Source organism: Podarcis filfolensis (genome assembly GCF_964270895.1).
Source record: "Podarcis filfolensis genome assembly, chromosome: 4".
NCBI classification, from domain to species: Eukaryota; Metazoa; Chordata; class Lepidosauria; order Squamata; family Lacertidae; genus Podarcis; species Podarcis filfolensis.
Genome location: NC_139607.1, coordinates 94,677,459 through 95,665,648, shown reverse-complemented (window position 1 = coordinate 95,665,648; position 988,190 = coordinate 94,677,459). Strand labels below are relative to the sequence as shown.

General features: G+C 46.5%; 21 protein-coding genes and 3 long non-coding RNA genes across 39 annotated transcripts in view; 10 read left to right on the top strand and 14 right to left on the bottom strand.

Moving 5' to 3' along the window:
- Positions 1-102,611, bottom strand: part of LOC310761832 (retinal guanylyl cyclase 2-like) — a gene marked incomplete at its 5' end in the record, with an annotated part of 299,090 nt that extends 196,479 nt beyond the window's left edge. Inside the window, 18 exons of the mRNA XM_083612029.1 lie at positions 53,491-53,634; positions 55,941-56,026; positions 59,115-59,209; positions 63,071-63,169; positions 68,265-68,439; positions 68,806-68,998; positions 72,603-72,766; positions 73,918-74,066; positions 75,910-76,059; positions 78,447-78,603; positions 81,610-81,786; positions 83,488-83,568; positions 84,738-84,869; positions 86,004-86,100; positions 92,994-93,078; positions 96,953-97,310; positions 100,434-100,735; positions 102,119-102,611. Coding sequence (XP_083468155.1) covers positions 53,541-53,634; positions 55,941-56,026; positions 59,115-59,209; positions 63,071-63,169; positions 68,265-68,439; positions 68,806-68,998; positions 72,603-72,766; positions 73,918-74,066; positions 75,910-76,059; positions 78,447-78,603; positions 81,610-81,786; positions 83,488-83,568; positions 84,738-84,869; positions 86,004-86,100; positions 92,994-93,078; positions 96,953-97,310; positions 100,434-100,735; positions 102,119-102,611 — 3,087 coding nt within the window. The 3' untranslated portion in view covers positions 53,491-53,540. The remainder of the gene's footprint in view (positions 1-53,490; positions 53,635-55,940; positions 56,027-59,114; positions 59,210-63,070; positions 63,170-68,264; positions 68,440-68,805; positions 68,999-72,602; positions 72,767-73,917; positions 74,067-75,909; positions 76,060-78,446; positions 78,604-81,609; positions 81,787-83,487; positions 83,569-84,737; positions 84,870-86,003; positions 86,101-92,993; positions 93,079-96,952; positions 97,311-100,433; positions 100,736-102,118) is intronic.
- Positions 18,679-40,943, bottom strand: LRRC32 (leucine rich repeat containing 32). 2 transcript variants are annotated; one of them, XM_083609858.1, is made up of 3 exons: positions 40,591-40,943; positions 31,460-31,515; positions 18,679-21,210 (listed from the first exon to the last, which is right to left on the bottom strand). In XM_083609858.1, exons 1-3 carry the CDS (start codon positions 40,706-40,708, stop codon positions 19,276-19,278), a joined length of 2,109 nt encoding a protein of 702 aa, XP_083465984.1. In that variant the 5' UTR covers positions 40,709-40,943; the 3' UTR covers positions 18,679-19,275. The 2 variants fall into 2 exon arrangements, with proteins under 2 accessions (XP_083465984.1, XP_083465985.1); XM_083609859.1 differs by having other exon boundaries at positions 31,460-31,550; positions 40,591-40,942.
- A 66,232-nt stretch (positions 102,612-168,843) lies between the features above and the next one.
- Positions 168,844-265,422, top strand: LOC310760832 (uncharacterized protein). 3 transcript variants are annotated; one of them, XM_083610033.1, is made up of 3 exons: positions 168,844-168,860; positions 258,271-259,154; positions 263,899-265,422. In XM_083610033.1, exon 3 carries the CDS (start codon positions 264,181-264,183, stop codon positions 265,333-265,335), a length of 1,155 nt encoding a protein of 384 aa, XP_083466159.1. In that variant the 5' UTR covers positions 168,844-168,860; positions 258,271-259,154; positions 263,899-264,180; the 3' UTR covers positions 265,336-265,422. The 3 variants fall into 3 exon arrangements, with proteins under 3 accessions (XP_083466159.1, XP_083466160.1, XP_083466158.1); XM_083610034.1 differs by lacking the exon at positions 168,844-168,860 and adding an exon at positions 201,011-201,070 and having other exon boundaries at positions 258,277-259,154; XM_083610032.1 differs by lacking the exon at positions 168,844-168,860 and having other exon boundaries at positions 257,580-259,154.
- On the top strand, positions 197,958-231,321 carry TSKU (tsukushi, small leucine rich proteoglycan). 2 transcript variants are annotated; one of them, XM_083610054.1, is made up of 2 exons: positions 197,958-198,506; positions 230,130-231,321. In XM_083610054.1, the coding sequence occupies exon 2, from the start codon at positions 230,139-230,141 to the stop codon at positions 231,198-231,200; it is 1,062 nt and encodes a 353-aa protein (XP_083466180.1). In that variant the 5' UTR covers positions 197,958-198,506; positions 230,130-230,138; the 3' UTR covers positions 231,201-231,321. The 2 variants fall into 2 exon arrangements, with proteins under 2 accessions (XP_083466180.1, XP_083466181.1); XM_083610055.1 differs by having other exon boundaries at positions 198,084-198,736.
- A 1,375-nt stretch (positions 265,423-266,797) lies between the features above and the next one.
- ACER3 (alkaline ceramidase 3) lies at positions 266,798-321,230 on the top strand. Of its 2 annotated transcripts, none has more exons than XM_083610139.1 (11): positions 266,798-267,145; positions 289,137-289,247; positions 292,610-292,662; positions 293,548-293,600; positions 296,216-296,297; positions 298,292-298,327; positions 301,134-301,192; positions 302,947-303,048; positions 306,088-306,192; positions 308,538-308,583; positions 313,103-321,230. In XM_083610139.1, the coding sequence occupies exons 1-11, from the start codon at positions 267,043-267,045 to the stop codon at positions 313,172-313,174; spliced, it is 822 nt and encodes a 273-aa protein (XP_083466265.1). In that variant the 5' UTR covers positions 266,798-267,042; the 3' UTR covers positions 313,175-321,230. The 2 variants fall into 2 exon arrangements, with proteins under 2 accessions (XP_083466265.1, XP_083466266.1); XM_083610140.1 differs by lacking the exon at positions 313,103-321,230 and adding an exon at positions 308,705-308,865 and having other exon boundaries at positions 266,799-267,145.
- On the bottom strand, positions 313,355-359,028 carry LOC310761002. Its single transcript, XR_014547170.1, has 2 exons — positions 358,410-359,028; positions 313,355-315,342 (listed from the first exon to the last, which is right to left on the bottom strand). It is a non-coding gene; the product is annotated as an uncharacterized lncRNA (long non-coding RNA).
- On the top strand, positions 347,221-431,327 carry CAPN5 (calpain 5). The gene is made up of 13 exons (XM_083609910.1): positions 347,221-347,323; positions 374,444-374,620; positions 391,112-391,243; positions 413,699-413,907; positions 415,911-416,103; positions 416,780-416,973; positions 419,155-419,232; positions 421,501-421,696; positions 424,151-424,273; positions 427,011-427,207; positions 428,674-428,795; positions 429,064-429,200; positions 429,982-431,327. Exons 2-13 carry the CDS (start codon positions 374,459-374,461, stop codon positions 430,162-430,164), a joined length of 1,926 nt encoding a protein of 641 aa, XP_083466036.1. The 5' UTR covers positions 347,221-347,323; positions 374,444-374,458; the 3' UTR covers positions 430,165-431,327.
- On the top strand, positions 401,552-403,236 carry OMP (olfactory marker protein). The gene has a single exon (XM_083610224.1). It carries the CDS (start codon positions 402,092-402,094, stop codon positions 402,569-402,571), a length of 480 nt encoding a protein of 159 aa, XP_083466350.1. The 5' UTR covers positions 401,552-402,091; the 3' UTR covers positions 402,572-403,236.
- On the bottom strand, positions 431,298-431,558 carry LOC310760995. The gene is made up of 2 exons (XR_014547163.1): positions 431,411-431,558; positions 431,298-431,363 (listed from the first exon to the last, which is right to left on the bottom strand). It is a non-coding gene; the product is annotated as an uncharacterized lncRNA (long non-coding RNA).
- An 8,849-nt stretch (positions 431,559-440,407) lies between these two features.
- MYO7A (myosin VIIA) lies at positions 440,408-599,880 on the top strand. Its single transcript, XM_083609483.1, has 51 exons — positions 440,408-440,700; positions 465,707-465,764; positions 490,855-490,968; positions 492,312-492,464; positions 497,693-497,710; positions 498,873-499,057; positions 500,422-500,543; positions 501,722-501,864; positions 503,504-503,617; positions 505,879-506,032; positions 508,542-508,618; positions 509,744-509,863; positions 511,551-511,693; positions 513,591-513,801; positions 515,092-515,227; positions 516,309-516,415; positions 525,369-525,425; positions 530,770-530,907; positions 536,528-536,686; positions 538,214-538,306; positions 542,507-542,601; positions 545,959-546,043; positions 546,902-547,120; positions 549,702-549,809; positions 552,426-552,635; positions 553,696-553,899; positions 555,334-555,510; positions 556,764-556,853; positions 558,999-559,126; positions 560,586-560,712; positions 561,619-561,738; positions 562,209-562,382; positions 563,057-563,284; positions 564,570-564,740; positions 566,745-566,862; positions 567,813-567,939; positions 568,855-569,024; positions 570,109-570,299; positions 571,080-571,204; positions 573,675-573,832; positions 578,650-578,803; positions 580,796-580,951; positions 582,642-582,747; positions 584,054-584,167; positions 585,044-585,131; positions 586,397-586,503; positions 589,692-589,877; positions 591,022-591,138; positions 592,541-592,624; positions 593,894-594,013; positions 598,743-599,880. Exons 2-51 carry the CDS (start codon positions 465,747-465,749, stop codon positions 598,830-598,832), a joined length of 6,609 nt encoding a protein of 2,202 aa, XP_083465609.1. The 5' UTR covers positions 440,408-440,700; positions 465,707-465,746; the 3' UTR covers positions 598,833-599,880.
- Positions 599,881-602,246: 2,366 nt separating this feature from the next.
- On the bottom strand, positions 602,247-639,331 carry GDPD4 (glycerophosphodiester phosphodiesterase domain containing 4). The gene is given in 17 exon segments (XM_083609889.1): positions 602,247-602,500; positions 603,510-603,592; positions 605,573-605,655; positions 606,761-606,908; positions 608,168-608,325; positions 610,961-611,185; positions 614,700-614,850; positions 615,855-615,937; positions 617,452-617,597; positions 620,026-620,119; positions 623,119-623,217; positions 625,755-625,814; positions 627,031-627,124; positions 631,807-631,910; positions 632,908-633,102; positions 639,177-639,190; positions 639,193-639,331. Coding segments are annotated over 17 exon segments (2,016 nt in total). The 5' UTR covers positions 639,233-639,331; the 3' UTR covers positions 602,247-602,261.
- A 9,923-nt stretch (positions 639,332-649,254) lies between these two features.
- LOC310761737 (uncharacterized protein) lies at positions 649,255-653,445 on the bottom strand. The gene is made up of 2 exons (XM_083611861.1): positions 653,265-653,445; positions 649,255-650,304 (listed from the first exon to the last, which is right to left on the bottom strand). The coding sequence occupies exon 2, from the start codon at positions 650,255-650,257 to the stop codon at positions 649,364-649,366; it is 894 nt and encodes a 297-aa protein (XP_083467987.1). The 5' UTR covers positions 650,258-650,304; positions 653,265-653,445; the 3' UTR covers positions 649,255-649,363.
- A 2,781-nt stretch (positions 653,446-656,226) lies between these two features.
- PAK1 (p21 (RAC1) activated kinase 1) lies at positions 656,227-757,488 on the bottom strand. Of its 2 annotated transcripts, XM_083609938.1 has the most exons (16): positions 757,225-757,468; positions 735,016-735,077; positions 695,733-695,943; positions 689,645-689,745; positions 688,245-688,392; positions 686,978-687,015; positions 680,083-680,199; positions 678,098-678,275; positions 675,374-675,437; positions 671,363-671,411; positions 671,032-671,144; positions 662,709-662,826; positions 661,277-661,376; positions 659,921-660,117; positions 657,890-658,027; positions 656,227-657,033 (listed from the first exon to the last, which is right to left on the bottom strand). In XM_083609938.1, exons 3-16 carry the CDS (start codon positions 695,920-695,922, stop codon positions 656,947-656,949), a joined length of 1,638 nt encoding a protein of 545 aa, XP_083466064.1. In that variant the 5' UTR covers positions 695,923-695,943; positions 735,016-735,077; positions 757,225-757,468; the 3' UTR covers positions 656,227-656,946. The 2 variants fall into 2 exon arrangements, with proteins under 2 accessions (XP_083466064.1, XP_083466063.1); XM_083609937.1 differs by lacking the exon at positions 735,016-735,077 and having other exon boundaries at positions 757,225-757,488.
- A 26,134-nt stretch (positions 757,489-783,622) lies between these two features.
- Positions 783,623-797,644, top strand: AQP11 (aquaporin 11). 2 transcript variants are annotated; one of them, XM_083610162.1, is made up of 3 exons: positions 783,623-785,347; positions 794,639-794,761; positions 795,691-797,644. In XM_083610162.1, exons 1-3 carry the CDS (start codon positions 784,756-784,758, stop codon positions 795,750-795,752), a joined length of 777 nt encoding a protein of 258 aa, XP_083466288.1. In that variant the 5' UTR covers positions 783,623-784,755; the 3' UTR covers positions 795,753-797,644. The 2 variants fall into 2 exon arrangements, with proteins under 2 accessions (XP_083466288.1, XP_083466289.1); XM_083610163.1 differs by lacking the exon at positions 783,623-785,347 and adding an exon at positions 789,108-791,331.
- A 1,251-nt stretch (positions 797,645-798,895) lies between these two features.
- CLNS1A (chloride nucleotide-sensitive channel 1A) lies at positions 798,896-807,466 on the bottom strand. 4 transcript variants are annotated; one of them, XM_083610135.1, is made up of 7 exons: positions 807,230-807,466; positions 805,391-805,527; positions 804,397-804,522; positions 803,245-803,355; positions 802,681-802,854; positions 801,065-801,154; positions 798,896-799,492 (listed from the first exon to the last, which is right to left on the bottom strand). In XM_083610135.1, the coding sequence occupies exons 1-6, from the start codon at positions 807,346-807,348 to the stop codon at positions 801,087-801,089; spliced, it is 735 nt and encodes a 244-aa protein (XP_083466261.1). In that variant the 5' UTR covers positions 807,349-807,466; the 3' UTR covers positions 798,896-799,492; positions 801,065-801,086. The 4 variants fall into 4 exon arrangements, with proteins under 4 accessions (XP_083466261.1, XP_083466260.1, XP_083466263.1 ...); XM_083610134.1 differs by having other exon boundaries at positions 801,070-801,154; XM_083610137.1 differs by having other exon boundaries at positions 804,397-804,519; positions 807,230-807,452.
- A 1,340-nt stretch (positions 807,467-808,806) lies between these two features.
- Positions 808,807-860,921, bottom strand: RSF1 (remodeling and spacing factor 1). Of its 2 annotated transcripts, XM_083609567.1 has the most exons (16): positions 860,669-860,921; positions 845,548-845,639; positions 844,501-844,593; positions 841,730-841,935; positions 839,934-840,085; positions 837,554-839,250; positions 834,776-834,979; positions 833,268-833,372; positions 831,821-831,900; positions 831,387-831,441; positions 830,595-830,704; positions 827,190-827,257; positions 826,420-826,627; positions 824,654-824,883; positions 820,611-820,802; positions 808,807-819,685 (listed from the first exon to the last, which is right to left on the bottom strand). In XM_083609567.1, exons 1-16 carry the CDS (start codon positions 860,886-860,888, stop codon positions 819,120-819,122), a joined length of 4,278 nt encoding a protein of 1,425 aa, XP_083465693.1. In that variant the 5' UTR covers positions 860,889-860,921; the 3' UTR covers positions 808,807-819,119. The 2 variants fall into 2 exon arrangements, with proteins under 2 accessions (XP_083465693.1, XP_083465694.1); XM_083609568.1 differs by lacking the exons at positions 808,807-819,685; positions 820,611-820,802 and adding an exon at positions 822,714-824,506.
- A 255-nt stretch (positions 860,922-861,176) lies between these two features.
- On the top strand, positions 861,177-882,757 carry AAMDC (adipogenesis associated Mth938 domain containing). Of its 4 annotated transcripts, none has more exons than XM_083610231.1 (4): positions 861,177-861,246; positions 873,716-873,868; positions 880,011-880,106; positions 882,464-882,757. In XM_083610231.1, the coding sequence occupies exons 2-4, from the start codon at positions 873,737-873,739 to the stop codon at positions 882,602-882,604; spliced, it is 369 nt and encodes a 122-aa protein (XP_083466357.1). In that variant the 5' UTR covers positions 861,177-861,246; positions 873,716-873,736; the 3' UTR covers positions 882,605-882,757. The 4 variants fall into 4 exon arrangements, with proteins under 4 accessions (XP_083466357.1, XP_083466356.1, XP_083466358.1 ...); XM_083610230.1 differs by lacking the exon at positions 861,177-861,246 and adding an exon at positions 861,351-861,457; XM_083610232.1 differs by lacking the exon at positions 861,177-861,246 and adding an exon at positions 865,823-865,924.
- A 1,527-nt stretch (positions 882,758-884,284) lies between these two features.
- INTS4 (integrator complex subunit 4) lies at positions 884,285-922,246 on the bottom strand. The gene is made up of 23 exons (XM_083609652.1): positions 922,094-922,246; positions 919,919-920,116; positions 918,965-919,082; positions 917,834-917,940; positions 916,240-916,425; positions 914,468-914,518; positions 911,438-911,526; positions 910,328-910,448; positions 907,812-907,883; positions 906,293-906,467; positions 905,887-906,092; positions 903,744-903,886; positions 902,186-902,301; positions 900,834-900,967; positions 898,363-898,520; positions 896,744-896,837; positions 893,936-894,016; positions 893,239-893,369; positions 892,245-892,304; positions 891,427-891,586; positions 888,810-888,953; positions 887,021-887,141; positions 884,285-885,023 (listed from the first exon to the last, which is right to left on the bottom strand). The coding sequence occupies exons 1-23, from the start codon at positions 922,148-922,150 to the stop codon at positions 884,830-884,832; spliced, it is 2,916 nt and encodes a 971-aa protein (XP_083465778.1). The 5' UTR covers positions 922,151-922,246; the 3' UTR covers positions 884,285-884,829.
- Positions 922,247-936,138: 13,892 nt separating this feature from the next.
- Positions 936,139-942,146, bottom strand: KCTD14 (potassium channel tetramerization domain containing 14). 2 transcript variants are annotated; one of them, XM_083610179.1, is made up of 2 exons: positions 941,676-942,146; positions 936,139-938,312 (listed from the first exon to the last, which is right to left on the bottom strand). In XM_083610179.1, exons 1-2 carry the CDS (start codon positions 941,733-941,735, stop codon positions 937,638-937,640), a joined length of 735 nt encoding a protein of 244 aa, XP_083466305.1. In that variant the 5' UTR covers positions 941,736-942,146; the 3' UTR covers positions 936,139-937,637. The 2 variants fall into 2 exon arrangements, with proteins under 2 accessions (XP_083466305.1, XP_083466306.1); XM_083610180.1 differs by having other exon boundaries at positions 936,139-938,309.
- A 6,242-nt stretch (positions 942,147-948,388) lies between these two features.
- On the bottom strand, positions 948,389-951,007 carry LOC310760952 (thyroid hormone-inducible hepatic protein-like). The gene is made up of 2 exons (XM_083610234.1): positions 950,467-951,007; positions 948,389-948,852 (listed from the first exon to the last, which is right to left on the bottom strand). The coding sequence occupies exon 1, from the start codon at positions 950,882-950,884 to the stop codon at positions 950,495-950,497; it is 390 nt and encodes a 129-aa protein (XP_083466360.1). The 5' UTR covers positions 950,885-951,007; the 3' UTR covers positions 948,389-948,852; positions 950,467-950,494.
- A 4,725-nt stretch (positions 951,008-955,732) lies between these two features.
- On the bottom strand, positions 955,733-957,729 carry LOC310761739 (mid1-interacting protein 1-B-like). The gene is made up of 2 exons (XM_083611862.1): positions 957,207-957,729; positions 955,733-956,097 (listed from the first exon to the last, which is right to left on the bottom strand). Exon 1 carries the CDS (start codon positions 957,623-957,625, stop codon positions 957,230-957,232), a length of 396 nt encoding a protein of 131 aa, XP_083467988.1. The 5' UTR covers positions 957,626-957,729; the 3' UTR covers positions 955,733-956,097; positions 957,207-957,229.
- A 12,838-nt stretch (positions 957,730-970,567) lies between these two features.
- Positions 970,568-972,249, top strand: LOC310760951 (mid1-interacting protein 1-B-like). The gene is made up of 2 exons (XM_083610233.1): positions 970,568-971,102; positions 971,915-972,249. The coding sequence occupies exon 1, from the start codon at positions 970,684-970,686 to the stop codon at positions 971,077-971,079; it is 396 nt and encodes a 131-aa protein (XP_083466359.1). The 5' UTR covers positions 970,568-970,683; the 3' UTR covers positions 971,080-971,102; positions 971,915-972,249.
- Positions 972,250-979,841: 7,592 nt separating this feature from the next.
- Positions 979,842-984,775, bottom strand: NDUFC2 (NADH:ubiquinone oxidoreductase subunit C2). The gene is made up of 3 exons (XM_083610235.1): positions 984,414-984,775; positions 982,914-983,057; positions 979,842-980,051 (listed from the first exon to the last, which is right to left on the bottom strand). Exons 1-3 carry the CDS (start codon positions 984,565-984,567, stop codon positions 980,002-980,004), a joined length of 348 nt encoding a protein of 115 aa, XP_083466361.1. The 5' UTR covers positions 984,568-984,775; the 3' UTR covers positions 979,842-980,001.
- The window catches only part of LOC310760966, a 95,052-nt gene continuing 86,927 nt past the window's right edge, over positions 980,066-988,190 (top strand). Inside the window, exon 1 of the long non-coding RNA XR_014547132.1 lies at positions 980,066-980,723. This is a non-coding gene — a long non-coding RNA (uncharacterized lncRNA). The remainder of the gene's footprint in view (positions 980,724-988,190) is intronic.

The window sequence follows — 988,190 nt, the reverse complement described above, 5'->3', positions numbered from 1 at the left end:
GATAATCCCTCGCAGACAACTGCAGAGACGGGCAGTCAGGTTGTGCATCCATAGCAGTAATCATAGGAGGAATGACCACTGGGAGGAGAAAAGAATCACTCTGGTGTACCTACAACAGCACAACCGGATACCTTCATCTGCCCCGGCTGCAACAAAACATGTCTCTCCCATATCGGTCCTTACAGCCACTGCAACCTTCCAATAGTTTGACTGGCCCATCCTCCATTGTCTCCCGAGACAGATGGATACCAGGCCACTGATCTCAAACTGTATAACCAGGTCCAAAGCTGTGAGGAGGAGGAAAAAGAACTATGTACTGCAGCACCTTGAGCTCTTTGAAGGAAAGGTGGGATATAATTGCAAATAATAATAACATAAAAAACGCCCTGTGCACAGGTTCAGGTAGGTAGCCGTGTTGGTCTGAAGTAGTCAAAATAAATTTAAAAATTGTCCAGTAGCTCTATGTGGGACAAGAAGCTACAGTTAGAACTGGATATGGGACAACTGATTGGTTCAAAATTGGGAAAGGAGTACGACAAGGCTGTATATTGTCTCCCTGCTTATTTAACTTATATGCAGAATTCATCATGCGAAAGGCTGGGCTGGATGAATCCCAAGCCGGAATTAAGATTGCCGGAAGAAATATCAACAACCTCAGATTTGCAGATGTCACAACCTTGATGGCAGAAAGTGAGGAAGAATTAAAGAACCTTTCAATGAGGGTGAAAGAGGAGAGCGGCAAATATGGTCTGAAGCTCAACATCAAAAAAAGAAGAAGATCATGGCCACTGGTCCCATCACCTCCTGGCAAATAGAAGGGGAAGAAATGGAGGCAGTGAGAGATTTTACTTTCTTGGGCTCCATGATCACTGCAGATGGTGACAGCAGCCACTGGCCTTATCTTCTACATAGGGGAACACAGCAGAACATTCCGGTTTCCAAAAACGCCTTCACCCCCAGCCTCCCCGTTCGGAACTTGTGAACACCACAGAGGCCTGGATCCTGTTATTTTTCTGTAGCTGAGCATCTTAATCCCCTGGAATTTGGAGAGTTATAACTCTCTGAGGGGGGTGGAGAACCTCTCTGCTTGGGATATTTTGCCATGATTCACAGCCTAATAAAACTTTGCGGAATTTGTGATTAACATAACGTTAAGACCAAAGAACCACATCGCATGCACGCAAGGTCCACGTGCGACTCACACTTTCCTCATTTTCTCTTTTTCCTTTCGGGGTAAAATAGTGAATCAGACGTGGCCCCGATTGGTTAAACATTCTCCGTCTTACTAAGCCACCACAGCCGTGTCCAGCTTTAAACAGCTTTATCGCTCCTCTTGAGATAACTGGAGATAGATATGCCTCTCTCTCTGTTGCGTTGTAAACATCTCCTTTTTCCTAGTGGGTTCGTCTAGCCGTTTATCCCCCGCTCCCAGCACACAACATCGCAGGTGACCCAGAGGTGGTTCTGATGAAGAGGAGTTGGAACACCAACCTGTACGAGATAATTCCTGCGGGGAGTTGCTGGCAAGCTCTCCGGTTCAAAAGTGGCTTTATTTATTTTGCCAGAGTTACGCCATTTGGAAGTACAGTGGTACCTTGGGTTAAGTACTTAATTCGTTCTGGAGGTCCGTTCTTAACCTGAAACTGTTTTTAAGCTGAAGCACCACTTTAGCTAATGGGGCCTCCTGCTGCTGCCGCACCATCGGCGCACGATTTCTGTTCTCATCCTGAAGCAAAGTTTTTAACCCGAGGTAATATTTCTGGGTTAGCGGAGTCTGTAACCTGAAGCGTCTGTAACCTGAAGCATATGTAACCCGAGGTACCACTGTACCTTCTCGGGGTTTTAAGATGCATTTCTGACAACTTGGCATATAATAATTGATAGGTGTCCAAATTGAGGTCTAAAAAGAGACTGGGTACAGAGGTAAGGACGTCTTTTAGCCCAAAAGGGTGTGTTCCCTTGTTGCCAACCCTCTGAAGGCCAAATGCCAGAGATAGATAGACCTCGAGAGATAAAAAGGACCAAATTTGCCAGTGAGCAGGGGCTCCCTCTCTCCCATGGACAATTCTTCCTATTGCCTTAATAGGCTCCCAGTGCATTTCCAAGCACAATTCAAAGTGTTGGTGTTGACCGTGAAAGCCCTAAACGGCCTTGGCCCAGTAGACCTGAAGGAGCGTCTCCACCCCCATCGTTCAGCCCGGACACTGAGGTCCAGCTCCGAGGGCCTTCTGGCGGTTCCTCCCTGCGAGAAGTGAGGTTGCAGGGAACCAGGCAGAGGGCCTTCTTGGTGGTGGCACCTGCCCTGTGGAACGCCCTCCCATCATATGTCAAGGAAATAAACAAGTTTCTGGCTTTTAGAAGACAGCCCTCCTTCATGGATCACTGCCTTGCTGTTGTGAAGAGGCTTGAATAACTCAGAGAAGCTATGAGCTATGCCATGCAGGGACACCCAAGACGGACAGGTCATAGTGGAGAATTTTGACGAAATGTGATCCACCTGGAGCAGGAACCGGCAAGCCACTCCAGTATCCCTGCCAAGAAAACTCCATGGACGAAAGCTATGGTCCATGAAAGTAAAATCTCTCACTTCCTCCATTTCTTCCCCTTCTATTTGCCAGGAGGTGATGGGACCAGTGGCCATGATATTTGGTTTTTTTTTGATGTTGAGCTTCAGACCATATTTTGCGCTCTCCTCTTTCACCCTCACTTTCTACCATCAAGGTTGTGTCACCTGCATATCTGAGGTTCTTGATATTTCTTCCGGCAATATTAATTCCGGCTTGGGATTCATCCAGCCCAGCCTTTCACATGATGAATTCTGCATACAAGTTATATAAGCAGGGAGTCTGCTTAGGTGGCATCAAAATGCCACATGCCCAGCTACAACCTCTCCAGCCCCCACACTGTGCAACATACTCTGGCTTGAATTAGCTTGGTGCCCTCCTAACTGCTTCCAGGAAAGCTCAGATTTCCTGTCTGGCGTGGTGGCTGTTCCAGCCCAGCAGCCCAACCAGGCTCTCACATTTTCTGAAGCCAGTGTCAACAGCCTCCAGAGGCATCCCCCTAGCTGCCTCAACCCCACTGTGACCCAGGGAGAGGCAGCATCAATTTAGGATGACCTCGTCTCGAAAAGGCTGCTGGCTAGCCGGGGTCTGACTTGCACGGAGAGAGTCCGGATGCCAGGGAGCGAAACCAAGGCGGGAGTAGCTCTGTTGCAATATCACGGCCTTATTCAGTTCTTTCCTCCCTAATTATGTATTCAGACTTGCAATACGAAGCAGGAAGTGAGCTAATTCAAGCACTTAATCTGATTGCAAACAGACCTTTCCCCAATAAGATTCGGTGACGAACAGTCCAGATTCTTTCCAGGCCGCTCCTGATCATTGATGAATGATTCCTAGTCCCACCCAAGAAGCCCTTTTTTGTGTGATTATATTTACATCCTTGCCAGCTGTCCCTGTTTGCCTTTCGCATAAGGGGCAGAGCTACTTTCTTGCTCTGTATGCCTCTGTATCCCAATTGCCTGTTCTGTTCCTAGATTTGCCTTATGAGGGATGTCTTGGCTACCGCAGGCCGGGGACTGCAATACCCCAAGGACCATCTCTTTCCATATAAACCTACCCGGACCCTGAGATCATCTTCTGAGGCCCTTCTTTGTGTGCTTCCTCCCTGAGAGGTCCGAAGGGTGGCAACATGAGAACAGGGCCTTCTCTGCAGTGGCTCCCCGTCTGTGGAATGCTCTCCCCAGGGAAGTTCGCCTGGTGCCTTCATTATACACCTTTAGGCGCCAGGCAAAAACATTTCTCTTTAACCAGGCCTTGGGCTGATGGACATCCAATGCCCTTTAAAAATGTGTTGGGGAGAGGGGGGCGTCATTGGGTTATTTTTGATTATATTTTTAGTATGTATTTTGATATTGTGATTTTATGCTGTGAGCTGTCTGGAGACCTGTGGGTATGGGGCAATATAGAATAATAATAATAATAATAATAATAATAATAATAATAATAATAATAATAATAATAATAATAATAAAAAATGTATTATTGATACCCCACCCAGCTGGCCAGGCCTCCCCAGCCACTCTGAGCAGCTTCCAACAGAATATTAAAAACATGATAAAACATCAAACATTAAATACTTCCCTATACAGGGCAGCCTTCAGATATCTTCTAAAAATCAAATAGTTGTTTATGTCCTTTGCATCTGTTGGATGTCAAGGAAATTTTAGGCAGTGTATAGAATTTGTAAACTCATAGCTGTCAGTAAAGTTAGCCTATTCAATTACTCTGTTCTTAAGACTAGTAAAGGTAAAGGGGCCCCTGACCATTAGGTCCAGTCGTGACCGACTCTGGGGTTGCGGCGCTCATCTTGCTTTATTGGCTGAGGGAGCCGGCGTACAGCTTCTGGGTCATGTGGCCATCATGACTAAGCCGCTTCTGGCGAACCAGAGCAGCGCATGGAAACGCCGTTTACCTTCCCGCCAGAGTGATACCTATTTATCTACTTGCACTTGGACTTGCTTTCAAACTGCTAGGTTGGCAGGAGCAAGGACTGAGCAATGGGAGCTCACCCCGTCGCAGGGATTTGAACCGCCGACCTTCCGATCAGCAAGTCCTAGGCTCTGTGGTTTAACCCACAGTGCCACTCGTGTCCCTCTACAGACTCCTTAAAAAGGTAAAGGGACCCCTGACCATTAGGTCCAGTTGTGGACGACTCTGGGGTTGCGGCGCTCATCTTGCTTTACTGGCCGAGGGAGCCGGCGTACAGGAGCTCGCCCCGTCGCGGGGATTCGAACCACCGACCTTCTGATTGGCAAGTCCTAGGCTCTGTGGTTTACAAATGTGTATAGTAGGAGACAATTGCACAAAGATACTGATGGGTTTTCACGAGAAATTTCTTTTAAAAAATGGCAAACTGACTGTAAATGTGAGGAACTGAATTTTAAGACTGGCGAAACGAGAAACCGAGAGAAGCTGAAATTGACATATTTGCCTGCCCCTATTTGAGTGTCTTAGAAATCATCTCTCATGTGATCTACACTCTGCAGCCTTCCCGGGTGCCTGCATTTCCCAGTCAAAGTCTGTCTTTTTTTTTTTTAAATGATTTAATCATTTTTTTCAATACAAACAGCAACCACAAAAAACACATACAACAAAAACCACAATAACACTAGTAACACAATTTAACAATTCAGATTTGAGTACTGATATACCTATGACTACACCTTTTAAACAATATTTTCCCACCTCTCTCTCCTCCCCCTACTTCCCACCACTGTCCGCCTTATCGCTTAAGTATTCCTTCCAGATTTCTTCATATTTATCCATTCTTAATTTGTGTCGATATGCAATTCGTTCGTAGGTAACTAGTCTGTCCGTATTATCAGTCCATGTGCACAATGGGATCTTTTTGCGGCTTTTCCAATTCATCAAAACAAGTTTTTTTTGCTTCTAATATGGCACAGTACATCCATTTTTTTTGACCCCTTGTAATCTCCCATGTTTCCGGTATATAATTTAGAATTAAATTCAAATCCCCTAAATAACAATTTCTTTTTATTACTCTTGCTATATATATCCTCACCTCGCACCAAAATGATCTTATCATCGGGCAGTTAATCACCATATGTACTAAGTTTGCATTTTTACTTCCACATCTCCAGCAGTTGTCTGCGTTTGTTATTTTCTCCTGGTAAAGTTTTGCTGGAGTCCGATGGACTCTGAATATTATTTTCTGCTGAATAAGTCTTAGTCTTAGATCCGTAGAAGCTATTTCTGTTGATTTCATACTTGACTCCCATCTATCATTTGTTATCTGTACCCCTAACTCTTCACTCTACTTTTGTCTATCATATTCTAAATCATACTTCTTTCTGTTGAGTAGGGTTTTATATAGTGCAAGTGTAGAGACCTTTGTTTTTGTTGCAGAAATCAAATCTTGTAGCAGCAAGTGTGTTTCCGATACCGCTATAGCACCAGGGCCAAACTGCCTTTCCAACATATGTTTCAGTTAGATGTCTGTCTTTACCATGAACTCACCCGGTACTGTATTTTTCACTCTGTAAGACGCACCAGACCACAAGATGCACCTAGTTTTTCCAGAAGGGAAAAAGAAAAAAAATATTCCAAATCCCAGAAGCCAGAACAGCAAGAGGGATCGCTTCGCAGAGAAAGCAGCAATCCCTCTTGCTGTTCTGGCTTCTGGGATAGCTGCGCAGACTGCATTCGCTCCATAAGACGCACACACATTTCCCCTTACTTTTTAGGAGGGAAAAAGTGAGTCTTATAGAGCGAAAAATACGGTAGCTTTAGGTGAGCTCCAGACCTCTCGCTTTCAATGCGGAGGTAACAATTGCTAGAGCAAAGCATATGTAAGGATGATCAAAATGATGTGGCGAAATGCCTGGAACAAAACGCTCAAGTGTTGTTGTTTGTTGTTAAGATCGCGAGGAAATCGTCTGGCTGGCAGCATTCGCTTTAATTGGAACAAAGAATGTTTGCTGCCGCCACCATACTCGTTTCCAAGAGAACAATTCGGACCATATGCCATTCCACCTCCCACCCCCAATCCGTCTGCATCCGGTTTGCTGAGAAACAATAGCTGGATATACAGATCATAAACGGTGCGTGTGCTGGGCTCAGATCTGGAGATAGGCCCCACGTCTACAGTGATGCTATCGGGCTTGCATGGAAAGGCACTTCCAAAATACTTGCTAATTGCTTTGCTGCGTCTGCCGTGCATCGCACAGCTAAGGCTCAGCTCAGGTCCTGCAGAACTTTGAAGGTCTGGTGCGATGCAGCTGCGGCAAACTTCCTTTGAGCTTGAATTGTGCGGTGTGATTGAAAATTCAGCACCTTTGCAAACAGGCCTCTTGCCCTTTGCTCTCCTGTATCTTCCTCACATTCACCTTGCAGGCTCAACTGGCAAAGTGCTTGGCCATATTCAAAGTGTTGGTGCTGACCTTGAAGGCCCTCAATGGCCTCAGCCCAGTATTCATGAAGGAGCGTCTCCACCCCCATCGTTCAGCCCCGACACTGAAGTCCAGAGCCGAGGGCCTTCTGGTGGTTTCCACGCTGTGATAAGCCAAATTACAGGCAACCAGGCAGAGGGCCTTCTCGGTAGTGGCTCCCGCCCTGTGGAACGCCCTCCCAGCAGATGTCAAGGAGATAAACAACTACCTGACTTTTAGAAGACATCTGAAGGCAGCCCTGTTTAGGGACGTTTTGAATGACTGATGTTTTAATGTACTTTTAATTTTTTGTTGGGAGCCGCCCAGAGTGGCTGGGGAAACCAAGCCAGATGGGCGGGATGTAAATAAAATATTATTATTATTATTATTATTATTATTATTATTATTATTATTATTATTATTGTGCTGCCCTACACAACGGCCCTGTGAGGTAGGCCACAGATCCTCCATAGACCTACCTGGTACCTGTAATGCACCAGACATCCATCACCATGTTCTGTTCTGTGCTACTGCAGGCCACACCACAGGCATCTCCCAAACACTTTCAAAGCCCTACTTGTCACCTTAAGGGCTAGAAACTTGTTTTGCTTAAACGAAAGGAGAAAAGGAGCCTTTGAGAGAGAGGGAGATGTATGGTTTCTTTTTCTTTCTTGTGACTTTCCAGCTTCAGCTATGAATCTGAACACGCAAGATCCAGTTTCAGAAACCTTTTTTTCTTTCAAATACTGGAGCCTGTAGCATGGTATTGAGTCACTCTCTCTCTCAGCCTGGCTTCCCTCACAGAGACGCTCTGAGGATTTATTAGTTGCATTGCGCAATCTGTTCTGCACAATCCCTTTGGGATTGGCTGCTCTAAAAAAACCCCATTCTCTCCGTAAGCCCATGTGCCGTGTAGGTGGGAGGACTCAGCAACCGTCCAATGAGGTTTGAGCATGCTCAGAGGAAGACTGGAAGAAATTTAAAGACTATCTTCAGAAATATTGTAAAATTAATGAATGTTAAAATGATGTTTCGATAGGAAATAAGTGGCATTAGCAACAAAAGTTAATAAGAATATGCAAAAATGAATTGATAAATGGATGAAAATATAGAGTTATAATATGTTAAGATATAGAGTTAAGATAAATGAAAGAGGGTAAGGATTTGCTGATTTGATTATTTAAATGAGGATACAAAAAGGGGAGGTGTGAGGGAGTCAAGGAAACAAGTTAAACGAGTTTAAAGTTATACAAATTTTGCTTTTAACTCTTTTTGTATTTATTTGTTTTTTGAATTCTGTATTTTTTCTTTTTTTTCTTTTTCTTATATGTATCTTTTTGTATCCTTTTTTATTATACGACTTTTTGTTTTATTTTTGTAAACCTTTGTTTTTGTAAAACTTCAATAAATATCTTATATATATATAAAAAAGCATGCTCAGAGGCCGTGGGATGCTTGGCAGTGGGGAAAAGATAGGGATTTGCCCAGCTGCTCCATTATTCCAGTTGGCAGCAGGGGGAGCTGGTGGTGCTGTGGCCTTTTCCTCCAAGGGGCTCAAGGTGGTTCCTCCTGCCCCCCACCCCACTTTATCTTCACAACAACCCCATGAGGTAGGTTGGGCCCAGGGATGTTCGCTGGCCCACGAGCTTCATGGTTGAGAGGAGATTCGAACCCTGGTTCTCAAAGTCTTCGTCCAACACTCTAACCTTTATGTTACAATGCATCGTATTTTTCGCTCCATAGGGCGCACTGGACCATAGGGCACACCTATTTTTTTGGGGGGGGGAAATAAAGGGAGGGGGAATTATTCCGCCCCCACCCAAAGAGCAAAGAAGATGGATCCCACTCACTGTCTTGGCTTCGTTTTTAGCCGCGGGGCCGGGGCGGGGGAAGCCGAACTTCCCCTGACCCCAGCCCCCAGAATGGGTCCGGGAGCAGGGGCGAGGTTGCAGCTTGCAGATAGCTGCTTGCAGATAGCTGCCTGAAGCCCGGGGTGCGCAGCGGGAGTTGGCGCTGCGCTCTCATGGCTTCAGGCTTCAGGCTGATATCCGCAAGCCTTCGGAGCCTGGCGGGAACTCCCGCCGCACTACTTGAAGCCTGGAAAGCGAGAGGGGTCAGGGCGCACCCACCCCTCTCACTCTCCAGGCTTCAGCGAAAGCCTGCATTCGCTCCATAGGACGCACATGCATTTCCTCTTCATTTTTGGAGGGCAAAAAGTGCGTCCTATAGAGTGAAAAATACAGTAGTAAGGCAAGCTGCCCTTAAGCTTAAAAAGATGCTGCAGAAGGGTGGGGAGGGGAAAGAAAACAGCAAGTGCCTTAAAGTCACAGTTCTTATACAGACTTCCGGGGGCGGCGCGAACGGTAATGGCGGTCTCCTTCCACTCGTGAAGGGGAAGCTCCGCAGAAACGGGTCGTCCGCTACGGCAAAGCGGAGACCCCTGCTAGAAACCCACAGGTGGGGATAGCCTGTGGTCGTGGGACTCGGCGGGCGCCTGTAGCGCTCCTCCGCGACGTGAAGGGACCCCGTAAGGAGCTCCGGATCGTGTCGGGGGTGGCGCGGCGTTGTGAGTCGATCGCTCTTTTTGCGGAGTGATGCCGCTAAGCTGCTGCCGGTGAGCGCTGACCCTTTTCCTGGGACTATTCGGCTACAAACTTCAACCCGTAAGTGGAGGACTTTATTTGATTTATGAAGATAAATTTAAGAATTTGGCACACAAGCGGGAGACGCAACCAGGAAGTCCGTCTCCCGGGTTTTGTTTCAAGAACAAAGCAAAGACTCTTTAAAAACCCAAGCCCCAGACTTTGGGATAAATAAGTTGCAAACTCTCACATCAAGCTTTGAAGACCCCCTCTCAATTTTATTGAGGGGAGGAGGGGTGAAAAATCAGCTTTTTCCAGCCGATTCCTTTGAACTTCGGGACTGTAGAACATTGAATCCCTGGCTACTGAGCTGCCAGGGTTTGGAATTTGAAGGCTACTTTGGAACTGATACTTTATATCTCGCACTTTGCTGAGACAACTCATCTTTGCCAAAGAGTAACTCTGTGGAAACTTAAGGAATTTAAGAGGAGTCTGAAGGTCTTTTACAAATTGGATATTGTTTAACGTCTAGAGGGAACTTTTAACTTTTATGAACTGCGACATTTTTGAGCTTTCCTGACTACAGTATCCCTCTAGTGGAATAATTTGGTTTGGCAACCTACTGGGGGAATTTTCCATCTGTTGATTTGGGGATTTCCATGAGAAAGACAGACTGTGAGACCGACCTTGACGCATAGATAAGAAGGGTTATGAGCGGAAGGACAAGATCAGCCAAAGCCAAAACACTGCAAACTACTTTAACTTCTCAGCTGCGCAGATCCTCTGTCCCCACAATTCCTGTGGCACAAGTGGAAGATATAGAACAACCTAGGCCGGAAGGAATGGCCTCAGGTGGGGACTTTACTTCAGTGTTAAATAAAATATTTGAAAAGTTGGAAGGTCTAAGTAAACAAGTTTCTGACCAGTCAGATAAGATAGACCAAAACACCGCAAGCATTAATAACTTGACTCAACAAGTAAACTTAAATGCACAAACTATTGGAAAGCTGGTGGAAGACACTACTGTAAACCGTAAAATTGCTGAAGAGGCAAAGCAGAAAGTTGAAGAAGTTCAGGGAGAAATCAAACCTATGCGCAAACAGATAGGAGAACACCAGGCACTGCTGTCTATGATCGAACTGAAAAATAAGGAAAACAATTTAAGGATCAGATCTGTACCGGAAATTGATAATGAAAATCTAACTGAGTACCTCACGAAGGAATTTACACAATTTTGGCCCTTGGAAGAAGAAAAGGACTTTAAAATTGTGAGCGCATTCAGATTGGGAAAGGGAGGGAGGAAGATTAAGTCGAGAGACTGTCTAATCTCCCTCAGAACGAGGGAGGAAAGAGACAAAATCTTGAGTGCGCACTTCAAGACGCCATTAGAGATCCAAGAATCAAGGTTGGAAATTTATAAGGATATTCCTAAGCATTTGTTGGAGCTCAGAGTGAATTACGGTGATCTGGTGCAACTTCTGAGAAGCAATAGGATTATCTTCAGATGGGAATTCCCCCAAGGGATTTCCTTTACCTTCAGAGGGAAAAAAGTTAAAATCAAATCGGTGGAAGATAAAGACAAATTTTTGAACGACTACGGAGAAGACCTTCAGAAAGGGATTGAAGAGCCAAGCGATCCAGGATCGGGATCATCAAGTCTAATACCTGCACCTGGGGAATTGAAAGATCCTAAAGACACGCCACTTCTGGGAGCAACAGGAGGAAAATAACACCATCTCAACATGTCTCTGCAACTATTAAGTTGGAATACCAACGGTCTAAACTCCCCGGAAAAGAGGAAGAAGGTTTTTCATTTATTAAAAAAGGAACAATTGGACATAATTTGTTTGCAGGAAACACATGTGATTAGGCTGCACAGAAAAGTGTTAATTAATAAAAAATTAGGCCAAGAATTTATCTCATCAGACAAGGTTAAAAAGAGAGGTGTGGCAATTTATGCAAAAGAAAGCCTATCACCAAAGCTTCTTTTTAAAGATGAACAAGGAAGAATATTGGCAATAGAAATCCAAACACAAGGAGAGAAATTTTTGATCTTAGGAATTTATGCACCAAATGAGGGGAAATCAGAGTTTTACAAGAAATTGCATGAGACGTTGATGGACTTTATTGACTATAACAATATTATTATGATGGGAGACATGAATGGAGTGGTGTCTACGAACATGGATAGACAGACCATAACGAAAGAGGGCAGACTACCAAAAACCTTTTTTGAACTGACTGACAATATGGACTTAATTGATATTTGGAGGACCAAAAATCCCCTAGGTAGAGAGGGAACATTCTTTTCTGAAGCCAAAATGACATGGACAAGGATCGACCAAATTTGGACAACTAGAGGCCTGGCACCTAAAATAAAAAAGGTGGAAATCTGCCCAAAAACCTGCTCCGACCATAATGCGGTAAAGATGGAAATGAAACTAACACCTATCGGTTCCTTCAGATGGAGGATGAATGACACCTTACTAAGAAACCAAGATATCGTAAGGAAGGCCCAAAAGACTCTGAAAGACTACTTTGAAATTAATATGAGAACTACGGTTGAAAAAAGAACGGTTTGGGACGCAAGCAAAGCGGTCATGAGAGGGTTCTTGATTCAACAGAATGCAATAAAAAAGAGATCTCAAAATGAGAAGAAAACGAAAATTTTGGAAAAAATAAAACAAGGGGAGAAGAAGTTAAGAGTTAAACCAAACTCAAAAGAGATTCTAAGAGAGATTAAGTTATATCAGGTGCAATATATGAAATTGATCAATGAAGAAATAGAGTGGAAAATTAAACAAATGAGACAAAAGACTTTTGAGTCAGCTAATAAATGTGGGAAATTATTGGCGTGGCAACTGAAAAAAAGACAGAAGTTAAATACGATCACCAATCTTGAGATCAATGGAAAAAACATACAGAACCCGGAGGAGATTAGAAGGTGCTTTCAGAGATATTTTAAACAACTCTATACGCAAGGGCCGCAGAAAGAAACTGAGATAGACCAATTTTTAAGAACTAATGGATTACAAAAAATATCTTCAGAAAATAAATTAGTATTGAACCAGCAAATCACAGAACAAGAAATTGAAGGTGCCATTCAGAACATGCAACTGGGCAAATCTCCAGGACCGGACGGACTAACCTCCAAATACTACAGAACTTTGAAAGATCTCTTAATTCAACCATTAAAGGAGGTGTGCAATGAGATTTTGGAAGGGAAAAAGGCGCCTGAATCGTGGAAAGAAGCATACATCACATTGATACCCAAGACAGAAGCTGAAAAGACACAACTAAAGAACTACCGTCCCATCTCCCTCTTGAATGTGGATTACAAAATCTTTGCAGACATTTTAGCTAGCAGACTTAAAAAAGTATTAATGGAAGTAATACATAAGGACCAGGCAGGCTTTCTCCCAGGCAGACACTTGTCTGATAACACAAGGAATATAATTGACATTCTGGAGTTGTTGCAAAGGAATATTAACACGAAAGCTGTTTTAGTTTTTATTGATGCGGAGAAAGCCTTTGATAACATCTCTTGGAGTTTTATGAAGAAAAATTTGAAAGGGATGGGAGTGGGTCAGGGGTTCGAAAATGGTATAGGAGCAATATATTCAGAACAAAAAGCGAAATTGATTGTAAACAATGTGGTGACTGAAGATTTTAGGATAGAAAAAGGAACACGTCAGGGCTGCCCTATCTCTCCATTATTATTTATCTCGGTCCTGGAGGTGCTGCTAAACATGATAAGAGGGGACCGATTTGTAAAAGGTATTCAGGTCGGAGCCAAACAATATAAATTGAAAGCCTTTGCAGATGATTTGGTTCTAACTTTACAGGAGCCGGAATCCAGTATGAAAAGAGCTTTGGAATTGATTAAAGAATTTGGTCATGTGGCGGGATTTAGACTGAACAGGGTAAAAACTAAAGTATTAGAGAAGAATTTAACTCCAATGGAAAAGGATAGGTTTCAGAATGAAACAGGTTTAATGGTGGTTAAGAAAGTGAAATACCTAGGGATTAATATGACGGCGAAAAATTTGAACTTATTTAAAGAGAACTATGAGAAATGTTGGGCAGAAGTTAAAAAAGATTTAGAAATCTGGTCTAACTTGAAGCTTTCCTTTTTGGGTCGAATTGCAGCTATAAAAATGAATGTATTGCCTAAAATGCTATTTTTATTTCAATCCTTGCAAATTTTGGACAAGATGGATTGTTTCAAGAAGTGGCAGAGAGACATCTCTAGATTTGTCTGGCAGGGCAAGAAACCTAGAATTAAGTTTAAAATTTTAACTGATGCAAAAGAAAGAGGTGGATTTGCCCTGCCAGATCTTAAATTGTACTATGAATCAGCAGCATTCTGCTGGCTGAAAGACTGGCTGCTTCTTGAAAATACAGACATTTTGGATTTGGAAGGTTTTAATAATGTTTTTGGGTGGCATGCATATCTTTGGTACGACAAGGTTAAAGCTCATAAGGCATTCAAAAACCATATTGTCAGAAAATCTTTGTTTAATGTCTGGATAAGATATAAAGACCTGCTGGAAAGTAAAACCCCAAGGTGGTTGTCACCTATGGAAGCTAAGGCTCAGAAAAAGCTCAATATGGAGGCTAAATGGCCAAAATATTGGGAAATTTTGGAACAAGAAGGTGACAGATTGAAACTGCAGAGTTTTGAAAAATTAAAAGACAAAGTGCGAGATTGGCTTCATTACTATCAAATAAGAGAGGCCTATAATTTGGATAGAAAAATTGGCTTCCAGGTGGATAAATCGAAACTGGAAACAGAACTGTTAGAACCAAAAACTAAGATTTTGTCAAAGATGTATAACTTGCTGTTGAAATGGAACACGCAGGATGAAACGGTCAAATCAGCAATGATCAAATGGGCGCAGGATCTAGGTCATAATATTATGTTTGCTGATTGGGAGCAGTTGTGGACCACCGGTATGAAATTTACGGCATGTATTGCCTTAAAGGAGAACATTATGAAAATGATTTACAGGTGGTACATGACCCCAGTCAAGCTTGCTAAAATTTATCACCTGCCTGACAATAAATGTTGGAAATGTAAAGAAGCTGAGGGAACATTCTTTCACCTCTGGTGGACTTGCCCAAGAGTTAAGGCTTACTGGGAAATGATATATAATGAACTTAAGAAAGTATTTAAAAGTACCTTCCCTAAGAAACCAGAGGCCTTTCTCTTGGGCATAGTTGGCCAATGGGTGCCAAAGAAAGATAGAACATTCTTTATGTATGCAACAACAGCAGCAAGAATACTTCTAGCTAAATATTGGAAGACACAGGATCTACCCACCGTGGAGGAATGGCAGACGCAAGTGATAGACTACATGGAGATGGCTGAAATGACTGGCAGAATCCGTGACCAGGGAGAAGAATCGATGGAACAGGACTGGAAAAAGTTTAAGGACTATCTACAAAAACACTGTAAAATCTTTGAGTGTCAATAGGATGTGGGAAGTAAAAGTAACAGGGTTTGTGTGACTTTGGTCAAAGGTGTGTGAAAAGAAGAATCTAAGAAAAAAAAGGATAAGGGGTTATGAACAGAACAATATTATGTCATATTTTATAAGATGAGGTACGGATTAAAAAAAAATGGAAAATGGGGACATAATAATTAGAATATAACATTAAGTATGGTTGAAACAAGGTTTTGAATTTGCTGAATCTGATTGGAGTAAAGTGGAACACAAAAAAGGGGGATGTGAGGAGGTCAAGACAGAGGGGCATGGAACTTTATAAATTTAAGAAAGAGTGTTTTTCTTTTTTCTGTTTTTCTATTTTTCTTCTTTTCTTTTTTCTGTCATATATTTTTGTTTTTTTTTGAGCTTTATGTATGGAAATGATACATTTTGAAATGATGAATTCTTTGTTTTGTAAAACCTTAATAAATATGTATTTAAAAAAAAAAAAAGTCACAGTTCTTATACAGACCAGCTGGGATGGAAAAAGTTCAGGTAGCCCAGCCTTGACCTACTTCTGGCACAGGCCATGCTGGCAACTTGGGTTTATGGCTGGCTAACAGCAGTCCACGGCCGCCCTGGTTTCAGACAGACAGAAAGAGCTCTTTCCCATCCTTGCTTCCTGAAATCCTTTGAGATGGGAGGTGGCGCTGGGATGTACATTTCCAAAATATAAGATGAAAAATAAAATAAAATAAAACCTACATACAGCAACAGTGTTTTGTGTTGTGTAGGCTCCTATTTGTTATGTGCAAAGGGCTTTCTATACCTATTAGGTCCATCAATTACCATATGGCATATATTCAACACAAAACACAGTGGCCATTTGTTGTTGACAAAAGACAGCTGGACATATAAAGGGCCCCATTACCTTCAGTAGCTTAGGGCCACATCAAACCTAAGTCCGGCCCTGCCTAAGACACCCGTTGCTGGAATCTGCAGGTGGGGAGAGTTGCGTTGGTGCCCAGTTCCTGCTTGTGGTTTTCCCAGCATGGCCATCCAGTTGGCTCCTTTGAGAACAGGATGCTGGACTTAGATGGGCCTGATCCACCAGCCTGCTCTTACGTTCTTAATCACTAGACCAGCATTGGCCAACGAAAGGTAAAAAGTCCATTGTGGTTTATTGCTTCGAAGCGTCAACAAACATTTCCCGTTTTTATTTTTAACAACTCCGGCTCTCGATTTTGCAGGATCAGAAACGTGCAAAATCTCTGGTGAAACATGCTAGTCAACCCATCCAGCAAGGATATTGATATACCAAGGGGACCCCCAGCCTGTGGCCCCTCAAAGCTCTCTCTGTGGCCCCCTCAGCCACAGTCTTCCCCGGCCATGCTTTGCACCAGCCTGGTGTGTTTTTGCTGGCCTCAAATGTGTCCTTCAGCTTGGATAATGCTTCTTCCTTGCCTGGTTTGGGGATAGAGAGCGGTTTGTGTGTCTAGGAAGCAGCCTGTTCTTCAAAGGCAGACATTTACATTTGTTGCTCTGATGCCCCTAATGCCCAACGCTGGCACACGGCCCCCACATGGCTGCCCAGCAGAGAATGTGGCCTCTCTCCTCCATCCAGATGATCAAGGATCGTTCTCCGAGTTCAAGGACAAATTCCAGCCTGGCAAAAACAACCCAGGAGGGTGTGGAGCAGGGCTGGTAAAGGGCATGGCCTGTGGTGTGGGTATGTGAGGAAGGTGTGTCCCAGATAACTGGACCCAGATTTTGGACCCTGGCCCTGAGGTTCCACACCCCTGCCTTAGGAAACTGCCCCACCCAGCCTTTTCCCCACCTCACTGCCCATATATGGGCAGTGACATCATCTCTCAAGGAAGGGAGGAACAGTAACAGGGATTCCTTGCAGGGGCTACCTGACAGCTGGCAAGTCTAGGAATCATAGAGTTGGAAGGATCTCCAAGGGTCCTCTTGTCCAACCCCCTGCAATGCAGGAATCTCAGCTAAAGCATCCATGACTGATGGCCGCCCAACCTCTGCTTGAAAACCTCCAAGGAGAGCCCACCATCTCCTGAAGGAGACCGTTCCACCGTCAAACAGCTGGCATCTCCTTTCTTGTAACGTGAAGCCACTGGTTCGAGTCCCACGCTCTGGAGTAGGAGAAAACAAGCTTTCTCCATCTTCCATGTGAAAGCCCTTGAGATATTTGAAGATGGCTCTCATCTAGTCCAACCCTCTGCAATGCAGGAATCTCAGCTAAAGCAACCACGGCAGGTGGGGCCCTCCAACCTCTGCTTTAAGGCCTCCCAGGGAAGGAAGCCCACAAACTCTGGAAGCATTATGGCTACTCAGCAGGCAGCATCCCAGCCCAACCTGACCTGGGCAGAGGAAGCACGGAAGGATGAACCAGGGTATCCCATCCTTTGTGAGGAGGGCGCCTGCCAGAACTTCCAGGGTCTGCCAGTGCAGAAGGTGTGGAGAACGTATTTCGGTCTGAGGGCTGCCTTCCCTTCTGAGCGACCTTATGGGGGCCGCATTCCAGAGGTGGGCAAGGGCCAGGGGCCAGAATGGGTGGAGCAATTAACGTTATACAGTAGTCTAGATTCTACACATGCTCCACTGTGGGGGTGCAAATATCCAGAGTGTGGAGGTCAGGCGGGATTGCTATGAGGAATTATGAAATATGAAGCAAGCCATTGTGTCAGCAACGAAAGCATTGCGTTGACTGGGTTTGATTCATTGACAATAGTTTCTGATCGAATCCCACAGGCCTCTCCACCTCTGCCATTTGCTTTCTCTACACCTGACAGGCATGTATAAGCATTCTGAAACACAGGCCCGTCCCTTCATCAAGCATCCTCAGTACATTAAGTTAATAGGTTACTTTGATGTAGTTTGTTAATCTTTAGATAGATCTTAAGGGCCAGGAAGAGAGATCACAAAGAGATGGTAAATGTTACCCATCCTTCCTGTCCTGTTTACTCCTTTTTATGACCTCCAGGGTTTCCTAAAAGCATTCCTCCTTCTTTCCTATTTTATATACTCTGAACTATGCATGCTCAAGCAGGAAATTAGCTCTTTGTAGTTTTAACTTTAACTTTGTCCCCACGTGGGTTTTTTTTTTAAATGATCAGAGGAAATCTGATTGGTTCTTATGAACACTGTCTAAAAAGTTCTTTTGTGAATAAAACGACCTGGACCGAGGGGTGGAGAGGATTATTATGGGCACCTCCTTCCAGAGTCTTGCTGGTCAAGCCTCATGTGTATTCTATTAATCAGAGTCCAATACTTCCTTGCTTTGGAAATGCTACACTCCACGTGCTCACCCCCCCTAGTCTTCATCCAGACAAGCGAGAAGCATCGCTAGAGTCCGAGGACACATTCCAGCGAGGCAAAAATATTAGACAATGGTGGGAAGCAGGGCAAGTGGGAGATGTGCGCTGGGGCAGAGGACTTGTGTCTCAGAAGGGCGTGTGGCCTGGAGACAGTTCTGAAGACCAGGTAGATGGACCTTTGGCCCCTTAGCCTGAGATTTCCCACCCCTGTGATAGATGGGAGAGGAAATACGGGTGGTTTCTTAATTATAAGAATGATTGATGTACCTCCCATTCTAATCCAGAAAAAAATGGGGTCCCAGGTGTCAACAGTTTGAGAAATGTGGGTGGGTTTCTCTTCACAGCTGGAGGATCCCCATATGAGGTGTTTTTTTGGGGGGGGCTGTTTCTCAGTAACTTGGTCACCAAGTGAGGACTTGCATGTATGCGGCTCCTCTGTTAGCTGAGGGGGCATCTATTTTGAGCACATTTTAAACCAGAACTGCATGAGAACTTGAAGGTCTTGGTGCTTGTGGGCAAGGACAGGGGCTCTGTCCAAAGACCTGTTCGTAGCTTTGCACTTTCCAAGCCACACATCTGACCTGGAGTCCATTTTTGGTCCCAGTCAGCCTCCATCTCTCTGCCCCAAGAAAGACAATAGCACTGCCTGTCTGGCTGGACTTGACTGTTCCAGAGCGTTGACATGATTCCTTTGCAAACTGTTCTGTAAACATATGTCTTATGCTCAAATTATTTAAGGAGATCATGTGCTCTATGCACCATTGCTCAGCAGCTCAAAAGATGAATGTACAATTTTAATTGAAAAATAAAGTAGATTTGTTCTGCATGTGTGAATGAGTCATCGCAGAGTAATCCCACAGACCAAGCTTTCATCTTCTCACTTCCCATGTTCTTCAGTGGGGTCTGTTCACACCTTTGGATGTGAGTTGTCCAGTGGTGAGGGATGGAGGGATGGAAGCCCACCTCAGATGTAAGACCTATGCCTTAAAGTGTCGGCCAAACATGTGCCTGCGATAGCAGCAAAACACACCCACCCCAACGACGACCAGGGACAGAGCCAGGACAGCTGCCACCAAGATCAAGACGCTCATCTTCTTGAGGTCCTCCTTCTCACAATCTTCTGGCCTGATGTCCCTGACTGCCATTTCTTCTTCGTAGCCAAAGCTCTTGGCGTACTGACATTTGGTGAGGTCCAAGTTGGGGATCTCCACAGTGGCCCTGTGGATCATTTGGGAGAGCCAAATGTTCCCACAGCAACTGAGCGGGTTGCCCGCCAGGTACAAGTTCCGTAGGTTCTTCTCCAAAGTTGGGATCTTGCTACCTTTGAGGTCGCTGAAGCTGTTGTTCTGAAGATCAAGGACTTCCAAGGCACAGCAGTTCTCAGACCAAGCAGGCAACCAGCTCAATCGGTTGTCTGACAAGTTGAGATATTTGAGGTGCGGGAAAAGCGGGAAGTCGGTGCTCAGAGATGTCATGCCGTTCCCGTGCAAATCCATATATTTTAGAGACATCTCCAAGCCTGAGAAAGATTTGGGCTCTATGTGGAGTCCCCAGTTCAGAGAGAGGTCCAAGGCCACAAGTTGAGTCCTGTAGAAAGCATGCATGGGAATCCTCTTCAGCTTGTTGTCGGAAAGGTACAAGTGCTGAAGTTCAGGAAGGTCAACGAACGAGACGCAGCCACGGTCTTCCCCAGCGAGCCTTTTCCTGGCTAACCCTGAATAGAAGCCACAAAGACAGAGGTTGTTGCTTCGGAGGTTCAGGAGCGAGAGGCGAGGGAGGTTGGAAAAGATGTCTGGTGGCAGTGCTTGGAGACGGTTGCCTTGGAGAAAGAGCTTCTGCAAGTTGACCAGGGTGCCGGAACCCCATTCCAGATGCTGCAAAGAGTTAGAACTGAGGTCGAGGATAGTCAGTGAGACCAGCTCGGCACTTGCCATGAAAGTCTGGAGGCAGTTTTTGCTGAGGTTGAGAACCTGAAGGGCAGACATGGAAGTGAAGAACTCGCGAGGGATGGTTTGGATCTCATTGTAGCTCAGGTCCAAATATAACAGTCCAGGCAGATGTGGAGAGCTGGTGTTGTTCTTCTGAACCTGGTCCTGAAGACCAAGGGATGTGTCCATCCAGCCGTAGTCGCCATCATCGTCATCACGTGGAGATTCCACCATAACAAACTGCATTATGTTCTTGGATAAATTCAGGTAGGCCAGTTTGCTTGCCTGCGTGAGAAATGGGAACCGAAGCAGCTTATTCTCGCTCAAGTCCAGCCAAACCAGGTTGAACTCCTTCTCTGATTTGGTGGAATGGAAGGTCTCGATGCTGTTCCGGCTGAGATCGAGAACTCTCAGCTGTTTCAGGTTGAAACCAGCAATACAGGTGAGGGAGTTCATAGAGAGGTTGAGCTTGGAGAGTTGTGACAGGATCTCAAAGGCTCCTTCTTCTATATCCATGATCATATTGCTGTGAAGGTTCACTTCAACCAGACCTGGAGACCCCTGGAACGTCCTTTGTGAAATTTCTATAATGCTGTTCTCCGCCAATGAAAGATACCGAAGCGAAGGAGCTTTGTGGATGAAATGTTCAGCCATCCCAGTGTAGAGTCTGTTGCGGGACAAGTCTAGCGTTCTGACTTGGGGGAGTGAGCCAAGCCACAGGTCATGTTGAGCCAACTGGTAGAGCTGGTTGTCGGCCAAGTTGATCTCCTCCAAATTCCTCATATCTCTGAAGATTTCAGACTCGATGAAACCGATATAATTGGAACTTAAGTCTAGATGGCGGAGGGAGGTGTAAAAAGCCAGGGGGCTCTCTGTGATGTTCAGGAGCTTGTTTTTGGAGAGGTCGATTTTACGTAAATTTGGGTGAAGCTCCGGAGGTATCTGGTGAAGATCTTTGCCGTGACAAAATGCCTCCATACTTCTCTACAGAAAACGAAAAAGAGAGAGAGAGAGAGGAATGAGTTAGGATGACATTCACATTGCCTACAGCTCAGAGCCATCCAACGAAAATAAATGTTGGAAGATTCGGGGCAGATAAAAGAAGGAACCTCGTCACACTGCACAGAATTAAATTATGGGGACCATTATAAATAAATTCCGATTTTTTATTAGGGATTGTAGGTACTGATATTCCAAAGGAGCAGAAAAGACTTTTTATGTATTGCGACAACAGCTGCACGGATGCTACTAGCCTAGAAATGGAAAGAAGACCCTATCAGAGAGAAATGGCAAATTAAGCTGTTAGACTATGCCGAAATGGCAAGACTGGCTGGAAAGCTCAGAAACCAAGAAAACCAAAACTTCAATAAAGAATGGGAAAAATTTATAATTTATCTTAGAGACCACTGTAAGCAGATGAAAACACTAGCAGGACTGCAATAACACTTGTAATGTAGCAAATGCTATGAATAAAACGAAGAGACATAAAATATGGATTGTGAAATAATATGCAGTTGAAAAGAATAACAATAGGACCCGAGGAAGGGAAGGTGGGAATTTGAGAGATTAGGAGAAATCTCTAAATAAGGATATGTATTTTTGTATTGTACTGTTGTGATTCTATATCTGTAAAACCAAATAAAAATTATTTCAAAAAAATATTATGGGGATCATAGACGTAGAGTTGAAAGGAACCCCAAGGGTCATCTAGTCCAACCTGTGTAATGCAGGGATATTTTGCCCATTGTGTGGCTCAAACCCACAACCCTGAGAGTCTCATGCTATACCAACAGAGCTATCCCTCAGTAGCGTGCATGTAGAAATGTCCTTGCAGGAGAATTTGTGATGGCCACAAACTTAGATGGCTTTAAAAGAGGATCAGACAAATTCATGGACACAGTGGTACTTTGGTTCTCGAACAATGCCTTGGTTCCCAAACACCAAAAACCCGGAAGTGAGTGTTCTGGTTTTTGAATGTTTTTTGGAAGCTGAACATCCACTGTCAGCTATTGTTTCTGGGGCACCTGCACCAAACAGAAGCTGCGCCTTGGTTTTTGAACATTTCGGAAGTCAAATGGACTTCTGGAATGGATTAAGTTTGGCGCTTTTGTTTTTGCTATTTATTTCACGTTTTTATTTTTGAGGCTTTTTCAGTTCATTTGTTTTTGCAACTGTGTGGAACCCAGTTCAGCTACTGATTGATTGACTGTGTGACTGCGGAAATGGATAAAAGCCCCCCATCCAAACAATGACTATCATCAGTGCAGGTAAGGGGGGGAAATTAATTTTAATTTTTATCATCTACAATAATGTCTTATTTATTTTATAGTACAGTACATTGACTATTACTTTCGTTTTATGGATTGATGGTCTCGTTAGATAGCAAAATCCATGTTAAATGGGTTGTTTTTAAAAGTCTGGAACGGATTAATCTGTTTTACATTATTTTCTATGGGAAAGAGCGCCTTGGTTTTGGAACGCTTTGATTTTGGAACGGACTTCCGGAACGGATTAAGTTTGAGAACCAAGGTACCGCTGTATTGGTAAAGTAGGCTTGTTTGGACACATATCCAATCCTGCATACAGGGAAGCTAAAGGTATTATCAGAGCTCAAGGGCGCATTTTAGCCAGACCGACACTTTCAAAGAAGGGTGCAAAGCAGGGCCAATGAAGAGGAGAGTCCTGAGGGCCAGACGCAGAGGCTTGGAGGGCCGCATTCAGTGCGCAGGCATGAGTAAGCGTTCTCTGCATTGGGTCGCCTTCCACCTCTGCTCCTCACCCTTCTCTTCTTGTTTGCATCTATCAGGGGTAGGCAACCTAAGGCCCGCAGGCCGGATGCGGCCCAATCGCCTTCTCAATCCGGCCCGCGGGTGGTCCGGGAATCAGCGTGTTTTTACATGAGTAGATTGTGTGCTTTTATTTAAAATGCATCTCTGGGTTATTTGTGGGGCACAGGAATTCGTTCACCCCCCCAAAAAAAATATAGTCTGGCCCACCGCATGGTCTGAGGGACGGCCCACGGCTGGAAAAGGTTGCATCTATCATTGGAGATTTTGCTGAGCACCCTCCCCACCCATCATAATTCCAAAACAAAGCCTCTATATCTCTTTCCACATTGGGGGGAGGAGGCTCCCCCCTTTCACCACCCTCTCCTTTCCTGCCCAGACATTACTTTTGAACCCCGTCCAAGTTTCTCCAGATCTCTCTTCTGCTTTGCAAATATAATCTCCTTTCTCTGTTGGCTCCGCGACCGCAGTCTATTCGGGGGTATTCCATATGGAATAGGAAAGAATGCCGAAGGAAAACAGGATGCGTGTCGTTCGCACGGGCTCCAGCCCTCTCAGGAACGGTCGAGGGAACTATTTGGAGGCTAGGCAATGCTTCGGACCTCTCTGAGGGGCCCATCGCTTTTTCAACTTACTCATGTTCCTTTGATCAGCAGCTTGGTTCTAAGACTTCCCAAGGGGAAGGTTCTTCCGAACATGAGAAGCTTCCTTCATGCTAAGACAGTTGTTGTTGTTGTTTAGTCGTTTAGTCGTATCCGACTCTTTGTGGCCCCGTGGACCAGAGCACGCCAGGCACTCCTGTCTTCCACTGCCTCCCGCAGTTTGGTCAAACTCATGTTGGTAGCTTCAAGAACACTGTCCCACCATCTCGTCCTCTGTCGTCCCCTTCTCCTTGTGCCCTCCATCTTTCCCAACATCAGGGTCTTTTCCAGGGAGTCTTCTCTTCTCATGAGGTGGCCAAAGTCTTGGAGCCTCAGCTTCAGGATCTGTCCTTCCAGTGAGCACTCAGGGCTGATTTCCTTCAGAGTGGATCAGTTTGATCTTCTTGCAGTCCATGGGACTTTCAAGAGTCTCCTCCAGCACCATAATCCAGAAGCATCCATTCTTTGGTGATCAGCCTTCTTTATGGTCCAGCTTTCACTTCCATACATCACTAATGCTAAGACAGACCATCCACCAAATGAAACTCAGTGTTGCCTGCACTGACTGACAGCACCTCTCCAGGGTTTCCAGCACCGAATCTCTCCCAGCCCTAGCTGAAGGGAACCAACCTGGGTTTTCTGCATGCAAAGCAGATGCTCTACCCACTAGGCTATGGAAGCAGATAGCTGTTACTTAGGTTAAGCAGTGCTAAGCCAGATGTACCGATGGCCTGACTCAGTATAAGGCAACTTTGTTGCTGAGCAGATAGTTGAATTCTTAATAATAATAATAATAATAATAATTTATTATTTATACCCCGCCCCTCTGGCTGGGCTTCCCCCAGCCACTCTGGGCGGCTTCCAAAAAATAATAAAATACTATAATACATCAAACATTAAAAGCTTCCCTAAACAGGGCTGCCTTCAGATGTCTTCTAAAAGTCTGGTAGGTGTTGTTCTCTTTGACATCTGGTGGGAGGGCATTCCACAGGGAGGGCGCCAGCACCAAGAAGGCCCTCTGCCTGGTTCCCTGTAACTTGGCTTCTCGCAGTGAGGGAACTCGGAGCAGGACCTCAGTGTCTGGGTAGAACGATGGGGGTGGAGACGCTCCTTCAGGTCTACTGGGCCAAGGCCGTTTAGGGCTTTAAAGGTCAGCACCAACACTTTGAATTGTGCTCGGAAATGTACTGGGAGCCAATGTAGGTCTTTCAAGACCGGTGTTATGCGGTCTCGGCGGCCGCTTCCAGTCACCAGTCTGGCTGCCGCGTTCTGGATTAGTTGTAGTTTCCGGGTCACCTTCAAAGGTAGCCCTAATAGAGTGCATTGCAGTAGTCCAAGCGGGAGATAACCAGAGCATGCACCACTCTGGAGAGGCAGTCCGCGGGGAGGTAGGGTCTCAGCCTGTGTACCAGATGGAGCTGGTAAATCCTTCTTTCAGTCCACCTGCTGGTGGCCCCAGATTGCTCTAGGTCAGGGGTGGCCAACTCCCAAGAGACTGCGATCTACTCAAATCTGGCAGTGATCTACCCCCTTTTTGGGAAGTTGTTGAGTTTTTTCAGGGAGGAGGTAAAATGTTGAGCTTTTTTAAGGGGAGCCACAGTTGTTCAGCTTCTTTGGGGGAGCCAATGATCTACCAGTGATCTACTGCAGATGTCCAGTGATCTACCGGTAGATCACAATCTACCTGTTGGACATGCCTGCTCTAGGTGTCTTCATCCAAGACAACCCGGGGCTGTCTCCACCCATCTTGGGCAAAGCCCGGATCCCTCAAACATTCAGGAATCCTATAATTCCTGAGGAGAACTGAGTGAGAGTTCTTCAGAATGACTGTTCTCTGGGAAAACCCTCCCCAAAACATCTGCTGGTGCTTCAGCGTGGACAAAATCAGACAGGCAGAACGCTTTCGAAGGAGCTGAGCAATGTCAAGCTCACTCGTGCCTGTGAGTAATGCAAGATGTGTACAACTGCAGATGAACAGGCCGGACGAAGCGCAGGCTACACCCAAATGGCACATTCCCCCAGAGGCTTGGCTCACTGACTCGGGCGGCAGCTCACAGTTGCTTCTGCGCTAGAGCCCGTTGGCACTGTGAAGGGATTACTCTTCCACAATTAACAGGGGTTAAAAGGGTGGTTCCACACTTAATATAGCATGATAGGGACCAGCCGTGCCCTTCTCCTTGACCCAAATCCTGCTGTAACAGGTCTCCTGCAATGTTAATTAAAAGTATCCTGTTGGCAGGTTGCCCCCGAATTAGTCCTCTTCCACCCTGGTGTATATGTGTGTTAATTATTACTAGCCTCCAGCCATTCTTGTTATAGTCTAATAGGGAGCAATCGAACGAATCTGAAAACAGGAAGCTTTTGATTAAAGGTGCAGTTGCTCTTTAAAAGCCCAGGCAGCTCAAACCTTGCGCATGCCAGAAATGCATTTTCAAGCTCTCCTCTGGCCAAATCAGGTCTGCAAAAAACAAGGGAAGACAACCCAGCAAGCACTGGAACGCAACCATTTGGCAGCAATGCCGCATGGATTCCCTTTCCAGCAGGAACAAGCAAAAGATGGGATTTCCAGAGTTTGTGTACAACTAACTCTTCAAGCAGGGCTGCTTGAAGACGACTCCGTGCACCCCTAAATTCCCTGATCAACTTGGGGCATAAATTCAACAGGAAACTTGAAATATACTCAGAGTCGCAAAGTGATTTCATGCTCTTTATTCAGCTCATAGTGGTGAGGAGGAATGAATGAAAGTCCCCTCAAAGTATCTGCTTTATATACATTATTTACACAATGGGCTGCACATGATTGGCTAATTCCAGAATTCTACTGTAAGCCAATCAGGTTGTGGATTCACTTCTATCTGGAGCATGATTGGGTGGATCCTGCCAACCAATCATACTGCTGCATTGTTCTAGGACCAATCAGACTGCTGCATTCTGAATCCTATTGTTCTAGGACCAATCAGACTGCTGCCTTTTGGATCCTATTGTTCTAGGACCAATCAGACTGCTGCAGTTTGGATCCTATTCAACTCAGTACATAACAAAACTCTTCCGAAGAAGCTTTGTGGAAAGGCACAGGAGAGCATAAGCATGATATCCATATCTGCCAACAGAGAGGGCTGCCTCTCCTTGCTTTATGTTACAGCTGGCTCTCTGGCTTGAAGACAAGACGGCTTAACGAAATTTGAATCTCCTGACCTCCCCACGTCCTCGCAGAGCATCCCAATCAACTACGGGCGGGAGAACGAGAGCTTTGCTCGGTCTTCGATTCGTTCCAGCGAAGAGACGCTCGAATCGCTTGGCCAAGAACGAAGCATTAATAGGGCATAGCTGCCCTAAACCCTGGAGAGCAGCTACCAGCCAGTGTAGCCTATAGGAACCTAGATGAATCCATGGTCTGAGTGCTTCAAAGACAGCTTCTTGAGACTGGGCGCCTTTAGTTCAGTCTGGGAGACAGTGACATACAGGAGGAAGGCAGCAAACTCAGGTGCCTACGGACAGGATTTGTAGAGCAGATTATCACTGGGTGTGCTTTTGCTGCAGGCCAGATCAGACTATGGAACTCTCTCTCACCCTCAGCTAATCCTCTGCTGACAACTACGACTGAAGTGATCCATTGTGGTTTCCTTATACAGTGGTACCTATCTGCCTGCGGACTGCCTCACCAGAGTGGTGTATGCTCTGGTTATCTCCCGCTTGGACTACTGCAATGCACTCTATGTGGGGCTACCTTTGAAGGTGACCTGGAAACTACAACTAATCCAGAATGCGGCAGCTAGACTGGTGACTGGGAGCAGCTGCCAAGACCACATAACACCCCTCTTGAAAGACCTACATTGGCTCCGAGCACAATTCAAAGTGTTGGTGCTGACCTTTAAAGCCCTAAACTGCCTTGGTCCAGTATATCTGAAGGAGCATCTCCACCCACATTGTTCTACCCGGACACTGAGGTCCAGCGCCAAGGGCCTTCTGGCGCTTCCCTCACTGCGAGAAGCCAAGTTACAGGGAACCAGTCAGAGGGCCTTCTTGGTAGTGGCACCCGCCCTGTGGAACGCCCTCTCACCAGATGTCAAAGAGAACAACTACCAGACTTTTAGAAGACATCTGAAGGCAGCCCTCTTTAGGGAAGCTTTTAATGTTTGATGTATTACAGTATTTTAATATTTTTTTGGAAGCCGCCCAGAGTGGCTGGGGAAGCCCAGCCAGATGGGCGGGGTATAAATAATAAATTATTATTATTATTATTATTATTATTATTATTATTATTATTGTTATTATTACCACCTCAGGTGTTGAACATAATCCATTCCTGAATACCGTTCGACTTCTGAAACAGTTAACAACCAAGGCTCAACGGGTGGTTGGGAAATGTCATTGAGAAAATGGAGAAAAGTGCCTCAGAAGCTGTTCGACTCCTGAGGCACGTTCGAAAACGGAAGCATTCACTTTTGGTTTTTCAGTGTTTGAAAAACCGAAGCGTTCGGCTTCCAAAGCATTCGATGTGATTGCAAAATACAGTAGTACCTCTGGTTAAGAACTTAATTTGTTCCGGAGGTCCATTCTTAACCTGAAACTGTTCTTAACCTGAGGTACCACTTTAGCTAATGGGGCCTCCTGCTGCCGCCACACAATTTCTGTTCTCATCCTGAATCAAAGTTCTTAACCCGAGGTACTATTTCTGGGTCAGCGGAGTCTGTAACCTGAAGCGTATGTAACCTGAAGCCTCTGTAACCAGAGGTTGCACTGTAACATACAATTTGGTTTTTGTGCATGTGTGTGTGATATACATGGGTGAATGGATGAATATACATGGGTGAATGGATGGGTGAATAGTAAAGGTAAAGGGACCCCTGACCATTAGGTCCAGTCGTGGCCGACTCTGGGGTTGTGGCACTCATCTCGCTTTACTGGCCGAGGGAGCCGGCGTACAGCTTCCGGGTCATGTGGCCAGCATGACTAAGCCACTTCTGGAGAACCAGAGCAGCGCACGGAAACGCCGTTTACCTTCCCGGCAGAGCAGTACCTATTTATCTACTTGCACTTTGATGCGCTTTTGAACTGGTAGGTGGGCAGGAGCAGGGACCGAGCAACGGGAGCTCACCCCGTGGCGGGGATTCGAACCGCCGACCTTCTGATCGGCAAGTCCTAGGCTCTGTGGTTTAACCCACAGCGCCACCCGCGTCCGAATGAATGGGTATCTAACGATAATTGCACAAACACCATGGGAATGGCTGTGGCTCAGTAGCAGAGCGCTTGCTTGGCATGCAGAAGGTCCAGATTTCAACTTTTGGCACCTCCCAGAAGGGCTGCGGAAAGTCACATTGCCTGAAACCTTGAACAGCCATTTTCAGTCAGTGTGGGCACTACTGAGCTGGGTATAAAGGCATCTTCCTGTGTTCCTACGTTACATTTGGGCAGGTTGGTTTTTTTTAATTGAATTTGCAATGCCTGAAAGAAGAAATGCCAATCCGTACTCGGACGGGTAAGAACGAAACCAAGGTGGAATCTGGCATCGTTCGGACGCTGCACCAATCTGAGCTCCCTTCACTTAGCACTGTTGCAGAAATGTGAAGCAGGCACAGTTCCTAGCTTATGAGAGCAATCCTACAGGAAGGATGTGTGCGGCTAGGAGCCAGCTGAGCTAAGAGCATCCTGGTGCGTTCAGGTTACAGTGGTGTAACTCCCCATCCTTCATGGTTCAACCAGAGATACCTCCAGCAGATCTTATGCCAGTGTAAGTCCTGGAAAGGGGGAGTTCTGGGGGTATGAAATGACTAGAGAGGGAGGACTTAGACCAGGTCCTAGTAACCCTTGACTTGGTCACATTGTGGCAGTGGCCCAAAGGGGCCCTGTAAATCCTTGAGTGTGCTTTTAATAGAAAAGTAGCCTGTCACTTTATGAAACTGGTGATTTTGCAAGTTGATGCACCCCCCCCCCAAATTGGGGCAGAAATACTGCTAATATGTGAACCGCAAAGATACAGCTCAAAACAGAACAGGGCTCAGCAAGGTTTATCTTGCCTGGGCTGGATTGGTCCCGCAGAGATCCCACCATGTGCCAGATCGTGTGTGCGTATGAGTGTGCGCGCCCACAATTTTTGGTGTCTGCGCATGCACAGATGTGATTTTCGGTGTCTGCGTCTGCGCAGGCGGGATTTTCGGCACTGCAGAAGCGAGTCGCTGTGCTGGTTTAGCGCAGCATGAGAGCAGGCAACTCGGTTCAGGGGTGCCGAAAATCGCATCTGTGCATGCGCAGATGCCAAAAATCATGGGCATGCACGCTCACGCACGCACATGATCCATGGGCCTTAGGTTGCTGACCCCTGAGCTAGAACATAAGTTGCTACATGGTGCAAATGGCTCCACGTAACACAGTTTCCCAACATGCACACTAACACAATGTAACAGAACACGGTGGGAATCAGAACTTAATCAGCAGAAATCGCCAGTGCTTATTGCGCATGTGTATTAAACATGAAATGAGGTAATGATGTGTATGACTGGTGGAAACTGAAATGCTTTTTTCAATTTTATAAATACACTGCCTGGACCACCGGGCGGGGTTGCAGTTTTGCGGAACCATCCGAATGTAACCTATTGCTTTGCAATAAACAACGTTGGATTCCTAACTCCTCGCGTTTCTGAGTTTTGTTGGCGTAAACTCAGGAGATAAGCTATTTTCTGGCTTACAACAACATGAACTGGGGACCGGTGTAAGTTAAGCTGGCAAAAAGGACCATTGTGATAGGAATTTTATGGTCTTAGATATATGGTAATGTTCATAAGTGTACCAACCAAGCACATACATAGATCAGCACAGGAAGGCCAACCTGGAACCATTTTGATTCCCAAACTGACCAAATGTTTTCTCTGCAAGGTCAAAGGAAAATGGAAAAGCCTCCCCATTGTCTTTTCCTTCACAAATCGTGTCTTAAGGGTATGTCTGTGTTTGAATAGGGTGTGAGCCTGTGACCTGGCCCAGGAACTAAGTATTTATCATTACAGAAAGACTGGCCAGGCTCCCCAGGCAATCCAATCAAGTAACCTGCCAGACAGGAGATAAACAAGGACAGGAGAAAAACAATATTCAAATTTCCTGTTTAGACCGCCTTTTCTGTGATGTGGGTGTGATGTATCTGAGGGGTGGTCAGGTTACACCCCTTCTGTGATGTATGTATGATGTTTCTGAGGGTGGTCTTGATCTACAGGGTGGCAATTTCAAAAGTCTTTATAAGGCCTTGTGCGCCATTGTTCTGGGTTCCTCCTCTCTCCTGCGGGTGAGGGGAGCACCCTGTTGCAACAGATCAATAAAGATCAAGCTTATTAGCTGCTTTGCTTCTCAATATTCTCTGGTTGGCCTCTGTTATTTTCTCCTACCAATAGGGAACCTATGTAAGGACTCTATATGGGCTCTTGGATACCCCATAAGGGAAAAGGGCAATTTTTGTTTATAATACCATACAACTCAAACACTACTTTAAAGGTGTGTTTTTCCTCTGCCAGGCTTAGCTACAGCTCTCCCAATTCGCCGCCATCTGCAAATTGGATGAGCATCCCCTCAGTTCCTTCATCCAAGTTGTTTATGAAGAACAGGATGATGAGGAACCATTCGTGAGTACTCCTGGGGTTTGGTCAGTCAACCAGCTACAAATCCACCTGACAATGACCTCGTTCGACCCCCATTTTGCCAGCTTCCTTGAGAAAATATCCTGGGGGATTTTGTCAAAAGCCTTACTGAAACCAACACATTACACCAGCTTCTTGCAGGATTTGCCCTGCTTGGGTTCGAACCCTTTGCCAAAGTTCTTACAATTTCACAGGGCGACCGTTCCATCGCTGAGAAGGTTGAGACGTCTCCATTCAGCGCTGCGAGGAAGAGAAAGAGGTAGAATTTCATGGCTCTGTAGAGTGGGAGAAAAATAGAGTCCAAGTTAGAGACCAAACCAGTTGTTTAAGGTAGGGGTTAGAAGAAACGGGTTTTTGAAAGCTGTGATAGACATCATGAAGAATACCGTATTTTTCGCTCTATAGGACGTACCATTTCCCCTCCAAAAGTGAAGGGGAAATGTGTGTGTGTCCAATGGACCGAATGCAGGGGGGAGGCAGGCAGGAAAAGCCCCCAAAAGCCACACACAAGCTCCGCACGGTTCTTGCAGGCTTTTCCTCAGGAGGGAGAAGGGACTGACGCAGCCAGTCAGTCCCTTCTCCCTCCTTGTAGAAAAGCCCACAGGAGCCGCGAGCTCCTTAAAGGGTGTGCGGCTCCTGTGGCCTTTCCCCCGCCAGCCCCAAAGAGCAGGTCGAAAGGAACCCGAAGCCTCCGCTCCGAAGGCTTTGGGTTGCCTTCACTGAAGCCTGGAGAGCGAGAGGGGTCGGTGCGCACTGACCCCTTTCGCTCTCCAGGCTTCCAAGGTAGCCGCCTGAAGGTGAATGAACGCACCTTGAACGGCACCTTGTTTTGGAGGGGGAGAACAAGAAAAAGAATTCTCCCCCTTTCTGCGCAGCGCCTCCTGCCGCTTCACTGAAGGGGCGCTGAGCAGTAAGGGGGAGATTTTTTTTTTCTTGTTCTCCCCCTCTAAAGCAAGGTGCGTCCTATGGTCAGGTGCGTCCTATAGAGCAAAAATTACTCTAAATAGTGGGTACGGATGGGAGAATCAGTCAATTTCAGTTTCTCATTTCTCCAGTCTTAAATTCAGTTCTCCACATTTTCACGTCAATTTGCAAAATTGTTTTTGAATATTCCTCATGAAAATTCATCTGGATTTCAATGAGAACTGAATGCACACATTTCTATACCACTTTGTCTATTATGTGCATCTTTGCAAAGGAACTTCCTCCCAAATAATGCAATTTTTCTATGCTATTTCAGCCGCTATATGCATTCTTAAGGTACGCTTTTATGCCTTTTAGCAAACATCACTTGGCTGGAGAACTGCACTGCGAAATTCAGAGAATTTCGAATTTCAAAGCCTTGCCATGTTTCAGCATATTGTTTCTGAAAGTGCAAGCTAGGTAGCTTTGCTTTTAAATTTGAGTTACTTTGAGTGTCTCTTCCATTCCTTCTTGTGGCAGAGGATTAGCTAGGATGCCAAATTAATGCCTACTTTGGACCCTATGCTTCTTTGTTTGTTTTCAAATGTATTGCTTATCAATCAAAAATTAGGTGTAGCGTGAACATTTTTTTTATTCTGATATACGATATACAATATACGATATCTTTATTGTCATTGTCCCATGCAGAACAATGAAACTGAAAAACTACATAAAACATTCAAAAACCCCTAAAAACTCTGAAACCCCATTTTTAAATACAATATACTCCCATAGAGACCCCTTATGCTGCGTTTAGAACCAGAATTGCATTTACGTAGAAACTGTTTCTCAGGTGGCTAGTCCTGGCCTTCATAATCTATACCTTCTTCCAGAAGGCAGAAGCTGAAAGAGATCATTTCCGGGGTGCGCACTATCCTGCGCTATCTCTGCAGCTTTCTTATGGCACCTGGAAGCATAGATTTGATCCAAGGTGGGAAGAGTGCACCCAATTATTCTCTCTGCAGTCTTTACAACCCAGGACAGCATTGTTTTTCCCCTGACTGTGCAGCTCCCAAACCACACACACAGACCATAAGTTAATACGCTCTCCACAGTGCAATGGTAAAATGCCATCAACAGGTCCTTTGAGAGATTGTTTTTCCGGAGGATTCTCAGAAAATATAACCTCTGCTGTGCTCTCTTCATCAGGTCTTTGCTGTTTTCTCCCCAGGTTAGGTCATCTCTCAGCTCCATTCCCAGAAATCGAAACACCGAGACCTGTTCCACGCACTTCCCCTCAATAATAAGTGTGCCCCAGAGAAAAAAGTTTGAAAACCACCACTCTAGACCTAGCGATGGGGTCCCCAGTGCTGGACAAGGGGTGGCAGCAATGGTGGAGCCTGGCTGTTTGGGGTAAGTTTGGGGCAAGTGGTCTGGCTTAAAAAAAAAGAAATAGACTCTTTTCCTGGTCAGCTGACTTTGCTCTTGGGGAACGGTTGACTTATCAGTCATAGGTTTTATCAGAAGGGATCAGTCAGCATGGGTATTTACTTTAGGTTTTTCTGCGTCTGCTTGAAAATCCCCAAATATCTTTTCAAAAAAACCCGAAGAGTGAATGGTATAAACCTCAAAGGATTGGGGGGTGGAGGTTGCTGTAAAATCACTCAGCATAAAGATTGGAGATAGACTTTTACAGGAAGTTGTGATATGACGGAGACCTTCTTGCTCAAAGTCCTTATACACTCATTATTTTTTCCTGTCTCACTGTCGTGTCCAGTAAAACAGGCTTTGTAGGTTCCCCCCGTCAAGATCCTTCAAAACTGTGTGTTAAAATAACTCAGTGTGTCCATGATGTGCAACAGTGATTGTCAAGTTTCAATTTCTCTCGTTTTCTTATTTTTTCAGTTCTCCACATTTTCGTATCAGTTTGCAAATAATTTTCTGTCTTCTTTTTTATTATTCTTATTGCATCTGTATCACACCTTTCTCTGCAAGGAGCTGAAAATGGCAAACATGGTTTCCCTCCTATTGATTTAATTCCTGCAGCAACCCTGTGAGGTAGGTCACACAGAGAGGCAGTGACTGGCCCAAGGTCACCCAGCGAACATCATGGCTGAGAGGGGATTTGAACCCTGTGCCTTCTGGGTCATAGTCTGATACTCTAACCACTAGACCACACTGTCTTAACGGCTCGTGAATATTCATCAAAATTTTAGAACGACCTAACATACAGTGGGGAGCGGGTGGCACTGTGGGTTAAACCACAGAGCCTAGGACTTGCCGATCAGAAGGTTGGCGGTTCGAATCCCCACAACGGGGTGAGCTCCCGTTGCTCGGTCCCTGCTCCTGCCAACCTAGCAGTTCAAAAGCACGTCAAAGTGCAAGTAGATAAATAGGTACCGCTCCGGTGGGAATGTAAACGGCGTTTCCGTGCACTGCTCTGGTTCGCCAGAAGCGGCTTAGTCATGCTGGGTTAGTCATGCCAGCTGGCTCCTTCGGCCAATAAAGCGAGATGAGCGCCGCAACCCCAGAGTTGGTCACGACTAATGGTCAGGGGTCCCTTTACCTTTACCTTTAACATAGAGTACATATATTATTATTATTATTATTATTAATAATAATAATAATAATAATAATAATAATTTATTTATTTATATCCCGCCCTCCCCAGCTGAAGCCGGGCTCAGAGCAGCTAACAACAATAAAAGTAACACAGCATTCTAAAATCAATTCATTTTAAAATCAATTCAAAATCAAATTAATGGCAACCATTGGGCTAGAGTTCTGTGAGGATTACCAAAGGAGGGGGTCAGACTGTGCCTTGGCCAAAGGCCAGGTGGAACAGGTCCATCTTGCAGGCCCTGTGGAAAGATGTCAAGTCCTGCAGGGCCCTGGTCTCTTGTGACAGAGTGTTCCACCAGATCGGAGCCACGGCCCAAAAGCCCTGGCTCTGGTTGAGGCCAGCCTAATCTCCTTGTGGCCTGGGACCTCCAAGATGTTTTTGTTTGAAGACTGTAAGGTCCTCCGTGGGACATACCAGGAGAGGCGGTCCCGTAGGTACGAGGGTCCTAGGCCATATAGGGCTTTAGAGGTCAAAACCAGCACCTTGAACCTGATCCTGTACTCCACCGGGAGCCAGTGCAGCTGGTATAGCACCGGGTGAATGTGATCCCGCAGTGAGGACCCTGTAAGGAGTCTCACCGCGGCATTCTGCACCCGCTGGAGTTTCTGGGTCAGTCTCAAGGGCAGCCCCACGTAGAGTGACTATGCAATTCTGTGTTGGGTCCCTATATTTGCAACCTTCCTGAACCCATTGCGTTTTTGTACGCTGCTTCCGCCAACGTATGCATCTGAATGTGCATTTTACCCTAGCAAATGCATTTTGGTATGCATGACTTGGCTGGAGCGCTGCATTGCAAAATTTGGAGAAGTGCAAATTTCAAAGGATAGCTTTTGTTCTCGGACTGTTTCAGGAAGTGAATATGAGATAAGTTTGCCTTTAAATGTGAACTGAACTGAATTCCGCCCCCCAATCCCTAGTGGTGACTTTTAATTAAAAATAACAATAAGAAAGCCTTATGCGGATCAGTTGAGGGAGTTGGACGTGTTTAGCCTGGAAAAGAAGAGGCTGAGAAGAGATTTGATAGCCGTCTTCAAATGTCTCAAGGGCCGTCAAACGGGAGATGGAGCAAACTTGTTTTCTCCTGCTCTGGAGGGCAGGATCTGAATGACAGGATGAACTTTCCTAATGTATGAACTGTTTGACAGGGGAACAGATTCCCTCAGGAGGTGATGGGCTCTTTTTCTTTCGAGGTTTCTAAGCAGAGGTTGGATAGCCATCTGTCATGGATGCTTTCGCTGAGATTTCTGCATTGCAGGGTTATCTGAAGGCGGTTGGATGGATGGCGGCTAACAGATTGAGGTTGAATCCTGACAAGACAGAAGTACTGTTTTTGGGGGACAGGAGGCGGGCAGGTGTGGAAGACTCCCTGGTCCAGAATGGGGTAACTGTGCCCCTGAAGGACCAGGTGCGCAGCCTGGGAGTCATTCTGGATTCTCAGCTGTCCATGAAGGCGCAGGTCAATTCTGTGTCCAGGGCAGCTGTCTACCAGCTCCATCTGGTATGCAGGCTAAGACCCTACCTGCCCGCGGACTGTCTCGCCACAGTGGTGCATGCTCTGGTAATCTCCCGCTTGGACTACTGCCATGCGCTCTACGCGGGGCTACCTTTGAAGGTGACCTAGGAACTACCACTAATCCAGAATGCGGCAGCTAGACTGGTGACTGGGAGCGGTCTCCAAGACCACATAACACTGGTTCTGAGACATCTGCATTGGCTTCCAGTACGCTTCTGAGCACAATTCAAAGTGTTGGTGCTGACCTTTAAAGCCCTAAACAGCCTCAGTCCAGTAGACCTGAAGGAGCGTCTGCACCTCCATTGTTCTGCCCAGACACTGAGGTCCAACACTGAGGGCCTTCTGGCGGTTCCCTTGCTGTGAGAAGCCAAGTTACAGGGAACCAGGCAGAGGGCCTTCTCGGTATTGGCGCCTGCCCTGTGGAACGCTCTCCCACCAGATGTCAAAGAGAAAAATAACTACCAGACTTTTAGAAGACATCTGAAGGCAGCCCTGTTTAGGGAAGCTTTTAATGTTTAATAGGTTATTGTATTTTAGTGTTTTGTTGGAAGCTGTCCAGAGTGGCTGGGGGGACCCAGCCAGATGGGTGGGGTATAAATAAATTGTTGTTGTTGTTGGGCTTGATGACGTTTCCAACTCTATAATTTTATGATTCTGTGCTGGTCTGGTTGCAGCCAGTTCCTGGATGGGAGGCCTAAGAAAGCCTTCATCTACCGCCTTGAACGGTCCCAGGTCCAATTTCTGGTATCTTCAGGTAGGTCTAGGAGAGACCTTTGCCTAAACCCCTGGAGGGTCACAACCATTCTGTGACAGATAAAAACACTGAGCTGGATTGGCCAACTGCCAGACTCAGTAGGAGACAGCTTCTTCCTATGTTCCTCTGCAATAAATAAAATAAGCCATGCGCCAGCTTGAGGTCGTAAATGTGTCAAACAGTCGCGTTGCAACGGCTGTTGCCTGGAGGACAGCAAAGACCACATTTACCATCCATACTCCAAACAGGAAATAGCTGTGGTAGCCCACAGAACAACAGCAAATGGGACACTTCGGTCAAGAATCAGCCCAAAAGGGAAGCCGCCTAGGGGTGACACGAAGAAACCAAGTGATGCAACTATCAACTATTTCATGGGGTGACCCCCATCTTCCTATTAGTTCCTCCCATTGACCCTTCCCATTGACCCTTCCCATATTAGTTCCTCCCATTGACCCAATGGTTTCTCCCATTGACCCTTCTGCCCATCTTCCCAGAGCCATTCATAGAATCAAGGTTCCTCAACTCCAACTCTCTGTGTTGCAGGAATCTCAGCTAAAGCACCCATTCCTTGAGGGCTTCATCAAATGCCTTGTTTACAAGGCAACTCCATACTTGTTTAAAGGTAAAGGTACCCCTGACCATTAGGTCCAGTTGTGACCGACTCTGGGGTTGTGGGACTCATCTCGCTTTATTGGCTGAAGGAGCCGTCGTACAGCTTCCGGGTCATGTGGCCAGCAGGACTAAGCCGCTTCTGGCGAACCAGAGCAGCGCACAACGTCGTTTACCTTCCCGCCAGAGCGGTACCTATTTATCTACTTGCACTTGTGTGCTTTCGAGCTGCTAGCTTGGCAGGAGCAAGGACCGAGCAACGGGAGCTCACCCCATCGCAGGGATTTGAACCGCGACCTTCTGATCGGCAAGCCCTAGGCTCAGTGTTTTAGACCACAGCACCATCCATACTTGTCTACTATGGGGTAAAAAAAACCACAATAACCATAGACTTGAATGGGATTGATTCCATGTCAATATGTATAGGATTGCAGCCTTCACAAAATATCTGCCTGTGGTTACGTATATTGTGAACGATGAAAGCCAAGTTAGCATCTGAAAGCTCACGTCTTCTTCTTATGTGAGATGTTTCAGGAGCACACCTGAAGTCCATGAGATGTTTGGAACATAGAATCATAGAAATTGCAGAGTTGGAATGGCAAACACTTCTTTGCAAACACACACACACACACACACACACACACACACACACACTGCATTGGTTCATAAGAACATAAGAAGTAGAAGGCGAAAGTTTTATACAATGTGAAGAGAAACCAGAGTGTGGTCATGTAAGGTGATATAAGCTTTCTGGGAGATGACATATACAGTGGTACCTTGGTTCTCAGACTTAATCCGATCCGGAAGTCCGTTCCAAAACCAAACCATTCCAAAACCAAGGTGCGCTTTCCCATAGAAAGTAATGCAAAATGGATTAATCCGTTCCAGACTTTTAAAAACAACCCCTAAAACAGCAATTTAACATGGATTTTACTATCTAACGAGACCATCGATCCATAAAATGAAAGCAATAAACAATGTACTGCAGTCACACAATCAATCAATCAGTAGCTGAACTGGGTTCCACACAGTCACAAAAAGAAAACAAAAAGAGCCACAAAAACAAAAACACAAAATAAATAGCAAAAACAGACAGACCTCAGTGTAGCACTCAAAATGGAAGCGTAGCACTCAAATCGGAAGTTATGAAAACGTAACACTCAAAACGGAGCAAGTTTGGCTTCTGAAAAACGTTTGCAAACTGGAACACTTATTTCCAGGTTTGCAGTGTTTGGGTTCAAAGTTGTTTGAGTGCCAAAGCATTTGAGGACCAAAGTACCACTGTAATTAAATAAAAAAAATGTTTTAAAAACCTTTTGTTAAAAAAACAGAAGCTTTTCTATTATAGGTACCGACATTCCAAAGGAGCAGAAAAGATTTGTTATGTATGCAACAACGTATGCTACTAGCCCAGAGATGGAAAGAAGAAAGATTCCCCCAGGTGATCAACGTGATCTTGCAGCGCTATACAATGGCTGGGGAATCTTTCAGGTAACCTGGTCCTGGGTCGTTAATTGCAAGACCTTGAGCATATCTAGGGCTGCCATAAGTTCAGAATTTCCTGGAATTAGCCAGGATTCGTCCTTGAAAAATGGATAGAATATTCACATTTGTGTCCAGGTTTTCACTTCTTGAAATATGGCAACCCTAGCATATCCCAGTAGCTATTTGGCAGCCAGTGACATTACCCCAGAACAGGTGTGATATTTGCTCATTCAGGTACTCCATTCAGCAACTTGGCTGCAGCATCCGGACCAAACCCCAGGGGAAGCCCCACACAGAGCACTTTACAGCAGCCTAATCACGAGGCTGGATGAATCACGGTGTAAAACAGCCATCAGCATGAATAACCCTACCCTTCCCTAAGAGCCGAGCTGAGTCGTCCTAACCATGACATCACCCTTGTTTAGTCCATCCTCCATCACACAGGATGAGACCTGGCCGAGTTGAACAACCCTGATAGTGGAATCTCATGCATGTTTACTCAGAAGGAGGGATGGGGAAGAAATTCAGTTCAGTTCACTTTTTAGCCTACCTAATTTGTACTTCCCAAAGGAAGCACCACACAAATATCCCCCAAAATTCGCACTTCTCTGAATTTTTCAGCATGGTTCGCCAACCCCCCAAAAATTGTGTCCCCAAAAAAGTGCGTGTTAGGGGAAAGAGTCCATGAAAATGAATGTATTGGTGAAAGTAACACACAAAAATGTAATTTGGGGGGGGCAGAAATCTTATGTTGTTTTATATTAGGAGAGGTGTGTGTTAAATTCGCCTGAGAGTTTTTTTATGTTTCGTTCGCAAACTGATGTAGAAATGTGGAAGAACGGACATTTGACAGATTTGCCCCTCCTTCCTCAAAAGCAAGTCTCCCTGCTTTCAGTGGAGCTTACTCCCAGGTAAACGCATGCATAGGATCGCAGCCCTGACCCTCTTGATTTCAGCGGGCGAGACATCCAATACAGCCATCAGTGTGTTTACTCCAAAGTCAGTTCCTTTGAGCCAAATGGGATTTTCTTTCTAGGAACTGTGCATGAGAGCGCAGCTTTCAGCCAATGTTCAGCTGCTTCACGGTGGGAAATTAATTGGTTGGCAAACTGCTGCCCTTTGCTGGCATAGCTGTCAACTTTTCCCTTTTCTTGTGAGGAATCCTATTCGGAATAAGGGAATTTCCCTTTTAAAAAAGGGAAAAGTTGACAGCTATGTTGCTTAGACAGTGCCCAGAGTTTTATTTTATTTTTCCTGCTGTTGAACGAAAAACAGAAAGGGAGCAACAGATGTTTCTCTTACGCCGTGCTGTAAGAGTACCCAGAACAAGTCAGAAAATTCCCCAGGAGTTCCTTCCATTGGAGAGACGCCTGTGCTGATTCCCCTTCCCCTTTGATCCTATTCAGAGAAATCCTCTCCCACACTCACCTAGTGTTGTGACAAAAGTGGCCGCTGTCAAGTCCTCCCTCTCCGTTCTTCGCCAGAGGTGCTCAGCCAGTGAACCGCTGGCGCTCCTGACAGGGGGGGTCTCGCCGTCCTGCGGCATTCAAGCGGACTGAGGCTCTCGGAAAGCCAAGAGGAAAGTTAAGTCACTGGAGGAGGGGTGGGAGAAGAGAGAGAGAGAGTTCACGAATGAAGAAACTCCTTGCAGATCAGCCTGCAATAAGATTGGATTCCTTTGCACTCGTCCTCTGAAGCTCCTCCAAAGCATGTGAGCTTTGCTGTAATGATTTCGAAGCATGTGTCTCTCTCTGTGTGTGCGCTCCTCTGGTGCTCTTTATGTTCCGAATGCTCACATTTTTACAGCGGCCAGTTTCCTGGAGCGTCTCGCGTGGGTGAGGACTTCTCCTCTCACATTGACACATGCAAACAATCCTAAGAATGCCAGCTGAAATTCCCTCTTTGCAGATGTGCGTCCCGAGCAAAACGTCGCCGCTTGGAGGTCGCAGAGATCGCTCGCCTGAGATACAGATGTGCGCGGCTGTGGGTGTCTGGGTCAAGTCGTGTTCGTCTTAAAGCGTGGTTGGGGGGGGTCAGGGGGTTGGAGAGAAGGAACAACAGCCCAACCATGCAACAGAGCCTAAGCATATGGTCCAAAGGGGGATGTGAATTGGCGATAATTCGTGCCTTCGCCCACGCAGCGTGGAAAGAAAGGGAATCTAACACTGCAACAGTTGCGTTTGGATTTTTTTTTTTTTTTGGTGTGTGTGTTATTCAAAACTAGCTCCACAAGCGTAACAGTTTAGTCTGTAGCAGCAAAACAAAAAACAAAAAAGGCAGTTCTAAGAGGGATTCGAACACGAAACCTTCAGATTGCAAGATGAGAGCTAAGTTGGAGGTTTTGTGTAACAAATGGGCTCTCCACCCCCATCCCCACCCCCCGCTCAAAGATCTGGCTTTTTGCATGAAGGGAAGTTTGCAAAACCTCCACCAGATAAGGGTCGGATAGCAGTTGCTCAATGCAAGTGATGTTAATCTATGGAACTCCCTGCCACAGGGGACAATGCTGGCCATCAGCTGGGATGGCTTTAAAAGAGGCTCTGCTCTGTCTCCGTACTTAGAAGCAGCCATGCTTCTGAACGCCAGTTACTGGAAACCACAGAAGGGGAGAGGGCTTTTGTGCCCGGTTCCTGCTCGTGGGTTTCGCGTAGACATCTGGTTGGCCCCTATGAGAACAGGGTGCTGGGCTGGATGGGCCATTGGCCTGATTCAGCAGACTGTTCTTATGCTCTTATGCGATGCTCTACCACTGAGCATGGCCCTCCCGCAATGCGCTAAGGGTTTTTGTTTTTTTTTAACTTTTATTTTTTTACCAACCACCAAAACACAAACAGTGAAACCCCCCTGGTGGCTGATACATTGGGTATACAATATTCAATAATATACATAATCAATAATATAGATATTCAATAATATTCAATAATAACATATTCAAATTAACCATATGTACACTTCTATACAGTGGTACCTCGGGTTAAGTACTTAATTCGTTCCAGAGGTCCATACTAATGGGGCCTCCTGCTGCTGCCGCGCCACCGGAGCACGATTTCTGTTCTCATCCTGAAGCAAAGTTCTTAACCTGAAGCACTCTTTCTGGGTTGGCAGAGTCTGTAACCTGAAGCGTATGTAACCTGAAGTGTATGTAACCCGAGGTACCACTGTATACCTTAACACTCCTCCCTCCACAAGGTTTATTTAACTTTTAACATTTTAATTGCCCCAAATTGTTCAAACCTACTCAAATAATTGGGTATCTTCTCAAACCAATCCTCCTCTTTCTCACTGACCTTAAACCCTTTCATTCTGTGTATCTTCACAGTTAGGTATTCTAAAATTATAATATTATTCAGTTTTTTCCTCCATTGGTTCATCCCTAGCTCTTCCGCATTTTTCCAATTACTCGCTATAACCTGTCTGGCTGCAATTACCATCAATTTTACCCATTTGCATTCCTCTTTTGTTTTTAACTCAGTACTACTCAGGGTAATAAGAACCATTAATTTAGTTATTTCCACCTTCCTACCCACAATGCCCAATATTTCTATACCAATTTGTTTCCAAAATTCATTAACTAACGGACAATCCCACCACATATGACTGTACGTTCCCATCACTCCACATTTCCTCCAGCAATTCTTGCTTCCAGATTTTGTAATATGATATAACCTTACTGGTGTATAATACCATTTTTGTACCAGCTTCAACCCCTGTTCCTGGATTATCCTAGAGGTCGCTAAGGGTTTGACCTTAAGCCAACAGCAAGGTGCTGTCCATCTTGAATTATATCCCTGCTCCTCATGTTGCAGGACTCAAAATCCAACCATTCCCTGAAGAACTTAGCTGGGTGGACCAAGGTTCCAATGCTGTATGGCAGCTTTCGATTTTCCTAGCATATTTCTAGGGCAGTGGTCTCCAGCAAATGGTACTCAGAAGCAGGTAAAGGTAAAGGACCCCTGAATGGTTAAGTCCAGTCAAAGGCGACTATGGGGTTGCGGCGCTCATCTCGCTTTCAGGCTGAGGGAACCGGCATTTGTCCACAGACAGCTTTCTGGGTCATGTGGCCAGCAGGACTAAACCGCTTCTGGTGCAACGGGACACCATGACAGAAACCAGAGCGCACGGAAACACCGTTTACCTTCCCGCCGCAGTGGTACCTATTTATCTACTTGCTCTGGCATGCTTTTAAACTGCTAGGTTGGCAGGAGCTGGGACAGAGCAACGGGAGCTCACTCCTTTGTGTGGATTCGAATCTCCAACCTTCCAATTGTCAAACCCAAGAGACTCAATGGTTTAGACCACAGCGCCACCCTTGTTACCATTTCCTCAGAAGTATTGCAGCCTCCAACTGCGGAGGATTCCAATCTTCTTTTAGAATCATAGATTTTTTTAGAGATGCATGGGAATTTGAGGATCTAACCCCTTGCAACCTTGCTATTTAAAGTCCTATGCAGCCTAGGACCCACGTACCTATGGGACCGCCTCTCCTGGTGTGCCCCGTGGAGAGGTCCACAAATAACAACACCTTGGAGATCCCAAGTCGCAAGGTGGTTAGATTGGTCTCAACTAGGGCCAGGGCCTTTTCAGTACTGGCCCCGACTTGGTGGAACGCTCTGTCACAAGAGACCAGGGCCCTGCGGGACTTGACATCTTTCCGCAGGGCCTGCAAGACAGAGCTGTTCTGCCTGGCCTTTGGTTTGGACTCAGTCTGACCCTTATATTTCCCTCCCCTTATGGTCTTGATTTATCAGCTACTTTAAAATGAGGCTGCATTTTAAATGGCATTTTAACCTGTATTTTAATTTGGGTTCTCTCTCTCTCTCTCTCTCTCTCTCCCCCCCCCATTATGTTTTCACTGTGATTTTATTGGTGTTAGCCGCCCTGAGCCCGGCTCTGGCCAGGGAGGGCGAAGTATAAATAAAATTTTATTATTATTATTATGATTACTGCTATTATTGTCAGCGCCACTCTTTAACCAACTGAGCTATGCATAAAACCACCCAAGTTGCTGGCCTCACTGCCTCTAGTGGCAAGGAGTTCCATAGTCTTCTATGCGTTGTTTTGCACAGCAGATTCAATCCTTGGCATCTCTGGATGGAGCTGGTCAAAGACTCCTCCTGTCTGAAGTCCTGGAGAGCATTGGACACAGTGCAGAGCTAGGTGGGGCAGTGGTCTGACTCTGCATAAGGCATCTTCCTTTTTTTTAAAAAAATGTTTTTTATTTATACTTTGCAAATTTATACATTTCATTAATTTTACAATCCATTTTAACATTTCACTTCCTTCCCTCTCTTTCTGCGGTTCTCTAAATTTATTTTTTTCATATCTTCTGCATGTCCAAATTCATTTAACTTACTCATTTAATTATCAACTGTAAATATATGCTCTTATAAAACTACAATAATCCTGCTAATGTTTTTATCTGTTTACAAGTTATCTGTAAATATTCAATAAACCATTTCCATTCTGTTATAAAGAATTTGTGATCTTGATTTTTTATTCTTCCGGTGAGTTTCTCCATTTCTGCATATTCCATGAGTTTTTGTATCCATTCTTCCTTTACTGGGATTTCTGCTTCCTTCCATTTTGGGGCATGTAGCATCCCTGCTGCTGTAGTAGCATACATAAATAAATTTCTATACAATTTAGCTAATTCTGTCCCTATAATTCCTAAAAGAAAAGCTTCTTCTTTTTTAAAATTAAAGTTATTTTGAACACCCTTTTCAATTCATTATATATCATTTCCCAGTAAGCTTTAACCTTACTACAAGACCACCACATATGATGAAAAGAACCTTCTTTCTGTATAACGCAGTTTCCTAACTTCCACAGTAGCATATGTTTTGGTTGAAGACAGAGTCATTTTTAAGAGCCAATTTGAGGATCTAACCCCTTGCAACCTTGAGCAAGGCTTTGTTTCACACGACACACACCAGCAGTGGGGCATCTCGACCCTCTAAGGCAGCCTTTCTCAACCTGTGGGTCCCCAGATGTTGTTGAACTACAACTCCCATCACCCCTAGCTAGCAAGGCCAGAGCTCAGGGATGATGGGAGTTGTAGTCCAACAACATCTGGGGACCCACAGGTTGAGAACTGCTGCTCTAAGGTTAGGGTGGCATCTCTAGTCAGTGGGTCAGCTTTGTCCCCACCAGGGGTCAAAATTTGGCCCACCTGGCCATCCCTGGTGAAATATACTCAGAGTCGAGAGCGGATTCCATGCTCTTTAGGTGGCGCTGTGGGTTAAACCACAGAGCCTAGGACTTGCCGATCAGAAGGTCGCTGGTTCGAATCCCCGCAACGGGGTGAGCTCCCGTTGCTCGGTCCCTGCTCCTGCCAGCCTAGCAGTTCGAAAGCACGTCAAAGTGCAAGTAGATAAATAGGTACTGTTCCGGCGGGAAGGTAAACGGCATTTCCGTGCGCTGCTCTGGTTCGCCAGAAGTGGCTTAGTCATGCTGGCCCCATGATCCGGAAGCTGTACGCCGGCTCCCTCGGCCACAAAAGCGAGATGAACGCCGCAACCCCAGAGTCGGTCACAACTGGACCTAATGGTCAGGGGTCCCTTTACCTTTACCTTTATTCAGCTCATAGTGGTGAGGAGGAATGGAAGTTCCCCCAGAATGTCTGCTTTATCTACATTATTTACACAATGGGCCCCACGTGACTGGCTAATTCCAGGATTCTTCTGTAGGCCAATCAGGTTGCGGATTCACCTCCACCTGGAGCTGGATTGGGTGGCTCCTGTGGACCAATCAAACTGCTGCATTCTGGATCCTATTGTTCTAGGACCAATCATACTGCTGCATTTTGGATCCTATTCAACTCAGTACATAACACCTGGCAAACTATGCCCACCTGAATGTCAGGTGTGGGTCTGGTACCAGCATACTGTATCTTCAAAGGCCTTTAATAGGTAGGCACACGTTTCTCTGGCTCCTTTCCCAGGTTTCAAACAGGTTTCTGAAAGAATATCACAGCCTGCAATTCATCTTTGAGATAGGCAAAAGTGGGACAAATTTGCCCTATGGGAACAGCAACTCCCCTTTCAGATTCTCAGCGCAATGTAGAAACACGCAGTTGTCCCTTACGGAGATTGAACCTGCAACCTCGGTGTTATCAGCACCATGCTCTAACCAACTCCAGAGAGCTCACAGCAGAATGCCTGACGTGTTTCCATTGATACTTAACTTACAACTCTGTGAGGTAGGCCTAGCCGAATGATAGTGAACCACTGGCTCACAACCATCCAGCGAAAGTCTTTTAGAGCTGATCCTTTAGGCAGGAACCTTTCTACATATGTGGTGGGAGTGCAAAGAGATAGTGGGATTCTGGGAAAATATCTATAATGAACTGAAAAAGATGTTTAGATTTTCATTTGGAAAAACCCCAGAATCCTTTCTCCTAGGTATCATGTCAGAGGAAATAAAAAGAAGGGTCAGACCAATATTTATGTATGCAACTACGGCGGGAAGGTTATTGATTGCCAAAAATTGGAAAAGCAGCAGCGTCCCAACTAAAAGAGACTGGTTATCTAAAATGATGGAATACTTCCATATTGCCAAACTAACAGGGAGGGTAAGAGGAGATATGGTACAAAAAGTGAATAAGGAGTGGGCTATTTTTAAGGAATACATCAAATTTCTGTGGAAAAAGTAGAATTTCTGACAGATACTGAGTGAATCCAGAAAATGATTAGAATGAAAGGAGAGTTAAGATAAAAGAAGAGATAAAAGAAATAATGAAATGTGTTTAAGGTAGTTGGAAAAATAAAGTAGCGTAACAAGAACGGCTGGAAGTCAAGTCACTTGGCGGGTGTCCGTGTGGGGTAGGTGGGTAGGTATGTTGATATGTATAGTATGTTATTGTTTAGTCATTTAGTCGTGTCCGACTCTTCGTGACGCCATGGGCCAGAGCACGCCAGACACTCCTGTCTTCCACTGCCTCCCGCAGTTTGGTCAAACTCATGCTGGTAGCTTCGAGAACACTGTCCCACCATCTCGTCCTCTGTCGTCCCCTTCTCCTTGTGCCCTCCATCTTTCCCAACATCAGGGTCTTTTCCAGGGAGTCTTCTCTTCTCATGAGGTGGCCAAAGTCTTGGAGCCTCAGCTTCAGGATCTGTCCTTCCAGTGAGCACTCAGGGCTGATTTCCTTCAGAATGGAGAGGTTTGATCTTCTTGCAGTCCATGGGACTCTCAAGAGTCTCCTCCAGCACCAGAATTCAAAAGCATCCATTCTTTGGCGGTCAGCCTTCTTTATGGTCCAGCTCTCACTTCCATACATCACTACTGGATGTATAGTATAGGTAGGTATTATATAGAGTAATGTAGGTATGTTTTATGTTATGAAAATTAGGTAGTGTGTTGTGTACATGTATTGTGTAAATGTATATGTATGTTTTTTCTATGTTAATAAAATAAATAAATAAATAAATAAATAAATAAAGCGAGCGAGCTGATCCTTTGGGCATTGTTTTTGAATGCCTTTGTGCTGGTATTCTGTTATGCCAACTTTTTTTTTTTGGTATGCCCAGTCATTTTCTTCTTATTCACTATTCCATTTATATCCCATATTTTCCCCCCAAGGAGATCAATGTAAACAGGGAGGAAGAGGAGCCTATCGTCAGAACGACCCTGTGAGGAAGGCTAGGCTGACACGCCCCCCCCCACACACAGAGTAGCTGGCCCAAGTGAGCTTCAGATGGGAACCGAGTCCTAACCCAAGACACAAATTCTTTTTCGTGAACACCACTGATTCATTTCAATGCATGAAGCAACTCTGCAGTTTGTGGAGTTTTCCAACCAGTGGGGTCCTTGCTTTGCATAACCATTTTTTATTTTGATTGTTTGCAGGGCTTGCAGCTTCGGTCTTCTAAGTCTTCGCTCCGTCTCAGAGTCCTGACCACTGAGCTCTGCCCGGACGATATCCTCTGCCTGAACCTTCAGCTTCTGTTCTTCTGTCCTCCTCAGTGAACTCTGCTGTGGACAGACTCCAAACCATATTCCTGGCACACTTCAAACCATCACACCTTCCTGTCCAAATCCCTTTTAAAAGCCATGCACCCTGCAATTCTCCCTGTGTTCTTAACCCAGATGTTTCCTTCTGCGGTCCCAGCAAGAAATCTTTGCACCACAGTCTTTTGGTGAGTGCGAAAGTTCGGATGTACAATTCCTGGTATCTAACAATGGTTTCTCCATTTATTTATTTAAATGGAGGAAACTCTTATACAAGTGTTTGTGTGCTTATGTGTAAAGATCCAGGTCCTTTGTTTACTGGGAAAATCTATGTTTACTTCGGGACCCAATGTTCTATTTAAATCCAGTTTATTATTCAGAGGAAGTAATAGCTACCCCTCTGTTCTGCCTTGGTGAGGCTGCACCTGCAACGCTGTGTCCAGTTCTGGGTACCACAATTTAAGAAGGATATTGACATACTGGAAGGTGTGCAGAAAAGGTCTGGAAACCAAATCCTATAAATTAACAAGCAATACACTACTAGCTCTTAAATAGTTTCCTGTGCAGATCAGAGGAATAAAATGTAAGCGACAATCAGGGTTATAGCATTTGCGCTGCAACTTGAAACATTTCATCTCAGGAATTATCCCACTTAGTTCAGTGGGGCTTCGTCCTTGGCCAATGGGCACAGGATCGCATCCTCCAATATAATGAAATATTTTGATCGAGGAAAGTCTCCCTGCCAAATCAGCAAGGAGATTATTGTTACAGTGGTTGCATTCACTTCATGTTACATTCTTTCAGGTTATTTTTTTATATATATAATTTTTATTGACATATCACATATACAAACATATCACATATACAATCTTTTAAGACTTCCATCAGCACCTCTGATGATCCACCGTTTTAGCCACTTCTTATGCATTTCTTAACTTTATATTGCCTTTAAATCTTTTAACAAATCATCCTTCCCCTTATACAGTTTTGCAATAATTCCAATAATACGCCTCACAAAACTTCTTGCAAACCTACAAACGTCGTCTGGTCTTCACAAATACTTTTCAAATAGTCCGTAAATTTACTCCAGTCTTCCGTGAATGTCTGGCCCCACCGATTTTGAATCCTTCCTCTTAATTTATCTAGTTCTGTATAGTCCATTAACTTCATCCTCCATTCTTCGATCGTCGGTAATTCCATTTTTGGGCCAATAATATTCTTGCTGCTGTTGTTGCATATAAAAAAAGCTTACATTCCTTTCTATTTATATCACTTCCAACATGTTCTTTCAGGTTACGTCCCGCGGTGACCCAGAAGTACCGGAAAGGGTTACTTCCGGGTTTCGCCACTCGTGCATGCGCAGAAGCGGCGAATCACGACCTGCGCATGCGCAGACGCGCCACTGCGGGTTGCGCTCTTTTCATGTTGCGAACAGGCCTCCGGAACGGATCCCATTCACAACCAGAGGTACCACTGTATTTATATTTTTTTAAACCAGACATTTTAATTATTTGCAATACATTTGACACACACACAACTCCCACTCCCAAAAAACCCACCCTGCATACAGTAAGCTCCCTTTTAGAAGAGGCAATGTGTGTCTCCTAAATTGTGATGTGAGTATCATCAAACACCATGCAAGGGGGTTGTTCTCTTAGGAATTATTTCATGCAGATGGATGGATTCCAACTGATACAATCAATCAGCTCTGGGGTTGTTGTTTTTTAATCTGCTGATGGTCTTAATATGAAGAATTAATGAATACAAATTGATCAGCCAGGGTTTTTTCCCTTCTTCAAATCAAGCGTCCATTACAGTAAAACGAGTCTGGCTGTAAGCGAGCCAATAAAAGACCAATTGATGGCTGAATAAATGAGCTGAAATCGAACTCGGATGCAGCTGAGAGAGAAGCAGAGATTGGTTGGCAGTGTACATAACTGGGTGTCTGGATCTGCCCTGACTCAATGAGATATATATATATGCCAACTGCAAACGAGTTGATGGCCTGGTCCCCAGCGGATTACGATTCGGCCGAGAGCAGCCCAGTCTCCCAGACTTCGCTGTCCGTATGCCGTTTGCCTTCCAGATGTTTTACAGCTTGGAAAGACGTTTCTCATCCCCGAGAAATGTAAAGAATTTCTAAATAGGGTTTTTTTAAAGGGTTCAGTCTGCGTTACTCAGCAGGCAAAGTTAGCGAGGGATGTGATGGGGGATGAGAAAAGTTGGAGGGGGGCGGAGGGGAGGATCTAAAAAGGAAAAGATTTGGCAGCTGGGCCATTTCCACCCATTCGGAAGTCACAAATGTGAGCCTTGTCTACATGTGCTCTGGCGCACAGACACACACAGATTTAATGTGGATTTTAATAAGCGCTTCATGCCTGCCCCCTAGTGGAAAGAGATGTGCCTTCCTTTGCTATGTTCAGGTAGATGGGTGTTTCCCAAACTTTGGACTACAATTCCCATCATCCCTGGCCACTGCTAAGGATGATGGGAGTTGTAGTCCAAAAATGGCTGGAGACCCAAATTCACAGGTAATTAATAATAATAATAATAATAATAATAATAATAATTTTTTATTTATACCCTGCCCTCCCCGGCCAGGGCCGGGCTCAGGGCGGCTAACACCAAATATAAATTACAAAAAAACGTAATAGAAAAAAAGAAAAAAGAAAAAAACAGTTAATTAAAATACGGCTTAAAATGCAGCCTCATTTTAGTAGTAGCCCATAAATCAAGACCATAAAGGGAGGAAACATCAGCTATTCACCCAAGCCAGCTATCCATGCTGGTCCTACATGGGCCAGCAAAAAAGCCAAGGGAAAATTTATATACCAAATCCCATATAAGGAGTCAGAGTGAGTCCAAGCCGAAGGCCAGGCGGAATAGCTCTGTCTTCCAGCCCTGTGGAAAGAGTCAAATGCCTTAGGGCCCTGGTCTCTTGTGACAGAGCGTTCCACCAAGTTGGGGCCAGTGCTGAAAAGGCCCTGACCCTAGTTGAGACCAATCTAACTACCTTGCGACTTGGGACCTCCAAAGGGTTGTCATTTGTGGACCTTAAGGTCCTCCTCGGGGCATACGAGGAGAGGTGGTCCCGTAGGTACGAGGGTCCTAGGCTGTAGATGGACAGGATGGGCCATTGCCTGATCCAGTATGGGCCATTGGCCTGATTCTTAACGGGAATCTTTTCATTCTCAGGAGCTTCTCCCAGATGCTGAACAGGTCAACGCAGAAAGCAGGACACAAAATCCTTTAAACAGGTCACACATTGATTGCCAGATGGCAAACCGGTCAGTCAAACGGTGTCAAAGAACGTCAAAAACCGTCAAGTATTTTAACACATTCATTTTATTAGAGCGGGATGTGAACACACAAAAATCCAGGGATATAGGAAGTTGTCTTATCACAAGCCAGGCCACTGATCTGTCTAGCCTGTCTGCTGTTCTCCAAGGTTTCAGATGTGGCCCTTGAGATACCAGGAACTGAACCTGGAGCAATCTGCCAGGCGTTCCACCACTGAGCTATAGCTCTTCCCCAAAGGAAATTTGTCTTCACCTGAGGGCTGGGACCATAGCTCAGGGTTTAGGCTCAGCTTGCAGATGTTCCCAGGTCCAATCCCAGGCATCTCCCATCAGAAGGATCAGGTAGCAGGTGGGGTGTAGGGACTCAGCCAAAGATCCCAGCCAGCCATTGCTTGTCAAAATAGACATGACTGAAGGAGAGTCTCCACCCCCATCGTTCTGCCCAGACGCTGAGATCCAGCGCTGAGGGCCTTCTGGCGGTTCCCTCATTGCGAGAAGCAAAGCTACAGGGAACCAGGCAGAGAGCCTTCTCGGTGGTGGTGCCCGCCCTGTGGAACGCCCTCCAATCAGATGTCAAAGAGATAAACAACCTAACATTTAGAAGACATCTGAAGACAGCCCTGTTCAGGGAAGTTTTTAATGTGTGACATTTTAATGTATTTTTAATCTTTGTTGGAAGCCGCCCAGAGTGGCTGGGGAAATCCAGCCAGATGGGTGGGGTACAAATAATAATTTATGATGATGATGATGATGACTGAATTAGATGGGTAAATACCCTGACCTAATGCAAGGCTACTACTGTGTATGTTCAACAGATCAGCACCTGCCATTCTACATGGTTAAATACCTTAGAAACCTTCTCAAGGCAGACATCAAGCCTTCTTTTATCTTTTGTATTTTCCTCTAAAAGTGATACTGCTCTACAAATAACGGTCCATTATTAAGGTTTTCCAGAAAGAATGTTTATAGACCTCACGGTCACAGAGATATGTCTGGATCAGACAGGCTGGCAGCGATGATTTCTCCTCCGGCAGCTGCCATAGTGTAGCACTGCATCTCCCAAATTGCAGAAATACAGCACTGTGGCACGTATTGTACAATTTTGGCCCCTTCTCTTCTCTCTTCCTGGTCTTAGGTTTCAGATTCACAGTGCTCAGTCCATCTGGCTGGGAGAAGATGGTGCACAGCTATGGTAGCTGCATGTTCAATTTTTTTCTCTCTCTCTCCTAAAAGGACTACAGGCAGAACACAGAGATCTCATTCTCACTGAGGTGCTAAACATGGGTCTGTGGTCTTCCCCTGACAAGTTATTGTTTCTGCGTGGAAGGATGTTACGGACTGGTTGGACGCAGAGGAATGGTGGGAAGAACCAGCTGGGGAGCCACCAAGGGAAGAAGGCTCAGAGCCAGAAGACTGGTGGTGGGATGAGAACGAGTGGTCAGAAGGAGAAGAGGGAGCAGACTAGGAAGAGGTGGTGTCGGAAGGTGGGCTTAGTGAGCAGGGGGAGTCGGTGGCAGACAGCAGTCCAGAAACAATGGCAGAAGGTGAAGTAGGCTAGTGGGTGGAGGGAGGCCAAGAGGGAGACAGGAGTCAGGTTGGTGAAGAAGCAAGGGTGTCTCCCTCTCCTGCTGCAACAAGCGCCCCTCCCTGCTGGTCTCCCAGGACCCACCCAAAGAGGCATGAAGAGGGCGAGGCTGGGATCCAAGGGGGAATGCCTGTTGCGTCCTCCTAACACTGCCCTACCAGCATGGGCTGGAAAGCTGAGATGAGGAGGGAGCCAGCAGGGCAGGCAGGAGCCCTTCCAAGCATTCCGACTGATTTGCCGCAACACTTTGCCAGACCCCTATGCGATGCCACTGGGGTCATCTAGCTCAAACTCCTGCAACCAACTCCAGCTCACAACTAAAATCTCATCATTTCCCCAGCCCAGGAAACCTAAATATTGCCATGGGGCTAGGATCCTGCACACAGATTTCCATGCTGGTTCCATCCAGACCTTTCCCAGCAGCAAAACCGCAGCAGGCACAGAGGTGGTGGCCCGGATCATGGCGATCAGCCACAGCTTAAAAGGAACAGAATTTACTGCATGGTTGTTCGCTATTTCCCCGCAGTTCTTCTTTGCCTTCTATCTCTTCAGGACTGTTTGTGGAGCTTGCTAGTGGACTTTCTCTTGGAATCCCTCAAGGCGGCTTTGATTTCTTGAGTCACTGTGTCCTGCCACGGCTGGCTGCAAAAGATGACCGGCAAATAGGAGACCACCTCTCTGGTGTGGGGTGGCGGGCGATAAGGACTTGGCTGAGCTGAAGCTCATTCGCTCCCCATGCCCAGAGCAACCCGTCCTAGTATAAAAACCTGCTTGCACAATCAACAGTCAGAACTTCCTGTCCCGAGATAACAGGAATTTACTGTATTTTTCGCTCCATAGGGTGACCTGACCATAGGGCGCACCTAGTTTTCAGAGAGGCAAATCAAGAAAAATAAATATGATTCCCCCCCCCAGCTCTGGGAGCAGCGGACAGGCTGCGCGCAGCCTGTGCGCTTCTCCCAGACCTTCTCCCTGTTTTTGCGGGAGGTAGGGGAATTCCCCCATCTCCCGCAAAAGCCCACAGGAGAAGCACACCCTTTAAGGAGCGCATGGCTCCTGCAGGCTTCTCTACGAGGAGGGAGAAAGGACTGACACGGCCAGTGAGTCCCTTGTCCCCCCTCGGGGAAAAGCCCCCAAGAGCGACACACTCTTTAAAGGGTGTGCGGCTCCTGGGGGCTTTTCTACGAGGTGGGGAAAATCCTCCACCTCGTAGAAAAGACCGCAGAAGCCACACACTCTTTCAAGAGCGCATGGCTTTTGCATGCTTTTGTGGGAGGTGGGGGAATTCCCCCATCTCCCACAAAAGCCCACAGGAGCCGCGGACCCTTTAAGGAGCGCACGGCTCCTGCGGGCTTTTTGACCAGGAGGGAGAAGGGACTGACACGGCCAGTCAGTCCCTTCTCCCTCCTCGGGGAAAAGCCTCAAAGAGGTCGGGGAGCAGCGCAAAGGCGGTGCGCCGCCTTCCCACTGCCCCCCGAGCTTGTGGGGCTGGCGGTGGGGGGAAGCGCTGCTTTCCCCCACTGCCAGCCTCAAAGATCCCTGAAGCCTTTGGAGCGCAGCGGGACCTCGCGCTGCGCTTCAAAGGCTTCGGGTTCCTTTCGCTCCGTCTCCCTGTTCTGGCTTTGGGCTTAGCCGCGCAGCCTGCATTCGCTCTATAGGACACACACACATTTCCCCTTAATTTTTGGAGGGGAAAAAGTGCGTCCTATAGAGCAAAAAATACGGTATGTGCTTTATTTTGGAAGGTTTATGAGCTGCTTCATCCAGGGTTTGCCAATGGCGGGATCAATGGTGGCCACATACCGCCCTGTAGGAATGAGCTTTCACTCTCTGAGAAAGTGCATAGAACTGAAGGAGGAAGTTGGAAGAACGACACTCTTCCCTACTTCCTCTTGCAGCTCTATGGGCTTCTCAAGGCTCAGATTCATTCTAAGGGATCTGACTTTTGCCCACATTCCTTGGAAAAGTGGTGTCCACACATATTTTTGTGTCTCCCTGATCAGGAAGAGCGTGTGTCGCCCACAGTTTTCTCTTTTTGTTAAGCGTTTTGAGGGGTTTTGTTTGTTTGTTTGTTTACAATGTATAAATGTTAATAAATAAAAAATAAATATTTTGCTCATTCCAGGGCTACCTTTGAAGGTGACCCGGAAACTACAACTATTCGTGAATGCAGCAGCTAAACTGGTGACTGGGAGTGGCCGCCGGGACCACATAACACCGGTCCTGAAAGACCTACAGTGGCTCCCAGTACGTTTCCGAGCACAATTCAGAGTGTTGGTGCTGACCTTCAAAGCCTTAAACAGCCTTGGCCCAGTAGACCTGAAGGAGCGTCTCCACCCCCATCGTTCAGCCTGAGGTCCAGCTCCAAGGGCCTTCTGGCGGTTCCTTCATTGCAAGAAGTGAAGTTACAGGGAACCAGGCAGAGGGCCTTCTCGGTGGTGGTGCCCACCCTGTGGAACACCCTCCCATCAGATGTCAAAGAGATAAACAACTACCTGACTTTTAGAAGACATCTGAAGGCAGCCCTGTTTAGGGATGTTTTTAATGTTTAATGTTTTATCATATTTTTAATATTCTGTTTTGAGCCACCCAGAGGGAAACCCAGATGGATGGATATATAGTGGTACCTCGGGTTAAGAACTTAATTCGTTCTGGAAGTCCATTCTTAACCTGAAACTGTTCTTAACCTGAAGCACCGCTTTAGCTAATAGGGCCTCCTGCTGCCCCTAAGTCGCCGCCACTCGATTTCTGTTCTCATCCTGAAGCAAAGTTCTTAACCTGAGATACTATTTCTGGGTTAGCGGAGTCTGTAACCTGAAGCATCTGTGACCTGAAGTGTCTGTAACCTGAAGCGTCTGTAACCCGAGGTACCACTGTGTATTTGTGTGTGTGTGTGTGTGTGTGTGTGTGTGTATGTTGTTGTTGTGAAAGCCCACAGCTGTACTCACCCTGGTTTTACTTCAGGAGGACGTGGTAATGGTTTGGTGAAGCCTTTCTTTCCTACCAGCCAATAGGTTTCTTCTAACCCTTTGCCCTATAAGCATGGAAAAGGGAGTCCATCAAAAACTCACTGGAAAGGTCAGTGCAGTTTTGCAAATAATAACCAGAAGTTTTCCGACTGGGAAGTGCAGATGTGTTGGGCCCAGCAAAGTAACTGCACAAGCACAACAAAACCTGCATGTGCAACAGAATTTCCCACGGTCCCCCTGTACACCCGGGAACCCCCACAATCTGCACATCTGCCCTGGGGGTTCCCCAACCCTCCAGATCAGATTTGGAGAAGTGCAGAAGGAAGAGGAGGAGGAAGAGGAAGAGGAAGAAGGCACCTTGTGTGGTGCATAGGAAGGGGCAAGTCCGTCAATTTCACTTTCTTTCAGATCCCCATTTCTACATCCGCTTGCAGAATTTTTTAAGTCAACATGAAAATTCATCAACCTCTTAGTGCAAATTTCCCCTGGCATAAATATGTTCCTGTGCAATTTGGCCCAAGAGACCCATTTTTGCAAAGCCATTTCCCCATATTATACGTAATGTTCACTATTCGATGCATTTTTTAAATAACAATTTATTATATATACCCCGCCCATCTGGCTGGGTTTCCCCAGCCACTCTGGGCGGCTTCCAACCGAATATTAAAAACAATACAGCACGCTTGAATGTGCATTTTTGCACACATTATCTGGCTGGAGAACTGCATTGCAAAATTTGGAGAGGTGTGAATTTCAAAGAACGGCTGTGTTTTGGTTCAGGTATCATTTCGGCAGGCAAAATATTCAGTCGGTTGGTCTTCAAATGCAAACTGAATTGAATTTCTCCTCCATCCCGAGTGGAATGAGAGGAAGACGTTCACTTGTACACTTCGTGCTGAGCAGCCTTCCCTCCACCTGGTGACCTGCAGATGTCTTGGACTAAGATCCAGTTTCCCCTCCTTCTCCTTACATCTCATTTAAAGATCTCTGAGAGCTCCCAGTACGTTTCCAAGCACAATTCCAAGTGTTGGTGCTGACCTTTCAAGCCCTAAACACACCCATCGTTCAGCCCAGACACTGAGCTCCAGTGCTGAGGGCCTTCTGGCGGTTCCCTCACTGCGAGAAGTGAGGTTACAAGGGACCAGGAAGAGGGCCTTCTCGGTAGTGGTGCCCACCCTGTGGAACGCCTTCCCTTCAGATGTGAAGGAAATAAGCAGCTCCTATCTTTAAAAGACATCTGAAGGCAGCCCTGTTCAGGGAAGTTTTTAATATTTAATGCTGTACTGTTTTTAACACTTGATTGGGAGCTACCCAGAGTGGCTGGAGAAACTCAGCCAAATGGGCGGGGTATAAATAATAAATTTATTATTATTATTATTATTATTATTATTATTATTATTATTATATTAAAGCTGATCGCTGCCAGTCCAGGGACCTTTCGGTCCACCAAACTGGGTGTTGTCTCCTCTGACTGGCAGAAGCTCCTCCAGGTTCTCCAACAAAGCTTTCCCCCATCATCTCCTTTCTAAGACCATCTAACACAGCCTTTCTCAACCTGTGGGTCTCCAGATGTTGTTGTACTACAACTCCCATCACCCCTAGCTAGCAAGGCCAGAGCTCAGGGATGATGGGAGTTGTAGTCCAACAACATCTGGGGACCCACAGGTTGAGTACCGCTGATCTAACAGGAGATGCTGGAGATTGTACCTGAGACCTCCTCGGTCCTATTGCCTGGGGTTCCATACGTCCAGAATTCCCCAGACTTATCTGGGATTTATCTGTCGGAAATAGTGCCTGGGCGGAATTTCCGAAAATCGGTAAAAATGTCTGGGGAAACCCGGGCATATGGCAACCCATGTCAGAACTGTTGGTTTTTGGAGCGAATTTTCTAAAAAAAAAAAAGCTGGGAAATGAACCTTCTGCATGTACAGCAGATATCCTGTCTGCAACCTGTGGCCATTCTCTGTTTTTGATGGTTGGTGTTTGTGCAGATGAACAAAGGAAACTGCCTTCTAATAGAATCAGTCTAGAGCATAGCTGTCAACTTTCAGATTTGAAAATAAGGGATCAGCAGCCTCCCCTGTCCCGGGGACAGTCTACGGGATATCTAACAATCCGGGATAGCAGCGGGAAGCAGCGGGAAACGGCGCTGGAATAAGGGTAAAGGTAAAGGTAAAGGTAAAGGGACCCCTGACCATTAGGTCCAGTTGTGGCCGAGTCTGGGGTTGCGGCGCTCATCTCGCTTTAGTGGCCGAGGGAACCGGCGTACAGCTTCCGGGTCATGTGGCCAGCATGACTAAGCCGCTTCTGGCGAACCAGAGCAGCGCACGGAAATGCCATTTATCTTCCTGCCGGAGCGGTACCTATTTATCCACTTGCACTTTGACATGTTTTCAAACTGCTAGGTTGGCAGGAGCAGGGACCGAGCAACGGGAGCTCACCCTGTCGCGGGGTTCGAACCGCCGACCTTCTGATTGGCAAGTCCTAGGCTCTGTGGTTTAACCCACAGTGGGAATTTCCCCACAAAAAAAGGGAAGGTTGACAGCGATGGTCTAGAGTCAGCCTACACCAGGGGTCAGCAAACTTTTTCAGCAGGGGGCCAGTCCATTGTCCCTCAGACCATGTGGTGGGCTGGACTATATATATATATTTTTTGGGGGGGGGAGGAGAATGAACAAATTCCTATGCCTCACAAATAACCCAGAGATGCATTTTAAATAAAAGGACACATTCTACTCATGTAAAAACACCAGGCAGGCCCCACAAATAACCCGGAGATGCATTTTAAATAAAAGGACACATTCTACTCATGTAAAAACACGGTGATTCCTGGACCGTCCGCGGGCCGGATTGAGAAGGCAATTGGGCTGGCCCTGGCCCCAGGGCCTTAGTTTTCCTACCCATGGCCTACACTGACTGGAAGCATCTCTCCAGGGTGTTGGGCAGGGAATATGCACAACCCTACCTGAAAATGCTGGTGGCTAAACCTGAGACCTTCCGCATGCCAAGCATACGTTCCGTCACTGAACTACGGCCCCTCGTTGCTCTATCACTCCTCTGAAAGCAAAAATGTTGTCTTTGGCGAAGCAAGAAGGTTGGCCAGGAGACAAGAGCCTTCCAGCCAGATGTCTCCGTCCACCTCAGATTCCTTACCTTCAGCTCTGTCTTCCCCCTGAATTCTACTTTATAACCTTCGTTTAGGCTCTTCAGGGTTTTCATGGTGCTTCGGCTGATGTGGATTCTGTACGCTGCCATTTTAATTTTTTTTTTTTAAAGGGGGGGGAAAGGAAGAAAAGTTTCAACTTCAGATCTTTGTCACGTTTCCAAGTGTCGGAGTCTACCTGTCGGGACCGGCCCACCTATCAGCCTCGCTGAGGCAGTCGCCTCGGGCGGCAGTGTCACGGCTAAAATGGCCGCTGTTTCTTTAATGCTTAAAAAGCAGGGTCAGCATGAGTCAGCGGCCTGCACCGGGTTGTATATATAGAGTGAGAAATGTTAGTTTGTTGGGTTGGTTGGTTGGTTAGTGAAAGCTGGTAGTGTTGGTGTGTACAGTTGGTCAGTCGCTTTTGCACAAAGACTTTTAAGAATAAAAGCAGAAAGTGCTCTGCAAGGATATTCTTGTGGATTCTTTTATGCTGACAAGGGCCTGAGGACCAGGCTGAGGAGACAAAGGGAGGTCAGAACCTTTTTTTTTTTTAACAAACACTGACAGGTTATGGGCCCAGTGTTTCTGAGCATGTGCAGAGTGCAAAACGACTGACAGCATCTCAGCAGGGAGCTGGTGAGTCCTGGTGGTGTATGGAGCAAGTGGCTGTGCGTTGGAGCAGTTGGTGGCAAGCCGTAACTGTCTGCAGTGACGTTGGAGCAGCTAGGATCTGAGGATCAGGAAAGCAATCAGCGTCGGCTACTGGAATAGTTTGAGCTGCTAGAGGGCCACAGTAGGCAACTCACAGAGCGGCTACACCAGTTGCAGAGCCAGGTGGGAGAAAAGCTGCGTGGGGTGGCAGATCTGGAAAGAGAGGGACGTCCCTCACATGTCTTTGCCGCTCCTTCTTTGGCTGCGAAAAGGGACCGCCGCTATCTTAGTCTCCCCCTAAGGGGAAAGGTTCCTCCACCAACTCAGAAAGAGCCATCTGCCTGGGCAAAGACATACCACATATGAAAAAAACCAACCTTTTTATATGCAACAACAGCTGCCAGGATAATGACTGTTACTAAATGGAAATCTCAGGACATACCAACAAAGGAAGAGTGGATTTGTAAATTAAGTGAGTATATAGAATTGGCAAAATTAACTTCGATTATAAGATATCGGTCAAATCAATAGTTAAGAATGGAGTGGAAGTATTTCGAAGGTTATATGTCAAAATATTGTTCTAAAAATGACACGTTAATAGGCTTAGAATAAAAGAATGTAAGCAATAACAAAACAAAGAAAGAAAGAAGGAAAAATCAGAATTTAACAAAAATAATTTACTATAGAATGCAAGGGGGGAAAGGTAGAAATAAATATACGGAAGTCGAATTGCTGTGGAGGGCAGTAGACGGTGGGTGATGGGATTTATAATTAAGTGTATAATTATGCAACTGTTGTAATTTAGATATTATATTTTATGTGAGGGAAACATTGGGAATTTTGGTTATTATGTGTATATGTTAAGTTTCAATAAAGATCTTTGAAAAAAATTTTTAAAAAAGGAAGAGCCACCTGCTCACCAAGAATTGTTGCCTCCTCCTCTGCTTCTCTGAAGGCCCCTGAGGAGAACACAACTTGCCACCTGGGATGACCAAGGTTGCCGCCGCCGCCATGGCTGCTCCTTTCCACCCTTCGTTTTCATACCCCTGAACTGTACCCAAAAAACCGGGACATCCCTTTTTTCACGCAAGATCTTGGCACCCAAAATGGCCGCCATGGTCTTGGCCCCCCAAAAAAGCTTTTTTTCAGGGCTGCAATCTTGTATGGGGTAACATGACCGTTATGTACTGAGTTGAATAGGATCCAAAATGCAGCAGTCTGACTGGTCCTAGAACAATAGGATCCAGAATGCAGCAAGTCTGATTGGTCCTAGAACAATAGGATTCAGAATGCAGCAGTCTGATTGGTCCTAGAACAATAGGATCCAGAATGCAGCAGTCTGATTGGTCTTAGAACAATAGGATTCAGAATGCAGCAGTCTGATTGATCCACAGGAGCCACCCAATCCAGCTCCAAGCAGAAGTGAATCCGCAACCTGATTGGCCTACAGGTGAATCCCGGAATTAGCCAATCATGTGGGGCCCATTGTGTAAAGAATATATATAAAGCAGACATTCTGGGGGAACTTCCATTCCTCCTCACCACTATGAGCTGAATAAAGAGCATGAAATCCACTCTCGACTCCAAGTATATTTCAATGACTTGTGCAGGAGTGCTGCCCAGGAAGATGGCGTCCTGGTTTTTATTCGTGACGTGTTGGAGGGTTTGCTTTTCTCTCTGTCCCCTCCTGCCTTCAGCATGCAACTGCTTCCCTGGGCTGCCTCCAGTCGCCTCGGCTGGCGACGGAGGAGGCAGGGACGCCATCTTGTTTTGCCTCAAGCGGCAAAATGGCTTGGGCCGGCCCTGCCGTTGGTGCCTGTTTTCGAAAAGCGCCGATAGAGGTGGGGCAGGAATTAGTAGGAACTTCGGAAGCTGCCATTTACTGAGTCAGACCATTGTTCCATCTCTCACTGCTGCCTGCACTGTCCGGCAGTGGCTCTCTAGGATTTTGGGCGTGGAAACTTTCTCATCACTTCCTGGGGTTGCCAGGGAAGGAATCTGGGGCCTTCTGCAGCAAAGCAGGTGTTCCACAACTGATTTATGTAGGTCCTTCCCCATCCAAGAGAGGCCTAGTCTATCTCTGAGGACGTTCCACTGGCAGGAAGAGGTGCTTATTCAATCATTCAGACAGGCCTTTGGCCAACGAGTTGAAATGTGTTTAAAAAATTGGTTTTAACATCGTTTTTATGCATTGGTTTAATCACTTTGTTTCCCCAACTTCCTCCCCAAGGAGCCTAGAACGGCCAACAGCCAGAGAACAATATAATTACAATACAATGAAAATATTCAAAACATTCTAAAGCAGTTAAACTACGCACATACCCCCACAGCTAATTACTGCAGCTCACTGGGAACGTTTTTCGATTCTCCCGGAGTGATCTACCTCAATTTTACATAAGAACACAAAGAGAGCCTGCGGGATCAGGTCTATGGCCCATCTATACCAAGAAAAAAGCACACCAAGAACTCAGGCCAATATAAGTTTCAAAGGTGGGAGTGGTCAATACTCGGAAATCAATAGTCGATTGTAACAAAAACTAATCCATTCAAAAGGCCTTGCATGAGAACGTTTTCAGTACAGTGGCACCTTGGTTTTCGAACAGTTTAGTTCACGAACAACTTGGAACCCAAATGCTGCAAAACCGGAAGTAGGTGTTCTGGTTTTCAAACTTTTTTTTTGGAAGTTGAATGTACTCCGTTTTGAGCCCCCCTGTGTTTCCTGTTGAGCTGCTAATTTGCACCCCCCCATTGTAATTCAAGCCTTCCGTTTCCGAATGCAGTGTTCTGAGGTGATATTTGGAGCTTATATTTGGTGCTTTTGTTTTTGCTATTTATTTTGCGTCTTTTGTTTTGAGGCTTTTTCAGTTAATTTGTTTTTGTGACTGCGTGGATCCCAGTTCAGTTGCTGATTGATTGATTGATTGACTGACTGACTGACTGACTGTGTGACCGCGGGAATGGATAAAAGCCTCCCCCCCCAGACAAACAATGACTGTCATCGGTGCGGGTAAGAAATTATCATCATCATCATCTACAATACTGTTTTATTTATTTTATAGTACAGTACATTGATTATACTTTCATTTTAAGGAGCAATGGTCGCGTTAGATAGTAAAATCAATGTTGATTTTTAAAAGGTTGGAACGGATTAATCCATTTTGCATTGCTTTCTATGGGAAAGCACGTCTTGGCTTTGGAACGCTTTGGTTTTGGAACGGACTTCCGGAACAGATAAAGTTTGAGAACCAAGGGACCACTGTGCTTGTGGCCAAGCCAGCATTTGCTAAAAAAAAAACACACCAAGAAGACTTACGCAACCCGGTGGACTCTATCCGCGAAGCTGTATTCACCGTGTCCCCAAAGAGACAGTAGCGTGGCATCGTGAGACCCACAACCCCAGCAGCGCAAGGACCTAGAAAACAGAAATGCATTGGGTGAAGGTGGAATGGATATGAGCTGCACCAGATATTGAAACACAGGAACCCTTGGTCCATCTAGCCCTCTCATGCCAACACTGACTGGCAGAGGCTCTCCCTGGTTTCAGACATGGGCACTGGTGCCAATTCTATGGGCTGAGGTGTCTTTGGCCCCCTCAATATCTGTGAGTGGGGGAAGGTCCCTTCAATGCTGAGGGGGTGGAAAGGGTCAAGCGTGGAGCTGAGAATGGTGTGCTTTCAGTGACTGGCTCCTACTGAGCGCAAGAGAGGAGGCCACTCCACGCTGGGCTCCCCACTCGGCCTCCTCCTGGTGATGTGACACGCATCACGCACACATCATGCATGCACAATGCACATCGCACACATGAAGAAGAAGAAGAAGAGTTTGGATTTGATATCCTGCTTTATCACTACCCGAAGGAGTCTCAAAGCGGCTAACATTCTCCTTTCCCTTCCTCCCCCACAACAAACACTCTGTGAGGTGAGTGGGGCTGAGAGACTTCAGAGAAGTGTGACTGGCCCAAGGTCACCCAGCAGCTGCATGCGGAGGAGTGGAGACGCGAACCCGGTTCACCAGATTACGAGTCCACTGCTCTTAACCACTACACCACGCTGGCTCCACATGACATCACCACATGACATCACACAAGCACCATATCCCCTCAATCTTGGGCGCAAGTCTTCAGCTCTGGACATGGGTCTTTCTAGCCCTGCCCAGTGACACCAAGTAAACTGAGGTCCAGCGCCGAGGGCCTTCTGGCGCTTCCCTCACTGCGAGAAATGAGGTTACAGGGAACCAGGCAGAGGGCCTTTTCGGTGGTGGCGCCTGCCCTGTGGAACGGCCCCCCACCAGATGTCAAAGAGAAAAACAACTACCAGACTTTTAGAAGGCATCTGAAGGCAGCCCTGTTTAGGGAAGCTTTTAATGTTTAATAGACTATTGTATTTTAATCTTCTGTTGGAAGCCGCCCAGAGTGGCTGGGGAAACCCAGCCAGATGGGCAGGGTATAAATTATTATTGTTATTGTATTGTTATTGTTATTATTGGAACCAGGGCCTTTTGCATGCAAAACATGGGCTCTAAGACTGAACTAGGTCCATTTCCCCTAAAAATAAAGCAAGAATACATGGTTTGGAATAAAGGTCTGGATAAAAGAGGACAGTTCAATGTTGTAAACCGGCCTGTGATCTTCAGACAGAGGTTTTCCCCAGCCCTACCTAAAACACCAGGAATGGAACCTGGGACATTCTGAGCTCCTGGTTTGTTACATTTATAGACCCCCCCCCAATACTTTCCCTCCAATTATCATTGAAGCATAATTATTCTGAATTTTTGTCCCTACTCTGCTGTCTGTCACACGTCAGGCATGTCACCGGTTAAACGTTCTCAGCTGCTAAACACCGCAGCTCTTAAACGCTCTCCAATGCTAAACAGCGTCACACGCCAAACTGTCCACTTTCGGATATCAACTCAGATTTCGTGGAATGTCAAATGCAGACACCAGCTGTTCAGAGTGTGTGTGAACCTTCAAGCCGCCGTACACATTTCCACCGCTGGCTGGAAGTCAGACTCGAAACTCTTTACAATTCCTGGCAAAGTCTCGGACCACCCAGCCTCCCCCCCCTCCTTTTTGGGGAGGGAACTGGAGATCTGATTAACTAATCCACCAGACGAGCTGTGTTTTTCTGTTATCTTATCCCTGAGTGACAGCTTCATCCCTTCCAGAGGTAGTCCAGAAAACAGAAAATTCAATCCATTTGTCAGGGTTCCCTCCCCAACCCCATGTTGAGAAATACGGTGTTTATGAACACCTACACAACACACATAGCAGTCTGAAAATTATACTGCCGTTATACATATCTATGGGGTGACCGCACTTGGGACACTGAATACAATTTTAGGGGTTGGGTGGCCATCTGTCATGGGTTGGGATTCCTGCATTGTAGAGGGTTGGACTAGATGTCCCTTCCAACTCTATGGTTCTAGGGAAACAGTGATCAAGGGGCTGGATCAACTCCCTTGTGAGGAAAGGTGGCGACATTTAGGGAAGCTTCATATCTTAAAAAGAGCTTCATATCTTAAAAATTGGGACGTGGGTGGCACTGTGGGTTAAACCACAGAGCCTAGGGCTTGCCAATCAGAAGGTCAGCGGTTCGAATCCCCGAGACGGGGTGAGCTCCCGTTGCTCAGTCCCTGCTCCTGCCAACCTAGCAGTTCGAAAGCACACCAGTACAAATAGATAAATAGGTACCGCTCCAGCGGGAAGGTAAACAGCGTTTCCGTGCGCTGCTCTGGTTCGCCAGAAGCGGCTTAGCCATGCCGGCCACATGACCCGGAAGCTGTATGCCAGCTCCCTAGGCTAATAAAGCGAGATGAGCGCCGCAACCCCAGAGTCGGCCACAACTGGACCTAATGGTCAGGGGTCCCTTTACCTTTAATCTTCCAACATTCACCTTCACTGGAGTTCTAGTGTTATGAGACAGGAAGGAAAGCTTTTCTCTAATGCACTTTCTCTATGGCACGTCAACTTTTAAACAAGCCATCAACCCCTGCCCCACCCCTTTGTGCAGGAGTGTTTTCCCTTGTCCAGACAGCCTCCATCAGGCGACTCTTGAGAGCAACAGGTTTCCAAGATGCAGCTCGGATGTCTAATTAGGTCAGATTTCTCCTCCACGGACTCGTCCTTGTTGTTTTTCCTTACTCCAACGGCTGCTTGCCAGAAACACTGGATAGGTTGATGAGGCATGTTAGCTAATCTTCTGCAATAACCATCGAGGATGCCAGGGGAACCTACAAACTCAGAGCAGTGCTGGGTGGCTACAGGCCAAAGATTTCAAGGTCTTGACAAACAAACACCCATCTGGGCCCCTCCGCTTGGAAACGAAACTCCTTCTCCTCCTTCTTCTCCTTCCCTTTCTCTTCCTCCCTTCTCCTTCTCCTCCTCCTCTTCCTCTATCTCTCTGATGGCTTGGGACTCGGACTCAGAACCAGAGGAGTCTCAGTCTGCACCGGATCCTTTGCCTCAGGCATCATCTGAACCAAGTCTGGGGCCTGATCCTGAAGAGTCCCAGTCTGCACAGGTTCCCCTGCAACAAACACCAGCTGGGCCGAGTCAGGGGCCTGAGCCTGCCCTGGCTCCAGATGCAGGGATTACCTCATTGCCTTCAGCTGGGCCATCACTTATAGCTGCTCCACTACCGGTTGGGTCAGGGGAGGCTGAGGCGGCCCCTGGGTCTAGTAACCCACCGACGTCTCCCGAGCTGCAGAGATTAAGGTCTGAGAGAAGGAGAGACCTGAGTACTCACAGGAGGAGTGCTCACCTCTGGGCGAAACAGGGAGGTGAGTCGCCGGGGGATCAGGACCAGCCGCTACCCCGACAAAGATAAAAGGCTGTTGGACCTCACCCCAGGTTCCGGGAGCAATGTTGCTGTATGCTAGAACCTGCCTGAGACCCTGTGCCTGACCCTGCCTGGTTTCCTGCCTGACTGACTCCTTGTGGAACCCTTGGATTCGGGACCAGACCTGGACCGCATTGCTCGGGTTACCCCCAGGCCCAGCAAGCCCTCTCCTTCTCCTTCTCCTCCTTCTCCTCCCCTTCTCTCCCCCCCCTCTCTCTCTCACACACACAGCTTTCTCTCCATGCTTAGGTCCAGCCTGAATACTTCTAAGTTAGCTCCTTTCATTGGTGAGATAAAGCCACAGCATGTCGGGGAGGAACATGGGGAGGAAAGCTGAGCATACGCTCACCCACCCAGAAAAAAACTCTGGATCAAAGAAATCTTGGTGGATCCAGTTCTGGCTGGTTATGCCAGAGCCCAAAGAGGGCAAGAACTCAGCAGCACTGCACATCCTACATACCAACAGCTTTTTGTCGTTGTTGCAGGTCCCACCTGAGCTTTGTCTCCGGCAGGAGTCTTCAATCTTTTTCCAATTTTAAATCCTAACATGCATTTGCAGATCCACTGTAGAAAACCCCTCTTTACCCTCAGATATTTGCATAGTGGTAGACACTGGCATAGCATGGGGGGGCAGAGGGGCTGTTGCCCCAGGAGCAAAATTGGGGGGGTGTGTGTGCAAAAATTCAAAAGAAAAATAAACTGCTTTGGTTGTATTTTTTTAAAAAATACAACAATCAAGCAGTGTAAACATTTCATGAAATAAATAATAATAAAATAAGCGTCCGCTGTTGCTGGCCCCTCCCCAGCTTCCCTCTGCTGGGAAGACCCTTCCCCATCACCATTGCTGCTGCCGCCCGGCCCTAACCGGGGGCACAATACTTGCCCTGCCCGCCCGGGGCAACCTATGCTACACCACTGGTGGGAGAGTCACCTTAGATCACGTCCTGACCCAGGAGCAGCTCCCGACTCAGAAGATGAACCAGTTATATGGAATGTCTAGGAACAGATACGGGAGGCAACAGACAGCTGCTCTAGATCAGGGAACAGCAAACTTAACCCGAGGTACTGTTTCTGGGTTAGCGGCGTCTGTAACCTGAAGCATCTGTAACCCGAGGTACCACTGTACTCAGGTAAGCCATTCCCCCTCACGACTCTCCCCTCCCTTCTCCACAGCAGTAGATGAGCCCCGGTGGCTGCTTAGCTGTGTCTGCAAGTGGCAGGGGCTGGCGGTGGCAGCGGGACGATGAGCGGTGTGTGAAAGGGCTCTGGAGAGGGGCCAGCAGCAACAAAGCCTGAACTGAGTCCGCTTACAACAGCGGCCACTCAAGCGCTAATGCTGCTGCTGCTGTCACCAACAAAGCCCAGTGCCCTTCCTCTCTGCTCTAGGCAGGGCAGGGAGAAGCCAGGAGGAGGGAGGGAGGGAGGGAGGGAGGGAGGCCGCTGGATGTGCACCCTGGCACATCCCAAACGATCAGATCCCCGGCGATTCCCGGACCGTCCACGGGCCGGATCCAGAAGGCAGCTGAGCCAGATCTGGCCCCAGGGCCTTAGTCTGCCTTCCCATGCACTAGATGGACCAAGAACCTGACTTCCTGTTTTCCCCAAAACTGAGAATTCCACTTTTTTCCACTACAAGCCCAGGTAAGGCAGAGAGAGGGTTAACGCCATTACCTGAATGCAGCCCCATCCGTACCCTGATGGGCACGTGGGGGAGGTGTTTCGCTCGAAACGACCCCACGGAGCTGAGGATATCCAGGGACATGTTGGCGATCTCGGAGGCATGTCTGTGGCCGTTGCGTTTCGGAAGCCCTGAAGCCACCATATAGGCGTCGCCAATGGTTTCCACCTGGAAATCAAAGAGTATTGCTTTTCCCCAAAGGGCTATTAGAACTGCAGATGGGTAGACTAAGAGCTGAAAGCTAAATGATGCTCACTTCTTGTGCGGGTTGTCGTGGAACAGTAGGATCTGCGTCAAGCAAGGCTCATAGGCGACCAGGCCAGGTTCAAAGTTCTTGTGATGCTGCACAACTTGGGTCCAGGATACCTGATGGACCCCCCCCCTCAGGCCCTTATATCCCAGCCTGAACACTCAGATCATCTGGAGAAGTACGGTTGGCTCTGAAGACTCCACCTTCATCTGGACCCTTCTCTAGAACTTCATGTTTCCCTCACACACCCATCCTCCTCCAAAGTAGGTGCTCCAAGACCTTACCTTGTAGACGTCATGATGGCCAATGATGGCATCAAACAGAGTGTAAAGGTCATTGAGAAGGTCCACGATCTCGATGGGCTCGCTGAGGGCGGAGATGGTCGTGAAGCCAATGATGTCGCTGAAGTAGATGGTGACCTCGTCAAAATACTCTGGTTCAACGGTGGCCCCGGTTTTCAGCGTTTCCGCCACTGACCTGAAATGACACGAGGATGTCAATCTGAGTGAAGGGAAGTGCAGAATCTTCTAAGGCGCAAGACATCGAGATGTCTTGGCAGGCTGTTTATGGATTATTTAATTATTGCATTTCTATTCGACCTCCACAACTCTGAATATCAGCGGCTGGGAACTGTAGGAGGGAAGAACACTGTTGCGTTCAGTTCTGATTGTAGGTTACCCACAGGCATCTGGTGAGACCAGGATGCTGGCCTAGACGGGCCATTGGCCTGGTCCAGCAGGCTCTAATTACCTTCTCATGTTCTCACAAGTCCTGGATTCCAGACCCCTCACCATGCTGGCCACCCTCCTCTGGACATGTTTTAGTTTGCCAATGTCCTCCTTCAAATGCGCTGGACTGTGATGGCCTGGGACTCGGGCTCGGACTTGGAACCAGAGGAGTCTCAGTCCGCACTGGATCCTTTGCCTCAGGCGGCATCTAAACGAAGTCTGGGGCCTGATTCTGAAGAGCCCCAGTCTGCACAGGTTCCCCTGCAACAAACACCAGCTGGGCCGAGTCAGGGGCCTGAGCCTGCCCTGGCTTCAGATGCGGGGATGACCTCGTTGCCTTCAGCTGGGCCATCACTTACAGCTGCTCCACTACCGGTTGGGTCAGGGGAGGCTGAGGCGGCCCCTGGGTCTAGTAACCCACTGACATCTCCTGAGCTGCAGAGACTGAGGTCTGAGAGAAGGAGAGACCTGGGTACTCACAGGAGGAGTGCTCGCCTTCGGGCGAAACAGGGAGGTGAGTCGCTGGAGAATCAGGAGTGGCTGTTACCCCGGCAGAGATAAAAGGCTGCTGGACCCCGCCTCAGGTTGTGGGAGCAATGTTGCTGTTTGCCAGAACCTGCCTGTGATCCTGTGCCTGACCTTGCCTGATTTCCTGCCTCGTAACCTGCCGTGGCCCTGTCGGACTGACTCCTCACGGAACCCTTGGATTCGGGACTGGACCTGGACTGCGTTGCTTGGGTTACCCCCGGGCCCAGCACATGGACAGAGCTGGACAAAATATCCCAGTGTCAGGGACGTGGCTGAATCGAATGCCTGGGAAGAGGCTGACTCTGGAGACAAAGGAATGCCAGTACAGAGGGAGCCAGAGTCTGACTCTGGAGACAAGGGATTGCAGCCACAGACAGAGCAGGAGTGGGTTAGTTCGGGGGCCCCCTTCACCGAGAGTTCCCAGACTGAGATAGACCAGTAGACCTGGAAAGCTTGCAGGCAGGAGGAGGGGAGGAGATAGATGATATTGAGGGGGTTGCTATGCAACCAGGGAAGAGGCAACGTTTGGAGGGATCTTCGTTTGTTGGTGGGGGGAGTTCATCCACCTTCTCCCTGAACCAGAAGAGCCGAAAGCGTTAAAATGCAACGGAAGGACAAGAGAGGAAGGACTGGACTTTGGCGGCCTTCGCGCTGCAAAAGGGGCGGAGACTCAGAGTGACCAACTCGTAGCAAAGAGCAGCAGGCTCGGAGCCACACTCCGGATATAAATTGTAAATAAACATGCCATAAAACTGCCGCAGACTCGTTAATTCTTATGGGGGCTTGCTTGCCTGCCTGAGATCATTACACCCAGCAGTGGCTTTAAAATCTCAGGAGACCCCTGTGCGATGTTAAAATCCAGGCACTCCTCAACTTCCATTCTACATTATTGTTACAGCACCCTCTTGGTTCAGTGTCCAGTATGGACAAACCAGTTGTGGTCCCCTAAAGCCACCTGTGACTCCAGATCTGACTTGACCAGTGCAGAAGATACAGAATTCTTCTGATTTTTTTAAAATTATTTTTCCAAAAGGTTTTTTAGACAAACAAACAAAAATCTCAACCTTATTTGAACCAATCTTAGTAACATTGTTAAGTGACTTCCTCGTATCCCCCTGGTTGAATTTCAATGTATATCATGTTAACAGTTTTCCAAAGCCAATATTCTTATAAAATTAACTTAATCACTTATCATCTTTCTTTCTTTCTTTCTTTCTTTCTTTCTTTCTTTCTTTCTTTCTTTCTTTCTTTAAATTTGGCATTAAACATAATAATTCATCACATTACATAATTAAATCCTAAGCCTATCTGACAAGAAATACCAACAGTGGAAGATTGGCAGATGAAGATGATGGACTTTTCGGAGCTAGCCGACCTGACTGGAAGAGTCCGTGACCAGAAGGAGGAGGGTTACCAGGAGGAATGGAAGAAACTGAAAGACTATTTATTTAAATATGTTAAGTTAACTTAATTGGAATAGCTTGCAAATATCAGAAGATACAGAATTCTTGGAGGTCATTCCCATTTCAGGCAAGGTTGAAGTGACAGAGTTAAAGCGGCAGTGACCAATATTTGTCACTCACTTCTCTTCTTTCTCCCCAGTCTACAGCAGCAGGGTACGATACTCTCCCCAATGCTTTTTAACATCTTTATGCACCCCCTCGCCCAGCTTGTCCGGAGTTTTGGGTTGGGTTGCCATCAGTATGCCGATGACACCCAACTCTATCTGTTGATGGATGGCCATCCTGACTTGGCCCCAGACACACTGATCAGATGTTTGGAAGCTGTGGCTGGATGGGTATGTGGGAGCTGGTTGAAGTTAAATCCTTTGAAGACAGAGGTCCTCTGGCTGGGACGGGACGATATGGGATTGAGGGGGCAACTCCCATCTCTTGAGGGGGTGCAATTAGTGCCAGCACCGTCCGTTAAGAGTTTGGGTGTAATCTTTGATACCTCCCTCTCCATGGAGGCGCAGATTACAGCTATAACAAAGGCGGCATTTTTCCATCTCCGCCAAGCTAAGCAGTTGGCTCCTTACCTCTCTCGCCCTGACCTAGCCATTGTGATCCACGCGACAGTCACCTCCAGACTGGATTATTGTAACTCACTCTACGTGGGGCTGCCCTTGAGACTGACCCAGAAACTCCAGCAAGTGCAGAATGCCGCAGCGAGACTCCTTACGGGGTCTTCACTGCGAGATCACATTCACCCGGTGCTATACCAGCTGCACTGGCTCCTGGTGGAGTACAGGATCAGGTTTAAGGTGCTGGTTTTAACCTTTAAAGCCCTATACGGCCTAGGACCCTCGTACCTACGGGACTGCCTCTCCTGGTATGCCCCACGGAGGAATTTACGGTCCTCAAACAAAAACATCCTGAAGATCCCAGGCCACAGAGAGGTTAGGCTGGCCTCAACTAGAGCCAGGGCTTTTTCGGCTGCGGCTCCGATCTGGTGGAACGCTCTGTCACAAGAGACCAGGGCCCTGCGGGACCTGACATCTTTCTGCAGGGCCTGCAAGACAGAGCTGTTCCACCAGGCCTTTGGCCAGGGCGCAGCCTGACTCCCTCCTTTGGCAATCTTCACAGAACATTAGCTTAATGGTTGCCATCAATTTGATTTTAATTAATTTTTATAATGAAATGTTTTTAGAATGTTGTACTATCTTATTGTTGTTAGCCGCCCTTAGCCTGGCTTCGGCTGGGGAGGTGGGGATATAAATATTTTTTAATATTATTATTTATTATAGCAGCACTTTTTCCTACTTGGAAGCAGCTTGGGGCAGAGCCTACATGCGGCAGGGTTATTGCTCTGACATTTCGACTTACAGGGGAAGCATCTGAGTCAGGAGTTTGTCCGTCTTCTGCTTTTCCATCTCCAGCTCCTCTGTCCGCTCTCGGATCAAGTCTTCCAGGTTGCTGGAATACTGCTCCAGCATCCGCAGCATGGAGTCGATGATATTGGTCCGTCTGCCTTTATTGATGGATTTGAACTGGGGTTGGAGAATTAGAACAAGGTTCTTTGGTGCTCAGTTCTCTAGCTGACTCAGGAAAACTAAGCTGATTGGGTAAAGAATAAGTTACGCACAAGTAGGAACAGATGGGTGGAAAGCATAAGGTTTTATCCAGCCAAGTTATACCCAGAGCAGTCCTGTTGAAAATAATGGATAGAAGTTCATCATGCCCATTATTTTATTCATGCATTCATTCTTTATAAGAAATACTGCTATTTGTTAAAAATATCAGCATAGTTTGCAACAGCTGCACATACAGTAGTACCTTGGTTCTCGAACTTAATCCATTCCGGAAGTCCGTTTCACTCTTGGAACCATTCGAAAACCAAGATACAGCTTCCAGTTGGCTGCAGGAGCTTCCTGCACTCAAACAGAAGCCACGTTGGACGTCCAGCTTCCGAAAACCATTCGCAAACCGGAACACTTACTGTATTTTTCGCTCTATAGGACGCACCCGACCATAGGACGCACCTTGTTTTAGAGGGGGAGAACAAGAAAAAAAAATCTCCCCCTCTCTGCTCAGCGCCCCTTCAGCGAAGCGGCAGGAGAAACGGAGCCCCTTCCATTTCTCCTCCCGCTTCACTGAAGGTGCGCTGTGCAGCTCTCCCTCTCTGCTGAAGCCAGGAGAGCAAGACTCTCCTGGCTTCAGCCAAAGGAACCCGAAGCCTCCGGAGCACAGTGGGACCTCACGCTGCGCTCTGAAGGCTTCAGGCAGCTATCCCTGAAGCTTGGAGAGTGAAAGGGGTCGGTGCGCACTGACCCCTCTCGCTCTCCAGGCTTCAGCGAAAGCAACGCGAAGCCTCCGGAGCACGGAGGGAGTGCTCCCTCTGCGCTTTGGAGGCTTCGCGTTGCTATCGCTGAAGCCAAGGAGCCTGCATTCGCTCCATAGGACGCACACACATTCCCCCTTAATTTTTGGAGGGGAAAAGTGCGTCCTATAGAGCGAAAAATACGGTACTTCCAGGTTTGTGGTGTTCGAGAGCCGATTTGTTCAGCAGCTAAGCCATCCGAGAACCAAGGTATTACTGTAGAACGAAAAGCACCCCAAAATATTAAACTCAGAAATCAGCAATTCTAGAAAGATGCATTCTTAACTGCAGAAGCCTGATGGAATGGGAACAAGGAATGACCTCTTGTAAGATCTCATCAAAGCTTGGCCTTCGATCTGGTCTCTCACTCCAGCACTGTTTCATGAGCTGAATGCATTCCAGTGGGGCATTTTCTGGAGAAACACTCGGGCGATACAACGGCGGAGGCTTCTTCAGTTTGCGGATGATTTCTGGAGCAAGGAGAGGGTTTCACAATGACAGCATGCCCTAACCTGGTACCCCACCCCCCAGTCCCTTACAACTCTCTCACCAAAGAGTATTGTCCCAAAACTAGATCTTCCTTCTTAGATTATTTTTTCCTTGCCACCACCACCTTTGAAGTCATCCCATGTTGTCATAATGATGTAAAGTAATTGACAGGTGGGTGGCTCCGCCCACTTGTCGGAGTCGACCCATGAGTGCTGGGGGCGCAAGGATCTGGTTGACTGTCCTGATCCGGTTCTGCACCCCGACCAATGAGCGCACAGCCTCATGCGAACAAAACAAAACTGTCTCTTTTGGATCAGTATTGTCATTGAAATTCTACTCAACATTGACCGAGAGCAGATTCCAATGTATAGTTAGCAGAGTAAAAACTTAAACATGTTGCAGGATTCCCAAAAAGTACAGGTGAAACTCGAAAAATTAAAATATCGTGGAAAAGTTCATTGATTTCAGTAATTCAACTTAAAAGGTGAAACTAACATATGAGATCGACACATGGCATGCAAAGCAAGATATGCTTCTACTTCTCAGAGGTCCAGTCTTGCTCTATTTGCAATCCTTGTTTTGCTGATTTCATTGAATATTCTAATTTTCTGAGATGGTTAATTTGGGGTTTTCACCAGCTGTACGCCATGATCATCACAATGGTAACAAAGATAGGCTTGGCATATCTCGCTTTGCATGTCATGAGTGTATCTCATATATGAGTTTCACCTTTTAAGTTGAATTACAGAAATCAAGGAACTTTCCCACGATATTCTAATTTTTCGAGTTTCACCTGTAGACCAGAGGCAATGGATATTTCATCCAGCAGAGCTTTACTGCTACTGAAGGCAAATGAGCATAATGGTCACAAATCCAATACATTCAGGATCGGCGCTGTCCATAAGAAATCCAGTTGCAGCAGACTTAACTTAAACTTACAATAACTTATAAGTCTAAACCTTAACACTAAGCGTACTATGTACAGAACACCACACCAGAAGGAAGAGAGATACAAAGAGAAAGAGTGAAACACAGGCTCCTGTTGGAATTCAAGCCTCTATTGGGAGAAGCTGGCAGCCCTCCCAGGCACCCAGCTTGAGTTCCGATGACCTCCCTGTCTGCATTCCCCAACAAGATCCAGGCAGAGGTCGCTATAGGCGATTCTTCTCAGCGTGAGAAGAACACACCCCCTCTTTCCTGCCCCCCCGGCAGGGGAAAGAGATAGACAGAAACATATTTTCATGCCTTTATTTCTGTCTTTGCAGCATTACAAAAAACATGACTGCTCTCTTCAAACTCCAGCAGTCTAGTGACTAACACTTCCTGTACTTCCTGTACAGCTCATATTACACTCTGAGCTAATTCTGGTGCTTCGCACTGTGAAATGACTGTCCCTCTGTTTCCCACGGACAGTCCCAACATTCCCATCATGTTTTGTTTTCAAGCTAGCACTTTGCAGCAGCATTGCATCCATATCGTAACAGCTCCTTCTGGTCCTACTTTTATAGTCCGCATCACCTTAACGGAAGAGATAAGAGAACCAGTTTAAAGCAGCTGTACTCAGCTTCTCGGAAGGAATAACCCAAACATCAAGAACCTCCTGCTTGTTTCTTTCACAGAGAGAAGCTTCCAGAACCCTCTTGAATTAAGTAGAATAGGAAAGATCTCTACACATCAGATCAATACTTTGTGCACTAAGAAATGCATACTGACAAGTATCTAGCCTAGTCTTCAACACTGGCCGGCCAAATCAAATGAGTGTGTTCGATTCTATTTTGCTGCACACATTCAAATACCGGGGCTGGAGGGGCGGATCGTGCTCACCTTCAGCTGACATTTCAGACATGCAGTATGGGGGCCCACGAAGAACAACTTCTTGCAGGATAATAGCAAAACTATAGACGTCTCCTTTTATGGTGCCTTTTGGGGACATCGCTGGATTTCTCAATATCTCGGGAGCTGTCCAGAGCAATTCTGGGAGAAAAAAGATCAATTTATCCAGAATCAACTTGATCCCCTTCCCCTCTTTCCTTTTTCCTTTCTCCTTCTGTGATGGAACTCCTATTTGGGGACTTCCCTGGCTTTTTTCTGGCTCACGTAGGACCAGTCTGGATAGTTGGCCTTGGTGAAAATTTGATGTTTTCATCCCCAAAAAGTTTTTGATTTGGGTTTCTACTGAAATGAGGCTACATTTTAATGTTGCATTTTAATCTTGTTTTTAAGTTGTATTTTAATCAATTGTTTGTATACCTGGTGTTAGCTGCCCTGAGCCCAGTATTGGCTGGGGAAGGCAGGGTATAAATAAAATTTATTATTATTATTATTATTATTATTATTATTATTATTATTATTATTACTCGCAGGAAGACCACTGTGTTAGACTGCAAGTACTGAAGTTTCTTGGCACCATTAGAGACTAAGTCCCTATCTGTACCGAAGAATTTCGTTAGGTTTTACCCCCCAAATGTTTACTGTCATGGCTTCCTTAAAGAATCCGAGGGACTGAGTTCTTTCAGGTGAACTCAGAGCTGTTAACAACAGAGAAACAGAAAATTGCCAAGTAACACAACACATTACAGTACTTGAATAAGCAGTCAGATCAGTGGTTCTAAAAAATAATAATTCTCACCAAACCCTTTGAGAACCACTGAGTTAGATGAATGAACCAGTAGTCTGATTATTGGCTCAGCCTCTCACAAAGTCCTCCCTAGCTAGACATACAGTGATGGGTCTCTGCAGGCCTCTCTAGGTAGGGAAAGTCAGACTGCCTGTGCCACCACCGAAAAGGCCCTGTTCCTTGTGCTGAACCTCAGCTGATGGGGAGGCCTGACCTCCGAGGTCAAAGAGAGCCTGCGGAAGGGGACCCAGAAGAGAAAGTGATCCTTTAAGGTTCCACATCCTAAGCGAAATCAGGACTGGGTGGTGAACCTCAGACCCAGAGGGCAAATGTGGCCCTCCGGACCTCTCCTTCTGGCCCTTGATAGTGTCCCCAGACCACGACTTCTCACCTCAGCCTACATCCATCACCGGCCTTGCTTCACACTCACCTTGAGTGTTTTTGCCTTGACTTCAATATGTCACTGAACTCTGAAAAAATGCCCTTGTTTGCCTGGGTGCAGGACAAAGAGGAGAGTGTTTGTAGAAATCAGCCGATGACATTTATATTCCTTGCTCCACCTACTTGTGCCTCTGGCCCCACCCTTCACTGGTGTGTGGCCCTTGGAAGGCTGCTCAGAAGAGGATGTCGCCCCCAGGCTAAAAAAAAGGTTCTGTGCCCTTGATTTTGAGCTATTAAGGGATAAACAAACACCTTGAATTAAACCTGAAAATCAGTGGGTAAGCAGTGCAATGCAATGCAGATAGAACTAGGGTTATATACTGGCCTCAGTCCAGTATACCTGAAGGAGTGTCTCCATCCCCATCGTTCTGCCTGGACACTGAGGTCCAGCTCCGAGGGCCTTCTGGCAGTCCCCTCACTGAGAGAAGCCAAGTTACAGGGAACCAGGCAGAGGGCCTACTCGGTGGTGGCACCTGCCCTGTGAAACGCCCTCCCATCAGATGTCAAGGAAATAAATAAGTCTCTGACTTTTAGAAGACACCTGAAGGCAACCGTCCTTCATGGATCACTGCCTTGTTGTGGTGAAGGGGCTTGAATAACTCAGAGAAGCTATGAGCTATGCTGTGCAGGACCACCCAAGCTGGACAGGTCATAGTGGAGAGTTTTGACTAAACATGATCCACCTGGAGCAGGAACTGGCAAGCCACTCCAGTATCCCTGCCAAGAAAACTTAATGGACAAAAGCTATGGTTTTTCCAGTAGTGATGTATGGAAGTGAGAGCTGGACCATAAAGATTGCCGAAGAATTGATGCCTGTGGTGGAGGAGACTCTTGAGCGTCTCCACCTCCATCGTTCTGCCCGGACACTGAGGTCCAGCTCCGAGGGGCTTCTGTCGGTTCCCTCGCTGCGAGAAGCCAAGTTACAGGGAACCAGGCAGAGGGCCTTCTCGGTGGTGGCGCCCGCCCTGTGGAACACCCTCCCACCAGATGTCAAAAACAACTACCTGACATTTAGAAGACATTTAGAAGACATCTAAAGGCAGCCCTGTTTAGGGAAGCTTTTAATGCTTAACAGACCACTGTATTTTTATACTTTGTTGGAAGCCGCCCAGGGTGGCTGGGGAAACCCAGCCAGATGGGCAGGGTATAAATAAATTATTATTATTATTATTATTATTATTACTACTACTACTACTACTACTACTACTATTGATAGGCAGCATTATTTTGCATCAGCTGAGGTTTCTGGACCCTTTCCAAGGTCAAAACCACAAACATACAGAGCATGACAATTACGTCTTACCTTCTGCCGGGGGCTGAACGCCTAAGTCACTCAGTGCTGCCAGAAGCTCGCCGTAGCTGTAGTCGGTGATCTTCAACATAAACCGCCCGTCCACAACGCAGTTGCGGGACTTGAGACGTCCGTGGGGGATCTCCTGATGGTGCAAATATTTCATTCCCTGAAAAGGAAACGGACCGAGTGCTTCAGTCTGGGCATTGCCAGAGCCGAGGGACATAAACCCCGGTTAAAGACTTGCCCGGTCCAGCATTCTCTGCCAGTGAGATCCAGGGCTCGATAGTGAAGGCTGGTGATTGCAATTTCACTGTGTTTAGCTTGTGGTTTCCATTTTGAGCTGTTTGGGCTAATCTCGCGAGACAGAGCTACTCCCCCTGCCATGGTTAGCCTCCTTGAAGTTGCCCTGGTGCGATCAAGACAGGACTTTGGGGCAGTTGTCTAGGGCCGCAGTCTTGGTAGCCCATCAGTGATTCCTCCTTGGCCATCTCCCACTGTTGGAGATCAGAGGTACCGTAATTTTCGCTCTATAGAACGCACCGGATCATAGGAGGGGGAGAACAGGAAAAAAAAAATTTTCCTCTTGTTCTCCCCCTCTAAAACAAGGTGCGTTCTGTGCGTTCAAGGTGCATTCACCCAAAGCCTCCGGAGCCCAGCGGGAGTTCCCACTGGGCTCCGGAGGCTTTGGGTTCCTTTCGACCTGGTCTTTGGGGCTGGCGGGGGGGAAGCGCTGCTTTCCCCCACTGCCAGCCTCAAAACCAGGTCAGGGAGCAGCGCGAAGGTGTCGCACGCCTTCCCGCTGCCCCCCGAGCTTGTGGGACTGGTGTTTCAGCCTTCCCCCCACCTTCGTACAGCCTTCGTAGCCTCCGCTGGACAGCGGGGTGAAGGCACCCCGCTGCCCTGCGGAGGCTTTGCGCAGCTAAAGCCAAGCTAGAACAGTGAGACGGAGCACTGCGCAGTGCTCCGTCTCGCTGTTCTGGCTTTGGGCTTAGCCGTGCAGCCTGCATATGCTCTTTATTTATTTATTTTTTTTAATAAAATATTTATTAAAGTTTCACAAAAAAACAGGAATTTACAAAGTAAAAAGAAAACAAGAGAAGAAAAAAGAAGAAAAAAACAAAAAAAATACAAAAATGCATAGAAAAAAAGAAAATACAAAATACAAAAACAAGAGAAAAAATTAAGTAAAAAAAAATTAAAAACAAATCCTTTTTTCTCCATATCTTTAAGCTCATTTGCTTGTTTCCATGACCTCCTCACACCTCCCTTTTTTGTATTCCCGTTCACATAGTCAGTTCAGCAAATCCTTACCCTCTTTCATTTATCTTAACTCTATATCTCAACATATTATAACTTTATATTTTTTTCCATTATCAATCCATTTTTACATATTCTTATTAGCCTTTTTGCTAATGCCACTTAATTTCAATCCAACATCATTTTAACATTCATTAATTTTACAATATTTCTGCAAATAGTCTTTAAATTTCTTCCAATCTTCTTCCACCAGCTCTTCTCCCTGGTCTCGGATTCTGCCAGTCATTTCCGCCAGTTCCATACAGTCCATCACCTTCATCTGCCACTCTTCCAGGGTGGGTAAATCTTGTGTCTTCCAATACTTTGCAATGAGTATTCTTGCTGCTGTTGTAGCATACATAAAGAAATTTCTATCCTTCTTTGGCACCAATTGGCCGACTATGCCCAGGAGAAAGGCCTCTGGTTTCTTCAGGAAGGTATATTTAAATACCCTTTTCATTTCATTATAGATCATCTCCCAGAAAGCCTTAATCTTTGGGCACGTCCACCAAAGGTGAAAGAATGTACCTTCATTTTCTTTACATTTCCAACATTTATTATCGGGCAAATGATAGATTTTTGCAAGCTTGACTGGTGTCATGTACCACCTGTATATCATTTTCATAATATTCTCTCTTAGGGCACTACATGCCGTAAATTTCATACCTGTGGTCCACAACTGTTCCCAGTCAGCAAACATAATGTTATGTCCAACATCTTGTGCCCATTTAATCATAGCAGATTTAACCGTTTCATCCTGCGTATTCCATTTCAACAGCAAGTTATACATTCTTGAAAGTATCTTAGTTTTGGGATCTAACAGCTCTGTTTCCAATTTTGATTTTTCCACCTGGAAGCCAATTTTTTTGTCCAAATTATAAGCCTCCCTTATTTGATAATAGTGAAGCCAGTCTCGCACTTTGTCTTTTAATTTCTCAAAACTCTGCAATTTCAATTTGTCTCCTTCTTGTTCCAGAATTTCCCAATATTTCGGCCATTTGGCCTCCATATTGAGCTTTTTCTGAGCCTTTGCTTCCATCGGTGACAACCACCTTGGGGTTTTATTTTCAAATAAGTCTTTATATCTTATCCAGACATTAAACAATGCTTTCCTCTGCATATGCTCTTTAGGACGCACACACATTTCCCCTTAATTTTTGGAGGGGAAAAAGTGCGTCATATAGAGCGAAAAATATGCTATGTGTGCTACAGACCTCTGAGACACCCCCTAAATTAGCCTGCAGTTCATCCGTCCCCACAATGCATAGCAGGGTGTTCTTCCATTAACAGAGAATCAGAAGTGTGATTCAACTAGCACTCATGACCTTTGGATACAAAGGCTTTTATCCAAAATTAGTCATACTCGGAGGGACCCACTGAAATGAGTGGACATGAATAACTTAGATCCATTAATTCCAATGGGCCAGAGTTAATTAACCCAGTGCACTAGCGGAAACCAGAGCAAGAATTTCTACTAGTGCAATGGGGCTTTCCCTATTTCTCTACACACCTGCGCCCCCTGTGCCTCCCCCAAATCCATGCTGGAGGGGCAGAGGAACCCTCAGAATAATGTGCAAGAAAGGGAAAGGGGGATGGAACAAATATCGAAGCCTGACGTTGAATTCCACTGAAAGCATCTACTAAAAGCAGGACTTAGCTGGATAAAACTCAAAATGTCTTGAGTTGGCTCTGCATAAAGGACCTTTTTAATTCTTCCAAGGATCTGGCCAGAACCCAAGGCTTGTTTTCAGAGCTGAGGACAATATGACAGCAAAGATTCTCTCCCTTTGTATGACCCATTGTGTTCAATTTTGCATTTTTGACAGAACAGCGTTTCACCCTTCCTTTTCACCCCCAGAATAAGAAAAGAACTTACTTTAATTAAGTCCATCAGAAGAGATGATTTGAACATCCAGTCCAGCTTTATGTTTTTGTTTTGCAGCAAATCCTCTAGGCTCCCTCTAGAGCAAAACTCCATCACGATGGCAGAGAGACCCCCATCAGATAAAAGGCCTAAAAATGGGTTCAGATTTTCATGGCGTACATCCTTCATCTGGGGACACAAGGAGCAAATTGCAAGAGAGATTGGGGATCTCCGACTTTCTTTTCTTTGATACTCAGGCTGAGATGCCCGCGAGCAAAATAAATGTATCATCATGTCAGATATGAAGACTGCAAGGATGCAGAATGCAGGTTGCTCCACAATTATTCTGCAAAGTTTTAAGGGCACTTCTGGAGTTGCATGCAATATTTATTTTGTTGTTTATTCCACTTGCTTCCCACCTTCCCATTTCAGAAAATCAGCAATGCATAATGCAACTGAACCAAAACAACACAAAATAACAATGCAATCATCCAACAGAAAATTGAAAGTTAGTCCCACTGTCTGCTGATGGCAAATGATAAACTTGAGTGGTCACAGCACAGATTAATGGCTGGCTGCCCTCTTTGCTCTCAGTAGACCAGGTTAAGTGGCTGCAGCATGGACCTCCTCTAAGACCCATCTCTAGAGCTAATTGTGAATTCAAAGATGGGCTTGGGTAATGTTTTGGAGCTGTTAAATTGGGCAGAGAGATAAAAATAAAGTAAATAAGATGCTGGGTTTGCCCCATTGAAAGTGTTGACTGCAAAATAACCTGCAGCTTCTGAAAATGCCATTGCATCTTAAAAAGCAGAACCATCACCTTGCCAACAAAGATCCGTACAGTTAAAGCTATGGTTTTCCCATTAGTGATGTATGGAAGTGAGAGCTGGACCATAAAGAAGGCTGATCGCTGAAGAATTGATGCTTTTGAATTGTGGTGCTGGAGGAGACTCTTGAGAATCCCATGGACTGCAAGAAGATCAAACCTCTCCATTCCGAAGGAAATCAGCCCTGAGTGCTCACTGGAAGGACAGATCCTGAAGCTGAGGCTCCAATACTTTGGCCACCTCATGAGAAGAGAAGACGCCCTGGAAAAGACCCTGATGCTGGGAAAGATGGAGGGCACAAGGAGAAGGGGATGACAGAGGACGAAATGGTTGGACAGTGTTCTCGAAGCTACCAGCATGAGTTTGACCAAACTGCGGGAGGCAGTGGAAGACAGGAGTGCCTGGCATGCTCTGGTCCAGGGGGTCACGAAGAGTTGGACACGACTAAACGACTAAACAACATTATGTGTGGGAGTTCTTATTTCAGTTTATTGGAATGAGATCTTCCTAGCCATTGACTCAGCTGAAGCAGTGGAATGTTTATGAACATTCTGCTGTTTTGAGGTGGTTAAAACTCAGTTCCATAAAGTATAGGGATAGAGGGTATGGTGTTCTTTTAGTGGGAAAGAGCACACAAGAGGATGAAGGACATGCAGGCTAGCTCCATGATGACACCTTCTGCTGCCCCTGTAGCAGATATCCCCCCCATCCATGCATTGCTTCCATGTGCAAAGAGCTCAGAGTTCTCCCTTGTCATTGGGCTAGTGGAGCTCTAAGCATAGATACCAGAATGCACATAGAGGTGTTTTGCACACTGGCTGAATGCACAGACTGGGTAGAAGTGTTTTCACTGTGAGCAGCTGGGGCAGGGCGGGCACAGACATGGCATGCATCATTACTGGGAGTGGGACTAATCCTGTGACCCCCTCCTTATGCATTTTTTTCAAAGCATTGAAGGAAAGTGTTATATGAACCTTCTTAAGAGCAGCCACAGAAGAGACACAGAAAATACGCATTTCCGTGTATACATGTGAGTCACCATTTGCTCAATAACAATCCATACCTGGCTTAACAAGCTGGCAGTCCTCTGTCTCAGGTCACTGGTTGCTCCAGATTCCAGTTTCTTCAGCCATACCCAGTCGCCCTGGCCAGAAAAGGTATCAGTAAATGATTAAGAAAGGCCCTAGGTTAATTCTAGAATCGAAACACAAGTGTGCACCTCTTTGCGATGTTTACAAAACGTCATGATTCAGATTCACATGTTGCACGTTTCCAGATTTCACAAATTCCAAATGGCTAGGGGCTGATTTGAAAATAGGGGGTTGTTGCTTGACAATATATCAGAATCAAAATTGTTTTTTCAGATATCGTGGTGGAATGTCTGAAGAAGTGTTCATTTTGGATCTCTGATTAGCTAGAATCATTGATGAGGAGAAGAAGAAGAAGAAGAAGAAGAAGAAGAAGAAGAAGAAGAAGAAGAAGAAGAAGCAGCAGCAGCAGCGGTGTTTGGATTTGATATCCCGCTTTATCACTACCCTAAGTGGCTAACAATCTCCTTTCCCTTCCTCCCTCACAACAAACACTCTGTGAAGTGAGTGAGGCTGAGAGACTTCAGAGAAGTATGACTAGCCCAGGGTCACCCAGCAGGTGGAGGAGCGGGGAAGCGAACCCAGTTCACCAGATTACGAGTCCACCACTCTTAACCACTATACCATACTGGCTCAGCAAATAGCTAATTCACAGAATCATAGAACTGCAAAGTTGGAAGGGACCCCCAGGGTCATCTAGTCCAACCCCCTTGTAATGCAGGAAACTCAGCTAAAGCACCCATGACAGATGGCCCTCTGAAACTAAAAAAGTCCCTGCAGAGAAGATCTCCCACCCCTTCCCTTTGCTTCCCTTCATCTAAACATTGTTTCCCTTCATAATCTCCCCTTCCCCCTGGGATGAGTGTTACCTTCCACTTGCTACCCAGCAACCAGGCAGCATCTACAAAAGGGCTGCAAGTTTCACTGGGAAAGATGTCGTGACCAGTATGTGGTTCCTGATTCTGGGATCACATGATTCCTGCATTTCAGGGGGTTGAACTAGCTGACCCTTGTGGTCCCTTCCAACCCTACAATTCTATGATTCTATTCCTCACCAGGCATAATTTTATACCCATTGTTCTATGGCCATTTGGAGGGACTAATGCATTTCTAGGATCATTCTATGTCATTTAAAAAATATGTCTTAACAGCATCACTTGGGGATCCTGATACACCCACCCCCTTAAAATCCAAGAACGGCTAGATTTAATCAGTGTTCCACTACCTTGTATATTGCCACATTGGAGGATTCATATGTCACAGTTGTGCTTTTCACTGACAAAGAATGTGTTGCAGATCTCAGGCTTCGACCTTCCAAGTTGCTCTTAGAGTCGCTCAGGCTATCCACTGCCAGTCTCTGTGAGTAGGAAACACAGCCAGGGACGAATCAAGGAGCACATCCTACTGATCAAGGCTGAACATCTCGTTCAGATTCAGTGTTGACACAATGGCAAGTCAGATGGCTAGTCAACGTTTCTCCCACCTCAAAGTGTCATGATTTCCAGTGCAAAAAAAGGTAAAGGTAAAGGGCCCCTGGACGGTTAAGTCCAGTCAAAGGCGACTATGGGGTTGCAGCGCTCATCTCGCTTTCAGGCTGAGGGAGCTGGCGTTTGTCCACAGACAGGTTTCTAGGTGATGTGGCCAGCAGGACTAAACCGCTTCTGGCACAATGGAACACTGTGAAGGAAACCAGAGTGCACGGAAATGCTGTTTACCTTCCTGCCACAGTGGTACCTATTTATCTACTTGCACTGGCCTGCTTTTGAACTGCTAGGTTGGCAGGAGCAGGGACAGAGCAATGGGAGCTCACTCCATCGCGGGGATTCGAACTGCTGACCTTCTGATCAGCAAGCCCAAGAGGCTCAGTGGTTTAGCTCCTTCTCATGAGTTATCTTTTCAGCTAAATGTTAACTGCACATATTTTTATAGCAAAGCAAAAGTTGCAAATCCTGCAAGATTTTCCACTTGGGAGCCATTGGACTTCTGGCAGCTGCCATCACCCATGACAAGAGTTCCTGAGAGCTGAAATATTTCAGTTGATTGTTCCACAGATTTAGTAGGCAAAGCTGTGGTGAAGCTGGAATGGGATAACTGAGTATTTTGGTCATTTCTTGATAAGCCATTGTCAAGATATCTGCGGGCAGTCCACCCACCTCCCCCCCCCCCCATGCAAACTGCCCATATGGCACCACAGTCTTCTCAGAATTGTTGGAGAAACTGTGGGGGAAAAGAGGCACCTTTTCCACATATGGTGGGATTGCCCCCAGATATCTTAACAATGGCTTATCAAGAAATGACCAAAATACTCAGTTTTGGTCAGGATTTGCAATTTTTGCTTTGCTGTAAAATATGTGCAGTTAACACTTAGCTGAAAAGATAACTGATGAGAAGGAGCTCCTGTGACAGTGTAATGAAAAATGGTGGGAGGAAACTCTTCCCCATGAACAGGTGCGAAGTCAGTGCCGGCTGTTGCATGACTTAGATTGCCTACCATTCTGCTGAGTTTGGCGTTGACGAAAGTGAGGTCATCCAGAGTCAGCAGCAACTTCTTAGGCCCTTTGATGACTTGGCGATAGAGGGCGCTGTGCCTGAAAAGAAGCCAGGAGAGCATCATTATATTTTGTAACTATCTATACAGCTCATAGCAAATCATGTCAACTTTACATTGTGTCTGCTGGAAGGTATCTGGTAGGCAGTCAAATTATGGAACCCTGGGGGTGAATAGAGTCTATAATTCGGGATAGCCACCTTTCAGCTGGGGTTGGGTGGACTTTGAGGTCTTTTTTTTTTTTGGTGAAAAGCGGTACATAAATACCGGAAATAAATAAAGTAAGTAAATAAGTAAGTAAGTGTCAGGAGTCCAGGTTCCCCACTTGATAACACAGTAAGAGTAGGTAATTAAAAAGGAGGATTTATTGCAAAAACAAACAGATAGCTCCGGACGGCTTCAACCAAGCCTCAGGCATCATTACTCAAGATGACCCTTCTGAAGACTCCTTCCAGAGATGACAGAAGATATTGAACTTACGACCTTTACGTCTCTTGTTTTGCTTCCTATCTAACAGTCCTCCCATTCGCCGACTCTTTGGACTGAGTGCATCAACCTCTTCCTGTTCTGAGAGGCTGTTCACACCTTTTTGCGTTTCCTGTGAGCTTTGGCTGTGTTCTAGCCTGCTCTCAGCTACTGCCTTATCAGCTCACTCGTCAAGGTCAGGAAGAGTCGGAGTCTGCAGCTGCCGGCTCTCCCCTGCCTGACTAACGTCTGAGTCTCCCTGTTCCTGGCTGCTTTCTGCAGTTGACTGCAAACCTCTACTGGGAGCTGGCTCGTTCCTGACATAGGTAAGTAAGTAAGTAAGTACAACAGCCTGGAGTGCAAAAACTGAGCCTTGCCTGTAGATAAATCAGATGGGAAAGCTTCAATTGCCTAATTAGAGCGTGTTGCTCTACTTTAGTTCCACAACGGCATAAGATTGCCCCCCTCCAGATGGCAATAATGAAGAAAAATTGGGGAAGCATTGCAAAAAAATGATTAAAGTGGAATGATTGCACAACAACTAAGGAAGTGCGGACGGCCCAGTACAAATCCATCACAAATGCACTATTATTGTATCAATGATGCAGTATGATTGCTTCTTATGTGGGGGTCCAGGGAAAATGTGTATATGCAAACCCTCGGAATTAAACCCCACGAGAATATCCCGGGACAGAATCAGTACACCATCTTCAGATGTCCTGGGATGCTCTCGTGAGATCTCACAGGGCCATTGAGTTCCTGCAAGATCTTCAATAAACCACTTCCATTCTTTTATAAAAAGTTTGTTATCTTGATTTCTTATTCTTCCGGTACATTTCACCATTTCTGCACATTCCAGAAGTTTTTGAATCCACTATTCCTGTGCTGGGACTTCTGCTTCTCTCCATTTTGGGGCAAGTAACATTCTTACCACTGTAGTCGCGTACATAAATAAGTTTTGATACAGTTTTGGTAGTTCTGTTCCTATAATTCCCAAAAGAAAGGCTTCTGGGTTTGTTTGTTTGTTTTTACAAAGGTTATTTTAAACATCCTTTTCAATTCATTATAGATCATTTCCCATGGGAAATCGTATCCCATTCTGGGTAGTAGGTAAAAGCTAAAAAGGTAAAGGACCCCTGGACGGTTAAGTCCAGCCAAAGGCGACTGTGGGGTTGCAGCGCTCATCTTGCTTTCAGGTTAAGGGAGCCGCCATTAGTCCACAGACAGCTTTCCAGGTCATGTGGCCAGCAGGACTAAACCGCTTCTGACGCAACGGGACACCGTGACGGAAACCAGAGTGCATGGAAATGCCGTTTACCTTCCCGCCACAAAAGGGTCCTGAGCTGAGGGAGCTTTTGCTTCTCTCCTTCCTTCCTTCCTTCCCTCCCTCCTCTACTTGTTTGTCTCCTTCCCGTCTTCTCCCTGCCTGTGGCCAGCGCCAGACACTGCTCTGTGGGGCTTTCGGCATGGCGCCTCCTCCTCTGAGGAGACCCGAGAAGACTCCAGAGTCAGCGGAGGGCGGTGGACCCGCTGCTGGGTGCCCCTGCTGGGCGGGCGCTGTGGCGCATGGCGCCACTCAGCCAAATGGAAAAGACAGCTCTGAGTACCTATTTATCTACTTGCACTGGTGTGCTTTCAAACTGCTAGGTTGGCAGGAGCTGGGACCGAGCAACAGGAGCTCACCCCGTCGCGGGGATTTGAACCACCAACCTTCCGACCAGCAAGCCCAAGAGACTCAGTGGGAGCGGCAGGCTCAAAACTACCTCATGTCATTATCTCAATTCATAAATCAAATCCAAAAGCCAGTCATGCAATTACATAACCCAGATCAATTTCTCTTCCACCCATCGCTGATGAAGATATCTGGCTCATTCACTTGAGCAGGCTATAAAGACCAGAATGAATGAATGTGGAGATGTCAGAAGGTCTTAGGACAGCTTTGGTCATCTTGGTGCAGGTGGAAGGCTGGCGGGTTATCCCTCCCAGGCCCAGACAGAGGGGGGGCCATATGGGCCACGTGGCCCGGGCCTCCGATTCCAAAGGAGGCCTCGGTCAGCATATTCACAATCCTTTTCCCTATGTATTTTTAAAAAGCACTATTGTATATCTATATTTTCCATTTTGTCTTTATATGCTGATACAGTTCGAGCCTTGAAATGAAATTATTTGTCAGCATAACTTTTGTGAAAATTATTTACCATATTTTTTGCTCTCTAAGACTCACTTTTCCCCTCCTAAAAAGTAAGGGGAAATGTGTGTGCGTCTTATGGAGCGAATGCAGGCTGCGCCGCTATCCCAGAAGCCAGAACAGCAAGAGGGATTGCTGCTTTCACTGCGCAGCGATCCCTCTTGCTGCTCTGGCTTCTGGGATTCAGATTTTTTTTTTCTTGTTTTCCTCCTCCAAAAACTAGGTGCGTCTTGTGGTCTGGTGCGTCTTATAGAGCGAAAAATACGGTATATACTTACCTATTTATAAGACTTCAGTTATCCCCAGGGTAAAAAAAGGGGGGGGCACATTATCTACCTGGCCCGGGCCTCTGCCTGGCTCTGCAAGGCCCTGATCCTTCCTGTAAATCAGAAGGTGATTTCATGGTTCCCCAGAGTGCATCTGATCTGCATTGTATTGACTCTGGAAGCAAGCCTCTTTCTGGCATGCTGGCCGGACCACCCTCACTCTGAACAAGCACGCACCATTCCTGGGCCAAGAAGCAACAGCTGCAACAGCAGCAACACCTTCTGCACACACCCTACATTTCGTAACCATCGCCGGGGGTGGCTGGACAAGGCGGGAGACTGTCTGGACCGTGATTTCCCAAGCTTCACGCAAAGGCGTATTTATGTACCATGATACTTTACCAAATTTAAGGCACTTGCTGGCAGAGACTGGCTGGAAGACAAGGAGTGGCGGGAGGCACCAACCGTGGAACCCCCCCAAGGGAAACCCCAGAGGAGGAAGGCTCAAGGGAACCCCCAAGGGGAGGAAGGTGGGGCATTGAGGAGAGGTCAGAAGTGGAAGATTGGGAAGAGATGCTAGATGCTGATGGGGAAACAGGGTTTAGTGAGCAGGAAGAGCCTGTGACAGGAAGCAGTTCAGACTCTGACGCTGAAACAGAGGGGAGTCAAGGGACTGCTGGAAAATCCAGGGAGCTGCAGGGCCAGGGGGAAAAACAGTGCTGTCCAGGGTTGTAAAGACTGCAGAGAGAATAATGGGTGCACTCTTCCCACCTTGGATCAAATCTATGCTTCCAGATGCCATAAGAAAGCTGCAGAGATAGTGCAGGATAGTGCGCACCCCAGAAATGATCTATTTCAGCTTCTGCCTTCTGGAAGAAGGTGCACGGTTATTAAGACTAGGACTGAGAAACAGTTTCTACAACCCTGCTCAGATAAACTGATGAAGGCTGTACAATCAAGCTGTGCTGTTGCTATTGCCTATCTCTCATCAGTTCTGGGATTTCTTTTTGGGAATCCAAGTTTGCCCCCCAAAAAAAACAAACAAACAAACAAATATCCTCTACAACAGCTTCCTCTACCCTGTGCCCTCCAGAGACTTTTCTTCAGCTGGGAATGAAGACTCTTGTGACACCTGAAAGCTCTTTCTTGTACCTTACCTACCAGTAATCTTCTACAAAAGTAGGGATGCAGATGGATGTCATAGTGCAGTTTTGGTCTCGAGCTGTTTTTGGACTACAAATCCTATCATCCCTGACCACTGGTCTTGCTAGCTAGGGATGATGGGAGTTGTAGTCCGAAACAAGCTGGTGACCCACGTTTGGGAAACCCTGCCCTGCTGTAGTCCAACAACATCACCCTGGCCTAGACCATTTTAGGGTCAATGCCAAACATTGCAACTATGACGAACTGGCTCTGGGCGCTTGCTCACATTGATGTGTTAATGATTCGGCGCTCTTATTTTTCTAAGCGCTAAGCAGGAAATCGGTGAACTCCTGAATTGTCAGAGGATTTTGAACACCTGGCATGTCATAATTGCTCCATGAGTAACACTTAGTTAGCACAATTTATTTCCCAAGGTCTGCAGTCATTAACCAATTAGACCTCCCAGTAACTCTCCCTTTGTGAGACTGAAGGCTGTCGATGACTCAGAATAGACAGTCGACAAAACGTGGAGCGGATTCCTGCCTATGGCTGGGTTGAAAGGAGCCGTGCAAACCAAATGGAGCCTGAATGAACTCTGTGCTAGAGTGGATCGCAAAGTTTGTACCAAGATGGATATTCCATGTGAATATGGATGGCCAGCCAAAGCTGAGAACCTGTTTTGCATCTGTTAAATTATCTAACTTATGTTTTTATATTGTGGTTTAATCTTGTTAACCACCCTGAGACCTGTGGTTATAGGCCTGTAGACTAACTCGAAAAATTAGAATATCGTGGAAAAGTTCCTTTCTTTCACTAATTCAACTTCAAAGGTGAAACTAATATATGAGATAGACTCATGACATGCAAAGTAAGATATGTCAAGCCTTGATTTGTTCTACAGGTGAAACTTGAAAAATTAGAATATCGTGGGAAAGTTTCTTGATTTCTGTAATTCAACTTAAAAGGTGACACTCATATATGAGATAGACTCGTGACATGCAAAGCGAGATATGCTAAGTCTTTCTTTGTTATCATTGTGATGATCATGGCGTACAGCTGATGAAAACCCCAAATTAACCATCTTAGAAAATTAGAATATTCAATGAAATCAGCAAAACAAGGATTGCAAATAGAGCAAGATTGGATCTCTGAGAAGTAGAAGCATATCTTGCTTTGCATGCCATGAGTCGATCTCATATGTTAGTTTCACCTTTTAAGTTGAATTCCTGAAATCAATGAACTTTTCCACGATATTCTAATTTTTTGAGTTTCACCTGTATAATAATAAATGTACAAAGCTCGTTATTATACATCATGCATGTGTCTAGGGATGAGGAAGAACTATCCCTAGGACAACTATCCCTCTCACCTCAGGCCACACCCCTCATTGGCTCTGATTCTGTTGTTACATACAGTTACTGATTCACACTTGTGTGCATGAAAGAGTTAACCTGAGCCCAGAGATCAGGTTGCAGGTGGGTGTGGCTTTACAGGTTCTCAGCAGGCTCTGTCCCCCCAATCTGTCTTTCTCTTTGTGCTTCCTGGAATAAGCAAAGAAGGAGACATGCAGTCAATGGCTCCCAGCTGCAGGAAAAACCAAGTGAATTGAATCTATCCAGAAGAGAGATTGTATAGCCTGCATCTTTGCTAACCCAAAGACTACATGTGCTTTTTTGTAAGGAAACCAAGTACTGCAAAAAAGGGGGGGCACTTGCAACCTTTTTCTTTTTTATTTACTGCCTTCGGATGGAGACTTTTTTTCGGTAACTTCCGGAAACTCTGAGTAAAGCATTCACTTACTCGCAAAGCTACGTGTCTGTGATTTATTCTAGCCTAAGTATTTTTGTGGGAAACATTTGTTTAAAGATGAATGAGGGCAGATGTAAATCTAACCAGGTTTTAATGTTCTTGGAGCAATTGCCACTGCGCTAACTCTGCTGCAAGAGAATAAGGATCTCTTACCCAAATCTTTCTCTCCAACAGCTTTGCACCCTCCAGGAGTGCTTTGCCTGAGTGAAAGGTATCCCTGACCTCTGACAATGCCTCTGGCTTGTCTCGATGGAGAATAGAGGTATAGCCTTATTAGACTTTACCGATTGGTGGGCTTTGCGTTGCTCCCAGACGGGAGGAAGGAAGTCAAATGACACTGAGGGTTGGTTCAGAGAAAGAGTTCTTTATTTCTGCTCTCCGGAGCATCAGAAAGGCACTTGCGTGGTCAGTCCACAGCAAGTCCAAAGAAATGAGAAATTTCATGCAGTATATATATCCTCCAGGCACCCTCTCCCCCCTTCCCCAGGAATCCAGCCACGTCAGCTTGTGCACGCAGGTTGACATCACAGATGTTCCTGCTCCGGTACTCTTAACCATAAAAGGATTCTCCTTCCTGTACTTCTGACCATAAAAGGGTATTCCTGTTCCTATATTCTTATCTTGGAGCAAGAGGTCACCAACTCCAAGAACACACTCTGGCACTGTTGCCGGACTAGGTCTGTGTGGCGTCAGAGTGTGGTAAGATAAGACCCAGACATGTCATCCCAACTCCACTGGAACAGCCAAGGTCGTCCATTCCTTCAGAGGGGCATGTGTAAGTGTGTGTAGAAGCGAGTCTGCTGTGCAAAAGTAATATATATTACCCCACCCACTTTTGACTCTGGCCCCTCCCATCACTGACATGTGGTCCTCAGAAGGTCACACAGAAGGGAATTTGGCCCTTGGGATCAGAAAATGTTTTCCCCCCACCCTGCCTCAGATCATGGCTCAAATGTTATGATGAGCTGGTCAGCTGAGTCAGGGCGCAAAGCTTTTGCCTCCTGACCAGTGAGCTAGGCAGAGGCCTTCTTCAAAACTAGAAAGAGAAGAAAATGCTCTTACCTGATCAGGTATGCCAGGCACATCCCGAAGAGCAGAAGGGTGAGTGGCGGCAGCAGGATCAATACCACGATGGAAGGCTCCAGACCTAGACAAGTAACAGGGACAAGAGATGGGTCAAGTCAGGGCTACATGAACTGTTTCCATCCCAGGTGGTCATTCTAAAAACTGTGACTTTAAGAAGCTTGCTCTTTACTTTTTCCTCTACCCTTCCCACACCTCTTTCCTCGTGTGCCGTACCTTTTTAGATTTTTTTTAGCCCAAGGGCAGGGATTGTCTTACTACAGTGTGGTGTAATGGTTAGAGTGTTGGAGTAGGACCTGGGAGACCAGGGTTCAAATCCCCACTCAGCCATGAAGCTGACCTTGGGCCAGTTGCCATCTCTTCGCCTAGACTGCCTCGCAGGGTTGCTGTGAGGTTGAAATGGGGAGGAGAACCATGTACACCATAATAATAATAATAATAATAATAATAATAATAATAATAATAATAATTTATTTATACCCCGCCCATCTGGCTGGGTTTCCCCAGCCACTCTGGGTGGCTTCCAACAGAATATTAAAATACAATAGTCTATGAAACATTAAAAGCTTCCCTAAACAGGGCTGCCTTCAGATGTCTTCTGAAAGTCTGGTAGTTTTTTTTCTCTTTGACATCTGATGGGAGGGCGTTCCACAGGGCAGGTGCCACTACCCAGAAGGCCCTCTGCCTGGTTCCCTGTAATTTGGCTTCTCGCAGGCAGGGAACCACCAGAAGGCCATCAGAGCTGGACCTCAGTGTCCGGGCAGAATGATGGGGGTGGAGACGCTCCTTCAGGTATACTGGGTCGAGGCCGCTTAGGGCTTTCAAGGTCAGCACCAACACTTTGAATTGTGCTCGGAAATGTACTGGGAGCCAATGTAGGTCTTTCAAGACTGGTGTTATGTGGTTCCGGCGGCCGCTCCCAGTTACCAGTCTAGCTGCCGCATTCTGGATTAATAGTTTCCAGGTCACCTTCAAAGGTAGCCCCACATAGAGCGCATTGCAGTAGTCCAAGCGAGAGATAACTAGAGCATGCACCACTCTGGCGAGACAGTCTGCGGGCAGATAGAGTCTCATCCTGCGTACCAGATGGAGCTGATAAACAGCTGCCCTGGACACAGAATTGACCTGCGCCTCCATGGACAGCTGTGAGTCCAAAATGACTCCCAGGCTGCGCACCTGGTCCTTCAGGGGCACAGTTGCCCCATTCAGGACCAAGGAGTCCTCCACACCTGCCCGCCCCCTGTCCCCCCAAAACAGTACTTCTGTCTTGTCACGATTCAACCTCAATCTGTTAGCCATCATCCAATGAGCTCCTTGGAAGGTATTGCAAATCACTTTGGGGTATCTCATGAGAAGCAATTAACAAATGAATAATAATTGCAAGCATTGCCTACTCTGACTGGCAACATCTCAAGCAGCGGTCTTGCCCAGCGCTTGCCCCCTGGAGATCCTTTTATTGCCAAGGACAGAAGCTGGCCCCTCTCTGCCTGCAGACCCTGCAATCCCTCTCTGGAGGTTCAGGTGTTAACTTTTGCCCCAACTTTAAAGGTAAAGGGGCCCCTGACCATTAGGGCCAGTCGTGACCGACTCTGGGGTTGCACGCTCATCTCTCTCTATAAGCCGAGGGAGCCGGCGTACAGCATCCAGGTCATGTGGCCAGCATGACTAAGCCTCTTCTGGCGAACCACAGCAGAGCACGAAAATGTTGTTTACCTTCCTGCTGGAGTGGTACCTATTTATCTACTTGCACTTTGATGTGCTTTCGAATTGCTGGGTTGGCAGGAGCTGGGACCGAGCAACGGGAGCTCACCCCGTTGCAGGGATTCAAACCGCTGACCTTCTGATCGGTAGGTCCTAGGCTCTGTGGTTTAACCCACAGCGCCACCTGCGTCCCACGCCCCAACTTTAGCTGCAAACAAAATGCCTGAATGTCATTTGTCCCCTCCCTCTCCCCCCCTCCCCAGGGAAGAACTATGCCCCGCTCCCAGTTTCTTGACTGCCACCTTTGTCTTTGGAAACAACTCAAATTATATTAAGTTCTTTTCTTTTCTTGCTAAGATAAGCCGAGTATTCCCCGGGGCCATTTTGAATTGCCAGAAGCCAGCATTAATACACAACAGCCGTCAGCAGCGAGGAGATCTACAGATCAAATACCCCAGATCTGCTTTACAGTGGTACCTCGGGTTACATATGCTTCAGGTTACAGTCTCCGCTAACCCAGAAATATTACCTCGGGTTAAGAACGTGGCTTCAGGATGAGAACAGAAATCGTGCTCCGGCGTCACGGCAACAGCAGGAGGCCCCATTAGCTAAAGTGGTGCTTCAGGTTAAGAACAGTTTCAGGTTAAGAATGGACCTCCGGAACGAATTATGTATTTAACCCGAGGTACCACTGTATTGTAAACTTGGGCGAGGCAGAGGGACTCAGGGCCTGAAGGCTAAATGTGGCCCCCAACCCTCTCTATTTGGCCCTTGGGAATCTCACTAGGCCATACAACCCCTGAGCCCTGCTCCGTGCCACCCTTGGGTGTTTTTGCCTGGCTGGAAACGTGTCCAAGATCTGCTATAAAGCCTCTATATTTGTTTCAAATGTTTTTAAATACTGATCTTTAAGTGGCTGAAACCGTTATGACACCTGCTTGGGAAGGCTGGACAATACATTTAACAAGAACAAACAGATACGTTTGTCCTTCTTTGCTCCACCTGCTTTTGCCTCTGTCCCCACCCACCTCTGGCACACGGCCCCCGGAAGATCGTCTTGCTAAGGTAAAAAATTCTGGGGTGAGAGACTACTCAACAGCCCAGCTTGTCGGGCTCAGATAATAAAAACGGATGTGTTAAGTTGTGGGTGAACATATCAGACGACACAACGATTCTTCAAACAGCTCTTGTTTATTCACAGGCCAGAACAGAACTGAACTGCAGGGTTCAGCCAACCTGCTTATATAGAGCTCTACTACAACTATCCAATCACTGAACATCACTTTCAATCCCTTATTTGCATATGTGGACCTGAGTGAAAACTATCTACAGTATCCCCCTGCTGGCCCAGGGTGAAAACTTCAGTGCATAACAGTATGTGTTTTAAAACAGCTGATAAAAAGGAGTAATAAAAAGGTTGTTTATGAATGCCATTACTGCGGCCCATGTTTCGTTAGCCCCAAAATGGAAATCGAGCAAAGTCCCAACTAAAGAAGAATGCCAACTGAAACTGATGGAATATGCGCAGCTTTCGGACCTAACACATAATATAAGAGAAGAGGAAGAACATACGTTTATTTGAAAACGTGGGCAGCATGAAGATAAATTCAACAGTGTAAATAAGTTTTGATGGATGTATTAATGGAATACTGAATGGTTTTAGCTTATGTAAAATATGCTATGATTTATGTTATGCAAAATGAACCATGGAAAGAGAAGAAGGGAAGTCATTGATATTTTAAAGATGTTTAAATGAGTACAGTGGTACCTCTAGATGCAAACGGGATCCGTTCCGGAGCCCCGTTCGCATCTAGAAGCAAACGTAACCCATGTCCGCGCATCTGCATGTGCGTGGGTCACGTTTTGGCGCCTCTGCGCATGTGCGTGACGTCATTTTGAGCATCTGCGCATGCGCAAGCAGCGAAACCCGGAAGTGACGCACTCCGTTACTTCCAGGTTGCCGCAGAGTGCAACTCGAACACACTCATCCCGAATCACATTCAACCCGAGGTATTCTAAAGCGTAAAACAGAAAATTCAGTTAAAAATTATGGGGGGGGGGGGAACGCAGCAATAAAAATAAACATCAGGAAAGGAGGGGTGGGAAGTTATGTGTGTATAAAAATATTAAATGGTTTGAAATATCTCCAGACACATAATAAAAACGATACATGGATTAAGAAGGAGTGTCAACAAAGTGCAATAATGCTGGAAATGGGCGATACGGGAACCACTTACCTCTGATGCAGGGAACATCTGGATCGAACCAACAGCTGGAATCAGCTGGGGGTGGGCTTCCTCTGGGAAAGTGTATCGCCCTTCCCAGGGGTTGAACCAAGCCAGAGGACGCCACCAGCAAGTAGGTGGGGAAGAAATGGCTCCCTCTGCCGTCTGTGTCCAGGACGACATATTGGGCCAGAGGTTTTCCTTTGCTGTTCGCCTCTACCCTGCGGCTGAACCCAGCAAAGTCAAGGTTTCTGACGTGCTGAGTCAAGGTTTTCCCCAAGACCTCAGTCTCCCCCTGTTGATGAGCCTTAGCTAAAGCTTTTGCAACCAGGTAAATGGCGTCATAGATGGTGCCGAAGAGTGGAGAGACCTGAAAAAGACAACAGGTTTTTAGCACCTTCCAAAACCTGGGAAATGGTCTGGCTCAGAGGGAAACCAGAGCTGACATCCGTCATATCGTTTAGCTGACTTTTTAAAAAAATAAATAAATTTTTATTAGATTTTCCACAATGATAACACAAGCCGCAAAGCAAAATGATACACAAAAACAGAAAAAAGAAGAAGAGAAAAAGGGAACGATAAACAGATAAACAATAACAACAAACTTAATTCTTCACAAATCCAACCTTTTAAACATCTTGGTTGACTTCCTCAAATCCCTCCCTTCTGAGTTTCCTTGTAATTAAAGGTAACAGCTTTCCAATATCATTATTAAACTAAAACAATTTCCAATTATAGTCCATCTTATTCACTTTTCTTAACATTCTAAATCCCATTTGTTATAAATTAGTTTAATCCTAGGCCTATTTGTTTCTTTCAAGTAATTTCTAATTTTTTATATTGCAATATTTATTCAACTAGTCCTTAAATTTCCTCCAGTCCTCTTGAAACTCCTCTTCTTTCTGGTCGCGGATTCTTCCAGCTAACTCCGAAAAGTCCATCATCTTCATCTGCCAATCTTCCACTGTTGATAGTTCTTGTGTTTCCCAATTTTTAGCAAGTAATATTTGGGCAGCCGTTGTGGCATACAAAAATAATTTAACATCTTTCTTGGGCAATTCCAAACCTGTTATTCCAAGAAGAAAGGCCCCTGGTTTCTTAATAAATGTATATTTCAACATTTTTTTTCAGTTCATTATAAATCTTCTCCCAGAAGTCTTTCACCTTGGGACAAGTCCGCCACATATGGAAAAAAATACCTTCTTTTTCTTTACATTTCCAACAAAGGTTATCACTATTGTGATAGATCTTTGCTAGTTTTACAGGGGTCAAGTACCATCTATACATCATCTTCATAATGTTTTCCTTTAACATCGTACACGCAGTGAACTTAACCCCTTTCCTCCATAGCCTCTCCCAATCCTCCATTATTATATTATGTCCCACATCTCTTGCCCAATCAATCATAACCGATTTAACTTGTTCATCCTTTGTATGCCACTCCAACAGTTTAGCTGATTTTTGCTTCCACAAATGCCCAGTATGGGGAGGAGAGAGCAAGCGAAGGATGGGGGAGATATTTTATGAAATAAAGAAATCCAGCTCCCCCACTCTCTTTTCCACCTGACTCCAAATGTTGCCTATTTGGGAAAGAAAAAGGAGCTAAGCCAACGTGCTGTGTTGGAAATGGCTTCTAGCCATTCTTGGTTAATTATTGGGGAAAGCCATTGCGTTCAAAATTTATGGAAGTGCAGAGAATATCTCCTGAATGGTGAGGCTTGCTGACCTCCCGGTAAAGCAAAAATTCGATCTTCTCCTGTTAGGCAAAGACCACAAGACAACCCGGAGAGTCGCCAGATTCTGCGCACAGATCTGTAGGCACAGACCACCCCCCAATTCAATCTAGTTTGTTAAGAAAATTCCCAAACTCGGATCCATGGGCGACTTTGGGTCATTTCTCTAAGGTAATCTATTTTAAAGTTTTTATGTGTTTATATGCCTATCGCGGGACGCGGGTGGCGCTGTGGGTTAAACCACAGAGCCTAGGGCTTGCCGATCAGAAGGTCGGTGGTTCAAATCCCCATGACGGGGTGTGCTCCCGTTGCTCGGTCCCTGCTCCTGCCAACCTAGCGGTTTGAAAGAACGTCAAAGTGCAAGTAGATAAATAGGTACCACTCCAGCGGGAAGGTAAACGGCATTTCTGTGTGCTGCTCTGCCGGCTCCCTCGGCCAATAAAGCGAGATGAGCACCGCAACCCCAGAGTCGGCCACGACTGGACCTAATGGTCAGGGTCCCTTTACCTTTACCTTTATGCCTATCGCACTTTTAAACTTAAAAGCCATTGTTTTATATTGTTTTAAATGTTTGTTTTGCTATTGGGATTGTGGTTCCATTTGTGTTTCTCAAGCTGGTCTCCGACCGTAATAAATTTCATGTTCCTGTATCTCCTGAATGGAGTGCAAGGTTTTTTGCTGTGCTCACTTGCGAGGTTGCCCAAAGCGGGTTTGCAAGGGACCTTCCTTTCATTCTACAAATCACTTCTCTGGTTGTCAGTTGTGTCTGGTGGGGTAAAGGTAAAGGTAAAGGGACCCCTGACCATCATGGCCGACTCTGGGGTTGCGGCGCTCATCTCGCTTTATTGGCCGAGGGAGCCGACATACAGCTTCCAGGTCATGTGGCCAGCATGACTAAGCCGCTTCTGACGAACCAGAGCAACGCACGGAAACACCGTTTACCTTCCCATCGGAGCGGTACCTATTTATCTACTTGCACTTGATGTGCTTTCAAACTGCTAGGTTGGCAGGAGCAGGGACCGAGCAACGGGAGCTCACCCTGTCCCGGGGATTCGAACCGCCGACCTTCTGATCCGCAAGTCCTAGGCTCTGTGGTTTAACCCACAGCACCACCCGCGTCCCCTGGTGATGGTAGAAGACAGGAAAATCCACAGTAGGTGGATCACAGACAAGAACACCTGGGTTTTGGTCCTCCCTTCCTCTCTGCCAGGTGCATTTCTACAGTTATAATGTGGAGGTGGATTACAGAAGAAGGCAACCGTGATTGATTACGATGGGTGCAGGATGTTATTCAGCTTTACGTTTATGGGCACAATTCAAAGTGTTGGTGCTGACCTTTAAAGGCCTAAACGGCCTTGGCCCAGTATACCTGAAGGAGCGTCTCCACCCCCATCGTTCAGCCCAGAAACTGAGGTCCAGCTCGAAAGAGCTTCTGGTGGTTCCCTCCCTGCGAGAAGTGAGGTTACGGGGAACCAGGTAGAGGGCCTTCTCGGTGGTGGCGCCCGCCCTGTGGAATGCCCTCCCGTCAGATGTCAAGGAAATAAACAACTATCTGACTTTTGGAAGACATCTGAAGGCAGCCCTGTTTAGGGACACTTTTAATATTTGATGAATTATTGTATTTAATATTTTGTTGGAGACCCAGCCAGCTGGACGGGGTATAAATAAATTTTTTATTATTATTATTATTATTATTATTATTATTATTATTATTATTATTATCATCAAAATGAAAGCCTTCTGCTCTAGGCAGTCCTGACCTGCTCAGGTTCCAGATCGAGAGGGATTTCGCCCCTTCGTTTCGCTGCCTCGAACGCCTCATAAAACGTTTTCTCCCCGGACTGCAAAGTAATGGTCAACACTGCGTCGTAGGCTTCCCGGAAGGAGCGGTCGTTTTCCAGAATGAAATAGGAGTGGTTTCGGTACGGGAGGCTGTAGAACAACGTGTCGTACGGCAGGAAGACGTATCTGCCATCAGCCAGACCCATTTCTTGGGCCTTCGTAAGCAAGGTAGCCTGATCCTCTCCTCCGATGAGAGCCGAATGCATGCACAAAATGATAACTGTGGCACAGAAATTAAAGATGAAGAAGAAGAGTTTGGATTTGATATCCCACTTTATCACTACCTGAAGGAGTCTCAAAGCAGCTAACATTCTCCTTTCCCTTCCTCCCCCACAACAAACACTCTGTGAGGTGAGTGAGGCTGAGAGACTTCAGAGAAGTGTGACTGGCCCAAGGTTACCCAGCAGCTGCATGTGGAGGAGCGGGGAAGCGAACCTGGTTCACCAGATTACGAATCTACCGCTCTTAACCACTACACCACGCTGGCTCTCGCTTTAAAAACACCGGAATAGCCAGGCTGCTGAATCAAACCAAAGGCCCAGGTATAATGACTCCCAACAGTGGAGGTAAAACATCATGGTCCTTTCAAGAGCTGTACAGTGGTACCTCGGGTTACATACGCTTCAGGTTACAGATTCCGCTAACCCAGAAATATTACCTCAGGTTAAGAACTTTGCTTCAGGATGAGAACAGAAATCGTGCAGCAGCAGCACAGCAGCAGCAGCAGGGGGCCCCATTAGCTAAAGTGGTGCTTCAGGTTAAGAACAGTTTCAGGTTAAGAACAGACCTCCAGAATAAGAATTAAGTTCTTAACCCTAGGTACCACTGTAGAAGGTACATAAGGCAGCCCAGGATTATTTCTGTCATAACAGAAGAGCCTTAATGGGTGAAATTAAAAGCCTATCTAACATACCCTTCAACATTTCTCAGATAAAAATAGGGACATTGTGTTCTACATCAGTAATAATTAATTTATTTATTTATACATACATACATACATACATACATACGGGACACAGGTGGCGCTGTGGGTTAAACCACAGAGCCTAGGACTTGCCGATCAGAAGGTCGGCGGTTTGAATCCCCGGGACAGGGTGAGCTCCTGTTGCTCGGTCCCTGCTCCTGCCAACCTAGCAGTTCGAAAGCACATCAAAGTGCAAGTAGATAAATAGGTACCGCTCCAGCGGGAAGGTAAACGGCATTTCTGTGTGCTGCTCTGGTTCGCCAGAAGCGACTCAGTCACGCTGGCCACATGACCTGGAAGCTGTACGCCGGCTCCCTCGGCCAGTAAAGCGAGATGAGCGCCGCAACCCCAGAGTCGGTCACGACTGGACCTAATGGTCAGGGGTCCCTTTACCTTTACATACATACATACCACATCTATCTGGCTGGGTTTCCCCAGCCACTCTGGGCAGCTCCCAACAGAATATTTAAAACACGCTAAAACATCTGACATTAAAAACTTCCCTAAACAGGGTTGCCTTCAGATGTCTTCTGCAAGTAAAACAGTTGTTGAATCCCACTCAAAACTGTGACAGTCTGCAAGCGCCCTGAAACCATCTCTATTCCCACCGGGCCAAAGGCTCGTTCTCACCCTCCTTACCTTTAATGTCACCGGCAGCTTGGATCTTGGCCCAAGTTCCTTCAGCGTCTCCATCTCCTCTCCCCATCGAGGTGACGACACCCACCGGGAGCCCCCGGTTCCTCAGCGCTGTTGCCAGCTTGTTAGCTGTGTCCCTCCAAAGCTCCTCTTGGGAAGAGACGATGCCGACATGAGCCCAGCTGAAATATTTCAACACGGAGAGAAGGATCCCAGGCGGAGAGGGCAACGTTCTTACAAAAGTAGGGTGGTAGCCCGGGCTGTCCAATTCGTCGCTGACGCAGGCCCAGGAAAACACAGCTTTGTTCCAGCTCCTGCCAAGCAGGGAGGCTGCGGCGCAGTAGCCTGGGTTCAGGGGACCTATGAAAGCTGACAGGTGCTTTTCATAGCCAATGAATTCAGCCAGAGCTTTAGAAGTCTGGCAGCCTTCCTCGCATAACGTGCAGTCCAGCTGATGGGGAGAGTTAACAGAAGGGTCCTTTCTTATCCGCTCCATAGCAAGCTTTGCAGCAACTTGGGGGAAAGCCTTGGAGAAGAAGGGGTCGCAAGTCCAAGGCCCTAGTAGGCCGACGTTAAAGGCTGCACAATATATTGGGAGAGGGAGCAGGGCCAAGCCGACAGCCGTCCACCACAGCCCCACAGCGATCTTGCAGGGCAGTGGAATTGGCTGCAGTCTTGCGCACCTCGAGACGTCTGAGACGAAGCAGCTTGAACTTTGCAGGGAAAAGGCCATCGTCTCCTGGCTGATTAGTGGCAAGTGAAGAATGAATGAATGAATCTTTATTTGCGTCAGCCATCGGCCATAGCAATAAAACAACAATACAATAGACAAAGAATAGAAATAAAAAGTCAATTATATAAAATACAGTCATACCTCGGGTTACAGACGCTTCAGGTTGCATTTTTTGGGGTTATGGACCGCTGAAACACAGAAGTACTGGAACTGGTTACTTTCGGGTTTTGGCGGTCAAGCATGTGCAGAAGCACTAAATCATGCTTTGCACATGCGCAGGAGCACCAAATCACAACCTTCATGTGCGCAGAAGGGCAGCTGCGGGTTGCGAACGTGCATCCCGCATGGATCACGTTCGCAACCCGAGCGTCCACTGTACATTTTAGGGTTTTGAATCAGTGGTACCTCGGGTTACATACACTTCAGGTTACATACGCTTCAGGTTACATACTCCGCTAACCCAGAAATAATATTTCGGGTTAAGAACTTTGCTTCAGGATGAGAACAGAAATCGCGGGGTGGTGCGGCAGCAGCGGGAAGCCCCATTAGCTAAAGTGGTGCTTCAGGTTAAGAACAGTTTCAGGTTAAGAACGGACCTCCAGAACAAATTAAGTACGTAACCAGAGGTACCACTGTACTCAAAGAGAGGATCTTATTCTGATTGCCCCAGCTGAAAACCTTGCAGCATTTGTTGTCACCTGTTCATCTTGATCTGCCAAGAAAAAGGACACTGTGGCAGTAGCTGGACGACCCGAAATGGACAATATATGGAGGAGACTCTTGAGAGACCCATGGACTGCAAGAAGATCAAACCGATCCATTCTGAAGGAAATCAGCCTTGAGTGCTCACTGGAAGGACAGATCCTGAAGCTGAGGCTCCAAGACTTTGGCCACCTCATGAGAAGAGAAGACTCCCTGGAAAAGACCCTGATGTTGGGAAAGATGGAGGGCACAAGGAGAAGGGGACGACAGAGGATGAGATGTTTGGACAGTGTTCTCGAAGCTACCAGCATGAGTTTGACCAAACTGTGGGAGGAAGTGGAAGACAGGAGTGCCTGGCGTGCTCTGGTCCAGGGGGTCACAAAGAGTCGGACACGACTGAAGACTGAACAACTAAACAACAACAAGGTTATGCAGATAGGGTGCCAGAGAGGGTGGCGAGTAAAGGTCTTTGGGGCTACCTGGTCTGTCAACTGAGGACACACATCACAAGTGGAATGGGTCGATTCTCTCCAGGTGGGATGCAGAAAGGACTGTAGCTCATTGGCAGAGCATATGTCTTGCCTGCAGGACATCCCTGGGGAAAACGTTCCACAAATGGGGAACCACCACAGAAAGATTCTGAGAGGTAAGGACCACAACCTCTTTTTTCCTATTTTCTTGGCAAAGTAATCATCATAAATAAATAAGAATAAACACCTGCACCCTACCACCAAGACCATTCCACTGTAACCATCCAAACTCCAAAATTTCAACACTTCTTGCGATGGTTTGACCCCTTTTCTGTTTCAATGGTACAGATTCTACAAACACCTTCTATATCTCCTCCAAATCATTCCTCCTGCATATTCCCTGTCTTACCTTAATGCCACATGTTAATTTATTATGAATAATAATAGTAATAATAATAGTAATAATAATAATAATAATAATAATAATAATAATAAATTTTATTTATATCCCGCCCTCCCCAGCTGAAGCCGGGCTCAGGGCGGCTAACAACAATAAAATAGTACAACATTCTAAAATCATTCATTATAAAATTAATTCAAATCAAATTGATGGCAACCATTGGGCTAGAGTTCTGTGAATATTGCCAAATGAGGGAGTCAGGCTGTGCCCTGACCAAAGGCCTGGTGGAACAGCTCTGTCTTGCAGGCCCTGCGGAAAGATGTCAAATCCCACAGGGCCCTAGTTTCTTGTGATAAATAAATCCCACACCTCTTCATACCATTCTTCCATTTTATATTCTGCTTGCCCCCTTCCACTTCCTAGCTATAGTAATTTGTGCAGTGGTCAATAAATTTGTGAGCAAGTCCTTCATAGCCTGTGAACCTTCCACCCCACTGTAAATTGATAATAATGCTACCTCTGGACTTTCGGTCAGCTTTAACCCAGCGATTTCTGTCATCTCCTTAAACACCCTTTGCCAAAAGAATTGTACATATTTACACCCCCACCCCATGTGAACATAATTCCCTGTTTCCTGGCATCCCCTCCGATATAACACCGAATATTCCTTGTTTATTTGATTTAACCTGAGTGGTGTTAAATACCATCTCCAAACTAGCTTATAAAAATTTTTCTTTTATTCTTACAGTCAACATTTTCAATGTACAATTCTCCTATATTTCTCCCCAGCTTTGACTATCTATCTGCCCTATCTATCACCTCTTTTTTGATGCCCATGGCAGCCATTTCACACTGACACCTGCAGCACTTTCATCAAGATATGAGTACTGGCACCTCATTTTTTACCACCCCTCCAAAAAAAAGTGCGAATGACACCGGCACATTCAGGAAATCTTCTACACCATCCTTGACCTGAGGCCTTTCAGCGTCTGCTTCAAAAAATCCAGCCCACTAAAAGGCAGCCTGCTCTTATAAGCTCGCACCACCAGCAGGTTCTTCCGTATGTTCAGCAAAAATATCCTCTTTGTTATATTCCAGCCCATCGCTCCAGGCTCAAGAAACTGAATGAGGCAAAGTGATATTGCTATTGGCCCAGGAACTTACCCTTGGGGTGGGCTAGTCATGGAAATAAACCATTTTCAGCGGCCATCTCTTATTTTCAAAGAGATCTTCAGCTATCTGTGTGGATGGGGAAACTGTTGCTATGTGGGTTTTAAGGAGATATTATTTCAGATCATCTTTCTAGCAGGTGCTCAAGACGAGGCGAGCCGTTTCCAACTTCACATTGCAATGCCCACAAAAATAAGAGTAGCTATCCTCTCCCGTCCATCTGTTTCTTGACTGTTTGATCAAACAAGCTCTAATGGACCATTTTGGATCAGTTTTATCACAGTCAGGTTTTGGAGATCAGGACAATGGAGAACGAGGCTGTATTTGGTCAGTTGCAGTTGGTCTGCTTCCTCAATCTACATTTCATTCATCTACAAGAAAACCACATGGAATCGACTTACCGGCTCAGTTGAATGTAGGTACTGACATTACGGACCACCACAACGCAGCCAGCACAGAGTTTGAGGGAGAGACTTCACAACAGCAGGCTCAGTGGAAGCCCTTAGTTTTTCTTACAGCTTGAAGAAAATTCATTTACAAATGAAATAACCAGTCCTCAACTGCCAGAAGAGGCGCCGACAGTTGCCCTGAACTTGGTTATAGAAAATGACACGTTCAGCACCAAGGAGAGCTCCTCCCTTGGGATTCCTAATTAGAAGAGCTTCGACAGCAGGCTAACTAATGCTCTTGGTAGCGTATTATCAAATGAAAGACGCTGCTCTCGTTTCAAAGTTGTTCTCCTTTGGGAGGCTGCCACCAACCTGTGTGTCTCAAAGTAGCCCCAAATGCGAAGCAGCATCTGAAATCCCAATTCCATCAGCGAGTGAGGCAGCACTTGTGAGCAGCTGTTCGTCTGTGAAAACACGTCCCAGCTCCGTATCGGAGGTACCCGCCATGACTGCAATTGCAGGAAGAGCATATTAAACCTCTCTTACTTGGGTTAAGAGGATTTCAATTCGTACAATATGGGTTTTGTTGCAGAGCTGGGAGGGCAATGAAAATCCAGAGGGATCAAGGCCCTGGTGTTGGGGACATGGATTCAGAGTGAGTTTAGCGGGAAGTATAGCACACTTAAAGGGACGCGGGTGGCGCTGTGGGTTAAGCCACAGAGCCTAGGACTTGCAGTTCAGAAGGTGGACGGTTCGAATCCCTGCAACGGGGTGAGCTCCCGTTGCTTGGTCCCTGCTCCTGCCAACCTAGCAGTTCAAAAGCATGTCAAAGTGCAAGTAGATAAATAGGTACCACTCTGGCGGGAAGGTAAACAGCGTTTCTGTGCGCTGCTCTGGTTCACCAGAAGCGGTTTAGTCATACTGGCCACATGACCCGGAAGCTGTACGCCGGCTCCCTTGGCCAATAAAGCAAGATGAGCGCCGCAAGCCCAGAGTCGGCCATGACTGGACCTAATGGTCAGAGGTCCCTTTACCTTTACCTTTATAGCACACTTAAGAATATTCCTCCCTATGGGGAGTTTCCCTCCAGAAGCTGCAGTTAGGGCAGAATGCTGCAGCGTGATTGCTGACACACCTTGTTAACATACACAGTCAAACCTCGGTTGTCGAACGTAATCCGTTCAGGAAGCCCATTCGGCTTCCGAAACGTTCGACAACCGAGGTGCGGCTTCTAATGGTTGCAGGAGCTTCCTGCACTCAAACGGAAGCCATGACAGACGTTTGGCTTCCAAAAAACATTCGGAAACCGGAACATTTACCTCTGGGGTTTGCGGCGTTCGGGAGCCGAAACGTTCCAAAACGGAGGCGTTCGGGATCCGAGCTTTGACTAACACCTGTGCTCAGAGATCTGCACTGGTTGTTGATTTGCTATTGAACCAGGTTCAAGGCATTACTGTTAGTCAGGAGTCAGCAAACCTTTTCAGCAGGGGGCCGGTCCACTGTCCCTCAGACCTTGTGGGGGGCCGGACTATATTGGTGGGGGAATGAACGAATTCCTATGCCCCACAAATAGCCCAGAGATACATTTTAAATAAAAGGACACATTCTAGTCGTGTAAAAACACACTGATTCCCGGACCGTCTGCAGGCCGGATTTAGAAGGTGATTAGGCCGGATCCGGCCCCCAGGCCTTAGTTTGCCTACCCATGCTATTAGTACATAAAGCCCCAAACAATTTGGGACCAGTTTACCTATGAGATCGCCTTATCCCCAAAATGCTACGGCTTCCACTGTTACCACATACCCGTTTTTTAGAACTTGATCTTTTAGTGTTGCAGCACCTATGTTTGTTGTTTAGTCGTTTAGTCGTGTCCGACTCTTCGTGACCCCTGGACCAGAGCACGCCAGGCACTTCTGTCTTCCACTGCCTCCCGCAGTTTGGTCAAACTCATGTTTGTAGCTTCGAGAACACTGTCCAGCCATCTCGTCCTCTGTCGTCCCCTTCTCCTTGTGCCCTCCATCTTTCCCAGCATCAGGGTCTTTTCCAGGGAGTCTTCTCTTCTCATGAGGTGGCCAAAGTATTGGAGCCTCAGCTTCAGGATCTGTCCTTCCAGTGAGCACTCAGGGCTGATTTCCTTAGGAATGGAGAGGTTTGTTCTTCTTGCAGTCCATGGGACTCTCAAGAGTCTCCTCCAGCACCAGAATTCAAAAGCATCCATTCTTCAGCGATCAGCCTGCAGCACCTATACTCCCTACCTATTGACAACAGGAAAAGGCCTTTACGGTACTCTTTTCAGTGCCAGGTAAAACCATCTTTGTTTAGACAAGCCTATCCAGGTGTTTAGAAAGTCAATGGGAGTTTCAATCTATTCTCAGTCTCTTCTTTTTGAAAGTTTTAAATTGCTTTTGCTAAAGTTTTAATAGATGGTTTTTTTGTGTGTTTTATGGGGGGGGGGGTTGTAAACCACTTTGAGGTTGTTGCTGTTTTTACAATCCAGCAGTGTCTAAGTCTTATCAAACAAATAACAGGGGTCTCAGAAGACCAGACGGAAAGTCCTTTTACACCAGCATCCTGGCTGTGGCAGTGAAAAGCTCACAAATGGTTTCGTGTCGTACCAATGCTGTTTGCGTGTTTGTTTCATAAAACTTCTATGCCACTTCTATAATTTATAATAATAATATATTATTTATACCCCGCCCATCTGACTGGGTTTCCCCAGCCACTCTGCGCAGCTCCCAACAGAATATTAAAAACACGATAAAACATCAAACATTTAAAACTTCCCTAAACAGGGCTGCCTTCAGATGTCTTCTAAAAGTCAGATAGTTGTTTATTTCCTTGACATCTGATGGGAGGGCATTCCACAGGGCAGGTGCCACTACCAAGAAGGCCCTCTGCCTGGTTTTTAAACTTGCTTATTATATTTTTTTTAAAAAAAACCCACCTCAAAGCAGTTTACATACCAAGTTGCAAGAGGGGAAGGGGTCAGGGAAAAGGCTGCTAACTTTATGTTATGCAGGTTCTATGTGCAGATGTGCAGCCCTAACATTATACAGATGCAAGTTTCACTGACTTGAGGGGAAACATTTAGGCAGATAACTGGCTTTGGCCCAGGCTTGTATCTCCCTATATGAACCTGCCTGGGTGCTAAGATCCTTGGATGAGCACCTTCTCTTAGTCCCATCACCATCAGAGGCACGGCTGGTGGTGACACAAGGCGGAGCCTTTTCTGTAGCTGCTCCAAAATTCTGGAATTCCCTCCCAAGAGAGGTGAGCTTGGCTCCCTCTTTCTTATCCTTCCACCAGCAGGCTAAGACCTTCCTGTTCAGACAGGGCTTTAGAAACTAAGGTACAAGCAATGATGATCAATGGGCTGCTGTTCAGGGCAAAACTGCATTTTAATTGCTGGTTATTATTATTATTATTATTATTATTATTATTATTATTATTATACTGCCCTATACCCAGAGGTCTCAGGGCGGTTCACAGAATAAAATCAAAATATGAAAAACAACCCAATAACCCGCCCACACACAACCCCCCCCCCCATTTTAAAAGGGCATAGGATGTCTATCAAATCAACCAAAGGCCTGGTTAAAAAGGAACATTTTTGCCTGGTGGTTCAAAATGTGCTTCTGATGCATTTTGATTATTGTTTCAAACTAGCTTTTTTTACTATTACTTTGTATGATGCTTTAAGGGACGCGGGTGGTGCTGTGGGTTAAACCACAGAGCCTAGGACTTGTCGATCAGAAGGTTGGCGGTTCAAATCCCTGTGACGGGGTGAGCTCCCGTTGCTCGGTCCCTGCTCCTGCCAACCTAGCAGTTCGAAAGCACGTCAAAGTGCAAGTAGATAAATAGGTACCGCTCCGGCGGGAAGGTAAACGGCATTTCCGTGCGCTGCTCTGGTTTGCCAGAAGCGGCTTAGTCATGCTGGCCACATGACCCGGAAGATGTACACCGGCTCCCTCGGCCAATAAAGCAAGATGAGTGCCGCAACCCCAGAGTCGTCCACGACTGGACCTAACGGTCAGGGGTACCTTTACCTTTATAATGCTTTAAACCAGGCTTCCTCTTTTTTTTTTATTAAATATTTATTGGTATTTTCGAAAAACACACAACAAACAAAAACAAAAAATAAACAAAATAGAGACAACACAAAAAAGCATATTCGAAACTAAACAGAAAAATAGAAAAAACACATACAGTTTCTGATACTTATTTTCCTCAACCTTGTTTCTCAGACCTCCTCACACCTCCCCTTCTTGTATTCCAATTTAAATTGTCAATTCAGCAAGTCCTTAACTTATTTCTTCACCTTAACTTAAACATTTATTCTAACATACTGTTGTTTTACTTTACTTCTTTTTTCCATTTCCTCCATTTATTTTTAACAGCCTTATTTTCACTTAATTTAAAAAAAAAGAAAAAAAATCAATTTCACCTTATTAAAATTACACATCAATACTTATACCTCATTAATTTATTCTTAAACCTTTTTCCTAAGGTCGACCAAAATTTCCCTTCCACGGTTTACCCAATTTCCTTACCACTAACAAAATATAAAACAAACAAAGCAATGCAAATTATCCTTATGTACCCTTTGGATTCCCAACCTCCACCCACCCTTCTCCCGGTTCCAGTCCCCAACCAATATCCATCAGTCTTTATATTATTTATTTAGCCTGGAGATCTCAGGTCCGAGGCCCTTATGTCTCTCTCAGTTCCTTTCTGCCGGTCTCTTTGATAGACCTTGATGTTAAGCCCCAGGTCTCGGAGGGGCTCCGGCCCAACAGAATCGGTGTTGCTTCTAGCCAGTCCTCCATACTTAAAAGCAAAAGCAAAGCCTATGGGGTATTCCAACTCTTGTTTCAAATTTCTTTCAAATCCAAATGTCCCCACAGCTCCAGCTTCCACCTTCAACAAATTTATAATCCTCAGGTCTTCAGATCTCCTCAAAAGAGGATCTCTCCATTTTCCAAACTCCCAATCAAACCAGGCTTTCCGCATCCAGTTTTTATTGTCCTTTTTTATCATCATGTCAGGCCTCATATTGTAGCTCTCCTTTGACTCCTGCAAACTTCCATCTCCTCCTTCGTTTTCTTCAAAAAGAACATATTGCTCCATCGTGTCTACGCTTTCGGTTTCATTTATTTGTTCAGTTGAATAGGCTTCCTGTTTCAAATCCTTATCAGACTCCAAGCTGTTGTTTACTGTCCAGTGTAATAGCGATACCTCTGTAGACAAAGCATCGTACTCATCTTGTAAGTTTCCCAAGAGAACAAGTGCTCTGTCCAATTCTGCTTGGAATTTAGACACTCCAGCCATTTTGTAATGTAGTATCCTTATTACCCCTCTAGGGGGATTTAATTCCTTGATCTTCCTTTCAGCTCAAAAACCAAAAGTCCAGTTATTTTGTATCAACCTTATTTTCAACAAGTTATCCCGAATAAACCAGCAAAAACAGCAGAAACAATGTTCTCTTTTTCCAGCTGACAACTAGCTGACTAGCAGCTCACTTGACAGCTGTCAAAATCTTCCATGCAACAGGCTTTCTCATCGGACGTTCCCGGGTCTAGGGGGGGGTGTAGTTTCAGCTCCCAAAATTCTTTTTATCCTCCAGAATATCTTCTTATAATGTCCAGACCGTGAGGTCAGGATCTTTTGTTAAAAAAAAGCAAGAAACAGATTCTCTCGACCTTAGCTGCCCAGTCCTTTGCTTTAAGTTGTTTACAAAGAGGGGGGGGTGGACTTCCTTTTTAGCCCCTTCCCGCTCGTTCCAAATCCAAGATAAGAAATTTTTTAAAGTTCCAATCTCCGTATTACTCACGGGTTGATGTTTTAGAATCCAATCAATCTTAGAAGAAGTTGGCGCTCTCTGTCAATGGCTTGCGGCTTCACTCCGTAGACGAGGGAGTACTCTCAGCACCACGCCTTACCCTGCCTCCGTTCCGAAGCCTTTAAAAAGGCTCCGTCGCGGATTGGGGGGGCGCAAATGGTGCCCGCCGAGTCTCTGTGTTCACAGGCATCCGCGCCTGTGATTTTAAGGGTCCCCGCTTCGCCGCAGCGGCCAGACCCAGACGCTACGGAGCCGATTCCCTCCGGAGCTCGGAGGGAATCCGCCATTAAACAATGGCACCAACCCGGAAGTCTAAACCAGGCTTCCTCAACCTCGGCCCTCCAGAAGTTTTGAGACTACAATTCCCATCATCCCTGACCACTGGTCCTGCTAGCTAGGGGTCATGGCAGTTGTAGGCCAAAAACATCTGGAGGACCGAGGTTGAGGAAGCCTGGTTTAAACATTGGGAGATGCCTTGAATCCCAATTTGGGAAAAAGGTGGGATATAAAATTAAAGAATTATTGAGCTGGAAGGGACCTGTAGTCCAACCCCGTGAGATGCAGAAATCTCAACACACGGTCCCCCATCCAACCTGAAACCATACCAGACCCTGCTTAGCTTTGCTAAATAAATGAACTGCACTTAAGAGTTGCAAGAAAGGGAGCAGGGAATGAAATAATCCCCTTCTGCCCACACTGCTGTGGGATGCTTAATAGCTTCTGCAGGGACGACTGGGCCAGTTATTCTCATTAAACAGAAGCAGGTGCTTAAGGACTCCTGAAAGGCTAATTTTCCAGCTGGTTATGTGATTTGATAATGAAAAGTGCTTCTTGCATAGAAGGTCTATTTAAAAAGAAAAGAGGGGGGAGTGGGCCCCTAGGCCCGGCCGCTTAAGGTTCTGCGCTCAGCAGTTTTTGCTGGAGTTTGATTACAACTGATAGCTGAAGCACAAGCAAGTCCAAACTTGCCCTCCTGAGTAACAGCCGTTTCCTCTTCCTAGCCTGTTTTCCACATTTGCAACATCAGCCTCTCGCACAGAGGCAAGAGGAAGGAAAGCAAGAGGGGCACTGAAAAATGGGTCCTAAATTCAGTGTGGTGTAGTGGTTAGGGTCTGGACTACGACTTGGATTGAGACCAGGGTTCAAATTGCAACCCAGACATGAAGCCCACTGGGTCACTTTGGGGCAGTCTGACCTACCACCCTGATTATTATGTTTTTTAATTGAAGGGCAACATTGGTGGAGGGGAAAGGAGTACGACAAGGCTGTATATTGTCTCCCTGCTTATTTAACTTATATGCAGAATTCATCATGCGAAAGGCTGGGCTGGATGAATCCCAAGCCAGAATTGAGATTGCCGGAAGAAATATCAACAACCTCAGATATGCAGATGACACAACCTTGATGGCGGAAAGTGAGGAGGAATTAAAGAACCTTTTAATGAGGTTACAGATAGGTAGCCGTGTTGGTCTGCCATAGTCAAAACAAAACAAAAAAAAATTTCCTTCCAGTAGCACCTTAAAGACCAACTAAGTTAGTTCTTGGTATGAGCTTTCGTGTGCATGCACACTTCTTCAGATACACTGAAACAGAAGTTGCCAGATCCTTCTATATAGTGAGAAGGTGGGGAGGGGTATTACTCAGAAGGGTGGTGGGAATGGGTGATTGGCAGATAGCTGTGATGAGCCTGTTGACGACTCTTAACGACTGCAATAGGTCTTACAGGAAAAAGCAAGGGGTGAGAAGGTGAAAAATGGCTTTGTCATGTATAATGAGATAAGAATCCAATGTCTTTGTTCAGACGAGGTCTCTCCATGGTTTTAAGTTTGGTAATGAGTTGCAATTCAGCAGCTTCTCTTTCCAGTCTATTTCTGAAATTCCTTTGTAGTAATACAGCTACTTTGAAATCTTGTATAGGATGTCCTGGGAGATTGAAGTGTTCTCCTACTGGTTTCTCTGTCTTGTGATTCTTGATGTCCAATTTATGTCCGTTTATTCTTTGGCGTAAGGTTTGGCCTGTTTGTCCAATATAGAGAGCTGAAGGACACTGTTGGCATTTGATGGCATATACAATGTTAGACGATGAGCAATTAAATAGTCCCGAGATGGTATGTGTGATGTTGTTGGGGCCAGTAATGGTGTTGTCCGGGTGTATGTGGCAGCAAAGCTGGCATCTGGGTTTATTGCAGGCTCTGGTGCCAGTGTCCGTGTTACGTCTGGTTGTAGTATTATTGTGGGTTAGGAGTTGTTTAAGATTGGGTGGCTGTCTGTAGGCAATGAAAGGTCTTCCTCCCAGAGCTTGAGAAAGAGAACTGTCATTGTCCAGGAGAGGTTGTAGATCTCTGATGATGCGTTGTACTGTTTTAACTTGGGAGCTGTATGTGATGACTAGAGGTGTTCTGTTATTTTCTTTTTTGGGTCTGTCTTGCAGCAAGTTCTCTCTGGGTATCTGTCTGGCTCTGTTGATCTGTTGTCTAACTTCATCTGCTGGGCATTTTAGTTCTAAAAAGGTTTGCTGTAGATCTCTTAGGTGAGAGTCTCTGTCTGTAGAATTGGAACAGATACGGCTGTAACGTAGTGCCTGGCTATATACAATGGACTGTTTGGTATGTTTGGGATGGTAGCTAGAGGCATGTAGATATGTTTGTCGGTCAGTTGGTTTACGGTATAAGGTGGTGTCTATGCGTCCATCCTGTATTTTTATAGTAGTGTCCAAAAAATGTATTTCTTGCATAGATTGATTCATTGTTAGGTTGATTGTGGGGTGAAAATCATTGAATTTCTGGTGGAAGGTGTCCAGGGTCTGTTGACCATGTGTCCAGATGATAAAAATATCGTCAATGTATCGCAGGTACAAGAGAGGTTTGAGTGGGTAGGAGTTTAGGAACAACATGACAAAGCCATTTTTCACCTTCTCACCCCTTGCTTTTTCCTGTAAGACCTATTGCAGTCGTTAAGAGTCGTCAACAGGCTCATCACAGCTATCTGCCAATCACCCATTCCCACCACCCTTCTGAGTAATACCCCTCCCCACCTTCTCACTATATAGAAGGATCTGGCAACTTCTGTTTCAGTGTATCTGAAGAAGTGTGCATGCACACGAAAGCGCATACCAAGAACTAACTTAGTTGGTCTTTAAGGTGCTACTGGAAGGAAATTTTTTTTTTTGTTTTCTTTTAATGAGGGTGAAAGAGGAGAGCGCAAAATATGGTTTGAAGCTCAACATCAAAAAAACAAAGATCATGGCCACTGGGCCCATCACCTCCTGGCAAATAGAAGGGGAAAAGACGGAGGCAGTGAGAGATTTTACTTTCTTGGGCTCCATGATCACTGCAAATGGTGACAGCAGTCATCAAATTAAAAAACGCCTGCTTCTTTGGAGGAAAGCGATGACAAACCTAAACAGTATCTTAAAAAGCAGAGACATCACCTTGCCAACAAAGGTCCGTATAGTTAAAACTATGGTTTTCCCAGTAGTGATGTATGGAAGTGAGAGCTGGACCATAAAGAAGGCTGATCGCCGAAGAATTGATGCTTTTGAATTATGGTGTTGGAAGAGACTCTTGAGAGTCCCATGGACTGCAAGAAGATCCAACCTATCCATTCTGAAGGAAATCAGCCCTGAGTGCTCACTGGAAGGACAGATCGTGAAGCTGAGGCTCCAATACTTTGGCCATCTCATGAGAAGAGATGACTCCCTGGAAAAGACCCTGATGTTGGGAAAGATGGAGGGCACAAGGAGAAGGGGACGACAGAGGACAAGATGGTGGGACAGTGTTCTCGAAGCTACCAGCATGAGTTTGACCAAACTGCGGGAGGCAGTGGAAGACAGGAGTGCCTGGTGTGCTCTGGCCCATGGGGTCACGAAGAGTCAAACATAACTAAATGACTAAACAACAACAAATTGGGGGGGGGGATATCTTCAAACAAACAAGAAAATAAAATTTAAAAAGGGCATCTCCACCATCTAAGTGTTAGAATTCCTGCTCCCTGATTGCAGTCAGGGGATTTTTGTCTTTCACAAGACGGTATATGTTTTGGCTCCACAGAGTGGGAAGTGATGGAGACAGGATGTTTGTGTTACTGTGTTCTGTGAAGTGGGACTATTGTCTTTTCTCCTTTTTCTCTTTGCTGTCTGATGCTAGAGAGAGAGGGGGAGCCATGTTGCAGTGCTCCGTGTGTATACGTAAATAAAGTAGATTAGCCAAAATGCTGAGTTGCTGAGGTCTGTCACACGCAAGTTGTGCAAACTCTGCGGATCCCTAAGTGTGCCGGTATCGGTTGGCATCGGTCGCTGTGATGTTCGGGCAGAAGAAAGCTTTTGAAGCTCCTGAACGATCAACCAGGAGGGAGAGAACATGCCAGTTGGGCATGTGTCTCTGCCAGGGTCCTACTCGAGTGTAGGCTGAACTCCTGACACTAAGCCCTGCCACTTTCTGGATCCTACAGAGAATCCTGCAGAGAATCCAGAATGCGGCAGCTTGACTGGTGACTGGGAGCAGCCTCTGAGAACATATAACACCAGTCTTGAAAGACCTACATTGGCTCCCGGTACGTTTCCGAGCACAATTCAAAGTGTCGGTGCTGACCTTTAAAGCCCTAAATGGCCTCAGCCCAGTAGACCAGAAGGAGTGTCTCCACCCCCATCATTCTGCCCGGACACTGAGGTCCAGCACCAAGGCCCTTCTGGCGATTCCCTCCCTGCGAGAAGTGAGGTTACAGGGAACCAGGCAGAGGGCCTTTTCAGTGGTGGCACCCATCCTGTGGAACGCCCTCCCATCAGATGTCAAGGAAATAAACAACTACCTGACTTTTAGAAGACATCTGAAGGCAGCCCTCTTTAGGGACGTTTTTTATGTTTGATGTTTTATTGTGTTTTTAATATGCTGTTGGGAGCCACTCAGAGTGGCGGGGAAAACCCAGCCAGAGGGGCGGTGTATAATTAATTAATTATTATTATTGTTAATTTATTTATTTATTTGCTGCATTTTCAGGTAGAGGTAATCTGGAAGAGAGAAAATGAAGCCAAATTGTGAAGAGAGAAAAAATCTGAGGATTCAAATTATTATTAGTATTTTCATCCCACTCTTCAGACAGAAAAAAGGCTCCCAGAACAGATTACAAATATCTCTGGGAAGACAGTGGGGTCTTGTTTTCTGGGCAGCCCGGGACCTCCAGACACACTGCCCCAGCTTAAGCCCCAGAGAGGCCACTTTGCTGCCGCTAACACAGCGGTCTGACTACAGGAGGCGCACTCCATTGTCTCTTGAGACAGATGGATGTGCCAACAATGTAGATATATTCTATAGCCTGGTGGAATGGCTCTTTCAGCAGAGCAGATGGAGACGACCTGTAGACCCATCGCCCTCTGCTGTAGCCTGATGGAACGACTGCTGCCAATTACAAATAAAAATGATGAAACGTTACATCGTCCTCGCTTTGTGTTATGTACTGAGTTGAATAGGATCCAAAATGCAGCAGTCTGATTGGTCCTAGAACAATAGGATTCAGAATGCAGCAGTCTGATTGGTCCTAGAACAATGCAGCAGTATGATTGGTCTGCAGGAGCCATCCAATCCAGCTCCAGGTTGAAGTGAATCTGCAACCTAATTGGCCTACAGGAGAATTCCGGAATTAGCCAATCACGTGCAGCCCATTGTGTAAATAATATATACAAAGCAGATACTTTGGGGAAACTTTTATTCCTCCTCACCACTATGAGCTGAATAAAGAGCACGAAATCCACTCTCAACTCTGAGTATATTTCACTTTTGAAATTCAGTTTCGACAGATACTTAACAAAAGCACTCAGAAAAAACCTAACTTATTTCTATACGCAACAACAGCGGCAAAAATTTTGATTGCTAGCTATTGGAAAGAAGACAGCATCCCAAGAAAACGAAAATGGTTGGGGAAACTTTGCGAGTACCTGGAACTAGCAAAACTGACGGATATAATAAGGAGAAAATCCAAAACTATGGTTAGGAAGCAATGGGAGTTCTTAGATGATTATTTACAAAACCAGGGCTCGACTACAAAAATCTGGTTGTGTTTAGAATAATCTTGTGCGTAATATAAAAAATACAAAGTGAGACATCAAGGAAATCCAAAGGGAAAATATGAAGAACAGAGGTTCTGACGAATGGATTATCAAAAACGCGTGAGGCAAACGGTGGAAGTCTTTTAAAAAACACTCTTTATTTAGGGTAGATAAGGACAAGATGAAATTATACAATTGAATATAAATATAGATGAGAAACGGCTATGTATAGTGAATACTTATCTACTTTTAAAAATTTTCACTTATGATCTTATTCTTTTACTTCTTTATTTTTTTCTTTTTTCTTCTTTTTTCTGATATCTTATCTTTCATTTCACTCCTTTATTGTGAATAGCATTTTATAGAGGTATAAATAACTGTAAATATGAAAAAAAGACAAAGTATTGTCTTGGTTATATGTATTTTCTTTTTCTTTTGTATTTTCTTTTGTTGTAAATATGTATGTTTTCTAATTTATACTTAATAAAAATTAATTTAAAAAAGCAACACTCAGAGCACAACCCTATCCGTGTTTATTATCCCATTCAGTTCAGTGGGACTTACTTCCCAGTCCACAGAGTATATGGTCAGCCTTGCTGGTTCATTTTAAGGGCAAATTTACGCAATTCAAGGGGCTGGGTGTTTTCCTTAAAAAAAAAAAAACACATTGTCCACAATTGGGAATGTTAGAGAAAATATTTGATGTGGCGTCTAAATTGGAGTGGAATCATTAGACCCAGAGAATTTAGCGGCCGTCCCCAGGGAGAAAGGATATTAAATGCATAAGCCGTTGTTGATTTGAGAATCTGGATGAACAAAGAAAAGAAGATTAGAGGCACGCATTGTTCCCAGGAATTAGGAGGCTCTGAAACTGGAAACACACAGCGTGCCATCAACAAACTTTTTTGATATAAGATACACATGGCCAGGACAAAGGACGAGATGACTGGACAGTGTTCTCGAAGCTACAAACATGAGTCTGACCAAACTGCGGGAGGCAGTGGAAGACAGGAGTGCCTGGCGTGCTCTGGTCCAGGGGGTCACAAAGAGTCGGACACGACTAAACGACTAAACAACAACAACATGGCCAGCAGGCTATTTCTTTCTAGACAAAGAACTGATTCCCTGGTCTCATAACGCAAACACTGTTAAGTTGTGGGTGAACATATCAGACGACACAGCTCTTGTTTATTCACAGGCCAGAACAGAACTGAACTGAAGGGTTCAGCCAGCCTGCTTATATAGAGCTCCACTACAACACAACAGTAACAACTTTCTGTAACTATCCAATCACTGAACGTCACTTTCAATTCCTTATTTGCATATGTGGACCTGAGTGAAAACTATCTACAGTATCTCCCTGCTGGCCCAGGGTGAGAACTTCAGTACGTAACAAACACAACCAGTACTCTGAAACTACACTGCTTTTTCTGGCATTTTAATCCTAGATACGGCCAAAGTTAGCCTTTGAGTTTTTGCAGAGAGCCCTTGCCCTCCCCACACCGAAACCTCTTCTCCCCTCCGTCCTCCAGCTGAAAAGCCAAATGGTATTTGTTAGTGTATCATCATTGATATAAGTAAAGACACTGAGGTCCAGCTCTGAGGGCCTTCTGGCGGTTCCCTCAACGTGAGAAGTGAGGTTCCAGGGAACCAGGCAGAGGGCCTTTTCGGTGGTGGCGCCCACCCTGTGGAATGCCCTCCCGTCAGATGCCAAGGAAATAAACAACTATCTGACTTTTAGAAGACATCTGAAGGCAGCCCTGTTCAGGGAAGTTTTTAATGTTTGATGTTTCATCTTGTTTTTAATATTCTGTTGGAAGCTGCCCAGAGTGGCTGGGGAGACCCAGCCAGATGGGTGGTGTATAAATATTATTATTATTATTATTATTATTATTATTATTATTATTATGTGGTGGACTCTCCTTCCTTGGAAGTTTTTAAGCAGAGGTCAGCTGGCCATCTGTCCTGGATGCTTTAGCTGAGATTTCTGCATTGCAGGGCGTTGGACTAGATGGCTTTTGGGAGTTCTACGAAAAGGAAGTTTGTTCTAGCATTAACGCGGCTTGCAGTGCGTTTTTTATGGAAACAGAAGACAACACACTTAGAAGTTCCACTTTAAAAGTGTTATGTACTAAGCTTGGATCCTAGAACAATAGGAAAGTAGGATCCTAGAAGGCAACAACTGATTGGCCAGCAGGAAAAGACCAATCAGGCTCCAGGAGGGAAGCAGAATCAGCCTATTAGGCTGGTAGGATCCTAGAATGCAACAACTGATTGGCCTGCAGGAAAAGACCAATCAGGCTCCAGGAAGGAAGCAGAATCAGCCAATCAGTTGGGACTCATTGTGTAAATAATGTATATAAAAGCCTGAGGTTTGGGGGGGGGGGGGGCAATTCAATCACTGTTTTACAAGCTGCAATAAAGAGCATGAAATCACTACAGGACTCCAAGTATAGTTCAAAAACTTGAGATCAAAGCTTGTAGAGGGAACTGAGGGGCGGACGAGGCTTATTGAGGAGAAGAAAAACTCTCTCCTAAGCTTCCGCTGCCTTGCAGGATATCTTCAGGAGAAGACTAGGCTAAGGAGAGTAAACCCCATCCAAATCCATAGTGGGTCCCTGTTATGTACTGAATTGAATAGGATACAAAATGCAGCAGTCTGATTGGTCCTAGAACAATAGGATTCAGAATGCAGCAGTCTGACTGGTGCTAGAACAATAGGATCCAGAATGCAGCAGTCTGATTGGTCCACAAGAGCCACCCAATCCAGCTCCAGGTGGAAGGGAATCCGCAACCTGATTGGCCTACAGGAGAATCCCAGAATTAGCCAATCACGGGGGCCTGTTGTGTAAATAATGTATATAAAGCAGACATTCTGGGGGAACTTCCATTCCTCCTCACCACTATATAAATGAATAAAGAGCATGAAATCCACTCTCGGCTCCGAGTATATTTCAGTCTCCAAGACAGTTGGTTGAAGCCTTGTAACGCCTCCTTCTGGCAATTCCTGCCTCCAGGCTGGTGCCAAACATCTTGCTCTGCTTTCCTTCGGACCACATCAGCGAGGCTGACAGGGGGGTCTTGTTGTCTGGGCAGCTCAGGACCTCCCTAGTTCCCTCTACAGCATGCGCAGAAACTGCTTTCTTGGGCTGGGGAACTGCAGCAAGAAAGTGCTGTGATACCCAAACCCTTCATTTTTTTGCTTCCCACAGGCATTTAGTGGGCCATTAGGGAATACAGGACGCTGGACCTTTGGCAGGGCTCATCTCATGTTCTTACGATCTGCATACAGGTGGAAGCCCATTTGAGGAAAAGACTGCAATTGTTGTTGTTTAGTCGTTTAGTCGTGTCCGACTCTTCGTGACCCCATGGACCAGAGCACGCCAGGCACTTCTGTCTTCCACTGCCTCCCGCAGTTTAGTCAGACTCATGTTTGTAGCTTCGAAGACACTATCCAACCATCTCGTCCTCTGTCGTCCCCTTCTCCTTGTGCCCTCCATCTTTCCCAACATCAGGGTCTTTTCCAGGGAGTCTTCTCTTCTCATGAGGTGGCCAAAGTATTGGAGCCTCAGCTTCACGATCTGTCCTTCCAGTGAGCACTCAGGGCTGATTTCCTTAAGAATGGATAGGTTTGATCTTCTTGCAGTCCAAGGGACTCTCAAGAGTCTCCTCCAGCATCATAATTCAAAAGCATCAATTCTTCGACGATCAGCCTTCTTTATGGTCCAGCTCTCACTTCCATACATCACTACTGGGAAAACCATAGCTTTTACTATACGGACCTTTGTTGGCAAGGTGATGTCTCTACTTTTTAAGATGCTGTCTAGGTTGGTCATTGCTTTCCTCCCAAGACTGCAATTACGCAGATCAAATGCACCCACAGAGACATCCACACCCGCGCCGGTTCTTTCAGCAACCTTTCGACATGCGATTATCATCTGCTGATGTTTCTTCTCTCAGCCACCAGGTGGCGCTCGGTCCCTTAGTAGACTGCTCTGGCATAAGTCGGGCGGAGATTCCAGTTTACTTCTTAGATAGTCATTCTCCCTGGAGGAATTTCTGGAGGACGTTTGCAGGAGCCAAAGGGGTGGGGCTGGGGAGAAGCAGGGGGTCTCTCAAGTCTTGCTTGGTGGATTAGAAGTACGGTAGTTTGCTAGCCTTCACTCTTCTCTTGGCTGCATTCTTTGATCCTCATTAATTGCCCAGTGCCATAGGTTTCTCAGATTAAATGCTAAATCTGCAAGCAGCTGTGTGTCTCTCTATAGGGATCATGTACCCTAGGGGACATGATACCTATAGAGGTATATAAAATAGGTATATAAAATATACCTATTTTAAAGGGACGCGGGTGGCGCTGTGGGTTAAACCACAGAGCCTAGGACTTGCTGAGCAGAAGGTTGGTGGTTCGAATCCCCGTGATGGGGTGAGCTCCTGTTCCTTTACCCTTTTTACCCTAGGGCTTGGCAGCTGCAGGCCTGGAAACCAAATGCACTCTCTCTCTCTTGTTGTTTTGTTTGTTGTTGTTTAGTCGTTTAGTCGTGTCCGACTCTTCGTGACCCCATAGACCAGAGCACGCCAGGCACTCCTGTCTTCCACTGCCTCCCGCAGTTTGGTCAAACTCATGTACTAGAGGCTGCACCTGTGCTCACGCCATTTGCCAACCAGCTACAATTCCCCCACATTAATCCCCTAGAACAGGGGTCCCCAAACTAAGGTCCGCAGGTCAGATAAGGCCCTCACTGAGAGCCAGTGTGGTATAGTGGTTAAGAGCCGTAGTCTCGTAATCTGGTGAACCAGGTTCGCGTCTCCGCTCCTCCACATGCAGCTGCTGGGTGACCTTGGGCCAGTCACACTTCTCTGAAGTCTCTCAGCCCCACTCACCTCACAGAGTGTTTGTTGTGGGGGAGGAAGGGAAAGGAGAATGTTAGCCGTTTTGAGACTCCTTCGGGTAATGATAAAGCGGGATATCAAATCCAAACTCCTCCTCCTCCTCCTCCTCCTCTTCTTCTTCTTCTTCTTCTTCTTCTTCTTGGGACTCGTTTATCCGGCCCGCGGTGACCCCCACCGCCCACTCTTACCAGTGCTGCACTGAACGGCTGCCCACTTCTGGGTTGGAGGAGCACTGGAAATAGCTTGTGCGCATGCACAAGTGTTATTTGCCCATGCGCACGCGTTATTTCCGGTGCCATTCTGGGTTGGAGGAGGCCCATGCACATGCACATAAGCTGGTGACTGGGAGCGGCTCCCCAGACCACATAACACTGGTCTTGAAAGACCTACACTGGCTCCCAGTACATTTCTGAGCACAATTCAAAGTGTTGGTGCTGACCTTTAAAGCCCTAAACAGCCTCAGCCCAGTAGACCTGAAGGAGCGTCTCCACCCCCATCGTTCTGCCTGGACACTGAGGTCCCGCGCCGAAGGCCTTCTGGTGGTTCCCTCGCTGCGAGAAGCCAAGTTACAGGGAACCAGGCAGAGGGCCTTCACGGTGGTGGCACCCGACCTGTGGAACGCCCTCCCACCAGATGTCAAAGAGAAAAATAACTAACAAACTTTTAGAAGACATCTGAAGGCAGCCCTGTTTAGGGAAGCTTTTAATGTTTAATAGGTTGTTTAATGTTTAATGAGTTCATGTTTAATGAGTTCATGATGGCTGGGAGTTTGTTAAGAGGGAGATAGTAAAAGCACAACTTCAGGCAATACCAATGAGACGGAAACATGGAAGGTGCCTAAAGAAGCCAGGGTGGCTATCTAAAGAACTTTTAACTGAGTTAAGATTAAAAAAGGATGTGTACAAAAAATGGAAAAGGGGGGAAACCACCAAAGAGGAATTCAAACAAATAGCCAGCACGTGTAAACACAAAGTCAGAAAAGCTAAAGCACAGAATGAACTCAGGCTTGCTAGAGAGGTTAAAAGCAACAAAAAAGGCCTTTATGGGTATGTTCGTAGCAAAAGGAAGAACAAAGAAACAGTGGGGTCACTCAGAGGAGAAGATGGTGAAATGCAAACAGGGGACACAGAAAGGGCTGAACTCCTCAATGCCTTCTTTGCCTCAGTCTTCTCCGATAAAGAAAACAATGCCTGACCTGAAGAATTTGGAGCAAATGATTCAGCAGAGGAAACACAGCCCAGAATAACTAAGGAGATAGTACAAGAATACTTGGCTAGTTTAGATGTATTGAAGTCTCCAGGGCCAGATGAACTGCATCCAAGAGTATTAAAAGAACTGGCAGATGTGATCTCAGAACCACTGGCAGTCATCTTTGAGAATTCCTGGAGAACAGGCGAAGTCCCAGCAGACTGGAGGAGGGCAAATGTTGTCCCTATTTTCAAAAAGGGGAAAAGAGAGGACCCAAATAATTACCGCCCAGTCAGTCTGACATCAATACCAGGGAAGATTCTGGAGCAGATCATTAAGCAAACAGTCTGTGAGCACCTAGAAAGGAATGCTGTGATCACCAATAGTCAGCATGGATTTCTGAAAAATAAGTCATGTCAGACTAACCTGATCTCGTTTTTTGACAGAATTACAAGCCTGGTAGATGAAGGGAACGCAGTGGATGTAGCCTACCTTGATTTCAGCAAGGCATTTGACAAGGTGCCCCATGATATTCTTGTAAAGAAGCTGGTAAAATGCGGTCTTGACTATGCTACCACTCAGTGGATTTGTAACTGGCTGACTGACCGAACCCAAAGGGTGCTCATCAATGGTTCCTCTTCATCCTGGAGAAGAGTGACTAGTGGGGTGCCACAGGGTTCTGTCTTGGGCCCGGTCTTATTCAACATCTTTATCAACGACTTGGATGATGGACTCAAGGGCATCCTGATCAAATTTGCAGATGACACCAAACTGGGAGGGGTGGCTAACACCCCAGAGGACAGGATCACACTTCAAAACGACCTTGACAGATTAGAGAACTGGGCCAAAACAAACAAGATGAATTTTAACAGGGAGAAATGTAAAGTATTGCACTTGGGCAAAAAAAATGAGAGGCACAAATACAAGATGGGTGACACCTGGCTTGAGAGCAGTACATGTGAAAGGATCTAGGAGTCTTGGTTGACCACAAACTTGACATGAGCCAACAGTGTGACGCGGCAGCTAAAAAAGCCAATGCAATTCTGGGCTGCATCAATAGGAGTATAGCATCTAGATCAAGGGAAGTAATAGTGCCACTGTATTCTGCTCTGGTCAGACCTCACCTGGAGTACTGTGTCCAGTTCTGGGCACCACAGTTCAAGAAGGACACTGACAAACTGGAACGTGTCCAGAGGAGGGCAACCAAAATGGTCAAAGGCCTGGAAACGATGCCTTATGAGGAACGGCTAAGGGAGCTGGGCATGTTTAGCCTGGAGAAGAGGAGGTTAAGGGGTGATATGATAGCCATGTTCAAATATATAAAAGGATGTCACACAGAGGAGGGAGAAAGGTTGTTTTCTGCTGCTCCAGAGAAGCGGACACGGAGCAATGGATCCAAACTACAAGAAAGAAGATTCCACCTAAACATTAGGAAGAACTTCCTGACAGTAAGAGCTGTTCGACAGTGGAATTTGCTGCCAAGGAGTGTGGTGGAGTCTCCTTCTTTGGAGGTCTTTAAGCAGAGGCTTGACAACCATATGTCAGGAGTGCTCTGGTGGTGTTTCCTGCTTGGCAGGGGGTTGGACTCGATGGCCCTTGTGGTCTCTTCCAACTCTATGATTCTATGATTCTATGATTCTATTCTAGGTTATTGTATTTTAGTGTTCTGTTGGAAGCTGCCCAGAGTGGCTGGGGAAACCCAACCAGATGGGCGGGGTATAAATAATATGTTGTTGTTGTTGTTGTTGTTGTTGTTGTTGTTGTTGTTGTTGTTGTTGTTGTTATTTCCGGTGCTCCTCCGACCCGGTAGTGTGCCAGAAATAGCATGTGTACACGTGTATGGCCATGCGCTACCCCACCCTCTGGCCCACCGTGCGATTGGTGCTGGAGACACCAGCCCGAGGCATGGTAAGTTTGCTGACCCCTGCCCTAGAACTTCCCCTTCCTATCTCCTTCAACTACTTCCCAACCCCATTTAAGAACATAAGAGGAGCCTGCTGGATCAGGCCCATCTAGTCCAGCATCCTGTTCTTGCAGGGGCCAACCAGATGCTTGTGGGAAACCAGCAAGCAGGATTCGAACACAAGAGCATTCCTGCGTTGCAAGGGGCTGGACCGGATGGGGTCCCTTCCAACTCTGCAGTACTATGGTTTTACGATTCTCGTCCTGTGGTCTCCAGCAACTGGTGTTCAGAAGCATCGCTGCCTCCAGCTGTGAAGGCAGAGCAAAGCTATGATGCCCAGTAGCCATTTCTGAAGCTTTTTCTGCACTCTTTTACGATATGATACGATAAAATAATCTTTATTGTCATTGTCCCATACAGAACAACGAAACTGAAAAAAATCTACATCAGACATTCAAAAACCAACAAGCCTGCTATCCCAGGTATCCCAGCCTGGTGAACCCCCTAAAAACTCTGATACCCCATAATTAAATACAATATACTCGTGGGTGGCGCTGTGGTCTAAACCACATAGCCTAGGATTTGCCGATCAGAAGGTTGGCGGTTCGAATCCCCACAACAGGGTGAGCTCCCGTTGCTTGGTCCCTGCTCCTGCCAACCTAGCAGTTCGAAAGCACATCAAAGTGCAAGTAGGTAAATAGGTACCACTCCGGCGGGAAGGTAAACGGCGTTTCCGTGTGCTGCTCTGGTTCGCCAGAAGCGGCTTAGTCATGCTGGCCACATAACCCGGAAGCTGTACGCCGGCTCCCTCGGCCAGTAAAGCGAGATGAGCGCCGCAAGCCCAGAGTCGGCCACGACCAGACCTATCGGTCAGGGGTCCCTTTACCTTTACTCCCGAAGCGACTACCTTACACTGCGTTTAAAACCAAAATCGCATTTGGGTAGAAGCTGTTTCTCAGGCTTCTAGTCCTAGTCTTTATAACCTGGACCTTCTTCCAGAAGGCAGAAGCTGAAAGAGATCATTTCCGGGGTGCGCACTATCCTGTGCTATCTCTGCAGCTTTCTTACAGCACCTGGAAGCATAGATTTGATCCAAGGTGGGAAGAGTGCACCCAATTATTCTCTCTGCAGTCTTTGCACCCCAATTTACACCTTCAACCCCCTTGTCCACCCTTCCTCCTCACCCTCCTTTTCTATTAACGTCTCTGACCAGTTCTGCGTCTTTCTTTTGTAAGCCATTATATGGGCCTAAGTTGGCTCAAATTCTTTGCTAGGGGAAAATTATATCAGGAGAGGAGAGGGAAAGAGAGGCTAACAGATGGCCACCCATTGAGTTTTATGGATGAACAGGGACTTGACCCTTGACCTCCCTGGTGCTCTCCCAGTATTCTGATCGCTGTGTCGCGAATTTCCCACAGCTTGCAGAGAAGGAGCAGCGAGCCAAGATCTTCTGGAGGAGACACGGCTCCAGGCTGTTGCCAAACAACAGGAAAAACACAACTGCATCAGATAAGCTGTTTTATTACATGTAAACGGTTGGAAGGGTTCCTGGATCAGTTATATGGACATGTGAGCTGCAAGTGAGCATGACTCACGACGATTGTTAAACAGCTGGGTGTTCCTTTGGGTGCAATTTGTCAGTGTTGGAAAAGAGATGCACACATTTGTCCAGCAAGCGTTCTGCATTGCTGTCACTTGTGGACTTGTGCGGGGAGGCATCCGAACCTAGATCAACCATTCTCCGGGAGAAATGGAGGACTGGTCCCCACCTGCTTGGAAGCTGCTTGGCAGCTCATAGATGAATTTCAGAAAACTCCAGGGGAAAGGATTGTGTTCAAGGCTAGGGGGAAGTTGTGGCTCAATGGCAGAGCAACTGCTTTGCATTCAGAAGGTCACAGATTCAATCCCTAGCAAAGAGGTGGTGATTCAGCATATGACAAAAAACAAGGAATAATAATAATAATAATAATAATTATTATTATTATTATTATTATTATTATTATTATTATTTATTATTATTTGTACCCTGCCGGAAGCTGTACGCCAGTTCTCTCGGCCAATAAAGCGAGATGAGCGCCGCAACCCCAGAGTTGACCACGACTGGACCTAATGGTCAGGGGTCCCTTTACCCTTCTTAGAGGAAAGAGACTGCTTGCAGCTGACCTGTTCATTCATCATTCATTCTGTCTCCTTTGCAGGGAGGTGAGATGATCTTGTATCAAGTGTGGTGCAGAGGTTAGAGTGTCAGCTCAGGACTGGGGAGACCTGGGTTCAAATCTCCTGCTCAGCTCACTGGGTTTGACCTTGGGGGTCAGCCACTGTATCTCTCAGCCCAACCCACCTCTCAGGGTTGTTGTGGGGGTTAAAAAAGGAAGGGAAGCTCCTTTGAGAGAGAAAAAGGAGGAATATAGACGAAATAAATAACCCCCATGCTTTCTAGCATGTTTCCTTGTGTTAACGGAGAAATCTGAGGGCTCCCTTGGACAAAAAAACAAGGGCACCAGCCAGGAATACCAGAGCAAAACAGCAGCCAGTAGGCTTGGTCTTTATTGAAGACTGTCGCGACAGGACTCCCACCTGCCACAAGGTGGAACAAGATGGAAGCCCTGAACAAAAAAGCACCCAAACTTGTATTAGCTACTAATCCCCCATCTAGGGACATGGGTGGCGCTGTGGGTTAAACCACAGTGCCTAGGACTTGCCGATCGGAAGGTCGGCAGTTCGAATCCCCGCGACGGGGTGAGCTCCCATTGCTCGGTCCCTGCTCCTGCCAACCTAGCAGTTTGAAAGCACATCAAAGTGCAAGTAGATAAATAGGTACCGCTCCGGCGGGAAGGTAAACGGCTTTTCCGTGCGCTGCTCTGGTTCGCCAGAAGCGGCTTAGTCCTGCTGGCCACATGACCCGGAAGCTGTACGCCGGCTCCCTCGGCCAGTAAAGTGAGATGAGCGCCGCAACCCCAGAATCGATCACAACTGGACCTAATGGTCAGGGGTCCCTTTACCTTTTTAATTCCCCATGCTACACCCCTAAGACGACATCATGACTACATCATTGACACATCACAAAGAGGAGGGGTTCAGGGAGGAGTTGTGGTGGTAACCTGAGTGTCTTGTCACCTGTCCGGTTCCTCCTTTCCCCCTCCCCATGGTTACATTCCTGTGGACAAAGAGGGGTTTGCTGTTTCCTGCCCCCAGAGGGAAGGGCTGGTCACTGTCCGTATGTTTCAGTCCGTACTGAATCCACTTCCATATGCGGGTCCTTTGTGAGTGTAATGATCTTCTGTCTAGGACCATCAAGGTTGGCATGCCAACTGGGTAGGGCTCCCTGCGGACGTGTTGGCTGCCTTGTGTCAAGTCTCCCCCCTTTGATAATCCTTCCTTCATGGTGTAAAACAAAAGTGGAACAGTACAGATCCGATGTACGGGTGATTTTCTATGAATTTATAACAGAAGCGCCGTGTGTGTGTGTGTGTGTGTGTCGTGTTTGTACAAACTGAATGATTGGGGGGGGGTCCTACAACATTCGCCACCTTCCTTACCACCAAAAAAAGCCCACCCTTTGGGTGGAGGAGCGGGTTTGTTGTGCAGGAGCTCTGAACCGACTTTAACCACGCAACTTGCCTTTGCCGATGCACGTTAGAATTCTGCGCAAAAATAGGGACAGCCTGGAAGCGCCCAGAGGGGGAAAAGGAGAGCAGCACTGAGAGGGAGAGGTAGGTGACATGGCAACTGTCCAGCTTGATAAATCAGTCTCGCCCACCCATTGCGAGGGTGCGGGCGTTGTCAGCGCATACGCAAGATGCCTCTCGCACCTCGTCCGAGCGTCTCCTGCGCGGATTTCGCACGCTGTACAGGGGAAGCATCCGATCCCACCCCACGTGTTCAGAAAGCGAAGCATTCCAGATTTAGCCAAAGCCCTGCAAAGCCCTTCCATCGCTTCCTGGCCCTCGCCTGTCTCGCCCGACTTCAAAGAGAAATGGTGCCTTAAATAGTCATTACTTCATCAATTGACATGTAAGGCAGCCTCTAGGAGAGCGCGGGTGATTGATGGTGGCCTATACTGACCTTTCCGGGGGCCTCACAAGCCCTTGTTCCCCGCTTGACCAGCTGATCGCTCTGGTCAGGGGTCAAGAATCTGAACGGAAAGTCACTTTGATTCCAACAATAGACCAGAGTCTGGCGCTTGTTGGTGGCTTATTTTCATTTTTTTTAAAAAAAATACTTGACTATCTCGATCAAAGCTCAGGCTCTTTCTGATTCTAAGTTCCCTGGACTAATTGTCATGCTATGCCACCTGACTCGGTTCTTGGGCCATTTTGGCTCTTGACGCTTGGGGACACATTTTCTGTTTTCTAAGCCGGTGGCTGGTGTTTTCGTTTTTGAGGGGGACTTGGGAATATGTCTAATGAGGCACGTCACCTGGGAAGCCGGCGGTATTTCATCGGGACAAAAGGCCCTCAAAACGCGCCCGTTGAATTAAAATGATACAGGCTCTGAATAGATGCGTTATTGATCACCGAGAACTGCCTTGTGGAGTCAGGAACATAACCTCCAGAGTCTGCCTTTAGGCTGCTCCAGCATGAGAAAATGACAGCCAAGGGCTTCTGAAAATGCACACACAAGACTAATAATAATAATAATAATAATAATAATAATAATAATATATTTATACCCCGCCCATCTGGATGGGTTTCCCCAGCCACTCTGGGCAGCTTCCAACAAAATATTAAAATACAATAGTGCATCAAACATTAAAAGCTTCCCTAAACAGGGCTGCCTTCAGATGTCTTCTAAAAGTCTGGTGGTTGTTTTTCTCTTTGACATCTGATGGGAGGGTGTTCCACACGGCAGGTGCCACTACTGAGAAGGCCCTCTGCCTGGTTCCCTGTAACTGGGCTTCTCGCAGCGAGGGAACCGCCAGAAGGCCCTCGGCACTGGACCTCAGTGTCCAGGCACAATGATGGAGGTGGAGATGCTCCTTCAGGTATACTGCCTTCTAAAAGTCTGGTAGTTGTTTTTCTCTTTGACATCTGGTGGGAGGGTGTTCCACAGGGCGGGCGCCACCACCGAAAAGGCCCTCTCAGCCTAACCTACCTCGCAGGACTGTTCTGGAGATCAAATGAAGAAAGGGGAAAACCACGTTCGCCGCCGTGAATTCCCTGGAAGAAAGGTGGGCAATGGATGTGATTTTTAAAAGTATTGTGAGAAAGGCCAGATTTGCGGAAGCAGAATGAAATCACTGCCACATGTTTGGCAGATGAGTTCTTCGCCGAATGACGCTTTTCGAGCCGTCAACTGGCTTGGGGATTAATTTCCTTCTCTTTTGGCTGATGGCGCAATGTTCCACTGTGAGCACATGTTTGTTCATGAGCTGGAGCAAGTTAACATTTTCATTTGGGCTGTTCCAACAGTAAGAAGGAGGAGGAGGGGATTATTCTCAGCAGAGCTGTTGGACGCTCTGCTAAATGCTGCGGCAGCCAATCATCTGGGCTGGAAGAAATCATTTACTTAACAGAGGTAACCGCCAGCCAAGCCAGAGGTAACCGCCAGCCAAGCCATTTCCCCATGCAAGATGAGAACCAGGCCTGAGGCTTGAAAAGGGGGGAGGGGGGAGGCAGGAGCAGGAACCATGACTGGCAATAAAAAAACAAAACAAAACTGCACTCTTGAAAACCAAGTGAAAATTTTTTACAGCCGTTATTGAAATATTCTGTTTATTTATTTCATAAAAATTATATACCACTTGATTGTTTTTCAAAAAACAACTCAACGCGGTTTACAAAAAAATATTATTATTATTCGTTAGCTGCTTTTTCTTGCCCAGAGACAGTCCCAAATTTACAGAAGCCATCCCAGTTTCTGATTTGATCCCAGAATGTCCCGCTTTTCCTTAGGACGTCCCTATTTGCATTGGGAAAATGTTGGAGGGCTACGGTAAGGTAAAGGTAAAGGGACCCCTGACCATTAGGTCCAGTCGTGGCCGACTCTGGGGTTGTGGCACTCATCTCGCTTTACTGGCCGAGGGAGCCGGCGTACAGCTTCCGGGTCATGTGGCCAGCATGACCAAGCCACTTCTGGAGAACCAGAGCAGCTCACGGAAACGCCGTTTACCTTCCCGCCAGAGCGGTACCTATTTATCTACTTGCACTTTGACGTGCTTTCGAACTGCTAGGTTGGCAGGAGCAGGGACCGAGCAACGGGAGCTCACCCCGTCACGGGGATTCGAACCGCTAATGGTCAGGGTCCCTTTACCTTTACCTTTACATTGACTATTGCTTTCATTTTATGGAGCAACGGTCTCCTTAGATAGTAAAATTCATGTTAAATTGCTGTTTTAGGGCTAGTTACAGGTAGGTAGCCGTGTTGGTCTGCCATAGTCGAAACAAAATAAAAAAAATTCCTTCCAGTAGCACCTTAGAGACCAACTAAGTTTGTTATTGGTATGAGCTTTGGTATCTAAAGAAGTGTGCATGCTCACGAAAGCTCATACCAATAACAAACTTAGTTGGTCTCTATGGTGCTACTGATAGGGACGCGGGTGGCACTGTGGGTAAAACCTCAGCGCCTAGGACTTGCCGATCGCATGGTCGGCGGTTCGAATCCCCGCGGCAGGGTGCGCTCCCGTTGCTTGGTCCCAGCGCCTGCCCACCTAGCAGTTCGAAAGCACCCTTAAGCGCAAGTAGATAAATAGGGACCGCTTACTAGCGGGAAGGTAAACGGCGTTTCCGTGTGCTGCGCTGGCTCGCCAGAGCAGCTTTGTCACGCTGGCCACGTGACCCGGAAGTGTCTGCGGACAGCGCTGGCTCCCGGCCTCTAGAGTGAGATGAGCGCACAACCCTAGAGTCTGGCAAGACTGGCCCGTACGGGCAGGGGTACCTTTACCTTTATGGTGCTACTGGAAGAATTATTTTTATTTTTATTTTTCTCAGCACCCCTTGCTCAAAAACTCTCTCTTCCTGTCACTTCAAACACACATCCCATCACCTTGGCAACATCTGTCTCCCCAGGCCAAAAGCTTCCTCTTGCATGACCCCTTTGGTCATGTTAAAAGATTTGTTCTTCGCTAGGCCAGCCAGGCTGGTTTGCAAAAGGCAAGCCAGGGGTTCCTTGTCTGGCCTAGCAGCTTGTACAGTGGTACCTGGGGTTACATACACTTCAGGTTACAGATGCTTCAGGTTACAGACTCCGCTAACCCAGAAATAGTACTTCGGGTTAAGAACTTTGCTTCAGGATGAGAACAGAAATCGTGCGGCAGCAGCAGGAGGCCCCATTAGCTAAAGTGGTGCTTCAGGTTAAGAACAGTTTTGGGTTAAGAACGGACCTCCGGAACGAATCAAGTACTTAACCCAAGGTACCACTGTATTTTCATCCATATCGCAATTAAACAAACTGCTACCATTTATTACTTTATAAGGTTTAGGGCATCTTTCTCCAAAATCTATAACACCGCCTTAATGGGTGAATAACCAAACTAATGAGGTTTTAAGAGCAAAAAAACAAACAAAAAAAAACTGAATGGGGGGAGGGACTCCTGCAGATTTTTACCCCAGACTGAAGCAAGGACACCATGTATTTGGAAAATGTATCGCCTAGGCTCAAATACCAGCACTATTTGTCAACCAGATTCCAGCCCAACCAGTACATTGCTCGCATTTATTTGCTGCAGCTCAGATTACAAAGGGAGCCCCATGCCTCAGTGATTTTTGGATTACCGGAGATATCGTCTCACGAGTTTCCTTTACATCCAAAGCCTGCTTAAAGGAAGCTTCTAAAAGGATTTGTTTATTTATCTCAAGGTTTGCTGGCCATTCAAGAAGGGAACCAGCTAATCTCTAGGAAGTACCACGCAACCTGGGCCAATTTGTCTTGAGATCCAGTCAGAGGCTGGTGACAACTGCTGCCTTTTGCCTCAGGACGGTGCATGAAGATATAATAATAATAATAATAATAATAATAATAATAATAATAATAATAATTTATTATTTATACCCCACCCATCTGGCTGGATTTCCCCAGCCACTCTGGGTGGCTTCCAACAAAATATTAAAATACAATAGTCCTTCAGATATTAAAAGCTTCCCTAAACAGGGCTGCCTTCAGATGTCTTCTAAAAGTCTGGTACAGTGGTACCTCGGGTTACAAACGCTTCAGTTTACAGACTCCACTATCCCAGAAATAGTACCTCGGGTTAAAAACTTTGCTTCAGGATGAGAACAGAAATCGTGCTCCAGCGGCGCGGCAGCAGCAGGAGGCCCCATTAGCTAAAGTGGTGCTTCAGGTTAAGAACAGTTTCAGGTTAAGGACGGACCTCCAGAATGAATTAAGTTCTTAACCTGAGGTACCCCTGTAGTTGTTTTTTCCTTTGACATCTGGTGGGAAGGCGTTCCACAGGGCCGGCGCACTACCAAGAAGGCCCTCTGCCTGGTTCCCTGTAATTTTGCTTCTTGCACGGAAGGAACCGCCAGAAGGCCCTCGGAGCTGGACCTCAGTGTCTGGGCTGAACGATGGGGTTGGAGACGCTCCTTCAGGTATACAGGACCGAGGCCGTTTAGGGCTTTAAAGATCAGCACCAACACTTTGAATTGTGCTCAGAAACGTACTGGGAGCCAATGTAGGTCTTTCAAGACAGGTGTTATGTGGTCTCGGGGGCCACTCCCAGTCACCAGTCTAGCTGCCGCATTCTGGATTAGTTGTAGTTTCCGGGTCACCTTCAAAGGTAGCCCCACACAGAGCGCATTGCAGTAGTCCAAGCGGGAGATAACCAGAGCATGCACCACTCTGGCGAGACAGTCTGCGGGCAGGGAGGGTCTCAGTCTGTGCCGCCTCCTCTTTTCCATAAGGGTTATCCAGTTTACTAGTGTGTGTCCTGCAGAACAAGAATGTCTAAGAACATAAGCCCTGCAGGATCAGGCCAGGGGCTTTTTTTGCCATGTTTCTAGCCACACATCTGGGCTTTAAAGTTCCATGTCTGAATATGTGGGGGTTTTGTTCCTGGGAAAACCTTTGTTTCCCTACTGAATCAGAACAAAGAGCCATCAAGTTTCCCACAGATTGCCTTTCGAAAGCACGTCAAAGTGCAAGTAGATAAATAGGTACCGCTCTGGCGGGAAGGCAAACGGCATTTCCGTGCGCTGCTCTGGTTTACCAGAAGCGGCTTAGTCCTGCTGGCCACATGACCCGGAAGCTGTACACTGGCTCCCTCGTCCAATAAAGCGAGATGAGCGCTGCAACCCCAGAGCCGGTCACAACTGGACCTAATGGTCAGGGGTCCCTTTACCTTTACTACCCAGAATGGGATACAATTTCTCATGGGAAATGATCTATAATGAATTGAATGTTTGTACCTTTAAGAACAGTTTCTGTGAGCTCTGGTCTGATTGGTTGCAGCTGGCCGTGACTACAAAAGGAGAAAAGCTGCAGTTTGAACTCTGCCTACAGGAAAAACACCCACAAGCTTTGCTGTTAGTTGTTTTGAAATAAACCCTTTATTTGGCTTTGGTTTTACACCGGTGTCTCATGGTGTCACAGTCTCTGTCATCTGCCACCAGTGAAAAAAACCCCTCTAACAGGCCCGCACCGTGTTTTCACAGTGGCCGAGCACATGCCCATGGGAAACCCATGAACAGGACCTAAATGCAGCAAACGTCTCCCCAGTTTCCAGCAGCTGCTATTCCGAAGCATACAAAAGGAACGTTCGAACACTTCTGTCACAATAAGCAGCAGGACAGGAGCAAATTTGACAATACTGCAACTCCCAAGCAGCAGCCTTGGGCCGGGACTTGGTCATGAGGTCATGTTTTTAGCCCTGACAGCTGCAGAAATGTGAAGTTGGCCCCGTCTGGTGACATCCAAAAAGACAGTGGATCGGGGGCGTCTTGCCCATAGAGGCAAGTGGCACGGGGCGCCAGGGTGCCAAGTTCTGGAGGGCACCAGGGAAGAGGCGGAGGCTGTGTGCGACGCCTCCCAACATCAGCTCGCCCGCCTTGCTGAAGCAGTGCCACTTTCCCCGTCCTCCAGCTGCCGCCCGCCTCCTCCAGCCCCGCAAAGCTGCCGTCAGCACCGTAAAAAGGTTGACAACTCTGGGAAACGGGGGTGGGGGGGCGCCAGAGGGATCTTTGCACCACGGCGCCAGATATACTTAAGACAGCCCTGCAGTGAATGAAGGAAAACAGAGCTTTTCTGAGGTTGAGGAGCAATGGATACTGGCCCCAATCCCCTCCCTATCTCCTAAGCAAATACAATGGTACCTCGGGTTACATACACTTCAGGTTACAGACTCCGCTAACCCAGAAATAGTACCTCACGTTAAGAACTTTGCTTCAGGATGAGAACAGAAACTGCGCGGCAGCAGCGGGAGGCCCCATTAGCTAAAGTGGTACCTCAGGTTAAGAGCAGTTTCAGGTTAAGAACGGAACTCCGGAACGAATTAAGTACTTAACCCAAGGTACCACTGTATATAATTATTATTATTATTATTATTATTATTATTATTATTATTATTATTTTATTTGTACCCCGCCCATCTGGCTGGGTTTCCCCAGCCACTCTGGGCGGCTTCCAACAAAGAATAAAAATACATCAAAATGTCACACATTAAAAACTTCCCTGAACAGGGCTGCCTTCAGATGTCTTCTGAATGTCAGGTAGTTGTTTATCTTTTGACATCTGATGGGAGGGCGTTCCACCGGGCAGGCGCCACTACCAAGAAGGCCCTCTGCCTGGTTCCCTGTAGCTTTGCATCTCACAGGGAGGGAACCGCCAGAAGGCCCTCGGCACTGGACCTCAGGGTCTGGGCAGAATGATGGGGGTATACTGATGTCCCCATTTTTGTTCTCAAACAGTACCTCTCAAAACCCTAGATCAAGAAACTCATTACGTCGAACAACGAGGAAGTTTCCAAATGTTGCTCACAAACGTCTCCTGTATTTAGAGAGCCTGGGACTTTCTGAAATAATCTACAGGCAGATGCAAGCCAAATAGACACTGAATTTTATGTTTTGGTTCCTTCCCTCGCACAGAACGGCAATCAGATTTTTACTCTTCCTTTCAGGCACCAATTGTCCTTCCCATCTACTGAGATGAATTGGACTTTGATTAACTGTGGGCTTTCTGAAATATTGCCCTGGACTTAATAATGGATCGGTCGTAAAACATGGCATCATCGTTCCACACCCCTTTTCTTAGGGAAAGTTGCCTTTTGAAATAATATTTTCTTTAAAACCAGACGTTCTTGGGATGCAGAAAACTGTGCCTCCAATATCAGTTTCTGCCCTTTGTACTAAGAGAATGCTGCGGTCTACAATTCCCAAACACATGTGTTATGAAACCAGATTCAAAGCGGCAAAGTGGCTTGGTCATGATGATGACTCAGAAGGCAGGTTAATAAAACAAACCAGGCTTATCAGCTTCGGGACTGAAGTCCTAGATCCCAAAGAGGGAATGGTTACCAGATGTCCGTTCTCCTTAGTACAAAAATGATGGCTCCTTTATCCTCGGGCTCATTTCTGATGTTATGCATTTCTATGTTTGTTTGTTTAAAGCTTGCAAAAGGCCCTGGGATCAATGTACACGATGGGCAGGGTGAAAAAATGTTGCCGACAATTAAGTAAAAGTTTAAAGAATGGGGATTACCGTATTTTTCGCTCTTTAGGACGCACCCGACCATAGGACACACCTTGTTTTAAAGGGGGAGAACAAGGGGAAAAAATTCTCCCCCTCTCTGCTCAGCACCCCTTCAGCGAAGCGGCAGGAGGAACGGAGCCTCTTCCAGAGGAGAGGAGGAGAATTTTTTTTTCTTGTTCTCCCCCTCTAAAACAAGGTGCGTTCTGTGCGGTCAAGGTGCGTTCACCCAAAGCCTCTGGAGCGCAGTGGGAGTTCCCGCTGCACTTTGGAGGCTTCAGGCGGCTACCTTGGAAGCCTGGAGAGCGAGACGGGTCACTGTGCACTGACCCCTCTCGCTCTCCAAGCTTCAGTGAAGGCAACCCGAAGCCTCATGAGCACGGCAGGAGCTCCTGCTGGACTCCGGAGGCTTCGGGTTCCTTTTGACCTGCTCTTTGGGGCTGACGGAGGGAAGCGCTGCTTTCCCCCACCGCCAGCCTCAAAGATCCCTGAAGCCTTCAGAGCGCAGCGCGAATTCTCGCTGTGCTCCACAGGCTTCGGGTTCCTTTTGCTGAACCCGAAGCCTTTGGAGTGCAGCGGGAACTCACCCTGAGCTGTGGAGGCTTCAGGCGGCTATCCCTGAAGCCTGGAGAGCCAGAGGGGTCGGTGCACACCAACCCCTCTCGCTCTCCAGGCTTCAGCGAAAGCAACGCGAAGCCTCTGGAGCGCGGAGGGAGCGCTCCCTCTGTGCTTCGGTGGCTTTGCGTTGCTATCGCTGAAGCCAAGGAGCCTGCATTCGCTCCATAGGACGCACACACTTTCCCCCTTAATTTTTGGAGCGAAAAATAATTTTTATAGAGCGAAAAATACGGTACCCTAGATTGTTGCTAGGTGCTGAAAATATTGGGAGGCGACCCCTGGCTTAGAGATTGGGGCAGGGCATAGCAATATCTTAAAGAGGTCTCTATTTAGAATGCTACTTGCCAATGTCAGACTTGCAGAGTGTCAGACTCGGACCTGGGAGACTAGGGTTCAAATCCTGCACTCGGGCCATGAAATGCTCACTGGGTGACCTTGGGCCAGCCTCTGCCTCTCAACCTAGCCTACCTTGCAAGGTTGTTGTTGGTGGTTAAATGAGGAGGGGAAGAAGCATGCATACCACTTCTTAGAGGAAAAGGTAGGATAGAAATCAAATCAATAAATAATAATAATAATATAATAATAATAATAATTTATTATTTATACCCCGCCCATCTGGCTGGGCCTCCCCAGCCACTCTGGGCAGCTTCCATAAAAACCAAAAATACAGTAAAATATCACACGTTAAAAACTTCCCTGAACAGGGCTGCCTTAAGATGTCTTCTGAATGTCAGGTAGTTGTTTATCGCTTTGACATCTGCTGGAAGGGCATTCCACAGGGCGGGCGCCACTACCGAGAAGGCCCTCTGCCTGGTTCCCTGTAGCTTTGCTTCTCGCAATGAGGGAACCACCAGAAGGCCGTCGGCGCTGGACCTCAGCGTCCGGGCAGAATGATGGGGGTGGAGACGCTCCTTCAGGTATACTGGACCGAGGCCGTTTAGGGCTTTAAAGGTCAGCACCAACACTTTGAATTGTGCTCGGAAACGTACTGAGAGCCAATGTAGGTCTTTCAAGACCAGTGTTATATGGTCTCGGCGGCCGTCCCCAGTCACCAGTCTAGCTGCCGCATTCTGGATTAGTTGTAGTTTCCGAGTCACCTTCAAAGGTAGCCCCACGTAGAGTGCATTGCAGTAGTACAAGCGGGAGATAACCAGAGCATGCACCACTCTGGCGAGACAGTCCGCAGGCAGATAGGGTCTCAGCCTACGTACCAGATGGAGCTGGTAAACAGCTGCCCTGGACACAGATTTGACCTGTGCCTCCATGGACAGCTGTGAGTCCAAAATGACTCCCAGGCTGCGCACCTGGTCCTTCAGGGGCACAGTTACCCCATTCAGGACCAGGGAATCCTCCACACCTGCCCGCCTCCTGTCCCCCAAAAACATACCAAAATACCAAACTGGTATTTTAAGAGAGCGGGAACCTCAGATAAGAAGATGCACACACCTCGCCTGATCACCTGCAGACAGTTCTTATTTGGCAGAGAATAATAATAATAATAATAATAATAATAATAATAATAATAATAATAATTTATTTATACCCCGCCCATCTGGCTGGGCTTCCCCAGTCACTCTGGGCGGCTTCCAACAAAATATTAAAATGCAGTAATGCATCAAACATTAAAGCTTCCCTAAACTGGGTTGCCTTCAAATGTCTTCTAAAAGTCTGGTAGTTGTTGTTCTCTTTGACATCTGGTGGGAGGGCGTTCCACAGGACGGGTGCCACCACCGAGAAGGCCCTCTGCCTGGTTCCCTGTAACTTGGCTTCTCGTAGTGAGGGAACTGCTAGAAGGCCCTCGGCACTGGACCTCAGTGTCTGGGCAGAACGATGGGGGTGGAGACGCTCCTTCAGATATACTGGACTGAGGCCGTACATATCCTCACACATTTCTCTGATGAAAATAAGGACGTCCCTTTCCATAATGATAATGTTACTATTTATGCCCCACACATCTTACCGGGTTCCCCATCCACTCTGGGCAGCTTCCAACATATATAAAAACATAACAAAACATTGAACATTTTTAAAAAACCTTTGCTATACAGGATTGCCTTCAGACGGCTCAGGGTTCTGATAACTCCATACCCTCCAACATTTCTCCAATGAAAATAGGGACATCCTAAGGCAGGGGTCAGCAAACTTTTTCAGCAGGGGGCCGGTCCACTGTCCCTCAGACCTTGTGGGGGGCCGGACTATATTTTTTGGGGGGAAATTAATGAATTCCTATGCCCCACAAAGAACCCAGAGATGCATTTTAAATAAAAGGACACATTCTACTCATGTAAAAACACCAGACAGGCCCCACAAATAAACCAGAGATGCATTTAAAATAAAAGGGCACATTCTACTCATGTAAAAACACACTGATTCCCGGACCGTCTGCAGGCCGGATTGAGAAGGCAATTGGGCCAGATCCGGCCCCCGGGCCTTAGTTTGCCTACCCATGTTCTATGGAAAAGCGGGACAATTTCAGGATCAAATCAGAAACTGGGACAGCTTCTCTAAATCAGGGATGTCCCTGGAAAATAGGGATACAGTGGTACCTCGGGTTAAGTACTTAATTCGTTCCGGAGGTCCGTTCTTAACCTGAAACTTAACCTGAAGCACCACTTTAGCTAATGGGGCCTGCTGCTGCCGCCGCGCCGCCGGAGCACGATTTCTGTTCTCATCCTAAAGCAAAGTTCTTAACCCGAGGTACTATTTCTGGGTTAGCGGAGTCTGTAACCTGAAGCGTCTGTAACCCGAGGTACCACTGTACTTGGAGGGTCTGGAAGCAGTGATATGTAAACCTTTTGGTTCCTGCTCTCTGGGAGCACCGTAAACAGGTAGGCAGCTTGCTGGATTCGCAGAACTAAGTCGGCAGAGAATATGCACCTGAAATTCAAGGATCAGGAATCTTTTCCCATTTTTTTCCTGCAGCAAAATTCTCAGCATGATTCCTGAGAAGTCAGTGGGAGCTTAACGGGGCCGACTCTGAAATGAGCACGCATGAAATCGCCTCCTTTGACTCCCAGTTTCAAAGTAAACAGAGTTTCCAGACATCCCAAAACTCGTGAACCAGCATGCTGGCTAGGATCCGAGAGGGACTGGAGAGGTTTCAGGGAACGCCCGCAGCCGGGGCTCAGCACTTCTGCACATGTGTCTTTGGTATAGGAACGTCTGATGCATTATGAAATCAAGCCACAATGAGTCAAGGCCCAGCTTCCCAGCATCTCCCCCAGCTGCAAAATCTTTGGCCCCTGCGGGAATAGGAAAGGGAGAGGGAGGAGATGGGTTGAATAAGGGAAACTTAAATCTTGGTGCGTCCCCTCCCTGTTTTTATGTAATTGGTGTCATTTTTCTGGGTTTTTTTTTTTCTTTTTTGTGCAATTGCAGCTGGAAAGACTTAAAATGTCAGGCAGGGACAATCGCCGCTATTGAGGCTTGAGGAGCAGCTGTACGTAGAAATCCTAGCCGGCCTGGGAGGGGGGCGAAGCTGGTCTCCGTTTAACTGGTAATTAGCCAACGCATTTGAAGAGAGTGAAGGTTTTGGGGGTGTTATGTACTGAGTTGAATAGGATCCAAAAGGCAGCAGCCTGATTGGTCCTGGAACAATAGGATTCAGAATGCAGCAGTCTGATTGGTCCTAGAACAATAGGGTCTGATTGGTCCTAGAACAATAGGATTCAGAATGCAGCAGTCTGATTGGTCCTAGAACAATAGGGTCCAGAATGCAGCAAGTCTGATTGGTCCACAGGAGCCACCCAATCCAGCTCCAGGTGGAAGTGAATCCGCAACCTGATTGGCCCACAGGAGAATCCCAGAACTAGCCAATCACATGGGGCCCATTGTGTAAATAATGTATATAAAGCAGACATTCTGGGGGAACTTCCATTCCGCCTCACCACTAGGAGCTGAATAAAGAGCATGAAATCCACTCTCGACTCCGAGTACAGTGGTACCTCAGGTTACATACACTTCAGGTTACATATGCTTCAGGTTACAGGCTCCACTAACCCAGAAATAGTGCTTCAGATTAAGAACTTTGCTCCAGGATGAGAACAGAAGTCCGGCCCCCCACAAGGTCTGAGGGACGGTGGACCGTCCACAGCTGAAAAAGGTTGCTGACCCGTGGTGTAGACGATAAACAGTAAAGTTGGCAAGTTACATTCAGCTGTAAAGTTTACCTGCTGCATGATTGAGCCCCAAATTAAATCCTTAGCTCTGCACCGACTTTCAAGTCAAGTCACGGGGCATCAGTTTCAAGATTTTAGTCCATCCTTTTTGCTAAAGTTTCCCACTTGCATCTCCCTACTAACTTGTTAGGTTCAGAGACAATGTTGTTGTTTAGTCGTTCAGTCATGTCCGACTCTTCGTGACCCCATGGACCAGAGCACGCCAGGCACTCCTGTTTTCCACTGCCTCCCGCAGTTTGGTCAAACTCATGCTGGTAGCTTCGAGAACACTGTCCAACCATCTCGTCCTCTGTCGTCCCCTTCTCCTTGTGCCCTCAATCTTTCCCAACATCAGGGTCTTTTCCAGGGAGTCTTCTCTTCTCATGAGGTGGCCAAAGTATTGGAGCCTCGGCTTCAGGATCTGTCCTTCCAGTGAGCACTCAGGGCTGATTTCCTTCAGAATGGAGAGGTTTGCCTGATGCCACTAAGGTAGCATAAAACACACACACACACAAACACACATCTAAAGCCCATCCACTGGTTGGCGTCCATCTGTCCCCAGAGACAACTGTTGGAGAGTTACAACGCCGGCTGTGACTGTAGAGACGGATGAAGGAGAGCCCAGCCCTCGCTGAAATGAAAGATGAAATGGAAACAAAATGGAAACATCTGGGGGGGGAAACCTTCTATAATAATAAAGTGGTACCTCGGGTTCCATATGGTTCAGGTTCCATACGCTTCAGGTTACAGACTCTGCTAACCCAGAAATAGTACCTTGGGTTAAGTGTTATGTACTGAAGTTCTCACCCTGGGCCAGCAGGGGGATACTGCAGATAATTTTCACTCAGGTCCACATATGCAAATAAGGAATTGAAAGTGACGTTCAGTGATTGGATAGTTACAGAAAGTTGTTCCTGTTGCTTTGTAGTTGAGCTCTATATAAGCAGGTTGGCTGAACCCTTCAGCTCAGTTCTGGCCTGGCCAGTGAATAAATAAGAGCTGTTTGAAGAACTGCTGTGTCATCTGATATGTTCACCCACAACTTAACATTAAGAACTTTGCTTCAGGATGAGAACAGAAATTGTGCTCCAGCGCCACGGCGGCAGCAGGAGGCTCCATTAGCTAAAGTGGTGCTTCAGGTTAAGAACAGTTTCAGGTTAAGAACGGACCTCTGGAATGAATTAAGTACTTAACCCGAGGTACCAATGTAATAATAAATTTGTATTTATACCCCGCCTTCCCTGGCCAGAGCCGGGCTTAGGGCGGCTAACACCAGTAAAAATTACAGTAAAAACATAATGGGAGGGGGACCAATATAAAATGCAGGTTAAAATGCAATTTAAAATACAGCCTCATTTTAAATGTAGCCCATAGATCACATAAAGGGAGAGAAACATAAGGGTCAAACTGAGTCCAAACCAAAGGCCAGGCAGAGCAGCTCTGTCTTGCAGGCCCTGTAGAAAAAAATCAGATCCCGCAGAGCCCTGGTCTCATGAGGCAGAGCCTTCCACCAGGCTGGAGCCAGTGTGGAAAAGGCCCTGGCTCTGGTTGAGGCTAATCTGACTTCCTTAGCGCCCGGGACCTCTAGAGTGTTGCTATTTATGGACCTTAAAGTCCTCTGCAGGGCATACCAAGAGAGGCAGTCCCGTAGGTACAAAGGTCCTAGGCCGCATAGTGCTTTAAAGGTCAAAACCAGCACCTTAAACCTGATCCTGTACTCCACCGGGAGCCAGTGCAGTTGGTAATGCACTTGATGAATGTGATCCCGCAGCAAGGACCCTATAAGGAGCCTCGCTGCGGTATTCTGCACCCGCTGAAGTTTCTTGGTCAGCTTCAAGGGCAGCCCCGCGTAGAGCGAGTTACAATAATCAAGCAACTTTGTTGTTGTTGTTTAGTCGTGTCCAACTCTTCGTGACCCCATGGACCAGAGCACGCCAGGCACTCCTGTCTTCCACTGCCTCCCACAGTTTGGTCAAACTCATGCTGGTAGCTTCAAGAACACTGTCCCACCATCTCGTCCTCTGTCGTCCCCTTCTCCTTGGTCCCTCCATCTTTCCCAACATCAGGGTCTTTTCCAAGGAGTCTTCTCTTCTCATGAGGTGGCCAAAGTATTGGAGCCTCAGCTTCAGGATCTGTCCTTCCAGTGAGCACTCAGGGCTGATTTCCTTCAGAATGGATCGGTTTGATCTTCTTGCAGTCCACGGGACTCTCAAGAGTCTCCTCCAGCACCAGAATTCAAAAGCATCAATTCTTCAGCGATCAGCCTTCTTTATGGTCCAGCTCTCACTTCCATACATCACTACTGGGAAAACCAGAGCTTTAACTATCAAGCAACTAGCAAATCTAACTATTGTTAATACTAATAACTGATAAAGTGGGTTGGTTCAGAAGGGAGCATGGGAAGAAGCACGTCAGGAGATGCTGTGGCCATTCATTCAGGGACGAGATTTCCAAGAAGAGAGGAAAGCAGCTTGTCCGAATTCAAAATAACCCAACGTCCCCGAAAAAGCCATACATATATAATAACAGAGTCAGAGAAATGAGTCCTCCATTTGGGTTAGCTTTATCCTTCTAATCAGGTAGTCGCTCAGTTACCTCCTCCTACGATTTTCGGTCTAATTTAAAGCATGTGGAGCAATTTTCGCTAGAAATTGCAGATAGCACCAGGAGGGCTGGGGGGGGGGGAGAGGAAGAAGATGTCGGGAAGCCCCATAACTCAGTGGAAGAGCATCCTTTTTGCCTGCAGAAGGTTCAATTTTCCGCTAGAATCTCCAGGCGGGGCTGGGAAAGACTCCTGTGGTCTAAACCACTGAGCCTCTTAGGCCTGCCGAACGAAAGGTTGGCAGTTTGAATCCCTGCAATTGGGTGAGCTCCCGTCGCTCTGTCCCAGCTCCTGCCAACCTAGCAGCTCAAAAGCACACCAGTGCAAGTAGATAAATAAGTACCACTGCGGCGGGAAGGTAAACAGTGTTTCCGTGTGCTCTGGTTTCCGTCATGGTGTCCCGTTGTGCCAGAAACAGTTTAGTCCTGCTGGCCACATGACTTGGAAAGCTGGACAAACGCTGGCTCCCTTGGCCTGAAAGTGAGATGGGCACCACAACCCCACAGTTGCCTTTGACTGGACTTAACTGTACAGGGGTCCCTTTACCACTGCCCTGGAGAGCTGCTGCTAGCCAGTGTAGGCAGAACTGAGTTGGATAGACCAGGATTTTAACTTGGCACAGCGCAACGTTGCTAGATGTCTCTCTCTCTCTCTCTCTCTCTCTCTCTCTCTCTCTCTCTCTCTCCCTTTCTTTTAAATAAAGTTTTATTAGCAATAAAAGACAAGGTAATCTATACAAAGAATAACAAAAAAGAAAAGAAATCGAAGAGATAAAAGAATACAGGATCCTCTCTCACAAATATGTCTTGACTTTTGTCCCGTACAGCAAAATAATAATAATAATAACAACAATAAAAATTTATTTATACCCCTCCCTTCCCAGTTCAAAAACTGGGCTCAGGGCGGCTAACAACAAATTTAAAACACTTAATTATAAAAGCAGCATAAAATACCATATAAAAACATGAATAACAATAAAAATCAAAAATCAAAAATCAATTTAAGGGAAATAAGCATTAGATAATCCCCAGGGCTAGCTGGCTGAATTGGTCCTACTTGGGGCAGCGAGGAGGCCAGGGGAGAATTAGCTGTGGGGTCTCAGAGCAGGTGATCTTCATAAAAGGGGAGGGGGAGGGAAGAGAAGGGAAGGGAAATAAAAGATCAGGCAGAATTCAAATTAAAGGCCGGAAAAGTAGGGGACATTTTATCATATGTGGTGGGATTGTAAGGTAATTAAAAATATTTGGGAAATGATATACAACGAATTGAAGAAAATGTTCCATTTAACATTTGTTAAAAAACCCAAGGCATTTTTGTTGGGGATTGTAGGGAAAGACCTGCCAAAAAAGTTGAAAAACATCTTCATGCATGCGACAACGGCTGCGAGAGTTCTGGTAGCACAAGGATGGAAGACTAAAGAAACCACAACTAAATAATCATGGCAAAAAAAATTGATGGACTATGCAGAACTGGCAAAACTGACAAGGATAACTGTGACTTTAAAGATGAAAGGGAACCCTTTACAAAGTATTTGAAGACGCAACAAAGCGAACTGGACTCCTTGGCAAGTTTTGAATAAACATTCACAAGCTTTTTATTGATAATAATCAGCTGAATAGTTTGAGGGTCTATACAACTTTGTAACATGCAGAAAACAGCATTCTTAGAGAAACCAAAGACTGGAATTGCAGTCGTTAAGAGTCGTCAACAGGCTCATTACAGCTATCTGCCAATCACCCATTCCCACCACCCTTCTGAGTAATACCCCTCCCCACCTTCTCACTATATAGAAGGATCTGGCAACTTCTGTTTCAGTGTATCTGAAGAAGTGTGCATGCACATGAAAGCTCATACCAAGAACTAACTTAGTTGGTCTTTAAGGTGCTACTGGAAGGAAAAAAATTTTTTTGCAAAGACTGGAACTGAGGGAAGTCGGGGGGGGGGAGGAAAAATGGGGGGGGAAACAAGGATGATATGTTTTCGGATAATGTGTCTTGTTATAATTTTGAATTAATTTTTTTTAAAAAAAGAATTCAAATTAAAGGCCAAGCAGAATAGCTCTGTCTTACAGGCCCGACAGAAGGAGGTTAAATCCTGAAGGGTTCTAATCTCATATGACAGAGAATTCCACCAGGGCGGAGCCATCACTGAAAAGGCCCTGGCTCTGGTGGAAGATAGTCTGACTTCCTTAGGGCCCGGGACCTCTAAACTATGATTATTCATGGACTTTAGGTCCTCTGCGGGGCAGACCTGGAGAGGCGGTCCCATAGATATGAGGGCCCTAAGCCACAAATATGTGTCTCTCCCCCAGCTCTCACCTTGGGGCGTCCCTCTCTTCTCCCAGCCTCTCACCGTAAGAGCTCACCCCTTCCTTGTCTCACACAGGGCTCTGCAGATTGCACATCACATTATCAGCATGCAATTCTTACCCAAATACAATAAGAAATGATAATATTGTTATAAGAAAAAACTGCTCCTTTTCCCTTATGGGGTGCCCAAGAGTCCGTATAGGGTCATTATGTAGGTTCTCTATCAGTAAGAGAAAACAACAGAGGCCAGCCAGAGAATACTGAGAAGCAAAGCGGCTAGTAAGCCTGATCTTTATTAAACTGTTGCAACAGGGTGCTCACACACATACACACACACACACACGGAGGGAGGAGGAACCCAGAACAGTGGTGCGCAAGCCCTTATATAGACTTTTGAAATTGCCCACCCTGTAGCCCAAGACCATCCCCTTGAAACATCACAGTAGGAGGCAGGTCTACAGCAGAGGAGGCGGTCTATAGCAGAAATCCTGTTTGGCAGGAAACCTGTTGATGGGTTTAAAGGGACCCCTGACCATTAGGTCCAGTCATGGCCGACTCTGGGGTTACGGCGCTCATCTCGCTTTATTGGCCGAGGGAGCCGGCGTACAGCTTCCGGGTCATGTGGCCAGCATGACTAAGCCGCTTCTGGCGAACCAGAGCAGCGCACGGAAACACCGTTTACCTTCCCGCCAGAGCGGTACCTATTTATCTACTTGCACTTTGACGTGCTTTTGAACTGCTAGGTTGGCAGGAGCAGGGACCGAGCAACGGGAGCTCACCCCGTCACGGGGATTCGAATCGCCGACCTTCTGATTGGCAAGCCCAAGGCTATGTGGTTTAACCCACAGCGCCACCCGCATCTCATTGATGGGTTTACCTGGCTGTTAATGGATTTACCTGGATAGCCTGGTCATTTTTTGTGATGGTAAATAATAACACCTGCTGGGCTCTAGTGAGCACTATTTAGTAAGTGAAAATGCTTGACTATTTTACCTGCCTCTCTCGCGAACAGTTTGGTCCCAAATCAGTGTAGGCCAGCGTAAGTAAGTCCATAGCCTCTTTCTTGCTGCGTGTTCAGTCATTGCAACAGCGCTATCTGTGCCAACAAATGTCACCTCTTCAAGACCCCTGTGTCTGATAACAGCAGAGCTTTCTCTGCTGTCTTTGGTCCCCTGCCCTTCCCTCAAGCCACAGTTTCCAGGCCCTCCATCACATCAGGTCCAAACTACACCCTGTGCATACTTATCTCTTATCTCTGTGCATGTTTTCAAAAAACAACAACAACACAGCCATCTGAGAGTGAGGCTGCTTCTGGGCAGTCTGTTTATTGAGCTCTGAAATATACTCAGAGTCGCAAAGTGATTTCATGCTCTTTATTCAGCTCATAGTGGTGAGGAGGAATGAATGAAAGTCCCCTCAAGGTATCTGCTTTATATACATCATTTACACAATGGGCTGCACATGATTGGCTAATTCCGGAATTCTACTGTAAGCCAATCAGGTTGTGGATTCACTTCTATCTGGAGCATGATTGGGTGGTTCCTGCCAACCAATCATACTACTGCATTGTTCTAGGACCAATCAGACTGCTACATTCTGAATTCTATTGTTCTAGGACCAATCAGACTGCTGCCTTTTGGATCCTATTGTTCTAGGACCAATCAGACTGCTGCAGTTTGGATCCTATTCAACTCAGTACATAACAAGCTCAAAACCTGATTTGTTCGCAGGGAGATTACACGGTGCCTGCTATTTAATGAGCATTTGTTCTGATTTGTTTCCAGGGAGGTTAGATGATATTGTGTCAAAGAGTGTGTTATCTCACACTTTCCAGTGTATTTTCTCATCATCACTTTCCTTATTGCAGAAAGATACATCTAGGTCTAGTGCTGCCATATTTCAGAGAGTGAAAATCCAGAAACAAGAGTTGTTGAGCTTTCTTTGGCAAAAAATAAAATAAAATCTAGACTTCCGACATGGGTTGTCATACGTCTGGAATTTCTCAGACATGTCATAGATTTCCACCGGGACACAGTTTCCGTCTGCCATATTCTGTCTATTCCATCTATGTCCAGGAAATTCCAGATGTATGACAAAACTAAGATAGGTATATATGGGTAGATAGATGGATAGATCGATAGATGGATAGATCAATAGATGGATAGATTGATAGATGAAAGTGGGTTTGCTGTGCAAGATCTCCCAATCAACTATAGTTTCTCAACCTGAATTTACTGCCATGTAGCTGAATTTCATTCAGGGGGAATAATGAATGTCTGGAAATGCCCAGAAGCTGTGAGTTTGAATGGGGCACAGAAAGAGAAACTGCTTGATCCTTGTCACCCTTCTCTAGTTTGTTTTCAGCTCATAATCACCCTCCCCAACTGCTCTTTCATCCACAGAAAAAAACCACGATGCATGATCTGTATGAAGTGTGAGGGGAGGAAGAGGGTCATTAATAAAATCTAGACGCCACACACACACACACAGAGAGAGAGAGAGAGAGAGAGAGAATCTTTTGGCTAATAATAATAATAATAATAATAATAATAATAATAATAATAATTTATTTATACCCCGCCTATCTGGATGGGTTTCCCCAGCCACTCTGGGCGGCTCCCAACAGAATATTAAAAATAGTATCAAACATTAAAAACTTCCCTAAACAGGGCTGCCTTCAGATGTCTTCTAAAAGTCAGCTCATTGTTTATTTCCTTGACATCTGATGGGAGGGCTTTCCACAGGGCGGGTGCCACTACCGAGAAGGCCCTCTGCCTGGTTCCCTGCAAGCTCACTTCTCACAGTGAGGGAACCACCAGAAGGCCCTCGGAGCTGGACCTCAGTGTCCGGGCTGAATGATGGGGGTGGAGATGCTCCTTCAGGGATACTATTTTGACTCCCAAACTGACCAAATGTTTTCTCTGCAAGGTCGAAGGAAATGGAAAAGCCTCCCCATTGTCTTTTCCTTCACAAATCCTGTCTGAAGGGTATGTCTGTGTATGAATAGGGTGAGCCTGTGACCTGGCTCAGGAACTTAGTATTCGTCATTACAAAAGACTGGCCAGGCTCCCCAGGGCCAGACAGGAGGGAAACAATGCACTCAGATTTCTGTTGTAGACCGCCCTTTCTGTGATGTAGGTATGATGTTTCTGGGGGGTGGTCTTGGACTCCAGGGCGGGCAATTTAAAATGTCTATATAAGGGCAGACACACCTTTGTTCTGGGTCCTCCTCCTTTCCTGTGTATGAGGGGAGCACCCTGTTGCAACAGCTTTAATAAAGATCAAGCTTACTAGCTGCTTTGCTTCTCCATATTCTCTGGTTGGCCCCTGTTCTTTTCTCCGACCGATGGAGAACCTACAAAGGACTCTATAAGGGCTCTTGTGTTCCCCATAAGGGAATAAGGGCAGATTTTCGTTTATTACACAGGGAACTGAACCCACGATGCCCTTCGGCTGCGGAGCTAGGCTTGCCCCCAGAGTCTTACCCAGGGAACCCGCCCCCCTTTGATTTGATTTCCCTTTTGCCTCGAAATAGCTCTCCCCATCACACCTCCTGATTTATCCTGTTTCCAGGGAGGTGGGGCGAAATAGGGAGGGAGAGAAAGCAGGCTTCTTTGACCGTGGAAAAGGTCACAGCTGGGAAAACACAACCGGGGGGGGGGGGAGTTCGGCGGGGTAGGATTTTCCGGGGACAGAAAGCCGCCCGGGCCTCTCTCGGCACAATCTCTTCTTTATCCAGCCGCTGCTTGACATGGGAGTCAGGAAGTGACGGGAGCAGAGTTCAGGCGCAGACTATGCGCCAGGAATGATAACAGTCCGCAGCGGAGGCGGTGGAGCCTTCGGAAACATCACGCAGAGCACTTGTGTCACCTCCAGTGCCGGATTTACGTGTAAGCTAAACAAGCTATAGCTTAGGGCCCCACTCTCTTGGGGGCCCCCAAAAATTTTAAAGGGAAAAAAACTGGATTTACATTTCCAAAATATAGTCATACCTCGGGTTAAATATGCCTCAGGTTGAGCGCTTTCAGGTTGTGCTCCGCGGCGACCTGGAAGTAACGGAACATGTTACTTCCGGGTTTCGTCGCTCGTGCATGAGCAGGTGGTCAAAATGACATCACGCGCATGTGCGGAAGTGGTGAATCGCAACCCGCGCAGATGCGCAGACACAGGTTGCATTCACTTCAGGATGTGAACAGGGATCCGGAATGGATCCCGGTCGTATCCAGAGGTACCACTGTACAAGATAAAAAACAAATAAAATAAAACCTACATGCAGCAACAGTGTTTTGTGTTGTGTAAGCTCCTAGAATGTAAGTCATGGAGCCTGCTAGCCTGCTCCCTCAAATATCACTGGTTTGCTCCTTTCTATATATAGGGTGCCTACATTCTGCATGGACTGGCTGCATGGCAACATGTGCAAATGGCTTTAGATACCTGTTAGGTCCATAAATGACCATATAGCATATATTCAACACAAAAAACAGTGACAATTTGTTGTTGACAAAGGACAGCTGGACATATAAAGGGCCCTGTGACCTTCAGTAGCTTAGGGCCTCATCAAAACTAAATCCGGCCCTGGTCACCCCTTCTAGCCAGAGCTAGTGTGGTGTAGTGGTTAAGAGCGGTAGTCTCGTAATCTGGGGAACCGGGTTCGCGTCTCCGCTCCTCCACATGCAGCTGCTGGGTGACCTTGGGCCAGTCACACTTCTCTGAAGTCTCTCAGCCCCACTCACCTCACAGAGTGTTTGTTGTGGGGGAGGAAGGGAAAGGAGAATGTTAGCCGCTTTGAGACTCCTTCGGGTAGTAATAAAGCAGGATATCAAATCCAAACTCTTCTTCTTCATCATCATCTAATGTAAACAAGCCAAGTGACGGCTAGCCATGGGTGGCACCTTACTGACTGGTGTTGGCATGGGGCAACTGGGGTACTAAAGAGGGCAAGGAACAGAGGCGGGGACCTCCTGTTCCCATGTGAGCTACACAGCCTTTGCCAGACACAGGTTGTTGTTGTTGTTTTTTTATTTGATGAGATCCTCTCTCTAAGCAGACCTCTTGCTGTCAACCTTGGCTCCCTTACCTTCATAGGTCATAGGGTGACCTTGGGTTCATACTGTAGATATATATAATTTGTATTAAACTTGCTGTTTTGCAATTTAGAATACTCATTTAAACAACCTTAAAATATCAATGACTTCTCTGTCTTCTCTTTCCATGGTTCATTTTGCATATTTTACATAAACTAAACCATTCAGTATTCCATTAGTACGTCTATCAAAACTGATTCCCACTGTCGAATTTATCTTAAGGCTGCCCATGTTTTCAAGTGTGCACAATTTCCCCCGTATATTCATTAAACATTTTCCAATCTCCTTCAAATGTATGTTTTTTATTGTTCTCTCATTCTATACGTTAAGTCTGCAAGCTGCTCATATTCCATCAGCTTAAGTTGCCATTCTTCGTTAGCTGGGACCTCGCTCGTTTTCCATTTGGGGGCTAACACCAAAATGCTTTTCCCACAGGGGATTTGCTCCAGCCTTTATTCATCTGAGCTGCCCTTTCCTGAACCTTTTCCAACTCTGCAATATTCTTTTTGGGGATGCTGGCTAGCAAGTCTCAGGAGAGCTCATAAGTGGGGGAACGTGCTGGATGACTGACAAGACTGCAAGGGTTGCCCAACAACCAGGTTGAATTGCATAGGTAGTGAGGGGAAGAGTTCAATTATACAATTTCTCCCCGGCAGGGAAAGTTCCAGGAGCATTTCTTTCTTTATTTACCGTTTGACCTGCCCTTTGTGTAGATTACCTTTGGAAAGGGACAGTTTGTGCTTTGAACTCCATTGCCCTGTCGTGAGAAGCCTGGGCTGGCAGAGAAATAGCCCAGCTGAGTTGAAGATTGGCCAGGAAGATAATTCAGAATCCTCGGTGTCAGCTTGTAAACAGCTCTTAAGATGACTGCGAAATTTCAAAGGTTATCATGGGAAGATAATGAGGAGCAGATGAAGGTCCTTAGGGAATGCGCGAGCACACCCAAACACAGACGCATCAGGCACAAAAATATACCTGAAGGAGCGTCTCCACCCCCATCGTTCAACCCGGACCCTGAGGTCCAGTGCCAAGGGCCTTCTGGTGGTTCTCTCCCTGTGAGGTTGCCAGGAACCAGGGCCTTCTCGGTGGTGGCACCCGCCCTGTGGAATGCCCGCCCATCAGATGTCAAAGGCAGCTCTGTTTAGGGAAGTTTTTAATGACTGATGTTTTAATGTATTTTTAATCTTTTGTTGGAAGCGGCTCAGAGTGGCTGGGGAAACCCAGCCAGATGGGCGGGGTACAAATAATAAATAAATAAATTATTGTCATCATCATCAACATCATCATCATACAAGGAATGCTCTACATGCCCAAATCGTGGAATATTTATTAGTGGTATAGTCTAAAAGTTGTAGTAAATCTGTAAATAAATAACATGGACCATGCTCCAAGCCCACGTAGGCCCAGAAACAGACAGGGACTGATGTTTGCAGCATAATGAGGTGGTCTGAGGTAATCTTCTTTCTTCTCTGGCGATTCCTCGTAGCCAAGTAAGATTGTCTTCCATGAATGTGGTCTTAATGGTGTGTCCGTAAGTGACTATTGAGGCCAATTCTGGACCCACACGTCCTTCCACGGTGGGGACACTGGTTTCCGGGCGGGAGTTCATCACGGTGAGGATTTGCCAAATGTGCCGTCCACTTCGTTTGTGCTTCTTCAAAGTCCATGATGCCGTTGGTAAAAGCTCTTCTCCAATCAGAGTGCTCACAGGCTGGGGTAGTGCAGCGCATGCGACTGTACCACTTCAGATGCAGCTGGTGGTATGTGAGACTAACCCACTTCAGATATGTGGGATTGGATGTCATGGTTTGCTGCAGAGGAAGGGTGGGTAGAACTAGCTGGGTGTGATGGCCTGGGACTTGGGCTCGGACTCGGAACCAGAGGAGTCTCAGTCTGCACTGGATCCTTTGCCTCAGGCATCATCTGAACCAAGCCTGGGGCCTGACCCTGAAGAGCCCCATTCTGCACAGGTTCCCCTGCAACAAGCACCAGCTGGGCCGAGTCAGGGGCCTGAGCCTGCCCTGGCTCCAGATGCGGGGATGACCTCGTTGCCTCCAGCTGGGCCATCACTTACAGCTGCTCCACTACTGGTTGGGTCAGGGGAGGCTGAGGCGGCCCCTGGGTCTAGTAACCCACCGACGTCTCCCGAGCTGCAGAGATTGAGGTCTGAGAGAAGGAGAGACCTGAGTACTCGCAGGAGGAGTGCTCGCATTCGGGCGAAACAGGGAGGTGAGTTGCCAGGGGATCAGGACTGGCCGCTACCCCGACAAAGATAAAAGGCTGTCGGACCCCACTCCAGGTTGCGGGAGCAACATTGCTGTATGCTAGGTCCTGTACCTGTCCTTGCCTGGTTTCCTGCCTCAGCCCTGTTGGACTGACTCCCAGCGGAACCTTCAGATTCTGGGCCGGTCCTGGACCGCGTTTCACCCCCGGGCCCAGCCCACTGGGGAATCTCCAAGGAAAGAAGGTTCAGAGCCCAGGGAGTGGTGGTGTGAGGACAATGAGGGTTCAGAGGGAGAAGGAGGGGTCGGAAGATGGAAAGGAAACAGGGCTCAGTGAGTGGGGAGAGTCTGTGGCAGAGAAGTCCAGAATCAGAAGCTGAAGCTGAAGGTGATGGAGACCAAGAGGCAGTGATGAAGGGAGGTGAAGACACAGATTGCCTCCCACTCCTGCTGCAAGAAACTTTGCTCCCCCTGGTGTCCCAGAACCAGGAGAGGTGTGAAAAGGGCAGAGGAGAGGTTGGCTTCATGCAGGCGCAGTCAGGGCCGTCTTACCCATAGGTGCTAGGGGTGCGGGGCACCTGGGCGCCGGGCTCTTAGGGACACCAGGCCAAGAGTCCAGGGCCGAGATTTGGGGTCCGGGGATTGGGAAAAGCCGACAGCCACTGTCAAGCAGAGCCCGCTGGAGCACTGCAGCTCTCCTGCTGCAGGCGAGCGAGGTGCTGAGGCAGCCGGCTGGCTTCGCCCTCCTGCGCCCTAAGGTTAACTTTGCTGCTGCCGCCTTGGGCTCCCCTGTTGATGTTGAGGTGGCCGGCCAGGCCAGCTCTGCCGTGCCCCGCCCTAAAAAAAGGTCGACAACTCTGGGAAACCGGGGGGGGGGGCGCTGGGCAGATCTTTGCACCCCGGCACCACATATGCTTAAGACGGCCCTGGGAGCAGTCTCTGATTGCTTGGGGGAAACCTTGGAGAGGAGGAGACATAGACGGCTATGAGGAGGCAGGGTTAGGGTTAGGGTTAGTCTCAGCAACTGATCCATAGTTGAGTCCTGCTGGCCACATGACCCGGAAAGCTGTCTGTGGACAAACGCCAGCTCCCTCAGCCTCAAAGCGAGATGAGCGGCGCAACCCCATAGTCGCCTTTGACTGGACTTAACTGTCCAGGGGTCCTTTTCCTTATACCTTTACCTTACAGTATGATAAAAAAAAAAAAAAATTTCCTTCCAGTAGCACCTTAAAGACCAACTAAGTTAGTTCTTGGTATGAGCTTTCGTGTGCATGCACACTTCTTCAGATACACTGAAACAGAAGTTGCCAGATCCTTCTATATAGTGAGAAGGTGGGGAGGGGTATTACTCAGAAGGGTGGTGGGAATGGGTGATTGGCAGATAGCTGTGATGAGCCTGTTGACGACTCTTAACGACTGCAATAGGTCTTACAGGAAAAAGCAAGGGGTGAGAAGGTGAAAAATGGCTTTGTCATGTATAATGAGATAAGAATCCAATGTCTTTGTTCAGACCAGGTCTCTCCATGGTTTTAAGTTTGGTAATGAGTTGCAATTTGGTAATGAGTTGCAATTCAGCAGCTTCTCTTTGTATACATGACAAAGTCATTTTTCACCTTCTCACCCCTTGCTTTTTCCTGTAAGACCTATTGCAGTCGTTAAGAGTCATCAACAGGCTCATCACAGCTATCTGCCAATCACCCATTCCCACCACCCTTCTGAGTAATACCCCTCCCCACCTTCTCACTATATAGAAGGATCTGGCAACTTCTGTTTCAGTGTATCTGAAGAAGTGTGCATGCACACGAAAGCTCATACCAAGAACTAACTTAGTTGGTCTTTAAGGTGCTACTGGAAGGAAAAAAAATTTTTTGTTGTGACTATGGCAGACCAACACGGCTACCTATCTGTTACAGTATGATAGTCATCTCAAGGGCTGTCACATGGAAGCTTGTTTTCTCCTGCCCCAGAAAGTAGGGCGCAAACCAATGGATTCAGGTTAGAGGAAAGGAGATTCCGACTAAACATCAGAAAGGGCTTTCTGACAGCACGAGCTGATTGAGAGTGGAACGAACTCCCTCGGGAAGTGGTGGACTCTCCTTCCTTGGAGGTTTTCAAGCAGAAGCTGAATGGCCGTCTGTTGTGGATGCTTCAGCTGAGATTCCTGCATTGCAGCGGGTTGGACTAGATGACCCCTGGGTGCCAGCCACTGCTGGCACTAGCACCAGGTTGCATGAGGCTGCTGCAGAAGATGGCAAGTGAGGTTGTGCCCCAGAGGCAACGGGCCTCTGACTCGGCGCTATTTTGCTAGATAACCGGCTCATTAAACTGCTTAGTTAATAAGTCGCTAGCAGGTCAAGGAAGGGCAATCCTTTTGACAATCAAACATTTCTCAATGCTGCAAAGGCTCTGCTTTGATTTGGCTCAGATGAGCCCCAGCTCTGTCAGAGGTCAGATAAATACGGTTTGTAGCACCCGACCCAGTCCACACCCAGCGTAAGCAAAGGAGTTTGTGTTAATGAGTGATTGAATGGGTTAAGGTTAACTTTGTCCAGATCTTCCAGGCCACGGGACAAGCCACAAAGTTAGGAGGCATCAAGAAGCTTATCTGTTTAGTAACATATCTAAGCCCCATCACAGGGGCGTCAAAAAATTGTGTGCAATCCCTACTCGGCTGCACACTTTTAAGTAAAAACATAAAAAAGACTTATAAGGTACAAGTAGGCCTTTTGCCTTTTGCCTATCAACATTCTCACCTCCTTGCCCACTATTGTTATCCCGACTGCCAAAGGCATGCCCTCCAACATTTCTCCGATGGAAATAGGGATGTCCTATTCCATAATACGTTGGGACGCGGGTGGCACTGTGGGCTAAACCACAGAGCCTAAGGCTTGCCGATCAGAAGGTAAGCGGTTCGAATCCCCACGACGGGGTGAGCTCCTGTTGCTCGGTCCCTGCTCCTGCCAACCTAGCAGTTCAAAAGCACGTGAAAGTGCAAGTAGATAAATAGGTACGGCTCCGGCAGGAAGGTAAACGGCATTTCCATGTGCTGCTCTGGTTCGCCAGAAGCGGCTTAGTCATGCTGGCCACATGACCCGGAAGCTGTACGCCGGCTCCCTCGGCCAATAAAGCGAGATGAGCGCCACAACCCCAGAGTCGGCCACGACTGGACCTAATGGTCAGGGGTCCCTTTACCTATTCCATAATACCTTGGTTTTCAAACAGCTTAGTTCTCAAACATTTTGGCTCCCGAATGCCGCAAACCCGGAAGTAACTGTTTGGAAGTAACTATTTTTGGAAGCCGAAATCCGACGGGGCTTCCGCGGCTTCCAATTGGCTACAGGAGCTTCCTGCATCCAATCAAAAGCCGCGCTTTGGTTTACGAACATTTTGGAAGTCGAACGGACTTCCGGAATGGATTCCATTCGACTTCCAATGTACGACTGTAATAATAATAGTAATAATAAATGGGAGGAATGGATTTGTAGACTAAATGAATACTTACCTCTGGCAAAACTAACAGCTATTATAAGAAACAAATCAAATCAAAAATTAAAAAAGGAGTGGGAATGTTTTGATGAGTATATGGTAAAATATTGCTCAAAAAAAGATATGCTAATATGCCTAGATTAAAATGTAAAGTATCTGAGGGAAGGTCAATTAGTAAGGAAAGATAATAAGAATATATAGAAGATTTGAGAAGATTGTAAAATGCAAAGATAAATGTAACCTCAGAATGTAGAGGAAATCAAGTGGGGGAGGGGGGAGGGACAAAAGATGTGATGTAATATGGAAAAAACCAATAAAATATTGTATTGAAATTCAAATTATTATTATTATTATTATTATTATTATTATTATTATTATTATTTATATCCCATCCATCTGACTGGGTTGCCGCAGCCACTCTGAGTGGCTTCCAACATATATAAAAACATAATAAAGCACAAAACACTAAAAGACTTCCCTATTCAGGGCTAACTTCAGGTATCTTGTAAAGGCTGTATACAGTAGTTACTTATTTCCTTGGCTCCGGGGTCACATAACTCCATACCCTCCAACATTTCTCTGATGAAAAGAGGGATGTCCTAAGGAAAAGTGGGATATTCCGGGATCAAATCAGAAACCAGGATGGCTTCTGTAAATCCAGGACTGTCCCTGGAAATAGGGGTATTTTTATGCCTTTTCCATTTTAAAAGGGATCTCCCCTACTCCAGGTCTAATTGCTGCAAAGAGGTGTGTGCCCCAAGCATAGCTGTCAACCGTCCCTTATTTGGCGGGAAAGTCCCTTATCCCAGCGCCATGTCCCGCTGCTGTCCCTTATTGATGATGTCCCTTAAATTTCCCAGGTTTCAAAAGAAGCAGCTCCTCTCCCTCCCTCCCTGCCGGCCAGGGAGGAGGGAGGCTCCAACTGTGTTGCTTGGCTGCATTGCTCACCCAATAAGGAGTCTAAGAATGACTGGGGGTGGAGCTTGCATGCCTTGTGCCAATCAAATTGGCCGCATTGCCTGGGGACTCGCCTTTGCTCAGCGCTTCGCAGCGGAGAGGTGACGGTGGTTTTCCTTGCTGCATCCCCTTTGCCGGGTTGCTGTGCTGTGGGAACCACCGCTTGAGGCTTCGTTTGGCTGCTGGCTGGGCTTTCTGCTTTTGGCTTGGAGGGGCTCAGAAGTTGAACATACCTGTGCTTGAAAAATCCCTTATTTTGGCTGCTGATCCCTTATTTTCAAATCTGTAAGTTGACAGCTATGGCCCCAAGTGTGGGGGCAAAGAGGCTACATTTCAGGGGTTCAGGGGAGCAGAAAGGAGCTATGGAACAGGACAGAGGGAAATTATGGTGATGAGAAAATCCTGGTCCGTGGTTTAATTCCCCACGCATACTTGACCGTTCTTCCCGAGGGCAGAGATTTCTCTCGGCCTGGACCCTCGGCTGCTGGAAGGGGAAAAGGCAGATAAATGGTCGCCATGGTGACCAGGCCTTGGCCAAGCTCTGAGACAATGGACCAGTGTGAAGGAGCCATGGGGTGGGATGACTCCAGTAGCTCTGAGCCCAGAAGACCCCAGGATCATGTCAGTCTCCCGGAGACAAAATGAAGCTGTCCTTCAGCAGCAAAGTGGCGTCAGGAACTCCTGACCCCACCGCCATTTACAGAGTCCTGAATTTTAGTTATGAGCAAATTTGGAGGCGGGTGCAAAGAAGAGAAACCAGTCAGCGAGCAGGGAGCAGATGCCCTGCTTGTAGATGACAATTCATATTTTTTTTTGTTGTTAAATAGCTTTCCAATAAAAAACATCCAATTAACATATCAAATCATAATCCAATGGGAAAAAACTAAAATAAAAAAGATCAAATTATCTTCCAAATTACTATAATTATTAATTTTCAGGGCGTCTCATAGTCTGGACCTTGAAGCATATCTCCAAATCTCAATCCTGCCTCTCGTCGTAGATGAAAATTCATGAAGCGTTTGATGTGCACGCTAGGTGCCATTAACAGAATATTTTTTCAATATGCACAGAATCACAATATTTTTTTTAAAAGACCGAAAAAAGGAGAAAGAGAGACCTTCACAAACAGTGGGGAAAGGTAACAGAAAAGGACCAATGATGAACTAGGAAAGGCATTTTTGAAAGCCATCAAGAATGGCAGCGCAAAAAGAGAAAAGGTGTCATTTTCATTTCTGTTGTTGTCCTCCTTCCTTTCAGCAATTTCCAAAGTGGTTGCAATTAGGAAAGTGCATTGCGACAGAAGAGGAAGCTACCCGCTGTGGAGAGCTCTCTATACCTCTTTCTGGGTTTTTATTGTTTGAGTCAGCTTCTTCATTCCAGCTGCAAGCTTTTATTATTCCAAGAATTATTGTCCTTTGGCTCAGGTTCCTTGCGGGCTCAAGGGGGGACAGAGACTCTGAAGTCTGCCGTGCAGATGGAGTGCAGCCCAGGGGCTGAAGAGCACCATTTGAACCAGATCTTTATGAATTTAGCTCCGAAGGGTGGGGCGGAAAACAAAAGAGGAGCTGCGCTTCTATTCCGTTTGCAACTCATTGCGTTAAAAAGCATGTAAGAGGAAGGCGACTTCTGCTGAGTCAGCGGAGGCTGGCAAAGCAGGTCTGACTCAGCATAAGACACCTTCCTCTTACATGTTTTTAGTCAGACCTAAAAAGCAGAGACATCACCTTGCCAACAAAGGTCCATATAGTTAAAGCTATTGTTTTCCCAGTAGTGATGTATGGAAGTGAGAGCTGGACCATAAAGAAGGCTGATTGCCGAAGAATGGATGCTTTTGAATTATGGTGCTGGAGGACACGCTTGAGAGTCCCATGGACTGCAAGAAGATCAAACCTATCCATTCTGAAGGAAATCAGCCCTGAGTGCTCACTGGAAGGACAGATCCTGAAGCTGAGGCTCCAAGACTTTGGCCACCTCATGAGAAGAGAAGACTCCCTGGAAAAGACCCTGATGTTGGGAAAGATGGAGGGCACAAGGAGAAGGGGACGACAGGGGACAAGATGGTTGGACAGTGTTCTCGAAGCTACAAACATGAGTTTGACCAAACTGCAGGAGGCAGTGGAAGACGTGAGGGCCTGCTCTGGTCCATGGGGCATGCTCTCGTCCATGGGGTCACAAAAAGATGGACACGGCTAAACAACAACAACAACAACTTCGCCAGCCTCTGCCAACCTGCTAGGCCTCTCAGATGTTTGCACAACAACCCTCCATCCATCCCAAGCAGCAGTCATAGCTGTGCTGGGCCCGGGGGTAACCCGTGAAACGCGGTCCAGGACCGGTCCAGAATCTGAAGCTTCCGCTGGGAGTCAATCCGACAGAGCCAAGGCAGGAGACGAGGCAGAAAACCAGGCAAGGACAGGTACAGGATCTCAGGCAGGATCTAGCATACAGCAATGTTGCTCCCGCAACCTGGGACGGGGTCCGACAGCCTTTTAACTTTGTCGGGGTAGCGGCCGGTCCTGATCCCCCGGCAACTCACCTCCCTGTTTCGCCCGAAGGCGAGCACTCCTCCTGCGAGTACTCAGGTCTCTCCTTCTCTCAGACCTTAGTCTCTGCAGCTCGGGAGATGTCGGTGGGTGACTAGACCCAGGGGCCACCTCAGCCTCCCTTGACCCAACCAGTAGTGGAGCAGCTGTAAGTGATGGCCCAGCTGGAGGCAACGAGGTCATCCCCGCATCTGGAGCCAGGGCAGGCTCAGGCCCTTGACTCGGCCCAGCTGGTGTTTGATGCCGGGGAACCTGTGCAGACTGGGGCTCTTCAGGATCAGGCCCCAGACTTGGTTCAGGTGATGCCTGAGGCAAAGGATCTGGTGCAGACTGAGACTCCTCTGGTTCCGAGTCCGAGCCCAAGTCCCAGGCCATCACAATAGAGAACTGTTGTCCAAAACATCTGGAGGGTGTCAGGTTGCTGTCAAGTCTGGACTACATGTCCTGGCAGCAGTTCTCTGGGGCTTCAGATAAGGAACATCCCCAATCCTTACCTGGAGATGCCTGGGACTGGACCTGAGATCTTCTGCTTGCAAGAAAGATGCTCGGCCACTGAGCTACAGCCCTTCGCCAGCATCAGGAGGAAGCCAGTTTGTTAGAGGGTGCAAAGGGGAAGGAGAGGTGGAAACTCCCATTGTGCTAGCAGGACTCCTTTTGCACCTACATACAGTGGTACCTCAGGTTACATACGCTTCAGGTTACATACGCTTCAGGTTACATACGCTTCAGGTTACACACTCTACTAAGCCAGAAATAGTGCTTCAGGTTAAGAACTTTGCTTCAGGATAAGAACAGAAATTGGGCTCCGGCGACACGGCAGCAGCAGGAGGCCCCATTAGCTAAAGTGGTGCTTCAGGTGAAGAACAGTTTCAGGTTAAGAATGGACCCCCGGAACGAATTAACTTATTAACCCGAGGTACCACTGTATTTGAATTGCCTGTTTTCTTTGGAAAGCTGATCGCTGAAGAATGGATGCTTTTGAATTATGGTGCTGGAGGAGACTCTTGAGAGTCCCATGGACCGCAAAAAGATCAAACCTTTCCATTCTGAAGGAAATCAGCCCTGAGTGCTCACTGGAAGGACAGATCCTGAAGCTGAGGCTCCAATATTTTGGCCACCTCATGAGAAGAGAAGACTCCCTGGAAAAGACCCTGATGTTGGGAAATGATTGAGGGCACAAGGAGAAGGGGAGGACAGAGGACGAGATGGTTGGACAGTGTTCTCGAAGCTACAAACATGAGTTTGACCAAACTGCAGGAGGCAGTGGAAGACAGGAGTGCCTGGTGTTCTCTGGTCGGACATGACTAAACGACTAAACAACAACAATTTGAATTGCAGGGGATTGGATCAGATGATGCTTTGGGTCCTTCCCATGTCTACATATATGGAAGGAGAGGGGGGGGATTTGCATCCAAAATCCCCCAGTGGGAAGGCATTACTGCATAATATTTCTCTGCTACTTAGTGTGGGAATGTTGTAGATATTAGGAGAGGATATATTGATTTAATAGTATCCTTCCTAACTTGTGAGTCAGCAGCAAAGCAACATTCCCCAATATATAGCAGGAAGCTAGTTGGTAGATTCGTTTGAATCTCTGCCAGGAATGAGCCAGCTCCGAGCGAAGGTTTGCAGCCAACTGCAGAAAGCAGCCAGGAACAGAGAGGCTTAGATGTTAGTCAGGCAGGGGAGAGCCGGCGGCTGCAGACTTCGGGTCTTCCTGACCTTGACGGGCAAGATGATAAGGCAGTAGCTGAGAGCAGGCTAGAACACAGCCAAAGCTCGCAGGAAGCACAAAAAGACATGAATTGACTCAGAAACAGTCTCTCAGAAAAGGAAGAGGTTGGAGCTGATCCACTAAGTCCAAAGAGTCAGCAAATGGGAGGGCTGCTATATAGGAAGCAAAACAAGAGACGTAAGGGTCGTAAGTTCAATATCTTCTGTCACCGCTGGAAGGAGTCTTCAGAAGCGTCATCTTGAGTAATGATGCCAGAGGCTTTGGGAGAGTCATCCAGAGCTATTTGTTTGTTTTTACAATAAATCCTCCTTTTTAATTCCCTGCGCTTACTGTGTTATCAAGCTGAGAACCTGGACTCCTGACAATCTCTTCGCTGAAGCAATCCAATCTGGCTTTGTTCAGATTGGAGTATATTCCTGGTAAGACCCTTTTTATCCCGTCTAAAAAGAATAAAGACACAAGAAACTTCTTTTAAAAGTAATTAGAGGTTTACTCACATTCAGTTCACAGTTGGGTCCCTGAAGGCAGGCTTTAGCTTGTAGTTACAGATACAGTGTGGCTTACATCCTTGCAAGGATGGGCCCATGTGCTACTGGCAGAGAAGAAAAGGCATCAAAAGAGGAAGGTGGCTGAGTAACTGGACCTTTTGTGGGGTCTCCCAAGGTCATGCCCACCTACGTTTCTGAGCACAGTTTAAAGTGTTGACGCTGACCTTTAAAGCCCTGAACGGCCTCGGCCCAGTAGACCTGAAGCAGCGTCTCCAACCCCATCGTTCAGCCCGGACGCTGAGGTCCAGCTCTGAGGGCCTTCTCGCGGTTCCATCAGTGTGAGAAGCCAGGTTACAGGGAACCAGGCAGAGGGCCTTCTTGGTGGTGGCACCCACCCTGTGGAACGCCCTCCCATCAGATGTCAAAGAGATAAACAACTACCTGACATTTAGAAGACATCTGAAGGCAGCCCTGTTCAGGGAAGTTTTTAATGTGTGGCATTTTAATGTATTTTTAATCTTTGTTGAAAGCATCCCAGAGTGGCTGGGGAAACCCAGCCAGATGGGTGGGGTACAAATAATATATTATTATTATTATTATTATTATTATTATTATTATTATTATTATTATTATATACCTGGTCACATGCAGGGGGAGGATGCTCCAGACCAGGTGTAACAGGAAGTTCAACTGGCTGGATCAACATGCCCTTGTCTGTGTCCACTCTAGGCAAACGAGGAATGTTGTATTTGACTGCTCCACTGGATTACTTCCCACATTTAGTAATCCTGAAATATCTCTGAGGTGCCTGAATGGAATCCACCCTTCCCACTACATGAACACAGTTGGCTGACTTACATAGACGAATACATGAATCTGAGAAGGAGGAAAAAATCTTCCGCGGTTGCCGGCTCTGCTGTGGCACAGCATGTGTTAAGCACAACCCAAATATTGATTCAGCAATTGTTGACAAAGGTAAATGTTGAACTTTGCCCTGAAGGATGCCTAATATTTACACAGAAGTACTGTTACATAAAATGCATGGTTTTGATAACAATTCGTTACTGTATAATAATGAAGAAGAAGAATGCCCAATTTCTGGGGTGAAATCTTAGGAATACCCTCTTCTTTCTCTCTAGCGTGGATTTTTGCAGTTCAGATAAATCAGAACCAGCGGCAGTTCCCCACAGGGGAACAGCAGGAGACAACAGAAGTAAGCAATATCACAGCACGGATTTATCTCAGAAGTTTCTTCTCAAAGGAGGTAGGTCTCTGAGCGCCTAAAGCAGGGGTCGGCAACCTAAGGCCCATGAGCCAGAAGCAGCCCACGGAGGCCGTTTAACTGGCCCACAAGCTGCCCCCGAACCAAGCCGCCCGCTCGACGAGTCCCCATGCGCCGCGCTAAACCAGCACAGTGCGACGCGGGGACTCTCTTCCATGGCTCTGGAAATTGCTTCTGCGCATGCGCAGATGCCGGAAATCACTTCAGCGCATGCCCAGACACTGAAAATCGCTTCTGCGCAGGCATGATTTTCAGCATCTGGGCACACGCAGAAGCGAGTTCCGGCACCGCAGACATGCGCAGACGCAATTTCCGGCGTCACGCTGCTCCGGTCCATCCCACGGAGGATCTCCGCAGCAGTGATCCGGCCCATGCCCGGTAAGCCTTGCCAACCCCTGGCTTAAAGGAAACTGAGCTCAGTTCACCTCAGGGGGCTTGGTAATCATAGAATCATAGAGTCACAGAATCATAGAGTTGGAAGGAACCACAAGGGTCATCTAGTCCAACCCCCTGCAATGCAGAAATCTTTTGTCCACCGTAGGGCTCAAACCCAAGACACTGAGACTGAGAGTCTCATGCTCCTTTTATCTTCTTTTTTAAAAATTTTTTATTAAGTTTTCAGTTTTACATTTTTGAATATTCATTTAAACAACCTTAAAATATCAACAATTTCCCATCTTCTCTTTCCATGGTTCATTTTGCATTCCATAAATTCCTGCATCTTTTGCATAAATTAAACCATTCATTATTCCATTATTATTCCATTCATCAAAACTTATTTTCACTGTTGAATTTATCTTAACGCTGCCATTTTTAAATGTACACAATTTCCTCCCATATATTTTTTTAAAAAAATTCCAGTCTTCTTTAAACATATGTTCTTCTTGTTCTCTTATTCTATATGTTAAGTTTGCAAGTTGTGCATATTCCATCAGTTTGAGTTGCCATTCTTCTTTAGCTGGGACTTTGCTCGTTTTCCATTTTTGGGCTAACAAAACATGGGCCGCAGTAGTAGCATACATAAATAATCTCTTTTGACCTCTGGGAATTTCTTTCCCCAACAAGAAGGACTCTGGGTTTTTTTGAAAAGTACTTTTAAACATTCTTTCCCCCTTGTAAATTATCTCCCAATACTGTTTTGCCTTTTTACATCTCCAGCATTTATTTACACATACAGTGGTACCTTGGTTCGTAAACTTAGTCCATTCTGGAAGTCAGTTCCAAACCAAAGCATTCCAAAACCAAGGCAAGCTTTCCCATAGAAAGCAATGCAAAATGGATTAATTTGTTCCAGACTTTTAGAAACATCCCCTAAAACAGCAATTTGACATGAATTTTACTATCTAACGAGACCACTGATCCACAAAATGAAAGCAATAAACAACGTACTGCAGTCGCACAATCAATCAATCAATCAGTAGCTGGACTGGGTTCCACACAAAAACAAAACAAAAAGAGCTGCAAAAACAAAAAGGCAAGATAAACAGCAGAAACAGACAGACCTCAGAGTAACACTCAAAATGGAAGTGTGGCACTCAAATCAGAAGCGTAACACTCAAAACGGAGCACGTTTGGCTTCTGACAAAAGTTCGCAAACCGGAACACTTATTTCCGGGTTTGCAGTGTTTGGGTTCCAAGTTGTTGGAGTACCAAGGCGTTTGAGAACCAAGGTACCACTGTAAAAACAACCTGTGACTTCTCCATTAATCACAGATTTGGATCCAGCACAGGGCAAGCATGTCTCTGTCTCTCCAGTCGCCAGGCTGCTTCCAGCACTGGCTCTTTTTCTCCTACCTAGCAGCTAGGTCCTTCCCACCAGAGCGGGAGAAAACAAGCTTTCTCCGTCCTCCATGTGACAGCCCTTCAGATATTTGAAGATGGTTCCCATATCTCCTCTCAGTCTCCTCTTTATCAGGATAGTCATAGCCCTTCTCTATTAATTTGTAAAGAAGGGCTGTAGCTCAAGTGGCAGAGCACCTACCTTGCATGCAGAGTGCCCTGGGTTCGAATCCTGGCATCTCCAAGTAGGGCTGGGAACATCCCATGGCTGAAACCCTGGGAAACTGCTGCCGGTTAGTGTATACAATGCTGAGCTGGGTGGACCTACTGGTCTAGCTCAATATAAAGCACCTTCCTATGAGAGCCAGTGTGGTGTAGTGGTTAAGAGCGGTAGAATCGTAATCTGGTGAACCGGGTTTGCTTCCCTGCTCCTCCACATGCAGCTGCTGGGTGACCTTGGGCCAGTCACACTTCTCTGAAGTCTCTCAGCCTCACTCACCTCACAGAGTGTTTGTTGTGGGGGAGGAAGGGAAAGGAGATTGTTAGCTGCTTTGAGACTCCTTAGGGTAGTGATAAAGCAGGGTATCAAATCCAAACTCCTCCTCCTCCTCCTCTTCTTCTTCTTCTTCTTCTATGTTGCCAGTCCTGGGGTACAGTTCAAGGCTCAGAGAGACCCGGATTCTATAATCTGGTCCAGCTGAGGTCCAGCGCCGAGGGCCTTCTGGTGGTTCCCTCAAAGCAAGAAGCCAAATTACAGGGAACCAGGCAGAGGGCCTTCTCGGTAGTAGCACCCGCCCTGTGGAACGCCCTCCCAACAGATGTCAAAGAGAACAACAACTACCAGACTTTTAGAAGACATCTGAAGGCAGAACTGTTTAGGGAAGCTTTTAATGTTTGATGCATTACTGTAGTTTAATATTTTGTTGGATGCCGCCCAGAGTGGCTGGGGAAACCCAGCCAGATGGGCGGGGTATAAATTATAAATTATAAATTATTATTATTATTATTATTATTAAACCATCTCCTTCCTTCAAGAGTCAACATTTGCAAAGGCTGCAAAACTGCTCAGCAATGGTGGCGAAGGGGGAGGGAAGCTGTCATCCACCTCTCCCGCCTCGCAGATTGCGCTTGGCAGCCAGAAGTGTGTACACAGCAAATACTTTCCTAAAGGTTTCCCCCTTTGCCTGGTCCCTTATGTAATCTTGGTTCATCCATCCTTGGCTCCGAACGACACAGAAGGGAAGTCGCAATGACTCACCCTCGGGGTTTTGCGTTGCCAGATTCTTTTCCTGTTTGCAGCTGGAAGTGGAATTGCATATGCCTTATTATTCGTCCAAACCAAACCACTGGCCTGAATGGCAGAAAACCAGCTCATCTCCCTTTCTGGGCCGGCCGATGTATAATCCTGATGCAGAGCTTCTAAATCTAGGCGCAACCAATATCGCAAAGGCATGGAGCAGATGGGATCATGGCTGCTGACCCCTCCCATGGTGACTATGCTTTCGATCAGACATTCCTGAACCTGCATGCAACCAACCTCTCCTCTGCCTTTTCATGCCTCTTCTGGTTCTGGGAGTGTCAGGGGCTGGTCTGGATCGGAAGATTGGGGAATGCAATCTCAGGGAGATCAGCTCCTAACAGAAAAGGAGGGGAGAAATTGGGGAGGGGGGGCTGCTTCCAGCTGTTCCAGAAGCAGAGAGACAGGCAGAGACAGAAGATGCACAGTTGAGAGAGGAGCTGTCCAGCTATTAGATAGTAGCTAAGCAACCAGCAGGGAGGGAGCAGCTGGGCAAGACATCAATCAAAAGTGGGGAGACACCTCCTCCCTCCTCCTGAACTTGGAGGTCCGAGTGTCTCAGAGAACAAAGGAGACGCAGGGAAGACGGGACTTCCCGTTGGCATGCTTCTTGCTGCGGAAGTGAGGAGTCACAGTCTTCTTCTTTGGCGATCACTCGTAGCCAAGTAAGATTGTCTTCCATCAACATGGTTTTAACAATGAGTTCGTAAGTGACTGTGGAGGCCAATTCTGGATCCACGCGTCCTTCCACAGTGGGGACATTGGTTTCAGGGCGGGAGTTGATCACAGTGTGGATTTACCAAATGTGTCTTCCTCCTTGCACATTTCTCCCTTGCGTCCTGAGTTTGAGCGTCTCCAAAGCCCATGACACCTTTGGTAAAGGCTGTTCTCCAAGTGGAGCGCTCGCAGGCCAGTGTTTCCCAGTTGTCAGTGTTTATACTACAGTGTTTAATCCTGTTTGTGCTTGCAATGAAGCAAGGGTTTTCTGATAAACAACAGACCAATAGAGTTCAAGGGAAATCGCCTTTATTTCATAACTGGGGGGGGGGGGGTTGGATTTGATATCCTGCTTTATCACTACCCGAAGGAGTCTCAAAGCGGCTAACAATCTCCTTTCCCTTCCTCCCCCACAACAAGCACTCTGTGAGGTGAGTGGGGCTGAGAGACTTCAGAGAAGTGTGACTGGCCCAAGGTCACCCAGCAGCTGCATGTGGAGGAGCGGAGACGCGAACCCGGTTCCCCAGATTACGAGTATATCGCTCTTAACCACTACACCACACTGGCATAACTGCTGTTATGGTCCCCAGTCCAGACAGACTGAGGCCATGTATGCAGTTCAGTCCAGGCTTTTATACATTTCAAAAGGGATGCCCACATGATACAAGAGCACTTAAAACCATCTCTCTTATGATACCAGATGAGCAACAGGTCGAGAAGGTCATTACAGCATGCAAGCATGTAGTGCCAGTTTCTTACATGGCTTTCCATTCTTCCCTTAGATCAGCGGTTCTCAACCTGTGGGTCCCCAGATGTTGTTGGACTACAACTCCCATCATCCCTGAGCTCTGGCCTTCTTAGTTAGGGGTGATGGGAGTTGTAGTTCAACAACATCTGGGGACCCACAGGTTGAGAAAGGCTGCCTTAAATCTCTCGCCAAAGATAACAATTGGCCAGCTTCCCAGCTTTTCTGGGTTACGGTTAGCATGCAAGCATCCTGAATCACACTGACCTAACTCTGACCTAGCTCACATGGATTCAGTCACTCACTGTTCATTCCTTACAAGTTTCTAACCTGGGTCAGGCCTCATCATGGGACTGAAACTGCCTTAGTCGCACTAGTCGATGATCTCTGGCGGGCTAGGGACAAAGGTGAGAGCTGTTTCCTAGTTCTGCTGGATCTCTCAGCAGCGTTTGATACCATCGACCATAACATCCTTCTGGACCGTCTAGAGGGGCTGGGAGCTGGGGGCACTGTCATACAGTGGTTCCGCTCCTTCCTCCTGGGCCGTGTTCAGAAAGTGGTGGTGGGGGATGAGTGTTCAGACCCCTGGACTCTCACTTGTGGGGTGCCTCAGGGTTCTGTCCTCTCCCCCATGCTTTTCAACATCTACATGCAGCCGCTGGGAGAGATCATCAGAGGGTGTGGGCTGGGTGTCCATCAATATGCGGATGATACCCAGCTCTACCTCTCTTTCAAATCGGAACCAGTGAAGGTCCTGTGTGAGTGTCTGGAGGCAGTTGGAGGATGGATGGCGGCTAACAGATTGAGGTTGAATCCTGACAAGACAGAAGTACAGTTTTGGGGGGATAGGAGGCAGGCAGGTGTGGAGGACTCCTTGGTCCTGAATGGGGTAACTGTGCCCCTGTAGGACCAGGTGCGCAGCCTGGGAGTCATTTTGGACACACAGCTGTCCATGGAGGCACAGGTCAATTCTGTGTCCAGGGCAGCTGTTTATCAGCTCCATCTGGTATGCAGGCTGAGACCCTATCTGCCTGCGGACTGTCTCGCCAGAGTGGTGCATGCTCTGGTTATCTCCTGCTTGGACTACTGCAATGCGCTCTACATGGGGATACCTTTGAAGGTGACCCAGAAACTACAACTAATCCAGAACGCGGCAGCTAGAGTGGTGACTGGGAGCAACCGCCGAGACCACATAACACCGGTCTTGAAAGACCTACATTGGCTCCCAGTACGTTTCCGAGCACAATTCAAAGTGTTGGTGCCAACCTTTAAAGCCCTAAACAGCCTCGGTCCTGAAGGAGCGTCTCCACCCCCATCGTTCTACTGAGGTCCAGCTCCAAGGGCCTTCTGGCAGTTCCCTCACTGTGAGAAGCCAAGTTACAGGGAACCAGGCAGAGGGCCTTCCTCGGTAGTGGCACCCGCCCTGTGGAACACCCTCCCACCAGATGTCAAAAAGAACAACAACTACCAGATTTTTAGAAGACATCTGAAGGCAGCCCTGTTTAGGGAAGCTTTTAATGTTTGATGTATTATGGTATTTTAATTTTTTTTGGAAGCCACCTAAAGTGGGCAATGGGCCCAGCCAGATGGGCGGGGTATAAATAATAAATTAGATAGATAGATATAGATAGATAGATAGATAGATAGATAGATAGATAGATAGATCTTTATTGTCATTGTACCATGCAGGACAATGAAATTGCAAAACTACATAAAACTACATAAAAACTACATAAAACTACATAAAAACTACATAAAACATTCAAAAACACCTAAAAACTCTAAAACCCTATTTTAAAATACACTATACTGTAGAAACCCCTTATGCTGCGTTTAGAACCAGAATTGCATTTGCATAGAAACTGTTTCTCAGGCGGCTAGTCCTGGCCTTTATAACCCTATACCTTCTTCCAGAAGGCAGAAGCTGAAAGAGATCATTTCCGGGGTGCGTACTATCCTGTGCTATCTCTGCCGCTTTCTTATGGCACCTGGCAGAATTATTATTATTATTATTATTATTATTATTATTATTATTACCTCTTGGTGAACAGCAAATTCCTGCAGAGGGAATGTTCCCCTTTGTTTTCAAGCTTAGGTACGTCTGTAAACTTGGTTATTTTCTACTCAATTTGGTGGTTCAAAATAAATTCTGTTTGGCTCTTCCTTCAGCAACATAACTCTGTAATAAAAGGACTACAAATCTACCAAATGCCTGTTAATTCTTATTGGTGAGCTACCAGAAGGGAGAGGGGAATCCCCGTACTTGACAGGGAGACAAGTGGGGAGGGGAGCTTGTCACAGCAGGAGGGGGAGACCCTCGGGACTCTTCACCCAACCTGACTCATCTCTTGGCCTCCCTCATCCCACTCTCCTACTTCAGTTTCTGCCTCCGATTCTGGACTTTTCTGTGCCACAGACTCCTGCTATTGCCAGGGCTGGAGTCAAACGCACATCAGCAAAAAAGGAAGCAGATCTCCATTGTCAGTGAAGTTAACTCTTTATTCAAGGAAACAGGCAGACAGCTCTGCCTAGTGGTCTCAGCCATGCTTCCCAGTAAGTGTTGCCCCTGTCAAAAATATCCCTGCATCCTTCAAAACCAAACGACTTCAGATCCAGTTTTCAGGCACACCTGAAACATTGTACAGGCGCAGTTTCAAACTGTGATGTAGCGTAGACCTACAGAATTTCTGCAAAGGGATCTTTTAGGCTCAGATTGAAAGAAGTTAAAATTTCACCGCTCTTGCCTTCGGTATCTGGACAGAGTGCATTATGGGAAACCAATGGCTGCCACCTCTGTGACAAACTAGCATCGCAACTGAAAGTGAAAGAAGTCAGCAGCATCGGTGATTGAAATTCCGCTGAGAAGAACGGAAGGTTTTGATGCGCAAGAAAAGGAACTCTTTCTCTGATGAAAACATCATTTTTTAACAGACAAGAGAAGTTATCGGAACACTTCTTAACAGGCTCTCAAATTTATGGCCTGGGTGGAAGAATTGCAGTGTCAGGCTTTATGGCCTGTGCTATGGATTTTATAGCTGGCAGGGAGTGTTATGATAATACCATCTGACCTCCTGTACAAAACAAGGCGGAGAATATTACTCAACAGAGCTTTTATGGAGCCCGTAACGTCTCACTGCTCTGGAAACTGGGCTCAAAAGTGCCTCTCAGCTGTCACATTTAATTCCTTCCCTGTTGCCATTGTGAATCATTCCTTTTTCTTAATTTTTATTTGTGTTTAATCCAAACAGCAGAGAAAGTCTCAAGAATCATTGCAGGAAACTATTGCTTTCCATGTTCTGAGACCGAGTAAACATGCAGTTTTGTCGATTATTAATCTCTATATAAGGGATGTTGGAAGTTTGAGAGCAGCTCTGCTTTGCCGAAAAGGGTTTGCGTGGGGGTTCAAGCAGATCGAATAAGGGACCTCCAGATTCCCAGACCTTTAACCTCTATGCCAGGGGTCAGCAAGGTTTATCTCGCCTGGGCCGGATTGGTCCCGTGGAGATCCCTCCATGGGCTGGTTCGCACGTGCACCCGCGATTTCTGGCGTCTGCGTGACGCGAATTCCAGCGCCATAGAAGCGAGTCCCCACGCAGAGCCACACCGGTTTAGGGCAGCGTGTGAGCGGGCAGCTCAGTTCGGGGGTGGCTTGTGGGCCGGTCAAACAACCTCTGCGGGCTGCTTGTGGCTCATGGGCCTTAGGTTGCTGACCTCTGTTCTATGCTGACCTCTCTCTGTCCTTTAAAGTTTAGACTGATACCACTTAGGTTTCATCCAGTTTACAATTTCCTCCTCCTCCTCCTCCTCCTCACACTTTTCCTGGACCTCAAGGTGCAAAGTCATCTTGGATGTGAAATAAAAAATTTAAGATCTCTCTCATATATATATATACACACACACACACACACACACACACACAGTGGTACCTCTAGATACAAACGGGATCTGTTCCGGAGCCCCGTTCACATCTAGAGGTAAACGTAACTAGCGACGGCGCGTCTGCGCACGCACACGTCGCTTTTCGCCGCTTCTGCGCATGCACGTGAGGTCATTTTGAGCGTCTGCGCATGTGCGTGTGGCGAAACCCGGAAGTAACGTGCTCCGTTACTTCCGGGTTGCTGAGGAGTGCAACTCAAACGTGCTCACCTCGAAACATATTTAACCCGAGGTATGACTGTATATATATATATAATGTTCATTAATGTACCAAGCAAACACATACATAAATATATAAAGCACATGTCTGAAGCAGCACAGGAAAACAGCCCTGGAACCATTTTGACTTCCAAACTGACCAAATGATTTCTCTGCAAAGCCAAGGAAAATGGAAAAGCCTCCCCATTGTCTTTTCATTCGCAAATCCTGTCTGAAGGGCATGTCTGTGTATGACTAGGGTGAGCCTGTGACCTGGACTCAGGAACTAAGTATTTGTCATTACAAAAGACTGGCCAGGCTCCCCAGGCAATCCAATCAAGTAAGCATTAACAGGTGACCTGCCAGACAGGAGGTAAACAATGCACTCAGATTTCTGTTGTAGACCTCCCTTTCTGTGATGTAGCTATGATGTGTCTGGGGGGGGTGGTCTTAAGACACACCCCTTCTGTGATGTATGTATGATGTTTCAGGGCTGGCAATTTAAAATGTCTATATAAGGGTGGACACACCTTGGTTCTGGGTCCCTCCTCTCTCCTGCGGGTGAGGGGAGCACCCTGTTGCAACAGTTCAATAAAGATCAGGCTTACTAGCTGCTTTGCTTCTCAGTATTCTCTGGTTGGCCTCTGTTATTTTCTCCAACCGATGGAGAACCTGCAAAGGACCCTATAAGGGCTCTTGTGTCCCCCATAAGGGAATAAGGGCAGATTTATGTTTATTACTGATGTGTCTTCTGAGAACAAAGGGACATTATGGCTTCTCTGTTTCTCCAGAAAATTGGTAGCTCGTTGGGACTTTAGAACTCTTCCCTATGCAGAATGTATTTCTCTAAATGGTTCTGAATTTGTTTCGAGTGAAGTTGGTCTCTGAGCAAGGATTCGTTTCCCTAACTTAACTTCTGCTGTTGCATACAAACTCTGCAGGGTGGGAGACTGGGCTCAAGGCAGGCAGATCGTGGCTTGTTGGTGGGCTATTGGACAAACCCTGGGGAACCACAAAGTTACTGACTGTGACTGCTGGATGCTGGGATTCTAGCTGAGTCAGACAAAAGGATAGAGGTCTTCACATAGCATATAGTTTAACTATGGCATTTGCTTCCTCAAGATGAGCTGATGGCTACTTGGATGGCTTTAAAATGGGGCAAAGCCATGGAGGATGAAACGCCGTCAGTGGCTGCAAGTTGATATCAGGGATGGGGAGGAAATTTGATAATAATAATAATATTTTTTATTTATACCCCGCCCTCCCCAGCCAAGGCTGGGCTCAGGGCGGCTAACAAGCAATAATAAAAACAAGTTGAATGAACACAACTTAAAAACAAGATTAAAATACAACATTAAAATATTGAAACATTAAAATAATAAAATGCAGCCTCATCACAGGAGGAGAAAGGAAAAAGGAAAAAGAAAGAGGGGGAGGGAATCAAATTGGCTCCAAGCCAAAGGCCAGGCGGAACAACTCTGTCTTACAGGCCCTGCGGAAAGAAATCAGATCCTGCAGGGTCCTGGTCTCATGAGACAGAGCGTTCCACCAGGCCAGAGCCAGTGTTGAAAAGGCCCTGGCTCTGGTTGAGGCTAATCTGACTTCCTTAGGGCCTGGGACCTCTAGGGTGTTGCTATTTATGGACCTTAAGGTCCTCCGTGGGGCATACCGGGAGAGGCGGTTCCGCAGGTACGAGGGTCCTAGGCCGTGAAGGGCTTTAAAGATCAAAACCAGCACCTTAAATCTGACCCTCTACTCCACCAGGAGCCAGTGCAGCTGGAAAAGCACTGGGTGAATCTGCTCCCATGGCAGAGACCCCGTGAGGAGCCTCGCTGCAGCATTCTGCACCCGCTGGAGTTTCTGGGACAGCTTCAAGGGCAGCCCCGCGTAGAGCGAATTACAGTAGTCAAGCCTGGAGGTGACCGTCGCATGGATCACTGTGGCCAGGTTGGGGCGGGAAAGGGAAGGGACCAACTGCTTGATGCGGCGAAGGTGGAAAAATGTCGCCTTGGCTGTTGCTGTAACTTGCGCCTCCATGGAAAGGGAGGCGTCAAGGATTACACCCAAACTCTTAACGGAAGGCAATGGCACTAATTGGGCCCCTGCAAGAGAAGGGAGTTGGTCCCTCATTCCCATGCCGATCCACTGGAACCTACGCAATTCACACTTTGTACAGCAATTTGCGAACTGAAAAACAGCCGTCCTTCAAAAGCTGCAGTTTTCTGAATTTTGCAAGGACAGCTCCTCCAGCCAAGCAATGTGTACAGACACTGCACACATCACTAGGGTAAGGTGGGCACAAAAATGTTCATGTTTGTGAAATGGCATTATAAATGCATGATGCTCAGGGAAATAGCTTTGCAGAAATGCCTTTATTGGGCAAAAACACATACAAACCTGTATATGGGGAGAAATTTGTTGATAGTTTCATGCGTCCTGTTTTAACAAAATTGCAGATTGGTGCGAAAATGCTGAGAATGGGAGATTTGGGTAAATCAGAAACTGATAGGAACCAAAACTGACCACTTTGTCCATCCCTAGTTATCATAACTGGTCCCATCACCTTCTGGCAAATAGAAGGGGAAGAAATGGAGGCAGTGAGAGATTTTACTTTCTTGGGCTCCATGATCACTGCAGATGGTGACAGCAGTCATGAAATTAAAAGACGCCTGCTTCTTGGGAGAAAAGCAATGACAAACCTAGACAGCATCTTAAAAAGCAGAGACATCACCTTGCCAACAAAGGTCCATCTAGTTAAAGCTATGGTTTTCCCAGTAGTGATGTATGGAAGTGAGAGCTGGAGCATAAAGAAGGCTGATCGCCAAAGAATTGATGTCTTGAATTCTGGTGCTGGAGGAGACTCTTGAGAGTCCCATGGACTGCAAGAAGATCAAACCTATCCATTCTGAAGTGTGGCCGGAAACCCCCCCCCCCCGTCTTTTCCACACGCTCACCTGTAATGCACAAGCACCACACGCACACACACACACCTATCCCCATCCAGGAGACGACCCTTTAGAGGGCTGTCTTCCTTAAACAAAGCCTTCCGTAAATAAGGAAGCGCTATTTTGACAAAACTATATAGAATCCCGATCTTCCTTCATGCATTTCCCTTCAGTAGACCGGGCGAACGAACTCGAGGTCAGCCGGCTGCCGTCTCGACCAATCAGCGTTAGCGAACAGCGCCCCTAGTGGCGGCTATGCTGGTACTGCAGCCGGCATCCACCGCTTCCCTACTTTGACAGCTCACTAATACAATGTTTCCGGACTCAATTGACCGTGACTGATCTAATCAAATGTTGCTACATTGTATCTAAATTTGGGAAGTGCTTTGAACTTCAACAACCCTTTCTTCGGAAATTCACCAAAAATCAACGGTACCTTGGATTTTCATCGGACCACTTTTATTCGGCTCCAAATCACAAGGACTATCAAAGGGGGGTGGCTTGATACCAACCAGCCATAATCCCCCGACCGAGCAGGCACGTACACAGCGCTCCACCCGGATGACCTGAACACCTTGATAGCCGGCTTGATGGGCTTAGACGGCCAACCGACGGAAGACACAATAGCCTGCATATGATCGTGTATTCGGCTTCGGTCATAACAAAAGGACTATGACCGGGTTCCCTCCAGGGGGCAGGAAGCGGCGCCCCTTCCCTTTGTTTCTCCACTAGTAAAGGGGACGGGGGCATTCGCCAGGTGTGAAGATGCTCGAGTTACCTGCCCGACTCCTCCCTTGACTCCTCCTGTTCTCTATGTAATCATGATGTAAATATGATGTAATTTGAGGGTGTATCCCAGGGGATTAGCAAGTAATAAAAGTGAAGGTCTCCTTTTGTTCGGGGCTTCCATCTTGCTTCACCTCGTGGGCGGTGGGGGCCCTGTCGCGACAGTCTTTGCTAATAAAGACCAAGCCTACTGGCTGCTGTTTTGCTCTGATTTTGCTCTGGTTGGTGTCTTCATTTCGTCCAAGAGAGCCCTCTGCGTTTCCGTTAACAGTTTGGCGACCGTGCTCAGGGACACTTGGTTCTCCTGCAAAGGTGAGAGGGGAGATAGAGGGGGATCGGGCGCCACTGGGCATCTTTAGCTCAGGGATCCCTTTTCTTCCTCTCCCTGCCTCCTCTTTGTGGGCGGTAATCAACCGTCACCAGAAGCCCAACCAGGGAGAGCAAAGGCGAGGTAAAGCCGGCTAAAGGAAAGGATCCCGGGATCTGCGGGGGACATCTTCGAACGTGAGTATGGTTTGAAGAAAACACACTGGGAGGGGGGAGGTAAAGTTACGTCTCCACGACAGCCAGACTTTCCTTCTTTCATTTCTAGCGTTACCCCTCGGAGTCGTCCGGGTGCGCCTTAAACACTCTTCTTTTCTCCCCCGATTCTCCCCCTCGGAGTGTGGCCAGGGAGGTCGCGGAACTTTACTATCAGACGATTACCCCTCGGAGTCGCCCGGGTACGTCTAAAACTTTCCCTTTTCTCCCAATTTCCCTTTCGGAATGTGGCCGGGGAAATTGTGACCCCTTTACTGTTTTCCGGCGTTACCCCTCGGAGTCGTCCGGGTATGCCTATCACTTTCCCTTTCTCTCCCCCAATTTCCTTTTCGGAGCGTGGCCGGGGAAATTGTGGTACTTTGTTTCCAGCGCTACCCCTCGGAGTCGCCCGGGAGCGCTAATTCTCATACTCTCTCCTGTTCTCCCCCGTTTTCCATCTTGGAATTGAGTCCGGGAAAGCGTGGCCCTTTATTGTTTCTCTGACGTCCCTCCCTCGGAGTCGTCCGGAGGGGTCCTTCCGACCTTATTCTCTCCTATTCTCCCCCGTTTTCCGTCTTGGAATTGAGTCCGGGAAAGCGTGGCTCTTTACTGTCTTCCCTGACGTCCCTCCCTCGGAGTCGTCCGGAGGCGTCCTTCAAAATACTCTCTCACTCTCCCTGTCCTAAATATGCAAATGAAGCCGCCCCTCCTGCCTGGCGACTCTTGTTGAGGATGACCCGGGTATGTGAGAACGCAAGGTCATTTGCTTCCCTTCATAACTTGATCTGTTTCTCGGACCCCGATCTGGCATTGCATTGCGCAAGCGTTCAGTAGGGAATTCCGAACTTAGTCCGAAAGGCTAGGCAGGAGGCTGTCGTGGGGTTAGAGGGGTGGTTCACGAATTGGGGCCCCACACTAGGACTAGTTGCGCGCATGGTACTGAGGTAGAATTTAGAAATTGTGACTGGGTATCGGGTAGAGAGAGAGACCCGTGACTTTAAGGCAAATGTTTGAGGTTCCAGAGTAGTATGTTGAGTACAGTTAAATGGTAGACAGGATCAAGTTTAAGTAGGAATAAATAGAGCCGTTTTGACGAAATAAATCCCTTATGCTATAAGATAACTATTTCCCTGACCAAACACTATTTTTTTCTCTATCCCTCCCTATCCTTCCTCCCTCCCTCGTCCCCCTTGTTTTTCGTTCTTTGTTTGTTATAGTGCGCACCGCTAGCGAAATACCCCATCCTTGTGTATCAGAGAGATGGGAGCTCACGCTTCCCAACACTCTGATTGGGCTCCTCAGGGCGGCAAGGCTTCCACGAAGCCTTTCCGTACTGAGGAAGACCCCGATACCCCTCTGAATTTCGTTCTTTTGAATTGGAAGGAATTGAGAGGGAGAAAGGGACTCTCAAAATCCAGACTGAGGGATCTCTGCAACATCTCGTGGGTCGCTTTTACCCATCATCTGGAACCGCCTGCCCAATGGCCACCGCATGGTTCCTTCAACCTTGTGAAGATGCAAGCACTTAAATCCTATCTGGCCGACGAGAAGCCTCGCCAAATCTATTACCTCAATCTCTTTGTCGAGGCTCGCGAGTTGTTTAGGGACCAGCAAACGCATATCGTCCGCCAAATGGCCGTTTTAAAAACAGCCCGACCTCCCCCATATGACGAAATCAGGGCTCAGGAAGAGCAACTGGATAGGACTCTTGTCCCCTTCTACTACCCCGAACCTAGAGCCCCGCAGTTACCGGAGGGCAGGGCGAGGCCCGCTGGGGGGAGCACCGGACCGGGAGAAGACACGACCACTTCCCCAGTCACTACCCTACCCCGAGTGGAAGCGACCGTATCTCGGCCGGACTTTTCCGCTGGCACCTCAAAAACAGGAGAGGACCATCCTATTTTGGATGTACCGGCCCTTCCCAACGGACAACACACTAATGGGGGGTCAGATGGACCGGTTGCCAGTCGAACGCGGACTAGGGAGACATTACTCAACGGAGATGTAGAGGGCGCATTTCCCTTAAGAGCATTGCCCATACCCCCCGTGAAGGAAGGAGACCCGCCTCGCATGGTCTTCACACATCAACCTTTCCTTACGTCGGACCTGATGAACTGGTCCGACAAAATGCCCTCCTTGAGAGACGACCCCGATAAGTGCCACCGCCAGGTGGCCACCATCTTCTCGACGCACAACCCCACATGGGCAGACGTCCACATGCTACTCGGAGCCCTCTTCAACGAGGCCGAGAAGAGAGAAATATTATCGAAGGCAGGAGAGGCTCTAAACCGCGAAAACTATCAATTAAATAGACCTGCCTCCATGGCCCCCTTGACTGCCCAGACATTACTTAACGACCCGGAATGGGACTACAACTCCACCGATGGCATATGGGCCCTAAAAATTTTCAAGAAGGCTATCCTAGATGGAATTAAAGCTGCTGGCCAGCGAACCGTAAATTGGACTAAAGTCCAAGCCGTCCTTCAAGGACCAGAGGAACATCCGTCCGACTATTATTCCCGTTTAGTCTCTGCAATAAAAACCTGGGGTGGTATAGACCCAGAAAGCCCCCAACATGAGGTCATAGTTAAAGGCTTCTTCAAAGACCAAGCCACAGCGGATATTAGAAAAGCCCTAAACGCACACCTTGGATACGACAGAAAGACCATTAGCGAAATCCTTTCCATCGCCAAATCCGTCTTTAATTCGAGGGACGAGCGGAGGAGAAAGGATTTAAAACCCGACTCTCCGAGGGTATTAGCATATGCAGGAGGGGTCCCACCATACAAGGATAGAAACAAACCAAACGGTCCAGAGTACCGAGACAAGCGTATCTGCTATAACTGCGAGGAAGTAGGACACGTCAGGAGATTTTGCCCCCTCCTGCCAGAAAATACAAGACCCGAGTACACAGACCCGAGGCCACACAGACCAGACTACCGCGAACCGTCACACCCCAAGTCTAGGGAATCATACCTTCCATACGGACATATACCACCAACGGTCCAAACGCAACATCGAACTAACTTCGCTCCCCCACAACCAAGGCCCAGGAATCACGCTCAGGATCCTCTCAACCCCTTCAAACCGGCCGCCAACCCCGTCAGCCCAGCCCGCGAAATGGCCGTACAAGAATATCAAGAGCATTGACAATTAAAAGCAGATCCCGCCTCTTTCCCCTTTCTCTGTCCCGTCTTACAACTATCCTCCTCCGATCCTATTTGCACCATGCAAATAGACGGGCAACCCTATGATTGCCTCCTGGACACTGGAGCTACCTATTCCACCCTAACAAATAGTCATCTGACCCCCGGGGAACAAACCAGAACCGTAATGGGACTGGATGGAATTCCCAGGAGTTGCCCTCTTTCCAAACCTGCAAGGGTCTCCGTCGGCCCCCTATCTGTCAAACATACTTTCCTGCTCACATCTAGCCCCGTCAACCTTTTGGGTAGGGATCTGCTCTGTAAATTAAACGCTACCATTCAATGCGGACAAGAGGGAATCTATTTGCACATGCCTAATGAATCCATCTTCGGCTTCCAAGGAATGTTACAAGAAGCCCACAATCCCACCATTGACCTTCCACCTGAACTCTTAAATAGCGTCTCCCCTTCTCTATGGGGAACTGAGTCAACCTCAGTAGGACTCTTAAAATCTGCAACCCCGGTAAAAGTAAACTACAGGAAAGATCAACCCTTCCCGTGCACCAAACAATATCCCCTTCCTCAAGAGGCCATAGATGGGTTGACCCCGATGATCGATGAATTCCTGAAAATGGGAGTTCTAGTTCCATGCGCCTCCCCATGCAACACTCCCCTCCTCCCCGTCAAGAAACCAAATACCAATCCCATCAAATGGCGTTTAGTACAAGACCTTAGGCTCGTGAATGCCTTCGTCATCCCCAGGCACTCTGTGGTAGCTAACCCACACCACCTCTTGAGCACGATTCCGGAGAGAACTGTGGTATACTCCGTCATAGATCTATGCTCAGCTTTCTTCAGCATCCCCGTAGACCCAGACAGCCAATTCCTATTCGCCTTTACATGGCAGACAGGACAACTAACGTGGACTCGATTACCCCAAGGATATGTAGAGTCCCCAGCAATCTTCTCATCTATACTTCATCAAGATTTAGCTGACGTGACACTGCCAAAAGGCTCCGCTCTCAGGCTTTACGTAGACGACATCTTACTCTGTGCTCAAGACTTCGAATCCTGCCAAACCGACACTATAACTCTCCTAAACATACTAGCACAGAAGGGACACAAAGTATCCCCAAAAAAGATACAGTTTTGCAAAAAGGAAGTCAAATATCTTGGCCACATCCTAGGAGAGGGCACTCGTGCTCTAACCACAGACAGAATCGAGGCAATAACAAAATTACCCCTGCCAAAAACTAAAAGACAACTTCGGGGCTTCATCGGAATGAGCGGGTTTTGCCGCGCATGGATTCCCCGCTATGGAGAATTCACCCGGCCACTTACAGCAATGACACACGAAGATTCCCCCGACCAACTTCGATGGTCGGCAGAGGCACTCGAGGCTTTTGAGTCCATTAAAAGGGAACTGAGGACCTCACCTGCCCTTGGACTCCCAGACTATAGGCTCCCCTTTTCCTTGTACGTACACGAAAACAAAGGGGTAGCCTCCGGGGTCCTTACCCAACCCTTTCAAGGAAAAAACAGACCCGTCGCTTACTACAGCCTTCAGCTAGACACCACTGTACTAGGGCATGTGGGTTGCCTTAGAGCAGTAGCAGCAGCGGCACTGCTCCTAGAGAAAGCACAGGAGACTGTTCTGGGGCACAACTTAACCGTCAACGTTCCCCATGCTGTCGCCACCCTCCTTAGCTTACAAGGGTGTCAACGCTTCACCATACAACGCTTAAACAAATACGAGGCCATCCTCCTGAGCCCGTCTAACGTGACCATAAGGAGAGTGAACACGCTTAACCCCGCAACCCTCTTGCCCCTTCCCGACGATGGTACCCCGCACCACGACTGCTCACAAATAGTCCGCCATATGGAGAAACCACGAGAAGACCTCGACTACCTCCCTTTACCCAATCCCGACCTCATTTTATACACTGACGGAAGCTCCAAGATTGTAGATGGCGAGCGGAAAACTGGATATGCTGTAGTGACTGACAGCGAGACCCTAGAGGCACGACCTGTGCACCCAAAATACAGCGCACAGGCCGCCGAACTTATCGCCCTAATCAGAGCTTGTGAATTAGGCGCAGGGCAACGAATCAATATCTACACAGACTCAAAGTATTGTTTTGGATTAGTGCATGCCACTGGCCAAATCTGGTTACAGAGAGGCTTCCTGACGGCAGCCGGTACCCAAATTGCACACGCTCCCTTAGTGCAGCGACTTATGAACTCCATACACCTACCCGAAGCCATCGCGGTAGTCCACTGTAAAGCACATACTAAGGGGCGAGACCAGGTCTCCATAGGGAATCGATGTGCCGACCGGGCAGCGCAAGAAGCAGCCCTCCTACCCCTCACTACAGACAACGAATTCCAAGGACCCCAAGTCCCATCAGATATAGACTTTACCGAGATGTACAAAACAGCGACCCCAGAAGAGATTACAGGTTGGGAAGAGCAAGGAGCCCACTTACAAAATGGTGTTTGGTATTTCCCAGACAAGAGACTCATAATGCCCAGATTGTGGGTACCCAAGCATTTGAGAATATTACACCAACGTACACATTGGGGAAGAGACAAACTTATTGATACAATGCAGCGCTGTTGGTATGCCCCTGGGCTCACCCAGGCTGCTAAAGCTGCCGTCAAAAATTGCCATACTTGCCAAGCCTTTAACCCAAAACACGCCGCTAGGTGCCCTCCGGGAGCCAGGCCATGGGCTTTCGTCCCTTTCGAAAGTCTCCAAGTAGATTTCATAGATCTACCCCCCTGCCACGGCTACAAACACGCTCTGGTCATCATCGATCAATTAACAGGGTGGGTAGAGTGCTTCCCTACCCGCAGAACAACTGCCCAGATAGTCGCAAAGATCCTATTACAAGAAATAATACCAAGGTTCGGTGTCCCCAGACATATAGACAGCGACAGGGGTTCACATTTCACATCCGATATAATTCAACAGGTAGCCACCGCTCTAGGAGTAAAATGGAAGCTCCATACCCCATACCACCCCCCTTCTTCCGGGCAGGTGGAGAGAATGAACCAACAACTAAAGTCCCAATTAGGAAAACTCTGTACGGACACAGGGATTAAATGGTTAAATGCTCTTCCCTTAGTCCTACATAATTTAAGGGCATGCCCCCGCGGTAGCCTTAAACTATCACCATATGAATTACTGTTTGGCAGACCCTCTCCCGTATACAACACTCAATTCCCTACCTCAGAATTGGAGGTCGGTGAATCTGAACTAACCAAATATGTAACGCAACTCCAGAAGCAACTAACCCTTCTTCACAAATATGCAGCTGCAAGCCAGAACATCCCACTGGATGAGAATGTTCACCCATACCAGCCAGGTGACTGGATACTAGCCAAAACCTATCAAAAGGTACCCCTGCAGCCCACCTGGGAGGGCCCCTACCAAGTACTTTTAACCACCCCAACTTCTGTTAAGGTAGCGGAAAAGACAGCTTGGATACACCATACCCGCTGCAAGCCCGCGTTGCCACCCGAGCCTTCCACGGACGACTCACCCTACTGCACCCCAACTACACCGGGGGACGGCGATACCGACTCAGAGGAACAACAGACCGGACCTGATCGGGGCACGAATCGGGCCCAACAGACCGGACCTGATCGGGGCACGAATCGGGCCCAACAGACCGGACCTGATCGGGGCACGAATCGGGCCCAACAGACCGGACCTGATCGGGGCACGAATCGGGCCCAACAGACCGGACCCGAACCACCAACTTCACCCGCCCATTGGTCTTCTGAACTCATCACGACTACAGAAAACGCAGAGCAACCTTCAATCCGCCTCCGACTCCGTAAAATCCCCACAGCTTCATCTGACAGCTCCATTTGACAGCTCCATTTGACAGCTTCATCTGACAGCTCCATTTGACAGCCCCGTCTGACAGCTTCACCAACTGACACGCTATGGACACCAACGCACCCAAACTCTTCCTCTTCTCCATCCTCATCGCAACCACTCTTTCCCATCCCACCACCGCCTCACATGCATCATGCCCTGGATTACAAACTCAATACAAATATCTTCATTTCGGGATTATTGACATGGTGAAACCCGGAACATTGGATCGCTTGGGGGACTTCGACTTCTGTCTACCTGAGACCCGCACCCTTCTCCGACACTCCGTACTACCGACTCTTGCTACACACCAATCCTGGGAACTCTTTATTCGCTCTACCTCCTACACGCCACTCGGAAAACTCATCCTCACCCGAGATGGCCCGTGGTACCGCGCCCACTGCATCAATGGCTCTTATACAACCTTTTCCGACGGCACCCCCCAACAAACAATTAACTGGACACTTCTGGACAATGGTGGCGGTGAGTCGGTCTATACTGACAAAAATCACCCCACAGACCACCTAATCTACGGCTTCTATTGCCAGAGAGTCGACACTGCCCCCCGTCACACCACCTTACAGGGAGTCTGTCTCCGACGATATTGTTGCATTTGGGACATTGGCACCGCTGCCACCTGGGACGGCAAGGCATACCTAGAAGGCTGGCATCACTCCACTGCACCACCAGCTCAATGGGATACCACCGGGCCACAAAGATGCGGAGGTTTGACCACAAACCTCACCTACTTGCTCCGACAAGATCCACTTCACCCTGCTGGGACCGCACCTCGACAAAGGGGGGAACTGTCAATATCTGAAAACCCCACCACCCATAATGACCTTCTGTCCACCTGGCATTCAAATACCTACGTAAAACTAATCTCTCAAATTGCCAAACAAACTACCACGGACAATTGCTGGATCTGTGCCAATGCCCCTGCACACCTCCACAGTGGCATACCATTCCTCGGAATACCCCTTACTCTGCAACAACATCTCTCCGCGGACATACGGTCTTGGAACCTGACCGCTGTGAATCTGACCCACCAGTACATCTACCTCAACGGACCCACTAAAGGCGACCTCTGCCGGAAGTTCAGCGGCAAAGACAAAGTCATTGGCGAGAGCACCTGTAAGTACACCATTGATATTACTTTGACTGGCAGAATCACCCTATGGCAACAAGGCAACCCCTCCACCCATCCCAGCCTGCTGTCTGCGTGGAGGCGCGTTATGAGTTTGCCCGACTCCTGGGACCCCTCCCCCGTCTCCCAATGCTTCTTTCGCACCTTCCTTACCGGTCGTATAGACTCGTGCCTGCAAGGGTTGTTCTGGGTATGTGGCCACCGTGGCTATGTATGGGCCAGCCCCCATTCCCAAGGAACTTGCTACCTCGGACTGATCTTGCCTGGGATCCGAGTCACCCGCGATCTCCCTCCCGGAAGAAGGCGAAACAAAAGGGCTAAGGACTTGTCGAAACTCTCCGACGTGACAGCCAATGGAGAAACTTATGGCCGGGCCCTTTTTCCCGCCTACGGGGCTGGTTCCAACCATGTTGACATTCTCAAGCTAACGGACATTCTCCTAAATTTTATGGAAGAGTCAAATGCTGCCACCCAATCTATCCTAACGGAATTAACAGAGGTCAGACAAACGGCGATCCAGAACCGCTTGGCTTTGGACTATGTTCTTGCTTCGACCGGAGGAGTATGTGCCCTTGTGGGAACCGAATGCTGCACATACATCTCCGATCAAACCCTAAATATTACTGGACACCTCAACAATATTCATAAACTAACAGATGAACTAAAGGACATTCAGCATGAGGGACTGTCGGATGCTCAGTTCTGGAATTGGCTGCCGGGGTCCGCGTGGATAAAACAACTCATGGGAAACGGACTCCTGATTCTGATCACTGTTACCATCTGCATTGCTGTTTTTTGCTGCGCCATTCACTGCTTCCCGATGTGCTGTCAAAACTGCGGCTCTTGCGCTTCAGCTCTCCGTCCGCGAACATCCATGCCTGCCCCAAGGACCTCATCAACCCTCATCGAAATGGGACCCCTGAAGAACACGCAGAGCCTAAGTCCTAGGTATGATTTGTCAGACTTTTATTGATTTGTGCGGAGAGAAGGATTGCGCGGTCTTGCACCTTCGCAATCTTATCTCCGAAGGGGGGAACTGTGGCCGGAAACCCCCCCCGTCTTTTCCACACGCTCACCTGTAATGCACAAGCACCACACGCACACACACACACCTATCCCCATCCAGGAGACGACCCTTTAGAGGGCTGTCTTCCTTAAACAAAGCCTTCCGTAAATAAGGAAGCGCTATTTTGACAAAACTATATAGAATCCCGATCTTCCTTCATGCATTTCCCTTCAGTAGACCGGGCGAACGAACTCGAGGTCAGCCGGCTGCCGTCTCGACCAATCAGCGTTAGCGAACAGCGCCCCTAGTGGCGGCTACGCTGGTACTGCAGCCGGCATCCACCGCTTCCCTACTTTGACAGCTCACTAATACAATGTTTCCGGACTCAATTGACCGTGACTGATCTAATCAAATGTTGCTACATTGTATCTAAATTTGGGAAGTGCTTTGAACTTCAACAACCCTTTCTTCGGAAATTCACCAAAAATCAACGGTACCTTGGATTTTCATCGGACCACTTTTATTCGGCTCCAAATCACAAGGACTATCAAAGGGGGGTGGCTTGATACCAACCAGCCATAATCCCCCGACCGAGCAGGCACGTACACAGCGCTCCACCCGGATGACCTGAACACCTTGATAGCCGGCTTGATGGGCTTAGACGGCCAACCGACGGAAGACACAATAGCCTGCATATGATCGTGTATTCGGCTTCGGTCATAACAAAAGGACTATGACCGGGTTCCCTCCAGGGGGCAGGAAGCGGCGCCCCTTCCCTTTGTTTCTCCACTAGTAAAGGGGACGGGGGCATTCGCCAGGTGTGAAGATGCTCGAGTTACCTGCCCGACTCCTCCCTTGACTCCTCCTGTTCTCTATGTAATCATGATGTAAATATGATGTAATTTGAGGGTGTATCCCAGGGGATTAGCAAGTAATAAAAGTGAAGGTCTCCTTTTGTTCGGGGCTTCCATCTTGCTTCACCTCGTGGGCGGTGGGGGCCCTGTCGCGACAGTCTTTGCTAATAAAGACCAAGCCTACTGGCTGCTGTTTTGCTCTGATTTTGCTCTGGTTGGTGTCTTCATTTCGTCCAAGAGAGCCCTCTGCGTTTCCGTTAACAGAAGGAAATCAGCCCTGAGTGCTCACTGGAAGGACAGATCCTGAAGCTGAGGCTCCAATACTTTGGCCACCTCATGAGAAGAGAAGACTCCCTGGAAAAGACCCTGATGTTGGGAAAGATGGAGGGCACAAGGAGAAGGGGACAACAGAGGACGAGATGGTTGGACAGTGTTCTCGAAGCTACCAGCATGAGTTTGACCAAACTGCGGGAGGCAGTGGAAGACAGGAGTGCCTGGCGTGCTCTGGTCCATGGGGCCACGAAGAGTCGGACACGACTAAACGACTAAACAACAAGTTATCATAACTATGTTCTGTCTTCTAGTTCTTCATCATGGTTATAATTTATTATTGACATGCCATGCATCTGACTCGGTTGCCCCACCAACTCTGGATGGCGTCCAACAATAAAACAGTAAAAGCACAAAACAACACCACACCCTTAAAGCTTCCCTGAACAGGGCTGCCTTCAGGTGTATTTTAAGAATCATATAGCTGTTTATCCGTTTGACGGGAGGGCAGTCCACAGGGTGGGCGCCACCACCGAGAAGGCCCTCTGCCTGGTTCCCTGTAACCTCACTTCTCGCAGTGAGGGAACTGCCAGAAGACCCTCAGAGCTGGACCTCAGTGTCTGGGCTGAACGATGGGGGTGGAGACGCTCCTTCAATCTACAGCACATGAGCTTCCCTCCTCCCAGCCCGCCCTCCTTCCTGTTTGCTATTCCTGCCAATCACTGAGAAGATCTTTGTCTGGATGAGTGGCAATGATCCCCTGGTCTCATTTCTCCTCCAAGCTCACCAGAGGGCTCGAATGAGGAACAAGCGAGAGAACTGAGGTTTCAGTTCATTTTGCAGATTTCCTTGCAGAGGCGGCTGAGCTCAGGGACACAGAAACTGCACAGTGGGTCTTGATGCACCTTGCAATGAGGCTGCGCTACCCCAGCCGACAGAGCTATGCACTTGGCGCACAAGTCTCCTTGCTTCCGACAGCTGTGCTTTTCTTCCAGAGATGTTTTGATATGCTAATAGGTCCCTGTCATATCTCATAAAGGCGTTTTGCAGATGGAGAGGGCCCTTTGCTTGAATGTAATCTGTCTGAGCGGCGCTCTTTTTTTTTGCCAAATCGTTTTTATCATTTTTCCAAACTTTACCAAATCGGCCACAATTTAAGACAAATCTAATACAATTTCCCCCCAAAACCGGTTTCCTACAATCCGTTCTTGGTGCGTCCAAAGTTTCCTCTTGTTGCTGCTTTATTTCCCTAATTGTTCGCATTCCGTTCGTTATGGTTAACCTTATAGTACAATAGGCCTTTGTTGTTTTTATTTATCCTTAGCCATCAGCAATCCACTTGCCAATTCCGGCACGTACAACATTTTAACATTTGCAGGATCTGCAAGTGAGTTACTCCGCAAATTATCAATCCACAATAAACCGGTACTTATCATTTCTAAAATAAATTCCTTTCCTTCCTTCTGCATGCATAAAATCCCATTTGTTCGCTTTTACTAGATGTTTCCCCTTCTTATCTGTGCAGTCCCCTCTATCCAAGATCCTGTCCAGACCTTCTGCTTGAATGTAATCTAAGCGGCACTCTTTCTCCCTCTCTTGAAGATGAAAGGATTTGGCTGTCGGTAGTCGCAACTGTGAAATGGCTGGCATGTGTCATGGGCTGGCTGGACGCAGAGGAAAGGGGGGAGGAAGCAGCTGGGGAACCCCCAAGGGAACCCCCAGAGGAGGAAGGCTCAGAGTTGGAGAATTGGTGGTGGGACACTGAGGAGAGATCAGAGGGAGAAGATTGGAAGGAGGGCCTGGATGCAGCAGGGGAAACAGGGTTTAGTGAGCAGGAAGAGCCTGTGATAGGGAGCAGTTCAGACTCTGGCATTGAAGCAGAGAGGGGTCAAGGGACTTCTGAAGAATCCAGGGAGTCTCCCTCTCCTGCTGTGACAATCTCCCCTCTGCTCTGATCTCCAAGAACTCGCAGAGTAATGAGAAGAGCAGAACAGAGGTCAGAGGTGTGCAGGCACCATTGGGAAATATCCAGGAGAGGAGGAGCTTTAGAAAGTGTGGAAGGCAGGGACCTTCTACAAGTTTTTTATTACTATTATTCATTTTCACTTTTAACATTTACCATCAGTCACAAATCTTAATCATTTTACAAGTAGGATTCTCGGAATCCCTGGACTTCCCTCCACCCCTCCGTGGTTTCCCCAAATATTCTTTCCAAACTGCATCTTCTCATATTTTCTTAAATCTCAATTTTTATCACAATTCTCGCTTCACTGCAAGTGTTTTTAAAATGCTGCCCATGTTTCCAATTGTTTACAATGTTCTTTCAAGTAACTTATAAAATTTCCCCATTCTTTATTAAATTTATTGTCCTCTTGATCTCTGATTTTCCCGGTAATTTTCACCACTTCGGCGTAGTCCCTCATCTTTATCAGCCGTTCTTCTGTTGTAGGTAAATTGTCCTCCTTCCATCTCTGGGCAAGTAGCATCCGCACAGCGGTAGTGTAGACCGCCTCCTTCTGTGATGTATGTATGATGTTTTTGGGGGTGGTCTTCTTGAGCTACAGGGTGGGCAATTTCAAAAGTCTATATAAGGGCTTGCAGTTGCACACCATTGTTCTGGGTTCCTCCTCCCTCCTGTTGCACCCTGTTGCAACAGCAGTAATAAAGATCAGGCTTAATAGCCACTTTCCTCCAACTTGACAGTGGTTGATCTCTGCTTCCTTCCTCTGACTGATAGGTAACCTTTTAGGTTCTTATAAGGGTTTCCCGGCAATAATAATAATAATAATAATAATTTATTATTTATACCCCGCCCATCTGGCTGGGTTTCCCCAGCCACTCTGGGCGGCTTCCAACTGAATATTAAAAACAGTACAGCATCAGATATTAAAAACTTCCCTAAAGAGGGCTGCCTTCAGTTGTCTTTTAAAAGTAAAATAGTTGTTTATTGCTTTGACATCTGCTGGGAGGGCGTTCCACAGGGCAGGCGCCACTACCGAGAAGGCCCTCTGCCTGGTTCCCTGTAACCTTACTTCTCGCAATGAGGGAACCGCCAGAAGGCCCTCGGCGCTGGAACTCAGTGTCCAGGCTGAACGATGGGGGTGGAGACGCTCCTTCAGGTATACAGGACCGAGGCCGTTTAGGGCTTTAAAGGTCAGCACCAACACTTTGAATTGTGCTCGGAAACGTACTGTGAGCCAATGTAGGTCTTTCAAGACCGGTGTTATGTGGTCCCGGCGGCCACTCCCAGTCACCAGTCTAGCTGCTGCATTCTGGATTAATTGCAGTTTCTGGGTCACCTTCAAAGGTAGCCCCACGTAGAGCGCATTGCAGTAGTCCAAGCGGGAGATAACTAGAGCATGCACCACTCTGGCAAGACAGTCCGTGGGCAGGTAGGGTCTTAGCCTGCGTACCAGGTGGAGCTGGTAGACAGCTGCCCTGGACACAGAATTAACCTGTGCCTCCATGGACAGCTGAGAGTCCAGAATGACTCCCAGGCTGCGCACCTGGTCCTTCAGGGGCAAAGTTACCCCATTCAGGACAAGCCTCCTACAGGCAGGGAAACGGGTTTGCTGAATTCCGTTTTCAGAAGTGACCTCAAGGGACATCTAGTCCAACCCCCTGAAATGCAGGAGACACAGCTGAAGCATTCATGACAGATGGCCATCCATCATCTGTTTGAAAATCTCCAACAAAGGAGAGCCCAACATTTCTTGTGCCACTCTGTTCCACTGTCATACAGCTCTTGCCATCAGAAAGTTCTTCCTGATGTTGAGTCAGAATCTCCTATCTTGTAACTTGAAGCCATTGCTTCGGGTCCTAGCCTCTGAGCCGAGAAAAAACAAGCTTGCTCCATCTTCCATGTGGCAGCCCTTGAGATATTTGAAGATCGCTATCTATCTCCTCTCAGTCTCCTCTTTTCCAGGCTAAACATACCCAGCTCCTTCAACCATTCCTCAAAAGGCTTGGTTTCCAGACCCTTGATCATCTTGGGCGCCCTCCTCTGCACACGTTCCAGCTTGCCAACATCCGTCTTAAATTGTGCTACCCAGAACTGGACACAGGACTCTAGGTGTGTTCTGACCAATATTCCTAAACCGGCTAACCTCCGCCCGAGAATAATTTATTCAATGGAGTTTTCAGCCTGGATCTGTACAGTGGTACCTGGGGTTACATACGCTTCAGGTTACAGACTCGGCTAACCCAGAAATAGTGCTTCAGATTAAGAACTTTGCTTCAGGATGAGAACAGAAATCGTCCTCCAGCGGCAGCAGCGGGAGGCCCCGTTAGCTAAAGTGGTGCTTCAGGTTAAGAACAGTTTCAGGTTAAGAACGGACCTCCAGAACGAATTAAGTACTTAACCCGAGGTACCACTGTGTAGCAAAAGATCAGGCTTCCACTGCACGGATGTGGGTAGACTAGACTCTGCCCATGTGCAAAGTGCATCCTGTTGGTGCCCAGTAACAGCTGGGGTTAGGGGCTGCAGCATGGTGCCAGGAAAGAATTTTCTGGGTTAGTTCATGCAAACCAGCCCAGCCAGGTGAGATAAGAGCCGAGCCACTGAGAAGCAATAGGGAGCCAGGAACTAGCCATTCAGGGCAACTGGCAATGCCAAAAGCTATCTTTCTCCCTGCTGCAAAGAGTGGAGAAGACGTCACACAGGAAAGATGTGTCCCTTTTAAAACAGTGAGGTTTGGGGAAGGAGAGGGGACATTTAGCCAAAGTTCTTGGGAAGGAGAAAGGAGGGGACTGTCAGGAGTGCGTGCAGGAGCCGGGCCCTGTGACCAGTAGGGCTTTGCAGGACTGGGGCCTTCCTAAGTTTGTTCTGGAGAGGCAAGGCGCGGCCACACAGGTGAGGCTGCTTGGTAACTCACTGCACCTGGTGGCAAGAGCCGGGAAGGGATATAAGGTCAGCATTTCCCTTTGGCTCTTGGCCACAGCAACATGTTCCCTGCCTTGCTGCATTTGGCTTCTTGCTTCCTGATCCTCGGATCTTGACTTCTTGCTTCTCGACCCTCGGACCCCTGACTTTGTGACTCCCTCCTTCCTGACTCTCGGATCCCTGACTTCCGGACTCTCGTTCCTGCTCCCTCCCCGCCATCTTGCCCCTGGTCCTGACGTCCTCAGCCGGGACTTCGATCGCCTGTAGACTGGACCGTGACAGGGCCTGAACAGATGGCATAGGCTTTTTCGGGGCAGAACCATCTTGCCAGGCTGGGACAGAGACATGGAAATGGTGTGCAGAATGTCTTGGACTCCAGTGCTGTGGGGATCAAGGTGTAATACTGCAAACTCTCTTCCTCCACCGAGACCCATGTGTAAAATAAGCAGTCTCCAACGTGCCTGAATTCCCAACGGAGATACGACCCTGGGTTCGAGTCCTACCATCCAGAGCAGGAGAGAACAAGCTTGCTCCATCCTCCATGAAACTGCCCTTGAAATATTTGAAGATGGCCATCTCCTCTTCTTCCAGGCTAAACATACCCAGCTCCTTCAACTGTTCCTCATCAGGCTTGGTTTCCAGACCTTTGATCATCTTGGTCGCCCTCCTCTGCACACCTTCCATATCCTTATTGTCAGTGTATTTGTAATTTTGGCAGGGACCAAAGTGTTCTGTGAATAGGTAGCATGCAAGGGGCACACCAGCAAGAGTATCGAAGCCTCGGGCAGCAGCCATCTGGAGTCGTACTAACAGTTGCACCAGATTTACTAAAGTTTGTTTGTTTCAGTCTCCCCAGGCATCCCTGTAATAAAGTTTGCAGGAGCAAATATTAACACTGCTGTTGCCATTGTTACAAACACATCTGCTCTGCACCCTTGCTTAAGCTGGTGCGGGTTAGCTGATGCATCAAGAAAGGTCATTACAGAAAATTACATTAGTCAGCCCAGACTATCGCAGATGAACCCACCCTGGTGACTTCACTGAGACGTTTTGTAATCTGAGGCACACCCGACGATGTAAGCTTACATTCCTCCTCCTTGCTGCGTTGGACTAACATGAATTATAACAACAAAACACATCCAGCCATGGCAAAATTGACCTGAATGGTGAAGCCTGAAGGCATTTGCATCCTGGTTCCTCATGAGGGCTAGCTGCTTTTTGGTGTCTCAAAAAACAAGGAGCAACTTCTGAGATTTCCCCGAGGTTCATAGGAAGCTCACCATCAACTACTGGAGTTTCTGGTAGATTAAGAACAATAACAAAAACACATTGGGTTTGGTTTCATTTTCAGCTGAACTGTTGACAATCCAGAGTCTGTGGTCACCATCACATTATTTGTTTAAACACAGTGCTTCCCGCAAAAAATCTTGGGATCTGTAGTTTATTAAGAGCGCTAGGAACTGTAGCCCTGTAATAATAACAAATGATAATAATAATAATAAATTTATTATTTATACCCCGCCCATCTGGCTGAGTTTCCCCAGCCACTCTGGGTGGCTCCCAATTAAAAACTTCCCTAAACAGGGCTGCCTTCAGCTGTCTTTTAAAAATAGGATAGCTGCTTATTTCCTTGGCTTCTGATGGGAGGGCGTTCCACAGGGCAGGCGCCACTACCGAGAAGGCCCTGTTCCCAGGATGCAGTTTAAACATCTGGGGTGCCTGTGACTTGTGAGATAGAAGGTTGGCATCTTTCAGCCTGGATTATTATGGACTGTCAAGCTGTTTGCCGTGTCTCCGGGGCAAAATGAGTAGGGTGGCAAGAGGCTTCTTCTGTATTAGGTGTAAGCATGTGAATCTTGTCGCTTTATTCAAGACAAATGGGATGTTTCCAGGTGGGGGCTGCAAAAATGCTGTTAGATATCCTAAACAGTATGTTGGTGACAAGTTGTTTTTACTGGGTTTTCCACTGAAAGAGTAAACTCTGATTAAATGAAGGGAAATGCAGACGAGCACTTGGGAGATGGAGAAAAGGTTGTTCAATCCTTGCAGACCTTCATTAGTGTAAATAGCAATTTCGGTTTCAAAGACTGAAGAAGAAAGGAAATGGTGGCACTATTTATTAACCTATAAACCAGTTTTGTTTCATTTTTTGTTTTTTTAAAGGAAGATGTCACGGTCTGGTCTACAGGTGATCAAAGTCCTGGCTGAGGACATCGGGACCGGGGGGAAGATGGCGGGGTGGGAGCAGGAACAAGAGTCCAGAAGCCAGGGGTCCGAGAGTCAAGAAGCAGGGAGTCACAAAGTCAAGGGTCAAGAAGCAAGGAGTCAAGAAGCTGAGGTCTGAGGATCAGGAAACGTGTTGCTGTGGCAAAGCGCCAAAGGGAAATGCTGACCTTATATCCCTTCCCGGCGCTTGCCACCAGGTGCAGTGAGTTACCAAGTGGCCTCACCTGTGTGGCCACGCCTTGCCTCTCCAGAACAAACCTAGGAAGGCCCCAGTCCTGCGAAGCCCTACTACTCACAGGGCCTGGCTCCTGCACACACTCCTGACAGAAGACATCTTGTTGTTGTTGTTTAGTCGTGTCCAACTGTTCGTGACCCCCTGGACCAGAGCACGCCAGGCACTCCTGTCTTCCACTGCCTCCCGCAGTTTGGTCAAACTCATGTTCGTAGCTTCGAGAACACCATCCAACCATCTTGTCCTCTGTCGTCCCCTTCTCCTTGTGCCCTCCATCTTTCCCAACATCAGGGTCTTTTCCAGGGAGTCTTCTCTTCTCATGAGGTGGCCAAAGTCTTGGAGCCTCAGCTTCAGGATCTGTCCTTCCAGTGAGCACTCAGGGCTGATTTCCTTCAGAATGGATAGGTTTGATCTTGCAGTCCATGGGACTCTCAAGAGTCCCCTCCAGCACCAGAATTCAAAAGCATCCATTCTTCGGCGATCAGCCTTCTTTATGGTCCAGCTCTCACTTCCATACATCACTACTGGGAAAACCGTAGCTTCAAATATACGGACCTTTGTTGGCAAGACATCTTAGATGTACAGTGGTACCTCGGGTTAAGTACTTAATTCGTTCTGGAGGTCCGTTCTTAACCTGAAACTGTTCTTAACCTGAAGCACCACTTTAGCTAATGGGGCCTCCTGCTGCCGCCGCGCCGCCAAAGCACGATTTCTGTTCTCATCCTGAAGCAAAGTTCTTAACATGAAGCACTATTTCTGGTTTAGCCGAGTCTGTAACCTGAAGCGTATGTAACCCCAGGTACCACTGTACAGATCCAGGCTGAAAACTCCATTGAATAAATTATTCTTGGGCGGAGGTTAGCCGGTTTAGGAATATTTAATATAAATCCACCACTTCCAGGATAAAAAGAAAAGGTAAAGGACCCCTGGATAGCCACAGCGGGTGGATTCAAACTGCCAACCTTCTGATCAGCAAGCCCAGTGGTTTACACCACAGTACCACCCACTTTGTGGCTGACTCAACCTAGGTCCTTAGCAAGCAGCACCAAATTTATCACCAAAATGAAAGAAAGCTGGAATAATTGTTCCGCCTCATCCCAACCCGTCTCCCAGGACCTCTCTCTGCCCTCCACCAAGCTGTTACTCTCGGGGGGGGGGGCTGGAAAAGAGCCCAGACTCTCCCCTCCCCCCTCCCACAGATGTTCCGTTCTCTGCATCCATCTGCTGAAACTTTCTGCCTCCCCCCCCCCCGCCGCAACCACTTGCCACCTCCTCCTCCTGTCCCTAACATACAAACCCAACCCCTCCAGATACAGTGGTACCTCGGGTTACAGACGCTTCAGGTTACAGACTCCGCTAACCCAGAAATAGTACCTCGGGTTAAGAACTTTGCTTCAGGATGAGAACAGAAATCGCACAGCGGCAGCGGGAGGCCCCATTAGCTAAAGTGGTGTTTCAGGTTAAGAACAGTTTCAGGTTAAGAACGGAGCTCCGGAGCGAGTTAAGTTCTTAACCCGAGATACCACTGTACCTCTGTTTTTGAAAGACTGCCCCCCCTTTATCCTTGCCTGCAGTACACACACGCACACATCTCTCCTTGCAAAGTTGCACCCTCATTTCACGAGCATAGCCAGGATTTTTGTTAGGAGGGGGCCTAACAAGTTGATGAGCTGTTTGGGGGAAATCTCCCCCAAAAGCTTTTTTATTGGGGGGGGGGAGATGGGTGACAGGCTTCTGCTGGGGGGGGGGAGCAGAACATCAGTTAATTACCGTATTTTTCGCTCTATAAGACGCACCAGACCACAAGACGCACCTAGAGCTGGACCATAAAGAAGGCTGATTGCCAAAGAATGGATGCTTTTGAATTCTGGTGCTGGAGGAGACTCTTGAGAGTCCCATGGACTGCAAGAAGATCAAACCGATCCATTCTGAAGGAAATCAGCCCTGAGTGCTCACTGGAAGGACAGATCCTAAAGCTGAGGCTCCAATACTTTGGCCACCTCATGAGAAGAGAAGACTCCCTGGAAAAGACCCTGATGTTGGGAAAGATGGAGGGCACAAGGAGAAGGGGACGACAGAGGACGAGATGGTTGGACAGTGTTCTCGAAGCTACCAGCATGAGTTTGACCAAACTGCGGGAGGCTGTGGAAGACAGGAGTGCCTGGCGTGCTCTGGTCCAGGGGTCACGAAGAGTCAGACACGACTAAACGACTAAACAACAACAACAACAGCCCCCCGCCCAACTCAGAGAGACGATCCCTGTGCGCCTCTCTCCGCGCGCGCGCAGCAGCAGCCCAAGCGCGCAACCTCTCCAAACCAGCAGCCCGGGCAGCTGGCGGCTGCCTTGGTTGGGCGCGCGGGGCGGAGCTGTGCACTTTGGAGACGCTCCCCGCCCGGGGAAGGCAGGGAAAGAGGAGTTGCAGCCGCCGCCGCCGCCGCCGTTCAGCTGGTGCCTTTGGAGAGGCAGCCGGCACATGCTAGCACAGAGCGCGCGCCCGCCCGCCTGGCCGCTGGAGAGGAGGAGATGCGGGGAAAGAAGGAGGGATTAGTGCATTGAAGGGGGAAGAAGAGGAGGAGGAGGAGGAGGGGTTGCATCGAGCAGAGGTGAAAGGCTGATCCCAGAGGGGTGTGTTTTGTGTGTGTGCGCGGAGAAAAGAGATCCAGTTCGCCTGCTGGGGACTTCCACAAAAAGAGACAAGCCGAGCAGCCGCGATTTTGCAAAGCGCTGGCCGGGGAGGCGGCAGCTGCTTCGGCTACTTCTGAAAGCTGCCTTGTGGATTCCATTCCTTGTGGATTCCATTGCAAGCCTCGCTTTTTTTCCTCCCCTTTCTTGCTCCATTGCCGGTTTGGTTGTATTTTTCTTTTTGAAATTGCGTCTTCCCAGCCCCGGTCTGCTCCGCTTGGCGAGGAGCTTGGCTGCCGAGGAGGAGACGGAAGCAGAGAAACCTCTCCTCCATTGCAAGTCTCCGAAGCCAAAAATTATAAAACAGGAAGGTGAGCGGCCGTCTGTGCTCTTCTTGCAAAACTTTCTGATTTTGGCAAGCCTCTTTTGGAAGTCTTTTTTGTGAGGGAAGGGGTGGAGGTCGGCGCTGGCTTGCTCTGCCGGCGACCCGAACTTGGGAAAGGGCGGGCGCGAATGCGAATTGGATTCGCATCGTTTGCGGAGAGCAGGCGCGGGGAGGGACTCTTTCCAGGTTGCAAGAGCTGGAGCAAGGCAGACAAAGGTGAGCTTTATGAAAGTTGCGCCGTGTTTTCCCCGGAGCTCGTTTCCCCTGACGGGAAGGCAGGCTCGCCACATCTCCTCCATCATGGGCACATTCAGACGTGCTAATGTCCTGCATCTTTCCCCCTTTCATTCATTCATTTTTTTATTTTTTTTACTCGATGCTAAACTACCACGTTGGATACCTTGTCTGTTTCCTATCCATCCATCCATGCTTGGGGTGGATTTTTAAAGCACCCATTTCTGTCCCCGGGGGTGGAACAAGCGTACACACACACGTACACGTGCTTTGAAACTTAAAGGGTCGGTTTCCAGAGAAACTGCGATGGAGTGAGCTGATCAAAACCGAGGGACGCCCTTGAAGCCGGTCTGTTCAAGAGAGGTGTGTGTGTGTGTTTGTGTATTTCTGTTTTCCCTTCCTGAAATTAAAGGCATTCATTATTTTCCAGGACTTTTGCAAAGTTCTGGCTTAAGAAAGGATGCTTTCAAATGGGACTGCTTTCTTGCCAGCTGGGTGAAGAGCTTAAAACATTTCATTGCGAAGAAGCTGTTATTATTATTATTATTAAATTGCCTTGCCGGTGTGTTTATTAGCCTTGGATGCCGCTAACACGTGTTAGTGTGTGGAATGAATTCATTTGATTCCTTTGGGCTGATTCCTTAGGTGTTTAGGTAGCTACATACTGTACTTAAGACATTTAAAGTGTACAAGTCAAACATTGTAAGGTGGAGAACGGGTCATTAAAACAAAGGGGGAAATGTGTGTTTGTATGTACACACACACACACTGGCCTGTTGGTCTACTCTGCACGCACCCAGCGATGGCTTGCACATGTGAACGGACCAGGAACAGAATTTCGAAATGCATTTGCTTGTCAGCAGGGTCACTTCAGTCATGTAGCTGCGAGGGATCGAGACATGTGGGTGGTGGAATAAGGTGGTACGGATCTGAAATGGGGAATGGACTGTACCGCTGGAGGTCGGAGTTCGTGTTTTTGGATGCTCCCTGCTGGCAAGTTTCTGCGCAAGGTGCAGGCTCACCTGGAACATTAACCCCCACGTGTATCTGTTTCCTTTTTTAAAAAGCAAATAAGTGGGGCGGTGGGGGAATAATGATTTGAGCAAGCATTTGAAAATGGCCCCTCCTTATTCCAGTTGGGACGCGGTTGGCGCTGTGGGTTAAACCACAGAGCCTAGAACTTGCCGATCAGAAGGTCGGCGGTTCGAATCCCCGCGACGGGTGAGCTCCCGTTGCTCGGTCCCTGCTCCTGCTAACCAAGCAGTTCGAAAGCACGTCAAAGTGCAAGTAGATAAATAGGTACCACTCTGGCGGGAAGGTAAACGGCGTTTCCATGCGCTGCTCTGGTTCGCCAGAAGCGGCTTAGTCATGCTGGCCACATGACCCGGAAGCTGTACGCCGGCTCCCTCGGCCAATAAAGCGAGATGAGTGCTGCAACCACAGAGTCAGCCACGACAGGACCTAATGGTCAGGGGTCCCTTTACCTTTGCTTTTATTCCAGTTGTACAATCCGCTCTGCCACTCCAAGGATTAGCAGAATTGAGTTTCATATTGTCCATCTTTCACTAGCCTGGTTCCCTTCCGATGTTTCGGACTAACAGCCTGTAGAGCTCAGTTTGTGAGAGCGTGGTGCTGATAATGGCAACCTTGCAGGTTTGATTCCCATGCAGGACAACTGCATATCCCTGCATTGTAGGGGGTTGGGCTGGATGACCCTCGAGGTCCCTTCCGACTCTAGGATTCTTCGATTCTGCAAACCATCTGGAAGCGGGTCTGGAAGGAGCTCCCTTCAGTGTTTCAGACGGGGCAGTTCCCATCCCTACCTGTAAGTGCCAGGATTTAACCTGGTGCCTTCTGCATGCCAGGCAGGTACTCCAGAACCATAAGCTCATAAGAATCCGCCTTCGACTGAGTCAGACATAAGTGGGTCTCCTGAGCTTCAGACAGCTGCCCTTCCCAGCCCTACCTTAAGACGCTGGGTTTGGAAAATGGGTCCTTCTGCACTCCAAGCATGTGCACTGCCTCTGAGTTGCTGGGTCCCTTCCGTTGCCTCACTGAGCTGTGCGTGTGGAGAAATCCGGTGGTACCAATGTGAACCAATTTCTTTCTTCTCTGACGATCCCTCATAGCTGAGTAAGATCATCTTCCATTTCAGGGTTTTAGCAGTGAGTCTGTCAGTGGCTGTGGAGGCCAATTCTGGATCCACACGTCCTTCCACAGTGGGGACATTAGTTTCCGGGCAGGAGTTGATCACGGTGTGGATTTGCCAAGCGTGCCTTCCTTTTAGCGTGTTTCTGCCTTGCGTCCTGAGTTCGAGTGTCTTCAAAGCCCATGACACCTTTGGGAAAGGCTGTTCTCCATCAGGGAGGAGGTTTCGTCTCCTGTCAAGTCTGAGAGGAAATTCAGCTGGGTGAGGAAACCTGCCTTCCCACAGCAAATGAAATTGGCTAGACAGTGGTACCTTGGTTCTCAAACGCCTTGGTACTCAAGCAACTTGGAACCCAAACGCTGCAAACCCGGAAGTAAGTGTCCTGGTTTGCGAACTTTTTCCGGAATCTGAACTTGCTCCGTTTTGAGTGTTACGCTTCCGATTTGAGTTCCACACTTCCAATTTGAGTGTTACTCTGACGTCTGTCTGTTTTTGCTATTTATTTTATGCTTTTGTTTTTGCGGCTCTTTTTATTTTGTTTTTGTGACTGTGTGGAACAACTCGGTCCAGCTATCGATTGATTGATTGTGTGACTGCAGCACATTGTTTATCACTTTCATTTTACAGATCAGCGGTCTCGTTAGATAGTGAAATTCATGTCAAATTGCTGTTTTAGGGGTTGTTTTTAAAAGTCTGGAACGGATCGATCCGTTTTGCATTACTTTCTATGGGAAAGCGCAGCTTGGTTTTGGAACGCTTTTGGTTTTGGAACGGATTAAGTCTGAGAATCAAGGTACCACTTGAACTGCTCCTTTCCTTTTGCTCTCTCTCTCCACTTTCTGATCTGGGTTTCTCCTCTTCCTGGAAGTGCGCTAGCAATTGCCACGGTGGCTGCAAGTAATATGATCGGCGGCTGGCGTTCTGGTGCCTTCCTCCAGTGCCCAGTCTTTGCTTTCAAACATTGCCCCCTTCTCTGCTTTCATGACCACTCACCCACCCACAGCAAACCTCCACCTTGCAGTTTACCCTCCGCTCTCTCCCTTCTCCTTCCTCCCCCCACCCCATCCCCCAAACAGGCCAAATTATCGGGAAAAGAGTTGTGAAAGTGAGTAGGGGGCTGCTTCTGGGACCTTTGCTGTAAAAACTTCCCTAGTAAGTTATGACAGGATTAAAGGGATTCCTGAATTGAGGGAGGGGAAACCCCTTCTCGGAACACAAAGCTTGAGAGAGATTAAAAAGTTTGCTCTTGGGAGATAAGCCCAGACATGTCAATTGCCCTGTCTGGTTTGAAATTCCAGGACGTAAAAATAGAGATCTTGGCTGGGTTTGGGTGCAATGCTTGAGTTTCTGCGCCAAAGAAGAAAGCAGGAATCGCTCGGAGTTTTAGAATTTCCTGTCTTTGATGTAAGAAGAGATCGGTCCTGTATATCTGAAGGAGCGTCTCCATCCCCATCGTTCAGCCCGGACGCTGAGGTCCAGTGCCGAGGGCCTTCTGGCGGTTCCCTCATTGCAAAAAGTGAGGTTACAGGGAACCAGGCAGAGGGCCTTCTCGGTAGTGGCGCCTGCCCTGTGGAACGCCCTCCCAGCAGATGTCAAAGCAGTAAATAACTATTTTACTTTTAAAAGACAACTGAAGGCAGCCCTCTTTAGGGAAGTTTTTAATGTCTGATGCTGTACTGTTTTTAATATTCAGTTGGAAGCCGCCCAGAGTGGCTGGGGAAACCCAGCCAGATGGGCGGGGTATAAATAATAAATTATTATTATTATCATTGTTTCATTTTTTTACACGGCACATTCCTTGGAGGTTTTTAAGCAGAGGCTGGATGGCCATCTGTCCTGGATGCTTCAGCTGAGATTCCTGCATTGCAGGGGGTTGGACTAGATGATCCCTGAAAGTCCCTTCCAACTCTACGATTCTCTGATTCACTGCCTGTGGTGCCTTGCTGTATTGTGCCCAGACTAGGAGAGGTGGGTCCCTGCTCTCTAGGAATCTACAATCTGAAATTGTCATTGGGGAATCCAGAATAATTATAAATAATAATAATAATAATAATAATAATAATACAGTGGTACCTCTGGATGTGAACGGGATCCGTTCCGGAGCCCCGTTCGCATCCTGAAGTGAACGCAAACCGCGTCCGTGTGTCTGCACATGCGCAGGTCACAATTCGCATGACTTCATTTTGACCGTCTGCGCATGTGCGAGCGGCGAAACCCGGATGTAACGCGCTCCATTACTTCTGGGTCGCCGCAGCACGCAACCTGAAAATACTCATCCCAAAGCTACTTCAACCTGAGGTATGACTGTACAGTCATACCTCATGTTATGTCCGCTTTATGTTACGTTTTTTCAGGTTACGTTCCCGCGGCGACCCAGAAGCACGGGAAAGAGTTGCTTCCGGGTTTCGCCGCATGCACAGAAGCGCAAAATGATGTCACGTGCATGCACAGAAGCGGCGAATTGCAACCCGCGCGTTCTCAGATACCCCGCTGCGGGTTGCATTCTTTTCATGCTGCGAACGGGCCTCCAGAACAGATCCCATTCGCAACCAGAGGTACCACTGTAATAATAATAATAATAATAATAATAATAATAATAATAATAATAATATTTTATTTGTACCACACCCTCACCAGCCGGAGCCAGGCTCAAGGCGGCTAACATCATAAAACTAACACAGTATACAAAGAGCATAAGAACATTGTTGTTGTTTAGTCGTTTAGTCGTGTCTTCGTGACCCCATGGACCAGAGCACGCCAGGCACTCCTGTCTTCCACTGCCTCCTGCAGTTTGGTCAAACTCATGCTGGTAGCTTCAAGAACACTGTCCAACCATCCTGTCCTTTGCTGTCCCCTTCTCCTTGTGCCCTCCATTGTTCCCAACATCAGGGTCTTCTCCAGGGAGTCTTCTCTTCTCATGAGGTGGCCAAAGTCTTAGAGCCTCAACTTCACAATCTGTCCTTCCAGTGAGCACTCAGGGCTGATTTCCTTCAGAATGGATAGGTTTGATCTTCTTGCAGTCCATGGGACTCTCAAGAGTCTCCTCCAGCACCAGAATTCAAAAGCATCAATTCTTCGGCGATCAGCCTTCTTTATAGTCCATAAGAACATAAAAACAGGCAAAGGAAGATAAACAGGCATGAGTGTCAAGTGAGAAAATAGCATGGCATGTCCTTCAAGGCGGGTGGCTCTGCTAGGTTGGACCAGCTGGGCCTTCTCAGTGGTGGCTCCCTGTTTGTGAAATATCCTCCCCCAGGGTGGCCCACCTGGCAGAGTCATTGTCTATGTTCAGGCACCAGGCAAAGCCGTTTTTATTTACCCAGGACTTATTTGCCCTCAACTTGGAGGGTTATTGGATAAGTGTATGGCCTCTCATGCTTTTGGTGGCGTGAGTTGGATATGTCTTTTTGTGACTATTTGCGCTTGCACTTTGTAGGTTTTGGTTTTATCCTTGTTCCTGCGCACAGTGATATTTGTTGCTATTTCTTGTTTTGCATTGCAAGTCGCTTCGAGACACTTTGTGGTAGCAGATGATGGGAGCTGGTCAAGTGTCTGGGTGGGCAGCTAGCAGCGAGGGACGAGGACGCCGCTCCGGTTTCTGCGGCGGTAGACAGGGGAAGAAGCTGACCTGAAAAAGTTGTGCCCACGGATACTAATATGGGTGCCCCCTGCGATCCTATTGCAAGGAGTTGCACTAGAACTGCCCCTCAGTGGTACCCAGCAACTCTGCAGTTCTGTGATCCTATGCATGTAGGCGAGTCAAGGCCTAGATTTCCAGCATGGAGAGAATTCATGTCTCTGCAAGAAAAATGATAATAACCGTCATATTTAAAGAAAACCTCCGGTGAACTTTGCAACCAGGCAAGAAAATGAGGGAAGGTTTATTAGTCATGCCTTAGTCAAAAGGAAGTCCGAGACAGATTAATCAACCCTGAACCATTGTGCATTTGGGGTTTTTTTTTGGGGGGGGGTATTTAAAAAAAATAAACAGACGGAAGCCTTATTCTGCTGATTCAGAAACCGAAAACAGGCTGTGCATACCTTTAATGCACATTCTTTCCCTCAAAGAGTTCTGGGCAATGTCAATTAGTCCTCTCAGGGTTAAGAGGTCCCAGCAGCCCTTAAAGAATTCTTTGAGGGGAAAACATATGGTTTAAAGATATATAAAGGTGTACACAGCTTTGGTCTGCGTTAGCCTTAATAGAAGAAGCATGACAAATTCTGCATAGAGGTGCAAAACCACCACACATTTAGGGCTCCCTTCCATCCAATCTGTGCATCGCTTCTGCATGGTCTGAAGAAGTCCAGAAAAGACTAACAGGAACAAGAAAATGCAGAATAAAATATATAAATCAAAAATGCATAAAGCAATTATACTGAAACAGCAATGGGGGCCAGGTCCGTGTTACTATTAGCATGTAAAGCCCACCTGCTAAAAGCATTTTTGCTTAAGACAAGCCTACCCAGATATTTAGAACGTTGGTGCGAGTTTTAATCTGTTTGTAGTTTGTTGTTATTTTAACTTTCCTAAAGTCTTACTGGCAATTTTATTGTTTCGTGTTTGTTCCTGCAAACCGATTTGAGGTTTCTTTACAATCAAGCGGTGTTCGAAATTGATGAAATGACTGAAAACAAACAAACAGCAGCCTAAAATAACCCCTGCACCCATCCAAACAATAAAAAAGGTAAAGGGACCCCTGACCATTAGGTCCAGTCGTGGCCGACTCTGGGGTTGCAGCGCTCATCTCGCTTTATTGGCCGAGGGAGCCGGTGTACAGCTTCTGGGTCATGTGGCCAGCATGACTAAGCCGCTTCTGGTGAACCAGAGCAGTGCACGGAAACGCCATTTACCTTCCCGCCGGAGCGGTACCTATTTATCTACTTGCACTTTGACGTGCTTTCGAACTGCTAGGTGGGCAGGAGCAGGGACCGAGCAACGGGAGCTCACCCCATCGCAGGGATTTGAACCGCCAACCTTCTGATCAGCAAGTCCTAGGCTCTGTGGTTTAACTCACAGTGCCACCCGCGTCCCTTATCCAAACAATAAACCACCCCAAAACACACTGTTACTTATTTTCCCAGGCATTTGGAGAGAACCATGTATTTGTCTGTCATCCCTGAGGCTGTAATGTTTGCCAGGGAGGCTTTCCTGGGAAGAACATCCCACATTGGGGCCACCCCGGAAGAGACCTCTCATCTCACTACCCTCTGAGCATCTCTTGGGAGGCGGTGCCCTTGGTGAACATCCCTCTTCCTCGTTCTCCTTGCAGCAACCAAGGATACGCGTCAGACAAAGTTAGAGTTGTCTCCCTTGGTCTAGTAGAGCTCTGTTGACCCTTCTCCTTCCAGACTTGGGGAGAGGCAGGTTCCCCATTCATGAATGTTGTCTTCTTCTTTGGTGATCCCTCGTAGCCGAGTAAGATTGTCTTCCATGAACACAGTCTTAACAGTGAGTCCGTAAGTGACTGTGGAGGCCAATTCTGGATCCACACGTCCTTCCACAGTGGGGACATTGGTTTCCGGCAGGAGTTGATCACGGTGAGGGTTTGTCAAGCGTGCCTTCCTCTTAGCACGTTTCTCCCTTTCGTCCTGAATTTGAGCGTCTTCAAAGCCCATGACACCTTTGGTAAAGGCTGTTCTCCAACTGGAGCGCTCTCATGCCAGTGTTTCCCAGTTGTCGGTGTTTATACTACATTTTTAAAGATTTGCCTTGAGAGAGTCTTTGAACCTCTTTTGTTGACCACCAGCATTACGCTTTCCATTTTGGAATAGAGTACAGTGGTACCTCGGGTTACATACACTTCAGGTTACAGACTCTGCTAACCCAGAAATAGTACCTCGGGTTAAGAACTTTGCTTCAGGATGAGAACAGAAATAATGCGGCGGCGGCAGCAGTGGGAGGCCCCATTAGCTAAAGTGGTGCTTCAGGTTAAGCACAGTTTCAGGTTAAGAACGGACCTCCGGAACGAATTAAGTACGTAACCAGAGGTACCACTGTAGTTGCTTTGGAAGCCGATAATCAGGCATCCGCACAACATTGAACTGAACAAAACTGATGTCAAAAAATCATTGCTTTGACATGGGTGATATTTGCTTCTTCCAACACACTGGCATTAGTTAGCCTGTGAATGTCGTAGTGTTGGCTCACTGTGCGATTGTTCATAGTACAGGATTCCAAGCCATGTTCCTTGGAAAATTCTCTGGGGGGCAATGAGATGATCAACGATGATGGATGAACGTCCTTGAAAGACCATCTGCCCCACCCTGCTGAACTTCCTTTGCAAATGCGCGGCTACAGAGGAGGGATGGATGTGTCCTAAGATGTACTTTTGGTCAATAGAGGGTGATGTCCTGCAAGCCTGGCTGGTAATTATTGCAAGTGGGACTTGCAACAAAATTTCGCAGTGCATCCTTGCCTCCTAACAGGAGTGCTCATCTTTGAGGTATCAGCCAGCTGTGCTCTTCTCCATCAGATCATCCCCCCAGTCTTCTGTTTTTAGGAGAGCTTGATGGATCAGGCCAGTGGCTCACCCAGTCCAACATCCTGTTCTTGCAGTGACCACCCAGATGCCAGTGAGAAACCAGGTCCTTGAACACAAGAGCAATTCTCCCCTCTTGCAGTTTCCATCAACTGAAGCATTGCTCTAGCTGTGGAGGCAGAATGTAGCCACCATAAATGGTCTACAGTGTTCATCAGCTCGAGGCTCCGTACAAGTTGCAGCCCATGCTCTTGGCTGCTGTGTTACACCATCTCTTTGCAGGGTGGGGACACAACTAATATTTACATGCAGTCGAGGTCACTGTGGCTTCCAGCAACTGCTATTCTGAAGCAAAAGGTAAAGGGACGCGGGTGGCGCTGTGGTCTAAACCACTGAACCTCTTGGCCTTGCTGATCAGAAGGTCAGCGGTTCGAATCCCCGTGACGGAGTGAGCTCCTGTTGCTCGGTCCCAGCTCCTGCCAACCTACCAGTTCAAAAGCACGCCAGCGCGAGTAGATAAATAGGTACCGCTGCAGCGGGAAGGTAAACGGCGTTTCCGTGCGCTCTGGCTTCCGTCACGGAGTCCCGTTGTGACAGAAGCGGTTTAGTCCTGCTGGCCACATGACCCGGAAAGCTGTCTGTGGACAAATGCCGGCTCCCTCGGCCTGAAAGCAAGATGAGCGCTGCAACCCCATAGTTGCCTTTGACTGGACTTAGCCATCCAGGGGTCCTTTACCTTTACCTATTCTGAAGCCTCCAACTGTTGCAGATTCGATCCCCTTATGGACCACATGCCTGGCAGGATGTCTCTTCCAACTCTACGATTCTATAATCCCACTTCAGTTGTTGTCCTCAAAATCTTAGTATTCAACCCTGACCTGCCCTCAGCTTGCTGAAAACTCCCCTTGTATTTTTAGACGGCCTCCTTTTCCGTCAGCTCTCACACCTGAGTTTGCTGTTAAGAGGGAGTGATGGTTTTGTTGCAGTGTTTCCTTGGTTCACCTGTGGCTGAAAAGAAAAGTAAGCGTTAAAGCCAAATATCCCATAGCTCACGTCTTGTAGCATTGTCTGTTTGTTGGTGGGCGTGGCGGACATTTTTAAAAAATACAGCCAGTTCTGCAGGAGGATACTCCGTGCAACTAAAGGCTTGATCTGGGAGAAGGATTTTTTTGGGATAACTTAAGTAGCCATGGAAGGACGCAGGTGGCACTGTGGGTTAAACCACAGAGCCTAGGACTTGCCGATCAGAAGGCTGGTGGTTCAAATCCCCGCGACGGGGTGAGCTCCCATTCCTCGGTCTCTGCTCCTGCCAACCTAGCAGTTCGAAAGTATGTCAAAGTGCAAGTAGATAAATAGGTACCACTCCAGCAGGAAGGTAAACGGCGTTTCCATGTGCTGCTCTGGTTCGCCACAAGCAGCTTAGTCATGCTGGCCAAGCTGTTCGCCGGCTCCCTCGATCTATAAAGCAAGATGAGCGCCACAACCCCAGAGTCAGCCACGCCTGGACCTAATGGTCAGGAGGCCCTTTACCTTTACCTAAGTAGCCATGGCCTGCTGTAAGCTATAAGGGTGCTGCAATCTCTACTCTCCCAGAACTGAAGGGTTGTCGTAGGCCTCTGTCTCAGCCCAGTTTGCAATGGGATACAGGCAATGGATAACAATGCACAATTGTACCTTCTCAGGGTGAGTCTAATCCAGGCATCCCCAAACTCAGCCCTCCAGATGTTTTGGGACTACAACTCCCATCATCCCTAGCTAACAGGACCAGTGGCCAGGGATGATGGGAACTGTAGTTGCAAAAACATCTGGAGGGCCGAGTTTGGGGGTGCCTGGTCTAGTCTCTAGTGCTTCTGCACAGTACAGCAGCATTCTTGAAAACCACTCAGAGCCTGGCCTGCAGTTTTCCGTGTGAACTACACTGCAGGGGTCCTGTTAAGTCACCTCTTCTTATGACTGTTCCAATCTTCAGCCTGGAGCTGCATTTGCTTTGGCAGGGATTTTAGAAAAATTGCACCACAGTGTTACCTTGGTTCTCAAACTTAATCCATTCTGGAAGTCTGTTCCAAAACCAAAAGCGTTCCGAAACCAAGGTGCGCTTTCCCGTAGAAAGTAATGCAAAACGGATTAATCTGTTCCAGACTTTAAAAAACAACCCCCGAAACAGCAATTTGACATGAATTTTGCTATCTAAGGAGACCATTGATCCATAAAATGAAAGCAATAAACAATGTACTGCAGTCACACAACCAATCAATTAGTAGCTGAACTGGGTTCCACACAGTCACAAAAAAGAGCTGCGAAAACAAAAACGCAAAATAAAAAGCAAAAACAGACATACCTCAGCGTAACACTCAAATTGGATGTGTGGCACTCAAAACGAAGCATGTTCAGCTTCTTAAAAAAGTTCACAAACCGGAACACTTACTTCTCGGTTTGCAGCATTCGGGTTCCAAGTTGTTTGAGTATCAAGGCGTTTGAGAACCAAGGTACCACTGTAAATAATAACTGTGTTGCAGAAGGAGCTCTTCTCCCTGCTGCTACATTTAGTGATTTTTGTGTTCGGAACAAAAAAAACACGTTACCGGTTCCAGCTGCATTAAAGTCTTTACTTTTTCTAACTAACCCTCGTTGGTGCCTATAGACAGCTCTCTTTTCCATCCCTGGGAACATTTAAAAATAGCCTCTCACTGTGAGCCAGGAAGTGAGACCTATCCAGACAATGAGATTGTTCTTTCCGTATATCTCTGTGTCTCTGTCCTCCTGTTCCAGCCACCGCAGGGAAGGCTTTGACTTCCACCAGTCTGTCTCATCCTCTTTTCAAACCACCTAAGTTGGTGGCTATCCGTGAAGCCCATTCTGCAGATTAACAATGGTCTGTGCCTTCCTCCTTTCTGTCTAGCCTGAATCATCCAACGCTCCTTTTTATTATTATTGTATGTTCCTGAGTTCCATTGTTAGGGAAAGAAATCTCTGCACCATAATTTTATACGCTCCTGGTCATGGTTCCCCCATCTTACCCTCCTTAACCCCAACTTAAAAAGGGAGAATTGCACCTTGATCATTTTTGGATGGCTATTTCTGAACTTTTTCCAGCTTGGCCAGGAACAGGACAGGAGGCTGGAGTAGATGAGCTGTTGGTCCCATCCATCTGCAGACTTCTTCTCCTGAACTCCTGATTCCATCTATCTTCCTTGCCACTGAACGCAAGCAGTTTTTCGATGACGCATGGGACTTTTCCCACTCTCCCTTAGCTGGTTCCTTTGGCTTTCCTCCTCCACTGGCCCTCCTGTGGAGGGAGGAGGAGGCGGCAGCGTTTGTGCAAAGGAGGGGTTTGTGCAAAGGAGGGGCCTGCGCACACTTTTTTGAAGACAAGTATTCCTTTTACATTTGTCTTCGCAGTTTCTTGAGAGTTTCAAGCCAAGCGATGCAGACACACACACAGAGAGAAGGCCGGCCGTGTGTCACTTTTTGGCTGGTTCTTTTAGTCAATTCCTCACCAATTTTATATATATATAGTTTTTTTAACATATTAAACAATGAAGTTCAAACTTGTTTATAAGAAAATACAAAACACGATTGTACAGAAAAGGAGAAGAGAAAAAGGAACAGAGAAAGAGACCCTTTATCACATTATTTTGTGCCAGATTTTGGATGAAGTACAGTAGTACCTCGGGTTACATACACTTCAGGTTACAGACTCCGCTACCCCAGAAATAGTACCTCGAGTTAAGAACTTTGCTTCAGGATGAGAACAGAAATCGTGCTCCGGTGGCGTGGCAGCAGCAGGAGCCCCATTAGCTAAAGTGCTGCTTCAGGTTAAGAATAATTTCAGGTTAAGAACGGACCTCCGGAACGAATTAAGTACTTAACCCGAGGTACCACTGCAAAATGATTTTGGAGCACCGAGACTTATATTTTTTGCAGGGGGGGCGGTTTGCAGGGAGACAGACACCCCAAAGCAGGTAGGCACGGATATAAGATCGGAAACGTGAAATTCAGACTGCAGTGAGGCCCTTTGACAATCCGCGCCTTGCGACATGCTTACTCAGAAGTAAGTTCCGCTCAGCAAAGTGAGGTTCCCTTCCTGCTTTGTCTGCTTACAGCCAAGGCTTGATATTTGTCTTATCTCTGTGGTTTTGCTATGTAGCTGCGCTGCAAGAGTGCCTGCCTGGCAGAATTTGGCTCAGCGGGCTATTTGAAATAATCCTTCGTTTGGGACGGAAATAGATGTGTGCATGGCTTGAAATGCAGGCCAGCGTCTGCCCTTCCCTGTCGATAAACTTTAATGAGTCCCGCAGAGACAAAAGTTGCTGTTTCTCCGGTGGCATATAGTCATACGCTGGGCAGTATGGTATAGTGGATAGAGCAGCCTCCCTCCTCCCCGGCAACCTGGTGGTTTTGGATCACACTCTCAGCCACAGCCAGGATGCAGTGTTAGAAATTAGCTGGGCGCGTTTTGCTACTGGCGCAGGTCCAAATACAGAGATTCCTGGGCACCAGGTTTGACCCCAGTTTATAAACCCCTCAGCCTTAGTCCATTTCCATTTCCATTCCCACTGAGTGTGTCTCTCCTCCTTGCATACCAGACAAGTGAATTGTTGTAAGAGCAAGTTGCAGTCAAGCAAGGTACATCTGTACAGTGGTACCTCGGGTTAAGTACTTAATTTGTTCCGGAGGTCCATTCTTAACCTGAAACTGTACTTAACCTGAAGCACCACTTTGGCTAATGGGGCCTCCTGCTGCCGCCGCGCCACTGCTGCACGATTTCTGTTCTCATCCTGAAGCAAAGTTCTTAACCCGAGGTACTATTTCTGGGTGAGTGGAGTCTGTAACCTGAAGCATATGCAACCCGAGGTACCACTGTACCTTGGTTGATGAACGCCTTGCAAGTCAAATGCTTTGGCTCCTGAACGCCGCAAACCCAGAAGCGACTGTTCCGGTTTTCGAATGTTCTTTTGGAAGCTGAATGTCCGGCGAGGCTTCCGATTGGCTGCAGGAGCTTCCTGCAGCCTATCAGAAGCTGCGCTTTGGTTTCTGAATGTTTTGGAAGTCGACCGGACTTCCAGAATGGATTCCGTCTGACTTTCGAGGTACGACTGTAGTTGAGATCATAGAATTGTAGCATTGGGGTGGACACCCCTGAGTTAATCCAACCCCCTGGTGAAAAGACATTCTGCTGTGGCGACTGCAACCTAGATTTCATGTGCCATCGGCACCTAGCTTGCATATCTGAGTTTCTAACACCTCCAGCATGTGATACCTAGGACTGATAGGAGTTCTAGTCCAAAACATCTACCGGGCCTCAGGTTGGGGGAGATTGGGATATAGTGTTGAATTCATAACTCATTCAAGGATTGAGCTTGGATCTGGGCTCTTGAAGTGGCCACATTCCTCCTGAATCTCCTTGGCCAATATCTTGGGGAGCCGATTTCCCCAGTAAATTAGAGTAAAAAGGTAAAGGGACCCCTGACCATTAGGTCTAGTCGTGGCTGACTCTGGGGTTGCGGCGCTCATCTCGCTTTATTGGCCAAGGGAGCCGGCATACAGCTTCTGGGTCATGTGGCCAGCATGACAGCCGCTTCTGGCGAACCAGAGCAGCACACGGAAACGCCGTTTACCTTCCCACCAGAGCAGTACCTATTGATCTACTTGTACTTTGACGTGCTTTCGAACTGCTAGGTTGGCAGGAGCAGGGACCGAGCAACGGGAGCTCACCCCATCGCGGGGATTCAAACCGCCGACCTTCTGATCGGCAAGTCCTAGGCTCTGTGGTTTAACCCACAGCGCCACCCGCGTCCCTTCAAAATTAGAGTATTCAAGTATTAAAGCCTGTTGCCTTCTTCCCAAAGCCCGGGAAGATTCCCAGCTTAGGGTGGGAGACGTGATGCTCATGCTTGTGATGTCAGGATGTCCCAGCGTTGGCCCCGCCCCGCCCCCGCCAATCACCCTCGCAAGCTGGCGCCTCTGCCCTTACAAAAAAATTCACCGCATGCCCCTGATCACAACCTCATTTGTGCAAGACCCGTGCAGGTGCTGGGGAACGTTTGCAAGGGGCGATGTTCAAGGCAGCCATGCAATTGTCCTGTCGTACGTTGTTTCCAATGTTTCGGCACAGAGACACACTCCCTTGTGTGCATCAGCCCCCCCAAGCCCCTCGTGGCACCACAATAGCCCTTTTGTCTTTTTGAGACAGTTCTGGAATCCTGCCCAGACACCGGCTGGCTTGTTCCACTTCCTTGCCTTGGCAGGTGGTAGCTGTAGGAATCTTTCCCGCAGGTTGGCACCTAGCCTGTGGTCAGCCAGCCGTGCTCAGGGCAGGCAGTTCAGCTTTGGGCACGGACAGGCTCTGGAACGATGTCTGTGGGCCGAAAGGCATCAATGTCAGATTGGTTTGCAAAGCGGCACAGCAGATCCCCAATGGGGACTCCTTGCAGCTGCAGGAATCTCACCCGTAGATCTTGCAGCATCTCAAACGCCCGTTTGGAAACCCTGCCCTCGGAACCGTTGAGGCTTCTCAACGGTTCCTCATCGTTAAGATCGCTTGCGGTAAGCAAGCGTCCCTGCAAGCTTGCCTGTTGTTAGCAATGCCCTGTGATGCAACAGCCACAGGCGAGGGCTTGAGCACATCTTGAGGCGTTGCGTGGTGATTCCCGCCTCCCCCCAGTTGGAAAATAAAGACACAGGTCACCATTGATTAAGGTTAATGGGCGTAAATTGGCCACAATTTTATTGGTTACAGGTAAGAGCGGTATTTTGTCTATAGGCATTGGTCCTATCAGACTATCCGGCTTCAGGCTGTTAGCATGAAAGGGTTAACACCAGCAGGGGGAGCCCTGTGATGCACATCACTAGGAACTCCCCCAGGGGTCACCGCTTGGGGGCGTGCTTTAGGCCCTGGCCTCCATTGGATGAGGCAACGCCCCCGGAATCCTTTACCGGATTACCCTTTAATATTTGGGGGAGGTGATGGCGCTCCTCCCCCCCAACATATATGCATACTATAACCCCTACCAATGCCTAACCGCCATTACCAAGAGATGTTGTGACAGTTTGCTATGAGGTAGGCGAAAAAAACCAAATGGCCGGAGCCAATTCACCAAGTGGGAAAAATTCCTACCAGGCCCCTTAACGGCGACCAACCAAAGTCCATAGCAATGTCGGAAGCAAAACCTAAAGGGTGGGTGGGTGGGAAACCGCATCCGGAGCCGGGACGAAAAGGGGAGGTCCCGGGGCCGCGCCGGCCTTAAACGACCTAGGCCACGCCCCCAGAGCCAGCTGATTGGCTGACTCTGGGCTGACGCGGCCCGAGGATTCCCCTGTTCACGCGGGGCTGCAACTGGTCCTGTTAGCTAGGGATGATGGGAGTTGTAGTCCCAAAACATCTGGAGAGCCAAGTTTGGCCATGCCTGGCCTAATAGCATCCATGTCACCCAGGAGATCTCAGTCACAGAGATAAGAAAAGTTGTTCCATTGTCTGGAGAGGTCATTTTCTGGTTTGCATGGAGAAGACGTTTTTTGTGGATGCATGCAGCTATATTGAGGCAGCACCAGGTGTTGAAATTTTGCATCCCTTTCAGTTTTGCGCCCGGAGCAACCACCCCCGTGGACCCCCCCCACGCTACGCCACTGGTTGGATGCAGAAGAATGGTGGCAGGAACCAGCTGGGGGACCCCCAAAAGAGTGGTGGTGGGACAACGATGAGAGGTCAGAGGGAGAAGACTGGGGGTGTCGGAAGCTGAGGAGGCCACAGGGTTTAGTGAGCAGGGAAAGTCTGTGGCAGAGAGAAGGCCAGAATCGGAGACAGAAGCAGAGGCTGGAGAGGAAGGAGGCTAAGAGACGGATCAGGCTGGTGAAGAGTCGCAGGTGTCTCCCTCTCCTGCTGCAACAAGCTCCCCTCCTCGCTTGTCTCCCAGAACCAGAAGAGGCGTGAAAAGGGTGGAGGTTGGCTGCATGCAGGCACAGTCTCCGATTGCTTGGGGGGGGACCCTGGAGAGGGAGAGGACTTAGCTGGCTGCGGGAAAGTGGGGACGTTCAGTCTCAGCAACTGATGCCTCAGGCAAGACCCACCTGCGATGAGCTTCTTGTGCTCATTCAGCCTGACACTCCTTTGCCCATTGTGTTTTTGCTAATAAAGACACAACTCTTGTTGCATGCTGTGATTTACTGCTGGGAGGAGTAAATCCCCTGTTGAACAGGTCCTCCCCTCTGAACGTTCTTCCTAATATTTAGTTAGAATCTTTGTCGCCTGAATCCATTGGTTCGGATCCTGCCCTCTGGAGAAGCAGAAAGCAAGCTTGCTCCATCTTCCACGGGGAGAGCCCTTCCCATATTTCAAGATGGCTCTCGTATCAGTTTCCTTTTCTCCGGGCTAAACCTGCCCAGCAGTCCCAGCCTGTACTTCAAATAAACAAAAACCGCATCCCAGAAATAGAGACGTTTCCTCAGTTTAATTAACCTGATTAATCGGTTAGAGCCGTGCGTAAATTGCAAAGCAGACTCTCTGATTGTCCCTGAGGCCAGCTTATTTTATCTTGGAACATTTTGTCTCTGCTGCGATGCTACGCCCCTCCTATCAGGAACCGGGAGGCTGCAGGAGCCGCTTGAATGATCTGGAGAAGTTGACGGAGTGCCGTCTTTCTATCCCACTCCTGTGATCTGGGAGACCTGGGTTCAAATCTCCACTCAGCCAGGAACTTGGTTGGGTAACCTTGGTCCAGCCAATCACTCTCAGCCTAGCCTACCTCACAGAGTTGTTTTCAGGAGAGAATGGGGAGAGGAGACCTTGGAGGAAAGGGGGAAGATAAATTCCCGAGGGGCTGGGAGCTGGGGGCACTGTCATACAGTGGTTCCGCTCCTTCCTCCTGGGCCGTGTTCAGAAAGTGGTGGTGGGGGATGAGTGTTCAGACCCCTGGGCTCTCACTTGTGGGGTGCCTCAGGGTTCCGTCCTCTCCCCCATGCTTTTCAACATCTACATGCAGCCGCTGGGAGAGATCATCAGGAGGTTTGGGCTGGGTGTCCATCAGTATGCGGATGATACCCAGCTCTACCTCTCTTTCGAATCGGAACCAGTGAAGGCGCTGAAGGTCCTGTGTGAGTGTCTGGAGGCAGTTGGAGGATGGATGGCGGCTAACAGATTGAGGTGGAATCCTGACAAGACAGAAGTACTGTTTGGGGGGGGCAGGGGGCGGGCTGATGGGGAGGACTCCCTGGTCCTGAATGGGGTAACTGTGCCCCTGAAGGACCAGGTGCGCAGCCTGGGAGTCATTCTGGACTCACAGCTGTCCATGGAGGCACAGGTCAATTCTGTGTCCAGGGCAGCTGTTTACCAGCTCCATCTGGTACGTAGGCTGAGACCCTACCTGCCCACGGACTGTCTCACCAGAGTTAAAAACAGTTTCAGGTTAAGAACAGACCTCCAGAACAAATTAAGTTCTTAACCCGAGGTACCACTGTAGTCTGATTCATATATTCCACCAATTTCCCCTGTTCTTTCTTAAAAACTTCCTTCTCCTGGCCTTGAATTCTACTTGTTAATTCAGCCATTTCGGCATACAGTGGTACCTCGGGTTAAGAACTTGATTCGTTCTGGAGGTCCGTTCTTAACCTGAAACTGTTCTTAACCTGAGGTACCACTTTAGCTAATGGGACCTCCCGCTGCCGCCGCGCAATTTCTGTTCTCATCCTGAAGCAAAGTTCTTGACCCGAGGTACTATTTCTGGGTTAGCGGAGTCTGTAATCTGAAGCGTCTGTAACCTGAGGTACCGCTGTATTCTATCCATTTCATCTGCCACTCCTCCTTCGCTGGTACTGCTCCTTCTTTCCACTTCTAACTCTAGATTCCCTGGCCCTTTCTGGGTGCAAATAAAACCCCTCAAACCCACATCTTAGCTGTGATCCCTCTCCCAGTTGAGGTCAGACTACCGTTGGCTTTTGCAATAGCGAGTTGGCTGCGGTTGAAGCTGCCCTTCCCCTTTTCTGTGCCTGCTGAGGGCTTCTGACAGACCCATCGCCTCTTCCAACTGCTTTGTGTGTTGCAACATAACGTTCACAAGTCTGCCAAGGGCTGTGGGGAGATGAGGCACTTTGGCTAAGGACTTGTGGCATTGTGGTGTGCAACCCAAGCTGTTCATCCTCCTCCTGTCTGGCAGCAAGGCTGCCTCAAACTGGCGGCTTTCTAAGATTTTCCTTCCCCTTCTAGGGTTTATTTTCTTGGAACTTGACAGCAAAAGGTCCTGGCTGGCGCAATCTGGGAGATGGGAGTTTAGAAGGAGTGGCAGGTATGTCGTACAACCTACTGTTTATAGCAGGGGTAGGCAACCTAAGGCCCGTGGGCCGGATGCGGCCCAATTGCCTTCTCAATCCAGCCTGCAGACAGTCCAGGAATCAGTGTGTTTTTACATGAGTAGAATGTGTCTTTTTATTTAAAATGCATCTCTGGGTTATTTGTGGGGCATAGGAATTTTTTATTCATTTCATTTTGATACCACTTTCTATTTTAAAGAAAAAAGAATCTCTATGTGTTTTGCAAAACATTAAAACAGAAAAGGATGGGGGGGGCGAATAGAAATGCAATGAATAAGCTGCACCTGCTTCAGAAAGCTGGAGGGGTCAGGCAGATGGAGAGGTCCATCGTCCACCTGGCCCCCGGAGATCTCCATGTGGCCACAGTTTGAACCCGTGCCAGTAGCAAAACGTGCCTGGCTAATTTCTACGCCTATGCAAGGGCTCCTGGGATTGAACTCACAAAGGTCCGTGGGATTGCTAGATGACGTTTTTGCGCTATTTTTGCCGTTTTTGTGGCGATGTGTGCAAAAGCCGGGCAAGGTTTTCCCGCGGAGACTTGAGTCAAACCAAAAGCTCCACTCGCCTGGTGGGATATCGAGAGTCAGTGTGGTGTAGAATCATAGAATCATAGAGTTGGAAGAGACCACAAGGGCCATCGAGTCCAACCCCCTGCCAAGCAGGAAACACCATCAGAGCACTCCTGACATATGGTTGTCAAGCCTCTGCTTAAAGACCTCCAAAGAAGGAGACTCCACCACACTCCTTGGCAGCAAATTCCACTGTCAAACAGCTCTTACTCTCAGGAAGTTCTTCCTAATGTTTAGGTGGAATCTTCTCTCTTGTAGTTTGGATCCATTGCTCTGTGTCCGCTTCTCTGGAGCAGCAGAAAACAACCTTTCTCCCTCCTCTATGTGACATCCTTTTATATATTTGAACATGGCTATCATATCACCCCTTAACCTCCTCTTCTCCAGGCTAAACATGCCCAGCTCCCTTAGCCGTTCCTCATAAGGTGTAGTGGTTAGAGTGTTGGACTGGGAGCTTGGGAGACCAGGGTTTGAATCCACACTCGGCCGTGAAGTTCACTGCGTGACCCTGGACCAATCACTCTATCTCTTAGCCTCAGGGGTTGTTTTGAGGATAAAATGGGGAGAACTGTGTACGCCACGGGGGAAAGGTGGGATACGAATGCAATTAATAATAGTACTAATAATATTGTTTGAACCTGAGAGCCTACTCTCCCTTTTAAGGTTCTTGTAAAAATATTTCGGCTCCTAACAAACCTGAATTTCAGCTCCCAGCAGACCTGAATTTCAGCTCCTAACAAACTGAAGTCTCAAGCAGTGGGTGGTCTTTTTTTGTTCTTTACCTCCTGTTTATAAGATGAAACCTGTCATGAAGAGGTGCCAGGCCTCCAGGTTTAATCCCTTTCCGCTGTCTTCAGGATGTTTTCACCCTGCTGCGACCTAAGTGCTTTCTCTAGACCTGCAAGTGTGTTAGAGAGAAGCTGGGTTTTGTGTGTGTGTGTGTGTGTGTGTGTGTCTTTCTCTCCCCCCTCCTTTTCCTGCCACTGAGTTCCTGCTTTTTTATTTTTATTTGGGGAGTTTAAATAAAAGGCACTGCATGCTGTGATAGGAATTTTGAGGTCTTAGATATATGGTAATGTTCATAAGTGTACCAACCAAGCACGTACATAGATCAGCACAGGAAGACCGACCTGGAACCATTTTGATTCCCAAACTGAGCAAATGTTTTCTCTGCAAGGTCAAAGTGGGAAATCTCCCCATTGTCTCTTTCCTCACAAATCCTGTCTTAAGGACACATTTAAGATATGAATGGGGTGTGTTCCTGTGACCTGGCCCAGGAACTAAGTATTTATCATTACAAAGGACTGGCCGGGCTACCCAGGAAATCCAATCAAGTAACCTGCCAGACAGGAGAAAAACAACATTCAAATTTCTGTTTTAAGACCGCCTTTTTTGTGATGTAGGTGTGATGTATCTGAGGGGTGGTCTTAGGTTACACCCCTTCTGTGATGTATGTATGATGTTTCTGGGGCTGGTCTTGATCTACAGGGTGGCAATTTCAAAAGTCTTTATAAAGCCTTGTGTGCCATTGTTCTGGGTTCCTCCTCCTTTCCTGCGGGTGAGGGGAGCACCCTGTTGCAACAGATCAATAAAGATCAAGCTTACTAGCTGCTTTGCTTCTCAATATTCTCTGGTTGGCCTCTGTTATTTTCTCCTACCGATAGGGAACCTACGTAAGGACTCTATATGGTCTCTTGGATACCCCATAAGGGAAAAGGGCAGATTTTTGTTTACAACAGTGTGATGGGGCGAGGTTCACTTAGGAAAAATGATTTTTTGGGTGGGTGGGAAGGCCAATCAGACACAAGCACAGGCAATGCCTGTGTCCCGTTCTGGGTCACTGTCGGATGGAGGAAGGAATGTTTTTGTGTCTTCCACACTGAGGGGGAAAAGATGAAAACAATGTGCTAGCTTTTGCAAGATGTGTCCAAAAGCCCCTTTACAAATGATTTTTCAGTCGTTGGAGCCGGAACCAAGAGGGCTTGGTTGCCAACACGGTGCCCTCCAAAAGGTTATATAAATCTGGAGGTGGAGGAAATAAATTGGAGGCACTGAGGTCCAGCGCCGAGGGCCTTCTGGCTGTTCCCTCGCTGCGAGAAGCCAAGTTACAGGGAACCAGGCAAAAGGCCTTCTCGGTGGTGGCACCTGCCCTGTGGAACGCCCTCCCACCAGATGTCAAAGAGAAAAACAACTACAGTGGTACCTCGGGTTAAGTACTTAATTCGTTCCAGAGGTCCTTTCCTAACCTGAAACTGCTCTTAACCTGAGGTACCACTTTAGCTAATGGGGCTAACAGAATGGGATTTCTGTTCTCATCCTGAAGCAAAGTTCTTAACCCGAGGTACTATTTCTGGGTTAGCAGAGTCTGTAACCTGAAGCGTCTGTAACCCCAGGTACCACTGTACCAGACTTTTAGAAAACATCTGAAGGCAGCCCTCTTTAGGGAAGCTTTTAATGTTGAACAGATTATTGTATTTTAATACAGTGGCACCTCGGGTTATATACGCTTCAGGTTACAGACACTTCAGGTTACAGACTCCGCTAACCCAGAAATAGTGCCTTGGGTTAAGAACTTTGCTTCAGGATGAGAACAGACATAGCGCGGGGGATTCAGGTCGGAGCCAAACAATATAAGTTGAGAGCATTCGCAGATGACTTAGTACTTACTTTACAAGAGCCAGAATCTAGTACAAAAAGGGTTTTAGATCTAATTCAAGAGTTCGGTCAAGTAGCAGGATTTAAATTGAATAAAACTAAAACTAAGGTTTTGGAGAAAAATTTAACATCTATGGAAAGGGATAGGTTTCAGAATGAGACAGGTTTAACGGTGGCTAAGAAAGTGAAATACCTGGGGATAAATATGACAACAAAAAATCTGAATTTATTTAAAGACAATTATGAAAAATGTTGGATAGAAGTGAAAAAAGACTTGGAAATTTGGACAAAATTGAAGCTTTCCTTGCTGGGTCGAATTGCAGTTATAAAAATGAATGTATTGCCTAGAATGTTATTTTTGTTCCAAACTTTGCAGATTGTGGATAAGATGGATTGTTTCAAGAGGTGGCAAAGAGATATCTCTAAATTTGTCTGGCAGGGCAAAAAGCCCAGAATAAAATTTAAGATATTAACTGATGTAAAAGAAAGAGGGGGATTTGCCCTGCCAGACTTAAAACTTTATTATGAATCAGCAGCTTTCTGCTGGTTGAAGGAATGGCTACTTCTTGAGAATACAGATATTTTGGATTTAGAAGGATTTAATAACATCTTTGGGTGGCATGCATATTTGTGGTACGACAAGGTTAAAGCTCACAAAGCTTTCAAAAACCATATTGTCAGGAAAGCATTATTTAATGTCTGGACTAAATATAAGGATTTGCTGGAAAATAAAACTCCTAGGTGGTTATCGCCTATGGAGGCAAAGGCTGTGAAAAAACTTAATATGGGGCCGAAATGGCCGAAATATTTGGAAATTGTGGAACAGGAGGGGGACAAATGGAAATTGCAGAGTTTTGAGAAACTAAAAGATAAAGTGCGGGACTGGCTTCATTATTACCAAATAATGGAGGTCTTTAAGACAGACAGGAAAATTGGCTTCCAGGTGGAAAAATCAAAACTTGAGACAGAATTGCTAGAGCCCAAAACTAAAAACTTGTCAAGAATGTATAACTTGCTGCTGAAATGGAATACACAGGATGAAACAGTTAAATCAGCTATGATTAAGTGGGCACAAGACATTGGTCATAACATTATGTTTGAAGACTGGGAATGGTTGTGGACCACCGGTATAAAGTTCACGGCGTGTAACGCCTTAAAAGAAAATATTATGAAAATGATTTACAGGTGGTACATGACCCCAGTCAAACTTGCTAAGATTTACCACTTGTCTGATAATAAGTGCTGGAAATGTAAAGAGAATGAAGGTACATTCTTTCACCTCTGGTGGACGTGCCCAAGGATAAAGGCTTTCTGGGAGAAGATCTATAATGAATTTAAAAAAGTATTTAAATATACATTCCTGAAGAAACCAGAGGCCTTTCTCCTGGGGATGGTCGGCCAGTGGGTGCCAAAGAAGGACAGGACATTCTTTATGTACGCCACAACAGCAGCAAGAATACTTATTGCAAAGTATTGGAAGACAGAAGAACTACCCACCGTGGAAGAATGGCAGATGAAAGTTATAGATTACATGAGACTGGCAGAGATGACCGGCAGAATCCGGAACCAGGGAAAAGAGACATTGGAAGAAGAATGGAAGAAATTTAAAGACTATCTTAAGAAGTATTGTAAAATTATGGAATGTTGAGACGTTTGTGGATTTGAAAATATAAGGTTGAACGCTGTAACTATTATGTTATATGAAAAGAAAGGTTAAAATTTACTTATCAGAAAATAGGGAAGGATTTGTTGAGCTTAACTAATTAAGGATTGGAATGCAGTAAGGGGAGGTATGAGGAGGTCGGGAAAATCTTGTATGAAAAAGGGGTTTGAAATTATACATGTGGTGTTTTTTATGTTTTGTGTGTGTCTATGTTCTTGTTTTGTTGTGATTTGTGTTTTTAAAATTTGTGGAAAATTAATAAATATTTTTTTTAAAAAAAGAGAACAGACATAGCGCGGATGGCGGCAGCGGGAGGCCCCATTAGCTAAAGTGGTACCTCAGGTTAAGAACAGTTTCAGGTTAAGAACGGACCTCCGGAACAAATTAAGTTCTTAACCCGAGGTACCACTGTATTCTGATGAAAGCCGCCCAGAGTGGCTGGGGAAACCCAGCCAGATGGGCAGGGTATAAATAATAAATTATAATTATTACTATTATGTAAAGAGATATCCTGGCCCTTGGTGGGGCGGGGGGGGGAGTTTGGGAAGACAGGTGGGGGCGACAGGTCTCTTTCCTCTCCGGAGATCCTCTCGCAGTAAATCCCCCTCCGTTCGGCTGCAGATGTTGAGTTATGGCTCTGCCAAGAGGACAGCCGTAAGCCAAGGCGCATTGGAGTATCATCCTTGCTCCAAGGAAAGGCTTAAGAAATATAGGTGGGCAGGATTTTTTTTAGGGAGGTGTATGCCAGGCAGGACAATGACACGGGTGGCACTGTGGGTTAAACCACAGAGCCTAGGACTTGCGATCAGAAGGTCGGCGGTTCGAATCCCCGCGACGGGGTGAGCTCCCGTTGCTCGGTCCCTGCTCCTGCCAACCTAGCAGTTCGAAAGCACGTCAAAGTGCAAGTAGATAAATAGGTACCACTGCGGTGGGAAGGTAAACGGCGTTTCCGTGCGCTGCTCTGGTTCGCCAGAAGCGGCTTAGTCATGCTGGCCACATGACCCAGAAGCTGTACGCCGGCTCCCTCAGCCAGTAAAGCGAGATGAGCGCCACAACCCCAGAGTCGGCCCCGACTGAACCTAATGGTCAGGGGTCCCTTTACCTTATGCCAGGGGAAGCAGCAAGAGCCTCAGACGTCCTCTCTCCTTTCCTACCACCTGGGAGCAACCATTGCACCACACTGCCTCAGTGGGAGAGATTGGGGAAGCAGGGCTCGCTCCGGCCGCTTAGCCAAAGCCCAGCTCCATCAGACACTTCCTCGTCCCTCCTCGCCCCTTTTTTCCTCGCGTGCCAAGTTTATTTTAATTATTATTTATTAAATTTGTATAGTGCCCTTCAGCCGTAGCTCTCAGGGCGGTTCACAACATAAATATACAACATTTTTTTTAAAAAAACAACACCATATTTAAAAAAATCAATATAAAAAGAATTTGATTACATATGGAAATTTGATTATTAAAGAAGGGGAAATGGAAAATGAAACCTTATGAAGAAGTGAAAAAGTCGGTATATGATTGGTTGCATTATTTCCAAATAAATGATATGTTTAAAAAAGATTGTAAAGAATATGGATATGCAGAGAAAGATTCTAAATTTCAAACAGAAATAATAAACAATGAATATAAAATCCTATCCAAAATGTATAAGATATTGTTGGAATGGCATACAAAGGATGAGGAAGTTAAATCAGTTATGATAAAATGGGCCAGAGATATTGGTCATAATATACAATTTAACGACTGGATAAAACTATGGAATGAAAGTATTAAATTTACTGCATGTACTGCACCAAAGGAAAATGTTATGAAAATGATATATAGATGGTATATCACACCAGTAAAACTTGCAAAAATGTACAAAACATGTAAGAAGTGTTGGAAATGTAAAGAAAAAGATGGTACATTTTATCATATGTGGTGGGAATGTAAGAAAGTGAAAAGCTTCTGGGAGTTGATATATAATGAGTTGAAAAAAACGTTGAAATATACATTTGTTAAGAAACCAGAGGCTTTTCTTTTAGGAATTGTTGGTAATGAAATAAATAGAAAGGACCACAAACTTTGCCAATATGCAGTAACAGCGGCAAGAATATTACTGGCCCAGAAATGGAAACAAGAACAAATACCAACGTTGGAGGAGTGGAGAATGAAGCTGATGGACTATGCAGAACTTGATAAACTGACTGGGAAGATCAGATATCTACGAGATCAAAAGTTCATCGAGGACTGGGGAAAATTAGTTGAATACTGGAATGTATAAGTGATAATGCAATAACACTAGTGGCATTCAGAGAAGCTCTGTAACAGCATAAGAAATATTGTAAAAAGGCAAAATAGAAGTGGGAGGTAGGTATAAAGGCAATAGTAAAATTTGGAAATGTGTAACTAAAGAAGTTTGAATTTGGATGATTGGCAGAGAAGCCGAAGGAAGTCAAAAATGGAAAATTTAATAGAAATTGTAATGTGGATTGAATGTATGGAAAATTAATAAAATATAATTTAAAAACAAAAACAAAAAACAACACCATACAAAATACATGATAAAGATAGGAACGAAAACACACCAATAATTCTTCTCTCCCGCAAATATATCATGGGTTGGGCACAAAAAAATCCTGCATTGTGGGGTATTGGACGAGATTACACCTCTGGCCTGTTCCAGCTCTACAATTCTATGATTCTGGGATTTTAAAGGGTATCAGAAGTTAATCAGCCAGAGGACTGGTTGAAGGGGAACTTGAGTTTATAAGCTTGCAGACAGGGATGTCTTGTTCTAGCTGCTCGGGGAACCTTTTGAAAAAATGTGTTTATTCTTTAAATTCTTTTAAAAATGTATTCTTTAAATTTCCCCTGAACACTCCCCGCCCCCAAATACAAACTGCACCACGACTTCTGCAACATGTTCTATTCAGTGATTCAGAAGTTAGTACAGTGGTACCTTGGGTTACATACGCTTCAGGTTACAGACTCCTCTAACCCAGAAATAGTGCTTCAGGTTAAGAACTTTGTTTCAGGATAAGAACAAAAATCGAGCTGCGGCAGCAGGAGGCCCTATTAGCTAAAGTGGTGCTTCAGGTTAAGAACAGTTTCAGGTTAAGAACGGACCTCCGGAACGAATTAAGTACTTAACCTGAGGTACCACTGTATAAACCTTCAGGACTCGTCTTAGGGATGGGTTTTCGTTTTGGTTTTTTTTTTTTTTTTTTTTTGAGAATTTGCCTGAGATTTCTTTGTTTTTCCTCTTCCCTCCCTAATCCTTTCCCCTTGTGTGTCGTGCGTTTCAGATTGCAAGCCTGCAGGTGGGGGGGGGGGGGCGTCTGGTCTGAATTGATTCTACTCCAGCCGCTCTGGGGGCCTTTTTGGCTGAAGAGCAGGGTAGAAACTCTCTAAATAAGTGAAGTTTTGTAGCTGCAGGGACTCGTTCAAGAGGAAGCAGGGATGCTGCCTGTTTTGGGGGCTAAAAAGCAGGCATCTGGGGTTAATTAAGGGCTGAGCATGAAACTTTTCTTCCTCTCTTGGCGGCGGAGTCTGTGTTTGCTTTTGGTCGGCTTATTTGTCTTCATAGCTTTCTATTTGTTTTCTTGGAGGGATAAAACCACTCCTGTCTCTCCCCCCCCCCAAAAAAAAGGGAAGAGCAGGCAAACTCAGGAGAACCGTAAATCGCCCTGAATAATGATCAGACAGTGAAGGAGCTCATTTAGGGCCCGTTTGCCTGGAAAGGGTCGAAAATCTATTCTGAACACAGGACTGCTTGATTTGTGGCTCAGATGCTGAGCTCAAGGGTGTCAGCAGGCAGGTCAGGATGAGATTCACTGAGCGGAGCTTGGATCCTGACAAGACAAGTACTGTTTTGGGGGGACAGGGGGCAGGCAGGTGTTTCCAAGCACAGTTCGAAATGTTGGTGCTGACCTTGAAAGCCCTAAGCGGCCTTGACCCAGTTTACCTGAAGGAGCGTCTCCACCCCCATTGTTCTGCCCGGACACTGAGGTCCAGCTCTGAGGGTCTTCTGGCGGTTCCCTCCCTGGGAGAAGCGAAGTTACAGGGAACCAGGCAGAGGGCCTTCTCGGTGGTGGCACCTGCCCTGTGGAACGTCCTCCCACCAGATGTCAAAGAGAACAGCAACTACCAGATTTTTAGAAGACATTTGAAGGCAGCCCTGTTTGGGGAAGCTTTTAATATCTGAAGGACTATTGTATTTTAATATTTTGTTAGAAGCCGCCCAGAGTGGCTAGGGAAACACAGCCAGATAATAATAAATTATATTATCAATAATAAATTAGTAGTAGTAGTAGTAGTAGTACCTATGTAAGAGGCTTGTTTATCATTATATTTTGGGAATGTTTTTATGTAGCTGTCTTGTTTCATTCTTTCTGCATGCCCTGTGATCATATTATAAAGTAGCTGTGATCTGTGTTATAAATCAAGCCCTGCTAGCGGCTGCCTCGTTTTGATTTCCAGTGTATTTCTTATCAATAAGAAATTCAGTGCAGTGTGAACTAAGTGTGGTCTGGGGTGGGTGGGTGGGTGGAGTTTGAGAACCACTGCCCAGGCATCTCACCGCTTTGAACGCTCACGGCTTCTCCCAAGGAATTCTGGGAACTGTAGTTTGCTAAAAGGGTGCTGAGTCGTTAGGAGGTCCCTACACCCGCTCACAGAGCTACAGTTTCCAGTCAATCCTCCTTGCTCTGGGATAGCTCAGTTGGTAGAACATGAGACCTCCGGGTTGCGGGTTCGAGTGCTACGTTGGGCAAACCCTGCATTGCAGGTGGTTGGACTAGATCAAGGATCAGCAAACTTTTTCAACAGGGGGCCGGTCCACTGTCCCTCAGACCTTGTGGGGGGCCGGACTATTTTCTTTGGGGGGGGGGGAATGAACGAATTCCTATGCCCCACAAATAACCCAGAGATGCATTTTAAATAAAAGCACACGTTCTACTCATGTAAAAACACCAGGCAGGCCCCACAAATAACCCAGAGATACATTTTAAATAAAAGCACACGTTCTACTCATGTAAAAACATTCTGATTCCTGGACCGTACGTGGGCTGGATTGAGAAGGCGATTGGGCCAGATCCGGCCCCCAGGCCTTAGGTTGCCTACCCATGGACTAGATTATCAGAGTCCCTTCCGACTCTACAATTCTGATTCTATGATTCTCCACCCTCATCACTTAATAGCTTTTATGGATGAGCATGAAAGTGGGCCAGCAGGTAGAAGAACCAGCTTCTCGCTCTTCTCCTTGAGGCTTCAGCTTAGAAAAAGCTAAACGTCTGCCGCCGTCCGTCCGTCCATCCCCCCCCTTTCTTTTTTTTAACATGACCTGTGTCGGAAAAACAAGAGCGGCAGCAAATCTGTGTGTAACTAGCTGTGGAGTCTTGACTTAAATGCAGGTGGACAGATTAATCAGTGCTTTTGGTGGGGGGGGGGGAGAGAAACCCAACAACCCAGGAGTCTATTAAAACTTGACAAACAGCAGGTACGGTTTTGGGGGGGGGGCGTTTCGAGAAGGGGGATGCTTTAAAGGGCTGGCAAAGAGAGGCTATTAGAACAACATCACTCGAGGTTTGATTTATTTCCTACAGCTTTTTATTCACTGCTGGGCTGCTGTCTCTCTCTCTTTCCTGTTTAAAAATAGAAGGCCCTAATGATCGTTCCTTTCCTCCCGAGGCTGTGGAATTTATCTCTATTGTCTGCCGTCATTTTCAAATAGCTCTCTCTCCCCCCCCCCCCGCCTTCCCTCGATCTCTTTTTTTCTTCTGCTAAACTTTTCCACCTCTGTAAATTCACACTGGGGTCCGACTGCTTCGGTTTTTGAGATCAGTCAGGCCAGTTCCAAAGTTTATGGCTGTTAATGGCGCTTGCCAGGGATATAAACTGCCTTTCTTCACCTCTCCCAGAGAAAAGAACAGAGCGCCGCATGGCTATTAGGAAGTATTGACCCCGTTGGGTTCAATTTTTTGAAACGGGGATTGCCATTTGTTTAAGAAAAAAGGGAGAGGAGCCTGATTTTATTTTATTGTCAAGCATGCAGAAATGGCATGTTTTAAAGTTCAATAGGCTTTAAAAATCCATCTGCTCTCATCAGGAGCCCACAGGGGAAATGTGCCCATTATGGTCGCCGCTTTCAGAGAAACAAAAACTTTGGCATAGAACCGTAGATTTGGAAGGTGTTCCGAGGGTCATCTAGTCCAACCCCCTACTGTTAAGTTGTGGGTGAACATATCAGACGACACAGCGATTCTTCAAACAGCTCTTCTTTATTCAGAGGCCAGAACAGAACCGAAGGGTTCAGCCAGCCTGCTTATATAGAGCTCCAGTACAACGTTACTGTAACAACTTTCTGAAACTATCCAATCACTGAACGTCACTTTCAATCCCTTATTTGCATAACTATCTACAGTATCCCCCTGCTGGCCCAGGGTGAGAACTTCAGTACATAACACCTACAATGCAGGAATGTTTGGCCCACAACCCTGAGATTAAGAGTGAGTCTCGTGCTTTGCTGACTGAGCTATCCCAGCTGAATCACCTTGGTAAGAGCATGAGACACTTAATTTCAGGGTTGTGGGGTGGAAAACCATGGCAAATGGCACTTATGCCAATTCTGAGATTTGAATCCAGATGGCAGCTTGAGATGAACTCAGGAGAGAGGCACCCGACCAAACGATAGCAGAACCAGGGCAAAGATGCACCCAGCCCTATTTGCAAAGCTTGTTTAAATAAAGGAGTGTATCACGGAGCGAGCGCACGTATTTTCTCAGTGCGTGACACCAGCGCATAGGAGCGTGCTAGACTTTGGCAAGAAGGGTGCACGCCAAATTAATATTCCACCTTTCCCCCAGAACAGGGACTCACAGAAATTAAAACCAACCCCGATAAAATGCAGAAAGCAAAAAACGTATAAAAGATAATAGTTGAGAAAAAGTTCGATCAACAGAACTGGCACTGCTATTGCGCCACATAATTCCCATTCCGCGTTTATAGGAACTTGTTAACTTTGGAACTGCCTGCCTATTGAGATCAATCACGCGCTTTCACTGTACTCTTTTCGGTGCCTACCAGAAACATTTTTTGTTTCGACAAGCCTACCTAGATGCATAGGAAGTTGAAGGTAATATTAGTTGGTTTTAGTATTTTAACTTTTGTATGTTTTAAGTCCGGTTGTGAATTTTTCTCGTTTTTATTCTATCTTTGAGGGTGCTGGTTGTTTTCAATCAAGCGGTGTATAGATCTCATGAAATAAATAAAAAAAACTACTTAAACAATTGGAACAAAAAGCAGATTTTGCCAGAAAATGCAATCGGTGGGTGCCTGGGCATTCAGGTGAAAATTGTGGCAAGCGGTGGATATACAGGAGTCCGGACGAAGTCCGGAAACCAAATGGCATCTAGAAACCAGATCACTTAATTTGCAACCTCCAAATCAGGGTAATTTTATAAGGACCACCCCTGCTTTCAAATACCCTTCTCAGAACTATCCATCCCACTAATTGTACCTTCTTCACGCTGCCACTATTTGGTGACTCTTCCTGACGTTCCGCTTGTGTTTCCTCTTTGCAGATTCCAGCAATGCCTTTCTTAATCTGGTTCAACCTGCTGCTGCTCTCCCCGAACATTGGCGCTTCGAAGACTTGCTTCCCAGGGTGCCACTGTGAAGTGGAGAGCTTCGGTCTCTTCGACAGCTTCAGCCTAACCAAGGTGGACTGCAGTGGAATCGGGCCCCATATCATGCCTGTCCCCATTCCTCTGGACACGACCTACTTGGATTTATCGTCAAACAACCTGGACTCCATCAACGAGTCCATGTTGACCGGCCCCGGATATACCACGCTGGTTAGTTTGGACTTGAGCTACAATAAGATCTCCAGGATCTTTCCCACCACTTTCTCCAGACTCCGCTATCTGGAATCTTTGGATCTGAGTCACAACTCTTTGGTGGCCCTTCCGGACGAATGCTTCTCGGGGTCGCCTTTGGGGGATGTTGACCTCAGCAACAACTTCATCCTGGACATCACCACCAACATCTTTGCATCCAGAGGTCAAGGGAAGCCCATCAATGTGGACCTCTCCAACAACTTGATCAGCCAAGTCTCGAGACACCAGGGCAAAGCCATTCCCAACATCCAGAGCTTAAACCTGTCTGGAAACAGGTTGAAGAGGATCCCCGACCTTCAAGGAATCCCTCTCCGGTTCCTCAACCTTGACGGGAACCCAGTGGCAGCCATTGAGAAAGGGGCTTTTCAGGGGCTGAAGGATTTGATTCACCTCTCGCTCAGTGGGATTCCCGACCTGGCGGAGATTTCGCCGTACGCCTTCCAAGACCTGCCAGCTCTCCAAGCTCTCGATTTGTCCAACAACCCCAACGTCAAATCCTTGAACGCGGAGGTTTTCTACAGCCTCAACTTTTTGCAGGAGCTCAACCTGTCTGGCACAGGGGTGGCAAACTCCGTATCGAAAACGATGCTGAAATTTCTGCCTTCCATCAAAAGCATCACCCTCGGGAAGGATGTAAAGTGCATTAAGACGATCCGGGAAGGCCAGTACCACAGACAAACCGGGCTGACCAAGAAAGAGATTCTAAGTTGTCACGACAGCCATGGGTCAGTAGCAGCAGCACCCTATGCTTTGTGACAAGGGTCAAGGAGATGGTGTGGATGCCTGGACTTCAATAAGCCTCAAATGTGCCTTCTGTAAAAACTGTTAATTTATATATTTTGTATAATTCAATACTTGATTACAATGATTGATTGGAGACAGGTTGTTGTGCGTGAGTTAATTTGATTTCTTCTTCCAGCTCCCAAATTTCTCCCCTTATTAAGCCTGGCAATATCCCTAACTGGGAACAGTGAGAAAGACACACATCCTCCAATGGTTGCCTAGATCTAGGGGTCTAAGAGGACCACATGCTGAACATGAGTCAACAGGGTGACATAGCAACCACAAAAGCCAATGCTATTCTAGGCTGCATCCACAGAAGTCTAGTGTCCAGGTCAGGGGAAGTAATAACACTGCTCTATCCTGCCTTAGGGATGCGGGTGGCGCTGTGGGTTAAAGCACAGAGCCTAGGACTTGCCAATCAGAAGGTTGGCAGTTTGAATCCCCGCGACAGGGTGAGCTCCCATTGCTCGGTCCCTGCTCCTGCCAACCTAGCAGTTCGAAAGCACACCAGTGCAAGTAGATAAATAGGTATTGCTCCGGCGGGAAGATAAATGGCGTTTCCGTGCGCTGCTCTGGTTCGCCAGAAGCGGCTTAGTCATGCTGGCCACATGACCCGAAAGCTGTACACCGGCTCCCTCGGCCAGTAAAGCGAGATGAGCGCCACAACCCCAGAGTCGGCCACGACCGAACCTAATGGTCAGGGGTCCCTTTACCTTTACCTATCCTGTCTTGGTGAGACCACAACTGGAATACTGTGTCCAGTTCTGGGCACCACATTTTAATAAGTTTTCCATTTTAACAATCCAATACAATCACATTAAATATTCCAAATTATACATATCAAATAATCCAAATATTATAATATTTTTAATGGGACTTCCCATGCTTCAAATTTGGAGGGTTCTGATCATCTCATATCTCTACTGCTTTTCATATAGTCATTTCCAACGGTTCCTCTAATTCTTCCTGTTGTTAACCTTCCTTCTTTCACGGCCTCCGAGTTGTTCCCACAAGCAAGTTGAAACAATCGGTGATGTGTTTCTGTGTGGATTTTATGTCTGTGATTCCACTCTATAAGTTTGCAGCATCTCCTCACACGCTGGTGTTTCTGCCGAATCAATCCAAAGATCTTTTTGCAGCTGGCGGCCGCCATCTTCCCTCAGTTCTGATGAAATCAAGTCTAGGCGTCTGCTCATTAATTTTCCCAGACCGGTTGCATCAAACATTAGCCTTTCCGGCTCTCCTTATGCTCTTAAAAGGTAAAGGGACCCCTGACCATTAGGTCCAGTCATGGCTGACTCTGGGGTTGCGGCGCTCGTCTTGCTCTATAGGCCAAGGGAGCCGGCGTACAGCTTCCGGGTCATGTGGCCAGCATGACAGCCGCTTCTGACGAACCAGAGCAGCACACAGAAATGCCGTTTACCTTCCTACCGAAGCGGTACCTATTTATCTACTTGCACTTTGACGTGCTTTCGAACTGCTAGGTTGGCAGGAGCAGGGACTGAGCAACGGGAACTCATCCCGTCAGGGGGATTCAAACCACTGACCTGCTGAACGGCAAGTCCTAGGCTCTGTGGTTTAACCCACAGCGCCACCTGTGTGCTTAACTAAGTTTGACCCTTGGCAGTGGATTTCTACTTGGGTATACAGAGGTTGTCTGCTAGCTCAGCTTATGGCAGCTGCAGATGGCAACTTCAAGTAGAGCTTGTGCTTTGCGTGCTGCGTGAAGGCCCTAGGTTCAAACCCTGAATCACAGAATTGTAGCGTTGGAAGGGATCCCAGGGGTCATTTAGTCCAGCCCCCTGCAATGCAGGAATCTCAACTAAAGCAAACATGGCAGATGGCCGAGACAACCTCTGCTTAAAAACCTATTGAAGCAGTGTGCAATTAAAACATGATAAAAGCCAAGAGAGAGACTTTTTAAAAAGGAAGATACAGATTCTAAAAACAAGACCAGATGCAAAGATAACTGTAAGGGGGGGGGGACCCCAATAAAACTATTCCAGAAATGTGTTGTTAATATTCCGTAAATGACTGAGGTACACTTCTTAAAACATGGTTATGGTATGGTATGAAAGCCTAGAGGTTTCAAGCACACTTAACATATATTTTATAATTTTTGCCGAAATTTATGTTTTTATAAATTTTGCTGGATCCGTCCAATGATCCATCGGCACCTGCATCCTGTTCTCCCAGTGGCCAGATGCAACCCCCTGGGAAACCTATAAGTAGGATCCAAGCACAATAACACTTTTTTTTTTTTTGCCGTGGTGCTGATAACGCCAAGGTTGCAGGTTCGATCCCCGTATGGGATGGCTGCATATTCCTGCATTGCAGGGGGTTGGACTAGATGATCACCAGTGTACCTTCCAGCTCTACAATTCTATAATTTCTCTGCCCCCATAACACACACCTGTAGTTGCCAGCAACTGACAGCAAGAAGCATTAGTCAGCAGAGAAAGAACATGACTACTTCGGCTAGTAACTGTTCATAGCCTTAAAAAGTAAAGGTAAAGGGACCCCTGACCATTAGGTCCAGTCGTGGCCGACTCTGGGGTTGCGGCGCTCATCTCACTTTACTGGCCGAGGGAGCCGGCGTACAGCTTCCGGGTCATGTGGCCAGCATGACTAAGCCGCTCCTGGCGAACCAGAGCAGCGCACGGAAACGCCATTTACCTTCCCGCCAGAGTGGTACCTATTTATCTACTTGCACTTTGACGTGCTTTCAAACTGCTAGGTTGGCGGGAGCAGGGACCGAGCAACGGAAGCTCACCCTGTCGCGGGGATTCGAACCACCGACCTTCTGATCAGCAAGTCCTAGGCTCTGTGGTTTAACCCACAGCGCCACCCGCGTCCCAGAAGTTCATAGCTTTACCCTTCATGAATTTATTGAATCCTTTTTTTAAGCCCATCCACATTGATGGACTTCCGTATCTCCTGTAGCAGTGAGTAGCACCCTGTATATAGAAAGGAGCAAACCAGTGATATTTTAGGGAGCAGGCTAGCAGGCGGGGCCCATGACTCACATCATAGGAGCCTACACAACACAAAACACTGTTGCTGTATGTAGGTTTTATTTTATTTTTATCTTATATTTTGCAAATGTACACACAGTTGTTTTTACTTTAAATTTTTTTGGGGGGGGCCAAGAGAGTGGGGCCCTAAGCTATAGCTTGTTTAAAAAGGGTAAAGGGACCCCTGACCATTAGGTCCAGTCGTGGCCAACTCTGGGGTTGCAGTGCTCATCTCGCTTTATTGGCCGAGGGAGCCGGTGTTTGCTTCCGGGTCATGTGGCCAGCATGACTAAGCCGCTTCTGGCGAACCAGAGCAGCGCACGGAAACGTCGTTTACCTTCCCGCCGGAGCAGTACCTATTTATCTACTTGCACTTTGACGTGCTTTCGAACTGCTAGGTTGGCAGGAGCAGGGACCAAGCAACGGGAGCTCACCCCGTTGCGGGGATTCAAACCGCCAACCTTCTGATCGGCAAGTCCTAGGTTCTGTGATTTAACCCACAGCGCCACCTGCGTCCCACAGCTTGTTTAGCTTATACATAAATCCAGCACTGGTTCCCTGCATGGCTACCACAGAACCAAAGAAGAATGCAGAAGAATAAAGGACATGTTCTAGGCGCAAGCTCACTTTATGCAGGGAACTGTTGGTTGTCACTTAAGAAGATAGCAGCTGGATCAGGCCAAACCCCTAACTAGCCTGCCATCTGATAGGGTCACCATCATTTTGGGAGCGAGTTCCACGGATCAACTATGCACTGTGTAAAGGGAGTCCTTCCTTTTTGTCTGCCCTGAATTTCCCAGCAGCCAACTTCATTGCATGTCCACAAGTTCTTAGTGTTTTGAGGGTGTGTGGAGAGAAGCAAACCTGCGTCTTAAGACCAGCGTCGGGTTAGCTTTAGATGCCACAGGCATGGTGTGGTCATGCTGACGGAACTCTAAAACAGCCATGCTAGCTGAGGCTGATGGGAGTTGTAGTCCAAAAGATCTGGAAGGCACCAGGTTAGTCTGGGGAACCACAGAACCAGTGGTTTCAAATTATATTCCCAGCCCACACCAGAGTTACTCTTCAGGGATTCCTCCGTGAAAACATCAGCGGTGGCCAAAAAGCTGATAGAACTTTCCCACTGTGACGGATCTTTCCCCTTGCCACGTGGAGCCCTAGAAAGTGCTTGGTGTGTCAAACTTATAAGTCGTGCTCCCCGTTTTTAGACTTAAGGGGTGGGAGACACGCCAATAGGTTTGTGTTGTTGTTGTTGTTTAGTAGTTTAGTTGTGTCCGACTCTTCATGACCCCCTGGACCAGAGCACGGCAGGCACTCCTGTCTTCCACTGCCTCCCGCAGTTTGGTCAAACTCATGCTGGTAGCTTCGAGAACACTGTCCAACCATCTCATCCTCTGTCATCCCCTTCTCCTTGTGCCCTCCATCTTTCCCAGCATCAGGGTCTTTTCCAGGGAGTCTTCTCTTCTTATGAGGTGGCCAAAGTCTTGGAGTCGCAGCTTCAGGATCTGTCCTTCCAGTGAGCACTCAGGGCTGATTTCCTTCAGAATGGATCGGTTTGATCTTCTTGCAGCCAATGGGACTCTCAAGAGTCTCCTCCAGCATCATAATTCAAAAGCATAGGTTTGTAAGATTACTGAATAATGTGAATAATGGGGAGTGGAAAGGTTGTTTGAGGGAGAGAGAGAATACTATAACATACCTGGTGCGCTGGAAGTGCTGCAAAAACAACAATTGTTAATGATCTTACAGGGTGTTAATTGAAAAGTTAAGTGTTGAGCTCCTATCGCTTGTAGAGCATCCCCTGAGACAGAGCTATGGGTGGAATAAGCTCCTGGGTCGTGTTTATACGAGTTTTTACAATGACTTATAAAGTAGCTAATGGTTTGTTTGTTTTTATTTTTTTGTACTTCCTTTTTCCTGAGAATCCAAAGTTCCACTTATCTGGATAACCTTGTCAAACCTCTCCCAGGCCCATAGGATTGAACGGGCTGTTTTCCACTCCTGTGACTCACAGTATTTGATGCTGTTGGGGAGGAAGAAGCAAAAACACTGATCAGCTGATGTGAAAAGGCAAAGAGTCCTGTGAACCACAACCTGCTTATCTGGCAGCACAAAGTGGCTCAAGAATTCTGGGGAAAGCCTTTTTTTTTAACACATGAGATGCTTGCTTTGTGCTTCGTCTGCCATAAAATCCTCTTTGATCTCGACATGACATGCCAGCACAGTTCCTTTTCATGGTATCTGATGGCTGCAGCTGCTGAACGTGGCCAACAAGGAGTCAAACTAGAATAATCCAGATTTCTGTGATTGATTTGTTGTTGTTTAGTCGTTTAGTCGTGTCCGACTCTTCGTGACCCCATGGACCAGAGCACGCCAGGCACTCCTGTCTTCCACTGCCTCCCGCAGCTTGGTCAAACTCATGTTCGTAGCTTCGAGAACACTGTCCAACCATCTCGTCCTCTGTTCTCCTCACCATGAGGTGGCCAAAGTATTGGCGCCTCAGCTTCATGATCTGTCCTTCCAGTGAGCACTCAGGGCTGATTTCCTTAATAATGGATAGGTTTGATCTTCTTGCAGTCCATGGGACTCTCAAGAGACTCCTCTGTGATTGATAAAGGGACGTATTTCAGTATTTCAGGGCAAGATGCTGGACTGAGATGGGGAACCAGTAGTTCTCCAGATGTTGCGGTAAAGTTTCCATCATCGTCCCTGACCATTGGCTGTGCTGGCTGTGCTGTTTCAGGGAGAAAAGTTGGACCAGTCAACATCTTCACACAGAACATGGTTGAAATTTGGAATTTGCTCCAACAGGAGGCAGTGATGGGAGGCAACTTGGATGGGCTTTAAAAAAGGGATTGTACAAATTCATGGGACGAGAGGGCTATTGATGGCTACTAGCCACAATGGCTATGCATAATGCTTCTGAATACGAGAGATGCTCTTGCGCTGGAATCCTGCTCGTGGGTTTACCCCAGCATCTGGTTGGCCACTGTGAGAAGAGTGTGCTGGACCAGGTGGGCCATTGGCCTGATCCTGCAAGCTCTTCTCGTGTTAATTATGTTAGAGATGGGGAACCTCTGACCCTCCGTGAGATGATGTGCTACAACTCACATCCCTGACCAGTGGCCATGATGGCTTTGGCTAGTGGGACCTGAAGTCCCAACAACATTTGTAGGTTTCCCATTCATGGGCTACTCTCAGCTTTAGGGTTCTTTGACGCTACGAAATGGGGATTGTCCTTGGGGGCGAGTTTATCCCCCATCTCTCCTCTGCCTTTGAACCAAGATCTGCTCCCAAAGTGTCTTCCGTCTAAAAACAATGCAGCTCTTCTTGGTCCCTGGCAGTCGGAGACACAATCCAGGTTCCAGACTCGACTCTGCAGAGGGAAGAAGAAGAGTTTAGATTTTATATCCCGCTTTATCACTATCCTAAGGAGTCGCGGGTGGCGCTGAGAAGTGTTGGTTAAAGTATGGATTTTCTACGAATTTATAAATCTAGGGATCTTCCCTGAGCTGTCAAGTCAAAAGGATACATTCAGGCATAATATTTGTAACATTGTAACAACTTTACAATATGCAGGTGGCGCTGTGGTGTAAACCACAGAGCCTAGGACTTGCCAATCAGAAGGTCGGCAGTTCGAATTCCCATGCCAGGGTGAGCACCCGTTGCTCGGTCCCTGCTCCTGCCAACCTAGCAGTTTGAAAGCACATCAAAGTGCAAGTAGATAAATAGGTTCCGTTCAGGCGGGAAGGTAAACGGCGTTTCTGTGCGCTGCTCTGGTTCGCCAGAAGTGGCTTAGTCCTGCTGGCCACATGACCTGGAAGCTGCACGCCGGCTCCCTCGGCCAGTAAAGCGAGATGAGCACCGCAACCCCAGAGTCGTTCGCGACTGGACCTAACGGTCAGGGGTCCCTTTTTAAGGAGTCTCAAAGCGGCCAACATTCTCCTTTCCCTTCCTCCCCCACAACAAACACTCTGTGAGGTGAGTGAGGCTGAGAGACTTCAGAGAAGTGTGACTGGCCCAAGGTGACCCAGCAGCTGCATGTGGAGGAGCGGAGAAGCGAACCCAGTTCACCAGATTACGAGTCCACCGCTTTTAACCAATACACCACACTGGCTCTGTGGATGCAGCAATGACCTGCAAATGAAAAAAAAAAACAAAACAAAGCCCTGCTTCTGTGGATGCCAGGAAGAGACCATCCGTTCCCAACAAGTAGGGCTGAGTTTACATGACACAAACAGGAAATGGCCGTGCAGTTATTCCCTTGTGGGAAATGCCCTCCTCTTCCTTCTCTATCATGAAGCAGCGAACATCAAAACATTAGAAATCAAGGCTATGGAACAAAAATCGAGGGAAGCCCTTAACACACAGGGCTTTTGTCATGCACCTCTTTACTGTACCCTTTGAGCCGGCCCTGGGATTTTCCTGAACCCTCCTTTTAATAAAAAGGTAAAGGGACCCCTGACCATTAGGTCCAGTTGTGGCCAACTCTGGGGTTGCGGCGCTCATCTTGCTTTATTGGCCGAGGGAGCTGGCATAGAGCTTCCGGGTCATGTGGCCAGCATGACTAAGCCGCTTCTGGCGAACCAGAGCAGCACACGGAAACGCCGTTTACCTTCCTGCCGGAGTGGTACCTGTTTATCTACTTGCACTTTGACGTGCTTTCGAACTGCTAGGTTGGCAGGAGCAGGGACCGAGCAACAGGAGCTCACCCTGTCGCTGGGATTCGAACCACCGACCTTCTGATCGGCAAGTCCTAGGCTCTGTGGTTTACCCCACAGCGCCACCCGCATCCCTTTTAATACGCCATCCCTAATCCTAACGTCCTTCCCTACCAGAACATCAGGACAGGCCTTAAACGAGTAGGATAAATAAAAGATGACGTCCATTACATCCTTTTTAGCAAGGGAAGCTATTGGCACGTTCCCGTTAATTGCCGTTTTGCCGCGCTGGGAGTTCCGGCGTGCATTTTGAAAGGACCATTAACCTTTCCTGTTCCTCTTTTGCGTCGCATCTCGGGGGTAGGCCAGCTTCAAGGCAAACATTACGAGCCTCCCCGTTACTCCTTCTCAAAGGCCTTTACGATGCCCTGTTCGTTTTCAACTGAGTTGACGTTTACGCCCAAGCGCTTCCTGCCTCGCTGGTAATTGGCGTCTGGTTTCTACATTCTCCGCAGGCACACTTAAAACTCCAGCCACGAATTCAAACTCGCTGTGATGGCAGAAGTTTTGTGTGTGTCCAAACTGCCCCAATAACACAGAAAGATAGGGGTGGGGGCGAGTAGAGCATGAGGCTCTTAATCTCAGTGTTCGAGCCACATGTTGGGCAAAAGATTCCTGCATTGCAGGGGGCTGGACTAGATGACTCTCATGGTCCCTTCCAGCTCCACCATTCTATGATCCTGATGTATAGATTTTGCATCACAGAATTTTTTAGGGACCACGAGTGTCTTGAAGATAAGATGGTGTGATGGCCTGGGACTCGGGCTCAGACTCAGAACCAGAGAAGTCTCAGTCCGCACCGGATCCTGTGCCTCAGGCATCACCTGAACCAAGTCTGGGGCCTGATCCTGAAGAGTCCCAGTCTGCACAGGTTCCCCTGCAACAAGCACCAGCTGGGCCGAGTCAGGGGCCTGAGCCTGCCCTGGCTCCAGATGCGGGGATGACCTCGTTGCCTCCAGCTGGGCCATCGCTTAAAGCTGCTCCACTACCAGTTGGTTCAGGGGAGGCTGAGGCGGCCCCTGGGTCTAGTAACCCACTGATGTCTCCCAAGCTGCAGAGACTAAGGTCTGCGAGAAGGAGAGCCCTGAGTACAGTGGTACCTTGGGTTACATACGCTTCAGGTTACAGACTCCGCTAACCCAGAAATAGTACCTCGGGTTAAGAACTTTGCTTCAGGATGAGAACAGAAATCATGCTCCGGCGGCACGGCAGCAGTGGGAGGCCCCATTAGGTAAAGTGGTGCTTCAGGTTAAGAACAGTTTCAGGTTAAGAACGGACCTCCGGAACGAATTAAGTACTTAACCAGAGGTACCATTGTAATTGCAGGAGGAGTGCTCGCCTTTGGGCAAAACAGGGAGGTGAGTCGCCGGGGGATCAGGACCGGCCGCTACCCTGACAAAGATAAAAGGCTGTCAGACCCCGTCCCAGGTTGCAGGAGCAGCTTTGCTGTATGCTAGATCCTGCCTGAGATCCTGTACCTGTCCTTGCCTTGTTTCCTGCCTCGTCTCCTGCCTTGGCCCTGTCGGACTGACTCCCAGCGGAACCTCCGGATTCTGGACCGGTCCTGGACCGTGTTTCATGGGTTACCCCCGGGCCCAGCACACGACCATTCCCTGGGCTCTGAGCCGTCTTCCCTTGGGAGTTCCCCAGCTGGTTCCCCCCACCCTTCTTCTGTGTCCAGCCTGTCCATGGCAATTCCACTCACAGGACCTATACAGTGGTACCTCGGGTTACATACGCTTCAGGTTACAGACTCCGCTAACCCAGAAATAGTGCTTCAGGTTAATAACTTTGCTTCAGGATGACAACAGAAATCGTGCTCTGGCGGCGCGGCAGCAGCAGGAGGCCCCATTAGCTAAACTGGCGCTTCAGGTTAAGAACAGTTTCAGGTTAAGTACGGACCTCTGGAATGAATTACGTACTTAACCTGAGGTACCACTGTATGTGCTTTAGCAAGTGCCATCTTAGATGAGGGGTTCCCTCCTGCATGAGAAGGAAATGTGCCGAATAGTGTAATGATATCGTTTTGTCACTAAAGTAGTGCTGGATTTAATGAACTTGGGAGTCTCCCATTTCTGCAATAATGCAATAGCACTGGGGAAGCATTGCAGAACAGCTCATAATGTGGAAAGTCCACCGCTTAATAAGAATTAATAAATACACCACTAATGCACTATTGCCACGTCAATTACCAATTACAGAACACAAAAGCAGACAGGGAAAAACCCACCATCAGTCTGGAAGGGACCAATAATGTTCTTCCTTAACCTCCTGACCAAGGCTGGCGCAAGACATTTTGCCACCTGAGGCAAGAGAGAAAATGGAGGATGCCCTGCTGCCGCTGCCACAAACTCCTGCCGTCTGAAGTGACTGGAGATAGCCCATGGAAGCCCCAGTGTGCTAAAGGCAGTGGGAGGAGAAAAAAAGGAGGCTGGAGAGGAGCAGGTGGCGGCGAGCAGCACGGTATTTGGGGGCCCAAATCTGCCGTACCAACCCACTGTCCCCAGCTGTCCACCTGAGGCCAATGGGTGGGCCGGCCCTGCTCTTGGCTGGTGTGTCTTCAAAGAGTTCTATGGCAAGAGTGGGTGCCTCTGTTAAATGTTAGCCGTCATGTGCATAGGTAAAGGTAAAGGGACCCCTGACCATTAGGTCCAGTCGTGGCCGACTCTGGGGTTGCGGCGCTCATCTCACTTTATTGGCCGAGGGAGCCGGCGTACAGCTTCCGGGTCATGTGGCCAGCATGACTAAGCCGCTTCTGGCGAACCAGAGCAGCGCACGGAAACGCCATTTACCTTCCCACCGGAGCGGTACCTATTTATCTACTTGCACTTTGATGTGCTTTCGAACTGCTAGGTGGGCAGGAGCAGGGACCGAGCAGCGGGAGCTCACCCCGTCGTGGGGATTCGAACTGGTGACCTTCTGATTGGCAAGCCCTAGGCTTTGTGGTTTAGACCACAGCGCCACCTGCGTATTGTAAAGTTGTTACAATGTTACAAATATTAGGCCTTCAAATATTAGGCAGGAGCAGGGACCAAGCAACGGGAGCTCACCCTGTCACGGGGATTTGAACCGCCGACCTTCTGATCGGCAAGCCCTAGGCTCTGTGGTTTAACCCACAGCGCCACCTGCGTCATTTGCATAGGTACTTATTAAAAACAATTAACATTTTGAAAAAAATGTGTTTCCCACTTAATCAGGGTTGCCGTTTTAGTCAACCGACAGAGCTTTTAATCATGAAACAATTAAGTAATTTAGGTTTCTTAACCGACACAGAATTTTTCGCTGAGTAGTTCTGAGAAAACTATTCAGTGCTGCTAAAAAAATCTTTTGTTCTCCTCGTACTTTCCACAGAAAGCCTCTCGCTTTTGGGATATTTGAGACTCTCCTTCAACTTAAATAGAGCTCGCCATGTGTGACACCTTTCCCTTCATTTCTCGCCCTCTCCCCTTTCACAAGTGTTTCCTTTGAATGCTGTTTCTGTTCCAAAACAAATACAGGAAAGCCAATTTACTAGCTATAACCATTCTCTTCTTTATAGCAATGTAAATACTCTCTGGGGAATTCCGCTTCTTGGAAGGAAAAGTAAACGGCTTCCTTGGGTTTCTCTTTTGTTGTATTTTCACAGGAGGGGTGGGGGTGGGGTATGGATTTTTTTGTAATAAAAACCAACAACTAATACCCTTTTGTTATAAGAATTTTAAGCTATTATATATATAAAGTAAATGTTCACAAATGTACCAAGCAAGCACATACATAAATGTACAGACCACATGTCTGAGACCCACAGAAAAAGTCCTGAAACCATTTGTCTCTTCCAAATTGACTTCAAATATTTCTCTGCAAGGTCAAAGGGCATGGGGAGCCTCCCTGTTGTCTCTTTGCTCACAAATCTCAAGGGCACATTTAAGATATGAATAGGGTGAGCCTGTGACCTGGATTCAGGGATTGAGTAGTTATCATAACAAGAGAGTGGCCAGGATGCCCAGGTAATCCAATCAGGTAACCTGGCAGACAGGATAAAAACAAAGCACTCAGATTTCTGTTGTAGACCGCCTTTACTCTAATGTAGGTATGATGTATCTGGGGGGTGGTCTTGGGCTACACCCCTTCTGTGATGTACAGTGGTACCTCGGGTTAAGTACTTAATTCATTCCGGAGGTCCGTACTTAACCTGAAATTGTTCTTAACCTGTAGCACCACTTTAGCTAATGGGGCCTCCTGCTGCCGCCGCAGCACAATTTCTGTTCTCATCCTGAAGCAAAATTCTTAACCCGAGGTACTATTTCTGGGTTAGTGGAGTCTGTAACCTGAAGCGTATGGAACCCGAGGTACCACTGTATATATGATGTTTCTGGGGGTGGTCTTGGACTCCAGGGTGGGCAATTTAAAATGTCTATATAAGGGCAGGCACACCTTTGCCCTAGGTCCTCCTCCTTTCTCCTGGGTGTGGGGGGAGCACCCTGTTGCAACAGATCAATAAAGATCAAGCTTACTAGTTGCTTTGCTTCTCAATATTCTCTGGTTGGCCTCTGTTACTTTCTCCTACCGATGGAGAACCTACAAAGGACTCCATAAGGGCTCTTGTGTACCCCATAAGGAAAAGGGAGCAGTTTTTGTTTACACCACCTTGCTGTGGTCTAGAATTTCCACTAGTTTAAACAAACTACAGTGGTACCTCGGGTTAAGTACTTAATTCGTTCCGGAGGTCCGTACTTAACCTGAAACTGTTCTTAACCTGAAGCACCACTTTAGCTAATGGGGCCTCCTGCTGCCGCCGCGCCGCCGGAGCATGATTTCTGTTCTCATCCTGAAGCAAAGTTCTTAACCTGAAGCACTATTTCTGGGTTAGCGGAGTCTGTAACCTGAAGCGTATGTAACCTGAAGCATATGTAACCCGAGATACCACTGTATACAGTTACAGGAAAACAGCAGCAGAAGCAGCTCTTGATGTTAAGTTGTGGGTGAACATATCAGACGACACAGCGATTCTTCAAACAGCTCTTGTTTATTCACAGGCGAGGACAGGACAGAACTGAACTGAAGGGTTCAGTCAGCCTGCTTATATAGAGCTCCAGTACAATGTAATTGTAACAATTTTCTAAAACTATCCAATCACTGAACGTCACTTTCGATCCCTTATTTGCATAACTATCTACAGTATCCCCCTGCTGGCCCAGGGTGAGAACTTCAGCACATAACACTTGACATCAGTTGAACACTGTGCCATAGGTTAAACATTCAGAGTAAATAGTGCAATGACAGTTGCCACTCTGATTTTTTTCTGGGGTTTATTGCTGTGTAGATCATAGCATCAGTACAGTTGGCCCCAGTATGAACTATCTTTATGGAAGTGAGTCATGGGCAACGTACAACCTCCGGGAGTGATGATTTTTGCAAAGATCCACACATATTTTTTTTAAAAAAGAAGTATAAATGCACAGGGTGGCTGAGTTAAGTTCTTAGCGAGGGAATGAGTTGAGTCACACCCTGCCCTTCCTACCTTGTCTCGAAACTGGCGCTCTGAAAGCCCACTCCTTCCATGCAATCCTTTTGGGAAGATGCTTATACCATCCTGTGCCAGTTTCAAGCCCTAACCTATGGCCTTGGTCTCCCACTATACTTCTCCCATGGAAATATGAAGCTTACATAATTATCGGCCACATTGATTTTTGTCTGTTCCGCTCTTGTGACGCTGATAGTTGAATCAGCAGCAAACAGGGTTCAAAAGGAGTCCATTAGCTTCGTACAAAATGCGGGCGGGTTGCCAGCTTCCTTTATTAATTTTGTTTAATTTGATCATATTGCTCGATACTTCTTCGCTGAGTCAGTGACTTGGGGTTGCTCCTGAATGGTGGGGCTGATGCACAAACTCCCCACGCACGCTGGATTTTGCATGGGACAGCTGCGATTTGGATCAACCCTAGGTTTTGTTTTACCAATTAAGAGCTGTGATAGGAGTTTTATGGTCTTAGATATATGGTAATGTTCATAAGTGTACCAACCAAGCACATACATAGATCAGCACAGGAAGGCCAACCTGGAACCATTTTGATTCCTAAACTGACCAAATGTTTTCTCTGCAAGGTCAAAGTGGGAAACCTCCCCATTGTCTCTTTCCTCACAAATCCTGTCTTAAGGGTATGTTTGTGTTTGAATAGGGTGTGAGCCTGTGACCTGGCCCAGGAAATAACTTTTATCACTACAAAAGAATGGCCAGGCTCCCCAGGAAATCCAATCAAGTAACCTGTCAGACAGGAGATAAACAACGACAAGAGAAAAACAACATTCAAATTTCTGTTTTAGACCGCCTTTTCTGTGATGTAGGTGTGATGTATCTGAGGGGTGGTCTTAGGTTACACCCCTTCTGTGATGTATGTATGATGTTTCTGGGGGTGGTCTTGATCTACAGGGTGGCAATTTCAAAAGTCTTTATAAGGCCTTGCACACCATTTTTCTGGGTTCCTCCTCTCTCCTGTGGGTGAGGGGAGTACCCTGTTGCAACAGTTCAATAAAGATCAAGCTTACTAGCTGCTTTGCTTCTCAATATTCTCTGGTTGGCCTCTGTCATTCTCTCCTACCAATAGGGAACCTATGTAAGGACTCTATATCGGCTCTTGGATACCCCATAAGGGAAAAGGGCAGATTTTTATTTACAACAGAGCCCCAAGGAGCTGCTCTGAAGGCCAGGGAAGCCTCGTGGAAAGAGAGGCCATTTTAACCTCTTCTCCCGTAATTGTTCTTTGATTCGCCCCATTGTACCAGCCTGGTCAGCTTCTACACCACCTCAGAACAGTGAATTCTTGTTCGATTCAGGCCGCAAAATGCCTTGGGCAGGCCATGTCCTTTTGCGACTGAATTCTGGATTTTGCCTGCAACAAGGTAGAATGCTGCCACAGGTTTTTGGCTCAGGACAAGGACCAGTTCAAAGCAGAGGAGAGCATGGTGCACAGGTCAGACAGAGATGTGCTGAATCAGGCGCAGCCCTCTCTACAGAGCAACTGGTGTGGGGTCTCTGGTTTGCAAAACAATGACAGCGCAGGCACAGAATTTCCTTTTAACATTCCAAACCAACCAAGGATAATAATAATAATAATAATAATAATAATTTATAATAATAATTTATTATTTATACCCCACCCATCTGGCTGAGTTTCCCCAGCCACTCCGGGCGGCTCCCAATCGAATGTTAAAAACAATACAGCATTAAATATTAAAAACTTCCCTAAACAGGGCTGCCTTCAGATGTCTTTTGAAGATAGGATAGCTGCTTATTTCCTTCACATCTGAAGGGAGGGTGCTCCACAGGGTGGGCGCCACCACCGAGAAGGCCCTCTGTCTGGTTCCCTGTAACCTCACTTCTCACAATGAGGGAACTGCCAGAAGGCCCTTGGAGCTGGACCTCAGTGTCCGGGCTGAACGGCTCCTTCAAGTATACTGGACCGAGGCCGTTTAGGGCTTTAAAGGTCAGCAGCAACACTTTGAATTGTGCTCGGAAACGTATTGGGAGCCAATGCAGATCTCTCAGGACCGGTGTTATGTGGTCCCGGCGGCCACTCCCAGTCACCAGTCTGGCTGCCGCATTCTGGATTACCGTATGTTTTGCTCTATAACACGCACCCGACCATAACACGCACGTAGTTTTTAGAGGAGGAAAATCAGTAGGCATGCCACCCGTAGGCATTCCCTCCATAACACGCACAGACATTTCCCCTTACTTTCTAGGAGGAAAAAAGTGAGTGTTATGGTGCAAAAAATACGGTAATTGCAGTTTCCGGGTCACCTTCAAAGGTAGCCCCACGTATTGGGGAAAATGGCATTTGACTTGCAATAGAGCTAAGCATTCAGAGCTAGGCAAACTAGTATATCAAACTAGGTGAAGCTGGCCCTACCATGAGACAAAGGTGGCAGATATTGGGTTGGGGGTGAAGCAGTGCCAGTCGTCTGACTGCTCCCCAGAGCAGTCCTACTGTTGGGGTACAGAGTGGTGTACACTACACTATATGTCCTGGCCATCCTAAACTAGCTTTGCCACTGCAGAAGACAACTTACCTAATCATGAGTATTGAAATAAGAGTTAATCTCCAGTCCAGTTGGCTTCCAATATGGTGGGAGACAATATCTCTTCACAGCTATTGAAATAAGAGGCAACTTTTATTCCAGCGGGCTTCTGAATAGGCAGGAGACGCCATCTAAGTCCTTGGCCTCAGGCAGCATAATGTTTTAAGCCAGCCCAGATACCAGTTAGTCAATAACTGCAACATCATAGCTAGCGATAAATGTGCTTCTCGTTGCTCAAGAGGACTTGAGTGGGAATCTGTTTTATCTCCAAGAAAACACAGAAAGTTTTCTCAGTTCCTGTGTTTGAAGGGAAGAATAAAACACTGGGATTTCTTTTAAAAAAAGAATTAATTACCTACATTTATTTACACCCTGGTTTGATGTTGCATTTCTCCACAGTTGTTAAATGAGCAGGTTTGAGTCTTTTCTTTCGCTTCCTCTCAGAAAATAGCCACGTTGATTATTTCTGTCCCTTTGATTTCTCCAAAGGGTTCTGTTCACTCAGCCCATTAAAATTCTCCAAAGGGGAAGCATCTGAAACGTTTTAATGTGCCTGCAAAGCGCGGCAGGAACAGATTTCACGGGGCCAAGCTGTTGTTTGGAAAGGGGCGGGAGGTCTATCATGCGGAACTTTCTGGAATTTATCAAATTAATTAGAGAATATTTTCTGAGGGTAATCAAAATCATTCCACGCTGAAACAGGATGACAAAAAAAAATTGTAACAAGCAAATTAGGAAGTCAGAGATGAAAGAAGTCTTTAGGGATGTTTAAGGGGTGCAGCTCACTGGAGAGACCCACAGCCGGCCCAACCATTAGGTAGAGTGAGGAGGCCACCAGAGGCAGCTGAAAAGACAGCACATAGTTGATTATTTAAGATGCTACTATTGTATTTTAACAGCCAGGGAGATGGAGAGGTGCTTGTGGGATGTTAAAAATACCTTGGCTAGGTTTGAGTACTACATACCTTGACTATGGGAAAGAGAGAATGTCATATGCTTCTCTGCTTCAGGCAGCAAAATGGCTTGGGCTGGTTAGTGGAGTAATAATAATAATAATAATAATAATAATAATAATAATTATTTATTATTTATACCCCGCCCATCTGGCTGGGCTTTCCCAGCCACTCTGGGCGGTTTCCAAAAAAATATTAAAATACTGTAATACATCAGACATTAAAAGCTTCCCTAAACAGGGCTGCCTTCAGATGTCTTCTAAAAGTCTGGTAGTTGTTGTTCTCTTTGACATCTGGTGGGAGGGCGTTCCACAGGGTGGGTGCCACTACTGAGAAGGCCCTCTGCCTGGTTCCCTGTAACTTGGCTTCTTGCAGTGAGGGAACTGCCAGAAGGCCCTCAAGTGCTGGACCTCAGTGTCCAGGTAGAACGATGGGGGTGGAGACGCTCCTTCAGATATACTGGACCGAAGCCGTTTAGGGCTTTAAAGGTCAGCACCAACACTTTGAATTGTGCTCGGAAACGTACTGGGTAGGAGAGCTGAAAAGAATTCACACCTGGCAACCAATGTGCCCCTTTAGTTGCAGATAGTACCTGGGTAGACGAGTCTAAAATGCCTGTAACACACATTTTCACAGCCCACTAGCCGCTATGGTGGCTCATTTACCAGAAGTAAAGTATTTAGTGTTAACTCTGGAAGTATATACTCAGTTCATGGAGGACCTTAAGGTCCATAAATAGCAACACCCTAGAAGTCCTGGGCCCTAAGGAAGTCTGATTAGCCTCAACCAGAGCCAGGGCCTTTTTAGCTCTGGCTCCGACCTGGTGGAACGCTCTGTCTCATGAGACCAGGGCCCTGCGGGATCTGATTTCTTTCCGCAGGGCCTGTAAGACAGAGTTGTTCCACCTGGCCTTTGGCTTAGAATCAGTTTGATTCCCTCCCCAACTTTCTTTTTCCTTTCTCCTCCTGTGAAGAGGCTGCATCCTAATGTTTTAATGTTGTATTTTAATCTTGTTTTTTAAATTGTATTTTAATCAAATTGTTTTTATTATTGGTTGTTAGCCGCCCTGAGCTTGGTCTTGGCTGGGGAGGGTGGGGTATAAATAAAATGTATTATTATTATTATTATTATTATTATTAGTTCTGACCAAACTAAGCCTCCGAGAGCAGAAGCTTAGTTTGGTCAGAATCAAATACAGTGGTACCTCGGGTTACAGACGCTTCAGGTTACAGACCCCGCTAACCCAGAAATATTACCTCAGGTTAAGAACTTTGCTTCAGGATGAGAACAGAAATTGTGCAGCGGTAGCGCAGCGGCAGCAGCAGGCCCCATTAGCAAAAGTGGTGCTTCAGGTTAAGAACAGTTTCAGATTAAGAACAGACCTCCAGAACAAATAAGTTCTTAACCTGAGGTACCACTGTATACACCAAGAGCCCTTCCTCGTGTACCCACAAATACAGTCAGTCACGGAAGACCCAAGTGACAGGGCCTTTTCAGTGGTGGCACTCTGGTTGCGGAACTCCCTCCTAAGGAACTACAAATGGTCCATTCAATACAGACCTTCAAAATGTGCCTTTTAGACTCACTCATTTCTTCCAGTCTGCCTTTCTCTAACACCCCTTTTTATGCTGACGATTCCTGAGACTTGTGTGTGTGCTTACTACTTAAAGGTAAAGGAAGCCCTGACCATTAGGTCCAGTCGTGGCCAACTCTGGGGTTGCGGCGCTCATCTTGCTTTACTGGACGAGGGAGCTGGCGTACAGCTTCAGAGTCGTGCTTTCGAACTGCTAGGTTGGCAAGAGCAGGGACCGAGCAATGGGAGCTCACCCCATCGCAGGGATTCGAACCGCTGACCTTCTGATTGGAAAGTCCTAGACTCTGTGGTTTAACCCACAGCGCCACCCACGTCCCTTGCTTGCTACTTAATGGTAACGGGACCCCTGACCATTAGGTCCAGTTGCTGATGACTCTAGGGTTGCGGCGCTCATCTTGCTTTACTGGACGAGGGAGCCGGCATACAGCTTCAGGGTCATGTGGCCAGCATGACTAAGCCGCTTCTGGCAAACCAGAGCAGCGCACGGAAATGCTGTTTACCTTCCTGCTGGAGTGGTACCTATTTATCTACTTGTACTTTGACGTGCTTTCGAACTGCTAGGTTGGCAGGAGCAGGGACCGAGCAACGGGAGCTCACCCCGTGGCGGGGATTCGAACTGCCGACCTTCTGATCAGCAAGTCCTAGGCTCTGTGGTTTAACCCACAGCGCCACCCACGTCTAAATCAGATCTCTTCCAAGTCGTATGCCACTTAATGAGAGCTAACCCCAACAGCAGCACATAAATACTTCAAACAAACAAACAAACAAACAAACAAACAAACAAACAAACAGCAGCATTAAGGGAAAGGGAAACTCCTCCTCCCTGGAAAAGTCCCATTCCAATGTAAAAGGATAAATTCATTTAATAAGCAAATCCATTTGCAGACGGAGAGGTGCAGTTGCTTCCTGTCCTAAATCCCTGAAAGCAAATGCATCGTGCTGGGTGGCGGGAAAGAAACGAAACGCTCACACCACCTATTTACTGAGATGGGAGATGATGGATTGGAAATGACAGCTCTGGCCAATCAAGTCAGCGAGCTGATTACATCCCAAGCCTTTTGCCAATCTCAATAATACCTGCAGCTATCCTGGCTTAATTATGACAGGGCTTCTACAGAGGTGCCTGCCCATTTGATTCCTGAAATGATATCAGAGGAGTTCCTTTTTTAAATGAATATTTATTAAGTTTTCCAATTTTAAATAAAGACAAAACAAAAAAGAAAAAGAAAAAAAATTAAAAACAATTCAATATCAGTAACAATTTTCAATCCCATATTTCTTTGACTTCCTCATACCTCCCCTTCTTGTTCTCTAGTTCAATTTGTTAGTTCAGCAAATCCTAATCTCTTAACATTCCTTTTAAAATATCACCTTATTTTCCACTCAACTTTTTTAAATTTAGTAACAAAAACAATTATAATCCCCATTATCTTTATCATAACAGCTGGAGACCACCAAAGTTCAAAGATATCAGAGGAGTTCCTATGCTCCCAGCACTGTAGCTGTGACCGTCCTAAGCCAGGGGTGGACAGAAGGTTGATGAAGATCTACCAGTAGGAGTGGTTTGCAGTACATTAGCAAGGGTGCCCCACCTACATTGGGCTGTGGATTATACTGTGCGAAAGTACAGGGATTGGACTAATGAGCCAGTTCTGAGCTTCTAATGAAAGGACTAGGAGCTCAGCTCAGTTCTGGAATGATAAATCCCTAGGTTGCACCATCGCATTAGCTTTGCTGATTATGATCCTCGTGCCTCTGTCCCATTTTGTGATGTTCCTTTCGCCCTGCAGCCCTCGATGGCTTACAGAGCTGTGGCTTTTCGATCAATATGCTGCCATGTCACGCTAAATTTCATCCATGCCAGTTGGCTTGGTGTGACGCAGCAGAGGACATCGTCAGACGTGTCGCCGCCCCTTGTGCACACGTGTGCTTCTGTTCTCCCACGAATCAGCAAGAACTGCGAGCCGGAATGAGCCAATTTTTGCCACATGGCGTGATCCATGAAACGGCAAGGAAATTGCGGTGAGAAACTACCACTACGTTATTTTCAGGGCTAAGAGAGGCAGCAAACAGTTTTCTTCTGGGAGTGACGCTCTGTTCCGCCAGACTTCCCGAAATGGCTTTTGTTGTTGTTTAGTCGTGTCCAACCCTTCGTGACCCCATGGACCAGAGCACGCCAGGCATTTCTGTCTTCCACTGCCTCCCGCAGTTTGGTCAAACTCACGTTGGTCGCTTCGAGAACACTGTTCAACCATCTCGTCCTCTGTCGTCCCCTTCTCCTTGTGCCCTCCATCTTTCCCAACATCAGGGTCTTTTCCAGGGAGTCTTCTCTTCTCATGAGGTGGCCAAAGTATTGGAGCCTCAGCTTCAGGATCTGTCCTTCCAGTGAGCACTCAGGGCTGATTTCCTTAAGAATGGATACGTTTGATCTTCTTGCAGTCCATGGGACTCTCAAGAATCTCCTCCAGCACCACAATTCAAAAGCATCAATTCTTTGGCAATCAGCCTTCTTTATGCTCCAGCTCTCACTTCCATACATCGCTACTGGGAAAACCAAAGCTTTTACTATACGGACCTTTGTTGGCAAGGTGATGTCTCTACTTTTTAAGATGCTGTCTAGGTTTGTCATTGCTTTTCTCCCAGGAAGCAGGCGTCTTTTAATTTCGTGGCTGCTGTTACCATCTGCAGTGGTGGCTTTTACACCTTGTGAAATATCAGAGAAAAGGCAGAAATAAACAGGTAGAGGATACTGCCGTGTGAATGTAGCCCTAGGCTTAGTGTGTGCTCGAAGACAGCCTGTTCTTAGTTTTAATTAAAGAACAGGCTGTCTGTCTTTTGCACCTGGCTCTGGTTGGTAGATCTTGGTGTTTTAATAAAGGAGCAAAAGTAGATCTAGGAAGTAGATCCTGAGGTCTGTCCTCCTATGCTCTGCACCACACCTGTGTTATTCATCTAGAGCAGGGGTGGTAAACTTGTGGTCTTTCAGATGTTGCAAGATTGCAAGTCCCACCAATTAAAGAACTGTAGAGCTGGAAGGGACCACGGGGACAATTTATTCCAACCCCCTGCAATGCCTGAGATTAAATCTTGTGCTCTACCGACTGAGCTACCCCAGGTCTTTGGTTACGCTGACTGGGGCAGATGGGAATGGAGAGTCCCACACCATCTGGAAAGCCATTGGTTTGCCGCAACAATCAAGATGTACCGTATTTTTCGCTCTATAAGACGCACTTTCCCCCTCCTAAAAAGTAAGGGAAAATGTGTGTGTGCAGCGATCCCACTTGCTGTCCTGGCTTAGCCGAGCGCAGCCTTTCCCAGGCAGTGGGAGCCTTCCTCCCGCTGCCCGGGAGAGGCTGCGCGCGGCTATCCCATAAGCCAGAACAGCAAGAGGCTATCCCAGAAGCCAGATCCCTCTTGCTGTTCTGGCTTCTAGGATTCAGATTTTTTTTTCTTGTTTTCCTCCTCCAAAAACTAGGTGTGTCTTATGGTCTGGTGTGTCTTATAGAGCAAAAAATACAGTAATGTATGTGGAATTATTCCCGCCACCATTCCTTGCTTTTCTAAGGTTGAGATGGGGAGAAGGGGAGGTAAGAACGAGACATATGTCAAATCAGGATCAGGTGTTGCTACTGTAAATCTATGTAGGACATCTTTGTGAGAAGAAAATCTAATCCACCTAAGGTGGTTGGATGGCGCAATGTATGCCTCCTTCCGGCAACTCCTGCAGCCAAGCGGGTGCCAAACGTATTGCTCTGCTTTCCTTCGGACCACATCAGCGATATTAAGAGGAGGGGTCTTGTCGTCTGGGCAGCCCAGGACCTCCATGCACACAGCCCAAGCTTTTGCCCCGGGGAGGTCACGTTAGTGCTGCTAATGCAGCAAAAATAACGCGAGAGGCAGCAGTTATGAGTTACCGGTCTCTGCAGCCACAGCAGGCGCTGTGATTCTCCAGCAGCTTGGTTTCGCCCCCAGAGGCACACCTATGAAGTCCGATTCCAAGGCTGACCACTGATCCTTCCAGCCCAGTCTTGTCTGCTTTGACCAGGGGTCAGCAACCTTTTTCAGCCGTGGGCCGGTCCACCATCCCTCAGACCATGTGGTGGGCCTGACTATATTTTTTTTTGGGGGGGGGGGGAATTAACGAATTCCTATGCCCCACAAATAAAAAATAAATAAAAGGACACATTCCACTCATGTAAAAACACCAGGCAGGCCCCACAAATAACCCAGAGATGCATTTTAAATAAAAGGACCAGGCAGGCCCCACAAATAACCCAGAGATGCATTTTAAATAAAAGCACACATTCTACTCATGTAAAAACACGCAGATTCCTGGACCGTCCGCGGGCAGGATTTAGAAGGCGATTGGGCCGCATCAGTTCCCTGGGCCTTAGGTTGCCTACTCCTGGTTTTGACTGTCAGCAGATCTCGAGGGTCTCAGGCAGAAAAAAGATCTTTTTCATCCCTTGCCACCTGACCCTTTTTAACAAGGGACCAAGCCTAGGATCCTCTGCTTTGCATGAGATCTACAACTGATCTATGGCCTTAATAAAATCCCGGCTGCTGGCAATGGAGACCAGCCCTAACTTGCTTGACTAAAAGCTACGGTACTGCCCGCTTTGTATTTCATCGAGAAACATCTCTGTTTCCTCTTTGAAAGACTGCCCTTTTTAAAACTAAAAAAATCACAGCCCTACCTCTTCCTTTATCCAAACAGCCCTTTCCATTTCTGCAAAAGTGAAGGATAATGAGGTCTTTTATGGCACCGTATGAGAAATTTCACTTAAGAACTGTGCACTCTATTGAATTCCATGCCGGTTAACCGTTCAATAGTTCCATTTCCCCCTTTTCTTCTCTCAGCGCAAGGAGATGTTGGGGCGGTTTTGTGCGTTCGTCTCCATTTCTCCTGCCAAGTCTCCTGTTGGGAAGTGAAGGCAGCCTGTTTACTCATCTCCGGACAAGCGCTGCCTTTCCTTGAGGGTCTGATCTGCATTGGCCCACTGCCCTCTACTGGCCTGTCCTTGAATAATAACAATACGACAAAAACAGAATCAGCTGGTACCTAGGAGCATAAGGAGCTGCTTTCTATTAATTCAGAGCATTAGTACATTTAGCTCAATATTGCCAACACGGACTGGTAGTGGCTCTCACACCCACTGCCTGAAGGCACCAGGGCATGAAGGTTCCTTTAAGGCAGTTCCAAAGTTGGGACCCACTGGAGAAGTCCTGGAGCTGTTGGGGAAAGTGGCACCACCTCAAGAACACAGGTCCAGGATGAGCAACATCGCTGCTCCACATAGTTTGACCAGAAATAAGGCGGCTTTCTATGGTATGGTCTCTTTCTCTCTTCTTCTGCCATCTCCTGTCTGGGAGGGAAATTCCTGAAGAATGGTTGTTTAGTCATTTAGTCGTGTCCGACTCTTTGTGACCCCATGGACCAGAGCACGCCAGGCACTCCTGTCTCCCACTGCCTCCCGCAGTTTGGTCAAACTCATGCTGGTAGCTTTGAGAACACTGTCCAACCATCTCGTCCTCTGCCGTCTCCTTCTCCTTGTGCCCTCAATCTTTGCAATACGGTAAATACCCAGCAAAGCTCTTTTGGTTCCTCTAGGTGGCACCATCTTAACAGTTTATAACCAGCAGCCTCATCCCTAGGGCTTAAGAGATGCAACCATTTCCATTAAAACCCATCCAAAATCATACAAGCTAGCATCCCACAAGCAGAAATGTTCAAAAACTCCACAGAGAAATGACATTCAAGTGTCACCATTTGCATTACTTCAAATGCTGGGGTAGGCAAAAGCCAGAGGGGAGGGAAGTGTGAAACTCCCATAGAAATATTTGCTAACCATATCGGAACTGTCCTTGGCTTTCCCTCAAATTCCTCAGATGTTTCTCTCAAGTAGCACCCTACACAAACATTCCTGAAAGTTTCGCTTTCGGTGAAGGGTGCAACTAGCCAGTCTAAAAGTATTGCTCAACATTTCTGGGAAATGCTCAAGTTTGTTTGGATGCGTGTTTGCAGCATGGAATCCAGAACTGTGCTGCTCCAAAAGCGGCGGATGCTCTTTGGTGCCCAGATTCCATGTGTGGGAAGAGGCCATTCTCAGCTGAATTGAGAAGCCACTTAACATGTTTGTGGGAATGGTAGTACTGGCTTCTTAACTTCAACCCACAAACTCGTTCTGCTCAGGGGGGAGAGGACGGGACGCTAATCTGCTTTATATTGATTGATTGTTCTACATATTGTTTTAGAGCAGGTGAAGGTGTGGCTCTCTGGGTGTCGCTGGACTTTAGCTCCCACCAACCCCACGTTGGACAAAAGATTCTTACATTGCTGAAGGTTGGGCTAGATGACCCTTGTGGTCCCTTCCAACTTTACTATTCTACAATTCTATATACCTTTTCTGCATTCGTAAGAACTCAACCATTTAGTGTGGGAACTACCTGCCTATTAATAATAATAATAATTTTTTATTTATACCCCACCCTCCCCAGCCAAGGCCGGGCTCAGAGCGGCTTACAAGCAATAATAAAAACAAGATGAATGATTACAACTTAAAAACAAAAATAAAAAACAACATTAAAATAATGGAACATTAAAATATTAAAATGTAGCCTCATCGCAGGAGGAGAAGGAAAAGAAAAAGGGCTTGAGATCAAGCCCTCCAGAGTGACTGAGGCAATCCAGTCAGATGGGCAGAGTATAAATAATAAAATTATTATTATTATTATTAAGCAGGTGGTGCCTGCTCCACTCTTTCCAATGCCTACATCTCTTTTGCAGGCCACTTGTTGTTGCTGTTTTACAACAAGTGGTGCAGAGGGAAGGAACAAATGAATGGATATGAAAGGAAGTAAATAAAATGGAAACAGATTTGACGATAAAGGCATGACAAGAAATAACCTACCCCACGTTTGGGATAGGTAACTATTTTTAAAGAAGGGCAATCTGACCTTTGCTGCAAATAACAAATTATTTTTATTTTAGTAGCAGGACGCCTACTAGTGGCACAGATTGCAACATCTGTGCATTTCTCCTTGGAAATGGAATGTATGTTCCATCGCTGTATCTGAAATATTAACCAAGAGATTACATATACTGAATAATCCAAATGATGTAGACAATTTTGTTGAAACACGGCATCCTTTTACAAAGGACTTTACTGATAAACCTTAAGGACAGCTGCTACTGAAGTCACAGACTTTCTTTCACCTTTGGTGGACGTGTCCAAAGATTAAGGCTTTCTGGGAGATGATATATAATGAAATGAAAAGGTATTTAAATATACCTTCCTGAAGAAACCAGAGGCCTTTCTCCTGGGCCTTTGTCCTCGGCCAATTGGTGCCAAAGAAGGATAGAACTTTTTTTATGTATGCAACAACAGCAGCAAGAATACTTATTGCAAAGTATTGGAAGACACAAGAGCTACCCACCCTGGAAGAGTGGCAGATGAAGGTGATGGATTATATGGAATTGGCGGAAATGACTGGCAGAATCCGAGACCTGGGAGAAGAGTTGGTGGAAGAAGACTGGAAGAAATTTAAAGACTACCTTCAGAAACACTGTAAAATTAATGAATGTTAAAATGATGTTGGACTGAAAATAAGTGGCATTAGCAACAAAGTTAATAAGAATATGCAAAAATGAATTGATAAATGGATGAAAATATAGAGTTATAATATGTTAAGATATAGAGTTAAGATAAACGAAAGAAGGTAAGGATTTGCTGATTTGATTATTTAAATGGGAATACAAAAAGGGGAGGTATGAGGAGGTCAAGGAAACAAGCTAATGAGTTTAAAGTTACTAAAAACGGATTTGTTTTTTAATTCTTTTTTATCTATTTGTTTTTTGTATTTTGTATTTTTATTCCTCTTTTTTCTCTTTTATGTATTTTTCTATGTTTTCTTTTTTGTATCTTTTTCTTTCTATGTGACTTTTTTCTATTTTGTAAACTTATGTTTTTGTAAAATCACAATAAATATTTTTTTTTTTTTTAAAATGAAGTCACAGACTGGGCTTTGGCACACTTAATTAGACTGATCTAACCTGGAGCAGGGAACATTGGGATGTTGTCCTTTCATTTTTCTTTTCTGTGTTGGTGTTGTTTTATTATTATTATTATTATTACAATGGGTATACCGCCCTATACCCACAGATCTCGGGGTAGTTCAAGAACTAACAACATGCCATGGAAGAAATCTATTCGGTAGATTGTAATTGTTGTTACGTATTGGAAATCAATAAAACTATTGTATACTTACAGAAAAAAGGCAGTACAAGTTCCAGCAGCACTGCTTTCAAAAGTTCTCCTCACGATCCCCTAAAGGCTGCAGTCTCCACCTCGCCATAAGCCGGTAGGTGGCCACACTGGCCCTCGCCCAGCCCCCCTCCCAACCTTTTATTATTATTACTATCATCGTTATTATTATTTATTTCTCTGCCTCCAGAGCCCCCTGTCAATAAGCAGGCCTAGCCCCACCCCCTTCTTCTTCTTCTATGGTGATCCCTCGTAGCCGAGTAAGATTGTCTTCCATAAACACAGTTTTAACAATGAGTCCGTAAGTGACTGTGGAGGCCAATTCTGGATCCACACGTCCTTCCACAGTGGGGACATTGGTTTCCGGGCAGGAGCTGATCACGGTGTGGATTTGCCAAGCGTGTCTTCCTCCTAGCACGTTTCTCCCTTGCGTCCAGAGTTCGAGTGTCTTCAAAGACCACGACACTTTTGGTAAAGGCAATCAGTTCTGTCACCTTTTTAAAAGACATTGATAATTTTGGCATCTCTAAAGTCTGCTGGGATTTCCTCTTTCCCAGATTTTTTTCAGTGAGCTTGTGAAATTGTTGTGCAAGTTCAATTCCGCCCACTTTGAAGATTTTGGCAGGTATCCCATCAGGTCCACTGGCTTTGTTGTTTTTCATTTGGTTAGTAGCTGTACACAACTCTCCCGCATTTGGACATACTGCAAGCTCATCTCTAATTTGTTTTTGCGGGATTTGTGAGAGGACTTAAGCAGCTATGGGTTAGTTGTGATTAAGGAGATGTTGGTAATGTTCTTTCCAGCGCAATGCAATAACTTCTTTATCTTTTAGAAGTGTGATACTATCTGCTGAGCGTATGCCATGATTTATTGGCCCATAGATGCGTCTTTGCGGCTTTAAAGAAACTCTGTGCATAATGAGTATCGGCTAAGTGCTGGATCTCTTGAGCTTTTTTTTAGTTCTCTGGTTCTTCTTTGAACCTCAGCCTTAGCGTTGGCATAGGTTTTTTTCTTAGTGGCACAGTTTCTATCTCTTTGCCAGATCTGAAAGGCCTTCCTTTTCTTGTCAATCATGCGTTCAATCTCACTGTCATTCTCATCAAACCAATCCTGGTGTTTCTTGGTTTGGTATCCAATAGTTTGCTCACAGGCTGCAATAATGGATGTTTTTAGCTTGATCCAGTGTATTATTATTGTTATTGCTATTATTTCTTTCTCTGCCTCTAGAACTCCCTGTCAATAAGCAGGCCCTTGCCTAGCCACTCCTTCCCCCTGCTCAGCCTATTATTAATTCATATCATCATCATCATCATCATTATTATGTTCAGTTTCTGTTAATTGGTTCTCATGGGAAACTTACAGATTCTGGCTTCACACAATTAACTCAAGGCCGTGTCAATTTACTCTTGGCAGAAAGCCAAGGTCAGCTTGACCTAGAAACTACCTACTCTGATTGGTTAACGACCAGCACTCAACTCTGTTATCTAGGGATTGCTAGCACAGTTTGGTGTGTTAGGGGTGTGTTAGGAGTAGAAGTGCTGTGTATGGTTAAGAGAGAGAGAGAGAGAAAGAAAGGATTTATTTTGCTTTGTTTTGTATGCAGAAACTCTGCTGGTTTTATTTTTCCTTTTAATAAATCCTGTAAATAGTTATTCTGAGTCTAGCTGACTAGTCATTTCCACCTCAACTAGCTTCTTCGCTGTGCAGGAAAACTCTGCTACGTTTGGGCTAAAGCCATTAGAGCTATGCCTGACACTCCAAAGTTCCATGAGGTTATGGGCATTGTGCTGCCAGCCTGAGTTGTGGTGGTGTCAGCATCAACGGCGTTGGTTCCAGTAGTTCCAGAAGTTGTTGTTCCTGTTGGTGCAGCAGATGGACACTGGCTGGTTCCTGACTGTGGTGAGCTGGTGACGCAGTGGACACAAGGACAACAGCTGCAGCGTGTGAGTGCTGGGTGCTGTGGTTCCTGTTTTCTCTCTCGGTGGTCGTGAGTAGCTGGTTCCGGGTTCCAGGGACATCGCTCTCAAGATGGCCTCACAACCAGTTCAGATGGCTTTTGAGCGTCTGAATGACTCCAATTACTTGCTGTGGTCGGAACACATGCAGGCAGTGCTGCAGAGGGATCGTCTCTGGCAAGTGGTGAGTAAGTTTCCTGCAAAGCCTGATGATGAAGACCTCGATAAAGACCAAAGAGCAAGGGCCACAATTGTCTTGGGGCTGGAAGATTCCCAGTTGCCGTATGTGAGGGGAATCAAGACAGCTAGAGGTGTGTGGCAAGCACTTAAAGAACTCCATGTGCGTGAGACAGCGGTTTCCAAGCTGTTCATTCGCAAGGCATTGTACAAGGCAATGTTACAGCCTGGGGTTACAATGCAGGAACACCTACACAGTTTACAGTTAAAGTTTGCTGCGCTACAGGAAAGAGACTGTGCATTAGACCAGCAGGAGAAGGTGGCTATTATTTTGAGTTCTCTCCCGGAAAGCTGGGATAATTTAGTTTTGTCTCTAGAAGGCATACAGGAGCGTGATTTATCAGTCAGTTACGTTACTGGGCGTTTGATTGAAGAATGGCAGAAGAGGCAAGAAAGGTCGTTGGCTGCAGAGGCTTCTACAGGCGGGCGGTTTGGAAGGAGTTCTCATGCCGTGCCAGAGGTGAAGCAAGAGCAGCATGCCGGTGAGGAGTCTGCGTTTGCTGTTAGGCGTTGTTTCCGATGTGGGTCTTCAGCGCATCTAAAACGACAATGTCCTGAGTTGGTCAAGTCTCAGTTGCCGGTGCAGGAGCAGAGACGAGATCATCAGCAGCAGCAGCAGCAGCAGCAGCGGAAAAAGAAGTTCTTCAAACAAAAACAGTCGGCTCAGCTGGTGACCGCCGAGGTCAAGATTGCTGATGAGAAACAAGCTGTCTGGGTGGTCGATTCGGGAGCGTCTCGGCACATCGTAAATTCAGATGAATTGTTTGTTTCCAAGAACTCAGCACAGCGCAGCCAGGTGGCTCTAGCAGACGGAAGTACTTCCGAAGTGATTTCGGGGGGTGCAGTTTTTGTTCCTTGTCTTCATGAATGCCTGCAAAATGTACTTTATGTGCCTTCATTAAGGAGCAATCTGATGTCTGTAGATTGTTTGCTAAAAGCTGGGTTTAAAGTGTATTTTGAAGGAGACAGTTGCATTATTAAGAAGGCTGGTGAGATTTTAGGCACTGCTAAGTCAGAGGGAGGCTTGTTTTGGCTTAAAGCGGGATCTCAAGTTGCAGCAGTAGTCAGTAAATCTCAGCCTGCAGTGAATAACAAAGCTATACATGACAACTGTGTGCACTTATTGCATAGGAAAATGGGGCATGCTGGCTGGAAAAGTATACTAAAAATGTCTGAATTGGCTGGTGGGGGTAATTTAAAGAGTTGTAACAAGTACCTTGATTGTAATGTTTGTAAAAAGGTTAAAACCCACAGAGTCTCTTACCCCAGAAGTGACAGAGTTAGTGAGTCACCGCTACAGCTGGTTCACATGGACATAATTGGTCCGTTTGCTGTAAGCAGGGGTGGATCGCGTTTTTCATTAACAATTGTGGATGACGCCACGCGTTATTCTTGGGTTTTTCCCATGAAGAATAAGGGTGACGTGTTCACTAAGTTTAAAGGCTGGGTGGCATCTGTGGAAAGATTTCTGTCCATTAAACTCAAAAGGATTCAGACGGACAGAGGTGGCGAATTTATGTCAAATGCTTTTAGAGATTGGTTACAAAAGCGTGGCATTGGGCATAGAAAAACGAACGCTTTTTCCCCAGAGGAGAATGGCGTTGCAGAGCGAAAAAACAGATCTTTACAAGACATGATGTTTGCCATGCTTGATGATGCTGATTTGCCCATGTCTTATTGGGGGGAGAGCATGCTCACCGCGTGTTATCTTCAAAATAGGCTCTTTCATCAAACAATAGGTACAACTCCGTACTTTAAATTGTTTCAGAAAAAACCCAAAATTGACCATTTGCATGTGTTTGGATCAAAAGCCTGGGTATTAATTCCAAAACAAATGAGAAAGAAGGGAGATCCTAAGACCAAACAGTTAGTGTTTGTGGGTTACCAGGAGCTGGGAAAAGGTTTCCGCTTTGCTGAAGGGACAAATGGCATTGTGATCTCCAGGAATGCCACTTTTTGTGAACATAGTGGCTGGGAGAGACTACATGCCAATACTGAGGTTTGGTTTGAACCTTCCCAGGAGCTTCATGACTCTGAAGGTAAACATAGAGAATCAGAGTCTGAGGGGGAGGAAAGTTCAGATAAGAGCTCTCAAGAAAGTGGAATTAGCCAGAGACCAGTTGCTAAGCAACAAAAGAGAGGTCGTAGTTCTGAGGAGGAAAGTGGGTCAGAAGAAAAATTTTCTCCCAGAAGATCTAAAAGACAAAACAAGGGAGTGCCTCCGGTGCGTTTTTCTCCAGATACTGCAAATGTGTTTAGTGTAATTGCAGAGCCCAAGAGTTTTCAGGAGGTGTTAAAGTTACCAAAAGAGGAGGCAGAGCTCTGGAAACAGGCAATGGAGGAAGAGATGTCCTCTCTGAATGAGCACAAGGTTTTTACACCAGTAGCAGCGCCTGAGGGGGCAAAGATTGTAGGCTGCAGGTGGGTGTACAAACTTAAACCTCTGGTGACAGGAGAGTACAAATACAAAGCTTGTTTAGTGGCTCAAGGATACTCTCAGAGGCCCGGTTAGGACATATCTAGGGTTGGAAGTGTGCTGGGCCCAAGATGGCAGCTGCCTAATTAGTCAGCAGAACAAAGTTAAACAACTACTGACTACATACAGGATGCAGGATTGCAAAGGGGCAGTGGTGCCTATGGATCCAGGTTTCATAAAAACACTTCATACAGATGAGAGTCCTGAATTTGAACATCCTGATGTATATCATTCTGTAATTGGAAGTTTATTGTATCTAGCACAGTGGTCCAGACCTGATATTAGCTATGCAGTAGGCATATTAAGTAGATTGGTCTCAAAACCCACACTAAATGCCTGGAAAGGGGTAAAACAAGTTCTGAGATACCTCAAACAGACAATTGGCTATATGTTACAATTAAATTCTTCAGAGGATGAAATGTTGAGTTGCTACTGTGATAGTGACTGGGGAAATTTGCCGGATAGAAAATCTGTCACAGGACTAGTCATAATGGTTGGTGGAGCTTTAATCAGCTGGCGGTCACGCAAGCAAGATGTTGTAAGTGTGTCATCAACGGAATCAGAGTACGCCGCGTTGAGTGAATTGTGCAACGAGGTGATTTATTTCAAGCATTTGTTAACAGATTTAAATGTAAATTGTGGAGAACCAGTGCAAGTTTACATTGATAATCAAGCTTGTATAACCTTAAGTAAAACAGAGGGTTTCAAATCGCGTTCCAAACATATCTCTGTAAAATACCAAAATGTGCGTTGCTGTGTACAAGACAATGTAATCACCTGTACTTATGTATCAAGTGAAGAAAATGTAGCAGATGTGTTAACTAAACCATTGGCAAAGGTAAAGAACAAGCGAATGTGCAAGGGTTTAGGTTTGCTGGAAAAATAATCTCCTACATAGGTGTATTTGATGTTAATTGTCCAGCAGAATCTGTGAGGGGGTGTTCAGTTTCTGTTAATTGGTTCTCATGGGAAACTTACAGATTCTGGCTTCACACAATTAACTCAAGGCCGTGTCAATTTACTCTTGGCAGAAAGCCAAGGTCAGCTTGACCTAGAAACTACCTACTCTGATTGGTTAACGACCAGCACTCAACTCTGTTATCTAGGGATTGCTAGCACAGTTTGGTGTGTTAGGGGTGTGTTAGGAGTAGAAGTGCTGTGTATGGTTAAGAGAGAGAGAGAGAGAAAGAAAGGATTTATTTTGCTTTGTTTTGTATGCAGAAACTCTGCTGGTTTTATTTTTCCTTTTAATAAATCCTGTAAATAGTTATTCTGAGTCTAGCTGACTAGTCATTTCCACCTCAACTAGCTTCTTCGCTGTGCAGGAAAACTCTGCTACGTTTGGGCTAAAGCCATTAGAGCTATGCCTGACACTCCAAAGTTCCATGATATTATTAGTTTTTTCTCTGCCTCCAGAGCCCCCTGTCACTAAGCGGGCCCTTGCCCAGCACCCCCTTCCCTCTGCTCGGCCTATTATTAATTATAAATATTATCTTCATCACTATTGTCATCATTATTAGTTCTTTATCTGCCTCCAGAGCCCCCTGTCAATAAGCAGGGCCTCTCCCAGCCCCCCTTCCCCCTGCTCGGTCTATTATTAATTAAGATGATCTCCGCAGGCAGCTGGATCGAGGCGGGTCAGGGCTGCTGATTCTTCTAGACCTGTCAGCAGCCTTTGACATGGTCGATCACGAACTCCTGGACCACCGCCTTGCCGACGTGGGGCTCCAGGGCACAGTCCTTCAATGGCTGCGCTCGTTTCTCTCTGGTCGGGGACAGAGGGTGGCGCTTGGGGGGGAATTGTCATCGCGCCACTCCTTGGTGTGTGGAGTGCCTCAGGGTGCGATACTCTCCCCGATGCTTTTTAACATCTTTATGCGCCCCCTCGCCCAGCTTGTCCGGAGTTTTGGGTTGGGTTGCCATCAGTATGCCGATGACACCCAACTCTATCTGTTGATGGATGGCCATCCTGACTCGGCCCCAGACACACTGACCAGATGTCTGGAAGTGGCTGGATGGTTACGTGGGAGCCGGTTGAAGTTAAATCCTTCGAAGACAGAGGTCCTCTGGCTGGGACGGGACGATATGGGATTGAGGGGGCAACTCCCATCTCTTGCGGAGGTGCAATTAGTGCCAGCACCGTCCGTTAAGAGTTTGGGTGTAATCTTCGATACCTCCCTCTCCATGGAGGCGCAGATTACAGCTATAACAAAGGCGGCATTTTTTCATCTCCGCCAAGCTAAGCAGTTGGCTCCTTATCTCTCTCGCCCTGACCTAGCCACTGTGATCCACGCGACGGTCACCTCCAGACTGGATTATTGTAACTCGCTGTACGTGGGGCTGCCCTTGAGACTGACCCAGAAACTCCAGCGGGTGCAGAATGCCGCGGTGAGACTCCTTATGGAGTCTTTGCTGCGAGATCACATTCATCCGGTACTATACCAGCTGCACTGGCTTCCAGTGGAGTACAGGATCAGGTTTAAGGTGCTGGTTTTAACCTTTAAAGCCCTATACAGCCTAGGACCCTCGTACCTACGGGACCGCCTCTCCTGGTATGTCCCACAGAGGAACTTACGGTCTGCAAATAAAAACATCCTGAAGGTCCCCGGCCTCAGAGAGGTTAGGCTGGCCTCAACTAGAGCCAGGGCTTTCTCGGCTGCGGCTCCGATCTGGTGGAACGCTCTGTCACAAGAGACTAGGGCCCTGCCCAGCGCTCCCTTCCCTCTGCTTGGCCTATTATTAACTATTACTATTATTATTATCACTATTATTATTATCATTATTAGTTCTTTCTCTGCCTCCAGAGCAGTTCGGCCCTGCTCGGCCTATTATTAATCATCATCATCACCACCACCACCACCACCACTATTATCATTATTTCTTTCTGTGCCTCCAGAGCCCCCTGCCAATAAGCAGGCCCTCTCCCAGCCCCCCTTCCCCCCCTGCTTGGCCTATTATTAATTAATATTATCACCACCACTATTATTATTATCATTATTAGTTCTTTCTCTGCCTCCAGAGGCCCCTGTCAACAAGCAGGCCCTCTCCCAGCCCCCCTTCCCCCTGCTCGGCCTATTATTAATTATTATTATTATTATCACCCTCACTATTATTATTATTATCATTATTAGTTCCTTCTCTGCCTCCAGAGCCCCCTGCCAATAAGCAGGCCCTCTCCCAGCCCCCCTTCCCCCTGCTCGGCCTATTATTAATTATTATTATTATTATCACCCTCACTATTATTATTATCATTATTAGTTCCTTCTCTGCCTCCAGAGCCCCCTGCCAATAAACAGGCCCTCTCCCAGCCCCCCTTCCCCCTGCTCGGCCTATTATTAATTATTATTATTATTATCACCCTCACTATTATTATTATTATCATTATTAGTTCCTTCTCTGCCTCCAGAGCCCCCTGCCAATAAGCAGGCCCTCTCCCAGCCCCCCTTCCCCCTGCTCGGCCTATTATTAATTATTATTATTATTATCACCCTCACTATTATTATTATTATCATTATTAGTTCCTTCTCTGCCTCCAGAGCCCCCTGCCAATAAGCAGGCCCTCTCCCAGCCCCCCTTCCCCCTGCTCGGCCTATTATTAATTATTATTATTATTATCACCCTCACTATTATTATTATCATTATTAGTTCCTTCTCTGCCTCCAGAGCCCCCTGCCAATAAGCAGGCCCTCTCCCAGCCCCCCTTCCCCCTGCTCGGCCTATTATTAATTATTATTATTATTATCACCCTCACTATTATTATTATCATTATTAGTTCCTTCTCTGCCTCCAGAGCCCCCTGCCAATAAGCAGGCCCTCTCTCAGCCCCCGCTTCCCCCTGCTCGGCCTATTATTAATTAATATTATTATTATCACCCTCACTATTATTATTATTATCATTATTAGTTCTTTCTCAGCCTCCAGAGCCCCCTGTCAGTAAGCAGGCCCTCTCCCAGCCCCCCTTCCCCCCCGCTCGGCCTATTATTAATTATTATTATTATCACCCTCACTATTATTATTATTATTAGTTCCTTCTCTGCCTCCAGAGCCCCCTGTCAATAAGCAGGCCCTTTCTCAGCCCCGCTTCCCCCTATTATTAATATTATTATTATTATCTTCATCACTATTATCCTCATTATGAGTTCTTCCAGTGCCTCTCTTCTATCCTCCTCCTCCTTCCCAGTCAGGAGGTCGACGTAGTGAGGCCTCCGCGGCCATTAGCAGTGAGGTCGGCGGCCGCGTAGGCGCGGAAGGCGCGGCGGAGTGCGTAGGCCTCAGCCCGTCTCCATGGCGACGCGGAGGCCGGGCCCCGCTTTAGAGGAGGAGGAGGAGCGGGCCTCCTTCTCCTCCCTGCGAGGCGGGCCTCTCTCGCCGCCGCCGCCGCCGAGGGCGGGGCCAGCTCGGCGGACGGCCCATCCGGGGAGCGGCGGCCGCCCTCCTTTTTCTTTTTAACCCCGCCGCCCTCCTTCCCTCGAGCCCGCCGGCCGCCTCTCTCTCTCTCTCTCTCTCTCCCTCATCCCGCCTCGCCCGGCGTCACGCAGCGCCATGGCTCCCGCCGGCGACCGCGAGGGCTACTGGGGGAAGCCCACCTCCACCCTGGACTGGTGCGAGGAGAACTACGTCGTCTCCCACTACATCGCCGAGTTCTGTGAGTCGACGCGGGTCGGCGCGTTCAGACGTGCGCGGCGGAGACGCGCCAGCGCGGCCTCCTTGACGGGCGGCTGGGGGAGGGATTGACGGATCCGCTTCTTCCCCGACATCCCCTCAAGGGTTGGGGGTCGGAGGGGTGGGAGGCGTGATTGGGGAAGGTCGTGATCACCGCCCCCCTCCGGAGAATAATTAGGATTATTATCGTTCCCTTAACCGTAATTTTGGCCCCCGGGTCTTTAGGGATTAGAGGCGGCTTCCAGATTATTTTAAAAAAAACACACCTCTAAATGCGTAGGTGGGGCGGGAGTGGGAAAACCATGGCTGCAAAAAAACACCATACGCGGGGATTTTGTTTTATTTTATTAAATTCGCACGCCGCCCCTCATCCGAAGGTCACACGGGGCGGTTTGCAATGTAAGAATGCAAACATGAACTAGGTAACGGGGGAAAAAAGGGAAGTAGAATTCAAACCATGTGTATGCATATTATATATGCGCATATATAAAAATCAGTTAAAACCGTACCAATAATTGCAATTATAGGGCACCAGCCTATTATAATAATTTGTATGTATTTGCTGCATTTGCATCCTACCCTTCCTGCCACCCTCCAGGGAGCTCAAAGTGTTTCTCCTTCTCTTCGTTGCAAATTTGCCTTCGGCAAGGCAGTTATAAATAAATGAATCCCCACAACATCCCTGCAAGGTAGGTTAGGCTGAGAGAAGGCGGCTGGTTTGAATTCCCATCTTTCCCAGGTCCTAGTCTGACCCTCTGACCTCTGCACCACATTGGCTCTGACTGATTTAATAGAGTCACGCTGTGGCAGATAGTTGTGCCATGCATGCATTTTGCATGGGGAAGTGGCAAAAAGGACCCTTTGCAAATTATTCTTCCCCTTCCAATTAGGGTTATGTTAGATTATTAGGTCGGAGAGAGACCGCACAAAACACCTTGGTGCCTGATGGCTACCCCACTGTGGGTATCATAATTATATACTTATCCCAGGGAGGTTAATCCGAGACGCGATTATTCCTAATTGAAAAATTACAAACTGTCCTGTGATCCTTGGATGAAGGAATTGCCTCCCCCAGGGCTCAAGGTGGCTTATAGATAAACTAAGAACAGCTAAAACAATAGGAGGAGACATTAAGAAACAATTAAACATTGATGGATAGCAAATATATTAAAAACCTACAGATCATTACGATAAAAACAGCACAGCGCCAGCACTTTCATTAAAAGCAGTCAGTTCCCAAAAGCCTGTTGGAATAAGAGGGTCTTCTTCTTTGGCGATCACTTGTAGCCAAGTAAGATTGTCTTCCATAAACACGGTTTTAACCTTCCACTTATAATAATAATAATAATAATAATTTATTATTTGTACCCCGCCCATCTGGCTGGGTTTCCCCAGCCACTCTGGCCGGCTTCCATAGAAACCAAAAATACACTAAAATATCACAGATTAAAAACTTCCCTGAACAGGGCTGCCTTAAGATGTCTTCTGAATGTCAGGTAGTTATTTATCGCTTTGACATCTGGTGGGAGGGCGTTCCACAGGGCAGGCGCCACTACCGAGAAGGCCCTCTGCCTGGTTCCCTGTAGCTTTGCTTCTCGCAATGAGAGAACCGCCAGAAGGCCCTCGGCGCTGGACCTCAGCATCCGGGCAGAACGATGGGGGTGGAGATGCTCCTTCAGGTATACTGGGCCGAGGCCGTTTAGGGCTTTAAAGGTCAACACCAGCACTTTGAATTGTGCTCGGAAACGTACTGGGAGCCAATGTAGGCCTTTCAAAACCGGTGTTATATGGTCTTGGCGGCCGCCCCCAGTCACCAGTCTAGCTGCCGCATTCTGGATTAGTTGTAGTTTCCGGGTCACCTTCAAATGTAGCCCCACGTAGAGCGCATTGCAGTAGTCCAAGCGGGAGATAACTTAGCTCACCACACCTGGATGGAGCTTGTAGGGGGTGGAATAGGGATGCCTTTTTGCAGGTGTGAGGAACCTGTGGCTCTTCAGGTGTTGCTGAACTATGGTTGGCCACTGGGACTGGTGGGGTTTTGGGAGTCCAGCAGCACCTGAACACCACAAATTCCCCACCTCAGAGTTAGTGGTATCCTATGCAGATGGCCATGGGGACGTTTTGGAAACGTTCTAAATCAGCCACCCCACCCTATAGAATTTGGCTGGTTGTGTCCTGCCAGATAGTGGTGAGAGAAACATCTTGCAGTGTATGTTCTCCGCTGGTTGCTTTTGTTTTATCTGTGCCACTTCACAGATAATATTTCGGGAAGGGAATGTTTTCAAGGGTGACACATCTTGTTTATCTGTTTTAGGTATCAATAGCTTGCCTTTTTTAAATAAAAATAACAAAAATACTCTGGGTGACAAGTCACCATCTAAAGCATAAGCTAAAACACTATCAGACTTGTTGTTTTTGGCATCTGTCTGTCTCAAGAGACAGTGGAGTGCGTGTCCAGGGGTGAAGTCAAACCACTGTGTTAACAGCACCAAAATGATCTCCCTGGGGCACAAGTCCGGGCAGTGTGTCTGGAGGCCCTGGGCTGCCCAGACCTCGCTCATGTGGTCCAAAGGAAAGCAGAGCAAGACATTTGGCACCAGCTTGGCTGCAGGAGTTGCCGGAAGGTGTACAAGGCGCCATCCAACTGTCTTAGGGACTCTGGATTTGTGTAGGGTTTATTCCTTAGCCTTTTCTTTCCCCCTAGGATATCCCACAAGGCAGCAGAGGTTTAGGATCAGAGTTTTATTTCTCCTAGGTGGCCAACTTCCCAGGTGGACGAGCCCCATCTGCCCCTCAATTCCCTCTACAGCACATGCAGAAACTGCCCTCTTGACGGTTGGACCCACTGTTAGTCTTGTCTGCTCAATCTGCCAGAGCCTGTTTTTGCATGCAAAGGAAGCCCTCGATGTACTGAGGGTTTGAGACCCGTCCAATATCATCACCTGGTTTAACCTGCCATTGGAAACCATTCCCAGGGTGTGACTGCTTTCGCCTGCTGACAGCTTCTAGACGCCTAATCAAAACTAATACCTGCTTAAAGCCACCCAGTACCACAGCAACAACCAAAAAAAACCAGATTCCCAAAACCATTCTGAACAACGCACAGAAGAATCTGATGCGCTGGCAACACCCAGAGAATAGGATGCTGCCTCCAGCAGAGATCAGGATAGGTTAGAAAGGGGAGCACAGTCTGAGGTGGACCACTGCTAGACCACCAAATGCATAGTGGTTTATTACAAACTTGAAAGTGAATGGCAAGTGTTGTCCTCATAATGTTGGATTACAAGTCCCATCATCCTTGGCCATTGGCCATGCTGGCTGGAGCTGTTGGGAGGTGTAGTCCAATATGTGGAGGGCACCACATTAATGACCCCTGGTACAGGACTTGTTCAGCTTTCTTAGTTTCCCCGTGACTCAATGCTGGTTTCATATCTTAGTTTATGCATTTGCATAACTGAGATTTGAGATTCTTGAAACTCAGGAATGCTGAATTTTGGGGACATTGGTCTGCTCCTGCCAGGCACCTTAGTTCTTAAATAAGGCTGTGCGCTCGAGGTCACTTGTTGCCACTTAGTTGTGATCTAACCGTTAGAGACCCCAAGGAGCCCCATGGGACAAAACACTTTGTGATACTCTCTCGTGCTGTTGTGTGGTAGATAAGTCAGCCTTTCATAAGTCCCAGATGATATTCTGCAGCGGAGGCAAAATTCATTTCAGTTTCATTTATCGGAAGGATGTCTTGGAGGTATTTTCCAAAGGGCAAAGCAATGCTGTCCCTACATACAGAGATGCTCAAGAGCCTATGACTCTTTCGAACAGAGTGCTGGAGCAGATGGAAATTAGCATCTCCCTTTTAAATGCTTGTCAACTTCATATGCATCCCTTCGCATTCCCCAAGGAAAGGATGTCATGGCAGCTAGTTGTCAAATAATGGTCTGGAATTCCCTTCAGGCTCACACAGTCCCTCCTCTCCCCATGTGTGCGGATTCCCTCATCTCATGCCTGCTTTGTCCTAGTCAAAGTTTGCTGTTCTGCTCCAATTGGGGAAGCTTTGGTCCACACTAACCAGGAATCTCCTCCAAACAGCAATGTGAAACAGTTTCTGCCGCAGATGCAATTCCCAATATGCTGATTGCAGTTCACCTGATTTGGGCGATAGGACAGTTTATAATTTGAGCAAGTAATGAAGTACACGATACCAGAGCCCAGCCTTTGTTAGTGCATTTCCTTAATCCGACTTAATCCCAGGGTGCAAGTCCTTAACCTGATGAACACGTCCTGCTTGTATGGTTCCCTTCTTAATTTTGCTTTTCCCCATCCCACTCTTTGCATAAATTCCCTTCAAAAACTAAATGGATCCGTCCAGAGGCCAGGGCAGCCAACAGTCACAACTATTAGGAGTCATTCAGGGGCCTCTGCACAGATTCCCTTAACACTATTGGAGGTTTTCAACCTTCTTCAGTCCAAGGCTCCCTTGACCAACTACATTCTTTCTGCAGCTCCCCTGTGGAGAAATGCCCTCCGAGCCTCAAAAACCCAGCTATGTCACCCCCTTGCCTGCAGAGCCGGCAGCCCCTCACCCCTTTTCAAACAACCTCCCCTGTGGAGTGTTCCCTCAGCCTCTTCTATCCCCTTTCCTTGGGAGTCCTCTGGGCAGCCACCGCTCCTGGTCTCTAAGGGGGGCCCCCACCCCAAAGAGAGGTGCCTCTTCACATCGCCCCATAGGGGCCTGAGAAGATGCCCCCAGCCTCAGGGACCCAACAGAGACTGGCCAAAGATGAACATGAGGCAGCAGTGGCGGCAGCAGGTGCCATGGGCTTGCATGGTGGAAAGGCTCCCCTTTGGTGCCGGACACTCAGCTCCCAGGCAGGCATTGCACACAGCAAGCACAAGAAAGCCCAGTGTGACACCTGTCGGCCTGGCGTCCCACTTGCCCATCCTTCACCCACTTGCTTGCTTACCCTGAAGCCACTTCAGCTCTTGCCAACCAGCATCCCCTGGCCAGCTTCTCCAAGAAACAACTGCACAAGCCTTTGGGAGGCAGAGAGGCGAGAGGGCATCAGAGGAGGGAGGGAAGGAAAGAGGGATGGAGGACAGAGTTGCCATCATTCACGGCACTCCAGGGTGCCATGGTTGAAAGCCACTGGCGTACTGAATCACACCCTGCTTGGATAATCACAGCTTTTTCAAGAAGAAAGGGCTTTGTTGAAAGTATGACGCAACTCTGATTTCATATTTAAGTACTGTAGAGTCTGTAACTCCTAGCGACTTGCATTTTAAGAGTGGTATTCAGGGCCACATGTGGAAATTTCTTTACTGTGGAAGATAGGATCGGATGTATGGCAGCTGATTGTGGGAGCCCGAAACTGCTGTGCTCAGGGTAAAATTGAATTACCTGACACTGTGACATCAGTAGGTGGCCCTCTTAATTAAACTTGCCCCATGGGGGAGATAAGAATCTGGAGCATTGGCCAGATTGGGATTGAGATCCTGTTCCCCGTCCCTACCTTATAAGCACAACCTTCACCCATAGTTACCTGGGCCAATACAAGTTTGGGGTCACGCAGTAAACTTTTTTTTTTTTACTTTCTCTCATGGTTGCCATTTACTGCTGTGTGTGTCTTGGTGGTAGGTGACCAGCAAAGTACTGTTTGCCCTCTGCCTCTTTATTACTGGTTTATTTTAAACTATATAACCTGCCCTTTCAGTTTGCAGGGTGGCATACTATACCATAATACTGGATTGGTGAGCATCCACCGTTAACGATCTTCCAAGAGGGAGTAGAGATTTCTCTGCCTCTCGTACGTTAGAGCCGTTTCACCATACAGGCCCTACCTTCACACATGTCCAACAAGTCATAATGCAATAAGTGTTTTGCTTATTGCAATTTACGGCACAGATGGAATTGTTTAAAACACATAACATAGTCTCATTAATCCTTACAGAAACCCTGAGATGTAGGGCAGCACTATAATTCCCATAGTGTGGAGGGTGGCATGCCTGTGGTCATCTTCTGAGTTTGTGGCGTGGCTGAGGCCTCACACCCTTACTGTACAATCCTGTTTGTCTACTTGGAAGTTAGCCCCATTGGGTTCAATAAGACTTATTCCCTGGTACGTTTGTACAGGATTGCTGCCATGCACTCTGTGCTTCGCCACTTTGAACCCAAAGGGGTCCATGGACAAAAGCACACTTTGTTCTGGTCAAACAAGCAGTCAACATTTATAAGAATTATGTACTCTTCTTATAATAGGTTACTAGCTGTAGTCTCATCAAGACCTGTAGCCTAGTTAATGCCAGTAAAGTCTCAAACCCTTTAATTGCTAAAGTGGAAGTCACAGCTACCCCGTAAAAAACAGCCACCTTCGTTACCAGACACAAAGACTGAAATCCAATGTGTGCAATATATAACTATAAATTATGTAAAAATCTTGCCTGCCGTTTCTGATTGGTTGCAGTCTAATAAGTAAATTAGTATAATGTAGCAATGGTGTTAGATGCCACCTGACAAGGTGCCCCATGATATTCTTGTAAAGAAGCTGGTAAAATGCGGTCTTGACTATGCTACCACTCAGTGGATTTGTAACTGGCTGACTGACCGAACCCAAAGGGTGCTCATCAATGGTTCCTCTTCATCCTGGAGAAGAGGGACTAGTGGGGTGCCACAGGGTTCTGTCTTGGGCCCGGTCTTATTCAACATCTTTATCAACGACTTGGATGATGGACTCAAGGGCATCCTGATCAAATTTGCAGATGACACCAAACTGGGAGGGGTGGCTAACACTCCAGAGGACAGGATCACACTTCAAAACGACCTTGACAGATTAGAGAACTGGGCCAAAACAAACAAGATGAATTTTAACAGGGAGAAATGTAAAGTATTGCACTTGGGCAAAAAAAATGAGAGGCACAAATACAAGGTGGGTGACACCTGGCTTGAGAGCAGTACATGTGAAAAGGATCTAGGAGTCTTGGTTGACCACAAACTTGACATGAGCCAACAGTGTGACGCGGCAGCTAAAAAAGCCAATGCAATTCTGGGTTGCATCAATAGGAGTATAGCATCTAGATCAAGGGAAGTAATAGTGCCACTGTATTCTGCTCTGGTCAGACCTCACCTGGAGTACTGTGTCCAGTTCTGGGCACCACAGTTCAAGAAGGACACTGACAAACTGGAATGTGTCCAGAGGAGGGCAACCAAAATGGTCAAAGGCCTGGAAACGATGCCTTATGAGGAACGGCTAAGGGAGCTGGGCATGTTTAGCCTGGAGAAGAGGAGGTTAAGGGGTGATATGATAGCCATGTTCAAATATATACAAGGATGTCACATAGAGGAGGGAGAAAGGTTGTTTTCTGCTGCTCCAGAGAAGCGGACACGGAGCAATGGATCCAAACTACAAGAAAGAAGATTCCACCTAAACATTAGGAAGAACTTCCTGACAGTAAGAGCTGTTCGACAGTGGAATTTGCTGCCAAGGAGTGTGGTGGAGTCTCCTTCTTTGGAGGTCTTTAAGCAGAGGCTTGACAACCATATGTCAGGAGTGCTCTGATGGTGTTTCCTGCTTGGTAGGGGGTTGGACTCGATGGCTGTTGTGGTCTCTTCCAACTCTATGATTCTATGATTCCTTTATTTAAGAAATACTTGGGCTATTTAATAAGTTGTATTTGCACCATCTTTTGAAAACAATCAGGGTCAGGGAATGCCCAGAGGACCTAAATTGCCATTTTGGGCTTCTTAGCGGCTCATCTTAATTCGTTTAGCAGTTCAAGCTGTGTCCATGCACAATTTTCAGGCCCGTCCCTAAAAAGGGACTTAAAATTCAGATTGAATGCTACCCTGTCCAGACTGAATTATTTTATTATTTCCTGTATCCAGATTTTACTTGCAGTTCTAATACAGAATTGAGACATGTAAATGAATACCAGGTGGCGTTGATTAAAGTTTAGAACAGCTGAATATTGGTGCAAATCCCTAGGGAACCTTTTGTGCAGTTTTGCCATTGTGGAAAGTAAAGTAGCTGTGCAGGATCTGTGTTGCTAGACTCTTGTAGGTTAGCAGCTTCTCCCATGGTCCTGGAAACCACATCACAAGTTTTGGTCTGAATTGTCAGATCATTATTTCTACCCAGCTATGGCCAACAGCCAAGGGAAAGCGTAGCCTGAACCAGCAGTTGCTCTTCATGAACAGTAAGGATTCTTGCATTCCCTCAGACTAGGTCAGTGGTTCCCAGACTTCTTTTCCCCATGGACCACTTGAAAATTGGTGAGGGTCTTGGCAGACCACTTGCCTCTTGTGGCAATTGCAGTGCACTGTGCTAGATCGTTTTTGTTGCTTCTTTTGTTTCTTAAATATTGTATTTTATTGTTGAATTCATCGGATTCGAATTTCAATACAGTAGAATGCAATATAATAAAATAAGCCGTAAAATACAGTTAAAAAATCAATATGAATGTGCCATCTTCAACTACGAACCCACACCATGAAGCATTGAAACTTCAGACCACTGGTTAAGTGGGAGAGAGCGAGCAAGGCTGGAGGAGGAGATTTGCAGAACAGATGCTTGGAAAATCCAAGAAACCTTTAGTGAGGCCACATCATCATAGCTTTAGCTAGAACCCCACACTACATACTGCAGAGGCGGCATTTGATATGGTTTGCTAGTAAAAAGAGTAGGAATATGGTTGCTGTAACCGCAGCTGTTGCATGCTGGCACGTGCCTGAATTCAGACCCTTTGTGGCTGGGGACATTTTGACCCCTGCCCTACTCTCTGAAGGCTGTTCCACTCAACAGAGTGTTATTGTTCTGGTGATTCGAAGCCGACATGCCATTCTGCTGGTAAAATGACAGCGTTGGGTCTTTGTGACTCAGCCGCACAAGTCTGTCCTAGAGTAATCTGGGCTGATGTCACTTGGCATTTACAGAGATCTGAGCAGGTACATGGAGAATAAACGTTGAGCAATTCAAGCATCCCAAGTCCGAAGAGTTAGGTGTGTTAGAGATGCTATCAGGTGCAAGAAGAACAGTTACACCCAATAATTCTTAGAAGGACTCAAACGTGAAATGGTTTATCTAATATAAATATGCAACCTGTCATTAAAATCAGCCTTCTTATTAGAGGCCTTGAAATTGGCCAGTGTAACAGCAGTCCCTAAAAAGATACTCAGGGGGGCCAAATTGATGAACATGACACATCCGTTAACATCTGTCTTGGGAAGGCTTTATTTAAACCTGAGATATTCAACATATAGAACAGGGTTTCTGAGCCACATCCTTCACTCGCCCTGCTTCACATTTTCCTCAAGTGTTTTGCCTGACTGAAGCACTTTCTTAAGCAGTTTGTGGAGTGGTTAGAGGGTCAGACTAGGACATGTGAGACCAGGATTCAAATCCCCCACTCAGCCACCAGTAAACTCCGTGGGTGACCCTGGACCAGTCACAGTCTCCCAGCCTAACCCACCTCACAGGTTTGTTGTGAGGATAAAATGGGGAAGAGGAGAGCCATGTACAGTGGTACCTCGGGTTACATACGCTTCAGGTTTCAGACTCCGCTAACCCAGAAATATTACCTCGGGTTAAGAACTTTGCTTCAGGATGAGAACAGAAATTGTGCTCCGGCGGCACAGCGGCAGCAGGAGGCCCCATTAGCAAAAGTGGTGCTTCAGGTTAAGAACAGTTTCAAGTTAAGAACGGACCTCCGGAAAGAATTAAGTACTTAACCCGAGGTACCACTGTATGCTGCTTTGAATTCCTTAGAGGAAAAGTGGGTTTAAATACAACAGTAGATATTGTGATAATGTCTCTTGCTTGCCTGAGTGGAGGGAGGTGTGTGTTGAAACTTCTGGTTTTTGTGTGGCTGGAATGTAGCCCACTGTACAAAGCCCATTGCTCTACCCATTTCCCCCCTTTGGCTGGCCCCATGCACCACTGGTATACGTGACCCTGCAAAATATTCCCAGCCCCTGATAGAGAAGAAGCAGCGTTGCTGAGGAAGGATGAGCATGGCTTCTGCAGAGGGAAGCCTTGCCTTTCCAAGCTTTTAGAATTAATTCCGCATGTCAGCAAGTGTGTAGTCAGGGGTCAGCAACCTTTTTCAGCCGTGGGCCCGTCCACCGTCCCTCAGACCATGTGGGGGGCCGGACTATATTGTGGAAAAAGAAAAAAAAAGAACGAATTCCTATGCCCCACAAATAACCCAGAGATGCATTTTAAATAAAAGCTCACATTCTACTCATGTAAAAAACACCAGGCAGGCCCCACAAATAACCCAGAGATGCGTTTTAAATAAAAGGACACATTCTACTTATGTAAAAACACCAGGCAGGCCCCACAAATAACCCAGAGATGCATTTTAAATAAAAGCACACATTCTGCTCATGTAAAAACACACTGATTCCCGGACCGTCCGTGGGCCGGATTGAGAAGGCGATTGGGCAGCATCCGGTCCCTGGGCCTTAGGTTGCCTACCCCTGAGTGTAGATGGAGCAATTCATTAGACATGGCATTTCAGAGGATTCTGACAGAGTCTGTCACCAAAGCCTTCTGAGTAAGCTTGTAAATCATAGGATAAAAGGACGGGTCTTGTCTTGTAAGTAAGGGGTTAACCAACAGGAAGCAGAGGGTATGGATAAACAGGCAGTTTTTACAATGGAAGGAAGTAGAGAGCAAGGTCTCCCAAGGATTACATTGAGACCATTTATTTGGTATCAAGTTGGGAATGAGTGGCAAGGTTTGGTTTTAGGATGGAGGAACTCAAGCTGCCTGGACATCTCCAAAAGCATCTCTCCAAACTGCGTGAATGGACAACATGATAACAAACAGGGTTCAGTGTAAGAGAGTTCAGAAGTGATGTGCATAGCAGCAAAAAAAGCTAATCACACACACACACACACACACACACACATATATATATATATATATATATATATATATATATATCGGGTGTGAACGGGTTGTGATTACCTAGGAAATAATTTTTGGGGCTTCTCACTGATAGCTCACTGTTCCACAAACAGCAACTTCAGCGAAAGGAATTGCTAAGAAAGGGATTGAAAATAAACTGCCGGTATAATTCTGCCTCTGTGAATTAGCTGCATTTGGAATGTTTTACGTAGTTACGGTTGCCTTGTCTCACTTAGGGTGATACAGAGGTGGAAAAGACGCAGAAAAGGGATAACCAAAGGATTTTGAACCGTGTCCTCAAGAGGAAAGGCTAAACTTAGCATTTGGGGCTTTTAGTTTAGTGGGGGGAAATGACAGATATGGGGACGTGACAGACTGCATGGTGTAGGAAAAAGTCTCTTGGGATCATCCAGTGAAATTGCTGGTTGAACAAAAGAAGATTCTTCACACAGTGCATAATTAACTTACGGAATTGCTGCTTTAGGATGTTGTACTGTGTGTTACATTCGACAGCTTTAGAAATGGGGATTCATAGAGAATTGAGCCATCATTTGCCGTTAGCTATGGCATTTAATTAACTGCTGGCTATTGTTGTGGGAGGGTGGAGAATTTTGCATTCATGCCCTGCTTTGGGGCTTCCCGGATACAGCTGGCTAGGCACTGCTGGAAGCAGGATTCTGGACTAGACGCTCTCTTGGCCATTCAGCAGTTCCCCCCTCTCTCTGTGGCTGCTGTACCTTTGGTTCCTCTTCATCTTGGAAGGCATTTCTTCCCCCACACTATTATCAGCTGGACTGCAGTTCTTTGTTTTAATTCCTCTTGCTTTCAGCAATCCACCCTACGAAGGGTTAGTCAGGAAGCATTATGTTCTGTGTCCGACTGATATAGTGGGAGAACCTTGAATGGGCAAAAACTCCGTCACCCGTGCTGGAATCTGTCCAAGGTACAACGCGGGAGTCATCCACGGTTAAGATCGTGCCCTTGTGGTTTTCAGCTTGCGGCATTTTCTAAACCCAAGGTCTAAACCCCAAGGGTGCTGTCAGAAGGAAGAAGTACTGTCCAGTTAGCTGTTGTTTAGTATCTGGGGAGGTGCACGAATATCATTCAGAATAATTCCTAAAAATAGTTCTAGCTTGTGGGATCTTCAGCACCATGTAAACATAGTTTACGGTCCAGTGTTAAAAACTCTTAGCATTGCGAGAATGTTCCTAATTCTTGAGAAGTAACATCATATGTTTGGATATCAGTACTTCAGATTCCAGAGTACTAACTTCAAGGTTTCAGCTGCCTTTTTGCTTTCCTCCCCCTCCTTTTTTCCTTTCCAGCTTCATTAAATTAAATTTTTGTTGTTGTTGTTTAGTCTTAGTCTTTGTGACCCCATGGACCAGAGCACGCCAGGCACTCCTGTCTTCCACTGCCTCCCGCAGTTTTGTCAAACTCGTGCTGGTAGCTTCGAGAACACTGTCCAACCATCTCGTCCTCTGTCGTCCCCTTCTCCTTGTGCCCTCCATCTTTCCCAACATCAGGGTCTTTTCCAGAGAGTCTTCTCTTCTCATGAGGTGGCCAAAGTACTGGAGCCTCAGCTTCAGGATCTGTCCTTCCAGTGAGCACTCAGGGCTGATTTCCTTAAGAATGGATAGATTTGATCTTGCAGTCCATGGGACTCTCAAGAGTCTCTTCCAGCACCAGAATTCAAAAGCATCAGTTCTTCGGCGATCAGCCTTCTTTATGGTCCAGCTCTCACTTCCATACATCACTACTGGGAAAACCATAGCTATAGCTTTAACTAGTAAGGACCTTTGTCAGCAAGGTGATTTTAAATTTTGCTAAATCTATTATTTTTGTTTCATACACTCGTTCACCTGTTGCTTTATTAGTTACTATTTTGCTTTGATTTTTCTTCCATTCCCTGTTTAAAAAGGCAAGAAAGCCCTTGTATCATATCAAAGGTCCAGCTGGTCAGCTTCGATGACCTTTGACATGCCATGACGGCAGACACCCTCTCCTCCTGTTTGCCTCCCAGCAGCTGGCATTTGGTGGCATACAGCCTCTGAACCTTTGTGTGCTTTCATATTTATTTCAGATCTTTATAACCAGCAGTTCTGAGGGAGGCTTACAGGATAAAAACAAACAAGTTAAACTAAACAACAGCGACATGGATAATACAGTAGCATCTGATGCAGAGTAGAGATCATCTTCTGGCAGCAAATCCAGTAAATTAAATACATATCGTGTGCACATGTGTGGAGTTTAGGCATTCCATAGCATTTCCTGCTAAAATATCGACTTAATTTGGGGTCCAATGCCATTTCCATTCATATTTTAGTAGATTAAACACTTCAGTAAGGCATGCTGTTGTTAGTTTCAACCAATCTGCTTTTGAATATTCTGTCTGCAGCTAAAAACATGGTTGCCATACCCTGATTCTGTAGGCGATATGACACATATATGGCCAACCTTTTTGCGGGTCACACAGCCAACGTAGGAGTGTCTGCCGCTCACACTTGCAAGCGTCCGTGCCTTGGGATCCTTTTGCCTCTTGTCTTTTGAGACAGGGAGCCTTTAGCGGAATGGTATCCTGAAGGTCCCGGGTTCAAAAGCTGGCGTTTGGGAAACAACTGCCTTCTTCTGCATTCTCAGTAACGCACATGCAGGGGAAAGAGAACGACGGCAAGAATATGAGGGAGATTGCCGGCTCCTCTCCACGCCACCCAAACCACAAGAAGGGAAATCAGCTGTTGGCTTATTCTGGGGGCATTATTGCAATGTTGTCTTTTTTTAATTAAGATGAAGCAGCACGTTCTGTTTCTCCTCCTCCTCCTCCTCCTGCTGCTTCTGTTGGTTGCGATCAGGCCACCTCAGCTCTGCCAGCCATCCTCAGATATACAGTGGTACCTTGGGTTAAGAACTTAATTCATTCTGGAGGTCCGTTCTTAACCTGAAACTGTTCTTAACCTGAAGCACCACTTTAGCTAATGGGGCCTCCCACTGCCACTGCGCCGCCACTGCACGATTTCTGTTCTCATCCTGAAGCAAAGTTCTTAACCTGAGGTACTATTTCTGAGTTAGCGGAATCTGTAACCTGAAGCGTCTGTAACCCGAGGTACCACTGTATGCTAATTGCCAAACCGCACCTTAAACCCAGCACCGCCATGATATGTCTAGGCACCACCTCCCTCCCCCCAGTGAGGGGATGAGTTGCTGTTAATTTCATCTTTATACAACTTTATATTTTATATTTTAAAATCTCCAAGCGGTTTACAGCACATTAAAACAGCAAAGCAAGCCATTCAGAGTAACACAAATTCAAGTGTCTAGGAAAATACTTCAGATCCTTCTCCACACGACCATTTGCTTTCCCCATATTTATTTACTAACTTACTTTATAGAGCTGCCTCGTGGCAGAAGGAATCTGGGAAGCCCGTATGGTGTAGTGGTTAGAGTGTCGGACTAGGACCTGGGAGGTCTGGGTTCAAGTCCCCACTCGGTCATGAAGCTCACCTTGGAGTCAGTCGCAGCCTCTTAACCTCCATCACAGGGTCGTAGTAGGAATTTACTGGGGGCGGGGGTGAACCGTGTACTCCTTGGAGAAAAAGGTGAGATATGAATGCAATAAATAAGCTCAACTTCTGACCTGCTAAAGAAAGCTGGAGGGGTCAGCCAGATGGAGATGTCAGTCGCCAAAGTGGTAGAGTCATACCTCATGTTACGTCCGCTTCATGTTACGTTCTTTCAGGTTATGTTCCGCGGCGACCCGGAAGTACTAGAAAGGGTTGCTTCCGGGTTTCGCTGAATGCGCAGAAGCACAAAACGATGTCATGCGCAGAAGCGGCGAATCGCAACCTGCCCGCGCACAGATGTGCCGCTGCGGGTTGTGCTCTTTTCATGTTGCGAACGGGCCTCCGGAACGGATCGCGTTCGCAGCCAGAGGTACCAGTGTATTGTTAATATTCCAGAATGAGCTCCTCCTCCTCTCAGTGTCGCCACTACCAGTTACCATACAGGAATATGTGCACCCCCATTCCTCATTCACAAAATGTAGCGCCGATTTCCTAAGGCGGTGAGCATTTTTTCTTAGTGTCGTTTAAACAATCCAGGAACCACCGCCACCATTCATAAATTCACGTGGATGTGCCAGGTTTTAAAATGGTTCTCTGCACTATTTCACTAAGGTCAGAGAGTGGAAATCTTAAAATTAGAATAAGGAAAGGGGAGGAGGAAAAGGAGAAGGGAAGGTGAGACGGCTGCTATGGATATGGTACACTTTTTGCTGGCTTCTGGGTGCTAGTGAAGGGAACTGAAGGGAGGCAGCATGTTCGAAAGCGTGTGCTAACCCAAGGCATAGTGGCACATGGGTGGCTTGGAGTAAAGAGCTGCTTGCCTTCTCTCTCTATCCACCTTAGAAATCCTGGGTGGCGAATTGGCAGCATCTGCAGTGAGATTCCTGCCCCCAGCTGTTTGGATGGGATAAGTCCAAAGACCTGGAAGCAGCAACTGCCACTTAGTGAGCAAAATGAAATTGCATAAAGCTGTATAAAAGCTGGCATGCTTTCGAACATAGCAAAAGCCTCCTCCTGAACTTCTCTGGTTGCTCCGCCAAAATATTTGGATGACTCTTTGCCCGACTGCCGATTTCCCTGACGGATAGATGTTGTGTTGCTGCAACATATCATGTGACGTGTGACGGTGCTTATCCCCTCTTGCGTAACAGCATCCACTCCGGGCAGGCAGTTTTAGAATGTGTTTTTGTTATGTACCATGCAGGACAAGTGAGCAGCTTAGGAAGAAAGCTAGTTATTCAAATGGCTATGGAAATCCTGATTATTATTTTTCTTGTAATAGAATGTTTGCATGACGGGTGCTTTATTTAGAACTTGGTGCATCTTTTGCAAATACGTGATAAATGATACAGCGCCACAACCGGTAGTTCTCCGCATGCAGCATTTAAAAATCACGGTTAAGGAAGCTTAACGGTGGTTTGGTGTGATGCCTGGATCGTTGAACCATAGTGGTGGCTGAGCAATTCATCTCCAGAAGTTGCTGTCCCGGAGTCCTTTGTAGGGATTCCATGTGCCCAGAAAGCTTTCCTGAGTTGTAGCCATTGGAGCAGTCGGCAGGCACCATGAGGGAAGGTCTCCAGCAAGACCTCCTTGCTGCTGTCGTCACCTCTTGTCAAACAGGCTGCGGAGACTCAGAGCCACCGCAGAAAAGGCCCCGTTCTTGTTTTGCCACCCTCTGTATTCTCGTGGAGGGGGTAAACGAGGATTATCGTAGAGTCCAAGAGAGATGAAACAAAAAAATTTTTTTTTCCTTTCAGTAGCACCTTAAAGACCAACTAAGTTAGTTCTTGGTATGAGCTTTCGTGTGCATGCACACTTCTTCAGATACACTGAAACAGAAGTTGCCAGATCCTTCTATATAGTGAGAAGGTGGGGAGGGGTATTACTCAGAAGGGTGGTGGGAATGGGTGATTGGCAGATAGCTGTGATGAGCCTGTTGACCACTCTTAACGACTGCAATAGGTCTTACAGGAAAAAGCAAGGGGTGAGAAGGTGAAAAATGGCTTTGTCATTTATAATGAGATAAGAATCCAATGTCTTTGTTCAGACCAGGTCTCTCCATGGTTTTAAGTTTGGTAATGAGTTGCAATTCAGCAGCTTCTCTTTCCAGTCTATTTCTGAAATTCCTTTGTAGTAATACAGCTACTTTGAGATCTTGTATAGAATGTCCTGGGAGATTGAAGTGTTCTCCTACTGGTTTCTCTGTCTTGTGATTCTTGATGTCTGATTTATGTCCGTTTATTCTTTGGCGTAAGGTTTGGCCTGGCATTTGATGGCATATACAATGTTAGACGATGAGCAATTAAATAGTCCCGAGATGGTATGTGTGATGTTGTTGGGGCCAGTAATGGTTTTGTCCGGGTGTATGTGGCAGCAAAGTTGGCATCTGGGTTTATTGCAGGCTCTGGTGCCAGTGTCCGTGTTACGTCTGGTTGTAGTATTATTGTGGGTTAGGAGTTGTTTAAGATTGGGTGGCTGTCTGTAGGCAATGAAAGACCAACACGGCTACCTATCTGTAACTGAATCCAAGAGAGATGATTAGCGTAGAGTCCAAGAGTGGAGGTCCTTGCTGTTCTGAGCTGTTAAGGCTTTATAGGGGAAAACCAGTACAGTGGTACCTCGGGTTAAGAACTTAATTCGTTCTGGAGGTCCGTTCTTAACCTGAAACTGTTCTTAACCTGAAGCACCACTTTAGCTAATGGGGCCTCCTCCTGCCGCCGCTCCACCAAAGCACGATTTCTGTTCTCATCCTGAAGCAAAGTTCTTAACCCGAGGTACTATTTCTGGGTTAGCGGAGTCTGTAACATGAAACGTGTGTAACCTGAAGCGTATGTAACCCGTGGTACCGCTGTACTTTGAATTGGGCCCGGAAACTAATGGACAGTCAGGGCAGTCAGGCCAGGTTCGGTGTAATGCAGTCAAACCTTGGTTGTCGAACGTAACCTGTTCTGAAAGCCCGTTCAGCTTCCAAAACGTTCGACAACCGAATCATGGCTTCCAGTTGGTTGCAGGAGCTTCCTGCACTCAGCGGAAGCCGTGTCAGACATTTGGCTTTCGAAAAATGTTTGAAAACCGGAGCATTTACTTCTGGGTTTTTCAGCGTTTGGGAGTCGAAATGTTCTGAAACAGAGATGTTTGGGAGCTGAGGTTTGACTGTATGCTCAAACTGTCTTGCTCCAGTGATCAACCTGGTGGCTGATTTCTGAATTCCTTCTAGACCTCCATGCAACCCCTAGAGGATTCCCCGAACCCTCTGGTGCAGCTTTTGTGGATATCCATGGCACTTTAGCAAGGAGACGACTCCTTTGCATAACTAGACTGCTGCTTGTGAAGTGTTGGATCTCAACCAGTATTTTTATCCACATTAAAAATATATATAAATATCAGCATCGTATTTTAAATATCAGTTATCATTAGTCGCTGAAGCAGGGGTATGCTACCTTAAAGCGAAGCTAGACAAGCAAGGCTAAAAGTTGGTTTAGTTTTGGCCAGGATTTCTTCAGTCTCTGGTTTAGTTGCTGAAATTCTCCCTGCCTAATCCGTCGGCTTCCATTAAGCTGTGCGGAATTGGTTTGCGATACTTCTCTGCCCTTAATAGCACACGCCTGATAACATTGTTTTCAAGAATGAGCTTTCTTCCAGGAACAATGTGGCCATGCCTTGACTCTTTTTCCCCGGGGGTTATGGGGGAATGGCATTTTTATGACGTGAAGCCACCTGTGGGCTATTGTCAGGTTGTGTTCTTGGGTCCGAAAGGTTCCTGTCGAGCGTTCAGAGTTTTTATGGCAGCGTGAGCCATGGCAGTCTTCAACAAATAATGGATGCAGCTAGGCTGGCAATGGAAAACTGGTACCCTCAAAAGCGTTAACATCTGACCATGTACAGTGTGTGTCTGCGTAATAGCATCTTACAGGTGCAGGAAATTGGGAGGGGGGGTAGAGTTAATGTATCTCATGTAAGCAGTCAAAGGCAACTTCAGATGATTCAATGGTCAGTTTCCACGTAGGAAACGTGTCATTTGCAGATTTCTGTGTGTGGCAGGGACGCGGGTGGCGCTGTGGGTAAAACCTCAGCGCCTAGGACTTGCCGATCGTCAGGTCGGCGGTTCGAATCCCCGCGGCGGGGTGCGCTCCCGTCGTTCGGTCCCAGCGCCTGCCAACCTAGCAGTTCGAAAGCACCCCCGGGTGCAAGTAGATAAATAGGGACCGCTTAGTAGCGGGAAGGTAAACGGCGTTTCCGTGTGCTGCGCTGGCTCGCCAGATGCAGCTTGTCACGCTGGCCACGTGACCCAGAAGTGTCTCCGGACAGCGCTGGCCCCCGGCCTCTTAAGTGAGATGGGCGCACAACCCCAGAGTCGGACACGACTGGCCCGTACGGGCAGGGGTACCTTTACCTTTACCTATGTGTGTGGCAGGGTCCTTTTCACCAAAAGTCATAGAATTGTAGAGTTGGAAGGGACCCCAACGTACAGGTATTTCCCATTCTGGCAGAAAACATTCTCAAGCCAAGCTTTAAACCAGGCACGGGTTTCATGTTGGCAGCTGAATTGTGCTCCCCACAAGATCTGCTTTAAACCATTGGCCTTCGACTCATGTGTCAGGACCAGTTGAGGGTTTGCACTAACCGCAGCACTACAATTTGGACTCCGGGAGAAAACGTGAGAAGGGTTTTCCATGATGTACAGGTGGTTCCCAGGTGTGGAAAGCTTTAGAGTGTGTCACTTGAAATGATGCAGACCATGTAGGGATAGTTCTCTGCTTAGGAAGAAAAAAAAAAGGTAATGCCTTAGAATGCCTCTGAAAGTGTCCAGTTCAGTTCTGTTGGACATTTAGGCAACCATTTGAAACTATTTTCCCTCTCCTTTTGAGCAGGAAAGTCTGACTGGTGCCCAGGAGCACTTTGCAGATTCCCTTGTGCGGAGGGTGGAACTTCTCCGTAAATCCTGCTCTTGGGTATAGTCCATTTAAATGGCCTCCCTGCCTCACAAGAAAGCAGTGCATCTTTAAGAACATTTTAAAATATATTATGTAGCAGTGTAACTCAAGTAAAAATTTGTGCTTTTGACTTTCTTACTTCCAAGGAAATAAGCAACTATTTGACTTTTTGAAGACATCTGAAAGCAGCGCTGTATAGTAAAGTTTTTAATGTTTTATGTTTTATCATAGTTTTAATATTCTGTTGGAAGCTGCCCAGAGTGGCTGGGGTAGCCCAGTCAGATGGGTGGCATATAATTAATTAATTACAAGGGCCCAACTTAACTTCAGTCACCATAGGGCATATATCTGCAGAAAACTTAGGTGTATTTTCTATTGGGATAAGTGTATTGGTTTTCCCCAAAGGAGCCAGGAAATTGTAGTTTGTGATGGCGCTGAGATTTTTATTTGAGATACCCTCCCTGAATAACACCTCCGAGCTTTCAACACAGAGAGAGAGAGCTTATTTCTACAAAACTATGGTGTGGCTGTGCCTTCAGTGCTCAGGTGCTCCTGAGGAATAATTTTATATGAGTTGAAATGCAAGTGTTCTCCCCGCCCTTTGTCATGGGCAAGTTACCCTGCTGCCCCTTATTTACCCGTGCCTGCTTGCAAGGTGAACTATAGCTTCCTTTTGAACTTCTTTTCTTTGGGGCAGTTAGTTGCGTGGTGCAAAAGTACCCAAGACGATGGAGCATTATGTAAGGACCCCCAAGGCAAGCCAAAGAAGCACGCCACGCCACCATGGAATTTTCCCTTTGATACATGCCTGTGTTGATGGCATTTAGTAGCACATGGAGAAAGAGAGTTTCTTTCACCCAGCCAGCCACCCTCACGCTTTAGGGCTTACTTGCGGAATGTCTTCTAAGCTACTAAAATACCTTTACCTTGATTCTACTACCTCCAAACAGTTTCATAGTGCCTTTCTCCCCTCCACCTTGAAAGAATCGGCGAGGAAATGTTTACTGCCCAGATTACACATGAAAAATGTTTATTACTACTCGGAGTGGGCAAGCAAACACTTAGTAAGCCACCTGAAAGTGGGCCTTGGAAGTGGACATTTTTTCCAGCACTTTAGCCTTGGTGATAATTCTCCTCAGGTCTCCATCTATCAGGGATTCTTTAGCTGCGATTCCTGAATTTCAAGGGGTTGGACTAGAGGACCCTTTCAACTCTACAGTTCTATGATACTGTGGTTAAGAACACTTTTAAAGATGTGAGTTTGCTGGTTGGATGTGGCATAATAATAATAATAATAAATTATTATTTGTACCCCGCCCATCTGGCTGGGTTTCCCCAGCCACTCTGGGCGGCTTCCACAGAGACCAAAAATACACTAAAATGTCACACATTAAAAACTTCCCTGAACAGGGCTGCCTTAAGATGTCTTCTGAATGTCAGGTAGTTGTTTATCGCTTTGACATCTGAGGGGAGGGCGTTCCACAGGGCGGGTGCCACCACCGAGAAGGCCCTCTGCCTGGTTCCCTGTAGCTTTGCTTCTCGCAATGAGGGAACCGCCAGAAGGCCCTCGGCGCTGGACCTCAGTGTCCGGGCAGAACGATGGGGGTGGAGACGTTCCTTCAGGTATACTGGACCGAGGCCGTTTAGGACTTTAAAGGTCAACACTAACACTTTGAATTGTGCTTGGAAACGTACTGGGAGCCAATGTAGGTCTTTCAAGACCGGTGTTATGTGGTCTCGGCGGCCACCCCCGGTCTCCAGTCTAGCTGCCGCATAATAATGATAAATTTTATTTATACCCCACCCTCCCCGGCCAGAACTGGGCTCAGGGTGGCTAACACCAGTAAAATTACAATAAAAACATAATTGGGGGGGGGACAATTTAAAATACAGGTTAAAATGCAATTTAAATGCAGCCTCATTTTAAAAGTAGCCCATGGATCAAAACCGTAAGGGGAAGGAAATATAAGGGTCAGACTGAGTCCAAACCAAAGGCCAGGTGGAACAGCTTTCAGGCCCTGCGGAAAGAGTTCTGGCCTTGCAAAATCTCTTTAGAGATCCTCCTTAATTTCAAGCATAGCAAGGTGGCAATGCTGGACCTCTGTTACCTGACCCTGACGTCAGGTAACCTGTCTGCTGCCACGGAACATGGATTTTAGAAATCATTCCTCGAAGCTACTGGGAGATCTTTATCAATAAAGCTGTATTATCCTTTTCAAATGCCACTGGCATGATTGTGAGGAGCAGCAATCCCTCCGCTTATTTTAAAGGGAAAATGTTACACTACAAAGAAAGAGTTATTCTTGCATATCATCTCCTGTGCTAGACCGTAGAAACTCAAGAGAGTTCTTAATAGCCATTTTGAATGTTTCATCAATACCAACTTGTATGAAAAATAAAGCTTTTTCTTCTTAAGAAGAGCAGAGAAGCTTGGGATAACCTCAGTCGTTTTCGTCTCGTTATTGTTGGAAGTCTTTTTCTCTTTTTCTTTTTTGCTGAATAGATTTTAAATCGTCTAAAGTTTGCTCATTAGTCACTGCTAATCCCTTTTTGCTTTGCTTTTTGTTTTTCTCATGCAGGGAACACCGTTAGTAATTTGATTTTCATTCTACCTCCAATCTATGGTGCAATTCAGAGTTACAGAGATGGCCTCGAAACACGATATATAATAGCTTATTTGTGTGTCGCAGGTAAGTGGGGCAGCTTGTACTTTATATCCTGATGGTGTGGGGAGTCAGGTGACTTTTCGAGTGACAAGTGGTGACAAGTTTTATTCTTGCTTTCCCCAGATTATGTCCCTATGCCAAAGGGAAACCAAAATGCATTCCTTGGTGCCTGTTTGCTATCTTTAAAATGGCCTGGTGTGACCATGTCCCTGACTTTCCTCAAGCAAGAATCCCTGTAACTGTGAGGCATTGTTAAGTCCTCTTCTGCTGGGAACAGCTTAAAAAGAGTCTTTGGCATCGCATCACTTGTTAAGAAACGCAAGTGGATAGAAAAGCACACCTTGAATAGTTGTTGCTCCCGAAGGAGAGTCCCTGAGAGCGTTCGCACAATTAAGGCCTCGTAAGGAGATGCCTAAGTGTTGTGCATTCACTCCTCTCTTTGCTTGAGTAGAGAAACAAACTAGAAAACTGCAATTAACTGTAGCTTCCCATTCTAGAGGAACCGGAACTATGATTAGTGGCTTTCAAACAAGCCAGGACTTGTTTCAAGGAACAGAGCTTTTTTAAAAAAATCCATAAGAGATGGCTATAAGTATTCTCCAGGTCAGGTCTAATTATTCTTCCACACGAATGTGACTTTATTTTTTAGAGCGCAAGAGGTGGGGGAGTAAATTGTTGAATTGCAAAGGTAGCTAGTATGTGCCAACATTTGCCCAAAAAAAGGAGGATTAAAATGAGCCTATCCTGCCGTTTGGAGAAGTATGCTTAAAGTACAGCCATCACACAAAGGGGTCAACAGTTTTTGGCTGGACTTTATAACCAAGTGAAAAATTAGAGTTGCCAACCTTTCCTGCACTGGAGCAGGAGAGGTTATGAGGGCTGCCTTGACCCGAAATCTGCTCCAGAGGGTTCACTCGCAGATTTAGAAGATGCACGGCGGGGTGTGGACAGCGTAGGAGAAAAGATGGAAGGTCTGTTACACCGGTGGAACGGCGGCATTCGGTACACCCTAGGGCAGGCATAGGCAAACTCTGCCCTCCAGCTGTTTGGGGACTACAACTCCCATCATCCCTAGCTAACAGGACCAGTGGTCAGGGATGATGGGAATTGTAGTCCCCAAACATCTGGAGGGCCGAGTTTGCCTATGCCTGCCCTAGGGCCTTCCTTCCAACTTTGGAGCTTGAGATGGGGAGGGGACTGCCATGCAATTTCCTGGGTGATCCCTAACCACCTTTGCAGCTTCAGAGCTAGGAGGAAGGATGGTCACGCAACAGAGGGCAGCAGCACTTCATTTGCTGTTACTTACCTATAATATTTTTTGGTACCGCATTTCCTAAAACCTCACATGCAACAAATAAAGCAGTAAGCAGCAGCATACTAGCCAGAGCAAATTGAGAATTCCATTTAAAACCAACTGGTACTACCGTATTTTTCGCTGTATAAGACGCACCAGACCATAAGATGCACCTAGTTTTTGGAAGAGGAAAACAAGAGAAAAAAATTCTGAATCCCAGAAGCCAGGACAGCCAGCAGGATCACTGCGCTGCGATCCCGCTGGCTGTCCTGGCTTCTTGCTTGGCTGTGCGCAGCCTCTCACGGGCAAGGCTCCCCCAAGAGCCACGCTCCCTTTAAAGAGTGTGCGGAGTGTGTGTGCGGCTCTTGGGGGCTTTTCCCCGAGGAGGCAGCCCTTCTCCCTCCTCAAGGAAAAGCCCCCAAGAGCCGCACACACACTCCACACGGCTCTTTAAAGGGAGCGCTAAGCAGAGCCTCCCGCCTGCATTCGCTCCATAAGACGCACACACATTTCCCCTTACTTTTTAGGAGGGGAAAAGTGCGTCTTACAGAGCAAAAAATACGGTAACTGCCAGCAAAGACCTGGGGAAATTAACACTTTTTCCCCCCCAAGTATTGGGAGCACACCTGTGTTGGCCCTAGACTTAATTTTTTGGGAGGAGGGGATTGCACAGAGCAGGTGCCGCAGCAAAAAATGCCCTTGCCCTGGTCACCTTGAACTGGGTCTCTGCAGCTTGCTTAATAAGCTGGAGATCCTCTTTAGCTGATCTTGCTGACTGGGTTGGTCCATATGGGAGAAGGCGCTCCCTCGGCTCGCCAAGTCCCAACTTGCTTAAGTTAGTATTGAAAACTTTAGGCTTGGTCCGACCGCTTTGACAAGCATAATTGTGGGAGTCTCTTTTTGTTCATTCCCCACCCCTTTGGTGCTTTACACCTCATTCTTCCTCCAAAGTGCTTGGGGTATCTTGTAGCTAGAAATAGGTTTTCTTGCCAGGCAGCTTGCAAGACCAGGCAGGCTTTGCCTCAGTAGCAGAGCTGCACGTGTGTTCTCCTTCTGTTACCCTCCCTGCATATGCTGCTCTCGACAAGAACCTAACATCCTGGACTACACAGAGAGCCAGTGTGCTCCCTGCCTGGTGGACTTCTTTAGCCCATTTTTTGGTTGGCCATTTACCGTATTTTTTGCCCTATAAGACTCACTTTTTCTCTCCTAAAAAGTAAGGGGAAATGTGTGTGCGTCTTATGGAGCGAATGCAGGCTGCGCAGCTATCCCAGAAGCCAGAACAGCAAGAGGGATTGCTGCTTTCACTGCGCAGCGATCCCTCTTGCTGTTCTGGCTTTTGAGATTCAGAATATTTTTTTTTGTTTTCCTCCTCCAAAAACTAGGTGCGTCTTACGGTCTGGTGCGTCTTATAAAGCGAAGAATACGGTAGTTTCTGAAAACTCCTTTGGCGAATAATTTCATAGGACCTGCTGGGAGAGCAAAGAAACCAAGGGAAAAGCCAAAGTTTCCGCAAGTGTTTAATAATGAAGTCTCAATTAACTTGTCGGGTGAAACAGCCCCACCTCCTGAACAGCCGTTTTAGGTTTGCTGCCTTTTCTCACTCATCAATACAAAGTTGGTTTGGGTATAAGGAAAACCTTGGTTTGTCTAGCCCAGTGTTTCCCAGACTTGGGTCTCCAACTGTTTTTTGGACCACAGTTCCCATCATCCCTGACCACTGGTCCTGCTAGCTAAGGGTGATGGGATTTGTAGTCCAGAAACAGCTGGAGACCCAGGTTTGGGAAACCTTGGTCTAACCAAATATTTTCTATTTTGATTGACTCCAATCTTGCTGCTCAGTTTCCTCCTTTAACTTTAGGAGCTTGCAGGTCCACATTAGGCCGCAGGAAGAAGGGAGTGTATGTAATTGTGTGTATTCCATTCAGACATTCATTTGACTTCCGTGGAAAGGCCCTGAAATGAACTCTGGTAGATTTCTTAGCATAGTTTCCAACTGCGATCAATTCTTGTTGAAGGTCAATGTTACTGTAGCCAGGTATTTTGCCAAAGCATGCCTTCCTTCCCTAACGCTTTCATCCTTGGATTTCAGCCGTAGGTTTGGGCTCGTGGTGCTTTCACATGACCCTAAAGTATGAAATGCAGGTTAGTATTGCTTTAAAATGTCCACACGCCTTTTATGGGTGTGTTTTTTTCTTCCTATAATTCTTTATGGGGTGGTTGGAGCAGTTGTAAGTTTTTACTACAGACAAATCTAAGTAAGCAAATACCCTGTCTGCAAAATAATAACGGTACCAAATGGTTAAAATGTACTTTCTACAAAGTACATTCAGAAATCTTGGAAATAAGACAGAAGCCTTTTTAAAAACCGAACCTGACTGACCTAGAATAAATAAATCTGAAGAGCTAGTCTGTGAACATGTTACTTGCGGAAGAGGGGGGGTCTGTAGAAATTGAGATTAGCTTGGCTGCGAATATGTTTCAAGTCCTGTGTAGCATAAGTGACTAAGAGAAATATCCCTAGGCGCTCTTAGGCAAGCCAGTAAGCATTGCCCAAATGCAGTTGATAACAGGATGCCCAGCTGCAAAATGGGAAGTCTATATCATTGCACAGCTTAGTATCTCCTCTGATAATGGCTCTTGTGTTTTTTATTATTATTATGTGATGGTCAGAGTTTAGCCAGCCAGCCAGCTTGGCTGTAGCATGTACATTAATTTATCTCTTTGAATATAGCAGTTTCCTCCTTGTTGGCGCTTGCTGTCCTCTTAACTGCTGGTTAATTGACCGCTATTGTCTGCCATCATGGAGCATGGCCTCTTACTAGACCTGGTGGTGCCTTTACAATCCCATGCAGGAAGATAATCCCGTTCCAAGCTGTCTCTGACCTCCTTGATCACTTCACAAAACATGGTGTGTCGCTCTTGACTCAGCGCTGCCATTAAAAAATGCAACCCTAGATCACCTCCTCCTCCCCTGAATCTTCTGTGGATTAAATTGTAAATGCTTTTCTGCATATATTTTTTTTGTAGCTGTTGGATGAGCTGCCCATGATCTACAGTTGTTGCATGTTTGTCTACTGCCTGTAAGTATTTGTCTCGCTAAAACCTAATGCCAATTGCCCCTACTTTGTAGGTGTATTCTTTATCTTGCTAACATGGGGGGGGAGGTGTTAAAATGACCACTGGGCCGCAGAGCACTGAACCTGCAGTGCTCACGCCAGACTGCAAGCCATTTCCTCTTAACACCCATTTTTATAGCTGCTGGGAAATTTTAGGATTCTCCCCCCCCCCCCAAAGCAACATTTACAGGAGAACTGATGGACACGGGGCAGGGAGCATGCAGCCCTTTTCCTATTCACTGATTCTCCCCTGCAGTGTGTGTGTCCCTCCTCCTTTTAAAACCTTTCTGGAAGCACACCTGGCAAAGGTGAAAGGGGGAGAATATTTGGGGATGCACGAGTTCCAAGCATCCCTCCTTTGCTGATTCTTCTTCCCGTGGAAGATAGTGTCTACTAGTCCTAATGGTTACATAAAACCTCTTGGTTATGTGGTTGTCTGTTTCTTGAGTCCCTACTGCCAGGGAACCATTGACACGGGAGGGATGTTTCTTTCATCAGCTGGTTGTGGGCTTCCAAGAGGCAGTGCTTCCAAGATGCCACTGTGCTAAACAGCTCGCTTGGCTAGATGGGCCTTTGATCTGATTCCACTGCACTCTTGCCGTCCGCATTGTGGAGGTAAATGCAGGCTTGAAAATGCACAGCAGTTGGATATAATCTCAGCTAGGATATTTAAGGTTGGTGGTTTGAATCCCCATGACGGGGTGAGCTCCCGTTTCTCGGTCCCTGCTCCTGCCAACCTAGCAGTTCGAAAGCACATCAGAGTGCAAGTAGATAAATAGGTACCGCTCCGGCGGGAAGGTAAACGGCATTTCCGTGTGCTGCTCTGGTTTGCCAGAAGTGGCTTAGTCATGCTGGCCACATGACCTGGAAGCTATACGCCAGCTCCCTCGCCCAATAAAGCGAGATGAGCTCCAGAGTCAGCCATGACTGGACCTAATGGTCAGGGGTCCCTGTACCTTTACCTAGGATATTTCAGTCTTGTTTTCAGCAGGACCTAGGAAGTTGTATGAAGGAAAAGAAAGCAGCCATTTTCCAGGAGTTTGGCAAGAGGCCCAATTATGGATGAAATGCAGCCTATTATAGTCTGAACTGTGTGTGTGTGTGTTGTGCAGTTTTACAGACTACGCCATTGGTTCAGAGTTCAGTTTCCCCAAAAAATCTCTCCTTCCCCTTTTCGTAAAGCAACAAATTTCTAACCCTTGTGTTCACAGCGGTGCACTTGAAAGTGACTAGGCACCGGCTGATGAAATCCTGGAAGCCATAATGGTTGAACAGCTGTTTAGAGTGTGGTGCTGAGAATGCCAAGATTGCTTTAGGTATCTGAGGATGGCTATCAAACCTCTCGGTCATTTCTTTATCAGGGAAAACATCCCTCCACTATTCCTCATAAGGCTTGGTTTACAGACCCTTGATCATCTTGGTCACTTTCCCTGGGACTCTCAGGTGCTGAATCTTGCAAAGCACTATAGTTTGTGCTTTCATGATAGCCCTGTAGACCTGCAGAGTCTGAGCATCGCTTAGAGCAGAATATCAAAATCCCCATCTTGGAGCAAAATCTGCTGCCTGCAGAACCTACGCACACCTTCTGCTTGGCTGCACACCCTGCACAAAGAGCAATTATAACCTGGCCGTGCTACGTAATTTTCACGGCAGTAGACAGCTGAACACTCCTGCCCTGCTTAATAGCCATGTCTTTCTTCACTTCATTTTGTACTCGCTGTTCTTTTCCCCCGCCTCCTCTCACAGGTAAGTTCAGAACACCTGAACCTGCCTCAGTGTCGTCCTCCAAACGATAACGTTTTTCCTTCACCCCATGATGAATTATGTTTATGGTGATGTATTGTTTTTTAGAGAGGAAAATGACATTGTGAAATAGTTAACTTACGATGAGGGCAGGCAGTCCACTTCCAGACTGCCACTGTTGGTTGCACCGTGAAAGTAGACTTGGCGCTCTTTTGCAACAAACCTGCTTACAGAACGGACAAACAGAACTTTTGTGATGACCAGATTTGGCAGGGAAGTGCCCTGGAAAGTGTGGAATAAAGGCACTGACGTCTAACTTCAGTGCAAAGAAATCGTAATGAATGCTCGGGCAACAGGCTGTCTGGAAGAGCCACAAATGCTTTTTTTACAGTTGCCCAACAAGGCATTGTTTCTATGGTTGTCCATGCATTTATTTCGTCCCACTGTTCCGTGAAACGAGTCTGGGAGGTTTTTGAAAACACAGAAACCCATCCCTGCTTCCCGGAACAGATTATGCACTGAGTGCATATTGCACAATCTTTCAAATCATCTTCAGCGTGGAAAAACATTTTCTTTAAAGGACTATATTTTTCCTCCTGCCTTGCGTTAGTATTTAAAAAATAGTGGTGAGGGAGGGAGGGAGGGAGAGACATACTCCAAAGTTGGGGTGTTGGCCAGTTCTTGCATGTTCCCACCAAGCCAGTGTGGCGAGCTTCTCCCCCTTTCCAGTCACCAGCAAAAGAAACTCAACCTGTTCACCAGCCTTAAAAGACCTTTTAATAAATGCCTTTGTCCTTGCTGCCTCTCATCACTGTTCATCTTTGTGTCTGTTTCAGGTATGAATGTTTCAAGTACAAGAAAACAATCAATTATCCCCTCCTGTTTATACTAATAGGCTACAGCATTGGCGTCAGCATAGTAAGCATCAGTTTTGTGGTTTCTTTTTTAGAAGACTTCTCCTCCTCTGCCCCTGCCCTTTGCAAATTGCATCTGTGAATATACTACAATAACCCTCTCCTGCGCCCAGTTGCAGATGGCTCTGCAGCCATGAGTGGCACAGGGCACTCCTCCTGGCCCTGGGGAAAATAGCAGTGGGGGGAAAGGCAGGACAAGGTGCTGCCAATCTGATTTTTGAGTGATTTGCTGCACCCTTTTGTAGTTCAGTGTCAGAGCGCTTGCATTCATAATAATAATTTTATTATTTGTAACCCGCCCATCTGACTGGGTTGCCCCAGCCATTCTGGGCAGCTTTCAACACCTATATAAACATAACGAGTCATTAAAATGCCTCCCTAAAAAGGGCTGCCTTCAAATGTTTCTAAAGGTTATATAGTTACTCATCTCATCGACATCTGGTAGGAGGGCGTTCCACAGGGTGGGTGCCACTACCGAGAAGGCCCTCTGCCTGGTTCCCTGTACCTTCAATTCTCGCAGTGAGGGAACCACCAGAAGGCCCTCGGAGCTGGACCTCAGTGTCCGGACTGAACAATGGGAGTGGAGACACTCCTTCAGGTATACAGGGCAATGGTGAATACAGTGGTACCTTGGTTCTCAAACTTAATCCGTTCCGGAAGTCTGTTCCAAAACCAAAGCGTTCCAAAACCAAGGCACACTTTCCCATAGAAAGTAATGCAAAATTGATTAATCCATTCCAGACTTTTAAAAACCCCTAAAACAGCAATCTAACATGAATTTTACTAACGAGACTGTTGATCCATAAAATGAAAGCAGTAATCAATGTACTGTACTATAAAATAAATAAGACCATATTGTAGATGATAAAAATTAAAATTAATGTTTTTTATTAATCTGCATTGATGATAGTCATGGTTTGGATGGGGGGCTTTTATCCATTTCCATAGTCACACAGTCAGTGAATCAGTAGCTGAACTGGGTTCCACATAGTCAACCAAAAACAAATTAACCAAAAAAGCCTCAAAAACAAAAATACAAAATAAATACCAAAAACAGAAGCGCCAAATACCTTGGTCTCGAACTTAATCCATTTCTGAAGTTCCATTTGACTTCCGAAATGTTCAAAAACCAAGGCGCAGCTTCTGACTGGTGCAGGCGCCCTGGAAACAATAGCTAACAGCTGCATGGGCCATTCAGCTTCCGAAAAACGTTCGAAAACCGGAGCACTTACTTCCAGTTTTCGGGGTTTGGGAACCAAGGCGTTTGAGAACCAAGGTACCACTGCATACATGGCAGAGAATTCCCGCAGAGCTGCTATAGATGCATTCGGAGCTGTAGAACCTACAGAGTTACTTTATTCTGAGTCAGGCCAGTGCTATCTTAGCCAGTGCTGAAGAGCAGCAGCTCAAACAGAAGCCTTTCCTTGTCCCTGAGAGCATTCTAACTGGAGGTGCCAGGGACCGTATACAAAGCATTTGCTGTGCCCTGCAACCCTCCCCATGCCCTTTGCATGCCACAAGCTGCCTCAGGTATCCCTGCGGTCATTTGTAGCCTGGGACCTCCTTGCCCTTCCCCAGTACAGTGGTACCTCGGGTTAAGTACTTAATTCTTTCCGGAGGTCCGTACTTAACCTGAAACTGTTCTTAACCTGAAGCAACACTTTAGCTAATGGGGCCTGCTGCTGCCGCTGTGCCTCTGGAGCACGATTTCTGTTCTCATCCTGAAGCAAAGTTCTTAACCTGAAGCACTATTTCTGGGTTAGCGGAGTCTGTAACCTGAAGCGTATGTAACCCAAGGTACCACTGTAATCACTTAGAATGAGAGCATTGGGCTAAAATGCCAGCCAAAGCCACAGTCTCACCCAGGAGTGCCACCACACCACACCTTGGCATCACACCTGGGCATCCTCCTGTTCCCATGCCACAGATTGGTCACCTGCGGTACACACCAGCAACAGCTGCCTTATGCATATATTTCTTTGTGTTTCCTTTCTGCAGGTATACCTAAATTGGAAACAGCCGGTGTTTCATCAGGTAAACAGTTGCTCATTTGTCGGTTTAAACAGAGGGGATGCAATCGGTCATCGTTTCTCGGGCATGACTGGTGGGAAATCAGTGTTTCTTGGCACCAAATCATTTGCCGCACAACCTGTTCTCTCAGATGTCATGCTAAAGTCATGCTCAGTCACTGCATTGCAAACCAAAGTCTGTTGGGCGCAAGATCAGAACTAGAGATGTAATACTCAAGCTTGGAGCATCATTTTCTTTTCCTTCCACTCAAAACTGTAGTCAGGCATCTTACTGCATCCTGAGTAGAATGTAAGAGGGCTGCCGTGATTTCCCAGATCCATCACAGCCCAGGGACCGCTAGCTGATCATCCCTTTGCAAAGAAATCAAGTTCTGTAGTGCGCAACTGCCAACTTAGTCGTATCTGTGGGTGGCTAACATTTGATGATTGGCATACAGCAAGCAGACCTGTTATGTGGCTAAATCTGTGGGAGAAAGTCACCCCCGTCAAGAAAATATCCCACTCTGTTCCTTCTCTTCCTTTTACATCCTCCAAACCGCTTGGAGCCTCTCCCTTCCACCCCCCGCCAGCTTCCACTGATGTGTAGTACCACCACAGGCATGTGTTCATGCCAACTTTGTTGCACCTGGTGTTGCAACCTGGTTTGGGTAGTTCTGCAGAGAGGAAGGAGAAAGATGCATTGTTGTTGTTTAGTCATGTCCGACTCTTTATGACCCCATAGACCAGAGCACACCAGGCACTCCTGTCTTCCACTGCCTCCCACAGTTTGGTCAAACTCATGCTGGTAGCTTCGAGAACACTGTCCCACCATCTCGTCCTCTGTCGTCCCCTTCTCCTTGTGCCCTCCATCTTTCCCAACATCAGGGTCTTTTCCAGGGAGTCTTCTCTTCCCATGAGGTGGCCAAAGTCTTGGAGCCTCAGCTTCAGGATCTGTCCTTCCAGTGAGCACTCAGGGCTGATTTCCTTCAGAATGGATAGGTTTGATCTTCTTGCAGTCCATGGGACTCTCAAGAGTCTCCTCCAGCACCATAATTCAAAAGCATCCATTCTTCGGCGATCAGCCTTCTTTATGGTCCAAGAAAGATATATAGTTCCCAACATTTTAAGTCCTTTAAAGAAGAATGGTTTTGGTACCAGACTGAAGGTGCAATCCTGACTAGGGAGAGGGCTGCACTGAATGCAGTGCAGTTTACTTCTGGGTAAACATGCATAGGATTGTCTTGTAGGAAAAATATTTAGATTTCCTAGGCTATGTCTAACATTTCTGAATGGATATGGGGTTTTTTGGGGGGGGGGGGTGGATTAAGAGCTACTTTTCGGAGTTAACATATTTGTGTTGGGTAAAATCACACCTGTGTAGACAAGCTGCTGATAATTCAGATGTGCCGAATTAGAGACTGCAGGTCGGGCTGAGAAATTTGCTTAATTGTGAGCAGTGTTCAACCATGCCCTCTGGCGATGTGTTTTTAATAGCAGAAACTTTGTAAGCATGATATAAATAATGTACCTTGGCAAGAGAGCAGAAAGCACTCCTCGTTTTCTGCAATTAATTGTCAGAACACATGCAGACATGACTGCGTTCCAAGTGTGTCTGGAGTCTCTCATTATGCTGTGTTATTTTTGATTTCCCGTATTTAGTTGCATAATTTCTGCGTTTTAGAATTGCAGCAACTAGATGCATGAACGTACGTCGCCACAGCATGTCTTCCAAATGGATCAGTATCCAATATAATCTGCTACCTGTCTTTTGAAAGAATCTGCTCTCTTGCTGGTGTCTCACCAGCTCCTGCTGGTTCTTCTCCCTCGCCTTCCTAGTTTGACAATCCCTTTTCATGTGATAAATGTCACAGCGAGCACACTGGCAGATTATACGTTCTGACTATATTAGAGAAGCAACCAGCACGATACTTCCCTTTTGGTAATTGATATGCACGGGCTAATTTGCACGTTGGTTTAGTGTTCTGGAACATAGTGTATTTTTTAGGGGAAGAGTTTTTTCAGCTGTGGAAGAAGGTGGAAGCAAAGAAATCTAGCAAAGAGTGAGGTTGACACCACAAACATTGAAGGGACAGCTGTAGAGGGGAGCTACAGATATTGGGAGTATACCTGTGAATTGTTGAGGGTCAGGGTCTCTTGACGTGTCGGTCACAATGCTACTTGGATCAATAAATGGGAGAGAGGGCATTTAAAGTCAGATGACCATTGCAAGCCTACTTTCTTCTGGCTGGAGACCAAGTGGTGTGGAGGGAGGGAGAGGATAGAAGCTTGGGGAAGAAATCCTGGGTGTGTTTGTGGTGGTGTTCAGAACCACAGGTCCAAAGGAGGGCCTGAGCAAGTGGTTTGATGCAGGAACACCAAAGAAGGATGTAAAAAATGCCAGAATCAAAGAGTTGTAGAATTACAAGGGGACCTTGACGGTCATCTAGTCCAACCCCCTGTGATGCAGGAATCTTATGCCCAACATGGGGTTCGAACCCACGACCCTGAGATTAAGTGTCTCATGCTCTACCGACTGAGCTATCCAATAATAAATGTCAATAATATCCAATAATAATAATAGTAATAATAATTTATTATGCTGACAGCAGTCACGAAATTAAAAGACGCCTGCTTCTTGGGAGAAAAGCAATGACAAACCTAGACAGCATCTTAAAAAGCAGAGACATCACTTTGTCGACAAAGGTCCATCTAGTTAAAGCTCTGGTTTTCCCAGTAGTGATGTATGGAAGTGAGAGCTGGACCATAAAGAAGGCTGATTGAGAGAGACCCAGAGAAAATTAAACCTTCTTTCCTTCTGCTTTGTCGTACAGGTTATGTATGGAACGCTGGTGGCTGTTCTAGTACTGCGATCTGTATATATAGTCTTATGGTAAGGAACTGGTTAACTTTAAAACGCTTGCACATGATCATTTGTGGGAGGGGAGTTATTGGGGTTTTTTCCTTTTTTGTTTATTATGTTTTAGTGTTCTCATTTTTTCATTTTTAGCCTGCACACAAGCTTGAGTCAAAAATAGCCTGCAGCCTTCAGGCTAGGCTTGTTCAGTGAGGACATGGGAGCGTTGCAGAGGGGTCCAGAACTGCAGGCTAATTCATAGAATCATAGAATTGTGAAGTTGGAAAGGGATCCCAGGGATCATCTAGTCCCTCTGCAATGCAGAGAGGGCCCCCACTCTGGCTGGCGTCCACCTGGCTACATAATGACCTCTAAGGGCCTAGGACCCACGTACCTACGGGACCGCCTCTCCTGGTATGCCTCGCGGAGGACCTTAAGGTCCACAAATGACAACATTTTGGAGGTCCCAGGTCGCAAGGTGCTTAGATTGGTCGCAACTAGGACCAGGGCCTTTTCAGGACTGGCCCCGACTTGGTGGAACGCTCTGTCACAAGAGACTAGGGCCCTGCGGGACTTGACATCTTTCCGCAGGGCCTGCAAGACGGAGCTGTTCCGCCTGGCCTTTGGTTTGGACTCAGTCTGACCCTTATGTTTTCCCTCCCCTTATGGTTTTGATCTATGGGCTACTTTTAAAATGAGGCTGCATTTTAACCTGTATTTTAAATTGGTTTTTTCCCCCTATTATGATTTTACTGTAATTTTACTGGTGTTAGCTGCCCTGAGGCCGGAGAGGGCGGGGTATAGATAAAATTTATTATTTTTATTATTATTAACTAAAACCGAAACGGACAGTCAGAATAAACGGGGGTTGAGCAGCTCCTCTATAAGGAAAGGGTTCATCATTTGTGGGTTTTTAGTTTTGAGACAATGCGAGTGGAGGGAGGGGACATGACAGAGGTGTGCAGAATTACCCAGAGTTTGGAGAAGGAGGGTAGCGAGAGATTTTCCCCTCCCCCCCACCCCTGTCCTAGTACAGTGGTACCTCGGGTTACACACGCTTCAGGTTACAGACTCTGCTAACCCAGAAATAGTGCTTCAGGTTAAGAACTTTGCTTCAGGATGAGAACAGAAATCGTGCTCCAGAGGCACAGCGGCGGCAGCAGGCCCCATTAGCTAAAGTGGTGCTTCAGGTTAAGAACAGTTTCAGGTTAAGAACGGACCTCCGGAACGAATTAAGTACTTAACCCGAGGTAACACTGTACCTCGAACCGAGGGACATCCAACCGAGCCAAACATTGGTAGTTGTGGGACAGACGAAAAGGAAAGGCTTCTTCACATAGCTGAACTGTGGAGTTTGATCCCACAAGAGGCTGCGATGGCTACCAATTTGGATCGATTTAAAAGAGAATTAGGCCAGTCCATGGAGGATAAAGGCATCATTGGCTTCTAGCCACAATAGCTGAGTTTCACCTCCACTGCAGGAGGCGGTGCATTTTCTAAATACCAGTTGGTGAGAGCGGCAATTGGGGAGAGGGCTGTTGCTCTCAGGTCCTGCTCACGGTCTTCCGAGAGCGCAGGAAGCTCCCTTCACCTGAGTCAGACCACTGGTCTTCCTTTCTCAGCATTGCCAACACGACTGGCAGTGGCTCTCCCAAGATTTCCGCCGTGCCTGGAGAGGCCGTGGATTGAACACGGGGACTAGATGGGCCTTTGGTCTTGATGCAGCAGGGCTCTTCTGTTGTTAAATCTGCTTTAAGGTATTGAAAAAAATCTCATTTGCTTCTCTCTAGGGTATACCCGTGGCTGAGGGGCCTAGGCTATACGTCCCTGACAGTATTTTTGCTGGGGTTTTTCCTTTGGAACGTAGACAATATTTTCTGCGATAAACTGAGGTAAGTGAACTGCGGCGTGCGATTCTTCTCGTTCACTGACTTTGCAGTTTGGGGGGATTTAACTCCCAAACCCCATTGTTTTTAATACTGTTTTGAAATACTGTAACCTGCCCCGAGACCTTGGGGTGAAGGGCTGGTAACAAATCATCGCCAATAATAATGGTTGTAGTTGGCAGCCGTCTGTCTCGAGATATAATAATAATAATAATAATAATAATAATAATAATAATAATAATAATAATAATAAATAATTTATTATTTGTACCCCGTCCATCTGGCTGGGTTTCCCCAGCCACTCTGGGCGGCTTCCAACAAAGACCAAAAATGCACTAAAATGTCACCCATTAAAAACTTCCCTGAACAGGGCTGCCGTCAGATGTCTTCTGAATGTCAGGTAGTTGTTTATCTCTTTGACATCTGATGGGAGGGCGTTCCACAGGGCGGGTGCCACTACCGAGAAGGCCCTCAGCCTGGTTCCCTGTAGCTTTGCTTTTCGCAGTGAGGGAACTGCCAGAAGGCCCTCAGAGATGGACCTCAGCGTCCGGGCAGAACGATGGGGGTGGAGACACTCCTTCAGGTATACAATGGAGTGCGCCTCCAGGGGGTGAAGTCAAAGCGCTGTTTTAGCAGCACCAAAGTGACCTCCCTGGGTCGCAAGCCTGGGCAGTGTGTCTAGAGGTCCTGGACTGTTCAGATGAGACTTGCCTCTCGGTGCCCCGGAATGTAACCCCTGCGTAAGTGGGGAGTTGCCTATACAACATGCAGTACTAAATTGCCCAGTGGGCCCCTTGGAGTTGCATCACCCTTGTACACTCTGTTCTAAATTGTAGCTCCTAAATCGTAGCTTCACTGTCTCAGTCTGTCCAGAACTGTAAAAGGCAAATGATGGTTAAGTCCAGTCAAAGGTGACTATGCGGTTGCAGCGCTCATCTTGCTTTCAGGCCGAGGGAGCCAGAGTTTGTCCGCAGACAGTTTTCTGGGTCATGTGGCCAGCAGGACTAAACCGCTTCTAGCACGACGGGACACCGTGATGGAAACCAGAGTGCGCGGAAACGCCGTTTACCCTCCCGCCACAGCAGTATCTAGTTTATCTGCCTGCACTGGCGTGCTTTTGAACTGCTAGGTTGGCAGGAGCTGGGACTGAGCAATGGGAGCTCACCACATGGAGGGGATTCGAACCGCCAGCCTTCTGATCGGCAAGCCCAAGAGGCTCAGTGGTTTAGACCACGGAGCCACTCGCGTCCAGAACTGTATTCTTGCAACCGTAGCGTTTGAAGGTGCCATCTGTCAGACTGTAGTCAGTGTTGACAAACAGTATTAGAAGATTTTGGGTTAAGAGGTTGTGATGAGAAATGGTTTGCCCCACCCCCACCCCCAGTTGTTGGTGGGGAAAGCTGGGTTTAGGAGGGCAACTGTGTTTGGCCAAGGTCCCCTTGCAGCTGTGGCATTTAGCTTCCATGGTAGAGAATTGCAGAAACTTAAAAGTTACTTAAACAACTGCATGTCTTTGATCCTGCTGCTACAGCGATTGCATGCACTCTAGAGACCGTGTTGGACTGAATGTGAGCAGCTTTTTATCAGACAGTCCTGAGCTACATGGAAGATCTAATCTGAGTGAGCGTCACCCAGAGAGATTGCTTTAGTGACATTACGTCCACCTCATTGGGCTGCAAATGGGCTGTGAGACGTGCTTTTGTCAGACAAGCCTTTTTCCACGGTCTCTTTCACAGCCACCGGAGGTGGAATGAACTGCCCTGTAACCCACACAAATGTCAAATTGAACATGCGGTTACAAAAAGCAGTGCTTGTCTCCGCTGACGCAAGGAAGCCTCATTGTACACGGAAAGGTACACCAAAAAAGCTACCGACACCTTTGACGCTGGTTCCTCTGTCAGGCAAGCCCATGTTTTCCTCGAGTGTGCAGCTTTGACGAAGGTCACCTTTTAAACTTTTAAACCAACACCAGCTGATGACATGGCTCCTCAAATCAGTACACACTGTGGAAACTTCACACTGGACTTCAAGCGTCTGGCATTGTGTGCCTCCCCATTCTTCCTCCAGACTCTGGGTCCTTGGTTTCCAAATGAGATGCAAAAGCTGCTCTCATCAGAAAAGGGATTTGGGGAGCCATGTCATCAGCTGGTGTTGGTCCACTGTGCTTCATTAAGTCCAGGGCCAACGCAGCCGTCTACCAGGAGATTTTGGAGCACTTCTTGCTTCCTTCTGCAGACGAGCTTTATGGGGATGCTGACTTCAATTTTCAGCAGGACTTTGGCACCTGCCCACACTGCCATAAGTACAAAAACCTGGTTCAGTGCCCATGGGATTACTGTGCTTGATTGGCCAGCAAACTCGCCTGACCTGAACCCCATAGAAAATCTATGGGGCATTACCAAGAGAAAGATGAGAGACATGAGACCGAGCAATGCAGAAGAGCTGAAGGCTGCTATTGAAGCTTCATGGTCTTCCATAACACCTCAGCAGTGCCACAAGCTGATAGCATCCATGCCACACCGCATTGAGGAAGTAATTGATGCAAAAGGGGCCCAAACCAAGGACTGAGTACATATGCATGCTTCTACTTCTCAGAGGTCCAATATTGCTCTATTTGCAGTCCTTATTTTGCTGATTTCATTTAATATTCTAATTTCATTTAATATTCTAATTTTCTGAGATTGTTAATTTGGGGTTTTCATCAGCTGTATGCCATGATCATCACAATTAGAAAAGGCTTGACATCTCTCGCTTTGCATGTCATGAGTCTACCTCATATATTAGTTTCACCTTTTAAGTTGAATTACTGAAATAAATAAACTTTCCCACGAAGTTTCACCTGTTTTCTGAGTTTCACCTGTATATTCTGCAAGAAAATGGAAAGCACTGTTTCAGCAAGCTGCCAGGCCAAGAAAATGTTGAGTTAGTATCTCCAGATATTCCTAGAAAGCAGACACCCAGGAAACTGGTCTGGCAGGTATATAAACTGAGCTGCTTAGAGGCCCAGGTTGTGACTCTGTCCTGTGTTTTTTTCTCCCTCCACAGGGGTTTGCGGGCGAGGCTACCTCCGCTTGTGAGTGTCATGACGCAGTTTCACGCCTGGTGGCACATTCTTACAGGCCTCGGCTCCTACCTTCATATCTTGTTCAGGTGTGACGGCCTCCCCTTCTCGTGGGCTCTGGGTGGGGAAACTCCTGACCCATGTGCTGCCAACTTCATCGCTGTAAACCATTCCCCTTCCTTCCAGAAAAGCATGACTGCTTTCTTGGTAAAAAGTTCTGTTAATAAGATTAGGATCTGCGTCCAGGGCTGTATGCATTGAAAAGGAGCAGCAGTGGGTGACAGGCGGCAAGGGGGTTGGCAGGGAGGAACGGCAGCAACTGGAACAGCACCGGCCCTGTCATTAGGTAGAGTGGGGCAGCCTCCTCAGGCAGCTGACATGGGACTCTTCTGAAAGTGCAACAGAATAAATAGCAATTTATTCTTATTTTATTTTTCACTGTCATGAAGGGGGAGAGAAGGCACTTGTGGGTAGGGTAGGGCTGGGCAATATCTGGTTTTCAACTTCTTGATATATCACCAGCCAAACATCACAATATACTGATATATCACAATGTCTGCAATAAGGATGGAGCTGTGTAGAGGCATGGGACGCGGGTGGCGCTGTGGGTTAAACCACAGAGCCCTAGGGCTTGCCGATCAGAAGGTCGGTGGTTCGAATCCCCGCGACGGGGTGAGCTCCCTTTGCTCGGTCCCTGCTCCTGCCAACCTAGCAGTTCGAAAGCACGTCAGGTGCAAGTAGATAAATAGGTACCGCTCTGGCGGGAAGGTTAACACCGTTTCCGTGCGCTGCTCTGGTTTGCCAGAAGTGGCTTAGTCATGCTGGCCACATGACCCGGAAGCTGTACGCCGGGTCCCTTGGCCAGTAAAGCGAGATGAGCGCCGCAACCCCAGGGTCAGTCACGACTGGGCCTAATGGTCAGGGTTTCCTTTACCTTTATGTAGAGGCATTCGCTGGCTTAATGGTTTTTCCTGCATTGTGATTTTTGCTTAGCACACATGCACACACATCATGATTTGTGATACATTGCCAGGTCAAAAAATGAAACTGATGACGCGCTATGGACTTCAAACCGGTTTTGGACGATATATTGCCCAGCCCTACTTGTGGGGTTAACTCATCCAGGTGCCACAATAATTTGACTATGCAGCTGGACTCGTGGGGGCAGAGGAGACAATTGCCTTGGGAGGCAAAATGCCTGTCATTGGCTCTGGCTATAGCTTTGCCCACTCGCCCTCTCCACCTTATCTCTGAATACCAGCTGCTGGGAATTGCAAGCTGGGAGAAGGTATTTGCACCCTGCATATTGGCTTCTCATAGACATGTGGTTGGCCAACCAGAAGAGCAGCGTGGTAGACAGGGTGGGCCTTTGGCCTGATCTAGCAGAGCCAGGTTCCTCTTATGATCCCCACCTCAGTTTTGTTGCACAAGAGTCCCAGCTTCAGCAGCAATAATAATAAATTTTATTTATACCCTGCCCTCCCCAGCCAAGACCGGGCTCAGGGCGGCTAACACCAAATATAAAAACAATTGATTGAAATATAGCTTAAAAAACAAGATTAAAATACAACATGAAAACATTAAAATTCAGCCTCATTTCAGCGGAAACTCAAATCAAAAACTTTTGGGGGGATAAAAACGTCAAGTCTTCACCAAGGCCAACTATCCAGACTGGTCCTACGTGGGCCAGAAAAAAAGCCAGGGAAGTCCCCAAAAAGGAGTTCCAACACAGAAGGAGAAAGGAAAATAGAAAGAAAGAGGGGGAGGTAATCAAATTGATTCCGAGCCAAAGGCCAGGCGGAACAACTGTCTTACAGGCCCTGCAGAAAGAAATCAGATCCCGCAGGGCCCTGGTCTCATGAGACAGAGCATTCCACCAGGCCGGGGCCAGTGTTGAGAAGGCCCTGGCTCCAGTTGAGGCTAATCTGACTTCCTTAGGGCCCGGGACCTCTAGGGTGTTGCTATTTATGGACCTTAAGGTCCTCCGCAGGACATACTGGGAGAGGCGGTCCCGTAGGTACGAGGGTCCTGGGCCGTGAAGGGCTTTAAAGGTCAAAAGCAGCACCTTAAATCAGAAGCTCCGCTCAGCGATGGGCTTCCCTGTCCCATCAGATGCTGGCCCAGTTGACCTCTATGGTTCCCTGCCAGGTTCTCTCACAGTCCCAGGTACTCAAAACAGGAAGCTGGCTGCTTTTGCCTTTGTAGAGTTGGAAGGTTACCCCGAGGGTCATCTAGTCCAACCCCCTGGAATGCAGGAATCTTTTGCCCAGCGTGGGGCTCAAACTCCCAACCCTGAGATTTAAGAGTCTTGTGCTCTGCCAACTGAGCTGTTCATTTGAGTTGGGGCCGTGTTCTGTCGTCTCACCTAAGCGGATGTACCCAATCGCTTGTTTTAATCTTCATTTCCTTCTCTCCACTCACCTCTCCTCTTTAGCTTATATTCAAGGACACTTTACCTGAAGTACAGGCCAAAGGTCAAGGTAAGGAATTCTACAGTAATTTACGGCTTGTGCAGGTGACGGGGCTTGTTAGGACAGAAGCATATAAGATTGGTAGTGATGGATTATTTTTTTTCCTTTTTTGATTTGCTTTTCACTGTAGGGAAAAACAAAAGATACGGCATACATAAAATCTGCAGTGTCAATTTAACATTGAGAAAGAAGAGAAAAGGGCACACGCATCCTGAGCTATATTATTCAAAAACATAATGAACCACTGTCATTCCGCCCCCACCAATAAATTTTATTGAGTTTTAAAACCTGCTTGAGTCCTTTTGTAGTGAGTTAATTTTGTCACCAGCACAATGGTCCACGTCTGGAAGGACCTCTTGAGAAACGAAGGGATCCATAAGCATTTTCCAGTTAGCCTGCAGCTGTAAGGAGATTTATTGCATCTTCTAAATGCGATTCATCGACCAGGCGATCGAGGTAGCGCCAGCAAAACCACTTCGGGGTCTGGAGGCGTTTTAAGCGATCGTAGCTGAAGCAGTTCTGCAGGAATTTTGGATTAATGGACGCAACCAAATTGCATAGAAGGAAGGTGCAGGTGTTGAGGCACAATTGATCTTGCAGCCTGGCAGGTTGCGACGGTGTGCTTTCCTTGAAGTAAGATTCTGTGAGATTGTGATGTTCCTCTTTTGGGCTCAGAGGCAGCATTCAGGACAAAAATGTTCTTTTTAATTGCTCCAGCAAGGCAATTAAGTTTCCCCTTCTCTGCATGTGTAGACAAGGACCCATAGCTCAGTGGTGGGGCACATGCTTGACGTACAGAAGGTTGTCATACCTCTCTTGTTAGCAGGATCAGGAAAAGAGTCCTCTCTCTCTCCCTCTTTTTCTCTGAACCTGGAAATTTTTTGATAGCCCTGGAATTCTTTTGCCAGCCACTGGACTACCCAAACTGTGGTCTGTGGACCACAGGCTTCGTTCAGGCAGACCAAAACGAGTCAGTAAAGAATGCATACAGTTGGAGTTCCGTGGAATTCAGATTGTCATACAGTAGAATACAATATAGGAGATAAAATAATCAATAAAAAATATAGCGTGCAACAACAGGTGCAAAATAATAATAATTAAATGATCTGCCAAGACCAGCAATTTTCCAGTGGTCCATAGAGGGGGATTTTCAGAACAACCAGGGTAAACAATACCGGGCTGGATGGATAAATGATCTGTTTTAAGGCTGCCTCCTTTGTCCCCGCAGCATTTCCTACGTCCTTGGGTTTTTGATACGGCACTCATTTTTTTCCTCTGAGTAAACGAAGCAAAGTTTTCATTGACAAATCAATAAGAACAATAGTTTCAAAACCTTTGGATCCGTTTAAAAACATGTATCCCTCGTTGATTTGAACTGCTTTTAAAATTCACCTTAACGTCTTGCAAATCCTTCGTGGCAGCTGGCTGTTTTGCAGAGAGTACCCTCCCTGCTCCCCCTTCACAAGGGGCCCTGCCTCTTCCACAGTGTTAGATGCGTGTGTCAGCATAGAACAAGGAGCAATCTTTGACTTCAGAACGATTCGTTTTCTTAGTAAGCGTAACTAATCAATGCACAATCACTTGAATAGCATCTCTGTTTTTGCATGTGTGCATTTATCCCAAACTCTAAACCAGATGTAGGCTCTCTAGATGTGGGACTCCCAGCTCCCTTGGTTCTGTTCGCCGGAGCCATTAGCGACGGGAGTCCAAGAGCATCTCAAATTTACCATGGTGCAAGTGATTCTGAGGTCTCTCAGAAGCTGCTGCTTGCATTTCAGTGCCTCCACTGGGTAGCAGCACATTGGCTTCCCTTGAAACAAAAGTTCCAGTTTCAGAGATTTAATTTGGTTGGAACCTCGATGGGGGGGAGAGAATGTTAAACACCAACCCCTACACTGCTCTTGCTTCCTATTTACATAAAAAAACAAAACCCAAGCATGTTGCTTGCATTCATACGATTAACTTGACGCCTTGCTTGCCTTTTTTATTTATTTATTGATACAGCAAGAAAGAAAGAAAGAAAAAACACAAATACCAAATTACACACAGGAATAACCATAGACACATAATTTTCTTAACAAGCAATAAAACATAAATTGGTCTTAACGCTAAAGACCCAACCTCCCGTCTATTCCATATTTTGATTTCATATTACTTATTGCCAATACACACTTGTATCATAATTAAACTTTTTCTTAATATATCTAATTTCTTACATCTACCTTGCAACTATTACTGAAGTTCCTCAAATGCTGCAACAGAATTTAAACTACTATGTTTCAAATATTCTTTGAAAACCTCCCATTTTGAGACAAATTCCTGTTTTGATTTATCCTTTATTTTTTCCGATAGACCGTCTAATTTGGCATATTCTGTCAGCTTTTGGATCCAAACTTGTATACAAGATTGGATGCCTCGCTTGTCTTGAGGTTTTCTCTTGGGGCCTAAGGAGCAAGCCTCTTTAAAAAATCCATCAGAACATGGCTGTTTTGAACATTGTTCTGAAACATTGTTCTGAAGCACCAGAACGTTGTGTCCCACAACCGTAATGAAACAGCTTGCACCCTTTTTCGTGTGTGGAGGCAACAAGGGCACACTCCGGGCGATAATATTGCCAAGTCTCAGTGGGGTGGTTGTCGCTTTCTCCCGTCCCTGTTGCTGGGACATGCCTAATTGTCTTGAAAATCTTCCACTTCAAATGCAGCACTGAACTCACACGTTAGGCAGGCATCCAAGCGGGAACCTACTTTAAAATAGGTTTGCCCAGTGCCGCAGTTGGAAAAGCTTCCATGAGACAGCCCAGCTGCTAAGAACTTGCTTCACTTTCGCAGAGCGCTCAGTGCTTTCTAGGGCAAACGGAGGAAGGAGGAGCTAAGCTTTGGAAGTCCTTGCCATGTCATTTGCTTGGACAGACGGAGGGGTCAAGGGGAGCGGGGCAGCGTCTCCAGCATGCAGCACTACAGCATTTTAAAGCTTCGTGTCACTGGGTGGAGATAAAGGATTGTCTTGCTTTCTCGCTTTGCTGTTTTGTTTAGGCTGTTAAGGAATTTTCTGTTTAGTGATTTAACCAGTTTTGCATTTAGATGGGCGATGACTGTTGTCGCTGTTTCCTTGTATCACCCTTGTTGTTGTAACCCACTTTGGCCTTGTGAAATGCGTAAAAATGAAAATATAATAAAGTAAATGTCATTTTTGAAGGTGCCTTTTGATCGAATAACTGCACTACTTTTCATGTATATATTAATTTTCTTAACAAGATTTGTATAGCAGGTACTCTTAAAGAAAGCATAAGACGGTATAAAACGCTGAGTGAACGTAGGAATTAAAAACAGACTTTAAAAGCGGCAGACAGAGAAGCATAGAGTTGGAAGGGACCCAACAGTCATCTAGTCCAACCCCCTGCAGTGCAGGAATAACGTCATCAAAATGCAGAGAAAATCAACAGTGTGAAAAGCAGACGTACAGATTAAGATTACGTGTCTGGGTATGGTTGCCTAAACGAAACCGTTCTTTGTAGGCATCGAAAGCAGTGCCATGGAGGTGCCTGCATTAATATTAAAAACCCAGGAGCCCATGCACCCCCAGCTGGCAAATGGGGCCACGGGGTGCCCCCCTCCGCAGTCCCTGGGGCAGTTGGAGCAGAGCATTCAGTTTCTGGCGGGGAGGCAAACTTCCTTCAGCAACTGCACTCCTCCTCCGGCTGAAGGCTGGGGCCAGGCCAGTCTCCCCTCTTGCCTTAACAAAGGTGCCTTTGTTCTGATGATGTGAGGTCCCTAAATGGCTTTCTCCCAGTGCCACAGTGCTAGGGGTTCAGGATCCCGGGATTGCAGCAATGAGAACGCTTCTTGTGCTCTTGCGCCTATCTCCAGGCCATGTGAATTGCCTCTTCTAACGTGAAGGTTAACGTCGTCTTTTCCAAGCCGGCTAAAATTCCTGGTTGCTTGTGCACTGAGTCCAGGAGACGCCACGGCTCAGTGGGAAAGCATCTGCCTTGTGCGTATACATTCAGAAGGTCCCAGGTTCAGTCTTGTGGGCATCTCTAGGTAGGCTTGGGAGAGACTTCCTGCCTGGTACCCTGGAGAGCTGCTGTTAGTGTTGACTATACTGAGCTAAATGGACCAAGGGTTCGACTCAGTATCAGAGTATCAGACATGTACAGTATGACAGCTCTTCATCTTTTTTTGCCTATTAAACCAATAAACGTTTCTCAGAAGAGAGAGTCACCCAGATGCTCTTGTGTATAAACACTGCATAAACTGGAATTACTATTTACCAATCATGTTCATTCCCCTGGCTCCTGTGTCTTTAACAGCAGCTTGGTCCGTGGACATTAGCAAGTGGCAATCTGCTTGCTTGCATGCTATGAAAACCCACTGGCCTCTACAGATCAAGCTGCTTTTAAATGGACAGGAGAAAAATAGAAGGTTTTGTCTGATCAGTTGGCAATCTCCAGGGAGGTATGTCTGTTGTGTTTCTATGTTTCGGCCCAGCAGTCTTAAGAACCCCTTTTCTCCCTTCCTTTCAATAGTTTCTCTTTGGGATTTGGCCTGTTCTCTTAGTAGAATCGACCAATAAGCAAGAATCTGCAAAGAAGCAATGACGAGGACATTTGACCAACGCTGAAGAGACAACTTACCCCAGATGCATCAGGAGAGTCTACAATAAACCACTTGGACTGGCGTGTTGAACGTTCTTGCAAAGGAATATCCCCCTTCCCTTCCCTCTGGAGCTGCAGAGAATCTGTAGAAACAAGAGCCAGCCTATCTACAGAAGCCACGATTAGAGGTTTTTCTGTGCTTGAGGTATCAAAACGAGGGCGTGGGATTTCTGTGTACAATACTTTTGGAGCTGCTGGGCTGGCAGATTGTGCTGCTCACAGAAAGCAAGCGTGTTTTCTGTTCTTGATGGTGGGTTACAGAGGTTTTCGTTTGGCTGGCCAGAATTTTCATTTGTGGGTGAAAACCTAACGTGTCTGAGCATCATTGAAGCCAGTCAGGAACGGACAGACCATCTATTTGATCTTTATAGGGGTCTCTGTGTTCTCGGGCGCACTCTGTATGTCTGCTGCTACAGCCTAACAGTCCGGGGCTTTACCCTGGCTTTCCAAAAACTGGTTTCTTTAGCAATTTGCACACAATAAGGGGAGCTGGGGTAGGGGGTGTTATTCTCTTAACTGAGTGAAATGTCCTGTTTCTTTTACAGACAGTGGGAATTTAATTTGATAAGGGGAGTATCTTTCCACGTACAGAAGGTTTGTGAAATTTGCTGTCAAGTCAGTGATACTCGCACCATAAACAGAAGTCCAGTTGTCCACCCCAGTGGTTACTTGCAGAACCAATAAAACAGTATTAGCTAGAGAGGTGTGGCCCAGGATCCCTTGTGGAACAGTAGAGGATGCTGGGACACATTTCTCTGATCACTGTGCAGCTGCAAAATGTTTTGAACCAGAGTAGGAGAACCACCCCTTCGAAAACCACTCCCTCTCCATGGGATAATTGTAGGCCAAAGGAACAAACCTGCCTTAGCTCTCGCCCTCTGACCAATTGGAGATGTGAACTGTGAAGCTGGACTTTCATTGCAGTCCTAAATAGTTGTCTGGAGGTAACCAATCGCCGCTTCTCGTTCCCAAACAAATTTAATTCATACCTGCCTGCCTTCCGGAGTACAGAATCCATGCACAACTGTTCAGATGCACACGTGTCCTCTTTTGAGTCTCTTATCTCTCAGCCTAACCTACCTCACGGGGTTGTTTTGAGAATGTTGGGTATGCCACCCTGATCTCCTTGGAGGACGGACAGAATAAAAATGTAATAAGAAAGATAGGATTGTGCCTTCCTAAAACGAAGAAAAGAAAAGTGTCAATTGGCCATCTGCCCTTTTCTTGACTATTGTTTCAGAGGTTGTTAAAAAAAGACGTATACCTAATTCTACAGTTAGGCTACCTGAAAGCTGATGGGGGTGTGCATGTGTTTTGCCAATTTGGTAGACATCCCTGAATGTTGAGCAGGATTTTTGCCTTGGGTGCTTCTTACACTGTGAGGAGCTAAGAATTGGGCTGTTCGGCTTCTGCCAGATTCTGCCAGATGGTGAAGGAAATGTGGTTTTGTTGCATTGCTTTTGTTCTCCGCATGCTTTGAGCTCCTGTGTGCTTTGGCTAAAGTCAGCAGCCTCTCTTGAGCTAACGAGGCAACTCAGTTTGTTTAAGAAGCTCCTGAATGGCACTGGTACCCGAAACCTCCACATCCCTTAAGCAAAAAGGCACAGGCTATTCCTAACCAGGATGCCCAGAACAAACACTCATGCTATTTTTTTGCTCTGCTTTTGCTTCTCTTCGTTTGGAATATTTGCTGCCTTCCTGAGTTTTCCAGTCGCTTAAAAGGGGAAGAATCGCAAAAGTGCATTTTTCCACCCACACCTTGTGCTCATGCAATAAGAGTTCCCACGCGGTTGAGATTAGGGGTCACTGCTTCTTAGATTGGACTTCCCATGCATAAGTCGTTCATTGCTATGTCCCCCTCAACCCTGCAAGCTGGCTGACAGGCAGACGCTACAACCACCTGTCAAACACCTGATGCCATTATGACATCAGATGATTGACAGGTCCATGGCCCCAGCTGACTGACAGCGTTGGCCTGTGGGGGAAGGGCCAAAAAGCTTGCCCACCCCTGCTCTGCTGAAAAGGACTGCATTCACAAGATCATTTTCCCTGCGTGAAGTCTGAGGAACGGCATTGCTTTGTGTTTGAAATTTGGCAGGCGCACTTTACACCTGGCTATTGGGACGCGGGTGGCGCTGTGGGTTAAGCCAACCTAGCAGTTCAAAAGCATGTCAAAGTACAAGTAGATAAATAGGTACCCCTTCGCCGGGAAGGTAAACGGCGTTTCCGTGCGCTGCTCTGGTTTGCCAGAAGCAGCTTAGTCATGCTGGCCACATGACCCGGAAGCTGTACGCCGGCTCCCTCGGACAGTAAAGCGAGATGAGCGCCGCAACCCCAGAGTCGGCCACGACTGGACCTAATGGTCAGGGGTCCCTTTACCTTTATCGGCCTCTAGTGACCAAGTTCAGATGCCCGCGTGCCAGGATAGTGCCTAACGTCTCCCCCATCTGGAGGCGCGTGCCTGGGGGTCCTTGGATCTGTTTTCACACACTAGCAACACACCCTGTAGAATCCTACCTGCTATTTTATATCTGCAGAATCAGAACAAATTTCAGGAAACAAAAAGTCGCATTGAAAAATATGAATTATTTTTTTTGAGCTGCCTGGTCCCCCAAATGGCATCTAGGCATTCCGTTTTGGCGACTGGTTTAAGCAGCCATTTGGCACCTAGCTTACGCACCCGAGTTTCCAACACTGCTCATGGTTGACTTCCCTTTGGTTTTCTTTTGGCTCTTATGTGAATTGGCCAGCCTGCGTATCGTGTTTGGTATCTCATCCCTGTATTTGGTTACAGATCAGTGATGTGCAATGTGGCCTCGCGAGGCTCAAGTCTCCAGGCTGCCGGTGCATTTGCCTCTCTCGAGCCCAAACCCCATCGGCCCAAAGACCCCTCTCCCACCCTGTCCCAGCACATTGTTTGTAGGGGCATAGGAACCTGCCTTGTGCTGAGCCTAGTTTGCGGGATCCCTATCTAGTTCAGTATTGTCTACACTGACTGGTAGCTGCTTTCCAGGATTCAGGCAAGATCTTTTTTCCCAGTCCTACCTGGAGATGCTAGGGATTGAACCCTTTTGCATTTGTCCTCTACAAATCCACCCAATTGACCATGCTACTCCCACCCCAAAAAGCACATGTTGCAAACACTGCCTATGCCAGGCATGGGCAAACTCGGCCCTCCAGATGTTTTGGGACTACAACTCCCATCATCCCTAGCTAACAGAACCAGTGGTCAGGGATGATGGGAATTGTAGTCCCAAATCATCTGGAGGGCCGAGTTTGCCCATGCCTGGCCTATGCTGTTTCCCCGCATTTCTAGGTATCTTGGAAATCACAAATAGTAGTAATAATTATAGCCAAGGTCATGAAGGCTTGCAGCTTACTTTAGGAGTACCAATTCTGCACCAAATAGTGGGTGAATGAAGAAAGTGAAGAGTCTGCCAAGTCGCATTTTTCTGCCGTGCGGCTGCCCACCCCAGCCTCCTCTTGCTTTTCCATATGGGATGGGAAGACCCAAGGGGCTGTTGTGCCTGTCCATCCGGACTTCTTCGTCCTGCGGTTTCCCTCTCAACCTTACTCGTGTTTGGCATGTTTCTGAGAGCGAGGCGAAATTGCGGGCTCCTGATTCGGAGCTCTTTTGTAGTAGCGTGATAAGCGATTACGCGGTAAACAATAAGAAAACCCAGCGTGTCTCTCGCTCTTTGCTGTGCAGAGAAGCAAGGCTGGTTCAGCTGCTGCTGCTGCACTGAGAGCGCCCAATGTTTTGCCCACGCAGGGAGGGCAAAGCCCAGCACAGAGGGAGAGGCTCATGGGTGCCATTCAGAGCTCTCTGCAGAGAAATTCCATAACTTGCCTACCGCCCACCACAACGTGCCGTAGCTGTTAACGCTTTTAATAGCAGAGTGAGGCATTCCAGGCGCTGTTTCCGTGGAGATGCCCTGGAGCGGGCAGGTGCCGTGGGCAAACTTGCAGCATCAAGAAATAAAAACACCCAGAGCTATTGCATGGCCCTGCCTCCTTCCCAGACAACCTTCGTTCTGCCCCATCTCCCCACTGGGATGTGATTGGAGTGACTGGATTCAGCTGCTCCCAATTTTATTTTATTTTTTTAAAAGCCCATCAAATAAATATTCCTGGTTTTATGGGAGTCGCTGTTGGGGCCAATCCTCTTTCAGGAGATGTGCTCAGAGCCCACCAGAGTGGCTGGGGGCAAATAAATAAAATAAAACTTTATTCGCATTAGCCCAATGGCCATAGCAACAGTAAAACATTACAGTATACGCAGAAAAGGAAATTTGATATAAAAGCACAATTTAAAGTCCTGAATCAGCAGTCAGTTAGTGGCCCTTATTCTGATTTTTTTCCATACAAAGGGTGGCAAACATATACCATCAGCCCTAGAAGTCTTCCAAACGAACCCCCTAGCACAGCTACTGTACGGGGCTCCGATTTGGACTGGTAACCACCTTAGCACTGTGGAAGCTGTTCAATCAAAGTTCCTAAGGCAGATTTTTTTCTGTACTGTCATGCGTCCCGAACGCATCGTTGAGACTGGAGGCAAGTCTCCCTTCAGTAGAAGTACGGACTTGGCAAAGAACTTTTAACTTCTGGCTGGGGGCAAATGCCTCTTAACGTAAGCCTTTCGGGGGTGTAAAATTTGCAGGGGCCGCAGCAGAGCTCTGCTAGCTAAGGAAAGGGGCCTGTTTAAAGTGAGACGTCTTAGCACACCTGTTTGCATCTCCTGTAGCAAAATCTGGGCATCTTCTTCACTTTATGTAGTCAAAAAGAGCAATGCTTGGCCCAAATGTATTCTAAAAAGCGCCGCCGGAAGAAAAGAATGTAATATTTTCAGATCGGGGGTAGCCAACATGGAGCATGGACGTTTGACTCCTAACACAGCCGCAACGGTCGGGGATCTGTGTCTACGTGGGCTCCACGTTGGCTACCCCTGCTAAAGACTGTGTGCCTCTGAAATCCCTTCTTGGCTTTACTGAACCTGTGCAATACTGAAAGTTGTGTGTGAATGCTTGGGAGCTTGTCTCTTATCAGGGGGAAACCCAGGCTGCCTTCTCCCAGAAGGAAGATAAATGGCATGGATAAAATAAAAGTGGAATTATGTGTGGTGTCCCTAGAAAATCCGCCCCTCCTGCTCTTTGTGTGTTGAAACTCTGCTTTTTTGGGGTGGGGAGTTAAAGCCTTATTCTGAGTCTTGTTGATGCTCTTCCCTGCCACACACTGTTTGCTGCAACAAGAAAGAGACGCACAACATTAGGAAGCCTGTAAACGCCGTGTGCACTTTGCCCCTGAGATGCTGCCAGCTAAAACGTGGAGCCCGGAATTTAAAGGTTGCATTTACTATGATTGTTTCTCCCCAACCAGAGGGCTGGTTCTTTTAAAAAGAAATCAGCTACCTGTGACCTGCAGCCAGGAGTTGATGAGCTGCAATCTCCACCCCAACTGGAATGTATCTTAAGACTATATCCAATATGGAGCCAAAGGCTTGGGCTGGACCCATAATGGGGGAAAACAACTCACATCCACAAGGAGCAAGGTCTTTGCCCCTAACTCGGCCATCCCCAAACTTGGCCCTCCAGCTGTTTTGGAACTTCTTTCAGTGCCACAAACCGTTGAAATAGTTTTGCGTGGAGGAAAGTGGGACGGTGAACGTTGCCCGTTTATTTGCCAACCTGGATTAGCTGCCCAGTCTAGTCATTAAAAAGAAATCAAGAGGAACATCCCCCTTATCTCAAGACTTGTTTGTGGTGTAATGTTTGATTTGGCAATGACAGTAGATGTTGCTGCAGGGATATTTTTTGGGTGACCCCCTGTTTCCAAAGACCAGGCGTTGCGTCACAATATCTGACGGCATCCCTGTGAGGCGCACAGATTGTAATCTGCTCTTTTTTAAAAAAAAATAATTGCCTTTTCTCCGTCATAATGACAATGTGGATCACCTGACGGATTGAGGAAGGAACATGGGATACCGCCATATACTGAATCTGAGCGTCTGATCTGATGAGCGGCTGAACATACAGCTAAGCAATTGAAGATTGGGACAATGTTGGTACTTGAATACCCAACAGTATTAAATAAAAGCCCTCCTTAACTTCTGAGAAGTTTGCACAACTGTGTGTGCTCCTTAGCTAAACGTCTTCCCATTCTGCCCGGGGGAGAACCAGGAATGCAGCCGGCCCATCTTCACAAACCGGGCTGTTTCGGCTGCAATTTATTCTGGCAACGGCGGTTAACATATTTGCCAGTGACTCTTCTTAGCGGAAGCTGAAAGTGGGGTGGTGGAAGGGAGCAGCGGGAGGCAGCTTGGGTTCAAAGGGTGCCATGGATGTTCACAGCGAGGCGGTGTTGGTGCACATATCAGACGCGCATGAAATGCAGAAACCTTCCGCAAATGATCTTTAGGTGAGGTAGCAAACCTGCTTCTGCTCTGTACCACTTCAGGCTTCTGTGGGGAGAATTAATTTAACTGCGGAGAACCATTTCAGCTATGCAACCTTCTCACTTGAAGGCTGAGGGGGTTCAGTGCAGGCTCACCTAAACTGCCTTCTCTCCCAATTTTGCTGAGCAAACCCCTGGTTCCTGAGCTTTTGCCAGTTTTTGCTTCCTCTGCTCAACTTTCCTTTCCACACCTCCGACTCTGCTCCTTGGGATCTCTGCCTGTTTATCTGTCCCACTGCGCCAGGAGTGGGGATCTTTGTGTTTAGGGAGCCGGTCCTCTGTACCTGGTTCCCTGAATTTTCCCCAGGCCGTACAGTCATACCTCGGGTTACAGACACTTCAGGTTGCGTTTTTTCGGGTTGCGGACCGCCAAAACCCGGAAGTACCGGGACCGGTTACTTCCGGGGTTCGGCAGTCGCGCATGCACAGAAGTGCTAAATCACGCTTTGCGCATGCGCAGACGCGCCAAATCGCAACCTGCGCAGGCGCGATGCTGCGGGTTGCAGACGTGCATCCCGCACGGATCATGTTCGCAACCCGAGCATCCACTGTAGTCTTAATCCTGCCCTCTCTGCCCCACCCTTGGGTGCTTTTGCCTGGCTGAAATATGTCCTTGAATTCTTGAGACGGATGCCTCTTGCGCTCCTTGCCGAAGAGAGAGTTGGGTGAGCCATGTGTAGAAACTAGCCTGCTTGTACAGTGCTCTGTCCACTTTGGACCCCAGAAGGTCTGGAAAGGAATGTGATTCTCAGAATGGAAAACGCTCCCCCCCCCTACCTCTGTATTACGCTTTCTGTATTTATTGCTGCTTATCCCTCTGTGCCATTAACGCTTTCCCATGTGCCACGTTAAAGAACCAGCATCCAGATTTCCCAGGACGTGGTGAGGGGGGCGGTCCATTTTTTTCTGGTTTTACTCCTTTACCCAGAAGCCCCCTCTCAGTTTCCGGCGCTGCTGCTGCAGCAGCGGATCTTGCCTGTCAGATTGGCATCTCTTTAGAGTATTCCTCAGACCTCCCTGTTTCCGAAACGCTCTAAAACGAGTCTTGCTTCCTCCTTATCGTGTCAAATGAATGTTTGATTATTGGGCACACTTTTTAATGCACTGATTTTAAGATGTCGCTTATTATTATTGTTTAAAATGGAAATGGAACCGGGCTGTCGAAAGGGATGTGGTGGATATCTTATGTCAAGTGACCAAACTTGGTTTTTTCAACCTTTTTTGTTGTTTTCGCTGTTGTTCTGGACCTGTGGGATTATTTTGTAAAGAAACGTTTTCCTTTACAGACGAACTTAACTGTGGTTGTATCACGAAACAGCAGAAAACTGTATATAAAAGCCATTGTGATGAATACTCTTCAAGCATTTTGATATACTATATTGAAATCTTTCTATGGGACTCATTTCTCAACAAATAAGCTTATAATATATAATGCTATTTTGCAATAAAAGTGGCTTTTTCACATTTAAATGACGTATTTAATCAATTTACCCTTTCAGCATTAATTATGACTTTCTAGCTAATAATTATTAAAGGATTTTTGATTTAATTAAGGACTCCGTTGTTCGTTCTTTCCCCCCTCACTCGTTTTTCTGAGGCGTGTCTTCATGAGTTTTAAGGTTCCTTTTCTTGCACCTGTTGAGCAAATTCTGGGTAAGTAAAAGTAGAGGTCTATATACAAATACACACAAAATCTAATGTTTGTGATGCCCATAGAGGTCTTAAGAAAATTTATTAAATAAAAATTAAGTTGAACCTTTATAGCAGAAAAGACAGGAATATACAAAAATCCAGGAAAGGAAACTCTAAATATAAAACATTGATAAAGTAAAGGTAAAGGGGCCCCTGACCATTAGGTCCAGTCGTGACCGAGTCTGGGGTTGCGGCGCTCATCTCGCTTTACTGGCCGAGGGAGCCGGTGTACAGCTTCTGGGTCATGTGGCCAGCATGACTAAGCCGCTTCTGGCGAACCAGAGCAGTGCACAGAAACGCTGTTTACCTTCCCGCCGGAGTTTACCTTCCCGCACTTTGACGTGCTTTCAAACTGCTAGGTTGGCAGGAGCAGGGACCAAGCAAGGGGAGCTCACCCCGTCGCGGGGATTCAAACCGCCGACCTTCTGATCGGCAAGTCCTAGGCTCTGTGGTTTAACCCACAGCGCCACCCCACGTCCCAGCAAAACATTGATACATCAACATAAATCAATAAACTCTACATCCATCAAAATAATACATCCACAACATGTGAGGAACTATGCAATAAACTGGATAAAAATAAAACCTCTGTATGGTGCATGAAATGTGCCTATGTTTAGTCCTATTCCTTAGATAGCTAAAATGTCTGCTTAGTATGTTCTTAACATCCATCGATCCAATTTTCTAGATTGCTTAAAAACCAAACACGTTTCAGCTTCTCTGCCTTCTTCAGTGGCCTATTTTGTTATGCAGTGTCTTAAAAAATAATAATCAAAATGTATGTATAATGAAAAAACCAATTGACTAATGCTCTCCAGCTGCTTAAACTCAATTTGCCTACCAAATCACATCCAAATAGCTCCTTGGCTTGTGTCAAAGTTAAAAGCCAACATCTCCACTTGGCATAAGTTTGCAAAAAATTGTCAGTCACCTGTTCTATGTAGTTTCTGTGTGTATATGTCAGGCGCAGGCAAACCTGGCCCTCTAGATGTTTTGGGACTACAACTCCCATCATCCCTAGCTAACAGGACCAGTGGTCAGGGATGATGGGAATTGTAGTCTCAGAGCTTCTGGAGGGCTGAGTTTGCCTGTGCCAGGTGTATGTTGCCAACATGGGCAGTTGAGCAGACAGCTCTGTTTCCCTTTTATACTGTTATAGATTGCGGAGGGGGGGGGAGGACTTCCCTAAACTCTAGAAATTAATAAATGCTAGGATTTTGATTAACTGAGATATGGGTTAAAGTACAAGCTACAGAGCTGCGCCAGACAGAGAATTCCTGGGCTGGCTTATGCCAACCAGCCTGGCTGGCTTGGTGAAGAGCATAGCTGTCAACCGTCCCTTATTTGGCGGGAAAGCCCCTTATCCCAGCGCTGTGTCCCGCTGCTGTCCCTTATTGATGATGTCCCTTAAATTTCCCAGGTCTCAAAGGAAGCAGCTCCTCTCCCTCCCACCCTGCCGGCCAGGGAGAAGGGAGGCTCCAACTGTGTTGCTTGGCTGCGTTGCTCACCCAATAAGGAGTCTATAAGAACGACTGAGGGGTGGAGCTTGCATGCCTTGTGCCGATCAAATCAGCCACATTGCCTGGGGACTCGCCTTTGCTCAGCGCTTCCCAGCGGAGAGGTGACAGTGGTTTTCCTTGCTGCATCCCCTTTGCCGGGTTGCTGCGCTGTGGGAACCACCGCTTGAGGCTTCGTTTGGCTGCTGGCTGGGCTTTCTGCCTTTGGCTTGGAGGGGCTCAAAAGTTGAACATACCTGTGCTCTGAAAATCCTTATTTTGGCTGCTGATCCCTTATTTTCAAGGCTGCTGGTCCCTTATTTTCAAATCTGTAAGTTGACAGCTATGGTGAAGAGCAAATCTCTTGGCATGACAAAAAGTGTTGATGGGCCATCAGGGAATAATCTTTTGGCCTGGGGAATGAGATCTTACCAAGGCGGTGAGGGTGTGTGTGTTTGAGGTGACGGGAGCAAGGGTTGCTAGGAAAAAGAAGCAGGCAAAAGAGTGGAGATCCATCTTGGGCAGGCTGGCTGAAAGCTGCCTGCACTTCTGCGGGGTGCAAGCCCCTCTCAAAATGACCATGCCGTAAGATCTGAACTCCCACTATGCAGACTGAAGGTGGGGGCGGAAGGTGAATGAACCATCTTTCTTAAAGTCACGACAGTCTCCGCCATTCCTTTAGTGCTCCGAAGGAGCAGGATGCTGTCAGTGCGGGATTTACGTATAAGCTAAACAAGCTATAGCTTAGGGCCCCACTCTCTAGGGGGCCCCAAAAAAATTAAAGGGGAAAAAACTGGGTGTACATTTCCAAAATATAAGTTAAAAAACAAATAAAGAACTGTGGCAAGAGAAGTTGATGGACTACGCAGAATTGGCAAAATTGACACACACACATACTACATGACCAGGATAACTGATTTTAAAGATGAATGGGAACCCTTTACAAAGTACTTAAAGAAACAACAAAATGAACTGGACTCCTTGGCAGGTTTTGAATAAACATTCACAAACTTTTTATTGATAACATTTAGATAGACAAATTAAGGATCTGTACAGTTTTGTAACATGCAGAAAATAACATATGTTGATAAACCAGAGAGAGGAGCTGAGGGAAGTCTGGGAGGGGGAGGGGAGGGTGGATTATGTTTTTGGGGAGAGGGAGGAAAAAATGGGGGATTTCAAGGATGATTTTTTAAAAATAAAATGTTATGTTGAAATTACTAATAAAAATATATTAAAACAAACAAAAGTAGCATGTCTGTTGAGCGTAGGGGGCATATGCTGTTAGAGGGGTTTTTTTCACTGGTGGCAGATGACAGAGACTGTGACACCATGAACCTGGTGTAAAACCAAATCAAATAAAGATTTTATTACAAAACAACAAAGCTTGTAGGTGTTTTTCTGCAGGCAAAGTTCAAACTGCAGCTTTTCTCCTTTTGTAGTCATGGCCAGCTGTAACCAATCAGGCCAGAGCTTACAGAAACTGTTCTTAAAGGTACAAACATCTTTACTGCTTCTGTGCAGAATGACTCCCAACACCCCCTCTCATTCAAACAGAAACAGAAACAAAACAGTACTTTAAACATATACAAAACATATTTATGCATCATGCACAACAGTTCCTAATTTTGCCACTAGTTGTGTATGTTTCTCAAAAGTTAGTGCTTTCGTAAATATATCAGCCACATTTTGCATACTCACAGTATTTTAGCATTATCGGGTTTTGCTTCACATTTTGATACTTAATTTCTAAATGTTTGGATTTATTTTTAAACTGCTCAGATCCAGCCAAAGTTATTACAGCTTGATTGTCTTCCCGTATTTGAACTGGATAATCACATTGTATATCTAAATCACTGAGGATTTGATTTATTGGCCCATAGAGGGTCTTTGTCGCTTTAAAGAAACTCTGTGCACAGGGCTGTCTTAAGCATATCCGGCGCTGTGGTGCAAAGATCCCTCAGGCGCGCACGCACACACCCCGTTTCCCAGAGTTGTCGACCTTTTCCCAAGCCTCTGCAGGGATCGCTCTCCTGCCACAGAGGCTTGGGAGGCAAGCTGCATGCCCGGCAGCCATATGGTTGATGGGGCACAGCTGGCCGGCGTGCAGGAAAGGGGAGGCCTCAGGCAAAGCCACACAGCTCCCCGACTCGCTGGTGCGCCCCTGAGAGGCCGGCGCCCTGGCACAATGTGCCAGTAAGCCCAATAGAAAAGACGGCTCTGAATTGGGGATTGTAGGACAAGACCTGCCAAGGAAAACAAAGAATTTATTCATGTATGCTACAACAATGGCAAGAGTCTTGATAGCACAAGGATGGAAGAATGAGGAAACCCCAACAAAATAACAGTGGCAAGAGAAATTATTCCAGTTACAGATAGGTAGCCGTGTTGGTCTGCCATAGTCAAAACAAAAAAATTTTTTTCCTTCCAGTAGCACCTTAAAGACCAACTAAGTTAGTTCTTGGTATGAGCTTTCGTGTGCATGCACACTTCTTCAGATACACTGAAACAGAAGTTGCCAGATCCTTCTATATAGTGAGAAGGTGGGGAGGGGTATTACTCAGAAGGGTGGTGGGAATGGGTGATTGGCAGATAGCTGTGATGAGCCTGTTGACGACTCTAAACGACTGCAATAGGTCTTACAGGAAAAAGCAAGGGGTGAGAAGGTGAAAAATGGCTTTGTCATGTATAATGAGATAAGAATCCAATGTCTTTGTTCAGACCAGGTCTCTCCATGGTTTTAAGTTTGGTAATGAGTTGCAGTCGTTTGGTTTTAAGTTTGGTAATGAGACCTATTGCAGTCGTTAAGAGTCGTCAACAGGCTCATCACAGCTATCTTCCAATCACCCATTCCCACCACCCTTCTGAGAAATACCCCTCCCCACCTTCTCACTATATAGAAGGATCTGGCAACTTCTGTTTCAGTGTATCTGAAGAAGTTCTATTTCAATCTATTTCAGAGAAACAGACCAGACAAGAAAGGAGGAGGAGTGGCGTTATATGTCAGGGATGTGTATACCTGTGAAGAGATCCAAGGTTTAGAACCTCAAAGCCAAAGTGAGAGCATTTGGGTCAAAATTAAGGGAGAGAAGAATAACAGTGACCTCATTGTGGGAGTTTACTATAGATCCCCAAGCCAAACGGAGGACATAGATGATGCCTTCCTGGAACAGATGGCCAAGCATGCAAAAGGAAGGGAGATAGTAGTAATGGGGGACTTCAATTACCCGGATATTTGTTGGATGTCAAACTCAGCCAAGAGCATAAGGTCAAACAGATTCCTCACTGGCCTTGCAGACAACTTCATTGTCCAGAAAGTGGGAGAAGCAACAAGAGGAACAGCCATTTTAGATCTGGTCCTAACCAATGTTGATGACCTGGTTAGTGGGGTAGAAGTGGAAGGATCATTAGGCGCGAGTGATCATGCTCTTCTGAAGTTTACTATACAGCGGAAAGGAGCAGCCAAGCATACTAGGACTCAATTTCTCGACTTTAAGAAAGCCGACTTCATAAAACTTAGGGAAGTGCTTGGTGAGATCCCATGGACAGTAATACTAAAAGGAAAGGGAGTTCATGATGGCTGGGAGTTTGTTAAGAGGGAGATAGTAAAAGCACAACTTCAGGCAATACCAATGAGACGGAAACATGGAAGGTGCCTAAAGAAGCCAGGGTGGCTATCTAAAGAACTTTTAACTGAGTTAAGATTTAAAAAGGATGTGTACAAAAAATGGAAAAGGGGGGAAACCACCAAAGAGGAATTCAAACAAATAGCCAGCACGTGTAGACACAAAGTCAGAAAAGCTAAAGCACAGAATGAACTCAGGCTTGCTAGAGAGGTTAAAAGCAACAAAAAAGGCTTTTATGGGTATGTTCGTAGCAAAAGGAAGAACAAAGAAACAGTGGAGTCACTCAGAGGAGAAGATGGTGAAATGCAAACAGGGGACACAGAAAGGGCTGAACTCCTCAATGCCTTCTTTGCCTCAGTCTTCTCCAATAAAGAAAACAATGCCCGACCTGAAGAATTTGGAGCAAATGATTCAGCAGAGGAAACACAGCCCAGAATAACTAAGGAGATAGTACAAGAATACTTGGCTAGTCTAGATGTATTCAAGTCTCCAGGGCCAGATGAACTGCATCCAAGAGTATTAAAAGAACTGGCAGATGTGATCTCAGAACCACTGGCAGTCATCTCTGAGAATTCCTGGAGAACAGGCGAAGTCCCGGCAGACTGGAGGAGGGCAAATGTTGTCCCTATTTTCAAAAAGGGGAAAAGAGAGGACCCAAATAATTACCGCCCAGTCAGTCTGACATCAATACCAGGGAAGATTCTGGAGCAGATCATTAAGCAAACAGTCTGTGAGCACCTAGAAAGGAATGCTGTGATCACCAATAGTCAGCATGGATTTCTGAAAAATAAGTCATGTCAGACTAACCTGATCTCGTTTTTTGACAGAATTACAAGCCTGGTAGATGAAGGGAACACAATGGATGTAGCCTACCTTGATTTCAGCAAGGCATTTGACAAGGTGCCCCATGATATTCTTGTAAAGAAGCTGGTAAAATGCGGTCTTGACTATGCTACCACTCAGTGGATTTGTAACTGGCTGACTGACCGAACCCAAAGGGTGCTCATCAATGGTTCCTCTTCATCCTGGAGAGGAGTGACTAGTGGGGTGCCACAGGGTTCTGTCTTGGGCCCGGTCTTATTCAACATCTTTATCAACGACTTGGATGATGGACTCAAGGGCATCCTGATCAAATTTGCAGATGACACCAAACTGGGAGGGGTGGCTAACACCCCAGAGGACAGGATCACACTTCAAAACGACCTTGACAGATTAGAGAACTGGGCCAAAACAAACAAGATGAATTTTAACAGGGAGAAATGTAAAGTATTGCACTTGGGCAAAAAAAATGAGAGGCACAAATACAAGATGGGTGACACCTGGCTTGAGAGCACTACATGTGAAAAGGATCTAGGAGTCTTGGTTGACCACAAACTTGACATGAGCCAACAGTGTGACGCGGCAGCTAAAAAAGCCAATGCAATTCTGGGCTGCATCAATAGGAGTATAGCATCTAGATCAAGGGAAGTAATAGTGCCACTGTATTCTGCTCTGGTCAGACCTCACCTGGAGTACTGTGTCCAGTTCTGGGCACCACAGTTCAAGAAGGACATTGACAAACTGGAACGTGTCCAGAGGAGGGCAACCAAAATGGTCAAAGGCCTGGAAATGATGCCTTATGAGGAACGGCTAAGGGAGCTGGGCATGTTTAGCCTGGAGAAGAGGAGATTAAGGGGTGATATGATAGCCATGTTCAAATATATACAAGGATGTCACATAGAGGAGGGAGAAAGGTTGTTTTCTGCTGCTCCAGAGAAGCGGACACGGAGCAATGGATCCAAACTACAAGAAAGAAGATTCCACCTAAACATTAGGAAGAACTTCCTGACAGTAAGAGCTGTTCGACAGTGGAATTTGCTGCCAAGGAGTGTGGTGGAGTCTCCTTCTTTGGAGGTCTTTAAGCAGAGGCTTGACAACCATATGTCAGGAGTGCTCTGATGGTGTTTCCTGCTTGGCAGGGGGTTGGACTCGATGGCCCTTGTGGTCTCTTCCAACTCTATGATTCTATGATTCTAAGTGTGCATGCACACGAAAGCTCATACCAAGAACTAACTTAGTTGGTCTTTAAGGTGCTACTGAAAGGAAGAGAAATTATGCAGAACTGGCAAAATTGCCAGATAAGGACAACTGTGACTTTAAAGAAGAACGGGAACTTTAAAAAAATTATTTTAAAAGACAGCAAAATGAACTTGACTCCTTGGCAGGTTGTGAATAAACATACAGTGGTACCTCGGGTTACATACGCTTCAGGTTACAGACTCCGCTGACCCATAAATAGTACCTTGGGTTAAGAACTTTGCTTCAGGATGAGAATAGCAGCAGGAGGAGGCCCCATTAGCTAAAGTGGTGCTTCAGGTTAAGAGCAGTTTCAGGTTAAGAATGGACCTCCGGAACGAATTAAGTACTTAACCAGAGGTACCACTGTACACACATTTATTGAGGGTTAATATAGTAGACAGATAATAGAATTATATGTACAATTTTACAGTATGCAGAGAATAACATGAGTTGAGAAATCAGAGAGAGGAGCTGAGGGAAGTCGAGGGGGAGGGGGGAGGGGAAAAGGGGGGAAATAATGAAGATTTTGATAATTTGTTATGTTGAAATTGTTAATAAAAATTTAATAAAAAAAACAAGAGAGGAAAGACGGCTCTGTCTGTGCGTCATGAGTGTCAGCTAAGTGCTGGATCTCTTGGACTTTTTTTTATCCACCGGGTGTTCTTTAGTTCTCTGGTTCTTCTTTGAACCTCAGCCTTAGCGGGACATTTTCAGGGAAACCAGAATGCTTGCTTACAAAGCTACTGTACTACCAACCTTACTGTATGCTTGTGAAACATGGGCCACTTATAAACGCCATCTCCAACTCCTCAAAAGATTCCGTCAACGTTGCCTCCGAAAACTTTTACACATCATTTGGGAAGACAGGCGAACTAATGCCAGTGTACTGGAAGAAGCAAAGATCACCCGTGTCGAAGCAATGATTATTCAACACCAACTTTGTTGGTGTGGTCATGTTGTGCGGATGCCTGATGATCGTCTTCCAAAGCAACTACTCTATGATGAACTTAAAAACAGAAAGTGTAATGCTGGTGGTCAACAAAAGAGGTTTAGAGACTCTCTCAAGGCAAATCTTTAAAAATGTAGTATAAACACCGACAACTGGGAAACACAGGCCTGCGAGCACTCCAGTTGGAGAACAGCCTTTACCAAAGGCATTGTGGGTTTTGAAGACGCTCAAACTCAGGACGCAAGGGAGAAACGTGCTAGGAGAAAGGCACGCTTGGCAAACCCTCACCGTGATCAACTCCCGCCCGGAAACCTATGTCCCCACTGTGGAAGGATGTGTGGATCCAAAATTGGCCTCCGCAGTCATGGACTCCGTGTTAAGACCGTGTTCATGGAAGACAATCTTACTTGGCTACGAGGGATCGCCGAAGAATAAGAACACAAGGAGCATGTGCTTTAAAAATGTTAAGTTGGAGAGTTGGGATTTCAAGTCACTTAACTGTTAGGTCAATGCTGCCACCTGCTGATAGACAATAATAATACCATGCATATGGTAGCTTGCATGTGGTGGTGGTGGGTAGTGTTAGGGGGGACACGTCATCCCCCTTCTGGGGTAGATTGTCCAGCTTTTGTGCCCACCCTGCACTCAGCTCTCACCTGCGGCTCATAGAAGCAGCCATGTCCCAAGAATGGCTTCAACTGGCCGGCTAAACCAGGTGAGGGTAGCCGATGGGTCTCAAACCCTCAGTGAGTTAAGGACTATCCCTGCATTCAAAGACAGGCTCTGATGGATGGAGCGGACGAGAGAGTGTGTCCAACAGTCAAGATGACGGTTTCTGCACATGCTGTAGACATAGCTGTCAACTTACAGATTTGAAAGTAAGGGACCAGCAGCCTTGAAAACAAGGGATCAGCAGCCAAAATAAGGGATTTTAGTCAGCCAGCTGAAATACCAAGTTAAAAGGGACCAGATAATTTGGGAGAGCAGCGCCGGTTTTTAGCCCTTCGTTTCCAGAGGTTGCTGCTCAAGACATCAGCTGATGAAACACGGCAATTAAATAACTACAAGCAGCAACCACTTTTCGCGCAAAACGAAGTCCAAGCTACGAAGATGCTGCTGCAGTTCTGTATCTTTTCTCTCGTGCTCCATCTGCAGCTCTCAGTTCCATCAGGTGGGGCGGGAGGAGGGGGGGAATAGCGCCCGAAGTAAACCCACAGATCAGACCATCTATGCTAGTCTAACACTACAAATCTATGGGAGAAGCGCTTGCGATCCTTCCTCCGCTTTCCCCCCTCTATGGTTAGCCCTTGGAACACCTGCCCACGCCTCCGCCTCCTCTCTCTGAACTGCTTCCTCTATGGTTGCCCTCGCTCTCCTCTCAAGGCTCCTCAGTCCCGGCGGGGAGGGGCTCCTGGGGGCCGAGGCTGGTGAGAGGAGGCCGGAGGGGGCTGGGCCGGACAGCCAAGCAACACAGTTGGAGCCTCCCTCCTCCCTGGCCGGCAGGGAGGGAGGGAGGGAGAGGAGCTGCTTCCTTTGAAACCCGGGAAATTTAAGGGACATCATCAGTAAGGGACAGCAGTGGGACACAGCGCTGGGATAAGGGAGTTTCCCGCCAGATAAGGGACAGTTGACAGCTATGGCTGTAGAGGGAAGTGAGAGCCAAGCTGGTGCCAAACGTCTTCCTCTGCTTTCCTTTGGACCACATCAGCAACGCTGAGGAGGGGGTCCTCTATAAACGCTGCCCAGGCTTGCACCTCAGAAAACTCACTTCGGTGCTGCTAATGCAGTGGTTTGACTTCACCCCCAGAGGCATACTCCATTGCCTCTCAAGGTAGACATATGCAAACAGCATACAGCAGGGATGTCCAACCAGTAGATTGCGATCTACCGGTAGATCCCCAGCTGATCCTGGCAGATCGCGGGATCCTTATTGCGTACAAAAAGTTACAGGGGAAAAGCTTAAAAATTCTTAAAAACCAGAAGCATTTTTACTTGGTATTCTAGGTCAGGACATTAATAGGCAAGATGTTAAATTGTTTTCATATGCAACAACTGCGCTAGAGTATTGTTAGCCCAGAAATGGAAACAAGAAGAAATTCCGACAAAAGAAGAATGGCAGACGAAATTAATGGACTATGCAGAATTGGACAAAATGACAGGAAGGATTCAAAACCTGCGGGACCAGAGATTCACAGAAGATGTGAATCATTTGAAGAGCAACTGTAATCAACAAATTACGCTAGTAGGACTACAAGAAGTTTTGTAAGGAGAAATATACGAAGTGTTACAAAGTAGGAAAAGATAGAGATATTGGTTATGAGTTTGAAATGTAACAGGGAAAATAAGAAATGCATACTGAGGGATTAGATTGGAAAATTTTCAGACAGGATTGATGGAAGCCAAAAAAATTGAATAAGATGTAAAAGTATGTTTAATTACTGTTGGAAATGATAGTATATATATATATATATATATATATATATATATATATATATATATATATAAAATATATTATATTATATTATATATTATATATATTATATTATATATTATGTATAAAAAATCTGTACAATCCTTCCCCCAAAAGTTCAACAATATACATATACAATATACAGGCCAGCTGGTCATGTTTTCCAGTGGCCAGCAGGGAGCACCAGATCTTCATCAGTTACTTGGATACAGGATCCCCCCCCCCCCCACTTTCTAACCCTGTATAAGAACAATGAACTAAGCTATTTGATTTGTGTGCATTTGGAAGGAGAATACTGAACCAAGAAGAGGGTTCTTAAGACTTTGAAGGGAAAGTTCATCTGCACCCAAGAATTTGGAAATGTTGAAATTAATCCAGCAGAGTGGATACTTCTTTCCTTTGATGGAGTCAAAGGAAATTTTCTTTGCAAGGTTGGTTTTATTTCTCATCGTGTTTTACACCTTGAACCTATGCTGTCAGCAGTAAGCCACCATCCAGTGCAAAGGAGAGATTATTCCCAGGAAACTGCATAGAACAGCCTTTCTTCTTTTTGCACATGCTATTTTGTATTCATATATTGTTAAAGGTAAAGGGGACCCCTGACCATTAGGTCCAGTCGTGGCTGATTCTGGGGTTGCAGCACTCATCTCGCTTTACTGGCTGAGGGAGCCGGCGTACAGCTTCCGGGTCATGTGGCCAGCATGACTAAGCCGCTTCTGGCGAACCAGAGCAGCGCACAGAAACACCATTTACCTTCCTGCCGAAGTGGTATAATAATAATAATAATAATAATAATAATAATAATAATAATAATAATAATAATAATAATTTATTATTTATACCCCCACACATCTGGCTGAGTTTCCCCAGCCACTCTGGGCGGCTCCCAATCAAGTGTTAAAAACAGTACAGCGTTACATATTAAAAACTTCCCTGAACACGGCTGTCTTCAGATGTCTTTTAAAGATAGGAAAGCTGCTTATTTCCTTCACATCTGAAGGGAGGGTGTTCCACAGGGTGGGCGCCACTACCGAGAAGGCCCTCTGCCTGGTTCCCTGTAACCTCACTTCTCGTAGTGAGGGAACCGCCAGAAGGCCCTCGGTGCTGGACCTCAGTGTCCAGGCTGAACGATGGGGGTGGAGACGCTTCTTCAGGTATACAGGACCGAGGCCATTTAGGGCTCTAAAGGTCAACACCAACACTTTGAATTGTGCTCGGAAACGTACTGGGAGCCAATGCAGATCTCTCAGGACTGGTGCTATGTGGTCCCGGCGGCCACTCCCAGTCACCAGTCTAGCTGCCGCATTCTGGATTAATTGCAATTTCCGGGTCACCTTCAAAGGTAGCCCCACATAGAGCGCGTTGCAGTAGTCCAAACGGGAGATAACTAGAGCATGCACCACTCTGGCGAGACAGTCCGTGGGCAGGTAGGGTCTCAGCCTGCGTACCAGATGGAGCTGGTAGACAGCTGCCCTGGACACAGAATTAACCTGCGCCTCCATGGACACCTGTGAGTCCAAAATGACCTATTTATCTACCCTATTTATCTACTTGCACATTGACGTGCTTTTGAACTGCTAGGTTGGCAGGAGCAGGGACCGAGCAACGGGAGCTCATCCCATTGCGGGGATTCGAACCGCCGACCTTCTGATCGGCAAGTCTTAGGCTCTCTGGTTTAACCCACAGCACCACCCGCGTCCCTCATATGTTGTTAGGCCACGCAAAAAACAACAACCACCCCAAACCAAATAACAATGAGAAGCTGGACCTGCCAGACCTTCCTAAGAAAATTCGAATGAGGGTCCTCCTTATTTACATCTGGTGACGCCGACTCAGCTGAAAGGACCCCAAGTGCTGAGTCAACTTCACCCCTTCCCTCCCCTTCTTCTCCCCACCCCACCTCTGTGACATCCCCCTTCTCCACAAGGATGCTTCAGGCCTGACAGCGCTGGGCTAATTTGATCTTAATGTCTTCACAGTTGGTGCTGGGGCAGCTGACGAGACAGGAAGGGTTGAATTAATGGCCTTTTCTGCTTTGCAAAGCAGAAGGCAGCTGCGTCGCATTTGCAATCGAAGTGGGGTTTCCGCCTGCAAGCTGCTAGGCTTGCATCGCCTCCCGATCGGTAACCTTCTCTCTGCGCCACCAAACAGCCTAGCATCACTGCGTGGGGTTCTGTTCAGAGGCAGGTCCTGTCGCTGCTTTACCTGTTGAATTTCTGCCTGCTTTGTGGTCCAACTGTGCATGCTGAGGCTGGGTAGAACAGGTAGCAACTTAATACAATTGTCCACACTAGAATGTGGTGCTGATAATGCCAAGGTTGCAGGTTCGATCCCCAGACGGGATAGAAAGGGATTGAAAAAGATGATCCACAGGTTCCCTTCCAACTCTTCGATTCTATGATTCTATTATCTTGGAGGGTTTGCATCTAGACTAGTAACTGGCAGCGGTCGCCGAGACCATATAACACCGGTCCTGAAAGACCTGCATTAGGCCCAGTAGACCTGAAGGAGCGTCTCCACCCCCATCGTTCTGCGCGGACACTGAGGTCCAGCTCTGAGGGCCTTCTGGCGGTTCCCTCACTGTAAGAAGCGAGGCTACAGGGAACCAGGCAAGGGGCCTTCTCGGTGGTGGCACCCACCCTGTGGAATGCCTTCCCATCAGTTGTCAAAGAAATAAACAACTATCCAACTTTCAGAAGAAATCTGAAGACAACCCTTTTTACGAAAGTTTTTTAGTTTTTTATGTTTGATGTTTTATCATGTTTTTAATATTCTGTTGGGAGCCGCCCAGAGTGGCTGGGGAAACCCAGCCAGATGGGAGAGGCATAAAGAAATTATTATTATTATTATTATTATTATTATTATTATTATTATTATTAATCTTCTACACGGGGTTGCACTCCCTCTGAAAGAACAAGGCTTAGAGATTCTCTTGGAACCATCTTTGTCCACTGTGGTCCAGGTAGCCTCTAAAAGAACCTACAACGGCTTTGCCTGCTGTGTCGAATGCGCCCTTTCCTGGACAGGAATAATGTGGCCACTGGGACACAGGCATTGGTAACCTTATGCCTGGACTACTGTAACATAATCTACGTGGGGCTTCCCTTGCAGCTGGTCCAGTGGCTACCACTGGTACAGAATCCTGCAGTCTGCGTAGTGCTCCTTACTGGGCATTTAGCACGTCAGTGCTAAGGGATCGGCCTTGGTTCCTGCTAACCACCAAAGCAGTTTGAAGGCCCTGCTACGTACTTATAAAGCCCCAAAACAACTCTGGACCAGGTTACCTAAAAGATAATTGTTATAAGAATTTCAAGGTCTCAAATATAGAATAAATATTTATAAATGCACACATACCTAAATAAATTAACCATGTGTCCAAAATAGTACGGGAGAGCCATCCTGAAGCCATTTTGACTCTCCCAATGACCTCAAATATTCCTCTGCAGTAAGGGAGGCAAATGGTGAAAACCTTCCCATTGTCTTTTTGCTTGCAAATCCTTTCTTGAGGGCGTATTTGTGTATGAATTGGGTGAGGAGCCTGTGACCTGGACTCAAGAACTAAAGTATTAACCATCACAAAAGAATGGCCAGGCTGCCCAGGTAATGTAATCAGTGACCATTATCAGGTATCCTGGCAGACAGGATTTCTGCTGTAAACCACCTCCTTCTGTGATGTATATATGATGTTTCGGGGGGTGGTCTTGGGCTACAGGGTGGGCAGTTTCAAAAGTCTATATAAGGGCTTGCGCCGCATTGTTTGGGGTTCTCTCCTCCCTCCTGCATGTGGTGAGCGGGGACCCTGTTGCAACAGTTAATAAAGATCAGGCTTACTAGTCGCTTTGCTTCTCATTATACTCTGGTTAGCCTCTGTTAATTTCTCCTACAGATAGGGAACCCACTTAAGGACTCTATACAGACTCTGGAATACCCCATAAGAGAAAGGGAGCAGTTTTTCTTATAACACAATGTTCCACTCCAGTAAGGACATTTATCACAAACTCGTAGAGTTTGAAGGGTCGATGAGGGTCATCTAGTCCACCCCGGCGATGCAGGAATCTTTCGTCCAAACGGCCTCGGTCCAGTATACCTGAAGGAGCGTCTCCACCTCCATAGTTCTGCCCGGACGGTGAGGTCCAGCTCTGAGGGCCTTCTGGCGGTTCCCTCCCTGCAAGAAGCCAAGTTACAGGGAACCAGGCAGAGGGCCTTCTCGGTGGTGGCACCCGCCCTGTGGAACGCCCTCCAACCAGATGTCAAAGAGAAACATAACTACCAAACTTTTAGAAGACATCTGAAGGCAGCCCTGTTTAGGAAAGCTTTTAATGTTTAATAGGTTATTGTATTTTAGTGTTTTGTTGGAAGCCGCCCAGAGTGGCTGGGGAAACCCAGCCAGATGGGCGGGGTATAAATAATAAATTATTAATTATTATTAATAATAATAATATTATAAAAACATGGGGCTCGAACGCGTGACCTTGAGATTCCCATGCTGTACCGACTGAGCTATCAAACGGAACTTGTTTTGTTTTGCCACAGTTTGATGCTTATTCGCTTGTGGTAGCGCAGAGGTGAGATTTTCCAGTATACCTACTGACTTTACATCGATAACCCAGCTTGTTAAGTTTTGCTGCCCGGAATCAGCTGCTGTGATGCCTTCGGAGAATTACCAAAAAAAAGTTGCCCAGTGAGCAATCCAGCCTGCAAAGCTGTTGTGCCAAAACAGCAACCGGAAGCCAAGTTTCTGAGCTGCCTTCTGGATCACAATGGACTGTTTGGTGAGAATTGCATGCTTTAAATACTGGAAGAAGCTGGTCATTTCTTGTGGAGAGCTGAAATGTGAGGAAGGCTTGCTGCCAAGGCTGGGTCCCCCAGGGGTGGGCGTGGGGGGCAGGTAGTGTCTGTTCCTTTAAGGGTTGCAGGAGGGAGGGAGGGAGAAATCCTTCTTTTTTCCATTTTTTTTTATTGATTTTCCCAAAAAAATTGAAACAAACAAACAAACATACTGTAAATCTCAACCGTAATTAACCTAAACTTAGTAACATTGTTAAGTGACTTCCTCATATCCGCCTGGTTGAATTTCAGTGGGTATCATTCTAACGGTTTTCCAAAACCAATATTCTTATGTTGCTGTTGTTGTTTAGTCGTGTCCGACTCTTCGTGACCCCTGGACCAGAGCACGCCAGGCACTCCTGTCTTCCACTGTCTCCCGCAGTTTGGTCAAACTCATGCTGGTAGCTTCGAGAACACTGTCCAGCCATCTCGTCCTCTGTCCTCCCCTTCTCCTTGTGCCCTCCATCTTTCCCAACATCAGGGTCTTTTCCAGGGAGTCTTCTCTTCTCATGAGGTGGACAAAGTATTGGAGCCTCAGCTTCAGGATCTGTCCTTCCAGTGAGCACTCAGAGCTGATTTCCTTCAGAATGGATACGTTTGATCTTCTTGCAGTCCATGGGACTCTCAAGAGTCTCCTCCAGCACCATAATTCAAAAGCATCAATTCTTCGGTGATCAGCCTTCTTTATGGTCCAGCTCTCACTTCCATACATCACTACTGGGAAAACCATAGCTTTAACTATATGGACCTTTGTCGGCAAGGTGATGTCTCTGCTTTTTAAGATGCTGTCTAGGTTTGTCATTGCTTTTCTCCCAAGAAGCAGGCGTCTTTTAATTTTGTGGCTGCTGTCACCATCTGCAGTGAGGAACCTGGAGCAGGAACCGGCAAGCCACTCCAGTATCCCTGCCAAGAAAACTCCATGGACAAAGACAACAGGCATATAAAAAAATATTCTTATAAAATTAACTTAATCACTTAACATCTTTCTTTCTTTCAAATTCTGCATTAAACATATTAATTCATCATATTACCTATTTCAATCCTAAGCCTATCTGTTTTTTTGCAAGCTTCTCCAATTAATTTAACTTAACATATATAGCTAAATAGTCTTTAAATTTTGTCCATTCTTCCTGATACTCCTCCTCCTTCTGGACTCTTCCGGTCAGATTGGCCAGCTCCGAAAAATCCATCATTTTCATCTGCCAAGAAACCCCTCTTGGATCTGGTTTCTCCCTTCTATCATTGCAGATTTGGATAGGGAAAAGTTCAGAAAAGGTTCACCCAAAAGTTCAAGCGGCTCCCTTATGAAGGAAGGTTGCAACATTTGGGATTTTTTAGGGTAGGGAAAAGGTGAGTAAGAAGCAACAAGATAGGTGTTTATAAAATTATGCATGGCAGGAAGTCCACAGAGAAAAGCTTTTCCTTCCTCTCACATAACACTAGAACTTCATATGGGATTTGTTGTTGTTTAGTTGTTTAGTCGTGTCTGACTCTTCGTGACCCCCTGGATCAGAGCACGCCAGGCACTCCTGTCTTCCACTGCAGAAGAGGATTGTCAGGAAAAGACCATTCGTGTTGGGGACTTTCACAAGGAGTGGACTGAGGCTGGAGTTAGTGCATCAAGAGCCACCTGTAGAGCAGGAGAAAAGAAGCTTGCTCCATCTTCCATATGGCAACCCTGGAGATATTTGAAGATGGTGATCGTGTCTCAGTCTCCTCTCCTAGCTCCAGGGCCCAGATCTCGAGCATGAGATATAATTCAGAACATAAGAAGAGGCTGGTGGATCAGGCCAATGGCCCACCTAGTTCAGCATCCTCTCCTCAGAGGGATTGATGATTCCTCTGGGAAGTCTGCAAGCATGACCTGATCACAAGAGCACTCTCTCCCCCTGTGGCTTCTAGAATCTAGTAGTCAAAAGCATGACTGACCATGGAGGCAGAGCGTCACCATCAAGCCACCGCTGTCTCTCATGGAAGCAAGTTCCGTAGTTTAAATACACACTGCAGAAAGAAGTACTTGCTTTTGTTATTGTTGTTGTTTAGTCGTTTAGTCGTGTCCGACTCTTCGTGACCCCCTGGACCAGAGCACGCCAGGCACTCCTGTCTTCCACTGCCTCCCGCAGTTTGGTCAGACTCATGCTGGTAGCTTCGAGAACACTGTCCAACCATCTCGTCCTCTGTCGTCCCCTTCTCCTTGTGCCCTCCATCTTTCCCAACACCAGGGTCTTTTCCAGGGAGTCTTCTCTTCTCATGAGGTGGCCAATGCCTAAGCCAATACTACTCACATGCTGTAACCAATAAAAGTTGTGGCCTAATTTTGCCCATTAACTTAAAATAATGTGTCTGTGTGTCTTATTTTAATCCTGTGCGGGTGGAGGGTCCTCGACTCACGACCCCAGAGTCGGCCACGACTGGACCTAATGGTCAGGGGTCCCTTTACCTTTACGGATGTGCAAAGGGAGCTCTATTTTCCTTTGATGGTGGGTATTTGAGAGGTGTCTGGACATGTTTTGCCTATGCTAATCTTGTACCAAGGATATGTCTGGACATGTTTGCCTATACTGATCTTGTTAAACCCTGTCTATCCCTCCCCTTTTGTGACATGTCATTGATGTAAAGATGATGTATCGATGATGCTGCACAAACTGTATTTTGGGTGACTGCAGGAAGTTTTAAAAGAGGATGTCGCCCCATGCTCTGGTTTCTTGCTCCTGTGGGGACCTGTTGCGCAACAATAAAGATCATGGTCTCCTGACCGTTGTTTTGCTCAAAATTACTTGACTAGAACTTCCTTCTTTTACTGACTGCAATAATAACACACCTGAGGAGACATGGGCATGGCTGGGGTTGAAATGGTAGCACAAGTCCCTGCTATCCAGCGCTTCCAAAAAGTTATTCACAAGGTTGCCAACTTATTTACCAGATCCTGCTCCTCTGCCTTTAACAGCAGCTTTGTTTCCTCGTTTTAATCAGGCAGCGGTGCTTCTTTCCTTTCCCTGCAAATACTTCCCTTGTTGATTTCTCCAGATCAAGGTGTTCTTAAATGTACAGATCAGGTTGTCTCTTTTTTTCTGGTCAATTGTCAGCCTTTAACAAAGGGGTAGGAGAAAGTTTAATACCCAACCAGTTCGAAACTCCCTTTGAGGCCTGAAACAGGTTGAATATTAACCTTTACTTCCTGCTTCCCCTCCCTTTCCCCCTTGCCTGGGATCTCCCCTTTTAGGTGAACCTTACTCAGACAAAGAAGAAAAGTATTATTATCAGATTCCCTACTATTATAGCGGAGAGGGTAGGGAAAGTGTTTTGCCCTTGCCGAAGGAATGTGAAATATACTCGGAGTCGAGAGTGGATTTCATGCTCTTTATTCAGCTCATAGTGGTGAGGAGGAATGGAAGTTTCCCCAGAATGTCTGCTTTATATACATTATTTACACGATGGGCCCCATGTGATTGGCTAATTCCGGGATTCACCCATAGGCTAATCAGGTTGCGGATTCACTTCCACCTGGAGCTGGATTGGGTGGCTCCTGTGGACCAATCAGACTGCTGCATTCTGAATCCTATTGTTCTAGGTCCAATCAGACTGCCGCCTTTTGGATCCTATTCCACTCAGTACATAACAGATTGCTGCGAGCCCACAAACACACAGCGGCTCCTGCCTTAATTTCCCTCTGTGTGTTGTGTGTTGTGTGTCTTGTGTCTTGTGTCTTGTGTTAGAAGCCACAACCTCAGCCCAAGGACATCTGAATATCATTTCAGACGGATAATGAACCACGCAGGCATGGCAAAAGTTCAACTCCCAGTTATGAATCAAAATACACACACACACACACACACACACACACACACGTTGTAAACAAAATCTGCCCTTCTTTCCTTATGGGGTATCCAAGAGCCTGTATAGAGTCCTTAAGTGGGTTCCCTATCGGTAGGAGAAAATAACAGAGGCCAACCAGAGAATATTGAGAAGCAAAGCAGCTAGTAAGCTTGATCTTTATTAAAGCTGTTGCAACAGGGTGCTCCCCTCACACGCAGGAGGACCTAGAACAAAGGTGTGCCCGCCCTTATATAGACATTTTTAATTACCTGCCCTGGAGCTCAAGACCACCCCTCCATACATCATACATACATCACAGAAGGGCGTAACCCAAGACCACACCCCACAAACATCATACCTACATCACAGAAAAGGCGGTCTACAACAGAAATTCGAATGTTGTTGTTTTTCCTGTCTGCCAGGTTATCTGATAATGCCTTATCTGATGCCTTTCCTGGTAGTCTGGCCATTCCTTTGAGATGGTGATTTCCCAATTCCTGAGACAATGGGAAGGTTTCCTCACCCCCTCCCTCCTTGCAGAGAAAACATTTGGTCAGTTTGGGAGTCAAAATGGTTTCAGGTCGGTCTTCCTGTGCTGCTCCAGACATGTGGTCCACATATCTACGCAAGTGCTTGGTTGGTACATTTATGAACATTTATTATATCTATAAGACCTTAAATTTTTTATTACACACACAAACCCACTTTGTCTCCCAGTACGTTTCAAAGTGTCAGTGCTGACCTTTAAAACCCATCAGCCCCAGCCAGCTCCACTGATGGGAGTTTTAATCTAGGAACACCAGGGAAGAGGCCAGCTTGGCAGAGGGTGACCTCACCTGGAGTCCTGTGTCAGGGGAAAAAACAATGTTGTCCAGGGTTGTAAAGACTGCGGAGAGAATAATTGGGTGCACTCTCAGTAAAAAGGTAAAGGACTCCTGACCATTAGGTCCAGTCGTGGCCGACTCTGGGGTTGCGGCGCTCATCTCGCTTTATTGGCAGAGGGAGCCGGCGTACAGCTTCCGGGTCATGTGGCCAGCAGGACTAAGCCGCTTCTGGCGAACCAGAGCAACGCACGGAAACGCCGTTTACCTTCCTGCTGGAGTGGTACCTATTTATCTACTTGCACTTTGACGTGCTTTTGAACTGCTAAGTTGGCAGGAGCAGGGACCGAGCAACAGGAGCTCACCCCGTTGCAGGGATTTGAACCGCCAACCTTCTGATAGGCAAGTCCTAGGCTCTGTGGTTTAACCCACAGTGCCACCTGCATCCCTGCACTCTCCCTACCTTGGATCCAATCTATGCTTCCAGGTGCCATAAGAAAGCTGCAGATCTCTTTCAGCTTCTGCCTTCTGGAAGAAGGTACAGGGTTATAAAGACTAGGACTAGCCGCCTGAGAAACAGTTTCTATACAAATGCGATTTTGGTTTTAAACGCAGTGTAAGGTAGTCTCTATGGGAGTATATTGTATTTAAAAATGGGGTATCAGAGTTTTAGTGGGCTAACCAGGTTGGGATAGCAGGCTTGTTGGTTTCTGAATGTCTGATGTAGATTTTCAATTTCGTTGTTCGGTATGGGACAATGATAATAAAGATTATCGTATCGTCCAGTTCTGGGCGCCACAAAATAATTTGGATATGGACAAGCTGGAACATGTGCAGAGGAGGGTAACCAAGATGATCTGAAAACAAAGCTTTACAAGGAACCAGGGTTGGGCCGGACAGACTCCAAAAGGGCTGCTGCTGCCCAGCAGACAGTACTGTCCACATTCTTTTAAAGTGCTTTTTAATTGTGTGTTTTTTTATAAATTGTTTTGAACTGTTTTTATGTGCTGGGGGGTGTTATTCAGCTAGTTCTGTTTATATTTTAATTATGTATTTTGTGTTTTCATATTGTGGTTTGGGCTCGTGAACCACCCTGAGACCCACGGGTCTAGGGCGGTATATAAATTTAATAAATAATTATAATAAATAACGGTTGAGGGAGCCGAGTGTGTTGAGCCTGGAACGGGGGAGACTGGGAGGAGATGGGGTAGCCATCTTCAGATATGTCAAGGGCTGTCACACGGAAGAGGGAACAAGCTCATTTTCTCCTGCTCCGGAGGGCGGGACTCGAACCCATGGCTTCGAGTTACAAGGAAGGAGATTCCGGCTTAACACCAGGAAGAACTTTCCGACAGTAAGAACTGTTCGACAGTGGAGCAGACTCCCTTGAGAGGTGGTAGACTCTTCCTTCCATGGAAGTTTTAAAGCAGAGTTTGGATGGCCATCTGTCATGGATGCTGGGGTTGGACTAGATGACCCTGGGGTCCCTTCCAACTCTACAATTCTATTATTCTTTGACCTGTTGTTGTGTTGTGTTCTGTTGTGTATGTGTTGGGCTGTAGTTAGAGGGGAAGAAGCTCTCCAAAAAGCTATAGATCATGGGTAGGCAAAAAAAGGCCCGGGGGCCAGATCCGGCCCAATCGCCTTCTCAATCCGGCCCACGGACAGTCCCGGAATCAGCATGTTTTTACATGAGTAGAATGTGTCCTTTTATTTAAAATGCATCTCTGGGTTATTTGTGGGGCATAGGAATTTGTTTATTTTTTTCAAAATATAGTCCGCCCCCCCCCCCCACAAAGTCTGAGGGACAGTGGACCGGCCCCCTGCTGAAAAAGTTTGCTGGCCTCTGCTATAAAGGTAAAGGTAAAGGGACCCCTGACCATTAGGTCCAGTCATGACCGACTCTGGGGTTGCGGTGCTCATCTCGCTTTATTGGCCGAGGGAGCCGGCATACAGCTTCCAGGTCATGTGGCCAGCATGACTAAGCCGCTTTTGGCGAACCAGAGCAGTGCATGGGAACGCCGTTTACCTTCCCGCCGGAGTGGTACCTATTTATCTAGTTGCACTTTGACGTGCTTTTGAACTGCTAGGTTGGCAGGAGCAGGGACCGAGCAACGGGAACTCACCCCATCGCAGGGATTCGAACCGCCCACCTTAACCCACAGCGCCACCCACGTCCCCTGGCCTCTGCTATAGATCTATATTTAAACCTGGCCGTTGGCTTCAGGAAGTGATAGTAAGCTAATGCTCATTTGGTTGAATGCAACTGGAAAAAAGACAAACTTACTTCCTGGTGTACTGCAAACTAAAGACGCACACTCAGTACTATTAACCCGAGACTGCCTGGTTCAGCAGAATCAGGCGAATAGCCTATCTAGTCCAGGATCCTGTTCTCATAGTGGAACTCATCCTGAAGACCGGCTGCCAGTTTGTGCAGACAGTGCTCAATGGAGCTCAATGGATCTGAGCTCAATGGATCAACGGTCTGACTCGGCAGAAGGCAGCTTTCTAGGTTCCTCAATCGTCCTGACGAGTTCTTTCGAAATCTGTCATTCTCCTTCTTTATAGCAACCTATTTTTCAGGCTGTCTTGAATCAGGTGTCCCCGCAGCATTTGAAAATGCCAATTTGCAAACCGCAGGAGACATATACGTAGACTGAAGTTCAACCTCAGCTAGTTTCTCACTGCCAAAGTCGGCGAAGCAGAGATACTCTGGCTTAAGTGGTTTGTGGGTCACGGCCAAAATTACACTCTTAAATCCTGAAACATTTAACGTTCTCCAAACCCATCCCAATTGCTCAGGTTTTAAGAAACAGCAAATCATGGCATTATGCTGGTGTAGTGTCAAACAGGTGAAAGAATACAATTTCTTCAGGGTCCATTCAATGATATGCCTAAATCAGGCTTTCTTAACCCTTTTTTAAAAAGCTTGAGAGGGCCACATTCACCCTCAGCCTATGCGCACGCTTACATGTGAACAAACACACAGCTCTGCCATGTCTGATCTGTGCGGATCAGCTAAAGAGATCAGTTGATCCCCATTCACCAAATTACTTGTCAGCTCACCAGGGAGGGGGCAATTTGTATCGGCACCAGGGATGCTATAATTGCATCCTGCATTGAAGATTTGGCCTTGAGGATGGGGGTCAGGCTAGAGGACCTCGAAGATCCCTTTGCAACCCCAACACGCTATGACTGCAACCTCAGGCCCAGGCACGTAAATGAAAATGCACAAAAAATGTTCGTGTGGGGTAGGTGTGTAGGTATGTTGATATGTACAGTATAGGTAGGTATTATATAGAGTAATGTAGGTATGTTTATGTTATGAAAATAAGGTAGTGTGTTACGTATGTGTATTATGTAAATGTATATGTATGTGTTTTATATGTTAATAAAAATTAAAACAAGAAAGATAGAAAATGCATCGAACACGCAGTGCTCATGATCTGACTTCTGTGGTCTTATCCTGTTCCACAATCACTAACCGGACCGTAAGAGTTGCAGGATATATCTCAGCCGAAACTGTTGCGTCATCTTCTTCCATCTATTTTTAAACTTCTTTTATTGCATGTAGCAGCAACATAACAACATTCTCTGGTCAAGCCGTTCAAAGATAACATCGAGCTGCACAATAATAAAGGATGTTGTCATTGCAAAAGGGGTTTGTGTGTTTACACATGGCGTATTTCTAATAGATGAATGCAACAAAATCCATGGTACAGTGTTGCTGGTTTTGCTTTTTTTCTTTTCTTTTTAAAGTAACTGGTATGGGTGGAGAAATCTCTGCGGCAATGCACAGTGAAGGGATGGTGGCCTGACTCTGACTCTTACTGAACATTGTTGTTTAGTCGTGTCCGACTCTTCGTGACCCCATGGACCAGAGCACGCCAGGCACTCCTGTCTTCCACTGCCTCCCGCAGTTTGGTCAAACTCATGCTGGTAGCTTCAAGAACACTGTCCAACCATCTCGTCCTCTGTCGTGCCCTTCTCCTTGTGCCCTCCATCTTTCCCAACATCAGGGTCTTTTCCAGGGAGTCTTCTCTTCTCATGAGGTGGCCAAAGTACTGGAGCCTCAGCTTCAGGATCTGTCCTTCCAGTGAGCACTCAGGGCTGGTTTCCTTCAGAATGGATCGGTTTGATCTTCTTGCAGTCCATGGGACCCTCAAGAGTCTCCTCCAGCACCATAATTCAAAAGCATCCATTCTTTGGCGATCAGCCTTCTTTATGGTCCAGCTCTCACTTCTGTACATCACTACTGGGAAAACCATAGCTTTAACCAGGCATAGGCAAACTCGGCCCTCCAGATGTTTTGGACTACAACTCCCATCATCCCTAGCTAACAGGACCAGGTGAAAGAATACAACTTCTTCCGGGTCCATTCAATGACATCCCTAAATCAGGGTTAAAAAGGTAAAGGTACCCCTGCCCGTACGGGCCAGTCGTGTCCGACTCTAGGGTTGTGCGCCTATCTCACTTAAGAGGCCGGGGGCCAGCGCTGTCCGCAGACACTTCCAGGTCACGTGGCCAGCGTGACAAGCTGCATCTGGCGAGCCAGCGCAGCACACGGAACGCCGTTTACCTTCCCGCTAGTAAGCCGTCCCTATTTATCTACTTGCGCTTAAGGGTGCTTTCGAACTGCTAGGTTGGCAGGCGCTGGGACCGAGCAACGGGAGCGCACCCCGCCGCGGGGATTCGAACCGCCGACCTGACGATCGGCAAGTCCTAGGCGCTGAGGTTTTACCCACAGCGCCACTCGTGTCCCAAAATCAGGGTTCGTTAACCCTTTTTTAAAAAGCTTGAAAGGGCCACATTCACCTATGCACACACTTAAAGGTAAAGGGACCCCTGACCATTAGGTCCAGTTGTGGCCGACTCTGGGGTTGCGGCGCTCATCTTGCTTTATTGGCCGAGGGAGCCGGTGTACAGCTTCCGGGTCATGTGGCCAGCATGACTAAGCCGCTTCTGGCGAACCAGAGCAGCACACGGAAACGCCGTTTACCTTCCTGCCGGAGTGGTACCTATTTATCTACTTGCACTTTGACGTGCTTTCGAACTGTTAGGTTGGCAGGAGCAGGGACTGAGCAACGGGAGCTCACCCTGTTGCGGGGATTCGAACCGCCGACCTTCTGATAGGCAAGTTCTAGGCTCTGTAGTTTAACCCACGGCGCCACCCGCGTCAAACACACAGCCCTGCCATGTCTGATCTGTGCAGATCAGCTAAAGAGATCAGCTGATTTGCATTCACCAAATTACTTGACTGCTGACCAGGGAGGGATGATGGGAGTTGTAGTCCCAAAACATCTGGAGTGACACCTTTGCCTATGCCTGGCTTTAACTATTATTCCTTTATTCCTGCACTGCAGGGGGTTGGACTAAATGACCCTCGAGGTCCCTTTCAACTCTACAATCCTACGATTCCACTGTTGGGAGCCAGGGCATTCAACCGGGAAAGGCAAACGAAAGTTCTTCACGCGATTCATAAACTCAATAAATTCAATGCAATCCATTCCGTGGAAGGTGGCAATATTGCTACATGACATCCTCGGGATCTAAGCAGGGCTTACTCGCGAGCAAAAGCAGCCCGAGGAAGGAGCGTACCCTTAAGAGTCCCTCGGCGACCCGGTCTTGCACGTGCCTAAGTTAAAAACCCCACGGAGTTACTTTCCCCCGGGTAAAGGACTGAATGAACGAATTCTGTGAATGGAAACACTCCCACGCATAGCAGCTGCCGGTTGCTAGGCGCATGCGCCGACTGCAACCCCTCCCCCTCCCCATGCCCCGCCCATTGCCTCCGAAGCCCCGCCCCGGGCAAGCAAAGTCCTGGAGAGAGGGGAGCTCAGGAGAAAAGAGACCAGATTCTGCAGGAGCTGCTTTTCCTGGGAGGACGGTAAGGCAAAGCGGGCAGGGTAGGGTGGATCCGGAGTGAATCCGGTTTCCCTCTTGTTCGTGCGGTGTGTGTGAGCTTTGCAGAAGCTCCCCACTCCCCCGTTTTAATGCCATGGGACTCGAGGGAGAGAGAGAAAGCTGCTCTCTCTTCCCCCTCTGGACCCGCAGAAAATCTCCTGCATCTGCACGCATCTTGCATGTGTGTATGCGCGCACACGCAGACAAAACGAATGGGAAAAGCGCGGGGTTTGCGGAGACGCATTCGCTTTTCGTTTTCTGTTCTTTGAAAAGCGGGGAGGATGCAGATGTCGGGCTGATGAGGGAAGAGGATGGAGAGACATCCTTCCCTTTTTGCTTTAAAGTCTTGTAACTAGGATATTGGTGCATGCTTGCTTGGTGATTGATTGATTGATTGATTGAGAGGAAGGCGGTCAGCAATCGGTAAGAGGAATCTACCTGGAAGGAAGTTCTGCTGGGTCCAGTGGGGCTTTACTCTCGAGCAAGGAGGAAGAGCAGAAGGCTTGCAACTGGGATCCTGAGATCTCTTTGCGCTGCTGTTCGTTTGTGCACGCGCAAAAACCAAACACACACCTGAGATTTTGGAAACCTGCTTCCTTTTAGATCCCTTTCCCCTCCCGGCCTTTCAAACTCTGAGGTCTTCGACACGCTCTGTGCTTCCCTGAATTGCAGTGAGTTTCCAGAGGGTCTATTTTGCTTCCTCCTGGGCAGAGAAAGTCCTGTATTGTCTGGAAAAGGCGCGTTATGTAACAATTGTCTCCAGGTGTTCAGGTTGAGCCCACCTGCCACTGTCCTCTGTCCCCCAATAAACATCACGTTCCTTTCGTTCAAAAGCATTTTTTAAAATCACCTTTTATACGCTGGGGGTTAAACCACAGAGCCTAGGACTTGCCGATCAGAAGGTCAGTGGTTTGAATCCCACAATGGGGTGAGCTCCCATTGCTCGGTCCCTGCTCCTGCCAACCTAGCAGTTCGAAAGCACGTCAAAGTGCAAGTAGATAAATAGGTACCACTCTGGCAGGAAGGTAAACAGCGTTTCCGTGCGCTGCTCTGGTTCACCAGAAGCGGCTTAGTCATGCTGGCCACATGACCCAGAAGCTGTACGCCGGCTCCCTCGGCCAATAAAGCGAGATGAGCGCCACAACCCCAGAGTCGGCCATGACTGGACCTAATGGTCAGGGGTCCCTTTACCTTTTTAACATGGTGCTTTGCCAGATGAAGATGTATCCTAAATGATAAACCCATATCCTGGAAGCTGTTTCTGCTAATATAATAATAATAATAATAATAAATTTTATTTATACCCCGCTCTCCCCAGCCAAGACCGGGTTCATGGCGGCTAACAACCAATAATAAAAACAAGTTGATTAAAATACAATTTAAAAACAAGATTAAAACGCAACATTAGGGTGCAGCCTCTTCACAGGAGGAGAAAGGAAAAAGAAAGTCAGAAAAGGTCCAGCTTGTTTGCTTGCCTTAGAATTGTAGAGTCGGAAGGGACACCAGTGGTCATATAGCACAACCCCCTTGCATCTGCATGCAAAGAAAAAATAGGGTGTTTTTTTGTTGGGGGGGGAGCAGGAAGTAGCACTTGCTTACGGATATGTGAACCGAATTGTTGTCGTAGGCAATTATGAGCCTACTTTTGTTAGAAGCTACAGGGCATGTGGGTCTCTAAAGAGTGTGTTTTGATAGTAAAATAACTGCAAGGCAGCAGAGAAGATTGAATCAATGCCTGCAGTATTAAGTCACAGCCCTCCCTATTTAATAAATTCCTCCCATGCGTTTAATCCACAGACCAGTGTTTCCTTTTTTTTAAAAAAACCAGTTTATTAACCATCTTATGTTACATCTGTGTACATTCTCTTATTACATTGCATATCTTATTTATAGCATAACTTCCAACATGTATACAAAGTTTATATACAAAATTTATATATCTAAAAAGAAAAACACAAAACTATTCCCAGATCATATATATACCAACACTACAGACTTCCTGTCAATCATGTTGTAGAATCCTTTTTTTACAGATGAATGTACTCTTATTGTTATATATTTCTTTGCATTTTATCTACTACATTCGTATATCAAATAGCACCCTTAATCTTGTTTCTCAATTCGATTTCTCTCCAACGTCAATCAAATGCCAGCATAGATAGTGAACCTTTACTGCATTTTTGAACATATATCTCATATCTATCCCAGTGTTTCCTACTGTACTCTGTGCAGGTCCTGGCAGTCAAGTCCTTGTGATAGAGGGATTGTGTCTCAAAAGAGAGTCCTGGGAGTTAAAAAAAACAAAAGCAGGGTTCTCTCCAAAATAATAAAAGGCATATATAGAGTAATTCTCTCCCCCTCTACCCCCAAACTGGTGATTTTAGACTAGATGATTTCTGGCTTGTGGAAGAGTCTCCTCCTGAGCAAAGGGTGTGACTCTCTTAAGAAATTAAGCATCCTCATTTACGGCATGGCATCCTACTTAACAGGAGGGACGTGGGTGGCGCTGTGGGTTAAACCACAGAGACTAGGACTTGCTGATCAGAAGGTCGGCGGTTCGAATCCCCGCGACGGGGTGAGCTCACGTTGCTCGGTCCCTGCTCCTGCCAACCTAGCAGTTTGAAAGCACATCAAGTGCAAGTAGATAAATAGATACCGCTCCGGCGGGAAGGTAAACGGCGTTTCCGTGCGCTGCTCTGGTTCGCCAGAAGCGGCTTAGTCATGCTGGCCACATGACCCGGAAGCTGTACGCCGGCTCCCTCGGCCAGTAAAGCGAGATGAGCGCCGCAACCCCAGAGTCAGCCATGACTGGACCTAATGGTCAGGGGTTCCTTTACCTTATCCTACTTAACAGGGGTTTTGCAGTTTCTCTGTTCCAAGCATTATCAATTCTCTGCTTTCGTTCTCTTTTGCCCATCTCAAAGCTTTCCTCGGGGGTTTTCCTCTGAAAACCCACCAAACCACTTCCTGTCCTTTCACATGACTTGAGACTATCCAGAATTTTTTTTTCTTTCCGAAGCAAGCAGGCAATCTGCATTCCTGGGTTGTGTGCGCTCTGGATACATTCAAAGCAGTTTTGAAACACATTTGCCTTTCATGGCTTCCCCCCAGAAAATGCTGGGAACAGTCGTGCCTTGAGGGTGCTGGGAACTGTAGCGCTGTGCGGGTGCAAGCTACAGTTCCCAAGATTCTTGGGCCGGGGGGAAGGGGGAGTAATATGCTTTAAATATAAGTTGTGTATGCAGCCCTAAGCCGCTCTCTCTATTCTGCTAGCTTGGCATTCTCCAGTCTTCCCATTAAATGCAGACTGGATGCTTTTAAGACGGGGTCTCTGGCCCTGTTGGCACATGCAAGTCATTGCTTGATGATGCATCAAGGAAGGAAACATGCGCAAAATCCATTGCAAATTAAATGGGTTTCACTTCGCTGCTGATCTGATTCCCCATCCCCACCCCAGTTGAGGAATATTCAATATGTTGGCTGATGGGTGTGTCTGTGGGTCAGCCCTGACATGCAGTTTTATTGCTGGAGGACATGAAGTTAGAAAAGATGAATGCGCCTCTGAGCATTGGCAGAGTGCATTCCTCGCCGCCAGGGTGGATTTGATTTAAATAAAATCGATTTAAATCAGTAAGACTTGATTTAAATGATTTCTTTTTACAGAAAGACTCATTCTTGCTAGTGTAATCTAAATATTTACAGCCAGATGAAGGTTTCATTTTTGGAATAATAACTTTTCAGAGTAGCTTTTACAGTTATATCAAAAATTACTGATTTGGTTATACTGTTAGAAATGCATAGGGACAGATAATTATGAAATTGTTGTGAGGTTTAAGAAGTTAACTGTTTATGTTTGGACAACTTTTCTTCTGGAAGGAGAAAAACAATCATCTCCTTAATAGCAATTTAAACAATTTATTTAACTGAAACAATAACATTATAGCATATGTATCCATGTTTGTTAACTGATGTGGTTAAACAATTTAAAAAAACCACAAAACTTAGACTGACTTTTAGCACACATGGAAAACTTAAAACAAATCTTTATTTCCTGATGAATAGCCTTTGGACTATAATGTAACTTAAATAGAAAACTACCTTTAGGAAGATATTTCCTCCAAAAGCATTTTATTTAAAAAATCTGATTTAAATTAAAAAAAACAACCACGATTTAAATAAATAAAAATCTGATTATTATTTTTTTAATCATTGATTTTTATCCATCCTAATCACCGCAGAGTAATCGGAAGGAGCCTTCGTGGTCAGCAGTCAGAGGGTAACAACATTCAGTTCATAAAAGGTTTCCTCGTCTTGTTTCTTTTTTCGGGAGGAAAGGACCCAGTGTGGAAACCAAAAAGGGAGAAAGTCTGCGGTGGGCAAAATATTATTCAGCCCAAATTGTTTCGATAACAGAGAGACTCGAGTCTCCAGTGGCATCTTTGGTTAAAGGGAACAGACAGGAAGTGAGGAGGGGAGACCTCATTGTATAACCCCTAGAGCAGAGTGGGGAACCAAACCCTTGCCCCCAGGGGCTACACCCCCTTATGTTGTTGTTGTTGTTTAGTTGTTTAGTCATGTCCGACTGTTCGTGACCCCTGGACCAGAGCACGCCAGGCACTCCTGTCTTCCACTGCCTCCCGCAGTTTGGTCAAACTCATGCTGGTAGCTTCGAGAACACTGTCCCACCATCTCGTCCTCTGTCCTCCCCTTCTCCTTGTGCCCTCAATCTTTCCCAGCATCAGGGTCTTTTCCAGGGAGTCTTCTCTTCTCATGAGGTGGCCAAAGTATTGGAGTCTCAGCTTCAGGATCTGTCCTTCCAGTGAGCACTCAGGGCTGATTTCCTTCAGAATGGATGGGTTTGATCTTCTTGCAGTCCATGGGACTCTCAAGAGTCTCCTCCAGCACCATAATTCAAAAGCATCCATTCTTCGGCAATCAGCCTTCTTCATGGTCCAGCTCTCACTTCCATACATCACTACTGGGAAAACCATGGCTTTTACTATACGGACCTTTGTTGGCAAGGTGATGTCTCTGCTTTTTAAGATGTTGTCTAAGTTTGCCATCGCCTTTCTCCCAAGGAGCAGGCGTCTTTTAATTTCGTGACTGCTGTCACCATCTGCAGTGATCATGGAGCCCAAGAAAGTAAAATCTCTCACTGCCTCCATTTCTTCCCCTTCTATTTGCCAGGAGGTGATGGGACCAGTGGCCATGATCTTCGTTTTTTTGATGTTGAGCTTCAGACCATATTTTGCGCTCTCCTCTTTCACCCTCATTAAAAGTTTCTTTAATTCCTCCTCACTTTCTGCCATCAATGTTGTGTCATCTGCATATCTGAGGTTGTTGATATTTCTTCTGGCAATCTTAATTCCGGCTAGGGATTCATCCAGCCCAGCCTTTCACATGATGAATTCTGCATATAAGTTAAAGAAGCAGGGAGACAATATACACCCCCTTATAGGCAGCGTTAAAAACTCAGATATGGTACCAAACAGCACCTGAAATCTAGGTTGCAATCACCCTAACGGAATGTCTATTTGTCAGGGCTTGGACTAGATCGGGCATGGCCAAACTTGGCCCTCCAGATGTTTTGGGACTACAACTCCCATCATCCTTAGCTAACAGGACCAGTGGTCAGGCATGATGGGAATTGTAGTCCCAAAACAGCTGGAGGGCCAAGTTTGGGGATGCCTGGACTAGATGAAACTCGGGGTCCCTTCCAACACTACAATCCTACGATGATGATCTCAACTGCATTGCTTGACTGCAGCTTGCTCTTACAACATCTCCCTTGTCCCAGTGTGCAAGAAGGAGAGAGACAAACAGTGGAAATGGAAATGCTATTAACTACAGTGGTACCTCTGGATGTGAACAGGATCCGTTCCGGAGCCCCGTTCTCATCCTGAAGCTAACGCAATCTGTGCGTGCGCAGGTCACGATTCGCCACTTTCGCACATGCGTGTGACGTCATTTTGAGCGTCTGCGCGTGCGCGAGCGGCGAAACCCGGAAGTAACACATTCCGTTACTTCCCGGTCGCCACGGAGCGCAACCCGAAAATGCTCAACCCGAAGCTACTTCAACCCGAGGTATGACTGTATATGGATTAAGGCAGTGGTTTATAAACTGGGGTCACTAGCCTGGCGCTCAGAAATCTCCACGTAGTCGCAATTGAACCCGTGGAGGGCTGGATTGAGTTTTGATGAGGCCCTAAGCTACTGAAGGTAGTGGGGCCCTTAATATGTCCAGCTGTCCTTTGTCAACAACAAATTGTCACTGTTTTTTTGCACTGAATATATGCTATACAGTGGTACCTCGGGTTAAGTACTTAATTCGTTCTGGAGCGCTCCATTCTTAACCTGAAACTGTTCTTAACCTGAAGCACCACTTTAGCTAATGGGGTCTTCTGCTGCCGCTGCGCTGCCAGAGCCCGATTTCTGTTCTTATCCTGAAGCAAAGTTCTTAACCTGAAGCAGTATTTCTGGCTGAGTGGAGTGTGTAACTTGAAGCGTATGTAACCTGAGGCGTATGTAACCCAAGGTACCACTGTATGGTAATTTACGGACCTAATAGGTATCTCAAGCCATTTGCACATGTTGCCGTGCAACCAGTCCATGCAGAATGTAGGCACCCTACATACAGAAAGGAGCAAACCAGTGATATCTTAGGGAGCAGGCTAGCAGGCGGGGCCCATGACTTACATCATAGGAGCCCACACAACACAAAACACTGTTGCTGCATGTAGGTTTTATTTTATTTGTTTTTTATCTTATATTTTGCAAATGTACATCCAGGTTTTTTCCTTTAATTTTTTGGGGGGGCCCCAAGAGAGTGGGTCCCTAAGCTATAGCTTGCTTAGCTTGTACATAAATCCAGCACTGAACCCGTGCCAACAGCAAAACGCGCCTGGCGCCTGGCTAATTTCTAACACTGCTGGTAGGGAATCTTCGAGTGGGGAGGGCACAATTCAGGAGGCGAAACTGGGCAAAGCAATTGATGCGACTCTTGGCTTGGGGCCAGTAGACAGCATCGCAATCACCCAAACCTGAGGTACCCATCTCTGGTATGTTTGTGTGTGTTTTGTGTGTATAGATCTGGGGGTCTGAGAATGGAGATGAGACTTATTCCTGTATCCTGCTGCACATATGTCACTTAGACAGAGCCGCTAGGGTGTCGTGAGACGGGAATTTAATTATAGGCTCCTGGGAGATCTCTTGCAATTCTGCTTCCACTGAGTTGCTTATGAGTTCAGGCAATTGTGCCGATGTCTCGCTCTGTGTTGGGAGCGACTGTGGAATTCCGCCTCTCGGAGCTGGATCTCTGTATGAGTTGCTGTTCTGCGCACGCTTCCTCCCATCTTCCCTTGAGTGCACCTCCTGATTTTTATTTTTATTTTAAATAACTTTTTATTAGATTTTCCACAATGATAAAACAAAGCACAAAGCAAAATGATACACGAAAACAGAAAAAGAGAAAGAAAACGGGGGGCGGGGCGGAGGGAACAATAAACAGATAAACAATAACAGCAAACTTAATTCTTCACAAATCCAACCTTTTAAACATCTTGGTTGACTTCCTCAAATCCCTCCCTTCTGAGTTTCCTTGTAATTAAAAGTAACAGCTTTCCAATATCATTATTAAACTAAAACAATTTCCAATTATAGTCCACCTTATTTACTTTTCTTAACATTCTAAATCCCATTTATTTAATTATAACTTAGTTTAATCCTAGGCCTACTGGTTTCTTTCAAGTAATTTCTATTTTTTTATATTACAATATTTATTCAAATAGTCCTTGAATTTCCTCCAGTCCTCTTGAAACTCCTCTTCTTTCTGGTCGCGGATTCTTCCAGTCAGGTCAGCTAGCTCCGAAAAGTCCATCATCTTCATCTGCCAATCTTCCACTGCTGGTAATTCTTGTGTTTTCCAATTTTTGGCAAGTAATATTCGGGCGGCCGTTGTGGCATACAAAAATAATTTAACATCTTTCTTGGGCAATTCCAAACCTGTTATTCCCAGAAGAAAGGCCTCTGATTTCTTAATAAATGTATATTTCAACATTTTTTTCAGTTCATTATAAATCTTCTCCCAGAAGTCTTTCAGCTCCTGATTTTAATTCACAAAACACTGGCATGCCGTATAGCTATCTTGATGGCATAGGGAGAAAGAAATTCAGATCAGCACTTTCTAGGGTGGTGGCCTCTGAGTCCCCTCCTCCTTTGCTGAATTTGCGTGCGAAAGAAGCATTCATTTGTAGCCAGTGCATCGCGGGCTCTCTCTGTGTGGTGCCTACGGCAGTTTCGCCCCTTTGCGGATGTGTTCCTTGGCCCCCGAAAGTGGGCAACCTCACTGCTAAAGTCGTTTTCCGCCTGCGCCAAGGTGGAAAAGCTGGCGATTTCATGGATTTATTATGCGCTTAGCAGCTTTGCTATGCCGGAAGTGGTTATTAGAAAAACTATTCTGCCTCTAACATTCAAGCTTTCAGAATTGTTTTTGTTATTATTCTTATTTTACCCCTGTTCAGACTGGAAGAGATGGTGGGTGTCCGATTCTGGCATCCAATGAAAAGGGATTGTGTTGAATGTAGGAGAAGCCAAGGCAATGCAAGAAGGAAATGCAAACAGTCCCTTCGCTTTTGGTTAAGCCACAGAGCCTAGGACTTGCCGATCAGAAGGTCGCCAGTTCGAATCCCTGCGACGGAGTGAGCTCCCGTTGCTTGGTCCCTGCTCCTGCCAACCTAACAGTTCGAAAGCACGTCAAAGTGCAAGTAGATAAATAGGTACCGCTCCGGCAGGAAGGTAAACGGCGTTTCCATGCGCTGCTCTGGTTCGCCAGAAGCGGCTTAGTTATGCTGGCCACATGACCCGGAAGCTGTACGCCGGCTCCCTCGGCCAATAAAGCGAGATGAGCGCTGCAACCCCAGAGTCAGTCATGACTGGACCTAATGGTCAGGGGTCCCTTTACCTTATATATATATATATTTTGATTTTTTAACATATCAGTTCCAACAGTCATACAACATATCTTCTCATCTTATACAATATTTTAGACTTCCGTCAATACCTCTGATGATTTTTATCACTTATTCTGCGTTTCTTAATTTCTATATTACATTTAATTATCCTTAACTAATAATTCTCTTCATAGTCTTTTTTGCAGTATTTCAAATAACCCACCTTACAAAACTTCTTGCAGACCTACTAGCGTAATCTGTTCATCACAATTACTTTTCAGATAGTTCATATATTTACTCCAGTCTTCTAAGAATCTCTGATCACAAACAGTCCCTTCCTTGGAGGTTTTTAAATGCAGAGGTCACATTGCCAACTGTCATTCATGATCTAGTTGCGGTGCCTTCATTGCAGGGGGTAGACTAGATGCATGAGAGATTTTACTTTCTTGGGCTCCATGATCACTGCAGATGGTGACAGCAGCCACGAAATTAAAAGACGCCTGCTTCTTGGGAGAAAAGCAGTGACAAACCTAGACAGCATCTTAAAAAGCAGAGACATCACCTTGCAAACAAAGGTCCGTATAGTTAAAGCTATGGTTTTCCCAGTAGTGATGTATGGAAGTGAGAGCTGGACCATAAAGAAGGCTGATCGCCGAAAAATGGATGCTTTTGAATTCTGGTGCTGGAGGAAACTCTTGAGAGTCCCATGGACTGCAAAAAGATCAAACCTCTCCATTCTGAAGGAAATCAGCCCTGAGTGCTCACTGGAAGGACAGATCCTGAAGCTGAGGCTCCAATACTTTGGCCACCTCATGAGAAGAGAAGACTCCCTGGAAAAGACCCTGATGCTGGGAAAGATGGAGGGCACAAGGAGAAGGGGACGGCAGAGGACGAGATGGTGGGACAGTGCTCTCGAAGCTACCAGCATGAGTTTGACTAAACTGCGGGAGGCAGTGGAAGACAGGAGTGCCTGGCGTGCTCTGGTCCATGGGGTCACGAAGAGTCGGACACGACTAAACAACAACAACAGACTAGATGGCTGTAGGGGTCCCTTCCATCTCCACAATCCTGTGATTCTTGAGGTGATAACTTCCTGAGACATTTCATGGGCACTATGTGCGGTTGGTGGAAACACTGGCAACCATGGGTGCCACACCAGTGACCTCCTGGGACCCCTTGCACAAAGCAGAGTAGCTTTAGATCAGGGTTCAGCAACCTTTTTCAGCCGTGGGCCGGTCCACCGTCCCTCAGAGCTTGTGGGGGGCCGGACTATATTTTGGAAAAAACCCAAAACGAATTCCTATGCCCCAAAAATAACCCAGAGATGCATTTTAAATCAAAGGACAATTCTTCTGTATTGTTTTTAACACTCGATTGGGAGCTGCCCAGAGTGGCTGGGGAAACTCAGCCACATGGGCGGGGTATAAATAATAAATTATTATTATTATTATTACTCATGTGAAAACACCAGGCAGGCCCCACAAATATCCCAGAGATGCATTTTAAATAAAAGGACACATTCTACTCATGTAAAAACACGCTGATTCCTGGACTGTCCGCGAGCCGGATTTAGAAGGCGATTGGGCCGGATTCGACCCCTGGGCCTAAGGTTGCCTACCCCTGCTTTAGATGGCAATAACTTTCTAGAAGCAAGGGCTGGCAATTACTGTGCTCTTGCAAGGTTGGAAATAAATGTCTGTGCTTTGCGGTTGCCAGAGTCATAAATATTCATCTCCTTCCACAATAATAAAATACAGTATGTGACCCATAGTGCTGTTTTTTAAAAACACTTGACTTCAAGACAGATATTCTCCCCCACCCGTCCCCAGTAGTTCAATCTTTGACGCAGGAAGGAAGCCTTAACTAGAGAGAGGGCTTCTTGAGTCAGTTTGAAGAAATCCTGTGTGTGTACTCTAAAATAACCCCGCAGTGTGGACAAATATGAACCTGTGTGTGTGTTGTAGATGGGCACTTAATATAATTAACTGGTGTTTTAAAAATCAGATTCATTTAAGCAACAACAACTCTTCACTATATATCTAAAAAAAAAAATATTATGGAAAAGTAGTATGCACCAACAGGTATAGCCAGCATTTGAAATTTGCAAGGCACATTTTGCACCTGGCTATCGGCCACCTGGGACGCGGGTGGCACTGTGGGTTAAACTACAGAGCCTAGGACTTGCCGATCAGAAGGTTGGCGGTTCGAATCCCCGTGACGGGGTGAGCTCCTGTTGCTCGGTCTCTGCTCCTGCCAACCTAGCAGTTTGAAAGCACATCAAAGTGCAAGTAGATAAATAGGTACCGCTCCGGCAGGAAGGTAAACGGCGTTTCCGTGCGCTGCTCTGGTTCGCCAGGAGCGGCTTAGTCCTGCTGGCCACATGACCCGGAAGCTGTACGCCGGCTCCCTCGGCCAATAAAGCAAGATGAGCACCGCAACCCCAGAGTCGGTCACGACTGCACCTAATGGTCAGGGGTCCCTTTACCTTTTTATCAGCCACTTGCGACCAAGTGAAGATGCCCGGGTGCCAGGATGGCACCTGATGTCTCCACCATCTGGAGGTGCATGCCTGTGGATCCTTGGATCGGGGCTGTTTTCACACACTAAAAACACACCCTGTAGCATTCTATCCTTGTTTTTTTAATCTGCACAGTCAGAACGAAATTCAGGAACCAAATTCATTTTGAAAAAGGCAACTTTTGAGCTTGTCTGGCCCCAAAATGGCAACTAGACATTCTGTTTTGGCGACTGTAACCCTGGCTTAAGGAGCTATTTAGATTGTCTTCTTCTTTGGCGATCACTCGTAGCCTAGTAAGATTGTCTTCCATAAACACGGTTTTAACAATTAGTCCGTAAGTGACTGTGGAGGCCAATTCTGGATCCACACATCCTTCCACAGTGGGGACATTGGTTTTCGGGCGGGAGCTGTTCACGGTGTGGATTTGCCAAGCCTGCCTTCCTCTTAGCACGTTTCTCCCTTTCGTCCTGAGTTTGAGTGTCTTCAAAGCCCACGACACCTTTGGTAAAGGCTGTTCTCCAACTGGAGCACTCGCAGGCCAGTGTTTCCCAGTTGTCAGTATTCATACTACATTTTTTAAGATTTGCCTTGAGAGAGTCTTTAAACCTCTTTTATTGACCACCAGCATTACGCTTTCCATTTTTAAGTTTCTTTGAGTACAGTGGTACCTCGGGTTACATACGCTTCAGGTTACAGACTCTGCTAACCCAGAAATATTACCTCGGGTTAAGAACTTTGCTTCAGGATGAGAACAGAAATCGTGCTCCGGCGGCACGGCGGCAGCGGGAGGCCCCATTAGCTAAAGTGGTGCTTCAGGTTAAGAACAGTTTCAGGTTAAGAACGGACCTCCGGAATGAATTAAGTACTTAACCTGAGGTACCACTGTAGCTGCTTTGGAAGACGATAATCAGATATCCGAATGACCATGACCCAGTCCAACGAACTTGAGTTTCTAATACTGAGTATAGCTCATCAGGAAGTCTAGACAACCATGAGGTTAATTAAAGTGCACCCTTTTATTTACAAGAGTTACCCCAGTGTTCCCAGGTTGTGGCTTTTTCCGCCACAGCCAAAGTGACTGACCTCTATGGCAGAAAGTTCCTTTAAACTGAACATACTACCTTTGGCCAGGATGGTTTTTTTTTTTAAAAAAAGAATTGTCCAATGTCAATACATTATTGAACCATTCAGAGGAGCAAACACCTCTGGGACGCCCGACACCTTTGCCAAACAATTTTCTCATGTTGCCACTCTGAAAACATCACCTCTTGGGTGTGGCACGCTTAGCTTAGCTCCTGAGCCGGCTAGTGATACTTTCACAGGACCAGTAAATGATGGTTTGCTGTTTTTCTTTTTATGGCTAAACACAGAAATGTAACAGGCTTAAATCCCCAGGCGAGCTTGTTCCCAGCCCAGCGATTCAGCGGCTGGGGGTGGCATGGAGAGGTTCAGTGGGTAATTTCGACCAGTTATGCAGAAAATATGAACACGGCACTTCTGTCCTGTGGAGTAGGTGCCAATTTTAGAAGCCCGCGGTCTAGACAGCCATTGTTTAAAAGAGGGAAAAGTCAGATGAGGGTGAGGATACTGAGAATCAGCCGAGCTTTCCTGCATCACTGGCCCAAACGCAACGATCCAGTTTGGATGCGACACAAAATCCTCTCCCTTCTTGAAAACGTGTGTTTTTTCATGCTTTTTGGGGAGCTGATATAGGCTGGGGAGTCCTGCACCAGCCTATGGGGTTGCTGATTTTGTACAGCGGTACCTTGTGTTATGGAAAAATCTAGGTGCGAGGCTGCTCAGTCACCCAGCTCGTCGGGCAGAGCCCACAGGTCCCTGCAGAATAAAGGAAGGAGTCCAGCCACCAACCGGAGCAAATAGCTGTAGACCAAAGTTTAATGTGCAACAGGCTCAAAGAGGAATTTTGAACCCCGAGGATGGGGTGACAAGGACTTTTAAAAGTTTCCCACCATATCCCAGAATACAGTTCGTACAGCATCATTGATACATCACTGACATGTCACAAAAGGGGAGGGGTAGACCGGGGTTACACTAGTTTAACCTTGGCAAACATGTCCAGACAAGTCCTTGGTACAAGATTAGCATAAGCAGACATGGCAGGGCAAGACCCAGGTATAAGATTAGCACAGGCAAACACCTCTGAAGTCCCACCACCCAAAGTACAAGAGAACTTCCTTTGCACGTCTGGACCCCTTGGCAAGTCTGGTGATGGGATTAGACTTTTCTTGGCCAACAAACAGCTCAGCAATTGTCACCTCTGGGCACTTCCTGGGGTAGACGGTGTGTATACATGGAGGAAACTGGCAAAGGAGTTGATTTTGTATGATTGTTAAAGCTAGGTAACTTCCCTGAGCAGCCAAGTCGAAAGGATACATTTATGCATAATATTTGTATTATTACATTTATGCATAATATTTGTATTATGTCCCCCCCCCCCGGTAATTTCATCTTCCGAAACGGTTCGAAAACCAAGGCACGGCTTCCGATTGGCTGCAGGAACTTCCTGCAGTCAAGCGGAAGCCGCGTCGGACGTTCGGCTTCTGAAAAACGTTTCCAAACGGGGAAGCTTACTTCCGGGTTTGCGGCGTTTGGGAGCCAAAACATGCGAGTACCAAGGCGTTCAAGAACCAAGGTACAACTGTACTTCCTCCTTTTCAAGTTTCGTTCTTGCTGGGTGAGGAAAAATCTGTGCCAGCCCTTGCCAACCTGCCTGGTGCCCTCAATATGTTTTGGACTATGATTTCCACCAGCCAGCCCTTCCCACTTTACATTGTAAAAGTTCTCTGTATTAATCCTAGAATTGTAGAGTTGCAAGGGACCCCGAGGGTCATCTAGTCCAACCCTCTGCAATGCTGGAATCTCAGGTCAAGCATCCAGGACAGATGGCCATCCAACCTCGGCTTGGAAACCTCCAAGGAAGGAGAGTCCGCCACTTCCCGAGGGAGACTGTTCCTCTCGCTGTCAGAAAGTTGAGTCGGGATCTCCTTCCTTATAACTTGAACCCATTGGTTCAGGTCATAGCCTCTACAGGTGAAACTTGAAAAATTAGAATATCGTGGAAAAGTTCATTTATTTCAGTAATTCAACTTAAAAGGTGAAACTAATATATGAGATAGACTCATGGCATGCAAAGCGAGAGATGTCAAGCCTTTATTTGTTATGATTGTGATGATCATGGCGTACAGCTGATGAAAACCCCAAATTAACAATCTCAGAAAATTTGAATATTGTGAGAAGGTGCAATAGCTATTCAATCCATAACAGCTGCAATGGGTTCCTGAGCCTTTAAATTATCTCTCAGTCTGGTTCAGTAGGAAGCACAATCATGGGGAAGGCTGTGAGGAGATTTCACCCCTCCCATATCCAAGAATCTGCTGATGTTCTCTGCTGATTCTCGAGAGAGGAGGGGGCGGTTTCTGCTCTCTACTTATTCCTCTCCAGCCTCACATCAAAGAGAGAGAGAGACTGAGTGTTAGAGGGAGATCGTGTGTATAGATAAGGTTGCTGCTAAGAGCAGCTGCAGACACTCAGTGCAGTTCAGCATTTTCGTTTAGACCTCATTTAGCTCTGTACATAGTTGTGTATTATAGTTGTAGATAGAATAAAAGAAGATATTCTACAGAGCTGCTCTCCGAGTCTTTTATACTCTGCTATACTCTGCTATACTCTGCTGTGCAACGACTGTCTTCTTGTTGGAGTCTAAGCTGTGAGTCCACAGCACTTTGACCTGTTCCTGTGCAGAAGGTGGTCTCTGGAAGTGCTACCCAGCTCGCCTAGCCCAGTTGGGGCTGAAGTGGATGAGTCCAGTTGGTGGCACTGGCTCAAGGGCGATACTGACAGGCTGCTGTCCTGACAGTTGTTCAGAAAGCCATCATTGAGATCCTCCATAAGGAGGGAAAGCCTCAAAAGGTAATTGCAGAAGAGGATTGTCAGGAAAAGACCATTCAAATGTGTTGGGGACTTTCACAAGGGGTGGACTGAGGCTGGAGTTAGTGCATCAAGAGCCACCTGCAGAGCAGGAGAAAACAAGCTTGCTCCATCTTCCATATGTCAACCCTGGAGATATTTGAAGATGGCGATTGTGTCTCAGTCTCCTCTCCTAGCTCCAGGGCTCAGATCTCGAGCATGAGGTCTAATTCAGAACATGAGAAGACGCTGCTGGATCAGGCCAATGGCCCATCTAGTTCAGCATCCTCTCCTCAGAGGGATTGATGATTCCTCTGGGAAGTCTGCAAGCATGACCTGATCACAAGAGCATTCTGTCCCCCTGTGGCTTCTAGAATCTGGTAGTCAAAAGCATGACTGACCATGGAGGCAGAGCGTCACCATCAAGCCACCGCTGTCTCTCTTAGAAGCATGTTCCGCAGTTTAAATACACACTGCAGAAAGAAGTACTTGCTTTTGTGGTTGTTGTTGTTTAGTCTTTTAGTCGTTTCCGACTCTTCGTGACCCCCTGGACCAGAGCACGCCAGGCACTCCTGTCTTCCACTGCCTCCCACAGTTTGGTCAAACTCATGCTGGTAGCTTCGAGAACACTGTCCAACCATCTCGTCCTCTTGTCGTCCCCTTCTCCTTGTGCCCTCCATCTTTCCCAACATCAGGGTCTTTTCCAGGGAGTCTTCTCTTCTCATGAGGTGGCCAAAGTCTTGGAGCCTCAGCTTCACGATCTGTCCTTCCAGTGAGTACTCAGGGCTGATTCCCTTCAGAATGGAGAGGTTGGATCTTCTTGCAGTCCATGGGACTCTCAAGACTCTCCTCCAGCACCATAATTCAAAAGCATAAATTCTTCAGCGATCAGCCTTCTTTGAAATCTTCCAACCTTTAGCTTCCTTGGATGTCCACGAGTTCTTCTGTTACAATGTATAGGTAAAGGGACCCCTAACCATTAGGTCTAGTTGTGACCAACTCTGGGGTTGCAGCGTTCATCTCGCTTTATTGGCCGAGGGAGCCGGCGTACAGCTTCTGGGTCATGTGGCCAGCAGGACTAAGCCGCTTCTGGCGAAGCAGAGCAGCGCACGGAAACGCTGTTTACCTTCCCGTTTACCTATTTATCTACTTGCACTTTGACGTGCTTTCGAACTGCTAGGTTGGCAGGAGCAGGGACCGAGCAACGGGAGCTCACCCAATTGCAGGGATTCGAACCGCCGACCTTCTGATCGGCAAGCCCTATGCTCTGTAGTTTAACCCACAGCGCCACCCGCACTGAAAAACATTGCTCTTTCCACTTTATCTATCCACTGTGTGTTGAGTTTATTTTTTGGAGTTTCTGCCAGGCTGAAACTTTTAGGTTTTTTTTCTCTGGGCACACCAATTTGCTCCGGCATGTGTGGGAACTGCAACTGTGAGTGCCTCAAAACATTGCAACAAACTTCTGTTTTGCATCTAGCCTTAGGTTCCCAGACAGTCCCTGGATTTCCAAATCAGTCCCCATACAAAATCCATTGAAGTTGAAAATAATAATAATAATTTATTATTTATACCCCGTCTACCTGGTATAGTGTCCCCGGATTCATTGAACAAAATCTGGTAACCTTCATCTAGCGAGTCAGTTGGTGGAACTTAGCCATTGTTTTCCATACAGTGGTACCTCGGGTTAAGTACTTAATTCGTTCCGGAGGTCTGTTCTTAACCTGAAACTGTTCTTAACCTGAGGTACCACTTTAGCTAATGAGGCCTCCTGCTGCCGCCGCGCCGCTGAAGCACGATTTCTGTTCTCATCCTGAAGCAAAGTTCTTAACCCAAGGTACTATTTCTGGGTTAGTGGAGTCTGTAACCTGAAGCGTATGTAACCTGAGGTACCACTGTACTCTGCTCAAAAACCAAACTAACCCAAAGGAGCTTGACTTTAGGAGTTGTGGGAGAACTTTAAAGCTTTCCCTCAGCCTTTCCTGAGACTTAGAATCATAGAATCATAGAATCATAGAGTTGGAAGAGACCACAAGGGCCATCGAGTCCAACCCCCTGCCAAGCAGGAAACACCATCAGAGTACTCCTGACATATGGTTGTCAAGCCTCTGCTTAAAGACCTCCAAAGAAGGAGACTCCACCACACTCCTTGGCAGCAAATTCCACTGTCGAACAGCTCTTACTGTCAGGAAGTTCTTCCTAATGTTTAGGTGGAATCTTCTTTCTTGTAGTTTGGATCCATTGCTCCGTGTCCGCTTCTCTGGAGCAGCAGAAAACAACCTTTCTCCCTCCTCTATGTGACATCCTTTTATATATTTGATCATGGCTATCATATCACCCCTTAACCTCCTCTTCTCCAAGCTAAACATGCCCAGCTCCCTTAGCCGTTCCTCATAAGGCATCGTTTCCAGGCCTTTGACCATTCTGGTTGCCCTCCTCTGGACACGTTCCAGTTTGTCAGTGTCCTTCTTGAACTGTGGTGCCCAGAACTGGACACAGTACTCCAGGTGAGGTCTGACCAGAGCAGAATACAGTGGCACTATTACTTCCCTTGATCTAGATGCTATACTCCTATTGATGCAGCCCAGAATTGCATTGGCTTTTTTAGCTGCCGCGTCACACTGTTGGCTCATGTCAAGTTTGTGGTCAACCAAGACTCCTAGATCCTTTTCACATGTACTGCTCTCAAGCCAGGTGTCACCCATCTTCTATTTGTGCCTCTCATTTTTTTTGCCCAAGTGCAATACTTTACATTTCTCCCTGTTAAAATTCATCTTGTTTGTTTTGGCCCAGTTCTCTAATCTGTCAAGGTCGTTTTGAAGTGTGATCCTGTCCTCTGGGGTGTTAGCCACCCCTCCCAGTTTGGTGTCATCTGCAAATTTGATCAGGATGCCCTTGAGTCCATCATCCAAGTCGTTGATAAAGATGTTGAATAAAACCGGGCCCAAGACAGAACCCTGTGGCACCCCACTAGTCACTCTTCTCCAGGATGAGACTTATCTGATGAAGTTTATCTTTCTCCCATCACTACGAATTACGACATGTTTTTAGCAAGCGAGAGGCTTTGGCTATTAGCTTCTGTGTGTATGTGTGTGCCTTGCTCTGTTTGGAAACAGGGTGTCGTGAGTTTGTTCAGTGCCGTTCTTATTGATCTGGAAACACCCTGAGCTCGGGGTGTGCTCTTAAAAAAGATAACATTTCCCATGAACAAGTGGAAGAATGCAGTGACTCAGTGCGGTGGACTGTCCTGTGTTTTACAGCGTGGGAGGGAAGAGGGCACACAGAGAACCTGTCCCTCTTGTGTACACTGTAAGTTTCCATCTTTGTTGACCTGTGTTTGACTAGGAGGAGGGAACGGGGAGCCTGCAGGTTTCAGCAATCCGGAGCAGTCTCTGCTTTGCTGCAGATCAGAACGGCAATATTTGCAGCCGGGGCTGAGCAAATGAACAAATAAATGATTGTATTCTCCCTCCCAACACTTTCCTTTAGCGTAAAGAAATACAGTGGTACCTCAGGTTACATACGCTTCAGGTTACAGACTCCGCTAACCCAGAAACAGTACCTCAGGTTAAGAACTTTGCTTCAGGATGAGAACAGAAATCGTGCTCCAGTGGCGCGGCGGCAGCAGGAGGCCCCATTAGCTAAAGTGGTGCTTCAGGTTAAGAACAGTTTCAGGTTAAGAACGGACCTCCAGAATGAATTAAGTACTTAACCTGAGGTACCACTGTAAAAGCCTACTGTGGAGAGAAAGGGCCAGATGTTGGGCTTGTTAGCTGTAAGTTATTTCAGCCAGCAAATACTAATACTAATACCAATAATCTTTTTTCATGTTTATAAGCTCAATTTGGATCCAGTCTAGAGTCATATTCTAGCCATGATGGATGGCTATTCTCATTTTTTTGTATATAATTTTTGTAAAATTTTCTGTTTTACAATTTAAAACGCAAATTTTTACATCCTTAAGTTATCAGTGACTTCCCTTCTTCTACAGTGGTACCTCTGGTTAAGAACTTAATTCGTTCCAGAGGTCCGTTCTTAACCTGAAACTGTTCTTAACCTGAGGTACCACTTTAGCTAATGGGGCCTCCCGCTGCCGCTGCCCCGCCAGAGCACGATTTCTGTTCTCATCCTGAAGCAAAGTTTTTAACCTGAGGTACTCTTTCTGGGTTAGTCTGTAACCTGAAGCATCTGTAACCCGAGGTACCACTGTAGTTGCTTTGGAAGACGATCATCAGGCATCCGCACAACATGACCAGTCCAACGAAGTTGATGTTGAAGAATCATTGCTTTGACACTGGTGATCATTAATGAGCGACTCCAGCGTCTCTGAGTAGGCTATGTCTACGCACTATTTAACAGTACTATTTCTGGGTTAGCGGAGTCTGTAACCTGAAGTGTCTGTAACCCGAGGTACCACTGTATTTCCATGGTTCATTTTACATATCACAAATCCCTGCGTATTTTACAAAAACTATATGATTCAGTATTCCATCATTGCTTCCGTTTACCCTGTTAAATTTACCTTAATGCTGCCAGCGTTTTCATCCGTACACAATTATTTCCCATGTACTCAATAAACGGTTTCCAATCTTCTTTAAACGTATGGTGTTCTTGTTCCCTTATTCTATATGCTAAGCCTGCGAGTTGGGAATATGGCTATTCTCTACCCTTCACGGCTGGACAAAGTCTGCCTCTGAAAACCAGTTGCCTGGGAATTGTGGTTGGGGAGACGGCTGCTTTGCTCAGCTCCTGCTTTTTGGGATTTGCACAGGGATCTGGAGGACCAGTGTGAGAACAGGGTGCTGGGCTGGGGGGGCCATTGGCCGGATCCAGTGCAGCTCTCCTAATGTCCTCGTGACCTAAACATACTGCACAACTGCCCCATTTTAAGTGTCATACCATGGAGTGACAGAAATCTTCCTGGCTTCTGATCCCAATCCCAGCTGTTCTGTTTTTGCTGACCAAAAGATGTACGTTTTCCGCTTCTTCCCTGTGGCACGAGTCAGATTCTGACCAAACAGCCTCCTAGAGCTAAATATACACCAGGAGGTTTCGTTTGGTGAGAATCAAGTGCAGTGGAGCCTTGGTCCCAGAACGTAATCCATTCTGGGAGTCCGGTCGACTCCCAGAACGGTTCGGGAACCAAGGTGAGGCTTCCGATTGGCTGCTAGAGCTTCCTGCAGCCAATTGGAAGCCGCGCCGGACGTTCGGCTTCCAAGGCGTTCGGGAACTGAGGTTCCTCTGTATACACTTCCAGAGTTAAAGCTCAATACATTACTTCTGGCAAAGGAGCCACCATCGCTTCTAGAGGGCCATGAAAAATTGTGTCCTGGTCTTTGTAGACTCGTCTACCCGTGTACTATCTGAAACCAGGGCCAGATTTAGGTTTGATGAGGCCCTAAGCTACTGAAGGTAATGGGGCCCTTTATATGTCCAGCTGTCCTTTGTCAACGACACATGGTCGCAGTTTTTTGTGTTGAATATACGCTATATGGTAATTTATGGACCTAATAGGTATCAAAGCCATTAGCACATAACAAAATATGTATTTTATTGAACTGAAATGCAACCAGTCCATGCAGAATGTAGGCACCCTATATATAGAAAGGAGTAAGCCAGTGATATTTTAGGGAGCAGGCTAGCAGGCGGGGCCCATGACTTATATCATAGGAGCCTACAAAACACAAAACACTGTTGCTGCATGTAGCTATAATTTGTTTTTTATCTTACATTAATTATCTTACATGAATTAATTTTATAATGAATGGTTTTAGAGTGTTGTTTGTGCTGTACTTTTGTACTGTTTTATTGTTGTTAGCCGCCCTGAGCCCAGCTTCGGCTGGGGAGGGCGGGATATAAATAAAATTTATTGTTATTATTATTATTATTATTATTATTATTATTATTATTATTGAAATGTACATTCAGTTGTTGCTTTCCTTTAAATTGTTTTTTTTGGGGGGGGCCCAAGAGAGTGGAGCCCCATGCTATAGCTTGTTTAGCTTATACGAAAATCCAGAACTGACTAAACCAAAGGGGTGTATTGGTTGCCAGATGTGATTTCTTCCCTCTAGCTCTCCTACCTCACTAGAGGGCAAGAGAGCGATATCGGGAATTACAACCATACGACTAAAAAGATAAGCTAAACACTCTTAAGCTCATACACACACTCTCTCCCAATGACGGATAATCTTTCACTAGATTCAGTTCATTGAAATATACATCCATCATACAAGAGGATCCCGATCTAATACAATGGTACCTTGGTTCTCAAACTTAGTCCATTCCAAAACCAAGGCGCACTTTCCCATAGAAAGCAATGCAAAATGGATTAATCCGTTCCAGACTTTTAAAAACAACCCCTAAAGCAGCAACTTAACATGAATTTTACTATCTAACAAGACCATGGATCCATAAAAGGAAAGCAATAATCAATGTACTCTACAGTGGTACCTCGGGTTAAGAACTTAATTTGTTCTGGAGGTCCTTTCTTAACCTGAAACTGTTCTTAACCTGAAGCACCACTTTAGCTAATGGGGCCTCCCGCTGTCGCCGCACGATTTCTGTTCTCATCCTGAAGCAAAGTTCTTAACCTGAAGCACTATTTCTGGGTTAGTGGAGTCTGTAACCTGAAGCATATGTAACCTGAAGCGTATGTAACTCGAGGTACCACTGTATTATAAAATAAATAAGATAGGATTGTAGATGATAAAAATTAAAATTGTATTTTTTTCCCTTCCCTGCACTGATGTTAGTCATTGTTTGGATGGGGGGCTTTTAACTATTTCCGCAGTCACACAATCAATCTATCAGTAGCTGAACTGGGTTTCACACAGTTACAAAAACAAATTAACCGAAAAAGCCTCAGAAACAAAAATGCAAAATAAATAGCAAAAACAAACGCACCACACTCAATCCACTCCGGAAATCTGTTTGACTTCTGACTGTTCAAAAACCAAGGCGCGGCTTCTGATTGGTGCAGGCGCCCCGGAAACAATAGCCGTCAGCCGCATCGGACGTTCGGCTTCCCAAAAACGTTCGAAAACCAGAACACTTACTTCTGGGTTTTTGGTGTTTGGGAACCAAGGCGTATGAGAACCAAGGTACTACTGTTGAAATACCTACAGCAGGACTATTCTTTAACTTCTTAGTTGCCAAGTTAAACCTGTGATCCGTGTTGTGTGCTTGGGGTTAAAGGTAAAGGGACCCCCTGACCATTAGGTCCAGTCGTGAACGACTCTGGGGTTGCGGCGCTCATCTCGCTTTACTGGCCGAGGGAGCCGGCGTACAGCTTCCGGGTCATGTGGCCAGCATGACTAAGCCGCTTCTGGCGAACCACAGCAGCGCACGGAAATGCCGTTTACCTTCCCGCCGGAGCGGTACCTATTTATCTACTTGCGCTGGTGTGCTTTCGAACTGCTAGGTTGGCAGGAGCAGGGACCAAGCAACGGGAGCTCACCCCGTCGCGGGGATTCAAACTGCCGACCTTCTGATCGGCAAGTCATAGGCTCTGTGGTTTAACCCACAACGCCACCTGGGTCCCTACAATAACCTCCCTGCTTGGGGTTATTCACCTGCAAATTCCAGCTGCCGTTTTCTGCGGCCACCATTGTAGGTCAATGGCCTTTCGTAGAAGCAAAAGTTTCCCAAGCCCCGAAACCTTGAGAAATGGAGAAGACGCCAGAGGCCTCATTGCTTGATTGGATCAAGACTCCTTCTTGCGCAATATTCTGTGGTAGGCAGGCAGTGTGCCCATCGAGGTTCCTCTTTGGGAATGTGTTCATTCGTTTTTCTTCCGCCGTGAGCTTGTACTGGAAGCTCAGGGCTGTGACGAGTGCAAGTGCAAAAACGTATACTCTTTTATTTTTGCAAATTGGGGATTCTGTCTAACGGTTTTCTGCTCTGGCTGTTGCAGTGTTCACATGACTGGGAGCCCGAATAAAATATCCGGCCAAGGTTTTAAACTTTCCAGTTGTAACAATCTGCATTCACTTAAACTGTTGCACAGGGCTTCAGCAGCAGCCAGCGGTTTTATCCGAGGCTTTGGCGCAAACATTTATGCTGTTCTCTTGGGCCTGTTAGGAACCTTTTTGGATTAGTTGGCTGGGGCTTGCACGGTCTCTCAAATTTGCAATTCGTGCCCCCCTCCCACCCCTGCTTTGTGAAGCAGAAAGACATACAATGAGGACTTTTCATGTCTGGGAATGGACGGCTGATGAAAACTGCAGCTTATTTCTATGGAAATGAATAGAAAAATGAATAACTTTCATAGTCTTCCATATAACCAATTCTTTTATATTTAGAGGGCATCTAATTCTTAAGGCAGGATATTCACAGAAGACAGTAGGCTGGTTTGCTTCAAATTAATACGAGATTCCTTGCAAAACTCCTCGCTTTCTTGTCCTGAGTCGACCCCCGAACCTCTTCGGGTATCAATTCTTACTTTTCTCCACCTAAGCTCATGCCTGTATCCTGACTGCTTGTTACCACTTTGTGCCATAGCTGTCAACTTACAGATTTGAAAATAAGGGACCAGCAGCCTCAAAAATAAGGGATCAGCAGCCAAAATAAGGGATTTTCCAAGCACAGGTATGTTCTACTTCTGAGCCCCTCCAAGCCAAAAGCAGAAAGCCCAGCCAGCAGTCAAACGAAGCCTCAAGCGGTGGTTCCCACAGCGCAGCAACCCGGCAAAGGGGATGCAGCAAGGAAAACCACCGTCACCTCTCCGCTGGGAAGCGCTGAGCAAAAGCGAGTGCCCAGGCAACGCGGCCGATTTGATCGGCACAAGGCATGCAAGCTCCACCCCGCAGTCGTTCTTAGACTCCTTATTGGGTGAGCAACGCAGCCAAGCAACACAGTTTGAGCCTCCTTCCTCCCTGGCTGGCAGGGGGAGACAGGAGCACCCCGGGAAATTTAAGGGACATCATCAATACGGGACAGCAGCGGGACACAGCGCTGGGATAAGGGACTTTCCCGCCAAATAAGGGATGGTTGACAGCTATGTTCAAAGCGGAGCGCAATTTTTTATTCTTGCACCAGTGAGCCTTGCAAGTTGCATGTGGACTGTCAATGTCATTCCAGTCTGGGTGATTTTTAAGGTTCTGGACAGATCGCACAGTCCAAATTCGTTGGCTATTTGGCCAAATTAACATTAACAAGAAAGAAAAGCAGAAAATGCACAATAGGGGGAAACAACAATATTAACTATATAGTTTGGAAAGCTGTATGTTTGGGCAGAATCCATCAGTGGAAACCTTGCACGAGATGAATAATATTGTTTTGGGTGGAAGATGGACTGCAGCAGAACAGAAACAGTGCTGCTTGAGATGAATAATAATAATAATATTCTGTTGGGAGCCACTCCGATTGCCTGGGGAAACCCAGCCAGATGGGTGGGGTATAAATAAATTATTATTATTATTATTATTATTATTATTATTATTATTATGGACGTGGGTGGCGCAGTGGGTTAAACCACAGAGCCTAGGACTTGCTGATCAGAAGGTTGGCAGTTTGAATCCCTGCGACAGGGTGAGCTCCCGTTGCTCGGTCCCTGCTCCAGCCAACCTAGCAGTTCGAAAGCACCTCAGAGTGGAAGTAGATAAATAAGTACCACTCCAGCGGGAAGGTAAATGGCGTTTCCGTGCACTGCTCTGGTTCGCCAGAAGCGGCTTAGTCATGCTGGGCACATGACCCAGAAGCTGTACGCCGGCTCCCTCGGCCAATAAAGTGAGATGAGCGCTGCAACCCCAGAGTCGTTCGTGACTGGACCTAATGGTCAGGGGTCCCTTTACCTTTTTACTTTTACTATTATTATTATTATTATTATTAGGGGAGGGTGTTTGTTGTTGTTGTTAGAATCAGGATAGGGGCACCATCTTCCCCATTGCCTCGGGCAGCAAAATTTCAGGGTCAGTCCAAGCATTTGAACTGGAAGTGACGCCTTTGCATTGTGCATGCAAAAACCAGCAGCAGCAGCAACAGGAGGTCAAACAGAGCCTGGACTTCTTGGTCCTACTGATGGAGAAATCACAGGTCTTCCGATTTCCTCTGGGCTGGGTAAAGCCATTTCTGTGGCTGCAAATTCCAGCTGCTCTTGAGAGAAAGTAATTAATCAGGAAGTCCTTGGCTCGGATCCAGGAGGCCTTTTTAATTAAAAGGGGGGGGGGAGAGCAGCTTGTTCAAGAACCGCTGCTAAATCTTAGTGTCATCCGTGCAGAGCAGAATATCTACATCTGTGGGGCACAGAGTGGCATTTTGCTCTTTCAGTGGGACTTGCCAGCATCTGGAGTTTCTGCCTCTTTGCACCGAAGGCTCTTGTATCTGTGTAAAAACAAGCCTCCTCCTGCTTTCGACTCTGGTCCCACTCACCAGAGGCATGTGGCCCTCCAAATATTATTCAGAGAGGAATACAGCCTTTCTCCATCCCTGCTCTAGCATTAGTGAGTCATTGAGGTGTCTAAGAAACCCTTTGCAGTGCCTGTCAGTGGGGGAAATGGGATGAAACAGCCTTCTGAGCTTACGGTAGGCAGAGTCAATATTGCTGTGCCTCTGGGAAAATTCATTTACGTGTTTGGCACTGGTTTGGAGTGAATCGGACAATGTCGGGTTTTGCAGGCATACCCATAGCCCCCAGTTTGAGGATCAAGAACTCAGTTTGTTGGCAGAGGTTTAAAGACTGTCTCAAGGCAAATCTAAAAAAATGTAGTACGGTGGTACCTCTGGATGTGAACGGGGTCCGTTCTGGCTGCGTGGGTCGACTGCGTGGGTTGTGATTTGTTGCGTCTGCACAAGCGCGTGACGTCATTTAGAGCACATGTGCATAGGCTAGTGGCGAAACCCAGAAGTAAGGTGTTCCATTACTTCCGGGTCGCCGCGGAGTGCAACCTGAAAACGCTCAACCTGAAGCATATTTAACCCAAGGTATGACCGTACAGTGGTACCTCGGGTTACAGATGCTTCAGATTACAGACTCTTCAGGTTATATTTCCAAAATATAAGATAAAAAACAAATAAAATAAAGCCTATATCCAGCAACAGTGTTTTGTGTTGTGTAGGCTCCTAGGATGTAAGTCATGGGCCCCCAATCATTTTAAGCTAGAGCTTAATAATCATTTCACTATTAATATACTTCTTCTTAATTGTATTTCAGTTCAACAATTACTTTATAGATATTTTGTTATGTGCAAATGGCTTGAGATACCTATGAGGTCCATAAATTACCATCTAGCGCATGGGTAGGCAAACTAAGGCCTGGGGCTGGATCTGGCCCAATTGCCTTTTAAATCCATCCTGCGGACAGTCCGGGAATCATGAGTAGAATGTGTCCTTTTATTTAAAATGCATATCTGGGTTATTTGTGGGGCCTGTCTGGTGTTTTTACATGAGCAGAATGTGCCCTTTTATTTAAAATACATCTCTGGGTTATTTGTGGGGCATAGGAATTCGTTCATCCCCCCCTTCAAAATATAGCCTGGGCCCCCACAAGGTCTGAGGGACAGTGAACCGGCCCCCTGCTGAAAAAGTTTGCTGACCCCTGATCTAGCATATATTCAACACACAAAACAGCGACCATTTGTTGTTGTCAAAGGACTGGTGGACCTATAAAGGGCCCCGTCACCTTCAATAGCTTAGGGCCTCATCCAAGCTAAATCCAGCCCTGCCTGTCTCTCACTAAAAGGTGGTACCCCTCTTCCTTCTGTTCCCGCAGAGGCTGCCGGGAACAATGTTCTCGTCCGTAAAGCCATATGAGAACCAGCGCTATGCTGCCTTGAAGAAAGAGTGCCAAAGGAGGAAAATCCTCTTTGAGGACCCCTTGTTCCCGGCCAACGACGACTCCCTCTTCTACAAGTCGCGAATTCAAGGTGTGCAATGGAAACGGCCAAAGGTAAGGCAAAGCTTTGCGGGGATGCTTTTAAGAGGAAAAGGTGAAATGGGTATAACATCGAATATGATGCTTGGGTGAAATTGTGGAATGAAGTCCTAAATATTTTTCCGGGTTTCGCCGCACGTGCATGCGCAGAACAGGCACCTCCAGTTGCAAATTCCTCGGGATCCGTCCACCACATGGATATGATGATGATGGATCTGACCATAGGGCAGCCTCCCTTAACCTGGCTAGGTATTTTGGAATACAGCTTCCATCATACCCATGCTGGCTGTGGCTGATGGAAGTTGTAGTCCCTAATATCTGCCAGGTAAAGGTAAAGGTACGGTGACCGACCATTAGGTCCAGTCGTGACCGACTCTGGGGTTGCGGTGCTCATCTCGCTTTACTGGCCGAGGGAGCCGGCGTACAGCTTCCGGGTCATGAGGCCAGCAGGACTAAGCCGCTTCTGGAAAACCAGAGCAGCACACGGAAACACCGTTTACCTTCCCGCCTGAGCAGTACCTATTTATCTACTTGCACTTTGACGTGCTTTCGAACTGCTAGGTTGGCAGGAGCAGGGACCGAGCAACAGGAGCTCACCCCGTCGCGGGGATTTGAACTGCCGACCTTCTGATTGGCAAGTCCTAGGCTCTGTGGTTTAACCCACAGCGCCACCCGCGTCCCTTAATATCTGCAGGGTACCAAGGTGGAAAAGATTGCTTCTTCAGACAGTCTCTTAGGCCTAATAGCAAAACAGTACAAAATAATTGCTCACATTACGTTTTCCTAGGATGGGTCATTTTGGCACCAATTGGGTGTCTCTAAATGAGCTTAGTGCTTTAATTTGATTTCTGAATTGATGTGCTTTCCGGCAAACTGCACAAACGTGCATTTCTCAAGAGAGACACTCTTTCCTTCCTCCTCCCCCTCCTTTTGCCTCCGCTGCAAAATTCGCCCAGACGAACAAAGCACTTGAATTTCAAGAAGGACAAGGCAATAATTGTCTGGTTTGGTCAAGGATGGGAGAGGGAGCACGGAGGGAAGTGGAAGCTGGAGCAAATGGAGTCACTTTTGCCTCACTGTCGACTGGTGTGTCAGAGTGTTTCCCATGGCTGTGAAGAAACCCTTTTTCTTCTCTCAAGGATGGTTTTCGTTTCGGAGTTTCCCCCCCGCCGTTGGGGCTCCCCGTGCCACTGTGGACGTTGCCAAAGTCTTGGAAAGGGTTCAGAGAGAGAGCCATAGCAAAAGAGAGGCCCAGGACTGCCTCCTGGTATTCTAGACTACAACTCCCATCATCCACAGCTGGCAGAACTGACCGATGGGAGTTGTAGTACAGAACACCTGCAAGGCTCCCCGGGCTGGTGTGGGGAGCTGTTGGCCAAGAAGAGAAAAATAAACGAGGAGATAAAAAGTGCTACATGTTAGGGCCTTTCTCAACCTGTGGGTCCCCAGATGTTGTTGAACTACAACTCCCATCACCCCTAGCTAGCAAGGCCACAGGTCAGGGATGATGGGAGTTGTAGTCCAACAACATCTGGGGACCCACAGGTTGAGAACCACTGTTTAGGCCAAAGAAAAAACGATTATTATTGGAGGTGGGGCAAGATTAAAAATGACGACAGTTCTGAAATATTAAGGATATCTGGGAAGGCAGGAGGGCAAAAGGAAGCCAAATTTCTGAGGACAACGTGGTCCCCTGTCGTTTTCGCAACTTGTTGTTCTAAGAAGCTTAGGAACGTGTGGCGGTTTAACTGCCTCACGACCCTGTGAGGTGGATCATGCCAAGAGACAGTGACCAACGGCAAGGTGATTTTTGAACCTGGTTTTCCGAGTCTCTGGGCTACTCAGTGCACTGTAGGGGCTACAGTTATTTGTGGCATTTCTGGAGCTATTGATGTTTTGTTTTCAGAAACTGGCATTCAGGAACAGAGTGCCTCTGAGCATGTGTTGAGACTGGGAAGGCAACGCACTCCTGCTGTGGTTCCCCTGTGACTGGTATTGAGAAACACGAGAAACAGAGGCCGCTGTGAGAGCAGGCCTCTGGAGTAGATTAGCCACCGCAGACTGTTCTTAAAATGCAAAAAAAAGGGGCGATAAAGATGAACAGAATCACGAGGTTTCGCGGCAAAAAGACCATTAGCAGAAGCCCTCTTTGTGCAATATCTTCGACGGGATTGCTGAATTTTTTGAGCTCATACCAGCACTTTGATAAAGGAAAGCTGGTTCCAGCGATAGTTCTGAACATATCGTTAAAGTAGTGTGTTTTCCGCTCCACCATTGATAACACTGGCGTTGATAACAGTGGCAAGCGCCTTTCTCTCTTAACCTCTTTAATTAATCTTCCAGGGTCAGTTGTGCAGCGCGAGGTCTCTCAACGAAAGGACATGAACTGCTTTTAGTCGTTCCTAGGAAATCTCTCCCCCCTCCCTGCACCTCCCATAGCTTTGAAAAGCTTGCATGATGTCAAATGTCCTTAGCTCATCCCCGCAGGGCAAAAGCAAGCGTTGTTTTTTGTTGTTGTTTTGGTCAGCCGAGGTTTTGAGAATTGTGCAGGCTCCATGTTCTCAGGTATGTTGGAAATCCCGTTTGACCTGCAGCAGAAGGAGTGGGCAGAATCAACTGGCCCTTGTGGGAGCTATGTGCCACATTCCTACCAGAAAATCCTTATTTCTACCAGAAAATCCTTATTTCTGGCCATCTGTGTGTTTTGGTGCTGGAGGAGACTCTTGAGAGTCCCATGGACTGCAAGAAGATCCAACCTCTCCATTCTGAAGGAAATCAGCCCTGAGTGCTCACTGGAAGGACAGGTCCTGAAGCTGAGGCTCCAATACTTTGGCCACCTCATGAGAAGAGAAGACTCCCTGGAAAAGACCCTGATGTTGGGAAAGATGGAGGGCACAAGGAGAAGGGGACGACAGAGGACGAGATGGTTGGACAGTGTTCTCGAAGCTACCAGCATGAGTTTGACCAAACTGCGGGAGGCAGTGGAAGACAGGAGTGCCTGGCGTGCTCTGGTCCAGGGGGTCACGAAGAGTCGGACACGACTAAACAGCAACAGTGTGTTTTGGTTGCTTTCGTCGTCCTTATATCATCACTAGTTGGTTGGCGTCCGTCTGCCTCGGGCGACAGTGGAGTGTGCGGTTGCTGGTGAAGTCAAACCGTTGGAGAGTTGCCACGCCTGCTGTGGCTGCAGAGACAGACACAGGAGAGACATGTTTTGTTGTAGCTGGGGCAGAGGAAGGCGTCTGCTTTTGCTGCCGCAGATGCACCAAGCCATTTCTTCTCCCTACGCTTTCTCCCAGTGGCCGTTTCTCCTCTGGTCACTGCTGTGGTCACCTGCAACTGATTTCCACAAGGAAGCATTGACGTTTCCAGCCTTTGTGTCACGTTTTCAGGCATCTTTTTTAACACAGAGTTGGTCTAGCCCAGTGGTTTTCAACCCTGGGGTGCCTTGAATGGTGTTCAGGGGTGCCACAGGAAATTCTAGCCTCTGTCCCTTGCTCTTTCCTGCCCTCCTTGATGCCCTCTCATGTCTCTGCCTCCCAAACACAGCAGAGGTTATATTTTCTGAGACTCCTCCAGAAAAACAATCTCTCAAAGGACCTGTTGATGGCATTTTACCATTGCACTGTGGAGAGTGTACTAACTTATGGTCTGTGTGTGTGGTTTGGGAACTGCATGACTAGGGAAAAAACAATGCTATCCAGAGTTGTAAAGACTGCAGAGAGAATAATTGGGTTCCCTCTTCCCACCTTAGATCAAATCTATGCTTCCAGGTGCCATAAGAAAGCGGCAGAGATAGCACAGGATAGTACGCACCCCGGAAATGACCTCTTTCAGCTTCTGCCTTCTGGAAGAAGGTACAGGGTTATAAAGGCCAGGACTAGCCGCCTGAGAAACAGTTTCTATGCAAATGCAATTCTGGTTCTAAATGCAGCATAAGGGGTTTCTATAGTATAGTGTATTTTAAAATGGGGTTTTAGAGTTTTTAGGGGTTTTAGAATGTTTTATGTAGTTTTGTAGTAGTTTTATGTAGTTTTGTGGTAGTTTTATGTAGTTTTTATGTAGTTTTATGTAGTTTTTCATTGTTCTGCATGGGACATTGACAATAAAGATATCGTAATCGTAAACAGCTGTTGGTTGCAGCAGCCCTGGCTATAAGCTCCCTAGGCAAATGGTGTCTTTGGAAAGCGCCTCTCTTGGGGGCAGGAGGGGGGCAGCTCAGAGATCTGGGTGGCATGGGTATGTGGAGGTTGTCTGTTAGCTCAGCTTACCTAGTGACCTCCAGCGGTTGCAGACTGCACCTTCAAGCAGCACTCGTGTTTTACACGCTGACGATCCCAGGTTCAAATCCTGAAGCCCACCTGCGCCACACCTGAAATTTGATGTGAGCATCAAGTTTGGGGCACACACTATTGTGGCTATGAAGGAACGATCAAGCACTTAAGGTGAATTCATAGGATTGTAGAGTTGGAAGGGACCCCGAGGGTCATCTATTCCAACCCCCTGCAATGCAGGAATCTCAACTAAAGCATCTGCTCAAAAACCTCCAAGGAAGGAAGGTCCACAACTTCTTGTGGGCGTCTGTTCCACAGTCAAACAGCTCTTACTGTCAGAAAGTTCTTTCTGATGTTTAGGCAGAATCTCCTTTCTTGTAACTTGAAGCCATGGGTTCGAGTCCTGCCCTCCAGGGCAGGGAAAAATGAGCTGGCCAAGGGTGAGGTAGACCTCATTCCCCCCCTTTTGAAGGACTAGACTGTTCTAGGTCGACAAATCTTCTGACCTTGCATAAAGCGGCTCAGTGTTGCCCATACCGGTGTTGAAATAACGAATGAGAAAGTTGCCAAAACAAACGAAACCCGACGATGTCCAGAAATGGATAAGGTTGACCTGCTGGGCACGTAGCTGCCACAAGGGTCAGTTGATTCTGCCCATTCCTTTAGCTTCAGGTCTAACAGGATTTTCAACATCCCTGAGAACGTGGAGCCTACACAATTCTCGGAACCTCGGCTGATACAAACCGAAGGACTTTCGCCCTGCAGGGAAGAGTAAAACGCATTTGTCATCTTGCAAATTTCCCACCACTATTGGAAGGAGGGGCAGTTTCTGGGAACTGCTAAAAGCAGCTCATGTCCTTTTCTCTGGGAGACCTCGCATTGCACAACTGCCCCAGGAAGATTAACTTTAAAAAGGTTAACAGTTTTGGCTGCCCTTCTCCCTTATCAAGGCAAGTGTAGTTCTTTTTTTTTTTTTTTAATAATTTTTATTGAATGATTTTATGTTACAAAAAACAATACAGCCATACTACCACTAAATATAATTAAGAAAAAAAAATTACATACATCAATATTTAGTTTGTTATTTGTTATTTACCGTATTATTTCCTCCCAAAAATTGCATACAAAAACACACATATGTACAGACACCCACACCCGCACACAAAACGATAATAATGAAAGTAAATATTTTTTCCTCTTTTATCTTCCAAAATCTTTTCTACAACTTTGACTTCCTGTCAAGTCCCTTTGCATATATTTTATCTTACATTTGAATGTACACAAAACAATAAACCTTTCTATATAATTTTTCCAATACATTCTGAAAACATAATAAATCCTTAATTGTTGTCCACCTCCTTTTAGTTCCTTTATCACTCGAATTTTATCACGGAGTCAAAACTTTTATTGTATTTTTGAACATATCTTCTATAACCATCCCATTTTTCTGCAAATTTTTGCTTTGAATTTCCTCTGAGTTTACTAGTCAGTTGAGCCGTCTCCACCAATTCCTGTAATTTGATTTGCCAATCAACAGATTGGCAAAGTATATGAGCCACAAGTATACGAGCTGCTGCGGTTGCATACAAGAATACCTCTCTTAGATTTTTTGGGATCTCCTTATCTAATATAAGGCAAGTGTAGTTGTATAGGGAGGGGAGAGACCGTATTCACTCATACGAACCGGCCCAGGTTTTGAGATCTCTAGGGGAGGCCCTTCTCTCGGTCCACGACCCTCACAGACATGCTGGTTAGGGATGCAAGGCAGGGCCTTCTCGGTGTTGGCTCCTCCCAGGTAACTTTGGGACTCCCTCCCTGGAGAAGCCAGACTGGTCCCGTCCTTGTTGTCCTTCTGCTAGCAGGTGAAGACCGTCTTGCACACGTCCTCCAACATTTCCACACCAAAAACTGGGACACGTGTTTTCCGTGATGCGCTCCCAAGCGAGTCACGTGACCCGCTCCACGATCTTGCCCTGGAAAAAGTGCTTTTCTTTGGGGTGGGATCGCAACACCCAAAATGGCCTCCGTGATCGCATGTGGGAAAATGGGGTGCCCTGTTTTTTTCTGAGACAGTTGCGAATGGGCTGCTTTTGATGACAGGGCTGGTGATGGGGGCCGTGCTGTTTTCATTGTGATTATTTGTATGGTGTGTGTGTGTATATGTGTGTGTGTTTTAATTTAATTGCTTTTCAATTATTGTAGGGTTTTTTTTACCTGTTTTTACCTGTTTTTGTTTTTATCTTTCCCTGTTAGGGAAAAAGGCAGGTAATACTAATACTACTACTACTACTAATAAAAATAATAAAAATAATAAAAATAAATAAAAATAGTTATAGTAAATAATAAAAATAATTAATAGGTGTGTGTTTAAGGCGGGGGGGGGAGGAGTCATAGTGTGGTGGTGGCGAAACCTGCATAATTTTGGGAGAGTTTTTCCTTCAGGGACAGAGCTGCTTATTTTGCATGACCTTAGACGCAGGACAGACCATGTGTTTGATGTTCCAAGGAGATAACTGTACAGCCACATACTGTAGAGACTGCCCATAAAGAACGGTTTAGATTTTATCCTGTAACTAAACTGCATTATCGCACACACACTAGAGCAGCGATTCCCAAACACTGTGGTGCATAGAATTCAAAATACAATACAATAAAATACAACATAAGAAACGGAAGAAGCCATCGAACGCGCTGTTTTAAAAAGTGCCGTTTTAAAGCAGCAAACCAGCGAATGGACAGAATAATCCCCTCAAAGGCCTGGGTAAACAGCCGAGGTTTTTATGAGATGCTTGAGATATCCAGTAGGTGGAGCTTCCAGAATCTTTCTTTGGAGATGATATTCCGCAAGGTTGGTGCTACAGCCAAACAGGCCCTTGATTCCAGCCCCATCTGGTCCCTCAGCTCCTTCGAAAAGAAGTTTTACAGAGAATGGGAAATCTATTTGCAGATTTCCAGTGTCCTCCCCTCCACGCACCAAAAGGAAGTAGCAGGAAACCATGGCACCTGAAAAAAAGTTATAGCATTAGTTCTGCAAACTTGTTCAATTTGCATGATTTTATTAAAGAGGCTGATCCAATTCAGCTATTCCTGGCTTGAGAGCTTAGAGAGCCTGCGTGCCAAATTCTTTTCCGGAGTTGTTTTAGAGTAGGATATGCCGTACTTTTCCGCCTATAAGACGCCCCCATGTATAAAACGCCCCCTATTTTGGGGGACTGAAATTTCAGAAAATGGGTGGAGATGGCAAAAAGTTGAGCTTTTGCGGGGAGGACTGCCCCCAGAGTTGTTGAGCTGTTTTTTTTGGGGGGGGGTTACCAAGGGTTGTCGAGCTTTTATTAGGTGGGAATGCCGAAAATCGCTCACCTGCATGTGTTGCGAATTCCGCCTCTCGTCTGTCCCCTCGCCAATCGCCCGCCCAAATGCCACAGCCTCGGCCAATCAACACCACCCATTGACGCAGCAACCAATAACATGCACAATAGCCATTGACAGCCGCGGCAACAACCAATCAAACGTCCACCCTATAAGACGACCCCCACTTTTAAGCATGATTTTAAAGGAGGAAAACCTAGTCTCATACAGTGGACGCTCGGGTTGCGAACGTGATCCGTGCGGGATGCACGTTCGCAACCCGCAGCAGCGCGTCTGCACACTCGTGGGTTGTGATTTGGTGCTTCTGCGCATGCACAAAGCACAATTTAGCGCTTCTGCGCATGCTCGACCGCTGAAACCCAGAAGTAACCCGTTTCGGTACTTCCCGGTTTCGGTGGGTCCGTAACCCGAAAAAATGCAGCCTGAAGCGTCTGTAACCCGAGGTATGACTATACACAGAAAAGTACAGTACGCAGCACTGTCCGTAAGACAGGAAGACGAGGAACAATCAATGAGTGCTCTTTGGGTTCGGTCGGTCAACCAGCTACAAATCAAGCCACATTTTGCCAGCTTGTTCACAAGAATATCACGAGGGACTTTGTCAATAGCCTTACTGAAATCAAGATACGGTACGTCCACAGCCTCCCCCTTGTAACGCCATCATTACAAAAATGAGATTTGTCTGGCATGAGTTGTTTTGGGGAAGCCCAAGCTGTTTATCAGGGACGCAGGTGGCGCTGTGGGTTAAACCACAGAGCCTAGGACTTGCTGATCAGAAGGTCGGCGGTTCAAATCCCTGCGACGGGTGAGCTCCTGTTGCTCGGTCCCTGCTCCTGCCAACCTAGCAGTTCGAAAGCATATCAGTGCAAGTAGATAAATAGGTACCGCTCTGGTGGGAAGGTAAACAGCATTTCCATGTGCTGCTCTGGTTTGCCAGAAGCGGCTTAGTCATGCTGGCCACTTGACCCGGAAGCTGTACAGCGGCTCCCTCGGCCAGTAAAGCGAGATGAGCGCCGCAACCCCAGAGTCGGCCACGACTGGACCTAATGGTCAGGGGTCCCTTTACCTTTGCCTTTTAAGCTGTTTATCAAAGGGGAAAACTCAGTGGACTGAGCCTGTAATTCCTGCATTACCGGGGGTTTGGCTAGATGACCCCTTGGCTCCCTTCCAGCTCGACGATTCTACGATTCTGTGATGTAAATCTGGGCCTGATCGACGGCTCACACAAAGCAGCTGCAGCTGCGTTTGCTGGCAAGGCGAGCTTGGCGTCCTGAGAGTGAAGGTCATTCGGGGGCCTCGATGTGGGGAGGAAGGCGTATTGCTGCTAATCGAGAGTGCGCAGAACATCCTTTTGCCGTCCAGCTGTGCATGCCTTGCCTGCGAGAGAGAAGCCAAGGTGAGGTGCACAGCCACGAAAACCGGGCAGCGTTATCAGCAAAGCCGCATGGCTCAGCGAAGCGAAGGGTGTTAATTTGAGTGGTTTCATGCATGGATGAGAGCAAAGAAGAGGATCAGAGGCCCTGAGCGAAATGAATTCCTGCATTTCACACCTGCCCGAGGAGCAGAGTTAACAGCAGGTCCAGGAAGCCTACTTTAAAAATAAGACAGGTATATTCACGTTTGCCTGTTGCCTTTGTCCATGGAGTTTTCTTGGCAGGGATACTGGAGTGGTTTGCCGGTTCCTCCTCCAGGTGGATCATGTTTGGTCAAAACTCTCCACTATGACCTGTTCATCTTGGGTGGCCCTGCACAGCGTAGCTCATAGCTTCTCTGAGTTATTCAAGCCCCTTCAACACGGCAAGGCAGTGATCCATGAAGGGGTAGTATGTATGGAAGTGAGAGCTGGACCATAAAGAAGGCTGATCGCCGAAGAATTGATGCTTTTGAATTCTGGTGTTGGAGGAGACTCTTGAGAGTCCCATGGACTGCAAGAAGATCAAACCTATCCATTCTGAAGGAAATCAGCCCTGCGTGCTCACTGGAAGGACAGATCCTGAAGCTGAGGCTCCAATACTTTGGCCACCTCGTGAGAAGAGAAGACTCCCTGGAAAAGACCCTGATGTTGGGAAAGATGGAGGGCACAAGGAGAAGGGGACGACAGAGGACGAGATGGTTGGACCATGTTCTCGAAGCTACTAACATGAGTTTGACCAAAGTGCGTGAGGCAGTGGAAGACAGGAGTGCCTGGCGTGCTCTGGTCCAGGGGGTCACAAAGAGTCGGACACGACTAAACGACTAAACAACAACAAATTCATGTTTGCGGCAATGAGGACACTTTGCAAATGTTGGTTTGCACCCTGCCCCGTCTCAAAGTCTTGGAACAGGTGCCGGAAAGCCGCAGAAATGCATTTCTCCAAAATTTGGGGAATGATTTATAACGAGCTTAAGAAAATGTTCAAATGCTCCTTCCCTAAAAAAACCCCTGAAGCTTTCCTGCTAGGAATTATGGGTAATGAAATCCCCCCTCAAAAAAACTTTAGGAGAGTCTTTATGTATGTTACAGTTGCTGCCAGAATTCTAATCGCAAAAGGCTGGTAGGGATAGGATATTCCATCTAAATCAGAATGGCAAAACAAAATCAGAGAGTATGCTGGCAAGATTGTCAGCGAGGCTAAGAGACGTTGCAGATGAAAAATTTATCAGAGAGTGGGATATATACCGAGTGCATGTAAAAGGACGCTGTCAAAAGATCAATACGTTGGCAGGTCTTGACTGAGCTTCGGTGTGTAAGCAGGATGTTTTTATAAAATGAAATTTATAGCCAGTCAAATAACACAGAGAAAGTAAAGTTTAAGAGCATATTTAAGGAACTTAATTCGGGAACGCAAGGGTAAGATTGGAGGTCTTGTCAAATTTAATCACAAATGGATGTACAGTGGTACCTCGGGTTAAGTACTTAATTCGTTCTGGAGGTCTGTTCTTAACCTGAAATTGTTCTTAACCTGAAGCACCACTTTAGCTAATGGGGCCTCCCATTGCCGCCGTGCCGCCGCCGCACGATTTCTGTTCTCATCCTGAAGCAAAGTTCTTAACCCGAGGTACAATTTCTGGGTTAGTGGAGTTTGTAACCTGAAGCGTATGTAACCTGAAGCGTATGTAACCCGAGGTACCACTGTGCAAAGCAAGTATTAGTTAAAGAATGAATAACATCTATTGCATATTTCTGTTATAAAGTTTTCAACCAAATAATAATACTAATACTACTACTAATAATAATTTATTATTTGTACCCCACCCATCTGGCTGGGCTTCTCCAGCCACTCTGGGCGGCTTCCAACAAAGATTAAAAATACATTAAAATAAAGCATTATTTATTTTTTTAAAAAGGAAAGCAGCAGAAATGCTTTCAGATGAAGACCAGCCCGCCCTTGCAAGGACCCCGTGGCAGACTTCGAAGCTGTTGATCCAAGCGATTGCTAGGCTTCCCAGTGCACATCCCTTGAGGCTGCGTAGGAGGAACTGTCTCCTGGTTTTAATATTTCCTCATTATTTTCCTCCTTGCAGTTCCTCTGCTTAGCTTTCCATTATGTTCAAAACAGATGCGGTCGCAGGAGACGCACATACATCATCCTTCAGCATCCTTTCCACGTGCAATTGCTTTAACGGATGTTTTCCGATGCAAAAGGAAAGGGCGCAACGTTTTGTGTTAATTTGTAGACCAGCAGCCAAAGGCTTTGGTCTCCCTGTGGGATGAAAATCCCGCAGATTCTTTCTTTGCCAAATGAATTTCATTGATTTTTATCCACCCTGCAGGCCATGAAATGCTCACTGGTTGAGCTTGGGCCAGCCACTGCCTCTCAGCTTCTAGCCTACCTCGCTTGGTTGTTGGGCGGGGGGGTTAATTGGGGAGTGGGAGAGCCATGTATATCATCTTGAGTAATGTGGAGGAAAAGGTGAGAGAGAAATGCAAGAATAAATCAATAATCCTCTACCCAGTTGTGAAGCTCACTGGGTGGTGTTGGGCCAGGGTAGTTAAATAAAACCTCCATGTACAGTGGTACCTCGGGTTACATATGCTTCAGGTTACATACGCTTCAGGTTACAGACTCCGCTAACCCAGAAATAGTACCTCAGGTTAAGAACTTTGCTTCAGGATGAGAACAGAAATTGTGCTTCGGCGGCGCAGCTGCAGCTGGAGGCCCCATTAGCTAAAGTGGTGCTTCAGGTTAAGAACAGTTTCAGGTTAAGAACAGACCTCCGGAACGAATTAAGTACTTATCCCGAGGTACCACCGTACAGAGGCTATGCTCAGCTGCCTCCTCAGTTAGAGGCAAAATTGCTTCTGGGTACCAGTTGCTGAAAACCACAAAGGTTGGAGAAGGCTCTTGTGCAGCAGCAAAAAAAAGGTTTATGCTACTCTAGACTGCATCAACAGAAGTCTGGTGTCCAGATCAAGGGAAGTGATAGTCCCACTCTATTCTGCCCTGGTCAGACCACACCTGGAATACTATGTCCAGTTCTGGGTGCCACAATTTAAGAAGGATGTTGAGAAGCTGGAAGGTGTGCAGAAGAGGGCAACCAAGATGATTAAAGGCCTGGAAACCAAGCCTGATGAGGAATGATTGAAGGAGCTGGATATGTTTAGCCTGGAAAAGAGGAGACTGAGATAGGGTTACCAGACATCCCCGGTTTCCGGGGACAGTCCCCGGATTTGCACATCTGTCCCCGGCTCTGGCTGGCTTCAGGAGCTGCTCGCTGCTGTGGCACCCGGCATTTTTCCTCTCCGGAAGTCCCCATATGATGTGTCTGCGCAATAGCAGCTCCTGAAGCCAGCCAGAGCCAACTGCGCTACCAGGCTGGCTCCGGGCTGCTGACTGCCGCTGCCACTGCCACTGCCAGCGGGGAACCGGGGACATCCAGCGGTACAGATCTCCTGCCCCCTTCCCCCTTTGTTTCGACTTATTGGGGGAGTCACAGGTGGGTGGTGTGCCGTTGCCCAGTTTTTAAAAATCTCTGCGCATTTATGTTTCACAGGGTGCGAAAGAAGGGCTTTGCGCCTTTATACAATATGCATGTGTGCTTGGGCCCGGGGTCTTTTGCCTCACCATCCCCACTACTGACTCCCTGTTGCTACTCAGCTTCAAAAAAAAATAAAAATAAAAATTGTCCCCGGATTTATTGAAAAAGAATCTGGTAATCATAGACTGAGTGGAGATGGCCATCTTTCAATATCTAAAGGGATGTCACATGGAGGATGGAGCAAGCTTGTTTTCTCCAGCTCTGGAGGGGAGGACTCGAACCCGTAGCCTCGAGTTACAAGAAAGGCGATTCTGACTCAACATCAGGAAGAACTTTCTGACACTAAGAGCTGTCTGACGGTGGAACGGTCTCCCTCAGGAGCTTGTGGACTCTCCTTCCTTGGAGGTTTTTAAGCAAAGATTGGATGGCCATCTGTCATAGATGCTTTCGTTGAAATTCCTGCCGGGGGTTGGACTAGATGACCCTCAGGGTCCTTTCCAATGCTACAATTCTATCAATCCTGTGTGCTGGTTTCCCACAGGTGTTAACAGAGAAATCTGAGGGCTCCCTTGGACAAAAAGCAAAGACACCAGCCAGGAATACCAGAGCAAAACAGCAGCCAGTAGGCTTGGTCTTTATTGAAGACTGTCGCGACAGGACTCCCACCTGCCACAAGGTGGAACAAGATGGAAGCCCTGAACAAAAGAGAACCCAAACTTTTATCAGCTGCTAATCCCCATGTTACCCCCCCAAAAAAACCCTACATCACTCATGCATAACTGTTACATCATGAAAGGGCAGTCTGGTGTCAGTAATCTGAGCATCCTGGACCTGCCCCATGGTTCTCCTTGCCCTCCACCAAACACCCATCAAGTGTAACAAAAAAGATCTTTACATTTCCCTGTTTCCCAGCCAAGATAATCACACCCTTTTGTCTTCATTGGGGTTTGTTATTTCTGGAATGGCTACCTGTCTGGCACTCAGGTATCAGGATGCCAGAGATTATCACTCAGGCAGAGGGGCTGCTGAGTAGCTGAGCTCACATGTCTATATGAATTTCTGAGGTTTTCCCAGTGAGCCAGTACAGAGATACCTTTATCAGTGAATTCTTACATTTGGTATCGTGCAGCAAAGTCCCCTTGAATAGATAGGAAGAAACTGTGATGAAGTGTTTTGTGGGGCAAATCACAAAAGTCAGAAAAGCGATTGTGCTGGTTTTGGTAGTGGGCTGCATGTGCACGATATCTGCTGGAGGGGCAACCCCCCCCCCCAACCTATACATAAATTCCTGCAACACAGGCAATCCCTTTGAAACAGGATGTTGGACCAGCTGCGCCATGGGCCTGATCCAGCCAGCTCGGTTTACATCCTTAAGGAAATTCAGGCAGCCTAAATGCTCCCTTCTTGCACCAGTGGGGAGTGACTATCAGTGCAATAAAGCCGCACAACCCGGCTGCTGCCAGATCGTAACATTTCTCTTTCAATTAGCCTTGTGTGGTTCGGAGGAGGCGATCCATCTTGGCTGTGGTGCTTGGAAGAGCCTGCAATCCGTAATGCCTGCTTAATGGAAAACAGAGCTCTCTTTCTGAGCATCCCAAACTTAATATGCAATCTGTGTGTTCGTCTGTTTGTCTTGTTCTGGGACCTGAGACTTTGACACAAGCCTGATTGAATTGGACTGGGGCAGGGGCTGGTTTCTCTGTTGTTGTTTTTATGCTTGAATCTCCTGGAGAGGGCAAATTTGCTTCTTCATCATTCGTGGTGCGTGGTTTGGATTGCAGTGTCTGCTGTTAGAAAGTGACTTCTCTGTCATTCAGAGCCGCTATGGCCTAGATTGGAAATTAATTCATCGCAGGGTTTATTTGTCTGGCAGTGGGTGGGAGGTCCACTCCCAGCCTTAGTTTGCCACCTGTAAGACAATCCTTGTTGCAAAGGGGACGGTCTTGTAAAGAGGAATGTCGGTTATTAGGGCTGCAAGCTTTGATCGGTGGATAAATTGCCTAAAACTTGGCTGATGTCAGCTGGCGGGCTGCTAATTAATTTGCAAAATATTATTGGCTTGTTTCGTTGCATCCCTGTGACATGGAGCAAAGAATCGAAGGCTAAGCAAATGAGGAAGGGATTGAATTAATCTCCCTTAAGTATCCGTCGCCTGCGCTGAGGTTTCGTGGAGGCGCAAAATTTAAATTTAAATTGTTAGTGGCTCACCAATTCAGCTAAAAACTAACAGGCAAGAACTTGAGAAAATGGACTGCGCAGCGCTCCCTCTAGCTGTTCTGGCTTTTGGATAGCCCCGCAAAGCCTCCGCAGGGCACGGGGATGAAGGCTCCGCATGCTCTGCGGAGGCTGCGCGCACCTAAGCCAGAAGCCAGGACAGCCAGCGGCATCACAGCGCAGCGATCCCACTCGTTGTCCTGGCTTCTTGTTTAGCCGCGCGTAGCCTCTCCTGGGCAAGGGGAGCCTTCATCCCCTACCCGGGAGAGGCTGCGCGCGGCTAAGGCTCCCCCAATAGCCGCGCTCCCTTTAAATAATAATAATAATAATAATTTATTATTTATACCCCGCCCATCTGGCTGGGCCTCCCCAGCCACTCTGGGCGGCTTCCATAAAAACCAAAAATACAGTAAAATATCACACGTTAAAAACTTCCCTGAACAGGGCTGCCTTAAGATGTCTTCTGAATGTCAGGTAGTTGTTTATCGCTTTGACATCTGCTGGAAGGGCGTTCCACAGGGCGGGCGCCACTACCGAGAAGGCCCTCTGCCTGGTTCCCTGTAGCTTTGCTTCTTGCAATGAGGGAACCGCCAGAAGGCCCTCGGCGCTGGACCTCAGCGTCCGGGCAGAATGATGGGGGTGGAGACGCTCCTTCAGGTATACTGGGCCGAGGCCGTTTAGGGCTTTAAAGGTCAGCACCAACACTTTGAATTGTGCTCAGAAACGTACTGGGAGCCAATGTAGGTCTTTCAAGACCGGTGTTATATGGTCTCGGCGGCCGCCCCCAGTCACCAGTCTAGCTGCCGCATTCTGGATTAGTTGTAGTTTCCGAGTCACCTTCAAAGGTAGCCCCACGTAGAGTGCATTGCAGTAGTCCAAGCGGGCATGTGGAGTGTGTGTGTGGCTCTAAGCCCCAAGAGCCACACACGCTCCACGCGGTTCTTTAAAGGGAGCACTGAGCCTCCCGCCTGCATTTGCTCCATAAGACGCACACACATTTCCCCTTACTTTTTAGGAGGGGAAAAGTGCGTCTTACAGAGCAAAAAATATTTCCAAGTGAGGTCCTTACTAAGGTAAACTCCCAGGAATTTAATGGAAGAGACTCTCTCCACACAGCCCCCCCCCCCCGATATACAATGGGGCTAGCTCCCCTCTCTTCCTCCGAAAGTCCAACACCATCTCCTTTGTCTTGCTAATATTTAGGTGCAAGTTATTCTCTAGGCACCATGTAGATACTTTTTGAACCTCCCCCATGTACGCTGATTCATCTCCACCTGTAATTAGATCCATTATGGTGGTATCATCTGCAAACTTAATAATTACAGTGGATGGATCAGGTGAAATACAGTCATATGTATACGACGTGTTTCAAATGAGCCTAGTTCAGTCCCTTGATGTTGCGTGTCTGCTCACTTACGTTCTTTGTCAAAACTGTCCAGAAAGCGGAGGAGGGGAGGTCAAACGGCGACTTGGGTTCCCTGCTCGGCATTTTCCTAAGCAGATGTTCCCTGCTCTGTGCTGAGATGATGCTTTTTTATTTATTGCACAGGAATCTGGCTTCTGGCACAGGATGTTTCAGGGTCTTCCAAATATTTGGGGGAGAAGCTGATCCTCCCAGCTCAGTATTGTTGACACTGGGCGGCCGTGCCTCTTCTTCATCTTGTGTTTTCTTTCTCCTCTCTCTGTGCAGGACATCTGCGACGACCCCCACCTCTTCGTGGATGGAATCAGCTCTCACGACTTGCACCAGGGCCAGGTGGGGAACTGCTGGTTTGTGGCGGCTTGCTCCTCCCTGGCGTCAAGAGAAGCCCTGTGGCAAAAGGTAACGGCGGAGCTTTGAAATTTGGTTGTTGCTTGTTTACTTTAGGAACATTGTCAAGGCACATTTCGCTTCTTGCAAAGCCAACCTGTGTGGGCTTCAGCCTGCAAAACCCGGCTCCTTGCAAATCTCCACCACTTCTTGTTTTGAAAACACAAGTCCCTAGTCCTCATTATTGGGAAGGAAAGTCTGGAAATGTTTTGAAGGTTCTCCAAAGCCAGAACAATGCCAGGGGAGGAAAGACAGGGTCTGAAGGACATCTGTCCTCTTTTTAACTTCCCTGCAATCCTATCCCATTTACTTTTGATGGCTTTGTGATTGGGCCCAGACTCCTTCAGATAAGATGCAACAGAATTTTGGAATTGGACATAAGAAGAACGCTCCTCGATCAGACCAAAGGACCGTGTTGTCCAGCATCCAGAGACCCAATGAAATTATTGAAATACCAGACCCTCCGAGTCCCCCAATTTTCCAGGCACAGTCCCAGAATTACAAAAGCCATCCCAACTAATCCAGAATGCGGCAGCTAGACTGGTGACTGGGAGCGGCCGCCGAGACCATATAACACTGGTCTTGAAAGACCTACACTGGCTCCCAGTACGTTTCTGAGCACAATTCAAAGTGTTGGTGCTGACATTTAAACCCCTAAACGGTCTCGGTCCAGTATACCTGAAGGAGCGTCTCCACCTCCCATCGTTCTGCCCGGACACTGAGGTCCAGCTCCGAGGGCCTTCTGGCGGTTCCCTCATTGCGAGAAGTGAGGTTACAGGGAACCAGACAGAGGGCCTTCTCAGTAGTGGCACCCGCCCTGTGGAATGCCCTCCCATCAGATGTCAAATAGAAAAACAACTACCAGACTTTTAGAAGACATCTGAAGGCAGCCCTGTTTAGGGAAGCTTTTAATGTTTAATAGGTTATTGTATTTTAGTGTTTTGTTGGAAGCCGGCCAGAGTGGCTGGGGAAACCCAGCCAGATGGGCGGGGTATAAGTAATGAATTATTATTATTATCTCAGTTTCTGGATTGATCCCACAATGTCCCGCCTTTCCTTCACTGGAGAAATCTTGGCTGGGATGGAATAGGATGTCCCTGTTTTCATCTGAGAAATGTCGAAAGGGATGGAACACAATTTCCCTGTTTTCACCAGAGGGGATGAAATGCAGATAAAATCAACAGATTTTAAGAACAGTTTGGGGGTTGTTGTTTTTTTAATGTGACCTTCGCCAAAGCGGTGCCATCCGGAAATTTTGGACCATAACTTCCATCAGCAGTGTGCTGCCTGGATCCGATGGAAGCTGTTATCCAAAACACCCGGAAAAGCCCAGGCTGGCAAAAACCGTTCCAATGGAGGCGACCGCATTGATGCAAAAAGTTAAGCCTTCTCTTCCTGCCTGCCATGGGTCTTCCGGATTCAGAGTCCCCCGTGGTTTCGATGAAAGAGTTATGCTTTTCCTGCCCTTCCTGCAGTGCCTATCCTAGCCAGGCTTTCTGCTTTGCCCTTCCTCCACAGTATCCGCCCTGACTCCCATCAACTGGATTATGCCGTTTGTCTGTTGGCTATTTGTTGGCCGGCTGCCCAGGGCTGCCGCTGCGTGAGCCATGTGCCGAAGGAGTGGGGGCTACGCAGATACACATCAGCACATGAACACACGCACTACAATCTTCATTATGCACTGCTCAGACACTGCACCCTTCCACACTGCTTGTAGACAAGGTACATTTCCGAGCACAATTCAAAGTGTTGGTGCTGACCTTGAAAGCCCTAAACGGCCTCGACCCAGTAGACCTGAAGGAGCGTCTCCACCCCCATCATTCTGCCCGGACACTGAGGTCCAGCTCCGAGGGCCTTCTGGTGGTTCCCTCGCTGCAAGAAGTGAGGTTACAGGGGACCAGGAAGAGGGCCTTCTTGGTAGTGGCACCCACCCTGTGGAACGCCCTCCCATCAGATGTCATGGAGATGAATAACTATACAGTGGTACCTCGGGTTACAGATGCTTCAGGTTACAGACGCTTCAGGTTACTGACTCCTGCTAACCCAGAAATAGTACCTCAGGTTAAGAACTTTGCTTCAGGATGAAATCGCACAGCAGCAGCGGGAGGCCCCATTAGCTAAAGTGGTGCTTCAGGTTAAGAACAGTTTGAGGTTAAGAACAGACCTCCAGAACGAATTAAGTTCTTAACCCAAGGTACCACTGTATAACATTTAGAAGACATCTGAAGGCAGCCCCTGTTCAGGGAAGTTTTAAATTCTGTTGGGAGCTGCCCAGAGTGGCTGGGGAAACCCAGCCAGATGGGCTGGGTATAAACAATAAATTCTTCTTCTTCTTGGCTAAGGAATATTCAGGTAAAGGTAAAGGGACCCCTGACCATTAGGTCCAGTCGTGGCCGACTCTGGGGTTGCCGCGCTCATCTCGCTTTATTGGCCAAGGGAGCCGGCGTACAGCTTCCGGGTCATGTGGCCAGCATGACTAAGCCGCTTCTGGCGAACCAGAACAGCGCACGGAAACGCCGTTTACCTTCCCGCCGGAGTGGTACCTATTTATCTACTTGCACTTTGACGTGCTTTCGAACTGCTAGGTTGCCAGGAGCTGGGACAGAGCAACGGGAGCTCACCCCGTTGTGGGGATTCGAACTGCCGACCTTCTGATCGGCAAGTCCTAGGCTCTGTGGTTTAACTCACAGCCCCCAAATCCCACAGGACTGTGTATGAATTGTTTGCTTGCTGGGTTGTATGTGAGAGATGGGAAAGAGGAAGGGACGTACCCCCTGCTGAAAGCTTTACTGCTTGCTGGGAATCATAGTATTGTAGGGTTGGAAGGGGACCCCCTAAGATCATCTAGGCCAACCCCCTGCAGGGCAGGAATATTTTGCCCAACCTGGGGCTCAATCCCACAGCCCTGAGCTTGAGATTCTCTACCGGCTGTTGCTGGAGGGGAGAGCACTGTTGTGATTGTGCGATTCCCACAGGGGTGTCTCGTTGGCCACTGTGGGAGCCGGAGGCTGGATGGATTATTCTCTGTTTCACTGTTTAATTTTTGAGTCTCAGCCTTTGAACTTTGCAAGGGCTTTCAAAGGAAACAGACAGATTCAAAAGGCTGCCAAGGACTAGAAGTTGCAATGACTGTATTCCAACCTCCGGCACCAGAAATTGAAGTGCCCGAGGCGCCCGAACAAAAATATAATTTAAAAGCCTGTTCCTGTTTGTTATCTTCACCCCCATTGTAAAAGATGCTTGTGACAGCTGCTGCCCTCTAGTGGACAAACACTGGGTTTCTGCCTGTCCACACTTAGCAAATTCTGATTCTGATGTGTTCGTCAGATCATAGAATTGTACACAAGGGTCGTCTCGTCCAATCCCCTGACATGTAGGAATCTTATCCCCAACGTGGGTCTTGAAGCCACAAGGCTGAGATTAAGAGTCTTGGGACGTGCAGATGACTAGCAGACTTTGAAAAACTGCTACTGCCAAATCAAGTTCATCAGTTTTGCTGAGTAAACCTAAATAACTTTAACTGGCTTTTGAAGAAATGCCCAATGCATTGTTACTATTTTGAATTATTTTGTGTTATTACCTTAGTGCAGGGGTCAGCAAACTTTTTCAGCAGGGGGCCGGTCCACTGTCCCTCAGACCTTGTGGGGGCCGGACTATATTTTTTTTTTGGGGGGGGAATGAATGAATTCCTATGCCCCACAAATAACCCAGAGATGCATTTTAAATAAAAGCACACATTCTACTCACGTAAAAACACGCTGATTCCCGGACCGTCCGCGGGCTGGATTGAGAAGGCGATTGGGCCGGATCTGGCCCCCGGGCCTTAGTTTGCCTACCCATGCCTTAGTGGGTCACGCTATTCTGAATAATGCTTCTTATTATGGGTTGGGGGCACTGGGAATGAATTTATGGTGGCTTGAAAAAAATTGAGAGCCAAGTTCGGTGAACTTGAAGTATGGGAAGTCCCAATAAAAAATTATAATTTGGCAGAATATTCGGACTATATGATGGATTTGTATAATTTGGAATATTTAATGTGATTTGATTGGATTGTTAAAATGGAAAATTTAATAAAAATTATTTTAAAAAAGAAAAGAAAAGTTTGAGAGCCACTGGTTGTGATCATCCTTTGGCAACCTGGTGCCCTCCTTTGGGGGAGGCGAGTGTTTCTAGAATTGCTCTATCTCTGAAATTGTGGAGAGCCACTGCTGCCAGTCAGTGCAGACACCATTGAGCTACATGTACCAGTGGTCTGTTTTTGTAAAAAAAGAAAAGAAAAGGTAAAGGACCTCTGGACAGTTAAGTCCAGTCAAAGGCGACTATGGGGTTGCGGCGCTCATCTTGCTTTCAGGCTGAGGGAGCCAGCATTTGTCCACAGACAGCTTTCCAGGTCATGCTCCCAGCAGAACTAAATCGCTTCTGGCACAATGGGACACCGTGGTGGAAACCAGAGCGCACGGAAACGCCGTTTACCTTCCCGCCGCAGTGGTACCTGTTTATCAACTTGCGCTGGTGTGCTTTTAAACTTCTAGGTTGGCAGGAGCTGGGACCGAGCAACGGGAGCTCACCCCGTCACGGGGATTCGAACCGGCGACCTTCCAATTGGCAAGCCCAAGAGGCTCAGTGGTTTAGACCACAGCGCCAACCTGCATCCCTTTACCTTCTGACTCTGTATGAGGCAGCTTCCTGTGTTCCTACATTGGCCATCTCTGGAGTAGACCTGCTTGACTCTGGAAGGCCAAGGAGTTATCGTTTAGCAAGGTTGTTGTTGTTGTTTAGTCGTTTAGTCGTGTCCGACTCTTCGTGACCCCCTGGACCAGAGCACGCCAGGCACTCCTGTCTTCCACTGTCTCCCGCAGTTTGGTCAAACTCATGCTGGTAGCTTCGAGAACACTGTCCAACCATCTCGTCCTCTGTCGTCCCCTTCTCCTTGTGCCCTCCATCTTTCTCAACATCAGGGTCTTTTCCAGGGAGTCTCCTCTTCTCATGAGGTGACCAAAGTATTGGAGCCTCAGCTTCAGGATCTGTCCTTCCAGTGAGCACTCAGGGCTGATTTCCTTCAGAATGGATCGTTTGATCTTCTTGCAGTCCATGGGACCCTCAAGAGTCTCCTCCAGCACCAGAATTCAAAAGCATCAATTCTTCGGTGATCAGCCTTCTTTATGGTCCAGCTCTCACTTCCATACATCACTACTGGTGAAACCCTAGCTTTAACTATACGGACCTTTGTTGGCAAGGTGATGTCTCTACTTTTTACTTGTGACATTATGCGCTTCCTGCCCCGGCTGCCAGTCACTGCCTGCCTTCTCCCCCTGTTTGACTTCCTTCCTGAGCATTGAGTTCAGCTGCGCAAATTGCCTCCCAATCTGCTCCAGGCTCTTGGTCCTAGGAGACGCCATTCAAAGAGGAGAAGAGGACCCATGAGGGCCTCATTATTTCAGACATTGCCGTCCCTCCCCGGCAACCCGATTTTTGTTTTGTTTTGTTCGTTTGCTCGATGCTAACTTTCCAATCCCTTAGCTCTCCCGGTGGGAGCAGAGAGCATCACTGGCCTCTCCGGAGTCTTTTTGTATTACTTGCTGGATGGGGTTGAGGCTGGAAACTTTTTGCTCTGGCTTAGCATTTTTGGACAGACAGCCTGCTTCATGCCCAACTTTACAAGACATGCAGGAATTCAGTCGGGGTACTGCAGGTGTGTGCAACTTGGAGACTTTCAGGAGTGGCAAAGTCATCTGCTGGAGTGTCAGAGTACAGTCATACCTCGGGTTGAATGTGCTTCGGGTTGAACGCGTTTAAGTTGCACTTCGCTGCTACCTGGAAGGAACGGAGCGCGTTACTTCTGGGTTTCGCTGCTCGCGCATGCGCAGACGCTCAAAATGACTTCACATGCATGCGCGGAAGCGGCGAAACGCAGCACGCACAGATTCACCGTCGCATCTTGCGTTCCGTTCAGGATGCGAACGGGGCTCCGGAATGGATCCCGTTCGCATCCCGAACGGAACGCAAGAACGGATCCCATTCGCATCCTGAGGTACCACTGTACCGTATTTTTCGCTCCACAAGACACGCTTTTTTCCTCCTAAAAGGAAGGAGAAATGTCTGTGGAGCAAATGTGTGGTTGATCGCTGGCTCCCTTTCCGGCCGCGGCCCCTTGCCCAGGCCTCCATTTTTTAATGTTCTGCAGATGGAGGCTGTTTGTTTCCCCAGTGACATGTGACTGGCTGATTAGATTATCTGTCTGGAAACTGTAGAAAGGGCTCCCTTTCCTTTCCTATGGAAGCTGCAGAACTGTGAGTTGAACCCCATAAAAACAAAGCAAGCTCAACAACTTTGAACTGATCCTCAAAAAAGGGGGCTTTTCCCCTTTGCAAAAGAAGCTGCACAACTTTGATCTGATCCTCAAAAAACTGGGGCTTTCCCCCTTTCCTCCTCTAAAAACTAGGTGCGTCTTATGGAGCGAAAAATACGGTAATCAAAAGAGCCGCCTTGCTCTTGCAAGCAAAGAAGGAGAATATGAGGCTTTCAAGTTTGTGCATGAGAGATCAACCATAGGGGAGCCTGAGAATGAGGAAAGCAATTGAGCAGAGGCTGGGTACTTCTTTCCTTTTCTTTAATGGGGCTCCTACTTCGCACCGGTCCTTTAAGCGGTGACACTTCTTTGCAAGATTGGTTCTTAATAGTTAATCATAGAATTGTAAAGTTGGAAGGGACCCTGAGATTGTCTAGTCCAACCCCCTGCAGGAATATGCAGCTGCCCCAGTACAGGGACCAAACCTGCAACCTTGGCATTGTTAATGTTTTATTGTGTTTTTAATATTTGGTTGGGAGCTCTCCAGATTCGCTGGGGCAATGCAGTCAGATGGCAGAATAGAAACAAAATATAACAAAATAAAATAAATAGCGTTTCTAATTAAAAGCAGCTCTGCAGGGTTTCAGTGTGTGAGAACGGACTAAGGGGAGGAACAAAAGCATCTCTCTGGCCTAGGCATGGTCCTTAGCTCAGATGTCAGGACACCTGCTTCGCATGCAGAAGGTCTCTGGCTCTGAAGGAGTGTCTCCACCCCCATCGTTCAGCCCAGACACTGAGGTCCAGCGCCGAGGGCCTTCTGGCGGTTCCCTCACTGCGAGAAGCCCAGTTACAGGGAACCAGGCAGAGGGCCTTCTTGGTAGTGGCACCTGCCCTGTGGAACACCCTCCCACCAGATCTCAAAGAGAAAAACAACTGCCAAACTCATAGAAGACATCTGAAGGCAGCCATGTTCAGGGAAGCTTTTAATGTTTAATAGGTTATTGTATTTTAGTATTCCATTGGAAGCCGCCCAGAGTGGCTGGAGAAACCCAGCCAGATGGGCAGGATATAAATTATTATTATCATCATCATCATTATTATTATTATTATTATTATTATTATTATTATCTCTGATCTCGAGCAAGAGGGCAATAAAAGATGTGGCGTTCCCATTACAGTGGTACCTCAGGTTAAGTACTTAATTCGTTCCGGAGGTCCATTCTTAACCTGAAACTGTTCTTAACCTGAAGCACCACTTTAGCTAATGGGGCCTCCTGCTGCTGCCGCGCCGCCGGAGCACGATTTCTGTTCTCATCCTGAAGCAAAGTTCTTAACCTGAAGCACTACTTCTGGATTAGCAAAGTCTGTAACCTGAAGCGTATGTAACCTGAAGCGTTTGTAACCCGAGGTACCACTGTATACCTAACCATTGGCCATGCTGGCTGTGGCTGATTTGGAGTCCAGTAACTTCTGGGGGGGGCAAAAGTCCCCTGCCCTTACTCTAACCACTACACCGGGAGCAAGGGCCCTTTTCAGTCTGGCTGACCCGATCCTGAGGTCCTGCGCGGCTGGCAGGCTGCTTTGACGGGTGAGCAGAGCACCCACCTGTCACTCACCTGACATAACCATGACAGCAGGCGACCGGCATTCCCAACCTGCGAAAGAAGACCCAAGCACTGCTGATCAATGGGGATCAAGCCTCGCGGGATCAGCTGCACTCCAGAGTTCTCAGTCAGCGCTGTCTTCAACCCCCCCCCCCCCCGTTTTAGCTACACTCTGGGATCGCTGCCTGGAAGATCCAGAATGCAGCGGGGTCCCAACCGGGCTAGAAGTCTGCGCCCATCAGCTGGTCACCAAATTTAAATTTGGCAAATACACGTCCTGCTGGCCAAAGGACAATCTGGAGTACCTGTGTTGGAGAGCAACCGGGGTGAGGCTGTTTGAGACATTTCTCTCCACAAAGCTATTGGACTTGCATCACACCTCCCGCAGGGATACAACTTTCCTTATCTCACAGCCATCATCTGGGCCTCCAGAGAAGTGCATGATGATGGAGACTGTTTCCGCTTCAAGGGTTGTTTTTCCCCCAGCCTCGCAGGACTGTCCTGCAGTACAACGTTGCTAGATGTTCCCAAACTTTTGCTCTTGCTCCTGTCGCAAGCGCGGCAGGTGAGCAAGCACCTTGATCTACACCTTGAATATTCAGCCACTCATTATTGAGGGGAAGTGCGTGGAACAGGTCTCAGGTCTCGATTTCTGGGAATGGAGCCGAGAGATGACCTAACCTGGGGAGAAAACAGCAAAGACCTGGTGAAGAGAGCACAGCAGAGGTTATATTTTCTGAGAATCCTGTGGAAAAACAATCTCTCAAAGGACCTGTTGATGGCATTTTACCATTGTCCTGTGGAGAGTGTATTAACTTATGGTCTGTGTGTGTGGTTTGGGAGCTGCATGGTCAGGGGAAAAACAATGCTGTCCTGGGTTGTAAAGACTGCAGAGAGAATAATTGGGTGCCCTCTTCTCACCTTGGATCAAATCTATGCTTCCAGGTGTCATAAGAAAGCTGCAGAGATAGCGCAGGATAGTGCGCACCCCGGAAATGATCTCTTTCAGCTTCTGCCTTCTGGAAGAAGGTACAGGGTTATAAAGACTAGGACTAGCCGCCTGAGAAACAGTTTCTACCCAAATGCAATTTTGGTTTTAAACGCAGTGTAAGGAGTCTCTATGGGAGTATATTGTATTTAAAAATGTATCAGAGTTTTTAGGGGGCTAACCAGGTTGGGATAGCTGGGATAGCAGGCTTGTTGGTTTTTGAATGTCTGATGTAGATTTTTTCAATTTTGTTGTTCTGTATGGGACAATGACAATAAAGATTATCGTATTGTAAGCTTGTTTTTTCCTGGTCCGGAGGGTTGGACCTGAACAAATGGCTGCAAGCTACAAGAAAGGAGATTCTGACGAAACATCAGGAAGAACTTTCTGACTTTTTAAAGAAGTGTGCATGCACACGAAAGCTTATACCCAGAACCAACTTAGTTGGTGTCTAAGGTGCTACCGGACAATTTTTTTTATTTATTTCAGCTTTCTGACACCAGGAGCTGTTTGATAGTGGGACGGTCTCCCTTGGGAGGTTGTGGACTCTGCTTCCCTGGGGGGCTTTTAAGCAGAGGTTAGATGTCTACCTGCCACGTATGGTCTAGTTTAGATTCCTTCATTGCAGGGGGTTGGACTAGATGACCCTAGGGTCCCTTCCAACTCTACAATTCAACAATATCCTACAATACAAACGGCCTCGGCCCAGTATCCCTGAAGGAGCATCTCCACCCCCATCGTTCAGCCCGGACACTGAAGTCCAGCTCCGAGGGCCTTCTGGCGGTTCCCTCATTGTGAGAAGGGAGCTTACAGGGTACCAGGCAGAGGGCCTTCTTGGTGGTGGTGCCCACCCTGTGGAACACCCTCCCTCCAGATGTCAAGGAAATAAACAACTATGTGACTTTTAGAAGACATCTGAAGGCAGCCCTGTTTAGGGAAGCTTTTAATGTTTGATATTTAATTGTGTTTTTAATTTCCTGCTGGAAGCCGCCCAGAGCGGCTGGGGAGGCCTGGCCCGATGGGTGGGGTATAAGTAATGAACTGTTGTTGTTGTTGTTACAGTGGACGCTCGGGTTGCGAACGTGATCCGTGCGGGAAGCACGTTCACAACCTGCAGCGCCGCGTCTGTGCATGTGCGGGTTGCGATTCGGCTCTTCTGCGCATGCACAATGTGCGATTTAGCGCTTCTGTGCAAGCGCCGAAACCCAGAAGTAACCCATTCCGGTACTTCCAGGTTTCAGCTAACCCGAAATTGCACAACCCGAAGTGTCCGTAACCCAAGGTATGACTGTATTATTATTATTATTATTATTATTATTATTATTATTATTATTATTATTACAATTCTGGTTTCATGTCAGGGTTTGACATAAGGAGCTTGCAGTATAAAATTATCAACACTGGGGAAAGCGTCAGATGAACGGGACGCAGGGGGGAAGAATATGGGGCTGTTTCCAGCATGAGCCTAGCCTTCTTTACATGCTTCAATGCCATACGGGGTAAGCAGAGAGGAAACCTGCTACCCCCTCCTGAATTTCCAGCATATGCCCCCAGCCCCTGCCCCATCCCGAGAGGCAGGCCCCATCCGAAGCACATAGGAGACCTCGTTTAAACCTGACCGAGAATGCCACGTGCCTCGTTTGGGAATGGTCACTAGGCGAGTTGCCAGGGAAGCTGACATCAGAGGCCGCATCCCCTATAGATTTATCGTACAGCGCCGGGATCCGTCCCTCGCCTGCAAATGAGGCGAGGGCACCCAGAGGAAAGCCCCCGAGGGTGCTTCGCGTCACCGAAGCAGGTTGCCTAGCACCGCTGGGACAGGGGAGGGCCGGTCAGAGAGAGAGAGAGAGAGACAAGAAGAGTTTGCAAACAGTGTCATATTTTTCTTCCTACGTTTCGGACGCTCAGAGAAAGACAGAGAGGCAGTGCTGCAGAACACGGCTGAGGGGAAGGGAGGAGAGGGCATACCGAGGGTCTCGATGGCTTCGGAGGCGGCCGAGCTGGAGCTGCACTTGGTGCAGGATGTCGAACTGACCCGGTGCATGCGCCTGCGCGTCGAGAGCCTCCAGCAGAGGAACGAGAAACCGCAAGACGGGGAGAAGCTGCTGCAAGCCAACGAGTTCGTCTACCGGCTGGACTTCTCGCGCCAGCAAGGCCTCCGCTTCCTGCGCTGGAATGTGGTTCTGGAGAAACCCGGCAAGGTCACCATCATCGGTACCTCCCAGCATTGGACGCCGGATCTCACCAACCTCATGCGCAGGCAGCTCCTGGAGCCTGTGGCCGTCTTCTGGAAGAAGGCAGGCGCCCAGGAGGTCGATTGGAATGAGGCCGACGCTCTGGAGTTTGGGGAGAGGCTGGTGGAGCTGGCCAGGATCCGGAAAGTCATGTATTTCCTCCTGGCGTACACAGACGGCCTGGAACCAGCCCAGCTCAAGTGCTCAGTCGTGTTCAAAGTCTGAGTTGGGCTTCTCTTGCCCTCCCAACCTCCTTAACTTCTGTTTCCTCCCCGCTGCTGTCGACTCTGTGGCTGCTTTTTCATTTTCTAAAACAAAATTGCACCGTGGAGACCGTGCAGTTTATTTCCTCCTGATTGCCACAGGTGCCTGCCTCAGTTTGGGAAGTCTGCTTATTTCCTTCTATTTATTTCTTTGCTTCTCTAACTTGGAAGGCCACGCTTTTTTGACGCGCTTTCAACGTAGGATTCAGAGAAGCGGCAAGTGACACAGCTTAGGCGGCAAAGTCTCCTGCTGGGAAGTGAGGTGTGTTTTCTGTTTTGAAGCTTTGGGACGGACGGACGCGCACACGGGCGCACACAGACCGCCGAGTCAAGATATCCACGCAACGCTGGTGCAAAAAGACCCCTTGGCAATCTCAGACAGCGATGCAGCCGGGCTGGATGAAGCAAGGGCATCCCTGGGTGGCCGACTCCCATCTTGCCCCAATTCTTTACACTGGGAGAGCTGCGCATCTGCACAGCTCTGACTGCCCTCCAGAGCAAAGGGTATATCATGGAGCAAAGGACCTCATACATGGGACCGTTCGGATTTTTATTTTCCTTTTGCCTCTTTTGAAGCAAGCTGGTAGTCCTCATGGGTTCTGGGAGAAATGCAGGGGCAGATATAGCTTAAAGGGATAAAAGGGGAAGAGTCTAGTGATGAAGACTTGTTGACTTATTTCTTTTCATGTACGGACCTTTGTTGGCAAGGTGATGTCTCCTTTTTAAGATGCTGTCTAGGCTTGCTGTCTAGGTACCTCTTTGCAACTTGGGAGCCGAGGCTCAGAGAAAAGAACCTGGTTTCCTGGTGATCTGTGGCTGGGGGGTGAATTAAGTCGTCCCCCCCCCCAGATCACATTTCCCCTCTCCTGTACCCCTAAGAGTAAATTATTCCCTGCCTTTAGGAAACAAGAGAGCCTACCCCAGTTGCACAAGGTGTATAAAATCTTATAAATGTAAAACTACTTTCTTAAAAAAACAAACCACAACCATTTGCAGATTGTAGCTGTTGGAACTTATTGGAAATTTATTCTTTAGGCGGGAGGCAGAAATTGAAGCCTGCTGCTATAAAAACCAATATTTCTATGCATCTGAGAATCCTTCTGCCAGTGAATCTGGATTTTTATTTATTCATTCATCTGTTCCCTTGTGGCTGTATTTATTTATTTCTTGTTTGTTTCTTTCTTTACGGCTGTAGCTCAATCCTCAACTTCTTCAGGTAGATCTGGGACCGCCTTTCTCCCTGACACCTTTGCAGTCAGCGCAGACATTACTGGGCTAGATGGGTCTGGCTTGATTCTGAATCTTTGAGACATTTCCCAACCATACTGGCCGCAGGTGTTCAGTCGCTCAAAGCTTTTGATAATCCCATTGAAGAAACTGGAATATGAGCCCCTTCTCAGTTGGAGAAACGGAAAATAGCATGTATATTACACTCTTACATGTTTTTTTCGAAATATCAGAAGCAAAGATCTTTCACGGTCCCGCGAGGCCTCAGTGGCGGTTTGTTTTTTCCAGCAAGGCTTCCCTGCGTGTGAGCATCCTTCCCCGAGGCCAAATGGAAGCAGATCCTTGCCGCTCTGGTTCCTGTTAGGTTGTGACAAAGTCGTTGCCCCCTTTTTGTGCAGAGTGGGTCAAAAGGAAGTAAAGAAAAAGAGTGGAACTGAGGAGTTATTAGGGGTGACCCGTGGGAACAGGGCCCCAGATCTCCTACCTCCCCCCCTTTTTAAAAAATTATAATTTTAAACGCAGGAGGCTGCCTTGTTGTAGCATTGTAGTGTCGGAACAGCTCTTACCACCAGAAAGTTCTTCCTGATGTTGAGTCGGAATCTCCTTGTAATTTGAATCCATGGGTCTGGGTTCGAGTCCTGCCGTCCGGAGCAGCAGAAAACAAGCTTGCTCCATCCTTCAGCTATTTGAAGGTGGCTATCATATCACCTCTCAGTCTCCTCTTATCTAGGCCAAACCTACCCACCTCCCTCGACCGTTCCTCATCAGGCTTGGTTTCCAGACCCTTAATCATCTTGGTCTTTGCACACTTTCCGGCTTGCCAACATCATTCTTAACAGTGGGGTGCGTCCAGTTAACTAGGGGGACTAAGCTAGGCCCCTAAATGTTCCCGGCAAATTAGAGTATGGAAGTATTAAAGCCTGCCACCTCCTTCCCCAAACCTGGGAAGCTTCTGCCTGGCTTAGGGAAGGAGGCACAATGCTCTTGCATGCAATCAAAAATGTCACGTGTACAATATTGCCCCCCCCCCAGCAGGACAAGTGGTCAGGGATGATGGGAGTTGTAGTCCCAAAACATCTGGAGGGCCGAGGTTGAGGAAGCCTGAATTAACACATGCAAATTTTACGCCATGGACCTGCACCCCAAGTGCTTTGTTTGTTTGTTTGCAAAGCCCCTAGGGGCGGAGTCTTCCAAGGCCAGGGGGAGGAGCCTAAAACTTTCTCCTTGCTTTTTGTGTGTGTTCAAAAGTTGTCCTGAATGGGCTTCCGTAGCACCACGTCCTTGGTCACCTTGTGGTGCCACGAGATGTGACTGCAATATGTGCACCTGGATCTATATATTCCTTTTCTGGTGCTGTGGCTTTTGAGGGGCCAGGCCATTAGCTCAGCACCTCCCTTTGCAGTGTGTGGGCCCTCCTAGATCTATGGCTTTTCTGCAGCTCAGCTGCCGATTTCAATTTCTCGGCGACGTCCGGTGTCTCTGTGAGCTTCCAGATTGCTTTATAAGTAATGGCGTTCGTGAACCGGTGTGTTCTGGGTGCCTTGAAAAGTTCCGCAGTCTTCAGCTGGCCATCGTTTGAGAAACACCTTGCTTGAGAAACAATTAGCCCTTTGGGGAAGTAATTGGAAAGGAAATGCGCCGTGAAACTTGGCTCTGCTAACTTCTGTGCTGAGGGTTCATCAGAAGGTGGTTTGCCTCAGGGTCACAGTCCTGCCTCAAATGACACAACAATCTATGGCAATTGCACTTTTTTGATATACCAGCATTGCATTTAAATGCGCCCATCTGCAATGTAGCAGCCTGTACTCTCAAAGCTTCCTTCGGAATAACCTTTTTGTGTAAAAAAAAAAATTGTAATAAAAGATAAATATATATATATTATTTGGAACACAATTTCCAGCTCGTGATCTTTTTTTATTTTAAGGTTGAGGTCTTCTTTTGACTGTCCCTTGTTCATTTCAGAATATTGGGGTGCTGCCTTTGCATTTAAAAATGACACCGGGATTGTGCTGTGGTTGAAAAACAACCGTAGCTATAACAACTACAGTGGTACCTCTGGTTACGTACTCAATTCATTCCGGAGGTCCGTTCATAACCTGAAACTGTTCTTCACCTGAAGCACCACTTTAGCTAATGGGGTCTCCCGCTGCTGCCACACCACTGCAGCGCGATTTCTGTTCTTATCCTGAAGCAAAGTTCTTAACCCGAGGTACTATTTCTGGGTTAGCAGAGTCTGTAACCTGAAGCATATGTAACCCGAGGTACCACTGTATACCTCATAGAGCGGGAAGGGAGGATCATAGAATCATAGAGTTGGAAGAGACCACAAGGGCCATCGAGTCCAACCCCCTGCCAAGCAGGAAACACCATCAGAGCACTCCTGACATATGGTTGTTAAACCTCTGCTTAAAGACCTCCAAAGAAGGAGACTCCACCACACTCCTTGGCAGCAAATTCCACTGTCGAACAGCTCTTACTGTCAGGAAGTTCTTCCTAATGTTTAGGTGGAATCTTCTTTCTTGTAGTTTGGATCCATTGCTCCGTGTCCGCTTCTCTGGAGCAGCAGAAAACAACCTTTCTCCCTCCTCTATGTGACATCCTTTTATATATTTGAACATGGCTATCATATCACCCCTTAACCTCCTCTTCTCCAGGCTAAACATGCCCAGCTCCCTTAGCCCTTCCTCATAAGCCATCGTTTCCAGGCCTTTGGCCATTTTGGTTGCCCTCCTCTGGACACGTTCCAGTTTGTCAGTGTCTGGGGTGTTAGCCACCCCTCCCAGTTTGGTTTCATCTGCAAATTTGATCAGGATGCCCTTGAGTCCATCATCCAAGTCGTTGATAAAGATGTTGAATAAGACCGGGCCCAAGACAGAACCCTGTGGCACCCCACTAGTCACTCTTCTCCAGGATGAAGAGGAACCATTGATGAGCACCCTTTGGGTTCGGTCAGTCAGCCAGTTACAAATCCACTGAGTGGTAGCATAGTCAAGACCGCATTTTACCAGCTTCTTTACAAGAATATCATGGAGCACCTTGTCACTTGAGCCTGCTGTTCATGCCTGAAAGATGTCCTGTCCAGCCTCTGCTTAAACCTTGGGTAGCAAAGACCCGACCACAACCTTCCAAGCACCGGTCTCTTCCCCTGTCAATCAACTTTTGCCACTGGGAAGTTTCTTAACTGAACGCTGGAGTTCTCTCTGGAGGAACGGAAGGCAGATCTGCCCTATTTCTTATGGGGCATCCCATCAGGCAGGGCCGGATTTAGGTTTGATGAGGCCCTCAGCCACTGAAAGTAACAGGGCTCTTTATATGTCCAGCTGTCCTTTGTCAACAACAAATTGTCACTGTTTTTTGTGTTGAATATATGCTAGATGGTAATTTACGGACTTAATAAGTATCTAATGGGACGCGGGTGGTGCTGTGGGTTAAACCGCAGAGCCTAGGACTTGCCAATCAGAAGGTCGGCGGTTCGAATCCCCGCGACGGGGTGAGCTCCCATTGCTCGGTCCCTGCTCCTGCCAACCTAGCAGTTCGAAAGCACGTCAAAGTGCAAGTAGATAAACAGGTACCGTTCTGGCGGGAAGGTAAATGGCGTTGCCGTGCGCTGCTCTGGTTTGCCAGAAGCGGCTTGGTCATGCTTTGAAGCATTCCGGCTGTAGCTTCCACCAGAGATTCCTGGGAACTACATTTTTTATGTGAGAATGCCTGGAATTGTATTTTTTTTAAAAAAAATAATTCTTGCATTTTTAAAAATCACAAAGACAGCATCAATTAAGCATTACATCCAACTATTCAAAAATAAAAGTAAAAAATACATAAAAAAGGAAAATATAAAAAGGGGAAAGGGGGGGAGAAAGCACACAAAAAAAACACATACACAAAATTATTCAAAGGATACAAACAGTAATTTGAAAATCCTATATGCCAGGTTCTCAGAAAGAAATACATTTATAATCTTTATTTTCTTTCTTTCTTTCTTTCTTTCTTTCTTTCTTTCTTTCTTTCTTTCAAGTCATTATCTTTCTGTTCCGGAAAACTAGTTTCAATCCCTGCTATATTAGTTGACTTCCCTTGATCTCTCTGCAGCTTCAACACTTCTCTTAAGTAACAAATATTCTGTATTTATTTATTAAAATCAGGTTTTTTCCAGGAATTGTAGTCCTGTGAGGGGTTACCTAACAAGTCTCAGCATTCTGCAATTCCCATGATGATTATTTTTTGGAGGGGAAGCCTTGACAGGCCCTCTGTCCCTGTTAAACTTCTGACACTTCTTGAAGACAGCAGAAGTATTTTTTATGGTTCCAGCTAATTTTACACTTATTGCACACTGCTTAGAGGCTACAGTGTTAAGCGGTATATATTTAAATAAATATATGCAGCGCCCCAGAATCTCTGAACATTGACCATGCTAGCTTGGGGGGTGGGGGGTGGGATGGGATTTGTAGTAGTCCACCGACATCTGGAGGGGCACAGATATGCCCCATGCTTGCTCTGCAGTGACATTTGCCCCTGAGATGCAGGTGTGGTTCATTGGGTTTCTAGGGAACAATCGCCGTGCAAAAAAAAAAAGATCAGCGCATTCACTTTAAACTCCCCTTGCAAGTACCTTTGGGAATCTGAGATGACGTTTTGGTTTCCTCCCTGGGACTTCGTAGTCCTTTGCTTAAAAAATGCCTTAAATTCACTTTAATTTTAGATTGGGGTTCTTTTAGAAAGCAATACTTTTAAAAGTCTTGTTGTTGTTTTCTTACACCAAAAAATCATTTTTAAATTTATGTTTGATTTTATTTTTTTAGCGATTTGCTCCATTTCACCGTGTTAAGGCTGTCCTTTGACACACAGCTCAAATATTTTTGTGTTCAGCGAATGGTTACAAGAGAGCAGAGCTCTGTTTTTAATTGACACTCCCCCCATGAACTGCATCTTTCTCCCCCTTTATTAATATATGGCTCTTGGAGGCAGGTGTCAGCATCAATATTAAACAGATTTCTTCTCCGTATGCCTCCCTCTGGCATTGAGTGGGGCATATTTCTTCTGTATTTACAATGCATCAGTAGCTAATGGACTAATGGACCTTTCAGGGGTTACGTTTACAATTCATTTTCCCCCTTTCTCTGACCACAAGAAGCTATTAGCGATTCCACATTTGCTTTTATCTAGATCTTCCTGAGAGAAAGCTGGGAATCTTTCAGCCAGTCATTGCTAGGCTATCTGGCGCTGCCAAGAAAAGCGTTTTTACGCTGCCCTTCGGCCGAAAAAGATTATTGGAGCCATTCACAGTTCAATAACAAGCAGGGCCATCTCTGCCACTCAGGCATAGGTATAGGTAAAGGGACCCCTGACCATTAGGTCCAGTTGTGGCCAACTCTGGGGTTGCGGCGCTCATCTCGCTTTATTGGCCGAGGGAGCTGGCGTCCAGTTTCTGGATCATGTGGCCAGCATGACAAAGCCACTTCTGGTGAACCAGAGCAGCACACGGAAACGCCGTTTACCTTCCCGCCGGAGCGGTACCTATTTATCTACTTGCACTGGTGTGCTTTCAAACTGCTAGGTTGGCAGGAGCAGGGACCGAGCAACGGGAGCTCACCCTGTCGCGGGGATTCGAACCGCCGACCTTCTGATCGGCAAGTCCTAGGCTCTGTGGTTTAACCCACAGTGGCACCCGCGTCCCTTAGTGAAGACCTTACTTGGAAAATAAATACAACCCAGTTGGTTAAGAAAGCCCAACAGAGACTCCATCTCCTCAGAGTATTGCAGAAGAATGATGTCAATCAACATTTGATGATCTCCTTCTACCGGTCAACAACAGAAAGTGTCCTTTCCTACTGCATCACGGTGTGGTACACTGGTTTGACATCATCTGATAGGAAGTGCCTACAGAGGGTGGTGAATACAGCACAAGATATTATGGGCTGTCCCGTGGGTCCACTGGAGGAAATAGCGGAAGAACGTTGCCTCAGGAGAGTGAGGAAAATTCTCAGGGATGATTCACACCCTGGATGGCACTTTCTTGATCTCCTGCCCTCGGGCAGAAGATATAGAAGCATGATTAGTCGCACCAACAGGGTAAAGAACAGCTTCTATCCGTGGGCTGTTAGGCCACTGAATGAAAAGACAGGGCAACTGACTTTTGGGTTTGGTGGGTGTGCGTCAGTAAACGAGGGGAATTAAGACTAAGAGAGCTGAGTGGGGGGTGCTCATGTAATCTCACTGTATACAAGTTGTACAAGTGACAATAAAGTATTTCAATTCAATTTCAGTTTAAATACTGCTTGGTTGTCCCGTCCCCCCCCCAATGCAATGTCTTTCGCGAGCCCAAGGCATCTTGCAAAAACAATGCAAAATTGACCCTGCTGGAAAAAGAGACCAAGTTAACAAGCAGAGCCAGGCAGATCTACTGCGAAATGCTTTCCTGGAGCGAGGGATCCAGTGGATTCCCTGGGGTTTGGAATTCTGTCATGCAGCTGCAGCAACAGGCAAAGCCTGCTCACTAAATCTGACCAGCTGCACCTCAGACGATGGTGGTATAGAATCATAGAATAGTGGAATCGTAGAGTTGGAAGGGGTCTTGAGGGTCATCTAGCCCAACCCGCTTCAATGCAGGAATTTCAGCTAAAGCATCCATGACAGATGGCCACCCAACCTCTGCTTGGAAACCCTTGGGGTCCCATCAAACCCTACAATTCTATGATCTGATTGGATAAGGCAGGCTTAAGGTGGTCTATGAAGTTTATGGTCCTATTCAATGGGCTGGTGTGGAGGACTCCTTGATCCTGAATGGGGTAACGGTGCCCCTGAAGGATCAGGTGCACAGCCTGGGAGTCGTTCTGGACTCACAGCTGTCCATGGAGGCGCAGATCAATTTTGTGTCCCGGGCAGCTGTTTATCAGCTCCATCTGGTATGCAGGTTGAGACCCTACCTGCCCGCAGACTGTCTCCCTAGAGTGGTGCATGCTCTAGTTATCTCCCGCTTGGACTACTGCAATGCGCTCTACGTGGGGCTACCTTTGAAGGTGACCCGGAAACTACAACTAATCCAGAATGCAGCAGCTAGACTGGTGACTAGGAGCGGCCGCCGAGACCACATAATACTGGTCCTGAAAGACCTACATTGGCTCCCAGTACGTTTCTGAGCAAAATTCAAAGTGTTGGTGCTGACATTTAAACCCCTAAACAACTTCAGTCCTGTATAACTGAAGGAGCGTCTCCACCCCCATCGTTCAGCCCGGACACAGAGGTCCAGCTCCGAAGGCCTTCTGGCAGTTCCCTCCCTGTGAGAAGTGAGGTTACAGGGAACCAGGCAGAGGGCCTTCTTGGTAGTGGTGCCCGCCCTGTAGAACGCCTTCCCAACAGATGTCAAGGCAATAAACAACTATATTACTTTTAAAAGACAATTGTAGGCGGGAAATTTTTAATGTTTGATGTTTTATTGTGTTTTTAATATTCAGTTGGGAGCCACCCAGAGTGACTGGGGAAACTTAGCCAGATGGGCGGGGTATAAATAATAATAATTATTATTAAAGAGAAGCCATATACTTCTTAGAAACAGATATACTCCCCCCCTTTTATTTCTGACATTCAGAGGTGAATATCAATGTTTCTGTAGCACCACCAGCAAATCCTAAGCTTTGCAGGAACAAGGAAACACAAATCTTTAGGGAAAACAGTAAAGGCTTGGTGTGTTCAATGTCTACAGAATGTCGGCTGACCGGCAGTGGGGATGGAATGGAGTATGCTGAGAAGGAGCACTCATGTTATCACGGTTCCCCATTGTTTTTAAGACGTTCCCAAATTGTGTCCTTTTGCCAGGCAGCCTCCAAATGGGGCTTTCTGGAGCCACCTGCAGGCAGAAAGTAAGTATAGCATGTGAAAGAAACACTGGCGATCGATTGATAGGATTAACGTAGAAGATGATTTGCTCGAAGGCTGATGGGCAAGTAAGAATGCTCCCTTAAATATTGCACATTGGAAAGAAGATAAAGTCCCGACCAGAGAAGAATGGCAGATCAAGTTTATGGATTATGCCAAAATGGCTAAAATGACCGGAAGAATCAGAAATCAGGAAGACCAACATTTTAATAAGGAATGGGGGAAATTTTATAACTTATCTTAAAAACCATTGTAAACAGTTAAAATCATTAGTAGGATTGGAATAAGGCTTGTAGTTTAATGGTGAATTTTGGACACAATGGAGAGGTAAAAGATTTGGATTGTTATAAAAGATGCAGGAGGAAATGATGAAAAACAGGACCCACAAAGGGGAGGATGGAAGTCCAGGTGACTCTCTGGAATCTTGTTTTTAATGTTGTATGTTGGATATGTGATTGTAAAATTTTAATCTGAAAAACAAAATAAGTAAATTTATGTGATAAATATTCCACATTCCCCTCGCACATTCTATATTAACTGTGCAAGGTTCCAGCTCCCATAAATGGGATTTTTTCTGGAAGCTGCAGCATACTAATAGAATTCCCTCTTGCCCTTGTAACTTAAGGAGCCCATGTGGTGTAGTGGTTAGAGCAGGCATAGGCAAACTCGGCCCTCCAGATGTTTTGGGACTACAACTCCCATCATCCCTGACCGCTGGCCCTGTTGGCTAGGGATGATGGGAGATGTAGTCCCAAAACATCTGGAGGGCCAAGTTTGCCTATGCCTGGGTTAGAGGGTTGGATTAGAACCTTTTTAGGCCGGGGTTCAAATCTCCACTCAGACACCATGCGCCAGTCAGGCTGCCTCTCGACCTAATGTACCTTGAAGGGTTGTTGCTGTGGGGAATTAAGTGAGGAGGAGGTAGAACCACATCTGCCACCTCGAGCTCTTCAGAGAAGAAGGCGGAATGTTAATGCAATAAATAAACAACTAATAATAATAGTAATAATAATAAGTTATTATTTATACCCTGCCCATCTGGCTGGGTTTCCCCAGCCACTCTGGGCGGCTTCCAACAAAATATTAAAATACAATAGTTCGTCAAGCATTAAAAGCTTCCCTAAACAGGGGTGACAGCAGTCACGAAATTAAAAGATGCCTGCTTCTTGGGAGAAAAGCAATGACAAACCTAGACAGCATCTTAAAAAGCAGAGACATCACCTTGCCAACAAAGGTCCGTATAGTTCAAGCTATGGTTTTCCCAGTAGGGATGTATGGAAGTGAGAGCTGGACCATAAAGAAGGCTGATTGCCGAAGAATGGATGCTTTTGAATTATGGTGCTGGAGGAGACTCTTGAGAGTCCCATGGACTGCAAGAAGATCAGACCGATCCATTCTGAAGGAAATCAGCCCTGAGTGCTCACTGGAAGGACAGATCCTGAAGCTGAGGCTCCAAGACTTTGGCCACCTCATGAGAAGAGAAGACTCCCTGGAAAAGACCCTGATGTTGGGAAAGATGGAGGGCACAAGGAGAAGGGGACGACAGAGGACGAGATGGTTGGACAGTGTTCTCGAAGCTACCAACATGAGTGCCTGGCATGCTCTGGTCCATGGGGTCATGAAGAGTCGGACACGACTATACGACTAAACAACAACAAAACAGGGCTGCCTTCAGATGCCTTCTAAAAGTTAGACAGGTGTTTTTCTCTTTGACATCTGGCGGGAGGGCGTTCCACAGGGCGGGCGCCACCACCGAGAAGGCCCTCTTCCTGGTTCCCTGTAACTTGGCTTCCCACAGTGAGGGAACCGCCAGACGGCCCTCGGCACTGGACCTCAGTGTCCGGGCAGAACGATCGGGGGGGAGACGCTCCTTCAGTTAAACGTACCCCACTGTAGTGATATAATGCACTTTAATTCTTCAAAAAATGCTGGTAAACTCTACCTGACGGCGTAGGTACCTAACATGTCTCTTTCCTTCTCCCCGACGCAGGTCATCCCAGACTGGAAGGAGCAAGAGTGGTCGGCTGAGAAGCCGGAGAACTATGCCGGCATCTTCCACTTCCAGTTCTGGCGGTTTGGCGACTGGGTGGACGTGGTGATTGACGACCGCCTGCCCACGCTGCACAACCAGCTCATCTACTGCCACTCCAACTCCAAGAACGAGCTGTGGTGCGCGCTGGTGGAAAAGGCCTATGCCAAGTGAGTGAGGCAGCGTGGCCTAGTGGTTAGAGTAGCTGGGCTACGACCTGGGAGACCAGGGTTGAAATCCCCAATCGCCCATCGCGAAGCTTTCCGGCTAGGGAAATGACTCCTACCTGAAGTCCTGGGGGGCTGCTGCCAGTCAGTGTAGGCATCACTGAGTTAGATGGACCAGAGGTCTGACTTGGCAGCTACCTGTTGTGTTCCTCTGGTTATGAAAACCAGGCAGCATTCTCCTTATTTTGAGGGGCAAGGGGCTTATTAGGACATTGGCATTAGTAACTTTCCCTCCCCCTCGCACTGCCGCACCAGCCATCTTTTCTTTAAAAAAAGATTATTTGGTTATTTCTTTTCTGGATGATCTGGCCAGCAGCCATCCTGTTTCTCTAATACCTCAATTCCTGTCTTGGCACCCAGACCATCATGCCCTGACAGTGTGTTGCCCTGGATACACCGTTGACAAAAATTAAAAAGATGTGAACTCATATTTCCCTCTTGTTAACAAAGTCACTTCGATGACGCAGAAAGAAAATAAATCCTGAGGATAACGCTTGACTGAGGAAACTGAACAAATCAATATACAGTGTAATTTGAGGAGAAACAACAGAGGTTTTTGTCTGTTGTTGTTCAGGCCTTGTACATAGACAGGAAGACATTTAGTGAGATGTACAGAGGAAACACAGGTGGCGCTGTGGGTTAAACCACAGAGCCTAGGACTTGCCGATCAGAAGGTCGCCGGTTCAAATCCCCGCGACGGGGTGAGCTCCCGTTGCTCGGTCCCTCCTCCTGCCAACCTAGCAGTTTGAAAGCACACCAGTGCAAGTAGATAAATAGGTACCGCTCCGGCGGGAAGGTAAACGGCATTTCCGTGCGCTGCTCTGGTTCACCAGAAGTGGCTTAGTCATGCTGGCCACATGACCCGGAAGCTGTACGCCGGCTCCCTTGGCCAATAAAGCGAGATGAGCGCCGCAACCCCAGAGTCGGTCACGACTGGACCTAATGGTCAGGGGTCCCTTTACCTTTACCTTTCCAGAGGAAAACCTCCCTCAGAACGATGCAGCCAATCCAAACGCTGTTCTGCCTGGCTATTAAGCATCGCCATCACCTCCTTCTTGGTTCCCTTCAAATAGAATTAACCCTCATGTTACGTGCAGAACGATCTTTGCTGAACTTGCAACGCCTCTTGCCTCTAAGCATTTACACACACCAGCTGCGTTTGCTATTAGAGGGCGTGATATGTGGCATAGTGGTCTAAACCACTGGGCCTCTTGGGCTTGCTGATCAGAAGGTCAGCGGTTAGAATCCCGGCGACAGGGTGAGCTCCCGTTGCTCTGTCCCTGCTCCTGCCAACCCGGCAGTTTGAAAGCATGCCAGTGCAAGTAGATAAATAGGTACCACTGCAGCGGGAAGGTAAACGGTGTTTCCATGCACTCTGGTTTCCAACGTGGTGTTTTGTTGCGCCAGAAGCGGTTTAGTCCTGCTGGCCACATGTCTATGGACAAACGCCGGCTCCCTCGGCCTGAAAGCAAGATGAGTGCCGCAACCCCAACTGGACTTAACCATCCAGGAGTCCTTTAACTTTTACCTTTATGTGGCATAGTCGTGAGCTTATGCCATGGGTAGGCAAACTAAGGCCCGGGGGCTGGATGCGGCCCAGTTGCCTCCTAAATCCAGCCCGCGGACGTGTTTTTACATGAGTAGAATGTGTCCTTTTATTTAAAATGCATCTCTGGGTTATTTGTGGGGCCTGCCTGGTGTTTTTACAGGAGTAGAATGTGTGCTTTTATTTAAAATGCATCTCTGGGTTATTTGTGGGGCACAGGAATTCATTCTTATATATTTTTTCAAAATATAGTCTGGCCCCCCACAAGGTCTGAGGGACAGTGGACCGGCCCCCTGCTGAAAAAGTTTGCTGACCCCTGGCTTATGTCATGCCACTCCACAAACAGGGCATAATCTTTGTCGCGCCCTGTGTTCTAATGCTCCTCTTCCCAAATGTGTAGACTCTCGGGATGCTACGAGGCCCTAGATGGAGGCAACACGGCTGACGCTTTGGTGGACTTCACCGGCGGCATTTCTGAACCCATCGACCTGCTGGAAGGCGGCTATGCGAACGACGAAGCCAAACGCAACGTCCTCTTTGAGCGGGTGTTGAAGGTGTACAACCGGGGCGGTCTCATCAGCTGTTCCATAAAAGTAAGGAGCCAGCAGTTCTTGTTGGCGTAACTGTAGGAGGGTGGGCCTGATCGCCTCCTGAATCTTAAGGGGTTCCCAAGAATCTGGTGCAAGATGTAAGCATTGCTTAATCCATTAGGATTGGTGTCCATGGAATTGTGGAGTTGGGTGGGACCACGGCGGCCATCTAGCCCAACCCCCTGCAATGCAGGAATATTCCACCCAACCTGGGACTCGAATCCGCAACCCTGAGATGAATAGGATACAATAACCTATTAAACATTAAAAGCTTCCCTAAATAGGGCTGCCTTCAGATGTCTTCTAAACGTCTGGTAGTAGCATGTTGCGAAAGTAAAATGAAACTTAAAAACCACCAACCACAATCACCCTTTAAATATATTAGAGGCAGGAGACTGGTGAAGTCTTTAACAGGCACCAGAAGGCAGAATGCTCTTTCAAGAAGGGCATTCTGTTTTTGGTGCCACCACTGATCAGGCCCTGTTCTTCTGCCTTACTTTTTTTGATGCTCGGCGCTGAGGTGCTTGCTGAAATAATTCGTTGCCGAGCCTCGAGTGGAGGGTCACAGCTTTTTTCATCCTGGCTCCTTAAAATCCCCTACCCCTTTGCCAGTGTCCCTTGGGCAGATGTTTCTAAGCGCTCTGTTTAATTCTTGTGCTTCCTTTGTCCCCTCGGCAAGGCCACCTCCGCCGCCGACATGGAAGCCCGGCTGGACTGCGGCCTGGTCAAAGGGCACGCCTACGCCGTGACGGACGTGAGGAGAGTCCGCCTGGGCCACGGCCTGCTGTCCTACTTCAAGTCCGAAAAGCTTGATATGATCAGGCTGAGGAACCCCTGGGGGGAGAAAGAGTGGAACGGACCCTGGAGTGACACGTGAGTATGTCTGGGAAAGTCCACCAGAAACGGGGGCCACCTTGTCTAAAAAGCTTTGGCCACGTTCCTACTGATCGGACAAACCAGTTCAGATGGTCATTCCGTACAAAAAATAAAATAAAAACTGACCTCCCCGCACATAGAAGACTAGCCTGTCAGGGAAGAAAAGATGCTGGGCTGTTTTTTTCTCCCTGGCATTTACTTTGCTGTGTGGAAGGGGAGAGAGAGAGAGAGGCATCCCATAATATTATATTTTTAATTGTGGTCTCACTGACCCCCTGGAAGCATGTTGTGGACTGCTGGTGGCTCCCAGACCCCTACTTCATTGTTCCTCAGACATTATAAATACTATAGATATCAGCTGGTTCCACGTCTACACACACACCCGGCCATTGTTTCCTTGAAATCAATAAAAAAAAATACATGTACCGTATTTTTCCGTGTATAAGACAACCCCATGTATAAGACGACCCCTATTTTATGAGCCCCAAATTAAGAAATAAATTTATTTACATATTTCATTGCAACATTCTGTGTATAAGATGACCCCCAATTTTAAACTTAAAAAAATTGGGGGAAAATACAGTCTTATACATGTAAAAATACAGTAATATGTATGAGAAAAACAACCCAAAATCACTTACTTACTTAAATTTTTATATTGCCCTTCATCCGAAGATCTTAGGGCAGTTCACTGCAGAAATGCACCAAATAAAAAGGCCAAATGCATAACAAAAACCAAACCAAACCCCATACTCCCCCCCCAAAAAAGGACAATGAATGTTAAAATTGATGGTAATTGCAGCCAGACAGGTTACAGTGAGTAATTGGAAAGATGCGGAAGAGCTAGGCATGAACCAACGGCGGGATAAATTGAAAAATATTATAATCTTAGAATATCTAACCGTGAAGATACATAAAATGAAAGGGTTTAAGGTCAGTGAGAAGGAGGAGGATTGGTTTGAGAAGATACTGAATTATTTGGGCAGGTTTGAACAATTTGGGGCAATTAAAATGTTGAAAGTTAAATAAACCTTGTGGAGGGAGTAGTGTTAAGGTATATAGAATTGTACATGTGGTTGATTTGAATATGTTATTATTGATTATATATACTCAATGTATCAGCCGCCTGGGGGGTTTCACTGTGTTTTGGTTGTTGGTAAAAAAAAATTTGAAAAGAAAAAGGACAACGAATGTTAATCAGCCACAGGGCTGGTTGACAAGAAACATTTTATTTTCTTTTTTTTTAAATAACTTTTATTCAAAATTAAAACAAAACGTATTATCCAGAAACATATCATCCTTATCCCCCCCATTTTTCCTCCCTCCCCCTCCCTCCCCCCACATAACCCCACTCCCCCAACCCCCGACTTCCCTCTTTGATTTCTCTAAAAATGCTGTTTTCTGAATGTTACACAGTTGTATAGACCCTCAAACTATTTAGTTGATTATTATCAATAAAAAGTTTGTGAATGTTTATTCAAAGCCAGCCAAGGAGTCCAGTTCGCTTTGTTGCGTCTTCAAATACTTTGTAAAGGGTTCCCATTCATCTTTAAAGTCACAGTTATCCTTGTCCCGTGGCTTATATGTTAGTTTTGCCAGTTCTGCATAGTCCATCAATTTTTCTTGCCATGATTCTTTAGTTGGGGTTTCTTCAGTCTTCCATCCTTGTGCTATTAAAACTCTCGCGGCCGTTGTCGCATACGTGAAGATGTTTTTCAGCTTTTTTGGCAGATCTTTCCCTACAATCCTTAATAAAAATGCTTCAGGTTTTTTAACAAATGTTAAATGGAACATTTTCTTCAATTCGTTGTATATCATTTCCCAATTTTTTTTTTAATTACCTTACAATCCCACCACATATGATAAACTGTTCCCTCCTTTTCCTTACACTTCCAACATATATTTGAACTAGTCTTGTACATTTTCCCTAACTGCCCTGGTGTCGTGTACCATCTGTACATCATCTTCATGTAATTCTCCTTCAATAGGGAACAATCGGTAAATTTTAAATCAGTTTTCCATAATTTTTCCCAATCTTCCATCATAATGTTGTGACCTACATCTTGTGCCCATTTAATCATGACAAGAAACATTTTCGCCTGGTGCCTATGTGTCATGTAACCACGGTTAATATGATTTCTGTGTTTCCCCTCATGCGTCCTCCTGTCTTTCCCGCAGCTCGGAGGAATGGCAGAAAGTCAGCAACAGCGAGAGAGAAAAACTGGGAATGACTGTCCAAGACGATGGGGAATTTTGGTGAGTTAACATTGTGCGTATGAAGCAAAAGCGGATGATTCTTTATCTCTCTCATCATAGCCCAGTGCAAATATCGGGTCTTTTCCTCAGTCCAAAAGCTGCCAATCCCAGATTTAAGTTTGTTACGGGGGTGCTGGGTTTTGACCTGGGATTGGCGCAGAAACGGGCAATAGAAATGGCTTTTTAATTTTTAATTTTTAATTTTTTTTCAAAGATCTTTATTGAAACTTAACATATATACCTAATAACCAAAATCCCCAAAGATTCCCTCACATAAAATATAATATCTAATATCTACATAATTATACACTTAATTATAAAACCTACCCTCTACTTCCCTCCACAGCAAATTGACTTCTTTATATCTCTTTCTACCTTTTCCCCTTGCATTCCATAATAAATTATTTTTGTCAAATTCTGATTTTTCCTTCTTTCTTTATGGGTTTTGTTATTGCTAACATTTTTTTATTCTAAGCCTATTAGCATGTTGTTTTTAGCACAATACTTTGACATATAATCTTCAAATTACTTCCACTCCATTCTTAAAAAGTTATGAAGTTAAAAAGTCGGGGCTTTTAAATTTAGGTTGGGGGGGGGGAGGATGATTAAAGGGAGATGTGACGGAACTGTACAAAAATGATGTACATTGTCAAGAAAGTGGATAGAAGGAGGTTTCCCTCTCGCAAAATAGGACAGCGCGGAGCAGTGGTTAGAGGGCTAGACTCGGTCACAGTAACCAACCAGATGCCTATAAAACGCTTACCTGAGTGCAGGAGGGCTCTGTGATTTCCAGCAACGGGTACAGTGGTACCTTGGTTCTCAAACTTAATCCGTTCCGGAAGTCCGTTCCAAAACCAAAGCGTTCCAAAACCAAGGCACGCTTTCCCATAGAAAGTAATGCAAAACGGATCAATCCGTTCCAGACTTTTGAAAATAACCCCTAAAACAGCAATTTCACATGAATTTTACTATCTAACTAGACCACTGATCCATAAAATGAAAGCAATAATCAACGTACTGTGCTATAAGATAAATAAGACAGTGTTGTAGATGATAAAAACTAAAATTCAATATTTTTCATACCCTCACTGATGATAGTCGTTGTTTGGATGAGGGGCTTTTATCCATTTCTGTAGTCACACAATCAATCAATCAGTAGCTGAACTGGGTTCCAAACAGTCACAAAAACAAATTAACCAAAAAAGCCTCAAAAACAAAAACGCAAAATAAATAGCAAAAACAAAAGCGCCAAACTTAATCCGTTCTGGAAGTCCGTTTGACTTCCGAAATGTTCGAAAACCAAGGCACAGCTTCTGATTGGTGCAGGCGCCCCGGAAACAATAGCCGACAGCCGCATCGGATGTTCGGCTTCCGAAAAACGTTTGAAAACTGAAACACTAAATTCTGGGTTTTCGGTGTTTGAGAACCAAGGCATTTGGGAACCAAGGTACTACTGTATACAGAAGCATTGCTTCCTCCAGCTGTGGAAGCAGTGCAGAGCCATTGTAGCTTCTAGCCATCAATAGCCATTTTGCAGGTCACAAAATCATAGAATTGTAGAGTTGGAGGGGACTACGAGGGTCATCTAGTCCAACCCCCTGCAATGCAGGAATTTTTTGCCCATCCTGGGGCTCGAACCCACGACCTCAAGATGAAGACTCTCATGCAATCGTCCTCAGATAGTGTTTCTGGGTCAGATTCAGCTAGCTGAAGTATCTTAAAGGTGGTGCCACACCAGAAGAAAGGGATACAAGGCCCGTTTAACCTGGCCAGGCTTTGAGTCAAGATTCGAACTCTTTACTTACTTACTTATTATTGATTGAATTTATATACCGCCCTATACCCGGGGGTCTCAGGGTGGTTCACGGAATAAAATCAAGATATAAAACCACAAAATACCTAATGAAAATTAAAAAAACAACAACCCATTTGCTCCCTCCCTCAAAAAAAAAACCACCCACATTTTGAAAGGGCGTGTCAATCAAATCAACCAAAGGCCTAGTTAAAAAGGAACTTTTTTGCCTGGTGCCTAAAGGCGTATAATGGAGGCGCTAGGCGAATCTCCATGGGGAGAGCATTCCACAGACGGGGAGCCACTGCAGAGAAGGCCCCGTTCTCACGTTGCCACCCTCTGGAACTCTCGAGGAGGAGGCTCAGAAAGTAGGGCCTCAGAAGGTGATCTCAGGGTCCAGGTAGGTTCGTATGGAAGGAACCGGTGCTTGAGGTACTGCGGTCCTGAGTCAAGATTTGAACTCTTCCCCACCGCAGGATGACGTTTGAAGACTTCTGCAGGTACTTCACCGACATCATCAAGTGCCGCCTCATCAACACGTCGTATCTGAGCATCCATAAGACCTGGGAGGAGGTGGTCTTGCGGGGGGCCTGGACCAAGCACGAAGACCCCTTGAAGAACCGCTGCGGGGGCTGCGTCAACAACAGGGACACCTTCCTGCAGAACCCACAGGTGAGGCAGCAGCGAGCGGCAGGTGAGAGGCGGAGCAAGGTGTTCGCAAGGGGGCAATGCATGTCTCTGCCACTGAGACTACCTTCCGCTGTCTGCATCTGGACTCAAAAACCTGGGGAAGCTGGCACTGAGCAGGTTACTAATAATAATAATAATAATAATAATAATAATAATAATAATAATTTATTATTTATACCCCGCCCATCTGGCTGGGTTTCCCCAGTCACTCTGGGCGGCTTCCAACAAAACACTAAAATACAATAACCTATTAAACATTAAAAGCTTCCCTAAACAGGGCTGCCTTCAGATGTCTTCTAAAAGTTTGGTAGTTATTTTTCTCTTTGACATCTGGTGGGAGGGCGTTCCACAGGGCGGGTGCCACTACCGAGAAGGCCCTCTGCCTGGTTCCCTGTAACTTGGCTTCTCGCAGCGAGGGAACCGCCAGAAGGCCCTCAGAGTTGGACCTCAGTTTCCAGGCAGAATGATGGAGGTGGAGACACTCCTTCAGGTATACTGGACAGAGGCTGTTTAGGGCTTTAAAGGTCAGCACCAACACTTTGAATTGTGCTTGGAAACGTACTGGGAGCCAATGTAGGTCTTTCAAGACTGGTGTTATATGGTCTCGGCGGCCGCTCCCAGTCTAGCTGCTGCATTCTGGATTAGTTGTAGTTTCCGGGTCACCTTCAAAGGTAGCCCCACATAGAGCGCATTGTGGGGTCCAAGCAGTTGATAACCAGAGCATGCACCACTCTGGCGAGACAGTCCGTGGGCAGGGAGGGTCTCATCCTGCATACCAGATGGTCTCATCCTGCATACCAGATGGAGCTGGTAAACAGCTGCCCTGGACACAGAATTGACCTGCGCCTCCATGGACAGCTGTGAGTCCAGAATGACTCCCAGGCTGCGCACCTGGTCCTTCAGGGGCACAGTTACCCCATTCAGGACCAGGGAGTCCTCCACAGTACTTCGGTCTTGTCAGGATTCAACCTCAATCTGTATAGATTAAGTTTGTAGAGGAAAAAATTAACCGTATTTAGAACATTAAGGATGAGATATATAAGATGCAATGTAAACAAGAACTCTAAGACTAAGAGATGATGAGTAGTGGGAGAGGGAAGTCACATGGATATATTATTATGTAGTATTCTATAATTTTATTTTATTTTATAATTCTAGTTGTTTTAACCTTCTGGTCACTAATTCTGGTCTCCCTGCTCTAATTCTGGCTTGCTTTTAGTTTGATTGTATCTTGCTTTTATAATTTTGTATTTTAACTATTTAAACTGCTGGTCTATGACCGTAATAAACTGATTGGTGGGTGCTGAGAGTAGTTTGGAAATCCCCTATTCCCTTCGCAGAGCTACAGTTCCCAGAGTCCCTTTGGAAGGGCGGATTGGCTGTGAAACTACCCTAGGAATTGCAAATCTGGGAGGGAAACAGGAGTCTTCTAACAGCTCTCAGCTTATTAGAAAGTTCAGGCGTAGACAAACTCAGCCCTCCAGATGTTTTGGGACTACAACTCCCATCATCCCTGTTAGCTAGGGATGATGGGAATTGTAGTCCCAAAACATCTGGCGGGCCGAGTTTGCCCATGCTTGGTACAGGGACTGAGAGACTGGGGCCAGCTTAAGCAAGGAACGTGAGAACGTAGGAAGTTGCCTTATACAGAATCAGACCATTGGCGCATCTAGCTCAGAGTTACCGTAGTTTTTGCCCGATAGGACGCACCGGACCATAGGAGAGGGAGAACAGGGAAAAAAATGTTTTTTCTTGTTCTCTCCCTCTAAAACAAGGTGTGTTCAAGGTGCATTCACCCGAGCTTGTGGGGCTGGCGGTGGGGGGAAGCGCTGCTTTCCCCCCCCCCCCCAGCCTCAAAGATCCCTGAAGCCTTTGGAGCGCAGCACCCGGCTGCCCTGCAGAGGCTCTCCGCGCAGCCATCCCCAAGCTAGAACAGCGAGACGGAGCGCTCCGCAGCGCTCCATCTCCCTGTTCTGGCTTTGGGCTTAGCCGCGCAGCCTGCATTCGCTCTATAGGACGCACACACATTTCCTCTTAATTTTTGGAGGGGGAAAAGTGTGTCCTATAGAGCGAAAAATACGGTACCCACACAGGCTGGCAGCAGCTCTCTCCACGGTTTCAGGCCGGAGATCTATGCCAGCTGTGCCTAGAGATCCCAGGGATTGAATCTGGCACCTTCTGCATGCCAAGCGACTGCTCTGCCACTGAGCTACAACCCTTTTCCGGAGCTCAGGCCAGGTAGAGACGGGGAAATGGCCTGAAACCTCCGTCGAACCGGGAATTCCCAGATTTGTAGCTCAGCCTCTGGCCAAGAAGGCACACCAAAGAACGGTGGGTGCTAGAGCCCCACGGCTTGGAGGTTGCCAACCAAGTGTTCGCCCCGCAAAAAAACACACAATTCGTCTCATTTTTCATTGCTTTTCTTTTCCTGCCCAGTACGTTTTTGACGTGAAGAAAACGGAAGACGAAGTGCTCATTTGCATCCAGCAGAAGCCCAAACAGACCAATCGGAAGGAGGGAAAGGGGGAGAACCTGGCGATCGGATTCGACATCTATAAGGTCAGAAGTGTGTGTTTGTGTGAATCGCTGTTTCTGCTTCTTGCTTCTCACCGTTAGTAATAATAATAATAATAATAATAATAATAATAATAATAATTTATTTATACCCGACCCATCTGGCTGGGTTTCCCCAGCCACTCTGGGCGTCTTCCAACTGAATACAGTGGTACCTCGGGTTACATACGCTTCAGGTTGCAGACTCCGCTAGCCCAGAAATAGTGCTTCAGGTTAAGAACTTTGCTTCAGGATAAGAACAGAAATCGTGCTCCAGTGGCGCAGTGGCAGTGGAAGTGGTGCTTCAGGTTAAGAACAGTTTCAGGTTAAGAACGGACCTCCAGAACGAATTAAGTACTTAACCCGAGGTAAAGGTAAAGGGGCCCCTGACCATTAGGTCCAGTCGTGACCGACTCTGGGGTTGCGGCCCTCATCTCGCTTTATTGGCCGAGGGAGCCAGCGTTTGTCCGCAGACAGCTTCCGGGTCATGTGGCCAGCATGACTAAGCCGCTTCTGGAGAACCAGAGCAGCGCACGGAAATGTGGAACCCGAGGTACCCCTGTATTAAAAACAATACAGCATCAGACATTATAAACTTCCCTAAACAAGGCCGCCTTCAGTTGTCCTTTAAAAGTAAAATAGTTATTTATTGCCTTGACATCTGCTGGGAGGGCGTTCCACGGGGCAAGCGCCACCACCGAGTAGGCCCTCTGCCTGGTTTCCTGTAACTTGGCTTCTCGCAGTGAGGGAACTGCCGGAAGGCCCTTGGCGCTGGACCTCAGTTTCTGGGCTGAACGATGGGGGTGGAGACGCTCCTTCAGGTATAAAGGACCGAAGCCATTTAGGGCTTTAAAGGTCAGCACCAACACTTTGAATTATGCTCGGAAATGTACTGGGAGCCAATGAAGATCTTTCAGGACCGGTGTTATATGGTCTTGGCGGCCACTCCCAGTCACCAGTCTCATTGCCGCATTCTGGATTAATTGCAGTTTCCGGGTCACCTTCAAAGGTAGCCCCACATAGAGCACATTGCAGTAGTCCAAGCAGGAGATAACTAGAGCATGCACCACTCTGGCGAGACAGTCCGTGGGCAGACAGGGTCTCAGCCTGCGTACCAGGTGGAGCTGGTAGACAGCTGCCCTGGACACAGAATTAACCTGCGCCTCCATGGACAGCTGTGAGTTAGAGACGCGTGGAGGCATTGCTTTCTGTTCTGCTCTACGTTCGTTGCCCGCAGCGCTGTTTCTACTCTTCTGCGGTTCTGCTGCAGAAATTGCATCGTTATTCTTACTATCTTCTGCAGCGACTTTACGTGGCTAGCGTAAGTTGCACCAGTTACGTTTTCGTTACGCTTTTTCGCTCTGTTTGTTTCGGCGCAGAGCAACCGCCATGCAAATGTGGGTAGGGGGTTTGGAAACATAATCGAATAGGTGTGGTTTGCTGACTGAAAGCAACAGTGGCAGCAAATGCCAATCATAATGGCTGGATTGATACCCGTTCCGCACACAAGATGAAAAAGCAGACACCAGCAATTTCTACTCCTGTGTCTGTTTCTATCGTAACACCCCCTGAAATATACTCGGAGTCGAGAGTGGATTTAATGCTCTTTATTCATCTCATAGCGGTGAGGAGGAATGGAAGTTCCCCCATAATGTCTGCTTTATATACATTATTTACACAATGGGCCCCACGTGATTGGCTAATTCCGGGATTCACCTGTAGGCCAATCAGGTTGCGGATTCACTTCCACCTGGAGTTGGATTGGGTGGCTCCTGCGGACCAATCAGACTGCTGCATTCTGCATCCTATTGTTTTAGGACCAATCAGACTGCTGCATTCTGCATCCTATTGTTTTAGGACCAATCAGACTGCTGCATTCTGCATCCTATTGTTCTAGGACCAATCAGACTGCTGCATTCTGCATCCTATTCAACTCAGTACATAACACCCCTACTCGCAATATTGTGGACTCGGAAGAAATGATTCAGAAGCTTGAACGCCTTTCTGACTTTTGCTTTTAAAAGCTTTTCGTGGAGGTAGAGCCCAGCAGTTGTAACTAGTGGCCATCGACAGCCCTCTCCTCCAGAAATTTGCCCGGTCCTCTTATCTTTCTTTTTTCCACAATTTACACACACACACACACACACACACACACACATGAAAGAACATCAAAAAAAGAGATGGGCTTATATTGGATATTCTTAGACTGAAGTAATTGTTACGGTGTACATAATAAAAGAAATCTAAGATAACTATATAAATAGGTAAATATAATAACATTACAAAGAATAAATGACAAAAGATGGGAGAGAGAGGAAAGGAAAGGAAAAAAGAAAAAGAAAACCAAAGAGCAAAACTGAAAAACTATTAAAAAATATAAATATCTATCAATCAACAGTAAGCAGTGTTCAGTATATTCAGATTTGTTGACTTCCGTCTACTCTTTGCAGTTTCAAGTCAACTACAGTATTACTCTTTTTAATCTATGTTTATTTATTTGTCCCCACCTTGGAGTCTGAAATTATTCTTCTGTCTGTGAAATGAATCTAGACACAGCCAAGCATTATTATTGGGACCAAATTTTGTCAAATAATTTTTATGACATTCCCATTCTTCTTTAACCTTATCTACTGCTTGTTAGATAAGGTCCTCTTTTAAAGCCACCTGTGTTGCCTCATGTGGCAGTGAGTTCCGTAGTTTCACACTCTTCTTCTTCTTCTTTCCTGTGCTTTATTTTGCCCAGGTGGAGCTGAATCGGACTTACCGGATGCACACCCTGCAGCCCAAGGTCGCCAGCTCCATCTACATCAATTCCCGCATCGTCTTCCTGAGGACGGACCTGAAGGAAGGACGCTATGTCATCATCCCCACCACCTTCGAGGCCGGCCACGTGGGCGAGTTCCTCCTCAGGGTGTTCACAGATGTGCCTTCCGACTGCCAGTAAGCTGCTCTCCATGGAGCGGACGCTTCGTGTAGCCTTTTGACCCTGGCTGGGACCATATCTGCACCCGGCTGCCTGACCACCCAGCGCTTAGTGGGACTCTGATAATAGAGGGTGCTTGGAGTTCAGGGGCAAAGTCACTGACATCTCTCAGGTGTCTTCCCCCTCTTTCCTCTTTCCAGGGAACCAGGGTGGATTTGATTTAAATCAAATCGATTTAAATCACAATTTAAATCACAATTTAAATCACTAGTCAGTAAGACTTGATTTAAATCATTTTTTTATAATCTTAATATTTACAACCAGATGAAGGTTTCGTTTTTGGAATAATAAATTTTCAGGCTTGATTTAAATCATTTTTTTTATAATCTTAATATTTACAACCAGATGAAGGTTTCGTTTTTGGAATAATAAATTTTCAGGCTTGATTTAAATCGTTTTTTTATAATCTTAATATTTACAACCAGATGAAGGTTTCGTTTTCGGAATAATAAATTTTAAGGCTTGATTTAAATCATCTTTTTATAATCTTAATATTTACAACCAGATGAAGGTTTCGTTTTTGGAATAATAAATTTTCAGGCTTGATTTAAATCATTTTTTTTATAATCTTAATATTTACAACCAGTTGAAGGTTTCGTTTTTGGAATAATAAATTTTCAGACTTGATTTAAATCACTAGTCAGTAAGACTTGACTTAAATCATTTTTATTTTTTTATAGAAAGACCCATTCCTCCTGGTATAATCTTAATATTTACAACCAGATGAAGGTTTCATTTTTGCAATAATAAATTTTCCAAAGAGTAGTTTTTACGGTTTTATCAAAAATTACTGATTTGGTTATGCTATTAGAAACACAACAGGCAATTATGAAATTGTTGTTTCTATTTGGACAGCTTTTCTGCTGTACTTGATTGGAAGGAGAAAAATAATCATTTCCTCAATAACAATTTAAACAGTTTAACTAAAACAATAACATTATAGCATATGTATCCATGTTTGTTAACTGATGTGGTTAAACAATTTTTTCCCCAGAAAAAAATACTTAGACTGAGTTTTGGCACACATGAAAAACTTTAAACAAACCCTTATTTCCTGATGAATAGCCTATAATGTAACTTAAATAGAAAACTATCTTTAGAAAGATTTCCCCCCCAAAAGCATTTTATTTTAAAAATCTGATTTAAATTTTAAAAATCTGATTTAATTTCTTTAAAAATCCGATTTTTATTGATTTTTCTTTTAAAAAATCCTTGATTTTTATCCACACTGTAGGGATGAATAGCCTTTGGACTATAATCTAATTTAAATAGAAAACTATCTTTAGAAAGATTTTCCCTCCAAAAGCATTTTATGTCAAAAATCTGATTTAAATAAAAAAAAAAATCCGATTTAAATTTTTAAAAATCTGATTTTTATTGATTTTTATTTTTTTTAAATCATTGATTTTTATCCACCCTGTAGGGAGCTGACCCTGGATGAGCCCCCGCACACCTGTTGGAGCGGGATGTGTGGCTACCCGCAGATGGTGTCGCAAGTCCACGTCGTCTCAGCTTCCGGGCTGAAGAACCAGGATTCGCAAGAAGGTGCGGGGCCCCGATCCCACACCCATTTCCAACCACACCCACGCGACATGCCCAAAATCTGCAGGAGGAGGAGGAGAGGGGGCACAGCTGTCAACTTTTCCCTTTTCTTGCGAGGAATCCTATTTGGAATAAGGGAATTTCCCTTTAAAAAAGGGAAACGTTGACAGCTAGGAGAGGGGGCGAGTCGCTTCAAAAGAGCAGGGGAGCTTTGGGCTGCTGACAAACCGGACTCGGGGCTTCAGCAGCCATTGTTGTTGTTTTAATTCAGGCGCGGACCCCTACGTGATCATTAAATGTGAAGGCGAGAAGATCCGTTCGCCGGTGGTGAAAAGCACTGTGACGCCAGAGTTTGACGTGAAAGGCCTGTTCTACCGCAAGAAGCCTGGGCAGCCCATTGTCATTCAGGTGAAGTTCCCTTTATCAAAGGATCATAGTACTATAGCAGGCACGTCCACGTGAAGCTGCAGCCAAGGCTGTTCATCTGTGGCACGATTCCGCAGAAGTGGCGATGAGCCACGGAATGAATACAGCTTCATAAACCTTTTATTTTCATCACTCTCCCCACCCTCTTCCTTCTCGAAAACATTGCTTTCCTAGGCTACCGTAGTTCTTTCAGCTTCCGCTGCGGACTAAGAAGGCTGTTCTTTTTATCGCAGCCTAACCATGTGCAGGGACGCAGGTGGCACTGTGGGTTAAACCACAGAGCCTAGGACTTGCCGATCAGAAGGTCGGCGGTTCGAATCCCCGCGACAGGGTGAGCTCCCATTGCTCGGTCCCTGCTCCTGCCCACCTAGCAGTTCAAAAGCACGCCAAAGTGCAAGTAGATAAATAGGTACCGCTCTGGCGGGAAGGTAAACAGTGTTTCCATGTGCTGCTCTGGTTCGCCAGAAGCGGCTTAGTCATGACCCTGGCCACATGACCCGGAAGCTGTACACCGGCTCCCTCGGCCAGTAAAGCGAGACGAGCGCTGCAACCCCGGAGTTGGCCACGACTGGACCTAATGGTCAGGGGTCCCTTTACCTTTAACCATGTGCAGCGTTTCTCTTCAGTCATGAGGACTAGATGCTTAGTTTTTTAGATTTTGGTTGGTCGGGGTCTGCTAGGTCCACCATGGATGCACACAGCCCTGGTCTGTGGGCACGTTCCTTCTCTGATTGTCCACCAACTTCTGCTTCTCTCCCTCCAGGTCTGGGACCATAACCTAATCAGCGACACCTTTCTGGGCCAGGTGAGCCTTGCAGGTGACCCCAACAACCTCCTGTCGATGCACATCCTCCACCTGGAGGACAAAGGCAGCAAACGCGTCAACGAGCTTCCGGGGACCCTCAAGGTGCAGTTGCTCACCAGCAACGTCCTCACTAACATCTAAAAGAGGAACGGTTCCCTTCGTGCCATCTGTACATCCGATCTCGCAATATACAGCATATATCTATATCTGTACCTGCATCATGTACTGTGCATGCCTCCACTTTTAAAAGGGGACCAGCGCGTTCAGTTTTGTTTTGTTTTGATTTGATTTTTATACAACGGTGCCTTTTCAAGAAGTGGGGGGAAAGTGTTTTCAAATACAAGTCCCGGGCGTAATTTTACTGCCAGCTCTGGGCAGTATAAAGGAGTCCCACTCGGGGCTGTATGTTTACACAGAGAAATCTGTCTCTCATGCGCACATGCGTGGCTGGGGTTGGGCTTTGTACCCAGCCTGGGGAATAAACCACATATTGCCAACCTGGGCGAAGGGCTCATTTCTTAATTCCCATATCCCCGAAGGTGCTGTCCCCAAAGGCGGGAAAAGGCAGGGAGTAGACGAGGCTTCGTTTGCTGGATGCTCAGGAAGAAACAACAGGAATTTGTCGCTTTGATGCTCCCTACATGCACCAGTTGGGGCAGGCAAATTCTCTGCCCAGGACTTGCATCTGTGTTGTGATTTTGTGGCAGGCCGATAAAAGTCTGGAAAACCTCGTACTGAGGGCAGACATTCCTGTGCCTCTGATTTAGATTTCTCTTTTTCTTCCTAAAGAGATCAAGGTTCTAGACCTCGGGTGCAAACGTGTGGGCAAAGCCAACTGAAATCTCAGAATGCCATATTTCCTGTAGCAGAACGGTGGAGCTTTTAGTGGCTCATGTCCGTCGCACCCGTTGAGTAGCAAAAACCCAGAATGCAATTGCACAAAAATGAGAGGTGAATATTTAGCCAGAGATTCCGTGGTTGCCAGAGGTTGCAGAATTGGTTCAGGGTTTCAGCTGCGCGGCTACATAAGCATCGCCATTTCCTGGAAAATCCTGAGCGAAAAGGGGGAGGTGAGTCTCATAAAGGGAATATAGAATGGCCTGGATATGCAAGACCTGTTGAAATGTCTCTGTGTGGGAGAGGGGCGGAAAGTATTTGTATAAAACGCACAGTCTGGAGAAAGTGGACAGGGCGAAGTTTTTCTTCCTCTCTTTTAACTTGGGGACAATTTGATGAAGATGGATGTAGAGAGATTCAGGCCAGGCGAAAGAAAGTACCGTATTTTTCGCTCTATAGGACGCACCGGACCATAGGAGGGGGAGAACAGGAAAAAAATAATTCTCCCCCTCTTTGCTCAGCGCCCCTTCAGCGAAGCGGCAGGAGAAACGGAGCCCCTTCCATTTCTCCTCCCGCTTCGCTGAAGGGGTGCTGCACAGAGAGGGAAAACTGTGCAGCGCCTCTCCAGCGAAGCGAAGCCTGGAGAGCAAGAGCGATCGGTGTGCACCGACCCCTCTCGCTCTACAGGCTTCAGGCAGCTATCCGCAAGCCTTCGGAGCACGGCGGGAACTCCTAAAGCCCAAGGAGCACAGCAAAAGCAACATGAAGCCTCCGGAGCACGGGGGGAGCTCTCCCTCTGCGCTTCAGAGGCTTCGCGTTGCTATCGCTGAAGCCAGGGAGCCTGCATTCGCTCCATAGGACGCACACACATTTCCCCTTCATTTTTGGAGGGGAAAAGTGCGTCCTATAGAGGGAAAAATACGGTATTTAACACAGTGCATAGTTGGAAATATGTAAGTCGCTACTACAAGGTGCGGAAACACTGACTCGGGTGACTTGCACGTGACTTCCAACAAGCGTTGACCTTCCATTACCATTTACAGTTAACATAGCAAGCGGTGGTATGGCTCAGTGGTTAGAGCATCTTCTCTGCATGCAGAAGGTCTCGGGTTCCGTTCCCAGGCAGGGCTGAGAAATATCCCTACCTGAAGCCCTGGAGAGCAGCTGCCGAGTCGCTGTTGACAATACTGATCTAGATAGACCTTCCCACGTTCCTATGCACCTTTGGTCTCGCATACTGCAACCATATGGAAGGTGCCTGCTGTTGCTTTTAGACGGCATTGTACGCGCAGCAAAACCAGGGCAGTAGAGGGATCACATCTGTCATGTATTTCCCATATAAGAGACACTCTCTGCTTGTAGAAAACTAGCCTCATGAGCAAGAAGGTGGCTATCTCCCTGATGTTCTGCGTGCTAGATTTCTATATGCAAGGAAGGTTTGATTTTGGTTTTTTTAAAAAGGTGATCATTTTGGAGAGCATTAGCGAAATGCGTTTCCGGACTGAAATGGGAGGGAATTCCATCTGGAGAATTCAACCACAGATTTAATTCCAACTTGTGCATTTCAGGGTGGTGTGTTTGTGTGTGTGATGGGAATATTGCCCATAAGAAATAAGCCATAACATCAATAGGGCTTTCAATTTAATCTGTTTATCGGGACCAAAAATACCTTCAGATGTTTACTTTGGGGTTTGTTTGTTTTTAAATAAAAAGAACGGCTCAAATGTTTATTATTCTAGCCAAAACTTCCTTCGCTGTTTCCGCCCATTCTTTAGGGATATAAGAGTTGGGCTTTTGGTACTTGGAAGTTGTCATTTCTTAGTAAAACTGAGATTGTTTTCAGAGAGGGAATGGACAATCAGGATTGGGCGTGTGATCCATAGGTGATGTTTCTGATTTAAGGCCTGCTGGTTCCATCAGTTGTTTTTTGTACCTTTATGAAGTCTTATCACTCGCACTTTATCCAATAAATGCCCCGTGACGTGTATGAATGCAAACTGAGGAAATGTATTATTGAGAAGTCGCAATTTTAGAAAATGTTGAAATTGACTGGCTGTATGAGATTTGCTATTAAAAGCCAAAAATAATGGCTGAGTCTTATCAATAAATTACATGACTTTGAGTTTTCTTTCTTTCTTTCTCCCCTCCGCGCTTTCTCCAAGGTGTTGCATTCACACATCATTTTCACACGCACACGAGAAGGGTGTTTCACGATGGATGTGTGAATAGGGCTGAGCTAAAATCACCCCCTCAACTTTACAGCACTAGGTTCATGTAGATAGCCATGTTGGTCTGACACAGTCGAAATAAAAAAATAATCATAAAAGGTTTTAAATAATGTCCAGTAGCACCTTAGAGACCAACTAAGTTTGTTCTGGGTATAAGCTTTCGTGTGCATGCACACTTCTTCAGATGCACTGAAACAGAAGTCACCAGACCCTTATACAGTGGTACCTCAGGTTACATACGCTTCAGGTTACCGACTCCGCTAACCCAGAAATAGTGCTTCAGGTTAAGAACTTTGCTTCAGGATGAGAACAGAAATCATGCTTCGGTGGCGCAGCGGCAGCGGGAGGCCCCCATTAGCTAAAGTGGTGCTTCAGGTTAAGAACAGTTTCAAGTTAAGTATGGACCTCCGGAATGAATTAAGTACTTAACCCGAGGTACCACTGTTTATAGTGGGAGGGTGGGGTGGGGTTTTTCCCAGGAGGGTAGTAGGAGATGGGTGATTGACTCAATGGACATGGTAAACCTCTTGACGACTGTTAACGACTGCAATTAGTCCTACAGGAAAAAGCAAGGGATAGTATGCAGATGACCAAAAATAGCTTTAGCACATGGGTAGGCAAACTAAGGGACGCGGGTGGCGCTGTGGGTTAAACCACAGAACCTAGGACTTGCCAATCAGAAGGTCGGCGGTTCGAATCCCCCCAATGGAGTGAGCTCCCGTTGCTCAGTCCCTACTCCTGCCAACCTAGCAGTTCGAAAGCACGTCAGAGTACAAGTAGATAAATAGGTACCACTCCAGCAGGAAGGTAAACAGCGTTTCCGTGCGCTGCTCTGGTTCGCCAGAAGCGGCTTAGTCATGCTGGGCACATGACCCAGAAGCTGTACACCTGCTCCCTTGGCCCATAAAGCGAGATGAGCGCCGCAACCCCAGAGTCGGTCACAACTGGACCTAATGGTCAGGGGTCCCTTTACAGGCAAACTAAGGCCTGGGGGCCAGATCTGGCCCAATTGCCTTCTAAATCCAGCCCACAGACAGTCCGGGAATCAGCCTGTTTTTACATGAGTAGAATGTGTCCTTTTATTTAAAATGCATCTCTGGATTATTTGTGTGGCCTGCCTGGTGTTTTTACATGAGTAGAACACGTGCTTTTATTTAAAATGCATCTCTGGGTTATTTGTGGGGCATAGGAATTCATTCATTTTTTCCCCTTCAAAATATAGTCCGGCCCCCCACAAGGTCTGAGGGACAGTGGACCGGCCCCTGCTGAAAAAGTTTGTTGACCCCTGCTTTATGTAATGAGACAAGAATCTCATATTTCTATTCAGACCAGGTCTCTCCATAGTTTTCAGTTTAGAAATAAGTTGTAATTCAGCAACTTCTCTTTCAAGTCTATTCCTGAAATTCTTTTGTAATAAGACAGCTGCTTTGAGATCCTGTATTGAATGTCCTGGGAGATTGAAGTGTTCTCCTACTGGTTTCTCTGTCTTGTGATTCCCGATGTCAGATTTGTGTCCATTTATCTTTGGCATAGTAGGGTTTAGCCTGTTTGTCCAATATATATAGCACTGTTTGCAAAGCAACAGAAAACCCCTATCTGCATTTCCAATGATTCGGAGGTGGGCTTCAAACACCTGTAACAGCAACCGTGCTCTCTTTCTTCTCAGCAAGAATAAAAGTCATAATTTAAAAATGGTTAACGAGCCCAACCATTGCAGTCAATCCCAATTTGTAGTTTCTCCCACTTCTGCCCACACCGTGGAGCTATTGTGCTTGGAATATTGCTTGTTGAGAGGAGATGGTTCTGTTTTTGTTTTGCATTTGCCCGTCGCTTTGGTCTGAGCCCAACATTGGCCTTCCTCCTTACTGAAAAGTCAGAAGGGATGGACGATTTAGGCGACAACTACAGTGCTATGTGGAAACACTGCTTGTCTTGCTAAATCTCTTCTTTCCCTCTTTTGTCTTTGAAATTCCTCCGATACGTCCACCTGACAAAGGACTTCCCAAATTAATCTGGATCATTTCAATTTAGGAACCGGTGCAACTTTCGGCACCGATCCTAATCATGTTTAGCACATCCTGGGTAGGGATTGGTTTTCTCGTTTCCCCTTTTCCCAGTCTTAAACTCAGCACACATTTCTGCAACAAACTGCGGTTTAAAGATCTACATAATGAAAATTCGCCCGCAATTTCGTGTGAATTTCTCCAAATAAACCCATTTTTTTGTATGCAGTTTTGACTAACATGCCCATTTGTGCAAGGGACGTGGGTGGCACTGTGGGTTAAACCACAGAGCCTAGGACTTGCCGATCAGAAGGTCAGCAGTTCGAATCCCCGCGACAGGGTGACCTCCCGTTGCTCGGTCTCTGCTCCTGCCAACCTAGCAGTTCGAAAGCACGTCAAAGTGCAAGTAGATAAATAGGTACCACTCCGGCGGGAAGGTAAACGGCGTTTCCGTGTGCTGCTCTGGTTTGCCAGAAGTGGCTTAGTTATGCTGGTCACATGACCCGGAAGCTGTATGCCGGCTCCCTCGGCCAGTAAAGTTTTAAATAAAACAAATAATAAATAGAATAGCTGTAGTGTTTCCCTTTTTTGAGGGGAGTGTAGGATTTGTCCTTTTTATTGTAGGGTTGGATGATTATTTTTTGTTGCTGTTTTGTATATAGGGGTTTGTTTGTTTTTTGGCCTTTGTTTTCCGTCAGTTTTGTTCCTTCGCATATTATCCCATTTTGCGAATTCCACTTGGGACAAACAAAGGCAGCAAATGAGTGCCATAAATAAGGATTTGTTTATTTCTATTCATGAATCGCTTCCCGTGAAAGGTCTCAGAGCGATTTCACAGTAAAGGTGTTGGCAATAAAAGCAATGACTCAATTTCATTTCTAAAAACAATTACAACATTTCATTTTTTGGGGGGGGACACACTTCTATTTACATTTATCTATTTATACTTTTCACGTTTATACATTTCACTGATTTTATACATTTCAATAATTTCACGATCACATTGACATTTCCAAACTTGTCTTCATTCCCCCTCTTTCTACGGTTCCTTAAATTCATTTTTAATATCTTCTGCATATCCAAATTAACTTAATTTACTCATCTTCTTCAAAAATATTCTCTTATGAAGCTGCAGGTTATTACAATAATCCTGCCAATGTTTTTTATCTGTTTATAATTGATCGGTAAATATTCAATAAACCATTTCCATTCTTTCGTGTAAAAAAACCTGTTATCTTGATTTCTTATTCTTCCGGTAAGTTTTGCAATTTATGTATGCTCCATAAAGGGGGGACGGGACACTTCTTTATATGAAAATAATTTTAAATCTAATACTGATTCGGACTAGGATAACAATGGTATTAAAAAAAATAAGTAAAATAAGAGACCAGCTGGGTCAGGCCAAGGGCCCTTCTAGTCCAGCATCCTATTCTCAAAATGGCCAAACAGTTGTCTTTGAGAAACCAGCAAGCAGGATTCGAACACAAGACCATCTCTCCCCTGCTGCAGTTTCCAGCAACTGGGATTCAGCAGCACTGCTGCCTCTGTGGAGACAGAGCTTCTTTCTTCTTCTTTGGCGATCCCTCATAGGCGAGTAAAATTGTCTTCCATAAACACGGTTTTAACAGTGAGTCCGTAAGTGACTGTGGAGGCCAGTTCTGGATCCACACATCCTTCCACAGTGGGGACACAGGTTTCCGGGCGGGAGCTGATCACCGTGAGGGTTTCCCAAGCCTGCCTTCCTCTTAGCGCGTTTCTCCCTTGCATCCTGAGTTTGTGTGTCTTCAAAGCCCATGACACCTTTGGTAAAGGCTGTTCTCCAACTGGAGCGCTCGCAGGCGAGTGTTTCCCAGTTGTCGGTGTTTATACTACATTTTTAAAGCTATGGTTAAAGCTATGGTTTTCCCAGTAGTGATGTATGGTTAAAGCTATGGTTTTCCCAGTAGTGATGTATGGAAGTGAGAGCTGGAGCATAAAGATCACCAAAGAATTGATGCTTTTGAATTATGGTGCTGGAGGAGACTCTTGAGAGTCCCATGGACTGCAAGAAGATCAAACCTCTCCATTATTAAGGAAATCAGCCCTGAGTGCTCACTTAAAGGACAGATCCTGAAGCTGAGGCTCCAGTACTTTGGCCACCTCATGAGAAGAGAAGACTCCCTGGAAAAGACCCTTATGTTGGGAAAGATGGAGGGCACAAGGAGAAGGGGACGACAGAGGACGAGATGGCTGGACAGTGTTCTCAAAGCTACCAGCATGAGTTTGGCCAAACTGCGGGAGGCAGTGGAAGACAGGAGTGCCTGGCGTGCTCTGGTCCATGGGGTCACGAAGAGTCGGAAACGACTAAACGACTAAACAACAACAACAACAACAACATGAAAAGTATTTTCTTCTTTTGTCTTTTGTCTTAAACCTCTTTTGTTGACCACCAGCATTACACTTTCCATTTTTAAGTTCGGAACAGAGTACAGTGGTACCTCGGGTTACATATGCTTCAGGTTACAGACGCTTCAGGTTACAGACTCTGCTAACCCAGAAATAGTACCTCGGGTGAAGAACTTTGCTTCAGGATGAGAACAGAAATCGTGCTCTGGCGGCGCGGTGGCAGCAGGAGGCCCCATTAGCTAAAGTGGTGCTTCAGGTTAATAACAGTTTCAGGTTAAGAACGGACCTCCAGAACGAATTAAGTACTTAACCCGAGGTACCACTGTAGTTGCTTTGGAAGACGATCATCAGGCATCCGCACAACATGACCAGTCTAGCGAAGTTGATGCTGAAGAATCATTGCTTCAACAATGGTGATCTTTGCTTCTTCCAGTACACTGGCATTAGTTCGCATGTCTTCCCAAGTGATGTGTAAAATTTTTCAGAGACACCGTTGATGGAATCTTTCGAGGAGTTGGAGATGGCGTTTATAAGTGATCCATGTTTCACAAGCATACAATCAGGTTGGTAGTACAATAGCTTTGCAAACAAACACTTTGGTTTCCCTGCGAATGTCCCGGTCCTCAAACACTCTGCACTTCCATCGGGAGAAAGCCGCACTCGCAAAGCAGAGCCACCTTGGTGAGGAAACATCAATAGCCAGAATGCCTCTGAATGTCAGTTGCTGGGAACCACAAGCAGTCAGTGGCATAGCAAAGTCAGGTGGTGTCAGGAGTACGTGCAGGAGCCAGGCCCTGTGACCAGTAGGGCTTCGCAGGACTGGGGCCTTCCTAAGTTTATTCTGGAGAGGCAAGGCGCGGCCGCACAGGTGAGGCCGCTTGGTAACTCACAGCACCTGGTGGCAAGAGCCGGGAAGGGATATAAAAAGGTCAGCATTTTTCCTTGGCTCTTTGCCACAGCAACATACTTCCTGCCTTGCTGTGTTTGGCTTCATGCTTCCTGATCCTCAGACCTCAGTTTCTTGACTCCTTGCTTCTCGACCCTCAGACCCTTGACTTCGTGACTCCTTGCTTCTCGACCCTCGGACCCTTGACTTTGTGACTCCCTGCTTCTTGACCCTTGGACCCCTGGCTTCTGGACTCTCATTCCTGCTCCTACCCCGCCATCTTGCCCCCGGTCCCAATGTCCTCAGCTGGGAGTTTGATCGCCTGTAGACCGGACTGTGACAGGTGGTACCCCTTGCAGATTTTTTTTATCACCTTCATCTGGTTTTCAGAGAGAAAATTTTTCAGAGAAATAATAAAAAGTGATATTAAATTATTATCAGAAATGCATAATATATTGTTGGAATGGGAAACCAAGGATAAAGAGGTCAAATGTATTATGATAAAGTGGGCAAAAAACATGGGACATAATATTCAGATGACAGATTGGGAAAGATTATGGAAGAGAAATATAAAAGTCACGGCCTGTACTTCACTTAAAGATAACTACATGAAAATGAGGTATAGATGGTATTTAACACTGGTTAAACTGGCAAAAATGTATAAAACAAGAGAAAACAAGTGTTGGAAGTGTAGAGAAGCAGAAAGTACATTTTATCAAATGTGGTGGCAATGCAAGGTTATTAAAAGTTTATGGGAAATGATCTATAATGAATTGAGAAAAATGTTTAAAATGACCTTTGTCAAAAAACCAGAAGCTTTTTTATTAGGTATCACAGGAATGGATAATATACCTAAAAAATATAAGAATCTGTTCATGTACGCTATACTGGATATTGCTAGCCCAACACTGGAACGAAGAACAAGTCCCCACGAAAGAAGATTGGCATATCAAATTAATGGCGTATGCTGAAATGGCCTAATTAACTAGGAAACTTAGAAATGACAACAAATATATATAAAAAAAGAATGGACAATGTTTATTGCATATGTACAATAGCACTGTAAAGAAGTTAATACATTAGCAGGATTTTTAAAACACTTGTAAGATTGTGGAGAATGTTTAAATTTGGAGGTAATCAGAGATGAAGACTTTATTGACATGCATAAATTAAGATAACACAAAGGAACCAGGGGAGGGAAGTTGAAGGGGTTCAAGTAATCCCAAAATGTGGATTTAATACAATGTGAATACAGTTGTTTCAAATCGGGCCCTGCCCAATGAGTTTCCAATGAGCCTCTGTCTGGCCACTGCGAGACCAGGACTCTGTGCTGGATAGCCCTTTGGCCTGATCCTGATCACATGCTTACAAGTGGGTTTTCCCTGCTCTCTGCACTTCCAGTAGCACCTGTTGGCAGATCAGCCACACCATTGGGAAGGACCCAGGAGTCCTGCTGGGCTCAGCTACGGAACCAGGAAACCTCATTGTCCAAAACTGCCAGGACCTAAGAAGGAGCAGGCTTTGCAAAAGTCGGCACCTAGCTTTTTGTTGTTGTTGAGTAGTCGTTTAGTCGTGTCCGACTCTTCATGATCCCATGGACCAGAGCACGCCAGGCACTTCTGTCTTCCATTGCCTCCCGCAGTTTGATCAAACTCATGTTGGTAGCTTTGAGAACACTGTCCAACCATCTCGTCCTCTGCCGTCCCCTTCTCCTTGTGCCCTCCATCTTTCCCCACATCAGGGTCTTTTCCAGGGAGTCTTCTGTTCTCATGAGGTGGCCAAAGTATTGGAGCCTCAGCTTCAGGGTCTGTCCTTCAAGTGAGCACTCAGGGCTGATTTCGTTCAGAATGGATACGTTTGAACATCTTGCAGTCCATGGGACTCTCAAGAGCCTCCTCCAGCACCATAATTCAAAAGCATCAATTCTTTGGCGATCAGCCTTCTTTATGGTCCAGCTCTCACTTTTACTTTTCCCAAAAGAAGTTGGGTCGTGGAAACGGCACTTGCGAGTCCGGCTCCTGCCCCCTTTCTTGTCTCGTTCGGTAATCTCTCTCTGCTCGGCCCCTCCTCCCGGCTAAGACGGATCAGTGTGCATGAATGGGAGGCTGTTGGAGTGAGTCAGGTACTGTGCAAAGCAGCTCTTGACAGCGAGCGAATGGGAAGGAAGCAGAGAGAGCTGGTGGGGAAGGGAAAACTGACAGCCAGGCGATGCACTCATTCGCCATCTGAACTGAACTCTGCTTGCACCGAGATCTCGCTGAGAACTGGACTTTGGGTTTCTTTTGAGAAATGCCCATCAGCTGTGGACTCAGAAAGGAAGTTTCCATGCACCACTAAGGTAAGCTGCTAGCAGGCAGACCCAAGTCTAGAGCTGGCCAGTACAGTTCGTCTGGATTTCCATTTTAATTCATAGGGATTTTCTCAAAAGCCTCTTAGAGCTGCTGAGATTTCATCGCAGGCTTTCTCTTGTTCCCACAGACTGGCTGAGTGTTACGGTTGTTTCTCTTTGTGGGTGGTTGTTGTTGTTGTTGCCTTTGTGTGTATGTAGGGTGGATGAGACAGTCACTTTTGGGAGTCTATCCCAAACAGCAAACAGATAAAAAGAAAAGCAAAAAAAAGATTTCTGTGGTCAAACAGTGAGATGTTTTACCGTTGCCTTCCCTGATCTAAGAGGCAGACCCCCCACCCCCAAAAAATCTCTTGTAATTAGAGTTGTGGCTCAATTAAATACATTGTAGTTGAGTGATCAAATGAGTTTTAGTTAATCAATTGAGTCGTAGAACCACCAGATTTGCATACAGGTGAAAGCAGCAGTTCTGAAGCAAGATGCGTACATTGTTTTTAAAGTGATGCATTGCCCTTAAGCGTCAAAAGCATTGCCTCCTGTTTGATGGGAAAGGAAAACTTCTAAAATTGTCCTTGCCGTCCACTTTTGGGGGGATTTAATAAAACATGTCTGCTTCTTGGTTAATCAGAGACGCCTTTTTCACTGATTACGGCTGCAATCCTATACATAGACCTTCCCCATGGAACTCAACAAGGCTTTATTTTGAAAAGGCGTGTAGGGTTGCACGGCAATTTATCTCAATTAGTTAACCAATTAAGCGATTAGACATTCCATTCCTGCTTGCAAAGTTGCTGTAGGAGAAGGGGGGCCACAACTTATTGATTGTGAGAAGCAGTGGCGTAGCGTGGGTTGTCAGCACCCGGGGCAAGGCAAGTAATTTGCGCCCCATAACCCATGGATTTGTGCCCCATAACCCATGGATTTGTGCCCCCTAACCCGTGGATTTGCGCCCCCTAACCCCCAGATGCTGTGCCCGGTGCGGCCGGCCCCCCCTGCACCCCCCACGCTACGCCACTGGTGAGAAGCATCCCACCATCTTCACTAAATTCTCTGCCCTCTGCCCATCCCAGGTGCCAGATTTACCTTCTTAAATCTCACGCTGCTTCATCAACATCCATAAAATTGACGCCACAAACAATAACTGGGTTGTTTGAGACACTGAGTTGGCCCGTGAGGTTGGGTTAGGAACAAAAAAGTGCCCAGTCTGTTGTCGCTGTAGATTTGCGTTCCATGGTGTTTGATGTTGGCTGTGACTCGAGATCTTGCAGAACATTTTAGGCTACCTTTGAATTGTTGCAACCGCAAACGCTCCGTTCCTCACTAGCCTACAAAAACACACACACACAAAACAACAACAACAACAACACACAAAGTGTTTTCTCTGCCCCACAAGCCTAGATCAATGGGTTTATGTCATGCAAGGGTAGATCTCGAACAAATTGGGAGAAGCCTTTTGAAAGCACTTTGATAAAGGGAACTGTTACCTGTGAGGGTTGAAGATCTTCAAGATGAGACTGGGCGGTAATCTGGTGGTGATCTACTGCTGGATTTCCTACACTGAGCGAGGACTTGGATTAGATGGTCCTCCAATTCGATACCTAGTTTTTTTAGCGTTCAGATAGAGTAGAAGGGATCAGGCAGCAGTATCGCCATGTTTGTTTGTCTGCCACCCCCTCACAAAACTGTAGCCAGTGTGGCTCACAAGAGGCAATGATGGCCATCAATTTGGATTGGACAAACGCATGAATGGTAAATGTACTGTAAAAGATAAAGGCAACTATGGGGTGCGGTGCTCATGTTGCTTTCAGGCCGAGGGAGCCGACATTTGTCCACAGACAGCTTTCTGGGTCATGTGGCCAGCATGACTAAACAGTTTCTGGTGCAACAGGACTCCGTGGTGGAAACCAGAGTGCATGGAAACGCCATTTACCTTCCCACCGCAGTGGTACCTATTTATCTACTTGCACTGGCCTGCTTTTGAAATGCTAGGTTGGCAGGAGCTGGGACAGAGCAATGGGAGCTCACTCCGTCGTGGGGATTTGAACCGCTGACCTTCCGATTGGCAAGCCCAAGAGGCTGAGTGCTTTAGACCACAGCGCCACCCGTGTCCGTAAGTGAGGAGAACCTACTGGGTGTGTGGGTGGCAGGCAGGCCAACTTTAGGGAGAAACCTACCCACATAACTCCTTCAGTTAGAAGAGAGGACTGTTTGACTAGGTAAAAAGGTAAAGGTAAAGGACAGGTGACCTGCTGTGGATGATGGTACGGCCCGGCGAGAGATTTACACCCTGGACGGTTAAGTCCAGTCAAAGGCGACTATGGAGTTGCAGCACTCATCTTGCTTTCAGGCTGAGGGAGCTGGCATTTGTCCACAGACAGCTTTCCAGATCATGTGGCCAGCAGGACTAAACCGCTTCTGGCGCAATGAAACACCGTGACGGAAACCAGAGTGCATGGAAACGCCGTTTACCTTCCTGCCACAGTGGTACCTATTTATATACTTGCACTGGCATGCTTTCAGATTGCTAGGTTGGCAGGAGCCTGGACAGAGCAATGGGAGCTCACCTTGTCACGGGGATTCGAACCTCCAACCTTCTGATTAGCAGGCCCAAGAGGCTCAGTGGTTTAGACCACAGAGCCACCCGCATCTCTTGCATGAAGACTGCACTATCGAGGCCTACTAGATACATTGGATATACTCTGCCATCAAAGTATGGAGTTAAAAGAGGAAAGAGACAGATTCATGGAGGAAAGGGCCACCAGTGGCTACTAGTCACGGTGGTTATTGCTCTTCCTTCACAGCAATGCTTCTGAATACCAGTTGCTGGAAACCACAGGAAGGGAGAGAGGGTCCTGTGCTCAGATCCTGCTGCTGTTCTCCCATAGGCATCTAGCTGGTTAGAGTGAGAACGGGATCCTGGACTGGATGGTCTACTGGCCTGCTTAAGCAAGCCTATTTTTATGTTCTTATCAAAAGAAGAACATAGAACAATAAAAAAAATATCAAGAACACTTAAATAACAATCGTCTTCTTAATCATTACAGAAAATAAATCCATAAAACATCATATAAAACATGGGTAGGCAAACTAAGGCCTAGGGGCCGGATCCAGCCCAATCGCCTTCTCAATCTGGCCTGCCCACAGTCCGGGAATCAGCGTGTTTTTACATGAGTAGAATGTGTGCTTTTGTTTAAAATGCGTCTCTGGGTTATTTGTGGGGCATAGGAATTTGTTTTTGTTTTTTTCAAAATATAGTCTGGCCCCCCCCCACATGGTCTGAGGGACAGTGGACCGGCCCCCTGCTGAAAAAGTTTGCTGACCCCTGATATAAAAGAACACAAAGAAGCTGATCTAATTTAGCAGCCTCAAACTAAACAGTTTGATAAGAATGCCTGGTGCAGAAATAAAAGGGTGGTATACAAAACAGGGGGCCAAGAAAGAGTCGCTATACCAAAAAGGCGTTTCCACAAAGAACATAAGGAGAGCTTCCTGGATCACACCACTGACCCACCTGGCTCAGCATCCTGTTCTCAAAGGGGCCGACCGGATGCCTGGATTTGAGCACAAAAGCAACTCTCCCCTCCTGTTGTTTCTAGCAATGGGTTTGCGGAAGCATCGCTGCCTCTAACTGCGCTGGCTATCAGCCTTCAGTAGCCGACAGGCGTTCACCACAATTTACTTACATGCACTGGGTGGTGGCTACGTCTATCGCCTGGCATCCTGGCGAATGGCACGGTTTTGGGTCTTCTGCAAGAGGGCCTTGAAATAAACCCAGAGCTTGGGTTCACTTGCCAGGAAGGAAGGAAGGAGAGAGAGAGAGATAAAGAAGGAAGGAAGGAAGGAAGGAAGGAAGGAAGGAAGGAAGGAAGGAAGGATAGAGAGAAGGAAAGAAGGAAGGAAAGAGAGAAAGAAAGAAGGAAAGAAGGAAAGAAAGAGAGAGAGAGAAAGAAAGAAGTAAAGAAGGAAGGAAAGAGAGAGAGAGAGAAAGAAAGAAGGAAGGAAGGAAAGAGAGAGAGAGAGAGAAAGAAAGAAGGAAAGAAGGAAGGAAAGAGAGAGAGAAAGAAAGAAAGAAGGAAGGAAGGAAAGAGAGAGAGAGAGAGAGAGAAGTAAAGAAGGAAGGAAAGAGAGAGAGAAAGAAGGAAAGAAGGAAGGAAAGATTCTCAGGACAGTTGGAGAGAGAAACCCATTGTATCTACCCAAGCATTTCACACGACAACTTTGCAAGGACGGCACGGGATCCTGGCGTTTTCTTTTCTTTTTTTTTTAAATTATATTTTATTGGTTTTCCATACATTTATACCACATTACAATTTGTATTAAACTTTTCGGTTTTTTGACTTCCTTCGGCTTCTCTGCCAATCATTCAAATTCTAATTTCTTTAAATACACATTTCCAAATTTTAGTATTGCCTTTATACCTACCCCCCTCTTATATTTTGCTTTTTTACAATATTTCTTATTCTGTTACAGAGCTTCTCTAAATGCCACTAACGTTATTCCGTTATCACTTATACATTCCCAGTATTCTGCTAATTTTCCCCAGTCCTCGATGAATTTTTGATCTCGTTGATATCTAATCTTCCCAGTCAGTTTATCAAGTTCTGCATAGTGCATCAGCTTCGTTCTCCATTCCTCCAACGTTGGTATTTGTTCTTGTTTCCATTTCTGGAGTTAGTAGTATTCTTGCCGCTGTTACTGCATATTGGAAAATTTTGTAGTCCTTTCTATTTATTTCATTACCAACAATTCCTAAGAGAAAAGCCTCTGGTTTGTTAACAAATGTATATTTCAACATTTTTTTCAACTCATTATATATCAACTCCCAGAAGCTTTTCACTTTCTTGCATTCCCACCACATATGAAAAAATGTACCATCTTTTTCTTTACATTTCCAACATTTCTTACATGTTTTGTACATTTTCAAGTTTTTCTGGTGTAATATACCATCTATATATCATTTTCATAACATTTTCCTTTAATGCAGTACATGCAGTAAATTTAATACTATCATTCCATAGTTTTATCCGATCGTTAAATTGTATATTATGTCCAATATCTCTGGCCCATTTTATCATAACTGATTTAACTTCTTCATCCTTTGTATGCCATTCCAACAATATCTTATACATTTTGGATAGGATTTTATATTCATTATTTATTATTTCTATTTGAAATTTAGAATCCTTCTCTGCATATCCATATTCTTTAAGATCTTTTTTAAACATTTCATTTATTTGGAAATAATGTAGCCAATCATACACAAACTCTTTCACTTCTTCATAGGGTTTCATTTTCCATTTCCCCCCTTCTTTAGTAATCAAATTTCCATATGTAATCCAATTCTTTCTCATATTAATTTTTTTAACAGTCATGACCTCTAACGGAGACAACCAGTGTGGAGTTTTTGATTCCAGTAGGTTTTTATACCTCTCCCATATTTCTATTAACGATCCTCGGAAAATGTGGTTTTCAAAACCTCTGTGGATTTTCTTCTTTCCAGCCCATAAATACGTGTGCCATCCAAATCTATTATCAAATTCTTCCAAATCCAACAACTCTGTATTTTCTAATTTTATCCATTCCTTTAACCAACAGAGACATGAGGCTTCATAGTACAATTTCAAGTCTGGCAAGGCGAAGTCTCCTCTTTCTTTTGCATCAGTTAGTAACTTAAATTGAATTCTTGGCTTCTTTCCCTGCCAGATATACCTTGAAATCACTCTTTGCCATTCTTTAAAAACCCCAGTCCCCTTGATTATTGGAATCATTTGATACAAAAACAATAGTTTTGGCAACACGCTCATCTTTATCGTTGAAATCCTTCCCCAAAATGACAATTTCATTCGTCCCCACACATCCAGATCTTTCTTTATCCCATTCCACACTGGTATGTAATTATTCTGGTATAAATCTATATTCTTGGGGGTTATCCAAATACCTAAATATTTCACCTTTTTCACCACCTCTATGCCAGCTTGTTGCTGTATATTTTCTATCTTATCTAGGTCCATATTCTTAACAATTATTTTAGTCTTTTTCTTATTCAGTATAAATCCTGCCACTTGGCCAAATCTCTCTACCTCCATAAGTATATTTTTCATACTTTCCAAAGGATCTTCCACCGTTATGACCAGGTCATCGGCAAAGGCTTTCACCTTATATTCATTCCGGCCTCCTGCAACCCCTTTTATTGCCTCATTTTCTCTTAGTGATTTTAGAAAAACCTCCAGTACCATGATGAATAACAATGGTGAAAGTGGACATCCCTGTCGCGTGCCTTTAGATATCCCTATTTCCTCCGTGATCACATTGTTTACAATTAATTTAGCTTTCTGCTCAGTATAGATTGCTTTTATTCCATTAAGAAATTCCTTCCCTACCTCCATATGTTCTAAGCTTTTTAGCATGAAGTCCCAAGATACGTTGTCGAAGGCCTTTTCTGCGTCGACAAATATTAACATAGCTTGTTTCTCATTTCTGGCAGTCAGATATTCCAAAATATTAATTATATTCCTTACATTATCTCTCATCTGTCTGCCAGGTAGGAAACCCGCTTGATCCTTATGTATAATATCTTGCAGTATTTTTTTTATCCTTTTCGCTAAAATACTTGCAAAAATTTTATAGTCTGTATTAAGTAGTGAAATAGGCCTATAGTTTTTTACTTGTGTTAAGTCAGAGTCTTGTTTCGGGATAAATGTGATAAATGCTTCCTTCCATGTTTCTGGAATTTCTCTTTCTTTAAGGATATTGTCCATAACTTCTTTCAAAGGCAATGGCAGGATGTGTTTCATCTCTTTAAAATATCTTGCTGTAAATCCATCAGGTCCTGGAGCTTTCCCTTTTTAAAGTTCTTTTATAGTCTCTTTTATTTCATCCATTTCAATTGGGGTGTTCAGCCTATCTCTTTTTTCTGTCGGGATCTTCTGCACCATTTTTTCTTTTAAGTATATTTCTATTTTCCTCATATTGTTCTTCTCTGTTCTTTTATATAAATGTCTGTAAAAGTCCAAGAATCCTGGGATCCTGGCGTTTTCTGTGCATCTGCTTTTAATCAGGTCAGAACAACTTCCGAACAAGAAGGCGGCAGAATCCATTTGCTGGGAGAAATCCAGAGCTTTTGTTTTGCCCCAATGGAAGCTATAAGAACTGGCATTCTTCTGGATAGTACAGGACAGACGGCCTGTAAATACAGACATTCTGTTTGGAAGTTTAGTGGTGTGCTAAAAGTGGGAGGTGGGAATTTCAAGGGGAAAGTGGTAGGTCTCAGGTGCTGGTGATCGTGGAGTCTTTTGCACCAATGGAGAAGATATTTAAACCTGAACCTGAACAATAATAGTAGGGGACTTTTGCAGGGGCAGTGAATAGGAATTTTCCTTTTATGAACGTCATTAAGACTGTAATGCTAAGCATATCTGCGAGGGGGAAAGGCACATTTGGCTATAGAGAGCACTGCAACCTTTACTTATCTTCAGATCCAAACAATAAATGTTTATTTATATGCTTATATATAAGTTTATTTATTAATAAACATTTCTACGTTGCCCTTCATCTGAGAATATATACCATATTTTTTGCTCTATAAGACTCACTTTTTCCCTCCTAAAAAGTAAGGGGAAATGTGTGTGTGTCTTATGGGGCGAATGCAGGCTGTGCAGCTATCCCAGAAGCCAGAACAGCAAGAGGGGTTGCTGCTTTCACTGCGCAGCGATCCCTCTTGCTGTTCTGGCTTCTGAGATTCAGAATATTTTTTTTCTTGTTTTCCTCCTCCAAAAACTAGGTGCGTCTTGTGGTCTGGTGTGTCTTATAGAGCGAAAAATACGGTAATCACAAAAATACACAACCCATCAGTTCATAATAATAATAATAATAATAATAATAATACTTTATTATTTATACCCTACCCATCTGGCTGGGCCTCCCCAGCCACTCTGGGCGGACCCCAACAAAATATCAAAATACAGTAATGCACCAAACATTAAAAGCTTCCCTAAACAGGGCTGCCTTCAGATGTCTTCTAAAAATCTGGTAGTTGTTGTTCTCTTTGACATCTGGTGGGAGGGCGTTCCACAGGGAGGGCGCTACCACCGAGAAGGCCCTCTGCCTGGTTCCCTGTAACTTTGGCTTCTCGCAGGGAGGGAATCGCCAGAAGGCCCTCGGCGCTGGACCTCAGTGCCCGGGCAGAACGATGCGAGTGGAGACGTTCCTTCAGATATAGTGGACCGAGGCAGTTTAAGTTAAGTTCTCTACACCATTCTGAGATTTCCCTTTTAAAAAGCCTTTGTGATAATTCACCAGCACTTTAGAGCAAAGTGCTCCTGATATACAATTTTTTGTGTGCAATTTTGCCTGATCTGCACTTTTTTTTTTGCAAAGCAATGTCCCCTCATATAATGCAGCTTTTGTTGCTATTTCCATTCATCTTTCCATTTTTACATGCAGCTAGTATACGCATTTTCATACATAGCACCGGGACTGGAAAACTGCATTACAAAATTCAGATGAGTGTGCTGTGAGCCACCCAGCCAGATTGGTGATATATTATTATTATTATTATTATTATTATTATTATTATTATTATTATTATTATTAATGTGCTTTGGTTCTCAAATTAGGAAGGTTCACCTTTTAAAGCTAGCTGAAATTCTCCTCCATCCCTATTTATTTGTAGGATTTATCCCAGGGCAGTTCACCCCTCTACCTCTGGCTGACTCAGAATTTGAACACATGTCTCCAAGGGAGTGTCCCCAAATTCCCAGGTGTCTGCAACAGCTACTCAAGATGACAAGACAGTTTGGGGATGCCATATGGCCCTGTTGGGCCGATTTTGCCCTGATTGAAGCCATGCCAGCCTCTACCCATTTGGAATATTAGTTGGCGTGGATCCCTAGCTTTTATTAAAACGGGAGAGGGAGCAAGTATCTAGTGGTTTAGTATTTTAAACCCTTGTCTGTCTGCACTGGCACTCAATGTAAGGCAGCTCTCTGTGTTCCATTGTGTGAGTGCCTGGAGGCGGTTGGAGGATGGATGGCGGCTAACAGATTGAGGTTGAATCCTGACAAGACAGAAGTACTGTTTTGGGGGGGACAGGAGGTGGGCGGGTGTGGGGGATTCCCTGGTCCTGAATGGGGTAACTGTGCCCCCAAAGGACCAGGTGCGCAGCCTGGGAGTCATTCTGGACTCACAGCTGTCCATGGAGGCACAGGTTAATTCTATGTCCAGGTAACCTGTCTATCAGCTCCATCTGGTACGCAGGATGAGACCTTATCTGCCCATGGACTGTCTCGCCAGAGTGGTGCATGCTCTGGTTATCTCTCGCTTGGACTACTGCAATGCGCTCTATGTGGGGCTACCTTTGAAGGTGACCCGGAAACTGCAATTAATCCAGAATGCGGTAGCTAGACTGGTGACTGGGAGTGGCCACAGGGACCACATAAGATCTGCATTTAATGTCTGATGCTGTATTGTTTTTAATATTCAGTTGGAAGCCGCCCAGAGTGTCTGGGGAAACCCAGCCAGATGGGCGGGGTATAAATAAATTATTATTATTATTATTATTATTATTATTATTATTATTATTATTATTCCATTGTAGCCCATTGAAGGGGAAAGAAATGTAACTTCTGTAGAGTTCCTTTTTCTCGTTGTTGGTAGTGGTTACCAGCTGGGAGCCAGAGAGAGGTTCTGCTGCATAGATTCCCCGGAAGACAAACCTTTGAAAGTTCTCCAGGCCGACATACATCTTGGGGTGGTGAATTTCGATACGATACAATACGCTATCTTTATTGTCATTGTCCCATACAGAACAACGAAATTGAAAAATCTACACCAGACATTCAAAAACCAACAAGCCTGCTATCCCAGCTATCCCAACCTGCTTAGCCCCCTAAAAACTCTGATACCTCATTTTTAAATACAATATACTCCCGTAGAGACTCCTTACACTGCGTTTAAAACCAAAATCACATTTGGGTAGAAATTGTTTCTCAGGCGGCTAGTCCTGGTCTTTATAACCCTGTACCTTCTTCCAGAAGGCAGAAGCTGAAAGAGATCATTTCCGGGGTACGCACTATCCTGCACTATCTCTGCAGCTTTCTTATGGCACCTGGAAGCATAGATTTGATCCAAGGTGGGAAGAGGGAACCCAATTATTCTCTCCGCAGTCTTTCCAACCCTGGACAGCATTGTTTTTCGTGAGGCACAGTGCGAAGGAACAGGGTTCTGTTCTCCCCATCCTGTCCATCTCCTCTTCTCTGTCTCGTGCTTGCTAACTTGTGACTTCACAATCGCCGGGTTACCATGGAACGGATTATTCTGCCGTGAACGAAAGCCTTTTTTGGCTCACCCGCTTCCAAAGCCTTTTCAAGGGCTGCGGAGGCTGGCTAGGGAGGAAGGGGGGGGGACTACTCAGGAGTAAGGATCGGCAGATCTATTGATTTTGGTTTCCGGTTTTTGCAGTGATCGGATCTGTTCTTCACATCACTTTGTTATTTGCTGTTGCTGTTAAATGCTGAAAGTTAATCAACAGTACAGTGGTACCTCGGGTTACATACGCTTCAGGTTACAGACTCTGCTAACCCAGAAATAGTACCTCGGGTTAAGAACTTTGCTACAAGATGAGAACAGAAATCGTGCTCCGGCGACGCAGCAGCAGCAGGAGGCCCCATTAGCTAAAGTGGTGCTTCAGGTTAAGAACAGTTTCAGGTTAAGAACGGACCTCCGGAACGAATTAAATACTTAACCTGAGGTACCACTGTATAGTGGGAATATCTCCTGCAATTCACATTTTTATCTTCAATTTTCCCTAATATACACTTCTTCTTTTTTGCAAAGCCATTTCTGCAAATATGATGCATTTATGTACATTATATTCACAAATATATGCATTTTTGTGGACACTTTGCCTCAGTATATGCACTCTTGTACATACTGCTAGGCTGGACTTCCCTGAGTCGAGTTACCGTATTTTCCCATGTATAAGATGATTTTTGTGCTTAGAAAAAAATAGTCAAAAATTGGGGGCTGCCTTATACATGGATGGTGAATGCCCAGGTTTGGGCTTTGGCTCTGGCCCTATTTCTTAATTTTGGGTTCAAAAAAAATAGAGGTCATCTTATACATGGGGGCATCTTATACACGGGAAAATACGGTATATTTCCCAGTTCTTTAATGAAACCCACCTATCATCGAAAGAGCATCTTTAGCTCCCTCAGCAGGGGTTGTGGTAGAGCATCTGTCTTCTACATCGATCTGTTTTCTCTCCTGCCTCCCCCCCCTCCGCCATTTCCAGGCTGGATTAAATGGCCGTTTTGGCTGCCCTCAGCGACGGGGATTATGTCCTGAAGGAAATTATGTCCTCACATTACACAACGCCTCTTGACAGACCACCTCTGAGTTTCTCTTCTTGGCCTGGGAACAGGCAGCTATTAAACTTTCATCGGGTGTTTAAGCGACTGCCGTTGCTCCCCTGTGGAAAAACACCAAATTTTTCACTGTCCAGCTATAGTTTAGGGCCCCACTCTCTTGATGCCCCCCCCCAAAATTAAAGAAAACTGGATATACATTTCCAAAATATAAGATAAAAAGCATATAAAATAAAACCTACATGCAGCAATAGTGTTTTGTGTTGTGTAGGCTCCTGTGATGTAAGACATGGGCCCTGCCTGCTAGCCTGCTCCCTAAAACATCACTGGTTTGCTCCTTTCTATATATAGGGACGTGGGTGGCGCTGTGGGTTAAACCACAGAGCCTAGGACTTGCCGATCAGAAAGTTGGCGGTTTGAATCCCCGCAACAGGGTGAGCTCCCGTTGCTTGGTCCCTACTCCTGCCAACCTAGCAGTTCGAAAGCACATCCAAGTGCAAGTAGATAAATAGGTACCACTCTGGCGGGAAGGTAAATGGCGTTTCCGTGCACTGCTCTGGTTCGCCAGAAGGGGCTTAGTTATGCTGGCCACATGACCCGGAAGCTGTACGCTGGCTCCCTCGGCCAGTAAAGCGAGATGAGCGCCACAACCCCAGAGTCGTCCATGACTGGACCTAATGGTCAGGGGTCCCTTTACCTTTATATATAGGGTGCCTACATTCTGCATGGACTAGCTGCATGGCAACATGTGCAAATGGCTTTCTATACCTATTAGGTCCATAAATCACCATATAGCATATATTCAGCACAAAAAAACAGTGACCATTTGTTGTTGACAAAGGACAGCTGGACATATGAAGGCCCCTGTTACCTTCAGTAGCTTAGGGCCTCATCAAACCTAAATGCGGCCTTGACTGTGGTAGTGGCAAAGGTGGGGGCTGAAGATTTGGCTGCCCCAAGATGCAAATGGCTCAGTGGGTCAGTGCGTTTGGCTGTGAACCAGAAGGTAGATAGTTCGAGACCACCCAGGGATGGCTGTGGGCAGGAATACTCCACTGAAGAGAGTAAGGCTAGATGACTGTCAGGGTCTCTTCCAACTCTATTTATTTATTTTATTTATTTATTGAATTCATATACTGCCCTATGCCCGGGTTGGGTGGGTCTCGGGGCGGTTCACGGAATAAAATCAAGATATAAAACCACAAAATACCTACCGTATTTTTCGCTCTATAGGACGCACTTTTTCCCCTTCAAAAATGAAGGGGAAATGTGTGTGCGTCCTATGGAGCGAAGACGCCATAGCCCTGCGACCCTCTCCCGGCTGGAGAGGTGACGCGTGCCTATGGCAGGAGCCTCCATAGGCGCGCGTCACCTCTCCACCCGGGAGAGCGCGCGCGGGGCTAAAGCAGCCCCCCGCAACCCTCTCCCGGCTGGAGAGGTGACGCGCGCCTGTGGCAGGAGCCTCCATAGCCGCGCGTCACCTCACCAGTCGGGAGAGCGCGTGCGGGGCTAAAGAAGCCATAGCCCCGCGACCCTCTCCCAGTTGGAGAAGTGACGCGTGACTATGGCAGCAGCCTCTCCGCTGCGCCTTTCCGCTGCTCCCTGACCTGCTCTTTGGGGCTGGTGGTGGGCTTCCCCCCGCCAGCCCCAAAGCGCAGGTCGAAAGGAACCTTCCAAGGTAGCCGCCTGAATGCACCTTAAACGGCACCTTGTTTTAGAGCGGGAAAACAAGAGGGGGAAAATTCTCCCACTCTCTGCGCAGCGCCTCCTGCCACTTCGCTGAAGGGGCACTGGGCAGAGAGCGGAATAATTTTTTTCCCTTGTTCTCCCCCCTCTAAAACAAGGTGCGTCCTATTGTCCGGTGCGTCCTATGGTGCGAAAAATACGGTAATAAAAATTAAAACAACAACCCAATAAACTCCTCCCCTAAAAAAAGTCACATTCTAAAAGAGTGTTGGATGTCAATAAGATCAACCAAAGGCCTGGTTAAAAAGGAATGTTTTTGCCTGGTGCCTAAAGGTGTGTAATGAAGGCGCCAGGCAAACTTTCCTGGGGAGAGCATTCCACAGACAGGGAGCCACTGCAGAGAAGGCCCTGTTCTTGTGTCCAGACCTTTCAAGGAGGAGGCACACGAAGGAGGGCCTCAGAAGATGATCCCAGGGACTGGGTAGGTTCATATGAAAAGAGGCGGTCCAGAGCCATTTAAGACTTTATAGGTCAAAACTCTACAGTTCTGTGATTCCATATTGGACAAGATTTGCCACACACAGGTCAACCTGTCCTAGAGAGGTGGGTGAGAGGCATCTGAAGTCCCTAGCTGGGAGTTCCTTAGGCTTCCAGTTCCAGGAATCGAAGGGTCCATAAAGTTTCTGCGCCTGTCAACGTGCACTTTGTTCTGCAAATAGACACAGTGCCCTGCAAGCAATCTCAGAGGAATGTGGCTTATTTAGGTCACAGGCACAGCATTCCCAGCCCTGCGGAGAGCTCCACAGCAAGGAGACTTGCTGCTGGAAGACTGGGCGAAACTCTGGGGCTTGCACAGAGCAAGGGACCTCCAGATTCCCAGACTATCCCTGTATCTCGGACCAGCTCCATCTGGTATGCAGGCTGAGACCTTACCTGCCTGCGGACTGTCTCAGCAGAGTGGTGCATGCCCTGGTTATCTCCCGCTTGGACTACTGCAATGCCCTCTCCGTGGGGCTACTTTTGAAGGTGATCCAGAAACTACAACTAATCCAAAATGCACCAACAAGACTGGTGACTGGAGGCGGCCGCCAAGACCATATAACACTGGTCCTGAAAGATCTGTATTGGCTCCCAGTACGTTTCGGAGCACAATTCAAAGTGTTGGTGCTGACCTTTCAAGCCCTAAATGGCCTTGGTCCTGTATACCTGAAGGAGCGTCTCCATCTCTATCATTCAGCCTGGACACTGAAGTCCAGCTCCGAGGGCCTTCTGGCGGTTCCCTCCCTGCAAGAAGTGAGGTTACAGGGAACCAGGCAGAGGGCCTTCTAGGTAGTGGCACCCACCTTGTAGAACGCCCTCACTTCCGATGTCAAGAAAATAAAGAACTATCTGACTTTTAGAAAACATCTGAAGTATTGGAAGACACAAGAGTTACCCACCCTGGAAGAGTGGCAGATGAAGGTGACGGATTATATGAAATTGGCGGAAATGACTGGCAGAATCCGAGACCTGGAAGAAGAGTTGGTGGAAGAAGACTGGAAGAAATTTAAAGACTATCTGCAGAAACACTGTAAAATTAATGAATGTTAAAATGATGTTGGATTGAAAATAAGTGGCATTAGCAACAAAGTTAACAAGAGTATGCAAAACTGAATTGATAATGGATGAAAATATAGAGTTATAATATGTTAAGATACAGAGTTAAGATAAACGAAAGAGGGTAAGGATTTGCTGATTTGATTACTTAAATGGGAATACAAAAAGGGGAGGTGTGAGGAGGCCAAGGAAATAAGATAATGAGTTAGGGTTACAAAAAATGGATTTGTTTTTATTCTTCTTTTTTCTTTTTCATGTATTTTTCTATGTTTTTTTTGTATTTCTTTCTTTTTATATGACCTTTTTAAATTTATGTTTTTGTAAAACTTCAATAAATATCTTTTTAAAAAAAAAATAGAAAACATCTGAAGGCAGCCCTGTTTAGGGAAGTTTTCAATGTTTGATGTTTTATTGTGTTTTTAATATTCTGTTGGAAGCCACCCAGAGTGGCTGGGGAGGCCCGGCCAGATGGTCGGGGTATAAGCAATAAATTGTTGTTGTTGTTACCAACTCTGTGCTGACCTCCCTGTCCTTTAAGTTTAGACCAGGCATCCCCAACCTGCGGCCCTCCAGATGTTTTGGCCTACAACTCCCATGATCCCTAGCTAACAGGAGCAGTGGTCAGGGTTGATGGGAATTGTAGTCCCCAAATTGCTGGAGGGCCGAAGGTTGGGGATGCCTGGTTTAGACTGATATGTCTTAGGTTGCATCCTGTTCACAGAGTCCTCTTCACACTTCCCTCAACACTCAAGACTGTGTGCTTCTGGGGAAAGCCCCATGAGAGCATTGCCTCAAGATATCATCCTCTTGGCTTTAACTGAGGTGCGGGCAGCTGGGGAGGCTGCATAGTGCAGACCACAGGTGAGGTAGTTTGTAGAATGAAGGAAAAGACACTCCCAAACGCCCCTTGGCCACCTCAAAAGTAAGGTGTGTGCATCAAAACTCTGCACCCCACCCACAAGTTTTTCGCTGAAATTTCCTCCTCCCTCCCTTGGATGAATTTTCAAGAGCAATTCCTATTTCTCATTAATTGATGGAGCATGGGAGGAGAATTTTCCAGCATGGCAATAGGAAACCAAATATATATATATACTCCTAGCCAGCAAATATTTTGAATTGAAATCTCTTTCGAAATGGTGTGTGTGCAAAATTGTTGTTGTTGTTTAGACGTTTAGTTGTGTCCGACTCTTCGTGACCCCCTGGACCAGAGCACACCAGGCACTCCTGTCTTCCACTGCCTCCCGCAGTTCATGCTAGTAGCTTCGAGAACACTGTCCCACCATCTCATCCTCTGTCGTCCCCTTCTCCTTGTGCCCTCCATCTTTCCCAACATCAGGGTCTTTTCCAGGGAGTCTTCTCTTCTCCTGAGGTGGCCAAAGTATTGGAGCCTCAGCTTCAGGATCTGTCCTTCCAGTGAGCACTCAGGGCTGATTTCCTTCAGAATGGATCGGTTTGATCTTCTTGCAGTCCATGGGACTCTCAAGAGTCTCCTCCAGCACCATAATTCAAAAGCATCCATTCTTCGGCGCTCAGCCATCTTTATGGTCCATCTCTCACTTCCATACATCACTACTGGGAAAACCATAGCTTTAACTGCTTTTTAAGATGCTGTCTAGGTTTGTCATTGCTTTTCTCCCAAGAAGCAGGCATCTTTTAATTTTGTGACTGCTGTCACCAACTGCAGTGATCAAGGAGCCCAAGAAAGTCAAATCTCTCACTGCCTCCATTTCTTCCCCTTCTATTTGCCAGGAGGTGATGGGCCCAGTGGCCATGATCATCTTAGTGTGCAAAATTAGGAGCAGATTTACTGGTATAAGTTCAGCAAAATCACCTGGTAGATCCCCTCCTGGACTGTACCACTTCAGACAGCACATGGGGGGGGGGGACTGCAGATCAGAAATCTCCCTATGGAAGAAAAGGAGAGGGTGGAAGGTCAGAGAAAACAGCGCTAGTCTAGCCGTCTTCTGAATGTGTTCATTTCCTACATCCTCCTTTTTTAAGGGAGACTTTTCCTCTGCAAACGTGGCTGCCCTTGGGATGATCTTACATCGTTGAGGGCTCAGTTGGACTGATCTTCTGAATAAGCCTTTTTATTTTATTTTAGATAGAGCACCAGGCCCAAATTTCAAGGGATGTGAATCCTGGTAGCATCTGCTATCAGGCTTTCCTCATGCTGAAACAATTAAACCCGTTTGTGTTGCTAAATGATCTCCTCTCTGATTCAGACACAATAGCCTGCAAACAAAAGGAAATCACCTGGCCTGTCCCTTTGCGGCCAACCTGTATCGAATTCCTTGGCAACCTTACAAAACTGGCTAGACAAAAAAGCCAAAAGCAAGAGGAGAAGGCCATACTATTCACGCTCCCCCCCCCCCTTCTCTCCAGCATATTGTTCTGAGGTTCAGAAATTAGGGACTGATCCATTGTGCTTTCTCTGAGAGGGCTGAAAAATTGATGTGCGTTTCCTGATGGGTCTAGTCAGAACCCGCATGAAACTTTGATAACATACCTGTCTGTGTGTCGCAGGTGGCACTAAACTGGGAAGAGTTGCAAAGAGCAGAAAGCAGAGAGCAACAGGATAGAATTCCACATGGAGCAATGAAACACCCTGGGCTGGATCCAGACTGAAGCTGCGATCCTGTACACGCTTGACTGAGTCTCATCGAATTCCTTGTGAGGAAACAAGCAGAGCAATTCCTATGTATATTTGCTCAAAAGTAAGACCCACTGTAAGGGACGTGAGTGGCGCTGTGGGTTAAACCACAGAGCCTAGGGCTTGCCGATCAGAAGGTCGGAGGTTCGAATCCCCGCGATGGGGTGAGCTCCCGTTGCTCAGTCCCTGCTCCTGCCAACCTAGCAGTTCGAAAGCACGTCAAAGTGCAAGTAGATAAATAGGTATGGCTCCGGCAGGAAGTTAAACGGCGTTTCTGTGCGCTGCTTTGGTTCACCAGAAGTGGCTTAGTCATGCTGGCCACATGACCCGGAAGCTGTACGCCGGCTCCCTCAGCCAATAAAGCAAGATGAGCGTGCAACCTCAGAGTTGTCCGCAACTGGACCTAATGGTCAGGGGTCCCTTTACATTTACCTTTACCTTTAAGACCCACTGTGTTCTATGGGGCTCACTTTCAGATATATCAGTTTTCACTCTCTTCATTTCATATTTCCCCAATCTTAAGTGTTCCTGAAGCAACTGGCTATTTTTAAAAATCCTTGTGGAAATCCCTCGGCATTTTTGCATGACGTTCTCATATCAAGCACTCTGGATTTGTGAAAGGGTTAACTCCCTAGACTTTTCTTCTCTAAAAATGTTCTGCAAGGCAGCGGGTAAAGGTAAAGGGACTCCTGACCATTAGGTCCAGTCGCGGATGACTCTGGGGTTGCGGCGCTCATCTCGCTTTACTGGCCGAGGGAGCCAGCATACAGCTTCCGGATCATGTGGCCAGCATGACTAAGCCGCTTCTGGCGAACCAGAGCAGCTCACGGAAACGCCATTTATCTTCCTGCCAGAGTGGTATCTATTTATCTACTTGCACTTTTGATGTGCTTTCGAACTGCTAGGTTGACAGGAGCAGGGACCGAACAACGGGAGCTCAACCTGTCCCGGGGATTCAAACCGCTGACCTTCTGATCAGCAAGTCCTAGGCTCAGTGGTTTAACCCATAGCGCCACCCGCGTCCCAAGGCAGCGGGTACTTTGCCCGATAGGGCAGGAAAGCTCGCAAATATATTATTGAATGTAGAGTTGCCAACTTCTTCTTCTTTTAAAGTGTTCATCGCTCTTGTGCCTTACACAGCAGTTCGATCTGCCCTGAAAAAGCTTCAGCTGCTCAAGCTGTTTTTAAAGGCAGAGGAGCAGCCAGGGTATTTAGTCAGTTGGCAACCACCATGGGAATCCAGCCTTGGGGAGGGGAGAGGGGGAAACTGTTATGTACTGAAGTTCTCACCCTGGGCCAGCAGGGGGATACTGTAGATAGTTATGCAAATAAGGGATCGAAAGTGACGTTCAGTGATTGGGTAGTTTTAGAAAGTTGTTACTGTTGCTTTGTAGTTGAGCTCTATATAAGCAGGCTGACTGAACCCTTCGGTTCAGTTCTGTTCTGGCCTGTGAATAAACAAGAGCTGTTTGAAGAATCGCTGTGTCGTCTAATATGTTCACCCACAACTTAACAGAAACGAACCAGAAACACTCTGGTCATCAACCTGCACTTATGTTAGCAAGTCTTGGCATTTTTCATCTTAATCTCCCTTGGTTTGGCTGTCTGCTGATTTTAAATCTCATGACCAGCCAGGCTGCCAACTAATCCATAGAGGCATTGGCACTGGATGTTAAATTCATTCCTTCGTTTGCCACCGGTTGCAAGGAATTTCAAGCATTCCTCCTCAGCCTGGGTTCAACTTCCAATGAGCTTCTTTAAAAAACAGCAACAGCAGATCCTTCAAAGTCCAACTGGTTTGCACCTCGTGTTCTGACTATCAAGACTTGCTGGGAATTACACCAAGTCAGGCCATTGCTCATTCCACATTTGCTGCTGGCCCTGATGCAAAGCCAAGGGAGTGGCAGTGATGCATAGTGGTTAGAATGTTGGACTAGAACCCAGGAGTAAAGGTAAAGGGACCCCTGACCATTAGGTCCAGTCGTGACCGACTCTGGGGTTGCGGCGCTCATCTCGCTTTACTGGCCAAGGGAGCCAGCATACAGCTTCTGGGTCATGTGGCCAGCATGACTAATCCACTTCTGGAGAACCAGAGCAGCGCATGGAAACGCCGTTTACCTTCCCACTGGAGTGGTACCTATTTATCTACTTGCACTTGGACGTGCTTTGGAACTGCTAGGTTGGCAGGAGCAGGGACTGAGCAACGGGAGCTCACCCCGTCATAGGGATTCGAACCGCCAACCTTCTGATCGGCAAGTCCTAGGCTCTGTGGTTTAACCCACAGCGCCACCCGCGTCCCTTTGCCACCCACATCCCTTAAGGACCCAGGAGACCAGTGTTCAAATCTGCGCTCGGCCATGGGCCAGTCACTGCCTCTCAGCCTAACCTACCTCACAGGGTTGTTCTGGGGATTAAATGAGGAGGGGGAGGACTGTGAACGCCACCTTGATACAAAAGCAACAAATAAGTAAGTTGTGCAGGCTTGTAGCTGAATGACAAAGCAGATGTACCTACGGGACCGCCTCTCCTGGTATGTCCCGCGGAGGACCTTAAGGCCCACAAATGACAACACTTTGGAGGTCCCAGGTCACAAGGTGGTTAGATTGGTCTCAACTAGGGCCAGGGCCTTTTCAGTACTGGCCCCGACTTGGTGGAACACTCTGTCACAAGAGACCAGGGCCCTGCGGGACTTGACCTCTTTCCGCAGGGCCTGCAAGACACAGCTGTTCTGCCCGGCCTTTGGCCAAGGCACAGTCTGACCCCTCCTTTGGTAATCCTCACAGAACTCTAGCCCAATGGTTGCCATTAATTTGATTTTGAATTGATTTTAGAATGAATTGATTTTAGAATGCTGTGTTACTTTTATTGTTGTTAGCCGCTCTGAGCCCGGCTTCAGCTGGGGAGGGCGGGATATAAATAAATTATTATTATTATTATTATTATTATTATTATTATTATTATTATTCACCTAAGGCATGAACTTGTGCATCTCCCGCCTCCCTGCACCCGTGTTTTCTCCCCCCAAGATGCACCTTTGCTGGGAAAGTTATCCTGTTTATTCCTTATTAATTAGCATCTTTGCCCTCAGGGGTCAGCTGGAGGTTGCTAATATAGGTTACACCCTGAGGGAGATGAGCCCATCACTGAAACGCAGGCAATCATGGTGACACTTTTGGGTTGAAGAGCAGGAATGGGGAGCTTGTTGCTGGACTCCATCTCCCATCAGCGAGCGTGACTTGGGGTCAAGGATGATGGGAGATGTAGGAGTCAGTGCTTTAAATGAAGGCTCAGCCAGCGGGAGGGTTTGGCTGGGATTGGAAGGAGCAGGGATCCCGTTCTATTTTGCAGAAGGGAGAAAGGGGGGCCAAGAGAGGTGGGTTAAATTGTGGGTCAGAGACTAAAGCAGGTTGAAGAATTGCTTACATTCCAGAGATGATTTACAGATGGTAGACGATTTGCAGATGGTATTTAACTCCAAGTAGGCTTGCTAAATTCGGGACGCAGGTGGCGCTGTGGGTTAAACCACAGAAACTAGGACTTGCCGATCAGAAGGTCGGTGGTTCGAATCCCCACGACGGGGTGAGCTCCCGTTGCTCGGTCCCAGCTCCTGCCAACCTAGCAGTTCAAAAGCACGTCAAAGTGCAAGTAGATAAATAGGTACCACTCCAGTGGGAAGGTAAACGGCATTTCCTTAAGCTGCTCTGGTTTGCCAGAAGCGACTTAGTCATGCTGGCCACATGACCCGGAAGCTGTACGCCGGCTCCCTCGACCAATAAAGCGAGATGAGCGCCACAACCCCAGAGTCGGCCACGACTGGACCTAATGGTCAAGGGTCCCTTTACCTTTACCTTAGGCTTGCTAAAAGACTGAATCAGATAAGTGCTGGCGATGCAATGAGGTTGAGGGAACATTCTTTCATATGTGGTGGAGCTGTAAAAGGGTAGAAGAGTATTGGGAAATGATCCACAATGAATTGAAAAAAATGTTTAAAAGTACTTTCCCAAAAAACCCAGAGTCCTTTTTGTTGGGGATAATTCAGGCAGAAATTCCCAGGTGTCAAAAAGGGTTATTTATGTTTGCCACTACTGCGGCCCGTGTTTTGTTAGCCCCAAAATGGAAAACGAGGGAGATCTCAACTAAAGAAGAATGGCTACTTAAGTTGACAGAATATACGCAGCTTTGCAGACTTAACATGTAGAATAAGAGAACAAGGAGAACATACGTTTAGAGAAGACTGGAATATATGGGGGGGAAACTGTGCACAGTTGAAAACGCTGGCAGCATTAAGATAAATTCAACAGTGTAAAAAAGTTTTGATGGATGCAATAATGGAATACTGAATGGTTTAGTTTTTGTAAAATATCCAGGGATTTATGATATGCAAAATGAACCATGAAAAGAGAGGAAAGGAAGTCATTGATATTTTAAGGATGTTTAAATTAGTGTTTTAAATTGTAAAACAGAAAGTTTAATTACACACACACACACAAAGCAGTGCTTACATTCTGGGCCAGATTTCTGCATACAAACACTATTTATTATTATTATTATTACTACTACAGTATTACAAGATGCATTTACAGAGTTCAGGGACACATCCCAGCCGCCTGCTGAGTTCTGGGAGGGGAATGTGATCTGGTGAGAGTCCGGAGGGTGATACACAGAGGCCCAGAGGCTTTTTAATGGTGATTCTCCACTTATGGAATGCCTGCATCCCCAAGGATGCTTATTTGGCACCCTCGCTTTTAATTTTCAGAAGTCCAGGCCAATACTCATCCCCCCCCTCCAATTCAGCAAGGCAGTTTAGCTGCTTTTATTGACTGCCTACCCACGTCCCCGTTATTTTGCATAATTTGCTCTTCTATTTGCATGCCCTAATTTGCATAATTTATTCACGCTTTGCCAGGCAAGGGGACTCTGCTGGAAATCCCTTCCGCCGCCTCTCTGGCTTCTGAGAATACAAGCACATCTCCACAATCGTGAGAGCTAGAAGCTTGATTGTTCTTCACATGCTAAACTTACCCTGTGGGGAAACCCCACACCGAAAATGGCAAAAAAAAAAAAGATGGTGAAAAATTGGATGGACTAGCTGATACATGGGGAAGATGAATTTTATATTTTTGCTATTTTAACGCAAAAATATAATCTATCAGATGCAGCCCAAGGGCAATATCTTCAGTTACAACATCTCCTAACAAGTGTGCTTGGGCCATCAGCCCTTTCAGCTTCCGAGATACCTGAGATATTGGAACAATTGGACCACTCATTCAGAAATAAAAAGCCAGCAATTACTTTTTATAGATATCCTATTAACAATACACAAGTTCAATAGGCAGACTGTAAGAGGTGATTGGAATAAAGAACTGGAACTTTCATTATTACACAGACAGTGGGAAAATGTATTAGCTTCAATACCTAAAGTGTCATTAGATTTAAAATTAAGACTAATACGTCAGAAAATAATACTTAGAGTTTACTGGACTCCATTAAAGGAAAAGGGACCCCTGACAATTAAGTCCAGTCGCGAACGACTCTGGGCTTGCGGTGCTCATCTCGCTTTACTGGCCGAGGGAGTTGGCGTTTGACCGCAGTGGTACCTATTTATCTACTTGCACTGGTGTGCTTTCAAACTGCTAGGTTGGCAGGAGCTGGGAGCGAGCAACAGGAGCTCACCCCGTCGCGAAGATTCGAACCGCTGAGTGGTTTAACCCACAGCTCCACCCGAAAAGGGGTTAGCCAGTGGGAGAGCCAGTGTGGTGTAGTGGTTAAGAGTGGTAGACTCGTAATCTGGTGAACCGGGTTCGCTTCCCCGCTCTTCCACATGCAGCTGCTGGGTGACCTTGGGCCAGTCACACTTCTCTGAAGTCTCTCAGCCCCACTCACCTCACAGGGTGTTTGTTGTGGGGGAGGAAGGGAAAGGAGATAGTTAGCCGCTTTGAGACTCCTGAAGGGGAGTGAAAGGCGGGATATCAAATCCAAACTCCTCCACCTCTTCTTCTTCTAGCTAAGATAGCTCATTGTTGGAAATGTGGCAAGGACAATGCCTCTCTGAAGCACATGTTTGTACAGTGTTCTTTACTTAAGTTTTGGGGGAGAAAGTGCTGGACTGTGTAACTATGACTGTGCAGAAAAAGTTAAATCTCTCAGCGGAAAATATTTTATTCAACTATATACCTGCAGTATGGAAATTATCAATGGGGCAACGGAAATAGATTTTCCATGCCCTAATGGTGGCCAAGAGATTGATATTGAGGAATTGGAAAATAAAGATATTATACTCTTCAATCAATGGACTGACAGTATGACATCACTGGCAATTTATGAATGGACTGCTTACAGGCGCAGACCCTCTATGGATAAACATGATAACATCTGGAATGAGTTTATCCCAAAAGTAGTAGGCCTATTAACATTTACATAAGCACTAGGACAATAACTAAGATCATGGCCACTGGTCCCATCACCTCCTGGCAAATAGAAGGGGAAGAAATGGAGGCAGTGAGAGATTTGACTTTCTTGGGCTCCATGATCACTGCAGATGGTGACAGCAGCCACGAAATTAAAAGACACCTGCTTCTTGGGAGAAAAGCAATGACAAACCTAGACAGCATCTTAAAAAGCAGAGACATCACCTTGCCAACAAAGGTCCGTATAGTTAAAGCTATGGTTTTCCCAGTAGTGATGTATGGAAGTGAGAGCTGGACCATGAAGAAGGCTGATTGCCGAAGAATGGATGCTTTTGAATTATGGTGCTGGAGGAGACACTTGAGAGTCCCATGGACTGCAAGAAGATCAAATGTATCCATTCTGAAGGAAATCAGCCCTGAGTGCTCACTGGAAGGACAGGTCGTGAAGCTGAGGCTCCAGTACTTTGGCCACCTCATGAGAAGAGAAGACTCCCTGGAAAAGAACCTGATGTTGGGAAAGATGGAGGGCACAAGGAGAAGGAGACGACAGAGGACAAGATGGTTGGACAGTGTTCCTGAAGCTACTAACATGAGTCTGACCAAACTGCGGGAGGCAGTGGAAGACAGGAGTGCCTGGTGTGCTCTGGTCCATGGGGACATGACTAAACGACTAAACAACAACTACAAGAACAATAACACTATACCAATTTATACAAGAATGTATGGGAATATAATATATTGCTTATTTTTTGCATATTTTAACTTTTATATTTATCTTTGTTTTTCACCCTCTCACTTTTCCTCCTCCTTTTTTGTATCACTTTGTTTCTTTTAACTGACGTCACCTTAGTAAAATATAAATATTAAAAAAATGAAATTTTCTTGTTCTTCAAAAGTGCCACATTCTACGCCTGACACGCTTCCTCCTCCGAACTCCTATGAGTCCAAACTATGCACAAAACCCTGCCGTTATTTTGCCCAGTTCCTGCTGTTTCGTTTGCAGCTTGCCTCCTATACCAGAAACTCCACAAGGAGAATTCATGCTTATCACTGCAGGGAGGCTGTGTGGGTATTAACCTGGTTGCATTTAGAGGATTATCTTCTGCTGTCTAGAACGAAGAGTTCGATAGCAGTCACATTTATAGCGGTGCGTGCCGTTGTTGTTGTTGCTTATGTAGTCCGGGCCCAAGCGTGTGTGTTTGACAAAATGATGCTTCTTGGCTGATCGTAATCTCGACCTCTCCAAAATGCAACTAGTCCCTCTGATCCTCTGATTCTTCTTTCTTCCTCAGGTCCACTGGTGGTGACTGCCGATGAATTTACATAGGAGCCATGGTTATTCTACGGCAGGTAAGTTGCGTGCCCGCTCTCTGTTGACAGTGCTAATTTTAAGATACTGTGTTGCTCCCCTGGCTTAAGAAGAAACCTTGTCAGAGATGAGGGGGTGGATAGTTCCCTGGCTATTTTTATGTGACACCCCACCCGTTTCTGGAAGAGGGCTAGTGGACACTTTTATCTCTTGTATCTCATCGGCCTTAGTCCTTGATTAGCTTAAAGGGAATCACTGACGTGTGTTGTGTAGATTAACTAGCTAGGAAGTGTTTGGCATCTTGCAAGGAGTAGATTATATCATTTTCAGCTGGTTGGAGGGGAAACAGCTATAAAGTAACTACACAGCAGTGATTAGAGAAGATCGCGGGGACTTAATGAGACACCTTGCTGAAAATGCAAAAGGAAAAAGGAGGAAAAGGGAAGTTGATACACCATTCACCTATGGTTTTTCCCCAAAATAATCTTGCATTTGATCCATAATATAAGAGGCATTCATACAGATTTAGATCTCCTCCGGTGTGCAATTGTTGATATATGGAAATTAGTCAGACATCAGAGAAAATTGATATCATTCACAATGTGGGCAGTGCAGTTCTATAGCATTAACAAAGATCGAAAGCAACTCCCCTTGTGAAGGAATCTGGGGAAATAGCCATCATAAATTTGCTGGACCTGTGAAACTGGGAGGGCTCCTGTAAATCCCAGGCTGTCCCTGGAAAATAGGGAGACTTGGAGGGTCTGTGGGCGTTTTGTTTTCAAGGGAACAGTGTGCAAGTTATGTTATGTGCAGTTGAGCTTCAAGGAAAACACAGCCTACGTCACTGCAAAATAAAATATTGGAGCACTCTAAATCATTTGCACATACACAGAAAATATCAGCAACACATGGAGATCTGCACTGATTGTTGCAATGCCTCCCAAATCATTATTATTCTATGATTATAAGATTATTGTAGAATCTTAAAAGTAAAGGTAAAGGGACCCCTGACCATTAGGTCCAGTAGTGACCGACTCTGGGGTTGTGGCGCTCATTGTGCTTTATTGGCCGAGGGAGCCGGCGTACAGCTTCCAGGTCATGTGGCCAGCATGACTAAGCTGCATCTGGCGAACCAGAGCAGCGCACGGAAACACCATTTACCTTCCCGCTGGAGCAGTACCTATTTATCTGCTTGCACTTTGACGGTTTTCGAACTGCTAGGTTGGCAGGAGCAGGGACCGAGCAGCGGGAGCTCACCCCGTTGCGGGGATTCGAACCGCCGACCTTCTGATCGGCAAGTCCTAGGCCCTGTGGTTTAACCGACAGCGCCACCTGCGTCCCTTGTAGAATCTTAAAAGGCTGCAAAAACTTTACACGGGGCTGACTCTCACGAGGGGACTGCATTTCTGAAATTGGCCACTACCCTGCTGAAGAAAGTTGTGATGCAACCTCAGTTTGTATCAGCTCTTGTCATAAAAGGAGAGGAAAGCTGAGCTTTGTCTGAGCTCAGAGAACCTATCCGCTCATCCCAGCGTCCTTTCCCTTCCGCATTGTAAGTTTAAAGAGAAGCAAATATTGTTGGGCAGAGGGAAGGTCTGTTGAGAGCCAGAGCTTATCATCTTTAGCGGCTGGCAATTTGGTTGTGGCAACCTGCTTTCTGGGTAAACAAAGAGAGGAGGAACGGGTGAGGAGCAAATGGGCTGTTAAAACTGTGGCCTCTGTGTGTGTGTGTGTGTTTTATGGTACTGCTGGGCTGCATTAAAGGATCACAACATTTGTCTGCGTTACAGCTTCACTGTATTTTTCGCTCTATAAGACGCACCTGACCATAAGACGCACCTAGTTTTTAGAGGGGGAAAACAAGGAAAAAATATTCTGTGCAGAGCATGTAAGCGGCTCTCACTTTTCTTGCTTTAAACCATTCCGTCCCTCCTCCTGCTTCGCTGAGAAGCCAGCAGAGCAAGAGCGATAGCTGCGCAGCACCTCTTCCGCTGGCTTCCCAGCAAAGCGGGATGAGGGACGAAAGGGAGCCCTTACAAGGGAGCGCTGAGCAGAGCCTGGGAGCGGCTCTTGCTGGCTTTTCTGGGAGGTGTGAGAAGGGACAGAGGGCAGCCTGTCAGTCCCTTCCCCCACCTCCCAGAAAAGCCCCCAAGAGCTGCGCTCGCTTTAAAGAGCAGCGCGGAGCGTGTGTGCGGCTCTTGGCGGCTTTTCCCCAAGGAGGGAGAAGGGAAAGACGGGCTGCCCTTTTCCCTCCTCAGGGAAAAGCCCCCAAGAGCCACAACACACGCTCCACACGGCTCTTTAAAAGGAACACTGAGCAGAGCCTCCCCTCCTGCATTCGCTCCATAAGACGCACACACATTTCCCCTTACTTTTTAGGAAGGGGAAAGTGCATCTTATGGAGCGAAAAATACGGTAGTTCAAGACCAGGTGAATGGTTCAGTCTGGGGGGGAAAGAACTAAAAACTCTGTTTTGCAACCCCTTTGTTTACCACTGAGTTATGTACCAGCTGGGTATTTGACACCTGTTAAACTAGCGAGAAGATCAAACCTCTCCATTCTGAAGGAAATCAGCCCTGAGTGCTCACTGGAAGGAAAGATCCTGAAGCTGAGGCTCCAATACTTTGGCCACCTCATGAGAAGAGAAGACTCCCTGGAAAAGACCCTGATGTTGGGAAAGATGGAGGGCACAAGGAGAAGGGGACGACAGAGGACAAGATGGTTGGACAGTGTTCTCGAAGCTACCAGCATGAGTTTGACCAAACTGCGGGAGGCAGTGGAAGACAGGAGAGCCTGGCCTGCTCTGGTCCATGGGATCACGAAGAGTTGGACATGACTAAACAACTGAACAACAACAAACTAGCGATAATGTACAGGATGATTAGTAAGCCATGTTGGAAATGCAAAGATAAAGATGGAGATTTTTACCACATGTGGTGGACATGTGAGAAAATGAAACAGTTTTGGGAACAGATTTATAACGAATTGAAAAAGAGATTTAAATACGCTTTCCCGAAAAAGGTGGAAACTTTCTTCCTAGGCTTGATGGGAGAGGAAATATAAAAAGCAGATCAAAGGTTATTTATTTATGTATGCTATGACTGCTGCCAGAACTTTGTTAGCCCCAAAATGGAAAGTACCAGAATTACCAACAATAGAGGAGTGGCAGACGAAGATGGTTGATTATGTGGAACTAGCAAAACTGACCTGTAGGATCCGAAATCAGGAGGAAGCAAAATTCCAAAAAAAGTAGGAGTAAATTTATGGAATACATAAATAATAACTGTAGAAATTTGAAGTCTCTGGCAGGACTGAAATAAATCTTACGACGTAGATAGGATTGGATATACAATATGAAACTGTGGAAAAGTAACTGACATAAGAAAACCTGTTGAAGTGAGGGAAGGAAGTCAATGCTCAGCAGAGTGTGGGGAAGGAATGTGGGTAAATGATTGTTGAATTTTACTGTATTTTATTTGTTTGTATTCAATGAAACACCAATAAAAAGCACTTTTTAAAAAAGAGTTATGTACCAGCTGTAGCTCCATAGTAAACGAAAGTGTTGCATGCAGATGGGTCTAAGATCTCATCCCAGTCAAAGGGTAGGGTAGGAGGAGACAGGAAGGACCTCTCTCTCCCTGAGAGCCTGGAGACATTCTGCCAGTCAGAGGAGCCCTCCAGATACATTTGGACTACAACTCCCATCATTGCTTACCACTGGTGACTCTGGCTAGGGTTGATGGGAGTTGTAGTCCATCATTTTCCTAAGGCCCCCATGTTTTCTGCCCCTGAAGGAGCCTAGACCATGGGTAGGCAAACTAAGGCTCAGGGGTCGGATCCGGCCCAATCGCCTTCTAAATCCAGCCCGCAGACGGTCCAGGAATCAGTGTGTTTTTACATGAGTAGAATGTGTTCTCTTATTTAAAATGCATTTCTGGGTTATTTGTGGGGCATAGGAATTTGTTCATTATTTTCCTTCAAAATATAGTTCCCCCACAAGGTCTAAGGGACAGTGGACTGGCCCCCTGCTGAAAAAGTTTGCTGACCCCTGGCCTAGACTGACTTAGATGGAATATTGTTTTGTTCTGATAGAAAGCAGCTTTCTGTGTTCCTTCCCTTCAGTACTTGGACTTGATCTAAGACCCTACCTGCCTGCGCACCGGAGTATTACATGCTCTGATTATATCCTGCTTGGACTACTGCAATCCGCTCTACGTGGGGCTACCTTTGAAATGACCCAGTAACTATAACTAACAAAGCTGCCAGACTGGTGACTGTGAGCGGCTGCCAGGACCATATCACACCAGTCCTGAAAGACCGACATTGGCTCCCAGTACATTTCCAAGCACAATTCAAAGTGTTGGGTCACAACCTGCAGTGCTGCATCTGCGCTCGCATGGGTCGCAATTCGGTGCTACTGCGCCGAAAGTAACCCGAAAGTAATGTGTTTCGGGTTCGACACGGTGCGCAACCCAAAATTGTGCAACACAAAGTGTCTGTAACCCGAGGTATATCTGTAATAAAAAAGTCACATACATGAAACCAATTCTAATCTGAGATACCGAGATTTAAGAAGGCTTGTCAAAACACAATAAACCCAACATAACATCAGAGAACCCGCACAACTGTTCTGTTTGAGTTATTGGATGGAGTAACTCTCATCAACAGTTGCCAAGTGCTACAAGATAAAAGCCGGCACTTTTCTAACAATTGTATCTTGCTCTTTGTTTACAGAGCTCATAATAGCTCAGGTGGCAACTCTCAAAGTAGAACAATCCAGGCGAGTTGTGTGTGTGCCATTGCGTCAGGAGGTAGGACACTTGCTCAGTGGTAGGACACTTGCTTGGAATGCAGAAGAGTCCAGGCTCAATAAGGACCTAAAAAGGGCCTGTTGGATGAGGCCAATGTCCTACCTAGTCCAGAATCTTGTTCTCACAGGGGCCAACCAGAAGCCCACCTGTGATTCCCACCAAAAGGCCTTTTCTGTGGTGGCTCCATAACCTTGGAATGCTCTCCCCAGAGAGGCTCACCAGGCGCCATCATTATATGTCTTTATTTTTTAAAAAAAATATTTATGATTTTCAGTTACATACTTTCAACAGTTTTACAGTCATTTTAACATTTCAAAACTCCCTTCCTCCTCTTTCTGCGGTTCCTTAAATTTATTTTTATCATTTCCTGCATATTCTAAATCAAGTCATTCTTTTATTCATCTTCTTTAATTATATACTCTTATGAAACTGCAGGTTATTACACTAATCCTGCCAATGTTCTTATCTGTTTACAATTTGTTTCCATTCTTTTTTTTAAAAAAGTTCGTTATCTTGATTGCATACTTTTCCAGCAGGTTTTGCTGTTTCTGCGTAGTCCATAAGTTTTTGTATCCATTCTTCTTTCGTTGGGACTTCTTATTTCCATTTTTGGGCAAATAACATTATTGCTGCTGTAGTCGCATACATGAATAAATTTCTATACTGTTTAGGTAGTTCTACCCCTATAATTCCCAGAAGAAAAGCTTCTGGGTTGTTGTTTTTTAAACTAATGTTATTTTAAACATCTTTTTCAATTCATTATCATCATTGCATGTCTTTAGGCACCAGGCAAAAACATTCCTCTTTACCCAGGCCTATGGCTATTAAATGCTGTGTAAGTGTGGAATGTCATTAATTATTTTATTATTTGTCTGTCAGTATGATTTTTATTCTGTTTTTATTATTGATGTACTGTAATGTGGTTTTAACGCTGTACACCACCCTGGGATCTTTTGATAGAGGGCGGTACATAAATTGAAATAATAATAATAATAATACTCAAAGTAGACCCACTGGAATTAACGGGCCTAGCTTAGTCCTGCTCATTAATTTCAATGAGTCATCTCTGAGTAAAAACTAGTGGAATACAGTGGAACCTCGATTCCCGAATGCCTCTGTTGTCATACGTTTTGGTTTTCGAACACCGAAGACCCGGAAGTAAATGCTTGCGGTTTTTGAACGTTTTCCGGAACCTGAACATGTGACGTAGCTGTCGCTGAGTGCAAGAAGCTCTTACAACCAATGGGAAGCCACATCTCCGCTTTTGAACATTTCAGAAGCCCAACGGGCTTCTGGAACGGATTCGTTCAAGAACTGAGGTACCACTGTACCACCTCGTATATCTAACTGTCTAAAACCCTTGGATGAACCTATTGTCAGTGATGGCTGAGTGACACTTAGGCCCCATGTGATGTGACATGTTCAGTTTTCTTCTTCTTCTTCTTCTTCTTCTTCTTCTTCAATCACTCATAGCCGAGTAAGATTATCTTCCATGAACACAGTTTTAACAATGAGTCCGTAAGTGACCGTGGAGGCCAATTCTGGATCCACATGTCCTTCCACAGTGGGGATATAGGTTTCCGGGTGGGAGTTGATCATGGTGAGGATTCACCAAGCCTGCCTTCCTCTTAGCATGTTTCTCCCTTGAGTCCTGAGCTTGAGTGTCTTCAAAGCCCATTACACCTTTGGTAAAGGCTGTTCTCCAACTGGAGCGCTCGCAGGCCAGTGTTTCCCAATTGTTGGTGTTTATACCACATTTTAAAAATTTGCCTTGAGACAGGTTTAACTCTTTTGTTGACCACCAGCATTACGCTTTCCATTTTTAAGTTCGGAATAGAGTAGTTGCTTTGGAAGACGATCATCAGGCATCCGCACAACATGACCAGTCCAACAAAGTTGATGTTGAGGAATCATCGCTTTGACACGGGTGATCTTTGCTTCTTCCAGTACACTGGTATTAGTTCGCCTGTCTTCCCAAGTGATGCATAAAATTTTTCAGACACCATTGACTGAATCTTGCAAGGAGTTGGAGATGGTGTTTATAAGTGGTCCATGTTTCACATGCGTACAGTAAGGTTGGTAGTACAATAGCTTTGTAAACAAGCATTTTGGTTTCCCTGCGAACGTCGCGGTCCTCAAACACTCTGAACTTCAATCGGGAGAAAGCCGCACTCGCAGAGCCCAGGCAATGCTGGATTTCGGCATCAATATTGACCCTTGTGGGAAGATAAGACCACCGAGTGCTTTTGGATGAGTGAGGGACGTGAAGGAAGGCAACAATTACCACTGGCCTCCCAGACATCATCGCCACAGCTGTGAGCTCTCCCTCATAAATCACACACTCCGCAAGCTGTTGTCCATTCTTGTCTTGTACAGGATTGATGTCCAAACCTGGAAGCTTCTCTGGACGGCAGTAAACAGGGCCACGAATGGTGCTCTGAGTGCCTGCCGGATGGTCCATTTGCATATAGATTGAAATGTGAATCACTTGGGCCTACTCATTAGCTGGAGGGATTGAGGCGTTTGGCATTTTTAATGGCAGCCACTGTCAGGATCCTGGCCATCAAATGGATTTACGAGGCAATTAATGCCTCCACAGTGGGTGCGATGGGGCAATGAAGATTCAGGTGGTGGGTGTCTTGCATATTCTTCAACATTTCTCTGGTGAAAATAGGGACGTCCCGTTCCACAGTGATAATTTATACCCCACACATCTGACTGGGTTGCCCCAGCCACGCTGGGCAGCTTCCGACATATATGAAAACATAATAAAACATTAAACATTTTTTAAAAAACTTCCCTATACAGGATTGCACTGTCAAACGCAGCCGCTTAACAGCAGCAACAATATGGTTCAAAATGAAACGTGTCTTCATGTATTCTTTCTTATGTTCCAACTTTCAAAATTTTGAATTTCTTGTGCTATGCATCTCAGCAGCCACATAGCATTAAAAAATACTGCCACAGGGCCAGACAGAGAAACCTGGAGATCTGAATTTGTCCTCCAGGCTTGAGATTCCCTATTCTGGGACTAGATCATACTGACTCTCAGTAGAGTGTGTGCATTCCCAACCCCGCCACATAATTTGGCGTCTGGTGGGTACCCAAATATGCCTGGTGGGCCACACTCAGCTTAGTGAGTCACTACTATGTTTCCGAGCACAATTCAAAGTGTTGGTGCTGACCTTGAAAGCCCTAAATGGCCTCGGCCCAGTAGACCTGAAGGAGCGTCTCCACCCCCATCGTTCTACCCGGACACTGAGGTCCAGCGCCGAGAGCCTTCTGGCGGTTCCCTCACTGCGAGAAGCCAAGTTACAGGGAACCAGGCAGAGGGCCTTCTTGGTAGTGGCGCCCGCCCTGTGGAACGCCCTCCCATCAGATGTCAAGGAAATAAACAACTATCTGACTTTTAGAAGACACCTAAAGGCAGCCCTTAGGGAAGTTTTTAAATGCTTGATGTTTTATCCTGTTTTAATATTCTGTTGGGAGCCACCCAGAGTGGCTGGGGAAACCCAACCAGATGGGCAGGGTATATATAAAAATATATATTATTATTAAATTATTATTACTCAGGATGCACAAACCAGTCCATTTTGGTTCTCTCTTGTTCTTCCAAACTTAAATCCAGTTTCCCACATTCCTGCAGATTTTTCTTTTTTAATTCCTTTTGAAAGTTCGTTAGCATTCTAGTGTGAATTTCTCCTAATATACACATTCCATGCTGGTTTGATTAATTTGCATATTCTAAAAAGAAATCCCTTCCACTACGATGCATTTCTGTCTGTTACTTTCACTAATAGGTATGTTATTATGCATCGATCCTCCTAATACAATGCGTTTTGTGCAAATCACTTGATTGGAGAACAGCGTCCCCCAAAATTCAGCGGAGTATGAATTTTGAAGGATGGTTGGGGGTTGATTCGCAAGAGAGGTGCCAATCAGGGACTTCCTCATTAAAATGCAAACGAGATCTGAGTTATCCCAGCATCTCAAAATGCCCGGCACCCCCCTCCTGCTGATTTCACCAGCACAGAATGGAGAGTTTTTCTTCTCCCAGCCGAATGGCCTCTTCTGCGCAGCCAGGCCAAATGGAATGTGAATGATTTATGGCCGTTTGCCAAGGAAGAGGGCAAGGCCATTTTACTGCCTGTGCCAGCCACCACCAGTGCCTTTCTCTGGGTCACAGGCTGCAGTTTCACGACCCACAAATCACTCCCTGGAAGGCGGCTTCCGCATAGATTTATTGCAAGGGGGAGGGGCTCATTTTGCAGCGAAGCAGGCGACTGTTCTTATCTGACCATAATATCACCTGCCAGGAGATGCTATTGGTTATGTTGACATTCTCCATGTCCTTCCTTCAGGGGGGCTGGGTTGGTGCTAGAGGAGGAGACGTAGAACGAGAACTACTGTGCGTGTTTTGCCAAGATAATGTCAACGCGAATCTATACATGCTCAGCTGTTGTTTGACAATATGGTGGGAGAGGCTTTCGCACTCCAGCGGCCACACTTATTTATTTATTATTGTTAACGGAGAAATCTGAGGGCTCCCTTGGACCAAAAACAAGGACACCAGCCAGGAATACCAGAGCAAACAGCAGCCAGTAGGCTTGGTCTTTATTGAAGACTGTCGCGACAGGACTCCCACCTGCCACCAGGTGGAACAAGATGGAAGCCCCGAACAAAAGAGCCCCCAAACTTTTATTAGCTGCTAATCCCCATGTTACACCCCCCCAAACTACATCACTAATACATCATGGTTACATCATGAAAGGGGAGGTCTGGTGGCAGTAATCTGAGCATCCTGGACCCTGCCCCATGGTTCTCCTTGCCCTCCACCAAACACCCATCAAGTGTAACAAAAGAGATATTTACATTTCCCTGTTTCCCAGCCAAGTTAATCACACCCTTTTGTCTTCATTGGGGTTTGTTATTTCTGGAATGGCTACCTCTCTGGCACTCAGGTATCAGGATGCCAGGGATTATCACTCAGGCAGAGGGGCTGCTGAGTAGCTGAGCTCACATGTCTATATGAATTTCTGAAGTTTTCCCAGTGAGCCAGTACATAGATACATTTATCAGTGAATTATTACATTTGGTATCGTGCAGCAAAGGTCCTTTGAATAGATAGGAAGAAACTGTGAAGAAGTGTTTTGTGGGGACAAATCACAAAAGTCACAAAAGTGATTGTGCTGGTTTTGGTAGTGGGCTGCATGCGCATGATATCTGCTGGAGGGGCAACCCCCCCAACCTATACATAAATTCCTCCAACATTATTAAATTTAAAGACATAAGAAGGGCACTGCTGGGTCTGGCCAATGGCCTTTGTAGGCCAACATCCTGTTCTCACAATGGCCAATCAGAGAATGGACAAATTCCAGACCCTCCAAGTGTCCCCATTTTACAGAAGCCACCTCAGTTTCTGGTTTGATCCCAGAATGTCCGGCTTTTCTTTAGGACGTCCCTATTTCCATCAGAGAGATGTTGGAGGGTATGGAGTTATCCGACCCCCGAGCCAAGGAGATAAGTAACTCTGCAACATTTAGAAGACATCTGAAAGCAGCCCTGTATAGGGAAGTTTTTAAAAAATGTTTAATGTTTAATTATGTTTTTATATATGTTGGAAGCTGCCCAGTGTGGCTGGGGCAACCCAGTCAGATGAGCGGGGTACAAATAAAATTATTATTATTAAATAGGGTGCCCCTATTTTCATCAGAGGAATGTTGGAAAGTATGCTTTGTTATGGGGTCTGGAGCCGAATGTAGCGAGTGTACCAGCCATCATTGATTGACTCATGAGGAGAGTGTGTGATTTCACCGGTGTGCAAAAATGTTGATATTTACGCGTGACATCCACTCTTTCTCCTTCGTCCTGAATATAATAATGTAAGCTGTTGTTGGTCAACGTTGAAGCACAGGATGAACACAATGATTTGCTAAGTGGTATACATAGAACCACATGTGTAAGCAGTTGTTGAAACTGGTTCAGCAAATGCTGAGTGGGATCTTTGCCCACTTCCCTGAATTTCTGAAGTGTTATATGCATATATATGTATATACAGTGGTACCTCGGGTTCCATACGCTTCAGGTTACAGACTCCGCTAACCCAGAAATAGCACCTCAGGTTAAGAACTTTGCTTCAGGATGAGAACAGAAATTGTGCTCTGGTGGCGCAGTGGCAGCAGGAGGCCCTATTAGCTAAAGTGGTGCTTCAGGTTAAGAACAGTTTCAGGTTAAGAACAGACCTCCAGAACGAATTAAGTAATTACCCCAAGGTACCACTGTATATGGGATGCGGGTGGCCTGTGGGTTAAACCACAAAGCCTAGGACTTGCCGATCAGAAGGTCGGCAGTTTGAATCCCTGCGACAGGGTGAGTTCCCGTTGCTCGGTCCCAGCTCCTGCCAACCTAGCAGTTCGAAAGCACGTCAAAGTGCAAGTAGATAAATAGGTACCACTCCAGCGGGAAGGTAAACGGCGTTTCCATACGCTGCTCTGGTTTGCCAGAAGCGGCTTAGTCATGCTGGCCACATGAACCGGAAGCTGATCGCCGGCTCCCTTGGCCAATAAAGCGAGATGAGCGCCGCAACCCCAGAGTCAGCCATGACTGGACCTAATGGTCAGGGGTCCCTTTACCTTTACCTTACCGCTGTATACACACACACACACACAGAGAGAGAGAGAGAGAGAGAGAGAGAGAGAGAGAGAGAGAAGCATAGCAAAATATGCCTCCATCTGGCCATTGTCTTCAACGACGGGCAGTACAGTTCTGAAATTTCAACTATTACCAGGAGAGTGTGCTGGAAGGCAAGAGATCGGATTCTCCCTTTCTCCTGCTGGAAGAGGAAACAAAGAACAGAAAGATGTGATAACTTTTATTTGACGGGATATGACTCTTGCTAAAAGCCATCTCTACACCCCAATATGGCGTAAATGAATCCAGGAACATTTTTGGAACACCGATATTATTCACAGGTCAAGGGTCAATTCCCCTACCATGGCTGAAGGATCAACTCCATCTATCGCGTGCTGCATTCTTTGGTGTCTGTGGTGGACTAATAATAATAATAATAATAATAATAATAATAATAATAATATATTTAATATATTTATACCCCGCCCATCTGGCTGGGTTTCCCCAGGCACTTTGGGCAGCTCCCGACAGAATATTAAAAACACGATAAAACATCAAACTTTAAAAACTTCCCTAAACAGGGTTGCCTTCAGATGTCTTCTAAAAGTCAGATAGTTGTTTGTTTCCTTGACATCTGATGGGAGGGCGTTCCACAGGGCGGGCGCCACTACCGAAAAGGCCCTGTGCCTCGTAGCTGCGAAAAAGAGAATTCCATGTTAAGGGACCATTAAGGGAAAGATTGAAAATAAAACCGTCAAGTAAGACAAATTTGTAGCGTACAGTTCGGGTTGCTGCATCTCATAAAGGATGTTGCAGGAAAAGGTGCAACGAAAATGATCAAAGGGCTGGAGCAACATCCCGAAGAAAGGATGGGAGCTGTTAATTTGGAAAAGGAGGCAGACACAATAGAGGTCCCAGGAACCAGGTGTTGAGGAACCTTTCTGACTTTGCAGACCAGATTCTTATCAGAATCTGCCTCGCAGGCCAATTTGGAAAGGTGGCCAGCGCCTTTCCAAATCCTTTTCGCTCTGATCTTAAAGGCGGAAGCGAGAAGACTGGCCAAAGTCTCTGCGAGGTGTTACGGTAAAAATCTGGGTGCGAGGCTGCTCAGTCACCCAGCTGGTCGGACTAAGTCCCTGCGGAGGAAAATGAGCTCAGCCGGAGACAGGAGCAAGCTGCAGAAGATCCACGTTTATTGCGCAACAGGTTCAAGGCGAGATTGAACAGCGAGAAAGGGGTGACATAAACTTTTGAAACTTCCCTCCATGTCCCAGAATACAGTGCAAAATACATCCCAGTTACATCATGAATACATTAAGAAGAGGTTGGGTTACACAGGATTAACATATGGAGGAGGGAGGGGGGAATATGCAGAGCTGGAGATATGCGCAGATAAGCACATCCTGATGAGAAGACAATGGTCCATGTACTGGCATTTCCTGGAGGAAAGGCTTGGCAGGGTGATTTGACAGGATTAGGGTCTTGACACCTTGCTTGAGGGATTATGGAGGACAGGGGAGGCGTGATGGAGTCCTAGACAAATTGAGCAAATTGGCACGTTGATTTTCTATGAATTTTATAGATTTTAGTCCCTTTTGACATTGACAATTGGAAATAAATTGATATATTGTAGCGAAGAAGAAGATGAAGAAAACATGCCCCCCCTTCCGTATCAGTGGCTTCCCCCTTTTAAGATTGAATCATAGAAGGGACCCAAGGGTCATCTAGTCCAACCCCCTGCAATGCAGGAATCTCAGTTAAAGCATCCCTGACAGATGGACCATCCAAACTCTGCTTGGAAGGAAGGAGAGTCTACAACCTCCCAAGGGAGACCGTTCCACCGCCGAACAGCTCTGACCCTCAGAAAGTTTTTCTGTATGTGTAGTTAGAATCTCCTTTCCTGCAACTTGAAGCACTGGGTTCGAGTCTTACCTTCTGGAGCAGGGGAAACAAGCTTGCGTCATCCCCCACGTGACAGCCTTTCAGATATTTGAAGACGGCTATCATATTTCCTCTCAGTCTCCTCTTTTCCAGGCTAAACATACCCAGCTCCTTCGACCGTTCCGCATAAGGCTTGGCTTCTAGACCCTTCTATTGCCCTCGCTTTTGAGAAGTGCTTAAAGGCAGCTCAATGAACCCATTCCAGCTGAATCGGGACATCAGGGGCTGCCTTAAATCCTTTCTCAGAAGCATTTTTTTAAACTGTTGCAGTGCAAAAGAATGAAATGTCATTGACTTATCCCTCCCTTCCCTTTCGATTTTTGTGACTCTTTCCCCCCAACTCAAATATTACTGAAATATACTCAGAGTCGCAAAGTGATTTCATGCTCTTTATTCAGCTCATAGTGGTGAGGAGGAATGAATGAAAGTCCCCTCAAAGTATCTGCTTTATATACATTATTTACACAATGGGCTGCACATGATTGGCTAATTCCGGAATTCTACTGTAAGCCAATCAGGTTGTGGATTCACTTCTATCTGGAGCATGATTGGGTGGTTCCTGCCAACCAATCATACTGCTGCATTGTTCTAGGACCAATCAGACTGCTGCATTCTGAATCCTATTGTTCTAGGACCAATCAGACTGCTGCCTTTTGGATCCTATTGTTCTAGGACCAATCAGACTGCTGCAGTTTGGATCCTATTCAACTCAGTACATAACAATTACCTATAACAGTAATGTCTCACTCCAAATATGAGTGATATTTCTGAATGATTCTGTTGCGTGAAATCAGAAACTCTGTGTATTTTATTTTTACCAGCAACCAAGATGATGATGGTGATGTTTAAAGCATATTTTGAGGCATCTTCCTCCCTCCTTTATTTAAGTGGGGCGAATGCTTCAAGCATCACTTTTGAAAAGGGGTTTAAGGCAGCAGCCCCGTCCACACCCATGGTCCCATTTTAGCCGATATAGGACCAACGACTGTCTTAAAGTGTTTTTCAAAGGTTCTGCTTCTCCTGCAAGCTGCTGGGTGCCTCTCGCAAAAGAAGCGCAGCAGCTGCACTTTTGAGAAGACTTGACTGTCTGCTTGTCAGCTGATAAGCAGAGATTAAATCCTGCTGCCCAGGCTGCCTGACCCTGTTCCCTGCTGGGAGCAGGGTACGTAGCTAATGCAGGATTAAACCCTGTCCTCCTGCCCATCGGCTGGCATCACCAGGGACATCAGCTGATGAAAGGGGTTTACATGGGGTTTTTTGGGGGGGGGGATGGCTTCGTGGTACGAATGGGACCCCCTGGTCGGCCAAGAATGAATCGGTCATGCTTTTGAAAGCGTGACATTTCTGATTTTGATATACAGTGGTACCTTGGTTCTCAAACGCCTTGGTCCTCAAACAACTTGGAACCCAAACACTGCAAATATCCCGGTTTGCAAACTTTTTTCGGAATCTGAACATGCTGCGTTTTGAGTGTTACACTTCCGTTTTGTGTGTAACGCTGAGGTCTGTCTGGTTTTTCTATTTATTTTGCGTTTTTGTTTTTGCGGCTCTTTTTGTTTTCTTTTTGTGACTGTGTGGAACCCATTTCAGCTACTGATTGATTGATTGTGTGACTGCAGTACATTGTTTATTGCTTTCATTTTATGGATCAATGGTCTCGTTAAATAGTAAAATCCATGTTAAATTGCTGTTTTAGGGGTGGTTTTTGAAAGTCTGGAACGGATTACAGTGGTACCTCTGGTTATGGATTTAATTCATTTCGGGGTGCCGTGCATATACACTTCCAGGTTTGCTGCGGGCATAACCCGAAGATTCTGTAACCTGGAGGTTACGCAACACGAGGTACCACTGTAATCCGTTTTGCACTGCTTTCTGTGGAAAAGCGCGCCTTGGTTTTGGAATGCTTTGGTTTTGGAACGGACTTCTGGAACGGATTGAGTCTGAGAACCAAGGTACCACTGTATATAGCTGTATAGAGACCCAGTGTGGTGTAGTGGTTAAGAGCGGTGGACTCGTAATCTGGTGAACCGGGTTCGCTTCCCTGCTCCTCCACATGCAGCTGCTGGGTGACCTTGGGCCAGTCACACTTCTCTGAAGTCTCTCAGCCCCACTCACCTCACAGAGTGTTTGTTGTGGGGGAGGAAGGGAAAGGAGAATGTTAGCCGCTTTGAGACTCCTTTGGGTAGTGATAAAGCGGGATATCAAATCCAAACGCTTCTTCTTCTTCTTCTTCTTTTGATTTTACATTGCTAATTGATTTTGACCTCCTCCAGAGTCAGAATTTGCTGACTTAAATAAGTCCACAATAAGAAACTAAGCTAGTGATGTATGGAAGTGAGAGCTGGACCCTAAAGAAGGCTGATCGCCAAAGAATTGATGCTTTTGAATTATGGTGCTGGAGGAGACTCTTGAGAGTCCCATGGACTGCAAGATGATCAAACCTCTCCATTCTGAAGGAAATCAGCCCTGAGTGCTCACTGGTAGGACAGATCCTGAAGCTGAGGCTCCAATACTTTGGCCACCTCATGAGAAGAGAAGACTCCCTGGAAAAGACCCTGATGTTGGGAAAGATGGAGGGCACAAGGAGAAGGGGACGACAGAGGACGAGATGGTTGGACAGTGTTCTCGAAGCTACCAACATGAGTTTGACCAAACTGCGGGAGGCAGTGGAAGACAGGAGCGCCTGGCGTGCTCTGGTCCAGGGGGTCACGAAGAGGCGGACACGACTAAACGACTAAACAACAATAACAAGAAGAAGAAACAAGGCAGCGAGGGAAGCATCCTGATCTGCTGGTCTGCTAAGGGGAGGGCTAGAATATTGGCTTCGCATGCAGAAGATCCCAGGTTAAATCTCTGCTCGCATCTCCAGGGGATTGCCCCCTCTCTGAAATCCTGGACAGCCACTGCCAGTCAGTGTGGGCAATACTGAGGTAGACCCAAGGGCCTGGCTCAATATAAAACAGTTTCTTAAAACCAGAGTCCTTTTTGTTGGGGATAATTCAGACTGAAATTCCCAGGTGTCAAAAAAGGTTATTTATGTATGCCACTACTGTGGCCCATGTTTTGTTAGCCCCAAAATGGAAAACGAGCGAGGTCCCAACCAAAGAAGAATGTCAACTTAAGTTGACAAAATATGCGTAGCTTGCACACTTAACATATAGAATAAGAGAACAAGAAGAACATACGTTTAGAGAAGACTGTAAAATGTTTACTGAATATATGGGTGAAAATTGTGTTCCACTTAAAAACGCTGGTAGCATTAAGATAAATTCAGCAGTGTATATAAGTTTCGATGGATGTAACAATGGATTACTGAATGGTTTAGTTCATGTAAATTATGCAGGGATGTATGGTATACGAAATGAACCATAGAAAGAGAAGAAGGGAAGTCATTGATTTAGGGGGGTAAAGGGACCCCTGACCGTTAGGTCCAGTCGTGGCCGACTCTGGGGTTGCGGCGCTCATCTCGCTTTATTGGCTGAGGGAGCCAGCGAACAGCTTCCGGGTCATGTGGCCAGCATGACTAAGCCGCTTCTGGTGAACCAGGGCAGCGCACAGAAACGTCGTTTACCTTCCCACCGGAGCGGTGCCTATTTATCTACTTGCACTTTGACGTGCTTTTGAACTGCTAGGTTGGCAGGAGCAGGGACAGAGTAACAGGAGCTCACTCCGTTGTGGGGATTCGAACCGCTGACCTTCTGATCGGCAAGCCCAAGAGGCTCAGTGGTTTAACCCACAGCGCCACCTGCGTCCCGTCATTGATTTAAGGTTGTCTAAATGAATGTTTTGAAATGTAAATTAGAAAATATTAATAAAAAGTGTGTATACATATATATACGAGAATTAAACCCGTTTGTTTGTTTGGGCTTTAAGAACAGTTACTCTGGGGCAGAGGATTTCGATATTTTCATTTCTTGTCCTAGCAGGTTTCTTAGGGACCAAATTGGTGTGCAAGGAGGTTGCTGTATTATTTAAAGGCTGAGTTTGCAGCTCTCCTTTCAATAGGGACAGTATCCGCTTGCAACGCCTGAACACCTGAAGCTGGTGTTGCCCTGAGACACGAGAACAGTAATTCCCAAGCTGTGAGCCGTGATGAGAGATGTACCACGGCACTGTTAGAAATAAACTTTCTTGTGAGCCCAAAGGATCCACACGTAGGGGAGGCTGCCAGATGCATCTCTGTTCGATTGACTACTCTACCCGTGCCTCTTTCCAGTCAGTTTTCTCTGGGGGCAGCCGTGTCTCTGCATCATCCAATCGCTCCTGATAACAGAAAGGCAAAACTGCCAAGCCTCACAGGAGTCTACCCTTCACACAAAATATGCTACTTCTGCAACCTTTGACATTCCACCCATCTCAATTTCAGTTTCAGTTTCTCATTTCCCTTCTCTTAAATTGCACTCTCCACATTTTCACTAATACAATGGTACCTCAGGTTAAGAACTTAATTCCTTCTGGAGGTCCCTTCTTAACCTGAAACTGTTCTTAACCTGAAGCACCACTTTAGCTAATGGGGCTTCCCGCTGCTGTTGCGCCGCTGAAGCACAAATTCTGTTCTCATCCTGAAGCAAAGTTCTTAACCCGAGGTACGGTTTCTGGGTTAGCGGAGTCTGTAACCTGAAGCGTATGTAACCCGAGGTACCACTGTACACTCATTTTTGTATGGAGTTTTACTCAATATACACACACAGGACAGTAATAAACAAAAAACAGATTAAGACACATGTCAATATACCATGTGTCTTTAAGCTGCAGTTTAAACTGTATTTAAGCTACATTTTAAACTGTATTCTAACTTATGTTTTAATCAACTGTTGTTGTTTTTTTTAAAAAAATGTTTTTACTGTATTTATATTCAGTGTCGGCCGCCCTGAGGGCGGGGTATAAATATTATTATTATTATTATTATTATTATTATTATTATTATTATTATTATTATTTAGGTTTGTCTAAATGAAAAGGCTTTTAGCAAGCCCTGAAAAAAGTACAGTGGTACCTCGGAAGTCGAACGGAATCCATTCCGGAAGTCCATTCGACTTCCAATTTGGAAACCAAGGCGCGCCTTCCTGCAGCCAATCGGAAGCCGCGTCTGACGTCCAGGTTCCAAAGAACGTTCGCAAACCGGAACAATCACTTCCGGGTTTACGGTGTTCGGGAGCCAAAACATTCGACTGGCGAGGCGTTCGGCTTCCAAGGTATGACTGCACAGTGAAAACACCTGCCTGGTGTCAACAGGCAGGGAGATTTCCAAAGTGTGGGCACTCCGACTCTAAAAGATAGATTTCTTACAGCTGTGGAATGAGGGTTATGTGGCACCTTTAACAGAGCCAGTTCTGCAGATCAAAGCAGTCGAGTTGGAATATATTGGGGAAGACAATCTTGCAGGTAAACCGGCCCCAAGTTTCTATCACTTTGTTTTTCGTTTTCATTATTACGCTCTGTAAAATATGTTTTCAATGTTTTCCACACCACCCTGAGATCTCTGGATAAAGGCCAGTACAGTGGTACCGTGGGTTAAGAACTTAATTTGTTCAGGAGGTCCGTTCTTAACCTGAAACTGGGGCCTCCTGCTGCCGCTGTGCGATTTCAGTTCTCATCCTGAAGCAAAGTTCTTAACCCGAGGTACTATTTCTGGGTTAGCGGAGTCTGTAACCTGAAGCGTCTGTAACCCGAGGTACCACTGTATATAAATTGAATGAAGAAGAAGAAGAAGAAGAAGAAGAAGAAGAGGAAGAAGAGGAAGAAGGGAACATATATGTGTGTGCGGATATAGCTCAGTTGGTTAGAGCATGGTGTTGAGAACACTAAAGTCACAGATTCAATCCCCATATAGGACAGCTGCAAACACCTGGATTAGATGATTGTCAGGGTCCCTTCCAACTCTACAGTTCTGTGATTCTCTGGGTGTGTTTATGTGTCTGCCTGCACACTGTTTCGCCAGAGTGGTGCATGCTCTGGTTATCTCCCACTTGGACTACTGCAATGCGCTCTGTGTGGGTCTACCTTTGAAGATGACCTGGAAACTACAACTAATCCAAAATATGGCAGCTTGACTGGTGACTAGGAGCGGCCGCCAGGAGCATATAACACCAGCCCGAAAGGATCTTCATTGGCTCTGAGTACATTTTTGAGCACAATTCAAAGTGTTGGTGCTGACCTTGAAAGCCCTAAACGGTCTCAGCCCTGTAGACCTGAAGGAGCGTCTCCACCCCCATCGTTCTGCCTGGACACTGAGGTCCAGCGCCGAGGGTCTTCTGGCGGTTCCCTCACTGCAAGAAGTGAAGTTACAGGGAACCAGGCAGAGGGCCATAATAATAATAATAATAATAATAATAATAATAATAATAATAATACAGTGGTACCTTGGTTCTCAAACGCTGAAAACCTGGGAGTAAGTGTTCCGGTTTTCGAACGATTTTCGGAAGCCAAACGTGCAATGCGGTTGTCAGCTACTGTTTCCGGGGCACCTGCATCAATCAGAAGTTGTGCCTTGGTTTTCGAACATTTCGGAAGTCAATCGGATTTCCGGACCGGATTAGGTTTGGTGCTTTTGTTTTTGCTATTTATTTTGCGTTTTTGTTTCGTGGGCTTTCTTGGTTAATTTGTTTTTGTGACTGTGTGGAACCAATGTCAGCTACTGATTGATTGATTGATTGTGTGACTGACGAAATAGACAAATAGATAATAGTCATCCAAACAATGACTATCATCAGTGCAGGTAAGAAAAAATAATAATTTTAATTTTTACCTTCTACAATACTGTTTTATTTATTTTATAGTACAGTACAGTGGACCCTTGGGTTACGTTATCTTCGGGTAACGTAATTTCCGGGTTGCGAACGTGGCAAACCCGGAAGTAGGCTTGCTACTCACATGCTTTGCACATGCACAGAGGCGCCGCATGCGTGCGCAGTAGCAGTCCTTCAGTTACGAAATTTTCAGGATACGCCCGGGCCTCCGGAACGGATCCCGTTCATAACTGGAGGTATCACTGTACATTGATCATTGCTTTCATTTTATGGATCAATGGTCTCATTAGATAGTAAAATTCATGTTAAGTTGCTGTTTTAGGGGTTGTTTTTAAAAGTCTGGAACAGATTAATCCGTTTTGCTTTACTTTCGATGAGGAAGCGTGCCTTGGTTTTGGAACGCTTTGGTTTTGGAACGGACTTTCGGAACGGATTAAATTTGAGAACCAAGGTACCACTGTAATAATAATAATAATATATGATACACTTTCTAGCCAGGCAGCAAGACTTGAGCTCTAAAGCAGGGTCATTGAGGAGTGTTGCTAGAGGGGAGATGGCGTAGCCAGAGGAGAGTTCAAAGGGCCGCATAGAGAAGTCTGGAGGGCCACATTGGCATTTTAGGGCCTCATTTCCCCCTACACCTGTTATACACGCTGATCTGGAAGCAGATACCTCCGGGACTTACTTCTGAGTAAACATGCATAATATTGCTCTGCCAATCAACAGGCATTTTCTGAAGTCACCATAACGTGTCGTTTCCCTTCTTGGGTCTATCCTGCAACTCCATCCACTTAGTAGGTATTAACTGTTCAGGATGCCTCACGCTCAATTATTTAAAATTCCGTTGCTATGGTTCCGCAGCCCGGCGACGGGGTTTAAGGCGTCCGCAGATGGCCTTTGGTTTTGAGTTCCCGTTTGCGCTTTGGTTAACTTGGCGCTCCGAGGTATTAGGTTAATTAAAAGCCATGTGTTACACGGGGGAACCGACTTACATTTGTGGATTAATAAGTACCCGAGAGAGCTGTTGAAAGGCACAAAGCGTCGTGGAGCCTCTTCTTGGAATAAGGGGAGCTGGGAGCTCCGGAAGAGAAGATCCCCCCCTTTTTTTACACACACCTCCCTCAGATATGAATTTCTAGCCTCTTCCAAAGCTGGAGCCTGGATCCAGTGTGGATTTCCCTCAGAGGCAGTGCTGAAACAGCAGTGGACTTGGGAAAATGCCGTTTAAACAACAAACAATGTGCGCAGGATCTCATCTGTCCCAGCAAGGAGGCAGCTTGTGACTGAGAAGAGTAAGCCGGAACCTCACAGACGGGGAGAAAAATAGGAGCTGCCGTCTCAGAGAACTATGTTGCTGCTTCTCCAGATAAAGGAATTCGTCTAAGGCTCAAAGAAAGGAAAGAGAGAGAGTTAAGAGCAACCTCTGTGGAATGCCAGCAAGGCTGAATCCACCATGTTCCCAAGCTACGGCAACCCGGCTGTCCATGAGAGGGACCAGAAAAAATGGGCCCTCATCCGTAATGTCAACCAAGTTCTGAAAGCTACTACGCTCCTATCGGTAAGAGACATGCACGCCAGCTCTTGGGTCTGCGTTGCAGGCTGCAATCTTGCTTATTTACAGGTGAAACTCGAAAAATTAGAATATCGTGGGAAAGTTTCTTGATTTCTGTAATTCAACTTAAAAGGTGAAACTCATATATGAGATAGACTCGTGACATGCAAAGTGAGATATGCCAAGCCTTTCTTTGTTATCATTGTGATGATCATGGCATACAGCTGATGAAAACCCCAAATTAACCATCTCAGAAAATTAGAATATTCAATGAAATCAGCAAAACAAGGATTGCAAATAGAGCAAGATTGGACCTCTGAGAAGTAGAAGCATATCTCGCTTTGCATGCCATGAGTCGATCTTATATGTTAGTTTCACCTTTTAAGCTGAATTACTGAAATCAGCAAACTTTTCCACGATATTCTAATTTTTTGAGTTTCACCTGTATTTCATAAAACTTATACACCGCTCAGCCGTCAAAAGACCTCGGAAGCGGTTCACAAAGCGATGAAATTATCGCGAACCATAGTTTAAGACTTAAGAAAAGCTAAAGTCACAATGGGCTGAAATTAAAACTCACACCAGCTTTCTAAGCAACCGGCTTACCCGAGCAAAAATGATTTTAGCAGGCATTGAAAAGCATTTTTGGCGCCTGTCAATTGGCAGGGAGTTCCAAAGGTGTGCTGTGCATACTAAAAGATCGATTGCTTATAAATGCGGAATGGGTGTTATGTGGCACATGTAATAGTGCCACTTCTGCAGATCAGAGGTACTCAGTGGGCGCATTTAGGGGAAAGGTGATCTCATAGGCAAACGGGTCCCAGGTGGTTAAATACTAACAGCAATGCCTTGGACTTTGTGATAGGAATTTTGAGGTCTTAGATATATGGTAAGGTTCATAACCGCACGTACATAGATCAGCACAGGAAGACCGACCTGAAGCCATTTTTATTCCTAAACTGAGCAAATGTTTTCTCTGCATGGTCAAAGTGGAAAAGCCTCCCCATTGTCTTTTCCTTCACAAATCCTGTCTTAAGGGTATGTCTGTGTTTGAATAGGGTGTGAGCCTGTGACCTGGCCCAGGAACTAAGTATTTATCACTACAAAAGAATGGCCAGGCTCCCCAGGCAATCCAATCAAGTAACCTGCCAGACAGAGATAAACAACAACAGGAGAAAACAATATTCAAATTTCTGTTTTAGACCGCCTTTTCTGTTATGTAGGTGTGATGTATCTGGCGGGTGGTCTTAGGTTACACCCCTTCTGTGATGTATGTATGATGTTTCTGGTTGTGGTCTTGATCTACAGGGTGGCAATTTCAAAAGTCTTTATAAGGCCTTGCGCGCCATTTTTCTGGGTCCCTCCTCTCTCCTGCAGGTGAGGGGAGCACCCCTGTTGCAACAGATCAATAAAGATCAAGCTTACTAGCTGCTTTGCTTCTCAATATTCTCTGGTTGGCCTCTGTTATTTTCTCCTACCAATAGGGAACCTATGTAAGGACTCTATATGGGCTCTGGGATACCCCATAAGGGAAAAGGGCAATTTTTGTTTACAACAACTTCACCTGGTAGCAAATCGACAACCCTCACCAGTGTCAGCAATCGTGCTGCAGCATTCTGTGCTAACTGCAGCTTCCGGGTCTCTGTAGAAGATTCCCCATAGTGGACCTTTGTTGTGTCCTGATTTTCTGACCACCTTGGAAAGATGAGCCTGGCAGATTTTGGAGTCCAAAGATTTTAGAGTTGTTTGGGGAGGAAGGAGCACAGCGGCTTGGGGCAGGGCTGGCGAAACTTCTTCCTGTTGTGGGGGATCTTGGGGGGTGGGCAGGCACAGGCCAGTGGCCGGGGGGGGCAGAGCGGGGGGGGGGGCTTTGCGTCATATGCTTCATTCATTCTTCGGCTGTGGCACCTAGTTCTGAAACACCTTCCATTTTCTTTTCCCCCCAAATTTTTTATTGGTTTTCCACATTTTTAGACAAAAAACAAACACAAATCATAACTGAACTTGATCCAATATTAATATCATAGTTAAATGACTTCCTCAAATACCCTTGACTGAATTTCATTATGCATCATTGTAACAGTATTCCAAAATAATATCTCATAAAATGTACTTAATCCTCTTAACAACTTTATCTCTTTTCATCTTAACTTTAAACATATTGTTTTATAATTTCACATATTCAGATCCTTAGCCTAACTATTATTTTACAAGTGTTTAATTTATCTCAGCATATTTAGATAAATAGTCTTTGAATTTCTTCCATTCTTCCTAATGCTCCTCTTCCTTCTGGTCGCGGATGCTTCCGCTCAGGTCGGCTAGCTCCGAAAAGTCCATCATCTTCATCTGCCATTCCTCCACTGTTGGTAGTTCTTGTGTTTTCCAATTCTTGGCTAATACAATTCGAGCTGCAGTTGTGGCATACAAAAACAATCTAACATCTTTTTGGGGCAATTCCAGACCTATTATTCCAAGAAGAAAGGCCTCTGGTTTCTTAACAAATGTGTATTTCAGCATTTTTTTCAGCTCATTGCCTTCCCTTGAGAGGTCTGCTTGGGCCCTCTCAGCATTTCAAAGGTTTTCAACAATAGCTCTTTTTAAGCAAGTGCTTGATGGTTGACTTCTCCTTTGTGTCGGCTGATTGTTTAGGAAAGTTGCCGCTTCACTATGGTTTTATGGTTTTGGGGGATTTGCTAGAAATTGCTTTGTTAGCTTTCCACTAAGCCAGGAAAAGTGCCTTTTTGCAATTCTTGTTTAGTGTACAAAGGTCAAACTCGTGCATCTCCTTCTTGAAATTCTAGGTACGTGGAGAGTTCATGCATCACAAAGGCAGCAAGAGAAATGTGTGTTTGATATCTTTCTTCTGACTGTGCCTGGTGCCTTCAGTGTACAGCTTTTGTCATATGCTAAAGACTCACCTTTTTATATTATTATTATTATTATTATTATTATTATTATTATTATTATTATTATTGAATTTTCTGTTTTACAATTTAAAACACTCACTTTTACAACCTTAAAATATCAATGACTTCCCTTCTTCTCTTTCCATGGTTCATTTTACATATCGTAAATCCCTGCATATTTTACATAAGCTAAACCATTCAGTATTCCATCATTATTGCATCCATCAAAACTTATCTACACTGTTGAATTTATCTTAACGCTGCCAACGTTTTCAGCTGTACGCAATTATTTACCATATATTCAACAAACGTTTTCCAATCTTCTCTAAATGTATGTTCTTTTTGTTCTCTTATTCTATATGTTAAATGTGCAAGCTGAGCATATTCTGTCAGCTTAAGTTCCTATTATTATTATTATTATTATTATTATTATTATTATTATTATTAAAGTTATTACCGCTTTGCCTGCAGTCCTGCTCTCCTTTGCTTGTTTTCCATCACATTTCCTCAAAAATTAAATTTCCTCTTGTGTTTCCTTCCAGGGAGATTACGTATGGATGGACCTGAAGACCGGGCGGGAATTTGATGTTCCCATCGGAGCAGTGGTCAAGCTCTGTGATTCTGGGCAGATCCAGGTTCTAGACGATGAAGGAAATGTATGTAAGATGGAAATGGAAATTGACGGTCTTATTCTGGCTGTGTCTTCCTCCTAGGTCTTGCTCTGCCGTGAGAGATCACCATTTCGTATTGAGGAACACGAGTGCTTAAGCAGACTCCATTCGCAACCGGATGTTCAGCAAACATCACCCTATTTTTCACTCTATAAGACGCACCAGACCACAGGACGCACCTAGTGTTTGGAGGAGGAAAACAAGGAAAAAAATATTCTGAATCTCAGAAGCCAGAACAGCAAGAGGGGTCGCTGCGCAGTGAAAGCAGCAATCCCTCTTGCTGTTCTGGCTTCTGGGATAGCTGCACAGCCTGCATTCGGTCCATAAGATGCACACACATTTCCCCTTACTTTTTAGGAGGGAAAAAGTGAGTCTTATAGAGCAAAAAATACGGTATTTTATTAAATCCACTTGCAAATTGCTTCCCTGCAATCTTTAAGTGTCCTGTTGGGAGTGCAACAGCAGGGATCATTCAATTTGTAATTTGGGAGTTAATTCTGTTCTCAGTCAACTACTCAGTACTCTGTGTGTGTGTGTGTGTGTGTGTGTGTGTGTGTTGGAAACGTTGTTTACCAACCAGGCATGAAGATTACAGAGGCGGCATTTTTTCATCTCCGCCAAGCTAAGCAGTTGGCTCCTTACCTCTCTCGCCCTGACCTAGCCGCTGTGATCTATGTGACGGTCACCTCCAGGCTTGATTATTGTAACTCGGTCTACGTGGGGCTGCCCTTGAGATTGACCCAGAAACTCCAGTGGGTGCAGAATGCCGCGGCGAGACTCCTTACGGGGGTGCTGGTTTAGACCTTTAAAGCCCTATATAGCCTAGGACCCTCGTACCTACGGGACCGTCTCTCCTGGTATGTCCCACGGAGGACCTTACGGTCTTCAAACAAAAATATCTTGGAGGTCCTGGGCCACAGGGAGGTTAGGCTGGCCTCAACCAGAGCCAGGGCTTTTTCGGCTGTGGCCCCGACCTGGTGGAACGCTCTTTCACAAGAGACTAGGGCCCTGCGGGACTTGACCTCTTTCCGCAGGGCCTGCAAGACAGAGCTGTTCCACCAGGCCTTTGGCCAGGGCACAGTCTGACCCCCTCCTTTGGTAATCCTCATAGAACTCTAGCCCAATGGTTACCATTAATTTGATTTGAACTGATTTTATAATGAATTGATTTTAGAATGCTGTATTATTTTACTGTTGTTAGCTGATTGCGTGATCTAACTGGCCCCGCAAACCTCTACAAATGCTGTTACACCTGATCACACTGTCTGCTTTTTCTTGTCTCTTTCTAACTGCCGGCACACTCTGCTCTCCCCCCTGCCCTTTTGCAGGAGCACTGGATCTCCCCCCAGAATGCCAGCCACATCAAGCCTATGCACCCCACCTCCATCCACGGGGTGGAGGACATGATCCGTCTGGGAGACCTGAACGAGGCAGGCATCCTCCGCAACCTGCTCATCCGCTACCGGGAACACCTGATTTATGTGAGTGTCGCAATAGGTCATGCTTCCCTTTTGCTCCCTGTGTCTGTGCCAGACTCATCCCCTCTTAATCAGACTTTATTTGCAGGAAATCATAACAACAACAACAATTTATTCATTTATTTGTTCCGTTTATATCCCACCCTTCCTTCCAAAAGGAGCCCAGGGTGGCGAACTCACCCATAACAATCCTTACCACCACCATTTTAAAAAGCATTCTGTTGTTGTTTAGTCGTTTAGTCGTGTCCGACTCTTCGTGACCCCATGGACCAGAGCACGCCAGGCCCTCCTGTCTTCCACTGCCTCCTGCAGTTTGGTCAAACTCATGTTCATAGCTTCGAGAACACTGTCCCACCATCTCGTCCTCTGTCGTCCCCTTCTCCTTGTGCCCTCCATCTTTCCCAACATCAGGGTCTTTTCCAGGGAGTCTTCTCTTCTCATGAGGTGGCCAAAGTATTGGAGCCTCAGCTTCAGGATCTGTCCTTCCAGGGAGCACTCAGGGCTGATTTCCTTAAGGATGGATAGGTTTGATCTTCTTGCAGTCCATGGGACTCTCAAGAGTCCCCTCCAGCACCATAATTCAAAAGCATAAAAAAGCATTCTTAAAAAAGCATTCTAAAGACAGTTAAAAGCAGTTTCTACGATGATGATTTCAGAGCTGCCAGGGGACAGTATTATTAAATTATTAAATCCCTCCTGGAAGCCCATGATGGGGGAGACTGACGCAACCCACCGGGGTTACACAAACGGAGGGCTGCCACTGAAAAGTGTGGGAATGTTGAGGAAAGTAGGAGAGGATATATTGATTCAGTATTACCCCTCCTCACTCACGCTAGTGAGTAAGCAGCAGAGCACATTGTGCATTGCGCATTGCTGGAAGCAAGTTGATGGATTCGTTAGAATCATTTAAGTTAAGCAATCCAGTCTGGCTTGTTCCTGGTAAGTTTCCCCTTTTATTTCATAATAATAATAATAATAATAATAATAATAATAATAATAATTTATTTATACCCCGCCCTCCCCAGCCACAGTCAGGCTCAGGGCAGCTAATATCAGTAAAATTACAATTTTAAAAAAGCCAAAAACCAATTTAAAATACAGGTATAATAACACGACAATCTTGATTGAAAGTAAGAGTAACGTTTACTTACTTTCAGTCCACAGTAGTATTCCAAAGGCAGGCTTTATCTTTACATTTGTAGAGAAAAGAAGTCTGAGCCAAGCCTCAGACTTTCCACCTTATGGCTTCCATCCTCTGTAAGGATGAGCCATGTGTTGCTGGCTAAGAGCCAGCAGAGAGCAAAAGAGCAAAAAAGGCAAAAAGGGGAAGACGACTGCGTGACTGGCCCTTTTATAGGGTCTGCTGGGGTCCCGCCCATCTACCTGGTCACAGACAGAGTGAGGATGCTCCAGAGCAGGTATGACAGGAAGTCCTCCTGGCTAGAGCAACATCCCCCTGCGTGTCCACTCTAGGAAACAGGAAATGTTCTATTTGACTGCTACAGTGATGATACATCCCCAAAAAGGCCCTGCCACGGGCCAACCTTTTAAAAAAAGTGTCCCCATTTAAGATGGAATGTGCATATTCCATAGACCAATAGGCCCATTCAGCGCTTTACACGATCGTGGAAATCCATACAACAGGCTTGCACGGTAGGCTAAAATTGGCTCAGTGTAGTAGTAGTAGTAGTAGTAGTAGTAGTAGTAATAATAATAATAATAATAATAATAATAATAATTTATTTATACCCCGCCCTTCCCGGTTCAGGAAACCGTGCTCAGGGCGGCTAACAACAAATTTAAAACACTTAATTGATGTTACAAAGAAACCAGCATAAAATACGGTATAAAGCCTAAATAACAATAAAATCAAAAATCAATTTAGGGGAAAAATCCATCCAATAAACATTAGATGATCACCAGGGCTAGCTGGCTAAATTAGTTCCACTTGGGCCAGCGAGGAGACCAGGGGAGAATTAGCTGTGGGATCCCAGAATCTTCATAAAAAGGGGAGAGGGAGGGAAGGAAGGGGAAGAAAAGATCAGGCCAGGTTCAAATTGAAAGTGTAGAATCTAACGGGTGAGGACGCTGCTCCCAGAGAGCCACAGAATCGTAGAGTTGGAAGGGGCACCAAAGGCCATCTATTCCAACCCCCTGCAATGCAGAAATCTCAGCTGAAGCATCTATGACAGATGGCCAGCCGACCTCTGCTTACAGATATGGGCCTGCCTTTGGGGAAGCAGCCGGGGTGGTGGCCATGGGCTGAGAGCACATGGCTGGGGTGGGAGAGTGAGAGAGCCTTCCTCTCTCCCCATACCCTAACACAATGGACCCCCATCATCCAGCCCGAGCACTGAGGTCCAGCGCCGAGGGCCTTCTGGCGGTTCCCTCGCTGCGAGAAGTGAGGTTACAGGGAACCAGGCAGAGGGCCTTCTCGGTAGTGGCGCCCGCCCTGTGGAACGCCCTCCCTTCAGATTTGAAGGAAATAAGCAGCTATCTTATCTTTAAAAGACATCTGAAGGCAGCCCTGTTTAGGGAAGTTTTTAATATTTAATGCTGTATTGTTTTTAACACTCGATTGGGAGCCGCCCAGAGTGACTGGGAAAACCCAGCCAGATGGGTGGGACATAAATAATAAATTATTATTAGGGACGCAGGTGGCGCTGGGGGTTAAACCACAGAGCCTAGGACTTGCCGATCAGAAGGTTGGTGGTTCAAATCCCTGCAACGGGGTGAGCTCCTGTTGCTCGGTCCCTGCTCCTGCCAACCTAGCAGTTCGAAAGCACGTCAAAGTGCAAGTAGATCAATAGGTACCGCTCCGGTGGGAAGGTAAGCGGTGTTTCCATGCACTGCTCTGGTTCGCCAGAAGCGGCTTAGTCATGCTGGCCACATGACCTGGAAGCTGTACGCCGGCTCCCTCAGCCAATAAAGCAACATGAGCGCCACAATCCCAGAGTTGGCCATGACTGGACCTAGTGGTCAGGAGTCCCTTTACCTTTACCTTATTATATTATTATTATCTTGTATGTGTGAGAAACAACCCCATGCTCTTCCACTGCTAACTCCTGTCTCTGCTTAGAATTTAAATTTGCATTTGGGGGGGGTGGAGGAGGAGAAGAGGGAGCCACATCTTGGTGTGACCACAGGCATCTGAGCACTCCAGCCTCGGCGCAGCGCATTAACTTTTCATTAAGTGCATGAAACACTGTCCTGGATATCTGTCTCTTCGTAGGAGGTTCACCCTGAAGCAGCAATGAATTTTTCATCAGATTAGCAACCCTAGGCTCCTTGATGGTTCTTACTAAATCGCTCCCACACCCCGCAAGACCCATACGCTCCGACCTTCTTAAGCAATGAGTCCCAATAGACAACTCGTTTGCATCACATTTGTGGGGGCAGCTGTCTAGCTGTGTCTCTCAAAGGAGTGGAGCTGTCCAGAAGGACGTTGTATTGAGGGGTAAATCTATAGGGCGCTGTTGCATCAGCAGCTGCCAAGCATCAAATGTTGGAGGCATCGCAATGGCAGCAAATCAGCTTTTGGACTAAGTTTAAGGAGCTGTTTTTGGTGAACACAGCCCTACACAGCCTGGGGACCTGTGTCACTGGACACGGGTGGCGCTGTGGTCTAAACCACTGAGCCTCTTGGGCTTGCTGATCAGAAGGCCGGTGGTTCGAATCCCTGTGACAAGGTGAGCTCCCATTGTTCTGTCCTAGCTCCTGCCAACCTAGCTGTTCGAAAGCACACCAGTGCAAGTAGATAAATAGGTACCGCTCCAGCGGGAAGGTAAACAGCGTTTCCATGTGCTCTGGTTTCTGTCATGGTGTCTCGTTGCGCCAGAAGCGGTTTAGTCCTGCTGGCCATATGACCTGGAAAGCTGTCTGTGGACAAACACCGGCTCCCTCAGCCTGAAAGAAAGATGAGCGCCGCAACCCCATAGTTGCCTTTGACTGGAGTTAACCATCCAGGTTTTTACCTACCTACCTTACCTTTACACAGCCTCAGACCGGGGTATCTAAAAGGTTGACTCGGCCCTTATTTACCCAACCGACCACTGTGCTCTGCAAGCAAAGGATTCCAGCGGAGACCATCTTATCATGAAGCCTATTCAGCACAGTATAGGAGCTGGGCACCTGTCCTTTGGAACTCCCCTCCCCATGCATATTAGTGAGGCACTGGCTCTGTTGTCTTTTTTGGTGTTTGCTGAAGGCCTTCCTTTTCCAACCGAAATTTGTAATTTACCAAGCAAAAAAAGGTTCAGTCAAGTCTAATATCTGCATAAATCCTATTCCCAGTAGAAAAAAGACAGTCACGGAACCGAAAAATTGCACAAAACAAATGAAATACCGAGAAAATCCCTGGAACGAGAAGTAATCAACTAGAAATATTATCTTATGGAAATAAACTAAATAGTAAAAATCAAAAAGTTTAAGGAAAAAATTAGAAAAACCTCAAATTGAACAAAGCCTTAACGGGATGCCGGCTACAAACCTCGTTTCACTGAACTATTCAGTTTCCTCAGAAGGAAATAGAAAAATCATAAACCTTAAATGACCAAAAATTCAAAAAAAGGGGGTAGAACTCCCAAAAAATTCTGAAGTATTATAATCCTAGCTCGACCTAGGTGAAGCAAAGCGCAGTAATAAAGGATTGAGGACTCAAAGGTACCGTTTCTAATACTGAATTTACAAAAAAGGTTTGGAAAACTAAATGGCAAGTTTTAGACAAAGCCCAGCTTAAAAGAAGCAAAGCACAGTTGAGGACTCAGCTGTGAAAATTCTAGTGTTGCCTTTACAAAAAGTTTTAAAAAACCAAAATGGCACAAATTCAAAGAAAAGAATACAAGATAAGCTGTTTTAGATTTTAAACAAACTCAAGAGTGGATGGGACATTGAGCTAAGATGCCATCTCCATGTCCCCTGATTCTTTGCCCGCTTCCGATCCTGGCAGTTGGCAGGTCATGCCAGTCAAACTCATGCCCCAAATGAGGTTGATGGGGCAGGTTACAATCCCAATGGTGTCATAGATGCCTTGTACCGTATGTTTCAGTTTGTGGTTTATGCCTCTTAGTTTGTGGTTTATGCCGTGGGACAGCATAGGGCATCCTTTTCCTCTTCCTCTTCCCTCCTCCTCCTCCTTTCCTCAGATGTCTTTGACTTTGACAAAGAGTTTTGTGATCTGCTGATAACAGACAACATGTTTTCCCCTCTGCCTCTGCTTCTTCAAATTTTAGACCAACTGCGGCGGGAGGGTAAGTCTAACTAGCCAAAATGCTGAGCCATCCCATTTTCACACACGCCAAACAAAAAAGCCTTGTCATCTCATTGTGACCTGCTTGGTCCTTCATTGATACTCAGCACTGTGGAGTTCTTCCATCTGTCTGCATTTGCTTCATAAACTCATTTGTTTAAACCTCATCCTCCATTGGCTTGCTATGCGGCTGTGCGGCTTTGCTAACAACAAGGAACTGGCAGCAAACAGTCTAAACAAGGGAGAAGACCGGTATTGGGAGTTATAGTGATTTGTTTCTTAATATTCACGATTTGGTGAAACGAGCATCACCAAAAGCTTTGCCTAACTGCCTGTGCATGACACCATTTTTTGCATGTACAGAAACCATGTCACTGAGTAATGATGTGATTTTGTTGTTTTGTTCCTTCTGCTAGCCATAGAAAATTTGAGGGGCCTCTGCTCCCCACTAATGTGATCATATCATGTGTCTCAGCGAGGAATTTCACCTCCAGCATCTATAGTGATTAGACAATGCCTTCCTGCAAAGTCATTGTGGAGTCCAGTATACTCAAAATAGCAATTTTCTGTTGAATCCATCTCAATTTTAAGTCTCAAGGAACATTTTGTATGGATTCCAAAGCAATTTTCCATTGTTTAGCTTGTAGAACATATTCTAATTCCCCGGACTATTTAAGTCCTTGAACTTCTATTTACCTGCTCCCAATAAACATTTATAAACAATAGCAACAGGTTTGGTTTTCTGTGAAGATCCATATATTCCTTCCAGTAATTTAGGGCACACAGAGGCAACCAAAGAATGTGTATGAAAAAGTAGACATTCGTTAGAGTATACCACTGAATAAATTAAGAATATTAGAAGAAAGCGTGCATAAAACTGCATATTATCAACGACAGTAAGACATAAAATGCATTTTATTAGGGAAAGTTGCTTGCAAAAGTGTGTGTGTTTTAATGCCAAATCACATACATAAATATGCAGGCACATGAGGGATTTTTTAAAAAAATGCAAACTAACTGCTGCAGAAATCTAGGGATTTCATCTAACGGCTGAAAAACCGAGAAGCAGAGAGAAACTGAAATTGACCGATTCATCCGCCCCTATCCAATGCAGGTGTTCTTACGTTTTTATCCTTGTGTGAGCAAGTCTTTCCTCTTTCCAGACCTACACTGGCTCAATATTGGTGGCTGTGAACCCTTACCAGCTGCTTCCGATCTACTCGCCGGAACAGATCCGCCTCTACACCAACAAAAAAATTGGAGAGATGCCCCCGCACATTTTCGCCATCGCAGACAACTGCTACTTTAACATGCAGAGGAACAACAAAGATCAGTGTTGCATCATAAGGTGGGTGGATGGATTTCACAGGTACGTGGCTGTCAAAGGCTCCATCTCTTTGCTTTGAAGGAGCTGTGGCTTCTTAATAACTCAGGAGTTTGAGCCGCTGATCCACTTTACCTAGGACTGACGCCCAGGCCAAGAGTCTTTCCCCCCCAGATTTGCTAGAGGAGAAACTTACTGGCGATTTTGTCAACAGACTCTTGGTTCTGGCAAAAGCAAGGAGCTTGTTTCGGGAGAAAATTCCCTTTGGGGGTCCAGTCTGAAGGCTCACACTAAATTGCCCCGTGGCTCCTAGAAGCTGTCTTTCACATCGCCCTGAGTCTGGGACATAGCTGTCAAATTTTCCCTTTTCTTGTGAGGAATCCTATTTGGAATAAGGGAATTTCCCTTTAAAAAAGGGAAACGTTGACAGCTATGGTCTGGGACAGGGCCGGATTTAGGTTTGATGAGGCCCTAAGCTACTCAAGGTAATGGGGCCCTTTAAATGTCCAGCTGTCCTTTGCCAACAACAAATTGTCACTGCTTTTTGTGTTGAATATATGCTACATGGTAATTTATGGACCTAATAGGTCTCTCAAGCCATTTGCACATGTTGCCATGCAAGCAGTCCATGCAGAATATAGGCACCCTATATATATAAAGGAGCGAAACAGTGATATTTTAGGGAGCAGGCTAGCAGGCGGGGCCCATGACGTACATCATAGGAGCCTACACAACACAAAACACTCTTGCTGTGTGTAGGTTTTATTTTATTTGTTCTTTATCTTATATTTTGGAAATGTAAGGTAAAGGTAAAGGGACCCCTGATCATTAGGTCCAGTCGTGGACGCCTCTGGGGTTGCGGTGCTCATCTCACTTTATTGGCCGAGGGAGCCAGTGTACAGCTTCCGGGTCATGTGGCCAGCATGAGTAAGCCACTTCTGGCGAACCAGAGCAGCGCACGGAAATGCCGTTTACCTTCCCGCCAGAGCGGTACCTATTTATCTACTTGCACTTTGACATGCTTTCGAACTGCTAGGTTGGCAGGAGCAGGGACCGAGCAACGGGAGCTCACCCTGTCGTGGGGATTCGAACCGCCGTCCTTCTGATCGGCAAGCCCTAGGTTCTGTGGTTTAACCCACAGCGCCACCCATGTCCCACTTTGGAAATGTACATCCAGGTTTTTTTCCCTTTAATTTTTTTGGGGGCCCCCAAGAGAGTGGGGCCTTAAGCTATAGCTTGTTTAGCTTCTACGTAAATCTGGCACTGCTCTGGGATCGTGGAGAACCACAGAAGTGAGGAAATTGGAGGCACAGAAGCTTTGCTGTCCTTCGTCTTGATGAGATTTGGCCGTATGGTTACACCCAATTTTGTTGTTGTTTTTGTCGCAGCGGTGAGTCGGGCGCAGGGAAGACAGAAAGCACCAAACTGATTTTGCAGTTCCTGGCTGCGATCAGCGGGCAGCACTCTTGGATCGAACAGCAAGTTCTGGAAGCCAATCCCATCCTAGAAGGCAAGTTTGTAAATGTGGAGAGGGATGCTTCTTTGTAATGTACTGTTGACACCCCAATCACTGGGCGCTGCAAGATTCCAGGGGTTCCAGACGCTTGCCCAGGGTTCAGTTTCTATGGAATGAGGGGCATTGGAGACTGTGGTATATTTAGGATATTTGTTGTTGTTGTTTAGTTGTTTAGTTATGTCCGACTCTTCATGACCCCCTGGACCAGAGCACGCCAGGCACTCCTGTCTTCCACTGCCTCCCGTAGTTTGGTCAAACTCATGCTGGTAGCTTCAAGAACACTATCCAACCATCTCGTCCTCTGCCGTCCCCTTCTCCTTGTGCCCTCCATCTTTCCCAACATCAGGGTCTTTTCCAGGGGGTCTTCTCTTCTCATGAGGTGGCCAAAGTATTGGAGCCTCAGCTTCAGGATCTGCCCTTCCAGGGAGCACTCAGGGCTGATTCCCTTAAGAATGGATAGGTTTGATCTTCTTGCAGTCCATGGGACTCTCAAGAGTCTCCTCCAGCACCATAATTCAAAAGCATCAATTCTTCAGCAATCAGCCTTCTTTATGCTCCAGCTCTCATTTCCATACATCACTACTGGGAAAACCATAGCTTTAACTATACGGACCTTTGTCGGCAAGGTGATATATTTAGGATTATTATATTTAGGATACAGGGTTTATTGATACAACCTGAGCCTACGATGGAGGGGCTCACAGCATTGTCACCCCCGTGAGGGCCTTGCGTGTCCCATTGCCGCAGCCTTGGCTTCAAACAGAAATCAGGCATGGCTCTCTCTGTCTCCCAGCTTCCCAGCCTACTGCCTGGTTCTAGCTTCTAGCTGAGACCTCCAGCTCTGACTTTTGTCTTTCTATCTACCGCGCAGTTGAGGGAGGAGGCCCCAGCCCATTTCTCCTCTGGCACAGAGCCATTTCCTTTGTTACCTTAACAGCCCATACTTAGCGGCTTATTATGACCATTGTCTCGTTGATTCAACAATTGAATCCCTTCTGGGTGCAGGAATTGGAAAGGTCTCAGGCATCCAGCCTATGCGCACCCCTAAACTCGCAACAGTACTAAGGTTTATTCAGCTGGGCAGCAAACCTACTAAAAACCGATTATGAAAAAGTTGGAGAGAACTCTTGCGGACGCTACTGTTTTCCCCCCTTTGTTTTTGTCTCCCATAGCTTTTGGGAATGCAAAGACGATTCGCAATGACAACTCCAGCCGATTTGGTAAATACATCGACATCCATTTCAATAAACGGGGTGCTATCGAAGGAGCGAAGATTGAGCAGTACCTGCTGGAGAAGTCTCGTGTTTGCCGACAGGTGAGGGTCTTTGGGTGGCAGAGGTTTAGGTGTTGGTCTTCCACATGTATGACTCGCCCTTTGTCGTTCAGAAGCTTTCATTGGGTTCAGGATGGAACCCAAAGCATGATGTCACCCCCGGCTGTTTAGGCCCAGACGACTATCTTACATAACGCCTAGCAAGGCAAGCTTATGCTCATCACATCTGGAAATATAGTCATCTCAGGAACGTAGGAAAGAGTGGGATATGTTTAGCCAGGTAAAAGTTAAAGGTAAAGGACCCCTGGATGGTTAAGTCCAGTCAAAGGTGACTATGGGGTTGCAGAGCTCATCTCGCTTTCAGGCCGAGGGAGCCGGTGTTTGTCCACAGACAGCTTTCCAGGTCGGGTGACCAGCAGGACTAAACCACTTCTGGCTCAACAGGACACCGTGATGGAAACCAGAGCAGCACATGGAAACGCCATTTACCTTCCCACCGGAGTGGTACCTATTTATCTACTTGCACTGGTGTGCTTTTGAACTGCTAGGTTGGCAGGAGCTGGGACAGACAAATGGGAGCTCACCCCGTCACGGGGATTCGAACCACCGGCCTTCTGATCAGCAAGCCCAAGAGGCTCAGTGGTTTAGACCACAGCGCCACCTGTGTCCCTGTTTAGCCAAGACGCAAGACTATCAAGGGGAGGGGAGGCGGGATTAAGGAAAGCCAGTGTTGGATCATGGTTAGAGGGGGTCAGACTAGGACCTGGGAGACTAGGAAAGTTTGGTGCTAGGCCCACTCGCAGGGTCATTGTGACGGTAGATAGAATCTGACTTGGTTAAATAATTTTATTAATTTTCAGTTGCAAAAATCCAATATGTGCCATATTATATTAACACCAAATAGCAATAGCAATTCAAATACAAATCAATTACATAGCTGAATATACATAAAAAATTGTCCAGCAGCACCTTAGAGACCAACTAAGTTTGTTCTGGGTATAAGCTTTCGTGTGCATGCACACTTCTTCAGATACCACAAAAGATACCTTCTTTAAATTCACATGAAAGCCAGAACAAACTTAGTTGGTCTCTAAGGGGCTACTAGACAATATTTTTATTTAATTTGACTGCGTCAGACCAACACGGCTACCTACCTGAATAGTTGATTATAAATTTTGTGTGACTTCCCACGTGCTGTTCTTCAAGGTCCGATTCCCTTTAATTCTGCCTCCAGACTATTGCTCAAACCAAATACAACCCACTCTTGATAAAATCCCTTATATCACAGCTACAATGACTTACTGTAACTTCGATTCGTATTAACACGTATAATAATTTGTAAATTCGCAAGTGAATTGGAACTCAAGGCTGATGTGGCCTGTTTAATTATTATTTGCTGATGTTGGCCTTTACCGTTTACTATTAGATACTGATGGATTGTTGAATGTTGCTTTGTTTGAGAGAAGTTGTTTATTTTAAAGTTATTGTGACTTTTATATTGGGTCAGATTGTTACTATTAATGTTTGATGTTTTATTATGTTTTTGTGTCTTGGAAGCTGCCCAGAGTGGCTTAGGCAACCCAGCCAGATGGGCAGGGTAGAAATGAATTATTATTATTATTATTATTATTATTATTATTATTATTATTAAGCTTTGCTTCTCCCTCTGTTTCGATTTCAGGCCCAGGATGAGAGAAATTACCACGTCTTTTACTGCATGCTGAAAGGAATGACGCCAGAACAGAAGAAGCTGCTTGGACTTAGGAAAGCAGGAGACTACAACTACCTCTCGATGGTGAGGGCAAAGCCATTTTTAAAAAATTAAGGGGGATGAGTTTTCACTGGTATCTGAGGCCCAGTTTAGACTGAGGTGGTAAGCCTCTGTCCGTAGACTGTGCCATTTGCGTGTCGAGGTCTCCAGGGCCACCCCAATAACTCACACAGCACACCAATATTTTTGTTTAAGGTTTTTGGCATAATTTTGGTCACAACTTTATTAAAATACAAACATGTGAGTGGTTGCTTAGGCATTGGTTGCAACTAGCTGCCCCCACCATGGGGGACAGTCTGACATTCCGCACGCCTGCGAAAGTCAGAAAAGGAGAATACACTTGGGGGTAACGACGGAGCAGGGAACCTGCCCTCACCCCAAATGCAACCAGGAGCTCATTGCTATGGCCCGAGCCCCCTTGACAGGGTGGACAAGCAATAGTTTGCCCCCGGTTCCTTTAACGGAATCCCTTGCAGCAGCAGCATTAGAGGGGCAGGCACAGCCAATCCATGCCCCTCAACCACCCAAACCATAAACCAATGCCTAACTGCAACCTTATAAGTTGTGACGATTTGCTACGCAGTAGGCAAAAACCAAATGGCCCCAGCCAATCAGCCAGATGAACAAAATTCCTGTCGGGCCCCTGCCCCAAGAGCAGATGACCCCATGACAGGCATAGCAAGGTCAAAGCGAACAACCCTAATTCGGGGGGGGGGGACGGGCAATCTGATGCACGGGCGAAAACAGGAAGCCCTAGCCCCGTGCAAGGAGTTTTAGCATTTCTGGCTGTCAATCAACAAATGGCAACATTAACTTCTTCCCAACGACAAGGGAAGCCCAATCGCATCAGTGGCCAACGGTCAATTAGCCCGCCCCACAACTTTGGAGTGTCCTGGTGGCCCCCACCGCAACACGTGCTCTCCATGAAGGAGAACACGCTTTCACACTGCGGTCAGGAGCTCACACAATGGAAAACTCCTCCATACCAAGAAAGCAAAATACCTGCACTTAGAAACCTAGCATGTCAGGGAGCGGAGGCTAGGCAAGATTGCTTCTTCCTGGCATGCCGTTCTAGATCTCTACATGCAGGGAACTTCCTGTGGTTACTCTGTGCATGCTCAGAAGCGCACCCAGCATTGTGACGTTTGCCAAAGATTTTCTCCTCCCCAAAAACATCTCCAAAATAAGTCCTCTTTATGTTTCTGCTGTTTTAAGATTCTCCTTGGTTTTTTAGTGGTTCTTTGGCTCCACTCTGACAGGTGTTATTGTTATGTACTGAAGTTCTCACCCTGGGCCAGCAGGGGGATACTGTAGATAGTTCAGGTCCACATATGCAAATAAGGGATCAAAAGTGACGTTCAGTGATTGGATAGTTACAGAAAATGGTTACTGTTGCGTTCTAGTGGAGCTCTATATAAGCAGGCTGGCTGAACCCTTCAGTTCAGTTCTGTTCTGGCCTGGGAATAAACAAGAGCTGTGTCGTCTGATATGTTCACCCACAACTTAACAGTTATAACCCCTCCAGATAGCACTAACATGCTTATAATGGGGAAGCCTTGCAGAACAACCAGTAAGGCCTAAGAAATCCACCGATAATGTGCTATTATTGCAGCAAGAACTTGTTAGAGAAATTCCAGCTGCATTAAACCCCTAGTAGCCCTTGGTCATGAGTTGCTGTTTATTTGGTGGTTCCCACTTGCTGTTTTTAGTTGCCATGCTTTACTTTTTCATATTGTCGCCTCTTTGAAGGGCCTTGAAATCTACTCGGAGTCGAGTGTGGATTTCATGCTCTTTATTCAGCTCATAGTAGTGAGGAATGGAAGTTCCCCCGAAATGTCTGCTTTATATACATTAGTTACACAATGGGCCCCACGTGATTGGCTAATTCCGGGATTCTTCTGTAGGCCAATCAGGTTGCGGATTCACTTCCACCTGGAGTTGGATTGGGTGGCTCCTGCGGACCACTCAGACCGCTGCATTCTGGATCCTATTGTTCTAGGACCACCCAGACTGCTGCATTCTGGATCCTATTGTTCTAGGACCAATCAGACTGCTGCATTCTGAATCCTATTGTTCTAGGACCAATCAGACTGCTGCATTTTGGATCCTATTCAACTCAGTACATAGCAGGCCTTCAAGATGTGATGCACTTATTTTTGTCCTTGCAAAATAATAATAATGAGCCGATTAAGCCCTGGGCTACAGATGTCCAAAATTGTGTGCCACCAGGCACAAGTACTTCTGCTCCTTGTCGATGGCTTATTAAACCATCTCATCCTCACCAGGGTAACTGCATTACCTGCGACGGCCGAGATGACAGCAAAGAATACTCAAACATCCGAGCGGCAATGAAAGTCCTCATGTTCACCGACACGGAGAACTGGGAGATCTCCAAGCTCCTGGCCGCCATCTTGCATATGGGGAACTTGCGGTATGAAGGTAGTATCCCCGGCAAAGAGTTGGATAACGGCGGCAAATGGGATTTCCCCAGAGAGACGGTTAAATTTAATATTGTTGCAGCTGGCCAGTTGCCAAAACTTTTGTCAGGCTACTTGTGTGACAGTGAATACCTGGTGGGTCTTTTCTCCCATGCTAGGGCATGAATGCCATTTCCCCTACCTATGCTCTCCATGTAATAATAATAATAATAATAATAATAATAATAATAATAATAATAATTTATTTATACCCCACCCATCTGGCTGGGCCTCCCCAGCCACTCTGGGCGGCTTCCATAGAAACCAAAAATACAGTAAAATATCACACGTTAAAAACTTCCCTGAACAGGGCTGCCTTAAGATGTCTTCTGAATGTCAGGTAGTTGTTTATCGCTTTGACATCTGCTGGAAGGGCGTTCCACAGGGCGGGCGCCACTACCGAGAAGGCCCTCTGCCTGGTTCCCTGTAGCTTTGCTTCTCGCAATGAGGGAACCGCCAGAAGGCCCTCGGCGCTGGACCTCAGCGTCCGGGCAGAATGATGGGGGTGGAGACGCTCCTTCAGGTATCCTGGACCGAGGCCGTTTAGGGCTTTAAAGGTCAGCACCAACACTTTGAATTGTGCTCGGAAACGTGCTGGGAGCCAATGTAGGTCTTTCAAGACCGGTGTTATATGGTCTCGGTGGCCGCCCCCATTCACCAGTCTAGCTGCCGCATTCTGGATTAGTTGTAGTTTCCGAGTTAGTTGTAGTTTCCGTTAGTTGTATATTCACAAATGAACTGAATATTGCAAAATGACACAGACCCTCAATGATCTCTGCTCTAAAGGAACCTTAAATCTAAGTAGGACCACCCTTGGAGCTTCTCACTGCTTGGAGACCGCATGGCAATATTTGTGTGATGCATCATGGAGGCTGGTGTGTGTGAAATGATGATCGCCTAGACCAGGCACCCCCAAACTCGGCCCTCCAGATGTTTTGGGACTACAACTCCCATCATCCCTGACCGCTGGTCCTGTTAGCTAGGGATGATGGGAGCTGTAGTCCCAAAACATCTGGAGGGCCAAGTTTGGGGGTGCCTGGCCTAGACAGTACTCGGTGCGAATTCTGTATGCAGAAGGTGTGAGGAATGCCTATGAGGCAAAGTGAGCCTTGGTGATTGGTGGGGTGGCCTAGCTTTAGGAACCAAGTGTGCTGTTTTGAGGTCGTCCGTAACCTTTGGCTTAGTTCTTGGTGAGGTGATAAGTCCATGCAGGGGTGAGGGGAAGGCTCCACAACATACATTCACACTGTGGGAATGTCGTGGATAGTAGGAGAGGATATATTGATTCAATATTATCCTTCCTCACTCACGCTAGTGAGCAAGTAGCAGAGCACATTCCCTTGCGCATCGCTGGAAACAAGTTGATGGATTCGTTAGAACATGGGTAGGCAAATGAAGGCTCGGGGGCCAGATCCGGCCCAATCGACTTTTAAATCCGGCTGCGGACAGTCCAGGAATCGGCGTGTTTTTACATGAGTAGAATGTGTCCTTTTATTTAAAATGCATCTCTGGGTTATTTGTGGGACATAGAAAATCATTCATTATTATTTTTTTCAAAATATAGTCTGGCCCCCCACAAGGTCTGAGGGACAGTGGACCGGCCCCCAGCTGAAAAAGTTTGCTGACCCCTGCATTAGAATCATATAAGTTGAGCAATCATATAAGTTGAGCTTGCAGATTTCCTCCTTAGTTCCCTCTTAAAAACAATAATGACACAATAGTCTTGTTTAAAAGCAATGATAAAGCTTACTCACATTCAGTTCACAGTACTGAGCAGGCTTTATCTTGCAGTTACAGGTACATTTGTAGAGAAAATAAGTCTGAGCCAAGCCTCACACTTTCCACCTTACGGCTTCCATCCTCTGTAAGGATGAGCCATGTGTTGCTGGCTAAGAGCCAGCAGAGAGCAAGAGAGCAGAAAAGGCAAAAAGAGGAAGATGGCTGTGTGACTGGCCCTTTTATAGGGTCTGCTAGGGTCCCGCCCATCTACCTGGTCACATGCAGGGGGAGGATGCTCCAGAGCAGGTATGGCAGGAAGTCTGGAGCAGCATTCCCCTGCGTGTCCACTCTAGGAAACAGAAAATGTTGAATTTGACTGCTTCAGTGAACGATACATCCCACATACACAAAAAACACAGCTACAAAGGGCTGTATCCAATGTCTTCTCCCCCACTAGTGTGAGAGCCCTTTCACTAATGAATAGCAGGGTTTAAAGTCTGGTAAACAAAGGAATCCAACAGTTGCGCCAGCAGATTCTTGTTGTGAAACAGCTGATCCTTGCCGTGCAACTCAATGCACAACACTCTTTGGCAAGATGCTTGCCTTTTCCCTTTCGTAACATTCTGCCAGTGAAACAAGTGTGCTGCTAGTTGACTTTAAATGAGTGCTGCATTTGACGCAACCCGTAAGAAGGTGTGCTCCCGTATCAACCGTTTTTGCAACCATCTTATCTCGGTTTAACCCCCACGCAGCTCGGACCTACGACAACTTGGATGCCTGTGAGGTGGTACACTCTGCATCGCTGATCACCGCGGCTTCGTTACTAGAGGTGAGCTGAACATCTCCCTGTTGGGTTATGCAGGCAGGCAACTGCCAACTGCTGGAAAAAAGACCCCCTGGATGCATGCGCCATTTTGTGTTCCTGTCTCCTTTCCTTCTCTTTTGAACATGGCAGCCATGTTGTGCTATGCCCCGCCCACACAGCAACCAGTTTAGATTGTGCAATGGCCCCAAGAGGTCTGGAGAGATAAAATTGGATATGGAAATATGGAAATATCGTGAGAGGCAGGACTGAGATATGGATACGCTTCAAGGTTCAGACTGTGGGAAGCCGTAAAATCAAAATTACAATTTGGAAGACAATTTGATCTTGTTTTTGTTTTTGTTTTTTATTTTTATTGGATTATGATCTGATATGTTCATTGGATGTTTCTTATTGGAAAATTAATAAACGCTTTAACAAAAAAAAAAAAAAGATTGTGCAATGGCCCCACAATAGCCATGTTGTGTTATGCGACACCACCGCTATGAGGCATTTTGTGTCATGGCACGCCTCCCTTCTGATTGGTGCCCTCAACAAATTTTGCAAAATTCCAGACAGGTACCACTGGCCCCAGAAAACCCCAGATGTAGATGCTGTACTTCTGCAGATCTTATGATTCCCCCAGAGTGTGCTGACGAGTCCCTCGTGTTTCTCAGTTGTTCTCTTTTAGCTACAGAGCACCCTGTCCTCGCCACCTCAGTTTGTTGTGTCAGTGTTTGAAAAAGAAAAGGTTCTGACCTTCTTTTTACTCTTTTGCCTAGTCCTCAGACCTTAGTTGGCACAAAAGAGTCTTTGAAAAAGAGTATTCTTGCAGAGTATTGCTGCTTTTATTCTTTAAAAAGTCTTCTTCTCAAACCACGACTCACAGCTTTTACACACACCAAACGCAACCAGCTTTCTACCATCCAACCAACCCACACGAAACACTAACATTGACCACTCTATATACAGGTACAATTTGGTGAAAGGTTGCATGAGTCATTGTAGGCCGCTGACTCAGTTCTTTTAGCATTAAAGAAACAGTGGACAATTTTTAGCCGTGACATGTTGTTGAAGTTGGGGGTGAGGCGATAGGTGCTCAGATCAGAGCTGCAGAGGGCAGTGAATGGCTTTTATTTCCAATGCGTGCAGGTCGACCCTCAGGACCTAATGAACTGTCTCACCAGCCGGACTATCATCACAAGGGGGGAGACTGTCTCCACCCCTCTCAGCATGGAGCAAGCGCTGGATGTCAGGGATGCTTTCGTAAAGGTAAAGTCACTCCCATCTCTCTCTTATTTATTTTCTACAATTTGCACACCGCTTGATTCGGGGGGAGGAGGGGACACGTCAAAGCGGTTTACAAAACACTCAGGTTTGTGAGTTTCCCTGGAGCAGGTTGAAATTATGTAGGGACATTAAAGAATTAAAGGATAAACCTAAATGAATTCTATCATCAGCTTCTGTCTACATGGAATCTAAGGGATGCGGGTGGCGCTGTGGTCTAAACCACTGAGCCTAGGGCTTGCTGATCAGAAGGTCGGCGGTTCGAATCCCCGCAACGGAGTGAGCTCCCATTGCTCTGTTCCAGCTCCTGCCAACCTACCAGTTCGAAAGCACACCAGTGCAAGTAGATAAATAGGTACCACGACGGCGGGAAGGTAAACGGCGTTTCTGTCTGCTCTGGTTTCCCCGACGGTGTCCCGTTGCGCCAGAAGTGGTTTAGTCCTGCTGGCCACATGACCTGGAAAGCTGTCTGTGGACAAACGCTGGCTCCCTTGGCCTGAAAGTGAGATGAGTGCTGCAACCCTATAGTCGCCTTTGACTGGACTTAAGCATCCAGGGGTCCTTTACCTTTTACCTGAAATCTAATGGATGTGAGGCCATAAACTTGTCAACAAAATTCATTGCATAAAAATGGGAGCTGATGACAAGAGTCAATACAAAATTCACAAAAACTGAATGCCAGGTGTAAAAATTCTGCTATGCAGTAACAGAAGTAGATAGGGCTATAAAATGGAAATATTTACTCCATTTATTTATTTATTTTGACAATTTGTGCACTGCTTCATCCCGGTTGCCTCTAATGTATCTCAAAATAATATTTCCTCAGCATGTGAAGTACCATCTGTGCTGGATTTACGTATAAGCTAAACAAGCTATAGCTTAGGGCCCCACTCTCTTGGTGGCCCCCCAAAAAATTAAAGGAAAAAACAAACTGGATGTACATTTCCAAAATATAAGATAAAAAACAAATGAAATAAAACCTACGTACAGTTAGAGGTTAATAATTGTTTCACTATTAATATACTTCTTAATTGTATTTCAGTTCAACAATTACTTTGATAAAATACATATTTTGTTATGTACAAATGGCTTTAGATACCTATTAGGTCCATAAATTACTATAGAGAATATATTCAACACAAAAAACAGCGACCATTTGTTGTTGACAAAGGACAGCTGGACATATAAAGGGCCCCATTACCTTCAGTAACTTAGGGCCTCATCAAACCTAAATCTGGCCCCGAGTACCATGCAATAATCTGAATGGAAATAAAACCTCTACTCAGCACAAGTATTCTTCCAGTTCTTCAGTCCTTCTTTAGATAGCTGAAATCCCAATATAAGATGCTCTTAATGTTCTTCAATCAGATATTCTGGATAACTGAAATGCCAAACGTGTTCCGGCTTTATGCGGCATCAGCCAAATTGTTTGCATGAGCTCAGCCAAACTAGAGCCAAACATCACCCTTGCTTGAGTCGAGGCCAAAAGCCTTTGGCACAGGTTTGCAAATTGAAAAATAAAAAAATGCAGATTGTAAAATTCTAGAATCCAATTGTTACGAGTAGTTCCTGTCCCTGGGCAAGCAAGAGGCATGTTGAAGAGCCAAAGCTTTTGAGGCAAGCTATAAAATGAATGGCATTTATTTCCCTTCCCTTTCTCCAACCTTTCCAGGGAATCTACGGAAGGCTTTTCGTGTGGATTGTGGAGAAGATCAACGCTGCCATTTACAGACCTCCCTCCCACGAACACAAAAGTGTGAGGAGATCCATTGGACTTCTTGATATCTTTGGGTTTGAGAACTTCACGGTGAACAGGTACAGGAGCGAGAAATGTTCAGCAAAAATTTGCTGTGGTGGCTGGTAGCTGGTAAAAGGGTGCAGGGATACTGATGGGGGGGCGAGTCATCCATCCATCAGCGCCTATATCTGGGCAGACAATAACTGGGTTCCCTCTTCCCACCTTGGATCAAATCTATGCTTCCAGGTGCCATAAGAAAGCTGCAGAGATAGCGCAGGATAGTGCGCACCCCGGAAATGATCTCTTTCAGCTTCTGCCTTCTGGAAGAAGGCACAGGGTTATAAAGACTAGGACTAGCTGCCTGAGAAACAGTTTCTATTCAAATGCGATTTTGGTTTTAAACGCAGTGTAAGGAGTCTCTATGGGAGTATATTGTATTTAAAAATAGGGTGTCAGAGTTTTTAGGGGGTTAACCAGGCTGGGGTAGCTGGGATAGCAGGCTTGTTGGTTTTTGAATGTCTGAATGTAGATTTTTTTCAGTTTTGTTGTTCTGTACGGGACAATGACAATAAAGATTATCGTATCCTCGTATCGTATCATATCATATCGTAGGATATAGAACGGAAAGTGAGGCTCGTTCACAGTGAGAACCTCTTTGCAACTCTCTGTCAGAGACCAGGCTGAGGAGTACTGCTCTGATGAGGAATTGTGAGGGCTTCCACCTTCCCCTGCTCTTGACCAGGATCCTGAAGCTGCCCAGAAGTGGGGCAGTATAGATTTGGAACAGCGGTTTGCAGAGGGACATAGTTCTGAAGGCAAAAGTTGGGAAGCACTGGGAGGTAAACAGCAAAGTGAAGAAGAACTGGAAGAGTGAGAGCTAACAGACTCTCTCTCTCGCTGGAAAGTTTCCAGCCTATCAGTCCAAGGACATGTAGAGCAGATAGGGTGGCTACACAAGAAGCACAGTGGTTGCGAGCTCAGGTTGCACAGCACAGAAGTGACTAGGGGGGGAGTGGGTGGAAACCTTAATTGGTAATACCTTCATTTCGAGAATGGCTGCTTTGTTCTTTTGCTGTGATCATTAAAGACTCTTTATATGGTAAGCGACTCTTTTCACTTTGTCCTGTTTATCTACGGCCAAAGAGGAGGAGGAAGTCGAGTCCCCAAAGCCTGACACACTCCTTTGTTTGGATTTGAAGAGATGGGGGAGGGGTGTCCAATACTGGCACCTAATTAAAGTGATCATGTTTAAAGAGGGAAGTTCAATGTAGGACTCATACTCTGCCTAATGGTAGGGCTGGCCCTATACCATGCATAAGGAGTGTCAACACTGAAAAGGCCCTACTTCTGGTAGACCTGGTGAGGGCACCCAGAAGAGGACTTCACATGTTTGCATTAAGTACATGGGTATATCTGCGAGAAGGGGGTCCTTCAATTCATCATGTTGGGCATTAATTCTTAGCCCAACATGGGCTAATTAATTCTTAGCCATATATATATAGACACGGGTGGCACTGTGAGTTAAACCACAGAGCCTAGGACTTGCCGATCAGAAGGTCGCAGTTTGAATCCCCACGATGGGGTGAGCTCCGGTCCCTGCTTGGTCCCAGCTCCTGCCAACCTAGCAGTTCGAAAGCACGTCAAAGTGCAAGTAGATAAATAGGTACCGCTCTGGCGGGAAGGTAAACGGCGTTTCCGTGTGCTGCTCTGGTTCGCCAGAAGCGGCTTAGTCCTGCTGGCCACATGACCTGGAAGCTGTACGCCGGGTCCCTCGGCCAGTAAAGTGAGATGAGCGCCGCAACCCCAGAGTCAGTCATGACTGGACCTGATGGTCAGGGGTCCCTTTACATACATATATGTGTGTGTGTGTGTGTGTGTGTATTCTTGCATCTGTTCCCAAATTATTCCTGGGCTTTTTTTTAATTTCTGTTTCTATATTTCCCTCGCTGATGATGCTTGTTATCCCTCCCCCAGTTTTGAGCAGCTCTGCATCAACTTTGCAAACGAGAACCTCCAGCAATTCTTCGTCCGCCACGTCTTTAAGCTGGAGCAGGAGGAATACAACCTGGAGAACATTAACTGGCAACACATCGAGTTCACCGACAACCAGGATGCCCTCGACATGATCGCCATCAAACCAATGAACATCATCTCGCTCATTGATGAAGAGAGCAAATTCCCCAAGGTCAGGATTAAGAACTTGTGTCCTGGATCGAGGGAAGACCTCCTTCGTTCCAACAGACCCTCTCACCAGTGCTGAAATCAGAAGTTGCTGCACCCAGGTCCATGAGAAGGCTGCAAGAAGGACCTGATTGCAATAACTTCCTCTGCTGATTTCACCACTCAAGAGGATCTGTAAGGAAGGAGGAGGTCTTCCAGATATTTGAGGCCAGAATCATCTGGGACCTTAACACCAATGTGAGCACCTTGAATTGGGCATGGAAACGAAATGGCAACCAGTGCAGCTGTTTTATGAGATCTAAATGGAACCCTTCCCACAGTCGCCAATGTCTCCTCCTCTCCAGGGAAGCGGGTGGCGCTGTGGTCTAAACCACTGAGCCTCTTGGGCTTGCCGATCGGAAGGTTGGTTGTTCGAATCCCCGCGATGGGGTGAGCTCCTGTTGCTCTGTCCCAGCTCCTGCCAACCTAGCAGTTCAAAAGCACACCAGTGCAAGTAGATAAATAGGTACTGCTGCGGTGGGAAGGTAAATGGCGTTTCTGTCTGCTCTGGTTTCCATCACGGTGTCTCGTTGCGCCAGAAGCAGTTTGGTCCTGCTGGCCATATGACCCAGAAAGCTGTCTGTGGACAAATGGTGGCTCCCTCAGCCTGAAAGTGAGATGAGCGCTGCAACCCCATAGTCACCTTTCACTGGGGTTCTTTATCTTTACCTCCTCTCCAGGGTTTTTCCACCCAAGCAATTAGAGACTGTGGCTGTTTGCCTGCCTTTGCTCCTTCCACTTCATGCCTCTCCTGGTCCTGGGAGACCAGAGGGAAGGGTAGTTTGTTGTAGCAAGAGGGAGAGATACCTGTGACTCTTCACCAACCAGACCCATCTCTGCTTCTTGACCCCCCCTCCACTTCTGCCTCCGCTTCTGGACTGCTCTCTGCCATGGACTCTTCCTGCTCACTAAGCCCTGTTGTCCATTCAACTTCCAACACCTCCTCCTCCTGGTCTTCTCCCTCTGACCACTCATCATTGTACTGCCACTGCTCCCCAGGCTCTGAGCCTTCTTCCCCTGGGGGTTCCCCAGCTGATTCTTCCCACCCTTCCTCTGCATCCAACCAGAGCCACGAGCTTGCAAAGAAATTTGCATATGCAGACACTGATTATTGCACCCTTGAAAGAAAGTCATCCAGGTAGTATACGATGCAAGGAGGGTTCGGTGGAGAAAAGGGTTGGCAGATCAAGCTGATCATTTCTGGACCACTGCAGCAAACCTTTTAAAGTTGGGTATTGTGTTCTAATTGATATAGGGAACAGACACCACCATGCTGCACAAACTTAACTCCCAGCATAAGCTCAACACCAACTACATCCCTCCCAAAAACAACTACGACACCCAGTTTGGCATCAACCACTTCGCTGGAGTCGTGTACTATGAGACGAAAGGTAGGTCAAGGTCATAGAATCGTAGAGTCTTAGAGTTGGAAGGGACCCAAGGGTCATCTAGTCCAACCCCGCTGCAATTCAGGAATCTCAGCTAAAGCATCCATGACAGGTGGCTATCCAACCTATGCTTAAAAACCGCCAAGGAAGGAGAGTTCGCAACCTCCTGATGGAGTCTGTTCCACTGCTGAACAGCTCTTACTGCCAGAAAGTTTTTCTGCATGCCTAGTCAGAATCTCCTTTCCTGCAACTTGAAGCCATGGGTTCGAGTCCTACCTTCCAGAGCAGGAGTCTGCAGGTGTGAGGCTGGTGATTATTATTATTATTATTATTATTATTATTATTATTATTATTACAGTGGTACCTCAGGTTGCAGACGCTTCAGGTTATAGACACTTCAGGTTACAGACTCTGCTAACCCAGAAATAGTACCTCAGGTTAAGAACTTTGCTTCAGGATGAGAACAGAAATTGGGAGGCCCCATTAGCTAAAGTGGTACCTCGGGTTAAGAACAGTTTCAGGTTAAGAACGGACCTCCGGAACGAATTAAGTACTTAACCTGAGGTACCATTGTATCTGAATGTCCTGTTTGTGATACTGAGTCCCCATCAGGAAGCAGTCGAAAACTTGCCCTGTGCCCATCATGAGATGAAAATGGGCTTCAGACTTCCTGCAGCTTCCTGCAGCCAATCTGAAGCCATGCCAGCATCGCGGAAGTCAGTCCGGTTTAACGCAGGGACTGACGAGTGGACGGCAGGGTCCACAGGGTCTGTGGGACGGATTTACGAGCTCAGTGGGCCGCATCCAGCCCCCGGGCCGTAGTTTGCCGACCCCTGTTTTGCGGCATGATTACGCTAATCATGGCACTTAACTAGTCAGCCACAACCATTGCCAGGACATAGGAGCTGGTTTGGCACTCTTGCTCCTCATACTTTCTACCCTGCACAGAGACATGATCCCAGGAACTGGAAGGGACTCAGAGCGTCATGCCGACTGACTGACTGACTGACCCACTCCCCACTCCCAAAAACCTCACAGCAGTGTAAATAATTCTGGGCTCATGCTGTTGTCTTCTCCACTACAGGATTTCTGGAGAAAAACAGGGACACACTTCATGGAGACATCATCCAGCTGGTCCACTCCTCGAGGAACAAGTTCATCAAACAGATCTTCCAGGCTGATGTAGCCATGGTAATAAATCTCTTTTGCGGAGGGGTAGGGTGGGTTGTCAGGTGCCCAATATGAACATGGGCAGAATAGCTCTGAATGCCAAGTTGCTGGGAACTACAATTGGGCAGGAGTGCTGCTGCATTTGGAGGTCTTGCTTTTGCGCTTCCCATTGGGTCATCCAGCTGAGAACAGAATGCTGGACTGGGTGGTCCTTTGGGCTACTTGTACATTTGTACATTTGTAGCCTTATTAGACTTTACCGACTGGTGGGGTCTGTGTTGCTCCCGGGAGGGAGAAAGGAAGTCAAATGACACCGAGGTTGCTTCAGAGAAAGAGTTTATTCTGCTCTCCGGATAGCAGAAGGCACTTGCGTGGTCACTTCACAGCAAGTCCAAAGAAATGAGAAATTTCATGCAGTATATATATCCTCCAGGCACCCTCTCCCCCCTTCCCCAGGAATCCAACCACGTCAGCTTATACACGTAAGTTGACATCCATGACCATAAACAGTTATTCCTGTTCCGGCACTCTTGACCATAAAAGGGTTTTCCTCTTCCTGTACTCTTGACCATAAAAGCTTGTTCCTGTTCCTATACTCTTATCTTGGGGCAGGAGGTCACCAACTCCTGGCGCCGTTCCCGGGTCTCTTGTCAGACTTGACAAGGTCTGTGCGTCTTTGTGGTCAGGATGCAAGATAAGACCCAGACGCATCATCCCTGCTCTACTGGAACTGGCAAGGCCACTCATTGCCATCACGGACTGATAAGGGAGAGAGCTTTGAGCACTTGTTTATACAGCTGGGTTTTGGCTCAAGAGCTCAAGTTAGAGCATTTTAGAAATGCTCCCTTGGAGGAGGAAAAATGGGGATTTGGGGTCTGACTGCACAGAAACCCATAGAATCATAGAGTTGGAAGAGACCACAAGGGCCATCGAGTCCAACCCCCTGCCATTCCTTCCCCCTTCACATTCTTGATATCTAATTCTTTGCACAAACTAAAGGGCTCACTTAAAAGTATCTGTGTGCAATTTGACATTCATTTAAAAGCATGCCAGCCTCATAAAGTATAAAAGGAAAAATAAAGGGTTAACCGAGACAGAGAGCGTATCCTTCTTTTTGGAAATCGAATGCAGCTAAATATTCTCTAATTCAGGATTTCCCAAACTTCAGTCTCCAGCTGTTTTTGGATTCTCATCATCCCTAGCTAGCAGGACCAGTTGTCAGGGATGATGGGAACTGCGACCCAAAAAACAAAAACAGACCCAAGTTTGGGAAACCCTGCTCCAGTTAATAAAGCTGCTATAAGAAGCCCTTTTATCATTACAGATCCTGTTTTCTTTCATGTTTTGAGGAATACATTGATTTTTTTCATAATGGCTAGGGGAGATGATCATATCGGCAAACCCTATTTGGAGTTTCGCAACCTTCTGACTAGTTGCAGGACTTTAGCCAGACCTAGCAGAGTACACGCAGAATCCACGGAAGCAATTGGCCACTTGGCTGCAGACAGGATAGACGAAGCAGGAACCAAGAACTTGTAGTTAGGTGTTTATTATATACAGTGGACTATTTACAGGAACAGAACACGGATCTTCTGCTAGCTCTCTCTGACACGACTCACAACTCCTACACTGACACACAGAACTACTGAACACTGAACTCTGAACTAACACATTCCAGTTAGTAGGCCATTAATTATCACTCCTTTGAGAGAGCTTGACCAATCAGGGAGCAGTCTCCATGCCTCTGTTATCTCCAGGCAGACTTACTCCTTCAGATTGCCTTCTGGCTGTCTGCCAAACCTTAATTGACTCTGTGTGAGTAGCTGCATGTACACAGTTTCCCAACAGATCATTCTCCAGCATTTATTGTTAAAGCTCGCGGAATCCTCTCAGCCAGCCCTTTCCCATGTCTTTGTACTGCCACATGCAACTGATGTTGAAGATAACACCAGTTTTCCTTTGGCCAGCGCTGCTATTTCTGAAACGGGAACTGCAATATTTATTTTATTCCTTGCATTTATTTCCCACCTTTTTCTCCCTTGCATTGTTCTCCCTGCTCCTCATTTAATCCCCACAACAATTCTGTGAGGTAGGTTAGCCTGAGAGAGGCAGGGACTGGCCCAAGGTCGTCCAGTGAGCTTCTTGGCCGAGCTGGCATTTGAACCCTGGCGGGTGGCGCTGTAGGTTAAACCTCAGAGCCTAGGACTTGCTGACCAGGTCGGCGGTTTGAATCCCCGCTCATGTCTTGGCTAATGCCTGGGAGACCTTTGTCTAAACCTTTGTTGCTCTAATCAGGCTGAGGAACAAGGGGTTAAAGATCCCTTTACAGGAATGCCATCAGCTCTGCTCAATTGGAGACAGTAGCCAACTCCCCTATTTACTTGCATCTTGGCTGTTTTATTTTTTTCCCTTTATTTATAAAAATATGTATATACTGCTGCATTGCAAAAATACGCCATAGTGCTTTGCAGCAATATGAAAGCATAAAACCAAACAATAAGATAATAAAAGTTAAATACCTTCTTGGTAGTGGCGCCCGTCCTGTGGAACGCCCTCCCATCAAGGAGATGAATAACTCTACAACTTTTAGAAGACTCCTGAAGGCAGCCTTGTATAGGGAAGTTTTTAATGTTTGATGTTTTATTATGTTTATATATCTGTTGGAAGCTACCCAGAGTGGCTGGGGCAACCCAGTTACATGCGCAGGGTACAATTATTATTATTAGCAGTAATAGTTGTAGTAAACATAAGTTAAAAACAAACATCAATAGGCCGTTGGGGAGGGTGTATCCTTAATTGCCTGCACGGGCCTGGCAGAATAGGAAAGTTTTCAGCAGGTGTTTAAAAGTTGGCACAGAAGGAGCCCGCCGAACACCTAGTGGCAGGGTGTTCCGCAGGACTGGGCCGATGACACTGAAGTCTTGGTTTCTCATTGTTGTCAAACGAGCCTCCCCAACTTGGGAAACGGCCAAAGACACTTTTGCTAACGCCTTGAAGGCCAAAGAGAGGCCTTTGTCAAAATCTTTGTTGCTGGAGAGGAAGGGGTTAAGGAGCCCTTTGCACACTGGGTGGGGCCAGTATGGGTGGGCCTTCCATCCTCACTCAATTGCAGAGAGCTCCCAGCACCCCTGTTTGCTTGCATTTTGGCCATTGCCTGGGAGGCCTTTGCCAAAATATTTGTTGCTGGAGAGGAAGGGGTTAAGAGCCCTTTGCCTCTCTACTGGCATGGGTGGCATATCTGTCAACTTACAGATTTGAAAATAAGGGACCAGCAGCCTCAAAAATAAGGGATCAGCAGCCAAAATAAGGGATTTTAGTCAACCAGCTGAAATACGAAGTTAAAAGGGACCAGATAATTTGGGAGAGCAGCGCTGGTTTTTAGCCCTTCGTTTCCAGAGGTTGCTGCTCAAGACATCAGCTGATGAAACACGGCAATTAAATAACTACAAGCAGCAACCACTTTTCACGCAAAACGAAGTCCAAGCTACGAAGATGCTGCTGCAGTTCTGTATCTTTTCTCTCGTGCTCCATCTGCAGCTCTCAGTTCCATCAGGCGGGGCGGGAGGAAGGGGGGGAATAGCGCCCGAAGTAAACCCACAGATCAGACCATCTATGCTAGTCTAACACTACAAATCTAGGGGAGAAGCGCTTGCGGTCCTTCCTCCGCTTTCCCCCAATATGGTTAGCCCTTGGAACACCTGCCCACGCCTCCGCCTCCTCTCTCTGAACTGCTTCCTCTATGGTTGCCCTCGCTCTCCTCTCAAGGCTCCTCAGTCCCGGCGGGGAGGGGCTCCCGGGGGCCGAGGCTGGTGAGAGGAGGCCGGAGGGGGCTGGGCCGGACAGCCAAGCAACACAGTTGGAGCCTCCCTCCTCCCTGGCTGGCAGGGAGGGAGGGAGAGGAGCTGCTTCCTCTTAAACCTGGGAAATTTAAGGGACATCATCAGTAAGGGACAGCAGCGGGACACGGCGCTGGGATAAGGGAGTTTCCCGCCAAATAAGGGACGGTTGACAGCTATGATGGGTGGCCCTGCTCAGTTGATGACACTGTCCACATTTGTGTGTTTTTTAAATCAGCTGCTGAGCAGGAGCCTTAAGCATCACTTAAGATGTGACTCGTAAAACACCTCTTAAGCACAGTGAGGTCAGGAGGTGCAGCTTAAGCGCATGGCTGCTGGAGAATGGAAGAAGCTGCTCTGAATTGGAAAGGTGAGGCTCACCGCAGCCTTTTTGCAGAAGAGTAACGCATATAAGGAGATAGAGAGCTAGCTCAGCGTTAAGAGGTCAGGGGTCGGCTCTTTGCCGGCGCATCAAATCCCTCGGCTGAACAGCTTAAAGGCAAAGGTCATGTTCGGGTGCCGCAGAGAGAACAGCTTCAGCAGGAATAAAAGAGACAGCATCTCTGAATTTTGAGCCGGTGGAGCGTTAAAAAGTCAGATTGAAAGGAAGCAATGAGAATTAGGGATGCGATGCATGCCCTCTTTTGTTTCCCAAAGTCAAAATCACCTATTTGTAGCAACTCTAGTAGTTATTTGCTTTACAGCGTTTGTAGCATTTTATGTGCATTGTCGTTCTGTGAGCCTTACAAGCACCTAGTCAGTATTCTCCCCTTATTGAGGACGGAGGCCCAGCCTTCTCCTATATTCTCCTTTTTCAAGGGAGCAGGCTGGACTCAGGTCCCACCGGGTCATCTCCAGTTGCTGAATCCAAAAACCGTTGATTTCCCCTTTGTGTTTGATCTTTCACACATCATAACAGTGTGGAAAACTCATGGAATATAGCTCGTGATTAGCGCTCATTTCGGTGTTATTTGATTCTGGAAGATCTCCATGTGAAGCCCCTTTAACCCGGCAAATCGCAGGAGTAAAGCAACATAATTTGGGGCAGAATACCAGCAAGCAGGGCTCTCTTTTTTCAGTTGGTGTTCACCGGAACTCGGCACCTCTCAGGTGGGTGCAATTGCCATTCTGAGAGAACAAGGCGAGCTCTGGCACCTCTTTTTCCAGAGAAATAGCACTGGTAAGGAGCATTTGAAAACAGAAGCGCTAGCACTATTATCAGGAAAACGAATGCAATATTCCCCACGGCCGAATGTACCCTTGGTCCCTGGCAGGAACAGGGCCTTCTTGGTAGCAGCACCCAGGAATTGGAAGCCTCCCTGTTTCCAAAGACCTGTCTGTCCACCCACTTTAGGGGCATTCCAGTGTCTGCTGAAAGCCATCCACTTCCATCAAGCCAATGGCTTTTATTTTCTCCTCACCTGCTGTTTAACTGGTGCTTTCTTTCCTTGCCGGCCTGTGTGTGAGTGTTTGTGCATTGCTCAGATTTTGTTATTTCAATATGCATGCTTTGCAGTCTGCGTTCATTTGGGTGCCACTACCTAGAAGGCCCTCTGCTTGGTTCCCTGTAACCTCACTTCTCGCAGGGAGGGAACTGCCAGAAGGCCCTCAGAGCTGGACCTCAGTGTCCGGGTAGAACAATGGGGGTGGAGACGCTCCTTCAGATATACTGGACCGAGGCTATTTAGGGATTGAAAGGTCAGCACCAGCACTTTGAATTGTGCTCGGAAACGTACTGGGAGCCAATGTAGGTCTTTCAGGACCGGTGCTATGTGGTCTCGGCGGCCGCCCCCAGTCACCAGTCTAGCTGCCGCATTCTGGATTAGTTGTAGTTTCCGGGTCACCTTCAAAGGTAGCCCCACGTAGAGCGCATGGCAGTAGTCCAAGTGGGAGATAACCACAGCATGCACTACTCTGGCGAGTAACTACTCTGGCAAGTAACGGTTTGTTGCACATCTGTTTGAAAATTAAAGCTATGTAGTTTAAGTAATCCAGCAAAACGGATGAACTTGGCCCAGCAACGCCAGCTTTTCAAAGACTTGAAACCTTCAGCTCCTCCTCTGCTGCCCTCTTGGTAAACCGCCCCCCCCAAAGGGTGGTACAATCCACTTGGGGAACAACTGGTTTAAAGCATAAAAGAGGCTTCAATTGTATCTAATTGGCAGGGTGGGAGGGATATGGTAACCCTTGTGTGAGAATAGAAGGTCTCTATGTTTGTCTATGATACACTGAAGGTACCTGTGATGGAACCTTCATATGTCCGGGGTGGCATCGATGCTGGGGTGACCAGGTCTGTAAAGACTGATGTATATGGTTGGATCAGCCCCTGCCCAGTGCAAATTTTGGCAGTTGCAGAAAGAGAGTGGGAAATAATAATAATAATAATAATAATAATAATAATAATAATAATAATAATTTATTTGGACCCCGGCCATCTGGCTGGGTTTCCCCAGCCACTCTGGGCGGCTTCCACAAAGACCAAAAATACACTAAGATGTCACACATTAAAAACTTCCCTGAACAGGGCTGCCTTAGGATGTATTCTGAATGTCAGGTAGTTGTTTATCTCTTTGACATCTGATGGGAGGGCGTTCCACAGGGCGGGGGCCACCACTGAGAAGGCCCTCTGCCTGGTTCCTTGTAGCTTTGCTTCTCGCAATGAGGGAACCGCCAGAAGGCCCTCGGCGCTGGACCTCAGCATCCGGGCAGAATGATGGGGGTGGAGACGCTCCTTCAGGTATACTGGTTATAATGTATACATAGAGCTGGGTCTCCGTCGCATCCTGATGGGGACGCAAATTGCCTGCTCCCCAGTCATCAGATTGATCATTTGAGGAATGGGATGAGTTTGATAACCCCCCTGACCAACCTCAGGTGACGTGCACATGTTAGCTGAGATCCGGGGGACTGTGGGTCTTGGGTGTGTGCAACCGTGTGGGGTGGCTACATCCAGTTTTGGCCACGTCCATCACTGGGATATCACCTCCAAGGCATCAGCAACAGGGGATGCAACGCTGGGGCCAAAAACAGGTAGCCACCCATATTGTGCAAGAAAAATATCACTGGGTATCAACTGTCAGGCGGTGGGCAAATGGCCAGAAAGACACCCTTTGCCACATCCCACTAAATCTAACCTGGCAACAGCAATAGCAAAGGCTGTTGACGTTGTTCCCATTAGCAACAGCACTTGGTGGGGGCCATGGGATGCTTGGGGACTGCTGTTTCCCAAGGCTCCTGAGTCCTTACTGAAGACCCGGGAGCCACGAGATTCTACAGATCCCAGGGGTCCCAGTGTTCAAGATGCTGTTGCTGGAGCATTCAGGGGTCCTGGGGTCTGAAGGATGGGCTGGATCTGTGGGGCTTGTATTTAATGGATCTGCAGGGGGGTGGGTTTTGTGATCAGTCAGCACATGGAAAAAGAGTAGGCTCTCAGTTATTGCTTGAAATCCAAATTCCATGAAAGCTGCTTGCTGCAATGAGCCAATCTGATGCCTGATCAGACACACACAGCTTCTACCACTCCACTGCAAAGGATGAAGAATAAAGGAAAAAAGTTTGCAGTTTTATACTGAAATCCACACACTGGGACAGATCAGCCAACGTCTGTTCCAATTCATTTTTGCTGGTGCTCAACCATCAGTCTGCTCTATCCCATTCTATGCAGAGTTATTTGAAGAAGCAAAAATTGTACACATTATTATATGCAGCAATGCACACTTTTTTGTGGGTATGCATGCCCCCCAAAATGTGAACTGTATTTTTCGCTCCATAAGACACACTTTTTCCCTCCTAAAAAGTAACCCCTTACTTAATGTGTGTGCATCTTATGGAGCGAATGCAGGGGGAGGCAGGCAGGAAAAGCCCCCAAGAGCTCACACAAGCTCCGTGCGGCTCTTGCGGGCTTTTCCCCAGGAGGGAGAAGGGACTGACGCGGCCAGTCAGTCCCTTCTCCCTCCTCATAGAAAAGCCCGCAGGAGCCGCACACTCCTTAAAGGGTGTGCAGCTCCTGTGGGCTTTTGCGGGAGGTGGGGGAATTGCCATAGCCGTGCGCAGCCTCTCCTGGCTGGAGAGGTTGCGCGCGGCTAAAGAGGAAGCCAGGACAGCGAGCGGGATCCCGCTGGCTTTGCTCTTTGGGGCTGGGGGGGAACCCGGGCTTCCCCCGGCAGCCCCGAGAAGCTCTGGGAGAAGCGGACAGGCTGCATGCAGCCTGTCCACTGCTCTTTGGGGCTGGGGGGGAATAAATTTTTTCCCCTTGATTTCCCCCTCTAAAAACTAGGTGCGCCTTATGGTCAGGTGCGCCTTATGGAGCGAAAAATATGGTATTTTTCAGTGCTCTTCAGTGAGCCTTTGGGTTAAATACACATAACAGTAAAATGTGTGTTTTTGTGGGCACTTTTCTGAGCACCCAACCTGTGATGCAAAATCCAGAGGCGTGCGTAGCCTCCGACCAAATGGATTCCTCCTCTGTTCAGAAGTGGGGTGAAGCCACTGCTCTAGCTTCCAAGTGGGTGTGCCATTGCTTCTTACTGAAGTGGGTGGGGGAATTGGTGCGGTGCAAACACATCCTCAGGAGTGCCAAATTAGTTCCCGCAGCGCATTTGCACTGGGAGTGTTGAATTCCAATGAAATGGAAATGGAAGCGGAAGTTGCCGGGGTTGGCTTACTCCTCCAGTGTGCAGAACAGAAATCAACCCAGCGAAAGAACTACATTAGTTAACAGAATTTTACAGCGGAAGACGGTCCGCAGCAGAATGGAAACGCAGATGCGTGCAACGAATGCAGCACAAAACGATATCTTCTTACACCCCTGGTTTGCACTGCAACAACCTGCCTGCCACTTTGTCCGTCCTGCTAAGCAGCCATGGCCCCAATCCTTGCAGGGAAGCTAGCGTAGCAGCTACAACCCACCCCACCCAGCAAGCTGCCTCTGCCTCCATCCCTACCATTGGGTGGCAGGAATATAACGCCTACTCAAAAGCAGCCATTGCAAATACTTGGGTTTCAAACACCCCCGAACCAGCTGCTTGTGGTTAGTGAATAGCTCGGAAGTCCTGTCTTAGTCGTTCTTCTTTTTCACTTTTTTTTCTCCTATTCTCTGTCTCTCGTTTGTTTTTTTTTCTTCTTTTGATCCCCTGTAGTTTCTCTGTGGCTATGCGTCCAGTGCTTTTGGGCAGTCGCCAGCACCCAGCCTGAAGGTAAAAATAAGCCAAAGAGCTCCCTTGTGTGTGGTATGTTCACTTCTTCTCTTCCCCCTCCCCACCCCACTCCTGATCCCCCCACCCCCCTGCCTCCTCTGTCGCCGGTTTTACTCTTCTCCTTGCGTCCTTTGCAGCAGATCGCTCGCGAAAGGACAGAGGTGGTTGCGGACTCGCGGAGGGCTTGCCTCAGGGAAGCAAGGCTGTTTTCTGCCTTTGCTAAGGATGCCTGGAGCCACTACATTATGCTGGAAAAGGTGATGGCGAAGGGCAATCAAAGCGGCTCAGGGGTTTTCCTCTAGGGATCGAAGGCTAAATTGGGCCTCCATTAGTCTGGCAATTACCTGGTTGGGTGCGCCAGGAGAGCCTACCTTCCTGCCAAGATCTCAGAGCGCAAGAGGAGGTTCTGAAAACCCATTGTTGATAATAATAATAATAATAATAATAATAATAATAATAATAATAATTTAATATTTATACCCGACCCATCTGGCTGGGTTTCCCCAAGCACTCTGGGCAGCTCCCAACAACATATTAAAAACACGATAGAACATCAAACATTAAAAACTTCCCTAAACAGGGCTGCCTTCAGATGTCTTCTAAAAGTCAGATAGTTGTTTATTTCCTCGACATCTGATGGGAGGGCGGGTGCCACCACCAAGAAGGCCCTCTGCCTGCTTGCCTGTAACCTCACTTCTCACAGCGAGAGAACTGCCAGAGGGCCCTCAGAGCTGGACCTCAGTGTCCAGGCTGAACAATGGGGGTGGAGATGCTCCTTCAGGTATACTGGGCTGAGGCCGACTAGCAAAGTCAGTGCTTCTGGGCCCCCACTAGGTGTTGAGGATTCTGGGAGATGTAGTCCAAGATGTCCGGAGGGCAGCTGGTTGGAGAAGGCTGATCAAAAGCATGGCCACCATAAGTTTTTTTTTGGGGGGGTGGATCTGTGGCACTCTAAATGTTGGGCTCTATTTCCCATGATACCCAGCAAGCGTGGTCAATGGTCAAGGATGGTGGGAGTTGTGGTCCAGCAACATAAAATCGTAGAGGGACCCTGAGAGTCGTCTAGTTCAACCCCCTGCAATGTAGAAATCTCAGCTGAAGCATCCCTAAGAAAAGTCCATCCAACCTCTCTTTAAGAACCTGCAAGGAAGGAGAGTCCACCATCTCCCAAAGGAGACCATTCCACGGTCGAACAGCTCTTACCATCAGAAAGTTGGAATAAGAATAAGAATAATTTATTATTTATATCCCGCCCATCTGGCTGAGTTTCCCTAGCCACTCTGGGCGGCTCCCAATCGAGTGTTAAAAACAATACAGCATTAAATATTAAAAACTTCCCTAAACAGGGCTGCCTTCAGATGTCTTTTAAAGATAAGATAGCTGCTTATTTCCTTCACATCTGAAGGGAGGGCGTTCCACAGGGCGGGCGCCACCACCGAGAAGGCCCTCTGCCTGGTTCCCTGTAACCTCACTTCTTGCAATGAGGGAACCGCCAGAAGGCCCTGAGAGCTGGACCTCAGTGTCCGGGCTGAATGATGGGGGTGGAGACACTCCTTCAGGTCTACTGGGCCGAGGCCATTTAGGGCTTTAAAGGTCAGCACCAACACTTTGAATTGTGCTTGGAAATATACCGGGAGCCAATGTAGGTCTTTCAGGACCGGTGTTATGTGGTTCCGGCGGCCACTCCCAGTCACCAGTCTAGCTGCCGCATTCTGGATTAATTGCAGTTTCCAGGTCACCTTCAAAGGTAGCCCCACGTAGAGCGCATTGCAGTAGTCCAAGCGGGAGATAACCAGAGCATGCACCACTCTGGAATCTCCTTTCTTGTAATTTGAAGCCACTGGTTTGGGTCCTACCTTCCAAAGCAAGAGAAAACAAGCTTCCTCCATCCTTCACCTGACAGCCCTCCAGCTATTTGAAGATGGCTGGCCTATTTCCTCTCAGTCTGCTCTCATCCAGATACGTTTCCTTACCCCTTCCATGGCAGTCAGTAAGACCCACCTGCTAAGGTGAAAGGTAAAGAAAGGCTGGATGGGTCAGACAGGACGCGGGTGGCGCTGTGGGTTAAACCACAGAGCCTAGGACTTGCCGATCAGAAGGTCGATGGTTCGAATCCCCGTGACGGGGTGAGCTCCCATTGCTCGGTCCCAGCTCCTCCCCACCTAGCAGTTCGAAAGCACGTCAAAGTGCAAGTAGATAAATAGGTACCGCTCCGGCGGGAAGGTAAATGGCGTTTCCGTGCACTGCTCTGGTTCGCCAGAAGTGGCTTAGTAATGCTGGCCACATGACCTGGAAGTTGTATGCTGGCTCCCTCAGCCAATAAAGCGAGATGAGCGCCGCAACCCCAGAGTCGGCCACGACTGGACCTAACGGTCAGGGGTCCCTTTACCTTTACCTTTATGTGTTAAGTCCAGCCAAATGCCTTGGACTGCTGTCTCTGAGCACTTTGCTCCAGCCGGTTCAAAATGCTGCAGGTAGACCAGAGCTTTCCAAAGTGTTGCGTCACGACACGTTAGTGTGTCGGCTGCAGTGTGTAGGTGTGTCGCACAAACACTCGCCGCGCTCTTCCCGAGGCTGGAAAGGGTTAGTTCAACCTCCGGTTTGCTAGAGAAACCGAATTTGCTCTGTTCTGAAACGATGCACGTCTAAAAAGTGTGCCGACAACATGAGAAGTTTGGTAAGCTCTGAGCTAGGCTGTTGACGGGGACGGACTACTACCAGGGCATAAATCCAATGCTTCAAAGATCATTCTGTACCTTATCCCATGTGATTCGTTAATTTCTTAAAATAAAATACCTGAACTTGCAGAAAAGTATTTCCTGCTTACCAAAGCAAGCAAGCAAGCAAACAAAAAACCATATGTAAAAGCAATTTCAAATCCAATACAGATACAGATTGTGTGGTGTTTGTGTATGGTATTCCCAAGGGGTGGTTGGGGGACAGTTTATTTTCATTTATTGAAATTATTGAATTTATATACCGCTTTATACCCACTTATTTGAATTTATATATCGCTTTATACCCACAGGTCTCAGGGCCCCACTTTTATCCAGTAGATACATAGATAGATAGATAGATAGATATAGATATATAGATGATAGATGATGATGATGATGATAGATAGATAGATAGATGATAGATAGATAGATGATAGATAGATCAATAGATAGATAATAGAATCCATTCTCTGTTAATTATTACATGGGCAGCAGGCAACAAAGGGGAATTTTGTTACACAGGATTTTCCTTTGGGCATCTGGGGCTGCCACAGAAGAGGCATTGGAAAAGCTCAGGGATGCTCGCTGTTTATTTGTGGCTGGGCAGGGAATTTACTTCCTGAGTCATGTTGCTTATTTGAGGGTTTAATCAAATCCGTAAAAATGGGATGTGACACTTTTAAAATGTGAACCAAAAGTACGTGCTCTGTAGACGCCAAGGTTCACTGAACGTTAGAACGAACTAATTTGCTTTAACGAATTAGTAGTTCGAAAAAATCTCTGCGCTACACCTGAAAGTAGCTCCCATGAACTGCTGGGTGAATGGAATGTGAATTAAGTCTGTTTGGGGGTAGAACTTTGAACAATTTTTAGTTCAAGTTCATTCTCTTGCATTCTTTTTCTTTTTCCTCCTGGGACTTGGGGGCCATTAAACTTAAAGATCATAATTATCGGGGCCATTGACATCGCACTGTGCGATGTTTTCTTACTTTTCTTAAGTGTGCTTTATAATTTGACGCAGAAGCTTGTAACATTCTAAATGCTGGTGGGATGGGGAATGCAGAGGATCTTTTCTATGAACTTGAACAGAATGGACGCTCACACTTTTCAGGTGGGCGGTGGTTGCGATCCCCCTCGCTTCCTGCAGACACTTCTCACGTGCTTGCTGGCCATTTGAGATTTCTCCTGTCTGGCGGGATCTCAGGGCGGGACTTCCCCTCTGAACGCCAGCTTCAAACAGGCCAATCAGAGGCTGCCCGGTATCTGAGGAAGCAGCTGCTGGTCAGAGCAAACAGCATTGGGGTAGATGGAGAAATAGCCTCACCTGGTACCAGGCAGTGTCCAGAGTTCCTATGGTGACATTTTCTGAATCATGGGATGGTAGAGTTGGAAGGGGTTCCTAGGGTCATCTAGTCCAACCCCCGAAATGCAGGAACCGCAACTAAATCTCCTTTCTTGCAACTTCCCTTGTTGTTTGTTCTCAGCGCGTGGTATTCAGAGATACACTGACTCCACCCATGGAGGTTCCTTCAACTGTAAGAACTGACCTCCATGAACGGGCATACCCTCTGCGGCTTTGTCCCCTTCCCACAGTGGCAGAAGACATGCTTTGAGTGCAGAAGGTCCCCGGTCCAACCCCTGCCATCTCCAGGGTGTCAAATTTCCCTTGCCTGAGAGCTTGGATGGCGGCAACCAATTGTTAACTCTTTTGAATCTTGGTGGGTTGCTAACTTCCTTAGTGGGGCCTGTGATCTGCTATCCTGAATAATGCTTTGTCTAGGGTAGGGGGCGAAGGGACGCGGGTGGCACTGTGGGTTAAACCACAGAGCCTCGGACTTGCTGATCAGAAGGTCGGCGGTTCGAATCCCCGCGACGGGGTGAGCTCCCGTTGCTCGGTCCCTGCTCCTGCCCACCTAGCAGTTCAAAAGCATGTCAAAGTGCAAGCAGATAAATAGGTACTGCTCCGGCGGGAAGGTAAACAGCGTTTCCGTGTGCTGCTCTGGTTCGCCAGAAGCGGCTTAGTCCTGCTGGCCACATGACCCAGAAGCTGTATGCCGGCTCCCTCGGCCAATAAAGCGAGATGAGCGCCGCAACCCCAGAGTCGTTCACGACTGGTCCTAATGGTCAGGGGTCCCTTTGCCTTTACCATAGGGTAGGGGGCAGTGAGGGTGAGTTAATGGAAACAGAGGGCAGTACAGTGGACTCTCAGTTTGCGAACGTGATCCGTGGGGGGTGCACATTTGCAATTCGCAGCGGCGCATCTGTGCGCACACAGGTTGCGATTCGGTGCTTCTGCGCATGCGCAAAGCACGATTTAGCTCTTCTGCACATGTGTGGCCGCCGAAACCCAGAAGTAACCCATTCCGGTGCTTACAGGTTTCGGCAGGTCCGTAACCCGAAAAAATGCAACCTGAAGCATCTGTAACTCGAGGTTTGACTGTAATCCAAAAAGGCTTGGTTGCCCCGGCCAAGGCGGACGAACATTCTGCCTTGCTGAAACACGGCTTCCTGTGCAACAGACTGTCCCCTGTGACCCAGCTTGAGAGGGAAATGTTCTGCTGCTGTTTGCATTATCCTTTCATTTCCGGTCACTGATCCTCTGCGGTGCTCCCCCCCTTTCTTTCCAGGGGGCAGAGACCAGGAAGCGCTCCCCGACTCTCAGCAGCCAGTTCAAGCGCTCACTGGAGTTGCTGATGAGGACTCTCAGCGTCTGCCAGCCATTCTTCGTCCGCTGCATCAAGCCCAACGAATACAAGAAGCCCATGGTAAGCCCGTTTGCCTTCTTCTGGATAAAGCGGGGGTTTTCAACTGTGAGGAGACAGGCTCTAGGTCGTTTGCAGAAGGCTACTAGCCATAATGGCTCAGCTCTGTTGCCACAGCTGGAGGCAACAAGACTTCTGAATCTTCTTCTTTGGTGATCACTCGTAGCCGAGTCAGATTGTCTTCCATAAACACTGTTTTAACCAGGCTTCCTCAGCCTCAGCCCTCTGTCAACCTTCCCTTTTTTTTGCTTGAAATTCCCTTATTCCAGCACCATTTCCTGCTGCTTCCCGCTGCTATCCCGGATTGTTAGATATCCTGTAGACTGTCCCCAAGACAGGTGAGGCTGCTGATCCCTTATTTTCGAGGCTGCTGATCCCTTATTTTCAAATCTGAAAGTTGACAGCTATGCCCTCCAGATGTTTTGAGACTGCAGTTCCCATCATCCCTGACCACTGGTCCTGCTAGCTAGGGATCATGGGAGTTTTAGGCCAAAAACATCTGGAGGGCCGAGGTTGAGGAAGCCTGGTTTTAACAGTGAGTCCGTAAGTGACTGTGGAGGCCAATTCTGGATCCACACTTCCTTCCACACTGGGGACATAGGTTTCCGGGCGGGAGTTGATCACAGTGAGGATTTCCCAAGCGTGCCTTCCTCTTAGCACGTTTCTCCCTTGCGTCCTGAGTTCAAGTGTCTTCAGAGCCCATGAACACCTTTGGTAAAGGCTGTTCTCTAACTGGAGCGCTCGCAGGCCAGTGTTTCTCAGTTGTCAGTGTTTATACTACATTTTTTTAGATTTGCCTTGAGAGAGTCTTTAAACCTCTTTTGTTGACCACCGGCATTACGCTTTCCATTTTTAACTGGCTTCTGAATGCCAGTTTCTGGAAACCACAGGAGGGGAGAGCAGCTCTTGCGTTCGAATCCTGCTTGCGGGTTCCCCCCAGCCACTATGACAACAGGCTGTTGGACAAGATGGGCCATAGGCCTCATCCAGCAGGATTGTCTTATGTTCTTGTGCCCTGGCCTCTTCTTTACTTGGTGGACTTTCATTAGCAGCACACCCAGGAAAAAAAGGCAGCTTAGCCTCATATCTCTCTGCAGGGTTTGGGGGAGCCTGTGTTTTTGCCATGTCCTCCTTCCGAGATTCTAGGCTCAGCCTATCTCCATGAGCGGATAGATTTCCACTTGTACAGCGAAAGTTCCCCTATCTTTCCTTTTCCTGCATCCCACCCACACACCCCTCCATCTGCTCCAGAGAGTTAAAGGTAAAAAGGTAAAGGGACCCCTGACCGTTAGGTCCAGTCGCGGACGACTCTGGGGTTGCGCCGCTCATCTCGCTTTATTGGCCGAGGGAGCCGGCGTACAGCTTCCAGGCAGTGGCGTAGCGTGGGGGGTGCAGGGGGGGCCGGCCGCACCGGGCGCAACATCTGGGGTTAGGGCAAATCCACGGGTTAGGGGGCGCAAATCCATGGGTTAGGGGGCGCAAATTACTTGCCTTGCCCCGGGTGCTGACAACCCACGCTACGCCACTGCTTCCAGGTCATGTGGCCAGCATGACTAAGCCAGTTCTGGCGAACCAGAGCAGCGCACGGAAACGCCTCTTACCTTCCCGCCAGAGCGGTACCTATTGATCTACTTGCACTTTGATGTGCTTTCGAACTGCTAGGTTGGCAGGAGCAGGGACCGAGCAATGGGAGCTCACCCCGTCACGGGGATTTGAACCATGAGCTTTCGATCGGCAAGCCCTAGGCTCTGTGATTTAACTCACAGCGCCACACGCATCCCAGCTCAAGAGAGTTGGGGGACCCACTGAGTGAACAGAAGTCGTTCTGCTAGCTTGATGACTTGGTTGTGCTTAGCTCTCCAATCTTTCTTAACTCTTCTCCCTCCCCCATGGCGGAATATCATTCCATATCTCCACACTGCATTCTGGCTGTGTAAATGTTGTAAGAAAAAATACCCCTAATTCCCTTATGGGGTATCTAGAGCCCCATACAGAGCCCCGTTCAGAGTCCCTCAGGAGATTGGTCAGAGAGAAAGCAGAGGCCAACCAGAGTATATTGAAAGCAAAGCGACTAGTAAGCCTGATCTTTATTCAAGGAAATGAACTGTTGTAACAGGGTCCCCACTCACCACACGCAGGAGGGAGGAGAACCCTGAAAAATGGTGAAGGAGAAGGAGGCGGTCTCCAGCAGAAATTTGAGAGACTTGCTTCTCTCCTGTCTGCCAGGATACCAGATAATGCCTTACTCAGTTGCATTTTCTGGGTAGCCTGGCCATTCCTTTGAGATGGTAAATACTTTAGTTCCTGAATTTCTTGGGCATATTTCTTAGGCATATTGATAATTTGCTCAGCTTAACAGATACTCACCAGACTCTGTTTGGAAAGGGAGGTGTAAGACCTTACAGTCCAAAGACTGCACATTTCCTTGCTCCTTGCAGAGGAATATTTGAGCTCAATTTGGGAGAGTCAAAATGGCTTCAGGATTGCTCCCCTGTGCTATTTCAGACACGTGGCTTATATACTTACGTACGTGTTTGCCTTGTACATTTATGAACATTTATTCTATATTTGAGACCTTAGAATTCTTATAGCATAAACTTGCCGGCTATGCAGACTTGCAACTAAAGCACCTCTCCTCCCTCCCTCTCTCCCCTCCTGTACCACTGTTTCTTTCAATCTCTCTCTCTTCCACCTTTCTTCCTCCTTCCCTCCTTCCCTCTTTCTCTTTCTCCTTCTCCTTCTCCTCCTCTTCCTTCTGTCACCCCTTTTCCCTCCCCTCTCGAGTTTTGTGGACATCCTGGGACTACAGCATACCTTGTGTTTTCTTTACCACGAGGTGCTGTTCATTCCCCCACCACTGAAAGTTGTGATCGAAACCCTTAAAATACGTGGGGCAGCCAAAGAGAACGAATGGCACCACAATAGGAACCTGGAAGTAAAAGTAGCCTGTGAAATAAAAACATCTTTTTCCCCCCAGGAGAGGATTTTTATGCCTGAGGTCAGAGAGGACCGAGAGCTGATAGTGACAGGAAACAGGATTTCAGGAAACTGGTGGGAAAAAACCAGTGGAAAGAGCTTTGCCTGTTTTTGCATTACGTTCCCTGTTAGGACTTTTATTTAATTTTGCAAAATGCGGGAGAATCATGCTTTGTAGATGTAAAGGAAACAGATTTTGTTTCTGTCCAGGTGTTTATGAGTGAATCTTCCCGGTACAAATTGTTTTTCTCCGAGCAGCCAAATTGGGGCAGTACATTTAGCAGCAGCCAATTGCGTGCCCAGTGGTTAAAACACAAAGCAGGGCTGCCTCAAAATTGAGGGGGCCTGGCCCCCTTAAAACAAATATTGAGGGGTCTGAGGTGCCTTTCGCCCCATGGAGTTGGCGTGCCTGGCTTAGGGCTCTGTTATCTTGCTGCCATGGCTCTGTTTAGGTTTGGTGCTAAATCGGCCACCTAAATTCAAACAACCTTATTCCTGTTTTTGCTTATCGTCGTTCCTGTCGCCTGCTTTTGTAATGTCCGTGTTGAAAAGGGTTACGTGGATTTTTATCATCATGTTTAGTATGCCTTAGGGATGCGGGTACCGCTGTGGGTTAAACCACAGAGCCTAGGACTTGCTGATCAGAAGGTCGGCGGTTTGAATCCCCACGACGGGGTGAGCTCCAGTTGCTCGGTCCCTGCTCCTGCCAACCTAACAGTTCAAAAGCACGTCAAAGTGCAAGTAGATAAATAGGTACCACTCCTGTGGGAAGGTAAACGGCATTTCCGTGCGCTGCTCTGGCTCGCCAGAAGCGGCTTAGTCATGCTGGCCACATGACCCGGAAGCTGTACGCCAGCTCCCTCGGCCAGTAAAGCGAGATGAGCGCCACAACCCCAGAGTCAGCCACGACTGGACCTAATGATCAGGGGTCCCTTTACCTTTACCTTTAGTATGCCTACTTGGGAAAACTCGTGCCTGTGCTTTAAAAGGCTGTTTATGGATCTATAAAATTTAAAAGTAAACGCTGTTAGATGGAGCCTCGTGAAGGTCTCTCTGGGCCACTGATAAGTTCCCTCCGTTCTGGCGCATCTTCTCAGCTTGATTAAAGTCTTGTCAGTCTTTCTGATATGTTTACAGCTACTGGCTATAGGGAACATCGCCCCTTGACTCTTCTTTGCACAGGTATATGACCTCAGCTTGATAAATCTTTGCCAAACCTCCTGCTTCTCATGATCCAGAAAGGTCTGGGCAGACAGATCCACTTCTGTCCTTACATCAGACATCTGGGCCTACTTAAATCATGAACCCAGGGTTCTCTTGATCAGAATTTGCTTCTGGGGCAATTGCCTTTGTCACACACACAAAGTTGCCCCACAAAAGACCTGAGGGACACCATGGCTTAATTTCATTGAGATGTACACAACCCTCCACATGGCGAAGAGTTGGGTTGTTGTTGTTGTTTAGTTGTTTAGTCGTGTCCGACTCTTCGTGACCCCCTGGACCAGAGCATGCCAGGCCCTCCTGTCTTCCACTGCCTCCCGCAGTTTGGTCAAACTCATGCTGGTAGCTTCGAGAACACTGTCCAACCATCTCATCCTCTGTCGTCCCCTTCTCCTTGTGCCCTCCATCTTTCCCAACATCAGGGTCTTTTCCAGGGAGTCTTCTCTTCTCATGAGGTGGCCTAAGTATTGGAGCCTCAGCTTTAGGATCTGTCCTTCCAGTGAGCACTCAGAGCTGATTTCCTTCAGATTGGATAGGTTTGATCTTTTTGCAGTCCATGGGACTCTCAAGAGTCTCCTCCAGCACCATAATTCAAAAGCATCAATTCTTCGGCAATCAGCCTTCTTTATGGTCCAGCTCTCACTTCCATACATCACTACTGGGAAAACCATAGCTTTAACTAGACGGACCTTTGTTGGCAAGGTGATGTCTCTGCTTTTTAAGATGCTGTCTAGGTTTGTCATTGCTTTTCTCCCAAGAAGCAGGCGTCTTTTAATTTCATGACTGCTGTCACCATCTGCAGTGATCATGGAGCCCAAGAAAGTAAAATCTCTTACTGCCTCCATTTCTTCCCCTTCTATTTGCCAGGAGGTGATGGGCCCAGTGGCCATGATCTTTGTTTTTTTGATCTTGGGCTTCAGACCATATTTTGCTCTCTCCTCTTTCACCCTCATTAAAAGGTTCTTTAATTCCTCCTCACTTTCTGCCGTTAAGGTTGTGTCATCTGCATATCTGAGGTTTTGATATTGGGTTGTTAAGTACCAACAAATAAACAAATGTGCCACGCTCTTCACTCAAATGCATTAACTTGTTTGACCTTTGTATTCTTGCTGTTTTCCTCTCCTACAGACACTAACCTTACAGCTAAAAAAAAAAAAAATCCCACAGAGCTGGAAGGGGCTCTCAGAGGACATCCAGCCCAACCCCTTGCCTTCAGAAATGTCCTCCTTTGCAACTTCTGCATGTACCATTATATATTTTTTGCCCATTTATTCTGTTACAAAGCGTTTTTGGTTGTCAGGCATCCTCCCCCAGTAATAATCAGCAGCTCGCAAAATACTTAAAAATGGAAAATGTTTAAGTTCATAAGCTCAGGAGCTAACGGGTAAAATAATTGACACTGAGGTCATTTCCCCCATCACTGCAGTTGTTTGACCGGGAGCTCTGTGTCCGCCAGCTGAGGTATTCTGGCATGATGGAAACCATCCGGATCCGCCGGGCTGGCTACCCCATCCGCTACACTTTCGTGGAGTTTGTGGACCGGTACCGAGTGCTTATGCCTGGGGTGAAGCCAGCATACAAGCAGGTATGGTTGCAAACGGTCTTCGTAGCTCTAAAGAGAGAGATCCTGTGGCATTAATAAGGATGCTGAGAGCAGGGCTGGCCCACACTTGAGGCAAGGTGAGGCAGCTACCTTAGGTGGCAAGATCCACAGGACCAGTAGAACTGGCCTCCAAAGAATGTATTACTCGCTAACTACAGCGGCAGCAACAGCTGCAGCACGATCCCTGGATGCCGGATTTGCTGCTATTATTATTATTATTACAGTGGTACCTTGGTGCTCAAACTTAATCCGTTCCGGAAGTCCGTTCCAAAACCAAAGCATTCCAAAAACCAAGATGTGCTTTCCCATAGAAAGTAATGCAAAACGGATTAATCCGTTCCAGACTTTTAAAAACAACCCCTAAAGCAGCAATCTAACATGAATTTTGCTATCTAACGAGACCACTGATCTATAAAATGAAAGCAATAAACAATGTACTGCAGTCACACACTCAATCAGTAGCTGAACTGGGTTCCACACAGTCACAAAAACAAAGCAAAAATAACTGTAAAAACAAAAACGCAAAGTAAATTGCAAAAACAGATATCAGTGTAACACTCCGAACAGACGTATGGCACTCAAATCAGAACCATAACACTCAAAATGGAAGCGTGGCACTCAAATCGGAAGCGTATCACTCAAAACGGAGCATGTTCTGCTTCCGAAAAAAGTTTGCAAACCAGAACACTTCCTTCTTGGTTTGCAGTGTTTGGGTTCCAAGTTGTTTGAGTACCAAGGCATTTGAGAGCCAAGGTACCACTGTATTATTATTATTATAACTTACTGAATTTATATACCGCCCTATACTCAGGGGTCTCAGGACTGTTCACAGAATAAAACCAAGATATAAAACCACAAAATAAATAATAAAAATAAAAACAATAACCCAATAGCCTCCCCACAAAAAAAAAACACATTTTAAAAAGGGTATAGGATGTGTAGATCAAGTCAGGCAAAGGCCTGGTTAAAAAGGAACGTTTTTGCCTGGCGCCTAAAGGTGTATAATGAAGGCGCCAGGCGAACTTCCCTGGGGAGAGCAATCCACAGACGGGGAGCCACTGCAGAGAAGGCCCTGTTCTCATGTTCCCACCCTCCGGACCTCTTGAGGAGGAGCACACAAAGAAGCGCCTCAGAAGATGATCTCAGGGTCTGGGTAGGTTCATATGGGAAGAGGCAGCTCTTGAAGTATTCCAGTCCTGAGCTGTTTAGTTCCTGTTGTAGATCTTCACTCGCCCCTTCTTCCCTGACCAGGAGTGGGGGTCATTTTGTGGTTTGCCTCAGGTGCCAAAACATCTTAGGCCAGTCTCGACAAAGAGTCTAGCGGTATCCGTAGTAATGCTACAACATTTCCCCCCTAAACGTGACGCATGCCATGTTGATAATTATATTGTTTGGACGATGGAAGCTTTCCTATCTTCTACCCTGCGAAATCACTTTGGGACGTTTTATGAGGAGTGATTGATGAATGGAATTAAGTAAAAGCAATGAAAACCCCACCATTTCTTCCAGGGGGACTTGTGTGGGACTTGCCAGCGCATCGCTGAAGCCGTGTTGGGCAGAGACGATGACTGGCAGATTGGCAAGACAAAGATTTTCCTGAAGGTAAGATAGCAAGCAGGTTTTGGGGGGGCATATGCCCGGAAGCAGAACGTGTGTGTTTGGCAGCTAGCTGATATCTCAAACGGGGCAACAGCCACCATTTAGCTATTGTTTTCAAGGCTGAGATGCTATCAAAGCACCAAGATTCTTCCCCACAAAGTTTCCCCAGTGACCAGAAATGCCATCGTAACACCAAAAAGAAACAAACGAGGAAAGCTTTGCCGTTTTCAGTTTTCCAACCAAACAAACGCTTACTCTATGGACTTTTTATGGTTCTGTAGGGAACTGGTGCTTTCCACACGAAGAAGCATGAAATAATAGGCGAGAAATAAACCTCTTCTGTACAGGAGTGTTGCCGCTGTTTTAATCACCTCTCCACTGTTATCTGTACACTTCTTTTTTTAAAGGATGTTCCTCGCCTGATGCTTAGTTAGTTAAGTGTTAAGTGTTCCAGTCCGTTCCTCCAGAGAGCCTTATCAGGGCTGTGCAGCTGCATGAGGAGGAAATGGAGAAACGAGCTTGTCAAAAAGTCTTCTTGCCTGCTTCCAGATTGACCCAACCCAGACTATATCCCAGACTTGACATCAGTGGCCCAAGGAAGAAATCAAACAGCGAAGGTCAAGGGAAGAAAATCCTTAAAGCAGCGATTCCTAAAATTGAGAGCTGGGGTTCAGTTTGCAGTATTTTTTGCTCTATAAGACTCACTTTTTCCCTCCTAAAAAGTAAGGGGAAATGTGTGTGCGTCTTATGGAGCGAATGCAGGCTGCGCAGCTATCCCAGAAGCCAGAACATCAAGAGGGATTGCTGCTTTCGCTGCACAGCGATCCCTCTTGCTGTTCTGGCTTCTGAAATTCAGAATATTTTTTTTTCTTGTTTTCCTCCTCCAAAAACTAGGTGCGTCTTATGGTCTGGTGCGTCTTATAGAGCGAAAAATACAGTACTTTCAACCCCCCCCCAAACATTTGCTTCTACATGTTTCCTGTTTCCTCCTTCCCTTAAAATTAGGGGACTGCGCAATGGTCAATTCCAAAATTCCCAGAAGTTCCTAAATGTTCTTCAAATGGTGCGTGAGAAATGGGATTGCCTCCAAAATCTTTTGTACGTGCTCCATTGCAAGCACAGAAAACCTTGCAAAAACACTTGAAGTTAGGGATGGGGAATACATTTTGTCCCATTAGAATTTTAATGCAAACCCACCAGGCTCCCCGAAGCAGTCATGCAAACCATTGCACGGTTATCCTTTGAAATCCAGACTTCTCTGAATTTTTTCAGTTCTGAAACCAAGGGGCAAGAGAAACGGGAGGCGGGGGTTTGCTTCTGGCAGGAACTCCTGCGGGGAGTGTGGGAACTTGTAGTTTCACTCCCTTCCCACTGCCCCCTACGCTACCACCTCCCATTTCTCCTGCCCAGGTAAGTTTTGTGGCCCTGGAGGGGCAGAGGAACTGAGCAGTGGTACGTAAAGGTAAAGGGACCCCTGACCATTAAGTCCAGTTGTGGCCAACTCTGGGGTTGCGACGCTCATCTCGCTTTATTGGCCGAGGGAGCCAGCGTACAGCTGGTCATGTGGCCAGCAGGACTAAGCCGCTTCTGGCGAACCAGAGCAGCACACGGAAATGCCGTTTACCTTCCCGCCGGAGTGGTACCTATTTATCTACTTGCACTTTGACGTGCTTTCGAACTGCTAGGTTGGCAGGAGCAGGGACCGAGCAACGGGAGCTCACCCATCGCGGGGATTCGAACCGCCGACCTTCTGATCGGCAAGTCCTAGGCTCTGTGGTTTAACCCACAGCGCCACCCGCATCCTGGTAGCAGAGGGGGTGGCTGCCAAACTTGTGGGTTGAGTGGGACCTGCTTCACTTACACCCACTAGTGAGAAATGGATCTGTTTGATTTCCCGTGCCATCCCTCTTTCTTTCCTTTCAATTCTGAAATGCAAAAGGGATGCTTCAACAGCACATGCGTTATACAACACACAACCTCCTGTGGAATGCCCTCCCTCAGTCTCCCTCACTATTAGCGTTTAGGATAAATCAAGTAACATTCCTGCTTACCCGGGCAGCTGAGTCCTGTCACCGGTAACCCTTAAAATCGCTTTTGGGTGGTTGCTTTTAGGAGCTTTTAACTGTTTTTTGAAGGTTGTTTGTGGAATTTTAAACTGCTTTGTTTATTATTATTATTATTATTATTATTATTATTATTATTATTAACAACAAAAACAACAAAAATATTTTAATTTATATCCTGCACATCTGGCTTGGTTTCCCCAGCCACTCTGGGTGGCTTGCAAGATACAGTGGTACCTCGGATTTTGAACGTAGTCTGTTCCAGAAGACCGTTCAAGTTCTGAAACATTCGAAAACTGAAAACTCAATAGCCAACAGCTAGGCCTCAGGTTCTTGCACTCGGCAGAAGCTGCACGGCATGTTCGATTTCCGAGGTGTGTTCGAAAACTGAAGCATTTACTTCCAGGTTTACGGCATTCGAAAACTGAAATGTTCCTCAGTGGAGACGTTCGAAAACCGAGGCACCACTGTATATAAAAACATAACATCACACATTAAAAAACAAACTATCCTATACAGTCGTACCTCTGCTAATACGTAAACTTTGGGATGCAAACGTGGCAAACCCAGAAGTATTTTTCTGGGTTTCGCCACATGCTCATGCGCAGAAGCGCTAAACAGCACCGCACGCATGCGCAGAAATGGTCCTCCAGTTGCGAATTCCTCAGGATGCGGCCGAACCTCTGGAACGGATCCTGTTTGCAACCGGAGGTACCACTGTGCAAACAACAAACAAACCAATAAATCTATAACAGCAATAACAGTACCAGTTACAGATAGGTAGCCGTGTTGGTCTGCCATAGTCAAAACAAAATAAAAAAATTCCTTCCAGTAGCGCCTTAGAGACCAACTAAGTTTGTTATTGGTATGAGCTTTCGTGTGCATGCACACTTTAGGGAAGCTTTTAATGTTTGATGTATTGCTGTATTTTATTATTTGATAATTATTTATTATTATTATTATTATTATTATTATTATTATTATTATCTGGGAAGCCGCCCAGAGTGGCTGGGGCAGCCCAGCCAGATGGGCCGGGTATAAATTGTTATTGCTTAACAACAACAACAACAAAACAGCAACAGTAATAACAACAATAACAATTACAATTACAATAAACAGCTTACAGTTATACCCAAATTAAAATAACCACCAACCCCAACTAAACATTTAACCAGCTTGACAAAAACAAAACAGAGGAACCAAAATTAGAACCATTTAAAACATTTTTTTAAAGAAATATTTATTAAGATTTTACAAAGACAAATATACAAAAACACATGATAATAAAAATAAAAAAGTAAAACATACAAAAAAAACAAGAAAAATTAAAAACAATTATTTTTCATAACATAAAACTCATTTGCTTGTTTCTTTGACTTCCTCACACCTCCCCTTCTTGTATTCCCATTTAAATAATCAAATCAGCAAATCCTTACCCTCTTTCATTTATGTTATCTCTATAACTTAACATTTTATAACTCAGTATTTTCATCCATTATCAATTCGTTTTTGCATATTCTTATGAACTTTGTTGCCAATACCACTTATTTCCAATCCAACACCATTTTAGTTATTTATTTTTTTTGCCTAATTATACCCTTCTTCCATATTCTTAAAACATTACAGCTGGAAACCACTTAATTTCTATCCAACATCATTCTAACATTCATTAATTTTGCAGTATTTCTGTAAATAGTCTTTAAATTTCTTCCAATCTTCTTCCACCGCCTCTTCTCCCTGGTCCCGGATTCTGCCAGTCATTTCTGCCAGTCCCATATAGTCCATCATCTTCATCTGCCATTCTTCCAAAGTGGGTAAATCTTGTGTCTCATTTAAAACATTTTTGAACAACTGAGACACTTGCCCCAATCCAAGAGTTGTTCCAGCAATGTCCCTCCAACATCCCAGGAGCCTCTTTCAGCTGTTCAAGGTGAGTCTGGGCCAGGTGGAAATGGACCTTGTGGCAGGGTGTGGTCTTCCTTCCAGTAGAGGGGCAATTTATTGGTATTGATGTGTTCGCCGCTGTGAGGGAAGGGCAGGATTGGCAATTAATAAATATATAAGAATAAATGAAATGAGTTCCCTGCTGTCCTGCGAAGTTCCAGAAGCGAGTGACCTGCTGATGTGTTCTTCTCTTCAGGATCACCACGATATGCTGCTGGAGATAGAGAGAGACAAGGCCATCACAGACAAAGTCATCCTCATCCAGAAAGTGGTCCGTGGATTTAAGGACAGGTAGGAAGTTTGGCTGGAGACAACAGCTCTTACTAACATTTCTTCTTTTTATTTATAATAAATTTTCATTAGATTTTCCACAGTGATAACACAAACCACAAAGCAAAATGATACACAAAAACAGAAAAAGAAAAGGAAGAAAGAAGAAAGAAGGGGGAACAATAAACAGATAAACAATAACAACAAACGTAATTCTTCACAAATCCAACCTTTTAAACATCTTGGTTGACTTCCTCTAGTCCCTCCCTTCTGAGTTTCCTTGTAGTTGAAGGTAACAGCTTTCCAATATCATTATTAAACTAAAACAATTTCCAATTATAGTCCATCTTATTCACTTTTCTTAACATTCTAAATCCCATTTATTTAATTATAACTTAATTTAATCCTAGGCATATTTGTTTCTTTCAACTAATTTCTATTTTTTTATATTACAATATTTATTCAAATAGTCCTTGAATTTCCTCCAGTCCTCTTGAAACTCCTCTTCTTTCTGGTCGCGGATTCTTCCAGTCAGGTCAGCTAGCTCCGAAAAGTCCATCATCTTCATCTGCCAATCTTCCACTGTTGGTAGTTCTTGGTGTTTTCCAATTTTTAGCAAGTAATATTTGGCAGCCGTTGTGGCATACAAAAATAATTTAACATCTTTATTGGGCAATTCTAAACCTGTTATTCCAAGAAGAAAGGCCTCTGGTTTCTTAATAAATGTATACTTCAACATTTTTTTCAGTTCATTATAAATCTTCTCCCAGAAGTCTTTCACCTTGGGACAAGTCCACCACATATGGAAAAAAAGTACCTTCCTTTTCTTTACATTTCCAACAAAGGTTATCACTATTGCTCTCTCACTAACATTTCTTTGTGGTGAAGCCACTGCTGTTCCTGTAGATAGGAAAAGTGGGCAAGGAGGGAAACGGATTTCTTCGTCTCCAGGCGAAGATTCTGCGTGGACAGATTTAATGATACTTGGAACGTATTTGTTGAAACCATAGTGACGTATAGATTAACATATCCATCCACATATATACTATATAGTTTCGTAGCATTAAGTACCGTATTTTTTGCTCTATAAGACTCACTTTTTCCCTCCTAAAAAGTAAGTGGAAATATGTGTGCGTCTTATGGAGCGAATGCAGGCTGCGCAGCTATCCCAGAAGCCAGAACAGCAAGAGGGATTGCTGCTTTCACTGCACAGCGATCCCTCTTGGTGTTCTGGCTTCTGAGATTCAGAATATTTTTTTTCTTGTTTTCCTCCTCCAAAAACTAGGTGCGTCTTGTGGTCTGGTGCGTCTTATAGAGCGAAAAAGATGGTGCATTTTTTGTTATTTTGTTATTGCTGTTTTCCTCTGTTTTTTTAAAAAAATGTTTCTAATGTATTCTCTTCCTCTCTTCTTGTTTTCAATTCTTTCCTTTTTCTTCTTTATTTGCTTTAATTTACGATAATTATCTCTATTTTATTTTATTTTATAAAACAATTAAAAATCCCTGAGCTTGCAAAACATCTTTAATCAGCCTCCTTAACCAGGGAGGGCATGGCACGCAAACAGGGTGTCTTTCCACCCTGAACCGCTTGGGTTGTTAGCAAACCTGGCCACCTAATTGCTCATCCCTGACTCCAGATGAATTATGCACAAGTTGAAAAATGTGCGTCCCCAAACCTATCACTTTTACATCCCTCGTCCATCAGAAGGACTGCCTGTTTATTCCTACTGTCTTTCCAAAACAAGGCACAGGATGAGTGCCATCCTTTGAATTTTGCGATAACAGATTGAGGTTGAATCCTGACAAGACAGAAGTACTGTTTTGGGGGGGGACAGGAGGCAGGCAGGTGTTTATATCATTGTGACCTGCCCATGGACTTCATGGTGGGAGGCAGATAAAAAATCGAATAAACAAATGTCCAAGTGGAAGAAGCCTGTTACCCTAAAAATGGCTTTGGGGCAAGTTAATGAAGTGAGGCCTCTTTCCCTATGCCTTTGAGTTAATATGTGAAATATACTCAGAGTCATCTCTTTCATCAGTACCACACCGACTTGCATTTATTCGTGCAAGGTTCAATGTCTTTCCATCGAACCTGCTGAACCACAGATTTTCCAAGGGTTTGGTGTCTCCGCTATGCGTGTGTGACGGGGAAACTGTTGAATCTCTTTCACATATAATGTTCAACTGTCCCCTACATAGCATAGCCAGGGCTAAATTCCTGGGTCCTGCTTTACTGCGCTTGGTTGGCAGGCCTGTTGAGTCACACGCCGCACTGCTTTTGCAGGATACAGATCCTTCTGTAACTCTGCAGGTGGCGAGATTTCTGAATGCAGTTATCTCACACTCAAAAACCACCAAAAAACAACAACAACATCAAAACTAATCGGACTGTTATGATGAGAGTGCATGTCGGAGTTCGTCTTCAGTTTTCCTTTTCTGTGATCCGCCCCTTGGAGCTCTCTTGGCCCCAAGCTGTCACTTGGCTCTGCTCAATGACCCACCCTTGCATCGTGGTGTTCACCTTCTCTTGTCGGATATATCTGTTTTTATGTCTCTGTGTTTTTATGTGTGTACATATTTTATGGGCTAATAGCCGTAAATAAATAAATAAATAAATAAATAAATAAATAAATTCAGAGTCAAGAGTGGATTTCATGCTCTTTATTCAGCTCATAGTGGTGAGGAGGGAATGGAAGTCCCCTCAAAGTATCTGCTTTATATACATTATTTACACAATGGGCTGCACGTGATTGGCTAATTCCGGAATTCTCCTGTAGGCCAATCAGGTTGTGGATTCACTTCCATCTGCAGCTGGATTGGGTGGCTCCTGCCGACCAATCATACTGCTGCATTGTTCTAGGACCAATCCGACTGCTGCATTCTGAATCCTATTGTTCTAGGACCAATCAGACTGCTGCATTTTGGATCCTATTGTTCTAGGACCAATCAGACCAATCAGACTGCTGCAGTTTGGATCCTATTCAACTCAGTACATAACAATATGTAAAGGAACGAGTCAGCAAAAATAATTGTTCAGGCTTCTTGCTCAAGAATAAATTTCTTATTTGTTCTTTGGACTCTTGTTTCCTGAAAGCGCCTGCTCTCAAAGGTTTGAATTCGGTCAAAGATTGCTTCCCCAAACACCAATGGAGCAATGCTCTATAGACATTAGGGTACAATTTGTTTCCTGTTTGTAGTTTTAATGTGAAATCAGAAAGGTGCTTTGAATGACATTGTGAGCTGTACGTGACAACAGAGCGATTGTATTTGTCCACCTTTCTGAGGTAATCCATAAAGAATTGTGTTTCTTCCTGGGTCTGGGCTTAAAAACAAAGAGTGCACGAGGAGAAAAATGGATTGTAATTGTCTCTTCCCCAGGTCCAATTTCCTGAAAGTGAGGAATGCAGCTCTGATGATCCAGCGGACCTGGAGGGGGCATAATTGTCGAAGAAACTACGACGCTGTAAGTATGCCTGAAGCATGCAGGATTCTGGACCGATTGTCCATCCAGAGGCGGAGCAAGCTGATTGGGCGACAGGGGCGGTGCGCATGCCCTGTGCCCAGGGGCGGGACCAGCTGCCTGCGGGAGTGGGGCCAGCTGCCCATGGGGCGGGGCCAGCCAGGGCAGTACACTCCATGGGGCCTCCAAGGAATCTGTCACTCCCAGAAATGACGTGTGGCTCGGGCGCACTGCAGGCCCTGCAGTGAGTGCCGCCTGGCCTTTTGTCACCCCCCTCAGTGGTGACACCCGGGGTGGATCACCCCCACCGCACCCCCCTTCCTTCGCCCCAGTCCCCTGCATTCTTTGCTTCGCCCATGCTACCACTGTTCGCATTGGAGCTGAAAACCACAGAGCCTAGGACTTGCCGATCAGAAGGTTGGCGGTTCGAATCCCCCCGACGGGGTGAGCTCCCGTTGCTCGGTCCTTGCTCCTGCCAACCTAGCAGTTTGAAAGCATGTCAAAGTGCAAGTAGATAAATAGGTACCACTCCGGCAGGAAGGTAAACGGTGTTTCCGTGCACTGCTCTGGTTCGCCAGAAGCGGCTTAGTCCTGCTGGCCACATGACCTGGAAGCTGTACGTCGGCTCCCTCGGGCAATAAAGCGAGATGAGCGCCACAACCCCAGAGTCGGTCACGACTGGACCTAATGGTCAGGGGTCCCTTTACCTTTACCTTAAGGGCCCATAGCTTAGTGGAAGAGCAACTGCTTTGAATGCAGAAGGTCACAGGTTCGATCCCCGGGTTAATTTAGATCAGTGCGCGTTATGTCAGTTGTTTGTGCGTAGGAATTGCTCTCTGAATTTCTCCCCCACCCCAACAGATGAGAATCGGCTTCCTGAGGCTGCAAGCCCTCTACCGCTCCCGCAAGCTGCACAAGAGGTACCACATGGCCCGCAAGCGCATCATCGAGTTCCAAGCCAAGTGCCGGGGGTTCTTGGTGCGCAGAGCCTTCCGCCATCGCCTCTGGGCTGTCTTCACCATCCAAGCCTACGCCAGGGGCATGATCGCTCGACGCCTGTATAAGCGGTTGAAGGGAGAGGTAAGTGTGCTTCTTGCGTTGCCCCTAAAGGCCATCCTGAGGTGTATTTCTATTTTTTTAATTTACTAGGGTCTGCTCCCCTGCTTGCTCCACTCGCCAGCCCTGCCTCCTCTCTTTCCCCACACCTGGCCAACCCCAGAGCACTTCCCCCTCCATTAAACATCTCGCCTGGGCCACCTCCTTACCCACGCTGCTTGCTCACTCACTCAGTTGCCTGCCTGCTGGTCTGACCTTACACTGAACTGCAGCGTGACGACCACCTTACATGTTTGTTTATATAGAAAGATACCTTATTCATCCTTCACTATATGGTCCCAAGGTGGGCCACAAAAACATATATCAGTCACAAAAACAAATACAACTGTTCCAAATGGAACAGAAAAATAGTAATTTAATGAAAGAGGTGCATCTCATAAAACAAAAATGCATTTCAGTTCAGCGGAGTATATTGTTCGGAGGGGCTGTGAAGCTGAATGGTGTCTGTGATAGATATTTTAGGTATGGGATATCCTAGGGTTTGATGAGGGCCGGTGTGGTGTTTTAGTTTTAGTTTTAGTACGTTTCTGAGCACAATTCAAAGTATTGGTGCTGACCTTTAAAGCCCTAAACAGCCTCGGTCCAGTAGACCTGAAGAACCGTCTCCACCCCCATTATTCAGCCCGGACACTGAGAGCCTTCTGGTGGTTCCCTCGCTACAAGAAGCTAAGTTACAGGGAACCAGGCAGAGGGCCTTTTCAGTAGTGGCACCCGCCCTGGGGAACGCCCTCCCCCCAGATGTCAAAGAGAAAAACAACTACCAGATTTTTAGAAGACATCTGAAGGCAGCACTGTTCAGGGAAGCTTTTAATGTTTAATAGGTTATTGTATTTTAATACTCCTTTGGAAGCCACCCAGAATGACTGGAGAAACCCAGCCAGATGGGCGGGGTATAAATAAATTAGTAGTAGTAGTAGTAGTAGTAGTTAGTGTTGAACTAGGACCTGGAGGAGCCAGGTTCTGTGACCCACTTGGTCACAGAACCGTAGAATTGTACAGTTGGAAGGGGCCCAAGGGTCATCTAGTCCAACCCCCTGCAATGAAGGAATCACAGCTAACCCACTCCTCCTGGTACCCACTCCTCAGTGTCCAGTCAAGTCGCTGACATCTGCCCCCACTTCATGGGTGATTCCCGCCCCCTAAAACAAAATTGCTTTCCGTTCCACCAGGGGAAAGATATTGAGTTTACATACCTTCTCTCCAGCGGAGAGAAAATTAGTTGGGGAAAGGAAAGGAGACTTTGGGTGCTCAGATGGTTTGTGGGGAAAGTATGTCCCCCCCACTACAGTTGTCATCAAATGCCAAGTCACCACAGCCTTCATTTCTTATGTCTCCTGCCTCGTATCTTTTTTAAAAAATGATTTTTTATTAAGTTTTCCACTTTTATCACGATCACATTTTGTTGCATAATTCTATAACTTAATACATTACTCTATAAGAGCATCGACCTCCTTCCCTCCCCCTTTCTGACTTCTACACATCTTTCTGTATATTTCGCATTTCTATAAAGCCACTCCCGACATAAGGAGGGGGGGTTGCTGGCTCACGCCCACCTACAGCCTCGCGGGGAATTCACCGCGCCAGCCAATCGGCTGGCGGCGGGGGCGGGCTTAGAAGAGTGCATTTAAGTTCAGGGCAGCCCGTGCTCGCCCCTTTCTTTTCTTTTCTTTCTTTTCTTTCTTTCTTTTCTTTCTATAATCACGTTTACCTTCTATCTTATTATAACTTTTCACCTTGTTATCGGTAAATCTGTTCCTTATATTTACATTACAAAACATTTCAGTTCAAACCTACAAACGTTTTCAGATGTTTACAATTAGTATAAATTTGTTCCAGTCCTTTCGAAACAGTTCGTCACGCTGATTCCGGATCTTCCCCATCAACTTGGCCATCTCTACATACTCCACCATCTTCGCCTGCCAATCTTCCAGTGTTGGAAGTTCCTGCTCTTTCCATTTTTGTTCATTTCATATGTCTCCTGCCTCATATCTAGCTTGTTCTCCCTGGTTGCCATTTACCTTCTAAACTGCAGGCTGGGTAATGAATGGAGCAACCCATTCAAGCAGTGCTTCTTGACTAGGACCCTCGTACCTACAGGACCGCCTCTCCCGATATGCCCCACAGACGACCTTAAAGTCCATTTTTGCAGCACCCTAGAGGTCCCGAGCCCTAAGGAAGTCAGATTAGCCTCAACCAGAGCCAGGGCCTTTTCAAGACTGGCTCCGGCCTGGTGGAACTCTCTGTCTCATGAGACCAGGGCCCTGCGGGATCTAATTTCTTTCTGCAGGGCCTGCAAGTTGTTCCACCTGGCCTTTGGCTTAGAATCAGTTTGATTCCCTCCCCCTTTCCCCCCCCCTTTCTCCTCCTATGATGAGATTGCTCCCTAATTTTTTTAATGTTGTATCTTAATCTTTTAAATTGTATTTTAATCAACTTGTTTTTATTATTGGTTGTTAGCCGCCCTGAGCCTGGTCTTGGCTGGGGAGGGCGGGATATAAATAAAAATGTATTATTATTATTATTATTCTGAATTTCCTTTCCCCAGTACCGCCGCCGCCTGGAAGCAGAAAAACTCCGCCTCTTGGAAGAGGAACGCCTGAGGAAGGAGATGAGTGCCAAGAAAGCAAAAGAGGAAGCGGAAAAGAAACACCAAGTGGGTTGACGCTTATGCTCTGTGTCCCTTTCTTTTATGGCGCAGAATCCACCATTCCTGGGTGTCCCTAGGTCTCATATTAGTTGATACAGCCCTTAGGAACTTGGGACCGGAAGAAGAGTTTGGATTTGATATCCCGCTTTATCACTACCCGAAGGAGTCTCAAAGCGGCTAACATTCTCCTTTCCCTTCCTCCCCCACAACAAACACCCTGTGAGGTGAGTGGGGCTGAGAGACTTCAGAGAAGTGTGACTGGCCCAAGGTCACCCAGCAACTGCATGTGGAGGAGCGGGGAAGCGAACCCAGTTCACCAGATTACGAGTCTACCGCTCTTAACCACTACACCACACTGGCTCTCCGAAATACATTGAGGGCTTCCAAGGTGGTGTAGGGGTTAGAGTCTTGGACTAGGACCTCAGAGTAAAGGGCAAAGTGACTGACTCTGGGGTTGCGGCGCTCATCTCGCTTTACTGGCCGAGGGAGCCAGCGTACAGGGTCATGTGGCCAGCAGGACTAAGCCGCTTCTGGCGAACCAGAGCAGCACACGGAAACGCCATTTACCTTCCCGCCGGAGTGGTACCTATTTATCTACTTGTACTGGCATGCTTTCAAACTGCTAGGTTGGCAGGAGCTGGGACCAAACAAAGGGAGCTCACCCCGTTGCGGGCATTCGAACCGCCGACCTTCTGGTTGGCAAGCCCTAGGCTCTGTGGTTTAACCCACAGCGCCACCCGCGTCCCTAGGAACTCAGAGACCAGGGTTCAAATCCCCGCTCGGGTGTGAACAAAGCTCACTGGGTGGCCTTTGGGACGGTCACGCCTTCTCAGCCTAACCTACTTTGCAGGGTTGTTGTGTGGGTAAATTGAGGAACAGGAGAACCATGTTCAGCACCTTGAGCATCTTGGAGAGGGGGAAAGGGGGGGAAATAAATGCAACCCATAACTTGAAACAGCTTATACGAGTGTTTCCCAAACTTACAATAATCATATACCCTGTTTGAGAGATTGGTCTTACCTCTTCTCAGTCAAAGATAATTTGGGGGTACTTTGAATAGAGCTATTATATCTAGGCTAGAGAAAATATGGGGCTCATTTGTTAATGTATAATAAAAGTTACACAAATATACTACATATAAAAATAATTTAAAAAAAATAATGGAAGAAGAAACAATAAAAACCAACAAACATTCTGATAGGGCAGCAAAGATATAGATGGTGGATTCGTACCAGTCTGAAATTTGTTTGTGTGTTTGTGTGAACTAGTGAAGAAAGGACATTTTTATTGCTTACTACTTGCATATTGAAATTTTCTTTACAAAACGGTACAAGGATCATTCTGGAGGCACGGACAGTTGTGTGATTCTGTGGCTCTCCAGATGTTTCCGGACTCCAGGGCCCTCCATCCCTAACCATTGGTCATGCTGGCTAATGCATATGGGAGTTAGAATCCAACTGCAGCTAGAGAGCACCAGGTTTCCCTCTCAACTTAATAAAATATCAAGTTTGCCGAAACTTTCCTTAACCAGTAGCACTGGACCCTTCTGCCCTGTTGTCTGCAATTTGGTTTCACTGCTTTAAATGGTTTTAGCACGAATTTTCCCTACTGCAAACTGCTTTGAGATTTCTTTATCGCTATTTTTATCAATAAACAAAATACACCAAATATAAAGAGCATGAAGAAATACTGTTACAGCAGGTTGAAAGTAGCATAAGGTTGGAATTCTTATTCCAAAACAGTATAAAACACCCACCCAATTTTCCATAGTTCTGTTAGGTTGATTTATATTATTCTTTGTAGTAAGCTAGCTTTATGGTCCAAATTTTTTCAGTCCGTTCAGATATCATAAGAGATATGCCCCCTCCTCATTTCTGAGCTATTTTTAAATTTCTTTTAATGTAAGCAGTAATTCTCTCCCCCCCCCCAAATAATCTTTATTAGTTTTTCAATTAGATACCCCACATACACATATTGTATTACATTTTACATTTATACTTGCTCTTCAGAGTTGACTTCCCTCCTTCCTTCTTTTGGTTTTTTATATCACATATAATTTTATCGTATTATTTTCTTCCATTTTATATATTGTTATTCATTTTCCATATTTGTCCATAGTGTATCCATAAACAAACAAGTCCTAATGTTTATACAATTATTGTTGTCTGCCTGTATTCATTTACCACTACTGTTAGTTATATTCGTTTCCTTATACATTTTGCTTGTTATTATTTTCATTATCCATCACTTTTCTTTATCTTTCCCGTTATGAGGTTTGTTTCCAATTCTGCTGGTATTACTATTTCATCTTATCTTTCCTAGATACAACATACATTTTCCCCATTCTTTTTGAAATGTTTTCTTGCCCTGCTGTCGAATTTCCCCTGTTAGTTTGGCTATTTCTGCATATTCCATTACCTTCTGTCGCCATTCTTCTACTGTTGGTAGTTGCTGCTGTTTCCAATGGCGGTGCCATTGATTTGCCTAGACCATTGTCTCTTGGCAAGAAATGGTGGCCCCGGGATTTTGTGTCACGACGACTGAGCAAAAGGGGTAGAGCTTTTGCCTGGTACCCGTGTGCCTCTCGGATCCTGGTTACTCATTGCCACAGTTCTCTCTTAGATACGCCTGGCCCAGCTGGCTCGGGAAGACGCAGAAAGGGAAGTAAAGGAAAAAGAAGAAGCGCGGCGCAAGAAGGAACTCTTGCAGAAAATGGAAAAGGCCCGAAACGAACCCGTCAATGACTCCGACATGGTGGACAAAATGTTTGGCTTCCTGGGAACCACGTCGTCGTTTCCTGGCCAAGAAGGGCAGGCCCCCAATGGATTTGAGGTAACTGGAAGGAGACATTAACACACACACACCCCACTCCATATCACGGTTCTGCTAGCATATTGAGGAAGCAGCTTCCCCAACTTGCTGTCCTCCAGATGTTTGGGACTACAATTGCCAACATCCTGATCCAGCACTGAGTTGGGGCGACGCTGGTTTAGAGAAGCAATGTATCAAATTACCGTACTTTTCCGTGTATAAGACTACACTTTTTCCTTTAAAAATCCTACTAAGAAGTGGGGGTCTTCTTATACATGGGTAGCGCATATGGTGGACGTTTGATTGGTCGCTGCCGAGGCTGTCAGCGGCTACTGTGCATTTTATTGGTTGCTGTGTCAATGAGTGGTGCTGATTGGCTGACGCTCAGGCAGCTGTGCGGGTGATTGGCAGCTTCTGCCGGCGATGGGACAGACGGGAGGTGGATTTAGCTATCCGTGTGGATGAGCGATTTCGGCAATCCCGCCTAAAAAAAGCTCCACAAAAAAGTTCAGCAACTCTGGGCAATCCTCCGCAAAAAAAGCTCAATAACTCTGTGCCATCTTTCCCCATTTTCTTAAATTTGAGTCCCCCAAAATAGTTGGCGACTTATACATGGGGGCGTCTTATACACGGAAAAGTACAGTAAGCCTAGGATGGAAGAGCGTACCCCAAAATCGCAGCATCTTCTCCCAGCCCAAAAGCCATCCAGAGTTGATTTGCAGTTAGGCTCAGCCTTTTCTTGTTGTTGCGAAGGTGATTTGTGGGGAGTGGAGAGAGGCAACATCACGTGTGGGACGTCATGACGTCGGGAAGAGCTGGTAGCCACATGGCTTCAATGGCCGGTGGCTCCTCCTCTTCCTCCTCCTAGCGCGACCACTGGCAGAAGGAGGAGGAAAAGGAGTTGGCCACTGGAACCTCACTTCATTTGGCTCCACGATTCGCCTCCACACTTTTTGGACCTTGGAGGGGCCCAGCCCACACACCCAAAAATTTTGGGGGGCCCAAAAGGGTTCAGCTCCCAAGAGCTGGCGCCCCTGACCCAGACTGAACCATGTTAAATCTCCGCTGGTTCCCTCCCCAGGATCTCGAGAGGGCACAAAAGGAGTTGGAGGAAGATGACCTCGAAACAGCCTTGCCCTTGCCAGAGGAGGAGGAAGAGGACCTCTCGGAGTACAAATTCGCCAAGTTTGCCGCTACGTACTTCCAGGGCACGACCACGCAAACATACATACGCCGGCCCCTCAAGCAGCCGCTCCTGTACCACGAGGATGAGGGAGACCAGCTGGTGAGTCTGTGTGAACAGCCCTGGAGAAGAGCAGTAATGGTTGCGTGGCGAGTTCCCGCCTCCCCCCAGTGGAAATAAAGACACATGACACAGATATTTAAGGTTAATGGGCTAAATATGGCCACAACTTTATTGGTTACAGGTGAGGAGCGGTATTGGCTTAGGCATTGGTCCTAACCGACTATCCGGCTTCAGCCTGTTTGCTTGAAGACTGGGAAGGGTTAACCACCAGTAGGGGGAGTCCTGCTGATGCACATCAACTAGGAACTCCCCCGGGGTCACCGCTCGGGGGCGTGCCTTAGGCCCTCACCTCCATAGGCTTCGGACAGGGCCACGCCCCCCGGAATCCTTTATCGGACTACCCTTCAATATGCGGGGCAGGTGATGGCGCTTCCTCCCCCCGTCCGTCTACATAACAATACCAACGCCTAACCGCCAATACCAAGGAAGTTGTGACGATTTGCTACGAGGTAGGTGAAAACCAAGTGGCTGGTGCCAATTTGCCAAGTGGAAAAATTCCTACCAGGCCCCTCAACAGCAACCAACCAAGGTCCATAGCAAGGTCAAGGATGAAAACCTTAAAGGGCGGGAGGGTGGGGAACTGGAGCAGCTGGAAGCGGCAAAGAGGGAGATCCCAGGCCGCCCCTGCGTTAAATGGAGCTGGCCACGCCCCCCAGGCCAGCTGATTGGCTGGCCAGGGGATGGTACGATCAGAATTCCCTCAATCGCGTGGAGGCTGAGAGCCAGCCCCCCGCGCGCATGGTGGGAGGGTGAAGCCCGCAACCCCACCTCCTTTCTACGTCGGAAGTGGCTTTGTGTTAACTAGCCCTCTGAAACCAGTAGCGGTTGTGTGAACTGGCCCTGTGCATCTTACCTGATTTTGTCCACTCCTGGTTTTCCCTGCAAGCTTTATTCAGCTCAGCTGTGAGTCCTGGAAGACCTGCTCCCTGCCTTGCAGGCTTTTTTTTTCACCTGGCCTGGGAGGACAGGGCCTGGACTGACTCCAGCTACGAAATCCGAGACTGCTGAACAGAATATTGGCCTGGGAGGGTGTTGGAGAGGGGCATTGTCGCTGTTAATTTTTTGTATCTTTGATCTTATGATTTATGTGGGACTTGTTCAATTTGATTGTGTACTTCTTGAAATTTTGTTTATTGCTTGTGCGTACTTTTGTTATTTTTTGGGTCGCATGACTTTTTAATATTTTGCAAGCTGCTTTCAGCACGGTTCTAACATTGGAAAGGGGGCGTACAAATAAAACGATTGATTGATTTCAGCAGTCTAATTTAGAAGGGAGGGGAAAGGCTATTGTTGAAGAAAGTATGGAAGCCAGAATCCTTGGTGATCCATTTGGAGATCTGCCTCTTCCTGCCCCAGCAAAGATAACTGACAAGTTGATGATTACGGTTCTTTTTTTAAAAAAAACAACAACAGGCAGCCCTTGCGGTGTGGATAACGATTCTTCGCTTCATGGGTGACCTTCCTGAGCCCAAATACCACACAGCAATGAGCGATGGCAGCGAGAAAATCCCGGTGATGACCAAAATTTATGAGACCCTGGGGAAGAAGACGTACAAAAAAGAACTTCAAGCTCTGCAAGGTGAAGCAGAGGTAAGCGGCAGGCTAGCGGAAATGTGCTTTATACCAGTGGATGGTATAAAGGAGGAGTTAAATGAATAAAAACCAAGCTATTAGAGTTTAAGGAGACTCTCTGCTGTAGTCACTGAGAATTTAGTTCACAAATTGCAAGTTGAGATCTCAGTTTTCATCTAAGGTTGAATTTCATTTTGTTGATTCTTTCTATGGTGGTCTTTTGTATGGGTGGGGTATAAATAATAAAGTTGTTGTTGTTGTTCCCTCGGCCAATAAAGCGAGATGAGCACCGCACCCCCAGTCAGTCACGGCTGGACCTAACGGTCAGGGGTCCCTTTACCTTTTAATGCACAGGGAAGCGGGTGGTGCTGTGGGTTAAACCACAGAGCCTAGGACTTGCCGATCGGAAGGTCAGCGGTTCAAATCCCCACGACAGGGTGAGCTCCCATTGTTCGGTCCCTGCTCCTGCCAACCTAGCAGTTCGAAAGCAGGTCAAAGTAGATAAATAGGTACTGCTCCGGCGGGAAGGTAAACGGCATTTCCGTGCGCCGCTCTGGTTCGCCAGAAGTGGCTTAGTCATGCTGGCCACGTGACCCAGAAGCTGTACGCTGGCTCCCTTGGCCAATAAAACGAGATGAGCGCCACAACCCCAGAGTCGTCCGCGAGTGGACCTAATGGTCAGGGGTCCCTTTACCTTTTAACGCACTTTGACGTTCTGGTTGTGATGCACTCTACAAACATAATATTGAGAGCCTTTTCTCCTTTCTTGGTGCTAATCTCCACATCCAAACAGAAACCCATGTAGCTATTTATAAGGCTCTGCAGTTTAAAAATTGAAAGCACTGGATTTTATTTTTATCTTGTCCTATTTCATGGTAAACCTAAGAGGTACATGGTGTTCCCATTTTACTGATCAGGGAGGTGAGGCTCATCTCAGTGCCTTATGCAAGGCGTCTTAAATGACTTGGGGAGAAATCGCTTTTTGCAGCCTCACTTTCCCAAATCTGCAAAACGGGGGTGCCAGCTGCCCTGCAGGGTTGGCATAATTCAAACCCAGACCTCCCAAACACATGCACAGCACTGTGTTGTGCACATGGAATCAGTTGAGCTCAGTTGGCAGAGCATGGGACTCGTCATCTCAGGGCTATGAGTTCAAGCCTCATGTTAGGCAAAAGATTCCTGATTTTCTAGGGGGTTGGCCTAGATGACCCTTGAGGTCCCTTCCAGCTCTACAGTTCTATGAAATAAGACTGTTCCTCTTGCCTTTGCAGAGCGCTCACATAGACAGCCACAAGAAGAACAGCGTGCGGCACAAGCTGGTCTCCTTGACCCTCAAGAAGAAATCAAAGCTCACTGAAGAGGTGAGCAATAGTTCTTCGCAGCTTGGGAAGCACAAGTTCTCTGTTAGCAGTCCAACATCTGGACCCCTTGGTCAGCTGCCGTGGCTCCCAATGCCCTGGCAGGGCCCATCAGCGCATACCCAGGGATGCCACTTGGATACAGGCTGGGTGTTCATCAGTATGCGGATGATACCCAGCTCTACCTCTCTTTCACATCGGAACCAGTGAAGGCGGTGAAGGGCCTGTGTGAGAGCCTGGAGGCGGTTGGAGGATGGATGGGGGCTAACAGATTGAGGTTGAATCCTGATAAAACAGAAGTACTGTTTTTGGGGGACGGGGCAGGCGGGTGTGGGGGATTCCCTGGTCCTGAATGGGGTAACTGTGCCCCTGAAGGACCAGGTGCGCAGCCTGGGAGTCATTTTGGACTCACAGCTGTCCATGGAGGCGCAGGTTAATTCTGTGTCCAGGGCAGCTGTCTACCAGCTTCATCTGGTACGCAGGATGAGACCCTTCCTGCCCGCAGACTGTCTCACCGGAGTGGTGCATGCTCTAGTTATCTCTCACTTGGACTACTGCAATGCGCTCTACGTGGGGCTACCTTTGAGGGTGACCCGGAAACTGCAACTAATCCAGAATGTGGCAGCTAGGCTGGTGACTGGGAGCAGCCGCTAAGACCACATAACACCGGTCTTGAAAGACCTACATTGGCTCCCAGTACGTTTCCGAGCTGAATGGGGAATGTGCCTGGAGGCTTATCAAAGGCTCAGGTCGTTAATTATCGTCGGAGGGGAGAACGAAGGCCTCGACCGGAGAAGGATGAGCTTTTCCAGCTTGGTCGTAGCGGAGATTCCGACAGAAACTACAACTAATCTAGAATGCGGCAGCTAGACTGATGACTGGGAGCGGCCACCGAGACCACATAACACAGGTCTTGAAAGACCTACATTGGCTCCCAGTACGTTTCCGAGTACAATTCAAAGTGTTGGTGCTGACCTTGAAAGCCCTAAACGGTCTCAGCCCAGTAGACCTGAAGGAGCGTCTCCACCCCCATCATTCAGCCCGGACACTGAGGTCCAGCTCCGAGGGCCTTCTGGGAGTTCCCTCACTGTGAGAAGCCAAGTTACAAGGAACCAGGCAAGAAGGCCTTCTCAGTAGTGGCACCCGCCCTGTGGAACACCCTCCCACCAGATGTCAAAGAGAAAACTAACTACCAAACTTTTAGAAGACATCTGAAGGCAGCCCTGTTTAGGGAAGCTTTTAATGTTTAATAGGTTATTATATTTTAGTGTTTTGTTGGAAGCCGCCCAGAGTGGCTGGGGGGACCCAGGCAGATGGGCGGGGTATAAATAATAAATTATTATTATTATTATTATTATTATTATTATTATTATTATTATTATCCCAACTAATAAGAATAAGAATAATTTATACCCCGCCCATCTGACTGGGCACACATTAAAAACTTCCCTGAACAGGGCTGCCTTCAGATGTCTTCTAAACGTCAGGGAGTTGTTTATCTCTTTGACATCTGATGGGAGGGCATTCCACAGGGCGGGTACCACTACCGAGAAGGCCCTCTGCCTAGTTCCCTGTAGCTTTGCTTCTCGCTATGAGGGAACTGCCAGAAGGCCCTCGGCGCTGGACCTCATCGTCCGGGCAGAATGATGGGGGTGGAGATGCTCCTTCAGGTTTACTGGGCCGAGGCCATTTAGGGCTTTAAAGGTCAGTGCCAACACTTTGAATTGTGCTCGGAAACGTACTGGGAGCCAATGTAGGTCTTTCAGGACCGGTGTTATGTGGTCTCGGCGGCCGCCCCCCAGTCACCAGTCTAGCTGGATTAGTTGTAGTTTCCAGGTCACCTTCAAAGGTAGCCCCACATAGAGCGCATTGCAGTAGTCCAAGCGGGAGATAACTATGCAAGACTATGGAGAAATCAGCACCTTAGAGGTAGGGCAAGTGGTGGTTTCAGGACCACGGAGAGTGCTCCTGCAGCTGAGATCAAGCATCCAAGTTGCCTCAGCAATGTCCTGGCTGAGTTTTAGAGCAGAGCTAGGTTGTCAAAGTCCCTACCCCTCAGTCTGTATGTGGGTGGGAGTTAGGGAGGGGGGGCGATGCCTTGTTCACACATCTCACAGGTTAACTCCTTACCTCCCTCTGTTTTGTTAGGTGACCAAGCGTCTTCACGATGGTGAGTCCACAGTCCAAGGCAACAGCATGCTAGAGGACCGGCCTACCTCAAATTTGGAAAAGCTCCATTTCATTATTGGTAATGGCATCCTCAGGCCAGCATTAAGGTTAGATATTAGTATGAAAAAGAAGAAACATTCTGTATGGGCGTTAAAAGGGTCACCGGGCCTTCTCTAGGGATGATGGGGAGGAATTAGATTCAGTTTGCATTTAAAGGAGAAACTTCGTAATTCACACTTTCCGAAACAGTATGCAAACTGAAACAGACGGCCTTTGAAATTTGCATGTTTCCAAATATTGCAAAGCAGTTTTCCCACAATGTAATGTGTGCAAAGATGTGCAGATGGAGGTAAAGAGTGCCTAAAAATGCATTATATGGCAGAAAATGACATACAAAAAATGCATTATATGACAGAAAATGGCTTTGCTAATATGTGTACATTAGGCAAAATTGCATATTCAAATGTTAGGAATAATTTGCACTGCAATGCTGATAAATTTTTCATGAGGATTCACACTTTCTGAATCAAACTGTAATCTGAAACACAGCTAGCCTTCAAAATTTCCCATTTATCCAAATTTTGTGATGCAGTTCTCCTCCAAGCAAATAATGTGTATGAATGCATAGATAGATAGATAGATAGATAGATAGATAGATAGATGATAGATAGATAGATAGATTGATAGATGATTGATAGATAGATGATAGATATAGTTGATGGAGAGAGAGAGAGAAATGATAGATATAGATGATATAGATAGATAGATAGATAGATAGATAGATAGATAGATAGATAGATGATAGATGATAGATAGATAGATAGATAGATAGATAGATAGATAGATAGATAGATGATAGATAGATGATAGATAGATAGATAGATAGATGATAGATAGATAGATAGATAGATGATAGATAGATGATATAGATAGATAGATAGATAGATAGATAGATAGATAGATGATAGGGTGTGTGTGTGTGTGTGTCTGTGTGTGTGTGTGTTTGTTTTTAAAAATACACATATTGCTGGGAAGTAACCTTAAAAATGTGAAGGGATTGCTATCAAAAATGCATATATTATTAGAAACTTGCACCAAAATTCATGAGGACTTTAAAAATAAAAACCTTAAACTGATGCAGAAATGTGGAGAAGTATAGATTGGAAAAATTGGCAGATTTGTCCGTCTCTTAAAGTATCTTATACACTATCCCAACTGGGATCTCCAAAAAGAGATTTTCATGCCCTGTTCTTCTGCAACTTCTGTGGGGGTTTTCCGTATTTGATCCTCCCAAGTTAGCTTTCTCCAACCCGGTGCCCTCCAAATGCTCCTGAACTTTAACTCCCATCAGCCCCAGTCAGCACAGCGAATGGACAAGGATGATGGGTATTGCACCTGGAGGACCTCAAGATGGGGACGGCTGAGCCAAGAGATGCTCTCTCCACTGTTTCCACCTGTGCACAAGCCTGTCTGAAAGAAGCACTTCTCCTTAGCGCTTGCAAATGGATTCTGTCTGTGGGGGAACTTGAGAGTTATGTTCCAAACTTACTGCTCTTCCTCCGACAGGGATGAAATTTACTGCCAGATCTGCAAACAGCTGACCCAGAACCCTTCCAAAAGCAGCCATGCCCGAGGATGGATACTCGTCTCCTTGTGCGTGGGCTGCTTCGCCCCTTCAGAAAAGTTTGTCAAGGTAATGTTGGATCTTGGTTGGAATTGTTGTTCTAGCAGAGCAGAATGGCAGGTGAAGTTGATGGACTATGCCGAAATGGCTAAAACGACCGGAAGAATCAGAAATCAGGAAAACCAAAATTTTAATAAGGAATGGGGGGAAATTTATAACTTATCTTTGTAAGACCATTGTAAACAGTTAAAATTGTTAGTAGGATTGGAATATCATTTGTAGTTTTATGGTGAATTCTGGATACAACGCAGAGGTATAAGATTTGGATAAAAGATGCAGGAGGAAATGATTAATCATAGGACCCACAAAGGGGAGGATGGAAGTCCAGGAGATCCCTTGGAATCTTGTTTTTATTATTTATGTTCGATGTATGACTGTAAAATTTTAATCTGAAAAAGCAAATAAATGAAATTCAAGAAGACTACTTAAAAAAAAAAAAGGAATTGTGAAACTGGGAAAGTCCGCTTCTCATATTAGGTTTTCAGGAACGTGTTGGCGCTTTTAACTTTTTCTAAAATTGCTGATGCAAAGCCACCTCCCTGTTTATTTTATTATTTTGCGGGATGGAGGGATGTTTTGAATGGTTTTGATACTTACTTAACTATCCTTACTGGGGAATCTTTTTTTTGGGGGGGGGAAGTTGTAACTTCTTTCTTAATTTTTTTATTTCTATTTAAGTAGGAGAAGTGGTTGTTCTGCACATTACGCCTGAGAGTAGAACCACATATTTGCAACCATTCCAAAAATAAAAATAAAAATTGGGGGGTGCGGGCAGGAATCAAATGTTGGACAGGAAATCGGAAGCATGAAATAAAAAAATTCTAATATTTAAAAACATGGTGCTGCCAACTGTGTTTCTGAATGTTTGAAAGCCATGTGGAAGTTCTCATTGCCGTCTTTTGTCTTGGCGTACAGTATTTAAGGAACTTCATCAATGGAGGGCCTCCAGGTTATGCTCCTTATTGTGAAGAGAGGCTCAGAAGGACATTTGCCAATGGGACAAGAACTCAGCCGCCAAGCTGGCTGGAACTTCAGGTAAAGCGTGCTTGATTTATGTAAGCCATATCGCAAGAGCCCAATATAATCTGTAAGGCGATGTTTTCCTCTGTGAACACAAAAGCACTCTTGAGGGGACAAACATCCGAAAGTTAATATTTCCAGAACCTTTGTTGTTCTTTAGGGCCCCATCTGCATTATACATTTAAAGCAGTCTTGTACCACTTTAAATAGTCATTGTTGTTGTTGTTTAGTCGTGCCACCCTCCAGACCTCTCGAGGAGGAGGCACACAAAGAAGGGCCTCAGAAGGTGATCACAGGGTCCGGGTAGGTTCATATGGGAAGAGGCGGACCTTGAGGTATTGCGTAGAACATTAAATATTTGCTACAATACCAAGCATGGGAGGAGATTTTACCGGTCAAAAATCCGAAGCCTGCAATCAACAGTTGTCTTAGTTTTAGGTTTTTTAAATTTTTTTTTAAATAATGGCTTTCCTTCCTTCTGCTAGGCAACCAAATCTAAGAAGCCCATTATGCTGCCCGTGACGTTCATGGATGGGACGACTAAGACCTTGTTGACAGACTCTGCAACAACAGCCAGAGAGCTCTGCAACTCTTTGGCGGACAAGATAAGCCTGAAGGACCACTTTGGATTCTCGCTTTACATTGCTCTGTTCGACAAGGTAGGCCGCAGGTACAGGGGAAACTGGGTGTGCTTTTAATATGCTGCTTTCAAAACCCATCTTAGAGGGAATGTGGCATTCGTGGAGTTAGGTCCCTAGTCTCCAGCATCCAACACAAACCGTTTGTTCTTGTTTACAGAGATGAGGGAGAAATCCACTTCACATTTAAAGGTGGACCTACATATTTTGCATTTTCCAAAGCAGTACAAGAACCAAACACAGCCAGCTTTGGAAATTTGCACTTTTCTGAATTTTGCAATGTGGGTCTCCTACATTTTCTCCTAATATGTGATAAAAATGCATGTGCTAGAGTGAAGTGTTCATAAAAATGCATATTCGTTCACTGATTTATGATTTTATGCATGTTTCACCCTAGTATATTCATTTTTGTACATGTTACTTGGCACATACAAAATGTGTGTGAAATTTGTGTGTGTGTATTCCCATCTCCCCTAGCTAGCAAGGCCAGAGTTCAGGGATGATGGGAGTTGTAGTCCAACAACATCTGGGGACCCACAGGTTGAGAACCGCTGGATTAGGGGATCTAAGCAATGCTTTTGGTCGATGGAACCTCTGGGCTAAGCTGGCTCAAACCCCATTTTTTTAGGGCCTCACAACCACTTATTGGAAGGGGGGGCGCCAAACATTTCCCTGTTTTCCTCTCCCCTTTCCAGGTCTCCTCCCTCGGCAGTGGCAGCGACCACGTCATGGATGCCGTATCTCAGTGTGAGCAGTATGCCAAAGAGCAGGGGGCTCAAGAACGCAACGCCCCCTGGAGGCTCTTCTTCAGGAAGGAGATCTTCACGCCCTGGCACAACCCCAACGAGGACAACGTGGCGACGAACCTCATCTATCAACAGATCGTGAGAGGGGTGAAGTTTGGGGAATACCGGTGCGATAAGGTAAGCTGCCGGGCACATTTCCCCCCGTAAAAACCAGGGCTGAGATGAATTATTAGGACACATTTTGGACGGACGTTAGCATCCCATGTGAAAAAGGGAATCCCGTCTGGTGGTTTTTGATGGGGCTGAAGATACCAACGAAAGGTAAGTTCGGTGTTGTTCACAATACCCAGAGATGCTAGTAGATGGATGTTAATGAAGTTGTAGACAGGCTGCTGGCGTTTTACACCTGTTTCACCCTGGCAGTCCAAGTAAGGCCGCTGTTTGCCCTTTTACTTGCAGGTAGCACACTCCCAAGGTAGCTTTCCGGGCTTCTTCAGTCCCCCCCCCCATTTATTTGTTTTTTTATTATTCAAAGTTATAACAATACATATTTTCCAAAAACATATCCTTATTCCCCCCCCCATTTTACCTCACTCCCCCTCACAGAACCCATCCCCCCACCCCCCACCCCTGACTTCCCTCAGTTCCAGTCTTTGGTTTCTCCAATAATGCTATTTTCTGCATGTTACAGAGTTGTATAGATCTTCAAACTGTTTAGCTAATTACTATCAGTAAAAAAAATTGTGAATGTTTATTCAAAACCTGCCAAGGAGTCCAGTTCGCTTTGTTGCGTCTTCAAATACTTTGTGAAAGGTTCCCATTCATCCTTAAAGTCACAGTTATCCTTGTCCCGTAGCTTATACATCAATTTTGCCAGTTCTGCATAGTCCATCAATTTTTCTTGCCATGATTCTTTAGTTCCGGGCTTCTTCAGTCGTCTTAGCCTTTTCCCCCCTTTTTTTCTAAAATACTATTTCTAAGCAAATCAGTCTCTTAAGCTTAAGCCTAGAAATAGTATTCTCTATGGAACTGAATATCAATATACGTATCAAGGCTTTGATATTAGACCACTACATCCATCTACGACTTCACTAGCATCACTCGGTATTGTGAACAACACCGGACTTACCTTATGTTGGTATCTTCATGAACTTACCTAAAAAGATAAAGAAAACAAAAGACTGAGTTAAACATTTGAAAAATCCATTGAAACCAAACATTATAAGTTCATCTTAGGCTGGTTAGTTCGTAAGTTTTTGTGGCTTTGCACAAGGTTTTGTATTTTTCTCAGAAGATTGATAAAGAATGAATACTTATTTTGGTAATTATTGTGTGTATATAAGCTGGACTAGGTCCAGCAGGATCTTCTTATGTTCTGGTACTGCAGGAAGAATAGCTTCCTTTTTCCTCTTCCCAATTGTCTTTCCTGTATTTTCCTGTTCCGGAACCCCTTTCCCCACAGGAAGAAGACCTGGCAGAGCTGGCCTCCCAGCAGTATTACGTGGATTACGGGTCAGAAATGGTCTTGGAGAGGCTCCTGAACCTGATCCCCTCCTACATCCCCGACAGAGAGATCACGCCTTCGAAAACCATCGAGAAGTGGGCCCAGTACATCATAGCTGCCCACAAAAAGGCACGTTGCTGAGCGCTCCTCCTGCGCCGAGGCTGCCGGAGTTTAGGAAAAAGCACTCATTTTAAGTGGCGGCATCCTAATTTGAAATTTGCATCCATCCTTTATCCTTCTCCTGGCCTGCTGTGCACCCCTATTGCCGTCTCCCAGCACCCTTAACAAACTAGAACTCCCAGGATTTGGGAGGGGGGCGTATGCACCAAATTAAGGGACGCGGGTGGCACTGTGGGTTAAACCACTGCGCCGTTTGGACTTGCCGATTGGAAGGTCGGCGGTTCGAATCCCCATGATAGGGTGAGCTCCCGTTGTTTGGTCCTGCCAACCTAGCAGTTTGAAAGCACACCAGCACAAGTAGATAAATAGGTATTGCTCCTGCGGGAAGGTAAATGGCGTTTCTGTGCACTAAGCCACTTCTGGCGAACCAGAGCAGCGCACGGAAACGCCGTTTACCTTCTCACTGGAGTGGTACCTATTTATCTACTTGCACTTTGACGTGCTTTCAAACTACTAGGTTGGCAGGAGCTGGGACCGAGCAACAGGAGCTCACCCCGGTTGCGGGGATTTCAACCGCCGACCTTCTGATCGGCAAGTCCTAGGCTCTGTGGTTTAACCCACAGCGCCACCCGAACCCACAGTGCCACCTACATTCACCTTTTTATGCACCAAATTGCCCTACAGCTTTAAACACATGCTTTGCAAATATAGAATCCAAGTTTAAATCACAGAGGTTTTCTTTTATCCAGATAGCAGATGATGCGAAAGATCTTTTGACAGGAGCTGCCACGCGTTGAGCAAGCGCCTGGCTCCCAACCTTGGTGCCCTCCAAACATTTTGGACTACAACTCCCATCAGCCCGAGGCAGCAGGGGCAATAGTCAGGAATTATGGGAGTCGCAGTCCGAACATGTGGAAGGTACCACGTTGGGGGAAGCTGGAGGGGACAATTCTGAACAAGGGGGAAGAAAGCATTACAGATTACAGATTATTCTTGAGTTAATAATGAGTTATTTTCCTTTCATTGTTTTTTTTTAATCTCTTTACACACTTAATAGAGCAATCCGATGCATGTCTACTGAGAAGTGAGTCCCACTGAGTTTAATGGGATTTATTCCCAGATGTGATATATCCTCCTGCCTTGCAGGACATCTTTGGGAGAAGAAAAGGCTAAGAAGTCAAGCATACAAAAATTCAGAGTGGGGTCCCTAAGGCGGTTGGATGGCGCCTGGTACGCCTCCTTCCTTTGGACCACATCAGCGAGGTTGAGAGGGAGGTCTAGTCATCTGGGCAGCCCAGGACCTCCAGACACACTGCCCAGGCTTGCACCCTGGGGAGCCCCCTTCAGTGCTGCTAATTCGGGAGGCAGCAGTTACAAGTTCCTGATCTCTACAGCCACAGCAGGCGCTGTGATTCTCCAGTGGTTTGACTTCATTCCCAGAGGTGCATTCCATTGTCTCTTGAGACACACACATGCGAACAACAACTCTATCTATCTAACTATCTAGGTTGGGGAACATGCAGCAACCCAGTTGTTGTTTAACTACAGCTCCCATCAGCCCCAACCAGAATAGTCAATGGTCAGGGGATGATGGGAATTGTAGTCCAGCAACAGCCACTGGTTCCCCATTCCTGGGATATAGGATTCTGATCTAAGTTCAGTGGTTCCTCTACTTACGTTCACTTCCGGTTACGTATCCTTTGGGATACGTACGCAACAAACCCGGAAGTATTTTTCCGGGTTTCGCTGTGCGTGCATGCGCAGAAGCACTCTACCACGCCACGCACATGCACAGAAGCTGTCCCTCCAGTTGCAGAAACCTAGGGATCCGACTGGAGCTCCGGAACGGATCCCGTCCACAACCAGAGGTACCACTGTATCTTTATAGTGGGACAAGGCTACAACTGCTGAATATATTTTTTAGATTTCTCAGTGCTGCTTAATCCACCCAAAACCCTACAAGATGTTCACTGAGGTTTATCAACTTGGTGTTTTTTTTCCTCCTTCCTACAGGGAATCTATACCCAGAAGCGAACAGATCCCAAGAAAGTCAAGGAAGATGTGGTGGATTTTGCTCGCTTCAAGTGGCCTTTGCTGTTCTCCAGATTCTACGAAGCTTTCAAGTTCTCAGGTAACCCCTGAAACTAGACCTCATGGTAGGCTGCGCTGCTCATAACTATAGACGTTGGTGGTAAAAAATGGCAATCTATCGACAAGCTCACTTCTTAAGTTTTAGTTACCGTTCTTTTATAAGGACTGTAGCCTTATTAGACTTTACCGACTGGTGGGGCCTGCGTTGCTCCCGGGAAGGAGGCAGGAAGTCAAATGACACCGAGGTTGATTTAGAGAAAGAGTTTATTCTGCTCTCCGGATAGCAGAAGGCACTTGCATGGTCAGTTCACAGCAAGTCCAAAGAAATGAGAAACTTCATGCAGTATATATATCCTCCAGGCACCCTCTCCCCCCTTCCCCAGGAATCCAACCACGTCAGCTTATACACGTAAGTTGACATCCATGACCATAAATAGATATTCCTGTTCCGGTACTCTTGACCATAAAATGTTGTTCCTGTTCCTATACCCTTATCTTGGGGCAGGAGGTCACCAACTCTGAGAACACTCCTGGCACTGTTCCCGGGTCTCTTGTCAGACTTGACAAGGTCTGTGCGTCATTTTGTGGTCAGGATGTAAGATAAGACCCAGACGCGCCACGGAACTGGCAAGGTCATCCATTGCTGTCACGGACTGATAAAGGAGAGGGCTTTGAGCACTTGTTTATACAGCTGGCTTTCTGTTTATACGTTGACTCAAAAGCTCAAGTTAATGCATTTTAGAAATGCTCCCTTGGAGGAGGAAAAATGAGGATTTAGGGTCCCGTTTCAGACTGACTTCATAGAAACCCATTCCTTCCCCCTTCATTACCAGCTGGGAACAGTTCAAGGAGGCTGGTGAAACAGCTGCTATTCGGTAATCACTGGGGGAGAGCCAGAGGCAGCTGCTCTCTTAAAATTCCTGATGGAATAGCCCTGCTTCCCTTCTCTATTCTAAAGCCTGATGGAGTCGCATCTTATTTCAAACCCAGGTCCCAGCCTTCCCAAAAACGACGTCATTGTAGCTGTGAACTGGACAGGGGTGTACTTTGTCGATGAACAAGAGCAGGTCCTTCTGGAACTCTCCTTCCCAGAGATCACCGCTGTCTCCAGCAGCAGGTAAGGTGGCAAAATGCTAACTAATCAGTAAGTCCGTTTGCACAGAGCCAAGCCATGTACTGAAGTGTTCGGTACGCTGGTCTCTGGGGAAAGTGGTAACCCTCTGTAACATACCCCGCCCCCAATCTCAAAGACTCATCTCAGCCACTTTCTCCGTGAAAGCAAAGGGACAGGAAAAGGTCTCTATGACCCTTTCCTCTTCAACAGGTATGCTGATACAGGTATGGGTTGGGACGCAGGTGGCGCTGTGGTCTAAACTACCGAGCCTCTTGGGCTTGCCGATCAGAAGGTTGGGGGTTCTAATCCCTGCAATGGGGTGAGCTCCCATTGCTCTCTCTCAGCTCCTGCCAACCTAGTAGTTTGAAAGCACGCCAGTGCAAGTAGATAAATAGGTACCACTGCGGCGGGAAGGTAAACGGCGTTTCCGTGCGCTCTGGTTTCCGTCACGGTGTCCCGTTGAGCCAGAAGCGGTTTAGTCATGCTGTCCATATGACCTGGAAAGCTGTCTGTGGACAAACACCGGCTCCCTCGGCCTGAAAACGAGATGAGCGCCGCACTCCATAGTCGCGTTTGACTGGACTTATCCGTCCAGGGGTCCTTAACCTTTATCCTTTTTACCTTTTATGGGTAAGGGTATGTCCAAAGGCAGGGTGTCCATAAAATGTATATATTGGCAAAAGGGGCCGTCAGGCAGGAGATATAGAAGCATGGTAAGTCACACCAACAGGTTAAAGAATAGTTTCTACCCGTGGGCCGTGAGGCTGCTTAATGGAAGACAGCAACATTGCAGCTGACGCTCGGGGTTGGTGGTCATACGACAGCACACAGAGTGTAACAAGGACTGAGAGATTGGGGGAGGCTCGTTTAATCTCACTGGTACAGTGGTACTGTGACAATAAAGTATTTCTGTTCTAGAGGTGGGAAGCTTCAGGGACAGAGCTTCACCTTGGCCACGATCAAGGGAGACGAATACACCTTCACGTCCAACAACGCAGAGGATATCCGAGGTCTGGTGGTCATATTCCTGGAAGGGCTGAGGAAGAGGTCGAAGTTTGTGGTCACGCTCCAGGACAACCCAAATCCTAGTAAGGAAACTGAGCTGAACAAAATGTACCTAGGGAAATATCAGGGTTCAATCCTTCAAACACTATCAAGGGGGATGATATTGTCTGGGTCACTTTTCATCGTGGACTGATCTGAACGGATACCCCTGAGCTTGCTTGTGAATTAGAACACAGTTCCGTTAGTTTATAATAATAATAATAATAATTTATTATTTATACCCCGCCCATCTGGCTGAGTTTCCCCAGCCATTCTGGGTGGCTTCCAATCAAGTGTTAAAAACAATACACCATTAAATATTAAAAACTTCCCTAAACACGGCTGCTTTCAGAGGTCTTTTAAAGATAAGATAGCTGCTTATTTCCTTTACATCTGAAGGGAGGGTGTTCCACAGGGCAGGCGCCACTACCGAGAAGGCCCTCTGTCTGGTTCCCTGTAACCTCACTTCTCGCAATGAGGGAACCGCCAGAAGGCCCTCAGTGCTGGATCTCAGTGTCCGGGCTGAACAATGGGGCTGGAGACGCTCCTTCAGGTCTACTGGGCTGAGGCCATTTAGGGCTTTAAAGGTCAGCACCAACATTTTGAATTGTGCTCGGAAACGTATTGGGAGCCAATGCAGATCTCTCAGGACCGGTGTTATGTGGTCCCGGTGGCCACTCCCAGTCACCAGTCTAGCTGCCGCATTCTGGATTAATTGCAGTTTTCGGGTCACCTTCAAAGGTAGCCCCATGTAGAGTGCATTGCAGTAGTCCAAGCGGGAGATAACTAGTTTACACACTTTTCTGGATTTTGCAATGTATTTCCGCTGAGCAAAAGGGGGCGTGCAAACAATATGCAAAAGATATGTACCAAGGTGCACATTTTTACTGGCAAACCCATTGAAAAGTGTGTATTTTACGTAAAGGGTGCATCTTCTAAATTAAAAGCACACACAAAAATTGTGTTTGGCCTGTGTGTGTACCCTAGAACGGCCTTCACCAAATTGCACCCTCCAGTTGTTGTCAGACGACAGTCCCCACTGGGCAATATCTTACGTTGGATTCCTGGGTTGGGGGTGATTGGACTGGATGAATAACTAAGATGAACGGCTGTTTCTGTCTCCCACAGCGGGTGAAGAATCGGGGTTCCTCAGCTTCCTCAAAGGAGACTTGATCATTCTGGATCAGGACACAGGAGAGAACGTGATGAATTCCGGCTGGGCTAATGGGATCAACGAGAGGACGAAACAAAAAGGGGACTTTCCAACAGATTCTGTTTACGTCTTGCCCACAGTCACCATGCCTCCTATGGAGATTGTGGTAAGCTGCAGGAACAGTGGTTAAAAACAGCAACCAGAGTTGCCATTCTTCTTTAGCCGGCAACTTAAACTGATAGGATATGTGCAGCTTGCGGATATAACATATAGAATAAGAGAAAAGAAGAACATACGTTTAGAGAAGATTGGAAAATGTTTATTGAATATATGGGGAGACATTGTGTACACTTGAAAATGTTGGCAGCGTTAAGATAAATTCAACAGTGTAGCTAAGTATTGATGGATGTAATAATGGAATACGGAATGTGTTAGTTTATGTAAAATATGCAAGGATTTATGTTATTGCAAAATGAACCATGGAAAGAGAAGAAGTGAAGTCATTGATATTTTAAGGTTGTTTAAATGAGTACTCTAAATTGTAAAACAGAATACACACACAGAGAGAGAGAGAGCAATCACACACATGTTGTTTTGTGAAGAAATAAAAGTAGTATTTACTTACATAACCCAGGTCTCCAAGCAGCAATTAAAACAGCAAAAGGAAGGCAGGTTTAGAACTACTATCTAAGTTACAAAAGTTCAAAATGTAAGATCAAAAGTGGTGTCTGAGCTGCCGACATACATATGTTGTCAGCTTGGAAAAACATTTTGATTCTATACTATGCTGAAAAGTTTAACTGTTTCTTTGATTGATTGTCCATTCTTTCCTGCCATACCGGTGTGGTATGCCGCTCCTTTGAGAGCTACTGCTCTAAGCCATATTAATGTCATTTCATTGTTATTCTGTGCCATAATTAACGGTGGACATTTCTCTGCACCCCAGGCCTTGGTTACCATGACACCAGACCAGAGGCAGGATGTCATAAGGACAGCCCAGTTGGTGATGTCGGACAGCGAAGAAAGAATGAAGCCATATACCCTGGAAGAATTCTCCTACGATTATTTTAGGTAAGCGTTTAAAAAAACGGGAGCAGAGAAGTCTACCGGTCTCTTGAAATTGCAGCTGGATCCCTTTCTGTGCTGGAGAAAAGGAGGCAGGGAGAAGTTTTCCTTTGTCTCTCAGAATGCTAGAACATGTTTGAACCCAGTGAAGCTGAATTTTGGAAGATTTAGGACATAGGTAGGCAAACTAAGGCCCAGGGCCGGATCCGGCCCAATCGCCTTCTAAATCCTGCCCACGGACGGCCCAGGAATCAGCATGTTTTTACATGAGTAGAATGTGTCCTTTTATTTAAAATAATAATAATAATAATAATAATAATAATAATAATAATAATAATATATTTTTATTTATGCTCCGCCCTCCCCAGCCAAGGCCGGGCTCAGGGCGGCTAACAAGCAATAATAAAAACAAGTTGAATGATTGCAACTTAAAACAAAAATAAAATACATTAAAATATTGAAACATTAAAATATTAAAATGCCTCATTAAAATGCCTCATCGCAGGAGGAGAAGGAAAAGAAAAAAGAAAAAGAGGGAGGGAATCAAATTGGCTCCAAGCCAAAGGCCAGGCGGAACAACTCTGTCTTACAGGCCCTGCGGAAAGAAATCAGATCCTGCAGGGCCCTGGTCTCATGAGGCAGAGGGTTCCACCAGGCCGGATTTCTGGATTATTTGTGGGGCAAAAAATATAGTCCGGTCCCCCACAAGGCCTGAGGGACAGTGGACTGGCCCCTTGCTGAAAAAGTTTGCTGACCCCTGATTTAGGACATGCAAGGGAAAGTTTATCACACAGCAGACATATGGAATTCGTTTCCGTCAGAGACAGAGATGGCCACCGACTTGGATGGCTTTAAAAGAGGATTGGACAAAAGTATAGAGGAGAAGTCTATCTGTGTCTTCTAGTCATTCCTCCTCCATTGTGAAAGTCAGCATTTGCCTGGTGGTTTGCCTGTGTGTTGTGGGGTGTGCTGTTTTTTAAAAAAATGTTAGTTTCATTTGTTGTTCTAAACTGGATGCTTCTAACTGAGGCAGAAAGTTGGCGTTTCATATCACTTCCTCTAACAGCAAGCTCAGGCAGTGGGACAGAAATGGAGTCGCAGTGGCAGCTGTCCTTCTTAGGTAGGAAGATATATACTGCAACATTTTGTTGCAGGCACAACTTATAATGCATCGCAATGCAACGTAATATTGTTACATAAAAAGACAAGGTGTTGTTGGGAGTTTATGGGTGTCAGACCCCTTTAATCTCCGGATCCAGCAAATGTTAACATCTTTTCAAGGCTTCTAATTTTTGGAATAGCCGGGCTAACCTCCTGGTGAGGTGTAAGGAGAACAAAGGAAGGGGGCTCCGTGGGAGATGGCAAATGGTCCTCCTTCAACTCAGCAGAAAACGAGAAGTACCAAAGCAAAAAGGGAGTTGAGAGTTTTGGGTAGGGTGCGCTGTGATGTGGACTGGAAGTTTTTTGGTTTTGGTTTCTTCTTTTTCTTTTTGAATTTGCATTTTATTTATTTGTTAACATTCTTATATTACATTGGTAAACGTCGTCATATCACATTTCAGGACTTACTATAACGTAATTTCCAACACGTATGCAAAGATTATACACAAATTTTATATACCTAGAAAGAAAATGAAACAAAAGAAAAAAGAAAAGAAGGAACAAAGAGAATAACCAAAAACAATTTCCCCCAAAAAATCATATACCAGTACATACCAACACACTAGACTTCCTGTCTTTCCCATTGTATATTCCTTTTTTTACAAATGAATGTACTCTTATTATTGTATATTTCTCTAAGTAAAATGTGGCCAGCATGACTAAGCCGCTTCTGGAGAACCAGAGCAGCGCACGGAAACACTGTTTACCTTCCCACCGGAGCGGGACCTATTTTTCTACTTGCACTTTGACGTGCTTTCAAACTGCTAGGTTGGCAGGAGCAGGGACCGAGCAACGGGAACTCACCCCGTCACGGGGATTCGAACCACCGACCTTCTGATCGGCAAGTTCCAGATTCTGTAGTTTAACTCACAGTGCCACCTGCGTCCCTAATACATTCCTATATCAATATCAATACATTCCTATATCAATATCAATATGTGCTCGTAGTCTTATTTCTCAACTCAGTCTCACTCCAACGTCAGTCAAATGCTAGCATAGATAGCGAACCTTTACTGTATTTTTGAACTTGTGTTTTATAGCTATCCCACTTTTCCATAATTTTTTTGTTTTGAATTGCCTCTCAGGGTATTTGTCAACTGCGCCATTTCAGCAAATTCTTGTAGCTTGTAATGCCAGTCTGTTATTGTCGGGGCTTCTTGTTCCTTCCACCCCTTGGCCACCAAAGTCCGAGCTGCGGCCGTTGCGTAGAAGAATACCTCCCTAAAGGCCTTGGGGATGTCCCTGCTTAACAGATCTGGAAGTTAAAGCAGCAAGCAGGGGAGAGATCCTCACTGCCTTGTCTTCTTCCCCACAGGCCTCCTCCCAAGCACACGCTCAGCAGAGTCATGATCACCAAGAACCGAGGGAAAGACAAGATGTGGTCCTACACGCGGGAGCCCATCAAGCAGCCTTTGCTGAAGAAGGTCCTGGGAAGCGAGGAGCTCTCGCAAGAAGCCTGCATGGCGTTCATTGATATCCTTCCAAGTGCTGTGCCCCTGCTGAGTCAGCAGGCATGAATGAGGCCACAGAGAGAGAAGTGGGCAGCAATGGCCAACCCTTTCCTGAAGTTGGCCGCAATCCAGTGGTCTCGTTTTGCCTGTCTGGCAGAGTCTGAAAGATAAACTGGTGTCAGGCTTCGGGGAATCGGCTCCCCCCTCCCATGGAAGTAGATGATAATAATAATAATAATAATAATAATAATAATAATAATAATAATAATATAATATTATTTGTACCCCGCCCATCTGCTGGCTGGGTTTCCCCAGCCACTCTGGGCGGCCTCCACAGAGACCAAAAATACACTGAAATGTCACACGTTATAAACTTCCCTGAACAGGGCTGCCTTAAGATGTCTTCTGAATGTCAGGTAGTTGTTTATCGCTTTGACATCTGATGGGTTCCACAGGGTGGGTGCCACTACCGAGAAGGCCCTCTGTCTGGTTCCCTGTAGCTTTGCTTCTCGCAATGAGGGAACCGCCAGAAGGCCCTCGGCGCTGGACCTCAGTGTCCAGGCAGAATGATGGGGGTGGAGACGCTCCTTCAGGTCTACTGGGCCGAGGCCGTTTAGGGCTTTAAAGGTCAACACCAACACTTTGAATTGTGCTCGGAAACGTACTGGGAGCCAATGTAGGTCTTTCTTTCTTTCTTTCTTTTTTAATTATATTTTATTAGTTTTCCATACATTTATACCACATTAACAATTTACATTAAACTTTTCAGTTTTTTGACTTCCTTCGGCTTCTCTGCCAATCATTCAAATTCTAATTTTTTTAAATACACATTTCCAGATTTTAGTATTGCCTTTATATCTACCCCCCTCTTATATTTTGCTTTTTTACAATATTTCTTATTCTGTTACAGAGCTTCTTTAAATGCCACTAATGTTATTCCGTTATCACTTATACATTCCCAGTATTCTGCTAATTTTCTCCAGTCCTCGATGAATTTTTGATCTCGTTGATATCTAATCTTCCCAGTCAGTTTATCAAGTTCTGCATAGTCCATCAGCTTTGTTCTCCATTCCTCCAACGTTGGTATTTGTTCTTGTTTCCATTTCTGGGCCAGTAGTATTCTTGCCGCTGTCACTGCATATTGGAAAATTTTGTAGTCCTTTCTATTTATTTCATTGCCAACAATTCCTAAGAGAAAAGCCTCTGGTTTCTTAACAAATGTATATTTCAACATTTTTTTCAGCTCATTATATATCAACTCCCAGAAGCTTTTCACTTTCTTGCATTCCCACCACATATGAAAAAATGTACCATCTTTTTCTTTACATTTCCAACACTTCTTACATGTTTTGTAGGTCTTTCAAGACTGGTGTTATGTGGTCTTGGCGGCCGCTCCCAGTCACCAGTCTAGCTGCCGCATTCTGGATTAGTTGTGGTTTCTGGGTCACCTTCAAAGGTAGTCCCACATAGAGCGCATTGCAGTAGTCCAAGCGAGAGATAACCAGAGCATGCACCACTCTGGCGAGACAGTCCGCGGGCAGGGAGGGTCTCAGTCTGCATACCAGGTGGAGTTGGTAGACAGCTGCCCTGGACACAGAATTGACCTGCGCCTCCAAGGACAGCTGTGAGTCCAAAATGACTCCAATAATAATAATAATAGTAATAATAATAATGATGATGATGATGATGATGATGATGTCAGTGTTTGTAAAAAAAAGAGAAAGGGTTCTGACCTCCCTTTGTCGCTTCAGCCTGGTCTATGGACCCTTGTCGGCACAAGAGTCCACAAGAAGAGTATCCTTGCAGAGTACTTTCTGCTTTTATTCTTAAAAGTCTTTCTGCAAAAGCGACTGACCAACTGTACACACATCAACACAACCAGCTTTCACTAACCAACCAACCAACCCAACAAACTAACATTTCTCACTCTATATATACAACCCGGTGCAGGCCGCTGACTCATGCTGACCCAGCTTTTTAAGCATTAAAGAAACAGTGGCCAATTATTAGCCGTGACAAATAATAATAAAAAAATTTATTTATACCCCGCCCTCCCCAGCCAAGACCGGGCTCAGGGCAGCTAACAACCAATAATAAAAACAAGTTGATTAAAATACAATTTTAAAAACAAGATTAAAATACAACATTAAAACATTAGGATGAAGCCTCTTCACAGGTGGAGAAAGGAAAAAGAAAGAGGGGGAGGGATTCAAACTGATTCCAAGCCAAAGGCCAGGCGGAACAACTCTGTCTTACAGGCCCTGCGGAAAGAAATCAGATCCTGCAGGGCCCTGGTCTCATGAGACAGAGCGTTCCACCAGCCTGGAGCCTGTGTTGAAAAGGCCCTGGCTCTGGTTGAGGCCAATCTAACTTCCTTAGGGCCCGGGACCACTAGGGTGTTGTTATTTATGGACCTTGAGGCTCTCCGTGGGGCATACCAGGAGAGGCAGTCCCGTAGGTACGAGGGTCTAGGCCGTGAAGGGCTTTAAAGGTCAAAACCAGCACCTTGAACCTGACCCTGTACTCCACCGGGAGCCAGTGCAGCTGGAAAAGCACTGGGTGAATATGCTCCCATGGCAGAGACCCTGTGAGGAGCCTCGCTGCAGCATTCTGCACCCGCTGGAGTTTCTGGGACAGCTTCAAGGGCAGCCCTGCGTAGAGCGAATTACAGTAGTCAAGCCTGGAGGTGACCGTCACATGGATCACTGTGGCCAGGTCAGGGCGTGAAAGATAAGGGACCAGCTGCTTGATGTGGCGAAGGTGGAAAAATGTCACCTTGGCTGTTGCTGTAACCTGCGCCTCCATGGAAAGGGAGGCGTCAAGGATTACACCCAAATTACAGATCAAACGAAAGGAGCTCCTTACCAGTTAGAATCTTTAATAATCACAGGGAGGGAACAAAGAACACATCTCCTAGAAATGGCTGTGCTCCCAATTAAGGGATACTCCCCCCCTCAGTCCCTATTAATCTACATCACTCCTACGTCTTGTAATCTGAGTTTGTAGCCTCTGTGCTTTCTGCTCTGACACTTTCTGAGTTCTCTGTGACTTTGGAGAAGCGGGGAGGGTGCTGTCCAGACACTGTGAATCTGTTAACTCTCTCCCTCTCCCAGTGATTCTTCTCCTAGCTCTTCCCCATCCAGTTTTTCCCAGCTTCTGCCTTCTGAACTATGCCCCTCTGCAAAACACTGTTCCAAATCTATACTGTCCTCCTGCTCCTGGGAAGATTCAGGAGCAGGAGCAGGGAGAAGGGGTGACTCCCACCATTGCTCCTCGGTGCAGCCCTCCTGAAATATAATCGGAGTCGAGAGTGGATTTCATGCTCTTTATTCAGCTCATAGTGGTGAGGAGGAATGGAAGTTCCCCCAGGATGTCTGCTTTATATACATTATTTACACAATGGGCCCCACGTGATTGGCTAATTCCAGGATTCTCCTGTAGGCCAATCAGGTTGCAGATTCACTTCCGCCTGGAGCTGGATTGGGTGGCTCCTGTGGACCAATCAGACTGCTGCATTCTGGAGCCAATTGTTCTAGGACCAATCAGACTGCTGCATTCTGGAGCCTATTGTTCTAGGACCAATCAGACTGCTGCATTTTGGATCCTATTCAACTCAGTACATAATACCTCCTCAGCACGGTCCCTGAAATCTGGATGGTTTGTGTTCCTTCCAAAATACTGTTCATTTGGCTTAAGCCAGTGAAGTGTTAGGAAATGGTAGCGGGCATCCCACCAGCCCACCTCAAAGAGAACAAGTTCTGTTAGGAAAAGTCCCATGACCCTTGGTGTGTATTGTTCCCTCCATCTCTTCCTCCTCCTTCGTTTTCCTCTTCTGGTTTAATGGTGTCGCAATGGTATGATCACATTTCTCTCACACAGCCTTCCAGGAAGCCTCTGACGTTTCACAAACTGACGCAAATTATCCAGCTCTAAGCCCCTTTTATGAAGGCAGCGTCAACAGACAAGTCTATAATACCCAAATCACAAAACCTACGAAGGAGAGGCCTTGTGTCTTCTGTATACAGTGGTACCTCGGGTTACAAACACTTCAGGTTACAGGTGCTTCAGGTTACAGACTCGGCTAACCCAGAAATAGTACCTCGGGTTAAGAACTTTGCTTCAGGATGAGAACAGAAATTGTGTGGCGGCAGCGGGAGGCCCCATTAGCTAAAGTGGTGCCTCAGGTTAAGAACAGTTTCAGGTTAAGAACGGACCTCCAGAACGAATTAAGTTCTTAACCTGAGGTACCACTGTACTGCAAAAAAAAAAAAAACCCACACAAAAAATGTGATCAACTATTTCCTGCACCCCACAAACCTCAACAACATCCAGGGTCAATACTCCTGTGCAAGCCGCTTTGAAGAGCTCATCGTCCCAACGAAACAAGCCAACTTTGTCTCTTCTTTCAGTTCAAAAATCTTCCCATGATGTCCAAAAGGAAAATACCCTCTTTCCCTCAGACCCCCACCATCCCACACTGCTTTTTTCCATTCAACCAAATGGTGTACACAGCCCATTCGACTTCCCAAGCGTTCGAAAACCAAAGCGCTGCTTCCAATTGGCTGCAGGAAGCTCCTGCAGCCAATCAGAAGCTGCGGAAGCCCCGCCGGACGTTCAGCTACCAAAGATAGTTTGCAAACCGGAACAGTCACTTCCAGGTTTACTGCGTTCAGGAGCCAAAACGTTCGAGAACTAAGCTGTTCGAAAACCAAGGTACGACTATTGTTTCAAATTGATTTTGAAGCCGTCTTGAATATTCGCAAGAAAAGCGATGTAGAAATGCTACCTTATTATTTCCTGCCTGTTCCGGTTATTGCACCCTTAACCTTTCCTGTGCACCCATCCTGAAGTATATGGGCGACTACCCTTCGAAAAGAACCCGCTCGGTGAACGAGCTAACAGACCAAATATTTGAAGGCGCCTTGAAAGCCGAACCACTCAAAGATGAGATTTACTCGCAAGTCCTGAAACAGCTCACTGACAACCACATTAAGTAAGAGGTTCTGCGTCTCTGCAGGGGAATAACGTTTGCAGTGGAACTTTCTGTGGACAGAGAAAGATTTACTGCCAGTGTGTAGTAGCTCTGTCCCACCTGAGAAGCCCTTTCTACCTTCCCATATTTGAATCAGCCAGGAATGTGCTTGCAGGTGCAAGCGGAATTTTGTGTGCAGTTCATTTTTCATTTCTTTCTTTGCTACAGATTTTTGTTGAGCTTTGATATATCCTAAATATCAAATCAATTACTTAATAATAATTGGCATAACAGAGGTGTTTTTTTAAAAAAAAATTAATAATAATAATAATAATAATAATAATAATAATAATAATAATATTTTATTTATGCCCCGCCCATCTGGCTGAGTTTCCCCAGCCACTCTGGGCGGCTTCCAATCAAGTGTTAAAAACAATACAGCATTAAATATTAAAAACTTCCCTAAACAGGGCTGCCTTAAGATGTCTTTTAAAGAGAAGATAGCTGCTTATTTCCTTCACATCTGAAGGGAGGGCGTTCCACAGGGCGGGTGCCACTACCGCAAAGGCCCTCTGTCTGGTTCCCTGTAACCTCACTTCTCACAATGAGGGAACCGCCAGAAGGCCCTCGGTGCTGGATCTCAGTGTCTGGGCAGAACGATGGGGCTGGAGACGCTCCTTCAGGTATACAGGACTGAGGCCGTTTAGGGCTTTAAAGGTCAGCACCAACATTTTGAATTATGCTCAGAAACATACTGGGAGCCAATGCAGATCTCTCAGGACCGGTGTTATGTGGTCCCGGCGGCCGCTCCCAGTCACCAGTCTAGCTGCCGCATTCTGGATTAACTGCAGTTTCCGGGTCACCTTCAAAGGTAACCCCACGTAGAGCGCATTGCAGTAGTCCAAGCGGGAGATAACTAGAGCCTGCACCACTCTGGCGACACAAGTCCGCAGGCAGGTAGGGTCTCATCCTGCGTACCAGATGAAGCTGGTAGACAGCCGCCCTGGACACAGAATTAACCTGCGCCTCCATGGACAGCTGTGAGTCCAAAATTACTCCCAGGCTGCGCACCTGGTCCTTCAGGGGCACAGTTACCCCATTCAGGACCAGGGAGCCCCCACATCCGCCCGCCCCTGTCCCCCAAAAACAGTACTTCTGTCTTGTCAGGATTCAACCTCAATCTGTTAGCCGCCATCCATCCTCCAACCGCCTCCAGACACTCACACAGGACCTTCACTGCTTTCACTGGTTCTGATTTAAAAGAGAAGTAGAGCTGGGTATCATCTGCATACTGATGAACACCCAGCCCAAACCCCCAAATCATACCCTATTATGGCAGGGGGATAAATGCAAATGAAGAACACTGGGCAGGCAATCTTCAAGGATTGTAGAATTTAAGCAAACCAACAAAAAAGCATTATTTTATATTGCAGGTTCAGGAAATGGGGGTACAAAAAAGGGAGATCTGTTTGAACGACAATGGCGGAGACTGACTGTGTTCTTGCATATTGGCACAGGTCACAAAATCAAACCTAACAGAAATAAGCTTCTCTGTTCTTTATTGATCTCCTAGTACTTTGATAGTTTGATTGAACTTTTTTCAGATCTGCGAAAAATACAGAGCAACAAATACGATGCACATAACAAAACTCGACTATAAACTTAGTCCCGCTGCTGTTTCTAAATGCACAGAAAAAATGGGGAAACCCAATAATGGAGAAGGTGTAGAAACAGCCGACAAAAATGTTTTATTAAGCTAAGGACCCAAAAAAGTTTAGGTGTGATACCAGTCCATAGCGGACGATGAAGATCTGGACGAAGGACTGCTCCCTGTTGCTGTGGCACAAATTTGACAAATGGAAACCAAATAACTGAGAATGATGTTGTTGATTGATTGGTTGGTTGGTTGATTGATTGATTGATTTATATTTCTTTCTTTTTTTAAATTAGAAAACAAATGGGCTTTCGGTGTGTGTTTTCTTCACCATATTCTCTTGTTTTCTTGCTGGAAAGGTACAGCGAAGAGAGAGGCTGGGAACTGCTTTGGCTTTGTACGGGCCTCTTCCCCCCCAGTAATGTTCTCCTGCCCCATGTCCAGCGGTTTGTTCAGTCTCGGAAGCATCACCTGCTTGCCACGGACTGCATTCAGAGGCTGCAGAAAGCACTCAGGTAAGCTGCTGGGAAGGGACTGTCAGCTCACGGGTGGAGCAGCTTTGCATGCAGAAGGATCAGGACCACAATATCCCAAGAGCCGCTTCTCCCCTTACGAACCAGCCCAGACCCTGCGATCTTCTTTGGAGTTGTTTTCAACTACAGTTGTACCTTGGATCTCAAACACCTTGGCTCCTGAACAAATCGGCTCCCGAACGATCGAAACCTGGAAGTGAATGTTCCGGGTTTTGAATGTTCTTTTGGAAGCCGAAGGTTCGATGGGGCTTCCGCAGCTTCCGATTGGCTGCAGGAGCTTCCTGCAGCCAATCAGAAGCCGCGCTTTGGTTTCCAAACGTTTCAGAAGTCAAACAAACTTCTGGAACAGATTCCGTTCAATTTCCAAGGTACAACTGTAGTTTGTTTTTATTGCTTTGTATTTCATGTGGGGATGCGGGTGGCGCTGTGGTCTAAACCACAGAGCCTAGGACTTGCCGATCAGAAGGTCAGCGGTTCGAATCCCCGCGACGCAGTGAGCTCCCGTTGCTCGGTCCCAGCTCCTGCCAACCTAGCAGTTTGAAAGCACATCAAAGTGCAAGTAGATAAATAGGTACCGCTCTGGCGGGAAGGTAAACGGCGTTTCCGTGCGCTGCTCTGCTTCGCCAGAAGCGGCTTAGTCATGCTGGCCACATGACCCAGAAGCTGTACGCCGGCTCCATCGGCCAATAAAGCGAGATGAGCGCTGCAACCCCAGAGTCGTCCACGACTGGACCTAATGGTCAGGTGTCCCCTTTACCTTTACCTATATCACATTTTATCAACAAACATATCATCCTTAAATCCCCCCCTATTTTTCCCTCCCCCTCCCCAAAAACATAACCCCCTCCCCTCCCCCCCCAGACTTCCCTCAGCTCCCCTCTCTGGTTTATCAACATATGTTATTTTCTGCATATTACAAAACTGTGCAGATCCTTAATTTATCTATCTGAATGTTATCAATAAAAAGTTTGTGAATGTTTTTTCAAAACCTGCCAAGGAGTCCAGTTCATTTTGTTGTTTCTTTAAATACTTTGTAAAGGGTTCCCATTCATCTTTAAAGTCACAGTTATCCCTATTTAGTCCTGATTTCCTCGTTCTTCCATCCTTGTGCTATTGTGCTCTTGCCGCTGTTGTCGCATACATAAAGATATTTTTCAATTTCCTTGGCAGCTCTTTTCCTACAATCCCTAACAAAATTGCTTCAGGTTTTTAAACAAACGTTAGTTGGAACTTCTTTGGAGTTGTTTTCAACTACAGTCGTACCTTGGATCTCGAACACCTTGGCTCCCGAACAAATCGGCTCCCGAATGATCGAAACTCGGAAGTGAATGTCCCAGGTTTTGAATGTTCTTTTGGAAGCCGAACATTCGATGGGGCTTCCGCAACTTCCAATTGGCTGCAGGAGCTTTCTACAGCCAATCAGAAGCTGCGCTTTGGTTTCCAAATGTTTCGGAAGTCAAACGGATTCCGTTTGACTTCCAAGGTACGACTGTAGTTTGTTTTTCTTGCTTATCATTTCATCAGTGATGTTTTTAAATTTGGGGAGCTGCCTTGAACCCCAGCTTGAGAGAAAGGATATATTAAATACATTAAGTAATTTAAAATAAATAAATAAAGAGGTGCCCCCAAGCTGTTCTCTATAGCAAGTTTTTTGTTTTGTTTTGTTTTTCAGGAATGGATCTCGGAAGTACCCGCCCCATTTGGTAGAAGTCGAGGCAATTCAGCACAAAACAACTCAGATTTTCCATAAAGTGTACTTCCCAGATGACACAGATGAGGTAAAAGCAAAAAAAGGAAAGGAAAGGAAGGGGGGGAGGAATTGGACAAAATAAGCAAGGCCACAGCCTGTGGAAAAGCTGTAGTCTGTGGGTTGGGAAAAGGGCTGTTGAGAGTATCTTTAGTCAAGGAAGATCCTGGGTTCAGGTTTCTACAGATGGGAAGCAGGACTGGGTGACCATTTTCTTGTTTTAATGGGATTGTTTTATTGCATATTTTAATGAGGGATGCTTATATTGCATTGTTGCAATGGAGGGGGCTATTGGGTTGTCTTTGTTTTTATCTTTATCATGTATTCCATTGAAGGAATGGGTTTCCCAAATCTAAAATCTGACTGTGCAGTCAGTCTGAAATGGGCCCCAAAATCCCATTTTTCCTTCTCCAAGGGTGCATTAGCTAAAAACTATTAACTTGAGCTCTTGAGCAAATGTATAACAAGAACACAGCTGTATAAACAAAGCTCTCTCCTTTATCAGTCTGTGACGCCTAATGAATGGCCTTGTCAGTTCCAAAGTGGAGCAGGGATGACACATCTGGGTCTTATCTTACATCCTGACCACAATGATGCACAGACCTTGTCAGCCCCCCGGGAACGGCGCCAAGAGTACTCTTAGAGTTGGTGACCTTCTTACCCCGAGATAAGGAATACAGGAACAGGAACACCCTTTTATGGTTAAGAGTACAGGAGCAGGAACATCTGTGATGTCAGCTTACGTGTATAAGCTTATGTGTCTGGATTCCTGGGGAAGGGGGGAGAGGGTGCCTGGAAGATATATATACTGTATGCAATTTCTCTTGCTTTTGTGCTTGCTGTGAACCGATTCATGTAGTGCCTTCTGCTATCCGGAGAGCAGAATAAACTCTTTCTCTGAACCAAACCTCGGTGTCATTTGACTCCTTCCTCCCTGTTCTGGGAGCAACGTTCACCCTACCAATCGGTAAAGTCTAATAAGGCTACACCATGTTGTTTTTTTAATTGCAGTCTTATATTGTGAACCACCCTGAGATCTACTGGTTTAGGGCTGAACACAAATGTAATAAAAAAATTATTTATTTACTTTTAATACTTTGCAAACCACTTAGAAGCCCGTGTCATTTTCATTTTCATTTATTCAATTTCCATACCGCCCTTCAGCCAAGGATCGCAGGGTGGTTTACGATATAAAAACACAGACCGTAGTGAAAACGAAAACAATAACCCCCTCCACAGTACGATGTTGGCATTAAGCGAGACATGAAATAAATAAATAAGGTCTCAGGCCTTAAGCACCACAACCTTCTCAAGTTCCTGCTCCATTTTTTTGGCAGGCGTTTGAAGTGGAATCGAGCACGAAAGCCAAGGACTTCTGCCAGAACATCTCCAACCGGCTGCTGCTTAAATCATCGGAGGGTTTCAGCCTCTTTGTCAAAATCTCTGACAAGGTGAGTGGACGACCAGTGCTTCATCTGGCATTATATCAGAGGATTGTGGACAGCTTCCCCCGCTGGAATCATACAAATCCCCATTGCGCCATGTTGTTGTTGTTGTTTAGTCGTTTAGTCATGTCCGACTCTTCGTGACCCCCTGGACCAGAGCATGCCAGGCACTCCTGTCTTCCGCTGCCTCCCGCAGTTTGGTCAAACTCATGCTGGTCGCTTCGAGAACACTGTCCAACCATCTTGTCCTCTGTCGTCCCCTTCTCCTTGTGCCCTCCATCTTTCCCAAAGTCAGGGTCTTTTCTAGGGAGTCTTCTCTTCTCATGAGGTGGCCAAAGACTTGGAGCCTCAGCTTCAGGATCTGTCCTTCCAGTGAGCACTCAGGCCTGATTTCCTTCAGAATGGATAGCTTTGATCTTTTTGCAGTCCATGGGACTCTCAAGAGTCTCCTCCAGCACCATAATTCAAAAGCATCCATTCTTCGGCGGTCAGCCTTCTTTATGGTCCAGCTCCCACTTCCATACATCACTACTGGGAAAACCATAGCTTTATCTATACAGAGATATTTCCACCGGAGAGCCAACATGTGACATTCCTTTCCCTTCCTCCTGGCTTAATTCAGGGGGCTGGTTGGGGCAAATGGGACAGTTGAAAAGGTTGACCAAGAATATCCTTGCAGTTGGCCATCCATGAGCCCAAGGGATCACAGCATTCTTGGTGGCTGGCTACCCCTCCACTCTATAAATGCTTTTTCCATGCAGACTCACCAAAGCCCTAGCCTGAGCACCTTCCAAAACCAGCATAAATCAGCAGGTGCAAATCGCTTGGCAAGTGGAATCGCAGGCCGTTTTGCCATTGGTTCATTGCCATGTTTTCTTCCAGGTCATCAGCGTACCTGAAGGGGACTTCTTCTTTGACTTTGTCAGGCACCTGACAGACTGGATCAAGAAAGCCAGACCACCAAAAGATGGTAAATACTGTGTATAATGCCATTTGGAAAGTGCTTAATAATAGTAGCCTGATGGAAACGTCAGTTTTCTTTTATTTATCACATTTTAAAAAATATATGTACAGTGGTACCTCGGGTTACATACGCTTCAGGTTACAGACTCCGCTAACGTAGAAATAGTGCTTCAGGTTAAGAACTTTGCTTCAGGATGAGAACAGAAATTGTGCTCCGGCGACGCAGCAGCAGCAGCAGGAGGCCCCATTAGCTAAAGTGGTGCTTCAGGTTAAGAACAGTTGCAGGTTCAGTACGGAGCTCTGGAACGAATTAAGTACTTAACCTGAGGTACCACTGTATCTGCCATCTTTTCATCAAAATGGTGTGCCATGGTTCTCCGATTTTATCTCCACAACAACCCTGTGAGGTAGGTTAGGCTAAGAGTGAATGACTGGCCCAAGGTCTCCCAGTGAGCAACATGGCAGATCGGGATTTGAACCCTGGTCTCCCAGGTCATAGGCCAACACTCTAACCACTGCTCTTTTGAGGCTGGAACTAGAACCCTTCTCCCTGACGTACTAGTTTTCTACGTGCAAGGGTGTGTGTGTGTGTGTGTGTGTGTGTGTGTGTGTGTGTGTGTAAAAAATGGAAGAGCATTTCTTCACCTCACTGTCCACCAATGGGAGAGAAATTCAGTTCAGGTCGCATTTAAAAGGCAAACGTGCCCATTTTGCAATTCCCAAAACAATTCACACATCACCACCATCACCATTACTGCTATTGTTATTACAATTTGTATATTTCCCTTCACTCGCAGATCTCAGGGTGGTTTTCCAGATTTTGTAGTGCAATTCTGCAGCCAGGTAACATGAAGAAAAATGCATTGCAGCGGAGCGTGCACAAAAATGCATCACATTAGACAAAATGCAGTGCAAAAATGCATTATATTTGTGGGGAGCGCTTGCAAAAATGGGAATATTTGGCACAACTGCATGCAAAGATGGGTATATTAGGGAAAGCCGCATGCATCAGATATGCATATATTCACTGATGAATTTTCACGAGAACTTTGATTTTTAATGGCAAACTGATGTGGAAGTGCAGAACGCTGGATTTAAGGTTGGAAAAGCGACAAACAGAGAAAAAGCAAAATGGTCTGGTTCACACATTCCTGTCTGAAGTGGTCGAGCCCAGGCCTCAGGGAGAACTACTCAGTAGTTCCACATATAGTCTGCTGCCCTAGAATCCACAGCCATTTCCTAGCTTAATTTTGCAATGATTTCTTTGGGCAGGAATAGTGCCTTCTCTCACCTACCAAGTGTTCTTCATGAAAAAGCTGTGGACAAACACTGTGCCTGGAAAGGATTCGATGGCCGACTCCATATTCCACTATTATCAGGTATTGTTGTTGTTGTTTACTCGTTTAGTCGTGTCCGTCTCTTCGTGACCCCCTGGACCAGAGCATGCCAGGCACTCCCGTCTTCCACTGCCTCCCGCAGTTTGGTCAAACTCATGTTGGTAGCTTCGAGAACACTGTCCAACCATCTCGTCCTCTGTTGTCCCCTTCTTCTTGTGCCCTCCATCTTTCCCAACATCAGGGTCTTTTCCAGGGAATCTTCTCTTCTCATAAGGTGGCCAAAGTATTGGAGCCTCAGCTTCAGGATCTGTCCTTCCAGTGAGCACTCAGCGCTGATTTCCTGAAGAATGGATACGTTTGATCTTCTTGCAGTCCACGGGACTCTCAAGAGTCTCCTCCAGCACCAGAATTCAAAAGCATCAATTCTTTGGCGATCAGCCTTCTTTATGGTCCAGCTCTCACTTCCATACATCACGACTGGGAAAACCATAGCTTTAACTTTACGGACCTTTGTTGGCAAGGTGATGTCTCTGCTTTTTAAGCTGCTGTCCAGGTTTGTCATTGCTTTTCTCCCAAGAAGCAGCCTAGGGGAGCAGAACCCCAGCCTCTCTGAGTTAGGAACAGCAACACCAAGGGAACTTGAAGCCTGGGGGGAGGGGTGTGGACAGACCCAAAGCAGGCAAGGCCTCCGAACGTAGCTCAAAGCAAAAAGATGATTGGCGGGTGCATTTGCTGAGCACCTTTCAACATGGCACCTTCCCCAGGGACTCCAGGAAAGATAACAACAAAAAGGACTATATCAAGGCCAGCTCTATCGTTAGGTAAAGCAAGGCAGCTGCCTCGGGCAATCAATGCTGGGAGTCAGAGAGCAGCAGCGAGCTGCAGGGTTGAATTTGGTTCCTTTCACATTTTGACACAAACCCGCCAGTTTGCGCATCCTGAAATGATATGCAAACTGTAATGTACCTATTACTGGGAATCTGCATGTCTCTGAGTACTGCGATGCCATTCTCTAAGCAAAGCACGTGTTCGTGGCAATAATGTGCAAAAACACATCGTATCGGTGGGGAATTGCTTGCCAGAAAAAGCGTATATTAAGCAAGATTTGCCTGCCAAAATGTGCATATGGAAAGAAATATGTACTTGAGGATGGAAAAATGAGAAACTGAAATTGACAGATGTGGCGATCACACACAGGGCCCCCGGACGTTTGACGGTCTATTGACCCTGTGCCACCACTGCGATTGCTTTTTCCGCTGCCACCACCCCGTATCTCACGGGGACACACGGAGTCCAGTCAGTTGTTAACATTAACAAATAATCAAGTTTATTTTAAAAGGCAGGAACAAGCTTATGGTTACAGCTAATTTTTCTTGGCAGTTTCTTAATCTTAGTTCCTAACAACTTCAAACTGATTATTCCCAACTATCTATCTGACTCCACCTAACAATTCATCTCACTCTCTCTCACAATACAACTCTACCAACCCACAGATCTATCCTCCCTCTTCCCTCTTCAACTCCCAAACTTCAACTGACTTTCAAAACCTCCCACTCTAACTTTTACTCCTCCCCTTGCATTCTCACTGGCCAATCACATCACACACTCATTTAACCCTTTCCTTATGACCCACCTAGGAGGCAAATGGCACATCAGATTATGCATTTGCAGTCTCACATAAGCAACTGCAAATGCAATGAGACAAAGGTCACGTTAACAGAAAAGTTAACTCTTGACCTCAGGCATCTACATTTGGGATCCTTTTAGAAGCAGCGAGGGAGAAGTAGCCTTCTGCAAAATGGCCAAAGCACAATTTGCTTCTTTCACTATTTGTCAGAGGCAACAACAGTCTCTCCCAGGCTTTGTGCAAGACACCGTCCCTTGAACCCATCCAGAAACTATGAAAGAAAGATATACCGTATTTTTCGTTGTATAACATGCCCCCTTGTATAAGATGACCCCTGTTTTTTGGGACCGCAACAAAAAAATTGGGCAGGAAATTGCCCAAACTTGGTGAGGTTTTTTTTGGGGGGGAGACTGCCCAGAGTTGTTGACCTTTTCTGGGGGGGGGGGGTTCATGGCTGCCAATCGCTCTACAGCCTGCCCACCACTGAAAACTGCACACATCGTCTGTACACTCGCCACCAAAAGCCCACCTGCCCACTCAACGCAACCATAGCCGATTGCATGCACGCCTCGCTGCTGCCGTAAATCGACTGCCCAGTTGCCGCAGCCAGTCATCAGCAGGCCTTGCCACAGCAACCAATCACACGCCCAACTGCCGCTGCCAATCTCCTGCTGGCCACTGCCACTGCGGTAAACAAAAATTGCCCTTTTCCCTTATGGGGTATCCCAGAGCCCATATAGAGTCCTTACATAGGTTCCCTATTGGTAGGAGAAAATAACAGAGGCCAACCAGAGAATATTGAGAAGCAAAGCAGCTAGTAAGCCTGATCTTTATTGATCTGTTGCAACAGGGTACTCCCCTCACCCGAAGGAGAGAGGAGGAACCCAGAAAAATGGCATGCAAGGCCTTATAAAGACTTTTGAAATTGCCACCCTGTAGATCAAGACCACAACCAGAAACATCATACATACATCACAGAAGGGGTGTAACCTAAGACCACCCCCCAGATACATCATACCTACATCACAGAAAAGGGGGTCTACAACAGAAATTTGAATGTTGTTTTTCTCCTGTCGTTGTTTACCTCTTGTCTGGCAGGTTACTAGATTGGATTGCCTGGGGAGCCTGGCCAGTCTTTTGTAATGATAAATACTTAGTTCCTGAGTCAGGTCACAGGCTCACCCTATTCAAACACAGATATACCCTTAACACAGGATTTGTGAAGGAAAAGACAATGGGGAGGCTTTTCCATTTTCCTTTGACCTTGCCGAGAAAACATTTGGTCAGTTTGGGACAGTTTGGGAATCAAAAATGGTTCCAGGTCAGTCTTCCTGTGCTGATCTATGTACGTGCCTGGTTGGTACACTTATGAACATTTAACATATATCTAAGACCTCAAAATTCCTATCACACCACCAATCACCTGCCCCCCCTCTGCTATCCATGTGTAAGGCGACCCGCAATTTTTGCCTATTGTTTCTAAGGGAAAAAATGTCGTCTTATACAAGGAAAAATACGGAGCTCCCTATCTCTACGGATGGAGTCGTCTATTTTGCTCGTGTGACTCTGCAAAATGCTCTGTTTCTCTCTCGCTCCGGTACAGGAATTACCAAAGTACCTTCGCGGCTACCATAAATGCTCGAGGGAGGAAGTCCTGCAACTTGGAGCCCTCATCTATAGGGTGAAGTTTGAAGACGACAAGTCCTATTTCCCCACCATTCCTAAACTCCTCAAGGAGCTGGTGCCTGAGTCTCTCATTCGGCAGCTGTCTCCAGATGACTGGAAGAGGGTAGGTCTGCTCCAGCACCACCCACCCACCCCAATGTCCCAGTTGCACCCCTGGACCCCCCCTTTGCACCCTTTCCATCCCACATGCATGTCTTTTACAGCGTTGCCAGCTTCCAGATCAGGGCCAGATTTAGGTTTGATGTGGCCCTAAGCTACTGAAGGTAATGGGGCCCTTTCTATGTCCAGCTGTCCTTTATCAACAACAAAATGTCACTGTTTTTTATGTTGAATATATGCTATATGGTAATTTATGGACCTAATAGGTATCTCAAGCCGTTTGCACATGTTGCCATGCAATCAATCCATGCAGAATGGGGGCACACTATATATAGAAATGAGCGAAACAGTGATATTTTAGAGAGCAGGCTAGCAGGCAGGGCCCATGACTTACATCACAGGAGCCTACACAACACAAAACACTGTTGCTGTATGTAGGTTTTATTCTATTTGTTTTTTATCTTATATTTTGGAAATGTACATCCAGTTCTTTTTTTCCTTTAATTTTTTGGGGGCCCCCAAGAGAGTGGGGCCCTAAGCTATAGCTTGTTTAGTTTATACGTAAATCCAGCCCTGTCCCAGATCAAAAACCCCAGATCTCTAACATCATTTGCACACAAATTATGTGGTTGGTGTCCTTGATTGCTTGTTGAGATGGAGGTACAATTCAGTTAAGTTTGCATTTAATGCAAACATACCTGATTATCACTTTTCGATACATTACACAAACTGAAACACAGGCATCCTTTCAAATCAGCACTTCTGTTTTTGTTTTTTTGTTTTTCCAGTGCAGTGAATCATAGAATCATCGTATCTTAGAATGCTAAGGGACCCAAAGGGTCATCTAGTCCAACCCCCTGCAATGCAGGAATCACAACTGAATTAATATGTACAAAAATGCATATCCTAGGGTGAAATGTGCAAAGAAATGCATATAAAATGCATGGTTTGTAGACAATTACTTTGCAAAAAGTGAACTGGAGGCAAAATTGCGTTAAAATTAGAATTTCGCACCAAAATGCTGGTGAATTTTCATGAGGACTTTAAAAATAATAATAATCGCAAATTGATGTGGAGGAAATGTGGGGAACTGAACTCAAAATTTAGAAGAATGAGAAACCGAAATGTTTTTTACTGTTTCTGTGCAGTCCATTGTGGCTTATTTCAACAAGCACGCTGGCAAAACGAGAGAAGAAGCCAAGCTTGCCTTCCTGAAGATTGTATTCAAGTGGCCTACGTTTGGATCTGCTTTCTTCGAAGTGAAGGTGAATATGGGTCCTTTTTTACGTCATCTGGAGGGTCCAGGGATCTAGGGTGGGACAATGGACATCAGAAATATTTGCTCACTTGCTTGCTTCTTTCCATGACAAAATCTGTATTCTTGCCTTTCGTTCATAATCCCCAGAGCGTGGTACAAATAACAAAAAGTAATATATACACAGACAAATTGGTAGATCATTTAGGGTGGCAGCATCTACTCTTCGAAACTCCCTGCCTGTTGAGATCAAGCAGACCCTTTCACTGTACTCTTTTTCAATGCCTACAAAAAACATTGACACTTAGACAAGCCTACCCTGATGCTTAGGACACGCATGGCGCTGTGGGTTGAAACCACAGAACCTAGGACTTGCCGATCAGAAGGTCGGCGGTTCGAATCCCCGCGACGGAGTGAGCTCCCGTTGCTCGGTCCCTGCTCCTGCCAACCTAGCAGTTTGAAAGCATGTCAAAGTGCAAGTAGATAAATAGGTACCACTCCGGCAGGAAGGTAAACAGCGTTTCCGTGCGCTGCTCTGGTTTGCCAGAAGCGGCTTAGTCATGCTGGCCACATGACCCGGAAGCTGTACGCCGGCTCCCTCGGCCAATAAAGCGAGATGAGCGCCGCAACCCCAGAGTCAGCCACGACTGGACCTAATGGTCAGGGGTCCCTTTACCTTTACCTCCCCTGATGCTTAGAGAGTGGAGGTGATGTTAATCAGCTTTCACTTGTGTATGTTTTAAAGTAGGGTTGGGATTTTTTTTCTTAGATTATACTGTTTTCTTGTTTGTAAACCACTTTGAGGTGTTTTCTTTCTTTTTGTTAACAATCAAGGGGTGTATAAATTTTATTAAATAAAAAAATGAAACCCAATCAGTTACTAGACGGGCAACCAGGGGTCCCCAATCTTTGAATTGTTGTATGTACCAAATTTTATTTATATGTACACACACACACACACACACACACACCACCCATCTGGCTGGGTTTCCCCAGCCACTCTGGACAGCTCCCAAGAAAATATTAAAAACACAATAAAACATCAAACATTAATAACTTCCCTCAACAGGGCTGCCCTCAGATGTCTTCTAAAAGTCAGATAGTTGTTTATTTCCTTGACATCTGATGGGAGGGCGTTCCACAGGGCGGGCGCCACCACTGAGAAGGCCCTCTGCCATCCCACAGAACTGAAGCAGTCAGTGTCCCCCCAGCCAGAAAACAAGGCAAAATATCTGCATGCACACGCCAAACAAATGAAACACAGACAAAAATGTTGGCATCACACAGTGAAAAAGCAACACACAAAAAAACCCTTACTTTAAAAAAAAAATGAGAGCGGCAGGGTGCTTGGCATGTGCATGTCATTCCCACCCCCCAGTCCTTTAACGTCTCCACCTTTGCACTCCAAACAGCAAACAACTGATCCAAATTACCCAGAACTCCTCCTGATCGCCATCAACAAGCACGGCGTCAGCCTCATTGATCGCAAAACCAAGGTAAGGCAAGTCTTTCATGCAGCTTCCCTAAAGCTTCTCTGTCATCCATGCAAAGTATCAAGATTGACAGGTGTGTTGCCCTGCCCGTCTGTCTGTCAAAGCCTGCAGCCAAAAAGTTTCACCTACATGATGTAGATGATGAGATGGAACCTAAAGGCCTTTTCCCTGCACTCTATCGCTGACTTGTTGTTGTTTAGTTGTTTAGTTGTGTCTGACTCTTCGTGATCCCATGGACCAGAGCACACCAGGCACTCCTGTCTTCCACTGCCTCCTGCAGCTTGGTCAAACTCATGCTGGTAGCTTCAAGAACACTATCCAACCATCTCGTCCTCTGTCGTCCCCTTCTCCTTGTGCCCTCCATCTTTTCCAACATCAGGGTCTTTTCCAAGCAGTCTTCTCTTCTCATGAGGTAGCCAAAGTATCTGTCCTTCCAGTGAGCACTCAGGGCTGATTTCCTGAAGAATGGAGAGGTTTGATCTTCTTGCAGTCCATGGGACTCTCCAGAGTCTCCTCCGGCACCAGAATTCAAAAGCATCCATTCTTTGGCGATCAGCCTTCTTTATGGTCCAGCTCTCACTTCCATACATCATTACTGGGAAAACCATAGCTTTTACTATATGGACCTTTGTTGGCAAGGTGATGTCTCTACTTGCGCGCTTCAGTTTTTTGATCTTATGTTCAGTTCAACGCATTTGTGCATCACTTTGTGATAGCTGCTTTTAATGTCCTCCAAGTCCCAAAAGTTCATCAACCTTTTGGAATGCATTTCTCCTACAATGCACATTCTTGTATGCAGTTTTCCCTAATGCAACACATTTTATATGTCGGTTTCACCAATATATGCATTTTTATGCACATTTACACTGAAACTACCCAGGTTTGCACCCGGGGAGCTCACTTCAGTACTGCTAAGGCAGTGGTTTCACTTCACTGCCAGAGGTGCATTCCATTGTGTCTCGAGACAGACAGATAGATGCCCACCAACCAATGCCTAATGTTCCCATATTTATATACTACTTTTGGTTGGAGAACAGCATCACAAAACCTGGCGAAATGTGAGTTTCACACATCATTTCAGGAAGTGCAGATGAGCCAAATCATTTCCCCCCCGGCCCTACCATTGAGTGCCCTGTCTAAGCCTCCCATGACCGTGTGTGGTGGGTCTCTTATTTCCATGGAGTTGCTGAAGGCTGAGTTGATGGAGTGGGGAGACAGGGTCCAGAGTCGGGTCTGTGGTGACACTCCTGACTTCCTTTCCCATGTCCCCAGGATATTCTCATTACGCACCCCTTCACAAAGATCTCCAACTGGAGCAGCGGCAACACCTATTTCCACATCACCATCGGCAACCTGGTGCGGGGGAGCAAGCTACTCTGCGAGACTTCGCTGGTAAGTCATCCAAAATGCTTTCAGGAGCGCACAGTTCCCAAATGTGGAGGAAAATGGACCTTCAGACTGTGGAGCCTCTACATAGCTCCTCCAAGGCCTTGGCCATCCGCTGTTGGTCATGCTTCGTGGGCATTGAGTTGGCCTGCATGGGTTGAGTTTTAAAATGGCCGCCTGGTGCCATTGTGATGTCAGGTGACTGGCAGGTCAGTGGCACCGCCTCCTGACCAAACCTGGTCCCCGAGGTGGTGGGGAGATGATGTAGAATGCTGGCCAGACCCAGACCCACAAACCTAGCTTAGATACACTCATACCAATATAAGAAGAGCCCGCTGGATCAGGCCGGTGGCCAATCAACAACAACAATAACAACAACAACAATAATAATAATAATTTATTATTTATACCCCGCCCATCTGGCTGGGTTTCCCCAGCCACTCTGGGCGGCTTCCAACTGAATATTAAAAACAATGCAGCGTCAGACATTAAAAACTTCCCTAAACAGGGCCACCTTCAGTTGTCTTTTAAAAGTAAAATACAGTGGTACCTCTGGATACGAACGGGATCTGTTCTGGAGCTCCGTTCACATCTTGAAGCGAACGCAACCTGCGTCTGCGCGTGCTCAGGTCGTGATTTGCCGCTTTTGCGCATATGCATGACATCATTTTGACCATCTGCGCATGTGCGAGCGGCGAAACCCAGAAGTAACGCATTTCATTACTTCCGGGTTGCTGCGGAGCCCAACCCGAAAGCACTCAGCCTGAAGCAACTTTAACCCAAGCTATGACTGTAGTTATTGCCTTGACATCTGCTGGGAGGGTGTTCCACAGGGCGGGTGCCACCAATGAGAAGGCCTTCGGCCTGGTTCCCTGTAACCTCACTTCTCGCAGCGAGAGAGCCGCCAAAAGGCCCTCGGCACTGGACCTCAGTGTCCAGCATCCTGCTCTCCCAGTGGCTGACCACATGGCTGTGGGAAAGCCCCAAACAAGATCTGAACACAAGAGCACTGCCCCTTGTTCCCTCCCTCCGAGGTTTCCAGCAATTGGTATTTGCAAGCATTGCTTCATGTGAGGCAGAAAATAGCCCTCTCTGCCATGGGTGTGTCAGATCCTTGCTCCTTCTGTCAGGGCAGAACTTGGATCCTGGCACAGAACCAATAGTGCATGAGAAATTCTGCTTTTGCTTCATAAATATATATACATAATACAATCATACCTCTTGTTACGTTTGCTTCATGATACGTATTTTCAGGTTGCCTCCCGCGGCGACCCGGAAGTACCGGAAAGGGTTACTTCCAGGTTTCACCACTCGCGCATGCGCAGACACGCAAAATAACCACGCGCATGCGCAGAAGCGGCGAATCGCAACCCACGCATGCACAGACACGGGTTGCATTCCTTTCAGGTTGCGAACGGGGATCCAGAATGGATCCCATTAACAACGGAGGTACCACTGTAATAACAAGCTTTCTGGACCTCAGGGCTGGAAAAAGATGACTGAAGTCTATGGAGACTGAGGTGATGACAAAATAAGTACTGTCTATATGGTAGCATAGGGATGCGGGTGGCGCTGTGGGTTAAACCACAGAGCCTAGGACTTGCCGATCAGAATGTTGGCGGTTCGAGTCTCCACGATGGGGTGAGCTCTTGTTGCTCGGTCCCTGCTCCTGCCAACCTAGCAGTTCCAAAGGACCGCAAAGTGCAAGTAGATAAATAGGTACCGCTCCGGCGGGAAGGTAAATGGCGTCTCCATGCACTGCCCTGGTTCGCCAGAAGCGGCTTAGTCATGCTGGCCACATGACCTGGAAGCTATACGCCGGCTCCCTTGGCCAATAAAGCGAGATGAGCGCCGCAACCCCAGAGTCGGCCACGACTGGACCTAATGGTCAGGGGTACCTTTACCTTTATATGCTAGCATTGGCCTGCCAAGTCAGATGGAGAGAAGAAAATATAATTACCCTGAGTAGAGGAACGGTTGGGACTAGGTCTGCTTTTCAGAGCTGGACCCACCCCCCATTTCCCCCAACCAAGCACATTTTCCAGGCAGCGGGGAGGAAGTGTGGGGTACACCCCACAACAGCCCACTGCAGAGCAGAGATCCCTTTTCTCCTGCAAACTGACTCCTAAAAAAATGTCCGACCCTCCAAATGTCCCTATTTTCCAGGGACAGTCCTGGATTTACAGAAGCTGTCGTGGTTTCTCATTTGAGCTCAGAATGTCTACTTTTGCTTAAAGGTAAAGGGACCCCTGACCATTAGGTCCAGTTGTGACCGCCTCTGGGGTTGCGGCGCTCATCTCGCTTTATTGGCCGAGGGAACCGGTGTACAGCTTCTGGGTCATGTGGCCAGCATGACTAAGCCGCTTCTGGCGAACCAGAGCAGCACACAGAAATGCCGTTTACCTTCCCGCTGGAGTGGTACCTATTTATCTACTTGCATTTTGACGTGCTTTCGAACTAGGTTGGCAGGAGCAGGGACCGAGCAACGGGAGCTCACCCCATCGTGGGGATTTGAACCGCCGACCTTCTGATTGGCAAGTCCTAGGCTCTGTGGTTTAACCCACAGCGCCACCCGCGTCCCTTCTGTGCCCTTATTATCATCAGAGAAATGTTGAAGGGTATGGAGTTATGCGACCCCCAAGCCAAGGAGATCAGTAACTATTCCACACTTTAGAAGACATCTGAAGGCACCCCTGTCTAGGGAGGGTTTTTTTTAAAAAAGTTTATTATGTTTTTATGGATCCTGGAAGCCGCCCAGAGTGACTGCGGCAACTCAGTCAGATGAGCAGAGTATAAATAATAAAATTATAATTAATATTATCAGGGGGCACGTTGTCCCTATTTTCATCGGAGGAATGTTGGAGGATATGGAACGGTGCAAAATAGATTGCCCGCTTCCTTGTAAGGCCACATTCCAGGCACGTTCAAGGAGAAACATCAACCAGGCCAAAGACTCGGGGTGTCAGACAGGGTGGTTGCTTGAGAATTCTAAGGGCCAGCTGGGGAGGTCTGGGGGGCCACATCCAGAACCCCACCTTGATACCTGAGGTTGGAAAGAAGGATCCTACCCGAGTAGGCGGAGGAGAAATTATTGTTGTTGTTGTTATTATTATTATTATTATTATTATTATTATTATTATTATTACTCTGCTCATCTGGCTGGGTTTCCCCAGCCACTCTGGGCTGCTACCAAAAGAATATTAAAAACACGATAAAACACCAAACATTAAAAACTTCCTTAAACAGGGCTGCCTTGAGATGTCTTCTAAAAGTCAGGTAGTTTTTTATTTCCTTGGCATCTGATGGGAGGGCGTTCCACAGGGTGGGCGCCACCACCGAGAAGACCCTCTGCCTGGTTCCCTGTAACCTCACTTCTAGCAAGGAGGGAACCGCCAGACGGCCCTCGGAGCTGGACCTCAGTGTCTGGGCTGAACGATGGGGGTGGAGACGCTCCTTCAGGTATCCTGGGCCGAGGCCATTTTGTGGGAAGGTTTACTTTAGTACTTGATTACTAGATGTCACCGTTTCCCGGGGACAGTCCCCGGATTTACAAATCAGTCCCTATACAAAATCCATGGAAGTTGAAAAGTGTCCCCGGATTCATTGAAAAAAAATCTGGTAACCTTACTATAGCAGAGTTAAACAATCCCCTTTATAAGTTTATGCAGCGATCAGCTTGTTGCTGACTCATCTGAATTCTACTAATAAAGATGACTTTCTGGTTAAAAATCCCTTTGAATCCCTTTTAACACAAATCTGATTCATGTTAATATAAAACTATTTTACTCTCAGATTCATTCAGGTTTACAGAACCGTACCTGAAGGCAGGCTTAGGTTACATACCAAGCAAATGAACTATACCAGAGGGAAGTTGGTCCTGAGGAGACTGGGCAGTTATCTTTCAAAACTACCAGCAACTGACAAACTGGTTGTCGCAGCAACCGGTTAGAACATGGAGGCCGTTAGTCCTCTGTCGGAATACTGCACTTGACTGCACCTTTACATCCCACACATTTAGGGCTTTGAATTGTGCTCAGAAACGTACTGGGGGGGTGCTGTCTGTCAGAGCTCGTCCTACACTCGATTAGGACCCTGGCAGAGACACATGCCCAACAGGCATGTTCCCTCCCTCCTGGTCGATCATTCGGGAGCTTCAAAAGCTTTCTTCAGCCCGAACATCACAGCGACCAATGCCAACAGACATCGGCACACTTAGGGATCCGGAGAGTTTGCGCATCTTGCGTGACAGACCTCAGGAACTCAGCATTTTGGCTAATCTACTTTATTTACATATAAACACACACGGAGCACTGCAACATGGCTCCCTCTCTCTCTAGCATCAGACAGCATTTGGTTTCTACCCAAATGCAATTCTGGTTTTAAACGCAGTATAAGGAGTCTCTATAGGAGTATATTGTATTTTAAAATGGGGTTTCAGAGTTTTTAGGGGTGTTTGAGTGTCTTATGCAGATTTTTCAATTTCATTGTTCTGTATGGGACAATGACAATAAAGATATATCATATCGTATCGTATCGTATCGAATAAACCAAGGACAATAGTCCCACTTCATGGAACACAGTAACATAAACATCCTGTCTCCATCACTTTCCACTCTGTGGAGTCAAAACATACACCGTCATGTGAAAGACAACAATCCCATGACTGCAGTCATGGAGCAGGAATTCTAACACTATCAGTGTGTGTCAACCTTGTCCCTCTCGACTCTTCCCCCAGGGCTACAAGATGGACGACCTCCTGACGTCTTACATCAGCCAGATGTTGACGGCGATGAGCAAACAGAGGAGTACAAAAGGCAGCAAGTGAAGTGAGAGGAGCCACGGGCCTCTTGGCCTGGAGTTACTCTGTCAGCTGAGGACTGTGGGATACCCCTGCAGCTGGGGGAAGACCTTCTCCACCCACGTGTGGAAGATGAGCCGGACTCCTTCCGAAAGCATGTCAGACTCCGATTCCGAGGACTGTGGGCTGACGTCCCCTTCCAGCGAGGATGACTATCTGTGAGAACAGCCTTTGTGTCGCCTCCCCTTTCCTCTCCCCGCTCCTGGATTTAAGCCTCAACGCATCTTCCGTCACCCTGAGGCTACAGCAAAACTCCGGCGTGGTTTTTTTAAGAAAACTGGAACCAAAATGGCAGGACACGCCAAGGGCCGTGTGGAGGGGAAAGCTCCATGCTGCTTGTTTTAAGGCCTTTGAAACACATTACCGGCGACGAGATGGACCCGTGCCAGAAACGGAATGATCTCATAAAAATCTAGTGGATTCGGAGCTTTCATTCTTTCTCTTTCTTTCTTTTTGGAAGATGAGAAGCGAAATACTTTTTTTGTTTGCTTGTTTTCAAAATGAAATGTAAAAGGCCGGGGAGAGGAAGCCTATTTCACGAAAGGAAACAAAAATAATAATAACCTGAAGGGCAAAAGCATAGATTGACTTGAGATGTAACGTACGCTGCGGGGGCGTGGGGGTGTGTGAAATGCTTAAATGTGCAATAGCTGGACTTATTTAAGGAGGTTTGGTTTTGATGGTTGTTTGTTTCGTATTCCTTTTATTTATTTAACATAGTGGGGTCGGGTGCCTTTTCTCAGTTGGTAAGATTGTAGAGACTGTCATTCGAGGGGGCTTCGAACAGAACTTCCTCCTACCTGAGGAAATTCAGTGGAAAGACCTGATCAGGAATATTCGGTGTGGTGGGTTGTTTGGCAAAGGCATTTTTCACGTTGTGCCCAGAATTTTCCAGTCTTGGGTCAAAGGAGATGAGTAAGCGCTGAAAGCAGGATGCTGTAAATTCTGGCGGTTCCAGAGCTACCCAGCATATCAAGGTACACCAAACTTTAGAAGTAAACAGAACGGGATTCAATGTGTGGAATTCACTTCCTTTATTTCTTAAGAAACTCATCTTTCTTATGTATGTAAAAAAGTTAAAGTAATGATTAGGTTTGCAGCAGGGGGCATTATGGGGGAAAGACTGGCTGTAGACCCCTCTCCACTGAGCCAGCACAGCCCTGCTTTTGGGGCACTTTGCAGCAGGAACCCCTCAATTTTCACTAGAAACACCCAACCAAAATGTCCGAAAGGTGGGTGCCTTTTTGCCACTCCAAAGAATGGTCCAGTGCCTTGTGCATGTGGACAAGATACAATCTACTTGAGCTTGATTCTGCATCTCCTAAGAAGAAGTCAGGGAAGAAAGGGAGAAAGATGGGGAATTGCTGGTCTACTGTGTAGCGTCAGCTGTGCAAATCCAAGCACTGCTGGGCAGTCTCTCCCGACAATTCCAGTCGCCGTGCCGTGAGTGTCCTCATCCGTGAGGCTTCCTAGAGAGTAAAGCTCTTGAATAAGAAATAATTCTCTGTCTAGAGGATTCTCTTCAGCTGGCATGTGAGACTCTCAAGCCACAATCGGCATCCCGCCGAGTTCTGAAAAAATATAAGGATGAAATATATCTCACCACTATATGCAGGGAATAGCCTGTAGACCAGTTCATAAATATTAGGAAAACCTGGTTGGTTTTGTACCATGGTGAATCTCAAGGTTTGTACACTTCTTCCTCCCCACTGCTCTCGTATGCCAGAGGAGAATGGTTGCTTTCAAGTTTAAACTAACCAAGGTTCCATGTGACGTGGAACAAGGTTCAGAAGCCTGTGATTAGTTTAAAGCATGGTTTGAGAACAGCCAGGATCTGAAGCCATTTATTTTGTAGCTTGTTCTCACTAGCCATCATTTAAATGACTCACAGGTCCCTGAATTCAGAGGTCATGGGGGAACTGTGGGTTGCTTAAAACCAGAAGCACAATCTTCTGATCCTATGTGCGTGAAAAGTGGTGAGGGGAGCTCACAAGCACAGAAGCCTGAAACAGTGGGATTATATTTACAAAATCCAGTCTTCGGGATGTATAAAATACAGTTCTCATAGTGTGGACAATCAAGATACAGTGGTACCTCGGGTTACATACGCTTCAGGTTACATACGCTTCAGGTTACAGACTCCGCTAACCCAGAAATATTACCTCGGGTTAAGAACTTTGCTACAAGATGAGAACAGAAATCGTGCTCCGGCGACGCAGCAGCAGCAAGAGGCCCCATTAGCTAAAGTGGTGCTTCAGGTTAAGAACAGTTTCAGGTTAAGTATGGACCTCCAGAACGAATTAAGTACTTAACCTGAGGTACCACTGTATTTAGTCCATGAACTTTCGACCAGAACTTGAGCAACTGAGCAATTACATGTAGAAGCTGTGTGTGTGTGTGTGTGTGTGTGTGTGTGTGTGTGTAGATACAGATACTGATATATATTCCTGTACACATAAATATGAAATGTGATATATTGTAGCGTGTGACCACAATAGGTGCCCACGCCAAGTGCAGCACAAGGAATGGCAGGCAGGCCGGCCCAGGTGAGTTGTTCAATGGGAGGTGCACTTCATAAAGCGATTTTGGGAAGCCACTGTTCACCTGCACCCTCCATCAAATGTGCCTGCATTTTAACAGGAGGCAGGCTTCGCACCATAGGCACCATCTCCCCGGGCCTCTGGGTGCACGAGCACCCACAAAATTTCCCATATAGGGGCTTGGCACCCGCAAAACACAGAGGCAGGCATGCAGGCACCGCACTCTATGGAAAAAGCGTGGAGTGGAAGAGGGAGCACAGAGTTGGAGGAAGAGAGAGAATGGCGTTCGGGAGGGAGAGGCCAGTCGCCACGCCACTGGAGCTCACCCCCCACTATCATGACGCCACAGCGTGCGTCGTGATGTCATGGTGTGTGCGCCATGACATCACAGTGTGGGCGGGCCACAGTGGGTACTCAGAGTGCGAGGCCCAAGTCGGCGCCATTGCTTCACATAGCAGTTTAGCAAGCAGCTCTGTGAAGCGCCTTGAAAAGTCGGTGGGGCTTGAGGCAAGCTGTGGTGGAGGGGGGGTACAAAGCGAAGGGAGTACAGTCAGGTGGGGGGGGGACGGGGTAGGCAAGCGGAACAAGCAGGCGTATCAGGCCAGTGTGGTATAGTGGTTAAGAGGTGTAGACTCGTAATCTGGGGAACCGGGTTCGCGTCTCTGCTCCTCCAAATGCAGCTGCTGGGTGACCTTGGGCCAGTCACACTTCTCTGAAGTCTCTCAGCCCCACTCACCTCACAGAGTGTTTGTTGTGGGAGAGGAAGGGAAAGGAGAATGTTAGCCGCTTTGAGACTCCTTTGGGTAGTGATAAAGCGGGATATCAAATCCAAACTCCTCCTCCTCCTCTTCTTCTACTACGTGTTTTGTGTGTGTGTGTGTGTGTGTGTACAAACAACGTATATCACATTCTCAGTCAAGTGCCCTTTGGAAAGCTCCCAAGCAGGACAGAAATATATTGGATTTTCCCTTCTTTGTGTGAGAATCTGCTGCATCACCTGCCCCTCATGGTGAAACTTTGACCTGCAGTTTCCTGCCCTCTCGGCAAAGCAGACCCTGTCTGGCTCCATCCACCCAAGCTGGCCATTGGATGCTCCTGGACAGGAAGGAGACTGCAAGGGCTTCCTGTTCCACATAGGTCTTCACTGAGCAAAGTGGCCTTCCATCTTCAGTTAAAGCACGGGTCGGCAACGTGCGGCCCATGGGACAGATGCGGCCCACAAAGACCATTTTACCAGCCCACGAGCCACCCGCAAACCGAGCCGCCCGCTCAGGAAGTCCCCTGCCCGCTGCGCTAAAACAGCGCGACATGGGGACTCACCGAATGGTGCCAGAAATGGCGTCTGCGCATGCGCAGATACCAAAAATTGCTTCTGCGCATGTCCAGACGCTGAAAATCGCTTCTGCGCAGGCGCGATTTTCAGCATCTGGGCATGTGCAGAAGTGATTTCCGGCGCTGTGGACATGCACAGATGCGATTTCCGGCATCAAGTTACGCCAGTCTGGCCCACGGACAATCTCTGTGGGGGTGATCCAGCCCATAGCCAGTAAAGCTTGCCAACGCCTAATAATAATAATAATAATAATAATAATAATAATAATAATAATAATTTATTATTTATACCCCGCCCATCTGGCTGGGCTTCCCCAGCCACTCTGGGCGGCTTCCAACAAAACACTAACATACAATAACCTATTAAACATTAAAAGCTTCCCTAGACAGGGCTGCCTTCAGATGTCTTCTAAAAGTTTGGTAGTTAGTTTTCTCTTTGACATCTGGTGGGAGGGCGTTCCACAGGGCAGGTGCCACTACTGAGAAGGCCCTCTGCCTCGTTCTCTGTAACTTGGCTTCACGCAGTGAGGGAACCGCCAGAAGGCCCTCAGAGCTGGACCTCAGTGTCCGGGCAGAACGATGGAGGTGGAGACGCTCCTTCAGGTATACCGGACCGAGGCCGTTTAGGGCTTTAAAGGTCAGCACCCCTGAGTTAAAGGATCAGGCGGCAGATGAATGCGGGGTAGCTCTCCTTAAGAGCTGCGGCGGGTCGGTGCTGGATGAACAAATACTCTTGCCTGCCAGGCACAACCCCAGAGAGGGAAAGGCTCACCTGTCTCAGGTGTGCTGCATGGACCATTATCAAAGGTCCCGTTGCTTTGAGCTTCGTAGGAGGTGTGTCCCACCTCTCTCCACCTGGGCAGGGGGAGAGAATATGCTATTATTCACAATCCATGAAACACACACACACACCCCAACACTCACCTCCAGGTCTCTGTTTGCAATGGGTGGGTGCAAATATTGGCCTAATTTATGGGGCCATTGTAAGGATTACTGATGGGGGAGGGGAGAGCTGTGAGCTGCGCTCTCTAAAAATAATTTCCTTTAATTGCATACACAGGTTTGCATGCCAGCAGGGTTGGAGTCAATTGGGAGAAACTTGGAATCACTGAACTGTAGAATTGGAAAGGTCTCAAAGGGTAATCTAGTCCAATCCCCTGGCCACTAGCTTTAATAATAATAATAATAATAATAATAATAATAATAATAATAATAATAATAATAAAAAAAAATTTATACCCCACCCATCTGGCTGGGTTTCCCCAACCACTCTGGGCGGCTCCCAACAGAATATTAAAAACACAATAAAACATCAAACATTAAAAACTTCCCTAAACAGGGCTGCCTTCAGATATCTTCTAAAAGTCAGGTAGTTGTTTATTTCCTTGACATCAGACGGGAGGGCATTCCACAGTGTGGGTGCCACCACCAAGAAGGCCATCTGCCTGTTTCCCTGTGACCTTACTTCTCACAGTGAGGGAACTACCAAAAGGCCCTCGGAGCTGGACCTCAGTGTCCAGGATGAACGATGGGGATGGAGACGCTCCTTCAGGTCTACTGGGCTGAGGCTTTCAAGGTCAGCACCAACACTTTGAATTGTGCTCGCAAATGTACTGGGAGCCAATGCAGGTCTTTCAGGACCGGTGTTATGTGGTCTTGGTGGCCGCTCCCAAGAGGGGCAAGAGACCCAACAAAGAGGTTTCTCCCCCCCAGCTCTCAGGCAGATGATACTGTGGAATTAGTCCACTGGCTATGGCACTTAGGGGCAGGGCTGTCTTACCCATAAGCACTAGGGGTGCGGGGCACCCGGGCGCTGGGCTCTCAGGGGCGCCAGGCTAAGAGTCTGGGGCCCAAGAGTTGAGTCCGGGGAAGAGCCCGCCTGTCAGTCGGAGTGCCGCGGCGGGCTCTTTTTTTGAAATACTTTATTGTCACTTGTACAACTTGTATACAGTGACATTGCACAAGCACCCCCCACTCAGCTCTCTTAGTCTTAATTCCCCTCGTTTACTGACGCACACCCACCAAACCCGAAAGTCAGTTGCCCTGTTGTTATCTTTTCATTCAGCGGACTCACGGGACAGCCCATAATATCTTGTGCTGTATTCACCACCCTGTGTACCAGCGTACTACACCGTGATGCAGTATGAAGGGACACTATCTATTGTGGACTGGTAAAAGCAAACAGCTCTGTGCCGCGAGTTCGGGGACGACCGAGCCAGCGAGACGCTGAAGCCGCTGGCCGGCTCTGCCATCCTGTGCACCTGGGACTGGGCAACCGGGGGGGGGGCCGCCGGCCAGATCTTTGCACCCCAGCGCCGCATATTCTTAAGACAGCACTGTGCCAGCCAGGAGACCGCAGAACCTGCCCCTCCCCAAACCCCATAGCAACTTGGGGGGGCTATTGGGATGCCACCGGACCCAGAAGTGAGTTGAAACCCTAGCCCCAACCCATTGATGACACGGGACCAGCAGATGTCTCGGGAGGAATTGCAGAATCATAGAATTGTCGAGTTGGAAGGGACCTCTGAGGGTCATCTAGTCCAACCCCCTACAATGCAGGAATTTCAACTATATCATCCGGGACTGATGGGCATCCAACCTCTAGAGCAGTCTTTCTCAACCTGTGGGTCTCCAGATGTTGTTGGACTACAACTCCCATCATTCCTAGCCAGCATTACCAGTGGTCAGGGAAGATGGGAGTTGTAGTCCAACAACATCTGGAGACCCACAGGTTGAGAACCGCTGCTCTAGAAGCTCCAGCTAAGGTTGGAGGCCTTGAGAAGGACTTGATTTTGTTGTCACCCTGGGGGTGCATGGGGAGGGGGAAGTATTTACCAGTGAAAAGTGAATATAAGAAGGATGAAGAAGACCGCCAAGACATCTGTCGCTATCCACATACTCCGGTACTCGCCGGGTGTCTGTAACAGAACAGGGGACAAACTTGAGTCACACCTCAAGGTGAAACTGCAGAGAGGGGGTGGGACTCTGAAAAGAATGACGAGAAAGAAGGACATGGGCCATTTGACAGTGAAACAGTTCGATGAAAATAGGGACGTCCGATCCGTACCCGCCAACATTTCTCCAGCGAAAATGGGGACGTCCTAAGGAAAAGTGGGGCATTCTGGGATCAAATCAGAAACCGGGGCGGCTTCTGTAAATCTGGGCCTGTCTCTGGAAAATAAGGGCGCTTGGAAGGTCTGGAGATGGGCAGTGAAACCTCACTCAAACCAACTCTCTTATAAATGATAGTCTGCCATAAGTGAACACGTTTTTTAAGTACAGTGGTACCTTGGTTCTCAAACTTAATCCGTTCCGGAAGTCCGTTCCAAAACCAAAGCATTTCAAAACCAAGGCGCGCTTTCCCATAGAAAGCAATGCAAAATGAATTAATCCGTTCCAGACTTTGAAAAACAACCCCTAAAACAGCAACTTAGCATGAATTTTACTACCTAATGAGACCATTGATCCATAAAAGGAAAGCAATAATCAATGTGCTGTACTATAAAATAAATAAGACAGATGATAAAAATAATTTTTTTCCCCTTCCCTGCACTGATGATAGTCATTGTTTGGATGGGGGGCTTTTATCCATTTCCGCAGTTACACAATCAATCAATCAGTAGCTGAACTGGGTTCCAAACAGTCACAAAAAACAAATTAACTGAAAAAGCCTCAAAAACAAAAACGCAAAATAAATAGCAAAAACAAAAGTGCAAACTTAATCTGTTCCGGAAGTCCGTTTGACTTCTAAAATGTTCAAAAACCAAGGTGCAGCTTCTGTTTGGTGCAGGCGCCCCAGAAACAATAGCCGACAGCCACATCGGACGTTCGGCTTCCGACAAATGTTCAAAAACCGGAACACTTCTGGGTTTTCAGTGTTTGAGAATCAAGGCGTTTGAGTACCAAGGTACCACTGTAAAGCAAAGTCCAAACTTTGTGGCATACTGGTGTCTCAGTGGCTATCAACCACGACAAGGAGTCGTGGTTCCCTTTCACCGACCGGGAGATGCTGTCTCCACTTACCAAGAGGAATAGAGGCCGCTGGAGGTTACCCAAGGTGTGGACAGCATTGGTGGTGACGGAATCGGCCCCAGAACACCATGCCAAGGAGAACAGCCATGGCTCGCTGACCACCCAGAGGTTGGTTGAGATGTTGGCTTTCGCATATTCCCTGTCAAGTAAGCACAGGGGTTCCTCTTAGACCAGGGGGGTTCTTGAGGCCCTGCTTTCAGTGGCTGCAAATTACGGAGCCCACCAGTCACAAAATGGTGACGCCGGGGCAAAGCCAGCAGTGGGCAGAGGCCGGGTTGGCCATAATCAGCTGGCAAGGGCCAACACCATACCCTAGTGCTACCTAAGCCGTCTTTCAGTATTGCTAAATTCTCTGCAGCAGCATGGGCCTTGTGGCAAGGAGTTCCATAGCTCAGCTTCAAGAACAGGCATTTGCCCTGGAGGTATTTTGACTCAGCCTCTGCATTTTAGGCACTTAGAAACTACCATATTTTTCGCTCCATAGGGCGCACCAGACTATAGGGCACACCTGCGCGTGGCTTTGGCAGAAGCCAAGACAGCGAGCGGGATGGAACCCGCTTGCTGTCTTGGCTTCGTTTTTAGCCGCGGAACTGGGGCGGGGGAAGCCAGAGCTTCCCCCGACCCCAGCCCCCAGAACAGGTCTGGGAGCGACGGCAAGGTTGCGCGCAGCCTTGCCGCTGCTCCCGGAGCTTGTGGGGCTGGGGGCGCGCTCCGAAGGCTTGCGGATAGCTGCCTGAAGCCCGGGGAGCTCAGCGGGAGTTGGAACGCCCCGGGCTTCAGGCTGCAGGCTGCTACACGCAAGCCTTCGGAGCACGGGGGGAACTCCCTCCGTGCTCCGGAGGCTTGTGGATAGCTGCCTGAAGCCTGGAGAGCGAGAGGGGTCGGTGCGCACTGACCCCTCTCGCTCTCCAGGCTTCAGCGAAAGCAACACGAAACCTCCGGAGCACGGAGGGAGCACTGCCTCTGCGCTTCGGAGGCTTCCCGGTGCTATCACTGAAGCCAAGGAGCCTGCATTCGCTCCATAGGACGCACACACATTTCCCCTTCATTTTTGGAGGGGGAAAAGTGCGTCCTATAGAGCGAAAAATACTCAGTAAACTCTTAATGTGATGAGTGGACTTGATGGAGGGATACCAGTTTCCCAATATGTGGGTTGAAGGCACTCACCGGGGGTTTTAAATCGGCACTTCCAGCACCCTCTTGCTGCCCCCTTGCTCCTTAGCACCCCCACTAGGCAATCCCACCACCTCCCAGGGGGCAGTACCGCCCCCCCTTTGGGAACCACTGATCTGCCACTTCATAAACGTCTCACTGAAATTTGCCCGAAACATTCACTGCGGAAACCAAGACTTGGTTTTCCGACATGTTCTCTGAGGGTGGGTGGCGGAGTCAACCTACCAAATGTCTACCCAGCGCAAATCTCTGTAGTCCAAGTTGAGCCTGGAAATGCGAGACATCTGGAGGACCTCAACTGGGTAAGCCACGCCTGAGGTCTGCTGGAATTCAGGAGCTAAGATCTGGACAATGGATCTATACTTTGGTTCCAGCCACAAGACCTGCGATTGGCAGAAGATGAACAGAAATTATTCCTGTTAGGATATAGTTCCATTCCACATTAGAACAGGCATATGGAGTTGTATGTCTGTTTACTTCCAGCACAGTCTGCTGGGAACCTCCGTTGTATATAGCTTTTGCCTATGCTGTTTAAAGGTAAAGGGTCCCCTGACCATTAGGTCCAGTCGTGACCGACTCTTCGGTTGCGGCGCTCATCTCGCTTTATTGGCCGAGGGAGCCGGCGTACAGCTTCCGGGTCATGTGGCCAGCATGACTAAGCCGCTTCTGGCGAACCAGAACAGCACACGGAAACACTGTTTACCTTCCCGCCAGAGCGGTACCTATTTATCTACTTGCACTTTGAGGTGCTTTCGAACTGCTAGGTTGGCAGGAACAGGGACCGAGCAACGGGAGCTCACCCCGTCGCAGGGATTCGAACCACCGACCTTCTGATCGGCAAGCCCTAGGCTCTGTGGTTTAACCCACAGCGCCACCTGCGTCCCATGCCTATGCTGTTTACTTGGACACAAATGGAAGCAGACATGTTTTTCTTTTGTCCTGATGCTGAATAAACACTTGTAAATATGCTTACATATGCCTCTGTCGGCTACTTCCGTTGCAAAGAGTTTTTATCTCTGCTGGCTTGCGTGCTCAGTCTCTAAAGGTCTCTGAGGCTTGAGTCGCAGTTTTTGATGCTGTTCTGAGAATCAGAGTTCGCCCAGCTGCCGGCAGGAGGGCTGGAGCCAGCTCCCCGTCTCCCCGGACACATCCCAACATATCCTACCAAAGGGTTTGGCTCGCCGGAACAGTGAGCACTTCACGCTGCAACATTTTGTTGCAGTTGCCGCAGGTTTGTGTTGTTTTATTTTGAATGTTTTCAACCGGGCTAGCTATAAAGCATATTCAGTCAGGCTTACAACAAAACCACTTCCGCGATAAACAAGGAGGTGGGGTTTATCGCGCCCCTTCCCCACATTCACAGGGGCTGGCTCCAGCCCCCGCAATACCTAAGGGAATCCCCGCCCGTGTCATACCCCGGGCCAGCCAATCGGCTGGCTCCGGGGGCGGGGCCTCGGCTATTTAAACCTGCTGCAGCCGGGGCTCCTCCTCTTTTCCTCCGCTGCTGCAGCTGACCCGGTTTTCCCGCCCATCCCACCCTGTTAGGATAGGTTCTCTGACGTTGCTATGAACTACGGTTGGTCGCCGTCAAGGGGCCTGGTAGGAATTTTCCCAAATGGCAGATTGGCTCCAGCCATTTGGTTTTCGCCTACCTCGTAGCAAACCGTCACAACTCTTCGGTATTTGCGGTTAGGCATTGTAGGGGTACTGTCCTATTGTTATGCAAATGAAGGGGGGGAAGGAGCGCCATCACCTTCCCCCAAGCAAGGGTAGTCCGGTAAAGGATTCTGGGGGGTGTGGCCTTGTCCTAAGCCTAAGGAGGTGTGGGCCCACGGCACGCCCCCACGCGGTGACCCCGGGGGAGGTCCTAGTTGACGTGCCTCAGCAGGACTCCTCCCTCTGGTGATTAACCCTTCCGGCCTCTAGACGGTTAGTAGTTAGGACCAATGCCTAAGCCAATACCGCTCAATTCCTGTAATCAATAAAGTTGTGGCCTTATTTGACCCATTAACCTGAATTCTTGTGTCCTGTATCTTTATTTCATCGGGGGGAGGCGGGAACTCGCCACGCAACAAAGAAAACCGTTTACTTTCTAAATGAATGAGGACAAAATTAACAGAGGAGAACTGCTTCTGTTGCCAGAGGCAATGTGCCTCTGAATGGATGTTGCTGGGAATCACAAGTTTTTTTGGGCGGCGGGGGGAGAGCTGCTGCACTCAGGGTCTGCTTCTGGGCTTCCTATCAGCAACCAGTGGGCCTCTGCGAGAACAAGCTGCTTTTGCAAAGTAACGTCCGCAAACAAGGTGCATTTCTGTTCCGCTACCTGGCTAGAGAACAACATCGTCAAATTCGGAGAAGCGCAAATTTCAAAGGGTGAACCCGTTTGGGTTTGCATGTTGTTTTGGAGTGTGCAAATGAATTTACCGTATTTTTCGCTCTATAAGACGCACCAGACCACAAGATGCACCCAGTTTTTGGAGGAGGAAAACAAGAAAAAAAAAATCTGAATCTCAGAAGCCAGAACAGCAAGAGGGATCGCTGCGCAGTGAAAGCAGCAATCTCTCTTGCTGTTCTGGCTTCTGGGATAGCTGCGCAGCCTGCATTCGTGTCATAAGACGCACACACATTTCCCCTTACTTTTTAGGAGGGAAAAAGTGAGTCCTATAGAGCAAAAAATACAGTAATTTTGCTTTCATCCCTAATGCCCAGAAACCACCCCCCTTATCTCAGGAGGTACAGATCGCAGCAAAGTCTCTGATGGAGATCTAGCTGGGGGACATGTTCAGATCAGAATACAGACATAGAAAGCTGCGGCCAATCAGTGTGGACAATACTGAGCTCGATGGACCAATGGCCTGACTTCATATAGGCAAGCTTCCTGTAGGTGGTGTTTTTTTTAATCCCCATCAGTGATTTGATACCTGTTGGGTCAGGATCTGGCCCACACGCAACATACTTGGGGGAAAATTCAAGTTGGATAAAGAGGGGCAGGGTTTCGGAGGAGGGGACGTCTCTTACCAAGTGAGATTTGTTCCCCATTTCATTTTTGAGGACCTCCACGGTTCTGTCAATCCAGGTGTCCCTGTAAGGGTGATGCACTGGAGGCTGCTGAAGATCAAAGATGACCAGTTTGTCCTCCTGATAAGCAAGTTTCAAGAGATCGCTGAGCTTGTAGACTCTCTGCTTTCTTGCCAGTTTTTCATCCTCAGGCGAGAGCGGGGGCATTTCAAAGAATGGCCTCTTCTGCAAAGGAATTAGGGGGGAAAGGAGCTGTAGCTTGTCGAAGGGGCTGGGAATTGTAGCTCTGTGAGAGGTAAACTACAGTTCCCAGAATTCCTTCGTGAGGGGAGCCATGACCATTTTATTTATTAAGGATAAGAATAAGAATACCCTGCCAATCTGGCTGGGTTTCCCCAGCCGCTCTGGGCATCTTAAAGGTAAAGGTAAAGGTACCCCTGCCCGTACGGGCCAGTCGTGTCCGACTCTGGGGTTGCGTGCTCATCTCGCTTAAGAGGCCGGGAGCCAGCCTTGTCCGAAGACACTTCCGGGTCACGTGGCCAGCGTGACGAAGCTGCTCTGGCGAGCCAGCACCAGCGCAGCACACGGAAATGCCGTTACCTTCCCGCTATAAAGTGGTACCTATTTATCTACTTGCACTTGGGGGTGCTTTCGAACTGCTAGGTGGGCAGGAGCTGGGACCGAACGATGGGAGCTCACCCTGCCGCGGGGATTCAAACCGCCGACCATGCGATCGGCAAGTCCTAGGCACTGAGGTTTTACCCACAGCGCCACCCGCGTCCCTTCGACGTCTTTTGCATCTTACAGCGTCCCTTGGGCATCTTACAGCATGTATAAGACATAGTAAAACATCAAACGTTAAAAACTTTCCGATATAGGGTAGCTTTCAGATGTCTTCTAAAAGTTCTGTGGCTCTTTATCTCCTTGACATCTAATGGGAGAGGGCCACTACTGAGAAGGCCTTCTGCCTGGTTCCCTGTAACTTTGCTTTTTGCAGTGAGGGAACCACCAGAAGGCCCTCAGAGGAGGACCTCAGCATCAATGAGGGGTGGTATAAATGTTCTTTAAATGTGTGGCATCAACGTGACTGAATACAGACTAGTAGCCTGTTCACACTATGCTAAACAGTCGTACTTTGGAAGTCAAATGGAATCTGTTCCAGAAGTCCGTTTGACTTCCAAACCAAAGCACAGCTTCGGATTGGCTGCAGGAAGCTCCTGCAGCCAATCGGAAGCTGTGGAAACCCCGTCGGACGTTCGGGTTCCAAAGAAGGTTTGCAAACTGGAACACTCACTTCCGGTTTTCAATCGTTCGAGAGCCAAAACGTCCGAATACCTCTTCTCTTTGGCGATCACTCGTAGCCGAGTAAGTTTGACTTCCATAAACATAATTTTAACAATGAGTCCGTAAGTGACTGTGGAGGCCAATTCTGGATCTATACATCCTTCCGCAGTGGGGACATTGGTTTCTGGGTGGGAGTTGATCACGGTGAGGGTTTGCCAAGCGTGCCTTCCTCTTAGCACGTTTCTCCCTTTCGTCCTGAGTTTGAGTGTCTTCAAAGCTCATGACACCTTTGGTAAAGGCTGTTCTCCAACTGGAGCGCTCGCAGGCCAGTGTTTCTCAGTTGTCAGTGTTTATACTACATTTTTTAAGATTTGCCTTGAGAGAGTCTTTAAACCTCTAGCAGCTTTGGCAGTTGAGGATCAGAGCAGGTGGGCAGGCAGCCCTGGCAAGTGAGCGAGCAGGCAGGGAGGTGGCCTCCGTGAGCAGAGCGGCAGCCCAGGTGAGTAGGAACAGAAAAGCAGGGCAGATCAGCTCCCCAGAGACTGTCCTGCTCTGCTGCCACTGCCCATCTAACACCAATGAAACTGTCAGGGGCAGATCAACTATGGAACTAACGAAACTTCGACTTCAGTGTCCCCAATCACAGAGGGGCCCCAGAAGCGTCCTAAGTCCACATTTCTTTATTTTTTGTGTGTCTAAGGTTAAAGGGACCCCTGACAATTAAGTCCAGTCGCAAATGACTCTGGGGTTGCGGCACTCATCTTGCTTTAAAGGCTGAGGGAGCCGGCGTTTGTCCACTTCCGCAGACAGTTTTTCCGGGTCATGCGGCCAGCATGACTAAGCCGCTTTTGGCGAAACCAGAGCAGCGCACGGAAACGCCGTTTACCTTCCCGCCAGAGCGGTACCTATTTATCTACTTGCACTGGCATGCTTCGAACTGCTAGGTTGGCAGGAGCTGGGACCAAGCAACTGGAGCTCACCCTGTCACGGGGATTCGAACAGCTGATCTTTTGATTGGCAAGCCCAAGCTACACAGTGGTTTAACCCACAGCACCACCCGCGTCCCTGCTTTTTGTGTCTAGTAGTCCCAATTTGTGTCGCACGACTCGAAAACTATAAGGCATAGGAAATTTTTATTCACGCAAGTGACTTTGACATATGAGGCAATCCAGTGCAGCCATTTTAATCAAAATCTAAGATGTAGTAGTTAATTTAAAAAAATATATAATTGTGGTACTCTGTCGTGGAACAACAAAGAAGGATAGGACACGAACCAATGGCTTCAAGTTACAAGAGATTCCGACTCAACACCAGAAAGAGCTTTCTGATGGTAAGAGCTGTTCGACAGTAGAACAGACTCCCTTGGGATCTGGTGGACTCTCCTTCCTGGGAGGTTTTTAACCAGAGTTTGGATGGCCATCTGTCCTGGATGCTTTAGCTGAGATTCCTGCATTGCAGGGGGTGGACTAGATGATCCTTGGGTCCCTTCCAACTCTACAATTCTATGGTTCTATGGTTCTATGACTTCTCACTCCTGTGGTGTCCAACCTGCGTCTGTAACATCAGTATAGCTTTGCAGTCTGTGCTGTAAGTTTACACCTTCCTGTAATGATTCTGTGATGTACTAGTAACCCAGTCAGATGAATAGGGTAAATAATAATACAGTCATACCTTGGGTTACAGGCGCTTTGGGTTGCGCAATTTTGGATTTGCGCATCTCACCGAACCCGGAAGTACCAGAATGGGTTACTTCTGGGTTTCGGCGCTTGCGCATGCACAGAAGCGCTAAATCATGCTTTGTGCATGCACAGAAGCGCTGAATCGCAACCCGCGCGTGCGCAGACGCAGTGCTGCGGGTTGCAAATGTGCTTCCTGCATGGATCACGTTCGCAACCCGAGCGTCCACTGTAATAATAATAATAATAATTATAATAATAATAATAATAATAGTAAAATCACTGGTTACCCAGACCTCATTGCTGGTTAAGAAGAGACGCCCGTAACAGTTCAAACTTCAGGACCCCCAAAATGGAAACCATTGTGGCCTAAGGAGGTCTATGGGATGGGGTTGTCTGGGTGAGTTGTAAGTCTGGGTGACCTCAGAGCGGAGAGTGGGAGTTTGGGTGAGCTGTAAGAGGAATGGGTTGGAGAGGCATACAGGAGAGTTGGTGAAGTCCAAGGGGAATGGGGGTTTGTTGAGTGAGGGGGGGCTGGGGAGAAGAGTGAATATGGGGGGGCAACGTAGGTAAGGTGTATGGCGAATGGTGGGTCATTTGGGTGAGTTCTAAGGCGATCAGTGGTAGCTTGGGTGAAGCAGAGCATGCCGGGGCCTGAGCCGTAGTTGGAAACATGGGCAAACCTGCTCTCGGAAGGCTATTCCGCTGCTCAGCTCCCCAGAAGCCAACTTGGGAGATGTGATGGGCTGAGTTCCATTTCAAGTCCTGTTCAAACATACCTCAAAGAACCAATTTCCAGAATTCAGCTTCTCCAGTTCGCTCCAGGGAAAGTAGTCAGCAAGCACCTTTGCCCACGTGCGATTGACAGCCTCAATGTTGGTGGTCCTTTCTAACGTCTTGTCGTGCATGAGGAAGGGGACACCGTCCAAGCTGTTCGAAACAGAAAAGCAATTTCGCGCGTCACGCTTGGGGTCTTAGGTAGGCCGTTCGCCAGGTCGCCTGAGAACAGCTGAGATGTGTCACATATTCTCTATGGTTCCAGTTTTCAGGGGATAGTGGGAAAACATAGTGATTTATTTGGACGGCTACTAACAACCATGGCTATGTTCTGGCTCCACTGTCAGAGGAATTATGCCTCTGAATAGCAGTCTCTGCGAATCGCAGGTGGGCAGAGTCCTGTTGAGCTCATGCCCTGCTTGTGGGCTTCTCACACACCCAGTGAGAGGTAAAGGTAAGATAGGTAAAAGATCCCTGGACGGTTCAGTCAAGGGCAACTATGGAGTTGCGGCACTCATCTTGCTTTCAGGCCGAGGGAGCCGGCGTTTGTCCATAGACATGTGGCCGGCAGGACTAAACTGCTTCTGGTGCAACGGGACACCGTGATGGAAACCAGAGTGCATGGAAACGGTATTTACCTTCCTGCTCGAGTGGTACCTATTTATCTACTTGCACTGGCGTGCTTTCGAACTGCTTGGTTGACAGGAGCTGGGACAGAGCAACGGGAGCTCACCCCGTCACGGGGATTCGAACCGCCGGCCTGAAACCATTGATATTTGAGGGAGCAGGCTAGCGGGCGGGGCCCATGACTTACATCATAGGAGCCTATACTGTTGCTCTATGTAGCTTTAATTTATTTGTTTTTTTATCTTATATTTTGGAAACGTACATCCCGGTTTTTTCCCCTTTAATTTTTTGGGGGGCCTCCAAGGGAGTGGGGCCCTAAGCTATAGCTTGTTTAGCTTCTACGTAAATCCGGCACTGGCCCCTGGCCTGACCCAACAGGTTCTTAAAGCAGCACCAAGACGCCAGCGACAGTTTGTGAGTTAAAAGGGATGGTTCAAACACAGCAGGCAGTAACGATCCCTTAAGAGAGCAGAGCACATATGGAAAAAAAATATTGACCCCATCTGGGAAGCCGTGCTCCAGAAGCTCACCTAATTTTGACATCCGTCTCAAAGCCGATAGCACCGTAAGCGGCAGTTTTTCTGAACGACATCTCTGTATTTTCGGGAGCTACCTGTTATATAAATGAGAGAGGAAGACATGACGGATGGGCAAACAGCCCCAATCCCTGTTTTGCAACCTCCTTGAGCATTTCTTGGAAAGGAACTCTGAGAATGCTTTTTAAAATTATTGGTAAATAATTTTTATTTGATTTTACAAGTGTAACATTTTAACAGTATCAAATACTCAGATTTAGAGATTCCTCTGAATCTCTAGACTTCCCTCCATCCTCTCCGTGGGTCCTATTGTCATGTTTTCCAACTGCATATTATTTCACCATCAGTGTTTTAATATCTCTTCATATTATCCAATGTATTTGTTACATTTACAAGTGTTGTTAAAATCCTGCTAATGTTTCCGTTTGCTTACAGTGGTCTCTTATATAAATTACAAATATAATTTAAATTTCTGAAAGCATAGAACAACATGTTTAAAGTGAAGATGAAAAGAGATAAAGATGTTAAGAGGATTAAGTAAATTTTATGAGATTTTATCTTGGAAAACCATTACAATGATATATCATGAAATTCAGACAAGGGAATTTGAGGGAGTCATTTAACAATGTTACTAAGATTAGACCAAGTCTAGTTACGATGTTTGTTTGTTTGTTTGTTTGTTTGTTTAAAATTTTGGAAAATCAATAAAAATTTTGAAGAAAAAAAATAAATTACAAATATTTCCCATTCTTTCTTCAAATGAATTCTGAGAATGCTTCTGACTGGCCTGGACAGAGCTATGGGAGAGTGTGGAAAAACAAGACAACTGCACACTTGTAAAATTCACTTCTTCTTTCTGCCTCTGGCCTTGGCCACTCGTGGCATGTGGCCCCTGAAAGCTAACCTGAATTAAATGTGGCCCTCAAGCTGAAAAAGTCCCCCCACCCAGGCACTGTACAAATATTTGCCACGACGGTCTTGTGTATTGTGTAATAGCGCACATGTTGACTGTCGTCCGAAGTCCCTAGTTGAGTATGACCAACAGAAACATCCAGGATACCTGAAGGAGCGTCTCCACCTCCATTGTTCTGCCCAGACACTGAGGTCCAGTGCTGAGGGCCTTCTGGCGGTTCCCTTGCTGCGAGAAGCCAAGTTACAGGGAACCAGGTAGAGGGCCTTCTCAGTAGTGGCACCCGCCCTGTGGAACACCCTCTCACAAGATGTCAAAGAGAAAAATATCTACCAAACTTTTAGAAGACATCTGAAGGCAGCCCTGTCTAGGGAAGCTTTTAATGTTTAATAGGTTGTTGTATTTTAGTGTTTTGTTGGAAACCGCCCAGAGTGGCTGGGGAAACCAGATGGGCAGGGTATAAATAATAACTTATTTATTTATTATTATTATTATTATTATTATTATTATTATTATTATTATTATTATTAAATGGTGGCAAAGGAGCTCTTCATCAGGCAAGAAAAATGGTTTGGATTTCTTTAAAGGTTAAAAACAAACCAACTATCCGAAAGAGGAGGAAGCGTAATGGCGTCAGGTTATTCTGAAGTCCCGCCCCCCCCGCCTTCCAACTCAACCTACCATTGGTGCTCCTCTGTGGCCAATCAGGTGTGGCTTGGGACCCAGCGCCCCCTTCTCCATAATACAGGGAGAATGGAACCCCAGAGGTATGAAGAGAAGGCAGAGGAGGATGGCCAAGTAGGGGGAAATAATCAATACCTGCAGAACTGAACGAAACAAGAATAGTCATAGTCTTTGCTATGCTGAATGGGAAGGGGGACAAGTCCAAGTAGGAATAAATAAGTATTTGCTGGTCTGGGTCATGTCATGTTTCTCACCCACAAGTCCATTTTCCTTTATTTCTTTGCCCTAATATGCAATTAAATAAAAATAAAAATAAACCAGCACGAAACCCCACATTTCTAAACCATTTTCTTTTCCTTCCAGTAGCACTTTGTTGTTGTTTAGTCGTTTAGTCGTGTCCAACTCTTCGTGACCCCCTGGACCAGAGCACGCCAGGCACTCCTGTCTCCCACTGTCTCCCGCAGTTTGGTCAGACTCATGCTGGTAGCTTCGAGAACACTGTCCAACCATCTCATCCTCTGTCGTCCCCTTCTCCTTGTGCCCTCCATCGTTCCCAACATCAGGGTCTTCTCCAGGGAGTCTTCTCTTCTCATGAGGTGGCCAAAGTATTGGAGCCTCAGCTTCAGGATCTGTCCTTCCAGTGAGCACTCAGGGCTGGTTTCCTTCAGAATGGATAGGTTTGATCTTCTTGCAGTCCATGGGACTCTCAAGAGTCTCCTCCAGCACCATAGTTCAAAAGCATCCATTCTTCGGCGATCAGCCTTCTTTATGGTCCAGCTCCCACTTCCATACATCACTACTGGGAAAACCATAGTTTTAACTATATGGACCGAGACCAGCAAAGTTTGTTATTGGCATGAGCAGTAGCACACACGAAAGCTTATACCAATAACAAACTTAGTTGGTCTCTAAGGTGCCACTGGAAGGAATTATTATTATTATTATTATTATTATTATTATTATTATTATTATTATTATTTTGTTTTGTCTATGGCAGACCAACACGGCTACCTACCAGTAACTAGAAATACAGGTTGTTAGTGGATTCTCTCTCAAAACACACAGTTTGAAAGTTGATGCCATTCTGACGGGTCCCATGTCGAAGTCCTCTTGAGACCCACTTGCTATGAAAAGTCAGACCCACCCACCCCCCACTCTAGAGGGTGGTCCCACGGCACTGTGGGGGCGACTTTGTGGGGCTAGTCTGCATGATGCCTGAGTCCCTTTGGTCCTGAAGCAAGCAAGCGTTAAATTCTAATGGAGGATTCCATCCTTCAACTAGTCAGGCAAGTTTCTTTGCGAGAGAACGGCCATCATTTGCATAACAAAAGAAGTGATGGGGCCCTTTGGGGCAAATAATAATAATAATAATAATAATAATAGTAATAATAGTAATAATAATAATAATAAATTTTTATTTATACCCCACCCTTCAGAAAACCGGGCTCAGGGTGGCTAACAACAAATTTAAAACACTTAATTGTTGCAACAAAAAAAACAGCATAAAATACAATATAAAACATGAATAACAATAAATTCAGAATTCAAAAATCAATTTAGGGGGGAAATCCATCCAATAAACATTAGATGATCACCAGGGCTAGCTGGCTAAATTAGTCCTATCCGGGCCAGCGAGGAGACTAGGGGAGAATTAGCTGTGGGATCCCAGAGTAGGTAATCTTCCTAAAAAGGGGGAGGGGGAGGGAAGGAAGGGGAATAAAAGATCAGGCTAAGTTCAAATTGAAAGCCAGGCAGAATAGCTCTGTCTTACAGGTCCTGCGGAAGGAAGTTAAATCCTGCCGGGCCCTGGTCTCATGGGACAGAGCATTCCACCAGGTCGGAGCCATCACTGAGAAGGCCCTGGCCCTGGTGGAGGATAGTCTGACTTCCTTAGGGCCCGAGACCTCTAAACTGTGATTATTCATGGACCTTAAGGTCCACTGCAGGGCATACCAGGAGAGGCGGTCCCGTAAATACGAGGGCCCTAAGCCACAAAGGGCTTTAAAGGTCAAAACCAGCACCTTAAACCTGACCTGATACTTCACCGGGAGCCAGTGCAACTGGTAAAGCACTGGGTGAATATGCTCCCATGGCAGGGACCCCGTGAGGAGTCTTTCCCCCACCTCACCCAGCTGGTATCTAGAGGGACAGTTGCCCAAGCAGTTGTGTGTGAGCTGAGAGCAGAAAACAGGCTGCAGGCAGAAGCCAGAGAGTGAGAGCCATGCTTGCTTTTAAGTGGCCCCCTTACTTTTTAGGAGGGGAAAAGTGCGTCTTATAGAGCGAAAAATACGGTATGTGTAAATAAACCATACATCTTAAAGACACCACCATTTCCGCTGACTCTCATTCCAAGAAAACCAAACTTTTGGTAAGTACCTGGAACCCCTCGGATCTTGTGCCACTTGGAGACTGGGGAGGAGGGGCATGCAAGAAAACTTTGTGGTTGTGGGGGGCCCATCAGCAGACCCATGCCAAGGACCTAGCCAAAGTCAGACGCCTTCCCCCAGGAGCAACAGCCCCAGCCCCTATCTGCAAAGAGATGTTCATTTTAGCAACCAGAGCTCATTGTACCTTTGTTGTCTGTCCAGAAGAAATGAAGAGCCACTGGCCATGCCAGGAGGACCATGATGAATACGGCAACCATGTGGAGGAAGGGAGCTGTGACCTGTTGGGAAGACAAAGTGTCCCCATGAGACGCTTGGGGCAGAGACATCACCTTGCCAACAAAGGTCCGTATAGTTAAAGCTATGGTTTTCCCATTAGTGATGTATGGAAGTGAGAGCTGGACCACAAAGAAGGCTGATCGCCAAAGAATTGATGCTTTTGAATTCTGGTGCTGGAGGAGACTCTTGTGAGTTCCACGGACTGCAAGAAGATCAAATCTATCCATTCTGAAGGAAATCAGCCCTGAGTGCTCACTGGAAGGACAGATCCTGAAGCTGAGGCTCCAATACTTTAGCCACCTCATGAGAAGAGAAGACTCCCTGGAAAAGACCCTGATGTTGGGAAAGATGGAGGGCACAAGGAGAAGGGGACGCCAGAGGACGAGATGGCTGGACAGTGTTCTCGAAGCTACGAACATGAGTTTGACCAAACTGCGGGAGGCAGTGGAAGACAGGAGTGCCTGGCGTGCTCTAGTCCATGGGGTCACAAAGAGTCAGACACAGCTAAACAACAAATTGACACATAACTCTTTTAAAAAAACACACACAAAAATGGAAAACTAGCGAGGTCCCAGCTGAAGAAGAATGGCAACTTAAGCCGACAGAATATACGCAAGTCACAGACTTAACATATAGAATAAGAGGACAAGGAGAACATACGTTTAGAGAAGACTGGGAAAGGTTTGTTGAATATACGGTAGTGATGGAAGAATTTAAGATAGAGAAAGGAACACGACAAAGTTGCCCAATCTCTCCATTGCTTTTTATATCAGTCCTGGAAGTTCTTTTAAACATGATTAGAAGGGACCAAACAGTTAAAGGCATACAAGTTGGGGCTAAACAGTACAAACCGAAAGCATTTGCTGATGACTTGGTATTGACACTACAGGAGCCAGAATCTAGTACTAAAAGGGTACTGGAATTGATTCAAGAATTTGGACAAGTAGCGGGATTTAAGCTGAATAAGATGAAAACTAAAGTCCTAGAGAAAAATTTAACAGTGATGGAGAGAGAAAGGTTTCAGAAGGAGACAGGGTTAACATTGGTTAAGAAAGTGAAATACCTAGGGGTTAACATGACTGCCAAGAATGTGAATCTGTTTAAGGATAACTATGAAAAATGTTGGATGGAAGTGAAAAAGGATTTAGAAATATGGTCAAACTTAAAGCTATCATTGCTAGGCCGAATTGCTGCGATAAAGATGAATGTATTGCCAAGGATGTTGTTTTTGTTTCAAACACTGCAAATATTAGATAAAATGGAGTGTTTCAAGAAGTGGCAGAGAGATATCTCTAGATTTGTCTGGCAGGGCAAGAAACCTCGAATAAAATTTAAGATATTAACTGACGCTAAGGAAAGAGGTGGATTTGCCCTGCCAGACTTAAAACTTTATTACGAATCAGCCGCTTTTTGCTGGCTGAGGGAATGGATGCTTCTTGAGAACACTGATGTGTTGGACTTAGAAGATTTTAATAATGTCTTTGGTTGGCATGCATATCTGTGGTACGATAAGGTCAAAGCACATAAAGCGTTTAAAAACCATATTGTCAGAAAAGCACTGTTTAATGTTTGGATAAGATATAAGGATTTGCTTGAGAATAAAACCCCAAGGTGGCTGTCACCAGTGGAAGCGAAGGCTCAGAAAAAGCTCAATATGGAGGCTAAATGGCCGAAATATTGGGAAATTTTGGAACAAGAGGGAGACAGATTAAAACTCCAGAGTTTTGAAAAATTAAAAAATAGAGTGCGAGATTGGCTTCATTATTATCAGATAATGGAGGCATATAATTTGGATAAAAAAATTGGTTTCCAGGTGGAAAAATCAAAATTGGAAACAGAACTGTTAGACTCCAAAACTAAGAATTTGTCAAGAATGTATAATTTGCTGTTGAAATGGAATACTCAGGATGAAACGGTGAAATCTGTCATGATTAAATGGGCACAAGATGTTGGACATAACATTATGATGGCTGACTGGGAACAGTTATGGACCACAGGTATGAAGTTCACGGCATGTAATGCCTTAAGAGAGAATATAATGAAAATGATATACAGGTGGTACATGACACCAGTCAAGCTTGCGAAAATTTATCACTTGCCCGATAATAAATGTTGGAAATGTAAAGAGACTGAAGGTACATTCTTTCACCTTTGGTGGACATGCCCAAGGATTAAGGCTTTCTGGGAGATGATCTATAACAAAATGAAAAAGGTATTTAAATATACCTTTCTGAAGAAACCAGAGGCCTTTCTCCTGGGCATGGTCGGCCAATTGGTGCCAAAGAAGGACAGAACTTTCTTTATGTATGCCACAACAGCAGCAAGAATACTTATTGCAAAGTATTGGAAGACACAAGATCTACCCACTCTGGAAGAATGGCAGATGAAGGTGATAGACTATATGGAACTGGCGGAAATGACTGGCAGAATCCGAGACCAAGGAGAAGAGTCGGTGGAGGAAGATTGGAAGAAATTTAAAGACTATCTACAGAAACATTGTAAAATTAACGAATGTTAGAATGATGTTGGAATGAATCTATGTGACTTTAGCAAAAATGTAACAAAGATTTAAGAAAAATAGACTGTTAATTGGTGAAAGGAGGGAAAGCAAACTTATATTAAGACCAAGATAAATTTTCAGGATAAAAATTTGAAGAGAGGGAAAGGATTTGCTGAAATGGATAATTGACTTAGAATACAAAAAAGGGAGGTGTGAGGAGGTCAGGGATACCAGCAAATGAAAGACAAGTTATGGGAAGGTTCGATTTGTTTTGGTTTTTTTTATTGTTTCTATTTTTCTGTTTTTTATTGTGATGTGTTGTTTTGCTATTGTTTAATTTGGTGTTTCTTCTTTTTTCTTTTTGTAAACTTAAAACTTCAATAAATATTATTTTTTAAAAAAAGTTTGTTGAATATATGGAAAATAATTGTGTACAACTGAAAATGCTGGCAGCATGAAGATAAGGCAGCATTAAAAGATAAAGCCTAGCGGTTTTCTCACCTGAAAGGACAGGTAGAAGGTGCTCCACTGCGCAGTCCAGAGAAGCGTTACCATGGCAAAGGCAAAGCAGGAGAAACCCAGGGCCAACGCTGTTGCGATCTAAGGGAATCAAACATTAAAAACTATTTTTCCCCCTTTAAAAAAAAATAAATTAAAATATATAATATAAAAATATAATATAAAAATATAATATAAAATATATTAAAATAAATTTAAAAATATATAATTTCTATTGACTGTTCTGTTTTACAAAGTACTCATTTTTACACCCTTAAGATATCAGTGACTTCCCTTCTTTTCTTTCTATTGCTCATTTTACATATCAAAAATCCCTGCATATTTTACAAAAACTATGCCATTCAGTATTCCCTTATTGCATCCATCAAAACATATTTACACTGTTGGATTTATCTTAATGCTGCCAGCGTTTTCAGCTGTATGCAGTTATTTCCCATATATTCAATAAACATTTCCCAATCTTCTCTAAATGTATGTTCTTCTTGTTCTCTTATTCTATATGTTAAGTCTGCTAGCTGTGCATATTCTGTCAACTTAAGTTCCCAAGCCTCTTTGGCTAGGACCTCACTCACTTTCTTTTTTAAAAAATATTATTTTTTATTGGCTTTTCATAATTTTATATATTTTAACATATCCATTTAAAACATTAAAGTACAAGGTTCCTTTGAACCACCAGACCTCCTTTCCTCCCTCCATGGGTTCCATTATTTAAAATTAAGTTTGCTGTATCTTTTACCCTTAACCATCTGTTTAATAACCATAATCATCATAAATAACTCCACATTACAAGTGTCATTATATCCCTGCCAAAGATTTTAACTGTTTACAGTGGTCTTTTAAATATTTTACAAATTTACTCCAGTCTTTAGAAAATACTTGATCTTCCTGGTTTCGGATCTTCCCCATCAGTTTCGCCATTTCCACATATTCCATCAGTTTCATCTGCCATTCTTCTTATGTTGGTACTTCTCCTGCTTTCCATCTCTGGGCTAGTAGCACTCTCGCTGCCGTCGTTGCATACATCAAAAGTATTTTACCTTCCCTAGGTAACTCTTCACCTGCTCACTTTCCATTTTGGGGCTAACAAAACACAGGCCGCAGTAAAGGTAAAGGGACCCCTGACCATTAGGTCCAGTCGTGGCTGACTCTGGGGTTGCGGCGCTCATCTTGCTTTACTGGCCGAGGGAGCCGGCGTACAGCTTCCGGGTCATGTGGCCAGCATGACTAAGCCGCTCCTGGCGAACCAGAGCAGCCCATGGAAACGCCATTTACCTTCCCGCCGGAGTGGTACCTATTTATCTACTTGCACTTTGACGTGCTTTCGAACTGCTAGGTGGGCAGGAGCTGGGACCGAGCAAGTGGAGCTCACCCTGTCGCGGGGATTCGAACCACCGACCTTCTGATTGGCAAGTCCTAGGCTCTGTGGTTTAACCCACAGCACCACCCGAGTCCCATGGGCCGCAGTAGTGGCATACATACGCAACCTTTTTTGACACCTGGGAATTTCAGTCTGAGTTAAAAATGATTTATTAACCCTGCAAGTGTGCGGTTGCCGGAGGCTGGGTGGCCATCTACCATGTATGACTCAGCTGAGATTCCTGCGTTGCAAGAGGTTGGACTAGATGACCCTGAGAGGTCCCTTTCAACTCTACAGTTCTCTGATTCCTCAAAGTCAATGACTAACAGGGGTCAGCAAACTTTTTCAACAGGGGGCCGGTCCACTGTCCCTCAGACCTTGTGGGGGGCCAGACTATATTTGGGGGGGGGATGAACGAATTCCTATGCCCCACAAATAACTAGAGATGCATTTTAAATAAAAGGACACATTCTACTCATGTAAAAACACACTGATTCCCGGACCGTCCGCAGGCCAGATTTAGAAGGCGATTGGGCCGGATCCGGCCCCCGGGCCTCAGTTTGCCTACCCATGGACTAGTAGCTGCAATGGCTATGCTCTACATCTAAGTTTATGCTCTGTTGTGCTGTTGTATTTATTGTCCGTAAGCCACTTTGGGATTCATTTGAATGAAATGTGGCGCAGAATATAATAATAATAATAATTTATTATTTATACCCCGCCCATCTGGCTGGGTTTCCCCAGCCACGCTGGGCGGCTTCCAACCGAATATTGAAAACAATACAGCGTCAGACATTAAAAACGTCCCTAAACAGGGCTGCCTTCAGTTGTCTTTTAAAAGTAAAATAGTTCTTTATTGCCTTGACATCTGCTGGGAAGGCATCCACAGGGAGGGTGCCACTACCGAGAAGGCCCTCTGCCTGGTTTCCTGTAACCTCACTTCTCGCAGCGAGAAATACAATCAACCAATCAAGCTGTTATCAGAGGCAGTATGCCCAGTCGCTGGGCACTCCAAGTGGGGGAAATTATGTTGTGCCCAAGTCTTGATTGTACGCTGTGCATTGAGACACCTGGTTGACCACTTTAAGAATAGGAAGCTGGACTAGGTGTGGCTTTGACCTGAACACAGTTGCTCTGCCGCTGGTGCCCTTGCCAGTTTCAACTACTCTTACGGCACTAGTTCAGAGGGTGATCCGGTTCCTACACAGAGACTTGGGCCTGAAATCGTTTTATTACAAGGGCAGCAGGTTAAACGATTTACCTTGTGACTCCAGTGCAGATACAACCGCTGCCTCTCTGATATCAGACACACCGCTATGATCTGTGGAAACAAATAATAATAATAATAATAATAATAATAATAATAATAATAATAATTTATTTCTATCCCGCCTCCCCAGCCAAAGCTGGGCTCAGAGCAGCTAACAACAGTAAAAGTAACACAGTTTACATAAAATCACAATCTATTAATTGAAATACATTCTAAAATCAATTCATTCTAAAATCAATTCAGAATCAAATTAATGGCAACCATTGGGCTAGAGTTCTATGAGGATTACCAAAGGAGGGAGTATGGATTTTGATTAAATTCATTCATTGCCCGTCATCCGAAGATCACAGGGCAGTTAGAAAAGCACAAAGCTACATAAAATTGGGAACTGAGCCAATCTGAAGATCATTTGATATGCTGAGTATATGAAGATGAGTCCGTCTAGTCCACAACTGTTCGCTCCAGTGATCGCCAACTTTTTATGGCTCCGGAGACACATTTGGAAATCTAAGGAACTCTCATGGGCACCAACAAATATTTGTTTCAGAGGAGAAAGTCAGGTGATGCTCAGAAACACACACACCCCAAACAGGCAAACTCCCCACCAAAGCTTCAAAAATTGGGATAAATGGGAGGCCTTGGTGGGCTTTGCAGAGGGTGTCTGAGGGTGCCCTGGGGCTCATGGGCACCATGTTGGAGACCCCAGGTCTGTTTGGAATAGCAGCAGCTCTCAAGGGTCTCTCAAAGAGTCTATTCTTGTTCCAGTACAGTGGTACCTCGGGTTAAGTACTTAATTCGTTCTTAACCTGAAACTGTTCTTAACCTGAAGCACCACTTTAGCTAATGGGGCCTCCTGCTGCTGCCGCGCCGCCGGAGCACGATTTCTGTTCTCATCCTGAAGCAAAGTTCTTAACCTGAAGCACTATTTCTGGGTTAGCGGAGTCTGTAACCTGAAGCGTATGTAACCTAAAGCGTATGTAACCCAAGGTACCACTGTACTGCTATCAAATATCTCCTTATATCTTTGGGTTGAAAGGCCGGGGGCAAATCTGCTAAAACAAATCAAGGGACGTTGGGTGTTGAACCCAATACATTCTACAAGCAACCTGCGCATTATGCCTCCTACACGGCCCATGACTCCAGTCTCCACAGATATGGTCCCCTCCCAGAGCTTTTACAGCCTCAGCACTGCACCTTGGTGGAGACTTGGCTGCCAACCTGAACCATCCCCTTGGGAAGCCTTTAATCAGAAGAGAGTTGTGCTTACCAGTAATAACAAGAGATAGGTGAAAACGACGGCAGCGAGGATCAGGAAGACAGCAGACCAGTGAAACCAGAAGCCTAAGTTCCCATAATTGTACCTAAAAATGCAACGCAAACTCGTTACGTATGGGATGAGCCAGGGTTCTAAATCTTGAAAGGCAGGGGCTCGTCATGATGAAGGAATGGGTTTCTGTGCAGTCAGTTTGAACCGGGACCCCCAAACCCCCTTTTCTTCTTTCTCCAAGGGAGCATTTCTAAAATGCATTAACTTGAGCTCTTGAGCCAATGCATAACAAGAACACAGCTGTATAAACAGCTCTCTCCTTTATCAGTCACGGCAATGGATGACCTTGGCTGTTCCAGTGGAGTAGGGATGACACGTCTGGGTCTTATCTTACATTCTGACCACACTCTGACGCACAGACCTAGTCCGGGAACAGTGCCAGAGTGTGTTCTTAGAGTTGGTGACCTCTTGATCCAAGATAGAGTATAGGAACAGGAATACCCTTTTATGGTCAGGAGTATAGGAAAGAAAATCCTTTTATGGTTAAGAATACCAGAGCAGGAACATCTGTGATGTCAATCTGCGTGTACAAGCTGACGTGTCTGGATTCCTGGGGAAGGGGGAGAGGGTACCTGGAGGATATATATACTGCATGAAATTTCTCATTTCTTTGGACTTGCTGTGGACTGACCACGCAAGTGCCTTTCTGCTGCTCCGGAGAGCAGAAATAAAGACCTCTTTCTCTGAACCAACCCTCGGTGTAATTTGACTTCCTTCCTCCCATCCGGGAGCAACGCAGAGCCCACCAATCGGTAAAGTCTAATAAGGCTACAATGACAGCCATGTCCCCGTGGAGAGTCCAAACATTTAAGCAGGAGAAGAACGTAAACAGCTGCCTTATATTGAATCAGAGCAATGGTCCATCTAACTCAATATTGTCTACACTGGCTGCCAGCAGTTCTCCTGGAATTCAGACAGAGAGCTCTACTTAGAGATGTGAGGATCAAACCTGAGACCTTCTGCATGCAAAAGAGGTTTTCTACCAATAAGCTGCAATCCTTCACAATGAAGGGAGAGGAGTGGGAAATAATGCATAACATAATGCCCAATTGATAGCTGTGAATTTGTCTAATCCTCTTTTGAAGCTGCCCAAGTTGGTGGCAATTCTACAAGGCAGGCTTAAGCAGTATGTGGATCGAGAACTCCCAGAAGTGCAAGCTGGATTTAGAAGGGGCAGAGGAACCAGAGACCAAATTGCAAACATGCGCTGGATTATGGAGAAAGCTAGAGAGTTCCAGAAAGACATCTACTTCTGCTTCATTGACTATGCAAAAGCCTTTGACTGTGTCGCCCACAGCAAACTATGGCAAGTTCTTAAAGAAATGGGAGTGCCTGATCACCTCATCTGTCTCCTGAGAAATCTCTATGTGGGACAAGAAGCTACAGTTAGAACTGGATATGGAACAACTGATTGGTTCAAAATTGGAAAAGGAGTACGACAAGGCTGTATATTGTCTCCCTGCTTATTTAACTTATATGCAGAATTCATCATGCGAAAGGCTGGGCTGGATGAATCCCTAGCCGGAATTAAGATTGCCGGAAGAAGTATCAACAACCTCAGATATGCAGATGACACAACCTTGATGACAGAAAGTGAGGAATTAAAGAACCTTTTAATGAGAGTGAAAGATGAGAGCGCAAAATATGGTCTGAAGAGCAGCATAAAAAAAACCTAGGCTCATGGCCACTGGTCCCATCACCTCCTGGCAAATAGAAGGGGAAGAAATGGAGGCAGTGAGAGATTTTACTTTCTTGGGCTCCTTGATCACTGCAGATGGTGACAGCAGCCACAAAATTAAAAGACGCCTGCTTCTTGGGAGAAAAGCAATGACAAACCTAGACAGCATCTTAAAAAACAGAGACATCATCTTGCCAACAAAGGTCCGTATAGTTAAAGCTATGGTTTTCCCAGTAGTGATGTATGGAAGTGAGACCTGGACCATAAAGAAGGCTGATTGCCAAAGAATTGATGCTTTTGAACTATGGTGCTGGAGGAGACTCTTGAGAGTCCCATGGACTGCAAGAAGATCAAACCTATCCATTCTGAAGGAAATCAGTCCTGAGTGCTCACTGGAAGGACAGATCGTGAAGCTGAGGCTCCAATACTTTGGCCACCTCATGAGAAGAGAAGACTCCCTGGAAAAGACCAGGGAGTATTTCACTCCTCCATTGCTGATGTGTGATGGTTATCATCATCATCATCATTATTTTTAATTTGTATACCGCCTTTCTATCTTACAATACTCAAGGGGGTTTACAAGCTAAACAAACAAAAAATGTACCGTATTTTTTGCTCTATAAGACTCACCTTTTCCCTCCTAAAAAGTAAGGGGAAATGTGTGTGTGTGTTATGGAGCGAATGCAGGCTGCACAGCTATCCCATAAGCCAGAACAGCAAGAGGGATCGCTGCTTTCACTGTGCAGCGATCCCGCTTGTTGTTCTGGCTTCTGAGATTCAGAATTTTTTTTTTCTTGTTTTCCTCCTCCAAAAACTAGGTGCATCTTATGGTCTGGTGTGTCTTGTAGAGCGAAAAATACGGTACATCTTATAACAATCTAATGCAATACAAAAATGTGATAATAAAACATAACGTTAAACTAGGCAACCTCCATCAAAAAAGGAACATTCAACAATCATTAGAATAGTATACAATAATAATATCAACATATAAAAGTTAAACAGAAATCCACTCAACAGTTACAATAATATCTAAACTATAATCAATAAAACAACAGCAAGCCACAGAACATAATACAATACAATACACATTGAGAACCAAGGCAGGTGACCTTGCCTGATGGAGTCTTTTATTTTATATCACATGTCTGTGTTTACTTTCTAGGCTTGGCAAACCTGAGAACAGAAGCTAGCCTTATCTCTTCCGCTCTGTTGTGTTTTTGTACTTTTTCCTTTCTGTTCTCTCTCGGAGCTGACGTGAGAGGACGCCATGATCAATTTGTCCTGTATATAGGTAAAGGTAAAGGGAACCCTGACCATTAGGTCCAGTCGTGGCCGACTCTGGGGTTGTGGCGCTCATCTCACTTTACTGGCTGAGGGAGCCGGCATAAAGCTTCCGGGTCATGTGGCCAGCATGGCTAAGCCGCTTCTGGTGAACCAGAGCAGTGCACGGAAACGCCGTTTACCTTCCTGCCGGAGTGGTACCTATTTATCTACTTGCACTTTGATGTGCTTTGGAACTGCTAGGTTGGCAGGAGCAGGGACAGAGCAACGGGAGCTCACCCTGTCGCGGGGACTCGAACCGCCAACCTTCTGATTGGCAAGTCCTAGGCTCTGTGGTTTAACCCACAGCGCCACCTGCGTCCCTTGTCTTGTATATGGTGCTTAATAAAAGCTTAGAATGAGCACACCAGTCTCCAGTTTGTTTCTGCTGAACTCTGCTGAGTGTGTGTGCATATAGGCATCTGCTATGTGTCGCTGGAGCTTGCGGGGACCGATGATTTATGGAATTGCCGGAGCTGTGCAACTTCAGGAAGATGCCTGGAGAGGTTTGTCTCATCTCAGGGGCTGCATGGATGCCCTGGCGTAATCCGATAAGGAGGTCTGCACTATTCCTCCTCAGTCCAGTCCCTGACATGATCCTAGACCAGGGGCTCCCGGACTGCGGTCTGCAGAACACCACCGTTCCACAGGCTTCATTCCCATGGTCCACGTCCTATCTTTGAAAAACAATGGCAATGTGGACTGTGATAGGAATTTTATGCTCTTAGATATATGGTAATGTTCATAAGCGTACCAACCAAGCGTACCAACCAAGTACATACATAGATCAGCACAGGAAGGCCAACCTGGAACCATTTTGATTCCTAAACTGACCAAATGTTTTCTCTGCAAGGTCAAAGTGGGAAACCTCCCCATTGTCTCTTTCCTCACAAATCCTGTCTTAAGGACACATTTAAGATATGAATAGGGTGTGAGCCTGTGACCTGGCCCAGGAACTAAGTATTTATCATTACAAAAGACTGGCCAGGCTCCCCAGGAAATCCAATCAAGTAACCTGCCAGACAGGAGATAAACAATGACAGGAGAAAAACAACATTCAAATTTCTGTTTTAAGACCACCTTTTCTGTGATGTATGTGTGATGTATCTGAGGGGTGGTCTTAGGTTACACCCCTTCTGTGATGTATGTATGATGTTTCTGGGGGTGGTCTTGATCTACAGGGTGGCAATTTCAAAAGTCTTTATAATGCCTTGCGCACCATTGTTCTGGGTCCCTCCTCTCTCCTGCAGGTGAGGGGAGCACCCTGTTGTAACAAATCAATAAAGATCAGGCTTACAAGCTGCTTTGCTTCTCAATATTCTCTGGTTGGCCTCTGTTATTCTCTCCTACCAATAGGGAACCTATGTAAGGACTCTATATGGGCTCTTGGATACCCCATAAGGGAAAAGGGCAATTTTTGTTTACAACAGGACCCTGCGGGTGTTTATGTAATTCGAAATTGTAACACAATAGCATACAATACAAGAAATAAAAGCTGCAGTACATACCCAGTTAAAAATAATGCAGCATCTTCCACCACGTTATGACCCTTTTCCAGCCACTTCTGGGTCACCACAATGCGCACATGTGCGGTTGTGCACCAATTGGACACATGTAAATCGGTCGTGGTCTGTTTTACCACTTCCCCCACTCCTAGAAGAAACCCTTTTCTTTAAGGTTGTTGCTTTCAGAGGTCAGATAACCAGGGAACCTACCAGTCAAAATTATGGTAGTCATTCTTGGTTTCTCCCCACAGGTACAGAAAGACGAACCAAAGGCAGAACGCCAGGCAGACCAAGAGGAAAAAGACGCACTCCCTCTGGAAACAAAGGGAAAGAAAACCCGAATGAGAGGTCAGTAATTATAAAAATAAAAGCTCTTTTTTTCAACTGAAACTGAAAGTTCCTCTCCTCTGCAAATGTGCAAAATGGCTGGTTCAGTTGAATAAGAAAGCATGCTCCTTCTCTACAGAGGTGATTTCTTTAAAATGTTCTCTTGCATTTATTTATTTCATTTGCTAGTAGCTTCACCTTGCCCAAGGTGACCTAAAGTGACGTAAACCCAAACAACCAAACGGACTGGGACCCCCCCATAGACACATTAAAAACAAGAGAAATGCATTTAAAACATCCTGTCCACTTCTAAAAGGCCACGGATTCTGCGGCCACAGAGCCTGCGGGCGTCCAAACCACTGTGTCACTCCCAGGAGAGACGCATGGATCAGGCACGCTGCAGGCCACGTGGTGAGTGCCGCCCGGCATTTTGTCACCCCCCTCAGTGGTGACACCAGAGGCGACCCACCCCCACCACACACCCCTTCCTCCACCCCTGCTCAGAGAATAAGATGGAGAGAGACAGGGGAAGGAGACAGGAGGAGAAGGAGTGTGTATGGTGTACACGTTTTGGCCCATTCGCTTTGGGGTCTGACCACCACCTGCCCGTGCCTCAGCCAGTGCCCCCAAAAGGAATAGGGCCATTGGGCAGAGGGAGAGAGCAGTGGTGTAACCTGGGAGCACCACAGGGCGATTGCCCCAGGCGCAAAATTGTTAGGGGCGAAGCAGGAAGTGACCCCTCCAGACAATGGAACGACTCTTCTTTTTTTATTTCTGTGGCTGCGGTCTCCTTGGTGATGCGGACGCCATTAGACAATTGAATGTGCATGCATCCTCCATCCATTTACCTCTCTCCAACCTACTCCTTCTGAGCAGCCCTGGGTGTCAGCCACCCACGCTACACCACTGGGAGAGAGGGGTGAGGTTTTCCACCCATGTGCTGGGACTCATTTCTGAAGGAATCTAACGGGAATCTGCATTCACCCTGCAGCAGCAGCACTGGCCTCGCTCGATCCTGTTCTGGCGATCCCGTTGCCACTGACAGCTATACAAGCCAGCCAGGCAGCGGATGAAGCATCGGTGTTCATAATGACGCAGCAAACTCATCCAAGGTTTCCTTAGTTGTCCAACGGTGATGAGGCGGACATCCATTTCTGGGTCTTCTACATTATCCTCCACCTGAAATAAGAACTCTGAGAGTCAACTGTTTTTGCTCAGGTCTTTGGGTATGCTACAGCAAGATGCCAAAGGGGAATAGAGGACCCTGTCTCCTAAGAGCTTCTAATTTTTTTGTTTTTTTAAAAATCACATCTCTAGTCTGTTGTGAAGTGTACAGCTTGTGCACATATTTTCTCTCCAACCCTCCTTCGACTTCAAGTCCTGAGCATGTCCTAAAACTGGTACGTTATGGAGTCAGAGAAAACCACTGAGTAATAATAAAAATCGCAATAATTTTATTATTTATACCCTGCCCATCTGGTTGCCTCAGCCACTCTGGGCAGCTTCCAACACATATAAAAACAGAATAGAACATTAAATATTAAAAACATTCCAATACAGGGCTTCCTTCAGATGTCTTCTAAAAGTTGTGTAGTTCTTTATCTCCTTGACATTTGACGGCAGGGCGTTCCACAGGGCGGGTGCCACGATTGAAAAGGCCCTCTGCCTGATTCCCTGTAGCTTCACCTCTTGCAGTTAAGGAACCACTAGAAGACCCTCGAAGATGGACCTAAGTGTCCAGTGTCCATGGTGGAGACACTCCCTCAGATATACTGGACTGAGACCATTTAGGGCTTTAAAAGTCAGCACCAACACTTTGAATTGTGGGGGATGCGAGTGGCGCTGTGGGTTAAACCTAGGACTTGCCAATCAGAAGGTCAGTGGTTCGAATCCCCGCGACGGGTTGAGCTCCCGTTGCTCAGTCCCTGCTCCTGCCAACCTAGCAGTTTGAAAGCATGTCAAAGTGCAAGTAGATAAATAGGTACTGCTCCGGTGGGAAGGTAAATGGTGTTTCCGTGCGCTGCTCTGGTTCGCCAGAAGTGGCTTAGTCATGCTGGCCACATGACCTGGAAGTTGTATGCCGGCTCCCTCGGCCAATAAAGTGAGATGAGCGTCACAACCCCAGAGTCGGCCACGACTGGACCTAATGGGCAGGGGTCCCTTTACCTTTTACTAACACTTTGAATTGTGCTTGTAAACATACTGGGAGCCACTGAAGATCCTTTAGGACCGATGGTCCCAGAAGCCGATCTCTGTCACCCATCTAGTAGCCACATTCCAGGATCAAATCAGAAACCAGGACAGCTTCTCTAAATCAGGGATGTCCCTGGAAAACAGGGACACTTGGAGGGTCTGATTTATTTGTTTGTATTGTGATTTTAAGCTGTCTGCAAACATCAGCCAGAGGCTTTGCTAGGAGCATAATATACATTTTTAAATGCAGGAACCTTTTCAGGAGTGCCTAGTAGAGTCTGCCCTTCTCCTACAGACAGAAGGGTCCCCACCCAGGTACTGTACTATGTAATCCAGAATAAATTGTCTGATCTGATTTATGTACCCTCAAGGAAGCCAGTTCCATTCCCTGTCCTTACCCAATGTACCTACTCAATCCAAGGTATCTTCCTGCCAAGAAATCAACATTGCAGCATCCACAGGCCTCCCAGTTAAGCACTTAAACTGCCACAGAACCTTCTAATGTGTTGGAACAAGCAGTACTGCAACTTTCAAAAAATTCCAGGTCACCACGAAAAATGCATAGATGAGGACAATAGTTCAGAAAGTGCCTAGATTGTAGAGTCCAGAACATCTGTAGGGCAGCAGTTTTTGGAAAGGTTGGCCAAGAGGAACCAAGTTGGTTTTTGTTCTGATCAGCTGGCAAAATGGCCTTCTCGGCTTCTTTCCCTTGGACCCTTAAGAAACTACACTTCCCATGATTCTTTGGGAAAGCCATGGCTGTTTAAAGCGGCACGATGCTGCTTTAAATGCATAGTGCAGGTAGGATTTTAGGCAAATGCAACCCAAAGGTCGCGCTGTGCATGCTGCTGGAGAATGCCGCGTTTAAAATACAAGTTTTGGCATGAAATAAATCAAACACTTTCCCCACTTACGTTCACATGCCCCTCAGAAGATTGGTAAGGGGGTGTTGGGGGCATTTTCACAAGCCCAAAGGGAGCTCCCCATTTCATCTCCGTCCTCTAAAGGCCTTCAACCTGTCCCCAGTTATTATTACATTTAACACAGGACCGATGAACTTGTGGTCCTCCAGATATCTGTCAGGAGCTCATCCTACACTCGAGTAGGACCCTGGCAGAGACACATGCCCAACTGGCATGTTCTCTCCCTCCTGGTCGATCATTCGGGAGCTTCAAAAGCTTTCTTCAGCCCAAACATCACAGCAACCGATGCCAACAGACATCGGCACACTTAGGGATCCGCAGAGTCTTTGCAGCTTGCGTAACAGACCTCCGCAACTCAGCATTTTGGCTAATCTACTTTGTTTACATATAAACACACACTGCAACGTGGCTCCCTCTCTCTCTAGCACCAGACAGCAAAGAGAAAAATAACAAAGGAGAATAGTCCCACTTCACGGAACACAGTAACACAAACATCCTGTCTCTGTCACTTCCCACTCTGTGGAGTCAAAACATATACTGTCATGTGATAGACAACAATCCCATGACTGCAATCATGGAGCAGGAATTCTAACAATATCATCCTCCAGATATTTTTCATCTGGCCTTCACCATAAGTTCCTAAGGTGCTCTAATGGTTCTAGGGGTTGCTCGTGCGTAAGCTGGTGCCAACACCTGGCTGGGTTGCCTGAGTGAACCTTTTCTGTCCGGACAGCCACTCACCCGTGGCTGTCTCAATCGTTGGCAGAATCCGTCAGTGGGAGTTTCTTAGACTTCTTCCAGCAAAGAAGCTCTTTGACGCCTAGTCTCCTCCTACTCTCCCTGCACGGAAGCCTTCTGCGCAAGGAGGGCGTAGGCAGCGGAGGACCCTTACTCTCCCCGCTGGTCCCCGGCAAGGAGTCATAGGACCGCCTCGCCGATTCCCCCATCTGCCCCCCTTCTCCACTGGTGCTATGCTGATTCTCTTCCCCAGAAGCTGGGCTGCCTCTCCCCATCCCGGGACGCTCTCTGGAATCCCTCTGGAGCTTGCTCTCTCCCTCCGGCACTGATGGCAGTTCCCTGACAGGTATGTTACAATAATAAGAAATATTAGGAACAGTTTAAAACAACGCACAATCACAAAAGGGACGCGGGTGGCACTGTGGTCTAAACCACTGAGCCTCTTGGGCTTGCCGATCGGAAGGTCAGCAGTTCGAATCCCAGCGACGGGGTGAGCTCCTGTTGCCCAGTCCCAGCTCCTGCCAACCTAGCAGTTCTAAAGCATGCCAGTGCAAGTAGATAAATAGGTACCGCTCCGGCGGGAAGGTAAATGGCGTTTCCGTGCGCTGCTCTGGTTTTGCCAGAAGCGGCTTAGTCATGCTGGCCACATGACCCGGAAGCTGTACGCCGGCTCCCTCAGCCAATAAAGCAAGATGAGCGCCGCAATCCCAGTGTCGGCCATGACTAGACCTAATGGTCAGGGGTCCCTTTACCTTTACTACAAACTAAACTACTGGCTTGCATGAGTGTTACAGCTCCCTACAGAGAATTCTCTCTTGCAGGCTACCACCCCCTCCTCACTTCCAAGATGGCCCTCTTCTCTCTTAATGTCCAAGATGGTGTTGGACTACAGTTACCACCATCACCACCAACACCATCATCCCTGACCACTTGCTACCTGAAACTGGAGCAGGATGGGAGCTGGGATTCCAATAACTCTCTCTCCTCCAACCAAAGGTGGGACTCAGTTTCACATTAGATCTCCAACGGCGAGAGAAGTGGTAAGAATGCACGGAAGTTTTACGAACCCAGCGGATTCCATCCTGGTTCCTTTACTGTAAGGGATCCTGTATCAAACAGAAGCAAAGGGGTGGATGGGGAGAGTAACTGGATATTTCAGGCCAGGAGGAATTACAGAAACAGAATATGCAAGAGCGTGATCTGATCCCCAAGCAAACGGGAGTGGAGGATCCAGTTCTTAAGTTAGTTGCTCTTAGATTATGTGGCTCCCATCCTATTCTTCATGGAGTCTTTTCTCAAGTCAGTCAAAGGCCTGAATTTTTAAGGGTGACTCTCCTTTTAAAGTAATTTTTTTCTTTAATAGCACAAGCACGTGTCGCACCGGCCCCGGAAGTGACTTTTAAAATGGCAAAACTGGCCCTAAAATAGCCCAGAAGAAAGGACACAAAAACAGGACTCCCATGAGCCTTTGCAAGTGCCATCCCAGGAGCCTTTGCACCAACCATTGAGTCCTGTTCAAAGCTAGAGTTTGAGCAAATTCACATTTCAGCAGCAATTTGCAATTATATTCATCATCATTAATTGAATTTATATACCACCCTATACCTGTGGGTCTCAGGGTGGTTCACAGAATAAAATGAATATATAAAACAACCACAAAATAAATAATAAAAATAAAAACAACCCAATAGTGAAAATTCACCAGCATTTTAGTGTGAATTTCTCCTAATAAACAAATTTTTGCTACTCCTTTTTGAACCATATATACTTTTTGCCAGTAATTTCCTCATATCTGATGCATTATGTATGTTATCTTTCGCTAATATACTTTCCTTTGATATATGATTTTGGTTGGAAAATTGCATCGGATTTCAAAGAAAGTGTTTCACTTTGCATATTGGTTTGAGGAATGTGGATTGGGTGTTTTCTCATTAAAATGCAAACAAAATCGAATTCCTTCTCCATCCCTGTGGAAGACAACCTTTAAATTGAACCCCAGGTGTCTAAAAATAAACCAAACTTTAAGCCTTTTCCCCATCTCTCTTTCACTGGAGGTTAAAAGGCTGTAGTTGTCTAGCATATGCAACAACTTTCCTAACACTGTTCACAATAGATTTGCAACAGAAATCACCCCAGTTTTTTAAAAAAAAGTATTTACATATACTGTTAAAAGCTATTAAAACTGATAGATTGCTTGTGCTTAAATCTGTAACAACAGACGTGTGCTTTGCTGAAAATGTGATTCTTCACAAAGAGTTGTTCTCTTGGACTTATTGAGGAATATTTGGACAGTTTGGCTTTGAGATATTGAGTTGTCTATGCCTTCATTGTTTTGGCATTGTAAATATCATTTAAGTACTAGAAGGTGTTGAATTTTTGTACATTACTGCTAATCATATAATTGCAAAGTTGGAAGGGACCAGGAAATTTTTTTTGCCCAAGGTGGGGCTCTTAACCCCTGACCCTGACATTAAGAGTCTCATGCTCTACCAACAAAACAAAATATAATTTTAAATCTGCTTCGTCGTTCTGCTGCAAGCTAGAACAACTCTTCCGACTGAGCTATCCAATTAATCTTTTGCAAACCACATACAGTAGTACCTCAGGTTAAGTACTTAATTTGTTCCGGAGGTCCGTACTTAACCTGAAACTGTTCTTAACCTGAAGCACCACTTTAGCTAATGGGGCCTCCCGCTGCTGCCGTGCCGCTGGAGCACGATTTCTGTTCTCATTCTGAAGCAAAGTTCTTAACCTGAAGCACTATTTCTGGGTTAGCGGAGTCTGTAACCTGAAGTGTATGTAACCTGAAGCATATGTAACCCGAGCTACCACTGTACAGAGTTATTTAGTTTGGGAAAGTATGATTCTGCCTCTCGGTTGTTTTGGCTTCGGCGACAACTTTGGGAACTGGCTACAGCTTCCCTCCAGATGTTAACATTTCACAGATTACTTGTTGCTCCATTTGCAAGCTGACGGGAAGCCTCCTTGCCAGATGTTTTGCAAACCCTCACTGCCACTGATCCCCTCCTGCTGTTGGCACTGGCCAAAAGAGAGGGTTGCCCTACTCATCCATCGGTTTTAGATGCGTGCTCACGGCTCGTTATATAGGAAGAAATCACTTGGAACACCGAGTGGCTTTCGAGACTTCTTAATAAAATGCATCCGTCTAAGCCAAGGGTGAGTTTTTCCCCTTTTGCAAAGGATTTGTTCCTGTTCGTCGGTTTGCAAAAGGTCACTTCATTAGCACTCTGTTCCCATCCACCGAGGATGGAGATCTGGGGTCGGTTTGGGGGCAAATGGAAAAGAAATCCTCACACTTCCCAAACCGTTACTCTGCAGGGAATCTTAATAAGGGCATTAACAACCAAGGCAGCATCCAGGGACAGAGATGCCACTCACCTCAGATTTCTTTTCCCAAACGATTTGCAGTTCTCCTCCTTTGAGCGCGCTCCCATTCACCGCCTCCCTTCCGTGGTGGTGACCTCTGCTTCTTATATCTCCGCAGCCAAAGAGAAGTACAGCTGGAATCTCCGAAGTAGGAAAGGAGGGCTGCGAACAGCTAAGCTCCTCCCACAGTGGGCGGGGCATTTGCCATCTGTGACTGTTGTTCTTTTTCTTTAAAAGCTCAATCCAAAGGCGGCTGGAAAAGATTGAAATGTAATCCAAATGGGGAAAGTTGTTTGCCATATGGCGGTGCAACAGACAGGGAGGGAGGGAGGGAGGGAGGAAGGAGGAAGAATTTGGTTCTCAGTGTTCCTGCTTCCACATCAGACATGAACAGTTTGATTTAAAAATTCTGCCAACAGATATTATTATTATTGAGCATCTGCGCTCAGAAAAATCATAAAGCAGATCTGGAGTATGGCAAATGGGAAGGAATCCTTTCCATTGTTTAAGGTTTCTACAGAAAACAGTTTCGTTCATATTACATGCAATAATTTCCCCATTTTCTGTCTCCTCCTCCTGGTGTCTCATTCAGATTGGGATCTCAGTGCTTGAACTTAATAAAAAATCCTGATGAACTATCTTGGACTGACAAGAGCACTTTGAAGTTGAAAAAATGTAAATCCAATTAGAAAAGAGCCTTCTTTTGGAAGCTGGAGGAAGGCTGGAGAATAAAGGAGTGGGGGAACTACCAGCCACACAAAAGGAAGTTTGTTTGCTATTGTGTAACTGTCTGAGGCTGTTCGGGGATATGAATTTGGCCACAGCCCTTTGAAAAGCAGGAAATCCGTGAAGCTCTGATTAGATAATTGCACACCTCACCCCTGAGTGGCATGAGAATTTCAAGAAACACAGCTCTGTTGTCAGCCTTGAAATGCTCCTTACAAATCATTAGCTAATTGGGCAATGGTCCCTCCAGCTCAAGAGGTGCTGGGAGATCCTAATTCCCCCCTGACAGAACTACAATTCCCAGAGTTCCCAGGGAAGAGGGGTCGACTGTTAAGTAGGGCTGCCATATTTCAAAAAGCGAAAACCCGGACAAAAAAGTTGTAAGAAAAAGGCGTAATAACGAACTAAGGAGGAGACAGTTTACCAAAAATGAAAAGAGAACCTTGTTGAGGATGAAGGAAGTCAATTGGAAGAAAAGAAGAACTGAAATATGGGGTATATAAATTGTTGGCTATTGGTTTTGTATAAGTTTTCGTACATTGTTATGCTTTATTTGTATTTCTTTGGTTTTTGGTTTTTTCTTTCGATTGTGTATTATTATTTTCATGTTTAGTTTTACAAGTGTGTGTGTATGTGCTGTAAATAAACTCATTAAAGAGAGAGAGAGAGAGAGATTTTTTTGGGGAGGTGGAATCCATGACTGTTTAGAAGTGGTAAAGGTAAAGGGACCCCTGACCATTAGGTCCGGTCGTGGCCGACTCTGGGGTTGCGGCGCTCATCTTGCTTTATTGGCCGAGGGAGCCGGCGTACAGCTTCTGGGTCATGTGGCCAGCAGGACTAAGCCACTTCTGGCGAACCAGAGCAGCGCACGGAAACGCCGTTTACCTTCCCGCCAGAGTGGTACCTATTTATCTACTTGCACTTTGACATGCTTTCAAACTGCTAGGTTGGCAGGAGCAGGGACTGAGCAACTGGAGCTCACCCTGTTGCGGGGATTTGAACCACCGACCTTCTGATCGGCAAGCCCTAGGCTCTGTGGTTTAAAGGCTCTGTCCCTTTAGAAGTGGCACGATCTTGCTTTAAATGCCTAGTGCAGGTGAGGCTTATTCTCCTGCTCTGAAGTGAGGGCTTTCCCCTCCTCATTGCCAGCTTGTGAAACTACCATAAAACCACTCCTGGTTCACAATATGTTGAATTGACAACAGCCTCTCTGCCGCCGTGACACACTGAGGGTCAACATCCTTTACTTCAAGGGGAAATTGCTCTGTGTTGATGACCGCCCCAGAGAGCTATGAAGCCATAAACTTGATTTCTGAAATGTGCATGGCATGCGGGGGGGAAATCTGATGATAGGCATCCTTTTATAACATGTGCACTGCCCTTTACGACAGCAATCACACCTTGAACTCTACAGGGTTGCCGAAATGAATAAAAAGTCCGGGAGATGGGAGACCAAGCAGGAGAGAGAATTGCCCGTCGTCGTTAAGGAAATGATTTCTCCAAGTCAGAATGATCTCTGTGTTCTGTGCTGGGAACAGCGGCGTAGCGTGGGTTGTCAGCACCCGGGGCAAGGCAAGTAATTTGCGCCCCCTAACCCGGGGCAAGGCAAGTAATTTGCGCCCCCTAACCCGGGGCAAGGCAAGTAATTTGCGCCCCCTAACCCGGGGCAAGGCAAGTAATTTGCGCCCCCTAACCCGGGGCAAGGCAAGTAATTTGCGCCCCCTAACCCGGGGCAAGGCAAGTAATTTGCGCCCCCTAACCCGGGGCAAGGCAAGTAATTTGCACCCCCTAACCCGGGGCAAGGCAAGTAATTTGCGCCCCCTAACCCGGGGCAAGGCAAGTAATTTGCGCCCCCTAACCCCTAACCTGCCGCCGCTGCCAGCTTCTTCTTACTGCTGCCTGGTCTGGTCTGGTGTGGTTCTCTCCCGCGCTCAGCGCTGCGCTGGGCGGCCGCTGCACTGTCCCTCCCCCAGATAGTCCCTCGCTCTCTCTCCGCACCGCACGCCTGGCACCCACCCCCTCCACAGTGGGCGGCGACCCGGCGGCTCGGATCAGATTCGCACAGCCAGCACTGCAGTGAGAGAGAGTGAGTGAGCCAGGTAGGGGCAGAGAGCTGCGAGTGCGAGCGCGCCCCCCCCACAGATGTTGCGCCCGGTGCGGCCGGCCCCCCCTGCACCCCCCACGCTACGCCACTGGCTGGGAAGGGATTTCCCTGCACCCCAAGTGAGTTTTGTGAGCATCACTTTTCCAGTTAAATGGCAGGTGCCTTTTCCTGTAGCCATTAACTTAATCTAGGCAGCAGGTTTAAAGCTACAAAGCTGGGAAACCCAGCCAGATGGGTGGGGTATAAATATATTATCCTTTCTCCTGGGCTGTGTCCAGAAAGTGGTGTCCAAAAACTGATACTGGAAGAAGCGTACCATTTGGATCCCTTCCAGTTGGGATTCAGGTCTCATCATGGGACTGAAACTGCCTTGGTCGCACTGGTCGATGATCTCCGGCGGGCTAGGGACAAAGGTGAAAGCTGTTTCCTAGTTCTGCTGGATCTCTCAGCAGCGTTTGATACCATCGACCATAACATCCTTCTGGACTGTCTTAAGGGGCTGGGAGCTGGGGGCACTGTCATACAGTGGTTCCGCTCCTTCCTCCTGGGCCGTGTTCAGAAAGTGGGGGGGGGTGAGTGTTCAGACCCCTGGGCTCTCACTTGTGGGGTGCCTCAGGGTTCCGTCCTCTCCCCCATGCTTTTTAATATCTATATGAAGCCACTGGAAGAGAACATCAGGGGGTTTGGGCTGGGTGTTCATCAGTATGCAGATGACACCCAGCTCTACCTCTCTTTTAAATCGGAACCAGTGAAGGCGGTAAAGGTCCTGTGTGAGTGCCTGGAGGCGGTTGGAGGATGGATGGTGGCTAATGGATTGAAGTTGAATCCTGACAAGACAGAAGTACTGTTTGGGGGGGACAGGAGGTGGGTGTGGGGGACTCCCTGGTCCTGAATGGGGTAACTGTGCCCCTGAAGGACCAGCTGCGCAGCCTGGGAGTCATTTTGGACTCACAGCTGTCCATGGAGGCGCAGGTGAAATCTGCCCAGGGCAGCTGTTTACCAGCGCCATCTGGTACACAGGCTGAGACCCTACCTGCCTGCGGACTGTCTCACCAGAGTGGTGCATGCTCTGGTTATCTCCCACTTGGACTACTGCAATGCGCTCTATGTGGGGCTACCTTTGAAGGTGACCCGGAACTGCAACTAATCCAGAATGAAGCAGCTAGACTGGTGACTGGGAGTAGCCGCCGGGACCACATAACACCGGTCCTGAGAAATCTGCATTGGCTCCCAGTACATTTCGGAGCACAATTCAAAGTGTTGGTGCTGACCTTTAAAGCTCTAAATGGCCTCCGTCCTGTATACCTGAAGGAGCCGTTCAGCCCGGACACTGAGACCAAATCCAAGGGCCTTCTGGCAGTTCCCTCACTGCGAGAAGTGAGGTTTCAGGGAACCAGACAGAGGGCCTTCTCGGTAGTGGCACCCACCCTGTAGAATGCCCTCCCATCAGATGTCAAGGAAATAAGCAGCTATCTTATTTTTAAAAGACATCTGAAGGCAGCCCTGTTTGGGGAAATTTTTAATATTTAATGCTGTATTGTTTTTAACACTCGATTGGGAGCCACCCAGAGTGGCTGGGGAAACTCAGCCAGATGGGCGGGGTATGAATAATTGATGATGATGATGATGATAATGATGATGATGGCCAGGTCTTTCCTGGTCCTCCGAGGAGTATATAGTCCACTCACCTGTGTCCAGTGGCAGAGATGCTTCTTTATGCCTCCAGGGACAAAATGTAGGCTCTGGTACCAGTTGGTCCTTACTGGAAGGACTGGGGAGTGTATCCCTCTCCTGAAGCAAGAGGTCTCTGCATCTCAGGGTCACTGGTCCAGAGCCATGACGGAAGGTGCTGCTGGGAGACGGCTGGTCTACCCAGCGAGCTTTAGCTTGTGATGTTCTCCATGTTTCCATCCTGCCCCCCCATACTTTTTGAGATCTGTTATGAAATCACTAGAAACCTAGACAGCATCTTAAAAAGCAGAGACATCACCTTGCCAACAAAGGTCCGTATAGTTAAAGCTATGGTTTTCCCAGTAGTGATGTGTGGAAGTGAGAGCTGGACCATAAAGAAGGCTGATCGCCAAAGAATGGATGCTTTTGAATTATGGTGCTGGAGGAGACTCTTGAGAGTCCCATGGACTGCAAGAAGATCAAACGTATCCATTCTTCAGGAAATCAGCCCTGAGTGCTCACTGGAAGGACAGATCCTGAAGCTGAGGCTCCAAGACTTTGGCTACCTCCTGAGAAGAGAAGACTCCCTGGAAAAGACCCTGATGTTGGGAAAGATGGAGGGCACAAGGAGAAGGGGACGACAGCGGACAAGATGGTTGGACAGTGTTCTCCAAGCTACCAGCATGAGTTTGACCAAACTGCGGGAGACAGTGGGAGACAGGAGTGCCTGACGTGCTCTGGTCCAGGGGGTCATGAAGCGTCGGACACGACTAAACGACTGAACAACAATAAACAACATGAAATCACTGGGTGTGATCATCTGGACCCTTGGGTTGAGGCACCCTCAGGCCATTCCCGTCTTCCGATCCCAGAGAGGACCAGTTCAGTGAAGGTGGAAGTGCTGTTGACCAGAGCAATGTTCCACAGCCAGTTCCATGAGGTCTTGCTAGCCAAGGAGACAGGATGTGCACCGAGGCAACCAGATCACATGGTTGCAAATCCTAGCTCTAGGTGGGGAAGTTTCAGGCTCGGTTGGGTTGCGGCCATGACATGGATGCAACTCTCAGACTAAAATAACAATGCTAACTTGAACTAACTCTATATGGTCCATAAGATCATTTATGCAGGCTATAATCCATACCTCAAAAGGCTTGGTCTCCAGGTATTGCAAAGGGCATAGCAACCAAGGTGAGTCTCCTGAGCCAATCAGAAGGCTTTGAGGCTGGAAACTTCTGGAACCTTGGCGTACACAGCTGAAACCATTTCCCATTTAGCAGGCCTCATTCCTGGCCTTGAAGCAGAGTACACCTAGATAACGCAATGACTCAGCCCGATAAGATTGTTTTGAATGCCGAAAATCAGTTTCTTTACCCAGAGGCCTAAGCAAGGGAACTCTTTTTTTGACACACTTATTAGGGTTGCCATATTTCAAACAGTGAAAATCTGGACCCGTATTTTTCCAAAGTTGTTGAGCCTTTTTTGGTTTTGCCCAAAGTTGTTGCGCTTTTTTGGGCAAAATCACACACACAAAAACCCACCCCATTTTAAAGCTGTTTTTACAGAAAATCGGCAGAAAAGGCACTGCTGACACGGGCTACCATTTGTCCAGATTTTCCCGGACATTCAACCGATTTCTGCCCAAACACTGCTGCCGACTGCAGTATTCCGGGTATGTCCAGACATATGGCAACCCTACACTTTTGCAGGTGTGGATGTGCTTTGAATAGATGGCGGGTGGCGCTGTGGGTTAAACCACAGAGCCTAGGACTTGCCGATCAGAAGGTGGGCTGTTTGAATCCCCACGATGGGGTGAGCTCCTGTTGCTCGGTCCCTGCTCCTGCCGACCTAGCAGTTTGAAAGCATGTCAAAGTGCAAGTAGATAAATAGGTACCACTCCGGCGGGAAGGTAAACGGCGTTTCCGTGTGCTGCTCTGGTTCACCGGCTTAGTCATGCTGGACACATGACCCGGAAGCTGTACGCCGGCTCCCTTGGCCAATAAAGTGAGATGAGAGGCGCAACCCCAGAGTCGGCCACGACTGGACCTAATGGTCAGGGGTCCCTTTACCTTTACACTGACTGGCAGTAGCTCACCAGGGTTCCAGGCGGCAAGTCTTTTGAGACGCTAGGAATTGAACCTGCGGCCTTCTACATTAAAGAGCAAGTGCTCTTCCACTGATCTACGGGTCTTTCCCCAAAGGAATGCGAAAGAGCATGCTCTACAGTGAGGGGTGAAAGTATTTGATCCTCTGCTAAATTTGCCCGTTTGCCCTCTGATGAAGAAATGACCAGTCCATAATTTTAATGGTAGGTTTATTGTAGCTGTGAGTGACAAAATAACTGTTTGAAGGTTATTCTGAAGGTTCAAGTAGCTACACATCAGCCTCGAAATCTTACTGACTTGGAGAGGATCTGGAAAGAGGAGCGGGACAAAATATCTCCTGAGATGTGTGCAGACCTGGTGGCCACCTACAAGAAACGTCTGACCTCTGTAATTGCCAAGAAGGGTTTTGCCACCAAGTACTAAGTCAACTTTTGCAAAGGGATCAAATACCTTATTTTTTGCACCATAACACTCACTTTTTTCCTCCTAAAAAGTAAGGGGAAATGTCTGTGCGTGTTACAGAGGGAATGCCTACGGGTGTGATGCCTACGGATTTTCCTCCTCTAAAAACTACATGCGTGTTATGGTCGGGTACGTGTTATAGAGCGAAAAATATGGTACTTATTCCACTCATTATAATGCACATCAATCTCTGACTTTTGTCTTTTGGGTTTCTGGGGTTTTTTCTTGTTGTTATTCTGTCTCTCACAGCTGCAATAAACCTACCATTAAAATTATGGACTGGTCATTTCTTCGTCAGGGGGCAAATGGGCAAATTTAGCAGGGGATCAAATACTTCCCCCCCCCTCACTGTATATCCTCAGTCTTGGCATCTGCCACGCCAGGGAAAGACACTCTATTCCTGTTATGTACTGAGTTGAATAGGATCCAAAATGCAGCAGTCTGATTAGTCCTAGAACAACAGGATTCAGAATGCAGCAGTCTGACTGGTCTGCAGGAGCCACCCAATCCAGCTCCAAGCGGAAGTGAATCCGCAACCTGATTGGCCTACAGGAGAATTCCGGAATTAGCCAATCACGTGTAGCCCATTGTGTAAATAATGTATATAAAGCAGATACTTTGGGGGGACTTTCATTCTTCCTCACCACTATGAGCTGAATAAAGAGCATGAAATCCACTCTCGACTCCGAGTATATTTCAATTCCTTTCCTCCTTTCCCCAGAAACAAGGAGTGTTCCATCGTAGCTTTTTCTCCACCTGTAATCGGAAGTGGTACAGTCCTGACCCATATTGACCAACTCACCTACTGGTATCTCTGTTGTATTTGAAAATAATTCATGTGTGACGTGTGTGTGTGTGTGTGTGTGTGCACAGACACACTTAAACATCATGTTTATGTATGCAATTGTTTAAAAATGTTTTTATTATATTGTGAACCACTTCAGGATTTCTCACGGGAAGCAATTCATAATGGAAATAAATCACCGCTATTGATAATAATGATAGTAATAGCCATTTAGCGTTTGTGGGAAGTTCTGAGAGACTGTTTCAAGGACAAGAGATGTTGTGCATAAGGTATATCAGTTCAAAATGTTCCCTTGCTTCCCCTTCAGACTGCAAAAAGAAGACTCAATAATGCAAATTAACATATGCAAATCGGATTAGATGTTTAAAGCATAGACTGTTTTTAAAAGCAGATAAACACAACCTGAGCATGGCGGATGAAAACCATCTAGCTACAGCCTCCAGGGGGTGCAACAAAATATGTTTAAAATTAAGTCTGCTTTAATTCTTTCTCAGTATACTCCACATGGGGGAGCTCCCATAATGCTTGGTCATGAATGTTCAGAAGCACAAACTGCCAATTCTCAACCGTCTATTTAGCCTTTGGAAAGTGTTGACACAGAGTTTTTGTTTTGTCTCAGCCAACCGCAAGGCAACCTCCACAAAGATGGAGTAATTGCTCATGGGTGACGGTAGGATTTGAACCCAAGCCAAAAGCCATCTTCAAATCTTTCAAGGGCTGTCACATGGAAGATGCAGCAAGCTTGTTTTCCCCTGCTAGGGAAAGTAGGACCCGATCCAATGGCTTAAAGTTACAAGAAAGGAGATTCTGACTAAACATCAGAAAAAGCTGACAGTAAGAGCTTTTGACAGTGGAACAGTCTCCGTTGGGAGGTGATGGACCCTCCTCTCATAGGAGGTTTTTAAACAGAGGTTGGAGGGCCATCTGTCCTGGATGCTTTAGTTGACATTCCTGCATTGCAGGGGGTTGGACTAGATGACCCTCGGGACCCCTTCCCACTATACAATTCTATAATTATATGGACTGAACTATAGAATGGGAATTGGGCTCACTGTGTTATGGGCCCGGAACAAGACATCTTTTGCGTGTTACAGAGCAAAGAGGAAGACACAGAGAGGGTCCCTTGGGGCTCACTGTAGACAGAGGAAGGGACCTGACCAAGAGGGATGGGGAGCGAAGGGGGAGTTGCAAGCCAGTATGAGCAACCGCTTCACCTAGACAAGAGCAACCCTCGGTAATCTCTGCGTTTTATTCTGCTTCCTTATTTTTCGCTCCATAAGGCGCACCGGACCATAAGGCGCACCTAGTTTTTAGAGTGGGAAATCAAGAAAAAAATATATTATCCCCCCCCCCCAGCCCCAAAGAGCAGCAGACAGGCTGTATGCAGCCTGTCCGCCTCTCCCAGAGCTTCTTGGGGCTGCTGGGGGGAGGCCGGGTTTCCGCCCCCCCCCAGCCCCAAAGAGCAAAGCCAGCGGGATCCCGCTCGCTGTCCTGGCTTCCTCTTTAGCCTCACACAACCTCTCCGGCCAGGAGAGGCTGCGCGCAGCTATGGCAATATCCCCACCTCCTGCAAAAGCCCACAGGAGCCGTGCACCCTTTAAGGAGCGTGCGGCTCCTGCGGGCTTTTCTACAAGGAGGGAGAAGGGACTGACTGGCCGCGTCAGTCCCTTATCCCTCCTGAGGAAAAGCCCGCAAGAGCCGCACGGAGCTTGTGTGCGGCTTTTGGGGGCTTTTCCTGCCTGCCTCCCCCCTGCATTCGCTCCATAAGACGCACACACATTTCCCCTTACTTTTTAGGAGGGAAAAGGTGCGTCTTATGGAGCGAAAAATACGGTGGTTGCAAGAGTTTCACTTTCTTTCTCTGATCTGCAAACAACCTGTTCTCCTTGTTGGCTGCCTGACAGCTGCTCAGCCTCCCCACCAAACAGCTGAGACATGTGGTAGTGCAGCAGCAGCTACTTTCCTGCTCATCCTCCAGCCTCCAGCCAGCCCCAGGGCTTCAATCCTAGTTTGAATTTTGGTCTGGATTTCAATTTTTGGCCTGGGTGGGAAAGAGAGTGGCAGAGAGGGGGTTTGAAGGGGGTTTAGAGGTGGATTCCCCAATTATGCGATTTTCACTTATGCAGGTGGGGTACCAGAATGTAAGTGGTTGGGGGGCACACCTGTTCTGAATATTCTGGCAAGATCAAGTGGAATCAGATGAAAATTTAGGCTGGGGCGTTTCTTAAGTGGGGGAGGGTGTCCTTTTAATTTTTGAAGGCACACGGTTTTGATACAAGAATGTGCAGCTAGCTCCGCCAGGTTTGCTTCCCGCGCCGCGGCGTCATTCTCAAAAGGGCAGCAAACCGTTCGACCTCCTCATGGGATGCGGAGAGAGGACTTCTGCCAGCAGGCGGAGGCGGTCCGTGAACAGCAGAGCTTGGCTTCCAGATTCCAGGTCCTGGTTGAAGACGAAGAGGTAGACTTTGGCCAAGACGCTCAGGAACCCCAGGCAGACGGCCACCGCCAGAAACAGCCACACGACTTTGGACAACAGCAGGAGGAGGCTGCTCTGCATGGCCAAGGAATCCTGGACCAGCTTAGCTTGGACCATCTCATGCAGCAGAGACGGGACCTTGAGGCTCTCGTCTTTCTCCAGCCTCATGAACGACGCCTCTTCCAGCTGGTCCTTCAGGCAGAGGATCTCGTTCTCCTGGACCTCGCGGATCTGCTCAAGCTCATCCAAGGTGCGCTGGAGCTCGGCGGCTTCGCTCTGCTCCTCTCCGAATCTCTGCTCGGCCGTCTCGATCTTTGACTCCAGCTGCTTGAAGTAGCTGACAATGTGCTCCATCACCTGCTTCATGCGACAGATGTCCTGGTCTTGCGTTGCCTTGTAATCCTGGAAGAGAACGATGTGGCCGGACACCTTTTGTATTTCGGTCCTGAGCATCTTGTTGGTGCCTTTCAAGGCCGTGTTCTGGGATTCCAGCTGCGTGATCGTCTCCTCCAGCTTCCTCAACACTCCCTGGAGCTCCTCTTCTTCCTTTTCGAAGTCCTCTGCCATGGCTTTGAAACACTCGATCTTGGCTTCCAGGCTCCGGTTCTGCTCTTTGACGTTCCTGTTCTCCGTCAGGATCTCCTGTTTCTCGGTGTCGAGGTTGGCAGCCGTCTCTCTCAGGTCCCAGATCTGGTTTTTCAAATTCCCGTTGGCATCCGTCAGGTGGCACAGCGCAGACTTGTCCATGGCGCAACAGGGCTTGGCTTCCGAGAGGAACAAAGGGGCTGTGGGCTCTGCAGAGATGAAAAAGGCAATGTGGGAATAAACAACATCTCATCTTTCTTGGGCTCTCAATATTTCAAGGGCTGTGTGACGTTAGCATATGAGAGTGCTGGAGGTGAAATAGTTAAACAGGTTACCCAATCAGGACCCAGGGGGTGGAGTCAGAGGGACTATAAAACCATCTCTGGGAGGTGCGAAGGGAGGAGTTCATTGGGAGTTGGGTGGTTGGTTGGAGTGGGAGTGAATTGGGATAGAGTCTGTGGGTAGGTTGAGTTAGTGTAGCGAAATAAGCTGAGTCAGGAACAGTTAGGAGCTAGGAAAACAAGTAAATATCTGAGAGGTGGTTTAGTGAGTGAGAGCAGGTAGCAGAAGTTATAGGTCTGGATAGGCACCCCATGATTGTAATTGACCCATACCGTTTATGAAACCACACGCGTGTGAAACTGCAATAAATAATCAGACGTTTATGTTCCAATTTAACCCTGACTGGACTCAGTATTCTACCAGGTAGGGCCTGGGTGGTGGCAGCGAGAAATAAAGTGGTGGCACAGGGATCAATAGACAGTGAAACGTCCGGGAACCCTGTGTGATCGCCACAGGCTGTCACATGGAAGAGGGAGCAAGCTGCTCCTTCTTCTCTCGCTCTGGACCCAAACCAATGGCTTCAAGCTACAAGAAAGGAGAGCACGACTCAAATTCACAGAGAACTCTCTAACAGTAAGAGCTGTTCTAACAGTAGAACTGTATATGCTTTAGTTGAGACGCCTGCATTACAGGGACTAGGTTACCCTTAGGCTCCTTCCAACTCTACAATTCTATGATGGCATGATACTAGGGTCTCTGCTATGCTATTTGAATGGTGTAGGGATGCGGGTGGCGCTGTGGTCTAAACCACTGAGCCTCTTGGGCTTGCCGATCAGAAGGTTAGCGGTTCAAATCCCCGCGACGGGGTGAGCTCCCGTTGCTCTGTCCCAGCTCCTGCCAACCTAGCAGTTTGAAAGCACACCAGTGCAAATAGATAAATAGGTACCACTCTGGCGGGACAGTAAACAGCGTTTCTGTGCGCTCTGGCTTCCGTCACGGTCTCCCGTTGTGCCAGAAGCGGTTTAGTCCTGCTGGCCACATGACCCAGAAAGCTGTCTGTGGACAAACCCCGGCTCCCTCGGCCTGAAAGCGAGATGAGCGCCGCAACCCCATAGTCTCCTTTGACTGGACTTAACAATGGAATGGCATTGTTTTATTGTATATTTTAATGCTTCTGTAATTTGCTTTTTTACCTGTAGAGGATTATTTTGCAATTAAACTGTTTATTCACAACTTGGGACCCATTTAGCTGCAAGATTGCCTTACCCAATATGTGTACGCCCACAAGCGCTTCTGTCTGTAGGGCTGGTACTGTTGCAGACGCCACATAACACTCGCTCCACGTTTGGAAGAAATCCATCTTTTTGCATGGCAACACCTACCCTTTGGAACTCCCTGCCTATTAATATCAGACAAGCGCCTTCACTGTACTCTTTTCGGCGCCCGCTAAAGCCATTTTTGTTTAAACAAGCCTACCCAGCTTTGTAGAATTTTGATGCATATTTTAATCTGTTTTTGTTCATTGCTGGTTATATATTTTGAATGTTTTAAACAGCTGGTTTCCCCCAATAATTTTAAAACCACGCAGTTGGGTTATTTTTGTTTGTTTTTTTACAATCAAGCAGCATATAAATTTTATGAAACGAATAGTCATACCTCAAGTTGAATGTGCTTCAGGTTGAGCGCTTTCGCGTTGCACTCTGCGGCAACCCAGAAGTAACAGAGCATGTTACTTCCGGGTTACACCGCTCGCGTATGCGCAGCCACTCAAAATGACGTCATGTGCATGTGCAGAAGGGGCAAAACGCGACCCACAGACGCGCAGTTGCATCTTACGTTCTATTCAGGATGCGAACGGAACTCTGGAACGGATTCCATTCACATCCTGAGGTACCACTGTAACCGCAAAAGCATTTTACTTATTTAAGTCTAGATTATTTCTTTTGCAAAACAGTCATACCTCATGTTATGTCCGCTTCACGTTACGTTCTTTCAGGTTACGTCCCGCGGCGACGCGGAAGTACCAGAAAGGATTTCTTCTGGGTTTCGCTGCTCGCGCATGCGCAGAAGTGCAAAATGATGTCACGTGCATGCGCAGAATTGGCGAATCGCAACCTGCATGTACACAGATGCGCCGCTGCGGGTTGCGCTCTTTTCATGTTGCAAATGGGCCTCCAGAACGGAACTCATTCGTAACCAGAAGTACTACTGTATTGAGTTTATTCTGTTTGTTAACAGGGCTGATTTCTGTATTGCTTGATACATTTTGTAAACTGCTTTCTCACCCGCCCCCATGTTTTGGATTTGAGAATAAGTGGGTGCCATTTGTAAGATGCTCTGGGCGCAGTGGAAATAAATTCAAGCAACCTCAAAATGCCAGGGCCATAGGTGCCAACTCCCAGGGGCCCTGGGTGTCTGAGCACCCACAAAATTTGTTAAGTTGTGGGTGAACATATCAGACGACACAGTGATTCTTCAAACAGCTCTTCTTTATTCACAGGCCAGAACAGAACTGAACTGAAGGGTTCAGCCAGCCTGCTTAATAGAGCTCCACTACAACGCAACAGTGACAATCTTTCTGTAACTATCCAATCACTGAACGTCACTTTCAATCCCTTATTTGCATATTTGGACCTGAGTGAAAACTATCTACAGTATCCCCCTGCTGGCCCAGGGTGAGAACTTCAGTACATATCAAAATTTCCCGTGAAGGTGCCGGGCACCCACAAAGTTTGGTGTCATGGCCAGGCACTCTGCATGGCACCCACGCCCCGGGCACCTACGGTCGCGGGGCCAAGCTGGCACTCCTGGTCAGGGCGTCTGGTTGGTTTTGTGTAGAAAAGGAGGCGATGAAATGAAAGCAGAAAGCCAAGCATTGGCTACTCACCCAAGAGCCAGAGTTTTTGAAAGCTTTTTGCCTACATGCTCTCCTGGAACTCAGCCCCAACCAATCCAAGGCTGGCTGCTGGAATCTGGCCTGCAGCTGATGTCACAATGCTCGGCCCTGAGATCATTCTCAGAGGGCGCGGAAAGGGAGCTGGTGCAGAAAAGGCCTAGTGCTCAAAGAATTAAGAGGAGGAAATACACCAAGCAGGACCCATTTTAACCGCAGATTGAAAGATTTATGCCCTTCTACTCTTTTGGGTTAAAAGAGGGGGAGGAGGAGTTGGGCCACTGGGATAAACTGCCTTCATGTCCAATTATTATTACTATTATTATTATTATTATTATTATTATTATTATTAATAATAATAATATGATGGTTTCCCCAGCCACTCTGGGTGGCTTCCAACAAAACACTAAAATACAATAACCTATTAAACATTAAAAGCTTCCCTGAACAGGGCTGCCTTCAGATGTCTTCTAAAAGTTTGGTAGCTGGGTGGCTGGGGAGACCCAGCCAGATGGGCAGGATACAAATAATAAGTTATTATTATTATTATCATTCCTGGGACGAAGGACGCAGATGCATTTGTGTAGAAAACTCTGCACATTTATATGGCTGGACTGCAGCTTGCTGTAAAAAGGTACGCACGACATCTATAGGTCCACCTGCTTTTTGCCTATGTTCATTCTCCCCCATCCCCACCCAGCATGCAAGTCCTTGCAATGAAGAACCCCCCACCACCGCAACCTAGAATAGAAATTAGGATGACTTTACAGCAGGGGTCAACAAACTTTTCCAGCAGGAGGCCGGTCCACTGTCCCTCAGACCTTGTGGGGGGCCGGACTATATATTTTTTTTGGGGGGGGGATGAATGAATTCCTATGCCCCACAAATAACCCAGAGATGCATTTTAAATAATAGCACACATTCTACTCATGTAAAAACACGGTGATTCCCAGACCATCCGCGGGCCGGATTGAGAAGGCGATTGGGCCGGATCCAGCCCCCAGGCCTTAGTTTGCCAACCCATGATTTACAACTTCCCTTCTTCCCCTTTCCTGGTTCCTTTGATTTTCTGATCATTTCTGTGTATCCTCATATATCCATCTAGTCCTTTTTTCCTTTTATTATGCCTTTATTTTACGTTGTACGGTTGAATTCACCTTAATCCTGCTAATGTTTTCACATATTTACAATTATTTTCCAAACGCTCCACAAAAAAATTGTCGTTCCTCTTGTTCTCTTATTCTACTAGTTAAACCTGCTAGCTCTGCATATTCTACCAATTTTAGTTGCCAATCCTCCTTGTTAGGGGCCTCATTCAGCCACCATTTCTGGCCCCACAAATACCGTATTTTTCACTCTATAGGACGCACTTTTTCCCCTCCAAAAATGAAGGGAAAATGTGTGTGCGTCCTATGGAGCGAATGCAGGCTTTCGCTGAAGCCTGGAGAGGGGTCGGTGCGCCCTGCGGCTGGGGGGGGGATTTTTTTTCTTTATTTCCCCCCCTAAAAACTAGATGCGCCCTATGGTCCGGTGCGCCCTATGGAGAGAAAAATACGGTAACCCAGAGATGTATTTTAAATAAAAGCATCGTAAAAACACGCTAATTCCCGGACTGTTGGGGGCCAGATTTAGACGGCGATTGGGCCGGATCCGGCCCCCGGGCCTTAGTTTGCCTACCCATGCTTTATAGCAAACCCCTCTGCATGTCTGACTGGAAGGAGGCCCTGTGTTTTCACGCATGTGAGGGTAACTGATGTCACCTATTATGACAAAACACTTCCTCCTTTAGATGCCTCCACGATTTCAATCTGCGTGTCAAGATCATCTGGGCATTTGGGTCAGGCGGGCAAGGGTATGTCCCCGGTACTACTAAATCGCTTTTGGGGTTCGATAGCACCACCCAAAGGGATTTCCACTCCATTGGGAACTTATAGCTAGTTGGCCTTTATGTCTTCTTTAAAGTACAGAGTGGCACCAACATCAGTGCAACTTCTTCGTCCTTCCTTGCAGGGGGTTAGACTAGTTGACCCCTGGGGTCCCTTCCAACTCTACAATTCTATTATTCTCTCCGTTCCTCCAAGGATCCGTTACACGCACCATATCCAGACCGTCCTGCAAGACCGAGCGCCCCATCTCGCCCATCTTGGCTAGGCGATGTCTAATATTATAGTACTATATAAACACAGACAAATACAGTCTCCGTGTGTGTGTGTCATAGCTGTCAACCGTCCCTTATTTGGCGGGAAAGCCCCTTATCCCAGCGCTGTGTCCTGCTGCTGTCCCTTATTGATGATGTCCCTTAAATTTCCCGGGTTTCAAAGGAAGCAGCTCCTCTCCCTCCCTCCCTGCCGGCCAGGGAGGAGGGAGGCTCCAACTGTGTTGCTTGGCTGCATTGCTCACCCAACAAGGAGTCTAAGAATGACTGGGGGGTGGAGCTTGCATGCCTTGTGCCGATCAAATCGGCCGCATTGCCTGGGGACTCGCCTTTGCTCAGCGCTTCCCAGCGGAGAGGTGACGGTGGTTTTCCTTGCTGCATCCCCTTTGCTGGGTTGCTGCGCTGTGGGAACCACCGCTTGAGGCTTCGTTTGGCTGCTGGCTGGGCTTTCTGCCTTTGGCTTGGAGGGGCTCAAAAGTTGAACATACCTGTGCTCTGAAAATCCCTTATTTTGGCTGCTGATCCCTTATTTTCGAGGCTGCTGGTCCCTTATTTTCAAATCTGTAAGTTGACAGCTGTGGGGTGTGTGTGTGTGTGTGTGTGTCTGTCTCCAAATGTCTCTTGCACTCACAGTTAGCCTCTGGTACTTTCGTCTCTCTGAATTGGTGCACTTTCAATTGTCCTTTGATATCAGACATGGCCTTTTGGCCAACAGAGCCCTCTGTGTATACAAAGCCTTCACCTTTCTGACAAATTCACAACGCAATTAGAAGCACAAATTTACACAGATGACGCCGGTCAGAAGGGTGGAAACTAGGACGAGAATTTAATCAGAGGGCAATTAAGTTTCACACAAAAAAACCCCACCACCATCCGGCCCCCAAACACACAGCATGATGAACATTCATTAATTGCCATCTTCCAACAGATACAGGATGCTCATTTCTGGTTCAGTGGAAGAAATTCCATTTCCCTTGAGATTATTTTTTTTAAAAGAAAAACACTCACTCCCCGTGCTAGTTTTCACGTAATCCAAACTATGCCCGTCTCTCAGTAGTCTTATGAACAGGGGTTTTTTCGCAGAGGTAAAAGAAAACACAGGCAGTGAGAAATGCAATTCCTCAAATTGTCCTAAAAGGTTGCATGGAATCATGTTTTCCTCTCTTCTTAAATTCAACAACACACTAAAAGATATGAAAACATACTGGCTTGGCAACTTATTTTGTTCGAGATCAGACAGCCCCTTAATGGCTCTTTCAAACATACAAATTCCGCCCCACACAAACACCCATTCCATGTGGGAAGTCGCAGTTTTGAGGGCGACTCCTGCCTCCACCCCCAGGTGTCTGCTTTTGAGTTTCGGGTGCACGTCGATGCCGCGGTCCCGATCTCCCAGGATGAAAAGCTTCGGGGCGCGGCCATAAAAGTCGGGAGAGAGCCGGGCTCTTTGAAACAGGTGTTTTCGGGAAAAGTTAAAAGCCAAGAGGGTTTGGCACGGCGACGGCGGCCCCACGGAGCGCGTCAGTGGTTGTTCTTCGCCGCCTCCTTTGCCGCGATGATCAGAGGAGTGAGGCTGGAGAGGGGCTTGGCGATTTTGAGAAACTGGTGCTGGAAAAGAAGGAGACAGGTTTCGGCAAAGGAAGAACGGCTGGCTCAAGTGATAAACCAATGGCGGTAAATTCGAAGGTGGGCTGGCATGTGGGAAGCTGCCTGAGACCTGGGTGAGAGCTTTGATCCAATGAGCTCAGTGTTGTGGGGATGTTAAAGATAGTAAAAGGTAAAGGGACCCCTGACCATTAGGTCCAGTCGTGGCCGACTCTGGGGTTGCAGCGCTCATCTCGCTTTATTGGCCGAGGGAGCCGGCGTACAGCTTCCGGGTCATGTGGCCAGCATGACTAAGCCGCTTCTGGCGAACAAGAGCAGCACACGGAAATACCGTTTACCTTCCTCCCGCAGTGGTACCTATTTATCTACTTGCACGTGCTTTATAACTGCTAGGTTGGCAGGAGCTGGGACTGAGCAACGGGAGCTTACCCCATAGTGGGGATTCAAACCACTGACCTTCTGATCAGCAAGCCCTAGGCTCTTTGGTTTAAAGGCTCTGTCCCTTTAGAAGTGGTACGATCCTGCCTTTAAATGCCTGAAGGAAATCAGCCCTGAGTGCTCACTGAAAGGACAGATCCTGAAGCTGAGGCTCCAATACTTTGGCCACCTCATGAGAAGAGAAGACTCCCTGGAAAAGACCCTGATGTTGGGAAAGATGGAGGGCACAAGGAGAAAGGGACGACAGAGGATGAGATGGTTGGACAGTGTTCTCGAAGCTACCAGCATGAGTTTGACCAAACTGCGGGAGGCAGTGGAAGACAGGAGTGCCTGGTGTGCTCTGGTCCAGGGGGTCACGAAGAGTTGGACACGACTAAACAACTAAACAACAAGCAATCTTTCTCCAAATTGCTGCGTTTACCTGGAGGAGCTCTTTCGCAGACCCCCTCTTCTCCACATCCATCTCGAGGCAACGATTAAGGAAGTCTCTAAAGATGGGCGAAAGCTTCTCTGGGTTTTGCAGCTCGGGGGTCCCGTTGGTGGCAATAAGATATAAAGCCTAAAAGGGAGGACAGAGGCGAGTGGGAAGAGGAGAAGAAGAAAAAAGGGCTCAGCTCAGAGATTTTATTTTATGCCATAATGGTTACAGAAGGGGTCAACAAGCTTTTTCAGCCGTGGGCTGGTCCACTGTCCCTCTGATCATGTGGTGGGCCGGACTATATTTTGAAGAAAAAAATGAACGAATTCCACAAATAACCCAGAGATGCATTTGAAATAAAAGGACACATTCTACTCATGTAAAAACACCAGGCAGGCCCCACAAATAACCCAGAGATGCATTTTAAATAAAAGGACACATTCTACTCATGTAAAAACACCAGGCAGGCCCCACAAATAAACCAGAGGTGCATTTTAAATAAAAGGACACATTCTACTCATGTAAAAACACCAGGCAGGCCCCACAAATAAACCAGAGATGCATTTTAAATAAAAGGACACATTTTACTCATGTAAAAAGAAGGCGATTGGGCCGCATCCAGCCCATGGGCCTTAGGTTGCCTACCCCTGGGTTACAGTGTTGGAGTCCAGGGTTCGAATCCCCACTAGGCCATAAAACTCACAGCATGGCCTTGGGCCATTCACCATCTCTTAAGCCTAACCAACCTCACAGGTTTGTTGTGAGGATGCAATGGGGAGGAGAACCATGTTTAGCACCTTGAGCTCCTCGGAAGTAAAAGGTGGTGTAATGGCTTTAGGGGTTGCTTGTGCGTAAGTTGCCGCCGCTCTGGGCTAGGTTGGCTGGTTAAACCATTTCTCGCTGGACAGCCATCCACTCCGTGGCTGTTCAGTCGCTGGCAGAATCCGTCAGTGGGCGTTTCTTAAACCTTTTCCAGCATAAAAGTTGTTTGACGCCCAGTCTCCTCCTACTCTCCCTGCGCGGAAGTCTTCTGCGCACGGAGGGCGTGGGTAGCGGAGGACCTGTGCTCTCCCCGCTGGTGTCTGCTTCCCCCATTGGCCCCCCTCTATCCCTGGTGTTGCGCTGATTTTCTTCCCCAACAGGAGACCTGCCTCTCTCCCTGCTTGGCCCCTCTCCAGCATCGCTGTGGAGCCTCGCCTCCTCCTCTAGTTCCGATGGCAGTTCCCTGACAGGTGGTATATATATGTAATAAATAAATACCAGAGATACCAATGCAAAGTCAGACAAATGCAGAGTGGATTTGATTTAAATCAAATCAAATCAAAACAATTTAAACCCATGATTTAAATCACCAGTCAGTAAGACTTGATTTATATCATATTTTCACAGAAAGGCTCATTCTTGCTATCATCTTAATATTTACAACCAGATGAAGGTTTCATTTTCGGAATTATAAATTTTCAGAGCAGTTTTTACAGTTATATCGAAAATTACTGATTTAGTTATACTATTAGAAATACATAGATAATTATGAAGTTATTGTTAGGTTTAATAAGTTAACTTTATATTTGGAAAACTTTTCTGCTGTATTTTAATCATACATCTCCTTAATAACAATTTAAACAATTTATTTAACTAAAACAATAACATTATAGCATATGTATTTGTTTGTTAACTGACGTGGTTAAAAAATTTATTTTTAAACTGAGTTTTAGCACACATGAAAAACTTAAAACAAATCCTTATTTCCTGATGAATAGCCTTTGGACTATAATGTAACTTAAACAGAAAACTATCTTGAGAAGAAAAAATTCCTCCAAAAGCATTTTATTTGAAAAATCCAATTTAAATAATAAAAAAATCCAATTTGAATTTTTAAAGATCCAATTTTTTGATATATATATATATTTTTAATCATTGATTTTTATCCACCCTGGATAAATGAGAAACATTTATAATCCCCGGTGGGACAGCTGGCCTAAACAAACTGCCAGAGAATCTGGGAAGCCTCTCAGTTAGAACGAAAACGCTTACCCTCAGTGGATTTTCGTTGAGGTACGGAGGTTCCCCCTCTATCATTTCAATGGCCATTATCCCCAGAGACCAGATGTCCACTTTGGGTCCATAGGCTTTCCTCGTCACCACCTCGGGCGCCATCCAATATGGCGTCCCCACCATGGTGCTGCGCTTGCTTTGCTCGGGAGTGATCTGAGCACAGAAGCCGAAATCGGCTGACGGGGAAGGAGAGAAGAGAAGAGGAAAATCAAGAAGAAGAAGGAGAAGAAGCAGTTTTCCTTTGTTTTGGAGGAGTCCCGGGCAGAATTTGGTTTTCGCATCAAAGTTTTAGACTGCAAGGTCTTATCTTCTTTAATATTTACGTTCTACTGGCTGAGCCATCCCAGGGGAAGCAGGAAAACAGAGCAGGGCTACAGCTCCTTCCCTTCTGGAACACCTTCATCATCATTATCATAATTTATTATTTATACCCCACCCATCTGGCTGGGTTTCCCCAGCCACTCTGGGCGGCTCCAGACAGAATATTAAAAAGACGGTAAAACATCAAACGTTAAAAACTTCCCTAAACAGGGCTGCCTTCAGATGTCTTCTAAACATCAGATAGTTGTTTAGTTCCTTGACATCTGATGGGAGGGTGTTCCACAGGGGGGTGCCACCACCGAGAAGGCCCTCTGCCTGGTTCCCTGTAACCTCACTTCTCGCAGGGAGGGAACCGCCAGAAGACCCTCGGAGCTGGACCTCAGTGTCTGGGCTGAATGATGGGAGTGGAGACACTCCTTCAGGTATACTGGGCTGAGGCCATTTAGGGCTTTAAAGATCAGCACCAACATCTTGAACTGTGCCCGGAAGTGTACTGGGAGCCAATATAGATCTTTCAGGACCAATGTTATGTGGTCTCGGCGGCCGCTCCCAGCCACCAGTCTAGCTGCCGCATTCTGGATTAGTTGTAGTTTCCAGGTCACCTTCAAAGGTAGCCTCATGTAGAGCACATTGCAGTAGTCCAAGTGAGAGATAACCAGAGCATGCACCACTCTGGCGAGACAGTCTGCGGGCAGTAAGGGTCTCAGCCTGCGTACCAGATGGAGCTGGTAGACAGCCGCCCTGGACACAGAATTGACCTGCGCCTTCATGGACAGCTGAGAGTCCAGAATGACTCCCAGGCTGTGCACCTGGTCCTTCAGGGGCACAGTTACCCCATTCAGGACCAGGGAGTCCTCCACACCTGCCCGCCTCCTGTCCCCTAAAACAGTACTTCTGTCTTGGTCAGAATTCAACCTCAATCCGTTAGCCGCCATCCATCCTCCAAACAAAACAAAACAGGGTGGCTTTGAAATTCCAGGTGTACAATTCTCCCCAGCCATCCTGTCCACATACTTAGCTTGACAGAGCCATCCATCCCCAGCAAGATATTGTCACTCTTAATGTCCCTGTGGATAACTTGGTTGGCATGGAGGAATTCCAATGCCTGGAGACACTGTGGGAGAAGAAAAAACAGGCAGCAACAATCAGTACTGCAAACAACAATGAGGTTTTGTGCAGGCCAGTGTGGTGTAGTGGTTAGAGCATTGGACTATGACCTGGGAGACCAGGGTTCGAATCTCCACTCAGCCACAAAGCTCACTGGGTGACCTCGGACCAGTCACTCATTCTCCGCCTAGCCTACCTCACACGGTTGTTGTGCGGACAAAATGAGGGGTGGAGGTCAACGTAACGCCAGCTCAAGCTCCTTGAGGAAAGGCAGTGCATAAATGAAATTAAGTAAGTATATGTGTGTCACTTCTCACAGAATGCTTATGGGGAAAATTCATTCTGGCACATATAGCGACAGGAAGGACTGCCTCTCCCCATATAAACCACCCCCAACTCTGAGATCATCATCTGAGGCCCTTCTTTCTGTGCCTCCTCCGTGAAAGGTCCGGTGGGTGGCAACATGAGAACAGGGCCTTCTCTGCAGTGGCTCCCCAGTTGTGGAATGCTTTCCCCAGGAAAGTTCGCCTGGCGCATTCATTATACACCTTTAGGTGCTAGGCAAAAAAGTTCCTCTTCCAGCAGGCCTTAGGCTGATTAATATTCTACAGCATTTAAAATTTGTTTTTGTTTTGTTTTGTTTCGTTTCAACTATTTATTTTGTGCTTCTATCCTGTATTTTTTTCTTGTGATCTTCAAATGAAGGGCGGTATATAACTTTAATAAATAAAATAATAAATAAGTATACTACAACTCTTGTCATGGTCTTTGGCCGTGCTGACTGATGCTTCGGGGAGGAAAAAGGTTCCTCCATCACAGACTGGCAGCAGCTGTCCTAGGACTGAGGCAGAGAAGGGTCTTTTCCATTAGCTGCTACTTGATCTTTTTGACTAGCAGTGCCAGGATTTGAACACGACCCCCTAAACATCACCGCTCTATTTTTAGACACCTGTTTAAATCGCAACATTTATCCAGCATTCATCCTGATCCGCTTGCAGGGTGCATAAATGTCTTCTTGTTAATCTTTCATTCATTCCAATGCTTTGAACTGCATTTCCCTGTGACTTAGAAAAGGTTCTTTCTTTTTTCGAAAAAAAGCGGATTTGCTGTGCTGGGGCGACAGAGCACTTTGACTTACTTCAGTTGCGCACGCCTAGAGTTCCTGGAATGAGCTTGCATCCCTCCCGAAATATATTGACAGTCTGGAGGCACTCCAGGAAATTCAAATAATTCCATCTCTCTCTCACGCACATAGGAACTCCAAGCGGGGCGTCCCATTCGCCAGCAAAGCCCTGGACTTCCATTTGGAGTGAAATATATTCGGAGTTTAAGTCCTTACCTCCCGGCACACGGCAGCAATCTGCCCTTCATCCATGCAGGTCTCTGTCACCACGTCTGTCAAGGAACCGCCTGCCAAATACTCCATGACTACCCACAATTCATCCCCCACGAGGTAACTGCGGGAAGCCAGAGAAATAACAGACGGTCATTGTGTCCCTTTCACCACACACACGCACACACACACACAAACGCATTGCCAAACCAAGAGAGCAGAGCTATTTTGACAGCAGAGCCAGATGGTAGTGCAAAATGGACAGTGGAAAGTAACAGGCTTGCGGGTCGGATATGGATCAGGCTGGGGGAGGACCCGGGTTCAAATTCCTGCTCCGCGTTTCAGCTTCCTGAGTGGCCATCACCATCATCATTTTTTAATTTGTATACCGTCTTTCTATCTTACAATACTCGAGGCGGTTTACAAGCTGAAGAAACAAAAAATGTACAATCTGATGCAATACAAAAATGTGATAATAAAACTTTAAAAGAGGCCACCTATATCAAAAAAGTAACATTCAACAATCATTAGAATAGTATTAAATACAGTGGTAGCTCTGGATATTAAATAAATATTAAATAAATATTAAATATTAAATAAATATTAAATAAATACAGTGGTAGCTCTGGATATGAACGGGAACCGTTTCGGAGCCCCGTTCGCTTCCGGAAGTAAACGTAAGGCGTGACTGCGTGTCTGCGTGTCTGCGTGTCGCATTTCGCCACTTCCGCGCATGCGCGTGACGTCATTTTGAGTGCCTGCGCATGCCTGAGCGGCAAAACCCGGAAGTAACACACTCTGTTACTTCCGGGTCGCCACAGAGCACAACCCGAAAATACTTAACTTGAAGCTACTTCAACCCGAGGTATGACTGTAACGTATAAAAGTTAAACAGAAATCCACCCAACAGTTACAATAAATAATTTCTAAACTATAATCAATAAAACCACGGCAAACCAAAGTACAGGGAGGAGGTAGTCTCTTGCTCGGCCTAACCCACCTCGCAAGGTTGTTGTGAGGGCGAAACAGGCAGGAACCTTGTGGCTATCTTCTAAAGCGTGAAAGGGATGTTTGCAGGATCAATGGGGTTTTGTTTCTATATGTGGCCGAGAAAGTCCCTGTGCGTGGCCCAAAATGGGTTGGGGGAGAGAAAAATGGTATATTGTCTTCTCCCCAGCTTGAAAACTGTCCCTAATGAGTCAAGAAAGGAATGTGCAGTTGCTGGGAAATTTGGGGGAGAATACATTTGAGTATTTTGCTAGCAGAAAAGGGAGGAAACACCAGCAGAGAGAACTCCAGTGGGGCGTTCCCACATTCTGCGACCCTGAAGAGATGGCACCCCAGTCCCCAGTTTCTATAGGACTCCTTTGGGCATGCAAACAAATCATCCTGAAATTTATGACCCACCCTTCACCAGCGAGTCCCAGGACAGGTTACAACAATTTAAAATTGAAAACAAATGATAATTCCGGGAATAAGGTGGGCCACATGTCTCATGTGTCAAATGACGAGGGAAAGAGGGGTCTGCATCATACATTGCCAGCCTGGTAGCTTTCATATGCTTTGGACGGCAATTCCCAGCGTGGCCAAAATATCCGAAGGGCACCAGCTTGGTGATGGAACATGAGCAGATTAGTTGTTGGCATCCGTCTACAATGGAGTGCACTTCCGGGGGTGAAGTCAAACTGCTGCATTAGCAGGACTGAATTGATCCTCCGCCCCCTGAGGCACAAGCCTGGGCTGCTCAGATAACAAGACCCCTCTCTCAGCCTCGCTGATGTAACCCAAAGGAAAGCAGAGCAACACATTTGGCACCAGCTTGCCTGCGGGAGTTGCCGGAAGGAGGCGTACATGGTCTACTCCATGGCCTTTTCTTCTCCCAAAGATGTCCCCCAAAGGCAGCAGAGGTTTAGGATCAGAGATTTCCTTCTCCTAGATGGGCTCCCTTCCCAGGTGGATGAGCCCCGTCTCCTCCTAATAATAAGCAGCTACCTTTTAAGGCAGGGACGCGGGTGGCGCTGTGGGTTAAACCACAGAGCCTAGGACTTGCCAATCAGAAGGTCGGCGGTTCGAATCCCCGCAACGGGGTGAGCTCCCGTTGCTCGGTCCCAGCTCCTGCCAACCTAGCAGTTCGAAAGCACATCAAAAGTGCAAGTAGATAAATAGGTACCGCTCCGGCGGGAAGGTAAACGGTGTTTCCGTGCGCTGCTCTGGTTCGCCGGAAGCGGCTTAGTCATGCTGGCCACATGACCCGGAAGCTGTCTGCGGACAAATGCTGTCTCCCTCAGCCAGTAAAGCGAGATGAGCGCCGCAAGCCCAGAGTCGTCCGCGACTGGACCTAATGGTCAGGGGTCCCTTTACCTTTACCCTTTAAGGACATTGTTCTGTCTTCATCCAATTTGTCTACACTGCCCGGCAGTGGTCCTCTGGGATTTTAGACAGGGGATGATTTCATCCCTACCTGGCGATGCCAGGAATTGAACCTGCGACCTTCTATGGGGAAAACAGATGCTCTACCACTGAGCTACACAGTCATACTTCGGGTTACAGATGCTTCAGGTTGTACGTTTTTGGGTTACGGACTCGCTGAAACCCAGAAGTACTGGAACGGGTTACTTCCATGTTTCGGCGCTCGCGCATGCGCATATACATTAAATCGCGCTTTGCGCATGCACAGAAGCGCTGAATCGCAACCCATGCATGCACAGATGTGGCGCTGCGGGTTGCAGACGTGCCTCCCACACGGATCACATTTGCAACCCGAGCATCCACTGCATAGCCGTCAACCGTCCCTTATTTGGCGGGAAAGTCCCTTATCCCAGCGCTGTGTCCCGCTGCTGTCCCTTATTGATGGTGTCCCTTAAATTTCCCGGGTTTCAAAGGAAGCAGCTCCTCTCCCTCCCTCCCTGCCGGCCAGGGAGGAGGGAGGCTCCAACTGTGTTGCTTGGCTGTGTTGCTCACCCAATAAGGAGTCTAAGAACGACTGGGGGGTGGTGCTTGCATGCCTTGTGCCGATCAAATCGGCCGCGTTGCCTGGGGACTCGCCTTTGCTCAGCGCTTCCCAGCGGAGAGGTGACAGTGGTTTTCCTTGCTGCGTCCCCTTTGCCGGGTTGCTGCGCTGTGGGAACCACCGCTTGAGGCTTCGTTTGGCTGCTGGCTGGGCTTTCTGCCTTTGGCTCGGAGGGGCTCAGAAGTTGAACATACCTGTGCTTGGAAAATCCCTTATTTTGGCTGCTGTTCCCTTATTTTCGAGGCTGCTGATCCCTTATTTTCAAATCTGTAAGTTGACAGCTATGATCCACTGTAGCCCTTCCCCAACCTAAAGGACCCTTCTAGCAGCAGTGTGTGCTAGAGATGGCCATAAGTTCAGTGGTTCCGGCACTAGACTTGCATGCAGTAGGTGCCTGGTTCAAACCCCTGCATCTCCAGCTATGGCCAGGGGTCTTCCCTGTCTGAAATCCTGATGCTGCCAGCCAGTGTATGCAACACTGCACTAGATGGACCAGTGGTCTGACTCAGTATGAGCCCCCTTCCGATGTTTCGAGGTTAATTTCCCCACCCTTCATTTCCACCCATGAATTTTCACAGGTGCCCCCCTTCTTGAAAATATCCTGGTGTTTCTGTCTCCTTCCCACCAAAACAACTCATTGCTGTTTTTCAGAATAGGCTAAAACGGCTTTAAATGAATGAACAGGGACTGGGCTGCCGGAGAACTGTGACAGCTAAGGGCATCTGTGACGGCTGCTTCGGGGACAGCCGCAGCTGGGGACTTTTCCAGTCCGGAAAATCTCAGCACAAACATGTTTCTGGCAAAGGCAGCTCAGCTGGCCCCACTGCAACTTCTGCCCCGCTGGGAAAGGAGGAAACGAAGCGCTCAGAGCAGCAGCGACTTCTCCTCCATGGAGGAAAGAAAACGAGCCAAAAGCAGCAGGTATAGAAGCTAGCAGGAAGATGATGCTCGCCCTTCTGACCTGAACTCACAGCATCCAGTGTCTTAGGACCGTATGGTCACCAGCTTCTCAATAATTTTTTTATAAGAGGTCGCCAATTCCCCTTTCTAAAAAAACAAGATTATTGTCAACCTGACAACTGCCATCTGTTCCCGTGGGCTTCTTTCTTAACTGTTACGACTTCCAACTGATTCTTTTCTTCCTCGGCTACTCTTCCACGTTTTTGCAAACGTGATTCTCTGCGGTGTTAAAGTCCATAGTGCTTGAACGGGATTAAATAGGTTGCTGGGATAGCTTAGTTGGTAGAGCTTGCAACTCTTAATCTCAGGGTTGCGAGTTCAAGACACACTTGGCACAAATAGTTCCCTGCATTGCAGGGGGTTGAACGAGATGACCCTTGTGGTCCTTTTCAATTCTACAGTTCTATGATTCTAATATTATTTATTGGATTGCTCACATTGGTTAATGATCCATTGCCATGATCGCTGAACAATCTCCAATCACATACTTCATTCTATCATTCAGTATTAAAAGGTAACGGTAAAGGGACCCCTGACCATTAGGTCCAGTCGTGGACAACTCTGGGGTTGCATGCTCATCTTGCTCTATAGGCTGAGGGAGCCGGTGTTTGTCCGCAGACAGCTTCCGGGTCATGTGGCCAGCATAACTAAGCCGCTTCTGGCGAACCAGAACAGCGCATGGAAACACCGTTTACCTTCCCGCTGGAGCGGTACCTATTTATCTACTTGCACTTTGACGTCCTTTCAAACTGCTAGGTGGGCAGGAGCAGGGACTGAGCAACGGGAGCTCACCCCATTGCAGGGATTCGAACCGCTGACCTTCTGATCGGCAAGCCCTAGGCTCTGTGGTTTAGACCACAGCGCCACCTGCTATTACCCTATACTACCCTATTCCAAAAATGTCTAAACGTGGGCACTCCTGTTCCAGCCAGCCAGCCAGTCATGCCCCCTTCTGCCATACTCCATTCCACCTCCATTTTTTGTTTCCTCCCCATTAACAGTCAGCATTGTGTGCTCACTGAGCACCCTCAGTCCTCACTGGGTTTTTTGGAGAGGGCTCCCCCCACCTAAGATTCTTCTCCTAAAGGTTTTCTTATTTTTACTTTTGTACTTCTGAAAACCTTGGCCTTCACCTGAGCCTGCAGACCCCTCCGCCTTGCAGGTGTGGCCAACGCCATTTTGGCCACAGAAGCAATAATAAATAATACTAATAATAATAATTTATTTATACCCCGCCCTTCACGGTTCAGAAAACCGGGCTCAGGGTGGCTAACAACAAATTTAAAACACTTAATTGATGCAACGAAAAACAGCATAAAATACAGTATAAAACGTGAATAACAATAAATTCAGAATTCAAAAACCAATTTAGGGGGGAAATCCATCCAATAAGCATTAGATGATCACCAGGGCTAGCTGGCTAAATTAGTCCTATTTGGGCCAGCAAGGAGACCAGGGGAGAATTAGCTGTGGGATCCCAGAGTGGGTAATCTTCATAAAAAGAGGAGAGGGAGGGAAGGAAGGGGAATAAAAGATCAGGCTAACTTCAAATTGAAAGCCAGGCAGAATAGCTCTCTCTTACAGGCCCTGCAGAAGGAAGTTAAATCCTGCAGTTAAATCACTCACACCTGAATATTGAAAATTAAAGGAATGTTCCGGGGGGGGGGGTTGTCTGTGGTCCCCTGGCCTGGCACTCCCAAGTTGGACCTAAAGCCAGAAATTTCCAGTTTTGCTCACCAAAGGCTTACAAGATGCTGGAGGAATCAAACAAAAACAAAACAAAACACGAGTCCCGTTTTCTGTTATTCCAGCTTTCAGAAAAGAGCCGAGACAGTTATCAAGGGGGTGGAGCAATGAGGAAAGGTTTCACCATTTGGGACTTTTTAGTTCAGAGAAAAGGTGAGTGAAAAGTCACATCATAGAAGTTTATCAAATTAAGACATGGGATTGAGAAAGTGGAATGAGAAAACTTTCTCCTCCCCCCCTCCCCATAACACTAGGCTCACGGACAACGAATAAAGTGGAATTTTGGAAGAGTCAAGGCAGATGAAAGGAAGGATTTATTCATATGGAATTCAATCCGACTTGGATGGCTTGAAAAGAGGGTTAGACAAATTTAAGGAGGGCAAGGCGATCCACAGCCACTAGCCACAACAGCTGCATTCTAGCTCCACTGAAAAAGGCAATACGTCTCTGAATATCATTTGCTGGAAACTGCAGATGACAAACTAAATACATGTACAATGTACAATGATGCAACGCGTTCAAACAGTCCAAATATTCCTGCAATAAGTCCAAGAAAATAACTCTGTGTGCGCGTACTTGTTGCTGGTGCAATTCCAACGGAACTCCGACAATGAGCTAGCCGGATTTCAATCTCTGTTTCGTGAATCTTTTTCTGGTCGGTCCGAAAAGGAACTTGATGCTCAACCAACTTGATGCTCAACCAAATAGGTTCGCTCCAACATTGAAAAGGCACTTTGCTCTTTTTTCCAAAGGCATACAGTATTTAGACTGTTTGGCTTTGAGATACTGAGTTGTGTATGTCATTATTATTTGGGCATTGTAAATATCATTTAATAGGGATGCGGGTGGCGCTGTGGGTTAAACCACAGAGCCTAGGGCTTGCCATTCAGAAGGTCAGTGGTTCAAATCCCCGCGACGGGGTGAGCTCCCGTTGCTCGGTCCCTGCTCCTGCCAACCTAGCAGTTTGAAAGCACGCCAGTGCAAGTAGATAAATAGGTACCACTCCGGCAGGAAGGTAAACGGCGTTTCCGTGCGCTGCTCTGGTTCGCCAGAAGCGGCTTAGTCATGCTGGCCACATGACCCGGAAGCTGTACGCCGGCTCCCTTGGCCAGTAATGCGAGATGAGCACCGCAACCCCAGAGTCAGTCACAACTGGACCTAATGGTCAGGGGTCCCTTTACCTTTACTTTAAATATAATTTAAGTACTAGAGGGTGTTGAATTTTTGCACACTACTCCTAATGTATTTCTGTAAACCACATGCAGAGCTATTTAGTTTGTGGTTTGCTTCTCTGTATTCCTTGGAATCTGCAGGTGTGCAGACAGCTTTGCCATTCATGCACTGCTCCCCAGACGCCTCTGGTTCGATGAGAACAGGATAGTGGACTAGTTCAGCTAAAGGCCTGATCCAATGGGCTCTTATGTTCTTAATCAAAGTCCACTAAAGTTGGAGGCTGCATCAAGTTAAGAAGATCTTCCCGTCTCCTGAAGAGATTATCCTTTGTTATTGCGCAAAGCTACTATCCTACTTAGGAGCTGGTGAAACTACTGGTGGGGAAAATAAGACACACATTTTGTGGGGGAACCACCGGTCTTCAGAAGCTGCTAAAAAAATGCTCCTCTCAACTTATGAACTTTGGCTTAATTTTAAAAGACAGTTTGGGCCAACATGAGATGTGTACATTTCTTGCTCAAGAGAATGCTAATCAGGGACGCCATTGTTCTCCAAGTAAATTGTCTCTCCTCTCCCCCCTTTTTAAGTGCATGTAACATGCATAGTAAAAGCAGATAATCTCTGAGGCTGTTTATGTGGCCAAAACTGCATCATCCACACACTAGAAGGAGGCATCAACAGATATGATATACAAAAACTAAAATTAGAAAAAAAAACCACCTTGGATATGTGCAAAGCATACAGATATAAACTTCAGGCCTTTTTGTGGTCCGGATTCAGTGTTGCAGAGGCAGGCAGACTTGAGGCTTGTGGAATTTGCTTAATTTATTTATTTTATTAGACACTCAAGATTCACCAAATGGAAGTCAGATGCCAAAGACAGGCACTTGCAATTAATGAATTCCTAACTGGGGAATTCATTTCAAATGCCAAAACTGAACAGAGCTCACTCCAAAGTTCCCTGCCATTTTTTCATTTTGCTGTTGTCATTTTGTAGTTGCCATTATTAAGCAACGGTGGGTCAGAAATCAGCACTGATCTATTTCAAACTGCCCCAATATCTGCCAGTAGATCTCAATCTACCTTCTGCCCACCTCTGGTCAATACTACAAAGAGGCACATCTAGTATTCCAATCAGGTTTTGTCGCTAACCAAGCCTGAGCACAAGAGTCATTCTCTCCAGGAAATGGCATTCAAAAGCAATACTGCCTCCAACCTTGTGTGTAGAACATAGCAATCACAGCTAGTGGCCATCAATAGCCCTCTTCTCCTTGAATTTGTCCAATCCTCTTTTAAAGCCACCTAAGCTGCAGCCACCACTGCTTCCTGTGGCAGAGAGTTCCGCAGTTTAACAACGCGCTTCGTAAATAAGTGCTTTCTTTCATCTGCCCTGAATCTTGTACACATGACATTCCCTCTTGGGGGAAAAAGTGTGAATACCTGTCTAGGTAGTTGACAATGTTGGGGTTCTTGTTTTCCCTCATGACGAGAATTTCATTAATTATCAGCTCCTTCTTGGGCTGTTGCTGCAAGTTCATCTGCTTAATTGCAACCTGAAATGAGGGCGGGGAACAGGGAAGAGGAATAATTACAATTAAGTCTCTAGTCGTCTGAAGCTGGATCTAATTTAAGTTTCCAACTCTTGTGTCCTTTGTCACAATTCTGAATTGGAGAGAATCGGGCAGCAGGGATCAAGAAGAGAGGCTCAAAATCAAAGCAAGAACATCTCTCATTTAGTGAAACGGGCTCCAAGTATCCCCGTAACACTTACCTCCTGTCCTGTAGCTACATCGATTGCCGTGTAAACTGTCCCTGAAGCTCTGAAAGAAAGGACAACCAGTTAAGGCATGCTTTTATTGTAAATGTTCAATAAATAAATGTTCATAAATGCACAAGGTAAAACACACGTCCTCAAGTATATAAATCCCACATCTGATATAGTACAGGAAAGCAATCCTGAAGCCATCTTGATTCTTCATGACCCCAAATATTTCCTCTGCGGAAGGAAATATCTTGGCGAAACCTTTCCCCTTAGTTCTTTTCAGTTACAAATCATACAAATCCTGTCTTAAGGGCATATTTTCTGTATGAATAGGGTACGGCCTGTGACCTACTTACCATCTCAAAAGAATTGCCAGAAAACCCAGGTAATGCAATCGTTAAAACATTATCAGGTCATCTTGACAGACAGGAGAGAAGCTGCCTCTTTCTCTGATGTATGAATGGTGCTTTTTGGATGGTCTTTAGCTAAGGGGTTGGGCAACGCCTAAAATAATTAAAGGTTCCTGTGCACTTAGTTCTTTGTCCTCACCTCCTTGCAAGGGGGGGGGTGTCTCTGCTGAAACCTAAAAATAAAGATCTGCCTTTCTTCCACTGGATCCTCCTCCATCCATTATTCTCTGACCGATCATGGACTTTTTGTTGTTGTTTAGTCGTGTCCGACTCTTCGTGACCCCATGGACCAGAGCACGCCAGGCACTCCTGTCTTCCACTGCCTCCTGCAGTTTGGTCAAACTCATTTTAGTAGCTTTGAGAATACTGTCCAATCATCTCGTCCTCTGTCGTCCCCTTCTCCTTGTGCCCTCAATCTTTCCCAGCATCAGGTTCTTTTCCAGGGAGTCTTCTCTTCTCAGGTTTGATTTTCTTGCAGTCCATGGAACTCTCAAGGGTCTCCTCCAGCACCATAATTCAAAAACATCAATTCTTCGGCGATCAGCCTTCTTTATGGTCCAGCTCTCACTTCCATACATCACTACTGGGAAAACCAGAGCTTTAACTATACGGACCTTTGTTGGCAAGGTGATGTCTCTGCTTTTTAAGATGCTGTCTAGGTTTGTCATTGCTTTTCTCCCAAGAAGCAGGCGTCTTTTAATTTCATGACTGCTGTCACCATCTGCAGTGATCATGGAGCCCAAGAAAGTAAAATCTCTCACTGCCTCCATTTCTTCCCCTTCTATTTGCCAGGAGGTGATGGGACCAGTGGCCATGATCTTCGTTTTTTTGATGTTGAGCTTCAGACCGTATTTTGTGCACTCCTCTTCCACCATCATTAAGAAGTTCTTTAATTCCCCCTCACTTTCTGCCATCAAAGTTGTGTCATCTGCATATCTGAGGTTGTTGATATTTCTTCCGGCAATCTTAATTCCAGCTTGGGGGGCTCAGAATCCCTTGGGGAGATGGGCAGCAAAAGCCAAATCCAAATCTTTCTACAACAGCATTAACACACTAAATGATCAATAACACACTAGACTATGGGTGATATCCAACTTTAGGCAACTTCAGAACAGACCCATAGAAATCCATGGACCTAATGGGTCTACACTGTGACCAAGATTTAGTTGTGTGTCACCCCGTGAGTTGTCACACAATAATCTGCGTTGCAGGGCACTGCCATGACTGCAAAATGACATTGCTGCTCTAAGAATACCAGGGAAGCTAGTTAAATAACCAGTCGCCCCCGGGTAACAGGAACATAGGAAGCTGCCTTATACAGAATCAGACCATTGCTCCATCTACCTTAGCACTAGACAGCACCTAGACAGCATCTTAAAAAGCAGAGACATCACCTTGCCAACAAAGGTCCATATAGTTAAAGCTATGGTTTTCCCAGTAGTGATGTATGGAAGTGAGAGCTGGACCATAAAGAAGGCTGATCGCCGAAGAATGGATGCTTTTGAATTCTGGTGCTGGAGGAGACTCTTGAGAATCCCATGGACTGCAAGAAGATCAAATTGATCCATTCTTAATGAAATCAGCCCTGAGTGCTCACTGGAAGGACAGATCCTGAAGCTGAGACTCCAATACTTTGGCCACCTCAGGAGAAGAGAAGACTCCCTGGAAAAGACCCTGATGCTGGGGAAGATGCACAAGGAGAAGGGGACGACAGAGGACGAGATGGTTGGACAGTGTTCTCGAAGCTATGAACATGAGTTTGACCAAGCTGCGGGAGGCAGTGGAAGACAGAAGTGCCTGGCGTGCTCTGGTCCAGGGGGTCACAAAGAGTCGGACACGACTAAACAACTAAACAACAACAACACCTTAGCACTATCTGAACAGACTGGGAGTGGCTCTCTAAGGTTGCAAGCGGGGAATGATCCTATCTGGAGATGCTACTGGGGTTTGTACCGGGGATTTTCTACACATAAAGCAGTATTCTGCAACTAAGCTATAGGCCTTCAGGGGAAGTTAGCCTGTTGCAAGCCAGACTCAGCTAAAAACAACCACAGATAGAGGAGAGTTTGGAAAAAGAATAACTCAAGTTAAGTGGCCTGCAAGTAACTTAGGTAAACAAAAGCTTGGTAGTCAGTAGGAGGAAGCCAAGGTTAGTCATTCCAGCAGAGCTTCAGAATTCTTGGGTTTTTCACTGAGGCTTTGTTTCCCTTTGGCGGCATCACTGCACAGCAAGAGCCAATTGGTTGTATGGCGCCGTGACATCATTCTGCTCTCACGACCATCGCTAATTGGTTGGGATCACGCTGGGAGGGAAAGTTAGCAGCCCCAGAATAGAGAAAGCGAACACAATAGCTGTGAGTGTCAAGAGCGTTTGTGCGCGCGCACACACACAAAAGGAATAGTGTGCGCACCTTTTCATCCTCGCTGTTTTAGAGGCAAACATTCAGCTAATTTTAACACGCTTAAGCTTGGCTTTCTCTGAACTGCTCTCTGCAAACGCTTGCCATCTCATTTCATGTGACATCGAGGCAAACTCTCGCCTCGGCTGAAGATTTTCACAGCTCGGACTGTGAGTCAACCTCTTCACCAAGCCCCCATAGGTAAACAGGCGCGGTGCAGAGGCCTCGCCGCGCGGAGACTGACTTCCACGACATGGCACAGCTTCTGATTGGCTGCAGGAAGCTGCGGACACCTCTGGACACTGCCTCTTCCTTCCCGCTAAGGTGGTCAAGAGGGAGGAAGCGGCAGAGCAGGAAGGAAATGGCAGCGGTGTGGAGGCTGCCTCCGCCACCCAGGCCAGCGACCTAGGCTCTGTGCCCCACAGAGACAGAGGACACAGACACTGCCAAAGACAAGGCAGCGCCAGCGGCTGCAGCATGAGTGGCATAGGCGGGGGGACCTTTTGGGAGGCGGTGGGTCCAGCCCCCCACAAGGTCTAAGGGACAGTGGACCTGCCCCCTCCTGAAAAAGTTTGCGGACCCCTGCTCTAAACTAATGTTCAAAATCTGGGCTCGTCTTATACACGGATAGTATCTCCCCCCATTTTCTTAAATCGGAGTCCCCCCCAAAATAGGGGGCGTCTTATACATGGGGGCGTCTTATAGACGGGAAAATACGGTATATGCTTTGGTTTCTTTAAAACTGCTTTCTGCCAGAAGATGTGTGTGGATTTGAGCCAATCAAATCAACTAAGACTGCTTTTTCACAGCTCAGTAGCTGGAGAGCATGAGACTCGTAATCTCAGGGTTGTGGGTTCAAACCCTACATTGGGCGGAAAGATTCCCGCATTGTAGGGGGTTGGACTGGATGACCCTCAGGGTCCCTTCCTACTCTGCAATTCTATGATTTTATAGAACTGTAGAGTCATCTCGTCACACCTAATCAAACTGGGAAACAGCCCAGGGATTTTTTAATTTTAATAAGTCACAATTGTGTTCAGGCGTTCAGTCACACACCTGAGAGCACAAACAATTGGGATTCAGTAATAAGCCATCACAACTGGTCGCTATGCTCTAGCAAAGGATAAAAGGCATTTTGAGCAATTCCAGATCCATGCTCATTTCATCCTGAAGGCAGAAGAGGTGAAGGAAGCCAGAAACCATATACTAACCCTTGCCCGATCTTCTCAAAACTTGTATATTTCTTCTTGGGGTCACCCACACTCACAATACCTCCTTCCAAAAAAAAGAAGGAAAACAAAAATTAGGATAAAATGAAAGAGCTTTGGAAGGCAGATCAGCTCTCCTGAACAAACAAATTCAAAAGCAAGCATGACAGAATCTGAGCTCACTAGAGCTCCTTGCAAGACCTCAGACCCCTGGGAATGCTATTAGCTTTGCTAAGCAGATAAACTAAGGACACGTTCACCTGGTGCCATCTCTGTTGCCTCTCAGGCACTGGGCAAAACTGTTCCTGTTGTCTTGTGATTTAAAGTTCCCTGGTATTCAGGAATATTGCTTTAGCTGTTAGCTGATACATTAATCAATGTGCCGTTGCTCCTTTCGTCCTTTATATGAGCTGCCTTCAGGGTGCCTGCATCAAATTGTCAGGAGCTCGTCCTACACTTGAGTAGCACCCTGGCAGAGACACATGCCCGACTGGCATGTTCTTTCCCTCCTGGTCAATCGTTCGGGAGCTTCGAAAGCTTTATTCAGCCCGAACATCACAGCGACCAATGCCAACAGACATCGGCACACTTAGGGTCTTCGCAGTTGTGTAACAGACCTCAGGAACTCAGCATTTTGGCTAATCGACTTTATTTACCTATAAACACACACGGAGCACTGCAACATGGCTCCCTCTCTCTCTAGCATCAGGCAGCAAAGAGAAAAAGAAAGAAGGGCAATATAGTCCCACTTCATGGAACACAGTAACACAAACATCCTGTCTCCGTCATTTCCCACTTTGTGGAGTCAAAACATACCATGTCGTGTGATAGGCAAAAATCCCATGACTGCAATCATGGAGCAGGAATTCTAACACAAATATGCATTATATACGGGGTATATATGAGTCCCGTGCTGATCCCAATCCACTACAACTAAGACATATGAACAGAAATTATAAGATATGTCTCATAGATGGGAGAGATGGCCCTTGCGACTCTACAATTCTACGATACCGAGCAAGTTGTCTGTGGGGTGTTTTTGGACGGGGACGCTCTAAAGGTTGTTGATTTCAAACCCTAGGCTTCATCAAAGTCTGCAAATACAGTGGTACCTTGGTTCTCAAACACCTTGGTACTCAAACAACTCGCAACCCAAACACTGCAAACTCTAAGAGTTCCGATTTGCGGACTTTTTGCAGAAGCCGAATGTGGTCCGTTTTGAGTGTTACGTTTCCGATTTGAGTGCCACACTTCCGTTTTGAGGGTTACACTGAGGTCTGTCTGTTTTTGCTATTTATTTTGCGTTTTTGCGGATCTTTTTTGTTTTTGTGACTGTGACTGTGTGGAACCCAGTTCAGCTACTGATTGATTAATTGATTGTGTGACCGCAGTACATTGTTTATTGCTTTCATTTTATGGATCAATGGTCTCGTTCGATAATGAAATTCATGTTAAAGGTAAAGGGACCCCTGACCATTAGGTCCAGTCGTGACCGACTCTGAGGTTGTGGTGCTCATCTCGCTTTATTGGCTGAGGGAGCCGGAGTACAGATTCCGGGTCATGTGGCCAGCATGACTAAGCCACTTCTGGCAAACCAGAGCAGCGCACGAAAACGCCGTTTACCTTCCCGCCGGAGCAGTACCTATTTATCTACTTGCACTTTGATGTGCTTTCGAACTGCTAGGTGGGCAGGAGCAGGAACCGAGCAACGGGAGCTCACCCCGTCGCGGGGATTCGAACCGCCGACCTTCTGAGCGGCAAGTCCTAGGCTCTGTGGTTTAACCCACAGTGCCAACCACTGAAAATTCATGTTAAGTTGCTGTTTTAGGGGTCTTTTTTAAAAGTCTGGAACGGATTAATCTGTTTTGCATTACTTTCTATGGGAAAGCGTGCCTTGGTTTTGGAACGCTTTGGTTTTGGAACAGACTTCCAGAACGGATTAAGTTTGAGAACCATGGTTCCACTGTACTTCTCTCTTGCGCATGGGCGTGAATGCATTTTGGCGTCATAAGGAACAGCGCTCACTGTCCGGACATCTGAAATAGAGGGAATGTCATGTGAAGGACAGGTCTACCAGCAGGCTAAACAAAATGCCCAGGTTGGGCCATAGTATGCTTTCCAAAATATATAGCTTCAAGGAGTGAGGTGTGGGTCAGAGAACAGGCAGCAATGAGAGGGCTGTTGCATTCGCACACGACCAGAATGCTTTCTCGAAGCGTCTGGTTTGCCACTTTTGGAAAACAGGATGGCTTTGTTCCCATCCAACAGGGCCACTCTTGCATATGAAATGTTTTTGCATTCGCCAGCAAGGCTAGAATACAGCCTCACACATCCCAGGGTTTGGAAACTGAAAGGAGCTTCTAGGGTGGCTCTGACATTCACACCTAACACACAAACACACACAGAGAGAGAGCATCTCTCCTCCTTTGAAGAAGCTGAACCCACCAGCTGACACCATTGTGAGAGGATTCAGAAAGGTGGGGTTCTTTTAAGAACGAAAACATCTCTTCGGTGTCGTGAAAGTGCTAAATTTTGCACAATGTGGAGCCTGGGGAGAATGTGTGTGTGGTGTGTGTGTGTGTGTGTGTGTGTGTGTGTGTGTGTGACAGAGATAGAGAGAGAAGAGTGCAGTTGTCAAGTGGCAACAACCTCACAGTGTGAGGCGACCTGAAATATATCCATTTCCCTGAGGTTCCATTTGAAAAACCCAGCAGTGAGAAGACGTACTTAATTTCTCCAAGATTTCCTCGTCTGTCATTTTGGGTTTCTTTTTCTGCTTCTCCGTACTCCTCGCCAACGTGTCTGGAGGGGTCGTGCTGTTTTCGGAAGGCGATGGGATCGGAGAGGTGGCCACGTCTCGGGTCAGGGCTGGAGGAAGGGGTTCGATCACCGACCGGGTGTATATCTGCGGGGAGGGGAGGTAGAATAGATATGTAAATAGTTCTGAGGTGAATCAGACACTACAAGCGGCTAAAAAGGAGGTTCTCGCTTAGTCCCAAACTTCCTGAGATTCACCACTGCAGTACACAGTGCTGCAGCCCTGTGAAAAGTGACTCCAAAACTGCAAATCCAGTGGGTGGGTGTTTAAAAGAGTTGGCCTAAACAGGCATGGCCAAATTTGGCCCTCTAGCTGTTTTGGGACTACAATTCCCATCATCCCTGACCACTGGTTCTGTTAGCGAGGGATGATGGGAGTTGTAGTCCTGAAACAGCTGGAAGGCCAAGTTTGGCCATACCTGGCCTAATAGGTCTGCAAAAATGGCTTTTAGAAGTATATCTGTGTGGGAAAGGAGATTAACATAGATTTTGGGATCTGCTGGGAAGAGCCTCTAGGCTATTGAAAATGGCTTGATTAGTAAGGAGGTGCGGTTAGGAGTGACATCTAGGTGATGACTACCGTATTTTTCGCTCTATAAGACGCACCAGACCACAAGACGCATCTAGTTTTTGGAGGAGGAAAACAAGAAAAAAAATATTCTGAATCTCAGAAGCCAGAACAGCAAGAGGGATCGCTGCGCAGTGAAAGCAGCAATCCCTCTTGCTGTTCTGGCTTCTGGGATAGCTGCGCAGCCTGCATTCGCTCCATAAGACGCACACACATTTCCCCTTACTTTTTAGGAGGGAAAAAGTGAGTCTTATGGAGCAAAAAATACGGTACTTTACATCTGCAAAGGGAGATTCGCACTGAAAACAACAATGAATTTACAAGCTGCAGCCTGGCTTCCTATAGTGGAGCCTGTCTCTAGGCCCAAACTGAACCTCCCTTCTCAAGCTACCATAGCAAAAGCTGAGATTTTTTCCTAAAGGAGACTTTCTTAACAACATGCTAAAAATGTTGTGATACTGTGAGAGCACGGAATAGAGAACTGAGTGCAAAATCCCAACTCCGTTCTGAAAAAGAAAAATACAAGCTTTTTATGGTTGGGGAGAGATGCTTAAAGCATCTGTAGAATCAGAGAGTCAGCTGAATGGTGCCTCCCTTTTTTGAGGGAAGGTTTCAGTGCCCTGCCTTAAAATGCAAAAGTATATTTGCTCAATTTGCATCTTTATATGCAGGTCACAGAACTCAGCGGTGACTTAGGACAGGCGTATGTTGTTCTGAATCTGGAGCGATGATAGTCCAGACTGTTGCTTTCATACCCTGCTAGCGAAAGTGTCTAGAGCAGCCTTTCTCAACCTGTGGGTCCCCAGATGTTGTTGGACTACAACTCCCATCATCCCTAGCTAGCAAGGCCAGAGCTCAGGGATGATGGGAGTTGTAGTCCAACAACATCTGGGGACCCACAGGTTGAGAACCGCCGGTCTAGAGTTTCTCAAACCTGGGTTTCTGGCCGTTGTTGGACTACAGCTCCCATCATCCCTAGCTAGCAGGACCAGTGGTCAAGGATGATGGGAATTGTAGTCCAAAAACAGCTGGAGACCCAAGTTTCAGGCATTTGGCTAGCCAGCTACTGAATAACATAAATCTGCACTTTTAAGCAGTGGAGCTGCGCTTCAGGGATGGAGCTGGGCAGAGTTCAAATCCCTACTCATAATTTATATAATTTATTATTATTATTATTATTATGGTTCCGTTCATGCAATGGATAGAGGCCTACCCTTCACCCAGAACGACATTATACTTGTGGGGCAGAAGACACCCGAATCAATTCTCCGAAGGCCCAGTGCCTTTACTCAAGAGGGAGCCCAGCCGCTTTGAAACTTCAACTTACGGACTTCGTGTGCTCGGGCCGGGGAGCGATGACCGGGGGAGGGGCAGCATCGTCTTCATCATCTTCGTCCTCCGACACAGGGGGCACGGCGGGGGTCTCGGATACCGCCTTCACATTCTGCATGGAAAAGAGAGGCGCTTAGGAGGAGGGAAACAAAACCACGGCAAGCTCTCAATTCAGCGCGTTTTAACTTGCGCGCCTTGACTTTCACACGCTCGTGCAAAACAAATTTAAGAATATTATAAAAGCGACGGGCATCTGGGGGGAAAAGGCTTTGGCAATCCCACCCGCCGTTGAACCTAATGTGTTTTGATTAGACGCTGCAGGCACGATCCCCAGAACCTGCGTGCAAGTTGTGGGCATACTGTATCTGGATGGAAATGTATAGCAGGCCATGGGTTGAAGAAAATGTTTAAATTAACATTTGTAAAAAAAAAACCCAGAAACATTTTTCTTAGGGATTGTAGGAAAAGACCTGCCAAGGAAAATCAAGAACATATTTATGTACGCGACAACGGCAGCAAGAGTCTTAATAGCACGAGGATGGAAGAATGAAGAAACCCCAGCAAAAGAACAGTGGCAAGAGAAATTGATGGACTATGCGGAACTGGCAAAACTGATGTACAAACTGCGTGATAAGGACAACTGTTTTGCCAAGGAAAGCCAAACTTTCCTCCTAATCAGTTTTTCTCCTGCTGGCAAACTCCAGCCGGCCTGTTTTCTTTCTTCCTCATAAAAAGAAGACACTTTAAAAAAAAGAAAGGAGGTGGGGGGAGACTGCGGACCTTGAAGGAAGTAATGTTTAGAATCATAGAATTGGAAGGGAACATGAGGGTCATCTAGTCCAACCCCCTGCAATGCAGGAATCTTTCGCCCAACGTGGGACTCAAACCCACTACCCGGAGATTAAGAGAACAGGGCTCTATCGACGATGTTACAAAAGCTAATGTATTTCAGGTCAATTTACTAGATCATGGGTGGGGGATGTTCCTGAGTCCGAGGGCCACATTCTCTATTGGAAGCCTTTCGGGGGCCGCATGCCAATGGTGGGCGGGGCCAGAGCAAGCCGGAAGCATTATCAGCATAGTTGACAAGAGAACAGGATGGTCCATTGAAAGGGGTCTGGGTTCGAGAGAGGGCGCATTGTGCTGCACAGCTGCAGTTTGCCCACCCACACGTAGATGGTAGGAAAGTACAGTGCTAATGTTGCAGATTTGCAGCCTATAAGGTAAAAAGGTAAAGGGCCCCTGGATAGTGAAGTCCAGCCAAACATGACTATGGGGTTGTGGCGCTCATCTCGCTTTCAGGCCGAGGAAGCCAGCGTTTGTCCACAGACAGCTTTCCGGGTCTTGTGGCAAAGCAGGACTAAACCGCTTCTGGCTCAATGGGACACCATGACAGAAACTGGAGCGCACGGAAACGCCATTTACCTTCCTGCCGCAGTGGTACCTATTTATCTACTCGCACTGGTGTGCTTTCGAACTGCTAGGTTGGCAGGGGCTGGGACAGAGCAACAGAAGCTCACCCCATCGCACAGATTTGAACCACCGACCTTCTGATCGGCAAGCCCAAGAAGCTCACTGGTTTAAACCACAGCACCACCCGAGTCCTTATCCCATCCTATCCTATTAGGTGGTCAAAGCTCAAGGTCCCTTGGTGGAATGCAATTCAGAAATCTTTCAGGTAACTCATAAGAATTTAAGCATGGGTGACTCAAGAATTATCTTAAACAGGCCGCCACCCAGACTGGACTGAGCAAAGAAGATACTCACGCTTAATATTTTGGTGGCAGCAAAGGTGGTCTTGGAAAAAAGGGACAGTATCTGTGTCGTCTATAAAGAATCACAGAACTGTGGGTTGGGAAGGGACCCCGAGGGTCATCTAGTCCAACCCCCCTGCAGTGCAGGAATTTCGACTAAAGCAACCATGACAGATGGCCACCCAACCTCTGCTTTAAAACCTCCAAGGAAGGAGAGTCCACAACATCCCAAGAGAGTCCGTTCCACAAGGAACGTCTTTTGGCGGCTTGTGAAACTGCATGTATGGATAAGGCTATAAATTGGGCATATTAAAGAAAGAGACATGCTTTTGAATTATGGTGCTGGAGGAGACTCTTGAGAGTCCCATGGACTGCAAGAAGAACAAACCTCTCCATTCTGAAGGAAATCAGCCCTGAGTGCTCACTGGAAGGACAGATCCTGAAGCTGAGGCTCCAGTACTTTGGCCACCTCATGAGAAGAGAAGACTCCCTGGAAAAGACCCTGATGTTGGGAAAGATGGAGGGCACAAGGAGAAGGGGACGACAGAGGACGAGATGGTTGGACAGTGTTCTCGAAGCTACGAACATGAGTTTGACGAAACTGAGGGAGGCAGTGGAAGACAGGAGTGCCTGCCGTGCTCTGGTCCATGGGGTCACGAAGAGTCGGACACGACTAAAAGACTACACAACAACAACAAAGAAAGAGACAGGTCGGCCAATTAAATTATTCAAAGAAAAGGCAACCATTTGTGATGTTTTGTAATCAGACCCGTGCTTCCAAAAGGCTGAACCTTCCCGTAACTTCAGGTGGTTATTATAATTTATAAACAGCCATTTATTTTTAAAACGGAAGCGCCGGGGGCAAGGGGAGGGAAGAGACTGTTTGCCACCGCCGCGCTTGAGAGTGAAGCCATTTCCCCCAGACTCGCTCTTTAGAAAAACCACCAGACGACATCAAAGGCAGTTCGTTGGCACAGCAACGTGCTTTTGCCATGCTAACGAAGGACACTTTGGCCGCCGGCCCACGCCAACTGCTTTGATTGCTCCGGTTATCAAAACGCTCGCTGGGCACTTTCTCGCTCGCTCTCCCCAGACTTCTTTTGTTCAGGAAGCGCTGCTGTCTCACCTGCTGGGTAATAAGAACGCCACATGCCTTTTCTACCTGACAAATAAAATGCATCCCAGTAGTGATGTATGGAAGTGAGAGCTGGACCACTTCCATTGCCAAAGAATTGATGCCTTTGAATTATGGTGCTGGAGGAGACTCTTGAGAGTCCCATGGACTGCAAGAAGATCAAACCGATCCATTCTGAAGGAAATCAGCCCTGAGTGCTCACTGGAAGGACAGATCCTGAAGCTGAGGCTCCAATACCTTTGGACACCTCATGAGAAGAGAAAACTCCCTGGAAAAGACCCTGATGCTGGGAAAGATGGAGGGCACAAGGAGAAGGGGACGACAGAGGACGAGATGGTTGGACAGTGTTCTCGAAACTACCAGCATGAGTTTGACCAAACTGCGGGAGGCAGTGGAAGACAGGAGTGCCTGGCGTGCTCTGGTCCAGGGGGTCACGAAGAGTCGGACACAACTAAACAACTAAACAACAATAAAACGCTTATTCTTGTAGATGGGCCAGGTGGAAAGATGTCGCCTCTACTGAAGTCTTGAAAAGAGTTTTGAAGGTGGCAGAAAGTGTCTGGGCAACTTCTCGCACCTTGCTGCTCCTGCAGAAAACTTATTTCTGGAACACTTGGGGAAGACAGGGAGAAGTTAAAACTTCCCTCAGTCCCTGATAAATCCACATTTTTAAGGAGGGCTTTTGATCCTATATCTCCGCTGCCTTGCAGGATATCATAGAATCATGGAATTGTAGAGTCGGAAGGGACCCCGAAGTTCATCTAGTCCAGGGGTCAGCAAACTTTTTCAGCAGGGGGCCAGTCCACCGTCCCTCAAACCTTGTGGGGGACCGGACTATATTTTTTTGGGGGGGGGGGGATGAACGAATTCCTATGCCCCACAAATAACCCAGAGATGCATTTTAAATAAAAGCACACATTCTACTCATGTAAAAACACACTGATTCCTGGCCCGTCCGTGGGACGGATTGGGCCAGATCTGGCCCCCGGGCCTTAGTTTGCCTACCCATGATCTATTCCAACCTCCTACAGTGCGGGAATCGCAACTAAATCACTCATGACAGATGACCATCCAACCTCTGCTTAAAAATCTCTGAGGAAGGAGAGTCCACAACAATATCTTCGGCAGAAGAAAAATGAGCACGATCTCTCCAAAGTGAGGAAGCCAGATGAATGTGTAGGTGTTAAATACAGATGTCTAATTTTAGTCGTTCTTTGGAAGAGATAGTTTTAATGCAATTACATCATGCCTACTATTTTTCCTGCACTTGTTTTCGATTTCAACTCGAGTGTGTGTGTTTGTGTGTGTGTGTGTGTGGTTTTTTTCCTTTCTTCCAGTAAGAACAGAACAACAACCACAGTAGCAAAACTAGATCAACTTCCCAATTTGCAAAACAGTTTTTCCAGCCCTGCCGGTTCTCCCTGACTTCAGATTCATTTCACGTCCCCTCTGCCCTTAGGCTCACCTGAACTTTTTAAAAGGGGAAGCAAACTTCTTGAGCTGCTGTTTAACACTTTGAATTGTGCTCAGAAACGTACTGGGAGCCAGTGTAGGTCTTTCAAGACCGGTGTTATATGGTCTCGGCGGCAGCTCCCAGTCACCAGTCTAGCTGCCCCATTCTGGATTAATTGCAGTTTCCGAATCACCTTCAAAGGTAGCCCCACGTAGAGTGCATTGCAGTAGTCCAAGCGGGAGATAACTAGAGCATGCACCACTATGGCGAGACAGTCCGCGGGCAGGGAGGGTCTCATCCTGCATACCAGGTGGAGCTGGTAGACAGCTGCCCTGGACACAGAATTGACCTGTGCCTCCATGGACAGCTGTGAGTCCAAAATAACTCCCAGGCTGCGCACCTGGTCCTTCAGGGGCACAATCACCCCATTCAGGACCAGGGAGTCCTCCACACCTGCTCGCCGCTTCTCCCCCAAAAACAGTACTTCTGTCTTGTCAGGATTCAACCTCAATCTGTTAGCCACCATCCATCCTCCAACTGCCTCCAGTGAGTGTAAGTGAGCAAACTGGCCGAAATAGAAGGTGGGTATACTATGGCCACCATTGGGGTAGCACAGAAAAGGTATCTTAAAGGAGATTACCCATTCACTTGCACATCTGCCACGGTGGGATGGGAGAGGTGGAGGCTGGAAAACGAAGATGTGATGCCGGGATGGGGAGCCTATTTCTCTCCAGCTCCTCTCGGGCCCCAAAGCCCACCAGCCCCAGACATGATGGGAGCCACAACCCGAGTGCCACAGGCCCCCATCCCTGATGCAACAGCACCTATCACAATGCTCTCTTTATGCCAGTGACATCGGAGGGACCTAATCTCACACAAACTGGGAAGCAGGGCAACAGATAATCCAAAACTCCACATACCTATCACCCCTTTCCCTTCAGAACAGGACATAAAGTCTTCTCACACATTCGGCTGAAAGCCATCAAGTATTTGGAGATGGCGTTTATAAGTGGTCCATGTTTCACAAGCATACAGTAACGTTGGTAGTACAATAGCTTTGTAAATGAGTATTTTGGTTTCCCTACGAATGTTGCGGTCCTCAAACACTCTGCACTTCAACCGGGAGAAAATTGAAAGATTCCATCAATGGCGTCTCCAAAAAATTCTACATATCACTTGGAAAGACAGGCGAACTAATGCCAGTGTACTTGAAGAAGCAAATATCACCCATGTTGAGGCAATGATTCCTCAACATCAACTTCGTTGGACTGGTCATGTTGTGTGGATGCTTGATTATCATCTTCCAAAGAAACTGCTCTATTCCGAACTTAACAATGGAAAGCGTAATGCTGGTGGTCAACAAAAGAGGTTTAAAGACTCTCTCAAGGCAAATCTATAAAAAAAAATGTAGCATATACACTGAAAACTGGGAAACACTGGTCTGCGAGCACTCCAGTTGGAGATCAGCCTTTACCAAAGGTGTCATGGACTTTGAAGACATTCAAACTCAGGATGAAAGGGAGAAACAAGCTAAGAGGAAGGCACGCTTGGCAAACCCTCACCATGATCAACTCCCACCCGGAAACCAATGTCCCCACTGTGGAAGGATGTGTGGATCCAGAATTGGCCTCCACAGTCACTTACGGACTCATTGTTAAAACCGTGTTTATGGAAGACAGTATTACTCGGCTATGAGGGATCGCCAAAGAAGAAGAAGAAAATTTGGTGTAGTGATGCGGGTTAATGGGGAACCTTTGGCTCCCTAAGATGTTGCCATGCTATCTGGGGCACATGCAAACTGGAGTCCCTCAATATTGAAAGCGTCACACAGGTTCTGCATTCCAAGTGATGACGATAGGGCTTGGCAGCATGCAACAACCAGCAGATTGCCAGAAGAGAGAAGAAGAGTTTGGATTTGATATCCCGCTTTTTGGTCTCAAAGCGGCCAACAATCTCCTTTCCCTTCCTCCCCCACAACAAACACTCTGTGAGGTGAGTGGGGCTGAGAGACTTCAAAGAAGTGTGACTAGCCCAAGGTCACCCAGCAGCTGCATGTGGAGGAGCAGGGAATCGAAACCGGTTCACCAGATTACGAGACGACCGCTCTTAACATCTACACCACACTGGCTCTCTAAAGGAGAAGAGTTTGGATTTGATATCCCGCTTTATCACTACCCGAAGGAGTCTCAAAGCGGCTAACAATCTCCTTTCCCTTCCTCCCCCACAACAAACACTCTGTGAGGTGAGTGGGGCTGAGAGACTTCAGAGAAGTGTGACTAGCTCAAGGTCACCCAGCAGTTGCATGTGGAGGAGCAGGGAATCGAACCCGGTTCACCAGATTACGAGTCCACTGCTCTTAAACCACTATGTCACACTGGCTCTGTGGCACTGGCACTGCCAGGTGCTTAGGAACCACTGAGCAAGGTGGTTTTGCAGACCCCAGATTCCCCACCCCTGAGTTAGGGACATATCAGCCTCCTGGTTTTAGCGCTGACTCTGCCTGCGGCTGCAGCCTTCAATATAGCTACGAGACTAAACTTAGACTTACCAGTGTATTGGAGGAGTTATAGTCTTCTGCAGATTTATCTGGAAGGGGACAGAAAAACAGAACACCTTTCAGATCCCCTACACATGAAATCAAATGAAAAGCAAAGGCAATCCAAATCAAACCACTGAAGACCAATTCTCTAAAGTCACCAACAGAAAAGGCAAAGAGACTAAATCTGCAGAGCCATTCGTTTCAGAACAACCTTTCCTCCATAAGAACTTTGTAACCAAGAGCTAGTGCTGGAGTTTGCTTTCTTCCTCCTCCCTCCCTATCCCTTTTCCTTTTGTGCTGTTTTTCTCATTTTAGGCCAAAGGCAGAGAGCATCATAGAACTGACCACTGCAAACTGCTCTGGCTGCAGAGTGGGGTAAAAATACTTTAAATTAATAAGGGTTACACACTTTTAGTCCCCCATCAAAGACTTCTCACATTAAAGGAAAAGGTAAAGGAACCATTGACCATTAGGTCCAGTCACAGACGACTCTGGGGTTGCGGCGCTCATCTTGCTTTATTGGCCGAGGGAGCCGGCATACAGCTTCCGGGTCATGTGGCCAGCATGACTAAGCCGCTTCTGGCGAACCAGAACAGTGCCTGGGAACACCGTTTACCTTCCTGCCGGAGCGCTACCTATTATCTACTTGCACTTTGACGTGCATTTGAACTGCTAGGTGGGAAGGAGCTGGGACTGAACAACGGGAGCTCACTCCATCATGGGGATTCGAACCGCCAACCTTCTGATCGGCAAGTCCTAGGCTCTGTGGTTTAACCCACAGTGCCACCAGTGTCCCTAAACATCACATTGAGGAAGGGCAAAAACAGACCTGCTTCAACCACCAAGAAGAGAGCACCTACCATCTCATTTTTAATCACTTAAAACGTTCAAAAACCAAAGCGTGGCTTCTGATTGGCTGCAGGAAGCCCTGTTGGATGTTCAGCTTGCAAAAGAACGTTCGAAAACCAGAACACTCACTTCCATGTTGCGTTCTTTCGGGAGCCGAAATGTCCGAGAACTGGGCTGTTTGAAAACCAAGGTATGACTGTACTATTGAATTTACCTTAACCCTCCTAACACACACACACATATATATATAAATAACACCACCAGAACATCCAGCAGGTCGATTTGTAGCCAGGATATGTGTAAATTCTCTTGGTGTCTCAAAAAAAACAACAAATACCCCACAGGCAAGCCAAGTAAAAGCTGACCAAGTGCACCTGACTACCTGTGCACGCAAGGGTTTTTCATCCATCCATTCATCATGACCTACCTGTGAAGCTCATATACTTCTGGCTATTGGAGGTCTTTTTGGAATTGTAGAACTCTAGGACGTCGAGCACGGCCTGAGGGTTCTTCTTCTGCTCCGATTTGGTGATGTTGGAGGTTTGCAGCAAGCGGGCCCATTGCTCAGGCATCCCCTGGGAAGACGACAAGCAGCGCAGCCATGAGGACAGTTTTGTAGCAACACGGGAAGATGCCTCACACAGAGTCAGACCATATAGCTCAGTACTGTCTGCACTGAATGGCAGCAGCTCTCCAGGATTTTGAATGGGGAGAAATCCCGGCCCTGGCTGGGAATGCCAGGAACTGAGCCTGAGACCTTCTGCACGCAAAGCAGAATGTAATAAACAACAACAACAACAATTTATTATTTATACCCCGCCCATCTAGCTGAGTTTCCCCAGGCACTCTGGGCGGCTTCAAATCAATTGTTAAAAACAATACAGCGTTAAATATTAAGAACCGCAGAGTAGGGCTGGGAGATACCGTATTTTTCGCTCTATAAGATGCACCAGACCATACGATGCACCTAGTTTTTGGAGGAGGAAAACAAGAAGAAACAGGTCCCTCGTAGCTGGGTGCAATCTGGCCAATGGGATGCAGTCCAAACGGTTCGAGGGACCTATTTATGCCCATGCACAGCACCCAGAGCTTCCTCTTTCGGAGCATGCATTCGGAACACCCGCCCACCTCTCCCTACTTTTAGGGCTTTGCGCTTGACCTTGCCTGTGAGGGGGTCGTGCCCATGCCTGAGTCCAGGGGGACATTTGGGTGGCGGAGATAGCCTATTCCCGGCTTTCCGCTTATCCAGGTGTTCACCCTTGGCTGACGTATGCTGGAACCCTGGGTCAGCGCTACCTGCATGGCAGGGAGCTAGTTGAACCAGAGCCTATGCAACCAGTCACTTTCTGTAATCAATAAAGTTGTGGCCTAAATTCTGCCAAAAACCAAAATTTGAGTCAAGTGTGAATCTATTTAGGGGGGAGGTTTCTGGGTCTGAACATGGCAATATAGTGCGAATCACGCTCTGTGTGTGTGCTATGCAAAAATCAGCTGATACCTCTACAAAGCTGTATCCTTATTTCAGATATCGTGACGTTATCAGTATACCGCTGGTGATAATATTGCAGTGCTGAAAACCAGGTATCGCCCAGCCCTAAAACGCAGGGTTTTTGTGAGGATAAAAGAGCAAGGGCAAGACACCACGGTGAGGCCCATGAATGAATCGCTGGGTAGAGAGAAAATAAATACCCCAACCATCAGTTACTAAATAGATCACCGATGGCCTGCAATTTATATCCATCAGCACAACAGGTAAGAACCGTCCACCATTTCCATTCATATCTCTCGCTGCCACCCCTCACCCCGGCTGTCCCCCATTCTCCTTACTGTGAATTCGCCTGTGACGGCATCAAACCCAACGTGAATCGTGTGCTCGAAGTCGGAAGGCAGGGAGATCTCAGGGCGCTCTTTCTCCTTCTTCTTGTTGGCTGTTTGAAGGGGAAGAAAAAAACCATCCCCAAAAGGGAAGGGACTACATTAGCCAGCACTGTTTCTGTCGATTTATATAGACAGACAAGATAGTTTATACTTGCTTCAAATCAAGTCTTACTGACTAGTGATTTAAATCAAATCCACCCTGGTTTGGAAAGCTCTGAGCCATGGGGAAAGAAGCTGCCATATTGATAAGGGGATTGGCGCACAAGATGGAATAAGCCCCCGCTCCCAGCTCTTTCTCAGCACAGACCAGAGAGCTCATGTTGTCAATCACCTGCAGGCTGCTGAACTACAACTCCCATAATCCCTGGGCATTTGCCAGCCTGGCTGGAGACGATGGAAGTTGGGTCCTGCAACATCTGCAGGGCAGCAGGTCCCCTATTCCTGCCCTAAGCAGGTTGGGAGCAGGTTATTTGACTTTACCCACACGGACCTGCTAAACCTCAAGAGCACTTGCACTTAGCAAACTACAGTTCCCAGGATGCTTCGGGGAGAAACCGTGACTGTAGAAAGTGCTAATGAAGTCCTTTGAATGCATAGTGCAGACGGGGCCTTAGTGAGCTAATAGCTACTACAGTCTCCTAAACAAGAGGGTAGGGCTGAGACTGATTTTTTTTTTTAATCCCCCAAGTTTTGTGGGCAGGCAGAAATCCAACTGGTATGGCTCTTCCTCAGCTAGAAACCCAAGAACATGGAAACGTTGCTCTTGTGGGCTGTGTCTGTCATGCAGCTGTTAAGCATGAAGGCAGCTAGGGGAGAGGAAGGAAACTCACAATAACATTTTAGAGTTATATAATTAACAAGTTTTAGGAGGAAGTGCGGAACTGTATAACTCTGACTGTGCAGAAAAAGTTAAATCTCTCAGCAGAGAATATTCTTTCGAACGATATACCTGCAGTATGGAAATTAACAACAGGACACCAAAAATTCTACGAGCCCTAATGGTAACCATTTTCCTTTCTCCTTCTGTGATGTGGACTTCCCTGGGTTTTTTCTGGCCCACGTAGGACCAGTCTGGATAGTTGGCCTTGGTGAAGATTTGACGTTTTCATCCCCAAAAAGTTTTTGATTTGAGTGTCTACTAAAATGAGGCTGCATTTTAATGTTGTACTTAATCTTGTTTTTAAGTTGTATTTGAATCAGTTGTTTTTACCTGGTGTTAGCCGCCCTGAGCCCGGTCTTGGCTGGGGAGGGCGGGGGGAAAAATAATTATTTTTATTTTTATTATTTTTATTTTTATTATTATTATTAAGAGTGATATTGACGAATTGGAAGACTATGAAAGCCTTGAATAAATGGATTGACATAATAATAATAATAATAATAATAATAATAATAATAATAATAATTTATTTATACCCGACCCATCTGGCTGGGTTTCCCCAGACAGCACTTGCAACTTACGAACGGTCTGCTTACAGATATACTTTGTTTGGATAAATATGATAACATTTTGAATGTCGTAGGCTATTAACGTTTATATATGCATTAAGATAATAACACTATATCAATTTATTTAAGAATGTATTATGGGAGTATATTACATTGCATTTTTGAAGATTCCCGCCCCCTCTTCTTTTACACATCTTTGTTCTCTCCCCCCCCCCATTTCCCCCTTTTTTTCTTCATACTACTTTGTTTCCTTTAAATGGTAATTCTTTCAGTAAAAAACATGAATACTAGAACACAATTTTTTAAGAACCTTTCGGAGTTGGCTCTTAATTTTCACGTGGTATTTTAACACTATCCTAAAGCTGTTAAAATGCAGAAACCCATGCTAACTAGGGGCACTCGGCTGCCCACTTTAGGTAAAGGTAAAGGTACCCCTGCCCGTATGGGCCAGTCTTGCCAGACTCTAGGGTTGTGCGCTCATCTCACTTAAGAGGCCGGGAGCCAGCGCTGTCCGAAGACACTTCCGGGTCACGTGGCCAGCGTGACGAAGCTGCTCTGGCAAGCCGGCACCAGCGCAGCACACGGAAACGCCGTTTACCTTCCCGCTATAAAGCGGTACCTATTTATCTACTTGCACTTAAGGGTGCTTTCGAACTCCTAGGTGGGCAGGAGCTGGGACCGAAAGACGGGAGCTCACCCCGCCGCGGGGATTCGAACCGCCGACCATGCGATCGGCAAGCCCTAGGCACTGAGGCTTTACCCACAGCGCCACCCGCATCCCCTGTGCCCACTTTAGAGAGTCCCCCTAAATTAGCCCAGCGTGGAAGGTTCTCTCCTAATGCCATTAACTCTTTCTGTGTCCTTGCATAAGCAGTTTAAAAGCAAAACACACGACTGCAGCTACGGAGAACTACATTAATTACCTTCAAACCCTGTTAAATACCACTGGCCATACGCTGTTATAAGATGGGGGGGATTACAAGAGCATTCGAGCAACAGATGGTTTTCGCCGTCCAAAATCCGAAGAGCTTTGGCGGTCTGAGTCTGAACGCATTAAAATATTAACGCTATAATCTTTTTTTTCCTTTTTTTCTCTATCTCTTCCCCCCCCCCCCCCCCGGCAATGCTAAAACACTGTACAGAGCAGCGTGAGGCAGGAGCTTATGGGGATTAGCAATTTTAAGGCCCGCTGAACCCGGATTTGCAATCTAATCCCTTTTGATAGCGTTTGTGGGAATTTTCGACGGGGCCTTTAAAAGCAAGGCCAGAACTTTAAAACTTTTACAACCTCGATTCTTAAAAGCGGGCCTCTCCCTTCTCTGATGGGTTAATCTTTCCCCAAACTGGTAGAAGGTTAGCCAAAAACCCGTGACTTCCACCAGGTTGTTGTGCAGAAGATCATGGCATGCTGGGACGCCAAATATAGGGGGCCGAAGGTCCTTCAGCCCACTCAATATTTGTGGGCCGGGGGCCAAGCTGGGCTAGATTAAACTCCCTCTGGAGGAGGGGGTACGTGGTTTAGGGGTACTTCTGGACCCTCGGCTGTCGCTTGAGGCGCAGGTGGCCACAGTGGCCCAGCTGTGCCCCTATTTGGACAGGGATAGCCTAACTACTGCTGTCTATGCTCTGGCAACCTCTTGGTTAAAGTAAAGGTAAAGGGACCCCTGACCATTAGGTCCAGTTGTGGCCGCTCTCGGGTTGCGGCGCTCATCTCACTTTATTGGCCGAGGGAGGTACAGCTTCCTGGTCATGTGGCCAGCATGACCAAGCCACTTCTGGCAAACCAGAGCAGCTCACGGAAACGCCGTTTACCTTCCCGCCGGAGCGGTATCTATTTATCTACTTGCACTTTGACGTGCTTTCAAACTGCTAGGTTGGCAGGAGCAGGGACCGAGCAACGGGAGCTCACCCCATCGCGGGGATTCGAACTGCCGACCTTCTGATTGGCAAGTCCTAGGCTCTGTGGTTTAACCCGTGTCCCTTAACCTCTTGGTTAGACTACTGCAATGCATTATACTTGGGACGGCCCCTGAAGACAGTCTGGTGCAGAATTCGGCGGCTAGTCTGTTCACTGGGACAAGACGGTTTGAGCACCAATCCCAGTTCGACTAAACTGGCAGCCAATTGGTTTCCAGACCCGATTCAAAGTGCTGGTTTTGACCTATAAAGCCTTAAACGGCTCAGACCGCAATACCTCAAGGACTGCCTCTCCCCATATGAACCGACCCGGCCCCTGCGACCATCATCTGTGGCCCTTCTTTGTGCGCCTCCTCCAGGAAAGGTCTGGAGGGTGGCAACGCAGGCGCCATCATTATATAACTTTGGGTGCCAGGCAAAAACATTTCTCTTCTCTGGGGTTTGGGCTAGTTAAATAATCTATTGCCTTTTAAACGTGTGGGGATCCGCGATCCTCGGATAAAGGGCAGCATATTAATTTAATAAAGAAATAGTAAGGAAATACTATACAAGGTATGGTTTCGATGTACGAACCCCTACATAGCTTGGGGAGGGGCAAAATATTCCCACATATCCAACCGATTGCTGTGTTTTGCAGAAGTGCACCCCACAGCTACCATTCTATCAGGAAGGTCTGATCCTCATGATGTCAGAATTGGGCCTTCTGATATGATGGTTCCTCTACCAATAGAATCTCTCTCCTATTAGTATCAGAGGAGATGCCTTCTCTATCAGCTTTTCAGCCCCTGTTAAAGGCATTCCTCTTTCAACAAGCCTTCTAAAACACTTATCCCCGTTGGCATCTAACTTGGAACTACAGTCGCATCTTGGAAGCTGAACGGAATCCGTTCCAGAAGTCCGTTCGACTTCCAAAACGTTTGGAAACCAAAGCGCGGCTTCTGATTGGCTGCAGGAAGCTCCTGCAGCCAATCGGAAGCCATGGAAGCCCCGTCAAATGTTCGGCTTCCCAAAATAGTTGGCAAACCAGAGTAGCCACTTCCAGGTTTGCGATGTTCGGGAGCCGAAATGTTTGGGAACTAAGCTGTTTGACTTCCAAGGTACAACTGAATACTGATTTTGTGTCTGTGCAGTTGCTTAAAAATATATATATATCTATTTTTAAAAAATTGTTTTTCAATAAGCAAAATGTTATATATTTAACTGTTTTATACATATATCGAAAATCACTTTGGGGGTGCCTCAACGGAAGCAATTCCTTCGGAAAGACTTTATTGATGTCCGGGTCTCCCTTTCTGGCCTCCTTCAAAGTCGCTGCTTACGTCTGAGTAAATATGTCGGATCCAAAACATATTTACTCGAGCTGCAAATTCTCTCGCTTAAAAAAAAAAAATTGCACCCAAGGACGTGTCTTGAGGATTCTAGCCTCAATTAGAATTCTAGCTCAAGATTGCAACTTAAACCCAAGAGTAAACAATCTTGACTTGCTGCTAAAAATATGCAAAGGGTTTGTTTGATTTCTTCACGACTGAAGAAACAGCAATGAGATGTTTTCCTGATCTGACTTGCCGAAGCCACGTCTCCTGCCGTTAGAAGAGTTTGCTTTTTAAACGGCAATGTGGTTGGCAGACATTCAACAGGTTAGGCATTTCCCAGCATAGAGATGCAGCGGTGTCGGAGCTTCACCTGTTGAGCTTCGGCCTGTCGCAGAAAGAGCCATGCCAGAAAAAGAAGGGTGCGAAACCAGGATGGCAAGGGACAAACAGAGATGCCTTGAGACAGGGCTCTGTCAAATGATCCGAAGGGCTCATGTCAATGAAACCAAGCAACTGCATTTCTTGAACTAGTCCAGCATTGGACTAGATCAGGGACAGCCAACTCCCAATAGACTGCGATCTAATCACAGTATAAAAAAAACTGGCATTGATCTAACCATCATTATTATATTTATTTATTTACTTACTTACTTACTTACTTACTTACTTACTTACTTACTTATACCCCGCCCATCTGGCTGGGCTTCCCCAGCCACTCTGGGCGGCTTCTAACAAAATATTAAAATACAGTAATGCATCAAACATTAAAAGCTTCCCTAAACAGGGCTGCATTCAGATGTCTTCTAAAAATCTGGTAGTTGTTCTTCTCTTTGACATCTGCTGGGAGAGCGTTCCACAGGACAGGCACCACTACCGAGAAGGCCCTCTGTCTGGTTTCCTGAAACTTAGCTTCTCGTAGCAAGGGAACCGCCAGAAGGCCCTCGGCGCTGGACCTCAGTGTCCAGGCTGAACGATGGGGGTGGAGACGCTCCTTCAGATATTTAAGTTGTGGAGCTTTTTTTAGTAAGCCAAAGATGTTGAGCTTTTTTTTAGTAAGCCAAAGTTGGAGAGGGGTTTTGTAAGAAGATCGCTGCGGGGCCAGAGATCAACCAGGATGTACCAGGAACACCCGGCGATCTACCAGTAGATCGCTATCTACCTGCTGGACATGCCTGGACTAGATGGTCCTTGGGGTCCCTTGCAATTCTGCGACATGATTCCGAGACTCTAGAAACACAGAATCACAGTCACCCAACCTCTGCTTAAAAACATCCTCATGGAAGAGCAGCGGTTTCACGGGGAGCAATTCTCAAATGAAATCAATGAGCGAGCAAAAGGCAAAAATGAAGCCAGCGTACTTTTGTCTCCTGGTAAGATGGAGCGGTAAAAGCGGTCCCTCTTCTTCTTCTCTTCCGGATTAGGAGGCAAAGGTTTGGAGCCGTGGTTCAGGGGTCCCGCCTCTTTGCTCCCGCTGCCTATCATCGTGCTGGTGTTCCTCATTGGAGGAGCTGGGGGCTTGTCTTCTGCTTCTAGGCCATTATTGGACATCTTCAGCGACGACAGCTACAACTAGGATCAAAAGAAACACGGGGTTTGGACATGGTCAATTGAGGCACACGGAAATCAGGCAGAGGAGGGTATACTGTATTTTTCCATGTACAGTCATAAAGGTAAAGGTAAAGGGAACCCTGACCATTAGGTTCAGTCATAGCCAACTCTGGGGTTGTGGCGCTCATCTCGCTTTATTGGCCGAGGGAGCTGGCGTACAGCTTCCGGGTGGCCAGCAGGACTAAGCCGCTTCTGGTGAACCAGAGCAGCGCACGGAAACGCTGTTTACTTTCCCGTCGGAGCGGTACCTATTTATCTACTTGCACTTTGGCGTGCTTTCGAACTGCTAGGTTGGCAGGAGCAGGGACCGAGCAACGGGAGCTCACCCCATCGCGGGGATTTGAACCGCCAACCTTCTGATCGGCAAGTCCTAGGCTCTGTGGTTTAACCTACAGCGCCACCCGCGTCCCCTATGTACAGTCATACCTCGGGTTAAATATGTACATAGGTAGGTACAGTCATACCTCAGGTTAAATATGCTTCAGGATGAAAATTTTCGAGTAGCACTCCGCGGCGACCCAGGAGTAACGGAGCACGTTCCTTCCAGGTTTCACCGCTCGTGCATGCGCAGATGCTCAAAATGACGTCACACGCATGCGCAGAAGCAGCGAATTGCGACCCACGCACGCGCAGACGCACGGATGCGGGTTGCGTTCGCTTCAGGATGCGAATGGGGCTCCGGAACGGATCCCGTTCGCATCCAGAGGTACCACTGTATAACACGCCCCCGTGTATAAGACAAATTATTCGAATTTGTATCAAGGATTTTTGTATTGTAAATGCCCAAAGTCAACAAGAAAACCGCAAAGACAAAGGACACACTTAGGTCGGCAGGTCGATCTACATACAGAGCCAAAGCAAATATACAGGAAGTTTCAATCAAACCCTCTTTTCCGCTCAGAGCTAGTTTCCATAGTGGTTTAACCATCAATTTCTCTTCTCAGGGAACTCTGGGAATTTTGACTTGTGTGGGGAATAGGGTTCTCCTTTCAGCACCAGTATTAACTAATTGCAGCTCCCAGGATTCAGTGTTTTGCGATATAATTTTAAATGTATATTTCAGATGAGGCCTGCCTACCTGGAGATACCACGGATTAAATCTGGAACCTTTTCCACGTGAAGCACTTTCTCTGTCACTGAGCTACTCCAACTCAAAAGCTTGCTCAATATTTTGAGACATTTTTGTTGGTCCAAATAAATATATTGCCTTTTGGGGACTCCAAATTAAGAAATGGGGAGAGATTGCCCAGAGTTTGCGGGAAAGATTGATTGATTGAATGAATGAATGATTCTTTATTTGCATCAGCCATCGGCCATAGCAATAAAACAACAATACGATATACAAAGAATAGAAATAAAAAGCCAATTATATAAAATACATTTTAGGGTTTTGGATTGCCCATAGTTGTTGAGCTTTCTTAGGGGGGATTGCTGAAAATCGCTCATCTGCCTGACCTACACTGCCACTCGCACGCATAGCAAAAGCTTATCGTCTGCCTCTTCGCCAGCAGAAGCCGCCAATCGCTCGCCCAATTGCTGCAGTGACCACCAATCAACACCAGCCCTTGATGCAGCCAACAATAACACGCCCAATAGCCACTGACAATCTCCGGCTCGCAGCAGCAACCAATCACACATCCCCCCTATGCACTATCCATATATAAGACGACCCCCAATTTTTAACAAAAATTTTAAAGAAAAAACCTCGTCTTACACACAGAAAAATACGGTATTCTGCTACAGTGGTACCTCGGTTCTCGAACGTAATCCGTTCCGGAAGACCGTTCGAGTTCCGAAACGTTTGGAAACCAAAAACTCAATATGGAAGCCTCAATTCAATTGAGAAAATCGAAAAACACGCAGCGGAAGGAGGCACATTCAAAAACGGAAGCATTTACTTCCAGGTTTTCGGTGTTTGGGTTCCGAAACGTTTGTCAACGGAGACGTTTGAGAACCGAGGTTACCACTGTATTCCGCTGCCTTAAGAGCACTGAATTGGGGCTAGAATAAAATTTGGACTGTGCTTGGAATGGGAACCAGTTCAGCAGCAGAACAAAGTTCACTGTATTCATTCAAAACAAATCTCTGAACTATACCTAAAAATAGTTCATCGGTTGAACTGACCATGAATTAAGTTCATTCTGGGGTGGATCAGTAGTTCCCAAACTTTTTCCAAAACTCACCCCCAGTGCCCCCTCCCCTACAAAAAGCATTATTCAGAAAGCAGTGTGCACTACCGCTAAGGAAGATAATATCACAATGACATTTGAAGCAGTCACGAATAATTGCATATTTATTCAAAATCCAATTAGAACTGTTTAGTTAAAATTCAACCAAACTGATGGATTGGATCTCGTGATCCCAGCTTTCCAACCAGCAGTCGCCGCTACCTGTGCCTTTGAAAGATCTCTGTGGCAGGCAAGAGTTGAGGAAGTCAAAGCTTTTCCAGTTATCGATTCAGTAGGAAAAGCTTCCCCCTGCTATATTGCCACAGGTCAGGCAGCGGTTAGAAAGCAAGTGGCTCCAACTATTTTTAGCCACATGCAAAAATGAGAAAAGTTGGCGATGATGGCAGGGCTAGGGATGCCAGATGAAAAACTGGCAGTGCCTGCTCTTGTGCCGCCAGCAGCTGGCAAAGCTGGCAGCTATCAGCAGAGGGGGGTTTTCACCCCAGTTCGGAGACCCAACAAGCCTCAGCGGTGCTTGGCCTGAAATGTATGTAAAAAAGTACCGTATTTTTCACTCCATAAGATGCACCTGACCCTAAGACACACCTAGTTTTTAGAGGAGGAAAACAAGAAAAAAAAATATTCTGAACGAAACAGTGGATGCATGATTTTTGTGGTTCATGCTGTGGTGATTTGAAGGTGAGTTTGGGGTAGCCCAATGCAAAAACCTGAGAATCCATGTGGTTCTGTGCTTTGTACCCAGGTTTTTGCGCCATTGCAACCCCACAAAACAGTGGATGCGTGATTTTTTTTGGTGCAGGCTGTAGCCATGGACATGCTATGTGATCTGATGGTGAATTTGGGGTGACCCAATGTAAAAATCCTGAGGATCCATGGGCTTTTACCTCCCCCCTCCCAGGCAGCCTCCTTTATCTCTAGAGTCCCTTAACTCCCTTCCAATTGCTTACTGATCAGCTGCTTCCTTTTAGCACCCTCTTCCCTCTTGTTTGCCTTAGTGTCTTTTCCTTAGCTGGAGCAGTTTTTTGCTCCTCCTTTTCTTCTAATTTCTCTCCTCGTTGCTTTAGTCTTCCTGTCTCCTCTCCTTGCAAGTTCGCCGTCTTTACCTCCCCCCTTCCAGGCAGCCTCCTTTATTGCTATGCTCCCTTATCTCGCTCCCAATCGCTTGCCGATCAGCGGCTTTGTTTCAACACCCACTTCCCTCTTTCCAAAAAAAAAAGAGCATCATTTGCTTTTTGCCCCTGGGCAATTCGGCTCCAGGGACCATGCATTCACTCCATAAAACGCAGAGACATTTCCCCTTACTTTTTAGGAAGAAAAAAGAGTGTCTTATGGAGTCAAAAATACGGTACTTCTTCACACAGCACTTAGTTAAACTATGGAACTCGCTGCTACAGCAGGCAGTGACGGCTGCCAACTTGGAGGCTTTAAAAGAGGATTAAATGAATTAATAGAGAGACTTACATATCTGAGTTCCTTTCCCCCCAGTAATATTTTTTATTAATTTTCAATTTCAATAATCCAGTGCTTTTTTTCTAAAAAAAATTATGTTTAGGTGTACTCTCATTTTCCTACTCATATTGAAACACTGCCCCCTCAATGAGGTCAAACTTAGATTTACAAAATGTTTAGGGGTATGCGTACCCCCAGAAAAAAGCACTGCAATAATCCAATAAAAGCCTCAATATGTCAATACCAAATTATAATACAATTAATAATGCCAATCTTCCAAATGCCAAATTATACAATTTATGCGGCCACCCGCATGCTAGAGCTTGATTATTTACATAATTTCTGCGTTCCATAATCTTATTGCGATTACACACCAGTCAGAAAAACAAAACCTTATACCACAGCTACAATTTTAGCGATTTCCATTCGCATTAACACATTAAATGATTTATAATCCTATAGGTGAAGCATTCATACTCTGTCTTTATTCTTCTTGTTCTGTCCATAGTGTTTCTTCCTGTCTTTGTACTATATTTGTGTGTGTGTGTGTGTGTGTGTGTGTATACAGTGGTACCTCGGGTTACATACGCTTCAGGTTACAGACTCCGCTAACCCAGAAATAATGCTTCAGGTTAAGAACTTTGCTTCAGGATGAGAACAGAAATCGAGCTCCGGCAGCGTGGCAGCAGCAAGAGGCCCCATTAGCTAAAGTGGTGCTTCAGGTTAAGAACAGTTTCAGGTTAAGAACGGACCTCCGGAATGAATTAAGTACTTAACCCGAGGTACCACTGTATATATGTGCGTGCGTGTGTGTGTGTGTGTGTGTATCTGAGTGGCTGAAGAGGACCTCAACCTAGAGAAAGGTGAGGAAGAAGGTGTTAAAACATACAGCTCAACCGTCCTGATTTAAGTGGGATATCCTGGAATTACAGAAGTCATTCCTGGCTTCTGACTAGATCCCAGAATATATTTTTGTTCCGGTGCTCTGGTGAGTCTGCTGGCTCTCATGGGACCAAAAAAAACCTGAGCATCCCAATTTGGATCACTCGGATGTTGATGGGTACGGTAAAGTAAAAGGTAAAAGGTAAAGGACTCCTGGTCAGTTAAGTCCAGTCAAAGGTGACTATGGGGTTGCGGCACTCATCTCACTTTCAGGCGGAGGGAGCCGGCATTTGTTCATGTGGCCAGCAGGACTAAACCGCTTCTGGTGCAACGGAACACCGTGATGGAAGCCAGAGCGCATGGAAACGCTATTTACCTTCCTGCCACAGTGGTACCTATTTATCTACTTGCACTGGTGTGCTTTCGAACTGCTAGGTTGGCAGGAGCCGGGACACAGCAATGGGAGCTCACCCTGTCGCGGGGATTCGAACTGCCGACCTTCTGATCAGCAAGCCCAAGAGGCTCAGTGGTTTAGACCACAGCGCCACCTTTTACCTTATGGTAAGACAGACTTGCTAACTATCTGGCACCTTCTGTAGATTATTGTATTACCTGGGGAAGAACCCCAAGGAAGCTGGAGTCACTGAATAAATACTTGCAACCGGGACTCATATTTTGGGCATAATAGCCCACAGATCATAGGTCATTCAGTGCTTCCATCACCCGGCAGAGGACCAAGCCCTGTTCAGGAAAGTTTTTAATGAGTGACATTTTAATGTATTTTTAATCTTTGTTGGAAGCCGCCCAGAGTGGCTGGGGAATCCCAGCCAGGTGTGTGGGGTACAAATAATAAATTATTATATATTATCACTTAGGAAGGATTCTCGGCACAATGAGGAGAAATCTGAAAACCGCCGCTCCCACCAAAACGGGAACCAGTGTAGGAAAGCATTCAGAGTGTGCCCCAAGGTCACGCAAACACAGCAATCTCAAATCAGATATGCAAAGCAGCCCGGTTTATTTTGCATAATTTGCTTTGCCTCTGCAGAACATGGCCGGGGGGGGGGGGCGGTGTGTGAAGGAGGCGGGAGAGAGAGAGGAAAACATCTAGGGAGAATGTCGGCGTTTGCTTACCTCTCACCCAGCTACAGTTTGGCTCAGCCTTGCTGATGTTTTCCCCAAGCATCAGAGCATAAAAGCCTCCACTGCCATAAGGTCAAAAACTTGCTTGAATTTAATGAACGCCATGGTTGTCGGAAGGACGCGGGTGGCACTGTGGGTTAAACCACAGAGCCTAGGACTTGCTGATCAAAGGGTCAGCGGTTCGAATCCCCATCACGGGGTGAGCTCTCATTGCTCGGTCCCAGCTCCTGCCAACCTAGCAGTTCGAAAGCACGTCAAAGTGCAAGTAGATAAATAGGCACCGCTCCAGCGGGAAGGTAAACGGCGTTTCCGTGCGCTGCTCTGGTTCGCCAAAAGCGGCTTAGTCATGCTGGCCACATGACCCGGAAGCTGTACGCCGGCTTTCCTTCAGATGTCAAGGAAATAAACAACTATCTGACTTTTAGAAGACATCTGAAGGCAGCTCTGTTTAGGGAAGTTTTTAATGTTTGAGGTTTTAATGTGTTTTTAATATTCTGTTGGCAGCCGCCCAGAGTGGCTGGGGAGGCCTGGCCAGATGGGCGGGGTATAAATAATATAGTATTATTATTATTATTATTATTATTATTATTATTATTATTATTTAATTAATATTATTACCCTTATGTTTCCCTCCCCTTGTGGTTTTGATCTATGGACTACTTTTAAAATGAGGCTGCATTTTAAACTGCATTTTAACCTGTATTTAAAATTGGTCCCCCCCCCATTATGTTTTTATTGTAATTTTACTAGTGTTAACCGCCCTGAGCCCGGCTCTGGCCGGGGAGGGCGGGGTATAAATAAATTTTGTTGTTGTTGTTGTTTTCACATATCCAAGGCTGATGGGGAGGAATTAAAAGAGAGAAGAGGCCTGTTGGATCAGACCAATGCCGACCTAACTTTCTGTTCTCACTGTGGCCAACCGGATGGCTGTGGGGACCCTGCAAGCATGACATGGGCAGGACATGGAGATCATGACTAGTAGCCATCGATAGCACTATCCCCCATGAACTTATCTACCCCTCTTTTAAAGCCAACCGTTACTTCTTGTGGCAGTGAGTTCCACAGTTGAACTACGCGCTGCAGGAAGAAGTCCTTTCCTTTGCCTGTGCTGAACCTTCCGACAATCAGCTTCGTTGGGTGTCCAAAAGTTCTAGCGTTATGTCAGAAGTTTTCTCCCTAGTCTCCTTCTCCAACCCATGCAAAATCTTATACACATACACACACCCCTTGCAAAATCCTAAAACACAGTACCAAAAACCTAGGCATGCCTCTGTGTACTTCACCCAAGCTGGCATCCTACAGGATTCCAAGCTCAGAGTTGTCCATTCCTGATTTACCGGTGCAGGAGGCGTTTTAAACGAGCGGCACCGTAATTGATTCTCAGCACCTGGAACATTGTTCTATTAGGAAATCCCCACAGGAAGGGATTTGTTGACGTGGTCCGGGGCAAAGTTCTCTCCCTGGCAAATGGAGACATTCTCCAGCAATCTCCACGGTCCAGGTGGGTGTTTCAGACACCAACTTTCTCCCTCTCCTGCTGTTCACGCCCCTGGCTGCCGGCCACCTTAGACATTCCCCCAGCATGATCTCACGCCAGAGAAAAACAAAAACTGACAGCTGGAGGCACCGATGGATTGGGGAAAGGGGAGAACGAGAATCAGAGCTGCTTGAAAAGTTTCCGGAGAGTTCTCCTCGGCTGCATTTTAAAACGCGCTGTCGTGTTTGTCAATAAAATACATCACTTGTGACCATAGCTGTCAACTTACAGATTTGAAAATAAGGGACCAGCAGCCTCGAAAATAAGGGATCAGCAGCCAAAATAAGGGATTTTCCAAGCACAGGTATGTTCAACTTCTGAGCCCCTCCGAGCCAAAGACAGAAAGCCCAGCCAGCAGCCAAACGAAGCCTCAAGCGGTGGTTCCCACAGCGCAGCAACCCGGCAAAGGGGATGCAGCAAGGAAAACCACCGTCACCTCTCCGCTGGGAAGCGCTGAGCAAAGGCAACACGGCCGATTTGATCGGCACAAGGCATGCAAGCTGCACCCCCCAGTCGTTCTTAGACACGTTATTGGGTGAGCAACGCAGCCAAGCAACACAGTTGGAGCCTCCCTCCTCCCTGGCCGGCAGGGAGGGAGGGAGAGGAGCTGCTTCCTTTGAAACCTGGGAAATTTAAGGGACATCATCAATAAGGGACAGCAGCGGGACACGGCGCTGGGATAAGGGAGTTTCCCGCCAAATAAGGGACAGTTGACAGCTATGCTTGTGACATGGGGCGCTTCCGGACTGCCACACTTTTTGGGTGGGATTCAATCAGAGACCACAAAATTCTGGCGGAGCAGTGGATTTGGGGATGGGGAGTTGGGCAATAAATCCACTTCCCCCAAAAAATTGGATTTTCATTTTTAAGGACAGTGAGGGTGGGGTAGAGACACTGGAAAGTGTGAGGTGACACTTTGGCGCAACATCGTCCAACCTCCCCACGAACAATCGGACTGAATGCTCATTAAACAGCGGACATTGTCTAACGATGGAAGGTGAACCATGCCAGCAATTGAATGCAGTCTCAGAACCGCAAGGGAGTAAGGAACTTAAAAATGGGGGGGGAATGGGGGTTATTAACAGGATAACAGGTTATTATCCCCCATCTCAGGGGTTGGCCACCTTTTTCCGGACCAGAGACATGCTTGGAAACGCCAGAAACTGCTGTGGGAATCACAAAAATATTCAGTTCACGGAAGAAATATAGTGGTGATTTTCAGAACTTCTCTCCCAAACAGAACGAGGAGGAGGAGGAGGAAGAGGAGGAGAAGGAGAAGGAGAAGAAGAAGAAGAAGAAACCTGCCATTGCTCCCCCACATGCACACAAAAGCAAAAATTTAACAATTCAGAAAGGCAAGAGACCTTGGCAGGTGTTACTGAGTGTCTGAAGGTGCTGTGGTGCCTGTTTAGAACCCCAGGTCTATGAAAATCAAGTCTTGACTTTGGACTTGGCTATGCTTACATGAATAATGGCCATTAATATACAGTGGTACCTCAGGTTACATACGCTTCAGGTTACAGACTCCGCTAACCCAGAAATAGTACCTTGGGTTTAGAACTTTGCTTCAGGATGAGAACAGAAATCGCGCAGCAGCAGCGGGAGGCCCCATTAGCTAAAGTGGTACTTCAGGTTAAGAACAGTTTCAGGTGAAGAACGGACCTCTGGAACGAATTAAGTACTTAACCCGAGGTACCACTGTACTTCTCTCCTTTGATGTGAGTGGATCTCTTTCTAAGCCATCACCTAGTCACAGGTAGGTGGCCGTGTTGGTCTGCCGTAGTCGAAACAAAATTAAAAAAACTCCTTCCAGTAGCACCTTAGAGACCAACTAAGTTTGTTCTTGGTATGAGCTTTCGTGTGCATGCACACTTCTTCAGATGCACTGAAACAGAAGGGTGGGGAGGGGTATTACTCAGAAGGGTGGTGGGAATGGGTGATTGGCCGATAGGTGTGGTAAACCTGTTAACGACTGCAATTGGTCTTACAGGAAAAAGCAGTGGGTGAGATGGCTAAAAATGTATATTTATATTTATTAAATGTATATTTATATTTATCATGTATAATGAGATAAGAATCCAATGTCTCTATTCAGACCAGGTCCATCCATGGTTTTAAGTTTGGTAATAAGTTGCAACTCAGCAACTTCTCTTTCCAGTCCGTTTTTGAAATTCTTTTGTAATAAAACCTGTTAACCTGATCTTTCTTAAAGTGCAGATATGAGGATCAGCTCTGAGACCTTCTGCAAGCAGTGTTAGAAACTCAGATATATAAGCGAGGCACCAAACGGCTCCTTAAACCAGAGTTACAGTCGCCAAAACAGAATGTGTAGTTGCCATTTGGGGGCCAGACAGGTCACAAGTTGCATTTTTCAATATGAATTTGGTTCCTGAAATTCGTTCTGACTGTGCAGATAAAAAAACAAGGATAGGATGCTAGAGTGTGTTTTTAGTGTGTGAAAACAGTCCCGATCCAAGGATCCCCAGACATGCACCTCCAATGGTAGAGACACCAGGCGCCATTCTGACACCCGGGCATCTTCACGTGGTCGCAAGTGGCCACCAGCCAGGTGCAAAATGCGCCTGGTGCCTGGTGAATTTCAAACGCCGTCTGCAAACAAAGATACATTTCCCAGCAAAAGGGGAATGGTTAAGTAAACTATGTGAGTACCTGGAGTTAGCAAAATTGACGGATTTAACAAGGCATAAATCCAAAACTATATTTCAGAAACAATGGGAATGCTTAATTGAATATCTATACAAGCAGGGCTCAAATATGAAAGTTTGGTTGTGCTTAGACTAACCTTGTGAAGAATATGGAGAACATAAAGATTTGACTGATTATGAAAGAACCTAAGGAAGGCAAATGACTGAAGAACAGATGTAAAGGCAAGCAAGATAACTAAGAGATGTGCGGTGAATGTGGTGGAAGACTTTTATAATATTTTAATTAGGATTTATATATTGTAAGGTTTGAAGCATGAATTTGGTAATATTATTGGTTATGAAAAGTATTTTTTTTCTTTCCATTTGTCTTTTGTCTTTTTTTTAGTTTGCATTTTGGAAAACATGTATATAAATGTGTTTACAGTGTTATGTATTGTTCTTTGTTTCTCTATTTTTCTTGTAAAATTCAATAAAAATAAAAATTAAAATTAAAAAAGTTACCGTATTTTTCGCCCTATAGGACGCACTTTTTCCCCTCCAAAAATGAAGGGGAAATGTGTGTGCGTCCTATGGGGCGAATGCAGGCTTCAGGAAGCTCTGTGCAACCCTAGGGAGACCGGCGCGACTTCGCACCGGGCTCCCTAGGGTTGCGCAGAGCTGCCTGCAGTCCCCGGCTTCGCGCAGCTCTCCGCAAGCCTGGGGAGCCCGGCGCGACTTCCCGCCGGGCTCCCTAGGCTTGCGGATAGCAGGCTGTTCTGGGGGCTGGGGTCGGGGGAAGCTCGGGTTTCCCCCGCGCCAGCCCCGCGCCTGGGGGGGAAATAAATTTTTTTTCTTTATTTCCCCCCCCAAAAAACCAAGGTGCGTCCTATAGGGCGGTGCACCCTATGGGGCCAAAAATACGGTACATTTATTGCTTGGTGGGGGAGTAGACTCAGACCAGCAGTTTCTTCCCCACCCCACCAGTCCCTCCCAACTAATCTTGCCCCACATCTTGCAGGACATGGCAGGGGAAGGCTAGCTGTCCCTTTCACACTTTGCTGAAATCCCATCGCTGCCTGCAAATCCTTACTGTTACCAATGCCCATTGTTGAGCCAAAGATGCCCCAGCCCATCACCCTCACAGACCCGCAACATTTGTTGGAACTCTTCTGGGCACAAAGCAAAAAAAATAAATTCCAGAGAGGCTGATGAGCTATGCAAGATTTAGTGTTTTGCACAGTGCTATAAAGGGGAAGGAAGAGTCGTCTTACAAATTCATCATCTGCAAATATTAAAGGCAGAAGCCAATTAAGCAGCCAATTTCTCATGACGACTCAGACGGGGACAATTCTTTCATGCTCTGGCACAATCGCACTGCCTTCATATATCATCTTCCAAGTCAAGACTCCGAAAATGAACCAATGTAGAGACTATATATATATATAAAATAGCTGTGTAAAGCAGAGTTCTTCAAAAGAAGCCTGAGAAATTAAAGCTCAGAAATTGATGTCTTCCATCCAAGGCACAAAACACCAGTGGTAATTGCAGCTTTTGAAGTATCTTTGCCATTCACACTCAAATAATGTGTGCGAGGCTGCTCTGAAAGCATTATTTAAATGGAGAGCGTTATTAATTCTCAACAGCGACGTTTAACCACATCTCCCAAAGCTACTAAATTTAGACTCCTCTGCGTCAGCTTCAAAGTCGCCACCACCTGTCCTGTAATCAACATGAAGCCAAGAAAACCAAATTGGATACTTCAAGTGTGCGTATTAATTCAGATCACAATCTGAAACGTTTGGCTGAGAAAGTAAAAAAGAAAAACCAAAACCATTAAGGCTTAACTGTGGACAAGAGCCTACTTGGCAGCTGATCTCATGCGGAAAAGATTTCATGCAGATATCCAAGCACAGAACAGCAGCCCTGCTAGATCAAACCACAGTTACAGAATCACAGAACTGTAGAGTTGGAAGGGACCCAAGGGTCATCTAGTCCAACCCCCTGCAATGCAGGAATTACAACTAAAGTATCCATGACAGGTGGCCGTCCAACCTCTGCTTAAAAACCTCCAAGGAAGGAGAGTCCACAACCTCCAGAGAGAGACCATTCCACTGTCTAACGGCTCTTACTGTCAGAAGTTCTTCCTGATGTTAAGCTGGAATCTCCTTTCTTCTAACTTGAATACATCGGTTTGGGTCCTACCCTCACAGAGAGGCAACCTAAGGCCCGTGGGCCAGATGCGGCCCAATTGCCTTCTCAATCCAGCCCACAGACGGTCCGGGAATCAGCGTGTTTTTACATTAATAATAATAATACAGTGGTGCCTCGCAAGACGAAATTAATTCGTCCCGCAAGTTTTTTCTTCTTGCGAGTTTTTCGTCTTGCGAAGCACGGTTTCCCATAGGAATGCATTGAAAATCAATTAATGCGTTCCTATGGAGACCGCTTGCCAGGCTGGCGGTGCGGACAAGGGCTTTTCTCCCCACCGCAAGCCTTCAGGACAGGTCCGGGAACAGAGGGGAAGGCGCGCAGCGCTTCTCCTCTGTTCCCGGGGCTTGCGGTGGGAGGAGGGTTTTTCCTCCCCACCGCCAACATTCAGAACAGCATTCTGAATGTTGGCGGTGGGGATGAAAGCCCTCCTCCCACTGCAAGTCTTCAGGACAGCCATCCGAAGGCTGGCGCGGGGAGAAGGTCTCTCCACCCCACCGCCAGCCTTCGGAGGAGGTCCGAGGACAGTGGGGAAGACGCGCTGCGCTTCCCCGCTGTCCTGGAGATTTCCCTATGGGCTTTCGTCTTGCGAAGGAAGCCCATAGGGAAATTCGTTTTGCGAAGCGCCTCCAAAACGGAAAACCCTTTCGTCTAGCGGGTTTTTTGTCTTGAGAGGCGTTCGTCTTGCGGGGCACCACTGTAATATATTATTTGTACCCAGCCACTCTGGGCAGCTTCCAACAAAGATTTAAAATACATTAAAATGTCACACATTAAAAACTTCCCTAAACAGGGCTGCCTTCAGATGTCTTCTAAATGTCAGGTAGTTGTTTATCTCTGACATCTGGTGGGAGGACGTTCGACAGGGCGGGTGCCACTACTGAGAAGCCCCTCTGCCTGGTTCCCTGTAGCTTTGCTTCTTGCAGTGAGGGAACCACCAGAAGGCCCTCAGAGCTGGACCTCAGCGTCCAGGCTGAACGATAGGAGTGGAAACGCTCCTTCAGGTATACTAGGCCGAGGCCGTTTAGGGTAGAATGTGTCCTTTTATGTAAAATGCATCTCTGGGTTATTTGTGGGTCCTACCTGTTGTTTTTAGATAAGTAGAATGTGTGCTTTTATTTAAAATGCATCTCTGGGTTATTTGTGGGGCATAGGAATTTGTTCATTGTTTTTTTCAAAATATAGTCCGGCCCACCACATGGTCTGAGGGATGGTAGTCCGGCCCACAGCTGAAAAAGGTTGCTGACCCCTGCTCCAGAGCAAAACAAGTTTGCTCCACCCTCCATATGACAGCCCTTCAGATATCTGAAGATAGTGATTACATCTCCAGTCCAAGAATCTACCTCTAAAGAAATAGCCGGAAGCATCTGGTACACAGAACACGGAAACAATGGCTTTCCCTTGAAAATTTCAGAAGTATATGTGTGGTCTGCAATAAAGTGTTTCCCTGCAGGCTCCTGCTGCTCAGCGTTCCCTCCAGCCAGCCATGCCCACTTCCAGAACACTCCATTACGTACCCCATGATTTCCCATTCCCTCCCACTCAAGAATCAGCAAGCATCCCTCATACACTGAGCATGCAGAGACCTCCCAGGGGTCCTTCGTCTCCATATCCCACTTGGGTTTTCCCCCCAAAACCATTTTTTGTACTTCTGAAAATGGCGCCGTTGTTCCTCAAGTCAGCCATCAACTCCTTATTCCATGTCGACACGGCTATTTTGGGTACATAAAGACCCGTGCTCTGAAGAGCAGCGTGCTGACAGGATAAACTGCTTTTGAATATGGAGGTTCTGGGGTTCGATAATGCAGCTAATAGCTTCGACAGACCGTCCTTCGTTTAATTCTGCCTGAAAGTCACGTAAGCTGGTGGCCCTCACCATTTCATCAGCAGCATATAGTTCAGGTACAGGGTATCTAAAGGGCACACAGATAAGTATATCTAAAGCATATTGATTGTTGGAGTCTCACCAGCACTCATAAAAGCAAAGCATTTATAATTCATGCACGCCTAGATGCAGACAGAACTGCTGAGCTAATCTCATTTCTTTCATATGTGAGTTTTTATCTTTTTTTTTTATTTGAGTGTGGGTTGTACCCGCTAACTGAGAAATGCTTCCTGACCGATCCTGCAAAAGATCTCAGCTGTAGCTGTTCTCCCCTCACCGAGGAATCACCAATTTTTCACCCAATGAACAAGGCATCCCCCCGTGACCAAGCGAGACAGTAGCAGAGACAAGTTATGCAACCGTTACATGCATCCTTTATATGTAGGGTTTTTGCTACATATAATGTATAGTTAATGTATAGCTAAAGCTATGGTTTTCCCAGTAGTGACGTATGGAAGTGAGAGCTGGACCATAAAGAAGGCTGACAGCCGAAGAACTGATGCTTTTGAATTATGGTGCTGGAGGAGACTCTTGAGAGTCCCATGGACTGCAAGAAGATCAAACTGATCCATTCTGAAGGAAATCAGCCCTGAGTGCTCACTGGAAGGACAGATCCTGAAGCTGAGGCTCCAATACTTTGGCCACCTCATGAGAAGACAAGACTCCCTGGAAAAGACCCTGATGTGGGGAAAGATGGAGGGCACAAGGAGAAGGGGACGACAGAGGACGAGATGGTTGGATAGTGTTCTCGAAGCTACCAGCATGAGTTTGACCAAACTGCGGGAGGCAGTGGAAGACAGGAGTGCCTGGCGTGCTCTGGTCCATGGGGTCACGAAGAGTCGGACACGACTAAACGACTAAACAACAACAATGAAACACTTAAGACTATTTATTCCTTCAGGAAACAACTTGTGTTTGGATATATATGAAACCAACATGCTAGTTAGGAAGCGGGTCCCGGGTGGCGCTGTGGTCTAAACCACTGAGCCTCTTGGGCTTGCTGACGGGAAGGTCGGCAGTTCAAATCCCCGCAATGGGGTGAGCTCCTGTTGCTCAGTCGCAGCTCCTGCCAACCTAGCAGTTTGAAAGCACGCCACTGCAAGTAGATAAATAGGTACCACTGCGGCAGGAAGGTAAATGGCGTTTCCGTGCGCTCTGGTTTCCGCCACAGTGTCCCGTTGCACCAGAAGCGGTTTAGTCCTGCTGGCCACATGACCCGGAAAGCTGTCTGTGGACAAACACCGGCTCCCTCGGCCTCAAAGTGAGATGACCGCCGCAACCCCGTAGTCGACTTTGACTGGACCTAACTGTCCAGGGGTCCTTTACCTTTTGCCTTTTACTTTACCATACCCATCAACATCCGAGTGATCCAAATTGGGATGCTCAGATTTTTTTTTGGTCCCATGAGAGCCAGCAGACTCACCAGAGCGCCGGAACAAAAAACATTCTGGGATCCAGTCAGAAGCCAGGAACGGCTTCTGTAATTCCAGGATATCCCACTTAAATCCAGGGGTCCTTTACCTTTTAGTTAGGAACAGTGGCGTAGCGTGGGTTGTCAGTACCCGGGGCAAGGCAAGTAATTTGCGCCCCCTAACCCGTGGATTTGCGCCCCCTAACCCGTGGATTTGCCCTAACCCCAGATGTTGCGCCCGGTGCGGCCCGCCCCCCCTGCACCCCCCACGCTACGCCACTGGTTAGGAATCAGCCATGGTTTCCTGTTGCAACTCTACCAGTAAACTATCATTTAATAAAACCTGGAAGTTTTATTTTCTGGTTAATTGGGGCATGGCTCGTGTCCAGAAACCATGACCAAGATTACATCTGGCACAAACTTGGCAGGTTTATCCAGAGCTCCCTCAACAGAAAGGGACGTGGGTGGCACTGTGGGTTAAACCACAGAGCCTAGGACTTGCCGATCAGAAGGTTGGCGGTTCGAATCCCCGCAACGGGGTGAGCTCCCGTTGCTCGGTCCCAGCTCCTGCCAACCTAGCAGTTCGAAAGCAAGTCAAAGTGCAAGTAGATAAATAGGTACCGCTCCGGTGAGAAGGTAAACAGCGTTTCCATGCGCTGCTCTGGTTCACCAGAAGCAGCTTAGTCATGCTGGCCACATGACCCGGAAGCTGTACGCCGGCTCCCTCGGCCCATAAAGCGAGATAAGCGCCGCAACCCCAGAGTTGGCCACGACTGGACCTAATGGTCAGGGGTCCCTTTACCTTTACCTTTTAGCCTCAACAGAGAAGAAAAACCACAACGACCTTCCACCAAATAAACCCCCATGCTGCTACTGCCAACTTCCTAACTACCTCCTGGAGCACAAACACAGCCCTGCCAGCTTCCACAGCCCCCATTTAACGGAGTCCTGGTTTCATCCGATTTCTGCAAGCAACGGACTTGGCTTCAGCCAACCGGCAGAGGTGCAGAGACATTATTCTCTTAGCTGACATCCCTTCCCAAGAGGGCTGCTTGGATGGAGCTGAGCGTTTCTAATTATAAAGCACCCCACTCAGCAAAACCCTGTATCCCTCCATTCACTGAAAGGCTATCACTGGGCAGGTGCCCAGCATTTCTTAGCCTCGCCTGTCAAGGGACGCTTCTCTCTCCAGCTAATGTTTTTGAAGCCTCGCCCCGGCGGCCTTCCATTCAGAGGACGGAATAGCGCAAGGTCCCTGCTGCGAAAACCAGGTAGGAGAACCAGAAACCGTATGTCAGTCTGCAGTAGCAGGAGAAAAAGCAGAGGTTGCAGACCATCTTCACTCTGCATAGATTGAGCGGACGAGACCAAAGGCTGATTCTGCGCAAGCTGTAAATGTGAGGGGCAGATGGGGCTCATCTACCTGGGAAGGGAACCCATCTAGCAGACGAAAAACACTGATCCTAAACTTCCAATGCCTTGTGGATATCGCCCTACGTCAACCCTACGCAAATCCGGAGCTGAGTCCCTAAGGCGGTTGGGTGGCGCCTTGTACGCCTCCTTCCGGCAACTTCTTCAGCCCAGCTGGTGCCAAACGCCTTGCTCTGCTTTCCTTTGGACTACAAATGCATATTTTTATTATGTATTTTAGGGTTTTTGTGTTGTGATTTTATGTTGTGAACTGCACTAAGATCTACAGATCTACTGTGTTCTACTGATAAAGGGTGCTAAACAGAATGAATGAATGAATGAATGAATCTGTGAGGGGGTCTTGTCATCTGGGCAAACACACTGCCCAGGCTTGCGCTCCAGAGAGGTCACTTTGGTGCTGCTAACTCAGCGGTTTAGTTTCACCTCCAGAGGTGCGTTTCACTGTCTCTCAAGGAAGAATGATAGCAGCAACAACAGCTCTGCACCTGACATTCCTGTTTATTCGGTGGTGGCTAAATTTAATGAACCACTAATTCTACTTACTTTTTCCTTCCAGAATCAATGTGTGGGTGGGTGTTGATTTTTTATATATATATATATGTACACACACACACACACATACACACATACATACACACACACACACACACACACACACACACACTGGTAGCTCTGGTTGCAAACAGGATCTGTTCCAGGGCCCCATTTGCAACCCTAGCAGAATGCAACCCGCGTCTGTGTGTGTCGCGATTCTCCGCTTCTGCGGAGAATTTTGAGCGTCTGCACAAGCGCAAGCAGCGAAACCCGGAAGTAACCCGTTCCGTTACTTTCGGGTCGCCGCGGGTCGTATCCTGAAACAATTTAACCCGAAGCGTCTTTAACCCGAGGTATGACTGTACATATATGTATGTATATCTGTGTGTGTGTGTGTGTGTGTGTGTGTGTGTACACACACAAACACACACACAGTGGTATCTTGGTTTAAGAACAGTCCTGTTTACGAACTATTCAGTTTACGAACTCTGCAAAACCGGAAGTAGTGTCCCGGTTTGCGAACTTCACCTCGGTCTAAGAACGGAATCCGAACAATGGAAGGGCACCAGTGGCGGGAGGCCTCATTAGGGAAAGTGCACCTCGGTTTAAGAACGGTTTCGGTGTAAGAACGGACTTCTGGAATGGATTAAGTTCGTAAACCGAGGTACCACTATATATGAGAGAAACCAGTATGCTCCAGCACTTCATTCTGCTGCTGTGATAGGCTAGACCAGGACTGAAGATCCTGTTGCTGGGAGATGTAGTTCAGCAATATCCCAAAGGCCAAAGGCATTTTGCCACATGTCAACCTGTCTCTTGATGCTCCAAGCCTTCACCTGACGCATGACATTAACCCCGCAAACATTTTTCCTGCTTTGGAGCAGAGCAAGAGGGGCAGGAGGAGAGACACCAGGCCGTATCCATTTCACATTTTCGTAGACATCAAAGGAAAGAAGATTCCAGAAAAGTTAGCAAAACTTGCAGGCATGGGGCACCACTCCTAATTGGTGCCTAATTAATTAATTGCATTTCATTAGTTATAACAAGTCCCTTTAGCTTTGCATCCAAGCTGGCTTTTGATGTTTGGAGAGGCTGTGAGTTTCCTTTCGTTGCCCGAGAAGATCGAAAGAGCTGAAGGAGGAATTGTTTTTCAAAAAAATCTCGCTCAAAAGCTACCTTTCCTGTTAAATTTTTCCAGGGGCTGCTCATTTTCAAAAATCAGAGCCAGACAATTGCTGGCCAGACGACTGAGCTTTTTTTGGTGGGGGGGATCTCAAAAAAAGAATTTTTGAGCTATTTTTTAGTAAATTCATCAAAATCCAGACTTCCATATGTCCGGTTTTTCCCAGATATTTCAGCGATTTCTGCCTGGACACTGCCTCCGAATGAAGTACAGTGGTACCTCAGGTTAAGTACTTAATTCGTTCCGGAGGTCTGTACTTAACCTGAAACTGTTCTTAACCTGAAGCACCACTTTAGCTAATGGGGCCTCTCACTGCCGCCAGAGCACGATTTCTGTTCTCATCCTGAAGCAAAGTTCTTAACCTGAAGCACTATTTCTGGGTTAGCGGAGTCTGTAACCTGAAGCGTATGTAACCTGAAGCGTATTGAACCTGAGGTACCACTGTATTTCGACTTTGTCTGAGAAATTCCACACATATAACAACCCTAGCTAAAGATAAGAAAACTCAAAAAGATTGTGCACATTGTGTCAACACAGAAGCATATTATTCATTTGGAAGCACTTATATGCCATGTAATATTTCAATAATCTCTCAGTAGCGCCTATGAGTCTACATAGCTCAGTAGTGTCTAGCACCGTTCAAAACTAACCGGGCACCAATTTCATACTGCAACAGGCAATTGGCCTTTTCCGAGAAAGTGAAGATGTCTGGTCACCAGATCTGGCAACATCTCCATCTAGCTGGCTGGCACTGCTGCCTTGCCGTGCCAGTCCACTGGTTTGTGGGGCAGCACGGCACCCAAAAATTGCCTCTTTTGGTGTTGCACTGCTGTGCAAATCAGCTGATCTGCGGGAAAGCGCAGCAAAAAAAATATGCTGTCCACAGATCACCTGGCTCAGACAGCACCAAGGGACACATATATTGCACCTGGCTATTGACCAGCATCTTAAAAAGCAGAGACATCACCTTGCCGACCAAGGTCCGTATAGTTAAAGCTATGGTTTTCCCAGTAGTGATGTATGGAAGTGAAAGCTGGACCATAAAGAAGGCTGATCGCCGAAGAATTGATGCTTTTGAATTATGGTGCTGGAGGAGACTCCTGAGAGTCCCATGGACTGCAAGAAGATCAAACCTCTCAATTCTTAAGGAAATCAGCCCTGAGTGCTCACTGGAAGGACAGATCCTGAAGCTGAGGCTGTTATGTACTGAAGTTCTCACCCTGGGCAGGCAGGGGGATACTGTAGATAGTTATGCAAATAAAGGATCTAAAGTGACGTTCAGTGATTGGATAGTTTGTATGCAAATGAAGGATCGAAAGAGACGTTCAGTGATTGGATAGTTTTAGAAAGTTGCAACAGTTACGTTGTTGTGGAGCTCTATATAAGCAGGCTGACTGAGCTCTTCAGTTCAGTTCTATTCTGGCCTCCGAATAAACAAGAGCTGTTGAAGAATCGCTGTGTCGTCTGATATGTTTGCCCACAACTTAACAGAGGCTCCAAGACTTTGGCCACCTCATGAGAAGAGAAGACTCCCTGGAAAAGACCCTGATGTTGGGAAAGATGGAGGGCACAAGGAGAAGGGGACGACAGAGGACGAGATGGTTGGACAGTGTTCTTGAAGATACCAACATGAGTTTGACCAAACTGCAGGAGGCAGTTGAAGACTGGAGTGCCTGGCGTGCTCTGGTCCAGGGGGTCACAAAGAGTCAGACACGACTAAACGACTAAACAACAACAACATAGCATTGTGGCTAATACATTGAGCCATGAACCAGTCAGCTCCTGCTTCAAAAATCTCACCTCCACCACGAGCTCGCTAAGGGCTTTGGGGCAAGCTGCAATAATGCTCGGTGACTTTACAGGATTGCAGCAAAATAATGCAAGCATGTTAAATGCTTTGAAAGTGCTACGCAAAAGCTAAGTAGCGTTATTAAGTATTAATTACAGAGCGGGAATCTCTTGGGCTCCGTGAGTTGAAGCCAAAGGTCAATGGAGAAAACATGTGTTTCTTCTCAAATTCAGTAACTGTTATCTCCTGTTAAAATAGTAGTGGAGAACAGAGGTCTGAATGGAACCATTCTGGCAAGTGTTAGAAATTAGCCAGGCACATTTTGCTACTGGCGCGGGTCCAATTGTGCCCATGTGGAGATCTCTGGATGCCAGGATGTTGGCAGACATCTCCATCGTGATGGCCAATCCAGCTTTAAGCAGGTCAGCAGAAGAGCTTATTTATACAATACGATAATCTTTATTGTCATTGTCCCATGCAGAACAACAAAATTGAAAAAATCCACATCAGACATTCAAAAACCAACAAGCCTGCTATCCCAGCTATCCCAGCCTGGTTAACCCCCTAAAAACTCTGATACCCCATAACTAAACACAATATACTCCCATAGAGACTACCTTACACTGCGTTTAAAACCAAAATCGCATTTGGATAGAAACTTTCTCAGGCGGCTAGTCCTAGTCTTTATAACCCTGCACCTTCTTCCAGAAGGCAGAAGCTGAAAGAGATCATTTCCGGGGTGTGCACTATCCTGCACTATCTCTGCAGCTTTCTTATGACACCTGGAAGCATAGATTTGATCCAAGGTGGGAAGAGTGCACCCAATTATTCTCTCCGCAGTCTTTACAACCCTAGACAGCATTGTTTTTCCCCTGACCATGCAGCTCCCAAACCGCACACACAGACCATAAGTTAATACACTCTCCACAGGACAATGGCAAAATGCCATCAACAGGTCCTTTGAGAGGTTATTTTTCCAGAGGATTCTCAGATAATATAACCTCTGCTGTGCTCTCTTCATTAGGTCTTTGCTGTTTTCTCCCCAGGTTAGGTCATCTCTCAACTCCATTCCCAGAAATCGAAACACCGAGACTGCATTTACATCTCACATTTTTCTCCAAGGAATACATGGTTCTTCCCCCTCCTCAGATAATTGCTACAACGATCCTGTGAGGTAGGGCTAAGAGGCTATGACTGACTCCAGGGTCACCCAGTGAGCTTCATGTCTGAGTGGGGATTTGAACCCTGATCTCCCAGGTCCTAGTCCAACACTCTAACCACTATACCACAAGGCCTTCCTAGAATACTTCTGATATGGGGCAGGTATATAAATTAAGTAGGTAAATAAATATGGGGAAAACAAAATGCCACTTAAGACTCAGCTATACAGCTGCAAATATAATGTTTAAAATGTGCACTATACAAATGTAACACTATATGGCTATGGTGAGCAATGGCAAATTCATTATATTTTTCAAAACTTTTTTTTTAAAGCATTTTCACATCATTTTTTTATATGTGTCTAGTTTCCATTTTAGAGAAAAAGCTGAAATATTACCCTTCCAGCTTGAATTTGCTTTATTCTGGATTGTTTTATTGGGTGTTTTAATGTGTTGTAAACCACTTTGAGTTTTTCCTTTAAAATCTATAGTATAGAAATGAAATGAACAACAGCAATTTAAAAATTCACTGCAAAAAGGGTGCCTAGACATTCTGTTGTGGTGACTGTAACCTAGATTTAAGGTGCCATTTGGTGATTACCTGATATACCTGCATTTCAGACACTGCATTTTGGGCAAGGGATCACCACCTTTCAGCTGCTATGCATCAAGACTGAAGATAAAGGATCTCTTATCTCCGATTGTATCACTAAGCACCATAGCGCTAAAACGAAAGATAACATCTCCGATTGTAGCACTGTGGTGCTGAGCACTGATATCAGAGCTAAAATCTTTGCCTACACTTTCACAGTGAACTCTCAAAGAGAAGCCAGCATTTCTCTATTCTCCGACCTTAGTGTCATGGTGGAAGACAAGCTTCTGCTTAGTGGTAAAAGGCAGCAGCAGAGGCTTATCTAAGCGCTCTGAGTCTACAGCACTAAGATCGGAGATAAGCCTGTTTCCTTTGGCTTGAAATGACAATTGATGCTAGACTCCAACTCCTGTTGTTCCTGACTACTGGGCAAACTGGCTGAGGTTGATGAGAATTGCAGTCCAACTGAAGGAATGGGTTTCCCAAACCCAAAACTGACTGTGCAGGCAGTTTGAAACGGGCACCAAAATCCCTATTTTTCCTTAGCTAAAATCCATTAACGAGCTCTGAGTCAATGTATAAACGAAAACCCGGCTGTATAAACAAGTGCTCAGAGTCCTCTCCTTTATCAGTTTGTGACGGCAAGGATGACCTTGGCTGTTTCAGTGGAGTAGGGATGACATGTCTAGGTCTTATCTTACGTCCTGACGCACAGACCTAGTCCGGGAACAGCGCCAGAGTGTGTTCTTGGAGTTGGTGACCTCTTCCTCCAAGATAAGAGTAGGAAGAGGAAGATCCTTTTATGGTCAGAAGTACAGGAAGGAATACCCTTTTATGGTTAAGAATACCGGAGCAGGAACATATGTGATGTCAACCTGCGTGTATAGGCTGACGTGGTTGGATTCCTGGGGAAGGAGGGAGAGGGTGCCTGGAGGATATATATACTGCATGAAATTTCTCATTTCTTTGGACTTGCTGTGGACACACAACGCAGGTGCCTTTCTGCTGTTCCGGAGAGCAGAAATAAAGAACTCTTTCTCTGAACCAACCCTCGGTGTCATTTGACTTCCTTCCTCCTGTCCGGGAGCAACGCAGACCCAATTGGTGAACTCCAATAAGGCTACACAACAACATCTGGAGGTTGCACCACAAGGGAAAAAACCACTTTGGGGCTGCAATCCTGTCTGCACTTACTGAAGAATAAATTCTGCTGAACGCAACAGGACTAACTTCAGAGTTTGTGCACCTAGAATTTCATCACTGGACTAATTATTTTTCTCCAATCTAGAAAACATTCCCTATCGCAGCAGAGTCAACGCAGCTGAAAAGATACAGAAATAAATTCAAAAGGACACAGAAGAATAGAAAAACCCATATTTTGCAAAGATACATCAATACCAGCGAATCCTTGTTAGCTTCGGCAACCTGCGGTTCTTATTATCATTTGACCAAAAAGAACTGCAGTTTCACCTTGGAAAGGACAGGCTCTCTCCTAGTCTCCGAGATAAATTTGGAAATAGAAAGAGGCCGCGTACTCTCATTATAAAGCCAGCACATTTCTGAAACCTACGACGTGGCAGAGCCCCCAACCCAAGCGCTTTGCTTGTTGACAGACCCATTGCTGGAGCTTTTAAAAACTGGATTAAGATTTTGTTGATTAATTGCACCCAGCAAAGCTTGTTGCCAGATTTAATAGCATTTCATGGAAGATGAGGGAACCCACAAAAAAAAGAGAAAAGCCCTCTTCCTTTTCTTCCGCTGCTCTGACAGCATTTATCTATTATGTATTTACTGCCGTTACGTGAGATACGATTCAAACAGCAACCGCGGTTCATCGTCTGCCCTCCAGCAAAGAGGGAATAGCAAAAGTCCCAGCAACGAGCTCTCCCGTCCCACCAAAAGGCCTCGCTGCGTTGTCTTCGCCATGTACTGAAACGCTTCCTGGAATGGCACTGTCCACCATGATTAAAAACTGATGCGTTGTAAAAGTGGTGGTAGAGTGCAATGGTTAGAGTGCCAGACCCTCCTTACCCGTCACCAGAACACAGGGATTATCTCCATCAGTTCTGCTGTGACAGACCAGCACCTTCAGGCCTTCCCTCCCTCACCTGTCACCTGGGGGGAGCCATTCCGGCAAACTCCCTCAGCGGGAGAGATGGGAAAAGCAGGGCTAACCCCGTCATCTTTGCCAAAAGCTCAGCTCCACCAGGCACCTCCTACCCTTGAACTGAGCCAGCCGGTCATTATAAGAACCATGTCAGAATTGGTTTGGTTTTTTCCTCTTCCCTCCCTGTACCTTTTTCCTTGTGTGTCATTCAAGGAATCCTGGTTTCTTTTTCTTGGGATGTTCTCCCCCTCGTATAGGAAGGAGCATCAGTGCATAGACCGTTATCAGACCCATGCATTGCACTGTGTCCTCCAGCAATAGGAAGTCGCTGCCACCATGAAAGACGCACACTTTTGCCTCTGGCCTCACCCGCAAATACCGTATTTTTCGCACCATAGGGTGCACCGGACCATAGGGCGCACCTAGTTTTTAGACGGGGAAATCCCTGCCGGAGGGGTTGCGCGCAGCTATGGCACAAGCCAAGGCAGCAAGCTGGATGGATCCCGCTGGCTGCTTTGGCTTCCTCTTTAGCCTCACGCAACCTCTCCCTCCCGGGAGAAGCTGCGCGGGGCTAAAGAAGCCATAGCCCCGTGCAGCTTCTCCCTGCTGCTGGGGTTGCGCGGGGCTAAGGAACAAGCCTGCATTCGCTCCATAGGACACACACACATTTCCCCTCAATTTTTGGAGGGGAAAAACTGCGTCCAATGGAGCGAAAAATACGGTAGCATTCAGCTCCGGGGAATGAGGGCGTTGGGCTTTAAAGGTTCACCCCACCCTAGTTTAAACCCACCACATTTGCCCCGGTTGGGTGAAAGGGCAACCAACAAGTTGATTTCAAATTAAAGGAGGCATTTCTGGTCTCTTGCATGCAACAATAGGGGAGAACACAATCTCAAGAATCGTGCACAAAATGCTAGATTAAGGTTCAGTATTACATCCGAATGCTCTGGAGAGAAAATGCATTTGTTCTTTAAAGAACTGCAGGTACTGTGAAGGCAGAGGCAGCAGAGAAGGCATCAGGAACCAACTTTAGCGCTGAAGATTTTAGGAAGGCAGAGAGAGACTTCAGCCGAGTGAGTGTCTTGTGCAACTGTTGCATAAAGCTGGGAATTAAAAGTTGCTTCAAAACAAAACAAGACAATAAGAGCTTTGGAAAGAAACCACCGTGCAGAAACGGAAGAGCTATTTTCATTCTACCTGGAGATACCCTGCCGGGTTTAAAAGACGCCTGCTTCTTGGGAGAAAAGCAATGACAAACCTTTCAAGGTGCACCTTAAAAAGCAGAGGCATCACCTTGCCAACAAAGGTCCGTAGAGTTAAAGCTATGGTTTTCCCAGTAGTGATGTATGAAAGTGAGAGCTGGACCATAAAGAAGGCTGATCGCCAAAGAATTGATGCTTTTGAATTATGGTGCTGGAGGAGACTCTTGAGAGTCCCATAGACTGCAAGAAGATCAAACCAATCCATTCTGAAGGAAATCACCCCTGAGTGCTCACTGGAAGGACAGATCCTGAAGCTGCGACTCCAATACTTTGGCCACCTCATGAGAAGAGAAGACTCCCTGGAAAAGACCCTGATGTTGGGAAAGATGGAGGGCAGAAGGAGAAGGGGACAACAGAGGACGAGATGGTTGGATAGTGTTCTCGAAGCTACCAGCATGAGTTTGACCAAACTGCGGGAGGCAGTGGAAGACAGGAGTGCCTGGAGTGCTCTGGTCCATGGGGTCACGAAGAGTCGGACACGACTAAACGACAATAACCCTGCCGGGTTGGGTTAAAAGTGCTCCAGTTACATATAGTTGAGATAGAAAAGAAGGCTTTTGCAACACAAATAAGCTGAAGCTGGAGAACAACCTTTGTCAATCTGGGGGTCCTCTGGGCATTTTGGATGAAAACTCGCATCAGCCCCAGGAACTCAGGATTAACTGTAGGATAACTTCCTGAACATTGTCTAAATGCTGCTGAACAATGATAACCCACGTTGCCTCTCTCTTTAGCCAGAATTACATAACCTCAGCTCAGAGCTGAAAATAAGGACACACACAATATTCTTGAGGGAGATGGATTCTTGGTCATTCTCCTACAGGAAAGTTGCTGCACTTGAATACATTTCCTATCATGAGTTGGATGCAAATGTTGGGCTGAATTCAAAAGTGTCCTCCTGATGGAAGGTTTCTATTAGCACAGGGTAGGGAATCTCAAACCCAGAGGGCAGAATGAGGCCAATTCTTCCTCTCTCTGTAGTCAGCCCTCAAGAATTTCTCTAGACAGGCGTGGTATGAAAAGGTATTGCTTTTGGCAGTTTCGGAGGAGTTGACCCAGAAAGTGCAATTATTTAGGGTGGTGGTAAAAAAAACCTGCAGATTTTAGAATTTTTTGGCCTGATTTCATTGATTATACAGCAAAACTGGAATATCTCAATGAAATACCATCCCGGTTTACATTTTTATGTGGGTTTGGATACATTTGGTGGGTTCAATGAGTTATGATTTATTAGGCATTTCAGTGAAGCAACACAGATAACAATCTTTTTATTTTGCATCAAATTAAAATGTGCAGTTATGATTAATTCCACTCACAGTTGCCAGAGTTCCCTTTGTAGAAGGACTGACTGTTAAACCGCTTGTGAAGATTGTAGCACTGCGAGGGGAATAGGGGGTGTCTAAACAACTCTCAGCACCCGTAAGGAACTACAGTTCCCAGGATTCTTTGCAGGATGGCAAAGTGTTTAAAGTGGTAAAATACAGCTTTAAATGTACAGTGCAGATAGGACATTGGTCTTTTTTGAAACGGTAAGATTTCACTGTCTTGAATTTTTGCATTTTTATTTTCATTGAATTTTGTATTTGTGTGTTAACTTCTGTGAGCCAGATTGGGGACTTTCTTGCTGAAATAAACTCTAACAATTAAGGATCACTTGCATTATTGGAATTGCAAACCTGACACAGCTCCAGGTTTGAGAATAAAGATTTCAGGTGACCATGGTGCTATGTTTTAAATTGCTTCCCTATTGGCCAACACATATGTTATTTAGTAGGTTAAGGAACCCCCGCCCCCCGCCAGTTAACTCCAGTCTAAAATGACTATGCGGTTGCGGAGCTCATCTCGCTTTCAGGCCAAGGGAGCCAGCGTTTGTCTACAGACAGCTTTCCCGGTCATGTGGCCAGCAGGACTAAACCACTTCTGGTGCAACGGGAAACCATGACGGAAACCAGAGCGCACGGAAACGCCATTTACCTTCCCGCCGCAGCAGTACCTATTTATCTAGACCCTGATGTTGGGAAAGGTGGAGGGCACAAGGAGAAGGGGACGACAGAGGACAAGATGGTTGGACAGTGTTCTTGAAGCTACCAGCATGAGTTTGACCAAACTGCGGGAGGCAGTGGAAGACAGGAGTGCCTGGCGTGCTCTGGTCCATGGGATCACGAAGAGTCAGACACAACTAAACAACTAAACAACAACAACCTTGGTTTAAGGAGCCATTTGTCGCCCGGCTTATACATCTGAGTTTCTAACATAGGCTGTGACCAGCTCCCCTCCCTGCTGTCTCCCAGAACCAGAAGAGGCATGAAAAGGGCAGAGGAGAGGCTGCACACAGGCGCAGTCTCCTATTGCTTGGGCAAACCCTGGCGAGGAGGGGACTTAGGCTGGGACATTTCAGTCTCGGCAACTGATGCATGGGGCAAGATCCAGCGGAGATGAGCTGCTTTGCTCAACATGTTTTTGCTAGTAAACAGCTGGCCGGCTCATTCTTTGACAGTGTGTGTAAAACTGCCTGGGTCACACGCACCACAACTCTGTGGCGGCTGAAAGGCGGGGCAGCGGCGACTGCGGCCCTCAAGCCTAAATGGTTAGTCACCGCTGCTTTTAATCGGAGACGCAAGGAGCTGAGATGGGGACCTTCCGACCCGTGCCCCCTCCCCAATTTCCTTCGACAAAGACTTCCAGAGCAGAGGTGGCCGGACGGAGCGAGGGATGAGGTCCATACAGGGCAGGGGGCTATGAAATTACGGGCACACAGGTGGGTGTGTCATTTAACCCTGTCGTATATTTTTTAAGGTTTTAGCGCAGTATTCCTCCCCTCCCCAAACACGTCCAATGCTTGCCGTTCACCCGGCCCGCACAGATGTAGCGCCAGCCGCATGCATTATGCAGGAGCGAAGAACGATCTGCAATTCCAATGAGCTGCGTTTTCCATCACTGGCCTTCGGCACCAAGCGGCGTTCCTGAAGAACGGAGCGAAAATCAAACGCGCGGCGGGGAGGGGCGGCTTTGAGAGGAGCAGCATGGCAGACTGCGCGGGCCCCCCACCCCCAAGATATACGTCACAGCGCTTTGCAAAGATTCCCCCCCCAAGAACTGCTGACAAAACAACCGTAAAGGGCACCCCCCAAAAAAATCTACATGGAGGGTTCGCGTCTATCTTGATCATGCAGCTAGACGATTCGCATGGCAGGCAGTTCCCCCAACAGAGAACAGCTGGCTCTGTGCGCCTGGTGCTGAGGGGAGACGCTTTCCATCATGTCATCAGGAACAATCCATCAACTCTCAAGTGCCTCATTAAAGGCCTTTGGAGTCGCATGATTCTCCCCGACGGTCAAACTGCTAAAGACGGAATCAAAGAGTGACAGATAACGCAGGCGAGATGTCTCCCCTAAGGCCACCAATATGGATGTTTTTAAAGCCACGTCAGCAGGATTCTAATTTCCGTTCAACATAACCTGGGTGGCAAGCCTTCCTCCCTTGGGTCTCATCCCCAGCTGGAGGCGAGTTATCTAAAGCTCTCCACATCCATCTCTGGTTCCTCTCTGATGCCTTCCTGAGAATCAAACATGGCACTATTATTATTATTATTATTATTATTATTATTATTATTATTATTTCTTTATATACTGCTTGATGCCAAAATAGCGTTTGAACCGTGTACGTGTATGAAAAGCCAATTATACAAACAATAAAATATAAATTCAGATTGTAAGCCAGGGGTCGGCAAACTACGGCCCGTGAGCCAAATCCGGCCCAATTGCCCTCAGGATCCAGCCTGCGGACGTTCCGTGGATCGGCGATTCTGTTTGTTAATTTTATTTTTTTTTATTTTTTTCGACGCCATATTCCCCCCTCCCTCTCACACACCTCCTCCCTCCTCCCACACACACGCAGTCCAGCCCGCCACAAGGTCTGGGGGACGGTGAACCGGCCCCCTCCGAAAAAAGTTTGCTGACCCCTCTTGTAAGCTCTTCGGGACAGAGACCTACACATTTTCATTGCTTGCATTTATCTGTAGAAGCGCTGTGTACAGTGATGGAAACAGTGTGGTGTAGTGGTTAGAGTGTCGGACTAGGACCTGGAAGAGCAGGGTTCAAATCTCCCACATGGCCGTGAAACTCACTTGGTGAATCTTGAGCCAGTCACTGCCTCTCAGTCTAAACTACCTCACAGGGTTGTTGCGGGGGTTAAATGAGATGGGTGAGGTAAAACCATGTATGCTTACCTTGAGTTACCGTATTTTTCGCCCTATAGGACGCACCGTCCCATAAGGCGCACCTAGTTTTTGGGGGGAAAATAAAGGGGAAAAAATTATTTCCCCCCAGGCGCGGGGCTGGGGCGGGGGAGGCCCGAGCTTCCCCCGACCCCAGCCCCCAAACAGGCAGCTCTCTGCAAGCCGTGGGAGCCCAGCGCTGGCTCCCGCTGCTTGCTGAGAGGTCCGCGAAGCCTGGACGCGCTGATCTCAGCACACGCAGGCTTTGCATGCTGGCAACTCTCCACAAGCAGCGGGAGCGCTCCCGCTGCTTGCGGAGAGGTCCGCGAAGCCTGGAGAGCGAGAAGGGTCGGTGCCCACCGACCCCTCTTGCTCTCCAGGCTTCAGTGAAAGCCTGCATTCGCCCCATAGGACGCACACACATTTCCCCTTCATTTTTGGAGGGGAAAAAGTGCGTCCTATAGGGCGAAAAATATGGTACTTGGAGGAAAAGGGTGGGATATAAACACAATAAACAAACGAACTGCAAATAATCCAAATTACGCCACACAATTGCGAGACTTAGTATCCAAGTCCAGAATCCAGTACCCTGAAAAACTTGAAGCCAGGGCTTTGAAAATTGAAGTTTATAGATTTTACAGATACAGAGACTATACAAAGAACAAAATATCACATACGGGCAACATCTGGTCACATTTTCAAAGCTACAGGAAGAACCATTGGGATTCCCAGTAGCCCAAGGAAATAATTTTGGTGTTCAGTGAAGGTGGTTGTTCCAACACAAGCACAATACAGCATACAAAAGATGCAAATCTTTGCAAAATTGATCAGCTTGCATAATTCATTAGAATCACGAAATCTGGAAGAATTTGGTTTCTTTCTGAAGCACGTGCACAGCCCTCTGTTTCCGCCATGGTCCCAAGATAGACATTATTGTGGTCATCTGCAGCAAAGGAGTCTCTGTGTGAACATCTGCTTGCATATAGTTTCTGTGCACACCCAATTGTGCCAAGATGCCCGTAATATGCAGAAGGGTATCTAGATTATTAGACATGGGGGAAATGGGGCAGCTGTTCCAAAGAACTGCAAAATTTCTACCGGCTAAAAATACAACTAAAAACCAGGGGTTTCATTAAGCTTTTCATACTTCACTTGAAAGGGAATATGGTTCTCGTTAGAGATGCTGGCAAAACATGTGGGGCTCAGGCCCAGGAACAAATTTAAGGGGTTTGGGTAATGGTCGCCTCATAGTGAAGACAAATATTAGAAGGTCCTCATTTCTTCTCTGCCTCAGATTAAAATCAGAGATAGAGAAGGCTGCCCAATTTATCTCAACCCATCCAACCAACCTCAAAATGGTTGGTTGGTGTTAGAAACTCATATATGAGGGGAAAGAAGGCACCTTTTAACATATGTGGTGGACTTGTAAAGCAGTAAAAGAATTCTGGGAGATGATCTACAATGAAGTGAAAAAAATGTTTAAAATAACTTTTTCTTTAAAAAAAAAAAACCCAAAGCTTTTCTTCTAGGAATTCTAGGTTTCAAAATACCAACACATCAGAAAAGACTATTTATGTATGCAACCACGGCTGCTCGGATGTTACTAGCCCAGAGATGGAAAGAAGACAGAGTCTCTACCGCACAAGAAGGGCAGATTAAGTTGATGGACTATGTCAAAATGGCAAAAATAACCGGAAGAATCAGAAATCAGGAAGACCAAAACTTTAATAAGGAATGGGGGGAATATATCATTTACCTTAAAAACCATTGTTAAACAATTAAAATTATTAGTAGGGTTGAAATAATACTTGTAGTTTAACATTGAATTATGGTTGTAATGGAAATTTAACAGATTTAATAAAGAAGATGCAAGAGGAAAAGGTTAACTAAGGACCCACAAAGGGGAGGAGGGAATTCCAGGGGAATCTACAGAATTCTCTTTTTATTTTGGTTGTTTGACAATTGTCTGTAAATTTCAGAATTTTAAAAACTATTTTTAAAAAAAAAGAAAAAAGAAAGAAACTCGGGAATATAAGCTAGATGCCAAATGGCTCCTTAAACCAAGTTTACAAGCTCAGCAAAGGGAAGGGCGAAGAAAGATGAATGGAGGCGGAGGGCAGAGAATAGGGGAGCAGTGAGTGCCATAGATATCCCAGCTTGCTCACTGCAGACCAGTAAAATTTGACTGCAGGCCATATTTGGACCACCGGCTGGCATTCATCAGCCCTTGTCTTCCAGGAGATGAGGCACCTACAAGTTAGAGGAACTCAGGGGTCACCAACCTAAGGCCCATGGGCCGGAAACAGCCCACAGAGGTCATTTGACCAGCCCTGAACCAAACTGCCCGCTTGCATGCAACACCAAACCGATGCAGTGCAGGGACTCACTTCTGCAGCGCCGGAAATCGCATCTGCACACGCACAGACACCAGAAATCACAGGCGGGACCAATCCAGCCCAGGCAAGATAAACCTTGCTGATCCCTGCTCTAACTGTCTCCTTCCCTGTCTGCTGAGTGGCACACCCAGAATCCTGATTCTTATAGATAGGGCTGGGCGATGTATTAATATATCCAAAATTGTGGAAACAGTTTCATAATACAGTGTGGTACCTTGGTTCTCAAACGCCTTGGTACTTGAACAACTCGGAATCCAAACACTGCAAACCCGGAAGTAAGTGTTCCGGTTTGCAAGCCTTTTTCGGAAGCCAAACGTGCTCCGTTTTGAGCGCCACACTTCTCTTTTGAGTGTTACGCTGAGGTCTGTCTGTTTTCGCTTTTTCTTTTGCGTTTTTGTTTTCCCAGCTCTTTTTTGTGACTGTGTGGAACCCAATTCAGCTACTGATTGATTGATTGTGTGACTGCAGTACATTGTTTATCGCTTTCATTTTATACTTCCATTTTATGGATCAACGGTCTCGTTAGATAGTAAAATTCATGTTAAATTGCTGTTTTAGGGGTTGCTTTTAAAAGTCTGGAACGGATTAACTCATTTTGCATTACTTTCTATGGGGAAAGTGTGCCTTGGTTTTGGAACGCTTTGGTTTTGGAACGGACTAAGTTTGAGAACCAAGGTACCACTGTATTCGACGTGGCGATACCTTGCGAATCACGATGAGTGTGCATGGGTGCCAGAGGAGAGCTGGGGAGTTGAAAAGCAGGCAGGGAGGGGTGTCTCTGGGGGTTGCGAACCCCACACCCTGGCCCTAGGAATGCTTATGCAGAAGCAAGCCTCGCTGAGTTGTTCCACAATAAGCCTGCTTCTGTTCTGCCTTCGCTTTCACATCATGCCCCAAAGCCCAATCGTAGCCGCAGGGATTCCCGAAAACCATTTCCCCCGGATTAGGCAGCTAAATCACAAATTAGGGAGCTCCCTCACACCAGCGCAAATCAAATCTTGCCAGCTGTCAGGGAAGTTGAATAACACAAGGGGCGAGAGAAAGCAGCCTTTAAAATTGGCCGGGGGTGGGAGATTTTTTGACAGCTAGTCTTTTGAGGGCACTGAGGAATGAGTGAATCACCGCAGAAGAGGACTGCAAGGGTTGAAATGGCAAGCCTGGAGTGCAAAGGAATCAGGGCGCACACCTCTGTTCACAGATCTCTGGGCTTCTCAAATGCCCAGAGGACTGTTGCTTAGGCTACGGATGAATGCGCCAATTTCACCCCGAAGGGCGATGAAGAATGGGCAGGAGGGAGAGAGGAACAGACTTGTGTTTTTTCACAGAAATTTTTCCACCACTATAAATCAGCGGCCAGCAAACTTTTTCAGCAGGGGGGTGGTCCACTTTCCCTCAGACCTTGTGGGGGGCCAGACTATACAGTGGTACCTCAGGTTAAGTACTTAATTCGTTCCGGAGGTCGGTTCTTAACCTGAAACTGTTCTTAACCTGAAGCACCACTTTAGCTAATGGGGCCTCCAGCTGCTGCCGCGCCGCCGGAGCATGATTTCTGTTCTCATCCTGAAGCAAAGTTCTTAACCTGAAGCACTATTTCTGGGTTAGCGGAGTCTGTAACCTGAAGCGTATGTAACCTGAAGCGTATGTAACCTGAGGTACCACTGTATTTTGAAGGGGGGGAATTAACGAATTCCTATGCCCCACAAATAACCCAGAGATGCATTTTAAATAAAAGCACACATTCTACTCATGTAAAAACACGCTGATTCCCGGACCGTCCGCGGGCAGATTGAGGAGGCGATTGGGCCAGATTCAGCCCCCGGACCTTAGTTTGCCTACCCATGCTATAAACGCACAGCTTAAAAGCGTTTAATTAATAGCACAATGAATAAATGGATATAGTACAGGATAAACCATTTTTTTCAGGCAACTACTCCCCAGAAGCACATATACTGGATTTATGCACCATCAATTTAATGTGTTAATAGTTCTCAGGGTCTTATTTCCACCACCACCCCTTGAAATCTAAATAATGCAAGCAAAGTGGCAGGCTGTCGAGTTGTCATGTCTCAAAACATTTCTACAAGTGTCCCGATGAAATTAATCCCCAAGTAGAGATTTGCATTTGTTTGAACAGAAAGTGCACATCGTGCTATATAAAAGTTATTTACCTTTCCCTTTAGTTCAAATGCTCTTAAGCAACGGGTCAAAATTTTGACAGCTATGCAGCACATAAAACCAAAACAGTACCTTTTTCCCCCATTAACTAAATTGTAGTCAAACGCACATGCTAAAAACTGGGTCAAATTCAATTTACAGAGCAGCAAAATACCCTCCCGATTCAAAAGTTTACAGAAAGTCCACATGTTTCAGATGTCATGACAGGAAGATGAAATATGCTAGACTAATTGTCTCTCAAAGCCATAAATGTAGCCATCTATCCCCTAAGTTGCTTATCAGTTTTAAGATTTACTCTATCAGAACCTGCCCCTTCTCAATTTTTGAGGGTTTTTCTTTAAAGAAAATCATGGCTGTGTTGGACAGGAAGTTTTAAATTGGGGCAGCAGACACTATGAGGAAAGGTGGATATATTATCCAGGACTATTTTAAGAGCAGACTATCAAGTTGCTATACAAATAAATACACAGTCCTAAGCCAGGCCCTTCAATATTACAGCTGCCTGCTTTGGGGGAGGCTGGACAATAGCACATTAGCCCCCCTCCAAAAAAAAAAAAAGGTGAGAAGAAAGCAGTAAGGTGTGAAACCAAAACAAGTAATTCTAATACATAGGTATTCCTCAGTTTGATAGCTGGGGTTCATCTAACTTTCCCATGAGACCAGACCAAGGGAGATATTTTAGTAGCACCCGAAAAATCTGGGTCTCACCAACGTAGAAGCTCAGCATGTGGGAATGCTAAAAGAGAACGCAGAACGAGCCTTAAAATTAAATTGGTGAAAAGAAAAGGGGGGGCAGAAAAAAGAAGAATGTTTTTAAAGAGCCATCTGTTATGTACTGAAGTTCTCACCCTGGGCCAGCAGGGGGATACTGTAGATAGTTTTCACTCAGGTCCACATATGCAAATAAGAGATTGAAAGTGACGTTCAGTGATTGGATAGTTACAGAAAGTTGTTACAGTTGCATTGTACTGGAGCTCTATATAAGCAGGTTGGCTGAACCTTTCAGCTCAGTTCTGTTCTGGCCTGTGAATAAACAAGAGCTGTCTGAAGAATCGCTGTGTCGTCTAATATGTTCACCCACAACTTAACACCATCCTTGGAAATTTAAGGAGTCTTCAACAGCATGTGACATAGGAGCCAACTCCTAGGGGCCGTGGGACGTCAGTCCCCAAAAGAAAATATTTGAGGGGACCGGACCCCCACAAAGTTGATGGCCATCGCCATTCAAATGGTGTGTGTGCACTGCGTCTTGTGATCGATTATGCAGGGTGGGGCTTACCTGGGCCCCCACAGTATTTTATTCAAGTTGGCACCCCTGACGTGAAACCTGCAACACTAAAAGTCCAACTTCCAGCCATGTATTTGGCCTCTGAAATACATGGGGAAACTAACAGCACTCCTTCAGGAGATCTCAGGGATTGGACTGGGACATGAGAGTTCAGGTGGTCCATAAGGTAAATAACATTTATATAGCACGCTGTGCACTTTCTGTTCAAACAAATGCAAATCTCTACTTGGGGATTAATTTCATCGGGACACTTGTAGAAATGTTTTGAGACATGACAACTTGACAGCGTGCCACTTTGCTTGCATTATTTAGATTTCAAGGGGCGGTGGTGGAAATAAGACCCTGAGAACTATTAACACATTAAATTGATGGTGCATAAATCCAGTATATGTGCTTCTGGGGAGTAGTTGCCTGAAAAAAATGGTTTATCCTGTACTATATCCATTTATTCATTGTGCTATTAATTAAACGCTTTTAAGCTGTGCATTTATAGCATGGGTAGGCAAACTATGGTCCGGGGGCTGAATCTGGCCCAATCGCCTCCTCAATCCAACCCGCGGACGGTCTGGGAATCAGCGTGTTTTTACATGAGTAGAATGTGTCCTTTTATTTAAAATGCATCTCTGGGTTATTTGTGGGACCTGCCTGGTGTTTTTACATGAGAAGAATATGTGCTTTTAATTAAAATGCATCTCTGGGTTATTTGTAGGGCAGAGGAATTGATCCATTTATTTTTTTCAAAATATAGTCCAGCCCCCCACATGGTCTGAGGGACAGTGGACCAGCCCGTTGCTGAAAAAGTTTGCTGACCCCTGCTTTGGGAAGAACTTTCTGATGGTTCAACAGTGGAACGGTCTCCCTCGATTTAATATGATTCACGCCACAACCCCAGAGTCAGTCACGACTGGACCTAATGGTCAGGGGTCCCTTTACCTTTATTAAATGTAAGTGAGGTGTCCCTCTAACTCAGCAATTCTATGAAAGAGTTGGTTTTGAAATGGTCAAAACTATGGACAATTTTATCTGCATTGCTTTTGTAAACTGCTTTGAGGTACTGCTTTTACAACCAAGAGGTATATGAATTGTATGAAATAAATACATACAAAAACACACCATTTTTCATTCCTGAACACCCTGGTCTGACGGAAGAGTCCTATATGAATCAGCAACTTTGCATTTTTAAACACACAGACACAAACACTGTTTCCCTCGCTTGGCTTGTTCTTGCTGCACCAAGAAAAGCTTGCTAAGACTTTTGAGTAATTTTTTTCCCCTTCTATACATTGTGTGCCTATTCGACACAGATATGACATGCAGCTTCTTACGAAATTGTTCCAGTGAAGATTTATCCCGCCAGCTATGGTCGCTAAAGGAAATCTCCGGTGTGTGAACACAATTGGATGGGATCAAAAATGCAGCGCTCGACAGATTCTCTAGGCAGATTCCCCACCTGCCCGACGCCCCCCCCCCCAGCACGCCTTGCCCCCAGCAATCCCTTAGGGCACATTTGCCTCTCCCAATATAGATTTCTGGAATGGGGTTATGCAAAACAGCTCCTTCGTCACTCTTAATTAATATATAATTCACATGCCCCCATCTCTGAAAGCCGCCGGGAAGATGACATCAATCAGAGATAAGTCGTTTGCAATTTAAAGATAATCTTTGGGGTAAAGCAGCATGTTAGTGAACTATCCTGGGGGAAACAGTCTACACTAAGGTGGGGAGGGGTGCCAATTTTTTCCCTCCCCAAGAGGAAAGGAGCTGGAAGGAGGTGTAGTTCAGTGGAGGAACAGACCTAAAGGCCCTTGCAGAATTTGTATTTTCCCAGGTTGCAGGTGCTGGGAAAAGACCTTTGACAGAGTCCCTGGAGGTGGCCTGGCTATCAAAGCAAACAGCACAAAGCTAGGTAGGGCTTTGTTTTTAAAGCATAAAGCACTTTTTGATTTTCGGCTTTGCTCTGTGCTAAGTGACTCAGCCTCGTAAGGAGAGAGCGGCTGGATTACATGAAAGGAGATTCCGACTGAACATTCGAAAAAACCTTCTGACAAGAAGAGCCGTTTAGCAGTGGAACAGACTCCCACAAGAGATGGTGGACTCTCCTTCTTTGGAAGCTTTTCGGCAGAGGTTGGACGGCCATCTGTCCTGGATACTTTAGCTGAGATTCCTGCATTGCTGGGGGGTTGGACTAGATGACCCTCGGGGCCCCTGTTAGAATTCCTGCTCCATGATTGCAGTCATGGGATTGTTGTCTTTCACATGACGGTGCATGTTTTGACTCCACAGAGTGGGAAGTGACGGAGACAGGATGTTTGCGTTACTGTGTTCTGTGAAGTGGGACTATTGTCCTTTGTTCTTTTTCTCTTTGCTGCCTGATGCTAGAGAGAGAGGGAGCCATGTTGCAGTGCTCCGTGTGTGTTTATATGTAAATAAAGTAGATTAGCCAAAATGCTGAGTTGCTGAGGTCTGTTACGCAACTGCGAAGACTCTGCGGATCCCTAAGTGTGCCGATGTCTGTTGGCATCGGTAGCTGCGATGTTCGGGCAGAAGAAAGCTTTTGAAGCTCCCGAACAATCGACCAGGAGGGAGGGAACATGCCAGTCGGGCATGTGTCTCTGCCAGGGTCCTACTCGAGTGTAGGCTTAACTCCTGACAGTCCCTTCCAACTCTTAAGATTCTACAGTGGTACCTCAGGTTACATATGCTTCAGGTTACATACGCTTCAGGTTACAGACTCCGCTAATCCAGAAATAGTACCTCGGGTTAAGAACTTTGCTTCAGGATGAGAACAAAAATCGTGTGGTGGCGGCGCGGCAGCAGCAGCGGGAGGCCCCATTAGCTAAAGTGGTGCTTCAGGTTAAGAACAGACCTCCAGAACGTATTAAGTTCTTAACCCGAGGTACCACTGTATATCAGTTATATTTTACCTGCACAAATGGATGCACTATGATACCAGCTTAACAACCATCGCTTCCCCCAAAGAGTCCTGGAAACTGTAGTTTGTTAAGGGTGTGGATAGTTGCTAAGGGACACCCACTTCTTTCAGAGAGCTGCAACTCCCAGAATGGTTTCACAGCTAATACCTCTTCTGATTGGGCCTGATTTTTATTTTATTTTTATCGGGGGGGGGGGTGGAACAGAGCGGCTGGAATCCTGAAGGGCAGAACTTTCGGACTGCAAACCATTTGTTGCTGGTTCTGCTTGCAATATTCTAGCACCGATGAAAGGAGATCCAGGAAAACAGAACAGCTTGCCCATAAATAAAACAGCCTCCCTTTTGCTCTGATGCCTTTGGAGCGCTCCGAATGGAGAATCTTACTGTTCATAAAAAGAGGGGGAACTGAACCAGGAATAATGTAAGCAAGTGCTTTGGAATTTTTAATAACCTTTTTTCAAAAAACAAAAAACCCCGCTTCATGGAGATCAGCTTCTGCCAATCACAGCTGTTTCGTCCTGAAAGCCCCTCCTACAGACTAAGGAGCTAAAGGCCCCTGTCCCCAATCAAGCATTCAAACCCCCGCAGCCGAATATAATAATTAAGACACGTAACTTACTGTCCTTGCAGAAACTTGAAACAGATGGTATCTCGTGCCAAAAAGGATGGAAGGAAAATGAGCTGGGGCGGAAGAAAATAATTTATTATTACTGCCTAAGCTTTAGATCAAGGGACGCGGGTGGCACTGTGGGTTAAATCACAGAGCCTAGGACTTGCCAATCAGAAGGTCGGCAGTTCGAATCCCCGCAATGGGGTGAGCTCCCGTTGCTCAGTCCCTACTCCTCCCAACCTAGCAGTTCGAAAGCACATCAAAATGCAAGTAGATAAATAGGTTCCACTCCGGCGGGAAAGTAAACGGCGTTTCCGTGCGCTGCTCTGGTTCGCCAGAAGCGGCTTAGTCATGCTGGCCACATGACCCGGAAGCTGTACGCCGGCTCCCTCGGCCAATAAAGCGAAATGAGCGCCACATCCCCAGAGTCGGTCATGACTGGACCTAATGGTCAGGGATCCCTTTACCTTTACCTAAGCTTTAGATCGGCAGGTTAATCAACTAGAATGCCGAGTTGCTTTCTTTTTTGAAGCAGAAGCCAAGATGGCCAAGGGGAAGAAGGTGGCTCCAGTCCCTGCTGTGGTCAAGAAACAGGAGGCCAAGAAGGTTGTAAATCCTCTCTTTGAGAACAGGCCCAAGAACTTCGGCATCGGGCAGGACATCCAGCCCAAACGGGACCTGACTCGCTTTGTAAAATGGCCTCGTTATATCCAACTTCAGTGCCAAAGAGCCATCTTCTACAAAAGGCTGAAGGTGCCTCCAGCAGTTAACCAGTTCACTCAAGCATTGGACCATCAGACAGCTACTCAGCTTCTGAAATGGGCGCACAAATACAGGCCTGAGACGAAGCAGGAGAAGAAGCAGAGGCTGTTGGCCCGTGCAGAGCAAAAGGCTGCAGGGAAAGGCGACGTCCCTATCAGAGCAGGCGTCAACACCATTACAACTGTATCCAGGGCAGCTGTCTACCAGCTCCACCTGGTACAGAGGATGAGACCCTCCCTGCCCGCAGACTGTCTCGCCAGAGTGGTGCATGCTCTAGTTATCTCCCGCTTGGACTACTGCAATGCGCTCTACGTGGGGCTACCTTTGAAGGTGACCCGGAAACTACAACTAATCCAGAATGCGGCAGCTAGACTGGTGACTGGGGGCGGCCGCCAAGACCACATAACACTGGTCTTGAAAGACCTACACTGGCTCCCAGTACATTTCTGAGCACAAATCAAAGTGTTGGTGCTGACCTTTAAAGCCCTAAACGGCCTCGGCCCAGTAGACCTGAAGGAGCGGCTCCATCCCCATCCCTGAGGTCCAGCGCCGAGGGAGGGCTTTCTGGCGGTTCCCTCATTGCGAGAAGCAAAGCTACAGGGAACCGGCAGAGGGCCTTCTCGGTAGTGGCGCCCGCCCTGTTAAACGCCCTCCCATCAGATGTCAAAGAGATAAACAACTACCTGACATTCAGAAGACATCCTAAGGCAGCCCTGTTCAGGGAAGTTTTTAATGTGTGACATCTTAGTGTATTTTTGGTCTTTGTGGAAGCCGCCCAGAGTGGCTGGGGAAACCCAGCCAGATGGGCAGGGTACAAATAAGAAATTATTATTATTATTACAACTCTGGTGGAGAACAAGAAGGCGCAGCTGGTGGTGATCACACATGATGGAGACCCCGTTGAGCTGGTAGTTTTCCTGCCTGCCTTGTGCAGAAAAATGGGAGTGCCCTATTGCATCATGAAAGGCAAGGCAAGACTGGGCCGCCTTGTCCATCAAAAGACCTGTACCTGTGCGGCCTTCACTCAGGTTAATCCCGAGGACAAGGGAGCTCTAGCTAAACTCGTGGAAGCTGTCAAGACCAACTACAATGAGAGATACGATGAGATTTGTCGTCCCTGGGGCGGCAATCTTCTGAGGCCGAAGTCAGTGGTCCGCATTGCTAAGCTTGAAAAAGCCAAGGCTAAAGAACTGGCCGCTAAACCTGGATAGATGTATCAGATTTGCCTCAAGAAGTTATTCCCATAAAAATAAAATCCTGCAAAAAAAACAAAAAAAACTAGAATGCCGAGTTGAAAATGGAAGATGGTAGACTCTCCTTCATTGAAGGTTTCCAAACAGAGGTTGGGTGGCCTCCCGTCAGGGTGTTCTTTAGCTGTGATTCCCACATTGCGGGGGGTTGGTCTAGATGACCCTTGGCTCCCTTTCCAACCCTACATTTCTATGATTCTACGTTAGAATGAAGGCTAACCAAAAGCAGTAGGGCTTACTTCCGAGAGTACAATACGATTGCAGCCATACAAAGATTTCGACTAGCGACGTAAATCCAGGTTTTGTTTCCAGTCTAGTGGAAAAGCCATTCTGTTTTAATAGACCAAAAACAAAACCTTTTTAAAACCTGCTTCTTTAAAAAAATAAGCATGAGCACTCTCTCCTAGCCCAGAGGGACGCAGCCATAGCAAACCACAAGCATGGTTCTGTTAAATGTGTCTCATCATCACACGCCTAACTCACCAGGAGGCAAAGGAATAAACGCTAACTTGATACGACTCAAGGTCAGCGATAAAATTTCCCTTTGAGATGCTTGGAGGTTCAATTCATTATGAATCAAAAACAGGAGAGTGGGAATGAGAGGGAGCGGTGGGAGATTGTATCCCCGGAATGTACAATACGAGGCCTCCTACGCTCTTCATCCACATTTGGATTGAAATATTCCGTCCATGAAAAGGCCGTATGCAAAACAAACCAGGAAAAACAGGAGTGTTTCGCTCAGAGGTGGACCCCATCGACGTCAGCAAGACTTGCCCTCAAATCAACTCACCCAGGACTGCAGCATTTTATGAATGAATAGTTATTTCCATATACAGTGGTACCTAGGGTTAAGTACTTAATTCGTTCCGGAGGTCCGTTCTTAACCTGAAACTGTTCTTAACCTGAAGCACCACTTTAGCTAATGGGGCCTCCTGCTGCCGCCGCGCCGCCAGAGCACGATTTCTGTTCTCAACCTGAAGCAAAGTTCTTAACCTGAAGCACTATTTCTGGGTTAGCAGAGTCTGTAACCTGAAGCGTATGTAACCTGAAGCGTATGTAACCCGAGGTACCACTGTATATGTTTATGCAGTATCAGGCTTCAAAAGTTGCCAGCTTTCAGACTCCCCACATCTCAGTGTACCAGATGCAACACAGAGCCACTGTAGCGACGGTCAGCCTTTTCGAATCTGGCGCCTCTTCCAAGTTCCCTCAGCCCCAGTCAGGGCAGCTTGGTAACAACAACAACAACAACAACAACAACAACAACAACAACAACAACAACAACAATTTATTAACAACAACAAGAACAACAACAACAATTTATTAACAACAACAACAACAACTTATTATTTATACCCCGCCCATCTGGCTGAGTTTCCCCAGCCACTCTGGGCGGCTCCCAGTCGAGTGTTAAAAACAATACAGCATTAAATATTAAAAGCTTCCCTAAACAGGGCTACCTTCAGATGTCTTTTAAAGATAAGATAGCTGCTTATTTCCTTCACATCTGAAGGGAGAGCGTTCCACCGGGCGGGTGCCACTACCGAGAAGGCCCTCTGCCTGGTTCTCTGTAATCTCACTTCTCGCAGGGAGGGAACCGCCAGAAGGCCCTCGGCGCTGGATCTCAGTGTCCGGGCTGGATGATGGGGGTGGAGACGCTCCTTCAGGTATACAGGACTGAGGCCGTTTAGGGCTTTAAAGGCCAGCACCAACACTTTGAATTGTGCTCGGAAACGTACTGGGAGCCAATGTAGATCTCTCAGGACCGGTGTTATGTGGTCCTGGCGGCCACCCCCAGTCACCAGTCTAGCTGCCGCATTCTGGATTAATTGCAGTTTCCGGGTCACCTTCAAAGGTAGCCCCATGTAGAGCGTGTTGCAGTAGTCCAAGAGGGAGATAACCAGAGCATGCACCACTCTGGTGAGGCAGTCCGTGGGCAGATAGGGTCTCAGCCTACGTACCAGATGGAGCTGGTAAACAGCTGCCCTGGACACAGATTTGACCTGTGCCTCCATGGACAGCTGTGAGTCCAGAATGACTCCCAGGCTGCGCACCTGGTCCTTCAGGGGCACAGCTACCCCATTCAGGACCGGGGAGTCCTCCACACCCGCCCGCCTCCTGTCGCCACAAAATAGTACTTCTGTCTTGTCAGGATCCAACCTCAATCTGTTAGCCGCAATCCATCCTCCAACCGCCTCCAGACACTCACACAGGACCTTCACTGCCTTCACTGGTTTCTGATTTAAAAGAGAGGTAGAGCTTGGAAGTGGAATGAGGAAGAAGGATGCAGTGGAAAAATGGGAAACCGAAGCAACTCTAATAACGCGGGGAAGTTGTACGGTTTGGAAGGAGGATCGGGTGTCCACTGCAACCCAGCAGATGACCAGGAAAGGAAGGAGCTAAGCAAGGTGATTTACACCTCGCAGCAGTGTCTGAAATTCATCAGGCGCCAGGAGCGTTTTGCAGCTGGCTATCAGCCACTTGTGGGGACGCGGGTGGCGCTGTGGGTTAAACCACAGAGCCTAGGACTTGCCGATCAGAAGGTCGGCGGTTCGAATCCCTGCGACGGGGTGAGCTCCCGTTCCTTGTTCCCTGCTCCTGCCAACCTAGCGGTTCGAAAGCACATCAAGTGCAAGTAGATAAATAGGTACCGCTCCGGCAGGAAGGTAAACGGCATTTCCGTGCGCTGCTCTGGTTCGCCAGAAGCGGCTTAGTCATGCTGGCCACGTGACCCGGAAGCTATACGCCGGCTCCCTCGGCCAATAAAGCGAGATGAGCACCGCAACCCCAGAGTCGACCACGACTGGACCTGACGGTCAGGGGTCCCTTTATCTTTACCTTATCAGCCACTTGCAACCGAGTGAAGATGGTCGGGTGCCAGGATGGCGCCTGACGTCTCCCCCATCTGGAGGTGCATGCCTGGGGATCCTTGGATCGGGGCTGTTTTCACACACTAAAAAATGCACCCTGTAGAATTCTATCTGTGATATTTTATCTGCACAACCAGAACAAATGTCAGGAAGCAAAAAGTCATATAGAAAAATACAACTGTCGAGCTGTCTGTCCCCCAAATGGCAACTAGACATTCCATTTTGGCAACTGCAACCCTGGTTTAAGGAGCCATTTGGCACCCAGGTTTTATATCTGAGTTTCTAACACTGCCTTGGAGTCTTTCCCCGTCCTCTGCTGGGATTACAGTACCCCATCAGGCTCCCATAGGGAGTGCTAGTTTATTCCAGTTCAACTCCAATCTCACTTCAGCTACAGCTCTCATTCACCCACCCAGGAAATGGAGAACAGTTTAACATTTTCCAGAAAGAAAGAAAAAACACATCGCTTTTGGTGTCCCTCCAGATGTTGTTGTTGTTGTTTAGTCGTTTAGTCGTGTCCGCCTCTTCGTGACCCCATGGACCAGAGCACGCCAGGCACTCCTGTCTTCCACTGCCTCCCACAGTTTGGTCAAACTCATGCTGGTAGCTTCGAGAACACTGTCCAACCATCTCGTTCTCTGTCGTCCCCTTCTCCTTGTGCCCTCCATCTTTCCCAACATCAGGGTCTTTTCCAGGGAGTCTTCTCTTCTCATGAGGTGGCCAAAGTCTTGGAGCCTCAGCTTCAGGATCTGTCCTTCCAGTGAGCACTCAGGGGTGATTTCCTTCAGAATGGATCGGTTTGATCTTCTTGCAGTCCATGGGACTCTCAAGAGTCTCCTCCAGCACCAGAATTCAAAAGCATCCATTCTTTGGCGATCAGCCTTCTTTATGGTCCAGCTCTCACTTCCATACATCACTACTGGGAAAACCAAAGCTTTTACTATGCAGACCTTTGTTGGCAAGGTGATGTCTCTACTTTTTAAGATGCTGTCTAGGTCCCTCTAGATATTTCAGACTAAAGCTCCTATCAGCCCAACACCAACATGGTCAAATGGTCAGGGACGAAGGGAGTTGTAGTCAGATTTCTGGAGGTCTGCGGGAAGGCTGCCTTACCTCTTATGAGATTCCAAACTAATCTAACAAATAAATTTATGGGGATGGGCTATAGATCAGTGGCAGAGTATCTGCCTTGCAAGGTCCAAGGTTCAATCCTCAGGATCTCCAGTTAGGATTGGGAGACTCCAGCTTGAAGTCCCGGACAGCTGCTGATAGACAGAACTAATCAATAGGAGTATAGCATCTAGATCAAGGGAAGTAATAGTGCCACTGTATTCTGCTCTGGTCAGACCTCACCTGGAGTACTGTGTCCAGTTCTGGGCACCACAGTTCAAGAAGGACACTGACAAACTGGAACATGTCCAGAGGAGGGCAACCAAAATGGTCAAAGGCCTGGAAACGATGCCTTATGAGGAAGGGCTAAGGGAGCTGGGCATGTTTAGCCTGGAGAAGAGGAGGTTAAGGGGTGATATGATAGCCATGTTCAGATATATAAAAGGATGTCACATAGAGGAGGGAGAAAGGTTGTTTTCTGCTGCTCCAGAGAAGCGGACACGGAGCAATGGATCCAAACTACAAGAAAGAAGATTCCACCTAAACATTAGGAAGAACTTCCTGACAGTAAGAGCTGTTCGACAGTGGAATTTGCTGCCAAGGAGTGTGGTGGAGTCTCCTTCTTTGGAGGTCTTTAAGCAGAGGCTTGACAACCATATGTCAGGAGTGCTCTGATGGTGTTTCCTGCTTGGCAAGGGGTTGGACTCGATGGCCCTTGTGGTCTCTTCCAACTCTATGATTCTATGATAATCTAGATGGACCAGTGATCTAACTTGGCATAAGGCAGTTTTCTATGTTAACACACATCGGTGAAGCGCAGGGATTCTAGTTGTTGTGGGGGGGGGGGAGAGACCACCCAAGGCAGAAAACAGTCTGTCTACCCCTGCCTTAAGGGAACGACACCTCCGAGGCAGATCTGAAAGTTCCCCACGGCTTCTTCCTGCTAAGTTTGACTGCCGATTCTCATGTAATATAGTGACTGCAAGGACAAAGGCAGAGCTCACAATGTGCACAAAATTAATTAGCAGTGCAGGAAAGGAATATCGCTTTCGGTGAGCCCTCCCTTATCAACGCAACTGCAAGCACAGCAACTTTAAGGCAATTGTTCTAGGCCTTTATCAAGCAAAAGAAGGAGACAGAATCTCGTTTCCCTCTTTCTGTATCCCCATTCGTCCCCCAAACCCCCAATCATCTCGCACTGGCTTTTATCTGCGATGCTCTACTGGCACAGCAGAGAGAAGCCAGACTCTTGCTGAAGTCTCTCGAAGTCTTGCGGTTTGGAAAACCTTGCCAACCCAAACCCACTTGGCGTCAGTGGTCCATTGCAAGGGAATGTCTCGAGCGTCAGGAAATTCGAACTGCCACCAAGAGTTAAATCTCTTTTGTGGTCTGAGGAGGAAATGGGTGTTTCCACCGCTGAAGACAGCCCTGATGTATCACTTTCCAGGTCGCAACGTGTAAAATTATTCCCCTCTGCACACACACGAAAAAGGAGTTTGGAATTTATATGTTTGGGTTTTTTAAAAGGTATCTTAATTGTCTTAATGAATTAGTTTTATAAATATGTGAAAGGCCGGCTGTTGCCAGCTTTTGAAGCCCCCCACCCTCCCCAGCCTAACAATTTGCTAGCTTTCAGTCTTCATGCCCAAAAGCTGCTGCCTAACTCTGTCGAACGATAGGGCCGGTCCCAAGAGTTGTTGCTAAACACTGTGAACAGAACTGAACCAGATATAGATCAATGGTCTGGCAGCCTTTCTGTGTTGCAAAAATGGAACCACCCTAATTCATGAACAACCCTATCGATGGTTACTGGCTAGGATGCAGTATTAGAAACACTAATAGGTAAAGGTACCCCTGACCGTCAGGGCCAGTCGTGACCGACTCTAGGGTTGCGCGCTCATCTCGCTCAAGAGGCCGGGAGCCGGCGCTGTCCGAAGACACTTCCGGGTCACGTGGCCAGCATGACGAAGCAGCATCTGGCTAGCCAGCACCAGCGCCGCACATGGAAACGCCGTTTACCTTCCCGCCGCTAATTGGCTAATTGCCAAATGGCATCTTAAACCTGGGTTACAGTGGCCACAATGAAATGGCTAGGTGAATTATTATTATTATTATTATTATTATTATTATTATTTACATTTCATTTCTATAAAGTAAAGGTAAAGGGACCCCTGACAGTTAGGTCCAGTCGTGGCTGACTCTGGGGTTGCAGTGTTCATCTCACTTTACTGGCTGAGGGAGTCGGCGTACAGCTTCCGGGTCACGTGGCCAGCATGACCAAGCCGCTTCTGGTGAACCAGAGCAGCGCACGGAAACGTCGTTTACCTTCCTGCCGGAGCGGTACCTATTTATCTACTTGCACTTTGACGTGCTTTTGAACTGCTAGGTGGGCAGGAGAAGGACCGAGCAACGGGAGCTCACCCCGTCACGGGGATTCGAACCGCCGACCTTCTGATCAGCAAGTCCTAGGCTCTGTGGTTTAACCCACAGCGCCACCCGCATCCCGCCACCCGTGTTTCATTTCTATACCTCTTTATATTTTAAAGAGGAAAAACTCAAACTGGTTTACAACAAATTGAAACACCAAATAAAACAAAATAAAATGAATTCAAGCTTCCAGGAAAGTCTTTCACATCCTTCTCAAAGGGACATTTTGCTATCCCCATATTTATTTACCTACAGTCGTACCTCCGCTTACGTATCCCTCTGGATATGTAATCTTCAGGATGCGAACGCGACGAACCCAGAAGTATTTTTCTGGGTTTCGCCAAGCGTGCATGCGCAGAAGTGCTGAACTGCACCGCGCACATGCACAGAAGCGGTCCTCCAGTTGTGAATTTCTCGGGATGCAGCCGGACTCCGGAACAGATCCCATTTGCAACCGGAAGTACCACTGTACTTAATTTATACAGCTGCCCCATAGCAGAAGGACTCTATGGAGCCCGTGTGGTTTAGTGGTTAGAGTATCGGACTAGGACCTGGGAGATCAGGGTTCAAATCCCCACTCAGCTAGGAAGCTCAGTGGGTGACCTTGGAGTCAGTCACGGTCTCTTAACCTACCTCGCAGGCTTGTCGTAGGAATTAACTGAGGATGTAGGGGTGAAGTATGTATTCCCTGGAGAAAAAGATGAGAGATAAAGCTCTTCTGCCGACCTGTTTAAGCAAGCGGGAGGGGCTATGTGGTTGCAACTGGGCCCATGCTAGTAACAAAAAACTTCTGGCACATGGGAATTTCTAACACTGCTATGATGAACATATGGCTGACAGTAAGCTGGTTTTCCCAGTAGTGATGTATGGAAGTGAGAGCTGGACTATAAAGAAGGCTGATCGCCGAAGAATTGATGCTTTTGAATTATGGTGCTGGAGGAGACTCTTGAGAGTCCCATGGACTGCAAGAAGATCAAACCTCTCCATTCTGAAGGAAATCAGCCCTGAGTGCTCACTGGAAGGACAGATCCTGAAGCTGAGGCTCCAAGACTTTGGCCACCTCATGAGAAGAGAAGACTCCCTGGAAAAGACCCTGATGTTGGGAAAGATGGAGGGCACAAGGAGAAGGGGACAACAGAGGACGAGATGGCTGGACAGTGTTCTCGAAGCTACCAGCATGAGTCTGACCAAACTGCGGGAGGCAGTGGAAGACAGGAGTGCCTGGTGTGCTCTGGTCCAGGGGGTCACAAAGAGTCGGACACGACTAAACGACAACAAGCTGCTGAACTCCATTTCCTAGTCCAAAAAGGGCTATTGCTTTCACACCCGGCTTCTGGGCTTTCTGGAAGTGTCTCCTTGGCCACTGCAGAAAAGGGGTGCTAAATGTGCCTTTGGTCTGACGCAACAGGGCTCTTCCCGCGTTCTGGTGAGGCGAGTCTCTCCCGTGTTTCTGCACGAGTGTCTTAACCAAGATATGGAGAGCTACGAATGCAACTCAGAGATGAAACCAGGAAGCCTCCTGAATGCCAGCTGGCGGTATCTCTGAACAAGGCGTAACCAAGTGATCCAGCCGCACCCAAAACACAGAAGCAACAGAGTTACAGAAGCCAGAGCAGCAACTCTTGCAGAGAGACAACAGTCTCCCTCCAACGATGGGTCACTCTTCAGCAGCTCTGGAATAAGTGCTTGCATTCAAAACACACTTTGAGTGTCAAAAACATCTGCTGTCATAATAACCCTTACAACCACCCTGTAAGGCAATCTAGCGCTATTATCCCATGTTGCAGATAGGAATACAAAGATGGGAGAGGTTTATGGCTCAGCCTCTTATAACCGCTGTTACGCCTGATGCAGCATTAACCATCTCCAGCACAGGCTGATTGGGCCAGAGCAATAAATTATAGAGAGAGCAAGAAATCTCTAGCATGGAGAAGCACTTTAGTGAAACATTTGCTCCAGCCAGCTATTCCTTCCTTAACAGCACAGTAGCTGATCAATTCAGGAATTATGGCCCTAAAACCATTCGCTGAACAGCAGAGATATTGCAGAGTGTTCCCAAAGATTCCAGTTTCTCTCCTGTATGAAAGGTGGGTTCTCTTTGGCTGAAGGCCTTCAAGCAGCAGCTCCAGCCTTTCTCTTTTTCTTTTTTTTTTTTTGCAAATAAGTTTTTATTGGAATTTTCAGAAATAAACAAATAACTGTATACAAAGTTCATTTGAGTATTTTTTACATATTATGTCCACCAAATTATACAAACGCAAACACCTTATTTTAGGCTCTGCCGAGCTTTTGACTTCCCTCCACCCCTTTGATAAGTGTCAAATAACTTCTGTAGTCACGTATTTTATTTTCGCTCTTAAATAATAATCTCTTACTGTTAGAGTTGTTCTACCCCCGCTAGTGCTATCTACAAATTGATTCCAATATACATCCAATATTTATTCCAGTCATCATGAAATTTCTGTTCATCTTGGTCGCTTATCCTTGCTGTTATTCTGGCAAGCTCAGCATAGTTTACCATTTTAACCTGCCACTCACTTATATTAGGTATAAGCAGCTCCAGCCTTTCTCAACCTGTGGGTCCCCAGATGTTGTTGAACTACAACTCCCATCACCCCTAGCTAGCAAGGCCAGAGCACAGGGATGATGGGAGTTGTAGTCCAACAACATCTGGGGACCCACAGACAGATGCTCTAGCCCTGGGTGTCTGTCCGCATCAAGCAGTGGTTTAGGATCCTATCAGTGGTGACCACACTCAGCCCTCCAGATGTTTTGGGACTACAACTCCCATCATCCCTAGCTAACAGAGCCAGTGGACAGGGATGATGGGAATTGTAGTCCCAAAACATCTTGGGGGGGGAGTTTGGCCACCACTGCTATAAATCAAGGAGGCTTATGAGGTGGGAGCTCACCAACAGATAATAAGAGTTGGCATATGTTGTTGATGATGATCAAATCTGTACAGTGGAACCTCATGTTATATACTGTCCCCCTTACGAATGCTTCAGGTAACGTGCTCTGCTAACCCGGACGTAGAAGCCCCTAGTTGCAACCTTTGCCCTGGGACGCAGGAAGAAGTCGTGCGGCAGCAGCATGGCAGCAGTGGAATGCTCCATTAGCAAAAGCGTGCCTCAAGTTATGAATGGTTTTGGCTTAAGAACAGACCTCCGGAACAAATTAAGTTCATAACCGGAGGTACCACTGTATAACACCCTTCATCCAAAGGCCCCTTAAAGGGCTCCAGTGGGGGAATAAAGGTAAAGGGACCCCTGACCATTTGGTCCAGTCGTGACCGACTCTGGGGTTGCTGCGCTCATCTCGCTTTATTGGCCGGCGTACAGCTTCCGGGTCATGTGGCCAGCACGACTAAGCCGCTTCTGGCGAACCAGAGCAGCGCACGGAAACGCCGTTTACCTTCCCGCCGGAGAGGTACCTATTTATCTACTTGCACTTCGTGCTCTTGAACTGCTAGGTTGGCAGGAGCAGGGACTGAGCAACGGGAGCTCACCCTGTCGCGGGGATTCGAACCGCCAACCTTCTGATCGGCAAGTCCTAGGCTCTGTGGTTTAACCCACAGCGCCACCTGCGTCCCCAATGGGGGAATAGGTGAAGGCTTTTTAGATTGTAAGGTCCTAAGGGCAAGTTCCTACCCCCCCCCCCGCCCTCCACCTCCTAAAGTTTTGTGAGCGCTGACAAAGGAGTGTCACTAGAGGAGGAACCTCAGAAGTAATCTAGCCCAACTCCCCGCCGATGCAGAAAAAATCAGCTGCCAGGAAAACCGGACCTCAAAGTCACTCTGTAAAAATAAAGAGCAATCCTAATTAAGGCTATCGATAGGAAGCAGCAAGCCAAAGCTGCAAGTCTTTGATCCACGCCGAGCATCCTGCATGAACTGATCTTGCAGAACCAAACTGCAGATTTGCTACAGTGCTGAGAAGGGGAAGCAATGTCACAAAGAGCCACTCAAGCAGGTGATATATCCAAGGCTCCCTAGTGCAGCCTGCTCCCCCCAGAGTGCTTCTGTCCACAGCCTTAAGAGTTGGACAATCCTCTTTTCGCAGTGGAATTGCAACTGACAGGCACCAGGGGAAGAAGGGGGACTCAGACCACCCACAGGGAAGCTGCTGCAACTTATGTCAAGCGCTCCAGCGGTCTCGACTTGCAAGGGACACCCTCTGCTTAGTCTGTACCCCTATTCCCCTTCCTTTCGAAAAATTGTTTTGCTTATACAAACTTACCCTAGAATTCTTCAGATTTCTACAGGAGCCCTTGCCGGGTATGTACAGAGTGTGTGGGTAGGCAAACTAAAGCCCAGGGGCCGGATCCGGCCCAATCGCCTTCTAAATCCGGCCCACAGACAGTCCAGGAATCAGCATGTTTTTACACGAGTAAAATGTGCCCTTTTATTTAAAATGCATCTCTGGGTGATTTGTGGGGCCTGCCTGGTGTTTTTACATGAGTGGAATGTGTGCTTTTATTCAAAATGCATCTCTGGGTTATTTGTGGAGCATAGAAATTCATTCATTATTATTTTTTTCAAAATATAGTCCGGCCCCCCACAAGTTCTGACGGACAGTGGACCGGCTCCCTGCTGAAAAAGTTTGCTGATCCCTGGTGTACAGCAAACAGACAGTGGGGCAGGGCAGGTGGGAAACATGTTGGTTGGGGCATCTGTAGGGAGCCCCTACTTCAGGGTTCCTGGCCATGTACAGAGTGCTTTCCACGCACATATATTCTAATGACCATGCATACATTGAGAGTTAAGTCAGCTGGTCAACCTTCCCATGCATACTTAGAATCTGAACATCTAAACAGGATATACAAAACTGAATCTGGTCAGTGGATTAGATCAGGACGTTGTATGCAGCCTTTGGTAAGAAATCAGGTCTCATCTCTGGAAAGAATACTCTGTCCGTCCCATCGCAGCTGGGAGGGGGGCAGGGGGGCAGAAAAGGAGACCCCCCCTTTGGCTTCTGGCCTACCCACTGCCAACATGTGGGAATTCAGCCAAACGGAATCAGTCTATCCCTGGATTAGATGCATCTTGGCTGCACGACATATACACAAGCAAATACATGTGCATGAAACCCAAATGCCACTGTGCTTATTTTGCACCGATGGCCCTCCAAAAACTGCCAGCCCAGATCTACTACCTGTTATGCATTTGGAAACCTCTGAGGGTGTCATAACCAAATTTTGCAAGACAGTTCGTGAGATCAGCTGTTGCCCACGTCTGGATAAAACTGGACATCATTTTGAGTCAAGATGGCGGGACGAACTTTTCAAAGCTGATATTCGTAAGAATCCCCGAGCAACAGCAGATATGAAACCAGCCAATGCCTCTACATAGCCCCATGCTTATTTCAGACATCGTGATATATTGGTATATCGCAAAGTTTAGGTGGTGATATATCTAGATGCTTCTTGGGAGAAAAGCAACGACAAACCTAGACAGCATCTTAAAAAGCAGAGACATCACCTTGCCAACAAAGGTCCATATAGTTAAAGCTATGGTTTTCCCACTAGTGATGTATGGAAGTGAGAGCTGGACCACAAAGAAGGCTGATCGTCAAAGAATTGATGCTTTTGAATTATGGTGCCTGATGTTGGGAAAGATGGAGGGCACAAGGAGAAGGGGACGACAGAGGACGAGATGGTTGGACAGTGTTCTCGAAGATACAAACATGAGTTCGACCAAACTGCAGGAGGCCGTGGAAGACAGGAGTGCGCCAGAAGACAGGAGTAACGAAGAGTCAGACATGACTAAACGACTAAACAACAAACAACATATCTAGATGTTGAAAACCAGATGTTGCCCAGCCCTAGCAGGGAGCCTCTCCCAACCCTTCCTGGAGAAGCTGGGGATTTAACCTGAGAACTTCGGTTTGCAAAGCAGATGTTGTGCCATTGAGCTGTGGCCTTTCCCCCAAAGCACCTTGGAAAGTACCTTGGACGTCACCCAGTCCAACCACATGCAGATTGCAGGATCTGTAGCACAAGAAGCAAATTCCAGAATCCCTGGCAGATAGCCACATGGCTTTCACCTTAAGTACTTCCCGGGAAGGAGAGCTCACCCACTCCTAGGACAACCTGTTCCACTATCAAGAAGCTCCTGCCATCAGGAAGTACCTTCCAACCTTTCGCCAAAATCTCCTTGGCCGCAATTTCCACCCACTGGATCTCAGTCTGCTAGCTTGGAGCAAGAGAGGACAGGCCTGCTTCATCTTCTGAGATACAGCTCTTCAAAAATTTGAAGGCAGCCAATCATGTCCACCTTAATCTCCCACTCCTCCCAGGAGCATTTTTGCGCCTGGCTATCAGCCACTTGCAACCAAGCGAAGACGTCTCCACCATCTGGAGGTACATGCCTGGAGAGCCTCCTGCCCAGCTCTTTCAGTTGCTCCTCTTAGGACTTAGTGCTTTAAATGTATTGTATGGATGTGACTATCATGGCTTCTGGGAAGAGAAATGGAATGTTAAACCAGTATGGGGATTCTAGCTGTGGGAGGCAAATACAGTGATACCTCTGGTTAAGAACTTAATTCGTTCTAGAGATCCATTCTTAACCTGAAGCACCACTTTAGCTAATGGGGCCTCCCGCTGCCACCGCGCGATTTCTGTTCTCATCCTGAAGCAAAGTTCTTAACCCAAGGTACTATTTCTGGGTTAGCAGAGTCTGTAACCTAAAGCGTATGTAAACTGAAGCATCTGTAACCTGAAGTGTCGGTAACCCAAGGTGCCACTGTAGAGGTCTCCTAATAACTCTCATCCTGACACGGGTGGCGCTGTGGGTTAAACCACAGAGCCTAGGACTTGCTGATCAGAAGGTCGGTGGTTCGAATCCCACGATGGGGTGAGCTCCCATTGCTCGGTCCCTGCTCCTGCCATCCTAGCAGTTTGAAAGCCCGTCAAGGTAAAAGTAGATAAATAGGTACCGCTCCTACGGGAAGGTAAACGGCGTTTCCCTGCGCTGCTCTGGTTCGCTGAAGCAGCTTAGTCATGCTGGCCACATGACCCAGAAGCTGTACACTGGCTCCCTTGGCCAATAAAGCAAGATGAGCGCCGCAACCCCAGAGTTGTCCGCGACTGGACCTAATGGTCAGGGGTCCCTTTACCTTTAGCTAATAACTCTCAGCACCCATAACAAACTGCACAGTGTTCGAAATTTGCACCTGCCTATCGGCCACTTCAACCAAGTGAAGATGCCCAGGTGCCGGAATGGCGCCTGATGTCTCCACCATCTGGAGGTGCATGCCTGGGGATCCTTGGATCGGGACTGTTTTCACACACGAGGAACACATCCTGTAGAATTCTATTCATCATCATCATCATCATCATCATCATCATCATCATTTATTATTTGTACCCCACCCATCTGGCTGAGTTTCCCCAGCCACTCTGGGCGGCTTCCACAAAGACCAAAAATACACTAAAATGTCACACATTAAAAACTTCCCCGAACAGGGCTGCCTTCAGATGTCTTCTGAATGTCAGGTAATTGTTTATCTCTTTGACATCTGATGGGAGGGCATTCCACAGGGCGGGTGCCACTACTGAGAAGGCCCTCTGCCTGGTTCCCTGTAACTTGGCTTCTCGCAGCGAGGGAACCACCAGAAGGCCCCTGGCGCTGGACCTCAGCGTCTGGGCAGAACGATGGGGGTGGAGACACTCCTTCAGGTATACTGGGCTGAGGCCATTTATATTATAATATATTATATTATATTATATTATATTATATTATATTATATTACATTACATTATTATATTATATTATATTATATTATATTATATTATATTATATTATATTATATTATATTATATTATATTCATTTAATCAGAAGGAATTTCAGGAACCAAGAAGTCGTATTGGCATATCAGCTAGAAGGGCAGTAGCCTAGCTTTCTCCCAGACAAGCTACTTTCCTCTGTGTGGGGAAAACCTCTGCGAGGAGGCGCAGTCAGTCTTGTGAGCTCCCACCCGCAGCCTGAAACTGCACAGCCCAGGCACTGATCTACTGATACCAGATCTCCAGCTGGGTTCCAGACTGCAGCGCACAACCACAGGTGTGCAAGAGGCCTGGATCCCGAACCCACAGAGGCCTATCACATCTCGCCTTTCAGTTGCTCAAAGCTGCAAACAAGGGCTTGCTTCCCTTAAGCATCGATAGTCTGTCTTTCTGGCCCGGGTCATTGGGCAGGGTGGGGCAGGTTAAACGTTAACCCCTGCTGTATACAGGTTCCTCAGGGAAGCAAAACGGCCTGCACAGTGAGTTTGTGTACTTCCAACCCTAGCGGTTGTGTAATCCATTTCACACAAAGGAGGTGTTGAAAAGGACCCGATTGCAGCATCACTTTTTAAAAAAAAATCCTGCAAAGTAAGGAGGAAGCAAAAGGCTTCCTAAAATGGACCAGTCTCAAATATTTAGGTGTTTGGAATCATGTGAGACCTTCATTTGGAACACGGGTTTTCGAGATGGTGTGTGGGCCGGCGTTAGTCAGGGGGTGGCGGCATGAGGAGCGGGCGGACGAAAAAGAACAGAGGAGCGTGGCTCGTTTGGGGTTATTTTGGCATGTTTTCAAATCACACATGGTTCTTGTTAAAACACGTCATTAGAAATTGTACACTCACAATCGGGATCCTTGTGTCCAACAGAGCGGCCGGCCAGCCTCCCATTAGGTCTTTAAGGGCTTTCAGAATAAAGGCCGTTTATTTCATTCACGGCTTTAACAACCCATCAGGCACCCCTGTGATTAACTCCCTTTCGCTGAAAAGGAAGTAGCTTGAAGCTTTTTTTTTTTAAAAAAAGTGCCCTGTATAGCATAGAGACTCATTTCTGGAAAGAGGCGAGATTTGAACTCGGGGTATGACACACGAGGTGAGGTTTAAAGCAGCGTAAGAAGCTGAAGATATATTAGCTAGGTACCAAATGGCCCCTTAAACCAAAGTTGCAGTCACCAGAACGGAATGTCTAGTTGCCATCTTTGATAATGGCTCTGAAATCTTGTTTTTCAAATGATGGGCTGGCTGTGATTGCCTATAGGAAACTCAGGCCATGTGCTGAAACAGCCTTCTGCTCCTTTTTATCTTAGTGCAAACCAATTCCCCATAGAAGCTCAGTTGAACCCAGAGGAAATGCGTGGGCTGCAGCTCTGTTTTGCCAGCACCGAAGACGCTGGCATTATTGGACGGTTGCAGGGGCCATTAACGGGAGCAAAGATCACGTCCCGACACTTTGCATTGACGGATGGCGAACAATGCCTTCAATAGAGAAGGAGCCTCTTGGTGAGGCTCCCTTTCTGAAAGTGAATGCTCTCTATAGAGTTCTGCCGGGCAGAAAGAGCACGATCCATCTCTACTCCCCCATCCTTCTCCGCAGCAGCAGTGGGGGAAACTGACCCAGGGCATTTAGGCAAGATGACCCCAACCGGATAAAACAATGCACACACAAACCCTTCCCAGGAATCATGCGCTGCCACAGACGGTTGGTCGCAAGCCACCCACAAAGCCTGAGCTACTCAAATTTGAAGAGAATCCAGGGCTTCTTCTGAAAGTATTTCCACTAACTAAGCAGAGAGAGAGAGAGAGAGAGAGAGAGAGAGATGAAGAGGAATGGTGGGGGAAATCATTACTGATCTGATGCTCAGAAATTATCCATTTCTTGCCTTTCCTAACGGAAGCTGTTCAACTTCCAAAACGTTTGGAAACCAAGGCGCGGATTCCGATTGGCTGCAAGAAGCTCCTGCAGCCAATCGGAAGCCACGGAAGCTGTGCCGGAATTTTGGGTTCCAAAGAACGTTCACAAAGCGGAACACTCACTTCCGGGTTTGCGGCATTCGGGAGCCAAAGTGTTCAACTCGCAAGACATTCGTCAACCAAGGTACGACAATATAGTCACACCTCGGGGTAACAGACGCTTCAAGTTGCGTTTTTTCGGGTTACAGACCCGCCAAAACCCAGAAGTACCGGAACGGGTTACTTCTAGGTTTTGGCGGTCGCGCATGTGCAGAAGCGCTAAATCACACTTTGCGCATGCGCAGAAGCACCCAATCGTTTGCAACCCGAGCGTCCACTGTATCCTGTTCATAGAAGGGGCAGGAGGGAGTAGTCCTCTAACAGAGCAAGAGCAGGGAACATTTTTCACCCCGAGGTCCATTTTTCCTTCTAAGCAACCTTCAGAGGGCCACTTGCTAGCGGCGAGCAGGGTCAGGAGGTGCAGCAAATGTTAATTTACTGATGCACCTTCTCTATTCCCCATCTAGACAAGCAAGAATCACTAGCAGAATTCAAAGACACGTTCTAGCCAGGCAAAAAGCACTCACGGAAGATGACGAGCCAGTGGCCTGCAAGAAAGGAGAGTGGCCTGGTTGACAGTTCCCAACAACCAGAGAGAGAGAGTCCTAGGGGGACACATTTGGCCCCAGGGTCTGACATGCCCCATTCCTACAGGCTTACTTCCTGCATTCACAGCAAGGGCCCAAGGAAACATATAAGAAATTGAAGAGTTGGAAGGGACCACAAGGGTCATCTAGTCCCACTCCCTGCAATGCATGAATCTTTTGTCCAACGTGGGGCTCAAACCCACAACCCTTTAAGCCACCTTAAACTGGGTCAGGGCAGATGGGGCTCGTCCACCTGAGAAGGCAGCCCATCTAGCAGAAGGAAAACTCCAATCTTAAATCTCTGCTGCTTTGCGGCTATACAGTGGTACCTCGGAAGTTGAACGGAATCCATTCCGGAAGTCCGTTCGACTTCCAAAATGTTCGGAAACCAAAGCGCGGCTTCCAACTTTGCTTCAGGAAGCTCCTGCAGGCAATCGGAAGCCGCGTCGGACGTTCGGGTTCCAAAGAATGTTCGCAAACCAGAACATTCACTTCCAGGTTTGCAGCATTCGGGAGCCAAAATATTTGACTCGCAAGGCTTTCAGGATCCAAGATACCGTATTTTTCGCTCTATAAGACGCACCAGACCACAAGACACACCTAGTTTTTGGAGGAGGAAAACAAGAAAAAAAATATTCTGAATCTCAGAAGCCAGAACAGCAAGAGGGATCGCTGCGCAGTGAAAGCAGCAATCCCTCTTGCTGTTCTGGCTTCTGGGATAGCTGCGCAGCCTGCATTCGCTCCATAAGATGCACACACATTTCCCCTTACTTTTTAGGAGGGAAAAAGTGAGTCTTATAGAGCAAAAAATACAGTATTTCTGTAAAAGGCTTCTTCCGGCTAATTAAAGGCTACGCTAATCCAGTAGAGTCCCTAAGACAGTTGGATGGGGCCTTCTACGCCTCCTCCTGGCAACTCCCGCAACAAAGCTGGTGCCAAACATCTTGCCCGGCTTTTCTTTGGAGCATATCAGTGAGGCCAAAAGAGGGGTCTTGTCGTCTGGGCCTCCATACACACTGCCCAGGCTTGTGCCCCAAGGAGATCATTTCTGTGCTGCAAAGGCAGCAGTTTGGCTTCAACCCTGAAGGCGTCTCGAGACATACGGTGCCAACGAGAACGACAAAAAGTGGGTCAGGCCACTGGTCCATCTAACCCAGGCTCAGTTTATTCTAGCTGGAAGCAGCTCTCCAAAGTATCAAAGCAGTGTCTTTCCCACCACCTACCTGATCCTTCTGCCTCTACCTGGGGATACCAGGGAATGAGCAGGGGACCTTCTGAAAGCAAAGCACCCCTCTACCACTCAGCTATGGAAGTTGACGCACCAGCCTACATAGTATTGTGTTGGCGCATCCTATTCAGTTTGGGTTTTCATTCTCCACAACCAGCAAAGATCTGTGCCTCCAGTCTCACATGCTGCAGGCGCACACTCAATGCCCTTGTGCTCCCCTCCCATGTCACATACATCAAGTCTAGTTCACATGTGAAATGTACATCACTCAGATGTGTGAACTGCCTCCACTTTGGTTGGCCAATACAGTATAAAGGTCTGCTCTGTGATGCCTCATTCCCCCATGCGAGTCATCATGTTGCAGTCATCAAGCGATCTGCAGGCAGATCTGAATCAACACCTCCAAAGGGCAAAGTAATGCATTAAAAAAAACAACAACTCACCATACCAGTGATTTTGCGGTCAACAAAATGATTAAGGTATACTAAAGGTAAAGGGACCCCTGACCATTAGGTCCAGTCATGGATGACTCTGGGGTTGCGGCGCTCATCTCGCTTTATTAGCCGAGGGAGCCGGCGTACAGCTTCTGGGTTATGTGGCCAGCATGACTAAGCCGCTTCCGGCGAACCAGAGCAGCACATGGAAACGCCATTTACCTTCCCACCGGAGCGGTACCTATTTATCTACTTGCACTTTGACGTGCTTTCAAACTGCTAGGTTGGCAGGAGCTGGGACCGAGCAACGGGAGCTCACCCCGTTGCAGGGATTCGAACCGCTGACCTTCCAGTCGGCAAGCCCTAGGCTCTGTGGTTTAACCCACAGCGCCATCCGCGTCCCTTAAGGCATACTAAGTCGCAATCAATTTGCATTAAGCAATATTGAGTATGCAATCCCACCAGCACCAGAAATACCCTAGAGTGCACAGAGGCAATTAGAAAATAAGAGCCCTGGTTTGTTATTTGGAGAAGATTCTCCCCCCCCCCCCCCCGAAAAGGCTAGGCTGGGAAATTTCACTCACACCTACCCACCCCCCTAATACTTTAGAGCTTTGGACAAAAGAGATCAACTTTTGTTTCATCCTGTTCCCTGAGATGCTAGGGAAATTTAACTCTGACCCTCTTCTTCCAGTGTCCAAAGCACATTGCAATTATACCAAAGCATAGCAAAACTGATTTTTTTTTTAAGGGGGAACTAAACATTTCAGCAGCAGTTCTGCAAAAATTGCATTTATGTCACGCACGGATCTTTGCAGAGCATGCCACCCCAGACACTTCCCAGGGAGTAAGTCCCAAAGAACCTAATTGTGTTGGGAGCGGTGGACATACTTATGAGAACTGCACTGTTAAGCCTCCAAAACAATTTTTAAAGCCTTTGTTTTGGGAGGGGGGCTGTTAAATTCCTCAAGCGGATGGCGGATAAAAGGAGCCAGGTGCTTCACACACCCGCCGGCCCCCATCCTCCCACCGGAGGCAAGGAGTCCTCAACTCAGCCTGGGAAAAGAGGAGGGGCGCCGGCAACCCAGAGTCGAGTCCCTTTGTTAAATGGCCCGTCGAAGGAGCGGAGATTCTTTTGAATGGAAGGGACACGGAGGCGGCCCATCACTATCCACTTTCGGGGGGGTGCAGATCTTCTTATTTGCTTATTTGGGGAAGGGGGCGTGGAGAGACGTGGGCAAACAAAACCTGCAGCTTTGCATTCTGACAAGGAAGCATCCGCCGACAGCCTTTTTCTAATTCCATAGGTGCCTTTTTCGCGTGGGGGCGTGTGTGTGTGAAAATCAATTTCATGCGCGCACACACCCCCACACCTAGGGGGGGGCGGGGAAACCTGGGATTCTATGAAATGCAGGAGAACGAGAACCGGCCCTTTCAGGAAGGGCGATACAGTCGTGTCCTTTTTTTGGTGAGGCCGATGCACCACGCAACAGCCCCCCCAAAAAAATAATCGGACCCCCCCCCAAAAAAAAAATAAAACTTCACCAGGAGGATCCCTTTCGTCCTCGCCCTTCCAGCTGCGAAAAAGAGCGAGCGAGAGAGAAGGAACTCTTCTCCGCGAAGGCGCAAACTTGGCAGCGCCCGGAGCGCAGCGCCGACGCGCGCCTGGGAATTTGGAGACGCCGCTGGTCGGAGCAGCGCTGGCTCTGCGGCTGCTTCCGCGTGTGCGGCTGGTGGCATCGCGCTAAGGGGACTTACCGGCTTTTCCCCGCCTCCTGCTGCTGCTGCTGCTGCTGCTGCTGCAAGCCGGCCAGGCGGGCGCGCAGCCGGGATGGCTTTTCTCTCCTCCGCCTTCCTCTCCGCGGCTGCTCCGGCTGGCGATCCCTCGGCCGGCGCTCCGCAGCGAGGCGAGGCCGCCCGCCCAGCCGCGTCGTGCCCTCGGCCCGCCCCTATTGTCAGAGCGGCCGGCCAGCCTCCGCCTGCTCCTACCTTGCCCACCCGAGGACTGCGGCAGCGCCCGCCCCCGTGGCCACCTACCCCCGCCTCGCCCATTGGCTCGCCTCCCTCGGCCCCGCCTCTCTCCTATGGCTGCGGGGGGTGTCCTGCTCGGCGCTGTCGCCTTTTTTTCAGGAGGTAGGGAGGCTGGACGGGGAGGTGGGGTCGGAAGCGGGCAGAGAAGCAGGGGAGCTCGTAGCCAAAAGGGCTGCGCCGGCCGGCAGAGCGCCGGGGAAAGTTTGGAGAGGAGAAACGCACCGTCATGATTTCCCGATGGAAGCGGCAGGATTAGGGATGGCGAAGCGTAATTACGCACGGCGGGGAATTTCGCTGGGTGAGAGCTTCGGGGATCGATCGGCGGAAATGGGAATCAATTAGAATATGAGAAAGAGAGAGGGGGACCATCATTCATAGACATAGATTTGTAGGGTTGGAAGGGACCCTGGGGTCATCTAGTCCAACCCGCCGAAATGCAGGAATCTCAACATGCAACGCCTCCAATTCTCAGCAAGACCAACGCTGCCTTATAGGCACGCAAACACAACTGGGGAAGGTCACACGGTCATTCTATCATGCAGGCACAAGCGTTCACTAAGGAATTAAACGGGGGAAAGGGAAATGCCCAGTCTCATTCAGAACCCTTTAAACAGGTCTTAAGATCTAGGGTGGGCAGTTAATCGCTCATGCTACAAAGTCTATGTGCTCGTACAGGAAGGGGGGGAATCGTTACTCAGCCACCAGAACAACAAGTACAGTGGTACCTCGGGTTACATACACTTCAGGTTACATACGCTTTAGGTTACAGACTCTGCTAACCCAGAAATAGTACCTCAAGTTAAGAACTTTGCTTCAGGATGAGAACAGAAATCGTGCTCCGGTGGCGCGGTGGCAGCAGGAGGCCCCATTAGCTAAAGTGGTGCTTCAGGTTAAGAACGGACCTCTGGAACGAATTAAGTACTTAACCCGAGGTACCACAGTACACAGGTAGCTCAAGAGTTTAAACAGCCAAACACAGGGAAAAATAAGGAGTACCTTTCACACAAAAGGGACGCGGGTGGCGCTGTGGATTAAACCACAGAGCCTAGGACTTGCCAGTCAGAAGGTTGGCGGTTTGAATCCCCGTGACGGAGTGAGCTCCCGTTGCTCGGTCCCTGCTCCTGCCAACCTAGCAGTTCGAAAGCACGTCAAAGTACAAGTAGATAAATAGATACCGCTCCAGCAGGAAGGTAAACGGCGTTTCCATGCACTGCTCTGGTTCGCCAGAAGCGGCTTAGTCATGCTGGCCACATGACCCGGAAGCTGTACGCCAATAAAACGAGTTGAGGGCTGCAACCCCAGAGTCGGCCACGACTGGACCTAATGGTCAGGGGTCCCTTTACCTTTTTAAGGTGCTACTGGACAATTTTTTTATTTAGTCCAGCATCTGTTTTCACAAGCGCCAAGCAGAGGCCTACATGTGTCCAGCCTAATGTGTGTGATCTGTCAGGACCAGTCCACCCATGAGGAGAAAGCGCCTCAGGCGGCAGGATTCCCAGGATCCCGATGTCCATCTTTCTTACCCCCTTGTTCCTGACGTAGCTCTTCACTTGCCACACACGTTGCCTCACCCAGCGATGGAGAGGGCCTGGGGCCGACCGATGTCAGCACCCATGGCATGCACGCCTGACAGCAGCACGCCCCTGCAGCATGCACACATGACATTAGCATGTCTCGCGGCATGCTGGTGTCACTTGGCCACCATGGAACTGTTACAGCTTAGTCCTCCCTCGACTTCTTTTCCCACTGTTCCCACCCACCCCAGCAGAACAAGCCCCAATACCTGACGTGGGATCCAGAGAGGTTTGGGGTTCGCTCAGCTGGGGGGGGCACAAGCAGTTTAAAGCTCAGCTGGGGGGCAGAAGCTTTCCTGCCCCCCAGCTGAGAAGAAGAGTTTGGATTTGATATCCCGCTTTATCACTCCCCTAAGGAGTCTCAAAGGGACGCAGGTGGTGCTGTGGGTTAAACCACAGAGCCTAGGACTTGCGGATCAGAAGGTCGGCAGTTCGAATCCCCGTGACAGGGTGAGCTCCCGTTGCTCGGTCAGGGGTCCCTTTACCTTTTAGGAGTCTCAAAGCGGCTAACATTCTCCTTTCCCTTCCTCCGCCACAACAGACACTCTGTGAGGTGAGTGAGGCTGAGAGACTTCAAAGAAGTGTGACTAGCCTAAGGTCACCCAGCAGCTGCATGTGGAGGAGCGGAGACACGAACCCAGTTCACCAGATTACAAGTCTACCACTCTTAACCACTACACCACACTGGCTACACAAAGGAGCCCCAATGCTTCCACCACTCGCACAAGCGTGGTGGGAGCACCGGGGCTGGCTCAGCTGGGGATCGAGAGCCCAGTTGAGCCATGCAAACAAGCTGCATTGTTCCAGCCCATGAGGCGCTAAGTTGAAACCACATCAGCACCTTGTGGGATTAGGCCAACACAGCTTGTTTTCTCAACATTGTGGTATATTGCCAGATGTTTGGCTGGTGATACTTCTTCTTTGGCGATGACTCATAGCCGAGTAAGATTGTCTTCCATAAACACGGTTTTAACAATGAGTCCGTAAGTGACTGTGGAGGCCAATTCTGGATCCACACGTCCTTCCACAATGGGGACATTGGTTTCTGGACGGGAGTTGATCACGGTGTGGATTTGCCAAGGCTGCCTTCCTCTTAGCACATTTCTCCCTTGCGTCCTGAGTTCGAATGTCTTAAAAGCCCACGACACCTTTGGTAAAGGCTGTTCTCCAACTGGAGCGCTCGCAGGCCAGTGTTTCCTAGTTGTCAGTGTTTATACTACATTTTTTAAGATTTGCCTTGAGACAGTCTTTAAACCTCTTTTGTTGACCACCAGCATTACACTTTCCATTTTTAAGTTCAGAATAGAGTAGTTGCTTTGGAAGACGATGATCAGGCATCCACACATGACCAGTCCAACAAAGTTGATGTTAAAGAATCATTGCTCGACACTGGTAATCTTTGCTTCTTCCAATACACTGGTATTAGTTCGCCTGTCTTCCCAAGTGATGTGTAAAATTTTTCGGACACCATTGACTGAATCTTGCAAGGAGTTGGAGATGGTGTTTATAAGTGGTCCATGTTTCACAGGCATACAGTAAGGTTGTTAGTATAATAGTTTTGTAAACAAGCATTTTGGTTTCCCTGTGAATGTCGCGGTCCTCAAACACTCTGCACTTCAATCGGGAGAAAGCCGCACTCACAGAGCTCAGGCGATGCTGGATTTCGGCATCCATGTTGGCCCTTGTGGAAAGATAACTGCCTAGGTAGAAGTGATCGATCTCTAAGGTAGTGCTAGCCTCACAAGTGTGTGTGTGTTGCTGCAACAGCAGGTTATCACACCACCGCCCCCTCTGAAATTGTCCTCCTTTTCTAAAGCTTTTGCTTTCTGCACATCAGCAAAGTGGTCTTCTGGAAAGGTACAAGAGTTCGTCTCTTTTCTAAAGTGGAAGGGAGAGAGGAAATTCTTTGTGATGTGGGGGGCTTCAGTGTGGCATGCGGTTCCCTGCTGATGCTTACTGACCCCAAATATCCACCCCATCCCCTTCTTTGGCTACTACTTGGAAGCAAACCTTTTGTGACAACCTCTAAACCACCCCCCAGGCTTGAGGAAGGTGGAGGCCACAGCCCTGCTGAGAATGTTGATTCATCACCTAAGCACAGCAGTCCACGGCTTCTGACAGCTTTCCTTGCTAATATGCCTCCAGGGGTCATTGCATTGTTTCCTAAATAGCTGTTTTTCTCCTTGGTTGGGGTTATGCAAGAAACCGGCTGCCTTCCTTGGAATGCTTGCCCCATTGAGATTCCGAAGGAGTGCTTGGGGTTTCATTAACAGCTTTTTGTCTTGGGTGGAACACCTGGAGATCTGCTCCAAAGGCTGCATTAGAGAAGTAGTGGGGCAGCGAGCATGCCACATAGAGACAGAACGCCCCTCCCCTTGTTTGCAATTCCTTTGTTGCTTTCCAAGTCATAAAGCACGCACTGGGATCCGCAGCTGCATCAGCTGGTTTTCAGAAATTCTCTTCTAGTAAACTGTATGCATGGCTTATTCATTCTGCAAGTGAATGGAGGGCTGGCCCAGGCATTAGGCAGAGTATGACAGCTGCCTCAGGCAGCAAAGTTGGCTGTCTCAAAAAAGCAGCAAATTGTGCATTAGTTGATTAATTAAATAGTGCGTGTTTAATAATACAATATTTATTTTTATGTTTATGTTTATTATGTTTATTATGTTTATCTCCCAACCATCTGGCATGGTTTCCCCAGTCCTCTGGGTGGCTGGCAGCATATATAAAAACATAATAAAACATCAGACATTAAAAAACAGAATACAGTCATACCTCGGGTTGCGAACGCTGCAGGTTGCGCGTTTTCAGGTTGCAGACCCGGAATGGGTCACTTCCAGGTTTCGGCACTTGCACATGCGTAGAATCACAAAATGATGTCACGCGCATGTGCAGAAGCACCGAATCACGTCACACACATGCGCAGACGCAGCGCTGCGGGTTGCGATCGTGCCTCTTGCACAGATCATATTCGCAACCCAAGGTATGACTGTATCTTATACAGACATTAAATAAACCAATACATGAATAAAGAAGAAGAAGAAGAAGTTTAAAGTTATGGCCAAATTAAAATAACCACCAGCCCCAACTAAACATTTATCCAACCCCAACCCAACAAAAATATAACAGAGGAACCAAAATTAAAACCGTTTAAAACATTAAAAACATTTAAAACAAAGGTCCGTATAGTTAAAGATATGGTTTTCCCAGTAGTGATGTATGGAAGTGAGAGTTGGACCATAAAGAAGGCTGATCGCCGAAGAATGGATGCTTTTGAATTATGGTGCTGGAGGAGACTCTTGAGAGTCCCATGGACTGCAAGAAGATCAAACCGATCCATTCTTCAGGAAATCAGCCCTGAGTGCTCACTGGAAGGACAGATTGTGAAGCTGAGGCTCCAATACTTTGGCCACCTCATGAGAAGAGAAGACTCCCTGGAAAAGACCCTGATGTTGGGAAAGATGGAGGGCACAAGGAGACGACAGAGGACGAGATGGTTGGACAGTGTTCTTGAAGCTACCAGCATGAGTTTGACCAAACTGCAGGAGGCAGTGGAAGACAGGAGTGCCTGGCGTGCTCTGGTCCGTTGGGTCACGAAGAGTCGGACATGACTAAATGACTAAACAACAACAGCAAAACATTTTAGCCAGTTGCCCCAACCCAAGAGTCGTTCCAGCAACGTTTATTGCCAAGGAGGTAGAGAAATGCTTCTGAGATGTTTTGAACAGCCTTGGATGTTATGTACCTTGACCTTTTAGCAGTGGCAAGAGGGTAAGCTGATGGTGCCCGGGGAAAATCTTAAGAAGGAAAATCTTAAGTGCTAGAGGGAATAGGTACTGGCTCAGAATTTTTGACACTAATGTGTTTGAGGGTAGCACCTTTCTAAGTCCTACCTGGAAATGCCAAGGATTGAACCGAAGACCTCCTATGTGTTAGCAGATCCCCTATCACTAAGCTGCAACCCTATCGAATATACACCGATATACCTCTTTCTAATTAAATGGAAGGCAGCTGTGATGGGGTTAGACTTCCTCTGGATTCCAAAATGGCACCGGTGCCCATCATCCGCCAACCGTGTCCTTTTGAATATTATGTGAACCACTCGGGGTGTTCACATTCTGAATAATAGAACACACAGGCATAAATCTGATATTTAAAAGTGGGCCGTGTATATAGGCAGGTTTTGCTCTCCAAATTGGACCCACCCCTACATTTCGCTTTATACTTGCTAGGAGTGGACTGGGAGAGTCTCAGAGGCCAGGTAAAGAGACCTAGAAGGCCGCATTTGGAATTCCCAGCTCTCCTTTTAGCAGCACCTTCGTAAAGAGACTTAGCAGGTGATGTTTTCCTCGCAAGGAGAAAATTGCTGGCAGAAGTGTCACCTGCCACCCTTCTTTTGAAACCGTTGCTCAAAGTTCAATAATTTAACTGGGGGGAGGGGAGTGGCAAGCCTATGCGGGGTGGGTGTTCATTTCACAGGACAAAATGAGCATGTGGAACACACTGTGATGGCCTGGGAATCAGATTTGGATGCTGAACTTGAGGAATCCCAGCCTGCACAAGATTCCCCGCCTCCAGAAGCAGCTGAGCCGGGGCTGGGGCTTGAGCCTGAAGGGTCCTCACCTGTGCTGGATCCTCAGGTGCAGGCACCAGCTGAGTCTGCTCTGGCTCCTGAGGTGATGGAGGACCCGCTGCCTGCAGATGCTCCACTCTCAGCCCTGTCAGAGGAAGCTGAGGTTGCCTCTGGGTCCGGTAACCCTCCAGCCTCTCCTGAGCTGCAGAGGCTCAGGGCAGAGAGGCGGAGGGAACTAAGTTCCCGCAGGAGGAGTGCTCGCCTCCAGGCCAGGAGAGGCCAGCTACCTGAGGATTGGGGCCGCCCTATGCCTCGGGGGAGATAAAAGCCAGCCAGTCCCAGTCCCAAATTGCGGAAGCAACATCTTTGTTTGTCGGTTCCAGCCTGATCCCTGACTTGCTTCCCTGCCGGAGCTCCTGACCTCACCCGACACCCTGCCCTGCACCCAGCTTCGACTTCTACAGACTGCCTTCATATTGCACCATCGATCTCAGACTGGACTCTGACCTCACCTCTCAGTTAGCCCCCGAGACCAGCACACACACACACAAGATGTCTTGGCCAGTGGCTCAGCTGGTTTGTTAAACTCTTGCATGATAGCTTTAATAAGTGTTTCCCCCTTATACAATGGTACCTTGGTTTACGAACTTAATCCATTCCGGAAGTCCGTTCTTAAACCAAAGCGTTCTTAAACCAAGTCGTGCTTTCCCATAGCACCGGGGGCCTCAATTTACACTCAACAGGAAGCGGAACATGTTCTGCTTCCAAGGCAAAGTTCACAAACCAAAACACCTGCTTCTGGGTTTGCAGCGTTCTTCATCCAAGTTGTTCATAAACTAAGCTGTTCTTAAACCAAGTTTCCACTGTACTGTGCAGAAGAAGCTTCCTGATAAGATGGTGTTTGCAGGAGGCCCTCGCCTACAGACCTGAGAGGTGCCAGAACTGAGTTCCGGCGAATTGTGGCTGAAAAGAAGCCCTGTGAATGGCTATATACAAACCTGGATTTACCAAGTCTAATGGGCAATATTTTGTTCCAAGCAGGGATGCCAACTTCAATAAAATATTGTGGGGGCCCACGTAAGCCCTGCCCTGCATAATCGGTCACATGATGTAATGCACACACAAATGCCCATCAACTTTGTGGGGGCCCAGCCCCCTCAAATATTTTATTTTATTGCTGAGGTCCTCACAGCCCCTAGGAGTTTGCTCCTATGATTCCAAGGAAGTTTTAAAAAATGAAAACAATAAGGTATTCATTCTCCTAATATCGTTGATATTTGCAGATGCTCACAGACTTTGATATTCCTGTGCTGTCCCGGCACCTGTTGTTGTTGTTTTCATGGCTATTTGTGCCATGAAAACAAATCATATTATGCAGCCACTTCTCAACTCCCACGTCCCTGGGAGAGCTAATCGTGAGATACTTGGAAGAATAACTTCACAACACGCACATTAGTGACAAGAGGAAGAACACCTAACAACACCTGGGACTCGCACATATACAGATCTGCCTCACAAGAAACGCTCAAATATAGCACATCGCCTCCCAAACCTATCTCGGTTTTCACCCTTGGTGAGGTCAACCAAAGATATGGCACCCAGTGGGAAAGCAACTGGTTCAAACTGTTCCAAACTAAGACAATGGAACTGGTGCTGAAGGGGAGCTTGTAGTCCTCTGTCTCTACCCCTTGCACCATAGAGGGAATCCAGAACTAGAGCTTGCCAAAGAGATAGCTATCTGCTTGGCCTCTGGTTGAAGGCCTCCAACAAGGGAGAAGCTACCCCTCTCCCAAGTCCCATTGCTTGATCTGCTCTTGGGATCAAGATAAGACCTCCTCAACTTGGTGGTTTCCAAGAGGCCACGCTTTGTGTGGCTGGTGGGGCTTGTAGCTCAACACAGCAGCCGGTTGGGGAAGGTCGATCAAGACATTTCTCCCAATGGTCAACCAAAATCTGCCAGTGTGGTGTAGTGGTTAAGAGCGGTGGACTCGTAATCTGGTGAACCGGGTTCGCATCTCCGCTCCTCCACATGCAGCTGCTGGGTGACCTTGGGCTAGTCACACTTCTCTGAAGTCTCTCAGCCTCACTCACCTCACAGAGTGTTTGTTGTGGGGGAGGAAGGGAAAGGAGAATGTTAGCTGCTTTGAGACTCCTTCGGGTAGTGATAAAGTGGGATATTGTCAGGGCTGCCCAAGGTCCCAGCTCACAAAGGACCAACGCTGCTGCTTTGTTAAGTACAAAAGTCTTTATTGAAGTTCAGTTTCACTTCCATTGCCGCAGCGCGCAGCTCTACGTCTCAACTGTTAGACCGCTGATGCTCCGTCTGAGTCTCCTCCCGCCTGACACCAATTTAAGATTCTAGCCTTACTCCACCTCTTCCTCAGTTCCTTCCGCCTCTGATTCCGCCTGGCCGTTGGGGTCTCGCCCTTTCTAGCCTCTTCTGACGCTGAGTCCCCTGAGCCTTCCCCCTCCCTCCGGCGGGCTTTAGGAGCTGGTTCCCCATCCGGGTCTCCTGCTGTTCCCCGCGCCTGTACATTTGAACTTGGCGCGCGCGCCCAGCTGGTAACTTTCCTCCTGACCGTTTCACTGCTGCTGCTGTCACTGCTTCCCCCTCTGGGGGGCTAGCTGCAACTGACCTCCCCTCCGTTGGAGGCGTGGTCAGCCCTGACTCACTCTCTCTCCCCGCTGGAGGAGACGCTGGCCCTGACACATGTGACTCTTCCCCCCCACTACGCTCTGGTGGGGAAACTGGTCCCAATCCCCCACTGCTGCTTTGGGGTTCCCCTCTGTCTCCTTGTTTCTGGTGCGTCCCCCCTGGGAACCCCCTTGCCCTGACCATAGGCGCCCCCTTCTGGGAATCTTCTGATTCGCTGGAGAAGCTCATGGAATCTCTCAGGCCACTGTCATACTCCCCTACGCTGCCCTCGGATTCTTCCCCTTCGCTCTCCATTTCCTCTCTCCCCAGAGCTCCTGCTCCTGAGTCCCTGACAGATATCAAATCCAAACTCTTCTTCTTTTTCTCTAAGTCCATAGGTGATTGCTTTTCCTCCAGAGAGCCAGAAGTAAGACAGGCACATTGTGTGGTGCTGGTGCTCATTCTGCCATCACCACTGGGTTTTCTAACACTTCAAAATCTGCAAAGCCTGTTTGATGAGAGAATTTGTGACAATAACTTTTGTCACAACACCTTCCTTTCTCTCTCTCTCGCTCACAGAAAAAATACTGTCTCCAGTCCCCGGCAATTTTACCTGATGACCTCTGGAGAGGTATCGCTTTTCTGTCAACAAGATTCTGTTGTGCTTGTATCTGTTTGGAGCTTGTGGCTAAAGTATAGATTGCGTCACAGAAATAAAATGCAGGCAAATTAACGTCTGGTTTCGGCAAGGTACAAAGGAACTCCCCTTCGCCTTCAAGGGAACAAAACACCCCTGAAGCATTCAGATTTTTACAGCACACTGAGCTAGTTAGTCCCCCTCCCTTCAGATCTTCTGTTCTCAGGGGTATCCAGTTGCAAAGCTGTTGCGTTAAACCGAATCCTCCTGGTGGGAAAGGTAGCCGCCTCAAACAGGACTCTTCTGTTTTTAAAATGCTGCGCCAGAAGCTCCTAAGTGCCAGCAGAACCGTGTGAGGTTTGCTGTTAAGAATCCACAAACGACACTCTCAGGGAAGAGATATTCCAAATGCCTGGAGGTACCTAACTGGCCGAAGGTATCCTTGTTAAACAGAAGGGACCTGAAAATCTGAACACCCAGGATTTGTAGTGCATCTCTAATTAGCGTGACATTTAGTGTTTCTGGTCCTCATGGATATACAGTTGTGCCCCGGAAGTCAAACAGAATCCATTCTGGAAGTCCGTTCGACTTCCAAAATGCTCGACTTCCAAATTGCAGCTTCCAATTGGCTGTAGGAAGCTTCTGCAGCCAATCGGAAGCCGCAGAAGCCGCGTCGGACGTTCCGCTTCCAAAAGACCATTCAAAAACCAGAACACTCACTTCTGGTTTTTGATTGTTCAGGAGCCGGAATGTTCGACTCCCAAGGTGTTTGTGAGCCAAGGTATGGCTGTATAGATAAACCTGAATGATATTTTTCTCAGGCTTAATCCATCTAGCCTAGTACCATCCACCGTATTTTTTGCTCTATAGGACGCATTTTTCCCCTCCAAAAATTAAGGGGAAATGTATGTGCGTCCTATGGGGCGAATGCAGGCTCCCTGGCTTCAGCGATAGCAGCGCGAAGCCTGCGAAGCGCAGAGGGAGAACTCCCCCCACACTCTGGAGGCTTCACGTTGCTTTCGCTGAAGCCTGGAGAGTGAGAGGGGTCGGTGCGCACCGACCCCTCTCGCTCTCCAGGCTTCAGGGATAGCCGCCTGAAGCCTCCGGAGCACAGCGGGAACTCACGCTGCGCTCCGGAGGCTTCAGGTTCCATTTGCTGAAGCCGGGGGAGCAAGACTCTCCTGGCTTCAGCAGAGAGGGAGAGCTGTGCAGCGCCCCTTCTGCCAAGCGGGAGGAGAAATGGAAGGGGCTCCGTTTCTCCTGCAGCTTCGCTGAAGTGGCACTGAGCAGAGAGGGGGAGAATTTGTTTTCTTGTTCTCCCCCTCTAAAACAAGGTGCGTCCTATGGTCGGGTGCGTCCTACAGAGCGAAAAATATGGTACTCAGAACAACAGCAGCTCTCCAGACCCAGAGTGGCAGGGAGGCGTTTTCCATCACCTACGTTTTCAATGAGCCATGATGGTCTCCCTCCAAAAGCCATATGTTTGGTCTCCTCCCAAACAGCTGGGTCATTTTGACATGACCTACTCTCTGCAGGAGTCACTGGTGGAAAAGACCTTCCAGGTGGCTATGGTAACATCATCCTTGAGAATTGACAGTGTTGACTGGTGGGAGTTTATGTCCAGCAACAGCATCTGGCGGCACTTTGCTGGCCTAGGACCAGGCCTAGGACCCTCGTACCTACGGGACCGCCTCTCCCGGTATGCCCCACGGAGGATCTTAAGGTCCATAAATAGCAACACCCTAGAGGTCCCGGGCCCTAAGGAAGTCAGATTAGCCTCAACCAGAGCCAGGGCCTTTTTAGCACTGGCTCCAGCCTGGTGGAACGCTCTGTCTCATGAGACCAGGGCCCTGCAGGATCTGATTTCTTTCTGCAGGGCCTGTAAGACAGAGTTGTTCTGCCTGGCCTTTGGCCTGGAGCCAATTTGATTCCCTCACCCTCTTTCTTTTTTCTTTTTCCTTTTCTCCTCCTATGATGAGGCTGTATTTTAATATTTTAATGTTTCAATATTTTAATGTTGTATTTTAATCTTGTTTTTAAGTTGCATTCATTCAACCTGTTTTTATTATTGCTTGTTAGCCACCCTGAGCCCGGTCTTGGCTGGGGAGGGCGGGGTATAAATAAGAATTATTATTATTATTACCCTTGTCCAAAGGGGTTCTTAGCTATGGTGTGAGTGTCTGAAGAAGTTATCCTTCCACATTCTCGGTGCTAGGCATTTCGCCAAATATTATAGGAAAAAAGAAAATGGAGGGGGGTGGGGTGAGAAACCCCACGGTTGTTGTTGGGTTGCTGTTGTCTTTTTTTTTTTTTTTTTTTGCATCTAATAAGGGCAGGCTGAAATTCCAGGACAATGCAGTTATAATCCTTAAAGTGGCAGAATGGATTCCCATGAAGGCATCAGGCAGTGAGAGGAAAGGCTTTTCAGGGGATCAGCCACTATGAATAGTGAAGTCCAGACAAGCAGAATATTAAGAGATGCAAATAGATGCTTCTTTCGTTTTTGCCAAGCAGCCTGAAAGCCTTGTGGGGGAGGGGGAGCAGGGTGGGGGTTGGGGAATATAATTAATAGGCTGCATTTCAAATTAAGTAATACACCTACAGGGGGTCAGTGGGGAAAGGAGAGCAGAGGGGAAACTGAGACTGGAGTCCTGCGCATGCGCTTACCTGAGAGTAAGCCTCATTGAAATCATTGGAGGTTTTGTGCAATGAAATACAGAGATGATTAAGGCCTGAGAAATCTACAGAGAGCACTGCCTGTGGCCCATGCTCTCATTTTTATTCATTGATGTGGGCACTACAGTGGTACCTCGGGTTACATACGCTTCAGGTTACAGACTCTGCTAACCCAGAAATAGTACCTTGGGTTAAGAACTTTGCTTCAGGATGAGAACAGAAATCGTGCTCCGGCGGCGCGGCAGCAGGAGGAGGCCCCATTAGCTAAAGTGGTGCTTCAGGTTAAGAACAGTTTCAGGTTAAGAACGGACCTCCGGAACGAATTAAGTACTTAACCCGAGGTACCACTGTACTTTCATGTGATTTCTTCTCGTGCCGATCCAATAATGTCCGATTTGGGATGATAAGGTGGATGTGGCTGGCATGGTTTCTTCCACACCATTGCCATTCCTCTAGGGCATTCTGAACTATGGGCACCACCACTGAGAAGACCCTGCACTGCCCCTTCCCCTAGCACAGGGGTGGGAAACATCGGTCAGCTTGAAGGCCACATGGCGGGGTTATAGGATAAAGTAGGTGGGACACTGGTCACGCTTAACTTTCCATAGTTATTTGGAAACCCTTGGTCTGCTAGACTCTCATTAAAAGCAAAGCCACAGAATTCTCAGCAAGTAGAAGTTTACAAATGATGTTCAAGGGCAGCCTTCAAATTCTTAACCTTCACTCCCTGGGAACAATGGTTCAGGTGAAGGTCTCTCTCAGACACCCGCTGCAGAAAAGACCAGTGCAAAGAATTTCTTTATCTTTCTTGTCTGAGTTTTTAGGGATATGTGTAATTCCAAATTGGGCTCCAGTTGCCACTTGCTGCTTTAGAGTCCTTATAGACTATATAGTCTATAGACTATAGACTAACAGTGTCTCCGAAAAATTTGACACGTCGCTTGGGAAGACAGGCGAACTAATGCCAGTGTACTGGAAGAAGCAAAGATCACCCGTGTCGAAGCGATGATTCTTCAACATCAGCTTTGATGAACTGGTTGTGTTGTGCGGATGCCTGATTATCGTCTTCCAGAGCACCTACTCTATTCCAAACTTAAAAATGGAAAGCGTAATGCTGGTGGTCAACAAAAGAGGTTTAAAGATTCTCTCAAGGCAAATCTTAAAAAATGTAGTATAAACACCAATTGGGAAACACTGGCCTGCGAGCGCTCCAGTTGGAGAACAGCCTTTACCAAAGGTGTCCTGGACTTTGAACAGGATGAAAGGGAGAAACGTGCTAAGAGGAAGGCACACTTGGCAAACCCTCAGCGTGATCAACTCCCACCCGGAAACCTATGTCCCCACTGTGGAAGGACGTGTGGATCCAGAATTGGCCTCCACAATCACTTATGGACTCACTGTTAAAACCATGTTTATGGAAGACAATCTTACTCGGCTACGAGGGATCACCAAAGAAGACGAAGGTTGTGAGAATCACTGGTTCTTCCCAATGGGGTGTGGCTCAATTACCTTTTCTCTTAGTCCCCAAAATCTGCAGCCTCTGTGCTTGCATTCATTAGCACTTCTCCAAATGCTCCTAAAAATACCATGATAACAGCTGCCTAGAGAAAGATAAAATTGATGCCACATTCTGCTTTAGCTCTTTTCCTACCCTGCAGAAAACCTCCAGCTCAAGAAAATTCAAAAGTAGGCCAACCATTTACGGTTCTCGCCACTGTGCTGGATTCAGTAAATCGTACAGGTTTCCAAGAGTTCCAGCTTTGTTTGATGTCCTTGTTGTTGTGAAGATAAGCATTAAAAACGAAGGCCAAGCCTACCTAAAGCTGACACTAACAGAGGATAATGAGTCCTTGACATCTTGAAGACCAATGGATTTATTGCAGAATGAGATTCTAGTAGGCAGGAGTCCATTGCGACAGAAGCATCTTCTGGGATCTGGGGGTGAGACAAACAGCCAAAGGCTAGAATTAGGGTAGCAGAATCCTTGCTTGCAGAAAGGAAAGCAATGCCATTAAGAGTTCCTAGCATGAGAACTGTAGGATGCAGACCAGGAGTAATATGAATGTCAATATATTAAGGATCAGCATGGGGTAACCAAAAGGATTTGATGTAACTGAACACTAAAGGGCTCTGGCAACTTGACTCCCCAGTTAAATCTGTTTCTGAGTCTGTCTTCAGACAAAATATGTTCTCAATAGTGTGCTTTCCTGGCCTGAGCATAGCACAGAATCATAGAATTGTAAAGTTGGAAGGGACCCTGTGTCATCTAGTCCAACCCCCCACAATGCAGGAATCTCAACTAGATCCTACATGACAGATCATCCAATCTCTGCTTAAAATCCTCCAAGGAAGAAGAGTCTACCACTTCCTGAAGGAGACCATTCCCCTGTCAGACAGCTCTTACCATCAGAAAGTTCTTCCTGATGTTTATCTCCTTTGTTCTAGCTTCTAGCCATTCGTTCGGGTCCTAGGCTCCAGAGTAGCAGAAAAGAAGCTTGCTCCATCTTCCATGTGACAGCCCTTTAGATATATTTGAACAATAGTCTCTGGGAAATCAGCACATAGGATTTGACCACAAGAGCCCTCTCCCCTTCTGCAGTTTTCAGCAACTGGCATTTGGAAACATTGCTGGTATTTAGAGCATAAGCTATCATGGCTAGTTAAAGCAAGTTAATCACAGGAATTGGCTTGTGTGTTTGTGTGTGTGTGTGTTCCTGGAAGCACATGTCAGTTGTCTAAAGCCAGGGTAAGGAGGTGCATAGATGGGTAGGAATGGGGTGTTCATGGATAAAAAGGTTAAAAAGGTAAAGGACCCCTGGACGGTTAAGTCCAGTCAAAGGCGACGATAGGGTGCGGCGCTCATCTCGCTTTCAGGCCAAGGGAGCCGGCGTTTGTCCACAGACAGCCTTCTGGGTCATGTGGCCAGCATGACTAAACCGCTTTAGGCGCAACGGAAACCATTATGGAAACCTGAAATATACTCAGAGTCGCAAAGTGATTTCATGCTCTTTATTCAGCTCCTAGTGGTGAGGAGGAATGAATGAAAGTCCCCTCAAAGAATCTGCTTTATATACATTATTTACACAATGGGCTGCACATGATTGGCTAATTCCGGAATTCTACTGTAAGCCAATCAGGTTGTGGATTCACTTCTATCTGGAGCATGATTGGGTGGTTCCTGCCAACCAATCATACTGCTGCATTGTTCTAGGACCAATCAGACTGCTGCATTCTGAATCCTATTGTTCTAGGACCAATCAGACTGCTGCCTTTTGGATCCTATTGTTCTAGGACCAATCAGACTGCTGCAGTTTGGATCCTATTCAACTCAGTACATAACAAAACCAGAATGCATGGAAACGGCGTTTACCTTCCCACTGCATTGGTACCTATTTATCTACTTGCACTGGCAAGCTTTCGAACTGTTAGGTTGGCAGGAATAGGGACCGAGCAATTCGAACCGCCGACCTTCTGATCGCCAAGCCCAAGAGGCTCAGTGGTACTGGGCATCGGCCCCACTGATTGCTGACATGTCTCCACCCTCACATGGTTTCCCACAGAGGAATGCAGCTCTTCAGTGCTGAAAAGGGCACCCCACCCTGATGTGTAAGTCGTTTTCCTACCCTGCTGGGTGAGGCAAGAGACCCATCAAGTCCAGCATCCTGTTCTCACAGTGGCCAGACGTATACCAGTGGGCAGCATTCTCCCCAACTGAGATTCTCATCAACTCAGACTTGTTGGCATACTGCCTCCAACCTGTTGTGTCATTGAATGCCTTCTGAATCTTCTTCCATCACAGGGGTAGGCAACCTAAGGCCCGTGGGCCAGATGCGGCCCAATCACCTTCTCTCTTTTTTTGAATTTTTTTAATTAACAATTTCAACATAACAAACTATCCAAACAAATCATCTTCCTTATTCCCCCCTTTTTTCCCTCCTACCTCCCCAACAAACCCTCCCCCTATGACATCCCTCAGCTCCTCTCTCTGATTTCTCATCCAATATTAACTTCTGCATATTATAAAACTGTATACATCCTTATATTATCTATCTTCTATGTTATCCCTCAATAAATTTGTGTATGTTTATTCAAAACCTGCCAAGGAGTCCAATTCCTTTTGTTGCTTTTTTAGATAATTTGTAAAAGGTTCCCATTCTTCTTTGAAGTCACGGTTGTCCTTTTCTCGTAATTTTCATGTCAATTTCGCCCAATCGCCTTCTAAATCCGGCCCGCGGACGGTCCAGGAATCAGCCTGTTTTTACATGAGTAGAATGTGAGCTTTTATTTAAAATGTATCTCTGGGTTATTTGTGGGGCATAGGAATTCATTCATTCCCCCCCCCAAATAATAATATATATATAGTCCGGCCCACCACATGGTCTGAGGGACGGTGGACTGGCCCATGGCTGAAAAAAGTTGCTGACCCCTGTTTCATCATTCAGCTTCATTAAATAGTCCTGAGTGAGTGCAGTGTACCAGGGCCGGATTCAGGTTTGATGAGGCAGTAAGCTACTGAAGGTAATGGAGCCCTTCATATATCCAGCTGTCCTTTGTCAACAACAAATTGCCACTGTTTTTTGTGTTGAATATATGCTATGTGGTAATTTATGGACCTAACAGGTATTTAATGCCATTTGCACGTGCAGAATGTAGGCACCCTATATATAGAAATGAGCAAACCAGTGATATTTTAGGAAGCAGGCTAGCAGGCGGGGCCTATGACTTATATCATAGGAGCTTACACAACACAAAACACTGTTGCTGTATGTAGGTTTTGTTTTATTTGTTTTTTATCTTATATTTTGGAAATGTACCTCAAAAAAAAAAGTTCATAAAAAATATTTTGGGGCTCCCAAGAGAGTGGGGCCCTAAGCTATAGTTGTTTAAAGTTAAAGGGACCCCTGACCATTAGGTTCAGTCGTGGACAACTCTGGGGTTGCGGCGCTCATCTCACTTTACTGGCCGAGGGAGCCAGTGTACAGCTTCCGGGTCATGTGGCCAGCGTGACTAAGCCGCTTCTGGCGAACCAGAGCAGTGCACGGAAACGCCGTTTACCTTCCCTATTTATCTACTTGCACTTTGACGTGCTTTCGAACTGCTAGGTTGTCAGGAGCAGGGACCGAGCAACGGGAGCTCACCCCGTCGCGGGGATTCGAACTGCCGACCTTCTGATCAGCAAGTCCTAGGCTCTGTGGTTTAACCCACAGCGCCACCCACATCCCTATAGCTTGTTTAGCTTATACGTAAACCCGGCACTGCAGTGTATCCTCCCACTTCCAGGACTATGCAAGTATATGATTCCTCCATCCATCCGTATCTATGTTGTTTTTTTAAATGGGGGTGGGTGGGTTCTCCCCCCCAGCCCATTTACCTTTGTTGCAGCTTTGCTCCTAAGCAAGCCAACATCTTTGTTTGCCAAGCTCTCCTTGCCGGAGCTTGACTCAGCAGTGAGTCATCCAAAGTGTGATTTAACACTGTGGTTGTGAAAGGAGCACTTTGTTTGCTCAGCCCGCTATTTTTATATGAGGTGGAAGAATTTCTCATGGCCTTCCTCCCGTCAGAAATTGTCAGCTGCTCACACGGGGCCTTACATAACAAAGCTGTGATGTGAAGTGTTATATGAAGTGCAGAGCGAGTGGGCAGACTGGGGGGAATAAGTTTGTCTGTGAGTGAGAGGGAACGTGATTTGTCTCTTCATTTACAGCAGAAAAGTTTCTCTCTGAGCAATTGATAGGTCTCAGGCGTGTGACTCTTGCTTGGCAGCAGCTATAATGTTGTTGATCTGCAGGTGCTTTCTTTTTTAAAATTAAACTGCTGCAAGAAGGGTTTATGTGACCAGTTGCCACAGCCATTGGTTAAGGTCACAGTGGAAAACATTCCTTCTTCTTTGCTTTGCTTTTTTTGGGTCACTTCTGGTCTCTATGGAGTGGTCACCAGTGACCAGATAATATTGCTTTGGGACCAGGCTGGCAGCTGGCCATGTCGGCAATAAGTCCTGGGGGTTGTCTTTAATAACACATCCCCAAAAATATTAAAAATACAGGGGTTTTTTTTTAAAAAAAGATGGGTTTTTTGGGAGAAATGTGTAAGTTCAAAAGATCCCTTTAAAAAATGTACTTAAAAGACATCTATATCACTTTTTAGGACACAATAAATAATGTCAATTTTTGTTGTTGTTGTTTAGTCGTTTTGTCGCGTCCGACTCTTTGTGACCCCCTGGACCAGAGCACGCCAGGCACTCCTGTCTTCTACTGCCTTCCACAGTTTGGTCAAACTCATGCTGGTAGCTTCGAGATCACTGTCCCACCATCTCGTCCTCTGTCGTCCCTTTCTCCTTGTGCCCTCCATCTTTCCCAACATCAGGGTTTTTTCCAGGGAGTCTTCTCTTCTCATGAGGTGGCCAAAGTATTGGAGCCTCAGCTTCAGGATCTGTCCTTCCAGTGAACACTCAGGGCTGATTTCCTTAAGAATGGATAGGTTTGATCTTCTTGCAGTCCATGGGACTCTCAAGAGTCTCCTCCAGCACCAGAATTCAAAAGCATCAATTCTTCGGCGATCAGCCTTCTTTATGGTCCAGCTCTCACTTCCATACATCACTACTGGGAAAACCATAGCTTTAACTATATGGACCTTTGTTGGCAAGGTGATATCTCTGCTTTTTAAGATGCTGTCTAGGTTTGTCATTGCTTTTCTCCCAAGAAGCAGGCGTATTTCTTTTACGAGATTCTTGCCCACAGTAGTAGATATGATGGTCATCCGAACTGAATTTGCCCATTCCCGTCCATTTTAGTCCACTGATGCCCAGGATGTCAATATTTATTCTTGCCATCTCATTTTTTACCACATCCAACTTACCCCGGTTCATGGTTCTTACATTCCAGGTTCCTATGCAATATTTTTCTTTACAGCATTGGACTTTCCTTTCGCTTCACAGATTTTAGAACCGGGGGTGATGTCATGAGCCCTGCAGCCCCATCAGGTCTGGGCATGGCTTGACAGAAGGATTAGGAGGTAGCAGAAGGGGGAACGGGGGGGTGAGAATGTAGCTTCCCCCCTGAATTCAAGGCACCACCTCCGTAGATGGGAACAGACTCGCCCACCCATATGGAGTGTGTGTCTACAAACCTGACATTCCTGCAAGGCAAGAGGGTAGTAACACAAATAAGCTCACCACACCTTGTATTCAAAAACTTGGTATGCCATACTTCTGGGAACCCTGAATTTTCTCTCACAGCCCAGGACTCAGCTATACAGCTGCAAATAAAATGTTTGAAGTGTGTTTTAAGTGTAAAATGTGACACTAGATGGCGATGCTGAGCCTTATGGAAAATTCAATTTTTTAAAAACTGCTTTAAAAAAAAGCATTTTCAGAACGGTTTTTATATGTGTGTAGATTCCACCCATATTATGGTTATGTTGCTGTGTTGCCCTTGATGGAACTGGGTGAATAAGCTGGTTATTTGATGCCAAGTGTTGTTTTTTTAATACCTCAGAATTTGCTTTGCAACAAATGGTTAGCTGGTTTGGTTGGTGGGAAAGATTGAGATTGAGGTTTGTACATAGATTATTAAGGATGGGTTTGGGAGATGCTAGTGTGGTGGTAGAGTGTGGGTGAAGCTTCTGTCAGTTCTTTTTTCAGTTGCTAATTATGCTTTGTATGTGGAACTTTTTTTGCTATATATATATAGGGGGAGAGAATATTTTGTTTTTCTGTTAATTACGCTTCCTTAAATATGGGTCCTTGTTGTGCTTTATATTGGAGTTCCATCTGTAATGTTTTATTTTGCTGTTTTGTAATGTTCTATTTTATGTTTTAAGAAAGGTTGTAAATAGCTTAAAGCTTTTTCTGGAAATGCAAAGCAGTACAGAAAGCAACAAATAAATAAGCAACCCTTTGACTGACTAAGGGGGCAGTCCTAAGGTACGATCTGCTGGGGTGAGCAGTTTAGGATGCAACAGATTTCCAACTGATTCCTGGAGCAGCCAGCATTATGTTGCCAACCCTGGCACAGCTGAAAGTACGCTGGCATAACTTGCTCAGGCTCAACTGGCTGAGCCAAAGCTGGTGTAACTCCCCCTAAAGGGGCATTCTGGGGTTGGGGCGAGAGGGAAGGGACTTATGTTGGATCCTAAGTGCATTCTGCTTTGTCAATGGACCTGCCGACCCACCTCAGAACAATATTTTAAAGGCTCATTTTCCCTCTGCATATGCAGAGCAGCAGTAGCAGCCCTGCTGCTGGATGGGGTTTGAATCTGGTGTAACATTAAAGGTAAAGGTACCCCTGACCATTAGGTCCAGTCGTGACCGACTCTGGGGTTGCGGCGCTCATCTCGCTTTATTGGCCGAGGGAGCCAGCGTACAGCTTCCGGGTCATGTGGCCAGCATGACTAAGCCGCTTCTGGCGAACCAGAGTAGCACACGGAAACGCCGTTTACCTTCCGGCTGGAGCTGTACCTATTTATCTACTTGCACTTTGATGCGCTTTCAAACTGCTAGGTATGCAGGAGCTGGGACCGAGCAATGGGAGCTCACCCCGTTGCAGGGATTCGAACTGCCAACCTTCTGATCGGCAAGTCCTAGGCTCTGTGGTTTAACCCACAGCACCACCCGCGTCCCTTGTGGTGTAACATTACAGCAGCTTAATTTACAGGAGTTTGCTTTATGCCAGCTTCATGTGCGTAAGGTTTCTCCCTAAATTATTCTGGAAGAGTCAAGTCCTACTTCACTGTTGTTTATTACACAGAGTTTAAGGGAAATGTAATTTCTATTCAGAGCCCAAGTTCAATTCATATGCTCCATTCTTCCTGAGAAAGTACAAGACAATTTTTTTCTCTTCCGCTTTGACATGTTGCTTGTCATTTTCTATCAGCCAGAAACCCCACAGGCACAGAAAAGAGCAATGAATATTATTTTCTACTGAACCATGGGGGAATATTGCTGGAACCAGAACCATTGTGTGATGTAGACCTCTGTTACTTAAATAGTCTGAAGTGATGGATATTCTGGAGGCTGGTACATTGACATGTTCAGAGTTTTAAAAGTGTTTTCAGATATTTTGCCCCCAGATGCCTTTGCACAATTTTTTTATCATGTATATATATTTTTCAATTTACAGTGCAAGTAGGAGGAAAGACACATGGGCTGGTTCACACAGAACTGTTCATTGCTTCATGCCTGCATCAGTAAGTGGTTATGTCAGCGTGTGACTCAGACATCTCAAATCCCACACCGAGTCAGTTTCTCAGTGGTGCTGCCAGGGCAAATCTTGAAGTCCAGGGTCCCAATTCAGCAGAATAAGGGGGGCAGGGGCGTAGGAAGGGGGGCGCGGGGTTGCTGTCCGCCCCGGGTGTCATACCTGAGGGGGTGACAAAAGGGCACACTGCGGGGGGCAGCACTTACCATGGGGCCGGCCTACAGTGCGCCCAAGCCACACGTCTCTCCTGGGAGTGACGCGGTGGCTCGGGGCCCCGCGTTGCCCGAAATGGCAGCGTGGGGCTTGCATCCACCAGGGCTTGCACCCTCCTTGGGGGGGGTAATGCTTACCCCACGTTGAAGCAAAAGAAAACATGTTAGCATGCAAAGAGGGTTCCCATAAAAGCATTAACTCCACAATCTAGAATTACCTGGCTGTGTCACTGCTGTCTTTCCACATCCATCTGTGAGTTATCAAGTGGCAAGTATTGACTCCCACATTGACACACGTGTGTGAACAGCCCTCAGGCACACACAGTTGCCACCTTTGAACCTACCAAATGATGGACAGGCCAGCCAGTGACCACCTCCATGAGTTCCAGTTACAGATAGGTAGCCGTGTTGGTCTGCCATAGTCAAAACAAAAAAAAATTTTTTCCTTCCAGTAGCACCTTAAAGACCAACTAAGTTAGTTCTTGGTATGAGCTTTCGTGTGCATGCACACTTCTTCAGATACACTGAAACAGAAGTTGCCAGATCCTTCTATATAGTGAGAAGGTGGGGAGGGGTATTACTCAGAAGGGTGGTGGGAATGGGTGATTGGCAGATAGCTGTGATGAGCCTGTTGACGACTCTTAACGACTGCAATAGGTCTTACAGGAAAAAGCAAGGGGTGAGAAGGTGAAAAATGGCTTTGTCATGTATAATGAGATAAGAATCCAATGTCTTTGTTCAGACCAGGTCTCTCCATGGTTTTAAGTTTGGTAATGAGTTGCAATTCAGCAGCTTCTCTTTCCAGTCTATTTCTGAAATTCCTTTGTAGTAATACAGCTACTTTGAGATCTTGTATAGAATGTCCTGGGAGATTGAAGTGTTCTCCTACTGGTTTCTCTGTCTTGTGATTCTTGATGTCCGATTTATGTCCGTTTATTCTTTGGACTACACCTCCATGAGATAAAAGAACAAAACAAGAGCCCTTCCGAATCAGGCCAATGGCCCGCCATCTTGCCCAGCATCCTGATCTCCTTGTGGGCAACCAGGTGAGGTACCTGTGGGAAGCCCAGAAGCAGAATCCGAGCATTATGACTCCACTTCCTCTCCTGCCGTTTCCAGCAACTGGTCTTCAATGAATAGGTTATCAAGAAGCTTATATGTGACCACAAAGTACATATTGTGGGAATGTTCAGGGATGCAGGAGAGGATATACTGTTTGATTATAGCCTTTCCAACTTGTGTTAACAAATTCCACAATTTAGCAGAGTAACAGTCCCCTTTTTAAACTCACAGCAGATGCGTTTGCTCAGGCTCGCTAAAGCATCTATAATAACTGTTCTGGTATTTCCCCCTTATTCCCTCATAAAAGATAAGACACGACACAGTCTTCTATAAAAGTATAAAAAGAGTTTACTCACTCAGATTCTGTTCACAACTGGATCCCAGAAGGCAGACTTAGTTTAGAAAAGTAACACACACCTGGAAACTATCTTATAAGGAGACAGTTCCTTTGTACTCTCTTGGCTAGAAGCCACTGAGCCTCTTGGGCTTGCCGATCGGAAGGTTGAGGGTTCGAATCCCTGCAACGGGGTTAGCTCCTGTTGCTCTGTACCAGCTCCTGCCAACCTAGCAGTTTGAAAGCACACCAGTGCAAGTAGATAAATAGGTACCACTGCGGTGGGAAGGTAAACGGTGTTTCCGTGCACTCTGGTTTCCGTCATGGTGTTCCGTTGTGCCAGAAGTGGTTTAGTCCTGCTGGCCACATGACCCAGAAAGCTGTCTGTGGACATATGCCGGCTCCCTCGGACTGAAAGTGAGATGAGCGCCACACCCCATAGTCGCCTTTGACTGAACTTAACCATCCAGGGGTCCTTTACCTTTTACCTTTACCTATATCCAGTGCTTTTTTTCTGGGGGGACGCAGGGGGACACATACCCCTAAACATTTTGTGCATCTAAGTTTGGCCTCATTGAGGGGCAGTATTTCAATATGAGTAAGAAAATGAAAGTACTCCTAAACATTTTTTATATATATAGGAAAAAAAGCACTGCCTATATCACTATTGTCTACACTGACTGGCAGCAGCTCAGGGTGATGCCAGGGACTGACCTTCAGCATGCAGAGAAGATGCTCTACCACTGAGCTATAGTCCTGCCATAGCGTGGGCTTTTACTTTTTGGAGATCTTCAAACAAAGTTGCTTGATAGCCATATGCCAGGAGATATCTAACTCTGGATTTCCTGCATCGAACAGCAGGTTAGACCAGATGGCTTTCCAGGCCTGTTCCAGCTCTATGATTATGTAAGGAGCATATTTCTCCTAGTGTGCTACTTTCCCATGTCCAGGATATTTTATTTTGGGGTTGGGTTTTTTGTTTTTGTTCTGGTATGGCAAAGCATTCAAATGTGCAAAAACCAACCCAGCAGCTTGAAGTGGTACAGCCTTAGAAGACTTTTACCACTCGATTCTGCTGAAAACATAAAGTCGTCATTTCTCATGCTGACATATTCACATCTTTGACATGACTGTTGTTTCTGCTATGATTCTATCCTTAGCAGGCAGAAAAGGTTATTCTTCAGGTTTGGACAAGGCAGTCAGAAACATAGAGAAACATCCATCAACATTCTTGAATCTTTAGCACCCTCTTGTGGAAAAGTATTTGCATGGCATTAGCTAGCAATCAACATGTGTAGAATTATGTATATATTGCAAGCTCCTTGGAGCTTGTCCATCTTCTTCTGTGTGAGTGATGACACCATCTAAACCAGGGTTTCCCAAAGTTGGGTCTACAGCTCGGGGTTTTTTTTTTACTACAAATCCCATCATCCCTAGCTAGCAGGACCAGAGATGATGCGAATTGTAGTCCAAAGTTTCTCCTTCCTTTGGTCTTCTTTGTGGGTGGAAAGAAAACGCTTTTCCTGCTAAGCATGCCAAGTGTTCCTCCAGACTGTCAGCATTTTGCCGGGGGGGGGGGCGGCCTTCAAAATACAGAAACTTTAGGTTTATGCCATTAAAAGTGGGTTAAAGCATTCTGTGTTCTTAGCACCCTTTAAAAAAACAACAACTAAAGGTGGATTTTGTTTTGTTTTTCTTATGGTTTGCATTCAGAAGTGTGGGCTGATTAACAGGAACAAACATTCTGCAAGTAAATCAGGATTAATGATAGTTGTCTTTTAATTCCCCTGTCAACAGATCAAAAAGAATGTTCAGCGAAGACTGGATCTAACCTCTGCAATAAGGTTTGTGAAAGCAAATCAGGATGATCCGTTTGTCGTTTTTACCTCTGCATTATGCTTTTAGGAAGCTGGGCAGAAAGAAGGCGTTCAGCAAACGTAGCTTTCTCCAGCAGGGCAATTCTGTGGTAGAGAATCACCTGTTGGATTTCCACTCCTCCTGATGCTATTAAGCTTTCATTAGGAGCCTTGCCAGAAATTGCACTAACCAGGGGCCAGAGCAAGACATTGCGGCGCCTGAGGCGAAACACAAAATGGTGCCCCCCACCCCGGTCACCCGCCTGGGAAGATCTATGTTATGTACTGAGTTGAATAGGATCCAAACTGCAGCAGTCTGATTGGTCCTAGAACAATAGGATCCAAAAGGCAGCAGTCTGATTGGTCCTAGAACAATAGGATTCAGAATGCAGCAGTCTGATTGGTCCTAGAACAATGCAGCAGTATGATTGGTTGGCAGGAACCACCCAATCATGCTCCAGATAGAAGTGAATCCACAACCTGATTGGCTTACAGTAGAATTCCGGAATTAGCCAATCATGTGCAGCCCATTGTGTAAATAATGTATATAAAGCAGATACCTTGAGGGGACTTTCATTCATTCCTCCTCACCACTATGAGCTGAATAAAGAGCATGAAATCACTTTGCGACTCTGAGTATATTTCAATCTAAATCACGAGGAAAGGCAGAATAGAAATCTGGATTGGGATCTACATCTCCATGTGGATCCTGCTGGCGGAGCCATTTGCCTCATGGACCCTGATCTGGGACTAATGCAGTTGAGCAACTGCCACCTCATGACAGGCTCCTCACTGGGCCTTTACTAGCCTATAGGACAGGCAGAAATGCAACAGGTGAAGCTTGCTCCTCCGCAGCATTTTCTCCACCCCAGAAAAAAAATATTCCTGTCAAACTGCTTTACATCAGGCAACTTTTAAAAAGCACAGCGGCGTCTATTTCATTTCTTTCATAAAATTTATATACTGCTTGATTGTAGACGTGGGGGGGGAATCTCTAAGCGACTTCTATTTATCTTATGATTTGCTTTCTTTTCTTCTTTTTAAATGCTGCGTTTCGTACAAAAATGTTTCCATGCAGTATTTTTTTCAGGGGGAACTACTGGCAAGTTCAGGTGTTGGTTAAAAAAAAAAGGAGGGGGAAACCAGACAACGACGATATTCCCCCCTATTTTTCTAATGGTAACGTCTCTGCTCTGAGAAGGACACATCAGTGGACGCTTCCATGAGAACGCTGAACGGGGAGCGGGGGGGAGGGAGAAAGATGCCGGCAACTTCTCCCTATTTGAATAGGGCTTCGGCGGCTCCTCTTAGCTCCCTACCACGTGACTGGCTTTCCAACGGTCTCCGGCTGGCGGCGTGCGCTCGGAACGCTCGGGAAGAAACCGTCCCCTTTTTAAATGTTTGAACTCGGGGCGCGAGGACAGAGGTGGACTGCGCCTGCGCGTCCTTGGCTTTGCCTCAGTCGCCACCAGAAACTGCTTTTTTCGCAGCCTCCTTTATTTGGGCGGCTTTGTTTTGGGATTTGGGTCTGAGGCGGGGAAAGTGCGTGGAGGAATTTTGGGGCGAGGGGCAGCCAGAGCAGGCCTTGGTAGCCTCGTAGAGACCTGAGGAAGTTGGGGGGTCGACTTCTGATAGAAAAGGGGTGCTTTAGGTCCCCCTTCAAAATACCAGAGGGTGCTTTTGACCCCTTCCTAACACAAAAAGCAGCTTTGCTTTTTTTTGTTTTACTGACAATGAGAGGAAGAAATTAACCAACCTGCTTATCCCATCAAGAGAAGGAGAGAGGGATGCTTAACTCTCTGTTTAAGGAGTGACTCATTGACACAAAGGGTTGTGGGTGGGTTGCGAGAGAATAATTTCCTGAGCCCTCCTGAAAATAAAAAGGGATCCACAAAAAGGAAGGAAAAGAAAGAAAGAAAGAAAGAAGCCTGAGGGAAAGGATACTTCATTTTCTACTCTGGTCACATCCCCAAAGGAAGAGGGGCCCTGGACAGAAGTTGGGATAGTAATATCCAGAAGACAGAGCAAGAGTTAAAGCGGAGAGCCATTGCTCACACTCCCCACACAAGAAGTACTCTGACCCCCATATCAAGAGGGGAATAAAAACTGTGACCCGTTTATTACAATAGGACGTAGTTTTCTGTGATGAGAGGGCAAGCACAGATGATGGGTTCCACGACATGAAGATGCAGCTGTGGTCCTTTTATAAGAGTGGAGTTCATAGGGAAAAGTTTGGCCACGGACACACATGACCAAGAACAGCACAAAACAGGAGGTGCTTTGACTCCTGATGAAAGAGAGCCACAGATACAGATGGATCGGCCATTTGACCCAACCCATGCCAAGAGGGAGAGAGCTGTAAAAACCCCCATGATAACTGAGACTAATATGACTACATGAGAAGCAAAGGATAATAAAGAGGGAATCTGGCCACAAGAGAAGCCCAGCATTAAAAGAGGGCCTAAGTGAATATACGATACTCCTTGGAGACAGTGGTGTTTCATCATGGAGAATGACCACACCACCATGCTGTTTCTGATTATGGGAGGTGGCACCTTGTTGCTGGCAACTGAGGTCAGGGCAGTGACTCGCAACCTTGTGAGCCATCTGGAGCTGCAGCTCTTCCTGCTGGAGATGTTGGCCACTTTCCAGCTGTGTGCTTGCTTTGGTATGCTGCATCCTCTGGCTCAGATGGAGAACCATGCCCAGCTCTATCTTGGCCACCTTTATTCTTTCCTTACTATGCATTTCCTCTTGACCTTAAGTGAGAGCGTAAGCAATCCCACCTGCATCCTGCTAGACATCTTGCAGAAGGGCATCTCAATGAAGCGAGGCGGGCTGAAGATTGTGGCCCAGTTCATTGGGGCCTTTCTAGCCAAACTGTACCAAAACGCTGTCTGGTTTGTAGGGATCAGCAATTTATTCCCTCATCCCCAGGAATGTAGCAATCCTCTCAAGACATATTTTTCAAAGGCCCTTTGCACTGAACTTGTAACCTCCATCACATTCCAGTTTACTGTGCTGGAGTCGCAATCGCAAGAGATCCGTGTCAGAGCTAATGTGCTTTCCCTCGCCATCACCTCGCTGGTGTATGCAGGTCTGTTGCCCCTTCTGTCTCTTGTCTGCAAGAACGGCTGCCAAGGTTATATGTGTGAAACATATACAGTGTTATTACTGTTTAGTCATTTAGTCATGTCCAACTCTTCGTGACCCCATGGACCAGAGCACGCCAGGCACTCCTGTCTTCCACTGTCTCCCGCAGTTTGGTCAAACTCATGCTGGTAGCTTCAAGAACACTGTCCAACCATCTTGTCCTCTGTAGTCCCCTTCTCCTTGTGCCCTCCATCTTTCCCAACATCAGGGTCTTTTCCAGGGAGTCTTCTCTTCTCATGAGGTGGCTAAAGCATTGGAGTCTCAGCTTCAGGATCTGTCCTTCCAGTGAGCACTCAGGGCTGATTTCCTTAAGAGTGGTGAGGTTTGGAAGAAATCAGCCGTGAGTGCTCACTGGAAGGACAGATCCTGAAGCTGAGACTCCAATACTTTGGCCACTTACCAACAAATGAGTTGTCAAGGTGGGAATATGTCTGAACAATCACCATAAAAAGATGGCCTGCGGCAAGTGCTACCCCAATCTTCTTTCACATGTCCCCTGCTTATTGCCTCTGTCCCTGCTTCCTTAAGTCATAGAATCTTAGAGTTGGAAGGGACCAAGGGTCATCTAGTCCAACCCTAGTCCCATACAGCCACTCTGTTGTGTGTTTGTTGTTCACCTCTATATGCTCACATTATCATGGGGTTGAAGCAATTGCCCTATGGAGAAAAGTTACAACATTTAGGGCTCTGGGGGAGGCAACTAAGTGCAGACATGATAGACATGTAAATAATGATGCAAGGTGTGGAAAAGGTGGACAGAGATGCTTTTCTCCCTCTCATAATATTGGAACCTGTGGTCATCTGATAAAACTGAATCCCACTTTAAAGTTACCCACCCATCACTACATCTTATGGTAGTGAATTTCATAGTTTGTCCTGTATGAAGAAGTATTCCTTTCTCCCGAATCTTCTAGCATTCAAGTTGGTTGGATGTTCCTGAGTTCTAGCATTATGAGAGCATGAGAAACAATTTTTCTATCCACTTTCTCCATGCCATGTATAATCTTATCAAGGGACCATTTAGTCCTTTTTTACTAAACTAAAAAGACCCAAATGTTGTAACCTTTTATCATAGGGGAGCTGTTCCGGCAGCCTCATGATAATTTGAGTGGCTCTTTCCTACATGTTTTTCCATGTTCTCCTGTTTCCATAGTGGTTTGCACATGTCTCTGGGAAAGTGTCATAGATAGTGGGATCGCCAAAGCAGAATGAATCTAGCTAGGCATGGAAAATCATATATAGTATAGGGATGGGAAACCCCACACACACTCAAAGTGGCTTGGCTTCATTTAGCTTTTTAAATGTATTTTGAATGTTGAAAAAAACTGACATATTGTAACTTTTTGCAACTTTGTATTTGTAGCAAGAGCTACAAATGTTTTTATCATGGTTCTTGAAGAATCTAATTTCTTTTAACAGGTCAGAAGGCTGATAGAAACATACTGCTATTAGTTTAAATTAAGGGACCAATTCATACAACATATTTTCTGTTGGTGTGAACAATCTTAATTGTCTTCAAGATCATGACACAATTTAATGAATGAACTGGGCAATCATTAATATGTTCAGAAAAATTATTGTCACTGAGACATTTCTCCTAGCCACTATAATTAAGGGAATTGTCCATATCTGTGATTGCTAGTTCATACATGGTCTAAACCACTGAGCCTCTTGGGCTTGCCGATGAAAAGGTTGGCTGTTCAAATCCCCACAATAGGGTGAGCGCCCATTGCTCAGTCCCAGCTCCTGCCAACCTAGCAGTTCGAAAGCACACCAAAAAAAGAAAAGAAAAAAGTGCAAGTAGATAGTTACCGCTCTGGCAGGAAGGTAAACAATGTTTCCGTGTGCTGCTCTGGTTTCAGAAGCGGCTTAGTCATGCTAACCACATGACCCGGAAAAACTGTCTGCGGACAAACGCTGGCTCCCTCGGCCAGTAAGCAAGATGAGTGCCGCAACCCCAGAGTCATCCGCGACTGAACTTAACTGTCGGGTCCTTTACCTTTAACTTTTTTATGATGTATGAATTGAATACCCAGTGATGGTGGAGACCTCTCGTCCTCAAAAATGTATCATGAAAATATGAAGTCTCTGTCACTTTGATGGAAAATCCTGTAAATGGTGAAATGGGTGAATCTCAAAAGGTCAGTTGTATGAAAAAACTTACACCACAATTATTGTTAATTTTAATGGGGTGGGGAAGGAACTACAAAGCTGGTTGATTTATTAGGGACTGAGGCCGCAATCTTATACCTGCTTAATGGGCAGTAAGCTCCTTTTAACTCAATGGGACGAAGCCCTATGCCAGCAGCCAGCCAGTTCAGGCACTGGCCAAGTGCCCCAGGGACTCGGAAGGGTCTCTCACTGTCCTGAACCAACCACACTGCCATTCACCACCTTTTCTGCCAGGCGTCCAATGCTTTTCAGTGACGCCACTTTTGAATGGGAGCCAAGTCCAGTTTCATTTCATTTATTTTCATTTATTACACTTATTAGTCGCTTGTCACCCAAAATTGGTCTCCAAGTGCCTCACAGCATAAAAAAGACATGCAATACATAATAACATAGGGGAAAACCAGGGGTGAGGCTCATATAATACCTTAGTATTTCATATAACATATTGGGGGGGGACCACACCACCAGCCGTATAGAGGTGAACAACATTACCAATACTCAAATAATAAAACAATATTCTAACCCACTGATTAGCAAATAAATAAAATCTTAACCTCCCCCTTCTCCAAAAAGCATTCACATTGAAGCAACATTCCCCGCCCCATTTAACCTCCAGCTGTTACAAATTCATGGTGAGTGGGTCCATTGTCCCCCAGGGATGGTCCAGCATCTCCCCTCTCCCTCTAGGGGAAAGGAGCAGCAAAGCAAGAAGATGGCAACAAAAGTTTTGCCTGCTTTGCAGTTGACCCTCTGCTGTTGGTGGGGATGCTGTTTCCATCTGCAGTGTCTGTCCACCAATTTAAGTTATCCAAAATGTCATGCCCAGGCTCCATGGGTGTAGCTATGGGGAGGCGGGCGGGCAGCTGCTCCCCCAATCGAGTAAATAAATAAAAATACTTAACTAAGTGACCAATTGCATTGTAGATAACTCGGTTCTGCCCCCCGAAAGCTTGCCCCCTTAAAATAAATCATGCCTGGTTCCCAGTAAGATGGCAGGTGACCAGTGGTCACTGACCACTATAGATAGGAGCCAGGCATGATCTGCACTGGCTACCAATTAGTTTCTGGGCCCAATTCAAAGTGCTGGTTTTGACCTATAACGCCTTAAACGGCTCAGGACCGCAATACCTCAAGGACTGCCTCTTTTAATATGAACCTCTCCGGACCCTGAGATCGTCTTCTGAGGCCCTTCTTCATGTGCCTCCTCCTTGAGAGGTCTGGAGGGCGGCAACATGAGAATGGGCCTTCTCTGCAGTGGCTCCCCGTCCGTGGAAGGCTCTCCCTACGAAAGTTTGCCCGGCTCCTTCATTATACACTTTTGGGTGCCAGGCAAAAACATTCCTTTTTAACTTGGCCTTTGGTTGACCTGATTGGCATCCTATACCCTTTTAAAATGTGGGGGTTTGGGGGGGTTATTGAGTTGTTGTTTTTATTTTGATTATATATATATATTGTAGTTTTATATTTGGATTTTGTTATGTGAACTGTGCTGAGACCTCCGGGTATAGAAATTCTATCATCATCATCATCATCATCATCATCATCATTATTATACCTCCCATTCAAAAGTGCCACGGCTGAAGCATATCCAGCGACCAGGTGGCAGAGGAAGAATGCGAGTGCTGCCACTCTGTGGCCCAACCAGGGCAAAGAACCGGCCCTCCTTGCAGGGCTGGAAGGCCCGTAACTGGCACTATGCCCAGGAATGCAAAACTAGCCCTGAGCGTTTGCTCAGAACATAGAACACCTCTGAGGTCATCCAGCTTTGTCATATGTAATATCTGGATAAAAGGAAACATAACATAACAGAAATTTCGTTTTGCTATCTGAAAAAGAGACATATTCTAGGATTTATAGAGCAGTGCAGTTCTGAAGTAAGGAGGAGCTGGAAAGGAAAATAAGAGATGGGATTTTAACGCCTGGTCCACAGGGGCGCATTTCCGATGTTTCTAAAACAAGCGCTATGCACTCTCGTGTTTCTGCTGCAACAGACTAACAAGGCTTCCCCTCTGGGATTTATGTGCTAAACTAAGCTTCTAGTCGGCCTTGCTTGTTTCTATCTTAGCCTATGCAGGTTAATTGTATTAGATCGCACAAGGTGTTCACTCCGAGGGGTTCACTTCCCTATATGGGGAAGGCTGCGAGCGCGGACGGGCCCGGGCCACCTGTTGCCCCTCCTTCTCGGGGAGACGGGTCCACCTCCTCCCCCAGCCTTCCCGCGACCCTATAGGGGACCAGAGTCTCACGCACGCCTGGCCTGACCCTGCCCATCCCGCCAGGAGGCGGCGGCTAGGCTTCGAGCGAGCCGCTTTGCAGACACAATCCGGCCTTCTCAGCAGCGGCTGCTGCAGCTACTGCTCTTGCAAAGCTGGAAGCTGCTGTTTCACTCGGCTGGTGCTGACTGCGGAGCGGCGTCGGCGGTGCTCCATCTGTCGCCCCAGCTGCGGCGACCCGGGAGAAGCTCGTGGGCAGGCAGCAGAACGCAGCCCTCTGGCAGCGGGCTGGGAAAAAGCTGAGCGGAGGTGCTACGGAGAAGTGGCATGGGACTAACGTGCCCTTGGACCAGTTCAGTTGCCTGGGGATCATGAGCGCAAAAGAGAAGAATTGGGGGGAATAGAGCGGGGAGCTCTGAGATTCATAGAGAAGGAATGTGATTTAGAATCTGTTATCAGCATTGAAGGAGCTGTGGGGCCCGTCCCTGCCCATTTAGGACGCCAGCAAAGCAGGACAAGGAGCCAAATTCTCCCCTACCCCTGCAATCAAACTTGGAATCACAACCATTTTTGCCTAGAGTCAGAGAGAGTGGGAAAACGAAGCACTGGAAATGAAACCAGTGATGGTGGCGGAAGAATTGGGTTGGCAACAGCAAGACTGGGCAGTCAATGGAGAAATCTTGGCAGGGTTAGGAGAAAGTTGACCCTGCTGTGGGGACAGTCAAAGTGGAGCACTGGTATCTGCTGACATTTTATGGATATCTGCAGGGGAACTGAAACCCCAACAGGGCTGAGGAGGCAGGAGGCACTGTCAAGTCCTCAGAGCGCAAAAGGGAGTTGAAGTGAGGAGAGTTGAGTAGGACAGAAAGCTGTGGTTGTCCCTAAGGAGGTGGAACAGAACAGGGAGAAGTGAGTTTATTGATTTCTGCTGCAGGAACTTCAGATCTTTTTATCATGGATGTCAGTGAAGCCTGCATCTCACTGTTTGTGATGGCAGTTACAATGATGGTCACAGCTGGCTGCAGGCGACTGGTCAGGCAGTCTCATAAGTCAAATATCCTCTGCTTCTTCCTTGAGTTAACCGGCATCTTCCAGATCTGTGCCTGTACCCACGAGATTTGTCTACTGGCTGATTTGCCACCCAAACCTCATGTGGCACTTGCCCTCACTTACGTTATCACTGCTCTTCATGGTTTGACTTTGCCTGGCAGCATCAACAACCCCTCCAGCAGCTTTCAACTTTTCTGCAAGGGTAGGATCACGGCCAAGACTTGGTGGCTACAGACTTCAGCTCAGTTCACTGGAGCAGTATTGGCTCATCTTTACATCAAATTAATCTGGATGTTGGGGATGACATCAGTGCACTTAAAGACAGCAGCGGAGAATTGTAGTACCCCAATTCAAACTACCTTAGCAAAAGCTTTTGTCCTAGAACTCCTATTCTCTTTATTGCTGCATCTGACCTTACAGACCTTTGAATCAATGAATCCCAACACAAAGGTCCATCTAATCGCCATGCTGATTACCATTATGGTATATGAAGGTTTGTTATCCTCTTCCCTCTTTTGTTATTATCTCAGGCTGTAAATAGACTTTGAATGTTAAGTATTGCCTTATACAATTGGTTTTATACTGCTTATCTACATTGGACTTTATTGCCTCTAATAATCTGCAAAAGCACTACTAAGGCTTTGTGCCCACCTAAAGTCGTTCTATATCTAATTTAAAAACTTCTGTCTCCCTTGTGGGAATGTTGTCTAAATTGAAGCACAGAATGTCTGCACATTGCATAGAACCAGAAGGGTGTACTTAGAATACATTCTTACTGTATACAGGGTGCTAGTTAAGCCTGTTGGGCTTCATGGGTTCTAAGTGTGACCTGAGCTTGTGATGCAAAACACATATAGGACTTTCCTGAACAGTGCATGGAAGGTTCAGTAGTGGTGCACAAGCTGTCTTTCTGGTCAGTTTGCCTGCCATTACTAATACAGTGGTACCTCGGGTTAAGTACTTAATTAGTTCCAGAGGTCCGTTCTTAACCTGAAACTTATCTTAACCTGAAGCACCACTTTAGCTAATGGGGCCTCCTGCTGCTGCCGCCGGAGCACAATTTCTGTTCTCATCCTGAAGCAAAGTTCTTAACCTGAAGCACTATTTCTGGGTTAACGGAGTCTGTAACCTGAAGCGTATGTAACCTGAGGCGTATGTAACCTGAGGTACCACTGTACTGTCATTTAATATGTTTAAAGCACATTCTTTTCCTTTAAGAATTCTGAGCACTGTAGTTTTACCCTTCAGAGTTACAACTCCCAGCAACCCTTAAACTACAGTGCCCACAGTTCTTTGGAAGAGAAATGTGCTTGAAATGTGTTTTAAAGGTATAGTGTGCATGTAGACTTTTATCTTTCGTATGAATCCGGAGTCGCTAGGAATGTGCTTCAAAATCTACAGTGTGCACTTGAAAGACTGATGGGCTACTAACTAGACAGTCACAGGAGCCAACTCCTAGGAACCTATGACTCTTGCCCCCCCCCCCCCCGTAAATTATTTGAGGGGGATGGGCCTCCCAAAGTTGATGGGCATTGCCATTCAAATGGTATGTGTTGTGCTGCATCATGTGATTATGTGGGGCAGGTAAGCCCCACATATTTTATTCAAGTGGACAGTCGTATGCCGAGAGGCCAGGTGTTTCGCTGCATTGCTTCCTGTGTGTTTGCACATTTCCCCTAAAATAAGGACAGAGATCTCTTACCGCAGGAGAATGGAGTTTAGCCTATGACTGTAATGCTCCCAAGGTAACTGTACATTTTGCTCCTTCTGCTTGCTTTCATGCTATTATTTCCTTGCATGAAGCAGACAGTACATTCTCTTTGGTTGCTTTAGCATTATTATTTGGTTTCAGGTTCTGTTATTGGCTAGGAGCCTCTTCCCTAACAGGAGAATGGAGTTTTGTCTTTGGTTGTGACTTTCCAGTTAAAGTTACTTTAATGGGAATCTAAATTGAATCTATTTCACCAAGATTCCAATTTTATTTATAAATACAACATTTCATTAAGAATAATTTATAGTATTGGAGTACAATTTGTTTCACCTAGTCCAGCATTGTCTACTGAGTAGACTGACTGGCAGTAACCTTACAGTCTGAATTGTAGGTTGGGGTCCTGACCCAAGCCTTTCGGGAAACAGGCATACAAAAAGAGCAGAGGCAAAACATATCAGCAACACATGCAGGTGCATGGTCCTGTGAAAGACCCAAGAACAATACAAATTACAGTGACATTCTCAAGGAATTGATCCAAACTCCTTATTTATACCCTGGGAGACTGCCACTGCTCTGTGCAGCACATGCATTTTAATGTGACAAAGCATTAATTGAAGACTGTCATCTCTCACAACAGACACAAAGCTGTTTTCTTTCTGGCAGCCACTTTTGCTGAATCGTTCAGTTTGCTAGAGCCTTTTGCTCTCTGTTATGCAATGAATATGGCAAAACGATAGAAGTAATGATCTATGCACTACACAGCTGACTCAGGAGCAGCTGGAAACAATTTTGTGATGTACTAGAGATCAGAAATAAAGGTGGCTACAGATTTTATATAACAAAAATGACTCCAGATCTTCCCTGGATTGGGGCCAATATCATGAGAGAGCAATATTCTAGTTTCATTGCCGGTTTTGAAATTTTCTTACTGAGCACTTACAAGTGTTTAACATCCATTATCTCAGTAGCTCTTGCAACAGTCTTGCGAGAAAGGCCAGTATATCAGTCTCATGTTGCATGCATGTGTATTAGCAGCATGGAGTGGGTTAAAGCTGAGTCTGAGCGATAGAGGTTTGCCTTAGGCATTCCCAACTAAAACAAAATTTGGACCAGTAACTGTCTAGCTTCATTCTTTGGAGTGTTGGCTTTGGACCTGGGAAATCATAGGTCAAATCCCATATTCACTTTATTAAGGTAGTTTCTAAGGTCAATTTCCCATTTATAATACAGTGGTACCTCGGGTTACATACGTGTCATGTTACATATGCTTCAGGTTACAGACTCCGCTAAACCAGAAATATTACCTCGAGTTAAGAACTTTGCTTCAGGATGAGAACAGAAATTGTGCAGCGGCAGCACAGCAGCAGCAGGAGGCCCCATTAGCTAAAGTAGGTGCTTCAGGTTAAGAACAGTTTCAGGTTAAGAACAGACCTCCAGAATGAATTAAGTTCTTAACCCGAGGTACCACTGTACAGGTTAAGCAACTCCATATCTCACACAGATACTATCTAAGGGTTAATGAGAGGATTTGTACAGCATAGAAGTATTCTCATTTATTATTAACCTTCCCCATACAAACTTCAGAAGTAAAAAAAAAAAAAGCAAACGTTACTGAGGATATTGTTAGCAAAACAAAAAGCAAACCTTTGGAATTTCAGAGGCTCTGCTTCTTTCAAGAGATGGTTCAGAAACCTCATGGTAGCTAATGTATGCAAGAACTATTGTCCTGATCTTGAGATACTGATCTGGTTTTGCAGCATCAGTTTAGTTTAGGCCACTGAACACTGAAATACTTCTACCATCCATGGAGGGTCCTAGGTTCAACTCACAGTTCATTCAGTTAAGATAAACAAGGTTGCAGAGAGCACATAATACTGGGCTGCAATACATGACTGTTTGGACCAGATATTGAGTAATGATGAATGTTAGTACTATTAACAGTAGATGATCACACTATCAGGAATTTAATTCTATCTGACATTATGAGTAGAAAGATATCCCATACTATCAATTCTAACACTAGACACTAAAAGTTACAGGAAACAAATCTTTACAGGAAGGAAATAACTTTCTGCTTTTTCTTTCATAGGAGGACATCTCACAGGAGCCATATTTAACCCAGCTCTGGCTTTTTCTTTGCACATCAGTTGTTTCGCTGAGCCTGATAAATTTTGGAATTATTTATTGGTATACTGGGTTGCACCATGCATAGGTAAATATCTTTATATTTTATTAGGATGAACTAGTACTCCTAACTAACTACGGATATAGAGCAGGCATATTCAAATTCGGCCCTCCAGATGTTTTGGGACTACAATTCCCATCATCCTTGACCACTGGTCCTGTTAGCTAGGGATCATGGGAGTTGTAGTCCCAAAACATCTGGAGGGCCGAGTTTGCCTATGCCTGATATGGCCTTCACTAGAATACAGCTTTGGTTAAGTATGGCAGCCTCTTAAGTATGGCATACTTTTTCTGTCTGCTGCCTGAGAAAACAGCTTCCCAACCCTTGCTTGAGGAAGTCCTATAGGCGCATCAGTGATCTGTTGTTAATAAATGATTAACAGCATGTTTGGTGTTAGATAAAGGCTGGTCAATGACCCTACTCTTCCCCGGGAGCCCTTGGAAATAGTTGGCCATATGTATTGTTTGGGGCTACCATCTTTTAAATTAGGGCACACTGGCGTTTGCCTTTAAGTGTGTGATGAGCAATTTAATCAGCTCTGTTGTTGCCAAGACAGTTGTGGATTGTGTACATAAGTGGTAAACTGTGTTCACATAAGACTATTTAAACATTACACAATTCCCCCTCATGGGCAGACGTATGTGAGTAGATTAGCTTGGTTTCCAGCATGTGAGTTCATGTAAAAAATTAAACATAACCATCAGCTATTTCCAACACACCCTTCAAACTGTTATGCAAGTGCTCCAAAATGCCAGCAACATTTTACTTCCAGAAAGGCTGTTGTTGTCATGGCCATATGCACAGACACTTCTGAGGTTCAATAATATATTTTTACACAAAAGTGGAAGGTTGATAGCCCGACACCACTCTCCACTGCATGCTTTCCCGTTTGCCCTCTTCCCTCATGCAGCCTTCAGACACTACCTTAAAGCATCTTTATGTTTTCATCATTTCAGGGTCCGTGTTGGTGTTTTTGGTATGGGATGAAATCCTTCCTTTGCTACACAGACAACGGTAAAATGGTAAAGCAAGGTGATGTTCAAAAGATTCTGTTAAAAATGGATGTGAAGAGACTGGACGTTAGAATCACTTTGGCAACTTTCACGTGATTCTTTGGGGAGTATCATTACAGGACTGTACAGCACAGTATTTATCTGAATTGTCAAAAGCAGAGCCATGTATTTCAAAACTGGAAGAATTTGTTAACGTAATGTTGTTTTTAAAAAATGTCTTCTGCATCAAAATAGTTATTAGAAAAATAGAGAACACTTCTGGTAACCGGATGCCTGCTTCACTTCTACTTGTGTAATTTAGGCAAGCTTCTTTTACAAAAATTCACCTCACTTGAACCTGCCTCAAGTGACTTACCCTGCACCTTTTATTATCCAGCCTCCATTCCAATTCAAGCCTGCATCTACAGCCACAGAAGTGCACTTTAAGGGAAGGAGGGGGAAAACAGTATCCAAAACTTGTCACACTTTCAATATTAAGGCAAGGTAAGTATGAAAAAGGGAGAGGTGAACACAGTACAAAATGTTTTACTAAGGCTCATGTCAAGTAGTTGTGGATTGTAACAGGGAAACTCCTCTGTATGCCAGACAAATAATTTAAGTTGCTACAATTTTAAGATGTCTGTTAGGAAGCAAGCAATGCTAACCCTAGCCAACATTCACTGATACCTGTTTACAAAAGCCATTTAGAGCACCGTATGTTTAAGGCATCTCGTGTGCCACGGTAACAGAATTAATTGTTCTAATGGCACAGACTCAGCAGGCAAGGACCAAAAACGCAGAAAGCAGGCCGAGGACAGAAAGTTTACGTCTCTTGGTGATCTCTTTATATTTCCATTTTTTAAGAATGAAGTTATTTGGAAATTAATGTAGTGCATCTCTGAAGGTGGCTATGCATCACAAAAGACATCCAGACATTTTTATCAGTTAATTGGTTTCACAAATGTAGCCAGGATTTTGCGCTTCAGTAAAAACCTTTAATGAGGAATTTGCATAAAATTCTGGAACAGAACTGAAGGTAGCGAACACTAAGTTTTTGATTAGCAACACAAATCTGCTATATTAATTCACATCCAACTTTTTTAAAAAAATCATTTCAGCAGCCAACTTTTGCTGTATGCTGCTGTTTTGCCTACAATCAAGGTCCATGTTTCCCCTTACCCATGACAGCCTTTCCCCACCATCCGGTTCTTAAGTCGGTGCTCACATTTAGGAATCTTGAAGGACTTATGTCAATAAACACTACAGTACTGACCTATTCTCAGGTCACAGAAGCATGCTCTAAAAAGCCAACTCATCTGAAATGACAGCTGTGAGGAATACCTGTTAAAAAAATTAAGTCTAACAATGTTTGGTGGGAGGGACTGTTAAGGGTCCACTTTTATGTTGCAATGAGCTTTGTTCTTAGCCGATTTCTAATCTCAAACAAAAGCTTTGCGATGATGTGAGGTGAAGCCTTAGAAAGAATGGTGGAGTTCATGTGTCAAACCTTTACAGAGTTGGTATTTATCAGTTATTCCTGTAAAGTATTAAACCTCCCTGTTCTGCAGAAACTTGTGAAACTGACACTGTTTGACAGCTGTGCTGTAGAAACAAACTGTGGAAATAAGGTACCAAGTTGCCTCTATGGCAAAAGAAACACAAAAGATCTCAGTGTCTTCAGTTCAAAGCCCTACATTAGTTGGCTCAGAACCTGTGACCCTGAATCTCAGTCCACTGAACTCAACGGAGTTACACAACCGTATTGAATGGAATTTGGGCACCGTGGAAATGCTGCCTGGAAAATAACTGGAGCCTAATTAAGTAGCTGCTACTTAAGGACAAAATGTTGACGTCTTTTTGAAATTGTAGGAAATGGGTATATTTTCTTCACAATAAAAGAAAAGCCTTTTATTCTTTCTCCTGCTGTATGTTTGTTTTTCTGAGTCTTTAATTCCATAATTTAGAACAAACTTCATAATCCTATTTTCCTTGTTTCCAAATCAAAAGCGAATCTTATTTAGAAGGCATTTCTAACTACTGCTCCAGGAGAAACAGAGCTAAGAAACATTTTCTATGCCGTTCAAAAAGGACTGCTCTGAAGTTGGGGAGCTCAACCATCATTATAGCGAAGTGAAACTTTAAAAAAAAAAAAATGAATGAACTGTTCTAGTTCTTGAAACTCAGTGTCAAATCATGAGGAGAGACAGAGCCAATATGAAATGCAAGTCAGCTGTCAGAAACCAAGAGGACATTAATAACCAGAAGCCCTGTGCTGACATTCAAATTCTCATGCAGGTATTTTCCATTTTTTCACTTTTAACCCAAACATGCATTTGGGAACCCAGTTCTTAATCTTTTACCGTATATGTGCCTGGTGGTGGTGCTCCTGTTGCTGCCCGCTTGGGATCAGGCTGTGATCTTCTGGTCTAGTGGATCCCGATCCTCCAACTGAAGACTAGTGTGTTAGGGAATTAAAATTGCCCCTCCCCATGCCTGCCTGCCATTCAGTATGAGGAACTTCACATTTGCATATAGGCTAACTAGGATAGAGTCCAATATGTGTGAACTGTACACCACACAATTCAAGAAGTATAAATTAGGCAAATAGAGCTCCACGTTTGCAAGCCCCCAGGCAGATGTGTGCATCAGGAGGGCTAAGTGCAACGTAAGAGGAGCCTTGCTTAATCAGTGGCAAAGGCCCATCTAGTCCAGCATCCTGTTCTCACAGTGGCCAACCAGATGCCCCAATGGGAAACCCATATTCAGGATCTGAGTACAAGAACACTCCTTATTTGTGATTTGCAGCAGCTGGCATTTAGAGACACAGTGACTGCCAATGGAAGCAGAACCAAGTGCCATCTTCTAGGAATTAGTCTAATCTACCACTACACCTTGTGGAAGCAAGTTCAGCTATGTGCTGTGTGAAGTAGTACTTCCTTTTGTCTGTGCTGCGTCTTCAAACATTCAGCTTCATTGGATGGCCCCAAATTCTCCACACTGTGCATCATTTTATATACCTATATCGCGTCTGCTTGTCTTCTTCTGCAACAGAACAGAACCCTTGAGCCGAGGAAGACACATGAAGCACTAGAAAGGAGAATTAGCCAAACCTTGAATATGAAAGAAAAGTTTCCTGTGACACAGAAAGAATGTACAAAAAGGTAGTCTGTAAGATACAAAAATTATATTTATTGAACCATTTTATTTATAACAAAAACGTAAGAAGTTTACCATCTGGGGGCAGTACAGATGCCATCCCGACGCCAAACCGGGCCACTAAAACCATGAGAAAGCAAGAGCGTCCAATGGAATGAGCCAATCCCTTGAAGGGTTTTTACAATTTGCTTGTCTCTGCAGCCCCACCGTACCTCTTGCCTCTTTAGCTAAACCAAAGTAACGCTCATGTCAGACATCGTCAGCTGCGGATAAACAGGCACAAAAATATGGGGAAAATTCTAGGACAATCTAGAATTCTGTTCTAAGTACAACTTTATTCTTTAATCTCTATCATTTCTGTAAAGGCTTTCCAGTAATAACCCATGATTAATCCCTCCTTTCAAACCCAAGGTATTATACTTTTCTCAAGTTCTTATGTTTTTTTAAAAAGCCAGCCCCACAGTGTCAAATCCTGTTTTATATCAGCACATCTATAAAAGCATTTACAGACCTAAATACCCATATTTAGGCCAATAATACCGAAAGGGCAATTCCTGATATAACATCTTCAAGCTTGGAGAGCCTGTTCTGAAAATGCTGAGAGAAGAATCTGGAAAACAGACAAGACATGGATGGGTTCAACAGTGGGGACTTCGTTTTGGTTTACAGAAAGAAGCAAGCATAGGGCAGAGAGCAAAGCTGCTACAACACACCAGGGACCTCTTGGCATGGTTTTGAGCCAGAGCTGTTCTGGTGAGCGCCGGAAAACCCACAATTATGTACAAAGAGAACTTAAATACTAGGCTATGTGATGGCCAGTGTTTATTTTAACTGGCTTTATAGACTTGGCAGGGAGTAGCAGGAGGACAAAAAGCAGTAACAAAGGTATATGGGTGTAGCACAGGGCGGGGAAGACAATGGAACACAGCCGGAGTGGGAGAAACAATGCCATAAATGATATTTTATGAGTTGGTGTTAACGTCTTTCACCACACAATCATCGCCATCGCATAGTAGTTGCACCCAAAAATTATCTTTCATCGCATAATTGTCACATGGAACATTTTGAGGCTCTGCTAGGACACAGCCCCCCCCTCCTTTCCTCTTCCAGTCACAGGCACTCCTGCTCCCCTCGCAAACTTGGCCATGAGCTCCCAGGCTGTCTTGGCCTCTTCCCTGGGCTTGGCCAACTCGCGGCGAACGGTCCGCCATTGCCAACAGGCACGGAGCAGTGCCAAGGCTGCCTGATGCTGCTGCCGAACCCAGAGCTCCGCAGCAGCACCAGGCAGCCCCACTTTGCAAAGATGGGGTGGCTTGCACCGTGCACCCTGTGGAGCTGCGGCTGCCTGATGTTGCTGCCAGATGCTGGAAGCAGAAGAAGTCAGTCCCTCCGCTCTCAGCACTCGGCGGCAGCAACAGGCAGCCCTGGCTTAGCCAAGTTAATGGAGGGAGTGGCTGAGAACGACCCCTTCCTCCATCTCGGCCCCAGCAGGGGGCACGTGGCCTGGGGTAGGGGCCTCGACAGGACAGGAGGCTGAGCTGCTCACGCGGTCCCCAAACCCCTCTTGGAAAGCTGGCACTCTGCCGCAGGCTTCACATAACAGTCACACCCCACTTTTGGGGAAAGTGCATCTGCCATAAAATCTGTGATGATTACGTGGTGAAATACGGTACAGTGTATTTAAAAGTTTCACCTTTCTTGTTTTGTCCTCATACATTTGTTGTGAACCTCCCCGTGAGATAGGCGAGGCAGAGAGACAACAACCAGCCCAAGGTCACCTGTGAGCTGCATGGCACATTTTTGCTTTATTGTGGTTTTTACTTTTGCATTGTAACCTGTGATAGTTTTGTGATAATGTGGGGTACACATCACCTAGATAAAACCAACAAACCATCCTCAGGGATCTAAATTCTGAGACCGGCTATCTCAGATATCGCACAGAGAGAATTAGCTCAAAAGTCACCATGCCCTTATAACGTGGTATTTAACACATGAAAACTTTTATTAGTTAAAAGGAGGTTTTTATAAAATTAAGTCTGCTTTATATGCTGTTTGAGCATAGGGTGAACTGGTGGGGCGAAATCTAAGCAAGCTGGGCATTTTCCAGCAAGTTAATGAATTAGAAGGATCAGGAAAACCAAACTGCCTTATATGGGAGGGAGAGGAAATTAAGATGGCAAACCTTACAGCAGCCCACACCCTCCTCAGTGATCAACATCTGCGTCTTCAAACTGCCCAGCAACTGCTGGGGATGCATCCACCTCCATTCCATCTAGAATCAAAGGAAGAAACGGACTGAAACCTTTGGAGACATGAAGGGAGACTACAAAGCAACTAGTGTCCTCTGCTGCAAAGACAAGGCTGGCTTGAGCATCATAAAATCGAAGGAAGAACCGGCAAGGATATTGTCCAAGCCTGCCCTCCACCACCTTGGCACAAAACCTGACCACAGATCAAAACAATAAAAGCAAGAGAGAAGGAGAAGCTATAAAGTACCTACATAAGAGACTTCACTCCTCTAAAGCATGATCGGATCCAGTCCCCGGGAGCTCAAAGTAAGCATTTCTTTATTTTAAAAACTTACAAAAATACTACAAACAAGCGAACATACCCAATCGGATAAAGAAAGTGCTTCATGTCATTAAAAAAGGAGATTCTTTGTAATACACCATGAATCTCACATACTATTGTCATGTCCAGTCTTGACAGGATTACCTAAGAATGTTTTTCCAAATAAGTCTGTGTGCGGGAGGATGAAGGATGAACAGGTGGGATTCAGACTCTGAGCTTTTAAAAATGCTAGCAGAGGCAGCCTGGGATACAGCAAAACCTGAAGGCAGCCAGTCCTTTAACTGGAGCCGATACACGCAACAGCCCCTCTACATAGCCATGGTGCACCGACAGCTTAGCCAACTCTGAGCTCAAGCCTCAACAAGCTCCTTTCAAATAAATAATAGTAATAATTATGATGATGATGATGATTATGTATTATTTATACCCCACCCATCGATTACGATGTCTTTATTGTCATTGTCCCTTGCGGAACAATGAAATTGCGGAACAATGAAATTGCGGAACAATGAAATCTGGGCCACTCTGGGCAGCTTCCAACCGAATATTAAAAACACAATACAGCATTAAACATTAAAAAAACTTCCCTAAACAGGGCTGCCTTCAGATGTCTTCTAAAAGTCAGATAGTTGTTTATTTCCTTGACATCTGTTGGGAGGGCATTCCACAGGACAGGCGCCACTACTGAGAAAGCCCTCTGCCTGGTTCCCTGTAACCTCATTGTGAGGGAACCGCCAGAAGGCCCTCAGAGCTGGACCTCAGTGTCCAGGCTGAATGATGGGGGTGGAGACACTCCTTCAGGTATACTGGACTGAGGCCATTTAGGGCTTTAAAGGTCAGCACTAACACTTTGAATTGTGCTCGGAAACGTACTGGGAGCCGATGTAGGTCTTTCAGGACTGGTGTTATATGGTCTCGGTGGCCACTCCCAGTCACCAGTCTAGCTGCCGCATTCTGGATTTGTTGCAGTTTCCGGGTCACCTTCAAAGGTAGCCCCACGTAGAGCGCATTGCAGTAGTCCAAGCGGGAGATAACTTCTCACAGTGAGGGAACCACCAGAAGGCCCTCGGCACTGGACTGAGGCAAAATATGGCAAAATCCAACCCATTGGCTCCAATGTGGCTATAAGAAGCTTACTTTACCTTGTAATAATACCAGGCTGCAGGGAGAGGAATAAGCTTCACATCCAACAGAGCGTTCACACAGCAGTGGACGATTAAAACTCACCTTCGAAGTCTCTGATGGAATCTTCTGTCCGTACCCCAGCCATGTGGTACTGAGTGCTTATAGATTGTGCCAACATGCCCTCCAGCCTCTCCAGGGTAGCCTGACCCTCAGCAGTTAAACGCGACAGGCCTTCTTCGTAAGTGTAGAAGGATGGGATGTCACCTTGGCCAATTTCTGCAACAAACAAATAAAACCCAAACTGCTAGCTAACACGAGAACAGATAGGTGCATAAGATATAGTTGCCATTAATTTATCTTGGAGAAAAAATCTTCCCAACAGCTACTTCAGTATTATAATTAATGCTAAGCGTCAAATGTCCAACTGCTTGCATTATGTACGCGTATTTACTGAAATTCCCATTCCTCATGCTAAATTATTTCTGCAATTGTTATAAACCACTTTGTGCTGTAGGGAGTCCAGCAGCATATGAGTCTACTGGTTCAAAGCTAGTTTTGCCTAATTTTTCATCTTTGGAAGCACACAAAGCTGACCAAAATTGTGGCCTATTCTATGCCATATGGACGTTCTCTGAAAATTAAGGGGACCCACCACAGCCCTCTTACCGTGGGCTTCCACGTCGTATTCCTCACCCTCGTAATCGTTGTCAGAGTCTTCGTCTTCGGGATCAGGATGCAGGGCTTGGCATTCACACATGGCAGAGAACATGGCTTCCACTTGGGAAAAACACACAGAGAGAAATGCACAATTTGTTCACTGGCAATCAAATAAAATGGACATGGACAAATAAGAACATAAGAGCCCTGCTGGATCAGACCAATGGCCCACCTTTAAAGCCCTTCACGGCCTAGGACCCTCGTACCAGGACTGTCTCACCCGGTATGCCCCACAGAGGACCTTAAGGTCCATAAATAGCAACACCCTAGAGGTCCCGGGCCCTAAGGAAGTCAGATTAGCCTCAACCAGAGCCAGGGCCTTTTCAACACTGGCCCCGGCCTGGTGGAACGCTCTGTCTCATGAGACCAGGGCCCTGCGGGATCTGACTTCTTTCCGCAGGGCCTGTAAGACAGTGTTGTTCCACCTGGCCAGTTTGATTCCCTCCCCCTCTTTTCCCCCCCTTTCTCCTCCTGTGAAGAGGCTGCATCCTAATGTTTTAATGTTGTATTTTAATCTTGTTTTTTAAATTGTATTTTAATCAACATGCTTTTATTATTGGTTGTTAGCTGCCCTGAGCCCGGTCTTGGCTGGGGAGGGCGGGGTATAAAATAAATAATAACAATAAATTATTATTATTATTATTATTATTATTATTATTATTATTATTATTATTATTTTGTCCAGCATCCTGTTCTCACAGTGGCCAACCACATGCCTCAGTGGGAAGCTCGAAAGCAGAACCTTGCAAGCACAAACAAAACAGAACAGCTAGCAAACAATCGGAAGGAACCACTCGAGATTTATTCAGCTGGCCGCACCCACAAGTCAACGACGGATGTTATACGTAGCCCTCTGGCTGGACTCAGCTTCTGTTGAGATACTCCTGATAGGAGCAAGTTATGCTGGAATGGGGGATGGTGCTCACATCCACAGGTGCCACATTCCAACATTTGCTGTGCAGAGCAAGGTTGCCTCTGGAAGTAAATTGGTAATCCCAGGTCCTACTCCACCATCTTGAGTGCAGAGGCAATCCCACTTCACAACAGCAACCTGGTCACCATTATTCTAGCCATGGAAGCTGTGCTGTTCTTCCTACTTACAGGCTGATTTGTCGCTGGGTACAAATCTGAATTCTGAAATGGGCTCAAGATCATCGTTGCTGCCATCTTCCTCCTCTTCCTCCTCCTCCTCTTTTTCTCCCATGCCATCTTCTTTTGATTCTTCTACTAAGGAATTCAAACACAGTTGTGTTATCAAGTTATCTGAAATAATGCTAACTGAAAAATGATCCATATCGTTTTAAACATTTGAAAGCAGTTCATCAGAGTATAAAGATCAGCTGCACAGGCCTGGAAATTTGCACAGCCTGCTTCTTTCTGCTGGTTACCATGAAGAACATGGAACTATGAAATTCTTGACCAAGAACACTGGAAACATGATTTAGCTGCCCTGGGCTTGTGAGATTTCACAAGGCACTGCGAACGTGACAAGAACTATGAGGTCTAGAAACTTGCTTGTTTTGTTTTTTAAATAGAAACTAATTCACCCCAGGAAACTGAATTCTGAAGCAAATGCCACACTCCATGCTAAGCATCCTCTACTTCTGAGCTGCAGGATGGGAAGTGAGTGATTTTTCTATGAGTTGTCATAAGCACCAGAAGAGATACTACTGAACACTCACAAGGGGAAGGGGGTGTTGTTTTTCATGAGTTATTTCCTCAAGTGTCCAGAGCTGCTTTAAAAAAAGATGAAGACCTTTTAACACCAAGCCAAGAAAAGCCTGGAATAGCTGGGCGCTTGTAAACAGCTTAGCGGTTTTACTACGATCAAATGGTATATAGATTTTGCTAATAAACTAATAAATGTTAAGGCCTATGCTACTTACTTTCCTTCCTTTCAGTTATATTTTTATCTGCCATCAAGCTGGTTGCATCAAAGGAAGACATGGTGCCATTTTACTCTCACAACAACCTTGCAAGGTAAGCTAGGCTGAAACCTCATGGCTTGCCCACAGCCACCCAGCGAACTTCATGATGCAGCAGAGATTTGAACCCAATGCCTCGGCCACTTCACTAGACCGTCTCTCTTCCGTACCTTCAAACTTTGCATTTACCATGACGTACAAATGCTCCCACGGATAGGCATTCAGATCCCTGGAGATGGCATGCAAGCTTATGATGGGATAGTCCAACGAGAACCCGAGGCCTGAAGTCTCTATCCATGACAGGCGGCTGGTGGGGGAGGAAACCCAAAGAAAACGAAAGTAATTTTAGTTATGTCATAGAGGAGTTCCATCCTTCTTCCAAGCCAGGTCCCTACTATGGACCACCAGTGTCCTAAGAGAATGAGGAATTAAGTAGGGGTGGGAAACCTCGGCCACGAGGGCCAAACCACCTCTCTCTCTGGCCCTTGGGAGTTCTCCCCAGGCCACACCCCACCCTGCCTGTGCTTTGTCACCCAAGTCTTGTTGCCGTCAGGACTGAGTCCTTGAACACTGATAAGTTCTATTCCTTGTCAGGGTGGAGGACAAAGGGATGTGTAAGATATCATAGCTGCCCAATCACAGCTGTCCCCAAATCCTGTATTTCTCCATTGAGCAGCTCCCACCTGGGTGCAGAAGGGAGAGCTTAAACTTAAGGAATCAGAAGTCAGGAAGATGGTCAAAGTCCTGAAATTCAGCCTACTGCAGACTGGGGGCAGCCGAACTATAAAATGTTGAAAGTGTTAGTGAAGAAAAAAGCATGACAGTTTATGGTATCCTGATTAATAAACCTACCCCACACTATTCCCTCTCCCATACACTAGCAGTGAACACTCAGGTTCAGAGATGACGCCCACAGCCATCCCAAAAGAGCACAACAGGTAAGGAGGATAAGATGGAGAAGACATTCTGCTGCACACCCCCAGCTGCTGTCTCTAACACTGAGAATATCTCAGCTGCACTGGCTGGGGCTGATGGGAGCTGTAGTCTATTTTTCTGAAGGGCACCAGGTTGGTTAAGGTGAAAATAGCAGTATTCATTAGGTTCCAAAGCCATTGCCCATCCAAACCCCAACAGGAACAAACTAATTTTGTGTCAGCCAAGGATGCTGCATCAAGTACCCCAGACCATGTACGCCCTGCAATCTAGCATCCAATATTCCCCTACCAGCCTCCTTGGACCTGCCAAATCCTAGGCATGGGTATCAGCATATTTTTAACTCTGCACCATTACTGAAGGATGAGCCCTACTGGACCAAACCAAAAGTCTAGGTGGGGAACTAGAAGATTCAAAACCGAGGCATGAAGGGCACTCATCTCTTATTGTTTGTGTCTCATTTTCTGGTGCATATTGTCCAGCTATTTTGAACCTCCCCCCCGCCACATGGTGTGTTTCCAAAAACCATTTTGTTTGTAATAAATATGTTGTATTTATATATAATTCTATTTGTATTGACTTCTAACTGCTTGTGGCCTTATTACTGATGCTCCCCCACCCCCACTTTTTTTTTTAGCTGTTCTTATTTTCGTCTGTAAGCAGCACTGACTCCCCGTCAGGGAAAAAGGCCGGGTATAAATAAGAACCACATGCATTAATCGCAACAATATTCCTCCATGTAAGCAAGCGCCCTCGGCGTAATAAAGAGCCCCAAGAGTGCACTTGGTCCACGTTCCCTGGCCAGCTAAATCCAGGAAGGCTTCCCCGCCAAAAAAAAACAGCAACCCCGGAGCATGAAAACTCTCCCATGGCTTGCCCGTCACGGCAGGGCCTCGAAGGTAGACTGTTTCTGAGCGGGGAGCCTCCGCCAAGAATAACGGGCCTCTCTCTCTCTTCCGCCCCCGTGAATTTCTCCAGCCGTCTTTCTCTGTTACCCCCGCGCCCTGTGGCGGGGAGTTCCGCAGGCGAAGCCCCTGAAGCCTCCTCGCAGAGGCCGGCCTCTCTCTCTCTCTCACCTCTCGGCGATGTAGAGGCTCCCGGTGCCCAAGCCTCGTCCCCCCAGCACGGCCTCCGTGTCGGGCTGCCGAAGCCGGACCCCCTCGGTAGGCGCCGCGAGAGGCTGCAGGAAGCTCATGGCAACGGCAGCGGCGTCAGGGCGGAGATCCTTCCAGCGCCTCTTCGCGCTTACCGCGTCTAGACAGCGAGGGGGGGAAGGGGGAGCAACGAAACAGGAAGCGCGCGCGCAGATGACCCCCAATCGACCCGGAAGCGCTCTCAACCGCCCCGTCACCATAGAGACGCGAAGTCCCGCCTCCGCGTCTCTATGGTTGCCATCACGTGACCGTCCCCGCTCGCCTCACGCTGGGAGGAGGCGGCGGGCGCCATGTTGGAATCCAAGAAACACCTCAGAAAATATATTTTAAAAAAGGCGCGACGGCGGTGGGGAAGGAGGATAAATAAACCACATGGTGACGAAGGGGGAGGGAAGGCCCGTCCCCATTTGCCTCCCGTCGATGCTTAGGGGACTGGCCGCCCTCCCAGGCTGAGAACTGAGGGAAGGCCGCACCTGGGCGGGGCCTCCCGGGAGCGGCGTTGGACTCCGACTCCCGTCATCCTCAGCGAATGCGGCCGCCCGCCAGGGATGACGGGAACTGTAGTCCCGCCGCGCCTGAAGCAGGCATCCCCAAACTCGGCCTGCCATTTGTTTGGGGACTACAACTCCCATCACCCCTAGCTAATAGGACCAGTGGTCAAGGATGATGGGACTTGTAGTCTCAAAAACATCTGGAGGGCCGAGTTTGGGGATTCCTGGCCTGAAGGATTATGGCCACTGGGAATCGCGGAGGCCGAATTGTGTGGAGTTGACACAGAGTTATTCGCTGGAAGGGCGCATTCACTGCCTGCTGCAAACCAACTTTGCAGTTTAGGGCGGTTTGGGGTGCCAGGTAACATAGGGGCTCAAGGAAGTTGGGCTTTTCGAAAGCCAATTCAAGACACAGGGCATACCAGTATAAGTTGCAACAAAATTGGTAAGAAAATAAAATAAAATTAAAATAAGTCAAAAATGAAATAGACATTCCTAACAACTCTTCTGGGGCCCTAATCTAGACCTCTCCTACATTACCAGTTCTCTCTCTTTTTAAAGAAAATAGTATTCATTTCGGGTTCTCACACTTCCTACTGCAGCTAAATTAAAATTGGGTAAAACTGCTGTACCTCCACCTGGCTTACAAATGGTCAATGATGATAATAATAAAACATATACGAAAACATAATAAAACATTTTTAAAAACTTCCCTCTGCAGGGTTGCCTTCAATAAACGAACACTGGTTTATATAACTTTAAAATCCATTGGAATCCCCCAACCCCTCACCTGGATCTCTCCACATTTTAGTTCTTACCAACACATTACATTCTTTACATTTTCCTTTTTCGACGTCTTTCTGTTGATCTCTGTTCAGCTCTTTTGATTTTGATTTTCAAAAGCCATTGATCAATCTGTCCGTCCGGAGTAAAATTACTGATTTAACGGTTATTCTCGTGGTACCTGCCATCTTCCACGATGCCATGACACTTTCTCTGTACATCAACTTATTTAAATGTTTTTTTTTATTATGACAATTTACATGTCATATTTATATGAAAGAAATGACAGTAGATATTATAAACAAAACAAAAACATTATGAAAGAAAAAAAAAGTTACACAATTAGGCCTCCGAGCTAGAAAAAGGCTGCAGGCCCGGCTTATACACAAAGAGCTCTGACCAGACCGTAGTGAGACGACATTGAACATTTCAATAACAAAAATATTGGCACCAGCCGTAACATTTTTTTTTAAACTTCATTTACAAGGAATACAGTATTTAAACAGTCATGTACTGCAAAGCTAAAAACACCAGCTGTTAGTCAACTGCAGTTAACCACTTTTGAGCGTTGAGGGCACGGGGGGACTCTCCATTTCAAGTTAAGTTTTCCATGCAAGTGAGTTTACTGGGGTTTTTTTTTGGGGGGGGGGGAGTTGGAAACGGAAAGAGAGAAAGCAACCCAGGATTTATGTACAACAATGAAGACACTTCCAGTTTTTTCCCCAAGGTATTCACTTCCCCCTCTAAATGGCCACTTCAAATGCAACATTCTTTAAAGGAACAAAAAGCATGGAAATGATCTTCGCAAGGGAAAATACATGTGCACCATCACTTCTCAAGCGCAATGCAGATTCTGCCAATAATGCACTGGGCTGGAAAATGTGCTTCCTGATCTGTCTTCTCAGACCAAACAAAGAGGCGTCAACTTCTGCAGCAACTATGCTGGCTTTGTCATGAAACAGCCTTAAAATGCACAGGCCACACATAAAAACCCCGGTGTCCTTTCAAAATGCAAGCAATTCATGATTTTTCTTTTTTACTAAACACCGTGTACAATAATTTGTTTTAGCAGAGACTGGCCAAAGCAGGTCCCCCCCCCCCCCCCAGATTTACCAATATTACTTTTATAGTGAATGGGGTATGGGAAGGAAAAAGGTGAAAGGTGAAAAAATTCTGGTCATGCAGTAGTGCTAGAGTTGCTCTCTGCTCCCAAAGGTTGCTGTCTCCATTGCTCAGCTTCAGTGCAGCTCTGCTAAATTAAGGGAGACATCAGAGAAGAGCCTTGGCAGACTGCATTTAACCCAAGATGTAAGCATTTGGGCAGGCTGGGTGCAAAGAAGAAAGAGGCTCCGATTCAATGGCGAAGGTCAAGATTGAGAAAGCTCCAATTAAAAAAATAGAATGAAACGGCCCTGCGCTAGAAAATTACTTTGCCAGGCTGATCAGTGCACACATGGCTCCAAGCCAGACCTGTGAGCTGCACCACCACGCAAACCTTGTAACATCTGCAGAAGCTGAATCGGTACAGGTCCTTAAGAGAAGGGACTGCATAAATTGAACCTCCTCCACTGTACAAAGGCGCACACTCCTTTCCCCACAAGGAAAAGGTGCAGGCATGGGAAGTATGAGACGCCATCCCCTGGGGTACAGACAGAGCACAAATAATATAGAGTAGTTTGCAAGACTTGTCTGAAAAACGTCACCTAGTTTTTAATTTTATTTTCCCCCCAAAAATAAAGAGTATTGAAACAACAGTTCACTAGCGCAATAATGGGAAACCGGTGGCCCTGCAGAGACAACTAGACTACAGCTCCCATAATCCTTGACCACTGGCCATGCTGGCTGAAAAACAAGATGGGAATTTGTGTCCAACGAGATATTCTCCACCCCTGGTCTAGCAGATATTTGCACAAGTTCTACTGAACCGTATACAAGACAATGAGCAGAAGCCGAAAGCTATGCCACCAACCAGCCACCTTTCGCCTGACGTGGCTTTTCCTCGTGGAACAAAGAGGCAAATTTCTGTAGAGAAGAGCTAAGAAACTGGCCGACGGCTCGCTGCCCACCCCCTGAAACGAAAGTCATATCTATGCAAGGGAAAGATGCAAAGCTTTAATTCGTGTTGCATTACATGCCGGGCAAGATTTGCAAAGTTTGTGTACAGTAGCAAAAGGGGAAACAAAAAAAGGCAAAGCATTTCTATGGGGGCTTGGCTTTGCTATCATGTCAAAACTTTAGTCCTGGTTAGGAAGAGAAGTATCTGCCTCTCACTGTTACACAACAAGCCAACAGCTTAGGCTTACTGTTCCCTGTCTAAGGGAGAAATTTCACTCCCTTAGAACAGATTGGTGGTGAAGTTAGTCTGCCAAAGTGTGCCAAAGTGAGGCACCACCAATGCTGCCTCACTGCCCTTTCGGCCAGAATATGTACCCAAAAATCTTGCTTGGGGGGGGGGGTGATCCACAAAAATGCATGCAATTGTCTTATGGTAACAGAGAATGAAATGTTAAGCTACAGATGGGGACACTGCCATTTGAGAACTAAAAATCAGCCTGCAAGATGCATCCCTTCCTCTCCTCCATGAAACTTGACAACGCAGGAAGCGTGATAAAGTACACGCAAACACGTACAGGCAGGCAGGCAGAACCCAGCTCACAGTATATACCTGAATTCACCATGAAAGCCATGCACCTGCTATTCTGTGCGGGATATCCTTGTAGGTGCGTGTTACCTTTGTTCCTAGCTTGATCTCTCTGGGGAATTTTGCATTGAATCACCACTGCTGAAGTCCCTGGACAAAACAGCACAGGCTCCCCTACCCTGACTGGGCACTGACTGTCAACTGACTTAAATGAAATGTGTCACTAGTTGATTAAATTGGGCTGGGTGAGGAGAGGAGAGAAGGAGAGGGAGACTGCGCACAGGAGGAGTGCAGGATCACGAAACGATGTAAGGGTTATGGACTGACCAAATAATATTTCAGCAGATCTTGACTGCCAAGATAGAACGTAATTCCAGACAAGATGATTTCATTTTTGTAAAAAGTGAACTTAAATTCTAGGAAGAATGGGAACATTGGGCAAGGGCACAAATCTGGGCAACACCTACACAAGCATGGGGAAATATTTCTCTAGCTGTAACTATAGAAGGGGTATGAAAATTAACTCCTGCTCACAATGCTGGGCAGTGCGGGTGGGAGAGAGAGATAGACACTTAATTTGACTGTTTCTGTTCTGACTGCATCAACAACAGGCACAAATATACAGTATACAAGACAACAAGTTTCTGGCTAGGAAATGCAGGTTTGCTGTTTAATATAGGGCAATGGTAGTGTTGCTAAAGGTCCCCTCGCCACAGCACATGAACAAAACCCGTTATCCCAACAGCAGTTGTTCAAAAGAGAGAAATTTCCATCTAACAAGGAAGAAAACCCACCTAGAATCCCCCCAGAATTGCTAGCTTGGATTTCGCAAATCAAGGAACTGCTAAGATCTTCTCTTGTTGTACCGCTTTAATTAGGCCTTTTAATCTTTCACATACACACGGCATTGCAGAAATCCCAATCTTCAGCTGCTCTGCTTCACACCACCCAAAGCCCTGTTTCAATTGTATGCAATTTATGAAACATTCCAAACAGTACTATTTTAAGTTTAGACTAAAGGCAGCTGTTTACTGGCTATTTTGTTTGGAAGGCTGACATAATCAAGCCAAGCGAAAGTTCAATGTGATAGTTACATCCGTCCTGAACACACTCCTGTTGAAATCGAAAGAGGATAGAGTACGCCATTTATGCTGGATAGGTCCCAAAGTTTTAAGGTGGGAGAAGAAAGAAAGAAAGAAAGAAAGAAAGAAAGAAAGAAAGAAAGAAAGAAAGAAAGATTATTACTCCTATAGAGGCAGACATTCTCCCACCACGCAATAACAAATTAGTTTATTAAAGGCATCCAATTGTCAGGACGCCTTTAACACATTGAGGACTGGTGGCGGGGAGACTCAGATCCTTTAAAAGGTTTTTTAACCGACCGTGTGGATTTGGAAGAAGTCAAGAGATGTTCTGAAATTATGCAGAATTAAACTGGCAGAATTCTGGACTGCACCACTTCAGACTGCATGCGATGGGTAAGAGTTCTGAATGTTCCTTCATCCTAAAAACAAAAGGAAAACACCATGCAGGGATGCACATTTACTCTGCAGAGGGTTCTTGTTATGTAGGAAAACCTTTAAAAACCATCTCGCTTGCATGCCGTCTCTCAAGTGGTACAAGTCCCGGTTTCTGTCACCTCCTTCTGCATCACTTTAGGGACGGACCCAAGCCACAAGTCCTTTGGGTAGCTTCCTTCAATGCACATGTTTAAAGGTGACTGATTAAACTCTGCTTGCTTCATAGTAGCAGAGCTATACCCCAGACATGATTTTTAAAAGGGGGGGGGGAATCAAAACATCCATTTCTAGGTTTTTCCAAGAAACCATGGCTAAGCATTGAAACCTCACTGACACCTGAACACGTATTCAGTCAAATGTGCCCACACACAGATATTAAAACTGTGACACTCACAGGCGTGCAAGAATTTAAAAGACACACATATAGTACCTGAAAATCACACACACTGCAGATTTCTGACGTTCAGTTTAACAATACGGTTTGCAGGGCAACACTTTATGCAGGGTAGCGACATGACATGCCTATTGTTTGGTAACATTCATATTTTTAGCTGGGAGGCAGGGAAAAGCCCTTTAATATCTGGATCAGTGACTTCTGTTTAATCGGGGCTGTGTGTCTGCTGCCCTTTCTCTGTGTGTGTGTGGACATCTGTATGGGTATATATATCTATATAAGCACACACACACACACACACACCCAAGCATAGAGTCACCCCATTTTAAAGTCTCCCAAGCCAAAAACCTGCACACCATGTATTTGAATGCACAGTACCCAGGGCCTTGCAACAAGTCTGCCACCATCACAAGGCTAGAATATTATTTCTGCCAGGCATCCCCAATCAAATCCCAGTCAATGGATGTAGCAGCATTCAATGGGCCAGCATTCAACGGGCAGCGATTCAACGCTGAGACACACACACCAAATTCCCTGGCCTTTGCAAACCTCTGCTTCCACCTTCCGCTGCCTTGCTTACGTTTGCAAAACAAAACGTATTTATGGTTCCATGATTACAAGTGGGAATGTCTCCATCATTTACATTGTGCATTAGAGCAAACAGGACTTGGGATACTGGTTCAGCAAGCAATGATCTGGGGGCAACAGGTTTAAGGGGCTGGAACTGGGGCTCCCTACTATTCTCTTTTCGCCGCCCCCCCCAGTACTTATGTACCACAGGTTCAGTCTATTCAAGGAGAAGGGATAAAACTGGGATGGAAACTGCGAGTGCAGAATAGAGAGAGCTTGTGGTGCTGGACATCCCCCTGCACGTCTCCACGGAGGAAGTGAGATTGCACGCTAATTTGAGAGGGAGGTACGTCCACCCAAACGTAAAAACGAGCCCACAAACGGCCGGACGAAAAGGCAAACCTTAAAGGGAGACCATCAAAATCTGCTCAACAAGCTACAGAACTTAATGCATCAGTTGTGAGGTGTGGCATAATGATAAACTCTGAAGAGCTTTCCAAACATTTTGAATCCTCTGGTCTCTTCCCAAAGGGAAGCATAAATTTAGGAGTTTAAAAAGGGTTTCAATCAATACACTGGGAGAAAGTTCCCATTCTTGCTTTGCAGGTCCCAATGAAAAGGTAAATGAAACAGATCTTAAATTGATAACGATTATCTGTCAATAAGTTATTCTGCAATCCTATGCACACTGATTTGTGATTAAGTCCCACTTTAACTCAGTGCAACTCACTTCCAAGAAAACAGGCACACGTACAGGATATGTGCATCCCTGTCAATTTGAAGTGAATTTATTTGTGAGGAAATATTTCTGATCTTCAGTTTGGGTGGGGGACGACACTATAGGACTGCCTTTTCCAAATTCAACTAGAATGAAACACTTCCTAAAGAATTAGCAAAACATACGAAGGGTGTTTCACGTATAACATTACTGTTAACACACACATTTGTGCTTAGTGAATAGCGTTAATGCAACACAGTAACACAAAATATCTCCTAAACAAAGTAGCAGGACTTGCCTTTCAAATTACTGGCCTTCCAGTGAACATTGTTACTTGAATGATTAATTCTTTAAAAAAAATAATGAACCAGACTTTGGACAAATATGCCTTTGAGATCTTATTTCAGCTTTTCACACTAAGTTGGAGAGATAAATTGGATAACCGTTTGTCCACCAATGGCAGTCCAAGAACTTAGCAGAGATAAAATTACAAAAAGCATAACAAGGTGACCTTCCTAGCATCTTAGGGAACGCAAACCTGCAGCGATGAACCATTTGCCAGCCACATTAGTCACTATAAAAATGTTTACCTTTGTTGGTGTGGAAGTCAAATGAGTATTTTACTGTACCCTCTCTGCTACACAAAGCTGTGTGGGGCTTGCTCTCCGGCCCTCTTACTAAAAACTCACGATGCTGCAGAACCCGCCTTGAGAAGAAGCAGCCCTTTTCACCAGTTTCTCGTTGGCTTCCTCTCTTCAAATTCTGCGCCTTTCTACGGTTCAATCTATGTCCATGGGGCGTCATTCATTCTCAATTCACTGCTTGCCTCAAGAGGGCTGCTCAAGTCTTCCAACAGCGCAGCTGCGTGGAAAGAGAGAGGCCGCCTTCTACTCAAAAGCCATGAGTACGTTCTGACAACCAGACGAGGCCAGGCGACAGAAAAGACTATGGATGGCATTCAACCAGCAGACCTATCGAAACTGATGAGCCCAAGTTAGTCATGTTCACTCATTTCAACGGGTCTACTCCAAGTAAAACTCAACTGACTACCATCCTATGACTCCAGCCGAGAGCTGTTCCCTAAAACGAGACAGATGGGGAGGGGAGTTGTCACTTTGCTTTTGGCAAGCATCTGAAAAATAGAAACAGAAGAGGGAACAAGTCTATGCTCTGATTGGCTCAAAGAAGACCAAGTCTACTTGGTCCTGATTTTCACTGGAGGGCATCAGACACAAGTCAATGCGATCACCAAGATTAGCTCTAGCACTAGAATAACTTCCTAAATTAATAGCCAACAAGCAGAAGTCCTTTTCAAGAGACTCTACCAGAATTTATTTGTGCATGAGGCATCAAATGTGCCTTATACAACACAAACAGTACATATCCAACACTCTCCTTTCTTCCAGGGCAATTCTACTGTCCTACTTGCAAGCCTTCTGCATTTCTAGTTTGCCTTTCTAGTTTGATACCTCCAACTATTGCCAACATCAGAAGCACTAACACTGCAAACTTAAATCAATAACCAATGCTCTTGTTTCCAGGGGTTCCTGGTGGAGTTCTGAACAATTCTCTCAAACACAAATCCTGAAGTCCATTCGGCAAAGCCACCACAAGCCAAGCTTTCAACTAGTTCACTTGGTCCTATTTGACTGCTAGGAACAGAGTTGCCTCTATCCCACAAATGTCCACTACTCGTTACTGGCCAAGCACTTAATACCCACCAGGGCTGGAGAGGTGATGGTGCCAAGCACCCAAATGATGTCTCTGGCTTGGTTAGACAAGAACTAGAGAACCACAGTGCAAGTATAAGATGAAGGAGCTCCTTGAGGAGGCTTCTGTTTTCAAGAAGTTGAAGGTACACACACGGCACTCTTAAAGGTCAGTGAAAATTGCAAGGTAGGAAGGATAGCAGACGTCCTTTTCTGAGAAAAGACACATGTGCAATTGGGAATGGGTAGGCCAGGGCTTCATCCTGCCCCCACAGACTTCTGATATGGCCCCGGGGTCAAGTACCCTTGCGCACCTCAGAAGTTTTATCCTGCAAAAAAAGGGGATCCAATATTCTCTTTCCCACTCCCCAGTGTGAACAGTTACAAATGCTCTCCCAGAGATGTCTCCTTACATAATGTCCTCACTCCTAATAGCAAGGCAAACGTCAGGCAATTGGGAGTGAGGAGAGGAGATCTCACATAGCCAGTTCACACTAGTGAAAAAGGAGGTTCAAGCTACCCTCTGCCTGTATCTTGAGTCATGTGTGAGCCAGTCAACGGGCAGTTAAATGCTGGTGATCCTTCCAGCCTCACCCAGAGTTCCAAGATATGGCATCTAAAAATTTAATCGCCAACCAGAACTGCGAATGTACATTTTGCTTTTTCTGAGCGCAGGTGCAGACTATTTGCTTGCTTCTTGGGAAAGAGAAGACGTTTTCAAGGTCCTGCATCTTCTAAAATTATTTTAAAAAATAATGATACATGAAATTGCATTAGCTGAGGAATTTTAACGACCGTGGGCTGCTCTGCTGCAAACCCAGAGAGCGAAAAGTTGCTGTGCTCAAGCAGAAGGAAACAACAACGGACCAGTTTAAAGAACGATTTCAGCATTTGTGCGGCTTTTTAACTTTATTCTCTTATTCAAATAGATGGCTGCTAACAAAGTAATGCGATACAACCTGGGAGTCTTTGCTTTGTTAACTACATAAAACACCGCTTGGGGAAGCTAGTATTTTTCTTTTAAGGTCCGAGGGCTCTAGAATTCTAAAGGTGGAAGATACACATTGCTAGAATATAGTTGGTGGAGTGGCTATCATGTACAGAGAGCGGATATCGGGAGCAGGGGGAGGGGAGAGAAAAGAGGGAACCAAAGATGAATTAAAGGCCATAAAAAAATAATAATTGGGGAAGCCAAGGTTTTCGTGCGAGGTATTTTATACAGGCCTAATGCCACGGTTAAAATCACAATGGAACAGACAAACAAACAACACGGAAGTGCTCAGCTACAGACGAACGCCTAAAATAAAAATTCAAGACAGGCAAGGGAAGGAGAGCTGTCAACTCAATGCCCACAGCAAGACTGGTGCAGCCATTGCCAGCAATGGACCCAGCACCAGAATAAAGTACAAAACCCTGTTTTGAGGGGGAGGAGGAAAAGAAAACCAGAGTAAAATGGCCGTTTTGGATTTCAAAGCTTTGCAGAGTATTCTTCCAACCACCTGTGTGAAAAATCGTGTAGAAAGAAAAAGAAACACAAGACAAGAGAACGTAACAGAGCCTGAAACACACCTGAAAGAATGAAGTGGCAAACACCAGGGCCAGTCGTATTCTTGTTTGACTGGCTATAAAATGGGCAGAGAAACCTTTTCTTGAAGTAGAGAGCAGGCACTCACACCCAGAGTGATGTTGCCCAAGTTCCAACAGCAGGAGTTTCTTGCAGGGAAGGGGGGGTCATGCATTTCCCCCAGAAATGTCCTGCTTTAGAAATCAGTTGGTCATGCGGCAACTATTAAAATGCATATTAAAAACACAAAGGAGCCTATAGGCCAGTTAACTACTGTCAAAATCTGCTAGAACATCCAGACTGATAAGTAAAATTAATCTTACACACAGACACACACACACACACACACACACACACACACACACAGCCTCCCAGAAGGAAAACTGCTTCATTTGCGTACTTCAATTTGAAGTAGATACTAAGAGCACAGAAAGGGTTTTTAAAAGCGGCCAGTCATCTCTTTACAGGAGCCCTGTCATCTCCTCCCAAGAGGTTATCCTACGCGGAGACCATCGGGCAGATTTAACGCATTAAAAAGAAGAGCCTCGTTATCAACTCACTGCTAGCATGGCTCCAAATTGTCAAAAGCTCATTATATAGCTTTACACTTTTTACTGTACAAAACACTTTAAAAAGTTAAATTATGATGGGTTGGGGAAGCTTTGAATCAAATGATTTTATGTGAGAGCTTTTTCTTCCTCGACCTCTCTCTCTCTCTAACCAAGGTTGTTTTTCAGGAAAGTGATTTACTAAAAGGAACTATGGCAAGTTAACCCACAAGTCACAAAATGCAACAGTAAAGATTTCGCGCCCCCCTCCCCCTTAAAACTGCATGTTAAATTGTAATCTAAGTTGTGAACATTTAAATAGAATATATATCTCCTATGAAAAAGTTTGAGTACAAGTGCTTCTGTACCCCCGGCTCCCCCCCCCCCAGCTTCCCTCCCCCCTCCATCCCACCACAGTTCAGATTTTGGGCCCTGACCAACTTGGAATGCTTTCTTTCAGCCTCCCTGCCCACCCCAATTTGTGTGCACTCAGTAAATATAAAGTCAAAAATATACAAATCTCTCATTTACTACAAGGTCTGCATGTGGATGAAGTTAACCTGGACTGCGGGAGTGGGGGAAAGGTGGAGGAGGCAGCAAATCAGAATAGGGAAATTATAGTAATTATCATTTCCACCACAAAAAAAGGGGGAGAGAGAGTTCCGAGAAAACGACGACTGGTCAATTCACCGGGGGTTGAAGGGGGTGGGATGGGGAGAGAAAAAATAACCCCGAACTGCAGGACTGGTGAAATTTTTGACTGCTAAAAAGTGATACTGTAGTGGAGAGTTTTCTAGGAAAAATAAAACACCTTTTAATAACTGGCCCACTGGTATGAGCTACCGTGGAATAAATTAGCACAAAAATGGAAGTCTTATAACTGTTCACTGTTACAGACGTAATCAACAAGGTCAGTCACTCGCAAAAGTTCGTCCTCGTCTTCTTCTGGTCCTCCTGCCTCCTGGCCGCCACTCGTCCCGTTGGGTGCCAAGCTGGCATTGGCTGTGCTGTCCTTGGGGGCGGGAGCTTTCTCGCTGGGCTTGCCAATCAAGTTCTCGATGGTTTTCCCAGGACTCTGTCCGTTGGTGGACGGCAAGTCCACCAGGCTGTAGTCCAACGGGCTTTCGACCTTCCCGACGTTCTCAAAGTCATCCTCGTCGTCGCTTTCTATCCGGTAGGGCTTCTTGGTGACGTCTTGCGGGCCGTGGGTTGCCGAAGGCCTGGCGGCAGGAGCAGGCTTGCTTGCCTCCTCGCTGGCACTGCTGCAGTTGTCGTCATCGTCTGTCTCAATGCGATTCAGCCGCTTCCGGACGGGCCGCTCCTCCTTGTCCCCGTCCTCATCCTCCGAGTACTCGTCCGTGCTGTGGCTTCGTTTCCGAAGGGATCTCTTTGACACCTGGGTGGGTTTATCGTCTTCAGAGTTCTTAGACACGTAGCTCTCTGGAACAAGCATCAGACTTAAAGCCGTTAGCAAAATCTGAAGGCATGCAACAGCTATCATCGCTCTCCTGTGTTTACACAGAACGCTCCGCATGCAAGCTGCTTGAACCCGAAGGAAGCTGGCTTCCACCAGAAAATAAAAACTGCAACACAGAAGACTGGTGGGCACCTATCAATGGTGCAGTATAATAGTTAAACCACCCTCCATGTGTTTCCATGGCATCCATTTGATGGGGGAGCACTGGTACTTTTAACATACACCCCATGTCCCTTTCCCTTAAAACCTGCCCCCAAATCTCCCTTCTGTAGCTCTCTCCAATCTCCTTTAAAAATGAGACTCAATACATTCGTTATTTACAAAGGTGGTGTTTGGTATGAATACATAGGATCGACCATTCCATGGTTTCAGTGCTGGCTGCAGCTGATGGCTAGAGACTTTACTAGTTCTGAATCTCTGCTATACTCAGAAGTTCAAAACTCTTAAGCTCTTCCTTATTAAAGGCTTTACGCTTCTCAAGGGCCCACATCAAACACCTGGATCAATATTTTGGCTACTAAGGCCACATAAAAATACGATCCTAAGCTTGCTTGTTCAGAAGGAAGCCCTTCTGAAGAATACCTCAAGCACCGTTTCTCCCCATAGGAACCTGCCCGGACCCTGAGATCACCTTCTGAGGCCCTTCTTTCTGTGCCTCCTCCACGAGAGGTCCAGAGGGTGGCAACACAAGAACGGGGCCTTCTCTGCAGTGGCTCCCTGTCTCTGGAATGTTCTCTCCAGGGATGTTCACCTGGCGCCTTCATTATGCACCTTTAGGCACCTGGCGAAAACGTTCCTCTTCAACCTGGCCTTTGGGCTCAGCTCTCTCCCTCTCTGCGGAGGTAAAAAGCTCTACTAAATTTGTACAAGGCAACCCTTTTATTTTACCTTCGCTGTCGGAGCTGGAAAGCCTGCGCTTGTGGATCCTTCTGAGCTCTTTCCCGTATCGGAAGGTCTTCTGAGAGCCGTCGCTTTCAGAATCCTCTTTGTAGTTGACTTGCCTCTTCTGATTGCGCCGAGATCTCCTCCGCCTTGTTTCCAGGTAGTCTTCGTCGCTGTATTCTGAAGAAGCCTCTGTTTCTGTGCAAGGGAGAGAGGGTGGGGTTGAAGGAGAGAAGGAACCGTGCAAATTTAGTCTGCGAACTGCAACATCCTGTCATATTCGCAACACGTCTAGTTTTTCCAGAAAAGTTAAATGCTTCAGGACAGATCCAGCCTTCCCATTTGATTCCCATCTTAAAACGCTCTTTAAGAAACTTTCCAATAGGAACAGCAACTGGCAGGCAGGTGACTCAATTTGGCAAACGGGAGCTGCATTCCAGGATGATATTATTATTAGTAGTATTAGTATTCCCAGGGAAATTTAGTTTCTGCATCCTTCCCATGGAAGTCAGAAGGGCTTGTTGAGGGCAACCTTCTTCAAACTGACAGGTTGACATTTGGGGAGTCATGCTGGGAAACAGGGTAAAAGGTAAAGGGACCCCTGACCATTAGGTCCAGACATGGACGACTCTGGGGTTGCAGCGCTCATCTTGCTTATTGGCCGAGGGAGCCGGCGTACAGCTTCCGGGTCATGTGGCCAGCATGACTAAGCCACTTCTGGCGAACCAGAGCAGCGCACGGAAACGCCGTTTACCTTCCCGCTGGAGTGGTATCTATTTATCTACTTGCACTTCGTCCTTTTGAACTGCTAGGTTGGCAAGGAGGGGAAACAGGCTATGAATCCATATATATTATATGTTGCTTTGTCTCTAGTGGTACCCACCTAACAGGTCTCTCCTTTGCAATCTGATTTTATGACTCCAAGTGTAACACCAAAGAGAGAGGACTGAATGTCCATTTGAAACAGGTAGGGTTGCAAGAGTATTCTGGAAGGTTGGAGAACAAGCCTCGTGCTGCATCCCACCCAGAGGTTCAAGAGGTCTGAACTAAATGATCCACAAGGCATTTCCAGCCTCTTCCAGAGTGTTGCATGTTCTAGTTATCTCCTGCTTGGACTACTGCAATGCTTTGAAGGTGACCTGGAAACTGCAACTAATCCAGAATGCAGCAGCTAGACTGGTGACTGGGAGTGGCTGCTGAGACCATATAACACCGGTCCTGAAAGACCTACATTGGCTCCCAGTACATTTGTTGGTGCTGACCTTTAAAGCCCTAAACGGCCTCAGCCCAGTATACCTGAAGGAGTGTCTCCACCCCCATCGTTCAGGCCAGACACTGAGGTCCAGCTCCGAGGGCCTTCTGGCGGCTCCCTCACAATGAGGTTACAGGGAACCAGGCAGAAGGCCTTCTCAGTAGTGGTGCCTGCCCTGTGGAACGCCCTCCCATCAGATGTCAAGGAAATAAACAACTATCTGACGTTGAGAAGACATCTGAAGGCAGCCCTGTTTAGGGAAGTTTTTATGTTTTATTGTGTTTTTAATATTTTGTTGGAAGCTGCCCAGAGTGGCTTGGGAAACCTAGCCAGATGGGCGGGGTATTAAAAAAAAAATCTTGTTAAGAGGTGGTAAGTGCACGTGAGATGTGGACGGTGGAAGGGCAGGGAGCCCAACAGCAGGTGGCACCAAAGCAATGGCAGGCAGAGCCAGCTCATCCTAGTTTCCTCCCTTGTTGAGTTCTTTGAAAGCAACCAGGAGGAAGAGGAGGAAGGCGACAGCAACCGCCACTCCCTTGCAAGTAAAGTGGCATGTAGGTGGGGGCTGAGGGCAGACTGAAATTGCAGACTCTAACAAACCAGACCAAAACCCTCACTGTTCCACTAGAGCAGTCCAGTCTAGTCTGAGCAGTCCTGTTCTGATGTACACCTTTTCATGAGGTCTGTGAACAACATGCTAGATTTCTCAAAAGAATAAAGAGATATTGGGGTTGGCGGGTGGGTGTGCTGTCTTAAAGGGGCACTCGCCCCCTTGCCCTTGTGCCACCTATGGTAGCTGGTGCCAAGCACACCTTAGAAGAAAGTTATGAAATAACATGAACCTTTGGGAGTCCAGATCTGTTTATTCATTTATTGTGATTTATATTCCTCCTTTCGGTGGAATTATCTTCAAGGCTGTTTACAGCACACTGCAAATAATACACACACATACACAAAACCCAGCAGCCTCCCTTGGGCCAAGGGATATCTCAAGGCAACCAGAGCTGAAAGTTCTTTCCAGCAGGGAAGGGAGAAGTGAGCTCTCTGCTGCAGCTGCTCTTTCGCGGGCTGATGGATGGGGCCAGAAAGGTCTTCTCCTTGCCTTGCCATGTTGTCGTTCCTAGAAGGCAGGGGATGCAACCTCCAAGCGGCTCTTTGCTTCCTGGCACAGGCCAGAGCATGCTTGCCTTCACCTTAGGGCAACCAGCGGTTGGGAGTTGTTTGTTCTTTCTGGTGGCAAAGCAAATTTCCCTGCAGCTGCTCCTTCTTGGCTGATAGATGGGACTAGGCACTCTGTTGCAAAGTTCTTCTTGGGCAGCAGGGGGCGCACTCTTTCCACACTGTTCTCATTCTTGCATAAATAAAAGTGTTGAATTATGACCATCAAACTCAAGGTTTGGGGATTATAATTCAGTTTTAGTAAGTGTGGACTTGTGGTCCATATGTCTGTATTAAACTCAGATTTCCTTTTAAAACAGTTCAATTTTATTTGCTCTTTTATTTCTTAAGAGAGGCTTACCATAATTTAAATTTAGTTGCAAAGCAGTACATTTTAACTGCTACAGCAACTGGTTGTTGCTCATGCTTGTTCAGGAAAAAATATATATATATATTTAGAAATTGTAACTACAGACATTAGGTTTGTTTTATTGCTGACACAAAAACTGAATGTATATTTAATTAACATGCACCCTCCCCTTTCAGCCCCAAAGGGTTCTCTTAACAATTAAAAAGGAAGTCATCAATATTAAAATATAAAACAATGGAAGATTTTAAGCAGAGAAAGTCCTTAACAAGACACATAAACCAAGAGGCAAAACACAAAACAGGCAAAAGGCAATATCCAACTTAGCTGGATCCAACTAGCGCAAGGATTCCCACTTGCAACAATGGAATTTCTCCTCCGTCTCCTCTCCCTGCACACAGCTCCCCCTGCTGAGCGATGGGGGACAGATTTAGGGGTCGCACAAGCAAACGGGGCTGTGGGGAAGTTCCACTGCGCAGCCCAAAGCTATTGCGCAAGTGGAAGCACTTTGTTGCGATACCACACCATTTAACAACCGAAAAGCCTGGGGAGAATAGAAAGGACAGCGCTAACATGACAACAAACCCAGGGCTGTGCAAGTCTCACTGGTAAGCAAATTCCAACGACGGGGTACTGCCAAAGAGAATGCCCTCTCTCTGGCCACCAAAGACAGTGGGTGGTGGGTGGAGAAAGGCCTCTTAAGATCCAATGGTCTGGGAGCCGGTGGCTGGAGGTGCATTGGTCCCAAGCCATTTAGCGCATAGATATCAAAAGCAGCACTTTGAATTGTACTCAGAAGTGGACAAGAAGCCAGTATATTATATTCAAGATATAGCCTGGGTGCCCAATCTCAGTCCACTATCCAGCTGTGGCATTTCCGTAGCAGCCGAAGCTTCCAAACAGTTGTTGGTGGCAAAGCCATTTACATATAATGCAATCCAAAAGGAAACGCCAAATGAGGAGGTCGTCGTTGGATCGGCATTCAATTTAGATCGGAGGCGAAGCGGCTGGATGTGTGTGTGTGTCACAGGGCAAATCCAGCCCGGAGGAGTGCCGCTGGCTCTTCAGCTGCCAGCTAAGAAGAAAACGATGGCTTCCGTGGCAACGGGACCTCCTGGCAGGCCACTACAGGAGGCCAAGGTGAGGAAAGCCAGCTCATCCAGTTCTCAAGAAGGTCGACCCTCCAGGAAAACTGGTTGCTGGCCTAGTTTCCCAACACTCAGTCCTTTGAGCCAACCGCCAAGCTACGAAGAGTGAAAGAGTCCAACTTACCAGATTCACCGCTTACGTTCTCCTCAGAGTCCTCATCTTCGTCTTCGTCATCTTCAGAGTATCTTTTCTTGGCTATTTTTCTCCGTAGCCGCCTGCTTTGCCTCATCGGCCTGGAGTGGTGCCGCCTGGACCTGCGCTTCGAAAACTCCGCATCGCTGTCGTCATTCGATGGCTGATCCTCTTCGCTTTCGTCTAAGTTCTCGTCCGAGACAACGAACTCATCCTGAGATCTAAAGGGGGCGGGGGGGGGGGAGAGAGATTAGCTGGAAAGATCTTTGAAACGATGCCAAAGGAATAAAGCCCGCTCGACTTTGAGACCTGCATTTTAACTGAGAGACTGTAGACGTAAGAAAGGTTTAGCTAAGGTGGTTTTCATTGCTCCAGTGGAAAACGATTCAATCTCTCTGCTCAAATGGTTGTGCGTTCAAGCGACAGGCCCTTGAGGTCAGTTCAAAAATGCTATTTCTGATGCAGCAAGTCCTCACACAACTCTAACCTCAAAAATTCATCTGGGGCCTGGCCTGATTGAAAGTTTCTGTGCAAGAAGCTCGCACCCCACAGGCAGAGCTAACCCACCAGAAAAGCTTCTGACAGCATCCTTTAAAAGCCAGAAGTGGGGAACCTGTGGCCCTCCAGATGTTGTTGGACTACTAATCCCATCGTCCATGACCATCAGCTATGCTGGCTGGGACTGATGGAAGTCTTAACAGCATTTTGAGATGCTGTTAAGGTTCCTCACCACCTACTTTTCACAGGACCGAAACAGAACAAGCATGCATTCTAGCTCCAGGTCCCAAAAGAGAGGGCCCAGAACTACCAGATACTACAGTGCTACTGGCAGAGCTCCACTTCAGAATGCAGGTATGAGATGGCATATTTCCTACCATGCCATGTAAGAGGAACAGACTAGAGCATTTTCCTCCAACATTTTAATGTATTTTTTATCTTTTGTTAGAAGCCGCCCAGAGTAGCTGGGGAAACCCAGCCAGATGGGCGGGGTAGAAAGAAAGAAAGAAAGAAAGAAAGAAAGAAAGAAAGAAAGAAAGAAAGAATAATAACAACTACCACTACTGTACTACTACCAGGGGCATGATATACCTAACAAACGGTGTCAGCAGAAACCCTGCAAAAGGGTTTCTTGCTTGCACAATGGGGCTTTCCATTCTCTTCCCAAATTGGTTTGGTGGGTCAGGAGAACCCCTAGAAGGAGGGAATTGTTCCACTTGGCAAGCTGATATGCTTGTGCGGATGGAAGATTCATCATAGAGCGACACCCACCCTAGATTTCCAAAGGCAAAAGCAGGGCAAGCGTTCAAACCAGTGATCTTCCACCCGCAATCAGAAGCACAGGGAAGGTCGTTCCAAGTGGTAGTTGAGTATCAGTGTTTGGCAAGACTGCATCTCAAGAGTGCTTCTGGGATCCAAAGCTAAACACGTTTTACTGCCCCACACTTTCAATCTGAGGCTAGTACAGTGGTACCTCAGGTTACATACACTTCACGTTACAGACTCCGCTAACTCAGAAATAGTACCTCGGGTTAAGAACTTTGCTTCAGGATGAGAACAGAAATTGTGCAGTGGCAGGCCCCATTAGCTAAAGTGATGTTTCAGGTTAAGAATAGTTTCAGGTTAAGAACGGACCCCCGGAATGAATTAAGTACGTAACCAGAGGTACCACTGTACGTGCTTAGCTCAAACTGAAATCTGCTGAAATAAGAACGCTCAACTTGGGACAGAGCACACCCTAAATTTGGAGCAGGCCTTACCCGTCACTGATTCTGAACTCATCCTCACTTTCTTCTTCATCCAGGTTGCTGTCACTGTCCAGGTCGTTCAGTCGCCGCCGTTTCTTCCGGCGAACTGCAACAGCCCTCGGAGGTCGCTTGGTTTCCTTCCTTTCTTCCTCCAGGATGGTGGAAATATCCTTGCCACGATGCCCTGTGATGTTAGACATGTCTTTCCCTCTTCCACCACCTACAGTCGGGAGACCAGGACCACGGTGACTGTGAATCCACTTATTCACTTGCTGCTAGCATCAACCTTCCCTCCATAAAAAGCACCCAAACCAGGACTGAAAATCCCCATGTTTGCAGACAGATGAGGTGAGGGAGGATCTTGTCTTATCTCCCCTGTGGAAAAGCTGAAAGCTTAAACAAGGCTGGGGATACAAGAACAAGACATTTATTTATTTTACCTTCCCCCTCCAAGAGCATACATGGGCCCCTCCACCACCACCTTTATCCACAACAACCCTGTGAGGAAGGTCAGGCTGAGTGATAGTGAATAGCACAAGCAACAATCTACGTCCAAATAGTCTTTGGACACATCCCAGCCAGCTGAGAAGTCTGACAAGAGGGAGAAAGATTTCTGTTCTTTGTAGCAGATGTGGTTTTCATGCACTTGCAGGAAGTGGCAGGAAAGCACCCAAGTCCCTCGGTATAAATTTAGTGCTTGCTGTACCAAAAACCAGGATTGCCATCCACTACTGAAGTCATCCATATGTTCCTCCCCGTTAACATTGTCCAATAAGACACACCTCCTCCGTCAGCCTCCTTTATGTCATCCTCTATGGCTTCGTCAATGGCTTCGTCAAACTCATCAAACCTAGAGAAGACAAAACGTGCTGATTTCAGAGCGGAGCTCAATTATATTTTAAGGAATAAACTGGCAAGTTTGTAGTAACTGAAGAGTCCAAATATGTGAGGGGGAAAGGAGATCAATTTGTACGTGTCTCACTCTCTTGGAGAGGCTGCCCACCCACAGAACGGACAAACAAATCCCTAATTAAAGTTCTTAGACTTCCTTCAAACACTGAACCCTACATATTTAAGAGAGAGAGAGAGAGAGAGAGAGAGAGAGAGAGAGAGAGAGAGAGAGAGAGATACCCTGTAGTGGTCCTTCCTGAAATTCAAAATCAGGCTCCAAATGTCTGAACAGTTTATAATACACACATGCATTCTGACCTTCTTCATAGAAAGTTAAGCATAACATCAGGAATTCTTGTTTTCCTCTTAACTTTGCATGAGTTTTTGTAAGTGGTTTTATGCAAAAGTATCTGAAATGTTACTACATAGTTAAACCAAGATGTTCCCTCCTCCCTTTACCATTTGCAAAAGGAAAACCAGCTGTTACTGCTTTTCGGATGCTGCAGCAGCAATCTGCAGTCTCTAAAGCAATGCAAAAATGGGGGGGGGATTATAGTTGAGGGGGTGGAGGGAAAGATCAAGGGTCTTGCAAGTTTTATAGCTCAATCTTCTTCACTCAGAAGCAGCCAAAACCAACTAGGCAGGAGCACAAAGGCAGAAGCTGCAAAGGCAGTGCATTTCACAGTCCTGCTGTTGAGCATAATACATTTCGAGTGCAATTTCCACTGACGAGCGATGACCCGCTCAAACTGCTATGCTTGCAGAACGGCTTAATCCCCCTGGAGGACAGTCGGATAACCTAGGGCGAGGGAGGGGGGATTCTGCTGGGTCATCATCTGTCAGGGATGTGACAATTCCATCTAGGAAGCCCAGAGTACAGCCTGCCTCCTTCTTACTAACCACACGGGGTGGGGCTTTCTAGCTCAATGCGGTGTCTGGAGTTAATGACGGTCCCATGTAGCATCACAGAAACAGCCTGGGTTTGTTTTGACTTGGATTTGATGTGTGGAGAGGGAGGGGCACTGGCATACATATCACCAGTGTGATGTTTGCGTGTGCCCTTAAGATGCAATTATTAAAGCAGCCCAGCAGATTGAGAGGCACATTGCAGTATCATGCAATTGGGCCAGATTTTTATCGATTGTGGACAACAGCCACTGCAACGGTGTATACAAATGTATGAGAGGAAACCCCACGGCTCCCTTTTTAATGAAAGGCAGCCTAAGGAGCCAGTGATTCTGCGTGAAAGAGAAGCAGGGCAAGCACACTTAACCCTTTTGCCAATGACTGCTTTTTACAATCAGAGCTGCACCCACAAGCACCCTTCACCCCACCCAGGGTTCTAGATGGTGCAACTTATGAGGGTGAGCACTGTGCCTCCTCTGCTGGGAATCACGGCCCCCGGAACCTGTTTTTTAATATCATAAGATGACCCATCAGGATGCAACCAAAGGCTCATCTTGCCTTCTATCACTGTGCCTTTGAGAGCGTGCTCACTTATGGCTTATGTGTGCGGTACGGAAGCTGTACTACCCAGGACAGGATGGGGTTGTGCAGAGTTGCTAAGGCAGCAGAGAGCATTGTTGGCTGCCCACTTTCCACCTTAGAGCAGATTTATGCCACAAGGTGCCATAGGAAGGCACTGGACATAGTAAAAGATCCATCGCATCCTGGTCACTGTCTCTTCGAGCTCCTGCCGTCGGGACGGAGATACAGGACGATGAAGACAAGAACGAGCCGTCTTAAGAACAGCTTCTTCTCCAGAGCGATCTCGGCCCTGAATGGGAAGCCTGGACTTTGAAAGTCATCTAATCTTCCTTGCTGTACTATACTGTATTGTTTTAATTAGTGTTTTTATGGAGCAGTCAAGTAATTTCGTTGTCCCTGAGAGGGGGCAATGACAATAAAGATATTATTATTATTATTATTATTATTATTATTATTATTATTATTATTATTATTACTACTACTACTACTACTACTATCTAGTCCGGCATCTAGCTCATCTAGGATCTAGATGCCTATGCGGCGCCAACAAGCAGGACATGAGCCCAAAAGCACTCTCCCCACCCGTGATTCCCAGCATGCTGTCTACAACATAGGGATAGCACACAAGAGGTTTAAACTCTCTCTCAAGGCAAATCTAAAAAAATGTAGTATAAACATCCACAACTGGGAAACACTGGCCCGGGAGCGCTCCAGCTGGAGAACATCCTTTACCAAAGGTGTCACGGGCTATGAAGAAGTTCAAACTCAGAATGAAAGGGAGAAACGTGCTAAGAAGAAGGCACCTTGGCAAACCCTCAGCGTGATCAACTCCCGCCCGGAAACCAATGTCCCCACTGTGGAAGGACGTGTGGCTCCAGAATTGGCCTCCACAGTCACTTACGGACTCACTATTAAAACCATGTTTATGGAAGACAATCTTACTCAGGAACAAGTAATCGCCAAAGAAGAAGTACATAGCTATCATGACCACTGATAGCCTTGCTCTCCATGATTTTGTAGTAGAGAACTATGCCATTACTGAAGAGACAACCCTGGAGCTTTGTTCTGTGTTTTGGCATGTAATATGCAACCAGTCAATGTAAGAGGAAATTTAAATGCTGACTTGCTATGTTGCTGTTGTTGTTGACGTCATTATTATTACTATTATTATTATTTAAAAACAGTTTAATTGAACAAAATAAAATAAAAATAAAAGGTATACTATCAAAACTGGGCCTAAACCCGGTTTAGGGTCTACACAATCAGTTTCCTCCTAGAGCACCAGGATCTGGTCTGCAACTGGTCTGCCCAAGAAGGAAAGATTGGCAACTGGGTGGTTAGCTACTTAAGATTTTCAAAATCTTGAGGAGTGTTTTTACCACTGCTTCCCTCAAGCAGGCATGGACCCTTCTCACAAGGAGGCATTGGCCACTCCCTGGCCCAGTCAGCTGTCCCCTCCCTGCTCATTTTTATCAGCCAAGAGGGTCCAGGTAGTTGCCCTGACCAATCCAAGCACTTTGTCTTACTAGTTGAAACCTTACTAGTTGAAACTCATCCAACACGACAGGATTAAGACAGTGCTCTACACACCCCTTGAGAGTCATCTGCTGTAATAGCAGAGTCAAGATTCCAGTGGGTGCAAGCAATTTTGCCCTCAAAACAAATTGGCTCTAAAAAACCCTTTCCCCATTGCTCAGACAGCCCTCTCTTCCTCTTCTTCTTTTTTTTTTTTGCATGTTTCCGCTGTGAACTGGAAACACAGCTTCTTTTATTACATCCATTCAAAAAGGAGCAAAGAAGTCGCTTGCCTATAGCTGATGCACTTCCGTTGCCTAGTCGACCTCCTTTCAAGCAGCTTCGCCTTTGATTTTTTGGAATCTTTCTTCTTTTCATCGACAACTTCAGGTATTTCAGGCTCCTGGTTTAAAGGCAGACAATCATTAAGCACAGAAATAGCTGCAGCCAATCATACGAGGCTGTACAAACGCAGCATTAATTTGTCGCCTTTTCCATGAGAAACAATCTGCTGCACAAACAGCCACACAGTTCCTTTTGTTCAGGGTACCTAGGGTTGTTTCCAACTAAGTTCTACTCTGAGAGGATTCATAAACACATGTCAGCCATGTTCATTAACTTCAGTGAGTCAACTCAGAATAACACCAGCATTGGCTACAACCCGTAGCAATTATTAAACCATGCATACCTCCGAAGTTTTCAAATGACAGGATGGGATTGATCTAACCGTACGTGCCAAGATGGAGATTCAAACAATGGCAAGTTTCTAGACCACATGGCTGTAATATGCATGTGCCACAGGCAGTAGAGAAAGAAGACACAGGGAGTGCATTGGGTTTCTAGCGGTCCAGGATCCATGTTTAGTGCCCTGCATAGCTCCTTGACTCCATCAGCAGCAGGAGCAGAATTTATCAGGCAAAATGAGCAGATGCATGCAAATTTGCCTGATTAAGGCAATCTATGGTTACTGCAGACTCAGCTTTTCTTAAGGCAGAATCTTTAGTGTTTACAGCGCAAAGAACACACAGGTCTGACTCTATGCCAAAAGAAAGAAAAGGAGATATCAAGGGGTTCATTTCACTTACTCGTGGAGGAATGATATTCTCAATACTAATGCCCACATACACAAGGCGCTCTTTCCTTAGGGAGAAAAAACAAAACAAAAAGCTGACATTTCTTCACAGCAACTGCTTAAATTTGTCCTATACAGTATTTCACCTGTTTGCATTAATGCCAGACCTTTACCTAGCTCAGCCACAGCCAGCTCCAAACTTCAATTTGCAGTCACAGTCATAAGCGGCTTTGCATGCTGGCGTGGTACTAAACCTGGTTAATAAAAACACCAGAACAGGTGGTGGCTACTGGGGATTGTACTGGCTGAGGCTGATGGGGGCACTGTAGTCAAGCTGGAGGGTACGAGGTTGGGGAAGGCTAGAGTAAAGTACTGACTCACTTGCTGTGTGTGATTTGTTATGTGGGGTTACAGGGGTTGCTAAGCCATTGGTCAGTGTTTCGGTACCTTCGTTCTGCACGCTCTTTCTTTTTCAAGACAACATCCAGGTCCTGCAGTTGTTCTTCCAACTTCTCACATAGCAATTTCTATGGGAATAAACAAAAAACAAAGTGTTACCCTGCTCCACAAACATCTCCATGCAGCTAATTTCTTAACAGGCCCCTTCCCAAGCATTCCTTGTTGGTGTGAACGCCGTCACCGCCAGCGAGTACCTAACAGTGGTCCGAACATCAGGCGGTAAGAGAAGGATTTCCAGACAGGATAAGGAAAAGCAAATTACTTTGGAAACGGTGGGTGACAATCTCAAGACTACATTTCAATCTTTCCACTGAATGGAGTTCAAATTTATTCCTAAATCTGCTCTTGCAGTTGAAGCACACAGAAATGCCACCTAGTCCATGGGCAAGGCAAAGTAGACAGGCAGAACCAAACAATTTACAATACATGGATGAGAATGTCACTAAGTCACGGGGGATTGGGGTTTTGGGGGGAGGGGTGGAAGAAGCCTGCATCAAGGGGACTGGCTCCACCTGAACTTGTCTGCTAATGCTTAACAATATAAAGGCTTTAATTCATCTTCCCCTTCTCCCAAAACATTTTCAGCAGAGCAAATTCCTCATACCCTTAACTAAGATAAAGTGTTTTCAGCAACAATAGACTTTAAAGCAGACTGGACCTCTGGTTTAGAAGGGAATTAAGTATATCTTGAGCAACGATCAATGCTTCTGTGGAGGACACCTGCACTCCAGAATGGAGGGGTGCTGAGAAAATGCCAGCAATTTCCCCCCATTTGCTTCACGACGAGTAAGCAATCGGGAATATTACATCTGCACAGGGCCTATATGATGTGAAAATGGCAAATGCCACACAAAAAGAGACAAATGTAGGTATAGTACAGAAAACTTTAAGTCCCTTATAAATGTTGAATTGTGTCTACAGAAGAAGCACATGCATTGTTTTTTGTGCAAAGGCTAGAATACCCAAACCCCAAATAGTACTAGGAGAATATACAGCTGCGCATAATAGAAACATTAAAAGGAACTGTGGAAAATAAGAATGATGGTACCTCAAGTATATTATCAGATGATGGAAACAGACAATGGGTGGTTTGCATTTCATTTACAGTTATGAACTAATTTGTTCATTTACGGCAAGTTGCAGAAAGTAAATTACACGTGACTGCAAACAAATATCTTTATGGTGCAATTTGCTTGCAGTGCACTGAATGCTATTCTCATGGGACTACGTAATACCCTTGTTACACATTCACACCCACCTGTTACCACATCTTACAGTTCTTGTTACAATAATGGGTGCCAAAGGCAAAGTGAACAGCCCCAAAAGGAATGGAGGAAACATCAAAGGAAGGCTCCTTTCCATAGCCACACCGTAACTCAGGATTTGCATGCGAGGAAGCACAAAACAAAACTAAGGCAAAGAAGACAAAGCCTACGTGTTGGCAAGGTGGGCAGAACCATTCTCCATCAGGAATGATCATCAGTGGGGGTCGAAGGCAGGCCGTATGGTAGCCGCTGTCACAAGAGTCGCACAAGAGAATCTGTGGAAATGAACCAAGGAATCAGTCGGACCTTGCACTTGCAATGTGAACCACATCAAGGCGCACCTTGCTTTCCTATGTTTGCATAAATCAGCCTTCACCAACCGGTGCAAGTCCAGACGTTGTGGACTACAACTCCCATCGGTTCCAGCCAGCGTGGCCAATGGTCAGGGATGATGTGAGCTGTTGTCCGACGGTATTCGGAGGGGGGCCAGATTGAGGAAGGCTGGCGTAAGCATTCTGAAATTGAAGTGGCCAATAGATCCATATGCAGATAAACTGTTGCTTTTGCTGGAAAGCCCAGGGGCAACATTCATTAAACTCTTTTAAGTCCCACTGACTTCGATGGAAGGTATTAATTCTCTCACTGACATGGATAGGATATTAAAGGGGTTAACCAGATCAGGCTCCAGGTATACTAACATTCCTAGATTAAACCTGAATTCGCTGTTGTCATGAAGTAGAGGCAAAAACATGCCCCGTCTCTTCTTTTCTGGTGCAGTTGTAGACTCAAATGGAAAGTTGTTATTCTCTTTAAACACAATATGGGCAATTCATAAGGGAACTGGCTATGTCAGGACTACACTGCAGTACAGCCTATTTTGATATGAAGACATTCCAGTTCATAAATGTATATGATCCTCAGAGAGGAGAATTTTTTCTGTTAAACCCTACTAGGGAGAAAAGATAGAAAAGACCAAATGGGCCTTTGGTTGTCACTGCTTCTCCAAACAGTCCTGTGGTTTTGCAAGGATTCCAAGGTTTCTGTCGAGTACCCAGGCTTCCCACCAAACTACAGATTGCAAGTGTTCCTGGGACAAAAGCCACCGCAATTAAACCAACTGATTTTTGCAGCAAAGCTGTGATCCCAAATGCAACTGCTGCATGGAGTGCCACTGTGATTGGAATTTTGATCTCATCCACAGAAAAGGGACAATGCAAGAAGAGTGATTTTTTTAATGAACACATACATACATGAATAATTTAAGGTATCTATTTTTGGTCAGTGTTATTGTCCCATATTTATGTAACACGTAATAGTTTAGCATCCACTCCCAGGTCTCAATTTCCAAATGCACAACATGACTTAGAATTGCTTGTCTGCTTTCGTTTCCCATCTTCGAAGCACCCCACCACTTAAATTCATTCTGCCTTCAAGGTGCAACAGCCTGCAGAGGTGGCTGGTCAATTCAGACATCACACCAAAACATGATTTGCACACCCAAACCTGTTTTACTGGTGAAACACGAACCATGCATTGCCAATTCAAACAACATGCCAAGTCATACCTAAACTTCCTTTAACCATAGGTTTGGTATGATGTCTGAATTGAGCCAGTATATCTGCAGAATGCTTAAGAATGGCTTTTCTAAGTTTCACTGCTCTTGAAGACAAGAACCTACTAGCTCTGGGTGATTGGGGAGGCCGCATTTCTTGCACGGTTCATCGTCATCAGCAGGCGCAGGTTCTTCCTCTTCCTCCTCCTCTTCCTCCTGATCCACAGAGTCTTCTTCACTCTCTGAATCATCGCTCTCATCATTGCTCGAATATCTCCACCTACCACGAGTTCGAGTTCCAGCCCACCGAACTTTGCTTCGCTGTGACGCCTAGAAACCCAGTGACAAGGGAAACCTCATTGTCTCGGCACCTTGTTACAGTTCCATGCTGAATCATACATTCCCCCAGTTTACATTGCATCAAATAAAAAACAGCCATGCGCAGATTATACAATGCCTTCTGGACATGACAACAGTTGTACTGGGATTCAATGCTAAATGGTTTAGCAGTATAAGAACAAGCCTCAGGCTCAAACTCCCCCCTCTCCTCCAGTGCAGCTGCAAGGAAACTGTTGCTTCTATTTTAGATTAGTCACTGTTTACCATGCCCCCATAACCCTGAACAGTGCTTGATCTTAACTATGCTCTTTTTTTAAAGAAACAAACCATTGTTAAGATTAACCATAGTTAAGATCAGGGGTCAGCAACCTAAGGTCCATGGGCCAAAAGCGGCCCACGGAGGTCGTTTGACTGGCCCATGAGCCACCCGCGAACCGAGGTGCCCGCTCTCGCGCTGCGCTAAACCGGCACATCTGCGCAGACGCAGACACTGAAAATCATGTGCGTGATTGGGCCCACGGAGGGATCTCCGTGGGACCGATCTGGCCCAGGCTAGATAAACCTTGCTGACCCCTGGTTAAGATTATCCAATTTGTCTAGATTTAGATGTCACAACAAGCTGCATTTAATCTAAAATTGTAGGGAAAGCTTCCAAGCTTCTCCTTAAGCCTATACCGGAGGACAAAGAGGAGCACATGAGTCCAAGGCTCACCAATGCTTGTTGTCATAATGTCAACCAATGATTTAGTGTTATTTCTGAACAAGGCCAATATCACTCTTTAAAAAAAACAAAAACCCCAACTCATTTATTCCCTTCCCTTCTGAAGTTACACTACTTTATACCAGCACCCATCATCTGTTCCACACACAAATGAGCTGCAATCTGATCATATGGCCTGCTGCTGCAAATTAGGATCTAATGATACAAACACTGCGTTTGAAGAGAAAGAGAACAAGTTCTGTCCTTGCATATGAAATCTTTCTTTTTCAGTCTGGCCTTCAAACAAGGGAAAACCTTCCCTCAGCTGGACGGACGCAGCTGATGAGACCAAACTGGGAATTCTCGTGATAGTTCACTGTGGAGACAGGAGAAAGACTTGGCTTTCACAATGAGAGATTACCTCAGATTTAGCTGAATTCTGAAAACAATTTTGCACCTTGTGGGCAGATTGCTCACACAGGACTGGACCACTAAACTGTGCAGAGTAAGGACAGTATCTCTCTGGCACAATCCTAAAACCACACATAGGGAAACATCAAAGTAGAAAGCAGTACTGTACCTCTGTCTGACTCTCTTCTTTCAAATTAAATGGGGATAATGAGGCAAGTGAGGGTACGGCCACCAGGAATCCACTGACAGTGCCCAGCCAGAGGACATGTAACCCAACCAAGTCTTAGCTGGAGGAGGAGGAAGACACTGCCTGTCTCAAAATCTTCCTCTTTCCCTGAAACTTCCAGCCCTAACCAGGTGTTCCCCACTCACAGTAAACCACTGGATCATGATGAATTTTACTCTCTTGGCCATAGATTTTGACCTTGTGATGACGTAGCAGCCAGAACATTATTCTTGCCATTCTCAAACAGAAGTGCTCCTTCCAGTTGTCTTACTGGTATCCCTAATGACTCTTGTATTAACTCTGCAACTTCCTATTCCATTTCTTTCACACGCAAAAATATATTCTAGACTCATTTTCTGTACCGTTTCCAGGTATCATCAAACACGTGACCCTCAACTACTCCAACTTTGCAGAAGGGCAAACGTTTCCCATGCAATAATCACTGTAACTAAATGCAAACTGTATAGCCAGTGTAGAAAACACTAGCTAGTAATAACTGCTATGGCACGAGATATCGTTTTAGCCTACCAAAAACTTTTCAACTGATTCACTGAATCAATTAAACATCTAAATGCTGAAGCCTTACATCAAGCTTTCTTCCATTCACCAACAGCTTCTGCTACATCAGTGTAACATAACATAAACAGTTTCCTGCATCATTTTATTTTTTGCAAAGCTATTGAACTATCTACACCCAACTTCTGAGCCAGCTAGTAACTGTGGGGATCACATGATCACACCTTCTCTGCAGCCATCATTTTTCAGGAGACAGGGAGCTCTATCCAATGCTCACACAATTGGGACTCCCGCTTCCTCTCCTCTTGTGTGCCCCCAAAAATCTACTCCAGAGAATCCCTCAAGTCTCTGGTGCAGATTTTGAGGGTGCACAGGGGAGAAGGGAAAAGGGAACAGTTCCACTGCTTTAGTGGGACCCTGACAGGCAAGCAGAAGCTCTCTATACTGTGTTCTATCACTCCTGCTTCCAGGCATAATGCCTTGTGCTAAAAACGTCAAAACAGAGTAAAAATTAGAATACTGGGCACAGAGCAAGGCCAGCCAATTGAGCAAAACTCTTCCAAACTGTACAGATTAGTATAATGGGGGTGGGGTGGGGGTGGATGGGCAGAAACCAAAATGTCTTAGCATAGATTTGGGTTTCTAAACAACATTAGTGGCCAACGAAATTCAGAAGACTCAAGGCACACAGCTCTAATTGTGAATATTTTACCTTGCTAGCCTTAGAATTTATTTCCTTCTCTTGCTTTTTTGAGTCCTCTTTCTTCTCCGGCTTTTGCACCGCAGCTGGTTTTTCTTCCTCCTCCTCACTCCGTTTTTTCTCGGGCTTCTGATCTCGGGTCTCCGCTATTTTGGGAGTGGGCTTAGATATCCGGGGAGACCTTCTTAAAATGCGACCGACACCAACAGCCGCCTCCTCCTCCTTCTCAGCGGCTGCATTCTGAGTCTTGGGAGGGGGGTCGGTTTTCTTTCTACTCGAGATCCTGATGGTGAGCTTGATCCCATCTTTCTGCCTCTCAGAGGTGATTTCCCTATTCTCCGCTAGAGAACCTTCGGCTTCAGAAATCAGCTTGTATTTACACTTGCTTTTCACAGGCTCTTTTTTAGCCTCAGGAGGTTCCTCGGCAGAACTTTGGGCATTGCCTAATTTGGGCGTTTCTTTCCCTTCAGCTTCAGTGTCCTTCTGCGGCTTAGAATCCTGCCCTGCCTGTCCTTTGCATTTATCAGGAAGTGTGCTTTTAGAGACGGATTCCTCCTTCTCAGCAACCGATTTCTCCGAGGGAAGGGCTGGAGCAGGCGGTGGAGTCACAGCCGCTCTTAGCAACTCTGCCTTCTCCCCGGGTTGACCTTTATTTTTCAGATCCTCATCAACTGCTGGAGTTGCCTGCTCCTTTGGGGAAGATGCAGTTAAAGATTTATCTGGACATTCCTTGGGAGGTGCCAGGCCATCTTTTGCTTTCACAGGTTCCACTGACTTCTTGAGACAATCATCCGTTTTTGAAGGTGCTTCTACGACAGACTCTGAAACCTTACTGTCAAGCAAGCTTTCTTTTCCTTTCGGGCTGGTCTCCTCCTTTAAAGGCACTTTCTGATGAGAAACCTCGGCTACCACACTAGCTACCTCCTTCCCTGTATGCAAAATATTTCTTTCGACATCAGCTGTTCTTACTATCGTGCTAACGGTCTCCAGTATTTTCTCACTGCTTACACCATTCTCCTCCTTAGGCAGGCTGGCGGCGTCTTCCTTTGTGCCTGGGGAACGTTCCAGCTTGTTATTTGGCATGATTTTCTCACTACTAACCTCCCCATTAACAAGACATTTCCCATCGGTAATTGTAGGGACTCTCTTAAATGTCTCTTCCTCTTGTTTCCCTTCCTCCTTCAAGACATCCTTCGTTGGGGTAATACATTTTCGCAAGGGTCCTTTTAACGGGCTGTCATAATCATCTGTCAGCTTAATCTCTCGCTTTTTCAGTGGAATCTTTGCCTGCTGGTCATTTTTTAGTTTCTCGCTTTCTTCCACACTTCGCTCCACCACTTCCTGGGGAGCTTTGACATTGACACAGAACTCTATCCTCTCGGGCTCGTGAACAGTTGCCTCTGCATTGCTATTTACATCTTTCAAGTCTTTTGGCTCTAGCTTATTTTCCTTCACCTCCACTTTAACGGGCTTAACGTTTTCTTTAAAAGAGTCCCTTTCTTCTTTGGTAATCTGCATTTCCCCATTGTTTTCCAAAGGTTTATCTAACTTCACTATAACTGGCAGCTTTATGATTTCTCTCTCTTGCACTTTTTCTAATTTTATCTTGTTTTCCTCTTCCGAAACTGCTGGAGGTGGAAGGCTTTCCAACTGTTTTGGCAGCTCCTCTTTTACCTCTTCTTTTTCTTCTTTGACCTTCAAGTCACTTTCTGTTTCATTTAAAAGAAAAAAGAGCAAAGTAAAGCAATGTTACAATCATCGTAAGCCAAATGATTCTCCCCACCCTCAGTACTACACAACTTTTGAAGCATTTGGTTTTTCCAGGCACTGAACACATGAATGCTAAATATCAGCTCATGTCGAAACAAAAACGGCTCCAGTGGTACTTTACTCTGAGTGAACGTTTCAGTACAGCAAAAAAATCACTGGGCAAATCTATGTAACAAATATAACCTGGTTTCATTCCAATTCAACTGTCCTGGCTATCCCCTCAAGGAAACCCTGAAAACTATAGTTCTGTGCTATTCTGAGAAATCTCCATTACTAGCTCACTTCCCCTGTATGGAATTACAATTCTCAAGGCCCTCCAGGAAGAGCTTTACTATTTGTAGTCTGCAGAAGAGAGCTAGGAAGGACCAAAAGGCCTGCAAGTCCAATGGTGGCACCTCCTTAGAGGAATGCTTTCCCCAGAGAGGCTTGCCTGGTACCCATCCTAATGCCACTTTAATAGCAGCAATACTTTTTTAAAAAAATCTTCTCAAGCTTTTTCAGGTTAAATGGCTTCCAATTGTGAATCACACCCACATTTGCAGTGCATAAATCCCTCAAAATAATCAACACTGAGAATGATGAATGCAAAATATCCCTTGCAAGGTAAGAACAGCAGCAAAACCTTGGGTTGACGTTTCTTCGCCCTTTTTGGCCTCTTCACCTTCAATACTAGGGCTCTCCCGTGACGAATTATCCTGCTGCTGTTTTTTTAATAGTTCGGGATCAATTTGTGCTTTGAGGAGTTCCAGAGTTTCAGCCAGATCATTTCGGCTTCTGGATAAACAAAAAAACAAAAAACGCATCAAGCTCCATAACCTTGCCAGCCTTGTGTAATATCCCACACTTGTGCAAAACAAACTGCACGCATTCTGCTTTGCCAGTACCCGCAGGAAAATGAAGAGTAAGTAAACGGTGAAGGACTATGTCCGGAAAACCATGGGTGCAGCCCCCCACAACTGCCCCTTCCCCCTAAGGAATTTCACAGACACCTATCACTGCTATGGGGAACCACTTGCACTTTTGTACTCTCAGCAGTCAGTACACCATTTCCCACCCTCCTCTCACACCTGCATGCATAGCAGAACCAAGGAATAGCCACACATAGCAAGCCTGGAACAAAAGGAACATAGGCATACAAAAAGGAGCAATGGCCAGCACTCCAGCACATAGTCACCACAGCCCATATTCAGAACCAGATCTCCAGACCTAAGAATAGTCTGCTAGATCAGGCCAAAGGCCCACTTAGCTAGTCCAGCATCCTGTTCTCACAGTGGCTAACCAGATGCCTGCGGGAAACCAGGGAGCAGAAGAAGAGCAGAAGAGTCCTCTCCCCTCTAGTAGTTTCCAGCAACTTGCATTAGGAAGCATTACTGCCTGTGGAAGTAGAGCACAGCCATCTTGGTTGGCAGCCGTCAATTTCCTAATCCTTTTTTTAAAGTCTCCCAAGTTGGTGGCCATAGCTGCCTCCTGGGGGAGCAGTTCCATGGTTTGACATCGTGCTGCATGAAGAAGTATTTTATCTGTCCTAACTGGGTGCCCATGAGTTCCATTGTTATGAGAGAGCTCCAATGTTATGTTATGCCATGCATAATTTTATAAACTTCTATAATGTTACATAAGGGACATGGGTGGTGCCGTGGGTTAAACCACAGAGCCTAGGAGTTGCCGATCAGAAGGTTGGTGGTTCAAATCCCCACGATGGGGTGAGCTCCCGTTGCTCGGTCCCTGCTCCTGCCAACCTAGCAGTTCGAAAGCACGTCAAAGTGCAAGTAGATAAATAGGTACCGCTCTGGCGGGAAGGTAAACGGCATTTCCGTGCACTGCTCTGGTTCGCCAGAAGCGGCTTAGTCATGCTGGCCACATGACCTGGAAGCTGTACGCCGGCTCCCTCGGCCAATAAAGCGAGATGAGTGCCGCAACCCCAGAGTCGGCCACAACTGCACCTAACAGGGGTCCCTTTACCTTTATAATGTTACATCTTACTCGCCTCTTCCCCCCCCTTTTTATTAATTAAAACAAGTCATAGCAATATATTTCAAACAGAATATTTAAAAAAATCATACAACTCTGTCCATTGCCAAAATGTTATAATATGGTCATAATAAGATCCAGCTTTTTCTCTAAACTAAAAGTCCCAAGTACGGCAACTTATCTTCATAGGGAAATTGCTCCAATCTCTTGGATCATTTTGGTGGCCCTTTTCTGAACCACCATTTTGTAAGCATTTGTTTTTGTTTCAGGTGCAGCACTAAACCACCGCAAAGATGTACATGTAGCTGTAAATATTTCCTTATGCACAGTGCGTCAGAGAGAACATTTAAAAAATCCTATCCAATAAATGAACCTGAGAGAGGCGTTTCTTCTAAAGTCAACGTAACGGCGTTGTGTCTGGAAAACCGAGGGTAAAAAGAACAATACCTGACAATGCACTTCCACGAAGACCCATCTTGATCATCTTGCTCTTCAACATACACCCTCACATTATGATCTTGATCCAGCTGGTACCAGTAGGTCAGCCCATCTTTGTCTCTGCCAATCGGCTGAAGGCGCATAGCATCTGCATCTTCCTCATTAATGATATTCTTAAATTTTAGATTGTCATCAAACTGGCACTCACAAAGGTACTAAAGAAAAGGGAAGGGGGGAGAGAAAGAGCACATCAAACTAATGTTGGAAACACCAAAGGAACACTTTCTGCTGATGCACCAGCAAGAGACTAATTTGCAAAAACAGTAATTGAAGGGCTTGATTTAAGAAATTGTTGGGGAGGGGCCACAGCTCAGATGGCAGGGCCCTTGCTCTGTATTAAGAAGGACTCAGATTTAATCTCTAGCATTGCTATAAATGAGAGAGGGCTGAGAAAGGCTTGTGCTTGAGACTTTGGAGACCTGATACGAAGCAGAGGTAATTATAAATAGGTACCAAAGCAAGTGGGACACGGGTGGCGCTGTGGGTAAAACCTCAGCGCCTAGGACTTGCCGATCGCATGGTCAGCAGTTCGAATCCCTGCGGCGGGGTGAGCTCCCGTCGTTCGGTCCCAGCTCCTGCCCACCTAGCAGTTCGAAAGCACCCTTAAGCGCAAGTAGATAAATAGGTACCGCTTTATAACGGGAAGGTAAACGGCGTTCCGTGTGCTGCTCTGGTGCCGGTTCGCCAGAGCAGCTTCGTCACGCTGGCCACGTGACCCGGAAGTGTCTGCGGACAGCGCTGGCTCCCGGCCTCTAGAGTGAGATGAGCGCACAACCCTAGAGTCTGACAAGACTGGCCCGTAAGGGCAGGGGTACCTTTACCTTTACCAAAGCAAGCGGTCTTCAGTGGTTCTGCCTCACCATCTCTTTTTAAAAGGGACGTTTTGAATCCACCACTGCATTTTCTGTAGTTCTGGAGTAGCGTATAAAGGTAGCTTTTTAAATGAATGACACCCACCCACCATGTAGCCACCTGTGCAGTGGTGGGAGAAAGACAACCCGTTATTGTGACAGCCCTCTCTCACAGGGGTCACCAGGGCATCTTCAAGCCCAAAATGGTTGGGGACCAAGTCCCATAGCATTCTACCTACAACCATACCAGACCTCCTTATACTTTAACATAAACAATGGAGGTCATTCTCAAGTGCCTGCAGTTAAGACTGGTGGAAACCAATGAGGCCTTTAATTGCTGTGTCCCACATTGCTGGGATGCTTTATCATCTGGGGCATGGGTAGGGAAACTAAGGCCCGGGGGCCAGATCCAGCCCAATCACCTTCTAAATCCGGCTTGTGGACGGTCTGGGAATCTGCGTGTTTTTACATGAGTAGAATGTGTGCTTTCATTTAAAATGCATCTCTGGGTTATTTGTGGGGCCTGCCTGGTGTTTTTACATGAGTAGAGTATGTGCTTTTATTTAAAATGCATCTCTGGGTTATTTGTGGGACATAGGAATTCATTCATCCCACCCCCACCCCCCATATAGTCCAGCCCTCCACAAGGTCTGAGGGACAGTGGACCGGCTCCTTGCTGAAAAAGTCTTCTGACCCCTGATCTGGGGTCTGGCAGGTGCTGTTGGTTTATATCTTTTGGAAGGCATATATGTTCTCCTCTGAGCTGTTCTTATTGAGCTACTATCAGTTTCGGTTCCATTTAATGTTTTTGTTGTTGTTTTGTTTATTTATTGTGGCTGTATTTATTGTGTTTCATTGTACATTTTCATCTTGAAAGCTGCCTCTAGAGGGCTTTTGCCCTTAAAGGCAGCCTTAAAACATTTTAAATACATTAAATTGAATTCACTAAACCAAGGTTCTAACTCACAGGGTTGTTGTGTAAGGATTATTGAGATTATGTTTATGAAGCACTCTACTCTCAAGAACTCCATACGTTAAATGATCCACTAGCTTTTCAATATACCAGTAAACAATAAAAATATATATAATCTTTGGTTTCTTTTAATGAAATGTGAAGTACAGGGAAGTTGGCTGTAGGAACACCCAACAGTCCACAGAAATAAAATCTACTGAGAATCTGCACTCAATTTGCTCAGATAGAATTCGGAAATGATTTTCTGTTATCAGTGCTTATACAGAAACTGAAATATATCAAACAAAGTGTTGAATAACACTATTTCTAGAGCCTTTCAATATTTTTGCATGGTAAGTATTTATAGAAGAAGAAGAGGAGGAGGAGGAGTTTGGATTTGATATCCCGCTTTATCACTACCCAAAGGAGTCTCAAAGCGGCTAACATTCTCCTTTCCCTTCCTCCCCCACAACAAACAGTGAGGTGAGTGAGGCTGAGAGACTTCAGAGAAGTGTGACTGGCCCAAGGTCACCCAGCAGCTGCATGTGGAGGAGCGGGGAAGCGAACCCGGTTCCCCAGATTAGGAGACTACCACTCTTAACCACTACACCACACAGGCTCTCAGTCTGTATAAAGTCTATAAAGGCTCAGTCTATAAAGGCTCAGTCTGGACTATCTTCCAAACTATGACTAGCATTAACCTCAAAACCATAGTTTGCACCCACTCAAACCATGGTTTGGAGCTAGGGCAACCCAGAAACAGTGCAGGAAATTGGAAAATGCGAGGGAACTGTGAAGGTGGGGGATGCAAAAGCCCATGATAAACTCATAATGGTATAAATGGTGGTATAAACAGATTATCAGGTATCATCATAGGTATTCCAGAAAACTATCATGTGAGTTGAAGACAATAGTACCTTCAATATTCCCAACTTGCATTCCATGCTCATTTCAAAGTATCCTTTTTTCTCCATTTCCCATGCCCAGGTGCTGTTGAATTCTTGACACATCTGAAAAGAAAATGGTTTAAATTAAGTATGAAGTGATCTCCCATCATGGCACCCATACTCAATGAAGTGTTACCTAAAGTTTCAGTTTTTGTAGGAATAAAACAGGAAGTGGAAAAAGAAGAGGGATGTGGATTGCTATTAAACTAACAATATGGGGACCTAGGATGGGTATTTATTTATTTATTTGACTTATAGTCTGCTTTTTGAGAACACGCGCTACAAAGCAGTTCACAGCACATACAAAAATGCAAATTCAAACACAAAAAACACTTTAGAATCCATTCAGAAACAATACTAAAATCTAAACACCAGTACAGAGATGAAACAGAAACAATAAAATTCAGCCGGATACAGACAGCAAGAGCCCTATTAATCAGAGAAAATAACAATCATAGAATCAGTGTCCTGTAAAGCTGGAAGGGACCCCAAGGCTCACCGAGTCCAACCCACTGCAATGCTGGAACACAACTAAAGAATCCCTGACAGATGATCATCCAACCTGTGCTTAGTCCCATTTAAAGGATGTGATGGATGAGACCTGCCCAACCTTAGAAAGAACTGACTACCATAATTGCGGCACCGCCACTGAGAAGGCCCTATAAAAGGTTCCCATCCGCCTGATAGGCTTCACCACCAGACACTGGCAGGGGTGGGAACATAAACACACCGCCCCAGAGACCAAATATGAAAAACTGGAATACACAGAAGTCTTTCATAACAATCATTTAAATGAATTGTATTATAAGGACGTTGATTTTTGTGTGCTCTGGAAATTCCTTAAAATTATTTCTGGATGGTAGTGATTACATCTGCACACTATATCTGATATTAAACAATACAAAAACAAAAATTGGCACAGACACCTCCTATTTCTGGCCATGGTATTGGGAATTCCCAACATCATATATCACCCAATAGTAGAGTTTCAAAGCATCCAATGTAAGAACAACTTACCTTGATCAAGTATTTTTCCCAGCGATCTGCTGTGACAGATTTTCCGATCTTCCTCATCAGTTTCAGGTGAAGTTCTACCAGCTCTCTGGGAACTGCAAACAAGAAGGGAAGGGAGTTTAAAAACAAATAAGCAACTAGGTTCTAAATGCTAGACGTAAGTGCAAATTCAAGAGAAAGACAAACGTTAAATGTTAACGAATCCACAGAGCCAAAATATTAAAATAGTATGCTCACGCTCATACACACAGTAAAAACTGCATGGTCTGAACATCGTAATAGATCAGGGTGTAACAAAAGGCATACTATAATCCCAACAGTGGACTACCAAACGATTTCCTGTCAACCACCTTGCACCTGCAGGGTGGCTAGGATTCTTACAAAGAATGTGAAACAAGGTGAGCTGTTGCATCAGGGCACTTCTTATCAAGGCGCTTGTTATATTCTTACTTGGAAAAGCTTAACGAAGATTACTTATGCCTTAACTATTAAGAGGCAATCTTACTACTTCTCCATTTGCACTGCTGGACCAGGCAGTTTCTAGAAAAAGATGACCGCGCAGTTTCTCATCTACCTTAGAATCTAGGTAGCTCAGCCTTCCAGCTAAAATGTGATTTTACACCTTAGGTGGGGTTAAACATTAAGGATTTATAAAAGAACTTAACATCTTTTCCTTTGTTCATAGAGTCTCTCTCTCTCTCTCAATTCGCATATGAACCAGGAGCAAACTACAGCGGCACCTAGTGGCAGAACGGAGCAACACCCATGCAGGCAAATCTGAAAAGGTACTGAGATGGACAGCCTGATAAAGACCTGGAAAAATATCACAGCTGCCCTATCCTTTGGAAAGCCAGCCTTGCACAGGAGCTATTTATCCCTCATGTTTTAACTTTCAAAAAACGGCATAAGCATTTTTATAACATTTTAGAACTGCTTTCAAACTAGAATGCTACACGCTTGTTTTCTCCAACCCTGGAGGGTAGGACTCGAGGCAATGGCTTCAAATTACAAGAAAGGAGATACCGACTAAACATCCGGCAAAACTTTCTGATCGTAAGAGCTGTTCAGCAGTAGAACAGACTGACACGAGAAGTGGTGGACTCTCCTTCCTTGGAGGTTTTTAAGCAGAGGTTGGGTGGCATCTGTCATGGATGCTTATTTGGAATTCCTGCATTGCAGGGGGCTGAACTCCCTCGGGTCCCTTACAGCTCTAAGATTCTATAATCTTAAAGAGGTTCACACATTGCTCCATGAATTTTGTGCTAGAGCAACCAAAATTCTTTGAACTACTGCGATGCGCTCTACGTGGGGCTACCTTTGAAGGTGACTCGGAAACTGCAATTATCCAGAATGCAGCAGCTAGACTGGTGACTGGCAGCGGCTGCCGAGACCATATAACACTGGTCCTGAAAGATCTTTATTGGCTCCCAGTACGTTTCCGAGCACAATTCAGAGTGTTGGTGCTGACCTTTAAATCCCTAAACGGCCTCGGTCCTGTATACTTGAAGGAGCGTCTCCACCCCCATCATCCAGCCCGGACACTGAGGTCCACCCACAAGGGCCTTCTGGCGGTTCCCTCGCTGCGAGAAGTGAGGTTACAGGGAACCAGGCAGAGGGCCTTCTCGGTAGCAGTGCCTGCCCTGTGGAATGCCCTCCCAGCAGATGCCAAGGCAATAAACAACTATTTTACTTTTAAAAGACAATTGTTCAGGGAAGTTTTTAATGTCTGACACTGTATTGTTTTTAATATTTTGTTGGAAGCCGCCCAGAGTGGCTGGGGAAACCCAACCAGCTGGGCGGGAAATAAATAAATAAATAAATAAATAAATATTATTATTATTATTATTATTATTATTATTATTATTATTATTATTTGCTTGGAAGTCTTTGCTTAGAAAGTCAACCAAAGAACAGCCTGGAATGCTGCACTCTAGTCAAAATACATTCTTTGCTGGTGTTTCAGTAAGCTAGTGGTTTGGTTGATCTTGTATTTACTTGTCAGAGAGGGTGGGAATGCAGGTAACAACAACCAGTTAGACAATTGGGAGGAGGGAAGAAAGGGAGGCATTTGGGGAAAGTGGTCAAATAGCTGGCTTCAGAGAATAATAAGAGCAAGAAAAATCGGGGGGGGGGGACCAAATAGGTGAGGAAGGGGGGATATTGGGTTCACTATGTTTAGTGAGCCCTATTTAAGAGGATAATTGGAAGGAATTAAAAAGAAAGGAAACAAGACTAGAAGAGACAGTACAAGTGCCTGGCACAGATCCCAAAGAAGGAAAGCCAGGGAGGAGAAATGAGGGGTAAATAGCAACAAAGCAGCAGAGGCAACATTCAAAGCTTGCTCATCCATTATTATTATTTTTCCAAGGCACACCAACACTGAAGACAATGCAGAATACTAAAGCCTCACTAGGGTAATGCCCACATCAAAAAGTAGTAAGAAAGTTACAGAATTTTCCAGCACTGTTCTTCAGGTGAGATTTAAGCAAAACAGAAAAGGGGGCCGGTGAGAAAATGGAGGGTGGAATGAAAGTCCCAAAGTAAGCAATTTGTCACAGTCTTAAAATGGAGAGAACGAAGAATTAAGGGAGGCTTAATAGTCTGGTCTGTTAGGTGCAAAACAGATTTCAGGTTGGACCAAAACCAATTGGGACGAATAATCAACAATGGCTGTCCAGGTAAGATAGAATCATTTTAAATATGCAATCTCAGTGGCCTTCTTATCCACAGTCAAAATAAGGAGCACAAGGCAGGCTCAAACACCCCTTCTGAACAAATTCTCTTTTCCTTTTTCAGTGTTCAACACACCAAGGTTAACACCATGGTTGTCTTTATCTTCAATTTGCAACCAACTGGTGCTGGCAGAAGTAATGCTGAAAACGAGGGGGGGAATTTATGCCGGTGAAAGAGAGCAAAGCAAAAGTAGGGAAACGTTTCACCCCGGTGGGCTGGATCTTCATCGCCCCTCAACATCTGACAGGCCAATTGGACAAGCTGGCACAGTAGGATTAATCCCTATGCTCACCAGCTGATGAGCAGAGGACTGAAATTTTGGTCTTTGCAGGGATCTACTTCATCAGTGCACCCCACATGGGAACACTGGGAAGGCAAATCCCAGCAGGACTGAACCTTCTCCTGCCCATCAGTCAGTGGCAGCAGCTGACAGTTGGGTGTGGTTTTGAAGAAATGAACCTGAGGGCAAAATTGAACTACCCGGCAGGTGAACACTTTGTCTGCGGGCCAGAGGTCCCCTACCCCTAGAGCGAGGGGAGGAAACAAGTGGGCTCACAACTAACTCCTTATCTCTTGTATGGAGGGAAGAGAGTGGGAAATGATAACCCTTTAGCAGGCCTGAGTTTCTGTATTTAAAATGACTTGAGAGCAACACACAATAGGTAATGTTCTCTGAAGTGTTGTAGTCTGTTTTCCAAAGATGAAACTACAGTGGTACCTCGCAAGACGAATGCCTCGCAAGATGAAAAACGCGCAAGACGAAAAAGTTTTCCGTTTTTTGAGTCGTTCCGCAAGACGAATTTCCCTATGGGCTTGCTTCGCAAGACGAAACGTCTTGCGAGTTCTTGCGAGTTTGTTTCCTTTTTCTTAAAGCCGCTAAGCCGTTAATAGCCGCTAAGCCGTTAATAGCCGCTAAGCCGCTAATAGCCGTGCTTCGCAAGACGAAAAAACCGCAAGACGAAGAGACTCGCGGAACGGATTAATTTCGTCTTGCGAGGCACCACTGTACTAGGAAAAACAGAGCACAGAAGAAGTGAAGTGGAATACTACAAATCAAAGAGTTGTCAAGTGCTGGTGACAGTTACAGGAAAGCCGAGCGGGCATCTGCTAAGAAAGTCAGAATTGTGCTGGCGCTTCAGAAGCAGGTGAATGGCATAACACAGTAAGCTCAGAACACAAATATACAGCAACATTTATTGCAAACATAAAGGTAAAGGTACCCCTGACCGTTCGGTCCAGTTGTGGACGACTCTGGGGTTATGACGCTCATCTTGCTCTATAGGCCGAGGGAGCCGGCGTTTGTCCGCAGACAGCTTCCGGGTCGTGTGGCCAGGATGACTAAGCTGCTTCTGGCGAACCAGAGCAGTGCACGGAAACGCTGTTTACCTTCTCGCTGGAGCGGTACCTATTTATCTACTTGTACTTTGATGTGCTTTCAAACTGCTAGGTTGGCAGGAGCTGGGACTGAACAACGGGAGCTCACCCCACTGCAGGGATTCGAACTGCCGACCTTCTGATCGGCAAGCCCTTGGCTCTGTGGTTTAGACCACAGCGCCCCCTGCATCCGATTGCAAATATACACTCATCCAAATAAAACGAGGTAAGGTAGAATGATGTAATTCTCACCGATTACTATTGTAAACACACAACACTATTCTGTACCTCTGTGCTCTGCATAAGAAACATCAACTACATCTTGAATTTCACAGCCTTTTCAAACCACTGTTTACAATTGTTTATTGGTGTACTTATGTGCGTTTCTTATGACTCTTGATCATTTTGGTTGCCTTTCATGGCCTCTTTTCCAGTTCTAAAATATCCTACAACGGGTTATTGACCAAATCACTGAGGCTCTTAAAATTTCCCACAACCGTCTCAGTTTCCCCTAGACAGATGGAAAATATTTATTTATTTTATTTAAATGTATCTTTATGCCACTTACCACTGCAAAAATTATCAGGTAGTTTACAAAACAGAAATAAAACATCAACACTGCTCATCTACAAATGAAAAGAAAGAAACCAAATGAAAAACAGCACAGCTGCACTAAAAAGGGCTTACATGGCTGGTATACATAAGGAGAAGGAACTTCCATGCTCCTTACAATTTGCTTCAGAACTACTTTCAGCCCATTCAGCCTGGCACACAAGTGGGTCATTTACAGAGTGATGTGCAAAATTGGATCACACTACAAATATCTTCATTCAGGAGGGAGAGTCGGCACTTAACTAACATTAATGGCAACTGGGAAGCTACTGGCAAAACACAAGAGAGACAGTGTTTGTTTGGTTGTGTTGTCTTCCAAAAAACATGATACTTTAGGTAGAGATTACATGTGAGTCCTTCCTTACAGTGTGCTGCCCCCATGCTGCAAATGGAGGACCTGCTGCGAGGATGTACACATGTGATGCATGCAATCACAAGCTCAAACTCGGCACAGTATTGCTTTTGCAAATTACCCACAGTCCCTCACTTTGTGCCTGATATTTTTCTATAAAGCCTGCACAGTGAATGAATATAGTTTTCTAGGAAATTTTAAACCCAAGACATAATGATTGCTGGGGAACTCAAAATACTGCAAACCTTTTAATAGCCTGTTCAAAAATCTCCTTTGTCCACAGGGCTACCAAGGTACTAACTAAGAGGGATGGGCAAATCTCTCAATGTTGGTTTCTCATTTTAGCAATCTTAATTAAGTTTTAATTTACCCTATTCTGACATCTGTTTATACAGTTCATCTGTCCTCATGAAAATGTATCACCATTTTAGTGTGCATTTCCCTAATATACACAGTTTTAAATCTCTAAGCAATTTACAATACATTTCCACACATAGTTTCCCCTAACATACTGTATTTCACTGAGTAGTCATCAACATTGCTTAACAGCCGCACTCCCATTTTTTGACCCCTAAAATCGGTCCCAAAGCACTCATCACATAATATGAAAATGCAACAATTAACAAACCAATCTACTCTACTCTTTTCACCTTAGATATCGGTGACTAATGAATCATCTGTGAGAGGTAAAGATTTTTAAATTTAAATTTAACTTTTAAGAATTAATTTTATTTATTTATTGAATTCCTATGCCGCCCCTTCATTCAAGGATCACAGGGTGGTTTACAATATAAAACCAGAAAAATGCATAACATAGTAACATCACTAAATTATCTACCTTCATTACAGCTGGAGTAAAAAAATACACCCTACTAAATATTATATGCTTCATTCTCACCATGGTGTGAAAAAAAATTATAAGGGGCTTCTCTTACTGAATTTGTGCCTGTACAAATCCTCCACAAAATTTGAGGACCACAAAAAGAACATTAGTCTGTGCTTTTCACCAGCATGCTATTCTCCAAATGGACTACACTTTGAGGTATGGAAAAGCAAATAATCCAGTGAGACTTCAACTGCAGCCTGAAGCAGCTCAGTGCAAGTCATCAGTTTACCACTACAGCAAGAGTTAAGCCAAACTCTACTTAACACAGAACTATAGAGCTAGAAGGAACCTTAGAGACGCCTCTGTATTCCTGCAGGATTCCCCACCCCCTTTGCTAAAAGACAAAACAAAGAAAGATCAACACCATGACCCAATGGGTAGTGGTTTCTTTCCTTTCCTCCTTGCAGCAGATGCCCCACCCACAACATCACAAAGAGTTGGCAAAGGCAAAAAAGGTGAGGCTGCTGTTTGGAAGAGGGTGTGTGTGTGTGTGTGTGTGTGTGTGTGTGAGAGAGAGAGAGAGAGAGAGAGAGAGAGAGAGAGAGAGAGAGAGATGAATGTCCAACCAGTTCAATCTGAACATCTTGGTTGAATCCCCACAGCTTTCCACAGCTTTAGTGCATCACACTAAAATACTGGACAAATGGAGGCAGTGTTAGAAATTAGCCAGGTGCGTTTTGCTACTGGCGCGGGTCCAATTGCGACCATGTGGAGATCTCTGGATGCCAGGTTGGCGATGGACATCTCCATCTGGCTGGCCCCTCCAGCTTTCTTAAGCAGGTCAGCAGAAGACCTTATTTATTGCATTTATATCTCACATACATGGTTCTCCCCCCTCCTCAGTTAATCCCTACAATGATCCTGTTAAGAGACTGTGACTGACTCCAAGGTCACCCAATGAGCTTCTTTACCCAGTGGGGATTTGAACCCTGATCTCCCAGGTCCTAGTCCAACACTCTAACCACTACATCACAAAGGCTTCCTAGAATACTTCTGCTATGGGGCAGGTATATAAATTAAGTAGGTAAAAAATAATGGAAAAGCAAAATGTCACTTAAGAGAAGGATCTGAAATATTTTCCTTGGAGCTTGAATTTGTTTTATTCTGGATTGTTTTATTTGATGTATCAACGTGCTTTAAACCCATTTGAGATACCCCCCCCCCTAAAATATAAAGCGGTATAGAAAGGAAATAAATGATAATGATAATAATGACATTCTGTCGTGGCGACCGTAACCCAGGTATAAGGAGTCATTTGGCGATTAGCTTATATATCTGAGTTTCTAACACTGAACGGAGAGACAGCCTGGCCATGCGGCAGGATGAAGCAATCTACCTTAGATGACACCACAAACAGGGGATAAAGTATCTGAATGGGGCTGCAAGGCTTTTTAAAGTGTTGGTGCTTGCTGCAAGGGGGAAACACATCATTTATTCTTGACCTCAAGCAGCAAAATATATTGGGCTGATAGTGAATGAAGGTTACATTCTCCAAGAGATATTTGTGGAAACAGGTCTCCTGGTAGCAGCAACAGGAGCACTTTGGTTTGTTCAAATCAGAAAACGATACAGTAAGATTAAACAACTGTCAAATGATGTGAATCAAGAATACAATAGTAAAGTTCTAAAAATCCAGCTGAGCCTACAATATGGCCATTGTGAAAATTTCCACAGCATTCCACTACTCGCAACACAAATGTATCATTATTAAAATTGTGAGCTGCCTTTACCAGCACTCAAGGTGCCAAACAGTAACAAATCTGAAGGAGTGTCTCTTCCTATTCAAGCCCGCCCATGTCCTAAGATCTTCTGTCAAGGCCCTGCATCAAGTGCCTTCCACATTAGAAGAATCACATGTAAGAACGTTACGAACAGCCTGCTAGGTCAGGCCAATGGGCCCACCTAGTCCAGCTTTCTATTCTCACAGTGGCTGAACAGTTGCCTCTGGGAAACCAGCAAGCAGGATTCGAGCACAAGAGCTACTCTCCCCTCCTGCGGCTTCCGGCAGCCCACTCCTCCATGAATTTGGCTAATACTCTTTTAAAGCTATCCAAGCTGGTGACCATCGCTGCCTTTGGTGGGAGCTAGTTCCATAGTACAGTGGTACATCGGGTTAAGAACTTAATTTGTTCCAGAGGTCCGTTCTTAACCTGAAACTGTTCTTAACCTGAAGCACCACTTTAGCTAATGGGGCCTCCTGCTGCTGCCGCCACACCGCCACCGTGCGATTTCTGTTCTCATCCTGAAGCAAAGTTCTTAACTCGAGGTACTATTTCTGGGTTAGCAGAGTCTGTAACCTGAAGCGTCTGTAACCCAAGGTACCACTGTATAACTGTGCAGCTACAAAGGAGAGGGCTTTTCAGAGGCGGGGCCCTGGCTTTGGAACATCCTCCCTAAAGTGTTGTGCCTAGATGCAGGGGTCAGCAAACTTTTTCAGCAGGGGGCCGGTCCACTGCCCCACAGGCCTTGTGGGGGGCTGGACTATATTTTTTTTGGGGGGGGGGAAATGAACAAATTCCTATGCCCCACAAATAACCCAGAGATGCATTTTAAATAAAAGCACACCTTCTACTCATGTAAAAACACCAGGCAGGCCCCACAAATAACCCAGAGGTGCATTTTAAATAAAAGGACACATTCTACTCATGTAAAAACATGCTGATCCCCAGACTGTCCGTGGGCCGGATTTAGAAGGCGACTGGGCTGGAACCTGCCCCCGGGCCTTAGTTTGCCTACCCATGGCCTAGAGCCGATACACTCAACAACCAACACAGACAGACAGACAGACAGCACCAAGAACAAACGAACAGAACCACCCCTTTCAGGAAGGCCTTGAGGCACAGGGGTCAGTACTTCTGAGAAGCACTTCTGAGGCTATGTTCTGTGTGAGCTCCACTTCTATACAATCTGGTCACACCACCACGCAACAAGGCCTGATCACCTTTTGGGAGGGATGGAGAAATAGGTCTATACACACTGTAACAGATTACCAGTATTATCACAACACACACTTTCTATTCAGCAATGGATTGGGGCCCATAGGGTTTTACTTCACAGCTTCAACTTTTGTATGTGAACACTGAAAAATACAATGGAACTGCATTCATCATTTATATTAATCTCAAAAACATGAGTGTTTTCATATTTGTAGGTTTGCTTGCTTGCTTATTTATTTATTTATTATTAAAACGATTTAAAACACCTTTTTGATTACGAAGAGAAATGCCCCACAATTTTATAAAAGCCATAATAATATCCTATCCAATGTAAACAATCAACAATAAAATCAAGAGTAAAATATCATCAAGTGACCAAGAAAAATCAGAACTAGCAGCAATGGTGTATTCAACTGCTGGTGCAAATACTCCATAGTTCATGCCCGAAGAAAGAACAATCCATATGGTTGGTGCCACTAGAGAAGGTCACAGCACAATCAGGATTGCCTTATCCACAGACTGCAGAAACAAATATTAAATATTTACTACAGTCATACCTCAGGTTACGAACACTGCAGGTTGCGTGTTTTCGGGTTGCGGACTGCGCCAAACCCGGAAGTACTGGAATGGGTTACTTCCGGGTTTTGGCACTCGTGCATGCGCCGAAGCACAAAATGATGCCACGTGCATGCGCAGAATAGCGTCACGCACGTGCGAAGACGCGGTGCTTCAGGCTGCGAACGCTGCAGGTTGTGAACGCGCCTCCTGCAAAGATCACGTTCGCAACCCGAGGTATGACTGTATTATGCATAGTTTGCAAAAGAAATCACATAAGCAACAATTACAAAACTGTCACGGTACAAAAAATGCCACTTAGACAGTTTTGCTTCTCAGAGCTTTTAAAAGAAAAACTTTTATTAATTTAAAATTATGTATATGCCACTGTTTATAAAATGTACTTAGCCTAGGCCTGCACAGTGTAAGGACTGCAGGTTAACTGTGGTCCAATCCCTGCCTATTTGCAATCATCTGGGTAAATAGCCAATAACCATTTGCAACCCCTTCTTGGTGGGAACAATTAAAGGCCAGTATGGCAAAATCATTTGCATGGCATGTCAGATGATGAATTAAAAGGCCTGAGTTCAATGCTCACTCAGTCATAAACTTCCCGGGGTGACAATGGGTCAATTACCATTGTTTTGAACTACTTCACTGCATTGTTGTGAAGATAAAATGGGGAAGATGCCCCAGGGCTCATAGGAGAGAGGGTGGGATAAACAATTTAATAAGATAAAAGTGAGTGTGTAACTGCAGCTTCTCTTTGGGTTTTGGGGCATATGGCGAAGCTGGCACCAGTTTTTCCAGTCTGCTGCAACTATCCATCCACTCAGCATGGACCACTTGCAGCAAATACTGTGTGTGTGTGTGTAAACCTTGTATGCTGTTAGCAAAAACAATGAAAAGCAGGCAGCCATGAAGAAGGGATAGCCAAAGTGGTGCACTTCAGGAGGTGTGCATGTGTTAATGGGCTAGAAAATAGAACATAGAAAGCTGTCCTATACAGAGACTGGTCCATCTAGCTTAGTATTGTCTATGCAAGCTGTCGCCAACCTAGCACCACCCAGATGTTCTGAACTACAACTCTCAACAGCCTCAGGCAACATGACCAATGGTCAGGGATAATAGGAGCTGTGGTCAAAAACAGTGTATTGGCTACCCCCAGCACAAAAGGAGTGCAGCGGCTGATAGATAATGTGCTTATCACCCTTGACTTAGTAAAAGCAAGGCGTATACAGTGATTTGCATTCTGGATTCCTGGCTTAGCTAGTTCTTAAAACACAAAAGTTATTAAGAGGGGGCGGGGGAGAGAGAACACCCACTAGATTTCTTCCTGCTCAGGGGAGCACATCAGAATTACCACAAGCAGTGGAACGAAAGGCTTGGGGAAATTGCAACACTTCCTCCATTGGTGAAGAGCTTAGAAAGCCATCCTACAGAATAATCAAGGCATAGGCAAACTCGGCCCTCCAGATGTTTTTGTGACTACAACTCCCATCATCACTGACCACTGGTCCTGTTAGCGAGTGATGATGGGAGTTGTAGTCCCAAAACATCCGGAGGGCCGAGTTTGCCTATGCCTGGAATAAATCCTACTACACAAGTGCAATAAATCTGACTATCAAGGAATTTTTTAAAAACACACAAACACACACACAGAGAGAGAGAGAGAGAGAGAGAGAGAATGAATGCCTTGCGACAACACCATAAAGTCAAAGTACTACAGCATATGCTTTCATGAAGTAAAGTTCACATCATCAGATGCGTACATACTGGCTACAATTGGTAGAGTTTTAGAAACACACAGCTGTCAAGAAACACTTGCCCAAAAGGCCTTGAAGTGCAATATGTATATCTTTGGCCTTTCAATATAAAACTCAAAATGTTTACATGGCAAGTCCAGTGGCCATTCACTACTGCAATAACTGGCAATCATTTTTAATACGTTCTCACACACTTCTGCAGTTTCCAGTGTGTTGTTATGTAGATCAGTGTTCTTTGATCTTGGACCCCAGATGTGGTTGGACTACAACTCCCATAATCCATCACCATTGGCAAAGTTGATGAGAAAGGTGCTTTTCAACAGTAGGCAAACTAAGGCCTGCGGGCCGGATCCGGCCCAATCGCCTTCTAAATCCGGCCTGCAGACGGTCCAGTAGAATGTGTCCCTTTATTTAAAATGCATCTCTGGGTTATTTGTGGGGCATAGGAATTCATTCATTTCTCCCCAAAAAAATATTGTCCGGCCCCCCACAAGGTCTGAGGGACAGTGGACCCAGCCCCCTGTTGAAAGTTTGCTGACCCCCGATCTAGAGTTATGAGTGAGCAGTGAGGTACTGCTGACAATATTGTTCAACGTTGTTAAAACAAAATGAGATTGTGGAGAGGTCCGAAGGGATATTTCCAAACTGAGTGAATGGGTGGTAAATGCAATTCAATGTAAACAAATGTAAAGTGATGCATCGCTGGTGCAAAAAAAGAAAAACACCCACTCATAATTTCACAGATACGCTCATGGGGTCTGGACTGGTGGTGACTGACTAGAAAAGAGACCTTGACGCAGTGTGCGACAGCTGTGAAATAAGACAAATTCCATGCCATGGCTCATTAGGAAAGGAATTGAAAATAAATCTGCTATTATTATTATAATAATGCTGTTTCACAAATCTATGGTGAAACCACAATGGGAATACTGTTTACAGTTCTGGTAACATCACCTCAAAAAAGTTATTGTAGGATTGGGAATGGTTCAGAAAAGGGCAGCCAAAATGATCACAGGGATGGAACAATTCTAAAAATCTATGAGGAAAGACTGGAGCATTGGGGGCTTTTTAGAGAAAAGGTAAGAAAAACTTATAAAGTTCTGCACGGCATGGAGAAAGTAGACAGAGAAAAGCTTTTCTCCCTCTGCCGTTACACTAGAACTTGTGAATATTCAACGAAGCTGAATGTTAGAAGATTCAGAAAAGATAAAAGAAAGTACTTCTTTGTGCAGCGCATTGTTAGACTGTGGAACTTGCTCCCACAGAAGGCAGCGATGGTCACTGGCTTGGATGGCTTTAAAAGAGGATTAGACAAATTCATGGAGCAGAGAGCTATCAATGGCAACTAGCCATGGCGGCTGTTGCTCTACCTCCACAATCGGAGGCAGCAATGCTTCTGAATGCCAGTTGCTGGAAACCACAGGAGGGGAGAGTTGCTCTTGTGCTTGTATCCTACTTGCTGGTTCCACACAGGCATCTCATTGTGAGAACAGGATGCTGGACCAGATGGGCCAATGACCTGATCAAGAAGGCTCTTCTTATGTTCTTATGATGAGAGTTGTAGTCCAACCACAACTGGAGACTCAATATAGGTAGCACTTCTACTCCCGAAAGTAAAACTGAGTTCAGTTTAACATGCTAATACACCACAAAATTTTATAGCCTTATTATTTTTTTAGATTTTTTGTATAAAGGAATGAATAAATGATATGATATTGTCACAAAAATGCCTGCAAGAAGGTTATATATAGTCCCATCAGCATTTAGATGAACTCAGTCCAACATATTCCCATAGGACTTTTTTAGAAGTCTGCACAGGGCTGCAGCCTGAGTGACAAGTTAATATTTCTTTATATAACTGCAATGACTTCCTCCAAAGAGTCCTGGGAACTGTAGTTTGGTGAGGTACTCATAGTTCTGTATCACACATGTCTGTCTACTCTAGCCTCTCTCACAAAACTACAATTTTCAGAATTCTCTAGAGGAAGGAGTGGACTATTAAATCAATGAAAGTCTGTACTGTAAATACATCCTTAGCATACTGGAGAAAAATCACTTATGTCCACTTGGACAGAGACAGCAGGGTAACACAGTCATTTGTTCCTGACACCTGACAAAAATGTTTCAAAGCAAAATGGAATAAACAATACTTTTAACTCCACAACAAAGTGCAAATGGAAGAAGAGAAAGAAAATAGGACCCTTTCCAAAATAAAGGTTCAGGTAAACAGCAAAGATGCTATACAATTAACACAAAACTGCATGTAAAATTTTCAAAAAAATCAGCTACTAAATAGAAATCTAACAGACAATACATATACAGCCCATCATGTAAACCCATTTTGTGTTCACTGTTTAAACAAACATTTTAAAAATATACATAACCACATAAGAAAATACTAGTAATGAAGACTATAGAAAAGACTAATGAAGAGCTATTTACACTGCTACTGGAAATTAGTACTGTGTGCCAGACAACTTATTCAGGGAAATAAAGAGCTGCTTTAAGATTTGAATTGTTTTGATTACCCATTCCAAAAGCATTATCGATAAAGAAACTGGCCTCTAAGAATTTTCAATCTTGCAAAACGTATCTGCAAAATCTTGGCTGAGAATAGCAGTGCCCTGCAAATCAGCCTATAAACAAGTCCACAAACTTACTAGCCAGCAAGACTTTTTAGCAGACCACTGAAGGCTGGCTGATAAAGGGTGGAGCTGATGGCAAAGAAACCAGGAAGAAATATTGAGGACAGGAAATGGGGGTGGGGGGGCTACAGTTCCCCACATGCCACATCCAGTATCTCTCAAAAATGTTTGAAAGACTTGCCCCTTCCCGTATTGGTCATTTTTCTCTCTCACTTAACACACAATAAGTTCTCCTGGACAGCTTCACCAGTAGTGATGTGTGACTTCCATTTCAGGACTAGTTTGTCCCTAGCCTTGTCACTATCAAGTTATTCAGGGGTTATTCTGCAAACTATCTAGGGGCTCCCTAGACATGCAAGGCTCCCTTTAAGATCAGACAACACACTTCCCAGATCCAAAGGAAAATTGACCTTTATTCTCTTTTCCCAAACCAAACGAACCCTATCCCACATCACTGATACATACACATATATGATTACTACCACTACTGCTTATGTATACCACCCTTCACCCGCAGATCTCAGGGCGGCTAGCAACATAAAAATACGAGATAAAAAAAATAACAAAAACAAGATCAAATCCAATACCCCCCTCTTTTTCATCTCCTCACCGTCCCACCCCCTTCCATCCCACGCCCCCTCCTCCATCCTGCCCCACATTCCCTCTGCAGGAATCTTAACTGCAAGCCCCTCGCAGGCAGAGACCTCCCTCTTTTTTTTTTGCTTCTGCTTATGCACGGCGCTGCACAAACGAATCTCGCGCGAAAGGGGAGGAAAGGGGCAGGAATAAGAAGGGCGGCCGCCCCTCCCTCTCCCACCGCAAACACACACATGACGCAAACCTGGGAACTGGGGTGGGGGGGGCCGTATCCCTCCTGCCCTCCCTTGCACTCCAAATAACATCCCAAATTGGGGGGGGGGGAGGAGAGGGAGATTCCCACTGCGAGTGGGAGGGGCCTGATTAGGAATAGGAGTGGGGAGGGGTTAACGGAGAAGAGAGATGCCGCGTCTCTCTCCCCCCCCCCCCAAGATTGGGGGCCGCCCGCTCGTAAGGCCCCCTAAGGAAGGGGAGAAGCCTCCCCCTGCTTTGGGGATGGACGGGGTCGGGCCCTGCTTTGTGGTGGAAGGGGAGGGGGCGGAAATAAAGGCCTCCCAGGGTAGTTTGTTGGGGGGGGGGACAGGGACCCGAAGCCCCCCCCCGAGGTTCCCAGCGAGCGCTCCCCCCCCCCCGCGGCGCGGCCCTGAGGAGAAAGGGGAGGCCCTCACCCTGCTCGCCGGGCCCCTGCGGCGCCTGCAGGACCCGCTCCAGCTCCGGGAAGGGCAGCTCGGGCAGGTCGAGGAGGGCTCCGTATCTCTCCAGGAAGGAGCACACGACGGCGAAGTTGGGCCACGAGCCGGGGCAGGACGGGCCCTCCGTCGGCGCGGCGGCAGGGGGAGGAGGAGGCGGAGGAGGAGGGGATGGGGGAGCCGCCGCCGCCGCCGCCATCTTGGAACCTGAGAGGATGGATGGAGAAGGAGAAGGGAGGGGGGACAGAGAGAGGGGAGGAGCGAAGGAGGCCGGCAGGGGGCGCTGCGGGCGGAGCGCGCCATCCCGGCATGCGTCGCGCGGAGGAGACGAGACGGTGCGCTCAAAGGGAAGGAGGACGCTGGGGGAAAGAGCGGCCCGGGCCCCTTCTAGGAAACCCCGCGCTTGTTGTTTTCCCTGTGGCTGAGGGAACGCAGGAACCAAAACGAGGCTGCCGAGGGGGCGGGCTGCCGGGGTTGGAGAGGGAGGGCGGGCGAGAGAGGAGCGGGGGCGGGGATAGAATGCCACCCCGGCCAATCGCGACGGAGGCTTGGGAAAGGTGTGTGGCGGCCATAATAATAATAAAAGGAGGGGGGAGGAAAGCGGCTGTAGCGCCTCAGAAAAGGGGGGCGTGGCCGAAGGGAAGAAGTGGGCGTGAGGAAGCTTTTTAGTGGGCGCGGGCCGTGTCGGTATAGCGGCTGCGTCCAATGACGGGCAGCAGAGGGCGCGTCCCGCCAGGGGTTGGAAAGGCAGGTTGTTGGTGAGCGCAGGTAAGGTTTGGAGGGGAGCGGACTGGACCACTGTGTGCGGGGGGTGAAATTACCGCTGGCGCTGCAGTGAGAGTAGTTCTGCGGGGGGATAAATGGGACGGCTCATTTCCATGCACCCCTTTGGTGTTCGGAGGGAGGATTTAATGGGATATTTACCTGAGATCTCGCGGGGGGCGGGGCGTGGAGAAACCTCTCAGTTCATAACTTCGCTTAATTCTTTCTAAAGTGCTTTGTGGCACCTCAAAGACAAACATGAATAAGACTTAACAGAGTTATTATATAGTGCTGCCATTATTATTATTTCCTTGAATTTTTCTGCGTTTTTCTTGATTTTGTCTGTTTTCTCTTTTGTAAACCACTCTGAAGTGGGGGTTTTTTAAAGGTGGTGTATACATTTTAAGAATGAGCAAATAAATATTTGTTTAGATAAATTTAAATTTAGATAAATAAATATTTATACACTGCCTTTCCCCGCCCCCCACAAGAGGGAACCAAGGCAGCTTACAGACAAAAATAAAAAATGCTACAAATGTAGGCAAAAAACAATCTTAACATTGATAGGACTAGCGATGTTAAATTCTCGAGAATATTCTCGGTTAATGAGGTGTGTACATTTAAAGCAGCTGTGTAGACGACACAGAATTTACAGTTTGTGGAGAATATTCTCCGGAGAATTTTCTAGCAGAGAATATACCTGTGAAGAGATCCAAGATTTAGAACCTCAAAGCCAAAGTGAGAACATTTGGGTCAAAATTAAGGGAGAGAAGAATAACAGTGACCTCATTGTGGGAGTTTACTATAGATCCCCAAGCCAAACGGAGGACATAGATGATGCCTTCCTGGAACAGATGGCCAAGCATGCAAAAGGAAGGGAGATAGTAGTAATGGGGGACTTCAATTACCCGGATATTTGTTGGATGTCAAACTCAGCCAAGAGCATAAGGTCAAACAGATTCCTCACTGGCCTTGCAGACAACTTCATTGTCCAGAAAGTGGGAGAAGCAACAAGAGGAACAGCCATTTTAGATCTGGTCCTAACCAATGTTGATGACCTGGTTAGTGGGGTAGAAGTGGAAGGATCATTAGGCGCGAGTGATCATGCTCTTCTGAAGTTTACTATACAGTGGAAAGGAGCAGCCAAGCATACTAGGACTCAATTTCTTGACTTTAAGAAAGCCGACTTCATAAAACTTAGGGAAGTGCTGGGTGAGATCCCATGGACAGTAATACTAAAAGGAAAGGGAGTTCATGATGGCTGGGAGTTTGTTAAGAGGGAGATAGTAAAAGCACAACTTCAGGCAATACCAATGAGACGGAAACATGGAAGGTGCCTAAAGAAGCCAGGGTGGCTATCTAAAGAACTTTTAACTGAGTTAAGATTAAAAAAGGATGTGTACAAAAAATGGAAAAGGGGGGAAACCACCAAAGAGGAATTCAAACAAATAGCCAGCACGTGTAGACACAAAGTCAGAAAAGCTAAAGCACAGAATGAACTCAGGCTTGCTAGAGAGGTTAAAAGCAACAAAAAAGGCTTTTATGGGTATGTTCGTAGCAAAAGGAAGAACAAAGAAACAGTGGGGTCACTCAGAGGAGAAGATGGTGAAATGCAAACAGGGGACACAGAAAGGGCTGAACTCCTCAATGCCTTCTTTGCCTCAGTCTTCTCCGATAAAGAAAACAATGCCCGACCTAAAGAATTTGGAGCAAATGATTCAGCAGAGGAAACACAGCCCAGAATAACTAAGGAGATAGTACAAGAATACTTGGCTAGTCTAGATGTATTCAAGTCTCCAGGGCCAGATGAACTGCATCCAAGAGTATTAAAAGAACTGGCAGATGTGATTTCAGAACCACTGGCAGTCATCTTTGAGAATTCCTGGAGAACAGGCGAAGTCCCGGCAGACTGGAGGAGGGCAAATGTTGTCCCTATTTTCAAAAAGGGGAAAAGAGAGGACCCAAATAATTACCGCCCAGTCAGTCTGACATCAATACCAGGGAAGATTCTGGAGCAGATCATTAAGCAAACAGTCTGTGAGCACCTAGAAAGGAATGCTGTGATCACCAATAGTCAGCATGGATTTATGAAAAATAAGTCATGTCAGACTAACCTGATCTCGTTTTTGACAGAATTACAAGCCTGGTAGATGAAGGGAACACAGTGGATGTAGCCTACCTTGATTTCAGCAAGGCATTTGACAAGGTGCCCCATGATATTCTTGTAAAGAAGCTGGTAAAATGCGGTCTTGACTATGCTAACACTCAGTGGATTTGTAACTGGCTGACTGACCGAACCCAAAGGGTGCTCATCAATGGTTCCTCTTCATCCTGGAGAAGAGTGACTAATGGGGTGCCACAGGGTTCTGTCTTGGGCCCGGTCTTATTCAACATCTTTATCAACGACTTGGATGATGGACTCAAGGGCATCCTGATCAAATTTGCAGATGACACCAAACTGGGAGGGGTGGCAAACACCCCAGAGGACAGGATCACACTTCAAAACGACCTTGCCAGATTAGAGAACTGGGCCAAAACAAACAAGATGAATTTTAACAGGGAGAAATGTAAAGTATTGCACTTGGGCAAAAAAAATGAGACGCACAAATACAAGATGGGTGACACCTGGCTTGAGAGCAGTACATGTGAAAAGGATCTAGGAGTCTTGGTTGACCACAAACTTGACATGAGCCAACAGTGTGACGCGGCAACTAAAAAAGCCAATGCAATTCTGGGCTGCATCAATAGGAGTATAGCATCTAGATCAAGGGTAGTAATAGTGCCACTGTATTCTGCTCTGGTCAGACCTCACCTGGAGTACTGTGTCCAGTTCTGGGCACCACAGTTCAAGAAGGACACTGACAAACTGGAACGTGTCCAGAGGAGGGCAACCAAAATGGTCAAAGGCCTGGAAACGATGCCTTATGAGGAACGGCTAAGGGAGCTGGGCATGTTTAGCCTGGAGAAGAGGAGGTTAAGGGGTGATATGATAGCCATGTTCAAATATATAAAAGGATGTCACATAGAGGAGGGAGAAAGGTTGTTTTCTGCTGCTCCAGAGAAGCGGACACGGAGCAATGGATCCAAACTACAAGCAAGAAGATTCCACCTAAACATTAGGAAGAACTTCCTGACAGTAAGAGCTGTTCGACAGTGGAATTTGCTGCCAAGGAGTGTGGTGGAGTCTCCTTCTTTGGAGGTCTTTAAGCAGGCTTGACAACCATATGTCAGGAGTGCTCTGATGGTGTTTCCTGCTTGGCAGGGGGTTGGACTCGATGGCCCTTGTGGTCTCTTCCAACTCTATGATTCTAATATTCTCACCTCACATCACTAGATAGGACTAAAACCATAAAGGTAAAGGGACCCCTGACCATTAGGCCCAGTCGTGGCCGACTCTGGGGTTGCGGCGCTCATCTCGCTTTACTGGCCAAGGGAGCCAGCGTACAGCTTCCATGTTATGTGGCCAGCAGGACTAAGCCGCTTTTGGCGAACTAGAGCAGCGCACAGAAATGCGGTTTACCTTCCCGCCGGAGCGGTACCTATTGATCTACTTGCACTTTGACGTGCTTTCGAACTGCTAGGTTGGCAGGAGCAGGGACCGAGCAACGGGAGCTCACCCTGTCATGGGGATTCAAACCGCCGACCTTCTGATCGGCAAGTCCTAGGCTCTGTGGTTTAACCCACAGCGCCACCGCGTCCCTTTTACTAAAACCATATATACACATAAAAACCTATCAAAACCATACAAACGGTCACAGCAAAAACAGCATGGCACAAGTCCTTTCTTTAAAAGCACTCAGTTCCCCAAAGCCTTTTGGGACAAGAAATTCTCCCCCTGCCAGCAGAAGTATAGCAAGGAGGGAGCCAGTCTTATCATCGCTAAGGAAGAAGCTGCTAAGTCTGTGAGCAGCCACAGAGAAGGCCCTTTTCCCCCTCCACAACTGCTCAAAGCCATCTGTCTTTTATACACAGAAAAGAAAATGGCAAAGAGGCTTGCATCACTAACAAACTTCAAAATAAAATACAGATTATCTGAAGAAGTGTGCATGCACACGAAAGCTCATACCAATAACAAACTTAGTTGGTCTCTAAGGTGCTACTGGAAGGAATTTTTTTATTTTGTTTCGACTACGGCAGACCAGCACGGCCACCTACCTGTAACAAACTTCCAGCTACACTTCAGGAAATAGGTAACCATGGAGTAAGTCTTGCTGAACTTCTGAGTAAACATACTCAGGGTTACGCTATGTGTCTTCATAGTAAGCTTTGTGGCACCTCTTAAAGGTTAACACATTTTATTGTGGGGTATAAGCTTTCACCGGCCAGAGTCCACTTCAATAGAAGCGTTATCCTCGATAGGTGCATATATGTAAACGGCACTCTGTGCATCCGAAGCTTCTACCACCATAATGGTTAATCTGTAAAAGGTTTTCACATCTCAGCGGCCCATGGAACTGGACTACCTGAAATAAGGTGAGCTTTTGTTCATATAATTTTAAAACACTAATTTGAGTCGGGCAATTTTATCTGTTTAAATATTATTGTTGTTGTTGTTGTTTTGTTTTGTTGTTGTTGTTGTTGTTTATTATTATTTCTACCCTGCCCATCCGGCTGGGTTTCCCCAGCCACTGGGTGGCTTCCAGCAGAAGGTTAAAAATATATTAAAGCATTAATCGTTAAAAACTTTCCTAAATAGGGCTGCCTTCCCTAAAGCTCACAGAAACTTCAGTTGGTCCAAAATGCAGCAGCCAGATCACTGGCTGGCGTTCTGTTTAGATCTCGTGTAACCTCAGTTTTAAAACAGCTGTACCGGTTGCTAATTCATTTCCGGGCCCAATTTAAGGTGCTCAGGTTTTTGTTTAAAGCCCCAAATGACTCGAGCCCTAAATGATTAAAAGGCCACCTCCTTCCCTGCAGTCCCTCATGGGTGCTAAAATCGGCAGGGGGGCCCCTCTTGGTAGTTCCTCTACCCTCAGAGTCGTTGGGGGATGGAGGTCTGGGTGAGGGCCTTCTCTGTGGTGGCCCCTAAACTGTGGAACTCCCCATTTAGGTGTGTCTGGCATCTTCATAATGCAGCTTCCAGCGAATGCTGAGATGCACCTCTTTACCCTGGTTTTTGACACTTGAGGTGTATATTTTTAAGACCCACCTTAGTCTACGGGTTATAGGGCGGCATATAAATTTAATAAATAAATTAAATAAAAAATAAATTCTTATGATTGTAAGTTATTTAACCCAACCTGGAACCTTAGGGTGAAGGATGGGTAGTTATTGATAATAATAATAGGGATATTGGCGTTCTTATATTCATATTTTGTGTACCAATGGTACTACGAAATGTGTATGTTCTAATTGCATTTGGTGGTTTTATCCGTGTAGTTCTGTTTATGCATGTTTCAGGGGTGCCTTCTCGCCCTCAGGGTTGTGGGTGCCTGCTGCCACAATGCAGACATGCAACATCACACACACACGCCTACACGTAGAGAGAGTGCCTCTGCATGTGAACCACACACCCCAGAAAAGGGTGCTTCGCTGGCTGGCTGCAGAGGGTGGAACTGAATTGCTTCTCTCTCAGAGGCAGTGCTGTTGCCGCCTGTCGGCTTTTCTTATTGACTCTGTGGGTGCCCGGCCCCCACAATTACCGTATTTTTTGCTCTATAAGACTCACTTTTTCCCTCCTAAAAAGTAAGGGGAAATGTGTGTGCGTCTTATGGAGTGAATGCAGGCTGCGCAGCTATCCCAGAAGCCAGAACAGCAAGAGGGATTGCTGCTTTCACTGCACAGTGATCCCTCTTGCTGTTCTGGCTTCTGAGATTCAAATTTTTTTTTTCTTGTTTTCCTCTTCCAAAAACTAGGTGCGTCTTGTGGTCTGGTGCGTCTTATAGAGCAAAAAATACGGTATATTATTTTGGGTGCCCAAGCATCCGCAGACCCCTGTAGCTGGCTCCTATGGCATGTTTGTGTATGATACTCAAGGCCCAGGTCTGATGTAAATAAATATCTTATCTATCTAGAACTGGTCTTTAAGAAAGGCCCCTTCAGTCTGTTTGATTAAAAGGAGGGTAGAATGTTCTTGCACTGCTTCTGATACTCTGTGCAAAGGGCGTGCAGCAGTGGTGCCAAAGGTGTGGTCTATTTGCCAGCCTTACTGATTTTAATTTATATCCTATCTTTTGGTTATGGACATGGTTTTCCTGTTCTCAGTCTACGGGAAATGACAGTTTGTTACTTTGTGAGTGACCTGCAACGAACCTTAGGCTTTTGCTTGCTTGTACAGTGGTACCTCGGGTTAAGAACTTAATTTGTTCTGGAGATCCGTTCTTAACCTGAAACTGTTCTTAACCTGAAGCACCGCTTTAGCTAATGGAGCCGCTGCACCGCCACACCGCTGCTGCATGATTTCTGTTCTCATCCTGAAGCAAAGTTCTTAACCCAAGGTACTATTTCTGGGTTAGCGGAGTCTGTAACCTGAAGCGTCTGTAACCCGAGGTACCACTGTATTCTCCTTTTCTTTCGCACATTGCATGTGAGATACCAGAAATGCCCTATTCTGGTTTTAATCAAATCACAATTGCCCATGACCCCCAAACACAGGAAACTGTGCTTTGTATAAAGCTTATTTGGTTAGAACAAATCACATTTGATTGGTGGTTTCAGATCTTGGTTTGTAAACAACCCACAGTTTCCTGAGTTTGGATATCACAGGGAACTGTGGTTAGTTTGACATCGTAAGCAGAAACCTTCAATCTTTTCCTTGCTGCTGAGCAGCGGGGAACACATGATCCTAGGCTTGAAACGACTTGTTCACAGAGCAGGAAACTACTACGCTAAACCACAACAGAACGTTAAAACAGCAACTTAAAAACCCTGCGTGAATTTAAAAGTCTTTACCTGGCTCCAGAAAGGTGATCAAGAGTGTACCAACGGAGCTGGAACCCAAAAGCCCCCTTCTTCATAGCAACACACTTCATTACACAGGAGCAGGATTTGGAGGAATTCCTTCAAAGAGGATCTTAAGATTCAGGTAACATAAGCAGAAAGAGGAACCATTTCAGATAACTTGGTCCCGAGCCGTTTAAGGCCTTACAGGATGAATAGGAAACGTCCTTCAGCAATGAGGGCCCCATTCCTTTCTGAGCAGCCTTGCAGAGGCTAAAGTGAGGTTAAAGTGGGTGGTGCGATGAATGTAAATTTTGCTTTGCTTCTGAAATGGCTGGTTGAGAAGTAGGCCTTTCAACTGGGTCAAGAAATGGACTTTTAATACTCTTCCAGTCCTAGTTTGAACCAGCAGCAGTTTCCGGACCTTTTCCGGTACTAAACCATAGTTTCCAGTTGCACCTCTACTAAAAAAGTGTGTTGTCATTGTTTTAAATTAAAGCTTAGCTGTTATCCGTGCTCTTTTGCCACCAAACGTGTCTTTTTTTAAAAAATGATTGTTACATACTGCTTTTGTGTCCACAGGATTAAGCATGCCGTACACCCTAATGGGGGCACTGATGGTTCTTGCTCATTAATTTGGCAGCATGGGGGGAAGAGAGAGCGAAAATACACTTTTCTCATGCTGGGTGGGCAGACAATCTTTGATGCGTCCAGACCCTTAGCGCTGATTCTTCTTGGCTTGGCATTTTGAAGCAGCGTGTTGGAGTCTTCTCTTGGCGATAAGGCGGGGAGAGAGGTTGAAAGGTTAGCCTTGCGTTATTTGATCCTTTGTGCCCCTGTCAGCAGGCATTCCTGCAGAGGAAAAAAATATCTGTTAATCCAAGACTTCACTTATGTATGAAGGAAGAGAGGGAGGTGAGTTGTTTTTTTAATGGCGGCAGTGATCTCCTTGCAAAGGATTTACCGGGAGAAAAACCTGAACAATTTAAAGAACCGTAGGGGTGTGTAGTAAGACGAATCTTGGATTGAGACTCCGGATTTAGCTGAAGCAAGAGCACTGAGCTGCTTTGAGCAGTGGGGTTTGGCTGCTTTTCCTGTCGCTTGGCGTGGAATAGAAATCGCTTTTATTTATGTGAGCATTGCGGAAGAGCAAGTGGCGATGCTTCGAGCAACTGCTAACATTCAGCAGAAGTCGGTTCCAGAGAAATTGGCAATACTCATACAGTTATGCCGCGCGTGGAAGAGTTGGGCCCCATCTGCACTTAAAGCAGTATCGTACCACTTTAAAAGTAATGGCTTCCCCTCAAAGAATCCTGGGAGCTGTACTTTGTTAAGGATGCTGAGAGTTCCAAGGTGACCCCTGTTCCCCCAACAGGGCTACAGTTCCCCAAGTCATTTAACAATCAATCTGTTTTCCCAAACTATTCTGGAAATTGCAGCTCTTATTCCTGTTGTTTAGTCGTGTCCGACTCTTCGTGACCCCCTGGACCAGAGCACGCCAGGCACTCCTGTCTTCCACTGCCTCCCGCAGTTTGGTCAAACTCATGCTGGTAGCTTCGAGAACACTGTCCAACCATCTTGTCCTCTGTCGTCCCCTTCTCCTTGTGCCCTCCATCTTTCCCAACATCAGGGTCTTTTCCAGGGAGTCTTCTCTTCTCATGAGGTGGCCATTGGAGCCTCAGCTTCAGGATCTGTCCTTCCAGTGAGCACTCAGGGCTGCTTTCCTTCAGAATGGAGAGGTTTGATCTTCTTGCAGTCCATGGGATTCTCAAGAGTCTCCTCCAGCACCATAATTCAAAAGCATCAATTCTTCGGCGATCAGCCTTCTTTATGGTCCAGCTCTCTCTTCCATACATCACTACTGGGAAAACCCTAGCTTTAACTATACGGACCTTTGTTGGCAAGGTGATGTCTCTTAGCACCCTTTAAAGGTAAAGGGACCCCTAGCCATTAAGTCCAGTTGCAGACGACTCTGGGGTTGCGGTGCTCATCTCTCTTTACTGGCCACTGGAGCCAGCGTTTGTCCCCAAACAGCTTCCGGGTCATGTGGCCAGCAGGACTAAGTCGCTTCTGGTGAACCAGAGCAGCGCACGGAAACGCTGTTTACCTTCCTGCCGAAGCGGTACCTATTTATCTACTTGCACTTGCCGTGCTTTCGAAATGCTAGGTTGGCAGGAGCTGGGACAGACCAATGGGAGCTCACCCCGTCACGGGGATTCGAACCACCAACCTTCTGATCGGCAAGCCCAAGAGGCGCAGTGGTTTAGACCACAGCGCCACCCACATCCCCTTAGCACCCTTAGCAAACCACATCTCTCAAAATTCTTTGGGGAAAGCCATGACTATTTAAGGTTGTAGGATACTTATTGGTCAGACTTGGAGGAACAAAATGAAGGGGGATCAGAGGCCTGCAACCCCAAGAGAGGAGTGTGTGAGGGAGAAACAGAAAATTCCAGTATGTGAGATTCTTCTTTCTTTAGCAATCACTCTTGGCCGAGTAAGATTGTCTTCCATGAACATGGTCTAAACAGTGTCTCCGTAGGTTTACTGTGGAGGCCAATTCTGGATCCACACGTCCTTCCACAGTGGGGACACAGGTTTCTGGGTGGGAGTTGATCATGGTGAGGGTTTGCCAAGCATGCCTTCCTCTTGGCACATTTCTCCCTTTCGGCCTGACTTTGAGCATCTTCAAAGCCCATGACACCTTTGGTAAAGGCTGTTCACCAATTGGAGCACTCGCAGGCCAGTGTTTCCCAGCTTCCCGGCAGAAGAAGAGGAGGCTGCGCCCCCAGCAGTGGGGTGCCATCGCGGCTGCCCCACCCACCCACGCTGGGTGCCACGCCCCCACAGGTGTTGCACCACACCCCCAGGACGCGCGCCAGCCACACCCACGCCTGCTCTCTGCCCCCGCTCCCCCGGTGCCGGAGCATGAAGCCCCGCCACTGTCCCAGCTGTTGGTGTTTATGCTTCATTTTTTTAGGTTTGCCTTGAGAGAGTCTTTAAACCTCTTTTGCTGTCCACCGGCATTACGCTTTCCATTCTTAAGTTGGGAATAGAGTAGTTGCTTTGGAAGGCGATCATTGGGCATCCGAACAACATGACCAAGTCAGTGAAGTTGATTCTGAAGAATCATTGCTTCGACACTCAACGTCTCCCTTCTGCCACTCATTACTCTTGCAGATACTTCTGTCCTTTCCACAGGATGCTAGTTTCTGTACACACACTCCTGGCAAGTGAGAAGCCTCATCAGAGTTTGAGGACACAGTCCAGTCAGGCAAAAACACTCCTCTGGAGGACCAATGGGGCTGTGTGGCTTAAGGAGAGCCACCGAGTTCAGAGAGAGAGAACTGGCGAGGCTGCATTTGGTCCTTGAGCCAGAGGTTTCCCATCCCAGCTTTAGCGTAATGAGAACACGCACGTCTTCACAGGTGTGGATTGATTAGACCAGGCACGTACAACAGTAGATCATGATCTATCAGTAGATCATTGGACGTCTGTGGTAGATCACTGATAGATCACGGGCTCCCCCCAAAGAAGCTCAATATTTACCGCCTGCACCCTCAAAAAACGGGGCTTTCCTCTTCCCTAAAAAAAGCTTAATGGCAAGAGCAGTTAGACAATGGGATATAGAGGGTACATAGGAAGTGGAGGGATACCAAATTAGACAATTGGTTCAACCATACCATAGGGACACGGGTGGCACAGTGGTCTAAACCACTGAGCCTTGTGGGCTTGCGATCGGAAGGTTGAGGGTTCGAATCCCTGCAGCGGGGTGAGGTCCTGTTGCTCTGTCCCAGCTCCTGCCAACCTAGCAGTTCAAAAGCACAACAGCGCAAGTAGATAAATAGGTACTGCTGTGGCAGGAAGGTAAACAGCATTTCTGTGCACTCTAGTTTCCGTCAACGGTTTTCCATTGCGCCAGAAGCAATTTAGTCCTGCTGGCCACATGACCCAGAAAGCTGTCTGTGGACAACCGCCGGCTCCCTCAACCTGAAAGCAAGATGAGCGCCGCACCCCATAGTCACCTTTGACTGGACATAACCATCCAGGGGTCCTTTACCTTTTACCTTTACCTATACCCAGTGCTTTTTTTTTCTGGGGGGACGCTTACCCCTAAACATTTTGTGGATCTAAGATCTACTGTTAGATCCCCGGGAGGTTTTGGTAGATCGTGGTTGATCGCTGGGTCCCTTTCCATTATTGAATTAGAATCCTGCCCCGCCCCCATGACCCACCCTCCACGATCTGCAGAATGGAAGGCGGAGTATACTGATCTGTTGGTGAGTGTCTGTTCCCCTTCTTTCCTTAAAAAAAGATCAACAATTTTGCCTTTAACTCACAAAAAACGGGGCTTTCCTCCTTCGTAAAACATGCTCAACAACTTTGACCTGAACCCCCAAAAAGGGGGTCAACCACTGCCAGTTTATAACACTGTGAGTAGATCACCGTCTCTTGGAAGTTGGCTACCCCTGGATTAGACTATATCCCATAATGATTTTGGGGTGAAACCCTTTACCCAAAAATGGGGATCCTCCAATAGGGAATGGCTCCCTCACTCACACACCCTCGCAAGAGTCTACTACCTTTTCTTGATGGTTTTTAAAACCACAGTTAGGTTCGGAAATGATCCATAATGAATTGAAAAAAAAATGTTAAAGTACTTTCTCCCCCTCAAAACAGAGTCCTTTCTGATCAGGGATAATTCAGACGGAAATTCCCAGGAAATGGAAAACTAGCGAGGTCCCAGCCAAAGAAGACCAGCAACTTAAGTTGACAGAATATGCCCGACTCGCAGACCTAACATATAGAAGAAGAAGAACATACATGCAGAGAAGTTTAGGAAACGTTTATTGAATATATGGGAAATAATTGTGTACAGCTGAAAATGCTGGCAGCATTAAGATAAATTCAACGGTGTAAATAAGTTTTGATGGATGCAATAAATGGAATACTGAATGGTATAGTTTTTGTAAAATATGCAGGGATTTATGATATGTAAAATGAACCATGGAACGAGAAGGGAAGATATCCTTAAGATATCTGTATCTTAAGGATGTAAAATGAATACTTTAAATTGTAAAGCAGAAATTTTTTTATACACACACACACACACACACACACACACAGACACACACACACACACACACAGTGGTACCTTGGGTTAAGTACTTAATTCATTCTGGAGGTCCGTACTTAACCTGAAACTGTTCTTAACCTGAAGCACTACTTTAGCTAATGGGGCCTCCCGCTGCTGCCGCGCCGCTGAAGCATGATTTCCGTTCTCATCCTGAAGCAAAGTTCTTAACCTGAAGGTACCACACACACATACCTAAAACCACTGTTAGGGCACTAGGCTGTTCTCATATTCACTCTCTTATCTTTCAGGCAGTCAAAATCCATCTGAAGATGTCCTCTCCTGAAATCGCTTCTCTCTCTTGGGGCCGGATGACTGTCAAAGGCTGTTCCACGACGTACAAGGACTGTAAAGTCTGGCCTGGGGGCAGTCGGACTTGGGACTGGAGAGAGACGGGAACTGACGTACGTGCCTTTGCTCACCCTCTTCTTAGTTATCTGGGGGCCACTTGGGTATTGTAGACTTGGGCTGCATCTACACAGCTATTAAAAACGCTCTGGAAAAACCCCCGTTTTCATAGAGTTCCAATTTCAGCTCTACAGCGCCATCTGGTGTCGCAGTGTTGTAACACGTTTATAACGCTTTGTTTTTGCTAATGTAGCCAAGTCTTTGGAAGAGGTTTCAGAAAAGGGCACCCAAAGTGATCGAAGGGGGTGGAGTGACTCCCTATGAGAAAAGGTTGAGGCATTTGGGCCTTTGAGTTTAGAGAAAAGGCAGGTATTTGGCGACCTGGCTGAAATTTATGAAATTGCAACATGGCACAGAGAAAGTGGGAAGCGAAGGTTTTGCCCCTCTTTGTGCTAGAAATTGTGAATATCCAATGAAGCTGAATGTTGGAAGATTCAGGGTAGATAAAAGAAAGTTCTGCTTTATGCAGCACCTTGTTAGACTGCAGAACTCTCTTCCACAGGAGGCAGCTATGGCCACAAACTTGGGTGGCTTTAAAAGCAGATTAGACCAGATTCATGACTTTCAGACATTAAGAGCTGTTCGGTAGTGGGGGGCGGTCTCACTTCATTCCATTTCCTGCCTCCCATGCCTCAGTTTCCTTCCTCCCAATAATCTTAGAATCATAGAATCATAGAATGATAGAGTTGGAAGAGACCACAAGGGCCATCGAGTCCAACCCCCTGCCAAGCAGGAAACACCATCAGAGCACTCCTGACATATGGTTGTCAAGCCTCTGCTTAAAGACCTCCAAAGAAGGAGACTCCACCACACTCCTTGGCAGCAAATTCCACTGTCGAACAGCTCTTACTGTCAGGAAGTTCTTCCTAATGTTTAGGTGGAATCTTCTTTCTTGTAGTTTGGATCCATTGCTCCGTGTCCGCTTCTCTGGAGCAGCAGAAAACCTTTCTCCCTCCTCTATGTGACATCCTTTTATATATTTGAACATGGCTATCATATCACCCCTTAACCTCCTCTTCTCCAGGCTAAACATGCCCAGCTCCCTTAGCCGTTCCTCATAAGGCATCGTTTCCAGGCCTTTGACCATTTTGGTTGCCCTCCTCTGGACACGTTCCAGTTTGTCAATGTCCTTCTTGAACTGTGGTGCCCAGAACTGGACACAGTACTCCAGGTGAGGTCTGACCAGAGCAGAATACAGTGGCACTATTACTTCCCTTGATCTAGATGCTATACTCCTATTGATGCAGCCCAGAATTGCATTGGCTTTTTTAGCTGCCGCGTCACACTGTTGGCTCATCTTCCTTTCTAATTCTCAGGGACCTACATAGCTATTGAATATTGCATGCTGGGAGCAAAGAAATCTGCTCTATGTGCTGTAGGGCAGTTCATAAAAAGACTTTCCCCCCCGAAAATGCCTGCTCCAAAAGTCTTATCTTACTACACTAGGGATTATATAACTATATCTGAAATTTCATGCATATCAGTTAATATCTTGACCCTCCTCCACAAAAATAATGATAATATAATTAAAAAAAAGATATACCCTGCCCTTCCCGGTTCAGAAAACCAGGCTCAGGGCAGCTAACAATAAATTTAAAACAATTGATGCAACAAAAACAGCTTAAAATACAGTATAAAACATGAATAACAATAAATTCCAAATTCAAAAATCAATTTAGGGGGGAAATCCATCCAATAAGCATTAAATGATCACCAGGGCTAGCTGGCTAAATTAGTCCTATTTGGGCCAGTAAGGAGACCAGGGGAGAATTAGCTGTGGGATCCCAGAGCGGGTAATCTTCATAAAAAGAGGAGAGGGAGGGAAGGAAGGGGAATGAAAGATCAGGCTGAGTTCAAATTGAAAGCCAGGTGAAAATAGCTGTTTACTTGGCCGTTTTCCTATGTCATGAAGGCTGAAATTTCCATTCAGTGGAGCAGGGTCAAGATATTAACTGATATGCATGAAATTTCAGATATAACTATATAATACCTAGTTTAGTAAGATAAGACCTTTGAAGCAGGCATTTTTTTAAAAAAAGTTTTTTATGAACCGCCCTAATGTGCTGTGGGTTTCATCTAAAACAATAGAATAGACCTTTGCAGCGGTGGGGTGGGGGGATAGAGGAAGGGAATTTTCTCCCTGTTTTCACAGCAGCTACTATTTTTTACTTTAAATAATTTTTTTTAAAAAGAAGCCTCAGCTGCCGCAGCTCTCATAAACCCAGTTATCTCCTTCTGCCCCTTCACTCCAGACTAATCAATTCCAACTTGGGGTGCCCACTTCAGCTCACCTCAAGGTCCTATTTTCTAAAAGACTTTGTCTGATATCTGGGTTCTCCCCCACCCCTTTCTCCCTGTAAAAGAAAATAAAAATATTGTTTTGCTAAAACATGACACACACACACACACCACATACACACAAACATCAGGTCTTTTGTGCTGCTTGGAAATAAAATCCTCTTTTTCTTCCTCTTTCATGGCACTGCTGTTTCCAGAGCGCTCCTTGCTGGCAGCAGAACCTTTCAACCAACCAATTATTGTAATTACAGTAAACCCAGACCTCCTTTTTCTTTTGTTGGGGTTGTCATGTGACCAACCATTAAAAGTGTTCCAGAGTGTTTGGGGCTGGGCTTTTTTTTAAAAAAGCTACGGGGAAGAAAAACCTTTCTCTCCCTCCTTCTGTCTGCCAGGCAAACCACAATTTGAATTATCCTGCATGCCTGTCCTATTCCATGTTGCCCGTTGCAAAGATAATCTGTCCCCAGCTGGGTTAAACCAAGTGAATTTACCGCTTTCACAACTGCGGTCCAGCCTTAGCAGGTTAGGGGGAAATACTTGACCGCAAAAAGGCCTTATCTGGAAGGCAGGTAAAATGTCAATGACGCCTACCTGCACCTTGAACGAAACCGCCCATTTGGACAGAAGCCAGAAGTTCTTAGGCCGCGGGGCAGTTACGAAACAAAAAATGCTGCGAAGCTTCTGTCGGAAGCTAAAAATAGTCTGGCAAATGCTCGGAAGTCTATTTGGAACAGCTGTGCATTGTGTGCAAACGTCTTGTCTGCAAACTTCACAGACCGTGGATGGCTGCCAGCCGTCCACTTATTATGCAGATTTAAGTTACGAATTGCAACTTCAAGTTTAGCAGAAGTAACAACTGAAATGAAAAGGACATGTCTGTCTGCCTTTGTTGTCGTTTAGTCGTGTCCGACTCTTTGTGACCCCCTGGACCAGAGCATGCCAGGCACTTCTGTCTTCCACTGCCTCCCACAGTTTGGTCAAACTCATGCTGGTAGCTTTGAGAACACTGTCCAGCCATCTCGTCCTCTGTCATCCCCTTCTCCTTGTGCCCTCAATCTTTCCCAACATCAGGGTCTTTTCCAGGGAGTCTTCTCTTCTCATGAGGTGGCCAAAGTCTTGGAGCCTCAGCTTCAGGATCTGTCCTTCCAGTGAGCACTCAGGGCTGATTTCCTTAGGAATGGAGAGGTTTGATCATCTTGCAGTCCATGGGACTCTCAAGAGTCTCCTCCAGCACCAGAATTCAAAAGCATCAATTATTTGGCGATCACCCTTCTTTATGGTCCAGCTTTCACTTCCATACATCACTATTGGGAAAACCATAGTTTCACTATACAGACCTTTGTTGGCAAGGTGATGTCTCTGCTTTGTAAGATGCTGTCTAGGTTTGTCATCGCTTCTCCCAAGAAGCAGGCGTCTTTTAATTTCGTGACTGCTGTCACCATCTGCAGTGATCAGATGTCTGCCTTAGTATACCACAATAGTGCCCTGCCCCCAAGTTCGTTTTTGTTGAGTGAGAGGCCATTCGAAAAACCGTGGGTGCAGCACCAGTTTAAGGGAAGTGGAAGATGCAAGTGCAAAGGGCTTAGGGTGTAGCTTTGTCAGTTAAGGAAAATCTAGTTCCCACAGAGGGATGAAAATTCAGTGGAGCTCATTTGTGCAGAATTGTCCTGCAAGATTAAGGTAAAGCTAAAGGGACTCCTGACCATTAGGTCCTCTCGCGAACGACTCTGGGTTGCGGCGCTCATCTCGCTTTATTGGCCGAGGGAGCTGGCATACAGCTTCCGGGTCATGTGGCCAGCATGACTAAGCCGCTTCTGGCGAGCCAGAGCAGCGTACGGAAACGCCGTTTACCTTCCCTCTGGAGCGGTACCTATTTATCTACTTGCACTTTGACGTGCTTTCGAACTGCTAGGTTGGCAGGAGCAGGGACCGAGCAACGGGAGCTCACCCCGTCACGGGGATTTGAACCGCCGACCTTCTGATTGGCAAGCCCTAGGCTCTGTAGTTTAACCCACAGCGCCACCTGCGTCCCTGCAAGATTAGAAAACACTAAATTAGACTAGTGCTCATGCAATAGCTGTTTTCTGCTCCTCAGCCCCTTAGAGGAGCTGAGCTGTCCTATCCCTGCAACCATGAAAATTAAGTTTTATAGGAAGCCAGCATCTTTTATGCTCTTCGGGGATATAGACACACTGTGCCATCCATGTGTTTAAACATGTATAATGCTAGCTCACACAGCTGATACCCATAACTTCTAGATTTCATTTACATTTGTATACAGTCATACCTTCAGGTTGCATTTTTTGGGGTTGCGGACCGCCGAAACCCGGAAGTACCGGAATGGGTTACTTCCGGATTTTGGCAGTTGCGCATGCGCAGAAGCGCTAAATAGTGCTTTGTGCATGTGCAGAAGCACCGAATAGCAACCTGTGTGTGCGCAGACGCACCGCTGCAGGTTGCGAATGAGCATCCCACACGGATCACGTTTGCAACCCAAGCGTCCGCTGTACTGCTTTTCTGCCCAAGTTGATCCACAATGCAAAACGATGGCATCCAGTTTCCCTCAACACAATACAAGAGCGAGGAAAGCGTCTGGTGGAGAAGGAATACTAAGGATTTCAATTTAGGAATTTTGTGTTGGGCGCCGTTTTAGATTTTCTAGATTTTAATTGATCCTCTTGGTTTGTATTTTATCTTGAGTTGTTTTGAGACTTTCTTGTATCAAGTGACTCATGAAATATAATTGTTATTAATAACAATTGGAAGGGGTCCCAAGGGTCATCTAGTCCAACCCCCTGCAATGCAGGAATCACAATGAAAGAATCCCTGACAGAGTCATTAAACCTCTTTTTAAAAACCACCAAAAAAGGTGAGCTCACCAACTTCTGAGGTCATGCATTCCACAAACATCTCTTACCCTCAGAAAGTTCTTAATGTTGAGTAAAAAATATCTCCTTTCTTATAACTTCCCTCCAGGGCAGAAAATAAGCTTGCTCTATCTTCCACGTGACAGTTCTTTAGATATTAAGAAGGTGGCTAAACATAATAATAATAATAATAATAATAATAATAATAATAATAATAATAATTTATTTATATCCCGCCCATCTGGCTGGGTTTCCCCAGCCACTCTGGGCGGCTTTCAACAGAATATTAACATACAACCATCTATTAAACATTAAAAGCTTCTAAAAGTCAGGTAGTTGTTTATTTCCTTGACATCTGGTGGGAGGGCGTTCCACAGGGCGGGTGCCACCACCAAGAAGGCCCTCTGTCTGGTTCCCTGTAACTTGACTTCTCGCAGTGAGAGAACTACCAAAAGGCCCTCAGAGCTGGACCTCAGTGTCCGGGCAGAACGATGGGGGTGGAGACGCTCCTTCATGTATACTGGACCGAGGCCGTTTAGGGCTTTAAAGGTCAGCACCAACACTTTGAATTGTGCTCGGAAACGTACTGGGAGCCAGTGTAGGTCTTTCAAGACCGGTGTTATGTGGTCTCGGCAGCCGCTCCCAATCACCAGTCTGGCTGCTGCATTCTGGATTAGTTGTAGTTTCCGGGTCACCTTCAAAGGTAGCCCCACATAGAGCGCATTGCAGTGGTCCAAGCGAGAGATAACCAGAGCATGCACCACTCTTCATACACAACTCTTTCAACCGTTCCTCATCAGGCTTGGTTTCCAGACCCTGGATCATCTTGGTTGCCCTTCTCTGCACATGTTCCAGCTTGTCAACACCCTTCTTAAATTGTGGCGCCCAGAACTGGACACAGGGCTCCAGGCGAGGTGTAACCAAGGTGGAACAGACCCTTATTTAACGCCTTTCCCCTTACTTCCAAACGCAGCATGTTCCAGGAGTGCAGCCCGCAGATGTGGAAGAAGTTGTTCGGAAGGGAGCCGAGACGTTAGTGATCGGCCGTGGCATGAGCGAAGCCTTGCAGGTATTTTTGCTAAGCTTGGTGGGACTGGGAGTCTGGTTGCAAAATTCAGAATCCAGCGGGGGGTCTGGTAGCATTCCAGCACCTATTATTGGAGGTCCTGCACAACATTTTATTGCCAGCCAATTGACAGTTGCTAAGTATTATTCTAGGGACGCGGGTGGCGCTGTGGGTTAAACCACAGAGCCTAGGACTTGCCGATCAGAAGGTCGGCGGTTCGAATCCCCATGACGAGGTGAGCGCCCATTGCTCGGTCCCTGCTCCTGCCAACCTAGCAGTTCGAAAGCATGTCAAAGTGCAAGTAGATAAATAGGTACCGCTCCGGCAGGAAGGTAAACAGAGTTTCTGTGAGCTGCTCTGGTTCGCCAGAAGCAGCTTAGTCATGCTGGCCACATGACGCAGAAGCTGTACACCGGCTCCCTCGGCCAATAAAGTGAGATGAGCGCCGCAACTGAGTCGGCCACGACTGGACCTAATGGTCAGGAGTCCCTTTACCTTTACGTATTATTCTAGATTTATTCATGAATAATACAGGGAACCCTGATTATGTTCCAGGTCTCCCTGTGTGTAAACGAAATCGCATATATTGGGAGCACCCTAGAGGGGCAGCAGGACTTGCATAGCTGACATGCAGGGAACTTTCTTCCTTGAACACCAGCTAAGATGGTCAATGAAGATCAGGCAGCAGGATTTATTATGTTATTGTTTGGTCTTATGCTTTAATATTGTTGTAAGTCGCTGCAATATATTTTTATGATACAGCGGTATATAATAAAATTTTTATAGGTAAATAAAACCAAGAGTTTTCAGGAGGTGTTTAATACCAGTGCAGCTCACTCTGACAACTAGCCTGGGTTCAAAACGTTACCCAGGTTCCAACTATGTAGAAATGGCTACGGGAATGTCTTGAACTAGCTGAAACTGACAGACACTGGACAGATTTGATTCCTAAGAGGAACGGCATGTTTCATGGCACAAAGTCTGTTGAAAGTTGGGTGGTTGTTTTTTTGCAAATTTTGGAAATATTAGACTTGAAAGTCATTTATTTATGTGACGTGTGATTTATGCATACAGGTGGCAACCATTTCGGTGGAATGGTTCTGCCCCATTCCAGATCCAAAGGGACTAGGGGCTGGGACGCTATCTAGTTTTCAGCATTGCAATATATCATCAGCTAAACATTGCAGTATACTGATACAACCCGAAAGTGTTTCTATGCGCGTGCATGCACAGAAGCGGTTTACCGCCGTATGCGCAGAAGCGGTCTGCTTCTCCTCGGGTTGCGAAAACCTCAGGATCCAGCCGGGCCTCCGGAATGGATCCCGTTCACAACCGGAGGTACCACTGTACGTACAGTCGTGCCTTGGCTCGTGAACACCTTGGGAGTTGAACGTTCCAGCTCCCGATCGAAACCCGGAAGTGAGTGTTCCAGTTTTTGAATGTTCTTTCGGAAGCCGAACATCCAACAGGGCTTCCGATTGGCTGCAGGAGCTTCCTGCAGCCAATCAGAAGCCACACTTTGGTTTTTTAACGTTTCGGAAGTCAACCGGACTTCCGGAATGGATTCTGTTTGACTCCCAAGGTACGACTGTTTATCACGGATGTCTGAAATAAGGATGGCACTATGCAGAGGCATTGGCTGGCTTCATGGTTTTTCCTGCATCGTGATTTCAGCCAACACCTGCTCTTGTGATCCATGCTCCCTGCAGGAGGCAGGGAGAGAGCTGAGTTGGCAGAGTTCACAGGGGCTGCAGGAATTGAGAGAAGCATCGGCTTGGCTTCACGGTTTTTCCCACATTGTGATTTTTGCATAACACACACACATCATGATACGTGATATATTGCCTGGCCCAAAATTATGAAAGTGATACAGTGGTACCTCAGGTTACATACGCTTCAGGTTACATACACTTCAGGTTACAGACTTCGCTAACCCAGAAATAGTGCTTCAGGTTAAGAACTTTGCTTCAGGATGAGAACAGAAATCGTACAGCGGCTACGCAGCGGCAGCAGGAGGCCCCATTAGCTAAAGTGGTGCTTCAGGTTAAGAACAGTTTCATGTTAAGAACGGACCTCCGGAACGAATTAAGTACTTAACCCGAGGTACCACTGTATTACGATAGGGATTTCAGGCTGGTTTGGGACAATATACTGATACATTGCCCAGCCCTAAAAAGGACTTGTGCATCGGCAGTAGTGAATCAATTGGATGAGCGCAAAACGGTCGCTGTGTGTATTTCAAAGTGTAAAAAAGAGAAAGGGAGCCGCTAACTGAGTTTCATGCATGTTAGCAATGAAGTTACAGCTTGTGGGCAAGAAGAGACTCCACCCTGACTCCTTTCTCTTCCTGATTTCTCAAGGTGCCGTCATCCACCGTGGACTACCTGAAGAGCCATGGGATCGATGTGCTGGTTCTGCAGACAGAAAAAGCTGTGAAAGAGTACAACGCTTTGGCCAGCAAAGGGGCCAAAGTGGGTGGGGTCTTCCATTCCACCTGCTAGAGCAAACGTCCCCAACTTGGTGTCCCCCAGATGATTTGGGTTCCAGCTCCCATGAGCCCCTGTGAGGCTGTCTGTGGGCACCAGGTTGGCAAAGCCTGCTTTCCACCGTCTTGTGCCTTCATGTGAATAAAAGAGTGCACTTCTGGGTCAGCAGGCAGCCTGTATGCGTCTGTGTGTGCCAAGTCTTGAAAGCTTTCAAAACGAAACCACAAATGCTGAATTTCACTAGCCTAGGAGTCAAAAGGTTTAAAAGTGGGCAGCAGTCATGCAGCCACACAGCCAAGAGTGCCTTGCAATTTCAGTTCAGGATTCCTGAACATTAAAGAGTCCTGCTGGATCAGGCCAAAGGCCCGTCTAGTCCAGCATCCCATTCTCACAGTGGCCAACCAGATGGCTGTGGCGTTGCCACCTTTGGTCAGGCAAAATAAGGGACAGGTGGGGAGGATTGGGGGGCAAAAATTTGCTTTACCTGGTGCAGAAATGACTTAAAAGCAATCCATTACAATGGGATGTTTCCAATGCTGGTATAACTCATAGAGGACACCCAATGAAGTTTGTGGATCTAAGTTAGCAATGGACATTAATTTCAACGACTCGCATCCTCCCCACCTGCTGAATTTCCGCCTGTTAGAAAAATGGTCTAGAGTCCTGCAGCTCTGGGCAGACAGGCAAGACCAGGAAGCTAATCAAGCTATAGGCAAGCTGTCTTTGGCCGCCCATTGTGAGGTTTCTTTAATGCAGAGCTGTGCAGGACTGCAGTATTGGGGATATTTGGCTTCAGGCAACATCACACATTCGCTCCAAGTGTTTTAAGGACATGTTTTTTGTCGCAGTGTAGTAACCCATGCAGTTGACCAGCAGGGAAAGTTTTAAGTCTGTCTGTCTCAAATTTGTAGTCCAACTACAGCTGGGGACCCAACTTTGAAAAACACTGTTTTAAGTTAATGGTAGAGTGGGAGCCTGCTCTGGGGATGTGGGAATAACATGTCCATTTATGCCTTCAGATGTCGGGGTCAGCCTGCATGACCAGTAAAGGGTAAAGGTAAAGGGACCCCTGACCAATAGGTCCAGTCGTGGCCGACTCTGGGGTCGCGGCGCTCATCTCGCTTTATTGGCCAAGGGAGCTGGCGTACAGCTTCCAGATCACGTGGCCAGCATGACTAAGCCGCTTCTGGCGAACCAGAGCAGCGCACGGAAACGCCGTTTACCTTCCCACAGGAGCGGTACCTATTTATCTACTTGCACTTTTGATGTGCTTTCGAATTGCTAGGTTGGCAGGAGCAGCGACCGAGCAACGGGAGCTCACCCCATTGCGGGGATTCGAACCGCCGACCTTCTGATCGGCAAGTCCTAGGCTCTGTGGTTTAACCCACAGCGCCACCCGCGTCCCTGCATGACCAGAGGCCCCCACTATTTAAACTGCTAGTCCGTTCCATACCTGGATAACTGGGTGCAGATGTTTATTATTGCTTAAATGCATTTATAAAATAACCAAAATTGCACGGCTAACCAAAGGGATGTGGCCTGCAGCAGGCACCAGCTACATTGCAAGGCTCAGTGGCACATGTTAAAAAATCGGAGAGCCTTGAATAAATTAGTGGTGGTCCCAACGGCAGGAGAGACTATGAACCACACTTTTAAGATAAGGGAGTTGTTCTCAAGGACGACTGCTGTAGACAGTTATCAGCTCATAGGAAAAGAACTGTCCCTTCCCAATTTAATATATATATACAGCAGGCACAGAGAAATAATCGGCTCCGGGACTTTTCTCAATGGAGGATGCCAGGAGCCCTTGGCTGTTGCTGAGCCCCTGCCCACAACATCCTGCCAGCCATGTGTTTCCTCCTCAATCGGAGGCCGGCCTGTGGCCTCTGAGTTTTGGAAAGTGTGGAAGAGCCATGTCCTCGGCATGGCTGAGGACGCTTCTCACGAACCCCTTAGCAGTACTGGGGCACCCAGAAAGCCTTCTGTGTATTTGCAACAACTCTGACGATCGATCAGATGGGAAGCCGGTTTGGTGGTCGATTCAATCCCGGGGTGTCTCAATTTCTGCCAGCCGGGAAACATTCCGAAGACAAAACCGCTCGATTTTAAGGGTGATTTCCAACCCTTGCACCGCAGTCCCACCCTGATCTTCGGTGTGCATGCGCCAACCGAGCTCAGAAGGGTCTCAGATCTCCCACAGGAATCGTATCAATAAAAAAAGGGTCCTTCAATGGCACCCATCACCGCCTGGCTGGCTTGGGCATGATGTAAACTTTGACTGGCTTGCTGAAAGGGATGGTTCCTTCGATGCCATTCTCGGCCTGGGGGGGCAGATCCAGACTGTCTCCCCAGGTGGTGCGCGAGAGCCTCGCGGATGTTTTGTTTCGATCCGAACCATACGCCAGCAGGAGCCGCACTTCGATCTGACAGGGCTCTGGGGGTGTAAAAAGGGAGCGAGTTATAAGAAGCTAAGTAGAGTCCTGCCAGGTTAGAATACCTAGTCCGGCACCCTGCTTTCACAGTGGCCAACTACCGTATTTTTTGCTCCATAAGACACACTTTTCCCCTCCTAAAAAGTAAGGGGAAATGTGTGTGTGCGTCTTATGGAGCGGATGCAGGCGGGAGCCTCTGCTCAGCGCCCACTTTAAAGAGCTGCGTGTGCGGCTCTTGGGGGCTTTTCCCCGAGGAGGTAGAAGGGCAGCCCGTCAGTCCCTTCTTCCTCGGGGAAAAGCCTGCAAGCGCCACACACATGCTCCATGCGGTTCGTGAAAGGGAGCGCTGAGCAGAGCCTGGGATGCATACAGGCTCTGCTCAGCGCTCCCTTTAAAGAATGTTTTTTTCCTTGCATTCCCCCTCTAAAAACTAGGCGCGCCTTATGGTCAGGTGCATCTTATGGAGTGAAAAATACGGTAGGTGCTCGAGGAAAACCTGCAAGCAGGGCCTGAGAGCAACAGCGCTCTCCCCCTCCTGTGGTTTCTGGCAGCTGATCTCCAGTGCAGGCAGACTTAAGGTCAAAAACAAAAGTTAGGCACCCCTGTCTTAAACTACAAATTGAATGCAACAAGCAGTATGGCAGGGATGGGTGAACCTGTGGAACCTGAAGGAGCGTCTCCATCCCCATCATTCAGTTCCACTGAGGTCCAGCTCCGAAGGCCTTCTGGTGGTTCCCTCACTGCAAGAAGTGAGGTTACAGGGAACCAGGCAGAGGGCCTTCTCAGTGGTGGCGCCTGCCCTATGGAACGCCCGCCCTTCAGATGTCAAGGAAATAAACAACTACAGTGATACCTCTGGTTACATACTTAATTCGTTCCAAAGGTCCGCTCTTAACCTGAACTGTTCTTAACCTGAAGCACCACTTTAGCTAATGGGGCCTCCGGCTGCCGCTGCGCCACCGCCACCCGATTTCTGTTCTTATCCTGAAGCAAAGTTCTTAACCTGAGGTACTATTTCTGGGTTAGTGGAGTCTTTAACCTGAAGCGCAAGTAACCCGAGGCACCACTATACCTGACTTTTAGAAGACATCTGAAGGCAGCCCTGTTTAGGGAAGTTTTTCATATTTGATTTTTTATCCTGTTTTTAATATTCTGTTGGGAGCCACCCAGAGTGGATGGGGAAACCCAGACAGATGGGCAGGGTATAAATTGTTGTTGTTGTTGTCCACCTCCCATCATCCCTGTTTAGGCCATGCTGTCTGAGGCTTCTGGGAATTGGGAGTGCAATACAATGATAATAATAATAAATTTATTATTTATACCCCACCCATCTGGCTGGGTTTCCCCAGCCACTCTGGGCAGCTCCTAACAGAATACAGTGGTACCTCGGGGGTTAAGTACTTAATTCGTTCTGGAGATCCGTTCTTAACCTGAAACTGTTCTTAACCTGAAGCACCACTTTAGCTAATGGGGCCTCCTGCTGCCGCCGGAGCACTATTTCTGTTCTCATCCTGAAGCAAAATTCTTAACCCAAGGTACTATATCTGGGTTAGCGGAGTCTGCTGTAACCTGAAGCGTATGTAACCTGAAGCGTATGTAACCCGAGGTACCACTGTAATATCTGAAAGACTGTAGCTTCTCCATATATGAAGTACTGCATTACAAACTTTAAATTATCCTAGTCTGGTTTGTTTTTTAACAAGCAATTGTCTATTGTTCTATATAAACTGTTGAGCCAACAAGAGCGAGCTCCTATAGCTTGAACCACGTTGAAATCTTTCTCTAGCACTGAATGCATGGCATTTTCTGGGAGACAGGCGGTTAATTCAACCAATCACATATCTTGTGCCTTTTCTGGCGGCTTGCTGCCTTGGTTTCCGCCTGCAGCCAGCAGTAGAAAGAAGCCACAGAACCCCGAAGGTTCTGGAAGTGCTCAAGTGAAACCTACACCGTAAAGACTTCCCCATGCAGAATCTACTGGATCCAGCATTCTCCTTACCTGTCCACGCAGTGTGAGAGAGGTAAACCTGAGTAATTAACCGGTGCCTTCCGGGAGCTGGGTTTCGAAAGTCTGCTGGTTTAGGATGGATGAGCTGTGCCTGCCCGTCAGGGTATACAACCTATAAGGGAAGAGTGGGATTTGTCAGTGCTGAGGCACAGGGAGTCAGGAACACAGAAGCCCTATGCAAACGTTACTCGCATTATGTAGGGCATAATTGTGTGCACACTGAAAGGGGGACAACAGCACAGTTTCAGCCCAGCTTCCCCAAGGTAAAGGACTCTTCCTTCAACAATGCATCATGAGCTTCTTCGTGGCTGCCTGCAGTTTTTGCATTCGGTTTTCTTTGCAGATAAAGGTAAAGGGTAAAGGGACCCCTGAGCATTAGGTCCAGTCGTGGCCGACTCAGGGTTGCGGCGCTCATCTCGCTTTACTGGCCGAGGGAGCCGACGTACAGCTTCCGGGTCATGTGGCCAGCATGATTAAGCCGCTTCAGAGCGGTGCACAGAAACGCCGTTTACCTTCACGCCGGAGCGGTACTTATTTATCTACTTGCACTTTGACATGCTTTCGAACTGCTAGGTTGGCAGGAGCAGGGACCAAGCAACGGGAGCTCACCCCGTCGCGGGGATTCGAACCACCGACCTTCTGATCAGCAAGTCCTAGGCTCTGTGATTTAACCCACAACAATGTGCAAAAAAGAGTTGCTGAAGCGAGATGACCCTCCCCCCAAACACACACCCGACACACACATCTAGCGATGGGCAAATCTGTCCATTTCGGTTTCTCTCGTTTCCTTGTTTTTCCCGTCTTAAGTACACTCCTCCACATTTCTACATCAGTTTTCCATTATTGTTTTTAAAGTCCTCGTGAAAATTAATCAGCATTTCAGGGTGCATTTCTGCTAATGAACACATTTCTGTGTGCAATTTTGCCCAAGATACAATTTTTGCAAAGCTGTATACCTGAAGGAGCATCTCCACTCCCATTGTTCTGCCCGGACACTGAGGTCCAGTGCCTTCTGGCGGTTCCCTCCATGCGAGAAGCCAAGTTACAGGGAACCAGGCAGAGGGCCTTCTCAGTAGTGGCACCTGCCGTGTGGAACGCCCTCCCACCAGATGTCAAAGAGAAAAACAACTACCAGACTTTTAGAAGACATCTAAAGGCAGCCCTGTGTAGGGAAGCTTTTAATGTTTAATAGACTATTGTATTTTAATATTCTGTTGGAAGCCACCCAGAGTGGCTGGGGAAACCCAGCCAGATGGGCTGGGTATAAATAATAAATCATCATCATCATCATCATCATCATCATCATCATTATTATTATTGCTTTCTCCATTATACTGAATTTGCGTATGTTATTTTTCACTAGCATTTGAATTTTTAAGGCACGCTTTATCCCAGTACATGTTACTTGGCTGCAGAACTGCATTGCAAAATCTGGAGAAGTACAAATGTTTCAGTCCCTTTATTGTTTCAGAAAAAGCGAATTAAACAGGTTTGCCTTTAAATGCAGACAGAAGCAGTTTTTTCTCCTATTCCCACCCACCTAAAAGCGTGGCGCTGCTTCAGTCTCTTACTTCATCATACTCCAGGCATAGGACTAAGGCGGCCTTCCCCAATCTGCTGCCTCCCAGATGTTTCGGACTACAGTTCCCATCATCCCTGACCCAAGGCCATGATGGCTGGGGCTGATGGGAGTTGGAGTCCCAAACAGCTGGAGGGCGCCAGGTTGATAAAAGCTGGTTCCGACCATTGGGGCAATCCTTAATGCTTTTATTCCCCTTACCTGAACTTTAACAGTGCCTTGAGGATCCTGCACGTGTTCCAGAGTTGCATCAAGGTCGAGCGCAACCACTAATCCCGACGTGAAGCGCAAGGGGTTGTCCGATTCTCCTGCCGGCTCAATGATGGTGGCAGTCGCTCGGTGGATCTGCAGAAGGAAGATGCCAAATCACATATACACACTGCCACACATAGAATCATAGAGTTGGAAGAGACCACAAGGGCCATCGAGTCCAACCCCCTGCCAAGCAGGAAACACCATCAGAGCACTCCTGACATATGGTTGTCAAGCCTCTGCTTAAAGACCTCCAAAGAAGGAGACTCCACCACACTCCTTGGCAGCAAATTCCACTGTCAAACAGCTCTTACTGTCAGGAAGTTCTTCCTAATGTTTAGGTGGAATCTTCTTTCTTGTAGTTTGGATCCATTGCTCCGTGTCCGCTTCTCTGGAGCAGCAGAAAACAACCTTTCTCCCTCCTCTATGTGACATCCTTTTATATATTTGAACATGGCTATCATATCACCCCTTAACCTGCTCTTCTCCAGGCTAAACATGCCCAGCTCCCTTAGCCGTTCCTCATAAGGCATCGTTTCCAGGCCTTTGACCATTTTGGTTGCCCTCCTCTGGACACGTTCCAGTTTGTCAGTGTCCTTCTTGAACTGTGGTGCCCAGAACTGGACACAGTACTCCAGGTGAGGTCTGACCAGAGCAGAATACAGTGGCACTATTACTTCCCTTGATCTAGATGCTATACTCCTATTGATGCAGCCCAGAATTGCATTGGCTTTTTTAGCTGCTGCTTCACATACTTCTCATACTTCTCAAAATTCCTGTTTGTTATTTCCAACACACACACACTTTTTTATTTGGGCTTGGAAAAATGTATTCAGCTGTTTGTCAATTTACAGAGGCGGCAATGAAGGAGCTGCCGTGTGCATGCGGTTGACCAAAGCAAAACAGCGGCAGGAGCCCAGGACCCTAAACAATTTCAACTTCTTCAACGGACTCTAAAAATGTAGTACAATGTAGTTCAAATGATCATTATCACTGCTTAGTATACTGAGATATGAGCAAGCCTTCCTCCATACATGATACTCTTAGCAGCTTCAAAGGACATCTTAATATCCTGCTTTGCTTTGTAGCTGGGAACCATGGTTTCCCGGTTTGGATGAAGTAGGAAACCATGGTTAGAACCTTCCTAGTTTGATTGCTCAGTTGGGAAGGGAGGAGGAAAGAGGTGTTCTGCACAGGCAAACCACCACCACTTTCATATTTTGGCTTACAGTGGTACCTTGGTTCTCAAACGCCTTGGTACTCAAACAACTTGGAACCCAAACACTGCAAACCCGGAAGTAAGTGTTCTGGTTTGTAAACTTTTTTCAGAAGCCGAGCATGCTCTGTTTTGAGTGCCACACTTCCGTTTTGAGTGTTACACTGAGGTCTGTCTGTTTTTGCTATTTATTTTGCTGTTTTGTTTTTGTGACTGTGGAACCCAGTTCAGCTACTGATTGATTGATTGATTGATTGACTGCAGTACATTGTTTATTGCTTTCATTTTATGGATCAATGGTCTCGTTAGATAGTAAAATCCATGTTAAATGGCTGTTTTACAGGTTGTTTTTAAAAGCCTGGAACGGATTAATCCATTTTGCATTACTTTCTATGTGAAAGCGCGCCTTGGTTTTGGAACGCTTTGGTTTTGGAACAGACTTCCGGAATGGATTAAGTTTGAGAACCAAGGTACCACTGTATTAGGAATACATATGATCATCCATAGTTAAAACAATGCTCAAGGCAGCTGACACTATGAAAAGATTTATATAATTACAAGCATAACAAAACAGTCATAAAAATAAATAAGACACATCAGAAAGTACATAACCGAGGGACATTCCATCGCATCCATTATGAATAAATTTATAAAGTACGCTTATATGGCGATTCATATAAGAAACATGCAAATACCATTAAACAGCTGCTTTTAAAATTACTTCAAGTACCGTATTTTTCGCTCCATAAGACGCACCACACCATAAGGCGCACCTAGTTTTTGGAGGAGGAAAACAAGAGGGAAAAAAATTCTGAATCCCAGAAGCCAGAACAGCAAGAGGGATCTGGCTTCTGGGATAGGATGAAGGCTCTCCCTGCCCGGAAGAGGCTGTGTGCGGCTAAGGCAGAAGCCAGGAGAGGCGCTTCGCTGAAGGGGCACTGCGCAGCTATCCTTCTCTGCGCAGCGCCTCTCCTTTTGACAATGGCCTATTTCCCTTGTCTGTCTCTGAAGATGGGTTTCCCTTTGCCTGTTGGAATCTATTTCTGGTAGGTCCCCCACACTTTCCCGCCAAAACTTGGTTCATCAAACCTATGGTCCCTTATTCCATTCTCTCAAGACTCTGGTCCCAAAGTTCTGCTATGGGTTTTCTCACAGGAGAGGCGCTCTGTTCCTCCTCCCGCTTCGCTGAAGGGGCGCTGCGCAACTCTCCCTCTCTGTGCAGCGCCATTCGCTCCATTAGACGCACTCACATTTTCCCTTACTTTTTAGGAGGAAAAAAGTGTGTCTTATGGAGCGAAAAATACAGTAGTTGTTAAGAGTTGGCTGCCCAGCTGCCAACCAGATACTCACCTTCTCAGGGAGAGGAAGGCAAAGGAAGCAACTCTGCCGCAACGTTGCTTGCAGGATCTTGACGACTTCGGAAGGCTTTGACGTCACTAGTCTGGGCATCAGGTCCAGGAGTTTGTCCACAAAACTGTCTTGCATATGAGGGAGCTCAGAAATGAAGCATCTGTGAAAAAGGGAGAGCGTGGGGAAAAGTTTGGGAGTGCAGGGAAAGCAGATCCTGATCTACCCTCTGAGCAGAGAGGATACCCACCCAAGGAATCCCTAGACTCGTATCTGGGGCAACCTTAGTCTCACCCACAAGAAAATCCGATACGGTTTGCCTGGGCCTTTCAAAGTAAAAACTTGGAAAGAACCCATGGTGAAAAAGGTTGGCCTTTGATTGCTTGCTGCGCAGCTACAGGAAAAAAGCAACCATGCTTGTTTGGATGAAGGCTCTGCAGTTGCCAATAAGGAGCTGAAAGGGGGCTTTTAATCTATTTTTTATAGAGGAGCACGGAGTCCTTTTGAGTTCCCACCTGCAGTCTGACATGATAGAGCCTAGGTATACAGTGGTACCTCGGGTTACATACGCTTCAGGTTACATACGCTTCAGGTTACCGACTCTGCTAACCCAGAAATAGTACCTCGGGTTAAGAACTTTGCTTCAGGATGAGAACAGAAATGGTGCTCCGGCAGCGCAGCGGCAGCAGGAGGCCCCTCTAGTTAAAGTGGTGCTTCAGGTTAAGAACAGTTTCAGGTTAAGAACGGACCTCCAGAACAAATTAAGTACTTAACTCGAGGTACCACTGTAGAGCCTGAGTCCCCTAAACAAGAAAATATACCTCTGAAAAGAGTCCACCTCCTGCAAAAACTTCTCGCACATTCCAAAGAGAGGTTCCACTCTGGAAATGAACAACAACAATTTTATTATTTATATGCCGCCCATCTGATTGGGTTGCCCCAGCCACTCTGGACAGCTTCCAACAAAATATTAAAAACACAAAAAAAGATAAATAGGTTGGCAGAAGCTGGGACAGAGCAACGGGAGCTCACCCTGTCGCAGGGATTCGAACCGCTGACCTTCCGATTGGCAAGCCCAAGAGGCTCAGTGGTTTAGACCACAGTGCCACCCGAATCCCTATGTCATTCAAATAGCATAGCAGAGATCCTAGAATCATGCCATCATAGAATTGTAGAGCTGGAAGGGCTCCAAGGGGCATCTTGCCCCTTGCAATGAAGGGCATCTCAACTAAAGCATCTACAGTTCTACTGTTAGAACAGCTCTTACTATCAGAGAGTTCTTCGTGAATCTGAGTCATGCTAGGGACGCGGGTGGCGTTGTGGGTTAAACCACAGAGCCTAAGGCTTGCCGATCAGAAGGTCGGCGGTTCGAATCCCCACGACGGGGTGAGCTCCCGTTGCTCGGTCCCTGCTCCTGCTAACCTAGCAGTTTGAAAGCACGTCAAAGTGCAAGTAGATAAATAGGTACCACTCTAGCGGGAAGGTAAACGGCATTTCCGTGTGCTGCTCTGGTTCACCAGAAGCAGCTTAGTCATGCTGGCCACATGACCCGGAAGCTGTACACCAGCTCCCGCAGCCAGTAAAGCGAGATGAGCACCGCAACCCCAGAGTTGTCCACGACTGGACCTAACGGTCAGGGGTCCCTTTACCTTTGCACTAGGATCTAATCCCAATATCGCTGCTATTTTACCCCACTAGCTGCTCAGTATCCAACATTTTCTGGACCTTCCACAGCCAACCACATCATTTGCCTCCAGCTATTTAAATCTTGCAGTTCAAGTCCAGAACATCCCTAAGCTCAGAGATTTCCCTTACCCTCTCGTAGTCCGCACCGTGACTATCAGCTGCAAGGCTTTCGCCTGCAGCCGCATGTGGTGGATGATGACCACTTGCTTGTGTTCAACGCCGCTGTACATGAACTCCATCTTGTACGTTTCTTCCATAATCTAGACAAGGAAACAGCACTTTTCTCAATTCTGGACAGATTTACCACCGGGGTGCTGGCACAGACAGATGGGAATCTGCAGAACTAGTTCAAGACAGACTGAGGCAAAAATACTAGCATTTCTGTGCTACTACAGTGGTACCTCGGGTTACATACGCTTCAGGTTACATACGCTTCAGGTTACAAACTCCGCTAACCCAGAAATAGTGCTTCAGGTTAAGAACTTTGCTTCTGGATGAGAACAAAAATCGTGCTACGGTGGCACGGCGGCAGCAGGAGGCCCCATTAGCTAAAGTGGTGCTTCAGGTTAAGAACAGTTTCAGGTTAAGAACGGACCTCCGGAACGAATTAAGTACTTAACCCGAGGTACCGCTGTATAAGCATTAGATTTTTATTTTTATTTTTTAAAAATAAGCTCTCAACAGGGCCGCTCGCTTTCCTGGAATCTGCAAGCCAATAGCACATAATTAAGTAAAAAAAAAGCACACACACACACAAGGAGCCTACAAATGCTCAGCGATTTCTGCCTCTGTGAAATGCGTGTTTGTTTTTTCCACCCTGCCTTACCTGTTTTGCAGCGGTTGCTGCCAGGGCGTTCTGCTTCACGTACAGTGGGGCTGCGACATTCCACAGTTTCTCCTGGAGAGCCTGAAAGAGACGACCAGGAATTAACTGTGATATGTCCTGTGCAACCTAGGAATTGAAACCTAAGCTGGGCTCTTTGGGCTGGAGGGCAAAGGGAGGAAAGGATGCAATTTCACCTTCCTTCTGAGGAAGCTGTAAGGGCATCCTCCTGCTGGATCAAGTCGAAAGGCCTTTCAAGGGAGAGCAAGTCGCTTCTCACAGGTGCCTGAAGGAAGCTCCCGGGCAAGAAAGGAACGCCGGCAGCCCTCTCTCGTGGTTGGCTTGTCCAGCAAGTGGCACTGAGTGGTACACTGCCCCGAACATGGAGGCCCTTGCAAGTTATCAGACCCTTCCCTAGCCCTGCTTTGCATCCTCCCGAGCTGTTTCAAAGATGGACTGCATCTTTGAGCTCTGACAATGCTTCTTGCTTGCCTGGAGGAAGGATAGACAAGGGGCGTGAGAGTGTGCATAGAAAATCTACTGCTCAAAAGGCAAAATGGATACAGTGGTGCCCCGCAAGATGAATGCCTCGCAAGACGGAAAACCCGCTAGACGAAAGGGTTTTCCGTTTTGGAGGTGCTTCGCAAAACGAATTTCCTATGGGCTTGCTTCGCAAGACGAAAATGTCTTGCGAGTTCCTGCAGGGTTTTTTTCCTCCCCCCCCCCCTTTTCCCAAGCTGCTAAGCCGCTTATCAGCTGATCCGCTAAGCCGCTAAACAGCTGATCCGCTAAGCCGCTAAACAGCTGATCCGCTAAGCCGCTTATCAGCTGATCCGCTAAGCCACTTAACAGCTGATCCGCTAAGCCGCTAAGCCGCTTAACAGCTGATCCGCTAAGCCGCTTATCAGCTGATCCGCTAAGCCGCTTAACAGCTGATCCGCTAAGCCGCTAAGCCGCTTAACAGCTGATCTGCTAAGCCGCTTATCAGCTGATCCGCTAAGCCGCTTAACAGCTGATCCACTAAGCCGCTTATCAGCTGATCCGCTAAGCCGCTAATAGCGCTAATCCAGTAAGCCGCTAATGGGCTTGCTTCGCAAGACGAAAAAACCGCAAGACGAAGGGACTCGCGGAACGGATTCTTTTCGTCTTGCGAGGCACCACTGTATTCATTGCTCCAGCCACTTTTGCCTCTGTCTCTACCCAACACTGGCACATGCCCCCCCCAAAAAAGAGGTTGTCACTAAGGGGATGTGGGCCTTGGGGTGAAAAAAGTGTTCTTGCTCCTGATCTAGAGCACGGTAACTTCCGTCTGCTGCTGGCTATAAATCTTGGCCGCTGTTTCATTAAATTTTATTTTAACGCTGACCACTTCGTGTTAAATGCTTGCTTCTAAAATCTTTTGCCACCCACCCTGTGATCCTCTGAATGGTCTAAAGGTTTAACGAAGAAGTAAACACAGAAAATGACCTTCAGCTAAGCCCAAAACTCAGCTTACAGCTTCTAGCTTCCCATGGGGCTTGTCTCATGCTTACTGAACAGAAGAGAGTTCACCTACACTAAACAGCTGCACACAACTCACTGCTATAGCAGACCCTCCAAGTGTCCCTATTTTCCAGGGACAGTCCTGAATTTACAAAAGCCGTCCTGGTTTCTGATTTGATCCCGGAATGTCCCACTTTTCCTTAGGACATCCCTATTTTCACTGTAGAAATGTTAGAAGGTACCGAGTTCTGCAACCCGACCCGCCCCCCAAGCCAAAGATATAAGTAACATCTGATGGCAGTCCTGTATAGGGAAGTTTTTAAATGTTCAAATGCTTAATGTCTTATAATGGTTTTTATGTATGTTGGAAGCTGCCCTGAGTGGCTGGGGCAACCCAGTCAGATGGGCAGGGAATGAATGAATAAAACAAAAATAAAATAAAATATCATTATTATGCAGTAAGGTAAAGGTAAAGGGACCCCTGACCATTAGGTCCAGTCGTGGCCGACTCTGGGGTTGCGGCGCTCATCTCGCTTTACTGGCCAAGGGAGCCGGCGTACAGCTTCCGGGTCATGTGGCCAGCATGACTGAGCCGCTTCTGACGAACCAGAGCAGCACACGGAAATGCCATTTACCTTCCCGCCGGAACGGTACCTATTTATCTACTTGCACTTTGACGTGCTTTCGAACTGCTAGGTTGGCATGAGAGGGACCGAGCAACGGCAGCTCACCCCGTGGCGGGGATTCGAACCGCCGACCTTCTGATCGGCAAGTCCTAGGCTCTGTGGTTTAACCCACAGCGCCACCCGCGTCCCCTATTATGCAGTAGGATGTTTCTATTTTCATCAGGGAATGTTGGAGGGTATGTTGACCATCTCACACCAAGCAGTCTCCATCCACTTACCAACCATTTCTGCATCTTAACAGATCGTGTACCCAGTTTACAGCACTGGGGGTTGGGGAGTGCTGAAGGAAGCTAGAATTTTTCCCCCTGCAAAGCCAGCAAACTGCCATAGCTCCAAAGGCTGCTGAGTCAGCTCCTAGCTAATGTGCTGAATCCCAGTTCTGTTTACCTAATACATCTTCCGTGATTTCCCGGACTTCCTCTGGAGGTACAAATTGGCAATTTCACACTGAGCAAAGCAGGGGGTCTCTGCGCTTTGGGCAGGAAATAACACATGAAAACACACACACCGGGTTTGACTGGCTTTGAACTGCCTGTGTGTTGTTCGCTGTCTGCTAGATTTTTAAGCGGCATGGGCATCACCCCACAACATACTGGAAAAGTTCAGGAAAGGGGACCAGGTGTTGCTCCAGAGGAAGGCCTACCTTAATGAGAAGCAGCTGGCATCGAAGGTAAGTGGCCGAGAAGTCAGCCACCCCAGCCAAGTCGGACTGGAGCTCTCCAAACCTCTGAAGGTCCCTAGAACAAAGAGGAAGAGGGTTAAAAACATGCTTGGTTTAATGGGGTGGCGAGGAGCCCGTTTTGTTTACTGAGAGGCGGTTAACACAATGTGCTTTTGTGAGTTAACGACCTCCAACATCTCTTTTGCTTATAGGCTCCCAGGAATAAATGGAGGAGAATAAAAAGCGAGTCAACAAGGGCTGCAAGGATGTCACGGGGCGTGGCCAATATTGCAGACTTGTAGAGTTGGGACCCCGAGGGTCATCTAGCCCAACCCGCGGCAATGCAGGAATCTCCACTAGATCATCCACAACAGATGGCCACCCAACCTCAGCTTAAAAACCTCCAAGGAAGGAGAGTCCACGGCCTCTCATGGGAGTCTGTTCCACTGTCAAACACAGTGGTTTTTGCTCACTTCTGAAACATACCTGTGGGCAGCCGGATAATATTTTTTAATTTTTTAAAGGATTTAAAACGAGCACCTGCAGTTGCCTCTTGAGCTCACTGTGGGTTTTATTGCAGCATGATTTTACCGTCACAAGCTTATATCTGCATGCTGTGCCCGGAGAATTTATTTGACGAGGCATCCCATAAACACAACAACCAAATAAATAAGTCTGAAGAAGTCAGGTCTGCATCCGCATTGGAATTGTTTTTAAGAGGCTTCGATGCTTTTACTGCTTGCTGTTTGCTGCCCTGGGCTCCGTTGCGAGGAGAGGAAGGATATAAATTTAAATACAGTGGTACCTCAGGTTACATTCGCTTCCGGTTACATATCCTTCAGGTTACAGACTCCGCTAACCCAGAAATAGTGCTTCAGGTTAAGAAATTTGCTTCAGGATGAGAACAGAAATTGTGCTTCGGCAGCGCGGCGGCAGCAGGAGGCCCCATTAGCTAAAGTGGTGCTTCAGGTTAAGAACAGTTTCAGGTTAAGAACGGACCTCCGGAACAAATTAAGTACTTAACCTGAGGTACCACTGTACAGTTATACCTCATGTTACGTCCGCTTCATGTTATGTTCTTTAAGGTTACGTCCCGTGGTGACCCGGAAGTACCAGAAAGGGTTACTTCCGGGTTTCGCCGCTCGCGCATGCGCAGAAGTGTAAAATGACATCATGCGCAGAAGCGGCGAATCGCAACCCACCTGTGCGCATACGCGCTGCTGCGGGTTGCGCTCTTTTCACGTTGTGATTGGGCCTCCGGAACAGATCCCGTTTGCAACCAGAGGTACCACTGTAGAATAAATAATATATACCACAACCCATGTTGGGGAAACAGAGCCCTTGATGACCCAGCAGAATCAAGGGCTCCCTGCCGCCAAAGTTTCCTTCCACTCTCAGGCCCTGCGCCAGAGTTAACATTTATGCAATACAAAGAGAAAGAGTTGTACCAGAGGACTAAGGATATCTGCACAGGTTCGCTGTTCAACATTTTAAGGAACCAGTGAAACCCCAAAACTGAAAAGCACACACACAGCATCGCTGAAGGCTCCTCAATTCGGCAAAGGGTCAACGTAACCCCCTGGTTTTTCGGAAACTATTACCGAATTGTGAATTCAAGCAGCTCCTGGGTGCCCTGTGGGTCTAGGTGCTGAAGGTTGAAAACTCTTTCGAGGCTCTGCTGTAGGAATTCCTGGGAAGGGTCTTCCTGGAGGGCGAGGCCGGCGGACACAGGTGAGGACGCCAGCTTTTTCCCAGGCAACTAAGCAAAGAGAGAAAGAGGAGCCAAGTTCAGCAGATCACGTTCCACTTTGGAATTTTCTATCTCCCCTCTGCACTTTTGCTATCCATCTTCAGTGACGGCATTTCAGTGACTGCTCCCCAGGGAGCAATCAGAGATGGAGACCACCTTCAAGACATGCCGTTGTTCTTCCGAAAGGACTGCTGCAGAGCAACAGCCAGAAAACCCATGAAAACGAGTGCCTGCAGTAGAATTTGCCCCTTTGAGCGGGCCCTGACATGTGGAAGCTCACCGATAGAAAGCGGATGGCACCCAGTCACTGGCCAATCTGGAAACAGTAGCTCATGTTCTCCTGTCCTGTCCCCTTTATAAAGATCTGAAGAATGAGATCATTACCCCGCTCTTACTTACCATCCCAGGCCGCCCATCTGAGGCCACATGGTTCTTTCTTTTATCAGATCAAAATGATCAGACAACAGCAAAGGTTTATCGAGGGTGCAGTGAGATTAAGCGCCACTATCTTGGTCTTTTGATTGCCCTTTTTACCCATTGTTGTCTTTTTATTTGTATATATTGCTTGTTTTATGTTGCCATGGCCGTTGGCTAATGCGAATAATAATAATAATAATTTTTACTTATACCCCGCCCTCCACAGCCGAGGCAGGGCTCAGGGCGGCTAACGAGCAATAATAAAAATAAGTTGAATGAATACAACTTAAAAACAAAATTAAAATACAACATTAAAATAAAGTTTATCTATCTACCTATCCAATCACTGGCAGAACAATGATGCAGCCCAGTGCGCTTCCCAAACTCACCAGGAACGCAAAAGCCCTCTCTCATCACTGCTCTAGGTATTCAGCTACGTTTTACACACTGAAATCAACGGACCTAACGCAGTCATAGTCATTCGCTTCAACAGGTCTCCTCTGAGTAAAACACAGCTGTGACTGCAGCCTCCAGCGGTACAGTTCACTCCCCATCTCACGACTCTCACAGTTGTACAGCTGCATCTTACAATTCACCCACAGTGGCATCGGAGGGGAGCCAGCAGCAAACCACACCGAGCCACTCGGAGCTAACTCTTTATTAGCAAAAACATGACCTGCCTGGGAGCGTCAGGCCGAATGAGCACAGCAACTCATCTCCGATAGGTCTTGCTGAGACTGAAGGTCCCTGCTTCCCCACAAAAGTCCCTGTCTCTCCAGGGTGGCCAATGCTCTATGAACTCAGAGCAAGGCCTAACCGCGAGCTCAAAGGATGGCTGCTGGTGGGCATTTGAAGGGCATCAAGCAACGAAAGGTGTTCTACTAGGACCCTTGTACCTACGGGACCGCCTATCCCGGTATGCCCCACGGAGAGCCTCAAGGTCCATAAATAGCAACACCCTAGAGGTCCCGGGCCCCAAGGAAGTTAGATTAGCTTCAACCAGAGCCAGGGCCTTTTCAACACTGGCTCCGGCCTGGCGGAACGCTCTGTCTCATGAGACCAGGGCCCTGCAGGATCTGATTTCTTTCCGCAGGGCCTGTAAGACAGAGTTGTTCCGCCTGGCCTTTGGGCTGGAGCCAATTTGATTCCCTCCCCCTCTTTCTTTTTTCTTTTCCTTTCTCCTCCTGCGATGAGTATACCTGAAGGAGCGTCTCCACCCCCATCATTCTGCCCGGACGCTGAGGTCCAGCGCCGAGGGCCTTCTGGCGGTTCCCTCATTGCGAGAAGCAAAGCTACAGGGAACCAGGCAGAGGGCCTTCTCGGTAGTGGCGCCCGCCCTGTGGAACGCCCTTCCAGCAGATGTCAAAGCGATAAACAACTACCTGACATTCAGAAGACATCTTACGGCAGCCCTGTTCAGGGAAGTTTTTAACGTGTGATATTTTACTGTATTTTTGGTTTCTATGGAAGCCGCCCAGAGTGGCTGGGGAGGCCCAGCCAGATGGGCGGGGTATAAATAATAAATTATTATTATTATTATTATTATTATTATTATTATTATTATTATGAGGCTACGTTATAATATTTTAATGTTTCAATATTTTAAGGTTGTATTTTAATCTTGTTTTTAAGTTGTATTCATTCAACTTGTTTTTATTATTGCTTGTTAGCCGCCCTGAGCCCGGCTTTGGCTGGAGAGGGCGGGGTATAAATAAAATTTTTTATTATTATTATTATTATTATTATTATTATTATTATTATTATTACTACACAACATATTGTAGCTGTCTGGACCCAGAGTGGCAGCCTGCTTTGTCTTCCTACAAGCGTTAATTCTCCGAAAGCGGAACAGAAACAAAAAACAAAACAAAACAGGAGACACATTAACACCACTGACTGGCTTACCCGCAAGGGAGGGACGAGGTGAGAGAGACTGTCCCGAAGGTAAGCGTAGTGCCTAAAGGTGTGATCCGAAAACAGCGCCGGCATTGTTGGGCACGATTTGGCAGCGTTGAAAATGAGAACCAGGACCGCAATGTCTGTTTGCGCCGCAGGTTAAGGGAAAAGCAGGATTCCAAAGCAACTGGACGCACAGGGGGAAACTCTGTGGAGAGAAGCTGCAAAGAGAACGCACACAGGTAATGAAGCAAGGGTTGAGGAGCACGGGGCGGCGAGCAGCAGGGGCCCAGAGCCACCAATCCAGTGTTAGGATATTGATGTTCTGTTTCAGCTAAGAGGAACAGGTATTGGGTTGTTGCATGTCACATGTCTGTTTACATTCCAGCACAGCTTGCTGGGAACTTCCGTTTGTGTATAGCTTTTGCTTGCTGCTTTCTGCTCTTAGACATGGAGAGCACACGTTTTCTTTGTCTTGATCTATGCAGAATAAAGGGACGCGAGTGCCGCTGTGGGTTAAACCAGAGTCTAGGACTTGCCAATCAGAAGGTCGGCGGTTCGAATCCCCGCGACAGGGTGAGCTCCCGTTGCTCGGTCCCTGCTCCTGCCAACCTAGCAGTTCGAAAGCACGTCAAAGTGCAAGTAGATAAATAGGTACCACTCTGGCAGGAAGGTAGACAGCATTTCCGTGCGCTGCTCTGGTTCACCAGAAGCGGCTTAGTCATGCTGGCCACATGACCTGGAAGCTGTACGCCAGCTCCCTCGGCCAATAAAGCGAAATGAGCGCCACAACCCCAGAGTCGGTCACGACTGGACCTAATGGTCAGGGGTCCCTTTACCTTTACTTATGCTGAATAAACTGCTTGTAAATATGCTTTACACAAGCCTCTGTCTGCCCTTCCGTCACAAAGAGTTAATTACTCTGCTGATTAGAGCGTGCTCCAGCTTCTGAAGAGTTCTGAAGCTACAGGTCGCTGTTTGACGCTGTTTATAAAACCCAATCAAAAGTTATTCAAATTCTGATCTCATGGCTAACCATGGTTTGCCATTGTGAGAATGAGCAGTATCAAATCTTGGACTTTCACGCTCCTTCCTTTCTCTGTGAAGACAGCAGACAACAAGTTTCTGTTTCTTGTTTGCAGCAAACCATACCGTGCCCCAAAATCAAGATCCCAAACTATACTTTAAGATTTTAGACCAAAGCATAGCACAAACCATGGTTTACAAGCCTATTTCAAGCCACGGTTTCCAGTTCTGGTTTGTCAGTGAAGTGACAACCATGGTTTTTAACAACAGCTCGGTGAGGTCTGGTCAGCCAAGCATTATTCAGAGGGAAGGGTAGCAAAAAAAAAAGAGGATACAAGCTGGGTCATCCATGTCAGGCTCCGGGGTGTCGAAGAAAGGATGTGTCCCTAAAAGTTCAGGAACAAGTGGAAGCACCAAAGTAGGATGTCTACCTCCCAGGAACTTCAAGCACCTATAACACAGAGATTCAGACTGGTGAACATCTAAAAGATACAGAGGTTCCCTTTCACAATAACCCCAACACAAAGATGGTTGAGAATTTTAAGGAAACTTACTAGTCACTTGTCACCAGAAGGTGCCTGTGGTGTTTGCCCTCCTAGGGCAAGAGTGTCTCCACCCCCATCGTTCTGCCCGGACGCTGAGGTCCAGCGCTGAGGGCCTTCTGGCGGTTCCCTCATTGCGAGAAGCCAAGTTACAGGGAACCAGGCAGAGGGCCTTCTTGGTGGTGGCGCCCTCCCTGTGGAACGCCCTCCCATCAGATGTCAAAGAGATAAACAACTACCTAACATTCAGAAGACATCTTAAGGCAGCCCTGTTCAGGGAAGTTTTTAATGTGTGACAACTTAGTGTATTTTTGGTCTTTGTGGAAGCCGCCCAGAGTGGCTGGGGGATGGGCAGGGTACAAATAATAAATTATTATTATTATTATTATTGCTGTGTGACATCATACTGGGTTCATAAGGAAAGGGTTAACTAACTGTAAAATGACTAACCAAGGGAAACCCAAGGGGCAGAGTTAACTGTGTATAAGGTTTTAAGCACAGAGTTTTTTGGGGGGAGGAGTCAGAGTTAGGGTGGTTGAGAAGACAGTCTGGAGTTAGAAGAGACAGAGAAGATAAGTCTGTGGGTTGGGCTAGTCTGGTGTGAGAGAGTGACAGAATTTGTTAAGAGGAGTCAGTCAAACAGTTGAGATAATCAGTCAGAAAGTATTAGGAAGGTATAGGCCGGAAAAGAAACTAAAGTTAAGAAACTGACAGGAATATTATCTGAGAAACCATAAACTTGTTAATGTTTGCAAAATAAACTTGTGGGTTTTTTGTTCACTTTTAACAACTGACTGGACTCAGTGTTTTACCAGAGAGTAACTGGTTGGTGGCAGCGGGGAAGCGAGCACAGTGGTGGCACAGGGATCAATAGACCGTTAAACGTCCGGGGACCCTGTGTGATTGCCACAGTGCCCAAGTGATTTTGAGCGCTACACACACACAATATCATAAGGGAAGAAAAAAAGGGGAGATCATACGATCAATATATCGTCTAACATAACATTTATGAGAGGGAACCAAAATCAGCACACCCGCCATATAAATAATAATGAACAGCATTAACTATACTCAAAGCACAAACAAGTAAGTAAGTGGGCAAACTCTAGCTGTTTGGATATCTGAATCAGTTGCGCATGTAGTGAGCTTTGGGTATAATTCTTTGTGTTCGGATAAGTGAATTTTTGGATAACGAACAGGACCTGCGTGCATGTGCAGTTTTTTCTAAGTTGCTTTGAGCTCCTTTTTGTAAAGGAAAAAGAAAAAGTGGCTAGCAAGTTCAATGAATGAATGAATGTGGACACCAGAAGGGGACTTCACTGGTTCACTGGTCTGAGGAAGAGGCACTTACTTCCAGATGGAATCCCTATCGGTAGGATACTTGGTGAGGTTTTTCAGGAGCTCCACCAGGGCAAGATGGATGCCTTCTTTCGTCGAGACGTTGGTGCAACACAGCAGCTCGTGGAGAGCCTCCCGGATGTCTCGGGAAGAATCCTAAAAGCAGCACGAAAAGGCTCAGAATATTACAGGTGATCTTGGGGGCACTTGCTTGCGGGTTCTGTGTGTAACACCCAGAGTGGTGTTGAGCGAGTATAAGGCAGCATCTTAGGTGCTAAAACCCTGGAGAGCTACTGCGTGTCAGGGCAGACAATACTGAGCCCAGGTGGACGAGAAGCCTGATTTGGTTTTTTTATTAGTGGTACCTCGGGTTACAGACGCAGGTGGCGCTGTGGGTTAAACCACAAAGCCTACGACTTGCCAATCAGATGGCCAGCGGTTCAAAGCCCCGCGATGGTGTGAGCTCCCGTTGCTCAGTCCCTGCTCCTGCCAACCTAGCAGTTTGAAAGCACCTCAAAGTGCAAGTAGATAAATAGGTACTGCTACGGCGGGAAGGTAAACAGCATTTCCGTGCCCTGCTCTGGTTCGCCAGAAGCGGCTTAGTCATGCTGGCCACATGACACAGAAGCTCTACGCCAGCTCCCTCGGCCAATAAAGCGAGAAGAGCGCCGCAACCCCAGAGTCGGTCACGACTGGACCTAATGGTCCTTTACCTTTACCTTTTTACCTCAGGTTACAGACACTTCAGGTTACAGACGCTTCAGGTTACAGACTCCGCTAACCCAGAAATAGTACCTCAGATTAAGAACTTTGCTTCAGGATGAGAACAAAAATCATGCGGCAGCGGGACGCCCCATTAGCTAAAGTGGTACCTCAGGTTAAGAACAGTTTCAGCTTAAGAACGGACCTCCAGAACAAATTAAGTTCTTAACCAGAGGTACCACTGTATTTTGTTTATTAACTTTATATACCGCCCTTCATTCAAGATCTCAGGGCGGTTCACAGAATAAAACAAAAGATTAAAACACAAGCAATCATTAAAACCAAAACAAAACAATTCCCCCACCCCCCAAAAAAACACATTTAAAAGGCTGTGAACAATGAATCAGCCAAAGGCCTGACTGAAGAGGAATGTTTTGCCTGACGCCTAAAAGAGTATAACCTCCCTGGGGAAAGCATTCTACAAACAGGGAGCTGCCACAGAAAAGGCCCGTTCTTGTATTGCGACCCTCCGGACCTCACACGGAGGAGGCACATGAAGAAGGGCCTTAGATGATGAATGCAGAGTACGGTTCGGCCGCCGAAACCATGTAACACTGGTCCTGAAAGAGCTACGCTGGCTCCCAGTACGTTTCCGCGCACAATTCAAAGTGTTGGTGCTGACCTCTAAAGCCCTAAACAGCCTCGGTCCAGTATACCTGAAGGAGCGTCTCCACCCCCATCGTTCTACCCGGACACTGAGGTCCAGTGCTGAGGGCCTTCTGGCAGTTCCCTCACTGCAAGAAGGCAAGTTACAGGGAACCAGGCAGAGGGCCTTCTCGGTAGTGGCACCCACTCTGTGGAACGCCCTCCCAACAGATGTCAAAGAGAAAAACAACTGCCAGACTTTTAGAAGACATCTGAAGGCAGCCTTGTTTAGGGAAGCTTTTAATGTTTAATAGCTTAGTTATTGTATTTTAATATTGTGTTGGAAGCCACCCAGATAATAATAATAATAATAATAATAATAATAATAATAATAATAATAATAAGGGGAGAGGAGGTCCTTGAGTTATTGTGGCCCTCAGCCATTTCAGGCTTTATAGGTCAAAACCAACAGTTTGAATTGGGCCCAGTAGCTAATTTGCAGCTTTCTACGTCACTGGCAATCATGCACTTAGATGTTAGGGTTGGCTGCAATTTGGCAGGACAGCAAAATCAGACAGCCCATAAGTGAAGGGCAGGAGAACTGATGCATGATAAGAGTGAAGGATGAGCACAAGCCCATGGCTCGCTCCCAATTCATCCCACAGTTACAGGAAGGAAAGCTGCCCCTCTGTGAACCTATGAGGAAGTGATGGGAAAACATGAGCCAGGAGCAACCGAGGGAGAAAAAACCCCACAGCTCGAAAAGTGGACCAAATAAAGCTCTGTCGGTAAGGGCGGGGAACACTTGCCTCCAAGACCCCGAGGACGGTGTCCAGCTGGTCCTCCCGGAGAGTGATGTTGTTGGAGATCTTCCTCATGGTATGGATCGACTGGAGCCTCACCTCCTCGATCTCGTCGTTGAACATGTCAACCAGGAAATCGAGGCACTTCTCTGCAAAAGAGGGCGAGGACTGGGCCAGCATGCAGAGGGCCTCGACCGCAGCAATGCGTACCTCTGAGAAATGCAGAGCGAGAGAAAGACAAGGTTAGAGCAGCCGGTGTGAGCTGCCCCTACGTATTTTTGCTGGGGAGGGGAGAAACAGAAATCAGGTCCTCTTTAAGGAGTCCATACACACATACATACACCCCTTCTAACAGTTTGATTCAGCAAGGATCTTTTTAAGGGGAGATATTGGCAGCAGAGCCTTCACGCACCGTACATCTCGTCTTCCAGCCCATGGACAAACGCCCCACAGGCACCCGACTCAATCAGGTTCACAGCTCCGGTGTCTACTTCTTCTTTGGGAGCGTCGTCACCCCATTTTCTGCCGCTTGAGAACTCCCCGGAGCTGAAAAGCTCTTTGGCTCGTTCATGGGCTGTGCGTTTCCGCTGCAGATGCAAAAAGCGTAAAGGTCACATGCCAGAAATGGTATGCAGAGACAATTTCTTACACAGTGGTACCTCGGTTTTTGAGTGCCTCGGAAGCCGAACATTTTGGTTTTCGAACACCGAAAACCCAGAAGTAAATGCTTCCGTTTTCGAATGCGCCTTGGAAGTCGAATGGCTTTCGCTGCGTGTTTTTCAATTTTCTCAACTGAACTTGCAGCCAAGCTCCTTGCACCTCGGTTGTTGAATATTTTGGAAGGCGAACGGTCTTCCGGAATGGATTACGTTCTACAATAACGTAAAGGTAAAGGACCCCTGGACCGTTAAGTCCAGTCAAAGGCGACTATGGGGTTGCAGCTCTCATCTCGCTTTCAGGCTGAGGGAGCTGGCATTTGTCCGCTGACAGCTTTCCGGGTCATGTGGCCAGCAGGACTAAACCGCTTTTGGCACAACGGGACACAGTGACGGAAGCCAGAGCGCATGGAAATGCCGCTTACCTTCCCACCACAGTGGTACCTATTTATCCACTTGCACTGGCAGGTTTTCAAACTGCTAGGTTGGCAGGAGCAGGGACAAAGCAATGGGAGCTCACTCTGTCGCGGGGATTTGAACCGCTAACCTTCTGATCAGCAAGCCCAAGAGACTCGGTGGTTTAGACCACAGCGCCACTCGCATCCCACGTGTGTGTGTGTGTATAAAATATGCATTAACTGTCTAGATGCCAGACTAGAGCCAGCACATTCAAAAGCCAAGCTATCAGGAAGCTTTTAATATGTGATGTTCTGTTGTGTTTTTGTATATTCTGTTGGAAGCTGCCCAGAGTGGCCGGGGCAACCCAATCAGAGGGCAGGGAGCAAAAAAATTAAATTTGTTGTTGTTGGTTATATGAATGGTAACATAAAGTGCACACCCAAGGCCATTAACACAACTCCATAGCAGAAGCAAGAGTAAGACACAGGGCACCCAGAATCTTCAGTGCCTTCTTGTGGCGCTCATTTGAAACAGCTGCCAAAGTTCTGCAACTATCGAAAGCCATTAGTTCAGCGTTCAGTTTCTGCCTGCCAAATTGCTGTGACTTACGATGTGCGGGGAACCCTTCACCAAAGAAGCTAGAATGGCCTGGGGGAGATTTACTGCAAGCTGACAAAGGCTGAGGAAACGCAGCCGAGGCTCAAATTTCACTGGCTTCAACCTGCCAGAAAGCCAGCTTCTGATCTCCTGCAGACACAGAAGGGATCCGAGGACTATCAAAAAGGAACCTGTTGTGCAACTTTCCGGCATGCCGAGGTTAGGACACAGGATGCACAGCAGAAAGGATTAAAAATGAAATAAAAGAAGTTTCTGTACCCTCAGGTCTGACATCAGCTTCTTGTCCAGGGTCTGTTCTAAGAAGTGAGAACTAACTTGCTGCATAGAGCCCTGGGACAAAGGAGGGGAAAGAGGCAGGTTAGCAACAGGGTGATTTTGAACAAAGCACTGGTAAAATAAAAATCCTGGCTGTTAGTCCTCAGCATAAGAGATACACTGCTTCCGAAGGAGGGACTATTTAGCTATCGAGCTAATGGCTGTTGAAAGACCTCTCCTTCTCCTTCTCAAATCTGTTTTGTCACCTTCCAAGCCAGTGGCTGTCACCACATCTTGTGGCAAAGAAATTCCTTAAGCCTGTTCTGCTTTGTGCGCAAAGTCCTTTCGGCCTGTCCATCCCAAGTCGACTGGCAATCAGTTTCACTTTTTAGCCATGGCACAGAGGAAAGACTGTGTGACACACAGCCCCCCCTTTCTTATTCCCTGTTGAAAACTGCCATTTGATTGGCAGGCCCACGTAGACGTCTGAAGGCAGCCTTGTTTCGGGAAGCTTTTAAGGTTTTGTGCGCCTTTTCTCCCTCTCTGCATTTTGTTGGAAGCTACCCAGAGCGGCTGGGGTAACCCAGTCATACTGGCGGGGTATAAGAAATAAATTGTTGTTGTTGTTTTGGGAAGGGCAACTCTCTGCTTCCCATCTCTATGTTCTTTTCACTTTTTTGAATTTTTCTTTTTTACTCCAATATATTTCCTGGCATTAGCCACCCCACAAAATGACCCAAAAACTGCCACTCAAGCTATACCAGAATCAGGACCTCTTTCCTTCATCAAGGCAGGTTTGGGTGAGGGAGTGTTGTAGCCAATGCAGACTCCACCCAACTGAGCTTTAGGGAGAGGCTATATCAATCCATTTACAGGAGGAGGAGGAGGAGGAGGCCCAAGCTAAATCTAGAGCAGCCTTTCCCAACCTGGTGCCCTCCAGATGTTTCAGACTCCCACCAGCCCCAGGCAGCACAGCCTTAAAACAGCCGTGTGCAGCCATGCTGCCGCCTCAGGCTGATGGGAGTTGTAGTCCAAAAAGTCTGGAGGGCACCGTGTTGGCAATGGCTGCTACCACAGGGGGGCGGTATGCCTCTGAAGGCCTGATCTTGCAGGCTCTTCTTATTCTCTTAAAGGCATTCAGACAAATTCATGGAGGATAAGGCTATCAATGTCTAGTAGTCACGATGGCTATGCTCTACCCCAGGGTTTCCCAAGCTTGGGTCTCCAGCTGTTTTTGGACTACAATTCCCATCATCCCTGACCACTGGCCCTGCTAGCTAGGGCTGATGGGAGTTGTAGTCCCAAAACAGCTGGAGACCCAAGCTGGGGAAACCCTGCTACACAGTCAGAGACAGAATGCCTCTGAATACCAGTGGCTAGGAATTTCATGAGGGCAGGGTGTGCTGTTGTGGTCAAGTTTTGCTTGTGGGCTTCCCTTGGAGGTCCTTTGGCTGGGTTGGGACAATATGGGATTGGAGGGGGGGCAACTCCCATCTTTTGCGGGGGAGCAATTAGTGCCAGCACCGTCCATTAAGAGTTTGGGTGTAATCTTCAACACCTCCCTTTCCATGGAAGCGCAGATTGCAGCTATAACAAAGGCGGCATTTTTTCATCTCCGCCAAGCTAAGCAGTTGGCTCCTTACCTCTCTCGCCCTGACCTAGCCACTGTGATCCACGCGACAGTCACCTCCAGACTGGATTATTGTAACTCGCTCTACATGGACCTGCCCTTGAGACTGACCCAGAAACTCCAGCGGGTGCAGAATGCCGCGGCAAGACTCCTTACGGGGTCCTCGCTGCGGGATCACATTCACCTGGTGCTATACCAGCTGCACTGGCTCCCGGTGCAGTACAGGATCAGGTTTAAGGTGCTGGTTTTAACCTTTAAAGCCCTATACGGCCTAGGACCCTCGTACCTACGGGACCGCCTCTCCTGGTATGTCCCACGGAGGTCTTCAAACAAAAGGTCCCAGGCCACAGGGAGGTTAGGCTGGCCTCAACCAGAGCCAGGGCTTTTTCGGCTGTGGCTCCAATCTGGTTGAACGCTCTGTCACAAGACTTGACATCTTTCCACAGGGCCTGCAAGTCAGAGCTGTTCCACCAGGCCTTTGGCCAAGGCACAGTCTGACCCCCTCCTTTGGCAATCCTCACAGAACTCTAGCCCAATGGTTGCCATTAATCTGATTTGAACTGCTTTTATAATGAAATGATTTTGGAATGTTGTATCGTTTTACTGTTGTTAGCCGCTCTGAGCCCGGCTTCGGCTGGGGAGGGCAGGATATAAATAAATTAATTATTATTATTATTATTATTATTATTATTATTATTATTATTATTATTATTTAGTTGGTCACTGTAAGAATAGGATGCTGGACCAGGCAGGCCTCTGGCCTGATCCAGAATCTAGGCTTTTCTTATGTTCCAGAGGTTTCACAAACCACTAGCATTTCATGTTCCGACGGACAGCTTGCTCTCTTTTCCAACAGCATAAGGAGATGACAGAGGGCACAGGCACTTACCAAGAGTTTAGCAGCTTGTACTCTCACCACCCAGGAGCCATCACTGACCATGTGACAAATCTTCCCGAATGCATCATCCACTAGACGGATTTCTTCGTTGGAGGAAGGGATTGGGACAATGCTGAAGGGGTGGGGAGGAAGAGAACAAGACACAAGGTGCTGTATCAATGTATCATAGCTAGGTTTGTTCTCACCTGCTGAGCCAGGTTTGGCTGAGAGTTAAATCTTCTATACCTTTCCCTGCAAATGCTGTGAATTGAGAGAGGGATGGGGAATCCTACCCAACACACTTGCCCAATTCAGCTTGCGTAAATAAAAGGCATGTTTCATTAAGTGAACACCAAGTAACCAGGACTCCAAGCTGGAAAAAACCCCACAGCCAATGTACTTTTAAATAAAGCTTTTGAACAAACCATGGTTTTCATAACATTTAGTTAAGCTTCATATACCATATGTCTGGTTGACACATTATGCTTGGCCACAGTTTATTAAATCATCATTTGAGCGTCCTCATTCTGCCCAGTGGTTTAACTATGGTTTGTTTACTGCCAACAAACCACAACCTGACGCTACGGTTTGGTGCTGGATTACAAACCTTGGTTTCTTTCAACTGTGGTTTGACATCACACGCAATCCCAGAACACTCCCTTAACCATGGTTTGTTTCGCTACCTTACTCAAGAGATGCCAACTGAAAAAGCTGAAAATGGGGTGAGCGCCCGTTGCTTGGTCCCTGCTCCTGCCAACCTAGCAGTTTGAAAGCACATCAAAGTGCAAGTAGGTAAATAGGTACCGCTCTGGTGGGAAGGTAAACGGCGTTTCCGTGCGCTGCTCTGGTTCGCCAGAAGCAGCTTACTCATGCTGGCCACATGACCCAGAAGCTGTACACCGGCTCCCTCGGCCAGTAAAGCGAGGAAAACAAGACAGACCTTGGAGAAATAAGTCACGGTTTCTTTGATTAACTGCAAGACAACTCTCTCTCTCGCTCTCTGACCCATGCCCACACAGCATGGAAACTCAAAAGAAAACTTTGCAGCCTTTTAACTTTACAAGGCTGGTCATTACTGAACCCCAGCCCTTCATTTAGGACTGCCAGGTATTCCACGCATACCTTTCTGGATAAAGCTGACTGAGGACCCAGGTAAGCTGAACCGCAGCACTGCGGACCTGTTCGTAGTCGTCGGTTAAGAGTTTGCATGCCTGAAAAAGAAGATCTGCAGTCAGCTACCATCAGCCCTAAGTCCTTCCACCAATACTTACATTGCATGCTACCCTTTGTTTCTTTTAAGAAGTTTTGTAATCTGCGGGATACAAACTGGAGGAACCAGCAAATTAAAAAGTACAGTGGTAGCTTGGTTCTCAAACGCCTTGGTACTCAAAAACTTGGAACCCAAACACTGCAAACCCAGAAGTAAGCTTTCCGGTTTGCGAACTTTTTTCAGAAGCCAAACGTGCTCTGTTTTGAGTGTTACGCTTCTGGTTTGAGTGTTATGCTGAGGTCTGGCTGTTTTTGCTATTTATTTTGCATTTTTGTTTTTGTGACTGTGTGGAACCCAGTTCAGCTACTGATGGATGGATTGTGTGACTGCAGTACATTCTTTATTGCTTTCATTTTATGGATCAGTGGTCTTGTTAGATAGTAAAATTCATGTTAAATTGCTGTTTGAGGGGTTTTTTATAAAAGTCTGGAACGGATTAATCCATTGTGCATTCCAGTCATACCTCGGGTTACAAATGCTTCAGGTTTAGTTTGGGAACGCTTTTCGTTTTGGAATGGACTTCCGGAACAGATTAAGTTTGAGAACCAAGGTACCACTGTAAAAAGAAACCTGAGTCCCTGATGAACACAGGAACAACAGAAGAGCCTGCTGGATCAGGCCAAAGGACCATCTAGTCCAGCATCCTGTTCTCACAGAGGCCAAAAAGATTCCTGTGGAAAACAAGGCATCAGGATTTGAACACAAGACCACTCTCCCCTCCTTTGTTTTCCATTAACTGGTAATCAGAAGCATTGCTGCCTCCACAGCTGGATGCAGCAATAGCCCTTTCCTCCATGAATTTGTCTGATCCTCTTTAAAGCCATCCAAGTTGATGACCATCACTGCCTTCTATGGGAGTGAGTTCCATAATTTAACTAAGTGTGGCGTGAATAAGGACTCTGTTCAACTTCAAACCAGTATAGCAGGGACTGGGAGCCTAAAGACTGTACAGTGGTACCTCAGGTTACATACGCTTCAGGTTACATACGCTTCAGGTTACAGACTCCGCTATCCCAGAAATAGTGCTTCAGGTTAAGAACTTTGCTTCAGGATGAGAAGAGAAATCGTGCTCTGGCGGTGGGGCAGCGGCAGGAGGCCCCATTAACTAAAGTGGTGCTTCAGGTTAAGAACAGTTTTAGGTTAAGAACGGACCTCCGGAACGAATTACGTCCTTAACCTGAGGTACCACTGTACAGGATTTTTTTCAGTCTCCGCAAACTACTCTGGGAAAAACCCCCACCAATTTTGGCGCTCTTCAGAGTGGAAGCTCTTGAGAGTCCTGCCATTTTTAGGGACCACGGCATCTTTACACACATACGCAATTCCGTAGCATAAAAGGAGTATGGTCATTCACTTTGTGGGTGGGAAGTCAGAAAAGGAGGTTAAAATCTTTTCCGCTTACTTTTAAACGAAATTATAATGCCAGGGCCTTGCATACAGGGTTGTTGGGAGTAAAAACGTAAGATATGCTGAGCTAAACTCCCGAGCAGGGAAAGAGGGATGGAAGGATCATGCAACGATTGTTATCAATGGCTGCCCCACCCCCTGAGTTGCTTAAAACTTAGATTCTTGTTTGTCACCAGGGGGAAGACAAACTTTTCATCATGTGGGTAATAATGTTGGCTAGCTTGCTATTTTGGGCTTGATGTCCCAAGATGATCAATTTGCTCACACCCAGCAGCTCTCCATTTTCAAAACAAACAAGCACTAAGCCAGCGGACGCTGCATTTCACAATATTTTTTTCCATTGCTTGGTGGCAGGGAGAGGATTGCAAATCTGCTACAGTCATTAGATAGCACAGATTGTGTAATTTTTGCAAAGGGTCAGCAGTCGGCTTTAATTTTAGAAAACGCACAAGCAGGGATACCCAAGCTCTGGATAAAGAATCCTGGAGGAGCTTCTTTGTTATTATTATAACCAGGAAGTCACGTACGGGTGGAGGGAAGACACAGGGAAAGAAATAAGAAATGGATAAATGTTGGTACATAATGAAATGTGAAAATGTGAATTTACAAATACAGTGGTACCTTGGGTTAAGTACTTAATTCGTTCCGGAGGTCCGTACTTAACCTGAAACTGTTCTTAACCTGAAGCACCACTTTAGCTATTGGGGCCTGCTGCTGCCGCTGTGCCGCCGGAGCACGATTTCTGTTCTCATCCTGAAGCAAAGTTCTTAACCCGAGGTACTATTTCTGGGTTAGCGGAGTCTGTAACCTGAAGCGTATGTAACCTGAAGCGTATGTAACCTGAGGTACCTCTGTATAATGTACAGTGGTACTTCAGGTTACAGACACTTCAGGTTACGCGATTCCGGGTTGCGCACCGCACCAAACCCAGAAGTACCGGAACGGGTTACTTCTAGGTTTCGGCGCTCGTGCATGTGCAGAAACACGAAATTGCGCTTTGCACATGCGCAGAAGCGCCAAATCGTGACCCACGCATGCACAGACACAGCGCTGCGGGTTGAGAATGTGCTTCCAGCATGGATCACGTTCGCAAGCCGAGGTTCCACTGTATAAGTATCATAAATGTATATGTATATGTAAAGATTTCATATGTTTATTGCAACATAAATAAATAAATAAGAAAGAATCCTGGAGGAGCACGCATGGCACCCAGGCCGAAGGCTATTAAAAGAATGGGAATGGTTTAAAAATAAAGGAAGGAGGAGAAGAAGAAGCTAACTTTAATTGCAGTGGGCCCTCCAGAGCCCCTGGAATTTGCCTCAACATGTCGGGTGCTCATGCAGGGCCTGCACTGGCCACAATTTAAAAATGTAAGAAACGAAAATATCCTGAAGTGAGACTTGCGACACAGCCATCCTCCACAGCCCAGCTTAATGGTAGGGCCCATCACCAAGCACATAGAACACAGTAATTACCTGGCTATAAATGGTTTGCTGCAACTTTAATCCCCTTTCATGCAGCTGCAACTGTAAGAAAAAACAAACAAACAAAATGTGATTATAGTACCCAAAACAAAACATTAAAAAAAAAAAAATGGAGGGGTGGGAAAGATCACAAGAGGGGCAGGTCCTTAAAGGATTTGCTACTGGAGTTTAGCTATTAAGGGTATCAGAACTGGAGACTGATAAAAAATAAACTGCGTTGCAGAGATAACCTTACAAGACCCATTAAACACTGCGGCACTCGAACTCAGGCCACATGTGCAAGATTGCTGCTTGGTCTTCCTTTCCTAAAAAGACTGGAAGAGCGTTAACAGTTGGGACTCCATCACCAGGATTCGGCCACACCTTCTCCTTATCACCCGAAAAGAACCAATTTAATATTATAATCCAGGGGTCAGCAAGGTTTATCTTGCCTGGGCCGGTTCACTCCCGCGGAGATTGCTCCGTGGGCTGGATCGCGTCTGCGCAGACGCGATTTCTGGAGCCGCAGAAGCGAGTTCCCGCTCTGCCGGTTTAGCGCAGCATGCAGGGACTCGCCGAGCGAGCGGCTCGGTTCGGGGGCAGCTTGTGGGCCGTTTAAAAAATGACCCCTGTGTGCCGCTTGTGGCCCATGGGACGCAGGTTGCTGACCCCTGTTATACCGTATTTTTCGCTCCATAAGACACACCTAGTTTTTAGAGGGGGAAAGCAAGGGGGGAAAATTCTGCGCAGAGCATGTAAGCGGCTCTTGCTTTTCTTGCTTTAAACCATTCCATCCCTCCTCCTGCTTCGCTGAGAAGCCAGCAGAGCAAGAGCGATAGCTGCACAGCACCTCTTCCGCTGGCTTCCCAGCAAAGCAGGATGAGGGATGAAAGGGAGCCCTTACAAGGGAGTGCTGAGCAGAGCCTGACAGAGGCTCTTGCTGGCTTTCCTGGGAGGTGGGGGAAGGGACAGAGGGCAGCCCATCAGTCCCTTCTCCCACATCCTGGAGAAGCCCCCAAGAGCTGCGCTCCCAGTGTGGTGTAGTGGTTAAGAGCAGTAGTCTCGTAATCTGGTGAACCGGGTTCGCGTCTCCGCTCCTCCACATGCAGCTGCTGGGTGACCTTGGGCCAGTCACACTTCTCTGAAGTCTCTCAGCCTCACTCACCTCACAGAGTGTTTGTTGTGGGGGAGGAAGGGAAAAGGAGAATGTTAGCCGCTTTGAGACTCCTTCGGGTAGTGATAAAGCGGGATATCAAATCCAAACTCTTCTCTTCTTCTTCTTCCCTTTAAAGAGCTGCGTGGAGCGTGTGTCTTGGGGGCTTTTCCGCGAGGTGGGAGAAGCGACTGGTGGGCTGCCCTTCTCCCTCCTCGGGGAAAAGCCCCCAAGAGCTGCACACACGCTCCATGCGGCTCTTTAAAGGGAGCGCTGAGCAGAGCCTCCCGCCTGCATTCGCTCCATAAGACGCACACACATTTCCCCTTACTTTTTAGGAGAGGAAAAGTGCGTCTTATGGAGCAAAAAATACGGTAATCTCTCAGACAACTTCCTGGTCAGCAGCTTCTTTTCATGGAAGGCTACCCAAGAAAGGGAGTAAGAGACAGGAAGGCAGGCCAATTCTTCAAAGGGGGATGACTGCCATCCCATGGCTATGCCTGATGGTCACTCGCAGTCCCCATGGTGGCTAAATTCACCCCAGAAACACCTGCTAGCCTCCAATGTGCACCCCACACTCAGGGAGGATTTTGATTTAAGGGAAGCTGAACTCAACGCTCCCGACCCTTACCATTGCTTTTATAGCCGCAGTTCTAACCCGAGGATCCTGGTCACTGAAGTGATCCCCGATGATCTTCTGGACGTCTTTGGGAGGCTGGCCTTCGACCTCTTTCGAGGTGCCTTTTTCCACAGTCCCAAGATAGCCAATCAGGAGGAGGCACTTGGTCCTTACCCCGTGGGAGGAATCAGTCAGATGCTGAGGAATAAGGAAGAAGTAAATGAATGAACGGATTAGCCCAGAGGTCGGCAACCTAAGGCCCATGGGCCAGAAGCGGCCCATGAGGGTCACTTAACTGGCCCATGAGCTGCCCCCGAACTGAGTCGCCCGCTTGATTAGTCCCTGCGCGCTGCGCTAAACTGGCGCAGAGCAGGGACTCTCTTCTGCAGCTCCGGAAATTGTTTCTGCGCATGCCCAGACGCCGAAAATCGCTTCTGCGCAGGCACGTTTTTCGGTGTCTGGGCATGTGCAGAAGCGATTTCCGGCGCCACAGACATGCACAGACGCGATATCCGGTGTCGTGGTGTGGCGGTCTGGCCCACAAAGGATCTCCGAGGGAGTGATCCAGCCCATACCTGATAAGACTTGCTGACCCCTGGATTAGCCCAAACTTCTCCCAACTGAGTTTTTTTTTTTTTTTAATGGACCGGTTTGTTTGGGGATTCAACACTCTTGGGGACGTTGGGTCTTATATGCAGTGGGAATTTAAGCATGTTGCCAAATTTGGAAAAGAGGGTTTTTAACGAAATCTCAGTAATAATTGGGGGCGGTGAGTCAAAAAACCACCTGGATTGGCTTTATTAAATCTCCATACACACCCAGCAGAAAACCAGGCCATCTTACATTAAAAAATAAATAAATCTCAACAGCAATATACTGACAAAAATCTTACAAGGGTTAAGCATAGTGAAATGGCACATTAACTGAGTAACTAACACAAAGGTTATGTTCTGTTTTGGGGGGGAGGAAAAAGATATATTTTTGGCAGATTTCAAAATGTAGACCAATTTAAAAAATACTGTTAAATCTGTTCCAATGGTCTTTAAAAATATCTGGATTATGCAACGTTTAAGTTATATTTGTTCAAAGGGGACATATCCTCGGGAGAATAACGATGCAGACTTGTGAATCTATATATACACTGTCTGGTTTATTGTTTGTAGGTTGGCTTTACTTGATTTTGTTATCTTTGGAACATTTTTGGTGCCAGAGGTTGTATGGCTGTGCAAGAAAATGAATAAAAAACTATTATTATTATTATTATTTTAAAAAATAAAAAAACTCTCCCCAAGCCACTTTTCCATCTCAGGTCATGCTCCCTCCCCTACATTGCTCTAGGCCCTATTTTTTGCCTGGCTGCAAGTGTCCTTGAACTGTTGTAATGCCTCTTGGCTGCATGGACAGAAAGGGGTGTTGGGTGGGTGCTATGTAGAGCCTTTGACTTTTGCCTGGCTGGAATGTAGCCGACTGTAAGAGTTGCATCTAGTGCTCTGCGCAGCTTTTGCCTCTAGCCTGCTCACCACCCCCGAAGGGGAAATGCAGCTCTCAGGCTGAAGGAAGCTTCGCTCCACCTAAAAATATTTCGATATTTAATAGTTCAAATTACCTTGCAGGCAACATCCACCAGGCGCATCCTCACCGCAGGGCTTTCTTGGAGCTTCTTTCCAATCACCAGCAAGGTATCCAGCAGCTGAGCAAGAACTTGGTGGGACTCTTAAAAACAACAGTTAAAAAAAAGAAAGTCATTATTTCATCTTGCATTCACTCATGTCCTGGGTCTGGAGGCACATGGCCCAGCAACTACGCTGAATCTAAGCAGGTAACCATTTGATTTAATCATTTTAACTCTTCACTTGAATTTCCAAACATCATTCTGAAATATCGCACCGGCATTTTATTAATATGGAGACCGGCCTTCTAGTCTTTCCATCTGCTCTGCCAGAAGGAGAAACGCCAGCGATTCTGTTTCGTACACTTTTTACGGTACAGTCATACCTCGGGTTCCGAACGTGATCCATGCGGGAGGCACGTTCGCAACCCGCAGCGTTGCGTCTGCACGTGATGCAATTCAGCGTTTCTGCGCATGGGCCGAAACCCGGAAGTAACTCGTTCCAATACTTCCGGGTTCGGCACGGTCCGCAACCCGAAAACGCACAACCCACAGCGTTCGCAACCTGAGGTATGATTGTAAGTCCTGCCACTTTTCTGTACCGGTCGGTCAGTTTTATAAGTGACAGGGCAAACCTTGGTTGCAAGCTTGCCGCAAGCCTGGAGAGAGCTAAACCACAAGCCCAGGTTCAGCCAAACACTATGCCAAGCCATGACTTAGCTCAGCACAGTAGCAGCAGGACTAGGGAGCAGTCCGGCATCTGCAATCTCCTCTCCTGAAGCCCGCATTCTCACACATTCACACTAAACCTTGGTAATGATGTGCAAACCAAACCATTTTTCAAACAAGATTCAGGGCTAATCAATGAGGTGCCCTCTAAATGCTTTTGTCTAAAACTCTCCCCATCCCTGGGTGGAGAGGCTGGAAGGTTGTCCAATTAATGCGGTGAGGTCATAACCACCGGTTATCCCTAGTCTAGGCATATACCTATAATGTGACTCAATCTAAAGCAGTTTCATGCAATGATATGAAAGCAGTGTGCACGTACAACAACCGTCACCCCCAACAAAGTGAAATCTGGAAGGATTTGTACACCTCACTAGACTCCGTTTGGAAAATATCACCTACTCTCATTTTGGAGTGTGTTGATGGCATCGTCCAGAATGCAGTCAGGAGAAAAGCCTGGAGTCTTTGTCAGCAAACCCAGCAAGGAAGCAACTTTCAACCTCACGGAAGGATCGTTCTCCTAGGATGACAATAAGAGAAAAAGGAGGACTAAAGCCTTCACAAACCAACTCTTTCTGGGTATGCAGTATCCACTGCAGAATTTACATAAAAGTAGATTTCACCATGATCACTGCAGATGGTGACAGCAGTCACGAAATTAAAAGACGCCTGCTCCTTGGGAGAAAGGCGATGGCAAACCTAGACAGCATCTCAAAAAGCAGAGACATCACCTTACCAACAAAGGTCCATATAGTTAAAGCCATGGTTTTCCCGGTAGTGATGTATGGAAGTGAGAGCTGGACCATAAAGAAGGCTGATTGCCAAAGAATTGATGCTTTTGAATTATGGTGCTGGAGGAGACTCTTAAGAGTCCCATGGACTGCAAGAAGATCAAACGTTTCCATTCTTAAGGAAATCAGCCCTGAGTGCTCACTGGAAGGACAGATCGTGAAGCTGAGGCTCCAATACTTTGGCCACCTCATGAGAAGACTCCCTGGATGTTGGGAAAGATGGAGGGCACAAGAAGAAGGGGACGACAGAGGACGAGATGGTGGGACAGTGTTCTCGAAGCTACAAACATGAGTCTGACCAAACTGCGGGAGGCAGTGGAAGACAGGAGTGCCTGGCGTGCTCTGGTCCATGGGGTCACGAAGAGTCGGACACGACTAAACGACTAAACAACAACAGATTTCAATATGGTCCTCCTCAACCACTGTCACCTGTGCAGTAGCAAACAACAGTCCCAAATTTCAACTTCTTACCATTATATTTTCGTTCTTAATATCCCAATAAATTGACTGATTTTTGCTCCCAAGACACCTTGCGATACCATGAGATACCGCCACTTGGCCCTACCTTGTAATAATGCTCCAGCAAGATTCTGACCACTCCTTCCACACTTTCGGCTTCCACTGGCTTCCGAGCAAACTGAAGGAGGTACTGCAAAGCGTCCGCTGGCGAAGTTGCCTTGCACAGATCCACATGGAGTGCGGCCGACTTACTTGGTTTGGTCAGTCGGAGTTTCTTCGCTGAAATTTCCTCATGCTGCTGTTGCTGAAATACGAACGCTGTGTTAGGCTGCAGTCACACACAAACAAGCAAGAGCGGCAGTATTAACTTGTTCTCCACAACTTGTTCCAGAGTAACTTCCTTATTGCTGTTATTATAGCTTCACGCTATTTCACTTGTCTACAACATCCTAGGAGCCTTTAGGAGCTCACCAAATTGGGGGAACTGTGGAAAAGGGTTATATTCATTAGATTTGTACTTTACTGCCCACTAAGAGTCCCAAAGTGGCTTACGATAAAAATACAACACACCTGTCTGGATTTTCACTTTTCACTAACCCTACCTTTGCCTGGTACTGAAGCAATGACAAGGCTGGCATCAGGTGAACCCCCCTGGGAAGAGCATCACCATATTTTTCGCTCCATAAGACGCACCAGACCATAAGGCGCACCTAGTTTTTGGAGGAGGAAAACAAGAAAAAAATATTCTGAATCCCAGAAGCCAGAACAGCAAGAGGGTTCGCTGCGCAGCGAAAGCAGCAATCCCTCTTGCTGTTCTGGCTTCTGGGATAGCTGCGCAGCCTGCATTCGCTCCATAAGACGCACACACATTTCCCCTTACTTTTTAGGAGGGGAAAAGTGAGTCTTATAGAGCAAAAAATACGGTAAATAAATTGGGGAATGGGGAGCTGCCACAGAGAAGGGCTGCTGCCTTTCAAAGGTAGCTCTCAAAACAAGAGGTTTAAAAAAAAACCCTGAATGCCAAATGTTACAGTGTCACATTCCAAGACTTGGAGGAGAGATCCGATTTCACTTCTTAATGAGCTCTCAAATCATTTGCCAGGCAGAAATCCAACAGATAAAGCTTTCCCAACATGCAGACAGAGGTGATTACCAGAAAAGCATCATTTTGCCTGCAGGTTTTCTGCTCATCACACAACTCCCAAGAAATCAGCTGGCAAATTGTAAGCAAGCGTAATGAACCTGCAACCTACCCAGAGTGCCTTTCTCTGCATATTAGCTTCACAATCATTGCCCCTTAACATTATTTATTTACTGACTGCATTGCCTTTCTTCTCCAAGGAGCTCTAAGTGGCATGCACAGTTCTCTATCACCCTCATTTAATTATTATTATTAATAGGCCAAATTCTGTGCGACTGCCATAAAACTTAGGGAACAAGCTGTGCTACCATAATGACTAAGGCGTTAAATGACAATTTTGGGTTACAGTAGTATCTCGGGTTAAGAACTTAATTCGTTCCAGAGGTCCGTTCTTAACCTGAAACTGTTCTTAACCTGAAGCACCACTTTAGCTAAATGGGGCCTCCCGCTGCCGCCGCGCAATTTCTGTTCTCATCCTGAAGCAAAGTTCTTAACCCGAGGTACTATTTCTGGGTTAGCGGAGTCTGTAACCTGAAGCATCTGTAAGCTGATATATTTTACTGATTAAAATTTATGTATTTTTAACTGCTGCTATATCTGTATTGCCCCTGTTATACCCAATTGTAAACCCAATTGTAAACTCAAATGTATCCCTATCATGTTTTATGACTTCCCTGATATTGTATGTGAGCTGGAACTGGTCTGTGATCGAAATTAATAAATTCTATTATTATTATTATTATCATTATTATGAATTTGCTAGCCACTTTTCATCCTTCCTAGGGTAACCCAAATCGACTTACAACCAAACAAGCAACAGGCTCCACGTTGAAACATTAAGGCCCAGAGGAAAAATAAATGCACTGAAAATATCCCTCCCACTTCTAAGAGGCTATAGTTTAATCCTTACAACACCCCTGTGAGGTAGGGTCAGGATGAGAGGCGAGAGCAGCTACCTCCCCCCCCCCGCACCGAGGTCACACCCAGTGAGCTTCGAGTGGGAGGATTTGAACCCAGGACCCTAAGCCCGCCACTCTAACCACTGTGCGACATTGCCCTTGCCGTGGATGGGAGACGAAGAAGCTTTACAGGTTTCGCCCCCTCCCCTCCCCACCCCACTTCCAAGGCCTCGCCGGTTACCTGGACGACCACTTTGCTGAACTCTTCGTACACCCGTTTCTTCAGGTGCGCCGCCATGATGGTCTTGCGATTTCGCTTTCCGGCGCCGGCTGAGCCCCGCCGGCCACCGTCCTCTCCCTTTTTCCTTCCCTCCCTCCCGCGCCGAGTGTAAGTCAAAGAGATGAGGTTCTTAAGCCTTCCGCCCTTCTACTTCGGGCTTCCAATCGCAGCCATCAGACTCCTCCGCGTGCGGAGGCGAAGAGGGGAGGAAGTAACTGGGGAATATTCTTATATAGCCATGTTAAGAATTCGAGAAAAGCCGGAGAAGGTTGCGGCGCCTTGAAAGCTCGCAGGGGCCGTTGCACCAAGGAAAGACGTGAACGTCCCAATTAATCTGCCTCTGCCCAAACTCACAAACCTTTTTTTTTTTAAGGCGAAAGGCATGATTATTGGAAAATCATTTGCAAAGAAACCTTCAATTCCTTGGCTGTTTCAGGCAGCGCTCTAAGCTCCTTCTGGATACCTGGTTATTTTTTTATATATATGTTTGGCGGCTCCTATTTAGCAGCCACCACTCTTGCCCCGCAAGAGATTTAGTGCATGCGATGAGGACCCGGAAGTCTCTATAAACATAAGTCACCTAAGACTGTAGCCCCTTGTTGGGCAAACAGAATGTAAGCTCGGCAGCCGCAAAAAGGGGCGGGGCGGACGGAGAGGGGCGGGGCCAGCCTTTCCTGGAATCCTGCCTTATGCGTGGGTAGAAATGGAGGTGGTTGTGATGTAAGGACGCTCTGCACATGCTCAAAGGCACTGATTTGTTTATTTGCTTGCTTGCTTGCTTGCTTTTAGATCCTGCTACTTAAGGGATCAAATTTTTAAAGGGAGACAGAACGGCCCCTGCCTAATAATGATGATGATGATGATGGTGATAAATTATTATTATTATTATTATTATTATTATTATTATTATTATTATTAATTTATTTATACCCTGCCCATCTGGCTGAATTTTCCTTCATCAAGTCAGACCAGCATCCTGTTCTCACGGTGGCCCAACTAGAGTCCTAAAAGCAGGACCTGAGTGGAGGGAGAACATTAACAAATTACTTTTATAAAATAGGAAAAAATGCTGTTATGAAATGTCAGCATGTTTTGGTAAAGGAATTCTTCAGCAACACAAGAGAGCTGTTGTTGTTTTTTCCGTCCAGGGAAAAAATCTCTCCAGGGCTTCTGATAACAGCATTTTACTATTTTATAAAACTTTTTTTCAGTCCCATTTTGAGGTTTTGCCTCTATATTTTATTTTATTTTCCTAGCATGTGGTGCTTTCTAGCCTAGCCCCCCAATTTAGAGTGACATTTAAGGTCAGGGTGTTAGGATTTGAATCCAGAACCTCAAATGACTTAAATTAGAATAAAGAAGTAAACTAAAGTGAATGAATACTGGACTGTATCACTTCATACTGTGTGTGAGAGAGACAGTGTCATAATTTCTAGTACTTTATGTTGCTGGGAAATTGGAAGGTAGGGGGGAGATATCTCACATGAGCCTTGCACATTACCAAACCATCACTCACACACATACCACACAGGTATTTCCCTGCCTTTTCACCTGTGAAAAACCTAATCCTCTAGTGTCAAGAGAAAAATACAGAAACATATCTGCAAAGGCATTGTATCTGCAAGGGAAGCTCAGCTCAGGAGGCTGTGACTCCTCGCTGAGCCTCAGGTCTCCAACAAAGGGAAAATGTCAATACCAAATGCAGCAATTCACTGATAAATGTATCTATGTACTGGATGTTATTCTATGGGAAAACTTTAGAAATTCATAAGAAATCATCAATCTTCTCAGTTCCAATGGCATTTAGGACCCAGGGACGTGAGATATAAGGGGCAAAAGGTAAAAAAAGATAAAGGTAAAGGACCCCTGGGCAGTTAAGTCCAGTCAAAGGCACCTATGGGTTGCAGCGCTCATCTCACTTTCAGGCCAAGAGAGCCAGCATTTGTCCACAGACAGCTTTCCGGGTCACGTGGCCAGCATGACTAAATGCTTCTGGTGCAGGGGGATACTGTGACAGAAGCCAGAGCGCACGGAAACGCCATTTACCTTCCTGCCATGGCGGTACCTATTTATCTACTTGTGCCGGCGTGCTTTCGAACTGGTAGGTTGGCAGGAGCTGGGACAGAGCAACAGGAGCTCACTCCGTCATGGGGATTCGAACCGCCAACCTTCAACTCGGCAAGCCCAAGAGGTTCAGTGGTTTAGACCACAGCGCCACCGTATCCCTGATATAAGGGGAGGGGTTACTGAGCCCATCATAATCCCATAGATGTACAGTCAAGTTTGCAGGACCTTCCCAAGGAGTCATGTCTGGTGATATCCTGCCCCAAGAGTGTCAGACAGATAACCATCTCAATCACAATGCCTACCCACCCCACAGTGGGACAAAGTCCGGACAAGACAAAGGAGTGTATCTGACTTGACTCAGGGACCAGGGAACTTTAAATACTTTCCTTTGTACAGTACTGTGATGGAGTAAGTGTGAAATACTATATTTGAGTGACGGGCATGCCTGGCTTTCAGGTTCTACCTGAGACCACACCTTTTCTGTGACATATCTAGGTATAAAGGTAAAGGATGCCTGGACAGGATTGCAGCATTCATCTCACTTTCAAGCCAAGGGAGCCGGCGTTTGTCCACAGACAGCTTTCCTGGTTGTGTGGCCAGCAGGACTAAACTGCTTCTGGTGCAACGAGACACCGTGATGGAAACCAGAGTGCACGGAAACGCCATTTCCCTTCCTGCTGCAGAAGCTGGGACAGAGCAACAGGAGCTCACCCTGCCGCGGGGATTCAAACCGCCGATTTTCTGATTGGCAAGCCCCAGAGGCTCAGTGATTTAGACCACAGCACCACCCATGTCCTCCCTGTGACATACAGTATATGATGTCTTGAGGATGTATTATGGGAAACTTTGAGAAACTTTAAAATATTGATGTAACCATTGTTCAGGGCTTCTGGCTGCTTCGTCTTTGTGTTAGTGGGAAGTCTTGTTGCAACCATAAAGATCAGGCCTACTGGCTGCTGTTTTGCTTCTATCTCCTGGCTGAAGTCTCTTGCTTGTGACCCCTCAACCCCAAGCTGAAGAAGAAGAAAAAGAAGAAGAGTTTGGATTTGATATCCCGCTTTATCACTACGCGAAGGAGTCTCAAAACGGCTAACATTCTCCTTTCCCTTCCTTCCCCACAACAAACACTCTGTGAGGTGAGTGGGGCTGAGAGACTTCAGAGAAGTGTGACTGGCCCAAGGTCACCCAGAAGCTGCATGTGGAGGAGCGGGGAAGCGAACCCGGTTCACCAGATTACAAATCTACCGCTCTTAACCACTACACCATACCAACGTTAGGCAATTGTGGGGTGCTCAAAAGACTCCCTGTTACAGTACTTCACATAAAAAGGACCCCACATGCAGAAAACAAGGGTATGGCAGAGGGAAATTGAGAACAGGCATCTCCCTGATGTGCTAGTCTTCTACATGCAGAAAGTTGTGTGTGTTTTTAAAATGTGTTGATGCACTGAAAAATGCACCTCCACCTGTCTGCAATGATAAACTCTGCCTTCTTCCACTATCCCATAATTCTATATAACTTGCAGAGTGGCTCAAACTTGGACCCAAATTAAATGTGACACCAGGTGAGCAGGAACAGATCTTGCTCAGTGTCCAGCACAGAAGGCTTCACAGTTAATTAGAGCTCTTGGTTGTAACCAGTACTGTGCAAGAGGAACTACACAGTCATGCAATGGGACTTCACCTTCCTCTCGTCTCTCTGCCCTCTCCCAGGTTTCGAGGATACTGTGATAGGAATTTTATGGTCTTAGGTATAAAGTAATGTTCATAACCGCACGTACATAGATCAGCACAGGAAGACCGACCTGAAGCCATTTTGATTCCTAAACTGAGCAAATGTTTTCTCTGCAAGGTCAAAGTGGTAAAGCCTCCCCATTGTCTTTTCCTTCACAAATCCTGTCTTAAGGGTATGTCTGTGTTTGAATAGGGTGTGAGCCTGTGACCTGGCCCAGGAACTAAGTATTTATCACTACAAAAGAATGGCCAGGCTCCTCAGGCAATCCAATCAAGTAACCTGCCAGACAGGAGATAAACAACAGGAGAAAAACAATATTCAAAATTCTGTTTTAGACCGCCTTTTCTGTGATGTATCTGAGGGGTGGTCTTAGGTTACACCCCTTCTGTGATGTATGTATGATGTTTCTGGGGGTGGTCTTGATCTACAGGATGGGAATTTCAAAAGTCTTTATAAAGCCTTGCATGCCATTTTTCTGGGTCCTCCTCCTTTCCTGTGTGTGAGGGGAGCACCCTGTTGCAACAGATCAATAAAGATCAAGCTTACTAGCTGCTTTGCTTCTCAATATTCTCTGGTTGGCCTCTGTTATTCTCTCCTACCAATAGGGAACCTGTGTAAGGACTCTATATGGGCTCTTGGATACCCCATAAGGGAAAGGGGCAATTTTTATTTTCAACAATACATTGGGGGGGGGGAGAGAGCTGCAGAGAAAAGGAGGGGCACATTTCGTTGCGCAAGTATAAGTCTGTTGTGCAAACAGAACAGCAAACACATATTCCTGGTTGGGGAGGACCTTGGGCAAATTCTCAACCATGAACACAGAAGAAATTGCCATGCAGATAAGTATGAACTGTGGTCATCATGAATTTAATAGTGGTCATTCACACACACACGTGCAAAAAAAATATGCCGGCTTATTTATTTATTTATTTATTTATTTATTTGCACTTATATACCACTTAATATTCCAAAAATCTCAGTTGTGACGGTAACATAGACATCCTAGCACCAGTGAATTCAATCCACAAGTGATAGCATGGAACCTCTTGATGTGTTGTAAACTTCAAGTTGCAATCTCCGTTGCAAGTTCCTTCATGCAAGAAGAGCCACCTTAAGGACAGTTACGAAGTTTCCTGGGAAATTATAAAAATGCTCCCCGCACTGTTTTTTCAGTATTTGTGTCTTCGCTCATCTCTGAGCCTGACAGATATTATTGCATGCTAACCCATATTCAAGTTTCAGAAGTTCCTAAACACCTGATTCCACCCTCTCACCTGCTAGATATATTGTTGCCCTTGAAGGCTGAAGCCTTATCCTTGCCAGGGAATCGTTTGCCTGCGTCCCCAGGGCCGAAGAGAGAGAGCAAAAAGCACCAGGAAAGATTCTTCTTTGGAGAAAAAAGTTTTATTGAAATCTGTGCACAGAGGTAGCCAGTGAGATCGTTCCCAAAAGACTGGCCCATAGATACAAATAAACAAGCATCTTTATACCTGAGAGTCTGCCCATCTCTTCCCACCTCTTCAAATTCTCCAATCAGCTGGCAAGGTTAAGCTTATTTCCTTATATGGCATATGGCTATCTGACCAGCTAAGCCCCCTTGTCCTGTCTGACCACATACGGTAAATAGATGCGGTTTCTGCTTAGCTGGCAAGCACAGGAAATGGTCTTGCTGCTGTTTGCTAGCAACTGCAAAGCAAGATTAAGAGAGGATTTACTGAATTTATTTCAAGTACAAGGTGCAGGGATTACTGATAGCAATCCCCTTCCTTAGGCACAAAGTGCAATCCCTACACCTCTCCCTTCACTCCCTCCTCTTCTTATGAACAACCTAATACTTAGGTTCGTTCTGGTCGCTCGGGTTCATAGTATCCCTGGAGGAGAGCAATGAGGGTCATGACACGGGGCCCCATCCTGCGGGACATCATCTTCCCCATCATATTTTGCATACATTGCATCAAGCAGGGCATACAGAAGCAGAAAAGCAGTAAGATTATTCCTACCCACCAACCCCAATCTGTCCATGGCTCCTCCCACCACTCCATCTCTTAACCCTGTAAGGCCAACTGAAACTGTGCTTCTATAAACGCCTCACCCGTAGGGGTGGGTCGCCAAAGTATCTCCTCCTCCCCTATTACTTGAAGCAACTTTCCTGCTACCCAACCATCATGAACGCAAATTGCGTAACCCCACGGTCGCCTATAAGAATCGTAGATATAATGGCAACCACAAGAATAAACCCAAGCGTTCAAGGGACGTTCAGAAGGGGTCAGCACGTCAAGAGGGGTAAAATTGTCTGGGCTTAATAAAATCAGTCCAGGGGGAGCTGCGCCTGGATTGTCTGGTTGTCGGGTAACTACGGTGGGAGCGCTGCCTGCGGGCGCCCCTCCCATCCACCTTCTTCAGCCGTGCGTAGAAGGGTCAGCGTCCAGAGTGACCCTAGCAGGGCGGTCGTCTAGCGCTCTTCTGGAGATGGTTAGCTTCAGAGGATCATCAGGATTTGGTGTAACTGTCCAATCTAAAATAGCCTTCTTCACTTAAGTGTGGTGGACCCAAGGGGTGAGGTCAGCAACTTTAACAGCAGTGGGCCTGGGTCCACCTGGTAAGAAAGAGAAAATCTCGGGAGAATGACTGCACATAGTTATCAAACTGCACATTTTGACTAGCATGGGGGGTTATTGCAAAACTGGTGGACAAAGGCAGGTCCATTGTCAGATCCTATTGACCTAGGTAGCCCATAGTAGGGAATGATCTCCCTATAACAGGCAGCTGGTTACCTCGGACGCCCCCTCAGTTCTGGTAGGCCAGGCTTCAACCCATCCTGTATACGTGCAGACCGCCACGAACAGGTAGCGGTATAGTCCACAGCGGGGCAATTCAGTGAAATCCACAACAAGGTCTTCCATGGGTGCAGTTCCAATATGCTGGATCCCCGGGGGAGCCAAGGGTCCGGTTCTGGGATTATTCTTTTGACATAGCGGGTACTTCCTGGAAATCTGGGCTGCCAGTTGATAAAGGTGGGCTATGTAGAAGCACTGCTTCAGCTGTCTGGTTGTGGCATCTGGTCCCATGTGGGTGGACTCATGGTATCTCTGAGTAATCTGCCGGGACAGGGACTCTGGGATCCATATTCTGTCATCAGGAATAAGGTACCATTCTTCTTTGGACATGGTCAGCTCCTGAGCATCTGCAGTGTCCCTTTCCTGCTTGGTGTATATTGGCTTGTCATCGGTGCTCAAGATCCTTCCAGGGACCAGTGCTCCAATAACTGACGCTGGGGGCTGGTTCCCGGGCTGCTTCCTTGGCCACTCTGTCTGCTAGTCGGTTTCCTCTGGCCACTTCTCCTGGTCCAGTTTTGTGTCCATAACAATGGATAACTTCCACTGCCTCGGGCTCCCATACAGCATCCAGAAGGTTCAATAAGGCTTGTGGGTGGGCCACCTGGTTTCCTCTAGAGGTAAGCAAACCTCTTTCCTTCCATAAGGCTCCATGGGCATGTAAAGTCAGAAAGGCATACTTAGAATCAGTATAAATGTTTATCTTCTGTCCCTTTGCTAGGGTCAGGGCTCTGGTGAACGCTGTTATTTATGCCAGCCGGGCCGACGTTCCAGGCGGGAGTGGCTGCACTTCGATCACTTGGTCTTCCAAGGCTACCACTGCATAGCCTGCTTTTCGCTGTCCAGCCTTAACAAAGCTGCTTCCATCCACAAACCACGAAGGCCAGTGGGGGTTTGCTTCAACAAATGGGAACTAACAGGCCTGCTGAAATATTATTCGTGCATCTGCTCCTCACCTTCTCCTACCGGGGACAGGGTAGCTGGGTTGAGGGCGGTGGTGACCTGAAACTTCAAACGCGGATGCAGCAGTAACATCTGGCACTTTCTCATCTTCGCTTGGGAGAGAAAATAGGTACCCTTCATGTCAAACAGAGTTGGGACTGCATGCGGGGTCACACAAACAGTGTCTTGGCCAAAAGTAAATTTGTCTGCTTTGTTCAGTAGGGTGGCTACTGCCACAACTGCTCTCATGCACGGCGGTAAGCCTTGTTCTGTAGGCGTCAGGCGCTCAGATAGGTATGCCACCGGCTGTTGCCAGCTTCCCAATTTTTGGCACAAAACCCCTTTCGCCGTCCCTTGGTCCTCATCCACGAATAGAGTAAAGGGTTTCTCAGGATTTGGGATGCCAAGCGCTGGGGCTTGCTGTAGTGCCCTCTTCAAATCCACGAAGGCTTGCTGTTGTTCTGTGCTCCAAACAAAAGGGTCTCTCTCAGTTCCTCTGGTTGACTCATGTAGAGGCTTGGCAATGATGCTGTAATCAGGTATCCATATCCTACAAAATCCTGCAGACCCCAGAAAGCCACGGAGTTCCCTGCAGTTCTTTGGCTCTGGTATCAGGATAATAGCCTGCTTCCTTTCTTCACTGGTAACAAAAGGGGTGTTCCACTGTGATTGGCATTGCCTCAAGATCCTATGTTGGAGCAGTCGCTCTAGATGCACCCACACTCCTTCAGTCGCCCTTCGTGGGATGGGATACTTATTTACTGCAACAGGATTGGCAAATGGCTTGGGCTTCACGATTATTGGTGGGACATCCTTTGCCATTCCTAGGGGGTTGCCTTCAGCCCATACTGTGGGGTTCACTTGTTCCAGAATACTGGCGGGGATGGGTCCCTCCTCTTCTTTTACCATCATGAGGCGCCAGTACTCCCTCAGGGGTGCCTCCACAACCAGTTCCCCAAGTGACATAGTGGACAATGTGGCTTCTCCCGATGGCTTAAAAGTAATTTGGGCTTGCAACTTTACCAACAAATCTCTTCCTAATAATAGAATAGGGCATTCTCTCTTCCAGTGCCCTTCCTGTCGGCAGATGGCGCACTGACTCCGTCCGAGACGGCTTCGCCCTCCTCCCCGGGCACTTCCTCTTTCCTGAGGGGTGGGTGTGGTAGCCTATAATGCCATCAACTTCTCTGTTTGATACTTCTCCTTTTTCTCTGGGCCTCCTCATCTCTCTGATTGTAAGTGGTTTGAGCTAACTTCAACATCCATTGCAGCCCATGGTCGATGCACCCCTCATGCTTCTGGATTTTTTCTTTTGGCGAATATCGGACGCTGCCTGAGCTACAAAGGCAGCCTTTATAATGGGGCGTTGGCAATATCATCTGGGTTCTCCTCAAAGGTAGGGTTCTAATTTCTCCAATTGCACACATCAGCACTTGAAAAAGGCACATGTTGGACTGTATAAGTGCATGGTGGTGCTTCCCCACCCTGTCCTGGGGGGCTGGTGGGTCATACACTCTGCGTAGAGGCATCATTGCAGTCCCACCCTTTTTCTGTGCCTTATGGGACTTATGGAGGGACGCCCTGGTTGCTGCTTCTATTCATTTCTTTCGCATAGGGTTGTACATACTGTTGCAATCTCAATTGTCTGATACTGTGTCCACATTTTTCCTTTCTTTGCTAACTCAATTAGTCCCTTCATAAACTCCTCATCATCCTCTTCCTCTTCGCTCTCTAATTCATCAACCTTGGAGGGTTCAGGCTGAGGGCCGGCTCCTCCCTGGGCCTGGGGGATTCGCTAGAGGGGCAGCTGGTGGAGCATAGGGTGGCGGCGGTTTAATGACTTCCCCCTCTTCTCCTTCTTCTCCTTCCGGCTCTGATATCGCCGGGGGCTTTTCTGACTTCCCTGCCGGTCGGACTGCACAAATTGTATTTTGTGGGGCGTCGCCTCGGCAGGCTTTCAGCCACGGTGGATTATTTTCTACATTGATTTTCCAGGTAGAAATATAAGGGATCTGGTCTGGGTGGACGTTCAAGTTATTTTGATATAGTGGGTTGATTAGTTGCAAATTAAATCTGCCCTCCGAGGGCCAATTTGTTCCTTGGGTGGGCCAATCAACCTCCTCTCTCTTCTCAATTTGAACCCCAATCATCATGCTTCGTAGCTGCTTTCCAGTTGGTTAAAAAGCATTTCAGAGGACTACGTTAGCTTGCCCCAGACCCCATTTTTCAGATACTCCGCTCCTAACCGGGCTTAAGATCCTTTCACACACCAACCACTACAGGCTGTGACTTAGCGAACTCGCGTTGCTAAGAAATGCACAGCCCTGCAATCGCTCGGCCAAGGGGACGCTAAGCCCCGGCCCACACTTGACAATTCAACCACTGGAGTATCTGACATGCAACATACAAAACACAAATCCCTTCCCCTTCCCCTGTTTGTCCTCCTTCCGGCGTCAGCCTGCTGACAGCCAGACCCTTTCCTGGCGGCACTTTACTGCTCACTGCCAGGCGAAGCTGATCGGGCTTCGTCCCTTGCCCTTCCCTTAGGGCTTACCTGTTCCGCTGCGGACCCCTCCTTCGGCCGTCCTCTTTTCTCCCTCGACCAGGTGTCTCCACTCCGGAGCGGTGTGGCCGGCTCCCCCCACGAACAGGCAGGGGTGCGCACTTGGAGCCGCGAACGCCGGTCCGGGGCTGTTCACCGAGGTCGGGCCTGGCCCTCCCCGGCCCCCTGGGGTGGGGCGATTCCCGGCCAATGCACCAAACTGAAGGCTGAAGCCTTATCCTTGCCAGGGAATCGTTTGCCTGCGTCCCCAGGGCCGAAGAGAGAGAGCAAAAAGCACCAGGAAAGATTCTTCTTTGGAGAAAAAAGTTTTATTGAAATCTGTGCACAGAGGTAGCCAGTGAGATCGTTCCCAAAAGACTGGCCCATAGATACAAATAAACAAGCATCTTTATACCTGAGAGTCTGCCCATCTCTTCCCACCTCTTCAAATTCTCCAATCAGCTGGCAAGGTTAAGCTTATTTCCTTATATGGCATATGGCTATCTGACCAGCTAAGCCCCCTTGTCCTGTCTGACCACATACGGTAAATAGATGCGGTTTCTGCTTAGCTGGCAAGCACAGGAAATGGTCTTGCTGCTGTTTGCTAGCAACTGCAAAGCAAGATTAAGAGAGGATTTACTGAATTTATTTCAAGTACAAGGTGCAGGGATTACTGATAGCAATCCCCTTCCTTAGGCACAAAGTGCAATCCCTACACCTCTCCCTTCACCCTTATGCATTCTATTCTGCAGTATTTTTGCTCTTATACCTGCAGAAACCTGCATGCTGCAGATCCTTTGCATAGACATTTATGTAAAGCACTGCCCCTGCCCACCCAGGAATTCTGGGAACTTTAACTAAAGGGTGCTGGGACTCGTAGCTTTGTGAGGGGTGTGATAGGAATTTTATGGTCTTAGATATATGGCAATATTCATAACCGCACGTACATAGATCAGCACAGGAAGGCCAACCTGGAACCATTTTGATTCTTAAACTGAGCAAATGTTTTCTCTGCAAGGTCAAAGTGGAAAAGCCTCCCCATTGTCTTTTCCTTCACAAATCCTGTCTTAAGGGTATGTCGGTGTTTGAATAAGTATTTATCACTACAAAAGACTGGCCAGGCTCCCCAAGAAATCCAATCAAGGAACTTGCCAGACGGGAGATAAACAAAGACAGGAGAAAACCAATATTCAAATTTCTGTTTTAAGACCACCTTTTTTGTGATGTATGCATGATGTATCTGAGGGGTGGTCTTAGGTTACACCCCTTCTGTGATGTATGTATGATGTTTCTGGGGGTGGTCTTGATCTACAGGATGGGAATTTCAAAAGTCTTTATAAAGCCTTGCATGCCATTTTTCTGGGTCCTCCTCCTTTCCTGCGTGTGAGGGGAGCACCCTGTTGCAACAGATCAATAAAGATCAAGCTTACTAGCTGCTTTGCTTCTCAATATTCTCTGGTTGGCCTCTGTTATTCTCTCCTACCAATAGGGAACCTATGTAAGGACTCTATATGGGCTCTTGGATACCCCGTAAGGGAAAAGGGCATATTTTTATTTACAACAGGGGCAAACTACAGTTTCCAGGCATCTTTGGGAGGACAAAACACTCTTCAAATGCACTCTAAATGTACTGTGTATACGCAGCCTTTTGAAGAACAAATAAATGCCAATTAAGCGAAACAGACATGCAGTGCTATGACGGAAGACAGCACTCGAGTTTAAAAGTAAACATGAAGTAATCCAAGGCATGTGATTTGTTCAAATATCCCTAAAGAACAAGGATACTAAATCGAGAAGCTGCCTTGAATCTCAATAATAAATACAAAGGGTGTTTATGAGGGCTAATATAGCAGAAGTGCTGGTGGCAGATCGGGGGGGGGGGGGGAATAGACCACAAAGAGAATTTCCAAACTATCGCTATTTTAGGGTAGGGTTCAATCACATACTGCAGCTGCCCCCCCCATCAAGTAAAACAATAGGAATACTGAGCTAACTGACTAATGTTTGTTTTCCTTCCCCCTGCCCCATCAACAATTTTATGTCATTGTTTCTGGGTTTCACTAGTGGGGCCACTAGTGAAAGTGATGGCTGGTTCAGGCAACCAGAAAGAAGTGCGATTCACACAATCACTCACTCTTCGGAACTCATTGCCACAAGAGTCATCCACTAGCTGGGAGAAACCAAAAGATGGTGTTGCAGGAATTTATGTATAGGTTGGAGGGGGGGGTTGCCCCTCCAGCAGATATCATGCACATGCAGCCCACTCCCAAAATCAGCACAATCACTTTTGTGACTTTTGTGATTTGTCCCCACAAAACACTTCATCACAGTTTCTTCCTATCTATTCAAAGGGCCTTTGCTGCACGATACCAAATGTAAGAATTCACTGATAAATGTATCTATGTACTGGCTCATTGGAAAACTCCAGAAATATATGGACATGTGAGCTACTCAGCAGCCCCTCTGTCTGAGTGATAATCTCTGGCATCCTGATACCTGAGTGCCAGACAGGTAGCCATTCCAGAAATAACAAACCCAGATGAAGACAAAAGGGTGTGATTAACTTGGCTGGGAAACAGGGAAATGTAAAGATCTCTTTTGTTACACTTGATGGGTATTTGGTGGAGGGCAAGGAGAACCATGGGGCAGGTCCAGGATGCTCAGATTACTGCCACCAGACCTCCCCTTTCATGATGTAACCATGATGTATTAGTGATGTAGTTTGGGGGGGTGTAACATGGGGATTAGCAGCTAATAAAAGTTTGGGGGCTCTTTTGTTCGGGGCTTCCATCTTGTTCCACCTTGTGGCAGGTGGGAGTCCTGTCGCAACAGTCTTCAATAAAGACCAAGCCTACTGGCTCCTGTTGTGCTCTGGTATTCCTGGCTGGTGTCCTTGTTTTTTGTCCAAGGGAGCCCTCAGATTTCTCCATTAACAATGGAAATACGTCCCCAGTTCCTAATTTGACATTCTTCAAAAGCTGCTCCCAAGCATGTTTACCAAGAGGGATGTGCTTCTTACCTACCGAGTTTGCATACGATTATAGCTTTATTACCTTATTTAATCCAGAGGTGCAGATGCAGCCAATATGAGGGCTCTGTAGAGCTCTCCAGTCTTGAAATAAATGTTCAGACAGCCCCTAAAGAATACATTCCTCAAACAACCAGAAAGCTGTTCCCCTGTGTCAGGTGCTATATGCTGAAGTACACAGTCACAAAGTCTATTTGTGCACCATGCGCTCTTGTCCTCTCCCTGGTACAATATAGTCAAAGAGCTGGGAGTCTATCAGCTCTGAGCTCCACAAAAAATAACCTTCAGACCATGGCACACCATAAATCCAGACCACAGGCAATCTGTCCCCTGGGAACTGAGAATCCACCAGAAAAACAATCTCTCAAAGGACCTGTTGATGGCATTTTACCATTGTACTGTTGAGAGTGTATTAACTTATGGTCTGTGTGTGTGGTTTGGGAGCTGCATGGTCAGGGGAAAAACAATGCTATCCAGGGTTGTAAAGACTGCAGAGAGAATAATTGGGTTCCCTCTTCCCACCTTGGATCAAATCTATGCTTCCAGGTGCCATAAGAAAGCTGCAGAGATAGCGCAGGATGGTGCACACCCCGGAAATGATCTCTTTCAGCTTCTGCCTTCTGGAAGAAGGTGCAGGGTTATAAAGACTAGGACTAGCCGCCTGAGAAACAGTTTCTATCCAAATGTGATTTTGGTTTTAAACGCAGTGTAAGAAGTCTCTATGGGAGTGTGTTGTATTTTTAAAATGGCGTATCAGAGCTTTTAGGGGGCTAACCAGGTTGGGATAGCAGGCTTGTTGGTTTTGAATGTCTTATGTAGATATTTTTTTTTTCAATTTCGTTGTTCTGTATGGGACGATGACAATAATTGTATCGTATCATATCAAACTGTAGTACAGGCAACTCCCCATGTACACTTGTTCAATATGTGTGTGACCACACAAATACGCATTGCACCAAAAAGGGGGCAGGGTGGTAGCAGAACAGGGTGTTTGTAGGCTTTTTCAATGGTGTTTCAAATACAGTCAAACCTTGGTTTCCGAACAGCTTAGTTGCCGAACAAATCGGCTCCCAAATACTGTAAACCCAGAAGTAAGCGTTCCGGTTTGCGAACGTTTTTCAGAAGCCGAACATCTGATGCAGCTTCGGCTTGAGCGCAGGAAGCTCCTGCAGCCAATCGGAAGCTGCGCCTTGGTTTTTGAACCGTTTCGGGAGTCAAAGGGCCTCCTGGAACGGATTAAGTTCGAGAACCAAGGTACCACTGTATATGCCATTTCAGTGCCTGTAACCTGGGAGTTCCCTGTATTTTCCTTGCAACAGTACGAATCCAGGTGGAAATTGCAGGAGAAGCAGGTGAGATAGATCTAGCCAAGATACATGCTTCTGAATCAAGACAAATTAATTCCAGTCGGGAATGGGGAAATCCACCCTTGCGCCAAACGTGTTGGGGATCCGTTGGGCTGCCAACAGGAGCAAAGCTCACAGGCCGTTCCAGCAGGCAATATTATCAGCAGCTGAGGTCCACTTACTTTGAAGCACCAATCCATTGGATATAAGAACATAGGAACCCGCCTTATGCCAAATCAGACCACTAGCCCTTCTAGCTCAATATTTGTCTACATTGACTGACAGCAGCTTTGTGGAGTTTCAGACAGGGGAAATTCCCAGTCTTGCCTGGAGATGCCACCGAGGACTGGATTTTGCAGGTGAGGCGTGGGACCTACCACTGAGCTATAATAATAACAATGATAATAATAATAAATTTATTATTTATACCCCACCCATCTGGCTGGGTTTCCCCAGCCACTCTGGGCAGCTCCTAACAGAATACAGTGGTACCTCGGGGGTTAAGTACTTAATTCGTTCCGGAGGTCCATTCTTAACCTGAAACTGTTCTTAACCTGAAGCACCACTTCAGCTAATGGGGCCTCCCGCTGCCGCCGCCGCACTGCCAGAGCACGATTTCTGTTCTCATCCTGAAGCAAAGTTCTTAACCTGAAGCACTATTTCTGGGTTAGCGGAGTCTGTAACCTGAAGCGTATGTAACCTGAGGTACCACTGTATTAAAAACATGATGAAAGATCAAACATTAAAAACTTCCTTAAACAGAGCTGCCTTCAGATGTCTTCTAAAAGTCAGGTAGTTGTTTATTTCCTTGACATCTGATGGGAGGGCGGTTCCACAGGGCGGGCGCCACCACCAAGAAGGCCCTCTGCCTGGTTCCCTGTAACCTCACTTCTCGCAGCGAGGGAACCGCCAGAACGCCCTCAGAGCTGGGCCTCAGTGTCCGGGCAGAACGATGGGCGTAGAGATGCTCCTTCAGGTATACAGGACCGAGGCCCTTCCCGCTGGCTTTCCGCTACCACCAAGTGAAGAGAAATTTGTAGAAGTAGTCATTGGATTTGAAGCGGAAGCCCTTTTCCGGAACGTAGCCCTGGAGAGAGACCTTGTACCCTTTGGCCTCCACGTCAATCTTGATGCAGTCGAGTAGGTCAGAAATGCCGGGAGAAGCTTTCCAGGGTCCAAACTTGACCACCGATTTCTTGTAGGAGTCCAAGCCGTTGAGGGTGTCGTGGCACTTGACGACATCCTCGTCGGTCTTCATCACACACACCATGACGCTAGACTGCCGGGCCGCCACCGCCTCTGCCCTCGCGATGCGGATCATCAGCTCGATGTTCTCGTTGTAGCTGGGCACGCGGGCGAGGAACTGTTTTCTGGCCACCAGCTCCCCAAAGATCTGGGGAGAGTCCTCCAGCTGCTTGATCAAAGGCTCGATGTCGTAAAAGAGGGCTTCCTTGTACACCTCCTGGACGCAGTTCGTGGGCACCTGGTTGCTGCGCAGGTATTCCAAGATGTACTTGAAGTAAGTCCCGGGCCGGTCTATGAAATATCTTCCCTCGGGGTCCGTGCGGGGCTTGGTCTGTCCACTGGCAAACATCTCAGCCAGCTTGGAACCAGGGTGCTTCTTCAAGGTGCTCAGGGTGGTGGTGAATATCTCCCCGCCAACATTGAGCTCTATGATTTGAGACTGCTGGAAAGAAAGAAAATGAAGCAAAGTGATATCCAGGGACGGGTTGATCTGTCCACTCTGATTTCTCACTGTTTATCGTTTTCCCAATCTTTTAAGTTCATTAACGCAGGCTTTTGGCTCTTATCTTGGAGGGTAACGAAGTATATCTGGGGTCTCTTTTCGCACATCTGCTTTTGCAAACCCTCCAACATTTCTCTGATGAAAATAGGGATGTCCTATTCCATAATAATAATAATTTTATTATTTATCCTCCCCCTTTTTTTCCCCAGGGCTACAACAGTTTAACAAGAAGGTACAGCAACTCAGGCTGTCAGTGGAACTTTTGCAATCAATGTCCCTACCATCTGCAAAGACTATAATAAAAACTAGGTTGTGGGATATTGAACGCCAAGAACTAACAGTAGCAGCAGAGAAAACATGTTCCCCTCTTTATTTTCAACTTTCTTGGGCACATGAAACTAACCACAATTACCTTGAATTTCTGCTTAACCCTCAAGAAAGAAGGGTATTTTCACTGGCCAGATTTAATTCAAATCCATCCAACCTCCTTTTGGGAAGGTTCTCAGGCAGGGTGGAAGGAGAAAGAACTTGCCCATGTGAAGACCACCTGGTGGAAACCCTTACACGTATGGTTCTTAATTGTAAACTCTATGCTGATCTCCGTCAGCAATTTCTAGATCAACTCTGTAGCCCCAAATGGAAATAGAGGTCATACAACTTCTATTCCTGGGGAATGATCAGGAGCTCACCAAGTTAGTGGCTAAATATCTCTATGTGGTTTTTTGTCGTCGAAATACACTGCAGACGTCAGATCTCCGTGGAGATCTAGAGATGTGACAACAGACTTCTCTGCCTCCTTTCTTTTAGCAAATGTTTTGTGCCACTGGGGAAGTGGTAATTCTGTATTGATTCGTTTTGCTTTGGATGTTGTATGTGATGCCAGTAAAAGGTTTTATAAATACGAATTTATACTCCACTGGCATTGCCCCAGCTACTCTGGGCGGCTTCCAACATATATAAAAACATAATAAAACATTAAACATTTAAAAAAACTGCCTTCAGATGTCTTCTAAAGGTTGTATAGTTACTTATCTCCTTGGCTCGGGGGTCGCATGACTCAATAGAGCCTCCAACGTTTCTCCGATGAAAATAGGGATGTCCTAAGGAAATGTGGGACATTCTGGGATCAAATCAGAAACCAGGACAGCTTCTGTAAATCCAGGACTGTCCCTGGAAAACAGGGACACTTGGAGGGTTTGCTTTTGGTGGTGTGGACCTGTCTTTTTCTAAATATTTATGGATGAGTATTTTGCATTCCTGGGTTGTTGTTTTTTAAATATCTTATTAATAAACAAAATAAATCAAGGATGAAGAGTATGACGTATGTTACCGCAGGTTGAAAGCATTAACGTTGAAACGTTCGAAAGCATTTTAAAGAAATACTGTACTCATTTCCCCATAAACCTGTTAGGCTGGTTAATAGGTATATTTTTGTAATAAGGTTAGCTTAATCATAGTTACTATGACGCCAAGGTTCCTGCTTTATTCATGTTCTTATACTTGCTTTTTATGGGGTTTGTTGTTGTTGTTGTTTTGCTATTTCTGTTCTTACATTGCTTTGAGATACTTTCATATGAAAAGCAATGAATAAATACAATATACTGTATTTTTTGCTCTATAAGACTCACTTTTCCTCTCCTAAAAAGTAAGGGGAAATGTGTGTGCGTCTTATGGAGCGAATGCAGGCTGCGCAGCTATCCCAGAAGCCAGAACAGCAAGAGGGATCGCTGCTTTTGCTGCGCAGCGATCCCTCTTGTTGTTCTGGCTTCTGAGATTCAGAATAATTTTTTTCTTGTTTTCCTCCTCCAAAAACTAGGTTCGTCTTATGGTCTGGTGCGTCTTATGGAGCGAAAAATACGGTAATAATAAGAATTAAAATACCGGCAGAATAAGGGCTCATACAGACTTCCATTTGTGCCACATTTTTTTGTCCCACCACTTTCCCTGGGAAAATCCTCTGCTGAATGGAAACAAACGTAAATCCATGGAAACCCCCATTGATATTTGTTCCGATTCAGTGGTAAACAGAGGGTTTTCCCAGGGAAAGCGGCAGGACAAAAAAAAAAAACCCCACCCTCTCGGACCTGAGCTTGGAGGTTCCAAACCTGAGCCTGGAAATCACAGCATAAACAGAAATCTGTTTATAAATGAAATAAATAAATAAAACAGAACCAGATGAGCCCTGAGACACATATCTGTCGCATTGAGGGCTCACCCAGTTACCTCTGCTCTGCATTTCTTGATGCAGGAAAACCCACTTTTTATCGCTGAACAGCGGATTGCTTTTTGCTCAGATTCAGTGGGAAACTGTGGGTTTCCCCAGGGAAAGCACCAGAACAAATGGGGAGGAAACACTCCGAGAAAGCCCTGGAAAGCCCATACCTGTGGAGCAAAGGTTGGTGTGGATGATGGTCCTTGACAGGGCCAGATTTAGGTTTGATGAGGCCCTCAGCTACTGAAGGTAATGGGGCCCTTTCTATGTCCAGCTGTACTTTGCCCACAACAAATTGCCACTGTTTTTTGTGTTGAATATATGCTATATGGTAATTTATGGACCTAATAGCAGGTATCTCAAGGCACATGTTGCCATGAAAATCAGTCCACCCTATATATAGAAATGAGTGAAACAGTGATATTTTAGGGAGCAGGCTAGCAGGCAGGGCCCATGACTTAAATTAGGGACATCCAACTCCCAATAGTCTGCGATCTACTCACAGTATAGAAAAACTGGCAGTTGTCGTAAAAACTTACCCATTGTCGTAAAAAGACTGGCAGCTTTTTTTAGGAAGCCAGAGTTGTGGAGCTTGAGCTATTTTTTTTAGGAAGCCAGAGTTGGTTTTTTTGTAAGGAGATCACTGAGGGGCCAGAGATCAACCAGGATCTACCAGGAACACCCCGTGATCTACCAGTAGATTGCCTGACTTACATCGTAGGCGCCTACACAACACAAAACACTGTTGCTGTATGTAGGTTTTATTTTATTTGTTTTTTAACTTATATTTTGGAAATGTACATCCAGTTTTTTCCCCTTTAATTTTTTGTGTGCCCCCCAAGAGAGTGGGGCCCTAAGCTATAGCTTGTTTAGCTTATACGTAAATCTGGCACTGGTCCCTGAGACCAGTATTGTTAACTTTGATTAACAGGAGCTCTCCAGGGAAAACAAGAAGTCACCAACTTACCTGCGCCTTTCTGTTACCTTGAGATGCTGGGAATTGAACCCACGACCTTGTGCAAAGCTCGGAGCTGCACAGCCCCTCCCCAGCTAACTGTTCCAGGAAGTCCTGGGCCCCGTGATTCACTCACCGTTTGCAGGTTGCTCCCAATTTGTTTCCGAAGGGAATTCGATTCCGACGAAATGCTCATCTTTCCCCTTCAACTCACACCTGCAAGCTTCAGATCCGCAGGAAGGGCAGCCAGCCCAAAAAGACCACAATGTGGTGCTGATTTTTCTCTCTTTCTCTCCCACTGCAGGTTTCGCCCTCGCAGCTGACTCCGACACATCCGCCTGCCTGCCACTTGGCGGCCACAGCTACCTGGAGAACTTCCCAGGTGAGTTACAGGTGCAAAGCAGGTAACCCGCAGGTGGAAATACTTTTCCCAGCCGGCCTGTCTTCTGGCAGCAAACTTTTGCTGAGCAGCCCAGAGAGAGAAGCACTGCCTATATATATTCCTCCCTGTGACACCTGCGTAAGAAGCCCTGGCTGACACACCCAGCCGGGCAAACCAGACCCTCCCACTTTCTTCAGGTCTCACGTCCAGGTTAGTGTAGCCTGAAACACTCCCCTCTTGTGAACTGGTTACACCCTGCTCCCACAGCTTAACCTGAGCGACTGCTCTGTCCTCTTTTAAAGGCGCAGGAAGCTCATTCAGAGCTTAGCCGCTCTTTTGGGAGACCGGTCAATTGCCTGTTCTAGGTAGGGCTGCCCTCTCTCTGAACCGGTTTGCAGCTCAGTTTGCAACTCCTAGACTCACCTTTGCCCCTTGAAGTGCAAGTGACTGCTGTGGCCAGGAATCACAGAGTTGGAAGGGACCCAAGAGTCATCTAGTCCAACCCTCTGCAATTTCAGGAATCTCAGCTAAAGTATCCAGCTTTGGTTAATATGGCGGGAAAGTGAGCATAGCTGTCAACTTTCCCCTTTTCTTGCGAGGAATCCTATTCGGAATAAGGGAATTTCCCTTAAAAAAAAGGAAAATGTTGACAGCTATGAAAGTGAGGCACCGAAAAAGTCAGGAATGAATGAATGAATGATTAACGGTGTTATAAGAATTTTAAGGTCTCAAGTGTAGAATAAATATTTGCATATGCGCACATATCTAAATATATGAACCATGTGTCTGAAATATTACAGGGGAGCAAATCCTGTCTTGAGGGCCTATTTGTGTATGAATAGGGTGAGCCTGTGACCTGGATTCAGGAACTGAAGTAATAATAATAATAATAATTTATTATTTAAACCCCGCCCATCTGGCTGGGCCTCCCCAGCCACTCTGGGCAGCTTCCATAAAAACCAAAAATACAGTAAAATATCACACGTTAAAAACTTCCCTGAACAGGGCTGCCTTAAGATGTCTTCTGAATGTCAGGTAGTTGTTTATCGCTTTGACATCTGCTGGAAGGGCATTCCACAGGGTGGGCGCCACTACCGAGAAGGCCCTCTCGGTATTAACCATCACCAAAGAATGGCCAGGCTGCCAAGGTAATGCAATCATGGACCATTGTCAGATATCCTGGCAGACAGAATTTCTGCTGTAGACCACCTCCTTCTGTGATGTATGTATGATGTTTTGGGGGGTGGTCTTGGGCTACAGGGTGGGCAATATCAAAAGTCTATATAAGGGCTTACACCCCAGGCTCACTAGCCACTTTGCTTCTCAATATACTCTGGGTGGCCTCTGTTGTTTTCTCCTACCAATAGGGAACCCACTTAAGGACTCTATATGGGCTCCGGAATACCCCATAAGGGAAAGGGAGCAGTTTTTCTTATAACAATGGGAAGATGTATAAACATCCCACAAGCAAATCAAGATGAATGCCTGAAGGATTCTCACTGTTGTAGACCCTCCTTTATTGAACAACAAACATTCAATACAAACTGGACACAGGCCGCACCATAACAATGTATTCAAAGCAGTATCGCACCACTTTAAACAAAAAATTCTCCCAAGAATCCTGGGAATTGTATGTTGTTAAGGGCGCTGAGAGTTGCTATTCCCCGCACAGAGCTACAGTTCCCAGAGTTCTGTGGGGAAAGGGATTGGTCGTTGGACCACTCCGAGATCTGTAGTTCTATGAGGTCTCCCTAATAGGGTCTCAGCACCCTCAACAGACTACAGCTCCCAGGATTCCTTGTGCAAAGGCACGACTGTTTAAATTGGTGCGATACTGCTTCAAATGTATACAGGTACCAACCATTTTGCGTGTGTTCGATGGGGGCCATCATCTAACCACTGCATCAGCTTTGTGTAATGCTCACCCAGCGAGTTTCATGGTTGAGTGGGGATTTGAACTCCGTGGTTCCCGTCCAACACTCTTAACGGCTTACACCACACGGCTCTCATGTACAGTGGTACCTCAGGTTACATACGCTTCAGGTTACATACGCTTCAGGCTGAATTTTATTCAGTGGTGTTAGTTTTGGGGTTGTTCCCACCCCCCTTAAAAGCATTCAATTTAAAGAGGATGGTGAGCATCTTATATTCGTCAGTATACCTAGGCGGGCCTGAAATGTGTGGCCCTACAGATGTTTTCAGACTCCAGCTCCCATAATTCTGGCTCAACCAGGTGAAGGTCTCAAACCCTCAGTGAGTTAGGAACTTCCCCTATGTAATAATAATAATAATACAGTGGTACCTCGGGTTACATACGCTTCAGGTTACAGACTCTGCTAACCCATAAATCTTACCTCGGGTTAAGAACTTTGCTTCAGGATGAGAACACATGCTTCAGTGGCGCGGCGGCAGCAGGAGGCCCCATAAGCTAAAGTGGTGCTTCAGGTTAAGAACAGTTTCAGGTTAAGAACGGACCTCCAAAATGAAATAAGTACTTAACCCGAGGTACCACTGTAATAATAATAATAATTTATTATTTCTACCCGCCCATCTGGCTGAGTTTCCCCAGCCACTCTGGGCAGCTCCCAATCAAATGTTAAAAACAATACAGCATTAAATATTAAAAACTTCTCTAAACAGGGCTGCCTTCAGATGTCTTTTAAAGAGAAGATAGCTGCTTATTTCCTTCACATCTGAAGGGAGGGCATTCCACAGGGCAGGCGCCACTACCGAGAAGGCCCTCTGCCTGGTTCCCTGTAACCTCACTTCTCGTAGTGAGGGAACCGCCAGAAGGCCCTCGGCGCTGGATCTCAGTGTCCGGGCTGAACGATGGGGGTGGAGATGCTCCTTCAGGTATACTGGACCGAGGCCGTTTAGGGCTTTAAAGGTCAGCACCAACACTGACCTGTACAAAGACAGGCTCTGGTGGATTGAGCAGACAAAACCAACAGTGGGCTCTGTGGTCAAAAAGGTGGTTTCTGCACATCTGCAGAGGGAAGTGAGGGGCAGATGGGGCTCTTCCACCTGGGAAGGGAGCCCACCTAGCAGAAGGAAAACTCTGATCCTAAACCTCCATTGCCTTAAGAGATATCTCCAGGAGAAGAAAAGGCTAAGGACCCAAATCTGAAGTGGTGTCCCTAAGGCAGTTGGACGGTGCCTTGTACGCCTCCTCCTGGCAACTCCTGCAGCCCAGCTGGTGCCAAACGTCTTGCTCTGCTTTCCTTTGGACCACATCTGCGAGGCCAAGAGGTCTTGTCGTCCGGGCAGCCTAGGACCTCCAAACACACTGCCCAGGCTTGCGCCCTAGAGAGGTGTTTTGCTACTGCTAACGGAGTGGTGTGACCTCACCCCTGGAGGAACACTCCGTTGTCTTTCGAGGCAGACGGATGCCAACCACAACAACAGCCTCCATCAGTGGAGGCCAAGCCAGTGCGCCATAGTGGTTAGAGTGTCAGGAAAGGACCTGGGAGACCAGGGTTCAAGCCCCACCCTGGGCCACAAAGCTCACTTGGGGATGCTTCCTGCCACTCAGCATAACCTACTCTGCAAGGTCGTTGTGGGGATTAATTGAGGAGGGGAAGAACTGTGTCCACTACCTTGAGCTCCTTGGAGGAAAACGGTGCAACAAACCACCCAACCTAGTCATTGTAGCTAATAGCTGTTGCTGGGACGTGGGTGGCGCTGTGGTCTAAACCACTGAGCCTCTGGGGCTTGCTGATCGGAAGGTCGGCGGTTCGAATTCCCACGACTGAGTGAGCTCCCATTGCTCTGTCCCAGCTCCTAGCAGTTTGAAAGCACACCAGCGCAAGTAGATAAATAGGTACCGCTGCAGCGGGAAGGTAAACGGCATTTCCGTGTGCTCTGGTTTCCGTCGCGGTGTCCCGTTGTGCCAGAAGCGGTTCAGTCCTGCTGGCCCTCATGACCCAGAAAGCTGTCTGTGGACAAATGCCGGCTCCCTCGGCCTGAAAGCGAGATGAGCGCCACAACCCCATAGTCACCTTTGACTGGACTTAACCATCCAGGGGTCCTTTACGTTTGCCTTACCTTAGCTGTTGCTAGCCTTCTGATTTGTCTAATCTTTTTAAAGCCTTCTGAGTTGGTTGCCATCACCCTTCCTCTTATGGGGGTGAATGCCATAATTTTATACATGAAGAGCAACAGCTGGAGGAGAGGTCAAGTTATGCGTGGGAAACGTAAATGGAGAGAAACGCAGGCCGCCTTAAGGTGCGGCAGGAGGGCTGCCAAGTTTGCAGAGTTGGGCAGAAACCTCTGTTTGATTTAGGGGAGGAATGAGGTGTGCGCCAAGGCTGCCAGCCTTGTGGGGCTGGTCCTTGGTTTGCCGGCTTACTATAACCTGTACTTACAACGTGGAACATGGTGGTCCCCCTCAGCTTTGTTTGCCAGGGCAGGACTGAGTCTTGCTCACCATGCGAGGACCAGATCAAGAGGCATTTCTTTAAAAAAAAATGTAATTCAAAATTAAAAGAAAACATATTATCCAAAAACATATCATCCTTATTCCCCCCCCCCATTTTTCCTCCCTCCCCCCACAAAACCCACCCCCCGGCTTCCCTCAGTTCCAGTTTTTGGTTTCTCTAAGAATGCTGTTTTCTGCATGTTACACAGTTGTATAGATCCTCAAACTATTTAGCTGATTATTATCAATAAGAAGTTTGTGAATGTTTATTCAAAACCAGCCAAGCAGTCCAGTTCGCTTTGTTGCGTCTTCAAATACTTTGTAAAGGGTTCCCATTCATCTTTAAAGTCATAGTTATCCCTGTCCTTATATGTCAGTTTTGCCAGTTCTGCATAGTCCATCAATTTTTCTTGCCATGATTCTTTAGTTGGGGTTTCTTCAGTCTTCCATCCTTTTGCTATTAAGACTCTCGCGCTGTTGTCGCATACATGAAGATGTTTTTCAGCTTTTTAGCAGATCTTTCCCAACAATCCTTAACAAAAATGCTTCAGGTTTTTAAACAAATGTTAAATGGAACATTTTCTTCAATTCGTTGTATATCATTTCCCAAATTTTTTAATTACCTTACAATCCCACCACATATGATAAAATGTCCCCTCCTTTTCCTTACACTTCCAACATATATTTGAACTAGTTTTGTACATTTTCCCTAACTGCACTGGTGTTGTGTACCATCGGTACATCACCTTCATGTAATTCTCCTTCAATAGGGAACAATCTGTAAATTTTAAATCAGTTTTCCATAATTTTTCCATCATAGATCAAGAGGCATTTCCACAATGGAAGGAGACGCCCTGGAACCCTGGGGTGGACTGCAGTAGGACAAGGAAAAATCACGGCCACGCCATGCCCCGTCCCAGAGTCAAGGGAAAGGAATGTGCCACAGTCATCATCGGAGCCAAGCCCATGTTTGCATTCACAAACTGAAAACAGCAATAGGACTTTTATATACAGTGGACGCTCAGGTTGCGTATGTGATCCATGCGGGATGCACATTCGCAACCCGCAGCAGCGCATCTGCGCACATGTAGGTTGCAATTCGGCGCTTCTGTGCATGTGCAAAGCGCGATTTAGCACTTCTGCGCATGTGCAACCGCCGAAACCTGGAAGTAACCCGAACCGGTACTTCTGGGTTTCGGCAGTCCGTAACCCGAAATAACGTAACCTGAAGCGTCTGTAACCCGACGTATGACTGTACAGTGGTACCTCGGGTTAAGTATTTAATTCGTTCCGGAGGTCTGTTCTTAACCTGAAACTGTTCTTAACCTGAAGCACCACTTTAGCTAATGGGGCCTCCTGCTGCCGCCGCGCCACTGAAGCACGTGTTCTCATCCTGAAGCAAAGTTCTTAACCCGAGGTAAGATTTATGGGTTAGCGGAGTCTGTAACCTGAAGCGTATGTAACCCGAGGTACCACTGTATTATTATTATTATTACATAGGGGAAGTTCCTAACTCACTGAGGGTTTGAGACCTTCACCTGGTTGAGCCAGAATTATGGGAGCTGGAGTCTGAAAACATCTGTAGGGCCACACATTTCAGGCCCGCCTAGGTATACTGACGAATATAAGATGCTCACCATCCTATTTAAACTGAATGCTTTTAAGGGGGGGTGGGAACAACCCCAAAACTAACACCACTGAATAAAATTAAAATTAATAAAATTAAGGGAGTTACATCGTGCAATTGATTTTTCTTCTCTTTACAATTAGATAAGCATCAGTGCTTTTTTCTAGAAAAAGAGGTGCCAGAACTCACCATGAACTTCTCCCTTGTTCTCTTGGCAGCCACCTGATAGGTGACGGAACTGAATTCCTGTCAGTTCCGGCTGAAAAAAATCCCTGGTAAGCATATATAGTCCGCTGGACATTTGAATGCTTTATTTTTTATAACACACACATATGTGCGCACACACAAACACAGGTTTCAGCCTAACTTCCAAATACTACAAACAGAACAGTGTGTGAATTAATGAAACAAAATGAGGCGCTATTCAGAATAAGTCTTTTTATTGACAGTGAGCCCATCGGCTCAAAATTCACTTACGTACAAAACAATAAAATAAAGTTTACCTTTACGGAGGTGGATTGCAAGTATTACCCAGCAGAGACAATACAATCAGTAGGACATGAGCCGATTTCAAAACACATAAACATCCTCTTTGAATCATATAGGGCCATAGACATGTTTGGCATTTAGTTTACTTTGTAAGATTTATAAGCCACTCAATCATGAAACCCTCTAAGTGGGTTACATAAAAAATCAAATATTCATTAAAATAATTTAAGCTTCCCTCCCACCCTATATACCCTATCGATTCAGGTATCAGGAATTGAAATCGTCAAGTATTTTCCGTATCACAGAGCTCGTTGCACAAGAACGTCCTCTGGAAGAACGTACAGCAAGACATGTCCGCTTCATGAATTTGGACTCTGGGAGACAATGCCGGAATAACCCTGTGGAATTAATTGGAAAATAATTCTGAATGCTTTCTCATCAGAATGCCTTACCACTGTTTTGGACTACTGCAATGCGCTCTACGTGGGGCTACCTTTGAAGGTGACCTGGAAACCACAACTACCCCAGAATGTGGCAGCTAGACTGGTGACTGAGTGTAGCTGCTGAGACCATATTACACCGGTCCTGAAAGACCTGCGTTGGCTCCCAGTATGTTTCCGAGCAAAATTCAAAGTGTTGGTGCTGACCTTGAAAGCCCTAAACAGCCTCGGCCCAGTATACCGGAAGGAGCGTCTCCACCCCCATCGTTCAGCCCAGACACTGAAGTCCAGCTCCAAGGGCCTTCTAGTGGTTCCCTCACTGCAAGAAGCGAAGTTACAGGGAACCAGGCAGAGGGCCTTCTTGGTAGTGGCGCCCACCCTGTGGAATGCCCTCCCACCAGATTTCAAGGAAATAAACAACTACCTGACTTTTAGAAGACATCTGAAGGCAGCCCTGTTTAGGGAAGTTTTTAATGTTTGATCTTTCATCATGTTTTTAATATCCTGTTGGGAGCCGCCCAGAGTGGTATAAATGGGCAGTGTGTGTGTGTGTGTGTGTATGTATGTATGTATGTATGTATGTATGTATAAATAAATAATATTCAATCTCCTTTTATAAAACAGCAAATCTAAACACAATGCTCTTTCTATACCCTTTGAACAATTTCCCTTGGAACTAACTGCACTTGCACTAATTGCAATTGCACTTGGAACTAATTAGGGTTGCCATATGCCTGGGAAAACCCAGGCATGCCCTCTTTTGGGAGGCCAACATGCCTATGCAGGCGGATTTTTACATTTTAAAGGAAATGTCTGGGTCGGCGTGGGTGGGGTTCAGACTCGGGCTGCTCTGCATGCTGCAGCCACTGCCAGCCTGAGCTGGGGAAATAGGTATGCTGGCACAGTTTGGCGGTCCTCTTTTTTGCTCTTCAAAATATGGCAACCCTAAACTGGGCATTCAAACATTTTTGCACCTAGAAGCCCCAAGTGGAATCATATAACCATCTAATAAAACCCCCTGCAATGCAGGAATCTCAGCTAATGCCTCCATGAGAGGTGGCCATCCAAACTCTGCTTAAAAAACTCCAAGGAAGATAAAGGTAAAGGGACCCCTGACCATTAGGTCCAGTCGTGGCCGACTCTGGGGTTGCGGCGCTCATCTCGCTTTATTGGCCGAGGGAGCCAGCGTACAGCTTCCGGGTCATGTGGCCAGCATGACTAAGCCGCTTTTGGCGAACCAGAGCAGCGCACGGAAACGCCGTTTACCTTCCCACCTGAGCAGTATCTATTTATCTACTTGTACTTTGACGTGCTTTCGAACTGCTAGGTTGGCAGGAGCAGGGACCGAGCAACGGGAGCTCACCCCGTCGCGGGGATTCGAACCGCCGATCTTCTGATCAGCAAGTCCTAGGCTCCGTGGTTTAACCCACAGCGCCACCCGCGTCCCTCCAAGGAAGAAAGGTTCACCTAAACAAAAATGTTTTAAGCAGGCACCAGAAAGGGTACCGCAAATATGCCTTCCTGGTGTCAGTAGGCTGGGAATTCCCATTTGAGCAACGAAGGACATCTTACCTTTGCTCTTTGCACCATGCATTTCTCATCAGCTGAGATGAATTTCGCCCTGGTTGATCTGCCCCATAATTTCATTGTATTTGGAGGTGACAGCGTTGGCTCTCCTTGTCAGCTGTGCGAGGACGCGATACAAGCTGGACACGTGGTAATAAAAATAGCCTTCAGGGTTCTGCCTTTCTTTCTCTTCCTGTTCTTTCAGACGGCTGGCGACATCAGGGTTCTGGTTATTGAGAGGCATCAAGCCACCTTCCACCACCAGCTTGATGGATTTCAGCAGCGTGTAATAATCATACAGATCTTTGCCGCCCGAGTCAGCCTCAGGCGTGCTGTCCTGCCATTCCAAGGGGACGCCCTGGAGAACGCTGGGGAACATCACTGTCTGCTCCATCTTGCGGACCGCAGAGAAGTAATCTTCCATGGTTGCGAGAGGAGAGACTTCTTTGAGCCGAAAGCCTCGGGGGATCTCAGCTGAATTGCAAAGAGGACCGTTAGATGTGAGCGTTCCTTGCTTCCAGTTGGTGTGGCAATTTATGAGCAAGCCTGGGTGGAAACGTGTGATCAGGAAGAGGTCTATTGGAGCGGTGGACAACACCCCTGTGTCCCCAGCCAATCACATTTCTCCTCCTCTGGCATCTCATCAGTTGTCTCCTGTGTGGTTAGCCATGTGACTTTATTTACAGGTTGGAATGAACCCAAATTAGAGGTGGACTGATTGACCCCAGTTGAAGCCAGGACTTGCTGATCAATAACTGACAAGTCATGATGTGCAGAGTGGAAAACGCCAAGCCAAATCAAGCAATGTTTATTCCCAGAGTTTCAGAATCATTGGAGGACAAAAAAACAGGCTTGCAATAACTGCATGGAGAGCCATTGCTACTCCTGAAGGCAGAGTGTGCTGGGCCCGGGGGTAACCCGTGAAACGCGGTCCAGGACCGGTCCAGAATCCGAAGGTTCTGCTAGGAGCCAGTCCGACAGGGCCAAGGCAGGACACGAGGCAGGAAACCAGGCAAGGACAGGTACAGGATCTCAGGCAGGATCTAGCAAACAGCAACGTTGCTCCCGCAACCTGGGGCAGGGTCCGACAGCCTTTTATCTTTGTCGGGGTAGCGGCCAGTCCTGATCCTCCGGCGACTCACCTCCCTGTTTTGCCCAGAGGCAAGCACTCCTGCGAGTACTCAGGTCTCTCCTTCTCTCAGACCTTAGTCTCTGCAGCTCAGGAGACGTCAGTGGGTTACTAGACCCAGAGGCCCCCTCAGCCTCCCCTGACCCAACCGGTAGTGGAGCAGCTGTAAGTGATGGCCCAGCTGAAGGCAACGAGGTAATCCCCTGGAGCAGGGCAGGCTCAGGCCCCTGACTCGGCCCAGCTGGTGTTTGTTGCAGGGGAACCTGGGCAGACTGGGACTCTTCAGGATCAGGCCCCAGACTTGGTTCAGATGAAGCCCGAGGCAAAGGATCCGGTGCAGACTGAGACTCTGAGTCTGAGCCTGAGTCCCAGGCCATCAAACAGAGAAGCCTTGGATGCTCTTAACCCAGGCACACCCAAACTCGGCCCTCCAGATGTTTTGGGACCACAACTCCCATCATCCCTAGGTAACAGGACCAGTGGTCAGGGATGATGGGAGGTGTAGTCCCAAAACATCAGGAGGGCCGACTTTGGGGATGCCTGGCTTAACCCATGCGTGATCTTTCACCAAATCATAGAACCTTAGAGTTGGAAGGGACCCTGAGGGTCATCTAGTCCAACCCCCTGCAATGCAGGAATCTCAGCTAAAGCATCCACGACAAATGGCCATCCAACCTCTGTTTAAAAACCTCCAAGGAATGGCAGTCCACCACGTCTCATGAAACAGCTTCTCTGTGTTCCACTGCTGAACAGCTCTTACTGTCAGAAAGTTTTTCCAAATGCTTAGTCAGAATCTCCTTTCTTGCAGCTTGAAACCATTGGTTCTGTCACGGTCCGGTTCATGGGTGATCAAAGTCCCAGCAGGGGACGGCAGGACCGGGGGCAAGATGGCGGGGTAGGAGCAGGAACGGGGGTCCAGGAGTCGAGAAGCCAAGAATCCGAGGGTCAGGAAGCAAGGGGTCAGGAAGTCAGGGGTCTGAGGGACAGGAAGCAAGGAGTCAAGAAGTCAGGGGTCCGAGGGTCAGGCAGCAAGGAGACACGAAATCAGGGGTCCAAGGATCAAGAAGCAAGGAGTCAAGAAGTTAAGGGTCTGAGGATCAAGAAGCAAGGAGTCAAGGGTCTGAAGATCAAGAAGCCGAAGTTCAAGGATCAGGAAGCAAGACGCCAAACGCAGCAAGGCAGGGAACGTGTCGCTGTGGCAAAGAGCAGAAGGGAAATGCTGACCTTATATCCCTTCCCGGCTCTTGCCACCAGGTGCAGTGAGTTACCAATTGGCCTCACCTGTGTGGCTGTGCCTTGCCTCTCCAGAACAAACTTAGGAAGGCCCCAGTCCTGCAAAGTCTTATTGGTCACAGGGCCTGGCTCCTGCACGCACACCTGACAGGTTCGAATCCTACCCTCCAGAGCGGGAGAAAACAAGCTTGCTCTCTCCTCCATGTGACAGCCCTTCAGATATTTGAAGATGGCTATCCTATCTCTGCAGATGGTGACAGCAGTCACAAAATTAAAAGACGCCTGCTTCTTGGGAGAAAAGCAATGACAAACCTAGACAGCATCTTAAAAAGCAGACACATCACCTTGCCAACAAAGTTTGCTTAGCTTTTTCGGCAGCCTGTCCTACCTGCTTTCTGTGAGATTATGAAGGTTAAAAAATAAAAAAAAAGTTCAATACAATCTATTTCATCTTCTAAGGTTAGAAGATGTCAGCAAGGTGATATTTCTTAAAAAGCAGAGACATCACCTTGCCAACAAAGGTCCGCATAGTTAAAGCTATGGTTTTCCCAGTAGTGATGTATGGAAGTGAGAGCTGGGCCCTAAAGAAGGCTGATCGCCAAAGAATTGATGTTTTGGAATTATGGACTGCAAGATGATCAAACCTCTCCATTCTGAAGGAAATCAGCCCTGAGTGCTCACTGGAAGGACAGATCATGAAGCTGAGACTCCAATACTTTGGCCACCTCATGAGAAGAGAAGACTCCCTGGAAAAGACCCTGATGTTGGGAAAGATGGAGGGCGCAAGGAGAAGGGGACGACAGAGGACGAGATGGTTGGACAGTGTTCTTGAAGCTACCAGCATGAGTTTGACCAAACTGTGGGAGGCAGTGGAAGATAGGAGTGCCTGGCATGCTCTGGTCCATGGGGTCACAAAGAGTCGGACACGACTAAACGACTAAACAACAACAACAACATCCTATCTCCTCTCAGTCACCTCTTTTCCAGGCTAAACATACCCAGCTCTTTCAAGCGCTCCTTAGAAGCAGTGCTGTAGCCTCTGAATATCAGCAAAGCAATTTCTACCTCCTCTCTATTTTTTAAAGTTGTGGAATGGGAAGGAAGGGAATAGAGAACACGGTTGTATGCTAGCTTGAAAACATGCCCACATTGTTATGTGCAAAAGTGCACTGGGAGATAAAGGACCCCTGTTTATTTCAAATGATATGTGTGCGAACAGCCTAAATTGGTGGTGAGAGGGCGATCTGGCTGCGAGATCTGTCACCCCATTGATTGCCAGGGTGCGTCCGGCTATGCCATAGTCAATGGGCATAGCCCACGAAGCAGGGAGCCTTCAGAAATTAGTGAGAGCATATCGGGGCATTGCACAGTGCTTATTGTTCAAACAGGGGTGTTACAAGCTATTTCCAACTGTGAAATGTTGGAAGGGGCAGGGACAACGACATGGCTAAGGCAGCAATCCTTGAATCGGGGGCATGAACAGTGCTGGATTTACATATAAACTAAACAAGCTATAGCTTAGGGCCCCACTCTCTTGGGGGGCCCCCCAAAATTTAAAGAAAATAAAGCACTGGATGTACATTTCCAAAATATAAGATAAAAAACAAATAAAATAAAACCTACATACAGCAACAGTGTTTTGTGTTGTGTAGGCTCCTATGATGTAAGTCATGGGCCCCGCCTGCTAGCCTGCTCCCTAAAATATCACTGGTTTGCTCTTTTCTATATATAGGGTGCCTACATTCTGCATGTGCAAATGGCTTTAGATAGCTATTAGGTCCATAAATTACCATATAGCATATATTCAGCACAAAAAAACTGTGACCATTTGTTGTTGACAAAGGACAGCTGGACATATAAAGGGCCCCATTACTTTCAGTAGCTTAGGGCCTCATCAAACCTAAATCCAGCCCTGGACGTGAGTCTTGAACAGGGACAGACTCAACAAAAATCTTGGCTTTATGTTACGGGAAGGTGTACTAGCATTTCTGGAAGAGACACAGCTCTGTGGTATCACATGTGTTTTCCATCCAGGAGGTCCCAGGATTGATGCTCAGTAACTCCAGACAGGGCTGGGAAGAACTCCCTGTCCGAAATCCTGGAGAGCACCTTGGCAAAATACCCTCTTGGGGGACATTTCCTGACAGGCAAGGAACAGTCCTCCTGTGAGGGAGCCATTTTGATTTATGCCCCTATCATGAGGTTGCTCCATGGAAAATTAAAAGGGCTGCCTCTAACTTAGGGCTCATTCACTCTTTGCCTTGTCCTGGGATTTTTCTAGTCACGGGTCTGAAAGGTTTTTCTCCCTTCACTTAAGCAGGGAAAACCCATTTGATGCTTGTTCCAATTCAGCAGTAAACAGCAGATTTTCCCAGTTAAAAACAGCAGAGGGGGGAAAAAATCTCTCAGACCCATGACTAGAAACCAGGTAGGGTTGCAATATTTCAAAAAGTAAAAATCTGGACACTAAAGCTTTCTCTCTTTTTGGCAAAGTTGGCAAGCTTTTTTTAGGTTTCCTATTGGCCAGAGTTGCTGAGTTTTATTGGCAAATTCTAAAAAAATAATAATAATTCGTTTTTGAGGTATTTTTTAGGAAATTCGCCAAAAAAAAACCCCACTTCCGATATGGGCTGCCATATGCCTGGATTTTCCAGGACATCTTAAAGGATTTCTGAGAATGGTGCCCAGACACTGTTTTCAGCAAGCAACACACACACGAAAAGGCTGAATTGTGGGCAGGGCACTGATGCCCTTCATTTCCTCACAGGTGCCATGTGGTGGCACAGCGCTTGTCTCCAGTGAAAATGATTTCAGACAGCAAGCATAATAGGCAAAGACTCTAGATGAGAGCCATTACTTGTCAGGGTAGTCAACAACTACAGCACTAGATGAAACAGTGGTCTAGGCAGCTTCAAATGATGCAAAATGCTTTATTAGTCTGAACTAAAAGCAATATTTAAACATCAGAAAGCAATGGAAACCCAAGGCATACGTTTGCCATGGAGTTTATAGATATCAGTTTTGTCCATAAATACCATACAGATAGCCATTTTGTTCACAAATATAATATAGATAGCAATTACGTTCACAAATATAATATAGATAGCAATTATGTTCAGTGCTTGGCTTATTCAAGTAAAGTCCATGCTACACAACATTGTGGGGTAGATGCTGCAGTCAAGGTCTCTAGATTGTCCATGGAGAGTCTCCTTTGTACAGCCTCAGACAGAGGACCCAAGTTGTACACATGTGCAGGTTCAGAAAGGCAGGTTGTCCTGTAAAATAGAAAATGGAAAAGGTGTTAACAAGGTGGGTTGTGTCTTAATTTAAACCAAGGGTCCCTGTGACTCAGCCCCAGAACTTTACTGATAGCCAACATGGAATTCTCCTGGTGTTCCTGGGGTACTTCAACTCCCATATTCCATTCAAGTTGACCAATGGTCAGGAATGATGGGAGTTCTAGTACGGCAACATTGAGAAGGCGCCACGTAGGCTTAGCTTTCCATTGAATAAATAGCCTGAATCCCAAATCTAAGGCCTGCAATATGAATGAATATAAGATTACCCTCACCACCGAAAGACTGACCTGCCAAGTCAGAAAATGGCATTCCGCAGCCCAGCCTGTGTTGACCTGGTGGCTACAACGTCCCTCATCCACAGGCAACAATGGCCACAAAATTAACCAGGAAGGAAGGAAGAGTGTGCAAGCCTATTTTTAAAAGCTCTTTGACTCTGTTAACAGGCAGTGCCGCAACAGGAGACTACAGTACAGTGGTGCAAAATCATGTTTTATCACATCCACTTCTTTTGGCCGATGGTTGCCATGTGGAAAGTTTAAAAGCGTGGATGCATACAAACATGGAAGGAACGCAGAATGTTTGATGCAGGAAACCAGCTGATAGAGCCTTCCACAAGCTGTGCCTGCCAGATCTTTTTGACCACGGTTCCCATAGTCATGTTGGCTGCGCTTTAAAAAGGTAAAGAGACCCCTGATCGTTAGGTCCAGTCGTGACCGACTGGGGTTGCGGCACTCATCTCGCTTTATTGGCCGAGGGAGCCGGCGTACAGCTTCTGGGTCATGTGGCCAGCATGACTAAGCCGCTTCTGGCGAACCAGAGCAGCGCACAGAAACGCTGTTTACCTTCCCGCCGGAGTGGTACCTATTTATCTACTTGCACTTTGACGTGCTTTCGAACTGCTAGGTTGGCAGGAGCAGGGACCGAGCAACGGGAGCTCACCCCGTTGCGGGGATTCAAACCATCAACCTTCTGATCGGCAAGCCCAAGAGGCTCTGTGGTTTAACCCACAGCGCCACCCGCGTCCCATTGGCTGGGCTTAGGGGAGAACAATAGGTGGGAGAAGGCCGAGTGAGCCAATAACTCACCTTTGGTGTCCTTGGCGTATTTCTCACCAGCGGAGAGAGATTTCGTTTTGGTTGATCTGCCCCATGATTTCATTGTATTTGGAAGTCACGGCGTTGGCCCTCCTCGTCAACTGGGTGAGGACGCGGTGCAAGCCAGACACGTGGTAATGGAAGAGATCTTCCAGATCAGCCTTCTCCTTGCTCTCCTCTTCCTTGAGGCTGGGATTCTGGAAGTCAAGAGGTGCTAAGCCACCCTCTGCCCTCCCCTTGATGGCTTTTAGCAGAGTGTAATCTTCATACAGGTCTCTCTCGCTGGAGTCTCCGTTGCTCGAGTTGGTCTCAAATGTTTCAGCCTGGTCTTCCAAGGAGACTCCAAGGAGGAGGCTGGGAAACATCACCGTTTGCTCCATCTTGCGGACGGCAGAGACGTATCTTTCCATAGCGATGGGTCGAGAGGGATTCTCCGGATCTGAATTTGACTTCCTTTTCAGGGTCCCAATCTGTGCTGTGCAGGAAAGGTGAGCTGTGTGAGCTGTGTTATGTTTCAGCCTTGCTGGTGGCAATTTATATAGCAATCTTGGTCACTTCCAGAAAGCCTGAGTGGGGTAGTTCCACGCCAGTTCCAGACCCTCCTTTCCCAGTGAGCCAATCCCAGCTTCCCATGAATTGCAAGAATTTGGCAGCGACTCGTCTGTGGGTTGCAGTGTGATTTTATTTACAATCTGGATTCTTTCCCAAACTCTTTTGCCCATATCAGCGACTTGGCATAAAGTTGGACGCTTGCGTGTTCAGGTTGTCTTTTTTCTCCCCCCCCCCCCATAATGAAAGAGAGAGAGACCTAAATTAAGCAAGACTGGTACTAAATTAAACAGCTTTTGGCAAGCCACACTGCTGGAAAACCACAGAAAGAGTGCCTTGGTTGGCATTGCATAATTTGCACTCAGTTTGTGATAGCTGGTTCACGCCACCATCTTGCTGCGGGGCACGTGAAGCAGAGATCTTGCAGACTGTTTCCCAGACTTAGGTCGCTTGCCAAAAAGATATTTGGCAAGCGACCTAAGTCTGGGAATCCACATCCCGTCTGAACGTCTATACAGGGTCAAGGGCTGGGCACGAGTCTTTAGCCCAGTCTCCTCTCTGTTTAAACTTCTAATTTCAGGTACTTGGGCAAAGGTCTGTCTTGCCATCCGCAACATGAAGATGCCAACTGGAAGTAATATTTACTGGCTAATCCCAGTAGTGATGTATGGAAGTGAGAGCTGGACCATAAAGAAGGCTGATCGCCGAAGAATTGATGCTTTTGAATTTTGGAGCTGGAGGAGACTCTTGAGAATCCCATGGTCTGCAAGAAGATCAAAGCTCTCCATTCTGAAGGAAATCAGCCCTGAGTGCTCACTGGAAGGACAGATCCTGAAGCTGAGGCTCCAATACTTTGGCCACCTCATGAGAAGAGAAGACTCCCTGGAAAAGACCCTGATGTTGGGAAAGATGGAGAGCGCAAGGAGAAGGGGACGACAGAGGACAAGATGGTTGGACAGTGCTCTCGAAGCTACCAGCATGAGTTTGACCAAACTGCAGGAGGCAGTGGAAGACAGGAGTGCCTGGCGTGCTCTGGTCCAGGGGGTCACGAAGAGTCGGATACGACTAAACGACTAAACAACAACAACAACAACAACAACAATAATTTATTATTTGTACCCCACCCATCTGGCTGGGTTTCCCCAGCCACTCTGGGCAGCTTCCAACAAAGATTAAAAATACATCAACATGTCACACATTAAAAACTTCCCTGAACAGGGCTGCCTTCAGATGTCTTCTAAATGTCATGTAGTTGTTTATCTCTTTGACATCTGATAGGACAGCGTTCTGCAGGGTGGACGCCACTACCGAGAAGGCCCTCTGCCTGGTTCCATGTAGCTTTGCTTCTCGCAGGGAGGGAACCGCCAGAAGGCCCTCGGCGCTGGACCTCAGCGTCTGGGCAGAACGATGGTGGTGGAGACGCTCCTTCAGGTCTGCTGGGCAAGGCCGTTTAGGGCTTTAAAGGTCAACACCAACAAACTGCTTAGGAATGTAGGAAGCTAACTTATAGAGAGTAATAGAATTGGTCCATCTAGCTCTCATGGCAAGTGCTCTCAAGCTGATCGGCAAGGGGTATCAGGAGTTTCAAGCAGGGTCATTGAGCAAGAGACCTTGGGTATAATATTCAGTGGTATCTTGGTTCTCAAACTTAATCCATTCCAGAAGTCCGTTCCAAAACCAAAGCATTTCAAAAGGCACACTTTCCCATAGAAAGTAATGCAAAATGGATTAATCCATTCCAGACTTTTGAAAACAACGCCTAAAACAGCAATTTAACATTAATTTTACTCTCTAACGAGACAATTGATCCATAAAATAAAGGCAATAATCCATGTACTGTACTATAAAATAAATAAAGCAGTACAGTCATACCTCAGGTTGAAGTTGCTTCTGGCTGAGTGCTTTCAGGTTGCGCTCTGTGGCGACCCGGAAGTAACGGAACGTGTTACTTCCGGGTTTTGCTGCTCACACATGCGCAGACAGTCAGAATGACGTCACGTGCATGCGCGGAAGCAGCAAATCGCGCAGATGCGGGTTGCGTTTACTTCAGGATGCGAACGGGGCTCTGGAATGGATCTTGTTCGTATCCACAGTTACCACTGTATTGTAGATAATAAAAATTAAAACACTTTGTTTTCTTACCTGCACTGATGATAGTCATTGTTGGATGGGGGACTTTTATCCATTTACACAGTCACACAATCAATCAATCAGTCAATCGGTAGCTGAACAGGGTTCCACACAGTCACAAAAACGAATTAACTGAAAAAGCCTCAAAAACAAAAATGGAAAATAAATAGCAAAAACATAAGTGCCAAACTTAATCCATTACAGAAGTCCGTCTGACTTCCAAAATGTTCAAAAACCAAGGCACAGCTTCTGACTGGTACAGGTGCTCCTGAAACAATAGCCGACAGCTGCATCGGACATTTGGCTTCCGAAAAATGTTCCAAAAACTTCTGGGTTTGTGGTGTTTGGGAACCAAAGCGTTTGAGAACCAAGGCATTTGAGAATCAAGGTACCACTGTACAACTTACAACATGGGAGAAGTTATGGAACTGGGATTTGAAATTCACAGCATGTTACACTTTGAAAGAAAACTATATGAAAATGATGTTGGTATTTAACTCCTAGTAAATTAGCAAAAAATGTATAAAACAGGGTCAAATATATGCTGGAAATGTAAGGAAAAAGAAGGCACCTTTTATCATAAGTGGTGGAATGTAAGGGAGTTTAAAAAAAGGGGAATGATATATAATAAATTGGGGGGGGGAATGATTAAAAAACCCCCGAAGCCTTTATTTTAGGAATTCTAGGTGCCAAAATCCCAATGGAGCAGAAAAGACCAGTGGCGTAGCGTGGGTTGTCAGCACCCGGGGCAAGGCAAGTAATTTGTGCCCCCTAACCCGTGGGTTTGTGCCCCATTGTGTAAATAATGTATATAAAGCAGATACTTTGAGGGGACATCCATTCCTCCTCACCACTATGAGCTGACTAAAGAGCATGAAATCACTTTGAGACTCTGAGTATATTTCATTTACAATGCTGGAGCATGCCTGATCACTTCTTAGCCAGCTGCCTCTTAATGGTCAGCAGCAAACAACAAGCAGACAAGAACAGACCCAGAATAGAATGTAAATACTTTTGGATGCTTGACCCCATCAAAACAGTCCTTGAGCAGTGATGTTGTCTTTCAGCAGACAAATGAGAGAGAGGAAGGGATATTCTCTGTTTTGGGATGTGTCTCCTGAGCAGTTCATGGCAGGCCAGGTACACACATGGCTGTCTAGCCAAACAGGGTATTGCCTGGGCTGACAAGTGGGGTGATAACTTGGGCAAAGGGTTTGTGCCACCTGCCCCAGACTGAGTGAGCATGTGTTTGCTGAATGGTCAACACCCAACCAGACACCAATTGTCAAAGGGAACGCACAAGGTTTGGGGAAAGTTCAGGGATCTTTGTTGCATTTCTAACACCAGACAAACACCAGCCTTTTGGGAAGTGGAACTCAGGGTTGTCTAGTGAATGGATTGGCAGCAGATTCAGGGGTCAAATATTGACTTGATAGGTAAAGGTAATAATAATAATAATAATAATAATTTATTATTTGTCCCCCGCCCATCTGGCTGGGTCTCCCCAGCCACTCTGGGCGGCTTCCAAGAAAGATTAAAAATACATTAAAATGTCACACGTTAAAAACTTCCCTGAACAGGGCTGCCTTCAGATGTCTTCTAAATGTCAGGTAGTTGTTTATCTCTTTGACATCTGATGGGAGGGTGTTTCACAGGGTGGGCACCACTACCGAGAAGGCCCTCTGCCTGGTTCCCTGTAGCTTTGCTTCTCGCAATGAGGGAACCGCCAGAAGGCCCTCAGCACTGGGCCTCAGTGTCTGGGCAAAACGATGAGGGTGGAGACGCTCCTTCAGGTCTACTGGGCCGAGGCCGTTTAGGGCTTTCAAGGTCAACACCAACACTTTGAATTGTGCTCGGAAACGTACTGGGAGCCAATGTAGGTCTTTCAAGACAGGTGTTATGTGGTCTCGGCGGCCGCTCCCAGTCACCAGTCTAGCTGCCGCATTCTGGATTAGTTGTAGTTTCCGGGTCACCTTCAAAGGTAGCCCCACGTAGAGTGCATTGCAGTAGTCCAAGTGGGAGATAACTAGAGCATGCACCACTCTGGCAAGGCAGTCTGTGGGCAGACAGGGTCTCAGCCTGTATACCAGATGGAGCTGGTAAAGGACCACTGGATGGTTAAGTCCAGTCAAAGTCGACTATGGGGTTGCGACGCTTATCTTGCTTTCAGGACGAGAGAGCCAGCGTAATTAAGGACTACACTGCCTTGCAGTGGTTTTATTAGGGCGTTAGAGAAATTCATGTAGGGAAGTCAATAGCTACCAGGCCAAAGAGAACCTTGCCTGTAATGACCAGTGGGATGATACTTGTCAGACATGTCTCTGGTGGCAGGTAATCGAGCCAGCCAGCTCCAGAAGGGGAACTGTGTCCATTTATTGCAGCAAGGAACAGCATGTCGGAATCAAGCCTTAGTCAGAGGAATTGGCCACTCTCCAGGTGCCCGGCTTGGATTCCTTGTTGATCTCCCCCGTCTCGGCTCCCGGCAAGACAAGGCCAGATCTCTATCGGCCAATCCTTCTCAAACGTGAGAAGAACACAACCACTCCTCCCCTCTTCCCTGCCATCCCCAGGGAGGGGAGAGAGACAGACAGAAATGTATTTACATGCCTTTATTTCTGTCTTTCCAGCAGTACAGAGAAAACGTGTCTGCACTCTCTCAACACCAACAGCAGAGAGAGAAAAAACTCCTCCCATGTACTTCCAGTACAGGGTCATGTGACACTCTGAGCTAACATCCGGTGCTCAGTGCACAGAACAGACTGTCCCTTGTTCCCACGGTACAGTCCCAAAACATCAACATCCTGTTTGGCTTTCCAGCCATCTGGAGCACTCGGCTGCAGCATTGCTCCTTTTTCGTAACACAGCATTGTGCTACGTGGGGTGCTTGACAAGATGTCATGGACTGGCTGGATTGCAGAGGGTTAGGTGAAAGCCAGATGGCCAGTGCCAATTTGCCAAATGAAAAAATTCCTGCCCGGCCCCAAATACGGCGGCCGAGTTAGTCCATAGAAAAGTCAAAACTCCAGTAAAAGCAATCAAATTCAGGGTGGGTAGGTGGGAGATCGGACAAAAGAGCAGGGAAGACTGCCGGGCAGGCCACAATTTAACAACCCCTGGGAGTGGGCCCACGCGTCCCCATTGGCTGGTTGTGCCCGCCATCAGAGGAAAGCCCATTCAAGGTCTGCTGGCATTGGGCAATAGCTGGCAGCTGGGCGATCCCAGCTGGATCACTTGCGCAGCCCAAGGCCTGGACGTGACACCGCCCACCACAGAAGGTGAGCGGACGTCCTCTAACTCTCCACTTTCCCAAACTAAACCTGCCCAGCTCCTTCAACCGTTCCTCATCAGACCTGGTTTCCAGACCCTTGATCATCTTGGTTGCCCTCCTCTGCACACGTTCCAGCTTGTTAATATCCTTCTTAAATTGATCCTTATTATTGAAATGTTTGCCACCTTGTTTCCTTCAGGAGGAAGGGTGGGATATAAATTAAAATAATACTATAATAATAATAATTGTTATGTACTGAAGTTCTCACCCTGGGCTAGCAGGGGGATACTGTAGATAGTTATGCAAATAAGGGATCGAAAGTGACGTTCAGTGATTGGATAGTTTTAGAAAATTGTTACAGTTACGTTGTACTGGAGCTCTATATAAGCAGGCTGGCTGAACCCTTCAGTTCAGTTCTGTTCTGACCTGTGAATAAACAAGAGCTGTTTGAAGAATCGCTGTGTCGTCTGATATGTTCACCCACAACTTAACAACAACAACAACCATGATAATAATAGGCCCAGCTACAGGAAGAAGGAACCCTCTAGTTTTCCCATTATGAACGCAGGAATTGCTTGGTCTCTTTCAGCTTTAGGAACAAAAACCCTGCAGAGGGACATCCCGAATGCCTCTAGGGAGGTATTTTTATATGCAACAGCTGCAGCTCGGATTTTGGTGGCAAAGGGGTGGAAGGAAGAAGAAGTCCCGACAATACCGGACTGGCATAACAAGCTGCAAGAATTTGCTGAAATGGCACAGTTGACAAATAGCCTGAGAGGCAATTCAAAGCAAAAATTTATGGAAAAGTGGGATAGATATGAGATATATGTTAAAAAAAATACAGTAAAGGTTCGCTATCTATGCTAGCATTCGATTGATGTTGGAGAGAGACTGAGTCGAGAAATAAGACCAAGGGTACATATTGATATAGGAATGTATTAGATAAAATGTAAAGAAATATACAATAATAAGAGTACAGTGGTACCTCGAGTTAAGTACTTAATTCGTTCTGGAGGTCCGTTCTTAACCTGAAACTGTTCTTAACCTGAAGCACCACTTTAGCTAATGGGGCCTCCCGCTGCCGCTGCGCCGCCGCAGCACAATTTCTGTTCTCATCCTGAAGCAAAGTTCTTAACCCGAGGTACTATTTCTGGGTTAGCGGAGTCTGTAACCTGAAGCGTATGTAACCTGAAGCGTATGTAACCCGAGGTACCGCTGTACATTCATTTGTAAAAAAGGCATATACAACGGGATAGGCAGGAACAGTGGCGTAGCGTGGGTTGTCAGGACCCGGGGCAAGGCAAGTAATTTGCGCCCCCTAACCCGTGGATTTGCGCCCCCTAACCCGTGGATTTGCCCTAACCCCAGATGTTGCGCCCGGTGCGGCCGGCCCCCCCTGCACCCCCCACGCTACGCCACTGGGCAGGAAGTCCAAAGTGTTGGTACAAAAATGATTTTGGAATAGTTTTTTGTCTCTTTTTCTTTTTCTTTCAGTATATAAACTTTGTAAACATGTTGAAAATTATAGTATAATAAGCCTTGTGATGGAATATGAGAATGTTTACCGAGGTAACATAAGAACTTTAATAATTTTTTAAAAAAGGAACAAAAACCCTGCAGAGATGAAATCTCCCTTCACCTTATTTTCCTGGCCTTGCATCAGCTCTCTTCCAGTGCCCTATGGTCTGTTGGCAATGAAGAACTGCAGACACAGCTGAACACTTCATGCTCTGGCAGAAGGGTTTCCAAAGTGTTTGGCCCATGCAATGCTGAGTGCTGCTTGGGCCAAAACGAATGGGTCAAAAGGAAATGGGCGCCATGCAACTTTTCACTTGTCGAGACAAATTTCTCCATCTCTGGAGATGGGTCTTGCTCCAGAGTGGCCAAAGATTTCGCCAGCGCTCATCCTAACGCCCAGCACAGCTCTTGTCTATTATCGAGCATTTGCAAAATTGTGTGGCCTTGCTGAGTCCCAGTGAAAGGCTCAAAGCAGTAGGCACAGTTCAGTTCTATTTTGGGGAGATCTGTAAATAAAGACACATTGTTAGCTGCCAAGAAAGGAAACAGTTGCCTCATATGCTCAAGGATAAAGGTTGCGATTGCCTAAAACGGTGCTAGAGTGGTGTCTTTTTCTTGGCACTGAGCCCGTCCTGATCACTCGTTGGGTGACTGAGCTCCATCCAGTCTTCTTATCTTTTTTGAAAATAATTTCTTTTTGGTTCTACGAATTTGAGATTATAATCATACCACATCAAATCCACAGTTAAAAGATTCCTCCGAATCTCTGGACTTCCCACCTTCCCCTCCTTGGGTTCTGTTGTTACCCCTTTTCTGCTGCCTCTTTTCCTCATAAACCAAGTTTTTAGTAACTTCATTATATCCCTAGTTTTCATTACAGTGGTACCTCAGGTTACAGATGCTTCAGGTTACAGACACTTCAGGTTACAGAAATAGTGCCTCGGGTTAAGAACTTTACCTCAGGATGTGAACAGAAATCGCTCAGCGGCGGGGGGCCCCATTAGCTAAAGTGGTCTTCAGGTTAAGAACAGTTTCAGGTTAAGAACGGACCTCCAGAACAAATTAAGTTCTTAACCCAAGGTACCACTGTACATGACAAGTGTTATTGCAGTCCTGCTAGTGTTTTCAGCTGCTTACAGTGGTCTTCCAAGTAAATTATAATTTCCCCCCATTCCTTATTAAAGTTTTGGCCTTCCTGGTTTCTGAGCTTCCCAATCAATTTTGTCATAATCCATCAACATGATGCCATGATCCATCAGCATGATCTGCCATTCTTCTCTGCTAGGGACTTTATCTTCTTTCCATCTCTGGGCTAACAGCATCCATGCAGTTGTTGTTGCATACATAATAAGTCTTTTTTGCTCCCTTGGAATTTCAGCACCTACAATTCCTAATAGAAAAGCCTCTGGGTTTTTTAAATAAAAGTTATTTTGAACATTTTTTTTCAATTCATTATGTATCATTTCCCAGAATGCTTTTATTACCTTACACGTCCACCACAAAGGATAAAAGGTGCATTTTTTCTCTTTACATTTCCAGCAGATATTTGTACCTGTCTTGTACATTTTTGCTAACTTACTAGGGTTAAATATCAATGGTACATCATTTTCATGTACAGTGGTACCTCGGGTTAAGAACTTAATTCGTTCTGGAGGACTGTTCTTAACCTGAAACTGTTCTTAACCTGAGGTACCACTTTAACTAATGGGGCCTCCCACTGCCACCACACGATTTCTGTTCTTATCCTGAAGCAAAGTTCTTAACCCGAGGTACTATTTCTGGGTTAGTGGAGTCTGTAACCTGAAGTGTCTGTAACCTGAGGCGTCTGTAACCTGAGGTAACACTGTAATTTTCTTTCAACATACAGCATGCCGAGAATGTCAAATCTGTATTCTTTAACCTCTCCCAAGATGAGAGTTGGATATTATGTCCCAAATCCCTCACCCAGTGTCTCATTACAGATTTAACCTGTTCAACCTTTGTGTGCCATTTCGAAATCTATCTTCTATCCAGTCTTGCTGCATACATTGTACTCAATAAGACTGGAAGATTTAACTACTCTCACCACTTACAGCCCACCTTGAATTGCATTTGGCACCTCAAGATACCTGTAAGCTGTAGACCAAGGGTCGGCAACCTAAGGCCCACGGGCTGGAAGCGGCCCATGGAGGCCGTGTAACCAGCCTCACGCTCGGCGAGTCCCCGCGCAATGCGCTAAACCAGCACTGCGCAGCGTGGGGACTCTCTTCTGTGGCTCCGGAAATTGCTTCTGCGCATGCCCAGACGCCAGAAATCGCGTCTGCACATGTCCGTGGTGCCAGAAATCGCTTCTGCGCTATGGCCAGACACCGAAAATCGCTTGTGTGCAGGCACAATTTTCGGCATCTGGGTATGCGCAGAAGCGATTTCCGGTGCCATGGACATGCGCAGACGTGATTTCCGGCGTCACACTGTGCCAGCCCGGCCCACAGAGGATCTCCGCGGGAGTGATCTGGCCCATGCCCTTGCTGTAGACCCAGGGAAAATCTCACCACCTAGCTATGGGAGGTTCCTTCTCTGCTGTGCAGAAGATGGAGTACCTTCCGAAGAGCCAGACGGCACATTTGAAGCTGATTCTGATGGTGGCCAAAAGGGACGCGGGTGGCGCTGTGGATTAAACCACAGAGCCTAGGACTTGCCGATCAGAAGGTCGGCGGGTGAACTCCCGTTGCTCGGTCCCTGCTCATGCCAACCTAGCAGTTCAAAAGCATGTCAAAGTGCAAGTAGATAAATAGGTACCGCTCCGGCGGGAAGGTAAATGGCGTTTCCGTGTGCTGCTCTGGTTCGCCAGAAGCGGCTTAGTCATGCTGGCCACATGACCCGGAAGCTGTCTGTGGACAAATGCCAGCTCCCTCGGCCTATAGAGCGAGATTGGTGTGCAACCTCAGAGTTGGACACGACTGTACCTAATGGTCAGGGGTCCTTTTACTGATGGTGGCCAAGAGCTGTATGAATATTACACGCAGGTGAAATCCACAAAGCAGTCAGCAGAAGACATTCACGAGGGGTTCAAAAACCAGGAAGCTGTTTTGTGCTGCTGTGAGGTCCTCCATCTTATACTCAGGTTGCATATAGGTGTTTCTTTCTGCTGCTGGTTTCCGTGGCATCTTCAGGGAGGGGCAAGATGTTGCAGGTGACCTCTGCCCCAGGCCCTGAAGAGGCAATGGGCGTGCCAGTAAGAATACATGGAACCGGGCTAGATGAACACGTTGCTTGATCTGGGGCTAAGGCATCTTCCATTGCATCTTCCAACCCTTGCCCTGACCCTGATCATGTATCAGTGTTCAGAGGGGAGCTGGATTTCCAGACTGAAGCCATTGCCAAACATCTTTGCCCACAAAATCTCTGCTTCTCATGACCCCCGCAGAATGGTAGTATGAACCAGCTATCACAAACGAAGCCCAAATTATGCAGTCATTCTCCTGGCACCCTCCCTGTGGTTGCTGCAGGCCATGAAAGTGCCTTGCCAAACGTTGTTAGGAAATTTCCATTCAGTGCAAAACCACATGATAGCTTAATTTAGATTTCTCTGCCTCTCTCTGATTATTGGTCAGTCTAAAGACAATCTGAGCTCTCAAAAGCCCTAATACAGTGGTACCTCAGGTTAAGTACTTAATTCGTTCCGGGGATCCATTCTTAACCTGAAACTGTTCTTAACCTGAAGCACCACTTTAGCTAATGGGGCCTCCCGCTGCTGCCGTGCCACCGGAGCACGATTTCTGTTCTCATCCTGAAGCAAAGTTCTTAACCTGAAGCACTATTTCTGGGTTAGCGGAGTCTGTAACCTGAAGCATATGTAACCTGAAGCGTATGTAACCTGAAGCGTATGTAACCTGATGCGTATGTAACCCGAGGTACCACTGTAGAATCACAGACCTGTAGAGCTGGAAGGGACCTTGAGAGCTTTCTAGTCCAGCTCTTACCACCAGAAAGTTCCTCCTGATGTTTAGTAGACTCTCTGTTCCTGTAACTTGAATTCATTGGTTTGAGTCCCACCCTCCAGAGCAGGAGAAAACCAGCTTGCTCCAACTTCTACGTGACAGCCTTTCGGATATTTGAAGAAGGCTGTCATATCTCCCCTCAGTCTCCTCTTTTTCCAGGCTAAGCATACACAGCTTCTTCAGCCGTTCCTCATAAAGCTTGGTTTCCAGATCCTTGATCATCTTGGTTGCCCTCCTCTACACCCGTTCCAACTTGTCAACATCCTTCTTAAATTGTGGTGCCCATAATTGGACACAGTACTCCGTGTGTGGTCTGACCAAGGCAGAATAGAGTGGAACTATTACTTCCCTTGATCAGGACACTAGACCTCTTGATGCAGCCTAGAATAGCATTAGCTCTTTTTGCTGTTGCATTGCACTGTTGACTCATGCTAAGCTTGTGGTCCACTAATAATAATAATAATAATAATAATAATAATAATAATAATAAATTTTATTTATACCCTGCCCTTCCCAGCCAATACCAGGCTCAAGGCGGCTAACACCCGATATAAAAACAATTGGTTAAAATACAACTTAAAAACAAGATTAAAATACAATATTAAGATGCAGCCTCATTTCAGTAGAAACTCAAATAAAAAACTTTTGGGGGATGAAAACCTCAAATCTTCACCAAGGCCAACTATCCAGACTGGTCCTACGTGGGCCAGAAAAAAAGCCAGGGAAGTCCCCAAATGGGAGTTCCATCACAGAAGGAAAAAGGAAGAGGGGGAGGGGATCAAGTTGATTCCAAGCCAAAGGCCAGGCAGAACAACTCTGTCTTACAGGCCCCTAGATCCTTTTCACATGTACTGCTTGCGAGGCAGATGTTCCCCATCATAAATTTCTGCAGTTGATTATTCCTGCCTTACATTTGTCCCTGTAGAAATTCATTTTGTTAGTTTTGGCCCAATTCTCCAATCTGTTAAGGTCATCTTGAACCCTGATTCTGTCTTCTGCAGCATTAGCTACCCCTCCCATTTTGGTATCATCTGCAAATTTGATGAGCATCCCCTCAGTTCCTTTGTCCAAGTCATTTAAAAAGAGGTTGAACAACCACTCGTCACAGCACAACACTTGTCACTTATTTGCAGGATGATAAGGAACCATTAATGAGTACTCTTTGGGTTTGGTCAGTCAATAAGCTACAAATCCACCTAAATGTTACCTCATCCAGCCCACAATTCACCCACTTCTCTGGGTTATCATGGGGGACCTTACTGAAATCAAGATACAGTGGTACCTCTGGTTAAGTACTTAATTCGTTCTGGAGGTCTGTTCTTAACCTGAAACTGTTCTTAACCTGAAGCACCACTTTAGCTAATGGGGCCTCCCACTGCCGCTGTGCCGCCGCTGCACGATTTCTGTTCTCATCCTGAAGCAAAATTCTTAACCTGAGGTAATATTTCTGGGTTACTAGAGTCTGTAACCTGAAGCGTATGTAACCTGAAGCATATGTAACCCGAGGTACCACTGTACATTATGTCCACTGCGTCCCCCTGATCCACCAAGTTTGTAACTCTATCAAAGAAAAAAGTGAGATTTGTCTGACATGACTTGTTTTTGAAAAACCTATGCTGGGTCTTAGTAATCACAGCATCCATTTTGAAGTGTGCACAGACTGACTGTTTAATTATCTGTTCAAGGACCCTGGTGGCAAGTAGCTGATAGAGGCAAAAGGGTTTGGAAAAGAATCTGGGAAAGAATCCAGACTGTAAATAAAATCACATTGCAACCCACAGACAAGTCACTGCCAAATTCTTGCAATTCACGGGAAGCTGGGATTGGCTCACTGGGAAAGGAGGGTCTGGAACTGGCATGGAACTATCCCACTCATGCTTTCTGAAAGTGTCCAAGATTGCTATATAAATCGCCACCAGCAAGGCTGAAACCTAACACAGCTAACCTTTCCTGCACAGCGCAGATTGGGACTCTGAAAAAGAAGTCAAATTCAGATCCGGAGAATCCCTCTTGACCCATCGCCATGGAAGGATATGTCTCTGCCGTCCGCAAGATGGAGCAAACGGTTATGTTTCCCAGCCTTCTCCTCGGGGTCTCCTTGGAAGACCAGGCTGAAACATTTGAGACCAACTCGAGCAACGGAGACTCCAGCGAGAGAGACCTGTATGAAGATTACACTCTGCTAAAATCCATTAAGGGGAGGGCAGAGGGTGGCTTAGCACCTCTTGACTTCCAGAATCCCAGCCTCAAGGAAGAGGAGAGCAAAGAGAAGGTTGATCTGGAAGATCTATTCCATTACCACGTGTCTGGCTTGCACCGCGTCCTCACCCAGCTGACGAGGAGGGCCAACGCCGTGACTTCTAAATATAATGAAATCATGGGGCAGATCAACCAGAACGAAATCTCTCTCCGCTGGTGAGACACACGCCAAGGACACCAAAGGTGAGTTATTGGCTCAGCCCAGCCACCATGACTATGGGAGCCATGGTCCATAAGATCTGGTGGGAACAGCTTGGTTTTCTACAACAAACATTCTCCTTTCCCTCTATGTTTGTAGTCTCCTGTTGCTGCACTGCCTGTTAACAGAGTCAACGAGCTTTTAAAAATATGCTTGCAAACTCTTCCTTCCTTCCTTCCTGGTTCATTTGCCAACCTCAAGGAAGAGCCTCAAGGAAGAGGAGAGCAAAGAGAAGGCTGATCTGGAAGATCTCTTCCATTACCACGTGTCTGGCTTGCACCGCGTTGCACCGCGTTGTAGTCCTGAACATTTGGCGGCCACCAGGTTGGGATAGGCTGGCTGATGGAATGGCATTTCTGATTTGGCAGGCCCACTGGTGAGGGTTGGGACCTCTGCATATTCTCAGAGGTACTCTTTCTTCTATTGCTTCACTCATCTTACATGGCTTAGCTTCGGAACACAGACTATTAATTCTATGGAAAGCTTAGAGTAGGGCTCTCAGTGGGGTCATATCCAGGCACTGTTAACAATGTTATAGCACTGAGGGCTCACATATCTTTCTTTAGGCTCCAGGTACCCAACATGACACCTTTCCAATGTTGCTGAACTAGAACCCCCATCATCCCTGACCATTGGTCATGTTGACCGGGAATATGGGAGTTGTAGTACCCCAAGAACATCAGGAGAACCCCAAGTTGGCTATCAGCAAAGTTCTGGAGCTGAGTCACAGGGACCCTTGGTTTAAATTAAGACACAACCCACCTTGTTAACACCTTTTCCATTTTCCATTTTCCAGGACAACCTGAATTTCTGAATCTGCACATGTGTACAACTTGGGTCCTATGTCTGAGGCTGTGCAAAGGAGGCTCTCAATGGACAATCTAGAGACCTTGACTGCAGCATCTACCCCACAACGTTGTGTAGCATGGACTTTACTTGAATAAGCCAAGCACTGATATTTGTGAACGTAATTGCTATCTGTATTATATTTGTGAACAAAACAGCTATCTGTACGGTATTTATGGATATCTATAAACTCCATGGCAAACGCACGCCTTGGGTTTCCATTGCTTTCTGGTGTTTAAGTATTGCTTTTAGTTCAGACTAATAAAGCACTTTGCATCATTTGAAGCTGCCTAGACCACTGTTTCATCTAGTCCTGTAGTTGTCAACTGCCCTGACATGTAATGGCTCTCATCCGGATTCTTTGCCTATTATGCTTGCTATCTGAAATCATTTTCACTGGAGATAAGCTCCGTGCCACCACATGACTCCTGTGAGGAAACGAAGGGCATCAGTGCCCTGGCAGGACCCACAATTCAACTTTCTCTCTTTTCCTCTGTGTTGGTTTACTGAGTCTAGGGGCCGCCATTTTCCATGGAGTGATGTCATCATAGGGGTATACATTAGAATGGCAGCTGCAAGAGAGAGCTGCTATTGTCTGTCCCTGCTAGGATGCCCCACCCCCCACTATAGTATTTTGCTAAGGGATTCTTCCAACCTGGAACTGGCCAGGATTTCAGATAGGGATCCCTTCCCAGGCCTGGGGATACTGGGGATTGATGCTGGGACTTTTTGCGTGTGAAACACACACCATACCACAGAACTGTTTTGCATCCAGAAGCTGGGATAGCTCAGTCAGTAGAGCATGAGGCTCTTAATTTGAGGGTTAATTTGAGGCTCTTAATTTGAGGGTTTTGCCACGTTGGGCAAAAGATTTCTGCATCTACAGGGGCTTGAACCAGATGTCCCTTGTGGTTCTATGATCCAGAAATTTTGGCGGACCTTCCCATAACATCAAACTGAGATTTTAGCTGAGTCCAAGAAGGAATTCTCAATCCCTGTTAGGGATTTTCCTCACCCACCGATTCTAGGATTGCCACCTTTCCCAGGTTAGGGTTCCTGCTCTTTTAAGAACACCCCTTTCAGCCTTTTACAAATGTAAATGACTTGTGACATACCTGCTCTTCTAGCAGGAAGAACCTAAGATGTGTATAATCATTGCTGAAGTCTCCTCTGCTCCTCTCCTCCATGGGCTACATTTGTTAATGCTGGCAGGCAGGAGCCAGTGTGGTGTAGCGGTTAAGAGCGGTAGTCTCGTAATCTGGTGAACCGGGTTCGCGTCTCCGCTCCTCCACATGCAGCTGCTGGGTGACCTTGGGCCAGTCACACTTCTTTGAAGTCTCTCAGCCCCACTCACCTCACAGAGTGTTTGTTGTGGGGGAGGAAGGGAAAGGAGAATGTTAGCCGCTTTGAGACTCCTTAAAGGGAGTGAAAGGCGGGATATCAAATCCAAACTCTTCTCCTCTTCTTCTTCTTCACTGCTTTAAGCTGTTGCGCCAACATGTCCTCTGCAATGCTCTAAGGTCTTTCCCCCCAGTGTGCTTTTGTACATACTTTGCAGTTGCACGCACCGCCACATCATCCAAAGCTCTTGTTATAAGAAAAACTTCTCCCTTTCCCTTACGGAGTATTCCAGAGCCCATATACAGTCCTTAAGTGGGTTCCCTATCTGTAGGAGAAAACAACAGAGGCAAACCAGAGTATATTGAGAAGCAAAGCGGCTAGTAAGCCTGGTCTTTATTCAAGGAACTTCTGCAACAGGGTCCCCACTCACCACACACAGGAGGGAGGAGAACCCTGAACAATGGTGTGCAAGCCCTTATATAGACTCTTGAAATTGCCCACCCTGTAGCCCAAGACCACCACCCCAAAACCTCATACATACATCACAGAAGGAGGTGGGTCTACAGCAGAAATGCTGTCTGCCAGGATACCTGATAATGGTCCCTGACTGCATGACCTGGGCAGCCTGGCCATTCTTTGGTGATGGTTAATACTTTAGTTCCTGAATACAGGTCACAGGCTCACCCAATTCATACACAAATATGCCCTCAAGACAGGATTTGCAAGCAAAAAGATCATGGGAAGGTTTTCCCCATTTGCCTCCCTTACTGCAGAGGAATATTTGAGCTCATTGGGAGAATCAAAATGGCTTCAGAATTGCTCTCCTGTGCTATTTCAGACACATGGTTCATATATTTAGATATGTGTGCATTTAAGAATTATGGAAGTATTTAAAAAGTGACCAGCACTCCGAAACACGTTCCAGGTTGAGCCACCTGGGCTCCTTCCAGGAGACACAAGAATTCATGGGACTCCAGAGCATGATGCGAAACCAGTAAAAGTCGATGTTATACAGTTATGGACAATATCGTGGCTAAGCCAAAGAAACCCAAGGACCAGTGTGGCGCAGAAGTTAAAAGTATCACACTAGAACCTGAGAGACCAGGGTTTGAATCCCTGCTCAGCCACAAAGCTCACTGGGTGACCTTGGGCCTATAGGGTGTGTTAACAATTTTCATCTTTCAAATTCCCAAAACGAGGGGTGGAATTCAAACTACCTTTTCAATTCAAAAGACATTTTGGTTAAGTTAATGTAATTTTATTTTGCGCAGTAAGTGAAACATGTGTAAGCTTCCATAGAAATGGTTAAAAACGATTGACAAGTATTTCCAGTTATGTTACATATTAATATTATTTTCATCTATTAGCATTATTATTTAGCATGACCTGACATTTTCAGAAGGAAAATTAAAATTCTTTGGGGGGTTACCCCCCAAAAGCAGTTTATGTGCTTCTTCACCAAATGTAGACTTACTAAGCTAAATGTTGTCCAATCATGAGAGTAACAGCAGATTTGAATTCTGCACACCCAAAAATGTATTTTGAAGATCCCTCACTGAATGAATTTGCAAAAATTATGTTTTACCCACTCTGAAATGATGCACCCTATTTGTCCAGTAACTCACGCTCAGCCAAACCTCCTTTGCTGCATCGCTGTGAGGATAAAATGGGGAGTTGTTCTACGTATGCCTCATCCGTGGGATATAAATAAAATTAATTAGTTAATTGCTGGTATACGGAGGTACACTTTGCTTGAACATGGATGCTCGCTTTAGCTGCCAAAGACACCCATGGGCCTAAACGGCAGGAAAAAAAATTTAATAGCCATGCCTTGTGGCAGCAAATCCCATACATCAGTTACATATTCTGGGAAATAACATTATTCCCTGTTGCCTCCTTGAATCTGGTGCCAAACAGCTCCATCCAGCGATGTCAAATTCTGCTGTTATCCTGCAGCAAACCGCTCCAACCTTATGCCCCCATTGGTTTTTAATAAATCTGCACTGGCTGAGAGATGATCAACCTTCAGTCACATGCTTGGACTCAGCCAGCAGCTCCCAGGGCAGGTGACACCAACCCATGTCCCGAAACAAGAACTGATGGTACCAAAATATGTTTGTTTGCTTTGAAAGAAGCGCATGATTCCCCAAACTTGTCCTGTAGCCAGGAAATAGCTACCAAAACTGGCAGCAGGTCTCAGAGCCGGATTTAGGTTTGAGGAGACCCTAAGCTACTGAAAGTAATGGGGCCCTTTATATGTCCAGCTGTCCTTTGTCAACAACAAATTGTCCATTTTTTTGTGCTGAATATATGCTATATGGTAATTTATGGACCTAACAGGTATCTCAGGCCTTTTGCACATGTTGCCATGCAAGCAGTCCGTGCAGAATGTAGGCACCCTATATATAGAAATGAACAAACCAGTGATATTTTAGGGAGCAGGCTAGCAGGCGGGGCCCATGACTCAAATCATAGGAGCCTACACAACACAAAACAAAACACTCTTGCTGTATGTAGGTTTTATTTTATTTGTTTTTTATCTTATATTTTGGAAATGCACTTGCAGTTTTTCCCCCTTTACGTTTTTTTGGGGGCCCCAAGAGACTGGGACCCTAAGCTATAGCTTGTTCAGCTTATATGTACAGTGGCACCTCGGGTTAAGAACTTAATTCATTCTGGAGGTCCGTTCTTAACCTGAAACTGTTCTTCACCTGAGGTACCACTTTAGCTAATGGGGCCTCCCGCCGCCGTGCAATTTCTGTTCTCATCCTGAAGCAAAGTTCTTAACCCGAGGTACTATTTCTGGGTTAGCGGAGTCTGTAACCTGAAGCGTCTGTAACCTGAGGTACCACTGTAAATCTGGCACTGGCGGGTCTGGAACACGGGACCCCCTTGTTTGCTTGAGCAACGAACAGAGTTAGAGGGGGAAGAGAGGAAAAATGCAGTATTCTGGAGCCATGCAGCTGAGCCAGGTGCATCTATGGTTCGACTCTGCATACGGCACATTCCTGGGATCCTAAAGTTTCTTAGTCTGCTGGTTTTGTTTTTGTACTAACCTTGTTGTTATTTAGTCATTTAGTCGTTTCCAACTTTTCGTGACCCCCTGGACCAGAGCACGCCAGGCACTCCTGTCTTCCACTGCCTCCCGCAGTTTGGTCAAACTCATGCTGGTAGCTTCAAGAACACTATCCAACCATCTCACCCTCTGTCATCCCCTTCTCCTTGTGCCCTCCATCTTTCTCAACATCAGGGTCTTTTCCAGTGAGTCTTCTCTTCTCATGAGGTGGCCAAAGTATTGGAGCCTCAGTTTCAGGATCTGTCCTTCCAGTGAGCACTCAGGGCTGACTTCCTTCAAAATGGATAGGTTTGATCTTCTTGCAGTCCATGGAACTCTCAAGAGTCTCCTCCAGCACCATAATTCAAAAGCATCGATTCTTCGGCGATCAGCCTTCTTTATGGTCCAGCTCTCACTTCCATACATCACTACTGGGAAAACCATAGCTTTAACTAGACGGACCTTTGTTGGCAAGGTGATGTCTCTGCTTTTTAAGAGACATCACCTTGCTGACATCTTGTAACCTTAGAAGATGAAATAGATTGTATTGAACTTTTTTTATTTTTTAACCTTCATAATCTCACAGAAAGCAGGTAGGACAGGCTGCCGAAAAAGCTAAGCAAACAGGCTTCCAGGTCACTCCGCTCTGCTTCTTGAAAAGGCTTGTGGCACCCAAATCAAAGAGCAGTCAAAATCTGCAAATATGGGAGGTCTGTTTGAACAGGCAGCTTCAGCAGATGTGTAGTATGCAATGTTGGGTCAACATTGCATAAAACCATAAAGTTGGAGTGGGGCTTGTGGGCCACCTAAAAATTGGGTGATTTTTTTTTTCCAGATCTTGGGGTGAAAGGCTGGTACAAAATCCCTTAAGTAAATAAAATCTAGTCCGTTTTGAAATGTTTTAAGAGGTTCGTCTATTCTAGCAAAGACAGGGGGCTGAATAAGGAGCTTTCAGGATATGGATTCCCCTGAAACATCAGGAACTGTCTGTGTAGACTCTTTGTGTTGGCTATATATCCAAATGCGTATCACGCTGCAATGTTCAGGCAACTAATATGCTCCCCAGTTGCTCCAGAGGAGTCTTCCGCAACTTGGTGCCCACATGGTTCATGATCAAGGATGATGGGAATTGTAGTGCAAAACATCTGACGGGCATGATGCTGTGCAGGTTGTACAATGGAGTTTAAAGTTTCATCGCGGACAGAAATGTGAATACGCATCTCCAGCCCAGGTCTTCTAACTGTACTGGGCAACTATACCTGGGTCTGTGAAGCAGACACACACATTGCCTTTAGTTGGACCTGTGGGGAATTTAACCTCAGACCTTATAATACAAAAGAAACATGTCCAGCCACCTTCATTACATCTCTTTGGGTGCGACATGCAAACATTCCTCTTTCCCCAGGTCTTTGGTTAATTAAACCATCTAGGGCATGGAGGGGGATATTGTTTGTCGTTGTGTTATGCATTTTTGTGTATTTATACCGTAATATTGCCCAACCTTGATGGCAGAAAGTGAGGAGGAATTAAAGAACCTTTTAATGAGGGTGAAAGAGGAGAGCGCAAAATATGGTCTGAAGCTCAACATCAAAAAAACGAAGATCATGGCCACTGGTCCCATCACCTCCTGGCAAATAGAAGGAGAAGAAATGGAGGCAGTGTGATATTTTACCTTCTTGGGCTCCATGATCACTGCAGATGGTGACAGCAGCCACGAAATTAAAAGACGCCTGCTTCTTGGGAGAAAAGCAATGACAAACCTAGACAGCATCTTAAAAAGCAGAGACATCACCTTGCCAACAAAGGTCCGTATAGTAAAAGCTATGGTTTTCCCAATAGTGATGTATGGAAGTGAAAGCTGGACCATAAAGAAGGCTGATCGCCGAAGAATTGATGCTTTTGAATTATGGTGCTGGAGGAGACTCTTGAGAATCCCATGGACTGCAAGAAGATCAAACCTATCCATTCTGAAGGAAATCAGCCCTGAGTGCTCACTGGAAGGACAGATCCTGAAGCTGAGGCTCCAATACTTTGGCCACCTCATGAGAAGAGAAGACTCCCTGGGAAAGACCCTGATGTTGGGAAAGATGGAGGGCACAAGGAGAAGGGGACGACAGAGGACGAGATGGTGGGACAGTGTTCTCGAAGCTACCAGCATGAGTTTGCCCAAACTGCGGGAGGCAGTGGAAGACAGGAGTGCCTGGCGTGCTCTGGTCCAGGGGGTCACGAAGAGTCGGACACGACTAAACAGCAAGAACATTGTGTAAAATGCATGGGGGGTGGGGGAATGGCACCCAAATCTAAACAACAAGTGCAAGATTGAACAGGTGCAATGAACATTATATATTAGGGTTACCATACGTCTGGCTTTTCCCAGACATTTTTGGAATAATGCACTTGGCAGTGGTGTCCAGGTGAAAAATGTCTTGGAAAATCAGCTCAACAACTTTGGACAAAACTGAGAAAAACTCAACAATTATATATGCTCATTGGATTAAAGATGCACTTTATTTCCCTATAGTATTTTCAAGTATGTTACATTTTTTATTCCTACCCAACTTAAGAGTCCAGTTCTTCAGGTAGGGTATCTGTTCTTGAGGTTATATGAAACATTTTACACAGCACTTGGGAAGACAGACGAACTAATGCCAGTGTACTGGAAGAAGCAAAGATCACCAGTGTTGAAGCGATGATTCTTCAACATCAACTCTGTTGGACTGGTCATGTTGTGTGTGGATGCCTGATTATCGTCTCCCAAAGCAACTACTCTATTCCTAGCTTAAAACTGGAAAGTGTAATGCTGGTGGTCAACAAAAAAGGTTTAGACTGTCTCAAGGCAATTTTTTAAAAAATGTAGTATAAGCACCAACAATTGGGAAACACTGGCCTGCGAGCGCTCCAGTTGGAGAACAGCCTTTACCAAAGGTGTCCTGGGCTTTGAAGACACTCGAACTCAGGACGCAAGGGAGAAACGTGCTAAGAGGAAAGCACACTTGGCAAATCCACACCGTGATCGACTCCTGCCTGGAAACCAATGTCCCCACTGTGGACGGACGAGTGGATCCAGAACTGGCCTCCACAGTCACTTGTGGACTCACATGTTTATGGAAGACAATCTTACTCAGCTATGAGTGATCGCCAAAGAAGAAGAAGAAAATGAAAATGAAAAAACTTTTCTTTAATGCCACTGAAAGCTAGCAGGGCAGGGCAGCCTACCCACAAAAACGGGAAGAGGGAGAACCATGTACACCAAATTGAGTTTCTTAAGAGGAAAGATAGGATATAAAGGTATTAATAAATAATATATAGTACTGCCTCTGAGCCTGAAATACCCCTCATGACTAGGAGCCATTGTTGGAAATAATATAATGTCACATCTTAGCTTGGCCCCAAAGCAGCAACTATTGCCATATCATTCAATCCCCTTCATTAATTAAACCTGATTCCAAACTCCCCCGTTCTCCCCCAATAAAAACACACATTACTTAGTCATAGCTTTAATGATAAGATTAAAGGTCCAAGTGTTTGAAACAAGTATTTCATCTCAACTACTGACACAGGTTATGCACATATCCCACACTCGACAGATTACTTGTGGGATGACAAAGCAACGAGTGAGACACCAACTGCTTGCAAAGTTTTCAGCGAATTGGATGGAAATTCTCCAGAACTTCTGCCATGTGTTTCTTTTCTATAAAAAAGAAGAAGAAGAAACACTGTTTAAAAAAGCCAGTTCACATTACAATTAACGAGAAAAAGATTTCAGTGAAAATAAGGCAAGAACTATCCTGCCCCCAAGCAAATGCAAACCTCAAAAATCATGCAGAATGACAAAACAGACCAGGAATTCTGTGCTAGGAACCCAAATTCTGCAATCAGGAGAGTGCCACTGGAGCAGACCTAAGGTTCATCTTGTTTGGCCCTCTGTTTGGAGACCAATCAAATGCCTCTGGGAAGTTCACAGGCAGGGCATGAAGGCAATAACTCTCCCTTATTGTTGCTTCCTCTCTAGCAACTAGCATTTAATGGCATTTTCTCTCTGAACCGGGAGGTCCCACTGGGCCACCGCCTCTGACCAAAGCAATGGTCTGAAGTGATCATGCGACTCAAGGGTAGGCAAACTAAGGCCAGGGGGTCGGATGCGGCCCAATCGCCTTCTCAAGCCGACCTGTGGACGGTCCAGGATTCAGCATGTTTTTACATGAGTAGAATGTGTGCTTTTATTTAAAATGCATCTCTGGTTTATTTGTGGGGCCTGCCTGGTGTTTTTACATGAGTAGAATGCGTGCTTTTATTTAAAATGCATCTCTGGGTTATTTGTGGGGCATAGGAATTCGTTCATTCCCCCCCCCCAAAAAATATAGTCCAGCCCCCCACATGGTCTGAGGGATGGTGGACAGGTCCATAGCTGAAAAGGGTTGCTGACCCCTGATGTGATTACTTGGCAGGAGATTCAGGACAGCTTCTACACAACCAACTGCAAGTCTAGAAGTCAGGGATGCAGTTGGGACGCATAACATATAGGGCACACAGTTAGAGCCCCGAGGCAAGCCATCAAATTGAAATTTGTTCTTGCTCCTTCTCCTCCAGCCCACACATTCCTCAGCCGCTCTCTCCGCTTCTTAAAGAAGGAAAGGATTCCACACAGCCTGACTCGATGCTCTGAGCTCCAAACCGGCAATGGAGATGGCTCTGCGGTATTCAGCAGCGCTAAGGCTGCATGACATCAAACATTCACATATCACAGAACTGATGGAGTGTGCATTATCTTCTCCTGGCCTTCTAAGATGAGGTGTCACAGCTATTAAAACCCTGACACAGACATATGTGCTTAAATCCATCAATTTCACTGAGTTTAAGTATACTTTACTCTGCGTTGAACTGCGGCCTGTGCTTGCAGCTGTCACTGTGTCACTCTATTCTGCCTCCCCCCATCCTTTAAAATCAAATAACGGTATGTCACAATAGTGGCAGCAGAAGTACGCGGGAAGATCTGATTACTTGTAAGGAGGATAACAAAGAAAGAAAGAAAGAAAGCAAAGCCTATGTAAATCTACCTATCCTTAAAGGTTTAGCGGTTGTGCCCCCATTGCACGTACTGCTGCACAGGGGGACAAAGCGGGAAACAACATTCCTTCTCTGTGGTGCCAACCCACCCACACCCTGGCGACAAGGAATTTGGTTATCTTTCTCTACGTTTTGTGTTCTGCCAGCAACTCAAAAACATTCATTCTTTATAGAAAGCTTTTCATTATGTTGCTCTTAATGTCTATATTGTGAGTGCTAGGTCTAGTTTTTTGCTCCTTTTCGTTTGATAATTTGTTGTCAATCAACTTGTCATTTTGTTCGATAATCATTGTTGTTTCGATACTTGCTTTTTATATTTTTAAGCCGCTATGAGCAACACCTGAAGGAGCGTCTCCACCCCCACCGTTCTGCCCGGACACTGAGGTCCAGCTCCGAGGACCTTCTGGAGGTTCCCTCCCTGCGAGAAGTAAGATCACAGGGAACCAGGCAGAGGCCCTTCTCAGAAGTGGCGCCTGCCCTGTGGAACGCCCTCCCTTCTGATGTCAAGGAAATAAACAACTATCTGACTTTTAGAAGACATCTGAAGGCAGCCCTGTTCAGGGAAGTTTTTAATGTTTGATGTTTTGTCGGTTTATTTATTATTATTATTATATTATTATTATTATTATTCTGTTGGGAGCCGCACCAAGTGGCTGGGGAAACCCAGCCAGATGGGCGGGGTATAAATAAATGATTATTAATTATTACTACTACTACTACTACTACTACTACTACTACACCATTGTGGAGAAGAAAAGCAGAGTATAATTTACTACTACTACTACTACTACTACTACTACTACACCACCATTGTGGAGAAGAAAAGCAGAGTATAATTTATTTAGCACAACTAATACAGCCCTCAACACGTATGTTGTATGAACTAGCCCTGGGTTTTTTGGAAAGATGGACAGCAGAGAACTCTCTCTCTTTCACCAAAGCTGCCATATTTCACATATATCTGAACAGTAGCCTCACAGAACACATTCTCTCTGAGATTTGGGATCTTCCACTGCCACATTCACATACAGAAAAAATAGGGAGGTACAATTTACTCTATACAAACCACTGACAAGGGCTGGAACTCTAATGTATGGTTCACTCAGAGGGGTGTTTGTTTACTTTCCAGGGAGAGGTGGATCAGCTTTGAACACTCTAGCGTGGCTGTCTTTACTTCCCTAGAGAGGCCTTTCATACACTTTGAGAACCATGGTTAGGGGTGCGCATACAACATATACAGTATGTGTGCAAGCACTGCTTTCCTACACCCCCTTGTGGCGTTTTCGTGCAGTAGAACTTGGCTGTTAAAAGCCACTTGCTTAATCGTTGAACAGCAAGCAAGACTTGCTTGTAGTGGACCTGAAAAAAGTCTTACAACTGTGTGGGGACAAGGAAGTTTAAATCTCTGCTACCGTTGTTCTGACATCACATCATATATCCATGGGAGCAACAGAGGCGCATACCCAACAGCTTATCACAAATGTACCTTTTCCCTTAAAGTCCTCCGGATGGTGCCTTATGTATTCTGAAAGTTGTCGATCCTTTAAAGCATATTCGTAATTGGCTCGCTTACAGAGGTAATAACCTAGATAGAAGCCAAGAGATGTGACCAGGACTTGGCGATGGACTCCTGGAACAGGACAAAGAAAAAAGAGGGGGGAAATAAGGGAGAGCAGGGGTAGCAGTTTAACAGGCTGAACGGAAACCTCCATGAAGCATGCGCAGAGTTGCGATTTCCCTCACACCAAACCCTGAGTTGTGAGCGCAAGGCACGGCAGCGACTCCCCCTGTGCACCCACCTCCACTCGGACCATAGGAACCAACTCCAAGGGGCTGAGGTGTCTTTGTCCATCCCACCCCCCCCATGATTAAATATTTAAGGGGGGGCGGGGGCCGCCAAAGTTAACGGTCACTGCCATTCAAATGGGGTGTATGTGTGTGGCTCCCCCAGTGCCGGATTTACGTATACGCTAAACAAGCTGTAGCTTAGGGCCTCACTCTCTTGGGGGCCCCAAAAAAATTAAAGGGGAAAAAACTGGATGTACATTTCCAAAAGATAAGATAAAAAACAAAATAAAACCTACATACAGCAATAGTGTTTTGTGTTGCGTAGGCTCCTATGATGTAAGTAATGGGCCCCGCCTGCTATCCTGCTCCCTAAAATATCACTGGTTTGCTCCTTTCTATATATAGGGTGCCCACATTCTGCATGGACTGGTTGCACGGCAACATGTGCTAATGGCTTGAGGTACCTATTAGGTCCATAAATTACCATATAGCATATATTCAACACAAAAAAACAGCGACAATTTGTTGTTGACAAAGGAAAGCTGGACATATATTAATATACTTCTTAATTGTATCTCAGTTCAACAATTACTTAGATAAAATACATATTTTGTTATGTGCAAATGGCTTTCGATACCTATTAGGTCCATAAATTACCATATAGCATATATTCAACACAAAAAAACAGCGACAATTTGTTGTTGACAAAGGAAAGCTGGACATATATTAATATACTTCTTAATTGTATCTCAGTTCAACAATTACTTAGATAAAATACATATTTTGTTATGTGCAAATGGCTTTCGATACCTATGAGGTCCATGAATTACCATGTAGCATATATTCAGCACAAAAAACGGCAACAATTTGTTGTTGACAAAGGACAGCTGGACATATAAAGGGCCCCGTTACCTTCAGGAGCGTAAGGCCTCATCAAACTTAAACCCGGCCCTGGGTTCCCCCCACCCGCCCCAATATTTAAAGCAGGTTGGTCCCGCAGACTCTGACCATGCACAGAGTGATTTCCTTGGATGCCCTTTTGCACAGCCCAGGGAGACAGTTCTTCCCCTGGGGGGAATCCCCTCAAACCCGGGCATGCGCAGAGCGGTTTCCCCGGCACCAACCACCCCTCCCCTGAGCATGCACAGAGTGCATTTCCTCAGGAACCCTCCCTCCCTTCCCGCTGGCCTCGACCCACCCGTTCCCAGGACGGGCCTCTGTCTGATGGCGTTCTCCAGCAAGACGCTGATCCAGCCCAGGAAGCCCAGGTAGACCGAGCCCCTGTTGAACAGCCGCGGGGGCGGGATCGACCGAGCCTCGTCTGGCAGCCGGAGGTACAGCGGCGACGGCATGGCGCAGGCCGGGGACAAGGGCGAGCAGACCCAGCAGCAGCGCCGCTCGAGGAGGGCCTGGCTTCAAGGGCAGGGGGAGGTCCGCCCCGCAACACCGTCCCCCGCGACTCCCGGCCCGCGACGCCAAGGTTCCGCGGCTATTTGGTTCCCCCGCCCCTCGACGGGGAGCCAAGGGCAAGGGCGGTCCCTCAGCGACGTCTTCCCCCGCTCCGCATTGCACGCGGCCAGCGATGCGAGGTTCCGCGGCTCTTTGGTTCCCAGCTTCCTAGTCGCCCTCCCAGGGCCGGATTTCAGTTTGATGAGGCCCTAAGCTACTGAAGGTAATGGGGCCCGTCATATGTCCAGCTGTCCTTTGTCAGTAACAAATGGTCGCTGTTGTTTGTGTTGGAACATATGCTATATGGTAATTTATGGACCTCATAGGTATCTCAAGCCATTTGCACATAACAAAACATGTATTTTATCAAAGTAATTGCTGGACTGAAATAGTGTTAAGAAGTATATTAATAGCAAAACACAATTAAGAAGTATATTGTAGTGAGGACGTGGGTGGCGCTGTGGGTTAAACCACAAAGCCTAGGACTTGCCGATCAGAAGGTTGGGGGTTCAAATCCCCGCGACAGGGTGAGCTCCCGTTGCTCGGTCCCTGCTCCTGCCAACCCAGCAGTTCAAAAGCATGTCAAGTGAAAGTAGATAAGTAGGTACCGCTCTGGCGGGAAGGTAAACGGCGTTTCCGTGCGCTGCTCTGGTTCGCCAGAAGCGGCTTAGTCATGCTGGCCACATGACCCAGAAGCTGTACGCCAGCTCCCTCGGGCAATAAAGCGAGATGAGCGCCACAACCCCAGAGTCAGCCACGACTGGACCTAATGGTCAGGGGTCCCTTTACCCTTACCTTATATCTCCTCTCAGTCTCCTCCTTTCCAGGGTAAACATACCCAGCTCCTTCAACCTTTCCCCATAATGCTTGGCTTCCAGACCCTTGATCATCTTGGTTGCCCTCCTCTGCACACATTGCCAACATCCTTCTTAAATTGTGGTGCCCAGAACCAGAAATAGTATTCCAGGTGTGGTCTGACCGAGGCAGACTAGAGTGGTACTATTACGTCCCTTGATCTGGACACTAGACTTCTGTTGATGCAGCCTAGAATGGCATAAGCTTTTTGCTGCTGCATCACGTTGTAGTTTACACCAGAGGTGGGCAGATTCCAGCCTTCTACGTTTATTTATTTTTTACTTGAACCTAGTGGTCTACAAACCAAAGCCAGGTACCACTGAGCCTCTTGGGCTTGCCAACTGGAAGGTCGGCGGTTCGAATCCCCACAACGTAGTGAGCTCTTGTTGCTCTGTCCCAGCTCCTGCCAAGCTAGCAGTTCAAAAGCACGTCAGTGCAAGTAGATAAATATAGTGCGGGTGGGGGGGGGGAGTATTTGATCCCCTGCTAAATTTGCCCATTTGCCCTCTGATGAAGAAATGACCAGTCCATAATTTTAATGGTAGGTTTATTGTAGCTGTGAGAGAATGTTGTTTGGTTGTTGTGAGTCAATGACCCGCAACCCGCGTAGGGTAAATAAGACACAAGGACACATGTATTTTAGGTTAATGGGCTAAAGAAGGCCAATACTTTATTGGGTACATACAGCATGAGAGTGGTATTGGCTTAGGGATTGGATCAAACAACATACCGTATTTTTCGCTCTATAGGACGCACCGGACCATAGGAGGGGGAGAACAGGGGGAAAATTTTTTTTTCTTGTTCTCCCCCTCTAAAACAAGGTGTGTTCAAGGTTCATTCACTCAAAGCCTCGGGAGTGCAGCGGGAGTTCCCGCTGCACTCTGGAGCCTTCAGGTGGCTACCTTGGAAGCCTGGAGAGCAAGACTCTTCTGGCTTCAGCAAAAGGAACCCGAAGCCTTTGGAGCGCAGCGCGAGGTCCCGCTGTGCTCCAAAGGCTTCAGGGATTTATGAAGCTGGGGGGGGGGGAGCAGCACTTCCCCCCAGCACCAGCCTCACAAGCTGCTGATGTGGGAACAGCTCCTGCTCACAACACCTCCCCTCTGGGAGGGGAGGCTTTGTGAGTCGAGGACCTACAACGGGTAAATAAGACACAAGGACACATGTATTTTAGGTTAATGGGCTCAAGGAGGCCACAACTTTATTGGTTACAGCATGCGAGTGGTAGGCGTTGGATCAAACAACCTATATATGACCCCACAGGACACATATTCCAATGCCTAACCACCACCTGAGCCAAAGAGGCTCGCCGCCAAATACCCCCACAGCTGCAACCAATCCCTAATGCTACTGATATTGGCCAACCACACATCATTTCCTTGATCAGACAAATGAACGCCATCGTCTCTCAACAGGGCCACCTCGCTGAATCTGATGTCAACATGCTTGATCACATGGCTGTTAATAAAACACAATTTGCGGGCCACCACACGATTCAAGACTTTCCTGGATTTGTCGGTGGCAACGACTGCCACGCCAAACTCTCTTCAGAAGGGAGGACCAAAACAAGGTAGACTTTGGAAATAGAGCAGCAAGTTCGTGTAAGTCCTTTTTTATGTTCAATAACAAGTCCAAGCTCTTCCTGAAGGCCAAGTCGTTTCTCCCCAGCTGAATGATCAGGATGTCTTGAAATCCAGGAAAATCTCACTTGCAGGCAGTTCCAGGTTGTTGCCCAAGCCGCAATCTTTGGCTCGTTCCCGAGCCCAGTGGACAATACTGTGACCGCAGATCCAAACTTGAATGTTAGAAGAAGCTGAGGGTAAGAAAACAAGAACAGGTAAGTGGTTGCGTTCTAAAAATTCTTTCGTATGTACCCTTTGAATGCACCTGACTTCTAGTGGCCCAGTTCCTTGATTCTATCTGTTGGGTGGCCTAAATGGGCGGCCATTGCGGGCGCCCCAATCCTAAAAGAGTCGGCAACATATTCCTTTGCAGGGAAACCACAGGCATCAATCGCTTTGCGCAATACTCCTATGAACTGATGCCTCATCAAGCAGGAACCATCCTCGTGTATGAGTAAAGGGCCACAGCCAGGAGGTCTAAGATATAAGTACCGCCTAGTGTCTTTTACTGGGCATGGACCCTGGTTTTCGGAAGCAGAAAGTTTGATCACGGCACCCTTTCCCCGTTGGTCAGTTTTTGACCGCTGAGTGCATATTATTAACTCGGAGCTGGATAACTGTATGTCGTTTAAGTGGAGGCCACGAGAGGAACCACCTGGTTGGGCCTCAGACACAACCTCCCCAACGCTCAGGGCTCTGAAGGCGGCAATGGAGAATGCGGCGGAAAACAAACGTGCTTCATATTTTGACCAACATATCGACCTAAGTTTCTGACGTATCAGGCAGAGGAGATCAAATGTTACCAGCTTTCTGCTCTCGCCATTTGCAAGTTGGAGTCTGCCCCAGCCCTTAATTGCTCTACGAACGATAAAATCAGCGCAAGGGTCAGCTGAGAATATAACTTTGCTAAAAAAGCTGATGGCAGCTGAATGGATTCTTAAGGTTTCTGCTGCACATCCCAAATTATGCAGGTGCGCTAGGTACTGTAACACGTCATCAGTAGTGGGCGGGATATTGGGGGCAAGAGCTGAAACCTTGGACCTGAAATCCAG

Coding starts and splice junctions, on each gene's coding strand:
- LRRC32 (XM_083609858.1), bottom strand. CDS start 40,708: ATGCCGCAGGACGGCGAGACCCCCCCTGTCAGGAGCGCCAGCGGTTCA. Junction 31,516..40,590: donor CACTTTTGTCACAACACTAG/GTGAGTGTGGGA, acceptor TCTTCCTCGCAG/CGCTGAATGGAGACGTCTCA. Junction 21,211..31,459: donor AACGGTCGCCCTGTGAAATT/GTAAGAACTTTG, acceptor CGTTTTCTGTAG/AGAAGTATGGAGGCATTTTG.
- TSKU (XM_083610054.1), top strand. CDS start 230,139: ATGCCTTTCTTAATCTGGTTCAACCTGCTGCTGCTCTCCCCGAACATT.
- LOC310760832 (XM_083610033.1), top strand. CDS start 264,181: ATGGTCGATCACGAACTCCTGGACCACCGCCTTGCCGACGTGGGGCTC.
- ACER3 (XM_083610139.1), top strand. CDS start 267,043: ATGGCTCCCGCCGGCGACCGCGAGGGCTACTGGGGGAAGCCCACCTCC. Junction 267,146..289,136: donor CCACTACATCGCCGAGTTCT/GTGAGTCGACGC, acceptor TTTCTCATGCAG/GGAACACCGTTAGTAATTTG. Junction 298,328..301,133: donor AACAGCCGGTGTTTCATCAG/GTAAACAGTTGC, acceptor TTTGTCGTACAG/GTTATGTATGGAACGCTGGT.
- CAPN5 (XM_083609910.1), top strand. CDS start 374,459: ATGTTCTCGTCCGTAAAGCCATATGAGAACCAGCGCTATGCTGCCTTG. Junction 427,208..428,673: donor GATGTGCCTTCCGACTGCCA/GTAAGCTGCTCT, acceptor TCCACCCTGTAG/GGAGCTGACCCTGGATGAGC. Junction 428,796..429,063: donor GAACCAGGATTCGCAAGAAG/GTGCGGGGCCCC, acceptor GTTTTAATTCAG/GCGCGGACCCCTACGTGATC.
- OMP (XM_083610224.1), top strand. CDS start 402,092: ATGGCTTCGGAGGCGGCCGAGCTGGAGCTGCACTTGGTGCAGGATGTC.
- MYO7A (XM_083609483.1), top strand. Junction 506,033..508,541: donor GGGGAACTTGCGGTATGAAG/GTAGTATCCCCG, acceptor ACCCCCACGCAG/CTCGGACCTACGACAACTTG. Junction 566,863..567,812: donor CGAAGCTTTCAAGTTCTCAG/GTAACCCCTGAA, acceptor TTTCAAACCCAG/GTCCCAGCCTTCCCAAAAAC.
- LOC310761737 (XM_083611861.1), bottom strand. CDS start 650,257: ATGGACAAGTCTGCGCTGTGCCACCTGACGGATGCCAACGGGAATTTG.
- PAK1 (XM_083609937.1), bottom strand. CDS start 695,922: ATGTCCAATAATGGCCTAGAAGCAGAAGACAAGCCCCCAGCTCCTCCA. Junction 688,393..689,644: donor CCGTCACAGGCGAATTCACA/GTAAGGAGAATG, acceptor TCGTCTTCCCAG/GGGATGCCTGAGCAATGGGC. Junction 671,412..675,373: donor TTTGAGAAGATCGGGCAAGG/GTTAGTATATGG, acceptor CCTTTCTTTCAG/AGCTTCAGGGACAGTTTACA.
- AQP11 (XM_083610162.1), top strand. CDS start 784,756: ATGGAGAATGACCACACCACCATGCTGTTTCTGATTATGGGAGGTGGC. Junction 785,348..794,638: donor CACCTCGCTGGTGTATGCAG/GTCTGTTGCCCC, acceptor TTTCTTTCATAG/GAGGACATCTCACAGGAGCC. Junction 794,762..795,690: donor CTGGGTTGCACCATGCATAG/GTAAATATCTTT, acceptor TCATCATTTCAG/GGTCCGTGTTGGTGTTTTTG.
- CLNS1A (XM_083610135.1), bottom strand. CDS start 807,348: ATGAGCTTCCTGCAGCCTCTCGCGGCGCCTACCGAGGGGGTCCGGCTT. Junction 804,523..805,390: donor GGTAAATGCAAAGTTTGAAG/GTACGGAAGAGA, acceptor TGAATTCCTTAG/TAGAAGAATCAAAAGAAGAT. Junction 802,855..803,244: donor ATACGACGTGGAAGCCCACG/GTAAGAGGGCTG, acceptor TGTTTGTTGCAG/AAATTGGCCAAGGTGACATC.
- RSF1 (XM_083609567.1), bottom strand. CDS start 860,888: ATGGCGGCGGCGGCGGCGGCTCCCCCATCCCCTCCTCCTCCGCCTCCT. Junction 834,980..837,553: donor TAAATTCTAAGGCTAGCAAG/GTAAAATATTCA, acceptor CTGGGTTTCTAG/GCGTCACAGCGAAGCAAAGT. Junction 826,628..827,189: donor AAAGGAGGCTGACGGAGGAG/GTGTGTCTTATT, acceptor TCCCGACTGTAG/GTGGTGGAAGAGGGAAAGAC.
- AAMDC (XM_083610229.1), top strand. Junction 873,869..880,010: donor GGAGAGAGACGGGAACTGAC/GTACGTGCCTTT, acceptor TTCCAAACGCAG/CATGTTCCAGGAGTGCAGCC. Junction 880,107..882,463: donor GCATGAGCGAAGCCTTGCAG/GTATTTTTGCTA, acceptor TGATTTCTCAAG/GTGCCGTCATCCACCGTGGA.
- INTS4 (XM_083609652.1), bottom strand. CDS start 922,150: ATGGCGGCGCACCTGAAGAAACGGGTGTACGAAGAGTTCAGCAAAGTG. Junction 916,426..917,833: donor TGGTGGATGTTGCCTGCAAG/GTAATTTGAACT, acceptor CTTATTCCTCAG/CATCTGACTGATTCCTCCCA. Junction 894,017..896,743: donor GCCAGCTGCTTCTCATTAAG/GTAGGCCTTCCT, acceptor CGTCTCTTTCAG/GCTCTCCAGGAGAAACTGTG.
- KCTD14 (XM_083610179.1), bottom strand. CDS start 941,735: ATGAGCATTTCGTCGGAATCGAATTCCCTTCGGAAACAAATTGGGAGC. Junction 938,313..941,675: donor TTGGGAGCAACCTGCAAACG/GTGAGTGAATCA, acceptor CTTTCTTTCCAG/CAGTCTCAAATCATAGAGCT.
- LOC310760952 (XM_083610234.1), bottom strand. CDS start 950,884: ATGGAAGATTACTTCTCTGCGGTCCGCAAGATGGAGCAGACAGTGATG.
- LOC310761739 (XM_083611862.1), bottom strand. CDS start 957,625: ATGGAAAGATACGTCTCTGCCGTCCGCAAGATGGAGCAAACGGTGATG.
- LOC310760951 (XM_083610233.1), top strand. CDS start 970,684: ATGGAAGGATATGTCTCTGCCGTCCGCAAGATGGAGCAAACGGTTATG.
- NDUFC2 (XM_083610235.1), bottom strand. CDS start 984,567: ATGCCGTCGCCGCTGTACCTCCGGCTGCCAGACGAGGCTCGGTCGATC. Junction 983,058..984,413: donor GAGGCCCGTCCTGGGAACGG/GTGGGTCGAGGC, acceptor GTCCTGTTCCAG/GAGTCCATCGCCAAGTCCTG. Junction 980,052..982,913: donor GGAGGACTTTAAGGGAAAAG/GTACATTTGTGA, acceptor TCTTTTTTATAG/AAAAGAAACACATGGCAGAA.